Source organism: Panthera tigris, chromosome A3, assembly GCF_018350195.1.
Source record: "Panthera tigris isolate Pti1 chromosome A3, P.tigris_Pti1_mat1.1, whole genome shotgun sequence".
Classification (NCBI taxonomy): Eukaryota; Metazoa; Chordata; class Mammalia; order Carnivora; family Felidae; genus Panthera; species Panthera tigris.
The window spans coordinates 84,006,518-84,999,264 of NC_056662.1; the positions used below are offsets into that span (position 1 = coordinate 84,006,518).

Consider the following 992,747-nt stretch of genomic DNA (forward strand, 5'->3'; position numbering starts at 1 on the left):
ATTATGCACTCTGATGAAAAGGTTCACTCACCTAACAGGATCTAGTCTGCTAGTACTATGTCTGACACAGTAATAAGAAGACTTATCCAGTAGCATTAGCCGAGTCCTTGACAAAAGCCATTTGTTCTCTATCTGTTAGAGACAAACAAACAGCAATGACAACAAGTAATAAGAGAGAGAAAAGACATGCCTAAGGTTTCACTCCTACAAAAGGCTAAAAGAAATAAAAAACAGTGCAAAGAAAGTGACCTCCATAGAAATGTCAGAATAATTGCCCACAATTGCTTGTCTTGGACTACTGGGAAAACATACAAAAATCACGTTTATGAGTATAAAGTGTAAGCTCTAACTTAGGCAAAGAATCTCTGTTCATCCTTCTAAAGTTACAGAGGCAAGTTCTTGTAGAAGTCCAGAGCCACACCTCTCTCATCTAACTCAATAGTATCTTAGCAAAGGTGATCTTAAAGCAAAACCCAACATGAAATATGAGTGTGTTGTTGTTGGAGGTTTTTTAATCCCATTTTGAACAGTATGACCTATAGGCGGAAATAGAATTTACAGTAATGCCGAAGATTAAAAGGAATGAGCCTCTTGTTTAGAAAATTAGCTAATCAATATGCCAAGCTTATTTTTAAAAATGCTTTAATTTTTTAAAATACAGCATGTCCGCTCCAGCTTCCTGTATTTGACTCTGATAATAAAACTTTCAGTATGACTAATGCAGTTTAGCTAAACAAATTAGAGAACTGCACGGTTTATGCTGAGGAGAAAGTTTCCATTAGCCATTGTGATGCTCTCTGCCAGGTCAGCGAGTAATGACTGTGCACCAGGCCAGGCCAGCAAGGTTTACAGTCCATGATGGAGAGACAGGAAGCAGTGGGTGAGGAGGAGAGGGAGGGCCATGGTTTCACCAAATGGAGACTAAGAAATTCGTTGGTAAGAGAGAAGAGAGGAACAGAGATAAGCATCCCTCCTATCTTCCTGGTTGCAAAGCTCCTTCCATTTTTGTTAGTGGGACACAAGTTGTCTATCAAATGGAACCAGGGGAAACAATGGAGGGAGACCTGGAAGAACTCTCTTTACTGACTTCTCCACTCTCCCTCTTGATCTCTATAGGCCCCAGCCTACATATTATTGGATAAGTTGTAAATTGAACTATGTACCCACATACCCACTCCCCCCAAAAATGATGTTGAACTCCTAACCCCTAGTACCTCTGAATACAAACTTAAAGTTGACCCTTGAGCAACACAGGCGCCCCATAATACAGTCAAAAATCCACATATAACTTTTGACCCTCCCCCCCAACTTAACTACTAATAATTAACTTGAATCCTCACAAACAACGTCAACTGACACATATTTTGTATGCTATATGTATTATATACTGTATTCTTAAAATAAAGTAAGCTAGAGAAAAGAAAATGTTATTAAGAAAGTCATAAGGAGGGGAAAATACATTTATAGTACTGCACTATATTTACTGGGGAAAAAATCTGTCTATAAGGAGACCCACGCAGTTCAAACCTGTGTTGTGCAAGGATCAACTGTATTTAGAAGTAAGGCTATTGCAGATGTAATAAGTTAAAGTCATACTGGAGTAGAGTATGCCCTTAATCTAATATGATTGGTGTCCTAATAAGAAGGGAGAAGATGATGTAAAGACAGTCACAGAGAAGAAGGTCATGTGAAAGCAGAGGCAGAGATTGGAATGATGTATCTGCAAGACAAAAAATGTCAAGAATTGCTGGCCACCACAAAAAGCTAGGAAAAGATAAGGAAGGAGTCTACCTATAGGCTTCGGAGGGAACATGGATTTGCTAAACCGCGATTTTGGACTTCTAGCCTCCAGAATTATGAGCAAAGATATTTCTGCTGTTTTAAGCCAAAAGGTTTGTAGTAGTTTGTTATAGCAGCCCTAAAAAAACCTAAAACACCTGAATACAGGTTATGAGGAGTTACACAATTTTCTGGAAGTTGCCTGGTATCAGAGAGGCTGAGTATGAGTTGCTGTGACTGAGCTAGAAAAGAGAACTGAATTTCAGTTATGAGTTTGCCAATAACTAGCTCTCTGACCCTAGTCCAATCAGTTCCCTTCCCCAGCTTCTGGAAAATGTCATTTCTATTGCCCCTTCAGTCCTCTTATTTTATGGCTCTGCGAGTCAGTAACTGCAATAGATCACATTTGGGGAGGGCAAGACTGGGAGTGGGGGAAATCAGGGCAAGGCATTCTTATCTCCATGTCAAGTGGACAGATTGGAAGTATGAGGGGAGAGGAAGTTTAATGTGGCTGCTTATTTAATCTCTATCTCACTCTTGAGACCTATGAATGATGTCTACTCTCCCAGATCAGCCCATGTCACTGAGCACATGGTCTCCATTCAATAAATGCTCATTGATAAACAACTCAGAGCAATATTGCATTCACCTTCTCCATGATGAAATGATACCTCTGTTTTCCACAGAAGGAGAAAAATCTCAAGTAAAGAACAAGAAGGAATTTTTCTGATGTCCAACAGAAAAATAGTGATTACAAAGATAAACAAAAATATAATCATAGGGAAGAATTGCAGGAACATGGGCATACCACAGAGAAGAGATTTTCACGACTTCATATGCATAGACCTAGATTTAATTCTTTAAAGAGAATTTTGTCTGTTTGACACAATGTTCTGCCGTGAAACCAGATCACTTTCTAGCAAGTCTTATTCTGATCAGAAAAATCTAGAGTCCCTCCATAGGTCTAATGCTTCTCAGATTTAATCCAGCTTTAACAAGTTCATTTATAGCACAGTCAGAATCTATTCATTTTGTAAACTTTTTCCGTTTCCTGTAATCAAGTGTGTGCTAGTCTCCAGTGTCATTTTGTCATGATTCTGTGTCCTTCTTCAATAGGAAGCTAGGGAAGAAGGTGTCTGCTCCTCTTCTACCCTCACACATTTAGATAGAAATTCACAGTGTCTCCCCATTTCTCTCTGGATGAAAAGAAAACAGACAAGACCTCGAGTCCCTTTGCTGAGTCAGGATGAGTCAAAGCTCATCGGGGTAGCACACTACATTTTGGCAAGGGAAGACTAAGCTTAAAGGTACAGTCTCCAGCTAAGAGTCCTGGATGTTGTTCTAAGGTTTGAGATTGTGGCTCTCCTGATAGCTTTAGTGGATATGTGGAGGTATAATTTGGCCAGGAAAATGGAGAATTAGCAAGTTCAGAATGGGTGCCAGCCTGCCAGCAGGTCCAGCTCATCTCGTAGTTGACAAATGTGGCTTCAACGGGTAATAAAGTTCAGCTGTTTCAACGTCACTTTACAGAGGAAGAAATACAGATTCAGAGAAGTTATTACTTGCTCAGGAACACACATTTAATAAATTGGTTAACTTTGAACTGTTCTCCATATTTTTGATTGCCATAATCTTTATTTCTTCTTTTCATCGTAATAAAGATTTCAGAAATAGTTGAGATCCTGTTCATTAGAAACATGAAGCAATTTTCCCCAAATACATAAAAGTGAGACATATAATAGGTTTTCTTTAACCTCTTGCTGAACAAATGAATAGAAGAACAAATAATTGAGGCAGAGAAAGATACCTTTTACTACTAAATGCAACTTCATTACTAGCTACAACTTTTTAATATTTCTAAGTCATTCCCTACTCCTTCGCTCTCACACTTGACTGACCCTTTCTTACATATCCCATTCCACTAAAATTTCATCCCCCCTCAAATCATTACATTCCAATAAAATATTCGGCCCACATGATTTAAATTGTCATCTTATGAAATGGATATAAGATTTTATTTTTGCTATTGTTCAAATGGTCCCCTGAGGCCCTAAATTAATTTATCATATACTTGGGAGATATCTGGCATTGTTTCTGTACTTAATACATTATTACAGCATTCATTTTAAAAATGGCAATGATAAATCACTTCTGCTTGAGTTCTTCCTTCCCACCTCTACTACGAGAAATGTGCATTTTTTTCTTCCATTTGGAAATCTGATGCTGGTAAGATGCTGTAAAATACTCCTCACTTCAATAAGGAATGAAAAAAAATTAGGTAGAAGTAACGTTAACACTGATTGATCTTCAAATGTCATGGCTGAGTATGGTTAACAACAATAATTTTCATTTTATTTGGATTTCAAGAAATAAATCTGCTATCGATTTTTTTCTCACCTATGTAATATAAACTGTCTACACTATTAAGATTTTTCTAGAATATAGAAAAATATCATGGTCTTAAAAACAATAAAGAAACTATATTTTATTAGCTATGATTTATTTATTTGGGTTTTTTTCTTAAGTGAGAATATTTATACTAAAGGAAAGGTTTTCATCACTATCTTTTGGTTACCAAAATCTACAGCCATTGCTGGCTTCTAGGCACATTATACAATTAAGTGCCAATGCAGTTCTCCAAAGGTTCTAATGCCATTTGTAAAAGTTTCTAGAGAGTCAGAGGCAGCAAATAAACTCTTGAAAAAAAAAATAACTCTTAAAGGAAGACTCATAAGACAATTATAGAGCCTACTCACCCCTTAGAAACAAATACCAAAGGAAAAACATTTTTTATGAAATTGAAAAAATAGATTGTTTTACAGTTGACATTTTGAGTGCATAAAATAACTAAAAGAATTATTTAAAATGATTAAAGAAGACAATTGAGATGATACAAATTTTATTTGATACTTCATGAAGCACTGTTTTCAGAAAACTGCAAAATAAGACAGAAGGCAGGAAGATTTTATAAGATAAAGAATAAAGAATACAGAAGAGAAACAGAAAATGTCTGATTGGCTGGGGCTACATAGTCAACCTTGTCTGGAGTGAGAAGGAACAAGGAAGTATTACAGAGCCCAGAGTTGGTGTGGCATTTGGGATTGGCTGACTGGAACACTGCATTTCTGATCAAGTGGAGCTTTGCAAAGACACAAACATTAACAAAATGTTGGTTCATCAACATAACATGGCACCCTGGGCAGAAGTGGCTCCAGTTAAAACCCAGAATTTTTTTTCCAACAGAATAAATGATACGTGTTTGCATTATCTCAAAATCTTATAACGTAGTCTAGAAAGAAAGGTTTGAATTTGAGAAACTTAACAGAAGACCATGGGGGAAGGGAAGGGGAAAAAATAGTTTCAAATAGAGAGGGAGGGAGGCAAACCATAAGAGATTCTTAAATACAGAGAACAAACTGAGGGTTGATGGGTGGGGGCAGGGGAGAGGGGAAAATCAGTGATGGACATAGAGGAGGGCACTTGTTGGGATGAGCACTGAGTGTTGTATGTAAGCAATGAATCATGGGAATCTACCCCTGAAACCAAGAGCACACTGTACATGCTGTATGTTTGCCAACTTGATAATAAATTATATTAAAAAAATTTTTTTAATAAAATAAAATATTCTCTGATAAAAAACGAAAGGTTTGTTAATATATTTGGTGTATGAAGTTTGAAAATAACCCATAAACTAAACAAATATTTGAAAATATGCTTGCACTAAAAATACTATAAGTAGTAATTCATATAAAAGAATAGAGATCTAAAGAAACTATAGTAAAAATTTATGAAACAGAATATGTCTAGTTGCTCTAAATCAGCCCATGGGAAAATTTTATCCCTCTAACATTCTAACCAGAGTCAAGTAACATAAGGACTTGGCCATTGTCCATAGAGTTGTTGATGCATAGATATCCAATCTAGAATGCTCAGGAACTCTAATTTATTGAATAAGATTCACATTTCTCTTGCACTTGATTCTTGATGTACCTACTATTTAAGTGAACCATGAATTCTCTCAGGGAGGCTACATTTCACATTTCCATCTAGAGAAATTAGGAAAATAAACTTTGGAGTGACATTATACATCTCAGGTCTCCTTTCAAAAGCAATTATTTTTTTTTATGTTTATTTATTTCTAGAGACAGAGGGAGAGAGAAAGAGACACAGAGAGAGATAGAGAGAGAGAGAGAGAGAGAGGAGATGATGAGTTGGGGAGGGGCAAAGAGAGAGAGGGAGAGAGAGAATCCCAAGCAGGCTCCATGCTCAATCTCACAAATCAGGAGATCATGGCTGGAGCTGAAATCAAGAGTTGGAGGATTAAAGGACTGAGCCACCCCAGTGCCCCAAAAACAATTCTTTAAGAAGCCATAAATTAACTATGGTGATTCTCTGAAGAATTCAAAGGTTCCTTCCTGGATCCCTACAGTAGCAAAGTAATGTAAGAAATCTGTTTAAAATTTACATCAACCCAGTGTTTTTCAGATATTAAAGTGAAATTTCAATGATTCTTTCATTGTTTAATTACTACAAACAATTGCTCTTGTGCTTTTATATACCACAAGTAAGAATGTGTTATAATTAATTATACCCAACAATTGAGCTGCAAGGCTATTTCTGATTTCATATTTAAAATCAAATAATGTATTTTTTGTATGGATCATGTCACATGGTTTTTGCTGCCCCTGAATATTTTATGGGACCAAAATTATCTATTTTCTCTCTCTCTCTCTCTCTCTCTCTCTCTCTCTCTCTCTCTCTCTCTCTCAAGAATTTGTGTAGTGTGATATTAACCAGCTAACTTAATAAAACATGATGTTGTGAGATTTTCCTCTAGATTTACTGAAAAAGTTGCTTGGATAGAGGAGCTAGATTCTGTGCCAGGACCCTAAGCTCACATCTTTCACAAATGACTTCTAAAAACACGAACAGGAACATAAAACTGTAGATGTTGGCAGCACTTCCAGGAGCTACCTTAATTAAAAAATACAGTACCAAGAAGGGTTAATATTATTGGAAAGTAAAAGCTTTCATGCCAATAGTAAGACCACTCTGTAAACTGCTGGGTCAGCACTGTAATTAAGAAAACTGCCTCTAGTGTGTTTGTTTAATAATGCTATTATAATCTTTTCTTTTTTCTTTTATCAAGAGTAAACTACTTAGGGGCGCCTGGGTGGCTCAGTCGGTTAGGCATCCAACTTCGGCTAAGGTCATGATCTCGCGGTCTGTGAGTTCGAGGCCCACGTCGGGCTCTGTGCTGACAGCTCACAGCCTGGAGCCTGGAGCCTGCTTCAGATTCTGTGTCTCCCTCTCTCTGCCCCTCCTCCGCTCATGCTCTGTCTCTCTGTCAAAAATAAACATTAAAAAAAAAAAAGAGTAAACTACTTGGAGATGTCCCCATTTATTCTTTTTGCTCCCTCTAACCCCTGATCCCACCAAGGCCATGCTAATCTAGCCTTTAAATGACTAAATGAGTTACTTTGCCATCAGTTCACCCTTTAGTCTTTTACACATTTTTTCTTGACCTTTAACCCACAGACTATTATTTTGATAGTTACTATTGACACTGTGTCCTGAGTAACCACACGTGGACTAAGATTGTTGGCAAAAGAGCTGAGGAGTTGAAAGGAATGGATACCCACTCTCATCTTCCTCTAGATTAAATCGAAACCATCCTAAACTACTGCTCACAGTGTCCTGTGGCAGTGTCAGAACATATTAACTGAGATTTTAGTGGGATATCCCATTCAGAAAAATGAGAAGAATCCAACTATGAAAGAAGGAGACCATATAAAGCAAACATCTAGAACTCTATAAATTTCATAAATTATGACTACTCAAGTATGAAAGTAGATGAATCAATATGTGGTTAGAATAAAAATATTCCATAATGCTCCATTGAAGAGCAGCCTTGCTTGTAACAATGAGACTCCCAATGTCAAGAGACATAAACTAAAATGATATAGTTAGCTACAAAGTTTTGCCATACATCTTTTAAGTATAGGCTCTCAGATAAAAGGCCACATTGGTCTGCTGTGATCATTTATATGGAACATCATAGTCTGTGGTTGCTCTATAACTGTGAAGTCATTACCAGCTTTAGACCCACACAGTTTAATTGCCTCTCTCTGGCAGGAAATGACTGTAACTGAATTCTGTGACTTAATTTACACTATAGGAAAGGCATCTAGTGAACACGGCAATGATAGCACCCCTGAACCCAGTAAGCTTCAAATATGATTAAAAAGTTGACCAGTATGTTAGATTTTGATAACGCAAAAGTACATACCAATTGCAGAGCTTACGGCAGTAAGAATAAAATTGATGGGGAAGGATGTATGCTATTGATAAGAAGCTGTAGTTAAAATTGGGACACTAACTTTTACTCAGAACTGTCGTTATGCCATAAAACAAATTAATTATCTTGGAAGAAAACAAAATACCATATACCACACTTAGGGAACAAGATCTCCTAAACAGAACCAACAGTTTCTAAATGTATTTTTTTGTAATATGTTTAAGACTCTAGCAATGTAACGTGTCCTAATTCCTCCCATACTTCAAGTACAGACATGAAATGAAAATTTATTTGTGTATGACTGCAGAATCACTGTCTATAAAGTTCCTTAAAAACTTATAGATAATGGGGCGTCTGGGTGGCTCAGTCGGTTGAGCGTCCGACTTCAGCTCAGGTCACGATCTCACGGTTTGTGAGTTCGAGCCCCGCGTCAGGCTCTGGGCTGATGGCTCAGAGCCTGGAGCCTGCTTCCGATTCTGTGTCTCCCTCTCTCTCTGCCCCTCCCCTGTTCATGCTCTGTCTCTCTCTGTCTCAAAAATAAATAAACAGGGGCGCCTGGGTGGCTCAGTCGGTTAAGCGTCCGACTTCGGCTCAGGTCATGATCTCGCGGTCCGTGAGTTCGAGCCCCGCGTCGGGTTCTGTGCTGACAGCTCAGAGCCTGGAGCCTGTTTCAGATTCTGTGTCTCCCTCTCTCTCTGACCCTCCCACATTCTCTGTCTCTCTCTGTCGCAAAAATAAATAAACGGTAAAAAAAAAATAATAATAAATAAATAAATAAATAAACATTAAAAAAATTTAAAAAAAAAATATAGATAATAATTCATCCAGAGTAGCCTGGTTATATTCCCTAAAACCTTGGAAAGTGAACAAAGTTCGTTCTTGGGATGGCATCTAGTTATCTAATCATGCTATTCTTCTAAAATGCTTTTCTTGGAAGATATTTTAAAGTATAAAATATTAATTTAACTTGAAGTTTACAACTATACACTGATTCTAAGGAGAAAACTCCTAAGCATGAATGTCCCAAAAATACTCTCCTCCCCATTTTCAGAGTCTCCGTCAATAATTACTCAGATGAAGAGAGACATTATCTTACAATGACCACATTTTTTCCGTTCATGACACTAGCTTTTCATATGTGGCAAATCTCTCAACCAGCAAAGACCACTAATGGACACCGCCATGTTCTGAATTCTGCACAGCTGCTGTGCATATAAATATACACTTTTTAATCACAAAGAGCTCTCTTTGATAGAAAAGAGAGTGTTTTCTTTACTCCTTTTCATTGTTAGGTAAAAATGTGGGTAAATAAGTAAAGCTAGCACATCTTTCATAGACTGCTAATTGTGTTAAATGCAAGCAAGATACAAAACTTCAACTTTGTGGATTACAGAACTCTGAACAATCACCTGTAATTTTTGTTTGGCTCTGCTGGTCTCACACAACTGCAACTTCAACCTGTTCACGGATTATCTCTTGAATATTCACTCAAACAGGTAATTTTTATTGAGTACTCAGATATACTATCTCTATAGATTTGAGAAAGAAAATGAGTTCTTAGGAAAGACTATACCAAAAAGGGTACATTTTACATTCATATAAACATTTTAGGCACTTTAGGAGAGCATCTGTTGTCTAACAAGAAAAGGTAAACCAACAATGAAAACGTCGGAGTCAACTTTTTAGCATACGACTGCTTCAGAAATAGTACAGTAAGACTAGGGTGAAAAGTAAAGACTTAACCAAAAAAAGTAATCTTTTCTTTTAAGGAAGCAAATACCCAGAATACAGAAATCCTCTTTAAAAATTGTTTCAGTTTTGTAGCTTTTGCCAAAATACTTGAAAAACAGAATTAATGAGAAGCATTTATAAGAACTAAGGCTATTTTGCTGAAAGCAGCATGACGATAATGACGATGCTGATGATGCTATGTTTTATAAAGGCTAACCAACACATTTTTAACTCTACCAAAGGCAAAAATTAAATGTGTTCTGTACTAAGTTAGCTGGGGCTGCCATAACCAGTACCACAGTCTGGGTGGCTTAAACAACAGATCTTTATTTTTTTCATAGTTCTGGAGGCTGGAAGTCCAAGATCAAGGTGTTGGTACAGATGGTTTCTCCTAAGACCTCTTTGCTTCCATTGTAAATGGCTATCTTCTGGTGTCATCACATGATCTGTACGTATCTGTGTCCTAATCTTCTCTTTTTATAAGGCCACCAGTCATACTGAATTAGGCCCACCCTAAGGACCTCATTTAACCTTAATTACCCTAATTACTTTAACCTTTAAAGCCTCTATCTCCAAATATAATCACCATCTGTGAATGAGAAGTTAGGACTTCAACCTGTGAATTTGGACAGGGGACACAATTCAGCTCATAGGTGGTTTAAGCTGTAGCATAAATTTGGATATTATAAATGTTAGAAACACACCTACATATAAGAAATAAGAAAAACTTTGTAGATACAGGGTGAGTCAACTTTAAAACAATTTTAAAACCTGCTTTTAATAACTTATTACACAATTGTATAACATAACCTATGTTTATTTTGGTTTAAAACAAGGCACTTCTAAGAAAAGAATCAGGTTTCTTTTTACTCATTCCTCACCAAATGGTTCTGGGCACAATGGCAACCTAAGATCTCCAATGAAATCCTGCTCCTCCTCCTCATCTTCCTCCTCCTCCCCAAGCTAACATTTATTAGGTACTTCCTCATGGCATACTTTGTGCTAATACACATTACAAGTACTATTTCATTTAATCCCTATAAAAATCTTATGAATTAAGTACAATTACTATTCCCTATTGTGGGTGAGAAAACTGAGATTTAGAGAGTTAAATTATCATATGAATACATAAAATGAGTAAATGCTGGAAGCCTGATTAATGGCCCTTGGTGTCTGAGTCTCGAATCTCTATGCAGAACTACTTCTCGTGATGGATGTGATATAAAGGAAATGTGATATAAAGGAAATGTGATGTGACTAGCAGTCAGAACTAGGGATAGTGATATACAAATACAAGAAACTTGTTAAGAACTTCTGTAAGATTTAGACTACACTGAAGTAAATCCAGTTCTGATCCATATATGGGAGAGCATATGGCTTAGGAGAAGGGAGGAAGAGATTTGGGCAGAATATTCCCAGTATTTCCTTGAATAGGATTGCCAAGGGCAAAGGACCGGTTCAGCAGTGTGTGAGGACCTTGCCATGGGGTTTACCCTCAGCCCAACTCACTCTTATCACCGATGGCCAAATGATGAGCAAGAAAATAAGAGGAAAGCAGGGAAGGCAGCCTTTTGACAAGAGGGAGAAAGCACGAAGTGACATGGAAGATCAAACTTGTAAAATACTACAATTATCATGAATGATTTAAAGTCCCCAAAGGTTCTAGCCTGGCATGAAGAAACATAATCTAGTTGTACACTCTTTGAAGCAAGAAACAAACAAAAAGGCACCAACCTAAATGTTCCAAATAGGAGACTAGTTAAAAATATCAGTTATATATTCAATGAAATGCCAAGCTATCATTAAAAATTATGATCTACAGATTAGTTATAAGTATTGAAATTCTTCAAGATAACATTTTTCAGGTGAAACATTGATTACAAAATATATTTAATATATCTATTAACACAGGGGGAAAAAAGGCTGAAAATATGTGCCACAGAGTAGTGCTCCTTGTTCGTGTAGTATTAGGAGTAATCTTTACTAATTTTATGCTTTATGTCTTAGAATTTTTTCTACAAAAACATAATAAAAATATGTTTAAAAACACAAAAAACATGTTAAAAACACTTAAAAAATAATAAAAATAACATTATTGAAAGCAACTTACAACAAAAAGGCATCTTAAAAACTAGATGATGCAACTTGCTGAGAACAAGAGAAGTACTCAACGATACTAGAATTATGGCAGGCTCTTCAAGCAAAAAGGAATGAAACCGGGAGAATGCCAAATCTTCTGATGCTTCAAAAGCACACATGGTTAATTCAAGCTGTTGTATATTTTTTCTATCTTAATAAACAAAGTGTGAGTCCTGCTAATGTACTTGAAAGTATAAGGATTTACTCAAATCAAGGTGAGAATGTGTTGTAAAGGGCCACTAATCTACACCAAAGACTCTCAACTCTTTAAAAAAATTTTTTTAACGTTTATTTATTTTTGAGACAGAGAGAGACAGAGCATGAACGGGGGAGGGTCAGAGAGAGAGGGAGGCACAGAATCCGAAGCAGGCTCCAGGCTCTGAGCCATCAGCCCAGAGCCCAACGCGGGGCTCAAACTCACAGACCGCGAGATCGTGACCTGAGTTGAAGTCGGATGCTTAACCGACTGAGCCACCCAGGCGCCCCTGTCAACTCTTGACAGGACAAAATCAACTGGAGAACTGCATAAAAACACAGATTCCCTCCGTCTACCCCAAATCAATGAAATCAGATTCACTGGGATAGGAACCAGTGTACTTTTTAAAAGTTCTGCAGGTGAATCTAATATGAAACCAAGATTGAGGACAACTAATCTAACTCTAAACATGATGTAGTTAATTAGACCACAAATACTTTTATCCTTGACACATTCTTGGTCAAGAATTTTCTAATCAGAATTGTTGAATACATATAGTTTAATGTGTATTCTCTCATGATAAGACATTTTTGTCTTCCTTTATTATGAATAGCAAACTCCCATCTATTGCCATCATCAACCACTTACAGTCATATAAGGATTAAGTAGAACACAAGTGCCATTCAGAGGAAATCAAGAGAAGGAAATAAATAGATCTCAGAGCACGGAGTGTCTTCTTGCCCTCAAACAGATTTGCACTCTCCTCTGTTCTCCCAAAGTTCCTGTCAATGTCTCTATTTAATTGTGTCCTTTTGTATGTATCTCTCCCTCTCAGTCCTGCACTCCTTCAAGCATACAATGAGCCTTCTCTATCTTGTTTATCATCAAAACCCAGCACACAGTAGAAGTTTAATAAATGTTTGTTGATTGGACAAAGAGATGAAGTGCCAGGCATTATAATTATTTCTATTATATTCCTTTCAGTTCTATCACTCTAGAATTCTATGACTATTCTCAATTTTCCAAACTTCCTATTTTCCTTCTACAATATGATAACATTATTTGATAAACAACCAACTTCCCTAGTCATTCTGAAAAGCTGTAAACAATTGTGAAATACACTACAATATTGTCCTCAAACAGACCTGAGAGTTTTAAATGTTGTAACACCATTTATCAATGCAAATGGGAAGCCATATTGCTCTTTATTTGCCTGAAAACCCCTTTGACTTAATGAGTACCAAGTTATCTGTGCATGCCAAACTATACAGGGAGTAAAAATAACTGTGGTAAAGAATAAACGTTTTTGTAGGTGAACTATAGTTTATGTGGTCTGGACTTCTTCAATTAAAAGGAAAAAAAATTCTGGAGGCAAATGGCCTAGGTACAGACAAATTCAATGTGCTCTGGACTGACCATGACCATTCTTTTTTGAGATCATTCATCCTCAAGGATGTCAGCTGAAGTTCAAATATGCCAGTACCCTATGGATTAAGCTAATTCCATAAAACTTTAAAGCTTAAGATATGGTACAATCCATGTGGCAGGTGGACAATGGATCATTTTACACCAGAGGTCAATGATCAGAAATTTCAGGGCTGAGGAAGGATGTGTTATCCTAGAAAATATCTGCAATCTTTACTTACATAAACTATGCAACACTGATTTAAGCTATTGGGCATTAGAAAAAAATAGGCACCATGATTTAAAAAAAACAAACAACCATACAGTTTTAATCAATCATTGCAACGAAGTAAATATGAAATGAATTTTACAAGATGCTGCATGGCCTGCCTATCTAAACAGGGTATTTTAGCACCAGACTTAAAATATTTATCATAGACTGTTTTGTGCTTGTCCTATCACAAATAATTAGTGGAGATTTCACTTTCTGAGAAGCTGCTGTAAGAATAAAAATACATGTGGGTATATTTCACATATTCTGGTTTTTTTCCCCATTGTTTAATTCCTTTTCTCGCCCTAGGAATCTGGATGCAAGCAAGTTTAATGAAGTTAAGATCTTAAAACTTGAAATCAAACAACAATATTCAGTGATCTTTGTTTTGGCTTCTTCTCTACCAAGCAGCTCAAATTATATTGCTGATGCCATTGCTGATATTGAATAACAGTAAAAGCTTTATTATAGCTTGCATATCAATCGAGAAGAGTAAAGACCTAATGTAGTCATATTTCAGGGCATGTTACTATGTGCATCAATCAATGCATCTGTCTTTCTTTAATAACAGCAGGTTCCAATGATTCTTCATTAAAATCATTAACTTTTATTTGATGAGTCACTATTATTTGTTGAAAGATAATGAGGACTATTCACACTACAGAACTGTCATATGTATTATTCTGTATTCAGGAAACTGCTCGCTATATATTATAATATGCCATACCACACTGCATGTCCCAAAAATTACTACAAAGATTTTTTTAATGTCCCCTGTATACACAATTGTATATACACAGTTGGAACTTCACTACTGGAAATTAAGGTAAAAATTCAGCAAGTAATAAACATATTAATATATTTCCTTGAGAAGATATGTCAAGTAAATTGATATAGAACAAACAAGGATGAACTGCAGGTGCTTATACAACAGCTCAAGTCAGTATCCTCTTTAAGTCTGAATATTCAGAGAGAGGGAAACAAACCATAAGAGACTCTTAAGGATAGAGAACAAACTAAGAGTAGATGGACGGATGTGCGTGGGCGATGGGCTAGATGGGTGATGGGTATTAAGGAAGGCACTTGTGAGGAACACTGGGTATTGTATGCAAGTGATGATTCATTGAATTCTATTCCTGAAACCAATTTTGCACTGTATGTTAACTAACTAGAATTTAAATAATTTTTTTTAATCTGAATATTACCTTTTATACCTTTCCAGCACCAAAATTCAGGAAAACTTTGTTATAACAAAAATCATAAATTTTTTTAAAAGATGACTTACTATCTGAAGTTACTTACTCTTGACTATTGGTAGAGGAAAAAAACCAAATATGTTCACTTATCAATACCAAGCAATACCTCAAGGAATTTGTGACCTTCCTTAGACCAATACCCAAAGAGCTCACAACTGATGTAAAGAAACTTTAGTAATATTCTCATTTAACGACAGCATATTTCACTTGCTTTCAACCACTAATTTGGGAACAAATTCAAAGATGCATGATTTTGGTTGTCATGAAGTATAAGTTGGAATTTTTCCCCAATGTTTTATTATTAAATTTTCAACAATACAGAAAATTGAAGTAATTTTACAGTGAACACCCACATACCCTCCACACAGGGGTATTTTTAAAAGCTGTGAAATGGGCCATCTATTCTTTTTATGAAGTAATATCATTGAAAGAGAAAAAAAATGCATGTTCATAGACATTTAATTATGTCTGGCAATTGGGCATAGAGTTGAGGAAAATGATAAAAGACTATTTAAATTAAGAGAAGATGAAGAGCAATTTATTAGCAACATATAGCTTAATTATGAATGAATCCATATTATGGTAGAATGATTCAAATACAATTTAAAATAGTATTCAGTAGAAACCAACCATCACTGAGATACTAAGAAAAGGAAACATTTTTAGATCTCATCAAATTGTGGTTAAATGTGGGTAAAACATTGCCAATGAATGTAGCTGAAAATTGCTGTTTTAATGCAGTGTTTTCCAAAGTGTGGGAGGTATAGCACTAGTGGTATTGGCTTCTACACTACATAATTAAAACGTGAGTTTATATGAAGAAAAATTAGGCAAGTAATTGTACAAATGTAACACAGATAATGGCCAAAATTATAGGGGTAGTTGTCAAATGCCTAAAGAGAAATATCATTTTAATGGTTGTTAGTATACAGCCAATGAGAAGATATTACACACGATAAAGTCCTTCAAAGGACTGTAGGTATCACCCTTCTCTACTTATTACAAATTGATTTTTAGGCTTCTCTCATCTAAAATTTGAACATGTTCCTACATATTTGGTTTGTAAATGAAAACTCTAAAAATGACCAAGAGTCTCATTTCCTTGAGAACACCCAACCTATTGAATAAACTATTTTTATTTCTGAAAAGGAGTAGGGCAAAGTATTTTAATTCCTTCCCCTAACTCAATGAAAGTCTGTAATTTGAAAATCTTCTTCTATAATATAATAAATTACCATCACAAACAAATAGTGTGATTTCTAAGTCATAAAAACAGCAGGTGGATAAATATAGGTTGTGATTGCTTAGAATATAAAGTTAGTACTGTATCATCGAAAGTCTTAAATTATTGGCACTCAACTCCCCTGCAGACTGTAGGAGTAAATTTCCTCATCTATCATCATGCCACAATAGTCTTTATAGCAAATGTAGAGTCTAGGATAGGTGACTGGAGTCATCATGTTCTGCAATATGAACCATTTGAAGACAGATTTTCTCGGTGAATGAGTTGAACAAAAGATTAAATTCAACCATAGGAGTTTTGAATGTTCATTTTATTCCAGCATTTTTATATAGTTTAAATAATTCATATTTCCTCACCAAACCCTTCCTTTTTGCCTCCCTAATCTTCCAGAGTGGAGAAGTAGGAGAAGAGGATAGTTAGCAGGAGCAAAGAAAATATCCAATCCCATTTGGTAGAACAACACCATGCTAAATATAGACACACACACACACACACACACACACACAAACACACACACATCCCACATGAGAGAAAAAAAAAAAAACCTTTCCAAAATACAAATGCTTTTATAATTCAACTATTACAATGTTCTGTTATTTGATTTTACTAAACTCTGTTTATAAAATAATAAATAGATTTCTATGTGGGATTTCAAACCATTTCAAAGTTTCTTTCTTTATATTTGATTATAGGTCTTCAATCTTTACTAAATATCACAGTGGTTGTACTAGAATAACTGAAGCCTATCCTTTTATCACAGAGGGAATATTTGGGCTTAATCTCAAGTGTCTTATAGTTAGAGATAGAGACTAGGATCACATTTTTTTCTTCTTGTGTACATTTTGCTACAGCCTACTAAGCCCTAGGATCAAAGTAAAGGTCAGATTTTCCTAACCTATATATGGGAACTTTTATTTTTATTGCTTCCAACAATTTTTGGTGTTTTACATTGCATTAAAAATTTAATTTTTAATCTAATCCCTCAGCCAGGATCATATTAACCATATTAACCTCTAGCACCATGATGTGGATGCTAATGGACCATGGCTAATAGACCAGAGTTTAAGTAGCCCTACAATTATTTTGCTCAACATTAGAGTCTCTGTAACAGAAAGGAATATGAGACTAATAGAAAGATTTGGATATTTAAGAAAAGTTTGGAACTAAGAGATGAATAATCATTGTATATTCACTGTAATTTTACTTCCAATACTGACCTGAGATTTGGAATTCTATTATGGTTGCTAGACCATCCACCATACTCATGTAGACCAGATGTTATTTTTACCTAGATGAGAGTCTCAATCAAAATATTGTAGGCTTCTAGTGAATTTTTAAAATTAATGTGATTTTCAATAAGATTCATGTGAAAATTATCTATGCTCACATAGAATATGAAACCAATGAGAATCACTAGAGTGTTTCCTCATTTGGAGGCCTTGATTAGGAACCCCTATCCCAATTCAATTTGATGAATAGAGGAAGAGAGTTTAACTTAATATTAAATAAAATAAACCCCCTTAAATTCCATGTCCATCCAATTTTTTAAATAAATTTTTAATGTTTGTTTGTTTATTTATTGTGAGAACCCCAGCTCTACCAAGAGTGTGAGCACGGTAGGAGCAGAGAGAGAGGGGGACACAGAATCCGAAGTGGGCTCCAGGCTCTGAGTTGTCAACACAGAGACCAACATGGGACTCCAACTCATGAACTACAAGATTATGACCTGAGCTGAAGTCAGATGCTTAACCAACTGGGCCACCCAGACACCACCAATTGGTTTTTTAAAGTAACAGTTTAGTAATAAAAAAATGGAATTCATTTTGTTCTGAGTTTCAGTCAAACCAATGCTCTTTAGTTTAGATAAAACTAGGAGGGAAAGTCAGTTTATTATTATTGTTCCCAATACCCAATTATCAAAATGTCAGATAGGAACTTCCTCTGTTTTCCACAATCAAACCCACCAAATCCCTTGCACAGTTTATCCCATTGCTTAGGATCTGAATCCAAGTTCATCTAACTCTCTTGGAAATCTTACAACATTGACTATTCATCCTTTAATTTACCTGCATTTTCAAGCTCTTCTTTTCTATTGCATTATCTCCAACAACTTTTTAAGCAAGTTCAAAAGTTCCTTTCAATCTTAAAAAAAAAAAAAAAAGGAAAATCTTCCCTTGAAACACTCCCTTGATTTTTCCATCTTCTCTCTGCAACTCTCTGACACTCCTGCTGATGCACAGTCTTCCTGACCCTTAAGTGTTGGGTGTTCCTCAGGGAAGGTTCTTTACTTTCTTCTCTTATTATTTCATATTATTTCCATAAGTGACCTTCACATCCATGGCTTCTTTACCCATTGATAAACTGACATATTTCAAGTACAAATTTCTGATATTAGTATGAACTGGTATCTATCCCCAGAAGCATATCCCAGGATGCAAATTTGAATGTGAGTAGTTTATATTGAAAATGATCACAGGCAACACCAGTAGAGGAGGCGGGAGGTGGTGAGAAAAGGGAAGCAATCCAGTGGCGGGTGTGTTATCAGCCAGTTACCACAGCGAGCTAGATCCCAGATCCCACCTGGGGAAGTCTGGAAGAAGCAGATCCAGCACTATAACATCCCCAGACACTCTTTAAAGAATGTTACTTTAACAAGTCTTTTTTTTTTTTGAGTTGCAATGATAGATGCAGTAACTCTGAATAAGCTGTGTTACTATCTCTCCTGCTATAGAGATGTAATATATATGTAATTGATTCAAATTGCTTTAAAAGAGTGTATTACCCTATCTCCAGGGAAGAGGAGAGACTAATACACATTGGACTTCAATAATAAATTATCATCATCATCATCATCATCATCATCATCATCATCATCATCAGTACTATGTGCCATGTGGATTGTCAGACAGACCTATACTCTTAGAAATTATAATGGGAACCTACTACTTCCTTCCTTTTAAGAGGCTGCTTATCTGCTCTGCTTATTTTAAGAACATATCTCTGGTTCTTGGTCCCTCCTCTTGTCTCCTGTTTCAAGGAAGCAAATCTTCCTGTTTACATTATTCCACAAGTTTCTTTTCTTCTGAATGATCTTTCCAGAGCACTCTGTCATCTTACCTCCATCTGCTAAGTCCCCTGGCCAGTGACAACTGAGTGCACACATATTCCCTACTTGGGTAGCCAGTCCTGTGAAATCATGACAAACAATAATATAATTAACTAAATGGTGTGGGGGAATATGGCATATACAGGAAATAATAATGCTATGACTACAGGCATAAAGTGGAAAGTAGGAGAAGCCTGAAAGGTCATGCTTTCTACAACAAAGGGATAAAATCACTCTGCCTCCCAAAAGATCACAGCCACTCATTAATCCAGGAGGCGGTATAGTTTATTGCTTATGTGAGTAGGCTGTATTATCAAACTGCTTATGTGAGAACCGCAGCTCTACCAATTTGCTAGATTAGTTTCCAACCTTAAGAAGTAGAAATAATAATAGTACATACTTTACAGTGTTGTTATAGATCAAATGAGATGTTCCTTGTAAAGCATCAACCACAGTGCCTGGCATATAGTTAGAACTCAATAAATATAGGCTGTTGTGAACAAATAAATCCAGTCAGCATCTGCCAGGCATGATTTTCTCCCAAGCACATGTCCTGTATGTGACTGAAATTGAAGCATCGGAAGCAGCTGCTCAATTTCCTTTCTCTGGCAAAGAAAAAAAAAGGTGCAAAGAGAGGGACTCCATTTGACATGTCCAAATGTTCCTATTCAGTCTTTTCCAAGGCCCCATCTAAACCTCACCAGACATGTCCAATTCCAAAAGTTCTAGGTAGCATATGTCTCCCATTTCCCTGGTAGGATCCAATATGGTGGTTGCTTTTGTGGAATTCTCCTTCCAAAGAAGAATGTAGGATTTTTTTTTATTTTAATTAAATACCAATGTGTGTGCTTTGACGTATTTGGTCCACTGACAACTCTTCTCTAGCATTATATACATCTCCCTTTAGTACTAACATTACCATCATATATGCCTGGAGAGTAATAGTCCTAAAATTAGGTATCATCTGGTTCAACTGAAGTCCAGAGACAACATGGGCTCTATACATCACATCGTACTTACTTGAGAGCTACAGATCTAGACAAGATGCCTGTCCCTGACTTCCTGGGGTTCTTTTCCCTTCTACTCACTACTTGGTTGTAACAGAGAACACACACTTTCCCTGCAAAGAGTTGAATCCCTAAGAGAGATATCATAACATGGGATGAACCTCAAATAGAATCAGAATTTTCATACTTAAAAGGGAGACTTTCCTCCTCGCACGTTGATTTATTTAGGTCAGCAATTTTCTTACTGAGTGAGTGCTGAATTTCTTAAGTGTATACCTAAGGCTTTGAGGTCTTCTAAAATTAAACATCAACTATGAAAAACAAAATCTTCAGTTAGCAATTTAAAACATCAAATAACAACATTCAATTTTTCTCTAAATGAGCTATGTAATGGTTCTTTTAATAAACAGACATGTATAATATTCATAAGTATTCAGACAGATATACATATAGATGCACACACACGTGTATATGTGTGCACTGCTTAACTATAGGTAGACATTCATCAGGTAATACATCACCTCTGAAACTTCAGCACTTTTGGAGTATAAATGCAAGAGTTGGGCACTGCAGGTACTCCCTGTTGTGAGTTATGGGTTATATAATAATTTGCTCAGCTGAGTAGCAGTCTAATGATTTGCAATCCACAATGCTTTCTCCTGATTCAGCTGATGCCTCAGCTTCTTCAGAGGATTCATTAAGTAATTTTTTGATATTTATGTTCTACTCCTGTACTTTATTTTCTAGCACTGTGGTTAACATGTAGGAAATCCCTGACAGCCAAGTTTAATCACCACAAAGACGAGACTCAGTTCACTGCATATGTGTTTATGTTTTGTTATTGAAAATTGCCTGGAACTGGATAATGCATTCTGAGCCGATTTGTTGTGCTATCGTGGTGGTGGTGGTGGTTGCAGAGGGCAGTGTGAAAGAGCTTCAGGATCAAAGCAGTGGCAGCAAGGGGCAAGGAGGTGAGGCTGAGATCAGATTAGAATTGCCTTTCACAGCAGCCAGACAGGAAAAGTAAGAGTTGAAAGTAATTAATCGGGCTTGGTAGACTTTGAAACTCTCTGCTTAGGACAAAGGCATGGATAGTGACTAGTAAACAGCTGGTGACAAGAATGGATGCTACAGAAATTAGACAGAGGCCCTAGTCTGTAGAAAAGTATGAGATGGAAGTAGCAGCCAAAGAAAAGGCTTTTATGAGGAAATCATGTTTCCAAGTTATTTGAAAGTAAATCAGATTCATTTCTCAAATGAATGTGCTTTATTTTCTCATAACTCTCAAAGTTGGGATATGCTACTGCCTTGGCAATGCCTTCACCCTCACCCTCTCACACGCCTGGGAATGGCGGGAAAACCACAGTGCTTAAGACACAGTCATTTCTTAATAAACATGAGCTATGGCTATTTCTGAGTATATGCTAAACATTTTACTGCCAGAATGCAGAGAAAGCTTGCACCAACTGCAAAAATGTTTACTTGTGTTATTTAGGAAGCTGCTCCCATTATTAGATAGCCTACTTCTTTTGTTTTGTTTTTGCTGGATTATGAATTTGACTTTATTTTGGCGTGGAGGTATTAGAAAATAGAATATTTCAGAAATATTTTTGCCATGTTCAAAGTCAGCTTATTGGTTAGCAATAAGGCTTGGCTTCAAATAATGTCACAATATTTATTAGAACGACAATCTACATTTTATTCAAGACGGATTCTTTTAACATAAGATTAATTGTCAAATTATCTATTTAAAAAACTACAGTGAGCCTGACTGACTTATAAAAACTTAATATACCAGGATCATGTACACTTTTTTTAACTTCCTCATTAGAAGCAACCAGAAGTGATTTTTCTATGGCTGTTGGTTGCTTTACCTTGAAAAAGTAAAAAATTAAAAAATTAAAACTTGGCAAATCCCTCTGAAAAGTCAAGCCAACATCTGCAGGTAGCACTAGCATTGGAAAATATGATAGTTTTAGGTCCTCACATGGTTAGCAGGCCATCCATTGATACTGTTATGGCAATCAGGTATGAATAAACCAGACCTGTTTGACCAAAAATCTAGAAGTTTTTTGATAAGCTAATGGTGTTTTACTTCTCCAGGATAATTCGATTATCTTAACCATTCAGGATTGCCAGTCATCAATAAAACCAAGAGAAGTAGCGAGTCCATTCCATTAGAAATCTCCAGAAGAGGGGCACCTGGGTGGCTCACTCAGTTAAGTGTCTGCCTCTTGATTTCGGCTCAGGTCATGATCTCAGTTTGTGAGTTTGAGCCCCGCGTTGGGCTCCATGCTGGCAGTGCGCAGCCTGCTTGGGATTCTCTTTCTCCTTCTCTCTGACCCTCCCCTGCTCATTCCTTCTCTCTCTCTCTCCCTTTCTATCACTCTCTCTCTCTCTCTCAATAAATAAAGCTTAAAAATTAAAAAAAGAAACAAAAAAAAGAACTATTCAGAAGATACTGACCAACTTTCCCTTAAAAATACTGTCTGGAGCTCATTTGTCATTAAACAGGGGTTCTGGGGCAGCCCCATTTTCCATTCTGACCTTTTGCAAAAAATGTTCAAAGCATCCTGAACCTCTGCTTCAGGTCTCACTCATTTCGAAATTACATCTTTGCTCTTGGTCTCAGCATTGGAATTTTCTCCCAAGCATCTCCCTGGGTTGCTTTGTCTCACAGCAGGTGCACATGCTAATAGCCACCACTGTTGCTGATCCCATCATTTTTCACCTTATTGCTTTGATTTATTACTGTTTTGAGTTTGAATTTGGAATCCATTGTATATTCTGCTGCATACTAATGAGACTTTCTGCCTCAAAGGTGTGTGGCAGTGCCCCCCCTTTTTTCCAACTTCATATGTTATTTGTACAAAGCTGATTTACATTAGCCGATTTTTTATACAATGACCTCTCTCTCCCCCTTCTCTCTTTCCTTTCGTTTTTAACTTTCTGCCTTCACAAGTAAAGAAAAAAATTAAATTTGAAAGTATGCTCTCAGAATTCTCCCCTTATTTTTTATGAACTACCATGTTCATTTTCATAATATTTTAATTAGCATGTATAGTATTTCAAGCCCCTAGGCTAAGTGTTTGAAATATGTAGGCGGAAAAAAATATATAGCTTATGCCACTGAGAAGCTAACAGTTCAGCAGAGATGTGGTCAAGAAAATGGACACTTATTCTACAACGGGATAAAGTCTGTAATGCCATAGTGGAGGTGCAATGCATAAAAAGAAGCCACACTCCTTGAGGAAGTCAAGGAAGGCTTCACAGAAGAGGTGATATTGATCTGACTATTGAAAGAATGTGAATTGACCAAATGCACCCAAGAATGAGGGTGAAGGCAACGCTGAAGAAGTACAGAGCCAAAGGCAGAGAGAAATAAGAAAATGGTGCACATTTTGGGAATTGTAAGTAGTTGCTGTGGGTCGTATGAGTTATTTCAAATTAAGTTGGGGTGTCTAGGGACTGATCACAAAGAATCTTGTATTTAATCCTACAAAGATTAGATTTTTTATCAATAAGTTGAATAACAAAAGACTCACTTGGGGAGAAAGTTAAATACACATATATATGTGTGTGTATATATATATATATATATATATATATATATTTATTTATACACACACACACACACACACACACACACACACACACATATATATTAGAACCTATTTCCTCCAAAATTCTAGCTTAGTAGCCTAAGATGGGCACTGGGATTCTACATTCTTAAAAAAATCCCCCTATGTGATTTTTGGACCACACCACAAAAAGAAGTCTTTGAAGAAACCTGAGCAAGAAAGGTAGTTACATAATCAGAAAGGCATGTCAAATACTTTGGTAATATTGTAGAGAATGCCAAAATAACTATTTGGTCAAGTCATTCAAACTACTGATCAGCACAGTATAAATATTTGCCAAACTCACTGGCCAATTCAGTCTGAAAGGTGACCCAATGGTCTAAAAGTCTAATGGTTTAAAAGTATTCCTCTAAGCTTATCATTCTACAGAATAATGTTATTGTTTGTTGTTGTACTTCCTTCAGTAACACAACTCAGTCTTTAAATTTTGGTGGTTTATACTCCAGAAATTATCCTTGGGTGACCTTCAAGTTTTGTAGCCTTCATATTTGTGTTAATCAAAATCAAACATTCAGCATTGGAAAAGATTTGAGCTTCTACTGGTAATGATGCAAATGAAATTGTAAAATACATTCAATTTCATACAAACTATAAACTGGAGCCCAAGACCTTTTTCTAGTTATATCTGATTTTTAAAAATACTATCTGATCTGATCTCATGAAAGTTGTCACTTTACAAAACTATCGATGTTAGTACCTCACTATATATCCCAAACACTCAAATCTTCCTATGCTATCAAATGTTTCTTCAATGCATAGAAATATGACTTATTTACAAACTAAGAGGATTCATCTCAGCATATACAGACCCTAAATTATATAACATATTTTGAATTATAGTAGGATTCTCAGCTTGGAGTGAGGACCTCAGCCCTGGAGTCCAAGACTCTATCACATGGTCTGCATTATCCTTTTTCTTCCAACTTCTTCCAGCTTCTCTCCTAGGCTGAATTTTCTCCCTATATTTCAACAATTCAACATATCCAGCAGATTGCGACAGAAACCAATATGAGAATTCAGCTGTTATCTATTAAGCCAAATAAAATATTAACAGGATTTGCAAAAATCAATGCCATTTTCCATTATTTCCATTTTGCATTATTTTGTCATAATTATTTTTCATAAAATACATTACATGATTATATACTGTTTGTCATTTTAAATAAAATAATATATATTTTTAAATTTTCTCAGTTTTAATGTCTAATGTTGGAAATATTGATAACTGTAAGCTCTTTGGGGTCCTCACTAATTTTAAGAGTGCAAAGGGTCTTGTGATCAAAAAGTGTGAAAAATACTGGTCTATATAAAATGTGGTATATTTGGTAGCATTCAGTTCATTTGCGAAATTTAGCTTTGATTTGTTCTCTCTTGAATCAAATTCCCTAGTCTTCACTTCTAAATACTAAATCTAGTGTAAAAACAAAAACATTGTTTTCCAACAGTAGCAGTAACTGGTAAAAACATAAGTTGATTAAAAAAAAAAAATGCCGAACCCTTAAAAACACTGTTCTTTCCTTGCAGGAAATGCACGAGTGTGTGTGTGTGTGTGTGTGTGTGTGTGTGTGTGTGTGTGTGTGTGTGTGTCTGTGCGCCTGTACATGTGCTCCTGCATGTGTGTGTGTCTCCCCTGCAGGACAGAGAGATGTGAGTCTGAAATGACTGGAACAAAAAAAAAATAGAATTCTGAGGTTTCTACCAAATGGATATTTTATTGCTCTATGTGTCCATACCAGGCCATGCACCTCTTAAGGGCACTTCCTGCTCCATGCTCTTGTAAAATCTTTTCCAATATTGCTACATATGTTGCCTTCTGGATTTTCTTCTAGAAGAATTCTTGGTTTACAGTGATTTTCAGAAGATCTATCTATCTATAGATAGGTAGATAGATAGATAGATGTTTTCCATCCAACTTTTATTTTCTGATCCAATTTCTAATTTCTTAATATTCCTTTTCATCATTTGTCAGCTTCCACTGGAGTCTGCTTTTTCAGTTTAAATGTGCAGATTTCATTAATACATTATTGTTTACGCCCTTCTGCAGAGCATCGATGAAAACGTTAAATAAGGCCAGACAAAAACCAGGCTTTCAAGCTCTGCACTAAAAATCTCCCTTCCCCATGACGTGTTGTTAAGTACTGTTGACCTGTCTCATTTATCATTACATTTCAATACATGCAACAGTGTTTGTATCCAAACAATTTGAATTAATTTTGCAAGTAGGATTTTGTTAAGCCCTGCATAAAAATGATTCACTAAAGTCAAGTTGGATCGCCCGCATCTTTCTAGGAAACTGTTTCTTTGCTAACTTTCAATTCTTCTACCTAGAACCCTAAGCCCTCTGCCACAACCCAAGATCTCCCTTTGATGAGAATGATCTGTGTAGTCCACTTATTAGCCATAAGTTATGTGTCACCATCAAGTTATTTGGATGTGGGCTCCTTTTTAAAAGAACTTTTAAAAGGAACTTAAAGCTTGCAAACCTAACCTTTCTGACACCCCAAAACACTGAATTTTCCTGCTAGAGACCAGGGCTTATTTCCTTTACTCATTTTCTCTTCATATATGTATCCAGAACTCTGGGGCCATTTTTACTCATTTTGAAACTAATCTATGGTACCCATACGGTATCCATGGTTAGAATTGTGCTTCCTCAGTACCCTATCCACAATCCCTTCCAGATATATTCCACGGACTGTGGGGCTTTCTTGATAGTACAGTGTTCTGTGGCAAGAATTGCCACGTAGGTAGAGATATCTGATGTCAATAATAATCTAAGACACAGTCCATAAGCTTTATTACTTAACTTGAGAGTTAAAACCCCCAAATTAGGTCCTGTCTTCTTGTTAGGAAATGAGGGAATAAGATAGATAAACAGTTATGGAGAAATATAATTTACTCTCAGCTGACAGGTCAGGAAAACCACATCTCTGTGCCTAATCTCAGCCTGCGGGAGAGGGAGAGAGGTGACAGTATGGCAAAATTAGGGCATAGTCAGTGTTCCAGTTCTAAAATAGATAGATTAGTTATTTTGAGAACTTGGCAATAGCATCTTTTAGGTAAATCTGGGCACTTTATTTTAAAATAAAAAATATTCCTGAGGAAGAGCATACTAATTGTTGACTAGAGCTTATAAATTAGTACCCTACCTCCCTGAAAGAACCCATATACCAAAGGGGCAGAGAAAGCAAATAAATAATTGAAGATATGAGAGAGTGAGATATGGTAAGGAAAAGTGTTGAAGTTGGCGTTCTAGGCACAGTTCTGCAAGATCCAGTGTCCTGTGCAATAACTCCAAACTTTAGGAAGACAAGGTATCTCATTTTGGAAAGGTGAGTAACTTGAAAAAACTGACCTAAGATCAGGATGGTGAAGCAAACGGATCCTTAGTGCCAGTCAACAGAATATTATAGGGGACAAGGATCAATCATTCACTTACTTCTTCACTCATTCCTCATTTATCCATCCATCTATCCAACAGTATTTTAAGCATCTTTTAGGTTCCAGGTGCAATTCTAGAGGCAGGAAAGACTACAAAGTTGATACAAAGTAATCAGACTTTGCCCTTAAGTAGTTCACAATATAATGGCATTGCTTCTAGAAAATTGAGTAGAGATTAGAATCCAGAATATGGAAGCAGTTTCAGAAATGTCAGAAGACTCCCAAGAGAACCAAAAAATTACCTAGGGGACCAGAGAACTGAGCCCTCTGTTTATTCTTCTGTATAGATGATTGGAAGGCAAAAAGGGGCCAGGGGCATCAAGGAGGGTATTGCCTTATAGAAACTTTGCCTGCTGGCCTGGTGTAGGAAATCCAATCACTCTGCTCTGTGGAAGAAATCCAACTTTGCTTCAGGTCTTAGTTGGGCAAGAACAAAAGGGACAATGCTTTCTTTAACTATCTTTTGTTATTACAGAGCTCTAGTTAGAGGAGGGGAAAAGGGAAGCAGTTGCAAAAGCAGAATCAAGTTATGCCGATGATGCATTTATTTTAGTTTTATTGCACTGTAGTCAGGAACTATAGTGAATTGTATGATGGCCTGCCCAGGAGTCATGTTTGACCTACTTGCAGGACGCAGCATGAAAGAGTTAATGTCTCTAGGAGCAGTTCTTCAACCAATGGCAGATTTCGGGTGGAAGAATGCCCCCCCACTTCTTGACTCTTCAGTTGGAATAACTCTAACATGGTCCTACCAGTTTTCTAGAGAGCCTGACTTTCAGTTGCTATCAGGTAATGGACTGGACACCAAACCTTCACTGGCTCCCTTCCTTTTTTCTGACTCAGTTCCTCACTTCCCTACCAGGTTTCCTACCAGAGACCATCTCCCAAAGAAACCACTCATACTTGCCTTGGGGAACCAAAAACCAACACAGAGACCATGTCTTGAACTTTTGCATCTATATTTGCAAATAATGTTTTAAAAGACCAGCCTAAATATAACCTCTTTAGATTTTTCCTCAACCTAACCACAGTTAAACAATCCTTCAGCCATTTTGTTCCAACAGTATTGCACTTTGTTATGGCAATTATTAATTGTTATTTAAACTAATTGGGTAACCCAGTGGCCCAGTTTTAGCGTCTTGTGCCTAATTCTCTTCATAGGACTAATTCAAACCCTCATTCCTTATGCAGTAGGAAAGCCAATGACCTCCTCAAGAGTACTTTGACTTTGTGGGGTTAGAATTTTCTCGTCTCTAACTCCAGGTTCCAGTGAATGCTGAACTCTTGTCCCCTGCCTTGCAATTTGTGACTGTTCCTTTATCTCCACCCTAGCCTTGACTCATATGTATAACTTAGACCTTTTTTCATGATTTCCACTAGAAATGAAAAAAATACCATGGGTAGTCATTCATTTATTCGAAACGATATATCTTAAGTGTAAGTACTGCACAAGATATCATTCTAGGCCCTGGGGAAAATGAATAAGACTGATATAGGTCTCTGTTTGTTCTGGTAGACTTATTATAAATACTATGTCTTATCTCCATTGGAGCATGGTTATGACTGATCTAAAATATCGTTTTTCCCATTTACTAATTCATTTACTGAGCATTTGTAAATATGTACTATGCACCAGGCATGTTTTCAGAAGTGTTAGGGATGAATAGTCCCTGCCCTCAACTAACTACTGCTGCCCAACAAATATAAAATACTCTGTCATCATCAGAAAAGTCTGGGATGCAGAAGGTCCTTCATTTTCCATCATCTGCAGTTTAGGAATTATAGCCCCCGCCCAAGCTAGTGGGTAGCAAACAATAGGGCTAAGAATCCAGCCTGCCAAGATATGGCTAAATAAGGCCAGTGGATTCATGGCCAGGAAAAGGGCTACAGGGCTATAGAGGTTACCCACGTAGTAATGGTGTTACCTCAAGAGAAGCTGGAACATTAGGAAATAGGAACAAAGGCTGAGGATGGGTGAGTAGGTAGGTGGCAATACAAAGCCACACACAATAAAACTCACATGGTCCTCTGAGAGCAGTAACCAGAACAGAATGTTGAGTGACCCAAAAGCAGTGACCTGGTGGCTCTAATTTTCCAGTCCTTGTTATGAGTATATTCAGCCCATCATTTTTGTTTTCAAAAGCTTGATTAAGACAACTGATTATGGCATCATCAGTGCCAATATAACTGCTACAAGGAATTTATTGGCAATCCAGCTAATTGGGTAATTTGGAATATACTTGAATAGGTCAAACCTGAGATACCCTGATTAGTGGTTTGTGGCTTTCCTATTCAAGTTGTAATCATTCTCCTTGCTCAGAAGAATGAACGTCCTTGTGTATAATAATGAGCCAGTTGATTTTCTCTTAATTGAGCTGGTAGTGTAACTGGACCCCCTCATTCACTGGGGATTGGCTCTCAGCTCCCCTTCCCTTTGGTTAGGAGACACCAGTACTTTAGCAGCTATTGTAGTGTTCTTTTATGCTTCATAAATCTTATTGTCTTTATGTTACTGTATAAATTCACAGAAGAAACTTGAGATGGCTAATCTTAAACCATGTTGGGGTAATATTTTAGCAAGTCTACCTTATTTTTCTTGTTGACCCCTCTCCTCTCTATTTCTCTCTGTCTGCACTTTACTTTGGGGTTCTACACACTCACCAGTGATGAAGTCTCCCCTTCCTCCCTGATAGAGCATTCATATCTGCCATTTTCCCTTTCATATCTTCCCCATTTCATTTCTCTTTTCCTCTAGTAACTTAATCTCAGTAAGAAAATAAATATTTAAATTATACACTTATTGCCAATTTGGTAACATCTCACGCTCAGTCACTGCCTATACTTTTAAGTGTTTTATTTCTTCTTATGCTATAAATCCATAGAGACTACAGAGAATGATACTATGTTAGTATTTATTTATTTATGAGATAGAGAAAGAGAGAGAGGGACAGAGACAGGGACAGAGTATGAGCAGGGGAAGGGCAGAGAGAAAGGGGGACACAGAATCTGAAGCAGGCTCCAGGCTCTGAGCTGTCAGCACAGAGCTTGAATCCACAAACCATGAGATCATGACCTGAGCCGAAGTCAGATGCTTAACTGACTGAGCCACCCAGGTGCCCTGCTATGTTAAACTTTCAGTGACTCCTGTTCTTCTAAAGCAGTTTAAAGGTAATTTCCAGTAACATATCAAACTAACAAAAGACATTCATATGAGAATATTTGAGAATATAAGGAGAATAATATGCTAGTTTAGTTTAAATTTTAGCGAATCTAAGAATTATGGTGTAGCTTGTTAAAAATGAAACCTTCTAGGCTTTTGCTGCAGAAATATTAATTTAGTAGATCTGGGGTGACCCCAAGTTTGAGTTGTTTTTTTTTAATAAGTTGCCAAGTAACTCTTAGATGATAAAGTTTGAACATCATTGCTCTAATTGGTAGAAATAAATATGTTGTTTTATTGTTTTGCCAAAATACATACAAAAAGTATTTGCAGAAATACCCTGTACTGGACTATTGGTTCTCATTTGCTGCATCATAGCTCCAAAACATAATGACTTAAAACAATAAGCAAAGTCTGTGAGTCATCTGGGTAATTCTGATCTGGGCTGGCTCAGCTGGGGACAGATGACCTTAGGATGGCCATCTCCACATGCCCTGTGGTTGTCTTAAAGTCAACTGGGACAACAGGGATGATTTAGGTACATGTCTGTTGTTATACAGAAGGCAAGCCAAGGCTTCTTCACATGGCAGATTTAGGGTTCCAAAGAATAGTAAGAGTGGGAAAGCCCATTATACAAATACTTGTCAAGTCTCCAATTCAGTAATGTTTGCTATTGTCTCAATGGACAAAGGAAAGCACGTGGTTAAGTCCAGAGTAAAGATGGGAGGGAATTACTGGCGTGTTGATTCAGAAAGGCGAAGTACTGCAGCTATTTTTGCAACAATATAATCTCCATGCTCAGCTGAAAACGCAATTGACTTCTGAGTGTCTGTATGGCAGAGACAAAATTTATCTTCCAAATCAAAGACCTGACTTAACCCAGCATTCCACTTAATAACTGCAAGATGGGTATGTCTTTTAACTTCTCAGTTTCACTTTCTTCATCTATAAAATGTGAATACTACTACCACTAATATATACTTTACAGAGCTCTTTAGAGATAATAACATCTACTTCACAGAGTTCTTTAGAGAATTAATGACACAAGAATGCTTTGTAAACTATAAGTGCTCCAAAAGTCAAGGTATTTGTAGATGCACAAGCTTAATATGACTATCCCCCACCCCTCAACAAATTATTAAAGTATTTGTTAAATCAGTGAGCTTCCTGATATTTCTGTGACTGGACTGCTGTAAGTCTAGTCCTTCCTCAATCTGCTACCAGAGTAATTTTCCTTAAGAAACAAGATTCTCATGCAATCCAACACTTTAGTAAATCTCTGATAGCTTTCCATTGCCTACACAATATAAGCAGAATCAGCATATGAAGACAAACTGGGCCCATTTCCCTGCCTACCCAAAGTTCTTGACTCCATTAAATTTTACATCATTTTCTTTACACATCAGATCTTTATTATTTCAAGCTATATCCATTCTATTTCCCTCAAACTAGAACGTTCTCATCCTGAATCTTCACTTCGGCAAACTTCTATACTTTAGCACCCAAATCAAATGTTCCCTTCTCATTCTATAAACGTTTAGTGGGCCAAGAATATTTCTTGTTTCCTCCTATGCTAATTGTTCTTCTTTTTTGATTCCCACAGGATTTTGTTAAAATCACAAGCATTTACAATAGCATATTAAAATTTATGTGCGTATATTGTCTATCTCCCCAACTAGACTGTAAGCTTCTCTAGTACCAGAACTGGAGCAGATTCTCAGTACATGGTTTTGAGCAAATAAATGAATAAATATTTCACTCATTTATCCCTTCTCTGGTTGGCCAGATTATGCTTTGACACTTAACTAATCTGCTCAACCCCCTGGATTTCCTTTTTCAACCCTGACTATAGACTGAAATATCTATGTTCTTGACTAGTGTCCATACTTACATCTGAAAACCAATTACTTATGTCTTCACCTCAGGTTACTTACCAAATTTTGACCGACTATCTTTCCTGATCTTTTATTACTTTCTACTTAAGAGACTTAATTGTATCTTTTCAAATACTCTTAAAGTTATAGTGAAGCTATCCAATGTAGTTGATGATCCAGGGAATAAGAGGGGAACTGGTTTTTTGTGAGTATGCCTACCATGAATTTTATGAAATCCTTTTCTCTCAAATAGAGCTGAAAACTGTGACTCACATAGATTAAATAACTTACTCAGAGTCACATAGCTAAATATGCAACTAGGAATCTTAACCCAATTTTGTCCAACCAAAAACAAAACAAAACAAAACAACTCTTCTGATCTTTTAATTCTACCACAGTAGTTTGGCAACATACAGGCTCATGCTATAGCTAAGATTTGGGGGACTAGTAAAAGTTTACACTTGTCTAATTTGACTATAAATCTATGACCTTAATACCAAGAAAAAATATTAAGAAGTTATAAATCAATTTAAAATAAGGCATCTAGGGATAAAATCATGTGTTGGTGGTATTATATTAATAGTTATTTTGGCTCCCAAGTTTCTAGTTTATCCAATGTTTTAGAGTAAATATATGAATATAAGGGTCATTTCAAACAAAAAGCTATACAACTTCAGTCTCTCTGCTTGAACTTTCAAGTTCAAGATTTTATCTCCCTTCTAGGCAAAAAAGAAAACTTTTGTTTTCATTTTTACTAAAAATAATAATTATGGATAAAATGATACAGTTTAAAAGAACTGGCTCTTATTCCATCTCTGGAATTTCCCACCCTAGAAATCCTTTCTTTCTTGGCAAAATATGACATAATAATTTGAAAGAAATAAAAAAAAAACTTAAGTGTTTGAGGCCAGAAGTTAATTGAATAAGACCTTAGATTCTGATGAGTTTGTGTTTTATGGTTGATTAACTTGTTTTAATACCAAAAAATGCTTAGGAAACCCAATTATCATGCCACTTAATCTGAGTTATTGGCTGATTTCTGCTAGTTTCTGGATGTCTTATTGACCAAGTTATATTTCCTACTGTGATATACAATAGAAAATGAGCTTTGGTTTGAAAAGAAAACCAAATAGGTTTCAACATAAAATAATTCAACATATTAATAATTGCACCAAATCAGAAAGATTAAATCCTTAGATTATTATATCCTAAGACCTAAGCTTATAGTTTTGGTTACCAATTTCCTCCTGGCCCTAAAAATAAGGTAGATAGCGTGAAAAAATTAAGGCCTTTATATTTTTCTATAATTGACCTCTCTTCTACTAATAGGGCTACAACCATCTCATTGTTGTTTGTTTACTTTGTTTAAAACAGACACTGAAGCCAGCTGGCTGGTTATATATAAAGAAGGTAGAAGATTTAATACCTGAAATTGTGGTATCTCGTTCGGAGCCTGCTGGCCATACTGTAAAAAACAACTCATCATCATCCTGCACGTGTTACTGGTCCTGTCTCCACCAAAAGAAATACCTACTCATATGTTAGATGGACATCTTTGTTCAGTTGCTGGAGGAAAGCTAGACAGAGGTGTCCTAAAGGACTATTGGAACTTCTTCCATGATTCTTTAAAATAAGGATTCTTAACTTATGGTGAGCTCCACAGGAAGTCTGAGAACCTCTCATCCACAGCTATTTGAAAATTTGTACTATTAATTTTTTGGGTGAAACTTTCACAAAATCTAGATTCTCAAAGAAATCTGTGACCTATAAAAATTAGATCAAGAATGACTACTCCTGGGGTGCCTGGGTGGCTCAGTCAGTTAAGCACTTGACTTTGGCTCAGGTCATGATCTCACAGTTTGTGAGTTTGAGCCCCACGGTGGGGTCTGTGCCGACAGCTCAGAGCCTGGAGCCTGCTTCAGATTCTGTGTCTCCCTCTCTCTCTGCCCATCCTTCTGTCTCTCCTTCTCCCTCCCTCTCTCTCTCTCAAAAATAAATAAACATTAAAAAAAATAAATCCTCCTAAGTTCACCAAACTTCTAGGCACAGATATTTTTCTAGGACATCAAGAAATCCTGAGAACCAAAAGAGTAACAGGTAAAACAGAGGAAAAATTAACTGTGGCTTTTTGCCAAGTGCAAGTGGAGGCAACGTGGGACCATACCTTTCAAGCATAGAATCGTAGGAAACTGAGTTGACACACTGGTCAAAATGAAAGCAACTCCAAAATCCTCAGGTTTGCCGTTCCCCAGATGAGTAATGCAGAACTCTATGTAGGATGGTTCTTTTCTTTGGAGTACTACATATTTAGGAACAGAGCACTAGAACCACTGAGTTAACTGAATTCTGAGTATTTAACCCGATTCATGTTTTCCATAAATATCTAGTTGAACAGCTACATTATGGAAGGTGTGATGCTAGACACTACAGATATCATGGTGCACTAAGCAAGAATTAGAGGGGAAGAATAAGCAAGACTTGATTCAGCCAAATCTTAAGGCATTAGGATACTGTGAAAACTCCTTGAGCTGCTTTGTTCATTACAAGTTCTTCCAAAGCCACAGAATTTTAGAGCTAACAGAAAACTTGATGATTACCTAGTCCAATTCTCTTATCTTACAATAAAGAAAGTAAGAGCCTTATTCAGGGTCGTTCAGTTAAGATGGCAATGCTGGGACTGAATCTTGGGTTTTCCTTCATCTAACCCATTCATCTTTCTGTTTTAAATTGTGCTTCACAACCTGTCAATATCCCCTTTCATTTATATAATCAACCTATTTCAGAAATCTCTGCATGCCCCCAAACACCTAGATGTCAACATAAAATCCCTGGAACCCCTCCTTTGAACATCGAGACTCCCATTCCACATACCAAGAAGGAAAATAATTCAGAATCATTTCTTAAGTATATAGGGTGATGAGAGATAAGACCTGATCAATTAAAAAACTAGAATACTTTCAATGCTTAAACCCAGCCTTTGCTCAGAAACCAGAAGCATCACTGGCTCTTTAAAATCGTGGTCTCAACTGGTCCACTCCCTCATGATGTCATATATAGTTTGACGTTGTCTGGGCAACTTGGTAAACATACTGCTTCCTCCACTGGTTAATTCCCTTTCCTGAATAAGATCCTTAGGCAACCAGGCTTCATTAGTTCAGGTGCTAGCCTCAGGGAACTACTTGTTTTAATTAGAGGGATGAAATGGCATTTTAATTGTGCACAATGATTAATAAACATGCTGAGCTGCTGCATAATGATCTCCTGCGTGAAGAGCTTTCTCCCTATTCCTGATATCTACCTCCATTAACTGATTGTTATCCAGGCTGAGAGCTATCGAGCTCTTCCTCCAACCAAATTGTACGTTGTCCGTCCTCCAATTTCTTTGATAACAATAATTATTAGAGTTAAGTACCATTTTTTTTTGTAGCAACAGAGACAGGACTAGAATGGAGAGAGCTTACAAAGTGGCATATAGTTTATGTAATTTATTTCACTGACTCTCCTTGCAAAGGGGAGATAATAACAGGACCAACCTGACAGGGCTTTGCAAAGATTAAATGAGACAATTCATGCAAAGCGTTTAGCTGAGTGCTGGCCCAGAGTAAGCACTCTGAAAATGTTAGCTGCCATTATCATTAGGAGTATTATTCTTATCACCATCATCATTAACTTCTTCATCTTCATCATCAACTTCATCATCACTATCATCAAGACCATGATCTTGGTCAAGATTAGACACTTAGATTAGATGTAGATTAGACTCTTAGCGGTCACAATGTCCACTATATCACATCTAATTTAGGAATAATTTTCCAAAAGGTGGAGGTCAACTAGATATTTTTCCCAATTTCTCCTTTATATCGTATGAGAGTAGTTTGGAATGACTTATGAGATACATGCACAAAGAAAGTCATGTATCTTAAAGACTTAATCTCTGCTCTAAGTAGCCGAGTACTTAGTAGCACTAAGTGTGTACCTGAACTTCAATGAAAACAGAAACCAAAAAACTGAATTATCAAGTGACTTTCTCTATAATAGTTGCACATGGTTGGGATCTGTAATAGTTTTACTGGCCACTATCATAACTTGATGTGTTCATACAACATATAGCTACTTTCTCCAATGCTGATAATGCTGGTAAATGGTTTTTCTTTCCGTCTCTTGGAAATTATTTCTCTAAGTCATATATATCCAAGTATTTTACTTTACTTGATTTGGGGGTAGTAATTCTTGATGAAACCCAGGGAAGCTGCTGCTATTCACTATTCACAAATGGCTATTGTGATGTTGGATATTATGTAACTGACCCTGTTCCTTAGCTTGAATTATCGACAGTATTAAAAAAAAAAAAGCAGGCTAGTTATCTATTAGTCTACTTGTCCTTCTATTTTGAAAAGCCATGTAACTGCACACCAATACAGTTCACTACATGCCCAAGAAAAGTAGATACGACTGAACATGGTAGAAGCTAAATGTGGAAATAACTTTCTACATTTAGAAATGTAGGACTTCATGGAAATAAGTCTGCCCCACTGAAGATGTTCTCCTGTACATATAGTTCAGTGAAGCAGCTATGATTGATCACATGGGCCACATTTTACCCTGCTTCAGGGAACTCCTAATTCTTGTTGTAGTTCCTTTAAGGACATGCAATTGTCTGCAAGAGTCAAAAGGGAAAGGCGAATGAACATCTTTGACCATGGCAGAGCAAAGAGAAAGATTTTAGAATAGATGCTCAACCTGAAATATCTAGGACAGGACACAAAGAAAAGGAAGACTAAACATATGTTCTTATCTTCCCATTTCCCTAGCAAGGAAGTCTTTAAAACTACTTAAAGTTCCGCTGAAATGTAACTACACACTAATTAGAATGGTTAACATTAAAAATACTGACCATATGAAGTGTTACTGAAGATGTGAATGAACTGAAACTCACATACACTGCTGGTGTTATGTTACATCTTACCCAGGTAAAATGTACTTTTTGGAAAACATTTCCATACCTTCTTGAAAAGTGAAATATGCTGCTACCACACATCAAGCATTCTGTTCGGAAGTATTAAGCTGAGAAATGAAAGTATATGTCCATATAGGGACAAGTTTATTCATAATAGCCAAAATTTGGACACCAAAATGTCCCTTAACAGAGAAATAGATCAACAGATTATTGTGCATCCGTTGTACAATGGAGTACTACTCAGCAAGAGAGAAGGATGCATGCAGTAACAAAGATGGGTCTCAAAACAATTATGTTCAGCACAACAAGCCAGACAAAACCATAATCTACAGTGACAGAAAACAGAGCAGTGGTTGCTGTAAAGTCAGAGGGAAAGACAGAGGAAGGCATAAGGAAACTTTTGGGGTGATGTATATGCTCATTATCTTATAGTGATGATGGTTTCAGAGGGGATACTTACGCGAAAGTTATCAAATTGCAGACTAAATATATATAGTTTATGGAATGTCAACTATACTTCAGTGAAGGTGTAATAAAGAAATAAATTAAATAAATAAATGAAATCACTTAGCTGAACTTTTTTAGTATAGTATTTATGCTGATGGGACTACTGGTTGGGATGTGTTTTACTCTGAAATAGTCACAACATAGTGTATTAATCTCTGGCAAGTATTGTATGTGTGTGCTTTTCTATTAAAGGCTTTCTATTCTTATGTAAAGATATGGCCTCAAGAAAACAATTCTCTTATATACATGTAGACACAATTAAATATATTGAGAACATTGGTCTCTAATAAACAACCATAGTAATATGAATATAGCTGAGTAAAATATACTTGTGGTAAATTCTCCACTGTTTAGGGTCTTTCAATTAACCAGCCAGTAATATCATGCAAAATTAAGGACTTAGATTATATTTCTAATTTTCTCTCCAATTTCAGAGGAGACTATAAGGAGAGATTTTTCTGGACAATGTAATGTTAAGACTCTACCTTTGATCCCCAGCACAATGCCTTAGCATAGTTGAGTTGGTCAATCCTAGGCTTATTTCAGTAAGTCAATCCATTAATGAATCCTTTATTACCAATGTGTCCTTTCTTCATATAGTTTACCTTTGGCCTCCTCAGCCTCATTTGACCTTTCTTCCAATTTTTCTGTAGCCTTTAAAATGCTGAGATACTAGAGAGCAGTTCAAGAATATTCACTTAAGACATGCTTACATTTTTTAATGTTCTATTTTCTTTCAAAATACCCCAACTCTTAAAAACTTGGTCCATAATGAAACAGTTTTTGAAAAAAGATGGTTTGTGAGAAATTTACTAACTTTGGAAAAGAAGTCCACTGAAATATAATGTAGACTGATATATATTCATATAACTATGAAATCAGATGCACATATATTTATAATATATTACTACTAAATTTATATTTTCCATAAATACTCTTTAATAATCAAGAACAAAGTAGATGATAATAATTTAGATGCATCAGTCTGTACTGATTAGTTTAATGGTATTCCTCTCTTTGTTAGGAACTCAACACTTGTATTGAGTGCTTACATAATAAAGCTATCAGAACAATAGTTTAAAATTACCTCAGTGAGGAAGGAAGGATGGAAGGAGTGCTAGACATGATCAGAGAAGGAAAAGATTATTTTATATTTGATTGCAAGAAAATTTTCATGGAAAAGTTGACATTTGTGTTTATTCTTGAAAAAGAAGCAGACATTTAATTGCAACGAAGCAAAGAGAGGCAGAGGAATGAATAAGGAAATTGGAGTCAAAACCCTCAAAGGGTATTCAATAAGTGAGCAAGTACTCTATACAACTACATTGGAACATTCATACAGACCAGTAGAAGACAGGACTAGACTTCAAAGGACCTTGAAAGCCAGTCTAAGAATATGACAGAGTTCTCTGATCCTTCCTACTTTGAGTGTGTTCTTCAAATCAGCATCAGGATGCTCTGGAATCTTGTTAGAAATGCAGATTTTCTCCCGACCCCAGACCTCATAAATCAAATTCCACATTTTAGCAAGATTCCAAGATCATGTGCATACACGTTAAACTTTGGCAAGCACTCCTCTGGGAGAGGAGAACCACCTGTGTAGTGAAGAAAGCACTAATATGGGGTTCCTGAGGATCCCAGCATTATCATACCCATACTGAGTGTCCTTGGATAAATCACTTAAAATCTGTGACCTTCACTTTTCTTAAATACAAAATGATGGGTTTTGAGCCTTTCAACTCTGGAACTCTATTCTCTCATTCAGTGGGGATCAATGAAATGGAAATTAAGATGTGGGAAGTGAGATATTCAGATAAGGACCATTTCAGCCTCAACTGGAGATGAAGAAAGAAAGAAAGAAAGAAAGAAAGAAAGAAAGAAAGAAAGAAAGAAAGAAAGAAAGAAAGAAAGAAACTAGAATACCAGTTAAAAGCATAGCATGGTATTTCAAAGTCATAAGAAGACAAAAATAAAAGCAAAAAAAACCCCATATTTTATGTGTACAACTATAAGCATAGATACCTTCTTAGTATTAGCATTATATTCCCCTGTCTGCATTTTTCTTAATACACTTTTATTAATGCAGTAAGCTGCAAGACACACATCATACCAAAAGAGAGTGAGAGAGAGAGAGAAATCTTCCAAAACCCAGTGGTAGCAAAGAAATCCAAGCAAGTCCAATGGGAACATTAAACAGTTGTAAAATAGATTGTTTTTTAACTGGCACTCTTTTGATATGGCTATCTTTCTGATTAGAATATTGTAGCAAAAGTCATATGGCCCTGGAGAGAAAAATCTTCATGCCTCGCTTAAAATTAGCTATAACATCAGCATTGCTAAAGACATGAAATTATTTTTAAAGGCATGAACAAGTTGACAAAATACTATACTTTTGCTCCCAAAGAAAAATTTTACTTTAATATAGTATGTTGTCTAGTGACCAACTGGGGGGAAGTAGGGGACTTTTAACTGTCTTTCTTTACTTTTTCAAAACATTTTTTTTTCATTTTGTAACATTTTCCTCCAGTCCACAAGTAGGTGCCTTCAGCCATCTCTTCCAGATAAATACAGAGTGTCTATTTGAAGTGATTGAATTCCACGGATCCACTTCATGATCTTTTATTTATGTCCTCCCACATTTAAAATAAATAAGGTTAATACTGATAGAACAAGGTTGTATGGGTCTTGAAGGATCTATTTTTTTCATCACACCTCTTTTGTTCCATCTTGCTTAGCAAATCAGATGCTAGATATATTTTGATTAGTTTGTACTTTAATGGATCATGCATGGAGGGTCCACCTTTCACATTGGGGCCATTAATTTTTCTTGAGTCTGATGGAAAAAACAGGTAGAGCTTTTTTTGTGTGCTGATTGAAAAGTGATGGATTATTTTCATGTGGTAAGAAACACAATGTTTTCTTTAGCACAGCAGGATATAATGTTTGCAAGGTCTAACAGTGAAATATTATGCATATCTGCTGCTGGCCAGCTGCCAGAAATGGAACAGCAAAATCAGAGGAGATTTTGAATTTGAATCTTAAAACCAGTGCAGCCTACAAAGAAACTAATGAGCCATTCTAAGCAGAAAAAGCATTTGTACTAATAGATGATTCCTGCCATACATGCCAACATTTAACAAAATGGTAAATAATTATTCATTTAAATGTTACCTTGAACTTTATTTCAAGGGAAAAAAAAGATACTTATTCTGAGTAATTTCCAGTAGGCACCAGTGCAAGAATTTTTTTCTTTTAGTCCCCATTTCAGAGGCCCATGACATTTCCTTCCTTGTGAAAGTAGAATCATTTTCCATATAGTTTTTCTCCTCACGTGGCTGAAAAGTTGATTCACAGAAAACTTTATCTCTCCATTATTTAGTATTTAAAACTGGCATTTTGAAATCAGAACACAGCATCATGAAAAAGCTTTGAAGTGCTGTAAAAAATAAATACATAAACATGACTTTTAAACGTAGGGGAGGGGATGTTTTGAGTTTGCCAAATGTGTTGAGCTCTTTTGTTTCTAAAGTCAAGGAGTTGGCAATGGCAATCCTTTCTACGCTTAGCATTTTTTTTTTTTAATTTTTGGTAGGCTCTTGGTATATTAAGGGAAACAATCTGTATGTTCATTTACATCTATCTGACCAAGATATTGTTTTCTAAGAAATATCTGATATCTTAAAAAGTTGGTGCCGCCTTTTCTAGGCTTTAAATTCTTATTTCATTTTATCTTACTTTAGGCCCAGGTAATTTCATTTAGTAGGCATTAAAAGAAATTTGGGTCTAGTAGAGCTCTTGCCCCCGTTTTAAATGGAGAAGCTGTACAATCATATGGAAAATACACTTGTTATTACTGTCCCCCTTGTAAATAGAGAAATCTAATGGGAGGAGACATTGGCTACATCTTGATGCCTTATGTATTTTATATTACTGTATTTCAATCTCCATTTTAAAGGTGGAATTATGACTTTAAATTATAGGCTTTCACTTTTAAGACCATAATAATCTCCCAGTGCTGCAGGGAGGGTGCCCGGGTGCTCAGTCCCCCAGAAACGGAGGGTGGGAAAGAAGAGGGAGGAAAGCCTGCTGCAGTGTCACATCTTGCTCTTTAAAAATCACGATTGAGACATGCTTGTGACACATTCAATCAGGCCGTCCTCCTGCCTGAGTTACTAGCCAGGTGTTCCGTTTTCCTGGAAGCTGCATTAACTCTGCTGGGCCTCTAGGGCCCTACAGAGTAATTTACTGCTACGTCACCCCAAATGGTGCTCCTGCGGCCCAAGGCCTGGTCTATCTCCAAATCGACACAAAACCTCAAAGTCTTGCTAGGGGTGGCTTATAAATTAGGAGAATATGTTTTATCTTCTAGATACTATTTTTTAAATGCCATGTATGACATAGTGGCTTTTGATTTGTTTAGCAGATATAAGTAATAGATTTTTTTTAAAGAGCTTAGAGTCCAAATAGCCCGTGTTTCAACCTGCCAACAAGCCCCAAAAATCTTAATTTAAAATGTAAAAAAAATGCAGACCCATAAATTATGCAAAATAATACAATTTTTAATTTAAATGTTTCTTTTAAAATTTGCTATGCAACAGTACGGACTCGTTGAGAAATGTACTTTTATGTAAAAAAAATAATAAATTCTACAAAGGCTACCTATAAATTTGGATTGTGTGAATTGAGTCTGCTATATCCACATGGTTAAAAACTTATTAAAAGCTAAGAAAAAAATCAGAGGGTCTTTAAGAACACATTAGTAGAATGCTTAAGTATATATATTTCTAAGCAAAGTAGATAATGTCAATTCTTAAAACATTTAAACCTTAAAGAAATGTATGAGTTGTGCTATACTCTGCCCAACAAAACTAATAGATGGTGTTTAGGATGCACTGAAACTACAAGATAATATTCAGAATTTAGAGGTGCAAGGGAAAAATAATTCTAGCTAGGTTTTATTTTCACTGAAAATTCTAAAATGCAAGAAAGAGAAAAAAGAAGGAAGGAAGGAAGGGAAGGGAAGGAGGGAGGAAAGAAGCTTCATTAGTGCTACTGAAATATTAAATGATGGTACAATGCTTTCATCATGATTAAAATAAGATTATAGAGTCTATTTGTTCAAGACAACTAAAAAGAACATACAATATATAGTACATATTAGCATATGTATAACTATTGTACATGTGGTATATAATTACTGTAAGAATGAAAAACTATAATTTTTTAATATAGTTTATGATTTTTTTTCCTGATCTCCATTTTCCTTGAGTTTTAGTAATGGTAGCAATCATGTTCCTATATTTTGAATTTGATTATGTTATGTAGTGATTACCATGTCCTTCCTGGCCTGTAAGTTTCAAGTGTTGCCACTTGAGTTACACTCTATCTTTTTGCTTGGACTTCACTTTGGCCTCGGAAAATGCTGAAATTATTATTTTTTTTAAGTTTTTTTTTAATGTTTATTTATTTTTCAGACAGAGAGAAACAAAGCATGAAAGGGGAGGGTCAGAGAGAAGGAGACACAGAATCTGAAACAGGCTCCAGGCTCTGCGCGGTCAGCACAGAGCCTGACGCGGGGCTCGAACTCGCGACCCCAAGATCATGACCTGCGCCAAAGTCGGACGCCTAATCAACCGACTGAGCCACCCAGACGCCCCAGGAAAATGCTGAAATTATTAAAGCAAAATAACTGGACTTTCATGTATTTAATATTTAAGGGGATAAAGATTTAACCATAGGGTACAATAAATAAACAAAAATATAACTAGAGATGTTGTATTTAAAGATTCAAATGAAATTTAACATGTTCTTTAGGACTTTTCCAATTTTCCCAACATGCTATGATATATTTATCCTGAGCAGCTAAAGCCTGAGCATGAGAAAGGACTCACACATATAAACTTTACACTGAAGAGCTCCACTGAACGCTGCCTACGCTTGTGAAGTTAAAAGCGGAGTGGCCGATTGGCCATATACACATTTTTAATAATTACATACCAAGCATACTTTGTTGCTACATAATCAGATGCCTTAAGTATGTCACATATCCTCTCTCTAAGACTAAATGAATTTGCAAATAAGAATAGCAATTGCGGTTCAATTACATACCTGTGATTATAAAACACTAAACAAGTCAGATTTTTTTCTAATATCATATTTGAATTTAACACTTTTTCCTAAAAGCAATTTTCTATTACAAATCACAATCACCTCTTTGTCAGAAAAAGTATTTGAGGATATTCTTAGTAGGGTTAAAGTTTTACCTAAAATGTTCTCGGCGTGTTCACTTAGACATTTCTATAATTTATAGATGTTGAATCTGTCTTTAAGGTAATGCCCTCCCTCCTGTAGATTCAAGAAACTCACAATGGGTGTGAGATTTAAAAATTCACTTGTGCTTTTGAAACCTTAGTAGAACTAAGAGTTTGCAACCCATAAAAATTTTAATAAACAAAATCCATTCTAACCTCTGAAAACCTAAAAGTGATGGACTTCTATTTCACCATCACAAAGCAAAGCAGTAGTGAAATTTTAACTGGTAAATTTTAAAATGCATTCTCTTTTAAGGACTGTAGAGTTTCAAATGTTTTGATATTAAAAACTGACAGATCCTTTATGAATATTTGGAAAATCATCCTTAGCTCTTTTGCAGCCCAGCAAAGATGTAGCAAAAATCATAATATGCATTTTGGAAAGCTGTGTGGTGATATAAAAGACTCCCATGCAAAGAGCAGACGGAAAATGGTAGTTATTATTAATTTAGAAAAACAAAAGAGCAGCCCAGCATTTCAGTAATGTGGCAAGTTGTGTGCTCTTAAAGGAGAGGGGGGTTTGTAATTGGATTTTAGAGTAATTTAGAAGACGAGATAAGATGTAATGGTTGTGTATTAGAGGTTAAAACTACAACAGAAACCCATAATGTAAGGGTTCATTGCACTGGAAGAAAACAGAACAAAGAAAAGCAGCATCAACCGAAAATGGCCTGAGTGGGAAGCAACAAGGTGAAGCGGGCTAGGGAAACCCTGGGGCTGGAATGTTCTCACTTGGCACAGGCAGTGGTGCAGCCTCAAGCTCCTTCTACAGCAGATAATAAGGAACACAGGTTTCCTGAAAACTATTTTTTCTTCAATGACCTTGTCACCTTCCCCCCTTCTCCCTACCAGGAGCTTAGCTTGGCATTTTTTTCTCCCCAGCAGCCCAGCAGTTCGTCAGGTTCTCTTCCACTCAGGATTTTACTGGACATCCTAGGGGCTCACCTGCTGGATGCTGGATCCCAGGCTTTCTCAGGGAAGGTTATGGGGATTCTGTCCTCTGGCTTCCCTGAAACTACACCACACACACACACACACACACACACACACACACACACACACACTGTCATGTTTATGCCAAGCCAGGGTGGCTGGCCTGACTTCTTGGTCTCTCTCCATCTTTCCCCGGGGGATTCTGGGCTTCTGCCAACTGGGAGAGAAGGAAATCGAATCAGAAGGAAAAGTAAAACTTGCCTCAACCCACCAGCTTTCCATCTAAGCCTTGGGCAGATAAATGCACTCTTTCAACCCCTTTATTGGGATCCCTTTCAAAAAAAAAAAATGTTACATAGGCTCAAGCACTCAGGTAAGTGGCTCCTTTTGGAGTACACAGAATCTAAGCACTGGAGAAGAACACCGCATCTAGAATCAGAGAGCTGTGTTGCTGGCGCTGAATGGATCCTAGGAAGTTGAATTCCTTCCCATTTACTGGCACTTGGCTACCCCCTGCTGGGCGGGAAGCTCCCTGGCCTCCAGACTCACACCATTATGCTCCAGGGTCTAGTCTCCTCCCAAGGCCTGAGACAGGATCCACTTATTTCCTGTCAAATTGTTATCACACGTTCCCGACATGAAGCTGGAGTGTGAAGTTACCTTCCAATCCCCCAGAGGTGTTAAAGATTTTTTCCCCCAAGCTCTTTGTATGCCAGTTTAAGCAGAACAAATCTATTTATTTTTTGTGAGGATTGGTTTATTAAAAGCACACACATAACTCAAATTGTATAGTGAAATGACGTTAGGCTTTGTTGAGCATGAAAAGTGTGCTTGCTCAAGCCCCATTTCCAACCCTTCAGTGCATCATTTTCTCCTGAAGCAGAACATGGGTTAGGTTAAGAGAACATCAGCCCAGAGGCCTAAAATCTAGCATAACTACCAAGCTTTCCCAAGCACTCCCTTTCCCTCAGTTCCCTTTTCTGCCTCTCAGGAAAACCCAGCTATGTGACATAGGAAACTTTGGCAAAATCTAAGTGGATGGAAAACTGATTTTTAACTGGATCAAGTTTTCAAATACAGATTAACACATTTTAATTGTCCTACAAACCATTCTTAAAGTCACTCTTAACAAAATCCAGACTGGAGGAAATTCACTGCCGTCACTATAATGTGTATACATTATTAAGACAGTTATGAAACCTTGAACACATTTGGAAGACATGGCTTAAAAGTGCCTTTAACACAAAATAAAATAAAGTAAAATACAAATAAAAAGAGATTAGTTGTTATAAGCGGTAATGCAGCTGCAATGACAGAAACTGCAGAAACATGTAAACACAGGGTGCTTTTAGTTACTCAGTGACCCAAATGTCTTTTTCAGACTCACACAATTCTGATTCCGGCACACTCTTTCGTTTCATTTATTTTGCAGACCAAGCAAAAAAGAAACGGACGTTCAGATTAAGTAAACAGGGGCTTTACATACAGCTCTAGACTGCCAGATAGACAACTTCTGTTTACATGGAGTGCAAGGGTAAAGAAACAATGTCAAAACTGCATCCCTTCCTGCATTTTTTGGTGTGATGTGAAAACACAAATATATTCACCAACAAATTAGTAAAGGACAAGTGGGCTACTAACCTTGTGTGGTGCGTTAATGTGTCAGAACTCTTGAACTAAGCGTCCTACCACAGCCTCAGAAATAAACATCAACATTCCTCTGTCAGAAGGGAGTAAACAAATTAGGGTTTTGCTAAATCCTTCGGTTGTTTTGCTCCCATGTTGTGGCCTACAACCAGCCAGACCCTATTTCGACCCTATATCCAGCTGCAGTCAGCTCGCATGATGCCTTAGGCAAATGAGAGGGAGATAAGGTCGACTGTGAAGGAGGGGACTGGCTTTCCTGTGAGTCAGCAGAGCCGGCCAGAGTGAGAAAGCAGTATACAAGAGTACACATCACCGCCTTTGCAAAATCCTTTACTCTAATCCTATTTTTTTCTTGATGACCCCTGTGTCAATTACCGCTCTCACGGTGCAGTCTTATAATAGTTATGTTCAGAGGGTTTACTGAGGCCAAGCAAAGAGATAAGCCTATCTCTGAGGTAAGAGGCTCTTACTCAACATGAATTCAAGCAACCCTGCCCCCTTCACCCAGTTGGAGAAGCATGTCAGCCTTTCCACCAAGTTCTGCCAGATGACGTTCAGTTGTTTAATCTCTGTTCTTGCTCAGCCAATTGAGTGATTCCCCTTCTCCAATCCCTGCTTTTTCGTGATTACAACCCCTTCCCTGTTTGAGCCATTTCCTCTTTCTATTGTTCTTAAACATTCAAACCAGATCAGCCCTAGCTGTTTTTAAACACCCTTTCACAATTAATAGAGATTTGAGGGTCTCTCTTGTGTTCAGTATTATACACTGTGCTGTGGAGGATAGAAAATAAAGGTATTTTCCTTGACCTAAAGCGTATTATGATATCATCAGAAAAACCATGTTGACCCATAATACACAGTAGAATGTAAGTAAAAGTAAAATAGTAAAATAATGATTATCAAAGATAAAGGACTTCAAATAAGCGAAAAACCAATGGGAAAAGAAAGCATTTATACAGCTTCAATAAGGAGGTAAAACATGAACAAACTTTGATTGTGGCTGTGGTATCACGGGTAAATGCGTATGTCCAAACTCATCAAAATGTGTATGTCAAATATGTGTGATTTTTTGTGTATCAATTATATCTCAATAAAACCGTAAAAAAAAATGGAATAAATTAAATAATAGCAAATATTATCAGGCTGACACAAACACAATTCTATAAAGTTTATTCACTTATTTATTTGTTTATTTTGAGAGACAGTGAGAGAGAGAGAGAGAGAGAGCGCACTGCACAAGTAGGGGAGGAGCAGAGAGAAAGGGAGCGAGATGATCTTAAGCAGGCTCCAAGCTCAGTGCAGAGCCCAAAGCAGGGCTTAACCCCACGACACTGGGATCATGACCTGAGCCCAAATCAAGACTTAGATGCTCAACCAACTGAACCACCCTGGTGCCCCACAAATACAATTCTAAATACTTTCATATGTGTTATCTCCTTAGATCCTCTAAATAACCCTAAGAGGTAAAAATTATTGTCTCCATTTTAGGGGTGAAGGAAATTGAGGCCTAGAAAAGTTAGAATCGCAGAGCTTATAAATGGTGGGGCTAAGATTTGACCCTAAGCCAGAATTTGTAAAACTATGCTACTGTAATAGGATGCAAGAATGGGTTTGAAAGAAAAGAAAAGAAAAGAAAAGAAAAGAAAAGAAAAGAAAAGAAAAGAAAAGAAAAGAAAAGAAAAGAAAAGAAAAGAAAAAAAAGAAAGAGTATTACAAGCCAGCCTTCTGTTTTGAACTGGGTGGGTTTCATTGTCCTAAAACTGGAGTCACATTTGCAAACACTGCTAACCAAAAGAAACTGTGACTCCTTCACACCCCAGAGAGTTCAGTACTGCATAGTCCAATATACATATTAAAGTTGCTTATGAAAGAGACATGTGTGGCCAGTGAAAGAGATTCAAGTGACATTGGAAAGAAATGCATGCAGCTGCCAAAGAAATGTCCAAGTCAAAAGTAATAATTTCCGTTGATCCTTTTGTCATTTAGTGTTTATGCTCAGAATGATCTAGGTGAGGGGAAAAAGGTGGTTACAAATATGGCTGCCTACTGACTGGCTCACTTCTAACAATTTGGGGGCCTGCAGCAGGAATACAAATGGAGGTCCTCATGCTGCACGTTTTTATGCTGAAAAGTATATACAGTCAAGGTAACACACGGTTAAAGTAAAATGTGTTCTCTTTTCCTACATTAATTAACAACCTCGGAAGCTAACATTGAATTCAGAATTCTTGGACTGCTTGGAATTCTGTGTTAGAATATGGTAATATGGGGAGAGTTGGCTCATGGTCTATAATCCCAATCTCAGCATAAAGCCTGTGATTGCCCTTTTCTTTTCTGACCTCTGGCTCTTTTCTGCACTTCAAGGTCCTCACCCTTCTAAACTGTGTTCACAGACCCCTACCCTAAGCACGCCCTTGACCACCTCTCAGGCCTTGGATACCACACTGGCCACAGAACCTGTCTTCAAGACCCAGGAAAGAGGCCATACAGGCTTGACATCATTTGCTCAAGGAATACCAGGAGCCTGGGTATGTGGGGCAGACCCTTGCTACTCACAGCAACACGAGATAATTAGGGATGCAGCGTCTCAGACCCACTCTAGGACTACTGAATTAGAATCTGTATGTTAGCAAGATGCCCAGGTTTTTCCTAAGCATATTTAAGTTAGGAAAACACAAACAAAAAGGAAGAGTGGGTGTCTGACAAGATAAGCCCATTTGTCCCAAGGACTCCTCATCCAATGGGGAGAGGCATGGCTGAAAGAGAGCTTAGATGGAGCTCACTAAAGAATAGCACTAGGACAGGGTCCCTTCTTGCACATGTCTGAAGGTCAATAAAGGCCAAGCAGATTACAAAAATGACTAAGTAGGCCTAGTGTAAAAGATACATGCCATTTCATGAGGGGAATGTTGAGGGTGTCAGCTCCGCCTAAAGGGGGCAGTTGGTAATCAGCTTTAGGTCATTATGGTCCTGAGGATATTGGCCATGGGGTGAGTCAAACTGCAGACAGATGTAATTAATATACTAGACTAGTAGCTCTCACAGTTGGGGGACTGGGGGTGGGTATCAGAATCTCCTGGAAAGGTATGAGAAAATATTCATACCCCCACCTCCTACTTTAGAGAAGTATCTAAAATTTTGGTTGAGGAGGGGAGACATATGCATTTTTACATGAAAAACAAATTCCAGATCACTTTGGGGTGCCCCGGTGGCTAAGGCAGTTAAGCGTCTGACTCCATTTCTGCTCAGGTCATGATTTCATGGTGGGTTGTGAGATCTGAAATTGAACCCCCCATCGGGCTCCCTGCTGAGAGTGGAGCCTGGTTGGGATTCTGTCTCTCTCTCCTTCTCTCTCTGCCCCTCCCTTGCTCATTCTCTCTCTCTCTCTCTCTCTCTCGAAAGTAAATAAATATTTTTTAAAAATTCCAGGTCATTTGATAACCTGAATCCTCTCTACCCTTTGTCTCCACCCCCCTATCATGTTAATTGTTTTACGCAACAAATACAGTTAGGTTTTTACATTGATTGTCATGCTGGAGGCCTGGAGTTGTGTTTGGAAGAGGCTGATGACCTGCTCGACTCTTTCTTAGTCATTTTCTGAGTCACAATCCACTCTCCATCCCCTCTTGCCAAGTGAGAACACAATGGATGGGTGGCAGAATTCCAAGAGAAGAGTTCCTGGACCCTATGGTCCCTAAATGAATTTCTGTGGGAAATACATTTTGCCCTATGCATCTGGGTTTTATCAAAGAGAAGGATTCTGTCTTTGAATAGTCATATTCTTCAAAGTAGGTAAAAGACAAAAAAAGAAAAAAAAGTTGGATAAATCAAAAGGAAGGTAGTGTAATTATTGAAGAATCCCAAGACAATCACTTCTGTTCCTTTATCCATATTTCCACATGTATATTATTGCACAAACAATATCCAAGGCATAATTCAAAAATAATTCATCTTTGACGTTGGAATGCAATGTTACTTTTTTCTTTAACAAATATTTATTGAGAACACACTACATACTAGGCACTTTCACATACATTATTTCATTTCATCCTTACAATAACTCTTTGAGGGAGGCATATAAGCAGTCTGAGGCACAGAGAGGATAAATGACCTGCCCAGATCATTTATCAGCAAGCTAGTGGGAGAGTGTCTCCAACTCACCCAGTGTTCTTTCCACAACGATGCGTCTTTTACTTAGTTATGTGGCACTGCTGGGAACAGGGTTTCCACAAATATGATCTCTCATTATACAAGCTTAGCCTGCAGAGCAACCAAAGTCTAAAACTTTTGAGCATTTTTGAGGACAGACTTTTTAACATATATTGTCTATTTCCCTGCCATCTAAATAAAGGGTAGTGAACATTAGTTAATCTTTTGCTAATAATGCAGAGCCATTATCATGAAATTTTTTCTTGGGTTCTGTACTAGGACAAATAGGTTTATATTTTCTAAATTTTCTGTCCCTTTATCTCTCATCTCATATGTCAAAATAAGCATTTAGGAAGCAGAGCCCAAGGCATAAAGTGCATGGAATCAGTGTTAGGTCTTTGTGACTATTTGATGGGATGGAGGACCCTTTGACTTCCAAATTCAGGAATAAAATTACTTGTGAACTAACTTCGGGATAAGTTCTGGGGAAATAATTTCACTTCTCTAAAACATTCTTACCTAAAAATTTCCTAAACCACACAAATAATTAGGTACAGCTTCTACCATCCACTTGATGAAGAATTTAAAAAGAGAGAGAGAGAGTGAGAGAGAGAGAGAGAGAGCAGACTCTGAGTTAAGAGCCTTGGACTCTGAAACTACTAAGATATTGTTTCTGTCACTTACTAGCAGTATGACCTTGAGTGAGTCATATAGCTTCTGTCTACATTATTTTCTCACCTATTCTTAGGAGTTCTTATGAGGATAAAATAGGTTCTTTATACTTGTAAAGCTCTTTAAATACTGCTGGGCATGTAAAAATTGCTTTTAGCTTGTAAAATAATATAGACAGAAGCCACATTCTGTTGGGGAAAAAAAAAAGTCATAGATAATCCTGCAAGTGTATAACCAAGGATCAACTACATAACTAGAATGACTCTAGATGTGAGGCTCCCCCTTCCTGCCATTCTGTATGTGATGCCTATTAAAAGGGCCCCTCAGAAGTAAGTTGGTTATTTCTAGTGAATTCCATGGCTTGTGGTAACACGATCCATCATGAGATGCTGCAACAGGCTGACATTTTCCACATGTAAATCCTGCACTTTGTAATGTAAGAGCAATTACTTTTATGAACAAAATCTTTCCAATCCACCATTTCAAATCCTTGTCTTGCCATGTCATAGTCAAAACATCTGTCCATTAAAGCCAATGTAAAAGTATATTAAACCAAGTGTGTTTGGTTTGGGACATCTGCTTCTTTCTACCAGAATGAGAACTATTCTAAATTCAATGGGTTCAGTCTACGGGGCTTTCATGAAAACTTTTCAGTCATATTCATGGGGATTATCAAATAGCCCACATTTTGATTACCGTTTCAGGTTCAAATAGAATTCAGAGTTCAACAGGGGACTCCATCAAAATAATGACAATAATAACAATTATAATGCAAAGAATAAAAATCTTTGTTTGACATTTTTATATAAAGAATTTCATATACCGATGTTAAATATTATATAAACATGATATAATGACTTGCACTATAATGAGTATTCTGTAATTTTAAAACCATCAATATTTTTTCCTTTTCTTTATTCGGCATATTTGCTGAAAGTAGTCATAGTCTTCATAACAAATTTAAAGGACTGAATTCAGAAGATCATGATAGGCATACTTGTCAGATCATGCCTGACTCAACTCCAGTATCTTTATTGTTTTCTCTGTAGACTTCTTAGCCGAAGCTGAAACTATGTGAAATTTTGGACATATCTCCAAGAAATCATTTGCTAATAAATATGAGTCTGGAGCTCAGTAGCAAAGTTGCCCCAGATGTGATTAAATTTTAGAGAAAGATATCTAAGAAATGTAGTCAAGAAAATATTCTTCTTTCATTGTTTCCAACCAACATTTGGCTCATAAACAGTAAATGCAGCTTTCTAAAATAGCAAAGCCCTGTAAGGCTTCCCAGCCATGGCATTTTCACTGATCATTCTCCACATTTCATTTTCTTTCCAATTTATCAGCAGTAATTCACAGGAAGACCAGAGAACTTGGAGGCAGGAAAACTCTGTTTAAGTCCCAATATTGCCACTTATTGACTATAAATTTGGGCAACTAACACAACATTTCTTCTTAGTTTCCTCAACTCAGAGAGTTAATATGTGCTGCCTACCTGGGGTGCCTGGGTGGCTCAGCGGGTTAAGTGTCCAACTTTGGCTCAGGTCATGATCTCACAGTTCATGAGTTCAAGCCCCACATCAGGCTCTGTGCTGACAGCGTGGAGGCTGGAGCCGGCTTTGAGGTCTGTGTCTCCCTCTCTCTCTGCCCCTCCCCCTCCCCTGCTCACCCTCTGTCGCTCTCTCAAAAATAAATAAACATTAAAAAAATTTTTTTAATATGCGCTGCCTACCTAATAAGGTTAAATGTTGATAAAAGTTGCAACATGGAAGATGTTATCCATTCATCAAGTGCCTCTCATGTGCCATACTTTATCTGTGATGTGGTTGATAGTTTAAAATGGCCCCTAATAAATCAAGGCTCTCTGGGTCCATGCTAATTGCAAAGAGACTTCACTATTCCTCCCATCATTCAAGTCCACCCCTTGAATCTAGGTTGGACTTGTGACTTGCTTTGACAAATACAATACAGCAGAAATGGCTTTCTGGGACTTCCATATCCAGAACCGCTTTCACACTTGGAATACCCCTGCCACACTAAAATTTGTAGCCTATCCAACTGGACAGACAGGTCACAATGGGGAGAGAAAGACCCTAGAGGATAAAAGCCACATGGAGGGAGAGGCCACATGGATAAGCACTGAGCCACTCTAGGTCTGGCCAGCACTACATAGAGCAGAAATGAGCAGACTCCTCTGAGCCCTGCCCAATTTCCAACCCACATAATCATGAATAACATGGTGGTTGTGTCAAGTCACTATGGCGTGGCATGGTTGGTTACCTTTCAGTATATAACTGATATACAAGATGACTTTATACTGTCAGTCTTCAGAACAACCCTCTGAAGTAGGCATTGTACCCATTTCACATTTGAGGAAACTGGATCGAAACAGACACATGTTGAATGTAAAGACTACCCCACAAACTCCTGAACTGACAAGGCAATTGTCACTGGCAGCAAAACCACAAAGTCTCCCTCTTCATCAAGGAGTCCACTGCAGAGAAACTTTCTGTACTTTCTGTAAAGTGGTTTTTTTTTTTTTTTGCTTCATGCAATGATTCAGAAACCCCCAAATGTTCCCAATAAGTCTCTGTCATTTCCCAATAGGCTAAAAGCCTACTGCAGACTCCAGCCAATTGAAAGTTCTGGGAAGATCAAAACCATTTGTATTCTAGCAAGATTTTCAGTTTCTCACGTTAATAGAAACAAGACTCAAGTTTGTATTAAGAATTATACAGTAGCCTTTTGATGAAGTTGGGCTAGTTCATAGAATTTTAGAACTGAGAGGAAGTTCAGAGGTCATCTGGTCCAAATCTCAAATATCATAGTTTGAGAGTTGAGAACCTTGCTTAAGTCCCTACCCCCCAACCCCCCACCCCCAGTCAGCCCCTAACCTCAGGGCCAAGCCAGGTACCTGATTACTAGTCCACTGAACACTGCCTTTCAGACGCAGTCCCAAGATCTCTAAGCTCTCACCATGGGCACCTAGTGTAGGATTACCTACTTCCAGAATCTTGGAAAGGATACTTAAATGCATTTCTCCTTACATCATCACTTCTTCTATTTGCATTAAATTGCATTCTGTTGCCATTTAAGACTAGATCTAAAGTCTTTCTCAAAAGAGAGTATCTACTCTACTTATTTTTGAACAACAATACCAGAATGACTTTTAAAGTAGCATAAAGGAAAGTGCACAAAAAGGCCTGAATGGCATTTGATCAGATGAAAGAACTGTTTAATTGGGCAATATGAGCCTGATTCTGAATTCATTATTTATGATGCTTGTTGACATTTGAAGTGAGTCACCAGTGTTACCTTCTTAGCATAAAATAAGTGTCTTGGAGGAAATACCATGCAAGCAGAAGAACATCTACGAGGTGTATCAAATGGTAGCAGAAAAAATTAAAACATCCTAGAATAAGCTAGTTCTGTTTTCATGATGTTCATTTGGCTTCATTTGCGCATCTCTAAGCAGCGCAAGTTACAAGCAAAGGTTGCGTTCCTGAAGCTAATTTTGTTAAAATATATTATCCTGGTCTTAGACGAAGGACTCCTGAGAAATGAGAAGCAAACAAACAGTAACAAAAACAGCTTTGTTGGCCCCATGACTGGATTTGGCCCACAGAGAAACCCGACATTATTTATCCCTGTCCTGTGGCGCATATGTGCACATTGCCTTGGGCTGTACTTTTGACAACTGAGATGCTACCGCAAGCTTCAACTATGTGTGTCTCATCTCCCGAACTAGATCGAATTCAATGCGAGTAGAGGCTGTGACTTACATCCCTTCCTCCACAATGCCTACCAAATTCTACACTAGAGAAGGAGAACATTTGCTAAAAGCGTAACAAGGATGATGGTTAACGTGTTACTCTCTTTCCCAAGGTCATCGTCTTATGCCATGCTGACTGAAACCCTCTCGAGAAGGAAATCAAGAGAAGACGCAAACTCAAGATAAAGAATCTGGAATCAGAATGCAACCAGCCCCAGTGGTCTCTGCATGTTTATGAGGAGCAGTGTTAGGTACTGAGGCACTTGGAATCTGCAAAGACTTCAAGGCCCAGTAGTGATTTAGACATATAAGTTATATATTTGGGGAGGAGGGGTATTACCTTAGTGTAGCCATACTTTGTGATGTGAGCGGAAGAGACATTTCTAGGTTGGGAGACGTGAGGGAGCAAGCACTCCATTGAAAATCTCGAATTACAAGGTGACCGCCAATTCTGTATCTTGGGGACTACTAAATGCGCCATAGTTCCTGGACTAGCCCTACATGACCCAGGAAAGGGGAAAGGAGAAAAGGGGAGAGGTGTCTATGTGAATTAGCCAGATGATGCACACAAAGTTCACAAATGAGCTTTTCTTTCCCCCCTCTAGGGTGTGCCAGGAATGCCTCCTGTCTGCTTCTGTCATTTTTTTTTTTAAGTTAGATATTTGCTCTTCTACCAGAAAGCCTTTCTATTGACAAAGTAACAGAAGAGTAAATTTTAACTTGAAGTTTTTCCACAAAGCAGATGTCTTTTCTTGTGAGAACTGGCATATTTTTACCCTCAGAATGATCTCTGCTTTCATATGCCTAATTAAAGTTTAGAGGTCCCCTGCTTAAATAAAGATTTATTAGCTGTTAAAGTAGTAGCATAATTCTCTGCCACCTCCATGCTATCCTTGAACATATTTACAAGCAGACTAGCTTATCCACTATAAAAATATCGATGATTTAATGCTGTTATGCTATTGGTGTCAGTTACCAAAATTCAGCTTCACAATAGAGCTTTCTGAAGATACTGTTAGCTAACTTTTAGACTGTCAATGTGCTTGAAGAAAAAGAGTCTGTGAATTTCAGTTATTAAGTATTTGAACTAGTTAAGCTAAATGGAGGTAATCGGCAAGCCTGGAACCCTGAAAGCAGGGCCCGTGCAAGGTTACAAGCTGCTCCCTATATGAACATGGTCACATCACTAAAAAGCCTTCTCCTCATGAGTTAATTCACAGCTACTAACATTCCTGTTTGTTTAGTGAGACACACAAAACTCACAGAAAGATTGACTGTAATGTTTTGAAAAATACTTCCACAAACCAACAGCCTTGACATCTTCCTCCCCCCACAACGCCCCCCCCCCGGGGGGGTTTTAGTTGCAACTTTGGCAACATTCCTAAAATATTCAAAATTAAATTAAATTTGGCAACATTTGCAAGCTTCTGAAGTTCTGTTTAATGAGAACATTTCTAAGCATGGATTGCACTATGCCTATTTCTCAGTGGACTTACTCAATTTAATAAGACCTTTGGATTCAATGCAGTCAACCCAATGAAAATCCCTACTGACCTCAGACTTAAAACATCCCTTGCAGACAAAGTGTCCCTGGTCAGAGGAGGGACACTGGGTAGAAACAAAGTGTGTATTCAGTTATTTAATAAACTGTAATGCTTTGAAAGACATAACTTCTATTTTCTAATTTATAGGAGAGAAGAAACTTTGTCAAGCTTCACTTCTTAAATCCTCAAGCTTTGCTTCAGATGCCTCCTAGGCAAGACCAAAATATTATAGATTATAGTCAATGGAAGTTCAAGGTCAAAGGATTGGCATCCCAGTTTTAAGAAAAAGAAGAAGAAAGGAAGAAAAATGATAGAATTTGAGAGTTCTAATTAAAACAGCCTTTTTGAGTCCTATGTTACTACAATCCAAGGATGAGGAAGAAAAATCCTTCCAAATAATTTTCATAAAAATAACTCCCCACGTACCTCCTTCCATCATAAAAGCGTTCCAATCTTTGAATAGCAATGTTATGTTACCTTGTTACCTCCCTGTAGATTAAACGAATATAACTTCTTACACCTTTTGGGCTGATACAAATTAGTTTTTGTCTCAATGCATTTATTTATCTGTAAACACACATAAAAGAAAACACTTTTTGTGTGTCTGCCTTAGCCAGTGGGGAACATGAGAACTTTGTTTCCAGAGTCCCATCAATATACAACCATTCCCATCTTTACTGATGCATTTGTGAGCCTGAGAACATCACATGGGAATGTATGGCCTAATACACATTAGTCCTAAAAAAGCTAAAACTTTCATGGAGTAAACATGACTTTTTTTTTCTTTTTCTTATGTATCATGGCAACATGCATTGCCTTGTGCTCCGTGTAACAAGCAGGTGTCAGAGGTTTTGAGAATAGAAAGGCAAAGTGAGATCCACCCAGATCTCAGAAACATACTGTAAAATTATGAGCTGTCCCCTGTTGAAATTTTAGCATGTTTCTTTTTTAAATGTCATTTAAGATTCTAAATAAAAAGATGTATCTGTTCAATAAACACATTTACTTCTTTATATCCTTTCATTTTTATGGCGAATTGTTTTTAAAATGACCATAAATGACAAAAAGTAAGGGAGAAGGGAACCCAGACTGAAACACAGTGTATTTTATAATCTACCAAGATGTAAATTGTTAATGTCATTTAAAGAAAACACACACACACACACACACACACACACACAGTGTATGAACTCATGTAGGCATGTACATAATTTTTGAAATTGTTTAATCATTTTGTTGCAATATATTTTGAATCATAACAAAAATCGCTATTTAAAAATCCTACCAATCAGTGAACTCTTTATTTAGATATTTCGTCTTCAAGACTTATAAACATCTATATGTTTAAATTTTGGAATGCAGTTACCACAGAGAGTTTAATTCTATAATTTTTAACACTGCTATGTGTAATAAATGTCCACATTCCATTCAGAACCACTTGACTCAGCTAATTTGCTTGATCAATAATAGGAACAGACAATAGGAAAATAATATATTTCTAAAATATTCAGGATTAAGTTACCTATATTTAATAGCAGAGTAATCTATTATATTTTGTATGATTTCTTTAAAATACAGAGCAGATTGCATGGAATTATTTAATGTAAGCTATTAAAATGGAAGTTCATTTAAAACACACAAAATATCTTTCCCATACTTTTACAGATATAAACTGGGTTTACCTTACTAGATCAGCCTGTGAAAATTAAGTTAAAAGGGGTGCCCAGGTGGCTCAGTTGGTTAAGTGTCTGACTTTGGCTCAGGTCATAATCTCATGGTTCATGAGTTTAAGCCCCACGTGGGGGCTCTGCACTGGAGCCTGCTTCAGAGTCTCTGTCTCCTTCTCTCTCTGCCCCTACCCGACTTGCACGTGCTCTCTCTTTCTCTCAAAACCAAATAAACAATAAAATAAAATAAAGTTAAAAACCATAGCAAAATTTTTTGGGGGGCCCCATCCTCACCCAGAAATGAAAGAAGGTCACATTCCTTATCCACCTCCCTCTGCTACGCAGACAACTTTGGGAAAGCTTCTTTCTAAGTGTGCCTCTCCTGAGCTCCTGGATAATCTGGCATCTAACAATTTTCTCCTCCGCTGTTTTGGCTTTCTCTGGAGAGGTCTTCAGCTGCCTTCAAGTGGTATGCAGTCTCCACCATTAGTGATCATCCAAGGCTTCAGTGATGCCACTATAATGTCACTAATGCCCTCCAGTGTGTCCCTGTCTTTGTGGCTGTCTGTGATACCAAGGATGCATGAAGGCCTCTTCAGTGTTTCTATATCTGAGCTGCAGGTTAGTCTACTGTGGCTTGAGACCTGGATTTTGCATTTGAATCTGCTTTAACCTTGTCAGAACTTCTAACCCTCTTGTGTTACACTGTCTTACATAAACTGTGTCTCCAAAGATTTATGCCCCAAAAAAAGAAAAAGAAAAAGAAAACCAAAACAAACAGAAAACACAAACAAACAAAAGCAAATAGATCCTCCTGTTATTTTTGTTTTGCTTTTATTGGCTTGCAATCCCTAGAACTCAAGTGCAAATTCGTGTGGGCTGACCTGAAAGTTATCTTTTGTTGCCATTAGATAAAGTTTCTATGCCTTAGGGATGTCTCTTCTTACCATTTACTTTTTCTTAAGAGATGCTTCTATCCCTTATACACAGACCCTGCTAAGCACATCTACACATTCTGCAAATTTTCCCAGAAAAGTTTCAATCTCTAATGAAGATGTATGAAGTCAAGATAAAACCTCCTTAAAGAAGGCATCCAGATGGCCAACAGACACTTGAAAAGATGCTCAAGATCACTCATCATCAAAGAAATGAAAATCAAAAATACCATGAGGGGCGCCTGAGTGTCTCAGTAGGTTAAGCAGTGGACTTCAGCTCAGGTCATTATCTCATGGTTCCTGGGTTCAAGCCCCACATTGGGCTCTGCTGACAGCTTGGAGCCTAGAGCCTGTTTTGGATTCTGTGTCTCCCTCTCTCTCAGCCCGTCCCCTGCTCATGCTCAGTCTCTCTCACTCAAAAATAAATAAATAAACATTAAGAAAAAAAACTTTTTAATACGGTGAGATATCATCTCATACCTGTCAGAATGGCTAAATTAAAAAACACAGGAAAACAACAAGTATTGGTGAGGATGTGAAAAAAAAGAAAACCTCATGCACTGTTGGTGAGAATGCAAACTGTTGCCCCCGCTGTGGAAAACAACATGAAGGTTCTTCAAAAAGTTAAAAATAGAGGGGCACCTGGGTGGCTCAGTGGGTTAAGCATCCAACTTCAGCTCAGGTCACCATCTCATGTGAGTTTGAGCCCTGCGTCAGGCTCTGTGCTGACGATTCAGAGCCTGGAGCCCGCTTCAGATTCTGTCTCCCTATCTCTCTGCCCTTCCCCCAATCACACTCTGTGTCTCTCTCTCTTTCAAAAATAAATAAACATTAAAAAAAATTTAGGGGCACCTGAGTGGCTCAGTCGGTTAAGGGTCCAGCTTCAGCTCAGGTCATGATCTCACGGTTCGTGGGTTCAAGCCCCACATTGGGCTCTGTGCTGACAGCTCAGAGCCTGGAGCCTGCTTCAGATTCTGTGTCTCCCTCTCTCTCTGCCCCTCCCCTGTTCACGCTCTATCTCTGTCTCTCTGTCTCTCTGTCTCTCTCTCTCTTTCTCTCTCTCTCTCAAAAATAAATAAACATTTAAAAAAAATATTTTTAAAGACTTAAAAAAATTTTAAGTTAAAAATAGAACTACTCTATGATCTGGTAATTGCACTGCTCAAAATACAAAAACATTAATTCAAAAGGATATATGCACCTCTATGTTTATAAGTAGCATTATTTATAATAGCCAGCCAAAGTACAGAAGCAGCCTAAATGTCCATCAATAGATGAATGGATAAAGACACACATTCGTGCGTGTGCGCGCGCACACATCCACACACACACACACACACACACACACACACAAACACAAACACATAATGGAATATTACTTACCATTACATAAAACATTACATATTTTACATATATATTACATAAAAAAGAATGAAATCTTATCATTTGCAGTGACATGGATGGAGATACAGAGTATTATGTTAAACAAAATACTTTGTTTTTTTGTTTTTTTTTAATTTTTATTTATTTTTATTTTTTTTAATATATGAAATTTACTGTCAAATTGGTTTCCATACAACACCCAGTGCTCATCCCAAAAGGTGCCCTCCTCAATACCCATCACCCACCCTCCCCTCCCTCCCACCCCCCATCAACCCTCAGTTTGTTCTCAGTTTTTAACAGTCTCTTATGCTATTAAACAAAATACTTTGTATCTTTTGTGATACAATAGCTTTCATTTTCTTCAGTTTAAAGATACATGTTTAAAGATACATGGAAAGAGCCTAAATGTCCATCAACTGATGAATGGATAAAGAAGATGTGGTTTATATATACAATGGAATACTACTTGGAAATGAGAAAGAATGAAATCTGGCCATTTGCAGCACCATGGATAGAACTGGAGAGTATTATGCTAAGTGAAATAAGGTAGGCAGAGAAAGACAGATACCATATGTTTCACTCATATGTGGATCCTGAGAAATTTAACAGAAGACCATGGGGGAGGGGAAGGGGGAAAAAAAGTTACAGAGAGGAAGGGAGGCAAACCAAATACTGAGAACAAACTGAGGTCTGATGGGGGGTGGGAAAGAGGGGAAGGTGAGTGATGGGCATTGAGGAGGGCACCTGTTGGGGTGAGCACCGGGGGTGTTGTATGAAAACCAATTTGACAATAAATTATATTTAATTTAAAAAAATTAAAAAAAGATATATGCTTTTTGGTTTTGTTTTTCCTTTCTTTTCCTTTTTCATATTCTAGCATTTCTGAAATCAAGACATTACTTATGAACAGTGTGTGCATTTAATGTTTGGGGTTTTATCTTTTTTTTCCTTTCAAAACATTTGAGGATGAATCTTACAAATGATTGCTCTGAATCAAGGAAATACACTGTATCAGGTTTTGACTATTTTTTATTATTTTCACTGGGAAACTATATTTGGCCTGAGATGTATCCAAACATACATGCTGTAACAAATAATAATATACTATGATCCAATGAATGATTAAGAAGGTGACCTTTAACCCAGGTTTCAATGAACATGACTGAGGCAACCCAGTCAACTTGGTATAAGATATTTTAAGTGGGAAAGATTACCTGGCAGGAGGTGTGTAATGTGTAACTACAAAATAATTATTCAGAATTTTGATGTATATTTTGGGTATGTGATTTTCATGTGAATCTACATGGAACATACATTATCTTTAGAATGAGCCAACAAACATTTTGCATGCATGAACCTGACTTTAACATATGCTGGTTGTTGACAGGGCAATTATGTGTGTGATCTCTCCATGGAACCAGTAATCTTTGTCCTGTTACCTGACTATGGGCTGTGCCCTGATATCAATCACATGTGTCTCTCAACTTTGCACTACTCTTTTTAATGAGCTCCTTGTAAAAAAGTGTGAATAAATTAGCATAAATGAATCCCCACCATGGAAAAATAAAAGATATTCTTCAACAGCATTCCAAAAGCAAGTTCTTCTTGATTTGGAACAAAGAAAAACAAATTGCCTCTTATGCTCCAAACTACAAAGTGACGTAGACCAAATGTTCTCCCCATTCCTCCTCAGCCTTGGAATCTCTGCCACCTAACCCTTCAGTCCTAGATCCCCTTTGGTCAACAGTAGTCACCTTTCCTAATTTGGAGGCCACAATGATGAAATACGTGAACTGAACCATAATGAGTGTGCTTCTTATGTGTTGATTATTGAACACAGTTTCCAACTGTGCTCCAAGGAGTGTCACTGACAGAGGACACACTGAGAATGTATCCCCTGAAGATGTATATTATGGTGCTGGGAATACTGGATTCAGACTGAGCCAGATCTTATACCAATAGTGCTGCCCGTACCACATCCATTTAAACTCTTCCATCTTTAGTCGTGCTAGTTTAATACCCACCTCTCCAAATTGCCAGGTGTCCTTCTAATTTGCAATGAGTCCCAAAGAGCACCAATTTTTCCACTTTCAACTTTTTATCACATTAGGCCCTCCTGGCCTTTGAAGAATCTGTATCATTAGGTGTAGTGATTACTAAACCATAGTCCCCAGAACAGTTGTGTGGAAACCAACGGGGATACTGGTTCAAAATATAGATGCTCGTCCCCCGCCCAGGACCTACTCAATCTGAATATCCAGAGGCAGGGCCCATCCCCAAAGCACGCCTGGTTTAGGAACCAATGATTTAGGGGGACAACCAGCAATACACTTTATAATACTAGTAGAGTAGGGCAGCAATTTCCTCATGCTCCTAACAGTAGTTGGTAGAAGGAGAGCAAACTGCCCTCCCTGGTAACTTAGACACTCACAAGAACTGACTTCACAGTCACTGTCATTCTCTATTTCCGACTTAAAGCAGTATTACCCTCATGGGGGCAAATAAGGTTCCAACACAAACAGGACCTCACAGTTAAAACTTTGCTAAAAACAGGCAGATGCCAAAGACCCATCATTCAAAAGTCAGCCTAGTCCGAAAGAAACCGCCAGAAGGACATCTGATGTTTTATTAGCAGCACTTTGCTCAGCCTCTGGTTAAAAAAGTAGTTCTTTGCAGCAACCCAGTTTTAGCTGTCCCCAGGGCTCTGGCTTGAAACAAAGTTTGACATTATTTTTTCTAAGCCAAAGGGGCACTCCTAGCATAGAAGTGTCAGACAAGACACCTGGTCAGGAGCACTGCAATTCACTTATTTCCCACTGAGCAAGTTAAGACCCTCTCTTTTTTGCCTGAATTGCTTTCCCCAGATGCCATTCCCATGGGCAGCGTCTACCATCACAAAGCTCCACTCCTGGTATCGATAGGTCCACGTGCCAAGCAGCCTGAGGAGAAACATGGTTTGACATCCTAGGGGCAATTTCTCTCCTTGGGGAAGGGCGGACTTCCATTGCTCTGCTCTGCCTCTCATTAATGTGCCCAGCTAGGTCTCTTTACTGCTCTATTTAACTGCATCTACTCCATTATTGATCATATTGTGTGTAATGGTACATTTGCTGAGGAAAATGATGATTATGCTGTAAAGAGAGGGCTGTGTATGGGATCTTGTGTCTATACAATTTAGTGATGCTAAGGAGTCTGCCTCAAATAAATGAATTGGAGATGCATTCCGGATGAACAGTGACAGAAGCAAAACCAGTTCCTGAAGTTGAGACAATCTAAGTTTCCTTCTGCACTGGAAGTCAGGGCTACTCCAATGTAGTTGCTTTACATTTTGGCCCAAAGAATTTAATATTAGAGGCCTTTTGTAATCCCTAAGTGGACACGCTGCAATTTTGACATGGGGCAATGTGCCTGTGTCATCACTTTTTGCCATTTTCTGTATTTCAGTCTCTCACTTACTATTTTATTTGGCATATGGTAAAGTTAAAATTTTTGGTATATTCTTGCTTTGTTCTTCGTATTGAAAATTGCATGGTATTGTAACCTTTCGTAATTCACGGCTATTTCTTCTGAAAGCTGACAATTGCTTCAATTGCATTCTATATTCTACTATTCCTACTATTACCAATACCTCCTTTTCCAGCACATTTTTCATATTTAACTCAATAAGTCATGATAATAAAAGGCTTCGTTTCTTTCTTTTTTAGAAGTTGTTGAACTAAAGATGGGAGGATCATTGAATCAGATTCCAATCAGGAGACAGAAAAGACACAGTAATTTGAACAAGGAAAGTGGAATGAAAAAGATTATTGACTACAAGAGGGGATCATCTGCCAGGAGTAGGTAACCGATTACAGAAATGGATGTAGAAAGCAGCCACTACCTCTAGAAGTGAGGCGAAGGACCCCAGGAAGCCCTCCTTCCTTCAAGGACTGAGATCCAGATGCCCTTGGAGAGCATGTGATCATGGCCCACCGCGTGGCAGAGAAGCTTGCTGCACCAGTGGAACTCTGCAAAGCCACCCTCTGGGGTGTGGGAGAAGCCACCTAAATGGGTAATTCTGATGAAACTTGCTGGTGCTGAGCACCACTGGTACCCCATGAGCTTCTGGCCACCATATGCTGCAGGAGCAAACAGAGAATACAGGAATCCAGGAAGAATGGCCTTTCCTTCTCCACTGTCCTTGCAGTACCCTCTCTATGAAACAGTTTAACACTGTGCATGATGGCAAGGAAGAAATATTCTATTATCAAAAGCAGCATACCGAAGGGTGGAGTTGGAGCTGAGCAGCGATAGTCTAATGAATAGTATGGTCTATTCCTTTGGCTATTCAGCTACCATATGTACCATTCTCTACACAGTTGAACTTCTTTATAACCATAAAACAAGTTTATGTTTTCATCTGACAATATATATATAGCTATCCTTTATAAAGGAAGTTCTTACCATTTCCCTAAAATGAAGAGATGCATTGTCTCAACAGTCATGTTACCCATTACTACCTTTATTAATTACTCCTCGAATTCATAGTCCCACTGAATATTCTGTTACTGAAAGACTAAAATATGTTCTACGGCACATCTTCCCCTACATGGTATTTTCATGGTCGTTGGTCCTTTCCCTCCCAAGCACTAACCTTTGTTTCCTTGCCTAATCTAAGGTGACATAAACCACTGGTGCCTACTTCCCCTCCTGCTTCTTCTGCTACTTCCTACCCTTCATCATTGCTGTGTTTTAGTAGCTGGCACCTGATAGATAATGCCTTAAGATGCCAATGTAGGAGAGCACAGATAATATGGGGCATGCATAACAGATAAAATTACACAAGTAATTGTTAAATGTTATTTTTGGCATCTAATTTCAAACTCCTCCCCCAAATAGGGAAACTGGCCAGTCTGACTTTAACTCATGTCCCTCCCATCTCCACCCTGTTACTGAGAACTGAGTGGCCTAAAGCCAGTGAGGAGACGGATAAAGAGAAGCAGACTCCATTATTAGCCCACGAAAAGTTAAGACTTAACTATACAATGTGCCTTTTATTTATTCTAGTGTTTTTCTTCAATTGTTGAAAACCTGTGATTTGTTATATTTGACCCAGTGGAAGTCTTGCAAGCCACACTGACCTATTAACAGAAACTCAGCCTCCTAACAACCAAGAAACAGAGCTCGGGCCTGCTTTATTTCTCCACTTGCACCTCAATAGCAGCAGTGACCTTTGTCTATCATACCCCAACAGTGTGGAGGGCATCATATTTCTACTGACATCTCTGTTTGGTGTGTGAAGTTATTTCCAAAAAGCTTCATTTATTTAATCTTCCAGCTGTCTGAAAATCTTTATGGGTGACCATTTTTAGCTTGCCCTTTACCCTTTGCGTTCTGAACCTAACCGGGTCCTTGCTTGAGGCTCCCAAAGGTCTAAGATCAGGAGGAGAAGAAAGCAGAAACTGGATGTCTAATGAAACAGAAGTCAGCTGGAAAAGTTCCATAAAATCACTTCGGGGAGAAGCCGGTAGGAGAGATGCCACAGTGTTTTTATTTCTACTATCACAACACAAAATAATTAATGGGTAAAAAATACTTTTTGTTTAATAATTGCTGTTCTTCATTAGTGTGAACCAAGGGCACAGTCTATCTAAGACAATAACATCTGCACCCCATATTTCATTATCACCAAACTTCACGTTTCGCACAAAAGCATTGCTAGCACAGCCTTACAGCTTTAATTAGTTTCTGCCATAGCTGTGAAGGTCAGCCAATTATTGTGTGTGAAATTTCAATATGAAGTGGCTGAATTGAAGACAGCATTGCAACAGTGTGGGATTCTGCAGTGCTGTAAATCTAGCGTTTGGGGACCTATTTTTTTTTTTTTAAATACAAGATATCATAAAATAATCATCAGGTATGTACAGTTTCAAAGATTACTGGTTAATTTAACATGTGCTTTGTGGGGGGGGGGAGGAACCCCACACAATTTCTAATTGTTTCTCAAATTCCCTCTACTACACTGTCATTATCTCTGACAAAATTGTTAAGGCTGATCTGTGTTTTTATGGTTAACTTGTTTTACTCACTTAGAACCCCTCTGGAACATTTGATCTAGGAATAAAGCCTGGTCTTAACAAGCTTTACCTGATGGAAAGTTAAAAATACTCATGCACATATATATCTAAACACTGTATTTGATTCATAAAAACGTAGATGCATATTAATTGATTAGGTCAACTTCAGAACGTCCTTTTACTTAAAAACCTGGTGAAATAAAACTGTTTTGTTAGCGGGGCGCCTGGGTGGCGCAGTCGGTTAAGCGTCCGACTTCAGCCAGGTCACGATCTCGCGGTCTGTGAGTTCGAGCCCCGCGTCAGGCTCTGGGCTGATGGCTCGGAGCCTGGAGCCTGTTTCCGATTCTGTGTCTCCCTCTCTCTCTGCCCCTCCCCCGTTCATGCTCTGTCTCTCTCTGTCCCAACAATAAATAAAAAAAAAAAACGTTGAAAAAAAAAAAATTAAAAAAAAAAAAAACTGTTTTGTTAGCAATCAAATTTCATGTTTTCTATTTAGGATCATAGAAATTCGGAGTTGGAAAGCATCTTGATGCTTATCTGCTCGAGGGTCCTTTGTTTTATAGATGAGAAAATATACCCAAGAGCAATACCAGGTTTCATAAGGTCACACAGCTCCTTAGCAGTAGTGTCAGCGACAAAATTCAAGTTCTGTCACCCTTTCCTTGTGGCTCTCCACAGGCCTGTTTTACTATCACAGAGTAATTTAGGGAAGATGTAACATGATATACAAAAGCTCCAAGTTTTGCTCAAGCATTTTTCGTGAGGTGTGGGTGCTGTTTCGTGAGATGTTTAAACATAGACATCTATGTAGTTTAACACCAATTCAAGCAAACATATTTATTGGGCCATCCTCCAAAGCAAGCCACCCTGTAAGGCATTACAGATGTCCAGGATGATTAAAATGCTCTTGGTGAGCTTACACACCAGTAGACTAGATAACACAAAGAAAAGGAGACTGTAGATTTAATGGAAACAGATTTGTCTGGTTAGAGGAGATAAACAGAGCAGAGTCAAGGAAGGAGGCCTAAGGCTGAGGGAGAAGGAAGAGGCTATAGAAGGTTTAGCAGCCTGCCTGGCCTCTACCCACTGAATTCCAGCAGTGCCTCTTGCCCCAATCCTGGCAATAAAAACTGTTTCTAGGGGTGCTTGGGTGGCTTAGTTGGTAAAGCATCTGACTTCAGCTCAGGTCATGATCTCACAGTTCACGACTTCGAGCTCTGTATCAGGCTCTGTGCTGGTAGCTCAGAGCCTGGAGCTTGCTTATTCTGTGTCTCCTTTTCTTTCTGCCTCTTGCCCACTCACGCTCTCTCTCTTTCTGTCTCTCAAATATAAATAAACATTAAAATTTTTTTTTAATTGTTTCTAGGTGGGGAGAATGTTTTGGGAAAGGGTAGCAAATTCACTTCAGATGCACTCATCTAAAGTCTAGTTTTTAGATCACAGAATACAGTGAATCTTAGACTTCCCCACTCCAGAGACTGCTTTAACCTCACTGGGATCCAGGATCTCTTGACCCTTTCCTCGTTTCCCAAGCTACAGGCTGGGAAGGTGGCATCACTTACTTCAGAGAAGCTTGGGAAACTAAGGGCTGGACTGGGGTCACTTGATTTGAGTGATTTGGTGACCAATGGAAGGAAGTTAGATTGCAGTAGATTAAGGAATAAATGAGTGTGACTGATCGGTAAGCATGACAGCAGATGTGTGTGAATTTTCTAAGTTAAAAAGTAAAAGAAAGAGCAGAAGTGGTGCAGTATCTCCAAGTAATTATAGGGTTGAACACTCTCAACCTCAGGAAAGGAAGACATCTGGAGCCAGGTAAGTCTTTGTTGGGGGTTGGGGGGGAGAATGTCCTATGATCTTTTTTTAGGGTATTTTGCAGCACCCTTAGTTTCTACCCACTAGATACTAGTAAACACCCTTCCTCTTGTTTGTGACAAACAAAAACGTCTCTGGATATTGTGAAATATTCACTAGGGGTTAAATCTCCTCTGATTGAGAACGACTGGATTAGGAAGAGAGATTTCTGTTTTTTTAATTTAGGGTGGAGACCACGAAGCAAGTGTTCAGGAACAGAAGAAAAGACAACTAGAACGGGAGAAATTGAAGATGCAAGTGACAACAAGGAAATTTGGCAGAGGGGGACATAATATGAAGAAGGTGACAAGGAAGAAGACCAAGAATGCTTGGATAGGAGAATGGACTTTCCTTCAGAGCAAATAAAGAGATGGTCCCTAAAGTGGAGACATCTGAGCAGCCAAATCAGAGCTTGCTGGAACTGTTTGCTTTTGCACCAAAATTGTTGAGTATTAGTAGCTGTGGGCTTCCTATGGCATTTCCAAGGGAGAAGCACCATTAATTAGGTTTTCCACATTCCTAAGGGGAATCTGACACTTTGAATGTTATAGCACCTCTGCATTTTTAATAGAATCAAGTATTTCATTGAAATTTCTTCTTGTTCTAAACATTTTGTTTGGACAATCCCTTTTGTTTTGCTATAAAATGAGCCAATAAAATAATGGGAGAATATAATGGAAGGTTCCACATAAATGGAATGCTGTAGATGAGCTTCATCTGTTGACAGAATCTGAGAGGGGGGAATTCACTAGAAAGTTGAGAGGTAAGCTGCAGGTCACTGCTTACCTGAGATTAGAGAACATATCTTTGCAGCAGAACCAGGAAGAAGTGTATTGAAGATGCCATATTTGTTGCTTATTCATAATTGACCGTTACTAGAAGCAGGATCAAAGAATGGACACTTCCTAGGACTAGGAACTGTCAACAGAAGAACGGCAGCAGGACAAGTGGTCGAGAAAAGTGGGGGTGAGGCCGGAATTCTGTGTGGGCTCTATGAGGTTAAAACTATGAGGTAAGTGAAGTCAAGAAAGGTGCCAAAGTTTGAGAAACGAGGGAAGGCTCAAGGGATCATGCCTCCTAATGAAATTGAAACAGATTCTCTGCTTTGAAATTGGGAAGACTTTTTAAAACCCATAATACTATACAGTCTAGCGTCTTGACCCTAGATTGGTAGTTCTCAAATGAATTTGCCACACACGCTCCACCCCTGCCTCTCCATGTATTTGGTAATGTCTGGACACAATTTATATTGCCATGACTGGGGTGGAGGGCACTACTGGAACCTAGTGGGTAGAGGCCAGGGATACTCCCAAACATCCTACAGTGCACTATGCAGCCCCCACAATAAAGAATTATCTGATCCCTAATGTCTATAGTGTCCTTGTTGAGAAGCCCTGCTCTAGATTAAAACTAAATATCTAGTAAGATATTTAATGGAAACTCTTGGGAAATTTTTAAAGAAAATTAAACTGCAGGGCACCTGGCTGGCTCAGTCAGCAGAGCATGAGATTCTTGACCTCTGGGTCGTGAGTTCAAGCCCCACACTGCGTACAGAGATTACTTTAAAAAAATAAAAGAAGACAAAAAAAGAAAATTAAACTGCTGAAAGGTCTTTTTACTATCCTATTATACCTTAGCATCAATTTTTATAGCCTTTCAGAAAGCAAGAACCTCCAACTGCTTTTATTCATGCATTCATTTATTATTTCATGCAAAATAAGTTATTGCATTTTATTATGGGAACCATATTAAGCATTGGGAATACAAAAATAAAGTAGACATAGACAAGCATTAACTCAGAGAAAGTATTGCTATGGACTGAATTGTGTCCCCTGCTCCCCAAATTTATATGTTGAAACCCTAAACCGCAGTGTGACTGTATTCGGAGATCAGGTCTATAAGGAGGTAATAAAGGTTAAACGAGGTCATAAGAATGGGGCCTTAATCTGATAGGATTAGTTTTCTTATAAGAAGAGGCACCAGAGAATTTGTGTTCATGCTCTCATGCTCACTTGCTCTGGCTCTTGCTCTCGTTCTCTCTCTGTCTCTCTCTCTCTCTCTCTCTCTCTCTCTCTCTCTCTCTCTCTCTCTCTCTCTCTCTCTCTCCTCCCTTCCCCTTGTGTTCAGGTCATATGAGCACACACATTGATGGAGCCCACCTACAAGCCAGGAAGAGAAAGCTCACAAGAAACGAACCATTCTGGCCCCCTGATTTCAGACTTCAAGGCTCCAGAACTGTGAGAAAATAAATATCTGTTATTTAAGCCACTCAGTCTACTGTATTCTGTATGGCAGCCCCAGCAGACTAAGATAAGCAAATTCTCCTATTTACCTGTTTTTATCCCAAGGCTTGTTCCAAGCAAATGCCTTCCCACTCCAACCTAACCCCTTTTCTTATTCTCTACTTTCTCCTACCTTTGACAGTATGAGAAATGAATTTGACTTTGAAATTAGGCAAACCTGATTCTAAATTCTAGCACCTAACCATAGAGGCACTAAATATCCTCGCTTATTAAAATGGACATAACCACTTAAACGATTTAAATGAAAAATCAGATAAGAATGCCTAATATTGCTCTAATACATAGCAGTCTCTCAATAGTTAACACTTTCCATTTTCCCTCTTGGATCACAATTGTATTCGAAGGCAGTTTTCAAGAATTATTTGGTTTATTTTGTTCTTCCCAACTGTCTCATTAGATGCTGGCCTAAAGAAGCTGAAGTTTTCCCTCTCCCAAAGACTCCCCCCAAAGACTTTTGAAAACAGAAAAATTCTCATTCTCTACAATTGAAACTCCGGTGATGAATTTCTGGCCCCATAACAAGTAGAGGAAGCAATGGTATTTGCAGTGTGAGTACCTGACTAGTATTATAAAATGAAATAAATATGTAGCTTCTACTAAAAATATCAAAGAAAATAAAATAAAGCCTATGTTTATTTCTAGTGTATTAAATCACTTAAGCGTTTTTTGTGGTATCGGATAGTACAGGTATGTGCCTGTCACCTAAGTATCCTACAATTCCTACTTGGCACTCTCATTACGTGCCGAGTACTGGGCTAATCTGTTTACACCCGCTAACTCATTTAACCCTCACAGAAGACCTTGCTTCACTAGCATGGCTGGCTCTATTATGAAATGAGGGACATGAACCTCCGCTTGAAATTTATGATGATCCCTTCTTTTCTGTGACAAAAGACTCTGTAGAATGCCAACTCCTCTTCCAGGAGATAAGAGTTGTAATGATTCCTGGAGGTGCTGCATGGCATCTGAATTGAAGAATCTGGGCCCGTTTCATTTGGCAAAAGATTATCACAAGTTTCAGATCAATTTTTCAGGAAATTTCTCCAAACCATGTCTAGAATCACCTTATTTTCACCCTCTTTTGAATATCAACAAAGGAGACAAAAGCTCTTTTTATGAAGAATTTTTCATACTCTTCAGCTGTTTAAAATACAAGTCGTCTCTGGTTCATCATCTATAACCATGTAGGGCCCTGTGGGTTGCAAGGGAGGGGGTGGGGGTGGTCAGTGCTCTCCTCTAACAAACAGAAAATTGGCTCCTATTGCTCAGTGACCAGGTCAGGACACCTGATCTCTCAATCTGCTTTTCTAATAGAGATTAGAAAAGAGACTGTGGGACCAAACAATTGGAAGATGGGTACTCATTAATGCATGCTCTACCCTTTGCCTTCCAGGCTCTAGCTTCTAAATGCAAACTTTCTTCTGTTAGACAGTACAAACTAGTAAAATTCTGCCTAAATGACCAGACAGGGATCTACCTTGGCTTTTCCTAAGATAGTCTATCACCTCGGCTATCCTAGACAACAGGAGCCATCTTTCATAGACTTTACCAGACTTATTATTTATTCTCTGGGTTCACTGACACAAGTTGCATGAGGGCAAGTACCTTGTCTGTCTTTATCACTGATATCTTATCACTTGTAGCATTGTGCTAGGAACATCACAGACATGCATGGAAATTATTCTTATACAAGAAAGGAAAGGAAGAATGGAGGGAGAAGAAAAGAAGTTATCCTACACCCTAACCACTGAGAAAGCAAAAAATATAGTACACTGGAATTGATACTGATATTAAAATACAATTTTAAAGTTGCAAGGAATCTCATAAATGCTACTGAGCTCAGCTCCTTATATACTGAGGTTCAGGGACTTAAGTTGTTTACCATGGTCACAAGTTCATAGCAGAGGTGTCTTGGTCCTTGGTCCAAGAGCCATTCCCTTATACCATGTGGCCTCTATAATGAATGTTTTTGGCCTCTTTGTCAATGCTTTCCATGTTTTTAAAAAGTAAAATATACTTTACTTAGAGCCATTAAAAAATATATGGTGGGGCACCTGGGTGGCTCAGTCGGTTAAGCATCCAACTTTAGCTCAGGTCATGATCTCACAGTCCATGAGTTTGAGTCCCGCTTCAGGTTCTCTGCTTTCAGCATAGAGCCCGCCTCAGATCCCCATCTCACTCTGCCCCTGCCCCTTCTCAGCTTGTGCTCTCTCTCAAAAATAAATGTAAAAAAAAAAAAAAAAAAAAATATATATATATATATATTTGTTTATTTATTTATTTATTTATTTAATGTAATAGGTAGATATAATCATTAGGTTTTCATCATGGAGTATTTCCTATTTCTGGAGTATGTATGCATAAGTCTGTATAGGTGTTATGTGTGTTTTCCCTTGCAGTTTAAACAGAGCAAGATAAGATGTTTATAGGGCTTTCCTCATCAAAGGAGAATGATTTAAAGGAATTCAATGACTCAAATTCTCAACAGTATCCTCTTATTAAAAAAAAAATGCCTCTAAGGTTTGGGAATTGATACAGCAGAGACATTTAATGAAACGTTCTTTAAATTTCAAACCCTAAAATGTTCTGTGTGCACACTGCATATTGTGACTTGGAAGAAACAATCTTATAATTCCCAAGTTTAATGTCATACCTGTGAATTAAAAAGTTAGGTCAATTACAGTTTTTCAGGAGAGAGTCAATGGACAACTGCCAACCCACGAAAAATGAGCTGCTGAGCTCTGACACCAAAACAAGAAGAAAGACCTTGGTGGTGAGGAGGAACCAACTTCAAACATGGAAGGGAAGTTTCCACAGTCAGCCATCTACAACCTCACTTCGCCACTGGATTAGAACTGAGAGTCACGTCAGGAGTAGTTTCCAAAGAGCATAATATCAAGTGTTTGAATTTAAAATGTTATATTACATTTACACGGTGCTTTTAACCTCTGTATAGCGCCTCCCTCTCCTTGTAGAACACCCTCCTGCCCATAACAAGGACTAGAATCCACTATTTTGTTTGTGTTTTAGATACACAAACTGAATATTGAGAAGTTAGATGATCTCTGAGCCATGAGTAGAAGTCTGTTTCTTGGTACCCAGTCCCATAGTCTTTCTATTTTACCTTTCTGAGAACATTTTCAGAAGGAAAACTTTGGGTGAGGTATAGTATACTAAAAATTAAAAGATATAAGCAAAATTAATGGAAGAAATAGAAAACTGTATTCTTGTCACCTACTCTTGGCTATCTACCACTGTCATTACGGACAAGGACAGTGGAATAAAAAAAATCCACAAAAAATAAATACAAGACCACCATGTTGGAAAGATGAAGTCAGTCTCTCAGAGACTGAAGCTATTCATAGAACGAGCATAGCTAATGTGCTGTTAATTTGCAGCTGATTTGACTTACATGGCCTCTGCCTTCTTCAGCCAACCCTTTGGATGGTAGTGGTACTGTGCAGTGAAATGGACACAGGATCAAAACGGCACAGATTTGGAACAACTGGCCCTCAGGTAGTTGAGAACTGACTGTTTCAGTGATCTAGCAATTGTGTTCCTTTTACCAAATAATTAACAACTTTCTGGAAGCCATTTTTCCCTAACTTGTAAAAACATCTCTCAAGGATCTCTCTAATACAGTGTGCTCTGGCCCTTGGGATTCAATATTTCAAGAAATGCCTTTAAATCAACTAAACTTCTAGAGATTTTTCTGTTTTTACTAAACTCTTGTTTCAGTTCCAGTATTTCTTGGAAAACACTGATTGATTTATTGTGGTAAATTATGAGATGTTTTTAACGTTGGGTGCAATATATCTGATTTGTTATCTCAGGCCCCAGATGTTTTATAGCAGAAGTTTAAAATGTTCACCATAGCCTGGTACAAATAGGCTCACCTGTAAACCCATAAAGGCCTGCATTTGCTCTGTTATTACTTCTTTTCTCACACCTTCTAACTTTACTCTCCTTGATTCAGTCATGATCCATGTCAAAAACTTAGCAATGCATGATTTCAAATGGCTGATTTTAGACTAATCATGAAATAATCTAAGCATCATGCTAAAGGTACAGATGCTAAAGGCTTGGCTATACACGATGGCAGGCATCACAGAGGTAGAAAGGCATGGCCAGATGTGTCTGAAAAAAAAGCAAAAAAGCCTAATCTTCAAAGCTTAATGGTTGCCTGTTGGGTTGTCTTTCCTGACAAACTATCAGATCTGTGAGGTCTGTGTCTGCTCCACTCACCATTGAATATCTGGCATATAGTCCTATGCCCAACACCTGGGAGGTGCTTGGCACATATTTGTGGAGGGGATGATAAAGAGGATGACCAAATGAGTCATGAGGAGGAAGAAGCACAAGTTCAACTGTAACTATCAGACTCAAAAGCTGTATTCCCCAACTGCTTTCTTCTCTCCTTTGTATTTTTTGTAGACTTCTGTTAAACTCATTGTCATTTTTTATATAATTAGGATGAATTGAGCAATCGTCAACTTCTGCCTATTTATTGACTCTGTTTCTAAAGACAGGTCTTGGTTTTAAGCTCTATGAGGATCCGTTAGCACCCATCTGATCCATAACCAGAGACTCAAATTACTTCTGTGTTAAACCCTCTTACTGGCTATGTTAGTGTTCTAATGTTGGACAGCCTGCAAAGAAAAAAGTGCTTTCTGACCTTTAACCCTAATCCTTCCCCTCACAAGGTGAACCCATGTCTATTCTGCCCAGGCACAGTCGGAGGACAATTGTTCACTAACCTTCATGCCCCATTTTTTGATTTCTTATGTGGATCAAGTAGCTTTTGCTGTATAACAAAGTGCCATCCTCAGTGGCTTAAAATAATGACCATTTTATTTAGTACATGATTCTGTGTATTATCACCTTGGGCTGGGCTCAGCAAGGTGTCTATTCTGTACTAATCTGGTCTCACCTGTGCTTGACTGAGCTTACCCACATATCTGGAAGGCTCAGATGGATGAATGATACCTCTATATACAAGGTAGAGCAGCCCAAGCCAGCCTTGTTCATATGGTGGCAAAGGGTAACAGAAGCTATGATGTTTCTCAGTGCTAGTTCAGACTCCATATATAATTTCTGCCGCATTCTATTGGTTAAGGCAAGTCACTAGGTCAGTCCATATTTAAAGGATAAGGAAACAGATTTCCATCTTGAGAGGAAGACCATTTTTGCAATCTACCACACCATCCTAGGCTCCTTTAAGTTTCATTAGCTTCATCCTTTCCTCAAATTTTCCCCAAATAAGTCTTCTTTCTGTTTATCTTGGATACAACCTCCAGATTTCATGTGTATCTCATATATTCATTCCACAAATATTTACTGAGCATCTAGTATGTATCAAGATCTATGCTAGGCTTAAAGCCCAACAAAGCATGGTTCTTACTTTTAAGGAGCTTAAGGCTAGAGGAGAAGGCAAATATTGAAGAAAAAGGTGATAAGGAGCAGAATAAAGTATTCTAGGAACCATGGAAACATAGGGCAGAGTCAAAATGGTGAGCCAGAAAAGATTCCTGGTAAAGGCAGTACTTGAATGAACAGTCTTTTAGATAAGTGCTACTCAAAGTATGGTCTGGACTGGTAGCAGTGTTACTGGTCTGGTTTGAGACAAGAGTAAGAGTTGAAACCTTTATAGAAATCTGGTATTGCTGCAAAGTCCAAGCATGTGATTTTTTAAACAAAGAAGTCTGCAACGAAGTGCATTTAAAATTTTTTTTAATGACCTTTTATCAGAGATAGTCTGAGTAGCACTGACTTGGTGACAAAGGGTAGAAGAGAATCATAGGCATGTGTGTGACTTCCCAAAGGAGATCCAGGTTCTAATCCCCAGAACCTGTAAATGTTACCTTAATGGAAAAGGAATTCTTGCTGATGTGATTCAGTTAAGGGTTTTGGGATGGGGAGATTATTCCTGGATTATCTGAGTGTGTGCTAAATGCAATCACATGCATCCTTATTAGAGGGAGGAAGAGGGAGATTTGTATGGAAGAGGATAAGGCAATGTGACCACAGAGACACAGACTGTGAGCACAAGCCAAGGATTGCTGGCAGCCACCAAAACTTGGAGAAGGCATGGAACAGATTCTTCCCTGGGGCCTACAAAGAGAACATGCACCTGCTGACCCTTGATTTTGGGGTTTCCAGCCCCCAAAACTGTGAAAAAATAGATTTCTGCTGCTTAAGCCACCATGTTTGTGGCAGTCTGTTACAGCATCCGTAGGAAATTAATACAATGTGTGGAGACAAGAGCCAATGAAGCAACATGATACATTCGGGCATCCACACAAAACTAGAAAATGACCAGGGTAAAAAGATACTGTAGGGAGGAGGAGTAGAGATAAGGAAGAAGAGGGAGGCAGAAACTAGAAAGACCAAAGGTTCCAACTTCATCCCATACTGACATTTGAGAATTAATAAGCAAGCCATTCACCAATTGGTAAAGTGTGGCTATAGTCTACATAGGTAAAACACAGAAATATTGTTCCTCAAACTCAATCAGGAAAAGAAAGTACACCTTGCATGAGCCTAAAAATTAAAAATTTGTTGTGGTAACTGATGTGTACCCTAAACTCAGTTATCTCAAGAGAGGAGAACTAGCCAAATTTGATAAGAAAAGTGGGGAATTAAGGGGCGCCTGGGTGGCTCAGTCAGTTAAGCGTCCAACTCTTGGTTTCAGCTCAGGTCATGAGCTCACGGTTCTCAAGTTTGCGCCCTGCATCGGGCTTTGCGCTGACAGTGTGGAGCCTGCTTGGGATTCTCTCTCCCTCTCTCTCTGCCCCTCCTCTCCTCACTCTCTCTCTCTCAAAATAAATAAATAAAAACATTTTAAAAATAGGAAAAGAAAAGAAAAGTGGGGAATTAAGTTTATTTACCTGGTGCATAAGAAGTGGATGCTACAAACAAGCTAATGAGATACTAAAAATAAATAATCTGGCTAGCCAATCTATCTAGCCTGCAACAACACACATGCATGCTCACGCACGCACACACACATTGCAAAACCAGCTTCCCAAACTAACCCAAAATAAAAGGAAAAATCATTAAGGAAAGAGTGGGGAGAGCCTAAGGACTGGCAATTGCTAGTGACATGTTTACTAAATATGCTTTAAAACATTAAACATAACATTGGAAAGCAGAGGAGCCAAATGGTTGGAGAAGCCCACTGATTATAATTCAGGTTAGGTCTCTGATCTGCTTTCTCGGCACTTGGCTTCACAACCGGAGCTCAGCCAAACAAATCTGCATCTCTGGAGTCTCCAGGCAACTCCCAACTTGGCATTTCTGACACAGGAGAGCTAGCCAGGAAACCCCTCTTTGGAGGGGAACCATTGGCCAGACTCACTCTATCAACATCCAGACATCGTAGTTAATTACAAACACACAAGACCAACCTGACAGCCAGCTCTGCAAGTAGCAGACACCAGCCTTCCCCAGGGAACTGGCATGGCTCCAGTGAGTACTCCCAGTGACAAGAACCCTTTTAAGCACGCCACTCCAAGGGCTCACCAGATTGCGACAGGTTTTGTATTGCCATGTAAAGACATCCTCCTACCACCACCACTTCCTCAGAAATACCAGATTTCTATTCAAAGACAGTGAATGGAAAGCCCTGGCAAGAAGATCATATCCAACATTTAAAAAATACAAGTGATTTCCTAATCACATCCCTACTTCCCATCTATCTGGCACTACACTCTTTTTAGACGGGAGCCTAGGAAAAGTCTTCGAAAGGAAATTGGTAAAACCCTTGACCCGTGACTCAGGTGTGTGGGAGGAAACGGTTTGACTCAGAAGCCTCTGATGTCTCCCCTTTTTTGACATTTTCCAACAAGAAATTATTCAGCAGGAAGACTGGAAATTTGGCCGCAAATGTTAAGATCCAGGCAATGAGTTAGTCAAATGTTTTTACGGAGAACCCATTTGGACTTGACATTAATTTGGGTTGTCTGCGGGAAGGCCAAACTTCTTGGAAAAGTCGGGACCACGAGAACACAGTGCTATGCAACTGGATACTGACCGACTAAAGCAACTTGAGAAATGTACCCTGCTTCACCTCCATCCATCGGTGTGATCCTGGCACTTGTACTGGTGACAGAGAGTCATTTTGACTGATAAATGGCAGGATTAATCACATTACTCCAATAGCCCACCAGTGAGTGACGCATCAATGGCCATAACTTGGCCAAAGTCACTCAACTCAACTGAACCAGAGCATCAAGCCAACATTCTGTATGAAGTTTTTATATCCTGAAGACAATTCTGCTATTGTGCAGCTTGCCACCATAATGTGGAGCTTGGCTCCTAGGAAGAGTTTATTAAAGCCAATTTTTTTCCTCTACTCTAGCACATTTGCTTTGTACCCTTTCAGCAACCCATTGTGCCACATTCAATTAGGTAAGAGCTTTAGGCTTTAATCCTGGTTAGATAGTGGAGAACTTCCCTCAATCTTTCTTCCTCAGATGGAACCATATGTAGACTTCTCACTTACTTTTTCTGATAAAGAAATGTGTTATTTCTGCATAAGCAAAAGATTCTTTATCCAGAAACCACAACACCATCACATTCCAGTAATCATTGGTGTCTCTTACTTGGGAAGATTTCTCAAGTAACATTTTCCCATTTGTATTCCATTGTCCTTTTACATGCTGCCCCTTTGAAGCTTAGATTCTTAAACCGTGTGCACATCTGTCACACATAACCCTTCCCCTTAAGCATTCCAAAGGTCTGTGGCAGAATACCAAGTTCTCCTTCCCAGGTCTACACTAGTCCAGGAGGAAATCTGTGCCCTGAAAGAGAATAGCCCTAATAGAATGACCTTTACTGAGGCTTGACATCTGCTACCTTGTAAGCTTCTTACACACTCAGTCTAATCCACCTGGAGGCTTTTCTGCTTGATGGAAGGTGATAAAAAAGCTGTTAGGCTGTAAGCCTTGTCTTAGATTCAAAGCATGTAGGCTGCTTGAGATTCTGAGGCTTAGGGCAGACAGAGGGGGAAATATTTCTTAGCTCAGGTGCAATTCTCAAGATGCTTATTAGGATGAACTCTAGTCTAAGAACAACTTTATTGGTATGAAAGTCAAGACAAGGGTTCCTAATAGGAAGGAGGCTCCCAGCTTCCCAACATTTCAGAAGAGCTAATGTAATGGCGATCATAAAACTTGCCTCGCCGACAAGAACCAAGAAGCCCAACTCTAGAAATTTACAATCCACAGAGGATCAACAGCTTGTATTCTGGATATCTTAAAGGTGAATGCTCTCAAACACCCAACCGTCTGTGGTGATGAAAACCTGAACACCCGTGGTTATAAATAACCCAGTCCGTTTCTTACAGCAACTAAGACTAAGGCCTAAATTCCAAATCGAACTGGCTTCTTGATTTATACCCTTGGCCAAGAGACGAAAGCTCAGAGATGGAGCTTCTGAGAATAGTAGAGGCAGGTCTCCCAGGAAAGAGGGAGACTCTGAGATAAGCTGCTGAAGAGCAGCTCCCTGAATTAAATGATAATTGCTTCTCAGAACCACAAAGTGAAATTAAAATATGAACTATTCTGGAAGAACCAGAAAAGGTGAAAATCAGATTGTATTATGCAATGATTTTTTTTTCCCCCAAACCAAGTAGTGGGATTCCTAATGCTCAGCAAACTTATCCCAAAGGGGAATTATGTATAGTCTGCATTGAAAGAAAAGTCTGCTCCATTTCAATAAATGTTTAGTGTTAAAGAATCTGGTATACTGGATAGATATTTGTCTTTTGATAAACTGTTTACATTGTTTTCTCTCACACATATTCTTGATTAGATTATGGAACTGTAGATATACTGCAGTTGATTTTACAGCAGGTATGAGATAAATAGATCTCATCGTTGCTGACATCACCAGTTCTGTGCTCTCTGATATATACATGTATTTGAATCTTAGAAAACCTTAGAACACCTATCCCTTGGGGAAAGAACACATCATATCCTAACAACAATAATAAAATGTCCATCAATATTCACAGCAGATGAGGGTTTATTTTAGCCTCATTTAATAGAATAAAATGTGAGAAGATTAGGTGACTTGTGCAAGGTCACACAGCTAGAAAGGATTTAACGGGTAATCCAGATCCCTGATCTTATGCTCCCTCTAGCACAGTAAGTTGCCTTTAGTCTGGACCCTAAATGGACCACATTCAGAAAAGCTAATAATATCTGTAAATGTCATTACAGGTATGTGATTTATTTTACCCAATTTCCATTCTTCCTGAAAAAGATGTCCGTATTTGCCAAGAGCTAAAACAGTGGTTGTCCTACCCACCTGACAGGAACATGGCTCCCCTGAGTTGTTAAGTTTAGGCATATTGGATAAAGTGAAAAGAGGTAAAGTTATACTAATTGCACATCTCCCAGTTGAGATAGTGCTACTGAGAACGACTCAGAGTTGAATAAATTGGACAAGTGCAGTTTTGATTAATCCCAAAGGATAAAGAAGTGTAGTATATTTTCCCTGAATTAAAAAGATAAAATAAATTGGAGCAAAATGAAGATCCTAGTCTAAGATATACTCAGTTTTATATTTATCTGATGAATTTTGATAATAAGTATTCAGGATAACTTGCAAAATCTATGCATGAAAATGATCCTTGTACTGGAAAGATTCATGGGTAAAACTACTGGGCAAATGGAACTATTTAAAACATACAGTTGTGTGTAGTGCAAGTTAATCCATTATAATAGCTCTGGCTAACATTCTCCCATGTGTACCATGTGCTAGACTTTGTGCTAAACAGTAATTATTTCATTTCATCTTCACATCAACTCTATTAGAAAGAATGAGCATTATCTCCAATCACAGACAAAGAAATTGAGGTTCCCTGATGTCTAGGCGCTTGTTCAAGACTCCTGAGGTAGGAAGGAGCAGAGCTCAGAATTGAAAGGCCCATGTGTTATCACCTCAGTTGCTCTTTCTTCTTTACATTTTGTCCTAGTACTGTATACAGAGACACCAATTTGAGGAGGAAAAGAACTTGAGTTTTTAAAAGTTATTCTTAAAGCAACTGGCTAACAATTAATTGTTTAACTAATTTCAATTTTGATATCCATTGGTATGATTCTTACCTGCGATCAGCAAGGCTGACCCCATCATGGAGGGACAGGACCTCACCTCTCTACCGTCCCACTAGCCCTTGTCTCTCAACTCTAAGCCTACTTACCCCACCCCAGACCCAGACTGAGGAATATCATGAACACAGCCTGAGGTGTTAGAAGATGAGATGGAGTGGACCCAGCAGAAAGAGAGGATGATTCTGTGAAGGGGCAGGAAAGATATGAAACATCTACGTAACTATCCCATCACCCGCACACCAGACCAACCTTGCTGCCCTTCCCCAAACGAGCCTTCTCCTCTCATCTGACTATGATTAAATCCTATCCATCTGCGTTTTACCTAAATGCAGATGATATTTACCTTTATCCACTCCTTGTTCAACCATTCATTCATGGCTATACTTAAATTTCTGGCACCATGCCAAGGATACAAAAATGAATGGCATGCCTGTCACCAGAGCCAGACTTGAGAGAGTGAGATATGATCAGAGCATCTAGTGCAGAGAGGCAGTGAAGGAGGTAAGCAGAAAGGACTCTGGGAACAAACGGGAGAAGCAGCAAACCAGTCTGGATGGGGTGAGCAGGGAAGACAAGACTTTCTGGAGAAGTGACTCATGAGCTGATTTGGATTCTAAGAAGTGAGTATATTGCTGCAGAAAGGAGGTAAGTGGAGGACTGTATTTGGGAAGAGTGGACTTCATGACCCAGACTAGCCTGGTGTGGCTAGTGATTCACCATCTGTAGTTTTAGTAACAGATCTAAAACAAGGCAGCTATTTTAAATCCTGAGACCCATGGAAAGGTAAAAGATCAGAAATTAAAGGGGAGAACCTTCAGGCTGACTCTCCCCTTTCCACTCCTGTGTTTACCCAAGTCACCCCATCTTCATCCAGTTCTCTACTGTGGATAAGGCAACTCAGCTGTGGGCAGCACCACATTAATAAAGCAGTGCTTTGAGCCCAAGTCACAGACTTTAAAAATCAGCAGAGGTGCCAGCTGAGCAGCACTGATATGTGTGTGCCATGCCTCTGCCTCTCTCCCATCTATGCCTTCATGGGATGCGTTCACTCCTGAAAAAGCAAAGAAGCCGCATAAATCCCAAAGAAGTTTATGCTTCCCTACCAACACAAGCCTGTTCTCTACTTTATGGGACGGCAACAACAACTCTAGCAACAATAATTTATTGAAAGCTTTCTATCAGCCAAGCTACCATCAGCTCCCCTCTGGACACTCAGGGGCCTACTAGTGGATCTACTTGTATTCTCTCTCTGGCCCTTTCTGATGCCTTCTCCGTACACAGCCAGGGTGGGCTTTGTAAAGACAATTTGCAAAATTGATGCTCTATCTCCACCTCCTACTTCATACATGCAAGCCCTCATACACACTGTGCTTCAATGGCTTTCCACTCCACTTAAGATAAAATAAAAACTCTTTCATGTGACCTATAAGGCCCTTTCATGGTTTTCCCTATCTCTCCATCCTTTTCTCACACCATCCACCCTCAAATACAACCCAAAATCAGGAGACCTTCTTTCATTTTCTTGGGCATGCAATGCTTATACATACTTTTCCCTCTTCCTGGACCACTGCTCCTACTTGTCTTCACCTAGTTAACTTATAAACACCTTTCAAATGGTATACTCCTCAGGGAAGCCATTTTGATCACCCTGACAAGGTCACAGTCTCATATTATAACCTCTCAAAGTAACATATAACTTCATTCACTAACCAAAATAATGAATTTGCATTTATTGGGTGACTATTTGATCAATGCTGGTCATTTTTCAATAAAGAAGATGTAACAATGAGCACACGAACATGGGAGCATAGGATCCATTGGAGCTGCCATACATGGTATCAGCTGAAAGCAGTTGGCTTGATAGAACATTGGAACATCCCATTAAGATTTCCACTAGGGTGCCAGCTCAGGCTTCCCAACCGATAGGGTTGCTATGCTCCAGGATGTAGTGAATGTAAAAACCCTACATCTGACACATGGTGCTGTACCCCAGTAGCTAGAATACAGAGATGCACAGTCTCCCGGTGACCCACCTATGGAATTTGAGATTTTGTTGAATTAGAGGTTTGAGGTCCCAGTAGGGGGTGGGGTGGGAGTGTGAGGAATGCTTTCACGTAAGGACATAGTAAAGAGTTCTCTAAACATAAAGCTATGATCACTGCTTAATCATGTTGGGCTCCTCATACTGGTGAACCAGCTGGCAATGAAAGGGTTTACCGGAATGACAAGAGTAATTGACTGGATTTGCCATGAGGAGCTAGTGTCGCTGCTTCCTAATACGGGCAGTGAGAAGTGTATATGGAGTTTGGGAGACTCACAGGGCACCTCTTTGTACTGTCATGACTGGAAGAACAGTGTAAAAGGACAACTGTAGCAATTACAACCTGACAAAGGTAAGGCAACCAAGGGCTAGACCCCTCAGAAAGGAAGATAGGGGGCCTCCAACAAGCCAGCTCATTACTTGGCTGAGAATACAGAAACTCTAGAATGAGCAGGGAGATAATGAATATAATTCATGAGCCTAAGACCAGCTGTAGGAGGTATCTGTCTCAGCCTTTCTGAAGAGTCAAGGACAAAGTGGACTTAATGTGGGCATCACTGTCCCTGAGTGGGGTAGGCTCAACTCATATTTCAGCTGCAGCCCTAATGAGCATTTACTTCCATGGAAGTGTTCTACCTCAAGTCCACATCAGCACCTCCTTACCTTTCTGCTTCTAGAATTTTTCCTAAGCCAAGGGGTCTCTAACATCCTGAAATTTGATCTCAAGTTTACTTATCATGTGACTTTGCCTAGTTAAGAAAATAGTATGATTTTGACTGAAGTGATAAAAAGTATGTTCTGTAACTACTTGGTTTTTCCTTGCTTGGTAAACATTTTTTTCCCTTGTTTGGTACACGTTTCTGTCACGTCATTGAAAGGAGGAATAATGGTGTAATATTTATGTTTCACTACGGGCTACTAGCATCTTTGTTGTTGAAAAAAAAGGTGGCTAAGAAGAAATCTTGCTGATAAACACTTCATATGCACTTATTCTTTGCCTTGAGAAACTGAAATTGTTCAGATAAAATCAACAGCATCTATAGGCTAGACTGTTTCTGAATACTCCAAAATCTTAGAGGTGCACATTAGTATTACAAAGACACTTTAAAAACTATTGAGGTAATCATACTGGGTCTAGGTCTATGCTATCTAATATGGTAGCCACTAGTCACATCTGGCTATTGAACACTTGAAATTTACCTAGTCTAAATTGAGATGTTTTTCACATACTGGATTTCCAAGACATAGTATGAAAAAAAAATGAATGTGCAATATATCAGCGATGTTTTGTATGATTTTGTATACATTAAAATAATATCTTAGATATACTGGGTTAAAGAAAATGTATTATTGGAATTATTTTCACTCCCTTCTTACTTTTTTTTAAATGTGGCTAATATCTGTATGTCTCGTGATACATTTCTCTTGGACACTGCTGTTTAGAGCTTTATAAGCCAACTTTCTTCTGGTGGACAAAACAGAAAATCTTTATAATGGCAAGACCAATCAGATATAAAATTGATATATACTTGTAGAAAATGTACTATTATTCCATACTTCTTCTGATGACATTCCACTGACTTCATATCCTAAATAACAAAGAAATAAATAGCCCAATAAGTCAACATCTGCCTATTAAATGTTATGAGAAAACCGAGGTCAAGCCTCATGATTAAAGGTTTAATCATCTTCTCTTGTTCCTTTTAAAAGTCTTAAAATAGTGCAACAAAATTAGTAAATAGTCCCTCCCTGGCCCCATATAATCACACCTCAAAAAAGTAACTGTTGATCTAGCAAAGAAAACTTGTAAACCAGAGGCTACCATGTGAACAGTTTGCCAAGAAGTTACTTTATGTTAATATCACATGACAATGTTTGATCTCTTTTATCTCAGCAAGGATAAAAGGCCAGCCAAAAGGAGACACGACAAACCCATGCAGCGCTGCAGAGAAACTCCGCAGCTGCCTAGGGAAGAGCATCTTGTTTACATCCACACACCAAGCCACGAAGAAAGGAGTGAGACTTTGGTCACTGAGGCATTTCGTCCTTGCTCTGATGGCCCAATCCAGGTCTAAAGCACCTCTATCCAGACATAGTCCTGAGCATAACAACATGGGAGATCAGTTGTCTTTTCTGTGAAATTGTCATTAAACCATGAGTAATTTGGCACTATTTTCTGCATGATTTGTCCCCTCTGAAAATGAGCAGACTCGGGCTTGTGAAAATGGAAATTGATTTACTTTCTATTCTTCGTGAGCTCATCTATTTCAGGTCTACTTCTTCTGGGATGTGCTACAAGACTGCTTTCAAGTTGTGGAAATTTCTTTTAATGAAACAACTGACGCAGACCTGGAATGAGAACACACTTGGCTAACTGGTTTCCCATCCCGCACCACATCTCTTGCTAAGCAGGGAGAATCAAGCCACTGTCAACCTGGCTAGGCAGTGGCAGCCCTGGCCCCCTAACCTAAGTAGTCACCCTCTCCCTTCCTCAGCTGGATCCACTCCATTCTATAGATCTCACTTATTTAAGGTAAAATGTAAATTTTAAAATGATATTTCTATAAATAATGTCAAGCAGAAATGGTATAATGACACGCTAAATTATAATGACGATTGTTCAAAGGTAAATTGCAGATCTTTGGCCCACTTTGGGGAAAATGTAATTAACATTGCTGCCAAGGACTCCTGGCACCAGCACCACACGCTAACCATTGGTTTCATGACAAAGTGCCACTGTGATCCACCACAGCAATGCTATCCTTTTAGGTACTGGATTAGAATCCAGGCGAGTCCACAATATAGCCTTGACACATCATCAACTTCCACACAGGACATAAATTGCACTAATATAGTAATATACTGAAATCTCAGACCAACTGTTTGTCATCGGATTAGAATGTGATGACACAAAATAAAGATGTGAGGCGGAATCTGTGCTGAGGTCTAAATTCACATTGGAAGTTTGGAAAGAAAAGACTGTTTATAAAATTACAGCCCAGGAATTGCTGCCAAAGTCAGCCTTTGGTGCAGCTGTAAGTCGGATGGAATCCACCTCCCTGACATCAGACCCACCCACTGGAATGCTGCTCCCTGGCTGGAGCTTCCCTGAGTGGAAACGGCATGTCACGCTGTAGGCACTGTCATGCCAGTACTGCTGGCCTGTTTGGATCTTTACGGTGGGGTAGTTTTGTTTTCTTTTCCCTCCTCAACCCAGCAAAAAGAAGGCCATCAGAGCTCTTGCGGTTTTCGCATGCACGTGTGTCATGCCCAGGTTTTGAGTTTTGCTCAAAACTGTCGGATTTCATGCCATCTTCGCCCTTGATGATGAGGTGCCTGTCTCTCTTTTCGTCCTCCTTTTTTTCATTCTTCTTCAATTTCCTTCTTCTTCATCTTCTGTTCCCAAGAAATGATGATTTCCTTGGCACAGCTGCTGCTTCCATAAACGTTGTGTTATATCATTTACAAAACCCAAGAGTATATTTTGTGTTCTATTGTTGAGAAGCACCTGTACCAGATGTAAAGATACCCCTGAATAGGTGTTCTCACAGAAAGTTTGTCTGGGCTAGCAAAAAAAAACAAAAACAAGTTTTGATATAACTACTTGTATAATTCAGAAGCTCTTGGATGACCATCTTAAAGGTTTTTAAACATATAATGTTTGGAGTTAGAGTCACAATATAAAAATATTTAAATAGGTTTCAACTTACTGATTTGGGGACAGCAAGATGGTGAGGGTAGTGGGCACAGGGTTGACTGTTTTAATATACATCACATAAGATGATCTTCATAAAACCAATGCTAGGCAGGAGGACTAGACATTGATTCAGTTTTATACGTACAAAAAAATGGTGTTTAGACATGTGAGGTGACTTGTCCAAAGTTACCTCCTAAGTGGCAGAGCCTACATGACTAGAATCCAAGTTTTCAGATTCTTAATCCAAAATTCTACCTCCAACATATCATCTGGATGGTCAGGTCTGCTACTTTGTTGTGATTGAAAACATTCATAGATTCAGGGTAGTGGATTTTAATAAACTAATCTTTCTATCTCTCAGATATGGCTGGTCCATATGCAAAACTGCCTTGCCAGTCTCAACTGCATCTTTAGAGGTTAGCAAATGTGCCTCTTGCATATTATATAAATTCCTACCTTCAACAGGCAGCAAGCAGCTGATAATCATGAATTGGCTTGTTCATATTTATTTACAATCATTTCTTGAGCACTTGGTATGTGTCAGGATCTGCTAGCTTATGAGCTATTAATATCGTATACTTTGTATTCAATCATCATCCCAGATGCTCTAAAAAGAACTTAACATTCTAGGCACCAAAAGTTTGTTTTTATAGTCAATACTTGTTTTTCAGGCCCAGTAGAAGGACATAATGAACGCTAGGGGATCCACTATTTAATACTAAGGGTCGGGTATTAGGCTGGGGCCTCTTTATCATATCAGTGTTGAAATGGAGAAGCAAAACCTGAAACAGGAAAAACAATCAACAACAACAAAACAACAAAACAAAACACCCATGGCAGATGCTTGAGGAGATGCCTTGAAATCACCTGGTTAGACTCTAAGTGTATAATCATTGAGAGATACTAACTCTGAACACGCATGTGAGTTTTGGGAGCAGTTTGAAATTAAGGACAGCAAGCATTCTTAAGAAGCCAATGCCAATGCAGACGGTCCACTCAAGGTCATAACAACATTATTCAGCCATAGTGGCCTCATTTTAAGACTCCTCAGCCAAGTAATCTTTACTGGTTTCAAAGACATTGTATCATGAGCCCAATTCTGACTTTCAGATGTTTGTTTTGAAGGATGGTATTAAGAAAAGGAAAAGTTCTACTGTGCAAAGTATTATAATAAAAATTGCCATGGTGATACTCAGTTTTATTTCTTTCCCTGGAATTAACCATGGCTTAAGACCTTTCTCGAGATGCTACTGCTCCCTAAATTCAACTCTTCTTCCCAAGCTTCAGATGTTCTTCTGCTATAATAAATAGACATGGTATGTGAATTTGGAAAATCCAAAACAGTGATTGCAAGCCCTCTCTGTGTTCTTTTAGCATGTGTCTCTACAGGATTTCTCTTTAAACAGACAGCTATCCCCCACATCACATTTTTGTCCCAGTTCTTTACAACTCAGAAATCCAAAAAAGTTGCTGTTATGGTGTCTGGCTCTTTGAAAGCAATAAAAATATGATTATTTTTCTGTTTTGGTTCCCCAACAGATTATTTGACCAATGTCTTCAGCTAATCTGATTACTGTTGAGAACCAAATTAGATGATTCGCAAGAAAATAATTAATCTTATCTATATGTACTTTGTGTATATGGCACCCCTCGAAGTTGATCAATAATCTGGTTAACTTAATCACTGTATATAATTCACAACCCTTTAATCATGCTTAGTACTATGCCACGGATTAAGTACTCAATTTCATAATTTATTGTTCAAAGATACCTTCTTTCATCCTAGATGTATAAAATGAAAATGATGGAACTAAGAAGCATAGAAATATATGTGACAAGTCCTCTTCAGCCAATTACACAACTTCTCTCAACTCAGGAAAATGCACTAAAACAAACTGTCCTGTCCTAGGACAGAGAAGAGGGCTGTAGAGGGAGTGCACAGTATAAGAAGGCAAAGCTACTCAAACCAAGGAGGCTTTGAGGGGAAAAATGTTGCCCCCAAAGCCAGAACAATTCTACATCTGTGTTATAGAAAACAGCTGTGTACCCAAGTCCCTTGCACCGTGCCCCAATATTTCACCTTCTCTATTTCAGCTCTCCATTACTATCTAACAAACTATCCCAAAACTTAATGGCTTTTAACTACAACCATTTTATTTGGTCACAATTCTGTGGGCTGGAAATTTGGACGGTGCTCAGTAGAGCAGTTCTTCTGTTCCATACAGGTGGCATCAGCTGGGGCCAGAATGTCCAAGATGGCTTCTAGGTGGATGCATCCAGCTGGCTGCTGAGAAAAGACTGCAAGTTCCAAAAATTCTTCATGCACATGTCTGGTGCCTCAGTGGATTTCCTTGTAGTCTCCCTTTCTCCATGTAGCTAGTTTGGGCTTCCTCACAGCATGGTGAACTGACATCTTATGTGGTGGCTAGCTTTCACAACTAGTGAAAGAAGACGTAGATCTTTTGAGCCCCACTCTCCGAAGTTCTACAGCATCACTATACTCCATTGGTCAAAACCAGTGACAGTCTGGAACAGCCCAGATCCATGGAGGTGGACAAATACACCCCTCCTCCCGATGAGAAGAGGGACCAAAGGAACCCAGAGCCATGTTTTGCAGTCTGCCACACTCACCAACCTAGAGTGTCATCATTCATCAGGTAACCCTACAGCCCCAAAGTGTAACTCCCTTTCTTATCTTTGAACCACCTTCTCTGCCTTCCAAGATCCCTGAAACCTGAAATCCAAACAGTTTAATGATACCAAATGTTTCAAATTAGTGTCTGTCTTGTTGTTGCCGGTAATTGGGGAGGGGATCAATATTAATGAAGAGAGAAGCAGTAAACATTGCTAATGAGGATGAAGCAGAAGAGACCCGGCTACTGCAGGGATACATTTCAGCACGCAGTGAGTAAAGGACACTGGCTTTGAAAGCCTGAATCTTTAATGTGCCCACAATAACAACACCACCAAAGTTAGCGCTGTGGATAAATTTTAATAGATGATGTCTTACAAAAAGCTCTTTGCTTGAAATGCAGCCCAAAGACTAAATTAGAGTCAAAGCCCCAGTCAGTTAACTGTGCTATAACATGTGAAGAATTGATTTTCTTATTTTCAGCTGTCAGACCTGCTACAAAGAATGAGTTTTAATTCTGGGGATGTTATTAAACTCCTTGCTTAACTGGCAGAAAAATGGAACTGCTAGCCGGGTGACGGTGGAGCTGCTGTCGGATTGAATGACACCTGTCAGAGTATGATGAATGACCCTCTCTTCCCCACAATCCCCTGTTCTGTCACTCAGGTGAGGCCCATTAATCTTCATCGTGGTCCTGTCAGGCTAGGCACCCATGACGACAAAATGTCTTGAAGCATTTACCCCCAAGATGCATGGAACAATACGATCTTCTCATTGTCAGAGCCACATCAAATTAGCATAATTTATTATGACTCCCCTCCCCCTCACTCCCTACCTCTATTACCACCCCCCAAAAAGCAAGTGGGGGCTAGATGGGATTAGACAGATGGAGTGTAGACCAGACTGCCAACTACCAAGCCCCCTGCAGTGCCTGATTGGGGGGGGCAGCATCTCTACAAACCAATCAAAAAGCTGGCAGTTCAATTACAGAGTAATAAAGGGACATTCATCATTCAATTAGGCACCTGTCATGGTTTCACAAAAGGGAAAACTTCTAACCTGAGACTCCGGGGAGAAGATGCTACAACCAGGAGACAGGGAAATAAATGAAAAAGGGGACAAAGTCAATTACAAAATAAGGGGAAAGTTCTCCCTAGGCAAAAATCAGAAAAGTTCGATGACCTTACCCAGATTAAAAGGGGCTAATATTAAAAGTAGCATGGTGCCCTCTTCTACAGTACATCTCATGATTGAATTTTCCCCCTAGAAGCCGCCCAGGAAACTGAATTTTGTAAGAAAAAGAAATCAGGAGGACCAAGTAACTCTGTTACTCAAAAGCATTGTTCTTTAAATGACTAAGACATGAGGGCTAAGAGAAGAAAGCCTAGGCTGACATCCAAGTCTGATGTTTCACCATATTGAGGGGGAATGATCACAAACGGCGTTCTGAAAATATGATGCCCTGCTAGCAATTGGAAATAAGGATTGACAAATTTGGTTTCTCAGCAAGTGTATGTGCTGGTAATTGAGACTAGAAAGGGATTTTCCAAAGGGAAAAAATTCACATTTTTTAACTAAAATTTGTTCTTACGATCCAACAGCTGTTTCCTACCTCATTCATGTTAAAGCTTCCAGATAGGTTTTACAATGCAAGATGAGCAAATGAAGCACAGAATGTTCAAGCTGAAAGTAAAGACAGCAATGAATTTAGCCAGCCCCCTCACAGTTTGGGACACACAGACCCAGGAGCACCCACCATGGGCCGTGGTGCTCTATACCACAGGGACTACCGTTTAAGTCCCTGATAGGGACTGACTATCACACCTCACCTCTACTCCCATACACATTCCATGGCTCAGCACTGCTTCCCATATTCTTTGAATTATTTTCCCAAAGATCTTTTAAAACAACAAAGAGACACTTTAGAGGAAAAAAAATTAGCAAAGCTCCTCATGTTGTAAAATAGTAACATGTAAGGTCAAGTAAAAGAATTTCTATTTTGAATTGAAGTTTACATATAATCATTTCTTTATGGAATTGATTATTCACTCTAATAACCTCTGTCTATAGTTGTCAAGAGATAGATTTATAATATATACACTGTTTCTTTTTATGGTGACTCAGGCTGTAGGTTTCAGTGCAATATTCATCATGTGTCACCTGTCCAGGTACCAGGCTTTCAGATGCGATTTTCAAAGGCCCTTAGATTATCATATCATATCCCATTTATTTGATTCTGGGAAAGAGTTCTTCTTTTTCCTTTTTCCCTCTTATCTTCTTTGCTTATTGTAAAATTCCTTGTTACTTTTGTTCTTTTAATTTGAAAAGAATACTTGACACTTGCTCAAGATAAACCGCACAACCAAGATGAAGTTACTTCTTAGAACAACTATCTAAGGAAATGTAAGGTTCTATATAGAGAAATGGTACACTTAATTCAGACTTTTGTGGAAATACCAGATAATGCTCTTATCTTTAGACTTCAAGATGCCTTGTGAGGGAATAAAAATCTATGTTATATTAAATGCAGAGGTGTGTAATGTGTGTATACACACATGTTATGTCATATGCACTCATAAATGTACAAATACACACAATGAGTAACTTCCTTTCAGTTTTGGTTTTGAAGACCCATCTGCAGTAAAACATTAAAAAAAAAAAAAAAGGCAGGGTAGATCTCGTTTTGTTGGATACTAAGGTTATATTGACAAGCCCTCTCAATTCTTTTTCATAAACCTTAATTAAAAGCCATATCCTAAAGCCAGAAAGGTGGGTCATTCCATCCAGAATGTATTTATTAGGTTAATAGCCCTCTGTAAACAATGTTGGCAATTCCACTGGAGGAAGGGGAGTAGGAAGCAGAGGTAATGACTTTTGCTACTTTCTCTCCCCGTCTCTACCATCTTGGTTGGAGTCATGTTGATGCATTTTTAAAGCCAAGAGAGACTGTAACATTTTTCCAGGTTTCCATCTTTCCAGGTTTCTGTATTTTTGTTGAGAAAATAGATATAAGAATAGAGATTAGAGGGTGAAAAACACCAAGGTTACGATTACTTAGGAGGAAAGTCTTCTGGAACAGAGTCTTCAGTTAAACACAGGATTAGGTCCCTAACCAGTGAAAAACCTCAATAAATGTTCATCAATTCTAACAGGACAGAGATTTTGTAGAAGAATTAGGTGTAATAAAATTTTATGCATAAGCAAAGACACAAATAGTTCTACATTTTGTGTATATGAAATTTTGCCTTGCGAGACCCATATGTGTGATGGTAGCAGGACACCCATCAGGGGCAGAAGGCCCGTTACTACCCTGAGCAAACTGTGAGATTCCAGGTGGCCACTTACTCTGAGCTCTAGATTACTCATTTGTAAAAATAAAAGACCAGAACTAAATTATCTCAAATAATTTCTATGCAAAGTGATTTTATTTTGTAAATCATATCCTGGAGTTTTCTTTTCAGAACGATCCACTTTGTTTTGATGAAGAGGCCAATGATAGCTGGAGACCAGCCTCTAATTATACCTTCAAAAATAAGGAAGGTTGTATTCTGTTTAATTACAGGCAGTCAGTGTGGGCTGTGTCACACAGATATCACAGATCTACAGAAAGAACCTATTGCCTCTAACTCTCTGAGTGCTTCCCACTGTCCCCAATGGGAATGACAATGCTGGACCCAGTGCCCACTGCTTGTGTAAATTCCCTGAGCTTAGTCTGCTCTAAGGGCCCACAGTCTGATTCCATCTTTATCATGTAAAGCTAAACTGAAATTAGATGTAAGTTAACATACAACAAAGGGTAAATTAATTCCAAGTTTGCTCTTTCTGAATACAATCAATACTTCCAGTCTAATAATTTTAAAGTTGTTAAGTTGAATTGAAATTATATCTTTACCAGAAAGTTTGACTGCAGGAAAACCAAAGATCCAGGCAAGAGCTTAAAGCCATTTTTCCCGATGTGGTTCATATCATGGCACACAGAGAAATGGTTAGAAGCTAAAAATCTAGCCATCAAAAGAGATACCACTACCTTATGTACCACTAAGAAAGAAAAAAATAATTTCTCCCACCTTTAATAGCAGAGCTTGGATTCTGACTAGCTTCATCTTTGATGGGAATCTTCCTTTCCTCAAACTCATAAAGCACTGGATTATTCATCCTTCCTATGACGTATTTTCCTCCAACAATATCACATTTACATCCACGTCTCTGTTTCCATGCCTTTCTGTTCACACAATAACTTTTTTGTTTCGATGTCGAACCATAATGTATGTTTTTGAAGACACTTTGAGGGAAACTCGACCCAACGTAAGCAGTACAACGATGGATGTCGTTCAGTTAAAGTTAGGACAATGTAAACAGCTGCAACCGAGTTTAGTCAAGCTATATGCAGACTATGAAAACTACCTCATTAAGTTTATGTGCAGATTATCACAACTACCTCATCACTGCCACCTGGCCAAAAGCGATTGCAATATATTGATAAGGAAAAACACTTGAATTTCAGAAATGTTAAATGAGGGAAAAGATGTACATCTTCAAATCCATGAACTAAGGAAAAATGCGTAAGGTTTCTCTTAGTCCAGGGCCACCCATCTGAGGACCCCACCAGATGCCTCAAGGAGGAGGAAAAACAATAGCCGAAGCACACCCATAACCCATTCTCAGCCTGGCACACTGATAAGAAGACCCAATTTAGAAATCCATGGAGAGAACTTCCAGACAATATTTCTCTAAATATGACTCTACAGAATAGTGACTAGTTGAGATGTAACAAATTAGAATCCATTTGGCCAAAGTCACTACTTGCCTTCAGATTTGCGATCTATTTACCTTGACAAGCTGAAGATTTATATCCATGTCTTCTCATTTCTTTTTATTCTTTCAGAGAATTTGGAACCTTGCTCTTTTTTCTAGCATTTGTTTTTCTGGTTTTTTTTTTAATTTATTTATTTATTTATTTTTTTTTTTCAACGTTTATTTTATTTTTGGGACAGAGAGAGACAGAGCATGAACGGGGGAGGGACAGAGAGAGAGGGAGACACAGAATCGGAAACAGGCTCCAGGCTCCGAGCCATCAGCCCAGAGCCCGACGCGGGGCTCGAACTCACGGACCGTGAGATCGTGACCTGGCTGAAGTCGGACGCTTAACCGACTGCGCCACCCAGGCGCCCCTTATTTTATTTTTTTTATAAGAAGGCCATTGCAGATTCTTGATGTGACATGATGAAAATGGCATTTGGAGAGGTTATTTGGTGGCAAAGTACAGACACGTTGCAGACAGTGTGGCTGAGGCAGTGAGGCATGATTCTATCTGCCAGCTGACCTGGGTATTTGAGTATTACAACTGGTGGGGGCAGAATATCAAAGCATTTCCTCACACCCACCTCTGCCTTTCCCTTGTTTTGTCAACCTGCCTTCCAGATAGTACCACTTCCAGCTGGACCACTTGTCCCTCACCCTACCTGTCCAGGACAAAAGGGAAGTACTTCTAGTCCTTACTGCATGAGGGAATGACTTTGCTCAGCATCACAGCCTCCAGCATTCTACCTCCTGAGGAGTAGAAACTGGCTTCCTTGGTTTTCCTGTTGACCTTCAGTGAGTGAAACAAATAACAGACTCTGGGAATAAGTTCTAGCCCTTGGCCTCTGTCCTGCTTCAAAGCCCACTCCAACCTCTTGGGTGTTTATTGTGAAAGCTCATTGAAATCCTCCTCACAATCACATGGCCATCCAGACCATGACAGTCAGTCCTAGTAAAACACAATTTGTTCCTAAAATTATATCCAATTTTAATAAGTAATTTCTAAAAGAAATTAATAAGCTTATGTAGAACTGAGTACCACACAGACTTGGGTGCTTTGCCTCAAGCCCATAGACACATCTTCATCTACATGACCCAGATTGTAAATGCAAGGTTTGCTTTCGTTTATTTTCCTGTGAAACATGCAGGTAGTACTCAGGCCTCCACCTCACAGTCTGCTTGATTATAAAGAGACAGGCTGAATATGAGGCGTAACCAAACACCCACAACTCATTCATTCATGCATGCATTCACTCACTCATTCAATGTCATCTGTTAAGCATCATGTTGGGAATTGAAAATACAAAGACAAATACAACTTAGGCTCCGTTCTCTAGGAATTCACAGATTTGTGGGGAAGAGTGTCACACAAATAGATGATCAGAACACAGTGGGATGAGCACACTGTCAAAAATAAGCCCAGAGTATTAGGGAAGCACAAAGTCAGGGGTGCCCTAGTTCCCTGAGACTCAGAAGTTAGACTTCCCTCTCTAGTAGGCCTCCATTATCGTGTGTGATATCCCGGATGAGTATTGAAAAGAGATGCTGTTTGAGCAGAAGCAAAGGAAACTACAGAACAGAAGTCTCTGTTTACACTCCAGGTAAGGAAATTGAGGGTTAAAAAAAGTAATCACACCAACGCAAAAAGAGGAGGAAGACAGCAAAGTATCAGGAATGCAGCTGGATGAATAATTGATGAGCTGGTGGCCTAACAGAGAGTCTCATTAATATAATCCTGCAGTTTCATTAAGTACTGTTCCAGGCTTGTCTTGGAGGGGGCCTCCTGAGTCTTGATTAGGGATTGTGTGGCTTTCACTTTGACATCAGAACTTTGGGCCTTGGGTTTTGACAACTGCTTCCTAAGCTCCTATTCTTTTACCCCAGCACTTTTAGAAGCTCTTCTCGATCCCCCTCTCACTAATCATGGGCCCCTAACCATGACAGTCAGTCCTAGTAAATAATATATCAAGATAAATGATAATTGTTCTGTTTTAAGTGTCTCCTAATGAGCATCATAAATTAAAAATTAATATTGCAAAGACTGTATGAATAGCATCAAATCCATAAACAAAGCAGCGGGTATCACGCTTGCAAATGAAAGCTAAACACCTCCCCTGTCCTCTTTTCCATTCCCCACCTCCTTTTACCCTCCCCCAACTCCTTCCCTACCTTTACTCTGGGTCTACGGATCTGAAATTCAGGCTACCAGGAATTATACTGCAAATAACAACACCAGTAATTTTTTTCTTACAAGGTACTTCTGGTCTGCTCCTTACCTAACTTGGCTCAGTGTGATTTAAAGACTCAATCCAGAAATTTTATTTCTCATTTTTATTTTTCTTGGCCAGAGGCAGAGCAGGTAGAATTGAATTTCAAAAAACTCTTATGTGGATCAGAGGAACTAGGTCAGATTCCATACAAGGGGTGAATATAGAGTCACTTTTATTGGCATCAAATAAGTTCTGTCCTTCCATCTTAGAGAATGGCATTTCAAATGGAGCCACATTTAAGGGGAAATTAAATACCAAAATATTAATAAGAGTTTTTTTCTGTGTAGATTATACTTATTATTTTATTTTTTTTGATGCATTTCTGAATTTTGTAAATATCTACAATTATCATTAATACTTCTGCAATAGAAGAAAGAAAGAAAATATCATTCAGAAGTGAAGAAGAGTACTTGGTTGGACACAAAAGCCCTGTCACAAGGTTAAAATAATCATCATTTTATCAGCATTTTTTATAATGCAGCAGACACTGTGCTAGATGTGTGTTATCTCTATCCTTCACAGCAGCATTGAAGGGTAGATGATATTCTTCCCAGCATCTAATTGCTGTCTAGAGGAAAAGGAGGCTTAGCCAACAGGCTATGAGTATTCCAATTCCTTTTTGTTGTTGTTGTTGTTGTTTTCTTTTTTAAGGCAGACACATGGAATGTCTTGGCCATACGGCATTAAATATTCCACTTATGTAACTGATGCGCCTTGTTGGAATTACGGGATCACCCCACAACCTGCTGGTTATTATTTGGCCTCTGGTGCAGGTAGTCAACAGTGTGACTACACACAGGTCATGCTCAAGTAAATATTCCAGGCCACGTGGCAGTCATATTTCTCACTGTAAATGAATATGTTGGCTTTGTTCTACATAAAATCAATTCGACCAAAACTTCAGTTGCTTTAGGACTGAAAGGACAAAGATTTCCTAAGCCTTCAGTGATTGCCAAACTCTCTCCACCCAGACCCACGCGAGCCCCACGTCCCTAAACGCTATCTCTCAGTTGATTTTCTTGTTTTATTAATCTGAGGATTCAAATGTTCACACAGCCGTGCGTGGAGAAAGTATAAAACAACTCACCTTTTTTTTCAGGTGAGCTACGTTACCAGTAAAGGTGGCATTCAGGCTGTTACCCAGATTACTTTTACCAAACTCAGCTGAAATGCCATCCCTGTGCCCCTGAGGATTGTGCATAACGTGCACGGGTGCTGGCGTTGCTGCCGCTGGGATTCCCTCACGCTCTACAGGCACTACAGTCGTAACAGCATGACAAGGAAAAACTGAACCTCTCTCTCCCCGGGATACCCTAAACCCAACAATGGCTAAATCTCTTAAAAACAAAAGTGCACATAAGTAGACAGCGCTTTAGCTCATTAAATCTGTTGCAGAACCAGGAGAATTCCAAGAACAGCAGTAGTACATTTTTACTTTATAAAAATGCCCCCAATGAAACAACAGATCTGAACGCAAAGGTAAAAACTAAGCATTTGATAATGTTCCCTTTCACATCTGTCAACATTTTAGAGAAACTTCAAATGGACTACATTTGTGGCTCTAGAAATTCTTAGTTTATGCACAGAATACATTTGAGGTGACTTTATTTTCACAGGTACCCAGGCTTCAAAAAAATACACCATGCAATCACAGGCCTTTGAAGCTGGAAAAGATCATGAAAGTCACGCAGACTTACCCTTCCTCATTTAACATGTGTGATGAAAGTTCAGAGAGGTTGAAACATGGCTCTAGGTAACTCACATGATTAGACTCCAGGAAATCTAAAGGCTAAAGAGAAATTGGGGGCAGACTTCCCATTGTACCCTTAGCAGTTGAATGGCAAATGACTCCATCTATGATCAAGGGCTAACCCAGACAAAATGCACTGGACACCTGACCTTTTGGTATTTTTACAAGAAAACTTAAATAGAGAATTGAAACATTTGCCCAAATTGCTTTGGTTAATTTATTGAACTTTGCTTACCTTAAAAAGAAAAAAAATGAAGTTGAATAGGCAGTGTGACACATCTTGTAGTGTTGAAATAATAGTAGGGTCATATTTGATGTAAAATATGTTGTTTTTATTATATCATACGAGAGTATCATTTCATGAAACTTTTCATGTTTCAATTACAACTGACCCTTGAACAACGCAGGGCTTAGGGGTGCCGACCCTGCACACAGTTGAAAATCTCCCAAAACTTAACTACTAATAGCCCACTGGTGACATGTATTTTGTATGTTATGTCTATGTATATATATGTACATATATGTATGTAATATATACTATACATACATATATTTGTATGTATGTATACGTACATATATGTATGTAGAGTATATACTACTATACTACGTATATATACGGCTAGAGAAAAGAAAATGTTAAGAAAATCATGACGAAAAGAAACTGCATGTATAGTGCTATACTGTAAAAAGTCCACTTCTAAGTGCACCTGCGCAATTCAAACGTACGTCGTTCAAGTGTCAACTGTATGTTTATATGCATACCCAGGCACACACATATGTTGGATTACAATGTATTTCTTACTTTGTATCCTACTAAAAAGAAGGAAATTCAGTTCAGTAGAAATTTTGCTTTTGGCCCCACTTGGCTTTCTTCAAAAAACCAAACACTAGGAAATGTAAAATAGCACCTTTTTGAAAAAAATTGGGGGATCTTTGTGCTAAACAGTCATTTTTTTTTAATCACTGCCGCCCAAAATGTTCTTTCTACCCTAGACCTAGTACAACGTTCTGCAGATTATGAATAAAAAGACATTAAACATAAGAAACTAGGGAAAAGGACAAATGTATAACAGATGAAAAAGGAAACGGAACATTCCTTTGTGGTTTTAAGATACATTTTTTTCTTTCCTAAAATCTAAGTTTGAGGTACACAGCCAATTTGCTTTATTCAGTTCCTGGCACATAGTAAATGTCTCATAATATGTGGTGAATGGATGCTGAACTAAGAGACAGAAGAATCAACTTGCTGTGCAAAGCTAGGCAAAATCCTTAACTTCTCTGAGCTCCAATTTTTTCAGTGGTAAAAAGAAATGATGGGGCAAGAGCAGTGTTTCCTTCAGGGGTATCTGAAGAACTCATTCTGTGGAATGTTAATAGATGACCCATCAAAATCATTTATAGCTGATAGATTGATAGGTGGTCCCTTCACCAGATTTCTATATCCTTCTTCCTGACCATTCAATGAGCCCTAACTTCGTGGCTCAGATATAGTGGCCTCTGAAGAAGGGGGGAAAAAAATTCAAAGAAGACCAGGAAAAAAAATCACCCTGGATTTTTTTTTAATAGAAAAAAATAAATATGTCCAACTACCTAGACATAATTCTATTAAGCCCGCCAAACTGAGGAACAATATTTTGGCTGTGAATTGGTGACCTCTGTTATTTTCCATACATCCTTTATTTTTATACATCTGAACTTTCACAAAAAGGACAGAGGAACAGAAGGTATTTTTGGCTCAAACAATATCTTGCCCAAAAATGCTACAGCAATGGGCACTCTGCACCATTTGTTCAGGACTGTTTCTGCAGCATCAGCATCTACTTAAGGGCCTGGAATTAACGCAAGACCCACCCACCTGCTTCTGTGACTTTGGGATAAAAAGGGAGCCAAGTGAACTCTAGTTCTGGAGTTGTACCTGCCATCACCTACAGCTGCAACTCTGGCCTGCTGATGTTAGTGTCAAGAAACAAGGATAATCCTCTCTGTGAAGGGGTTTTGAGTTTGGGTAGCCAGACAGCATGGTTTGTCTGGAGAAGCACGGCGTAACAGTTAAATGTGTAATGTTAAATTAGGCAAATCACTGAGAAGTTTAAGCTTTAATTTTCTCAAGCAAAATGGGAGTAAAACTAGAACCTACCTTATGAGTTGTGGAAAGAACTGAATAAGAAAATATATTTGTAGGATTTGGCCCAATATCTGAGGCAGAATAAGTGTTCAATAAATGGTGTCTATTTTTATTATGGCACAACTGAATCCAGACCATGATTAAGAGATCAAGGATACAGAAATGTTAAACAATGTGTTAGTGTAGACACATTCTACTGTGATATAAAATGCATTAGAAAGACCCCGGGGAGGTATTCACATTGAATTGGAAACCAGTGCTGCCTTCATTGGTTCATTTTTTTCAATTTACTCTAGCAAATGACTTAGAAGTGTTAAAGAAAACCAACCGGCTACCCCTAGATGACCAGCAAATCTTGTACTTAATAGGTAAAATGGGTAGCCAGAGAAGCATCCATTTCTCAGGAGATATCCTATCACCATAGGTTTCTATTCTTTGTTTAAAATAGCAACACATTTTGAACCAAAAATGTTGGGCATTTTGCAGCCATTCTGCCATCCTGAGGCTTGTGTATGCCAACAAACACCTCCTAGTTATCATTAGTAAGCACTGATATTTCATGCTGTGGTCTCTAATCATATTTATATGGTCAAAGATGGCTTCAGTTTACCTAGCAGGGCAGATCACCGCCACCCTTTTATCCCCAGAAAGTGGAGACAGAAGCATAAAGAGGAGCAGCACCTTACCCAAAGGGTCCATGGACTGGACCACCAAATCCGTAAATGTGGCAATCAGCCATATAGCAATGCCAGCCCCTTAACCATCCCACCCAACATGCAAATCAGGTTCACACTCACTCATTTTCAGAGCTACTTGGGCGGTGAGCACAAGCCTCAAGTTTTCCAGGTGTCTGTACTGCAGAAGTGGTTGACAGGCTGAAACAAGGTGTATCTGGGAGGAAAAAATAATAGTAAAAGACTTAATTAAAGGATATCCAAAGAAGGCAAAAGAAATTACCCAACCCATCTGCAAACCGTACACTGGAAATGAATGGGTTCTTTAGTGTTTAGGACATTTTAGTGTTATAAAAACGTAGACTATAGAGCTATTATATCAAGTAATTTATGGGATGAATATTGTAATTCATTGAATGTCACGACTTATCTTTTATTCATATAGTTACTATTCCATTACCAGAGAGGGAGGTTTGTCAAAGGTTAATTATTTTAAATTGCTCCAGCAAATTTATTTTGATTTGTACAATTTTTTTTGAATAATCACAGGTCTATATATTCATACATCTTTATGAGGCTTCTTTTTAAAAAATAATATTCTTTGATGAGGCAGTTAAAGCTAGATAAATGCTTTAGCGATGTCTTTAAAATATATTCTCTTTAACTCTGGATGTAGATCTATAAAGAATTATTATATTATTATTGTTGTTGACATTATCAGTCTTTTTTAGAACTTTCTACTTTTCTAAGAAAATTCCAATTAAAAAAATGGCTGAGAAATTGAGCTTTGACTTTCTCAAGAGGTTGGTCATGGTTCATAGTATCTCTTAGCCCTGGGTCACTATCTGGAATGCCCCCCTATATGGTGGATGAGGAAAACTGTGGCATCTGCTCTCTGGTGTGCCCTCTGCCTCTGTTTCACACGAGACTGCCCCTTGGCCAGGGGCACACCTCCTCAGGACATGAAAACTGGTCTTTGTGGAACAATAAATGCTAGAAGATAGGTCAAATACTTCCAAAGTTGGAAAAATCATTTCGAATTATAAACCTAAATTAGATAGGAAGCCAGAAGCAAAGAGAGTATTGGAAGGCTATAATACATACAGTATATATAATATATAGATCAATCCAGCTCCGTCTCCTTCAAAACCTATCACCTCTCTCAGGAAGCCTTCCTGATTATGCTTGTTTTCTTTATATTTCTCAAATACTAATGTATCAAGTCTATATTACATTAATATGGTCTTACTGTTATGTAGCCTTTTAATTATTCATAAATCATTTGAGAGTTAGAGAAATAGAGTGAGAAAAGGTTCAGTTTAGAATCAAAAGACCTAGACTCAACATTTAAGCCCCAAGTTTTGTTACCTCTATGGGCTTAGAAAGTTGTTCAGTTTGTCTGAGACTCAGTTTCTTTAATGTTAAAGGGGAATAGGAAAAACTGCCTGTGTGCTTTGTAGAGTTGGACATGTTACCTAATAATTGCAGACTTCTCTGAGTTTATAAAATTCTTGCATATTTACCTCATTTAATCCCCAAACGACAGAATAAGATGAGTGTTATTATTCACCCATTTTTATGTGAATTGTGTGAAAATACTATTTTTAACACCATAAATTATTATTTTCAGTCTGTAGATTTTATATCATCAATTTAATATTAATAGCCCTAAGATACAGGCCATATCTATCTTTTATCTCTTTTTTATTTTATTCTTTCCTCATATCCCTTTCTTTTAGATGGCTTGATAAACATATTGAGAACATAGATTTTTCTTTTTTTTTTTTTTTTTTTACGTTTATTTATTTATTTATTTTTTTTGAGACAGAGAGAGACAGAGCATGAACGGGGGAGGGGCAGAGAGAGAGGGAGACACAGAATCGGAAGCAGGCTCCAGGCTCCGAGCCATCAGCCCAGAGCCTGACGCAGGGCTCGAACTCACGGACCGCGAGATCGTGACCTGGCTGAAGTCGGACGCTTAACCGACTGCGCCACCCAGGCGCCCCGAGAACATAGATTTTTCTAGTACAGATAACAAAGTGCTTTGCAAAATAAAAGCACAGTAAGGATGTATCTATACGTTGCCAGAGTGACATTAATTTTACTTGATGTCAGAAAGAAACTAATAATCTACCATTTGATCAAAACGTTTACTTTTTAATCAGTTGTACTGTTCCAAAACACATGGTGAAATGTTCTTGGAGTGCACAAAAATTCCAGAAATACAGAAATAAAATGTACATCTACTCTATAATGCTCTAGCTAACACTAGCCACAGTACATGATTCTGGAAATCATGAATTGTAGCTCAGGTACAGAGGCTGTGAGGTATTTCCTAGTTACTTACTCCAATCCATCCATGAGGGAACCTTGTCTGTCTTAATCACACTCAATACTTTGGCTGCCTGACTCATAGTTGGGGCTCAGTTAATATTAGCTAAGTATAAAGTCTTTCATTATACTCATAAATCAGACCTTTAGAAGACTATGGAACTTTGCATTAAACAAGAGCTTGGAATTCTGAAGTGGATTCAGAAGAGAGAAAGTGTGGGAAATGGGACTCATAAAGTTAAAGAAGTTATTCGCCCAAATAATAAAAGTAAGAGGAGATTGCAAGCATCATATAGCTTCATACAAAATATCTACGGTAGAGCAGAACATGTTGGCAAGGGGATCCTTGCTTCTGCTGTGAATAGAAGCAGGGGAAGTGTATTTAACTGTGGTACAAAAGATGTGCATTCGTAAAAGTAAATAAATACATAAATACATACATGTGTACATACATAAAATAAACCTTCATTGAGAAGTGGTAGAAAGTGAATAGGAAAATTACAGCATTAGTTCTCCACTATTGAGCTTTTGTTATGTGCCAGGCCCAGACGCTGTGTGTTTAAGAACTTGACTTACACTGTCTCATTTAAACAAGTTCTCTGTGGTAGATGTTATCATAGATGAGGAAACTGAGGCTAGGAGAGGTTAAGTAACTTGCCCAAAGTCACATGACAGTGGTCAGCAGATTTAGTAACAGTAAAATATTTGAATATATATTTTACCCAGATTTCACAATAAAATTAGAGCCCAGTAAAACAGAATCACTGAATCAGTGAGTAAACAGATTTCGCCTTCAAAATCGAATATGTGACCCTAAACGTTTTTATTTTTCTGTCATCTAGATGTACATCAGTAAAGGGTGTATTGGATTATTCTGTATTGTTAGGGCTGGTCAAAAGCTTCACTACATTAGTCGGTTGTCCGTGAATCAGAGGTCTTCAGCTGAATGGCCAGTCTTTGATGGCATGGCAGTTAGTTTGCTTCATCGATGAATTATTCTGAATTGACTTACTCTGTATTGTTGCCTAAACTTAATCAATTAGCCACATAATGGTCAAATATCAAAGAATCTATTGTCTAAAGGGAGATTTCTGTGTGAGGAGACACTGAACCATGGTATGAACAACATTGGCAGCAATTTTGTGACTGTAACAGTCCAAAGTATTGCCATGAATCATCAAGATGGAATGAAAGGCAGGCCCCAGAGACTATCAGGGCAACAATGAAACCTCCCTTTTCTCAATTCTATCAAACATCACCAGAGAAAAGTGTTCTGTATCCAGTATCTTTTACCAGCGACAATCTGATTGTTTCAATCCTGTGGGTTGGGATACTTCTATTTTTAATTCTCCTTAACAAAGACCTCTTAAGTCCAGAAGCTTCCTCTAAGGCCTGTGAAGTGCTATTCTGATCACCCCTTCATGTTTCTAAGCTGCTGTGGGATAATGTTGTGGAGAGAAGGCCCCCAGGGGAACAGCTGATTGGATTCTGGCAAGATGGACCAAACATCTGCTTCAAACAAAAGGCATCTGCATATTTCACATTTATTTTTCATAATTTACAGAAGCAACCTGCCAAAATTCAGCAAGGGAGAATACACTAGCACGTAATTAGCTTAAAGTTTGCTTGCTTTAGAAGTATGAGCATGAAGCCCAGGAGCTCACCTGGGAGGACATCAGGAATGGTGGAACTACAGTTTGATTTCTGGATATTCAGTTTTAGACCTTGTTTGCCAGGGCAGAAAACCCAGCACTGCTAGGCTTGCAAGGGAGAAATAGATATGCCAGAGGTGACACTAGGAAGTTCTTTTGTCTTCACGTCAAATAAAAAGGCTTTTATTTGGTGTGAAACCAAACGGGTGGCCTAAGGTAATATCATTTATTAAATAAGATTTGAAGGGGCGCCTGGGTGGCTCAGTCGGTTGAGCATCTGACTTCCGCTCAGGTCATGATCTCGTGATCCGTGAGTTCGAGCCCCGCATCAGGCTCCGTGCTGACAGCTAGGAGCCTGGAGCCCACTTCAAATTCTGTGTCTCCCTCTCTCTCTGCCCCTCCCCCACTCATGCTCTGTCTCTCTCTCTGTGTGTCAAAAATAAATAAAAACATTTAAAAAATTAAAAAAAAAAGATTTGATTAAGCAGAAATATTTTACTTGTACCACTTAGCTCTGTAATACCCAGCATAGGTAATGGTGCAATGCTACATGACTTATAATTAAAAATGTGTATACCAAAAGTACAAATGGCATGGTGATAAATCGTGTGTGGGGATATTGCATGGTTTTTCAAAGCATCTGAAAGTTGTCGCTTACCAAAAAATACTGGAAAATATATTTGTTGCCCAGATAACTCTATGTAATATATGACGAAAGCAAAGAGAACAAGATAATGGATGATATGATCAGTCTTAACATATCCTGGTGGAAGGGATACAACAAATTATCTGCCCTCTATGAACTAGATCTTCCCAGCTGAATTTCAAACTTTGCAAGATCATTATTATGTGAAATAACTAAAGTTTGCTTAATTAGAAAATAAAAGGTAAAGAATGGATTCTTGAGAGCAAGCGAGAGGTGGGGGAGGGGGGGAGGTTTTCTTTTGTTTCTAGCAAAGGAATTTTAACCCTGTGTCCATTATTTTTAAAAAAAAATACTAGTTATAAGATCCTGTGGGATTTCCCCTGATCTTAACTCCAGGAGAAAGCCTACTTAAAGCAAAATCTGCAAAGTATGGGGTGCTGTTGTTTTCAAAATATTCAAAACACAGGTGGGGGGGGGGGGAAGGAGAGTGGCATTTTGATTTTGCTGACTGCCCAGTGTCTTCTAGTCTTAGTCATTGTTTTACAAAACAATTGTATACTGATTTAGTTGTAGCCACAATGCTGACCCTCCACAAATCTCTGCAATAACAGCGTGGCAGTCCCAAAGGGTTTAACATCTTAAGTTTTCAAACAATGGAAAAGCATTGTGTTCAATGCAGGCACTATGAATGATTCCTTGGTAACTCCTAGTTAGTTCTAAGGAGTGACTTGGTTGTGGCCATTCCAAATATCACCTAGTCTAAATTTCTTTCTTTTTTTTTTAATGTTTATTTATTTATTATTTTGGGAGAGAGCGCTGGGAAGGGGCAGAGAGAGAGAGAGAGGGAGAGAGAGAATCCCAAGCAGGCTCCACTCTGTCAGCACAGACCCCAACGTGGGGCTCCATCCCACGAACCATGAGATCACGACCTGAGCCAAAATCAAAAGTTAGGCACTTAACTGACTGAGCCACCCAGGCACCTGACCTAGTATTAATTTCTGATATCTGATTTACCATGTGCACACCAAACGGGTTTGAAACATGAAATCCCAAAGCTGCTCAAAACAGCAGCTACTTTGAAAACAACAATTTGCAACTATACACTAACCTACTGTTTGAGATTCTCTAACTATTCTTTTTTTTTAAGGCTCCTCAAAAATTTTTATTTTACTATTTTTTTAATATGAAATTTATTGTCAAATTGGTTTCCATACAACACCCAGTGCTCATCCCAACAGGTGCCCTCCTCAATGCCCATCACCCACCCTCCTCTCCCTCCCACCCCCCATCAACCCTCAGCTAATTATTCTTAAACATGCCTTCTTTTTTAAAACGTTTCAATGTACTTAAATTTCAAATCAGTATAACATACACATAAACCTCTTACATAATTATAAATTCTCTTCTTTTTGCAATGGGCTCTTAACAGAGGGGCAGTTTGTTATAAAGGAAAAAGAGGCTGGACTTGATTTGAATCAAGACCTGAGACCTAGATTTGAATCCTGGTTCAACCATATATAAAGCTGGGTGACTTCTGGCAAATTATTTAAACTCTCAGGGTTTCATTTTTTCTTCTATTGGGGGAGGTATTTTTGCTGTAAGCGTTAAATGAGGTAACTTGTGTTTATCACAGCACTTCATCTGCACCTAAATAGCATTTTAATTTGCCCAAGATTTGAACTTGCTCAAATTTAGATGTCTTACATACTGTAGAGCTCTTTGAAAGAAAATTCATCCCAAAGAGGAGGGGGTCCGGCAAGAAGACAAACTTTGAAAACAAACCTCAAAGTTGATTGAGAGGACTAATCCTAACATATTGGTATTTGTCATTCTATACACTTGTCAATAACTTAAAGTAAAAATTGAAAGAGCTGTTTTTCTAAAATTTCTACAATATACGGGGGCACAATATATACTCTTTGGGGATTTGCCTTTCTCCCTAGGGCAGCACTGTGGGGAGAAGTCAGCAGCAGTGGCCATGCCTGGTAGAAGCAGTGGATTCTGTTGAGAGTTGGCAGTAGTCCCAATCAGAAGCAGTGGTACAGGAGAAAGGGATATTCCCAACAGAGGTAGCTGCCATGTTTAGAGAGAGAGCCTTCACCCAAAAACACTCAGTGGGAGAAGTGTGGTAACCAGCAGAAGTGCCCAGGAAATACCAATCTGCGTTGTTCTGTCCAACATGGTACCACTAGCCACATATGTTGCTTTTAAAAAATGAATTAAAATTAAAAATTCGGTTTCTCAGTCTCAGTAACAGACCCATCATCGTAGACAGTTCTATTGGACAACACTGGACTAGTAGATGACTGCTTCGTTCCAAAGCACATGTGAAAGACCCCTTAGAAGCTTCCCAAATGCCTGAAGACTGAGGCAGGGGGAGAGGGGGGGGAAATGAGGTCCCAAAACAGCAGTTAGGGGTAAGAGCTGGTGAAGTAGAAGTTATTCCCTTTAACATGACTTCTTTCCACCCAAGGTGAAAACGGGGAAATTCAGCGCATGCACAAGATATGGCTAGCACACTGCCTTTAATGTAATAAGCTTCAACAAATATAAACTCTCTTCTGCTTAAGATCTCTGCGCTGGTGTTGGTGATTTCTAATATAACTATCATTCCATTACTGGAATGATTTCCCAGCACCTATATTAGATCATTAACCCCTTAAAAAGCAGCCAAAGACTCTTCATTGAATAAAGAACATGGTACAAAGTCCTGAGACTCATATCTTACCAAGAAGAGCACAGACACTGGAGCCAGAGAGCCTGGGCATGAATCCAGGTTTGAGGCTTGCTGGCTGTGGTGCATCACCAGTTAACCTCTCTGAGCCTCAGGTTTCTCATCTGTAAAATGAGGATAGTAATAGCACAGACATCAGTAAGTTGCTATGAATTCCTGACACATCACCAGTGCTAGAAAAGTGTTTGTTAAAGAAATATTTCCATTCCTCAACACACTGATCTCCAGTCACATTTCAAGTTGATCTTCTGCTATTGCCTAGTTCCCTCTCTACATTTCAACTGTGCATTATTCCCTCAGCTTGACTTAAAACCTTTTCCTTTTCATATCTATTGAAATCCTACATACACATCTTTCAAAACACACCTTCTAGAAGAATTTTTTCCTAGAAGATTAGTCTTACTTCAGCATGTCGATAACCTATGGTTCACCTCAGGATTATAAGCTTTGTTTCATTCTAGTTTGCCTTGTTCTTCATAGCTTGGTCTTGACAGGTCTGTACTCACCCTAGATTGTAAATTCCTCAAGGAATGATTCATGCTTTTGGTCCCCAGAATACATGGCTAAAATAGGTGCTCAGCAAATTCTCAGAAGAGGGTGAGAAGGAGGGAGGGTATGGCATGCCTTGGCCTTTCAGACCAATTCTATAAACACCTATTTTGTCTGAGTGCTGTTTTACAATCTGCACATAAGTGGCTTTTCAAGTTGTCTAAACACAGTATCAAGCATAATATCCTTCAGATGATGAGGGAAAATATCTGTTAATCTCCATTACATGGTCTGCTTAATGGTCTGCAAATATCTAGGTTTCTGCACCCTCTGGCTGCGTCACAAGGACTTCCCACCAAGCATAATAGCCTGGAACCCAAATGTTCCTTTGTGGGTACTCCACTTGCTGGAAAGTGGCAGACTCAGGAGAGTTCTGTCTGTGATCAAGTGTACTTATTTCTTTTATGGGCTGTTGATTTCTAAGAATTACACTTGATTTTACTTTTACAGACATAAAGACATCACATAGGAAAATGACAAATGGATCATGAACAGATATTTTCAAAACTATCTCCCAAAGGTAAACCTTTGACCAAGGAGGATGTTGGGCAACACAACAGTACATCGGTAGTATCCCAAGAAGGCATATCACTGAACAAAGGAAGAACCAGAGAGATGCACAGAATGTGCACACCTAGACCATCCTTACATTGGTTAATTCTCCCATGAATAAGAGTTCTCTGCATTTGTGTTCTGGGCCTATCTTGACTCTGGAAGGGATCAAAACTTCTACTCATGGAAATTATTTTGAGTAACCAGGACATAGGACATATGACCAACAACTGTCAGGATCACATATCCCTATCCTTCTCCCATTGGGAGGCAGTGGCTAACATTTTGTAAAATGTACCCACATGCTCAGCATTTATCAACCCAATCATGGACACTAAGGATTTCTGCACAGGACCTTTTGCTCTCTCCATTCAAAAAGTAGATCGGTAGAGCACATCTGAAATCCAATATGATTCAAGCATTATCTCTGAATAATTTCTAGGCAGCTCTTTTTTTGATCTTTAAAAAACACAGAAATCACATGTCTTTCTTAATTTTTTTTTCCTAATAGGTCAATGGCTGAATTTTCGTTGATACTCAGTATCACACAATGTGAACACATCTTGGCTAGGGCTGCTGGGATCTGTGAGGGGAAATCCCCCCTTAGAACTCCTCACTCTTCTTATATTTTTATGTAACTCCTAACAAAGTAAGTACAAATAAGCAAAAAGACCTCACCTCTTCTTACCCTCAACATTTTCCTGAATGATTTTATTTCTTTGTTAGAAATATAAGATGAAGCTTTATGAGTCTTTAAAAGTCTAAAGAAAATAGCTACTAATGGTATCTTTTTATTGCCTACAATTCATCCTGCTGGAAAAGGCAGTAATGTTCTTAGAGTTGATTATAGCTCAGTCTTAAATTTTCTAATTGTTTTAGATTTTTCACTTATTTTAGACATTTTCACTTTGCCCCCTAGAGTAAATTAAGATGAAAGGTAAATTAAAAGAGAGGAATTCAACATAAAGAGAATAAATAAATAAAACGCAGATTGCAGAGCAGGAATGAAAACAAGGTCTCCCGGACCAATCTGTTGAAGGAATGCTACAAATGTGAAGTGTTTACTATTTTAAACATTAATCATGCACTCACTCTGTTTATTTAGCTATCAATGTTTTTCCTGTAACTCTGACTTGAAAATGTGTAAGCTGTTTAGAATTAGGACTCAAACTGAAGCCAAATGATATGTTGATTATTTATATTGCATAGCTTGTCTTGAAACTTCAGAGGTGCAGTCTTTTCATTTCAATTCACACCTTTTTTAAAAGTCATTATTATTTTGTATAATGTGACATCTCAAATAACTTTTATTGCCACCCACTACCAGACACCCAAGTCACAGCCATTAAAGATAGGGAGCCTGAGTCCTCCATCAATGGGCCTATTCAGAAAATTGCCACCATCTTGCTTTCACTTAGAAGCTATGCAGTGGCCCCAACACATAAGACTAGCTTAGTCATCAGAATTAGGATTTCCAAAAAACCGTAAGTTTTCCAAGTTTCTGGCATTATGTTCTTGAGAGAACATAATAGTCATCACGAATGACTATTGCCTCTCATCAAATCTCACAAAATTGTAAGTTGTGTTAAGGACAGAGACAGATCACATAAGGTTGATTTATTATTTCTTTCCTTTAAGAAAGTGAGGAAAGCATTATAATTTGCTCCTGGAATAAAGATATGTTAGAATTCTTCCCATTAGAACACCTAGAATGACATGGGCAAGATCTACAAAGGTACATATTTTCCTTGAAAACTGTTGCTGTTGCCATAAAATTATCCACATGACACAGGTGTGCTGGAAAACTGTAGCATATTTATTTTCTTCAGTTATCATAAAATTCCTCCAGTGCCCCACCCCCTTTCTTCTAATTTTAACAGTTCAACCTCTGGTGAGAGCTGTTTCTTCCCCCACACCTTTTTTTTTTCTCAATTGGTATGGTGGATCTCCACATGATTCGTGGGCTGTTGTCTGCTGCAGGGTCTCATTTGGTACTTGGTGAATGTTGGCTCATTCTCACATGTTTCATACTCAGTGTTCTAAGGACACTCGGCCTCCCATACTAATAGGTCAGATCATGCCTTGCCTGGCACTCTGCCTCAGCCTTCTTTAGAAAACTCAGAAGATGAGCCCCAACCCATCTCTGACTTTCTCTTCACAGTCCGTGAGAACCAGAAGGGCTTCCGTTCCTCTCCCCTTTGGGTCAGGCCATGGGGATTCTTTCCTGCTCTATCTTGTCACCCTTCCAAGAGTGATATTTTCCCTCCCCATTTCTTTTTTGGTTTTTCATTTGTTTGTTTGTTTGTTTGTTTGTTTTAATTTATTTTTGAGAGAGAGCAAGTGGGGAAGGGGCAGAGAGAGGGGGACAGAGGATCCAAAGCAGGCTCTGCAATGACAGCAGCAAGCCTGACGCGGGGCTGCAACACACAAACTGTGAGATTATGACCTAAGCCGAAGTTGGACGCTCAACCAACTGAGCCCCCCAGGTGCCCTGCCTTCCCCATTTTTTGATGGCTATGACAACAGAGTAGTTGTTGAGGATAGGACGTCATTTGTGTGAGGAAAAAAGTGTAAGTTTTGTCAGTTTGATAGTTTCTAATTTGCATCCCCTTGGAGTTATGTAGAGGGCGGTGAGAACTACAGGTCATAGATTCTTCTAGTCCATCCTCTCTGTGTCTTTTACCATACTCCATTCTTCAGTGGTAACTCCACTTCAGCCCTCTGGGTTCCCAATGCCCTTACAAGCTATTCACCTCCTTCAAACTAAACGTTTCTGACAAACTAGCTCATAGACATACAATGTATGATATGACTTTAGGTATCACCTTGCTTAGAGGAATTACGAAGGACTAACACTTGAGCCCAAGCAATGAACCACTAAAACTGGAATTCTGAGAATTAGTGATTTAAGAAGCGCATTGATGGAAGAAAAGTTTTTCAGTTCTGCTGAAATAATACCTTGTAGATGAGATGATCTCATGAGGTTTTTCTATTTATATGTTCAACCACGAATGCACACACATGGACACATGTGCATGCACATATACACACAAAGACACTTCAAACTGAAATATCAAGACATATAAAAATGAGATTAACAAATATTAAAGAACTTTTAAAACCAATAAATATTTTATAAGTATATAGTGTTAATTGTGTCAACACATTTGATACAGACTTCCTTAAATAAATAATAAAGAATCACAGTAAAAGAATTAGAGAAATGACATAAACTAACCAAGCCAAAGCCCAAATAACTCATTTGCTTCCAGAATTACCCAAAGAACTGACTTTTTAGCACAGTGTTTTTACTTATTGACAGAAACGGTCACAGGTATCTTGCTGTAACCAGTAATTGACAACAATGCCAACTGTCCTGTTTTGTAAAGGATTTGATTTCAGGCAAACCTAACTATGTTTACAAAAGCTGATTTTTTTTTAATTATAGACTGTGGGAGTCTGAACTACTCTTTTAATGTTTTTAGTAACTGCAACAAAAACTTGTAGTATTTTAAATACACAACAATTAAAGAATATGTGGCACTTTTTATCATTTTGCTCCTTCCCTGGAACTTCTGACAAGAGAAAACTTTTAGCAGCATTTAATGGATGGGCCTCACCTTGGCCTGGCAGCTCAGTTTATGCCTCATGATAGTATTTTGAGAAACAAATCCAGATTTGCCTGGGTATATCTTGATGGACTTTGTTTCTTTTTTTTTTTTTTTAATATGAAATTTATTGTCAAATTGGTTTCCAAGCAACACCCAGTGCTCATCCCAAAAGGTGCCCTCCTCAATACCTATCACCCACCCTCCCCTCCCTCCCACCCTCCATCAACCCTCAGTTTATTCTGTTTTTTAGAGTCTCTTATGGTTTGGCTTCCTCCCTCTCTTTTTTTTTTTCTTTGTTTCTACACCTGTCTAGGCAAACTTCAGTGATGGTTTTGTTACATGTGTTACTTCCTGGAAAGAATAATAAATTACTTTTCCAATATTCAGCTTGAAGCTTCAGTCAGATCCCTTCCCTCAATTGCTAACCTTTCCACAAGTACCCATGGGAGAGTGTGACAACTATGTTGCTCTGAAGTGGAAGAGCCTACAGCCTTGAGTGGTGGTTGGCTTGACAGGATAGATTTTCGCCTTTAGGAAGGATCATTCCCACATTGCTACTAAACCTTCCTTCATTTACAGCCCTAAGTGTGTCTGTTGTTAAGGCACCAACACTGCATGAAGTTTCTGCACATCAAGGAGGCTCAAATATGCCCTCGCGTTTGCCATACACCTGCTCCCATGGGTTCAAGGCCCTCTTCAGGTAATTGGGCATCTACACTCCACATATATTCTCTGGATGAAAAGAATGCAAATGTGGGAACCTACCCCCCCCCCCGCCCCCGCCACAGTAAGGATCAGCATCCCCTTCAAGGAAATCTGATTTCCTACTACTACAGAAATGATTTATTATTCCTTGACTTTGATTTGGGTAGTCATGTAAGATTTTAACATTAAGTGTATATATTATAATAAATCTATTTGGGATACATATTACCTGCTTGACTTCACTGTTTTATGTTTTAGTTAAATTATCTCTGAACTTCAATAATCCTCTGAAATAAGGCATTATTTATTTTGAAGAAATGTAAGCTCAGAGAAGTAAAGGGATCTGTCCCAGTTCATGCAGTCAGTAACGGCGTAGAAATTCTGAGTTCCTGCCCAGTGTTAAATTTTGTATTTAACAATGTGGGGGCACCACCTTCTATGCTTTCAGCCTGCCTTTTATCCCAGCCACAGCTCTGGCAGCCAGTCTTACACAGGGATACCCTGCAGTGCCTCTCTCAGTCATATGGCATATGCCCTGGAGATCCTCTGATTCTGTGATACCCAGCTGACAGTCACACATGCAGATATCCATTATGTGCCCAGAAGTGTCAAGAGCGGCTAAAGGCTTTCCCCTTCTGTTCTTTGAGAGGATTCTGAAACATGTCTGCACAGTTCCTCAGAAAGTGCCAGAAGGATTGAGTGTGTTAACTACATTGGTGGCCTGCTCAGTATTGCACCCTTGAACTGTTTTACTCTTCAAATCCCATTTCTTGTTCCCTAGGATCACTTCCAAAAAAGAGGGAACTCTGCTCTCCAGAGGGAACCCAGGGTAAAACAAGGACATTATGTCACACTCTGAAAGTGGCAGGAGAACGTATCAAATGGGGGAATGATTTGTTTTCATTGGAGAAATGAAATGGGCTCTTTTAGTTTTCAAAGGCAAGTCTTAAAGCCAGGTCTAGAAGGAAAGCCATTAGCAATGGAAAGTAACCAGCAATTTGAGGAGAAAAAAAAATAGTTCAGGCCTTTGAGAAGGACTAAGTGTATAGACCAGAAAAGAGAAAAGGGGGAAGGAGACTGACATAGAGGGCATGGGCCCCACAAACATAACAGACAACCTAGGTCCCAGGAAAGAAATGGCCAGCAGGTGATTCTCATGACAGATTGTGACCAACAAACCTCATGACCTGCACTGTTTGTTCCAGAGTTGTCTATGTTGAGTGGCTCTTATGATTTCCCCAAATCCTCAGTAAAGGTGGTTAATCATGGCAATCTAATGCGACTTTTACGGAAACTGGGGAAATAGAGGTAGAAGTTGTATTTGTATTCGGGGAGAAGTCAGGAGGAGAAAAAGCCATAGCCTCCCCAAGCACTACCTGGGGAGTGAATGGCAATAATAGAGCAGTTTTGGGATAGGCCCAGGAAGAGAAGTGATAGACAATGAATGGGACGTCTAGGCACCTACCAGTAATCAGCAAAATAATTCAGGGATAGGGTTTCCTATAGTTACATAGGAAATAGGTTTGAGTTGTTTTATTTAGACATTGAAAATAAAGACAAAAGAATTTGGGAATATTTGGGCAATATACACATATATGGAGTTAAAGAAATGGACAGAAAGCATGCCATTCATACATTTCATATAAGAAGGAATACTCAGAACATTCATTTGTTCCTTACATATTTATTTTTATTATGTTGTTAAATGTTATTATTTTTTATTTTATTTTATTATTTTAAATATATTTTATATACTTATTATTTCATATATATTTCATATTATTTCAATATGAAAATTGAATATTATTGAATTATTCAATAATTGAATATTGAATTGAAATTATTCAATATTATTTCATATTATAATATTTCATATAATATATTATTGTATTTTTATAATATTATTATTCTTATATTTATCATTATACATTTGTGCCAGGTACTAACCTAGACACTGTGGGAGAAAAGCAGTGAACAAAACAAAAAAAATATTTATTCTACTGGAGGGAAATATAAAAATTAGTAAAAATATAGGTTCTGTTGGACAATAAGTTCTATAAAGAAAATAAAAGAAGAAAGGGACAGAAATGTTTGGAAAGGAGAGCAATAAGAAATGTTGGCACTATTTTTATGTTTCTTGCAAAAGAGCAAGTTCTGTGGACTATGACAACCAAGGCCATGTATCTAGGCTTAATCAAACACTTATTCAATGAATGTCAAATGTTATTTGATTACTTGCTATGGACGAGGTGCTGAGCTAGGCAACATGGTGAAGACAAAGATGAACAAGAAATGTTTTCAAGGATCTTTCAGGCTAACCAAGATGCTTAAGTATTTACAGTTTAGCAGCCTTTCTCCATTGGGGTCCCACAAGAGAATTAAGGCCTAATGCCTTTAGACTTTTACTTTAAGTAATGAATTCCCCTGTCTCCTATGAATCCAGAGTGCTGCTGGTTATGAACCATCCTTGGGATAACTGAGAAAATAGTCACTCAAATAATTTTCTGTTGTCTATGGTAGAGATGAGGAATATCAGTTGGGAAAGGCAGAAAGGCATGAATAATAATAATAATTAAAAAAACAGATCCTAAACCTGTTTTGCTTTGTTTTATTTTTGTTAGTAGTTGTTTATTTTTGAAGACATTCAAACCACCGATATTGATGGCTGTTATTATGGGATAAATATACTAAGAAACAGTAAGGCAATTTGGCCTCTACAATTTGTTTGGTTTTAACGAAATATTTACCTTGGAAGAATTAGATGTACAACATTCATAAAATGAGATATGACAGTCACCTTGTTATCTTCCTTGGAATTTGAGGCTTGGATGAAACTGAAACCACCTGGACTCCACTAGAAGACACATCAAGGAGCATAAAGATTAAGACCATTCTGTTCTTGAGCCTTTACTGTGAGCAATTTTGTGTTGGGGCTTTGGCTTCTCCACCAGCCTGGAGGTTTTCTTATTGCTGCCACTGGCAAATATATTTATCACATATACTTGAGAATGTTGACTATATCTTATAAGCTTGTCCAATTGAATCATATTGTTTAGTTGTTCTGTACTGTTGTGCTGTCCCTGTATAGCGTCCTTGGCTTTTTCTCAGGAGGTGTCACCAACCTCACATTCTCCTTTTAGCTGGAATAGACTTTATTCTAAAACATTTTAGTACTACCTAATGAAATAATGGATCAAGGTAGCCTTCATCTATAGCTGCCAAAATCATTAGGTGAAAGACTTATAGGAAATTTTATAATGGATGGAGCAGAGGGACGCCACCTAGGAAGCCACTCACTGATTGATTAAACAGATGTTATGTGTTTATGGAGATGATGCAATAGGAAAGACACAGCATTACCTATGAATTCTTGGTCAAAACTCTGAACCATAATCTAATCAATCACTAGTAGGCAGGAAAAAGAAAAACCAGTTAAATGACACCATGAGAAAGCAATACACCAATGTCATTCCTCAGAATAAAAATAACCAATTAGTCAAAGTATAAGTAGGGGAAGGGAGCTATTATAGAATAAAATAAAGTCAAGATAAATAACAATCAAATACAATTATGGTGTAGGTTCCATAGAGTTCTGTCTAAAGGGAGCAGTTCAGACCCTGGAGGGGCAACAAATTGGCATGCCTTACCAACTAAGGCTTCTTAGCACATTTTCTCCCCCAGAAGACCTAACTTATCTAGTTCTTTAGAATTCTTCTGCTTCTTCTCTCATGATCTCTCTTAGCTAAAACTCTGATCATCATTGTTATTAAAACAGCTTCTTGTGACTAATAAAATAAGCATGGACAATAGCATACTTCATTGCTTCAAACTTGGAGAAAATGCGGTAGAACTGGCCCAATAACACAGTTTCCAGGAAAACCTCAAAATGTCTCAAAACATTTTCAAATCTTGGCAACCAGATTAGGGCTTTAGAGACTTTAATACACAGCAGCCACACCCACACCCTAACTCATTCCAGCTCCCATGTTCAGAAATCTAACTTTGGTTGGCATTGGAAACTTGACTTACCGCCTAACCTCATGCCCGAGAAATACATGTTAGAGATTAGTAATTAGCCACTGGACCCTGAGTGGCAGCATTTTTACTTTCTGCATATGGATTTGATCATTACCTACCAAATCCAAGAAACTTGAAATGTTAGTGGTATTTCACAAAAATTATACTCTGAACATGACTGTATTCAGCACACAATTTGTGCTAAGTTGTCTGAGACAGAAACATATCAGCAAAGAATCTAATGCATAGCTTAAAATGATTGATTCAAGACTAAATCAGCAACGCTAATTTCTTGCAATGCTAGTTACATATGGTTGCATTAGTATTCCCTTCTCAGAAATCCAGCTGAGAATCATTATTTAATGAAAGGCTTACAAATTGCATCCTATTTAATGGCTTTCATTGCAAATTCCTTTGTAGAAATGCAAAAAACATGTAAGTGACCATGTAAATTGTATGCTGCAGTTGCAATGAGCTGGGGTATTTTATTTATGTGTTCATGAAATATATATGTATGTGTGTATGCATATCGTACATATTTAGGCATATATTACAAATACATCTATACATACATACAATATGGCACACATATACAACATATAATACATAGAACATATGCAATATATATTATATGATACATACATACATTCATGTCAAACTGCCTTAGGTTTGAATACTGGCTATACCACCCATTAAATGTATGTCCTTAAACAATTTTATTCCTTAATATTTAGTTCTCTCATCTTTAAATTAAAAAAAAAAATTTTAATGTTTATTTATTTTTGAGAGAGAGACAGAGTGCAAGCAGGGGAAGGACAGAGAGAGAGGGAGACAGAATCCTGAGCAGGCTCCAGGCTCTGAGCTGTCAGCACAGAGCCCGAGGGGGGGCTCGAATTCATGAGCTGTGAGATCACGACCTGAACCGAAGTCAGATGCTTAACCGACTGAGCCACCCAGGTGCCCCTAGTTTCCTCACCTTTAAAATAATAGTAATAATATCTACTCCCCAGGGTAGATATTGTTGTTATAAAGGTGAAAAAATTTTCAAGTAAGATACTTAACACACTAGGGCACCTGGGTAGCTCAGTCGGCTAAGTGTCCAACTTCGACTCAGGTCATGATCTCACAGTCTGTGAGTTCAAGCCCCCATCAGGCTCTGTACTGACAGCTCAGAGCCTGGAGCCTGCTTCAGATTCTGTGTCTCCCTCTCTCTCTCTGACCCTCCCCCGCTCAAGCTCACTCTCTCTCTCTCTCTCTCTCTCTCTCAAAAATAAATAAACATTAAAAAAAAAAAAGATACTTAACACACCATCTCACACAGACCAAGTCCCCATTAAGCATTAACTCTGTTTCTAATGTAAAAATAACAACTGGAGGAATCGAAATTTGTTACAGAATAAACTGCAGGATCTATGGATTTTTAGTTATTTAAGAGTTGAACCTAAGCAGGAAAATTATTCCAAGATCTGTGGGTAGTTCAGAGACAGACTGTAAAGGGAAGAAAGTTTGTGGAAGAATTCACATTTAAGTAATAATTTATTGCAGTTTTTCTTTCACGTTAAGATAAGCCACCTGATTCCTATATAGTACGTATATATTATCCTATATGATTCTTATATGTAATTATATACATACATATTTACTACTTTATCAACTAAAACTAAATATTTAGCCAACTAAATAGCAAGCTTTCATGTAAAACATTATGACTTGAATAACTCTAGATTTGCCTTACTTGAAATACCAATAGAAAAAAATAGATTATTCAGGGCCTCACCAACCCAGGTCTATCGACTTGGCTTTTTTCTCATTAGGAAACAGACACAAGGAATTTTACACAAGCAGAATCATGAATTTAACTAGTTGGAAGTAAACATTTTTCAATGTGGCCACAGAAATGGATAGTCAAAGACTAAGCCAATAAATCCCTCTGGACAGGATGCCAAAAGGAAAGTCCCCATGCACTCAGTCAAGAAAGGAATCACCAATTTCTAAGATTTCTAAATAGAGCCACAGTCAGAAAAATTCCATGTAGTGTGATCCTTATTAATATGAAAACTGTGACTATCCTGACACCTGGATACTCCATTAATTATTTTTACCCAAAGCAGATTTTTTTTTAGGAAAGAAGAGAATTAAGTGAATTAATTAATTTTCATTGAATTAATTTTTGTTTTGCCTAAATATTCTTAGTGTAGCCATTTTTTAAGTCATTTGGTAACATTAATCATAGCCATAGTTTTATCTATTTTGTAGAAAAGAATGTTTCCCCAAATGTTATATCACTTAATCCCCACAATGGACATTGAGCTACATATTGCTGACCTCATCTTAAACTTGAAGAAAATGAGGCTGAGAGGTCACATGGCTAATCCAGACTTTCATAAGTAACAGCTCCAGAGATACCCCTACCCCAGAATTTCCTCTGTGTAAAGTTGCTTTGAATGTTGTGAGCATGCCTTCTTCATATGCTAGACATTTTTAAAACGTAAGTCAATGGCAAGCTTTCTTTCTTTAAAAAGAAAAAAAAAAGTGGTTTACTGTATTCTAAATCAGGGGTAAAAATGATGTCCCATTGAAAAACCACAACTGATTCTAACGCATGCTCAATGGACCTGAAATGAGCTAAATCCAGGAAAGAAGCCATGATCTCTCCATTTAAACCAGGAGTTCCGTGTCCATCTCCGCTGTCAGAAATTTGAAGAATATTCACATTTTCCACGTGCTTTATCAATAGCTACCTCAATATTTCTAAACTATCTGTCACTATAGTGCCTAGGTAATTAGGCAGAGGTGCTCAGGCACTGTATTATTTGAACATCATTTCCATGGAGCAAAGTCAGCTTGTAACATTTGTCATCATTTTGATGGGTTTCCTATCACTTAAATAACTAAAGGGGAAAATTACAATTTCCTCTAAATTCATTTGTAGTTACTTTCACAAATACTTCTTGGCCACAGTCATCATATTGAACATTGGCTATGTGTCAACTAAATCCTTGGTGATTATTTCAGCACAATTGATGGTCCTAGTTAATTTCCCAGATGCTATTCTGAGATCTCTTTTTTCCAAGTAGTTTTTTAAATGTTGGAAGTCGCTTCCAAATACACTTTTTCTATTGGTTCTCTTTTTCAAGGAAATCAATTGACACGGTATGATCTTTGATGCATTATGTCTGATATACATGAAGAGAAAAGGCCTCTTGGATGATCTTAAACCACTGTGATTAGGTTTTTAGGTTTGACTTTTTGTATAACCACTAGAAAAGGAAATATGTATGACAATTTTAGGATGTTTAATCTAGAGCAGGGATTGGAAATTTGTAAATCTACATCACCAAATAGTTTTATAAATAAAAACATTCTTAGCCATGCTCATTCATTTACATATTGTCTATAGTCATTTTCATCCTATAATGGCAGAGTCAAGTGCTATGACAGAGACCATATGGTACACAAAGCTTAAATATTTACTAACTGGCCCTTTAAAGAAAAAGTTTGCAGACTCCAGATCTAGGAGTAACTTTGGTTTCTGGCAATAGTTTAAAAGAATCAAAAAAAAAAAAAAAGTTTGTCTTAGCTGGCCTTCTTTTAGCCAGAAATCCAATATTTCCTCACATTTCAGGACTCATAATTGATGGTCATAGTGATGTCCTTGAAGTACTGAAAAGCCTTGAAGTACCTTCTGAATCAGCAAAGATTAAATCTCACCCACTGTGGTCTCTGTTATCTAGATTCATAGTCTTATAACCGTTAAGCAACTCCAACATCATCTTTCACAAAAGAGCAGAAACCTCTTCTACTACATGCCTTCCATGTGGTATTTTAGTCTCTAATTACAGACCCAGTGAGAGGGGGAATACAACTTCACATGATACCCATACTATTTTGTAGCACCTCTGACTCTTACTCATGCTAAGTGTTTTTCAGCTCACATTGAGTTACTATCTTCCTGCCACTCACTTGCCCTATTCTAATATTGTAGCTGCTAGTAAATTATAAATGATAGATCTGTGACTTTTTATTAACCAGAATGCTAATTAAACAGAACACCCCATCCTTCCACTCTGCCTTATCAGAGTAGATAAAGTAGGTTCTGAGTAACAGGCACAGGTTTGGGACTCAGATACACCTGTGCTCAACTTCTGGCCTCACCACTTAAAAATGATGTTTTTCTGAACATCAATCTCCTCATTTGCTAAATGAAAAAACAAGAGAATTTGAAAGATGGTATACAGAAGCATGTTGCCTAACACAAAAGAAGCTTTTATTACTAGTAGAAAGTAGCAGGCATTTTAAACATGCTACGGGAAAACATGCAAGTTTCAGAGAACTCTAAGCTGGGGGAAGCACTGGGGGCATCTTGGGAACTAAAAATAATCCTATATTTAAGACTTCATTTTAAAAAGCTAACATTGCCTCATGTTTGTCATAAATATTCCAGAACAAGAATTTATCTATCTAGTTCCCTATATGCCACTATGCAGAAATAGGGGTTTAGAGCTTGATTTTAGCTCATGAAGATCCCCAAAGATCTTCAGTGTAAACATCAGACATTCTAAATGTATACAGAGGAATATTTCAAGAAGTACATACACCTTTTCAATTCAGAAAAATAAATTATGCAAATTGCTAAACCAGTGAGGGCCAGATTAAGAGTGTCTGTCTCTTTTATTCAGCATTACTGTGTTTTGAGAGATCTAGCCATGTCTGTAGCATCCAATTTTAATATGGCAATGCTCTCCTATTCTAGCTTCTTCTGTTTAAGGCAACATATTGAATCTCTTGGGAGAAACTCACCCTGTATCTGCTCAATTGAAAACATGAGGGTGCACATTCTGAGCTACATATGCTCAGGTCCAAGTTTCCAAGGAAACAAGGGACTGCTCGTTTATCTGCAAAAATGAACTGATGAATCACTTTCAGCCTGTTACAAACCTTGATTATGAATCAAATTGCAGTGTAGAGTCTAAAAACTGTCAATGTCTTGTCATTTCTGCCTGGCAGACCCCTGACGCTCTGGAAGCTGGCAGCTGGGGGCAGGCATTAGCTGAGTTATCTCGCCACTACTTCCCTCTGAACTGTTAGTGAAATACTGTCACTGATAGCCAGATCCACACTGCACCTATGTGTGGATAGCCTTCAATTGTTTCTATCCATAAAGCCAGACAGGGCCATGTACATTCGGGATGTCCCAGACCAGCCATATGGGAGGGACTTCTATGGTCCTCCCAGCTCTGGCAAGGACTGCCAGCTCTCAGGTTCACACCCCGGACTAAGCAAAGAGCCACTGGACCCTCTACCTCCAAACCTTCATTGGCATTCAAACAGTGGTTGATAAGCATTTCTGAAATTCTTGAATACGAAACCTCCTGACCATTCTTTAGCATTTACTGGTCCAAGTACTTTAAAGGTGTTACTTTAATAATCACAACAAACTTTGAGGTAGATACCATTATTATCTTCATTCTCTAGAAACTGAGGCACAGATAGGGGAAGTGATTTCCCCCAAGGTCACATAGTTTGTAAATGATAAAACTGGGATTGGAACCCAAGCTGTGTCACTTCCAATTCATACCCTTAACAACTTATTCCATCTTGTAGAATACTGACCATTGTGTTTTTGTCTAAGTTTCAAATGAGTATTCCCATTCATTTATTCATTCATTCATTTATTGAGCCAATATGTACCAGACATCTATGCTAGGCCCTATGGACATAAAAGCAAACAAGAGAGACAGAGTCCCTCACGGAGCTTGCATCTTACAGAGGAAACAAATAATAAACAAGTAAGCAAATACAAACCAGATAGGAACTGTAATATGATGGCAAAAAATGAAATCAACACTGCAGTTTGGGATGATGACATTGGAAAAGACTATGGCATAATGAAGGTACAGAAAGGAGACAAGATGAAGCAGAAGCAGAAACGGCTAGATCATCCTGGACCTCAGACAGCAGACTGGATTTTATTTTAGGTGGAGTAACAAGTTATTGAAGAGTTTTCATCATAATTGAGGTACAATTGTCCTCTCTTCCTATTGCAAAGAAACTATATAGATAGGTATAAAATACACCTGTGCATCAGAGGTAGAAAAACGCATTCACTCCCAGCCCCAATTACATTTTTCTGGAATGACTTTAATCACATACACTGAACATTTTTCAGTGTTCTTAAAAGACTAAATTAGCTTTCCTATTATTTATTTACGTGTGGTTAAGGAGAAAGTACACTGAGTAAGAGTAAGAAAGTATGCTAACGTGAAGGAGTGTCACTGCTCAACAGGCAGAGAAAAACAAATTTAAAAGGACCTGTTGAATAGGCACCAGGCTAACGTGAGTATCCACGAGTAGACGAAGTATGGACCCTTCACTCTATTACCCTCTAAAGAAACGAACCCACCTCTATGGACAGTCTCTAGGCTCCAAGGGATAAGGCCTTGCTTTGTTTCACATCTGTATGCCTGTGTCTGGCATAGTATTTTATTTAGCATAGGTTTGCCGAAATATCTGTAGATGGAAGGAAGAGAGAAAGGAAGCAGAAAGACAAAAAGAGAGAGGGAGGGAGGAAAGGAGGAAGGCAAAAAGGAAATAGCACTCTTGGTTATGGGCTGACATCTTTACCTCTTAGTTTTGCATCTTCTTGACTGTTTCTTTATTCTCAGCACTCCCTAACCCATCTTCCTGGGATTTAAAAAAAAAAAAAAAAAAACACATCCAGCATGACACTTCCAAAAGATTAATATTTTCATTTCAACATTTCTGAAAGTATTTCAACGAAATTGCTTTCAAATGGTTTATTTTATATTAGATCATTGAGAGATAGATTAATGTCATAAACGTAGGTACTAGCAAGCAATATTTTTGTCTCCTATGTGCACATACGGTATATTTCATAACCTCTGATAACTTAAAGTCACTAATTTAAGTCAAATTAGGGAATGGGCAGTATAATAATTGCTATATTTCTGCTCCTTCTTGATAACAAATGAGGCTTTTTTTCTCCACCAGTTTATAATAGTGTGCTTTTTCTTTGGCTAAGATATAACAGCACTGCTCTACACGAACAAAAATATTTTTACTGGCTATGTTATTACTGAGAAATGCATTGGGAAAATGTAAAAATATTTCACCTTTATGTTGAAGAAAATAAACACAGTGGATTAAATAAAATTTTCACAGCTGTTGACACGTGCCATATGTAACACTTGGTAAACGTCAAAGAGGCTTTGGCTCCTTCTGAGAATCAGAGACTAGAATTGGTGGGGACCTGAGATATTTATTGATCCACTACCCAAACCCACCTCAGCACTTTGGGAAAATGAGACCTAAAGATGTTGATGGACAATCCAAAGTTTATGTAATTAATTGAAGAACCAGGACTGTTAGACTTGTTACCTGAGCCCCAGCCTGCGCTGATCCCACTACACAATGCTGCACCCTGATGCTTCAATGCACACTACTGGAAGTCAGCATTAGGAAAAAGAAAGATCAATTTTGGCTCTAGAATCAGACCAATCAGACTTCACATCCTGACTCAGACTCTGACTACCTCTTTGAGCCCATGCAACATATTTTAACCTATGCAAGCCTGAGCTTTTCCATTAAGAAAAAAGAGATTTAATAGTGCCAACCTCAAATATTTGTTCAAATGTCAAGTGAAACAGTTAAAGTACTGGCACATTTTAAGTGTTAAATAAATTTTATCTATTACTACCAATATTATTAGCATTATTATTTATTATTATTATTTAAACATGTTACACATGAAACAGTTCTGATAATTTTTAAACACATTCGTTTGCTAAAATGGAACTCTAAGTTCTTATGTACAGACATAAAACTCTGCTCAGAAAGTGTCTAAGTTAATTGGCTCTAATGATCCAAATATTAAGCATCCTTCTTAACAATTCCACCAATTCAAATAAATTGAGAAAGTTGGTACTAAGGCAGTACACTGTAGAAGATGAACCAGAGCTGACCCTTGCCTCCAGAAACCGTCAAGTCAACGGCGGGGGCAGGGGGAACACAAAGAGCAACAAGGCTTATAAAAGACCAAATGTGCTGTGTATGGTATAAGAGAAGTGACAAAGAGGGGCTTTGGGAACAGAGCAGGAGGAAGGAATTCAGGCTGAGAAAGCAAGAAAAACTTCGTGGAAGAAACAGTGTTTGATCCGAGCCTTGAAAGCATGTGGAAATTAGAGGAAATGATGTGGTCAAAGAACAAGCTACAGGTCTCCTGTGTTCCAGGCATCTGCAAGCTGTGTTTCCCAGGATTACATAAAAGCCCATGTTCCTCAGAAACACACAGGATATTGGAAAATGCTGGAGTACAAGGACTGAGTCACAGTGTGTGGGGGAGGTAGAAAGATTGGAGGGGGAGTGAAAAATGAGGCTGGAAAACTGGGTTTGTGCCTGAAGAGCATCATGGTGAGACATGTAGACCTTGGAAAGACAGCCCATTATGCATCCCAGTTCTGCCTCTCAGAGTCATATGAGCTTGGCAGATTACTTAAGCTCTCTGTACTCCAGTTTCCTCATTTATAACATGACAATAAGAGTAGTGTCCACTTCATAGGGTGGTTATGACAATTACATGAGTTACTACCCATAAAGCATCTAGACCAGTATCTGAAATACAGTTTGGTCACTGTTAGATCATCATGACTATCATTATTGCCATCATCATCATCATCATCATTACCACTGGGGATATTTATATACCATATTGGAGACTGAAGATCTACAGGTAATCATCTAAAGATGCATCCTGGTCAAAGCACTACTTTATGAAAATAACTTTGGTGGGCTGCATACACTTAGTTATTTGACCTAAAAATTGTATAGGACTCTTATTTATTACAAGAAGTATGGAAAATATGGGTTGCAGAAAAGAAAGATCAATTTTCCTGGTAAATTAAAGAGCTGTATTATAGCCCAATACAAATTTTGTTTGCATTGTTTGCTTTTTTTAAACTATGAAAGTAGTAAATAAATGCATTTTGGTTATACAAATATAACCAGAATAGAAGTGAATAAACAGTGAAAGTTCCTTCTCATCCCCTGTCTCCCAGCTCCCATGATCACCCCTATCTCTGATGTTAAGTATTTAGACTGGTATTCCAAGCTTGTTTCTACACATTTACAAGTATACATAACCTTTAAGCTTTTTAAAACCATTCAGTTTTCAATTTTCCTTTAATTCAACAGTATGTTTAAAGACCTTTATATGTAATACAATAAATCTGTCTTATCCCTTTCAACTGCTGCATAGTTTTCCAAATATTGTTATTTCTTACCTTATTTCATTAATCATTCTGTTCATGAACACTCAGGTTACTTCCTGTTTTTTACTTTTATAAACAAGGCTACAGTATACTATTCTACATATATTATTGTGTACATACATGCTCAAATATCTCTACAGGACAGACACTCATAAGGGAAATTGCTGATTCAAAGAACATTTTCTTAAATTTGGAGAGATTCTGTCATAGTGGTCTCTGGAAAGTTGGTACCAATTTACATAACCATCAAAAATGAGTGAGAATTTTTTAATAACTCAAGTTTTAAAATAATCAAGTTCAAATTCCAGACTAATGGCATAATTAATTTATTATTCTAGATCAATGGTTCTTAAATTTTTTGGAGTCACACGTCCCTTTGAGAATCTGATAAAAGTTATGGATTTGTTCCAAAGAAGAGAGTGCATAGACACAAATATACTGAACTTTGATATTTCAGTGGATGTTTCATACTCTAAGTTCAACCCAGGATGAAGAACCTCTATTCTGGATAAATCAAAAGTTATGCACTTGTGGGTGTGATGAGTGAACACTGCATCCAGACCTGGGTATCTATGGGTACCTCTCTGAGAACCTTTCTTTAGATCCTCTTTTTCTGCCTCAAGTAGATGGCATGAGACTGGGTAAAACAGTTGTCTCTTTACTGCACTTCCATCTGACAGTGAAAAATCTGCTTTCATGTTCATTTTATTCAAGTGGTTTCGTTCTTCAGCCTTCAGTGAATGTGTTTGTATCTGTGTGTGTATGTGTGTGTTTGTTCATGCACCCCTGCTCATGTTGATTCTTTGCAGCAAGTTAACATGGAATCAGGCTGACTGGGTTCAAATTTCTGATTCTGACACTAACTAGCTTTGTGACCTTGGGGAAGTCATTTAACCATATAGACCACTACTGGCCAATAAAACTTACTGCAGTGATTGCAATGGTCTATAATCTGTGCTGTCCAATACATTCATCCCCAGACATATGAAACTATTGGTCACTCTAAATGTGACTATTATTGAGGAATAAAACTTTTAATCTTTTATTTAATTCAAATTAAAATCAACACATATGGCTAGTGGCTGCTATATTAGTGCAAATCATTGCTAATCTGTTGTCTTCGTTTTTTTTCTTGTCTGCCAAAAAGGGATAATAGTAGTTCCTACCTTGTAGGAATATTGTGAGGAATAAATAAATTAAATACATAAAGTACTTAGGGCAGCACCTGGTACATAAGTATTTGTAGTTACTGTTACTGAGTACTAATTATATACAAAGTGCCATTTTAACATTATTACTATTGGGGGAAAATAGATATATGGCTCTCACCCTCAAGAAATTTGAAATCTGATGGAAGAGACAACACTTGTGTGTGTGTGTGTGTGTGTGTGTGTGTGTGTGTACATACGTACGTACGTACAGGGTGGTGAGAGGAGAGAGAGAGAGAGGGACAGTAACTCAAATGTTAAGTGATATTTCAAGTCAAACACCTGTGCTGTTGTCCCTAAATAGTAAAAGATAATACACTGAATCCCTGTGTGGAAGCACTGTGAATTGAACTATTGAACCAAGATTTGAACTATGTGTAAGAGTTTTAGTCAGAAGGTGAGAAACAAAGTTCCAAAACTAAAGCAGGAAAAGGAGATGATAAAAGTTCATCAGAGAATGCAGAGTAGGCCTGTGTGGCAGGAAGGTTAATCAAGACATCTAATGAACAGTAAAATTGGGCGGTACAACCAGAGACAGATAACCAGAAGTCTTCTATGGAAGATTAAAGAGATTAAAAATTTATTCATTGGACACAAGAAAAAGATTTGAAGGTTTGAGGGTAGGCATAGAAGTTTCTGGCATCAACTAGCAGGAAAAAGGTTGACTTCAGACAACCAGAGGATATGTCAGGCAACAGGAGGGCCAGAGGCTGGCAACCGGTGTTTACTTGTCATGAGGATCACCCCCAGATTTCTTCCCATATAGTCTTTCTTCATTCCTCCTGTCAGATATAAAATTCTTTTGCCTGCAATCGTCCTTCAAGCTTCCACAAAGGCCTTACTCTATTATCTCCACTCTCAGGGACAGACCTTTTTAATGCTTTGCTATTCCTGCTGTTGTTCTGAATATCAAAGTAATAAGAACTCATTGCAGAAAATTTTAAAGTACTGAAAAAGTTAAAAATGCAGAAGAAAATACGAACTCCCACCACCAACACCAATTATGTCTTCAGTCTGGTCATTTCATGACTTACAAAATTCTTCTTGCATTTCTAATGCGTTTTTTTCCCAAAGTGCTGGGACGACTGTGCCTTTTACAACATGCCCCAAATATGACACAAGTTTAGTAAGTGTTCTTCCACTGAACAAACAATGGGTAGAAAGTTTCTAGGAATTTTATATGCCACAACTTACTTAAAAGCATGGCAATTCCACTCTACAATGAATCACTCTGAGAAACCTAGACCTAACTGCAAACACGTTATCATTTCTTCCTCAAAGTCTAAATTATGGGCATTGAGGAGGGCACCTGTTGGGATGAGCACTGGGTGTTGTATGGAAGCCAATTTGACAATAAATTTCATATAAAAAAATGGGAAAGAAAAAAATAAAATAATTTAAAAATAAATTAAATATGCCAAAAAATTGGCAACTAAATACATAAAAAGGTGAATGATGATATCCACACCCTTTTATTCATACTTTACTCATGCCAACTAATGAAACCAGTGTCCAAGTGACTTACAGGATACCTCAGTGCTGACAAACACACCCTCTCTGTGGACAGGTCTACACACTCTGTTGAGTTTGATTATTGATGGCCATTAAAAATCATTCAACTAGGGGCGCCTGGGTGGCTCAGTTGACTAAGCATCCGGCTCTTGATTTCAGCTCAGGTCATGATCTCAAAGTTCATGGGATCGAGCCCCACATCAGGCTCCACGCTGACAGTGCAGAGCCTGCTTGAGATTCTCTCTCTCCCTCTCTGGCCCTCCCCTGATCGTGTGCTCTCTCTCTCTCTCTCTCAAAGTAAATAAATAAAACTTAAAAAAAAAGATCACTGAACTATACAGGTTCCCCAAGATGAGAAAGATCACTAATAACTATAGACCAATGGCACTGAACTCAAACCCAAGATTTTGCCTACTTCATTCAGGTCAAAAACACTAGAGGATTAGGTCCTGCATTCTTGGTCACAGATTCAAGGTTACAAGTCTGGTTTTGCCGATAGGTTTTAGTCACCCCATAAAATTGGGACGGATTTGGAAGACTTTGCCCTATCACAACTTTCAATCAGCAGGCTTACCTACACCTCCAGTAAGTTTGTGATGACTCTCAAGAGGGCAGCTAATAAACAAGATAAAATCTCCCTTTTGTAATATTCAATGGGTAATGTAGTTGAAGCATGGTGTGGCATATTAATAAGAGTCATTTTATTCATTATAAAGATATACCAGATTGTCACAGCAAACATTAAATATGATAAAATCAATAAACCGAAGGGTTTTTTTAATCTTTTTGCAGTGAGCTTCAACATCTGTAATTAAATAAAAATTTTTTTGAATATCTCTTGGATAGGAAGAACACAATTTATGTTTCTAATTCAAACAAAAGAGCTAATTACCAATGCATGCCTGAATTTAGTGCACTATATTATTATATGGGATCACATATACCACAAGATACACACACACACACACACACACACACACACACACACACACACACACATAATTGTAGAATATATTTAACTTACCTAAATTGGCCTTGTTCTATTTAAAGAGGTTTTTTTGCTTTTGCATTTTAATTCTACTATTTTCATCTCTGACATTTTGTAGGTTCTCTCTCTCTCTCTCTCTCTCTCTTTTTAGTGTTTTATTTATTTTTGAGAGACAGAGAGGCAGAGTGCAAGCGGGGAAGGAGCAGAGAGAGGGGAGACACAGAATCTGAAGCAGACTCCAGGCTCTGAGCTGTCAGCACAGAGCCCAACACAGGGCTCAAAGTCACGGACCGCGAGATCATGACCTGAGATGAAGTCAGACTCTTAACTGACTGAGCCACCCAGGCACCCCTCTTCTCTTTCTTCTACTTTCAACTTCTTGACCTACAATGATTCCCTATTTCTCCATGTGCAACCCTTTATAACATTTTTCTGATTGATTCTTAAGGCTCCCAAGTAACCTAACTACAACTCTGTTTCCAAACTGATTTTCCATTTTTCCCAACATGCAACCTGCTGCAGAAAAGGCTCTCTTACCTTTCACCTTTTTAGCGCCTTTAGGACATAGGAGCTTTCTCTTCTCAAAACTCCCTTTTTCCATAGACCCATCCTCACCCTATTAATCACTTCATAGGCTTTCATTTTCTTGTTTTGCTTTTTTTGAGATTTAACTCACAAACCACACAATTCACTGGTTTTTACTATATATCACAAAAGTTGTACAACCATCATCACTCTCTAATTCCAGGACATTTTTTTCATTCCAAAAAGAATCTCTATACTTATAAGCAATCACTCCTTAATCTTCCCTCCTCCCAGCCCCTGTAGACCATCAATCTACTTTCTGCCTGTAAGGATTTGCCTACTAGGGAAATTAATATGAACAGAATCATACGTCACCTTTTGTGTCTGGCTTCTTTTACTTAGCATGTTTTCAAGGTTCATCCATGTTATAGCATAAATGTACTTCATTCCCTTTTATGGCTCAATAATATTCCACTGTATAGAAATACCACATTTTGTTTAACCATTCATCAGTTGATGGACATTTGGGTTGTTCCCATTTTTTGAATATTAGGAATAATGGGATCAACATTCACAAAGAAGGTATTGCATGGACATATGTTTTAATTCTTTTTGGCATATACATAGGAGTGGAGTTGAGGATTATATGGTAGCTTAAACACAGTTACCTTCTAAGGAACTACCAAGCTGTCTTCCAAAGAGGCTGCACGATTTTACATTCCCACTAGCAATGCACGAAGATTCCAACTTCTCTACATACTTGTCAACATATGTTAATATTTATCTTTCTGCTTATAGCTATCCTGGTGGGTATGAAGTAGTATTTCATCATGCTTTTGATTTTCATTTCCCTAATGACTAATCGTGTTCAGTATCTTTTGATACACTTATTTAAGCATTAGCATAACATCTTTGGAGAAATGTCTATTTAGTACTTTGCCCATTTTTAAATTGGGTTATCTTTCTTCTTATTGCTCAGCTATAAGAGTTCTTATGTATTCTGTATAAGAAACCCTTATCAGATGTACGTTTTACAAATATTTTCTCCCATTCTGGTGTGGTGTTTTTCAATTTCTTGATAGCATCTCTTGAAAAGTTTTTAGTTTGGTGAAGTGCCATGTATCTATTTTTCTTAGGTTGCTTGTGCTTTTGATATTTTAACTAAGAAACAGTGGCTTAATCCAGGGTTACAAACATTTATACCTGTATTTTTCTAAGAATTTTATAGTTTCCGTTGTTAAATTTAGGGCCTTGATTTATTTTCAACTGATTTTTATATATGGTGTGAGGTTGGGGTCTAACTTCATTCTTTTGCACGCTGATCCAGTTGTCCTAATACCATTTGCTGAAACAACTATTTTCCCCCGTCTTGTCATCCCTGTAGAAAATCAACTGACCATAAATGTTTATTTCTGGTCTCTCAATTCTGTTCTACTGATCTATTTGTTTATTCTTAATATTACATAGTCTTGATTATTGTAAGCTTTGTGGTAAGTTTTTAAATTGTGAATATTAGTACTCTAACTTTGGCTCTTTTAATTACATCTTTGGCTATTTAGTTGTAAACTGTGAGTATAAGTTTTACAACAAATTTTTGGCTATTCTGGATCTTTTATGTTTTCATATGAATTTTAGGATCAGTACATCAGTTTCTTCAAAACTGCCAACTGGGATTTTGATAGGGATTGAATCTGTAGTCCAATTTGAGGATTATTGTCATCTTATTAAGTCATATAATCCATGCAGATTGATGTATTCACATTTAGGCCCTTTTAATTTCTTTCAGCAATGTCTTATAGTTTCCAATACACAAGTCTTGTATTTATTTTTAAAAAATTATCATGGACTTTACTTTTGAATCTACAATTCAAGTGTAAGCTTTTCCACGGCAAGAACTGTATCTTCTATTCCTTCTCAACCCATTGTGCAATCATTAGTTCTTACACTAATTTTTTTAACTCAGAATAAATACATTCCACCAAAACTAACAGCTTCTAAAATATGGCATTCTATACCCTGAACTTCATATGCTTCCCTATTTCCATGTCTCTGCTTACTCTTCTTCTATTTAAAATTACTTGTCTCTTCACCTTGTCTAGCCATCTCTCTAGTTCTGTATCTTTGCCTATAACTTCCAAATTAAAATAGTTCAACTTGTGTGTATTGCATAAATCTGAATAGGATTCTAATGTCTGGATCACTGATCAGTAAATCAGCTTTTTTTTTTAAGTCTTAACTTTTATTTTGTTATGCATTTTATTCAAAAATAGGTGGAAAGACTGCTAAATATAATTTTAAAGTTGCTTCCCTTTCATCCTCCCCCCCCAAATATGTTTATTATGTACATTTGGAGAATAGTTTAGAGCAGGGATTGGCAGAATTTTTTCTATAAAGGGTCAGGTAGCAAATATTTTAGCCTTTGTGGACTATATGATCTCTTTTGTATCTACTCAACTCTGTCATTGTAGCTGTACTTTAATATGTCAAGTAGACATAGACAATATGTAATTGAATGTCTGTAGCAATGGTCCAAAAAAACTATTTACAGAAACATATGACAGGCCAGATTTTGCTCTGGGGCTGTACTTTGTCAACCTCTGGGTTAAACCATGAAGAACCTTGGCCCAGCACATTTACTCACTTGTATTAGGAATTTTATATAACGGTGCTATCAATGTATTATTTCCCCCTATAGAGTAATATGAGTAGAGTTATAAACCCTGTCATGGAAAATATGTTCAAGTAAAATTTCAAGCAATTTTTTTTTAGAAACAGAATAGGAATGTTATAGTATACAACCGAAAATAAAAATGCTTAAGTTGCTTATTATACCAAAAGTCTTCCATTTGGGATACAAACCAGGAAAAAAAAAGTAAAAATGAGAGCTCTCCAATCTGCTTTCCACTTGGCAGAACAATACAAATGACATGCTTTACTAAGGTCATTCCCTTCTTTAGAAGAAAGATCAAAGCAAGAATTCATTTTTAGTATCAACTTTTATAAACTGATATCAAAAGTTATTCTAAGATGTTATGATGTTTTATTATTTTGTGTTTTTTAAAAGGCTGTTTTTTGTGTGTAAATTTTATTTTTCAAAATGGCACTTTCCATGTCCCCAAACGATGGATGGCAGATAAGATTTCACCAGTTCACAGGATTTAGTGGCTAAGGGGGAGACACACAAACTGAGAATATGACACTGGAGAGGAAATCTATGGGATGACTGGCAGGACCTAAACCAATGACCTGACAAATAAATGCTTTATAGGGAACTCAACAAGACTAAGGCCCTCAAGGGCAGGGCCCCCATCTACATCATTCCATGTCCTTGCACCTAGCATAGCTCCTGTTGTGCAGTAAGCACCCTATGCATGTTTGGTAAACTAGACCAAACCCCAGTTTTCACATTTAGTATGTCAACACATACTGAAGTTCTCCTGAGTGAAAGCTCTCTTCAAGGCCTGATGAAAAAATAAAAAGGAAATGTCTTTAGTCAAAGGAAATCAAAATCCAAGAGTACAAAATAGAACAACACCAGGAGAACACCTCACACTACTAGATAAATATACTAGCTTTCCTAATAACAATTACACGTTCTGAATGATTCTTCCACAGACTTTAAGGCACTGGTACATACAGTTCTTTATGTTCTCAAGAAACTATGAAAAAACTCTAATATTATTGAACCCATGGGACACATTAATTCCAAACCTGGGATGAGAATCTGCATGCTTTTTTCTTTCTATGTCTCTGCTTCTTTTTTTGTGGCTGGCCTATTACAAATTCTTCTAGTTTAGTCAAGACTAACTTTATCCACCTAAACAAATGCTGATTTTTTCCATGTTCTAGTTTAAATAATTATTCTATTCCTTTACACAAATGTTTAGATCCAGAAGTGAGGGATATATGGAAGACACTGCAGAAATATTTTCAGAATATCTTCTAAATGATGTACCTGGCTCCTTGCTCTGAAAGCCCTCCATTCTTCATCAAATTAAGTCACCTGGCATGCACCTACTATCATAAATTCATTGTAGACTACGAGATAGACCTTGTTTCTCCATAGAATAAATTTGAACCCTGGATCCTAATCAATAAGTCATCAAATCCATTGTCTCTGGTTCTCCTTGCCTTCAAATTGCTATTTCTATAATACAGGTCTTGGATAGTTTGAAGGGTGCCCCCCTACAATGACTCCAAGAAGTAGTAAATCGTAGTGGTTATAAACATGAATTCAGGAGCCAGATCATCTGGGTTTGAATTCTGGTGTCAATGCATACTAACTATCTAAGTGGCCAAGTTTCTTGACCTCTCTGAGCCTCAGATTCTTCATCTGTAAAAGGAAGATAATAATAATACCAGCCTCACAGAGGTATGGTAAGGATTAAATAAGTTACTATATATAAAATGCTTAAAAAAGAACCTGGCATACAATAAATCCTTTTTATATATATGCTATTACCAGCAATTCTAAATTTACTTGCCAGTCATGTTTTATGAAGACCTCATCAAATTTTTGAGATTGATCAGGAACAAGTTCATCCCTATTACCTGCATCAAGAATGACAGACAGTTTAAGTTCCCACTAAGAAAAAAAAGACATTCAAATTTTCATACAAGGATTGAAAACTGTAATATACAACTTTTGCTCTTAAATATAACCTATTCTCAATATCTTCTATTTTCCGTTTCCCCTTCAGTTCCACATATATTTCACATGTACTTTAAGATTTAATTTTAACTTCCTTAAAATATAATTGTCAAGGATACAACTGAATAAGGATTCCAGGCATACTTTTGCAATTTTCCTTCAAGTATTTTATCGCATTAACCTTTTTTTTTTTTTTTTTTTTTTTTTTTTTTGCTTTTTGCTTCTGGGAAGACCTCACATGGATACAGATTTTAGAAAATTGGGTCCAGGGCGCCTGGGTGGCTCAGTCGGTTAAGCGTCCGACTTCAGCTCAGGTCACGATCTCGCGGTCCGCGAGTTCGAGCCCCGCGTCGGGCTCTGGGCTGACGGCTCAGAGCCTGGAGCCTGCTTCCGATTCTGTGTCTCCCTCTCTCTCGGCCCCTCCCCCGTTCATGCTGTGTCTCTCTCTGTCTCAAAAATAAAAATAAAAACGTTAAAAAAAAAAAAATTAGAAAATTGGGTCCATCTCTATTTGTGGTTCTTCATTTCTGTCACTTGAATTTATGCAGCAATTTTTGTTAGTAAATATCTTCTTCCTTGATTTTTCCACTTACACTCACTGTGTCCTGGGAGCAGTAGCAGTATTTCTCTTTAGAATCCTTTTATTTTTTTCAGGGTTGAGCTGAATCACATGATGAAGAGAAGGGAATAGTGCCATAGAAAATACAGATGGCTCGCACCAGTGTGACAGTATTTTCATTAGCAACGGTAATTGCAGGACAATTTTTAAATCTTTTTACAGATGACATTATTATTTTAAAAGGAAATCAAAGAAAACCTTGGTGATTTTATTAAAATTTTCATGCCAGTCCTTTATACCTTGTAAAATATTATAATATTTATAATATAACACATGATATACTTTCTTTTTTAGACATGTTACTCAACCTGATGTCAGAAAGCTTCGGCAGGACGTAATTTTTGAAATCAAAGCTTATGGGAAATGTTAGCAATTTCCAGTGACCTAATAATACCAAAAAAAAAAAAAGCCCCAGCATAAATGCGTGTCTTGGAGGTAAGTGAATGCTAGTGTAGGCCTTGTAAGTTAAAAGCAACATTTTATAATCTTGGCAAGATGTAATGGGTAGTCAAAGTAATGAAGCTAACCCAGGCGTAATGATTAATCTCTGTGTGAGTCACGACCCCGGCAGCTGCATTCTAAATGAACTGTAATCTATATAATGCATTCTCAGGAAGACCAGACAACAAGAAGTTGCATCCGTCCATAGTTCAGATGGCCAGACTGCATGTAGAAGAATACACAGCTTCTGGCCTAGAAGAGCAGAGGTCTAAATTGAGCAATATTCATAAGAGGACAGTGAGATATCATAGATATTTACTAGCTCCAGTTTATAAAAACAGAATGTGGCATTAACCCTTACCTGCTTCGGGTAACTAGTTGTAAGCTGGGCTATGTAATAAAGGCTCCATAGGAGAGATAAAACTGAGCAGGACCTTGTAAGATGGGTTGTAACGGAAAGGCCATTCCAGGTGAAAGATACAACATGAACAAAGCTATAGTGATAGGAATTCACAAGGTGTTTTTGAGGCAAAGTGACCATCCCTGACAGCTGGAAGGTGAGAATTGATGTTATGAATGCTAGGTGATAAAAATGTGAGGTTTAGCCCATGAGTGAAACATTTTGACAATCTTCTTTTAGAAAGAAGATTTGGCTTTGCCAAAGCCAAGATTTTGGCTTTGCCAAAGCCAAGATTTTGGCTTTGCCAAAAGCCTGTCGTAACTAACCAGTGGTGTAACTAACCAGTGCATTATCTTTTGGAGGGGACTCGGTGTTGGCATTGAGCCTCACCATTTTGACAGATAATTTTTAGAATACACAGATGGATAATCTGGAGAGTGGTTCAGGAAACTTATCAGAGGGGATATTTTTCAGGTGCAAAATAGAACGGCCATCTCATAATGACTGGATTGAATATGTTTTGTAACAAAGACTAAAAGCATTGTGCCATGGAATGGGCACACACTTGATGATACGAACCACAGAAGTTAATCCTGGTGCTGCCAATGCCTGCTACAGGACCCCTTTTCTGGGCTGCAGTTATCTGTAAAAGGAGAACATTGGACCAGAAGATCCCTATGAACTCACGTTTGAACATTTACACATGATGCTTTAGCTCAAGGATTTTATTAAATGATCTTGTGCCTTTGTTGGTCAGGGGCAATCATTCTGACAAACACATGTGAAAAATGCTCTCATTTCCTATGCACATTTATACACTTTTATTTTCTAAGAACATATAACTGCAAAAATAACACACAGCCTCAGCATGCAAGCCTCACAGCCTGCTAGAAAAGATGTAAATGATGGTAATAACCAAGGAATTTATAGGTATAGACTCAATCCTTCCTATCCTACAGATGAAGCCAAGTCACAGAAAGGTTATATAATTTGCTTAAAATTGCAAAGGTAGTCAATGACAGAGCTAGGTTTGGAAGGTAGGCAGTGGGTTCTAGGGCCTGCACTCTTATACCCTTGTGTAAGTACTACCTCTCTAACAGAACTCGGTCATTATAACCCAATGCGATTGACATATGTTGGTGGAGCTGTGCTCAGGCTAGTATGAGAACCCGGAGATAAGGTCTTGGATGAGGCTCTCTCTTAAGGGAACTGGTGATAAGAGGCCTTGGTCCCAGTGAGTAGTGGTAGTCACTGTTGTGAGGTTCTCTCTAGAAGTTGTTCAACGCCATAACCTTGATAGAAATGTGCTTGCATATGAGAGGCCTGACTTCATTTAGAACCAGATTGTCTCCAGGCCCACTAAATCTGTACAAAATTTCCCCCTTGGCCCTTCCAAGTATTAATGGCTGATGTCAACAGACACATTCTATCTCTTTATTTCCTGCCTTCATCCCCTTCCTCAGTATCTGCCCCAGCTAAGCTTGGGAAGGGAAGTGAACAAGTAGACGCAGCTAGTCTGTCTCCTAAAATCAAACCTAACACATCTGGGTTTTGCTTTCATTGAAAACCCAAGAACTCTTTGGTTTCCTGCACATTTTCACCTTGAAGATCCAGGAAAAAAGAATCAGGACTGAGTGAGTGGTCAGGGATCACAATTTCAACCAAGGACTCCTTCCCAAAATATTAATTCATTCTCTCTAATGCTTTCACGGCGCTCTGAGTTCATCCTAAGACACGTCAGCTGTTCCTCAAGCTGATTGAGGTGCGTGTCATTAGAGACTCGGTTAAAAGCCCCAAGTACTTCTCACTCTGACCAGGGTGTCAGAGGTAAAAAGTCCATGAGGGTTTTATAGCTGATCCAGCCAAGCCTCTCCACACCCCACGCACCCTCCAGATGGCAAGTTGTCTGCATTTAAGTCACTGTTAGAAGATGTTCAAATGCTTATTGTAAAGATGACATACTTTCCTTGCAGCTCATTTTACTAAATTAAAAACATTAAACATAAGTGTCTCTTGAGGTGCCTTTTTCCCCTTCAAAAATTATTTCTCTGAATTAAAATGTGTTTATACAATTTCAGATCAGAATTAAGCAATCCCTTCTTTTTTTCACCTGCCAGTGGATGTCTGAGTGCACAGACAGCCATTCTGAGAGCAGGAGGTCCCCAGAGTTACTAGTGTAATTCTTTTTACTCTGGGGTGCTCAAGCACAGAATTGCCTACAATCAATTTGCTTTCACATCCTGGCATTAAACTCACTGTATATAAAAGTATCACAAGTATTTTCAATATAAGTCTAAGTAGCAGTGATTTAAAAGGCTTTTTATTGTAATGAAAAAAATTACAAGGCATAGTAAAAGCTGCACAGCCTATTTGACTGAATCCAATCAAACACACGTGAGATTCCCCATAACCTCAAAATGAGTAAAAATGACTTAAAAATTAAGAAGGACAATTGATAGAAGTCATTTTCATGTCTGACAGATGAAGCAATGTGCTTGAACAATATTTTGACCTGGTTTCTAAAAATATGGAATGAATTATAATGTAACTTAGTGCTATGGGGAAATAGGTTCTTGTCAAAGATGTAGCTATAGATATAAAATATAGGTACTTATATTCTTCTAAGAATAAGAATTCTTCTAACATAATCTTCTAAGTACACAACTATTTTTTAAAGGCAAAACCAAAAGACTTCCAATAAAATATATATCATTAATTACCAAGAGTACTCTTGATGTCTACCACTGATGTTTGATTAGACAGCAAGAAGCGTGACTTAGGCATGTACAGCCATTACTATTCAAAATTACCACCATTAAAATCTGGTTCACACAAAACCCTTGAACCAGAATAAACGTATAACAGAAATATACAAATATTGTTAGTTCCTGACACATAGTAGGCCTTCCATAAATATTTGTCGAGTGAATGAAAAAAATGAATAATGAGTAAATAATATATCCAGAGGCAATCTGCTTTTCTGCGCTATTTCTGATTAAGTCATTTTCATTTTTGCGTTTAAGAAAAATGACTAAAACAAATCAGAAAGGTGAGTTACAAACTGTGGCTTGATAGCTGTTTGATATTGTTAGCCCTTCCAGAATACCAAACCATCTCTTTTGACTTAGTCCTCAACCTTTGGTTCAGAGTCTTCCCAGTGTTTATACAAAGGCAGAGACCCCTTCTACCATCACCAAATAGTATGTTATTTTGTTAGTTTATTATTTTTACACACTATAATGGTAGAAGAAATAGAGCTGCCAGGTAAGATACAGGAAGCCCGAGTAGGCTGGATTTTGATAAACCATGAATAATATTTTAGTATAAGTATACCCCAAATATTGCATGAGACATACTTACCCTAAAAATTATTCATGGTTTATCTGAAACCCTAATTTGACTGAGCATCATGTATTTTTATTTGCTAAATCAGGCAACCCCAGAAGGAAAAGGAAATGTTCTGACTAGATACCAAGCGTTTCTATGTTTGTATATTCTAGTAGAGTGAGTGAAACTTTGAGTAGGAAACAATAGCAGAATTATCTTAATGCATTATCCAGTAACAGCCAACTTTTCATAGTTCACTAAAATGATATTATTTTTTATTTTTTTAAGTTTATTTATTTCGAGAAAGAAAGAGAGAACAAGTAGGAGAGGGGTAGAGAGAGGGGGAGAGAGAGAATTCCAGGCAGGCTCCACACTGTCAATGCAGAGCCTGATGCAGGACTTAAATTCACAAACATGACCTAAGCTGAAGTCAGATGCTTAACTGACTGAACCACCCAGGGGCCTCTAAAGAGGAAGACACTGAATCTGAAGTAGGCTCCAGGCTCTGAGCTGACAGCATACAACCCAACGCAGGGCTCGAACTCAGAGCTGTGAGATCATGACCTGAGCCAAAGTCGGATGCTTAACTGACTGAGCCACCCAGGAGCCCCTAAAATGATATTTTTAAATAGGCTTGATCATATAGTCATGCTGCATGTTGAATGCTTCTACAGACAATGAGAATATCACATACAGACAAAGAAAGATTATGGAAAGTGAAGAAAGCAAAGACCAGAGAGATGTCAAGAGGCAAAATAAACATTTTTGACATTAACAATCCCTCTTAAGAGGATACTGGTATGCATGTATGTTTCTATAGACATATACTAAGATCAAAGATAAAAATGACTCCTTCAAAAATTCTTGAATTTCGATAAAATGTCAACTGTGTTTTTACACCGTGAAAGAAATCTAGTGCTTATGAAACGTGACAGATTGATTGATTGAATAATTATTAATATTTATTACATACCAGCAAGAAACTGGAGGCTATTCGAACATGCAGGCCAGGTCTCTATAGCCTTAGGAGGAAGTGTCCTGTTTTGGAGCAGTGGGTGACAAGGTCTTAAAGGGCAAGATGACATATGTTGTTGCTGAGCAGTGTGTTGAGATATTTGTTTAAATGAGATCTGACAATCCATAAAAGTTAGAAAATTCTTAAAATCTACAATGTTCATAATCTAAAAACTAAAATTATGCCTTTTCCTCCTATTTCAAGGATCCCTTTGATATTCAACCATCAAGCAAAGCCCTGACAAGAACAGTACGTTCCCCTGTATTCAGTTTCAGGCCTGGCAGGAATGGTAAAAGGGCTCCCTGATGATACAAACACTCAAGCTTGATCAGGCCTCAGAATTCTTTTCCCATAAAGTGCCAGACGGTGAAAGCAGGACTTCCAAAGCCTATCTAAGGGAGAAGGGGGAAGCTTTTCAACAAGATATGTTATAAATACAATCAAGGGGAGAGAGGAAAGTAATATTTCTTGAACCAACATAGGTCAGACTTCTGCTAGGTGTTTTATAGATATGTTATTTCATTTTCATGGTCCTCATAATAACAGTGTATGACTGGCCTTATTTTTCTCATTTACCAGTGATAATCTGCTGACCCTAAGAGAATTTACCCAGGTACCCAAGATTACAGACCCAAATATTGGTGAATCTAAGATTCTAAATTCAGCCCTATCTGACTAACAATAGACACACTACTTCCAAATCTGGAATAAGCCTCTTCACAATTAGATAAAATATCAGAACCTTGAGCTAGTCAAAGAAAAGGCTTTACTTAAAGGAAAGTACAAACAAGATAATTGAATATTTTTATTTTCAATAATTATATTTTCTTAGGTGAATTATGAAATGGTGATTCCAAGGCAAAAGAAAAAAAATGTTGTTTCCTATCATGAAACTCTGTTTATTTTTGGTGAATGACATTTCCCAAAATAAATTATGAGAAACACAAAACTTAAAGTTTCATTACTGTTTAACACCAAAATTAAAAGCAAGAAAGTTAATCTCTGGGAAACAAAAAACAAAAAACAAAAAGCCCAGTGCTGTTAACTTTAATTTCAATTCCTAAAGCTACTACTAAATAAAAAGAAACTATAAAATACAGACTTCAGTTCAGAGCCGAAAATAAACTTCAAATCAGATAGTCACAGGTTGTAAAAGCTTGGCTTCCAGATAGGTGTAGCCTATATTAGATCACAACCCCACTCTTACCAACTGTGTGATCTTTGGCAAATTACTCAACCCTTCTGTGCCACAGTCTCCTCGTCTATAAAATAAATATAGTAATAGAACCTACCTCACAGGATTATTGTAAATATTACATAAGATATTCCCTGTAACCTACTTAGCATAGAGCTTGGCATGTACAAGCAGTCAATAAATACCAGCTCCTATTTTTATCATTATTAAAACGTTTTCTTGGGGCACCTGGGTGGTTAGGCATTGGACTCTTGATTTTCAGGTCATGATCTCACAGTTCGTGGGTTCAAGCCCCACTTCAGGCTCTGCACTGACAGCATGGAGCTTGCTTGGGATTTTCTGTCTCCCTATCTCTGCCCTTCCCCTGCTTGCATTCTCTCCCTCTCTCTCTCTCTTTCCCTCTCTCTTTCCCTCTCTCAAAAATAAATAAACATTAATTTTTTAAAATTTATTTTTGAGAGAGAAGAGAGACAGAGTGCAATTGGGGGGGGGGGGGGTTCAGAGAGAGACACACACAGAATCCAAAGCAGGTTCCAGGCCCTAAGCTGCCAGCACCGAGCTGAGCAAAGAGCCTGATGCGGGGCTTGAACCCACAGACTGTGAGATCATGACCCAAGCCGAACGAAGTCGGACGCTCAACCGACTGAGCCACCCGGGTGCCCCAGAAATAAATAAACATTTAAAAAATGTTTTCTTTAAAATGGATATGCTGATGTAAAATGAAGGCTTTGCACAGATCTCTGCATTTTTCAAAGCTAAGGCTATTGGGCACCAAAACCCCCAAATGGTGTTCACTAAATTGATACCAAAATGTTCCTGGCAATAGCTGCCACTTAAATAACTTATTTTCCTAAATTGAAGCATGGAATTCAAAATCCCAGGTTGAGGCCATTTATACTGCTCTGTAATATTTAGATACTGCACACAAAAGAAATCATTTGGCTTGCAGGTAGCCAAATGAAGAAAGGAATCCTCAAACCGCCACCCTTTGTCACCTGAAAGCTCCCACAGCCACATGCCTCAGTTTAAACTACTCAGGGTTTATCAATGTTATTCTGAAATGGAACCTTCAAGCACGATGTGCGTGTGCATGCGTGTGTGTGTGTGTTTTAAGGAAGAAGGACAACAATCTAGAGAGGTAGAGGAAAACATACTGCCTAAGACTGGGTGCATCAACACCCCACAGCAGTTGTGTGAGTTGTGTCGTGGCCCCAAAGGCAGGTGCTACTGTCACCTGGGAGAGCCTCTAGTGATCCCACTGAGTGAGCCACAAAGCATAAGGCCCAGGCACACTGCATTTTTATTCCTCCTAAAGAAATTTACAGGCCATTTTCTCACCCTTCCCCTGAGCTAGGATATTGAGGTTAAAATGTACCTACTGAGTAGGTAATGTATTTGGTATTAAGGATCCATCATATGCCTATGTCTTCTGAACATAATGGTTCCTTTGGAGCTATTATAGATATGCTGTGAATAGATATTAGGAATAATACACAGAGTGGCTGAAGGAGGTCCCATATTAACTACTGTCAGACTTTTAACATTATTTGAAACTAGGCGCTTTTTTTTTTAATTCCTGGGGTTTAATACGTCTATACTTTGTAAACTGAGTGCTTTTCAAAGAAAGCTCCAAATTCCTACAGAGCTGTCTTTAGGTGAGCTTTGATCTTTGCAGAGCACCTATCTTGTGTTTCTGTAATTGCTCTGGTTTAACAAGGCTCCCTAGCACGTGAAAGGGGAAAATCCTTTTATTAAGGCTATAAACCTAACTGACCACAGTGATGGAATGTGCAGCTTGGGGGTAGCCCTCAGCTCCCCAGGAAAGAAAAAAATGGGAAACTAGGGAAGTCTTCATGTTAAAACAAAATGAAATATTTATTAAACATGTTTCTGGTGTCCCAGGTGGTAAGAGACTGCCCTGTGGTCCGCTGAAAGGTTTGATCTTTGTTAAGTATTGTGAATGCAGATTTCAATAATGGGGTGAAAGCTGAGGAAGTTATGGCTGAAATTTTGGCTAAAGATGACAGCTCCAGGTTTCATGTTGCACAAAGCAGTCGAAGGGATTAAACCAACAAAGCCTGCTCAAAAGTATTGAGTTTCCAAAAGTGTAATCTTCCTATCTGTGATTCACACTCCTAGGATGGGGAGGATTCCTCATTTACTTTGACTTTGCCATATTAATCTTACTTTACAAATACATGCGGTGATTTATATCATGTTTAATTAACTGATTGAGGGCTCTAGTGGTAAAAATGGCATCGCATTAAGCTCTGTCCGTATGGCAAATTCGAATCACATCTTTAGCCTTGCAAGAACAAAATATCCCGAGAGTCACTGATGACAGGATGTAGGAATTGAAATCAGGTCCCTCCTGTTGTTTGAGAATCCAGGGAGGGTGCCTGCCATATGCCCATCACTTCCAGGGGGGGAAATGACAGGATAAAAGAAAGGAAGGCTATAGTTCTTCCAATATGTTCAAATCTCAGATGAAAATTATTGTGCAGCCATGCTGTACAGAGGCCAAGATTCACATGAAAGTGCATCCCAAACTTTGCAGAGAGCTTCATACAGAGGGTTTTGTGATGTTTCGATTCGTTTTTTTGTTTTGTTTTACTTACTTATTTTTTTCTGAAATGGCTACCCGGTGTTTTTCAGAACTGATAGATGAAAATGCTGTGCTTTGGAGCTGAATACAATAAGCAGCGAAATAAAAAAATAAAATAAAAAAGGGAATTCTTATCCAATAAAATATATGTGCACCGTGTGACTCAGTAAAAAGCAAATTAGGTTTGACTGCTAAAAACCACATACTGGGATACCAGTTTCAAAGTTAGCATTTTTGGAAGTGGAAGTTGTCTAATATTTCTCTTCAAAAATCTGTGGTGATTATTTATGACATCTAAAGAAAAAATGTAAATTAACTGCTGATTTCCTCCAAATAATTTCTTTGAAATTTTAAATGCATTTTGAATGATTTTAGTAAGACAACATAATAAAAGTTTGAAAAGAAGCCAAAAAATCAGTCTCTCTCCTTAACATGACGATTCACATGTTTGTCCAAACTCTTTTACTGATTCATTATTTGCATGCCTTGATATTATTATAATCATTTTATACCTTAATCTTGTATCCTGAATTTCACTTAATATTTTATTTCACATTTGCCCTACAGTTAGCTGTCCATAATTTTTATTGAGTACATAATATTTCACCAAATTAATGTTATTATTTTTCTAAACATGCTTCCATTGTTAGATACTAAAACACCTTCTGATATTTATTATAAATAACATTAGAAAGACAATTTTATACATACAGCTCTTTTTTAATATTTTGAATGATTTCCTTATGATAGTTTCCTCATCTATCTGTATAGGTAGATTCCCTACCCACAAATTTCTTTAAACAATGTTTAAGTAAAGAAATTTTTCTTCCAAGGGCAAGTGGACAACAAAGCATTCTGTGAGGTATCACTACATAGAAAATCTTTCCTCTCTGTGGAATATAAAAACAAACAAACAAAAAAAGAAATTCAAACTCATAGAAACAGAATGAAAAAGTGTTTGCCACAGGCTGGGGGAAGGCAAAAATAGGGAGAGGTTGGTAAAAAGGTACAAACTTTCAGCTATAAGATGAATAAGGTCTGAGGATCTAGTGTAAAACGTGGTGACTATAGTTGAGGACATTGTATTGTATAATTGATTTTTGCCAAGGAAATAGAACTTAAAAGTTCTCACAAATAAGTGTGTGGAAGAATGAATGAATAAGTGAAGTGACAGATGTGTTAATTAACTAGATGGGGGAAATCCTTTCACAATGCATATGCATATCAAATCATCATGATGTACACTTTAAGTATCTTACAATTAAATTTGTTAACTGTGCTTCTATAAAGCTGAAATCTAAAAAAAGAAGTTAAAATCTTACCTGAAGTTAACACACAATCCAAGGATGATGGCTTCCTTTTTGTAGCAAAGTATTGGCAACAGTCAAAAAGCATTTCAAGTCCATGTTGTGTCCTTCCCTGCTGCGTAAAAGAAGGATACAATAACAATGAAACAAAATCAGAATTTCCTACTTTATTTTCCTCACCATTTACTATTTCTCTCTAGAAATAAAAGTGTCCCTTTAAGTATAGTTAAAGTTTTGAAAATTTACAAGTTTCCTAGGGAGTATTGCAAATAGATTATTAGACCAGAACACAGTTAACTTTTTCAAATGGCCATTATTTTAGTTATACCTGAAGTGTGGTCCTAATAATTAATAATCCTAGATGTTTTCATGGCATTAATTCAGAATATGATGAATTGGGTAAGTTAGGCAATATATTTTAACTAAAACTACTTTGGATTTTGACAAGAAATTCAAACTTTTCAACTGTGGTCTGTAACGGCACAGGCAGCTTGTAAAAAGAATAATCACTTCAACTTTTTCAACTTCCTGAAATCACTCAAAATAGAGTAGTTCAAGATTGTTTCATTTGGAAGTAGTAAGTTCTAAAACACAGTGTGCTGCAGTACATTTTAATTATTGGTTTCCATTCTCAATGTACTAGATTTTATTAACCATCCCTTGTGTATTTGTTTCCAAAATATGTATAAACCCAAAACTGTTATTTGCAACCTTTTATCAAAAAATTATCTGATTTATTTAATTTGGTCTACAATTTCAGTTCAAGTTCAGTTCAAGTCTGTATTAGGGTTCAAATGACATATTTTTAAAAATAATTTTGGAGGCCAGAAGTGCATTCCTCTTTAGATGGCTTGTTCCAGTTGATATCATTATTGGTCAGGTAATGTGACATCTTTTGTTTCCCAAGTTTATTCCTTTCAATGACATCTACGTCTTCTGCACAGTTTAAATACAAAAGATAAACATTCCCTATGAGGCACTGGAAGGAGAAGCAATTAATGTGAATTTGATAAAACATAATGTAGTGGACTGACAGTAAAAAGGCTATGCTTATTTGATTGTTGACTAGTTTTGTCTTTAAATAATGGTCTTCTTTTGGCATTTAATGTATATTTGTTCGCAATAAACATAATTTATGAATATTTTAACACATGTGTACTCAGTGGGGTGGATTATCATACTGATATAAATAGAATTAATGAGCAGTCAACCTGCCACATGTCATGACATATGACAGGGCAGCTAGAGCACAGAAATAATTCTTGTAGTTTCATAATAAGGCTTTTTTCTTAGTTCGACTTTTTAAAACTACTAACAACCTTTATTTTCCTTGTATTTTGGAGTATGGTTCACCAACTAGGAAGCAGGATTCAGGTTTTATTACAAGAACCTACTTTTTAACATTCAAAACACTATTTTCTTGCCCTCTTCAGAACATAATAAATATACTTTCACAAATTAACACTATTCAGCCAAATTTGAGAGAATAGGTCACAGACTGACAATCATTTTGCCCATTTCAACTAAAAAAAAAAAAAAGTCAATATATTCTTCTTCTTTTCATTTTGTGGCAATAGTATGATCACGCCCAGCTGCTGATACCGGATACCAGATCTTTACAAGAACAAGAACCTTCTAAATGCTCCTAAATTCGAAAACAAATCTGATGGGCATATCGCCTGGATAAAATTGTCCTGAAGAAAACATCTTCTTAGCCAGTTATTTGCTCTCCTTGCTCACAAAGCAACAATCTGTTAAGCGTGCCTAATAAGATTTTTTTTTTTTTTTTTACGGAATAAACCCAGTGATCTAAAGCCACCTCTTCAAACAGCAGGTATGGGGGTGAACAGAGGCATGCAAAATCTTCAGTTTAACCAAAGAATTATTTTCATGAGGAGGCAAATTGAAATTTAAGATTAACCTTTATTTTCTTTTATTATTTTTATAGCTTGATTATGGGTAAAAATGGGAAAAATTAAACCAGCACTGCATTGTCTAGATGATCTGGCAGGAGGAAAGCCTTGGCAAAGATATTATGCCATGACTTTTTAGAGACACAGATGGCAGGGTTGCAGCCTTTATTCCTCTTATCCTTTATTTTCAAAGGGAATATTCAAAGCTTTTTGCCTCCACCAACCCTCCACCCCTACCTTCACATTTAAAACCACTGACTTCCCAAACCAAAACTCTGTCCTAAAACTGGCAAGCCCCAGGATACTTTAGGGAAATGACTGAATGGGACACCATGCTTCTGGTCATCTGTCAAAGGAGAGGACTGCACTCTATGGGGCTGGGGGCTGATGAACTTCTCTGGAGTGACTCCCTTGGGGAAATCCAGCACTTTCACCGGCAAAGAAAATGGGCACCACCTAGTGCTTTTTTGATGCAAAGGCTGTTTGTGCTGGTGTGGATGTGAGTGGGCATGCGTTGGGTGGCTGACCTCTACAAAGGAAAAAAGAAAGGAGTCGCTTGGTTCCAACCTCTATATCAAAAAAAAAAAAAAAAGAAAGAAAAGAACAGAAGCAAGTGACAATCTTAAGACAAATGAATTCAGTGCTTCCACATCAGGGATCTCCTTAGGACTGTTTTTTCATTTTTTTTTTTTTAAATGATTGTTGGTCTGTTCATGAGAAATAACATTTTTACTCACTAAGATGCTAATTTCCCCCATATCATTTTTGCCTCTTCATTTCTTCTGCTGTTAACTTGACAGAATTTCTAAGAATTTTCATTTCATCAAAGTGAAAAAGCAGGGCACGCCATCCCACCTTCCCAAATCTATTCTAATAAGGAGCCTGTCTGGAGTTCTCCTAACACAACAAATAGCTTTTATGAAAAATGGTTTGTAGCACAAAATCTTTTGCAACGCAATAAGATCAAGTTAACCCTCATGCCTCTAGGAAAAAGCCTTGGAAGTTTTATCTGATTGGCAAAATGGACCCAGATATGAGTTCAAGGATTGAGTACACTTTGATGAAATTTCATAGCAATGAAGTCTGATTATCTGAATGACTGCTTAAGCCCTTTAAAAAATAACTCAGAGAAGCACTGTATTTTTTTGTTGGGAAAACAGATGGTCCTGCAGGGAATAGTAGCTCTTCCCTATAATAATAGCTATTCCATACTGTTTGCTTTTTCTACAACACTTTGCTTACCACTATTGTTCTAAAAAAAAAATAACGATGATGATGATTTCTCTGTTGCTAAAGGTGAATAGTTCTGCAATAAAATTAGAAACCTTAGTACAGGCAGGGTGGAGGGTAGATATAGGAAAAATGAGTAACCTGCTACATATAACCAGATTAAAAGGGTCTGCTACACATCCAGGAACTAACTAGCCGACTTTGAACTCATTAAGGATCTGCTTATCCGATATGTTGCACAACAGAAACCAGACAGAAAACAGACTTCGAAGAAACAGACAAAAATGATTATAATTGCTCTCCGGTAAGAGCTCAGTGTCTGTGCTAAGCAACCTGGGTATAAAGGAATGAAGGAAGCAAAACCCCAGATTCTGAACTTTTCTCCTTTGCCTTCAGCAAAATCCCCCTGTTATAAGATGGTGATAACATTACTTAGAGACAGCACTTGGCAACTGTATTATGAACGAAGTTAAAAAATCTAAAGCACTCACATACCTTTAGCCATTTTATTGTTATAATTTGAGACATTAGATAAGTGATTTCTTTAAATTTTAAAATTTATAACACAGGAAAAAAAATCTTAAAATGTGTTTCTTCTACAAGCAGCAAGAAAAAAAAATAAAATGAGCTGATCTCTTTGGGATTTCTCTGGTACTAAAAATATATATGTTGAGGTTTATAAGTAAAGAGAAGATCTTGTCTTGACAGATTTAAGATGCACATGAACTGATCAGCAGAAGCCATGGGTGTGGCTGAGCCTGTGTTTTTCCATATGTGTACCTATGGGATTAAAGAGGAAGGTGGCTATCATAATCACCTTTTAAACGAAAGTAGGATCACATTTTGCATTCGAGTTGAATTCTTCTACTATCAATATCACCGCCATTCCGGTCAGCCTCATAAACAGACGAAATCTTGCTTTTTTATTTCCCTCCCTCTCTGCTCATCCAGCCTCTCCTTTTCTCTCTTGCCTGCTTTCTCTCTCTGAATGCCATAGTTCACAGTGAAACCCTCTGGTAATGACAGCCCTGAAGTGATAATGTACTTTCCTGCCTTCCTGTTAACAGTAGCACTTGATCCCACCATGGGTGCCAGCTCAATGGCAGAAGGATGCTTTCGTATATTCTAGAGGTAAAAGGGACCGGTTTGATTTACTGCCTTGACTAACTCAGCAGTTTCACAAAGTTCAGGCACAAAGATAGATGTTGTATTAAAGAAGAAGAAAAAGAAAGAGGAGAGGGAGGAAGAGGAAGAGAAAGGAAGGAAACCAGGAGGGAGGGCAAGAGGAGAATCAGTCTATTTTTTTTGTTACAATTCTGTCAGCAAAACCAAGTATGTTTTTTTTTTCTTCTCCCTGAGATTCACAGGAACATTCCACACAGTAAATAAGGAGTTAAGGTGAATAATACCAAATAAAAACATGGGACTTGGAGGAAGAAGAAAAAAAAAAAACATAAAGGATCTGTTCCTGTGGTAATGTGGGTTCTGTGGAACAGCGATGGTTATCGTGAGATAATGCATTTATCTTCTTATTCCCCCTCCTTCACCTCTGACAGGGGCCTGTGGCCTTGGCACACCTGGTATGGTGACATCTGAGCACCAGTCAGTCAGCTCAGATGCTCAGCATGCCAGAGTAGCCCACTGTCCTCACACCACCATTTTTTTTTTAATTTTTTAATTTTTATTTATTTTTTAGAGAGAGAGAGACAGAATGTGAGTGGGGGAGAAACAGAGAAAGAGACACACACAGAATCCGAAGCAGGCTCCAGGCTCCGAGCTGTCAGCACAGAGCCCGACGCGGGGCTCGAACCCACGAACCGCGAGATCATGACCTGAGCCGAAGTCGGCCGCTTAACCGACTGAGCCACGCAAGCACCCTGTCACACCACCATTTTTAATGGATAGTGTGTCATTCTGCTGAGGTAACCCAAACTGAAAACAATCAATAGTTTTAACCAAATATCTGTTATTTTAAGACTAGGCCAGAATGATTTCTTAGCTGTGAACTCAGGAGATTCAATTTGTCGTAGTTTAAATATAATTGATATCCCTTGCTTTAGGACTCCCGCCACTCAATGCGCTCCTGGTGTTTCAAGCTTGGATAAATATATAACACATAAAACGGTTGCATCTGTTTGTTGGAAAAGACCTTGTTTGCTAATGCCAGTGCTGCTTTACTCTATGGTTTCATAAGTTCAAGTCCACATGGCAAAGGGGAGGAGGGAGCCTGTGGAAAGAGGCAGGAAAGAAGGGCCACTGCTTTGTGAGTGCTTACTATGTTGTAGGCACGGTTCCATGCTTTTTTCCAGATAAGAAGCCAGTTAAATTAGACATTTGAAGCCAAATCTGTCTTGCTACAGAGCATACGTTTTTCTGCCATACCAATGACCAAAACACAGTGACAAATACATTCTATGATATAACCCAATACACAAATCCGCTACTGAAACAGTTTCATGAAACTTACCTTTATACATGCAGTTTACTCTGATTTTACTCATTCTATTCTATTATAGTTCAATTATTTAAGCTTCTGGTTGCAGTTCCACTAAATTACAACCAAATATGGTAGTCCAACCACAATGTGATAAATGGAGCACCGCACCATGCTGCACTTCAAAATTTTACATTTTATTATGTTGGACTTGGTATCAGGATGGTGACCAAAAGTGTACTTGTAGGTCATGCAGAGAAAGTTCTGTCTATAAGATTAAAATTTTCAAATTTTTCATCTAAGAACTGAGAGTTATTTATTCCCTAAATCTCCTACAAAATTGAATTCGTTGGTAGTCTTCATTTGCTTCTCAAAGGGTCTGTTACTTGGAATAAAAACAATCTAGGAGTGCCTGGGTGGCTCTGTGGGTTAAGCGTCCAACTCCTGATTTTGGCTCAGGTCATGATCTCATAGTTTATGGATCAAGTCCCGTGTTGGGCTCTGTGCTGGGCATGGAACCTGCTTAAGATTCTCTCTCTCCTGCTGCCCCTCTCCCCTGCTTGCTCTCTCTCTCTGTCTCTATATCATCCGGTTGGTTTGATGAATGAACTGGTTTTTTAATAATAAATTATGGTATAAAAAAAACATTTTGTAAGAAATTTCCAGAATATATAATAATATGTTAGCATACATTTGCCTGCAAGTAACACAGATTGTAAGCCATAAGGCAATTCTAGTGCCAGGGCTGACTGATTCAGCAGCTCACAGGTGTCACCCAGCACCCAGAGTCTTTCCATCTTTCCACCTTCTCATCCTTCCCCCAGCTTTGCCCTCAGAAAGTTACATAGTTCCAAATTTCATACCTAGACACCACAGTGAGGAAGCAAAATGTCTCTTCCTCAGGAGTAAATTCAGGGCTCCTTAAATCCTAATCAGCATTTTTCTTTGGCTAAAACTGAACTATATGTTGGTGCCTAAACCAGTCACTGGCAAGAGAAATGGGATCACTGTGATTGGATTAGGAGAGCTCCTCGCCTTGGAAGTATATCACCTGCCTTGAGGCACATGGGTCTAGGGACAAGGAAGATGGGGTCCTGTGGGGAAATACATACTGAGTAAGAATGTCTGACACAAAGGTGTAAAATGTTTTGAAGATTTGGTGAATAGACTATAAAGTAGAACTATTCCTCCTCATTTAATGCATTTAATTTTTCATGAGAATTAGCAAATCTAACAACAAAGAAACATACCTATAAAGAATCCACTCTGCATTTCCTGTTTACTCTGAAATTAACAGGACCCAGTATTTTCATTTACCAGAAAAAAGAACAGTAGGTAGACTAATAAAACAAACATCTGAAAAGTATCAGTGCTCATGAAAATAAACATATACCATTATATTTAATCCACTCATGGCAGCTTGGCATTTGCCAACAACTACAAGGTAAAATGTTACAGAAATGACTACTTTCTACTTTCTGGTTGGATTTATTCTAATTCATTGAACATAATTTCCTGAATGAAAATTTAGCTGCGGTTTTGAAGAACATCCATATGAGAAAATATATAGACTTATAGTGTTCACTAAGTTTTAATAGGACCTGTAGTCTCCTATGAATGATTGGGTTTTTCTTGCTATCTATTGTGTCTGAGTAACCTCTTCCCTTGTCAAGCACATTCAGAGTGGCTTTTATTTGTCTCTTTTCATTTTTAATTTTGACATAACTTCAGACTCACAGAAAAGAGTTGCAAGAATGACTCAAATAATTTCCATCTAAAAAATTAATTAACTAATTAATTAAAAAATAATTCCCGTATAGACTTCATCCACATTACCCAAGTGTTAGTATTTTACCGTATTTGCTTTATCTGTTTTGTATGCATGTAAACACATGTGCAGGCATACACACATATGTATATGCCTAACATATACATGTATGCGATGTGTATATGCAAACAGACATGTTTCTCAATCATTTGAGAATAAGTTACAGATGTGATCCTCCTTTAGACCTAAACATTATGTGGACTCCTAATGAAGAAGAACATACTCTTACCAAGCTACATACAAATATCAGAATCAGAAAATTAACATTAATACAGTAGTATTATCCAATCTATAGATTTTATTCAGAGTTTACCAAGTATCACGATAATGTTTTCATGGCCCCAAATATCATGGATTATGTATTGCATTCAGTTGTTATTTCTCCTATTCTTCTTTATTCTAAAACAGCTCCTTGGTCTTTTCCTTGGCAAACTGCTTTTAATATTGGTCTTCAGCAAAACATAATTAAGAAAACAAACATACCAAAACCAATGGATTTGTATGAATGGTTGTTTGGGATCTGTGTTGCCTCTGAGGCTTTCCTTTAGCACAGATGGTTCATGTGAGTATTATTTTCACTATTCTCTTAGAAATCTGTACCTACACACAGAATATGAACAGAATATGAAGGACATACTACAGAACCAGGTTATCCATTAGCTTGTTACTAATCATTTCATCTATTTCCCATGAATAGCTGCAAGAACATCCCAAAACACCTGAAACATTTCTAAGTTTTAAAAAAGAAAAAAATTGAAGACATTATAGAAAAAAAAACCTTACAAAAACATTCATTTAAATAACTGCATGCCTAGATGCAATCCTTAGAAGTATTTCAACCTAAATAATTAGAAAAGAGGTGTTTATAATTGGTTAAAGGCTCAATATTTCTGAACTAATGTGCAGAATTTGGTTTATGAGTATAAGAATAAAGACATTCAGATCAATTCTCTTATCTTTTTTATTAACATTTGAATTAGCCTACAAAAAAATTCACATATTTAAAAGTCCACTAAAGCCTAAGAAGCTCATTTTCTTTCACAGTGCACACTGATGGTTTTAATTTTTCAATCTTTTAGATTGCATCTACATAGCAGCAAGCAGGTCCTTTAGGAATAACTGGTTCCAAAAAGGCCTGGACAAATGTGTCTTATACATATCTCTCTTTCTGAAGGCTCCAGTGAAATATTTCCTACATTTTTTTCAAACTGATATATTCTATCACACAACAGAGAAGTCACCTGCCAACATGATTATTTGTCATCATGTTATAGCCAAACTTCTAAACGACCTTCCATCTTCTCCCCAGTCTTATGAAACAGAAGGAAGAAATTGCAGTGAGAAAGAGAATATTCCCAAATGGGCTGCACTAGAGCATCTAAATCTATAGCTAGAGCTATATAACACTGCTTCATTCAAAAACCACTTTCTCAAGTTGATATTTTTTTACACCTATCTTAAAAACAGGGCAGTACCCCTGAAGTAGGATTAGTAGCAGCAACCCCTCACCCTGTTCTCAGTAGTGAAAAGAAATTATAAGTGCCCCCCCCTCTTTTTTTTCCACTACACAGTTGTAATACAACAGCAGGGAGGAAATCATTTGTTCACTTGAGTTCAGTTCAAGATTATACTCAACTCTGATTGCAAAAACCCATTTATATGGAAGAAGAGACAAAAGGCTAACAACACTCTGGGTAGAGTGCCAGAGGCTCAATGTTTACAAGAAGAAATTGAGGGGAAGATTAGAGAATAATTTTCTCCTGGGGAATGATGATGGCTTATGGGTCTTTGTAGGGAAAGTCCTTTGCTAGGATTAAAGGCAGGATTATTGGTAGAGAGTTGAGAAATTGAAATGGAGAGCCTCTTAAAATGGCAATTTAGTCAGAATATCCAGGGAGTTCTTGAAATGTGAACTCTAAGGAAATGGGTAGTACTCAAGAAGAAAAAATAAATTCAAACTCACTATTTCAAGTGACGACACCGTGAGTTACAAAGCAATGGAAGTGCCAGTACCTTCTGAGGAAAACCAAGAGAGCAATAGCATGGCGACTTGAGTCAGTACTAAAGGCACAAGTTCAAGAAAATCCTTATGAGGAAGAAATCAATCCGATCTACAGACTAAGTTATGGCTACATCACAGCTAAAGAACAATAGTAATTAGAAACTAAATTACTATTATATTACTCTTTTTCTCTAATTTCAAAAAAATCAGTGTTAGCTTAAGTCATACTTTTAGCAGAACAGTTAAAAAATAATCTGAGCTTGGTATCTTATAATAAAAGTCTATACTTCTAAATTTAAAGTATGTGAAATGAAAAGTTTCATTTGAAAGCAATACCTAGTGCACAATTCTGAACTTGACACTATTCCTAAGATTACACTGGTTTCCCAATTACCTACAAAATCAAAAATCAAATTTCTTATCTTTAAATATCAGCTAGAGTTGTGGCAGGGAAGATCTGGGAGTTTAATGATACAACAGTTGTCTGCCCCATTATGCTTAAGGGATATGTTCCAAGATCTCTGATGGATGCCTAAAACCACGGATAATACCAAACCCATTATATACTATGTTTTTTCCTGTACATACCTATGATAAAGTTTAATTTATATATTAGGTACAATAAGAGATTAGCAACAATAAAATAGAACAATTATAACAACATCTATAATAAAAGTATGTGAATGTTGCCTTTCTCTCTCAAAATCTTATTGTACTGTACTCACCCTTTTTCTTCTTGTAATGATGTGAGACAATAAAATGCCTACCTGATGAGATGAAGTAAAGTGAATGACATAGGCATTATAACCTAGTGTTAGGCTACTATTGACCTTCTGACAATATGTCAGAAGGAGGATCATCATTTGCTTCCGGACTGTGGTTGACCACGGGTAATTGAAACCACAGAAAGCAAAACCACGGATAAGGGGACTATAATTCATTAAAGGGACTATTTATAGAGATGTGAACAAGGTTAAGGGAACCAAAATAGGAGGTTTAGACACTCTGTAACTAGAAACAACCAGTTACAACTGCTACTCACAGATCTGAAGGGGCAAGGAGTGAGGGAAACAGGGTTATCATTGCCTTCAGAGAGTTGTAGCCATGGAAAGAAGGCCAACCAACAGAACCTCTAGTCAAAGATCTATCCATTGTTCTCAACCTTGGCTGTACACTGGAGCTGAAGAATTACTGACACCTGGGTCCCACCCCCAGAGATTCTGATGTAAAATATCTGGGATGTAGCCAGGAAATCAGGTTTTCAAAAACCTCATATAATATTTCTAATGTATAGCTAAGGTAGAGAACCACTGTCAAAGAGGGATGCTACAGCCAGTGCTGGAATGTAGACACCCAAGGAAGGGAGAGAATAAGGAAAAATACTCTAACCCCTGCCACTTACGAGTGGTCTCCAGAACATCAACAGAAATCACCCAGGAGTTTAAAAAGAAATGCAGTACTACGGACTACATCTCAGACCTAATGATTCAGAATTTTCATTTCAGGAAGATTCACAGGTAATTTGCATGCATATTAAAGTTTGAGAAACCCTACTTTGATGTATTCTTTTCTTACTGGTGCTTCTCATTAACCCATCCCCAGTGGAAGCTAGAGAGCCAGAGAGCCTAGACGATTCATTCATAGAGGTTAGTCTCCCCAGGCCACAGAACATGGCAGAAAAGTGCAGAGAGGATGAATCTGGGGAGACAGACACACTTGATCTGGCCACAGTGATATATTTATTCTTCTATTCTTACCACATTTCTAGAAATAACTTCGTCTCCATTCTACCAGAGAATCCTGGAACACACACTTCACTTTTTGTATTCATCCCTTCAACAAGCAATTTTTAGCATCTACTACACATAAATACTATACTAGGTATTATGGAAGAAAAAAAATCCATAATAAGTGGTACTTATGTTGAAGGACTGGTGGGGTAGGATACACACGCAATGAATAAACTATAGATTTCTTAGGGCAAGGTGGCAGACACTGCTAACAGTAATTTTTACCAAGCATTTAACAACAACAGAATGTTTGAAATAAACACTTCAACTTGTAAGAAAATAAAGGAAGTTGCCCAGTTCCATAAACAAACAGCATTCACCATGGGGAGCTGACACAATGCTGTGGGGCCATAGAAAGGAATGACAGATGGAAGGAGGTAAAAGATAATAGAAAAGAAAGAAAGAAAAAAAAAACCCCTCTATCCTCTGGCATAGTGTATGTGAGGAAAGAAAAAAAAAAAAAAAAACCCTCTCACGAGAAATCAAAAGCACAGGCCTTTACATTGTACACATTTTTTGTCCAAAGATCAGAAAATTACATAACAATTGATCCCAGAGATTTGCTACCCCAACAACTGTAAAGCTCTTCCAATTATTACCTCCCAAACAACTGCAGAATTCACCTGCAGAAAAGCCACCTGACTAAAAGTCAACAGATGTAATATGCACCAGGAAAAGAATCTAGAGAAAATTTATACAATACAGCTATCTAAAAATATCTCAAAAATCAACAAAAAATGAATAAAGACAAAAAAGAAAGAATAAAAATCCCTAGGAACAAAACATCAAGAAAAATGAACAACAGATTTTAAAAACAACCAAATAATATTTCTAGAAATGAAAACTATAATAAAATAAAAAGCAATAGATGTGATAAAAACTGACAAAATGACAAAAGAATTAGTAAATTGAAGAACAGATCTAAAGAAATTGCTCAGACAATCCTGTATAGAGATGGAAAATATGAGAAGACTGCAAGTTCATGCGTGAACACACACAGGCACACGCGGACACAGCACTCTTCTAGAGTCATTTGGAGGAAGAAAGTGAGGCACTCCTGAAGAAATAATGGCTAAGAGTTTCCCAGAATTGATTAAAGACATGAATCCATAAATTCCACAACCATGAGTCCTGAGCAGGAGAAAATCTCTTAAAATTATGTGTAAACACATCATGATGACAATGCAGAACACTAAAACAAAGCAAACAGAGAAAAAAAAAGAAAAGGAAAAGAAAAAATTTGCAGACTAATCAGACTAATATTTTTAAAAACAGTATTAAAGGATAAAAGATTTTGAAGTGATATTTCAATACATAGAGGAATACTCTATAATTCTATACCTAGATAATTTATTACATAAGAATGAGAATGAAATAAAGATATGGCACACAAATATTGAAAAAATTAGCCACTCCCAGAATCACCCATTTTACTTACAGACAGTCACAATGAAGAATATATTTCAGAAGCAATTAAACGGAGAAGCACAGCACAGTTTGTAGGAGGTAATGATGGACAAAACAGTTTGAAAAACACAGAAATAGCTAAACTAGTGACTACAAAAACAAATTTAAATACTGACTTAATTATGAAGATTAAAAAAAAAAAAAACAAGTTGGAGAAGACTTCATACTGTTAAAATGTCAACTCTTCCCAAATTGATCTATAAATTCAATGAAATCCAAGTCAAAACGCTACCAGTCTTCTTTGTAGAAACCAACAAGCTAATATTACAATATATGTAGGAAGACACAGGAGCTAGAATAGTCAAGACAATTTGGAAAAAGAAGAACAAAGGTGGAAGAATAATCAAATAAAATTTTATTTCATTACTTACTATAAACCTACATAAATTAAAACAGTTTAGTATTGGCAAAAGGATAGACACTTGATTTACAGAACAGGAGAATCCAGATATAGACCCACATAAATAGGGCCAATTTATTTTTGACAAAGACTAGTCAATGGAGATAGGATAGTCTTTTCAACAATCGGAACAAACAGGCATCCACATGAAAAAAAAAAAAGGCCTTAATATATACCTCACACTTAATACAAAAACCAACTCAAAATAGATCATAAATTTAAATGTGAAATATTAACTACAAAAGCTTTAAAGAAAACATGGAAGAAAATCTTTGTAACTTTTAATGAGACAATGAGTCCTTGACACCAAAACCATGATCTGAAAAGATAAAAAATTATAAGCTGGACTTCATCAAAATTACAACTTCTTCTACAAAAGACACCATTAAGTGAATGGGAAAACAACTAGGAGAAAATATGTATAAGTCACATATTTGAGGGGCACCTGGGTGGTTCAGTCAGTTAAGCATCCGACTCTTGGTTTCGGCTCGGGTCATGATCTCATGGTTTCATGAGTTCAAGACCCACATCCAGCTCTGTACCCGCAACGTGGAGCTGCTTGGGATTCTCTCTCCCTCTCTCTGCCCCTTTCCTGCTTGTGCTGTCTCTGTCATTCTCAAGTAAATAAATAAAACTTAAAAAAAAAAATCACATATTTTGTGGTAGGGTCCCCTCCCTAAGGAATGTGTTAGGAAAAAAAAAAACCACCTCAGGATAAAGGAAGGCAACCTGGCTATATGCCTACGTGACATTCCTCACAACCCTGTAACATGAGACCACCTACCTAATCAGACGGCCTGTTTGTGTGTTACCATATATGGGAGACAAAGAAGTAGAAAATGTATAAAAAACTAAGCCACGTGGTGCTCGGGGCTCAGTTCTTTGGGTAGGAACCCAACTGAGCCAGTGCTGGAACGAATAAAGTTACTTCCCGGAAAGCCCGGGCGTCACGACTCTCTGGGCGAGAATCCTGCTACATTACCTGGGGGCTCGCCTCGGGATTCGAAGATGGTGCGTTTCCACCTCCTTTGCGGCAGCGGTAGGAACCTCAGGGCGCCAGGAGAAGCGACCTCACCTGGCGCCAGCGGACTGCTTGTCCCGTAGGAGATTAGCCTATCCCGGCGCACCGGGGCCGGGACCCCGTGTGAGCGCAAGGGAACCTGTGAGGCCCAGGAACCAGCTTAGAGAGCGCCACGGTCAGACTGGTAAGAACCCGGGACTCTTTCGGGACACCTGCCCCTAAGAGTCAGAACGAGAGTCTGACCACCTCCCAGAGCTGCCCTAGTAGTTCCACAAAGGATGAGGAATAAAGCCGCAACCCTAATGTTCTGAATATAGGGCGGTGGGTGGGAGTCGTGTATATGCGTGTGAATGAGACAGACAACGGAAAGGTTCTGACCTGACTAGAGTGTTGAGTCCTGATCCTCGGGTTCGGGGGCAACCTCATACAGCTTAAGGCAGTGTCAGACTTCCTCGGGAGTCTCATCCGGGTCAGGGGTTGAAACTGAACCCGCCAGGGCTAAGAGGCGCCTGAAATATCTCCGGGAGGGGAGCGGCCGGAAGCGGACAAAGCGAGTGTGCGTCCTCTCCAAATTAGTCCCCCTCCTTCCTCGTTTTCCCCGCGAGTGCCTTAAAGTTGTCTGTTAGGGGGAGAAAATGGGTGGAAAGAAGAGTAAATCCACTCCCGTAGAGTATATGTTGAAGAATTTCAAAAAGGGATATATGGGGTGAAATTAACTCCTGGAAAGCTCCAGACAGTCTGTGAAATTGATTGGCTGTCATTTGGGGTGGGCTGGCCCTCCGAGGGCTCTCTTGATAAGGAAGTAGTTGGCGGAATGTTCAGGGTCATTGTGGGGGACCCGGGCCACCCTGACCAATTTCCTTACATTTACTGTTGGCAAGACCTGGTCCTATCCCGGATGCCTTGGCTAAAAGTCTATATTAAAGAGAGCTGTAAAGTTATGATGGCTCACGTCACAGCTTCCTCCAAACATCAGCCAGAAATTTAAAAGCCCATACTGTCGGGAGAACCTGAAGAAACCCCACCACCATATGCGCAGTGTAGCCCTCACTGTCATCTGTGCCCCCATCCCCCCAGCAGCCCTAGCTGCTGAAACCCCATCGAGAGCCTGCTCTTAGTGCCGAGACCTCACCACCTCTAGCACCACTGGCCTCCCTGAATGTGACTGACTCACCGGACTGCTAGTCTCAAATCCACATAAGCCTCCTAGAAGGCAACTAGAGAATCAGGCCAGCAGAGGCAGCCGTTCTCTGCAGCAACACCCGGGAGCCCTACACTTGCGACTGAGGGAAACCAGGGGACCCATCTATTATGATCAGAAAGGCCAGATCCAAGGAGGCCAGTGTGTTTTGTGTACCAACCCTCTATCACTACAGATCTCCTAAATTGGAAGCACCATACCCCCTCTTATACAGAGAAACCCCAGGCTGACCTAATGCAGTCCATAATTCAAACCCACAAACCTACCTGGACAGACTGCCGCCACCTTCTTCTGACCCTCTTCGATATGGAGGAGCGATGCCAAATTACCCAGGCAGCCCTAAAATGGTTAGAGGAGAGTGCCCTGGCTGGGACACTAGACCCCCCCAAGCCTACGCTCAGGCTCACTTTCCTGGGGAGGACCCCAAATAGGACCCAAATGACTCAAGTATAGATGGAGGGTTTGCAAGGACCAAACAGTATCAAGAAGCCCTTCTAAATGGCATGAGGAACAGGGGTGGAGGGGGAGGAGGGAAAGGCCATAAATATGATTAAAACATCAGAAGTGCTCCAGGGACCTGAGGAAAGCCCGAGCCAGTTTTATGAAAGATTGCATGAGGCATTTCCTCTCTACACCCCATTTGATCCAGAAGTGCCCACTAACCAGCGGATGGTTAATGCCACTTTCGTAGGTAAAGCCCAGAGGGACATTTGGCGCAAGCTGCAAAAACTAGAGGGTTTCACCGGCATGAATGGCAGTCAGTTGCTAGAAGTAGCAACCCAGGTATTTATTAACCGTGAGGAGGCCGCATGGAGGGAAGAATGCCAAAAGGTGCAAAAAAGGCAGACTTATTAGCTGCTGCCTTGGTGGAGCAGTCTGAATGTTCCCAGAAAGGTGCCCCACAGGGAAAGGGTCGAGGCCAGAAGGGAACGACGGGGAGGAGGGTCTTGCCCCAGAGCAAAATTAGGAAGGAATCAGGGTGCTTACTGGAGGGCCACTGGAAAAGTGAGTGCCCCCAGCAACCAGACAATTCTCAGCAAGGCCCCAAGCAGAAAGAGGCCATGTGGTCCAGGGCTGTAACCAAACGGCTCCACAGCCTCATGGGGTCCCCAAAGGCGATTTTGTGGGGCTAGCCACCATGGAAGACTATGAGGAGGACTAGAACAGACCAGACTCTATTTTGTTAGGCCCCCAGGAACCCATGGTCTGAATGAATGTGGGGGCCAACCCATTGACTTTATGGTGGATACTGGAGCAGAACACTTGGTAGTGACCTGACCTGTGGGCCCCTCTCACAGAGACAAGCCGCCATCATGGGGGCCACAGGCAGTCAGACACGCATCCCTTCCTGCTGCCTCGGCGATACAACTTAGGTGGCCATGAAGTCATTCATGAGTTCCTGTACCTCCTGACTGCTCCGTGGCTTTAACGGGCCGTGACCTATTTGGAAAGCTGCAGGCCCAGGTAACTTTCAACTCTTGGGGACAAGCTTCTCTGACCCTATGGAAACCAGAAACAAAGATTATGGCTCTCACGATTCCTCAAGGAGAAGAGTGGCGTCTCTACAGTCTCAAGGAAGAACCACAACCTGTGCCTGAGCTTCCCTTTAAGATCCCAGGGGTGTGGGCCAAAGACATCCTACCAGGACTAGCCCAAAACATACCCCCTGTGGTTGTGGAACTGAAGCCCAGGGCAGAGTCCACCTGCCAGAGACAATACCTCATCCCTCACAAGGCACAGATTGGGATCCAAAAGCACCTGGAGAGACTTTTAAGTATGGGATCCTCTGGCTGTGCCAGTCACCTTGGAACACACCCCCTCTTGCCTGTCCAAAAACCGGGCACAGATGACGATGGGCTTGTTCAGGACCTGCGGGCAATAAACCAGGCCACCATCACCATACACCCAGTGATCCCAAACCCCTATACACTTTTTGGGCTGATTCCTGCTGAAGCCACCTTCTTCACCTGTTTGGACCTTAAAGATGCCTTCTTCTGCATCCGCCTGGCCCCCCCAGAGCCAAATGATCTTTGCCTTCCAAAGGGAGGATCCTGAAAACGGTGACAAGAGCCAGTTGACTTGGACCAGGTTGCCTCAGGGCTTCAAAAACTCCCCAGCCATTTTCGGCACTGTATTAGCCCCTGACTTAAAAGCCTTCCCAGAGGATCAACATGTCTGCGTCCTGCTTCAGTATGTGGATGACTTACTGCAGCCGGAAGGTCCCAGGAGGGCTGCATGGAAGGGACTCAGCAGCTCCTCACCCTCCTATGGGAAACCCGTTATGAGGTCTCCAGGAAAAAGGCCCAAATCTGTCAGGAAAAGGCTAAATATCTTGGCTCCCATCTGTCCCAGGGGCAGCGCCAACTTGGCCCAGAGAGGAAGCAGGCCATTTGCTCGATCCCGGCCCCAACAACCCGACACCAGGCTCGGGAGTTTCTCAGGGCTGCAGGTTTCTGTAGAATCTGGATACCTAATTTTTCAGTCCTGACAAAACTGCTCTCTGAGGCTACAAAGTGGGGGGAGAGAGGGAACCCCTGATGTGGGAATCAGTACAGCAAAAGGCCTTTGAGGAAATAAAGCAAGCCCTTACCAATGTGCCTGGTTTAGGTCTTCCAGACATGACCAAGCCTTTATTTCTGTATGCCCACAAACACATTGGTATTATAGTGGGGGTCCTAACTCAGATATTGGGGTCATGGCATCGCCCGGTGGCATATCTCTCCAAGCAGCTTGACTCCGTGGCCCAAGCTGGCCCCCCTGCCTACAGGCACTGGCAGCCATGGCCCTCTTGGTGTCTGAGGCTGACAAGTTAACTATGGGACAAGAATTGACAGTCTGAGTGCCACACTGAGTATTGACATTAATGGAATGCAATGGCTAACCAATGCCAGGATGGTCAGATATCAGGGAATGCTATGTGAGAACCCACACATTCACCTAGAAATAGTGTGGACCCTAAACTCTGCAACCCTACCTCCTGTCGGGCCGGGCCAGCCAGACCATGACTGCATCGAAGTCATGGATGAAGTGTTCTCCAGCCAACAAGACTTGAGGGATCAGCCCCTCAAAGATCCTGATGCTGAACATTTCACTGATGGTAGCAGTTTTGTAAAGTAGGGAGAGCGCCTTGCTGGTTATTCTGTGGTGACCCTGAATTCTGTCATTGAAGCCAGGCCCCTGCCAAAGGGGACTTTGGCACAAAAGGCAGAGCTCATTGAGCTAACCCAAGCCCTCCAACTAGCAGCAAGGATACGTGTTAATATATACACAGGTTCTAAATATACCTTCACCACCCTCCATGTACATGGAGCCTTACATAAAGAGAAGGGTCTAATAAACTCAGGAGGGAAGGACATAAAACATGGTAAGGAAATCCTTGAAGTCTTAGAGACTGTGTGGGCCCCTAAAAGAGTGGCAGTCATGCATTACCAGGGACATCAAAGGGGAGATACCACAGCTGCATGGGGAAACCGTAAGACAGAGTAAAGGTAGCCCAGGTGGGTTCCTCGATTCACCACAGCAGAGTGAAGCCGGCATCCTAGAACTGGGAGTGTATTCCTGATCCATCCACACCATGTAAGCTGACCATATGGAAAAAGCAATCTGCAACTCCAGAGGCTCCAGGAGACTGCAGCCCTGCTTTAGTCACTCTGGAAGCTGACTAATCTACGGAGGACAGAAGCTTGAGGAATTGACGGTCCAGTGAAATAAATAGACTGTCTTTGCTTCCTGTATCTGTCTCCTTACTGTGATGCACTGTCATCCCTTGTCTCTCGCTGTTATTGCAATTTTTGCCCTACTTCTCACTATAAGATTGGTGGAGGTTACCCTGGCCAGCTGGAAATGTGGTGAGAGGTTTCTGTTAGCACTCACTTTCCTCTTGTGGATAGGATGTTTTATTGGTATTGGTTGCTTTTAATCTGGACCCCATTTGTAGACCTAGATTTCTCATCATGTGACCCAGGTCAGGGGGTATTCGCATAACCAGGTCAGGCCAGGGAGTCACTTGGACCTTACTATACCATACTCACTTCTCACACCAGGGAAAGATCCGGGGGACATGCATACGCAATAAGACCACCTTTTTATCTGCCAATAGGGGAGTCAATACACTTGCTTTGACCCACAATACTCCCCCAGTGAAGATTGGTTAGAAGTCCGGTCCTACCAAGAAGTGGGGCCTTGATCAGCCGGACACAAATTACCAACCCCAAATGACCGGTGTCAATGCTGTTTGATATATGTGCCCAGAGGCATCTGTCATACGAAAAAAGGGGGCACTCATCATGGAGGGCCCGAAGACTCTTGATATATCATGCAGAGGCTTAGACTGGGAGTGAGAATATCGACTCAATGACAAACACATCTGTGAGGAAAACGGTTTATGTGCCTATACACCTGAGTTGTTATGCCCCGGCTGGAGCTGTTTCATGGGCTCCTTGGGAAAAAGAAGGTACAACAGCACTCCTGTAGAAGGGGGTTGCTAGATCAGATTGTCAATCAAAAGCCTGTAACACTGTTAATTTTACCATCATTAACCCAGGAGACTACAAATGGCAGTGGGGAACCCAAATCGGCATCTGAATCTCTGGGCGGGGCAGAGACCCAGGGACTGTGTTATATTTCAAGAGTCACTCCCACCCATCTAATCATGTCCCATCAAGTTTTCCAGTCCTTCTATGAAGAAATAAGAAGTAGCCACCCTCCCATTTCAGTCACAGCAAGGAACTTGTTTCTAGCTCTGGTAGAGACTATAACCCAGACCCTAAAGATCTCTTCATGCTATGTATGTGAGGGAACCAACATGGGGGAGCAATGGCCAGGGGAGCCCAGGGAATTAGATCCCCATGAGCCTTATAATGGAACAAAATACCCCAGTTCCACTACCGGAGTTTGGCTCCTCGAAACCTCAATTATTGGGAAGAACTGTCTTCCCCAATGGGGAGGAAAGTTCACCATCCCTGTTGGAAACTTAACATGCCTGAGCCAAAGGTTTTATAATTCAGCCACCTAGGAAACCTAAAGGTGGGGGCCCCCGGGTCACCTGGAGCTGGATCCTCACCCTTTGTGTAACTTCTCCAATCACCAGGTACTTGGGACAACATTGACGCAGCCATCGAATGGCGGGCCCCAGGTGGGCTATACTGGATATGTGGAAAAAAAGCCTAAATAGTACTTCCTTCAGGCTGGTCAGGGGCATGTGTGCTGGGGACTATTTGTCCATCTTTCTTCCTGCTCCCACTTGCCAGGGGGGAACATCTGGGAGTTCAAATGTATGGATATAGGGCGTGTCAAAGGAAGTGGCATGCCTTACAAATTGGCAATTGGAAAGATGATGAGTGGCCTCCCGAGCATGTAATCCAATATTATGGCCCTGCCACCTGGGCAGAGGATGGGTCCTGGGGCTACCACACTCCCATTTACATGCTAAACTGCATAATCAGACCACAAGCAGTTGTAGAAATTATAACCAATGAAACTGCCAGAACTCTTAACTTAATCACTTGGCCTTAGGTTACCTGTTTGTTTCTGAGGGAGGAGTTTGTGGAAAGTTTAACCTGAGCAACTGCTGCCTACAGACAGCTGATGAGAGAAAAGTGATAGAAGAGATCACAGATTGAATGAGAAGGATTGCTCTTGTCCTGTCCAGACCTGGAATGGCTGGAACCCCGGGGAGGTATTTGGAAGATGGTTTTCAACTCTCTGGGGTTTCAAAACCCTCATGGGAATTATCCTGTTAATTTTGGGAGGGTGCTTAATATTACCCTGCCTAGCTCCCCTGGTTGTACGGTCTGTCTCCAGTCTCATTGAGGCCATGGTTTAAAGAAAGACAGCCACTCATGTAATGTTATGGAAATATAAACCTCTAAACCAAAATGATGCTCTTTGACCCAAAATAGAGGGGTCTGAGCATCAAAGGGTGGGAACATGGTAGGGTCCCCCCCCTAAGGAATGTGGAAGAAAAAAAAAACCTCAAGATAAAGGAAGGCAACCTGGCTATATGCCTAGGTGACATTCCTCACAACCCTGTAACTTGAAACCACCTAATCAGGCTGCATGTTTGTGTATTGTCTCCCATATATGGGAGACAAAGAAGTAGCAAATGTATAAAAAACGACACCACATGGCTTTCAGGGCTCAGTTCTTCAGGTATGAACCCAACTGAGCCAGTGCCAGCACGAATAAAGTTGCTTCCTGGAAAGAAAAGCCTCAGTGTCACAACTCACTGTGTGAGAATCCTGCTACCATTTGACAAAGGTCTTGTGTCGGAATATATAAAGGACTCTCAAAACTCAAAACTAAGAAAACAACCCAATTAAAACAGTGCATAAAATATTTAAACAGACACCTCATCAAATAAGACATATGTGTGGAAAACAAGCACATGAAAAATATGCTTAGCATAATTAATCATTTGGGAAATGCAAATAAAAACCACAATGAGAAACGACTACAGAAGTATTAGAATGGCTAAAATAAAGTATAAAAAGATTTTTAAATGACAATGCCAAGTGCTAGAAAGGATGTGGAGCAAGTAGAACTCTATCATATTGCTGGTGCGAATACAAAATAGTGTAGCCACTTGGAAATCAGTTTGGCAGTTTCTTATAAACATAGGTTTACCATACAACCCATCAATTCCACTGATAGATATTTACCCAAGTAAAATAAAAAACTGCGTTCTAAAAAAAACCTGCTTATGCATCTTTATGGCAAATTTACTCCTAATTACTAGCAACTGGAAACAACTCAGATGTTCCTCAAAGAATGAATAAACTAATTATGGCATATCCATAAAATGAAATACTATTCAGTGATACAAAGGAATGAACTACTGGTACATGCAAGAACATGAGATATATTTCAAACGTATATATGAAGTGAAAGAATTAGACTCAAAAAGCTACATATTGAAATACCCCATTTATATGACATTCTGGAAAATGCAAAATTATAATGATAAACTGTTCCATGGTTGCCAGGGTTTAAGTGTGTGGGGAGAGTTTGACTACACAGGAGAAGTACAAGGATGTGGGGCATGGGGGTGGGTGACAGAACCGTTCCCTTTCTCTCTCTCTCTTTTAATTTCTGCTTTATTGAGGTATAACTGACAAAATTGTAAGATAATTGAAGTCTACATCATGGTCATTTCACATACATATATACTGTGAAGACATTTCCCCTACCATGTTTTACATTAGATCTTCAGAAATTATTTATCTAGTTAAAGGTTCATACTCTTTTAGTAACCATTCCCTGTTTTCCCAATCCCCCAGTGTCTGGCAACCACTTTCTACTCTGTTTCTATGAGTTTGACTTTTTATTTAAATTTCATAAGTAAGTGATGCCATGCAGTATTTATCTTTCCCTGCCTCATTTCACATAGCATAATGACCTCAAGATCCATTCAAGTCTGCTGCAAATGACAGGATTTCCTTTTTCCTGATGGCCGAATAGTATTCCGCTATATATATGTACCACATCTTCTTTATCCATTCATCCATTGATAGACACTTAGATTGTTTCCAAATTCTGGCAATTGTGAATAATGCTGTAATGAACATGGGAGTGCAGGTTTCTCTTTGAGATCCTGTTTTCATTTCCGTTTTCATTTCCTTTGAATATATACTCAGAAGAAGGATTGCAGATCATACAGTAGTTCTATTTTTAATTTTTTGTGGAATTGCCATATTGTTTTCCATAACAGCTGCACCAATTTGCATTCCCACCAAAATGCACAAGGGTCCCTTTTCTCCACATCCTCACCAACACTTACCTCTTATCTTTTTGATGACTGACATTCTAATAGGTGTGAGGTAGTATCTTATGGTGGTTTTGATGTGCATTTTCCTGATGATTCATGATGCTGAGCACCTTTTCAGGGACTTGTTGGCCATTTGTGTCTCCTTTGGAAAAAATGTCTATTCAGTTCCCTGGCACATTTTTTAATCAGATTGGTTTTGGGGTTTTTTGTTTGTTTTTCTTTTTTTTAAGTGGTGTTGTGTGAGTTCTTTATATATTTTTTATATTAACCCCTTATCAGATATATAATTTGCAAATATTTTTGCCCATTCTATAGGTTGCCTTTTTTATACAGGTTGCCTTTTATAGGTTGGTGGTTTCCTTTTTTATACAGAAGCTTTTTAGTTTGATGTAGTCCCACTTGTTTATTTTTGCTTTTGTTGCCTTTGTTTTTGGTACCAGATCAAATATATATATATATCATTGCCAAGACTGATATCAAAAAGCCTACCACCTACATTTTCTTCTAGGAGTTTTATCTCAGGATTTCCACTCAATTCTTTAATCCATTTTGAGTTGATTTTTGTGTATGGTGTAAGATAGGGGTCCGGTTTCATTCTTTTGCATTTGATTATATATCCTTGGCTTCTTTATCAGAAATTAGTTGAAATTAGTGTATTTCTGGGTTCTCTATTCAGTTCCATTAATCTAGTGTGTCTATTTTAAAAAAAAATTTTTAATGTTTATTTATTTTTGAGAGGGAGAGAGAAAAAAAGAGAGAGACAGGAAGGAAGGGGCAGAGAGAGAGGGAGACACAGAATCGGAAGCAGTCTCCAGGCTCCGAGCTGTCAGCACAGAACCCGATGCAGGGCTCGAACTCAAGAACTGTGAGATCATGACCTGAGCTGAAGTCAGACGCTTAACCGACTAAGCCACCCAGGCACCCCTCTGTGTGTCTATTTTTATGATAGTACCATAATGGTTTTGATTACTATAGCTTTGCCATATAGTTTGATATCAGAAAGTATGATCCCTCCAGCTTTGTTCTTCTTCCTCAACTATTCTATATATTGCTTGTGGTAGTCATTACATGAATCTATTCATTTGTCAAAACTCATAGAACTGCACACCAAAAACAGTGAATTTTACCCTATATGACTTTAAAAATAAAGAAAAATGTTGTAAATAAAATAGTAGACCACAATACCATTGTCTTAGTTTCCTTTGGCTGCTGTAAAAAATTACCACAAACTTGGTGGCCTAAAACAACATAAATTCATGCTTTTGCACTCTTGGAGGCCAGAGTCCAAAATAAGTCTTACAGAGCTAAAATCAAGGTTTAGACAGGACCACTCCCTTTGGAGACTCTAAGAAAGAATCTGTTCCTTGCCTCTTCCAACTACTGGTGGCTGCTAGTAGTCCTTGATTTGTGACTACATCACCCGAATCTCTGCCTCCACAGTCAAAGTGCCTTCCACTCTTCTGTGTGAAATCTACCTTTCACACAAGTGTGAAAGGTAGTATCATACCTTTTAATGACACTTGTAACTGCACTTGGGGCCACGCACTAACCGAAATAACCTCCCCATCTGAAGATCCTAATCTCATCTGCAAAATCTTTGCAATGTAAGGTAACATTTACTAGTTCCAGGGATTAGGATGTGGACATTTGGGAGAGGGGAGCTATCATTTGGCTTCCCACAACCACATTAAATGAGAACAGTCAACAGAGGCACTTTTAATGTACTCGTAGTATTCAATCTCTTTAGATAAGTAACAAAAACATAGGTGTTCAGCTTCTGAGTGGCAGAAAACAAGAAGAAATGGAGCCATTTCTGGCTAAGTGAGTAGTTTGGGGAAGTAGGAAAATATATGGCAATTTCAGGCTGTGGTGAATGACCCGAATATGGAGTATGCGGAGCATACAGTGAAAAAAAACTTAAAAGAGAGTTTGTAGCCAAATAATAGAACACCTTGAATCCCTTTTATCACTTTGCAGGTCTTAGGGAGCCTAGTGCATATTTTTTGAGTCAGTGGGAATCAAACAGTGTATTTATTAGTGTATAAATACATACAAAGCATAATAGCATTTATTCTGTGTCAAGAAACTTAAGCACTTTAAATATTTTAAATATTTTATCCTTCTAGTAACCTGATGTGCTGGGTACTATTATTATCACCAGTTTACAAATGAGGAAACTGAGGCACAGAAAGATCAAGTGGTTTTCCCACGATCACATAGCTAATAAGTCACAGAACCAGGATTTGAAGCCAGGAAGACAGCCTCCAGAGTCCTTGTTTTAAGTATTTACTAAGGGAGAGAAAAGGGAAATAAAGAATTCAAGCAGAGAAGTCAAAGAGAGAAAAAAGTGAAAAAATGAAGAATAGAAAGTTGGAAGCAATACTCTGAAGTGCTGGTGGAATACAAATGGTGAGATAGAGGTCAATTTGTCAAAAGTGGCACAAATGCCCTATGCATTCCTTTCCAGTAGGGTAGACTATGTACATAGGGCACAGAGTAAGTCCCAGTGTCATAACTTGAATTAAATCCCCTAATGCCTTGGGTTCTCAGAGATCACCATCATTCCTGGCAATGTATCCATCCTTCAAATCATTCCATAGGCCAAAGGACAAATGTCAGGTTACACTCTTGAGTAGTCCAGTCCTATTTTCTACCATAAATGCGTGAACAAACACATTCACTCCACACAGACCCTATAACATTTCTGAGAATTGTAAGTGCTTTTTTTTAGAACTACAATAAAGTAATGTAATAAATGCATTGTTTGAAATTTATTACTGTTTTATATACGATTCCTGAGAATAGATCTGTGTCCCTTTTCTATAAAAGTAGACTGTTTTCTTTTGTGCAATTTCAAGTATATTGTTTTATATCACTGTAGTTTCACATGTTTATTTTTTATTATTCAGAGTCAAAAAATGAGCTCAATTGGGAAACAGAATGTAATTCTGCATGCCTTCAAAAATGCAAACTTGCTGCATTAACTGGAACTTTCCCCAGGATGCTGTGTTTTGGTTCCAACTGGCTGCTAATTACTTACAGTGAAAGTGTCACACTACTCTCCTTTCAGCACTTTGTTGGCCAAGCGTCTCTGGCAATAATCTCTCAACACATAAGCACTGTTCCCTTTCATCACATTATTTAATCAATAAAGCAATGCCCTCGCACCAGCCAGGCCCAGAGCCATCTTGTCACAAGTGCTAAATAAATGAAACAAACATCAGTCCTGCTCTACAACCTCTCTATTAATATACATGAATGAAGATTCCTTTAGTACAAAATCCATACTATCAAATTTAAAACTGCACACATATGCACATTTATGAGTCTACAAAAGAAATTTTTAATTATGATGGTGAGATTAGGCTAAGACCCACCCATATTTGGGTAAGGTTCTTTTGAATCAGAGTGGGAAGGGTGCCCTTTCTATGCTCACTCTGTCTTGCTTGTTCACCAGGACAGATGTTTCCTCATGTACTTCCTGCCTGTATAAAGCTAGCCAACCTTGGCAGGGTCTTCCTGCCAGCAAGGAAGGAAGGGTTCCCTCTGCTGCTCAGTCTCCAAAGGAATGATAGGTGGACTTAGGATGCACCATTCTCCCATCTCTCTCTACCCGGAGCCCCATGCTACGGAAATGCTGAGATTCCAAGGGTAAAGTTTGGATCCCAATTCATTCTCTCCTATTTCTTAGTGGTTATAAACCCACAGAAGAGAAGAATGAGTCTTAGCCTTAGGGTCTCCAAAAACTTAAAGCCTGTGAAGCCTTCAAAGAAAGGGGTTAGTGTTTCCTCTTCATATCTCTACAGTCTAACAGATCCTGGCACATACTAGGTATATAATAGGTATTAAATGGATATTTTGAATAGCGTCAAGAATCATTTTTTTATAGAAGCTAGCATTTATTATGTGCTTACCATGTGCCAGGTAATTTGTTTAACCCTCTCTCATTATACAGATAAACTGAGGAGCAAGAAGAATGAGTAAGTTATCCACAGTCATAGCAGGTGAGAGACAGCGCCAGTGTTTCAATCCACCCAGTTTGACTCCAAAGCCTCTTCCCTCTTACTCTTCTGGTCTTCTCCTCCCAAGTTTTGTCTGACACATCATGACTTCCTAATTTTCTCTTATATGGTTGCATAGCTTATTATATCATGAAAAACACTAGCCCAAGAAAAATATCAAAATAATAATAATTCCCATTGGAAGCCATTATTAATGCGTTCAGAAAATGTTAACCCCAATGACTGAGTATACATTTTGCATGAGAATCTTTTGCCAAAACAACTGAAAATGCAAAGCAGGTGCTAAGATAGAGCCTGACCTCATTTGGACCACAAGCCACTAAAGTTCTCAAAAGAATGAAACTATTCTTACTGTATAGAACATGACTTGACCTATTAAGTTTCCTTACAGCTGAATATGGCCTGAAAAAGGAGTGCTAACTAGTTAGGAATATGTTAATATTGGAATGGCATTTATGTTGAAATAGAATGTGTTCATTTTCTTTTTTGAAAAATCTATTCTTTCCAATTCAAATCCTAGAAATCTCAAGGTCTGGTTTTTTTCCTGGGGTGGTTGGAGTGAATAAATTCTCATGGCCAGCTGACATTGTTATCAGTGCTTCTAGTATAAGTCAGCTATCCCCAAGTTCTCTGATATTCAGGAACCAGGAACCATGTTTTTACAAATAAAATCACCCTGCTACCATTCCATTTTGCAAGAGAAGACTAGCCCTTCCACAACACTTCCATGGGGTCCCAAAGGGCTTCCTCTATGCAATTTCTATTTCTTCTGAAATCAAACTTGCCTTCCTTGCCCTGACCTCCAGGTGAAATCTTTTTCTTGCCTACTTTGTCACAAGCATGATCCTCATCTTTCATTACCAAAAACACCAATAAATTAAGGGCTGCTGTGTAAAATTGATTTTTAGTAAGGATTCTGGAAAAACTTAGACTACATCACAGATCAAAAACCAACTTCAAGTAGCATGTCTTATATCATAAATATATTCAACTATTCTGCCACAGGTAACCTCTTACCAACTCTCCTTTTCCTTCAGTCCTGACCTTTGGCCATGTTTTCTTCCTGTAAGACCCTTTAACTCATCTCTCTTCTTCTCTGAATAGTGCTCAAGCTCTAATACAACTCATTCTTACTTTACCAGGAGACAACTGTCAAATTCTTGTTATTTTATTATGTAACGTAAATAAAGAACTTTTCTCAAGATCTAGGTGAGTTGGGGGAATCACTCACTTTTCATAACCAAAGCTCCTACAAAAGGATTTTCCTTACAAAAGAAAAATCCTCTTTTTTGAAGGAAGCCATCACAAAAGGCATCCAGTCCAGTCATCCTTTAACATTGTTTTTCCCAATATCTTATTGTCAGAGTTCTAGGAGAAAACGAACAGATTTTCCTAAGCAGTCAAAACTCTCAGCAATGTGATAACTACCCTTTATCCTGAAACAGTGCTTTATTTAAGATGCCTAGATGAAGCACAGCCTAGTTAAGTATTCTTTTCCTAAATAAATTGTAAATAGCTCCTCCTAATTTGTGTGATAAGCTAATGTCATTTAGGATGAGTGTCACACTGCTAGCACCATTCAATAAATATTTGCTAAATAAATTGGTAATTGCAGTTACTTCCCAAAGGAAAGGCAACAAAAGGTACAGGTAAAGTAAAATTACTTTATTTTCACTCTAAGAGTAAAAACTTTAATAATTGCCCTGAGTCTGTTTTAGCAAAAATTAGGCACTTGGTTTTCATTAGGAAAGACATTCAGAGATATTTCTCCTAATGAAAATATAAACCCAGGCCTTTAAAATGGCTTAGTGATAGTGATGATTCTTCAGAGAGCTCACCGGTTTCACGGCCCTATGGGACATGTTGATAATTCATTTTATAGGTCAAGCGCAAGTGCGTTTATTAATGTATGCTCTGATCTAACCCACATTGCAGGATTAACTTCACAGTGCTTGATCAATGATACCCAAATTAATGGATTCATCAGCACTCCCTATTGAGACACCCTCATCATTTATATTGCATTTCTTCCAACTCGTAATTAGGCATGTAATCTGTGCAGTCTCTAAGTGGACTCTTGAAAAGAAATCCACATCAGAAGAAAGTGCAGATTTTTGTTATCTTGAAGACTTTGATTCATCAGTTACCTCTGTTCTGCTGCATCAGTGCTCCCACATCTTGATAGGCAGTTTTCTCCCATACTGAAGTTGTCCTTATCCTTATAAATCTTCAACTCTAAGATTATATTCTATATCAGGCCTTTTCTTCACCCACAAAACTTTTGCTCCCACTACTCCATGGAAACAATTCATTTCAACAATCTTCTAACCACCAAATTTAATCACCTTTCATAGAATCTGTAGCGTCTGGTATCATTGACAATGCACTCCTACCTAGACTTTTTCAACTACTGGACCCTAAGACATTGCCTTTATATAACTTCTTCCTGTCTCTCTGGTCAGAATTTATCTCTCTTTGTGGATCTTTTTCCCAGGTTTATTCAGCCTTCCTCTAAGCTCTGCCCTTGCTTCTCAACACTTGTTCCTCATCTTGTCAATCCACTCCATTGGCTTCTACAGTCCTTTCTGTGTACATAATTTGCACACATAAGGTCTAATATAACTATTAAAGAGGAAAGCAGAAGTATAAAATAATAAAGAAGAAATAAATTCCCAAATTCCATTAATAAAAGCACATATAAAAGAACCAAATTCTCCAGTTAAGAAGATTTTCATAGGTAGTGGAATATTACTCCGCCATAAAAAAGAAGGAAATCCTGCCATTTGCAACAACATGGATAAACATAGGGGGTATTATGCTAAGTGAAATAAGTCAGACAGAGAAAGACTAATACAATGTGATCTCACCTATATGTGGAATCTAAAACAAAACAAAATGAAACTTACAGACTGGTGATTTCCAGAGGCAGGGATAGGTGGATGGGCAAAATGGGTGAGGGTGATCAATAGTACAAACTTCCAATTATCAAATAAATAAGTCCTAAGGATGTAATATACAGTATGATGACTATAGTTAACAATCTGTTTTGCATATTGAAAGTTGCTAAGAGAGTACATCTTAAAAGTTCTCATTACATGAAAGAAAAATGTGTTAACTTTGTGTGGTGATGGATGTTACCTAGACTAATCATGATGATCAATTTGCAATATATACAGATATCAAATCACCTTATATACCTGAAACTAATATAATGTTATATATCAGTTATATCTCAATTACAAAACAAAATTTTAAATGAAGATAAAAACAAATCAGTTACAAACTCGAACACTGAGTAAACAAAGAAATTCATTTACACGTATTTAAAAGAAGGACACCTAAAATACAAAGGCACAGTAAGGTTGAAAGTAAAGGGAAAAAGAAGATATGTGGCCCCAAAATGAACAAATAAACAAACAGAAGCTCTAGTCACTGTTTTAATAGGAGAATAAAATGCAATTTAGGCCCAAAAGGTTATTTTGAAATAAATAAGGTCATTATATACTAAAGCATTAATAATTTAACCATTTCCAAGAAGACAAAAAATTTGCAAACTCATATATACCTAACAAAAGAGTTTCAAGATATAGTATGCAAAAGTCAATTGAAATGCAAGAATAAATTTGTAATGCCATAATCATAGTGAGAGATTTTAATAACCTTTTCTTACTAATTGATAAATCAAGGACAAAATATCAGTATGTGACATATCAAATTTTGCATATATACCAATTAAGAATGCACATTTTTCTCACGCCCCTATAGAAGATACACAAAATTTGACCCTCTATTAGAAAACAAGACAAATTTCAACAAATATCAAAAAATATCTGTCATTCAGACAACAATTTCTGAATAAATGCAGTAAGATTAGCAGTCAAAAACAAGGAGATAAACCCATATATCCAGGAATTTCAAAATCTAAATGATACATAGATTATAATTATTACAATGGTAGTTTCAAAATATTTATAATTAAACAACAATGAAAATTCTACATATCAAAACTTGTGATATACAGCTAAAGCAATACTCAAAAGAAAACGTACACTCTTAATTGCATATTTTTTTAGAAAAAGAGTGAAAATAAGTATCTAGCTATCCATCTCAAGAAATTAGAAGAACTACCAGAAAAAATACAGAGTATAAGAAATAAAATAACAAAAATAAAAGCAGAAATTAGAGATATGTTTTAAAAAAACAAAGAGAGTCAATAAAAGTAAAAGCTGGTTTAAAAACAAACAAAAAGACTAATTAGACAAACCACTAGCAAAAACAATAAAGAAAACGAAGAGAAAAGGCAAATAAGTAATATTTAATGTGAAGAAAAGGGACATACCTAAAGAAATAGTAGAGAAGTTTTTGGTCAAAAAGAATATTATGGCCAAATATGCCATTAAGTTTGAAACTTAAAAAATATTATATCTTAAAAACATATTCCTTATGTGATCCATCTCAAAAAAAAAAAAAAAAACTAAACTAAATGGAGGGGTGCCTGGGTGGCTTAGTCGATTAAACTGCTGACTTCCAACTCAAATCACAATCTCATGGTCTGTGAGTTCGAGCCTCCTGTTGGGCTCCGTGCTGACAGCTCAGAGCCTGCAGCCTGCTTCAGATTCTGGGTTTCCCTCTCTCTCTCTGCCCCTTCTTCCCTCTCTCTCTCTTTTTTTCTCTCTCTCTCAAAACACACGCACACACGGGGCGCCTGGGTGGCGCAGTCGGTTAAGCGTCCGACTTCAGCCAGGTCACGATCTTGCGGTCCATGAGTTCGAGCCCCGCGTCAGGCTCTGGGCTGATGGCTCGGAGCCTGGAGCCTGTTTCCGATTCTGTGTCTCCCTCTCTCTCTGCCCCTCCCCCATTCATGCTCTGTCTCTCTCTGTCCCAAAAAAAAAAAAAAAAAAAAAATGTTGAAAAAAAAAACACACGCACACACACATTAAAAAAAATAAACATAAATGGATGTATGACATTTACGGCAGAGATATTTAATACGTAATTATAATCTACCTACCTCACTCTCCAAAAATAAAATAAAGTTAACTTATTTAATCCTTTCCTACAGAGAAAACCAAATGTAGAACCACGGACTGTTAAAACAGGGTGAATCTGGGCCAACCCTTTCTGCAGATAAGGGAACTGAACTTCACAAAGATGAAAATAACAACAGTCACTCACATTAATGGAGTCCTCTATGAGTCAGCTACTATGTTAAATACTTTGCATATGTTATTTCATTTACTAATGTTTTTATTTTGTATATGAGCAAATTGCAGTTTATAAATACTTGCCCAAGGTCACATATCTAACTTTGAGACTCAAACCTAGATTCATCTGCCTTCTACCCTGTTCTCCTAGCCACAGTGATGGGGATCAGGGTGCATGCAGCAAAGGTATGGTCGATACTCAGCACACATACTTCCCCCCAAGAATGCCTTTTTCTACCATACTACCTCTTGAAGGGTACATTGTTGAGACATACTAGGGATTGTAGCACTAACATACCTTAAAGATGTTGCTACACACAAATGCTATATAAAACAAACTATTTTGCTGGCAAAAGGAAATCTCACATTTGCAAAGCAGCACTGATAACAAAACAAGGCTGGTAAAGGATATGTTAATGCTATCAGATTCTCCCACAGAGAACATAAAGTAAGATTATTAAGCTCCAAACTAGGAGCTTCTATTACCTCTTACGCACTCTCCTGTGGTAAGTAGAATGTTGCTCCCCCAAAGATGTCTGCATCTTAATCCCCAGAACCCATGACTGTGTTATGTTACATGGCGAGGGAAAAATTAAGGTTTCACATCTAATGAAGGTCAGTAATCAGCTGATCTTAAAATAAGGAGATTTTCCTGGATTATCTAAATAGGCCTGATATAATCTTGAGGGTCCTTATAGATGGAAGAGGGAGACCAAAGAAGGAAAGCCAGAGAGATAATAGCATGAGACGAGTATGGCCTAATGTCATAGGCTTTGAAGATGGAAAGATGGGGCCATGAGCCAAGAAGCCAGGGCAACCTCTCAAAGCTGAAAAAGACACAGGCATATATTCTCCCCTAGAGACTCCAGAGGGAACATGGCCCTGTCAACCCTTTGATTTCAGCCCTGTGAAATGTGTGTACGCCTTCTAACCTCCAGAACGATAAGACAATAAATTTGTGTTATTTTAAACCTCTATGTTTGTGGTGATTTGTTATAGGACTAGGAGGAATCTAATACACCTCCACATAAAACAGTACAGTGTCATGATTAGAGGCAGGGCCTATGGTGGTCCAGAGATGCCTAAAAGATGGTCACACAAGAAAGGCTCCGTATAGCGGGGAAGCAGCAGCTTCATGTTCAGAAAACTGGCTCTTCTAAGTACTCAAATGTAAACATTCCAGAAGATGAATTAGAACATGCTTTGAGCAATGCTAATATATATTTTTAAATGGTAATCTTCATAAAAACAGTCCAAGTGATCAAAAGATCTATTTCATGTAAAATCCTAAACAGTAATATATATCAGTGAACATTAGCTGTGCCACTATTTCTTGAGTACCTACAGTGCTTATATACATCTTCTCTAAACCTTTAAGCAAACTTGCAAGGTCGGTATTATCTTCATCTTACACATGAGAAATGGAAAGTTTAGAAAGATTAAGAAAGTCATCCAAGATTACCCAGATCATAAATCAGTTTTAGAATTACTGTATAATCGTTTAATGTGATATTAGAAAAGAATAAAACTCATTTGAATGTATAAGTTGTAGCAGGTTTGTTTTAAAAGACATCAGTCACAGGAATTCCAAATTTCAAATAATTCAAACTACCAGATGGACATGTTTTCTGTATCATCAAAGAGAGATCACAGAAGTGAAAAATGGGGAATAAAAACAAATCTGCCTTCTGAAATATTACTCAGCCATGAAAAAAGAATGAGAACTTGCCATTTGCAACAACATAAATGAATCTAGAGAGTATAATACTGAGTTAAATAAGTCAAAGAACAACTATATGATTCCAGTAATGTGTGGAATTTAAGAAACAAAACAAACAAAGAAAAAAAAAGACAAACCAAAAACCAGACTATTAACTATAAAGGACAAATTGATGGTGACCACAGGGGAGGTGGGGGCGGGGGATGGGTGAAATAGGTGATGGGGATGTGATGAGCACTGAGTAACGTATAATATTGCTAAATCACTATGTCATACATCTGAAACTAATACAACACTGTTAATTATATTGGAATTCTTTAAAAAATCTGTCTTCTGGGGGTGCCTGTGTGGCTCAGTCAGTTAAGTGCCTGACTTCAGCTCAAGTCATGATCTCATGGCTTATGGGTCTGAGCCCAGCATCTGGCTCTCTGTTGTCAGTACAGCCCCCCTCTCCTCTCTCTCTGCCCCTCCCTCTCTTTCTTTCTCTCTCTCTCTCTCTCAAAAATAAATATTTTAAAAAATTTTTTAATGTTAAATGTTTATTTTTGAGAGAGAGAGAGACAGACAGACAGCATGAGTGTGGGAGGGGCAGAGAGAGAGGGAGACACAGAATCTGAAGCAGGCTCCAGGCTCCGAGCTGTCAGCACAGAGCCCAAAGCAGGGCCATGAGATCAGGACCTGAGCCGAAGTCAGACACTCAACCGACTGAGGCACCCAGGTGCCCCAATAAACATTTTTACAAAATCTGCCTTCTGGTCTCTGCTTTAATCCCGTCTCATTGTGAGATCATGGACAAGTCTCTGGATCTCAATTTCCTTGTCTGGAAAAATGAAATGAGGGAATTAAAAACTCACCATAGCCTCTTGCAGCTCTCATATCCATGTCTTTAAGATAATGTAGGTACAAGATACCGAGGTACTCATGCCAGAACTATCACTACAGCAGTACCCCCTTTACATTCCAAGTCCTCTAGGGGGTGCCTGAAACCAGGGAAGGTACAGACCACTATACATGCATACTAGATAAAGTTTAATTTATAAATTAGGCACAGTAACAGGAAAACAATAGTAACTATTAATAACAGGGAATGATGAAAACATACTGTAATAAGTTATGTGAATATGGTCTCTCTCTCAAACTATCTTATCATACTATATTCACCCTTCTTAGGATGATGTGAGATGATAAAACATCTGCCTGACATGAATGACAGAGGCATTGTGACGAAGCCTAGCGTAGTGTTAGTCTACTATTGACCTGATGACTCCTCAGGAGGATCATCTGCCTCTGGACCGCAGTTGACTGTGGGTAACTGAAACTGCAAAAGCAAAACCACAGATAAGGGAGAGCGACTGCAATTGCTTGTAACAAAATCCAGCTTCACTCCATTCTCTAAACCGCCTCCCTACTTCTATTATGCTGACACTTTCAGCCTCGATTCTCAAGATAGCAGAATCTTCTGATTCTCCTTCCCCCACTGATTTCTCTTCTTACTTTGCATATGTCGTATCCCTGGTATCAGTTTTCAACTGATCAGAATTCCTATATTGCCTCTCTGTGGAAAAAAAAAATTTTTTTAAAGAAATATAAAATAGGCACTGAAGGGGCGTCTGGGTGGCTCAGTTGGTTCAGTGTCTGATTCTTGGTTTTGGCTCAGGTCACCATCTCACAGTTCGAGAGTTCGAGCCCTGCATACGTTTCTGCTCGGTGAGAGCAGAGCCTGCTTGGGATTCTGTCTCCCTGTCTCTGCCCCCTGCCCTCTCTCTCTCAAAATAAATAAATAAACATGTAAAAAAATTTAAATGGGTACTCAATCTACATTGATGACTTACAGTGCTAGGAAAGAAAACATCTAGTGAATATTTTGCACATGATAGAAATTTCTGAAAACCAAATTAAAAAAAAAAACAGACTGAGTGTTGTACTTTTTTAAAATGTTTATTTATTTATTCTCAGAGAGAAAGAGTGAGTAGGGGAGGGGCAGAGAGCGAGGAAGACAGAGAAGCATGACAGGGGGCTCGAACCCACAGACCTTGAGATCATGACCTGAGCCAAAATCCAGAGTCCAACGCTTAACCGACTGAACCACCCAGGGGCCCCTTTTTAATCTCTTGTTCTCTTTCTGTATTTTACCAATTTGTGGATTTTAATTAACACACGCACACACACAAACACACACTGATTCAAAGTCTTCTTTATTAAACCCTAGCACCTCCAGAAAACAGTTTTATGTGTTATGAATCACTGACTCTGTAAGGGTCCCTTTGCTGTGTTTTATTCATGTCATTATCAACATATGATACAACAAAAATAGATTTTGTTCCTCATCAATAAAAATTCCCCAAGTTTTCTAGCGCTAGAACAACAACAACAACAACAACAACAACAAATCAAAATGGTCAGAGGAAGAAAATGCTGATCAGCATACCAAAATTACCCTTCTTGCCCAAGGAGGTTTCCCGTCCCACCAACCAGCTATCAATCTGACACCACACACCAGTCTTACAAAGACACATTTTAACATGAAGTTAGAATATTAAAATAAAAATATATATCTTCAGGTAAGATGATCATATTTTACAACACAGGCTGTTAATTTTAATTAAAGTTGGCATATTTCTGCTGCTATGATTTAAAAGATTAACTAAGTTGGACAAGGTCTCAGATCTTTAACTACACCCAACCTGTTTGTGATTTTTGGCACTCTGCATTTTAGGTGTGTTATGAAGATGACAATGTGCCAGTCATCCAAGCTGTCAAACGCCTGCTAAAATCTGTTCAGAGCCAAACTCATTTGCACTTGGATGCACACATCCCAAGAAGCAATCACTTAAATACCTACAGTTTCAGGTGCCACGCATGGCTAGTAAAGCAAATTTTATAACAAGCCCAGGATGATTTTTCCCAAACTGCTGAAATAATTCCACAGAATAAACCAAGGTAAAGAATTATGGGAGCTATTAGCACTGTAATTATAGTATATCAAACATTCACAGAATAAAGCATTGGGGTCAGACACGTATGCAATTATATAGCTTAAATATTCTTCTGAAACAACTCAATTGACATATTTTGAAACACAATATTAAAAATATGTCCTCCATTTGGTGGAAAGGACACTTTCACATACTGTGGGAGTTTAAATTGATACACATTTCTGACAAATAATTCAAGGATATGCATGTCTTAATCGAGGATATACATACGTCTTAATGTTTGTTTACTTTCATCCATTTATCCCAGAAGAAGGGCCTCACCAAGTTAAGAAGGGGTCAGGGTAGTTAAGGAGTCTTCTAGGCAGGGAGAACCTCATGGATAAAAGTATGAAGTGACAGTAAGTCTAAAGATCTTTTCCAGAAGTGTTAACACAGAAACTCTCTGGAGCTCAGGAGTTCGGTCTTCACAATTCTGGCTCTTCTAAGCACCCACGAAGGTAATATGTAATAGTCCGTAATGCTGCTAAGGTTTGACACCTCTTTGCCAATGAGTATGCCACTCATTGTCTATTTGTAGCATTCCTCATCAGGGATGTGCAGGGCTATTTATATTTTGGGGTACACTTCACTATATTTTTATAGGGGAACATCATATGCCATAGTGGTATTTGTAACTGTGGGATCCATGGTGGTCTTTCAAGATGGGAAAGGGCTAGACTCATGAAATGGCAGTAGCCGTAGTGGAGAAGGTGTTGAGAAAACCAGCTAGGCAGAGACCTACTTATAAACAGTAAAGTCTGGTCTGCTATGAAGCTGAAGCAGAGGGCAAGCTGTGGAGGAACCTTTTGATGGTCCAAATTAAGACGGGCTGCTGTGGAGAATGGGAGCAGATAGAGGTTGTCAACAAGAATTGCCAAGCATTGCTGTGGGTCAGTCTCGGGTAAGAACAGGCAATGTCTCTTAACTCCAGACATTGGCCTGTTTTTATAAACTCTCAAGCTAAGAGCTTTACATTTGTAAAGTATCACACAAAAAAGAAAACAGCATACAAGAAGATGGTATGAGGCCCACAAAGCCTAAAATATTTACTACATATCCCTTTCTGGAAAACATTTGTCAATCTCTGGGTCAGAACACACAAATACACAGAGCTGCTTCTCCGTGGCTTCTTGAACTTCTATGTTCAACAGCCTGCAGCACACAGGTTACAGGGATTGATTGATCCACATGGGAGCTAAAAGGATTAAGGGAGAAAAAAATAATAATTGATGTGTTGAATTGTGGGGACTAGGCTGGTGAGAAAAAGAAGCACAGACAGAAAAGGGCTGATATATTTGTGGAAGAGGAAGAATAAATAGATTGGGGCTCTGAACAATTGGCACGATGAGAGTAAGAGAGCAATGAGCTGAGAATATTGGCATTTGAACTCAGGGTAGGGTATTTGGTCTAATATTTCAGGGATGAATCAGTTCCAAATTACGTCAAGGAGGATATGGCCTTGGCAATGAGCAGCAGAAATGGAATGCAGGGAGATGGCTGGAGCTGAAAAGGGGAAGGAGGTTTAGGTTCAAGTCCTGGATGAAAATTATCCAGAGGTGCCTGGGTGGCTCAGTTGGTTGAGCATCCAGCTCTTGATTTCAGCTCAGGCCATGATTTCACAGTGCATGAGTTCAAGCCCCATGTTAGGTTCTGCACTGACAGTGTGGAGACTGCTTAGGATTCTCTCTCTCCTTCTCTCCCTGCCCCTCCCATGCTCTCTCTTGCTCTCTCTCTCAAAATAAATATAAACATTAAAAAAAGAAAAGAAAATTATCCACATGGCTATATATATATATATATATATATATGTATATATATACATATACATGAAATTATATATATATACATATACATATATATGAAATTATAATAAGCCAATATGCTTTATTTTCTCTGTAAATCAGCCACCGTGGCTGAAGTCACTGCACTCAGTGTGAAGCCACTGAACTTGAGGTTGGGAAGAAATACAATCTATTCTCAGGAGGCTGTGGGAGCTGGCCCTAGCATACCACTGAGGCAGACAGTGAAAGATAACTCAAGAAAAATGAGAATGTGATGTTTAAGAGCTTCAACCAAAGAAGGAAAAAGGGATAAGAATATCCTTCTAGTTCTGGAATGAGGAAAACAAGAAATGGAAACTAAAGAAGTCAGAATTGATGTTATATTCCAAATATCAGCCCTTATTCAGAAAAACTCTTAAGTGATCTTATTTATAGGCCAGGGAGCTTTTTTGGATACTGGATACATGACAGTTCTTCATTTTCTTAGGAAGATATGGAATTGATCAGTAATTATTAAGACTGTTTCTGAACCTTGGAGCTGGCACTTTAATTGCCAAATCAAGTAATCTAGTATGTCTCTCACCATTCTATCCCAAGAAGGGATGTAAATGTATTGGAGCAGGGAAGAAAAGAGAAGAAACATCTTTAATATTTTTTAGAGGAAACCTCCTTCTCCATCCCTGAAATAACAAAAGAAAGATAATAATTGGATGACATAATCATCAATTATCTCTGTTCCAGTAAGGTTCCCATTTGAGGCAGGTAATTGAAAAACTTACCCACAAAAGGAAAACTCTGTTTATATGCTCCTTTATCTTGGAGAAATTTAATGTGCTTTGATGTCCAAAAACTAGGAAACAGACACGTTCACCAGCATAGATTATCTTGGATAGAAAATAAAGGACCTTATACGTGAAACATTTTTTTGATTGGGGACAGGGTAGTCTCTGTTTCTTAATATATCCATCAGTACATGCTAAATTGTGTTGAAAATATCAGCAGCTTAAAATGAGTCTATTGCAATTTATATTGCATCTCAACAACCACAGAGGCAGGAAAAATGTAATGAGCCACTCATTGGCCCTTGAAGCTTTTGAATGAAATTAACACAATTGGTCCATTCTTGTTTCACTGGCCAGAGAAAGTTACTTGGTCACACTTCAATTCTCCTAGGGGGCCTGAAGTTTCCTAAATAGACTACCATTTTTAGTATTTCAAAATTTTTGTGTCATTGCTTTAAAAAAAACAATCAGTTGGTAAATTTTGGCTTCACATGGGTATACCTACTCATGGTTGCAAGGGCCTTCAAAGTAGATATGAAAGACCAAGATGGGGGCACCTGGGTGTCTCTGTTGGCTAAGCATCCGACATCAGCTCAGGTCATGTTCTCGTGGCTCATGAGTTCGAGCCCCTAATTGGGTTCTGCACTGACAGTATGGAGTCTGCTTCAGATTCTCTTTCTCCCTTTCTCTCTTCCTCTCTCTCTCAAAAATAAATAAACATAGAAAGAAAGAAAGAAAGAAAGAAAGAAAGAAAGAAAGAAAGAAAGAAAGAAAGAAAGAAAGAAAGACCAAGAGTGGATGTGAGATTTAGGGAGAAGAAAATGACTGAGCCAGGTGCCAGTGTTGTTGATGAAGGTGTATATATGCACCAGGGGCCCAGATCATGACAGTGACTGGTAAAGTAGATGGATGCTTAGCATCTGAAGAGAGTAAGCCTCAAAGTAGAGCAATTTTTTTTTTTTTACAATAAAGTATAAGTGAGGAGGCCTAAAGAATTAGAGATTGTTTCCATTCCCCACCCCCACCCCCGTTGTTCCTCTGATCACATAAGGAGAGCTCGTGAAAGGAACAGCAACTTGGGGGAGACCTGCTTTTATTTGAGTCATGAAGATGGGCAAGATCTGGAGAGTTACAGACTAAGGGGACACCTTACTCACCATGTAGCAGGGGCTTCCCTCAGCAGACACACCGTGCAGGGAAGAAGAGCAGTAACTGAATAGGCAGCAAGAACGTGCAGAGAGCATAAAAAGAAAGAGCTGGAAAGAACATTTGACCAGAGAGGCTGGCATTTAGAGCACAGCTAAGATCAACTGAAAAGAGAGATATGGGGAAATTAGCTGGTCCCAGGTTAAGATGAACCCCAGGATAAAGTGGTTCTTAGTCCTGCCCAGGTTGAGATTGCAGGTCTCATAAGCCTGGGGAAACGAAGGTGCTAAGCCCAACACAGGCCGAGACTCGGATACAGGTCACATGATATTCTTCTGCCCATCCTACAGAGGTTTCAGCCTGGCGCTGGGCAAAGCAAACACCTCAGCTAGGAAAACTGTCCCTCAGTACTTCATTTTTCTTTGCCCTTTCGTTGTAATTTAAGAATATATATAGTTCATGTCTGCAAAAGAATCTTCTACAAGCTTTCAAAAGCTTCATAGAAAAAGTGTAGGGGCGCCTGGGTGACCTGGTCAGTTAAGCGTCGGACTCTTGATTTTGACTCAGGTCTCACAGTTCATGAGATCGAGCTCTGCCTCTGGCTCTGAGTAGCACAGAGCCTGCTTGGATTCTGTCTCCCTCTCTCTCTCTGCCCCTTTCCTGCTCTTGTGCACTCTCTCTTCTCTGTCTCTCTCTCAAAATAAATAAATAAACATTTTAAAAATGTATGGAAAATTAATAATCTTGTTCCGTGGATTGTACCTTTTTTTCTCTAGGAACTAGTTTTTTAACTATGATTTCTTTTGAAGAGAACATCTCCCTCCCAATTGCACTGGCTGGTGAAACACAACTAGATATTTCCTTCAGCACCTTAATGAATGACACCCCTTGAACACCTCCATGACTCTCAATGCCATAAACCAAAAACTCAGACTAACATCCCTCTTACAACTCCTCACCAGAATCACTCACGTTCTCCGAGAAGAAACTCCTTTTGCATTATAGAAAATTATACTGTTGCTTGATCTCTGACTACTAAGTTAGTTGATAGAGATTCTAGCATTTGATTATAGTGATATAAAATTAAGGAAGTAGCCTCGAAATAATATTTTATAGGGACGCCTGGGTGGCTCAGTTGGTTAAGTGGCTGACTTAATTGATTTCAGCTCAGGTCATGATCTCTCGGTCGTGAGTTTGTGAGTTTGGCCTGCATTGGGCTTTGTGCTCACAGCATGCAGCCTGCTTTCTGTCTCCCTCTTTCCGTCTCTACCCCGCTCACTCTCTCCCTCTCTCTTTCAAGTATAAATAAACATTAAAGAATTAAAAATATAATAACTACTTTATAATTAGCATGTATGGGTCAACAATGTCTTCCTAGTTGATTAAAACTCAACTAAACTAAAACCCCAAAACTAGGGCTTTTTTTAAGTTCTAGTTTCATTTTCTTTAGTTAACATGATTTTTGGCAAAGCATAAAAAAGAGAATTAAAGGAGTTTCTGAACTATACAAAGAAGAAAATTTATGGAGGAGAAATGAAAATGTTTGTATGAAAATAAATTAAACTCCATTCATAATAATACAAATGTACAAACAAGATATTTTCTTCTGATAAATTAGCAAAAAGTGAAAAAACAAAATTACACAATGTTTGCTAAGATGCAGCAAAATGGGTACTTTCACACATAGATTGTTCTAATTCTTTTAGAAAGAAATTTTATAATATAGCAAATATAAATATGACATTTCTAATCTATAAAATAAAAATAAATATTTATAAATAGAAATATATACTTTAACTCATTAATTATGCTTCAGGGAATTTATCATCAAAGCCTTATACATACGATGTTTTACAAATATTATTTATGATAGTGGAAATTTGAAGATTTAGGAAGAATGAAATGTTTCCAAAGAGAAAAATGTGTAACTTAATTATGCTATAATCAGCCACCATGCAAAACGTTGCAAGTTATTAAAAAGGAGAGCACCAAAGACTATTTAATATCATATAAAAAGGTTATTTAATATCATGAAAGTTTTATGATATATAAAATATTATGAAAATTGAATATGCAGAATAATTACAAATATATGTTCATAAATGTGGTTTGTGTCTAAGTAGATGTATGCACGTGTGCACGCACAGGCACATAAAGCCCCACGCCCCTTAAGGTCATTTTGGCTGACAGGATTAGAAAAGCCAGTGAAAACTTGCTTTTAAACAGTAAGGGCATTGTATAAATCAAGGTCCTATCAAGAAACAAACGGCACATTTAAATTGAAATAATTTTAATTTGATGAGGATTTATTTAAAAAGGGACTGATTACATAGGTGTGAATGGGGTATAAAAGAACCTCAAGGGATAATGCAAGAATCTGGGACTAGAGGCAAGAAATTTGTTACCATCCACAGCCCCTGAAAGAACAAGGAAAGGAGGGTAAAGAAAAAGATAATAGGTAACTAATCCACAAAGCTGATTTTGGGGGCTCTGGTAAGCAAATGTGCCAACTGAGGCCTACTTACAAAGAACTTGTAGAAAAATTTTCAGCACCAAGTGGGATGGGAGGAACAAACCAAAATCTCAAAATAGGAAAAGAAACCATCATGTGTTCATGACACTATAAAAGCTGATGTGATACAGTGCTTGGGGGGGAGGGGGGCAGTACCGTGACCTCATAGTAACAAAAGCCTATCATAATTTGTGGGGAGAAACAGCTCTGTGAACATTCAAAATCGCTCATCACAAACCTTTAAATCCCAAGGGTCTTCTCTAATTTTACCAGACCAAAAATAGTAAGTCTAAAAACTGAGACAGATGTGTTATTTCTGGGAGGTCTCAGAATAACTTTTGATCTGCTGCTTTAAATTCACATGGAAGAAAACAGTGTGATATAACCATTGTCAGGATGCAATAAGCTTCGTTTTGACATCATTTGAAGGAAAATTTATAAAAAAAGAACAAAAGGCAACAGTGACACAGTACTCCCTTTGAAAGCAGATTAAATTATAGACATAATAATAATCAGGATAGTATCGGTTACCAATACATACGGTTTTAGAAATGCTGTGTCTAAAATTAAATGTATAGATTCCCTGGTTTTGATCATTATGCTGGGATTATGTAAGAATACGTCCTTGTTTTTAGTAATACACACTGAAATATTTAGGGCTAATGGGGCATACGTCTGCAACTTCCTCTCAAATGGTTCAGGCACAATGACAATACTTGCATGTATACATACGCACATACAGATAGGAGAAATGAAAAGGCAGACATGGTAAAATGTTAACATTTAGAAAACATGGGTGGTAGATATATAAGAATTTGTTTTTACTATTTTTACTTCTCTGTAAGTCTGAAATTATTTCAAAGTAAAATGTTAATGCATATGAGATTTCAAGGAATAAATGCTTGGAGATTGACTACCTCTTCTTAGTCAAAAAACAGAGGAGAGACACGGAAGTAATTACTAAAGACGGTAGTGTTGGGGCAAGAGTAGATAATGGAGATTTATTCGTTTATCACCAAGTAGTTATGGAATATTCTGCATCCTACCAAAATATAGACTTTTTTTTCAGTCTACTGAAAACCAATCACCATTTTATATTGGTAAGGACACTCTCAGCACATAATATGACACACTGTGATCTAGAGCCTACACCATCTGGTGAACTGAGGCATTGAAGACAGCAAAGGAATAATAGAATTAATTAAAGTTATGGTGCCAGATTTGTAAATGGGCTCAGGTATAACTGTCATCAATATACACAAAAAGAAGATTAATGGCAAACTAAACGACAATATATTTGTCATTGAAGGCAAAGCTATGTTTAGTTGTTTCCATCTTCTGGTAGAATTTAATATTCAGGCAGAAAAAATACATACATTTACTTGTCAAATGCATAAAGTAATCTCTTTATGATCCAGAAATAATTTTATTTCTGTAAAATGTTAAAAAGTGTAGGCTCTCAATCATGTACTCAACATTAATTTAACATATATTTAGAAGCCACCCACCACATGTCAGGCACCATTGTGGGCACTGGGGATAAAAGGTAGAGAATAAAACTTGTCTTCTTTGTGTTTACACTGTAGTGAGGGTAACAAAAAATAAACAAGATAAAAAAGTAAAATATATAGTACTGGCTAAGGTAAAAATAAGTGATAATAAAGGTAAAAAATAAGTGATAATAAAGAAGGAAAGAGAGATGAGAAATGTTCAGTGAGGGGGTGAATTTTAGAGAGAGTTCCCAGGGAAGTAATCATGGAGAGGATCCTCTGAATAAAGCCTATTGGAGAAAGAGCATTCCAGAGAGGGATTAGAGAGTGCAAAGTCCCTGAGGCAGAAGCATGCCTGATGAATTGAGAAAAAAACGGCAGTTGCCCTCTTTGGCTAGAGCAGAGAGAAACAAGGAAGAAAACAATAAAAACAAATGAAGCCAGAAAAGTACCAGGAACTTAAATCACAAGAAGCCTTGTAAAAGTAAGGACTGTGGCTTCTACTCTGAGTAATATGGGAAGCCATTAGCAGAAGCATAAAATGATCTGTCATGTGTTGTTCAGGATCTCTCTGGTTTTGTATTGAGAATAAACTCAATACAAAATAAATAAGGAGACCAAGGCCAGGAGCACAGAAACTAAAACAAAAACAAAAACAAATCAGTTAAGGGATTATAGCAATAACTTTCCAGGCAAAAGTGGTTCAGATCAAAATGGTAGCAGTTGTGGTGGGTGCATTTTTTTATATCCAGGTAATCCTTGCTTGAATAGACTGCAGAACTGTACATCTTTCCATGAAAACTAAAACCATGCATCTCATAATAATCTTAGTTAGTGGGAAAAAATTATATTTGTTACCCAACTTTGAAAAAATCTTACTCAAAACATTAAAAACTCTCTACTGTCAGTTATAAACATACAGGTAAATAAAAAAATATTACAGTTATTATTTACTTAGGACACTGTAATTTAAAACATTAGAAATATTGGGCATCTGCCTGGGTGGATCAGTCAGTTAAGCTCTGGACTCTGGATTTCAGCTCAGGTCATGATCTCGCTATTGTGAGATGAGCCCCGTGTTGAGCCCCTCATTGAGCTCTGCATCAAGCCCCACCTTGGGCTCTTCTATACCTCCATTTATATTTGATTTGAATTTCATTTCCAGCATTGTCATTTTTCATTTCTTTACAGTATTTTCATCTTTGTGGCTCAATTGTTTCTCTTAATTATCCATTTTCGCAAAATGTCGAGTGGGTTCATCACTAAGAGACAAAGAGGCAACATAATTACACACTTTTCTGTCTGTGCATGAACCGAATGACAGATATGCAGTGACCAGTTGCCCACAGGCATTAAATGAGGAGACGTGATTGGTCACAGCGTATGATGCACATCTGTTTATATGTGGGGATTTGTGGACTGAAGACCTAATAGTAACATTTATACTTTATGTACTTACTCATAATTCACGTATTGCGGTAACTGAAATTTGAACCATGTGGTTGGAGAACTGGTCTTGTGGGACCCAAGGAATTTAACAAAAATCCCCTACCCCTGGACAAGCAGAGCAAGACTAACTCCATTTTGTGCTACACCCACCATCTCATGTATAACCCCCACATGACCTACTTATTGCTTAAGACACTCCCCCACCCTAGTCAAGCCGCTCAGCACACCCTTACTGGAAACCAGCTCATATAGGAATGCGGAACCCCTAACTGTCAAAGAATGTAAACCCCGCCTTTTGCCCGCCAAACTTGCGCGCCAATTCTGACCAGAGTGATAGGCTAGTTCAAACAGTTACTATAGGGTAAATTGTAATTCAATTGGCCACCTGTGTGTGGACTGACATGACTATGCAACTTTCTGTGTGTGTTACAATCTCATTGGCCACTGGCCCCTATAAAACTGCTACGCCTCTTAACCTAGGGGTCCAAGTCCCTGCTCTACTGTGTCCGGTATACTTGGGCCCAAGCTCGAGCTTGCAAATAAACCCTCGTGCGTTTGCATCCGTATCGGCTCCTTGGTGGTCTCTCGGATTCAAAATCGGGGGCATTACAGTTATTACTTAACTAAACCTTCATAACAGAAATTCATGTCCATCAGAACCACAAAGTGAGGACAGCCTGCATTTTGAAGGCAGAGACAATAGATTTTTTTGGAAGATGGGATACAGAGAATGAAAAAAAGAGCTTCTCCTTCACAGCACCTCTCACAGGTGAAATTTCACATTGGTTAGTGATATTGATTATCTGATTACTGCCTATGCCTCTTGATAGTCAGATCTATGAGGGCAAGGACCACACTTGTCTTTGTTTGCCATCAAGCAAACATATCAGTTAATGTTGTATTTTCCTTAATAGTGTCTCATTAAGTCTCACGACAACCCTCGGGAGGTATTACTAATCTCAGTTTTCAGATAAGGAAACTGAAGCTCTAAGTTCAAGTAATTGTCCTACTTACACACAACTAGTAGCTGACAGACCATGATTCAAATTCATATCTTTTACATTCAAGCCCCAATGCTTTCTCCTTTGAACCACTTCATTCTCCCAAATAGAAATAGAGCACAGTCCTATAAAACCTTGCTTTAGAAACCATAGCATCGTGTTTTCTATGCCATAACGAATTACCATGTGGAAGCTATAGACTACAAATGAGAGCAGAAATAAAACAAGTGTAGTATGTTTCAATCTACTGTTTGTATAAATATCCTACAAGTTTCCATTTAAATTCTGGTCTTAGCCTCCATGACAAAGATTTATAAAATATTTAAGGCCTTCTTTGTTATCATAGCAACAAGAGTAGCAGTGCCTAATTCGCCTTCCTCAGACTTCTAATTACAATACTTATGAAAATCCATAGAGAGACCAAACTGGCAACTACACTGACTGAAGGCATAAAAAAAAATAATAATAATTCCAATATCTCCATAAACAATAATGATAAATTAAGGAGTGCATTCCTGAATTGCTCCAACTCTACTCTGTGGTTCAGAAGATTAAGGAGGGCTGCCTGGAAGGTAGAAAAGGCTTTGACTCACATCACTAACCACACCCAACTCAAAGGGGTCTGGTTGCATAAACTCACTTCTCATCCCCTAAGGATTATCTTCTTTTTATTTTTTTTATTTTTTTAATGTTTATTTATTTTTTTGGGAGAGAGGGTGGGGGAGGGTCAGAGAGAGAGAGAGAGGAAGACAAAATCTGAAGCAGGCTCCAGGCTCTGAGCTGTCAGCACAGACAGCACAGACAGGCTCAAGCCCACAATCTGTGAGATTATGACCTGAGTTGAAATCAGATGCTTAACTGACTGAGCCACCCAGGTGCCTTTGGGATTATCTTCTAATCCAATAACATCTCTCTCCTCCTTCACCTCTTTCAAAGCTGCTCTTTTTCCATTTGCATTCAGATACCATTCCTCTCAGGATACAACAGTACAGGAATCAATAAGGGCAATCTAGGCAGACTAATGTGACTACTGTCCAATGTGACTACTGCCAATGTGACTACTGTCCTGATTGTTTTACTATCTAAATTAGTCTGCCAGAATGTAAAATCATTGCTATGTTTCTAGCATATTATTATTTTAGCAAGTAACATGCCTGGCAGACATAACCATTCCAATCATGGGAAACTTTCACCTTCTACTTTTTCCTTTTTGATATGACATGAATTTTTTCCAAGTATATATTCATTTTAGGACTAACAATAATAATTTTTAAGTGTTATAACTGAATTAGCCTCAGAGGATATGTCAATAGCCCGTAAATCATTATTATACAATAGCCTAAAGTATCCAATTAAATGTATGTATAATATTGAACACCACAAGAACTGATGGAAAGAAATATTGAGAATATCCCATGTAATCTGGAGCTGAGAATAAGACTGCATCATATAACATAAATATCCCTTTTCTTATATCCACTTTATAATAAATACCAAATAAAAATTAAAACTATATATAAAAACAAACAAATTGATAACACTCCTTACTGAAGATAAAAAGAAGATACTTTCCAGTTGGGGGACATTTCCTTATTTATATCATAAATACGGATACATTAAGAAAAGCATTCCTGAATTATTCAAACTCTGCCTTGGGAATCATAATCAAGAAATCTATCAAAAGCAGAGGGTTTGTTTAAATTTTCCAATGGTAAAATATGTATCATCATCATGCTGACAAATGCATGTGTTATTTAAAATTAAGTGAGTGTGACTATTGTTATTTTAAGAGAAGAATGAGAGGATTTGATTTTGCATACCATTTAGGATACAAGTGATTTCTCAGGAAAAAGAGGATCCATTTTGCTCAGAATGGTTCTGAAAAAAAGCCTGTGACAGAGAAGACATATAATTCTAGGTCCTATGCAGTTTTCTTCTGGATGTTACCTAACACCCACCTCATCTTCACCATCTGCCCAAACCCACCCCATCCCAAACCTCCCTCATCCTCAGACTTAATCTTTCTCTACCTTAGGCCTTCTTCTAGAGTTGGGGCACTCAGGTCTAGGGTAAGGATATCCATTCCAAACATCACTTAGCAGTTTGTCTTAAAAACTGAAAATGTAGTAGTTTCTTTGTTTATGTGACATTAAAAATGACCCTGTGTTCAAATCTATGGGACTTATGGAAGGGCAGACATAGTACATTTCTCTCATTTTGCTTCTCTCCATTCATATATGTCAATAAAGGGATTTTTGCTTTTTTTTTTTAGGTTTATTTATTTATTTTGAGAGAAAGAGCATGAGCAGGGGAGGGGCAAAAAGAAAAGAAGAGAAAGAATCCCAAGCAAGCTCCACACTGCCAGCACAGAGCCCAATGCAGGGCTCGATCTCATGGTGCGTGAGATCATGACATAAGCCAAAATCAAGAGTTGGACACTTAACCAACTGAACCACCCACGCACCCCAGGATTTTTGCTTTTATAGATATAAATCTCCGGGGAGGGATAGAATAGGAGGATACAACTTCAACATTTTGGAAAAGGTAAAGCATAGAGAGGAGCAATAAGTAATTTAGAAGCCCGGAGAAAGATGAGCCCTAATCTGGAAAATGAGCATAGAATCCTCCAAAGGCTCAGGTATTGGAAGTACTAAGTACTTCCAGAAATGGGTTGCTAACATAAAGCAAGTTGGCAAACAGCAGCTTAAGAAGCAGCTAGAGATCACATTGCCTCTTCCACTATGTGAAGCAGAGCTAATTCTCCCCAGTCACCAGACAGAAGACTAGTAGTTCATTCTCTGGAAATTTATCTTAATCTGACCCTCTTAAACATAAGTGGGCTACCAACATTCCCAAACAGCCAAGAAAAGTTTATAATAGGAATAACTGAGATCAAGCAAACAGGAAAAAAAAACACATTTTTTAAAATCATGATTTTAAAGGAAGGTTGAGAAAAACTCCATAATCATAGAGTGAAGGGCAGTTATTAATAAAACACTATAAAAAGGAAGATTCAAGGAACAAAAAAGATCAAGAAATTTTAAATATGAGAGCACATTAAAAAAAAAGACTCAATAGACTTGTTAGGAAATAAAATATGGGGAAAATTTAGGAAATTTCCTGGAGAGAAGAGGAAAAATTAAAGAAATAGATAATAGAAGAAAAAAAACAAGGAAACTTGGTGTTTGATTTAAATTCTTTGTTATTTTCATTAATAAGTAAATGTACATTTTTTTTTTTTTTTTAGTTTATTTTTGAGAGCGACAGAGATAGTGTGAGTTGGGGAGGGGCAGAGAGAGAAGGGAGAGAGAATCCCAAGCAGGCTCCGTGCTGCCAGCGCAGACCCCAATGCGGGGCTGGAACCCACGAAGCCATGAGTTCATGACCTGAGCTGAAATGAAGAATGGGACACCCAACTGACTGAGCCACAGAGGCACCCCTACATGTATGTTTTTAAAAGTCAAATTGTACTACAAGGCTTATGACAAAAAAAAAAAAAAAAGATCAATTCTCCCCACTTTTTCCTACTCCTTACTTGGTGACTTCAGAGGCAATCACCTGACTCTTTCAGCTGTTCTTGTTGGCATTTATATGTTTAAATAATAGGTGTATTTTGCTATGTTTAGATACATAAATTTTGTACATAATTTACTTCCTGTTATGGTAGTTGAACATTTTACTCTTACATTCCCATCCCCTCGGCTTTCCCTGATCTGTGATTCCAATCACAGATTCCAATGTAGCTGTATTCATTTTTGTAGAATAAATCAATATGCAGTTATATCTATGTAAATATTCTCACAGCTGAGCACCGTACTATGATTACATTTCCTTATATTTTTGCCAAAGCGAACTATTAACATCTCTTTTTTTTAATTGAGGTATGATTTACACACCATAATATGCACCCATCATTACAAATCAATGTACAATACACTGAATTTTGGTAAATTTATAGAATTGCAAAACTATCACTTCAATCTAGCGTTGGAACATTTCCATCACCCCAAAAAATTCTCCTGCGTCTGTCTGCAATCAACGCCTGCTTTTGCTCCCAGCCCTAGGCAACCACTCATCTGTTTTCTGTCTCTATAAATTTGCCTTTTTCTGGAAACTTCATTTAAATGGAATCATGCAGTATGTAGGGCTTTCTGTCTGGCTTCTTTCACTTAGCATAATATTTTGAGATTCATTATGTTGTAGCATGTATTTGGAGTTTGTTCTTTTTATCGATCAATAGTATTCTATTTTATGGATATAGAATACTCTGTTAATCCACTCATCACTTGATGGATATTTGGATTGTTTCCACTTTTTGGCTACTATAAATAATGCTGCTGTGACGACACATGTGCGGTTCTTTGTGTAGACTTACATTTTCATTTCCCTTGGAGAAATACCTAGACATAATGTTGCTGAGATGTACAGTAAGTTTACCTTTAAGTTTTTAAGAAACTGCTAATCTGTTTTCCAAAGTAGCTGTCTCATTTTACATTCATACAAGCAATGTCTGAGAGCTTCAGTTACTCCATATCGATACCTACACTTGAAATTGTCAGCCTTTTCTTTAAAGCCAGTTCAGTAGTTATATAGCCGTATTTCATTTTAATTTGCATTTCCCTAATGACTAATTATTTTGAGCATCTTTTCATGGGCTTATTGGCCCGTGATTTTTTTTGGTGAAATGTCTATGTACATCTGTTGCCCATTGCATTTGATTTTTATTGCTGCTACAACAAATTGCCATGTGGCTGCTTAAAACAATGTGCATTTATTATCTCAGTTTCTGTAAGTGAGAAGTCCACTTGGGCTCAGCTAGGTCTTCTTCTTAAGGTCTCACAAATCGAAATTACAACATCATCAGGACATGTTCTTTACTGGATGCTTTGGGAAAGAATCCTATTTCAAGCCCACTCAGGTTGTTGGGCAAACTCAGCTCCTTGTAGCTATAATCTCTTTTCTGTACTGTCACCCAGGGGCTAATCTTTGCTTCTAAATGCTACATGAATTCCTTCTCTTCTTTAAGCAGATTGTTTACCTCCTTATTAATGAGTTGTAAAGTGCTTTATATTTCTAAATATAAGTTCTTTAGCAGATCTATCAGAGAACTGTAAGTTTTTTTTTGTAAGACAGGTAGCAAATATTTTATGTTTTGTGGGCCACATAGAGTCTCTTTTGCATATTCTTTTTTTAAATAACCCTTTAAAAATATAAAAACCATTCTTAGTTCATGAGTCTTACCAAAACAGGCCACAGGCCATAGTTTTGCCAAGCCCTGAGATGTGTGATTTGCAAATATTTTCTCCAAATTGGTGACCTGTCTTTTAATTTTTTCTTACTGATGTCTTTGGACCAGTGTGGTGGAAAGACTTTAAGATAAACCTCATAAACCCTTCCTCCTGGTATTGGTGCTTTGGCATAATCCCTCCCCTTGAGGATGGTGGGACCCGGTGACTTGCTTCAACCAATGAGACAGTGGCAAGGGTGGCTCCATGTACACAACTAAAGAGCATAGCAACCATCTTGCTAGGGTCTCTTTCTCCAGCTAGTCTCTCTCTCTTTCTCAGTCTTGGCTTTGAAGAAGCAAGCCACCATAAATACTATAGGCTCCAGGTAACAGATACTGCCAACGATCCTGTGGGGATTTGGGGAAATGGACCTCTGCCCTGGTTGACACCTTGACTGCAGTCTCATAAAAACCTAAGCAGAGGATCCAGCTGAACTTTGCTATAATTTCTGATTTACAGAAATTGGAAAGTAATAGGTATGTGTTGTTTTAAGCCACTAATTTTAAAGTATTTTTCTATACAGCATGGAAAACTAATACAAAGAGCAATGTCTTCAAATCCATTTTATTGTTTTTCTTCAATTGATATCATTAAGAAATCTATGCCTAACTCTTAAGTCACAAAGATTTCTCCCCTGTTTTCCTTTAGATGTCTTACAGTTTTAGTTCCCACATTCAAATGTATCAATTATTTTGAGTTAATGTGTATGTATGGTGTGAGATAAGGGTCCAAGTTCATTTTTTTAAATATATGGACATCTAATTGTCCCAGCATCATTTACTGGAAAGATTCTCCTTTCCCCCCACTGAACTGCTTTGGCACTTTTGCTGAAAAGCAATCGACTATAAATACAAGAATTTATTCCTGGACTCACAATTCTGTTTCATTCATCCATATGTTTATGCTTACCCAAATACTCTACTGTCTTGGTTACCATAGATTTATAATAAGTTTTATAATTGGGAATTCCAATTTTATTATTTTCCAAAGTTTCATTGGCTAGTCTAGGTTCTTTGTGATGCCATATAATTATAGGTGTAGCTTGTCAAATTCTACCAAAAAGAAAAAAAAAAGCCTCCTAGGATTTCAATAGAGATTATATTGAATCTATAGAGAACTTCCATTTTAACAATATTAAGTCTTTCAGTCTAGAGCATAAAATATCTCTCCATTTATTTCATATTAATTTTTTTTGTGATCATGAGTCCCATGCTCTACCAACTGAGCAGGCAAGAACCCTTTAATCTTAATTTTTTTCAGCAATGTTTTATAGTTTTCTGTGAGCAAGACTTGTACTACTTTTAGTATGTTTATAGTCAGTATTTTATTCTTTTTGATGTTATTAGAAATGGAATTTCATTTTCCAATTGATCATTGCTAGACTATAGAAAAATAATTTATTTTTGTATACTTACCTTGTATTTTGTAAACTTGAACTCATTTATTAGTTCCAGTATGTTTTTTTTATATTCGTTGGGAGTTTCTATATTCAGGATCATGTTGTCTTCAAAAAAGGCAGTTTCCTTCTTTTTCAATCCATGTACTTTTAATTTCTTTGTCTTTTCTTATTCTACTGGCTAGAGTCTCTGTACAATGTTGAATACCACAGGTTAAAGTGGACATCTTAGGCTTATTCCTGATCTTAGGGACAAAGCACTAAATCTTTCACAGTTAAGTATAATGTTAGCTATAGTTTTTTTGCAGATGCCTTTCATCACACTGAAAACGTTCCCTACTATTCCCAATTTGTTGGAAGTTTTTATCATCCACGAGCACAGTATTTTTTCATATGTTTTTTCTGTGTTCCTTGCAAAGGAAACATATATGTTTTTTATCTTTTTTAAAATTAATATGGTATATAACATTGATTTATTTTCAGATGTTAAAACAATCTTCCATTTCTGTGATAAATTCCACTTGGTCATTATGGATCTTTTCCATATGTTACTAGATTTCATTTGGTAATTTTCTAAAAAACTATTAATTTATTTATTTTGAGGGAGGGAGGGGCAACGAGAGAGGGAGACAGAGGATCTGAAGCAGGCTCCGCACAGACAGCAGACAGCCTGATGTGGGGATTGAATTCACGAACTACGAGATCATGACCTGAGCTGAAGTTGGATGCTTAACCAACTGAGTCACCCAGGCGCCCCTCACTTGGTAATTTTTTTTGGAGGCTTTTGCATCTATAGTCAAAGGGAATATTAATACACAGTTTTCTTTTCTTGAGATATCCATAAGTGGCTTTAATATAAGAATAACACTAGCCTCATAGCATTGGGAATCAATCCTTTCTCTATTTTCCGGCAGAATTTGAGAAGGGTTGGTATTACTTCTGACTTAAATGTTTGCAGAATTCACTAGAGATGATACTTGAGCCTGGGCTTTTCTTTGCAGATTATTAATTACTAATTCAATTCTTAACTTGTTGGTCTATTCAGTTTTCTATTTCTTCCTGGGTCAGTTTCAGTAGTTTGTGTTCAGTACTTTGTTTAGGAAATTATCTGCTTCATCTGAATTTTCTAATATTTTGACATCGTATTGTTAATATTTCCTTATAATTCTTTAAATTTCTCAGAGTTTGCAGTGATGTCCTCTCTTTCATTCTAAATTCCCTAATTTGTGGCTTGTCTCTTTTTTCTTGGTCAAACTAGATCAAAGGTCAACACAGTATGGATAGCTTTGTGGCCAGCCCATGATTGACCAGATGTGGTCCTGGAAGCAATAAGGTTTACATCCTGCTCATAGGTCTGTTGGTTGGGAGCACATCCAAACTCTAGGCAACTTGACCTTACTTTTACTCAGTCATGCTCTTCTCTGCATATATACATGGCCTCCCAGTCAGCTAGTGATGTGCAAGGACTTTAGCTAGCTCTTCTATGGCTCTCTTAATTATTTTGGAATCTACAGGTCTGTAACTCACTCTAAACAAGATTACAACCTCAGGCTTGCTTTACAGGGTTGGTGTTTTCATTTTTCTTTTCCTGTTAAGACTGATACTATTACTGGCAATACTGCTGGATAAGGGATTTTTATGCCCTCTGCTCCAAATCACATGAGCCCCTTCAACAACAAAGCTGCTGGTTTTCACCACAACTTTTAAAGACTTCTTGTTCAACTATAGCTGCATACCATATCCCAGCTATGGAAAAAAGTCTTAGTTCAATTTTTGCCAGTTTTGTTTTCATAATATTAAATGTCACACGTTAGCTGGGCAGGAATTAAGAGGTTTGCTGTGCAAGATATTTTTTTTTCATGCTGTCATTTGTAATACGTTTATGAGAATCCTTGGGATTAGAGTTTTGGTTACAAAGTGTTGTTTAACCTGAAAGCCTGTTTTTCCTTGTAGAACTAAACTCTGTGAGCTTAGTATCAAGTCCTCATATAACATTCCTATTGGAAGCCATACTTACATTTTCTTGTAAAGTGGTTTTGAATTAATAAAATATTAGCATAATTGTGTGATAGTCAAAAAAAAAAAAAAAAAGCTGCTGGTTTTATGGCTAGCCCTACCCTGGTACAAAAACCATACTATGTGAGCTAAAGGACTAAATGGGAATAGCCAAGGATTTCAACAACTTCTACTGCTCTTATCTGAAGTTCGGCAAATTGCTCTTAGTAATAAAAGCTTCTTAATTTACTGTTTTGCCTTTGTTTGACGTTTAGAGCCCTGCAGTTTTTTTTTTCCCAAGAATGTATCAAGTTTTATAATTATTTTGGGGCAAGAGGCTTTGCCATACTTTTCACTTTGCCATAATTTGCCATAAATCCCTTCCCAGGCCACCTGGCATCCCAGATACCTGTCTGTTTTCATTTATGTGGGTTTTCCTTATATTTATTGCTAACTTTCCACACACATGCCAATAGTCAAAATAATTTTTCACCAGAAAGAAATCTCCCCTTTACTTTCAGAGTCTTTCCTCCTGAGAACGTCCATCCTGCTTTTATGTATAGTATGAGTTAATTGCACTACTAATATCTTAAGACATCACTTCCTAATTATCCTAGGAATTCCCTTCATCTATCTCCTGATTTAGATTACGTCTCCTGAATCTCAAGACTTTCTCTTTTTTGTTTATTTCCTTATTTTTTGTGGAACACAGTCTCCAGTAGAGCTTTTACTAATTTCATGTTAAAGGTACTGCTCTTTCACATGGAATGGTGATGCCTTAGCATGCCTTCTTCTTTCTATAGTCACACTGCTCTGAGTGATGCTTCACCTCAGGTTAGGTGGAATTTTTTGTTGTCGTTTTGCTAAGTGGAAAATGCAATTTTAAGTAAACAGCCTAATTGCCAGGGAAAATAGAGTGAGGAGCAAGAAGAAAAAGATCCAGAAATAGCCTTTCTTGATGATATTAAATTGGATAGGATAAGATTCTTTTGGATAAATCGCTGATTCTGGCCTCAATGCAATTTGAAGACCAAAGCAAAGGGTACTCAAGGAAACACATCACATTCTCATTACAGAAACATGAGGATTATAAGGCTGATGCCAAACTTTACAACCATCCATCCTAACAACACCCCAGTGTAGTCTTTACCTAAAACAGAGGTTCAATGTGCAAAGACAAGAACTTTACCAAAACTTGGATTCGTTCTAATGCACAATCCTTGTCAGACACATCCTCCGTGTTTGCGTGTCTCAAATCCGATTCAAAGAAAGGAAGGTTTTCACTGCTATGGAGATCATGGGAAAACCATGAGCCCTGGAAAAGATGGAACTGGGTCTGTCTTGGAGAAGAGGAGAAAGGTGAGGCAGTGTCTTTGGCAACTGGTTTCATCCACTCCCAGAACTGTTGGCTTTCTAACTTTTTTTTTTTAATGTTTATTTATTTTTGAGAGAGAGACAGAGACACAGACACAGCGTGAGTGGGGGAGGGGCAGAGAGAGAGGGAGACACAGAATCCAAAGCAGGCTCCAGGCTCTGAGCTGTCAGCACAGAGCCCAATACAGGGCTGTTCCAACTAATGGACCAGGAGATTCCAACCTGAGCCAAAGTCAGATGCTTAATCAACTAAGCCACCCAGGTGCCCCTGACCTGGCAATGTTTTGAAGCAAGATATGGATGGACATTCTTTTTTTTTTTTTTTTTTTTTTTTTTTTTAGTTTATTTATTTTGAGAGAGAAAGAGAGCACTTGCACACACGCATTGGGGGAGGGGCACAGAGAGAAAGAGAGAGAGAGAAAGAATCCCAAGCAGGCTCTGCACTATCAGCACGGAGCCTGATGTGGGGCTCCAAGTCACAAACTGTGAGATCATGACCTGAGTCGGCCACCCAGGTACTCCATGGTGGCAGTCATTCTTTTTATATTCAGGATGCAATTTGATCCTGACATCTCTCTGCAGGCGGCTCCTGGTTTTTAACAAGTATATGTGCACTGATGTCACTCGAGAAAAATTCCTAAAAATTCCTAGTTTATGAACACCTTTTGGAAACTCTACAGACTACCAGCACCTTTGAAATGGTAAAAAAAAAAAAAAAAAAAAAAAAAAGGCAGAAGTAAAAGCTTATTTGCTGCGCAAAACTTCAATTGGACAAAACATCTGAGCACCCAAGGTGCAGATGAAGTGCCTCCAATGATTAGCCACACATTTATTTTTGTTTCGATGATGAAGATGGAAGCTGTTCACAGTACTGAGGCACACTGTGTTCTCCACTAGACTACACTGGCACCAGAGGGCTTTCTACATCATATATGAAATGTATCATCTGCAATGAAAGTCAACCCAAGGGATAGATAAATTTATTAACTTTTCAAGAGGTTTGTCAAGAACTGAAGGTAAAATATTAAGTTCTTAACTACCGCATGTTCATTAGATTTCAGAAAAGTCTTAAAATGCTTGTTTGAAGACTGGGTGTGTTTTTTGCTGTTGTTGTTGATGATGATGAAGTATTTGTTTGCTTAGGTTTACATTTTTAAAGCAATGAACAGTCTGAGAACCAATTTAAAGGGGAGATTCTTCTGGTGTGGCTCATCTGGAAAATAATTTGGGTCCAGATAAATGAGGTAAATAACTCCCTTTAAGATCCTACTCAGCATGTTGTGATCAACCTGGCCCATGACTTCCATGTATTCATAAAATACTGGGCAAAGCAACAAGATGAACCAGGAAGGGGCCACAGCTTACGCAGCCTCCCTAAGTCAACTTTTCCCTTTCTGTTCAATTTCATAATACTATGTACCTCTTCCTTATTATACTCCCACAATTGATCATTTTACATTTTTAATTGTTTCTTTGATATGTCAACTTGGTTATAATCCCCCGATATTCAATCAAACACTAATCAGGGTGTTGCTATGAAGATTATTTTGTAGGTGTGATTAAAGTCTATAATCAGTTGACTTTAAGCAAGGGAGATTTTTTTTTAGACCATCTAGGTAGACCTGATTCACTCAGTTGAAAGGCCTTAAAATCAAAGCTGAGGTTTCCCTAAAGAAGAAGAAATTTCTGTATATGGACAACGGCTTCAAGCCCTTGACTAAGAGATTCTAGCTCACTCTTTCTGATAACCAGCCCTACAAATTTCAGACTTGCCTAATCAGCACACTGAATTGAGTAAGTCAGACCCTTGTAATAAATTTCTTAATATACATCTTCCAGTGGTTCTACATCTCTGGTTGAACCTGACTTTTATAACATTGTTGTGTGATTCTTTGGCAAATGTTTTACTCTCTGGAGCATAAAATTCATAAAGGCAGAGACGATACCATTTTTATTTATGTATTTATTTATTTGTCAGCTATGGTAACGTATGGCATAGAATGGTGCCTTGTTAACAAAACCAACAAAAAATGCTCACTGAATGAATAATTAAAGATTGATAAATTTCTGTATTTTTAACCAAAAAATAATGCTTAAATAGAATTGAAGGTAAGATGATATCTTCCAAATTTCCGAAAGAAATAAAAATGAAAAAACACATAGTTTATCGGGGTGCCTGGGTGGCTCAGTTGGTTAAGGGTCTGACTTCGGCTCAGGTCATGATCTCGCGGTTTGTGAGTTTGAGCTCCGCGACGGGCTCTGTGCTGACAGCTTAGAGCCTGGAGCCTGCTTCAGATTCTGTGTCTCCCTCTCCCTCTGCCCCTCCCCTGCTCACACTCTGTCTCTCTCTGTCTCTCAATAATAAATAAACATTAAAAAAAAAATTTTAAAACACAGTTTATCTAGTACAAGGCAGATAATAAGAAAAGGAACAAGAAGTATAAACTTAGAAAAATAAAATAAAATTCCAAAAGTAGATCAAAAACATTGATTACAACACTTAATGAGTATCAGTTTAAAATTCCTTATTAAAGGAAAATACTTAGATTTAGTTTTATAAAAATCCAACTAACTGTTGCTTAGAAGACAAATATATAAAACAAAATTAAACAAAAAGCTTACAGAGAATGAGATGGTCAACAATATTTCTAACAAATGTCAAAAAAAAAAGCAGAGGCAGTAATATTTATATATATAATAAAACACCCAAGAAGAAAAAGAAAAGCACATATGAGATTAAAGAGGATGAATTTATAAGATTAAAAGGAGACATAAGACTCATGTGTCAGGTTACAAAAATATAAAAAGTTTATATTGATGAAAATAGAAGAAATGGACAGAAATAGGGTTATAGTGGGATTCTTCATAAACCATTCTTACTCTATGAAGCATCAAATAAAAGATTTAATTGATGGCAAAATAATTAAGAAAGATGAAGTCACATATTTTTATCTATAAAAAACACAGATAATATTTAACCTTAAAATGTCTTTGAAAATATAATTTGATCATTTTCTAGAAACAAACAATGTCCCAGTAAACTTCAAAGTATGAAAATTAGAGGCACCTAGGTGGTTCAGCCGGTTAACCGTCCAACTTCAGCTCAGATCGTGATCTCACTGTTCGTGAGTTTGAGCCCCACATCAGACTTTCTGCTGTCAGCACAGAGCCTGCTTCAGATCCTCTGTCTTCCTCTCTCTCTGCCTCTCCCTGGTTTGTTCTCTCTCTCTCAAAACAAATAAGTAAATTTTTTAAAAAATGAAAATTATACTGGCCACTTTCTCTGATCATAATGAAACAAAACAAAATAACAAAAAATACAAAATTACCAAAAATTAATAGTAAAAAAACAGACATATATTTATAATCCTTTGGGAGTTAAAATAATTTCTCCTAAATTGGCTAAACACAAAATCAAATGCAAAATGAAATGATATATATAAAAAGGTAAGGAATTCTACCAAAAGCTGTATTTAAAAACAAATTAATAAAGTCAAAATTTAAAAAATAACAAAATAAATAGAGAAAATACACTAATCATTTACTTAAAGATACCGGGAAAAAAATTACTGCAATAATGTTCTAAGGGAAAAAGGGGGGAGTAAGTAAAGATGGTTATGTTTATAGATAGTGAATTACAAAAAAAAGAAGTAGAAAACTGATAGATAAAGCCAAGGTCTAGTTCTTTGAAAAAACATAATGCAGTTAGCACTCTTTAATAAATCTAATAAAAAGACATTGTGACAAATATGGAGATGATTTTCATCTGTGTATTCTGTGTTCAATTGTATGCTAATAAATTTGACAATGTAAATGACAAGGAAGAAACTGAAAATCTAAGTTGACTGGAAGAAAAACTTTAAGTTATCATGAAATAACTTTCCCAAAAGACTACAGAATCAGATAATTAATATTTGAATTTATTTGATGGAGAAATTATTTTAATCTTTTCAGAAATAAATAACTCCCATGCAACATAAGCTATTCTACAACATAACAGAAGATGGAAGGCTTCCCAGTATACCAAATAAATCAAGAATTAATCTAAGGAATAAGGGGCTTAGAATTTCCTAGATAGATGACCTTATATGACTGCTCTTAAACCCACTTTCCTCATCTGTAAAATGGGGATAGGTAAGGTATGAACCTCACAAAATGTCTATAAAATTTAAATGGGACAATTCATGTAAATCTCAGCTTAGCAGATTCCCAGGAACACAGTGCACTATCAACAAGTTTGTTTTTAAAGCTAGAATAAGCCTGATTTAAAAACTTGTTAAGTATAACTCTAAAGTCAACAACATACTAATTTAGTTAATAAGAAATAATGTATTTAAGAAACAAAACAGATAGGGGCGCCTGGGTAGCTCAGTCAGTAAAGTGTCCAACTTCAGCTCAGATCATGATCTCATGGTTCGTGAGTTCGAGCCACGCTCGGGGCTCTGTGCTGACAGCTCAGAGCCTGGAGTCTGCTTCGGATTCTGTGTCTCATTCTCTCTTTGCCCCTCCCCCGCTTGTGCTCTGCCTCTCTCTGTCTCTCAAAAAATAAATAAAAAATAAAAAAATAAAAAAATAAAAAGAAAAAAGAAACAAAACAGATAAACACAGAGAAAGAGAAAGAAGAGAGGGAAGAAAACCATAATAGACCCCCCTTTTTTAAAGTTTATTTATTTATTTTTGAAAAAGAGAGAAGAACATCACAGCAAGAGAAGGGCAGAGAGAGAGGGAGAGAGCGAAAATCCCAAGCAGGATCCGCACTGTCAGTACAGAGCCCAATTCAGGGCTCAAACTCACAAACTGTGAGATCACGGCCCAAGCCAAGATCAAGTATCCAAAGCTTAACAACTGAGCCACGTGGGCGCCCCAAGAGACTCTTAACTATAGAGAACAAATTGAGGGTTGATGGAGGAAGGTGGATGGGGGAATGGGCCAAATGGGTTATGAGCATTAAGGAGGGCATTTTTTGGGATGAGCACTGGGTGTTATATGTAAGTTTCTACTCCTGAAACCAATATTACACTATATGTTAATACTAGAATGCAATAAAAATTTTGAAGGAAAAAAAAGGAGAAATAATGTAAAAATCTAAATACAATATATGCAATCAAATTCAATAGACTATTAGAGAATAATCAGGCATAAATGCAAGGACAATTTAGTATTAGGACATGTGCTGTTGCAATGAGTTCAGCTACATCAATACACCAATTAAGAAAAACGTATTATCACATTTAAAGATCCTATGCCTGATAGCCCCTTATAAGTGAGGAAGGAAAGTAAGATAGCTCCTTAATGATGAAACACTAGAAAGAAACATTGCCACTGAAATCACAAACAGTACACAAATGCCTTCTATATCCAGTTTTGCTCAGGGTAGCAATGTAATGAGCTTAAAAAAAAAAATCTCTATATCCCAATTGCTGTTACAGGCTGGTATGTGACACAATTCTAGCTAAAAAGCTCTAAACAGAAATCTCTAGGTCCAGCTTGGGAAGGGTGTAGAGAGAGGGGAGGGGTGGTGGAGGAGATACAGGTAAAGCCTGTTCTTCCTCTTACTGGAGTGAACATGGAGTTGCAGGAGCAATCACAGGACCATAAAGTCTAAAGCCCCAATCTAAGGATTAAGGAACAGAAAAATCCAAGGAGCCTAGATTTCCAAGGTATCACACAACCAGAGTACCTGGCTTGCATGGCCTAGCTTTAGACAGACCATCAATCCCTGATCCATTGATATTCATCAATCCCTTAGCTGTTTAAACCAGTTATTCTAAGTGTGGTCCCTACACCAGCAGCATCAATATCACCTGCAAACTTCTTAGAAATCCAAATTCTTGGACACTTTCCCAGACTTACTGTCTCAAAACTCTGAAGAAAATGCCCAGCAATCTGGATTTTAACAAGCCTTCCAGGGGACTCTGATGCTTGTTTGCAAGTCTGAGAACCTCTGGTTTAATCCATTGTCTTTCAAGTCTCTCTAAAAGCCAAATGTAATTTTAACTGAAAATATATTCTGCTGATGAGCATTCTGAAAAAAATTCACTTGGCTTTCAGAAAAAAATTAAGTCATATTTAAATCCTTTACACAAAATTGAATTTCAGAGGGATTCAAGATTCAATACATATGCTTTTGGGGCACCTGGGTGGCTCAGTTGGTTAAGTGTATGACTCTTGAGTTTGGCTCAGGTCATGATCTCATGGCTCATGGGTTCAGACTCCACATCAGGCTCTGCACTGACAGCATGGAGCCTGCTTGGGATTCTGTCTCTATCTCTCTCTGCCCCTTCCCCACTTGCACTCTCTCCCTCTCTCAAAATAAATTTAAAAAACTTTAAAAAATACATTTTTTATACATGTATGTCTATATACATAAATATATACACATACCTACACGTATATGTGTGTACCTGGAAGGATATTTTGTGGCTACTTTTGTCATTGAGTTGTGGAAAGACATTACACGAACAAAAGGGAGGAAAATCAGTCAACAAATTAAAATATCAATACATTGAACTATCTAAAGTTTTAGAATAAATTTTAAAGCAAAAACACACAAAACAAATTTAAAAGGAAAATGACACATTAATAAATATTTTTTAGAAAATATAACAAAGGATTAGCATTTTTCCATATGAACAATAGTATAGATAAGTAAAAAACTTTAAGAGCAAATAAAAATGCTCATGACATAATGTAGTAGCAAATAAAAGACTACACATGCTAATATATATACTATGCATATATACATATGAGTGTGTATATATATATATATATATATATTACACATACATACACATGTACGCATATATACACATATATCCTAAGGGAAACATTCCAATATTAACAATCATTATCTCTGAATTATGGCATTTGACTAAGTAACTTCTTAAATATTCTTGTGACTTCCAAATTTTCTATAATGAATATGGATTGCCTTTAAAATCAGAAAAAATGTGCAAAAACATTATATGTAGTAGATGTAGATAACAGGCATAAGAATACCATGTGAGGATCTAATGGCTAAGCATGAGACTCCAAGAAATCTGACATAAAATTGTAGAATAGAAGAAACAAGGTTTGCAGTGTTTCTAATAATCATCCTACTGTACTAAAGAAATATGTTCCCCGAAATGGCTATCATTTCTCCCTAATCTCCTCGAGTTGGAAGCTCACCCAAACCAAAGTTCACTTTTGACCTTACCAATACTCCTCTAACCTCAGAGACCTCTAACCTGTCTGAGAGACAGCACAGCGCTTCTAGATGTATTCTCAAAACAGTGGATAGTCTGGGGGCCTCACATAAAATAGGTATCCTTTAAATGAGTGCCTTTATTTTATTTTTTATTTATTTATTTATTTTTTTAAATGAGTGCCTTTAAAGGAGCAAATTCAGGAACTAACCTCATCCTTCATCTCATTCTCTCTCTGGCTGTCTCTTTTCCCATCCTGAATTACTCTGTGTCCCTTTTCAAGTGTCTCCCTTTAGTTACATTCACTCTACCCTCCAGTCTCAATCTTCAAGCTTCTCTTCTCTGGCTTTAACCCCTACTGATCTGGACTGTCATGGATTAGCAGTGCAACAATGGCCAAGCCCTGAACTTCCCATACTTAAATACTGACCTCAGTGGCAGTTCTGACATCAGATAAGAGTAGCTCCATACGTCCCAACAAGTGATGTTCTGGTAAGTGTTTAACAACCAGCTCCCTCTGCAAAAAAACAAAAAATAAATCAAAACAAAAACAAAGAACATATTTAATATTGATACAGCTAGGTAGGCACACACACATACATGCACACACATTTATTATGAGCTTTCACTGATATAGAGGATATTTCACATCACATGATTTGCAAATAATAAAATACACAATAGTCTTTACTGTGAATTCTATGTAAGCTAATTGAACCTCCCAGACTCCTGTAATTTTTTGTTAAATTCTTGTATTCATCGCCAAACTATGGATGCAAGAGATGAACAAGAGTGTGGTTCTGATATGAATGTTGGTTGATACATTCCTTTACGTTAATGAGAAAGTGAAGCAATGAAGATATATGTAGGAACTTCACTAGTTTTTCAATGATCTGACTGACTTCCTTCCTCAATCAGAGAATTGTTTTTGAATATTGGGAGTATACTGCCTCAATTTTGTGTAATATTCACACTATACTGGTTGCAGTCAGAGCATACCTGTAGATTTAATCTGCATTTTCCCCATCACTTTCTAAAGTCTAGACAATCAACAAACATTAAATCAAGCCTTGATTTGTAGTGCTCATCTGCTTCCATGATGTGAATATACCCATCATGGCTGATTTCAAGCTGCCTAAGTAACATCACTGAATGTGGAGTTGAGAACAGATGTGCAATGACAGTAGCAGACCATTATATAGTATTCTACCATATAGACACAATGGACACAAATAAGCTCAAAAGCAGAGATAATAGTTAAATGTAGTAAAATAATTAGAAGCTGGTGAATTTTGAGTATTTATTAACCTTGTTTTCAATATAATTTAATGTTCACATTAATTTTTAAATTTTTTTAAAATGTTTATTTGTTTTTGAGAGTGCAAGCAGGGGAGGGGCAGAGAGAGAGGGAGACACAGAATCTAAAGCAGGCTCCAGGCTCTGAGCTGTCAGCACAGAGCTGGATGCGGGGCTCGAACTCACAAGCTGTGAGATCATGACCTGAGATGAAGTCGGATGCTCATCCGACTGAGCCACCCAGGCACCCCACCATAGACTAATTTTTAATAACAGCTTTCGAAATCCTGAAATGTTGTTTTCATGTGCAAACTGCTGGCCTCAGCTCTCTTGTGTTACTCAGAAAACAGAACTGTGGAATTTATACATCCACAAGTAGGCTGAACATCTTCCACCTTGCTAATGTGTTCTTCCAAGAAGTCAAATATTGCAGAGCATTAGGGAAACATCCTAAAAAAAATGGGTCATTGTGGCAGCATGTAATCTATTCAAGCAGTAGGCCTTCACCCTCATGGTTCAGCCTAAATATTTGCAAGAGGTCCATGTTCATGAAGGGAAACCATGGTAAGAGCTTACTGAATGATCAAGGGACATTGGGCTGAAGTTGTCTTAGAAGGCCAAAGAATGTATGGAGCAACCAGTCACAAAGGTTCTTTTCTACCTTGCTGTTGTTGTATCATTATTCATATAGTTAGAACTAGATTCTGGTCCAGTAGGGATAATAACAAGTAATTGTGCTGAGTAATTATGCTGTGCCAAACATCGTGCTAAATACTATACACACATCATCTCTTTAATCCTTAAAACAACATTGAGTGGCAAGGATTATTATAACCAGGAAACTGAAAAGAGCAATTAGGAAATTTGCCCAAGGTCACACATGTAGCAAGTGATAAACTAGGATGTTAATTAGCTGTGTACCTCCAAAACCAGTGCTTTGTTATACCAGCTCCTCAAATCTGGAGATCCAGGGCTTTTGAGAACCCACTCATAAATACTTGGATGGTATCCATTCATTCTTCAACATTCCTCATTAATCCATTAGCCAAATGTCCCTGCTGTACATCTGTTTTCAGTTGACATTGTTAATAGCACCCTTTTTCACCATCAGAAGTATCCAAATTTGGGTGTTAACTTACATGGTCCCTCGTGTAGAAGAATGGGGTTCTGCATGTAAGCAGGAATTGAGGCGAGTTGTGTTTCTGCCATAAAGGGAGTTGGCCAAAGATAGCAGCAGTAAAAACCCAGTACCTACTCTCTTCTCCACCTTACTAGGTTGAATATGCACAGCCACGTCTCAGGGAATCCATACAATCACATGCATGTGCAAAAGGGAAACATGGAATTTTTCAAACATAAATCCACTAATTAAAATGTAGGCTCGGGGTGCCTGGATGACTCAGTCAGTTAAGTGTCCAACTAGATTTCGGCTCAGGTCATAATCTCAGGGTGGTGAGATCGAGCCTCGTGTTGGACTCCATGCTGAGTGTGGAGCCTGCTTAAGATTCTCTCCCTCTCTGCTCCTGCCCCCACTCCCCCACACACACACAAAAAGTAGGCTCATGGCCTTTGACCTTTGAAGTTACCTTCACTGATTTCTACTACCTAAACATGATCATCTTGAATGAATGATTCCCTAGACCTGACTTCCTGTGAAGCCGTCATCCTGACTATCCTGGACATATTTCAGAGTAAGTTTCTCTATGCCAATCTGGAAATGTACAAGCTTTCACTCCCAGGAAACCCAGTAGAAAACTGCAAAAAGGGGCAGCACCTCAAAATGATCAAAATTATCTAATGTTTTGGGGATGTGAGGTTAACTACATTCAGTTTAGTGGTGTTCTTAGATTATTAAACATAACTCCAGACAGGAAAAAAGACATGGAAATAAAATAAAACTTGGAAAGCCTTCAGTGGAAACATAAAAATATGTTCAAACAAAAAAAAATGAGTTTTTAATTGACTATTTATAGATTAGCTCTTATTCTCTTAAAGCATAAGAAAATTAAAAGCCCTATTCTTATGAACGTATCAAGCTTAAAAGGATATAAACGCAAATAATCTGCTCTTAAATCTTGACTATGATATGACTTCTTTCTCTGTCGATGAACAATGTCTTAAGAAAAATTAGGTATCATGTTAATAGCAAATGGTTTCACAACTTTAAATATGTTCTGTGTAGCCTTTCATTAAATTCAGATCTCCAAACACAGGCCAGTTCTTTTGATACCAATGAAAGAAACAATCTATCAGATATATAACAGTAATGTTTTTTGGTCTTTCCTACCAGGAGAATTACATTTTTTTTCTGGTCTCAAAATAAGCTTATTATGGTTTTCTTATAAGGGTCAAACAAACAAAGCAAAAAAAAAAAAAAAAAAAAAACCACAAAATAGTTTTCCTAAACAGAAAACCCATTTCTCTTCCCAACATTGCCTGGAGCAATAACACAGGTCAGCCTGCTGGCTTGAGCTTATGTGTGCGTGTGCGTGCGTGCGTGTGTGTGTGTGTGTGTGTATCTGTTTGTAAAAATGTGTTATATTGCTGCTTTCCCTAGAATATTTTTTCATTCCTCTCTTGGTAACACTGTTTCAATTCTTTAAGTATTAATGGAATCAAAAATCAAAGAATGAATCCTGGTGTATAAATACTTTAAACACCATGGATGGCTCATAATAATATCAGGTTACAAGTTAACAAGCACTTAGTAAAGAATAACACTGTGGTCAAGCTATAAAAAATATATTGCCATAAAAAATTTTAAATCAACTACTTTAGCATATTACTTTTATTTACTATTGATGTACTCATACTAGGCTGGAATAAATATCAGCATTTCTTTAGCAATATGTTCTTAATGAAAAATTAAGGATTATTATATTCTTTTGTCAATTACAAATTAATGGTTTATTTTTGTCTTAGCACCCATAAGAAAATAAAAACTATATATGAGTTTATTTGAAATTTTCCATTTTTTAAATGTTTACTTATTTATTTTGAGAGAGAGAGAGAAAGAGAGAGCGCGCATGCATGTGGAAGTGGAGAGAAGCAGAAAGAAGGAGACAGAGAATCCCAAGAAGCAGGCTCCATGCTGTTGGCACAGAACCTGAGGCAGGGCTCAATCTCACAAATTGTGAGATCATGACCTGAGCTGAAATCGAGTCTAAGGCTTAACCAACTGACCCATACAGGTGCCCCTGAAATCTTCCATTCTTATGAATAGCTTCTTTTTAAAATATGTTAATATTTCTTTTCATCAACATAGTATAATTTTTTGTAACTTTTTCTAAACCTAACCTCAAAATGTTTTAGAACATAAGGCAGAAGGGAATGTGAAATGACTTGTAACAACCCACTAAATAAGCATTGATTGCAAACCTCCATAACAGCATTGTACCAAAAGCCCAACATACAACTCTGGCCTTGCCAAGGGTAGGGGTGGGCAAATTACTGCCCACAAATCAAATGTATACTAGGGTCTGTTTTTGCATGACTTTCTACCTAATATATTTTAATTTTTAAAGTCCCAAAAAGAATATACAACTGAGACACCATGTGGCTTGCAAAGCCTAAAATATTTACCATGTGGCCTTTTAGAGAATTTTTTTTTAATTTCTTTAAATGTTTATTTATTTTTGAGAGAGAGAGAGAGAGAGAGAGAGAGAACAGGGGAGGGGCACAGAGAGAGGGAGACACAGAATCCAAGCAGGCTCCAGGCTCTGAGCTGTCAGCACAGAGCCCAACACAGGGCTCGAACCCACCAACTGTGACATCACGACCTAAGCCAAAGTCAGCTGCTCAACCGACTGAGCCACCCAGGTGCCTCCCTTTTAGAGAATTTTACCAACCCCTGGTCGAAGAGCTCACAATACTGTCAGGGAAATAATATTTGCATATGTCCAATAATTAGTGAGAAACATAGGATTATATAATCAAATGCTAAATCATGCAGAATGGACAAAAGGTAAGGTGGGAGTTCAGAAAAAAGAGGCATGAATCATTGCGGTCAAAATTACTAGGGAAAGTCCATGTAGATGGTGACCTCTCAAACTTTTTTGCGGTCGTGACTGACTTGGGGATCCTGTAACCATGCAGATTCTGATTCAGCAGTCAGGGATAGGCTCAAGGTTCTGCATTTCTAATAAGCTCCCAGGCAAAACCTGGGTTGCTCTTCCACATTGCTTTGAATAGCGATGACTAAAAGGACAGGGAGCATTTGGAGATGTGAAGAGCAGCATGTAAAGGGGCCTGCCTGTTGATGCACTTAGAAGCCATAGTAACAGGCTTAGGAAAATAGTTCAACAGCAGAATAAATGTACGTGTGTTTTCCATACGTTTCATGCCAATGAGATGACAACCCCCAGGGCCCAATTTTCCCCAACACTGTTACCCAGAATATTGATACTAGACCAGAGCCAAAAGAGTCCTTTACATTCACTTGAAATACACCAATCATTTTTTCCATTAGCCTGAAAGACAGGAAAGGCTGTATTGAAAGGAAAATTTTCTTATGCTGGTAACTGAATTGATATGAGGAGAGTTACTTTGTAATATAAACTGCAATTTAACTACTTTTCTATCCTTTTACATTCACATCGATCTAAAATGTTATTTAAAACTTTAATGTTTTAAATGCTGTAATCTCACTCCTAAACAATTAAAAGCCATTTTCAGCTCTGGCCAGAGTATTCTGTACAAATGAACCATTCACTAAAAGAACCATTTGCCTCTAGGACACTTCTAGCATCCCCAAAAGAATGCATTTGGCTGAGCTAATCTAAACACTATTAATTGTTGTAATAATTTTAAGAAGATTTTATTATTTTATTTACTGCAAAATAAACAAACTTGTAATAGTCTCAAGTACAGTTTAGAAGTGTTTTAAGTTAAAATTATGGTGGCAGAGTGAATGATCCGGATGCTGCTGCTCAAAAAAGAGCCAAGCGCAATCTTAAAAATCAGGTCATCTTCCTGCTATTCATAAAAGCAGAAATATATAGGGGATCCTGGGTGGCTCAGTGGGTTAAGCATCCGACTTCCACTCAGGTCATGACCTAGCAGTTTGTGGGTGCCGGCCCTGCGTTGGGCTCTGTCCTGACAGCTCAGAGCCTGGAGCCTGCCTCAGATTCTGTGTCTCTCTTTCCCTCCCCTGCTTGGTCTGTCTCTCCAAAATAAATTTAAAAAAGAATTTTTTTTTAATTAGAAAAAGCAGAAACACATAGATGACAATTAGATTCCAGTATAGTCAGGGAAAAGAATTAAGCCTGAATAAGACATTTTGGGGCTGCTCAGGTCCCCACCCTCCAAGTTTTCACTTAAAGCAGTAGAGGAAAATATCTTTTTAAATTACCTCTTTGACACCCACAACCATTATTCCTGGGTAGATACAGGCCCAATGGGGGTTGCTACTGAAATAATCAGTGGCATTGAATTCAATTAGTGGTACTGTTAAGTGGTGCCTACAGAAAGCATGGTGTACAAAAAATATGTCCCACTCCAGAACTAAGTAACCTGCTTTGCTTTCTTCCTCCCTCCCACATCTACAGAGAGATCTCCCAAGGGTCCCTCAGTTAGAAAGGGTCCCTTCCTACTTGGAGCTAGCCTTCCCAGCAACTTTCTAATTTCTCAGCCCTAGGAAAATGCCCCAGGCTCTCCCTTCCTTTAACATTTACAGCTTGGTTTCATTTTTAATCCTGTAACATACAGAGTAGGACTCTCTAGGTCCAGTTCTGAGCTCAATCACTGAATTGGGAGGCTTAAAATTGATGAAAGCTTAGACAAATAGGTAATAATGCAGATAAGCTGAAGGAACTGAGATTTACTTAAACTCACTGAGAGAGGAGAATGAGAGGTAAGAATATCAGTGATGTACTATAGCCAGCTGATCTTAGCTCTTAAGAGCTGATTATTAAATTTTTAGGAATTATGCTAGCTAATTGTTAAACACAGCCATTAATCAAAAGTAAATTCTATAATCTTACATATTACAAACAAAAGGAATACAAAGGGACACAAGGAAACTTTTGGAGTGATGGATATATTCATTACCTTGATTGTGGTGAAGATTTCAGGAAGTATGTAAGGTACTGTAGGGTGATTACCAAAACATTCCAAATCTTGTTTATTTCCATATGAAATTTTATGTAAGATTTACAGGAACCCATTCTTAGTACTTAAACCCTTCATTTTTCTCATGGTAGCTGTTCTTACATAGACAGTGGTGGAAATTCAGAATCGCTTTTTCAGAGAATGGAAGCATGAATTCTGCTGATCAGTGATACTTTGTCTTGTGCCACTGAAAGTTCACCTGGTGACTATTGCTTCATGATGGCACAGTTGGAAACCTCTCCAACCTAGTGAATAGCTCACTTGTAGGAGCTAAGAAAGCAAGTGGCATAATTGATTCAAAGTTGGAGGCCAGCAAGGAAAGGGGATTGGCGAGTTGAGAAGGTAAGGAAATTGTGGAAAGCTTTAAAACAGAGGTTGAAACATCATCCTGGAGTATGGGTTGGAAAGGCAAGCAAATACAGTCTATATTTTCTACACTCTTAAGTCTTTTTAACAATAGTGAGCCAAGAGATGTAAAAATATAAAAATAAAAATAAAGTGATTTCAGATGACAGTGCCCACTATAATTTGTCTCAGATTCAGATGAATCACTAAAATATTTTAGCTCCCAACTCCATCTTTAAATGGGATTCTGTTACATTCTGTTTTGAACTTTTCAAAATAATATTCCTTTAACTTATTATAAAAAGTTGCCTAAATCTTTTATAATTAAGCATGATTTTGCCAAAGTTTACAGCAACCATCTTGTCCTTGAAAATAGTTTTGGTATCGTGCTTTGCAAACAGCATTTAAAGTAAATGTATTTAGCAGCTGGCATTTCTGTGTTCCCAATTCGTGCCTTCTAATAAAAACTGAGAAACAATTAGACTGTTAACTGTTGATCCCAAGCTTTGTTTTAGTTCAGCTTTTGTGGATCTAAGGAATACAGACTAACTGGCTAACTAGCTAGCTCAAGGAAAGGAAGTTCACTGTATGGGCCTGTTTTGAAAAAGAAAAGGACTGGAATTACAATAGAACCTGGCTTTGGGACACTGGGGCTGAATGTTCAGTTTCCAAGTATCTGGAGTCTACATATTCATTGCAGTGGTCCTGTCAGATAACACTGTCCCTTTTTCCTATTCCACTATCTATGGGCTTTCTCATAGTTTGTGCAGCCCCACCATGGTTTTGTACAAGGTCCTCTAACAAATTCTTAACTTCAAATCTCTAAGAAATATGATTGTCTCAATGTATTTTGAGGGATAGTCAGAGGTGGAGAGCCAGCCTATGGATTCGTTCCTAAAATCAAGTGCCCACTCTAGTCCGGTCAGTTTTACCTGATGGGGACCACCTGGTGGGACTAAATGCAGCAGAAGCTCTTGATGAAGCAGTTCCCTCAGAAGAAGGATGGGCATGGTAGGTGATTTTAATTACAGTTGCTAGTAGGTCAGGACTGAGGAAAAATAAGCGCCATATGTACCCAGGCTCATTTGGGGGTATATTTTAGAAACATAGCAACTAGACTGTAAAGAAAATTCTCTACTCATTTTGTTGTCTGTTCAGATTCTTCCAGTTGTATCTGATATTTTCTGAGCTGGGGTAGGGCTCTACACACACACTGTGCTACATAATAGCACATTATGATTTTTATTATTTTTTTTTCTTGATGCAAAGACTTCTCACAATTAGCCATCCATCCAGCAGATAGTTATCATTGTGATATAAGTGACAAGGCAATTACTCCACGTAGACTCTTATTTTTTGTTTAATAATCACTGCCAAGCTTATGGATAATTCCTGCAAGTAAACAAGTTAAGAGTTCAACTTTGGTTTATTAAAAAGTTTTTAGTTGTATTCAACCTTACTTATATGTGCATCATATTCAAATGCCTAGAAATGCTAAGTTTGGGCATGTTTAATCATATTGCATTCAAACGTCTAGGAGAGCTATCTTTTGTTTTTTAAAACCTTTTTATCAAGCCGTTAATTGTACTGTACTTATTTCAAGAGCTATATTTAGGAAGTACATTTAATTTGAACTACATTTAGAACTGTAACAGATTGTGTGAATTAAGTAACTTCCAAGCTAAAACTTATGAGAGCTTCCTACCACATAATGACTACAATCACAGCCATCTTGGGCATGCTAAGGCAACAACACATGTCTGTTTTTCGGGCTCCAGTTGTTTCTTTTTACAAGGGTTACTTGGGCACAATAGAATTTGGACAGTTATGGGCAATTATTCATTGTTATTCTATTTGCAGTATTAATATGCTTTAAAGGATTACCACATGGTTATTACTCCTATAGGCAATATTAAATTCTTCAAACTCTTTTAATTATTTTCTTAGTGTGAGTTGGATATTTTTCTGATAAATCAAGTTTTTTAGATAGTTATGATCCCATCTATTTAATTAAGTGTTGTACGAACATGAACTTTTTTTTTTTTTCTGCTTCTGGGATTCTTGGCCAGTTGATAGGTAGGTAGGAGAGATTCCCAAGAGAAATCACTATTCCTACTAATTTAAACAATTGGAGTTTCAAGTTAATGTGAATTTTAAGAGATGTAACCTTCCAAGCAGTCATATCCAGGTATAAATACATAAAACTAAATAATGGTTTTAAAATATGGATATTAAAAACAATCATGGCAAGGAAAATGTTAGTAGAGTGTCAAGGACTGAGGAAAAAGAATGGAAATACTTGGTCACAATGGTTTATGTAATTGCTAGAACTGAACCTCAGATTTAGTTCTAGGATTTCTGTCAGTCAAACTGAAGAATGAAAAGAGAGTAAATTACAAAGAAGAAATGCATTTCAGTTCCCGGGTGGAAACAAAGATTTTTTCCTCACATTAAGTTTTAGAAAATATTTTTATTGATAACATATACACACAAGAGTACACAGAACAACATATTCAGCTCAATAAATTATCACAAAATCACAATTAGAATAAGACAACAAAGCCAACACACCAGATCATCCATGCCCCCATTCTCTTCTGATCCTTGTCCCTTCTCCCCTCCCCAAAGTAACCTTTATCCGGACTTTCATGGTAATTGCTTCCTTGATTGCTCTTTATAATTTTAACACATAAACTTACATCCCTAATAATACCTTACCTATTTACATTTGTGTAAATAGAATTATATAGTATTCTTGGGAAGGAAGAGCCTGAGAGTTTGGCCTCTTTTGCTCAACTTTATGAGATTTTCCACATTGTTGCAAGGCGTTGTAATTCTTCTTTTGAGTTGCTGTGCACCATTTTGTTGAGCAAATATAGCTCAATATATTTACCCACTGTACTCTTGAAGGGCATTTGGTTGGCTTCCAGTATGAGGTAATTTTGAAATTTTACTGCTAAAAACACTTTTCTAAAATGTATCTTGATGCACAGTCCATGTATTCCCATTGGTTATATTTCTAGGAGTGGGATTTCTAGACCACAAACTGTTTTCCAAAGTTGTTGTACCAAAATACTGTCTCCAGCAGTATGTGACAGTTCCCACTGGTTGGGTCCACAGGCTCTGGGTGCTGCACAGGCTGCAATCAAGGCGTTGGCTAGTGCTATAGTCTCTTCTCTGGTTCCCTTCCTTGACGCCACCACTATTGACAGTTTTCTTGATTTTAACCATTCTGATGGGTGTTGAGGAATATAATGTTAGGGTTTTAATTTTTCATTTTCCTCATTACAAATGAGGTTGAGCACCTTTATACAAGTTTGTTGATCACTGAGATTTTCTTTGGGAGAGCAGGCTAAAGTATCTGACCTGTTTTTCTTATTGGTGGTCAATCATTTTCTCAGTGATTTATATCAGTTCTTCATATATTTTACATATGGGCCCTAATTTGGCATCTGGTAAATATCTTCTTCCAATCTGTGCCTTGCCTTTCATTCCCTAATGTTGTCTTCCGATAGACCGAAGTTCTCCAGTTATCAATTTAATGTAATCAAAATTATACATATATATTTCCTTTATAATTGGTGACATTTTTCTTTAATTTAAAGATCATTCCTGTCATTAAGACAATTTATATCATCTCCTAGAACACTAATTATTTTATCTTCTACAATTAAATATATAATCACCTTGCACATGATTTGGAGTATGGTTTGAGGTAGAGGCTAAGTTTCTTTTCTTTCCCCCAAGTGAATATCAAATCACCCAAGCACTATTTATTATCAAAAAGTCCTCGTCCCACTGCTTGGAAGTGTCATCTTTGTCTTAAATCTAGTGTCCATTTATGTAAAGGTCTGTTTCTGAGCCATCTATCCTGTTTCTTTCATGTTTGCCTCTCCTTTCACCATTGCCACAATGTCTTAATTACCATAACTTTATAGGTCTTGATACAGGGTACATATCCAACTTTATTAATCTTCAAGGGACCTTCAAGAATTTCTTGGATTTTTTTTTTTTTAAGTTTCTTGGGTATTTTTGGTGCTTTGCATTTCCATACATTTTAAAATAAACTTGTCATATTACACACTCACACACACCCATATCCACAAACCTACACACATACACCCACAGCAATTTTGAATGGATTTGCATAGAATCAATTTGGGAAGAACTGACATAACAATATTGACTCTCACAATCCATGAATATGGTGTAATCCTCCATTCATAGTTGACCCTTGAACAACATGGGTTTGAACTGTGCAGGTCCACTCATATAGTTGTTTTTGTTTTTTTATAAAGACAATACTATAATGTATTTTCCTTACCATTTTCTTAATACTGCTTTCTTTTCTACAGCTTACTTTATTGTAATACAGTACATAATACAAATAACATACAAAATATGTGTTAATCAGCTTCATGTTATTGAAAGGCGTCTAATCAACAGCAGGCTGATACAAGTTTGGGAGGAACCAAATGTTACAGTAAATTTTCAACTGTGCAGGGGTCAGCACCCCTAACATTTGTCATACTCAAGGGTCAACTGTAGTTAGGTCATCAATTTCTTTCAAAAATATTTCATAATTCTCTGTAGGGGTGTTGCAATTTTGGTTAAATTTATTTTTAGTTATTTGATATTTTGTATGCTATTAGAAATCACAGTTCTTTAAAAATCAATGTTATGCTTGTTCCCAATATATTCAATCATAACCGATCTTTGAATATTTACTTCGTACCTGCAATTCCGTTACATTAATTTACAAATTTAATAATTTTCCTACAGTTTTTGGATTTTTCTTTCTTTTTTAACGTTTATTTATTTTTGAGAGACAGAGAGAGAGCATGAGCGGCAGAGGGGCAGAGAGCGAGGGAGACAAGCTAAAGTAGGCTCCAAGTTCTCAGCTGTCAGCACAGAGACCGGCAAGGGGCTCGAACTTACAGACCCAGAGATCATGACCTGAGCCGAAGCCAGATGCTTAACCGACTGAGCCACCCAGACACCCCAGTTTTTGGATTTTTCTAAGCACATATCACCTATAAAAAAATAGCTTAATTTTTCCTTCCTAATTACCTCTTCTTTAAAATAATAAAACCCACAATAATCTAAATCTGAGTAATGTGTAATTCCTGTCATCAATTCGGTAAAGAGATGCCAGTATACTCCATTTCCTTTCCACCTCACAGGCGCTCACACTGCGACCAGATCACTGCCCCTTTTACAATCACTTCCAATCCCAAGAGACCTAGCAGAGCCTAGCGGTCTTGGAGGCGGGCTGCGGAAGCGCCCAGCCCTGGCACCCTGACCGCTCCACCCCGCGCTCGGACGCAGCCAATCAGCGGCCGCCTCTTACGAGCGCCCCATCGGCCAAAATGGCGGCGGCCGTTGGCGCGGAGACCCGCTTGTAGTTTCATTGCTTTACTCCTCCCGTTACAAAATGTGAAAGGAGGAGCGGCTGGCGGAGGGGGGTTATAGGCAATGAGTCGGCGAAGGAAACATGGGGACAGCCCTGGCCTGAAGAGCACGCCGCCCAAAGCGGCGGCGGCTGAGGAATGCAGCTCGGTGGTCGAGCCAGGGAAGAGGCGGCTGAGGTCGGCCCGCGGCTCAGGGCTCCGCAGGGCCGGAGAGAGGTCTCCCCGGCCCGTGCCACAACAAGAGCAGCCTCCAGCAGCCGCTTCGTGCAGTAAAAGTAACCCCGAGGGTGAGACGTCGGCAACGCGGCCTCTCCGGGCTTGTGCGCTGCAGCCCCACAGCCCGCTTGCCAAGGAGAAACCTGGGGTGCGGGTGGGGGTGGAGTCTGAAGTGTTTCCTTTCTCTGGGCTTCTCCCCTCGTGAATCCGAAAGGAACACGACGCCACTACCCCCGAGTTTGAGCTCTGCCCCGTTCGGTTTGACCACTCCCTTGCCGCCGCTACAGAAATAGGTCCTGTGATTTACCTGTTTGAGGAAGGGCGGCTATTTCTAGGCTGCTCCTCCAGTCAGCAGTGGCAGAGTGAGGAGAGCTATCGGATAGACTTGCTGCCTTCACCTTGCTCCCAGGAGACTTATTCCCCTCCCCACTTAAACTTTTGCCGTGACTTGCTTAAGTGGAGGGGTCATATGAAAAGCCGTATCTATCTCTTTCCTCAAAGCTTTGGTGATGTCTCACCTCATTACGAATAAGCCGGAAGTTCCTGTGTATGCTGGCCCTCAAAGTAGGAAACTAAGGGCCCCCGAATATTCTGGTCAGTTGTTGGTGTTCCATTTTTTAAGGATTTCTAATAAATCCTGGTAGGCACTGCACTTCCAACAAATTGTGTTCTTAAAAGTCGGCTTTTGTTACCTTGTCTTTAGTTTACTCTCATAAAGCAGTTTGGGAAAGAACAGCATTTCTTTGTAGAAATGTAAAAGTGTAACTAGACAAAACTAACCAAGAAATGGGTCGTTAAAGCTTTTTAAAGTAATTGGTGTAAGTAGGATAGAGTTGATGAAAGAGGGCTAAACAGACTTTTACGGCTGGGAGCCGTTTGGTTTTTGAAATATATCTATAAATTATAGGTGGTTCCCAAAGCCTCCCAAGTTCCAGTGGTAATGAATGAAGCGATTAGATCATACACTGTTACACATTCATAGAGCTACTAGTCTATCTTAAAATACTTGCTATTTACAATGTCAAATTTGTCAAGTATTACAAGGATTTTTATGTGAAATATTTCCGTTGTGGTTAGAGTAATATCTCAGGGAGAAAATTTTATAATTGTACCATAAAAAGTAATCTAAGGGATATTTGACATTGGGGTATTATGAAGTAAAGTGATGCTTTGCAATGCAACAATTGTTTTTTAATCTTATTTTACTTAGAAAGGTATGAAACACCAAAGAGAGTGCTGAAAATGGATTTATTGTCATCTACCTTCAGTTCTCCTAATGATCCAGATGGACAGAATGATATCTTTTGGGATCAAAATTCTCCAATGACAAAACAGTTAGGTAATTTATTATTAATTAGCATTTTTATCTGGGTAAATATTTGGTAAATGATTAGGATTTAACTATAGAATTTCAGTCAGGTAGTAGCAGGAAATTTTATACAACAGAAGTTTTTTGAGAATCTTCCGTGATTGTTATGATATGCTTGTGATGTCAGTGCACAGTGATCTAAGCCATGCTAATTAAAATTTTCTAAGAAGTGACTGCTGTTTTTAAAAATTAAGTTTTTTGTTTACAGTTTATAGAAATGTTTTTGTTTCTTTAGGTAAAGGAAGAAGAAAACAGATTTACACTACTGATAGTGATGAAATCTCACATATTGTTAATCGTATTGCTCCTCAGGTAAATATCACTAGGTTTGTAGTTTATTTAAAAACCGTGAAAATTATGCTACTAGGCCCACATATAGTTCACTTGGATGAGAAAAATTTGGTCTTTTACAGTTCTTCTGAAAATAGAGCAGTTAAAGGTTACTTTTACCTTTTCTACTACTGAAATGTAGGTTTTGAAAAAAGGGACATAATGTATAATTGGTAATATATATTTTCCTAAGAATGTATCTTACTTTAATTTTTTTAGTGATGAAATTCGACTAGAGCTTTGCGTTTATTTTTTTTATAATTTTTTTTTTTAACTTTTATTCAGTTTTGAGAGAGTCAGAGTGTGAGTGGGGGAGGGGCAGAGAGAGAGGGAGACACAGAATCTGAAACAGGCTCCAGGCTCTGAGCTGTCAGCACAGAGCCTGATGCGGGGCTTGAACTCACAAACTGTGATATCATGACCTGAAGTCAGACACCCAACCGACTGAGCCACCCAGGTGCCCCTGTGCTTATTTTAATGTTGTTCAACCATATATGGCCTCATTTTTAAAGTTACTAAAATAATAGAATCAAAAAATAAAAATTTAAACTTTTAAGTTTTTTGTGAGTGGTATTTGTTTACGGTCTACAGCCTACTTTTTCCCCATTAAAACTGCTCTTCTTAATACTCGTGGACTAATAAGATCATTGAGCAACATTCATAAAAGTGGAAAGAACACTAGATTTGGAGTCAGTTCTGAGTCCACCTCCTAAACTGAGTGACCATATGCAAATCACTTAAGTTCTCAGAACTTCATTCAGATATAAACTAGAATTAGTACTTGTCTTGCCCTCTCCATTGGACTATTAGGAGGAATAAATTAGTTAAAAATTCTTTGTAAACTAAAGAGCACTATAAATGTAAGGTTGTGTTATAGTTTATGATAGTTATTTGCTATCATAGAATCCTCTTCAAAAGTTTCTTTCTCTTTGTTTCAGTTCCTATACTGCTTGAATGAAATAGAAATACAAGTTTAGGGGTGTCTGGGTGGCTCAGTTGGTTAAGCTAAGCTTCTGATTCTTAGTTTTGGCTCAGGTCATGATCTTGTGCTTATGGGATCAAGCCCTGCATGGCGTTCTGCTGACTGCATGGAGTCTGCTTGGGTTCTCTCTCCCTCTCTCTGCCCCTGCCCTGCTCACGCTTTATCTCTCTTTCTCAAAGTAAATAAACTTTAAAAAAAAAAAAAAAAGAAAGAAATATAAAGTTTAAGTCAACCTCCGTTTTGATCCTCTTCTCTCTCTTTTTCTTATTTAACAATATTTAAGTCTAGAAAACATTTTAGTTTGGGATTTTTTCCTTGACATACCCTTATCAAGGGTTTATTGTTTATGGTAAACAATAGATGGCACTGGCCCAAACTGTGGTTACAAGGAATCACCATCATCCAGGTGAAGGAGACAGGAAATAAAGTTTTCTTTAGTGGCTATAAAACATCTGAAATTACAGTTAGCACAGTCAAAACAACTATGTTGCTACTAGCTCTGCATTCCATGTTTGGCATGTCATAGAAATTCATTTTACATATGGTTCAGTAGTTAAATAGCTTTTATGCCACGATACTATTTACTTCATAAGTTAACAATAGATCTTCATTAGTTGTGGGTTTCACATGAAAGAAGCATATAAAATGTGTTTGGGCTGGTCAGCTTAAATTGTGATAAAAAGGTAGTTGAATAAATTACTGGACCCTTTACCTAAGTGGGCTGGAAATAATAGCTCACATAAAGAAGTGGCAACAATATGCAAGTCGTAACTTGTATATAAGAAAAAATACAGTGAAATTAGTTGCTTTTAAATGTTACTTTTTTCAACTAAGCACTTTTAAAGGCTATAGATATTTGGTAGTATCAAGGTCTTTTAAAAAGACTGACATGTTCTCATAATGACATAGTCATGCTTTTTATTTTTAGGTGAGTTACCCCCTCAAATAGTTATTTAAGTCACCTTAGTATTTTCAGAGGTGACATTTTTTTAAAATATGCACTTCCATATTCAGTGGACAATCATTTCACTTTCTTCAGGGATACTTTTCATATGGTGTTTGTTTGAAGATGTATATTTTTTCATCATTTTTATACAACTACACACTGTATATAGGAGTAAATGAAGTAATATGTTCAGATACCTTATAGCACCTGGATTGTAGTTGGAAATCAATGAATTATGCAATTATTATTAAAGACATTTTAAAAATATAATTAATATAAAAACATACAAGGGCCCTTGTATACATAAAATTGGACATATAAAGCTGTCCTACCTTTATTCTCTAAAAAAGTCAATTAATTTTAAAACACTTGGTAAATGGACAAAGTGCCCATAATTAAATCATTAAGAATGTTATTTTCCCTAAATTCAAGGTGGTTGAAGCAAAAGTGGAAATATATAGAGTCTAAAAGTAAACTTACTGATTTACTGGAGTATTTTGTGAAACTAAAATCTACTAGGTTCAAGTGGACATCTAACAAAACTGCTAAACTGCTTGTTGATTGAGGATTTTAAAGTATCAAGTTGTAGGGATCTTTTCACCTAAACCTAGCAAATAAATGTAAACTGATATATTCTTTATGCCTAGCATTTTGTTAGATGCTGAACTATAATAATCATAAGATCATTCCATGCCTTCAAGTATCCTATAATCTAGTGATAAGATTATTTTTACCTTGTGTGATATTATGTTCATTCTGAGTACTGTGTTCATTCTAAGTACAAAAATAGAGTAGAAAATGGTTAACCTATTTGATTTGTTGGTTTGGTTTGTAACTAATGAATAAACTCATTTTCTAATTTTTTGCTTGATCAGATGACTGAAAGACATAGCAAAAATATCCAGGATTAAAATGGCTTTTTCCTATCCATCATAGTGGTCAAACTTCTCTTTCTCCTTTCTCTACTTATTTTTGTTCTTATTCCTACCTTATTCTTAGCATTAGTTCTAACTTTGCACTTTCTAACTCATTTGTGAGTTAGTGCAGTCCTGTTGACCTGAATTCTAAGTGTTCCCAATTCAGGTCAACATGGATTGTCCAACTTTAGATAAAGATTATGATGGGGATAGTGAAAATATGGAGAATCAGGTGATATAGAAAGAATTCCATATGAATCTCTATTCTTAGGAAGTCAGTTTTCTTTTGATAATAACTATGCCTTTGCCATTAAGTATGCACTTGTTAAATTCTTAGAACTTAATTTTTTTTTGAAAATAAGGAAATACAAATTCTGAATATTTTCATTTCCTGAAACATAAATGGATCACTTCTTGCAACTTGTTATTGCCATCCTCCAACTTCTCATTGTTCTGTGCTTGTTTAGTAAACTATCACCTTACCACAGTTTATTGCTTTAGGAAGATGATTCAATGTAGTTAGTTTTTTTCTTTCTTTCTTTCTTTCTTTCCTTTCTTTCTTTCTTTCTTTCTCTTTTCTTTTTTTCTTCCTTCCTTTCCCTTTCTTTCTTTTTCTTTTCTTTTTTTCTTCCTTCCTTTCCCTTTCTTTCTTTTCTTTCTCTCCCTTTCCCTCTCCCTCCTTTTCCCTCCCTCTCCCTCCCCCTCCTTCCCTTCTTTCCTTCCTTTGTAAACATATCTCTTTTCCCTTCTGCCAAAGGATGAAAAACCAACAACAAACTCCATGCTAGGCATGTGGATTGGTGCTTCTGCTATTCCTTGTACTCCTAGTGTAGCAAAAGGCAAATCAAGAGCAAAAATCAGCTGCACAAAGTAAGTTCAAACTTTTCAGCTTTTCTGACATTCAGTGGAGTAAATATATTTAATAATACTCTGCTTTGATTTTGTAAATCTATTAAAATATTTATAAATTACTTTTTTCAGTTTTGACATGTAAAACTTTAGACTTAAAATAATTGTGTTGAAATTTTGAGTTTTAATATATTAAAATATGTTTGATAACAACTGAATATTTATAATGACTCTTAGAAGCTTTCTTAATTATGACTTTTTAAATGTTTAATAGGTTGAAAACACAAAATCAAGAGGAAGAACTTATGAAATTGGCTAAGCAATTTGATAAAAATATGGAAGAGCTAGATGTGATTCAAGAGCAAAAGAAGAGAAATCATGATTTTATCCAGACAATTTCAGAAGCAGAGACTTTCAGTAATTATAAAGATAATGTACAGATGCAGTTATTACATGATATAGTTCCAGAAATAGATAATGCTATAATGAAGAACCCAATGGAAGAAAACACCAAAATGTCTGAGATAAATGATCAAAATAGCAGTCAGAAGCCATTTGACCAAAATGCTGAAGCAGCCTTTAATGCCATTTTTGATGGCTCTACTCAGAAATGTAGTGGACAGTTCAGCCAAGATCTGTCAGATGCTTTTTTGAACACAAGTAATACTACCTTTGGAAAGAAAAGCGCTTTGAAAAAGGAGAAAATCATTACTAATGAAACTCTGGTCACTGAAAAACTGCCAGATAAAACCCCAGGATCACTTTCTTGTCAAGTAGATACTCTTGGAATGACAAATCCATGTGTGACTTCCTACACTGAGAAGCCAGAAGCTTTTAATAAACACCTTGATGCATTTCCTACCAGTGATTTTGAGGATGATTGGGAAAACTTACTAAATAATGAACCTTTTGTTATGCAAAACGTCAAAATGTATGAACTTTCCCCAGCTCCTAAAACAGCCCAGGTTGCTGATCAAAAGAGTATTAGTAACTTTAACAATAAGTGTGATAAACATAAGTCAAGAATGAATACAAGCCTAGGTGCCAGGTTAAGGGATTCAAAAATTGTACAAGATCTCCCTTCAAAGACACATAACAAGGAATTAATAGATTCTGGAAAATACAGTTTTTCACTAAATCCAAATGATGAACCAAACAAATTGCCATCCAGTGGATATATAATGAAACTTGAGAAATCTTTCAATAAAATTGTTCAAGACTGTTCAGTTGCATCTAATCTGACAAAAGTAAAAGATATGCATACTAAATTTACTTCTAACGTAAATACTTTTGAAAAGTCTACTTTGAACACAGGATATTCTAATGAACAAGAAAATAAGTCCATTTTTAATCAGTCTTTTAAAGCACCTGCTAATATAAATCCTTTTGGCTCTGCAACTTTGGGCAATGAAACCAGTGTTTATAATACAAATCAGACTAATGCATCAAAGTTAGGTTCTTTCTTTGATGACTGGAATGATCCATCATTTGCCAATGAAATTGTTAAAGCATGCCATCAATTAGAGAATACCTGGGAAGCAGATGATGTAGATGATGATTTATTATACCAAGCATGTGATGATATTGAAAGACTAACTCAGCAACAAGACATTAGAAAGGGCAGCAAGATACCAGAAAGTACACTTGAGATCAATAATAGTTCCAAACATGGAGCCAAAAACATATTTACTACATCTAAACAAGAAAGTCAGTTGGTGCAATCAAAACATTTGAATCTCAGCAGCATTTCAGGGCACACGTCTTTCACAAATAGCTCACAATTAAATAAACCAGTGAAGATGGATAAAAGGGAAATCTGTGGAAATTCTCCAAGTGTTTTAGGTGCTACAACAAATTTGACAATATACTCCAAGAACTCAAATTGTCATATCAATAATCTGCATTTCTCCTGGAATAACACTGATGTTCCAATACAAGTGAAAAGTCCACAGTCAGTTTTTATGGGAAGTTCAAGTTTGAATGTGAGTTCAGATTATAGGAATACAGAAACTGCTACTTATAAGAAGAAATTAAGTACTCAGCATCTGTCCCATAGGAGCACAAGAGATGGAGATCAGAGTGGCCTTAACAGAACAGTTAGATTTCCTAAGTATACATTTACAAAGATGAAAAATTCTCAAATTCTTTCCCAGTTTAATCAAAATTGTCTACCAGGAAGTATTTCTGATACCAAAATTACACAGGGTTTGGAGAAAAATAAAACTCCTGTCCACTTGTTTTGTGGGAGGGCTATTCAACAACAGTGTTTGGTGAAACGTTCTGAATCTTTGAAACAGCCTTCAAAAGGTATGTATAAAGTAGTTTGAAAATTATCACCTGGGAAAGTAGCTAACCTAGTTATTTGTTGTATCGAATTTGTGTAACATGTAAGATTAAAAAAGTATGACATTTAACTAGAATTCTTAAAGTGACTCTTAGGAATAATTATGCTGTAATATACAAAGAGGGGTGATTTATGTTTTCAAAAGACTACATCAGATTCTTTCCCAGCTTTTAATTCAGTGACTAGCATATAGTAGGTATTCAATAAATATTTGTTGAATGTTTTCTGAATTATTTACTAGGAAATTGTACTTTTAGATCTATTTCCAAGAGATTATGTTTACTAAATATCTCATTGTTTTAAAACTTCATTCATACTCCTATGTTTAGCAGAACATTGAGGTGAGCAATATTTGAAAATTCAGAGCATTCTAATTAAACACATTTGCTGTGATGGTTAGAATTGCAGTTTGCTTACTCAGTACAGCCTGTCATCTTTGATTTTTCTGATTCCTCTCCCACAATTCTATCAAGTTGCATTGTTTCTATCTCAGAAAAATACATCTTAAAATTGTCCATTTTCCTCACTCAACCTCTACTACCCTTATCCAAGCTAACATTTCTTGACTAGATTCCTGCAGTTCTTTTATCTGTCTCTTTTCAGCTCTAGTCTCCAAACCGTAGAGACTGTTTTTTTTAATTTTTAAAAACAAATTTTTTTTGAAAACAAATTTTTTTAAAAACAATTTTTTAAACAAATTTTTAAAAATTTTTTAATTTTTAAAAACAAATAGGCAAACATGGCATTCTTGTGCTTAACCACAGCCTTCAATGATGGCCATCATCTTTCAAATAATATTCCAACTTTACACTGATCTACAAGGCCCTGGATTATCACTCCTTGCCTGCCTACCTTCTTTTTTACCTCACCTACTAAGTAAGTTTCAGTTACATTAGCTGTCTTTCAGTTCTCAAACAGCATAGTTTCTTTCCTAGTTCAGGAGCTCTGACTATGCTGTTCCCAACTAAAACTATTTCTTCCTGATGTTTGTCTCCCCTTCTCCCCACCCCCATCCGTCTTTTGGTTGGTGCTTTTTTATCCTTAGGTCTCAGTTTAAGTATGACCTTCTCACAGAGACCTTCCTTGAACAATCTATAGGTCTTTTCCTTGTCATTTTCCATCATCTCTCTTACTTCTTTTATCACAGTTTGCAATTAAGTATTGATTATTGTCTGTCTTATCTGTGAATACCTAGACCTACCACAGCATCTCCCACATAGAAGATGTTTAGTAAGTATCTGAATGAATACCATGTAGTATAATGTGAAAAACCTGTTATTCACTGATACTGTAATCTTTTTTAAAAGGCACTGTATCTGGCATAACTACTTGTACTTCTTAATGTCCAGTTCTTTCTCACAGCCTTACATTTTTACAGATGCTATTTCCTTCACCGAAACATAGTACCCCCACATGCATATACCAAATCTGCCTGGCCATTTTCCATTTGTCCTTTAAAACACAGTATGTTTTTATTCAGCTCAATAATTTAGGTTCACTTTCTCTGGGTTTCTCCAATACCCAGCTTTAACTTCTGTTATAGCATTTACTATGCTAGCTTGTAATTACAGATGTTTTTTAATCAGTCTCCCTCACTTCGGGCTAATATTAGGATTTTTATCTATTATGTAGATCAATGCTAATAAGGTGAGGGAGATTTTATCTTCTTTTAACATTACATCATTGTTTTCTGTTTAGATTCTAGATGGTGCTTTTGTTGGCATTACTGCTCAACTTTCCTATTTAAGTGATCTTTTTTTTTTTTTTTTTTTTACTCGTAACAGTAATATGCTCGTTGTTTAAGAAGAAAGAAAGCAGAGTAAATTAATTTGAAGTGAAAAATTAAATTCTCAGTTTCTCTTTTTGCACAGCCATGCCTCAGGAAAACCATAGCTAACAGTTTAGAATACATCATTTAACATTTTCTGTGCATATAAAAATGTCCGTGTGTGTGTGTGTGTGTGTGTGTGTGTGTGTGTGTGTGTGTGTGTATGCCTATACATCTATCAGATGGAATTATATGCTATGTACCTACTATTTGGCAACTTGGTTTTGCCTTCACTTAACATAGCTATCTTTTCCAGTTTTGTTTTTTTTTTTTTTTTTTTTTGTAATGTTTATTTATTTTTGAGAGAGAGAGAGAGAGAGACAGAGTGCAATTTGGTGAAGGGCAAAGGGGCAGAGAAGGAGACACAGAATCTGAAGCAGGCTCCAGGCTCTGAGCTGTCAGCACAGAGCCCAACACAGGGCTCAAACCCATGTACCGTGAGATCATGACCTGAGCCGAAGTCGGATGCTTAACTGACTGAGCCACCCAGGCACCCCTCTTTTCCAGTTCTATGTATAGTTTTGCTTCAGTCCTTTTAATGACTGTATAGTATGTCATTATATGGATGTACCTTGATTTATTTAACTGCCTCTCTATTGACAGGAAGTTCAGTTTGGTTGCATTTTTTACATTACAAACAATACTCCAGTGAATATACTTCTACATAAATTTCTGCATGCTCCTGTGATTGTATCTGTTAATTACTGAAAAATTGATGTAAGAATGTTTTGAAGTTTAGTGGATGTCATTAAATCTTCCCAAAAAGTTTCATCAATTTATATTCTTATCAACACCAACAATTAATATTTCCCTATATTATAGCCTAGATATTTTGAAACTTTAAAAATTGTCGTTAATCTATAATTTTTATTTTTATTTAAATAAATCATTTAAATAATTTAAGTTTATATTTAAGTAAATGTATTTAATTGGACCAAACTCTCAACATGAAATTATGTAAATACAGTTATAATTATGTTAAAGAGTACTAAAGATCTCTCTGGAATATTTGAGTTTTCCCAAAACTATCTACTACCTTATCTGCATATTTTATGAGTGGATAATCTGCCTTTCAGTTTATCTTATCAATTTTTTTAAATTTACTGATAGTACCTAATCTTCTAATTAACATTAATCTTCTATTTTCTATTGTTTCCACTTTATTTTACTTTGTTTTGTAGCAAGCTACTTTCTAGAGAACATCTTTGAAACAAAACCCATTTAACCCTTGTTTTAAGGCAGGGTTTGGTAAACCATGGCCCATCCACATCCAGCCCAGAGCCTGTTTTTATGCAGCCAGCATGCTAAGATGTTTTTCACATTTTAAATAGTTGAGGAAATCAAGAGAAAAGTAATATTTCATGACCTTTGAAAATTACATAGAATTCAGATTTCATTGTCCATAAACTAAGTTTTGTTTGAACACAGTCACATCATTTATATTGTCCATGGCTGTTTTCATGCTACAATAACAGAGCTGAAGAGTTGCAACAAGAGACCATATGACCTTCAGAGGTTAATATATTAACTTTCTGGCCCTTTACAGAATTTTTTTTTTCTTCCTGATTTCTGCCTTATAATAAAGATTAAGAAGAGCCACTCTTAGGGCGCCTGGGTGGCTCAGTCGGTTGAGTGTCAGACTTAGGCTCAAGCCCTGCATCAGGCTGTGTGCTGTTTCAGAATCTGTGTCTCCTCTCTCTGCCCTTGATCATGGTCTGTATCTCTCTCTCAAAAATAAACCAACATTTAAAAAAAAAAAAAAAAAAGAGCCACTCTTGCTTTGTACCTTGAAATAGTTTGAAACTTTGCCATGTATGTTTATTGCAGAATGAGCTAAAGGAAGGGCTGATGAGAGAAAAGGGTGACTCTCTCTAAATCAAATTTTCATGGTGTGACTTTATATCATTTGAAATTATTTTTCCAAGAATTTCACCATGTTAGTTGTAAACCCAGTTTTAGGGAGCTATGTTCTTTTCTGCTGTCATGGATTATTAATCTGTTTTCCTTCCAAACTTGTGGTCAATTGAATGCAACTGTGTATGTGTGAATTCTGAGTTTCTTGTATTTCTCAGCTTTGAGACTAAAATATTAGATGATTAGTCAAGCTAATTATAAAGTATCTTGTAGCATCTTTCTATAGGGAGAAATAGCTACAAATCTGTGAGGTAATAAGTTTAGGAAATAAGTCATCAGAGTCATCTAGGGAGTTTATCTGAAATATTTCTCTCTTACCCTGAATACCCTCTCCCATTTCCAATTATACCAAGAAAGGAAGGGGAGACAGATAATCTATTTTGGACAAATAATCTCCCTTAGGTAATAAGAGAAATGTCTTAGAACAAATTCTAAACCTGTGTCTAGATGTTAGTGTAAATAATATTTCTCTGCCAACAGTACTACAGATTGTTATTCTATGAGAGACAGATTTTACAACATAAACAGTTTTACCAATACAAGGTTGCTTAAATATGATGGTCTTAATTTTCAAACATCATTTAAATGAGAAAATATGTTTGCTAATTTCAAAGTTTGATTCTTATTAGCATTACATAGATAATCTAATATTTTAGCTCAAAGTGACTTAACTCTGGAATTAAATTCATTTTATTAGAACTCAGTATTTTGGCAGAGGTAGAATTGGATGTTACTAAAATCAAACTTAATTTTATTTTCATTTACTTAATTTAAAACACATTGTTTATTTTATAGTACATTTACCTAAAGTATACTAAAAGCATACTAAAATATGCTGCATAGGAATGTCAGAATGCTTCACATTTTTATATATTAAAAAGACATTCGAATTGAAGTTTTCATTCAGATATTAATGCTCTTTGAAATAATCTTTTTAAAATATTTTTAATGTTTATTTACTAGAGAGAAAGAGAGATAGTGAGCATGACTGGGGGAGGGGCAGACAGAGAAAGGGGGAAAGAGGATCAGAAGCCAGCTCTGTACTGACAGCAGAGAGCCCTATGCAGGGCTCAAACTCACAAACTGAACCATGAGATCATAACTTGAGCCAAAGTTGGACATTCAACCAACTGAGCCACTCACGTGCCCCTGAAATAATTTTCTAATGTTTATATAAAATGTGTCCTCCAAATAAAAACATCTGACAGTGAATTATATATTGACATGATAGATTTCACTGGATCACTCTAAAACATTTTTTCCTGAATGGCTAAAATGAAAATCTTAGAGCTCTCTAGAGGAAAAAAAATTAGCATGAATATTGATACAGCTTATAGTAAATGTATACTATTTAAGGTGTTGGTATTTGAATTCATTATATTTTGACTACCTTTCTGTTGAAGTTTATATATTACATCTAAAATCCCAGGTTTTGGGGATACCTGGGTGGCTCAGTATGTTATTAGGCATTGGACTTCGGCTCAGGTCATGATCTCATGGTTCACAAGTTCGAGCCCTGCATCAGGCTCTGTGCTGTCCCCCTCTCGTACTCTGTCTTTCTCTTTCTCAAAAATAAATAAAGCATTAAGACAATTAAAAAGTAAAATAAAATTCTAGTTCTTAAAAAATACTCATTTGTCAATTATGTAAATTAGATTTTATTCATAAGAATTATATGCTGGGAAGTCAAAATGTACAGTTTTAATCAAATGAATTTTATCACACTGTGAAAGGTGTATAAAATAGGAACGGATTGATCAGTACTTGATTTTCTTTTGGCCTAGAACACTGTATCTGTACATCAAATATCGTATTTAGTAGTTTAGTGTGATTTAATAGTTATACCAATGTGGCAAGTCTGGATGATAAAAGTAAAAAATTAAAACTCATGTTCAAGATGACTGTGTAGTCTATACAAGTAATATCTATATTTTGTTTAATTTTTAGAGGAAGAAGAGAAAAATAAAAAATATTCTCCTGAAGAAATTCAAAGAAAAAGACAAGAAGCACTGGTTCGAAGAATGGCCAAAGCACAGGCATCATCTGTAAAGGCAGCTCCCACTTAACTTGATTTCTTTTATGAAATATTATTTGGAAGACTTAACAAAGACAGTTAATAACTATCTATGATAGGGAATATTCTTTCTTGATTTCTCTGTGAGAAATTTAATGCTGAGTTATAAAGCATGGACTTCTATTTTATTTAATAAATCAGTGTTTGCAGTGGTTAATGAAACCTTTCCTTGAAGAGGTATGTGAAAGTAATTGCATATACGTTTTAGAAATTCAGGAAAGTTAGTAATTATGGTATAAAATTATACAGAATAAAGGAGTTATTTTTTCAAATATTGTGGATCATCCAAAAATAGGTAATTTGCTAATTTTTTTATTGTAATAACTTCCTAATACAAAGCTTCATCTTACTAAGAAATGAGACTTTAAAAAAAATTTTTTTAATGTTTATTTTTGAGAGACAGAGTGCGAGCAGGAGAGGGGCAGAGAGAGAGGGAGATACAGTCTGAAGCAAGCTCCAGGCTCTGAGCTGTCAGCACAGAGCCTACTGTGGGGCTTGAACTCCCAAATTGCAAGATCATTACCTGAGCCAAAGTCGAATATTTAACCAACTGAGCCACCTAGGCTCTAGAGACCTTTTTTTTTTAGTCTTACTTTCAGTAACTGTTTCTTAAAGGTTTTATAGATTTCTGAATCTTAAAAATACTTCCATTTTCTTAGAAACGTGGTTGGTGGGAAATAAAGGACTTCGATTTATTTGTAAGGAAATTGCTGTTTTCAATTCCTAGTCTGAAATAGATTTTAATTTTAATTTTCTAAAACATGATGCATTTTGGAAAGCTTCCACTAATTTTAGGGAAAATGCTGATTTAAGAAGTTTAGAAAAAAAGAAAGTAGACTGGCTAAGTTATATAGCAATATTAACATTTAGAATTGTCAGAAACTTTAGATGTCATCTGGTCCAGCTTCTTTATTGTATGGGTGAGAAATGGATACTGTTCTGAAAGTCACAAGGCAAGTTAAAGCTGTTCTGTGATTAGAATGATTGCTATCATTCTAATGAACACCTAGACAATTATGCCAATTGCTACAGAGTATTAATCAGTATTTAAAATAACTTGTTTGTAGGAGCATTAATTATTTCATAGTATAAAACTAAAAAAATAGTAACAAAAAGTACATTAAGGTCTGTTTAATAATCTCATTGTTTCTTGTATTAAAGAATTTTATCATTCCATGATATAAAAATGAGAATCTTTCTCTTTTCAGTTTTCCTACAACTATTAAATTTTCCTTTGATTAAATTTTCTGACTTTTACCAATTTGTTTTTCTCTATTACTCTGTTGTTTCTATTTGCCTGTCTAAAATTCTCTAAACTAGAATTGAAAATCTCAGCGGAAGTCATAAGGGCAGTAAGAATGCTTTATGTATCCTAAATGGCTTTAGGAGACCTGATGAAAGTTATAGATGTGAAACACTTATTAGTATGTTCACCACTACTCTGGTGTCTTAGAGCTATATGATAATATCAATATAATTAATGCATTTTAAGGTATTGCTATATAGAGATATACCACTTCAAAAATTGTATATTCATGTATATAGTGAAATAACATATTCTAGGTAACCTTTATTATTTGTCCAAAAATATATAATAAAGACCCTAAATAAATATAGGTAAATTTTCTATGTAAGAAATGATGAACTGAGATTCTTTATTTTTTCTAAAGTGGCTTCACTGTGTTCTTACTATGCTTTGGATATCTCTTCCTTTGTTTAAGTTCTTCCCTTCCTGCCATTTGCTTCCTCTATAGCCCATGCCTTTAGCCAATTCTGTCCCTTCTTTAAGACTCAGCCTAATAAATCTCAGTTTCTTTGAAACTCATACCTGACCATTCTCACTGAAATTGATTTCTTTCTGATGATGGTGGTAACATTTCTTAGATGTTTCATGGGGGCAATCCTGTTATGTCATATATGTTATTCAGGTGTATATGTATCCTGGTAATATTTCTACAACTTCTTATTTTGTATTTTCTTCCTAGTGTTGCCATATTTTCACACAGCCTATACTGCCATTTACTGAATAGTTTTCTTAAAGGGATGACTTTTTAAAAGGAAACTTTATAGTACTTATGGCTGGTAGGTGGAACAGTAAATGGCCCAGCACATTTCAACCTGAACATGATTGGTTTTCTAGGGTTACTCCTGTTCAAATTCTCCTTTCCTATCCTGATTCTTCTCTTAGCTATTGTTGGAAATAGTGGAGTCAGTGGCCCTTCAGTGAGCACACAGAGGGCTGCGTAGTTTCTCTGGCTTGGCTCTTTCCAATCTCTATGAAATCTGTTTCCACACAAAGAAAGGGCAATTGGTAGGCCTGGCAGCTCTATTCCAGCTCAAGTTCTGCTCAGGCTGGCTATAGAAAAGCTGACAGTGATAATGCCATTATTGCAGGAAAGTCTACTACAGAATAAAGTTCATCTGTCACTACTCTTTCTTGCTGCATATAGGCAAACCTGAACCCAGGAAGACTTGGGTTGCTTATTACACAAAGAGTCAGTGGTATGCAGGCATGTACCACACCTTAGGAAATAGTGCTTATATGCTACTCTGTTATCACTAACTTTTACATTCCTGAGAACAGAGGCACCTTACTTCTCTCTGTCTACCCAGTACTGATACTCAGTGGTTACTTATCAAATATTTTATGAATTTAGATATATTCTGATGGCAGATTCTGCCTCTTCCTACTTGAAGCAATCTGATTCCCTGAGCTATCCAGGATTAGAAAATGTTTCAAGAAACAATTTAAATTTAGCCTAACACTGATTACTATAAGTGATAATTTAAAGTCTGATTATGATTTTCAGTTCTTGCCAGGTTGTAGTGATCAGAATCACTTGTGGGACTCAAAAACAAAACAACAAACTTGTGCCTTCTCTTAGACTTCATAAATGAGTACCTCTAGGGGTAGATTTCAGATATGTGTGCATTTAAAGTTCATTGACTAATAGCCAACAGGGTTGAAAAGAAACCATAATTGCAAAATTTATATAAGTTGCTAAATGCTTTATTTACCATGCATGGTTCTAAGAAATTTACATTAACTAATTTACTTCTCAAAACAACTATGTAAATAACACTTTTACTACCATTTTATAAAAAAAGGACAGTGAAGTATGCATATTAAGTGACTTCCTCAAGGTCACACAATTAGAAAGTAGTTGGAGTTTGAACCCAAGTAGTCTGATTTCAAATATTGTGATCTTAACTATTGAGCATACTATCATTCATGGAAACTATTCATAAAAATCATTTGTCTATGGAAATTATATATACAAGAAAGAATTGTAACATTTCAGGCACATGTGCCAAAAACTCACAGGAATTCTGTAGCTTAATCGTATATAGCTCAGGAGAGTTTTTTTTCCCAATCCCAATTGCTGTAACAGATGACTCCTATACTTTTATGTGAGCATGTGGGTGGGTATTGATTATATGAATCCACATAGGGATCACCTTTTTCATTCAACCTCTAAACAAAAGAGTAGAGAAATACATAAAATGTATAGCTACTTAAAATGTCTTCATTTTACTTCACTATTTTGTAACTTCTGGGTGTTCTGGTTTTAATTCTATTGGGGAAAGCTTAATTGCCTAGTCTAAGATGAAATGACATACCTCAAACTGCTAGTAAAACTCTGATCCAGGTAATAAAGTTAAGGTTTCTGGTTAGATTCACATTATATAGAAGAGTGGTATTCTGCATTTATTACAACATGTTGTTAACTCCAACTCACACAGATTAAAGTTGGGAAAAGGAAAAAGTAATAGTGTTTTCAGGTAATTCTAGATTTTCTTCTCTGATACTACACAAAAACTCAAGAAGTGGTCATTTCTTAAAAGATAGATATAACTTCTGTTTCCAGCCAAGATGGAATATTGAGGACTGCATGTACCTGTCTTACTGAAAGAACGAAATAAGCAAACTACATCAAAAAGTGGACTTCAAGACTTGACCTCAGACAATGAGGAAAATAATCCCTGAAGATGAGGAAACAAACAAATGGAGCCCTATGATTTTCCCAGCTTACTGCCTTGAGGGAGTTTCCAGGACATGATGCAAGGAAGCAGAACTGAGGAAGAGCCCAGTAGACTTACTGAGTGAAAAAGTGGAGCTGAGAGTCTAGGGAAACCAAATTAGCTTGAGTTCACAGGATAGAGTACCACTGAGAAGAGAAGACTGAACTCCAGAGATCTGCAGATGATCCCCCTTAAGATTATTAAACTCAGTACTGATCAGCACATACATGTGAGGAAATGGAGGCTGAAGAAAGAGATATTCAAAAGGATTAGAGAGAACAAACATTATCCAGTGCTCACAAGGGTCTAGTAACAATGCCAGTTCTCACCAACCACAAGTCACTGGGTAGTAATTTGTCCTAGTAATAGGAAATGCTTTGCGCTAGGTTGCACTACTATGGTACCCCCTACCCAACAAATCATAAAAGCAAGGTCAAGAAGGATCAAACCATTCCCATATTACAACTGTATCCTAGAAAAAAGCTCAAAAGTACTTATAAAAAACAAAACCCAAATGCCCAGCACTTATGAGATAAAATTCACAGTGGCTGCCCTCTAAAGATGACTAGGCATACAAAGAAACCTGGATGTGATGCAGATGTTAGAATTAACAGGTAACATTACAACAGCCACAGTTGTTACACTTATTCAAAAAGCTAAGTAGAAACATGGAGGATACTAAAAAGACTAAACACAAACTTTTAGAGATGAAAGGTACAATGTCTGAGGTGAAAGTACAGTAGATAGGATTAATGGCAATTAGACATTGCAGATTAGTGACTAATGAACTTGACATATCAATAGGAATTACTCAAAATGAGAAAAAAGAACAGTGAGTTGTAGAACAATTTCAAGTAGCCTAATGTATGATTAATTTGAGTCTCTGAAGGAGGAAGGCAGAGAGGATAGCATACAAGACATAATCGCCTAACAATTTCCAGACTTTTATGAAAACTATTAACCTACAAATAGAAGAAAGTCAATGAACTCCAAGCATAAGAGATATGAAGAAAACTACCAAACCATATCATAACTGGTGATAAAATCATGAAGCAGTCAAAAAAGAGAAGAACAAAAGAACAAAGATGAATATGTCAGAATTCTTATTAGAAACAATCTGAGAAGACAATGGATAAACATTTTGAAAACACTAACAGGAAAAAAACCTGTCTACCTAGAATTCTATACCCAGCAAAATGTCTTTCAGAGGCAAAGATGAGATAAAGTTGTTTTCAGACATACCAAATCTGAAAGAATTAATTCATCACTGGCACTACAAGAAATATTAAAGGATGTCCTTCAAGCAGACAGAAAATATTAAATGAAAATGTGGGCTTACAGAAGAGAATGATGAACACTGGAAATGATAAACACATGGGTTAATGTATGAGATTCTTAAAATTATTTAAATCTTTTATAAGATAATTGACTATACAAAAATAACAATGGTGGGTTTACAACGTAAAAGTTAAATATATGACAATAGCAAAAAGGCCAGTAGGAAAAAAAAATTGAGAGTAGACAGTCCTATTTTGCACATTTTGACATGCATGGGTTTCAGTTACATAACACTAGTCCCCTAACAACATAGTTCAAATTTCTGTCAACATACTATTTTAACTGTAACTACTTGCATAAAGTACAAACTTTAGATCAGACCACAAATCACTACATAAGTAACAGATGTGGATTATGATGCATGCCCAATCATGTCACTTGATTGTCACAACTGCCCAGTTGATGTTATTCCCAGTTCAGAGCTAAGGAGATGGGGGCTCAGTTTTTCTATGACGAGCTATACTCAGTTTTAAGACCAGTGCAGGCTGACTCCACATCTCATTGTCTTCCCATAATAATTTTTTCTACCCTATATATTTGATAGTCACCATTATTCTTTTTAAATGGATTTTTTTTTTTTTTTTGCTATGATATTGGTTTATGGTGCTATTGAAGGCTTCTTGTTTTTGTTTTGTTTTTTTTTTTTTTCCAATACAACTGGACTTCTATTCAAAGTGAAAATTTTAAATGTTTAATAGAAAACATGTCCTTTGGTATGAAGGATTTAGTATCTTTTAAATGCAAACATAGACAACATTGTTTAAGTGCTGAAGATCCTGTTCCATTTATTACTTCTCTGAGTCTGGGAGTATTCTCTGTAACGCAGAGAGAAAGAGATGCAGAACATTCCTTGACACTATTTAGTAACCTCAGATTTCTTTGTGGTTTAGTGTAGTTTCAGCTGTTCAGTATCCCAAAAGACATGCAAGAAATAGAAAATGCTAAGGGAGGAACAATGAAAATGAGCTTTAAAATCAGGGGTATTTTCACGTGGTAAGACATTTAAGAATATTTTAAAATAAAATTTAGTCTTAAAAACACCAACTAATTACTTGCCTCACTGCCTAGCATTGTAATTATTATTTTTTATTAAGCAGTATTTAAATGCCAAGGAAAGGAAATAAGGTATCTAGTAAAATAGGTGAAACATTTGAGTAAAGTGTATTACAATTAGAGGAAAAAAATACATTTAAATATACATTTTATACCTTTAAGATATGAAACATGCAAATCATTATCTCTACATCCCAGTACACAGAAAATTTAAGCCACAGGGACAATAATGCTTTCAACCCTTAGGAAGAAAAATCCCACATCTCTAAGCTGTAATTATTGCCAGAACTATTGAAATGGCATTTTCAGAACTTGGCAATGTTTACTCAGAAAAAGAACCACAGTTCTGGGCTCTCTAGACATTTCTAGCACTTGTGAATATGTCCTTTACTAATGAGCTTGTTCAAGTAATTCGTCAAGCTGTTAATCCTCTGCTTTAGATTTCACTTGACAATATTTTTCTATAATCTGGTAGTACACTTTCAGACTCAAAGGTTTATGTTAATAAATTGCACCTTTTGCTTAGTTCTACCAATGCACTTTTTGTGATGTTGAAAGTGTTATTAGTGGTTCAAAAGAAAAATATTTTTGAGGGGTACGGAGCTGAAGTATAGTTTACTTTCATTTAGAACAAACTGTAGAGAAAAAAAAAGTTACCAAATAGAGGCAGTGAAGTCAGTTACTTGAATACTTCCAAGTATCTTTGAAGCAACAATAAACAGATAAAAATTACTGATTTTTTGATGTCTGAAGATTTATTTTTGTGAACTGTCACCTATACATGAAACAATATCTTATTATTTCTGCTTCCATTACAGAGTTACTCTGTTTTCATTTTTTTAAAGGTTCTTTATTTACTTAGGAGAGAGACAGAGAGAGAACGTGAGTGGGGAGAAGGGCAGAGAGGGAGAGAATCCCAAGCAGGCTCTGTGCTGTCAGCATGAGATCATGACCCAAGCTGAAATCAAGAATTGGATGCTTAACCAACTGAGCCACACAGGTGCCCCAGAATTACTGTTTCCTTAGGCATATCCTTATTATGTTCCTGCCTCAAAATTCTAATATGCAAAAAGGAATTGTGTTTATTATTCACTTAGTATGTACTTTCATATGTACCTCAAATTTCAGGGTCATTTTAAAAAACAGCTAATGCTAGGGGCACGTGGGTGGCTTAGTTGGTTAACTGACCGACTTTGGCTCAGGTCATGATCTCAGTTTGTGAGTTTGAGCCCCGTGTTGGGCTCTGTACTGACAGCTCGGAACCTGGAACCTGCTTCAGATTCTGTGTCTCCCTCTGTCTCACTCCTGCTCAAGCTCTGTCTCTCTCTCAAAAATAAATAAAAAATTTAAAAATTTTTAATGAAAAATAAAAAATTAAAAAAAGCTAATGCTAACACTTATTGAGCACTGACATAAAAATTTAACATGCATTATTTAATTCAATACTTCTATGAAGAAGATATTGCTTCATTTTGTAGATAAAGAAATATATAAATGTAAGGAAACAAAGTGGTTCATTATTCAAGATCACATAGCTAAAAGTGGGAGGGCCAGAATTCAAACCAGTCTGGCACAAGTGTTCACTTTCTTAACCATTAGAAAATATGAAACCCACATCTTAAATATGAGGAAATTGAGACTAAGATGAGGTTAAGTGACTCAGTCAAGGCTATATTTTAGGCTAGAACCAGTACTAGGACCCAGATCTTCCCAATCACATCCTACTTAATTTTGCACTAGATGAACCAATTTTCTGTTTAGAGTTAGGAAATGTAAAAAATTGCTTATATATCTATAAGGCTCTTGAATTTTCACTGCTGAAGAGTCTGTTTTTAAACATATTTAATTAAAATATGCAATAAATAATGTAAATAATTTGGCTATTTCAAAAGCCCGAAATATAACTTCTATGTTCCAAAACACTAAAATAAAAATATCTTTTATGAGTTTCTTTTTACTCGTATATTTTAGTAAATTGTTACTTTAAGCCCATGATTAAAGCTTTTCCTGTTTTTATAACAATCCTATTGGCACACTTTATTTAATGAAATTTCCTAAATTTACCTAAAGTTATACATAAATATGTAACTGAAATTCAGGACAGAAAGTTTTCTGTTCAATTATATTTTCAGAATTATTTTTTTAAATCAATAAAGTTTATTAAGAACTTTGATCAAAAACTATTTGGGGTATTCTGACTTTGGTCTTAAGCAGTTTGACTGTGATATTTCTAGGCTTGGTTTTCCTCATACTTATCTTGTTTTAGATTCACTGAAGTACTTGGATTGTAAATTTTTGTCTTTCACCAAATTTGGAAAGTTTTTGATCATTATTTCTTCATATTTTATTGTGCCCCATTTTCTTTCTCTCCTTTCCTTCTGGAATTCTAATTACCCTTTGATATTTTACTACAAGTACTTGAAGTTCTTTATACTTTATTTCTACCCTTTTTCCCCCTCTCTCCTTCAGACTGAATAATTTGTATATAATCTATCTTCAAGTTAACTGTTTCCACTATCATCTTCACATAGCTCTTTAACCCATCATATGAATTTTTTTAATTTCAGATATTCCATTTTTTAGTTCTAAAATTTCCATTTGGCTCTTCTTTCATAGTTTCTCCACTAATTTTCCTATTGTTCATTACAAATATTTTCATTTATATCACTGAGCACAGTTTTAAGAGCTGCTTTAAAACCCTTGTCTGGTTATTCTAAGTTATTGATCATCTTAGAATTGGCCTCTACTGATTATCTTTTCCCTAGAGATTAGATCACATTTCCTGGATTTTCATACATCAAATGATTTTGAGTTGTATCCTGCACATTGTATCAGTTACGTTGTAGAGACTCTGAATTTGGTTATATTCCTCTTAAGAGTCTTCATATTTTTGTTTGAGCAGGTGGTTAGTTTGGTTGGATTCAAACAGAAACCTCTGCCTAGACTGTGGTGAGTAGCAGCTCAGATCTCAATTCACACTCCTTTCAATCATCTCAGCACATGTGTGGTTCTAGAGTCAACCAGGTCTGCCCAAATGTTTAGATTTGCCTTATCTGGCTCTCTCCTTTCTGAGTTCATACACAACTCTGCTTGTTGTGTCTCCTAGCCTTAGTTCCTCTGGACAAAAAGACAGCAAACTTTCTCTCAGCATTTTAGCCACTTTTCACTGTACTACAACTGTGCTTGACCTTGCAGTCAAGTCTCTCAAATAGAGAAAATTCACCTTCTGAAGATTATTGCCTCCAACCTTTAGTTTTCCTCTAAAATCTGCCTGCTTTTGTCAATTCTTTAAAACGCTTAGGTGATTGAACTTTTAATTCTGTCCAGACTTTTTAGTTATTAATTATATGGTGAAGGAGAAGAGTTTGTTATGTTTATTTTTTAATTGGAGAAAGAGCTGTCAATTTTAGATATTTGGAATAGAAAGAACTAATATGGAGATTTTGTTCATGAGAGGTTCCTAATGTAGGCATAAATATGTCATATTTCACACAGCCCCAAAATAACACAAAATATTTAGATACAGAAATCCATATTTTAACTTCTGAACTAGCCAGAAGTTTTTGTCATTAATTATTGTTTTGTTTTTGTCATTCTTGTTTTTGTCAATAATTAATTGCCAACTAAATTTCTCTGGATATCTGTTATACCCACTATGAAAATGAAGGAATTAATTTAGATATCTAAGATCCTCAAGGTTCTGTATTTCTAAAAGAAATAGGTTTGAATAGGTTTTATGTTTGTGTGCTATTATTGTTAACATATTTTGAAAATCATAATTTTAATCAGGAGGTTTTAATCATATAACTTTATATAATAGATAGTTCCTGGAAAGAGTATATATAAATTAATACTATATAATATTTAGAGTATATAGTAGATGACTGTCATTTATAGGAACTGTGTGGATTATTCTTTTGTTATGACAGTTTTTGTTAAAACAATCACTTCCTAATTTAACTTTTGTATAGATGTATATTCACACACACACACACACACACACACACACACACACAACTGATTACATGCTTTGAGTTAGAAATGTTAGAAATAACCATATAATTTATTGCCATGATTTGAGGTAGCATAACCTATAAGCTTTGTTGTATAGAGTTACTGACTTTTACAAGTAGATAATTTTTGTTGTTAACTAGATAATAAAGCACCTGTATCATTTTAATTAATACATATATTAAAAGAACTAAAAATTTTGAAGTTAAATTAAAAGAAATTTTTCAAGTAAAATTTTCAAAATTACCATTTTGTCTTTACTTAGGTGAAAAGAGGTTATAAGAGATATGGCTAATCATTTTAAATACATTCTAGGGGTGCCTGGGTGGCTCAGTCAGTTAAATGTCCGACTTTGGCTCAGGTCATGATCTCATGGTCCATGGGTTCGAGCCCCGCATTGGGCTCTGTGCTGACAGCTCAGAGCCTGGAGCCTGCTTCGGATTCTGTGTCTCCCCCTCTCTCTACCCCTCCCCTGCTCATGCTCTCTCACTCTGTTTCCCTTTTTCTTCCTCTTCCTCTTTTTTTTTTTTTTCTCTTTTAGAAACAGGATCATAGTTTCTTGTTTGTTTTTTGTTTTTCACTTCCTTTTTCTTTTTTTGGATCAGACTTTTTTTATTAATTTTCTTTCTTTTTTCTTTTTCTCTTTTTTATTTTCTTTGTAATTGTCTTTATAGTTTTTTGATTCTGTGTTTTGTTGTTGTTGTTCCTTTTCCTTTTCTCTTGTTTGGCGATTAGGCTCTCCCCTCCTCCCTTTTTCCAGGCTTACTTCAACAAACATATCAAAGTACACCTAATTAAACGTCCAGACACTTCCCACTGCAAGGAAGAGCTCGGCAGAGGTCTGATCAGTGGGAAAGGGCAGCCAAAATCCAACAGCAGCATGCATACAGCATGCACCAGAAACACTTCCTAAAGTGCCAGGCTCTGGACAGTGTATGACCCCTTTTTAATATAGCAGGACTCTTAGGTGCAGGAGACAAAACAAGCTTTTAAAACATGCAAAGGACAGAAACTTAGCCAACATCTCAAGATGGAGGAGCTCTCCCCAAAAGAAAGGTCAAGAAGAAATCACAGCCAGGGACTTGCTCAAAACAGATATAAACAATGTATCTGGACAAGAATTTAGAACAACACTGGGCTTGGAAAAAAAGCATATAAGGCAAAAGAGAAACCCTTGCTGCAAAGGACGAAAAACTAGTCAGGCTGAAATAAAAAATGCTATTAACTGAGATGCAAAACTGACTGGATACAGTCATAAAGATGACTGAAGAAGCAGAGGAGAGAATGAGTGACACAGAAGATAAAATTCTGGAAAATAAGAGCTGAAAAGAAGAGGGAAAGGAATGTATTAGATCACAAGGGGAGAATTAGAGAACTTAGTGATTCTATAAAACAAAATAATATCTGTATCATAGGAGTCCCAGAAGAAGAGCAGGAAAAAGGAGCAGAAGGTTATTCGAACAAATTATAGCTGAGAACTTCCCTAACCTGGGGAAGGAAACAAGCATTCAAGTCCAAGAGGCCCAGAGAACGCCCTCAAAATCAACAAAAATATGTTAACACCATGACACATCAGAGTGAAACTTCAAAATACAAAGATAAAGAGAATTCTGAAAGCAGCTAGGGAAAAAGTTCCTTAACTTACTAGGGTAGACACATAAGGTTACCAGCAGACCTGTCCATGGTAACTTGGCAGGCCAGAAGGGAGTGGCAAGAAATATCAAATGTCCTAAATGAGAAAAATATGCAGCCAAGAATTCTTTGTCCAGCAAAGCTGTCATTCAGAATGGAAGGAGAGATAAAGAGTTTACCAGACAAACCAAAACTAAAGGGGTTTGTGAGCACTAAACCAGCCCCGCAAGAAATTTTAAGGGGGACTTTCTGAGAAGAGGAAAAACAAAACAAAACAAAACAAAAAACCCCAGAAGACAAAGCAACAAAGACTACAAAGGACCAGAGAATATTGCCAGAAATACCAACTCTACAGGTAACACAATGGCACCAAATTCATATCTTTCAAATAATCACTCAATGTAAATGGACTAAATGCTCCAATCAAAAGGCACAGGGTGTAAGAATAGATTAAAAAAAAAAAAAAGATCCATCTATATGCTGCCTACAAGAGACTCATTTTAGACCTAAAGAGACCTGCAGATTGAAAATGAGGAGATAGAGAACCATCTATCAAGCTAACAGATGTCAAAAGAAAGCCGGAGTAGCCATATTTATACCAGAAAAACTAGATCTTATTTTCTTTAATGTTTTTCAGGTTTATTTATTTATTTTAAGAGAGAGAGAGAGTGAGGAGGAGACGGGTAGAGAGAGAGGGGGAGAGAGAATCCCAAGCAGGCTCCATGCTGTCAGCACAAAGCCTGATGCGGGGCTTGAACCCATGAACTGCAAGATAGTGACCTGAGCTGAAATCAAGAGTCGGATGCTTAACCAACTAAGCCACCCAGGTGCCCCTATTTTCTTTCTTTCTTTCTTATTTATTTATGTATGTATGTATGTATGTATGTATGTATGTATGTATGTATGTATTTATTCTTTTTTTTTTAAGTTTTTATTTTAATTCCAGTTAGTTAACATACAGTGTCATATTAGTTTCAGGTGTACAATTTAGTGATTCAACCCTTCCATACATAACCGGGTGCTCATCACAACAAATGCCCTCCTAATCCCCATCACCTATTTCACCCATGCACTCTCCTTTGTAACCATTAGTTTGTTCTGTATAGTTAGGAGTCTGTTTCTTGGTTTCTCTCTCCTTCTCAATCTCTCTCTCTCCACCCCCCTCTCTCTCCCCCTATAAGAGACAAATACAGAGAACAAACTGAGTGTTGCTGGAGGGGAGGTACATGGTGGGGGTGGGCTAAATGGGTGATGGGCATGAAGGAGTGCACTTGCTGTGATGAGCACTGGGTGTCATATGTAAGTGATGAATCACTGGGTTCTACTCCTGCATCCAATACTACACTGTATGTTGACTAACTTTAATTTAAATAAATAAATTAGAAAGAAAAAAAAAAAGGAGCTGCCTAATTAACTCACATAATCATGGGAGACAGTAAATGTTATTATTTAAGTCCCTGATTTTTAGGTGTAGGTTGTATGCATCAACAGATAACTAACACAACCAATAAGTTCTTTTCATCCTTTACAAATTTTATTTCTCTCATTCATATACTTTTATTTGTAATGGCTAATATCTGCAAGAACATTGTTGAATAATTGTCATCATTGAGGGTATCCCATCTTACCCCTGATTTTAATAAGAATGCTTCCAGTATGTTTTTTTATTATCTACATTTCAGACTTTTAGAATGAGACACATATCTTGCTAATAGTTTTTATTATTTTTATCCTATGATTTATCTTATTTTTTTAAATCAAGGATTTCTGCTTAAAAAAATCTTATTATCATCATTAGTGGTGATGGCTATGGGAGATACTACTTTATGTTTTTATTTTTTTTTTATTAAGCTTTTTTTAAGGTTTATTCATTCCTGAAAGAGGAAGACAGAGCATGAGCAGGAGAGGGGTAGAGAGAGAGGGAGGCACAGAATCAAAAGCAGGCTCCAGGCTCTGTGCTGTGAGCACAGAGCCCAACACAAGGTTCAAACTCATGAACAGAAAGAGCATGACCTGAGCTGAAGTTGGATGCTTAACCAACTGAGTCACCAAGGCGCCCCTGGGAGACACTACTTTATATTGCCCAATATCTATTCCCCCTTTCTTCATTATTAATTCTCTAATGTTAGTTGGGGCCATAAGGTCCCTAACATTAGGGTATCACTGTATCATTTCTAAATTGCTTATGCTCAATCTATTCCAGGAAAGAGAAGTAAACTTTCATTTCGTTAAGTCCCTGTTATTTGAAAATTTCTTATAGCCAATGAATGTGTTGCCTAATTAATAAAGTAACCCTGTGAGTTTTCTCTCTTGTTTTTGTTTTCAATCTTATATTAAATTACTGGTTTTCCTAATCTTAACTCATCCTTGTAGTACTAAAATAATCCAGCCCCACTCGGTTATATTCTTGCACAATTCTTGGAATGTGCTGATGGATTCCACTTGCTAACATTTTGTTTAGGATTTTTTCAGTGAAGTACACTGTTAGTTTTCTTTTGTGTGGGTGTGAAATCTGTTTCATACATTGGTATCAATGACATGGCCACCTTATAAAAAGGATTTAGAGGAGTGCCTTTTTTTTTTTTTACCATATTCTAGAATAAGTTAGGTAATATAGATTTATCTATTTCTTTTAGAATTAATTTCTGAAACCCTCACAGTCTGGTACTATGGAGGAATAGCTATTTGACATTTATATTTATTTTATGATAATTGGTCATTTAGATTTTCTTTCTTCTCAGGTAGTTGTAGAAAAATTCACGAAAAGATCATTGAACGTCTCAAGCAAAATGGTAACAAGGTGTAGGGATTACAAAATATGTAGAATTAAAATATAATGCAATAATTATATACAGTATGAAATGTTACAAATTTCTTACAGCATACACAAGTGGACACAAAGTTATATAGGTGATGTTAAATGTGATGTTAAAGATATAGATTGCAAAACCTGGAAGAACGAGTAAAAGTAAGAAAGGGAAAACAAGCCAATAAGGAATTAGGTAGCTTAACATTATTAAAATATCCAAAACAAGGCAGGTAAGGAAAAACAACCACAAAGAACAGATGACACAAATAGAGCACACTGTTTTCTTACCTGCTTTAATGGAAGTCACATCTTCCTCTCATTCTCTGCCAAAGGTGAAGCATTTCATGTGTTCCATCTCTTTAGAGGAACTTGTGATTTTTTAAAATTCAGTTCAATAGGTTGCCTTGCAACTCAACTCTCTGATAGGTTCAAGAAAAGTGTTATTGTTGTTGTTATTAGGTTATCCAGCTGTATCTCATTTTTAGGAGGGAAGGAACATTCTCTTGTCACTTCCTGTATCCAAACGAAAAGCAGAAATCTTTTTCAATAGTTTTTGTCTTTGAACAGTATATCCAAGTTATATGGTATACAATACAGATTCATAACTAGTATATTTTCATTTTCAATTTTATCATCTTGTTTTAGAAAGTAAACTTTTTTGTATCATTTAGTGATTTGGAGCCTGAATACAATCTTGTCTGGTATTAAAATTATGACCTTCCCTTTCTACTTGTATTTGCTTAGTAAAATTTTGCCCATCCTTCTATTTTCCCTTCTGAATCACTTTGTTTCAGTTATGTCTTTTATACAGAGTTAGGCTTCACTTTCTCTTAATGGTCGAGATAATTTATTTATATTTATTATGATGATAAATATATTTGGTGTCAGCATCATATTATGTTCTGCTTTTTTTTACACTTGTTAAAAAAGCCTTTCAAATTAGCCTTATCCCCTCCCATGCATATATTTTTCATTTTTTCCTGATAATTAGATTTTTGTTTTCATTCTAATGAATACCTTTTTAATAAGAACATCACATCACATAGGATTAATTTTTTTTTATTTTTTTAACGTTTATTCATTTTTGAGAGACAGAGAGACAGAAAATGAGCGGGGGAGGGGCAGAGACAGAGGGAGACACAGAATTCAAAGCAGGCTCCAGACTCTGAGCTGTCAGCACAGAACCTGACACAGGTCTGGAACCCATGGACGCAAGATCATGACCTGAGCTGAAGTCAGAAGCTTAACTAACTGAGCCACCCAGGAGCCCCTCTGGCTTTGAATTTTTCTATAGAAAAGTCTGGGACCAACTTCATCCCCCACCCACACCCCATACCTTAAAAGTAACTTGAGCTTTTTGCCTGATTACCCAAATACTTGTTTCTTTTTCACTGAACTCCTCAAAAATTTCCTAGGGAATGTTTTATTGTTCCTTATTTTGAATATACATTTCTTTGACAGAGTTTTTCTTTTACTATGTAAGTCCAAATCTTTTATTTCAGGGAAATAAACTTGAACTATATTGTAAATTACTTGTTCTTTCTCATTTTTTTTCTTTTTGGACTCTATGCGAATCTTGAGTCAATTTGCCCCTATTCCCTTTTACCTCTTTATTTCATTTCCTTACTTTTCTTATATCTATATTTTGTTTTCTGCAATCTTTTCTCCATTGTGCTTCTTTCTATTTCGCCTTTATTTGAGGGATGGTTTTGTCATTTTTTTCTTTCACTTTATAGTTGAACTTATAATTTATCTCTTCCTACTGTCTTATCTCTTCCTTGAGCTTTAAAATATCTTTTCCATGTTCTTTCTTCATAGGAAGTATTGCTTGATTGAGGTTTTTAAATTCTGTTGAAAAATTTGGCCCCAATTTATCCGATACAATAGAAAAAAAATTCTCTTTAAAAAAATTTTTTTAATGTTTTTATTTATTTTTGAGACACAGAGAGACAGAGCATGAGCAGGGGAGGGGCAGAGAGAGAGGGAGACACAGAATCTGAAGCAGGCTCCAGGCTCTGGGATGTCAGCACAGAGCCCGACACGGGGCCGGAACTCACAGACTGCGAGATTATGACCTGAGCTGAAGTCATACACTTAACCAACTGAACCACCCAGGCGACCCATAAAATTTCTGCTTAATATTCTTGGTAAGATACTCGTATTTGTTTCCTTCTCGCAGTATATTCGTGTATCTCTGGTGATACTTCCTTTTTTTTCATTACTCATCTTCAAAGCAAATGAATTTCCCCAAGGTCAGTTATTTTCAGGAGTCTTATGTTTGGGAAAGTTGATGGCTATATTCCAGGTTAGCTGGAATTATCTTGAGGATCCAGAATTCTGTGGATCAGTTTGTCTCTCTACAACTTTCCCAAGTCAATAAGGATAGGAAGTTTTTCACAATGCCAGATCTCTGCACTCACTTTCTGCAAATACTCCCTGCAAATACAGCCGATCTGTATGATTCCTTGTTTGTTGCCATCCTTTTGATTCCCAGAAGTAAGCCAGATCCAGAGTAGTTCCTGCCTCTAGCACATGCAGCCTATTTCCATTGTTCCAAACAAGGCATTGGATTTGGCATCTCAGAGGGTATCCCTCATTGTTAAGAAGTGTGTTTTGCTGAATCATTCTTAAATCTGAAGCTGTATTTTCCCCCTTGTTCTTCTGGCACAGGCATCCCTGCACCCTTATGGGGAACTCTACACTTAGTTTTTAGTTTATCGTTTAGTACTCGTTCTGAAAAAAAAAAAAAAAAAAAAAAAGAGGAGTTTGTGTTATTTTATCTCTTTCTCTGTGCTGCTTTGGGTGATATCCAGGAAGAAAATGGGGGAAATGTTGACTTTATAACATCATCTTCATCTTTGATGCCAGTTCATTTGAGATATTATATTCAACACTATAGAGGTTATCTCCCTTGGCTTGTTCCAATTTACAGAGATTATTAAAGCATATTTCAGGAAATATAGTTTTCAAACACAACTTCATTTGAGTTATTCATTTGTTTTTTTGCCTTTGAAGAAACTCTCAGTCGTATCTCTGACTTCTCACTATTTAAGTCACAATTGTTTCCTTTAAGTTTTCTTAACCAGTGAAATGTTTAGACCTAAAATACACAGTAAATGAATTTAGGTAAAGTGTTAGTTATGTTTAATTATAGGAAGTTATATTTCAACTATTTGGGGAAAAACCTTTTCAGGGTACAGGTTGAAAGTACGTACTTTGCTATATTTTGCATCACTACTCCTAGAACTCTATTGCCCAATTCATATTTTCATTTAACAGCTGAATGGACAATTAGAGCACTTGCTTTCTGGACCTGTTTTGTATTTCATTGCCATCTTGTACAACAATATTTGAACAATTATGTAAACAATTTATTGCATATTTTTCTATTTTATAAATTAAGTGGGAAGAAAAAGAATGAAATTGCTAAAATATGCATTTAGAGGAAGTGTATAGAGTCGTTTTTTAAAAATTAAACTATAACTTGCAAACAAAACAATCTGGCCTAATATAAGAGGAAACTGCAACACAGTTTGATACTGAGCCAGGGGTAAGGTTAGGATACAAAGTGTATGTTGTGAAGTCCTGTTATTTTCACTCAGAAATGGGTGAAATTTGGGGTAGAAATTTGGCTTTTAAACTTTTTATCATTGGGCTCTGATTTCTTTTTCTTTGTGATGGTAGGGAAAAACGTTCTGGGTTTGTTCTGTTTTGGTCTACTATAAGCACTGTTATAAGCCCTCTATAATTCTGCATTATTTCATCTATTAATCAGGAACCTCAATGATAATCATAATTTCTGTTTTGTCTTTAAATGTTGCAATTTTACCTTCCCTTGTTTTACTTTCAACAGTCATGTACTTTTTTGTTAGTCTAATCTATGCTGGACAGAGAGAAGGGTCTCAGAAATACGAGCAAAGCTTAATGGTCTTTGTTTCATTCAGCGTTCATCAGTGCAAATTTTACATTGTAAGACGCTGATTAGGTCTGGTGTAGGTCCCAAATAAGTACTTTACAAAAAAATGTAAAGGATGTGTACCACATTTGAGAATCATTGTCCTAAACTTTAGTCTCTGATTTGAATTAGTTAACTAACCTTTTCAAAAAGAGCTTCTCCTACCACAGAAGCATCTTATTCTTAAGAGGTAAATGAGCTCACTACTTATTTCTTCAAATTAGAGGATGGGAATTAGAGTGGCAAAAGGACTAAGGCTAATACCATTAAATAAGCAATTGAAAACAGTTGATTTTTCTAATCAGGCAGTAAAGAATCTCTTTCCCTTGTGACATCTCAAGTCATGAAAGCCATGTATTTGAAAAACTCTTTTGTATCAGAAAGGCCTTTTTCACTCCATCCTTTTCAGGATTGTGGATTGTGGTTGGGGGCAGGGGTGAAGGGTGGGGGTGAGGTGGGATAGTGGGGAACCTTTGGAAACAGAGCTGGTAAGGAATTTAAAAATCTCATGGACAATGTAAAAGAAGGGAAAAGATTTAAGGACATCAAGTGAAACAGACACTTCCTTTCCTGACAGATCTTAAATGGCTGGGTGGAAAACAATCTTCAGACTATAAATTTTATCTATTGGAAGTAATTTTATGACCTGCAGTTGTAACCATTTCAGCTGATTGTCATGACTCTTGGGCAATTTTTTATTATATTCAGTGATTTAATTTTTCTATTAGAGGACATGATAATTGCACATTTTGGAAAAGCAATTATGTATATTTCTATTTTGGACAGAGTATGAAGCAAAAACTATATATGTACAAAAACTAGATTCACTAATGGAGTTATGGTTACTTGATCAGTCTCCCAATATTTTTAATTAAGAGAACTGTATCAAAAATAGCAAATGTTTTGTATGATGGAATTGTAAGATGATAAACAACAACAAACAATTCAAAATAGGTTCCTCTTAATTTTATGACCGAGGCAGGAAATATTCCAAGCTACTGGCTGCTCATTGTAATCACCTGGGAAGCATCTAAGTAAATACCAGTGCCCATCTGGGGATATCACCTAGGGATTGGTATTTTTTAAAAGCTCTGTAGGCCATTTTAATCAGCATGCAGTGTTCACTACCACTGTCCTCAAATAGACTCATCCCAATATTGACTAAGCCCAATATTGCTGAAATTGAGATAATAATTATCAAATATATTGAGTCTTACTGTAGTTAAGGAATTTACACTGCACTGGGAAGAATTACTTAAAATGAAACACGTAAAAAATTTCAAAAATGAGGGCCACCTGGGTGGCTCAGTGGGTAAAGCATCTTTTTTTTTTTTTTTAACGTTTATTTATTTTTGAGACAGAGCGTGAACAGGGGAGGGGCAGAGAGAGAGGGAGACACAGAATCTGAAACAGGCTCCAGGCTCTGAGCGGTCAGCACAGAGCCCGACGCGGGGCTCGAACTCACAGACCGGGAGATCATGACCTGAGCCGAAGTCGGATGCTTAACCGACCGAGCCACCCAGGCACCCCAAAGCATCTAACTCTTGATTTCAGCTCAGGTCGTGATCTCATGGTTCATGAGTTGGAGACCGCATGGGGCTCCACACTGCTAGTGCAGAGCATGCTTGGGATTCTCTCTCCTCTCTCTGCCCTTCCCCCGTGCTCTCTCTCAAAATAAATGAATAAAGTTAAAACATTTTAAAAATAACATTAAGACCCAACTATGGTAGAGAATTGCTTCTAAAAGTGTTCTGAGAAGAAAGAAATCATAGAGGTGTAGCAATTAAAGAAAGCTTCCAAGAGAAGCTGGGACTTCGTCTGGGCTTTTTTTTCTTTTTTTTTAATGTTTATTTATTTTTGAGAGAGAGACAGAGACAGAGCATGAGCAGGAGAGGGGCAGAGAGAGAGAGAGAGAGAGAGAGAGAGAGAGAGAATCCGAAGCAGGCTCCAGGCTCTGAGCTGTCAGCACAGAGCCCGGCGTTGGGCTTGAAATCACGAACTGGGAGATCATGACCTGAGCCGAACGAAGTTGGCTGCTTAACCAAGTGAGCCACCCAGCTGCCCCTCGTCTGGGCTTCTAAGTGTAGTAGTTCTGAGGGTAGCCAGCCTCCAACATGACTTCCAATACTCCCCACTCCTGGTTTTCATATCCTGTGGCTTTCCTCTTGTTCTCCTTCCCTCCTATTAATAACCCTGGAGGATGCCAGTAGTGACAGCTTATGCGGAAGTCCGTGTGGGGAGAAATGGAGGCGCTGGCTAACAGACAACAACCATGTGAGTGAGCTGAAAGAAGATTCTTTAACTCCAGTCAAGTCTTTAAGAGCAATCAAGCAGCATCAGCCGACAGCTTGACTGCCACCTCCTGAGTCACCTTGAAGCAGAACAGTTCAGGCCAAGGATAGAAGACGAGACTTTGGCAAGAACAAAATGAGCAAAGGAATGAAGTGGATCTGAAATGGTAATGATTCCAACGGACTATTCTGGCTACACACAACTATGTTGCCTAGGAAATATGCGTGTGTTGGGGGGAACACAGATTATTGAGGTTATTGAAAAATTTACTAAACTCTTAATGTGAAAGGGAATACGGAACCACTGAGCTTTTATTTCTCCTCTCAAAATTTTGGAAACATATTTTTAAAAACATAGTAATTCAAATGCAAGGAAAGAAAATATTTTGTTTATAAATTAGCAAAAGAAAAATTAGTTTATGTCTCGTATTAAAAAAGATGAGCACCACTCTTATAAAAAAATGTTTAAGTGGGCAAAGGGTTTGGGTAGACTAGGAGATTTGGTATATGAGGTAACTTTTATCAATTACTGGTAAACGCTGAAGCAAAGAATAAATTTATATATCATAGACCAATAGCTTGGTCCTTAATCTAAAAATATCTAAATATGTATTACAGAGATAAGAAAATCCCTTACTTTACTGAGACTTGATTTCCAATAGTGATTCCATCGGACTTCAAATAAATTTATTAAAACTTACCATCATTAACAAACATCACCTGAGTGCTTTAGACATTTTTCACATAACCACTTATTTCAAAGTGTACATATATATACATACTAAATTTAAAGTCCAGGAGCAGCAGTTTCTAATTTTTTTGCAATGCTGTAATAGGAGCAGGAAATAATTTTATGAATGAAACTTTACCTGCTTTAAGTACAAGCTTCTTTTAGCTGTTGGAATGTTTTCCTAAAGAATTGTGCCTCAGGCAAGTCTGTGATTTTAGAATAAATCAGATCATGTTCAATTGTATCAGTGTTTTTACTTTTGGCCCACTGTTTATTTTGTAAGTACAACTCAAAATCAACAGTGTAGTTCAGAGTGAGCATTAAGGAAGTTGTGCCCACACTGTAGGGTCTGCATGAACCGTCTGTGGGGAGTAATCTATTTGCTATTTTCCACATTTCTTCAGAAAAGCAGATAGAGCATCTTGCTTCCTAAATTAAAAGTCTTTTTCATTTTAAAACAATGCACATTACATAAATTTCTGAAATATCAGAAAAATAGAAGGAATGTTTTTAATTGTACACTATAATACCACCAAGCAGAAGATATCACTATTACATTTTTCTTTCTTTCCTTCTTTTTAAAAAAATTTTTTGATGTTTATTTATTTAGTTATTTATTGAGAGAGAGCAAGCATGAGTGGAGGAGGGGCAGAGAGAGAGAAGGAGACACAGAATCCAAAGCAGGCTACAGGCCCTGAGCTGTCAGCACAGAGCCTGATGTGGCGCTCGAACTCATAAATCATGAGACCGTGACCTGAACCGAAGTCGGATTCTTAACTGAGTCACCCAGGCGCCCCTTCTTTCTTTCCTTTTTACATTTCTCTCTCTCTCTCTCTAAATATATATATTTATTTATTTATGGTGTTATATAATTATGATTATTCAGTATCCATAATTTTTATCCTATTTCTCCTCCCATTTGGGATTCATCATTTCATTCATTCAACAAATATTCATTGAGCAATATGGCATATGTTCTCATTTAACTTTAATTCCATACATATAATTTTTAATGCCTGCCTTAAATCCCATAAAGTACCTTTACCATAGTTTATTTAAGCAACTATTATTAAACATTTAATTTTCTGTCATTTTTTATCTTTGAAGTTTTTTCTTTTAATTCTTAATTTCTTTCAGTTGTAAAATAATACTTACAAATCAAAAATCCAAATAGTAAAAAAGGGTTTATATGAAAAATTTCCTTCCCACCCAGACCTCCAGATTCCAACTCTTCCCCTTATTTTTCAAACTTCCTTTTCTAAACAGTCTGTGTATATACAAACTTGCTTTTTTTTCCTTATACAGATAGAAGCATGCTATATACAATGTTTTAAATATTTTATAGTCTTTTATTTGTAGATAGCTTCTGGTATTCTACTGTATGTATATATATGTGTATGTATATATATATACACATATATGTATATATGTATATATGTATATACATATGTATACAATGTATGTTCTCCTGTATGTATATATATGTACATGTACATATATATATATATATATATATATATATACACACACACACACACACACACATACATACATATGTATCAATGGAATAGGCTAGAAAACTAGTATATATACATATACTACCTACCTACATATATATATATATATATATATATATATATATATATATATATATATATGTATATACTAGTTTTCTAGCCTATTCCATTTGTTAGTACAGCTTGAACAATATTAAATTGTTCCTAGACTTTAATAGGGTTGTATCCAACACTGAGCAAGATTCTAGCTTTGGCTTTAGATAGAAAATCATGGTAAGGACGTATCCATCTATTATTATGCTAATGAATTATAAAAATCAAGAATGGATGTTGTATTTTTAGTATCTATGAAGATGAATGCATTTTCCTCCTTTGATCTATTAACTGGTGGAAGTACATTAATAAATTTCTTAGAATCAAGTCACCTCTGTATTCCTAGGATGAATTTAGGTAATGCAGAGTTCCAATAATACTACATATTTATTTTCATCTTAAACAACATACCACAACTTTTCATTTTATTTTAAATCCTTTGTAAATATTATTTTATTGATTACATAATTTTCCATCTAGCAGATGATTATCATTTTTTTCTTAATCATCTATTGTTGGGGATTTGTTTCCCTTTCAAGTTATTTTAAACAATGAGGAACAGATTAAACAATTTTTTGATGTATGCAATATAACTCAGAGATAAGCCTCAGTCTTCTAGCCTTATGAGTTTTACCATTAAATTCAAGTAATGTGAGTCTCTATCTCCCTACGGTGGGAAACTTAGTGTGTACCACAGTGTGTCTCTTTGAGGAGCCTCTGAAACGTTTCTTGTTCTAGTTTTTGGCTTCTGCTGAATTTTCATCTCATTTGTTTCTGACCTCTTGTGGAAGCTGTCTTTTCTTTAGTTGACTCACCAGAGATCAGAACTCCCTTTTAAATTCCTTAAAACACAATCCAAACAAAGCAGCTACCAAAGATAGTTATGTGTAATAGACTTTTATTGTTGATCTAGTGATTAGTTACACTGAGTTATAGCACAACAGATAAGATTAATATTAGACACTGATGTTCTTGTAAGTCCTTTGACCATTTGTGCTATTGAGAATTAGTCATTTTGTGACTTTTCCTTTAACGTTATCTTCTTCCTTCTCCTTTCATCTCTGGACTGTCCAGAGATGAGCTCTCTCTCATGTCCCTGAAAATTAAAATTCTTCCCATTTCATTATGAGGAACAATTCAATGCTTTATTTATCCTTATCTCACAACTGGCCATGTCCTAAGGCCTGTCTTTCCACAACTGAAATGACCCTTCATATTTTTTTTTTTTGGTTTGTTTTTCTAATCAAAAGGTATTTCTCTCCTAAGAACTACCCTGCAGGATTTTAACGTACTTCCCTAACCACCTCCCAGCTCTCTCCAGGAGGGGTGATCAGTTTCAAACATGGTGCTAAGTTTTTAATAAAATTAGTCAGATAATGCGGCACTGGTACTGGTGTGACATTCCTTCCTGTATTTTTCAAGCCTTTTGATAATGCAGTAATTACCTGCCTTTTCTGTTGACGGAAGAATTAGATTGTTGAGATCCTAACATGATGTATCTGTCAGCAGCATTGATTCATCATTACTGAATGCCAAGGTTTTCTCTGATTTAAAAAATGGGAGGATTAATTGATCAGTGTCTTTTACCTCCTCCCTCTTTCCCATTTTTATATCCCTCTGTATTCTCATGTCATGTTTCTACTGCCTGCTTCCCCCCACCCCCACCCCACTAAGAGAGATATCATGGTATGGGGTGGGAGTTGGGAGGGTCAGATGTAGTGTAAAGAACACACTCTTTCCTCTAGGTTAGATTAGCACCTAACTCTATTTTGTTTAGAAAACTTCTGAACAGTGCATATTGAGTTAGGACTTCTTTCCCCCATTTTGTCCTACATACCATCCAGGCAAGCAACCCCCTGTGGATTCTCTGACCACCTAGGACTGTCTCTGGTTAGATTATGTTTGTCCTCTGTATATACAAGATATGGGCCTTATATTTAGAGTGTTGGATATAGGGATTATGGTCCCTACGCAGTATGTGTTCAATGACATATATTCACTTGAGTCCACAACATTGGGTGCTCTCTATAAACAGAAATAGCTCAATGTTCAGAATCTGAGTGTAGATTTGTCTTCAAACTCACAGGGCCTGCATGGATAGTGCAGATAAAACTTTCCTTTTTAGTGTCTTAAAATTTCCTTTAAATATATTAAATAGGACCTTGAATCCGGCTTGTCTCCCCTGACACCTAGTAGTCATCATTATCATCTTCATCGTCTCTCACCACTCTACTCTCTAGAGTGCACTCTTCCTTTTCTCTCTCCCTCCTGCCTGGAGCCAGTGGACAAGAAATGCTGCACAGAGCTCTGAGAGAGGTCAAGGGTGCAGAGGGTCAGGACTGGCCAGGTGGTGAGAATTGAAGTCACAGAAGCAGATGATATCGGGAGTAAGTGTGAAGAAAGGAGGATCATGAGTCTTGTGCATTGCTGAATGAGGAGGGGGACAGCCCTAGAAGTATCAGAAAAGGAATAATCCAATTAATCAGGAGTAATATCATATTTAATAATAGGTTCTGATTCATGCCAACAGTGTGTTCCCAACCCTAATTAGTAATGGGGGAAAAATTATACCCAAAGCACTCATCTCTGAAATTATTCATTTGATATAGATATAATAATGATTAAGCCTCTCATTCATATTAATTGGAGACAAAATAAAATCCAAATATAATCCTCAATCTTCATTTACATTTATAATTCTAATCCACCTGCACTACCTTTTTTTCCAGCATAAGTAGAAAAATGAATGGTCAGCACTTTACTTGTTCTTCCATGTCTAGGGTAAGGATACAAATTGTAGTGAACTGGTCACAATTTGAGTCAACATGCGAACAAAAGAGAAGCTAGTAGTAAAGATCCTGGCAATTCAAATGTGGAGTGATAGGCTCCTGAAGTAATGGTTACTCAATGTCTCACTGAGGTGACTGTGGGTTCAGCGTTTTTGCCTTTAAATTCTTGTTCCAACACTACATACAAGTCCTTGGAACTGAGGAAGTTAACCTCACTGAGCCTTACTTTCCTCATTTCTAAGACAGAGATGATAATAACAGGGCCTACTTTATACAGATGTTGCAAAGAATAAATGAGAGAATACATACAAAGCACATACTTGGCACACAGTAAGCACTGGATAAACAGAAGCCATTACTGTGATACAGGCAGTGATTACATAAAGGCCACCTATCACAAATGTTCTCAGATGCTCAAGCAGAAGACCCACTTAGGCATCCTTAACCCTACCCTATCTCATCACTTCATCAAATCTTTGACAAAGTCCTGGCTTTCTTACTTCCAATACACACCCGAAATCCACGCCCTTCTCCCCAGTTCCACTGTGACCACTCATGCCCATACCGCCATCATCTCTCTCTCCTAGCTGAGTGCACTGACCTCCCAATGGGTCCCTAGCTTCCACCCTTGTCAAGTCCATTCCTCAAACTGTAGCCAGAATAGACTTACAGAACTATAAATCCTATCAACTGGGGGCACTTACATTATACACTGTCTACTATTTGTTTGTTTTTATAATAAGCCCCAACTCAGCCCCACGGTTTATAAGGGCTGGCTGGACTTAACTCCTGTGTCCCTTCCTAGCTCTTATTCTACTCAATAAAGTTCAGCCATATGACCACATTTTGGTTCCTTGTCCACACAAAGCCCTTTGTCCAGGCACTTGTTCTCTTCTCAGCCTGCACTGTTCTTTTTCCCTTCCTCTGAATGGCTGGCTCATTATTGTTATTCAGGCTTCAGTTCAAATTTCACCTTCCAGAGAAGCCTTTTCCATCTGCTCTAAACATGGTGACTACCTCCAGTAACTGTTGTCTCATCACCTGGCTTATTTTCTCCATGGTGTTCATTACAACCTGGAATTATAATGTGCATTTTTTGCTGTCTGGTTGAGTCTCTGTACGCCCCACTAGAAAGTCAGCCCCATGAGGGCAGAGATGAATCCTGGGGTTTTTTTGTTGTATCTCTAGGGCTTGGCATTTGGTATATTATCAGTGAGCATTTGTTAAAATGTTGAATAAATGAGTTGTGCGCCCCTTAGAAAGTGTGGGTTTATGTGAAAGGAGTGTGTGTGTGTTTATATGACTGTGAGTGTGAGGATGCTCTACTACACACGAATACGCAGGAGTATGTGAGTTGTGTCTGAGGGTGTGCCTGTGAGTGTGGTTGTGTTACTGCTTGTGTATGTGTGTGAGAATGTTTTGGCATGAGTATGTGAACGTGTGCATGTTTGTGTATTTGAAGAACATTAGAGAAATCAGAATACTTTAATTAAATACTTAACAATTAGGGTTTAATCAAGTACTTTAATTAAAATAATCCCATGATGACAAACTATAGTATTATAACAAAGGAATATTTTATAGTCCTCTATCTTAAGAGATTGACCTCATGAAGTTAATCATTAAGATGGGATATGTTGAATAAGAACTTGTGGGATTTTTGTTAAATCCTATGGGAACTCAATGCTTTTTCTATTTCCTCTTTAAGGAGACAACCCTGTGATCTACAGGGATTTGCTGGATAAATGCATACCTTTTCCTGCCTAATGTCCATGCCATTCCTACTGCTTGGAATATTCTTATCCCACCTCTTTGCTTGGCTGAGGTCATTTAGGGATTCACTGTCTGTCTCCTCCTCTAAGCTCGAGGAGTGTAGAGACCTCCCTTTCTTGTTCATTGCCACATCCCAGCATCTAACATAACATCTGGCAGAAATACTCAAAAGAAATTCTACATAGTAATTAAAAAGGAAAGCTAATACCTTTTTTAAAGTATATATATTAAAAATATCAAAAACAATATGACATATATATACATATATATGAAATGATTACTTTTCCCAAAGGCAGGGCTTGCTTGGTGTGTGATACACACATAGATGCTCAATAAAGAGAAGTCAGTCAGTTGAACCTTGAACTCATACTATCCTATGCCCATGAACAAGGACATTCTAAAATAAGACCACCTGATTACAATACAAATTCTGTCACTTATTAGCTATATGACCTTGGGGAATTCACATGGCCTCTCTGAGGCTCAATTTGCTTCTCTGTAAAACAGGTTTTCTAATGGTACCTTCCTCAAAGCAATGCTACAAGAATTAAATAAATACTTTGCACCATACTTGGAACATAGTGAGTGCTCAATAAATACCGAAAATAAAAACAAGGCTATCAGAAATTATATCATTCAAACATTTAACATTTCAACATTTTAGCATTCTAGCCTTCAGAATAGGGTATATAAAAATATGCTTGTAGGGGTGCTTGGGTGACTCAGTTTGTTGAGCATGACTTCGGCTCAGGTCATGATCTCACAACTCATGGGTTTGAGCCCCACATTGGGCTCTGTGGTGACAGCTCAGAGGCTGGAGCCTGCTTCAGATTCTGTGTCTCCTTCTCTCTCTGTCCCTCTCCCATTCGCACTCTGTTTCTCTCTTAAAAATAAGTAAACATTAAAAAAAATTAATAAACATGCTTGTAACCTAACAGTGGGAAAGGATTTCTTCAACAAAAAAAATTTTTTTTAATTTTTTTTAATGTTTATTCATTTTTGACAGAGAGAGATAGAGCATGAGCAGGGGAGGGGCAGAGAGAGAGGGAGACACAGAATCTGAAACAGGCTCCAGGCTCTGAGTTGCCAGCACAGAGCCCGACACGGTGCTTGAACTCACAGACTGCAAGATCATGACCTGAGCCGAAGTCCGACGCTCAACCGACTGAGCCACCCAGGCGCCCCTTCAACAAAATTTCAAAGTGCAAAAAATTAGTGCTTTGATCACATGAGAATTAAGAAGAATTTTGGTCAGTTCAGGTCATGATGGAAAGAGTAAGTAGACAAATGGAGAAGATATTTTTAATATCTAACTGACCTTGATTATTGTAATATCCTTTGATTATTATTTATAAAAGGAAATCCTAAAAATCAACAAGGGAAACACAATTGTGCAACTATGATAGAAAAATGGACAAGGCATATGAACAACAAAAAAATGTATAGACAACAAATTCCCAAAGGCTAATGAGCATAACTCCTTAAATTAATTTTTATCAGAGAAATGCAAATAAAGAAATAATGAGATATCCATTTATGCCAATTAGTGTCACAAAAATTAGAAGCTGGAAAATGTGAAATATTGGCAGGGATGGGGCATGTAGGGAGTGTAGACTGGCGTAGCCATCTTGGAGAGCTGTCAGTACTTAGCCAACTTAGGTATACACATACCAATTCTGCTCCAGGGTATATACCCCAGATAGATTCTCACAGAGTGTCTTAGAAGATACAGCTGTCAGGATAAACTCAGTTGTGTTGTGAAACAAAGAATCCCCAAATCTCCGTGGTTTGAATAAACACAAGTTCATTTTTGTTCACACTATGTGTCCAGCACGCATTGGCAGGGGCTTCCTTACTCAGCTAGTCTCTTTGGGGCCCATGCTGGTAAAGCAGCCTTTTTTGAACATTGCTCATCCCTGAGCCACAGGGAGAAGCAGGTCTTAGGAAGTCCTGAATGGGTGATTAAATGCTCTAACCCAGAAATGACACATGTCACTCTTCATACAATTCATTGGTTAGAACTAGGCACATGGTCCACCTGACAACCAGGGATCAGGAATTATAATCCTACCTTGTGCTACCATAGAGAACGAATCTATTATAAGGGACATATACAAGAATATCCCCTGGAAGGACTCAGAGATGGGAGCAACAGATTAGATATGTACATAGCAATGTGGTTAAATTTTAAAATTATAGTGTTGAATACAAAAAAGAAACAGAGTAAGATCAGATACTATTTATGTAAAAACACATAAAGATAAAACTGTATACATTTCCATGGTTTCACCCTCTGAGCCCAAGGTTCTGCCTTCAGAGTCATTTTTTTTTTTTTTTTGAAGGGTGGTAATATTTTTGCAACTGAGTAGTTTTATCATTCTGTTTCTTGCCTGTAGAATTTGGGGGGTCCAAAAGCCTTACTTCATTTCATCCTTTCCCTGTGCCTTTTGGTCCATGTTGGCAATGTCTGCATAACAGCTGGCAGTGTTGGAATAACATTTTCAAACACTTTGTGAGTCTGCATATATATCATGAGATTCACACCATTAGACATTATGGTCGTCCAAAGATCTCTCCTGGATCACCCCATCTCTATTCCTCACTTCTACTGAGACTGTTCAGGGTATCCATGAGTCACACATGCCTAATCTCTCCTGCAAATTTTGTCCAGCCAGCTATACCCTCGGCCATCTTGCCAGAACACATACTTCTAACAGTGAATCTCCTAATTTTGTCTGGATAGACTGAGAAATTCCAAAATCAAGTCCTGGTTTTCTTTTACTTAATAATTCTCCCCTTAATTTGTCTCTTTCTTTTCCCATTTTATCGTAAACAACAAGAAGAAACCAGCCTGAACTTTGAACATTTTGCTTAGAAATCTCCTCAGCTAAATAACCACAGGTCATCACTTACAAATTCTGCTTTCCATATAACCTGGCAGAATACAATTCAGCTAGATTTTCTGCCACTACATAACAAGGATCCCCTTCTCTCAAGTTTTGAAAATACTGTTCCTCATTTCCTTCTGAGCCCTCCCAGCAGCTTCAGCATGCATTTTTCTACCGACATCTTGTGTATGGCAGTGTATGTATCTTGTAAGACAATACAGGCTTTCTCTGTCATGCTCTCCTTCTTAGCCCTCACCAGCAACATCTTGAAGATTCCCTTTTCTACCAACAGTCCTTTTAAGGAAATCTAGGCTTTTTCTATCATGGACTTCAAAATTCTGCCAGCCACGATCCACTGTTCAATTCCAAAGCCATTTTCATATTTTTGTGTATGTGTTACAGTAGCATCTCCTTCTCAGCACCAAATCTGTATTAGTTTCCAGTGCCTGCCGTAACAAATTACCAGAAACTTGCTGAAAACAACAGAAATTTATTCTGTCACAGTTCTAGAGGCCATAAGTCCAAAAGCAGTTCCACTGGACTAAAATCAAGATGTCTGCAGGCCTATGTTCCTTTGGAGTCTCTGGGGAAGCATCATTCCTTGCCTGGTCTAGCTTCTGGTAGCTACTGGCATTCTTTGGCTTTTGGCTATGTCATTCTAATCCCTGCCTCCATGGTCACATTGCCTGAATTTCCTTTGGGGAGGGACATTATTCGATCTATAACAAACATTTATAGATATATGATCTTCTCATATATTATTATAGAAAGTTATTATGCTTGATTTCCTAGTGTGTGACCGTGCTTGCATTCAGGAAAAACTCTACATAATAATCACTTGATCCTTTTGAAGGCTCTACCATATTCCATTTTATAACTCTATTATTCTTTATTTAGCCAAATTTGACCAATAAACATTAGGGTTATTTTATTTATTTTTTTATGAAATTTATTGTCAAATTGGTTTCCATATAATACCCAGTGCTCGTCCCAAAAAATGCCCTCTTCAATACCCATCACCCACCCTCCCCTCCCTCCCACCCCCCATCAACTCTCAGGGTTATTTTCAATCTATCTATATTATTTCCTTATTATAAAATCTCTACATATGTGCACACGAATTTTGTGTACTTGTCCAATTGTTTCATTGGAATATGTTCCAAGAAGTGGAATTGCTGAGGCAAAATTTTTGCATTTGAATTTTTTATTTATCTTATTAAATCACCCTCTAAAAATGTTCCAATTTAAAATCTCATTTCTCATCTAAGAGGGTTTGTCATTCCCCCTATACCCTGCTCAGCTCAGATTACTAACAATTCATTTTATGAGAGGCGAAACATATTATTTTGTAATTTCATTTTACATTGCTTTGATTAGTAGTGGAACATGCTTTATATCTATTACTTGTCCATTTTCTCCTGTAATTATCAATCATCTTTTAGATTTTCAAGAGCATTCATATTTTAAGGTAGTAGCTTTTTTATATTCAGATAACTTTTTATGTAGGCTTAAACCTATTATTTTGTCATTTTGTCATTTTTCTCTCTCAACTCTGTTAATATTGCCTTCAGTTATACAGAGTTTAAAATTTTTAGGAAACAAGATGCACTCCTCTCATTAATGTTTCTGGATATAATATTATTCTAAAAAAAAGCCTTTCTAACTCCAGGAATATTGGTCATTACTGGGTTTTTGTTTTGTTTTGAGTGTTTATTTTTGAGAGACAGAGTGTGATCAGGGGAGGGGCAGAGAGAGAGGGAGACACAGAATCCGAAGCAGGTCCAGGCTCTGAGTTGTCAGCACAGAGCCTGACGTGGGGCTTGAACTCACCAATTGTGAGATCATGACCTGAGCTGAAGTCGGATGCTCAACTGACTGAGCCACCCAGGTGCCCTAAGTCATTACTGTTAATATGACCTTACTTGCAATTACAGAATGGTGAGGTTTAAGGGCGTTCATGTTTTGTTAATTATTTCCTAGGCAGATTCTAGGCCTTCTAGAGGGTTCTTTGTTGTTGTTGTTGTTGTTGTTTTTTGCTATTTTTTTCCTTTCTCTTTATTTTTTTTAAATTTATATCCAAGTTAGTTAGCATATAGTGCAACAATGATTTCAGAAGTAGATTCCTTAATGCCCCTTACCCATTTAGTCCAGCCCCCCTCCCACAACCCCTCCAGTAACTCTCTGTGCTCCATGTTTAAAGTCTCTCATGTTTGGTCCCCCTCCCTGTTTTTATTTTTGCTTCCCTTTCCTTATGTTCATCTGTTTTGTATCTTAAAGTCCTCATATGAGTGAAGTCATATATTTGTCTTTCTCTAATTTCGCTTAGCATAATACCCTCTAGTTCCATTCACATAGTTGCAAATGGCAAGATTTCATTCTTTTTGATTACTAAGTAATACTCCATTGTATATATATACCACATCTTCTTTATCCATTCATCCATCGATGGACATTTGGGCTCTTTCCATACTTTGGCTATTGTTGATAGTGCGGCTATAAACATTGGGGTGCATGTGTCCCTTTGAAATAGCATTCCTGTATCCCTTGGATAAACACCTAGTAGTGCAATTGCTGGGTCATAGGGTAGTTCTACTTTTTTGAGGAAACTCCATACTGTTTTCTAGAGTGGCTGCACCAGTTTGCATTCCCACCAGCAGTGCAGGAGATCCTTTTTATCCACATCCTCACCAACATCTGTTGTTGCCTTAGTTGTTAATGTTACCCATTCTGACAGGTGTGAGGTGGTACCTCATTGTGGTTTTGGTTTGTATTTCCCTGATGATGAGTGATGTTGAGAATTTTTTTTAATGTGTCAGGGTCCTTTTTAATAGAATCCAAATATGCTTCTTGAATGCAAGGCTAGTATAGAAATATTCTGAAGAGACATCCTGATCAACATTTTATGCCAAATGAACTTTTACTTTACTATTAATCTGTATTCTGTGTTTATACAACGTGAGCACTTTTTTTCCTTCTGTTCTCCTTCACTAAATGCTCAAATCACTGTGATCAGATGCAAACATAAGTGAGAGGAGCAGAACCTGAGGATCTCACACAGGTCTAGTCTCAAAGGTTTCTGAGTCATAAAGACACGGCGTAATAACTGAAATGTGGCATCTGAACAGTAGTTATTACAAACTACTTAGGTTTCATTTTGTGTAATATTTTAACAAGAATAAACAACGAAAAAAGCTTTGCGTCATATTAAAACTGAGAAATTGAATTCACATACCAGTTCCAGACAAGATAGGGGTACATTTTTTTTCTCCTTAACTGTTGTTTATTCGGGGTCAGAAAAATTCCAGATAAAGTAAAATTGTAAAAGATGTGCCTTCATATGAGTTTATTTTTCTCCCTCTGAATTCTTAATCAGGTCCATATTTGGATTGTTTGCATTCATGTTAATCACTACTCAGAACTCTTTCTTTCCAATGTTACCTAATATCAAGGGGTGGATGAGAGGTATCAATTAAATTTTGCTCATGCTTACCTCTCGTGGGGATTTCAGACTTCCCTTTTTGGTTGTTATAAATGTAGATCCCTTCAGGGTATCCGCCTCTGCAACACCTGTCATTTTGCTTCCCTCAATGAGGTCATCACAGACGCACCTAGTTTTTGAGCTTTTCCTCTATAATTAATTTCCTTGAGTCACTGAATAACTTTATCTACCTTCTGCCATAAACTTCTCATTTTCTCTGATACCCTTATTTGCAATAAGTCAACCAGAATTGAGCACAACATGGCTCTTCCCTTCAATGGTGCTGAAATAATTTCTTCTGACTCACGCACTGTGCACTGAGTGGTGATCAAGGCAGTCTGTGATTTCTTGTTTAAACACTTGTATGTTAGATTATTTAACTATTTGTTTAATTGTACCTCACTGAGACTCTGCTCTCTGTTAAACCTTGTTATCGTTTGAGTACTATTCACTAAATACATCTTTCTCTTAATCAAAGTGGTTCAAGTCAAACATTTATTTCCTTGATTTAAAGATGTACTACCTGCCCAACACACATGTATTTTCACATTTCTGCAACCAGACTATGTCCTAGATTCATCATGCAATTTAATATAGTGTTTTTCTCCAAAAGGACGGTTACTGAATTCTTCGTCTTACGATGAATAGCTTCTTAGAATCCTGGAGGTGTGGCAAGACAAAGGCACATTAAACTTGGTCATGGGTTTGAGACATTCATGAATTGCCCTAAGTCCTTTTTTAACTTTACTCCTCAGAACCTCGCCTTTTGCCTTTTGTGCGTTTAGGCCTGAGCTCTTGTGGTTTGGTGTTTTTGACTTTCTTTCCTCTTTGCCATTTCCTTCTCCTGGATCCATATTTAGAAGGTAGCTAATCCAGGAGACCTACTCTGCTTCACCCACATTTATCAGGTCTTTTCCACTTACACCACATGGCATCTGGTAAACGCCTGCCCATTTGGGTTTTTTCTTAAGTTCTTTGCCCTTGAATTTATGGACGAGTCTTCTATGTTACAGTTTTATCAAAGGTTTTGGTCACGTCAAGGATGGATTATGTGTAAACACTGTTTTCTCTGTTTTGGCTCCTCCTCATAAATGTTCATAGAATTTTTAACTATTGAATCCCTTTAGCTCTGAAAAGGAGTGGGTAAAATGCCAACTTTAAATACTAAGGCTCTGTTAGTTTGACTTTCAAAATGTAAAGGCATCTTTATTAGCTGTATTCTTTTAAATACTTAAAAATGTTTTTAATGTTTATTTTTGAGAGAGAGAGAGACAGAGAGCAAGCAGGGAAGGGGCAGAGAGAGAGGGAGACAAATCGGAAGCAGGCTCCAGGCTCTGAGCTGTCAGCACAGAGCCCGATGTGGGGCTCGAACTCACAGACCATGAGATCATGATCCGAGCTGTAGTCGGCCGCCCAACCAACTGAGCCACCCAGGCGCCCCTCTTTTAAATACTTCTTTATCAAAATGTGTACCAAATGCAAACATATTTTCAGATATCAAACAGAAGTTTGATAGGTAGATGGAAAAATGTATGAATAAGTATACATTTGTATCTATTAAAATATGTGAGTGATTGCGCTTAAGATCTAAATAATTATTAGTATATTCATTTCTATAGACATACACACAATTAGATATGTGATAATGGATTACACAATATTGACCTATGTTATTGACACATGTATAGAAACGTATAAATTTAGGTGTATCTTTATAAACACACATAATCCATTCAGTGAGATGCAATAAGACAGGGTTCAAATTATAGCTCTGCCATTTCCTTACTTTGTGAAACAAAACCATTTAAATATTCTGATCCTGTTTCCACATCTATAAAATGAATATAAAACAATAATGCCTGCCTTACACACAACAGAAGGCTATTCAGAAAACCATTCAAAAACTTTTTTTAAACTACAAAATGCTTTATAAATATTGATGATATTTATTCAAACACTCCTCTTCCTACTCACGAGAAAGATCTCACCTTCTTCAAACAGTATATTTTGTCAATGATTTTGCATCTGGTTTTTTACATCCAATATGTAACACCAAAGATTTGAAACTCTTTTAAATGTTATCATAGGTATTTATGTACAGTAAAATACATAGTATATCTGGGCTTTGGTATAATCTGTGGTTTCAGGCATCCATTGGGGGTCTTGGAATGTATCCCCTATAGATAAGTGTGGGGGGGAACTACTGTATATATATTTCATTGCATTGCATTTATTGTATTGTATAAAGTTGTGTATGGTTTTAGAGACCAGAAGTATATAGCATAAATTTACAACAGATGTCAGCTTATTTTCAATGCTTTAGCCCAGAAAACCCACAAGGAAAAGCAGAATCTACTTTTAAAAGTTTCATTTATTTCCCACATGTTTAGGTTTAACATATCCAAAATGTGATTTGAAATAATGGCACATTACAATTAAATATATCAAATGAAATAATAAGAGAAATCCTATATAAACATCTGTGGCTAAAATTAAATTGAATACTCAAATAACTCAAAGACCTGAAATATCTTATAGGTTTTCGCAAAATTAATCTGCAATCAGCATGGTCTGTAAAGCGTTGCTGTACTGAAGTTTCTGGACACCAAAGCCACCCTAGAAATGTCTCAGGAGAAGGCCCTGGGCATCACTGAGTCAAACACTGAGAACCAACTCCTATAATACATGACTGCTGACACTTGCTTTTATACTCTCTGTTGAGACTTTTTAAATGTAAAGCAGCTTTTTCAGCAGCCATGCCCAAGAATCTTCAGGGACTTAACTTCAAAATCGAGTAGGTGGAGTCAATTTGGATAAACTCTTTATCCTGGGAGCTCCAGTCTCAGGTTAAAAATACATTTTCTTTCCGTGTAGGGTGAAGAACCTTCTGGTCTGTGTTGGCTGCTCTCAGGTAGAATGAATACATAGGGTCAAGCAACACCGAATGAAGTACAACTAATATTAGAAAGTAAACTACTGCATCTTTCTTCTTCCCCCTCCCACTCATAAACGTGCCTGCATCCATTTCCTAAATTTACCACTCCTCCATTAAGTGGTAGAGTATAATCCTCCTCTCCTTAAATCTGGAGAAGGCTTGAGAATTGGTTTGTGGCCAGCAGAATGCATCAGAAGGGACACTGCTTGACTTCTGAGACCAGGTAATAAAAGAAGACCTGCTTCGTGCTTTACACACTGGGTTATCAGCCTTCAGGGTTCTGAGCTGCCATGAAAGAAGCAATTATTCTGTTATGGTGTGAGAAAGTCTAACCCACATGGAGAAGACACATGCTAGTGTTCCAGCCAAGAGCTCCAGCTGTAGTCCTAGTTGACAACCAGTATCACTATCAAACACAAGTAAAGATGCCTCCAGATGATTCCAGTCCCTAGTCTTTGAATCTCACCAACTGGGTTTCAGACGTCATGGGGCAGAGGAAAGCCAACCCTACTGTGCCCTGTCTGAGTTCCTGACCCAAAGACATTGTTAAGGATAAAAAAATGGTTATTTTTCGTTGCTAAGTTTTAGGGCAGTTTGCATCATAGCAATAGTAACTAGACTACTTCTCCTTTGAATCTAGCTGGCCTCTTGCTTGCTTTAGTCAGGAGAATGAAGACAAAGTGACAGTGTCCTGGTTCTGAACTGGCAAGAGAACTTGCCATTTCCACTTAGGTATTGTGGCTCAGTGTCACGAGGAGAACATGCCTAGACTAGGCTGGTGGAGGATGAGAGACACGTGGAACATACTTAAGTAATCCCAGCTGAAGCCAGCCTACATCAGCCAAATTCCAGACATAAAGCAAAGCCACCTAGCTAACCACGCCAGGGAAATAAAAATTGCGTATTATCGAATGCCACTAGGTTTTATGGTTGTTTGTTAACCAGCAATATTGTGGCAGGAGATAATCAATACCCCACTAAGAATCCAGAGCAAATAATACACCCTTCCTTCATCTCATATTCCTCTTTATGAACTGCCTTATACCCGTACTTTTCTTCACAGCAGCTTCTCAAATTCATTACCTACTGCCTCTATTTCCACTTCCTTATCTCCTAGTATCGCCTCACCCTTAATAATTCTGACTCCTGTCCTAACCACTATACTGAAACTGCTCCTCTTGTCAACATCAGTTACTCTCATAATGCCAAATGTAATGCATTTGTTGCTTTATCATCTTCCTGGACCCTTCTGCAGCATTTAACATATTAGACCATATTCCATTTCCAAACCTTTTTTTTGTTTTAGCTTCTGAGATACCTCCAGGTTTTCCTCCTACTTCGTTAGCTGTTCCCTTTTATCTCTTTTTTCTGGTTTGTTCTTTCATTCGTTCATTTAAAAAATATATTGAGAACCTACTGTGTGTCAAGTATTTGCAGGGTTGGGGTGGGAGATATTTTGTGATCACAGCAGTGAAACGGGAACAAAATTCTTTACAGGGCTTATGTTCTAGTGAGAAGAGAGAGAAACAAGCAAATAACAAGTAAGTATATACCAGACAGTGATAAATTCTATGGAGAAAAAACAGAGGAAGGAGGATAGACAGTGACAGGGACAGGATTGGTGTTGCTATTTTAAATAAGGCAGTCAGTGAGGTCCTCACTTAAATGGATGACATTTGCATGGATACTGTGAGGGAGTGAGTCATATAGAATTCTGAGGGTGAAGTGTCCCAGAAACACAGGGAACAGCAACTGCAAAGGTTCTGATTCAAGAGTATGGTTAGCATGTCCCTCGGCCTCTTTTTTTTTCCTACCCTCTTACTGTACTCATTTTCAAGTCAGTTGCTTAGCACAAAATATTTATTTTGAGGTATGAGAATAATGGGAAAACTAAGTAATGGGGATTCGACTCTCATCTAGATCTTCTGGGAAGTTGGAAGCACCACCCTTTTCTGCAGGTCGATGCTTCTCCAACTTAGCCATTAATTCTTTCGCTGGATTGAAGACACCGTTGGTCTGCTGGTCACAGACATAGCAGCGAGGGGTGGTGCGGAAATGCTGCAGTGCACAGCTCTCGCAGAAATAATGCCTGCACTTGGTGACAACTGGATTCTGGAAGGTCTGGCGACAAATGAAACACTTGAATGGTATCTCCTCCTCATCGCTTGCCACTTCATAGTTTTCATCCTCATAGACACCATAGCGACCCTCATCAAGCTCACGTTCGATCTGCCACCCATGCTTGTAATCTGAACGGTCATGGAGGAACTTGCAGCTGTCTCCAAAGCCACAAAAGCCGGTCTCCTTGTAGTCCTTACAAATGTCGGGCTGGTAATCCCAGCGCACAGTGGCACGAAGATGCTCGGGAGCTCGGATGGGGCCCTTCCTCACCATCCCGGAGGAAGCATTGCCCATAGACGTATCCTTGGGCTTCATGTATTTCTTATAATTATTGATCCCCCGATAGATCTTGTCATCTTCCTTGCCCCTTAGCTCTTCCTGGATCTTCTGGCTGCGCTCAAAGATGGCTTGTGCGTCACGCTCCTTCTCTGTGTCTAGCTCGTAGACTGCAGTCGCCCCCATATCCTCTGGTCCCACAGGTTTTGCTGAGCGGGTGGACTTGTACACCATGCCAAGGCTCTGGGGCTCGGTCTCCTCCTCCTTGCTGCTCAACAGAGCAGCCACCCTCTGTTTACCACTACCATGGGTCTTCTGTATCATCGGATTGTGGATCACCCGCTTGTTTTCCGGGCGAACCACTGTGCTGCCTTCGTCACTGCTGCTGCTGCTGCTGCCGTCTCCAGACTCCCGGTTGCAGATGGGGCGCTTTCTGCAGCCTGCAGCCCCTTTTTGTCTACCAGGCTTTTTGAAGAGGAAGGTACACACCTGGTCTGTCGTCTTTCCCGGAGAAAGCTGTTCTGCCATTTTAGAGTCCCAAGCTCCAGAACGGCTGTGGTGTGCTCTGTATTGAAGTTTTAATAAAAAAAATAAAATTAAAATAAGAACAATAAAATGATCCTTCACAAGCATATAACTCAATTTGGTACAGTTCTTTAGGGTATGAGGAAAGGAATGCCTTTCAAATCTCATCTTGGGTCATCTGATCAAGTCTTCTGGAGCGTGGTCTCTGGCCCTGACACAGAGGCTACGTACTGCCTGGGTTTTAAATGCTGATTCTTCAGAGTTCAGTCCCTCTTTTCTCTCTATACTCAGGCCTTGAGTTAGCTCATCCATTTTCATAGCTTTTAATGCCATATGTATGCTGACAATGCTTAAGTTGACATCTTCAGTCAATACCTTACTTCTGAGCTTCAGATTTAAATATCCAAATGCACCCTTGATATCTCCACGTGGGCATCTCTAACTTACCATGTCCAAAGAGAAGTCTTTATTGCACCAGCAGACCCCAACTCAACCTCTTCTCCCCAGTATTTTCCATCTTTGGAAATAACTATCTACTCAATTTCTCAAGCCATAAGCCTTGATTCCTCCTTGATCTTCCTTGATTCCTCCATTTTACTCATATCCCAACTTCAACTTTTCATCTTTTAGACTTTACCCCAAAACATTTCTCATATCCACCAACCTTTTTCTTTCTTTCTTTTTTTTTTAAGTTTATTTCTTTTTGAGAGACAGAGAGAGACAGAGCACGAGTGGGGGGAGGTGCAGAGAGAGACACACACACACACACACACACACAGAATCCAAAGCAGGTTCCAGGCTCTGAGCTGTCAGCACAGAGCCCAACGCGGGGCTCGAACCCACAAACCATGAGATCATGACCTGAGCCAAAATCCAACGCTTAACCAAGTGAGCCACCCAGGTGCCCCAGCATCCACCTTTTTCTTTATCCACTCCTCTCAAGCTGTGCCAAGGCATCAGCATTGTGTGCCACATTCATGATATTCATGGCCAGTAGCAGCTACATAATGTAAGAAAGCAGAGGTTGATCTACGCTGTACCATCACACAAACTCATTAAACCAAAATCAATTTAAGATAAAGCAAACAACCTAAAACATGGACGAAATGCTGGCAAGTTTGACTTTTTCAACTAGTAGCTCTATATTTCGCTTATAGAACTGTATTTTTTCTGTGGTACTGAATACATTCCTATATGAGTTTCAAAAAAAAAGAAGCAAATTTTAGGTTGAGGCAGTATTTAGAAGAGTGGAAACATCTCAGTGCTTTTTCCAAAGTCACTTTCATGTGTACGATTTTATGATTTTTATGTGTTCTGAGTGACAATTCTGGCCCATTCTTACTCTAGACCAGTTTATTAAATTATCGGATTCCTGGTTTTTACAGTGTGAATAGAGATTTTTTATGAACACGAATAACTATTATTTTAATAATAACTCACTGTGCTAAAATTTGGCATTTAAATTTATAAATAAGATCACAGCTGCTGACCTCTTTCAGCAAAGAAAAGAACAAAAGGAGTTAGCATCTCATTCTGAGAATCCACCTAAATCAATTAGGATGTTAAATCCATGCATAAAATAATGTTTAATAAAAGTGCTTTAAAGGGAAAATTGTCTCGTTTTAAATTGAATGAATACAAAAGATGACACGAAGTTCCCGGATTACTGCTATGAGGCTCTAAGACACCAGACTCAGGCATTGCTAATAGTTCAACAGTAATTGGAATATTAATAGGATGTGTCATTCTGATTATATAGAATATGCATCAGAGTATTTTACCTGCCTCTTCTGGATTGATTGGAGAGTGGCAGAGAATAATCTGATTGTCGCTTCTCTCAGTTTAAGAGCCCCATTTCAGAATGCTTACTCGCAGACTCTATTTGAGGACACGTTAAAAATAAAACCAATGCATTTATAACCTAATTAGCTGGTCTCCATTGATTCATGTTCCAGATATTCAGTGTGCATAGCATTACTGTTTTCACGAACTACCTGTAAATATATGCTGGGTGGCACACTGGGCTAATGCACTAGTCTCTCCTTAGGGAACTGAACTAGCAGCTAATGTAGTCATCACTGAAGTACTATGTTTTGCAGTTTTCTACTAGTCAATACATGTTAATAAGACTTCAAAGGTTTATTTATCACTTAATCTCAGCCAGGTCCTGGGCTCTGTACGTAACATTAGATTAGAAATGGCTCCTGTGTAACGAGTCTACTGTCTAAAAGTAAAGGAGCCTTGACCTTTGAACAGCTGGCTGTCTCCGCTCAAGGGTATAAGCAAGAGGTCAGGGGTTCGCTGGAATCGTGTCATTTGAGTGTAACCCCTTCAGGGATGTGGACCCAGTCACAGGTTCTCATTGTGCCCGGCTTCGGAAACGGCAAGTGCCCTTTCAAGTTTGTCTGCTGCGAATTTATCCACAAAGTTTCATATAAAAAGAAAAAAGAAGTCAGACCAGATGATCATTTCAGCATTCTCCTGACTTAAAAAAATATCGGAGTCCAGGTTGTATGTTCAGGAACGGTCATACCTCTCTAATTACATCAAGCAAACTGGTGAACTTTGCTCTCAAAACACGCAAACGTTCCTTAAACCGTGGAGAAATGGCAAAGCTCAACTCCGGGGCGCCGATGCAAACAGAGGCTTAAGGATGTTAGTGGCTTTCAGGCTTGAAGCTCTGGCTCTCTGGGCTTACATAGGATGTCATTGATTTACTCCTTCCACAGAGGTGAAGAGAGAGGACCAGGGGAGATAGGTTTAATTAATCTTAAATATCTCTGCAATTTAAGGATTGTAGGCCTGGAACAGTTCCTGTACTAACATGATTAGCAAATATTGACTTTTGAATACAATAATAATGTGTCATCTGAAACCCTTGATAAGTAACTTAAGTACTTCCTTAGCTTGCATCTTATTAAATTAGATGAGGTATGGTTGAGGCACATTACACAAAGACATTGAAATGAAAAATCAGACCTAAGGGTTTTAACATTGATTTTAAGAGAGCTAAAAGTCACAAAGAAAACATATATGCTTCAGTTCTGCAGCCTATGAATGTAAGCTGTCTATTTTCTCTAGATGGATTTTTTTAAAGTATGTAGTAATTTTCATGGTGCAACTGTAGTAAACATTTACAATTTGTGACCTTTCTGACAGCTGTAATCAATCATCAGATTATGTATGATGACCATATAATTTTAGTTTTATGGAAGGTTAACTTACACAGATTATGAGCTTTTGATGTTAAAATATGGAAGAAAGAGCCATGTCATACTAGTGTGCCTGTGAATATGGTAAGGCTAATCTACCCAACCCCCTTCATAAGGTTTAACTTAAAAATGTGTACAACAAGTCAGCTAAGGAAAGAGTTTTAAGATGTAATACTAGTCAGCTGCAACCTGACAAATCTCACAGTATTGATTAGTTTTCAAAGGCTGTATGGCATGTGTACTCTACTTAACAATAGAATGGGAATGAGGGGAGAAAAGCCTCCAAATGTCATCAAAGCAAATGGTCTGTGAATGTTGCTTCAAAGCTCGTCATTAGTTGCCAGGGTATTTGGCCACAAAGCTTGTAAAGAGGTTTCTCCGGAGGGGTAGGTATGACAAAGTGCACTTCTTGGCAAGAAGACTTAGGCACTCAAGTAGCAGCACACATTAATTCTTGCTTGATTAATTCGAGGATTAACATTCTTTCTGAAATTTTGCCTGCTTTTTATCCTTTTCTTTTTTGAAACCAAGGATAGACCCCAGGCCTTTTCTGTCCTCTAATGAAACTGCAAATTGACTTGTGTTCAAATGGTGCTGGAGTAAAATGAACAATTAAAAATGTATTGGTAACAATGAGATGTATCAGCCAATCTCTTTAAGGATTAATTAGTGGCAGGAACAATCTTTCTTACACAACATACCAAGAAGAATAGAGCAGTGGTGGGTGAACAAGAAGGTGTCAAAGGTTTTTAACGTGTGCATACAAACACATGTATGCACATATCCACACACACACATATGTAGTACAAGAATATAGGTACGTATATGTCAGCATCTGTACAGGTTTAGACTGAAAAAATTAACTGCAGCTTCCTTGGAGATATTTATTCCACCTTAGTTAGGATGATTCGACTGTTGCTGATTAGTGATCCATTAGTTAGCTTGAAGGCAGCCAACAGATTTTACTGATCGTAATTTATCATTAAAGCAGAGAAATGCTTTAGGTATTTAAATAATGTATGCAGATAAATTCACTCTTATTTTTTTAATTATCCACCTGTACCAACCTTGTAAGAATCTTTGCCCCCTATCAAAAGTTTGCTCTCTGAGGAGAATTTCAAAGTTAGCCTAAAAGGAAAAGCCCTTCTCCCTGGTTGCATCTATCGATTCTGCATTTCAACCCACCCCCTCTCAAAATGCTCGGTATGTTTCAGGTTATGTCTGCAGTTCTTAAAAAAACTTGAAATTATCTCTACATTTGCCACTGCAGACTGAAGGCTTATCTTGCAAAATATGATACCTCTGTCATTTCTTTAGCAAAGATTTCAGATACAGTAGGGATAAATTGTAGTCCCCAGAGCCCACTATAAAACTTCAGGGAAAAACGGACGTAGTTCCCTTCTTTAAGACCTGTTTAAATAGATGATACTCTAGAAAATGTCATTTTTGTTAGGCTGCCCTAAAGTCAGATCTACTCCATGCCACCAATGTGCCGAGTCAGCATAAAAGGGCATTTAGCACTAAGGCATTTGGTAAATACTGCTTTATTGTGCTTCATCCTCCCTACAGGGCATTCTGAAAAGATGAATAATAAGTGTGAACAGGAAGAACAAGTTTCCAGTCCTGTCAAATTAATTAGACTAGTGTAGAATGAAGTGAGGTTTGCCGTTAGGTAAGTTGAAAACATGTAAAGAAAATCATCCAAGCAATCTGAAAGGATTTTAAGAGAGCAAAACATCCTCATGAATTTTTGTATACTTGCATGAGAGATATTATATATATGTGGATAACCGTGTTGCACATAAAAGTATATAGTATCTGAACAGAAAATGGTCTATGTGTTTATGCAATACATACAACATATCCCAAAACATACATGGCCAGCCACAATTTGAAAGGAAAGCCGTAATTCAAACAATATCTATTAAGGGGGGGCGGGGCGGGGGGGGGGGGGGGGAGAATAGACCTGACCCTTTTACTTACAGGAGTAAACCCTGGTTCCATACTAAGAACTGTATCAGGTGAGCTTATTAAGAGATTCATGAGTGCACAGGGAGCAATGCAATTTGGTTGTTGTTTCACCAGGTTCCAGCTGGGTGCTTTTAGCCTCAGACCTTACGTAGGCAAAGATACAGGAAAGGGAGAGTTACAATGTGCAGCAAGGTGCTCTTCTGAATGCAGGGCCTTCAGTTGGTAGTTTGGGCTAATTTTAAATGACCTTTTGAGATACGTTTCCATGTATTTCACTCTATTCTGGAAAATTGATTTTGGTAATTGAAGTAATCAATTTGTGTATCTATAGAGCATTGACTGCTCTGTACCACCGCCACAAAGCAGGCCGGCCAAGGTTCCATGATGCAAATTGATGTTTTTATATCGAGTTCCGAAGGGGCTGGCTGCAGCCACCCTATTTGTCCTACTCAGGAGAAGTAGTTTCTCCCCACAATCATGGGACCAATGCCCACTGCATTAGTTTAAACCTTCCTAAACCACAGTATTTCCTGAATCACATAAAGGCTGGTAAACGATTTTCTTTTTGCAAAGGACGTGAGGTCCTGAAACTTTTCATATATCTAGCCTTTCTTCCTCACCCTTCTCCTCCCCGCCGCCCCTTTTACCTTTCCAGTCTCCATGCACCTCACCCTCTTTAACTCCACTTGCCTGACCTTTTACGAGTTCCCTTTCTCTACTACCTAGCATCAGTCAATGTTGATATGCCACACTCAGGCCCTCTTCTGTCAAAACGAAGAGAATCTACAATTGTCATTTTTTCTTCTGTGCTGCTCACTCTATCTCGCTGCACCTTTGGTAGAATTCTACAGCTAATTCCAACTCTTCCATACCATCAAGTGATTTTCCCAATTGACGCTCCCATTTCATTTGATTTTTTTCATAAACAGGGTAGAGGAAGGCAGAACTTCTCTGCATCTGAGTCTGAATGCTGGGTTTGATTTTACATGTAACTGACAAAAACGTCGCCTGCAAAGCGATGACTGGAAGACATCAGAATACTTGTTTCGGCAGGTGACACCAGGACAACTTCCTTTTGGGTGTCAAAAGTGTGTTTTAGCTACCTTTTCTTTTTCAGGCAGACTCAACTGTCCTTCCACAACAGAAGCAGGACATGTCATCTCCCAAATGAAAGAAATTCATGCCCATGATGAGTAACATTCCAATTAAAATTCATCACTAACAGCAGGCTTTTTATCTTTCTTGGACAACGTGAATCATTTTTGGTGCTGGGAAATGTGCTTCATAAACCTCCATTGTCGTAGAATGTCTACTTCCACGAGAACTTGTTTTATATTAGTAAATAAAACATCATCTGACATTTTTGTCACTTCTTATGTCTGGGTGCTGACGGAAATAATGGGAACGCTCGGAGGTTATGGGACATTGTTTATCAAGGAATGTAGGTGACGCCACAAAGTATAAGTAACGCTATACAGCTGGATGATTGATCCCTGCTGCATATTTTAAAGCTCCTTTCATTGCTTATCGAAACCTTTTAGGTAATGCACTCCTCTCAGATATCATTTTATGTTTGAAAAGCTTTATAATTCATAATGAAAAGTTGCTTAGTTACCCCAAGTGAATCCATAGCTTCAATTATTCTCTGTGCAAATGGTTGGACTCCATTTTGACCAATGTTTATGGTGTTTGGCAATTTTTCAGTAGCTACTTTGCTCTGATATGATTAATTTCTTGCATAATACTCTGCTTTGCATGTGTGGAGCTGAAATAATCTTAGTAGGCAGAAAGGAAATGAAAGACCTTGTGTGTTTCAGTTTTGGAAACATTTGAAACATAACATCATAATGTTAAGAGTGCCAAAAACAATACCAGTTAGGCTGGATAAAGACAACCACAAGAGACACAAATGTACTGATGAGACCCAGCCTGGGACAGACAGCCCTTGCCTCCTTCTGTGGCCAGCTTGCTCTGCCTCGAGACATTGAGGAAGGGGAGAAGACAGAGCCCCAGAATTTACCAAACTGGATTCAACTGCCAGAAAAAATACTGGCATCTTCTCATTAGTATCATTTCCTAAAGTTATCGTGGGCCTCTTTCTTTGACAAAATCACATAAAACACATCCTCTTACTCATTAAGTGGCTACACGTGAGGTTGCTGCCCCTTGTGCAGAAAGGTGGGGGACACGCATAACTGTTGAATAAATGAATGAGTTCATTCATTCAGGAGCATTATGTGTGGTGACTACCTGACCTTCTGGCTTTGGGAAAATGTTTACTGTCCCCTGTCTTTAGATGATTTCTGTTGCTCTGATACTCCGGAGTGCCTGCATTTTCCAAGTTTCAAACACTGTCTCTTTTCTTCAACCCCTTTCCGACCAATGGTGTAAGTTGTGAAATGACGCCTACAATAGAAAGCCTGGAAGACCGGCAGAAAGAACACTGGTCTTGAAGTCACACCAACCCAGGCTAAAATGTGGTGAATTGCTGGCTTGGAAGCCTCACATGGCCTCAGTCTGCCTCCATGAAAAACAGGAATAATGATATAGTCTCTGTTCTAGGCATACTCATTTCTTTAATGCTCTAGTGGTACTTCTTGTAGTACATGCCAGGTACTACTCCAAGCATTCAATGCACCGATGAGGTAGCTTCTATTACTACCCCCATTTTACAGAGGAAGCGGCTGAAGCACGGAAGTGTTAAGCAATCTACCAAGGATCACAGAGTTAGTACGTGGCAGAGCCAGGATCTACAGTCTACCTACAGAATCCGCGCTCTCAACCACCATACAAAGCTGCCATCTGTAATGGTAGCTGCCATTACTGTTATTATTAGCATTACTGCTGCCATCATCGCTCTCATTACTGCTACAACCAGAGGCACCTGGAAGACCTGGTATCGGTGGAGGTCAGTGGCCCAACCTTTCACTTTTATCTCAAAGCCTGTGGACACTGTCCCAACTGAGCAGCCCAAAGCTGATGCCACTGCACAGCATCCTCAGCTCTGTTAAGAAATACGTGTGCATATGGCTCAAGGGCTCAAGGACGCTGTAAGTCATCGAATTTTCATTTCAAACACACAGGTATTCTTGATATGCTAACATATTTACTTCAGATTTTCACCATTCAATATATTCGTAGGGCAGCTTTTATTATAAAATTAATTTACAGAGCAAAGCCATCTTTTTATTAGAAGATAGCTCCTTTAGTAGCCCTTCGTTACACAAACAGCAGTAACAAATTTTCTCTTCTTTTTACAATGGAAATCGGCTGAGCCTCCCTCAAAGAGTATAGCAACTTTTCCCCTGCTGAGAAGTGAGAAAATAACATAAAATTTCTGCCATGATAAAACAAAATAAGACAGAGAGACTCTGGCTTTGTCAGATTTGCTTTCCCCAACAGAAGTCCCTGAAATCAGTGGGAATCGGGGATTCCACAGAACGTGGAAGTAAGTGTATAGCTCTGCCAGATGAACAGGGGATGGGGAGAAAGGCCGAGGCAGTCTCAGATCAGAAAGTCTGTTGCTGGACCTAGAAAAACAAAAGCCTTACACTTCCAATCACAGCTGATTTTGACCTAGTTCTTGTGAAACAACATGAGACCACACAGAACCTATCTTCATTTTTTTTTTAAGTTTATTTATTTGAGAGAAACAGAGAGCACACAAGGTGTGAGCGGGAATGGGGCAGAGAGAGGGGGAGAGAAAGAATCCCAAGCAGGCTCCACGCCGTCAGCACAGAGTCCAACATGCGGCTCAGTCCCACGGATTGTGAGATCATGACCTGAGCTAAAATCAAGAGTTGGATGCAAAACCGACTGAGCCACCCAGGTGCCCCATTTTCTAAACACTGATCAGCAAGAATAATTTACTTTAAATTTCTGTTTGTAACCAAAGTTCATCCCTTACCAAGAGCTAGAAAAATGGGTAAATCAGTTACAAATGGGAAATATTCCCAAAAGGTGTATGTAGAGCTTTCTCTCTCTCTCTCTTTTTCCTATTCATGGTATTTATAGATGAAATGTCCACAGTATCTATAATCCTTCAAGAGTGGTGGCATGCTTTTATACTCCAACCTGGAAATATGTGGAAGTAAAGGCATCACGTAAGCTCTGCATAGGAGTACACCCTTTCATGGACCTACAATCGAGACCAAATAAAAAGTCTGGCAAATTTCACGAAATTCTTCCAACACAAGGCATACTTATGTTTGAATCCCAATGAAAAGAACTGGAATGTAGTCATATAATAAAAAATTTAATATCTAGTTCTAACAGCACTGAATTTACATGAGATGAGTAGGTAGCATTTGGTTACCAGAGAGTAAGAAAAATTTTCAGAAAGAAATGTAGGGACAAGATTACCAAAAGTTGAAATCTTCAAAGTCGTCTCTGCCATGTATATTTAGGCATCACAGATGACTTTCCACATCTAAAATGCTGATCATTTCCCCAGTTACAAGAAAATGCTATGTGTACATCTTAATAATTCAGTTCACTAGAGTTTTTGTTTCTCCTTCTTCTACTTCTAAAACAAGATATTTTTAAAAGCCTAATGTTGTAAGCATGGGAAAAGAATAAGACATATGTATTGATAATCTGAGATAGATGATATTGTTTTAAAAAACTGGTATGTCAAAAGCATATGCTATGCCTCATGGCCAAGATGGAAATGTCAGGGGTTTAATTGGCAGCTGTGAATAGCAGCACCTGCAAACAGCTCAGGGCTTGTTCCTGTGGTCTGGCAACATTCTTACTTTATGCTTTAAATAAAGGCTTACTCACTGGGACAGAAGTAACTGACAATGGATGATTGATGATTGCCCATCACCCAATGGCTGACATCTACCGTTCACCAGGTCCGTTTACGAGTGCACATCCAGATTTCATTAACAGGGGCACGACATCCAGGGGCTGGCCTGCTACAGATGGCTACTCAGTAACCTAGTTCAGAACGCCTACAATAGTCTGACTTCTTTTTAACCTGGGAAAATAGAGCACTGGGGATTCAGAATTCTTTAGGAAAATAATTTTTTCTTTTTTTTTTTTGGAAGATAATTTTCAAAATTCCTTTTTTCCTCCTTGTTATGTTGCTTTTTGTGAGAGTTTGGTTTCATGTTCAATATCAGGTTGCCTTTTACATTTCTCTGATTTTTACTGCAAATGGGCTTTGCATTTGAAAGATTTGATATGAGGAAGAGGCGTATTAAAGGAGTTTACTTCTACTTATTAATTCATAACACTCTCATGTCCAGGGGGCTATTTAAGCTTTGAGTACAATAATGTTTACTATTTTAATTAGGAGGAGCAAAGACAGTGCAAAGAAATAAATCCACAGTGCAAACAAATGGCTAGCATCCTTTTCCACACCTGGACATCCATCAGTCCACAGCAGGCCTCTAGGCATAGCCAAAAACACACAAGCAATGTTGGAAAGAGCACTGGTATAGCAAACCTTTCAAAATATAGTGCTAAATTAAAGCTACCTTGCAACTGTTCAATAAAACCCAGAGTATCTCCAGGCTGGTCTGTTCTAGGATGAGGCTAACATTTAGCTTTAATTTTTTTCTGCGTTTCTTCTCCCTAAGTCTGCCTCTCCCCAGCTACAAACCTGCACTACACATCTGCCTTGACTAATTTTTTTTCTCCAACTAAGTTGTGAACTTTTCTGAGGCACTTACAAATCTTTTCAGCTTTTAGTGACTGGGCCATGGGTTATTTCATGATCTACCTTTTGGACACTGATAGTTCCCACATGCAGTTTTAGGAAAGTGATGAGTCATTTTAATGAATGGTAAGTAACTGGGTCTTCCCCTAGAACTGTGCTCAGGGACTAGTATCTGTTCAGCAACAAATGAACACATTTCTACAAATAGCTGTATTATAGGCTTTTCATTAGCCAAACTTGAATAAAACAATTTGTTTGTAGCCCTTTCTGAATCTCACCATGTTCTCCTGAGGGAAGTAGGGCAGGCATCAGCATGGTCATTTCACAGCCGGAGAACTGACGGAGAGAAACGAGGCAACTGGTCCCACACTGCACACCTTTAGTTATAGCACAGGAGCCTGAGTATCTGTAACACACACTTTGCCCTCACTGGGCCGTTTGGCTAGTAAGGATCATGGGCTGTATGCCACATGTCACCTGCTTATTGTGGTCCTTGACTAACGTGAAACCACAGCCAGATAATGGCTGTTCTATTAAATGTCCTAATTCAACCAAACCCATTTTGTGAGTACCAGTGAGTGGACAAGGATAGAGTCCCAAGCATGTGCAAAAGGCTACACCGGTTGCCAGTCAGTACACAGTACATTATTGCAAAATAAGGGAGGTTTGCCTTGCCTGTGAAATTGCTACTTTTGAATATGCATCCATCTAGTTGGCTTTCCAAATTACTTTTTTTTTTTTTGCTATAAAATCTGCTGTCTCTCTTTTTGTTTAATTGCATTCAGTTTTACAGTCTCTCCCAGGAAGAGCAGCTAATTATAATATATTTCAACAGAGAGAGAGAGAGAGAGAGAGAGAGGCAGGTGTTAGCTAAGATAGAAGTCCTAGTTTTAGCCTTGACAGTTCATGCAGTTTAGCTGGATCTTGGTGTAAAGTCAGCAGACCAGGCAAGTGCAATTTCATTGTTTTAGGTTTTCCTGGGTTGGTAGGGGATCACAGGACTACAGATTTAAACTCTGAGGTTATGAAATGACAAAAATGATTGATAATAATGACTGATGGGGTTGAGTTTTGGTCTTGTACACAAGAAAACCTGCTTCATCTGTAAATCCAAGTGAACCAGACATGGAAGGTGGCTAAGACCACTTGGACAAGCTGTCAAACATCTTGGGATTGAAGTGTCTATACATTTGCTAGCTATGTAATCTTGGGCAAGTCATTTAACCTCTCTGCTTTTGTTTCTTTATCTGAAAATTGGGGTAATAACAATTTCAACCTGTAGGTTGTTGGGAGGAATAAATGATGTAACCATGTAAAATACAACACTGTGCCCAGGGCACAGCTAGATACACTCATTATTTTCAGAGAATAATTGCACTGCAAAAGGCTAAGATCCCTGGGACAAGAGCAGACAGAGAAAGGGCAGAAATTAGAAAAATATCCAGTAGAAAATTCTCCCCTAACAAATGCTAGCATTTCAGAATATATCCGAAACAAATGCTTGCTTTTGAGATAAGTGGGTTCCTCCTATATTAAGATCATTTTAGTTTCCATGAACATGGCATTGACAGTCAAAATATACAGTAATTTGTTAAAATAATCTTCAAATTATTCTGATGTATTTGTGTACATCTCTATATGTGTATGTGTATCTTTCTTGTAGGATTGGAGTTAGTAGGGGGCCATATTACACAGGCCACATAACTGAATGATTTGCTGAATTTCCCCTATTCTAACTGGTTGTTTTGGCCAGGGCCAGCTCTAGCTCAACTCTGTTGACTGTAATTTCTGGGCTGTTCTCATAGGGCCTCCTAGGGAGTTACCAATTTTTTTTCCAGGCATCTGCTAAGTGCAGTCATGTATTATAGACGTTGCCACTTCCCTATCCCCGGAATACAGAAGATGCAGGCAGAATCCGAATACTAGTTGACAAAATTGCCACTGCTAGTGATGAGTAATTGAAAACAATTTTAAGACTACCCTTAATACCTGCATCTGTGCATAACACCCTTCCTTAAATGCTGCACTGGGCTTCTTTGCTAAGGATCAAAAGTCATCATGGCTCATTCCCTTCTCTGACTCTCCAAATTCAACCTACCAACCCCCCTTTTTAATAGTTGTCATTTCTATTTTCTCCTGTCTCTACTTTTCTAGTTAAGCCCTACATCCTCTTTTGTTTGGACTATATAATGGCCTCCCAAATAGCCTTACTCATCCTTGTTTCTCTCCCTTCAAATTCATAATCCAGCCTCCAAAGTACCACTGGAGGTATCTTTCTTAAAGCCTAAACCTCAGCCATGGTTCATTAGTGCCACAGACTAGAAGCCAACTCTCTTAGTACTGCGTAAAAGACTCTCCATGATTTAGGCCCTGAAAGCATGGTCAGCCTCACCCCCGATGCCTTCCCACTCATGTTCTGTAACAATGAACTGCTTGCAATGGTCTCTCTCTCAGTCTCTCTTTCACTGGTTTCACTCTTCCATGTTCTTCTAAATATTATTCCTGGTATATAAGCCATCTTCCTCTTGTGTCCTTAGCACACTACTATTTACATTTTATTTTATTTTTATTATTTGAAAAAATGCAATTTATTGTCAAGTTAGCTGACAGTGTATACAGTGTGCTCTTGGCTTCGGGCGTAGATTCCCATGATTCATCACTTACATACAACACCCAGCGCCCATCCCAACAAGTGCCCTCCTCAATACCCACCACCCATTTTTCCCTCCTCTCCGCCCCCTCCATCAATCCTCAGTTTGTTCTCTTATGGTTTGTCTCCCTCTCTGTTTGTAACTACTTTTTCCCTTCCCTTCCCCCATAGTCTTCTGCTAAGTTTCTCAAATTCCACATATGAGAGAAAACATATATGTCTTTCTCTGACTTATTTCACTTAGCATAATACCCTTCAGTTCCATCCACATTGTTGCAAATGGCAAGATTTCATTCTTTTCCATTGCCAAGTAGTATTCCATTGTGTGTATCTATATGTATGTATGTACATATGTACACATACATATACATACACCACATCTTCTTTATCCATTCATTAGTCACAGCTGTTATCATCAAAGCAGGACACATACACCAATGGAATAGAATAGAGAACCCAGAATTGGACCCATAAATGTATGGCCAACTAATCTTTGACAAAGCAGGAGAGTATCCAATGGAAAAAAGAGTCTCTTTAGCGAATGGTGCTGAGAGAACTAGATAGCAACATGCAGAAGAATGAAACTAGACCCCTTTCTTACACCATACACAAAAATAAACTCAAAATGGATGAAAGACCTAAATGTGAGACAGGAAACCATCAAAATCCTAGAGGAACCACCTCTTTGACCTCAACTGCAGCAACTTCTTACTCAACACATCTCCAAAGGCAAGGGAAATAAAAACAAAAATGAACTACTGGGAGCTCATCAAGATAAAAAGCTTTTGTACAGCAAAGGAAACAATCAACTATTTACATTTTATGATCCTGCTTAGGTTTACCTTTTCATTGACTTCTCCAGAAAAAAAAAATCAGTTACTCCCGTCTCTAGGCTATTTTTGTATAGACACAAAAGAGATTTTATATGTATTACACTGTAAGATATTTCTTTGTTCTCTATTTCCCCTACTAGACAGTACATCTTTGAAAGTGGGGTCATTTCATTCATCTTTGAGTCTCTATTCATTGCCAGGGCCTTTAGGTACAAGATGTGTTGTAAACAGAGTTCACATGGTTTTATATTTACTCAAGGATTCATCTAAACAACTGTATATGATAAATAAAATTGTATGAAAATAAAATCCAGCTTGGGCAAATGAAGTACCTATTACGATTCATGCCTTGGATGGAATTCTTCCTCTGATGCCTTTGACAACACAACCCAAGCAATACTTGCTTACCATCCCCACAAATTCTATAACTCATCAAGTTTTAATTAAATAGCTGGAATCTTGGCCAATTAATTGGTGTTCATATTTTCAAATTTTGAGAAATAATGTTGACAATGACAAAGAAATATAAGCTTGGAGATTTTCAGTCTTAAGCGGCTCAGTCCCAAAGGCTGGTCCTTGTCCTTTAGCAACATTGGGTATTGTGTGCATTGTGCGAAAATGACTTTTCCTCTTAGAGAGAGGCAGAGCATTCAAAACAATAAGGAGACAATATCTAAAATAATTAAGGAACAAACTTTGAGGACGGAAGAACAAATGTCATTGCCTCTTGGGATGGGTGTTGTTCTTACTGCTGACCTGTGCCCTTCCCGCCCAACTCCCTTGAGGCTTTTAGAGCAGAAAAATCCCTCACAATTTTCATTAAGAACCATTATATCAAAGGGACTATCATTCAGCCTACAAGAGACTGTTCTGAGGTGGAATGTTTTTCAACTTAGAGCAAATGTTCCTTCAGTCATTTTCTTTTTTTTAAGGGAGAGTTATTTTGAATGCATGTAAAATGTAAATAGAATGACTATGGATATTTACAGAGCTCACACTTACTAAGTCCAAAGCAGCTTTGATTTAAAAACTGAAAATTGGCAAGCGGTCGATCAACACTGGCCTCCAATTGCTTTTAGTGTCTTGACAAAATAAAAATGCTATTTTAATGCAGAGATGGTTCAGTTTGAAAAGTGGCTGTGGAACATGCACAATAACTATAAAGATGTTTTCCTCTGAATACTTAATCCACATGATCAGCTACATACACACTTTGGTACCGCATGCCTATGACTGACATGAGGCATTTTAATTTTAAAAATGTTTTCCAAAGTGCCTAAACACATGTTTATGCATTATAGTTACTGCATGGTATTAGATGGAAAACACACAAACTTAAAAAAAAAAATGTTACTCTGTGCATGGCCATACAATGGAATATAATGGAAACCAGGAAAAGAGAAGACTGTGTCATTTCACAGGCAAGGCCAAAAAAAGGGGGGAAAACACCCACCCAAAAACCTTTGACAATTCAGTCATGCTAAAACTAGGAGACAATACTGACATAAGAAAACACACTCGACATTAAGGCAGCAGAGCCCTTCTTAATCACAGCAGGTCTAGACAGCTCCCACAGCTGTGTCTGCTCTCTCAGAGTGATGTGTGGCCCTAGCTGGAGGGTGGCGTGAGCTCAGAAGGGAATGTCAGCACAGGGTCTTAATTAATTTCCTTCTGCCGGGGTGTGTATGCCACAGTGTGGTTTTGCATTTGCTGGGAGGCAGCTTACTGGGAGGGCCTTAGGTGCACAACACCTCAACTCACCAAACCGCAGGGCAGAGCTCTCACCCCAGTGAGAGCACACACAGTCCCTTCCTGGCAGAGCCATCCAAGGTTCTGCCTCCCCTTTGGGCCAGATTTCAGCCTCATGACCGACATCCCTTCCTGGCCCAGCAGGGGCTTCCCCAGCTTGTTTCAAGTGGTGTGCTTGGCCAGGACTGCTTCTGTGGTGTGCTTCGATGCAACCCAAGACGGGGGTCTGAAGCTGGAAGGCTAGAGACCATGTTCTCTGTTTCTGCTGGCTTTATGTGTTTTTTTTTTAGCTGTCGGGAACAAATAAAGTATCAGCCGTTCTCCCCATGTCCCACGAGAAGGGAGGCAACAGACCCAATGGCTCTAAATGCAGACATCAAAAATGCCTAAAAAGAACACTGCTAGTAAGATGAATAGAACACGATCCATCAAGTAGGGTGCAGCTCTTTACCCACAGGGACTGTACCCTAATTATTTATGGTAAATAATGGAGCTACATCTCGTCTAGTTAGTCTCTTTTCCAAAGACAACAACGTCTCTTTCTTCTGAATTCCTGTGACCTTGATTATCTGTCTATACCAATGGTTCCTAATTCAATTGACAGGAGCCTGGCATTGTGATGGCTTGTGTGTGTGTGTGTGTGTGTGTGTGTGTGTGTGTGTGGCAAGATCTAGTTATTAGCCTGTTGTCAACCAAATGAAATGTTATTAGCCAAATGGGAGCTTACCTTGCTGAAAGCTTGGATTATCAATGGCAGTGCCAGCGCCTCTGAGAAGCAGCTGTGAAAATCAGAATGAGGTGGTAAAGTTAAAAATGACCCCTGGCTAATAAATTTGTTTAGGGCAGGAATACTGTTTACTATAACCTGATTGAGGACAGGAACATTTGGTCAGAAACAATACTTTACTACACCTCCACTGAGCATCTAAGCAAAATTGTCTTCTAGTTGGTTGACAAAATGGAATTATTTAAAAAAAAAAAAGCCTCCTATCCTTTCAAGTGCAGCCTTCTGGCCTGGGAGTCTGGAAAGCGGGGCTCTTGTTCCAACTCTGAGTGGCTAAAGAATTTCCAAACCTTGACATTTTTTTCCTGGAGCTACCACAGTATCATTTGACTCATTGCCCTGAAAGACTAATGGAAGCAAGTTTTTTGAAATCACGGGGACCACCCTTATAGGCTCTGGTCACTCATCTGTAAAACGATGTCACCAATGTGATAAGATGATTTCTAAGACTCCTTCTGTTCTCTTCTGTTTATGCCCTGCTATGATTCCGATTATCATTCTCTAGCAAGCTTTCTTGTAGTGTTCTGAGATACCTGAAAGAATATATCTGTATATCCAAGAGCTGAACATTTAAAATTCTCTTCAGACAAATGTTTCTTTCATGTGGTACACCATTTGCAAATGCAATTTGGGGCCAATTTTTTTCTTGTTGTATCTGAAATGGATCATGGGGTTTGTCCCCAAATGTCCATCATACACACAAACTGAAAATTGGCAAGCGGTCAATCAACACTGGCGAACCAAGGTCTGGAAGATTTGGAACTGACCTAAACAAATCATCATCATCATCATCTTTAGTTGTTCTTCATTTCTTTCCCTCTAGATACAATCTAGTAGGCCACGCTGACCTGGGTTAAGAATTTTTCAAATATAAATGGTCTAAATGTTACTTTACTTGGCAAAACAAAGGCAGAGTAAGTAATTTTTCCAAATCTCTCTTCAGACATGCCTTATAAGGAAGGTTTTCTTTCTAGGGGGATTTGGACTCTCATTAATCTATTTCTCCTTTCAACAATAAAATGAAAAATGGAATGAGATTATCAAAATGGATAGTCTGGTGTGGACCTGATAACATGCTTTTGAAAAGTGGTTTACATTTGACATCACTTAAGCTCCCTGGGCCAGCACATCTCAGGTCTGCTATGTGGGGCCTGGACTCCACTCCCTGCTTGGACACAAATATGCTTTATTGGTTTCAAACGCCTCTCAAGCCAGTTGGAAGGATGGATGAATTCCTGGTGCAGTAAATATTAAGTCGTCTGCAGAACTATAAATATCCCCTTACCCTATCTTATTCAGCATTTATACAAAGACATTTTTGTGCAGTATGCTTTTTCCTTAACCTGGATATATACTTATTTTAAATTTTTATTCTTTCCTATTATATATATACATATATATTTTTATACATGGTACAAGAGGTATATGGCATAAAGTGGGCAATTTGGGTATTTAAAATTTTATGTATCTTCCTTTGTGCCCTTCGGCATACATAACGATAGAGTCCACCTGCTTCTTATGTAAGGATTTTAAACAATCTTAGAGTGGAAAGTCCTGGGTTTCTAGTAATCACAAGAACAATGGCAGTGAAAACATCTAACTTACCACTTACAAATAATTCTTTCAAAACAGTAATTCAGAATATACAGAGTGGCTTAAAGAAAAACAACAAGCTGACAACAACCTACCTTGTAATACTGCTTCGCTGGTTGTGGCTGTGTTTCTAATCAGATGTGTGATGAGCAGAAGTGACTAAACCCACACACTACGGGAGAGGTGGCCAAGGTACAGATGTTGTCTCTGTCTCACTCAATTGATTAAAAATTTCTTGATACCTCTAACACTCTTCGCCCCACTCCCTCAGAATCATGCTTGTCGAGTAAATCATGAGATAAACTACCCTCTCCAAATGTCCTTTAATATGAATGGAACCCAGGAGTGCTCAATCCATAAGCCACTGAGAGAGGGTCCATACTAAGCTAAGAGCTTAGCCCTTATTAAGACTAAAAGCTGGTGGCAGCTGGCCCTATTTCTCAGATAATAACGTGCAAAAGAAAAAACAAACAAAAACCAGGAAGGTGGCTACAGTGCAGATTCCTGGGATACATGCCCGGAGATTCTGATTCAGTGAATCCTGGGTAAGGCCCAGTGTGCCGTACCTTTAAAAGGGGGTCTCTGGAATGATCCTGTTAACAATATCTGTGGCCTGAACTTTGAGAAGCATGGACAAGGAAGGCCTGCCACGGATCCTGAGGTGGAAAGACTTTGCCGCGGACCTGTGCATTGCACCTGAGGTCCGGGAACTCAATTCCTCCTACCTCCCACAACGTCCCAAGACACGAAAACATCTGAACGCGTTTGCCTTGCTGCACCCAAAAGTTCTACGGTGTGAGAGAAGTGACTCGTTTGAACTCCTGAGGAGGAAAGGGCAGAATCCAGGCCTCTGTGCAAAGCAGACATCTCGCCGTGGCAGGAGGTCTTTTTTCACCGCATCATGCGGCTGAAAGGCACGGGCTAAATTAATGAGCGGGGCGAAAGGAGACGGTGGGTGTCAACCCCAGCGTCCCTTCTGGCGTGCCTGCTCTCTGTCCTTCAGCCCGAGGCCCACACTAAAGAGCTCCCTGGAAAAGCCCCTCCTGCTGTCTCCTATTTGCTGTCTCCTTCTTCCGCAGAGCTACCCCTAGAGCTGTGACCTTCTATTTATACTCAAAGTCAAACTGGCGTTTAGAGTCCCTAATGAGGCAACATTGCATCAGCCAAGGGGGAAACCAGTACCTGAAGGCAGTCACACCCACTACGAACTCAGATGGGACCACTGGACGGTTCCTCCGCTCCGCCCCTGCAACTTCTACCTTCCGTGCTACGTCTACGTGCTACGTGCTACGTACGTGCAACAGCTCCCCCAGCGCCCAACTCCTCCCTGAAGTCAGCAACTGCCTGCGGTCAGGCTAAGCCGAGTCTGAGTGCGAGCTGGGAGTGCGGGATTTATTTATCCATTTGGGAGTTTGGGGACAGGATCCTGGATTTTTTTTTTTTTCGTGTAAGTGGTGAACATCTTGCTGTATTTCTGCCCAAGCCCTGTTTAATTAAATAAAGTCACCTCAGAAGTGATGTTCCAGAGTGTTAACTGAGAATAACGGTTTTGAAAATGTTTGAATCTAGCCTGAGAGGAAATTCCGGGACTTCCATTCCAGGGAGACCAGTGGACAAAACTACAGACTAAATTCTCAGCTGTACGCCCAAGTGAGGAAGAAAACCCTTCATTTCCCCTACCCCGGGCAGTACTTCTTAAAACACAAGATTTAGCAATTTCTTGGTTAATGAGAAAATTTGGTAACAATTATTCATTCAAGTTGATCAAATATCCCTTATTCAAAATAACCATAGCATTGCTAAATCTCCATTCCACTTTTTGCTTGACATAGCTCTGCAAAAGAATTTAAAGACTAAGGGTGTGTGTGCGTGCGTGTGTGTGTGTGTGTGTGTGTGTGTGTGTGTACAGGCCTAACCACTGAGCGATTTGCCCAAGGTCACATAATAGTTCCCTGCCATTTCCTTTATTGTCTGCCCTCAAATTCTCTTTTTGTAGTAAGCAAAGGGAAATGACGTGGGCTTCCAAATTTCATTATAAAAGCTTCCATTTAAAACAAAATGTATTGCATATTATAATTGCAACCAGAACCAGTGAGGGCAGTGGCTTTCAACCTTGTGAGAAGTCTGGGGCTGCTGTTACATGTGGCTGACTTCAATGAACCCCAGTCCACCCTCCAGCCTGCAGATTATAGAGCATTTTCAAAAAAATAGTTACACTGTGCAAAACACAGACACATTTAATGTCTTTTTTTCTTTTGGTTAACAAAATGTACGTCATTTTCTTAACCAAAGAAATTATGGTAATAGTTCTGTAATGGTAGTAAAGTGTTCTGTTTTCCTTAAAGTCCACATTTGAATCTGTATACACAAAACTGTTCGGAAAAACAAAGACACAACGGTTAATTAAAACTTGTTTGTTTGTTTGTTTTCTCCCAAACAACAAGCTGTTGACTTCAACTGTTATTTGTTTATGCTGTTGTTGTTGTTTCAAACCTGCTTGTGGATGTAAACATAGCTTCTGTGTCTCTTTGATAGGTGCAAAGGAGTCCAGTGAACTTCCCCTATGACAACGATGACAACTGACATTTACTGAGTGCTTACCCGTGCCAAGCCCTAGGCCTGGCACTTTACAACCATTAATTTATGTAATTCTGCCTGCAGAGACAGAAATTATGATCTCCATTTCACAAGTGAAAAATTAGGCTTAGAAAGGTCAAGAATTTGCCCTAGTTCACCCCAGCTGGGCTGTGGAGGAAGCCCTGCATCTAGGGCACATGGCCTTCCCCCATACGCTGCACTCTCACATGGGCCAGACACTTCCATCTCATTCACACCGAGGTTCTGAGCCTCCCACTAGTTCCCACCCCCTGGAAAATACAATTAAATATACAGAATCCTCTCTTAAAATTTTCAAATTAAATTCCGAATCTATTTTACCCACACCCATGAAACTTGTAGCAAGCACTCAGTTACTAAGGAGTTATTACTCAGGCCTTTGAACCTTAATTATTCCCAGGACTGAGCTACATGGACAAAGCAAATAACGCAATGCAGAGCAAAGTAGGGGTTTAGAGGGGCGCCTGGGTGGCTCAGTCGGTTAAGCGCCGACTTCGGCTCAGGTCACGATCTCGCAGTCTGTGAGTTCGAGCCCCGCGTCGGGCTCTGGGCTGATGGCTCGGAGCCTGGAGCCTGCTTCCGATTCTGTGTCTCCCTCTCTCTCTGCCCCTCCCCCGTTCATGCTCTGTCTCTCTCTGTCTCAAAAATAAATAAACGTTAAAAAAAAAAATTTTAAAAAGTAGGGGTTTAGAAAAGGAAACAGACTTCACACTTTTCTCCCTCTTCCTCCTTTTTTTCTTTTTGGGTAGGCCTTGTGTTATCAAATGGGAGGAGATGGGTTTCATGTGCAAAGACCAGAAAGCAGGGGAGTTAGAGTGACCTGTCTTACTGAAAATGTTTCAAGGCCTAGAGTTGAATATAGCCATATAGCTTTGTTGATGTTCCTATTACCAGTACCCATATCTAAGACCAATAGTCTAAGAGGAAGAATACTGAATCCCAACTTTGGCAGTGGTACGATACTCTTATTGGAATACACCATTCAGCTTTTAACTTCTCTGTTAAGACACTCAGAAGCTGGGCTCTGGGTCTCTGGAATGGATGGGCTCCTTTTCTCTAGCAACAGTATGTACTTACTGAATACCAGCCATCTCAGAGGGAAAAGACAGGACCTGAGTCTCCTGAAGGCTGCAAAAAAGGGAATTCTTTCTGTTAGACTCATTATGTTTGCAATGGCCCACCTGAGACATTGGTTGTTTTTCTAAAATAATTTCCTTTTATGTATGTAGAATTGGAATATTTTACTAACAATTCCCATGACCTGTTTCCAAGATTTTCCACAAACCTGCCATACTTAAGAGACTCTTTCTCTATAGAGTTTGAAACATGGGACTCAACATATTGTCCATATTTAACAATCTTACATTTTTGCACAATGTTAAGAGTTGGAATCATTTCCTTCTATTATGGAGAGGAATACCAAACAGAATTCTTCAATTACTTTTACTTTTGGATCCAAGTGAAGGAATAGTTTGAAGGTGATTTTCAAAATCCACAAAATGGGGGTAAGGTTTTTCATCAGGGATGAATTATTTGATATGATCATGAAAGAAATCCTTAAAATTCAGATTTCTTTTCAAATTCTATCTTAAATATCCAACATACAACAGAGAGGGAAAAATACACGATAGAGTTTTTAAAATTTAATTAAGGTAGTTGATCTTTTTCGAGATTTTCCAGTATGCACACAGGCTACCAAAAATGATCGATAGACAGACAGATAGATAGAGAGAGAGATAGATAGGATACAACCTCAGCTCAAGTAGCAACAGTGACCTCTAGTGTGTCTTTTTAATTTTCTCACTCTGCAACTTCAACTCATTGTTTCTTTAACCTCTGGGGCATTATTTAAGCACAATTTTCCAGTTCGTATTTGGTCTAATTTCTGTATTGACTCTATATACTGACAACTGATTCTTAAGAGACCTTCTTTGATCCTGGTAATGTATGATAAAGTAATTGTGCCTTCATTAATGACTGTAATTATAGTACATAAAGCTGTCATTTACATGAATAATCACCCACCCCTCCCCCCCTCAAAAAAGGCACTTTATTTGCAAGATGAATTTAACTTAGGCTGAAAAACTCTTTGAGCTCTAAGCCATGACTCCACACGAAGTCATGTGTTGTTTGCAAGAGTGCCCATTTCTCTTTGATAAGACCACCTAGTTTTTTATTTTACTAAAATTAATTTGAGAGAAAAGGAATCTATCTGAAAGGCAAAACATTATTTGGGTATTTTAGTATTTTGGGTTTTGCCCCAGATGTGCGCTGATGTCAGGACAGAACCCACAAGAATGTAGTGCCGCGGGTCTGGCAGCTCGTGTCAGCACTTCTATTCCAAGTTCCTCTTTTCAGGAGTTTATAACATTGCAATAAAATTTATTATGGGCTGGGACCTGGCATACGGGAGCCTGAACCAATGCTGTAAAGTAGTTTGAAGACTTTTTGGTGTGTGTGTGTGCGCGCGCGTGCGCGCCGTTTTCCCCAAGCGAGTGTTCAAATCTGTTGTGTCCTGTCTTCCTGTAGAAGGAGTGCAGAATCAAAGTCTAATCAGATGGACCTGCCCCCCCCCCTTGGTCTGTAAGTCAGAGGCAATTGAAAAGGGCCCCCTACCTGCTCAACGATAAACTCTTTTAGGATAAGTTGGAAAGGGGCGGGGGGGGGGGTACAATAAAGGAGTAAATGTTTCCTGTAAATGGAAGAAGCCCTTAGAATTGCAATTGTTGGAAAAGATCCTCTAGGGTAGGAGAGGGAAACATGAAAAGGTATTCAAGATTGTTTTCTGTAATTGGGTGATCTTCAGTGCCCCCCAACAGCTGGGCTTGTTGGCAAACAAGAAGCCTGCATGTGGAAAACATGTTCCAATCTGTGTAAACTAAGCATGGCATAAAAACAAGCGTCATCCCCAGGTTAAAAACAAAATGAAACATGCAGAAGACAGATTCCTGGAGAATCAGGAAGGAGGATGTGAGTATGTGAAGGTAAATGTTTTTTTTTTTAATGTAGCACATATAAAGTACATACTATATGCTCTGTATTTATGGTTAATGTCTATCTTATCATCCATGCCTCCCTTGCTATTGTCTTTTTGTTACTGCGCATGAGAGTCTGTCTCAGTGACAATTCTGAGACAGCACCTATCCAAAGAAAGAAGAAACAATTGAATCAGAGAACTGATGAATCCCATAGGAGGAAATTAATTAGAGCTGCATATAGCTCAATGGAAGAATTTCAGAGTCAGAAGGAACAATAGAGCTTTGCTTGACCAACCTCCCTCATTTACAAGTGAAGAATGCTCAACATGCCAGTTTATCTATGGTCAGGGCTAATCTCCAGCTAGAACACACATATTCTTACAGGTTGTTTATGGCCAGCATGAATTCTAATTGGACAGTGTGCAGGCTATCCTGGCCAATGATTCTTGAACATTTTTATTTATTTTTAAATGTTTATTTATTTTTGAGAGAGACAGAGTAGGAGTGGGAGAGAGGCAGCGAGAGAGGGAGACACAGAATGTGAGACAGGCTCCAGGCTCCAAGCAATCAGCACCAGGCCCAACATGGGGCTCGAACCCGTGAACCATGAGATCACGACCAGAGTGGATGTCAGACACTCAACCAACCGAGCCACCCAGGTGCCCCTTGAACATTTTTTTTAATATCACCCCTGTCTATGGTCACATAGTGAGTTTGTAGCAAGCAGCTAAGTCCTGGGTTTCTCGCCAGTTATCAGAAATTGTTCAGACTCTAAAATTTATAGCTTGATAGATGTGCAGTAACTCTTAACCAGTCCCGATTTAACTGCTTTGTCAGGTTAGATCTACCCTATTAGCCACTGCTCTCTATTTACTGCACAAAACTCACTGCAGAATGAATGCTAATGGCTCCTCACCGTGGAGCTGAATGTTGACCAAGAACCAGTCTCATCTGAAGTTTGTTTCCAAACCTGTTTATGTCGTTGTACTTGTTAATATAATTATGTCATTTAACATCATATTACAATATCAGACAAAATATGAAGGTAGAAAGGGTTATATCAATGAAAAATTAAGTTGAGTGCTTTAGAAAGGCTTGATATAGGTGAACTTTTAAAAAAGTAGGCTGTTGAAATAGGAGTGCGTAAGACAACTATAAACGATCAAAAAAGCTGGACAGCTTTTTGGCTGTCAAATTACTTTGCAAGTATCATTAATTTTCCTCAGAGAAACCAGAATGTAGAAATGCATTCTGGATATGTATATAAGAAAGAAGACTTGAGACTCCAAAGAGAATCCAGACAGAAGGAAGTGGCCTCCCTCTTGCATCAGCACACACACGGAGTAAATGTACATTAAGATAAATGTTTAAGTATAATATTATTTCAAATCATTCACCACTTGAACTAACTTTGGATTAATTAATTAACGACTGGTTTTATCATGTCTGATAATAGGGCTCTTCTACTACTCTTCAATCTGCCATCTTGGCAGGATCCTAGAGAGGGTCTTGTGGTTTTCAATTCTGAGTGCACGTAGTGGTGGGGAGTGGAGGTGGGGTCAGTAGGGGTTAAGAACAAAAGCAATGGAAGGTGGTGAAGCTTTTGAAGAGGAACCTATTATAAATCTGGGTAGGTTCCTTACAAATAATATAGATTTAAGAAGGCAACTAGCAAAGATTGGTCAATAGACAATAGCATTGGATAAGAGCAAATTCAAATAATGAATGACTCATTCAGAATGACTCACTTGGAGAACAAATGGTGTGTGTTCGTCTTAATGGTAGTTGGTATGTGCCTATAGACAGATTCTTTACAGGCAGTCTTTTCTCTCCTACTTCTGCTCACTTCTAGGGTATTTGTGAACAGGAAAATGCAGACACGTCTGGGCAGATTATTTGCAAAGTTGTTTTATGTCTCCTTTTTATCTGCTTTTGCAGCTGCAGGATTGTTCTGTGGGTCAAATTTGCCAGAATCTTCTTACTCTCCCTAGCCATTAACTAGGCAAGGTCTCTTCCATTATCCTCCTTTAGTGTGTTCATAAAAATGTTTTGAGTCTTTGCCATGGAAGAATGTAATGCTAGATATGGTTTTGACGGTCCTATGGAGTCACCACTCTATCTTTTAAAGATATAATTTAATTGACTGAAGCATAGTTCTTCTGTTAAAACCATCTTGGCTTTAAAAAGCTTGAATTTGGGTAGAGGGATAGTGTTCAGTTTGCATCATCTGGCTTTTGTCAATTTGTGTCAAATCTTAATGTCATCTCTTTCCTTTGTAGTATAAATAACATGAAAATTCTCCTTTTTAAGACAACTAAAGAAGTGAGTTCATGGTTTCAGTTTTTCCCTTACAGGCAATATTTAAGGTATTTTTTGAAATGTTTTTGATATTTTTAAATATTTTAGCATACTCTCCTTCAAATGTTCTTTATTATTGTGAGGAAGAGAGAATAAAGGAGAAATCCTGATTTCATTTATGATCGCTTAAAGCATCTCATATCAATGGTAGATGTGCTTTTTTAAGTTTCAATAATAATGTCGCTATATCCCAGGGAGATAGACACTAGTACTATGTTGCCCAGACAGAGGTGTTTGCTGAGGTATTGTTTACAACAGGGAAGAATCTGAAACAACATGAATGTTTGTTAGCAGGGAACTGGTTCAGTAAAAACGATAAAATAGTAATGTAACAATGAAAAGGATACTGTCTCTTATCCATGTGCATTGACATGAGATCTCATGATTTTTTTTGAGCGAAAAAGGTTAGGAAATAATAAGTAGGGTATAATACTATTTACATAAAATTACATATATACCTCTGCATATATATACATATTCACAGATATACAGATATCATATATAGAGAGAGAAATAAAGAGAAATTTGAAAAGATAGACATCAAAATAGTAATAATGCCTACCTTTGGGTGGTGGGATTTAGTTTATTATTACTACTGTTATTTTAGCTACCAAAAAAAAAATGAAGGCTTCTGGAAAAGATGCAAAGGATACCAGTTGTGGTATACTTAGAGCACACTGGGGTAGATACTTCTGGTTGGCCGACCCAGCATTTATTCCTACCCCCATCTCTCTCCATGACTTCCACTATTGATACTGGAAGAAGAAAATACTTTCTCAGTTTCCCTGGCAACTAGAAGTGACCATATGACATAATTCTGGTGATAAGGCAAAAGGAAAAATGTGTCAGGGACCTGGAGAATCTAAGAACTTTTGACTTTGATATCAAGTGACTCAGCAGCCATCACATCACAGGCATAAGAGAAAGCCAAGGTCACCTCAGAGATGCCGGTCCCTACATCAAGTCAGGCAGCGATGGATCTCCAGCCTTCTTGTTAGGAGGAGAAAACTAACCTCTGTTTGTTTTCATTTTGTCAGGTATTCAAGAACTTGCAGCTGACATATCCCTAACTGGTTAGGAATAAAAAATGAAATCCCCTTTCAATCTCTCCACCAATCCAACTACCCAGAGTTTACCATCCAGGGCGGCATTTTCACCCCATCCTCTCTTTTTTAATCAATCTGCACGTGCGTGTGTATGCATTAATGTATTTGCATATGTGCGTATAGTCACATACCCTGTTTTCTAAAGCTGAAAATATACCCTATATTTAAATTGTCCTATAACTCGTTTTTATTTAAAATAAAAAGTAATTGCAGGGTTATCACACAGTTCTATCATATTCTCTTTAACAGCGTTATTGAGATATAATTCAAATATAATGCAATTCAGCCATTTACAGCACACAATTGACTGCTCTTTTGTATGTGCAGAATTATGCAACCATCATGACAAGTTCCCCACCCTCAAGAAACCCTATAACCATCAGCAGTCACGCTCATTTCCCCCTAGTCCTCCAGCCCTAGACAGTAAGTGTCTTATTACTCTTTAACATTTGCTTAGTTTTCTGCAGTTGGACTTAACATAATTCAGTATTTTTTTTTACTAATAACTGTTTAGGTGGTTAGCTCATTTGAAGATTTCTACCATTCCAAATAATGCTGTAATGAACATCCTTATAAACTTCCTCCTTCACACATGATTACAGTTGCTTTTCTACTTGCGTATATTCCATCTTTAGAATCACAGCAAGGGATTTATTTACACTAGAAAAATTCAGGTCATGGCCGGCAGAGAGGTGTTTAGTAGGCAGGGCCCAACTGGGGATAGGATCCAGCTTGGGCTGTACCTGCCCAGGAAGGTGTGTGCTCTGGCACAGGCTGCAAGAGCCCAGGGCAAGGGTGCCTTTGATAATGGTCTACCAGGACAGGGCACCTTCTAATTCAACATAGGCAGGGCACTTGGGGGAGAGTAACTGAAGGTAGCATTGGCTGGTTGAAGGTTTGGGGAGAACTTGCAATTGTTGCAGGGTCTTGCAAGCCATAGGAAGGAGTTTGGATTTTATTCTGAGTGTGACAGGAAGCTATCAGAATCGTTTATCAGGGGAATAATATAATCTGATTTTAATTTTATAGAGCTCACTGTGATTGTGTGACTGCAGGTGAGGAGGGGTGAAGGTAAAGCTTAGAAGGCTATCATGGTGGTCCTGGTGAGAGACTGGTTCGACCTCAGAGAGCTCAGAATTTAGGAAGAGAGACAAATTACATGTAAGTTACTATGATGCAAGCTAGAGAGTCATACATGTTGGGGCACCTGGGTGGCTCAGTTGGTTAAGCATCTGGGTCTCAAATTCAGCTCAAGTTACGATCTTACAGTTCATGAGATCGAGTCCTGTGTTGGGCTCTGCACTGACAGTGCAGAGCTGGTGGGAATTCTTTGTCTCCCTCTCTCTCTGCCCCTCCTCCATGTGCACTCTCTTTCTCTCAGAATAACTAAATATTTATTTAAAAGTTATAGATGCCATCCAACAGTCACATAAAAGAGTCACATAAGATGCTATGAAAAAGGTGGAAGAGATTATTTTCAGCGATCGAGATCAGGAATGGCTTCATGATTAAGAATTATAGTTAGGCCTTGAAGGATGGGGAGAAAAGAGTTCTGGAAATAGAGAAATGGGGGAGGTTGGTAGGTAGACACAGGCATTCGGGAGAGAACTTCTTATAACCTATAATATTTACTGTTCACTCTCAGGAACTAGGCACTAAGCAGGGCCATTTGAAGTGAGAAGGGTCCAGCCTTAGAATGGGCATCTAGGTACTGAGAACGAGAACAATCCTTTCTTTTCTTTTGCTAACAATTTCCTCGCCCACCCTTCTACCTATAAAAAACCTTCCATTTTGTACAACTCCTTGGAGCATCCCTACTTGCTAGGTGGGATACTGCCTGATTCGTGAATCGCTTAACAAAGCCAATTAGACCTTCAAATTCACTTGGTTGAATTTTGTTTTTTAACAGGCAACAGATGTGATTAAGGATCTTGAGAGGAGGAGCTTTCTCTGGATTATGCGGCTAGGCCCACAGCCCAGGAATGCTGGCAGCCACCAGAAGTTGGAAGAGGGAAGGAACGGACTCTCCCTACAGCCACAGAGGAAACAGGGCCCTGCTGGCGCTTTGATTTCAGTTCACTCATACTGGTTTCTAATTTCTGGCCTCCAGAACTGTGAGATAACAAATTCATTTTGCAAGCTACCAGGTTTGCAGTTATTTGTTGCAATAGCCACGGAACCTAATACAGTCACATACACGTGATATGTGACTCCATTACACGGAAACGTTTGAGATGCACTGGCTCATTATGCCACCCCTCTCTGGGAAATGTTTGCCTATTTTACAAGGACCGTTTGGAAACTCACTGCCGTAGCTCAAATGGGTAACCTTAGTGGGCAGGATTGCAGGGCCACGTCAGGTGAGGGGAATGGTATTTTGAGTTCGGAGCAGGAGGCTAATTTAGTGCCATTACATGGATAACCTTAAGGACACTGCCTTTTCCATCTAAAGGCACCAGTGAGTCTTGATGGGTTTGAGGTCCATCTTCATCATGTGACCTTGAACAAATAAATCATTTGAGGGCTCTCCATCTCAAATATTCATCTCTAAAATGGAGAGACTAATTCTTATTTCAAAAGTAGGATTTGATTATTAAAGAAGACAGCATATATGAATGCATTACGCAAATTACGATGTGTTATGAATTCAGTAGCACTATTATTATTTTCTGTGCATGAGGCCTTGAGTTGAAGTTGAGGAGACAAATGATATCCTGAGTTGGACACCTGTTAACCTCACTAGTTTTTTGTGAGGATGAAACAAGGGCAAAGTAATTGCTGCCAATCATGAGGGAAGATAAGATGATAAATACTGTGTGAAATAAGTCCCTTCATCCTTAGAACAACTCTCAGAGGGTATTATAGCCCCTGTCTTACTGCAGAATGATTATATCTTAGAGGGCTTTCACAGTCCTGGCACATAGTAGATACTCAATAAATGGCAGCTGATCTTAAATTTGGTCCCCATCGGGCCCTGCAATTTCTGCCTCAGTTCTACACTAGTCTACACTATGCTGTTGCTTAAAGCAGATGAAAAAAGACCATGATTTGCCGGTCTTCCTGTACTTTTCTGTAGAGTTCACTTAAAACAATAAGTACCTGCTTTGACTACAATGAATAACAAGGCACAGTTTCCATCACTGGCTGCCCAATTCTGAAGATGAATAAATTAAAAGAACTGAAATCTCTGTCTTGCAGCAGCTTGATCTTTGAAGGTTCTAGAGGAGAATTATGCCTGCCCCAGCTTCCAGAAGCATTCCTCAGGTTTCCCTTTCTTTGAGTACAAAAGAGGAAGGGCCTCAGGCAGGTCCTTCCAACAGCTTGCAATTCCTAAGTTAATTATCATCTTAGGGAGCTCTGGCAGTCCTCAGCTTTCCTTCAGGGCCTCTCTAGCCAAGTCTTGGAGCTGCATCAATTACCTCAGTAATCCCTTTTGTTATTTATCTTCGAAATACCCACTTAGTGGGAGTTACACTCCAACCTCACCTCACATCAAATGTCCTCTCATCAAATGACCTATGTACAGGAGAGAGCCTTGGATTTCCTAGTTTGGGGTTAAGAATGGGTTGTAGTCCGATGCTCAATGGTTCCGAGGGGATCAGGTAGATAGATTTTGGCAAAACGGGGGACTTTTTAGAGGCAGAACACCAAAGGGGGCTTCAGTGCAACGCACTATCAATTTATAAGGAAAAACATACCATGTCGATGCATTTTTAAAAATACATTAAGTATGTCCTTAATAATATTCCTAAGAAGGAATTCATGTTTTAAAACTAGGGGGACACTAGATACCTGTTTGTCTGGGAGAAGTAAGAGGGGAGAGAATGTGTTAAGAGGGCAAATCCAGACCAAAAAGCAAAGGCACATGATATTAGGGGAAAAGCAGCAATATTTAAAATTAATGATACCCAAGGGATAAAAGGTTGTGCTCAAGAGGTATGATGCATGGGGAGACACTGGGTGTCATCAGGTAAATCCTGGCAGGTTTTATGAAGGTTATGGCATCTAAGTGCTACCTTTGAAGGAGGGGGAGGGTATTTAGCTGAAGCTGAAGACAGCACATACTTGACACAGAGACTCTTGTATGCAGAACCAAGAGTATCCATAGGAAAATACAAGTCCTCTCAAGGATTTTTTTTCAATCTTATGATTCATTATGATTAATATACAGATCATTATATATGGGTAATTATTAATTTAATTCAGGGCTAGGCAGGCAGACCAGAACTTGCCCGTGGGAAAGGCTTTAAAAATTCCTATGTAGAGACACACGTGCATCAGGGATTCGTTGAATAAAAAGGAAATTGTTTGTGAGATTAAACCCAAGTTTAAAGTGGAGTCAGTCAGCACAACCCCCACATGGGCGTATACAACATGAGTTACAACTCGGGTTCCAACTCTGCCCCCAGACCCTAGCATGCAACAACTCTGTGGTAATAAAAGAACAAACCCTAGAACTACAGAGGAGCTCAAGGTGACATTGTCAAAGAGAGTTTCCTGCTGCTGAGACTGAGGTCCAGAAGCGACTTGCCCTCATACATAATGCTTACAAGTGGCAGAACAGGGATTATACCCTGAGTTCAGGGCTTCAGACACTGACCCATCTCTCCTGCACGCACTAAGCAAGGATTTGAACTCATCTCACTGAGAAGAGGTGGCCTGCAAAGTATCCTCAACCTGGCCCAATTCACCAATAAATAGGTAGGTGCCCCAGAAGGATCAGGAAGTGAGGTCTTGATATTGTCTCAAAAATCTCTCTCCTACTGATCTGACCCCACCCTTCTAGCGATCTCTATAGTTATTCCTAAAAATCCTCAAGAAATATTGTCTAAAATTCACATATCTCTGGAGGAATACTAAAGTTAATTATTGTCTATTAGCCAATGGCTGAGCCTATAAACAAAAAGAATTAGGGGTCCCAGAAAAAGAAAGATAAGGCACAGCTTTCACGACATAGAAAAGTTACTTTAGGCCCCCAGCCATTCTGTGATCTATGCCTGATCAGCACTATTTTCTCAAAGCACATTCTTGAGTTACCTCTGTAGGATCTCAACCCCTTTGAGCACTCAGATACCAAACCAACTAATGCCAGAGAAGTGATGATATTGACCCTTGCAAGCCCTGGTGACTTCGACCAGGACCTTTAGCAGACTTTTGCCTCAATTCCATGCTGAATTCCCTATTGTGCAAGCCCGTTCATGAATATATGAACCCTTAGCTTAAAACTTCCCCAGTTTTGTTGTTCAAGGAGACATCGTTTTGGGAAATATCCCCAGTGTTCTCCTTTACGTGTTGGAAGTAAAACCCTTCCTTTTCCTCTTCTTTGGCTTGGTTGTGTCTTTTGGCTCGACACCCACCCACCAAAAGGCAAACCCAGTTTCAGGCAAAAAGCCCATCAGATATTTTTGTAGTGATAGCTAGCTGAATGGAATGTAATAAATGCAGTAAACAGAGAAGTGGATTTGAAATATTCTGAACAGCAGAGCCTGTTTTCAAAAATATATTGTAAAAACCTACTCTCATCTAATCTAACCACACTAAATTTATTATAAAGGCCATCAATTAGATCAGTGGAGTTGCTTCAAAAAATTATTAATTGGGGGCTAGAAAAGACTGCTGCTGGCTTGGGGCACTTGGGTGGCTCAGTTGGTTAAGTGTCCCAACTCTTGATCTTGGCTCAGGTCATAATTCCATCGTTTGTGAAATCGAGCCCCGCATCTGGCTCTGTGCTGACAGTGCACAGCCTGCTTGGGATTCTCTCACTCCCTCTCTCCTTGCCTCTCCCCTCTCAAGCTCACTCTCTCTCTCAAGATAGATAAATAAACTTAAAAAAAAAAAAGACTGCTGCCAGCTCAAAAGGCATAATATTTAAATTAAGTTGTCTGGGTCACCTGGGTGGCTTAGTTGGTTGAGCATCTGACTCTTTGATTTCAGCTCACGTCATGATCTCACAGTTCATGAGATAGAGCCCCACATGGGACTCTGTGCACAGAGTCTTCTCAGGATTCTCTCTCTCCCTCTCTCTCTTTGCCTCTCTCCCACTTACACACTCTCTCTTGCTATCTCTCTCTCAAAATACGTAAACATGAAAAAAAAACCCTTTAAAAATAAAGAAACAAAGAAACAAATAAGTAAATAAAGGATCGTCTGTACTATCCCTGAAGTGTCACTGTATAATCAATTCTAGAAAACTCAGATCAAAAATCAATTGTTAGCCTGGTGTCTCCCAACTGTTTGCAGACACCAAAGAATGTTCATACGATTATCTACTGGTAGGGAGAAGGTGGTATTAAAACTTTCATAGTTAATCTCATCTTTTAAAATGCTAAATTTTTTGTATCTATCTTATATATAACTTATTTGTGTATATAATTAATAAATGTACAGATATTGAGAGATTGCTTAAGATGGTGTATGTAGAATGGATAGAGATAATGTGAGGTCCTGTCCATGGCAGGAAGAGACCTGGACTGGAACTGGACACCCCTTATTTTGCATAAGTTGAATTTAACACTAACTTCAAATTAGAAGAGAAATCTTTTGGGTCAGTGCCATAAAAAAGGTTAAGCACAGAGTTTGGAGTTGGGTAGGACCAGTTTTTATTCTACAGTAAACAACGGTCCCAGTAAGCCTCATGTCCCAGGATACCACCTCTCACAGTCGGTCACTCCTTCCCATCCAGCCTTACTGCTTAGAAACCACAAGACTGTGGGTGAATTACCTATCTTGCTAACTCCAAGTTTCCTCAACTATGAGATGGTGATAACAGGAGAACCTATCATATGGTTCTTTTGAACACCGAATGAGATAATCCTCACTGAAGGATTCAGAGAAGTAGGGAGAGGCAGGGCAGGGGGCAGGAGACAGCGGAGAGCGCAGATGGATACAGAACACTGGAAGAGCACCTTTGCAGCTTCTGTTCAACCCTTCTCTGGGCATCAGAACCAGAACCCTTCCCTTGATTCTCAGTGTTTGTTGATTAGTTGAGATGGACCACACTCGTGCCCCTGAATTTTCACATCACCTTGTATTTACAGGTAGGAAATGCTTCTCCCAAGATCTTTTCACTTTCAGGAAGGCCTCGCCCTGCCTCACCCTGCCGTGTCCTTGAGTGAGGACACAGAAGAAACTATGTGACGTCCTACCACCTTCCTGACCATTCACCCATCTCTGATGTTAAGTGCTTTCCATGACTGTCAGAAGCCAAGAGTGTAGAGACTTTCTTCTGCTTTCTTCCTCCCTCCCTCCCTCTCTCCCTTCCACCCTTCCATCTTTCCTTCCTTCCTTAGAAAGAAAAAGGGGAAAGCATCCAATTCAGAGATTGAGAAATAAGTATAAAAGCAAATTATTCAGTAGGGAGACTGCATGGCATAGTAGAAAGGGCATGATTTATTTGTTTATTCACTTATTTTTGTACCAAACTGCAGGACTGGAATTCTGCTGCACCCAATGTGAGTCATGTGAATTTGAACAACTTTCTGAGTTTTTGTTTCCTCACTCATAATGTGGAAAAAAGAATACCATGTCCATAAAATTATTAGGAGAATTAAATAAATTAAATAAATTAATTTATTAAATAAATTAAATAAATAATTAAATAAATTAGGTGACTCAAAGAAAGCATGTAGCATAGCACAGGGCCTGAAAATGTTTTCTTTTTCTTTTAAAGAAAAATAAGATACAAATACAGAAAATCCCAAGACTTTCTTGTTTTTTCTTTTTTTTTCTTTCTTTTTTTTTGTTTTGGAGAGGGAGAGAGCATACACAATCTGGGAGAGGGAGAGCGAGAGAGAGAGAGAAAGAGAGAGAGAATCTTAAGCAGGCTCCACACCCAGCATGGAGCTTAACTCGGGGCTCAATCTCACAACCAACTGTAAGATCATGACCTGAGGTGAAATCAAGAGTGGGACACTTAGGGGCGCCTGGGTGGCTCAGTCGGTTAAGTGTCTGACTTCAGCTCAAGGTCATGACCTCACGGTTTGTGAGTTCGAGCCTGTGTTGGGCTCTGTGCTGACAGCTTGGAGCCTGGAGCCTGCTTCCGATTCTGTGTCTCCCTCTTTCTGCCCCTCCCCCACTCTCCCTGTGTGTATGCCTCTCAAAAATAAATAAAGCATTAAAAAAAAAAAAAAGAGTGGGACACTTAACCTACTGAGCCACCCAGGCACCACCCCCAACCTAGACCTTCTTGATAGAACACTGAGTCAAAACAATAGGATTAAAACCTGTCTTTTCTATGTAAACATAGAACAAAGCATACAGACCACTTCCTGAAATATGTTTAAAACACTCACATACATTTAATTTCACTTATTAAAGGGGTCCCTGAAAAGGAGACTATGCAGAATACGGGTAGGAAGAGAGCCAGAACTATCCCTAAAGGACATGTGCCTGTGTTTTGGGGCTCCTGGAAGCTGGACAACAGCTGAGGTCTCATGTACTGGAGAACACTGAAAAATACCCTCTCAAAAGTCTCCCTGCGGTGAAGTGTGGGTGCTGTCTGCAATAGAGCCACAAGAAATGACATGGCAACAACAGGCAGGGTTCGAAGTGTGAAGATTTTATGTTTGGAGAACCATCTGTGGACCACAATCCACCCTTATCAACACTATAAACGGCTGGGTTAAGGAGAAACATAGCTAGTAGAGATTTTACAAGTAGCTGTTGAATGCTTTCTTGCTTTCCTTGAGTTTTGTGCCAATTTGGAAACCAGAAAACACTGGAATATGCATGCTGACCTGGAGGCTATAAAACACATCCTCCCAAAGATTGGCAGAAGATACAAAAACACTGGAAAAAGGCTCAGTGAAACTTGAGGATTTTATGGTTGTGTCAGCTGCATCCAAATGTAGCTTAGGAACTTAGAAGGCTAAGGATTTTATCGAAAAGAGTAAAGGTCAAACAGTTTAGGTCTAAGTACTATGCGGATTTATGATTTCCATGGACTTAGATGGAATCAGGGGGCAAGAAAACATTAAGAGACAAACTTTGGAATGTGAAAATTGCCTGATATGAAGGTTCCTACGGGTAGAGAGCAAGTTGCAATCTTACCTTTCAGGGGTATTTATATCAAAATGTGAGCAATTGATCCTCAATATTGAAAAAATGGGGCTCGTTCTCTCTCTTCACTGAGGTGGAATCCATAAAGGGTAGGGATAAAAGGAGAAAACAATGGAATGAAAAGAGGTGAAGAGGAGGGAGGTAAAGGAGGGGGAAGGAGAGAAGGGAACTTGCCAAGAAAAGTGAAGTTGGAAACATACTGATTTCAGGTTTATGGTTTTGGATTTTCAAGTGTACAAACTAGCCACTGTTTTTAGCTTCCATTGGCATCCCAGGGAAATACATAAATAGTCTTAATCCTGAAATAACTACTGCACAGGGAGCAAGCATCAGATACTTAAGATCCACGAACATAAAAGATAGCTAACATGGGTGGCAAATACCACAGGGAACCTGCACAGGCTGAATCTATTTGCCAGCTTTATGGGGCGTAAGCACTTCCTTCAAGTGTGTTTCTCAAGTGTGGCTGCCTGGACTCCCTCTGCACGAGTCAAGGGTACAAACTTCCACTTAATTTTAAGGATGAAATAACTCAAGTCCTTCGACTACCTAATGTTATATATTCTTCGATGGCCATCAGCTACCTTCCGACACACCAAGTTCCAAAAATTTGCCTCGATTTAGATACTAAACAGTAAAATAAAATATCCTTTCCTTTAAAGTAAACATCCTCATGGAGATGACTAAAGTGTAGAATAAAATAAGAATTTGGTTAATTGTGCTTCTGAGTCCCATACACAATGGACACTATACTTTGGAGGCTTTTCAGCTCTGCCAGAACATAAACAGTTGCTTTTCTACAGATACCCTTTACAATCAGAGTTTTACTTTAAGTGACGCACTTATTAGTAGATACTCAGTTGCCATATAAAATAAATATAGAAAATAAAGTCCATAGTATCTTACACCTCTCCTTTTGGGATTTGTACTCAAGACTCCAAAAAAATTCAGACACATTTCCATCTCTGCCAACAGACCTGACCAGACTTAATATATAGTAGGACTATTTAAAAATCAGCCTAATCAAATAATAAATAAATAAACTTGGTATACACTGTGACAAAAAGCATAAAGATTTAAATGTTCCATCTGCCTTGTGGAGGAATATTTGAAATAGGGGTCAATATTCAACCTTTGGGGTAAAAAAATTTAAATTTTCAACTGTTATCAGGCAATGAAATCTTGAAATACTTTAGTGATAGGTAATAGCTCGGACTTTGGGTAAAATGTTAAATCCTTAGCCTGATGTATTAGGTGATCATGACCTTGTGCTAAGCTTTGCCTCCCTCTGTTATAAACAATCCCACAACATGCTCATATCTTCTGCTCCAGGTTTATGTAGGGTACCGTTTCCTGAGCCCATGTGGAGCACTTCTCCCTTTGCCCACTTGCTCAGGCTTACACTTGCTTAGCATGACCTCCTGTTTCCTTCTCTTCCTTCAAAAGTTGGCTCTTTCAGAGCCAGGGCCAATTTCACCTCCTACAACTTCCCTGACCAACTCCTTCCTTCCACACTAGTGTATTTCTTATCAGTATAATTCATTTGGAAAAAGAAAAAGAAAAAAGGAAGCATTTATTTTCTCACCACATCTTTCCACATCTTAGTTCTACGTGTAGTTATGTCTTGTCTCACCAACCCTGTTCTAAGTGTTTCAGCATTGGGAAGCATGGTCCTCACTGAATTCAATTCAATTGACTAGCTGTGTCTACCCAAAGCAACAGAAAGAGTCTAAGAGATATCCATGTGAGATCTGGAGAATACTCTGTCAGGGACTTACACTCCAGCCATATCAGGAAATACTCGTTATTGGCAGTCTGTAAGACGAACTCACCAGACAGTAGGTTTGATCAATTAGATAGAAGTTATGAGGAATGGACCTTGAAACTCTTTTTCCACTAAGCAAGCAGAATTACAATTCTTTTTTTTTCTCTTTAAAGTTGCATTTTATTTATTTATTTTTTTAATAATTTATTGTCAAATTGGTTTCCATACAACACCCAGTGCTCATCCCAAAGGTGCCCTCCTCAATGCCCAACACCCAATTTACCGCCTCCCCGCAATCAACCCTCAGTTTATTGTCAGTATTTAAGAGTCTCTTATGGTTTGCCTCCTTCCCTCTCTAACTTTTTTTTCCCCTTCTCCTTCCCCCTGATCTTCTGTTAAGTTTCTCAGGATCCACATATGAGTGAAAACATATGGTATTTGTCTTTCTCTGCCTGACTTATTTCACTTAGCGTAATACTCTCCAGTTCCATCCACATTGCTACAAATGGCCAGATTTCATTCTTTCCCATTGCCAAGTAGTATTCCATTGTATACATAAATCACATCTTTATCCATTTGTCAGTTGATGGACATTTAAGCTCTTTCCATAATTTGGCTATTGTTGAAAGTGCTGTTATAAACATTGGGGTACAAGTGCCCCTATGCATCAGCAGCCCTATATACCTTGGGTAAATTCCTAGCAGTGCTATTGCTGGGTCATAGGATAGATCTATTTTTAATTTTTTGAGGAACCTCCACACTGTTTTCCAGAGTGGCTGCACCAGTTTGCATTCCCACCAACAGTGCAAGAGGGTTCCCGTTCTCCACATCCTCTCCAGCATCTATAGTCTCCTGATTTGTTCATTTTAGCCACTCTGACCAGCGTGAGGTGGTATCTCAGTGTGGTTTTGATTTGTATTTCCCTGATGAGGAGTGACGTTGAGCATCTTTTCATGTGCCTGTTGGCCATCTGGATGTCTTCTTTAGAAAAGTGTCTATTCATGTCTTCTGCCCATTTCTTCACTGGATTATTTGTTTTTTGGGTGTGGAGTTTGGTAAGTTCTTTATACAGACTTTACAATTCTTAAACAGTTTTTTTAAACCAATAAAATCTTCCTGGGAGGACATAAAATCAATTGTCATTTCTAAACCTACAACTTCTTAACAAGCCACCAATTAGAACTACACAAGTAAGTTTGCGGTCTCATATTGGCACTAAGCCTTTTAAACCAAGGGTAACCATTATAATCACTAGCTTGTGTTTGTAAAAGTAGAAAACTAATAGTAATAGTAATTTTTCTTTGGGCGTTTCTTTGAAGGATCCAAGATTGGCTTACCATATGCCATTCTAACTAACACAGATTACTTTTGTTGACTAGCATTTTTGCTTATTTTCTAAGTTTGTGGGTCTGTTTGTGGATCCACAGGAAAGGAGATTTTAAAATAAGCCATGACCGGGTTGGGTAGGAAGATGCTACATGAGCCCATGCCGGAGCTTAGTTTCATTATTTTGCAAGGGCACGTGACGCTTATCACTTTCCAAGTTAGGAGACCTGGCCTTGGTCACGAGGTCTCAATATATCATCAGGTCGTTGTTCGGCGCTGGTTTCAGCTTTTCTTAATGGTGCACTTTACCAGGCAGCTTTTTCATACATCATTAAACAGCAACTCTAACGCTTGTGCCCCCTTCCTGATTTACCGTAGATAGTAATGTTTAAGATCACATTAAACACCACACATGCTTTTTGCCACTTGAGCAACCTCATGGTAATGAATAGTCAATAGTACCTCTAAATTAAGGCTCCACAGAGCTCGAAAGATTAGTCTGGTCTTTCAGAGAAGGTACAACTATAATTCTAGACAATGAATTCCCTAACTATCTGAGTTTGGGGGTCTCCTTTCCTCTCTCCTAGTGACTCTAGAGTCTAAACTGTAAAAATTGTACAAAAAGTCAACAAGAAAGTGACTGCATTGTCAACTATGGATCTAGGGTCATTTAGATCAGTGTTTACTGAGAATGTCACCTATGAGGGAAGTAGGGAAGTAGCAACATGGGCACTGCCTTCAAGGAGTCTGAAAACAATCAGAGAGAAAAGAAAGACATACAAGAAAGCATGTAATACCACCCACCTGTAGGCAAATGTTTGTAGCTGCGTACCAAAGAAAGCACCCTAGGTTCATACCTCTATCTTAGTGCTTTGTATGCTGAAGTCATCTAAGATACAGCTGTCTTCCCCATTAGACTGGAAATCACCAGTGGGCAGGAGCTGTTTTATGCATTTTTGTGTCTGTCACACCTGGATTGCTATCTAACACACTGTAGAAACTAAAACGTATATGTTGAACTAATCCTATCCTGGTGGCAGGTGGAATGAAAGGGAGAAATGCTTAGACGGTCTGGTGCAGGAAGGCTTGAGAAGCATGAAGATCCACCTGGAAAATACTTGCTATGTACAAAGAAATTGGCATTTTCTTTTCAATGTTACTTATCTACAAAATGCATCGAAAGCAGAGAGCACATCCTAAGAAGACAAGCATTCTAAGTGTGTATATATATATATATATATATATATATATATATATATATTGCTGAATAATGAAGCTGCAAAGTTACATGCCTTGAATTCCGGTGTTTCCATTGAAAAGATACTCCTGTAATCCTGAGCTCTCTGCTCACAAGCATTTTTCTACTTTTACACAAGGCCTTCCCTTCCTCCATTCTCTAGGCTTCCGGAAACCTGTACAGGGTCAGTATCTGCAGCCACATCGGAAATGGGATTTGTCTTGATCATGCATGTAAAAACACAGTTCTGCCAGAATTATTCAATTAGGTGAGGTTGTGGTTTAAAATATCCACATAATATTTTTCAAATTTTGTCTTTCTCTTATGCCACTGGTTGGGCTGAAGTGTGAGTGACTGAAGATGGAAATATTAGAAGCCTTGGAAAGTTTCAGGTAATCTAGGGAAAGAGATTTTTCCAGAAGATCCAGGAGTCCAGCAAATAAGCCTTCAGTCCTGCCCAACAGCATGGATTCTGTTCCAGAGTAGAAACCTCTCCTTTACTCCAGTAAACTCTCCTTAAAAGCACTCTGAATGCAAAAGTTGGGGATCTCCTCCGATTTTTGATCATATAATACTGAATGCTCCTGTGATGTCCTATCTTTGGCTCACTTTGAGCAGCAGCTCTAAAATATAAATGCAAAGAGCAGAAATTTCTCTTTCCCATAGTATTTAATTGCTAAAGACCTATGGCTTTCTCTCCTGAGGCTAGCAAACCTATAACCAACCCAACAACTGTGGACATTTATAAACTTCACATTTCTGCTTTCTTAATTAAAATGGCTGCCACTTACTCATGAATACAGCCAATATTTATTGAGCACCTACTATATGCCAGGTACTGAGCTGGGACCCTGTTAGATGAAGAAATAAATCACAGTTTGGAAAACAGACAGCCATGGTTTGTCTTTCTCCCTCAGGCTCTGAACAGAGGATACCCAGGACTAAGTAAAGAACTTGGTGCCCTACCGCAAACCCCATAGTTGGAGACTTTTTTTTTTAATTGGAGACTTTTGAAGCCACTTAACTTTGGTGGTAGAACACTCCCTCCCACTCTCAACTGTGCTTAGAAAGACATAAAAATATACACCTAATTTTCAAAGAAAGGAGCAGAATGCATTATCTTTTTTACATGTAACACCTATATTCAAGCACAATTTCATTAATTTTCCCAGGTGATTAATTTTATAGAAAGCTGGTTAGTGGCATATTTTCTTTCCTGACACTCCTGGGAATATCTGAAATACAGTTCTCTTACCATAAATTTATAATAAGTTTGATTAAATGAAAATACTATATGACAAATGCAACCAGCTGAGTTCTGTGGAGAAGGAGGTAAGAAATAAATGGTGTCCATGTTTTTCACTGTTTCTGTCAGTGCTTTTGTGGCTCCATAAATATTTATATATGCTGTATATAACATTGCAATAATTATTAATATTAATAATATAAATTCAATATTGGATATAATACTATGTATAGTGTATAGCCAATTCCTAAAAATTCCTGGCCTAACTCAGTGTATAAAAACACTTACCTAAGATACTTGAAAAGCCTGGGGCATGCTGCTTTATGTCTCAATATATGTTTTGCAATTCCCTCCCATGAGAAATCTGCTAAAGGTGGCTTCTTGGATCCTTTCTATGATTGGCTACTCCACCATCACCAGCTGGTATCCTGGGTGCTTATGTCTTCCTCTGGTCCTATGGAACATTCTCTTATCATGGAGGACAATGTGGGTCCTCTCATCCAGATAGTCCAGCCTGTGATTCCCCCTAAAAAAACCATTTCCAAGTCTACTGGAAGGCTAGAGAGAAACTCACTTTATGTTTTCAAAAAGCTTATAATTTTTTCCTCTTTTTGGTTTCTCCTTTATTTTTTTTTCTCTCTCGGGAGAGTTAACTTCTGTGTGTCTTGAGTCCTCCAATGTCCTTATTTTTATTTATTTATTTGTTTGTTTGTTTATTTATTTATTTATTTTAATGTTTATTTTTGAGAGAGAGACAGAGCGTGAGTGGGGGAGCAGCAGAGAGAGAGAGAGAGAGACAGAATCAGAAGCAGGCTCCAGGCTCTGAGCTATCAGCACAGAGCCCAATGTGGGGCTTGAACCCACAGACCGTGAGATCATGGCCTGAGCTGAAGTCGGACACCCAACCGACTGAGCCACCCAGGTGCCCTTGTCCTCATTTTTAATCTTCCCATGCTCCTTGCAGTATATTTCTGCGTGATGCTCTTTTTTTTTTTTTTTAATAAATTAGGGGAGGTGGATGGGGGGGATGGGCAATGTTACGCTCTTTTAACATCCCTACAGGATCATTAACAATATTTTTATCACATTCAATTCAATTTAACAAATCTGTATGGAGTGTATGCAGCATGCCCTATGGCAGGAAGAGTGAGGAAGGAACAAGAGTGAGCAAGGCTACTGTGGAACCTACTTCCACAGGGAGCCACCTGCTTAAGCAGAAGACAATCATCCGCATCACTAGCTAAAGCCTAATATGCCAGGATAGCGTAAGTGCCATGAAAGGCTTGTGGCACCAAAAACAAGGGATTATGTCAATCTGAAAGGATTATAGACTGTTTCACAAATTAAAGATTTGTTATATGTATGTAAATGACATTATGTTGTATGCCTAAAATGACTACAACATTATCAATTACATCTCAATTAAAAAAAAAAACATTTCAGTGGAACAGAATTTTTATAGCTTTCCCAGACAAAGGGGAAATGGTGGGCAGACAGACATTTGGGCAAGAGAACCCAGGATGTAGTTTGGAAACGACAAGTCATGCCTTATGAATGAGGAATGTGAATGCCTGGAGTGTTAGTCAAAAATCAACCTGGGAAGTTAAGTTGAAGTCAACAGAGCACCTGCAAGACTAAACAAGGGACTTAAGAAATAGAGCTCTACAAGAGTCTTGAACTATGCTGTAGAGAGAAAGTTCCATTAGCATGTCATACATTCTGGAAGGCAACTTCACCTAATTAGTCTGCTACAGTGTATATCTAGCTGACTCAAAGAGACTAGATATTTATCCTCTCCTTTTAGTCATTTAACCAGTGGCTGTCAATTTATGAAGAGATTCCTCAAAACACGAAGGACTCAATGAAACAGTAAGATTGGCCAGGTTGCTATACGGATTTCTGTATTCCTACTCCTAATGCATTCCTCTTTCCATGTCCAGCTGAAAAAGACTGAGACTCTACTATCAGTTTGGAAGAGGTGGCTTCAAAATATTAAAATTTGAGGGTTTAAAAAAATTTTTTTAATGTTTATTTGTTTTTAGGAGAGAGAGAGAGGGAGGGAGATGGAGGGGGGAGGGGCAGAGAGAGAGGGAGACACGGAATCTGAAGCAGGCTCCAGGCTCTGAGCCCTTAGCACAGAGCCCCACGCGGGGCTTGAACACACAGCAGCACGGGATCATGACCTGGGCCAAAGTCAGACGTTCAACCAACTGAGCCACCCACGTGCCCCTAAAATTTGAGGGTTTTAAGAACAGTCTTTATTCTTCCTTCATGTCATAAAATATTAGGGATTGTTTTTAAAAATCCATATTTCTGCCCAGATTTTTATCTCTCCATCATCCTCTTGGCTTTTTCCATTTCCCCCCACCCACAATAATTACCTACTGAACAAAGCAAAACATGGACACTCTAGAACCTGAAGAGAATAGTGAAGAAGAAAGGCAGCACCTGAAGACAGAAAAAAAGAAGTCAAATGGATGCTGTAAGCTTCAAGAAGATGCAAACACCTGGTGGATGGCCAGAAGTGGCCCCTACAACTAGACGAAGATTCTACTCCAGAAGGATCCCATTGAAGCAAGCCTTTTGGGTTTAAAACTCGGTGTGACGCTTTTGAAACTCTGGACCTTCAAACTTCACTTGACCCTGGCACTAATGAGCAGTGGCTGCTGCACATTATGTTATCTTATCCCCCTGCTTATCCTAGACACAGAGACAGAACCCCTTTCAAACAAGAATTGTTATTGTTTTCATCACACTAGCTTCAGTCGAGCTATTAAAAAAGCGTTTCTTTTATGAAATTTCTCTTAGAAAACAATGAATTAGAAGATAACAGGAAATGGCTGCAGGCAAGTGAAAAAATACTGGTAAAGTTATAACAAAACTTTCCAGAAGTTTCTTTGGATTTTTGTGTTCTGTCACATTTCAACCACCAGCAGTCTTCCCCTTCTTCCACCTCCAAGCAGCAAAACTATGGGATGGTTCATTTCTCATCTAACATTTATCATCCTGCATGAGACTGGGTCTGTTCCTCTCTTGCCTAGATAACTGTCATAACAGGGATGGTTTGACCCAGTCTTCTATAAACAACTCCCTCCCCCTAGCCAAAAAATAAAGACCCTTAACCTTTGAGAAGAAACCAGTTTGTTGCTTTCTGCCATTTGGAAAACATAAAGCAGTATCTCTGCCCCAACTGCCATCAAAACCATAAGCAAATCTGCAGTGCTCTTTGGGGAGGAACCAGAGTTTGGCAGAAGGTAGCAGAGATGGAGAGAGATTCTAAATCATTGCCTGAACTGTGTTCTTAGCTTCTCCCCTCCCTCTTTTTCTCTGGAAAAGGAGCTAGCAGGTGGCAGGCTATGCAGCACACCACCAGCAGGCTGATTACAGCTGTGCATGTTTGGCAAACAAATGTTAATTTTGGAATTGGTTGTGGGCCAGCTCCACTGGGTGGGGGCGGGGAGAAGAACCTGCTGTTGCTGCACTGGGGAAATAGAATGTGTCCACAGATGCCAATAACCCAGAGCACTTCATGGAGAAACACAAGCACAAAGTCAGCTCCAGTGCCATTCCTGGCAACCGGACACCATCCTAGACCCTGACAGAGGAAGGGGGCCTGAAGAGAGAAGATTGCCTTCTCTTGAGAAGCAGTAGGGAAAGAGGGAAGTGACTAACACGCAAAGTTTTCCGTGTTCGTTGCCTCTTTTACAGAGAATTGGAATTGTGCCATTGGATGGAATCTGCAGGCGTTGCATCACACCTTCGGGGAATTTCAAATTCTCTAGGGGCTCATTTTCCTGGCCCAGCTCCCAGAAGACCATCTGATCCTGTGGAAGGAACTCTAAGTTAATGTCAGGGACTGCAGGGTGACTTTCATTCCTCCAACTCTGGGCAGCCTTGGGCAAAACATTTAATGGATTGATGTCTCCATTTCTCCATCTACATAACTGTTTGAGCTGCCCCTCTCCCTTTAGATGTGGGAGGGTAGGATCTAATAGTGGATATAAAAGTAGTATGAAACAAAATTCCACTTGCTTTTACCTGAAAGGGCCCAACTGAGGTGGAATCAACTGAGAAAAGTCTAAAAGCAGTATAATTTCATGCTCGTGATTCAAGCACCTCCTAATACCGTACCAGAGAGGTCCCTCGCCCCTTCCCACCACATGAAAACACAACAAGAAAAAGCCATCTGTGAACCTGAAAGTGGGCCCTCACTAGGCAGCGAATCTGTTGGCACCATGATCTTAGACTTCCAAGCTTCTGGAATTGTGAGAATAAGTTTCTACGGTTTATAAGCTATTCAGTTTGTGTTGTTTTGTTACAGTAGCCCAAATGGACTAAGACCTGGGTTGGGAGGGAAGAGACTTTTTCCTTCATTCCTTGGAGAAATATAAATATGTAAGTTGCTGTGCGGGTCCATAAAAAACGGCAACCTTCTGCACGTGTCACGTAGTGGGGGCCAAGAGGGAGGAGCTGCCTCAGATTTTACCCACTCTCCTCCCCCTTTTGCGTCTATTTTACAATACGATGATAATTGACGCCCATAATGAGAACAGAATTTCAACAGAGATCTAAAGTAATTTCTGTGCTGTCAAATAATGAGTCACTTTCAGGAGTTTCTGTATTTGGCATAAATCCAAACCTCAATTGGTATGTATTTTGTCACTCTTAGAAGCCACCAACACATCTAGACTAACCAGAAAAGTCCTCAATTATTGTAGAGAATTGGAAATAGATGTTTTCACACACCTGGAGGAAAATTATGAGTAGCTATCTTGGGATACTTCTACATTATACTGCACATCTGGATGAGAACTGAAACAATTAACCCAGTATCCAGTTATAGATAGTATCCAAGATATCTGATGACAAAAGTTAAGATTTTTGAGAACGTCTAAATATGCACTGATTCTTTTTTTTACTTTTTTATCCAGATATTCAGTTTAAACGATTGGTCTATGAATTTCTACTGGTCTCACTGTCATGCCAAGTGTCCTTCAGAATTCTTATTTTAGCAATCTGTCCTCTCCTTCCATTTCAATTTTCTTGGCACGCTGACCACAATAAGAGAAGAGTCTAACCTCCCTATCTAATTGCGGGTTTTGTAGACTGGCTAAAATATGGTCGGAACAGTGAGTACAGATGAGAAGCAGCTGTCAGTGTTATGGTCCCAGCCTCTTGGTAGACATTCCATGAAATATTTTATCTGGGAGTGAATTTCTTAGGGCCTCTCCTGTCTGTAGTTTTTGTCATGCAAGATTAAAAGAGCACAGTGGTATCAAGAGTCATCAGGCAGTGATGAGCATGCGTGCATTTGAAATTTGGGGTCACCACACTACCTTGAAGGCTATGTTTAAACGTGAATTGTCTGTCAAATCCCAGGTCTCCATATATGTGTTTTGTGGGGCTATCTAGGGGCACATTGTTGGGTTTAACTTAATGTTTAGCCAGATTAATGCAAAAGGTAAAAAGTGATTTCTTTTTGGGGCTCCTGGGTGGCTCAGTTGGTTAAGCGTCAGACTTCGGCTCAGGTCATGATCTCGCGGTTTGTGAGTTCGAGCCCCACGTCGGGCTCTGTGCTGACAGCTCGGAGCCTGGAGCCTGCTTTGGATTCTGTGTCTCCTTCTCTCTCTGCCCCTCCCCCACTTATGCTCTGTCTTTCTCTATCAAAAATAAATAAATGTAAAAACAACTTTTTTTAAAGTGATTTCTTTTTTTTTAATTCTTACCTCTTGGTGAGCCTTTAATGACCACCTAGTCTCAATTAGCCAGCACCCTCTTTGTTGGTCAACGTCAAACACTCACAATCTGAAACTATCTTGGTCATTGCTTTTTGCCTGCTTTCCACCACAAAAATGTAAGCTTCCCTAAAGGACTTGGCTTTGCTCGTTACTGTATCCCCAGTACCCGACTGAGTGCTCAAATATAAAATCCTAGTAGATAATGCTACTGTGTGTACACATAAGAGAAACACAAATGAAAATTTACACAAAAGTGTTTGAATATGCATTAGATATCTCTGAGAGCATCATGCACACCTGATAACATTAGTTGCTTCGGATGCCAAGGAGGAAGATACCTCACAATATACCCTTTTGTGCCTCTTGAATTTTGAGTCATGGGATTATATTAACTATTCAAAACCAAAGGAATAGAGTTTTTAAAAATGGAGTGCTCTGTATTTGCAAATGGAGGTTAGATGCCTCTGAAGGGTACAATTATGTTTTCCATTCCTGTCAGTCCTATGAGCCTTTATGCTTGTTCGTTGGTTGTCTGGGGGGTGGGGGGGGTCCAAATAATTTTACACTCTCACATATTTTGCCTCATCATCTTCAAATATTAGTCAAACATAACAACATTACAAGACTCTGACCCCCAACTCAGATTATTCTATACCATGAGAGGAAAAAAAAAAATCAAATGAGCCAATTACACAGGAAGGATGGAATTGCATAATTAAGAACATTCACGATGGTTTTACTGAACAGCATTAAAACGGTCCATTTTCCAATCATTCATTGCTTTTATTGGACACCATCCTGACTTAATAGAATGGTTCTTCTTAACGCTGTTAATTTCTGGAAGGGCTCCAAGGCAAATGAAATCTTGATACTCGTGTTCTGGGAATACAAGCTGTGAAATGGTGGAGGTGGGGGATGTGGGGGAAATCTTGTCGAAGATGAATTTCACCCTGAAATGTGACAGGATGCTTCATACCTCATACCTCATCACCACCTAGACAGTTTATCTCATTGCTTCCTCCCAGCCTCTAGAATGATCTTCTGTCACACTGAACAAGACTCAGGCAGCTAACTCCAAGAGGGTAAAGAGAAACTAAAGCCATAATACAGATAAACATTTCATGCTTTTTACTGTCTGCTTCCCCCACACAAGGGAGTTGTGCATGAGCGATTTTAGTTCGTATAATTACATCAAATAATTATAATTACATCAAGGAAAAGAATATTAATAACAACATCATTACTTTGGATCGATCCAATATCCTACTTCAAGAGAGGCCAAGGTTTTTTCATAGTTATGGTTGGGACTTACCTCACCAGGAGTGCAGGGGCTAGGTTGCTGCTCTGGATGTCACGACTTCTTAAGTGTCTAAACAGAAATCCAGATGTGGTCTCAGAGCCTCAGTCTTTTGCCAGAGCCACCACACTTCTCTGCCTTCTGCTGCATCTTGGGACATTTATGGATGATCCTGGCTAAAAGAAGATGGAATAAAAATATCCAACAAGTTCATGAAAAACTCATCATTGAACTGTGAATCAGGAAACTTTAGACTAACTAAGCAGATGCATGATAACTAGTATGGTCGAATCAGACTAATTTTTACCAAAATACATTCAATTTAACCATAATATATATCTGGGTTTATACCTATAAACTACACTTACTCCAGATGTTTCTTAACATGTAACAAAGTTTTGATTCATACATTGCTAATTCAAAAATTGTGTTTTTTCAGGTAAGGGAGAAGTTTCCTATTTTTCTAAGGGAAAAAGTTTGCTTTCCCAATTAGAAGAGTAAAAATCATTCCATAAGCAGCATTAACCTAACTGAATAAACTCCTTTCAAACATTTTCAAAGCATCTTTTTCTTGTAAACAACAAATATACTTGTTTAGGAGATACCGATAAAGCAGAAAATACCTCATTCTGTTCACTTGTTCACTAGAAAGAATTAGCACTGCATTAATTTTTAGGGACCCTGTAACCAAAACTTTCCTAAATTGTTACAAATTAGTAAAATTCTACCAAGTTGTACATACCTATGTATGCTCTACGTGTACACAACTATACAGTTTTCAGATGAGTAAATTTTTAACCCTTATCTCAAAATATCCATACCCTGACCACACCAAAATCCAAATAATGAGAAGACAAAACTTCATGGTTTCTCTGGACACATATCAAAAGACTACATTAAGTTGAAGAAGAAATGATAGTCATTAGATGTTTGGTTTTACTTAACCCAAGCATCTGGTATCCAAAAATTCTGGATAATGGACACTGCCTTCAGGGGTGTCACTTAAAATATTTAGGAACCAATTAAATCTAGGTAACAAACAATAAGATGCCAAAGGCTTGTAGTTGGTATGTCTACATTGGTGCCTACTTGTGAAATATCACTACTGTAAGTCTGAAAGTATGACTGTGCAAAGATAGGTTTCCTGACCTTGGTAGGGGACCATAGCATTGGTAGAGCTCTCTGGGATACCCAACAGGGCAATGCATTTCACTACTTCTTTTTAGGTACTCAAGGTTAACAAATCACAGGAAAATTGACAAGACTTTCATTTTCGTTGGGCACATTGGGCCATTTTCAGTGGGTACATAAATACTTATTTATTAAAATGTGCACAGTAGCCATCCATTTACATGTACAGGTTAGTTAAACTGTAGGTGCATGTTCTAAGAATAAGATTGACTTCAAAGTGCTTTGTGGCTGGGTCCACACACCCATACCACTTTGAAAAACCCTCCTTTTGACTTTAGTAAGTCAGTCCATCAATTAATGACCAGTTATTTTCAGATATTTTTCAAATTAATGTCCTAACTCTGGCTGTAATTTAAAGACATTTGGAATATAAAAAACTTACCTCATAGGACTCCTAAAATCATTTTTTTCTAATTGGTTAAATTCAGACAATTATCACAGAATCTCAGATTTGGAAGAGACCCCAGATTTATTGAACTTAATCTCCCATCCTTTACAGAAATCCTCTCCCCCAGATTCTTGAGTAAGTCTCTGTTTGATAACTTCCAGCTGTGAGAAGCTTAGCATCTATCATGAATACTTTTCTAATTAGCAAATTATTTTATTCATTCCAGCTGTATATTGCTTTTAATTTGGGAGATTTTGTTTGTTGGTTGGGTATATAGTTACATTTTATTCACATTATTTGCAGCTTGTAAAATGATGTCTATAGGTGGAAAATTACATTAAGTAATGATTACTTTCTAGCATGCTCCCAGTGGGAGGAGTAAGAATAAAAATTTCTTCAGAATACATTCTTTCATTTTCTCTGGGGGAAGTACAAGTCTGAAGTACACGGCAAAGTGGTGAAAAGAAAGAAAAGAAGTTCAAAAGATTAACAAATCAATTGTCAATGGGTATTTATTAAACAATTATTAATATTCTCAGAATGTATTAACTACTCAGTAGAAAATGACTTGGTCTTTAGCATTTAGTGATGGGCCTAGAATGGCTCAATAGGATCGTTTGGGGATGTGGAGCTCTGAACTGAGTCTTAAAAGAAAGCTAAGGTTTGGAGAGGCACAAAGGAAGGAAAATAATTTTATTCTTGAGTCATGTGACTTGAGGGTATGACAAATTAAATATAGAACCTGTGGAGGTCAAGAGGAAACCAACTTGCTGGAATAGAGAGTGGGTTGAAGAGGAGAGGGACAATCTGTACTGGCCAAGATAATCAAAAGCTTTGGGTATAGAGCTAACCAAGGTCATGGAACCTTTCAGGAGATGGAGGGGAAAATGCCTTTAATGAGTAAGCATTCGGACATCACTTGTTTTAGGGATGGGATCAAAAAAGTTAAGACATGACTCACACTTCTTGGTAAATTCATGAAATTAAACACAGACAAAAATTGTCTACATGCCCATTCTATTCCTTATAAAGACAAAAAGGGTGATTCTTAACATGGTCACAGCCAAATAATGCAAGGACTCTGGAGATTCATCCCAATCAGCCTTTCTCTCAAAGGAAGAAACTACACATATCATGCATACATTTGTGTCCCCAAACTAACATGTTTTGAGGAGCATTTCCAGTTTCAACTCCCATTTCAATGTGAAATAGAGTGCCATTAAAGGGTCCAGAGAACACAATATCCAACTGTGACAAAAGTACGGTGATTGAAACACTGGGAAAGTTGGTGGGTAACAAACTCATTGTTAGCCATGTAACATGATTTATACATTAATCTGATGGCATGAACTAGTGTCTCAAGCTTCCTATTGTATTACAACCTCCAGCCAGGTTCTGATTAGTCAAGATAATTCACTTTCAGTGTGTAACCCAACCTGTTTTGAATCTGCACACCCGTGCATGTTACCTGTGTTTTATAGTAACTGGGACCACTTCAAGAGAAGAATGGAATGCCTGAGACACATTTATCAGATATGACAATTCTTCTATTGTTATCACTCTTTGTCAAATGTGACAACCCACGGGCATTTAGCAAAACATAAAGATTTATCACCCGATTCCCTTATTCACGGTCACTTGGATATTTTGATTTTCGGTTTGATGCCAAAGACATGTACCTTCATTATGTATCATAGATGAAGCATTTGTGCTATGCCTCCTACACATGAGTTTTTTAGGTTTTAGGCCTTCTCTCCGCCATAAAATATGAACTGTCAAGGGCAGTGTTCGGTCTATTTATCTCTGAATTACTGCCCCTCACATTAGAGTTTCCATCAGTTGAGTAGAGGGGGAGATGGCTGCTTGTTTGCCCTCAGGAAACAAATATCTGAAACTGAAATGCTCTTAACAGTAAGGGCTGAAGCTGAGCAAGGAAATGGTGTCGTGGTGGTAACTAAGTGAACTGAAGCGTGGAGCCGTGGAGGTGACACGCTCAGGCTCTATCCCTCCTTCTTAGCTCACCTGTGGCCCGGTGCCGTGGACTCATGTCTCCAAATAAACACACGGTCAGGGGAGGAGGAGCATGAGATCTGGTTTATTGATTCTGACAGGCCCAACACACATTTATACAAAAATCGCCATTTTATAGCTTCTCAAAAAGGAGACATTTTTACATGCAAAAATGTTGGGTAAAGCATAATCAAGGATCCAAGTAGGGACTCTGAATGCATTCTGCCCCATTGGGAGTTTTAATCAACATGTGTCCCCATTTATTGTTTAAGCTGAATTTTTAACCATTCAAATAACTCACCCAGGACTGTTTATATACTGGCTAAGGGAATATTTTGTCCCTGTGCTTAATACTTCACCCTAAATTGAAGCAAACCTGGCTATAGAGAGGGTGCAATTTATGCTGCCTGCCACATTCCCGGGTTTGGTAAGATTTTCAGTTGAAGTCACCCCTCCCTCACTTCCGTTTTGCCCCAGGGAAGGGGGATACAGAGGCATTCAGCCCTGACAGGTAAGTGCTTGCCACTTATAAAATCCAATAAATAAATTCTAAATAAATATATCTGCAAATCGAAACCATTTTAAGCTACTTAACTGAGTGCATATCTAGTCCTTTGTACACATATTTGTACAAAGTGTTGCCTGTAATTTTAAAGATGCTTGCCTCCGGGAGGTTTCGTTTTTCCATTGAAGTCCCCTTGATTTACTGTACGCAATATGTTACAGCTTCCTTATTTGCTCCTTTGGGACAGTTACTGACAGTAAATCTCTATTAAAATATTCTTCCATATGGTTGCATGAAAATTTTATTGCAGTGAGCCTGGGGCTGAAGGTCACAGCTGAGTAGCTGCAGTTAAGTATTGCAGTCTATGGACTCGGAGGTACATCTGTTCTGGGAGCTGGAGTAAAATTAGAATTTTACTGTCAATAGCATTTCTCCAAAACTAGTTACATTTGTTTACTGTGGCTGGCTGGGCCTTTTCCTCCATAGTACCTGAAATGCATGTTATCTGGCCCAGCACTTGTATCTTTCAGGTTGGAAGTTTTAATACAGAACTTGCTGAACCTGAAGGTCATTGTGAAGTCCCTAATGGATATTTCATTTATGATACATGAAAATTTAATTTTACCTCTTCTAATTTGAGTCTATTGCCTGCTCACATTGGATTTAGCTATAACTCATTGTTTGTTCTAAATGCTTCTTGGAAAGCAGATCATATAAACTTAATAAATACTACCAAAGAATGATTTTTAATCTGCATCTCCAGAGCTAATGAGAAAGGATTCAGGCAACAAGTTTCTAGTACTTTGTATTGCTGATAAGAAGGGGAGGGATGGAATGGATGCCAACTGCCTGGGATTGGGATGCCATTAGTTCAAGTGTCAGTTGATAGCTCTCGCCGTAGCAAAGACTGGGAAAACTGAGGCACCTTTGAAAACACAGTTCCATTCCAGAGTTATGGCTACATCAGAGTGCTTTATGGCTCTAAACATCCCATTTAACACTTGGGAGCTAGAGTCATCCAAGTATCAATGTTCAGTTTGTATTTGCTATTAAAAGAAAATTGAAGGGAAGGGAAGGGAAGGCAACATTCAACCATGTCTTTAAGCCTATCTTTCTCGCAGTGTGACTTCTAGTCTAATCGAAATCCACCCTGGCCTCCCCCAGCTCAGAGCATTGTAAGTTACAAGGAGAAAGCCAGCTCAAGGAGTTTCAGGTATGCGGTCACGTCTCCACAAAGCTCACCAGCATCTCCACTACAGCCTGCATCCCAACAGGGATTTGATCAGTAGATTCAGAAATCTGAGTGACTCTGTATTAGATTTCTTCTTTGATACTGATTAATTTCCAACCTTATTTCAGAGACTTATTTGATTATCTTCTATTATTTCCAGACACTTAGGGAAATGTTCAAAGCAAAAAACATTTTTTAAAATTCTTATTCCTAAGCACAAGTCACCATACTGAACCTTTAGGAGCCAGTAGAGGGTGATACAGGAAATGGAAGTAGAACAGGCATTAGAGAATAATAGTTACACTCACTGAGTGCCAACCGATGGCGAGCTCGGTACTTCTCAAAACACTAACTCTCATTATTCTCACAAGATGTCTATAAGCTAGGAATTATTATCATCCACATTCTACAGATGGCAAAACTAAGATACAAAGAGATTCATTTGTTTAGTCACACTCCTAGTAAGTAGAGCTGGATTAAAAATAACATGGCCCCCGTGTCGTGTTGTTAACCATTGCATTCAACTGTCCCTTCATTGAACAGAGTGGTGGGGAAGTCGTTGAGGGTCCCAGCTGATTTCCCAAAGGCAAATCTGGTTTGAGATAAATGCCCAGACCATGCTGTTTGGCCTTAGGATGTAGTCTCAGTAAGTCTACTCTCTCTGTCAATTAAGATGACGGGGATCATGCTCTTGACACCCAGCAGTGAAAACAAATATGGAGCAAGCTAAACTTTGAAGGCTCTAACAGTATTTTCACAAAATATATAGTGAAGCCAAAGAGTTCAATCTGATGGATCTGATAAACTACGTAGAGTCTCTCCCCAGCAGGAAATTGTTCTTTATAAACAGAAATCTATTTCAGAGATGCAGGTTACCACAGACTAAATCTCAGCTTCACCCCTCATCATTTCCACTCTGTACATCACTCCCCAACACACACACACACACACACACACACACACACACACACACACACAAAGGCTGGGCAAAAGGGAAACTGGGTGCTGAGAAGGTCACCAAGAAAGATGCAGTGGTGGTACAAAGAGAAAATCCAGGCCAAGAAGAAGAGGAAATGTGTGACAAAATTCCTCTTGGAAGGCTAGCAGCCAAATTTCGGGGAAGGTCAGATATAAGCACCACATCTAGAGGACCAGAGGCAGAATCAGAATCTGGGCATGGGACACAGGGCTTGAAGTGGAAAGAGGGGTACAACAAAAACAAGAAAAAAAGGTGCATGAGAGGACTCTGAGACCTCAGAGCCTCAAACGCATAGCACATTCAGAAGGCTTAAAGAATTACAGAAGCATTCATTCTCTTTTCAGCAAATATTTTTTTTAAGTTTGCTTATTTATTTTGAGAGACAGAGAGAGCATGACCAGGGGAGGGACAGAGAGAGAGAGGGCAAGAAGGAGAATCCCAAGCAGGCTCCACACTGTCAATGTGGAGCCTGACACGGGGCTTGCACTCACAAACCATGAGATCATGACTTGAGCTGAAATCAAGAGTTGAACGCTTAACTGACTATACCACCCAGGGGCCCCTTCAGTAAATGTTTTTTGAAATTGTATTTTGAAATAATTCTAAGCTCACCTACAAGTTGCAAAAAGAGAACAGAATTCCCATGTATCCTTCCTCCACTTTCCCCCAGTGATAACAGCTTACATAAGTACATGATCAAAACCAGAAAATTGACTTTGGTACAATACTTCTAACTAAGCTAGAGGTTTTATGTGCATTTCACCAGAACAAATATTTTTTGGCACACTCTTTCTGTGCCTGACACAAACTCTCCTAGAGATTGGGGTCCAGTTCCTGGCCTTAGAGTGTTTTCCATTGGTTGACAAAAGCTTGCAGGCGAGCCAGGTACTGCCTGACTTTAAGATTTAGTGGCTACTATTTGGAAACACTGTCAGTCTCGAGTTGCATGACAAAGAAAAAGCACTAATTACATCTCTCAGTGCCTTTCATTTTACTTAAGCATGCAAAGACTGACTTTCAGCTGTGTCTTTAAATTACAGAGGATGTACAATAGTGAAGGATTCCCAGGGAGGTTTTTAGCGGAGGAGAAGTGGGAAGGTAAGCCATGAGGAATTGGGACTTTTCCTTCCTGGCCTCAAAGAACGCAACTGCAATGGCTGAATGCTGCGAACTTCAGGAATACTATTCACAGATTACCAGGGTATTTGTGGGTACGCTGACAACTTAAAGAGAATCCCTCAAAAACTTTGAGGTTTTAGCTATTCTTTTATTGATAATTACAGATGCTTTCTCTTTTTTGATATTAAGTAGCAATCAATTATTAGAAACAGGGCTAATTCCCGCATTATTAGGTTCTGCCCCATTCTGAGAAAGCTAGAATGTGTATTACTATATATACATAAGGTCAGGATTTTGACAATAACATAACTGGATTCATGGTAGGGGAAATGATTTTTTTTTTTAGAACTGGTTTTCGCTATGTCATTATATAATACTCATTTTTTTTTTTTTTGGTAAACTAGAAGTCATTTCAAATTACTTTATATATAACATAAGTGCTCTTGAAGAAATGTGTAAAATGATTATAGCTATGTCCTGGAGAGTGGAAGTTAGTCTCTCTGTGTGTGTCCACTTTAAATCCTATTATTTAGAAGTAGATGCAGTAATGCTAAGTAAATACATATTTGCTAACCATACGTGCCTCCATCCACACATGGGCGCCTATTATTGAGACACAAAAGGAACAGCAGGCAGACTCCCTCTCCGCTCAGCTTGTGCTGCAAAGCTCCTTCTATTTGCTTATTTGAGAAAGGGGAAAAGATCATTTTAAAGTTAAATTGCCTAGTGAACCCATCTATCATTTGCAAAAAAGTAATGAGCTGGAGCCGGAAGCCTGGTCTCTGCTTTCTTCCCCTTTCTCATGGCCAAGATGTAAGACATAAAAAGCAATTTTTCTTGATGTGTGATCAAACGATGGATTAAGACTTGCAAGCAGTCGGTGATCAATTGTCTGATAATATGTGACAGATCTTGTCAGATTGACGAAAATGTACCCCAACCCAAAGGGAGAGAAGGCTCTGAGCTGTGAAGGTGCTTTCTTAAGCAATTGCCTGAGAAGCGGAGGCCTCTGTGATATCAATTATCTTCTGTATCAACACCAACAGGATTTTTGCTGTGAAAGCTGCCATCATAGCTTGATGTGTGTAAGTTAATAACTAATTAGATGCATTTCAGTAATCACTTAACTTTAATTGGTTTTGTATCTTATTTTTCAAAGGAGGAAGGTATAGACTTGTCCTAATATTTTACCATAATAATGTTCCACAACACATGAAATGAATTCCCTTCTACTCTCCCCCACATTCTGACAGGCCAATAAAAATAGTATTAGGTGATTAAATAAAGAAAAATTTTAGAAGAAGTAGACATGATGATAAACAGTAATGAAGTCAAGCAGCAGGCGGGCTCCTTGGTAAATCTGCCACCTGATGGCTTGCCCTAAGATTCAGGCGAAGCCTCCGGCCTTCTCTTGGCAGGATCCACACTTAGCACTGCCCTCTTCAGGGGAGGGCGGAGGAGGGAACAACGGAGAGACGCATCACTTACACCCTTCACGGCAGTTTCAAACTGGCACGGGAACATCCGTCCATCTCTGACTGGCCCCGATTTAAGGAAACGAGGGAAAAAATCTATTTCAAAATGACCTGGACTTATTTTGGGGGCTTGGGGAAAGTAGAAGTCAGGGTTAGATTTCTTTGCTTAGGCCTAAGCTTGGGGAGAAAAGCTTTATTTTTACATGAGGCCAAAGAAAGGACTGAAATAGGTTTTAAATTCTTTCCTAATGCAAAGGTAAGGAATCTGACTACTCAGCATTTTCTTCAAGTTTTGTTATAAAGGAGGACACTGTGCTGAAGCAATTATTCCTGTATAAACAAGATGTCTCCCCATTTGGGAGACATTTACATTTGGTACTTTAGATGCAATCCCAAGGAAGCTAAAGCTGAGCTTTTGTCTGTGTGCAGAGAAAAGCTGGGGAAGGTATAGGTGCATGGTCACAAGGGGAGGTTAATGTTGAAAACCAACTCTAACTCTATTGGTCACAGGGAGCTATAATCTGAAATAAAGAGATGTATTTCACGACATCTAAAAAAAGTCTTGTATTTATTCATCAAATGTGTGTGTGTGTGTGTGTGTGTGTGTGTGTGTGTGTGTGTGTGCGTGTGTGTGTGTGTGCGCGTGCGCGTGTACACTTACTATATGCCAGAGCCATGCTAGGCTCTCAGGATTCAGGAATGACCAAGACAGAGCCTGGCCTTCATGAAGCTTGTTTGAAATGGAGGTGCATTGGAGATTTTCTAGCCCAAAGTTTTTCTGTTTGTCAAACTGCAGTCCAGGGTGCTAGTTGGAGGTCTTTAAGTGGGTTGGATAATGTGAGAAAGCTAAGCAGATGTGCTCCAGCCCATTTCTATCACCCACTCTCAGTTTCATCCAAAGGACTTCTACTTTGCTCTTTTTAGTATATGGGGAGTGCCTATTAGATTTCCTCTTTTAAAGGAATGGAGTTTTGCTTTAAAAGCAAGAGAAAGGAAGAACCGGAGTCTAACTTTGTATTTTATGTAAAGCAAATTAAATGCTCAAGCCTGGGAAGCCTTCTGTGACATATTTGGTGACAGTCTGGAGCATCCGGCCGGTCTGCTGTCAGGTTGTCATAACAGGTTACTAAGGAGGTCAGCTGCTGCCTCCCCTCTGCCATGTGCTGCTTGGGATGGCAGGAGCTTTGCCACCTGTGGACAAAGGCTTGTGGCAGGTGCTGTATCGCACAGAACTCCTCCTGACAGAATAAGAAGCTGTGCTCTTGTTGTGTTTACTGGCTGGAGTTTAGGGGCAGCTTGCCAATGATTTCTGTTTTTTACCTTAGGTTTTTAGTGTGTAGGAGGGCATCCTGCCTTTGATCATAAGAAATGTTTGTGCACTCTTGTGTACATCCTCATAGCATTGGCTGGCATTCTGGAGCGGTAAACTCTTTACCATGAAAGTCTATCAATTTTTACAGTATGTCCCAATTTTTCTTGAAGCAGGGTTTGAAACTCCTTGGACTCCAGTGACCATCAAGGCCAATATGAGAGTAGCCAAAATTATGGCAAAATGCTGATTCAGCGGACTGGGAATGAAAAGGTCAAGATTTGAGATGAGGAGAACTGGCGAATGAATGGGCATAAAATTTCAGTTATGCAAAATAGTAAGTTCTAGAGATCTTCTAACCAACATTGTGTCTGTAAATGACAATATTATATTGTACACTTAGACATCTCTTAAGAAGGCAGATCTCATGGTAGGTGTTCTTACCAAAAATAAAACCTTCAGGGACATGTAAGGGCACTTTCCTTTCTCTCTACTGTGAAGGGCAGGCATGAAGTTGTTTATCATTGAGAACTTCAGACCCAGAGAGTGATAAGTCTTAGTTTATCTAGTTTGAGAACAGAAATCACCATGACCCTTGGGAATTTTCTGTGGACAACTGTGAGCTTCTATACTGTCCAAGGCAACTTAGGCATTTTGTTCATTCCCACGCCCTTTCCAGTGGGTCTGGTGCCAAAGTCCGGCCCCTTTTGTCCATTCCTAACATTAACTGCCCTTGTCTTATCAAACCTGGAAATATGATGCCCTGTCTTAAGTCTACCCTACAGTCAAAAGAAAAATTTCAAGGACAAAAATCCCCACAGTAAGGTATTATATTAGTAGGAACATGGGAGAAAGAAGAGGAGGAGCCTAAGATACTGAGAAACAAGTACAAGAAATTACACAGAGGAAAACAGTGTCTTTCAGAGAGCCTACAACATCGTAATCATTCGGTAAACTTTTGTTGAGTGAATGAATGGGTGGATGCTGAGCATGAGATGCCATACTTCTCCAACTATGATTAGGAGTAACTGATCTTCAAATTTTGTATCTGACCATCTCAGAAAATTTCCCTTATGAAGTTAGTGACTCCAGCATATGTCCAGCGTCAGAAGTATGGGCAGGGAGGTAGAGAAATCTGAGGTAGGTAAGAGTCTAGTTCTAGTGGAAACCCCTTACACTGCATCTGTTCCCCTTTCTGGGTGTATCACATCAGGGCAACCAGATTCTGGTGGAAAGGAACATTTGGATATCTTTTTAAATAAGAAATCATGAAAAAAAAAAACCCTAAAAATAGAACCATCCTACTATCCAGCAATTGCACTATTAGGTATATACCCAAAGGATACAAAAATACAGATTCAAAGGGGTACATGCACCCCAATGTCTACACCAACACAATCAACAATAGCCAAAATATGGAGAGAGCCCAAATGTCCAGTGGCTGATGAATGGATAAAGAATAAAGAAGATGTGGTGTATGCGTGTGTGTGTGTATACACACACACACGCATACACACACACACACACACACACACACACACACACACACACATATACAATGGAATATTACTCAGCCACCAAAGCGAATGAAATCTCACCATTTGCAATGACATGGATGGAATGAGAATGTATTATGCTAAGCAAAATAAGTCAGCCAGAGAAAGACAAATACCATATGATTTCAGTCATATGTGGAATTTAAGAAACAAAACAGATGAACATATGGGAAGGGGGGGAAGAGAAGAGAGGGAAACAAACCACAAGAGACTCTTAACAGAGAACAAACAGGGTTGATAGAGGGAGGTGGGTGGGGGTATGGGCTAAATGAGTGATGAGTATTAAGGAGGGCACTTGTTGGGACGAGCACTGGGTGTTGTATGTAAGTGATGAATCACTAAATTCTACTCCTGAAACCAACATTGCACTGTATGTTAAGTAAGATTTAAATTAAAAAAAAGAAAGAAATCATATAAAAGGATGAACTCCTGAGAAGCTGATCAGACTGAGAGAGAGAAACTTTGGTACTGAGCATTTGCCATCTTCCCAAAACAGAGTTCAAATGCATTTGATTTATACTTAACAAGGAAACAGCCTAATTGCAACCTTGAAATAGGTAAGATCAAGTAAGATTCTGAGTTTAACAGAAAAGAGGTCTGCTTTGTATTCAATCACTCTCTTGAGAGCTTGTATGGGAATTCACACAGAGTTCCTAACCTGCCCTCTGCAAGGCTGTAGCTAAAGTGGAAAAAAGAGGAATTGGTAATTGTCTTTAATTTGGCAAGAAAACCAGATTTTAGGATTTAATAAATGAGAATAAAGAATTGTTACATCCAGATACTGATATTCCCTGCAAGAAGTAGTGGGCTAGAAGGTTCAAAGACCTACATCCTTTGAAACAAGTTGTTTCTACCTCTGCAACAGAAAGTGACCTAGTTGGAGATTTCCAGAGAAAGCTCATCAGGCTTCATGTAAATTCACTATAATACACATTCTTGGGGTGCCTGAGTGGCTCTGACGGTTAAGCATCCAACTCTTGATTTTGGCTCAGGTCATGATCTCACAGTCCTGGGATCAAACCCCATGTCTGACTCCATGCTGGGTGTGGAGCCTGCCTGGGATTCTCTCTCTCCCTTGCTCTCTGCCCCTCCCCTGCTGGTGTGCGCTCTCTCTCTCTCTCTCAAGCAAAACAAAACAGTCACATTCTTAGGGGTCTAGCTGACCCAACATTGTTTTACAAACAAGAAAACATAGGCCTTGAAGGACAAATAAACACATTCAAAATTAGGGACATAGTAATGGCAAGAATCCATAACTCAAGATGCTCCCTCATTCCTTGGGTGCTTTCTCTTCATGGAATTGACTCAGTAAAATTCAGGAAATATTTACTGACCATCTTACATGTCCTAACCCTGATTTGGGCACTGTGGAACACTAGGAGACAAAGAATATAATACCTGCTCATAGGAATTTGTAAATCTCAGTGGGAAGAAAAGACACAAGACGCTATTAGAAATAGATGGCCTTGCACTGTGATTCAAGTCCCAAGACTAGTGTCAGCACTAATTCCACTACAGAGTAGCTAATATCGATCTTCACAATATCTGATCTTTGCCCATTTGACAGAAATCAAAGCTTATGCTAAATAAATATCTCATGGTCAAATAGCTAGAAATGGACTTTGAAGTTGGGACTTCTCATTTAAAACTGAGGTCCTTACCACTATACTTTGCTACCTTTCAATGTTGTAAAACTCTTGGATTTTTATTAAGGAGGTATGAGAGGCACAAAATCTAGTCACCTCTAGGCTCTAGTTGTCATAAAATTGAAAAAGTGAACTAATGATTTTTTTGAGCATTCAAATTCAGCAAAACCAGTTTGAGGAATGAATTATCTCTTTGAAAAAAGATTGCTGGTTTCACTGACTTGTGCCTTCTTTGACAGGTGTCAAAATATGAGAGAGAGATGGAGCCTTGATCACTTTGCTGAATTCCTGCAGAATCACAGTATTCTGAAAACTGTTTGCTAGTCAGTATTAAACCACAACATCATTGCAGAGTTCATAGAAAACAAGTCATGAATAGTGAATGTCCATTAACAGGGCCTTTTTTGTTTGTTTGTTTGTTTGTTTGTTTGTTTTAAGATTTCCAGATGTATTTTTTAAAACAGTGAGGGATCACTATAAAAAAAGGGGGGGGGAAGGTATAACAAAAATGGACATAACCCACAACCAAAAACAATAATAAAGGAAGTAGGTACATTAAACCACAGCCCTGCAACTCTAAAACTAAATATTAGAAGCCAGCCAGGCCCAATTATCTACAATGAATACCCTGGGCTAAAATCTGACCACACTGATTTAAAAACATTATAGTTATAAAAGGAAATTTATAGGAGTACATTCTTTTATTGGTTTTTTTTGTTGACGTATAATTGACATACAACATTATATTAGTTTCAGATGTACAACATAGTGATTCAATATTTGTATATATTGCAAAATGATCATCACAATAATTCTAGTTAACATCTGTCACCATACATAGCTGTAAAGTTCTTATGATGAGAATTTTAAAGATTTACTCTTTTAGAAACTTTCAAATATGTAATACAGTATTATTAACATGCTGTACATTACATCCCTGGGACTGATCTATTTAATAACTGGAAGTTTGTTCCTTTTGATTCCCTTCACCCATTTTGCCTACCCCCAACTCCTGCCTCTGGCAATCAACAACCTATCTATTAACCTGTTTTTCTTAATTTAATTTAATTTTTGCTTAGATTCCACATGATATTTGTCTTTCTCTGGTCTGACTTATTTCACCTAGCATAATGGCCTTAAGGTACATCCTTGTTGTTGCAAATGCAAGATTTCATTCTTTTCATGGTTGAATTGAATATATATGTCTAATTTTCTTTATCCATATAAAGGAACATTTAGGTTGTTTCCATATCTTGGCAGTTGCAAGTGATGCTGCAATAGACATGGGGGGTGGTGGTGCATGTATCTTTTTAAGTTAGTGTTTTCACTTTCTTTGGATAAATACCCTGAAGTGGAATTGCTGGATCATATGGTAGTTCTATTTTTGATTTTTTGAGGAACATGTACCAATTTACAATCCCATCAACAGTGCACACAAGTTCCCTTTCTCCACATCCACACTGACACTTGTTATTTCTTATCTGTTTGGTACTAGTCACTCTTACAGATGTGAGGTGGTATCTCACTGTGGTTCTGATTTGCATTTCCCTGATGATGAGTGATGCTGAGAATCCTTTCATGTCCCTGTTGGCTATCTATATGTCATCTTTAGAAAAATGTCTATTCAGATTCTTTGCCCAGTTCTTAATCTGTTTGGAATTTTTTGCTATTAAGTTATATGTGTTCCTAATAAATTTTGGAAATTAACACCTTCTCATAACTGTAAGTTGCAAATATTTTCTCCCATTCAGTAGGTTGCCTTTTCATTTCATTTTGTTGTGAAAAGCTTTTACATTTGATGTAGTCCTATTTGCATATTTTTGCTTTTGTTGCCTTTGTTTAACACTTGTTTTCTACTAGGAATTTTATGATTTCAGGTCTTACATTCAAGACTTTAATCTACGTTTAGTTGATTTTTCTGTATTGTGTAAGTTATTGGTCCAGTTTAATTCTTTTGTGTGTGGTTGCCTAGTTTTCTCAACACCATATATTTAAAATACTGTTGTTTCCCCATTATTTATTCTTAGCTTCTTTGTCATAAATTAGTAGATCACAGAAATACATTCTTATTCACATAATACTATGAGATTTCACATTTAAAATATTAGGGCTAAAATGCCTAAATACACTGGGAATACTATGGTAAAAAGAATAGCTGCATATACAAATGCAATCCTTACTCACTTAGAAATTCATTATTTTTTCATTTGTTTTCCAAAATTACCCAAGAGATTTTCTCAGTGAGAACAAAACACATGGTTAAAGCATAGCATCTACCCACCAATTTATTACTGCTTTTGTTTGTGGGTTGTTGGATTATTTTTTGGCCTCATGAAAAGCCAAAACTAGTTGAACAAACTCTCCAAAAATACTATGCTGGAGCTCAAACCAAGCACTGAAAATGCTGGCTTGTAGAATGTGACTGTGAATCACTAAAAATGATACTAGAAATCCACATGAAATATTCACTCTAGAAACAAATGGGAGATACGAAATGCATGAGCTGGAAGAGCGTAAATAGTGCCATAATTATCTGAGAGTCACACAAACACCAGAGAAAAAAGAAGCAAAGGTAGAAATCACTGGAGCTTCTGGCTTATGGCGCACAATGAAATGAAGTCCTCCTAGTTAGGGAATCCAAGAATCATATTTATAGGTTTTGGGGTTTGCCAACTGGAATACTTAAGTTACATTGGGTTTTGCCCTCAGACTAGATTGCATATGCCAACTTGCATTTTCATAGCAAGAGTAACACAAATAAGACATCTTGGTGTAGTTCTTTTCACACGGGTCATGTAGTTACCAACACTTTAAAGGGATTAAGTTAAAATAGTTATGTCCTCAGCAGATACCCCTGAGCAACATTTCATTCCTCAGCCCATTTTATAAAATGGATACCCAGACCTTTTTGTGACACTTTCTCGGTAGACATGTTGTGAAGGTACCTATTAAAAACTTTATTTGGTAAACTAAAACTTGGAGTTTAATAGCTTGGTTTTTAAGCATTGTCAAAATGCTCCCAAGGCAAAAATGTGTCATCAAACTGCCTGGGTCAAAACATTATAAACTTTTTAGCAGTATAAAAGCCAAATGCTACCTAACAAAATTTATATGAAAACTACAACTCTGATGTCAACAAAATAATTAAAGAGATATTCCATATTCACGAATAAGAAAACTCAATATTGTCAAGACAAGTTCTTGTCAATTTCATGCATACATTCAATGCAATATGCAATCCTAATCAAAAACAGCAAGGTAATTTGTAAATATTGAGAAACTAATTCTAAAATTTATATGGAGAGACAAAAGACTCAGAATAACTATTTATTACTGAAGGACAAGAAGAGTTGGAGCGCTGACACTGCTTGACTTGAAGACTTACTATAAAACTACAGTGATCAAAACAGTGTGGTATTGACAAGAGAATAAACAAATAGATCAATGGAACAGAATGGAGCCCAGAAATAGACCCATATAACTATAGTCAACCAATTTCTGACAAAGAAGCAGAGAAAATACAATGGAACAAAGATGGTCATTACAACAAATGGTGCTGGAACAACTGGACATCCACATAAAAAGAAAAGAATCTAAACACAGACTTTACATCTTTGCAAAAAGTAACTCAGGGGCGCCTTGGTGGCTCAGTCGGTTGAGCGTCTGACTTCGGCTTAGGTCATGATCTCACAGCTTGTGAGTTTGAGCCCTGAATCAGGCTCTGTGCTGACAGCTCAGAGCCTGGAGCCTGCTGTGGATTCTGTGTCCCTCTCTTGCTCTGCTCCTCCCCCATTCATGCTCTGTCACTGTCTGTCTCTCTCTCAAGAATAAATACAACATTTAAAACCATTAAAAAAAAAGTAACTCAAAATGGATCATAGACCTAAATGTAAAACACAAAGCTCTAAAACTCCTAGGAGATAACAAAGGAGAAAATCTAATTGGTTTTGGGTATGGTGATGACTTTTTAGGTACCACATCAAAGGCACAACCTGTGAAAGAAATAATTCATTAAAACTTTAAATTTCTGCTCTGTTAAGACAATGCCAAGAGAATGAGAAGACAAGCCTTAGTTTGGGAGACATATTTGCAAAAGACACATCTGATGAAGACTGCTACATAAAATATGTAAAGAACTCTTAATTCAACTAGAAAACAAACAGCCTGATTTTAAAAGGGGGCAAAAAATCTGAACAGACACCTACCAAAGTAGATATATAGATGGCCAGTAAGCACATGAAAAGATGTTCAACATCATATATCACAAGAGGATAGCAAATTAAAACGATGAGATACCATTGTATACCTAATAGAATGGCAATAGTCCACAATATTGACAGCACCAAATGCTGGTGAGGATGTGGAGCAACAGGAACTCTCACTCACTGCTGGTGTAAATGCAAAATAGTACAACCACTTTGGAAGACAGTGTGGAATTTTTTACAAAACCAAACATACTCTTACCATGTGATTCAGAAATCACACTCCTTAGTATTTACCCAAATGAACCGAAAACTTATACACATTTCTACACAAGGATGTTTATAGCAGCTTATTAACAATTGCTAAGACTTGGAAACAACCAAGACGCCCTTCAGTTGGTGAATGGATTCATAAACAGTAATTTATCAAGATGATGGAATTCAAGGTTACAAAGAAATGAGCTATCAAGCCATGGAAAGACTTGGAGGAATGTCAAATGCACATAACTAAGTTAAAAAAGCTAATCTGAAAAGGCTATGTATAGATTCCCACTATATGACATTCTGGAAAAGAAAAAAGTATAGAAGCAGTAAAAGGATCAGTGATTACCAGGGGTTGGAGAAAGGGAGGGATGAAGAGGCAGAGCAGCACAGGGGGTTTTTTGGGGCATTGAAACTATTCTGTGTGATGCTACCATGATGATACATGTAATTATACTTTTTACAAAACCCACAGAATGTACAATACCAAGAGTGAACCCTAATGTAAACTATGAATTTGGGTGATAATGATGTATCAGTGTAGGTTCATCAACTGTAACATATGTACCTTGTGGTACAGAATGTCAATAGTGGGAGATATTGTTGTGTGTGAGGAAAGGGAATATATGGGAACTATCTGTACTTGTTCAATTTTACTGTGAATCTAAAAACCGCTTTAAAAATATGAGGTTTATTAGTTCAAAAAGGCAACTGCTTGAATGACTTGGGGGAAGGAACAGGGAGTGATAGTGTTTGGTAGTACAATAGTATTGCCAGAAGAAGAGAGGAGGAAGCCCCATTCAATGAGAAATCTACTTCTTATACAGTCAGTAAAGGGAATGAAATGACTTTATAAAATGACTATTAGCAGCATAGGAACTTGACTTGTCTTTTTGATTATTGAGAAATAAATATTAAAAAGTTATGTACAATATAAACACAACTTAAAGTCCTAAAAGTTGGTCTAGACTTCCCTGAGGTGCTTTTAGGAGGTCAAAACTATTTTTATAACTATACTGAGACATTATTTGCCTTTTTCATTGTACTGACATTTGCACCCCTGATGTAAAACAACGGTGGGTAAAAATGCTGCAGCCTGAACCAAGGCAGTGGCACCAAGCTGTACTGGTAGTCACTGTATTCTTCACCAGTATGCACTTGTAGATGAAAGAATGCCAACTTAACTTGAGAATGTCTTTGATGGAGCTGTAAAAATGATTGATTTTATTAAATCTTGACTCAAGTATACATAATGAAATGAGACATATGCACAAAGCACTTCTGCTGCCCATAGAAGTATGAGGGCTGTCTTGAAGTGAGGCAGCATGTGATTGTTTGTGTTATGAGCTGAACTAGCCTCTTTATTCAAACAGCATGATTCGTACTTGAAAGAACGACTGATAGACAAACTATGATTATTTAGGGTTGGTAATGTGGTAGACATTTTCTCAAGAATGAATGAAGTGAGCCTGTCACTTCAAGGGAAACAACTGATAGTATTTGTTGCCAATTATAGAATTTAAGCTTTCAAGCAAATAATTAGAATTTTGGAAAACTTGTATTCAACACTATGAGCTTAACAGTTCCCAACATTTAAAGGCTTTTGTGATGAGATCAGTAGTGATATTGACGAGTATGACTTTTTTGATGGTATAGAATGAAATGTGTCAACATTTAGAAGTTCTGCATAACTCAGTGAACCATTGTTTTTGAAATGACCAATGTATGGTCATAAAATCATGCATGGGTGAAAGATCCATTCATAGTGAAGGAAGAGCAGTGGATTTTACTGTAATAGAGTATTAACAGCTGATATAGTTAAAAAAAATTTTTTTTAACGTTTATTTATTTTTGAGACAGAGAGAGACAGAGCATGAACGGGGGAGGGTCAGAGAGAGGGAGACACAGAATCTGAAACAGGCTCCAGGCTCTGAGCTGTCAGCACAGAGCCTGACGCGGGGCTCCAACTCACGGACCGTGAGATCGTGACCCGAGCCGAAGTCGGCCGCTCAACCGACTGAGCCACCCAGGCGCCCCTAGTTTTAGATACCCATTGCAACTAACCTTTAAGAAAAACCACTTGTCAAATTTGGATACTGTATCGAAGAATATCTACAGTTAGATTTAAAAAAGAAAATGTATCGGGGCGCCTGGGTGGCTCAGTCGGTTAAGCGTCCGACTTCAGCTCAGGTCACGATCTCGCGGTCCATGAGTTCGAGCCCAGCGTCCGGCTCTGGGCTGATGGCTCAGAGCCTGGAGCCTGCTTCTCTCTCTCTGCCCCTCCCCCATACATGCTCTGTCTCTCTCTGTCTCAAGAATAAATAAAACGTTAAAAAAATAAAAATAAAAATAAAAAAGAAAATGTATTAAAATACTGCTCTGTATTCCAACGTTATAGTTGTGTGAGACTTGATTTTCTGTATATTTTTCAAAAATTTGCATAATTCTATAGGATGAATAGAATCACAGAGCAGATACGAGAATCTAGCTGTCTTCTATTAAGCCAGATATTAAAGAAATTTGGAAAATGAAATCAATGCCACTCTTAATCAATTTTGTCTTGCTTTGTTTAGTTTTGCTTTGGAAAATAGTTATTTTTATGAAAATAAATCATTTATGTTATCAGGTAATGAATTTATTATAATTCAAACACAATTTTTAAATTGTTCAGTTTTAATTTCAAGTACAATAAATATCATTAGATTTAACTTACATAAACAGAAATACTTTGGAGTCTGCAATAATTTTTAAGAATGTAAAGGGGTCCTAAGACCAAAAAGTCAAGAACTAATAATTTAAAGAGATAATGGAACAGATGCCATTTACCTAACACATTGTTTAAGGAATCAAACACGACTAGCGCCTTTGAAGTCACTATGTGTTCTATCCAGAATATGGCTCCTTCCCCTCTCCCATGGGTGAGCATGTTACATATTTCTGATATTAACCATTCTCTTGCTTTTCTTCATATTTATCTCACATGCATACCTCCTTATATAATATTTAATCTTGCCTGTTTCTGAACTGTACACAAATGGATCCATACTATATGTCATAGTTTGAGTTCCCTTGAAAGCAATGCAAAGAACTTGGTGCAGAGAGTATATTTTGGATGTGAGCCTAGGAAGCAGAAGTGTGGGAGTGGGAGTAGAGACTAGAGAAGAGAGAAATCAAATAATAGTACATTACTGTGCAGGTTATTACTGTGGGCAACCGAAGCATAGGCCTGTTTTGTACCCCCTGTGAAAACGTGTAGAACACATTTCAGAAGTGACCCACCAGACAGAAGGAAAGGAGACAGTATTATTCACTGACCTCATCTCCATTTGGTTAAGAGTTGCTCTCAGGGGTTTAACTCCTTTTCATGTTCAGTCTAAGTGGCTTCCCACGGTTCTGAGAAAGGCCTGAGGCAGAAAAGCAGAGGCTCTCACTGTGATCTTGAATTGGCACACTAGTCATTGCTAGTGTCCATCACAGCTGCCTGAAATCACTTGAGCTAATGGGATAGAGTGAGGGGCACCACAAATGTCGGTTCTGTGTAGTCTTTTATGATTCTTCTTTACCTCCAGAGTGTGATTTTGAGATATTCTGGGATGGCACGAATAGTTTTAGCTAATTCATTGCACTGATGCACAGTACTCCACTGTCTGACTATTCTACAACTTAATTTCCATTCTGTTGTTGGGCACTTGGTTTATTTCTGGACATGGGGAATTTTGTTAACACTATTTCAGGAAAACAACGAACACACAAACATTTCCCTGTCTTTACATTCCATCTAAAAATTTCATACTCAGCAGAAATGAGGTCTCTACCTCACGACTGCATTTCAAGTCTTACATGAATTTGGCCAACCTAAGTCATATTCTGGCTGCAATGGACTCTGGAAAACATAGGGTTAGCCTTCTGGCCTCTGCAGTACAGGAAGGCACACTAGAAGAAGCACGTACCTAACTCACTAGGCAGCCCAGCAACAGCTATGAAAATTAAAAATACACATATCCTACATGCAGCCTGATGTTTATAGCAGCATTATTAATAATAGTCAAACTATTGAAAGAGCCCAATGTCCATCGACTGATGAATGGATAGAGAAGATGTGGTATACATATATACAATGGAATATTACTCAGCCATCAAAAAGAATGAAATCTTGTCATTTGCAATGGCATGGATGGAGCTAGAATGTATTTTGCTAAGCAAAATAAGTCAGTCAGAGAAAGACAAATGCCCTATGATTTAACTCATGTGGAATTAAAGAAACAAAACAGACGAACATATGGGGGGGGTGGGAAATGAGAGGGAAATGAACTGTAACAGACTCTGTATTTATGGCATAGATCTCTCCAGAGTTCCTGACCCACATTTTAACAGCCTCATGGAAATCTCTTAATAATTCATTTGTTCACCAAACAATAGATATGAAGGACAGAATGTACTGTCTTCCCTTCAAAATATCCCCACATCAATTATCAGTTTATGTTCCCCATCTTGTCAAATGGTGTCACTATCCACCAGACCACAGTGGGAACTTCAACTATGAAGTCATCCTATAACTTTGACTCTTATAATAAGCAGGTTCTTTTGACTCTACCTCCTAAATACCTCTCAAACATTATTAGAAGTGTTTAGCTCCCTGGCCTCCACCTCTGCCTTAGTTCGGCCTATTGCTCCTCATTTGAACTCTTACAATCTTTTATCTCCAATGGTACCACCTCCAAACCATCCTTCATTTTGTCAACAATGTGAATTTTCTTAAATAGAAAACTGAATAGACCACCTCCACACTTAAAATTTTTAAGTAATGGACTTGCCAGGAAAGTGTCAGAGCAGGATCCTAAGCTCACCGTGCCCCACACATACAACTAGATAACACCTATGTCAGTGTAAATAACCCAGAAACTGATCGAAAACTGGCAGAAAAGACTCTTCACAGCTAAATGTAGAGAAGAGGCCACACTGAAGAGGACAGGAAGGGTGGACACACAATCAGGAGCTAAACAGACCCACAGGACTATCCTTAGGAAGGAGGGACACTGTTGGCATGGAGAGATGAGAGAAACAGACCCTCACACCAAGCACCCCAGACACGGGAAACCCATATAAGGAAGATGAATCCCTATAACATTTTGTTTTGAAAAACAGAGGGGCATAATTTTGCAAGTTCTTAGAATCAGTGGGCTCAGCTCTGAAAGAGCTAGCAGGGCAATAGGAAATGGGGTCCCTGCCCTTAAAGAAACAGCACAGCAAACAGCCCCAAGGAGATATAGTATAGAAGCAGCAGTTTGAAAAACACCTGAGGTATGTGGGGAGGGATATTTGTTTACTAATCTCACAGTGGTTGCTAGAAGGACAGGGATCAATGGGAGACTTCTCCAAATACAAAAGAGCTGGTGGTGCCATTTCCCTCCCTCACTCCCTAGCTTAAACATGCAGCCACCCGTGGGAAATAATAACACAGTGAAAATACTGTCCACCTAACTTGTCAACATCACACCCTGCTCACACATTCTGTGAACTCGACACCTACAGGGCTACTGCAGGAGTTTTCTAAAGTGGATCCAAGTCCCCTCCCACAAACCTGCACAAACTTTGCTAACACCACACACCTTGTCTCCTCCAAAGCACCCTTAAATGGACCCCATCCACAGAGGTGCCACAAGCATGACAGTGTGCAAGCAGACCCAACAGGGGCCAGCACCACTCTGAAGTGACTCATGCCTTGGGGAGAAGAGAAGATAACCACACACGCCTGTCTGACTGCAGGCCCAGTGCACCAGTTAAAGTTTCTAAGGGGACTACACAGAGAAAGCACCTGGCAGTTCTGTGCTACTGCATCTCTGGTAAATGCCTGGCCTGACTCAACTCAAGCCCAAGGGGCCCCAGACTGGCCCACTAGCAACAAAGGACCAAACCCCGCCACAACAGGCAAAGGGAGCCATTGCAGACAACAGGATTGAAGGCAAACACGACTCCGCCACAATAGTAGGGCACATGCAACACACATAGGAGACACCCCTGAAGCACCAGGTTCTGGTCAACAGAGCATATTGCACTGCATGGCGCTACAGGACGACCTCTTCTTCGTAAGGCCACTACTTTTAAGAACAGGAGATGTGGCTGACTTCTCTAACATACAGAAACAGACAGAGAGTCAGACAAAAGGAGGAGACAGAGGAATATGCCCTAAGTGAAAGAAAAGGACAAAATCACAGCAAGAGACCTAAACAAAATGGAGATAAGTAATATGCCTGATAGAGAATTTAAGGTAATGAACATAAAGATATTCCCTGGATTGAGAAAAGAGTGAAGGACCTCAGTAAGACCCTTAACAAAGAGATGGAAAACATAAAAGAGAACCAATGAGAGATGAAGAATTCAGTAACTGAAATTAAAAGTACACTAGATGGAATAAATAGTAGACTAGAGGAAGGTCAGAAGAATGGACCAGCAACCTGGAGGACAGAGTAATGGAAACTAATCAAGCTGAACAGGAGAAAGAGAAAAATAAAAAATAGACTTAGGGAACTCAGCAATACCATCAAGCATGATAATACATTATAGGAATCCCAGAAGGAGGAGAGAGAAAAAAAGGGGGAAGAAGATTTATTTGAAGAAATAATAGCTGAAAATTTCTGAGAAATCTGAGAAAGGAAACAGAAATCCAGATCCAGGTGGCAAGAGATCCCCTAATGAAATCAACCCAAGGAGATCCTCACCAAGACACACAGTAATTAAAATGGGAAAAAGTAGTGATAAAGAGAGAATTTTAAAAGCAGCAAGGGAAAAGAAAATAGTTACATAAAAGGAAACCCCATAAAGCTATCAGCTTATTTTTCAGCAGAAACTTTGCAGGTCAGAGGGGAGTGGCATGATACAAAGTACTGGAAACAACAACAACAACAACAACAACAACAACAACAAAAACACCTGCAAGGCTATCCTTCAGAATGGAAGGAGAGAGAAACTGTCCTGGACAAACAAAAAAAAAAATTCATGACTACTAACCCAGCCCTATAAGAAATGTTAAAAGAGACTTTGAATGGAAAGGAAAGATCATAAATAGGAGTAAGACAAGTGGGAAACACAAAGCAGTAGAAATATACATATATCCATAAAAATCAGCCAAGGCATTCACAACATAAAAGTATGTAAAGTACAACACCTATACCTAAAATGTGGAAGGAAAGAAATAAAGAATGGGTCAAATTTATGCAACCATCAACCATTAAGATGGAGTGCTATATGCATAAGATGTTATACATAAATGTAATGGTAACCACAAATCAAAAACCAGTAATAGATATGGAAAAAATAAAGAGAAAGGAATCCAAGTATATCACTAAAGAAAGTCAGCAAACCATGAGAGAAGAGAGCAGGAGAAGAAAGGAACATAGAAGAACTACAAAAACAATCATAAAACAAGTAATAAAATACCTATCAATATTTTGAATGTAAATGAACCAAACACTCAAATCAAAAGATGTAGGGCATCTACACACTGCCTCTAAGAGACTGATTTCAGACTTAAAGACACATGCAGATTAAAAGTGATGAGATAGAAAAGCATTTGTTATGCCACTATAAGTGAAAAGAAAGCCAGGGTAGCAATATTGATATCAGAAAAAATAGACCTTGGAGCACCTGGGTGGCTCAGTTGGTTAGGCGTCCGACTTCAGCTCAGGTCACGATCTCGTGGTCTGTGAGTTCGAGCCCTGCGTCGGGCTCTGGGCTGATGGCTCAGAGCCTGGAGCCTGCTTCTGATTCTGTGTCTCCCTCTCTCTCTGTGCCTCCCCCGTTCATGCTCTGTCTCTCTCTGTCTCAAAAATAAATAAACGTTAAAAAAAGAAAAAAAAGAGAAAAAAGAAAAGAAAAAATAGACCTTAAAACAAAGACTGTAACAGGAGTTAAAGAAGGACACTACATAATTGTAAAGGGAGCAATCCAACAAGAAGATATAACAATTGTAAATTTATGCAATGAATATGGAAGCACCCAAATACATAAAGTAGCTAACACCAAACATAAGGGAAGTAATTAACAGTAATATAATAACAGTAGAGGACTTTAACACCCCAATTACATCAATGGGTACATCATCCAAACAGAAAGTCAATAAGTTAACAGTGGTTTTGAATGAAACCAATATTGAAGATGGATCTAACAGACATATTCAGAACATTCCACCCTAAAACAGAATACACATTTTTTTCAAGAGTATACGGAACATTCTCCAAAACTGATCCTATATTAGGCCACAAAACAAGTCTCAATAAATTCAAAATGACTGAAGTCATACCATGCATCTTTTCTAACCACAATTGCTAAGAAACTAGAAATCAACCACAAGAAAAAAAATCTGGAAAGAATACAAAAGCATGGAGGTTAAATAACATGCTACTAAACAATGAATGGGTCAACCAAGAAATTAAAGAGGAAATTTAAAAATAGCTGGAGACAAAAACACAACAGTCCAAAATCTTTGGGATGCAGCAAAAGCTGTCCTAAGAGGAAAGCTCATAACAATATAGGGCAAACTCAAGAAGAAAGAAAAATCTCAAATAAACAACTTAACCTTACATGTAAAGGAGCTAGAAAAAGAAGAACAAATAAAGCCCCAAACTAGTAGAAGGAAGGAAATAATAAAGATAAGAGCAGAAATAAATGGTATAGAAACTAAGAAAAATAATAGAACAGATCAATGAAACCAGGAATTGGTTCTTTGAAAAGATCACCTTTAGCCAGAGACATAAAAAGAGAGAGAGAGAGAGAATTCAAACAAAATCAGAAATGAAAGAGGAGCAATAACAAATGACACTACAGAAATACAAAGAATTATATGAGAATATTATTTTAAAAAATATATGCCAATAATCTGGACAACCCAGAGGAAATGGATACATTCTTAGAAATATATAGCCTACCAAAACTGAAGCAGGAAGGAATACAAAATTTGAACAGACCGATTATCAGCAACAAAATTGAATCAATAATCAAAAAACTCCCAAAAAACAAAAGCCCAGGACCAGACAGCTTCACAGGTGAATTCTACTCAACATTTAAAGAGTTAATGCCTATTCTCAAACCATTCCATAAAGTAGAAGAGGAAGTAAACTTCCAAATTCATTCCATGAAGCCAACATTACCCTGATGCCAAAATCAGATAAAGATACTGCAAAAGAGAGAGAGAGAGAGAGAGAGAGAGAGAGAACTACAAGTCAATATCTCTGATGAACGTAGATGCAAAAATCCTCAACAAAATATAAGCAAACTGTATCCCCAACAATACATTTAAAAAAATCACTCACCACAATCAAGTGGGGTTTATCCCTGGGATGCAAGGGTAGTTCAATGTTTGAAACCAATCAATGTGATACATCACACCAACAAGAGAAAGGATAAAAACCATCTGATCATTCAGTATATGCAGAAAATGCATTCAACAAAGTACAACATCTATTTGTGATAAAAACACTCAACAAAGTAGGTTTAGAGGGAACATACCTTCACGTAATTAAGGCTATAAATGGAAAACCCACAGCTAACATCATACTCACTGATGAAAAACTGAGTTTTGCCCCTAAGATCAGGAACAAGACAAGGATGTCCTTCTTCACCATATCTATTCAACATAACACTAGAAGTCCTAGCCACAGCACACACACAAGAAAAAGAAATAAAAGGCATCCAAATTGGTAAGAAAGACGTAAAATGTTCACTATTTGCAGCTGACATGAAACTGTATATAGAGAACCCTAAGGACTCCACCAAAAAAAAAACCTACTAGAACTGATCAGTGAAATCCGTAAGGTCATAGGATACAAAATCAATATACAGAAATCAATTGCATTTCTATACACTAATAACAAAGAAGCATAAAAATAAATTAAAACAATCCCATTTACAACTGCACCAAAAATACTAAAATACCTAGGAATAAACTTAACTAAAGAGGTAAAAAACCTGCACTCCAAAAACTATAAAATACTGATAAAGAAAATGAGGACAACACAAACAAATGGAAAGACATTCTATGCTCATGAATTGGAAGAACCAATATTATTAAAATGTCCATACTACCCAAAGAAATCTACACGTTTAATGCAATCCCTATTAAAATACCAACAACATATTTTCACAGAGCTACAACAAACAGTCCTAAAATTTGTATGGAACCACAAATGACCCCAAATAGCCAAAGCAATCTTGAAAAGGAATAACACTGGTAGTATCACAGCCCTAGATTTCAAGATACCCTGCAAAGCTGTAATAAAAAAAAATGCTACTGGCACAAAAATAGATACATATATCAGTAGAACAGACTAGAGAGTCCAGAAATAAGCTCATGATTATATGGTTAATTAATGTTTAATAAAGGAGGTAAGAACATGCTATGGGAAGAAGTCTCTTCACAAACAGTGTTGGGAAAACTGGACAGCTACATGCAAAAAAATGAAACTGGACTTCTTTCTTACAGTATATATACAAACAAATTCAAGATGGATTAAGGATCTAAATGTGACACCTGTAACCATAAAAACCCTAGGAAAGAGCACAGGGAATAATACCTCTGACAAGAGACAAAGCAACATTTTTCTAGATAGGTCTCCTGAGGCAAGAGAAACAAAAACAAAAATAAACTATTGGAACTAAATCAAAATAAAAAGCTTCTGCATCGTGAAGAAAACAATCAACAAGACCAACTTCCTGAATGGGAAAAGATAATTGCAAGTGACATATCCAATAAAGCGTTAGTATCCAAAACATAAAGAACTTATACAACTCAGCACCTGAACAACAAATATCATCCAATTACAAAATGGGCAGAAGATACAAACAGATACTTCATCAAAGAAGGCATTACATATGGCCAATGGACACATGAAAATATGCTCAACACCACTCATCAGGGAAATGCAAATCAAAACCACAATGAGATATTGCCTCACACCTGTGAGAATGGCTACAATCAAAAGGTAAAGAAGTGTTGGTAAGGATGTGGAGAAAAAGGATCCTTCATGCACTGTTGGTGGATGGAAATATAGCCATTGTGGAAAACAGTATGGAGGTTCATCAAAAAATTAAAAATAGAATTACCATACATTCCAGTAATTCTACTACTGGATATTTACCCAAAGAAAATAAGAAAGATATATACACCCCTACGTTTATTGCAGCCTTATTTACAATAGCCAAATTACAGAGACAGCCCAAGTCTCCATTGATAGATAAATGGATAAAGAAGAGTTGGTGTGTGTGTGTGTGTGTGTGTGTGTGTGTGTGTGTGTACATATATAATGGAATATATATATGTTTACATATATTTATATATACATATATACATATATTTATATAGGAATATTACACATATATAATGGAATATTAGCCATGAAGAAGAATGAAATCTTGCCATTTGCAGCCACATGGATGGAGCTCAAGAATATAATGCTAAGCAAAATAAGTCAGTCAGAGAAAGACAAATATCGTATGATTCCACTCTTATGTGGAATTTAAGAAACAAATGAGCAAAAAAACATACTCTTAACTATAAAGAACAAACTGATGGCTACCGGAGAGGAGGTGGGAAATAGGATGAAATTGGTGAACAGGATCAAGAGTACACTTATCATGATGAGCACTCAGTAATGTACAGAATTGTTGAATCACTATATTGTAGACCTGGAACTACTATAACACTGTATGTTAACTACCTTACAATTAAAATAAAAAAGAATAACTTCCCATGACCTGTGTGTCCAAGCTTAAACTACTTAGAATGACATGTAGGACCTGCTCCACCTACCTCTCTAACATCACCCAATGGTAAGGTGGCACTTTTTCGGAAGCAAGTGACCTATCTATCCTTCAACATACTGAGTTATTTACATTTCCCAAGCCCAGCTCCAAAACCAAACTATGTCTTTGGAAAGGCATCCTATACCTTGCACATATTTTTCTGATATAACATAGCCCTTGCATAATTCTATGTTTCCATCTGCTTCCCCACTAGAATGTGAACGCCTCTGGGGAACGGGGATGGGGTGGAAGGCTGTATTCTACTCTCATATGTAGCACAGGCTGGGTATTTGCCACATATTGGTTGAATATTGCATGATCTCATATTTGCATATATAGACAGTATCAATGGGATGATTGTCTTTCCCTGGTCATTCAACAAGAAACATGGCCACATGAAGCAAAATCCCACTTTTAGCTAGAGTCTGTTTTGAGTGTTCTTCTCACCACACTCCATGTCTTTACATGATGGTTATATCAACCTAAGCAAGATACTTCCATCTTGGAATCAATTTTCTCATCTCTGGGACAATTATTTCCAAGATATCATTCAGCTCTGAGATCTCCTTTAGCATAGTGGCTAGTTCAAATTTCCATTCCATCACTGGAGTTATTTAACTTCTCTGTGTCTTAGTTTCCTTATGTGTAAGATGGGGATAACAATAATAACTTCATAGGGTTCTTATGATGAGTAACTGGGAGAATAATTTGAAGAGCTCAGAATGCCTGGTCCATGATAAGCATTCAACATGTGTTAGCTATTCTTGTATTCTATACAGGTATGGAGCCAAAACAGTTGAGCCCTTCTACAACAGAAGTGGATGGTCAAAGGTCAGCTAACTGGATGTTTAAAACAACAGTTGAGGAATGATTTGCAGATGGCAAACATAGATCATTTTTAGCTTTGGTTTAGCTTTCCAAACAACCCATAGGGCAAGGAACCTCTATATCCAAAAATTAGGTATTAAAGATAATTGTCAAAAATGGACAATACATATCCTTTGGTAGTTTGCCTCCCATCTATTTTGGATAATTTTAAGTTCTAAATGTATTGTTAAGTTTATCTCACTTCAACCATTGATTGGTAAAGGCAGTTTTGAAAGTTAATGATTTTTTTTACATTACTTTGCTGAAAATTTCTGCAAATTTCTGAAAATTCCCTCACTCCAAGGCTACGATGTACATTTCCATTAAAAATTGTAGGAAAAAAACATTTTTTAAATTATATAAAAGCTGCATTTTATATCCTCTATACTCATGTTCTTGATTTTTTCCCTTTGGTTACTGTAACAAGATGATTAGAGCTCATCTTTGACAATGTGATGGAAATACATAGAAACTAGCATAACTCTCACATCCAATTAAAAGAGCATTGGAAAAAATGTCATTCAACACAATATACCAGGATATTTACCAGCACATCTACAAATGCCCCATCTTCAGATATGGCAATGTGTGTTTCAAGTGTCCCAGACAACACTAAATGAAGACTACCATTGCCAGTGCGGTCCGTATCAGTGTGTATTCAGAAGAAAATCTAATCTGTATGTGTCTCATTCATTTATAACTTATCAAATATTGATCTAACATAGCTGGTGGATCGCCAAGAAACATCTAAGTTGTTTTATGATTCATTTAACCAGCCACCACCCCAAAATAGAAAACTATATTTTGCCTGGTATAAACAAAACAAAACATTACATTTTGAATCAGTTAGAAGCTGCCAGCTCAGTGCAGCTCAGGATGGCAGTTGATTTTGAGGTTCCAGGTTTTTCTTGCTCTTGCTGACAGAGAGGATAAATAGCAAATCAGAAAAAATAAAAATAAAAATAAAAATAAAATAACACTGGCAAGTGTCTGTCTTGGTTCCCCACTAGAGGAGTTGGACACGGTTCGTCCTAGGTGTCTATTTTCTCTGCCACTGGATGTTGGGTTATACTTGGCAGGAGGGGAGGAATGGGAGCAATAGGAAGATGAACACAGATCCAGGGAGCAGCTGCCTAGTTAGGATGCTGTAGGATGCTGCTTGTGGAGTCCCGATGGATACTCTGGGCTTAGTTAAGCAGAAGAGGTGTCAGGTGGCAACCAAGTCAGTCTGTGCCTCCTGCCTTCTCTTAGTGCCCGAGGCAACTCAGGAAGCTAAGAGATGCTGCCAGAAATGGTGCCTTTTTCCTTGTCAACACAATCACAAACATGAAATGCAGCTGAGTAACTGGTTGCAAACGGGAGATCATGCTTTGCTGGAGTCTGTGAGATAGGGCACAAAACAACCCCCAACTCTGCCTGTTCCTCACCACAGGAGTGCCATAACTATATGTTTGTTGAATGCCAGCTCACTAGCACTTCTCAGGTAGAGCAAACTACAGTTACCTTTGCTTTCAAACACCAAAGAAAAACACTAAAGACTACACAAAGCACAAAGCAGAAGAGCCCCTGAATGCCCCTAGGCTGCCTGTGATTGTCATTTTGAAGGACTGTTATTACTATATTTTGACGCCAGTGGACATATTGAACTTCTTTCCTTAGTGCCATTGGTGTCAGCAGGATCAAAGGTGTGTGTGCATGTCTGTGTCTGCACAGGCCTGGCAGGAGGTGAGATGGATGAAACAGGAAGAGGGGAGAAAAAATGGGCAACTGAAGAAGGAATGAAAGATGAGGGTGGATGGGAGCTCTGATTTGAGGTTATGTGGCTCATGGAAGATGAATCATTCTATAATATAGTTCAAAGAGGGGAGCAGCAGACATATCTCCTTCAAAGGCATTCTGCCCCCAGTGAGTCACATTTTCTGAGTTTATTGAAGGAACCAAGAATCCCATTTATTGTGGGCAAGACTGATCCCCAGATACAGAAAATGGAGGCATTGGGTAGATTTAAAGTGACACCTTCAAGCTAGCTGCAAGGGCAGTAATTAGAGCAGGTGAATATTTACTCACTTTTGTGATGGCATTTGTTTGGCATCGGCTATGTGCCAGGCGGTGTGATAAGTGCCGGGTATATAAGGTGAATAACGAGGCACAGGCCAGTCCGAAGAGGATGTAGAACCATCCTCTTTATAATACAAAGGGATATGTCTTACAAAATGTTGAAGAACACATAGCTAAGGAAGGGAGCATAAAGGAGAAGCCCTCAGCTTAACCTGGGGTAAAGGGATACTTTCTGGAGAACGAGCATGACAAGCCTTTTGAAAGAACATTTGAAGGAGATGAGGAAGCAGAAATTAACCAGGCTGACAAAGACACGGGAATTTTAAGAAGAGGGGATAAACGTAGCTAAAACTTAAATACAGTCTGCACCAAGAACTGGCCTACCATATTATGTGTATTAACTCATTTACTTACACAACAACCGTATCAGAAAAACCAAATCATTATCCACATTCCTGTTTTGCAGATAAGGAAAGTGAGGCAGGAAGACAGTAATAACTTGATCAAGATAAAATAGCTACTAATGGGCAGAACCAGAATTTTACCCCAGGATGTCTGTGTTTGGAGCCTATGCTTTTAACTACTATAATATACTGCTTTTCTTTGCTAGAAAAAAAATGGTATAAGGATGTGGTGTTCAGAAACCCTTAGTTTAGTTCAAACAGCTCATCTATTGTGAATCAGGTATTGTACCGATGCTGATGTTACAAAGATGAATAAGGATCAGTTCTTGCCCCCAAGGCACTCAAAATATAATAGGAGGAAAGACCCTTAAACACCTAATTCCAAGTTAATGTGGAAAAATGTTTAGATATGTCAACTGATTTTCTTTTCATTCCCTGTAATTTCTTTTTACTCCATGGCCCTTCTCCCATTCAAACTAGGTATCAGGATTGTTAAAGCAGAAAAGCAAAAAACAGACTTTTTGAAGAGCAAATCCAGGATCTGCAGGACCCAGGGAATAAAAATTATGCTATACACGGTAGATTTGGAAGAATTCACCATTGACACAAGATCCCATGTAACCCTCCTACATCCGCCCACCCCAACTACCATACCCTCAGTGAGATTAAGATTCCTGAGTCTGGAAGGACAGAAGAAGAATAAGAAGAAAAGAAAATGAATTGGAGGGTAGGATAAGTCCCTGATATTGGTGCTGTGACAGATACTTTGGAAAGAACCAACCAAGAAGCAAGACAGTACCTTGTTTCCTGGGCAACTGGCTATGAGTCCAGCATTTGGGAGAGAGGTCTGAGTGGGAAAAACAAATTTGGTGTTATTAGAATATAGGTGGTGGGGTGCCTGGGTGGCTCAGTCGGTTAAGCGGCCGACTTCAGCTCAGGTGATGATCTCGCGGTCCGTGAGGGCTGTGAGTTCTAGCCCCGTGTAGGGCTCTGTGCTGACAGCTCAGAGCCTGGAGCCTGTTTCAGATTCTGTGTCTCCCTCTCTCTGACCCTCCCCTGTTCATGCTCTGTCTCTCTCTGTCTCAAAAATAAATAAATGTTAAAAAAAAAAAAAAAGAATACAGGTGGCATTTACAGCATAAGGCTGCATGAGCTCACCAAGGGAAAGCTGTGGGAGGTTGTAGGTCTCATATAACCCTTTGCACCCAAGTTAGGATGAACTCACTAATGATATCTCTGTAGATGGGGCTGGGATGTCCTCGTAGATTTTCCCTGTACTATATTGTGATGCAGTTCCCATGTTTCCCATTAGAAACTCCTTGAGGGCTAACATATCAAATATTTTTTTCACTATTATATTCTCTAAATAGTGCCTAGGACATAGTAGATGCCCATAACTTGTGTGATGAATAAATGAATATGCTTCTTTTTGTCAAAACGACAAGGAGAGTAGTTTATTCACTCATTCAATAAATGACTACTATTTGAAGGCACTGTTCTAATTGCTTAGAATACGTCCCTGAATAAAAAAATACAGTTCCCACCCCCTTGGAATTCATATTTTGTTAGGGGATACAGACATTAAACACAGAACCAAAATCATGAGTTTACCTCAGAGTATATTTCCCGGCAGGATCGGGCTGACATCACCCTCTCTGGGACTTGGCCTGAAACTGTACCCCTGCGTGATGCCTTCTCCTTATTGCTCCTGCTCCCTGCCCTCTTGGTTTCTTCCGAAGGCACTTTTTTAAGTTGCTTGCAGACATATCTTCCTGAAGATTTGCTTCTCAAGATTTGCTTCTGAGGAGCCTGACCTAAGATAGGAGTTGTGCTAGAAATTAAACTTATTTACAAAAACTAAAATAATATTTTTACTTCTTGCATTCCTGACTTTATAGCCTGAGACTGGTGTGTGCTGAAAATAGAATGCAGTAAATGCTACGATCAAAATTTGCACAAAGAAGTGGCACAAGGTCCGTCGTGGAGGAATCAGAAAGAAGCCCCTGGAGGATAGGCAGAAATTAGCTGAATGAAAAGTGATGAAAAGTCATAATGAGAAGAAGGGATAGGAGAGACAAAGGTACAGGTGTCAAAACATGTGGAGGCCTGGACCTGGCTAAACAGGTCCACAGATAACTGTACTTAGGAGGTGCTTGGACCGCAGGGTGTAGTAGGGGAAGAGAGGAGAGAAGGCAGAAGGGGAAGAGAGGAGAGAAGGGGGAGAGAAGGCAGAAGATGATGCAAAGTTGGCAAAGAGAACATCAAAAGAGTCCTCCAGGTTAAGAATCTGAACCTTTTCTAAAGGTTTTCGGGGCATGGAAGAGTTTTGTTTTGATTTTTAATTAGGTCATATAGTCATTTAGTGGTGCTAAATCTAAAAGGACAAAATGTTTACAATTTAAAAAGAGAATCTCTCTCCTGTCCTTCCCTTAGCCATGAAAACTACTGAAACAAATTTTCTGAGTATCCTTCAAGCAATATGTTTTGCATATATAAGCAATTAGTATATATAACCCTGCTTTGTTCATCTGACCCTATATCATGATGATCCTTGCATATTGTTGCAGAGTTTTAAATTTTAAGTGATATGATCAGATTAGCATCTTATAAATACTACTCTACCTGCAGTGCGCAGAATAGACGGGAACAGGGCAAGAAACAACAAGGGTCTCATGTAAGATAGTAGCAATGTAACGGAGAGAAAAACAAGTTTTAAAACTAGCTATTTTCATTAAATAATAACCTCCAATATTTATTTAGTGCATGTCTTACCAAGAGCTCAAAGCATCTTCATCCAGTGTCCAAACTATATTGTAGCCAACTGAGAAAAGCTATTTGGGCTTAGAGTTTACAGATGGAAGACACAAGGTACATAAAAAGGTACGTTTAGGACACCCAAATTCAGGGTCTAATAATCTCTCCCAAGAATATCCTAACTCGAGCCTGTTGGTGGTTCCAAATCACCAGCACAATGAATGGTAACCTTCACCAAGAACCATGAGAATCAGTTACTGTACCAGCAAAGTAGAGTAATGATCTAAGAATTCCCAGAAAAATGAGGGAGGTTTTTTTTTTAAGACTCTGGGTAACACAAAGTATTATTAAGTTACCGAAATTTCAAATAATTATTTTCAGAAGCAAAGAAAGAAATTAGAAACAGGTCAGACTCTCCCATTAAGAGCTCTCTGGACAACTACTCGATTATGTTTAATATCATCCAACCCTAGCGTTCAGGACACGTTCAATAAGTACGGTGGATTCTCTTTTTCAGAGGTGTACATGAAAGGCTTTGGCAGGCAGACTTCTAAGATGGCCTCCAATGATCCCCATCCCATGGTATTCGTGGTTTGTGGAATCCCCTACCGATGAAGGCAGGCAGGAACTAGTGACTTGCTTTCTAATAAACAGAGTAAGGCCAAAGAGATAGGATGTCACTACTGTGATAGATCACAAAAGATTGTGACTTCTATTTTACTGGCAGATTCTCTTAATCATCTTCTTAGGCTTGCTTTAATAAAGCAAGCTTCCATGTTGCAGAGTACAGGAGTACATGAGTACATGTTGTATGTTACCCATACAGCAAGGAACTGAGGGTGCCCTTCAGCTAACAGCCAGCAAGGAACTGAAGCCTTCTGTCCAATACCCTGAGAAGAATGGAGTCCTACCACGAACTATGTGAGTGAGCATGGAAGCAGATCCTTCCGCAGTTCAGCCTTGAGAATGAGAATGCAGCCTCTGGGCTCACACTTTGATTGCAGGCTTATAAGATACTGAAGCAGAAGACCCAGCTAAGCTGTATCTGGATTCCTGAACCACAGAAAACGAGATAATAAGTGTGTATTGTTTTCAGCTGCCAAATGTTGGCATAATTTGTTAACAGCAATAGACAAATAATGCAATGGCCTTGGCCACATATACAAAAACTGAATCATTTTAATTTACTTACACAGACTGATACTATTCTGTTAAACATGACATGTACCCTTCTCATGCACTCAGCAGTATAATGAGTGACCCAAATGCTAACCAGAGTGCATATTTGGTTGAGACTTAGATATCAATGGGTCTAAAACTTCAGTCCTGTCTTTACTACCACTGCTTCCTGTGATGTTCCCTTAACATGAATCTCAGGACTTTCCCCTTAATTCAAGATCCTTTGAGGAGGACTCTGAGGAAGCTGGTGTTACCTCTGTGACATAAACGGGGAAGAAAACATGCTAGACTGCATGCCTAAAGGCACATTATACAAAGGCAAAACTGTCAATAACTCCAGCATCATGGGATTAAACATGAAGGCTCGCAAGTTTAAGACAATCCCACGAAAATCCTAAATCAGAACAAGAATATTGAAATTGAGGAATATATACAGTCAGACCTAACAGATAATGTCTTAAAGGGATTCTAATTTATTTGGAGGTTGAGAGGAGATGAGATACTGTAGACTCAGAGATTTTTCTCGTCCTCTTATTCCAGATGTTTTCAATCTTTCTTCACTTCAAGTTGATAAACCTATATTTAATGAGCATTGACCTAGGGCATTGGAGAGGATGACAAGAAATAAAAATAAAAGGTTCTGCTCTTAATGGCATTATAATGGCAAAAACATGACACATATAAGGAAGATCTACAAATATGAAATAAGGAGTCCTAATTTCACAGAAGGTATTAAACATACAGTGCTCACTATTTACATGCATTCAGTGAGACTCTCAGTTCACTAACTCAGTTGTCTAAGAAATAACCAATTAAGGCTTTTCCTTAAGGGGCGCCTGGGTGGCTCAGTTGCTTAAGCATCTGACTTCAGCTCAGGTCCTGATCTCCCAGCTCATGAGTTCAGGCTTTGTGTCGGGCTCTGTGCTGACAGCTCAGAGCCTGGAGCCTATTTTGGATTCTGTGTCTCCCTCCCTTTCTCTGCCCCTCCCCTGCTAGTGCTCTGTCTCTCTCTCTTCTCTCTCTCTCTCAAAAATAAATAAACATTAAAAAAATTTTAAAAAAAAGTTTCCTTAAAAATAAATCCATTTGTGGTTTCTCTCCAACCTGGCTAGTGGGAAACTTGTTAACAGCCAATATTTCGGGCCCTTCTTTCTCAAGAAGTGCTACAGAATTCCACCAGAAAGGCAGGCTAAAGGCCTCTAACTTCGAATGCGGTGTAGCTGTTGCTGATTCCTCACTTATCAGGCCTGCAGTGGTCCTTTGAACATGGGGTGTGGGTAGTAATCTCAGGGTACCTCAACTAAGGACAAGAAGATAGGAATCCAGACCTTGTCTGTTCATCACTTACAGTGTCCCTTGGGAAAAAACCTCACTCATCCTTTTAAAGGCTCTATTTCTATTTCTGTAAAACTGAGGGCAAATTCCTTTGTATTCCAACTGCCTCTTCAGTAATCATACAGGTGGTTTTCTCTCATTTCCATACTTTTCAAAATAAGTTCTTATGTATTCCTTCTGGGAGGTAAGCTAGCCAGGAATTCTTGTGCCCATGTGACAGATGAGGCAATTGGGAGATTGCCATAAGAGATACATCCAAGCTCAATCAACACAGCAGGCTATACCCAAGTCGGGGTTAGAATTAAGAGTTTATGATATTTAACCCAGTGTTCTTTATATTGCACTGTGGCTTGATATTGCACTTAAAAACAGTCGTCCATTGTATATCCCCCAGGAGGTGTTAAAATGTGCCTAAGCCGTTACTTCAGGTGGATCATCTGTAGCTGGAAAAGGGCTATATGTGTCTAGGTAAGGATCAGGACTAACAAGACAACAGAGAGCAGAGTTAGGCTGTTGTGTTTGGTTGATGGGGATGGTTTTTACTGTACCTTTGTTCTTAATATTGGATCTTTCTCTGCAAATGTATGGATACAGCACAGAGACATCTATTACTTGTTTCTGAAACATCATCAAAAGCCCCATGGGCAGCAGAGTATAATGCAATGTGCCAACATGACAAGTGTGAAGTGTGTCAAGTCGGGGAACACCATAAATCCTCTATTCAATTCTCAAAGAATATGATACACAAATGTCCATTCATCTTGTTCTCTCACACTTCCACCATTTTCAAAGAAGGTGTCTGATAGGCTAGTGAGGGCTCCCTCTGTGCTGAGCTCCTGAGGGCAAGACTCATTAGCCATGTGGCCATCTCTAAAATTATTACATCCAAACACTCAGAGAAAATAAGAACCTGAGGTAGCACACCATGCCTTGCTGCTATCATTTGTCAAAAACTGGCACCGGTTAGAAATGACACAGGATAACAAGTCCAGAAGCATCTAGAACAAACAAGAATGATTCATCACTGAAGACAGGGCAAAAACACATTCCCATCCATCCACATATCAATTACACATGTCATGAAAATAAGTACCGGTTCACATTCCTAAGGTCTGAAAAAAAAATCATGTGGGCCATAAGGAAATTATATTATAGTTAAAATAGAAAACAGACCTAAGAAAAATTTAAATGTGTTGTACTTTTCTCTATGTTTGCTCATCACTGTTTTTGAAGAAAAAAAATGTTCGTAAAGGGGAGATAAGTATTTGCAGAAAAATATATGCATCCACTACCCCTAGCTTGGCAACATCTGAAGAGGGAAAGAGAAGTGGCAAGGGCATCCAAGAGAGGGGAAGGGGCCAGCTCAGCAAAGGCAGGAAATATGACCAAGAGGAAGAAGTATTCTAACATTTGAGAATGGGCAAAATCTGAACAACAATAGCTAAAATTTATGAAGTGCTCAGCAGGTGCCAGGCCTTGCTAAACTTTTCTCATGTATTATCTCAATTTAAACTCCCCACAACAATATGTGGATGGTATGTTATTATCCCATTCATTGATGAGGAAACAGGCACAGGAAGGTTATGTGACTCAAGAGTTAAAGATTTAAATTCAGGCAGTCTGGTCCAGAGCTTGTACGTTTAACAACTAAGCCAGTAGTTTTCAAACTTATTCTCGAATAAGAATACCCTGGAGGGCTTGTTTAAACCCAGGTTGCTGGTCCCAGCCCCAGAGTTCCTGATTCAATAGATGGGATCTGAGAATCCACCTTTCTAACAAGTTCCTAGATGATGCTGATGCTGCTGTCCCAAGGATCACACTTTGAGAACCACTGCATTTAGCTATGTTGCCCTTTTAAAAGGTGGGCATTCTAGTTTGAGGGGAATAACATTACTACATGCATAGATTGAAGAGAGATCAAGTCAAGTAATAATGAGGAAACATAACTATAGCAATCCACTTTTTCAAAAAAATATCACAGCTGAGACTTGGAAATACTGCGGTGAATACTGCAGGATGTAGACAGAGATGCTATCCTTTTTATGCTTAAAAAATTAGAAGTTTAGGGACCTACAAATGAGGTGAGAGCAAACTATATATATATATATATATATATACATATATATATATATATATATATATATGTATATATATATATACCCCAAGCATGCTTATGTCAAAAGGGAAAAGATGAAAAAAATACTTTGATGCACGTGTGGCCATAAAACAACAAACTATGCCTATGTCTCAGCCAGCTTGCTAAAAAAAAAAAATGAATCAACATGGATAATCTCCAATTCCATGTCAGAATCTGAGAATTTCATTTAAGTTTAGGAATCTAGTGAAATCCATTCATTGTCTTTGGAATGTATAATAAGTCAACTGGGACCCTCAAGAAAATTTTTATTCTTAGATCTCAAGAGGCATATGTAAACAGAGATGTTTCTCTTATATATATTAATACATATCTTATATATCATATATATAAAAATAAAAAATCTTCTAACACACACACACACATAAACACACACTGTAAAATTGTTTTAATGCAAAGTAGTTTTTATAGTAACCAAAGTATGTCCCAAGTCTGGATACTATTTTTATTTGACCACTGGTCGTTCTCAAATAGAAAAACATACGCAAAATAAAATCAGCCATTCAATCATTCTTTGGATGCCTTCCATGACAAAGCTCAGAGGACACAAAAGTTTTGAGGATTATGATTGTAATGATGAGGCTTACAGCCTAACTGGAAAGACTTTATACTTTTATTTATATGTATGAATATGTCTCTATCTTCCAGAATGTCTTAGTTTTAGACAATTATGAATATGCACTGAATCCAGAGGATGGTGCCAAGCATTTCTTTACTTTTCACAGGGAAACCCATGTAGAGCCTACTTCAACATGGCAGTTTGCGTCTCTTTACCCTTGGATAGTTGAAATGAGGTGAAAAATATCAATGGAGGGAGAAGAAAAGTGTACATAAAGGTCAAACATGGTAGGTACTATATACATTTTGCAAACAGTAAGTACATATAAGAAGGATCACTGGAAATCTTAGGAAACTTTCTGAGAGGCTGTGGGACTTCAGATTTGAAAGAAGATCGAGATAATAGTGGGGAGGCACCATGCAAGACAGGAGGGTGCTTCTGAACAGGGTATCCCCGGAAGACTATTGATCTAGTGTAAGCCTTTATGAAGAAGTCATTAAGTACAGTGATGTTATGGACAGCAAAGATGTTATGGACAGCAAAGAGAAAACACTTAGGGCAAGCTCTAGGAAAATGTTCTTGAGCAGATCAGAGAGGGATCGGTTGTCACGCCAAGGGTGACTTTTCCTTTACAGCCACGGAAGAATTTGAGAGAAGCGACAAAAACTAAGTAATGGTTTCAGCAGACAAGCTGACAGCATCTTGTAGGATATATCTGAGGAGAGAATACTATCTAGGAAGCTACTGTAACAGGCCAGATGTGAAGTAACAAGGACTCAAACTAAAGTCAGGCCAGTGGGAATATAAAGGAAGGGATGACCATGAGTCCTGGGAAACTAAGGAGAAATCCCAGTTTTGGCTATCACTGGGGCTGAGGGAGAAGGAATAGCCAAATAATGATGTCAAGCTTTGCAATTTCAGTGTGTGGCCAGAAACAGCAACTGAGGCCCAGATGGGTCATGTTTAGTAAGTGGTGGGGCAACATTTAAATGTCTGAAATCTCAGCTCAGCCCTTTTCCAAGTGCATCATGCTACTTCATGCATGTTTCATACAAAGCTTTTGAGGTGTGACATTATCCCATACCAAGTAACTCTAAAACCATATGGCACATCTTATATAACAACAACAGAAATAAGGCATTTTTTTCCAGCTCCTAAGTTTTAATTGAAATGAGTAGCTTTATAAGAAATCTTTTATTTTTCAGGGTGCCTGGGTGGCTCAGTCAGTTGAGCCGACTTCAGCTCAGGTCATGATCTCACGGTTTACGAGTTCGAGCCCCACATCAGGCTCTGTGCTGACAGCTAGGAGCCTGAAGCCTGCTTTGGATTCTGTGTCTCCCTCTCTCTCTGCCCCTTCCTCACTCATGCTCTGTTTCAGAAATAAATAAAGAAATCTTTTATTTTTAAAATCCTAATATGTTATTTATAATGTCATAACTATAGATTTTTTTCCTCAATAGACACTGTGGTGCCTCATTCCCCAGACAGAGTAATCTCTTGTAAGTTCTCATTCCTCATTGATTCTACAGGTTCTTTAGAGCAGGGTGCCTCAACCTTAGCATTCCTGACACTTTGGGCCAGGTAATTCTTTGTTGTATGTGTTCATCTGTGCATTGTAGAATGTTTAGCAGCATCTCTGACCTCTACTCACTAGATGCTGGCAGAACCCTGCACTCGAGTTGTTATAATCAAAAATGTCTCCAGGCATTGCCAAATGTCCCCTGGGGGACAAAATCATTCCTAGTCAAGAACTACTGCTTTAGTAGTATTTTTAAAAGACTATATTAATGAAGATGTTTCCATTTGACAGTCCTCTTGTTGGGAAAACCAAGTTCTGTCTTGATGTGGTGGTCTTCTTGCATATGGGGAGAGTTGCAGAGACTTGAAAAGACAAGGCTCAATCACCAGTTGTCACGTTTCACCTCAAAGTTCCCTTTCATGGGATGTCACTACATCTGGAATGAAATGAAAGGTTATTTGCTTATAAACAGGACCAAAAGGTCTTCTGTGGTCTTTAAGAAACATGACAAAAGACTGCTTTTCATGAGCCCACTCTTCATTTAAAGTCAAGTTCTTTTTTAGCTGGTTAGAAGAGTTCTTGTCTCTTGGAACAAACAAATTTGCAGCCACCTCCAGCAAATTTCAATGTCTGAGTTATAAACCTTCCAAAGTTGACTCTTAGTGGAGGACAGAGCTGAACTCCTTGTCACTAATGTCCCTGGGTCTATAAAGCAAAACCAAGGAAATGGTCCTTTATCAGAGAAGGATGTAGCTATTACTGCACTCTGATCTACCCCAAACAGGCAGGCCTGGGAGAGAGTAAAATAACTGATGAGACATAATGTGCCATCAACATCAAATCCTATAACTTCATCTTTCAGATTCATCAGGAATTGAGTAAAGAAAAAAGGGACCTGTTACGTTTAATCCTAAACTGACAAGACATTTGTATTTATGAGGCAAGAAGTTACATGTGCCAACCAGGCTCCTGTCTTCCTTAAGTAAAAGCTTTGTGTCAGCTCTTCTGTTTACTCACTCACAGGCTGCTTTCTGGTCTCACTTGCTTTCCTCTATATTTATATTGAAAGAATACATTCTCAGCAGCTTTTAGGCCCTTAAATGCATTTCAAGAGGAGACCAAGCCCAATCACTGTTACTTAATTAACACAATTGTGAAGACTTCAATCTAGCTACACAATAGCTTTCCTGACCTTGCAGAAGGAGGCACGACTTCATTATTGAGTATATTGTTTCCTATAAACATATAAAACCCCTACAATAACAATCCCATCAGCCGAAATGAAGTTATCTGAGAACAGAATTAAACTCTAAATGACCTTTTGCTCTACTCCGTAGCCCCCTATTAATAATTTCTAATCTAATCAGTGTGGATAAATGTACTAAGGCTGGTCATGCCAGGCACAGGGCCAGCCCGGCCAATTGCCGTCCATCTGATTCATTCCAGTCCAGAGCTTGTCTGGAAAAGACGCATCCCTCGCTGAGAGGCCACTGCCTGATTTCCTCTTTTGTTATCTTTTAGCGGCAAAGTCATGTCCTTGTAACTGATAGACACGTTTCTTTGTAAATAACCCTGGAGTGACTGATAGAGCTTTTGCCAGACAAAGGCAGCAAATAGCAAGGCATTACTCATGCCAAGCAGGAGAACACTGTGTCACGGCTGACAAATTTATGGGAGATATGAGCTCACCTTTTGCACAAATATATACTTTCCTGGCAAATTCATCACATGCTTTAATGGCCCTATACTGCATTTGTCAGCTGTCTGTCCCTGTGCCTTGTTGCCTTTGGTTTCCTGTCAAGGATTGTTTGTTGAAATCATCTAGCAGCCCCATTCTTCAGCAGTGAGACCCAAGAAAGATCAATGATGACACCTGTATTGATAATATTTTACATTCAACTATTTGGCTGATAAATCATTTTAACAATGCTGATATGTTTATTGAGTCTCTGCTGGCATCACAATTATATGGAAAGTGATACCAACTTAAATCTTTGTTTTGTTGGTCTAGGTTTTATTTCTTGCTTTTCATTTTCCCATAATTAAATATGCCATGGAACAAGTTTGACTTTCCCATCTCAATAGCATGTGAAAACAGGAAAAGAGGTGACCTTGCAATTGCACACACTGGTTTAAAAAAAAAAAAAAGGAAAGAAATGGCAGCCTGGTGGCTATTCTTGGTAAAAGGAGTAGTCATTAGAAGGGAGAACAAGGGGGCTCTTAGGATCCTGATAATGTCCTGTTTCTTGACCTGTGTGTTGGGTTAAAAGATGCATTAGTTTCTAAACATTCTTTGGGCTTTTCTTTTTCAATATATGCACTTTAAGAAAATGTTTATTCATTTATTTTGAGAGAGAGAGATCACACGAGCAAGAGAGGGGCAGAGAGAGGGAGACAGAGAGAATCCCAAGCAGGCTCCACACTGTCAGTGCAAAGCCCGACTTGGGACTTGATCCCACAAACCGTGATACTATAACCTGAACCAAAATCAAGAGTCAGATGCTTAACCGACTGACCCACACAGGGGCCCCAATATATGCACTTTTTTGTATGTACATTATACTTGACTAAAAAGTTGCACAAAAAATAGCAAACATATCACATACATCCACGCACACACACATTATAAATATACAGGCTCAGACTCCATGTTTGCTACCTTGAAACTCTATACCACCTATATAATCCCTTTGGTTTCTTCCTATAAATATCATATGTCCAACATGGAAATTCCACCTCCTCAGAGAATTTCAAAGTAGACCTTAGGGTTCTCAAATTCCTTAGCCTTTACTTTCTCTGTAAGACACTTTTGTCATGAACTCCAAGGTCTCTGTGTGGAAAAAGAGACTAAGGCATCAATAAGAAGAGATCAAATTTTCCTGATTTCCCTGTGATTACCTGTGATTCAAGTCACATGCTCAGTTCATGTCTATGAAATATTCAGATAAAGAACAAACATCCAGATAGAAAGGGAAAAATTCAACTACTTGAACTGACAAACTTATTATTAGAAGCACCTGGATGGATGTACGGGCTTCCCAGAAGCCCTCAACAGACTGTCACCTTCTTGTCATTGGCCAGAACTGCATCATATAGCTCCTCCACCTTCAAGGTAGTCTGGAAAAGAGATTATTTAGCTTCTTCAGCCTCTATATTACAGGCAGGTAATGCAATGGCGTTCGGAAATGAGTCTCGAATTGACCAACTCATAGTCCTAGCTAGATGAGCAAAAGCCAGAGCAGGCCACAGGTGAAATGGGTATATAGGAAATACCCAGGGAAGAATTTTTTTTTAAATTAGGGTTTTAACTTTGGATGCTCATTGTAATCACCTGGCTTTCCCCCACTGAGATTCTAATTTAATTGGTTTTGGGTGTGACCCCTTGCATCAAGATCTTTGAAAGTTCTTCTGTTTCCAATGCGCGGACAAGATTGAGTGAGAACTTCTGGCTTAAATAGAGAAGTATAAAGACTTATATGTCCAAAGAAAATAGCAAAAGTATTAGATGGATCACCAGCCATTATTTTTGTGGATCTGAAGTTGAAGATTAAACAAAGGTTTAAAAAAGAGCTTAATTGGAAAAAGCAAGAATCTGGGGGAAAAAAATCCCCTGATTTTACAAACACTTGAGTGACAGATAGGCATTAGACAACATGAACAAATTTATTTTTAAAAGTGGCATATTGCTGAATTAACACTCAATTTAGTACTTGGATCTATTTTTTTTAATGTTTGTTTTTTTGAGAGAGAGAGAGAGAAAGAGAGAGAGAGAGAGACAGAGCATGAGCGGGGGAGGGACTGAGAGAGAGGAAGACACAGAATCCGAAGCAGGCCCCAGGCTCTGAGTTGTCAACACAGAGCTCGACGCGGGGCTCGAACTCACGGACTGTGAAATCATGACCTGAGCTGAAGTCAGACGCTCAGCCGACTGAGCCACCCAGGCGCCCTGATACTTGGATCTATTAGCATAGAAGGTAGGCAGTCTTATTTCCATGACTAATTGGGTAACTGTGTCACCGTTATATATTCACATCCTACCTCCACCACTTCCTAGCTGTGGTCTTGTACAAACTACAGACTTCTCTAAAAGCCTCAGGTTTCTTATTGACAAAAGGGGGAAATGATTGGAACCTACCTCAAAAGGGTTGTTGTGAGGAGCTATTGAGATAAACTGAATAAAACACTTAGCTCAATGTCTGGTACATAGTAAAAGCTCAGTATCATCATTGTTTTGGGGACCCCATTCAGCATGCTCATTTACAAGCATTAGTGTTACCAAGAAAGAATTAGGAGAAGTTGGATCTGAAAAACCTTGAGGTGACAAATAACTCTTATCATGAGGCTTGTGATCAACTAATACTCAACTATCCCAGAGGAGGATATCTTAAAATAGATATAAAATGCTGCTGAGGAACTTAGGTTAAATATGATAAAATTAGGGGCATCTGGGTGGCTCAGTCAGTTGAGCGTCCCAATCTTGGTTTCAGCTTGTGTCTTGATCTCAGGGTTGTGGGATCAAGCCCCGTGTTGGGCTCTGCATGGAGGGTGGAGAGCTTGTTTGGGATTCTCTCTCTCTCTCCTTCTCTCTCTCCGCCCTGCTCACACACTCTTTCTCCCTAAAAAAATCAAAAATTAAAAAAAATATGATAAAAATAGCTAACTGTGAAGGTAACAAAACATGACAATATATTACTATAAGACCCAATGGCCTCTTCTCCTAAGAAGATCTTCTGTAATAGGAAATATTTTCATCTTTTTAGACTAGTGTAAGCCAGAGTGTGGTGAGTAAATTAAGTCTCAACACCCTTTTAGCTTTATGAGCCTACAGTTGCTACCCAAAAATATAAACTCAAGGAGATGAAATTCAGATTTCAGTTTAGAAGTGATGTCATTGAGACCAGTGGCTGGTTTGTGAAATGCCATGGCAAAATCTGTATTTCCTCCAAAACATGAAGGGTCTTGGCCTGAGCAAGTGGAGGCAGAAAACTCACCCTAAAAAGCTGTAACCCCCAGGGCACCTGAATAGCTCAGTTGGTTAAGCATCCAATCTTATGATCATCAAGTATCATGATCTCATGGTTTGTGGGTTTGAGCCCCGCGTCAGGCTCTCTGCTGTTAGCTCAGAGACTGGAGCCTACTTGGAATTCTGTATCTCCCCCTCTCTCTGCCCCTCTCCTGCTCACTGTCTGTCTGTCTCTCTCTCTCAAAAATAAATAAACATTAAATTTTTTTTTTTCAAAAAGCTGCACCCCAAGAGTCTGTGGGCAGAATGGGTGCCACAATATTCTGATTATAGGTCCCCAGGACCCTGGCCCTTCCATTCCATTGGATTGAAGTGCACAGTTAGGTTCATACCATCCCAGGTGATTTGAGATTTTGTTCCCCCACTTCAGTCACTCTTTAATTAAGAGAATTTGTCAGTCTCTATTATGTGTGGCAGACAGTAGGTGCTCAATAAATATTTGTTGAATGAGCCTGATCATTCTGATGAAAAGAGACTCCTTTGTTCTTTTGGGTCATTGGGTTTACCATTTACTGAATGGGCTATGACTTCCTGGCCGGACAAATTTATGGCACCAGTTTATGTCTTTCTCACCCACAGGTTTCAGCTGAATACCTGTGGCCGTACTTACACAAGGTGGCCAGGAGGACCCATCCATTTTGGCAAGTACTTCTGGTCTGAAAGGTACAAATCAGAACTTTCACCACGTTCCATCTGGCACTCACTGGTGGTGCCAACACCTCAAAAGCCCTGCTTGAGCCATTTGTCACCATGTGGACACACAGACCACTATGGAAAAAGGAATTTTTGAACCAGCCTGAATGACCTCCCTGTATGTGTAGACAGCCATGGTCACTTTTTCTCAATAGTAGCGGTTGTGCTGATTTCAATGTGGTTCCTATTATGCTGTTATTTTCCTTTAAAGTAAAACTTCTTTTGGAAAGCTGGAAATTTCTGAAATGATTTCACATCTATTCTCTCCCCTTACCTTCCCAAAGAGCTGCTCATAATCTGAATATTAGTCAGTACATAGCAAAAGGAAAAAAAAAACCTTTATTATTATTACTATTACAATTAGTTTTCCTTAGACTCCCAAGAAATTCACATAATCTAGAGAAAATCATTAGAAGGAAATCATTATTTTCAATGTGATTCTTCCTGTAGAGGTATGAATTGAGAGATCCTGCTCTGTCTTTCCTGGAAATGGATGCTAGACTTTAAGAACAGTGATTTTTTCCTCCAAACCCATGAAATCATCCCTGTGATGTAATCAGTAGTAGGAGTTTATCTGTTATACTCTTATCATTTCTCCCTACTACATTTTTGTAGGTCCTTGTGAGTTTTCACCATTTTCAGCAGCCTTTTTTTCTAATTAATGCTAAAAACATTAATGAGGAAAAATTAATGTTGGTATTCTCAAGTGACAAAAATATACTCAAGACCTCACACTACAGAAGGAAGAACCAGAAAATATTTAATTATTCCCTTATAACTCCTGCCTCAAAAATATCAGATACTTAACATTATAAACACTATACCCCATGTTAGTTATCTTTCTTATGTGTGAATCTTATCTCCTTATATAATAAGCTCCCTGAGGAGAAAGAGGCCATAATTTATTGAGAATAAACCATATCCCACTATGTATTTTATTCTATGTATTACCAACAGCCCTGTGAGGTCATTACAGATGAGGAAAGTGTGGGAAGTTTGAGTCATTCTTCCACATGCATACAGTGACCAAATAATGTTTCCCCGCCAACCCCCCTCACCTTCTGCTGCAGCCTGTCCAGGCACTCAGTGAAGTTTTGCTAAGCAACACAGACCAGCATCAATAATTGCCATCAAAAGATTACTACTATGAGCCTAGCATTATCAGAATGTCTGTTACTTGAGTTCTCTTGAGACTTCTGGAGTCACCTTTGACCTTAAGAACAGCCTTAGCTTTAAACATCAATATTGGCTTGGGCCTTTATCCACTTCTTTTGAGAAACCCAGTGTCTTCCACTCCACCCTAACATTAATTAGTCATTTAAGCTCAAAGTTCATTGAGTGTCTCTGTATGCCAGGCATTCTACCTTCTTAGCAGAGAGTACAAAACAGGAGAGATTAAGTCCCTTCCCCCACTGGGATTACATTCCTGCAGAGCTGTTAGTTATTAATTGCTATGTAACAAATTACTCCAAAACCTAGTGACTTCAAACAATATTCATTTATTAGTTCATAGTTTCTAAGGGTTAGCTGGGGCCTCTGTCTCAGGGTGTGGCTTAGCTGGGGACTCGGACTCAAGGCCACAAAGTGTCAGCTGGAGCTTGTGGTCATCTCAAGACCCAACTGGAAGAGGATCTGGTTCCAGGTTCATTCATGTGGCTGTTTATAAGTCTCAGGTCCTTGCTGGCTGTTGGCAAAGGCATTGGTTCCTTGCCACCTGGGCCTCTCCATAGGCTGCTCATAACATGGCAGTTTGCTGCCTCAGAGCAGTGACTCCCAGAGAGGCAGTGAGAAAGGGTAAGAGAAGGCACAATGGAAGTCACAGTCTTTTTGTAACCTAATCCCATCACTTTTGCTGAATTATAGTCATTAGAAAGGAGTTACTAGGTCCAGCTCCAGCTGATACTTGAGATAGAGGAATTTGCACAAGATCCTAAACCAGAAGACAGGGACCACTGGGGGCCAATTTAGAGGTTGCCACGCACAGAGTGACTGATAGTAAATAAACAAATAAATAAAACTTGAAGGTGATGGAAAGTGCGTGCTATAAAGAAAAATGAAGCAGAGTAAAGAATAGACAATCAGGGGTTGAGGGGAAAGTATTATAAGTAAGATGATCAGGGGTGCCTAAGTCGCTCAGTCAGTTGACCATCTGACTCCTTTTTGGCTCAGGTCAAAATCCCAGGGTTGTGGGATCAAGCCCCACATCAGGCTCCGCACTGAGCATGGAGCATGGTTAAGATTCTCTATCTCTGTCCCTCTGCCCCTTTCCCCTGCTTGTGCTCTCTAAAACAAACAAACAAACAAACAAACAAACAAACAAACAAACAAACAAACAAGATCAAAGAAGCTTTCTTTGCAAAGATGACATACAAGCTAAGATCTGAAAGATGTTTGGGAACCAGCTATTCCAGAATCTGGACAAAGAACATACCAGGCAGACAGGACACAAAGTATATAACCCTGAGATGGTAAGGGCCTTAAAATGTTGGATAAATGACTGGGAAGCCAGTGTGGGCAATCAGGAGGGAGGTAGAGGGTGGAAGAGACAAGACCAGAGGGTTAGCCATGAGCCCGGTCACACAGGATCTTTAAGACCAAGACAGATAATGTGGACTTTATTCTAAAAAGAATGGGAAATAATCATGATCTGAGTTACATTTTGTCACCAGCCTTCATGAGGTATGACTGACAAGTGAAAACTGTGTACCTGATATTTTGATATATGTATACATTGTGAAATCATCAACACAAGTGGCTAACTCACATGTCTATCACCTCATCTCACATGGTTACCATGTGTGTGTGTGTGTGTGTGTGTGTGTGTGTGTGAACACTTAGAATCTATTTTCTTAGCAAATTTCAAGTATATAATACATTATTATTAACTATAGTTACCATGCTATATATTAGGTTTCCAGAACTTATTCCTCTTATAACTGAAAGTTTGTGTATTTTTATCAGCATCTCCCCATATCCCCCAGCCCCATGCTCTACCATCATCCTACTCTCTGTTACTATGAGTTCAATTTTTTTTTTATTTCACATATAAATGAGAACATGTTTTTTTGTATCTGGCTTACTTAGCATAATGCCCTCAAGGTCCATCCATGTTGTCTCAAATGGCAGTACTTCCTTCTTTTTAAAGGCTGAATAGTATTCATTGTGTAATACATACCACATTTTCTTTATCCATTCATCCTTAGACAGACACTCCAATTATTTCCACATTTTGGCTTTTGTCAATAATGCTTCAATAAATAGGAGTGCAAATATCTCTTAGAGATACTGATTTCATTTCTTTTGGATACATGCCCAGAAATGAGATTGCTGGATCAATGGTAGTCCTATTTTTAATTTTTTTTAAGAAATATCCATACTAGTTTCTGTAATAGCTATACCAGTTTGTATTCCCACCAGAAGTGTATAAAAGTGGCCTTTTCTCTGGATCCTTACAAACACTTGTTATCTTTTGACTTTTTGATAATAGCCAATGGGTGTGAGGTGGTATCTCACTGTGGTTTTAATTTGTATTTCCCTGTGATTAGTGGTGTTGAGCACCTTTTCATACACCTGTTGGTCATTTTTATGTCTTTTTTGGAAAAATGTCTAGTCAGGCTTTTTGCCCATTTTAAAAATTGGGTTATTTGTTGTTTTTGCTATTGCATTGTATGAGTCCTGTATTGAGTTTTGTATGGCATTGCATTTGGGGTATTAACCCCTTATCAGATATATGGTATGCAAATATTTTCTCATATTCTGAAGGTTGCTTTTTCATTTTGTTGATGGGTTTCTTTTGCTGTGCAGAAACTTTTTAGCTTGACATAGTCCCACTTCTTTATTTTTGCTTTTGTTTCCCGTGTTTTCAGTGTGACATGCAAACAAATCATTGCTAGACACTTGCTGTCAAGCATTAAAAAAATTTTTTTAATGTTTTTAATGTTTGTTTATTTTTGAGGGAGACAGAGTATGAACAGGGGAGAGGCAGAGAGATGGGCAGAATCCAAAGCAGGCTCCAGGCTCTGAGCTGTCAGCACAGAGCCCAACATGGGGCTTGAACCCACAAACCATGAGATCATGACCTGAGCCAAAGTCGGCTGCTTAACCGATAGAGCCACCCAGGTGTCCCATCAAGCATTTTTAAGGAGCTTTTCCCACTATGTTTTCTTATAGGAGTTTTATAGTTTCAAGTCTTACAGTTAAGACTTTACCCTTTTGAGTTGATTTTTGTGTATGATATAAGGGTCCAATTTCATTCTTTTGCATGTGGATATCCAGTTTCCCAACCCCATTTACTAGAGCCTATCCTTTGCCCGTTGTGTATTCTTAGTGCCTCTGTTGAAGATTAGTTGACCATATATGCATGGGTTTATTTCTGGATGCTGTCTTACACTCCATTGGTCTATGTGTCTATATTTATATACCAGTACCATACTGTTTTCATTACTGTAGCTTTGTAATATAATTTGAAATAAAGAAATTTGACACCTCCAGCTCTCTTCTTGCTCAAGATTGCTTTAGCTATTTGGGATCTTTTGTAGTTTCATATGAAGTTCAGGATTATTTTTTCTATTTCAGAGAAAATGTCACTGGAATTTTGATAGAGATTGCTTTGGGTAGTATGGACATTTTACCAACATTAACTCTTCTGATCCGTGAACACAGAATATCTTTCCATTTATTTGTGTATTTTTCAGTTTCTTTCATCAACTTTTTATATATACAGATCTTTCACTTCCTTAAATTTTCCTATTCTTTTTGATGCTGTTGTAAAAGAAATTGTTTTATTTTTTCTTTTCTTTTTTCTGTTTTTCTTTTAGAGAGAGAACATGCAAGCAGGGGAGAGGGGAGCATGATTGAGCATGGAGCCTGATGCAGGGCTCGATCCCACAACCCTGAGATCATGACCTGAGCTGAAATCAAGAGTTGGACACTCAACCGAGCCACCCAGGCACTCCAAAAGCAATTGTTTTCTTAATTATTTTGGGGGGGATATTTTGTTGTTAGTGTACAGAGATGCCACTCACTGACTTCTGTATGTTGATTTTATATCCTGCAACTTTTCTGAATTCATTTGTTAGTTCTAACAGTTTTTTGGTGAAGTCTCTAGGATTTTCTGCAAACAGAGACGATTTTACTCTTCATTTCCAAATTGGACATCTTTTTTTCCCCCTCCCTAACTAATTGATCCTGTTAGTCTTCCAGTACCATGTGGAATAGAAGTGGTAAGAGTAGGCCACTCTTCTGAGCTGAGTGGTACCTTGTTCTTCATCTTGGAGGTAAAGCCTTCAGCTCTTGTCCACTGACTATGATGCTAGCAGTGGGCTTGTCTTATATTTTCTTTATTACATTGAGGACATCGCTTTTATACCCAAATCACCAAGAGTATTTATTATGAAAGAATACTGCATTGTGTCAAATGCTTTTTATGTACATACTGAGATGACTGTATGATTTTTATCCTTCATTCTGTTAATATGGTGTACTGCATTTATCAATTTGCATATGTTGAGCCATCTTTATATCCCATGGATAAATCCCACTTGAATCATGGTGTATGATCCATTTAATGTGCTATTGAAGGCATTTTGCTGGTATTTTGTTGAGGATTTTTACATCTATATTTATCAGTCATACTGGCCTATAGTCTGTTTGTTTCTTTGTTTTTATAGTGTCCACACCTTTTGTTCTGTCTTTGAGGGGAAGTCCTAAGACTGTATGCCTTCTTTTAATCCTGCAAAGCCATACTGGTTCCAAGAGACTCTGAAGGGTAGTTCCCTGAATTGTTCAAGTTTATGTGCCTTCTCCTGTCCCAGAGAGTTGGTCCAACTTTCTGTACATGCTCACAAGCCATCTATAAAGGCTTGCTCTCACTGTCTGCAGGGGCACACCTGGGGAGCCAACCTTGGGAGGTGGGTAAAACATGCAGAGCATTAGGGGTGACTGTGAGCCAGCTGGGAGGGAGGTCCACTGATGCTAGTCCCAAGCAGCTGTGGGCAGCTTCCTGATAGCATCCACAAAGCAGGTTAGTAAGATCCATGGTCCTTTGGTGAGTTCTGAGTCCTGGTGGCCCCTCCCAACCCTTTAGCTATTCCCACTGCCTAAGTATTCTGGGTGGGGCAAGAAAAAAAGGGTCTCTTGGGCAGCATCCTGCCTGGCTAGAGAAGCTGGGCATTCATTCACTATGCTCTCATTTTGCCCTGTGGTAGAAATCAAAGGTTAAGGGAATTTGTCTTGGCACTGAACTGTGGTGCTTTGGAGATGGGGTAGCAAGAATAAAGTGAAACTTTATCTTCTCTTTATCTTTTCTTCTTAACATCCTCAATGCATCTATCTTGGATTTTTTGCTCCAGTTCTTCCCCTAGACTACTGGACTCCCACAAAAGTAGTCTCTTCTGTAGATGACTGTCAAAATCTATGTTCTAGAAAACTCCTATTCTACCGTCTGCTAATTTACATTTTAAAAGTTCCCCCAAATGCTGTTATGGAGAATAAACTATAACAGGGGAAGAGGGAGAATAGCAAGACCAGTTGAGAGATTATTCTAGCGGGCCCTATGAGATACATGGCAACGGGACAAGAGTAGAAAAGTCTCAGAGGCTTAGTTGTCTCTTAATTTCCTCCTACTCCAATATTCTGCTTCATCTGAATTCTGACTCTCTACCTAGCGTCCATCTCCTGTGACAATCTTCTCACCACTCTAGGTTGACCCTGATGTGGAATTCAGGCCCAAATCCTTTTAATTCTTCTACCAAGTGACAACCAACACAAGGAGCAATGTATAGCTGACTCTACTGAAGTCCAGTAGTACCTCATGGCGCTTATGTTCCAGCACTGAATAGTGCAGCAATATTTAAAATGTAATATCAAATTGCTATTATGAAAATTCCTAGCCAATAACCCCTGCCAGCCCCAATATCCAACATGTTGCTATGCACCCTCTCTCCCTTGATCTCCTTGCAGCTCAATGCTTCCAAATTTTCTGTGTCCCTCATTGCCTCTCTCAGGCTGCTCATACTAAAAAGTTTCCACATATTTTCACATACGAGCAACTCAGCATCCCCTTATTTTGCATCCTTCCTCTACACCCTGACTTGGGGCCTAACTTTTCATAGCCAAAATATCCCATCAAGGTGTTTTGCCAAACAACATCAATAGCAGCTACATTTTCCTAAACGGGACACTTAGATGTTTTCATACCTCTCCGATATTTGGTTGGATGGTTAGAAAACAAAGGTAGAAATGGGTTGGAAAGGACTCCAGAAGCCGATTCAGAGCATGTACCACTCCTTAAAGATGGAGACAGTAATGTTGTAAAGAAGCTATATGCAAAACAGTTCCAGCAATAATATTTCCTGGCCAATATATACTTTCAGTATTTGGTGTTTGTTATTACCCAGGGAACATAAAAGCCCCTATGGACATGAAAATCATGATAATTCCACTTCTCCCATCCCCTAACCTCCATACCTTTTGGCAGTCTCATACATTCTAGTCACTGTAAACTCAATTTTCCGGAAAATTTCAAGAAAACTAGTTTACTACCCTCTTCAACCATTTATATTCATTTTGGCTTATTGTATTAAGAGTCTAGGTACCTTTGAGTGTTCAGACTCTGTTAACGATGTCACAGTTCAGAAGTATAAGAATGATTGCAGAAAAATTAATTTCTGATTCATGTAGCAATAAATTGAGGCATGTTGACTCGAGCATTAGTTTTTCTAAGAACTTTTGCTGCCAGATTTTATTTACAGAATGTCATCATTTTCCAAAACATTATCGTTTCTTTTTCCAGATCATGCCTTCTGACTAGAACGGGTAATTTGGGGAGGATTTATACATAATGATAGCCTGAATCCCTTCATTTATAAAATTGCACAGTACTTGGCTCATTAATAGCTGTTGAAAATGCTAGTCTAGTAAAATTATAAGAAGAGCTTTTTACCTGGGGAATTTAATTGCTGAAACCAAGTTGGACCCATTCCCAAACATTATCTGAGACAAACAATCAATCCTGATGCTGGGTGTTCCTCAAGGCAGACATTGGGAAGGCACTGCCCTGACTGGACAGGCAATTTGGTATTACAAATTTACCATCTCAGGGCTCTGCTTTACTCAGTGGATTTGGAGAAATCATCAACGTGTTTATTCAACTCCATTTGGGCAAGGAGAAATTCCATTGAGGGCACTAACAAGATCCTGAAAGGCAATAAAATGTACATAATATAATCCTACTTTAAAGGATTTAAGCATCTGTCAATGCCCCAGGGATGACACTGGATTTTCATTACTAAGTATACAGTAAAGTTGTGAGCTGGAAATAAAAGATGAAATGAATGCCAAGTAAACACTTCTCTACAGTTACAGATCTTATAGCCATCTATGTTGTTTTTTTCTCTCACCTTAGGCCTTGGTTTGAGACCTGGTGGAAGAAATATTCTGTATTGTGTAAAAGAATGCAGAAGGAAAGCTGCTGATTTACCTAACATCTTTTCCTACAGTCTGAGGTAGAGCACAGTCAGATTTCAGGGCATAAGAATAGAGTGTTATGGCCCAGATTGGACTTTAATTTCCTCTCTACAATTGTGCATTCATGGGTGTGTGTGTGTGTGTGTGTGTGTGTGTGTGTGTGTGTAGAGTTCTCAAATTATTTCCAATAACCAGGCTGATTATTAGAATCATTTGAGGAGCTTTTAAAAATACAGACACCTGGGGCGCCTGAGTGGTTCTGTCAGTTAAGCATTCAACTCTTGATTTTGGTTCAGGTCATGATCTAATGGTTCATGGGATGGAGTCCCGCATCAGGTTCTGTGCTGATAGTGCAGAGCCTGCTTGGATTCTCTTTGCCCCTCCCCTGATCTCTTTCTCTCAATAAATAAATAAATAAACATTTAAAAAAATACAGATGCCCAAACTTACCCACCCTGAGACCCAGGAAGCTATACTTGTAAAACAGGTGTTTATCCAGGTGAGTCTGATCATCAGCCAGGTTTAGAACCACTGTTCTATCCATTACTCACCTCCATTTCTCACCTCCCCCTCACCACTTCTCTGCTGGTTCTAGTCCAGTGATTTAGTTTCTCAAAGTTTCCATTTTCTTGTTTCCTTTATATTGTGATGTACATTTGATCCATACAAACTATTTCTTTCTTGGCCTTTACAAAGGTACTCATCTTTCCATGTGCAACTATTATTCTTCTAGCTTCTAAATATTTGCAATAGTTAGGTAAGTGCATAGCTAGGTAAATTGATGTCCTTTAGCTCCTGGGACACTTTGACTGCAAACTGGTCAAGCACTGCCCAGTGATCCAAAGACAGGCTCACAAATCTTTATCTGAACTGATTCTGAGGCAAACGCAGAGACTGTCGGAGTTTGGGGCAACACCCTAAATACTGTCAGTGGCTCCAGCATCTTGAAACAAACAAATTTTTTATTTTGAGGTCAAGTTTGGCAAAGAAATGTTCCCTTGTTTAAAGAAGAGAAAGGACTTAAAATGGATTACATACAACTTTAAAGTACATGTTCTTACAAAACAATAGCTTCATGAGCTAACTCTAAATCTTAGTTACAAATGAATCAGAAACATATGGTTCCAACTTTTCTCTACATACAAAAGAGGCTAAAACTTCAGGGGAAAGGAACTAGAGACAAACACGAAGTTGATTTTCCAAAGGCCTAGATGCTGAGCAATGGTTTAGAACACTTTCTGAAAACTCTAAGCTACTAAGTTTAATCAACTGTTTTTTTTAGCTTACCTATCAGAATCTACAGATACCTAACAAGAATCAGTGTTAAATGGAAGTTTCTAACAAATTCTAACCAGAAGTAGTTTTCAAACTACAATCTAGTTATTGAAAATTTGCTAAGGACAGGATGTAAAAAAGATGGAGACACACTCAAAAAATCCAAAGCTGGCATCCAACAACTTTCAAGTATTTTTTAATAAAAAGAGAGTACTTCAAATTGAATGATAGTTGAACAAATCAATTGTTGCTGAAGAATTTTTCCCTAATTAAGTCCTGATGGCTTTACAATGCGGTAAAGAATGTACTGGGCTTTTGACAACTCCTTCCATTCCCAGTGAAAAGGGAAGACAGCCCAGAAAATCACTTAGGAAGACCCGGACAACAGATGGTACACCAGAATTGAACAATGATCTCAATAAGTTAGGCCTCAGAAACATGATGATGCATTCTGCAGCTGGATATCATAAAACTTGGGTACCAGTGGTGCACTGCTATGACCACTAAAATTATGTTCTTTTAGAGTCACAGGCCAGTGTGTATGACTAGTCAAAGCCCAATCACAAGCTGTACAAAACTGTGGGAAGCATCTGGGGCCTGCAAGGAAGCAAAGCTCCCTACATTTTCTATAGTATGGCTATTACCTTATGCAATTCAAAATCCCTCTGCCTCAATTGCCTGTGGAGTGATGGCAACACCATCTATTCCACCTATCTCAACCAAGAACCCAAAATGAAATAAGAAATTGCTTTTAAGTATACACTATAGCCAAATAAGCTGGTATTTTGTGAAAAGAAATGGACACATTTTAGAGGTTGCGTTTTTAACCCACTGTGCTAGGTTAAAGACAGCTGCAAATTCTTTGACCCTCCTCCCATTAAGAAGAAGGGTCTATGGCCTCTCCTCTTAAAACTGGGCAGGCTCTGTGACTGCTTGACCAATAGAATATGGTGGAAGTTTCCAGGTCAAGGGTGTTAAGGATAGATTCCACTTTCTGAAACTTGAAATACTCTTGGAACCCAGCCTCTACATAGTGAGGAAACTCGAGCAGCCCCATTATAAGACCTATATGGAGAGAAATGTAGCCTCCAGCCAGCAGCCTTGGTTGAGCTCCTAGGTAACTGCTAACAGAGCTTGCTAGTCATGTGAGGGAGCCATCTTGGAAGACAATCCTCCAATTTCTAATTGAGATGCCCCAAGTGATGCCACTGAGCTCTGCCCAAATTACAGATATAAGCAAAATAAATGGTGGTAGTTATTGTTTAAAGCCACTAAATTTTACATTGATTGGTTATTCAACAACAGATCACTAGAATACCCACTATCTTGTATAATGATATATAATATAATAACATTATGCTATGTACAATAACAATTACATAATTGTTATTATATCATAGTTATTACCAACAGGAATAATAAGTTTCACTTATTAAACACTATGTTCCAGGTATTATTTTATGTGCTTTACCTATATACTTTGATCAATTTTAACTATTTGTTTGCTTATCTATTCATTGTCTATCTTACCCAGTAGACTATAATCTCCAAGACAGAAGGGACTATGTTTTATTCACCAGAGTATACCAAGAATCTAGCACAATGTCTGGCATATTAAAATGGACATGTTAGATTATTCTGCTACTAACTTGCTTTTATTTATTTTTTTTTAACATTTATTCATTTTTGAAAGAGAGAGGCAGAGTGCGAATGGGGAAGGGGCAGAGAGAGAGGGAGACACAGAATTTGAAGCAGGCTCCAGGCTCCAAGCAGTCAGCAAGGAGCCCGACGCGGGGCTCAAACTCACAGACCGCAAGATCATGACCTGAGCCAAAGTCGGCCGTACAACCGACTGAGCCACACAGGCGCCCCTAACTTGCTTTTATATACTAAAATTTCATCAGATTTTTTTTTTCATCACAGGAGAATCAACACAAACCTGTAGGTCCATAAAAGGAGCTAGAGATTAAGAGAAGGAGAGAGTTCTCAACAACCTGAATGAACAAGATGACATTTGCAAAGTCTTTGGAAAGTGTAGTTATTAAGGCTGTGTCTAGGTAGGAACCAATTGGCAAAACTGCCTTAATAGGTTTGCTACCTGGTTTTTGTGACTGTTCAGAACACTCTAACCATTTATGCACATGGGTGGTATTACTGGGGAGCTTATACTTCTGGGTACCAAATTCTGCAGCACTTGAAATAGAACGCACCAGTCAAGTGGTACCATCTAGTTCTTCACCCTCATCCAGGTCCCAAAGAGACAGCCAAGAGATGGGTATGACCTGTACCAGACTCAAGGGTAGGATGAGATTTGCCAGACAGGGGCCTGGCACTCATTACCACATTGCTATTTCAGATAATTGATCAGAATGACTGGAGGTAGCAGTCTTCTCAAAAGTGTTGCCACCACCTGGAATGATCTAAATACCCTGGGTGGGATCATAACTTCACATTTGTCATATCAAAGAGGACACAATCAGCTTGTCAAGCAGCTAAATGGTGTGAGAAGAATGGAACAACAGCTAGCATTGCTAAAAAGACCTGAAGTCACTGGTACTTGGGCTAGCACAAGTGCTAAGAGTGAAGCTGATATGGAAATAGATAGTTTAAAACATGTAAGATGAATAATAAATAACAAACAGAACAGGACCTTCAAATGGTGGATGTTCAGGCTGTACTGATAGAGGTCATATTGCATGCAACCCCATGTGCCCCTAGGCCTTAGGAAATCAGAAGCCTAGAAGGACAGAGGAAGAGGAGCAGAGGCTGTTTTTGAGCAGAGGCATAATATATGTTAAAGCTGCTATCTGCTCGCTCAAGTCACTGACTGATGTGGTCAATGACTATGTGTCCATATGTAAGTCCATCTGGCCGATGCGATGTGCCAAGAGTGTGCAGCACCAGTGATGAGCAGGGATCCCACCCAATCCACAGCCTCCCAAAGGGCCCCAGAGGGCAACACTTGGGGCCTTGCTGCTCTAGATATTTTGCCAAAAGAAGCATCCAAATGTTAACACTGTTGGGGAACATGAATGAGCAAGCCAAACATACAAAGGCAGCCTGCGGTAGAGGAAAGCCATAAGACTAGGCTAGAAAAGTCACTATTCTGTCCATCAGGCAGGACGAGGCAATACAAGTTCCATTGAGGACTGGGTTACAGCAGAAAGAATCTAGTAACTAGTTAAGGTTGGAGGCATATTTCCCTAGGTGACCTCCAAATAGATGTTGAAAAAGGCAGCTAACGATAGGCTGTGTATAAAGTGTATGTCAATTTTCATTATTTTGATAAACCCACATTGTGCAGCTGGTAGATCATAAATCTCTGGTTTACATTGGGCTATTATTTAATTAGGCTAACCCTTAATGACTCATGGTATTTTGTCATTTTAATTATTCTTTATTTTTCTCACATCTAATTGGTAAATCACTGCTTATCAGAGTTTATGGTCTCTTTATTGTCCCATCTTCTAGCCGCTGTCCAAGGTGATGTGAACTCCTGGCTATTGACTTTCCTCAGTCTTCAATGGAGCTTGTCATGGAAAATTGAGTTTTTGATAAATCAACAGCCTATGTGCAATGCTTCTTCCTTGGTGTAACTTGAAGGAATTTGGGAACTGTCTCTAGTTTGGGCCTGGAGTCACACTGCAGCTTGAGATCCTGTCATTTACATCAAGCTCAAAAATATACATCTTAAAACCCTGCAGTATTTCTTGGACTTTGATGGTATCTGCAAGCATGATGAAAAGGGTTTTCACCACCAGATTTTAAATGTTTGGCTTTTTTTCTTTTTAATCACAGACTTCTTTTGTCTAAAACAAGTTCAGGCAGTAGGAAGGAGTGAAGAAGGTTCGGATTTATTCACATGGTATTTTCTCAGAAGAGTCTCTTCTTAAAGAAGCAATTATTAAGCCATCTACATTAGACCCATGCAAATGAAAAGATCAGAGTTAATTAATCTTGTCCTGAGTAAGAGAAGTGACGAATAGCAATTAAATATTTTGTGTTCCTCAAGGAATTTGCTTGCTTACTTACTCCTTATTTCTCAAGGGAGGGAGTTACTCTAATAATATGGAAAATGCTTGGTGGAGAGTGCTGAAGCTAGTGACTCATATATCCTGATTATCTTTCTTCAGCATCGCAAAGGAAAAATAATGGGAGTTTTTGGTGTCACACAGACGTAGCTTCTAATTTCAGTTCTACCATTTGCTGGCTACGGATAATTTATATAAACTCCTCATGTGTAAAGCAGAGCTAACGGGGCCAACCTTCCCCCCAATGATGGCAAGGCAGTCACCTGTTTCTCTGTGGGCCAGAGCTAATGTGAAAAGAAGGCTCCTCCGAGAGTGTAACTTGAACCCAAAGAGGTTTATTCGAGAAAAATAGAAAACAAATTATATATATTTTTTTAATTTTTTAAAAATCTTTTTATTCATTTTTGAGAGAGATACACAGCACAAGCAGGGGAGGGGCAGAGAGACAGGGAGACACAGAATCTGAAGGAGGTTCCAGTCTCTGAGCTGTCAGCACAGAGCCCAATGGCGGAGCTCGAACTCATGAACTGCGAGATCATGATCTGAGCCAAAGTTGGATGCTTAACCGACTGAGCCACCCAGGTGTCCCTATTTCTTTTTTCTAATTATTTATTTTTGAAAGAGAGAGAGAGTGAGAGTGAGAGACAGTGTGTGTGTGTGTGTGTGTGTGTGTGTGTGTGTGCGCGTGTGTGTGTGTGTGTGTGAGAGAGAGAGAGAGAGAGAGAGAGAGAGAGAGAGAGAGATGCTAGTGGGGGAGGGGCAGAGAGAGAGGGAGACAGAAGATCCAAAGCAGACTCTGTGCTGACAGCAGAAAGCCCGATACGGGGCTCAAACTCAGGACCCTTGAGATCATGACCTGAGATGAAATCGGATGCTTAACTGACTGAGCCACCCAGGCCCCCCAACAAATTGTATTTCTGATATCACATTGTCTTTCACTTTATTTTATAAAGTACTTTGAGACTATGTCTATATCCTAGAATGTTTGCATTTATTCAGATAAACAAAACTATATCAAATAGTAATAATAATAATATAATAATAATAATAGATATTATTTTGATGGAGGAAAGTAGGAAGAAAATACTGTTTTGGTTAAATGACTTGAAGTCATTGGCTGATTGCCTTCCTCACTATTCTGTTGATCTCTGAGGCACCATTAGACTTAACAACTAATGTCTCTATCAAGGAAAATAATCAACAAGTATATTAATTAGGCATTGCTTACACTTTTACTGCAAGTCTAATGATTTGTTGATTTTAAGTTAGATGTCTATCTTCAGTAAAGTCATTAATACTCTAAGTGAATTTGTGCTTGAAATTCCATAAGTATTTAGGAATTACACACATTTTGCTTTTTACTGTGGGACCCTTAGGCTATGAACATTTTCCTATTGCAGACCTCTAAAACTACAAACAAAACTCTTTAGGCATTTGTTAATAAATGTCTCTCCTTCACAACTGAAAATGGAAATGAAACAAACACAGAAGTGCAAGGGATGGAACCATCAACCACACCCTATGTGAATTAACTTGTCTTGGCTGTTGGTACACGCCAATGTCTTCTGCAGCTGGCCACAAATTAGCATAGCCAGTACCTAATGTGTAATTGACATTGACATTCACTATTCAGTCTTTTTTAATGTTTATTTATTTATTTGTTTTGAGAGAGAGAGAGTGTGTGTGTGTGCCTGTGTGCATGGGTGCATGCAAGCAGGACAAAAGTAGAGAGAAAGGGACAGAGAGAATACTGAGCAGGCTCTGCATAGTCAGCACAGAGCAGGATGCAGGTCTTGATCTCACGAACCATGCGATCATGACCTGAGCCAAAATCAAGAGTCGGATGCTTAACCAACTGAAGCAACCCAGGCACCCCTCACTATTCAGTTTTTACCAGATACCAGAAGCTGTGGGGCCCATCCCTTCCCAGGCCTCATCATCCAATGAGTGTACAATATTGCTTTTATAACAACAGCACATATCGTAAGCCTCTGAGCCCTATGCAGAAGCTCCCTTCCAAGTGACTTCTTCTAGGGATCTTGGTGGTGGTGTCATGGTGATGATCACAGCTTTGCTCTGATGCCCACTGCTCTTGCAGTCTTTGGCTTTAGGGACCACCGACAGACCCAGGACCATCGTCTGTAAAGCCAGTGATCCTCCCTTGGACTTCTGACCTCTAGGCAGCTTCATCCATTGTAGCTGATAGAATAAAGCTCCTTTAGCTCCTTCTGATCAGCTTTTTCATAGGACTTTCTCAGAGAAGAATTGTCCAGATGTTATGGGGAGGGGAAAAGGGAAGAGGGAGTCATAGGAGTTGATGAAGTACAGCTTCACTCCATACCTAGGACCCATGCTCTCTCTTCAACTCAGTTTATGTTCATCACCTGGTCCCTAGAGCACCTGCTGCTTCCTCTGGCAGAAGGGGTGCATCACTGTTTTATCTCCTAAGCAGACTTCCTTCAGCAACTATTAGAGCATCACACAAGTCTGTGGACCCAATTCAAATACTTCCTAAGAGGTACCACATGCTAGTCAAGGGTCTACCAGGACATAAATCTCAGTGCTCCATAATATTTCTTGAAAGTTGATAAATTCCCAGAACATCCAGAGGCCAGTAGGTTCTACGTCTGACAGGATTAGAGTTCAGCATAACAGCCTGGACTTACCTCAACATGTTTAGTTGCTGTGAGCTTTTGTTACCAACTTTATATTCCAGAAGATGGAACCAGCACAAATATGTCATGCATGCCTTCCAAGACCTGCCATAGTCCGGTCACACCTCATCTACCTATTCTGATTAACAAGTATTTTTTTTTTTTTTTTTTTTTTTTTAAGCAACTCACCACACAGCACTCCTATAACACTGGGATGTTCTTAGAATATTTTCCTTCTCCACCAGTTTTTTATGTCACTCCTTTCTTTAAGAACTGATTTAAAATTTACTTTCCCCATGAAATCTTCTCAATTTTTCCAGCCCACACTCATTGCTCTCTTCTCTGTCCATGTGTTCGGCATCAAAATCACAGCAGCTCATTGTTCTATAACCTCACACGTATTAGTGTTGGCTTTAGTTTTCTAGCTAAATTAAGAATCCATTGAGGGCAGCTTCCGTGTTTTTTATGCATTCTTATACCCACACAGTATTTAACATGATATACTGTTAGTCACAGAGGCACAACAATAAATCAGATTAAATGAAAAAAAAATAATACATTATCTGTCTGGTTGGTTAATTTGCTGGTATGTCCAAGGCTGTAGTAGGTACTGCAGGATATACAAAAGTGGGATATGATGTGGTCCCTGCCCCCAAACAGTTTCCAATCTCATTGAGAAGGCAATAAATGCAACATGAAATAATTTGACTACAGGCTAACGCTAAAATGCCTGGTATAGGTAGGTGTTGCTTTGACATCCAGGAAGGGGATGATATAAGGTTAACTGAAGTTAAAACTGGGAAGATTTTATGGATGTGACAGAGTTTGTGATTAGCCTATAAAAGTATAAAAGTTGAAGAGGCTGATAAAATACCAACATAGTTTTATTCATACAGAAAACTGTACATGAATGTTCATAGAAGCTTTATTCATAATGGACCAAAGCCAGAAACAGCCTAGCTGTCCTTCAATGGGCTAATGGTTAAATACACTGTGTATATTCATACCATGAAATACTACTCAGCAATAGAAATGAAAGCACCATTGATACATGTGACAACTTGGATGCATCTCCAAGGAATCACATGGAGCAAAAACAGGCCAATCCCTGAAGATTATATACTGTATGATTCCATTTACATAACACTTTTTCTTATTTTAGAGAGACAGTGTGTGAGCGGGGAGAGGGACAGAGGGAGAGAGAGAGAGAGAGAGAGAGAGAGAGAGAGAGAGAGAGAATCTTAAACAGGATCCACACAGTGTGGAGCCTGACACAGGGCTCAATCCCACAACCCTGGGATCATGACCTGAGCTGAAATCAAGAGTCTGAGGCTCAACAAACTGAGCCACCCTGGTGCCCCTATATCACACTTTTTAAATGGCAAAAATGGAGAAATTGAGAACATATTAGTGGTTGTCAAGGGTTCAGAGAGGGGACAAAACAGAGATGGGCATGGTTATGGAAGGGAAACTCAAGTAGTATAATGAGGTCAGGAAAAATTAAGTAAGGCATTCAAACATTCAAAGAAGATGACTTCATCAACTTACACTGATTCTGACTTGGGAAGACCATCACCATTTCACTGAAAGGGTCAGAGGTTGAGATGCTGTCTTGCAACAAAGACTAGTATACCCTAGTCCTCACATTAAAAGCTCGGTCCCTACAGCCAACTAGTCTAAGGGTTCCAAGGCAATGACATACCTAAGATTCATCTCAAGATGTGAAAAATACAGATTCTTGGAACCACACCTAGAAATTCATGTTCAGGAGAGTTGCATAGGATTCTGGATTTTCCATGTCTGATAAGCAACCCAGGTGATTCTAATCTACTTGGAATAAAAAACCAGAACCAACAGGAGTACTTATTAAAAATTCAAATTCTTTGAGACCCACTGCTTTTGTTGCACCAGTCTATTTTAATTTTATTCTGGTAACTCAATGAAATTTATAGAAAGAGGTTTGAGTACTTAAAGGTCTGGGTCATGTTCCTATATGGTTGGGGGTGGAGAGAGAGGAGGAAGCTGTCAAAGTATAAAACCTTCCCAGCCCTCCTCTTCCAATCACAACTCATCAGAGAGCATTTTGCACAGGGAGATCAAAGGCCCTTGCCGAGGAGAAGTTGAAAGACTTTGCTGTTGTAATTCTGGGGCAGAGGTGCTTGGATATAAATGATTCCTAACTGTGGGTTTGGGGGACCCTGCTACGTAGAAATGTAAACACAGATGTCAGGCCTTTCATCCCCACTATATAAACATACCAGCTGCCAGGGGAAGAAGGAGAAACCCTTTGGAATTAGCTGCATTTTTTTGCCATCTAGAGCATAAAAATTGGCTTCACGCTTGAATTTCCACCAGCAACGCAAAAGCACTGCTCACCAGAGAAGGACTGAACAATGAAGGAGACATCCACTTGCCGACTGCCTCTTTTCTCAGGGAGACATTCAGATCTTGCCATTCTCCAACATGCGAGTGGCTATCCCAGATGAGAACAATGAGAAGAGATGGTAACACTCTATCACACAATTGCCAGACTCATGGAAGAGGCCCTTAAAAAATATGTGGCCACTTTGTTTCCAGGGTTGTATAAACCAAGAGTCTCACTGAGATTTACACTCCTGATCAACACAGATTTAGGGAAAACGGAAGAAGCAAGTCTTGTGAATTTTTGTGAGAAAAACAGAATGGTTTCCAGTAACAGAGAATATGATTATTCCAATACATAAATATTCAAAGGGCCACAACTGGTTTAGCCACACCCGAACCACAACAGACCTCTTCTCACACTATTAAATAAGTTTTTTTAAAAAGGAAACCATGAAAGAAACCATTTCTGAAAAAAAAAAAAAACTTAAATGTGCAAAAAAAGTATAATGGGAAATGTATTTCTAAACAAAACACTTCAATCCATGGAGAAATGTGTCTTCAATTACATCTGGAGCTAGCGTGCCAGCTTGCATATGCGTACAAGTCTCATGTTTTCTACAGAGTCTCAGTTCTGAAAGACCTGAAGAACTAGAGTGAAAGCATATAGAGAGTGTCTTTTCATTGGACAGGGGATTTTTTTTTTCCTGGAAACATTATGACAGCCAAACAGATCTTCTGACATTGGATAAGTTAGTTGTTACATTATTCACCATATATAAAAGTTCAAGGTGATAAAAATAAATCTGAAATTACCAAGTAGTCCACATGTGTGAACTTACTGGGCAGAGGCCATTGTGGTTTAGGACGCATTAGTTCTAACAAAATTTATCCCTTTACAAATGGTCCATTGGAGTATTGTAAAAGGATTATCACAGTGAGCTTTCTAAATGGTCCTATTGCTTAGAATGGGCCAGCCAACCCGGCTGTGTGTGATAGAAGAACCAATCAATTCAGAATAAATGCCTCAGAGGCATTAATTAGAAATTTTGTCCTGCTGAGGATTAGTTCATAAGATATTATTTTCCATAGTCAGGTTGTGGACTACAACTGAATAAAAATCTGTGAAGTCAATATCTTCTACTTACAAATAGGTTAATTCAGGAAAGCTCTTCATAAATTTGTTTGTAAGTTCAATAGATCACAAACAACTCACTTGTACATCTTTCTGCTTTTACAAGAGGGTTCTTGATGTTGATTGCATTGATTCTGTCTCTTCTTGCTTATGTCAAAAACTCGCATATATACATAAATATACTTGTGGGTATATGAAAATACGTGTATGTGTGTGGTATCTATGTGTCTGTGTGTGCAACCTAGATAGTACTTCAAACACAGCACACACACCAGAAAATCTCAGAAGTTCAGACTTAGAATAACTATGCATGACAGCTAGTGTCCCCTGTGGATGCAGGCGAAGTTGAATTTCCTTTCTCAGGAGCACGGCATTCGTTAAATTGAGTAAGTAATATAGCTTACATAATTCTTAATTCATGCTAATATGGCAAAAATATGCATCTATGATTTGGTTCCTGTGTACCTTCCCAGGCTGATCTCTCACTCATTCTGTGCTGGAGTCTAACTGTTTTTCGTTTTTGTTTTAATTCCCTCAAAGCACCATTTTTTCCCTCTTCAGCCATTAAATTTGTACTGATCATGTATTATGTGTTAGGCAGGGTTCTAAGTTCAAGGGGCTATAGCAGTGAATCAAGCAGACAAAACATCCTGCATTCTTGCAGTTTAGGTTCTAGCTGGGGAAGACAGAATAAACAATTATGTAGAATATATAGTATCTGACATGGTAGTAACTATAAGAGGGAAGACAGGAGAGAGCTGGAGGGGTGGATAGGAAAGGCCAAACCTGGAGCGTTTGAGCAAAAGGTTGAAGGGACTGAGGAAGTGAGCCAAGTGGGTACCTGTGGAAAGAACATTCTAGATAGAGGGAAGAGCTGGTGCAAAAACCCTAGCATTCTTGACTCATTCAACAGCAAGGAGGTCAAGGTGAAGAAGGGACAGGATGGTGGAGATGTGGTCAGGAGGCAAGGGGTTGTCCGGATCATGGAAGGCTCTGGAAATTTTGTTTTTACTTTGAGTGATGTGGAAAATGATGTCAAGGAGGATATGAAGAGGTGGGGGTGGGGAAAGGTGGTGGTGACACAAGGAAAGATGACATGGACAGTACTGGTAGAAGTCATGAGAGTTGTCAGTCTGCCTGTAATTTGAAAGTAGAGCCAAAAGGATTTGCTGATTGAACTCAGGGAAGGAGATAAAGTAAGTCAAGAAAGAATCCAAGGTGTTTGTCTACTTTTGCCTGAGCAACTGGAAAGGTGGAAATGTTGTTCACAGGGAGGGGCAGGCTGCTAAGGAAGCAGGACTTAGCAGGGGTGCGGGGAGTGCAGGTATCAGGAGTTCAGGTTTGGACAGGCTAAGATCAAGATGCCTGTTAGACACCCAGATGGAGACAACAGTAAGGCAGCTGGGCATAGGAGTCTGTGGTTCAGGGGAGAGGTGTAAATTGGAGATACAAAGTTTGGAAGTTCTCAGCACATAGGTGAGATTTAAATCTATAAAACTGAAGCACCAGAAGAGTGAGAAGATAGACAAGATATTCGAAGAGTGAGCCATGGTTCATGGAACTGCTGACTGAAACTTAGTATATGCTGTTCACTGGGCTTGATGTGCTCTTAGCCCTCCCCTGCCACCTTTGTACAAGATGATTTTCTTTTTTCTTTTTTAACTTCATAATGATTTTTATTTTTAAATATTTCTATGTATTCTATGTATCTGTATATACGAATACAGATTTTACTCTTTTTGAACTTTATCATCCTGTAAGTGTTCTTCTGTGACCTCCTTCTTTCCCTGTGCATTAGGTTTTTAGGATTCATTCATGTTGATGCATACAGGTACTGTCCATCTATTTTCACTGCTACATACTATTTTATCATGCAAATAGACTGGTATCTATTCAACTATTTCCCCCAGGTTTGGGATCTTAAAAACATTTCTTTTTTTTTAAATTTTTTTTAATGTTTATTTATTTTTGAGACAGAGAGAGACAGAGCATGAACGGGGGAGGGGCAGAGAGAGAGGGAGACACAGAATCGGAAGCAGGCTCCAGGCTCTGAGCCATCAGCCCAGAGCCCGACGCGGGGCTCGAACTCACGGACCGCGAGATCGTGACCTGAGCTGAAGTGGGACGCTTAACCGACTGAGCCACCCAGGCGCCCCTTAAAAACATTTCTATTATGGACATTTTTGTATAAATCTCCTGGTATACATACATGTTCAAGAATTTTCCTGAGACAATACCTAGGAGTGAATTTATTGATTCATAGAGTACAAATGTATCCAACTTTACTGGCCATAGCTGAACAGTTTGTTTTTTTTTTTTCCAAATGGTTGTACCATTTATATTCTCACCAGCAGTGAATGTGAATTCTTATTGCTTCACATTCTTCATGGCACTTCCTATTGCCAAGTGTTTAAGAAATTTTTGCTTCTCAAGTATGTGGAATATGGTATTTTATTACAGTTTTATTTTACATTCCCATTATTGATATTAAACAGTTTTGTACGCTTACAGACCATTTACATTTTCTATGAAATGCCTGTTCACAGCTTTTGGTTATTTTTGTATAGAATTATTTGCCATTTTCTAATGGATTTGTAGAAATTCTCTGTATTACCTAGATACTAATCTCTTTTACAGTTAATGTGTTGCAAATATCTTCTGTAAATTTGGGCCTTCTCTTTTCACACTCTCTCTGAGATTTTTAGATGCATTTCTTCATTTTAATGCAGTTGAATTTATCAAATTTTTTTTAGTTTTTTTTTCCTTTTTTATTTTTGCTTTTACTTAAAAAAACCTACTACCACAAAATCAAAATAATATTTTCCAGAATTATTTTTGTCATTCTCATTTCAGCCATTAATCTACCTAAAGTTGATTTCTGTGTATGATGTTGGGTAGGCATCAGATTTCATTTTCCATAGGGAAAGTGAATGTCCTAGCACTATTTATTGAATAATCCATAATTACTGCACTTACTCGTAATGCCCACAAAGTTCCACATAAGTGGCTCTGTTTCTATACTCTATTCTCTTTCATTGGTCTATTTGTCTATGCCTAGGTCAAAACTACAAGGCATATTGTGCATGTGTGTGTGTTTGTGTTTTAATAACTGTCTCTCCCTACTTCATATTTTGCTCTTCTTCAAAAATGTCTTGACCATCCTTGGGCCTTTGCTCAAAATTAGATTATTAAATTCCACCAAAAAGAAAAAAAAAAGCTATAGGGATTTTTTTTTTTACATGATTGCACTGAATTTATTTATAGTTTTATTTAGGGACAGCTGACAACATTATGATACCTACACTTCATATCCAAAACCAACCGAGATATAACTCAATTTTGTTAGCCATTCTTTAGCATTTTAACAAACTTTTTTATTTTTTCACAAGTTGAGTTTGTAGTTACTCTTCCCCATAGTGAAAATGTGTTCAGAAACATGGTCTTCAACAGCTATTAGATTTATTGCCATTTCCTGTCCCTTCTGTGATGACTTCCAATTCACCTTCACCTTTAAGGCTCCAGATCTGTCCTTAGTCCGCTGAGTATAAGGGTTTGTTAGTAATGTTTCACCCATCCATTTCATTCATCCTCTGGCAAATGCTGCTTTCAGAGGATTAAAGACCAGAATGTTCTGATTAAACACTTAATTAGACATAATAAAAAATATTGCTAGTTTTAATTATTGATTCACTCATTAGTCTAATATACTAATGAAAGAGCTTTGAGAAAAGGAAATGGAATAAAATTTACCCTCTGAGAAGATGGGTTGAAATCAGATTCTTATGCTAAAATTTTTCAGAGTAAACTACCAGCTCCTATAGATGGGAGCTGTCTAACTAGTATTTCATTCATTTCATGGAACTCTAACGGGTAAGGTTTTTGCAAATGAGAGCACTCAGACTGGCCTTTCAGTTATATACTATTAGAAACTACTGTAGACCATGAGACACAATAGAAAAGAGCCCTGTACTCAAAGCCAGATGGTCTGTGTTCAAATTACATCTGTCACTTCCCTATTGTGTCTTGCAAAAGAATCTCTTTAGCCTTTGCTTGATCTTCTGTTAAGATTTAGACTAAGATTATGTCCTAGGCAACTTTTTGTCCTAGACAACTTTTTCTTTCATGGTGCCTACTGAGTGTGAGGCACTCACTATATATTTACCAAATTAATGAAATAAGATTAGATTAAGTGATATCTTAAGTGCTTTTCAGTTTTAAAATGTCATGGTTCTCTCTAATATTTACCTTTTTGTGTGATTACGTCCCAAATTACTTTAGAGGCCTGTGCAAACCTCTGATAGATAGGTAGACAGATATAAAATTGTGATTTAGTACCAAAAGTACTTGTATGAATTAACTTCTTCAGTGCTTCCACTGACTTCCATCATTTGGAATATTATATAAGAAAATTTCAGGAAAACCCACCTATATCACAGGTTTTATTCTTTTCCATTATCCAGCATGAGAGATCTAAGAAAATGCCATGGGGCACCTGGGTGGCTCAGTCGGTTAAGCGGCCGACCTCGGCTCACGTCATGATCTCGCGATCTGTGAGTTCGAGCCCCGCGTCGGGCTCTGTGCTGACAGCTCAGAGCCTGGAGCCTGTTTCAGATTCTGTGTCTCCTTCTCTCTGACCCTCCCCCATTCATGCTCAGTCTCTCTCTGTCTCAAAAATAAACGTTAAAAAAAATTAAAAAAAAAAAAAGAAAATGAGGAGCAACCAAATGGCAAGGCAGAGAGGACTGTGTTAGATGTCTGTTGATGTGTATTGTCATGGTGCACAAGTATTGCTGCATAAACAGAGCAAGTTGCAGAGAATAGTCCATAATATAATCCCAATTTTGTAAGAAGTAAGAATAATTGTAAACATACAAACACATTCCATGTGTATTTCAGGGAGTTTAAGTTTTTATAAACTTAGGAAAAAAGTCTAATTGACTACTCAAAATTCTTAACTTCTGTTTCCATGGATGGGGTGGTGGGTGAGTGTTTAAAATGGGGAGAGTGAACGGGAGGTATAAAAGCGAGGTATAAAGGGAGGTATAAAAGTTATTTGCCCACTTTTATTTTGTTTGGCTTGTTTCATAAGCAATTATACATTTGCACTGAATTCCCTTTTCAAGCTAAAAAGTATGTAAAAATGGTTGATACCTAAATTTAACTTGTTCTGAAAGCAGCCTTCATGTCTTTCAGATTTCTGTTCAAATGTCATCTGCTTGAACATTATATATTATATCCTTCCTCCCTGGTACTTTTTAGACTTCTTTATTCTACTTTCTTTTTCTCCTGAGCACTTATTGCTATCTGAGACTATAGATTTATTTGTCTAGTTGTTTACTGTCTGATCTTCTCACACTAGAATGTCTTAACCAGTGCCCAGAACAGTGCCTAGCATACATATGGTACTCAATCAATATAGTTAATAAATACAAAAGTAGATAAAGCAAATGTCGTGCACCCCTGTGGAGCAATCTAATGCCAACTGAGCGTGCATGCTGACCTATGCAGCTGACATGGTTTTCTTCTAAAGAGGGAACAGCAACGTAAAAATTTAAACTCAGCGTTTCTTCTCTCCTAGCCTCCAACATCTAGAGATGTCACAAAGGTTACTCTGCACACTATTACCTCTACTTCCTCACTTGGTACTATTCAGAATTTTCTAGGTCCACCAGACATCATTAGACTCAGCAAAATCATGCCTTTAGGTTTGTCTAATCACCTGATGTGTTTACTTGATGTCTCCAACTAGGTCTTCATAATCTTGTCATACTATATCTGAGATAGGATATAGATCAATTCAAAAGGCAAAGTAAGCAGTATATTCTCACCCCTGGATTCTTTATCAGAATATTATATCTCCTTCATTTCTATGTCAATAGGTAAGAATGTTTCATTTGTGCTAAGATGCTCTTAGTTACAAATAAGATAAAACACAATTCATTTGGCTTAAATAATCAAGATTTTACTGACCCTCAGTACCAACACGTTCTCAAGGAAAGGCAGTTTCATGGTTAATTGATCCAGTGTATCAATCATATTTCCAAAGATCAAATTTCTTTCCATATTTTGGCTAAGCAATCCTTAATATGAGCTCTCCTATGGTAGCAGGATAACTGCTTGACAAAGTCAGGGGTATAATTGTCTTTATTCAAGTCCAGTAGGAGAGATTCCTTCTGCCCCAATATTACAACAGTGCTGAAGTATATACTGGGTGAACTCACATGGGAAATATGTCCTCCCCAGAACCAATGACCCAAGCCAATGGAACAGAATATACTGAGTGGGTTAAGCCAAACTGAGCCCACCCCAAGAGTAGAGAGTGAGGTCATATTACTCTTGATTTCATATTACTGGTAGGATGGAAGAGAGAAGAGAATACATCAGTGAAAGTTACTCTTAAGACAAGTGTCCATTACAGATATCACCAGAGAGGGAGATGAAGGCAAAGAGAACTACTCACTTCATCTTTCTGTGGGCTCCAGAAAGTAAAGGGTAGGGAAACCATAGCTGTAGCTGTTTGATTTGGATTCCCAATGTCCTTAGTCTCTCTAAAGTATATTTATTGCTTAGAAATCACATGGAACGCAGAAGAATAAAGTCTGAGTCTAAATGCTGGGACTGGTCAGTGAATTGGGATCCTTTGCATCAGGAATTTGCCTTTTTAAAAAGGCCAATGGACTGCCTGGTAGAAACAGCATGCCAGAAAAAATTAAGGTTCTTTGTTCCTCCTGATCAGGCCCTTTTTTTTCCCTCTGATCCCAGGTTGGAAACTGAGGGGGCGAGGGGAGGAATCCGTTAGTACAATAAAAATTTTAAAAATATTTTTGTTAACAATGCTTCCCCCACTTCAGCATTAACAACACCTTCTACCCACAGGGCAATAATATCTATATCCCATTCTTATAGGGATAATCTAACCTGTCACTTGAGGAAGTGCTGAGAAAGCTCCAAGAATCAAAGAAAATGCTCAATGCAAATTGATGGCACTAAAAAAAAAAATGTTCTTACTGTGGAGAATTTCAAGCACAGAACACTACAATGAACTACTTTGTACCCATCACCCAGCTTCAATAATAAACTCATGGCCAATCCTGGTTTCAGCTACTCCCCCTTCCCATGTTATTTTGAAGCAACTTATATATCATATCATTTCATCCGCAAATATTTCAGTAAGTAAACTCATATGCCTCCAAAAGATCATAAATCTTTAAGGAACCACAATACCATTATCACAGATGTTAAAATTAACAATGTTTTCTAAATAATTATCAAATATCTAGTCAATGTTCAAATTTACAAATGTCTTATAATTGTTATCATAATTCTAAAATTTGTATGTCTGCATGAAGAGGCAAAGGGAGTCCACATATCGCAATTCATTTGTAAATATTTAATGTATCCTTTGATATATGGGTTCCATCTAATTTCTCTTTGTCTTTCATGTAATATGTTCGTTAAGAAATCAGGTAATATGCCCTAAAGATTTTTTCACAGTCTGGATGTAGCTGATTGCCTCCCCATGGTAAAATTTTACATCTTCCTCTCTTCTCTCCTATAAATTGGTAGTTGGAGCTAAAAGCTTCATCAGATTCAGGTGTGGATGACATTTTGAACAACTGGTCAAGGATATGTATTCATATATCTTCTAATATCTTAGGTATATGTATTCAAAAGTGCCTGGGAAATTCCAAGCTGCAGTAAGGTGTCATTTCACTTACAGCAAATAAATAACCGAAATGGAGGGAGTTCACATGGCAGGATGTTATTTTGAAACTCACACAAGTTAACATTCCCAAGTAGAAGGAAAGAAACTGCATGAGTGTGGGGCTGCACACACAGACATTGTCCACTCATTTGTAAGGACATAAAGACATTTCTGGGTGTTTTATTGATCAACCTACATCATCCCACACTCCTGAAAGTCCCACATAAACAAAGCAAGCTAAAAATGTAGTTCTCCCTCCAAGGTGTCTGTTTTCTTCTCTGCCTGCCTTCTAGTCTTTCCCATATTTGTCATATTTGACTAGCACCCTGGCAGCAAAGTCAACTACAAACAATTTTGAAAGTAACATCCTGGAACAAAATTTTATGCAAATCAATATATATTACAAAACACAGATACTGGACAGCTATTCTCTGATTCCAAGAGTTCTGTACAGCCATCTTGGCTTAATCCACAGAAGTTATACTTTCCACCAACACCACTGCTGTCAAATGTCAAGCAATGGTATGCTGAAATGCAGTGTAGGACACAGAATATGAAGGTTTGCTCAGAAACTACCTAGTCTGTTTCTCTTGTTTTTCAAAAGCTCAGAGAAGGTAGACTTTCAGTTAAAAGACATGTTGAGTCTAGAACATGGTACACCTGAGTTCCAATCAGTGGCTTTCTGTACCCTCTCTCTGCTAAAAGGCTTAAGATATCTCAAATACAAACCCAAAATCTATGTAACCTTAAGTCTTCCCATTATCTTTCATGAGCTAAAGCCTAAGGAGAGATCTCTCTGGAATGAGAGAGTGAATGATCTTTTGCCCACCCACTCTCTTGATAACGGGAATTATACTATTTCACTGCTCACTCTTCCTACCCTGGGATGGGACAAAGGCAAATTTTTCTTTCCCCTGAGGCTTCAGTATCATGGACAATGTCAGTCTCTCCCTCCATTGTCCCTTATACAGATAAGTTTGCAAGTTTAACCAGTTCTTCTGTGTGCCATTCATTTCTCCCCCTTCTTCTTTCATGCCTTTTCTCAGACACAGGTTATTCTATCCATGAATTATGGCAGTCTCTTCCCTTTCTCACTTCTTATTCCCACTAAAACAACCTTGTACATGTGCTGTATGGATGGCATACTCCAGTTACTCAAAATCTTCTAAGGACAGTTATTACCTGTCCAGCCCAAATGCAAACTTTTGACCCTGTTTTCAAATGCTGTTTCACCAGTCAGTTATCCCACATTTATCTCACTCACTCTTTGTGCTGCTGGCTTAACCCTCTGATTTCATGTTTACATTCCCCTCACGGCATCTTCTCCAACCCTCTCAATAGCCACTGCCAAACCTACAGATCACATGCAGAGAACATTGTAAAAAAAACAGGCAAAGTACTCTTTCTTCTGAGAGATCTTCTCCACTTCATACAAATTCTAATTTCCTTGACTTCCAACTCATGATATTCCCCACCATAAGTACACATGGTGTCATCTTCCCATACAAACTTCTCTAGCTAAATTAATACCACTTATAGGAACATTTTGGCTGTGAACAAATTCTCCAAATTTCCTGTACAATTGCAATCCATTGATAAATATTTTTTAATATTTGCTAACTATTACATAATACTATATGTAAAGCACTAATCTAAATACTATGGTGTTTACACCAATGTACGAAGTAGTCTCTGCCTTCAAGACCCTTATATTCTAGCTGAGCCAGCAAAATATGCATATTTGAAAAGATTGCATTGTGACTTTGAAAAGTCACAAAAGATATTTATTCATTCATTCATTCATTCATTCATTCATTTTTAAGTAGGCTCCATGCCCAGTATGGAGCTCAAATTGGGTCTTGAACTCAGGACCCTGAGATCAAAACCTGAGCTGAGATCAAGAGTCAGATGCTTAACCAACTGAGCCATCCAGGCACCCCCAAAAAAGATAAATTTTAAATGAAAAATTAGTAATAGCCTAGTAGTGGCTACTACGGGGAATTCAGAAGAAGGGAAGTCCTGGAAGAAGGAAGAGAATTTAGACTGGCTTGGAGTTCTAGGTAGAAATTTTAATTGGCAGAGAGAGGATCAAAATTAGCTAGGGCATGGTGAACACAGAGTGTAGGCTATTAGCAGATATGGACCTTTTTTTTTTTAATGTTTATTCTTCAGAGAGATGGGGGGAGGGGTGGCAGAGAGCATGAGAGGGGAGACACAGAGAGACAAGGGACAGAGAATCCAAAGCAAGCTCTGTGCTGATAGCAGAAAGCCCCATTCGAGACTCAAACTCATGAACCGTGAGATCATGACCTGAGTCAAAGTTCGACGCTCAACCAACTGAGCCACCCAGGAGCACCAGATATGGACCATTTTTCATCTTTAGTGTACTTCTAAGAGGAAACACAACTGCTGACTATAAACAGGACAAAGATGACGTTAACAGTGGTGCTAATGATGGAGATGTGAGGAAGGTTAAGAATACTGGCAATACTGACAAATGACAATGATGACTCTAGTGAAACATGCTTTACGAGGAGCCATTCTCTTTTTGCCAGCCTGCACGTGATTTTATCAGTTGGTGTGAAAAAGCCTCTCATTTCAATCTGCCATTCCAATCTAATTTTGATAGCAACGCAATGCTGATATTGACTATTTTTTCTTGCTTTATATCAATGGCTTTATGAATTCATCCCCGCCCCCCCCATCCGCCCAACCCCTGGCCCAGCGGAACAGCAGCAACATTTGTGGGCTGATGCTAATTTATCTGGCTATAGTCTTGTTAATATACTTAGGTTCGGTGAAGCACGGTCCATGGAGTGCTCAGGAAAAGCACAAATAATTGAGTGCTTTCCTAAGAGTTTGCTTTCCTTTAGTAGATGTTGCCCCAATTTCATTCCCATAAGCTTGGCTTCTGAACTGAGGATAATACAAGCTAATACCTCCGACTGAAAAAAGCGTGCATATATATAACCAACATTAAGATTTTCTTTATACATCTAAACTCACAAGAAAACACACACACACACACACACACACACACACACACTCCACTTTATGTGAAAGATCCTGCCATTTTACTTTTAAGCTTGGGAGAATTGAAGGCGCAAAGGCAAGCATGTTCTCAGTTCTACCCTGCAGAGGCTAGCGCTAAAATGACGCCTGGAAAGCAAATGCGGTGACCTTTAAAGGAATCGAGAAGAAGCTATTTCCAGCACATTACTAAATGCTATATTTTAAAGGTTCTAACCTTATTTGCTACAAGTGTATAATATCAGGAAACCCTTGTGAGGGAAGGGTCTGCATTCATCACATGGCATAAGTCACTTACAGAAAAGATGAGAAAGTTATTACTTTCTAACTTGCAGACACCAAAGTTCAACCCAGCTCCTTTTGTGGTTTGCTGCATTAAATAAGGTTCAGGGATCACTTGGAGAATTACAGGCTTCTTGACCTAACAAAAATAAAAAGTTTTCTGCAAATAACAATGACTATATCATCATGCAGAGCAATTTATGACACAAACACACACACACTCCACCTTTTACAGCTTATGCCAGCTGGCAAACTGACCCGTTGTGTGTCTACGGTATTAAATTTACTCTTCAGTTGATTAATAATAATTGATGCATAAGAGCCACTATCAAAATAAAGAATGGGTAAGAAGAAGAAAATCACTCATTGAAAAAAAATCCTAAAATATAGTCTTTGAAATTGAAATTAGACTCTACTATGAAGGTCTGCAGAAACTACTTACAAAAAAGTAAATTATACACTGATTATCTTAATATCTGATAGATAGGTCATTTTATTTTGATAATACAGTGTCTCCTTAAATTTGTATACTTCTTTACAAAACACTGGTATTTGGCCACACTTCTATATTCATAACCTCATTATATTTTATAGATTGAAAGTAAAGATTTCCAGCAAGTCGGCTTCAGTGCATCTTTTCCCCACCCTGATTGCATAACCCACATCTGTTGAAGGAGTAAGTTGCCAATTATATCGTGGATATAGGATTTATAATTCGGCCAAGCCAACAAAACATCATGTGGGGGCCTATGTGGTCAGAATTGTCTCCAGTTCACCTTTATGCTAAGTGGAGCCATCAAAACATTAGTAAATAATTCTGATCGCCTAACAATTTGCTGGCCTCTCATGATGGCCTGACTGATTTCTGATGTTTAATGGTGGATTGGAGAATCCATTTCAACCTAGTTAGCATCATTGTTACTGTTTATTGGTTTTCCATACTTAGAATTCAAAGAATGAGCCCAGAAGCACAAAACAACTATATGAGGTTTGTGACATGGCTTTTCACGCTAGGGGAATTCTCTTAGGTCTCTTAGTTCTCCTGGTCAGGAAACAATTATGTGAGAACTTTGAAATGTCTTATTTAACCGAAGCCCCAGGCAAAAGAAATCAACAAGGGCATTGCTCTCTTGGAGCAACAGGCAAAGTCAAAGAAGAAAAGAAAACCAAGTAGTTAAAGGTAGTGTGCAAATTATATGCAGAAATCAGTTCAGTTTCATAATTAAGGGTAGGAAAAGCTGAGAAACTCATCAGTGAGGTGTTAAATAAAGGGGTCACTTAAGCCTAAAGATCTTGTTACTTGGGCCATCATTGTTCCAAAATGCCCTTGGCTGAGTTACAGAAAATCTAAGGTCCATGGCAGCTACTGACTTTTAGTGCCACAATGAGTATTCTAAAGTGTTTTGGGCTACTGTTGTTGAGACTCTCTAAAATGAAACAAAATGCACATTGATTTTTAGTACAGAGATCCCAGTATTACCATAAGTTAAAAAGTGTTTCTTCAAGATAACTCCTTGTAGCCTGAGACATGATCAAATAAACTCAGGGAAGTTAGGTCTGCAAAGTCCCTCACACTAGCCCATTCTGAGTCACCTTGGATTGCTCAGTCTACACATTTTTTTTCTGCCTCTTTTTGCTGCCATCATTTCTAGGGGAAACGTCATGCATAAGATGGCTTTATTCAATTCAAACTCAATAAAGGTAATCACAAGTGACAATACTGGAGACAATATATTGGAGGCAAGTGTCAGGGCTCCCCTCATATTCTCTGTCGGCAAAATTAGTCATAGGTTTGCCAAGGGAGACTGTGTTTTCAGTTGAAATGCAGGTTCATACGACTTCAGTGGAAGGATATTTTCGTTTATCTACTTATAAACATGCTGGATGATGGCATGCAGGCAATATGCTATTTCTAGGTTTCAGATGGATATTGTGCTTCCTTGGCCCCCATCTCTCTGTTCTATTATCCTCTATAATAATAATGGCTGACTTTTCACTGAGTGACACTAGTATGCCAGGCTCTGTTCTAAATACTTGCTATGACAGTATTCATTTTATCTTCCAAATAATTCTTGACAGTGAGTGCTATGATTGTTCCCATTTTCCTACTAAGGAAACTGAAGAGCAGACAGGCTAAAGGATTTGCCAAGGTCACACAGCCACTGAGTGGTAGAGCTGGAATCCAAACCCAGTTTATTGATTCCGGGTATTTGCTAATTCACAAAGCTTTGTGAGGATTCAAACATTCCTGACAAATAGTACCAAATAAATGTCTACTATTATTTTTTACTGATACTCAGATCCTATTGTTATCATATTTTTTAAACTAGGTTTTTATACACCATCTTACACATTCTGACTTACATGTTCATTATACTCTTTCCTTCGCTTATCTTCTCAAAGTATGGTGGAATTTGGTAAGGATATGAATATAAAGTATTTAGTCTTACTAGCTGACAAAAACCTCACCATGATGGTTAGTTTTATGTGTCAAGTTGGCTGGGCCACAGTGCCCAGATATTTGGCCAAACATAATTGGATGTTACTATGAGCATGTTTTTTGGATGAGCTTAATACTTAGGTGGACTTTGAGTAAAGCAGATTACCCTCCACAATGCAGGTGGGACTTACTCAATCAGTTGAAGGCCTTAATAGAACAAAGACTGACCTCCCTGAGAAAGAAAGAATTCGTCCAGTAGATGGTCTTTGGACTTGATCTACAATATTAGTTCCTCCCAGGATCCCCAGCCTGACAGCCTACCGTGAAGATTTGGACATGTTAGTCTCCCTAATCACATGAACCAATTCATAAAAATCTCTCTTTCTCTCTCTCTCTCTCTCTCTCTCTCTGCATGCACACGCACACACTCACACACACACACACACACACACACACACACACACAAACCCTATTGGTTCTGTTTTTCTGGAGAATACTGACTAATATACCTGTGAACCAAAATGTTAAAACCTAGCCTGATTCAGGGGCATTTTTCATCAGCCAACACAAATTTTATCATTTCTCCCCCTCCTTCCTGGAACCATGAGAGTTACAACATCCCTGAAATTCTCCTAGAGGGTAGACCTTCAAAGTCTCATTTGACTGTTCTTACTCTTTTATGGGTTCCATTTGCCTGCAAAGAAGAACTTTAGGCTGCACAATAAACAAACAGAAACACCAGCAAAGTGAGCAGATTGCCTGAGGATGTGGCTTGTTCCTGGACACTCCCGGTCATCCTGAAAACAAGCCCAACAAGGAGGGCAGCTTGGCCAGGTCTCCTCCACTGCGTCTGCCTTTCCCACAGCTGACCTCAGCCCTTGCATCAGCTGAAAACCAAGATGTGATTGATTAAATATCATGCTAGAGATTTTATGCCTAATTATTTAAATTCCCTACGGCGAATCTTTAAGAAAACAGTGGAAAAATAATATCAATAGCCTGCAGAAGATAAATCTCACACCATCAAAAGCAAGTGTAGCATTTCACCCAGTTCTGCTAGTTAATCCCTCAGTCAGGCCTTCCTTTTCATATGTTAAAGACTTCTTAGGGGATGGAATGATGTGTTAAGTTATAAACAGCTGCTGGGTGGTTTAATACAGTCACAGGTGAGTGGATTTCCCCCCTTTCTTTTTTTTCTCACCATTGTCACTTTAAAAATAAAAAAGCCACCCTCTCCAGAAAGCACAACATATAAAGCCAATATGTTTGCCTTTCAATTAAATACCTCAGGCTATCAGCTTGAGTGCAACACCTCAACATCAATGAGAAGATTTTTCTAAGAACTGTGAAATGCAGGACGGTGACTGCCAGTGTTTCTGTGCAGGAATCCCGCTAATGAGCTTTAATGTCCCTGACAGCTCAAATTGCTCTAGGCTGAAGCTTGGTCTACAGGTTGTCACCTTGGGTGTGTCTTTATTCCTGAAATCTTAATCTGTTAAGTCATATTTGAGGTTTAACAATCAAAATGTTCACATGGATTCAAATATTCCTTTTTTTTTTTTTTTTTTTATGGTTCTGGCCAATGGAACTATGAAAATGACATCACGGATATAGTCCAAACTTCTCCATTTTCTTTTTAAAATTTTAACAGAACTTTTTAAAGAGCAATTCCAGGTTCACAGCAAAATTGAGCAGGTTACAGAGATTTCCAATACATCCTCTGTCCCCACATATGCACATCCTGCCCCATATATCAATATCACTCACCAGAACGATATATTAATTACAATGGATGAACCTACATTAACACATCATTATCACCCAAAGCCCACAGTTTACATTAGGGTTCACTCTTGGTGTTGGACAGTCTAGGGATGTGGACAAATATGTAATGACATATATCCACCACTCACTACCATACAGTCTAGTTTCACTGCCCTAAAAATCCTCTGCTCTATTAATCCCTCCTCACCTTCTAACCCCTGGCAACCACTCATCCTTCTACTGTCTCCATAGTTTTGCCTTTTCCTGAATGTCAGATAGTTGGAAGTATACAGAAAGAAGCCTTTTCAGATTGGCTTGTTTCACTTGGTAATAAGCATTTAACTTTCCTCCAAGTCTTCGAAACTTGAAAGCTCATTTCTTTTTAGCACTGAGTAATATTCTATTGTTTGGATATACCACAGTTTATCTTCTCACCTACTGAAGTACCTCTTGGTGGCCAAAACTTGCAAACATCTCTTTTGAAATGACTGAAAAGGGATTAGTAACTCACTGCAGGGGGAAAAAAATCTATTAATATTTGTGTTTTTTAAAATGTATTTGTGGAACAAAGGCTACATATTTGCTGGGTGTGGTGGCAAATTAGGTGGGAGTGACCTTGAATGAGGAACACCAACAAGTCACAAAAATCTTATAGTTTTTGATATGGTATAATCTGGATTAATTACTCAGGGATAAGTATTGCACAAAATCAAGAGTTTTAAGCATATGTATAAATACTGCTGAAATCTATGGCATTATTTGACAATTTCAAACTTTAGGCAATTTCAAATTTTTTGCAATTTTCTTCATTCAAGACCTCAAATTATTCTGTTGATTGCCCCATTATATTAAGAGAGAATAACACTGCCTTTTTTTTTTTCATCTTCAGAAGAGAAGTGAAGCATAGTAGCTAAAAAAAAAAAAAAATTCCTGATGTGGTGTATTCTCAGGTTTAAATTCTACTTACATTGTATCCTCCCCAATGACACACAGAGACATTGTTAAGAGAATTAACTTGCTGCCTGTTTATTTGTATCACATAATTCCAATTGTTCTTTATCAAACCAACCCATTGTTTCTGATTGCCTGTGTATCTCCGTGATAACGTAAGCTGAGGGCACCCACAGTTTCCTGTTTAGTTCCTGGATCATGGTTCCTCAGTAAATATTTGCTGAATGGATGTCCTTTTGTTTACTTGTTCACTTTTTCCTCCAAATTTTTATTGAAATTCCAGCTAGCTAACATACAGTATAATATTTGTTTCAGGTGTAAGATTTAATGATTCATCACTTACATACAACACCAAGCGCTCATCACAAAAAGGGCCCTCTTTAATACCCATCCCCATTTAACCCATCCCCCCCACCTCCCTTCCAGCAACCCTCAGTATGTTCTCTATAGTTAAGAGTCTGTTTTGTGGTTTGCCTCTCTCTTCTGCCCCACCATGTTCATCTGTTTTGTTTCTTAAATTCCATATATGAGTGAAATCATACAGTATTTGCCTTTCTCTGACTTACTTCACTTAGTATAACATACCCTAGCTCAATCCACATCTTTGCAAATGGCAGGATTTTATTATTTTGGATGGCTGAGTAATATTCCATTGTGTATATGCACCACATCTTTTTTATCCATTAGTCATTTGATGGATATTTGGGCTCTTTCTATAATTTGGTTATTGTTGATAATGCTGCTATAAACATTGAGGTGCATGTATCCCTTTGAATCACTATTTTTGTATCCTTTGGGTAAATACCTAGTAGTGCAATTGCTAGGTGATAGGGTAGTTCTATTTTTAATTTTTTGAGGAACTTCCATACTGTTTTCCAGAATGGCTGCACTAATTTGCATCCACACTAATAACAGTATAAGAGGGTTCCCCTCTCTCTGCATCCTTGCCAACATCTGTTGTTTCCTGTGTTGTTAATTTTAGCCATTCCCACTGGTGTGAGGTGATATCTCACTGTAGTTTTGATTTGTTATTTCCTTGATGATGAGTGATGTTGAGCATCTTTTCATGTGTCTGTTGGCCATCTGTTTGTCTTCTTTGGAAAAATGTCTATTTATGTCTTTTGCCCATTTCTTAACTGGATTATTTACTTTTTGGGTGTTGAGTTTGATAAGTTCATTATATATTTTGGATACTAACCCTTTAACTAATATGTCATTTGCAAATATCTTCTCCCATTCCCAAACTTATCTTTCAGTTTTGTTGATTGTCTCCACTGTGCAGAAGCTTTTTTATCTTGATGAGGTCCCAAAAGTTTACTTTTGCTTTTGTTTCCCTTGCCTCAGGAGACGTATCTAGTAAGAAGTCTATGGCTGATGTCAAAAGAGGTTATTGCCTGTGTTCTCCTCTAGGATTTTAATAGTTTCTTGTCTCACATTTAAGTTTTTTATCCAATTTGAATTTATTTTTGTCTATGATGTAAGAAAGTAGTCGAATATCATTCTTTTGCATGTTGCTGTCCAGTTTTCCCAACACCATTTGCTGAAGAGACTGTCTTTTTTTCCATTGGGTAGTCGTTCCCGCTTTGTCAATATTAGTTTATCATATACTTGTGGGTACATTTCTGGGTTTTCTATTCTATTCCATTGATCTATGTGTCTGTTTTTGTGCCAGTACCATACTGTCTTGATAATTACACTTTTGTAATATAATTTGAAGTCCAGAATTGTGAAGCTTCCAGCTTTGCTTTTCTTTTTCAAGATTGTCTTGGCTATTTGGGATCTTTTGTGGTTCCATACAAATTTTAGGATTGTTTTTCTAGGTCTATGAAAAATGCTGGTGGTATTTTGATAGGGGTTGCATTAAATGTGTAGATTGTTTCTGGGTAATACAGACATTTTAATAATATTTGTTCTTCCAATCCATGAGCACGGAATGTTTTTCCATTTGTTTGTGTCTTCTTAAATTTCTTTCATAAGTGTTTTATCGTTTTCAGAGAACAGATCTTTTACCTCTTTGGTTGTTTATTCCTAGGCATCTTATGGTTTTTGGTGCAACTGTAAACGGGATCAATTCCTTGATTTCCCTTTCTGCTGCTTCATTACTGGTGTATAGAAATGCAACAGATTTCTGTACATTGACTTTATATCCTGTGACTTCACTGAATTTGTGTATCACTTCTAGCAATTTTTTGGTGGAGTCTGTATTTTCTACTTAGATTATTGTGTTGTTTGCAAATAATGAAAGTTTAACTTGTACCTTGCCAATATGGATGCCTTTTATTGTCTGATTGCTGAGGCTAGGACTTCTAGTACTATGTTGAATACAAGTGGTAAGAGGGGACATCCTTGTTATCCTTGCTCTTAATCACTATATTATAATAAAAAGATCATAAAAATTAGAGAAGCAAATAAAGAATGTAAAAAGTTACTTATAGAGGCTGCAATTCCTACATGGATTTAACTTGTAAACCAAAGAAAAGTAATTATCCATATAATCTAAAGCTTCTATCCCTTTATATTTGTGTTTGGGTTAATATTATTATTATTATTAATTATTATTATTAAATGTTTATTTATTTTGAGAGAGAACACATGAGTGGAGTTGGGACACAGAGAGAGGGAGAGAGAATCCCCAGCAGGGCTGTGATGACAACACAGAGCCCAACATGGGGCTTGATCTCATGAACTGTGAGATCATGACCTGAGACAAAATCAAGAGTCGGACGCTCAACAGACTGAGCCACCCAGGTGCCCCTTATTATTTTTATTTTTTAAGAGAGAGCATGCACATGTATGAGTGGGGGAGAGGGGCAGAGGAAGAGAAAGAGAATCTTAAACAGGCTCCACACTCAGTGCAGAGCTGGATCTCAGGACTATGAAATCATGACCTGAGAGCCAAACTCGAGAGACTAATGGTTAACCTACCGAGCCACCCAGGCACCCCTGTTTGTGCTATTATTCTGTTGATTTAGAAAGAACACACAGGGAACAGACTGAAGAATAATCCTGGGCCAGTGTGAGGTACTCCTGGTGTTAGATTACTCCAAATAAGCCAAATGGAGGCCCAAGTCCTACTTGCAAATGTAAGTTCTGATCTTCAGTCTAAAAGTGTTGCCTTTACACACTACAGAGATTTGCACTGAGAGGTGCCACAACATTGTGGTTAAGATGTTGAGCTCTGGAGCCCCATCTAGCGGTGAACTCAAAAAGTATTGAGGGGAACCTGAGTGGCTCAGTCGGTTGAGCATCCGACTTCGGGGCTCAGGTCATGATCTTGCCGTTTGTGAGTTCAAGCCCCACGTCAGGCTCTATGCTGACAGCTCAGAGCCTGGAGCCTGGAGCTTGTTCCCTCTCTCTGCCCCTCCATCACTCGTTCTCTCTCTCTCTCTCTCTCTCTCTCTTTCCCAAAATTAAAATAAAACATTAGAAAAAAAAAAAAAGAAAGTATTGAGTATGAATCCTGGCTCTCCTGGAAGAGTACTTTGGCCAAGTTCCTCAGTCACACCAACTATTGCCTTGTTATCTGAGCAACAGGGAGAAAAACGGCACTTAACTAATGGATTTGTTTTGAGGGTTAAATGAGATAACACATTTAAAGATAACACTTAACCTTGGCATGTAGTAACACTCAAAAAACTGCTCATGGTATTTTGTAATGCTACTCCATACTAGTCAATAGTGTCTCTCAACTAGCTGTATGCCTAAACGGTGGGTTTCTCTATTTTTGCTTTACTGTATCTACCTTTCTGCTTATACTCACAGTGCTCAATAAATACATATTGACAGCCTGATTGGCAAGGAGAGCAAATGCTCTCTACATATAAAATTCTGAAAATGACAGCAAGTGAGTGGATTGCCATTTGGTCTTTTGATCATTCTATTCAGATTTGTGTGATCAGATTCCTTCCCTTTTACAAATAAGAGGAATAATTTCAGGAAGCCTCAGACATCCTCATATAAGGTTAAATATTTAAAACAGAGCTGTGCATGAGCCTTGAAAATATCCAGACAAACACATGTTGAAAACCTTTTACAAAGCCCTCTGTAGCACAATGAGCCAAGGGTGGCCCGAGAATCCCTGCAGCTGCACATCAGGGTACACGCACCCATGTGTCAGGGGCCGTCTATCTTGAGCACAGCTTACAGGCCTCTTCTCAGGAATGAGGTCACCCCACTGCCCAGATGGGCAGACAGGCTGTAGAATGAGATATGTCTGGGTGCAGATGTGGGAAGAATTGGGACTAACAACCATAATGGAAACAGGAAATGAAAGTTAGGTCAGCCCAATTGCACAGTTGTTGAAAAAGCAAAACTTAGACATGTGGAAAAATTTTCATGCTCCATACTGTTTACCACCAATCAGCCAACTTTACCGATAGGTTAGGCTGTTACTATGAAAAAAAAAAACAAACCCAACCTCTCAAGGGTGTCCGTGAGACCCCTTCCCCACCAGGCTTCTTAAATTCCTTCCTGTACTTCAACATATCACTAGATCTAAAGGATCATCCTATTCAAATGCTTTAATGGCAAAACTGTATTTTTTCCCTACTGTTTAGAGCCATTATAATGAACCTTGCAAGGCTTTTGAAAATTGGAGGGCCTTACTGGTTATAGAAAATAGGAAAAAATATGAATTTAATGATAATAAGAGAACATGCCCGTTCCCTTACAGTACACACAGATATGAATGTTCATAGCATGCATGGATCCACAAGCCCACCCATACACATACATGAGTCCAAACACACACATTTAGTGCTTCTGACCTTTATATGAGAAGTTATTTGGGGAACATTGTTGCTGGGTCTCTGGGGTAGGAGAGCAATGAGTCATTAATCTCTCAAGATGCTTAGCTTATGCTTGCTGCTGTGTTGTTACTAACCTGACCCTCCAAGAGCACTTCCAAGGCTATCTGCTGACCTGAAAACTTGGTTTGAACACTGTCTACCACTCTGCCCTTGACCTCACATGGACAGTGATGTCTTTTTGGCTTATGATAAAAATCATGCACAGCTAACACAGGCAGTCTGACAAAATCACCAGCTCCAAGCCCTGCTAATTTTTCTAAAACTATGTATAATGCTCTACTATTTCTAAAAGTCAATAGATTTTACTCTTTAACATACACCAGCATATTTAAAAGTTGGGAAGCATCCTACATAAAACCTTTTCTAATTCTGCAAACTCTCTGTGATCATTCTGTTTTCTGAAAGCCTCAGAGTCTATGTGCCATATCACTTAATTGTAAAATATCTTAAACAATTCTCTCATTGTTTCACTTATATTAGGCTTGCTTTCCAAAACGAAGTGGGCCCAGAAAGAGGCAACACTCAGGAAAAATGCTTCGGGAAAAAGTTCTTTTTTTTTCTTTGCTATTTAAAGCAAGAGCAGGAAGGAGTGCAGAGCCTGCTGAGCTGATGAGTTGGCAATCCATTAATGTATATCAGAACTGAGTACAATTCCCCAGATTTTATCTTATCTATCAAAGAGAAAGATGTTTAGACTAGAAAGAAGAGTATGGACAAACTTAGGTGAGAAAAACTAGAGCCTAATTCAAGAGTCAAATATAAAACTAACAAGCTAAAGAGAATGAATTTAAATTCCATAGCTCACAAGACATGCACCCAAGATAAAATTATTAAACTCTTTAGAAAACCACAATGCAGAGAGGAGATCTTCGTAAAAAAGAAAACTAAAGCGTTTATCTGGCTGCAAATTCAATACAGTCCATTCATTCAATAATTTATTCATTAACAAATTATGTGTCAGGGGCGCCTGGGTGGCTCAGTCAGTTAAGCGTCCGACTTCAGCTCAGGTCATGATCTCACAGTTTGTGAGTTCGAGCCCCGCATCGGGCTCTGTGCTGACAGCTCAGAGCCTGGAGCCTGCTTCGGATTCTGCGTCTCCTCCTGTCTCTGCCCCTCCCATGCTCATGCTCTGTCTCTCTCTCTGTCTCTCAATAATAAAAAAACATTAAAAAAATTAAAAAGTAAAACAAATTATGTGTCAGGAACATACTAGTCTCAGGAACTACCCAGTATGTGTCTGGAATTATTTTAGGCCCCTTTAATGAAAAACAACAACAACAACAACAACAACAACAACAACAACAACAACAAGAGGTGAAACTTCCGCTCTGATGGAGGCAGCATTCTAGTGGTAGAAACAGAAATTACACAAATAAATAAACAAACATGTAATGGCAACTGGTGATAAGTGCCAGGAAGAAAAATAAAGCAGAATAAGGAAAACAGAATGTGACTGTGGGGAGATGTTAAGGGTTCTATTTTATATAGAGTAGTCAAGTATGGACTTTCTGAGGAGGTGACATTCAGCAGAAATGAATTAAGGGAATAAACCATAAGGAATATTCCAGGTATAGGAGACAGCATCTGCAAGAGTCTTGAGTAAGGAAGGAGCTTAGTGTGTTCAAGAGACAGAAAAAGTTGCCCAGGTGGCTTGAAGCAGAGGGAGGTGAAGAGCAGGGTGGGACAGGTAGGCAGATCAAGCAGGATCTTGTGACCCCCAATAAAGAAGACTAGATTTTGTCTGAGTGTGAATTGGAGGATCCTGAAGAGTTCTGAGTAGGGAAATATCAGAATGCTATCTATAATTTACGAAGATTTCTCTGTCTTCACACAGACATTCTCTGTGTGAAGAATATAATAAATAGGAGCCCAGAGAGGAAACCCTAAGACAAGTTAAGAGGCTCTCTCATCAGCACAGAAGAGAGATGGAGGTGAGTGGCGTGGTAGTGGTAGAGGGGGTGATACCATTGGCAGGAATGGCAGGTGGGACATAGCAATGGGTTGCTCAAGGGGAAGGAGTCAAGAATGATAACCAGGTGTTGGCTAGAGCTAACTGAGTAATTTGTGGGGCTGTTTATTAAGAGGAGGAAAATTGGTGGAGAAGTAGAATTAGGAGGATGGTAGGGCATCAAAAATTACATGGGAAGTGAGATTACTAATTATGTAATCCAATTCTTAAAAATAACTAATGGGGGGCACGTGGGTGGCTCAGTCCATTAAGTGTCTGACTCTTGGCTTCAGCTCAGGTCATGATCTCACGGTTCATAAGATCGAGCCCCACATTGGGCTCTGCACTGTGAGCATGGAGCCTGCTTGGGATTCTCTCTCTCTCTTTCTCTTTGCCTCTCCCCACGCACGTGCACACACACCCTCTCTCACTCTCTCAAAATAAATAAATATTTAAAAAATAATAATAACTAATAGGAACTTTGACTATATTGATGGAAATGTAGTATTCCGATCAAATGACACAATATATCCTTCCTACCGTTTGCTGTTTGTACCACATCATAACCAGTCTGTTCAGTACTAAACTCTACATGTTGAGAGGGATGCTGACAAAAGTCCACATTCAGAAGATAGAGTCTGAGAAGGAGAAAGGGCTGACATGACAGATACCTGAGGAAACTGGGGAGGCTAGAAGTAAAAAAAATCCAGGTGTTCTCTGGGTTGCTTCTCTCTGAGGGCATTGGGCGAGGATCTGTTCCATGTCTGTCTGGTGGTCTCAGATGTTCCTTGGTTTATCGATGGCATTCTCCCTGTATCTTCACTTCACCCTGCCTCAGTAAGCATGTGTCTCTTCATATAGCACTCTTTATATAAGGACAGCAGTCATACTGAATTAGGGTCCCATCCTACTCCAGTATGACCTCATCTTAACTAATTAACTGTAACTAGACCAGAAAAGCCATCAGTAAGAAAGGTGAATATAGCACATAGTGGTTGCTTCTCAAACATTAAAAGAAACTGAACTTATCCCATGACTACAAAAGGCAAATGAGTAGAGGAGGGTAGAAGACACCAGGAGAGAGCCTTCAGGAAGGAAGGGCTTTCTATCAATTAGAAAGCTGTTCCAAAAGAGACCTGTCAAGAATTCATCAGAGAAGCACATCAGATAGGAAGTTGGACCAGATGATACTCAAGTGCCTTCCATCATGAAGATTCTGTGACTCTAGATATAAACTTTCTTATTTTTTAATTTTTTAATTTTTGGAAAGTTTTATTTATTTTGAGTGAGACAGAGACAGCATGAGTGGAGGAGGGGCAGAGAGAGAGAGGGAGTGAGAGAATCCTAAGCAGGCTCCGAGCTGCCTGTATGGAGCCCAATGCGAGGCTTGAACTCATGAAACAGCAAGATCATGACCTGAGCCTAAATCATCAGTTGGATGCTTAACCAACTGAGCCACCCAGGCACCCCTAGATATAAACTCTTTCTGATTAGAAACCATCATAACTTTATTGTTCAAGTCTCCAATAGTAGAGGCTCAAAATATACTTAAAAACTCAACTTTTTTTACTTGGTATTCAGGTCTAGCCAATGAAACTTTTAAAATACTTGTTATTATTTTTTAGTATTTGTTTCTTTTGTAGGGGTGCTGATGAGATATTTGTTTCTGCAGTAAAAAGCTTGGATCAACTCTTCTAATTAATAACAGACTAAGACTCATAGTAACCATGGACAACACAGAACCCTACGCAGTAACTTGGTACATCTCTCTTACCCCTAAAAAGATCGGATAGAGAGATAGCCAGACAGGAGTGAGAAGAGGAGAGACATTCCAGTTAGATACAACTGCCAGTGATGTAGAACAACTGTCTTTCAAATGATTGTTGTAAGAATAAAATGAGGTTGCCCATGTATATATAAAGCACCTAGCAAGTGCCTGGACCCCAATAAATGGATACTCTTGTTTTATCACTATAATTATTCATAAATATTAAATCATTTCTATATGTTGCACTGTATGATCTTTGGTTTAAGAGTCTCTAAGAAGATGGGGTAAGGCCTTTTCAGGGCCTTCCTTTCACAGTGTTTAGAGCATTGTGCCGAGGCTGCCTGTTGGATCATCTATAAAATGAGAGGATGTGATGACCTTTAGATCCTTCCAGCTCTCACAGCCAAAGTTTCTATGAGATTTACCACCATGGAGAATACTCCCAAACATGTGCTAAGACTCCAAAATTGGAATTAATAAAAAATTTTGGTAAAACTTGTTGAATATGATATGACCATGTGGAAATAACTTTTCTTCATACTAGTTAGAAAATATCATGAAAAATACAACATTTATAAAAGCACAAATCCATAAAATCCTTAAGACAATACTTAGCAAGACATGTGTGAGACCTATGTAAAGAAAATGTCAAATAGTTCCTGAAAAATATAAACTAATTATTTAATAACTGGAGACATAACATTCTCAGATGGCAAAACTAAATGTTCTTAATCATGTTAATTATTGACAAATCGAGTTGTTTGTTTAAAGCATATCCAATAAAACCCCCAATAGTATTTTTCTCTCTTCTAGCATGCTTGACAAAAAAAGTTTCAGAAATTCATATAAAGAATGTATTTATATAAGGATGGCTAAACATATTTGAAAGAGAAAAAAAATTAGAAAAGACTGGGTACAATACCGTAGACTTTATATCTTGGTACATGCACAAACTAAGTTCTAAATATACTCAAAAGCTAAATGTAAAGTTCACACCTTAAAAACAAGAGGGGAAAACTGAAATGGGTGAATATCTCATCTCTCTAGTAGGGAAATACTTGAAAGCTAGAGAGCAAGCAGGAAGGAAGGGAGGAAGGCAGGAAAGGGAAGGGATGGAGGGAGGGAGGGAGGAAGAAAGAGGAAGGGAGGGAGGGAGGATGGAAGGGAGGGAGGTAGAACCCATAGGAATGTTGATTATTTAACTACATAAAGGTTTGCATTGTCAATTAAAATATTATTAGCTAAATTAAAATGCGTCATCAACTAGAAGAATATTTGCAAGAATATGACAAAGGTTTACTATTCAAAATATGAAAAGCTTATGTAAAGTTTATCTTAGTCCAGGTGTCCAAGACACAGACTATAAGGCAGGATTAAAAGTGGGAGGATTTTATTAGGTGTATTAGTTTCCTGGGGCTGCCGTAACAAAATACCACAAACTGGTGGCCTAAATGGGAATTTATTGTCTCACAGATCTGGTGGCTGGATGTCAGAAATCCAGGTGTCCTTTGGGTTGGGTCTCTCTGAGGGCAGTGGGGGAGGATCTGCTCCATGCCTGTCCTGTCCCATAGCTTCTGGTGGTCTCAGGTGTTCCTTGGCTTATCGATGGCATTCTCTCTGTGTCTTCACTTTGCCCTCCCTCTGCAAGCATGTGTCTTTTCATACCATGTTCTTTATATAAGGACAGCAGTCATACTGGATTAGGGGCCCATCTGGCTTCAGTAAGACCTCATCTTACCTAGTTACATCTGCAACAACTCTATTTATGAATAAGGTCACATTCTGAGGTACTGAGGGGTAGGACTTCAACATATGGATTTGGAGGGACACAACGCAACCTATAACATTATGAGAACTGCCTGTGTGAAAGGCAATAAGGAGGGAGCTAGGTAAGCTGAGAGAGCTATAAGAGATAGGGAGAGAGGTTGTAGACGGCCTGATAGTTTAAGGAAAGGACAGAAAGCCACAGGAAAGTCCTTGAGACAAAATCAGCCAACAAAGAAGTTCTGTGTCTCCTATGAATGGTTCTGCTTTAGCATCCCCACCACACTCGGTCAGTAGGGAACAATCCATAAGTGGTGTGGCCCCAGTATATACAGGGTAGTGGATTTCAAAGTGCTGTACTTGGGGTCCTCAGTCAGTGATGCTCCTGTAGTAGGAGTTCTGGGAGGCACCTTCTCATGACTGCCACGATACCATCATAGATAAATGAATAAAGAAACTATGGAAAGTCCAGCTTCACTGGAAATCACAAAAGTGCAATGTAAGACAGTACTATTTTTTTCTTTTTTAATAGATTTTTTTGGTAAAGTTTATTAATTTTGAGAGTGTGTGCATGAGCATGTGCCCAAGCAGGGGAGGAGCACAGAGAGAGAGAGAGAATCCCCAAATCCCAAAATCCCAAGCAGGCTCCACGAGCTGTCAGCCAGAGAGTAGAAAGGGGTTGGGGGGGGGGGGCGGGGCAAGCTAGATCTCACAAACCACGAGATCATGACCTGAGCCAAAATCAAGAGTGGGATAACACTTAACTGAGTCACCTAGGCACCCCTCTTTTTAAAATTATCAAAGTAAGAGGGTTTCTTTTTATCATGTTAGTAACATGATCAATAAGCTATTATTAATGTAAATTGGTACAACCATTCCAGAATACAATTTGGTAAAAATGGGTCTTTTAAAATAACCATGTGCTTTTACCTAGTCATTCCTTATTTAGAAATCTATCCTGCTCAGAAATGCATGCAAAGATGTATGCACAAAAATGATTACTATAGTATTTATAGTCATAAAAATAGATGCAATCAAAAAGAAAGGTTTAATCCCAAGAAAATGTAAAGACAATGTTGATGCATTTACTCAATGGGATAAGACGGAAACTATCAAAATTACACCTTTGAAGAAGATTCTAATGTTAGAGGACAACCCTTATGATAAAATGTTAAGTTAATGAAGATCATTTGTATTTTCACATGTAATTTGAATGCAACTAGGTTAAAAATATGGGCATAGAACAAAATAACTGGAAGGAAGCATGTCAACATTTTAACAGTGATTATTCCTGGGTGTGGGGAGATTTTGCATGATGACATTCTTTGCATTCTTCTTTTTTCTTCTATTTTTCAAAATGAGCATTTAAACCAGCCATTTATTTATATTAAAATGGCAGCTCTACCACAGGAGGAAAAGAGATAAAAATAAGCCAGTGGACGTTTCAGTGATAATGACAGAATTGAGAGAATTAGAACCTCCTATTTTCTCATGATATGGGGGGGGGGGGGATGGAAGAGGAAATACAATAGATAATGAAATGCACCTGTGAGATTTCCTACTAAGCATTGCAATCCTTATTCACCATGGGCAAAGAGGACCACAGTTTAGCTAAAGCAACTGGCTTGACTCCATTCTCTAAAACTACCTCCCACTTAACATCTAAACTACACTTGATCTTAGCCAAAAGGCCGAGAAGCGATTACATCTAACTAAAAAGAAGTAGCAATCCTCTTTCAATAAATCACTCTAGATCCTAGAAAACAAGCATCCTCTCACTAGAGAAAAATGCCTAAATGCACTGTGACAGACCCCAAAGCGTCATTCCCTTTCAGTCACCTGGGGCTCACTTGGTTATGTGATGATATCCACCTGCTCTCTCACTTCCCTTCTGCTCAGGAAGAGATGGAAACACTGGGCCACAAACTATTGCTTAGATGTCACCTCCTTCCCAATCCCTTCTCTTCTAGCCTCGTATCTACCTTCAAACAAAGCCACATTTCTCCTCCTTCAAAGGAAATCATAACACCAGTCAGATCTACAGTGGATAAAAAGCACATCTACTTGGCTTAGTGACCTTACTTCTCAGCGGTTGGTTAGCTATTGCCATAGTCTGAATAACCTGGCCTGCCAGTCAACAAGTTCAAGGAAGATGCTGTATTTTGCAACTCAGACAAATAGACAGTGAAAACTTTTTTCTTTCTTTCCTTCCCCCAACCAAGAAGAGGATCATTAGAAACAGAACTTCCTTGCAAAATGTCCAGTCTAATTGTTAACGTAAATTGTTCAGAGGACTTTTTATCCACCTGACATGGAAGAAACTAATTTATGTTCATTTGTGGAGAAGAGGGAGTAGAAAGAAAATGGGAAATTCACCATCCCATGAACAATAGCTTGTGAACAAGCTTTAAAACTCTTGTACTGTTATGGTGGCTTGCCTCTGAAACTCCATTTCCAAATGCCTCCTGACCACATTACTCACATGATTTCCCACCACATCCTTCCAACTCATTCTAGTTTGTCAAGACATCTCTTCTTTTAAGCTCTCCCCTCTCCCTGGAGTGTCATTTCATTGTTCCTTGGATTTGATAATAGTGCCTTAGTTTGTGCCATCAACCTTTTTCCCTGGGAGGCAGTCGGCACATTTTAGCAGACTTTACAGCATTAAAGAAAAAAGGAAGAAAAAAAAAACCTTCCTAATGTCTGTTCTGAATTTGTTTGTGTTCTATTCTGTGTGTATCCCTCCTTTGTTCTGTCCTCTGTGTCAGATGGAAAGCAATCACCCTGCCTGAAATGTATCTATAGCCAAGGCTCCATGTAAATTACAGAGAGAGATGACAAATTTCATGGCCTGGTTATGGTAAAAATGGCAAATTTCACAGTTTGTCATGGATTAATAGAAAGGGAAAACAAACACAAATGAAGTCATCCCAATTGTTAGAAATAATTCCAGAGTGACTATTTGATGAATTTAAACAATGGGATGGAATGCAGGCCGTTCAACACGTAACCCATGATTTTAAATTTAATAAAGGACCTTGTAGTTTTATACTCAAACATCCTCATGCTGAAGTTTGAATTCAAACACAGTTGCACATCAGCCTGAGCTCATAATGAGCAAGCCCCCAAATCCAAAAACCTACGTTTACTCTCCTTCACAGAAAATAATAAGCATCCATGAAATGTTTTCATGATGAACCATGGACTGCAGATTTTTAGGGTCATTGGTGACATCATGATAGATGAGGAGATTTATCTACATGTTTGGAAATGTTACACAGCTCAGTCGATCCACCTGGAAAGTATCTTTAAAAGATTAAGGAACTGAGCCCATCTTCATAGTTCATGCTCTTTAGTTCTAGTTTCAACTTTATTCCCTCTCTTTGCTCATTCTCAGTTACCACTGCGACCTTGTGAAAAACGTGTTGACCAGAGCTTCATTCACCATGGGATTCTGAGAAGGGTCTTAGGAAAGAATTGGGTAATCCATCATCATCTCTTTAAACTCAGATTCTGTAGCCTGAGCTTCAGGCCTGGCATTCCTGCGGCTTTGGTAACTGTTTCTCCACATTGTCTAAAATCCCTCAAAAGAATTCCTCATTGTTTCAGAACCTGAGCAGCATTTTTGCACTGTACCTCATTTCTGTATGTGTTTGGTGTATGGGCCATGTATTTCTTGTGTTTTTCTATAGCATTTATGTCTAGGGTCTGAACAAAGTAAATACCAAGGTTACAGAAGTGCATACAGTCAAAAAATTCATTAAAGGTAATATTTTCAGGTTACTTCATACTTGTCAATCCAATCAAATTGACCATAAAAATTTAGTCAGAATAAACCTCTTAACCACTTTGGATTATTCAACAAAATGAAGACCTCTAAAAAGAATGTAAATGCTAATAACACTTGTATAGGTAAATAAAGGTAGAAAAAATATTAAATGGTGACATTTGATGCCTTCAAGCACTAAAGATTTAGAAACTGTCCAAAATGCTAAGGTGGAACAGGTACAGGATGTTCTGAAGGGTTTATGTTGTACAAATACCATTTGAATTCCCTAATAAAAAAGCCATCGTACCTTTTTCATCACTGCATCTTAATGGACTACTATACCTAAAGCAATCACATTTGGTGTATCATCAGCTTTGAAAATCATGACTAACTCATCTGGAAACTGGACATGAACAAGGAAAAGTGAAATACTAATGCCTTTCTTTTTACTTTATTGGGAGATTTTCAAGAAAATGGAACAGAACACAAGCAAAATAACTTTAGCTTCACCTTCAATCCCTTCACTGTTTACATAGTCTGTCTCACTATATCACCTTCTTTGTATGTCACCTTGCAATGTTCCTGAGCGTATGTCTTACCTATGCAACTAGACTGTAAGTTCCTTTAGGGTAGAGTCTTCCCCTTATTTTAACCTATCTTGGGAGCAATGAGAATAACTCAGGGCCATAAGTTGTAACTGGCTTGAGACACTCCTAAGGACCACATCAAAGCCATCAGCTGCACAGCTTGCCAATTTAACTGTAGTCATTTGCAACAGGTCTTCCTAAATCATTGCTAAGGACGCAAGCCTCCAGAGCTCCATGGAATATCACCACTTAATATTCCCAGCACTGCCATAGAAAACAGTTTCATATGCAAATATAGCCACTCAGCTTTCTGATCATAGAAGCTTCACATTAAGGAAAGGCTGCTGGAACATCTGGTGTCCCATCAAGTTCCAAATATCACCATCAGTAAAGAGTGAGCTTGACTTGGAGAGCGAGGATAAAGGCAGTAGCTTCTGGCTGAGCCCCCATTCCATATTGCTGATGGAATCTGAAGAGTGTAGTCATTTGCTCTAAGTCTGTGACAAATGATATAGGTTCTGGCAGATAAGGAAGAACTTAAATCTGAACCTGTTTTAAGGCCACAGAGACTTATGTTTAATAGTGCTCTATTGTCTTCATCCCCATTCCTTTTCAAGAAAACTCTGCAATTTTCTGCAGAGAAGAGTAAACTGGGGGACCAGCTGGGAGGGGGGGGTAGGGAAATACCACTGAGCCATTCTAGAGTGAGGAATTTACTTCCAAAAATAGAGATTGAGCAAAGAGGTTGAGAGTTGAGTGCAAAGTTGAAGTCTAAAGAACCGAAAGCAGTGCTGAAACAGTAAGTAAAGCCAAGGGGACTGGAAACAAAACTGAAAAGCAGAAATTCAGAGCTAGAAGGTGAAAAGAATCAAAAAGTGATAAATCAATGGGCTATAATCTAAACAATGGCCATTTTTGTTTGCCTGCTCTCATATACCAGTTTAAGTCAGATGCTTAGATAAGCCAGAAAGTTTCAAGAACAAAGGAAGAAATGTACATTGTACCTACTCTTTATGTTTCTTTCATCTCATAGAAAAAAATGAGAGGGCTTCCTAAACTTATCCAGTGGAAAATTCAGACCCAATTTGAGTATTCTTGAATCAAGACACTGGCTCCTTTGTCCTTTCTTCTTAGTCCTATCCAGTGCCTCAGGTTTAGGAATTGGCATTGGCCTTCTTTGCCTACATCCTTGGGATCCCCATTTTGGGTTCTGTGGAAGCAAGAGAAGCAGGGCTTGGTCTTATTAGGCTGGGTGCAGGTGGAAGTGGTAAAAATGTAGTTGATCCTCTTCAGTGAGAGTTATTAGGATTGAGAAGTGATCCATGTAGGCTGAAGAAAGAGCCAGAGTTCTTTTACAAAGTTTCCTCCTTTTCTGCCTGATACCTGTCAGGTGCATCTCATCTCAGACAGCAGGTTGTAGGTCTTCCTAACTCACCTAAAATATCTCCAGGTATCCTGTTGCCAGAGCCATGGTAGCAATCAGATTACAAGGTAATGGTTAATGGTTAACAAATGGCAGGATAATGGTGGCAGTCAGATTGCTGGTTAAATTAACTTAAGCCTAGTAATGCAAACCTGGGTTTGCCACTCACTAGCTCTGGGTCTTTGAGTAATTCTTTAAGGCTAAATTTCCCAGTTTATCAAATGGGTCTTCTTCAAGATATATGTATTTATTAGTCTGCAACACTGGCTGTGATAATGATGATGATGATGATGATGATGATGATACCCATCAGCTACTTAACCCCAAAACAGTTAATTTTCTACCGGTGTAGGTCAAACAGCTCTGCTCCAGGCAAGACCCAGGGATTCAGGTGGTTCTGATTGAAGCCCCGTTAATTCCTCTGCCTCTGCCCAAGAAAAGAGGAAAGAAGAGAGAAGAGAATCTCATGGAGATATCAGAGGCCAGGAATCTATTTACACCCCAATGACCAAAATCTGTCCCATAGCTCCACCTACATTCAAGAAGGCTGAGGAAAATACCCAGGAAGAAGAAGGGAAACACATTGGTGACCTTGATGAGCACTGCTAAGATCTGCCCTAGCCACTGTGGAGGCAGTTTATCTAGTTATTGGCAGTGGGTTTGTGAAATGGGGCATGGAGCATCCTGAACACTGAAAACCAGGAAATGAATCAAAGAACCAAGAGATATAAGTGGAGATTAAGAGAGAACATTTTTGCAGATAGGGAGATGACAAGGGATGAATAAAGCTATTTCAGTGGGCCTGCTCATCGCCCCTCTGCTTCCCTGGATAAAAGAGAGTGCTTCTCTCCTTAGTCCAATCCTAGCTAATATGACATGAAGCCAGATGTCTTTGTAAAGTCTCTTTTTCAAAGGCTGCAGAGATCACTGTAAGTTGGTATAGCCAGGAAAGGCTTCAAAGCAAGTGAAGAACTTGTCTACATTTTCAAATAGGCAAAGAACTAAACAATTGATACAAAGATAAGAAGTTCATATTTTGCTCGCTGTATTTGCCCGATCGTCACCAAGCAAGACAATGAAAATTAAAGAAGGGGAGGTCACTAACATTTTTGGCCATAGGGTGACATAGTATTAATGAAAACAGTAACATTCTACCTCCTTTATTCAAAACAACTTAAAAACGTGATATGCAAATTATTTTTCAAAAATGATAGCCTTTCGGCTCTAAGTTCTTCTGAACATGATAGCACAGGCCTTGCATTTGCAAGTAAAGAGAGAGTTGCACGTGGAAAATTTTCAAAGACCATTCCTGATCTGCTTACAGAACTGCCTAAGAGTCCTATGATACACGTGACTTCTGTTTTAACTGAATAAAGAAAGGGAGGAAAGTAAGTAGGAAAGACTGGACCCAGAAAAAAGAAATACTCAGAAAGTGATCAATAGTTCTGTGTACTGTCTTCTAGGGTACAGGGAAAATAAGTCCAGGGATTTACCACCAAGTTTAGATAAAGTCTTGTAGCCTGAGAAGTTTTCATGCCAAAGCATCAGTGCTCTGTCCCCTAAAAATACGCTCTGTATGTTATAAAAAGGAAATAGAACAAAATTATAGTTCGTGCACCCACAGATCTTCTTCATTCAAGTGACTTCTTCTCAATTCTTAGAAGCCTATAGACGAATGAAAATGTAATTCTGTTATATAGCACCTGATAACAGGAGAAATATGGAGAGGCTGATATATACATAATACCCAGTTGTTATATTTATTATATTTTACTTCAATTAGCTTTTCTCTTAATGTTAGAACATGATCATAGGTAATGGAATTTAATTAACTTTTACAGGTCCATTCCAACAAATAATGTATCCTATTTTTAATGCATTTCTAAGAGCAGAAGCGTTTACCTTTCTCTGTGATATAAATTATCCACAACGAAAACAACTTATTTTCTCTAAAACTATTTCTTCCTCCTGAAGCTCCTAGTTCTTTTAATGTTTCCTCCCATTCTAGACATTTATCATTTGTTTCTCAGCCCCACAGCCTGCGCTTCTATACTCGGCTCTGTATTACTAGGGCTGGGGTGCTACAAACTACATTTCCCAGACACCTTTGCCTGCTGACTTCTTGTTAGGTTCAGCCAAGTGGAGGAACCGCTGGAGGAAAGACAGAAGCAGTGTTTGTTCTCTCCTTCTGATTTCAACAGCAAAGCAGTTGCTAAGAGTGTCTGGCGGTATGGTGGCAGCATGTGTAGAAGGACTACAGCCTCTTGCACTCTAGAACGGGCAGCCCTTTGTACATGGTTCTTGTTACAGCTGAGGCAACTCCTCATTGGTAGTTCGGCAGTGGCAGGTCTAGGCTCCTGGGCTCCAGTCCAAGGGCACCAATAGCTCCTCCATTTTCCGTTAGTCCAAATTTACAACCTTGAGGTCATTCGTGACCATTCTGCCTCTGTATTACAGCTTGTCAATCATCTTTTTCTTCACAAGACGTCTCATACAAATATTTTCTTTCTTTTCTGTTTCATCTACACTGCCCTGGCCCACTCCCCACCCAGTTCTTGGGCCACTGCCCTACTCTCCCAGACACTAAAACTTGGGAGAGCTGAGTTTAAATTTCAGTTCTTCCACTTACTTGCTGTGTGGCTTTGGACAAGTTACTTAACTTCTATAAAACTCAGTTTCCTCATCTGTAATAATAGTAAACAAAAATTGGTAACAGTTATTGAGCACCTGTAATATACTTGGGGTTTTGCTAAACACTTTATATGCATCCTCTATTTAATACTTTTAATACTATCAGCTGCATATTATTCTCCTTCTCATTTTTGCAGCTAAGGAAAAAAAAACAAGATTTAGAAGAGTTAAGAAATTTGCTGGAGGTCTCACTGCTAATAAATGGAGGAGGTGGGAGTTAAACTCAGGTATCTCTAATTTCAAAGGCCATACTCTTCAGCTTATTTAAGTGATGATCCTAATATAAATACCGTAAGGTTACTGAGATGATTCAATGAGAAATATACAGCCCTGATAGGGGCAACATGTAGTAAGCATTCAACGAATATTAGATATTATATCATAAAAGTGCTATAATAGTCTTTATATTTTACACAACATTACATGTGTGAATCAATGGCCCAAAATATTCTGCTTTGTTATCTTCACCCAGATAATTGGGTGTTTATTCCCCACAGAAACATATATGAGAGTTAATGGGAAGACAGAATTTGCTTATAGTAAGTTCTGTGGACAGACCCACACTACCATTAAATATACCCTCATATTTCCTTATGTATTAAGTTCTTCATGCCTAAATATATCCTTTTCTTTTGGTGTAGGCATAGTCTTAGTTGACACTTGATATAAAAATTTAGACCTGAATCTTTAATTTGAATATTTGATATTAGAAGAACAGTAAGACAAATGGAAAATCCAACTGCCAGGAAGGAGGACATGGCCCAGGAAGATAAGGAACAGACCAATTATAGAGAAAAGGGGGAAAATCCTGAGGGCAAATCCCATTCAGGTCTAGAGTTAGAACACACATCCAGTGAGTTATGCCTCAAAATACAGTCACTGTATCTTTTCAGGTAGTTTAGCTTTCTGTTTTGAACTGCTGGCTTCACTTGCTCTAATAAGAATATTTTATACCCAAAGGTCAACAATTAATAACCAGCAACCCAAATAAAGCTTCTTTGTTACCTTTTATCATCACTTCTTAAAACTTCTGGAGCATCCATCACCTTATCCTCAAGTGATTTTGTTCATTTTTAAAGCAACCTGTCTTCCCTTTTCATTAGTGGGTAATTATAATTAGTTCCTCAGTAGTCATCGTAGTGTAGTAAAAAGAGGAGTGGACAGGTGGCAAGAGACCTGAAGTCTGATGGTGACTCTGATGCTAAATACCTTTGTGAACTTTCTGGGCATTCATTTTCTCATTTGTACAATGAGACCTGCAGTTCCATCTCGGGCAGGAATTTTATGATTCTAATTAAGAATGATTTTCCATTCTGATTCATTGCGATGAATTGAAGCACACCCAAAGAATGAATTTGGCTGCATTCCAAAATGCTGCCTCTGGGAACTCTAATCTTAACAATTTCACAGAAAATTCAGTTGGCCAAACACTCGCTGAACAACTACTGTGTGTGCAATTGCTTAATGTTCTGGAGGATACAGGTCCTAGTACCAGCCCCCAGAGATCTTCTAGTCTAATTGGCGAGGCAAGACACACACACGCCAAAAAAGAAGATGTAAGTACATGGTGGAATAGCACATGAATGTGTATCAAAAGTGCCAAGAAGGCAACATAGCATAGAACAATCAGTGACAAAGAAAAGAATATGGGCCACTTAACAGGAGACTTCAAAGGCAAGTTTGACCAAAGTAGAGTGTGGGAGAAGAATAAAAAGATGAGACAGAAAATAGTTTGGTCTGAGAGTGAAACTTGAACGCCAGTATAAGGAAACTTGACTTCACTGACTACATAATGAGGAAGTATTATGAGGTTTTACAAAGAAAATAATAATTTCTTTTTTTGTAAATTTCTATTCTACTCTATTTTAGAGAAAGAGTTGGGGAGAGGGGCAGAGGGAGAGAGAGAGAGACAATCTTAACCAGGTTCCACACTTAGCATGGAGCATGACAAAGGGCTTAATCCCACGACCCTGGGATCATGACCTGAGCCAAAATAAAGAATTGGATGCTCAACTGACTGAGCTACCCAGGTTCCCCGAAAATGATAATTTCTAAAGAGTCATGCTGAATTTCGAAATTGTGTTATTTTTCATGACATACATATTTCTCACACATCTGAATGAACTGCTGAATCTTTAGAATTTAGTCTTCATCTCATCTAAATTGGACAGGTTGGACAATGAACCTGACAGGGTTGGACAGGTTCTCAGAATCTGCAAGAGCATCATTTCAAACCTATATGTCAAACTTACACACATTCCTTTAAGATCCATCTGCAACAATTAAAATACTTTTAATTTAATGTGAATAAAGATCAAAACTAGTAGCTAGTGCCAAAGTAAAAGCATCAAAGAGTTCGTCTCTAAAACTTTCTCTTTCTTCTCATTTATTTGTTTTAATGTTTATTTATTTTTCAGAGACAGGAAGAGCATGAGTGGGGAAGGGGCAGAGACAAAAGAAGACACAGCATCTGAAGCAGGCTCCAGGCTCTGAGCTGTCAGCACAGAGCCCAATGCAGGGCTCGAACCCACGAACTGTGAGATCATGAGCTGAGCCAATGTTGGACGCTTAACCAGCTGAGCCTCCCAGGCACCCCTCATTTATTTTTTTAACTAGATATCATTTCATAAGGGGCTACTGAAGATTCACACATCTCTCATACCTCTATACATGTGTTGCCTATTCATTTCTACAGTTTTACAGTAAAGTTCAAACTGTGTCTTTATCCCAAGAAAGCACTCGATTATAGAGGATGACCATCCCAACCACTTGGGTGGCTGATGGGATATTTCCTTGTTTTGTCATATTTAAAAGAACAAAACAAAAAGCTTCCAGCATTCACCACCGAGAGTTGGAGAGAGAAGAAATCTCTATCTATTAGCATGAAACTTTGCTGTTTTCTCTACTGAATTAACTCCAATCATCTTCAAGAAAGAACATTTCAATACATTTTTCTGACAGGTAGGAAATTAACTACATACCAGAAGCTATTGAATTCAACTTTAACAGTATCAATAAACATTTCTGATTAAATTATGAAATTGATTTTATAATTTTGACCATTATGTTTTTACATCAATATCATCATATGACAGTAAATGTAGTTACTGCTTCCTTATTGATCTCAGACATAGCACTCTAAAGTACTCATTTGACTATATTACAAAATCAAACTTGATTTCCTGTAGTACTGCAGTAACTTCAGGTCATAATCTAGTCTGAAGAATCAAAATAGATGAATTATTCAGTTATTAAAAGATATATTTTTCCTTGGAGGAAAAGGAACACTTTGGCCAAGCCATCCTTAATGGTTTTGTTATAGGATATTTCTCCATGTGGGATTACCTTGTGTGGGTCTCATATAAATATACTATCACCTCCCGCTTGTACGTTATCAATCACATTTCTGGTGGATAACATAAGCACCACTTGAAGAAAAAGAAATGTTTATCTTTCCTACATAGGAATGCAACAAAAATGCAATGTTTCCATGACTTTAAAACCTGTATCTTGATCTCAGCAGCCTATCCCATCAGAATAATACTAATACATTAAGCCACTCTATTTCCCAGGAGAGCTACAGGTCTCATGTGTCTTTCAATAGATTAATTTTAAAAGCAAACCAAAAACTGATGCTCTGAGTGTGTGGCAGAGTGGACACGAAGCTGTGAGTGCTCATCTTAGCGGCTCCGCATCCCTGGGGAAGTTCACATAAAGACATTTCATGCTTGTCAAAATTCCCCAAAGAATTGATTTTCAAATTATAGAATAGGGAAACTACTCAAATTGTCTTGTCTACTACTCCATTAGGTATACAGGAGAGCAGGCCTACAGTAATTAAGGGAAACACTGAAGGACACATAGCTGGTTCATAACAGACTAGGACTAGACCCAACTTTCTTGTCTCCCAGCCCAAATCCTTTTTTTAATCCTTGATTATAATGTTTGAAGTAGCCCATGAAATTAAGAGTTAAAATGTCAAACCCAAGGTAAATTACATCCACCCCGCAACCAAACAAATCAGTCCATGTTAGAAAAATTCTTAGACTAGACTTCTGGGATACTACTTTGGGTTTTTTGTTTGGTTTTGGTTTGGCTGTGGTTTTGGTTTTGGTTTTGGTTCAGAACCTGAACATAATCTCTCCTCTCCAGTCCTCAAAGCCACTGGAAGAAACAGATTGTAGATCTGTATAAAGAACACAGAGAGTAGGTAAGTGCAAAGACAAAGGTCAGTGATTAAAAGGAGAAAGCCCGGTTTCCACCAGAGGTTCCAACTTGCTCTGTTTCTCTTACTTGGATTACTGGCCTTCTAAAAACCAGTTAAATGTGCTCCACTCAAATTCATTTTTCACACTGGTTCTTAATGATCTTTCTAAAATACTAACCTGATTATGCTATTCCCTTGCCCTCAAGTAAAAATTCATTTCCTCAGCATGACATACAGTCATTGATAAAAAGTACCTACTGTTCTCCAGCCAAGCGTCCCAGTACCAGCCCCACCTCATACTTTGTCCTCCAGCCACACTGACTTCCTTGTGGGTGCCCAGACACCCAGAGCTCATTCACCTCTAGCTCTTCACCCACAGGGTTCTAGTCACTGAGGATGATAGTTCTTCATTGTATTCTTCATAGAACAAATTCTGAGTGAAGTTTCAGTTCTCAGCCCAACTGTTATCTTTCCAAAAAGTCCTCCTTACCCTCCCAGTCAGGGTCTGGTATTTCTCTTCTTGGTCCAAGAGCACCCTGTGTTTATCCTGGTTATAAATTTGTAAGCTAGTGAAAGTCTGTTATGGTCCATACCACTTAGGTTTTGTGATCACCTTATCCAAAGGGACAGAGAGAGAGAAACAAAGAGGAGGATGGAGAGAAAGAAAGAAAGAAAGAAAGAAAGAAAGAAAGAAAGAAAGAAAGAAAGAGAAAGGAATTTGTCATAGGCTATTATTAAACAGTAAATGATAATTAATTGATAAAATTCAATAGATGAATGAGTTAGTGAGGTGATGTTAGTGGTTTTAAATAGCCCAAAGGAGTATTTACAAGTATCCACAGATTGTATTCCAAGCCCTGTCTGCTCAGGCATCCTTTAAGTAACTTAGCACTATGAAAACTCCATTTTGGCTATAGGTGAAGGACATTCAGCATGGGTTTCTTTAGAATGAAACTAGCTCTAGTGATGACAGAGGAAGGTATGGCTCCTCAAACATCATGACTATCACAGTGTCCTTCTTTGCTGATCACTATACTGAAGTCCATCCAAGGATAGGATAAGGTAGATTAGGCTTTAATGGAGCCAGGTTTACATTAGCAGCAACCACAAGCAACCTGAAGATGTTTATACCCTTAACCTTGTTCAGAAGAGAAGTTTCATTCTTACAAAAAATAATCGTTGGTATTATCCCTAGGTATCAGAGCTTGAATTCAACTTGGAAAGCAACAGGCTTTTTCTTTTCCTTCCACCTTAGCTGTTTTCTGACTTTTGACGCTCTAAAAGTTTTAAACAAACTGTTCATTTAAACTTCACAACGCCAAAGCATAAGAGACTTAAAAACTGAGAACTGAGGGTTGATGGGGGGTGGGAGGGAGGGGAGGGTGGGTGATGGGTATTGAGGAGGGCACCTTTTGGGATGAGCACTGGGTATTGTATGGAAACCAATTTGACAATAAACTTCATATATTGAAAAAAAAATGCAAAAAAAATTAAAAAAAATAAACTTCACAACAAATTTTTCTCCACTACTAACACTTTAGGCCCAGCTTTACATATTAAAATAACATAACGGGTCAAATACTCCTTTTACCTGTCTCTATGATGTTCCCATGGAGAGCAGGCAATAAGCAGTTTGAGTTTGGGGACATTGGAAACTCATTCTGGAGAGTAAGCCAACATTGCTCAGCACAACATTTCCTCAAACAAACTTACGAGATCTAAAATGGACACACTAAGAATTTCCTGCTATTCTTTAACCAGTGTTCATACTGGATAGATTCACCAAAACTCTTGGAACAGGAATTAGGAAGGATATGATCTAGACCAAGGTTTGTCATATGTCTGTAAAGGGTCAGAAAATATGTTAGGCTTTTCAGGCCATACAATCTCTGTCACAACCACTCAACTCTGAGTGTATAAGCAGAAACCAGTAACACAGGTAATATGTAAATGAATGAATGTGGCTGTGTTTTGATAAAACTTCATGTATGGACACTGAAATTTGCATTTCATGTAGTTTTTCCATGTCACAAAATCTTTTTTTTTTTCCCCTCAATCATTAAAAACCATTCTTAGTTCCCAAGCCATTCAGAAACAGGAAACCAGCTCAGTTTTGGCTATGGGGCTATACTTTATCCACCCATACTCTAGAATCTACAATACACCTCTGGGCTATTAGGTAAAAGGCTATGCTGCATGTCAGGGAATGGATAAAGATTAAACTGTTTCATCCCAGGATTGCAGGTACCTATGGGAAGGCTTGCAGGGACTCTCTGGGTAATATTCTGCCAATTCTCAGAAAAAAGATAAAAATGAATTCAAATATTTTTACATGCCTGCTGTATCTTATACTTTTCATATATCCTTATTTAATCCTCACAATAGCCAGATGAGGGCATTTAAATTTCCCTCCATGTTACAGAAGTATAAAGGCCCAGAAAGGTTGTATAACTTTGCCAAAGTCACACAGCAGCAAGCGGTACACAAAGGATTTTCAGTCTGTCTGACCACAGAGTCCATATTCTTTCTACTCTACTACCCACAGCATAATGCTCCTGAATCTGCCACTGTGTTCAGAATTCACCATATATACCAGCAAGTGAATGAATGATGTGGGAATTACTGACACTGTCACGCAAAGCCTTCCATGACATCTTCCCATGACATCCACGATCTGGCATAATCGCGCTATCCAAATTCTTCTCTCACTATTCCCTTACATGAATCGTTACATGTTCCTCTTTGAATCCTAAAGATGTCCTGCCTCTGTCTTTGCCTAGGCCAACTCCTCAGCTAGAAATTCCTGACCTCCCAGACCCAGTTCAAATGCCACCAGTACTGGGAGTCTTGCCTTACTTTCCCCCTACCAGAACCTGAAAGTGATCCTTTTACTGTGTGGCTACTCAAAGCACCTTTTACGTCCCTGCTACACTCAACATCATAGTCATTGATGTTTCAGGCGTATCCAACCTGTTGACTATTAGCTCCCTGAAGGCAGAAAAAGTATCACATGATTCTTTGAATCTTCATATACATTGCATAGGTTGGAGCACTCAGTAAATTTGCAAACTGGTTTAAGAATAAAGTTCTTTATGGGGCACCTGGGTGGCTCCGTCGGTTAAGCGTCCGACTTCAGCTCAGGTCATGATCTCACGGTCCGTGGGTTCGAGCCCCGCGTCGGGCTCTGTGCTGGCCGCTCAGAGCCTGGAGACTGTTTCAGATTCTGTGTCTCCCTCTCTCTGTGACCCTCCCCCGTTCATGCTCTGTCTCTCTCTGTCTCAAAAATAAATAAATGTTAAAAAAATTAAAAAAAAAAAAGAATAAGGTTCTTTATGCAAAAAATGCTACAATCATCCTCAGTAAAATATAATGTAGGTCCTTTGAGATAAGCAGAGGAAGGATGCTCTCCAACAGAGACAGATGATTAAGCCACACAATTTTGTCTCTCACATCTAAAATTCAGCCCTCCCGTGACTATCTAGCTCAACTATGTTAACCTCAGAGGCAAAAGAAGCTGCTCTCTCTTCAACATTCTGTCCCAAGCATAGACACTTAACCTTTTCCCGAATTTCCTATAGCACAACCAATGTGAGGCAGAAGCATTTAAACAAGAGTTTATTAGAAGCTAGAGGATGACAAAAGGGAAATAAACATAAAGCGGGAAATGAGATTGTGTGAGTTATATACAATTCACAGCTCTGCAGCTTGGTTTAACCACAGGGAAGCTTGCATGTGATTGGGGCCATCTCACACCCCTACTCCTGGGTGTGCACATAAGTGCCTCTGAATTCTTTGAAACCGAGTCTCAAGAAACATGGCCCAAAGAGATGACAGTTTGATTTTACTCTGGCTACCAATCTGCTGCCAAGACTTTTAGGTATTTTGTTACAGAATTTATACCTTTATCAGAAAAATAAGTTCCTGGATGTCCACCTCCTTCAGGTCATAAATCATCTTGATCCAATGCAAAAAAACTCAAATTTGGGGAAAGGGAGGGAAGGGAATGAGAATCTGATACAGGATAAAAGAAGAGAAGAGCTGTTTGCTTACTGTGTTGAGAGCAGAATGAGGTGAAAGTGGCTCGAATTGCAGAGGAAAGGATTTGGTAAGTTCTAATAGAAATTTCTTACTACAAGTGTAGTTGGACCAGAGAAAGGCTATACACAGGATACGGCAAAAATGTTCCAGTAGAATTGAGGTCAAACTGTCCCAATCTATGACAGTTTGAAAATACAGGGTGCCTGGGTGGCTCAGTCGGTTGAGTGACTCTTGCTTTCCATTCAGTTCGTGATCTATGGTTTGTGAGTTTGAGCCCCGCATCCGCTCTGCACTGACAGCACAGAGCCTACTTGGAATGCTCTCTCTCTCCCCATCTCTCTGCCCCTCCCCCAATCCCACCCCCACTCAAACTCTCTCTGTCTCTCTGTCTCTTTCTTTCTCTCTCTCAAATGTAAACAAATACACTTAAAAAAAAAAAAAAGAAAAAGAAAATTAGGACTGAGAGGCCAGGGTATAGACTAGGTGATGTTCAAATTTCTTTCCAGCTTTAGGTATCTTTAAACCACAGATTGTGGAATATGGCACTTGAAATGAGAACTCAGTTTTTAATATAAGATCCTGGGCAACATTTTAATATGATTGCCTTTTCTTTTCTTTTCTTTTTTTTTAACTGTAAGAAAATGTACTGAGTGGTGTTAAGTAGAACCACTAAAAAGCTGCCTAAACTTTAGGGACTTATTTATATTTGGGAGAGCGAAAAACTGGGGAGACTGGGATTGTGACCACGAGCAAGTCAGTTTATTCTGGGTTTCCTCATCCGTAAAATGGGAAATGTTTCCCAGGGCTGAGTAAGGATCAAATGAGATAATAGAGGTGAAAGAGCTCTGAAAAGTAGAAGGCACTCTCCCAAATGGAAGGGATTATTATTAGCTAAATGCATTACAGACCCAGCAGCAGCAGGAAGGCTCAACCTCGGGCAAACAGCAGTCCAACAGGTGATTTGAGTAAGGGCTGAGGTTACATTTTGATTAACCCACATGAAGCCCTTACATCATATAACGCAACATGATACACCCAAACGGAGCCCCTTAGAGCTAAATTGGGCCTCTAGTTTCATGTTGTTGCGATTGTGTTTTTCATTAATTTCAGTGACCCTTGCAGTTCCTCGTCTAAGGAATGGGGAAGAGACCGGGAACTATAAGGAAGACTGGGACAGAAGAGAGAAATTTGGATGCTAAAGCAAAGGGACATTAACTTTTGCAAAGGAGTAAATTAAGAAAAAAACATAAACAAAACCATTAGGTCAGTTAAACAAGCAGGCCATTCAGACTTGCCAAAGCATGTAATGAAACAGATAAAGACAAGTGTTGGGAGGGTGGTTTTGTTGTTTGGTTTGTCCCCCAAAGGAAATATCTGGCAGGGTTATGCCTTGTTATTAATTTATCCCATGGTTGATATCTTTGCTTGGTTTTATGTATAAATAAAACAAGGGGCCAAATCTAATTTCCTTGGCAATATGTAATAAAACTCTTATTAGAAAAGCAAGAATAGTGAGGTATTCTTTGAATACTGTTTTTGTAAGTCCATTATTACAGATTTTTAAAACAAGATAGGGAGACTATTTGCAGAGAAAACACTAACCCAAAACCAAAGCAAGGAAAGAGCCTTGGTTTGGACCTGCTGGGTTTGAAAAGTGGCATTCAGTTCAGCATGACTAGCAAGATAACCAGGCAAATGATTCATCAGGCTCGTAACTCAGCAGGTGTATTGCTGTGCACCCGCCAAAGAACCATTCGCGGCTCGTTTCAAGCTGTGACTTTCTCTGTGTGGCAAGAACAAGAGAGGAAGATCAGGCACTCAGGTTTCCTCCTATGGGTGCTTCACATGTCATTCTATTCAACCCTACTCAGAAAATACTTTTCAAACACTCATTCTTTACTCCTAAATGATACTAGTTGCTGGTGGGAATAGGAATGGAGGGCGAGGAAAGGAGAAGGAGATAAAAAAGAAAAAAACTCTCCCTGCACTCAAGGAATTTATGGTCTGACTAAAAAACCTGATTTCCCCTCAGGAAAACAACTATTCAAGTACAAAGCAGTGTACAGCCGTACAAACCCGAAAGCAAAAACACGGGATACAGCACTAAATGAAAAGAAATACAAAACTAAGTATATACTCTATACAGAAATTGGATTTAATATTGTGTGTGTATAAGTATGTAAACATTCACATACATACTAACAGATTAATAATTATAAATTTATGTACCCCAATGTTAATACTGGTTACCTCTGTATATGGGATTATAACTGATTTTTCTCTTATTTATACAGTTTTGTATTTTAACTTTCCTTGCAGTGAAGAAAGTTCACTTTCAAAACCAGAAAAAGAAATTATTACTAAAAAAATACTAAAAAATTACTAAAAACCATGTATGAGTGTGCATTACACACACACACACACACACACACACACACACACACACACACACACCAAACATGCGTGGCAAAGACGTGAGAGGAATGAGGAAATGTCCTTCAAGCACTCTGACTGAGAGGAACAGAGGCCCTAGGAAGTGGATATCCCCTGCAGAAAGCCCTAGAGGGGAGATTTTCCACCTGGGACCCATGTGAGTAGAGTGGGTAGTAATCTTTAAGAGGCTGCATGCAAGAAGAGAGGGCACCATGGAGAGTTCTGAATTCATATGAAAAGGCTCAGAGTGCAAGGTAAGTTGCTGGTGAACCTCACCTCCTAACCACCATCAAATGATGCATTATGTAACAGGAACAAATTACATAGTTTTGACCAGCCTAACAGCCTCCTCTTTACACACCCCTCCTAAAAAGGACTCCCTTGGCGTGAATTCTGGGTTGTTAGTGATAAACAATTTGTGATAATCAGTAGAAAGAGCTGACAACTAGAATGAACAGAGTCAGGGTAGAGTTTTTGGTATTTAGGGAAAAAATAAATGAGAATTACTAGTGGTTGGAAGGATTTTATTCAAAAGAACGTAAGTGAGGATGATGAAGTTAGGAGCTACCTAGGCTGGATTTCAAAAAGGAATTTTTGACAGGAAGTTAAGAGAAAAAAAAGATTATTTTCTTTTCTGAGAGTCCAGCAGTTGTCCCTATAAAGGTCACTACATGTGACAGAAATAGGGGAAAAGTGTTTTCCTATACATTAAGAATGTTCTACTCACCCCCACCCTGGCATCTACTAAGATGGGGGTCGGAAAACATTCTCTATAAAGGGTCAGACAGTAAAATTTTCAACTTTTAGGACATTACAGTATCTGTCACAACTACTCAACTTTGCCACTGTCACTTGAAAGCAGCCATAGAGAATACATAAACAAATGTGGCTGTTTCAATAAAACTATTTTAAAAATGTACCAAAACAAGAATCATTGATAGAGTTAATAAAATAAAATTATGTGAAGATTAAGTTAGCAATAAGGAAGAAAAAGTTAGAAACTCTACCAAAAAATAGATAAAAAGACAAGGATAGAAAATATAAGGCCTTCCAGGAGAAAACAGAAACAGTAAAGAAGAAATTATCAAAGACATAACTAAAGAAGATTTGACTTCCTTAAGTAACAATACACAACTACTGTGTGGGGTACAGTATATGGGAAAAGTCCACTATCTAGACACATTCAAATGATAAACATTCCAAGGATCAAAAAAAAAAAAAAATCCTAAAAAACTCCACAGAGACCAAAAATACTTATCTACAAAGAGAAGACCATGAGATGTACATGGGACTTATCAGTAATACTGAATTCTAGAAAATAGTGGTTGTCTTCAAAGTTCAGGTGAAACACACATTGGATTTGAAAAATACATAATGTTGATTTAAAATATTGTTTGTTGATTTTCAATTTTTAGGATCAGCCAGTTGACACAGTAGATTTAATTTTGGCTACAGAACAGAATGTAGTTGTTACAAACAACAACATCATTAACAAACTTTGGAGAGTAGAGGTAGAGTGAGAAAGAAAGAAAATATTGTAGGAATATTAGACTCCTCAACTTTCAAATAGAGAAGACAACAATTTTGTAAGTTTGAAAATCAAGAAATGAGGGAATATAAAGTATATTTTTAAAAGGTATCATTGTAACTACCAGAAAAATTAAAATATAAGGTGTTAATTGTGAATGATTTGTCTGGAGAATAGAGATACCCTCCTAGGGTATATGATTTTTTTCCATGCATTACGTTTCATACGTGTGTGTGTGTGTGTGTGTGTGTGTGTGTGTGTGTGTGTGTACACGTAAGAGTGATGGTCTGAATAGGATCAAAACGGAGTCAAGGGAGGAATGAACATTACTAGGAGGCTGTGGCTTTTGAGACAAAACTGCAGCTTTGGTGGCCTCTGGATGCAGATAGAATTTTTGGATTGCATCACTGCTGGGAGGTCATAGATGAGCCCAAAATTGCATGCACAATGTTTAGATAATAACAGGCAGGGACATTTCTAGCAATGTAGATATAAGTTGTGCGCATGTCAGCCTAGGCCTGGATGGTTGTATATGTGTCAGTCAGTGTGCCTGCTGTGACCCTTCCTCCCCTGCTCGACCTGTCCTACTCAGAACCCCTCGTTGAAGGATGAAGCAGCATTAAGGTCAGTCTTTGCACAGAGATGGCCAATGACTGGATTACAGTCAATCAAAAGCCTATGAATTGGCCCATGGTGTGACCTGGCAACTAGAGTTGAAAGAATTCAGTCTAATTCCTTTTCTCAAGAATTTGAACTCAGAATGTGAAGAGATTTGGCAGAAAGTGGACAGTGGCAGAGAGTGGCTGTGAAAAGAAGGTCTACAAACTGCAACCATGAAACTCCAGAGCCATTTGAGTCCACAGCCGTCCTGTAGCTCCAGCTGCCCAAAGCTCTATTGTACCTGCTGTGCTTGCCTTCCAAGTGATTCCAGCTCCTTGTTGGACCATATGTACCCTTTCCAGTAACTTCTCCTTTTACTTAAGCTAGCTTGAGACACACTCTTCCTTCAACTAAAGTCACTCTGAGGGCCGCCTGGGTGGCTCAGACAGTTGAGCGTCCAACTTCAGCTCAGGTCATGATCTCACGGTCTGTTGGTTCAAGCCCCACATTGGGCTCTGTGCTGACAGCTCGGAGCCTGGAGCCTGCTTCGGTTTCTGTGTCTCCCTCTCTCTCTGCCCCCTCCCATTCTCTCTCTCTCTCTCTCTCTCAAAAATAAATAAACGCTAAAAAAATAATAAAACAAAATAAAATCACTGTAACTGAAAGAGAAGCCTGACCACTGTTTCACTCTGCATTCAGAAGGGAAGAGAGGCATGATGACTGCTGCCCCTGGGACAACAGAATGAGCTGGTTCCACTTTAGCGCAACCCCATCCTGTACCACAAGAACTGGGTATATGAGGCTGAGATTGCTTTTTCAAGAAGAGTACATTTTTTTGTTACTGCTTATTTCTTTTCTTTATTAAAGATTGCTGGTCTATTGTATTGGAGACCTCAAACCATTTCTCGAAGTCTCCAGTTTTCTAAAATGAGCCCAGGAGAAATTTTTAAAGAAATAACCTTAACATTTTCAATGATAATTTTTTTTTTCAAATCCATAGATAACAGAACCTAGACTGAATTTAACCCTTCAGAATTGGTAACAATAAAGATGTTTAAAAAAGAAAAAAACATCATTAAAAAACAACAACAGGTTTGGCCTTGGAGCTATAGATTGCCAACCCCTGTTTTATGAGATTAGACAGATTTAAACATCTTTCTATTATTTTTCCTCTGACATACTGCTCTTTCTTTAAATCTATATTATGCATAGACAAGGCCATGTGGTACGTTAGTTATATTCAGGTTACAACAATAAAGCAAGTTCTTTCACTAGCCACTTCAGAGGGAGTTAGAGCTACAGAACAGAAACACAGCTATCAGAACATTGCAAGATTTTGTTTGCTATTTTTGTATGTGATTTCCTATAGGGATCAGAAGGGAAAACTTCATGATGAGAAAGGGATTATCTTGAACTTTTGGTCTACTGTGATAGAATACCATAGAGTGGACAGCTTAAAAACAACAGAAATTTATTTGTCACAGTTCTAGAGGCTGGGAAGTTCAAGATCAAGGCACCAGCAGATTTGGTGTCTGGAGAAAACCCACTTCCTTGTTCATAGCCAGCCATCTTTTCTCTGTATCTTTACATGGAGGAAAGTGCAAGGGAATTCTCTGAGGTCTCTCTTATTCAGGCACTAATTCCTTCCTGAAGACACCACCCTCACAAAGGTTCGGCCACCCAATATTATCACATTTAGGAATCTGGTTTCAACATATGAATTTGGGGTGGGGGGATACAAACTTTCAGTCTATAGCACAGACAAAAAGGTAAAGAACAGCTGACTCCACACTGTATCTCCTTATTCCAACCTGCATGAAGAATTTCAAGTGGCAGGAAAGGTGGTAAGAGATAAAAAGAGGAAGCTAAAGAAATGTAAAGAAGAAAACACGAGGGGCTGGAGCAGGTTGGTATGTCTTAGCATTGAAAAGTCTATACAGTTTTTAGAGAGAGCATTATTTACCCAATCCATATCTATTAAACACCTCCTATGTGCACAATACCAAGGCAGCCACTGGAGAACAAGGCAATAGGATATGAATTCTGCCCTTGAGGAGCTAGTCCCACAGGAAGAAAGAAGAGACTCCTAAGAGAAGGGGAAAAAATCATTCACAGCTGGTGAGAAGTGAGGCTCTAGAGAGAAGAAAGTCAATGTTGTGCTGTTCCTTGATCAGGAAAAGGAAATGTAAATTGCCTGGTATTGCCCATTTTTGCATTCACATTTATTTCTTAAACCACTGAACACGTGAGTGTCAGGAAGGAAAAGCCAGCCTTTGCCTAAAGATACCTGGGTGGCGCAGTCGGTTGAGCGTCCGACTTCAGCCAGGTCACGATCTCGCGGTCCGTGAGTTCGAGCTCCGCGTCGGGCTCTGGGCTGATGGCTCGGAGCCTGGAGCCTGTTTCCGATTCTGTGTCTCCCTCTCTCTCTGCCCCTCCCCCGTTCATGCTCTGTCTCTCTCTGTCCCAAAAATAAATAATAAAAAAAAAAAGATAGATTTGCTATTTCAGGGCAAGACAGGCCCAACCTTCTAGCCAGCTCATGTGAGATAAGTTTGGATGGGTTGTTCTTACCCATTTATTCACAGAGATCCAGGTACCTATGGTGATAAGGACCCATTATTTCTCTAAGACTAAAGTGCTAATCAGCTACACAGACATGTGTTGTGTATTCTGCTAAAGAATTGGGTACTTGGGGTGCCTGAGAGCGGCTCAGTCAGTTAAGCCTCTGACTTCAGCTCAGGTCATGATATCACAGTCCGTGAGTTCGCGCCCCGGGTTGGGCTCTGTGCTGACAGCTCAGAGCCTGGAGCCTGCTTCTGATTCTGTGTCTCCTTCTCTCTCTGCCCCTCTGCCTCTCATGCTCTCTCTCTCGCTCTCTCTCTCTCAAAAATAAATAAACATTTAAAAATTTAATAAAAAAAAAAGAATCATGTACTTAAGGTGTCTAGTTCCCTAGCTGACTTTTTCACTTTTCAGTCTACCATTGTAATTCCTTAGACACAACTTGAGATAGAATTATTCCTACACAGATCAAATCAAGTATATTATTTTCCCGTGGACTTTCTAAGAAAATGTTCTTCCCTACTTAAATGAGAGTATGCCCCTTATGTACCCTTCAAAGATAGACATGGCCATGTATGTGCCTTTTTTTTTTTTTTCTCACTATGGTCCAGCCTGCTAATAGGCCCATGGAAAGACCTTTCTGTTTGTAATGAGTGATTAAGGCAGGGAACACACAGGCTTTTTCTTGGGTTGTATGCCTTCTATTAGGATGCTTTCCTTAAATACTGTGGTTGTGTTTTATGCTGCCCAGTGTAGACACTGCTGCTACACAAAATCCCTGAGCACTGAATCTGCTAAGGAATTCTAAAGCTCCTAAACAAAGGAGTGAGTTACAGGAGCCTTCTAACATGTGTCAACCTAATACTTGTTTCATTTAGATGTTGCAGAGTTTACTGAGATTAGAGAAGAACAGAACAAAGAACAACTCTGCATTGCACTGACTTCTGGGTGATGGCTGAGGCCCCACTCCCTCCATGCAGGCAGAAGTTGTCCAGGCAGGATCTGGTCAAGCAGTGTAAGGCTGCCATAAATTTCACAACTTACTGCCTTCCTTTCCTATATCCAATCCCACAAACATTTATCATTAAGGTAACCTTGTGTTACCTTGTTTTCTATATCCTATCAGCAAAGGTATCATGGCAACCTGTAGAACAGGGAAGTTAAGCAGCCAGAATTGCCAGAGGCCCAGAACTTCAGATTTTAAGGTATGTGGGCTTTAACCTTGTCCTACTAGAAGTACTGGCCTTTGTATCAAATTTTCCCAGTCCTCAGCTCTTTGTTTTGCAGTGAATGCAAACCTCTGAGAGGAGAAATGACTTTCAGATCATCCAGGGACTCAATCATGGATAGAAGTCAAATTCAAATCCTCTGTCACACTCAAAGACTCAAGGACTATTGGGCCAGAACCACTTTTAGGCTCAGACCATGAATGTCTCCTGTATCTCCAGTGTATCTCATGCCCCTGACCAGCATCTCTTTGAAAAGATCAGTGTGGGAGTAGATTTTTATACCTTTTGAGTCTTGAGTGGAAAAGGACATCAAATCAGCCCCCTCCTTGTGTCTTGGGTGTCAAGCTCTGTTCACAAGGAAGCCACCTTCACTGGGGTATTTTTATGTTTTTTTAATCCTCCAGTCTCTCTCCTGACCCATTTAAATTAGCTCCCCTCACACTCAGTTTCATTATCATCCTCCATTTCCTTGAGTCTTCTGCCAATTCCTGATACTGAGCCTCCTCATCTCTTTGATGATTTCGTCTTCCTTCTCAGCAGTTTCTCTGATTAATCTTTTTCATTCCTCCAGGAAAGAAGGCTTGGGTTTTATTCTCCAAAGCTTACTCCCCTGCTAGCCAGGTAAGCTCTATTTTCCCTTCAAAGCCAGCAATGGCTATCTAGTGACTCTTTGCCTTTCAGATTGAGGCTCTGGCACCAATGACTTTGAAATTTGACTTTAAAACTTTAAAACATGGAGGTAACATGGCATGCTCCTTGTCTGCTGTTATCCACAAGACAACCTGCTCCTGACTCCACCTGATCTCTCACCATTCCCCTCTGGCAATGCTAAACTAACATAACATTCCTTAAGAAATCAACTTCCAAATCTGTCTCCACCTGAAACATCTATCACCCTCTAACATATAATGTCTATTTATAGAATCATTAAATCTTCATCCTAGGAGGAACCATTTAGTCCATTCTGTTCATTTATAGTTGAGAGAACTGGGGCCCAGAAGGTGTAGTGACTTGACCAAGGTCATACAGCTAAGACTAGAAACATTCAAGACTAGAGCCTGCTCTCCCACCCTCCTTCCTCGTGTTCCTCTCACTTATACTGTCACCTCCCTCAGTCCTGCCAGTTCCTCTCCCAATAAAACCTTGCATCTGGAATACTGACATACCAGTTTTACTCCTTGTAGGACCTTAACATAGAGCCTACTAAAGTGGACAATACGACTCCGTGATTCAGTAATTAGCAGAATAAACATGGTGTCTAGATCTTTTCCTGACATCTGAAGAGTTCTTATCTTTCCCCTCTTTGACTGACTCACTTCTCAGCTGGTAAATGCTGGTGTTTCTGACCAGCTTTCCCCAAAGTGTATCTCATGAGATGCTTCAGTCAAGAAGGGCCCCACGTCAAATATGTTTGCAGAATAGTCATAGTATATCTGATCCTTGCCTTGGGAATTTATAATTCATGTCCAAGTCTCTGAGAGTGCTGTAATCAAGAAATTTTCATGACTTTGTTTAACTTTCTATTTATAAAGCCTATTTGGCTATGGAACTCTTTTCCTAACAATACACCTATTGGAATCTTGCAGTACACATTTTAAAGAAAATTAGCTCTAGACACCATGTCTGTATTTCTGTCTAGATTCCCTACTTTCTTGAATTCTTGGCATACTTACCCTACCCTACAAAAGCATTCCCATTCCATGGCCTATCTTTTTAAGTTCCTACCTTGTTAAATTATTAATAAGGGCTCACCATGCCCTGGAAAAGCACTGAACTTAGAATCTAAAATGCGTTGAATCCCACTTTCACTGGCTGTATGACCTTGAACAAATAGCTTTACTTTATGTGAGCATTGATTTCTTCACCTATAGCCTCAACATTGTAATTTCTGCCTACATCAGTATTGCCTGGAGAATCAGCAGAAATAATATATGGGAAAGCATGCCATTCAGTCTAAAAGGTGGTATAAATGTTAAAAATTATTATCATGATAACGACAATGATGCTAAACCTCTTTCCTCAAGTAACACATTTAACGTTGGTGTCAAAAGTTCCCAAAGATGATTAAAACCTAGTCATATCTGTTTAATCTGTCGATTGAGCATAGGGAAATATGGCTGCAAAATCAAAAACAGAAATTAGCCAGTTGCCAAAGAAAAAGGGAAGGGAGGTGTAGCACTGGTGGGGAGAAAGGCTGAGGAAATTTAAAATCATTCTCTGAGGAGGCAGAGCTCTTGTGAAATTTCAGAAGAGACCTCTGCTGACCCAGGGCAGGAGTAATGGTGCAGCCAAGAGCCAGGTGTCTGCCTGGTGGAACCGTACACAAAATCATTGCTGAAATGGAAGGATTTGGTGCAAGCAGTAGAGACCCCTCCTCGGTGACCCAAAGGAAGCTAGAAACCCTGTGAGAACATGCAAGAAACAGTCTTTTGTGAAACATCCCAGAGATTTATCCCTTTGCCCCAGAGGGAAGAAGGCAAATAGGAGTGGATGTCAGTATCTGGAGTTCAACAATTCAGAGCTGAACCAGAGAAGCACTAGTTTCTCATAGATGAGTTTATACGAGTGAGTTCTTCTTGTCTACCAGGCTGGTGGCCAGAAAAACATCTGTTACACATTTTAATAGGGGTCTTCTGAACACATGATGCCGTAAACCAAAGGAGTGATGTAAATGGTGGGGAAATTTAGAGATCACAGACAGCCAGAAACTAAACGTGACATTGGCCCTTTAAGGCTTTGTCTTTCTGACCATTCCAGGTTTCTAATCTTCCTGCCAAGTGGGCTGGAGGCCAGAATATTTCTTAACTTTGCATTTATTTCAGGGTGTTAATCTCATAGGCAACCAACTCCTATTTAATAAACTCAAACTCCCCAGGCCCTCCCCTTCAAGGATGGCTATGTCTGTTCTCCCTAAGGCTCAGCGTACATGTGCCTGCCCCTGTCTTTTCCCGCCTGGGGAGGGTGTTGACATAGGAGTGTCAGGGCGTCTTGCAGCTGTCATCAGCCCCCATGCCACAGATGGTACCTCAATTATGCGTCCCCTTCCCAAGGCACTTGCCTCAGCCGCAGGAGCAGTCTACCTGCCTCTGAGACTCACCAGGAACTCCAGAGGCTAGGAGGAGAGGCAGAGTCTCTGAACTCAAGATGGGCTCAGCAGCTTAAAGCTCTAGGACTGAGCACAGAAGGAGTGGGCTTCCCTTGTCCCTGCTTCAGCCCTATTTTTAATCACTAACCATGAAGGTAATAAGAAAGTACTAGAATTACAAAGATTCCCATTTATTACTCTGGCTGCCCCTCCACAAAGTGTCTCTTTTCCCCTTTGGCAAGAACAGATCACTATTGACACTTTTAGAAGGCCCTGGGCCCCTCTCAATTATTGGCCTAATCTCTGCCTGCTCTGAAAGCAGAATTCTTTTCTAACTAGATTTTTTAGAAAGTTAAGAGGCTACTCTTTGCTTTATTCATTGGAATGACTCCGTGAGCTAATGTATTCTCCTGTCAGTATATTTCATGGGTTCAGCAACATCTGCAGGATGTGGAAAGAACAGAAACAAACCAGATGTTTCAAAAAGGTAGCTCCACTAAGCCTTCTTAACATAATTATTGCAATATCGCATCCGCATTTTATTGTACCTCTCCTATATTTATATGCTGCTAACTTTTCCTGTAGAAATCCAAACCCGGGGATCTGAGTTCCTTCTAAGCAGATTTGCAATCTTAAAAAAAAAAAAAAAATTGACATATATCCTCCATTAAATCCGAATTTCCTTTATCAAATTTTAGAAGGGAAAAATAGATTAAGGAAATGTAGATATTTATCTCAGCCTTCAACATTTACACTCATTTAGTTAATTAGCACTTAATTACGCTGTCAAAGGGGAAAATTTTACCACGACCGACCAATGCCCACCCCTCAGGCCTTCACTTCTTCAGAGAGGCAGACCTTTGCTCAGAGCCAGCTCGTTCCTCCACGAAACATTTGTAATGATTACTTGACAAGGAGTGCAGATACAAAATTGCGCAACGGAGAGCCATCACTCACCAGAGCCCCGCTGGAGTTCTCAAACTGGAGCAACAGTGCCCCCCAAAGCAAGCAGCAAGAAACATCTTGCAAGCCGACACTAGGCTGCCCAAACTTCTATTTTCTGCTTCATATGCCGAGGAGATATTTTAAGAGTTGCTGGCTGAAAAGCAGGCTCTATTACAACCAGACGAGCATTCCAACCAAGCTGGGGAGCCTCGGCTGGAAACAGAGAATGTTTCCACCTATTTTAACTCAGACGCCAGAAATTCTCTGAGGAGAAGAAGGGGGTGGGGAACAGGAGAGACACAGTAGAGAACTGGAAAACTTCAGAAGTTTGCCAACTCAAGGGAACAAAGTATAACTAGATTAATGCATAAATCTTATTAACCAAAATGCAGCTGAATAGAGTCGTTTGTCATCAGAGTTTCTCTATCTTTTAACAAATGGCAATATTTTTTGGTCTCACAGGTTCCCTGCCAAGTGGAAGACCTCATTAAAGCTGTTGGAAAATAATAGCATTCTAATTAGTTTAATTATGATATGATGAATTATCAACCCAATTTTTTAAAACAATATGCAATTAGCCCCCTTTTTTTTTTAAGCCAAAGACTGTTTTCCACAACAGGAAATGAAGCATAACACCCTTAATTTCATTGTTAGGGCAAAATCCTAGACACCCTGATGTAGTGGTATAATGAGCGTATAATGAAACCAACAGTCCCCACTCCTCCAGCAACTCCCTTTGTGCACTGACTAGAAGGCCTTTTGGCTCCAAGAATGGAAACTGCATTAAGCTGGAGCCTGACCCAAATTTTCTCTTTCAAGTTCTAGGCCCTGTTTTCTATTTTCCCTTCTATCTTGGAATAGGGTCACCCTATAAAAGATGAAATATCACATTCCTTAAAGACAATGACCTGATGATGTCATATCAGCATGCATGGCTTTTAAAATACTGCTCTTGGAGGGTACTACCAGTGGGGGGAAATGTGGTATTGGAAATTGGGAATGAAAGCCAGGAAGCCTTGAAGACCAAACCTTCCAAACCAAACCTTACAATCAACAACATAATCATAAGCACCTATGAGAAACAGCCCCTTCATCTTCCCCCAAGAAAATCACAATGAGACCCACACCCACTACACTCCCACCAAAATGGCTAAAAGTAAAAGGACTGTAAGAATGGGAAGAAACTAGAATCCTCATGCATTTTTAGTGGAAGTGTAAACTGGTGCAACCACTTTGGAAAACAGTTTGATGGTATCTACTAAATACATAAATCAAGACCCAGCAATATCACTCCTGGGTTTATATCCAACCTAAATGGGCATACGTGTCCACCAAAACGCATGTACAAGGATGTTCATAGAATCTTTATTCAAATAGCCCCAACTGGAAACATCCCAAAGGTCCACCAATAGTAAATCAAACTGTAGGATATTCATTCCAGAAAATATTACATGGTAATAAGTCCCAGACACAAAAGAGTGCATGCTATTATATGATTTCATTTGTAATTTGTTCCAAAATAGGCAAAACTAATCTGTGGTAGTAGAAGTCATCCTAACAGTGGTGAAAGTAATGACTGGGCAGAGCATGAAAAAGCTCTTTGGGGTGTGCTGGAATTCTTCTGTATCTTACTATGGATGTAGTTACATGGGTATATTCATATGTAAAAATTCATGCAGCCGGGAAGTTAAGGTGTGTACACCCTCCAAAAAGGAAAAGCAAGACAAAGAATAAAAGAAAGAAAAGGAAAAAACTCCCTGCTGACAGCTAGAGTGATAGGCTTCAAATGTGACTCCTATATAATGTCACTTCCCTACATCAAGCCCTCCAGGGCTTCCCACTTCCTCAGACAATGAACTGCAAACTCTTCACTTGGCCTACAAAGGTCATGCTCTGACCCCGTCCCACCTAACATCTGCCCACTTCTGCCCCACTTCTTGCTGGTCCCCACTCCAGCCACACTGATATTTTTCTCCTCTAAAACACCAACCTCATTCTGACGTAGGTCCTTAGCACTTGCTCTTTACTCTGCATGGAACACTCTTCTCCCAGATCTCCCCAAGACCAACCACAGCTCATCACTCAGATCTCAGATCAAGTGCCATCTCAGAGAGGCCTCTGCTGACTGCCCTACCTAATGTAACAGCCTCCCCACACCACCGCCTCTCTCTAGTCTATCACCCTGCTTATCCTCTTGCTTTATAGGTAGCACTGTCAATTTCTAAAATTACTGTTTCCTTACTTGTGTCTCTTCTGTGTCCTCCACTAAAATGCATGCTCCTTAAGAGAGAGGACAATGTCACTCTCTCAAGGTCACTACTGTATCTCCAGTGCCCAGGATGGAAACTGGCATCTAGTAGACACTCAATGAATATCTGCTTAATGATGAATAAATAATGACTTGATAAATGAATAAATCATTGCCCTCAAAAATTAGTAGGCGTGGTAAAATTAATAAGGAATAGCATGAAAGCCAAAAGAGTGCTGGTTCGGGAGTCCAAAGACTGAGAATTTGGAGTAGATGATCACCTGTCTAAACATCTTTGATATTCATCTATCCACATCTAGTTGGGAAATTGGACAGACTAACATGAGAAGATAAACAATCTAAAGTGGCAAGGGGCCAAAGTAGAGACCTCAAAAGAGAAAGCCATCAAGTCAGTTTGGTGTGGTCAGGGGACCCTGCCAAGGCAGTGGGGTTTTCACTGGGCTGGAAGCCTGGGTGGAATCAATGAGAGAAGGTGGAGAGGAACAGAAGGTCCTAAGTAATGCACTTGGGTAAGCAAGCATGCAGAGGTGAAAAAGCCCAAGGTATCACCAAGGGCCAGGAGCAGGTGAGTATCACTCAAGTGGAGGGTTTTTATAGAAGATTAGATCCCCAATTATGTCCAAAGAGTGACTTCTTCCTCCTTTTTTAACATACCCAGATCTCAGCAGGGGGATTAACAATTACAAGTGAACCAGCCTTCTCCCCAAAAGAAGCAGCTTATATTCTATAATGGATTAGATGAACACGGTGCTCTCTTAAAACTGTGGCTCCAAAGGTGATATCAATCAAATGTCAGAAATTTGCGTTATCATCTCTAGCAAGACAGAAATTTAAACATATCTACCTTGTAGGGGAGAAGTACGCACAAAAAACAAACAACTTGGAGATACCTTCTTTTACTCATGTGCTCTAATATTTTGGCTGTATAGAGCTAATATTATTGCTTAGTTTTGAAAGCCAAAATGCTATCTCTGTATCTCCATCTGCTATCGTCAAGCCGGTCATAAAGTTAAAAAGCAACAACAACAACAACACGCAATTTTCAAAGTGTAAATGTTCCCAAAATAAATGACTTGACAAAGTAGGAATTACTTGATTAGACTGAGTGCATTGTCCAGGAATTATGAAATGTGTGTGTGTGTGTGTGCACATGCACACAGCCAGAGTGTAACTGCGAATAACACTTGCCCAATGATTTATAGGTAAAAAAAAAAAGTATTGAGAACCCAGACAAGTTCAAACTACCAGAAGTGGGATGCAAGCAGAGATGAAGAGGAAGTTCACTGCTGCCAGCTATCCCTCATTCGAACAGTTTGGAGTTCGGTCTGGAAAGAAGAAACAGGGCTTGATTCAATTGTTATTTTTTCAGAAATGATTCATTTCTTCTTACTGCACAGCTGGAAACACATGGACAGAGGTGAGGGTTTTACTGAGAAAGGTTCAGTTGGAAGTAATTTGCCACTGAGCTTATAAATTATGAATTTCAGACCTCCAGTCTTGAAGTTGGGGCCTGAGATTGGCAATGGCCACCTTTTGGTTACAGAACCAAAGGATTCCAGTGGGCCATTTGCTGTGGATTCCCTCCATGACGCCGTAAGGTTGGTAAAGTTGGGGCTGCTTTCCATAGGACCAATCTTAGGAGTCACCCAAATGGGTTAACTTTTGGTGCTTTGGAGTCTGTTCCATGTTTCAGAAAGCTCTCCATGGGCAGAGATGCTGCCATTTACAGTATCTGTACATTCTGACAATGCTCAATAAAGTCCAACCATCACAGATCACAAATGACTCCTAGAGTCAGAAAAACCAGTAGTATGTTCTTATTTAAAGAAGAAGGTTAAGCAGGAAAAGTGGGGAGAGAAAAAAAGATGCCTTTCATTTCTATTAAGTGGTAGAAAAACCGACAATGGACAATCTCAAATTCTGCTTTCACCATTTGTCTCAGGTTAGTTGAGACATGAAGCCCTGCTACCCCTAATTTTTATTTAAAATGATTGCTATGTAGGACACCTGGATGGCTCAGTCAGTTAAGCACGTGAGTCTTGATTTTGGCTCAGGTCACCATCTCACGGTTTGTGAGATCAAGCCCCATATGGGGCTCCCCACTAACAGCGCAGAACCTGCTTGGCATTTTCTCTTTCCCTCTCTCTCTCTGCCCCTCCCCCACTCACAATGCACACTCCTGCACTTTCACTCTCTCTCTCTCTCTCTCAAAAAACAAACAAAATGATTGCTACAGTGTATGTAATGTATGAGAATTCCCCAGTTTTAATCAATAGCTCCACAATAATGACAAACTGGTCGACCTGAAGGTTGCCATTTAGAGGTTTTGCTCTACCATTCAATCATTCCAAGCTGACCAACTCTACCTCTAGCTACGTATTCAAAGGCAACTGTCTTTGAGTTTTTTGTTTACTAATGTGCCATTGTAGTTTCGATAGTATCCCTTTAAAAGCATGTGGGAATCCCCACTTCCAGATCTTTGCTAATACTGCTCACCCACCACACAGTGTTCTCTCTTTCCCTGTCAAAGCATACTCTTCTGAGTCTACATCTGCTGCCTCTTCCTCTGAACTTCTATAATACTTATTGGTATCATTTGGTGTCTAGCTGACATGTTTTTTTATTGCCTGCTATTTTCGTCCTTGATGGCAAAGTCTATCGTTTTATGCTTTATGATATTTTCATGACTGGTGAGTTACACCATTCATAGTAAGTATCCAACCTAATAATGGCAGCACTGAAAACAGAAAGTTTTGAACTCAGATGGACCTGGGTCAAATCCCAGCTGCTGGATTCTTCCTTTTCTGGTCCCCACGTCCATATCTGTCATCAAGCCCTGCCAGTTCTACTTCCAAAATACATATTTAATGTAGTTACTTTATTTCTTCTTACTGCCATTGTGTCTATTCATACCACCACCATCATCTCTTGCCTCAACCACTGAAATAACCTTGTGACTAGCCTCCTTTTTATATTCCTGCCCCTTACCTTTCATTCTCCATCCTACAGCAAAATTATCTTTTAAGGTAAACCAGATCATCTTGCTCCCTTGCTGAAACTCTTTCATGTTTCCCACAGTGCTCAGCATGAACCCCAAAACCCTGGTCAAGACTTCAAGACCCTGTATAATCCGACCTCTACCCTAGTACCATCTCTCACCTCTCTACCCCTCTCTCTCACTATACATCAGCCACACTGTCCCTTGGACAGTCAGTTTCTAAAATTGGTTGAGTTCTTACACACCTTCAGGGCCTTTGCTCATAAGTTATCTCCACCTGGGATCCTCTCCCTTGATTCTCAACTGGGCTGGCTTCTTCTCATCCTTCACGTTTCAGTTCAAATGACCCTTGTCACACACAACTTTCTTGATCACCTTAAGTTATTCCCATACACTTTGTTATTCTCTATTATAGCATCCTATTTGTTTCCTCTGTGGCACTTAAAACAGCCTGTAACTATCCTGTTTATTTGTGTACTGTTAACTGCCAACTCGGTGAAATGTACAATCCATGAAATCAGGGATCTTATCGATTCTGCCTTCCACTGTATGTGTAACTGCTAGAACAGTGTCGAATGCATAATAGATGCTCACTAAACAGCATTTGCAATACTTACTGAACAGTAAATGTTAATTTTTGAATGGATTTATGATGTGTATGTTTCCATTTCTATTTCTCCGTTCCTGGCCTTTGTGCTATTTTTGTCATATGTTTTACTACTACATATGTTATAAACCCCATACTGTAATTTCTGGTGTGTGTTTCTAACTTACACTTCCAAAACAAGTGTATGCCGCCACAGCATTTCTAATGCAACCTTCCAAAAGAATATAATTGGTACGTCTCAAACACTACAGTTGAACATACCTCTAATGATAACATTTAAAGAATCCCACTCCAGATTATGGATAATACGTCCAGTATCTTTGAAGAGGAAGGACTTAAACATAAGAAATAAATGACCCATTAGGATATATGACTCCAGTAACCTAGGCATCGATCTTTTTCCTTCATTTTAATATTAGCAAGATAAAAATAACATACTAGAAATTTCATTCGAGCCATTTGCATCTATTGTTAAAAGTGACTGCTTATAGACTTTAAATGCTTTGTTTTTGGCTCATTTTGTTTTTGGTTTTCGCTCATGTGTGTGTTTGCAGAGTGTGCCATTCAGTTGGCTGAGTGATTGGTTGATTTTTGAACTCAAATACTTTATTTATCAAGACTACGCTAAAGAGTACCTAAGAATATAAATGGGAATTTAGAGAATAATTTTGAAGAAAATGACAATAGATTTTAGCTGATTTTGTTGAAAGTCTTAATATCTTAATAAGAATAAACAATTTCACTGGCCTGTATAAAATAGTTCATTTTTTGTTCTTCAATATTCACCTTTGTATGGAAATTAGATAATAAATACCGTTGTTCTTGTAGGTGAGATCTGAAACGGGTCTCACAAGGCTAAAGTCAAGGTATCAATGAGCCTCCATTCCTTCAGGAGGCTCTGGATGAGAATCTGATTCCTCACCCTTTCCAGCTTCCAGAGACCACCCCACCCGCAGGCTGGGCTCAGGGCCCCTCCCTCCATCTAAGCCCAGCAACAACATCAGGCCCAGACCTTCCCACATGGCCATCTGTCTTGGTCTCTCTCCTCTGCCTCCCTCTTGCACTCTCACCTATGAGAGCCACATAATAATAAATTTGTACTGTTTTAAGCCAAAAAAAATAATAAATAAACCCCATACTGTATTACTATTATTATTAAGACAGTCCCTTATCTTTTAAAGAGATGTAGCTAATAAAAAAATCTGTAGTTAATGTTTCTGATGCTTTTCATTATGTAGTATAGATCAATATCCCTCTCTGGTATCATATTCTTTCTGTTAAACGATTTTATTTAGCATTTCTTACAGTACAGTGATCCTCACCAATACTTGTTTCCCATTTTTTAATATTTATTTATTTATTATTTATTTATTTGTTTATTTGTTTATTTATTTATTTATTTTTGAGAGAGACAGCGAGAGCAAGCAGGGGAGGAACAGAGAGAGGGAGACAGAGGATCCAAAGCAGGCTCTGTGCTGACAGCAGACAGCCCAATGAGGGGCTCAAATTCACGAACTGTGAGATCATGACCAGAGCCAAAGTTGGATGCTTAAACGACTGAGCCACCCAGGTGCCCCTGTGTCTCATCTTTTTGATAACAGCCACTCTGACTGGTGTGAGGTGGTAGCTCATTGTGGTTCTGATTTGCATTTCTTTGATTATTAATGATGCTGGGCATCTTCTCATGTGTCTGTTGGTCATCAGTGTGTTCTCTTTGGAAAAATGTCTCTTCAGGTCCACTGCCCACCTTTAAATTGGATTATTTGTTTTCTTCAAATATTCTTCAAGATATTCATTCAAATATTTTTATGTCTCATCTCATTCCCCTTTTGAGAACTCCAATAACATGCATATTAAGCTGACTGAAATTGTTTCACAGTTCACTGATGCTCTTTTTCATTTTTTCTCGAGCTTTGTTTCTCTGTTTTTCCTTTGGGATGGTTTCTATTGCTGCGTCTTCAAGTTAACCAACCTTTTCCTCTGCAGTGACTAATCCGATGTTAATCCCATCATATGTCCTTTGCATCTCAGCCATTGTAGTTTTCATCTTTAAAAGCTTGATTTGGGTCTTTTTCACATCTTGCATTCTCTACTTACTTTGTTCAATCTTTCTTCTAGCTTTGTGAACATATGGACTAAAGTTAAAACAACTGCTTTTAGTGCCCTTGTCTGTGAATTCTAACATCATTGTCAGTTCTAGGTTGATTTTGATTAATTGGTTTTCTACTCAGATGGGTCATATGTTCTTGTTTCTTAGTATGCCTGGTAATCTTTAATTGGACATCAAGGACTGTGAATTTATTTTGTTGCATGCTGGGTGTTTTTTTGATTCCTATAAATATTTTTGTACTTTGTTTTGAGATACTAAGTTATTTGCAATATTTGGTCCATGCCTGGCTTGCTTTTCAGCTTTGTTAGGTAGCCTTAAGTCTAGAGCGATTTATTCCCCATTACTGAAGCAAAACCCAATGCCCAATGAACTGTGAAGTTTTCCAATCTGACTGGTGGAAACAGGTATTATTTCCTGCCTCGTGTGAATGTTGGATTCTGTTTTCTCTAATCCTTCTGAGTGATTCTTTTTTCCTCCTGGATAGTTGCTTCACACACATGTGCTGATCAGTATTCAGCTGAATATTCAAAGAGGACCTTCTACAGATTTCCAGAGTTTTCTTTCTGTGTATCATTTCACTCTTTGGCATTCTGTCCTATGACCTCTAGTTGACATGGTCTCCCCAGATTCTGAGCTTCAACTCTTCATTCAGGATGTTTTCTCTGTCTGTGCTATAGCCTATAAACTTTCCAAGGCCCTAAGTTGTGGCAATTATGCGGCTCAAATCATGTGTTCTCATTTCTCAGGGATCTCTGTCCTTGGATGCCTGACGTCCAATGCATTGAAAACTGTGATTTCATATATGCTTTTTGATTTAGTTGTTTCAAGGGGAGAGCATATCTGGTCCATGTTACCCCACCCTGGCTGGAAGCAAAAGTCCCAAGGTGCATATGAATATTGCCTAATCTTCTTCCTCTTAAAGCTACTATCTGGGGAGCAGTTCTAATGGATAATAAAATGGTAACCAGGAGGAAAACATTTAAAAAAAAAAAACAGAGAAGGAAGAATATGTAGAAACTCCACACCCTAGTTATGCTGCAGCTGGATATTAAAGAAGAAAGGAATCATCTTTATTGATTATTACATTATTTAGAGTATATGGAATAAGCCACGCTACATGAAATTGTTTTCTATTTTGGTGGGGAGAAAAGAACCAAGGTAGAGTTAGTAAGGTGAAAATAAAACCACTCTTCCAACCCACCCCCTTCCACATATACATAGCCTCTTATCTCATTAAGTGATGTGACCCTCCTCACAAAGGAGGGTCGTCAGAAAACACAATGGTTTGTGAACACATCACAGGATGTGCTCATTATACCACAAAGATAGAGTAGGGACCAAGCAATCACAGGGCAACATGGAAAATTGTTTTATAAGCCGACTTTTACAAATTGATTTCAAAGCTGGGGAGCAATTACCATTAAGCAAAATAATTTGCTGCCCTGAAGAGGGTAGGGCAAGGCAGTAGGTCCAAAGATAACCTAAGCCATCATTAGAGAAATCCAGTTATTTAGTCAATTTTGCTTATTTACAGGACTAAAGATTAATGAGTTCAGATACTCACTCAGACAGTAATTAGGTTTCAAAAACATACTATAACACAATCAATCATGGCTCTTGAACATAATGGCATTAGGGCAGAGCCCTCTTTCAGCTCTAGTTATTAGCAAGTGATTGGTGAATACTGGGCTTAAGCTGAGAGGCTACCCCGGGGCCCTAAAATAAAATGAAAGAAGACCCTTAAATAAGAAGAAAAATGCATCTTTGATCCTTTGTCCTTTGCTTGGATGTTCTGACATATTATTCTCAGGATGTAGAGTTTTGTCAGAGAACTTCGAGGATTAGAGGCATTTCAAGATATAGTTGGTATTTCACTTTAAATATATCTTTACTTGATAATCTAGCTATTTATAGTCCTTTGAATCAAATCTTGGGGAGTATTATCACTTCTTTTTCAGATTTTTTTTAAAAATTACTTTTTTATGACTTTATGAATAAAGATAACTTAAGAATTGTATAAATATATTGGAATCTCGTGGCACCAAAGAAAAAGCCAGAAAATAAAAGGACAAAGAGTTTTTTGGGGGAGGGACAAATTTTTACTGTCTCTTTTTAGTGTTTTTAAGAGAACACTCTCTTACCATGACACAGGGAAATTGGATATAGGTATAAGTCCTACATTCACAGAATCTAGGATGGAGAAAAGATAAAAGATAAAAGAAAAAGCAGTAATCGTTTGAAATAACTCTAGATTTACAGAAAAACTGCAAAGATATCAGAGAGTTCCTATACACCCTTCAACCCCTTTCCCTTAAAGTTAACATTCTCACCTCACCATAATACACTTGTCAAAACTAAGAAGTCAATATTGGTACGTTACTACTAACTAAACTCCACACTTCATTTGGACTTCACCAGTGTTTCCACTAATGTCATCTTTCTGTTCCAGGAGCCAATCCAGAATACCATTTTTCATTTAGCCATGCCTCCTTAGTCCCTTGTGATCTGTGACAGTCATTCAGTCTCCTTGTTTCCCATGATCTTCACAGTTTGGAGAAATACTGGCTAAGTATTTTATTCAACACTCCTCAGCTTGTCTGATGTTTTCTCATGACAAGACCATGGTTCTGGACTTTTAGAAAAAATAGTATAGGGGTGAAATACCCTTCCCACTGCGTCAAATAAGAAGCCATAAGGGTATCAACATAATTTCTTATCGTGATTCTCACCTTGATCATTTGGTTCAGGTGGTGTCTGCCAGGTTTCTCCACTGTAAAGGTACTATTTTTCCTTTCCTAGGCTCTGTTCTTTGGAAGTAAGTCACCACATCCAATTCCCACTTGAGAAGGAGGAAGGAATTAACTTCTATCTCCTGGAGAGGGGGTATCTACTTACATGATTTCGATTTCTTCTTTAAGAAAGATTTGCCCATTTCTCCCCCATTTATTGATTTGGTCAATCATTTCCCTCACCTATTTTTAACAAACACTTCTTCCTAACTGCTTCTCTTTATATACTGAATTTTACATTAAAGTATAGCAAGTACAAAAGCTCCTGCTGTATTGCAAAGACTCACCAGACCTCCTTGGAAGACACACGCTTGTCCTTCGTGAAGCCACTGTGCAGTACTGAATTTGTAGCTTTACCCTTTACATTTTTTATTTGATTCTTTTTAATGTAAAGCTTATTTTTCTGTGATTGTTTGCATAGATCCCATGCATTTCCTTTTAGGGTATTAGGACTTTCTCTGATGTAGTTAATTTTTTCCTACTGATTATGCAGACTATGGAATTAATCTAAGACTATAAACTTAAGCTGTGTCTCCACAGTTTCTAAGAACAGTTGAAAAATAAAAATATAATATTAGTATCATTCAATCCAGCAGTTGTTTGGTTTCCATAACAGCAAACAAAGGCTTTGACTGACTTTCTCTAAACTAATCGTGTTTTTCTCTGTTTCTATTTGGACCTACAAATCCTTTTACCATGTGAAGGTCCTTGGAAAAAAAAAATGAAGAAATGACATGTTTTCCCCTATATAGCCTCTTCCCTTCCTAGTCCTGCCTCAAGGGAAAACACTCCTTTAAACCTTAAATTTAGTCTTGAGATAGACAACCTTAGAAGAGCATAGGGATTTGCATTTTATGTTTGGTTTATCTGAGGCCCAATCAATCGGCTTCCTGAATAAGCCAGATCAAACTCCCTGTGTCCTACGCCAGGCTCCATGTGAGTCACAAGTCCAGCACTGGTTTCTCACCAACTTTTCCAGGGAAGAGCAACATGAGACCCATGGTACCTCCTACATTTCAGCTCTAAGAAACAGTTCTGTCAACAAGGGATTGATTTCAACTAAGGGTAAAGGCAACCCCTTAGTGTGTCAGCCTGCATGAATATTGCCAATGTTAACATGTGCTGTAAGCCAGGCTCTCCCTCATTCTGTCAACAATAAGAGGTGTGCAGGAGCTCGAGAAGGAGCAGAGAAGGCTGCCACCCCTGAAGGATGCCCATCAAGTCCCTGGCATGGAACCAGACCTGCTGAGTATAAAGAGGACACAGACTCTTTGATCCTTATCCCTGTCCACTGATGTTCCCCCTGTCAAGAACTCCTTGCCTCTTTATCTCCTAACCTCACCTATCTTTCCAGGTCAAAAACACTCGATCTCTTTTCAAAGTTTTCCATAGCTCCTGGATTTCCGCTATGCAAAAGTTTTGAGTGTCCAAACATATATACTTTTTGTGAAATACTGTCTTGTATTTGCTCTTTTAGATATGTTCCTTTTCATTCCAATCCAGCTTCCAAGGTTGGAGGTTTGAGGTCTAAAAACAGTCCTTTCTGCTAGAATGTAAACACCATGAACACTCTGAAGACTTGTTTACTGCTGTATTGGCTGTGCTTACCAGAGGACCTGGAAGATACTGGCTCAAAAAATACTTGTTGCACAAGAAAGAAAAAATGAAAGTCTCCTCACAGTGCCTAGTGCATCATCTGGACCCTACAGTCTTGCTCTCTGATTAACTCATGCCTATTCTCAAGCAGTGTAAGATCTCCAGTAGCCATGAGATAACTATATCTGGTATATTTGCAGTACCTGAAATGTTATATTTTATATTTATAGAGCCATTTAAAGCCCTCCATCCATTTCCCTCAAATACTTTCTTATCTCATTCTCTGAACAATTCCATGATGTAGGTTTAGTGACTGATCTCTTAGCATTCTACTCTGGGAGAATATAATTGAAGTACCTTCAATATTTCAGATCCCGTGGCACTAACAGCACCATGTATTAATAATTAAAGGGCTAGTTGAATAAGGAGAGTTAATTTCTTCTGTACCCTTTCTTGTTTATCTAGAAATGTGAAATCATAACAACAACAACAAAATCAGAAGTCTTCCCAAAGTACATTTCTGGTTTCCTAAAATTAAAACACAGGAATTTTCTCTACATAAATTTTATGTCTCCTACTCTGAACCTTGACCATTTTATCTGTCAGTAAGGAAATCTGGGTTGTGCATATTATAGGAATAGTCCTTTTTTGTTTTTGGAGCCTTGTTCAGACCTTCACATCTCCAGATGAACCAAGCATGGCCATTTTGTGAGCATTTAAAATTCTCCAAATATTTAGATACATTTATATATTTATGCTTCTAACCTGACAAAATGAATTTAAGCTGCAATGGAATTATAAAGATATGTATTTTATATATTGTTACAGATATGCATTTTGTTTCTTTTAAAAATTTGTTTTTCCTCAATTAAAACATTATTACTACAAAGGATTTAAAATTTTGCCAGATTTGTTTTTGATTCAACAATTCTATACATAACTCAGTGCTCATCACAGTAAGTGTACTCTAATTCCCTGTATCTATTTCATCTATCCTCCTATCCACCTTCCTTCTGAAAAATCTTCCAGATTTTTAACAATTTCTCACCCAATTTCTGTGGATAAAGAGAACAAAACATTTTAAATATTTCATATAAAATTTGATCTGGTCAAAAGACTAAATTCAAGTTGGAGCCTCAACAGCAGTTTGGTGACAGTTAATCTGTTAGGGTTTTAATCATATATGTTTGCACACATATATTTATAAGATTAAATACCCATAAATGCTTCATTGCATTTCCTTCTTTGAGATTGTGTTTTACCACTTGACTTTCTCATTTGTACTATGTCACTTCTCTTCAGCTTTCCTCATTATTCCCTTTATCTCCCTTGTTTCCTTATCCCCCACCCTAACCCCCTTCTCCTAGATTCCATGAATCTAAGACTCATACCTTTACAAATGTGTCTTACTTCATGACAAATGGATTAGATAACATGGCCTCCCTAAAGCTCCAAAGTAAATACATGTATATTTCATGGGGAAGATCTCCTAGCCCTATCCCCTCCCCACAGCATAATCTGAACAGCCAGCTGAACCTAAGGAGATAATCGTGGTCAGATCACTAGGATCAACCTCTTTCAGTACCAGAGTCAAGAGGACTAGCCAACTGGCATGCCAGAGTCAGAGGTGTAGCTCCCTGAAAGGGAGACAGACTCTACTACAAGCCTTCCATGTGTCTCAGTTGTGCTTGGAGATTCCCCAGTTTTAAATTTCTCCTCGCTTCCTTACCCATGGATAATAAACTCAGATTCCAGGGATGGATATCTTTCCCTTCCTGAAAAAAATGAACCCCTACCACCACCCCACCATAGTGGATACAATTATCTGTTCACAAAGGCAAATCAATTGGACAAGGATCATGGTGTTTAAATTCTCCGAAAGCCTTTTCAGACACAGTAGTGACCATTGGGCTGAAGCTTATGGTCAGTCCTTCATGTTCAGAGTTTCTCACATGGTGTCCCTTCCTTTCTGCCAATCTCTTTAGTGACAACTAACCCTGGGGGGGAGGAGAGTAAAAGTGAGAGCGGGGACAAGGCAGAGTTTTCATTTTCAAGGCATAAAAGATGAACTTCAGGCCACCAAATCCAAATCCACAACCAAATCAAGGCTCTGTACTGGTTTGAGCTATTACTCAATGTTCCACACTTTAATATTTTAGGAAAAGTTTATTATGACAAGTCAATGACAGCACTTTTAGTAGGTCAATAAATCATGGACGTATCACATCACAGAGATGACAGCTATGTAAAGCATCACAGGAAACCTGATATTATTTCAACAAAATAGCAACTAGAGCCTCTTGGCACTTACTATAATTTTAAGTCAAGGTTTAAAAATATATTATTATTAACATTACTGAATGGGAAATTTTCTTGGATGGGGTACTAAGAAATGAAACAATTCACTGCAAAGTTGAGTGTGCAAAAGAATAAAGTATTAAGTGGGGAAGGGGTTGCAAATCCTGCTTCTCATACTGGTGTTCTGGTTATATTTTACAATTTGCCAATATCAGGGTGGGGGAGGGGGAAAACCCAAACAAATGAAAAATAGGATAAAAAGATTATCAAGAGCTTTCCTTCATGGCTTCTTTCCAAGCATATGGAAAGTGAAGAGATGTTAATTTTTTAATATGGTTGGGGCATGACAGAGTAGGGATTGGAGGCTGACCCAACCCTGTTTTGAGGCATTCATAGTACAAACTTCGAAGCAGCTGTCAGAGCTGGGGGTGACAGATGTTAGCAGTGAAGGGTGCAAAGGCAACAACTTACCCCTCCTTCTAAACTGTGAAAATTATCCTGTGCCAACATTTTTCTGTTCTTTGAGATGAGAGGGCAGTGGAATGGCAGGATTAAGAAAGAATAATAAGCCCTGATATTTGGATAGTACTTTCCAGTTTACAAAATGCTTTCATGTATTTTATTTCATTTGATCCCCAAATCAACTTTCTGCAGTAAGCAGTTTAGGCTCTGCTGTAATTTTCTTCAGTAGAGATATAGGGAGGTTAAGTGACTTTCCCAAAGCTACACAGCTGCCCATGGTGGAAAGGGACAATAGCCCAGTGTCCCCACTGTCAGTTTGTTGCTTTTCCCATTATGCATGTTTATCTTGTTTTTCATCTGGTTTGGGTTTCCCTCCCTCCCTGATGCTGATATTAAATTATAAATCATAATCAGAGAATCAATATAAGAAGCCACATTTGTAACCCCTTCCTCACTTAATACTTTATTTCCTCTCATACCAAACTTTGCAATAAGTTGTTTCATTTTTCAGGACCCATCCAACACTACGTTAGTCTCATGTCACTATTTCCTTTAACTTCTTTTAACCTGGCAACACTGGAACTCAGCAGTTTAGTGGCACCTTGGTGACACTGATCCTTGGAGGGAGATAGCCCCTTATACTCCTTTTTCCCAATCCTGGCTGCAGATCTGGCTCCCTTGATCTGGTTTCAGACAACAGAGATAACCAATAGAGGAGGTTTCAATGTGCTCTGCTTTCACAGCAAGGAGGACCTGGTGTTCAGAACAACATGATAGCGAAGGAAAAAGAGGTCCTGGATGCCCCTTGGCTCCTAGGAGATACTAAGAAAGTATTCAGGGAGAGCCCTATCATCCAAGTTACTCTAATGTTTATCAAATTCAGGTAGGCCCTTGGATCTCACAACTTGTGAGCAGAGAAGAAGAAGGAGGCATGACTGAACTAGGTTTACCATGTCAATACATAGACAAAAACCCCCAATAATCAAAGGAAAGTAAGTCAAGCTACTATTCCTTCAATTTATTCACTCCCCCCCCCCAGTTGCTTTTTGTGACTTCTTTTTCCCTCCAAAACTGCTCCAAAAAAATCATTTCATATAATAATATAAAGCATGTAAACACACATCCCCATCCCTGGAGGTCCATGCAGTTAAAGCCCAGCATTCTGTTCTCAGGCCATCTAGAATGTTCCTCCTAAAAACAGCGAGAGTATCTTTTGCTTGATTTCCTTTTGTGGGCCAGGCTTGGGAACAACCTGAAATGAATTCAGCATATAACTGTCAACAGCCCTGCTGGCCAAATCTGTGTCTGAGCAGAAATAACCTAAACTGGCAGAGAGGTGAGGAGTGCAGTGCTGTGATTTCACCACAGCACGACCTTCCCAAGAGATCTATAAAGAGACAGCTCTAGGTAAGAAGGGAAGAACCCAAAGAGAGAAGAGGTGGCAACAAGAAGGGATAGGACACTAACAGGCACAAGTGGTTTAAAAATAAACACTGAGTCTGAGTCTAGCACTGAAGCTACCCTGGGACTGGGTACAGGACACACAAATTCTGGTGCTGGCGCCACCCCCTGGGCAGTATCAGCTGCATGATTCATGTCACTTGCCTGGTTTTGTTTTTTGTTTTTTGTTTTTACCAATGTATAAAATGAAAATGAGTCAGTATTACCCAAAGCAATCTACATATTCAATGCAATCCCTATCAAAATAACACCAGCATTCTTCACAGAGCTAGAACAAACAATCCTAAAATTTGTGTGGAACTAGAAAAGACCCCAAATAGACAAAGCAATTCTGAAAAAGAAAACCAAAGCTGGAGGCTTCACACTCCCAGACTTCAAGACATATTACAAAGTTGTAATCATCAAGACAGTATGCTACCGGCACAAAAACAGACACACACCATCAATGGAACAGAATAGAGAACCCAGAAATGGACCTCCAAACATACGGCCAACTAATCTTTCACAAAGCAGGAAAGAATATCCAATGGAAAAAAGACAGTCTCTTCAGCAAATAGTGTTGGCAAAACTGGACAGTGACATGCAGACCACTTTCTTACACCATACACAAAAATAAACTCAAAATGGATGAAAGACCTAAACATAAGACAGGAAGCCACCAAAATCCTAGAAGAGAAAATAGGCAACAACCTTTTTGATCTCAGCCGCAGCAACTTCTTACTTGACTTGTCTCCAGGAAACAAAAGCAAAAGTGAACTGTTGGTACCTCATCAACATAAAAAGCTTGTGCACAGCGAGGGAAACAATCCACAAAACTAAAAGGTAACTGACAGAATGGGAGAAGATATTTGCAAATGATATATCAGATAAATCTTTGTATCTAAAATCTATAAAGAACTTATCAAAATCAACACCCCAAAACACAAATAATCCAGCGAAGAAATGGGCAAAAGACATGAATAGACACTTTTCCAAAGAAGATATCCAGATTGCCAACAGACTCATGAAAAGATGTTCAACATCACTCATCATCAGGGAAATACAAACCAAAGCCACACTGAGATACCACCTAACCCCGGTGAGAGTGGCTAAAATTAACAACTCAGACAACAACGGATGTTGGTGAGAATTCAGAGAAAGAGGAACCGTTTTTGCACACTGGTGGGAATGCAAACTAGTACAGCTACTCTGGAAAACAGTATGGAGGTGTCTCAAAAAATCAAAAATAGAACTACCCTATGTCCCAACAATTGCACTACTAGGTATTTATCCAAAGGATACAGGCATGCTGTTTTGAAGGGGCACATGCACCCCAATGTTTATTGCAGCACTATTGACAATAACCAAAGTATGGAAGGAGCCCAAATGTCCATCGACTGATGAATGGATAAAGAAGATGTGGTGTATATATACAATGGAATATTACCTGGCAATCAAAAAGAATGAAATCTTGCTATTTGCAACAATGTGGATGGAACTATAGTATATTATGCTAAGCAAAATAAGTCAATCATTGAAAGGCAAATATCGTATGATTTCACTCATATGTGGAATTTAAGACACAAAACAGATGAACATAAGAGAAGGGAAGCAAAAATAATATAAAAACAGAGAGGGAGACAAATATACAAAGAAGGAGACAAAATACAGAGAACAAACTGAGGGTTGCTGGTGGGGTGTTGGGTGGGCAGAAGGGCTAAATGGGTGAAGGGCATTAAGGAGGACACTTGGGATGAGCACTGGGTGTTACATGTAAGTGATGATTACTAAATTCTACTCCTGAAATCATTATTACACTACATGTTAACGAACTTGGATTTAAATTAAAAACTAATGATAATAAATAAAATATCAATAAATAAGATAAAATTAAAATAACACCTACTTCACAGGGCTATTTATTTCATACAATGGGAGGGCAGTACATAGCACAGCAGATACAAGAAAACACTCTGAAGCCACCACATGAGGTTTTGCTTATACCCCTTACTAGCTATGTGACTTTGGGTAAGTTACATAAGGTCTCTCAAACTCAGACTTCCCAAAAGAGAATGATACCACCTTCATCGGAATAGGGAGCAGAGGAAATAAGATAATGGACATAAGGGGCACCTGGGTGGCTCAGTCGGTTGGGCATCCGACTTCAGCTCAGGTCATGATCTCACAGTCTGTGAGTTCAAGCCCTGCGTCAGGATCTGTGCTGACAGCTCGGAGCCTGGAGCCTGCTTTGAATTCTGTGTCTCCCTCTCTCTCTGCCCCTCCCCTGCTCATGCTCTTTCTCTCTCTGTCTCAAAAATAAATAAAAACATTTTAAAAATTAAAAAAAAAGATAATGGACATAAAAGTACTTACCATAATGCCTAATTTATAATAAATGCTCAATAAATGGTTAAAAAACCACACCCACATACATATATTTGGCCTGAGACTCCCAGATAAGATTGAATATGAACAAGCTTGGAATAATATAAAATATTCTATAATTTTATAATTTACTATAAAAATAAATGTATGTTGTTTTCATTAATATTTGCCCTTTGAAAGTCCAACCACCTTGTGTCTCAGTCTTTGGATGTCTGATAATTTTGATGTTATTTTATTAGAGCCTGTGGTATATTTAATTATTGGTCCCAATCCCCTACAGTAATATTAAACCTCCATGTCTTCAATATGGCCTCCTGGTAGACAAAATTCTCTTTCCCACACCTTGACTTTGGGTTTGATCATGTGGCTTCCTTAGGCTTATTGGAGTTTTCTAGAATAACTGGAAATGGGCTTGCACAGTCAGTTTTCCCTCTTATGTATGGCCATAAAAAAGCTTCCTAGAGCTGCAGGTCCCAGAATGACAAGAGACACATGAAGCAGGCTTAAACCCAGCCACAGATTAAGCCAAGCCCAGCTAAGGCTAGACCAGCCAACCAACACACATGTAAGCAAGAAATAAATGTTTATTTTTGTATGCCACCAGGTTTTGGGCTGGTTTTTATGGGCCATTAGTGTGGCAATAACTGAATGAAAACAAACTACAACAAAACAAAACAGCTCGTTTTTAGAGGTAAGAAGGGGAACCACTGACCTCTCCAGATGCCTTTGCCCTACTTAGAACTTCTGTGCTGAGTGATGGGATTAGAAGCCACTGGAGGGACAGGGTTCTCTGACCCCTTCCCGGTTGAGGGAAGTGAGGAAGCCAGGGATATCTTCTGACAATTCTCCCACAGTGCTGTACTGATTTCCACCAGTATGCTTTGCAGATTTAGTCCCCCCTTTAGTCAAGAAGCATAATGTCATGGCATCTGAAGAATCGGGAGCCCTGAAAAGCACACTGAGCCTTCTTAAAAGTAGCTGAGACCCAGCAGTAAGCAAGACTAAGAAAATGCAAAGGCAAAATTGTGAGGGTGACAGAATTTGTTTTCAGCTTCCTTTTCTATGTTTATTCATTATCCACTCTCTAGGTCTCTCTCCCAGCCTTCAAGAAACCAGGATGTCTCTTTACCATATGGCCACATACAAAATCTGCCCAGACAAGAATCCAGTATCAGTCATTTAAACCTTGGCCTAAGTTTAAATCTTCATTACTCCTCCTAGAGCTATTTTCATACCAACCCTATATTTAATTGTGGAATAAAATGTTTTTCCTGTAAGAAAAAAAAATCAGGAACTACAATAAGCATGTAAGGTTGTTTCATGATTTTCTTGGTGAAGGAAAGAGAACATTTCCCCAAATCCCTGACAGTGTGCTACACATAGGCACCTTTGAAAAAGTGATCCAGGAATGAGAACAACAACAGCACTGTGTAAGTTGAGGTATGCTTTAAAGGATAATAAGTGATTTGGCAACATATTTCAAAAGTGGTCATCTTGAAGCTGTATAACTGAGACACTGAAAAAGATGTAAGGGATGGCCATCAAAAAATTTTTAAATTCCCAGCTTCTAGAACATTCTGTAAGATGTTAGGACAAGTAAAAGCTATCAATTTTAGCATCACATACTAGAAATTCCAGAAAAATTCAGACAAAGCTTTCAAAGGGCTAATTATTGTAAATCTACCAGGCAGGGCTTTGAAATCGAACAGCATAAATGTAAATCTACTTAACTAGAAGTATTAACCAGTTCCCTCACTTTATTTCTATTGCTTCCTAGGGCCATGTCATCTCACTGTCATGGAATCATTGGGAAGCAGAGAGAGAATGAAAACACCGCCCTCAAGATACATAAACTGAAACAGAGACATCAATATTTAAGTCATTTACTCCAGGGGGGTGGAGGAGTAGAGCCTAGAGAAAACCCCATGCCTGCTGATTCTCCTCCACAAGCAACGGATGCTCTGACGACGACACAGGAAATTAAAATTCAGGAAATCTCTTAACATTCAACAAAGTCAAGATTTAATAAAAAGGTATGGACTATACCCTTGGAAGATTACTTCTACAAAACTGTATGGACATGGACTAGGACAGAATGATTATACGGCCAGCTTTATTCCTTTCTTCAGAAAGGTGTTGGAATAAAGAATCAATTGATCAATAAATCAATCTCAGAGGTAATCTCCGTAATATACATTCCACCAAAGTAAACTTAGTGCCTATTTTTTTATTCCAAAGTCATCCTGTATCATCTCTGGAGAAGGATCAGGTCCAATGTTGAGTCCATGTAGCCCCCACAGGTGCTTGCAATGCCTTGGTTCTGCACAAGTGGCTGGGTTTGAGGCAATGCCAAGCATCACCATTGTAAACAGTGTTGAAAGTAGCCCTACCTATATTCACACAAAACCCGAGAAACAGAATTAACTTAAAAAGAATGGGCTTGGGGTGCCTGGGTGGCTCAGTCGGTTAAGCGTCCGACTTTGGCCCACGTCATGATCTCACGGTTCGTGAGTTCGAGCCCTGCATCGGGCTCTGTGCTGACGGCTCAGAGCCTGGAACCTGCTTCAGATTCTGTGTGCCCCTCTCTCTCTGCCCCTCCCCTGCTCATGCACTGTCTCTCTCTGTCTCAAAAATAATACAAATATTTAAAAAAAAAAAAAGAATGGGCTTTTTTATTCTAAGGTGAGCTTTTATTCGTTAGAGTGAGAAAGACTTTTTTTTAAGGTTATTTACTTATTTTGAGAAAGAAGGGGAGTGTGTACAAGTGGGAGAGTGGCAGAGAGAAAGAAGGAGAGAATCCCAAGCAGGCTCTGCACTGTCAGCATTAAACCTGACATGGGGCTTGATCTCACAAACTGTAAGATCATGACCTGAGCCAAAATCAAGAGTCTGATGCCTAACCAACTGAGCTACCTAGGCTCCCCAAGTGAGAAAGATTTTAAAGCCTATATTTAAATAGGAACATTCCTCTAGCCCAAGCTTTGAGGAAAACAAATGAGGTCAACAACTCAGAATCGCCTTCCTTGAAAACGCAGCATGGGCAGAGGTGAGAGTAGGGGTAGAAGAGAAAAGCCGTAATGCCCCCTAACTTTATTGAAAAATAAAATCTCTGTGAGTAGAATAAAGTGGATTTTCATGAAACTATTCACTCCCTAGGGATTTTAACATCTTGGACTTCCCAAGCTCTGCTGGGAAAGTGAAAACTTGTAAGGAACAAAACATTGGGGAATTTTTATTTACAGTCATAAGTTATCCCATATGGTTGGAGAGTGATTTCTTTTTATGAAGGATAAAACTTGAATTAACTTGGCCATTTAGTGCAAAAAAGAAAGAAAAAGAAAGAAAGAAAGAAAGAGAGAGAGAGAGAAAGAAAGAAAGAAAGAAAGAAAGAAAGAGAAAGAAAGAAAGAAAGAAAGAAAGAAAGAAAGAAAGAAAGAAAGAAAGAAAGGAAGAAAGAAGGGATGAGTGGCCTGGATTTCTATGTCATACTGGGCCTGCAGAAGAGGCAGCAGCAAATCATCTCAAGTCAAAAGAGGCTTAGGTGGCTGAAAAATTATGACAAGAGTGACAGTGGATAAAGCAATAGGAGGGAAGGTAGAAGAAAACATGGAAAATTAAGATAGATGATTACCAGCCAATAGAGAATGCATGGTAATAAATACCAAGGCAAGGGAGAGAGAGGAGATGAGGGGAGAGAGTTGGTGTTGGGAAGATGGCTCAAAAGCAAAGAAGGGGCATTTTGGCAAGTATAACATAGCAGGTAGAGGAGGCCCTCAACTATTACAGAATAAAATCAGGATAGTGTGAAAAAATGATAAGACAAGCAAAAGCACAGAATGAGCATAAGACAAATTACATATGAGGTTGAAATAAATAAGACATTTTTAAGTACACAAGGAACAAGAGGTCAGAGAAATGGCAAGGGAGATTTACTGCCAGAAGAGGCAAAAAAAAAAAACAAACAAAAAAAAAAACTTAAATGAATTCTCTGCCTGAGTGTTCACAGAGGACGGGGCAGATGCCAGAAACAAGCATAAATTTCCAGAAGGAGGAAGGAGAAATGTTTAAGGAAATAAAGATCAATAGGAGAACCAGCCATCAAGAAATTGCAATGTTCCCAAGCCTCAGAAAACTCGAGAGGCAGAAATGGCATCCAGCCCAGAGCCTGTGGGGAAATGGTAAAAGGGGTCTTGGGAACCTTCTCAAGGGCTTTTGCAAAACTTGAAAAGGAAAAGCAGGTCCAGTCCAGCAGAGGTGACATGATATCAATTGGGGATGATGCACGATCCTCTCTTGTGTTACCATGTGATGAGGCCTAAATGCAGATGAGAGATGACATCCAACCCCTTCTCCATGACTGGCATTTTCCCTTTGAAAAGAAGTTGTCAGTAAGGGCTCTGTGTCAGTAATAAAATGGCTGGTATTTGGATACTCTCAAAGGCCAGTTGTTCTCACCCCGGCCTTTAGCTATGGCACCAACACACTGTCAACTACATGATCACAGTGCCTTTTGACTCTTGAGCTCTTAGAAGTTTTCTCTGACGTGCTTCCAGGGAAGGAATATCATCAAAATGAGCAAGAGGAAAAATCAGGAAGTCTCTGGGGAGCTTGACTCTTTGGTGAGGTGTGTATTAACTAATTTCCCATTCATATCACATTGTCTATTCTGATTCTCCTCCTGTCTCACTTTTTAATTTATTTCTTTAATTTTGTCATATTGTAAACATCTTTGCAAGCTGCCTTAAGTGCTGTTTGAAAACAACAGAAAATAAGGCTAGAAGAAAGAAGAGAATAGAGGAGAGAGGAAAAGAGGGGGAGGGGAATGATGAGGGAGAAGTTGTGAATTTGTTTCTTGAGAGAGCTCTGAGAGAGCAAAGGGAAAAAGCAAGTGCACTGGTCTGAATGGGGGAGAAAAAGGGGTTGGAAACAAGAAAAAGATCTATGATTTAAGAAGTCATATAATTAGTTGAATCTGAAAGCCAGAAAGGTAAACTAAACATTAAGAAATGAAGAAGGGTAGAGGCTTAAGTTTTCCACCCAGGGGAAGGAAAAAAGAAGAATGGGAAGAAGGCCTATGAGGGTTGAGAATGGAAGTTGGAAAGGGTAAAACCAGAGAGAAAGAAGCAAATCATTAGCAGATTTACACTTGGCTTTGAAGACAGCACTAGGAGACAAGTAATGAAGCTGGTGAGAGAAAAGAGGAGCTAAAACATGAAACCAAAATAGCCAGCAAAGAGGAAAAGGGAAATTTAGGGATCATCATAAGAACTTTGCACCCCTGGAGGTAGGTGTCTTGCAGTGAACTTCGACCACAGCATTGAGCCTGTAAACATCAAAAGCAGCTCTTTGGGGACACACACGCCCACACACACACCCACACACCTTGCACGACCCATCATACACACATATACATCATGCCATAGATGCACGCACACACACTCTACACGAAGCATACACAAACACACCATACACATTTCTACCAAAACAAACAAATTTAGGCTTCCTTTCAGAAACAAAAGATGGGTACTCTATGAAGTTTGCTAGTGGGAGACACAGGTTATTCTAATAATCTAGTTATGTGACACCATAAAACTTAACATCTAAAACTATAAATTTTACACAGAAGTGATTATAATTCCATATATGGATAAATGATACCAGCTTTAAACATGTTTTATTTATGGGGCGCCTGGGTGGCTCAGTCATTTGACTGACTTTGGCTCAGGTCATGATTTCACAATTCATGGGTTCGAGTCCCATGTCGGGCTCTGTGCTGACAGCTCAGAGCCTGGAGCCTGCTTCAGATTCTGTGCGTCCCTCTCTCTCTGTCCCTCCCCCTCTTGCACTGTCTCTCTCTGTCTCTCAAAAAATGAATAAATGTTTAAAAAAATTTTTAAAGATGTTTTATTTACAACTTGATCAAAAGTTCTTAGCTTAGTCTAACCAGCTCACCCAGAAGGAAAATGGTCCATAAAACCAAAGAAGTCAAGGATTTGATCTCACAAAATTCCAGGGTTGAAAGTGAGAAATAGTGTGATCACTTAGATCATCTCCCAGTTAAAATATGCCCAATCCATATAATATGTCAGCATGGTATGCATAGCTTTCATAGAAATTTAGTCAAATAATCGCCAAAAAGTTGTGTTTTTTCCTCTTCCATATGTGGTTCTGTTCACTGCACTCTTCTCAGAAATATCTGTATCTACTCCTTTATTTTCTAATCTTCAATGTGAAGTAAAGATTAGAAGGTTTTCACTCCTGTTATGTATTTAGGCAAATGGAGTTCATGAAGAAGAACTATGTGAAACTAGCGTCAACTAAATCAGAACAAGAAAGAGGGCCAGGGAACCTTGGTGTCTCAGTCGGTTAAGCATCCAATTCTTGGTTTCGGCTCAAGTCATGATCTCAGGTTCTCTCCACTCTGAGAGCAAGGAGCCTGTTTGGGATTCTCTCTCTATCCCTCGCTGTCCCTCCCGTCCTTGTTCTCTCAAAATAAATAAATAAACTTTAAAGAAAAAAAAGAGCAAGAAAAAATGTTGCCCATAACCTAACGAAAAAGGAAACCATTTACTCTAGTTTGTGAAAATAAATTCAGTCTGAAAATAACGTCCCTAAGATGTCTCCCTTCCCCTCTCCTGTTATCCATGGCCCAGCCCACACAAGAACACAGGGTACTGCCTAAGATGCACAACCCATGGCAACATGCAGCCACAGAAGCTTATTTGCTTTTGGACAGTACATTTTTTAAATGTTTGATTCACTAGCCAGAGTTCCAAATCTCCCGGTGAAGATGATCCACTCTGTTTGAAAATTCAGAACTTCTGACAGCAATATCCCCTCCAGTTAACTATCATCAGTTGCTGAATGGGGTTGCTCACTTGAGACTGGACATGGCTTTCCAGTTCATCCCAGTCCCCACCCAGGCACATACCCATTTTTGTAGCCTGCTTGGCCTGTGTAGAAACTTGAGTTTTTAAGTCTGTGCTGAAGAAACCATAAGGACCCCCAAACACATTGCATAGTCTTTCAAAATGAGGGTCAGTATTCTGATTTGCTTCTTTGAGAAGACAGAGAACAGATAACAGGTCAAAACTACCCAGCCATGCATAGTGCTCCATATACAGTTAATCCTTGAACAACACAGAGGTTAGGAGCAGTGACCCCCGCACACAGCTAAAACTGAACTATTGAGAGCCTATTGTTCACTAGAAGCCTTACCAATAACACAGCTGATTAACACATATTTGAATGTTATATGTATTATATGCTGTATTCTTATAATAAAGCAAGCTAGAGAAAAGAAAATGTTATTAAGAAAATCACAAAGAGGAGAAAATACATTTACAATACTGTACTGTGTTAACAAAAAAGAAAAATCCACATATAAGTGGACCCATATAGTTCAAACCCATGTTGTTCAAGGGTCAACTCTATAAATAATAACTAGAAAACCAGATGACAAGGTCTAATTGGCCCCTGCCTCACTTTAAATTACAAAATAAAGTAGACTTCTGGTTTTTGACATTCCTTGACAAATGAGATTAAGAATTACATTATCCTTTTCTTTCTAACTTAGCTACTTACATTCTTTTCTTTTTATTGTTATCTTTCTTCATTATAGTATCTTAAACCTGATGTTGATAATCTTGCTAATATTTATAATTATATTATGAAACATTTGCTTTCCAATGTCTTCTTTCAAATGCTCAATATCTATTTTATTATGACTTTACTAAAGATTATATAAATAAACTAATTTGTTATAATGTTGGCATTTTTCAACATTTACCTTGAAAAATAACACTCAGTCTTTTGCATATAATGACATGAAATTTCTAGAAGTAATTCGATGATTTATTTTGAATATTATCTACGAGAAGGATGATAAACAACACTGAAACTCCTTACTTCATTATGAGGTCTCATTCTGTACCCAAGGGGAAAACAACAGATGAAGTGTCTGGGCCCTGACCCGTGGTAACCTGACTGCCAGCAAGGCAAGCACTGGTTAGAAAAGGTCATATGCTGGAGTCTCAGGAACTATAAGCCAAAAATAGCACAAGGCACTGAGAAATGACTAGTCTTTTAACTCATAAAGGTTATCTCATTTGAGATAGCAAATTCAGTGTAACCACATGCTTTTCATATGGTACAGCTTGTTTTTTTTTCTTTTTTTACTCTAAATTAAACATATACTCTTATGCCAGGTTTTTGTTAAAAGGCTGCAAACCAGAGTGGGTCATAACTCCCTTAGAAACATCAATTTCCCACCCACTTTCACCACAAACACACGTATCTCAAACTGGGTTGCAGGCTAGACAGGCTACATGGTGTGCACAGCCTGGTACAAAGTGAAAATGGTAGGTCCCATGTTCAAAAACTATTAACAATTTTAAGATGGGAGTAGTGGAGCATTAAATCAAGTGAGGAGCCCTTCCGAGCTCGGTGCCCTACACAACTACAAAGGTCATCTGCCCATGAAACTGGCCCTGGTGGCAAGAAAGAAGTTTTGAAATTTTTAGAAAAATAATTCTTTCCTTTCAAAGATGTAAAACTACTTAGCTTTTACTTCTGTATCTTCAGATCCAGGCTTAGGGAAGACAGCATCCATATTTGGGAACAGAGCATGGGGCTACAAAATAGAATCAACCATCTCCCCTGGTAACTTTCCAGTTGTGGCCCCCACCCTCTGTATCCTAATGGGCCCTTTCACCTCCCTCTTCAGACCAGAGAACACCTGCTCAGGCATGAATCCTTTGGGCATGCATAGTGGGCAGCTGATTAAGTAACTAAGGCAGAGTTTCAATGACAGCCTCCACCTCTTTAACCTCAGGACAGATTTAAGTCCCTTCAGCGAGTTTTAATTAAAAACTATCAAGTCCCTTTCTTTGAGAAGGAGAAAGCCAAGGAAGAGGAAGAGGACATGCAAAAGTGAATTCCCTAGAATTTCTAGAGGGGCTCGTGGCATACCAAGGCAAAAGAACCCAGACTTTAAAGTTCAGCAGGGTAAGGAGAACATGTTAGGTTAGACCTTGATAGCAACTGAAAACGTATGGAAAATTCTGAGAAAAGAGCCTCGGGCATTTTGTGGACCTCATTTTGGGAAAGCAGGCTTTGGTCTAAACAATTGCTGCATCAGCTGTTGGCAGGAACTTGGAAAGGTTGGTGCCATTTCCTAGTTGCACCAAAATTTTGTGTTTCTGTAGAACAGTCTAGCTATTCTCTGGGCTTGGCCTACTCAGCCACCTGTCTCTTAGTACTGAGAACTTGGCACAACAGCATCTCAGGTGCAGTAAGGTGTCTTGGTGTTGCCATTTGGGAGGTTGGGGTTGGCAGTGGTCTGGGAATCAAGATGGCTGGGATCTGACACTGACAGGTTATGTGACCTTGTACAAGGCTCTTCACCTTTCAAAGACAGCTGCTCAGCTTCATCAACCAAGAACATGAGGGAACTTCACTAGATCAGAAGTAGCTTACTCCTCTTAGAGGCTCTGGGGTGAAGGGTAAGAAGGGAATAGGTCATGTCTGGGTTGCATCCTATCTCAGCTTCAATGACAGCAGCTCCCGGATTATCTGTTCATTCTATCCTCCCAGTAGAGCACACAGGTAAAGAGCACATCTGGAGGATACACTCACTGTGTCCGGTTTGTGTCTCATCAGCTCTGACACCAGTTGCTGGAGCTTCCATCCCCACCCCCCCTCTTCCTAGCTGTGTGACCTCACGCATGTACTTTAACATCTGTGTGCTGGTTCCCTTGACTGGAAAATGAAGACAGTAACACCTGCCTCTAGGGTTTTTGTGAAGATAAATGAGATAATATGTGTAAAATGTTTACCTCACGTCCCAGTTTATAGTGTGAGCTAAAAAAAAAATGTTAACTATAACAATTTTGTTTGAACAAAGGATTCTATGGCAAATAAAAAATTAAAAAAAGAAGCAGCAGCCTAGGGAGGGGCGCCTACGTGGCTTAGTTGGTTAAGCATCCAACTCTGGCTTGAGTCATGATCTCACAGTTTGTGGGTTCGAGCTCCACATCGGGCTCTCTATTGTCGGCATGGATACCACTTCAGATTGTCTGTCTCCCTCTCTCTCTGCCCCTTCCCTGCTCATGCGCTCTCTCTCTCTCAAAAATAAACATTAAAAAAAAGGCTGGGGGGGGGAAGCAAAACACTAAAGTTCTGTGGTAGACAGATAGATAGATAGATATAGACATACATATACAGATATACATATATATAGATATAGATACATTAATATTGACATATATATGTGTGTGTTTTTGGTGGTGGTGGTGGTGGTGTGCGTGTGTATGTTTTACCATTTCTTTCCTTATTTCCTTTATCCTGTCATTCTCTCCCTACAAAACCCTCTGCCACTCAGGCTGAACCAGAGTCAAACAGGAATTATTCCCTTGGCCATGGGTGGTGGTGATGGTAGGGTTGGGGGAAGCAGGAGGCACGTCTACCAGTTTTAAAATGTTCCTGGAAATGCTGTCTGGAAGCCTGGTATCATGAGATTTTTGCCTCGCCTGTTTTTGTGGGTGTAACCAAATCCTCCCTCCTCACCACTCCTCCTGTAGGAATTGTGATGGCCTGTGCATGCTACACGGGCCAGGCCTAAATCTCTAATTACCGCTGCAGACAATAATGTTAACGCCGATGGCAAATACCGTCACAAAGGAAAAATCTAGGACAAGGCAGAACCAATAGCTAAGGCCTTGCAGAATACATAAAATTTATGTCCACTTCATGGCACCAATTCACAAACGACCTCTCAGCTGGCAGTTACCTTCCCCGGCTTCTGCCTTCCACCTGCTTAGTGAGAAAACAGCCATCGATGACAGGAGCCCAGGATAAATCTGTCAGCAAGACTTACAGGACAAAATCTCCTGAGGAAGGCTTGAGGAATCCAGAAAATAAATCTCTGTGTCCCAAACAGTAGCAAGGTTACCCAAGTTTATAACAGCTCCTTTTAACCCCTCGGGTATGGGCCTTATTGACTATAATTATCACCAACCTCAGATGACACCTTGAAATGGCGTGTCCTTTGCTACCATGAGAACTGCCCCATGTAGACCTCTTCCCAGATAACAGACTAAGAGCAGCCGGTTTTGGACAAGGGGCCATAGTTATCTGTTTTCTGACAGGTAAGTTAGATGCTTCTAATCTTCCAGAAGGGGACTGGGCATTGGAAATGGAAGTCAGGCTTTTAACACAAGTTAGGAAAATAATTTCAAAACACTTAGAAACTTAGAAGACAAAGAGGGCAGCAGGGTCTCTGGCTACAAGATAACAACACTTCCACAGCTGTCACCCAAGCCTACAAAAGGTCCTCAGTTGGCACACTTGACCAGATACTATACAGTGATTCTAAAAGAGGTTTGGGGACACCCAGAAAAGCTCAACCCCATCTTTTAGAATTCCCTTCAGTTTCCTCCTTCGGGGATTGAGGGCACTTTCAGCCATATCCAAGATGCAGGAACAGTGAAAGTCAGCAGCAAGACAAGAGCTGCTCAAAAAGCTATACTGGTTAGGGGGCGCCTGGGTGGCTCAGTCGGTTAAACGTCTGACTTCACCTCAGGTCATGATCTCACACTCCGTGAGTTCGAGCCCCGTGTCAGGCTGTGCTGACAGCTCAGAATCTGGAGCCTGCTTTGGATTCTGTGTCTCCCTCTCTCTCTGCCCCTCCCCTGCTCATGCTCTGTCTCTCTCTTTCTCAAAAACAAATAAAAACATTAAAAAATTTTTTTTAAAAAAGCTATATTGGTTAGACAGACAAAGGAAATAGTGGCAGAGGGTTGGGGGCATTTCAGATTCCTTACTGCCTAGGAAATAAAGTCCAAACTCCTATGCCTGCCACTCAAGGCTCTACCCAACATAGCTAGCATTCTCTCTCCAACTGTTTCATCATCACCACCCAGATGCAGCTCCAAAGTGATAGTTACAAACCCATGGAGACCTCGGAGTTAGTGCAATATCCATAACCATCCTACTTTTTATATACATATGAAACTGCTAGAGTTTGTCTAAAACCCATTCAACATGGGTTCATTTAGAAATATTACTGAAGTTTTGGTTGCTTTTGCTAGTGAATGAGCAGTTACTTCCCTGTGGAAGTTTGTTTTTGTTTTTACAGAACAAAGGGACCTACGGTGCTATACAGACCATTTCTTCAGGTAGTCTCTTCCCTGACACCTTTCTCTCTCCCAGTGCTGTCCAATAGAAATTTAGTGCAACCACAAATGTATTTTTAAACTTTCCAGGAGCCACATTTAAAAAAGAGTAAAAAGAAACAGGAAAATCAATTTTAAGAATATTACTTAATAGGGGCGCCTGGATGGCTCAGTTGGTTGGGTGTCCAACTTCAGCTCGGGTCATGATCTCACAGTTTGTGAGTTCAAGCCCCATATCAGGCTCTGTGCTGACAGCTCGGAGCCTGGAACCTGCTTTGGATTCTGTGTCTCCTTCTCTCTCTGCCCCTCCCCAGCTTGTGCTCTATGTCTCTCAAAAAATAAATAAATGTAATAAAAAAAATTATAAAAATTAATTACTTAATATACCTGAACTATTATCATTTCAATATGCGATCAGTATTTTACAAATTATTCATAAGATAGTTTATATAATTTTCATACTAAAGCTTAAAAATCTGGTATGTATTTATAGGTATAGTACATCTCAGTATAAACTAGCCATGTTTTATGACTAGTGGCTACTAGATTGGACATGTAGCTCTATTTAGTCATACTTGGTTCAGTCTTGGTTCTTGCTGCTCTCCCTATGTTCCTACCTTCCACACCTTCCCCTTCATACTTTTCTGCCTGTCTGCAACACTGCCATCCTCAATATCTAGTGTATGCACCATTCTATCTAGAGATCTCCAAGTCCAGATGATCTCTCACTCTTCATTTCTTCTGGCATCCAAGGTCTATGCCACACATTTATCCTAACAACCCTACCCCACCTGGTCTCGTTAGTCAACTGCTTCATAAGCATGGATCATGCATATCTCTCCAAGAAGTCTGCAGTTTATTTGTGAATGGTAAAGGTGCCTTTCATCTTTCTTCTCCTCCACGGTACTAAGAAGACTGCTGAGCACACAGTAGGTTCTGTTAAGGACTCACTCAATTGAATCAATTTCATTTTCTTAGACACTCCGCTCTATGATACTGGAGAAGTAAGACTTTTATTTGCCAGTGAAGACAATATGGCAACAAAAGAACAAAGAGGTGTGATACTCTTGTTCCAAGGGCCAGTTTTCTTACTTTTTTAAAAAGTTTATTTATTTTGAGAGAGGCTGAACACCAGGAGCGGGGAGAAGCAAAGAGAGAGGGTGAGAGCGAGAATCCCAAGCAGGCTCCAGGCTGTCAGCATAGAGCCCAATGTGGGGCTTGATCTCACGAACCATGAGATCACGACATGAGCTAAAATCAAGAAGAGTCACATGCATAACCGACTGAGCCACCCAGGCGCCCCCAATTTTCTTCTGAATGGATGCATTCTGTCATCAAGAATATCTTGAGACTTTTTGTGGCCTTATTAATACTATCTCGGGCCTCTCTTTGGCACTCACAGACTCCAAATGTGCATAACTATATATTTTCAAAATATTTTCCAATATATGTTTCCTTCTGCCTCATACGTGTTTTTCATTTTAATTTCACTGAAAGTGAAAGGGAACACTTTGGAGAAAAGGAGAAGATGGTAAGGAAAAACTCTCTTTTCCCAGGGAGGTCTACAGAAGAAAGAGCATCGAGATAGGCACTCCTATGTGTATCAGACACTGAATAGACAGCCATGGAGCCCTTGCAGGAGGCAAAGTGAGCCCACAGGCTGTGTGGTGGATGGCCTGATCTGGGAACCCTTTGGGGCACTTGACAGTGACTCAAAGTGACCTACAGAAACAGGAAGAGTCAAGAGGAGGCCAGGCAACAGGGAGAAGCCCCTGGACCATATCCAACTATGAAATGCACCACAAATTCATCAGATGCAGGATGCCCAGAGAAAGTAGCCAGCAAACCAGATCTCTGTGGACATCAGTCAGCATTCACGCAAGGAGACTACCTTCTTCCTAAACCTATGAAGATCTTTCTCCTTTTCTCTGACGCCATCTTGAAAGACGACAAGAGTGGAGGGAGGAATCTGAATAATGACTTAAAGAAAAAATTTACCCTACTGGACTAAGTTTAGAACCAGCCTAAAAATATGGAAACTGGAATTTTTCTGCACATCCCAGTGTAGTTTAATTCTGTGTCCTTGGTATAGATAAAGTCATTGAATAGATAAAGTTAAGCAGAAACAAAGTATGGAGTGTGTATGATAAGGTTATAGGAGGTGAATGATTTTTAAACAATGTTCAAATTCTCTCAAGAATCTATAGTCGCAAAATTTACTTTAATCGAACAGCATTGACCTTAGGCAAAATCCATCTTAGATGTCTTGTTCAAAATAGCACTGGAGCACTTGTGCTAGTCATTAAAGACACTCTGTTAAATAAAACATGCTTGCCAGGCACCTATACCTTAGCATCCTCTTCCCCTCCAGTGTCAGAACTCTACCCATCTGCTTTCAAGAAGGTGCTAGTGTTTGTCACGTATACCTTAGTGTAAATGTAATTAATGTCACCTCTCCATAATTTGTGGATTGTTTGTTGCTATGGTTGTTTATATTTTTATGTCATTCTTAACCATAAAAAGCAAAGTTATGATCTCACTAGTGCAGCTTTCAGGCAACAGTAAACGCCTATGGAGCTAAATACCTTTTCATACCAGGAAGTCTTCTTCCCCAAAATTCATTCAACAAGTATTAAGTACTGGCTTTGTTGAAGATCCACAATTAAATGATGTCTCCCTGACATCTCAACTTGGAAGCCCCATCAGTACCTCAAACTGAATATATCTTAAGAAGAGTACGTGATTCCCACCCACCCAAACCTATTCGTTGCATTTTTCTCACCACACTAAATAGCAGAGCCCACTAAGTAGCATGTACCCAATGGGCTTCAATTAGAAACCCTGGTATAATCCAATTCTTCTATTTTAATAACACTGTCCCTCAGAGAAACACACTAATGGATACACACTGAAATACATATCCACATGTGTATTTTTAAATTAATTTAATAAGGAGGCCCTTAGACTGATGTGGTTCCAACGTCGGGCAGCCTATGTAAGCAAACCAATATCTATACCTATAAATGCTTCAAGGTTACAAAATCAAAACCTAAGGACAATCAATCACAAACAGCCAACTAGGCTTTAAGTTTAGCCAATTAATAACTTCCTCACCCCACTTCCACCTTTTCTCTATAAAAGTGTCTGCCTGAGCTCCTGCCAGTAGAACATTTCTAAACACTTCCAGTTTGGTGCGACTAATTCAAATAGATTTCTGCTCAAATAAACTCTTAAAGTTTTAATATGTCTCAGTTTACCTTTTAACAGTACACACACATACATGTCCAAGGAATCATCCCTGTTGGTCTTGTCTCCAGATCAGATCTTGAATCTATAGAGGAGGAAAAATAATTTTCCCTGTACCTTTCTGAGTTCTTGGTTAAGACCCCTTGTGATAAAAAACAAAAAAAAATTAATAAGACACAAACAAACAAGTTTGTTAACATGTACACCTCATGTATACATGGGAGATATCCAAGAAAAACAAATGAACTCCTGAGAGTGGTGGCCCAAGCCACCACCTTAAATACCATCTTCAGCTAAAGACAAAATGAAAATGGGGTGGGGTGGTCAATTACACAGGAGGCTACCAAAAAAATCACAGTAAACAATGGTATAATTGTTATGCAGATTTTAGTGGGTATCTTCTCCACTGTTAAGACTTTCTTGTGATCTAGTCTTCCTTCTCTTCCTAGTACAGACAGAAAGACACCCTTATAAATAGCAATTTCCTTTACAAACGTAAATTTCCTCTATAGAAGATAACTTCTACTCCATTTTCAGAGCTTCTCTCGTGTCTGCTGTTTCTCAAAAATAATCAGCTGAAAATAATCTTTATGCCAAAGAGGCATATTTGGGGTGGCTTATTCTGCTACACTTTCCATCTGTGCCCTCCTCTCCACACCCACTGCCACAGCCATCTCTCAACTAGTCCGCTCAGACTGACTCTGGATGGCTTCTGCTGCTTTGCAGTCTCTTCTCAGCACTCAAACCAGCATTCAGGCCACCTTACTCTCCTGGTGAAACCCTTACTGGATTCCCAGGACACCTAGAATAATTTATATCCCACCTCTGCCTCTGTCCTTCTAGGCTCTGCAGCAGCTCCCCTGCTTATCTCCCTGTGGAATCTGCCCTTCCAACCTCCCCAGCCTCCCCTTTAATCCCTTCCCCCATCATCTACACAGTCTCAGGCAGTTCTCAAAAGGGACCCATTCTTTCAACTTCTGGTCCTTTGTCCTCTGCACTTGCTATTCCTTCTGCTTAGAATGTGCTCCTCCTTCCCATGAATGGGTCCTTCCCCTCCTCCAGGTCTCAGTGAAAAAATTTTTGGGGGTTGCCTGGGTGGCTCAGTTGGTTGAGGGACCGACTTCGGCTCAGGTCATGATCTCACGGTTTGTGAGTTCAAGCCCCGCATCAGGCTCTGTGCTGACAGCTCAGAGCCTGGAGCCTGCTTCAGATTCTGTGTCTCCCTCTCTCTCTGCCCCTCCGCCACTCATGCTCTGTCTCTCTCTGAAATAAACAAATAAACAAAATAAAAATAAACAAAAAAATAAATAAACAAAACAATTTAAAAAAATTTTTTTTAAGTTTATTCACTTTGAGAGAGAGAACCAGCGAGGAGCAGAGAGAGGAGAGAGAATCCCAAGCAGGCTCCACACTGTCAGCACAGAGTCCGACACAGGTCTCCAACCCACAAACTGTGAGATCACAACCCAAGCTGAAACCAAGAGTAGGACACCTAACCAACTGAGCCACTAAGGCACCCCTCTCAGTTTAAATATCATCTCCCAAACACCTTCCCTGACCAGCCTAGCTAAGGTTACTCCTCATTTTTAACTATCACAGCATTCTGTTTATTTCCTTAAACAAAAATTATAGGTTGTTACTAGTTGGGGTTTTTTTTATTGGTAACATAGCATAGTAGTTAAGTGCCTAGACTCTGAAGCCAGATTCTGTGGATTCTAATTCTGGCCCTACCATATACAACCTGTGTGGCCCTGAAAGGGTTACTTAACCTCTCTGTGCATCCGTTTCCTTATCTCTAAAATGTAAAAAACAATAGGACCTGTCTCAAAGAGTTATTAGAGGATTAAATGAGTCAATGTGCATGAAGCCCTTCAAACAGTGATGGTCTATAAGAACCATGTCTATTTTTAAAACAAAACAAAAAAAAAAAAACTATGATGGCAGGAATCCAGTCTTTCTTTATTCAGCACTGTCTGTCCAGGGCTTTGCCTCATGCCTCACACAGAGTATTCCCTCACTAAATACTCTAAATAAACAAATAAAAGAATGGCTGAATGACATGATTTCTGTCCTTGAAATATTTGTGGGAAAGCCCAACAGTTGCAAATTTTAACGTGCAAACAAATCACCTGAGGATCTTGTTAAAATGTAGACTCTGACTCAGTAGGTATGGGGTAAAACCTGAGAGTCTGTATTTCTGACAAATGCTAGGTATTGCGGCTGCTCCTGCTGCTGGTCCACAGTCCACACTTTGAATATCAAAGTTCTAGCTGATTGTTAGCTCATCGAGAACTAACAATCACGTCCTGAAAACTGTCAGAAACAGCCTTCCTATTGCAATACACTTTTAGCTTACAGATGGCCGCTTCATAATAAGGCCATCCGAGAGTTAGAACCTTCTGGAAGTTTGATGGGGTCTCAGTGGGCACTGCCCATGATCTCACTCAGGTGTAGGTACACCTGAGTCAATAATCGTCCTACCTTTACTTCTGACCACTTGGGAAGGTCTGGAAAAGGTCTCCTTATATATTTCCCCTTTATCATCACCAGGCCATCTATATATTTCATCTGAAAAGAATCTTTTCTCTTTAGGGCTCTCTTTGGGGCCTTAAAAGGTGTAGTAAATGTGTTCCCTTTACGCTAGCATTTTCAGTAATTTATTCCAGATATTGGCCGTGTATTATTTAACTCTTAAATGCTTTCAGATTTCAAATATGCTTTGTATCAGCACATATAAACAATATATGTTGGCACTGGCATTTTAAGAACAAGAAGTTAAAGTTTCAAAAGCAACACCCTAATTTCTTGGGTGTGATTTCCACCTCCTGCCCATCCTCAGGGCATGGTATGTGTGTGGCTGGAATTATTCAGCACTACTCACCGGTTGCCTCTCAAGGATTTTTTGAATTTAAAATGTGGCCATTGCCTCTACTGTACGGTGTGCTCCAGAAAGGAAGCCCTGCCCTTTTCCAAACTCCCAACTAAAATAACCCCAGGGGCACTTTTGAAAGTGAGCATAATCTTCATGCAATAAGACATTGCACAGCACCATATCTGAAATCTGAAACCTCATTGTATATCTTCTTTAAACAATCACAGCCTGCAATGCCTAATTATCTGCTTCCAAAAGCATTTGGTTAGGCACACAACACATCTCAGTAATGGAAATGGACTCTAGTCTCCTAGAGCCAGTTCATAAAAGCAATGGAGTCGTTTTAATATTGTCAATTCTCTCTCGGCAGTACAGTCGAGTAATGTAGCAGAACTGTCTGATGGCCAAGGTAATGATCAGAAGGGATATAACAGAGAGAGACATCTACTGGCTGATATGGTAGAATTAGCTCATTTATTCAGTTGGAAGAGTTTGGCTGGAGGGCCTCATGGTACTTGTTTCACATTCCAATGTCCCCTCCACAGCAGCACGGCAGTTGGGGCTGTGTAGGATCATGGAGTGAATGTCCACATCCCCCTCACCTTCTCCCTGGAACATGACTGCATCTGTCACTCCAGCAAAACCGCTCTCTCCCACATGTACTTGCAGCCTTTATTATTGAGTACCAATTATTTTAGTATTTGAGGATGCTAACTATAGCTTTCAAAAAAAATAAAGCTGTTAAAATTTCCTACCTTAAAGACTCTTCAGAACTGACAACCAAGCATCCAGCTCAACTAAGCAAGACGATGGGTCTTCCATTCTCAAGTTCTCTAATGCCACACTGCACTTCTTGAAGTGCTGTGGCATCTCTCACTCACTGACATGCCAAAGTCCTTGTTTTCTCCCAAACGAAATCCCCTCCAAAACACTATGATTCACTATTGTTCTTACTGCTATTGATTAATGTCTGTGTTAATTATTCCCTGTCAACAACCATGCCCCCTGAAAACTTGCTTCCCCTTGCGTATATTCTTCCACTCTAACCTACAATTGAAGTGGACCAGCAAGAATAGAAGGACCATAAAGAAGCTTGATATTTGTCCCACCACACATTATTAGGCATAAAGGGATATAGAGGTACCTCCCCTGCCTGCTCCTGAGTCTCAGGGGCATGCTTTAACATTTACGCAGGCATAATCACAATGGCCATGCTACTCTACAGCAGGCATCACATTCCCCTCCAGGAGGGGAGTTGTTGTTGTTTTTTTCCTCAACAGACGTATTTTAAAATGGCGGCCATTGATCTTACACAGAAGAGGATGCAACATACTCAGAGAAGCCCAGGTATTGTACCCAGCACAGTATTTGCTGAGTATGCTAGTATTGGTTGATAAAGAACCCAGACATAAAGCCTGTACTTTCTGTAAGAGAGTGATAAAATATTCAGACTCAAGAGTTAATATTAATATTGCTTGGAGGCAGGAAGCAGACATCTTTTCCAGAAAATGTAAGACACAGAGAAGGTTCTAGATAGTGTGTGAACTATTCCATTAAGAAGCAGCATCAGTGGGATGCCTCAGTGGCTCAGTTGGTTGAGCGACCGACTTCGCCCATGGCTCAGGTCATGATTTCACGGTTTGTGAGTTCGAGCCCTGCATCGGGCTCTCTGCTGACAGCTCAGAGCCTGGAGTCTGCTTTGGATTCTGTGTCTCCCTCTCTCTCTGCTCTTCCCCCACTCCTGCTCTGTCTCTCTCTGTCTCAGAAATAAATAAACATGAAAAAAAATTTTTTTAAAAAGAAGCAGCATCAGTTTCTTAACTTTATCTATAAGGAGGGTTCTCAAACTGTGTAGTGTTCTCATTGTAAGATGAGTGCTCTCTCATTACCAATTAATCCTTTCTTGCCTTCATAAAGACTCAGCCGAGACCCCTTGAGCATGGTGCTATAAGACATCACTGCCAGGGACATGACCAGCTATTAGACAATGGCAAGCTGCCCCACTTGTGAACATCCATTCTACTCTCCAAATCCTGAGGATGTTGCCTAGCACACATGAGGTGTGACTCACATGGCAACAGCAAATAGCCTTCCTCCCAAGGTTTACCCAGGCAACCTTGGTTGAAAGCACAGAATGTTCTTGGTAAATACAAGGGGCTTTAAAAATATTAGTGGCAATTGTGGCTGTTGTTATTGAGTCAATGGTTTGGAGCTGTAACTATGTAATTGACAACTTCCCCAAGTCCAATTATGACCACTACAAACCAGACAAAATAAAACTTTTCCCTTAGAAATCTTAATCCCTTTCTTCAAGAATAGTGACTTTCGGGGGCATCTGGGTGGCTCAGTCAGTTAAGTCCTTTCTTCAAGAATAGTGACTTTCGGGGGCATCTGGGTGGCTCAGTCAGTTAAGTGTCTGACTCTAGATTTCAGCTCGGGGCATGATCTCACTGTTCATGAGATGGAGCCCTGCACTGGGTGCTCTGTTGACCCTGCAGAGCATGCTTGGGATTCTCTCTCCCTCTCTGCCTCCCCTGCTCTCTCACTCTCAAAATAAATAACTAAACTTAAAAAAAAAAAAAAAGAATAGTGACTTTCAGGGGCACCTGGGTGGTTCAGTCGGGTAAGTGTCCAAGTTTTGGTTTCGGCTCAGGTCACAATCTCACAGTTCGTGGGTTGGAGCCCCATGCGGGGATCCACACTGACAGTGCGGAGTCTGCTTGGGATTCTCTCTCTCTGTCTCTCTCTCTCTCGCGCTCTCAAAAACAAACTTTAAAAAAATAAATAAAAAATAATAGTGACTTTCAAATGGGTATGATCTTGCTCCCATGGATGTTTAGCAATGTCTGGAGACATTTTTGTCACAACTGAAGGTGGCAGGGGTGCTACTGGTGTCTACTGTTACCCCGGTAGAGGCCAGGAATGCTGTGAAATATCCTTCAGTGCATGGGACAGCCCCAACACAGACTTATCCTACCCAAAATTTCAGAAATCCTCTCCTTTGAGATTATGGGAAGGAGAAAAAAGGATCTTCTCACCTCATTCTCAACCTGGAACCTCATTATCAGCTTTGTAGGTTAAAGTGGGACAGGATGTAGAAACAGAATCCTAGCCTTCAGATTAGAAGACTGGGATCTTCAATGGCCACTTTGCAATAGTGTAGTCTCTGACAAATCAAAATGATCAATTCCTAATTTCAAATATTGCTACTGTTGTCAAATATAGCCTAGGTTGGTATTCACAAACAGATTTCCCATAAGTCAAGTGACATCAGAATGCATCTTCCATGTTTGAGAGCGAAAGGGTACTGTTAATAATTATGCTGGGACAACAGGCACAATCTGGATTGTCCTGAACAAACTGGGTCATGTGGCCATCCCACCAGTGAGAAGAGGGCACCAGAAACAAGCAAAGGAAAATATAATTGTCCTGTGTTTATCTGGTATTCCATCCATTTCAGAAAACACACATGTTTATTAGCCATTCTGGTGATTAACGCCCTCCCCTTTACATAGGAAGGATGAGGATTATTATTACCCTAATTGGAAGGCAAGCAAACTGAGAAACAGACTGGGAAGCCGAGTCCTCATGTGCCCTGGTCTCCTGAGCTCTGCCCAGTGTTCCTCCCTCTGTGATAGTGTCCATCCTCTCCCAGCACCACAGTGATAGGAAGCAAGGAGTCAGGACCCTGTGGTGGTTGATCTGCGGGTCCATGTCTATTTCCTTGATGGGTTTTACAAGCCTGTTCTGTGCATCAAGCATCAGCTATATAAAAGAGCCTGCGAGACCATCTTAATACTAACCAGGAGAGAAGCTGGTTAGCATTAAGCACCCAGAGAGTCCTGAGCCAGGACAGAGAGCCATCTTTTCTTCATTAATGCTCAACTTCCTATAGCATCACTAGATGGCAAATCACATCCATCTTTATGGGCAGTTTAGGGAGAATAAAGGAAGCAAGACACGTACGGGTAATACAGAACATCCCCACACCGACAACTGTCAAGTTTGGTCACCTGATTTAGATGTGGTTTTCTAACCTCACATTCTATTTGTTGCAGAGCCTGATCTCTTAGATCCTGATATAGAGCAATGGATTAGATTTTCCCTCTGTAGTAAGGTAACCTGACTTGATTATTCTCTTGACATGACCTCCCGGCACTGAAGTCTTAGTGCTAGACCATATTCTAACTCCAGTGGCCACATAAAATAACGTCACTCCTGTGTCCTAAAGTAGGGTTGCCAGATAAAATACAGAATGTCCAGTTAAATTTGAAGTTCAGACAAATAACAAATGATATTTTAGTATAACTATATCCCAAATATCAGATGAGATACACTAAAAAATTATTAGTTGTTTGTCTAGAATTCAAATTTAATGAGGTGTCCTGTGTTTTTATTTGCTAAATCTGGCAACTCTATCCTAATTCAAAGGTGCCATGACTTCTTTCACAAAACTATTGTCCTCTGGTCTGGCATCATTTGAAATGTGCTATAATACACATCACCACAGACCTACTTAAAATTAGAGTCTCTCAATCATCCAGAGCCATTAAAAAGAGGTTGTTCAACAAATATAGAGAACAAAGCTGGTGGTCATTGGTATGATATAGGAAATTTCTACTTTCCACTTAAAGATGTTAACTAAGTATTATTTGGCTGACCTGAGGCTCAGGAGTTTGCCTAAGAGAAAAAAAACTGAGCTTGATGAAGAGTCGCAATTTGCAGACTTGTGGCTGGTGGCCAATGGCACCTTTGGGGGTGGCCAAAAGAACTTGAAAAAGTAAATAAATAAAACATCTAGAATAAAAGAGTACAGTCCTGGCTCTTGCTTGGGTGAAAAATCTATGAACAGAGAAACGTTTTGTGTTGTATTTGGTGAGGGAACTATAATGCTATATGTGGCAAATGGCAAGTGTCAGGGGGAAAGGTCTATGTCTACTCTATTTTTTTAAATGTTTATTTATTTTTATTTTGAGAGAGAGAGAGAGAGACAGACAGAAAGAGTATAAGCAGGGGAGGGCAGAGAGAGGGAGAGAGAGAATCCCAAGCAGACTCTGTACTCTCAGCACAGAGCCCGACGCGGGACTCGATCTCACAAACCATGAGATCATGACTTGGGCTGGAATCAAGAGTCAGACACTCAACTGACTGAGCCACCTGGGTGCCTGCTTTATGTCTACTCTAACTGAAGGATGCAATGAAATCAAATGGGAGGGAGAGGTACCTAAAGATGCTTTTAAAATTTGGGGTTCAAAGTTGTGAGGCAAACTGAAGTCTCCTGTAGTTCCCCCTCATACACCTTTAGCAAATAACTTTCTCATGTCTAAGAGCTTATATATATTTCTAAAGGCCTATAAAAGGCTCATCTGGCTTTTCATACTTTTGAAAACACAAATATTTTTAAATGTTCTCATGTAATTGAATGAAAATCATATGGGGCCATTTTTTTTTTAAGGTCTAAGCTGAAAAACATAGATACCCGGGGTAGTGACCAAACCTCTGGAGTGGAAGAGTAGCCATAATCCAAACAGGAAGAGGAAATGTCTGCTACATGGGGAAATGAGACAAAATTCCATCCGCCTCATGATTAAATGACCCACAACTACCTTTATCAAAGGATTTTTGGGCAACCCTCTTGTAGAACAATGTGGGAGCTGCGCTTTCTTCATTTTGGAAGAACTTGAGACGTATTCAGTGTCTTTTCTGAGCTCTGAGCTCCTCCCCTGGCAGACCTGGCTTCCTCCAGTGTGGAGGCACAGCTGCCGATTACCAGCCCTGGCACCACACCACGTCGGTGACCCCAACCCCTCCATCCTGCCACCACCAGGCCCAGGCTCAGCTGAGGCAGCAGAACATGATGCACGCGGGTCCAGCGATGTGCTCGTCGCTCACCTGTGTACACCAGACACCAACCCCGGCCACAGTCTTTGACCTAAAATTCCCCAACGTGGAACTTGATGGGCCATTTACCTGATCACGTTTAGAATCAAAGTATCCCTTCTTCTTTCAAATACAACCTGAACTGAAATCAGTGCTAAAGCATGAACCGTATCATTTAAATCAAAACCAAATGCAACCATCACACATTCTCTCTCCTGCCTTTAAGCCCAGCTTCTCCAACAGAGAACAGCTGTCCGGAAGCAGCAGTGACTATGACTATTTTATGATTCAGCCCCTTCCACATTTTGCAGGGTAAGGCTTGTGAGTCTGTATTCATGAGAAGTACTCACAACATGGCAAGGCCCTCATACTCACCTGTGATTAATGCTAAGAACCCCCAAAGGTACATCCTTTGATCTAATGACGCTCTTAGAATCATGATATCTGATCTTGGTTCTATTACATGTCAAAAGCATTTTAATCTGCCCTGGGTTAAGGGCTCATCCATCTATGCTGGTGCCTGTCCAGAGAAGCAATTGCTGATTTTTTCACTCCCTGCCCCAAATATTCATTCTTCTTTCTATTTGCCTCATAACATAGAAATGAAAGAAGCAAAGAGTGTGTGTCCTCTGGAATCAATTGTAACTACTGCTATTACACAGGTCATTTGGCCCAAATTGAGGCATCCTGCCTGGTTTTTCTATGCCCTGACTTCAAGGCCACAGAAAAAGGGAAGAGTGGCTCCGAAGAAAGCAAAGTGCTCTAGAGGCACTTCCTGGGAGAGGTCACAGATACATCCTGGGGTATTTCAAGGCCAATTTCAGCCCATTGTTACACTACCACACTACCGGAGATAGAAACTTCCAATGCCACTTGCTTATTCAAAATGCCCTCATGTTCCTGGTATGTGGATGCTTCCCACAGCAGGAGGTGACGACTAGCAGGTTAAGTGAGAGGCCCTTGCTGCATACCTGCTTGTCTTTTTAAATAAAGAGCAGCCAGTTGCAGGCTGCCAGTCAGCACATTCCCACTGGTTCCTTTAATGCAGTAAGGCATACCACTGAGGCTTCCTCTCAGCTGACACCCACAAGCCATGCTAACCGTGGGTGGATCAATGAAATCTTCTAACCCTCAATTTCCCCTTATGCCAAATGAGGACATTAAACTGCTGTGATCGTTAAACTCCAAGTCTGATTCACTGGGGCTCCTGCCCTACCGTATTGCCTAAAGAACAAAGAATATGTCTCAAGATGGATTTTTTTTTTCTTGAAGACAGAGGCAGTCATGTTTTCATCCAGGCTAGTAGCCTAATATGAGACATTTCTTCTATTAACCCCAAGCCACTTACATCTCAGTTAGACCCTATGGACATTTCACAGCACAGAAATTACTCCAGCAATGGACAGTGAAATCACGAAGCTAACAATGGTGACTTAGCTTCAGCATCAGAGCTTCACAGAGAGAAACTTTTGCTGGTATCATTTGTGTGTGTGTGTTTGATCTCTAAGCTCATATGATAATGAAGACAGAAAGGAGAAAGTGGGAATAACCAGAAATGGCACCACCAAGAGACCGCTGAACTCCAAGCTGTCCTCATGAGGAGCAGTGGTAACAGGGACAGGGTAACACAAGTGAGAGAATTTGGGTATAAGTACTGTTGGAATTTAGCTGAGGGGAAAGGGAACAGACATGTCAGGTGACATTAATTCACTTAAAACTCCACGTTCTCTAGACATATGATGCCCAACAGGGACCTGAATATTCTGAGAAAATAGAACAAGGATACTAATACCTGAAGCACTTTCTGTTTTTGCTATTTTAAATTCTTTTCTGCAATTTACCACTGAATCTTAAACTGCACAGACTCTGGGTTCTGATACTGTGATTTCAAAAAGTTACTTCCACGGTCTAAAAATTAGTAGATCTTTTAGAATAAACTGGCTTTCCAGAGAAAAAAGCAAAATATCTATTGTAGTCAGATTCAGAAATTATTTATATGGAATAAGACCAATGTTTAGTCTCTGAAATTACAATAAGGAAAAATATGCCTAAAAGTTGGGAATGATGTGTTATTTAAATGAGTGGACACCCTAAGTCAATACTTTTCAAACTTTAGGATATGCTATGGACTGAATGTGTACCCCCCCAGAATTCAAATGTTGAAATCCTAATCTCAATATGGTGGTATTTAGAGGTGGGGCCTCCAAATTGGGAGATGGTATTTGCATGATTAGGTTATGAGGGTGGAGCTCCCACGATCAAACTAGTGCCCCTATAAGAAGCAGACAGACTATTTGCTAGCCCTCTTTCTGCCATATGAAGACACAACAAGAAGCTGAGTCACATCCCTAACCCAACAATGCTGGCACCCTGATCTTAGACTCCCAGCCTCCAGAACTGAGAAATAAATTTCTGTTGTTTATAAGTCACCCAGTCTATGGTATTCTGTCACAGCAGCCTGAACAGACTGCAGTAAGGTACATCGGAGTCCATGAAGGATCTTGTTAAAATGCAGATTCTGATTCAATGGGCCAGGGAGAAGCCAGAGAGCCTCCATTTCTAATAAGTTCCCAGACGATGCTGCTGTCACTGCTTGTACTCAGAATATACTCTGGGTCAAAAAGCCCCTAAGTGACCAATTTTCAAAGAATTTGCAGCCATCTACATCCAGATTAGTCTAAGGGCAATTTGATACCTGATGATTTGAAAGGTACTTCTAGTCCTTGCTGGTCTTCAGTTTCATCAATGATTATTATAAGAAAACACTCCCATTATTATTATTATTATCTAAATATTCTCATTATTGAAGCTTTTTTGTTGTTTTGGATCTGGACCATTAAAGATTTAAGTCTGTGGAGATGAGAAAACGGCAGGACACAAATGTGGAGAAGAACCTTGATTTCCTCCTGCCCTTCCTCTTTCCCTCAAGCTTGACTTCACCTATAGATTTGGAGTTGAGGAACACAGCAGCATCAGACTAGGGGCTAGGGGCAGCGAAGAAAAACTGGACTGCTGTCCTGAGAAATGTGGCTAAAGACCCTTCCACATTAGCCCCTGTGAGAAAAGAATGGAGTCAGTCCCATGATGAGGACAGCAGCCAAGTTTCATCATGTGTACTCAGCTTTTAATGTCACTGCTAGAAAATGGATTGAAGACAGAAAGAGAGCTTGGTCTGTAGGTGACTTGAAGATAAGAGATAATGTAACTCTTACATTTAGAGACCATTTAGTACCAGTTGGTTGCTCTGACTTCTTCAAAAGCCTCCCCCTTTTTTTCTTTTAAGCTTTGTTCCCTTCTCCTGTCTTCTAATCCACTCAGCAAATATTTGTAACTACTTTGTCCCAGATACTATTCTAGGAGCCAGGATCATAGCAGGGATCAAAATAGATAAAAGTTTTTGAACTTACATTTTAATAGAAGATGCCAGACAAAAAACAAGTACTTAATTTAGAATATGAGAAAGTGAAAAATGTTATGGAAACATGATCATACCAGCACTATTCGCAATAGCCAAAAGGTAAAAGAAACCCCTGTGTCCACTGACAGATGAATGGTTAAACAAAATGTGGCACACACATACAATGGAATATTATTCAGCCTTACCAAGGAAGGGAATTCTGCCACATGGTAAAACATGGATGAACCTTGAGGTCATGATGCTAAGTGAAATAAACCAGTCACAAAAAGACAAATATTACATGATTCCACATATATGAAATACTTAGAATCATTAAATTCATAGAGACAGGAAGTAGAATAGTGGTTGCCAGGCCGGGGGAAGGAGCAAAGGAAGTTGTTAATGCGTATAGTTTGCTTTTGGCAAGATGAAAAAGTTAGGCAGATTGGCTGCAAAATAAGGTGAATATACTCAACACTACTGAACTATACACTTAGAAGTGGTTAAGATGACAAATGTTATGCTACATGTATTTCTGAAAATGCTATGGAGAAAAATTAAGCAGAGAAGTGTCTTCGTTAGGCTTGGGTGGGGAGGTTGCCATTTGAAATAGGGTGGTTAAGAAAGGCCGCATTGATAAGGTGGCTTTGGCGCAAAGACCTGAAGGAGGTGAGAGATTGGGCCACATGAGAGAAAAGACTCCAGGCACAGGAGATGGCAACCGAGATGGCAGGAATGACATTCCATTTGTCCTGTCACCCTCACCGTGGCTGGGTTAGAGCTGCCCTCTGCTTTCATCTCTCCTCAGGTCCACTGCTTGAGCCAGTACTGGAGAATCACCAGCAAAGACCTAACAGGAACAAGCAAGGACTCATTTAGGAGTGCCTAAGCTTTTCTGTTGCTCTGGCAGCTAGTCACTCCTTTTCAAGTTTTTTAATATTTAAGAGCTGAAGGGCAAGCAAAGTGGTGTCCCTTCAGTGAGCCCGAATCAGATTGATAAACTGATGGACCAAGACAAGGAGGGGATGATCAGAGAACATGAGATTCTCAGGTTCTGAGAAGAAGCTATTAATTAGTATAAGGGACCTGGGGGGACCTGGAAGACAGAAGGGCCGATGGGGAAAAGGACCATTCCATTCTGCAGGGATCATATCCTGGCTCCAGCACATTGCAGTCTAAAGGGTACTGGATGGTGATAATGACCTAGGCTTCTAGAAAGTCTCAGCAAGGAACGGTGCTCACCCCAAAGGCCTCAGCTGTGCGACAGAGGTGAAGCACATGGCTTCAGACATCTAAAGGGGAGCAGAGAAGAAGGCCATTGGTGAATCCATCTAAGGCTCCCCCTGGGAACTCTTAGAAATAATACAGGGGAGGGGGTTAAAGTCCAGTATAATGTGGTGCTACTCATACTGGGGCCTCTTGTTGATAAAGGCTGGAAATTTTCATTTACTAAAGGCATTCATCTCAAGTTTTGTGTATGCGTTCAAAGATTCTAGGAGTCTGTGATCTAACCAAGCTCTTATCTTCAAATCTGGGTTAGCTTCAATTTCAGTCAATTCCCTTATCCTGTTTGTGCTTCGATTTCTTCATAAGTAAATTGGGGGCAATAATATCTGCCCCCATGGGGTAGCTGTGAGTGTCAAATAAAATAACAGATGGAAAACTACTTGAAGTGACTACAAGTCCTAGAGCTCAGTCAATAAATAATCATGATTATTATTATAGTCTTTTCATTGTCATTTTATTAACAGAATTTTTCTTCCCCCTCTCCACCCCAGAAAAAAAAATCTGCCAAGAGTCTGAGCAAAACAAGGCTCTAAAGTTAGGTGTGCGATTTATTTGTCTTGGTCCCTTATGAGAAATTTAGTTTTAAGCCCTTTTCAAACATCTGTTGCATTTCAACTCAGTAAGTGCAAATAACAGAGAAATAGTAGCATCTGGGCTAGAAATGAAAAATATCTGCTCCTATTTTAAGAGAGAGAGAGGGAGGGAGACAGGAGAGAGAGAGGGGAGAGAGGAAGTAAGACTGTTAGATTTCTCATACTGAATACTGAGCACTTATCACTAGAAATCATGTTGTACCTGACATGCAGGAAGCTGTGTGATTAATGTGAATGTGCAGCGGCCATCTGCTCTGGAGTTGGGCTCTGAGTCCCAGTGCCCCGCGCTGGGTCAGCACTTTCCTCTTCGGTGCTGAGAAGTGACTTTCTCTGTTCCCCACCCCCCTCTCTTGTGCAGGTCTTCGCTTCTAGGAAAAAAGGAAGAAATGGTCCATGAAGTTTCATTTGCCTTGGAAAGAACAGAAACATCTTCAGAGAAATCACAGGCCACGGCACTGGGGGAGGGCAGTAAAGAAGGGGCCTACAGCCAGCCGAGCCTGCTGCCCGCAAGAAGCAGAGAAGGCCAACCGGGATAAGAGACCCAAGGCCTCAGACCACACCAGAGCAATCTGATCATTTTAGGAGAAGCAAAAGCCCCGGTAGAAAAGAAAAAGATCTCTTAAGTCACACAGGTTTATTTTTTTTCCTCCCCTTTTGAGTGAGTTTCCTGGAGTAGTTTTTGTCTGGCCTGAAGGAAGTCGGCTCACAGCAGAGGGGAGAGCTGGCCAACTCATCACCTCCTGGGGCAGACACAGGCCCCATGAGTTGGATATCAAGACAGGCAGCTACTGTCACAGAGGAAACTGAGCCCAATGCAGTGAGGCCAGAGACAGATGCTGGGATTAGTTTAGGAGCTCAAGGAGCAGCGGTTCGAGGGGATTTGGTCTGACCCCTTAATTTGTAAATGGGCACCCTGAGGCCATAGATGCTGTGGCAGGCTCACCACAGGCACTCAGAGCTGGACCCATGGCTCTTTACATTTCAGCAGGACACATCCAGTTTGTCCCTAGGATGCTCAAGGAGCAACAAAAGGTTTTCCTGACTTGAATCCATCTGCATGCTTAGAGTAACTCCCATATCCATTTGCTCCCCAAAATGGAGTCTGAAGGATACAGGAAACAAATGTCTGTGATTATCATCAACTAGTAACACCTGCTCACAGCCACAGGGGGATGGAGAAGAGACAGAGAAGACGGGGAAGGGCCCATAGGATGTAGGACAGCCAAGAAGAACAAAAGGAAAAGGGAGGAGAACATGGTACAAAGAAAGAGAAGAGGGGCGACTGGGTGGCTCAGTTGGATGAGCGTCCGACTTCGCCTCAGGTCATGATCTCACTGCTCAGGAGTTCGAGCCCCATGTCGGGCTCTGTGCTGACAGCTCAGAGCCTGGAACCTGCTTCCGATACTGTGTCTCCCCCTCTCTCTGCCTCTCCCATGCTCATTCTCTGTCTCTCCCTGTCTCTCAATAATAAATAAATGTTTAAAAAAAAGAGAAGAGGGTGAGGAGAGAGAGATGAGGAAGAGGCAAGGAATGCTCCCAAAGCTTGGACTAGAGAGGAGAGTAAGAACACTGGGGGTGGGAGGGAGTACTATTTGATGAGAAAAGGGGAAGTCAAGGGGAAAATCTAGCCAAACTTAAATTTACAACAGTCAGTGTAAAGGACCAAAGTCTACTCAGTAGCCTTCTGCTGAGAAGCCCTATCAGGTTTGGGGCGGGAGCGGGGAGCAAATGTATTACCTTGAACCCTGACCTCAGTTTTTATCACAAGGGGTATAGAGGTCCCTGGTGAACAAGAGGAACTTCCCCGCCCTGGTTGTGCAGAGCCCTCCTCCCTGGGCATTCTCACCTCGCAGAACCTCCTCTTGGCACAGGACAGGAGGCAAGAGTTTTAAGTTACACACCAGGGGCCAATAGGACTGCACAAAGCTCATATTGTTCCTACTTTAATCATGGTTTTTGCTTCACAAATCCTGCTTTGAAACCATACACTGTGCTGAAGTTTTATGGCGGCTCTTGGAGTAGTTTATGGTTTTATCAGAGATTTTATTTTTCTAAAGTTATCACTGAATTTCCTTTTGCCCCTCCTCAAAATAATTATTGACAAACGTGTGTAAACATAAGCCTGACAAACGTGTGGAAAACGTACAGGTAATGATACCACATCTTAGATTTTCTCCCAAAGTAAATTAAATCAAGCCTTCGGCTTTCCCATTCTCTTATTTTCTTAAGAAAGAAAAAACGAGGGGGGCAGAGAGAGGAAGAGAGAGGAGGGGCAGTAAGAACACCTTTTTTTTTTAAGTCAGAAAACCAAATTCTCACAATATTTAATGACACTTTTCCCTGTGTGTAGGGACTGAAGACTGAATTATGCCAAGGTGTGACAATTAGAAAAATTCTGAGTCAGGGAAAGTTTACCTTAGCCTGATTTTATGCCTTCAATACGTGCTTATATTCTAAGACCTGCATTTAGAATGGGGATTTGAGATATTAGAGAAGAAGTCAGGGAAGCCAAAAAGACACATTTTCTCTAAACCATATAAACAGCACTGCTTTAACTCACAAAGGTATTCATGTGAAATTCAGCAAGGACTTATGGGCCACTGCACGGCTGTCACTGTGGTAGGTTATGGACTGTGAGAGAGAAGGGTCAGCCTAAAGGCTTTGCACACCCCTGATCCATCTCAACCACCCTCCACATCACCGTCATCTCTCCCCTGGACGAGGGCAAGAGCGTCCCCCGACTGCTTTCTCTGTTTCCTCTCTTGCTTCCCTACAGTCCATTCCCACATAAAACTCAGAGTGATCTTTTAAACTACACATCAGAGGACATCACTCCCTTGCTCGAAACCCTCCAGTGCTGCTGCTCCTACTGGGAATAAAAGCTGCACTCCTGACCCTTAACCTGGTTATCCTCCACTCGGGTTCCCACCTCTGCTCCTCTCATGCGCTCTCCCCTCTGCCCATGAGGCAAAGTCACAATGGCCCTTTGGGTTTTCTGTTCCTTTAGCAAACCTAACTTGTTCTACCTTAGAGAAGTGTGCTTCAAATATTTTGGAGATTCTTCTTGTATCTCAAATGACTGGAAAAATTATGCAACGAGCCCAAATTTTCATCCCCAGGACAAGGATGAATACTCCAAGAATCAGGTTCCGAGAAACAATGGTAGAAAAAACCAAGTCATTTCCTGCTTGCCACTTTTCAAGTTCAACTCCTTGAAAGCGCTAATAATTGCATTCGCTGTTTGTGTCTCCCCTTTACTAGAATGGAAGCTACAGGGGTGCAGCGACCTCATGTGTCTGTCCCATAATTCGCCCCATCTCGAACCACGACAGAGACTTAGTGGATACTCCATCAATAGTTCAAAGAGTGAATAAATGAAACCATAAAAAAGGGCACTCGCACATCACAGTTTTAAATATGGATTCACAGCTATTCTTTGACTAGGTACAAAAATGAATACAAATTCTAATTGCAAACAAGTTCCTTCTTGCTTAAAAAAATGCAGGAACAAAAATGGTGACATCAAGCCCTCATGAATCTACCAAGAAAAGCTCACCTTCCCCCAAATCTTCTAGCCGAGGCCTTTTGCAGCCTCCAATTGACCACTCAAGGAATGTGTTACTTCAAAAGAGAATACTTGACAAATGGCCTTTTCTTCGTTTGAGGTCATGATTCAGCTTTCTAAGAGACATCCATTCATAGCAAGACAGTGTGGCCAAGTTGAAAGGGTGTTATAGCAGTATTTACAGTGGGGGCTATTGCTGTGTGACTCGGGGAAAAGCTTTTGAATCCCTGGATCCATATATGCAAAACATGGCAATAAGCTCGCCTTCAACTTCTCTCTTCAGCATTTCTGGGGATATGTTATATTCAGATCAAATCCTATGAGCCTCTTTGGGAAAGAAAAAAGTGATATATGTACAGAATACACTGAATGAGTGAGCCATCTTGCTTTATCTACTAGAAGTTGATAGACTCTTGGATCAGCAAGGTGTCCTCCTCTTCTAAGAATATGACTTGATGATTATTCCTAGCCCACAGAAAGAGAGATTTAAAGTTAGTAAATCTAGAGAGAGAGAGGAGAAAAAGAAAGCAGCTCAATTTAGACTATGACCTTATAGAAATTTAGGGGATAATTCCAGCCAAGAGTCAGGCTGAAATTAAGGATTCAGTTTCCTGTTCTTGCTGAGTCAGCTCTCCATAGTGTGTCCTTGTGGTTTTGCTTGATTTGATACAAATTCTAAAAATATCCGATTTGTTCATATTTTTAAAAAGCACGTAAAAACAGACTGCAATGGTGTCCACATGACCCCCACAACTGGCATTACTTGGACCACTTTTCTCTGTGATTCTATGAAATAGCACAGTTGTCTAACCCTTATTCTCCTTCCACAATAAATCTTAGGTAGATGGTCGTGGCATCCCTTGCCCATTGCCTGACTGATATGCATTCTTCTCTTCTTGCTCGTTTACGAAACTCTGTTTTCAGGCGCAAGATGTCAGCCCCAAGTGAAATACTCCTTTGTCCAGCTTCCTTAGGAGTTCAAGATGGCGATGTGATATGGCTCTGGCTAATAAGATGGAAATAAAAGTCTACTGGGAGCCTCTGGGGTATGTTTGCTTCTCCTGATGTGAAGGGGCAGGTGATGATGGCTCAGTCTTTCCCTTCCTGTCATGTACAGGAGGAAACATGCAGTGGCCACCCGGTAACCACCAGAAACAAGCATGAAGACAAGCACTCTGGTATTATGGGCATAGCAAAAAGATGGAAAATGTTTAAGTCCCTGATGACATCACTGAGCAGTTACATCTACACCAGAAATAGCCTACATCTTGTCTTCTTGATATCTGAGAAGAAGAAACACCTACTTGCTTAAGTCACTGAAATTACCTCCTGCAATACTCATAGCCAAAATCATTACTAAGTGACACAATGACCACATTTGGGTCTATATATGGAAAAGCATCCTGCATCAACAGGAATGAAAGGTCCTTGAGAAAACCCTTACTTCCAGAAAACAGCATCCCTATATCATCTTTACCATTTAGTCCCTATCCTTCACAGTTCACACACAGAGATGTGGAACTATTCTAAGATTCTGAATCCTAGGCCTCTGCAGCCTCACTGTTTCCCACCAGCCAATTCCCTCAGCTGTTCCACATCCGCCCTTTACTATTTTCCATCCATTCATCACTTGCATTGTCCAGGTTTACAATTTTCCAAAGTCTGCCCATTTCAATTAGATACCAGGGTCGCAGACATAACCCGGCAGCCCTGACCTGCACGGGGCTAACATCAGAGGCGGCTGGATTCCTGCAGGCTCTATTTCTATATATGCCATCTTCAGGCCAGGACTAGATAATTTCACTCATCTAGAAAATTAAGGTGAATAAGAGAATAGAAAACTGGAATGGCATATGGTCTAGCTTCCTGAATTTGTGTGATTATCCATTATCAAATAGCAGGCACTGAGTTATTAAGTCTATTGACAGATACAATGTAATTTTCTTCAAACAGATAACTGATCCTGGAACTGATAAGGTCTGAATGTGCAGCGCCCACTGCTTCATATTTTGATCATTCTTCACTTTCTTCATTCAGTGGTCTAGGTTATCAAATTACCACTACAAATAGATAAACAGAAGTAAAGCAGCACAGGGTGTCTTAAATTTATACTCAGGGTTCTCATTTTGTTACTCAACATTTTCTGACTCTGAGCAGCACTGCTTTATAGTCTTGGGACCAAGAAAAATTAAAATAAGTAGGAAAAATTACAACATTGAAATGTTAAAAAAAAAAAATCCAGGTCTCAGAAAGGTTTGAAATAAATTGCACAGAAATAGGTGAGATAGGGCTCTAAGCTTAGAGAATGTTAAAGATTTTAAGTTTAGAGGCAACACTGTTCTGGTACTGCTAAATATGGGTAGCGCTTGCCTTTTCCTTTTATAACCCCTGGCAAAGGGATTTATGCAGGTAATAAATCAACACTGAAATGCAGCTCCAATTACAAAAGCAAAATAAAATCAATGGGACGGTGCCTGACACAAACTGACTGGAGAAGACATTTTGCAAACATTTAAAAAATACCTCTGTGAGGGGTCCCTGGGTGGCTCAAGCGTCAACTCTTGATTTTGGCTCAGGTCATGATTTCACGTACGCGAGATCAAGTTCCGCATCCAGCTCCACGCTGAGTGTGGGGCCTGCTTGGGATTCCCTCTCTCCCTCTCTCTGTGCCGCTGTGCTGCCGCTCACACACACACTGGCTCACATGCTCTTTCTCATTTTCTCTCCCTCCCTCTTAAAATAAATAAATAAACATTAAAAAAAATACCTCTCTGAGTATATACACTAGGCACTCAAAATGAAAGGGCACATCTGTTTTCCAGCATTTGGGACTCACCTTCCATACTATGAAACAAAAGAACACAATCCTTCTTGTCCCATAATTTAGCCTTGGGCCCTAACTGAAAATTATTTATCGCTGATCTTTCTCCCCCACTCAGATGATTTTGTCAATGCTCTGAGTTCCAAAGAGTTAACAACAAAAATAAGAGCATCTAGATGTTTGCTTTTAAATGGGTAAATATAACACTCTCCAGGTCCATCCACGTGGCTACAAAAGGCCATATTTCATTCTTTCTCATTGCCAAGTAGTATCCCATTGTGTATATAAACCACAATTTCTTTATCCATTCATCAGTTGATGGACATTTATTTTAAATTTTTTTTAATGTTTATTTATTTTTGTCAGAAAGAGAGAAGCAGAGCATGAGTGGGAGAGGGGCAGAGAGAGAGGGAGACACAGAATCCGAAGCAGGCTCCAGGCTCCGAGCTGTCAGCACAGAGCCCGACGCGGGGCTCAAACCCACAGACCGCGAGATCATGACCTGAGCCGAAGTGGGACGCTCAACTGACTGAGCCACGCAGGCGCCCAGTTGATGGACATTTAGGCTCTTTCCATAATTTTTCTATTGCTGAAAGTGCTGCTATGAGCATTGGGGTACAAGTGCCCCTATGCATCAGCATTCCTGTATCCCTTGGGTAAATTCCTAGTCATACAGAGAAAGACAGATACCATATGTTTTCACTCTTATGTGGATCCTGAGAAACTTAACAGAAGACCATGGGGGAGGGGAAGAAGAAAAAAAAAAAGTTAGAGAGGGAGAGAGCCAAACCATAAGAGACTCTTAAAAACTGAGAATAAACTGAGGGTTGATGGGGGATGGGAGGGAGGGGAAAGTGGGTGATGGGCATTGAGGAGGGCACCTGTTGGGATGAGCACTGGGTGTTGTATGGAAACCAATTTGACAATAAATTTCATATTAAAAAAATAAAAACAAAAACAAAAAAATAAATGGGTAAATATAGTATGCATATCATGATTAAAATACAAATACCAGAGATTACATGAGCCCCCTGGGAGGGAACCCAGGGATTAGCAGTCTAGTTACTCTTCATTCGTGAAGATGGAGGTGAGACCCAATGCCTTCACTGTAGATACTGTAGACTGGGGCTGAATTCTTACTAGAAACCAAAATATTTTAGAAATTCAAACACGTTACCATCTACTCATCAGTAATTCACTATGTACTGAAGTTTCAAATAAATCACTGATTATATCTGACTGTAAGAATATAATTAAATACAAGATTGCATAAGAATCTTAGTAAATGTTGTGATCATGATCTTTGGCATATCGGATATTCAGATTTCACTGCACCTTTAACAGCCACTTACCAGGTATCTTTGCTTTCCCAGCTAGAGGCCTTTGGCATTCGTAGGAGGATTCAGTTGAGTTAAGATTTTTTCTTTTTCTAAACCTGTTAGGAAAACCGTCCTACTTCTTTTTGGCTGGTCATTTACAAAGACTAATAGCAGGTAGGCTCTTTGTGTTCCCTGTTGAGTTGAATGTGTTTATTCTATAGCAGTGGAGTTCCACAGCAAATTTTAGTTCTCAAACTTCGGTGTTTTTAGTGGAATGGATTTCTGGAGGATTCTGTTTGTTTCAGCATTTCTCTTCCCTTCTGGAAGGGCCAAAATGCAGATATGAGTGACAGAGTTCAATGAAAGAATAAAATAAAAATATTAATTACCCAGAGCTGCCTGGATCCTAACAGCCATGCTGAATATGTGCGACACTAGGCATCCAAAGAACATCGATATTTATTATGAAGATGTGTGTATTGATTGAGCTGTAAAATGATTCAAAGTAATATATGCCATCCCAATAATTGAACTCCATTCAAAAGAACACCGATGTAGCCACAATGAAAATTGAAAGAGACGATTTTGATTTATTAAATTACTCTATGCAGCCACAAGATATTGAACAAAGAGAGGAAAAGTTACTATGAGTCTATGGTGATCCTGTCTTGCTATCAGAATGAAGACCAGAGGGCCTATTTGTCTCCATGACTCAGAGGTGCATGGTTCTAAGGGTCTGACCCCACATTACTTGGAGGATAAGAGCTCTCTAGAAGTGAGCACTTGGTGGCCCTGAGGCAAACTGTGAGACCACACCTTCTTCTATCAATGGCCTGTCCTCTTATTATATTACCTCTCTCGCAAGACCTTCCCTGGCTGCCCCAAACACTCGCTTCTCACCTCTATGAACTCCTATGTCTGCAAGTGGATACAGGCAGAAGGGGAGATAACAGGGAAGGAATTCACATTTAAGGAAACTCTAATGGGCTTGCTTACTCAAAATCCTCAACTAGCCAGAATCTCTCCTTATATTCTGCTCACATTCAGAAGACAAATCACATACATCTCACAGCACATTCAGGGAAGAGGTGTGGTTAGTTGGCTTGTTTTTAAAGGACTTTAGAGTCTATATTATACTGAGGTCTACACATTTATCTCAGCTTTTACAATCCTCTATATCTTCAATTATTAGTGCAAATTCACAGATTGGGAACTTTGATATTATAAAGGTATCCATTATTAAAGAAATATATAATTATCTTTATAATACCATAATTACTGAGACATGGAAGTAAACAGAAAGATTTTAAACATAGATTAAAAACATATTTTATGCAACCATTAACCAAAAAAATGTTAATTCCCCAACATACCCCAGCTCATTTTTTTTTTAATTGGTATATTCCAGGTTGAATGATGGCCGCTCTCCAAAAGGTATGCCCATCAGGAACCTATAAATGTAATCTTACTTGGAGAAAGGGGTCTTTGCAGAAGACCTTCAGCTTCTTAAGCTGAAAGTCTTAAGAAGCGATCATCCATCTCAAGATTATCCAAGTGGGCCCTATATTTAATGACAAGTGTGCTTCTAAGAGAAGAAGACACAGAAGAGAAGGCCATATGAAGATGAAAGCAGAGATTGGAGGTAGGCAGCCACAAACTAAGGAACCCCAAAGCCACCAAAAGCTAGAAGAAGCAAAGAAGGATCTTCCTCTAAAGCCTTCAGAGGGAGTATGGCCCTACTGACACCTTGTTTCAGACTTCTGTCCTCCAGAACTGTGAAAGAATACATTTTTGTTGTAAGCCACCAAATTTGTGGCACTCTGTTACAGAAGCCCTAGGAAACTAATACATGGAGTTTCACTATATGTGATTAAATGTCACTCAATAAATGCAATTAAGTATAATTAAAGATGAACATTCTTCAGTAAGTCATTCAACAAACACTATTTTTTTTTTATTTTTTTTTTTACTTTTTAAAAATTCTTTTAATCTTTACTTATTTTTGAGAGAAAGATGGAGTGTGAGCAGGGGAGGAGCAGAGAAAGAGGGAGACACAGAATCCGAAGCAGACTCCAGGCCCTGAGCTGTTAGCACAGAGCCTGATGCAGGGTTCGAACTCACGAACCATGAGATCATGACCTGAGCCAAAGTTGTACGCTCAACTGACTGAGCCACCCAGGTGCCCCTAACAAACACTTATTAAGTGTTACTATGTGCCAGAAACTGTGTAAGACTCTGGAGCTACAGTAAAAATTTTCCAAGATATACTAAAAAACCCTCATTGACCTCACAGTGAAATCTGAAAAGGCAATTTTTTTCCTCAAGACTTTGTAGAACAAGAGAAAAATATCAGAGATTTTTTTCAATTTTTTTTATGTTTGTTATTTTAGAGAGAGAGAGAGAATGCAAGTGGAGGAGGGGCAGAGAGAGAGAGAGAGGGAGAAACAGAATCTGAAGCAGGCTCCAAGCTCTGACCTGTTAGCACAGAACCTGATGTGGGGCTTGAACTCATGAAGCATGAGATCATGACCTGACCTAAGTCCGGTGCTTAACCGACTTAGCCACCCAGGTGCCCTTATCAGAGATTTTATTTTTTTTTTTATTTTTTTTTTTTTATTTATTTTTGGGACAGAGAGAGACAGAGCATGAATGGGGGAGGGGCAGAGAGAGAGGGAGACACAGAATCGGAAACAGGCTCCAGGCTCCGAGCCATCAGCCCAGAGCCTGACGCGGGGCTCGAACTCACGGACCGCGAGATCGTGACCTGGCCGAAGTCGGACGCTTAACCGACTGCGCCACCCAGGCGCCCCAAGATTTTAAAGAGGAGAATATTAACTAGGGTAGAGGAAGGTGGAATCCTTTTATATAAAATCTATAAAGGCACTATTAATGTGAAGAACAGATATTGTTACTAAGGAGCTCCAGAAAGGTTTAGAGACATTCCATCCAAACTCAGAGTTTATCAGTCCCCAAAGAATGCAAGTATTTTCCACTATCACCTGTTAATTACAAAGGAAAAGAGCACCACTGAAACCCCCACAAGACCTAAACCTTTCCCAGGTAACTATCCTGAGGAATGAAAGATTTTCCTCTATCTTATTTGAAGAATTAGAAAGTAAAAGTGGCTTCAAGTCTTCTGTTGTTTTTCTACATTTTCCAGATGATATTTTGCATTATGATGTGTCATCCCATGTTGTATCAATCACATTACAATATGTCACTTAATGTAACATAAAGCAACATGATTGACACAATCTACTAGGGCTTGTCACAACATTGCATGTCAACCAGGACATTTTTATGGGTTTTGTAAAGAAAAAAAAAGTCAACATATTTCACTGAACATCGCATCCAAGGTGTGGGGAGAGGGAGGCAAAGAAAGGCTCCTTTGAAGATTTTTGCAACATTTCTGTTGAGAGAACTGATAAACATCTGTTAAGTAAATGGAGTCAAATGTCTTCCCTAAACCCGTATCAAATGGGCCCAATAAACTACGGCCAGCCTGTCTTAGGTTCATGGTCAACTCTTACTGCTCCCTGTTCCTGGTAGCCACATTTAATCCAAAACACCTTTAAAAGAAGGAAAAGAACTACCAAATGGAAGGCCTACATCTAAGGCAAAGGAAGCAATAAAGGCAGGCAGTCCTCTGCAGTAGGTTGGGAATGTTCTAGAAGCCACTATTGGTGTAAATGTGGTTGTAGGTAACAACTCAAAACAACTTGAGCAAAAGCGGAATTTATTATAAGGATATGGGGGTTTCTCAAGGAACAGTGGGAGGAATAGAACTAGACCACAGGAAAGGACTAGTAGAAATAATTAGAATTCTAATTAGAATAAGTAGAATAATCCATCAACATCCTCTCCTCACCTCCTCCCTGCTTCTCTGTTCCACCTGCTTTCTTCTTCTCTCTTTACTGCTACCCAACCCTTTTGGGAGAATTAGCCCTTATTACCTCCAACTATGTAAGTTAGAGTCGTAACTACATGAGAAATGCTAGTATATACTTGTTAATTTCCTCTGGGGGATGTATTTCCCTCTTCCTTACGGTATTCCAATTCCCAAGCAATGTAGTGCATGAGGGATGGACCCTACCTCTGGCTCCAGAGGGAAAATCAAGTCAGCTCAATCAACCAGTGGATTTCATTGCCCTGGCCAATAGCTGGTTCAGGAAAAGCACAACAACTAAATAGGTCCAGTTAAAATGAATCCACAGATTTATGTAGAAAGCTAGGACACAAACTCACTTTTTTTCCTGGGGCCTGAGTGAGAATGTGAACTTGGGACTGCTTTGTCATTTTTACAACCATGAGGGGAGCCAGCTTGAGGGTCAAGCCAACTGAGAGGAAGAAAGCCAAGACTTGGATCCTACTGACATCATTTGAGTCCTTGACCAAATCACTCCTGCAGCCTAAATCTCTCCTAGAACAGTTTGAGAACAGAAATCAACAAAACCCCTTTATATTTAAGACAGTATAAGTCCAATCTTCTAGTCCTTGCAACCAAAGGAATATCAACCTATATAAGAGACTAACTTACTATCTTTAGGAGTATCTCCAGCCAACCTAGCTTGAGCCAGCCAGTCTAATCAGCCATGGCAAGGGTACAAACACAGTCGGTAGGTGCGAAACCCCATGGACTGAGTGGGAGAGCAGTTCTCAGAAAAGAGAATGGGTGGCATTTTGAATAAAATCTACTACCAGTGAAGATACCCATTCACTGGGTGAGTGGACACACACAGCCCTCTGGTGCTTTGGTTCATTTAAGTTGGTTGGTCAGCATCTCTGCAACTTGGAACTTCTTTCTGGTATGTCAGTGACGGATTAATTGGAAACTCACTCTAAATAGGGTGCCAAACCTCACAGATAGGTTTTAATAAAGTAAACAGTTTATATTCAGATGGCCTTTCCCATTTTTCACAATACTTTTCCCTCTTTCTTTTCTGCTATTGCTGTTTGTGTGTAGAGGAATATAAGGAAAGATTTTCACTCTTGCACCTTATGATTCCACTCCCTCCCCCCACTCCTTAGGTTTCAAAGGACATCCTCTTTTAAGAATGTCCTCTTTCAGGGGTGGTCACGTGGCTCATCCATTAGAGCTGAGGATGCAAGGGGCTCAGCCTTTATGGATGAATCCTGGATATGATGGAACAAGGCTTAAATATGCTCATATCCTTTACTGAAGGAAGCCCTTTTGGAATTTCATGGAAAGCAACAATCAGAAACATGCATACGGAGTTATGCATAGAGTTGCTCACTCAAGGGTTTTGCTCTTTTAAAATAATAATTAAAAATTGTGTTGTTAAAAATATTAACTTTGTTAAATAAAGTATGATTTATCCATATGATAGTATTCTATTAAACAACTGAAAATCTGATTTCTGTAGAATATTTTATGAAATGGAAAAATGCTTGTGAAATATTGTGAAGTGAAAGAAGCAGGTCCCAAAGTGTATACACGGCATGATGATCCTTGACTCCGCACATACTCACACACGCTACAAACTGGAAGGAAACAGGTGTTAAGTGTGGCTACCTCAGAATTCTTAACGTAGTAGAATTATGAATGTAATTTATTTTCTTTTCTATATACTTTTTTTTTGCATTTTCCAAATTTGTCCACAGTGAATAAATATCACTTTTATAATGGGGGGGGAGGAAGGTTATTAAGGATTAATTCCATTTTTGTAGATACATAATATACTTTAGTCTCTGAATTTTGGTGTCAGAGACAGTGAAAGCATATAGACATGAAATACTTTTGAGGCACTGTAAACGTGTCATGTATAAGGCATACTGAAGAAAATGCAATCAAATGACATTCTTAAAAATAACAAAAATAGTCATTACCCCCCTTAAGTAAGGAAAGGGTATTTTTTGTTCATCATATTTCCCAGTTAAAGAATTTTGTGAAATGAACAAAATGTGCACTTTAATTTCTACCTTTGAAACTCTTCCCAACAAAGGTCAGAACAATTTCCTTTCTCCATCGTCATACTGTGGCAGCTATGTGATTTATAACTCTGATTACATTTTTGTCTCCTACAATATGCTGGAGTGAATGAGGTCAGAGATTCTGCTTTCACTCAGTTTCCTTGTTTTTGTGGCTTGAAGTCAAATTATTCATATTACTTTAATGCAGTTTTGTTTAGCTTAATTATATACTGAAAGTCTGGCACACATAATTAATCAATGTATTGCTAGTGACTGTTGAACAGCCCATATCTGTTGGAAATTTTATTATAAAATACCGGATGTGAGGGGAAGGAAGACAGGAACAGATGAGAGAGAAAAAACATGCCATCTTTTCCTCCGATGAGTGTTATCACAGTGGTCATGTGTGTTGAGAGAGTCAGTTTAGCTTTACAGATTTGTCCTCACTTCTGGAAAATCCAAAATATATCTTCTATTGGTTTTTTTTGTTTGTTTTTTGGTTTTTTTTTTTTTTGTTTTGTTTTGTTTTGTTTTTTTTTTGCCTGCCAGGTTGACACACCAACAAGAGCTTCCTCACGTATTTTTTCATTTCACCTTATACAGATAAAAACATGCACTATTCTGCAGGTCAGACAGGGAATACTGGGCACAACTCGTGTGATTATATAATCCAAGGTTTTACCAGAGTCTTACCTTCCCCCCAGTAGTCAGTCATTACTCTTACACTCTTGCGCTTATTTCATATGAGCAAGTTGGAGAGAGAAATGGCACTCCAAACTTTTTTCCAATAAAGATCTTTTACTTTTAGTTTCCTTAGATTTTGTGAACATTCAAGGAATTCTATTGTAAGAATGTGTAAAACCTGAGTTAAAGTTTTACAAATTTGCCTCAACATACATTGCCACGTGGAGCTGATATACAGACGTTAGCAAATCTAATATCCCTTTGAGCACTTTTTTAATGATAGAGTTCAATTTGTCCATTATTCGACTGTCTTTACAGCACCTGCTGTGGACCAGCCACTGGGCTGGGCTCTGTTTCATTTGCTACAAGATGAGAATCACCGTTCCTACCTACAAGGAGCTTACAGCAGGCGAGTGGTGGAAAAGCTACATAAGCTCAGCGTTGCATGTAGTATGATAAGTGTTCTCAGTGAGCTGGACAGGGGGGTCCCCCAGCCCGCAGTGGTCCAGGAAGGCTTTGCTGAGAAGGTGACACTTGGCAGCATCTCAAAGGATACAAGACAGCCAGGAAATAAAGTGCTGTCCTTTCATCTGCTGGTCCCTCGGGGATCCCTACATCGTTATTAAATCCATTCCAGAAATAAGAATACAGAGGAACAGAGAGGTTAAATGACTTGAACAGTGTCACACACCCAGCAAGGAAAAGGTTTGGCTGCAAACCAGGCATCCTGCAGACTCAACTGTTGCGCTTCCCACCAAGGCAAAACAAAGAACCTCTCTCGTTTTGCTAGGGTGTGCAATGCCCACACAAAGGCACTTCGCAGAAAGTGCATTATTTGTAAATAGAGATCTTTATTACCTCCCAGAGATATCAAGGAAACTTAAAAAACTGCTTCCCGCAAGCACTTTCCTCAGCCAAAACTAACGCAGCACACGTTAAGTACCTGGCTCAAGATGATGATAATGGGGAAACTGGGGATCCCAACACACATGCTCTTTTCATTCCCCTGAAACACCGGCGGTTCTATCATGGGCTCCCTGGCAACTGACCTGGTTATTGCTCCATTTTGCATAACCTCAACTGTGCACCTACAACAAAGTCCCTTTTCTCTTCTATTTAATTGTTATGGTCACTGCCACTGTTGAGTGAAAAATAAAATATCTCTGTGCTGACATGTCACTTTATTTTGTTCTGTTTATTAAAAAAGAGAGGGAGAGAGAGAGAAGAGAGAGAGAGCATAGAACTGAAACCAGTAGGAAATAATCCTGTTTGATGAAAGGCAACAAAATTATAAAAGTAATCAAACTCCATAGAATCCAACTAAATATGAAGAAACTGGGATCATAATATGTTTCTAATAGAACTGTTGGCTTTAAGAAATGGCTGTGGCCAGAATGAGTCACTACCCTATTAAGTCCCAGACATTTCAGCAACTTCAAGAAATGGAGACAGGAGCCATAAGTAGGGTGCCTGGATTTAGTCACCATGGTGGTGGTGATTCCTTGTCATTATTGAGCTGGTTTTTGAAGGTTAAGACCCCATCAAAAATGGAGAGCACACAGCAGAATGGGTGGTTCCTATGCTGTCAGCAGCACACAGTGGACATCTGAGGTCCATTTCTGGGCTTTCCATAGGTCAGAAATCATCTAATTCTTGACCTCATCTTGTCCTACCCTTTAGACATTTCCAGAGATCAAGAATAACATCTATATTGAGTCAGCTGGCTTCCATTCTCTCCCCAGGACAAATTTTGCTCATAACTGTTGTTTTTGATGTTTATGTCAACTCCTAAAAAATGTTCCGCAAGTGTAATTGGTCAAACTGCAGTTTAAACATAATAAATTAGAAATGAATATGAACAAGATCTCCCATTTTTCCTATTAGTTTGTGTTTGCAGGGTGGGGAGCCCAAAGGAAAGAAGTATTTACCAGGCTAGTATTCCCTGTATCTTGGAGAACCACAACTCTCCCATCTGGCACTATTAAACATGAATACATTGACATGTAAACCAGTGAAGAGACACTTTCCTCTATCTTTGTGAATCATTTATCGTTCTTGCTGTACACTGAGACAATGTTTACTTCTACTGGGCCAAAGAATTCCACTGGGAAAGTAGATGATCCCGTGTCTTTAGACAAAGATAAGTTTTTATCCATAGGCCTACTGGGCGTCATTTAATATGTTGATGTTTTATATGCTTCTCCTTTCTCTAAGAGTTGAAATGGAATGAAAGATTAGAAAAAACTGGAATACCATTTACTAGGTCTATCCAGCGCAGAATAAACCCTATGTGGAAAAAAAAAAAAAAAAAAAAAGAAAGAGAGAACAGGAGCAGAAAGTTCTTTGGGGCTATGATGTGAATGGAGGAGGGATGTGCACATGCATGCACACACGTGTACATGCTCACTCCCTTTATGCACGTGTTAATCTCTACCCCTTGTCCCAGGGAAAGATAAAACATGATCCTCACTCACTTACAGTTAATCTCAAAGGTTAATTTTGTTGCCTATATGGTGTAAACAAAGAAGATATTTCTTTCCCGGCACAGGGCCTTCTGCCATAAGTGAAACAGAGACGAAAGTCAGTGCGTCCTAAGGATTAAGGAGAGGTCGGAAGGTCCGAAGAACCCGGTGCTGACAGACCTGCTTATTAAAAAGCGTACTCTGGTGGCGGGGCTGCTGCTGATGGCCTGACACGGTCGGACTTCAGAAGCCCAGCGCACAATCAGTGGACTGTGTTACTCTGGGGACAGCGGGCGCAGGGAGGCCTTTTCTAATTTGTCAAAGTTGTATCTAATTCCACAGAACAAAGTTCGCAAAGAGAGATGAGCAGAATCCACAAATTATTGCTCATTCACCAAGCCCTAGATGGAGCGATAGAAGCAGCATACAGCTACGGTTTTGAAAAGTAATTCGACCCCTGCCAGTCGGCTTTGGGTAATTCCGCTTTGTGGGCATAACAGTTTCCCTTGTTTTTTGTTTAATAGGATTATTTCTCAGAATATTAAAAAGATAGCATCAACATCTTTCAGTGGCCCCATAAACTATTTCTGGAAATATAAAAAGAATGGTTCAGGTGGTTTCGTTACTCCTGATAGGACTTTTGTTCTCTCATAAGCTAAAAAGAAAAGAATGTGGTTTGGGGAGGGGTGTGCCTGGAGCAAACAAAACAAAATGTTAAGTTTTCCAGAAAGACAAGATCATTCAAACTTCACATTGCCCATTGAAACGCCTACCGGCCTATTTGGAAAATGAGGCTGACCTTCAAATGAGACCTTAGAAGTTCTAACTCTGAAAATTTAGGATATGTTAAAGAGAAATGCATAGACATGTTCATTTCCATGTGTCAGGCAAGACTGTGAACAGGAAACGCGCTCTGCAGAAGAAAACATTCTGAGCAATCTTCAAATGGAATCTTCAAGAAAATACTGCCCTCTTGATGGCAAGCAGTGGCGCATCCAAGTGGAAACAGGCACAGACTATTGGGAGTTCCGTTGATCTGTCAGCCCACTCTGCTAACCAGGGAGGTGGACAGGTCCACCCCGTCAGTGACTTCGCCATATCAACACCTGAGGAGTTCTTACAACTCAGTGCTTTATAATGATAACAAAAGGAAAGGTTCTGGAAAAAGTAAACTCACATGAAGAAATGTACCACATACCACCACCAAACAGTTCATTCACACATAAAATACAATCCACATGTGGGTAAAACCAGTTCTAATCAAGTCTAGCTACCCATCCCTCCTCATCAGATGTTTGATGAACTCTGCCTAGAGGCTGTCCTAGGTATCCGGGAAATCCCACCTTCTGGTGTGGGTGACTCTTCCTGCATGGAGTCTAACTTACACGGGTCGCTTTCTGTTTTACCCAATAGCAAAGACTCTCAGTTCAGACATGAAAAATTCATCAAGACTCATGATCTGCCTTATGCAGAATCCACAGCTGTGGCTCTACAGCTGTAGATATCAACCTCCTCATTGCTCAGACCCATGAAAGTACAGCAGTTTGGGGCAAAAGTGACTCTAACACAGGTAGGCCTGGCTAACTGCTACTGCACAAATTTCTTTGCCAAAAACCTCCCCCAACTAAGAGGAGATTGATTTTAAGTATCTCTAGTTGTAGGCAAGAAAAAGAAAAACCTCGATGGAGTATATCTAAAAGACAATTATTTTTTAAGTTTTATTTAATTTATTTTTTTAATTTACATCCCAGTTAGTTAGCATATAGTATATAGCATATAGTATATAGCATATAGCATATAGTTCTGGACTAGTAAGCAGAACCCAGGATTTTGAATTAAGATCCGTTACTTCCTGTGAGATCCAGGGCGTGTCTGTTACCATAACTGAGCCTTAGTTTTCTCACCTAAAATGAAGCTGAAAGTAAGGCTTCCTACTTGCAGGGCTGACAGGACAAATAAGTCATGGCATATGAGGGTGCTTTTTAAAATATACTATAAATGTTAACTGCTGTTTTTGTTTGGTTATTTGTCCTTTTTTTATGATTATTAACTGCTTTGGCTCATTAGCAAGTTATGTCCCCACCTGGTCAGTTAGTCCACAAAACAATCTTTACCTCTAATCCTTTGTAAGACCCCTTCCCCACTGAAATTAAATGCCTGTGAGGGTAGGACTTTCATAGCCCGTTCTATTAAAACATAAAATAAGTGTTTATATAAAAGTCAACTTTGCCATTTTGATTGGACTTTGGGTCAAATAAAAAGCACTGCAAACCAGGTGTGTAGAATTGGGCAGAGGGTGTGTTTATAAGAAAAACCACCCACGTGATATTATTTTATGGTATTTACTTACATTTCTCTCCTCCAGCTTACAAAAGAGTTTTGAGAAAGCTTAAAATATCAGGCACCAAAATCATAAAACTGAAAACGGAAACACTAAAATGAGTAATAAGACAAAAGAAAAAGCAAATTCATGCTAACCTACCTTTCTGCAACAGAACATAAAAACTTAGCACCAAGGCATTGACAGTCAAAGCAAAACGAGCAGGACTGTGAGTGGCTTTCCTTTTCCAATGTACGAAAGATGTCAGTGGGAGAAAGTCATTCCCTAACTCTAAATTCTGGAAGAGATTTTTCACAGAAGTCTTCACGTGACTGACTTTGAGCAACACAGTAGTCTCCATAAAAGGTTTTCTAAAAAATGACCACTTGTTACCAGTTACCTGCCCTACTGAGAGGTACTCTCAGTTTGGAAACTCAATTTAAAAAAAGAAGTTTGCCTTTTGCAGTAAAAAACGTGGTAACTCTATCTTACTATAATTATAATAGACTCATTATATCTTACTGTAATTTATATTTTCAATAACGATGAATTTACACAATACAAGTTTATAAAGAATTTATTTTGTTTGTTGTAATTAGCTAAGACATATTGAATTCTCATTACGAGCCAGGCAAGTGCTAAGCCCTTCATCTGTATTGGCTCATTTAATCCTCCACAGAACCCTATGATACAGGGATTATTATTTCACTCATTTAAACATGAGAAAATTGAGACTTAAGGAGGTAAAGAATCCTGCCCAAGGTTATACCACTTGCAAGTCATTGTGGAGTCTGAACTTGAAGCCAGCACAAGGTTATCTGCCAGACACCTTGCCACTTTGCAAACCCTCCTCATACACTTTCAGACAGACTTGATAAGGACTTCAACCAACCATCAAATGAACGCCGAAGTGTATTGGATTTGTTGAGAAAAGCAAGTAGCCAGCCAACACAGAGTCTATATTGTACACTGAGAATTTATTAGAAGTAAATTTATGGAAAAAGAAAGGAGTATCATTCCTGGTCTGCCGGTGGCCAAGACTGAACAACCAATCAGAGCACCTTAGGAGAGTGCGAACACTTCACTTGAAAGTTGGGTCAAAATCCCACTGGACTTCTACTTTGCTTCCCTAGAAAGTCAAGTAGACCCTCTCATGTTATAAGGCTCTCTTCCAGAGCCAGAGCCCTGTGTTAAGATGTTTGATCTTTACTTCATGGTCCTTGCCCACGTGTGCTCATGTCAACAGGCTGGCAAGCATCATTCTGCCTCACTAGACAGCAGTGCGCTGGGTATGTTCTTAACCTCCAGCAAACATGAGATCATTTTAATTGATTCTCAGTCTCAATTTCCTTAACCAAAAAATGAGAAATCGTCATGAATGACAATAGATCGTGGTTGTTGAAAATTCTAAAATTATGATTCTCTGATTCAGTCCTTTCCCCCAGGAAATTTAACAAGGTTTTACATATTTCTTTTCCCCAAATCAAAACAAAATATAATTTTATACAGGAACACCCTAAGGTCAAATATTTCTCTTCTCTTGCCTTCTGTTATTAAGACTTATTTTGACAAAAGGATTAAGTGTAAAGACTCTGAGTACCACCCACTTAGAGTTGTGTGTCTTGGCAAGTTATTTAATCTTAATGCCTCAGTTTATTCACCTGTAAAATAAATATAATAATAAAATCTACTGTGTAAGGTTATTATGATCTTTCAAGTGAGCTAGTAGCATAATGTGGCTAGAGTCGTGCTGACAAACTATAAATGCTCAGTAAATGATAGCCCTTAGCCATCTTCTCAGACTCAACCCCACTTCCATTCCTCTCAAGACACTATGCATATTATATACATTTTCCCATCTCCCATCCTTTAGAGCTGTAGCTTATCCAAACCTGACATACAGATACACCCACAGCCCACCAAGCCATCTCTCTTCAGCCATTCCAACAGTAACTGGAAGAAAATTTATTTGTGAGACTTTCCCAAATATTAGGGATTTGGATAGATAACTCCTCTGAGTTTTAAATTCACCACTTCTATTCCATCCCCTTACTTACTTGCAAATACATTGACCCTTCATACGTGTTGTGTGGCACTCATTTCAGAAGGTACCTATTTGCATATAGGGTTTGAGGCCAGTGCAAGAGTAGATTGTCTTCCTTTTTGGCAGACTTCAGTTTTTATTTGCATTTATGAGAACATCAGACAACTCAATACATCAAACTGTGACTAAAACCATAGTATGTGCTTATCTTGAATCAGAGAAAAAAGTCATAAATTTTATCTGAATAAGGAGCAAAATGTGTTGTGTCTATTATTCCATCATTCAGAGTACGGTCTTTGAAATGCAGAAGTCATCTTTGACTTTTCTATCTTACTCCCTGGATCTAATCATGTTATGTCCCATTAAACTCTTCCTTCCTAAATTTCTCTTTAAGATGCACACAGAGTATGGCATATGCTTCTCTCCTAGTCTCTCTCACAGTCTATTATCCATTAAAGTTATTTACGCATATGCCTGTCTTCCACACTAAGTCCTTAGATTGGGAGGCCATGGAGCTTGATTTGTCTTTGTATCTCTAGCAGCATCCAGCATGCAAGGTCTGCAGTACCCTGTACTTCCCTTCTACACACATGCACAGACACACACACACACACACACACACACACACACACACACAAACACAGTGATGGTTCACTCTTCTATGCTTCTTTATTCCTATACCTTTTGCTCCAAATGCCCTCACCTCTTATCCCCTCTACATGATAAAACTCTTCTCACCTTTCAATCCCAACAACACCTATTCCCCACTCGTAACTCTCTGCAGGGCTCCACAGTCTATATGATAGTATGGTGAGTATCTCATGTACTAGAGTTCTTCCATACTCTCTGTCTTCCCTTCCTGATTGCAAAGTCCTTGAGGGAAAAACCATATCTCCTACATCTTTCTATCCCTATGGCACCTGTCATAGATCTTCACTCAGTGGATGCTCAAAAATATTTGTGAAGTTGAACTAACTTGAATGCTTAGGACCAGCTTTAAGAGTAAAAACTCTCTTTAAGCAATTACCCTGAAGTTCTCAGATAACTTGCCAGAAGAGTACTAAGTGCAATTTGCCTATTCATTTGTATATGTCACCCTAAGGTTCTGACACATGAAATTGAGTTGAAGACAAAGCATGAGCATCAATCGACAGCAAATCTGTTCCAAGAAATCCAATTCCATGTGGGTTGCATGGCCCAGTGGCAAAGTGAGAGAAGAAGGAAAAAGACCAAGGCTAACACTCATATAAATTCAAAGGCAGCAGCTTAAGAAATACCACAAAATGAGCCACAAGTCAGTTTCCAGTAAATAATCATCAACCCTGCTAGGAGGAGGCCAAGATTGTACTCCATGGCAGGGCATCAAAGGGGCTCAGATGTCCCGAAGGATACATGTTGTGTGTCCTCATTGATGACATAGGCCTTCCTGGAGCAATGGCCTCTCTAGCCCACAGGTAACTTCAACTCTCACTTCTGAAAGGTCTTCAGGAAGAAGGTCATGATTCATTACCCAGAAATAGAAGTTGTTCCCCTTGTCTCCAAAGCATGATATTAACCTTCCATTTTAGTGTGCACTACAATTTAAAAAATCTCCCTCAAAGGCATTTAACAGCTGGACAGATGATTTTGTAATTCTTTACTCAAATGAAATGAAAAGGTTGTGTGAAGTCTTCGGATGGAATTTCCATCCCTTCCCTTTTTGTTTTATTAGATTAAAATGGTTTCAGTGTTTTTAGACAGGGTTCCTCTTAAGAAGATGCAAATTTATACCATCTTTCTGCATTCTTAGGATCACATGCTCTGCTTAAAATCCACACTCCACTTCAGTTACACACAAGTAATTCTTCCTGACCTAGATGGAATGGAATACTTATAGCAAATTGAGAATACAGATCAGCCTGAAAGCCAAGGAAAGAAAGCTAATGGTCTGCATGTCATTCCCACATACAAGATTCTTGGGGACTTTTTTTTTTAATTGTGCCTCTTTTTAAAAGGAAAAATAAGCTGTTCTTTCATTTCTTATTACAGTCTAGGAAAGATCAGCACCTAAAGGGAGAGATTGCAATATTGAGAGACACATGTGGAAATCGCTTCCATGCTGGCAATTTCCTGAACTGCTTTCAAAAGCCCTTTTTTTGGCTTAAAGAGTCCATAGAGCCCTTTTAAGATTTTATACAAAGAAACTGATCAGTTTCATAATGTTGTGATGAAATTAGAGCCCATAGTGCTTAGCTGGAATGACTTTACACACAGTAGCCATCCTTCTCTTAGGGATGGGATGTAATTGTCTGGAGGAAAATCACCCCTCCAGAGGATTTAAAACAAGGCAGAAAGGGCACAGAGTAAGGACAGAGGCTTGCACCTCATTTGCAGTAATTTGAAGGTTTAAAGAACATATTCTGACTCCCTGATTGTGAGTCCTGTTTGATCCCTATACTCAGGGAAGTAATTTCAGTGAAGGAACGTCTGGTTTTCTCTCCTCTTATTTAATGGGAGCTAAATGCATTTGTATTCCCTGTATCCTGGAAGTTGTGTGGCCGAGGAGTCAATGCATGATGAATCCTGGATTTCCATGTAATTCTACATTTGACAAAACTGCTCATACTTTTCCCAATCCCAGAACTTTTTAGACCTGATGGCAAATAAATCCCACATCTGTTCTCTGGTTATAGAAAATCAAGTACAAATAGAAATAGTTAGACTTTTCTCCATTCAGAGGATGGGTCTCCTTACCTACAATTGCCCTCTGGTATGGAGAAGAAACACATTTTTGTTTTGGTGACTGTTACCAGTTCCCTTCACTTAGAGTGACCAGCATTAAGCATTTTTGCTCATCTGTGAGGAACTTCCTTCTGAGTGCATGAAAAAAGATAGGAATCTCTGGGGCACCTGGGTGGCTCAGTTGGTTAAGCACCCGACTTTGGCTCAGGCCGTGATCTCATGGTTTGTGAGTTTCAACCCTGCATCAAGCTCTCTGCTATCAGCACAGGGCCCACTTCAGATCTTCTGTCTGTCTCTCTCTCTCTCTCTCTCTCTCTCTGCCCCTCCCCTGCTCGTGGTCTCTCTGTCTCTTTCCCTCTCTTTCAAAAATAAATAAACATTTTAAAAAATATAGGAATTTCTGTCAAAAGGGTGACGTGTGCATTAGCCATTGAGACTTTCAAGTCTCATGAAGTAAGTCATGGCCGCATATGACCTTCATGGGCCTTGGGGACACTTTTGCCTTCCTCCATAAACAAAAACTATTAAAGGTTGTATTTTACAACTGCATTGTTATAAAATGCATTTATTAATACTATGTATTTTAAAACTTCCTTCACTCTAAAAGTTTACCTTTTTCCTTCTGGCATAGAAAGAAATTAAGATATTTTCATGGGTCTTTAAAAGTATCGTGCACCCTAGGCTCTGTATGTACTGTGTCTACTGGGTAAGTCAGACCTGATAGCAAATACTTGTTACCACTTGGATGGTTCTGATTCTCAAATCCTATCCCTGGGTTTGGCTGAGGGGCCTTGACTTTTCTTGGTGGAAGATAACAGGATTTGGACTTCCTAACCTCTATTAATCTCATTGACTCTTCCCCTAACCCGGTGTAATGGGCATTATTATACCTATTATCCACAAACGCAGAGATTTTTAAGTGATGTCCCAAATTGCCTCATCTGGTAATTGACAGCATTTCTTGGGAAAGGGAGGGGAACGAAGGAGGACAAAGAATTATCTATTACCCACTATTAGATGTTTCATGCACAATCCACCATTTGACATCCGCAAGCCCTGTGGAGAGACACCTGAATCACCCACCCAAGCCAGTCAGCTGATGGAGAGTGTGGACAGGAAGGAGGGCAAAGGTGTCCCTAGGAAAAGTCAGAAACACCTAAAGTCAGAAAAAGTCCAAAGGGTAGGAGCAAAATGCTCAGGCCTTCAAGACTGTCAGAAAATGCAGTGAAATAGGAGCCTGAGGGAAATGAGAAAGGTGATGACCTGTTGCTGCAAACAGGGCAGCATGTCCAAGGCCCATGTCCACCCTACTTGTCACAAAGGTACAAAGGGGAAGTTAGATATCACTCCTATTTTGCAGCTGAAGAAACTGAGGCACAAAGTGCTTAGGTAGTCTCAGGTCACACAGCCAAGAAGGAGCAAAACTTCATTTGACCCCTAAGGCCATGTTCACTCACAGAAAAGACATCTTTATAGAGGCCAGTCTCCATTCTGAACTTGCCAATGGCAGCCTAAGAAGATATTCCATTCTTTGGCATTTTCATCCTGAGCAAGCCATTGCCTAAAAATTTGCCAGCTTGGCTTCTACCCATTTGAAGGATTATGTACATCCCCAATATAATGCTTGTGTATCAAACTCATAAGAAAGCATGCCACAGCATAGGTCTTGCCAATATTCTATGCTCAATGCATACACAGAAGCTATGGAGAAAGGTACATTTTCCCCTTTACATCTTTTCAAAGAAAAACTTGGGAGAAAATGGAGTCCTAAAGAGGCAGAGAAACCTGACCATTCAGTCTGTAGTAAAGAGAGAAAAGGAGCCTAGGGCATTTTAAGTCATCTATGTATTATGTGTTTGACATTTCCCAATCAATGGAGGCCCTTGGGGTCCCCATTTCTGTCAAAGGAACTAGCTCTAATACCAGCTGCAGGGAAACTATCTGAATGAGAGTCCATTTCAGCTGCCTCCCTCCAGCCACCTTTTCTGAGTCCTAGTGGCTTGCTGCCTGCTCACAGCACAAAAAAAGGGGTGGGGGATGGACTGCAGGAGTGGTGATTAGGACAGGCTGGCCAGAGAGGACAGCCATGCAGAGCCATCGCACAAAAACTAACCATATAAGGTCTCTTCCATTCCTGCCAACAACCGAGTTCAGTAATGAAATCCAGTTCGCTGGGTTTGTTTCCTAAAAATCTTTATTACTTTTATAGAACTTAAAAAATCCATTTCACCAAAATCTACATCCAGCCTACACCTATTCATTTATGCAGTTTTCCTAAGGGTCGCATACATGCCTGCAGTGACTTTCATGAGAGTTTCATAACCATCCAGGAATGTATCACCTGATTAATTCAATCATCTAACGTGCAAACCCAAGCAGCAAGAGGCCTTTTATCAAATGTCTACACACTAACTCAGCTAACATGCTAAATGATCTAGCTTAATCACTTGAGAGCTAGGTCACATTTGTAAATGCACAAATGTATTTTTCACAAATCAAACAATTTCCTGGAGCCTGGTTAGAACTTTCCTTAAGAGCCAAAAGAAGACACAAAGCAGAGTTCCCAGCTGCTTTCAGGAGGAGAAGGGGGTTCCAGTCTGTGTGAAAGGGCTCCTTTTCTGGCTGTGATTGCTCATTGAATGGGGTTTCGGTAGGAAGCTAAGAGGAGAACCTGCACTGCCACTACGATGCTAATGATGAGAGTTTCGGTGCATCCTCCCGAAGACCCCCACAAGACTTTACCAAGTTTGTCCTGGCTTAGTCCCCTGTCGCCATGAAGGACAGAGCCTAAGTAGTCCCGCAAACCAGACTTTACAGCTCCCCTAAAACCCGATGTTCATTTACTTAAGCATTTATTATACATCTGCTAGCATATGTACATCTCGGCTCTGGCATTTGATCACAAATACAGGCTGGGAACACTTTACAGCACTAACATCCACATAAAATAGTGTGGAGTCCACCGCCACTAAGAAGATCTGTATAGAGTCTTCTCAAGGCAGTTGGCCCACATATGCTCCGCACTCCTGACACTGTGTTTACTAGATGTTCAACTTGGGATCCAAATTCTAAAGGCCATCCAATGCCACATTCACATTTGAGAAGAAAAGTTTGTGTGCGGGTGTAAGCGTGTGTGTGTATCTGCACTCATGAATTTTTGGGGAATGAGGGGGAATGGAAGTCATAGTTGACAACATATGAAACCTTTAGATGGGTCACAGCTGCTCCAACTGGCATTCATCCCCTGAGCAAGGAATTCTAGAACATCACATTTGTAAGGAGTCCGTTTTCACAGTGTACTTCAGCATCTCGGAATGCTCTCTTGGAGAGCAAAGTCAATCCTAGGTCACCATTTCAATGTAGTTTCCTTTGTACTAAATCCTACTTTCAAGAAAATTCTTGCCATGGTTCACTGGTGTTTAACCTATCATATAATATCCAGGTTTACTGTGTTAGAAGAAGCAGAACAGTATTAAGCTTTTCCCACAAGCCTGTGATTGCATTTGACCTAGTAACCTGTATTAGATTAACATTTATTCTACAACCGCACAGCAAGCCTTGCACCTTGGTGAGCTGCAGTTTATAGAGGACACTAACCATTTTTACAAGTGGAGCAGGAAAAGGGAATTGAATCTGAGGGAGTAATTCCAAGCAAGTATGTTGCTGCAGCAGTTAAATTGTTTATACGAGGAGTAGGGGAATTACTTCTGACTGACCTCTCTTTTTATCTGCTTAAAAGACAAAGTGCAGGTCTCCATCGCTGGGGCAAACTCTGGGGAATGCAGCCTTAAAATGTATGGGAGCTATAAGGCTCCGCCAATCCACCAATAAGGAGCAGCTTCAAAGGCAAAGCAGAGCAGGAATGTAAACAAAGTAGAGTCACTGGAATGAGGACATTTTAACAGTAGCCAGGGTTCAAATGTCCTCCCATAACCCCCGCGGCAGACCCTCCAGGTCAGGTGGGACAGAAGTGAAACACAAGTTCAGAATGAGAACAGGCTTTTCCATCACGGATATTTTGATGGAATGGCCTCTTGATTTTCCTTGGCCACAGCTCAGTGTGCGGCGGATTCATTAAGGAACAAGTCAGGCTTTGAGGGAGGCTGAGAATGGCAATAAGGGATCGGTGGAGGCATCTGTTTGGGACTAAAAAAATAAAAAATAATTTTTTTAAAGGCTGAATCCATGAGGAAGCAATTACCAGGAAATCAAAATCAGAACTGTCTGAGCATCCACCCAACATAACAATGGGAGGAGGTCACCCTACATTATACAGTATCATGTAATGAAATCCAATTTATTCTTTCAGTGAATGCCAGATTCACCAACAGGTCCGCGGTGATGGCTGGGGAGTGTCCCTCCTAATGGAGTCTGAGGGGAAGCTGTATCTAAATGATAGACCCCTCCAAGAAAGTCCAATTGTTCCTTGAAATGAAGCAAGCAACACAGCAATAGAAAAGAGCAAGAGCAATGTCCTTACACTTGAAAATCACACAAAAAGAGTGCTAATGTACTTCTCTTCACATCCATGCAGCCATATTCCCTCCCACAGAACAAGATGTCATATGATTATTTCACAATTTCAGCAATTCTTTGTCTCCTTCACTTGGTCACTATGTCTCTTAATTTGTGATGGAATCCTCCAGAAGTTTCTGGGTACTCATTAGAATCGCCTTTAAAAAATAGCTTATTAAAAATACAATTGCCCAGCCTCTTGTCCAGACACTGAATCAGAGATAACTGGCATGAGGCACCATCTTTCTCTAGGATTAACCACTTCCCTCAGTGATTCTGATGAACCCTCTCAACCAAGGTCCAATGTTCTAGAACACACAGAATGTGAAAAAGTTTCCAAATGAGGGTCTGGTAAAGAGATATCAACCAGAGCTTGGTCACAGCTATTTAGACTCAGCAGCACAGCAAAAGCTGACCCTGTTCTATTTGGGAATCAGCTCAATTAAAGGTTGATGGAAGATTCGCTCCTGCACCACAATCAATAGGTGCAATTCTGCAGCTGTCAATGTCACGTGGTAACTTGGCTCTGGGGCTGCCAGACCTCCATGATTTTCCTTCCCATTGTCTGTGGAGGGAGGTGGAAGCTGAAGATTTAGTGTGTAAAGCTGTCACTCCTTGGGCACCCTCGCCTCCTAAATTTGGGATCTGGTGGGCCTTTGTAAGCTACTTCATTCAGAACAACAGGAAGGTATTTCTTGACTTCTCTAAAAAAAAGCATGAATAACTTCTATAGCCAGACAACCCAGGGAGGCTGTGTGTTGTTTTGTTTTGTTTTGTTTTTTGAGGAGCAAGAGTAAGGATAGGTAGTGGGGTTGACGGAAGGAGAGAAGAGAGAAACAAACAAGGTGCACCTGGGAATTTTAAAAATCAGCAATGAGTGAGTTGTCAGGTGGGGATAAGAATGGAATCTGCCCTCGGGATGCCACCTACCAACAGGCCTGAACACAGAGAGAAAACTGTCCAGCTGAAGCAATGCCTGTCAATAAGATGATCACTAGGATGAAAAATCAGTGTGTGCAAATGCCCTACTTTTAAGGCCCTCTACTCAAGTAGGCAAACAGGGAAGATTCCAGACAGCCCAAGGAGACAGCTAAATGTGAAGGGTGTAATGTGATCCCCATTCCTTCCCTCACCTGCTGCTACAGATCCTTAGCCTCATTCTCCCGCCTCGGGTGTTCAGAGCAAGAAAAGGAGAGAAAAGAAGGTGCTTCTTAAGAGACAGATAATCCTGCAGCCAGCAGGCTAAGGGGCTCTTTCACCCACATTCATCTTAATCCCAGGCATTAATTCTATAGGTAACCTTACTCCTGTTAGCTTACCCTTGGGGGGGGGGAAAATGTGAGGCTGGCGGTAAAAAAACATGAACATTGATGGTAGCTTTTAAACACAAATCTCTACAGTTACGTCATTTCAAAGTCATGGTAACAATGAAGTACACATATGTGCCACAAACAGGTAATATAGGTAAATGTTCATGCACACCTGTACTTGCATGTATAATCTTTTACCCAGCTATATCCATCCTTACATAATTATGAGGTAGGTTAAGTGATAATGGTGGTATGACAATGAAGTGCAGAATATCTCAGATTCAAACTGGAAAACACTTTACAAGATTACTTTCCTCAACCCCTTCATTTTACAGAAGAGGAAACTGAGCCTAAAGAAGCAGGAAGAAATTTGCCCAAGGCTGCACACCACCCCCTAGCAATGGAGTCTGGGCTGGACCCCTCTCCTTTCTCTCTGTCTGGTGTTCTTTCCATGTACCACACTGACTCCACAAGGGAAAGGGATGGAAAACATGGACTCTAATGTCATACTGTCAGTATCAGGGTGAGTCATAAAGCATCCAAAGGAGCCTCTCTATATGGTGTGCAGAATTTCAAGTTGTCTGCTGTGTATAATGTGTCCATTTAGCCAGAGTCTCTAGTATTAATTACCTCTGTGAGATACAATATGGTATCATGCAGCTTTGGAATCTGTATCCTTCATTAACCGTTTCCCCATTAACCTTGACTGGAATCACATTCCCACTCTAACCGGTAAGATGTGTTCTATTTGTAAGCACTCCCATTTTCTCTTTGAAACCATTCTCATATTCTTATTTCATTGTAAATGGTCCTACTTGCAATAAAGTGCCATTGAACGTATTTACTATTTGCTGCTTAATTTTGTCCTCTTGGAAGGAGACCGATGTCAGTTCCAACAGTAGTTAATATACCTTTGAGCACACACTGTGACCTTTCTCCTGCTCATGCCTGACTTCATTCTCAGATCTCATTAAACAGCAGAAATTATCTTCAGAAAGAGCAAAACCAGAAATGTGCAGGTTTTGTGCTCAGCTATAGAGAAGAATTTGATTTAAATGGCCCCACAATGGCACGCATGTAGAAAATAAAAGAGGATGAAACTTCCAGCTAAAATGGACTATTCTCTCAACAAGCTAGACAGTATTACACATACTTACCTGGAAATAAAGAGGATTTGAATTATTTTGTGTACCTGAGTGCCTTAACACATGTGTTGCAATATGGGAAGCCCCCTCTCAATATACAAGCTTGTCACTAGGTGTTCTGAGGTAGGAATGAGCCTCTGGGAATAGTCAACCCACTAAAAAAACCCTGAGGGAGTCAGGCAGAGGAAAGGCAATTTTTTTTTTTTTTTTTTTTTTTTTATGAGTAGAGGAAGAAGGTTATACGTTAGAAAAGAATAAGGAATTGAGTCAGATCTCAAGAAAATCAGATCCAGGTAAGACATTGCAGAGTCCCTGAATCTGTGGTTCCCCAAATACCACCAGTGGGAAAAGGTAACTCTAAGAGCAAACAATGAAAACCTAATATGGAGGTGAGTTGGGAGAGGGAGTAGGCCAAAGAAAAGTTTACCTACAGCCAACCTTGCCCTTGGACATAGACCCCGTGCTAAGAGCAGAGGATAGGACCAGAAATTTGTCCCCAGAGTAATTAAGCCTCAAGCTCTTCCAAGCCTCAGACTGACTGAATTCTCTCCACCATGAACCCTGCTACCCCTTTGGTGACTTCAACATAGATGATTCTTCCAAGCCTCAGCCCTCTCAATTCCTTGACCTCTGGCTGCTAAGGATCATTTCCTCCTATCCACCCATGCTTATACCTAGACTACTGATTCTCAGCACTGGCCATACATCTGAATTATCTGAGATAGTTTTTTTAAATTATAATTCCCAGGTCCCACACCAGACCAATTACAGTCAGAATCTCTAGAGCTGAAGCCAGTCACCAGTGTTTTTTTACAAGCTCCCCTGGAAATTCTGATTAAAGGCTGGGGCTGAGAACCAATGACCTGAATATTGTTATTATCAACAACTGCATCAGTCACAAATTCTCTATTTTAAGCTCTCTATTCTCTGAGGATAGTCCCCAATTTCTCACTCACTCATTCTAGTACCCCAAACCCCAAATTCCTTGACTCCATAGGGATTTCCCAACAACAGATTCTTCCACTTTTTGGATCTATCTGCCCTGCTCATGCCCTCATTTCTCTCTTTACTTAGCTTAGAGACCTCTTTTCATTATCTCTCCCTTGCACATACCCACAAATACCATGTTCCTTTCTCCTCTGCTAGGTTTGCCTGACCACACACACCCAAAACCAGGTTTGCATCAGTCAGTAATTCACCAAGAAAGCAGTCAGGAATTCACCAGGAACAAAGAGAAGGCAAATGAAGAGAATTTCATAACGTGACTATTTTCAAAAGTATAGGCAAGTGAAGGGAAAACAATAAGTAATAAGGAAGCACCCAAGGCCAACAGCAGGCAGAAGCAGTTACCAGCTCTAGACTTGAAGAAATGAGGAGAAGGGGTGGTTTCTGGGACCTAAAAAGAGCTACAGCTACGAGAGGGTTGCTAGATAGGAGCTGGGACCTTCACAGAGGGAATTCGCCATGCCTGCCAGGGGCCAATAGGGAGCGAGTGGGAGTACCTCACTGCCTCCTGCCTTCCAATCTGTTTCCTGTGTCTGCCATCGGCCAAAATCCAGAGACCAAGGAATCCATGGAGTCATTCATAAATGGCAGCCTCCTAGATGAATATTTGCCCGCCTCTCAGAAAAACAAATACTAATAGTGGCAGTATCAATTAATACCATTAGACCAGGGGCTACCAGGCTTCACCTTCTGGACACTATACCTCTCAGCCTTGGCCATTTACTTCTATGATGAAAATGTGTTTGCAGAGTCCAACTAGTAGCATGGTGATTCATACTTCATTAAACACCCAGCAAAATCAGCCAGTTGTACCCCCCAATATTCATGCTTCTATTACTTTTTGAAATAGAGCCAACTATTTGTATCTGGGCACATGACATAGAAGAAAGACTGCATTTTCAGTCTTTCTTCCCTGAAGCTATACATGGCCATGTAACCAAACTCTAGACAAGACCATGTGAATGGAAGTGATGCATTCACTTCCAGGCTGTGGTCCCAAATGATCAACACCCCTTCCCTCTTTCCCCCATCCACTTACCTGGATCATGGATGTAGGGGAGCCATTTAGGATCATTCATATAAGGGCAACACCCTAAAGATGGAGGGAAAAAAATAGAAAGTGTTAGGTCTTTGGACAATCTTGTGAAACAGAGCTCCACACCAGCCCTTGACCCTCCTGCTTCCAGACTATTACATGAGAGAAAAATAAAGTCTGTCTTATTTAAGCCACTTTTGTTTAGAATCTCTATTTTATGTAGGTGAACATTTATCCTAACTAATCCAATAACCAAGATCAAATCAGAAGAGCAGCCACCTCAACCTAACTAGTCCTCCAGACAAAAAAACTCAGTCCTAAAATCAGTCATCTCAGTGGGTGAATACAGTCCCAAGGCAACTCCTGGAACCTACTACCTTCTAGCAATCAAAACCTAACCCTTACTTCTCATCTTAAGGGGGGGAGCCACTGAAAAAGGCAGGTGCAGACAAACGTGCAACCCTAGCTCCCCATCTGTTCTGTCTCTGAATACTCTACAGGCACCACTGGGGCTATCTACTTCCAGAGCCAGTAGTCACGGCCAGGCCACAATACCTCACACTCAGGGAGGGCCTTGGAATATGCTAAGCTCTGGTGAGGAGACTTCTAAAGGTGGCAGCTGAAACAAACTAGGATCCCTGCTTCCAACTATGCACATCCGCTATGCAGGCTGCAAAATGGCCATATCACTTCCCACACTTCATATACCCACCCAACCCCAACCCCGGTCCCAGGCCCTACTCCTCCCGCACATTCTCTCAGATACTGCTTCCAGATAAGATCTGTTTCAGAGAGGAGGTGACCAGGGAAATGCAATACATTTTAATGGAATTTTAGCAAGTTTCAAAGTAATTATAATATGCCTTATAAAAATAATATTTACAAAACCTTTGTAGCCATCTTTGGTAATTTCCTATACATACCATGTAGTTTTCACAGGCCTATTCATTTGTTCATTTGAAATTTCAACCAGATGCAATGCCCCAGAATGGGTGTAGGTATGTACCTAGACACTCAATCATTCTGTCAAAAAGGTAAAAGAAAGCTCCCAGGCTGAACATAAAGACTGGTGATCAGCCACCCTTCTATGACCTGACTTACCCCTCCCTGAACCCTGTTCACACCCACCTTGGAAGATTAGAGGAAGTTAGAGCTGCAAGAAATTTTGCTGGGTTTCCTTGCAGCAACGGTATCCTTAATGAAAATGAGATTTCATGTGGAATCTTCATGTTTGAGACAAATAGGAGCAGAAATTCACTAGAATATACTTATTTAATGAGTTCATATATGCCATGTATATGTAGTATAAAGTATATTGCTGACCACTCTGAGACTGATTTGATGAATATAAAAATTTGGAATAATCACAATTGTATATAATCCTCAGTATCCAATTTATTATTTCATTTTGGTTTACTCGCACAGTATTTAGAAAATACAGATTCTGGTTAAGTAGTTGCAAGTGGCAATAGTTTTGTATTGCTTTGTTTCAGAACAACCTGCCCTTACAGCCTGGGTTTCTGTCCAACTAAATTCATCCAGAAGCTTGCAAGAAAAGTAGTAGGAAATATCTGTTTCAAAGTTGAATTGTTAGTAACACCTAATAAATTCTTGCATTTCTAATCATAAAGTCAAAAAGGAAACATTCATTCTGGCTCTAAAGTGATGATTTCAAGATGTGAGAGAGTCACTTGTGGGTGCACAGACAAGTTTTATGCCATGAGGAGAACAAATGCAAATAAGCTTGATGTAGCACTTAACTGAGCAGGTGCAAATGTACTGTGTTCACAAACGCACTTGTGTAATTTTCTATCAGTGTAGACGTGGAGCAATCATGTCAACATTTAAGAGAGACAGACAGACAGACCAGTGCAGAATATCAATATCTCTCATCAAATATGTACATCCAGATGGCAGGATTTTACTCTGATGTTCATTCCAAGTAAGTTAACCTAGCAGCACATTTTAATATGCTGGTGTTTTTAGATATGTTAAAACGTGAAATAAAACAAGCCTGAATGTGTGTTATTTTTATTACAGTGTTTTAAAATAGTTAAAATATATTCTCCAAGGGAAAGTCAAATAAAAAGATTGCAAAACTACTAAAACTCGTCTGTGGAGTCCTCTAGGCTCCCATGGAACTGAGTCTGAGAATGATTTATGAGGTGTACATAAGACTTAGTCAAAGTGTGGTCAGGGTTGGTTTCTTCTAAGGCCTCTCTCCTTGACTTGCAGCAGGCCACCTTTTCCCTGTGTCCTCATATGGTCTTTCTTTGTGTGTCCATATCCTGATCTCTTCTACTTACAAGGATACCACTTATATTGGATTACAGCCCACCCATATAACCACATCTTACTTTAATTACCACTTTCAAGGCCCTATCTCTAAATACAGTCACATTCTGAGGTGCTGGGATTTAAGGCTTCAACATATGAATTTGGGGGATACAATTTACCCCATAACAGGCATAATGGTCAGTTGAGTTGTCAAGTTCCCTTAAGGGGTTCAGAATATGAGAACCAAGATAGCAGCACCTGTCAGACACATGATCTTTCAGTACTCCTCCTCCACCCCACTCCAGCATGATCTTGGACACTCCAAAGGAAAGGCTGAAACTACATTTAAACACCTCTTCACTTTAAATACACTATATTTTTGTGTAGATTAGAGATGCGGAGTCACCAAAAAGACATGTAGATTTGAAAAGAGGAGGATACATTTTGGTACTTTTGGTTTTCTAAATTAGCACTCTAGGTTTAAATATGAAAACAAAACACACACAAAAAAACTTAGTTGAAGATTAAGGAGGGTGGATTTGGGAAGTTCCAAACCACCTGAATACTCACACATTGGATAGTTTGATAATCCACATAAACTCAGACTTAGAATTTATGAAAAGTTAGGCTTTTGAAATCAGCTCTGATGAACAAAACTTAATTTCATTATTAAACAGAGCTTTTATTAGTGAATAAAAAGGACAAAGGATCCCCTTATAAAAACAGAGGGCAATAACATATGTATAAGTAGAAAGGAATATGAATGGCTAATTTATACATAAATGGTGTTCAATATTATTCATCAATCAAATGCAAGATTAAAATAAGATATTGTTTTCTATTCATCACTGACAAAAAGATTAAAATATTTAATAATATGCAGTGCTACAAAAGGTATAAGATAGAATACACAGTTGATAAAAGTAAATTGAGAAGGGAAATTTTGCAGCATTTTTCATCTAGAATCAGCAGAAAAGCTTCTAACATTTTCTGCATTAGAGAAAGAAAAGATTTGTGGCCAAATGTTGAGATGCATCTGGTCAAGGCTCTAGAATAATAGATGTTCAAAACCCATCTCTTCTCACAAAATAGGGCTTGCTGATTGACCATAAAAAAGAATCTTTAAGATGGAAGTATATTTATTTATAACATACTTCCTCTAATCTTTTAGATGTTCTTAATCCCAAGCCAGTCAATAAGAAGAAACTTAGCTCTCCTCATCTACAACCAAGTATGGCATTTCTTCCTTTCAACCAAGTCTGGCATTTTTTCCTTTCAAATTCTACCAGAACAAACTTACCCCCCACCCCTGACTCACAACAGCCCATTTTATACCACACTCAGTCTCTGCCAGTACAGCTACAGCTCATTCCCCTGCTCTACCTTAGGTTGTATTTCCCTAATCCACCATTTGCATCATGTTACTTCTTGCTTAAGAACCTTCAATGACAGGAGCTCCTGGGTGGCTCAGTTGGTGAAGTGTCCGACATCAGCTAAGATCATGATCTCATGGTCCGTGAGTTCGAGCCTTGCATCGGGCTCTGTGCTGACAGATCAGAGCCTGGAGCCTGCTTCAGATTCTGTGTCCCCCCTCTCTCTCTGAGCCTCCCCCATTCATGCTCTGTCTCTCTCTGTCTCAAAAACAAATAAACATTAAATAAAATTTTAAAAAAAGAACCTTCGGGGCGCCTGGGTGGCTCAGTCGGTTGAGCGTCCGACTTCGGCCCAGGTCATGATCTCACGTCCGTGAGTTCAAGCCCCGCGTCGGGCTCTGTACTGACAGCTCGGAGCCTGGAGCCTGTTTCAGATTCTGTGTCTCCCTCTCTCTCTGACCCTCCCGCATTCAAGCTCTGTCTCTCTCTGTTTCAAAAATAAATAAACGTTAAAAAAAAAAAAAAGAACCTTCAATGACTACTCATTACCTATTTCATCTCTTCCAGACCTCTCAAGGGGCTTAGTAATATGGGCCCTCCAAACATTATTTCCTATTCTTTCTTTCAATACCTCTTCCAAACTAATTAGTCACATCTCACTTTTACCTAAAATCCATGCTCATCTCCACCTCTATGCCTTTGACATTACAGTTTCTCCCACCTGTAACTCCCTCCCTCCTGCCTTCCCAAATGCTACTTGCCTTCCAATAATAATTCTAAAAAGGAATTGATTTTTACTGAGTATTATTTAGTGTTTTTTTCATGGTCCACGATTTCCCATGGCAAACATCACAAACCCTTCCATTCAATCAAATATTCACTGAATTGGTTTCTCACTTGGAATCATGTGACATGCCAAACATTCTGATAGACACTTGTGATAGAGACAGAAGTGGACTCGAAGTGAACCCTGATAGATGGAGAAGTAGAAGAAAGGCACCAGAGGCAGAAGGAACAGCGTGAGCAAAGGCACAGGGCCATAGGCGTGGCCTATGCAGAAAATAACATCTGATGAAGATTCAGGATGGAAATGGGTCACATGGGAGATAAATATTCTCACATGCAGTCAGTGTATATTCCTCAAGTCACTGTAACAGACATGCTGACACATGTCATTAGAGGGACATATGCTTGAATTAAGTTGTGAACTCCCAGAATTAGACTCTCATAGGTTTCCTCCCGTACCATCTTTCTCTGGTTTCAGTTGGGGAAGGTACTCAGATTTCCTTCAATAATTAATATGACTCTAAGATTTCATTAACAATAACAACAAAACACTCAGGAACTATTCATATGAGGGTTAAGGTTCAAGCAAGGCAGAACCAATCATGGGCTAGGGCTTAGAGAAGGGAGGGCAGAGCAAGGAGGCTGGTAGAGTCAGGAGTGACTAGTGCTCCAAATGAGGTATGTCCTCACTTGGGAAAGGGGCGAGCCAAGTATGGGACAGGAGGTTTTATACCACGGTGGCACCTCATCCAGGGGGTTTCAAAACTTCATGCAGGTACTGTTGACTGGACAACTTGTCAATTCCTATACCCCTGCCCTGAATCAGGCCCTCAAAAGGCTGCTCCAACCTGCTATGGGACTTAAGTCCAGGACTTACATGATGTAGTAAGGCATAAGATGGTTAAGTGTCACTAGGTCCTATCCACCCCAGTCATCTAAACGACTGGGTGTGATTTACATTTGTATGTACATCTGCTCCCTCCAGTGCTAAAACTTGAAAATTCCAACCTGTTTTCCCAAATGGCCCAAATATGACAGTTTATAAAGCAATCACCATGCTTTTTTTAAATTGTTTTGCCTTTAAATTTAGGTCCTATGACTTCAAAAATATCAGTTCCATCTTCCTCCCTTTTAGCTAGTCCTGATAATTTCTTTCCTACCTTAACTGTTAAAAATCACATTTTCAGGGTCACCAAAAGGCTCAGTAATATGCTTCAACCACATAATTCACAGAAACGTCTGCCAAGCAGCTCAACTTTTCTACAACCCAAACAAACTCAAATTTACATTTTAGGAGAGCATTAAACTAGTAAAGAAAACATTCTCTCTACACCAAGATTTTCAGCTGTTTTCTAAGGCCATGCATTCATGGTGATATGTGAATCTAGAACATTCCTTCTCCCTTGGTTGGAAAGCTTCTCCTCAGTAGCAAACACCATTAAAAATGTTTCTCAGTGGAATCAATAGAAGCATCTTTTCCACTATGTCACAGATTTCTGATATTGGAAATATTCAAACCTCAGTAACAACAAAAATTTTCCCAACTTCATACTTCCCTTTTCCTATTCTTATTCCTGGTAGCAAAAGGCAAAACAAAAACAAAATCCCACTAGAGTATTTGACTATATTTGTTTTCAACCTGAAAGCATTCTGCCAGGGACTTGTGTGTCCCCACTGTCACTATCTTTCTCCTGACCGCAGTCTGGCTTTGGAAAGTCTAGAGTGTAAAGATTAGTAGTGACAAAAAAGAAGACAGAGAAATTGCAGCAGATCTGCTCAGTGTGGTCTAAGCCCTCAGCAGCTGTTGTTTGACTGGCTTTGGGTGATGGAGTGAGGGATATGGAACACAATCAATCCCTACCCCGTTGCAGCTTTTAGTGAAACTCTTTGGATAAGCAGCGACCTCCCAAAGAAACAAGTTAAACAGCAGATTGGAGACAAGCTGCAGCAGGAATGCAGCACTGCCATATTAGAGCATATTTAGGCCCCAGGGAGGAAAAAAGTTGAGAGAACATAAATTCAGAAATCCATGAGCCCTGGGACTTAGTCTCACAGTCCTCTCTCTTCACTGTCTTTGAATCACTAGCAGCTGCAACCTGCAAGACTTATTTTAAAGCTACACCTAATCCAGCACCCTTGAGATCTGGGGCTCAGAGTTTACTCTTGGAGGAATCAGAGACCTTTAGAAGGCTAAAGTAAAATAGATGATGGCTGCCCTACAGCTCTGTGGGGAAGCTGAGCACCCTGCTCTGAACTTTATTAGAGCATTCATCACACCGGTATAATTAATGTTTATATCTCTCTCCCACTGGACTATGAGCTCCCCAAGGGCAGGAATCATTTCTCATTCATCTCTCTATCCACAGTGCCTAGCTCTGTTCCTGGCACAAAGCAGACTCCCTAAAAACGTTTGCTGGTGGATGCATGGGTAGATGGGTGGATGGATAGGTAGATGGATAGATGGATGGACAGATGGGTGGACAGATGGATGGTTGGTTGAAGGAACTGATTCTGGACTTAAAAAATAAAAACTTGAAACAAACAAACAAGAACAAGGACCAAAAACAAACAAACAAAAGCCTTCTATCTCCCAATCTTTTCTTGTAAGGGAAAATCTTTGCACCATATAAAACTAAAATCTGTATTAAAGGACATTTTCTTGGATAGTTTTTTCTAACACTATTCAAATAATCTCACTCCAAATCTTTCTGCTTTCTCTTTGGAAGAAAATTACTCTGATTAATTGTCCAACATGTTCCAAATATTTCCAAACAAGATTTGAGTTATTCCTGGAAAGGCAGAAACCATTTTCCCCTCCAGTGTCATGATGGCCAACAAACGTGACTCCATTTTAGGAAGAAGGGGGCAGCAAAGGGAATGGGGTAGGAGAGGGGCAATAATGAAGGTTTCACTGGTTAGTCTCTGTGCCAGTTACTATTATATCACCCCTGGCTCCATTATATCACCCCTGGCCCCATAACTCAAGAGAGTTCCCACCTGCAAGGAGAGCTCCCCAGGCTTTATCAACTCTGATTCCCCTCCCACTAGTGACTACTATCTTCCACTCTTTATTCTTTGAGAATAAAGAAAGTATAGGAAAAATCTAACCATCTTTTAAAAATCATATTAAAAAAATATGAGAATGCTGAGTTAAGCCAAAGATAATTATTGAACCTAAAGTAGAGTCAGAGTTATTGCTGGTTACAACTACTTGTTTCATCCCTTGTGGACACTTTTTCCCTATATCCCCTTTTCTTTCTTAAGTCTTTACCTCTTCCCTTCAGCCCCTCTACTTTGTTCCTTCCCCTATGACCTAGATTTTAACCCTGCCAGTGGAACCTATGGTCCCTGTAGACCTTATTTAACCCCACTAATGGCCTGGAAAACTAAAAAGAGGTCTGACCTCTGGTCTAGACATATAAATATTCATTGCTATTTATTTCCACAGTCACTTCTCTAAAGGGTTTCTCACATTTCACTCTGGTCAGATGTATTCCATGAATCCCAAGAAACCCAAGAGATGCAAGCCCAGATGGGCCAAAATATCAACCACAGCTCCCCAAACCCTCCCCAAGCCTACCTTCATCACCTCTCAACCCTTGCACAGGGACCCTCAGGTACCATAATTTAGAGGGAAAATGTGGTTCCTATTAGAAAGAACTGTTGTCTCATGTTTTGGAAAGTTGCTTTTCCTTCCTCTCTTCTCCAAACTTCAAATTAAATCTGCACTTTTGTAAAGGAAACTAAGCGAAGAGGAGAAGCAAGCGATGGCTTTATTATCCTGCGTGTGAGCTCACACTTCATCTGCACCACCTCACAGCGAATGGGAAGGGGACAATGGAGACATGAGGCCTAATTGTGTTTTATTGGAAACACATCTGTGCAAATTCCAAGCTGGGAACAGGTCTCCCATCTCCCCCACCAGGAAAATGGGAAAGGAACTCCCAGTGGCCTCGTTTAAACTTTATGTGTATCTTAGAAAATTGTGGATCTTCTGGTAAGTAAAGTGTAGGAAACAGAATCTTAAGAGACAGCCTAGACTAATAGGAGACTGTTATTTTTATGATTTCTAAGTGTTATCTGTCTCAGATGAATAAGGTGTCCACTACTGCATCAAGGGTGACAGCTTCTCCCAACAGCTCCCACCTCAGGCCATTTTGTGTTTCTTATTTGGAGTCTGATTTATAATCAACCAACCAATAATACAGGCAGGTAGAGGGAAATTTTTGAGGTGAAAGGGAAAGCAGAATATCTTGACCTTTTCAGCAACAAACTAAATTTACATGTTATCCAGGCAGGAAACCTCTCCCAACCACTCCATGAAATCAGACTCCTACTGCACCGAGGCCAGTTCAACACTATTTAGCATTTAATTGTCCTCTAAGTACTTGGAATGTGAGTGCCTTATCTCCCCAACTCACTTAGGACAGAGACCATGTTTACATTTCCAGCAGAGAGCTTGTGGGACCCAGCACAAGGTCAATGCATGTCTGTTGATTGATGGCAAAGTGTGTCTCTTTTGGCTTCTTTTAGTAAAACAAGATAGGCCAGAAATGATCAAAGCAATATATCTTATACTTATGATAAAATTCCAGTGCCCATGTTAAAAAAGAAATTTAAAGAGAAAGCTGATATTGGAATACCACAAGAGAAATTGACCATAAGGAAACTAGGTTTTTAATAGATCATATAGCCCCTTCGGCCTCTTACATTTTTGTGTTTACTTTAGACATTTGAGAATTTAGTATTGTTCAGAGTTGTCACATTATTTCAGTTATGTGTCACTGGATTATAACTTGATCTCCAACTTCAGAGCCATACCTTGGAGTAAATGCATTTGGGATGGTTTGGGAACAGGATCAAGAATGCTGTAATTATATGCAAACAAATCTGAAAAGTAAAGAAAGGAACTTCAAGTCACAGGCCTTCAGCCTTCTGATTCAGCTTCACATGTTAATGAGAAGTTCAAAACATGGTGGGGGATTTAGACCCCAAGAGACCATAGGTGGCAGCAGAGTATGGGCATAACAGGAAAGCCCAGAGGTGGATAAAGCCGCTCACTTGTAGGGCCACCACGTTTACCTCCCCACGTCACACACATCAACCACTAAGTGGAGAGTTACGTGCAAAATACAGGGATAGACCCAAGAAAGAGCAAGGTAGGAAGCACAGTCTAAGTTTTACAATACAAGGACTAACACATTGGGGGAGACTGAGAAGAAATCAGTGTGCTGGTGGTCACGGCTTGCCAATGGTATGAAACCAGATGAGCAGAAAGATATTGTATCAGTTTGCTAGGGCCACTATAACAAAGCACCACCAACTGAGTACCTTAAATGGCAGAAATGTACTGCCTCACATCCTGAGGTACGGAGCTCAGGATTACAACATATCTTTTTTGAAGGGAAGGTGGTGTGTATGGAGGGGCAGAATTCAACCCATAACCAACAGGAATTAAAAAGCAAGGATCAGTGATCAGGAGGACACTGGTCTGGAGACACTGAAAAAAAAGTCAGAAGCAGTAGAAACTAAAACCGTGATCTGGAACTATGTAAGCATTCCTTAAATGTTCTTCCTGTCTTCAGTCTCTCCCTCCTTCCATCCACCTTCAATAATGCTGCCAGATTTCTTACTACAGATAGAGATGGTCACAGCCATCCTACACTCAGGACCACCCATGGCCACCCACTGTTGCTATTAAAGCATAGAATGTGAGGTCATTTGATGGGCCAACTGTCCTCATTTTGCGCATTAGGAAGCTCGGCCCAAAGAGAACAAAAGACTCAGCCAGTCTCTCATTTGCCAAACCAGATGTCACTCAGATCTCAACCCCTTCCCCTAGCCTGCCCTGCTCCTTGAGTCCTAATTAAAAGAAAATTCTAACCCAGATTGGAGATTGGTCAGACTCATTCAGCAAAACTAGGTGCTCACAGTGCAGAGTTAGTACACCCCCCCAACCCCCCCCCCCCCGAGTCCAGAAGCACTCTCTAGAATGTGCCTGGAGAGCAGAAAACAAGTAAAGCTACAACAACCAGAAACTATCTTCATGGCCTCAGGAAAAACTGTACCTTGGCAGTCACATTTCCCTCTGGGCAACTGCCTCCCTGATGGCTTCCCATGCTGGGCATGTGCAAGTGGTCCAGGGTGGGCAGGAGGGAGAAATAACACTGATGGAGTCAGTCCCATCAACAGTATATCCCTGTGAGGCCCTGGGTGCAAATCCTCACCAAGAGAGTCACTGTCCTTGGCACGGGGCCAAACAGTGCACACCCTGCCACAAAAACTGAGTCTATGGCTGTCTCTGTGTGTGTTTCTGCCGTGGTCTCCCCAGAGCACTTATCTCAGTGTCCTGCACAGGGCAGGGAGGTGAGGGAAAGGTTTCAATAAAATGCTGGTTGATTTTCTTCTTTGTGCACCCCCCCCACCTCCTTTCTCACACTTACTTTCCTCCCCTGCCTTTGCCTCAAGCCTGCCGTATTTCTTGAACCAAAAATCAAGACACGTGGTCTGGCAAGCACTATTTCTGATGAGTTAATTCATTTACCAAAAATCTCATTCAGGTAGAGGTTTTAATCACACTTAATCACACAATTAATGGCTTGGCCTCACTGAACAGAAGACAGAAAACCAATGAGAACCCGAGCAATAACTCAGGTTTCAAGGATGGATGCCATTTGCTTGTGTGTACAAGGTAGCCTCCTGAACCCAAAATACAGCACCTTTAAACTGTAGACAATGCACTGGCAGGCCAGGAAGCTGCCAGTAGCCACCCTTCTGTAGGGTCAAATCCAGCCAAGGATCACTGAACACGTTTGTCTTCAATCACCTGCACCATGAAGGCGAAGGCAAAGGCATCCTGGAAGGCAAAGACAACTCTTCTGCTGGCTGCACTCTGATGCAGTCCCCATTTAGAGGCCGATAATTAGGCCAGCTAAATCTTTTAATCTCGAAATTGGAAAACATGACTTCACGTGGTTCTGTAAATGTTAATGACCAATAAAACCAGCTGTAGCACCACATTTGGTTCAGTTTATTAATGTGCTATTTTAGATGAACTGAAGTAAAGAGAGATTCCATTATCCAACTTGAGAAGTCCTCCCCTGTGTGCACCCATTTACACAGCGTTTTTACTTGATCAGAAACCCAGATTCTCAATTTGTCCTTTTCCTTTTAGGACTTAGTTCCATTATTATTGTGGTTTAGTTTTGGTGTGGTTTGGCTGGCTGGTTTTGAGGTGTGTGTGTATGTGTGTGTGTGTGTGTATGTGTGTGTGTGTGTGTGTGTATAGCATCATTTTGGCTAAGAAGCGATTAAGCAAAGATCAGCAGTCCTGAGGGGCCAAGATACCTGTAACTCATCTCAACTCTCACAATTTTGCTTCTCAGAATTCAGACATTTGCTTCTACTTCCTGTTCAAAGGTCTACATTTTTCAATCATGAAGATCAATCATGTACTGGTGTACTTGACCCACAATAAACATGAGTAACTGTCCCACTGACAGACATCCAGGGACCGTCCGTTTAAAAAACCGCAACGATGATTGCCTCAGCAAATGCTTATGAAGTAGTCACTCTGTCAGGCATGGGATAGATAGCAATTCAATTAAGTAAGAATAATTCATTCACCCTTTCATCCAGCAAATATCTAAGGGCCTACTATGTGCCGTGCACTGCTCCAAATGCTGAAGATACAGAGCAGAACGAGCCAGACCACCCTCTGTCCCCACAAGCTTATTCTGCATCAGTGAGACAGACCACGGATGACACATAAATACATGATGGAATGTTAGGTAGTAGTAGGTGTGATGGAAAACATAATAAATCCAGGCCAGGGGGTAAATAATGATGGGATTGCTACTACAGAAAGGGAAGTTGAGAACTGGGCTGGATAAAATTACTGAGTAAGCCAGGTTCTTGCAGAGGGAAAAAGTGTGAGAGGCAAGGAGGTGAAGGAAGGCAGCTGCAAATAACAGTCGGGGCCATATTGACCAAGCCCTCATAGGCCACTGAAGAGTTTGGGAGAGGAGAGTTTTAGGATCTGATTTATACTATAAAAGGATCACATGGCTGCTGGATGCAGAAAATACTATAGGGATCCAGAAGAGGGTGGGAAAGGGACAGGAGTAGAAGCAAGAAGACCAGTTAGGAAGCTACTACAATAATCTCCAAGCAAGAGATGTGAAGGTGGCTTAGCTGAGGTTGGAAGTGATAGAGGGGCTCATAAATGGCTGCATTCAGGATGCCTTCTGTGGCAGCACCAGTGGGATTTGCCGATGAATTTGAAATGGGGATAAAAAATAAGAGACAAGGATCACTTAAGGTTTAGCAATGATATAGGCAGGGTCTTTGAGTTTACCAGACACTTTCACATATATTATCTCACTTAGGATTCACTTTGAGACCTTGCTTCTCAAAGTGTGACAAGCAGACAAGTATCATCGACATTACCTGGGAGCCCATTAGACACACAGGATCTCAGGCCCACTCCAGATCCTAGGAAACCCATATGCATGTTACAATTTGAGAAACAATGATCTGAGTCTCAGAAATGATGATGAGGAGGAAGGTAGGTGATGATAGTAAAACTGTATCCTACACGTTAAAAAATTTGCCAAGGTTGCACAGTCAGAATTCAGGATCCTGACCGCAAATCCTGTGCTCTTTACACACTTCATATTTTTGAGATATAATTCCTTCCCTCAGGAAGCTTGCAGACTATTGGGGAACCATAACCCATACCATGTAACAATCATCATCTGAAACATCACAGTTTCATTGGAGGTCACAAACTAGACACCATAGGATGGCCTTCAGCAAGAAGGCCAAATTCATCTTGGTCACAAATATGAGTAGAATTTAGATAAGGAGAAGAGCAGAGAGAAGGATGTGTTGTTGTTGTTGTTGTTGTTGGTGGTGTGTGTGTGTGTGTGTGTGTGTGTGCGCGCGTGCACACACGCGCGCACATGTGTGTCGGTGTGAGGGGGAAGTCACTATGAAGAGGAGAGCCACATGAACAAAGCCCAGAGCCACCCCTGACACTGATAAATCACCCTCCCCGTCACGTTCTGCCTACCAGACATATTGATCCTGAACTAATCAAGTAGAAAGAGTCATTGGGGAAAAAATAACAGGCTTAAAAAAATAAATCCCCTTTACACAATTACTGCTCCAGGAAGAGCGAGCTGCACCCAGTTGATGGCGAATTTGCCAAAGGGCACACACAGGACTGGGGGTGGGGGGGGGGTGGGAAGGGAGAAGGATGTGGGAAGGCAAGCCCCACCAGAGAGAACCTGGCACCTGCTGCTGTTTGGTTTTAACCTGTATCTACTGCACCGGCTCCGGTGTAACATCTGGGCTCAGTGCAGGCCTGATTTAATAATGTGCTGGGAGCTGGCATTTGCTGCAATCCCCCAGCAGCAGTAAATAGTAGCAGGGAACATGCGTACCAGACCTAATTTGCCCCCTTTTTCTACTTAGAAAGGCACATTAATATTTAATAGAAGAAAAATAATTCATGCAGATTTGAAAGCAAAATCCAGGAAAAGGCACATTAAAAAAGCTGGGGGGAAATGGGTCTGTTTCAGGAATGCTTGATTTTTCCCCTAAACGAACTAAAAGCTCATGATTTATACACATGGAGGCAACCTAGGCAAATTTCACCCACCTGCCTCCTCCTGTATTTGGTTCCATGGCTATAAACATCACCTAACTTTTCACCCAGGCCTGCTACTTCTGCCTTCTAGCTTCGGTGCTGGAAATTCAGCAGCGAAAGCAGGGTCTGATGCTCAGTGTTGGCCTTGGAGAATGTCTCAGTCTTCCTATGTCATAAATGTCCCTTATGACTGTGGGGCTTAGGCTTGGGGTCCCCATTTTTTTAACCAAAGTACAGGTGTAGGAAAACAGAATGCTTAGCATCCTTTAAGAAAGGACTGTATGTGGTGATACTTGTCTGGGTAGGAAAAAACATGAGCCATCCAAGACAGGCCCTGGGAAAGAGAGCAAGATGTGTCTCAGACCCTTCTTATCCTCCTTTCGTTAGCATTCTTCATGGAGATTCCAAGTACTCAGTGTCCTCCTGCTGTACCTTCAACCTGGACATGACTGTGTGGCACCCCATAGAGGGAAGATCTATGCCTAGGACTCCCCCATCCCCCCTCCTCCCTTCAAAATTTACCAATTTTATGTCCTCTCACTGCAGGAACCTATTCTCGACATCCCAAACCACTAACTAATCTATGCTGTGGGTTCACCAACTCATTGGTGTCGCAGCCAAGATAGCACATTTCTATTTTACCAAGGGTCCTTCAGAAATCAAGCCTTCCCCCCAAAGACTAGCTTTAAGAGTGGACTTACGGGCTCAGATGCACGTGCCCCTTAAATTATAACACACAGAGGGGCCTGGTCTTGTTTCCTTAAAGCATATTCTATAACACGCTGCAGTGAGTCTCCACCAAGGACCCCCATGTCATCTCCTCTCGTATCACATTAGACGGCAGGGTAGACTCTGGCTTCCCTCTCACACCAGTGTCACTTCTCTCTGCATCCTAAAAACTACCTTCAAAAAGTGCCTTACACTTCTACAGCTCAGGATTTAATTCCCCTCAGCTAATGACACATGCCAACTTGCTTTGACAACAAGAGCACAAGGGTGTTTTAGAAGCAGACAGGTGGGCCAAGCCTGCACCTTTAAGGTGGAGAGCAAAATCCCTGGGCAGAGGGCAACAGCTCAGACCCACGGGTACAGACGGTACAGTGTTTAGGCCTTCCCTGAGCTGCTAGGGGTAATTCCCAGGCCACACCAGCAGGTTTTCATTTAGCCCAATTTTGCCTCATTTCCTCTAAAATCACTACTGCAATGATTTAATGTCCAGGGCTGAGAACAACACATCTTCTCCTTTCTCCCTCTCTTACCATGAGCTGCTCTCCCTTGAGGTTGTAACAGAAACTTCAGCATGGCGGGCCAAAATCATTTAATAAATGTAAAGCAACATGGCCTTCCTTACAGGGCAAATGTGTGACCACAGTTTTTCCATGTAAATAATGTAATTTTTGTGAGGAAGGGACCTAGGGCTTTTTTTCCCTATGAATAGGCCCATTATAAGCTGCACCTGACCAGGAATCACTTTAGAATTGTTCTTTCCTGAGCTCTCTACTTAGCAAATATTTCCTGATGCTAAATCACCATAAGCCACATTTTATGTCACTGCGAATTTGCTCAAAATAAGTCCTATCCACTTCCTTGGATTCTACTTAGAAAGGTCCCTCTGCAAAGATTTCGCTGTCAAAGAGCCTTTTATTGTTGCTGTTTTAAATCTAGGAAGATGTTGAGCAAAAGGACTTGGGAAAGTGGGGGAGGGGAGGATTTAGAAAGAAAGGGAAAAATCAGAACCCCAAGGAGTTTTTGCCACGAAAGCAAAGCTTATTTAGAAGTTGCTTATTTTCTTAAAACCAACAGGAAAGAAAGAATTGCGCTTACAGAGTGGGCTGTTCTCCAGCTACAGGCCCAGTGGAACAATTTGCAGGGAGACTAGGTCAGCTCAGCCTGTCTCTGCCTCCAAGAAAAATACTCAGGAGAAAGCTACAACTTCTCCAGGGGGCAATATTCAGGTAACCACGGATGGAAACGGAGTATTAATTATCTCTTCCTGTGTTTTATATTTTCAGATTTCACAGACATTGGAAAGCCAGACATTGATAAAAATGACAGGAAATATTCTTAGTCAATTAAATCGCCACAATGTCAGGCCTAACATCTGTTCTATGAACCCTGCAGAAATGTGTGGCATTAATATTTAATAAAAAATAGCCCTGGTTTGGACTCAACAGTCATTTCACACTGTTCTCCCAGGACATTCACTTCAGATCTTATAACCTTACAGAATTTAAATACATATGTCTCTCACCTGAGCCGCCCTCCTCCTTAGCATTCAAAGTTACACTCAGAAGAAGCTTTGCTTTTACTCGTACTGGACCACACACCTTCTGATCCTATTGCATTTCCCACCGGTATCTGCTCAGCTATCATAGGACTGGTCTTGAACCACACTCCCCTAAATGGAGAGACCTTATGTGAGGTGACAGTAAGCTCTGTATCCCAGAGCTCAGCTCCTTGTCCCTGTGGCCCCTAGTATCCACTTGTCTCCCTCTGGGAAAGGTAGGGTGTCTCTTCAATAGAAGCCATTTTCTTCTATATCCAAGCCAATGGGACGTGGCTCCCAAATGACTTCAATGTACCTGGGCACCTGTCAGCAATGTACCTTTGTTGCTATTGAGAGTCTCCATTGTCATTTCCCTTCAGTATCTGCAGTACCTCAAGTGGGGTCCCTAAGAAAAATCCATGGGAAAGCCTTATACCCCTCTCCCTCAACAGCATCATCACCGTTTCCTTTCCTTCTTTCTTAAGTGAAATTTATATTGCTGAGTGACCGTCGGGTCAGCTCCACGCTACTCATGGCAGCACCAGATTTTTAGATAAAAAACCCCACTTTCCAGAGTGAGTACAAGTATCTTTCCTTTTTTGCAACAGGCCTCTGGTGAAGTCACTTCTCCAGAAACTATTATTTCCCTCCTTTTCTAGTCAACCACATTGCTCAGAACCTAAGCCATAGCTCCAACTCAAGTTTAGAAGAGTGGGATGGGAATTGCCAAGGCCATTCTCTTGGAACAAAAACAAAGCTTTTATACAAAGCCAACCTGGGCAGAGAAAAGGAGGGACAAGGTCCCACCTGGTTGGAGCTTGGAACAGCTGAGGGAATGGAAATGATACTACTGGGTTTCTATCTTTTATTTTTCCATTTTTTTTAATGTTTATTCATTTTTGAGAGAGAGAGATACAGAGCATGGGCAGGGGAGGGGCAGAGAGAGAGGGAGACACAGCATCCAAAGCAGGCTCCAGGCTCCGACATGTCAGCACAGAGCCTGATGCGGGGCTTGAACCCATGAACTGTGAGATCATGACCTCAGCCGAAGTCAGCGCTTAACCAACTGAGCCACCCAGGTGCCCCTGGGTTTGTATCTTGTAGGAGGAGTTGGGGTTGTGACCTAAGTCTCAATTTGTCCTCCTGGGTTCTGACAAGTTGAGCCAATCTACCCAAGAATCATGAGAGTAAGGAGTGTCAAAGCATTGGTTTTATTAATATACAAACAAATACTCAATCATACCCAAAGACTGGGCTCTATGATAAAGCTGGGCACAAGGGCACAGCTTACATTTGGGAGTAAAGTAGAAGCTTCTTTCTCCAACTCTAACCTTCTCCAACTTCCTTCTCTTATCTAATCCTTGAGACTTGTCAATAAGAAGATGGAGTCTAGAGAACCCATCCTAACACATGGCCCAGTACTAGGTAGAGATGCCAGGGCAAGGAGAGAGTAGAGGACTTGTTTAGTCTTTGACCCCATGGAGACTGGAAGTGCATAAGCCCATCTGCTCTGGATGCTGGCAGAGGCACCATTCCATACTAATAACTGACTTAAATATTGTCCCATGGATGTCAGCCTCCCAGCAACCCAGTTAACTACTCCAACACTTGGAAAGAAGCAAGTAGAGTGGGAGAAACCCAAAGTGTTCACCCTTATATTCCCTGCTTCAAGAGAATGGAGAAGAGGTCTCTATGGGAAATGTGAGGATGAGGAGAAGAGCCCTACTCTAATATGATCTAAGGAAAATCAGGTCCCAGAATTCCTGGGGTTGTTATAAGGCTTGGTTAGAAGAAGAAAGGAAAACAATCCTGAGAAAGAAGGAACAAATCTCTGTACAATCTAAGAAAGTTCTGCAACCATATCTACCTTACCTAGTAAAAGAGAAACAGAAAGGGGGTTCTGAGAGAAGTCACATTCTAGAATGGATCTCCATGTTTCCTTCTCCAGCACTAGTAAGGAAGCATCTGGCAATAAAGAGAATCACTAGAACCCCTTCCCTTCATTAACAGTGGTGAACCCACTTGGGACGTACAGTGAAAGCCTAAATCCAGCCACATTTAAAGGAGAGTTCTGATCATAGAAACAGTACCAAGGAAAAGAGAATAAACTCCTTCCTTTCGCACTAATATCAGATAACAGGGTCTGAGATAAGTGGATAAAATATGTTCTGAGTTTATATAATGGATGAGGTTACAGCTGACTTTATTAAACTGTACAGATACATGAAAATTAGCCAAATAAATGTCAAGCACAGAAAAGTGTTTGCTTTAGTTACTTGAGTTTTGACAAATAACTTTTCACAGTCATTATTTTAAAATGGCATCTTTCTGCATAGATACCATGGAATTGTGTTAAAAACACTTCAAGTATCACTGGACATGGAAATCATTTGAAAGTACTAAATCCTTTACAGTCTGAGTCTACTCCCTTGGTATACTTTGATGTTGACATCCCATCCACTCTTTTGTCTTAACCCATAAAATGGGAAGTATCTAGACTTAATGGGATTTTTCTCTCCCCCTCATATTTCAGCACTGCAGTAGAAAATATATCCCATACTCCCCCCGAAAGTCAAGCAGGTACATAGCTGCCAGTACAAGAGCTTGGCCTCTTATGTCTGTCACCATTTTTTAGTGGGCAAATTTCTGAAGCCAGCACAAAATCAGTTTTGTTTGTCAAATCCTGTTTCCCCATTGTCCTAAAGTATTTACTATCAATAGTGCTTTATATAGCTTCAAGTTGATTTTTATTTTGCAGGGGATCCTAAATCTTTAGCATAGCATCTCTTAGCCAAAAAGTTAAGGATCTTTAGACACTCACAACAGCTAACAATATTGGTGTTCACTATGTCTGAGTCACTTTGTTACATCCTTTGTTCAGTGAGACATGGATGTTTATTGGCCTCAAACATTCTCAAAAGTTGGAGCACTTTTTAGAAGATGAAATGGGTTAGCCGTCATGAATTTCTATTCAACTAACTAAAATTGCCTGAAGTAAAATGAAGAAATTCTGTCACCTCATTTAATCCCCACAACTGTCTGACAAAGGCACAGGCATTATTCCCCATTTGCAGATGAAGAAACTGAGGCAAGTAGGGGAGAAGATGCCAGAGATCACACAGCCAGCAATGATGGAGGCAAGAACAGAACTCAGACTCCCCCACCGGGTCCCATACTATAGTCTACAGCAATGCATGATCCTGTGTCCATTTCCATCTGCAGGTGAGACACTGTGCTGTGCCCAAGGTGCTCCTTGGCTCAGCTCAAAAAGGGTTTCAAGACACAACAGAGCAAGCTGAATTTGCTCAAGAGCTACACCCATGTGCTAAGTAAGACCTAGGAAAAACTCAGGGACTCAAAATTTACCCCTTTTCCAAGGAAAAAAAATCAAAGGGAAAAATGGCATCAAAGATTCACCTCTATTCTTCACTCCTTGAAGGGAACCATAAAAATCACTGTCCAAAAAAAAATTTTTTTAATTTCTTAAAATGGCTGTCCATAAAAAGATTTTCACTTCATGGGTAAAAGGAGACTGAGCAGAAAGAAATCAGTTCCTCCTCCAGTCATAGCAACTAACTATGCACTTCCTAGAATTCTTCGCAAGTGGCAAGAGAGAACGAGCTAATTTCATGTGTTCCCCGTTGTCTGCCACCAGAGCCAATGGTGGTTAACTCTCCGCATTCGTACAGCATTTTCTTTTGAAAGCAGATGCACATTTCATCTTTATAGCCTTTCTATTAAATGTACAGCAGAACTTTCGACCCATTTTACAGATGAGACAATACAAAAACGTTCAAAGTCACCTCTCAGAAGGGATTATGACAAGATATAAGAAGACCCAGAAAAAGATTAGCTAAAGGAATTTTTTCTCTTTCTACCTTTCCCACTCCCTCTTTCTTGGTATTGGGAATTACTTTAGGCAAATGATAAATGAGAGTTTACTGTTGATAAAGTGTGTCTCTGACATCTTCAGCCTCTCTTCTCTTTATACCCTTACTAGTGTCCCTCTCCTCTGGGGTCTCTGGCCTCAAGCTGCCCTCAGTTCCTCACGCAGGAATCTGCCTAGGTCTGTTCAACTCTCATAGCACTCCACGATTCGGAGTTCTTCTGATTCTTTACCATCACTCAAAATAACAAGTTGTTCAGATAAGGAAGCCAAGCTAGGTGTTTGGAGGAAAGAAATCTGAAAGAAACTGTTCAGTGAGACATGGATGTTTATTAGGCTCCAACATTCTCAAAACCTGAGGCACTTTTAGCAGATGAAATGGGTTAGCCGTCAGGAATCTCTACTCAACTAACTAAAATTGCCTGAAGTAAAATGAAGAAATTGAAGTAATAATCTGATGCTTTGGGGTAGAGTGGTTACCCTTACGCAGGGTAACCTTTCTGGGAGGCTAAACTAGACACTGATCATAAGGTACATTGAGCTTCTCATGATTTCTTCCCTTCTCTTTCCCATTTCCAGATTCAGATATGCTGACAACTCTAAATGACAACTCTCATGAGAGTAGCACCATGGTGCCGGTAGAGGCTAGAGCCCACTAAGGAAGAGCCACAGATTCTAACTTGAGAGTTTATAAACCAGAGACTGCTCTTCAGAACTCCCTGGAACAAAAATATGCTAATGACAGAACAGGAAAATGTCAAGTGTAGACCGCCACAGTGATAGCTACTTGCCCTCCAAAAAAAGGGAGAAAAAAAACCACAGTATACACATTTCTGTACTTCAATAAGAAGAAAGCAGACTCCTAACGGGCCTATATTCTTCAGTCTTACATTTCCGTGTAATTTCCAGTACTACCAATCTACCAAAGACTAATGTAGCTGGCCAGGAGATTATGTGCTGAAACACAGCAGGTTCATTTTTAAGGTTAATACTCTGCAGATGAGTATCTCCTTTTTCTTCAAGCCTTAGGAACCACCTGAGGATGTGAGAGTATGAAAACAAAATGGAGAGGAGATTGAGCCACCCAGATATACTCGGAAGAAAATTAACCAAACTAATTAACTAGAGGAGTTGTAATTATACTTCCATTTATTGAATGACATCATATGCCATGTGCTAAGCATGTATATCTCACTTCATCTTCACAATATCGTGTAATAGGTATCATGTCCCTGTTACAATAAATAAACAGGGACTCAGGCAGGGTAAATAATTTGCTCAATAGGTTGTAAGACTAACTCAAGATTAGAATCTAGGTTTGTCTGGTTCCAAAAGCCCAAATTCAACTATGGTACTAATTAGAGGTTCATAAACATTTAGTTCCCTGGACATATTCTCAAGGGTCCAAAATAACTATCCATGAGAATTTGAAGATTTTGTTCTCTTTTACTAGCAAGATAGGTTGTCAGGTACACCTGACTCAAGAAGAAATTTGCTCTGGCAATCAGGACAAACCCACTGTAAGGAGAGACACTGGGTGGACCCTGACCTCTCCAAACCATTTAGAAATGTTGATTAGCAGTAAACAGCAGCAAATGCACAACAAATACTTTCTCTGTCCTAATTCAAGTAATGACTGGATTACTTATCCACTTAACGGAGGTTTAACTAACAATGCAATACTAATCTTTCCTCCCAGTGAATAAGACAGCTAATAGAGTAGGAGATAGCTCACTGAAATGTTCTTTTGCGGACTGCTCCATGTAGAGTTTGGGCTAGAAGAAAGGTCCAATTATCCTGAACTAGCAAACAAAGGCCTGAAGTTTATTAAGCAATTTTCTACATCATTTTTATGCAACAAGGATTCTCTTCATTAAGAGTCACTGACATCAAAATAGAGAAATGACTAAAATATAGAATTAAAGTTGACAGTGCATTTTTCAACAACTAAACAAAATGCACACAATTTTATCTCAACAAAATACTACCAATCACAAACTGTAGTGACTTGGCTTATCTATATGATTTTTTTTTTAATTTTGATGTTGGAGTTACAGAAAAGCTATAAGCATAAAGAGGTTTTCCTTAATTCCATGTATGTACTTACCTGAAACAATTATTAAATAAAATGGTCCAAGAGACTTTTTTTCCCTTTTTTTCTAGGATTCTGTACATTCTTACGTTTGAGAAAGAGGTACTAGTCACATTCTCCTTCAGACATGCTCATAAGAATAAAACAACCAAGGGAAGTATTTATTAGTTAGGATTGACTAGGCTCCACTGTAATGACAAAGAAACCCTGAAATCTCCATGGTTAACACAATGATTTTTTTCTCCCTTACATCCCTATTGGAGGCAAGTGAGGCAGTTCTTCTTCTTGTTTCTCCTCCAGTGCCTCAAGGAACCAAGCTGTCTCTATAGGACCATTCTACCCTTTCAGTCTTCTTAGCTGCCACCCCTTCCCCTCCTCCAAACCAGGACAGAGAGGACAGGAAGAATTAACACTAGCTCATAATTGTCTCAGATAAGAAGTGACACCCATCACTGGTGCTCATATCCTACTGGATAGAACTACTCATCTGGCCTCACATTAAAGCAAGAGAAGCTGAGAATCACAGGGGAGCACAGGGAATATTTGGGAAGCAGGAGCTATTTCTGACATAACAAGAAATCAGAGATGAAGAGAAAACAAGGTTGAAATTATGATACGGATCATTTTTAAAATAGTATTTCATTTATCAAATTTATTTACCTTTCCAGGACATAACTTATGTACGCATTAATTCACTAAGCATTCACTGAGTACCTATTATGTCCTAGCACTGAGGATATAGAGATTAATTAAACAGAAGTAAGCAAGTGAAAGAACATCCATATTACCCAGTAACTAAGATGTAAGGATTTGTGAAGACCAAGTGGTGTTACCTTTAATCAACAAATGCATTGCTCCCTTGAACTGCCCAAGCTTCTATTCCTTGGGAAGGACTTCTCTGAGGTAAAGAACTAGCCAAAAGATAAATGGATTATATTCAAAATGGTCTCAGTTAAAACTTGATGGAAACGCAGAAGAAACAAGAAGTTCTTAACAGGAAACTGCTCAGGTAAGAAGGAATCTTGGGGTCTAGTTGCCTAGACTATCACCATCACACATCAGATCTACCCCATTTTCCTCCTTAGAATTTCTCAGAAGTAAGTCAATTTGCTCTGCAGAGCTAAGAAAGGAAAGGAAGAGTCTTAGCACTGAACAGAGAAGGTAACTTTTTTAATAGGTGAAATTAGACTCCCAGAACTTCTCTATTATCTTTTTGGTCTGGTGTGGGAAAACCGTTACACACATGTATTGGAGTTGAAGTCAGAATTTTAGTATTTATATGTAAACCTTGATTTACAATAAAAGGTACTGGTTGGAGAGAAGGTGTGTGAATGTGTGTGAAAGGGCAGAGGGGCTATAAGAGACCCAAATGGTTACATTAGTAGGAAGTCAACAGGTAATGTCTACATTTGGTAAGTCAAAAATAGCACATAGGGGTGCCTGGACGGCTCAGTTGGCTAAGCGTCCGACTTCAGCTTAGGTCATGGACTCACAGTTTGTGGGTTCAAGCCCCCATCGGGCTCTGTGCTGACAGCCTGCTTCAGATTCTGTGTCTCCCTCTCTTTCTGTTCCTCCTCTGCTTGCACTCTCTCTCTCTCAAAACTAAAGAAAGATTAAAAAAAAATTTTAAATAGCACAAGAAGTATCATATATAAATATGGTAATAAATACCAGCAGTGACAGCCAAAACAGTTGAAAACCATTTCCTCTGAGAAACCTCACTTGACAATAGGCCTGGAGCAAGGATCTGCTGCCTTTTTTGTATGACTATTTGAGTTTTTAAATTATGCACAAGCTTTCCTTTGATTAAAAAACAAGGGAGGGACAGTCAAGTCGCTCAGTCAAGTGTGGAGCCTGCTTAAGATTCTCTCTCTCTGCCCCTCCCTCCTCCTAGAAGAGACTGAAGCACATCTCAAAATCTTTACAGTGGCGAAGCACCCAGGTGGCTCAGTCGGCTAATCGACCGACTCTTGCTTTCGGCTCGTCATGATCTCATGGTTGGTAGGACTGAGCCCCTGGTCTGGCTCTGTGCTGGCAGCATGGAGCCCACTTGGGATTCCCTCCCTCCCTCTCTCTCTCTCTCTCTACCCCTCCCCCACACTTGCACATGCACATGCTCTCTCTCAAACAAACTTAAAAAAATCTTTACAGTGGCTACTTTCAGGTGAAGGGATGACTTTTTTCTATTGTTATTCTATATTTTCAAAGTATGTATTATTTTTATAATTAGAAAATTATCAACATGTTAATGTTTTAGATATTTTAAGCAAATAAAAATATAACATGACCATACATGCCTGTTACCTATATGTAGCTGTATGTATTTATTATGTAAATGCATACATATATATGCACATACACACATATATACACATAGGTTTATCTGTCATAAACAAATATTTCAGGTATTTTCTCTCTCATATGGTTAGGATGTTTGTTAAAACAAATTTGAAGTGTAGGAGTATTTGTCCAAAGGACTCCATTTTCTTTGCATACTATCTCCTGGCATTTCAAGGTGTATACGAAGGGGAGGAAGTATCAGAAGCTGTTACCCCTGCTGGGGAAGATGCCCTGTCCATCAGTGGTCAATTGTGAATTCTCTATCCTTTCCCTCAAAGTGCACTAAAACATATACTTTAAAGACTCCTTGTTGTAATTTATTGCCTAAACTGGTGGGTCAGGAGGAAATAACTGGAAATCAAAACCTCTGAAATGAGCCCCTTAAGAGTATAATTCAAAAGTAGGTAGGTACATAGGTAGGTAGACAGATACAGAAAAACAGATAAGAGATAGATATGCCTCCCTCTGTCTGAAAACTGATCCCATACATGACTGCTCCAGACAAACAGAGAAGGCGCATGATTTGGCCTCTCCTTCCCAGCTACATCTCTGGCTATTCATGAGAGATACTGATTATTTACTGAGGTGATGAGCAAGGGTGCTGAGTGGGTGTGTGAGCAGAGGTGGTTAGAGGTGTGAATAGTTGGGAGTTGGTTTCAATAATCATCATTTTCCAACCCAGTCATCCACACTCCCTGATTCTGGGGCAGAAAAGGCCCTGTGAGCAAAGTGCTGTGCTCATCACCTATCTTGGAATGAGTTGCTTGGATTGGCACCAGTCATACAAAGATATCATCCAGCATTGTTCAGAACAGTATATTTAGTAGTCAGGAGATGGTTGCTGATTTCATGGGACTACTGAAAACTCAAGATAAGTCACTCTAGTATGTGGTTCATAGTACATGCCTGGGCTGCCTTTGTGTGAGACCCAGCACTTCTCTTCATTAGCTCAACAATCTTAGTTGTTTTAAATTTATTTTAAAAAAGAAAAAAAAGCCTTACGTTTGTAACACTTACCTAATGGAATTATTTCAGGATTCAATCAGCAAATGTACTTGAAGGGCATAAACATTGCCTGACATGTCAAAAATTTTCAACAGGTGCTTGTTACTGTGTTTTATTATCCTTTATTTAAATCTATTTAATTATCAGAGTTGTCCCATCATATCCATGAGCTCTGCGTGAAAGGTCTGAGAGGTAGGCAGTAAAGGTGTTATTACCATTACCATTCGGCAGATGAGACTAAGGTTCATACAAGTAAGTGAGTTGTCTGGTTTTGTACACAGTGACACGGGAACTTTCCGCCCGGGTTTCTAAATCCACTGCCACACCTTTCCCTGAGCCTGAAGAAGCACCTGCACTCCTTATGATCTTGTTCTTGTCTATGGTGAAATTAAAATCACCAAGGATCTTTCCACTGACGAGGTGTGGGCTGCTGACAAGCTTGAGTACTGGGATTATGGCCTAATGGTAGGCAGATCAGAGTGGGGTCAAACATAGCATTGGCCAAGTGATTACCCTCTCTGGGTCTTGGGCTCCTGCCCTATACATCCAGGTTTAGACTAGAAGTCCCTAGAGGATCACTAAGAGCTTTATCAGCTCAGAAATGTATTTTTCCTTCTTTAAACAATGAGGTCTTTGAAGGACAGAGATGCCCCCAAAAGATCCATCATCAAGCCCAGAGAGCTCTTACACCCTTTGACAGGCAGCATACTGGGGACCAGTGAGCTAGTAACCCAACAGGATTAATCGTTATGCCGGAAAAGCACCATGGATTGTAAATTCAGACAACCAAATCCCAGTAGTGTGATAGCATCTGTCTCTAAACCTGAAGAGTTTTCTCATTCATTAACAAAGAATCTGAAAGAAACTTAGGGACCCATCCGATCCTCTCATTTAACAGATAGGAGAACTGAGACAATGAGAAGTTTAGTACCTCACCCAAGATGACACAGTTAATTAGCAACAGAAATGCAAGTCAAACCCAGGGCTCCAGGCTCCTCGCCCACGTTCTCTGCACTGTGTTGTGCTTTATCCTCCAGGTTTAGAAAATCTGCATCAATGGTTCAGATGTCTCCCCGCCAGGAGACAAGCCGTGTAGGGATCAAAGCACATCTGTGAAGCTAATGACAGTCTAATTCACTATTGGCAGAAATGTGGGAGATTTGGGGAGAAAATTGCAACAGACTGTTACAGACCGTTCTGCAGCACATTGTTGAAAATGGAAAACACCTCTTAGATCACAAAGCATCATTGAGATGGGAGCCAACATTCCCTGCTCATTTCACATTTAGTTCCTTGGGATGTTTGGTGGGTCCTCCAAACCAGCATGCTCCAAAGACACATCTGCTTCCAGGCTGGAGAAACAATAGCCAGGGCTCCACTGAACTCATAATAAATTTATTTTTTCAAAAGCAGAGTTAAGAGCTCAACTGGATAAATTACAAAATCAAGTGAGCATGATGCAATCAACCTCTTCATGTTTCAAAAAACAGCCATGGTCCCTGACATCAAGATAGCTATCTTCCCAGACTTATCCCAGCCTTGCCAGCTGTCATCTGAGTTTAAACTTACTTCCTGCAAAAGGAGAACACAGCGGTATTCTTACTTTGTTGACTGAAAAGTCTTTACTGAGCACTTTCTAGACACCAGGGACTATGCTAAATCATCTGAGGGGCTAATTCTATTGCAATTCTGGTTTCTGGACTAATTATCAAAGCCACTCCTAAAGACCTACTGAGCAACTTTAAACAGAATTCAGATGCAGTGTCCAACAGCCCCAAAACCCAAACCCAAAGCCCCCCTCCCCTTTCTGGTTACAAAACTTTATTCTCAGAGGTCCTAAAGGATCACACATATTAGTTTTTTTAAACACCATCTTCTGAATAGGTTATATTAACAACTATACATATGAATATATATTCATATGTATCCATATATACATATACTTCACATATATATGAATCAATTAAATCTCAATTTCAGGTACTTTCTTTCTTTATTTAACTTTTATTATGAAAATTTCAAGCACACACAAAAGAAGACAGAACTGTATAATGAAGCCTTAGGTACCTATTACCCAGATTCAACAATTACCCACATTTTTTCCTTGTTGTCTCTTCTATTTACCCTCACTTAAAAAAATTACATATTTTTTAATGATGCCCTAATCTAAGGAAACCACATATTTCTATTTGCCGGAGATAGTCACAGATTATAATTCTGTATATCAACTAATAACCTATCAATAAAGTTTATAGCCCCTTTCATTTTCAAAAATGACCTGGTTTAGATGGTAAATGCTGTGGTCACCTTACCTACAGGTGACATTACTAGTTTAGGCACTTCAGAAAATGGTTGTATCTTATACTATTTATTACTACCCAGTGCTGTCCTGCTCATCTAAGCCCTTCCCTGCACTTCAAGAGTGGAAGGCCTGGAAACTACAATTCACAGATTTCTTTGCTAAATTCCACCACTGAAAGAAACAGACATAAGATTTGGAAGGCAGAAGGGAAGGAAGAGCACTGTCCTCCAGCTGCAGCAGGGCACACAGGCATTGGAAGAGAGCAAACAGCCAAGGTGGATTCTTGCCTATGGTTTTCAGGGCTACAGACGGCCAAGATGATTGGTGGTGTCCTCCTGTAATCCTCTGAATTTCTTCAAAGTGGCCTTAACTTTGTTCTCTAGACCCTAATCATTATATAGGACTCCAATCTCCAACATGAAACCTCCTCCATCTTGAAGTATGTAGCATAGATTTTTGCTTTCCTGACTAATCCTAACCAAAACTATGAAAGAGTGAGTCTCCACTTCTCGAGTTTGCCTAGGCTCAGAGTATTGCCTCTCAGAACTCAGTAGCATAAAAGGCCTTGCATGTACTGACCACCAGCCCCAACCTCAGCCACTCTAGCCATATCAACAAAGGATAGCTTGCCCAATACCACACTGGTTTTCATTTCCATGTCTCTTCTTATGCTCACCTAGAATGTCTTCTTCCCTTTAGCCCATTGCCCTTGGCTAACTTCTACTTGTACAAGAAGTTAAACACTTCCTTCTCAAGAAAGTCTCCTCTGACCCTCCACCAGGCTGGCTGTGTGTCCAGCAACTCTATCACTGGATTCATTAGAGAGTGTTCATGTGTTTAAATGTTTACTTTATGCGCTCACAAATGTATGCTTTAAATATGTGTGTCCTCCTTTAGCGCAAAAACTTTGTATCCCCAGTGCCTAACAGAAACTTTGATCTGCAGCAGACACTCATAAACTACTTAAGAAGCAAACAAATGAAGGAGAAGTTCCTCATCAACTTCAGCAGCTTAAGGATAAAGAATTCTGCATCTAGAGGGGACAAGGTCACCTCAGCATGAAACCCCATGCCCAGGTCTCTTTAGACTTGTACTGCCCAGTATGTGGTGGCCATTACTCCCATGTGGCTATGTTAATTTTAATTAATTAAAATAAAATGAAATTCAAAATTCAGTTTCTCAATCACACTGGCCACGTTTCAAGTGCTTAACAGCCATACGTGGGTACTGACTGCCATATTGGATCACACAGATATAGGATGTTTCCATCATTACAGAAAATTCAATGGGCCTGCTGCTCTCTAGAACTAGTGGAACAGAAGAACCATCTTAAAAGGCAGAGCTAGTAAAAGACTTCTCATCTGGGTATACAGTGAAATCTCGATTTATAAGCATAATTCGTTCTGGAAACATGCCTGTAATCCAAAGCACTTGTATATCAAAGCGAATTTCCCCAGAAGAAATAATGGAAACTCAGATGATTCGTGCCATAACCCAAAAATATCCATATAAAAATGATCATAATACTGTAATACAATACAAAATAATAAATAAAATACAAAATATGAAGAAAATAAACAAGTTAACCTGTACTTACCTTTGAAAACCTTCATGACTGGTGTGAGGGAGACAAGAGACAGGAGGATTGGTAGGACGACTTTCACTACCACTAATGGAATCACTGCTATCTATTGGCTCAATGGAATCTTCTTCTTTTCGTGCAGCTTTAACAAGGAATCTTGTTAAATGACACTTACTTTTTCCTCCTTTGAGGATTTCACAGAAATCTGACATTGCATTGACAATCACCCACAATACCACAGAGAGAAAGAGAGAGAGAGAGAGAGAGAGAGAGAGAGAGAGAGAGAACTATTGGCTCGGTTGTGATCATGTGACATTTGGTGACACATACTACTCCTATTGCAAGACACTGCTCATTTATCAAGTTAAAATTTATTAGAAATATTTGCTCGTCTTGCAGAACACTCACACGACAAGCTACTCACAATCCAAGCTTTCACTGTACTTGGAAACAACACATATTTACAGGGTGGCCCAAAGACAAAATGACCAGCCAGAATGCTCAGAGACAAACTAACATTAAGGAAGTGGATTCCAGCAAGAAGATTAAAACCTCAGTGCTAGCTAACATCTATTGGGAAGTTATTATATAGAAACCACTGCACTTTTCACATAGTTTATTTAAGAAGAATAACTTTAAGAGTAAGTACGAATTTATTATCCATTATATGCAACTCCCAAGTCCAAAAACCCCTGAAACTATCTAGTTTGTTCATAAGTTTGCCACAAATTCACTTGACAATAAAATCTGAACTTAATTTTAATTGCTGTTAGCCTATTCCTAATCTTTATTTAGTGTGAATAGTTATCCATTTTGCTCCAGAAATATTAATAGGTTACAGAATACCACCCAGGCCTTGCTCTTGCTGGGGGGTTAATGTCAAATAGAGTATGTATACTAGTTAACTTTTCTAAGGTATCAAATAATCTGAATTGTAAAATACATCTAGCCCCAAAAGTTTTAGATAAACAAATACAGACCTCTATTTTAATTTTCCTATTTCACAAATAAGAGGACAAAACTTGGAGAGATTAAGGTACTTGCCTCAAACCATAAAGATAGTAAGTGGGAAGCAGGGATTTAACCCACACAGTCTGTGCCCAAAACCCAACCCCTACCTACTAGTTTTACTGCCTCGTTCAACTGTTGCTGAAACTTACTGTAAATCCACACACTTAGCCTCTGCTATAAATGTAGAGCAGAAGCCAAGCCATAGTCTGCAATTAGAGTAAAAATCTACACATTCCAGAGAGTTCTACAGGACCCTAATAAGGCTTCACAGCCACAATAACTGACCATATTAGAATCACCATTGCTGAACACACAGAGGCAATGTGTGTTTAGTATTTGCAATGTTTCAAAGTAAACTGAATCCTGATATTGAGTTCTCCAATAAATTACAGTAATTAACATTTTCAGGACCGAACTATTTAATTCAAAATACTTCAGGGCGGGGGTCCTCAACAAGAGAGAAACAATGGAAAATTCACCATCCCAAGAAGCACACCTTTGTTAATCACAGCTTAGAGTAAATACTCCTCCTGTTAAGAGAGGCCAATATAGTTTCCTTTATCACAACCCTGCTGAGAAAGAGAATGCTGGGAAAACCTTCAGATAGCCCATGGAGGCCTGGTGGTCAGCTTTCAGAGGATAGCCTCTGGGGTCACATCAAACCACTAAAATGGATCAGCCTCTGTACCAGTGACATGGCTCCCAGGCAGAGCAATGGAAGAAGTACCGAGGCATCCTCAGGTTTGGTTAAGAAATCATTACAGAGCCAGGGAGGAGCACCAGTTACTTTAGCAATATTTTGCCTCATGGATAACTCTCTATCTGAAATTGTTTAATTTTTTAATGAGGTTGGGGAGCTATTCTTAGGGCTCATTGGTTAAGGTTTAACACATGAGACTGCAGCAAATTCCCATTTGTAAGAGAAGATTTCCCTTCTCTTTGATGGCCAGTCGAGAAGCCGTGATCTTGAACTTCTGACACACTGTCCAAAACACTTCAGGAAAGTTCATTTCCAAAATCTCAGTCAGTTAGACTCCGAGATAAAACGGGGAGAAAAAGGCATTGTACGAGGGATTAATGAATGGAACTGGGGAGGGGCTGATGAGGCCTGAACTAGCTAGGCCTGAATTCCTTTCTCGTAACTTCTATTTTCAGTTTTAATGATGAGTGTAGGGTAACCCGGTGCATCCTGACACCTATCTCTGTAAAAGCATTAGAGAAAGTGGTTCATCCATATTTGTTTTAAAACAAAGGAAATCTGTTCTCCAGAACAAGGAGAAAGGCAACCTGATCCTTATTCAAGTAGGCATTGGCACCAAAAGTCCAAGTAAAGACGTAAAAGCAATTGCTGCTGTCTCACTCCATCTGGAATGTTCTATACCCCAAAAAGCAAAGTGAATACTCACAAATCACTCATTTACATGCCCTTGAGTCCTTTGTGGAGGGAAAGGACTTCAAAAACTTAGATGAGTTGATATTTCAGGAAGTGAATCATTCCAGGTAAGCACAGAAATTTCACACACAGACATGCAGATAATCACCATAATTAACTCCAAGGAAAGAAGTTGCATCCCTCACCCTATAAGGACTGTCCTTTTAGGGTCAACCAAAATCAGTTCTGTATAATTCAGTGGGAAGTTCTGTTCAGAGAGAGCTGCCTCTGTTGGTGATTCTACCTGGGGTAAACAAAGCAAGAGCCTCAGGAAAGAAACCCAAAGTTCTGATGAACACATGGCTGACTGGAGATATTTTATTATAGTCAAGGCAGAAATAACAAAAGCAAAAAGTATAAGAGAAATATACTTCAAGCCAATAACCAGCCTCTATCTTGTATATAGTTTTGTAAACTGCTGAGATTGGAAAGGAGAACTTAGAAATTACTTAAATGTATCTTCTAAGTCTCTGGTCTAAAGAGCTTGAATGCTCCCTCTCCTACTCATCATCCTTCCTGGTAACACCACAGGCCAAGACTAGTAGACCCCTCTGAGCTAAAACCAAAGGTTTAAAAATATAATGACCCATGGTGCTCACTATTACATTTTTCAAGTGGTGGCATGTAACATGCCGGTGTAGGAGTCAGAATCCACTCAGAGATCCTGGAAATATATTAAGGTCTCTGGGTTTCAAGTTCCTCATCACATGCAGGTTTATGATTAAGAACATGAACTCTGAGGGTGCCTGGGTGACTCAGTCAGTTAAGGGTCCGACTTTGGCTCAGGTCATGATCTCACAGTTTGTGAGTTCAAGCCCTGCATCAGACTGTGATGACAGCTCAGAGCCTGGAGCCTGCTTCAGATTCTGTGCCTCCCTCTCTCTCAAAGATAAACATTTAAAAAACTTAAAAAAAAAAAAAAAAAAAGAACATGAACTCTGGGACCAAATTTCTCAGGGTCAAATCACTTTACCCTTTATTTTATGACCTTGGGCTTAGAATATCACCTGACTCATGGTTATTGCTGCATACATGTTGCTATTGTTGTTACAGATAAACTGAGAATTAAAACACTGGTCCTTCCCCCACCACAGAGAAGTAATAAGGAACAAACAAGATGAGATTTTTGAAGAGCATTTAAAAAGAGTACAAAAATTACTATGCAAGAAAATTTCCTATTATGTTTTTTTATAATACATTCCACTAATCTCTTTCATTGATTCTAAGACACATTTTTGTTCACATTTTAACATCTTTGAAAGTGAATGCATCTTACAATTGATGGTATTACATAGTTAACTTGACAATCTTTTAAAATTTCTTTAAAAAAAATTTTTTTTAATGTTTATTTAAAACATTAAAGGAGAGAGAGACAGAGCGTGAGCAGGGGAGGGGCAGACAGAGGGAGACACAGAATCTGAAGCAGGCTCCAGGCTCTGAACTGCCAGCACAGAGCCTGATGTGGGGCTCAAACTCACGAGCCATGAGATCATGACCTGAGCCAATGCTTAAACTACTGAGCCACCCAGGCACCTCTCTTTTAAAATTTCTAATGGTACATAAAGCAATGTTTTGTAATTAATGTTATCTTTCATTCAATGAAATATGATAGTATATCTTCAATAAATGCAACTCCATTGGTTATTTCTGAATTCAGACATCTAATCCTGTTGAGGATAATGATTTTCTTTATTCTTCAGATGCCTTCTTTTATATTCCAAGCTAATTTAGTCCAGGAGTACTACTCCTAGACTATGAGTCAGAAGGAGTAGGGTCCAATCCCAATCAAAACAACCACAAGGGTAGGGAAATCAGGAGGATTCGATAAAATGACACACACAATAATCTTAACTGGAGAAAAACACATTAAAGAAGCTAGGATATTTATGAGGCACAGTCCTCAAATAAATTCAGGTAGGTATTATGGGATAAAAATGATATTTCAAATTCATGGGGAAAGAATGAACTTACTAATGAAAAAGTTGACCAAAGACAAAAAGGGAGATACTTAAAGGGGGAAGAAGAAGTAGAATTGAAGACCTATCTTATTCCTTACTGTAAAATAAATTCCAAGCGCATTTAAATGTGGCAAAAAAAAAAACCCATAAAATATTTCAACAATGAAAACTTCTGACGTATCTACTATGGACAAAGTCCTGTAAAGGACAAAACAAAGTCCTTCCTTTTGTGATACATTCCATTAGGTCTAGAATAACAAGTGCCATGAAAACAAAGAAAGGCAAGGGAGGTATAGAGTGGTAGCAGTTTGCTACTTTATAAGCCCTTTCTATGATATATAAAGGCACTAGAAGAAAACATTTTTCAAAATAACTTTAGAGTATAACACACATTCCTAAATATGACAAAAATGCATAGGCAACATAAAGAAAAGCACTAATAAATTTAATTTGTTTATATTTTTAAATATCTGAATGGGCAAAAAAATCTATAGATAAATGGCAATGGGCAGGGTGGGGAGAGTATTGGGAGGGAGGGAATTGCCACATTTTGGACAAAGAATGAATTTCCTTCTAAGTATTCTTTCGTTGTACAATTTTCAAAATCCAGTATAAGAAAGGAGAAACAGGATTCTAACACTGGCACCAACTAGTTTTGTGACCTGGTGTAAGTTGCAACCCCACTAAAGCTAGAGCTCCACTTCTATTACATGAGAGAGCTGGACTAGCTCCCACACAGGGTCCTTCTAAATCCAACACTGTGCAACTGTCTACAAATCTCCAGTTTTGAAAAAAGAGAAAAGGCACAATGTGCATTAAAGAAAATGAAATGTCTTACAGAATATAACACAGATTGAAAGACAGGCTGTTTTGCTTGGATTCCTAAAAATTTGCAATGCAGAAGTACAAAATGAGACTTCTTTGTAACTTAAAATTTTTAAAGAATCACTATGGGTGAAAAGTAACCTAGAATCACATTATTATCCAGTTCACAACCAACAAATCATAAAAGGTATCCCTCCTTTTAAGGAAATAAGGGGTCATTAAGGGGCTACCTTCCTTAGAGTGAAAAAAATTAAATTCCAGTAAATCTGGGAGGAGGGCAGCATACACACTGAGTGACCCAACACCTACAAAAACCACAAAGGAAGTGAAGGGAAGAGGAGAGGTGGTTTCTATCAAGAGTGGTGGGGAAATGACGTCCTGGTAGGACTGCTGTGCGCAGCTCACCCCAGCGTCTTTTCACGGAGCCTGACTTACAACCTAAGTGACTCTGGGGGTCTGAGTGAGGAAGTGGATTGGCCCCAGCTGGCTCCTCATATTTCGTATCTCCAATGCTCTGCTTAACCCAGATGATGTCACTTTTTACTCCCAGGCTTATCTGTGGACGCCAAACTGCAGGAGAATCTCTCCTCCAACTGCTCACAGCCTCCCTAGCCCATGACGTCATTCCCACAGCCTTCCACGGCTCCCTGAAGCTGCTCCCTTCACCTATCATCCCACCATTCCAGAACAGTGGCACGCACATCAATAAAACATAGTCTGTGATTTGGGTTTCATTAAGGTTTTGAGGAAATTTTTTGCCCTGGACAGTTAGAAAAGGAAACAGAGCAAAGAAATAAAACAGCAGCTCATTAGACCTGAAGCAGAGCATAGAGTTGAACCCTACTCACTTGGAAAGGGTTGCTTAGGGGTCTTGGGAAGTCTGCAGGCTCTATGAAAAGGAGTGTTTCTCTTCAGACATTAAGCAAGTAATTTTGTCAGTGGCATTTAAATGAAGGGCAAGAGGTCTAATCTAACCACTAAGATATCAAATTAGAACAAAACCATTCTAAGAGTGTGAGCCCCTTACTTGATAACATCTGAACCACAGGGACTGCCTTGACCACTTGAGGCTGCCTGACAATCCCAGCACCCTTACAAAGCCGGGCTTCCCCTTTCTGTAAGAAATTCTTCCTTAAAAGGAGATGAGTTTTGGGGAAATAGCTTTTTTAAATAGCTATTTATGAAGGGTCTATTCCCCAGTAGTTGTCATGATCCATGCTTTGGTGCATGTTGCCTTATTCTGTGGGGATTCAGTTGAGGTCAGAAACAGTGGGTCTGCTGAGACCTTATGAGAGTCTGCAGAGAAGCCTGTGATATGAGGTCCGTTTCATAAATTGGGGCTTGGAGCAAGGGGAGTCACCCAGCTCAGGGCTTCTTCAGCAGGGGATCTTATTAAAATACAGACCCTTGTGCCGCAGGTCTGGGATGGCACTTGAGATTTCGCATTTCAAAAAAGCTCCTGGACCACTCTTTGGGCATCTCCATTGGATCATCCCAGCCTTGGCTCTGGTGGGAGAGGGGTCTGGCTGCTGGAGGTGGCTGATGCTGTCAAAGGATCATGAGTGAAAATATTCAGCCTCCTACTTTTTCCCAGTTCAGTCCCCTAAAGAGAGCTTTCTTTTTTTTAATAAACCCAGTGGTTAACAACCAGCTTGTTAGTTAAAGGCCTGAGGGACACAGAGGGAGGCTTATGCTCTACTACTCAGTTCATTAACCAGAGTAACAACCAATTTCAAGGTGATTATTGCTATTATAAGCTCTGATCAATTTTTTAAACATGTTTCCAGGTTTTGAACCTAAAGCAGGAATATTAGAGCAAGGAGAGCAGCTGTGTTGAGAATTAGTCATATCCCCAGATTAATATCTGATCTCTCCATCAAAAGGGACACAGGACACATTTAGTTAGGGTTCTAATTGTGCCTCCAATAAACCTCCACCACAGTGAAATATGAGCACCCATAATTTTTAGTTTCAACTTCCTATTCATAATCCATCTGACTGGATGGTCTTGAGCAAAGGCAGTTAAAGCAATTTGTTTCACTTATATAAAGGAATAAATCAGTGCTTAATTATATGAGGTTTATTATTAACAGTGCTGGCAATCTGACCATATGCCATGACTTCATCTTTTTAGATGAAGAAAAAATATGAGAATATATACTGATTGCTTTTATGATGCCTTTCTCCAGTCTAGAGTGGCACATGGGGATGAAGGTAGCACAAAATGTGACCCAATGAGGAAAATAAGAGGCCAGGAATTCGCTTCTCTGAACACCCAACAGTGGACCTGGGGTGCAATGGAGAATGGTCAGGGAACAGTTGCCATCGATCAGGAGCAGGGATACTTCAACCCATCCTAAGTACCACTTCCCATCATGAGAACAAGGCCATCAAATTTTTTTCTACAGAATCTCAGTGTCTTTCCTAAACCAACATCCAATCGCCAGCCTGCAACAGAGAGAGAGAGACACAGATTTGATGTCAGAGGTGTGGGTCCACCTCCCTACTCTTGATCTTATGAGCTGTGTGACTTGAGTAAGTGATCTAACCCCCTGACTTCCAATTTCCCTAGCTGAAAAACTGGGATATCAATGTCTTCCATGCAAGGTCATATGAGGATTAGATATAATGGATGGTTAGCACCTGGCCCTATTAAGTGTGCAGTAAAAAGTGGCTATTAGTCTGGAAACTCCTGTGCTGGGGATAAATCAGAGATCTGAGACTTAACCATGTCCACATCCTGTTGTCCTAGGTGAACTGGCTACATCAATGACAATATTTCAAATTGTGTTTTTACACTCTTGCCTTTGATGTCTACTTCCAGCATCCAGGGCCAATTTGCCTTCCTCTTTAGATTGCTGTGTATCCCACAGCCCATTGGTAAATCTTTTTAATTTTTATTTATTTTTTATGTTTATTTAGTTTTTGAGAGAGACAGAGCACGAGTGGTGGAGAGGCAGAGAGAGGGGGAGACACAGAACCAGAAGCAGGCTCCAAGCTCTGAGCTGTCAGCACAGAGCCCGACACGGGACTCAAACCCATGGGCCATGAGATCATGACCTGAGCCAAAGTCAGACGCTCAACCGACTGAGCCACCCAGGCTCCCCAAGGTAAACCTTTTTTAAAAAAAAAAGTTGGGGCACCTGGGCGGCTCAGTCAGTTAAGGGTCCAACTTCAGCTCAGGTCATGATCTCACGGTTCGTGAGTTTCAGCCCCGCATCAGGCTCTGTGCTGACACCTCAGAGCCTGGAGCCTGTTTCAGATTCTGTCTCTGTCTCTCTGTCTGTCTGTCTGTCTCTCTCTGCCCCTCCCCCACTCACGCTCAGTCTCTCTCAAAAATAAATAAACATTAAAAAGAAGTTTATTGGGGTGTCTGGGTGGCTCAGTCAGTTAGGTGCCTTTGGCTCAGGTCATGATCTCATAGTTGGGGAGTTCAAGCCCCGCATCGGGCTCTGTGTTGACAGTGCAGAGCCTGCTTTAGATCCTCTGACTTCTTCTTTCTCTGCCCCTCCCCAGTTCTCCCTCTCTCTCTCTCTCAAAAAGAAGCACTTAATTTTTTTTTCAAAGTTTAGTTATTTTGAGAAAAAGCATGAGCAGGGGAAGAGCAGAGAGAGAGAGGGATAGAGAATCCCAAGCAGTTTCCACACCGTCAACACATGGAACCCAACATGGGGCTCAATCTCACGACTGTGGGATCATGGCCTGAGCCAAAAATAAGAGTCAGACGCTTAACCAACTGAGCCACCCCGGGGCCCCTGGTAAACCTTTCTGAGGTGTGCCTATTTTATAGATGAACTAGTCTTGTATCACACAGGATGCTGGGAGGCTCTGAATTTATTGAGAAAGGGTGTTAAAGCCTTCAGGATCAGAAGTGGGAGCAGGTAGGTTTGCTCAGGAAATGCCTCACATAGGTTCCTGGAACTCCTGCTTTGTCAGATGCTAATAGCCCAATCAGTGTATATTCTCCCTTCTTCCTTGGTAAAAGAATCCAGTTGGGATTGCCTGGCTAAAATATGCCCTTACAGGTCAGAGTGACCAATGACGTGTAGATGGATATTGTTGAAAATGAGTTACAAGAAGAGATTTTCTCTTAAGAAAGAGGCAGACAGCTAGGATCTCCTCGTTTCGCCCTTCATCCCCTACATAGGCATGGAAGTGATGATGACTACAGCTCCAGTAGTTATCCTGGACCAAGAAGCATCTCCAGGGATGGAAGCCATCCTCTTGACGAAGGAACAGGAAGCTGGAAAGAACCTAGGACTCTGAGGACACCACAAGGTCATGACATTAGCCTAGTGCTTGTCTCCAGACTTCTTTTGCATGAAAAAGAAAAACTCATAATTTATATAAGGTACTGTTATTCCTGACCTAATTACTATTAGCCAAATGCAATTCACCTTGCATTCTTATATACATCCCAAACAGACTTCCACTATTCACAAAGGACCCTGGAAGAACAGTGTTCCAGATCTGTGCTAAAAATGTGAAGAGCTGAGCTTTCCAACACAAAGTTATTAATAAATCAGTATGTTTCTTATAGATGGCCACAAATGTGGATGTTCCTTCTAGAGAGAAGGATTTATTTAATTTTATAATACTCTAGACTTGTAATAAATACCCTAAAGGCACACCTTTCTCAAGGTCTTTAGCTTAATTGGGTCCATATTCTAAAGCTTATGAAGTCACCAGTCCTAAATAGCTCTGCTTTTCATCCCTCACCAAGGCAGCCTTCAACCCTGTACTAGATACTGCAGCAAAATAAAATGTTCTTGAAAACATTAAGGGCTGATGAACTGGTTTGGATTTTCTCCAATCCTCTAGACTTTCTCTTCTCCCCATAGATCTAAAATGAAGTCCACTCACTTTGATATGAAGGCACTTGATTTGGGGCCACTGCACATTGATTTATCTAGCAGAAGGTGCTTGCATTTTTCAAGCCAGAGCAAAGAGCTTCCATACCACTCTGCCACTGGTGTGGTACACTGGTTCTTGGCTGCCAAATTAAACATACTGCACCATTTCTTGCTCCCACAAAGAGCAACTGAGATGGTCTGACTTGAGAATATCACCATTCAGCACTAGAGAAATATATAAATCCAAAAAAATCCAAATCCTAGTTTCCCTTCCCATATATGACACTTTAGGTAACTAGTGTACAGAGGAAAAAAACAGATGGAATCTATCTGAACTTTCATAAGTCATCCAATACTGACTCACACAAACATTTCCATGTTGTCTTAACTTTCTTATCTTATATTGCTGATATAACATGGATCATATGACACTTAACAGGTAGAAATTAATTGTCGAGTAAACTTCAAGAGGGCAAACGGGCTAGTCTCCTATGTCTATTCTAGTGTTATTTAAAATCTTTATAAAATGATAAAAAAATACTTGGGTTTGGTTTTTTTTATTTGTTTTTGTTTTTGTTTTTGTTTTTGTTTTTCAGAGAGAGAGGACACACATGAGTGAGGGGCAGAGAGAGAGAAGGAAAGAGAGAGAGAGAATCCCATAAGGGGCACAGAGAGAGAGAAAGAGAGGGAGGGAGAGGAAAAGAGGGAAGAAGGGCTCACCCAAAGCAGGGATCATGCTCACCCAAAGCCAGGTCTGGAGCGCACCTGATGTGGGACTTGAACTAACGAACTGTGAGATCATGACCTGAGCCAAAGTCAGATGCTTACCTAACTGAGCCACCCAGGTGCTCAGAATACTGGTTTGTTTTGTTTTGTTTTGTTTTGTTTTTTAATGTGGGCAGATGTAACAGCTGGGTGGACTTGTTCTTATCTAGATATAAGAGATAAAATTTAAGATACCTCTATTTGATTAGAGAAAATGGCTCATTTGAACACAGATTGACATCTAACAGAGAAAACTGCAAAGGAATACAAATACAAAATAAAAACACTACCAGAAAAACACCTGGTTGGAGGGAGAGGCAAAGAGACATTAGTTGTTCTGAATTCTCCAAAGATAATATAAGACTGTATCAAATGAACTCTACCAACTGCCTAGTAATCCTTCCCTGACCACGGTAATAGGTAAACATTCTGTTGGACCTCTAGAACATACTCTAAAAGCTCAGGGTTCTGATTCTGGGGTTCAGCAATCCAGAATTCTACTTCCTAGCCCTAGAACTGCAGAAGACAGTGTGGCCAGTAGACCACTAGCAAGGAGATCCCAGTCCTGCCTTAAACGGTCTCCAGCCAGGATTTAATGAGGCATGAATTTGCATGGCATAGATTTTTTCTGTAAGTAGTTAATTAAACTCTTGAAAAAGTGATCATAAACAGAGCTGATAAACTCAACCCAAATTAGAACATTAACTAATCAAAGCAATAAGCTTCACCTCAAAAGTACAAACCAAAAAGCTTGTAATGCCCATCTCCTCACATATAATCACACACGCACACACACACACACACACACACACACACACACACACACACTCATACACACACACATTAGTTAATTACTAAACTCTAGTCCTAAATTTCAATCTGGTTAAATAAGGTGGAGTGGGACTTGAAAACTGAAAATGTGAATGTAAGAGAATCCAGATGTCAGTCCAATTCGCACTGGAAGGTGTGGAGAGACCCGTGCCGACCTCTGCTTCCATAAGTGAATCCACTTCACAAGTCAAGTTAACATCTTGTTGTCTAGTTTTTATATCCATATACGTAATAAATTAATAGCTCTCTGCCTTTGCTTGGAATTCTCAAAGTAAAATTGCGTCTACATGCATTTTTTGCTCCTTAGAATACACTAGGTTTCCCAAAACCGTAATAACACACTAGAAATGAAAGCAATATTTCAGGTGATATATTTCATAGCACTTGGTCCTTAGCCCTCCCACACACACAAATACACCATGTCTTAGGAAACCATATAGAAAATAGGCAGTCTACTTTTTAATACCATTTTGTTCTGGGTTACAAAAAATACATGTAAAATATTTTAAAATTACCAAAAAAAAAAAAAAAACACCAAAAAGGAAAAAAATGTATATATATATATGTACATAATATATATACATATACACATATGTGTGTGTGTGTGTGTGTGTATATATATATATATATATATATACATATATATATATATATATATGTATATATATATATATATATAATCTCCTTGGTCAGAGAGATAAACCCTATTAACATTTTTGTGTCTTTTTTTCCTAGTCATTTTAGGAAATGTGTAAACATATAATTTCTAGAAAAAAATGTATATCATTTAGTAGTCTACTTTTTCACTAAGGGATGCATACTAAACATTTTTCCATGGCATCAAATATTCTGCAAAGTTATTTTGAGTGACTGGATAAATTCTATTAGATTCCTTACTGTTCAGATGAAAGTAAAAAACTTAAATTAACCATTCTCTAATATTGAGTCTTCTGATTGTTTCTAATTTTTCAATACCTGTCCTTAGAGGCAAGCCATTGCATACATTTATTAACATGATTTTTCTTGAACAAATTACTAGATGTAGAATTTAGGACAAAGAGTGTGAACAAATTTAAAACATTGATACATGTCAGACAAATGCCTTACAGATAAGTTGTACAAGTACAATCTGCCATAAATATATGAAAATGTCCCAAAGTGTGGTGAATTTCACTAATGTCCTTAACAGCTTATTTTCTCTTTGACAACTAAAAAAACAGACATGAATTAAAATTTAATTTTTTATTGCTAGTGAGATTAAGCCTGTATTAATTTGCTGATTGTCCATTTGTATTTCTTCTCTATTAACAGAGAAGTTAATTATTTATTCATGATCTTAACCTTTTTTCTATTAGAGTGTTTGTCTCTTTATTTGGTTGGTAAGAATGCAGTATATTTTAGGGATATGCACCTTTTAGCTGACAAAGACTATACACATTTCCCCCAGTTGTCTTTCAACTTTCCTCATAGTTTTGATATTTAGAAATGTTGGAGGGTTTTTGTGGCCAAATCTATCCATCTTCTGTCATATTTTTAAATTATTTTTATAAAGTCCTTCTTTGCCTTATAACATCACTTATTATATTTACGAACTTCTGCCATTGCATCTACTGATTTGTGTTTTGCTTTTGTTTTTAGCTCTCATATTTAATACATCTGAAACTTATTTCGCCATGGCAAAAGGAAAGGCCCCTCTAATCCAGACTAAATGATTATCCATGAGTCCCAACTTACCCCACTGGTACCACATACATTCACTACCTTATTTATACAGCACTACATTTGGGCTATAACTTAAGCATAATGATTAAGAGGTTGAGTTTTAGGCTCAAGACGGAACTGATTTGGATTCACCCTTCCTACCTCCTATGACCTCTGGCCAGTTACCCAACCTTCTTAAGCTTCAATTTTCTCACCTGAAAACCACTTAGCATAAGACCCTGCACATATTAAGTGCTCATAAATATTAGTCATTAGCAATATTTTCAATAAGTTCTCAGAATGACCACCCAAATTCTACATCTGCATCCGATTTTTTGTCACCACAACATCCAAGAATTGTATGGACAATTTCCCCAATGGCCTAAAGCTTAGTGAGGTAGCCTTCCTCACTTCAACCACGCCATGTAGAGCCAAATGACAATTCAAGGGGCACCAGAGTCACTATGTTTCTCCACAAAGTTCCTGGCCTCCCTTTCTCCCCCTGCCTCTTAGTATAAGCCACCACAGGCCAGCGGAAGGGCAAGAGGGGTCCACAGGTCAATACCACTGCTTCCCCCACCTACAAAACACAGACTCTGCTCCAGCCTCCTCCCTGACTGGGAGAAGCCCACTCACTTTACTCTATGGCTTAAAGTATTTACTTTTCCTTAAGGAAGAACCGGTGTCATTACATTTGGAGGCCTGGATAGTTTAGAACTCAGGAGAAAAGAGAACTCAGGGAGAGAACTCCAAGGCAAGACACTCAGAGTTTTCAATGGTTGTGCAATTAATTCAGTAACCTGCCCCAATCTCAGATGATCTCTAAAGACTGAAAAAACACCACCTGGCTAAAAAGCCAAGCAGTTAAATCTGAGACATAAATCATGTCTTGGTTACAAAGTTCTCCACCTCTCTCTTAAATCATTACATTCACTCCAATATTTCCTTAGCACAGAGGTGGGAGGCAGTTTGATATACAGCGGAAAGAACACAGTATTTGGAGTCAGATAGAGTTGAGTTTGGGGAATCCCAATTCCAACATTCATCAGCTATGTGAACTTGGAAAAGAGAATGGGTTTACTCATCTGAAAAATGGAGACAAAGCTTCTAACTTTACAGATTTATGGTAGGGATTAAATCCTACCCGACGTAGGAGATATTAACAAATGGTAGGACTTGTTACCTATAATCATTGGCACTTCAGTGTATATACTGTCTTCTCCATATTCTCTCAGTTAAGGACCTAGGGATTTGAGAGCTAGAAGGGAGATAGATCCAGTCGTCTAACTCTTCATTCTACACAGAGGAATTGAGACCCACCAAAGAGTTCAAAAGACATTTCTAAGACATGTGACCAGATACCCGCCAAACCCCATCACCTGTCTTTTAGTCTAGTTCAGTTCAGCATTTATTTTAGCATCTACTATATGTTGTGTGATGGAGAGTAAAATGAAGAATAAGACAGAGCCTACACCCTTGGGCAGCTCAAATTTCAGTTCCCCTCTGGGTGTACACTCTCCCTCTTTAGACCATAAACTCCTCAACTAAGAAGACTGTGTCTGCCACCACCTTCTAGCACCCCACAGGAGCCAAAGTCCTGTGGTGCATACAATTGGTACCGAACACATTTTGAAGAAAAGAACTAAGAAGCATCTTTATTGTTTCGTATCAGGTATGCTCCAGATGGAGAAAATCATTTTCCCAAGTAAGCCAGGGTCCACAGTACAACTTGCCTTGTCCTCTAGGGCACCATTCTCTCCTTAGCCTCAGTCCAGCACCACAATAGTGACAGTAAAAGAATCTGACCCCAGAGCTTCCAGGTTTCTCATCACACCATCTCTTCTAATAATCTAGGAAAATGCAGAAGATAATGTAGGGCAGTCCACTCTCTGAGTAAAACAGGCAAGAGCCTTTTGAATGGATCCCCCGCTCTGGGTACAAGTGGTATGAGGGCTCATCATTAAGTTCTTCACTTCGTTATCTCTTCTTGCTGAGCCTTCACTGTTCCATCACTATTCTCCATCAGCTCTTCGATTTTACGTCTAGACCTTTGCTTTGAATGTCTCCGTGTTGCTGCACTATCAATTAGTCGCTGCAATTAATTCTCTAGAAGCCAGGCTTTCCTGGCCAAGTACCCAGGAGTCAAAGGGACTCCTTCATCTTGGGAGATGGTGCCCATGACTGCCTGACTCTCCCAGTAGGCATCAAGGAAATTGCAAGCCACTTCCAACTTGCTTACTCTCTGTGTGCATATTCCTGTCTTCTTCCTCTGGCGAGAGCTGAGAGAGCCAGGCAGTGAGGTCTCAGTGCCTCTGAAGAGGATCTACCTCTGCACATAGCCATAATTTGATGCCTCTCTCTGGGATACATATAGGGAGTTATTGAGCCAAGAGTTTATTATCGAGCTTAGCATGAATACACAGTGCAGAGAGCTGAGTGCAAAACCAAATGTTCCAAGTGTTCCTAATTCCATGTGTTTTGAAGTGCCTGAAGCAGGAATTTTATGGAAGAGGGAGAAAGACTCTTCCCTGGTGGTAAATTAAGGATACATCTCTTTAGCTTTGGATCACGATCAGGCCCTTAGCAGTGAACTAATCCCATTCTCTCTTTATTTTCTAATTGCATTCTTACCAACAAGGCTGAACCTTGTTTTCATAGTATGGTAAGCCTTGCTAAAAAGCTTCTCTGTTCTGAGGCTCCCTCTAAAACATGTCTTCACTTCCAAGGGTAATGAACTCTTTTATAATAAACGCCTTGCTTTAATGCACACTCTCTTTGGTTTCCAGGAACTGCCTTATAATTACACAGCTCAGTATTGCATGTCAGAGGTTTGCTTCACCTTTAATATTTTATGAAGAAATTCAGATTTTGACAGTAAAAATATTTAACCCAGAGGACCCGGAGCTCAGACTATTATTTTGTAAAGTAGCCATCTAGCTGCACACTTGTGCATCGCTGCTTTCCCCAGTGCATACTCACACTCTTTGGTTCTCTCTGAGCAGACCCAACCACATGCTGTCCAGATGGAAACCTGGCTGTATCATTACATTATATTGAAATAACCCAATACCACCTGTTTCTGTTGGGGCTCCTGCCAACATTTTCCCATAAAACATTTATTTTGCTAATATTTTAGTTGGTCACCACAGAAGGACACTTGAAGTTAAAGATTTACCATGTGTTGCAGCCACTCGGAGCCAAGAGAGGCAAAAAAATAAAAATAAAAACAAAACCCCTTTGAAACCAGACAGCTGAGTTGGAGAAGAGCAAATGTCTATCCATTGTTTCCATCGGTGGATGCTTCACCTGGCATGATGTAATCATGGGCACCGGGATTTCAAAACAAGGTTTTCTTGGCGATCTTCACAAAATGAGTTATTTTCGTGTGTCTGGTGCTCACCTTTGGGTTGTAAAAATATTTTCAGCTTTGTAAGGAGACTTTTCTTCTTCTTGGCAAATCTACCCCGTCCAAGATGGTGCATGTGTAAATAAGTTTATGAGGATAGGAAGTGGATTAGATTAATTTGACATATAGAAACATAAGGTGTATATTATTTTCATTCCATCAAGAACAGGATCGGGGATTGGTGTTACATATTAGGAACTGACCCTGAACATGATGTTCAAAGTCATTAAACGCTCTTGGAAGCAGAAGCAATGACTTTATCTTTGGGGCTGAACATCCTCAGTTGGAATCCCTTGGTAAGTAGATATACTGCAACCTTAATACAATTGGACAGCATTTTGTTTTTCTGTCTTCTGTAACTACATAACTGTTTGTCATAAAATAGATAATTAAAGCTTAACTGGCTCTAAGATTGGGAGACCACTGAAAGAGTTTACCAAGGGCGTCACTTGGAACTGTCTGCATCTAGTTGCACCTTTAGAAGAAGACCTTTATCATCTACCTCCTGTGTCGTTGCCTCTGAACCCAGCTTCCCTGCTGATTTTAGCTTACACCAGCATTACTGACTTAATTTTCTCTTGTACACTGAACCTCTTCTCCAAAATGAAGCCCAGAGGACTAACAAAAACACACAAAGAGATTAATGGAGTTTGGCACATATGCTTAACTTCTCCAATCTTCTGGTTTTCACAGTGCCTGGAATGTTCATGAGATTTTCCCAGAATTCTGATTCACTGCAAAGCGGTATTCCTTTCTATCACTGTAATTGGTGATTCAATTATAAAGGTTAACTGCATAGCCTTTGCCCCTCTTTCTCCCCAGTTAATTAGGAGGCTGTGTCTTCCCTTGCGCCTCTTCTAGACTGATGACTAAAAATCAGAGGGGAAAAAAAAAGGAGTGAGCCTGGAGCCTCACTCATGTAACGTGTCCATTTTTCAGCTCAAGGAGCTCCTTTACACCAAAATGCCCACTTTGCATTGTAAAAGTAATTTATATTTTAGATATTTGTTTTAAAAGTCAACTTGTAACCTGTAATGGCTATAGATATAGATTAAGAACCACAAGTAAAGCAATGTACCTCTCTTGACAGCTCCCATTCATGTTCACATGTCCTCCCTGAAGACAGATAATCATATAATTAAGCGATCCATTTTTCAGCATATATGTGCTGCACAAAAGACAGTAATACAATGAATCCTGGTGTGTTCAAAGTAGAAAATACTGAATAATCACCTTTTTTTATGAAAGCACTTGACCTTTAAATTGATATTTTCCCCCAACAAATTATAATTATTGTTCAAAGAGGTGTTGAATACAGCACAGATAATCCAAAGGTGGCCCATCTGTTACTCACTGTTACAGTCTGTCAAATCACAGCTTTAGCTGACTGCCATAAAAAGTACAGAAAGAGTCACTTTTGGCTTTCTGTCAATACCAACCTTAATTTTTTTGTTCCTTTTCTAAGATTATAAATCTAAATTCTTAAGACCCACATGAATTCATAAATACCAAATACCACTTGTGAATTTGCATCTTTGTACTTGGAGAATCTCAACATTCTGGATGGCATTAAGCAGGACAAGTGGTAACTCAGCCTTGAATGTTGAGTCTGCTCTCAAAACAGAAAATTTTCTCTTGAGTTGTCAGACTTAGCCCATAAAAATAGAAGATGTCCAGCTAAATTTCAATTTCAGAAGTATAAGAATGTCCCATACAGAAATGTATTCATTATCTATCTAAAATTCAAACTCAGCTGGGCATCCTGCATTTTATCTGACTGCTCTGCATCTGAGCACTCAGTCTCTCATTCTGATTTGCTCTAGGTATCTCTTTTTTTCCCTTTTCTAAAGAGGGAAACATCAAAAATGGACAGCTACAGCTTCCAATACACATAGGTCGCTGATGGCTGAAAATGAGGAGTGCTAAGAAGTCAATATCCAACATCCTTTATGTTGTTGATTTTTATTAGTTACTGATTGGACCGTCTCCCTTCTCTGATTAAACAACTCTCTTAATCACTGCCTCAATCCCTGGAATCCTTTATCAAGAGCAAGGACAATTCTGTCCAGTCTAAGCAAAGAAAAATGTGAACCTTATGCTAATATTCAAAAGCTTCTGTTTACCCTGCCAGCATCTGTTGGGGTGTGTGCATTGTGTGGATTCATCATTAGAAATGCTCAAGGTGACACAATGGTTTCGGATGCAGTCAGCTCGGTTCTGTTTGAGCACTGGATAGGCGCCCTGCCCTTCCCCCAAAGGGTCCTCCCTGCACTCCAAGCTCAGACCTGGACCCAGGGGAAAGGCTAGAGCAGCCAAAGTGGGCAGAGGGCTGTAAGCCCCAAGGCGACAACCCCCATGGCAAGGCTGCCAGGCCAGAGGAGCATCCTGGCCCAGCAACAGCAGAAACCTCTTCACCACTAGCCATCCCCACCTTTCCACTGTTGGGAAAGAAAATTTTCCTGGGTCCCCACTTCATTTCCGCTTCCCTCGTGTCATAAAGTGGCCACCACAGACTCAATATGAAATAATAATACTTCCTCAAAAAAAAAAAAAAGCAAACCTAAGAATCCATATTAAAGCAGAAAACAGAGGAGAATGAAAACATTTTTTTTCTTTATTGAACTGTTGCACTGATGAGAATCAATAGTAATTTTAAGTGTTTTCATTTCACATTTAAAATGTTTTATATTTGTAAGTTTGGAGTTAAAAGGGCAAGTTCACTTACCTCATTTTATATCATAGCAATCTACTGCTAAAAGAAGCATAAGAGCACTTGCAACAATCTCTAAAAGGCATGGAACAGTTTTCCTCGCCAAATAGTTCTCCAAGTGTGGTCCCCAACCAGCAGCAGCAGCATCACAGGGTCTTTTCAGAAACAGAAATTCCCACCCCCATCCAGACCTGCTGAACCAGAACCTTTGTTATAACAAGGCTTCCAGGTGATTCCCATGCACTATGGTTCAAGAACCACTGCCCTGGTCTATGAGATACTGCCAGGGTAGACTGAGTATCTCCTGGCTATCTGACCCAAACAGTGGCACTTTCAAGCACTTTTATGGAGTGTTGTAGAGTGTTTGTAGAGTGTTTATCTCTTTCTGCCAATATGAGATTGGCACTTCAGATTTCTGTGCCAGACTTAAAAACAGATTAAGACACTGGTTTGTCCTTTTAAGAAGATGATCTCCATTTGTTACTTTGTACCTGCTCCCCATGAAACACACACACACACACACACACACACACACACACACACACACACACACAATTGCCTCTGCCCATTTCAAGGTATCTCCTCCTGCCCCCCTTTTGGTATATCCTACACTCCCTCTCCACAGCCTCTTCTCTTTAACTTTAACCTTCAGCCTGTATCACCTCAGTCTCCACATTCACCCATCCCCCATTTCCCCTCTTCAGCCTCCATCTTTTCTTCAGTTTCCAAAGCTCCTTTCTCATTTACAGCCTTACCCTATGCACCATCTTTCACCCAATACCCTGTATCAATCTTAGAAACTCTATATTCTAGCTCCCACTCTTACCCTGTGCCCCCTTCTCTCCCATGTAAGCACTATCTCCTTTCCCCACAGGTTAGCCAGACTCATCATATCTGGCTGCTCATCCCCAGCTTCCACTGATTTCCTGATGGCTCTTGTTCTCAGCCCCAGGCCTTATGGGGTCACCAGTCCCAGACTCACTCCTCTTTCCCTAGCTCTGGAATCACCTGTCTTTGGCCTCTATTTCTGCTGTGACAGAATTTTTTTCTCTGATGTTACAGTCTTCCCCTACTTTCATACTCAACTCTTTTTATGATCTATCCATTGTTTTCCTTTTAAAATATATTTAAGTAAATAAGAGAGTTGATTTTGAGGGAAGTAACCGTCCAGGTGGGATGAGGATAAATCACAAATTGTGGAGGTGGTAACAGAACAGATGATGGTGTAAAATCCTGGTGTAGCAGGCGGGAAGGGCACTGCAAGAAGCCAGAAATGTTAAAAATCAGAAAAGAAAAGATCCAGGGGTAGAGATAAGCCATGTGGCTCCAGATCACGGAAGGCATATCAGTATGGGAAGAGTGAAGAGCCAGCTCAGGTAAAACAAAAATTTTGAACCGGTAAGAATCTAATGAAATCCAAAGACAGCCTTCCTGGGACAAAAGAAAAAAAAAATAACCAGACAAACATTTAATTTCAGACACTAGGAAAAACCCACAAAGCCCAATGGTGGATGAGGTCCAGAGACCCCAGTTGAACAAATATGATACGTTTAGAAAGAAAGGTTTGAGTGCCAGTCAAAAAGGATCAATGCCAGAAAAATGTGCAAGAACTTGAGCTTCACCTGAATTCAAGTTAGATCTTTGGAGGGGTGGTGTGTGTTTTAGGATACCCAGCTTTGTTTACTTTCTTTAACACAAATTATGTCTAACTTTCAGTATGACTTTGTAAAATCTGTGTTTTGATTTCAGAAACTCTGGGCCAGTGATGTTGGCTTAATGCCAGAAAGACCAGGCACTAACATATTTTGAATATGATGTCACAGACAAAGTACAGGAAATGATTATCACCGGGCAGATAAAAGGAAAATATCTTAAAAGAGAATATAAACTTCTTAACCTACTCTAGAGGCATCACGGTGAAAATTTCTGTGCACCAGAGAAAGAAAACTCGGTAATGTGTGTAAGGAGTGCTTTGCATATGTGTGAGGTTAGAGAAAAAGCCACACCTGGATTGCAAATGTATTGGCTCCATCTATGAGTGTTCTTCTACCAATCCTGAAACAAGAAAATTATTATTTTTGTGTTTCCAGCGTGATAGTGTCAGTTAACATGTATTCAGATGTTGCTATATGCCAATGCCACATGCATCAGCCCATTTAATCCTCTCTGTTACCTTATGAAGCAGAGGAAGCTCAAAGAGCTTAAGCAAAGAGTTGGTTAAATCCCTCTCCTAGAACCCAAAGGTGGTGTGGGCTATAAACTAAGATTAAATCATACAGCCTGAACCCAGAGATCAAGTTCTTTTTTTTTTTTTAATTTTTTTTAATGTTTATTATTATTTTTTAGAGGCGAGTGGGGGAGGGGCAGAGAGAGAGGGAAACACAGAATCCGAAGCAGGCTCCAGGCTCTGAGCTGTTGGCACAAGCCCAATGCTGGGCTCGAACCCATGAACCGTGAGATCATGACCTGAGCCAAAGTCGGATGCTTAATCGACTTGAGCCATCCAGGCGCCCCTCAGAGATCCAGTTCTTTAATACCATCCCAGATCCAGCAATGGTTCTCTCTCCCAAAGACCAATGTGGCTCAAAATGTAAATTCCCTAGTCAGACTGTTTTCCAACCAGACCCACAAACCATAATTGGATTATGCATTTAGAATCTGAGAAACAGGAAAGTGCAAATGGTCGAAATAATGAGCACTCATTAAACTCCTTGGAAAGAACAACATAGTCTTTCAAGGCAGTTCCTACAAGCAAGTTTTGTTTGAAGACAAAAATTAAAAAGTTGGGCAGGGCATCAAGGACGTGATCATCAGTTCTAGATCTTGGTTGTTTTCTCCCAATACCCACTTCTCCACTTGTTTTCCCAGAGAATATGTAGGTGCTCACTTATTAAAAATAAACTTGCATGCCAGTCCACCCCAGAGTAAGATCAAATGGCTATCATGGGAGTGATATGAAAATGGAGTCATTTCCGTGAAATTCCCAGGAGTGCTTTTTTGCTTTTAAGAGCAATGAAATCACTTTATGCTGGTAATTTATTATTTCCACCAGTTACTCAAATATTTGTCTACACGATGAAAAATTAGTTCTTACTCAAACATGTTTCTGCTTTTAAAGCAAAAGCATTCTAAATATTCAATGAAGCTGGGATTCTAGCAAAGGATCCACAAAGAGATAAATTAAAGACACATGCTTTCTTTCTCCTTAGATAAGCAAACTCAAAAAAAAATTAATAAAAATTAAAAAGCTATACCTCTCTTCAATAGACATTAAATTTTACAGACTGGACTAGATGCCTGGCCTCAGGGAAGGAGCATGATTTCATCTGAACACCACTTGTTTGCCCACTGCGCTGAGTTTCCATGTTAATTAGGTTCAACTGCTCCTGAAAAGGGTGGGTTCAAGCTAGTCTCTGTTCTGTTCCTGGTATTCATAGCCTCAAACAATAACTGTATGAAGACATGAACTTTTCAAAATGTAGATCGTGGCTGGTGTTACCGGAAAAAAATATAGTTTGTGGTTCAATAGTTATGCTGCAGATTTTTCTATCACAACAATAATAGTTACCATGTTTAGGGGTGCCTGGGTGGCTCATTGGCTAAGTATCTGACTTTGGCTCAGGTCATGATCTCGCCATCCATGGGTTTATGCACCGCATTGAGCTCTGTGCTGACAGCTCAGAGCCTGGAGCCTGCTTCGGATTCTGTGTCTCACTCTCTCTCTGCCCCTCCCCCGCCACACACACACAAATAAATAAACAATTAAAAAAATAGTTACCGTATTTATGTGGAATAGTTCCCTCTCCAACAAAGGCATAGATGTGTCATCCAATGGAAAGGAAAGGGAAATGGGAAGGGACAGTAGGGTACTTAAGAAGAAGAAATGACCATTTACTAGACACTTCCTGACCTACTGTGGGCAACAAAATGAATGCAGGAGACCCAATTACTGCACCTAGGAGTGTAACTTCTCCCTTCTAGAACTTCTGTGCACTTGATAAAAGTAGACAGGTATGACTGAGATTGAACAGCTTTTCCTCCTGGAAAACAGGACCAATTATACTCTTTTAAAAAATACCTCTTACTAAGCTAAATATTCCCACACTACTCCCAGCAAGCAGTCCTCTGGGAGGCAAAATTAGATAGAAGCAAGAAGAGTTATATAACTTACTCAAAACTGAGGGAGGATCAGGGAAAATGGGAAAATACTCAAAGAAATAAACTGTGTAAATAAACACAAATAATTCATCTAAGACAATAATTCAGCCTCTGAAACCTCACTTGAAGCCTGGAAGTCAATGTTTCCACTCAGTCACATTAATATTCAAACACATCATCGTCTAGGAGATTATTTTCTCCCCTGTCATCTGTTGGCCCTCAAGTATCCTAAGTATCCAGCACATAGTAAGTTGCCAACAGTTACTTTCTGAATGAACAGGAAATCACCTCATAGACCATCCAAGATAGACAGGATCCTTTTTAGTGATTATCAAGTTTCACATGCGTTAAAGTCATAAAAAATCTGGTTTGGGTCAGCAAGTTCAGTACATCGGCCCCATAAAAAAAGTTTGAGGAGAGCCTTTTCCACTGACCTTTTCTTCACATTTAAAACGCCTCTGAATTTGACAGTAGGTATCAAGAGATTTGGAAAAGGTCATGCCTCTTGCCCGAGTAGCTCAGCTTCCAGTTATCTACCCCAAGGAAGTAATAAGAGGTGTGAATAAAGATTTATGTGTGGAGATGTTCATCACAGCACTATTTAGAATATCTGTGGACATACATGTCCAGCCACAGGGTCAATTTTAAATTAACCTGGGATCAGGATACAGCTATGCAATGGCATATCAGTGACCATTAAGTGTGATGTTTTTAGAAGTCTTTTTTAATGGCATAGATGGCATTTCATGATATGATTATAAATGGAAAAATCAGGATACCACGCAATCAATACAATATGGTCCCAAATCTACAGTACAGAGAGAGAGAGAGAGAGAGAGAGAGAGAGAGAGCTATAGGGAGACAGAGGCAGATAAAGAGAAAATCAGAAGTTAATATCCCATGATATGAATAGGAGTTACCCCTCAGTTATGAGGTTATGTAATGAGTGATTTTTTTCTTTCATCTTTTTTTATATTTCCCAATTATAAGATAATCCCAAATTGTTTTTATAGTTAGAAAAAAGCCAGAATTGTTTAAAGTCTTAGAATTGTTATCTGCTTAAACCAGTTAGTACATCTAATCATGGGGAAAGCAACATATTCTAAGTTTTAGCAGTTTCAATCATATTGATTAAAAATAAGGGTTCCAGCACACCTACTACCACAGAACCCCTACAGTTTCCTTATGTTGTCTTCAAAACTTCTGTGCATTTGCCCAAATATCCAACTCTTTATCATCTGTGTGACAATTAGGAGCTAATAATTACAAAGATTTGCTTGGGAAGGGAAGGGAAGGGGAGGAGAAGCTAAGGGAAGGGGAGGTTCGGAGAGTCAGATCCCAGCTGGAGTTTGCCATTGACTTTGTGGGCAGGTCACCCAACCCCTTCAGGCCTCCTTTGTCTCATCTGAGTTAAACTAGGTGATGCCCAAGTTCTTTTCCAGCTCTAAAGTCCATGAAATAATTGCCTGTTCCTCAGCCCTGGCCATGCTGTCCTAGGAGGTCACCACTGACTAAACTGCATTTGGAATATGGTAGATCTCAATTGCTCCCGACTGTCCAGTAACTCTAAAGGACAAGAGAGGCCAACCACAAACATTCTGGTCATTAAACAGCCTTCCTCCACCTCATCCCCTGGCTTCTGGGCCCAAACAATACAACCTGCTTAGGTTCTGATCTCCCCACAGGGTATAATTTTTAACCTTACCATATCCACTTTTATCAGAAGGGAAACCAAATATGTCATTGAGAATATGGACCCTCAGCCTTTTCTGGGACAGAGATGCCTTTGAGAACCTACAAAAGAGATTGATTGACTTCTCAGAAAAATGCTCTTTCATATCAATTTTTTCATTTCATGAAGTTACACAAAGACCAAAGTTCTTAGTGGCCCTTGAATGCAAGGTTAAGAATCCTTGGTTAAGAAAATATTCACCTATTCAATAGAGCCCCCAAACTTTAAAGTATGCGTCTTTTTCAATAATAGGGCAATTCTGATGACTAGAAATAATCCATGTAGCTACAGAGGCCCTCCCGGGCCTTGTGACTTGAGAGGAAGGGAAGGTACAGGTATAGCCCAGCAGAAAAGTCTAGAAGGCAATAAGTTTTAGGACTGCAGTGAGGAGCTGGGATCCCAGAAGCTACCCCTGTTCCAGAGCCCATATACAATTCACAATGCTGCAACCATAATCATGACACCCTTATCCTTTACAAGAATTTTAACTACCATCCACGTAGTGTTTACCATGTCCTACACATTACCTCACTTGATCCTTGCCACAACTCTCTATAGTACTACTGTGTTTTCATGGTGCTCAATACATACATCTCCATTTTACAGTTGAGGAAACAGTATCAGGGAGGTTAAGAAGCATCTTAACCAAGGTCACAGAACCAGTAAATATCAGGAGTACATATCACACAAGCTCTGCTTGCTCTATTCCACCTGCTGTTTAAAGCCAACCATTACCAAGCAAGTTTCCTTGCTCAGCCCAGTAACTGGGTTGAGTTAGTTTCTCAAGAAACATTGGTATAAGTTGAACACAAGTGACATGGAGCAGACTTGTAGAAAGTTGGCAACAGGTGGCAGCTGGGTGGCAATAAAGCTTTGATTTCCAGTGTCCCAAGGTCTGTCTGAAGAAGAAAGTGAGGGGAGCGATTAGCTGGGAGCTGCTGAAAAATAACATCTTTGTTATTTTTCTCATTTCCCTCATTGTTTCCCTGTCTGTTCAAGGCTGTGAGTGAACAGCTACAGCCAGGGGAACTCCATAGCTGTAGGCCATCGCCAAGGCCTTTACTGAAATCCCAGGGCCAGGGAGTCACACAATAGCACACAGCAAGCTTGGCTCTATGTTCCAAAAACTGGCTGATTCTCTGAACAGAACAGACTCCCTTTGTCCCCTAGTGACCTTACTCATAATCTTAGAACTTTAGAAATAGAAAGAATCTCAAATGTTACTTGGTCTAATTCTTTTCTCTTTTTCATCACACTCACCCTTCCTTTACCATAGACTTGACTTTACCAAGGAAGAAATTAAAAACCAGAGACAAGAAATGACTTACTTGAGACTACTGTTCCAAGAGAAGAAATTGAACTCAAATTTACTCTGGGCTGGGAAGTATACTGATATTTTACAATGCATCCCACTTAAACTTATAACCATTCACTAAAGTAGGTATTATTATACCCACTTTATAGATGGAAAAATACTCACAAAGATAATTAACTCACCAAAGTGAAACATACAAACAAATGCTATTTGAACACAGATTAGCCTCAACAATAAAGCCAAGGCCTTTTTCAAAAAACTCTACTGGCTACTAGAGCTGAGCAAGAAGTTACCCCAGTCATGACATCATAAGGTGTAAGTCCAGGTGTGTTGGTTCCTTTGCACTCTCCTTACCTCTGGTGCTCTGTCTCTCTGTCTCTCTAAGTCCAGAGAATGCACAGCAGACATGATAATGGAGGTCTCACCAAAGTGAGACCTCTTTCATGGGCACAGCAGGGAAAAAGAACAAACACCAGAATCCAAGACGGGATGATTTTGGGTTCTATATATGCCAGAGTGGATAGAATACATGCCCAAGGGTCAGAAGAGATTAGGTGGTATCTCAAAGATTACAGAATAGGGAGGGGGTGCCTGGGTGGCTCAGTTGGTTGAGCGTCCAACTTTGGCTCAGGTCATGATCTCACAATTTGTGGTTTTGACCCTTGTGTCGGGCTCTGCACTTACAGCTCAGAGCCTGGAGCCTGCTTTAGATTCTGTGTCTCACTCTCTCTCTCTCTCTCTTCCCCTCCCCTGCTTGTGCTCTCCCTCTCTCTCTCAAAAATAAATAAACATTTAAAAAATAAACAAAAATAAAAAAACATTAAAAAATATAAACATAAAAAAACACTAAACATAAAAAGAGTCCAGAATAGTAACAGATGGAGATATAAAACACACACTTTCCTTAGCAACACCATGGTGTCAGCTACTCCCATCTAAAGTAACATCAATGCTTGGAGAAAGAAGGAGATAAAAGGATCTGACAACAAAGAAAAGGAGTCTATCTAAAGAACAAGATTAAGTTTTCTGCATCAGGCAAAATAGTTCAAAGTCAGAATAAAATAAGTTATAGAAAAATAAAGATGGCACTTTTTGTACTCCTATGTGACTATGAACATTCATAATCTGCTAATTCTCAGGATATTTTTATGGCTCTAACACCAAACAAACATAGTATTATTCTTACAGTTGGGTTAAAGTGATTATTCCATGATGCTACTAATTTGGACATGCTCTACAGAAATCCTGGAAATTATTTAAAACCAGCTTGAAGTAGACTTTAGGTGAAGGAAGGACCAAATAAAATAGTGTGCCAAATGTCCATTAGAAGGCTTTCCCTTCCACCCTTCTCCCACTACTTGTTATTATAGATTTGAGGAGAAAGTGGAACAGAGAGAAGAAAAAGGAAGAGGAGTTCAACAGTAATTTGTTTTCACCTAAATTGGGTGAGGGAGTTGGGGGTGGAGGGGCATGGAATAGTGGGAATAAAGATATTGAAAGAAAAGACAGACTGCACCTCCCATATCCCTCAAGAACTGATTCAGTCCAGAAATATTCTCAGAATCTTTGACCAGGAATACACCTAGTTTTCTTTCTGTCATCTTTAGGAAGGCCAGTGAAATGAAAAGTTCCCCAGAGGAGGACATTCTAGAGTTACCCTCATACCCTCAGCATAGCCTACAGATCTCTGCTTACGTCTTCATAAAACTAAGCATTTTAAATGTATACCTGTGATCACTTCATTCATTGTCTTCCCCATTTAAAAATGAATGACAGTGTTGCTCATCAAAGTGCTCTCAGAAACTAGCACAGCATGTCACATAGAATGTGTTCCACACTGATCTTTTAAATGAATTAATAAATACTATATTTCAGGAATTTGAAAATTCTGGTATTAAACTACACTACACATGAAGTGGATAATGTTATTTGAAAACAGACTTAACTTGGGGCACTTGGGTGGCTTGGTGGCTTAGTCGGTTAAGTGTCTGAGTTCAGATCAGATCATGATCTCATGATTCATGAGTTTGAGCCCTGCATCGGGCTCTGTGCTGACAGCTCAGAGCCTGGAGTCTGCTCCATATTCCGTATCTCCTGCTCACACTGTCTCTCTCTCAAAAATAAATAAACATTTAAAAACATTTTTAAAAAAAGATAAAGAAAATGGACTGAACTTAGTTAAAAATTTATACTGCACACTCTAGAGCAATTACAAAAAAAAAAAATTTAAAGAAGTATATGTGCTATGCAAAGAGAGGAGATAAAAGCAAATTATATAAAATCCTCAATTAAAACCAGAGGAAGTAGAAAAATAGGACAGAAAAAGAAAACAAGAAAAAATGCAATTAAAAAAACACATAAATATGGTAGATATTGGTCCAACTATATCAATAGTCACCTTAAATGTGAATGGCCTAAATACATCAATTAAAAAGACAAAGATTATCAGAGAGGATTAAAAAAAACCCAAGACCCAACTATATGTTGCATACAATAAACCCATTTTAAATATAAAAATAGGTTAAATGCTATAGTCTTTCCTGGCCCTATATTCTCCTACACACATACACACACACACACACACACACACACACACACACACACACGTGGTAAAATAGAAATAAGAATGAGTTACTTCCTATTCTCAATATACTAGATCCTGTATTCTTACAAGGCATTCTCAAAAAGTTATTGAGACCTCAAATGATCTCATGCCTTCTGTAAGCAGTTCCCTAAATCTGGAGCAAAAATGAAGGAAGTGCTTAACAAACTTGTTGAAGTCTTTCTCTTACATACACAGCCAGGATTTAACATGCAGTTGAAAATTAGTTACAGTTTCTTAGGACAATGATGAAAGAAAACATGCAAATATAACCCACATGTTAACTTTGATATTTATCTGCTAAAGCCCTGTCAGGTTATCATTTTACACTAAGCAAATGACAACCTCTTTTGTTATGTTGCATAAAGAAAACTGAAATTTTGCTTACCTAAATGGAAATAAGGTTGTTTCCACCTTTTGATGCCCAAATTGGGTAAATTCTCTCCCCCAAACCTATTATTCTTAATAAGTTGCACATTTTTTTTTCTGGAAAAGAAACGGAGATTCTACTTTCTGAACCAAATCATCTACCAACTGAAATAAATTTAAACAATCCACACAGAAAATGCTAGGGGGACCATATAAGCATTTTTAATTCAAACAATGAATACCATATGATTAATAATTTGTCAGTCAATTCCTATTAAACTAGCTAAGCCTTGGTCTTTGCAGTTGAACTCTAATTACATAAAGCAATTACAAAAGATCTGCATGAGAATAATAACTGTTTACGGCAAAATTTGCAAACACAATTCACATGCCGTATCTGTCCACCTGTGTTCTCTTGCCTGTATAGTTTGTTTGTTTAATGATTAGTTGCCAACATACTCAATGAGTAATTTCACATACATACTCTGCTTCCAGACTTCTCTTGAAAAATAGATCTGTTAAATCCACGCTTATAATTCAACATGGTAACAATTAACTGAACTAATGGTAACTGCCCCCTTTGGATAAGACAGGAAATCCCCAATTTGCCACAGTTGCCACCATTCCCTATTGCTTCCCTGACACTGAGACCCAGCGCAGTTGCCATTCATCATTATGCTTCTGCTGCTCTTTTTTCTGTGGTAAAGAACTATTTCTGTATATTTATGTTTCTATCAAAAGTGGGAATAGATTATGAGAGGATATCAAGAGTTTTACATTTTTTATATCATCTGTCTGCTTTAATCATCCACACTCACTGACCAGTCCATATAAGCATTCGAATTTGCAACCTACGTTCTATAAAATAGTAGTGAATAGTTCTAAGCTCTGTAAGTCAAGAGGTACAGGGCAGCAAAAAGCTAAAGCTCATAGAGCTTCATTCATGTAAGAAGAGTTACCAAGAAGATCCCACTCCACATTGGGAGAATGTAAAGGGATTCAAGGTTGATAAACATTTTCTGAAAACTCAAGACCTTCCAGAACACTCTTTGTATTAGTTTCCTAGGACTGCCATAACAAAATGTCACAGATTTGGTTACTTGAACAACGGAAATCCATTTTCTCACAGTTCTGGAGGCTTGAAGTGCAAAACCAAGGTGCTAGGAGAGTTGGTTTCTCCTGAATCCCCTTTCTTTGGCTTGTAGATGGCCACACTCTTGATGCTTCTTCACAGGGTCGCCCCTCTGTGCATGAATGCATCGCTGTGTCTTTCTTTGGATGTCCTAATCCCTCTTATAAGAACACTAGTCAGACTAGGTTAAAGCCCACCCTAACAGCCTCATTTTAACATAATTATCTCTTTAAAGGCCCTATCACCAAATACACTCACATTCTGAAGTACTGGAATTAGGACTTCAGTAGATGAATTTTGGAGGGATACAATTTAGTCCATAACAGTCCCTAACTCAGTCTTTGAAGCTAGCATAATCTTTGTCTCTTCAAATATTCTCTTCCCACTCCTGCTCCTTCCCCTTCCTTCTTTTTCTTCTCCTCTCTCTGGTACCCTCTCACGGTCTCCCTTTCTCTCCTTCCCTCTCTCTCCCTCTCCCCTCTCCCATTCCAGATTTAAATTATACCTATGTTAAGAATGTTACTATGGTCCCAGAATTCTTGGATAGACTGTTCTATCTTTGTTTTATTTTCACTTTTTCTCATTGTGTTTCAATCTGGGTAATTTCTATAGACCTAGCCTGAAGTTCACTAATTCTTTCCTCAGCTGTATCAAATCCACTAATGAGTCTGACAAATGCATTTTTCATCTCTGTCATTGTGTTTTACATTTCTAGTATTTCCATTTGATATTTTCTATAGTTTTCATCTCCCTGCTAAAATTACCCATGCAATCTTGCATGCTGTCTGCCTTTTCTATGAAACTCTTTAAAATATTATTTATATTTATTTTAAATCTTTTTCAGGCAATTCCAACATATGTGCCACATTTGAGCCTGCATTTGATGACTGTTTTGCCTTTTGGAGCTATATTATTTTTGTCTTGCCTTTTCATATGCTTTATAACCATTTCTGTATCCCTAGAAAAAACCAGAAGTCTAACATAAATTTGGTATCAAAATCTGAAAGGACCATTAAAAAAAAAACATTATGGCTATCACTAAATAAAATATTGGAAAAAAATTTTAAATGTATAAAAAGGATAATAAATCATGACTACATTGGGTTTAATCCCTCAGTACAAATGGTTTAACATTAGAAAAATGAATTTTAAAAAATGAATTAACATAAACCATCACACTAAGAGATTAAAAAGAGAAAAATAACCTAATTATCTCAGTAGTTGCGAAAAAAAACATTTGATAAAGTTCAAAACGCTGTAATGATGTTAAAGTAAAAACTCTTAATAAAAGAGACAGGAAAAGAGGAAATGAGGGACATTTTTTAAAATAATTTTTAAATAATAATTTAAAAATACATGTAATACATATATGCATAAACATACATGCATGTATATATTATAATACATATGCACACATATAATAAAATAGAACACTTAAGAGTGAAATGTTGAATTTATTTCCTCTGTGATTGAAAATAAGACAAAGATGCTCACTATCACCAATTTTATTCAATGATGAACTAAAGGTCCTAGACAGTACAGTAAAGAAAAAAACATAAAGGTTAGAAAAAGCCAAACTTTTTTTCAGATATAAAATTAGAAGTCAGTTTATCAAGGTTGTTTGAAACAAAATTAACACATAAAAACTTGAATTTTTATGTACCAACAATAATTACTTAGAAAGTATAATTTTTTAAAATATAATTTACAAAACATATGGATTATTTGGAATGAATTTAACAAAAGAATAAAAGATCTCTACGGAGAAAATAATAAAATTGTTTTTAAAGAGATTTTAGTGTAATAGAAAAAGTATATTAAAAGGCTGGAAAACTCAATGTTATAGAAATGTCTATTCTTCCCAAACTGATCTATAGACTCAACAGAATAAATCTCAACAGTTTAGCATTTATCCTATTGAATAAAGAATCAAAATCCCAATAGTTTGTGTGTGAGAGAGGGAAAGAGGGAGTGAGAGAGAGAGAGAACGTACATGTGTTTGTGTTTTAAAACTTGAACACTGATTCTAAACTTCATGTGGAAATATTAATTTCTATTAATGTTAATATAATTAATATTCTTGACCAAGACATACATGAAGAAGAAGAAAATTGGGAAACCTTATCTTACTAATTATTCAAATTTATCATAAAGCTATAATGATTAAAAAGCATGGTCTAGGCTCTGAGGTGGAAAAATTTATAGATTAATTGAAACAAAATAGAGAACCCAGAAATTGAACAATACCTATCTGGACAACTGATGTACAGTGAGAGTTGGCATTGCAGATTAATAGTAAAAGTCTAAAATACCAAAATCTGTGTTGGAACAATTGGGTATTCATTGGGAACATAAAATAAAATTTACTTTTACCTATGCTTATATAAAAATCAATTCTGGGTATTTAATCCTAAACATCTACATGTGACAGCAAAAAAGTGAGATTTTAGAAGATAATATTTTCTTGGGGTACAGAAGGATTTTTTTAAGCAAGTCACAAAAAGCAAACTCTGTAATAAAAAAGATGGATGTTTGACTATACTAAAATTAAGAACCTCTGTCCATCAAAAGTCACCATAAATATGGCAAGAAGATAGCCTCAATGAGGATAAAACATTTGCAATTCACGTACCTAAAAAAGGACTGCAATCCAGACTACAGAATAATTTCTGAAAATTGCAGAAGGGAGGGTGGGATGAAGAGACAGAGGAGCAGAGGACAGAGAAAAGGGAAAAAAGAAAAAGAAAAAATAGACAAAAGACATTAACTTGAAAAAAGGAAATCTGAGTAGTCAATAGCATATGAGAATGTGCTCAGCCTTACTAGTAATCAAAGAAATGCGGATTAAAAGCACAATAAGCTATCGTTATACTTTCAGCAGATTTGAAAAAATTATGAATTTGACAATACCAACTGTTGGTGAGAACGTGGATGCAATGTCACATTTCATATACCACTGGTAGAGGTATATATTTCTACAACTATTTTGGAAAACGTTTAGCAATACCTAAAAAAGTTGAATATGTGAACTCATTATGACCAAGCAATTCTAGACAACATATACATCAGAGAAACTCTTGCCTCAGAGGATAAATGTACCAATCATTTGGACAGCATGGCCTAAAACTGGACACAACCCAAAAGTACATCAAAAGTAGAATGGAAAAAATAAATTGTGGTGTATTCATAAAGTAAAATAATATACCACAATAAAACAGAGTAAACATCAATAACATGTGTCAATGAATTTCACAAACAGAACTGAGGGGGGAAAAGTAAGTGACAACAGGAGATTTACAGCATGATTCCATTTTTATTAAGTTCAAAAAGAAAAGGAAATACAATGCAATTTTATGATGTATGTATTAGTGGTAACACTATACAGTATACAAAGGAAATTATTATCACAATAGAATAGTAATTATGTTTGAAGCCTAAAAGAGGGGGGCTATGTCAGAAAGGAGCACAAAGGAAGTTTCTAGAAAACTAGCAATGTTTTATTTCATAACCTAGGTAGAGGGGTCAAGGGTGTTTGCTTGATTATGATTTTAATAGATATATTTAATCCATCTTTTGAATGTGTGACAATTTTTTAAATCAAGTTATCATCTTCAGAAGTCCACAACTATCTATAGAAGTCAGGGAAGTAAAAATTCTAAAGGGAGAATATTGCTAGATAAATTAAGACATATCCATGTCGATATGCTATATCCTATATAGTATACACAACACATGTGGCTATACTAAAAAGAATGGCAACTTAAGTTGCCATTTAAGTGGCAACTTAAAAGAATAAGGTAGATCTAATTGAACTCATATGGATATATATCCAAGAGGTACACTAAAGGAAAATAACAAGTTGTAAAAATTCCATTTATGAAAAATTTTAAATACAAAAAAAAACCCACAAAATCATCGATATGCTCTTTTATGTATACATATAAATTTATAAACTTATAGAATGAATTCAGGAAAAAGCACAAACCTGGTGATAGTAGTTAACTCCAGAAGGAACGGACATAGGGTAGAGGGGATGTGGGGTGGGGCAAATGTAAAGAATTCTAGAGAGAATTTTACCTAACAATTATTACTTGCCTTTTTTATAAGGGATATAGTCCTAAAGCAATTGTTCCCTTTGTTGAAAGTCTAGGACTTCCACTTTTGCCAATGAAAGATTAACTATTATGGGAAATGTCTTCCCTGTGCACACAGCTGAAAATCAGACTACATATATGAAACGATGGTATTCAGACATTGGTCAACAGATAGCATAGGACTGTGCTCTGAGAGAGCAAGGCAAAAAAATACAAATGATAAATTGGGCTCCTTCAAAATGAACATGTTTGATCTTCAAAATAGACTATTAAGGGCGAGTCTGGGTGGCTCAGTTGGTTAAGCATCCAACTTTGGGCTCAGGTCATGGTCTCATGGTTCGTGAGTTCGAGTTTAGCATCATAATCTGTACTGATAGCTCAGAACCTGGAGCCTGCTTCAGATTCTGTATCTCCTTCTCTCTCTGCCCCACTCCTGCTCGCTCTCTCTCCCTCTCTCTCTCAAAAATAAACATTAAAATATTTAAAAATAAATAAGTAAAATATTAAGAAAACAAAAAGACAAACCACAAAATGGAAGAAAATATTTGCAAAATATGTATCTGATGAAGGGCTTGTATCCAGTGCATATCAAAAAATACAGCTCAATAGTAAAAAGACAAACAACTTGATTTTTCAAATAAATAAAAGATTTAATCAAATACTTCACCAAAGAAAATATATGGGTGGCAAACAGGCACATAAAAAAATTCTCAATGTCATTGGTCATTAGAGAAATGTGACTTAAAACCACAATAAGACACCACTCTAGTTTCCCTGTAATGGCTAGAATTTAAAAGACTGATAATACCTAGAGTTGGTGAAAATGTAGAGTAATTGGAACTCTCGTATGAGAGTGGTGGTGGGAATGCAAAATGGCACTGCCACTTTGGAAAACATTTTGGCATACTACTACCTTGCAATTCTACTCATAGTTATTTGCCCAAGAGAAATGAAAACATTTTTCCATACAATGTTTTGTTATGCAAATGTTCGTAGCTGCTTTATTTATAATAGTCAAGAACTGCAAATAAATCAACTGGTGAATGGATAAGCATATTATGGTAGATACACAGTGGAATACTACCCAGCAATAAAAAAAATTAATACTACACGCAACAACATTCGTGACTCTTAAAAGCAGTTTGGTAAGTGAAAAAAAAAAAGAAAAGAAACAAACAACTACATAATATAGTTGGGCAGAGAAGGAATGAGTTCTTCCTCCTCCCACCTTTTGTTCTATTCAGACCCTCAATGAATTGGATGGTGCCCACCCACATCAGGGAACACAACATGCTTTACTGAATCCAATTCAAATGCCAATCTTTTTGTTGTTGTTGTTGTTGTTGTTTGTTTATTTTGGGACACAGAGAGAAAGCACATGCAGGTGAAGGGCAGAGAGAAGGAGAGGCAGAATCCCACCCAGGCTCCACACCATCAGTGCAGAGCCTGATGTTATGCTCGAACTCACAAACCACCTGAGCTGAGATCAAGAGTCAGGTTGATCACTTAAACGACTGAGTCACCCAGGAGTGCCTGTGAGGGTGTTTCTAATTAAGACTGGCATTCAGGGGCACCTGGGTGCCTCAGTCATTTAAGTGACTGACTCTTGATCTCAGCTCCGGTCATGATCTCACGGTTCATGAGTGTTTCGTGAGTTTGAGTCCCGCACTGGACTCTGCATGGACAGCTCAGAGCCTGCTTGGGATTCTCTCTCTCCATCTCTCTCTCTGCCCCTTCCCTGCTTGCTTTCTCTCTCTCGAAATAAATAAAACTTAAAAAAAAAAACACCAGCACAGACACACGCAGAAATAATGGTCAGACAAGTATCTACACACCCCATGATCCAAACAGACATATAAAATTAACTATCACACCTTCCCTAAATCTTCCAACCCATTTATCTGGGTTAGAAATCCTTCTTTTGATCGTCCATTGCACCCTGAGAATACCACCATCATTATGAGTAAAACAAGTAAATCTTGGCTGAACTACCCCAATCTTCTGAGACCCCTCCTCCCAATTTCTCTGCTCCAGAAGTCCCTGATGCTTCCCTTCCTGAGGTTAATTCTGTTCCTCTAGCATCAGTCTGTGCCAGGCCTCTCCCAGCCTTGTAAAGTTCAGGGCCTGCCATGTGTTATGGTCTCAGCTATTCCCTTCCTCCTGTGCTTCTGGAAAAAGGATCAGAGAAGCTTTGGACCCCAGATGCTGAAAGAGCAGGGAAGGTGGTCTACCACTCTGGCTCAGCTTGCTCTTCATTTCTTTTGTTCTTCTCAAGTATCTAAAAACAATTTCAGATGCATCTTCCACTCGCATGGGAGGCTGTTCTCCTGCCAATACCCACTAATAAGTCTGGACAAGACATCCATGCCCAGGTCCATCCTTGGCATCTGACATAACTTTACATTATAATCATCAAGAAACATTTGCCCCTTGCCAACCTTAGGTTACATTACAAAACCTCTCCTAGCTTGATACCGCAACAAGCCCGGTTATCCTCTCCCAGTTCTGGAATCCCCTAAGCAAATGGTGTGAGGAAAAGAAAACACTGCCATACACCTAATACTTAATGCCATGACTGTTTATTTTAATGTCATTCCCACAAGGCAACATGATGGCAAGCACCAAGCTTTGTTCACAAGTCTTGTTCACTCCCAGTGCCTCACACAGTATTTGCGACATGGTAGATGTCTGATAGTTGGCTTGAACTGGAAGAATACTACAAGAGTATGATTTACTCCATGCACAGTCTTACAGCAAGTCCATGAAAAGATGAGTACAGAAAGGCTTCACGCATTCACCAACCCATCTCCTTCAAATATTACATGAGGCACCAAGAATGCCCTGATGGTTTGGCGTAACACCAAATCTGTACAGAAGGCACCAGTTTCAATTTTCACGGTAGGACTTAATTTGTCCAAAAAAAAAAAAAAGGGAGATAAACGTAGCAGAAATGAGTACTGTTCACAAAAGATGAGGGAACAGGACAGTGGTTGGTAGAGAGACACAACGTTGAGAAAAAAGAACTGATAATCTCCATTCTACATGATCCCCATTCTCCCCTCTCTCTAGGCTTTGAATTCATTCAAGAAGCAGACTGGTTTCTGCCCTTCCTGACTTCACAGGCTCAGTCTCTGTGAGGGCTTCTTTTGCAAGTGCTTCAGTCCTCTGGCAGACATACCAATGAAGTTCTACTGTGGTTCAATTTCTGTCATCCCCTGCACGAATACCCTCCAGCCTTCTTCCACACCATAGGAATGAAAAGCACATCAGTGAGAAAGTTACTGGAAGGAATGAAATTCCATGCCCATTTGGCAGCCTTGTGATTCAGTGGTATCAGCAGCCATTCACCTTTGGCTGTGGGCATCATGCACAATGATGCTCCCACAAGCCACCGCTGCAGTGCCCACAGTGCACTTCACAGCAATAGCCTTCACAATATAATCAGACTACCACAGTCAAGAGGCAGGGAACCCAACTCACCGAAATGCATTCCCCTCTCCTCTCTATCCTTCTAGCCTACTTTCTTCTCAAAATCTCCAGCTTTCAGTGCAGTCTCATCCCACAGATCTTCTCTCAGGGAAGATGAGAGGAAGGCAACCCCCCCCCCCATCTCTGTTTTTGAAATGACTCCAGGAGTGCCAGATGTACAGAGTTTTCCAGAAGGGTGTTGGAGGAGAGTGCAGTGCATTGAAAGCACCAAGGCTCCCTGATTATGCAAGGAAGATGAGAGCCCCTCTATTCATCACCTCAAGGTAGACTATTAAATCTCTGGAAGCCTTCCACACGGTTTAGTAACGGAGATCCATTATGCCCTCCCTCAGGTTCCACTGAACACCAGCAAACAAACATATGGTGAGTAAGTTCTAATGGAGTTCCACACCACATGCAGGCTCTGTGCAGAGCTCTGTGCTAGGGGGAAGCTGGCCCCAAGCAGCCTTTGATGGCAGCTTCTCTGAGTGGTTTCTGCGACAGGATTTTCCTGTTTTCACCATGTATGGATGGGAGGTACTGGGAATTTGTTCTATTTTCTAGTAAAGCACTTGGCACAGAGTGTAGGCACCTTCTTCTGTCCCCATCTCTTAAAGGAACTAATTAGCTGACCTTGGGCAAGTCATTTGGTCCCCCAAAGCCTCAGTCTTCTCCTTAAAAGAGTCAGACAATACCAATCCTATTTCACAGGTGTTGCAATAATGAAACACCTCAATGGACATAACTATGTTTTGGAAAGCATTTCAGATTCATACAATTATCACAATCCTCCTCCTGGATTTTCTGTCTCCAGCCCATGCCTATAAGCTTCATTTGATACAGGAGACAACTAAATTCTCCTAAGGAAGGTTAAAAATAAAGCAACAAAACTAGAGTATCGAGTATACTGATACCAAGAAGGGGAAAAAAACTCTGACAACTACTCACAGATTAGCTCTAGAGCCACTTCCTTTTCAGAAGGTATCCTTTTAAAAACAAAAACCTATCTTCTCCCTTTGTCCTCCCTCTCCCCCACTCCAAAACACATGATTATGGAGTGAGAGCCATAATGATCAACTGAAGAAATTTAGATAAATTTGGCTTTTCATTAACTGCAGCTGTTGCTTCTTTCAGTGCCTTAATGAAATTTATCATTTGAACGTGCCGGCTGAGAAGCATTGCTTGACTCTTCTTTTGCCTTCAATCGTTAATTCTAACAATATGAATTCAATTTCTATAGTTAGCCTTGAAAAAAAAAATCCCTTTCCTCTCCTTTCAGGTTGTTCTTATTGAAAAGTTATGCTTTCAGATCAGTTCTCTCCCTCGCTCCCTCCCTCTCCCTCTCCCTCTCCCTCTTTCTCTCTCTCTCTCTCTCTCCCTCTCTCTCTCTCTCTCTCTCTCTCTCTCTCACACACACACACACACACACATACACACTTGCATACATGTGTGCCACTATCAACAGACTACTATTCAAACTCAAATCCAGCTCCTGTGCTCTAAAATGACAAATCTAAAACCCAAAGCCTCTCTCTCACTGCAGCTCTGATTCCCCAGCTGATCACTACACCTATCCATGCCCTTCCTGAGAACAGTGTTGAATTTGGTCTCCAAATTCAAACACGCAGAAGGAAGCCCTCCCAAACTCAATGAGATTTCCAGCTCCGGTGCACGAAAAGTTTCATAATTCCACATGACTTGTCTGTGAATGAGCTGTGCGGTGATAAATGACCTCCAAATAATATTGGCTTATTTAAATTAAACTATTATTCATTTACACAGAATGATGACTCATGATTATTTGGATAGAAAAAAAAAATGAAGTAGGAGGAGATAGCCCCAGACCTCACATTTCCCATTAATGCTCTAAGAGTAATATGATGCTAGTCTTTACGTGGTTGTTCATTATTCTTAGAACTTTAGTTACCATCTTAATTATTACATTGTTTCCCTTGGAAGAAAAGGAGGAATAGATAGACTGCATTTTCTCTTTCCATATCATGATGAATTAAATGTCAGGAATAATTAAACACAACAAGGTGGTAGCCACCAATTGATGCTGACATCTTTTCAAAAAAACCCACCCAGGAAAGAAGAAAATAGAAACATCTTAGCATCTCTGTGTCCTTCCTGACACTATTTACATAGGCGGGAATCCCAACATATTAAACTAAAAGGTAAAAAAAGAGCAGAGTGACTGCAAACTAGTAATTATTCTGTGATTGGAATGAAAGTGTTCAGAAGAAGACACAGATATTGTAACATTTACCCAAGTAGAAGAAGCAGGGGGTTTACTCCTGTGCATTCTGGCAAATGGAAACAACAGAGAATGGATCATTTCAGAGAATTCAGAAACAAGATGGGGCCATTTTCCAAAGTCTCCATTCTGATTTTTTTAATAAAAGTGGGCAAGGAAGCAAAGGAGATGTCACTGGCTAATTTATCAATAATTGATAAAAAGGTTCTACTTCTAGTTCTCTTTAAGAGCTAATACATGGCTGAGCAAGATCTCAAGTAGATGGAACTGAGCAATGCTCACTGAAACACTAAAATCTTTTATGAAAATCAAGAAAGGAAGGTCAGTACTGTTCTGATGGACTCTGAAGTTCAAGTTCACTTTGAAATGCTTATGCCAGTCACTTTTAGGGCATTTCACACACTGTGGCAAGAAAATACATCTTCACAGCACCCATCAGTGATTTCATTCCAGCCAAATGTTAGCCACGGTGGGAGTAGAAAATCTTTTAGACAAATGATACCCTAGAAAATGTATTATCCTCTAAGGCTCCCAACATTCAGTGAAAAGCAGTTCTCAGTTTTCATGTGTTTACCACAAGAGTCTCAGTTCTCACACTACTGAATGATAATGAGTATCTTCACAGCATTATGACCGCACATGTCCCATCTTATTTCATTTTGTGGATCTTCTGTCTCTCTGCAGCCCACTCTTCCTTAATAGTAAGAAACTGAGTTTTGATTCTGTATTCCCTTGGTCATTTTCCTTCAATACCATGTGTTTTGGGTAGCCAGTCATTCACCCACAGGTCAAAGATGAAGTAAACAGACAAACCCAAATGCCCTGCCAAGCAGAACAACCAGGGCTGGGCCAGGTGCCTTCAGCTCTTCCACAGGAAGTTGGGATACAGTGTCTTGAGCTATGAGAGAGCCTGACAAGAACAGAAAATGCAACCCAGTCATCCCAGTTGCAAAATACATGTCAAATTCTTAAGCATCAATGCAAAAGCTTCCTTTTCTTTTCCTTTGAAGAGCCACCTATTAAACCCTTGACCACAAGATGTGCCCTGGAAGCCTGGAGCACTTCAGCAACCCTGACACATAATGCTTCTCTAGGATATAGCTTATGTTGAAGACTGCTCTAAAGGACTTGGAGTGGAAGGCCAGCACTACAGCTCTCCTGGAGGCATTAGAATTCCTCTTCTTTGCTCCCCAATGAGTGCACAGAACCCCAGAAACTCCAGCCCACAAAAACCTATGTGGCAGCATAGTAGTTGGGTTCTAAGAGGGGTCCATTCCATTTCCTTCCATCCCAAGCACCACCTTTCCACCCCTGCTCTGTGCTCTCCCCATCTCTGAATGAGGGTGAAGAGTTAGAACAGAGACCCAAAAGACAGGATCCAAAAAATAGCTTTCCCCATCTTATAACATAAACTTTTTGAGAGAATACTGCCACCATTCCACACCTGGATTAAAAAAAAAATTAAAAATGCCAATCATGGTGAGCACTGAGTAATGTATAGAATTGTCCAGTCAACATGTTGTACACTTAAAACTAGTGTAACATGGTATGACAATTATATTTCAATCTTTTATAAAAAGGCAGTTGAAGAAGGAGAAAGAGCTTGGCCAAAGACCCAGAGGGGGCCCTTGTGACCCTCCAGGCTGGCCTTGACCTCTGGGTTGGTGGGATACAGTGGACATCCTCATGTGGCCATTCCCTTGTAAGCTTCCTTGCGACAGCTCTCACTACCCATTGTTCCCTTTCCAATCTTCTGGCTGAGTGATATTGTTTTGGGGAGAGAGACAGAGAGAGAGAGAGACAGAGAGAGAGAGAGAGAGAGAGAGAGAGAGAATGTGTGAGCAGGGGAGGGGCAGAGAGAGAGGGAGAGAGAGAGAATCCCAAGCAGGGTCCACATCCCCCGACGCAGGGCTTGAACTCCTTTGAGATCATGACCTGAGCCCAAATCAAGAGTTGAACATTCAACCAACTCAGCCACCCAGGCTCCCCTGGCTGAGTGATATTTTAAGGCTCCTCCTCTTCAACTGTGAAATGTTTCTGTGGTTGCCCATCACCTAGGGGAGGCTGACGTGGCATAATCAAGCTATTGCTGCCTCTGCACTGCCCCCACACTCAACTTCTGAAATGGCTCCCAGTGGTCCCTACCTCCTGGTATTCACACTCTTGTGTAATTCCTCCCTTTGAGTGTGGGCTGGACCTAGTGACTTCTAATGAACAGAACAGGGCAAAAGCCACTGAAGAAGTGACTAGGTTATAAAAGAAATATCTCTCTCTGTCTCTCTCTCTTGCTTGCTCAAAGCAAACTGACATGTTGAAAGCTGCCCTGTGGAGAGGCTCATGTGGCAGGGAACTGATGATGGCTTCTGGCCAACACCCAGTGAGGAACTGAGGCCCTCTGTCAAGCAGCCTGCAAGGAAGGAATCCTGCCCACAACCATGATTAAGCTTAGATGTGGATCATTCCCCAGCACCAGTGGACACCTTTACTGCAGCCTTAGACCCTGCTAAGCCACAATTGATTCTTGACTCACAGAAACGAAGATAATAGATATTGTTGTTTTATGCTGCTAAGGTTTGTGGTAATTTGTTACAAACCAAAATAGATAATGAGTACAGATTGAGGTATCAAGACAGGCACAGTAAAAGAATAAATAAATACCAAAACAAATGCCAATAGTTCCTATATATGTTACCACATGAGACAATACTATTATCATGGTATCACCTCAGTGCCTTGCTGAGAAATACCTATTCAACATTGCTGCCCGTGAGTCTACAGTAAATCAATCAGTAAATAGGTAAAAGGTATAAATAGTGTATATACAGTAAAAGGTATAAAATGCTTTGTAGCACAAGTTCAGATTCAGTGCCATAGTTCAAATTCCTGACCACCAAACAAAATTGCAAAGGGACCAGCAATCCCATCAGACCACTTTCCTGAGGCACTCTAGCCACTTTGGAGAAACAGGCCTTCCATCCACTTTACTAACTCATAAGCAAGCAATCAAGAATTTTGCATATTTCTATCCATCTTCTTTTTTTAAATTTTTTAAAAATGTTCATTTATTTTTTTTAGTTTTTAAGGTTTATTTATTTTAGAGAGAAAGAGAGCAGGGGAGGGGCAGAGAGAGAGAGGCAGACACAGAATCTGAAGCAGGCTCCAGGCTCCAAGCTGTCAGCACAGAGCCTGATGTGGGGCTCGAACTCAAGAACTGCGAGATCATAACCTGAGCCAAAGTCAGACATTTAACCAATTGAGCCACCCAGGTGCCCCAAAATGTTCATTTATTTTTGAGGGAGAGACAGAGTGTGAGTTGGGGAGGGGCAGAAAGAGAGGGAGACACAGAACTGAAGCAGGCTCCAGACTCTGAGCTGTCAGCACAGAGCCCTACACCAGCTCAAACTCACGAACCGCGAGATATTGACCTGAGCCAAAGTCGGACCCTTAACCAACTGAACCACCCAGGCGCCCCACTTCTATCCATTTTCTCAATGAGAATTATGACTCATAACTACAGTGGGGCTGAAGAAATAATGTACTCAATGAATCCTTAGTAAGTCCCCAAAATGTGCAAGGCAGTGTGCAGGCACCAAGGATATACTGATAAAATGGACCAAGCCGCTTGCCCTCAGGTATTTTGCCATTTACTCCTTGCAGTCTCACGAGGTCTACAGCAACACCATTTAACCAGTGAAGAAAGGTTAAAAAAAAAACACCTTATTTAAGCCCCCCAAATAGAAATGGATAAAGCCAGCACTGAAATCCAGGTCTGCTGTCTCCAGACCACTGCTCTTTCCCGGAGATCTCACTGTCCCCTGAGTTAATGAGGAGTGAATGTCTTATTGGCTTCTTGCCTATTGTTAGAAAAATGGTAGGGGACCATCTTGGATACCAATCTAGCCCATTCATTTAAGGGCTGGAGCATTGTCAGTGGGAAGGGGGACCTCCTGTTGGTCTCACTAATAGCACATGGTCATGTGCTGACACTAGAAGGACCAAGCGTGTGACTGGGCACACGCTTGTCACCTGCGATGAAAAAAAGGAGTGTGGAAAAAAAATTGAAAAAGAATTGATAGCTGAAAAGTAAAAAGACACCAAGGTAATAAGGTAAGAATTTCGTTAGATTTCTTTACATGTGTTGTAGAGCTTAGTATTATTTTTATTCTGAATTACATATGGGAAGGAGGACACTAAAATCTTTGCATGCCAAGGCCTCTAAAATTCTTAATCTGACCTGAGAGGGACTCTTAGAAAGTTCTGCTCTTATGCCCAAAACAGAAGCCACACATCTGAGCTTCCTGCCCTTATTATCACCATTTAACACTGGTAACTGTAGCACACAATATAGTAAAATGACTTAGCCAGTCACATAGAAAAGGCTACTTGAAGCCCAGAAGCTGAAGTTTCTTGCCCAGCCCACCCCCAGCCCTGTTCTCTTCCTCCCTCCCCAAGGGTAATGAGGATTAAGTGCCATCGAGAATATGAAAATTGGGAATGCCACCACCAAGATGGCAAAGTAGGAGACGCCAGCCTCTGTCTCCCAACAAAGATCAACACTTAGATAGCTATCCATGAACAAAGTGCTCTGAGAGAGTTCACTTCAAATTCAGTAACACAGCAGAACAACAACAAACAAACAAACAAACAACCCAAGAACAACTGCATAAAACCTGAAGGAAAAACAGTTTCGTTGTGCCTGCACCATTCCATACTCAGGGCTGGCATTGGTCAGTGCCAGGAGAGAACTCCCCAGCTACAAAGACTTCCTCTCACCAGGAAAGAGAGAGTGGGGTGAGCAACCAGCTTCCCCAGGCTTCCAGGACACTGCGCAAAGGACCCACTTCAGTCTCACCCCACCCAGAGACCAGCAAAGCTGAGACTTACAAAGACAGCTAAGAAGAGGAAGAAGAGTAAGGGCTGCCAGTTATCAGTCATGCAGTGGGAGCAACCAAGGTTCCCAGGGACCTGCTCTGCAGAGGACCCCAGCAGCCTCTGCCACTGAGAAGACAATCACCAGCACAGCAGCCAGAACCCCCTGCAGATTTTAACAGTTTTCTCCCCACAGGTATTCCCATTTGCAAGTACCAGCCACCTGAGACCCTCCTCGCTTATTCCCATCCCTGCCCCCCAGCAGAGTCTGGAATACACACCAGCAGCCAACTCAGGCATCTGTGGTTGCACAAGTAAAAGACATAAGCCTAGGTGCCTACAGCTCACCCCTACCATCATGTGTACTCTTAGGGCTAGCCCCTCCAGCTGTGCACTTGCACACCACCAGACCGGTTGCCATTACTAGACCGTACTGCCATGTGCACACTTGTGAGGAGAGCCTACAGACATAAAAGTGCACACCAACAGCCAGAGCACTTGCAGCTGCTCATAGGCCTGGATCCAGCCCTGTCTGCCCACACTGGCCTACACAACTAAGCTCACCTGCAGCTAGACACTCCAGCTGTGCACCTGCACACTCCTGGCCTGACTCCAGTCACCAGCCTCCACTGCCAGGCATGCATGCATGGGGAGACACTGCAATCACAAGGATGTACATCAATAGCGAAGGCCCTCACAGCTGAAAGTGTGCCCACAGATGGCCCAGGCTCTTGCTGCTGACCTTGGCCACCACCATTACTAGTGTGTCTACAACCAGCCTCTGCCGCTACATAGGTACCTGTAGCTGGGCGCTGCAGCTGAGAGTGTACACACCATGGTCTCTGGCCACCACTGCTGTCTGCCCTGGTTCCTAGCCACCAGACCTGGAGATGCCACGGACACCAACATCCCTTGCAGCCACTGCAGACCCCTGCCACAATTAACAAGGACTACATAGTAGTTGATGTGGACCTCAGTGGCCTGAGCCAGAGACATCATGCACCGCCCCCCCCCCCCCGGACTAGAGGCCAAGATATACCTCTGCATTTGACACCCTACCTCACTAGACCTGGGGTCAAAGCATGCTGCAGAGTGCTACAGATAAAAGTCTTTCCTAACATAGTCCATAAATTATGGAAGAAATCAATGCTTCTCCAAATGCACAGCCACCTATACACAAGGCTACAGAAATCATAAGAAATCAGGGAAACATGACACCATCAAAGTACATAGTAAACTTCTAGTAACTGAGCACAAAGCAACAGTGATACATGAACTGTCCAACAAAGAATTCAAAATAATTGCTCTAAAGATGTTCAGAGAGCTACAAGAAAACAGAGATAAGCAATTTAGCAAAATCAGGAAAACAATACAAGAACAAAATGAGAAATTCAACAAAGAGATTGAAAACATAAAAAAAGAACCAAATAGATACTTTGGAGCTGAAGAACATCATGACTGCACGGAAAAATTCAACAGAGTTCAGCTCAGTGAGCTCAAAGACCAATCATTCAAAGTTATCCAATCAGAAGAGCAAAAAGAAAACAAAAGAAGAAGAAGAAGAAGAAGAAGAAGAAGAAGAAGAAGAAGAAGAAGAAGAAAAACGAAGAAGTCCTATTTGAATGAGAAGGAGAAGAAAGGAAGAAAGGGGCATAAACTTTATTTATAGAAATAATAATGGCTGAGAAATTCCCAAACCTGGGGAGAGATTTGGATATCCAAGTTCAGAAAGCTAATTAGTTATATGTCATAATTTCAATCCAAAACAATATTCTCCAAGACACACTATAAGAAAACTGCCTAAAATCAAAGACAAAGAGAGTAAAAACAGTAACAGAAAATAAATTTATCTCATACAAGGCTATCAGCATATTTCTCAGAAGAAACCATGCACACCGGGAGATGTGTGTGTGTGTGTGTGTGTGCACCCAACACTGGAGAACTTAAATATATTTAGAAAATATAGATCTGGATACAGTGATAGGCAACAATACAATAATAGTAGAGACTAAAATACCCTACTTTCAATACAGATCATTCACAATCTGATTATAGAAAATCAATAAGGAAATATTAGGCTTAAACTATACACCACATGGACCTATAAGATATATATAAAACATCCTATAAAGCAACAGCAGAATACACATTCTTCTCAAGAGCACATGAAACATTTTCCAGAATAGATCATATGTTGGGTTATAAAACAAGTCATCTCTCTCTCTCTCATATATATATATATATATATATATATATATATATATATAGTGTATATTTAATAAATATATATATATGAGAGAGAGACAGAGAGAGAATGGGCAGGGGAGGGGCAGAGAGGAAAAGGAAGAAAGAGAATCCCAAGCAGGCTCTGTGCTGTCAGTGCAGAGCCCCATGCAGGGCTCAATATCATGAACTGTGAGATCATGACCTGAGCCAAAATCAAAAGTCAGAAGTTTGACTGAGCCACCCAGGTGCCCCAAAGTTGCAAAAAAAGTCTTAAATTTAAGGAGATTGAAGTCATACCAAGTATCTTTTTGACCACAGTGGTATGAAACTAGAAATCAATAATAGTAGGAAATCTGGAAAACTGACAAATATTTGGAAAGTAAACAATACACTCCCGAACAACCAATAGTTAAATGATAAAGGAAAAAAATTAAAAGGGAAATCAAAAAATTCTTGAGGCAAACAAAAATGGACACACAGCCTACCAAAACTTAAGGGATGCAGCAAAAGTTGTTCTAAAAGGGAAGTTTATAGCAACAAATGCCTACATTTAAAAAAAGAAAGATCTCAAATAAACAACATAACTTTCATCTAAAGGAATTTGAGAAACAACAACAAACTAAGCCCATAGTTAGCATAATAAAGAAAATGACAAAGGTCAGAGCAAAAATAAATGAAATAGAGAAAATAAAAATAATATTAAAGATAAAAAAAACTAAGAGTTGTTTTTTTAAAAGATAAACAAAATTCACAAATCTTTAGAACTTACTATGAAAAAAAGGGAGGACTCAAATAAATAAAGTTATAAATGCAAGAGGAGATATTACAACTGTTACCACAGAAATACAATGGATCCTAAGACTACTATGAACAACTATATGCCAAGAAATTGGACAACACAGAAGGAATGGATAATTCCTAGAAACATGCAAACTAGCAAGTCTGAGTCATGAAAAAATTAGAAAAATTTGAACAGACCAAAATCAAGTAAGGAGACTGAATCAGTAATCCAAAACCACAAAGAAAACCAACCAAGAAACCCAACAAAGAAAAGCCCAGAACCAGATGGCTTCACTGGTAAATTCTACCAAACATTTAAGGAAGAATTAATGCCAATTCTTCTCGAACTCTTCCAAAAAGTTGAAGAGAAACTGTCCATTGCTGGACCAAGGGGCTGGACCAAGGGGCTGGAGTAATGTTGTAGGAATATAGGTGCTCTCTCAACAGCCATAGGGACGGAGGGGAAGAAAATCATTCTAGAGAATAATATGTGAGCAACAATCCAGATTTCTACAAATAAATTGTAGAAAAACTGACAATATTTATAAGAAATCCTGGACAAACTAAAGCAATCCTGGACTCTCCTTTACCTTCCATTATCTCTGTACTGTCTCTCACCCCACAAACATCTGTCTCTAGGTGCCCAAGTCTTTCAATCTAAACAGCAGTCCAAAGTGCTCACTATGATACCCTACCTAGATTTACATCCCCACCCAAATGCCAGATTCTTGTTTTTAGTCTGAAGTCTTCAGGATTCAATAAAAATCTCAGAGCAACTTTGTTGCCCCCCCCTCCAACCTCCCCCCTGCCCCCAGCCAGGAACCTTGAAAAAAAAAATCTCAGCAGCCAGACCTGACAGGACAAATGAGAAGTAGAGTCCAATGATCCTGGTAGAGACAGGAACAAGAAGGTCACTCAGTGTTCAAGATCCAGACTGACACTTCATGCCCTTATCAGACCATCTTCATAGAGTCCTTCTCTCATATTTTCTATAAAATGAGCCAGGTCTTCTCTGTATGCATCTGTTTAATTGATATTTCCACTTCTACTCCTGAAACCACTGCCCATATCTCCTATTTAAATTCCTATTTGGTTCATCATCCTTTTTTTTTTTTTTTAAATCATAGGGCGACTCACAGACTTGCTGGAGTCAGGTGCCCAACACTTGAAGTCAAATTAGCTATGTGTAGGAACAGGGTCATGTGCTATAGACTCTTGCCATTCCAGATGTGCTCTAGGGACAAATAACATCAGCATCACTGGGGAGCTGATGAATACAGATTCTTAGATCCCACACAGTCCTACTAAATAAAAATGTGTATTTTACAAGATCCCCCCTGGTGATTCATAGGCTCATTGAAGTTTGAGAAGAACTGGCATAGAATATGGCCCTTCAAGTTGGGAACTGCCCTGAACAGTGTCACAAGCAAGCAGCTGTAACTCAGTCCCTTGTCAAACCACTAGCCTTACTGATAACAGCATTGTCTATTCTCCTTTTTAAGGGAAATTTACATCTTTTTGTAATATACTCTAGAAAAATCACAAAATCTGCAAAAGGAAAGGTAAGGATCTCCTGGTGACATTTCAGGCACTGTAATGGTTAACTGGAGAAGGAAGAATTGTTTATTTGTTGTGGGAGAGGTTTTTAAGCGGGTGGAGAAGGGTTCTGTTTTTGCTTTGTTTTATAACAGAGTCCTTCGTCTATTAAAGCTTGCCTCAAGAAAGGCTACTTATTCTGCTGACTTCTCCATCTCCATATAAAAACGGCCCTGCCAAAGCAAGTGTCTCCAACCCTTTACCTTGAAACATCATTGTAACTCCCTATAGAAAGGGATCCTAAGGGGTCTTCAGTCCAACTTCCATATTTTATAGATGCGGAAACAAAGACCAAAAGAGAAGAGGTGTTGAAACAAGGTCATGGGGCTGACTAAAAACTTCAGTTGAGGCCAGAACCCAGAAATCCTGACTTGTCTATGAGGGTTCCCTTCACTAAACAGAGTCGCCACAGGATGAATGCTCTCGAATGTGGGGCTACTGGGGTGGGAGACAGGAGGGCACAGTGAAGGTGCTTCTAAGAGGACATGTTCTTGGCAAGAAGTGGGAACAAATACTTGTCAAATTTTGGGTGAGGGCCTGGAATCTAAGGGTCTGCCTCAGACTCAGTCTCTCAGTATATGGAAGTCACAGGACCTTCCAGAAGCTTCTGAGAGAACTTTTAAGGAAACAGCAAGTACAAAACATGAAAACAACTGCCCCCAGCTGCTCCTGGGGTTGCTGTATTCTGACTGCAGCTGTGGAGAATTGTTGTTGAATTCCATTCTCCACGTTGCTCTAAAAGCATTTCAAAGAGGTTCAGAAAAAGCCGGGTGCACTTTGGTAAATTGAAAACTATTTGTGACTAACCATCCATCACCATCTCTCAACATTCACCACCAGAAAGAGGTGGGAGCCAAGGGGGCAGAAGGCCAGACCAAGTCAGGGGGGCTGCTCACATTCCCATTTGCCCCTGTCTTTCTGGATGACCCTAGAATAATATATACCCCTTTGTGTCCTTACCAAGGAGACTTTAGAAGAAGAAAAAAGAAACATGAAGAAGCAGCAGACACTTCTGTTTGCCATATACCTGCTTCTCAAGAATTGTAAGCATCTGTGAAGTTAAAATAGAAAGTCCTTCCCATGAACATTCTTCCATAAATACTAACTACGGCAATGCTACATTTACTTTAATACCCACCCACTGTAATTATATCCAAGCTGAAGACATTTGTTAAGAATCATTGTTGTTCAACTACTTTTTCTCATTATAGTCTGATAACGTAGAAATGTTTTTGCAATCCTTCCTAGGATTTACAGAATGCATTTCTTTGGAGGGGGGGTAGAGAGGAAAAGAGGAAGGTGATAACATTTTGCAAAAGAAGCCAGGTTTTATTATTCCGTCAATATAAAATTCAAAACCAGGTAAGACTAAACTGTAGTGTTTACAGATGCCTACTAAGGTAAAAAGCCATCAAGTGATTACTATACAGCTTAGGATAGTGATTCATTTGTAGGTCGTGAGAGGTAGAAGCCTGGGATAGAAGAGGGAACTTAGAAGTGCTGGTAATGTTCTATGTTCTGACATCGGTGTCGGTTACGTAAGTGCTCACTTTCTCACCAATTTTTAAGCAATGAGATTGTGTTCTGTGCACTTTTTGTTTGGGTGCCTATTTCAGAATTTAAAAAGTTAGAAGGGAAAAATAGGCCAAGATGAAGGGATGTGTCTCAGCCACTAGGCCATTTACTTATATGAAACTATTCGGTTGTTTCCCCTTCTAGTTCCTTTAGTGATAGTAACAGATAAAAAGGGCAATCAGTGGGCAAGATGGGATGCAGGCAAGCCTCTCCTGACTATTCCTGTCCTCTAGGTTATGAGAGGGTACCACTGGCACTCATTCTGATACCATATTTTTTCAAGCAAGACCCTTCAAAGGGATATTTACAAGGAGGGAGTATTATATAAAATCACACGTAGTGCTACATGGGTATAACCAAATTGCCAGCCTGGGACCACCCATCCTGGCTCCCCACTGGGTTCCACAGCAGCTCCAAAGTTACTTTTGGGGGACTCTCTGGGCTCTTTAGAACACAGTGCAAAACCCCAGAGCTAATGAATAGCCATTTGTTAGCTACGAATAACCTGGAGGCCAGGAGAGTGGTCAGGGGAACAAAAACATGGGACAGATTCTTCATATGAGAATTAAGGTCAAGAACTGTTAAGTGTCAGCTGGTGAGGGACTCATGGAGGGACTCAGGGCAGCTGGAGAGCACTAGGTGCCAGCCGCTGGGCGGCATGCTGAACAGGGACCGAATCATGGAACTAAGTTGTGCAAATGAGCGTGAGAACATATCCAGTCGCTTAAAATGAACACAGCTCCCCAAGGTCCCCAAGGAGTCTTGCTAATGGTGGGAGTGGTAGGAACTACAGAAGGCCTGGAGGGAAAAACTTTGCGTCACGCAGACCTTTTTGTAGCTTTCAAATAATAAGTCAGCAATGCCTGTCTCACCTTCCAATAGAATTAAAGAGACAAAATACCTGTGATTTTCCATGGTCACATGGAAGATGATCTGCTACCCAGTGAGGCTCTCCCTCCTTCCCCTCCCTCTTATTGAAATGAAACTGGGAGCTACAGGGAAAATTCATTGGGCGGCCTTCCACTCTCTTCCAACTAACTGGAAGGGAAAGAGGAATGTTTCACATTGGCCGTTAAGCTACAAGGCTTTGTAAACCAGATATCCTCATGCTGAAGATCCTTGCTTCTGGCTGCGCTCAGTTTTTCTTTGTTTTTTAATCAAATAAGACCCAGCAGGAAAAGGTGAGCATAACTGCACAGCTCCCCAGGTCACTGCCAAGCACTTTCCTATTCCATCCCTCCCCAGCACCACCCCACCCTGCCAGACTATAAACTGGCTATGAAGGCAGAGTGCTCTTCCCTAGGCCCCTAGTGACCTCTAGTGTCTAATGTGTGGTGGGCCCTGTCTAGAGTATTTGTAAAACACTATGTGCTCAGTAAATGTTAAATAGTAGAAGTAATAGTATTCGTATTTGTAAACAGAGATTGAACTGCTAAACTTCCCAGTCTGCCTCCAATTAACACTGAACATGCGGATAGGAATGGCTGAGGTCCTCTCAAAAGATAGTATTGAGAGTACAAGATTTGCTAAACCTGTGACTAAATCACTTGGCAGCGGAGGATCTATAAGGCATCACAGCTGGTAGTACAATGGTGGCCTGCATTTGATGTGAAGCCGATTGAGACCCAGATCTCCCCAACTGGAAACAGGATGCACTGGTTACCCTCAGAATCACTGCCAGCCACATGTTCAAAAGTCATCTACCAAGAACCTGACTGTTCATGGCACCCTATGGGCATCCCAAGAGAACAGACTCAGCAAAATAAGTACTGAATGTGGGAGTCCTAAGTTGCCCCCCACCTGGACCAACCAAGTATGAGGTATCTCTGGGTAAGTCCCTTGGCTTCCCTAGAACCCAGTTGCTCATTGCTGACAACAAAGTGCGGCTCACTTTCTCTCCTCCCACACATCTACGGAAGATGTTTATGTCCTTCTCCCACCTCCTTCCACCACCAACCAATAGCACCTGTGCAGACAGTGACAGTGGAACAATCCAAAGGTTCCCCACCCCTAGCCTCAGGACCCTTTTACACTCTTAACAACTGACATCCCCAAATAACTTCTATTTATACAGGTTACATCTACCACATTTACCATATTAGAAATTTAAAGTAAGAAATATTTTAAATACTTATTAACTTGTTTCAAAATAACAATGAACTCTGGGGTGCCTGGGTGGCTCAGCTGGTTAAGCATCCAACTTTGGCTCAGGTCATGATCTCACTATTTGTGAGTTTGAGCCCCAAATCTGACTCTACACTGACAGCTCAGAGCCTGGAGCCTCCTTCAGATTCTGTGTCTTCGTCTGTCTCTCTGCCTATCCCCCGCCCGCGCTCTCAATCTCTCTCTCTCTCTCTCTCTCTCTCTCTCTCTCAAAAATAAATACACATTAAAAAAAATTTAAAATAACAATAAACCCATTAAATATATGCATAAACAGAATTTTTAATAAAATGACTACATTTACCAAAACAAAATAAATTAATGAGAAGAGTGGTGTTCTTTTAGGTTTTTTGAAATCTTTTTATCTAGCTTAATAGAAGATAGTTGCACTCCCCTATCTGGTTTTGCATTCAGTCTGTTGAGATCTGTTGTTTTATTTGAAGTATATGAAGAAAATCTAGCCTCACACAGAAATGTATGAGAAGAGAGAAAGGGATATGTATTTTAATAGTCTTTTAGATGATTTTAAAAAATTTTTTTTAACATTTATTTATTTTTGAGAGCAGAGAGACAGAGCGCAAGCAGGGGAGGGACACAGAGAGGGAGGCACAAAATCCAAAGCAGGCTCCAGGCTCTGAGCTTTCAGCACAGAGCCCGACGTGGGGCTCGAACTCACAGTTCATGAGATCATGACCTGAGCCAAAGTCAGACGCTTCACCGACTGAGCCATCCAGGTGTCCCTTTAATAGTCTTTTAGGACAAGTCTAAATATTCTTCTTTAACGTTATATCAAAACTCTACTATGCTGATTTAATATTACACTGAAACTCGACAAGTGATAATGAGGATTCTGAAACCATACCAGTAAACTTTTCAGATTCTGTTACATTAAAATCCATTAGTGTTTCTTGTACTCGGAATGGAACTTTCACCCATGCATAATTTTATAACATCATGCTTTAGTCATTTGGAAAATATTGATTTATTGAATTATGCAGATCTTCCAAATGTACAATGGAAAACTCTACTATATATTCATGAGAAATTAAGAGTGGAAAGGGAGGTAATATCTTAGTACTATTATGAAAGTAATAGTTTTGACCTTGGAAACCCCCAACAGTACCTGAGCCACACTCTGAAGATTGCTAGATTAACCCATCAGATAAAGTAATCACTGTGGATGTGTCATTTAGAGAATGGTCACCTCTCCCAGGTGAATGACTTAACCCATTTAGGTAATGCCAACTCTTTATCCTTCCAAAGCTTAAAAACAAGAATGAGTCGTGAGTGTGGGTCAGGAGGGAGGCCTGGAGCAAATCAAGGCCTGTGTGAACTACGCATCCCTGCCCCTACCAACATCTCAGAAATGTTTCAATATAAGCAATGAAGTGCTGTGAATGTTTAACAACCAGCTCTCCAGGAAAAATAGAAGTCCCAATTTTTAGCATTTGCCAGTTCCTGTGGTACAAAAACCTCCACCATGGCTGACTTCAAGCTACCGGCAAGATGTCACTGAACAAGCTGATGAGAAAAGATGCACATAATTGGTTCTCAAGAGCCGGTGTGAGCCAGTTCTAGCATGGCACTTAGAAAGACACATAGACCCACCTCTCAATGGAAAGAATGTCAAAGAACTTACAGTAAGTTTTTCACTTCCATATGCTACCTTCTGGCCATAAGTTATTTGCATTCCTATGACATGCCAGAGCCAGTCTCCTCCTATTATAAGATCAGACTTAGGCTCAGGCCCAGCATCTAGCCACCTAGACCAGGCCCCAATATGGATGAGGCTCCTCAAATACCACTGTCTGGTGTAGTTACCATTGCTTTTGAAGACCTGGGAGTTAAACAAAAAAATTATCTGCCTCTAAAATACCCAACATATTGTACACTCTATATGCAAGTGGGAAACCCAGTTAGGTTAACAAAACAGACACTCCTGTTCAAAAAAGCAGGGGAATGCAAGGCACATAGCAATCACTGGTCCACAGCAGTTCTGAAATCCAGTCTGGCACAGATCACCAGTTCCTTGACTAGGACTGCTCCTGGTGAACGATTCTTCACAGATCTTGATTCTACCCACTGGGCTCTTGATTCTGCCTTCTGGCTCATTTTCTTCCATAAGAAATTCCTTATATTTGTATCTAAGTAATATTCTTAGCCTGCTTCCTGCCTAAAGTAGTTTGAGGTCCAAAGTTCTCATTGTGCACTGTCTTTATTTTAGTTCAAAAAGGAGAAGAGAGTAAAATCAGGTTAAAGTGGGTGGTATGGAACAGTGTGATAAGAGAAAAGAGTCCAAGAGGTCAGAGGGTAGCTTGAGAAACATGTGAAGATAAGAGAAAAAACTGTGCATTAGGAATAATCTACGGACTGATGATTAGATCCAAGATTCCTACCTAGAAGAAGGCTGTTTCTGAACTCCCAGACACCCTCGGGGCATGGCCTCCATTACCTGCAACCTAAGATCAGCCTTAGTTTTCCACTTGTCTTGTAGCCTGAATAGATATATATCTTTTCTTGTTTTAACCTAAGAAATAATAAATACTCCTAAACTTCAAACAGTCCAAAAGTAAGTCCTCTTCTCATTACAATTTCTCAGACCACCCCACAAGGCAATACTAATAACAATCTCTTGGTACATCCTATCTAAAATAGTCTATGAGTAAATACATGGATGGATGGATGGATGGATGGATGGATGGATGAATACATGCATACATACATACATACATGATAGGCTAAGTTTTTGTACATAAATGGGGCATGCTGTGTATACTTGTATGTCCCATCACTTTTTATCCTTAACTATGTATCCTAGAGATTATTCCATAAGTAAGCATGAAAATCTGCCTGTTATCCTTTTTTCACCTAATTTATTTTGTGATTCATTCCCCACCTTTGTGGAATTTTATTTCCTTCTTCCTATAATACACTTCCACACAATCTTACTCTTTCACTTTTCAAACTGATCAAACTCAAAATAATCAACAAATATATATTGCTGACACTTAACTACATGCCATAAATCATTCTAATACTTTATAAGTATTAACTCATTGAATTCTTGTAAGTCCCTAAGAGGTAAGTACTAGCAAGGTATGAGACTTCCCAAGGATCATATAGCTAGAAGTAATAGAAATGGATTCAAGCCCAGGCACCATAGTCCATGTTCTTTATCACTTAGCTACACTCCCGCCCCACCCCCCACCAAGTACTGCCATGATGTAATAAGGCCTCCATGTCTGTCTTTTTTCACTAGATGCAAGGGTAAGTTTCTGTTGATGTTGCCCTCTGTCAAATCCCCTAGTAAATGTTCAATAAATATTTGTAAATTGAACATCAATTATGACATCATGTTCCAGATACTCTCTACACTGGGTCTCTATGCTAAGCATTTCATATATATTATCTCACTTAATATAGAAACTTTAGGAATTTGCTAAATGTCACAATTACACCAACATAACAACAGAGAAAATTCAAGAGGCAGGTTTGAACCCAAGTCTATCTGAGCCTAAAGCATACATTTAGACTCTGTGCTAGACCAGCACAGAAACTGACTCTGATATACACCAATCTCCCCTCCCCTCTTGGAAGCACCCCCCCACTTCAAAGCACCCTGAGCACCCATCACCAGCTCTTAAGTAAAAGACTCCCACAACAATCTTGCTATAGTTCCTACTATTCCAGAAAAGACTTAGAAGGTATCTGAGGTATTATTATGATTATTAAAGAAGTCTCTCCACACACAGAGCTGTATTAGCACCCAGTGAGGTTAAATTTCAATGCACCCTAAGGCACTAAATATCATCTCAATTGTCATCTCAGAGATTTACAAGAGACATTCACACCCCTGAAGAGAAGAGTACAAGTTTGCCACTCAGCCAGTCTCAATACTTGATGTCCTGAAATTGGGGGAGAGGGGAGAATCTTAGACTTTCTTTGGGGTGAATGTAACTAACATACATTTACTGTAAATCCAATTGACCACTTTCCCCATCTAACATAATTTATCTTGAAACATCACAGGTGGCCTATATTAGGAACAGCCAGGCAGGCCACACAGCTCACAGTGCTGTGGTCTCACACTGCCCTCTGCAGTCTGCCTGAGTCTTCACAGGACTCCCCCAACCAGCCCCAAGTGTCACACCTATGGGCCTACCAGCAGATCACTACCTCCTTTTGGTCTGGAGACAAACTATAAAATAAAATTTTATTTAACATGTGCCAGAACAGGTGCATTTACAGCCATAATCCATCTCTCTGGAGCTGGAGTGTTTGAAAAGCACACCCTGGGGAAGTGAGGGGAGGCTCCATTCGTAAGATTCTTTTCTGATAGCAGGACTAAATTAGGAAGGCAATACTTTTCCCAGATTGATGTGATCTGCTCACTCCAACCTCTCCCCACCCCATCTCCATTCCACAGTATAGCACGCAGCCCCTGAAAAGGAGAAGGCAGATATTGTGTAGGTGAAAAATATTTTGGGTGAAGAGAGAAATAACCCAAGGGAAAAAAAAGACAGAGGTCTACAGATTCAACCTATTATTCAAGAAGAAAAATCCTTAACAGATATATGTACTGAAAAAAGATGAAGAACCTGTCCTAAAATCCAAAATAAAAACTTTGATGAAGATGAGAAAAAACATTATATCTTGTTTTCTTGGATATATTTAGTGTGTGTGTGTGTGTGTGTGTGTGTGTGTGTGTGTGTGTGTATTTATATGGATATGGATATGTTCTCCTAGAAAACTCTTCCCAAGTTGGTTGGGAAAAAAGCTTTCATTGTGTTTCAACATCCTGGGCTCCAAGAAAGACAGCAATAAATTCCCCTGGCAAACTTGCCACCAGTCTGCTGGATATTCTTAGAAATCTGCTTCTACCACACACACACACAAATGCCCGGCACACACATGCATTCTACAAGGCCCTCTCTGTGAGAGAGATTTTCTGGGAAGCCAGCTTAAGACCACAGGCAAACAACTGATTCCACACTACCCTACACCAAGCTCTGGGGCCCCTCTTTAACCAGGCTTCTAACCCAAAGCTCAAGGTCATTGTTTTCAGACTACAAAGTTGAGAGTCTAATGGGGGTCAAAGCACATCTTCATCTGAAGGAAGAGCAGAGAAAAGATGATGCCCACATTTGGAACCTCTACAGATGGGGTCAAAAAGGTCCAAAGGAAGCCTGTGAACTAGTCAAAAGTTGGCACCCCATTGCCTTTGGGATGTCCAGGCTCCTGAGTATATTCAAGGCTCTTCAATCTCTGTCCAAAGCCAACGTCCCACTGCCCAGCTCAAATCTCTCCAGGAACTGAAGGAAACAGTTACACTGCTTCTCCCCACACCCCTCCTCTCTCTAGCACCCACCCACTTGCCCATTCCTCCAGCCTTGCCTGATTTTTAAGACATAGTCAAACCCTTTTTTAGCAATAACCTGGGTCACCGCTTCAGCCAGACATGTTCTACCTGTGGACACTCCTTGTTCACCTCTGCCACTTCCACGGGGGGAGGAAGCAAAGGCACTTCCCTCATCTCACAGAGCAGACTGCATGCTGCTTGAGGCTGGGCATTGTATACTTTGCTCATTGATTGGTTCTCTGGTTCACACTGGCTGAGCTCACTGCCTTCTGACCACATCAGAGCAGAGGGTCCATGGAGCAGTAGCAGATATGCCCTAAGTAGCGATCATCATGTCCAGCACAGTTCCAGGCATTTTCTGGGCACTCGTCACACTTTAATTAAATGAATGAACAAAACCCTGGCAGGGAAAAAAAATGGAGAATGACTGCCTGAGGTCACATATGCTAGGAAATATGTCAATCTACTGATAAACTCCATCTAGTCAGCAAACAGGAAAATACAGAGAGGCCAATTTAAAATGATTTGATAGCTTTGCCCATTGCTCCTTATTGTACAATCACAGTCATAAAAGGCTAGTCAACTATTTATAATTTAAACACACACACACACACACACACACATACTCCACTGGCAGGGACAGATCTGTATGGAGTTTCTGAAATGTCAGTGCCTCACTAGGCTTCCAGAATCTCCAAAGCTCTAAAGGGAGAAGCATTTCAGATCAGGAGAAAGGATGTTTTCCCAGGGTCAGTTAGATCTTTTAATACAACCCCACCACCCAACAGGCCAAGAGAGGGCATGATTCACAATTTATCCCAATTAGTGAGGCTTGTGTCCTTTGCTTCTCAGTAGGAAAGGCTTCCTCTGGTAGCAAGGAGGCTGTCTCACTCCCACCCTTATGCTCCCCTTTGCATTCCATGATTTATAAATAGATATATACATATGTACATAGACAGATAAAAGCAAGAAAGGGAAAAATATAAGATCAGTAGTAACTCAAGGTGTCCAGCTAGGTTTTTAAACCTCCTTTGGAGAGTGTCAATTTTAAGCATAAGATTCTAATTTATAACACTGTCTTTGGAGATAAAAATTTACAAGACGTAGGTGAGAAGCTATGAGGCCTTTAAGGTTTATCTTGAGTTTTTGTTTTAATTATATCAAAGAAGACCAAACAGCCTTTTTTTTTCCTCTCTGAAAATTGTACTTCCTGCCTCCAAAATTAACATTTATTCAGCTAGGTTTGCAGGAGGAACTGTTATATACATTCTGCCCTTCAGATCAATCTGTATATATGGTCACCCAAAGCCTTGAATCAAAGTCATTGTGTAAGATAATCCAAACTGTCCAGCATTTTGAGCAGCTGAGATAAGCTAGGTTTTATAATGTCAATAATTTTAACTTATTGGGGAAAAAAATGTTTTCCTCAAAGATTCCACTGCTTCAGAATCATAAATGGAATTATACTATGTTTCAACCCTTCAGCCCCACTTGTCAGCAGCAAAGAATAGCTAAAACTTTTGTCAATGTCCAAATTAGTTATTTTATTATTAGGCTACATGGATTAGCACATCACCAAGGGACTTCTATTTCCAGTTTTATTTGTTATACAGGGTACTAGTATCCAAGTTAGCATATACAAAAAAGGAAAAAGAAAAGAAAAGAAAAGAAAAGAAAAGAAAAGAAAAGAAAAGAAAAGAAAAGAAAAGAAAAGGAAAGGAAAGGAAAGGAAAGGAAAGGAAAGGAAAAGAAAAGAAAGGAGAGAAAGAAAGGGGGAGGAAGGTTTATTACGAGAATTTTTATTTGGGATGTCTCTCCAAATTCCAAGCCAAGAATATATAGCCAGACTAGAGAAAAGACTGGAACTAAGAACTGTGATATCAGTAGGAACTCAGGAAACAATGCTTGTTCTCCTTCCAACTCTGTTTTTCTCTGTGAGTCTACTGCATTGTGCCTCTTCTTTTCCCTTTCTCCTCCATCCCCCACCCCCATTCACCTCTCTGGCCCATGGTGGCACATGGCTCACTTTGTTTCAAGCATCCACACATAGTCCTGACACACATGGGGCTGAGAAAGGGAGGCAGTCATGTGATCCAGCATGGCAAGAACTCATAAATTAAGGAGATCTTGCTATTGGACTTGGCAGACTTATCAAAAGGTATCTACCCCTATTAACACCTTCAAGCTATTGAAGGGTGAAGAAATGTATATAAATTACAAATTAGTCTAAAACTAAGTATATCTTACACACATCTAGACCATAGCAATTAGGAATTTATATATTACAAGTTGAAACATTCTACTCTACAATGATGAAAATAAATTGCATTTAATGTCCTCATCTAAGGGTCTCTAAGGGGAAACATCCAAGCCTAAAAGGAGGTGAAAAGGTAATATTTATGTGGGGGAATTTGAGGAAGCTCATGAAGGTGGAGGGATTGTCCTGAGCAAACAAGAGGGGCAAGGGAATAGAAAAATAAAGAAGTGCTATAAAAAGGAAGGTGTGATTACAGTCTGAAAAATAAACAGCTTTATTTGAAAATCCTTCTGGGAAACAATATATTTTGTGTTAAAAAGCCTGAAATATTGGGCATCTGAGTGGTTCAATCAGTTGATTGTCCAACTCTTGATTTCAGCTCAAGTCATGATCTCACAGGATTTTGAGTCCCGCATTGGGCTCTGCGCTGACAGGACGGAGCCTGCTTGGGATTCTCTCTCTCCTCTCTCTGGCCCTCCCCTACTCTCTCTCTCTATCTCAAAAAAAAAATAATAATAATAAAATAATAATAATAATAATAATAATAATAATAAATTTTTAAAAACACTTATAATTTAAAAAAAGGCCTGGGGCACCTGGGTGGCTCAGTTGGTTAAGCCTCCAACTTCAGCTCAGGTCATAATCTCATGGCTTATGAGTTTAAGCCCCGCATCGGGCTCTGCTGACAGCTCAGAGCCTGAAGCCTGCTTCAGATTCTGTCTCCATCTTTCTCTGCCCTCAAAAATAAACATAAAAAAAGGCCTTAAGTATTTATAGTCTGGGTATTATCCCAATTAATATTTCCCTAAAAAAGAAAAACATTTATGGTATGAAGATATTCATTGTAATATTATTAATAATAGTGAAAAGTCATGAGCATTCTAAGTATGCAAGAATAAGGAAACAGATACATAAATGATGGTATATCCACTTGGAAGATTGTATATCCACTGAAAACGGTAATTACAGAGGTTAGGTGGTAACTTGGAGAAAAAGGCACAGGAAATAATGGTAACCAAGAAAAAAGCTAGTTCCAAAATAATGTGAATGCTATTATTAAACCCATATTAAAATATGTTTCGGGGGTGGGGGGGCACCTGGGTGACTCAGTCAGTTGAGCGTCCGACTCCTGATTTTTAGCTCAGGTCAGGGTCCCAAGTTTGTAGGATTGAGCCCCCTGTCAGGCTCCATGCTGAGTGTGGAGAATCTCCATGCTTGAGATTCTCTCTCTCCCCCCACCCACCCCACCCCCGCCTTACCCTCTCTCCCTGCTTATGCACTCTCTCTCTCTCTCTCCCCCCACAAAAGAAAAAAGGAAAAATATGTTTCTATGAAACAAAACAAATAAGGAATCCTTATAACTGAAAATACTTGCAGGGGGAAGTCTAAGAGATTTTCCACAATACTATCACAGTATTTATAAAATATTTTTAAAATTTACATGCTGTGAGCCCTGCTAGTTCCTCATCTTCAGCCTCCAGTCCTCACCTAGAATATTATGTCTTTTGCTCAGAAACATGATTTCCAGTAACTGGCTGAAATTCCTGCTTCCAAGGAAGACTCGCTGGCACCCAAACTCCCCGATCAGCACTCACTCCTCTACGGTAACTGCCTGCCTCTGTGTCCACTGTGCCTGAAGGCCACTTAGGCCGATCAGAAACTGCAGTAGATTCCTGGAAGCTCCAAACCTACCAAGAAAAAAGCCAGACACCCCCAACGGCAGATGGTTTAGTCTTACAGTTTTTATTTATTTTCTCTGCTCACCAGGAGAGGTTAGCTCATCTGCTGGGGGGGGGGGGGTAGGGGGGGTGACCAATACTTCTCTGCTTTAGAAAATGTCTGTTTGACAGTGTGGCATTCACACGGGGCGAAATGTCACATCTTTTGTCCCAGCGTTCCAGGGGAAGCTCTATCAGGAGAGTTTTATCAGTGCAATTAACACAAAGGCCCCCTTCTGTCTTAAAAACACAGGCCTCGGATACATGGTAAGATGAACTAGCCATTGTTTCTGCACAGCACAAAAACTCCTTTCCCCTATCCCCACCCCCCAACCCATTTATGGGGTTTCATTAAGGCCTATGGGTGCCTCTGACTTATTTATTTAGGAAACACTGTTATTGTCTTAATGTAAACAGAACTCAAGATCAGTTGACAGTTGGAATGGTCCAGCAGAAAGGTTTTCAAAGGCGCCTCCTTGGAAAGGGGTCCCTCCATTCAGCCCCCGGTTCCTGTATCATACTGCCAGCACTGTTCACAAAATAAACAAATGTTTGTTTTACAACATGGCAAAGGGGGCTCCCATTCAATGCTGGCCAGATATGAAAACAAACTTTCACATATAAGGGCTTTTGATACACATGACTTACTTGGATGACAAGGGGCTCGTCTGGGGAGTGCTTAAAGCTTATTAATATTGCACAAAAGACTTTTGTTTATCATTTCGCTGGACTGCCTGGGAATCACAAGACTCAAGCCGCCACCCGGCTGGTGTCCTAGCATTTCAGCAGCTGTAACGTGTGGAGATTGCGAAAGCATTGCTGGTTTGGAGCCAAAAAACAAACTCTCCACAGACCCAGGTGAAAGAACTCGAAGCTGCCAGCCTCTGAGAACCAAACTTGGAATTTAAAGAGTGAAGGGACAAGAGCTCCCCCTACAGGTAAAAAGAAAAATGGATACCTTGAACCTTCCTATTTCTAAGGGGGTATCTTTCTTCCAGAAAACATGGAACCCATGGCCTGCCTAATCTAGGGATATTTCCCCTCCTGTTTAGAAAGTCTGCATCTCTAGCAGCTTTGGAGTACTTCTTCTTTTAGGCTGACAAGCTCTACTCCCAAAATGTTTTATGAGACATTAACAGGGCAGAAATATGAATATATGAGGATGAAAAAGCTCATGATCAAAAGTCAGTTCTTTCAGCAATGGTTTGTTTAGCTGGCAATGGAACTGATTAAATCCGATACAAGCCCTGTCCTCTAGACTAGTCCTGTCCAAGACAGTGGCCATCAGGCCCTTGTGGCTTCTGACCACTTAAAATGTGGCTAGCCCAAACTGAGATCTGCTGTAAAAGAACACACATTATCCTGTTAATTTTTCACATGCTGAAATGATAATGCTTGGGATATACTGTGTTAGTTAAGATACATCAAAGTTCATTTCACCTATTTCTTTTAATGCTTTTTAATGTGGCTACTAGAAAATTTACAATGATATGCACATCATATATATCACATCTCTATTGAACAGTGGTAGAATAGCTAGGTTTGTAAAATAATAATAATAATAATAATAATAATAATAATAATAAACTTATTCTATAGTATTAGTGATTCTTTCCAGATGAGTTGATTTTTTCTTAATTACATTTATTCCGTTCATAGACCTCAATCTCCTGTAAAGAAGAGAAAGTTGGAAAAATATGATTACAGGCTGCCCTGCACATTTCAGTTTGTTTAGTTTAAAGTCTAAATAAAATGAAAGTAAAATCTTCAGTTTGGGTTAAGTTTATTTTTTAAAAAAGTTTCAGAAGTAAGGACAGATCTTCTCACCCCAAACTCTTTCTTTCTCCTGGCCATACCCTATATGTGTATTTAACTACAAGTTACTCCAAGAGAAAGAAATTCCTTTTATCATAACAGTCTTGCAAAATTGTTTTCAAGTCATTAGACAGCAGCTATTTGTTTAATCCCTCCCATAACTGGCAACCTCACCCACCCTCATCAATCCTCCATATAAGCAATATTTGGGATATGTAAGGTATATGGTATTATGTGAGAAATATGTGACTCTAAATATGGTCAGACCAGTAAGCTCACCATAACATCTATACAAACTACTCAAAAGTCACTTACAGTGGGCAATGCTGTCATTCTAATTTCTGAATTCAATTTAAATGGTACCAGCAGCTGCCTCTGATAAACACACTCAGATCTGGCCCATGATCACCAAACCCACCATAAAAGAAGACCAGCAGAGAATATTCTGCTTTCCCAGCCTGCTGCCTTATATTTGCCCTGGATTTTTTTTAGTCCCAGGAATGCACCAAAATATCACTGAAAGATTAACTATTTCTGCGATGAGAGAAATTTAGGGATTATGGAAATCTTTCTGAAATCTTTCCCTGAAATTCAAGCTTAAAACTATCTGAAAGGTGAGTACAGCACTACAGGGCTCATAGCAAATGGTCAAAAGGACAATATAATAATACAGAGACACAGTACATTGAAGAAGTGTCCGCATGTCCTCTGAGCCTCTTCTAGGGCAGCATGTCACTCGGCCAAAGGTCAAGATTAGCAAACCAAACTACAGCTACAATCTTTGAGATTATAGATGAAATTGCTAGGGAAAAGAAACTCAAACAAACAAGGATTTCAGCTGCAAGTCAGAACAAATATACGCTACTGCTGAACAGCTACACAGAGAAAAATTGGGAGTAGTACCCGAGACCCTCATCATTCTCCCCACAAACAGAAATGATGGCTCTGGGGAAGAGAGGCTGCAACGCCACCACATGAATTGTGGATCCAGGCTATGGTATTTGGAGGGCACTAGAGTGGGACAGGATATTTACTGAAGATATTTACTGGTATGATTTTCCATGTGACCTTATTATTCTGGCATGGCTGCCAGCACCTTATAATCCCAGCATTGTATTCACAAGCAATCCTCCACTCATTAGCAGAAGCTGAGTCCAACTTTGCTCTTGTAGGGGCTTGTGAATCAGCATGGACCAACACAGGCAGAATTTCCAGGAGCTAGATGCAAAGAAACAAGAGCACTACTCATGGGGTGGGGAAGACATCTGTATCAGTTAGGAATTACATCTGACTGCTAGTAGTAGGTTCTGGAAATTAGCAGTGATTAAGTTTTGTTTCTGTTTTTTTTTTTTTTTTTTCCTCATGTGAAAGAAGTTCAAAGTGAGTTAGTCCATGATTGCATGGAAGAGCCACAGTGTCAGGCTCCTTCTATTTTTATGTTCTATCACCCTTTAGCATGTGGTTGCTTCGTCTAGTCTAAAATGGCTATTAGAGAGGCTCCAGTAATCACAGTTATATCCAGGCATGGGGCAAGAAAAATAGGAAGAACAAAAGGGAGTACAGGTCAACTACCGTTCCCTTCTCAAGGAGCTTTCCTGGAAGTCCCACCCAACAACCTCTTCTTAAGCCAATTGCTAACTTCTAGTTACAAGGGAGACTGAGCACACTGTCACTCAAATAAAATCCAACTTCTTTTACAAAATAACAGGAGAGAATAAAATATCAGGTAGGTAACTACCTGATCCTTAGGTTGCTTCAGAGGTAGCAAAGACATCTCTAAAGGAGAGTTAGTTAGATCCAGCCTAGAATGTTTATTTCAGCCTTGGCAACCAAATTAACAATAAGCATCATAACCACTGGGCTATAGTATATTCTCAAGACTTCCGCCTTCTGTTGGATCCAGGAATTAATTGTTTCTTATAATTATTTGCAGCTTGTGCCAGCTCTCCCTAAAATTCTTTGATATGAAAGACATTGTTCCTGGGCCACATCATTGTCAACATCTACAACAGTCAGCATGGTATCTGTGGACTTGATAGAGAAAGAAATTAAGCCCCATTATTGGGTTAAGATTCAACTGTCTCCCTCTGTTGAACACAGTGTGGCTGAGGAGAAAAACCAAACTGCTGCACAAGTTGCCACATACAAATATAAACAGTGATGCAGACAACTGCAACATCTAACCAGATGATGTAAACCCTAATTTGTCACAATTACCTGAATCTGCTGAATGAAAGTGGCTGTTTGGTTTGTAGGGTTCTGGAGAGTAAGAAAATGCCAAATATAGAGAGGCATCTAACGAAAACTCCTAGATGGTAGTAGTAAAGATAATGATTATGAGGATGACTGTAAGTGAAATTGTAAATTACCTTAATTCTTTACGAGTGCAGTCCCACCAAGGGGGATCCTTTCCATTTCTACTACACTTCACAGTTTATAGACAAATCTATTATCTCATTTGTTTCTCAAAATTCAGAAGTAGGAGGGAGAGGTATTATCATCAAAAACAGTTTTCAAAAACCGTTGGGAGAGAAACTTGAAGATATCAAGTAATTTACTCAAGTTGTCATAGAAGAGGCAGAAAGATAGCACTAAAACCAGGCCCTGGCACCTGGGCTGGGACTCTCAATTATACCTCTCTAGCTGAACATTTATTAGCTTTAGACTGCTCAACTTCATTGAACTCTGCTGTGATTTCTTGAAGATATTAAGGTCTTAAAAGGCAAGGACCATCCTCTTATTCATCCTAACAATACACACTAGGCTTAATATTCAATTAATATTTCTTAAGGATAATGCTGTACTCTAACCAGCATGCAATGAGTTCAACAATACCTACTTTTAGTATGAGAAGGGGCTGAAAAAATGGCGCAATCCTGACCTTTTCTACCAAAAATACAAGAACACAGTTTCCACCTTTGGTTTCTGGATCTTAAGGTGGGGGCGTTAGGGAAGGGGGTGACAAAAACTTGATCTCATTGTGTTGGAGTTGCCTTATCTGTCACATAAGGAGATGGGAACTGGAACACCTCTATGATACCTTTTGTTACTACAACTTGAAGATTCTAACTGCCACTTGAAAGTTTCTGAGAAAAGAACCAGCTAAATGCTAGAGAGGTAGGGTATTGCAGGTCAAATCTCCTTCGGTCCTTTTTGAAGACCTGTAAGTCTCCTTCAGAACATCTGGTCGCCCTCCTCTCAATAAGCAGCACCCCAACAAATCCCCATTCTCTCAATGTAACCACAATCACTAAAAAGAGACAGCTGCACCCCAGTGAGAAGCTCTTCTTCAAAGATACACTCCAGAAGTATTCCTCTCTGGCCCCTACTTCCACCTAGCCATTTTGTTCCTAAGTCTCTGCATCACTGAAGCTGCAACAAAAATTTCAAAAGTTAGGGTTTTCTAAATCCAGCCCCCTTGTAAATCCTTACTCCAAATCTGAGCAAACTAATCCTATCGGTTAAACCCAATCTTTCTGTTTCTGCAAAAATGGGAGAGAATCAATAATTAAGAATTCCCATGGCCCCAGTGTTAAAAACAGACTCCTGTCTTTTAAAGATTCTGACCTCAGATTCCTAATCCGAATGCTCAGTCCATCCTGTTGAACCATCCACCATTTACATGCGAGAAAATCTTGACTTAGATCTTCCCTGCCTACATAGTCAACCCAACCCACCAAAAGCCTCACAAAGCATTCCATCCTCTGAGTCATGTTCTGGCTGGTGGCCTATGGGAACTCCTTTTGCGGGGGTGGGGGTGGGGGGAGAGGAAGAGTGTAAGCAGTCAGCCTGATGAGTTCCATCACCCTCCCCTACCACCCCTGAAATAAATCACCAATACCCAGAATTCCCTTTTACTCCCCAGTTTAGATAGCTGTGTATTATAGTCAGGGATGGTGGTGATGACATGAATAGCAACACTGAACATTTTTTCAACATTGCCCACAAAGTCCTGAGTGCCACCGATGCCTCTTCTCACTGAAACTTAAGGACCTTCTTCAGTAGTCCTTTTAACAGCATTAGTGTCCTCATTTTACAGATGAGGAAACTGGGATTTACAGAGATTGACTTGTCTGTTGCTCCACAGATTAAAAATGAGTTCCAGTCCAGGTATGCATGATTCCAGATCCTATGCACATTAGATTAGCCTGCTTTTGGGAGACTGGAAGCAATAGGGAATCTGAGAGTCTTATCCAGAGCCAGGGGAGAAGGTCTCCCAGCCATGAGAGCTGCAGAAAAAGGACCACATCAAAAGCTACCCCCCAAAAAGAAGCTAAGCAGGGCAATGCCATTTAGACAATTACTCTTAAGCCTAATCAAACCCTAAAATTCCATCAAGTTGCTCCCCAAAAATTGAATAACCAAATATACGAATGCCATAATTTGGGATTACTAAAAGAGTAACAATAACAACTAAAAGCATCAATTTCCTTTCTTTCTTTTACCACCTGTGGACCTCATGGGGTAAGGGGCAGATGGTAAATTTGGGGGGAAGCTGGTCTATTTTGAATGCTTATTTACAAGACTACATTCATGCCATCCACCAAACACCATCTGCTGGGCTATTTCTTCCATGAAACTAGAGCATTTTGTTCCATAGCAAATAAAAGTGCAACCAGAATTCTATCAGCATGCTGTGTTTGGGAGAGCACCAACACTTTTCAAAACCAGCTTTAATCCTTCTCCAAGTCCGATGCAAAGAAGGCTCCCCTAAGAACAGTAACCCAGTCAACACATTCATTCATTCATTCGCAAACTCACTTTGAAAGAAAGCTGGCCCGCGTGGGCCAGCCAAATGTGGAAAGTTAATTTTACAACGTGAACTGTTTTCACCCTAGGCCAAGAGACAAGTATAGGCACCATATGACCTGGGCGTGATTTAGGAGTATCTCGGGACTCCGAAACATGAGGGTATTTCAGCAAGGAGCCCCCACCTTTCCTCCCTCCCCCTCCTCCCATCCACTAAAGCTCCCAAAGAATGTCTTTCATGTTTGCTGCATTCACCTCACAACGTGCTCCTGGTGCCTGTCCTTGAATTCTCGGCTCATTGCCCCTGAATCCAGGGAAGTCAAGTTGAATCTTTCAAAATGGGAGCCAGCAGTGAGTAAGAACATCAGCAATGGGGCAGGAAAATCTACCCCCAGTTACTCTTTTTTTTTTTTTAACTCCAAGTCTCATGTATTTTTTTAAGAGAGGGAAGGCAGAATCATTTCCAGGGAAGAGCCTTGGGTTAGGAATCAGGAAATCTCAATTTTATTTCCAGTGCTGCCACTGATGGGCTGTGTGTAACTGGATAAATCATTTAGTATTTCTGGCCCCCAATCTGCATATCTATAAAATGAGGAGGTGGGACCACAATAAATACCTCATAACAGGACTAGAGCCCACATTGCTGTAAGAAGCGAAACATCCATAGAGTGGGTGAGCAGAATGCAGGGACAGTGAGGAGGGGGTGGCCCAGGAACCAGAAGCTTCCAACAAAGTTCTATAGAGAATATCGTAGGTAACCTACAGGAGCAACCCAGGAAACCAGAGGGAGCTTTAGGTAAGTATGGGCCACAACGCCCACTTCCCAGTTTTGTGGCTACTCCAGTGACGGCAGAAGTGGACTCAGGAAAGTGGTGCAGTGCAATGGTCAAGAGCATATCCTTCGGAATTACTCTGGACCTTAAAGGACTCTGTCCTTTACTTTCTCTATGAACATGGCCTGTTTACTTCTTTAGCCTTATCCTCTGCATCTGTAAAATGGGATAATGAAACCTACCTCTGGGGGTGTGTTCACACTAGCTCACAAAAGCCAATTGTTAAATTTTCTGAAATTTTGCCAGCTGGCTGATACCACGTGGATGTTTGAAAGAGGCCAGAGTGGAAGTATTTACTACAAATCTGGGCATCTTCCCCAGACCATCCAAAGTGGATTGTTGAATATTTAGCAGCACACCACCGTCTACTACTCAGCATTGCTGAGGTGATGGATACAAAGCGTTTAGCACAGTGTCTGGTGCATGACAAGAAATGGGAGTTCTTATTAGTGACTCAGGATGCCCTCACTCTTCCTCATTCCTCATACTTCTCTTGCCCCAGATCTCATGCTTTTGCCCAGAACAGGGAGTCCTCTCAGTAAAAGCCCTTCTTCCTCACTCTTTCTAAATGCTTGTTGCCTCCCCCTCAACAGACGTGAATTGGGTATTTACTATGGCCCCAGTCTGGCACCAGGCACTACAAACACAAACATGATAAGATAAAACCTGGCCCTGGTCTCTAGATATTCACAGACCTACTGGTGGACAGGATGCAACCGAGTTCATGAGGGACACCTTTTACCAACACTGTGGAAATCCAAGGAAGGCAAAGGCCACTCCCAACATGGAGAACTCTCCTGCCCCCTGGGATCCCAAAGCCTCTAAAGCCTTCAGGTAACTTCAGCTACAAAGAGCAACCATCATCTCTAAGATGACATCATTATTAGGACTACAGGGCACTCAGTTAGCTTTCCTGCTCTCCCTGCCCTGATGGCACTACCCTACTACGATTGGCAACATACTTCCCCACTGGCTATGATGGTTCCGTGTATGCCATGAATGCCGCCTGGAAACCAGAAATGTGTAACATCAAGTCTGGCCCCTCGCCAAATTTCTACAGGGCATTAGTAACAAACTGGTGAAGCTCATTAAAAAAAGAGAGAGAAACCTATAACCATTAAAAGTCCATTAAGCAGCCTGTCATTTTGTAGAGCTAAATAGCCCACAGTAATCAAAAGCATATGAACCCCAGCTGGGATATCCAGTGAATTGTTTCGATTTAGGGGAGAATTCATCAAGAAAGATTGTTCTTGGGATTGGGTTGATTTTTCTCCTTCAGTTCTTGGCCCCACGTTCCATTATAATTAAAGTGATTGATGCACCTCCCAGACAGAGGTGAGCAGTGACCACCAGAGCCAAAACATCTGCTCCTTCCAAGCAAACAGCTAATACGGAACTTGAGTCGAAAGGCACGTAACCTGAGGTTACCCCTCCACTGTCAATTAGGTATGGCACAGTCAACTCTTTGCTTTCCGGCTGGGTTACCTCTGGGTTATCTGTGAAATTTCTCTCCCCAACCATAGAAGGCCTTTTATCCACAGCCAGGTTATGGTCAAGAAAGAATTAGGTCTGAGGCCAAGCAGTGACAATCCCTAAAATGAAAGATCAAAGGTCCATCCACCAATTAATGAAATATCTTATCGTCCATCGATGAACACTTATTAATTTAGGAAATGCGGGGTTAATCCTTCAAATTTCCCACAACTCCTCTGGCCTCCCTTTGCATTTTCCCCAATCCCTGCATGGTGTATCCCTGCCACTCTATTGTTCATTAGTGTCTCCACAGGCAAATGACCACCACATGCTGAAAAAAGAGGGGAAATGATGGTTTATGGTGGCACATTAATAGTTCTGGCTCTGACATAAAACTAGTGAGAAAAGACAGAAAATTAATGATCCAACAAGGGTTTTGGAAGTAACTGCAAGAGTTACTTCTCCATGTTTATCTACCCCACTTTACTAGATGAGAGCAAAGGGTTGATATAAAATGTAAGATCAAGATGTTTAGATTCAATATAAAGTCTCCTATGAGCATTCATGTGTCCTTTAATATACCTTTATTTTCCTTGCCTTATTTTTAACTTTTCCTCCCAAAAGCCAACAGTTTAAGAAAAGAAAAAGAAAAAAAAGTCATGCTCAGTACAATCAACACTCTTCCCCGCACCACCATCTACTCAAATTCCTCCAATAACTTTGGTTATTTCACTTATTTCCACTGATCCTTCCAGAGCCTTGAACTATTAAATTTCTGCTTGTGGGCTTGTGTCCAATGAGTCCATCATTGACTGTATGCTTCTCAAGGGCAGGAACGATATCCTCTTTCACCCTTACCTCCTATAGCATCTCCGTAGTGGAGTCCTTGCAACTCAGAGCACCTCACTAAATATTGATGGAGTGATCTTTTAGTGTTGCCAGGCTCAGCATTCCAAGCTCACAGAAACTGCCTTCCAATTCACCAAGCATTTAATGAGCCCCCGTGCTGTCCACACAAGTTCATTTGCCTTGGAAACAAAAACAGATCGATGTCCCCTTTATGCACCGAATCTGCTTAAACATCCATCACAGATTATGCATACACACGGTGTGTATGAAGGGAAACCACCACCACCACCCCCCAGCCTCTTCTCATTTCCACATCCAAATTCTGCCCAAATGTCCAGGCCTGGTTGTGCTCCCACTCCCACTAAGAAATCTTCACAGAACACCCAGTCCAGTCCAGGGATCTCTCACTCTGAATCCTTAAACTTTGAGTGCCTAACAATCCACTGATATCTCTCAAAACTATCTTGAATTGATGTAGTTAAAGCAATTATTTACCTCTTTGAGTATACAATAAGGCTCTCCCACCTACCCTGTAAACACTTGGAGGACAATCACTGTAGTTTATCCTACTTTGTATTTCTCACAAACCAAGCAGAATGCCTGACACACCCTCTCTGGAAGGCAGGAAAATATGAGCAAGAGAGTCAGTGAATGGCATGGGTGGATGGGGTGGGGTCAAGTTGAATGGGGTGAGGATGAGGGTAGGAGGGTTGATTCTTAGATGAGAAGTGAGGCAAACTCAGCCCAGGTGAGTGAAAGCATGCCCTTCTCCCCTCATTCTATTCCAGGGGACACCTTGAACTTGGAAACCTAGGGAGATGTGGCCTATTGCTGGACAGAGGGAGTCTCTGACCCTTGTGTTCTTTCTTCCTTGGATGTCTAATAGTGAAGGAAAAATAAACATATAAAAGGCCATAAATCCTCTTGCAAAAATAAAGGTCCCTTTTTAATGCTCAATAGCTAATGACTTAAGTTAAATTCCAGACTCTTTACAAAAAAAAAAAAAATTGTAAGACCCCTTCCACCTCTTTGCTCCCTTGACCTCCACCCTTTCCAGAGTCAGGAAGCTTGCTAGGCTTCTCTTTGTTGATGAACTTCTTTAAGTGGTGCTTGTGCCAATATTAAAGGCATTAAAACAATCACACACTTTGAAATCAACTTGAAAACTGTCCTGCAAACCAGGACCTGGTTCCTCCTCCCCAGAGTGTCTGTCTTTTCCCAAATCCACAGTTTGGACTGTCTGGACTGAAAAATGTTATTCTATGCAACAACTCATTTTGTTGAGGCTGTCACACTGTGTGTTCTGTGTCAGTCAGGAGGACCTGATCTAAGACAGACCAAGGCTCTACCTTGTCCTTGTTCTCTCACTCACACAGGGATCACAGGGAAGGAGGGTGTTCATCAGCATCCCCTCCACTGTCCAAAATTCTCAGTTAGCTGGCTTTCTCTCTGCCAGTCCTGGCTGCATAGGACAACGAAAGTAAGTCATGAGGAGACCTGCTCAGGTCTCAGCTCCACTCTTTGCCCACTGAGTGACTTGAGCTCTCTGAACCTTTTCAGAGTCTGCAAAATGTAGGTACTAAATTGCATCATCTCCAAGTCTTCCCAGCCTGGCTCCTCAGTACACGTTTACTTAAAGTTGACTTGCTTCTGCTCTCATAGTTGTGTTGAAGGACACACTATGCCGTCCTCTTTGTAATGCCCATCCCTCTACCTACATTCGGGAGACCTCCTCTACTGTCTCCTCCATAGTTGCTTCTATCTACGTCACATCTCATTCGCTCTAGTGTTTTCAGTTTCTCTTCCTTGTTTATGCCATCCCTCCTGACTAGCCACATGCTCAGATTTCTACTAGTCTAAAACCCAAATAAGCAACCTTATTTAACCATATTACCCTGTCATTTTCTTGAGCTTCTCACCATCAACCTTCTCCACTGAATATTCTCTACTGGTATCCCCAGTCAGTTGGTTATCATCCAGTCACTCCTCAACCATTCATAACGTGGCATCTGCTTCTCAGCACTCCAGCCTCTCCGGGGTTGCTTCATCATCAGGACTGTTCCCCCAAGATCAAACTATTGTAAATCCAATTCTAGAATTAGCTCTAGAAACAGACTCTGCCATGAGGATTCACAGGCAAGTGATCTATTAGAGCAGTGAAGGCAGTGTTCCTGGGAGAAAAAGGGAGTGGGGCAAGCAGGGCAGTGAGGGGAAGAAGCAAGCAAAGTCCCACAGGGGAGCTCTAGAGTGTAAGTTATATCTTGGAGTTGTCCTAACCTAAGGCAAGGGAACTAGGTTTTCATACTTCCCAGCTGGCAGTGGTGGCTAAGGGCTCGGGATGACAGGTAGAGGAAGGTAAATTCCAGGCACTTCCTCCTCTCTGAGCACACCAGCAAAATCACTCCAGTAGCCTGAAGGTGGTTTTCACAAAAGAGTTGCAGGTATAAGCAGCTGAAGCCAAAAGCATACTGAGGCTGAGCAAGGGACTAAAGGAGATCCAATAGAAAGGAGCAGTGCATTAGCACCAGACATTACAACCTGCCTTTTCATCTTTCTGTAGCTTCTGATAGTGTTGAACACATTCCCTTCTGAAACTTTCTCACTTTTGTTTGATGAAAGACCCCTGCCTTGCTATTCTTCTGTTAACTCTGTATCTTCTTGCCGGTCCCCATTCTCCTCCCAGCTGCCCCATATTTTTTATTTTTGTCACTTAGTGATATCTCTACCCCTTGCATCAATTACCACATCTAAAGACTCTCAATTCCAATTTCCAACTCTGTCAGAAGCTTCTACTTGAATGTCCACCAGCACTCCAAAATCAACATGCCCCCTAAAATCAAATTCTCTATCTTCTTCTAGGACTTATCCCTTCCGACTTCCCTGACGACATTCCTGAGCTATAATACAAAGAAACACCTTTCACTCAGTCTTTTCTTTGTCCTTGTGCCCAACCAGACCTTAATTCCCTCACATATTTCATTTCCTTCATATTTCCTTTGCCGCTGCCTTAGTTCAGTCCTTTACTAACTCTTGAGTAGACTTCTACAGTAACGTCTTAACTGGTCTCCCTGCCTCTCCATACTCCGGGCCGTCCTTTAGATTAACCTTCCACAGGCAACACTGTGATCATGTTACTTCTCTGCCACCCTCCTCCCACACCATCACTGGTTTCATTCTGCCCACAGACAATGTGGTAGAGACTTCTAGTGCTTACCTGTTCTGATTTTCTTCTCCAACCCTCTTATAGTTACAGAACCAGACCACAAGTTCTGGCCATTGGACTCTGATGGAAGAGAGGGTATCAACTCTGGACCAAGGCATTGCAAAACAAGTATGAGTTTTCTAAGTTCTATTTTCTCTCCTGTGGTAACCCAGGAACCCAAGTGTTGAAATGGCAGAGCCACAAAATGGAAGTGCCTGAGTCACTGCCATACCATATGGAGGATAACTGGGTATTATCTGGGAGAACAGCCTTCACCACATCATATTTTGTATGTGCTAGAAGTAAGCCACTGTATGAAAAGACTCTGGAAGTTGTGTTGTTTTGTTTTGTTTTGTTTTGTTTTGTTTTGTTTTGTTTTGTTTTTACTGCCACATAGCCTGGTCTGGCCTGACCAATACAGTGATTTTTTTTTCCATGACCTTCAAGTGAAAGTTCAAATTACTCAGCTTAGCATCCAAATTTCCTAGAACTGATCCACATTTATTTCCAGGTTCTTCCTTCCTTTATTTCTCTAGAAATACCTTTTGTGCCACCATAAGCTAAATCTGGCCCACCACCTGCTTTGGTAAATAAAAATTTTATTGGAACACAGCCACATCACAACCGCAGAGTTGAATAGTTACAATCAAAGCCATCTGATATGCATAGCCTAAAATCTTTACTACCTGGCCCTTCATAGAAAAAGTTGCTGACCACTGCCTAAAATATCATCCCTCCCTTCTCCTAGCCTCCACCGTCACTGCAAGCCGCTGCCCAGAAGTGAGTATTCTCCTCATCTGCATCCCCACAATAGCTCACTGTGGCTGTGCCTCTCTTGAACGTCAGATGACCTGTGTGGCCCATCTCATTTTTCGTATTTCATTGCCAGTGCCAGGAGTGGTGGGGCACATGTCTTATTTCCTTTTGATCTTTCAGTGTCTAGCACCTTGCGTCACAACAGTAAGTGTTCCATAAATGTTAACTGAAGAGACAAACTGAACTCTTGGGGCCTCCAATATATTAATGAGAAGAAAACAAGCAAGGAGCCTAAGGAACTCAGAGCAGTGGTGCTAGAATTAGAACACAGGGACTTTTTTAGTGCAAATTCAACAAACCCTCTGATACAAATTAAAGCTGATATTCATATGATTACGGCCAACCATTAAGCAATACCAAGTCTTCATAAAATACATGTTCACTCTTAACAGTTTTGCTTTTCAGTGGGGTTTGAACAATATGTAAGTGACCTTTAAAAGAAATATATTAAGGTATTGAACCCCACTCATTTTAAACAGTGCATTTTTATTTCAGATTCTGTGACAAACTGAAAACAACCATAAACAAGAAAGTAAATGGTACCTTGTAGCTTACTAACACAATTAAGTTTCATAATATCCAGGAACAAAACTTGAATGTGACTTTAAATGCCATTTTACAGATTGTTGCCATCATCCTTACAAGTTTTATAACATTAAGTTTTAAAATTCTGACACTTATAAAGTACACAGAACCTTCTAAAGGCCCCATCTGATAAAACACTTCCATGTGTGAGAGGACTCAGACCACGGTTACCTTTCTTCCCCAAACACCAACCCTATTGCTGGCCCAGAGCGCCTTCCTCTCTGCTCCTGGGTTTAGATTAATCAAGACAAGTGCTCCAGCCACTCTAATCTGAAGAACACCCAGGAGGGAAAATTAGTTTCACTAAGCTGCTTCCTTCTTGTTGGCCAAATATCATAGAAGACTATACTAAAAATAAAATATCCATGACTGGATAGTTGAGAAACCATCCAGTCATGGCCCACCCTTTCACCATAAAGTCATTCCAAGGAAATGATCATTGCAAGTTGTGGCTGAGCCACAGTTTTCTCCCACCACCAACACTCCTACCTATAAAAGAGGAAAGACTCAAGGTCATGAGAACAGTGCTACCCAAAGTGTGATCCATGACTGATGTTGGTTGCACACCCACTGTGCCCAAGACAGGATAAGTATGAAAAGTGAGAGAAACCAGTTAGAAACTTGTACAGCAATTTGACATTGGCCAGGACATTCAAGTGTCTGATTTTATACTTTAAAAATGATCAATCTGCAATGGACTGGATTTTTTTTTTTAATTTATTTTTGGGACAGAGAGAGACAGAGCATGAACGGGGGAGGGGCAGAGAGAGAGGGAGACACAGAATCTGAAACAGGCTCCAGGCTCTGAGCTGTCAGCACAGAGCCCGATGCGGGGCTCGAACTCACGGACTGCGAGATCGTGACCTGGCCGAAGTCGGACGCTTAACGACTGCGCCACCCAGGCGCCCCGGACTGGATTTTTTTAACAGCTCTTTGCCACAAACAGTTTCAGAAGCACTGCTTCAGAACAGTGTATAATCCAGTGCAGCCTCCATATACACAAGATGGTAAAGGCAGCTCACTGGACAGAATTTAGACTTCTTGTTTTCTGACTTCTCTTTTATCTACAGGAAACTCCTGCAACGCAAACTTTCTCCCAACCCCACACCCCCAAGGGTACATGAGAGAGGAGAGTATGTTCTTTTTACTAATAATCTGGCAAAAGCAAGGAAACCAAAACAAGGGAGACTGTGGGAAGGGGATTTCTCTGGAGGGGTCCATTGCAGACACATATTGGACTAAGGGAAGATCAATCACACGCTCTTCAAATAGAAATTTCTATTCATTTCTAGCACAAAGATGATAATCTTTGTCACATCCCCTCAGCAGACATAATGCTGCCTCAAATCTTATGACATTTTCCACCTATTTGCATTCCTTCTTCAAAGAAGGAGATTTCATATTTTAAGAGTGGATTTTTCTCCATGACTTTTCACCTAATTCATTCTGGAACCAAACTATGCCAGGATGCATTCATTCCTTCAGAAGAAAAACTGGATTTTTTTAAAAAAATGCATTCATCTCTGAACTACAGAAGAAACAATCCTGGGAAAGAGGAGCCATGAGCAGAGAGGTATCTGATTAAAAGAGCTGCCTATCTCAAGGAAAATGAAGAAACCAGCCATAATTTGCATAAGTCCCTAACACAAACAGGAGAAAGACGAGAATGGATTGTTTAAACCAGAAAGCAAAAGTTAGCACCTGTTAATGACCAGTTTGTTGGCTCACAAGCTGTTAACACTCACACAAACTGGTCATTAAATGTGGTCATTACTTATTTCAATGCAAAATTTATTAGAGCCCCCATTTGAAGATTTAACGGAAGGGCAACACTCAACCCGCACACCTGGTATACCCCAAGGAGGCTGGGGGCAGGCTTCTAGCAGCTTCGTCTAAAAAAAAAAAAAAAAAAAAAGTAATAATAATAACAATGGCCATTCTGTCACATCAATTACTGATTTCCTCAGCAATCAGAATGTTAGATGAGTTCTGATTCACAGCTTGATACCTAATAAGGACCACTTGAGTCTTCATTACTTTGTAGGACCATTATGGTTAAGTGGGTCTGATCTGCGTTCTTTACAAGCCCGCTGCAGGACTCATTATTATTAGATAGACTTTCGATTAAGCTCAGGACATTTTTTCATCTTTTCACCATTTTGCAGATCATAAAAATCAAGAGGAGGGAGCTGAGGATTCACAGTGACACAAAGTTAGGGAAAGAGGTGGTGTGGTGGGAAGAGGTTGTGAGTACCATTATTTTGCCTCAAGCTATCCCCAGCATGATGACAAAGGTGACCACATGGAACCTCAAGGGCCAGAAATTCTCAAAGAAAAATCTTTTCCATCATAATACCTAAATCTACCTTCATTTATGGGTTATACAAAATAATGTCTGTGGTGGGAGGAATTAAATCACACAAGACTTAGCCAACACCAGTTAACAACTCATGTTTTTTATTGAGGGGAAAATTAACCAAAAGAGCACTGTGTGCATTTCAGAGGGCAGTAGAAAGTACATGGAAATGTTGGTCTTTTCTCCTTACACGCCTGCATCATTGTGAACTGGGATTAGGATCTAGCAAATAAAAATACAACACACCAGTTAAATTTTTACTTCAGATAAACAATGAATAATTTTTAGCGTAAGTATGTTCTGTGTGATAGTTAAGAGATACTTAGGGTAAAATAGTACTCATTGTTTATTTGAAATTCAGACTTAACTAGTCATCTGTATTTTATCTGGCAACTGTATACAGGACACTGGGCTATTATAGGTAATGAAACCCTCTAAGGTTAATAGCTTCCCAAACTGGTGGATCATATGAATCACTGGGGAGAGAGTAAGGATTATCAGGTTCCACCCCATGAAGATTATGACCAGGTAATCTTTGGTTAAAGGCTTTGATGATGATGATGATGATGATGATGATGATGATGATGATAAGCCACTGTGGGGCCAGTCTTCTACAATGTATCTATTTCCCCTAAAATTAAAGAGAAAGTGATCTAAGAGCTGACAGCCATTGGTCTCACATGGCTTCCCAAAGCCCTATTCATAATCATCAGACACTTCCTGAGTTCCCACAGTAAGTAGGGATATGCCCTTGGAGAACCAAAATCCAAAAGGGAGGAGACCCGAACTAAGACAACAGACATTTATGGAGGGTCTTCTTCTTCTGTGTGCCAAGTACCAGACTAGTACTCTATACCCATCATCTCATTTAATCCTCACAGCAGCCTGTCTCCTTAAGTATCACTATCCCACTTCTGCAAAGGAGGACAGTGAGGCTATGGAAGTTTAATGTGTCCAAGATGATGACATTAGCAAGTGCCGGAGGGCATGTTCATGCCCAGATTGGTTTGGCTCCAAGCATTTGTTCTTTGTACTGCAAGCACATATCCAATAAGCACTAAGTAAGTGAAACAAATTAAGTGTAAGAGACAACTATCCTGATTCTGGGCTCAAGTATCACTCTGGCACTTCCTAGTCCTGTAACCTTGGGCAAGTTACTTAACTTTTCTGTGTTTCCCCAAGTTGCTACTGCTTTCCAACTGCTGTCACTGCCATTCAGAGATAATAAATTAAGAATCCTCAAGCAAGGTGTAAAAATACATTTACATTATTAAAATACAACAGAGATCAATACAATGAGATATCAACAGAGAACCTTCTTTCCAAACCTGAGCTCAAGGAGTCAGGCTTTCTTCCCTTCTTGGGCTCATCCACCATGTGACTATGAGCAGCAGAGTCCCCACTGAATCATTCATTGCAGATGTCTCCACAGGAAAGGCTCACGGTGACTGGACATCCAATGGTGGCCCCCAAACCCTCTCCTATTTCTTACCAGTGTAAGAAGAATGATAGTTTGTGGGAATTAGACACATTACCACTTGGGGTTTTATGAGGCTGACCATCAGATTGAAGGTTTATAGGCTTCTAAAGTCAAACTAGCCCTCATGTCCAATATTTCCAGCCCAGCAATAATTTTCTCATCTGTGCAATGATACTTCAGGAGTTTCTCTGATTATTAAGTGAGATCATTTATTTTAAATGCTTATTGCAATGCCTGGCATATAGTTAAAGCTCAATAAATATTAGCTTCTATTATTATTATAAGTTCTCTCCTACCAAATTATGAACCCTTTAAGGGCAGGGACTATACTGCTCTTTGCATGACCAATATTTGCACAGCATCTTACAAAGAGTAATAAGCACTAGGTGGGTGGATGGATGAGTCCATGGGTGATTGAATAGGTGAATGGACAGACATATGGATGCATGAATGGATGGATAGAAAGAAGGAAGGACGGAAGAAACAAGGATGGAAGAAGGATAGATGGAAGGAAGGAAGGAAGGAGCAAGGGAAGGAGGGAGGGAAGAGGGTTGGAGGGAGGGAAGACAGAAGGAAGAAAGGGAGAGAGGGAAAGAAGAAGGAAGGAAGGGAGGGAGGAAGGGAGGGAGGGAGGAAGGGAGGGAGGGAGGAAGGAAGGAAGGATTCAAGAATAGAACTTCCTGCAATGACTAGGAAAATCTTCATGAAGATGAGAACCAAGCTAAACTATTAAAGATACACCCTATGACAATTTCATGGCTTAATACTTGCATAATACCTTCAATTCTTCTTGTTCTTACTTCACAGATCAATTATAGGATACCAATCTTTTGGAAAAGTTACCAGTCAAAGGCATAGCTGATCAGCATAACACTTATGCACCCAGAAGGTGCTCAAAAGAATCACTAATGTACTCAAAATTATTAGTAATTTACCTTTTTCTAGTTGGGAAAAAACTTAATGTGACTTATAACATGTTTAAATCTATAATATTCTTTGAGATAAAAATCATATCAGAGCAAGTGGCCAGGAAGGCAAGAGAAGAGCTAGTATTTTTCTTCTGTCCTCAGATTGCCTGGGTTTCAGAGATCAGTGTGATTGCTGCCATGGCTTCATTTAAAATAGAATAATTGGGCCAGTAAAATCTGAAAATTATATTTTCATTTGCTCCAATATGTGCAAGCTCAAAGAAGAGAAAGAATATGACAGGAATAGAAAAGAAGGACATGAGCAGGAAAAAGGCAGGACTGTAAATCAAGGACCAGCAGGCAAAAGACATGAAAAAAAGAGCCTAGCAGAATTAAAATAATCAGGAACTAAGGAAAAACCAAGGGTTCAGAAATAGTGAAGAGGATTCCATTAATAATCATTTCAGAAGGCAGCAGAGGGTGGACAACCCCTGCAAGGGGAAGAACAGGAAGAAGTAAAAATAAAATGAACAGCTGCACATTCCCTTCTCAAATCCCGGCAGGCACCACAGCCACAAGCTTTTGACCTTGCCTATTGACAGGGCTCCTGAAGGCACAAGCACAAGGCTGACCAGAACTTGGAGGAGGGAGCTATGCCCAGGAAGTATGGAAGATGAAGTCTGGGGACATCACAAGAAGGCTGACATGCTGGGGCCACTCTGTATATAGAAACAGGTGGCAGCCTACACCAAGTGATTTTGGGGTCCAGGCCCTGCATCCGGAAGAAATAATTCCCTAACCTGTTGCCTAACACCTGCCTTCTGCAATTACTGATTTATATATTTCACCCAGCTTCTTATTTACACTTAAAATGAAGCTTCCCCTAACAGACATGAAATATACCCAATCATCCATTCTCATGGTGAGTAAGTCAAGCAAAACTTTTTCTGCAGGTATGTTGTTTAAAAGACAGGTAAGAGATCCTGAGCTCCAGGATGCCTGAAGAAGGATCCCATGGATCAAAGAATTGAGGCACCAAAACCTGCCAGGATCCTTTACCGTCCTGCCTGGCCACCATCTGATGCTAAGGGCTCATCCATAATGGGGCCAACAAGTGCAAACCCCAGTAGATCTTACTGCTTGCTCCTGTAATTGCACCAACTTGTAAAAAGCAGAAAAATAGTCCCCAAATATCTGTTGGCTATTTGGTGGCTATTTTGATTTAAAAGAGCAAATGAGATTAAGAGGTAGACACGGGCTCTTCTTTAATACAAAAAATAATTAAAATTCCCCTGAACTCATCTTCCAAAAATGAGCATGTATCAAGAATGACAAAGTATTGATAATTATTAGCACTAGGTAATGAGTAAAGGGAGCCTTGGGGACCATAATATTCTCTGAACTTGTATATGTTTTCAAATCTCCACAATAAAAAGTGGAATAATAATCATTTATTAAAGACTATGTTTCCACTGAATTAATTCCACTGAATTAAAATGAATGAATGAAGAGTAAACAATTCAATCTCTCAGATGTTTTACCAACTCCCACCGCAACACAAAATGCATAGATGATTGGAAATACTCAGTTGCTTCTACCTGTGGGGGGATATTATTTTTTTCATTTCAAAGTCTTGATAGCAGGTGGACAGTGCCTGAATTTTCACCTCTACTCAACAGGGGCTCTCACCTCTTCTCCAGCTCTTTCATAGATTTGCCACTGCCATCCCTCCCACTTTCACTTTTAGCCTCTGATTTCTTTTATTTGAGAGGGGGTTGGGCAGAGAGAGGGAGAAAGACTCTTAAGCAGGCTCCACTCCCAGCACAGAGCCTGACATGGGGCTCCACACAGGGCTCGACACGGGGCTCAACCTTACGACAGTGAGATCGTGATATGAGCCGAAATCATGAGTCAGAAGCTTAACTGCTTAACCGACTGAGTCACCCAGGCGCCCCAGCCTCTTATTTCTAACTCCATCCTACATAGTTGCTCCGTCTCAGCCTCCAGCTACTGCCACCGGCTACTCTCTTAAACTGTTAGAAATCTTTCTTTGCCTCACAGATTCCCGAATCCTCCACTGCTTCATTCTCCTGCTGAAGGATGCTTATTCTCTTTTCTCCCTCCTCAACGGCTGGTTTGTTCACCGTAGGTAATAAATGAATGCTCTCAGCTGGCTCAATCTTTGTCACAGGATAGTTGGCATTAATTAACCCTGTGGAGTCTTTGCCTTATTAGAAACAAAAGGAAAAAGACTGCAACACTGACTTCTCATGTTGAGAGAAAGAAAAAAGAGAAGTTTATGCTAATTTCTAAAAGACATGACTTACAGCCAAACCACATCAAAAAAGGATTCCTAAATTAGTACTCATTACTCTTTGGGGCATATAAGGCAAACATATTCATGAAATTCACACTCAAAAACAAAACAAAAGAAACCCTTTAATTGGGAAACTGTTATTTCTGTATTCAATTTGGAGTCTCCTACAAAGAATGACTGATTTGGACTAAATATGAAAGTCAAACCAAAAATGACCAAGCAGAAAATTCCAACATGTGATCAAGAAGGCTGACCAACCCTCAGTGAACAGGTGCTAGTCATAAAGGTCAAGTCCAAAAAGCTAGGGATCCATCGAAAATTTCTCTGGCATCAACACTTATGTTCACTCCAGTGGGTTTGGGGGCAAGAGGAGCTGCAAATTAAATGGGGGAAAAAAGCCAATTCTGTACTCTATTAGGCTCAAAAAAAGCCTCCAAAATAGCACACTTGCTATAAAGCCTGTATAAGGGAGGATCAGAATCCCAAATGTCTCTTACAGGGAGGATATAAAATCAATCCTCTTTAATTTTTGCTATCTCTATGAATACTTCTTTTTAAAAAACCTTTCATTCAACATTATGTCTATGAGATTAATCCTTCTTGTTGCACATATAGTACTTCATTTTTAATTGCTGTGTACTACTATAATTGTGGGAATATGCTAAAATTTATTTTCTAATCTACTGCTGACACACTTGGGGTTATCACAAACAAACCTGCCATGAATATTCTTGCGTGTATGGGTATGTGCCCACACATACCCATTTCTGTGGACCATATTCCAAGAAGGAAGCCCAAGGTCACATGAATGTGCACACATGTTCAACTGTGGTAGACACTGCTTTTAACCATCTAACAATTTAGTAGACCCTTTTAACAATCCCCCTGCATAATTCCTCCTCTCCTAGCTTTGAGCACTTTCAACTTTCTCTTATGCATTCCTCTTCCTCCCAAGATTCTTACCTTGATTTCCTCCTTCCCTCTCTGCACTGTGTCCTTTAATAACCTCATTTATTCTTACACATGTTTAACTGGCCTCATATTTATTTATTCTTACACATTTAACTGGTCTCCTTACTCCACTTCAAAGCATCAGTCATATTCTTTGATGCTCAATATTCTAGTCCAACATTCACCCCTGGATGTTCTTCAAGTGACTGAAATGCATTGAATCAAACTCATCCCTCTCCTCTCACTTATTTTTTCTCCTTCAGATCTTCCTGGTTGGATGCCCTTCTCCTGGCTGTCTGGGCTGGTAACCTTGGCAGCCCAACTCCTAAGAGGAATTTAAATCCTTCCAAAGGCATTACTGCAACAGTTCTCAAAGGGGAATGGAGTTCTCCCACAAAACAGTACCAACGATTATTAGTTCATCTGAAATGGCTACCAGGCTGAGAAGTAGCAAAAATTTATTTTTTATATTTCCTACCTCCCAAATCACAAGGACATACCTCTTAAAGAACTGGGACCTACCCCACTGTCTTCCAATTCCGCTTGGAAAAGGAGCATTTCTTTTCAAGGAGAGATGCTGGAAAAGGGAAAAGGCAGTTTATGTAACATTTATGAGCTTGGCTTTGGATCAAGTAGAGCTAGGGTTCAAGTCCTTCTGCAACTTCCTAGCTGTGCAACTCTGGGTAACTTACTTCCTTCTCTGAGTGATGGTTTCCTCATCTATGAAATAAGGATAACCACTGCTACCTTGCTTGTTTGTCAGGAAAATTAACTGAGATCCAGAGACTCAGTACAGCATCTAACACATCTATACTCATTAAGTGTGGTTGGTGCAGCTGCTATTGCCAATTCTCTAAGTGGAAAAACTAGATAAATTGCAACTCGTTCAGTGTCCCAGAGAGGTTGCCACTGGACAAGCAGCAATTTCAAAGTTCTAATTTCTTTTACTTTGCTCTCTGAATAGCTCAGAAGGGATGGATAGGCTGTGAAAAATGTTCTCAGACTGGTCAATTTGAGGTATTTCATTTCATGAATCTGTCTGGAAACTGCCAGCTCATTTCATTGATCAACGGCCGTCCCAGTGTTGGAGTTTAACTTATTACCATCCTAAACTAAAGCTGAATGAGATCTTTAGGACCAAGAAGCTCCAAAAGACACTCAGGCTCCGTCAGAGACATTGCTACACTGTGCAATCAGGCTTCAATCCCTATCTGCGTTTGTACACTGACTCTTTTCTCTCATGTTAGAATTCTTTGCACTGGCTTGTGGACAGTTTTAGCAGCCACATCAAATGGTACTCTCTACAAAGACTTCAAGGCATGCATTAGCCGGTATCTATCCTGTCTCACCCTCAAAACACCCTGCCTTTTAAAGCATAAGCAGATCCAAGCAGATACTGGGTCAATCTGCTGATCAGTCAAACATACATCGAGTAACTGCTATGGTACAGTGCCAGGAATCTCACCACAGGAAAATATAAAGAAAACATTCTCTGATCTCAAAGGTTAGGCAACTAACAATACAGGTTAGTACATGCTAATAGTTAACTCTCAATGTATTAATGAGAAGAAGAAGTAACTTCTGCATTCACGGATCCTAGGAATACTGGTAAGCAATCCCTAAAGAACTTTTGGGGGTTGAAGTGAAGTGACAGGAAGGATACGCATGTTCCTAGCGCAGATCACACAGATACTACTGGTAGGGGTGGAAATGTAGAGGCACACACATGGTAAGTGTTTTCTCCTCATCCATGCATTTAACCAGATCTCTGGGTTGCTGTTTCAGAGTCAGGCATATACCAGGTCCACTGAGAGACAGAGAATCCCACTTTCTGGAAATGGAACTCGGACAAGGTTCTGGGAGGCCCAGGGAAAGCGAGGCCGATGCACCGTGGCCAAGTTTCTGATGAACCATAAAGGACAGGAAAGGGCACTTTGCTCTGATTTGTGCAAAAACAATTTACTCTCAGTCCTTCTAACTATCAGTGGTCTGAAAACGTGGTGCAACTGGCTTCCAGAGCCACTCTGCTCCCACGACATATCCAGCAGTCCCATGCCGAGCGACACAGAAAGCAGATCAAAAGTGAAGCTCAGGTAGTGGCCCTCTACCCTAACTGTTGACAGATGGAGAATGGAAGCAACGTAAATGCTCTCTCTTGTGTCAGCACTATAAAAACGTCGGACTGGCCCATGAAAGATGGAGATGGAAGCCGAGGCAGCCATTAGGAGCCATGCCTCACTCGCAGCAATAACTCATTCCCATGGTATTATGAAAATGGTTTTACTGCAGTGGGTTACTTCCCCCCCCCCCCCGCAAGAATTACTGCTTATCAGCGTCACAGAAATCAAGCCAAAAACCCCCCACCTTTTCTTCCTTCTAGTACAATCCCTCCCTCTGGCCAGGAACTTAATAAAATGGAACATTTCATTATTCCGGTTTGCATACCTCTTTTGAAGCTGAAACTGTCATCTCAAGTGAGCGCTCTGAAGTGGCCAGTGTTAAGGTGATTTGATTGCCTCTTGTGTTTGCTCACACACATCTGAATGCTAGAGGAGCCACTCAGGGTCCAGGCCCCTTGCTAGACTGGATTTGGAAGTTGCAACGGGAAGGAAATCATTCAAAAGCAGTACCTTCTGACTCCTTCAAAGTACAATTTGGATATGGCTTTTTCATGAGCTATTAACTGCCTGTCAGATTCCTTAACAGGAGAAAACAAAACCAGGTGTATTGAGAATTCATATATTCACAAATAGCTCAGCCCAAGTGAGGCCTCTCTGTCTCTGAAGGCCCGCCCATGTGTGATTCCCATCAGTGGCCTAACAATAGGAATAATGAGATTGAGATTATTGCCTCCCACAGAGGAAGCTTCCAAGGAAAACCTTCTATCATATTCACACAACTGAGCCTCAGTAAATTAACACACCCAGTTGGAATCCTTGGTTAACCCTTGGTTATGTGAAGTGTGAGATCTTGGTCAATATGCAGAATCTCGGGCCTCACCCCAGATTTACTCAACCAGAATCTGCATTTTTTACTAGATCTCTAGGTCATTTGTAAGCATAACCAAGTTTGAGAGGCCCTAGTTTATACCACAAAAGCAACAATACTGACCTACTCCGGTTGCCTGGTTTATTCCTCTAGAAACCTGGTGGAATTCTCTGGGTAAGTCACCATGGGACACAACCACAGCTGTCACAACAACCAGTAAGGTATCCCTACCTTAGGAGAGGTTCGGCATCTGGGAGGACTACGTGCAGGAATGGTCAGTGTCTACAGAGCACTAGTCAGCCTCTGAAAGGGCCCTCACAAACCCAGAGATTTGAAATGGCAAGTATCAGACTCCTCCAAATCATCTGCCTCTTTATACAGAGATGGTCCCCTAGTAGGGCAACCAGACGCTCTGTCTGTAGCCTCTCGGGGTCTCCCACAATTCCGTCTACTTAAACCCAGCAGTCTGAGCAAGTATAGAGCTAACTCCAGCTCTCCTGCCTTTGAGAGGACCTTGACCCTTAATCCTCCCAGTAGTCTAGCCCTCTGCAAGCCTCTCTAAAATGCTCCTATCACACAAATACAGGTAGTTAACAAAATGAGACCCTTTTAACACAGCATAGGTCCCATTTATGCTTTGTGGCAGAAACATTTAGCACTCATTATGTGTTCCTTTACATTTCTCAGCTTAGTTACAGTTAGGAGGGGTACTATGACTAATTATGGCCAACAAGTTGCAAGCAGAAGTGATGTATTTCACTTCTGGGATGAAGTATTTAAAAGCCGGTATGCAAAGCTCTTCCCATGCTCTAATAACCAAAGTGCAAGACATGTGTTCCAGATGGCACAGTAATATATGCAAGCAACCTGGAAAGCCAAAAGTTGTTCTGACTTGTGGAATTTTCATGAGGAAGAAATAAGCCTTTATATGCTACGTCACTGAGATTTGTGGATTGTCTGTTACACCACCATAACCTAACCTATCCTGACTTACACATCTATGAGCCATCCTTTTTTTTTCTGTATGAAATTCATATTAGGTATCCAACTTTATTGTTGCCTAAAACGTGGCAAGAAGTGATTCAACCTAAGGAGGATTTTTCCTCTTGTTTTCTGAGGTAAATACCTTCATTCAGTTTTTCTTAAAATAACAATTAAAGATAGAGTAAGATTGGCCTTGGGGCACCTGGGTGGCTCAGTCAGTTAAGTGTCCAACTTTGGCTAGGGTCACGACCTCAGTTTCATGAGTTCGAGTCCCACATTGGGCTCTCCGATGACAGCTCAGAGCCTGGAGCCTGCTTAGGATTCTCTCTCTCCCTCTCTTTCTGCCCCTCCCCGGCTCACGCTGTCTCTGTCACTCTCAAAAATAAATAAACTTTAAAAAAAAAAGAATAAGATTTGTCTTATCATATGATGTTTTGTATTATTTTGATTTTCCATTTAATTACCTCCCTGTTCCATTCTCAAAGTTGAGAAGGTTGCTTGCTGGCTATTGGACATGGTAAATAAATGTAGTCCACACTAGAGTCAACAATTAGATCTGAAGTAGCAAATTAAAAGCAATCATTTGAACAGGTCAATAACCACATATTGGAGGACAGTGGTTTCTAGCCCCAGTAACAGGCTGCCTGCCCTAGCAGAGAAAATGCTCTGGCTCTTCCTTCTCTCACCAACGGCTGAGACCCTGCACTATAGTGGCTTCTGTGTTCCCAGGGGCAGCAACCCACCCTATGTTTTCTCTTCTTCCAAATAAACTGATCTAATCTTGATAACAATTGCAAGTTGAACAGCTATTTAATGTTGCAGGAATATGCATAAGCCCATGTTGCAACTTTAAATTAACACATAAATAATATTTAAACCGTCTGTTCCAGAATCATACTATCTGCCTGCCAAAATTCTCTTTCAGAGGAATGAGCTTGTCATTTTTCCCTTTTAACTAGCATTTTAAAATGGGAGGAAAAAAAGTCCACGCCTACAAGAGATACTCTAATGAAATCACTGGGTATTAGCAATCTGGTTTAAAGTGCCAGGAATCCAGGGTAATTCTGATTTAGGACTGAAATTTTGCCCTGCATTTAGCCTGTTGTGAATGGTTATGGAGGAAGCGCATACTGCATAGTAGGTCAGAACGCCCACTGTTAGGGAGATCTTTCAGATAATAGACCATTTGAATTATAATACCTGGGCAAGGTTATATAGCATGAGGAGAGGGAAGGTCTGCTTAACCCATCCGTGACTGTTTAGGAATCAGGCTTTAAGAGATGTTTTTGTTGCCTGCCCGTTTGTTTTCCTGCTTTGAAAATCTATAATCAGATGATCTAAAAATAAAAAAATAAAAAAACAATTAATAAGGCCATAGAAATAAAGGGAGAAAGGCAGAAATATTTAGTTGAGACAAATCTTATTTGGAAACACACACAGAAGAAAAAATATGAGACAGAGGAGGAGGAAAACAGGACAAAGAGAAAAGAGGGAAAAGTTCAAGGGAAAAAAATTACAAGGAGAGACTGAAGGATAAGAGATTAGACATGTGTTGCCCTATAGGCAAGGACTGTATTTGCTATTTTGTACATCCCCTACTCCTCTAAAACCTAGCACAGTGCTGAAGACCCAGCTAGCCCTGGACTAACAGACAAGATAAACCAAACTAACAATCTTCATTCTATACTTGGCTCATGACGCCATAAACCAGTCTAGTTGAGGCTCAGAAATTTTGGATTGAATCAAGAGTTTCACAACCAACAATGAACAAAGAATCCCACAGAAGAATCATGGTGCTAAATGAAACCCATCAGCCAGTTACACAAAGCTTAGCACTTCCCTGGAGTCCTTTGCAGCTATAAAGACCTGCATGATCAAAAAGAAAGAGAAAAAGAAGCACTCTTTCTTCCATGATCTCCCTGACAGCTGAATAGGAGACTACCAAGGGAAATACATAAACTGAAACACAAGTGGAAAATAAAGCTCTGACGAGTGACAGTCCCAAGTCAAGGTTTGCTTTCTCAACAGTTACTTCAGTACAATCCAGAATGATGACCAGTGTCATGCTGCCCTGTAAAATCTGCTTACAGTGAGCTTGGACCAGCATTACACATCCTGTGAAAAGTCCAGATGGGTGCCCAGAGGCTAACCATCTCAAGGTCATTCCTGGTTAAGTGATCCTTTTTAGTCTGCATCAGCTTGGATGTGAGACTCAGTTCCTTTCATTGGATGGATATAAATGTACACGACACACAGAGCCTTATGTGCCCATGAAATCTGTGTGAAGTGCCCTTTACTGATGAGCTCATGAAGATGGATGGTGTTAGAAAAAGTAAGTGCGAACAATTTAATAAGAAATCCAGTATATATTATCAACTCCATGTTTAAAACTCCATTGGTGCCAATTGTTAACAATTTTGCTTATATAACCCTGTCATATAAAGAACACTGGACAGGTCATTTTGATTGAAAATATCTCCATCATTCATGGCCTTAAGTTCATTAAGCATTATTCTTTCTAACAAGTTGCCTTTAGTAGTCAAATGTTCATTAAGTCTCCTACATGTGAGGATGTTCATGTCTATGTCAGTATCTATATCTGTATGTGTATCTATATTTATAATTATGTCTGTATCATAAACTTGCCTACAAACAAATTCCAAACCAGCAGAAAAACACTGTGTGCCTGGAGGTTTAGAAAAAGCAAAAAGAAGCAAGAGAATGGGGGGTAGGGGTCAGGGAGGAGTGGGAAGGGAGGAAGAGCCACCATCACCAAAGAGAAGGTGAAGGACATCAATGATCAATTTGCCTCTTTCACAATCTCACAAGGGCCAGTCCTGAAAACAGTCCCCATTGAATCCAGCAGAAGGTCCCTTTACTCAATGGACCCATCCCTGGCACCTATCCTTGACCTCTCCCTCCCTGAAAACCAGGTGGATCCAGCAGCCCCGGGACAGAAAGCCCTGTACAGGCCTACTCCCTAGCTCCACCTGCCCTGCGGCCTTCCCTCTGCCTGTCTGGGGACTCAGGCAGAACACCAACTGCTCCAGGAGAGGGAAACAATTAGGGAGAGGGGCCCCCTCCCTCTCAGCCTCAGGCTGCCCAGCCAGCACGATTAGCATAATTACAATATGTTCATCCAGCACCAGGACGAAAACTTGTGCGAGAGGGGGACGTGTTAACACACTCCAGCCAGCCAAACAACAGTCGGGCTTTGTAATTAGCTAAACAGTTCCTCTTTTAGAGCTTTCTTGGGGTACTCCCAGGAAGCCCCAGGCTCCAGGCAAGGACTCAGGACTGAAAGCAGCAGTAGGAACATGGAGTCCCTGCCTGAAAACAGGGGGCTGAGTCCCACTCCCAATCTCCTCGCCCCCATCCCAGAGGTAGCATTTGCCATTATGACATGAAAGGTCTTTAGACCTTTCCGGTGAAAATCAAGGAAACACTTCATCCTTCGACTGTCCCTTATTAACTGGCCTTAAGGGAGTCCCAACTTTCTTGGCCTCAAACTACTCATCTCTAAAAAAGGAAAATAATCTATGCCTATTGTAAGAAATTATAAGGTAACGGCTAGGAAATCTCTAAAGAGCAAGAATACTAAATAAATACCAGGTGGCAATAATGGTCTAGAAAGCATTTGTCTAGATTTGAATTACAGAAGTCGTCAAATATCTAAAGGCCTGTTCCTGCCTTCTCAGCCCCCGAGTCAGTGATTTTTAGCATCTCACTCCTGCAACCCTTCCCATACCCCATCACCAGTGTTAGCACATAAACTCAGGAATAACAGACTCAGCTTCTCTACTTATGCTCCCCAACCTTCTTCCTGTCAAAGCATATACAGAAAAGTATATTTGTAATAGCCCCCAGGGTACATAGCTGCTCATGCCAACCCAGGTCCCATCCTGCCACCTCCAAGGCCTGATAGGATCAATAATTCCACATCTACCCAACAAATCCATGAAGCACTAATGTGTCCCTCCATATTGGTGGACAGCTCTGCTCTACATCACCAGGTTTGTTCTGGTCATTGTGTAGTTGGCTGGTTGTTTTGTTTTGTTTTGTTTTTTAATAGACGTAACTCCCTGTGATTCCGGAGCCTATGGTGGTCCAAAGAAACTGCTCTCAACCTTGACTATATATTAGAATCACTAGGGAAACTTTTAATAAATACCAACTCCTGGGCATTACCTGAAGAATTCTGATTTAATTGGTCCAGGGTGGGGCCTGGACATTAGGTAAACCTGACATGCAGCCAAGGTTGAGAACCACTGCTTCTCAAGCTTTAAAGTGCAATCAAATCACTTGGGGACCTTATTAAAATGCAGATTCTGATTCAGCAGGTCTGAGAAGTGGCCTGAGATACTGCATTTCAAGTATTCTCCCAGGAGATGCTGATGCTGTGTTCCACAGACCACACCATGGGTCTAAAGAAGTAAACTCAGAGTTAAGCATGCCTCCTCACCATCCAAAGGGCCTTGCTGAAACAGACTGCCAGGCCCCACCTCCAGAGTCCTGATTCAGCAGGTTTAGTGTGGGGACTGGTCATTCGCATTTCTTTTTTTTTTAAGTTTATTTAATTATTTTGAGAGAGAAGGAGAGAGAGCGCGCAAGCAGGACGGGCAGAGAAGGAAAGAGAGAAAGAATCTCATGCTGATAGCACAGAGCCCGATGCAGGGTTCAAACTCAGGAACCGTGAGATCATGACCTGAGCCGAAATCAAGAATCAAATGCTTTAACCAACTGAGCCACCCAGGTTCCCCTGATCTTTGCATTTCTAACTCACTTCCATATGATGCTGATGCTGATGGTCTAGAGACCACATTTTTTAAACTTCTGGTCTAAAGTATTCGTGAGGAAAATCTTAGCCTTTAGGAAAAAACAGGCCCTACCTAGCAGACCAGAGAAATTCTGGTGATGCAATTCTAGGCTTCCTCAGAAAGAAGGCCCAGAATGAAGCCTAGCCCAAAATGATGAGCATAGGCCACCTTGGGAATGTCCAAACTGAGAGCCTCTGACTGCCTGGAAAGGCCTGGATGCAGCCTTCTTATAGAAGACAGCTTCCTTTTAGCCCTGTGTTAAGAAGGTTCAGAGGAATTCTGCCGGCACTTGGTTTCCAGGCACACTCTGACCTCTCTGGTGATTCAGTTCACTGGCTCTCAACAAAGTCCACATCCTCTCCTCGAGAGGTGAAAGAGGCTCAGCCCACCTTCTGAGCACAGAACATCCCATCCCATCCCACCACCCAGGAATCACTACCCTGGGAATCCAAAACCCTGGATTCCATCTCCTTTCATATTCCCATGAGTCTCAACATGAAAGAAGAGAATGGAGCCAAGGCAGGTTAAGAGAATAGAGGCTGGAAAAAAAACAATGTACCCAAAGTGCCTCAGAAATGGCGCTTAGGGGCTCCCAGGTTTGCCAACCCTCATTTAATGGGCTGCCGGTAATTGACCGTAACAACTACACCCCAGCCAGTTTTCATCATTGGATCTGGACAGCTCCCAGGTAACAAGCTCCAACTGGGAGGGCTCGATTGCTATCAAGCCAGAATGAGGGAGGCCTTCAGCTAGGTAAAGCTGCTGGGCTGGCACCAGAGCGTGTGTGATCCATGTGAGCGATTTCCAGCTCCCTGATGCCCCAGAAGAAAAGTCTGTTAACACTGCAGCCGGAAAGCCAGGACAGGCCAGGGAGCACTGGGGTTTCATCACATGATAATCATTCGATAGGACGTCCTGCCCAGCCCCAGGGCAAGCTCACCAGGATTAGCACTGCTCTGTGTATGTTGGCAGACTTGATGTGCATCACAGGACCCACTGACAGCAGGAATTCAGCTGTGTGAATAACTAGAGTAATTAACCAGGGTCAAGGCAGGGTCTGGTTTCAGAGAAGTCTGCCTGGGGACCCACATCACATTCCAGACCCCCAGGAGCTGGGCCCAGTTGCCTTATTCCTCTTGGTTCTGGCAGGCAGATGATCCTCCGAATGGAGTGCTATTTGGCTACAGGTGCCAGGCTACCATTCAGCCCTCACATTTCCCTTTAATGGACCCATGAGTCTCTAATCACAAAGCAAAAGTCCCCAACAACCAACAAGAGGAATGTGACCTGGTATAGTGGGTAAACCTAGGACTTCGGCCAGATGGACATTTATTCAAATACTGGTTCTATGACTTAACTAGCTTTTATCCATGGGCGAACAGCTCAATCACTCTGGACCTCAGTTTTCCCATCTGTGAAATGGTAACAATAACACCTACTGGTGATGTTGTTGAATTAAAGAAAAATATGCATAAATCACTTGAAACACAGTGGACACTTTATAGTATTACCATTATTATTGTGATTATAGCTTTCATCCAGTTTTATTAATAGTATTACTATTCTTGGTTCCAACCTCTCTTCCTCATTTCCAGCAATGTTCTATAATGTTTCCGAGTAGAGCAGCCAAAGCAGTTATTCTCTTGAATAAGACCTGCAGACACAGGCAGGAAGTTCCAAAGAGAAATATATCATAGATTTCAACCTAGAAATCTAGAATTAAGTCACTTAAAGAATAAACTTCTCAATTCAGTTCCAACACCAATATTTATTGAGTCCCTCTTGGCTTAAGCTGGTTTTGGAGTTTAAAGGACCAATCGGGAGTTCAAACGCAGAGATCTCTGCCTTTTGAGCCCTAAAACTAGGAATAACAGTAAGAGGGAGGCTCACATAAGTAAAAGCAAGATTCAGTGTCTTATAATCTCTCTGAACTTCTCCAGCACAAAACCCTTGGGCTTAAAACAACTTTCCCATGCAATAAATTTGGCCAATTCTGATAGGATTCACTAGAACCAACCAACCAGTAGGTGTCTCTTGAGTGAGGAGTTGTGAAGGGGTAGAAAAGATCAACTCTCAAGAACTCAGGGCACAAGAGTCACAGATGTGACTGAACTAGAAGAAATTACACCCCTGGAAATTCTGGGCCACAGACAGATGTGGTTCAGTTCTACAGGTAGGCAGATTTGACTGGTAACATATCACCATAGGACATGATGAAATGGAGTTTGGGAATCATTTTTCAGATCATTGCACTCAGGGTGGAATAGTGTGGCATGAAGGGAGTGTTGAGAAAAAGAAACCAAGCAGAGAAAACCAATAGGAGTTTACTGCAAAGGGAGTAAATCACTGAGCCCATGAACATTTTGGGTTAATGGTGTTAATAGTTGGAACTCCCTGGGCGGTGATGGAATAGAGTAGACAAGATGGATGTGAGAGGCTCAGTACATAAAGAATGGACAGAAACTGGAATCCAGTGGATGTTTAGGATATCTAGCCCTAAACAGTTCTTCTCTAAGAATCTTCAGTCCACAGGATAACCCAACGAAGTCCAGCTGAGCTTTGCCATTAAAGATGGACATCTCTACCTTAGAAAGACAAGCTGTGTGGTGCTGCCAGAGTTAGGAAATAAAAATGGGAATAATTTTTATTCATTTTTATCTGAAATATAAATTTAACTGAGTATTATGTATCTTATGTATCAACCTGAGAAACGCTCCTCTAAAATTTGCGAGTCAATTTTATTCTGTTAAAGAGCTTTTCCTCCAAATCATGGCTAAATTCCATCCCTATGCTACAGTCTTAAGTACCAAAGATCGAACATCAGCATCCATACTAAGGTTCCTCCTTTATTCCGAGCTGGACACCTTAGGCCCTACATTTGGAAAGGTCAGCTTTCTTGCAATTCATTGGTTCGCTCTCAGGGTCCAGTTACTGGAAGGGTATTTTCATAAGTATAATGATATTGATATATCTCTAACCTATTCTAATATCACAGCCAATGAAAGTCCCTTATTGTTAAAGCACGAGCCTGGACAAACAGAAAGCAACAGGGAGAAAGAAATGCCACAAGCCAATCATGCAGCTCTTCTTCCTACCCCCTGCTGTCCAAAAGAACCTTTACAGCTGGTGGCAAGGCTGGCTAAACCTGGGCAGGAAAAGGGAGGCTAGCCTCCAGCCAAGTCAGGGATTTATGGCCATTTGGGGAACTCAACGTGCCATGTGAACAAAATTTCACTGAAACAAATTAAGAAAAAAAAGAAAAGAAACAATGTCTTGTTATTCATCTACTGCTCTCAATTCTCAGGAAAAGCAAATCCGTGCCCTAGTTTGCCCTACTCTATAGCACCAGAGAAACTGACTTTCTCTCATTTGCCTTGCATGCCAATTTAGGGTTCACATCACACTCACTATAAATAAAACCATCAATAATCAGCTCCCATGTAAGCCCACAGATTCTGAGACTGATACCTATGCTCCTTATCCAGCAGCACATATCCGTGCACATGCACACATGCATGCGTGCACGCACGCGCGCGCGCACACACACACACACACACACACACATGCATCCAAGCTTCTGGATTTTTCTATCACACGTGGAAGGCTCTCTGACTACAGCAGTGCACAGAACACAAAAGACAAGGAGGTGTGGCATTTTTGGTGTGATTCCTAACTATTCTCATCTTTACTGCATCCCTCTCTCAGCTGGCTCCAGGTTCAGGCCCCATTCTTTCTTACTTGCCTTGGACATCACTTGATAGTGACCTTGATCATCATTTGATCCTTGAGATGCCTCCTCCCCTAGCTTCCACTACAGTCTCTGGATTCTTTCTTTCTGCCAGTTCTCTCCTTCTCTTCCTCTGCATGTCCCTTATCATAGTTCTTCCAGAATGTACAAAAACCAATAGCTTCCCTATACGAAAACAAGATGTAAAATAAGATGAAAGTAAAATTCCTTTGTCCAATAGCAAAAACAAATATAAAATATCTAACAAGGAACTCAATGTATAAGACCTATAGAATAAAACTTGAAAACTACTGAATAACAAAAAAATTGAATATGTAAAATAAAACTTAAACAAGAAGCCTCATCACAATAAGGATGTCAGTTCTGATTTATCTAGTAACTCATTTCAATTCCAATTTTAAAAATTCCAATAAATTTTTTTAATTTGATAATATAATATTAAAGTTCATCTGGAAAAGTAAACCATGTGAGAGAATTTTAAACAGAAAGGTCATTGAGGATGACTCAGTCTTACCAGATAGTAAAGTGTATTACAAAGCTAGTTATTAAAACACTATAGGGGTGCCTGGGTGGCTCACTAGGTTGGGTGGCTGACTTCAGCTCAGGTCATGATCTCACCATTCATGGGTTCGAGCCCTGCATAGGGCTCTGTGCTTGCTGACAGCTCAGAGACTGTACCCTGCTTTGGAGTCTGTGTTTCCCGTTCTCTCTGCCTCTCCCACACTCACACTCTGTCTCTCAATACTGAATAAAAATTAAAAAAAAATTTTTAAACAGTATAATATTAATGCCTGGATAGGCAGGCAGCTGATTGGAACAGAATAAAGAATCCAGAAAAAAAATTCAAACCTATGTGAGAATTTAGTGTATGATAAAGAGGACATTCCAAATTATAAGAAATTATAAGAAAAAAATAAGAACAAAGGACATGAATAGGCAGTTTCAACAAAAAGGTCACAAATAGACAATAAACATACGAAAAGATAATCAATTCCTATTAAATAAACGCAAATTAAAACAATGAGATATCATTTTTCACACCCCAAAATAAGCTATTTAAAACTCTGAAAATATATAGCATTTATAAGGCAATGAAGAGAAAGCACACTCATACATTTTATAGTTGGACATATAAATGAATACAGCAGTTTTGGAGGACAACTGGTAATGCCTATCAAAATTTTCAATGTACTTAATCACAACCTAGCAATTCTGTCTCTAAGGGATTGTTCCATGAATAGACAGTACTTGCACCGTTACACAAATGTATGTACAAGAAAGTTTGCTGGAACATACTATAATACAATGAACTACTAACACAACCTAAATGTCTATTAAAGGTTAGGGACATCACGGTGTCATACCATGAAGTACCATACAACCAGCAAAAAGAAGGAGATAGTTTTAAAAACACAGGCATGAAAAGATGCCAAAAATAACTGTAAGGTGAAAACCATGAGTTACAGAATAATCTGTACAACATGGCCCTATATGGGTACAATATTAAATGTGCACACATAACATGCTTACATATGTAAACAAGTATTGATATATAGACACAAAAAACTATCCCAGAAGGTCTCTGTAGGAAATGGGACACAGGATGCCAGAAGAAAAACTTGCTTTATAACTCTTCTGTATTACACAGTTTTATTTTTTGCTTTTATACTATAAGTATGTAGTACTCTTTGGATTAAAATAAAAAAAAAAGCATCATTCTATTTAAGTAGATATTCCCTAAGGTTCTGACCATGAATGTCTTAAGTATAACTCAACCCAACATCAATAACATCAAACTGATGGAAAAAATGTAGAATTTTGTAATTCTTAAACTGAAAGGAACTTATTAGATGCCATCCTGTTTAATCTTTCATTTTACATTTAAAGAAATGAGTTCCCATGGCAAATTCAATTTTTTCCAAAGTTTCCTGTCCTTATTTTAGGACCTTAGTGGTATCCCATCCCCCACATCTCCCAGAGTAGAACATGGGTAGCATGATCTCCACTTCCACACTGATGGGATAAGGCTCTCCATGGTGGCCACTAGCTCCAGCCAGCCCAGCCTCTCTTTCCCACTTTCCCCACATCACAACAGAAGTGCTAAAGTACAGTATTCCCCCCTCTTATCGAGGGAGGATATGCTCCAAGACCCCCAATGTATGCTTGAAACCACAGCTGGTACCAAACCCTATATGTATAGTGTTTTTTCTATACATACTTACCTACGATAAGGTTTAACTTATAAATTAGGCATGGCAAGAAATTAATGACACTAATAACAAAAGAGAAGAGTTATAGTAATATACTGTAATAGAAGTTATAAGAATATGGTCTCTCTCTCAAAATATCTTACTGTACTCACCCATCTTGTGATGATGTGAGATGATAAAATGCTTCCATGAAGAGACAAAGGGATGTGAATGATGTAGACACTGTGACATAGGGTTAGCCTACTACTGACCTTCTGATGATTCATCAGAAGGCGGAGTATCTGCTTCTGACTGCTGTTGACCATAGGTAAATGAAATCGCAAAAGCAAAACTCCAGATAACGGGACTACTGTACTATGTTTCTCTCCCCAGCACATTCCAGACTGCTTTATACATTCCTCCTTGCCTGTGCTCCTATACTTTCTTTCTTCACAAGCATCCTCTACTTTGACTACACATTAGAATCATTTGGGGAGATGTAAAAATTCTCTAAGACCAGGTCATACCAAGTCTATTAAATAAGAATCTCTGGAGGTGGGAGAGAGGTTCCAGAATTTTGAAAGCTACCTAGGTGATTCCAATGTGCAACCAAGGCTTGAATAACTTCCTCCAAACTCCTCCTTTGTGTAATGCCTATTAGTCCTTAAAGACTCTCTCTGGGACTCCTCCCTGACCTGACCTTGACTCCATTCACCCTGTACATATCTGTACCATTGGCCTTTACATGGAATTGAGAAAAATTTTTCATATCTATAAGCTACTGGGGGACAATAGTACTATCTTACTCTTCTTTGAACAGCAGGTGTTTATCACAGGTGACACCTAGTAAATGCCTGATAAACATTTGTGAAACTGAACTCCCTACCTCACAGCCCCCATGAAATCAATTCATATTCACATGGTCCCTCGTATCAGATCCCTCCTTTCTCAGCCCACTGCCACTCATCATCTCTACGTGAACTATTACCATAACCTCCACCATCTCTCCTTTCCACCCAGTCCTTCCCATCATCTTCCTACATGCTGGTACATATCATATTAATTCTGCTAAAACTTATACAGAATCAAGTCCAAGTCTATCACCGGGTCCTCCAAATCTGGCCAGAACAGTTTTCCATTAGCCAGATTATCTGAAACTTGGAAATTAGGGAAGATTACTGCATGTTTTTTCAAAGTCATCCTAGAGCATTGTGAAAAAAAGCCTGCTTTGGGGTTATCTGATGCTCTAGAGATATGTAAATTTTACAGGACTTACCATTTACCATTGATGCTGGTTCAAATTCTATAAACTTCGGTGAATGTATATAAAATAGGCAAGCTATAAATGAGCTTTTTTTTCCCCAGCATAATTGCAAATAAATTCTGTCTGTTAGAGAAAATAGCTGCACAGGTTACACAGTTATCGCTCCACAGGATATCAAGCGGACTCCTATCTAACTGCAGTCTTCTTGCAATATCCCTTCTTTTATTGATTTTTTTAGGCTTCAGTCTCTCCAATTCTTCTCTGAACCAGTTTACCATTCTGCTACCTCCTCAAGTAATGAGTTAAATAAATCTTTGACATGGGCTTATATATTTGCAGGAGGACTGATCTTTAAACTTAAAAAAAAAATTGTATTTTGACTTTTCATACCAGAAGCTCAGCCACCCCGCATACCTGCCAGTGCAGCTTCGTGCCTGCTTTTGTCCTTCACAGTTAACTATAAATCTGCACCTCTACCCAACATGCCTCCAAATCTCACCCTTCAAGGCTCCTCCCACAGTGTCCCTCTCTGTGAAGGCTTTCCTGATCTCTTAATCTAATTCATCCCATTCTGAGCCCCCCGGCACCTGAGGGCTCAGTCGGTTAAACATCCGACTTCAGCTCAGGTCATGATCTCACAGTTCTTGGGTTTAAGCCCCGCAATAGGCTCTGTGCAGACAGCTCAAAGCCTGGAGCCTACTTTAGGTTCTGTGTCTCCTTCTCTCTCTTCCCTCCCCCCACGTGTGCTCTGTCTCTCTCTCTTTCAAAAATAAACATTAAAAAAATTTTTAATTAAAGAAAACAATAATTTATCCCATTCTGCTGTGTTCTCCCTGCAGTTGGCTTGTCTATATTCCTGTTATGGCAGCTCCTGCTCTGAATTTTACCTGCTCAGTTACATGTCTTTCGCCTACCACAGCATTCAGTTCAATGCCTGACCAATAAATGTCCACTGACTATTTGTCTAATTGGGAATAATCAGTCTTAAGTAACTCACTATTTCAACACTTGACTTTAGCCAAAATCTAAGCGATCCAATAGATGATGCTTGGGGTGTTTCCAAACTTTTTTAAAAACCACAAAAGATGATTGAAATTGAACAGGCATTTATTGAGCACCTTCTAGGTGCCAAAAGCAAAAATGAATAAGAGTTGGAACTGGTTTATCCTCTCAGGAGTCACTAAACTTGCTTTCCAAGCCTTCTGTGCTCTGTTTAAACAGAAACATTAAATCCTAAATGAGTTACTGAGAGCTGCACAGGCTAAGTTTACCAAGTGTTTTCCTTGGCCTGCAGTGTCTTCCTGAGGTGGAGGCACTGGTGGCCACAAGGGTTTTCGGCCAGCTGTGGCCCCAACCTCCCTGGGGTGGTTTCACTCATGGGGGAAGGTAGAAGCCCCCCACTAGGGGCTTCATTGGGACCCTAGTGACAGGATATGGGGTAGGCCCAGTCTCAGCCTGGGGGTCCCTTCGGGGGGATTCTGCCGTACCCATGTATTCCCAAAGTTCCCTTTACACCACAAACCTGCAAGTTTGCCTCGACTGTGCCTAAAGGTACAACTCTAGAGTTGACACCTTATCCAGCTGCATCAGAGGGATGAGTTGGAGACTACCCAAAGTCCCACCAACGTTGCAAAACAGCTCTCCACTTGCTGCTCTAGGCTTCAAAGGGATATTATGTTTTAATGAGCTGCTGTATAATTAATCAGGCTTCACCCCTCCTAGCTGAAATTACTGACGGAAATAAGCAAACACCCAAAATTTGCTATTTCCCTTCCCCAATGCCAGCAGTGAGGAAATGTTCCCATGTAAATCAAGGCTGGGTGTGGATGGGTTCTGGGCTCCAACAAGTCTGCTCTCCAAACTCGTAACTCAGGCTCACTGCTGAGACTTCAGCTCCTCCAGAGGATGTCAAAGGTCACGAACCCTGCCTTCACCCATCCACATCCACTATGAGGAGGGCATGGCTCTTGATGTGGTCCACCTGGACAGGCTGAAGCCATTTAATCCATCCAAATTCCCAGGACCCAGCCACACAACCAACTGGGGCCACAGAAAGCCAACAGCTTTCAATCTCAGCTCTGTCCATGGCTATACTGCCTTGGGCAAATTATTCACCTTTCTGGGACTCACTTTCTTTATCTGCAATAATAATAATAATAATAATAATAATAATAAACTATTTTCTGAGTGACAAGTGTAGTGTAATAATTAAGAGTGACTGCTGTGGAGTCAAACAGCCTGAATTATAACACGACTCCATCATTTTCTGGCTGTGTGACATCAGCAAATGCCTTAACCTCGGAGTCTCAGAATCCTTATCTGTAAAATGGGGATGATAATAGCACCCATCTCATAGGGTTATTGTCAGCAGTTAGATAATATAAGTGTTTTAATCAATGCTTGGCACATAGCAAGTACCCTTTAATGTCACTTGTCGTTAATATTATTATTTTTATGATTACTACCACTTTTACTATGTATCAGGTAGTGTGCTAAATGCCTGAAAGATACTATCTTGTTTAATCTTGACAGTAACACTATGAGGTCATATCTATTTTTATATCCTCATTTTATAGATGAGGAAACTGAGACTCAGAAGGGTGAAGTAACTTAGCTAAGGTCACAATAACTAGCAATAGTAGGTCTAGGATATAAAAAAATCTATGTAACTGCAGAACCACCATAAGGATTTGCAATGACTTATCCAAAGTGCAAAGGATGGCACAACAAATTCTCAATAAATGTATGATAATTATAGGGGGAAGGAAACAGATGCTAAGAAGACAGAACACATCTAAGCCCTATTTCTGATTCTTTTGTGCACTCAGACTCAGCCAGAAAAAAATACATTCTTCCCTTGATAAGGATAAAGAATCCCACATGTAATGAACAGGAGACTCTGATGGCAAAACGTGGGCAGAAGTCTTTCCATCAAAAATTGTAGTGGAACCTGAGTATCCCTTATCCTCCAAATTTTTGGGGTCCCCTTTGTTCTTAACACCAAGTAAGTACAAATCCATCCAATATAAAATGGAAAATCCAGAGCTGATCTCAATGCATCCATACACACTCAGGAGAAGGCTGACACTTTCCTGGCCAGTACTGGCTCTGATCTCCCCTGCTGGGCTGACTCTGGTCTCTACTCACCACTGTGGTCCTAGGGCTGCCTCCCTGCTCTCAACTCTCCCCTGGGCATAGATACAGACCCTGCCTCAGCCCCCAAGCACCACCAACATGCAGACATTGTATGTAACAGACTTTGTTGAAGTTTGGGAATAACACAATCCAACAAAGGTAACAATTTAAAACTATCTTTGTGCACCATCGCCAGCACATGGCATTTAACTACTGTTCTCTTTATACTTTGGCCAGCTATCATTTTTTTTCCCGGGCTTCTCTCTGTGTCAAAACAGGCCCTTCCCCTTTATCCTTTCTTCTCTGGGCTTTGTACCCATTTACCAGCTTATCTGGCAAAAATTCAGAATACGTGCTATTGTACAATAGAAACCAGGCTAGTTCTTTTTGTTTGAAGTCTCGTCCACCTACAACAGCATTCCTTAAAGTGGGGTCTTTTCAGTACTGTTGGTCCATTATCTTTGGTTCCTCGTCTACAATGAGATAAGTACAGATGTCAAAGTTTTATAGCAACTTGCCAGGGTAATTTTATGTCTGATAAATATAATAATAAGAGAAAAGTAAGACTTGTACGTCGTGTGTCTTTCTTATTTCATGTTTTTAACAATACATTTAGTTATATTTTATGAAAGTATTAGTCCACAATGGATCAAATTTTAAAAGCTAGGGACGCCTGGGTGGGTCAGTAGGTTGAGCGTCTGACTCTTGATTTTGGCTCAGGTCATGATCCCAGGATCATGGGATCAAGCCCCACATCAGGCTCCATGCTGAATGTGGAACCTGCTTAAGATTCTGTCTCTCTTTCTGCCTCTCTCCCCTGTTCGCATGATGGGGCAGGGATGGGTTAAATGGGTGATAGGCACGTTTTGAGATGAGCACTGGGTGTCATATGTAAGAGATGAATCACTGGGTTCGGGTTCTACTCCTGAAGCCAACACTACACTGTATGTTAACTAACGAGAATATAAATAAATACATTCATACATACATACATACACACATACATACATACTGAATATATTTTGTTCAATAAAAAAATAAAATAAATAAAATGGGAATTTTAAAAACTGGTCCTTCATGAAACACGTGAGACGCTGTAATCTTAACTGGCTTAAGAGGTCTGTATTATAGAAACAAAATATCCCATTACTGTCTATCACCAAAGAAAAGGGCATTTTCCCCCCCTCTAATCCAGTTAACTGGATTAACTCATAAAAATTATTTTTCCTCCTCATCAGTCACAAAAAGAAAGAAAGATGGAGGGAGGGAGGGAGGGAGGGAGGGAGGGAGGGAGGGAGGGAGGAAGGAAGGGGAAATTAAAACATGACTTGCTTGTCATTGCAGCTTATGGGGCAAGAGAAGAAAGTAATGACAACAAAAACATCCATTTGTAGCCCCAGTTAGTGTGTATAAATCACATTCCCAGGATGCCTGGGTGGCTTAGTCAATTAAGTATCCTACTCTTGATTTTAGCTCAGGTCATGAGGTCACATTTTGTGGGACTGAGCCCTGAGTCGGGCTCCACGTTCACAGCCCAGAGCCTGCTTGGGATTCTCTCTCTACCTCTCTCTATGCCCCTCCCCACTCGTGCTTCTCTCTTAATAAATATTTTTTAAAAAAGAAGAAAAATCACATTCCCATGCATCATTCCATTTGATATTCATGACGTCTCAACCAAGCAGCCTTGTTAACAGGCTCTCTACTTAATGGATGATGAAACCAAGGCTTTAGAAAAAGTGTCTTGCCTAAGATGCTTCACCTAAAATATGAAACCAGGAATCAAAACCAAGTGCTTTGATTCCAGACTCCACATTCAACCACAGTATCACAATATGATAAAAATCACTAGACCAACTCATTTCAGATCATAGTCTATGGGGCTTGAGTAGATACCCAAATCCATTTTATCCTTATCAGCTATCTCAAACTAAAAACTGGCCTCCACATCTCTAACAAGTTAATAAAAGTAGCTGGTTTTCATTCTCTTTTCATGGTGCCACACCCAGAGACACACATGTCCCTCTCACGTTTGCTCTTTCCCAGTATTGTTTTATAGCCTCACCCACTTAGCTTCTACCTACTTGACTCAGAAGAAAACTGAGATCAGGAGTTGCCAGGGATTGATTTCAAGAACAAAAGGCAAAGCTCAGAAGGGAGACTTGAGCTTTACCAAAGGTGCCCCTGACTTGAACCCAACTATCTAATATGTGCTGTTTTCTAATATGGCAAAAACTCTGGGTTGACATTAAATGCCTTCATGGGGCAGCCACATGCTGACAGAAGAGATGGTCAAAACAAGTGTGACGCAGGAGTTGAAAAACTATTATGGTTTTAATCTGATTAAACTGGTGCCCAAAAGAAAACCAGAGGGGTATTTTAGAACCCGATTTCTAGAATTCCGATTTCTTCCATTTTTATAGCATATAAATAATTAAAATTATGCCCACAATACATTTGGCTTCATTCAGCAGGCATATTGAAGAATATTACATTTAGTAATTTACATACACCAGAAACATAATACATTAGATTATCCAGAAAGCTATGAGCAGCAGGCCAACATGGACTAATATCTTATATAACGTCTGCAATAGCCAATTGCAGGCACACAGAGAGAGCTCGGATTTTCCTAGGAACCATTTTCTTGCAAATGAAACATTTAATTATGGAGCTGAGTCCATAAATAGACCATTAACACTGGGGAGGGGGGAAATGGATGCAGCTATATTGCTGGATTAGCAGGGGAATATCTTACAAGAAATTCATCAATGCCATAGATAATTAATTACAGCTCACCTTCTCCCCACATAGCCATGCTTTTATCAGCCAGCATTGGGGAAACAGCAGATGGCTGACCAAACACAGAATGCAATTTTCTGTCAACTCATTACTTACAAAATCATGGATTAGGTATGAGACCCCTGGAAGGTCACCTAGGCCCCTCCCCCGTGTCCAGAACAATCTGCACCATAATCGTTTTGGTCACACAAGTACCTATTTCCCATACTCAAAAAGCACCCCCAGAGAAAGGAATGTTGTTATCTGCATAAGTCTTGAATTCCAGGAAAATGTTCCCTGAAGACTAAATTTCTCAAGGCCTTTTCCTCATCAATACCTGGACCAGCTGAAGGTCCCAGATTTGCTTGGGGTGCTGGGTTCTGTCAGGACTCAGGTGCTCAGGGTCCCTTATTCTCTTCTTGCTGGATACCAGCAAGACGGTACATCAAAGATTCCTGTTCCCAAGGTATTTTTTTACAAAAGATTCAAAAGACAACTGAAAAGTTTCAGAATGTTCCATGACTATTTTACAGTTGTTTATTTAAGATTAAACTATTAGGGAAAAAAAGATGAAAATATTAGGGGGGCACCTGGGTGGTTCAGGTGGTCGAGCGTCCGACTTTGGCTCAGGTCATCATCCCATAGTTTGTGGGTTTAAGCCCCACATCAGGCTTGCTGCTATCAGCATTGAGCCCGCTTCAGATCCTCTGTCCTCCTCTCTCTCCCCCTCCCTTGCTTGCACTCTCTCTCTCTCTCAAAAATAAATAAACAGTTTTTAAAAAGATGAAAATATTAGAAAGTTTACAACTTTATTTTTATCCTATGTATCAGGGTTGCTCTGTTATACCAATCAACTGTACAGAGAAACTGAAGTTTCTTTATTCCTCAAAAAGGCTCTGTTCCCCCTCCAGGCCCCTGCCTACCTGGGTAGCTGGGAAAATTTAGACTTGAGAAATAACAGTATTTCAGTCCCATCCCTTAGAAAATTTCCCCTTAGACACTCAAGTGTTTTCAAATTCGAATTCCCTGTTAGGGTGCATTTAGTTATTCCTTTTCAGATGAGTCAGTGTATTTAGATGAATTTTTGTCTCTCAGATTTTATCCCCCTTTTTTTCCCTAAGATGTTGTCTTGATACATGAAGGGATCAGTTTATCCTCTTGCCAGCAGGCAAGACACTTCTCTGTGTACTCCCTAGTCTCAGCTGCCTATCACCCAGAACAGATCTGCTCCCTACAGTAGTGACAGTAGAGATGATGACTAATTATGAGGGTTTTTTTTTTGGGGGGGGGTCAGGGATGAAGGGGCACACACTGGACTGTAAGGCCCCTGCCCAGTGCAACCTCTTTACTCTAACCACAGGCCTCCAGCATATCAAGACACATGCTTCTTACCCTCTCAGCCCTCCCCTATTCTCTCAGTTACATGTGTCCTTCCGGGTCCTTTGCAAGCCATAGTCAGACCATGGTAACCAGGACCTGGCCTCAGGTTTTTCAGTCCATCCTTCCTCAGTTGCCTAGCTTCCTCCTCATGACAGACGTCTCCTAGAGACCTGGATCATCTCTCGTCTCAATCTCTGTCTCTCTCTCTCTCTCTCTCTCTCTCTCTCTCTCTCTCACACACACACACACACACACACACACACACAGCACTCAAGAAAAGCATACCACTAGTCCACTAGGGCAGTGTTCTCTTTCATTCTTATCTGTGCATGGGAGATGGGAACCAAATGGAGTGAGAGAAACAAAGACCCTTAAGTCTGATTTCCTCATCTACAGATATTATTCTCCATCCCACATTAGCTCGGTGTAGAAAGGCAAGTTTCCCTTTTACTCCATCATGTCTTCCCCCTAATCCAAGTTTGCAACCTCATGGCCTAACCATCATGGCAAAAGAGGCATTCCTCTTTACATATGGGAGCACCTGAATGATCGAAATCTTACCAACATGGTTGCTCTTCAACTGCAAGTTCACCTGCAACTAGGAATTACTGAAGACAAAAATAGTTATTTGTTACCTCAAAATGTGTTCTCATTATATCATGTTTTCTTCTGTAAATCCTGTGGCTCCTAGTCACCTACCTTCATACTCACACAAACACACCCAGTCCTACACACATAACAGACATTCACACATAGATACACTCCTTGTTACCTCAGATAAAATAAAATGGTGGCACCAAGACTCAGACCAGTAGATTGTCCCTATTTATCAACACACTAAGGAGCAGAAGTGAGTCCTTAAATGCTTTTTCAGAAAATCTACCATCATGGTAGAGCTATAAATATCACGGAAATGGTTGGTTCATTCCATTATTTATTTTGGACCTTGGGGACCTATAATCAAGTCCACTATACATGAGAAAAATGTGTCAAATGCCTCCATGCAACGTTCCCATTAAACTCTAAGACACATGTAAACGCACACATTAATATTTTTATTACATCTCAAATTGATATGTTTCAAATTATTTTTATTTATTTATTTTGAGAGAGAGAGAGAGCAGAGGAGGGGCAGAGAGAGAGAATCCCAAGCAGGGTCTGCACTGTCAGTGCAGAGTCCAACATAGGGCTCAATCTCACAAACCAGGAGATCATGACCTGAGCCTAAAACAAGAGTCATATGCCTAACCAACTGAGCCACCCAGGTGCCCCAATATGTTTCAAATTCTATTACTTTATCAACTGTATCTGTGAACTCCCAACTAAACCTATGTATACCCCAGCACACAGCACACAGAAGGCTTTTTAAAAAAAAAAATGTGTGATGAATGAAATTGAACCCTCTATGCAATGCCATAGTGAGGGGAGGAAGCAATATCAGTGACAAATCTTACCCCCTCCTATGGTTTCTAGCAATATGAGATCAAACCTCTTAATCATAGGGTATTTTGTGAGGAATTTTTTTTGCTCAGCTATTTATTTACTAGCTCACTTCTCATCATTATATGTGGAAAATACAGCATTGTGGAGAGATTTATGAGACAGATTTTAATCTCCGTTGCAGGGCATGCATCAGTGCTTATCTTTAAATGGAGGTATGTTTTATATGGTCATTGTTTCATGTGATCACAGGGCTCAACCAGCCAAATGACTGCATACCTGAAACCCAGGAGAAAGGGCAACCTTGGGGGAGTAGAAGAGCTGAAACAGGGCAAAGTGCCTGAGAGAAAGGTGTTTGTTACGAACTCCTAAGCCACGGCACATAAATTCAATCAATCCCAAAAATGGTTGGTGGAAATGAGGAATTTGGGCCTGATATGTAAAAATCTCATTAGGCAAGCAGATCCCCCAAATAATGGTGCTTCCCTAAGTGTGAGCCTTGCTAAAAAGCACATACACTCCAAAGCCAGATTCTTTCCTGGAAACCTGAGCCCTCCACTCCCTTCCTCTGCATTCCAGGCTAAGAAACGAGCTTCATGGACAAAAGTGAAGGGACTCACAAGATGCGGTTTAAAGTTGCCACTAGTGGCATCTTGGTGACCTCTCCCTAACCTCTGGGGCCCAGCCAAGCTGGCTTTCTCATCAGGGCCATGAAGAAGAGCCAAGCTTGCCTCCACTGATGGCAGCTCCTATTACAGGGCCAAGGAGGGCCCTACTAAATGTCTCCCAGGCCTCTGACACTTGATCCCCCAGTCACTGTCTTCCACTGACCTAATGGACAGGAATATGTCTTTCAGATTGAAAAGATATTTTTGAACTTGAGAACTCATCTGTTTTCCTCCACAGTAAGCCCATTTTAAGTGCCCCTCAACTGTGTTCATTGGTTCACTCATTCAGTATCTATTAATGACCTATTCTACTAGATAGGTTGTATGACATTACAGAACAGAACTCTCTTAAGTTTTGTGTCTAGTTTTGCCAAAATTATTTTCAAAGAAGATGGTAAATGATATAGGGGTGTTCTGAAAAGAACACTGGGCCATGGCCATTCCATTCCTCACCCACCTGGGTTTGGAGGTGAGGAGCATGACTAAGTGGAAAAGCAACCCAGTCATCACAGACCACTTCCCTGCTGGCCTGTGGTCATAAATCAGGAAAAAGATCACAGCCTGAAGGATGCTCTAGGAAGTCAAGGGAAATGTTAAGGCCAGGTGGCCAACTCTGGTCTTGCCCATGCCCCTCTCTAATCCTTTCTCTACTCTGTATACATATGTGTAATGAATTGAATAGCGCCCCCTAGAAATCCCTATCCACCCAGAGTCTCAGAATAGGATCTTATTTGGAAATAGGGTCTTTGCAGATATAAATCCAATGACTAGTGTCCTAAGAAGAGGAGAGGGCACACAGACACACACAGAGAGGAAAGCAATGAAAAGATAGAGTCAAAGATTGGAATATGTCTACAAGCCAAGAAATGGCAAGCTTCAGAAGCTGACTATCACCAGAAGCTAGGAGAAAGGCAGGGCAGTTTCTGCCTTAGAGACTCCAGAAGGAACCAGCTTTTTAGTATCTCGATTTCAGACTTCTGGGCTCCAGAACTGTGAGGGAATAAATGTCTATCATTTTAAGCCACCCAGTTTGTAGTCATTTGTAGCCACAGAACTAGGCAATGAACAGAATATGGGAGTCCCTGATATTCCTCGGCAGTGGGTCTGCCTCCCCCTTGCCAACTATCTTCCTCTAAATGGTTCCTGCCACCCAAGCTCCAAACATCATGTTTTGGGACTAGAGCTAGGTAGAGGACAGGAGAAAAGCAACCATCTCCATTTCCCTGCTCAATGATGCAAAGAACCCAGGTGATACTGGCTTGCAAAAGCCAATCATATACATTTCTCCTCTCAAATCCATGTTTAATGATGTAATGTTGGTACCTTGAAATTCAGACATGCTGGGGGTATTTACACCATGGAAATTGGCAAACACTACAAATCAGGGCTTTTTTGCCCCCAGAAAGCTGACTGCTAAACACTTACCGTCAACCACTGTCCCTACCTGTGTTTCAGCTACTTTCCCAGCTGTCTTTATAGCTCCACTCAGCCCTATTCCTGCCAGAGGATGAGGGTGTCAGGAAAATGACACTCGTGTTATTATAAGCAAAGCTGAAACCTTCTCCTTACTAAGGCAATTGTTCAGCTCCATTTTCCCCTTGAGCTCTGATCATTACTGTGTATTATTGTATATGAGGTCAACCCCCCACAGGCACTTGATTATTTATAACTTCAGAAAGTTCCTTGCACACAGTTATTTGCCAGGCTTTCATCTACAGCAGGCAGCTTTTGATAGAAATATGGAAAATGGCCTGGACCTTAAATGACAAACAGATGAGGAGGTCTGATGAAAATCACACATGTTTGAAGACCATGTGTTTTCATGTGAAATATATATGGGATTTTTAATTGATGTTGACTTTAGCTCATGGTAACATTTTTAGCTATCTTAATTAGTGGGTTACAAGAAACAGTAAAGGAAGGAATGTGATCAAGATGACCCTAGAGAAAACCTGGCTTTGAGTGACCTCTCCTTACCCCCATGTCCATTCCCAACCTAGTCTCCACTATCTCCTTGAAGTGTTCTCTTGTCCAACCTACCCTTCCAACCACAATGCAATACTAGCAGCTCTGCCCAAATTTGCTATCTCCCTTAGTTATGCAGGATCCTAAAGGGACATTGTGGCATTCATATTTTAGGTGGCTATTAATGCTGTTCTCCAAATATTTCCAGTTGTCTGCCCCTGGGGCAAATAGTAGGATTGTACCTCCCAGTCTCCTGAAGTTGGATGAGTCTGTGGGACTAGTTCTGGTTAATCAGTTAGGGAGAGGCTATGGCACATGTTATGTTTTGGGCCAGAGAATTTAATTTCCAGTGTAATCCTTTCCAGAGCTTTTTTTTTTCCCCCTTAGGCAGAGTGTTCCATTTCAGCTGGGTTCTGAAGGACTACTGAGTTCTCGGACACAGAATGGACATGTAAGCACATCAGATACAACACTGTGTTGTTTAGGGCAGTGAGATTTGAAGGCTATTTGTTACCACAGGAAAACTCAACCAATCCTATTAGTTCATCCTTCCTTGTAAGAACACCAGGGATCAAATAGTACAGAGCTCAGCTCTAATCAGAGCTCAGGAAATCACTACTGAGGGCCACAGACCCAGGCCACTTTAAAAATCACAGAAAGTGACAGGGAGCCTTGGGTGGCTCAGTTGGTTAGGCGACCGACTTCAGCTCAGGTCATGATCTCGCAGTTTGTGAGTTTGAACCCCGTGTCGGGCTCTGTGCTGACAGCTCTGAGCCTGGACCCTACTTCAGATTCTGTGTCTCCCCCTCTCTCTAACCTCTCCCTTGCTCATGCTCTGTGTCTGTCTCTCAATAATAAATAAACGTTCAAGAAATTTTTTTTAAATCACAGAAAGTGACACCTAAGGTGTACTTACAAATTATGAAATGAAGGCCAAGCCCTTCAGTTACCCCTGCAGAATCTGAGGTCCAGGGGGTGCACTTTCTTGCCTTCTATCATCTAGCTAGTTAGTGCATTTATCACCTCTTCCACAAAGGCGCTAAATTCCCTTCATCTGATTACAATTCCTCTGGATCTCAGTATCCTCATAGTATAATCCCACCTAGAGGTTTCATGTTGGAAAGGATAGGATCTGGAGTCAGGGTGGCTGACTCAGCTCTGCAATTTACCAGCTGTGAACCTCACCCAAGTCCCCAAAAGTTCTGTTGGCACCATGTCCAACATCTGCTGAGTGGGGATGTTAACAGGGTCATTGTGACAACATCTAAATGAGATCTATTTAAAACCCTTAGTACTATGCCTAGAACAGTACTAAGTTATGAGACCATCTCATAAACATTCGCAATTGGTATTACATTCATGAGGTTCCTTCTGTGTGCCACTTCCAAGGAAGCAAACTGGAACAACCAAAGAAGCTTATTAAGTCTGTTGAAAAAAATGAAACAAAAAACAGGCCCAAAATGGAGTCACTTGTGCAAAGCCCCACATCAGCAAACCAAGACTTCATACATAACCTAATTATAGTTTCAACCTCTCCCAGGAATATAAACTTAAAGCAGTCAATCTGGAATTTCCTGGTCAGCATTAGTGAGGTAATCTGTCTGACAGTCCCTGAAAGAAAGATGAGGTCACCCACTCTTTCCCTGTCCCTGCCCTCTTCTGTCCATAAAAGTCCCCCATTTTGTACAGCTCCTCAGAGCTCCTTTCTATTTTTAGATGAGATGCAGCCCAATTCATGAATTACTGAATAAAGCCAATTTGATCCTTAAATTGACACAAATGAATTTTTTCAACATTTCCATTTGAAGTATCCCAAAAAGAGATGGTGCTTACTCTCCTAGAAACTAAAAAGTACTAAGCAGATTCACTGTATCATTCTATTTGGATAATTCCAAACTTTGCAATCCATTGAGGATAGTTGGTTGCTTTGCCCAAACTGTTCAGACAATTACCTCAGCTTTCCCTTTGCTTTAGTTGTAAAGCCCAGGGCAATAATAACTAATTTTTTAGACTTCATCTTCCCAGGAGACCATAAGTTCTATTGTAGCATCAAAAGGAGGAAAACCTGCCTCAGAAAGCTGGCAAAGGCCTAGGAAAAAATGAAATTGTTCCTCTGAAACCTGTTTGATCCTAAAATGTCAACTAAAGGATTGTTACTCAGGTAACAGTGTGTGGCTGTGAGTTCTATTTGAGTATCACAGAGACAGACAGCCCAAATTACAAAACATGATATACATTTGCAAGGCGGTTTTCTTATTTACTTTCTCTCTGGTCCCCAAGGAGCTAATGACTATCTCTAGGATGTTTTTGGAAAAATAAGAATGGCAGCACTGGCTCTGGCCACAGAAAAACTGAAAAACACAAACCCATTTCCCTCAAAAGGATTTCCACCTTCTAGAGGAAAGCCTTTTCAAATGGTAAGGCTCCTCATCCTAGTTAGAAATAAGACTTTAATTCTAAGACACATTAAGAAAAGTGATATTTAGGTCACCTGGATGGCTCAGTCAGGTAAGCGTCTAACTCCATTCTGGCTCAGGTCATGATCTCACAATTTGTGAGATCAAGCTCCACAATGGGCTTCGTGCTGACAGCATGGAGCCTGCTTGGGATTCTCTCTCCCTCTCTTTGCCCCTCCCCTGCTCATGTGCACATGTGCGCTCTCGCTCTCTCTCTCTCTCTCTCTCTCTCTCTCTCAATCCCGATCAAAATAAATAAAATAAACTTTTAAAAAGTGACATTTAAGTGTCCCCTGGGAGGTGCCTGGGTGGCTCGGTCGATTAAGGGTCCAACTTCAGCTCAGGTCATGATCTCACAGTTCGTGGGTTCAAGCCCTGATTCAGGCTCTGTGCTGACAGCTCAGAGCCTGGAGCCTGCTTCAGATTCTGTGTCTCCCTCTCTCTCTGCCCCTCCCTGGCTCGCACTCTGTCTCTCTCTCAAAAATAAATAAACATTAAAAAAAAATTTAAATGTCCCCTGGGTTTCAGCAGAATCTTTCCTAAAATGAGACCAGCAGAGAGAGCTGGATGTGGCTTGAATGTAGGAAGGAAGGCAGGGCCAAAGGAAAGGAAGATCTTGGGCTAGTGTGGTAGATGATATTTACCAACTTCACAATTCCCCTGCTTCCAGCTTTACTGGAAAGCCCTGGAGCTTCCCTGGGCCAAAATTTGAGTTCAAGATCCAGCCAGTTCCACCTGGCATTCTGGATTTCTCACTAACCCAAACACAGAAGTAACCATAGAGCCATGGGCCATATGAGATCACTGTAAAGGAGGACCAACAGCCAGAAGATGAAGCCTGTGTCCAGCAAGGTCCTTCTGGCATTTTCTTTTCCTGATTTCTACCCATGGCCTCCTGTTCTTCTTGGGACAGGACTCAGGGTATCCCTCCTACAGTGAACTGGATTTCAGGGCCCAGATGGTGTTCTGAGACCTCAAGCAGAGAAGTGGGACTTGGTGATGCAACAAGAAAAGGCAGGGGATGTATTCATCCACACTAATGTCTTATAGATTGGATGTCATAGAATTTTGCTTTCCTCAGGGAGAACAGTGCTTGGTCTATGAGTCACCTGCGTGAGGCTTGACTGATCTGGGTGGGGCTCATTCATGCACCTGTGTTCGGCGGGCCAGACTACTAGCATTCATTTGGCTGATGTAGGATGGCCTTGATTTGAAGGTCTTGGATCTTCCATAAATGCCTCTCTCTCACATTTTTCCAGCTGGCTGGTAGCAGAAACCACAGCATGAAGGCATGAAGACAGGGAAGACATTAACTGGGACAATTAATGAAATCAATCTACTAAAGCATCTATCTTTCATGTTGGAAGACTCTCAAACCTTTGGTTCTCCATTCCTATTTAGGTGTGAAGAAATAGCCAACTGGAAGCTCTGTGGAGGGTGCAGGACTTATTGACAGCTGGAGGTCCCTATAAGATAGACAACAGTCCCTTCTGGGGCCTTCAAATGTCTTTTCTTGGGGGTGTTTAGCTTCTCAGAGAAAAATACTCTGATCTTCTTCCTAGGGCAGGGGATATACTCTGATAATTCTTTTATTTCTAATTTTTTCTGCAGCTTTATTGAGATAAAATTGACATATAATGTTGTGTAAGATTACGGTGTACATTGTGATGATCTGCTACCTATATACATTGTGAAATGACTACCATAATCAGGTTAGTCAATACATCCATCACCTCACATAATCACCTTTTATTTGTGTCTGTAGTGAGAACATTTAAGATTTACTCTCTTAGCAAACTTCAAGCATATAATCCAGTATTGTTAACTATATTTATCATGCTGTACTAATGTATATACTAATATACTAATGTGTAGTACTACAGCATGGTAAATATAATGGATCATGATACTAATGATGCCCTAAACTTATTCATCTTATAAATGGAAGTTTTTACCCTCTGACCAACAACTCCCCATTTCCCCCACCTCTATTCTACTCTCTGTCTCTATGAGTTCAACTTTTTTATATTCCACATATAAATGAATTCGTTACAGTATTTGTCCTTCTCTGACATGTTTCACTTAGCATAATGCCCTCAAGATCCAACCATGTTGTAAATGGTAAGAATCCCCTCTTTGACGGGAACCCTCTTGCAATGTTGGTGGGAATGCAAACTGGTGCAGCCACTCTGGAAAACTGGTGCAGCCACTCTGGAGTGTGGAGGCTCCTCAAAAAATTAAAAATACAACTACCCTATGACCCAGCAATAGCACTCCTAGGAATTTACCCAAGGGATACAGGAGTGCAGATTCATAGGGGCACAGGTACCCCAATGTTTATAGCAGTGCTTTCAACAATAGCCAAATTATGCAAAGAGCCTAAATGTCCATCAACTAATGAATGGATAAAGAAGATGTGGTTTATAAACACAATGGAATACTACTTGGCAATGAGAAAGGATGAAATCATGCCATTTGCAGCAAGATGGATAGAACTGGAAGGTATTATGCTGAGTGAGGTAAGTCAGTCAGAGAAGGACAGATATCATATGTTTTCATTCATATGTGGATCTTGAGAAACAACAGAAGTCCATGGGGGAAGGGAAGGGGGAAAAGTAGTTACAAACAGACAGGGAGGGAGGCAAACCATAAGAGACTTAAATACAGAGAACAAACTGTTGGTGGATGGGGGGATGGGAGAGAGGGGAAAATGGGTTGATGGGCATTGAGGAGGGCACTTGTTGGGATGAGTACTGGGTGTTCTATGTAAGCCAATTTGACAAATTATATTTTCAAAAAAGAATCTCCTCTTTGATGTGACTGAATAATATTCCATTATATATTACATTTTTTAAATTTTTTTAATGTGTATTTATTTTTGAGAGAGACAGAGACAGAGCACAAGTTGGGGAGGAGCAGAAAGAAAGAGAGACAGACGGGGGGGCGAGGAGGGAGACACAGAATCCAAAGCAGGTTCCAGGCTCTGATCTGTCAGCATAGAGCCTCATGTGGGGCTCAAACCCTTGAACGGTGAGATCATGACCTGAGCTGAAGTCTGACGCTTAACCGACTGAGCCACCCAGGAGCCCCTGTAACACATTTTCTTTATCCATTCATCTGTTGATGGACACTTAAGTTCTTTCCATATCTTGCCTATTGTAAACAATGCTGCAATGAACATGGGGGTGTGGACATCTCTCCAAGGTAGTGATTTCATTTTCTTTAGATACATACCCAGAAGTGGGATTGCTGGATCATGTGGCAGTTTTATTTTTAATTTTTTGAAAAACATCCATATTGTTTTCCATAGTGGCTATACCAATTTCTTTTCCCAGAAGAATGGTGGCAAGGAGGGCTTGCCTGGCTATGATGGAGTGATGTGGGGGACCTTGGGGTGGTCCCTGGTCCAACTGCTGTGTGTTCAGATTTTCACCCAATTGTGCTTTATGGTGCCTGGTGACTCCCAGCACTGAGCCCCCTGAGGGTCTGTGGGAAATCAGAGCATTTCACCATAGTATCTTCTCTTCATAAACACTGAAGCTCCAACTTGAAAGTGGCTACTTCTGGAGAACCTGAATGGGGTATGAGGAGGGGAGGTACAGATGATTCATGTTTGATATACTTTAGTACTAGTTGATTTTAAAGAACATGCATGTATCTCTTTGATGAATTTAAATTTAATTTTAAAAGAAAGGTAAACAAGAAGGAAAGATATTTGACACTTTTGCTTGGGAGCAGAATTCCAGTTCGAACCACTAGATCAATCCAGTTCATTTAGAAGCTGCAGTCTGAGCAACAATTAGCCCAGTCCCCTCATTTATATCTATTTGCTTTTTTGAAGAAATGGTAGCACTTTTCACCCTTACTCACTTCACGGCACACATAGAAAAGGATAATATTTGTATAGTGAACTGATTTCTCATGGCTACAGGCAACTTGGTCTAATGGCTGGTCCAAGCTGCCTTAGGCCTCTCCCAGGCACCTCAAAGACCAAGGGCACAACAATAGCTATGCACACCTGTAATTCAAGCATGTCAGTAAAGCAGCTTTGCCTCAAACTGTCTGTAGTAATGAACCCATTTTTCTATCTCTTTTTTTTTAATGTTTATTTATTTATTTTGAGAGGAAGATAGAGAGAGCATGCACAGGGGGTGGGAGGGAGGAGGGTCAGATAGAGAAAGAAAGGAGAGAGAGAATTCCAAGTAGGCTATGCTCTATCAGCGTAGAGCCCAACGTGGGGCTTGAACTCACAAACCATGAGATCACAACCTGAGCAGAAATCAAGAGTTGGATGTTTAACCAACTGAGCCACCCAGGCGCCCCGACATGGTTCTGTTTTAAGTGACTGGTACACAGCTCACATCACATGCCATCCACCACCCACAAGTTCAGTGGTACCCAGTGGCCCATCCCCTATTCAATGAAACAACCCATTGGTTCTGAACTTGGATGCCACAGCAATGTCAGGTAGATTTACATGTTTCTGAATACTTTTCCATTTCTGTGTTTCTCTTGTCATGGACCAATAAAGACCTCACAGACAGGCATCAATGAGTAGTCCACATTTAATTTTCTATATCTAAAACAATTAACATTTTTGTCACCTTTTTTTTTCATCTGTTTTATTCCAGTTAGCTTTGTGTGTCAAAAGGTACACCCACAGCCTCTGTGAGACATTCTTCTTCCTTAGAGAATTAATCCAATCGCCTCATTTTTTAGATGAAGATGCTGAGAGCCAAAGAGATAAATGACTTTCCAAAAGTCCCACAGTTGGCTTGTAACAAATCTCCTGTAGCAAACTTCAGCTTGATGGGTTTTTTTAAATGTTTTATTTATTTTTAAGACAAAGAGAGCATGAGTAGGGAGGGGCAGTGACAGAGGGAGACACAGAATCTGAAGCAGGCTCCAGGCTCTGAGCTGTCAGCACACAGCCCAACGCAGGGCTCGAACTCACGAACTGTGAGATCATGACCTGAGCCAATATAAATAAGAATAGCGCTGCCACATTCACTTTGGTGTGTACAGTATAGGACTGTCTCAGTCTATTTGGGCTGCTATAACAAAAATACCATAGACTGGGTGGCTTATAAACCACAGATACATATTTCTCACAGTTCTAGAGGCTGAAAGTCCAAGATAAAGGCACCAGCAGGTTCAGTATCTGATAAGAGCTCACTTCAGTTTCACCGATGACCATCTTCTCCCTGTGTCCTCACATGATAGAAGGGGCAAGGGGTCTCTTATAAGGGTATTAATCCCATTCATGAGGGCTCCACCATCATAACCTAATCACCTCCCAAAGGTCTTACCTCCAAATATCATCATTCTAGGAATTAGGTTTCAACGTGAATTTGAGGGGTGGGGGGTGCAAACATTCAGTCTATAACAAGGAAGGAGCATACACTTCTCCAATTGCCTTTAAGCTCCCCTCTGACAGGTAGCAGCAGTACTCCTTCTTCAGAGAAGAGTCCATGCCAAAGCTTGGCTCATGAGGCTAGAAGTTCCCTGGCATAGTAGACACGGACTCTTGACAACAAGCACAAAGCCATGTCAATCAAACACATCATTGGGGCCACCAGATCCCACTTGATTACAAAGGCTCTAAACAAGCCAGGCAGAGCACATTCACAGGCTGGCCTGCATGCCCGAAACTACATCACTTGAGGAAAAACTGAAAGAACATGAGATGTTCAGACTGAAGAAGAAAAACTTCAAGGAGACACAGAGCTGTTAATAAACATTTAGAGGGCTGTCACAGGGCAGATGGACTAGGCGTATTCCAAGGGGCCCCAGAGGTGTTCATGAGTAGCAAATGTGTGAGAATGTCACTTTAATGTGCAGGTGAGCTTTCTAGCGATCACAGCTGTCTAACGATGTAATGACTGTTTTGAAAGGTAGTGAGTTCCCTATAACCAGAGGTATTTAAGCAGGGATGTTTTGAAAGGAATAACATATTGCCAGAAAAAATAAGGGATTTCCCAGTTAAATACAAATTTCAAATAAAACCTCAAATACATTTTTAGTATAAACTCGTCCCAAATATTGTGCAAGACATACTTGTATTAGAAAAGTATTTGTAGTTTATCTGAAATTCAAATTTAACCAGGTATCACCTATTTTTATTTGCTAATTCTGACCACCCTAAGTATTGAGGGAACAATCTGAGCTATGATTTTACCACTTTTTTAAAGATTATAGGAAGGTATGTTCAGACAGGCTGTTGTTGGTCTAAATGAAAAACATAATTTTTCTAAAGAAAAACGGCCCTCTCGAGTCTCTTAGAGCTAATACAAACTACCCAGCTGTTCCAGCCGGGTCTGTCATTACAGAGCTCAATAAAATGGATCCTCTTCAGCTCAGGGGGATTGAGAGCTACAGGGCTTCCTCACGCAACAATGAGAACTTGTCGGTTTTGTTTAGTAAACATAATGTTTGACACCAGGCTTTCCCTCAGCTTGTTTATATCTGACTGCACTGCCAGCCAGGGGCAAGGCCTGTGGCTCCATGGTCAGGGATCTTGTTAGAAAGAAAGCAAAGACCAGAGGTGTTCCCTGGAGAAAATACATAAGAGCCAATCAGAAAAGAATTCATGCAAAACCTCACTGCTTCCACCCAAGACCTACAGGACCTACATCCCTGCCGGTGCCACCTCGTGGGGAGATGAGGCTTCATCATCTGGTCTCTCCCCCTAACCCCCCATCCTGAACAATGTGCTCTCAACTCAAAAATTAAGTCGATTTCTTGGCCTGGCAGTCCCTCTGTCAGCTGGCACATCACACTGCCATGTTAAAAAAATCCTAAACTGAAGCAGAAAGTATCAGAAAGTAATTCTGAGTTTCTTGCCTTTCATCAGTTTAAGCCAGATGTTTGCCCCTCACCAGCTCAGCCCACTGAGGGAGTCAGACCATTGCATTCAGCCAAATTGTTAATGCTAGAAAAGCTTTCAAAGGCTCTTGGCCTTAAAAGGGAAAACAGAAAGTGAAACACATCTAAAAGTTACTAGCCCATCTCTCTTGGCTCTCGCCACAGTTTGAGCTCTGTTTAAAACTGGTCCCACACCTGAGGGTCATTCCTTAGAGAACTGGTGAGAGAAGGTGGCATCACCTCCAATCCTGGGGTAAGCCTACACCACCCAGCTATTCAGCGTGTTGGTCCAGCTCTGAACTGCTCACAATGTCGCAAAGGACAAAGACAGTGACAATGGAGGACCACCTAGCTTTGGGAGGGTCTAAAAAGAGGAGGAGGGAAAGGGGACCCAGTTCAACTTGCAAATGGCCGAATTCATTCATTGACTGGCAGACTGGGAAGCAGGGGAGTCTGGTTTGTTAGGGACCTTTACCCAGAATTTCATTCCCCTCCTCCAGAACAGACTGATGCTGAGCAACCAGAGTCTAAACCCATCAACCTCCTGGCTCAGGCCAAGTTGAGCAGAGCTGAAAATAGACCTCATTCATCTATCTATTCAAGCAGCCAGCTTTGGTTAGGCTATGACAGGGGTGGCTCTGGGTAGCTGTCCCACAGAAAACAGCTTTCTGTCTGTGGCTCCAGAGATGCCAGGTAGCCAAAATTCCAACTTTGTTCCATCAAGCCCCTGGAAATGGAAAATAAATCAGAACGAAATTTAAGGCATATGTTTCTGTGCTTTGGGTGGACCTACCCTGAGCAGGTGACCTGGAAACTCAACAGGAATCCATGTGAGTTGGGTTTCCCAGAGGACACCTCAATGAAGCATTTATTTTAAGGCCATGGTGACTGTTTTATCCAGCTTCAGCCAGGCCCTTCCAGCTGACTTGCCAGAGAATTCTTATACCCAACAGAGAAAGACCCCGAAGGCTCATGCTCCTACTCCCTGGCTGTTTCTCTACTGATGCTGAGGCTGATGAGGAAGTTCCTCATCCTCATCCTGATTCGACATGCTCTTCCCTTCTCCTCCACCCCTACACTACAGAGAAACACTTCCTCACTTTCCACTCTCCCCTCCTAAGTCATCTTAGTGAAAATATGATCCCATCATCGCAAAATGGGAACTGGTATCCCCCAGCCTCAGCTTACCACCAAAGTTGGAGCAAATGGTTTAAAACAGAGAATCAAGAGAGAAAAAGAAGGAAGTGACAATGAGAGACCAGGGGGCAAGAAGGGCAACAAGGAAGGAAATGGGAAATGAAGAGAAAGGAAAGTGTAAAGAGGGGGAAAGTAGGGAGAAAGAAGAAGAAAGGATGGGGAGGGAGGCTGAAAAAGCACAGAGACACAATTATAACTGTTCTCCCTCTCAGCCTTCATAAGAATAAAATTTCACTTATAAAAGACAGAAACACCACTACCTCTGGGGCTATCCAGGGGCTGCAGGATTCCCACATCCAAGCCCCAGGAAGGAATAAAGGGCAGGACATGAAGAAGCACTTTCCATTGCAGCCCCAGGGGAAGGGCCATGCAGGGGCCAGGGCAGGCCACCAGGGAGCATTCACCCTCGCACCCATGCAGATAAGGACCCCAAGTAGCAAGGACAGATGTCATTCCCTAGGCTTCCTCCCTCCCAGGTATCACATTGTTTGGGAATATGTTCTGGTTCTCCTCACGGACTTCCTACTACTAGAATCTCCCTGTATCTTGTGCCTCAGTGGGACACGGCAGAAGACCCCCACTGGCAGTCCCTTCTCAAGAGTTAGAGAAAATTGGAATAAAAAAAGACATCAAAGGGGGCACCTGGGTAGCTCAGTCAGTTAAGCAATGGACTTTGGCTCAGGTTGTGATCTTACAGTTTGTGAGTTTGAGCCCCGCATCAGGCTCTGTGCTGACAGCTCAGAGCCTGGAGTCTGCTTCAAATTCTGTGTCTCCCTCTCTTTCTCTCCCTCCCCCACTCATATTCATTCTCTCTCTCTCTCTCTCTCTGTCTCTCTCTCTCTCTCCTCTCTCAAAAATAAAATAAACATTAAAAAATTTTTTAAACTACATCAAAGAAAGCTAGCATGGAACAGACCTATGGTCTATGTCCTTCATCTGGAGAAAAGGATATGACAGTAGGGTTCCCAGAAACCTCAACCCCGTCCCCACCCTTAGCAAATTACCACCCTGCTTGAAATTCCTTTTACCATTTATCAGTTACCAATGCCTTATTGTGAATTGGCTTATCAAATTCACAAAAGAATTGGCAAAAGAAGGGAAAAGGCATATGAGACCCTTCCCATCCAGGAGGACCTAGGGTCTTGGGCCATACTTGTGTGTATAAATGTATTTGTACACACACATTCATACATATCATATTTTCATACAACCTTTCCAATTACTATGCAAACTACTCCAAACCATGATGTAAAACCACCATTTATCATGCTCATAAATTCATTGGGTCAGGAATCACAGCAAGAGTGGGAAAACTTTTCTCTGCTCTATGATGATGGGCTCTCAGCTGGAGGACCCAAAAACCGGGAATTGGAGTCACCCAGAGCCTCATTCATTCATATCCCTGGCAGCTGATGGTGGCTGAGGCCAAGATCTTAGCTGGGTGTTAGCCACAATACCTATACATGTGCCACCCAATGTGGTCTGGGCTTCCACATAGTGGCTTATCCCCAGGTGCACATCCACTGATAGAAAGCCACTCAGAAGCCATATCACCTTAGTACCTAACTCAGAAGTCACACAGACCCTCTTCTGCCACATTCTAGTCCCAGAGCCCCACCCAGTTGCAAGGGTGGGTGATGATTCCCAAATCTATACTTCTGAGCCATTCCTCTCTCTTAGATCCTAGAACTAATCACCAAATTGCCTATTAAATATGCCTAGCTGGTTGGTTATCAAACTTCATCCAGGTAATACAGGCTCAACATGACCCATACTGAACTCACTGTCTGCCCTGTTCCTCCTCCTGAGAGAAAGTATATTTTCCAGGTCCCAGAGCTAGTTTGTTCTACTCTCTGGATGTGCATCTGCCTCTTTTTCTCCCCCAAAATACATGCTTTCCCAAACATTTCATAGACTGTTCATGTCTAATGTCCGTATCACATATAGAAAAAAATCAAATGTCATTAGGTAAGGATGGTAATCACGTTCCAAAATATTAGGGAGGTTTTTGCAAGGAAAAAAACTATTTACATAATTCTAAAAGCTTAAGTATATGCCATAGGAAACCTGATGAGGTAGAAAAGCGAAACTATAGAAAAGTAGAATCAGAAAGGTGGGAGAGACGATACAGAATAAAAGACGAAGGACTAGGGTGACGTGGGGATAGAGTGGAGAGAAGAGAATCCTTGCCAAAGTTTCTCCATATCTTGAGACCTCACTCATATAGGGAAATGGCATCTGGGGAACCAGCCATGCCTAGATAATAACATCTCACTCCCAGCCTTGCACATTTTTCTCAAACAGTCACTCTCTCATGAATGCTGATAGCCCCCCTCTTGGGGGTGGTATCTGTCTCAATCTCAAGTGACCAATCCATAAAACCCTTGCTAGTGAAATGTTCAACTTGGACATCCACGTCATCAGCCAAGGATGAGCAAACCACAGCCCAGGCCAGATCCAGCCCACCACCTGTTTTAGTACGATACCCAAGCTAAGAATGGTTTTACATGTTTAAATGGTTGGAAAGTATCTAAACAAGAATAATACCTCATGACATATGAAAATTACATGAAATTGAATTTTTAGTGTACATAGTTTTGTTTGAATGCCTCCTGCCAATTCATTGCTGCTTTCACACTGCAACAGCAGAGTTGAGTTGTTGCATCCATAAATCCTAAAATATTCACTATACAGTCCTTTACTGAAAAAGTGTTCAAACCTCTGCCTTAAATCCACCCAAGTTATATCCATCCCTCCCCCAACTTCCTTGGAAGAAACCATATACACTCCTATACCATCTACTAGACTCTCTTCCAAAGTAGCCCCAGAATCCTTAGTTGATTCAAATGGGTCATGCACTGCCAATTTAAATTTAAAAGACTCTCTTCTTTTGCCTCCTTTAAAGCTCTTTGCAGTTGCTCCTATCTGCACTAAACTTTTCCTTTCTCTGAAATTCACCTGTTGTACAACTAGCTAGTGCGACAACTTAATATGTTGCAGTTTTTATGTTTTGGTGTGTTAGTGCTATAAGCTCCTTGAAATAGGTTCTGTGTGTTAATTTAATAGGCATGGTTTGAGCTCTTAGTATATATAAGGCACTGTAGAGAATTTGAAGAACCGTAAGGCACAATCCCTGCTTCCATGGATTTACAATCAGGGAGGTGGGATAAATTAATTTTTATGATACACACACACAAGGATGTGAGAGTTCAAAAGAGGGAACGATCTCATCCAATTGGGGCATAGAGAGTGGGAGCCAAACCAAAAACTAGCATGTGGCCTTCAAGGGCCATAAGAAGTCAGTAAAGTCAACCAGAATGGTAAACCCCAAAGAGACAAAAGTTATCCATGGGTCAGCTATCCCTTCCCACCCAGGGAGTTTCCTTCAGATTAAAAATTTGGAGGATGCAAGCTTCTTTTCAATAGAAGAGCTGTCTTCTTGCCTTGCCATTTGTATTGTACAAGACCAATGGCTAGAGACAGGGCCAAAGATTAACAGGTCCAGGGGATGGAATTTTGGCTGCAATATAAAGAAAAACTAATTGCTCAAAGATGAAACAGACAGCCTTAAGATAATATGAGCTGCCTCCTACTAAAAGAGGTCTAAATATACACTAGATTCTCACCTGAAGAGGGTATAGGCAATGGTTGCACTAGATCCTGCAGTAAAAGTATGAGTCACAGAGCAGCAGCATCTACATCACCCGGGAGTTAGATGCTAAGCAGATTCTCAGCCCTCACACCAGAACTACTGGGTTAGGATCTCCCAGACTCTAGTTATTAGAATTAACTAGACCTCAGGTGATTCACAGACACATGCTTTAAGAAGCATGAACTAGTAACCTTAAAATTCCTTGCAACCCTTACAGCCTAACCTTCAAAATCAGGAGCTAAGACCACTTGAGAGAGTAGTAGACATTAATAATGTTATTAGGGATAATATCCTTATTGCTTCTTTAAAAGAGATTTCCCAAAACTACCCACCAGCTTTCAGATATTTAGTATCATTAAGCTTATATTTTGTCAGGGGCACCAAGTTTGATTAAGGTAATTCAGGAAATACTGCAAACAAGACCTTCTAAATGGTCTGCTGTTTGAATTTTCATATGCACTCAATCCCAACATGCCATCAGGCTAAAACATCAACCAGTGCTTTCTTGGTTCATATCAGACCCATACCACTTATTCAGTCGCAGACAAGAGGGGACCCAACTCCAGAAGAAAGCAGTTCCTGGGAGCCTCTGTAATCCTAAGAACTGACATCTTGGGGGCTACTGCTTGTCAAATACTATCCTCACCCTCAATACCAAAAGAAAAAAGGAAGGCAAAGGATTTGCACAATCCCTTCCCAGTCTCCCCACCCCCGCCCACATTGTATTCTGCACACACGCTGAAGCATTAGCATCGGCTGATTTGGAAGGAATATTGGAAATGAAGTGATAGCAGAGTAAATGTCAATGCATTCAGTGTGACACTGTGAGCACCAGATCTTAAACAGCTTCATCATTGTGGCATTTACTGTATCCTGAAATAATATTAATCCCACTGTTGTCCTTCTTGATGGAATCATCCATGAATATGGTTTATGGGCCTGGCCAAAGTGATAATAGGTTAAAAGAACAGCCTATCCAGTGTTCCACTAAATTAAGGTCGCTTCATGGAATTTAATGAAACAAGTGCTGCGTGGGGTTTCCAAAGGACGTTCTTGTAATTCATGTCTATTTAGGGCTCCTGATAACCAGAAACCTAATTTCTTAGAGTAAAATAGCTTTTTGTAAAGCCTGGTCATATAGAAGAATAAAAAAGAAAAAACTTTAAAGGGCAATAATCAGACCTCAACTGTATTATTTTGTTATTTCAGATTCAAAGTTTAAGCAAAAAAAGTTGGGAGGGAGCCAATGAGACATTTTGAATAAAACCAAATATGAAAGTTAATCAGATTCATATGTCATTCTGCAGTTGAATGCTGAAACAAGGATCATGTCCTATCCTCTCCCTTTAGGCACATACCTAGGCCACAATGTGCTAAAAATGATGAGAAATGAAAGAGCTGTTCAGACTTGAGAATGGCAGAGAGAAGACAATAATGAATGTTTCTGCGCACCTATTTCCATTTCATTTGCCAAGGCTGAGCAGGGCTCAGAGTTTAAACCTTCTTTAAGAAAGCCATAACCCCAGATTCATGTCCCTGGAAGTATAAGAACATTCCATTGCCCCTGCTAAAGCCTGAGCCTAAAATATCAAACAATCACAGGTATTTATTTTGCATCCAGTATGGGTGGTAGGACATTCCATCCATGTTTTAGAGTAAAGGTAAGTCACCAAATGATTCATCAAGTTCTTTCTGGACTGTACATTTTTCTTTTTTATTTTTTTTTTTTTAATTTTTTTTTTCAACGTTTTTTATTTATTTTTGGGACAGAGAGAGACAGAGCATGAACGGGGGAGGGGCAGAGAGAGAGGGAGACACAGAATCGGAAGCAGGCTCCAGGCTCGGAGCCATCAGCCCAGAGCCTGACGCGGGGCTCGAACTCACAGAGTGCGAGATCGTGACCTGGCTGAAGTCGGACGCTTAACCGACTGTGCCACCCAGGCGCCCCTGGACTGTACATTTTTCTTAATCCCTATCACTAGTGACTTTGTATTTTTTGTTTGTTTGTTTGTTTGTTTGTTTGGGTGGGTGGGTGGAGGTTGCAAACTCAAACAGCAACAGAGGTCAAACAGGTAACTTAAATAGGTGAGGTGGGCTATGTAAAATAGACAAAAGGTACAGGTTGGCACTGTCTTCAACAGCAGAATGTCCCATTGATAAGGAGAAGCCAGCATTGAGCTCAGGACAATTGCTTCCATGCAGGAATCTACACTTAGTGTTGTTATAATTTCTAATTTTTCAAAAGATTCCAGGAACTTCAACAGTTTTTTGAGAAATAGTCTAGCTCTTTTAAATATTACAGACATCATATCTATGTCCCTAACTTAGCTGACAAGTCAAGAGTATGTCCAGTCTATGTCAGGACAGCAGCCAGCAATGTAATTTAGGTTTAAGACACTGAATTGGAAAAAGGAAAAGGGAACGTAATGCTAAATACAAACCCCAAAAGTATGTATAGCAACAACACAAAAGGCAATATGTTGATTTTATCACATTAAATTAAGAGAAGTCTGGGGGCACCTGAGTGGCTCTGTCAGTTAAGCGTCCAACTCTTGATTTTGGCTCAGGTCATGATCTCACAGTCGTGGAACTGAGCCCTGTGTCAGGCTCCATGTTGACAGTGCCTGCTTGGGATTCTCTCTCTCCCACTCTCTCTCTCTCACTCTCTCTCTCTCTCTCTCTCTCTCTCTCCAAATTAATAAATAAGCTTTCAATTATGAGAAGTCCCTCTTTCTCTACCTCATCTACTTGCTCTCTGCACTGGGCCAATTCACCAGCAATTTTCAGTTAATTTTTGCTTTTTAGGCAAATCTTTATAATGTGCTTAAGGCCAGGGCAACTTTTTTTGACTTCAGGCAGGTAGAAAGAGTCTGTAGCCTCCTACCACCTTTTGAGTGTCTCTTGCAGTTGGTCTCCATGAAAATTACTTTCCTCCCTTCCATTGAATGGCCAGTCTATTATGAGCAGCGCTTTCTCTCTAAAAATTTGTGGCTATGTCTCTCTCAGTCAATTTCAGTTATATCTCTCAAGACAAAACTGGGTTAATTACCCAGAAAGTTGGCTGTCTTTTAAGGGCCCAATTTACTCTGACCCAGAAGACACATACATAATATATTCAGCACAAGCTCCCAGGGCAGCCTACCCAATCCTCAGCTCAGTCATGGCAGGACAGCCCAGTTCTTCTGCTTCTAAAAATGCAAAGGGTGTAATCTGTCCACATATAAGTGCCCAAGTGCCCCCTTTGGGAAGATGTACCCTAATGGTAAGCTAAGTAGAGGGCTGTAACAAGAACAAGCGCTAACTCCAGCAGTGGGCAAGAAGGAAGAAAATGGCAAAAATTGCAGCAGCCATGCAAGCCTCATAGGTTGGAGCAGAAAATCTCCAGCTGTCTGGATTTTCCAGAAGAAAGCAGAGTGTAAAAATGCAAACCAAGGGTATGCCCTTCACATACATGGCCAGCCTCAGGTATGTCTGTTTCATGACACAATAGGTCTCCATAGCGTCCTTCTACCACCTCTCCTAGGAGTTCACAGCAAGGAGTCTGTACCTTGTGGCACCTTGTCTTGCTCTATCATTTAGCTCTTTCTGTGTCTTCGCCTGAGCTCAATTATGCACTTTTTAAAAACAGGGTATGGTTGTGATATCTCTTTATATTCAACACAAAGCTAACACTGAGCCTTGAGTGTAAGTCAATTTATGGACTTAATATTTATGGAAGGAAGGAAAGGAATTGTCTACCAACATACAAAAGTCAAACTCAGACACAGAGGAGAATTCCATCACATTAAGGACATAGTCAGAAGCAGGAAAAATTGGCATACCACCCATCAGTTAACAAACATTTAAGCAGCTGAGCATCTGACTCTTGATTTCGGCTCAGGTCATGATCCTAGGGTCATGAAATCAAGCCCCACATCAGGTTCCATGCTGAGCATAGAGCCTGCTTGGGATTCTCTCTGTCTTTGTCTCTGTCTCTGTCTGTCTCTCTCTTTCTCTCTCTCCCTGCCCCTCTCCCCTGCTTGCGTGTGCCCTCTCTCTCTCTCTCTCTCTCAAATAAATAAAATGAAAAAAAAAAAACTTTTTTAATATGTAAAAAGAAAATGTGATTTTCAGGCTGACATCCCAAGCTCTTTAAATTTTTTTTTCAATGTTTATTTATTTTTGAGAGACAGAGAGAGACAGAGGATGAGCAGGGGAGGGGCAGAGAGAGAGGGAGGCACAGAATCCGAAGCAAGCTCCAGGCTCTGAGCCATCAGCACAGAGCCTGACGTGGGGCTCAAACTCATGAACGGTGAGATCATGACCTGAGCTGAAGTCAGACACTTAACCGACTGAGCCACCCAGGTGCCCCAAGACATCCCAAGCTCTTGATCACAATAACCTAGAGTGAAATGCTAATATGATTTCTACACAATCTTGTGGTTCCATCTTAGTACATTATTAGAATATTCACTTGGGTCCAATCATACTAACAACAAAAAACAATTAAGAACAGAATATATCACCTGAAATATGTTTTAACAACTGCTGCTTGACAAAAAAATATACATTTACTTTATCCAGTAATTATCCGTTGGTTTCTAGTGAATCTAGAAGAAAGTCACTAATGATGTGACTTTTTTGGCTTCCCCAAATCAAAATGATGGAGTCTGATGTGGCAAATATGAGAATATTTATTTCAGTGCAACCCAGCTAAATCTCTGAAGACCCAGCTTGATAGGAATCAACATAATGTCCAAAGACTGGTGCAGGTGAGCTTGGGTCTACCCTCTCTTCTGCTGCAGGCTGGCTCAGACTCTCTTCTCCTTCACCCTGTCTCTGTACTAACCTCGCCTTTGCTCCAGACTCAACTCTTCACAGTTCCCCAGAAAGGCCCCACCCCTCTCTAGGTTAATGACTGTGCTCCTACTATTTCTTCTTCTTACAACGCTTTTTCCTCTTCTTTTCCTGACAGTGTTTTACTCAAGTCCCCATTCCCATTCTTTGAAGTCCAACACAAAAGTCACTTCCTCTAAGAAGTCATTCCTGATCATTCCAAAATCTCCCCCAAGTATATCCCCTTCCCTTCCAAATATTTCTTTATCCATGGCACTTATCCCATTACACCTGAATTCCAGGCATTTGTATTATTTTATTTCCTCTGCACAATAGAAAGCTTTTTAGATGATCAGGGTTTTTGCTAACCTTCAGAGATCAGACGCATCTATTTTCCTTATCTTTATGGTTCCTGGGTCCTAACACTATGGCTACTTAAAGAGCTAATCAATAAACACTTGTTAACCTACACTGAATTGCATTATTGTATCCCTCTTTTAGGCATGAACAGGCTAAGAGATCTTGGAAGTGGAGGAAATAAGAGTGAATATTCCACCTTCTCGTGCCCAAGTTTCCACAATCTGATGAAGCATGTGGTCTCTTTTCATCCCCTAGTGACAGTGGAGGTCAGAGTGAGTGGCTTTCCTAGAAAGGACACAGAGACTCCAGAAAGGAGTTAGTGGGTGTCCAGCAGGTCATTTATAGCAAGAGAGACTTTGCCTCCAGGTACCAGAAAAATGTCCACATCATCCCATGGTACAGAAGTGGAGTGGGCTCTTCTTTATTGCTAGATCATATACATTTTCTTCCCTTTACTTTTCTCCTCATCACACGGTTCAAGTATAACCATTGCCCCACCCCGCCTGCAGGCTCCAGGAGGGGCAAATGGGCCTGAAGCCGGCTTTGGCCAAAGACCATCAACCCTAGGACATGCGGAAACCAGCAGGAAAGAGAAGCTGTGTATCTACTGGGGTTGTCAAGCTGGTGGAGTATGCACCGTGACTGTTGGTGGTCACTTTCTACCATGTCTTAGGAGAGTCTGCCTCAGAATGAATGCAATACAAAGGACAGCACACATGAGAGGTGGAGAAAGAAACGTCTTTATGTACTTACTGAGTCCTTGGATCCTGCCATGCCTAAAGTCAGTGCACTTTGGAATTCTCGCCATTAGGTTTCCATCACTCACAATCAAGAATTCTGGCTGAAACAATAGGAAGCTCTCTGCACTAAGAGGCTGCTATCTGGGTCTAGCTCCCTGCTGATTGTGTGACCAAAGCTAAAGTTTCTAAGACTCTTTCTTCATCTGGTTACACGTAGCCACTGAAGTAGGTTGATTCTTAAAGTTCCTTCAAACCCTGACATTCTCTAAGTCATTTTCTGACTTGACATTCTAGATTGCCATTCTCTAACTGGAAAAAAGAATATCATTCTACCAGACCTGCCATATTGTGATAACGCCCAACGTTTCTGTTTCATTTTCCTTATCTTTGGTAGTAGCGGTGCTCTTGACAACACCAGAACAGTGTGAAGTTCTCATTTCCTCACTGGAGGACTTAGGAACCCAAGCAGTGAGCTGGCAAAGTTCTTTAAAACTACCTTTGTTCCAGCCGATGAAACGGTGTTGGCCCTAGTAGCTGCATCTTGATCATCTAGAACGTGACAAGCAGTGTTAAATTAATTAAATAAGGAACCCATTAGACTGAGGTGGCTCTAGTGGCCTAAGCCTGTAAATGCTTCGAGGTTAAGAAATAAAAACCTAAGGACAACCAATTACAGCCAAGTAGACTTTACACTGTAACCAATCAAAGAATTTTCCTTTCTTTGCTTTCATACCTTCTCTACTCATCTTTCCTCTAGCTGCTGTTGGTAGGACTCCTAATCGCTACCAGTTTGGCACTGCAAGATTTGAATGGATTTTTGCTCAGATAAACTCTTAAAATTTTTTATTACGTCTCAGTTTATCTTTTAAGAGCAGAAACCAGACTATTTTGCCTAGACAAACTTCATGATCAACCACAAGTGAGTAACTTAGTGCTTCTTCCATGGCAGGGGTTGTCATCCACTTCTTGGGGAAAACAAAGGCAAAGAGGGTCCTTGTCTTCCAGTCGCTTACAGCTCACCGGGAAGAAAAAACAGGGTAGAGTGCAATGCCAGTGTGGTCAGCGTAATGAGCAGCCACCACTCCTCAGAGACACCCTCCTTCCTCTGCCTGAATCTGGAAGCAAGGTAGAAGGTGACCCTCCCTGAAACTGGAGCCAAAAGGGGCAGGGCCTGCCATCTGCAGAAATAAGCCACTTTGCTCTGTCTCATTTGGCCGTTACATTTGCCTTCGAACGATAACCCCCCTCCAGCTACTCCTCACGCTCACACACGCAGACACACACACATACTTTTTTCTGCCTCCCTCCACTTTCTTCTGCTTATCTTCTCATTTCTTCTCCTTTCTGAGCCTCTCTCCACCCTTTCTTTCTGCTGTGCTTTTCTATAGGAACAGGCCTCTAATGTGACACCCTGGGGTCCTACAGAAAGTATGCATTGAGGGGTGGGCAGGGGGTTGGAGGCATCAAGATTGAGTTCTTTAAATAACATTTAATGAACAATAAACACAATCCAGCCTAGCCAAACTGGTACTTAGCTACTAAGAACCCAGTCAATGGCCCATCTGTCATATTGTTAAGACCTTTAGAAGTTGTTTAACAAAATGTTAAATGAGATGACATTCAGCAGGCAGCAAAATGCTTGACTGCCTAATGCAACCCAAAAGAGCTGGCCTGGTGGCAGTGTTTGATATAATGCTTTGTATTCCCCTCCCAAGAACCCAAGAGCAGGAGGTCTCCCTGCCTGTCACTTCCTATCTAGGTAAAGAGAGCCTGGGGTGGGAAGGACATGATTACCATTGGCAAGAAGGCCCTGGCCGGCTGATGAGGTGCTTTTCTGAAGAAGCATGACTGAGAGGGGGCACCTGGAAGTAAAGCCAGCAGAGAGAAAAAAATAATAATTCATCTGGAGTTTCATTCCCTCCCCTTCCTTGTCTCCAACGGACCCTACCTCTCTCTCTGCTGGCCTGGAGGGGAAAAGGCAGGGTTGGTAATGAGAGTCGACTTTTTCTAAGAACTGAAATATGAAGCCAATTACTAAGGGGAAGATTTCCAGCAAATTGGCTCCTGATAGCTCACATTTATCTGCTTTAGATTTGCATAGTCGGGGAGGAGAAGCTCTCTGCTTTGGTCCAGGTAACAAAGACAGAATCTGTTCAGTAGGAGGTGAATAACTTATTCAACTTACCTTGAACCCTTGTACCCAGAGTTCAACAATTAAAGACAATAGCAAACAAATCACAAATCGCATAAAGAACTATTTGAAGGGGAGGAGAGGAAAAGGTTAAAAAAAAAAAAAAAAAAAAGCCTCTTCCCCTTTGGCTGATGGTGTGAATACTGAAAGAGGCTCCCGGGTGAGGTTCCACAAAGAGGAAGCCTGAAAACTTTTGTAATGACCAAAGTCTTTACTAGAGAGTAAGCTTCCAAATTCTTTTCATTTTCTTCCTCCTTTACCACTTAGAATTGCCTGGCCTTTATCGTATGTTCAAATACTTAACTTAAGGAAGAAACTAAATTATCCAGCAAATTTAACCAGCCCTCAGAACCCTACAGGGAATAGAAATTGTATTCTCACCCTGCTGGTTAAAAAAATAAAATCTAGTGTTACTGAAATGAATCCCCACCTATAAAGTCACCTCACACAACTCAACAATAAAAAAGACAAATAACCAAATAACCCAACGGAACACAGGCAAAGGATTTGAACAGACATTTCTCCAAAGAAGATACATAAATGGCCAATAAACACACAAAATGATGAAACGATACTTGACATCATTAGCCATTAGGGAAATGCAAATCAAAGCCACGGTGAAATACCACTTCACATGCACTGGCATGTGGCTATAATCAAAAAGACAGATAAAAACAAGTCTTGGTGAGAACGTAGAGAAATTGGAACCCTCCCATTGCTGACAGGAATGTAAAATGATACAACCACTTTGGGCAATAATTCCTCAATATATTAAACATGGAGTTACCACATGACCCAGCAATTCCACTCCTACATATATACTCAAAAGAAATAAAAATGACATGCATACCAAGACATACACACAAGTGGTCACAATAGCACTATTCATACTAGTCAAAAAGTGGACACAGCCCAAATATCCATCAAACAATGAAAGATAAACAAAATGTGGTATATCCATATAATGGAATATTATTCACAGCCATAAAATCAAATGAAATACCGATACAAGTTACAGTATGGATAAACCTTGAAAACATTAGGTTAGGTGAAAGAATCCAGTCACAAAAGACCACATACTCAACGATTCCGTTTACATGAAATGTCTCCAATAGGCAAATCTGTAGAGACAGAAAGGATTTAGTGGCTGTTCAGGGCTGGGTGGTGGTGGGAAGGATGATTCTGAGGAGTGAGTACTAATGGGTATGTGGTTTCTTTTAGAAATAACAATGTTCTTAAAGTAGTTATAGTGACATAAATATACTAAAAACCAACTCAGTTGTACACTTTTTTTAATTTTAATTTTAGAAAGAGAGCGTACAAATGGGGGAGAGAGGCAGAGGGAGAGAGAGAGAATCTTAAGCAGGCTCCATGCTCAGTGCAGAGCCCAATGCAGGGCTTGATCCCACAACCCTGGGATCATGATGTGAGCTGAAATCAAGAGTCGGATGCTTAATCAACTGAACCACCCAGGCGTCTCTGAGTTGTATATTTTAAATGGGTGAACTGTATGGTATGTAAATTTCATTACAGTAAGCTGTTTAAGAAGGAAAATATAATCAAAACTTTTTTAAAAAAACTTTCTGCATTGGGGCCCCTGGGTGGCTCAGTCAGTTAAGTGTCTGACTTCGGCTTAGGTCATGATATCATGGTTTGGAGTTCGAGCCCCGTGTGAGGCTCTGTGCTGACAACTCAGAGCCTGGAGCCTACTTCAGGATTCTGTGTCTCCCTCTCTCTCTGCCCCTCCCCGACGCGTACTCTGTCTCTCAAAAACAAATTAACATTAAAAAAAACATAAAAACCAACAAAAAAAAAGAACAGCTTTAAAAAACTTTCCACACTAGTTTGCTAGGACTGCTGTAACAAAGTACCGCAAACTATGTGGCTTGAACAACAGAAACTTATTGTCTCACAGTCCTGAAAACTAGAAGTCTGAATTCAAGGTGTTGGCAGGTTTGGTTCCTTCTGAGGGCAATGAGGAAAAATCCATTCCACCCCTTTTTCCCCAGCTTCTGGCAATCTGCTGGCAATCTTTGGCTTATAGAAGCATCACTCCAACCACTGCCTGCATCTTCATATAGCCTTCTCCCTATGTGTCTGTTTCTAAATTTCTCCTTCTTATAAGGACACTAGCCACATTGGATTAGGGCCAACATGATGACCTCATTTTAACTAGACTGCCTCTGTGAAGACCCTGTTCCAAAGAAGGTGATATTCTGTGGTGCTGGGGATTAGGACTTCAATACATGAATTTAGGAGGGACACAATTTAACCTGTAACAACCCCACTCAAAGCATTTAAAGATGGTGAAGACATGGTCCCTCAAGCTTACAACTGACTGGAGACCTAAAAATCTAGCACCAGACCCTACAATATTCATTCCTGTGTCTCTTGTTAGCCAGTAGGCCTGGACTCTCTTTGGGAATTATCTATGAGAGAGTATATCAGTCAGGATATCCTAAGTTATGATGCAGTAATAAAACTTCAAAATCTCAGCTTATGACAATGAGGACCATGTGGATCAGCAGAGACTCTTCATAGTCTTCCAAGTGACTTAGGCTGATAAAGGCTCTACCATTTGCCACAATCTAATGTTTCATAATCTCTAAGCAAAGAAGGAAAGGGCATGGAGACTCACACACTATCTCAAATACTTCAATATCTCACTTCCACTCAATGGCCAAATTAAGTCACACGGCCATGCCTAACCATAAGAGTCCAGGAGCGTACCATCCTCTAGTGAGCTTGGAAGGAAAGAATCAGAAGTACTAAGGAGCAGCCCTGTTGTCTACCACAAATAGGATGTAAGAGCTTAGGAAGGCTCTTTCTGCCAAAAAGTGGCTTTTCTCCTGAAAAGTATCAACTCCAGCTCAGTCACATTTTTAATCATAATTTTCTGTAAGGGCAGAAAGGGCACTAGACCAGTAAGCAAGCAACTCATTTCCTAGCTCTGCTAGTTACCAGAAAGTCACTTCTCAGCTATTCATTCAGAAAATGAGGGGTCTTTAAGACCAGCCATTAGGATGAACCCTGGGGATAAAATGATGAAAAAAAGGTGACAGTCTGTTTCTTTATTGGTAACACAGAGGGGGTTGGTTTAGACCATAGCCTGCCAGCTTTGTGCCATGAATGGGTTATAAACTTGTCCATTCTTCTCAGCACTCAGTGTAATCAGAGACCTCTTCCTCCTTCAAGTGGTCAATCCAACCACAAGTAGACCCATTCATTCACCCGTGTGCTGTACCAATATAATTTTCCATGTGTACTACGAAGTTTTGAAAAAAAAAAGGAAATAATGGTCTACACCAAGGATAAGCAAACTATGGCCCATAGACCAACCTACCACATGTTTAGCTTGCAAGCTAAGGATGTTTGGGGAAAAAAAAAATAATGGTTGAAGAAAATGAATGGTTAAAAAAAGAATAGTTAATGGAACAGAAAAGCATATGAAATTCATATTTTAGTGTCTGTAAGTTTTATTGAAATACAGCTGTATTAGTTTCTCTGAAGAAACAGAACCAATAGGATATATATATAGGTATACAGAAAGAGATTTATTATAAGGGAGTGGCTCATGTGATTATGAAGGCAGAGAGGTGTCATGATTTACCATCTATAAGCTGGAGGCCCAGGAAAGCCAGTAGTGTAGTTCCAGTCCAAACCTGAGGACTGAGAACCAGTGGAGTAATGGTCTAAGTCTCAGTCCAAGTCCAAAGACCCAACAACCAGGACCACCAGTGTCCAAGGGCAGAAGATGGATGTCCCATATCAAGCAGAGAGCAAATGTGCCCTTCCCCCACCTTTCTGTTCTATTCAGGCCCTCAACAGATTGGATGATGCCCATCCACAAAGGTGAAAGCAATCTCTACTTGGTCCATGAATTCCAGTGCCAATCTCCTCTGGAAGCACCCTCACAGGCACACACAGAATTAATATTTTATCAGTTATCTTGGCATCCATTAGCCCAGTCAAACTGACACATAAAAAATTAACCATCACAAAAGACACATTTATTCATGACTGCTTTTGCACCATACTGGCAAAACTTGAGTAGCTGCAACAGAGGCCACATGGTCCACAATGCCTAGAAAATTTACTGTCCAATCATTCACAAAGAAAATTTGCCAACCCTTTTGCTTCACAAACTATAATTTACAAACATTTCACTAGGAGATGATGCTAAAATGCTGATTCCTATTCCATAGCTATGGGATGGAGCTTAAGATTCTGCTATTTGGGGGGCGCCTGGGTGGCTCAGTCGGTTAAGCGGCCGACTTCAGCTCAGGTCATGATCTCATGGTCCGTGAGCTCGAGCCCCACATCGGGCTCTGTGCTGACAGCTCAGAGCCTGAAGCCTGTTTCGGATTCTGTGTCTCCCTCTCTCTGACCCTCCCCCGTTCATGCTCTGTCTCTCTCTGTCTCAAAAATAAATAAAACGTTAAAAAAAATTTTTTTTAATAAAAAAATAAAAAATAAAAAAGATTCTGCTTTTTGGGGCACCTGGGTGGCTCAGTCAGTTGAGCATCTGACTGATTTCTGCTCAGGTCATGATCCCAAATTTGTGGGATCAAGCCTTGTATCGGGCTCTGCACTAAGTGTGGAGCCTGCTTATGACTCTCATTCCCTCCCTCTCTCTCTCTCTCTCTCTCTCTCTCTCTCTCTCTCTCGCCCCTTCTGGTCCTCTCCCCAACTCTCACGATTTCTCTCTCAAAAAAAAAAAAAAAAAAAAAAAGAGAAAAAGAAAGATTCTGTTTTTCTACCATTGGGAGGAAAATATTTTCCTCTACCAACTTAGGTTCAAGTGGTCAAGGGCATGTGAATTAATTAACTGACAATAAAAGGATTAACAGCAGAAAATAAAGTTTCCTTACAAGTGCATATAAGATTTGCTCAGTAATAAGTAACTTGCTGAATACCCAGAGGTAAAAGTTTATATACCAACTTAAAAAAAATGGAGTCAGGGGGGAAGGGTCAGTGGAAGAGTATGGAAGGTTCTACTGGAGTTTTTTAAATGCTAATGGTAATGAGCAATCAGTCTGCCTCCCTCCTAGAATGTGAAGGAAACTCCCTCCGTGCAGGGTTAATGACAGCTGCATATTTTCTGAAAGCTCTACTTCAGTTAAATAAGAAAAGTTCAGATAAGATTTCAAGTGTTTTCACTTTAATCTTCATGTCAAAAATGTGATCCCTTCACTATCAAGCCCCTAAACGATGCTGATGCTCCTGGTCCATGGGCCAGTTTGAGTTGTAAGGGTCCACAGGCGATCTCAATGTCACCTCCAGCTCACTAACATTGGGATTGTACATTGCTCTGAGTGAAATAAAATATTTACTACCAAATATCCTGGAGATGTCATTCTCTGTAAGAAATAACAGATCAGGATAAAGGTAATCAGACAGAATATGATTCTATCATCCTAATTACTTACAAAACAGTAATTCTTCCCGCCAGAGAGTTTGGGCTGCCCATACCCAGCAGGCAGTAGCAAACCCTAAGCGCCACAGAATCAGAGGATAGTCCTGTTCACCAGGCCATCCTGCTGGGGAGTCTATTGCATCCTTAAACTCAAGACTCCCTCAACCTGTGATGTCCACCAAACCTTATCCCCACCTCAGCCTTGTCCCATGCTGAGCTGGGCTCCACAGCCTGAGTCAGTCCGATCCCACTGTTGCCACGAGCATAATATTCTATTGTTGATCTCAGTAAGAAAAATAAATTTGAAATGGGATCCCTGGGTATAGGTACAAAACTGACTCTTTATTAAATACTTTCTGATACCTGAATTTCTACTCTTATACCTACCACTCCCCCTGCCAGTCAAGCAGCTGCCTGAAACACAGCCAGATGGGAGACATTCAATAAAGTTGCTAGCTCTTCCCCCACAATCCTGAGATTTACAGTGTTAATTTAAAGCCCTCAGACATCTGTGATACCATACAACCATGGCCAATTTTTCCTCAAGGAGCTGTATGCGTTTTCTAAAGAATTCACTGTTAGATCAATATTAGCTTTAAAGAAAAAGTTGTACCCTAAAGTCAAAGCAACCACAGTGCTAAACCATGTTCTAATTCTAATAATTCTGTGTGATGGGGAAAATGCTTACAGGTAAGTGGCACTTCTAGAAAGGTTAGGAAGCTTATTCAAGTTTCTCCTACTTTCAAAAGAGGTAAGAAACAGAAGACTTTATTTCTAATTTAATGTCAAAATATGCCTTTCCTACTATACATAACAATTACAGATATAGACTGCATACATAGGGAAGGAGGAGAATCTCACTGTAATCATGGAAAGAATTTGGACCAAGAGTCTCTAGAATAGCACTAACACAACTTTCTGCAGCAATGGAAATGCTCTATTTCTGTGCTGTCCAATATGGTAGCCACTAGACACACGTGGCCAGTGAGCATTTGAAATGTGGCTAGTGAAAACGAAGTTTTAATTTCAGCTAACTTAAATTTAAATGGCCACATGTGGCTAATGGCTACCATAGTGGACAGTGCAACTCTGACCCCATACCAAGAGTGTGACCTTGAGCAAGTCATTAAACCTCTCTGAATTCTCATTTCCACTTATAGAGGTTGAGAGTAATAATAAGAAATATCTGTGGTTCCTTGGACTTGTTTCACTCTATAATCCATGAATACATATGACAGTTGCTCTTCTAGTTGTGAATGTATTCAGATCTTTGACCAAACTTAGGAACCATTCTCTGTCTCCCTCTTCTCTCTCTCTCTCTGTCTGTCTGTCTCTCTCCCTCCCTCTCTCTTTCATAACATGCTAGTGACCTGGCATGGGCAGATGCTTCTTCTAGCATATAATCCAAGTAGATAACCCAACACCAGCTGCCTGGCAACTAGTGCCACTCCTACTTTTCTACTAACAAACTTCTCTTGTTCCATCTTGGCAACAATAAAGCCTGGCTGCCCTGCACCTGTGTTCCAATAAAAGCCATTTTACCTGCACACTGACCAGAATTCTCCAGGATGGGATCACAGGGCAGAGTGAGGTAGAGAATCTGCGAGTGCCACAATGCCCACATGAGCCAGCCTCCAACTGGAGTGGCCCTACTCTGTGATCCTTTGTTACTTTCAAAGCCATCTCCTACAAGGTTTAAAGGGAGCTGAGAAGATCAATTACAGAAATGATGAGCATGCAAATAGCACTAGCAGGCTAGGGGTTAAGAACTCTCAATAAGGACCACAGAGACCAACCGAGTTAGGGGCAGATCATCATGCTGTAAACTGAAGAAAAGTCATCTGCCTTTTTATCAATGGAAAACACATTTTTCTCACTATTTTAAAGTGTGTTTTTCGGAAACATTTTAGTCAAGTGGTAAGGACTGGAGATTTGAAATATTAACAATCAAGATGAAAGACAGAATATTATTTTGTCCTAAAGATATAGTGGATTGTCTAGGTTTCATTTATTCATTTCATCTCACTCATGTTTTTGCCCCCTATACTTTTGGTGTCCTTGTATGCCTCAAAGCTTTTGTTTTCAAACATCAGGCAATGAACAAGTGCTAGCTTATATCAACATTTTTACCAGTCCAGGGTACATTCTTAAAAACAAGGACACTGTATATATATATGCCACATTTTCTTTATCCATTCATCCATCAATGGACATTTGGGCTCTTTCCATACTTTAGCTATTGTTGATAGTGCTGCTATAAACATGGGGGTGCATGTGTCCCTTCGAAACAGCACACTTGTATCCCGTGGGTAAACGCCTAGTAGTGCAGTGCTAACTAATGTGGATGTAAATTTTAAAAAATTAAAAATAAAATTAAAAAAAAACAAGGACACTGTAATCAATTCTTCATAAGGCTAAATTTATTTTAGTTAAAGAAGGTTCCTATTATGTCTGTCCTACTTTTTGGTCTTAAAAAAATCCTTTTAATTAATGTCTTTTATGAAAATGATTGTGATTTTAAATGGGAGTTTTATTTTTCAGTTTGTTTTTGCTTTTTGTAAATACTTTTACTGGCAAAAATAAAAGTTAATAACTGCCAATTTTGTGTTATGTCTATTTTGCTGGGTGACTAAATCCCCATGTCTGAAATCCCCTGGCTTAGATCTCAGGAGAGTCCAGCTCCTGCCAGAGCTGAGGAACCCATAGTCCATATAAGAAAGTATGGGGCTCCTTAGACACTCTGCTTCCCTATGTTCCTGTAGTGGAACAAATGGGTCAGTAATCCCAGGCATGGAAAAGAGTTTTTCTGATTTCCATCCCTGACAGCATCACTAGCCCAATGATAGCTGCTTGGCACTGATCTGCTTTAAAAAAAAAAAAAAAAAAAAAAAAAAAAAAGTCTCTTGACAAGACACTGAGCTGAAAAAAGAAGAATGTCTTTTTAAAAAGATAATATGACTGTAATAAACATTCTATTCATCCATTTATTCTTGACATAGATAATACACGTCTGACCAAGAATATTCACAAATGAGAGTGGCCTTCACATCACCTCCATCTGTCTAAAAGGTATAAAGCAAACCCCAACTGTGCAAACTTCTGGGAAGAGCATAGTGTCATCAGGAGAGGGACTGGTAACCAGTACTCGGGAGAAAAATGCTGTCAGGATAATCAAAATAGTTTTTCTACCTTCAAGAAGCAACAGGAGGGTTCACATGTAGCATGAGGAAGGTGTGAATATGTGCAAGCGTGTAGAAGGTTGATAGTGTAAGGCGAGAGGGATGCTAAGGAATCTGTAGCAAAAAAGTGAAGTCTAAGAAGGCTCTAGGGATGGCGACAAGATGGGGGCTAACAGCTCCAGATAGGAGACAATGTACAAGCAGTCTCCTAAGCAAGACCCAAACATAGATCAACAAAAGGGACACACAAGAGGGTGAAGACCAAGGTGTTGTGGTCCCCACACGAGGAATGACAGCTGAGGTATTTGGAGCATGACTGTGCCAAGCATTCCGCTGTTCTCTTTAAATAGATTAGCTCATTCAAGCCTCACAGCAACCCCCATAAGGCAAATGCCAGCGCTATCCATTTCCTACAAATGAGGAAACTGAGGCTCAGAAAGGTTAAGTAACCTGCCACAAGTCACAAAACCACTCAGTTGGAATCTGAACCCAAGTGTGGCATGATCCCAGGGTCCTTGATAAGAGGGATGGCTTTGCTACAAGGAATACAAGGGCAAGGTCATTTCCAATGGATGCCTGCGATAGAGATTAGACAAAAGGACCCTGAAATATTGATTTTCAAGGGAAGCTCTAATCATTTATGTTACCACATTAAGGCCAATTTCCTATATGCTGTATGGAGACCCAAATAAAGTAGTTTTGATATTTCTCTCAGAGTCACACAATGTTAGAAACTCAGAGACCATCTGGCCCAACTCCTTTATGTGACACCATGATAGAGTCTCATGAAGGTAAAGTGACTGAGGCAAGGATCCATTCTGACAAGTCAGTGATTTCTACAGAGCTCAAGCTGACAGTCTAGGTGAAATGAGTTTATTGTTTGGTGTATAACAGGACTTTGACAGGATCTGGAGCATGCCACTTCAAAATATGCCACTTTGGCATATTGATTATTTTGAGACACTTGAGAAACAGCAGATGCAGTAAAGCTCTCTGACCTCCCCTTTGCACCTAAAAGCAGGTCATAAAATTTCCCATGAGAAAGATACCCCCTGCACCAGAAAGAGAAAAGCATTATCACCAGACTGGGAGTTCATGTCAAGATGGTTCTACAAAAGAGAAAATTACTAAAATAATCCATATCTTCCACTAGTTTCTCCATATATTTCATAGTAACTGTCCCAAAATTACTACCCCTAGCCCAATCCTGTTTGTCCTGTCACCTCCCCGTAATTTATCATTCACTAGTAAGATTTTGACCCTGACAGCTTCTTTAGTTCTTCATTTTCCTTCTGAAGAATCCTATGTACATGTCAAAGCATTAAATAAATTTGTATGCTTTTCTCCTGTTTCTCTATCTTATGTCAATTTAATTCTTAGACCAGCCACAGAACCTAAGAGGTAGAAGGAAGTTTTTCTTCCCCTACAGTTCCGGCAGTATTAAAAAGTATTATCTCGTTATCATTTCGGTGCCTAACATAAACTTGGGCTCAGAATATACACACAGGCAATGGGCTTAAAGAACTCTGTTGAGTCAGAAAAACAACAAAAATAAACCCTCTCCAAGCAGCATAAGAGACATGAATATAAAGTTGTGGAGTTCTGTGTGGTTAATAGAAAGTCTCATTGTGGCATGGCAACCAGTTCCATTTCTCAGTACATATAAAAAAGTCAATAATAAATTTGGCTTAAAAGTATGAACTGGTGATGGTGTATATGCTTTGGTGGATTTTATGCCTATAATCAAACAGGCTTTTCTTTTCAAAAAGAGACTAGATATACAGCTCCACCATATTTTACCAGAAATTATGTATAACTCAGAATTGGCTTGAATCAAAATTAGTAACCAGGTATTGTAACTAAGGCTTGGATAATTCCTTAATCTCTTCCTCCTCCTTGAGAATTCTTGTCCTAAAATTCATCATGAAAGGTAGCAAAGACAATGAGCCACTAGATATTTCTGGAAACCTTTGACTTCACATGGATCTCTATAGCTTTAGCTAATTTCTCACAAGATCAATGGTCTTTAACATGACTAATAGAATTTAACAGTTACATAAATTGCTGCCTCATTCTGGTAATTTACATTCCGTCTCCAAAAAGGCATATTCCAGCACAAACCTACAATATTACTTTGGAGTGAAACAATAAATTCCAAGATGACAAGTAGTAGCTGAAAGAAAAGAGTAAGATCCTCTGAAGTCTAGGATTGTGCTAACTTTTGCCAAATACATGGGTTCTTTATGGAATAGGGGAGGTAAGGCAGGAGAAGTATCTTGAATTAAACAGGGAATTCACAAGAGGAGGTTGTCATTTCAAAATCAGAATTTGGGGGCACCTGGGTGGTTCAGTTGGTTAAGCGTCTGACTTTGGCTCAGGTCATGATCTCGTGATTCTGAGTTTGAGTACCGTGTTGGGCCCTATGCTGACAGCTCAGAGCCTGGAGCCTGCTTAGGATTCTGTGTCTCCCTCTCTCTACCCCTCCCCCATTCATTCTCGTTCTCTCTCAAAAATAAACATCAAAAAATTTTTAATAAAAAAATAAAAAATAAGAAATAAGAACAGAAATTGAGGGGCACCTGGGTAGCTCAGTTGGTTAAGAGTCCAACTCTTTGTTTCGGCTCAGGTCATGATCCCAGGGTCATGGGATGGTGCCCTGCATTGGGCTCCGCACTGAGAGTGGAGCCTTCTTAGGATTCTCTCTCTCCCTCACTCTCTGCCCCTTCCCTGCTCGCACACACACACTCTCTCAAAATAAATAAACTGTTCTTAAAAATCAGAATTTGATCCTTAAAATTCATGTTACTCATTCTCCAGATGGTCTTCATAGCCAACTCTCACCAAATTACAAACACTCACTTCTCTGTACAGTAAAAGGTAACACTGGCCGACATGGTATTCTACTACCACAGGAAGATGTGGATGGCAGGGTGACAGCTGAGCAAACTAGAGACATGGCTCAGAGCCTTTGTGTCACCACAGGTCAGCAGGAGGGTCAGGGAAAGGTTTGCACAATCAGATGTTAGTCTCAGTTTACAATTCAAAGTACTGTTTTGAGGGTGAGAGGCAGGAGCGTTGGTTATGAAGTTTTAAGAGCCCACAAGAATACTTAGAGGGAGGAGCACCTGGGTGGCTCAGTTGGTTGAGCGTCTGATTTCGGCTCAGGTCACGATCTCACGGCTTGTGAGTTTGAGCCCTGTGTCGGGCTCTATGTTGACAGTTCAGAGCCTGGAGCCTGCTTCAGATTCTGTCTCTCTCTCTCTCTCTCTCTCTCTCTCTCTCTCTCTCTCTGCCCTTCCCCACTATGCTGTGTGTGTGTGTCTCTCTCTCTCAAAGGTAAATAAATATTTTTTAAAAATTTATATAAAAAAAAGAATACTTACAGGGAGAACACCTAAGGCTAGAAATGAAGCTGAATCAGAAACCAGAAAAACAGACAGATGTCAGACTCAGGAACATATTCTGTTAGTCACTCTGATGTTTAATAAACAGGGGCACCTCGGTTAAGTGTCTGACGTTGGCTCGGGTCATGATCTCACAATTCATGAGTTCGAGCCCCACATTGGGCTCTCCACTAACAGCGTGGAGCCTACTTCAGATCACCTCCCTCCCTACCCCCTCAAAACACACACACACACTAGATATTTAATAAACAAAGGGTTCTGTGATCAAAGATGTTTGGGTATGTGCCAGGTCAAGCAGGTTTTTTTTGTTCTGTCGTTTGACCACAAGATGCTCACTCTTTTAATATACTGGTGTCTCTCATGAATCTCCATGAGACATATATAGTATACAGAGTTTCCAAATTCATTTGACTAAGAAATCTTTGTTCACTAAAGCATCCATCGGGCAACACAGTCTACAGAACAGCTTTTGGGAATCCCAAATCTGGTAAATGATTTAAATATAAGAACATTGAGTCCCAAGAAGCTAGGAAATTTGGCTGGCATGGCACAGTCACCTACACACAGAGCCAGGACTAGAACCATCTGGAGTGCCCAGCGTGTGGTCCATCACAGCGCACAGCATGGCCCACGTTCGTCTCCTCCCCTTGCTGAAGCCAGCAGTCTGTAGACACTGATGAACTTAGGAAAATAACAGCTGCATTTTTCTTACTTAACATCAGCCGAACAAACACCAAGGCACCTCTGCCAAACCCTTCCAAAAGGAGACCCAGGATGGTCTGTCTCTGGTCCTTCCCTCTATTCAAATTCAATAAACAACTACAATTTCAATTGTAACAGGGAAATTTTTTCCAAAAAAGCTACAGAGACGCTCTTTGGTGACTAATAGCTGATTAATTTCTTCTGCCAAACATCTACAAGCTTTATTGATTAGACAAAATGTTAAGTGGTGATCAGATGAGCCCTGAAAACACCAAGCCTAAGAGAATTTTTCCCTTGGTAGGACTCACTACCCATTACACGGGACCCCAAGCTATGTCTGGAGCTCGGAGCTGGTCCTCCTGAAAGAGAGCAGAGCAAGAAACAAGAGGAGCACTAGAAATCTGAGTCCTGAAGTCTATATTCTAGATCCTTCTCTTACTGGGCCCTCTGAATGTAGCCAGGAAAGGCTATTTACCTGTTTCAGCACCTTCTTATGTTTAGAAAAGGAGGGGAGGGAGAAGAGTATTGACCAGCTATAATCTAGACTCAAATACTCCTACCTCACAAGCCATCAGTGGCTCCCTATTCCTCACTGAGCATGGTTCAAACTCCCTGGCCTGGTATTTAGGGTCTTCTACAATCTGTCCCTACCTTTCCCTCGACTGTCATTCTCCCACACAGAACCCCCTTTCTTACCCACACTGGACCACGTGTTGCTCCCATCATGCCTCCTCCTCTCCTGCCTCCACCTAGAATGGCTCTCCCCACTCCATCTCTCCTATATATCCTACAACTGTATCTCAAGAGTCAGACTCTACATTCTCCATGAAATCTCACTGACCACACCTCCAGAAATTGATCTCTCCCTTCAGAAAATTCCTATAATTTTTCTTGCCTATACTTTTCACAGAATATTAGCAGGAACCACCTTAAAAGGCCACTAATTATGCACATCACCTTATTTTCCAGACCAAATCGTAATCTTTTGGAGACCAAAGTCACTGTCTTCAACATTTTCCACCTGACACACTGGAGGCCCTCAATGAGCGCTCAAAATCTTCCAGTTGCCCCCTTTCCCACCCCCAGTGCCACCACAACCACTGTCCTTATAATCATTAGGGCAAGGTTCCAACATCTGAACTTGGCATATGAGATCCTTCATAATGTGGTCCCTTCCTACGCCTCCTATACCCTACATCTCCTATACCTACATTGCCTATACCCTGTCTCTAGCCATACCAATTTGTTGAGTATTTCTCAGAGGGCCACACTTCTACCTCTGTTTTCCCCTCTCCTTGGAATGAATTTTACCCATTTACCTACCTGGTGAGCTCAAGACTCAGTACCCCCAAACAGAAGCCTCATTCCTGGTCTAGGTTATGTTCCCATGCCTCAGTGCTCACATAGCCCCTGTAACTTTGTCATGGTACTTATGACACTTCCAGTTTACTTAGTTATATCCCCCACAACCCGAACTTCCTTAAGACAGGGACTGCATCTCATTCATTGTGCTATCTCCAAGAGAGCACAGTACCTGAATGTAGCCAGTAAATGTGGTAAGCTAGCCTCCAAGATGACCCCCAATAATCACAGCCTCTGGGTGTTCATGCCATTGTGTAATCTCTCCCATTGAGTATGGGCTGGATTTTGTGACTCACTCCCAATGACTTAATAAGGTACACAGGAAGCAGCACTGCATGACCGAGACTAGATTATAAAAGGCAGTATGGTATCTCTCCCTTGTGCTCTTCAATCACTTGCTCTGAGGAAAGCTAACTGCCATGTCGTGAGAGAAGCCCAAAGAGCGAGGAACTGAAGACTCCTGCCAACAGTCACATGTGTGAAAGTGTAAGAGGATCCCCCAGCCCTATTGGAGCCCCAGGTGGTTGCAGATCTACTGGCACCTTAATTTCCGGCTTATGAGAGACCATGAGCCAGAACCACTCCCAGATTTCTGACCCACAAGAACTAGGAGATGTTTATTATTTTATTGTTTATTTCAAGTTTATTTATTTATTTTGAAAGAGAGTGAACGAGTGGGGTAGGGCAGAGAGAGAAGGAGAGAGAGACAGAGAGAGAGTCCCAAGCAGGCTCCACGCTGTCAGCACAGAGCCCAATGCAGGGCTCGAACCCATGAACCATGAGATCATGACCTGAGCCGAAATCAAGAGTCAGATGCTTAACCAAATGAGCCACCCAGATGCCCCTATTAAGTCTTATTTAAATGTTTATTATTTTAAAATGTTAAGTTTGAGGATTTGTTGCTCAGCATTAGATAACTAATACATATTTTGGTACCTGTAAAGTGGAGTTTGGCTGTAATGGGCAGAAACTGTAAAGTTACAGGATTTGGAGGAGAATGTTAGTGAGAGCTTAAAGTGCCTTGAACACACTGTTTGAAGAAGCTGGACTTTGAGGGGGCTCCTGATGAGGCACCTCTTTTTGGAAACTGAAGGAAAGGGATGCCTATTATGTTTAGCAACACCGTCGCCTATACTAACATGGAAAGTAGAACATGTAACTAATGAAATGGGTGATTTAGCTAAGATCTTCAGTCAGAATGTTGGCGCCACATGATTTCTTTTTGCTGCTTACAATAAAATGCAAGAGAAAAGAGAGAAGCTGAAAGAACTGTTCAAACAAAAGGTACCAAGACTTGCTGGTTTTGAATATTACCAGCCTCTCCAGATGGCAAACAATGCCAAAACTAAGAAATGGCTTCTCAGCAAAGATCAAATCAGGGCACCCAGAAATGCATGGCCTAACAATGAAGGCAACAGTCAGGTTATAAAGTCTTTTGTTAAGACCTCAGATCCTAAAATATGAATCCTTTATTAAGACTAAAAGAACCTAAAAGATGAAGCCCCACAGGCCTAGATGCAGATGAGAGAATCTTGTCCTGCCCTTTTACAATAACATTAATATCATAGCTCACATTGCTATAACATCATATTTTTAAAATAATTTTACTTATACTTCCCAAATTTGATTATCACAACAGAAATTAGATAGGCCAGGTATGAATAAACAAGCAACCCAGAGAGATAGGTGATTTGTTTAGTGTCTCATAACCAAGTGATAAAAGAATCTAACTCCCAATCAAGCATTCCTTTCACATCATCAAACTATATTCAGTAAACAGACCCGTGAAAGTATGTCTAAAAGTGTGGACAGCAGAAAAATTCCAAAGGCACTCATATATAGATATTTTAACATTTTGGTTTTAAACCACATTTTTCTTTTGAGCTGAAATCTGTAACATTTGTGTAATTTAGATCTGTCAGCTAATTTCTCATCACCCACCTCCTGGGTCCACATGTGCTGTGACTGTTTTCACTTTGCTCAAACCCTGATACAGAACAGCATGTCCTTGATTATCCTCAAAGATAAATCTATTCACATAAGCATTAGTGACCAATGCACATTTTATGGAAGACTGTGCAAGAAGCAGAACATACCACAGCAAGCAATGCAAAAATTCCCATGGAATCTTTCTTTCTGTCCAAGTTTCCCATGGATTTGCTTCAAAATAAAAAGAGGGAGGAAGAAGTACCTCGAAGATACAGATGTAAAAAGAAATTGCCCACAAGTGGTGATGGCTACGCTGGGGTTCATTATACTATTCTGTCTACTTTTGACTATGCTTCAAATCTTTGTGATAAAAAATTAAACAATATAGTAACCCCCCACCCACCTTAGCTATAGAAGGCTTGGCATTTCTCTTTTGCTTCTCCTTTCTCCTTTTCTCAGATTATCTCTCCTCAACATCCCAACACTTGAACTTCCTCTTCTCTCAGACACTCAGCTCTTCCCTCCTCCTCCTGCTCCAGACTGGCCTACCAAACTAATCACTGAATTCAGCAAAACAAAGGACTCCCACGTTTATAGGACCCACCCTTCTTCCAAGGCAGTTTAGTGACCATCTTTTGTTACTTGAGCATACTTTGGAGACTTAATCCCCAGCGAAAGTGGTTTATCAAAGTAATTCTCCCAAACACGTACAGTGCTTTCCTCCAGAATACCGATGAATAAAATTTTCTCCATCTTGTTACACTTATTATTCTGAATTCCTTTGCACTTTGTTCAAAAGAAGCCAGTTATTGAAACTTGATTTTGAGAACCAAAGCTTGTATTCAACAACTTCTGAAAAGAGTGGTTAATTCTATTTGAGTTTCTCTCCATAGCCCCATTCAAAACAGGTTGTGTGTATCTAAGAATAAATGGAGTCACCGCACAAGAGGTTTATTATCAGAGCTAAGCTTTGGGAAGCAACTCCCACTACTTAATGCTGAAAGGAAGGGAAAAAAGGAGGAATACCGGCTGCAATGAATGGAAGCAAGAGACTAAAGAGGAAGAAGGGAGTGGATCAAAAGGAAGAGGGGACAGGAACATTTGAACTGTTAAGATGTGATATCACACAACTCTCTGCTTTGCCAGTTCACAAGACGAAAAATACTATCCATACAAATCAGAAAGTCAGCTTTGATATTTTTCCCCCATCCCAAAGCCTTTGCCTTTCTTTTAGTATGGTCATTTAGTCTGTGTTTTGGTTGCTACTTTTGTAACATTTTGTAGTATTTTCACTACCTCTTTTGGTTAAAAAAGATAAACTTAGTCCCAAGGACCCTGAAGACCCTACCGTGACCTATGACCCCTTATTCTGCCAGCACAGGGTAGGCATTTGATGTTTAAATCAGCCTGGAGCCTATTTTTGTTGTTGGGGTTGATGTTAATTTTTATTAAGCTCACCAGTTTTCTTGCTGCTGCACCTGCTGAGCAAAAAAGCCTGAGAAACAGAGAGATTGGTCCCTCCAAAAGGAACCAGGGGCCAGATTATGTCAACAATTCCCCTGCCCTGAAAGGAGCTGGCCTGACGAGTCCTGTGTTGTCAAATGACAATTGTGACTCCCTGCATTTCAAGAGTCACGCACAAATGCTTCCGTCTGAAGCCCTCTGGGTAATAGTAGCCTTTTGAGGTTATGATATCTCTGGATGGAATTCAATAAGAGAAATTCACTTTCAATCGAGCCCTTGGAACAGAGCCAGGCAAGCCTAACAATACAATATGCTTCCAAAGAAAATTGGACTTATCCTCGTTTTTTTTCTCCTTCCTTTTTCTTTCTGCCTCTAACCTTGTTCACATGTTACCTCTTCCCACTTCCACTCCCTTCTTCTATCAGGGGACAGCAGAGCTTTTAAATAAAACCCAGCACTTAAATAGGGGCAGTTTGAATAGAACGACACAAAGCCCCCACACACAGTCCTAAGAATTCACTCTTTCCTCGGCTGACCTCTGCTACTTCTACCAGGAAAATGGCACTGAGCCACCATGAAGGGGAGCCCAGGGATTATCACAACCAACAGTTTTCCATTACTTGTTCAAATAAAGAGTTTGACTTTTTTTCTTTCTATTTTCTTCCTTTTAAACCAAGAGGAGGCAAAATGTACAAAGCCTACCCGAAACCACAGTCTAACTGCTGGCTTTTTTCCCCTCAATCTCTCTCTCTCTCAGTCTCTCTGCTTGGTTTATTCCTCATTTTGCCAAGATTTTTTTCTGAATAATTATTATTTCTTGGCCTGGAAAAGGTTGTAATTCTCTTTGTCTTTTGCATTTGATCATCCGAGTGGATTAATGTGGGTGTTAAATGGGTGGAAGAAGTCATTTTCTTTGTCAAATTCTCTTAATCATCCTTTTGATTTCACACCCTCATTCTCTGCACCCACACCTCCCTCCCACCCCCCAGGAGTCTGTGTGTGTGTGTGTGTGTGTGTGTGTGTGTGTGTGTGTGTGTGTTTCTTCTCACACATTGTTCCTTTTCATAGAGCATTTCCTCTGAAAGCCTGGAATAAGTAGATATTTAAAAGAGAACACCACACAAATGTACAACTTTGTATCAATCAACTATGCGTGTGTGTATAGGGTGTGTGTTTGCACTTTTCTTTTGTTCTGTCTAGGACTGCTACTTAAAATTTGTTTCCCTGAAAATCTGCCTGGTTCTAATGTCACAGTTCAAGGGGCTGACTTTGGGTTTTGTTTTGCTCTCAGATAAAGCATAGAAGAGGCAGCAATTAAATAATATATTTAAACTAACACCAGTGAAAGCCAACTACCCCAAGTCCAAAGTATGGGATCTCTTGTCCTCTTGTGAGGACAAAGCAATGTCTTCTTCTGACCTCAGGTCAGCACCTTTGACTGGACTCTGAAAGAGGTCCTACCAAACCATAATCTGTGGACCCTCCCTCACCAACCCCATCTCCTCTGCACAGATTTCTATGGAACCACACTATGGTAAAATCATTGTTTCAACCATTTTAAATGCTGTGTTTGTCTCTAATAGCTCCCATTTATTGAATGTCTACAATATGCCTGACACTATACTATAATCAGTACTTACATTATTTCATTCCATCTTTATAATAACACTGCAAAGTAGGTGTTATCTCCATACTGAGCTCACAAAATTTAGGTTCAGAAAGGTTAAATAACTTGCCCAAGGTCTCACAGACAATAAGTAGTGGAGCCAAGACTTGAATGAAGGTCTGCAGTGAAGTCCAAAGCCAAAGATCGTGCCATAAATCCTGCTGCCTTCTTGGGATTAGAAGACATGAAGGAAGAATCAGGGAGCGGGAATCCTTGGCATTCTGCTGCCAAATCTTACAGCAAAGTCTTCAAACTGCCCATCATTCTTGTTGGCTCCTGACAGCTCCAGCTAATTGTCTGCCATTAGGCAGTTGAGATTTTTAATTACAGTTATATTCAGCTGAGCTGAAATTTCAGCTAATTATAATTGAAATTGAGGGCTAAAAGCAAGTTTCAGAGGTCAACCAGGAGTTTTCTTTGGGTATATGTATGTCTATTTTTTGTGTTAAATAAGTAATACATGTATATGGTTTTTTAAATCAAATATTATATGAAATGACTTAAATTGAAAATCCATGACCTTCCGCTCCCCACCCCACCCAGTCCTGCTTCCCAGAGGCAATAATTTTAATCATTTCTATTTCTCCTGGTGGTTCCAATCTCTGTATAATAGATATATGACTCTATTTCTTGATTTATTATCATTACACATTATACACAGATTCCTATGATAGATGAAAATTTAACTCACCTACACCACCTACACCTTCCTTTCCTTCCTCCTCCTTATCCCAATTTAGTTACATCCCCATTTTCAGTTCTTCCACTCAGCATCCACAACTTCAAGTGGCATATTAGAGCCTCATTTCTTGTTCTGTCAACTACTCACAACTATTTCCTTCTTCCTTTCTTCCACTCCCCAACCTCTGTCAGCTATTCCTGTTATGTTTACAATATCTAGATAAATAATGTCTATATTCTCTTTGTGACCATACTCAAGTTCTCCATGATTTATACAAGAGAATTCTAAAGGGTGAAAACCAGAAAATACCGTAACATTACTGGCATCTATTCAAATGGATTCTACTGGCATCTATTCAAATGGATTCTCCTTCACATTCCATCAATTAGTCAAAATCATACCACAGGTGAGTTTTTCTTTATAGATGGACCACCACTTTCTTGTACAGTTTTGTTGTTGTTTCTGAGGTTTCGGATTCTCTTTTCCTCTTTCTTATGTGGCATAATATTATAATAATCTCACAATTTTCAAATTTCTCATTATACGATTTTATTTATAAGTTCCCCTTTCCCCCACATTGCCCAGACCTGTTTTACCGCAACCCGTCTTTCCCCTCCAATCAGGACTAGTTCCTCCTACACCTAAGACCCAGTTGCCAGGATCTGGGATTTCTGTTTGCTATTCTTCTGGGTTGGGACCTCTGTCTCCTATGGCTTCCTCTTTCTTATTTCAATCCCTTGATTTTTTTTCCCTGAAACTCATTCTCTAATAGTTTCCTAAGACAGAGTGTATAGTCGTAATATTTTTGAGTCCTTGTAAAAATTATCTTTACTTTGACTTCAAACTTGATAGATTAACTAGGTATAGAATTTTAGCTCAAAAATCACATTTACTCAGAACTTTGAAAGCACTGCTTCATGTCTTCTAACCTCCAGTGTTGTTCAGAAGATAAAGACCACATTGATTGCTAGCTTGTGAATGTTTTTGTCCCCCTCTATTCATATGTTAAAATCCTAATACCCAATGTGATGGTATTAGAGGTGGGCCTTTGGAAGGTACTTAGATGATGAGGGTGTAGCCCTCATGAATGGGATTAATGCCTTTTTAAAGTGGCCCCAGAGAACTTGCTAGTCCCCTTCCACCTCATGAGGACAGAATGAGAAGGGCCAGTTATGAGCCAGAAGAGTGTCTCACCAAAATGTGATCATGCTGGTGCCTTGATCTTGGACTTCCAGCCTCTAGAATTGTAAGAAATACATGTTTTTTGTTTATAAGATACCCAGTTTCTGGTATTTTGTTATAGCAGCCTGAACAGACTAAACTACTGATTTTTGTTCCTTTCCAAGTTGCCTGCTTTTCCTTTCTTTCTTTCAAATTATTTCTCTCCTCCCTTCCTTTCTTTCATTCTCTCTCTTTTTATTCTAAGTTCTTAGAAGTTTCCTTCACTTTGTCTTATTTTGTATCAATTAATTTTGGTAGCAATCCTCTTTTTATGTTCCACAAGACTGTTCTCATTTTATCCTTTTTTTTTCCTTTTTACAAAATTCTCTTATTTAATAAATGCAATATTTTCTCAAATCCCTCTGGGGGAACTAAATTTTTAAGTTCTCTGTCCCTTCAATTATTTCCATTTTCTTCAGGCTCATTTTTATTTGTTTGTTGTTAGCCATTCTCTTTCATGTTACATTTGCCCAAATGTTCTGATAATCCTCAGATGTCTTTTCATAAAGGAAGCAATAGAATACCTGATCAGGAGCTCTGTGGACAAAGGTTTGGTTTATCAAAACTGGCAAGGTTTGCTTCAAGAAAAAAGTGGAGAACCAGCCATTATATCTTGAGAACCAGGCATTATATCTTAAGACTCCTCACTTCAGAACGAAGAGAGTTTTACTCTGGGGTATTCACCATCACACTAGTCCTCCCCCAAAGAGTATATTCAATTTCCTCTGAATATTCAGCCTGAGAAAAAGGGCTGTTGTGGGTTCCACAGAGAAGCTAAAGGGAATGGGCTCAACAGTTCCATGGATCTTTAATTTGTCTTCTGTTTTCAGCCTTACTTTCTACTCCCACCCTCTGACATGCATGCTGTCTCCAAGGACAGAACCTCCCTATTATTCTGCTGGGCAACGGATGTTCTCACTCTGTTTTATTAGCCAATTATTTCTTCATATATTTTCTGCCTTCTAAAGATTTGTTGAAAGATCTGGATCATTGCTATTCTCATATATATTTAGTCCCTTCAGTTTTTACTAGTTTATAGTTTTTATAAATTCCTTACTATAATTTTAATGCCATCTGAGAGAAAGAGAGAGATAAATGCGTATGTGCATGTGTGTACTTCTGCAACTTTGAACTAAAGTCTATACAACAGTGGTTTTCAAGCAGTGCTCTATAAAAAAAAGCCAAGCTTGTAGGGAGAAAGGCAGTAGAAAAAGCCAAGCCAGGAGACACCAAAATAAGAGATAAGTAGGTGACACCTTCCCACTTCAACCAGAGCTCTCTGCTTTTATTTATTTCCTCTATGGATTCCACTTGATTATATCCTCCTACAAGAAAGGTGCAAAGACTAATTCAAGACAAAATATAATCAAGTGCTAAACTAAGTACTCTAGAAAATGAGTTTTCAAATGTGGCCCAGAATAATTAAGTGTACATAAGAGAGGTAGAACTTGTAGAAAGCTCTGGGGCTGAAAAGCTATGTTGGAGCCAGATTCTATAGGACTTTTTTAAGTTGTATTAGCAAGTCTAGACTTTATTCTAAACATGAAGGAACAATTAGAAGGCTTAAAACAAGGAAGTGAAAAGATTTGATGTGTTTTTGAAAGGTCACCCTGACTTCAGATGCATACAGGTTATCTGTAGGTGGGGCAAGAACTTTTCACATTTCCTCTCATTTGATCTCTACCACACCCTATGGAGGTGGGAAAGGTAGGCATTATTGCTGATCCTAATTCCCAGGGGAGGAAACAGGCTCAGAAAGATTATATGATCTGTTTCAATTTACTACATCAGTAGTAAATGTCAAAGCCAAACCAGGAATCTGCCTTTTTTAACTCCTTTCATACAGGTGTTAAGGAACCATGATGAACCAGCGGTGTTTGGCCCAAACTGACCAGTCACAGTCACTACCCAACCTGGAGGACAAAGCCACCTTCCTGGCTCCACTCAGTGCACACCCAGGAGCTCTTACCACTAACTCGCCAACACTTTAGAGCCTTCCTTCCCAATCACTCCAGGTAATTTAGAATTCTAAGGGATAAATTGAAGAAGACAATAATGTGAACTCATCTGCTACGTACCCTTTCTTCTCTTCCAAAATCCCTTTATGAATATTATATTGGGTTGATAGTATCCCCCACCCCAAAATAAGTCTACCTGGAACTTCAGAATGTAGACTTCTTTAAAAATAATGGTCTTTGCAGATAAAATTAGTTGAGTTAAAATTAGGCCATACTGGCCTAGGGAGAGTCCTAAATCCAATGATTGGCATGCTTATAACACAGCCATGTGAACACACAGACACACAGAGAAGAAGGCCATGTGGTGACAAAGAAAACAGAGATCAGAGTGATGCATCTACAAGCCAAAGAATGTCAAAGATTTCCAAGAGCCACCAGAATCTAGAACTAGGAAGGAAAGAATTCCCATACAGGCTTCAGAGGGAGCATGGCCCTGCCAACACCTTGATTTCAGACTTCAAGCGTCGAGAATTATGAGAGAATGCTCACATGGTTTAAGGCACCCAGTTTGTGGTAATTCATTACAGCTACCCTAGGAAACGAATACAAATGAAAATCAGGGCAAAAATAAAAGGAAAAGAAGAAATTAATTATATTTAAAATTATAAAATATAGATTTAACAGAAAAATTAAAAACTGACTAATGGTTAGGGTACAAGTCCAGATGTTTTCCTGGATGCTAAATTTGTAAAATAAGGATGATGCCTGCTGAAAACATGGGCTTCGAGAAAGAAGGGACTCTGTTGGGGTGAAATCCAGAAAAACTGACCCTTGTCCCCAACAAGGATATTCTCATACGTTGGTTTCCAGGTCTCCAGAGCATACTCCATAGTATGGAAGTTACCATTTCTTAACTGTGTGCCCTCACAGTGCTAGGCACTTGATTAGCTTTATGCCAGTTTATCATCACAACACCCATGACTGGCAAATACTAAGCTCTTGATTACTATTTGTTGACCAATAGACTAACCCTGAGAGGCATGTATTAGCCTGATTCAGGAAGCCATGGGCTGTCAGGAAAAGCTTTCTGGCAGGTGATCTCTAAGGTCCCTTTCAGTGTTCGAGTGCTACAAATTCTGTTTCTATCTCTCAGCTAAGCCAGCATGCAGCCAACTTCAAGTAAGGGCTTTCCTAGTCAATGAAATACTCCATTTCCTGAGCTCCAGCTAAGCCCAGAAGTAAACACGCTCTAGGGCAAAGTAAAACTCTTCTTTGTGCTGGCTTTTTGCCCATGTCAAGCTGAGTGAACAAAAGTCCAAAAGTGATTCATATTTGGCCTTGGTACAGAGACAGCAGGCATACATGCACGTACACACATCCTTCTCTCTCACACATGCATACCCCCAGCCACGTGCCTATTACCAAGGCCTTCCTTGCTCAGACCTGGCCCAACCAGTATCCTAATTGGTGAGGGAAGGTGGAAGGAAAGCAAGAACAAACCTATTCACAGTTAACCACAAAGTTGGTAGATTTCCAAGATTAAGCCCTTTGGACCACACTGCATTTAACCTCCCAAAATGGGCTCCTCAAGGTATCTGTCAAAAATTAACAAAAATACCGCCAAGTTAGAAACCCCCTGTAATCTAAAGGGAGAGAGAAGATCACAAAACCCACTGGACTGAGAATCACGACGGGGGCTAGAATCCACTTTACTGCCAATTGCTAGCCTTGTGACCTTAGACAACTCACAGCCTCAACTGACAAAGGACTGAGTCATCCATAGGGCAAGTCCACAATTCCTTATCTAATGTGCAAATCACTCCACCATCTTTCCTCAATTCCCTGGACTCCCCACTGCTCTCACATTCCCCACACTGCTGCCCACATACCCTGGCATCTGCACACTCTGCCTTTGTCCAGGCTGTTCCCTCCCTCTGGAATGCCCTTCCCAGCCCAACCCTTCAGTATTCAAATTCAATTGTCTCTTCAAGGCTAAACCCAAAAGATTCTACAAAGTTTTTCTGGATGCTTTCTATTTGAAATAATCTCATCCTTCAGCTACTAAACACTCTACATATGATGCAATTTGACTCTTTCTCACATTTTAGTTATTTGAGGTATTTGTTCATACCTCCCTCCATTAGTCTGTGAGCTTATGGAAGGCACATTCTGCACCTAGTTCATCTCTGAATCCCCCGTCATTCCTAGCACAAGCTCAGAAAGTCTTACAGAAGTTGCCCAAGGACACAGAACTCATTAGTTACATACAATTCTTGCCACTGTGGTTCTTATTTCATTTTCATCTGGGGCCAGAATCCCAGGAAGCTAATAAAATTGATTCATGCAAATAATGCCATGTCATGTAACAAACAGAAATTTACATGCATATTACAAACTGTGGGATCCATTAATGACTCTGTGTTTTTAAAAAAACAACTGAAAGGAAACCCCACCCTTCACTTGTTTGGCTGAGCCTACTTCTGGAAAGCAAATATGGTACATATGACTGCTATCATCAAAGGACCCTAAAATACTCCAGCCCAAGCAGGTGTACCAGGGTTGGGCATGGGGTCTAGATTCTTTGTATACTCCTCAGAAAGACATTTGTAGGTTGCTTTGGAAGCTTATTGTGGTGAGGAGAAGGAAATATTTGCTCAGCAGCAGTTTAAAACAAAAAACACTCCCCCTCCTGAGGCACCCCTTATGTATGCAGCCTGACCTCAAGCTGGAGGATTAGCACATTTCTTGAAGAATAATGGATCTGTTTGCCTTCAGAGTCATGACCTGTTTCTTCTAATTAAGACAAACATTATCCTAACATGAAGAAGTAAGGAAAATGAGAAGGTTTTGAAAAATGAAGCACTTTTGTAAATTATCTAATCCTATTTGTTTTGTTTCCCAGGTGTTACTAGCAGTTCCTACTTGAAGCCTGACATGGCAAACACCATCTATTTGTCCTCTAACGGCAGAATGAAATTATTTTTAGGGCCATCTTTGTGATTAAAAGCCCAAGAAACAGCCATAAATTACCAGGCAGAGCCATCTATTTACAAATATCATAAATAATCATAAACATTATATATAACCATAAATAAATATCACAGTGTTCACCCTTTTCTAGCAATCAAAGCCAGATAGGAGGCCGAGTGGCTCCCTTCTGCTGACCCTCACCTGCCTGGTGAATGAGATCTTCTACTCCTACTGGAGGGAGCCTGGCTTCTCTCCCTGGGCTGCCTGAGAAAAATCGACTCAGTGTGCAATCCCATCCTAATGCTTACATATTAAATGTTGGTAGTCAAACACCATTAACCATCCCCACAGGGCCTAATATTGATTTGCATCTTGGGATTTCTAGTATTTAAGAGCTCTGCTCTGACATCAAACAGTGAAATTAGATGGCTTCCTAGCTTCACCATTCACCAGCCAAACCACTAAAGAAAGTTACTAAAATTATCTTAGCCTCAGTTTCCTTATGTGTAAATAGGAACAATAACAGTGACTCCCCCAGAGGATTAAGTTAAGGAGTAAATTGGGTTTTATATATATATAATATAATATTTTATATATATATACAAATATATATTTATAAGTTATACACATACATAATATATTTATATATAAATTATATACATATATAAAATACATATAAATGTATTTTATATATATGGGTGTGTATATATATACACACACATATATATATACACACACATATATATACATATAAAACTTAGTGCTTGACAGATAAGGACCAATCAAAAAATGTTCCCTGTTTTTATTCCTCAAAAGTACTTCTTGCTCAAAATGAGACTTGACCTGCTTTGCCTTGTTTTATATAGCTTAGAAAACAAGTGAGGGCAGAGAAGGATGTGCACAAACACACGCAAAATGGACATGTGCTAACAAGGTAGTTCCTGGCAACATCTGACTGGGAGCAACGATGAGACCATCATGTTACAGTACACAGACTACATTTCCCCCAAAAGCAGAGCTGCAACAACGGCTTCAGTGCAAGTTATCTATTTAGGGGAGTGAGTTCAGGAAGCAGAAGGGGGAGGCAGGAAAAATAGAAATATGGAAGAGAAAGAAAGAGCCACCATAAAGACGCATTATTGAGTTGGCCACCATTATTTGAGACTGGAGCTGGATGCCATTGGACCATATGTGAGCAACAGTTCACCAAGAAGAAGAGAGAATGAACTAATCCACCAGTTCTTATTGCTCATTTGTCAAGGGTTTTCCCACGGGGTATAACCTCCTGTATAATTTCAGGTTGCACATGCAGGAGTCTCAAGCAATTCCTAAAGAAACCTATTCATAGGTGCTTTGGATCACAAGCTATCAGCTTGACCTTCAGAGGAAACAGAGACTGAGGTGCTCTTGCTCTCCCTCTCCTCTCTCTCTCTCTCCCTCTCTCTCGAGAGGTCAGCCATGTAGACAGTCAACCATGTCTACATAATAAATCCCAAAATAAAGATTCTGGACACTAAGGATCAGGTAGGCTGACCTGGTTAGCAACACTCCATTTTTTTTTTGTCACACATTGTTGTTGGGGAAATCACTGCTATCCACAGTTCCACTTGGATAGGACAATGGGAAACTCCATATGTAAAATTTTCCTGGATTTTGTCCTATGGGTCTTGGATGATGGATCTTATCTGTCCTTGGATGATTTTAACCTGTATCTTTTCAGTGTAATAAACCATAACCATAAGTATAACAGCTTTTAGTGAGTTTTGTGAGTCTTCTAGCAAATTATCAAGCCTGAGGAATGGTCCTAGGGACCCCCAAATTCTGTACTTGGTATCAAATACGACAGTGGTCATGGAATTTTGCATATCCCTACTTTGATCAGTCACTGGAAAAATCTATGTGTTGTTCCTGGAAGGATGGTAACTTAACGTGTGGTTTTCTTCCACCAAGGCAAACCCAGGAGACAGGTAGAAGCTAGGGGTTTTCTACTAATAATACTCTCACAAACTGGAGAATGATGTTATTCATTCCTGAAGAAGGCTATGGCAAGTGGGACAGACTTTACTCATCAGATGTCCAAGACTTGATTAATATTTCTTTCCAAGAAAGGAAGAAGATTCACATAGCCACTAAAGGGGGAGGGTGCCTCATGGAATGTGGAGAAAGTTGTGTTACTCTCATTTTTTTAATACTAGAAAATTACATGCTTGTTTCATGGAAAGAAACTGGGTCACTGTGTATCCATCTATGATTTTCTATGACTGTTTTCACCTAGTGGAGTTAGTCATTCAATGTCGATTTCTAATAACAATGGCTAAAAGCATGGTTAAAATCAGCATCCAGAGCCCCTTGCTGCAGCCCCTCTCAGCAAGTATCCACATACTAACAATTTTCCAAAAATTTAAAACCTAATATAAAAATTAGAAGCCAACACCATACCATTTCTGTGTGGTACTTTGTCTACGAGGTGGAAAGTCCTCTTTGTAACTTACATCATGCTGAACAGCACCAAAGAAATTATCTGAAGCCATGGATGGGTGTTAAGATTGCATTAGCCTCATAAGAACAATATTCTAACAGCAAACGCCAATCAGCTGTAATAAGTAATGACCATCCAATACATACCCAATTCCAAGCCAATTTTGTTAAGACCTTCTCCTATGGGTCTATGGCCACTTACCAAAATGTACAGCAGCTACTAAAGCTCTACCAGAGATTTTAGAAGGTCATCAAGTGTTTACTGGTTTTCCCTATCTCCTACCACTGCCCCACTCCAAAGTTGGAATGACTTTCTCCTATCTAGAAAGCCTTGTTTTTCATTAAACATCTCTGGATGAAGTTTCTACAACTTCCTTTGGTAATCATTTCCTATGTTATTTAACCCTGAAAAGTTTTGAGTGGAAAAAAAATTTTTAAGACATTCCCTTCTGCTATACTGCCAATGAAAACAGAAATGGGTTATTCTGCTCTGGTCTGAATTTTAAGTATTTACTAAATACAAAATTTCTTCTTCTCTTCCTTTTACCCCTTTAGACAGTTGACAAGCATACGTATTAATATTCTACTAACCCCAACAAAGTAAATAGCAGCTACTTCATTGATGACTCTCCTAAATCAATGATTTATCATGGCTACACAAAAGAGCTGGGTTTCAACCACAACGCAATGGATCTATGCCAAAATCCAAATTCTTTTCCAGAAAGGGCTTTGGCAAAGAAAGATCTTTCGAAAGAAAGAAAGAAACAAAGAAACAAAGAAAGAAAAAAGAAAAGAAAAGAAAAGGAAAGAGAAGAGAAGAGAAGAGAAGAGAAGAGAAGAAAAGAAAAGAAAAGAAAAGAAAAGAAAAGAAAAGAAAAGAAAAGAAAAGAGAAAGACAGGTCTTCCTCCACAACAAATCCATTCATAAGTCCTGAGTAGAGTGAACACTAAATCTACAACTGAAGTATAGCCTTCTTTTAGAATTTTTTTACCCTAAAGTTAATTGACTTCTTTTCCATCTTTCTTTATCATGACAGATGGATGCTTAAATATAAGACTTGGGATTTAATGCTCATCTTAAGCTATACCATTTTATAGCATTAAAAGGTATTCCAGTCATCACTATAATTACTATACATGCAAAATAGATTACAGTAATGCAACCCGAACTTGAACTTTGGAAGATAAAAACAAAAGAAACAAAAATTCTTAAGCACCTTTTAATACTCAGAAACAGGCTATGGGATCATCTATCTCTCACGTCTACAAACACATCTGCCTACAGTAAGCAGGCAGAAGCGGGGAGGGCCAGTAGTGAAATCAGGAGTGCTCTAACACTAACACTGGAGAGCAAAGATCCACATGAAGCAGGTAGCTGCTATTCAGAAACACAGGACTGTTTTCTTACTTAGTATTTCCAGATCTTCTGGTTTTCCCAGAGAAGTTGGAAATACAGGCCTTGTGTAAAATTTAATCATTGTTACAACTCAAAATTCTCAGCCAAATAAAACCCTTCTGAATGCCAGGTCTAGCTCATTCACTGCTAGTGTATGTGACTCCTCAATTAGAAATAGGTGAGGGGCACCTAGGCAGCTCAGTCGGTTAAACAGCTGACTTCAGCTCAAGTCATGATCTCTCAGTTCATGAGTTCGAGCCCCGCACTGGGCTCTGTGCTGACAACTCAGAGCCTGGAGCCTGCTTCAGATTCTGTGTCTCCCTCTCTCTCTGCCCCTCCCGCTGCTAGTGCTCTCTCACTCGCTCTCTCTCACTCTCTCAAAAATAAATAAACCTTAAAAAAAAATAGGTGAGATTCCGGTTATTAGGTAGAAATTAGTTTAGTCAATACCTAAGATCCCTTCCAATTCTGCAAAATATTGCTACACAACAAATCACCCCAAATTTAGTGGTATAAAACAATAAGGCTCTTGTTATACTCAGGATGCTGTGGTCAGAAATTTAGATGAGACACAGTGAAGACAGACTGCCTATGTGCTATAGAATCTAGACTTCAACTAGAAAGATTCAAATGTCTAGGGGTAATTGAGTGATAGGGTCCAGAATCATCTAGAGCTTATTCAACTGCATGTCTAGCACCTGGACTGGGATGTCTCAGTTTGGGCTTAGCTGGAACTGTCAACGGTAGCTGCAATGCTTACACATGTGACTACTCCAAGTGTTTTGGGCTTCCACATAACATGGTGGCATCTGGATAATAGGCTTCTTACCTACTGATTCAGGAGTAAATGTTCCAGCAAACACAGCAGAAGTTCATGGCCTTCTGTGATCCAACTCCAAAAGTCATAGAGTATCACTTCTGTCCTACTCTACTGGTTGAAGTGGTCATAAGTCCACCCGGATTTAAAGGGAGGGGACACAGACCCAACCTCTCAATCTGAAAAGAGTCAAAGAATTTGCAGCCATTTATTTTAAAACCACCAAAGACAGAAAAACTCATGTTTGGATGCCAGAAAGATCTAGATTCAAATCCTGCCTCTCTACAGAGTAACATTGAGCAAATTATTTAACATCATTTATCCCCAATTTCCTCATCAAATTAGAAAAATATATGAAGCCCATGACACATTGTGAGTGTTAAATGAATGGTAAATATTATTTCCATTTTTATCATATTATGGAAAATGGTAAGGACCTCCTTAAAGTTTTATGAACTTATAGGGCCAATGACTGATCTGACAGTCACTTCACTTACTGACAACACACCCTGGGTGTCTAAGTTGATACCAGGAAGTTAACCTGCAAACAAATCATAACTCAACCAGAGCATAACAAAAAATTCTCATACCAGTCTCATGATGGTACAAGCTTTGACTCACTCAAAATATTCCAGTCTCATGAGGAGTTTTGACCTGCCCAAAATATTGAGCAAAGAAACACCCTTTGAAAATGGCTACCTGAAGTCTCAAAGAAAACAAAACAAAAATCAGAACACAAAAACACCAACCAGCTATAGATTTTAGGAGAGAGAAGCAACAAGAAATACTGTGTGGGCCAGTAAGAAGGGAAATGATCCTACAGTGCTTGTCTGCCTTCAGTTGAAGGAGGCTCTTACTATCTGCACGTATTATAAATAATATAATCGCCTCTGTGCAATCGGACAGTGCTAATGGAGCCAGTGAAGCCCACAGTATATAATATTTATTTGAAAGAGAAAATGATTTCATTTTCATTTTATTTCTGGTACAGCAAAGCATTCGAGTAGCACACGATGAACCTTTCAATTACATGTTTAATTCATTCAGATGATTTGTGCACAGCAAGGAGATCTTAATCCCAGAGATTCTTAGTAAGAATGTCATTAGGTTAATATAGTTCTCACAGGCTTCTTGGATTGGATTCTACTTAACACCATTTCACAGACTAAGCCATAGAGGCATAATGCCCACCAAATGCCCAGCAAGCAACAGTAAAACTTTCCTCTGCTCTGTCAGTTTCTCAGAGATGGCTTCTCATACCTACCAGGCCAGACCAGCTCCCATGGCTAACATACACTAGGACCTTGTATCTCTCACATATGCAATTAAATAGTCATTTGTATAATTATTTGTAATTGTCTAGGTCTCAAACTGGAATGAAAATTCCATGTGGCCAAAGACCACGTCTTACTTATCTCAGTGCCCAAACAATGCCTAGCTCATGGTAAGTATTCAGTACAATTTGGCAAATAGCCTGCAATATAGGATCGGTGACTCTGGCAAAATAAATTAGAGTATATACATAAGAGTATATACAGTAAGATGTAATATTATGGAGCAATTACCATTAATGCTGCAGTATACACAGTTTTTGACATGAAAAGGAATCCATGGATTTGTTTTCCAAATCAGATTATAAGATAGTAAAGATAGTAGGCAGTAGAATGTGGTGCTTACAAGTGTTAGATAATGTGAACAAGTCAGTTACCCTCAGTGAGCACTAGTTCCTCATCTGTTAAAGGACTAAAAACATATCTGAGCTATCAATTGTGTTCATTTATATACACTTCTTAAAAACATGAACTGTCACAAATAATAATCCCAAGTATAAGGTCTATTAGAAAGATTAAGTGAGAAAATTAATTCAATAAAAAAATGTAAAAATAAAATAAGTAATTAAAAATCTAGCATAGTGCCTGAAACCAACTAAGTGCATGATAAATATGAGCTATATTAAAGACAACAATCCCATTCTACAAAGGAAAGTATACTGCCATGTATATATAAAAACCTCAAACTATTCACATCAAATTATTAAAAGATCAAATGAAGGTTTAACATGGCTAACTGGAGAAAAGTATTTACCTGGTCTCATTCTCTGAATTCCACTGAAATGACAAAGAAAATGTGCAAACAAAAATAAATTTAGTAGAGCTGAAAAACCAAGAGAGTTTCCACTAAGATACCAGAACTGCGAATTTCCTAGAAAAAGCAGGAGGAAACAGATCTAAAGAATCTGCAATTCCACAAGGACAAATGAGAAGCTCTCCAATAAAGAGCTCTAAAACAACTCTAGGAAAAGAGGCAGTAAGGATAAAAGGAGGAGTTGGTGGTAGGCTTGTCACTTATTCAAAAGTACAGAAGAACTATGTCCATCCCCTGGCAGAGTGCCTAGTAGAGTTTACCCTCAAATGCAGCTCTGTGATATAGGAATTTTGACACAGAGATTCTCAGAGTAGATACTGGGGCTGGGACAAAGTAATGTACTCAGTAACTTTGGGCTACCTCCAGGGAAGAAACAAACTTTCATCAGAAAACAAACTACTGGTCACCCTAAAGGAAAAGTCTACCCTACCAGGACCCATAACTGCTCTTCACTCCAGAACCACCACCAACATCTCCAACCAGAGCTACAGTTATTGCCAAAGGGAACAGGGATTTCCATTTGCACTGGAAAAACATATCTGAGCTATCAATTGTGTTCATTTATATACACTTGTTAAAAACATGAACTGTCACAAACTGTTGTAAAACATGCAATAGATATGAATTGCTAACAGAATGAAGGGAAGGAAGAAAGAAAGGAAAAAAGGGAAGGAGTAAGGAAGGGAGGGAAGTGGAATAAAGAAAACAAAAGGATGGTTTCAGCATGTCTGCAGAAATCTCTGAACTCCAGAGATTGATAAAATTCTTAACAATCACTAGAAAGGGATAAGAAAAAACAGGCTACATTCAAAGAACAAGAATCCACCTGGCATGAGGCTTCTCCTCTACAACACACAATGGAGCTAATGTCTTCAATCTAAAACACAATGGAGCAATGTCTTCAATGTTCTTATGAAGTACCAAAAACTCTAGACTCAACTATCTTCTAACCATCAGGGCAAAATAAAGACATTCTCAGGTGCACAAGTATTCAAATGTTTTCAAACTTAGAAAACTTTTCTGAACAAATTATATGAATATATACAATATTAAAATGGAAAGTGAATCTAAAAGAGAAAAGGGATTGTTTTAAAAAATAGTGTGAGTAAAAATAAACCATAAATGTGTAGTTAAGGCTAAATAAAATTGTTTAATGTTTATTTATTTTTGAGAGGGAGAGAGAGAGACAGAGTGCAAGCAAGGGAGGGGTAGAGAGAGAGGGAAACAGAATCCGAAGCAGGCTCCAGTCTCTGAGCTGTCAGCACAGAGCCCAATGTGGGGCTCAAACTCACGAACCATGAAATTAGCCGGGAGCTTAACTAACTGAGCCACCCAGGCACCCCAAGGCTAAATAAATTTAAATAGCATGGCTGTTAACCTTAATGTTTAAGAGAGAAGCAGAAGTTGCACACCAGTTTTCATATGCTTAGCTTGAAAGTAGCACACATCACCTCTAAGAGCTCACTGGTCAGAACTAGTTCACAGCCACATCTAACTACAAGGGTCTGAGAAACCTAGGACAGTACACAGATATTTTATTAGATGAACATGAAATATAGTCACTGTAGTTCATAATGATTTCTTTTTAGTTTAAAATAATTTTATCTTTTCAGTGGACTGTATCCTTCAACAACATGTTATATCCTCCTGAGACCAAATAATGGTTTTCATACTGGAATCTATTTTCCTAGAAATCAATATTGTCTCATCTATCTTTTTTTGGTTACAAGTTGTCCGGTATAACTTTATCCATCCCTTTCTTTTTGGTCTTTCTGTGTCATTTCATTTCGTGTCTCCTGTAAATACCAACATCTGGAATTTATTCTCTAACTCAAAATAAGTGTCTCTACCAGTTTATAAGTTATTTTAACCTAACCATCTTTAGGGGTTTTTTTTCATTGAAATATAATTAACATACAATGTTATATTAGTTTCAGTTGTAAAACATAGTGATTCAACAATTCTATACAATACTCAGTGGTCACCATGATAAGTATAGTCACCATTTGTCATTAAACAACATTAGTACATTATTGACTATTTACCCCATGCTATACTCTGCATCTCTGTGACATGTTTATATTATAACTGGAAGTTTGTATTTCTTAATCCCTTTATCTATTTCCCTCATCCCTCCATCTTCTTCCCCTCTGGCAACCACCAGTTTGTTCTCTGTGATCAAGAGTATGGTTTTTTTGTTTCTTGTTCATTTGTTTTGTTTTTTAGATTTCACACGTAAGTGAAACTATACAGTATTTGTCTTCGTCTGCTGACTTATTGCACTTAACATAATACCCTCTAGGCCCACCCATGTTGTTGCAAATGGCAAGACTGCATTCTTTTTATGGCAGAGTAATATTCCATTGTATATATATATATACCACATCTTCTTTATCCGTTCATCCAGCAATGGATACTTGGGTTACTTCCATGTTTTTGCTATTGTAAATATCAACATTGTAATAAACATAGGGGTACATATATCTTTTCACATTAGTGTTTTTATTTTCTTTGGGTAAATACTCAGTAGTGGAATTACTAGGTCATATGGTATTTCTATTTTTAATTTTTTGAGAAACCTCCTACTGTTTTCCACAGTGACTAAACCAATTTATATTTCTATCAACGGTGCTCAAGTGTTCCTTTTTCTCCACATCCTGGCCAACACTTGTTATTTCTTGTCTTTTTGATTGATATTTGATAACTTATAACTGTTTCCAGTATTTTTCTGAAGGTTCTAATCAATGAAATTAAGTAAGAAAAGTGAAAAAAAAATCATAAGTATTGGGGGAAAAGAAATAAAACTTCCACTATTATCAGATGACATGATTATCTATTTGTTAAAAAGCAAAGAAAATAAACTGAAAATCAGAATCAATAAGAAGGTTCAGTAAGGTAGCCTATTACAAGATCAATATATAGAAAATCAATAGCTTCAGAAACAAAACTCTAATAGAAATTGCAATGAAAACTTAAAATCCCCAGAGGAACAAAAACTATGAAATACCTAGAAATAACTAAAAAAAGAAATGCATAAATCTTATAGTAAAAAACTATTTTATTGAAGTACTAAAAAACTTTTTTCCCAAATGAATGAGAAGACTACATTTTGCAAAATATCAGTTCTCTCACAATTAATTTATAAACTCTGAGAAATGACAGTCAGAACATCAACAGGGTTTTTTATGGAAACTAAGAAAGCTGAATCTAAAATTCACTTAGAAGAGCAAGCTCACAAAATATACCCAAGGTAAAAAATGACAATATTTTATAGGCAGGGTGTCATTGGCATACTAAACAATGAAATAGAATAGATGGCTTCAGAAACCAAATGCAGATTTAGTATATGACAAAGAAAGGATTAACTAGACAATAAATGATGTCAGGACAAATGGCTTTCCATTTGGGGGAAAAAACATATAAAATTAGATTCTTATACTATGTGCAAGAATAAATCCTGGTTAGATTAAAGATCTAAGTATTAAAAAGTTATCAGAAGAAAGTTTAAGATAATAACTTTATAATCTTGGAGAATGTTTTTCTAAACAAAACACAAGATGTATAAAACAAGAAAAGGTTACTAACTTGATGACTCACAAATTTAAAACATCTCTAGGCAAACAAGACCATAAACAAACTTCAAATAAAAGCAATAAACCAAGAGGAGATATCTGCACCATCATAAAGTTACTACCCATTCATATGCCTACAAATCAGTAAGAACAATTTTCTTTTTCCAAAAAGGAAAGTAGATACGATTAGGCAACTTAACAGAAGAAACACAAGTGTCAAATAACACGAGAAAGCATAGTCAACCTTACTAAGAACCATAGAAAGGAATATAGAAGTAATATAATGGTACCATTTGTCATCTCTCAGATTGGCAAAATTTCTAAAAATTGACAATATTTATTTATAGAAAGAATGTGGCAAAATGGACAAACGTATCTTGTGGGGAATATGTAACTCGTTATATGTTTTTTGATGACCACCTTGACAGTATCTAGTGAAACGTGCAGACACCGTGCAGACACCAGGCTCTTCCAGTTCAGAGAACAGATTCACAAAACCACTCATAGTATGGCTCAAGTCAAGCCACAAGGACTGGAATATCCACTGATCCTCGTTCATTTAGATTCACTCTAATGTCCATCACGAAGAGAACAGTTATGCCACTTGTGCCATGATGCAGTCATTAAGATGATGGAGGTAGAGCCATGTTACCCGGGCAGAAAGATTTCTAAGACACTGTTCAGAGAAAGAGCAAATCACAGAATACAGATAGCTGGATTTATCTTTTTTTAAGCTACATACATGCATCTTTTAAACCTGTACGTAAATGCACACAAAAGGGTCTGAATGATACAAAGTAAGTGGTTAGCAGTGGTTACCTACAGGAAGGAGAGCAGTATCAGTGAAGGTAATTTGACTTTTTATTCTAGACACATGTGTACTGTTTGAATTTTTACAGGGAGCAAGTATTCAGATATTACTCCTATAATTATTTTTAAAAGTAATTTAAGATAAAATATCTCCAAAATTCCCCAATCTGTTGCTACCTTTGAGAAGGAGCCACTTGGTCCTTTCCTTAGAGCTCACATTCATTCAAGTAAAATCAAGTTAAAATCAAGTTAAAATCACATGGTATTGTGAAACAGCTTCATATACACCTTGTGAACAAAAACTTTACTCCAGGGGCACCTTGGTGGTTCAGTCGGTTAAGCCTCCAACTCTTGATTTGGGCTCAGGTTATGATCTCACAATTCGTGAGTTCAAGCCCCACTTCGGGCTCTGCAGGTCACTGTAGAGCCTGCTTGGGATTCTCTCTCTCTCTCTCTCTCTCTCTCTCTCTCTCTCTCTCACACACACACACACACACACACACACACACACACACACTCTCTCTCTCTCTCTCTCCCCCTCCTTCCCTCCCTGGCTTGCACTCTCTCTCTCTCAAAATAAATAAACATTTAAAATAACCTTCCTCCAAACTTGATCTTGTTTTCCTAGTTTATTTTCCCATTACCCCACGTGTGTGCTTGTTGTCTGTTTTGCTTATATCTCTGCCCCTTAAACTCTTCAGGAGAATCCTAGGAAGTACCGTGAACAACAGAAAGTCCTGAGCATGCAGCCCTAGGATACAGTGCACTCAGGTCCTCTCAGTCACTCCAAACTCTGGAACAATCCTAGTGTCTCCACACCTGGCTGTCTTCATCTGTAAAATACAGAGGCTGGCCCAGTGTTCTCAAAGTCCCTTTCCAGTTCTTAACCTTTGGGTTTCATGTTCTGGGTCTGTGTTCCCTCTTATCTCCATATCCAAAGGTGCTACAACAGCAAAGTGTGCATGCTTGGCTCCCTCCATCAACACTGAGAATGGAGAATTGACTATCTGACTACATGTCCATGTGGGGCCAGGAGCCGATGAGGAATTCATGAATCACCAGTCTGCTGTCAGAATTTCACAGAAAAGCATTTCATTTCCCCCACAGCACTAACTCATTTGGAGGACACATCTCTGATAGTTTATGCTGGGGCCTCTTTGTGAGGATCTGGTATTCCAGGCCAACAGTCACGGTGTCCCACTGATCTGAGCCCGGTGTCCCCTGCCTGGGAGCAACTATCTCTGGTTGGTATGCCCTTGTCAATAAAACAACTCCTGTCACACCATCAATTGCTCTGCTTTGTTTTGTTTTCCTATTTATATATTTTCCCCACCTGACTTACCATATATAAATAAGAGCACTCATACAAGAAAATATATAAAGAACATGTACAACTTTAAAAAGGATGACACAACACTGTTGCACTGCTGGTGGGAATGCAAACTGGTGTGGCTACTCTGGAACCAGTACGAAGAAGGTTCCTCAAAAAATTAAAAATAGAGCTACCCTACAGACCAGCAACTGCACTACTAGGGATTTATCCAGAGGATACAAAAATGCTGATTCAAAAGGGCACATGCACCCCAATGTTCATAGCAGCGCTCTCAACAATAGCCAAAGTCTGGAAGGAGCCCAAATGTCCATCGACTGACAAATGGGTAAAGATGTGCCATTTGCAACAATATGGACGTAACTAGAATGTATTATGCTAAGCAAAATAAATCAGAGAAAGACAAATATCATATGATTTCACTCATATGTGGAATTTAAGAAAGAAAACTGATGAACACAGGGGAAAGGAAGAAAAAAATAAGACAAACAGAGAGGGAGGCAAACCATAAGAGACTCTTAAAGACAGGAAACAGACTGAGGGTTGTTTGAGGTGTGTTGGGTAGGGGGATGAGCTAAACAGGGATTAAGGAGGGCACTTGTTGTGATGAGCACTGGGTGTTGTATGTAAGTGATGAATCACTCAACTCTACTCCTGAAACTATTATTACACTCTATGTTAAATAGCTTGGATTTAAATAAAATTTAAAATAAATTAATTTTTAAAATGTGAAGAACGAAAAGAAAAAAGAAGTTGCTGACATTACAATTAAGTTATGGATATGTCAAGAAAGTTCCTCTCTTTTGATTCCTGAAAAAAAAAAAAAAAGAGGAAGAATGATACAACACCCCTATATATCCACTGTAGTGTCTCCATACACCTCTGCCCCGTAACAGCATTGTCTTCCCACCCACCATGTTAACTACTAATCTGATATTTTTGTCATTAATAATTCCCTTGTTTTTCTATACTTCTACCAAATATGTAAAGTTACCTTCAAAGGAAAAAAAAATTTTTTTCATAAAATTCTTAGGAGGATTAAATGAGATAATGTTTAAAATGTTTAGCACAAACCCTGACACATATTAAGTAATCAGAAGTGTCATCTATTATTATTAGTCTTTTAAACTTCCATTAATATAATGCAAAAAATCTTCTGTTCGTTCAGTAATTCATTTCATTCATGTCTTAACCTACTATGGGCCATCTCCTCTCTGCCATGCCAGATGCTATAAAGCCATACAGTTTAGATGGGTTTTTTAGAATCTTTTTTAACATTTTATTTATTTTTTTTTTTTTAATTTTTTTTTCAACGTTTTTTTATTTATTTTTGGGACAGAGAGAGACAGAGCATGAACGGGGGAGGGGCAGAGAGAGAGGGAGACACAGAATCGGAAACAGGCTCCAGGCTCCGAGCCGTCAGCCCAGAGCCTGACGCGGGGCTCGAACTCACGGACCGCGAGATCGTGACCTGGCTGAAGTCGGACGCTTAACCGACTGCGCCACCCAGGCGCCCCTAACATTTTATTTTTAAATAATTTAGGGGCATCTGGGTGGCTCAGTCAGTTAAACATCCAACTCTTGATCTCTGCTCAGGCCATGATCTCAGGGTCATGAGTTCAAGTCCTGAATCGGGCTCTATGCTGGACATGAAGCCTACACACAAACATACATACATACATAGACTCACAAGGGTGTAAAAATAGTACAGAGAGGTTTTGTGAACCCACCATCCAGCTTCTCCTGACATGTTAAATATTGATAGCATGTTATCAAAACCAGGAAATCAACACTGGCACCATATAATTATAGATAACAGACCTTCCTCGAAATTCACCAAATGTTGCATCAGCTTTTTTTTTTTTGGTGTGTCCTTATATAATCCTGTGACATTTTACCCCATGTGGAGACCTGTGTAACCACCACCACTATCAAGACAAAACTTCCATAATCACAAAAAAATTCCCTGTGTTATTCCTTTATAGTCACACCCTTCCTCCCTTACCTAATCCCTGGCAACCACTGATCTACTCCCCATCTCTATAATTTTGTCATTCTGAGAATGTTATACAAATGGAATCATACAGTACATAACCTTTTTGAGATAAGCTACACAGTTTTACACTCATGAGAAATTAGCCTTACAACTTGATCCTGGATTTTTTGACTGGGGAGAATGTCGACTAGATTTTTACTGAGGAGAAAATTCCATCTTCAGGTCACTTAGAGTGTTTAATTTCTGAGGAAATCTGAGATTCTAATGAAACTCTAAAGATAAAAGATTTAACCACTAGAATTCACCAGGACATTAGAAGGTGTCCATGAGGTATCCTGAATGGAAGGGAGGGAAGAGGAGCAGGTAATAACCCTGGCACTAGACCCACTAAGACACTTGGGGGTCCAGATGTGAACTCCATGATTAAGGGCAAGAATGTTCAGTTGCTACCCATGCTGGAAATTAATAAATGTGGAAGATAGCTGTCTATAAATGTAAGAAATCAGTTTCAAATACTCTTAACAATCCTTCCCACCTACAATTGACCAAAAAAAAAAAAAAAGAAAGAAATCGTTTGCAAATTGCACAGCATGCCAGGAAAACAGTCTGAAAACCCTTTCAATCAGATATTTTGGAAGCACTTGTCTAAAAACAACTTTTGCCAACTTTCCAGGCTGCTCCTTTGTAAGCTCATTTTTGAAGATTCATCACAAAGCAGGAACTAGAAGGAGAAACATGTTTATTTTATGATACAATGAAGTCCTCTGTCTAATAAATAGATGTGATAATATCACTGTGTTGGATACACTATCCCATTCTCCAAAGTGATTGTGGCTGCTTTTTAAATTTTTGCACCTTCAGTCTGCTTGAGAGCACTCAAAGAATGGTGCTAAAAGCCTCTTTTCAGACACTTCAGGGGCGTTTTTTGTTTGAATTTACTTCCCCTTTCCCATCCCATCCCTGGCACCAAACACAGCCTTACAAATCAGCTCAGACTGGCAGGAGAGATGAAGTCAGCAAGGGCCGTGCCAACTTCCTCTCTCGGCTCTGTCCACCCAGGCCTTGCAAACCCTTCTCTCCACATAGAAAGGGCGTCTCGACTGCTCTCTGAAACAAACCATCGTACACACAGCGAATGGCCTCTGGGGACAGTTACAACAGAGACACCCCCACCTTCATTTCACACAGACTGTGGCCGACAGAACTGAACACCTTCCCATTTACCACCTCTTCTTTTTATTTAATATTAGAAGCTCTGATTCTGAGACTGATTCTTGGATGTGCATTCCAAATAAAGAAGCATTTCTGTGAACCAATGACACTAAAAATTACTTTATGTGGCAAACCATTGACTATCTCCCACTGGATTAGAGAAATCACTCATGTGAATGCCAAAGTTTCCTAAAACAAACAAAAACACAAGAAAATGTAAGGCTATGACCTGCAGTGGTGTTTCCCAACTGCAGGTGCATGGATTTTTAGGCACCACAACTTTGAATTAGCTCAACTGCATGGTTTAGAGCACTGGTTGTCAACTGGGACAATTTTGTGCCCCAAAGAGATATTTTGCAATATCTGGGGACATTTTTGATTGTCACAACCTGGGTGGGGAGCGCTACTGGCATCTAATGGGTAGAGGCCAGGGACGCTGCTAACCATCCTGCAATGCACAAGACAGCCCTCCCAACAAAGATTTCCCTGGTCCTAAATGCCAGTAGTGCGGAGGTTGAGAAACCCTGGTTAGAGGAAAGTACAGGGCCTTTGAAGACAAATATCCTGGATTTGAATCCTACCTTCATCATCAAGCTTTGATTCCTCTTCTTTAAACTTAAAATTATCCTACTTGCCTTACTGAATTGTTGGGGAATCAAATGAGGTCAGAATCTATAAAGAGCCTACTGCTTATAGCATACATTGGGTACTCAAAAAAAGAAGAGATTCTTTCCCTTTCATTTCTTGCCATACAATTCCTCCTTTCAGACCCCTGAGTCTCTGTAGTCACTCTCTCCTCCCTCACTGCTGAGTCAGCTATTTTAATAAACACGTGCTACGTTCTCCTTGTGAGCACTGACCTCTGGTCTGGTAGGGCTGGCTATCACCCAGAGCTGATTCTTCTATCACAAGTGTGAGAACAAGACCCAGTGTATCCCAAGGCCTGGCCGCAGAGATTGTTTCAGAGGAGAGACCACAACCCAAATCTGACCAATCACAGCCACTGTAGGACTGCAGCCAGAGCTTTCAGGAAACACACATTTTCTTTTTGCTTTGGGACTAATCTGAAAATGTGAGAAAATAAATCTGGAGTTTCCCGTAGTTATCTTCATACCACAGAAGAGAACTGAACCAAGAATGAATCAACATGCAGAAATCAGAGACATTAGAAGGCAGGGAAAAAGAAAGATGGGGCACTCCAGTGCTGTCAATGACCATGTAGCTTACATTAGCGTAGGTTAGGTTTCTTTCACTTGCAACTTAAAGGTTCCTGACTCACATAACTGTGTAGGTGTTAGAAAGCATAGGATGTCAGGATACTAACCAACTCACAAATCTGAACTGGGTGCCAGGCTCAGAACTGAGGGGAACAAAAAGATGTTTTCACTCATATGTGGATCTTGAGGAACTTAATAGAAGACCATGGGGTAAGAGAAGGGGGAAAAATAGTTACAAACAGAGAGGAAGGGAGGCAAACCACAAGAGACCCTTAAAAACAGAGAACAAACTGAGGGTTGATGCGGGGAGTGGAGGAGAAGGGAAAATGGGTGGTGGGCACTGAGGAGGGCACTTGTTGGGATGAGCACTGGGTGTTGTATATAAGTGATGAACCACGGGAATCTACCCCAAAAACCAAGAGCACGCTTCACACACTGTTATGTTAGCCAATTTGACAATAAATTACATTAAATATATATATATATATATGTATATATATATATATATATACACACATATATATGTGTGTGTATGTGTGTGTGTGTGTGTGTGTATCTGCAGTTCCTGCCCTCAGGATGTTTCCAGTCTAATTGGATAGACAAACATGCAGCACAGATTTAGCATTACAGCGTTGTGTAGATGTAGAGAGAATTGAGAGAATCGCAGGCCACGTGGCTGATCAGTCAGAGGGGGCAGGGGACAATCTTCTGTATTAGAAGGATAGAGAACACTCCATAGAGGATATCACTTAGCTGTCCCTAACTGCCTGAGCTAAGAAGCTGCCCCTTCATTACCCCAGTCCCCATATGCTCAGAACTACAAAGCACGCTTACACATCAAAGGGCCTCAAATGTGGAGTCAAATTCTATTACCCTCAGATGTGGGCCAGGTTAGTGACTCTCATCTAACAAACAGAATGCAGAAGTGATGTCTTCCAAGACTGGATTGTAAATGGTGAGCCAGTTTCTGACTGGCACTCTCTCTCTCTCTAATTTTATTATGGTATGAACACTTAACATGAGATCTACCCTCTCAACAAAATTTTACATTTGTAATACAGTATTGTTGCCTATAGGCCTTGCTCTCTCCTAGAACATGCACCTTGAGAACCCTAGGTTGACATGTAAGAAGTCAGGCTATCCTGAAGCCGCTATGTTGTAGAGACCACTTAGAAAAGCCACACAGAAATAGAAAGATACCCAAGGAACCCCAATTGTGTTAGCTCATCTGTTTTAGTCTTCCCAGGATTAATCCCCAGATACGTGAGTAAACGAGCCTTCAGATGTTTCCAACCCTAGCCTTCAAGCTACTCCAGCTGACTTCACAACTGTCCCCACTGTGCTCTGCCCAAATTATACATCCAGAAGCAAAATAAGTATTATTGTTTCAAGCCATTAAAATTTGGGTGGCTTGTTATGAAGACTAAGTAACTGGGAAAAAATGGATCCACTGAAATACCTAACCGAAAATATTAGCCATTTCAAATACATTCCAGAAGCTGAAAGGTGAGTGGTTAAGGTCACTCTAATTGCACCACCTTCTTTGGCTGGTTTCCTCTCTGAGCTTTAGAAAGAAGTAGTGTTACCTTGACGACAAATACCATCCAGAAAATCTCTAGGTTGACATGATATTAACCCCACGTTCCAGCTTCCAGAGAATTTATATTTTACTTTCAAACCCACCTTTCCCTTTTCCTTTTTTATTTTTTTGCTAGATGTTTTCAACTAACAATTTCAACTGTATTAATGATGAAATGTGGCTTTTTGCTAGACAGAAGTGGAATATTTGTCCTTTACTCCTTACCAATTGAACTGCAGAGATGATCTCATTAAAGTCTTCTAAGAAATTCAGCACAGCAACCAGACTCATTTTTGCTCAAAATTATAGGTGCCCAAACGCAGAAGCCATCCCAGCTTTGAGTCCTGCTAGGAGGGAAATGGCTTCTCAATGAGGGGCGGGGGATGGGGGCATCTCTCCCATCAACCCTGATGCTCCCAGGGGATCCCTTTGCCCTCTTCTGACTGCATTTTTTCTTCTAGTTTCTTGTTTAAAAATCAAACTTCTCTGGCCTTCACAAGCACTTTACCAGGAACTTTACCAAGATAATGTAAAAATGTAAACTGATGTCAGATCTAAAAAATCCAGGAAAATCAGAACATTGCATTTTAATCAGTTGGCAGGTGGTCTATGATCATGATGAATTTCTTACTCTGGTTGACACATTTTCAAATGTTAATGTCCTCTCAAGGAATAAACTGTGTTGTAATGATTGAAATAATGGCTTCAAAGGTGAGCATTCCACTTATTATGGTTTCAAGCCTTGGCAGTGTGCATGGAGAGGTGTTAGGTTACGCACTTGACGGAGAAATAATTATGACCATGTAATGAAAAGGAAGAGGCTTTCAGAGAGGGATTAGGAAGAGGCCCTGGGTCATGAGGGAAAGAGACACCTTCAGCAGGATGAAACAATCCTGAATCAAGTACAACACAATGTGGAAGACACAAGACGAAGTTTCCTCCACCTGCACAATTCACACCCACCAGGGCCCCAGTTTGTGGAAGCATTTTACTTCTCTAAGGGACAATTCAGATTTTTTTTTTTTCTATCAAAACTCAGCTTTCTTTCCACCTAATGCTGAGTCTAGAAAATCTGGAAACTGGAGAGTAACGGGGTGAGTTCCCAGCTTTTCAGCTCTCCAGGAAGAAAGCAAGACAGACAACCTTGTGGCGACCAAACACACTTCCAGCTGCCTGCTGACTGGTAGAATTTGTTTGAAAACAAACAAAGAGTAACTGTCAGCAACAGGAAAGGAGAACTAGAAACATTATCTGGAAAGAAATTATTGGTCTCTTATGGCACTTCTTCTTTATTTTAAGCCATGGCTTCTCATCCACTTTGCTTTTTTCAATTCCTAATGAAACCCATCCTGGACTACCTTCATAGGAAAACATGCAAAGCGCTTCACCACAGAAATGCCATCACACATGAAGTACATGATGAGCCGGACTTTTAATGATGAAGCCAAGTCAGAGTCTCCTTGCTTTTCCTGAGATAAATATAATGTGAATCATATAGATGTAAAAACTCAGTTGAGTAACCCAAGAAGAAAAGGGAAGACAACTAGTTACCCAACCACCTAAAATCTTGTCTTGTGCCTGAGAAAGGCATACCACCAAGCAATACATATTACTTTTCTATGCTATACAATAAATTACCCCAAATTTAGTGGCTTAAAACAACACCTGCTTACCACCTGACATTTCCCATAGGTCAGGAGCCTGGGCATCACTTAGGTGAGTTCTCTGCCCGGGGTCTCATGAGTTCATAGGTTCAAGCCCCGCGTCGGGCTCTGTGCTGACAGCTCAGAGCCTGAAGCCTCCTTAGGATTCTTTGTCTCCCTCTCTCTCTGTACCCCCAACCCCACTCATGCTCTGTCCTCTCTCTCTCTCTCTCTCAAAAATAAGTAATAAACATTAAAATCAAAAAATAAAGAACATATTATATATACATTTTATTTAATGAGAAAGGTGAGAATATTTTAATAAGTCTTATATGATGGAGCATAGGGCTCCAAAAATAAAGGTATCTAGGACCTGTGAGGGCTTCAAGCAGCTTCCTGAGACCCATTTATCCAATAGCACTAGAATTTATAGGAAGGGGTTACAGAAGAAAAATCTCAAAATGGCACTTACTTTACTATACTTCCCACGTTTAAGGTATTTTAGCATACAAGCTTACTTAAGCCTACTTTTTTCCTTGTGAATGAGAAAAACAAAATGGAGCTTATTTTTATTTCACACATTGCATAAGAATAATCAATTAAGGTACTTATCTAAAGCTCCAGTAGAATTATGTCAAAGAACATGATCTACTCTCAAACTATAGAATCACAGACTCTGAGCAATGAACAGCTGAGCACCATCACCCGACAGATGAAGAGAAAATGTGGTAAGCCCAGGACCACACTAGTGAGTTAGTAGAGACAGGAATCAGAGCTGGTTCACTCCTAACCTATGATGCACCTTCTCCATCATCTCTTAATCTTAACTCATGTTCTTTCCACCCAACCTGTCTCTCCAACTAAACCTCACATGTGTGCATGATTTTCAGTTTTAATTCCTTTGGCTTCCCTGGAATTCTCACCCAGAATTCTGAGAATAAATAGTAAGCAAAACCCTAGAATCCTGGTCATAGAAAGCCTCTCAGAGATCATCTAATCCATCCTCTCCTTCAGGCTGGGTATGCCTTTAACAATATCCCTTACCTGAGGCTTCTGGCCTCTTCTTTAATGACTCCAGTGACAGGGAGCTCACTACTAACGACAAGGGCAACTCCATTCTGAGCAGCCTTAACTGCTTAACCCCGTCATTTCGTAAGTGGTTTTCTACAGGTATATGGAAAAGTATAAGTCATTTCAGAGGCCACTGTGTCTCATATTTAAAGATGATTACCTTTCTCAAATCACTTCTCCCAGAGTCTCTCAGAGCTGGTGTCATTAGCATTTAAAGTAAGACTTCTTCCTCAAGTGGGGCCATCCCGTGCACTGCAAGATGGTTAGCATCACTGGCCCCCCAAGAACTACATTCCACTAGCCTACATACACTCACCTTGTGACAACTTGTTCATTGTGACAACAAATGATTCCCCCACACACACACATATATTTCTAAAAACCCTTCAGGAGGGGAGGGATACTGTCCCTGATTGAGAAACACTGTGAGTCTAGGTCAAGACCCCCTGAATGCCCTCAACAATTTACCGTACCAGACATGGTACAGTTGTAGGGTTCTTTATCAGCCTATGGGATTCTCAGAGCAACTCATGATGGGAGCTTTGAGTCACTATCCTCATGAACACAGGATTACAGAAAGGATGAGACAGGTAATGACAAGAAGTTAACACTGAATAAAAGGAAAACTTCTCCCTGTTCCATATTTAGGAACCTGCCATCTTGCTCCGCTCCCATATTAAAACCACCCTCCTGTTCTTCTCTGGTGATTGGGAAGCATGTGTTGCCAATTAAGTAATTTTGCTGAATTAGGAATCCAAATTACATTGTTTCCCACTCAAACAGCCATCTCTCAATTATTCTGCCAACAGAAGTGCCTTGTGTAGTCCTTTAAAAATCTTTCACCTTTAGCCATTGTTTTTTTAGCTATTAACAAACTGCAGCTGGATCTTTTGATTTTGATTAAAATTGCTTAAGTCAGAAGGGTTGTTAAGACAGAAAATAACTGAAATCCAAATTGCCCTTGAAACTGCTTTGAAATCAGAGCACAACACTGGCATGAGATCATGACATCATCAAATGTTAGACCACCACATAGTACCTCCAATATCTTGTCCATTTATTCCCAAAATTTTCTTCATTACACATATAATAGCTTGTTGCATTTGGGGAAGCAGTGATCAATATGCACTATGGTGGTAAAAGTATGGGCTTCTTGCTTTGAATCTTGGATCTACTGCTTGCCAGCTGTGTTTGGTATGACACTCCATCAGACCCCCCTTGGAGCACTTTGACAGTTTCTGTACACCTGTCTCCTTACATGTGGCTTCTGGCCACTCCTGGTATGGAGTGGTTTGGGGTGGGGTTTTCTCCTTTATCTTCTAACTGCCTGTAATTCTTGTCAGAGAACTGTTTGAAGGCTACTGAAACTGCTTTGTGGTAAGGCTCAAAAAGCCAGAAATACCTGGGAGTTTGTGTCTCCCAACACCACCATCACCCTGCTAATGTGGCCCTTAGCCAGAGATTGACCAGGGTAGAAGTATGAAGGCCCAGTTCTTTTGCCATGAGTGAGGACAAGCTATGACATCTATGATGTCACTTACATTCCAGAGGCCCCCCACCCACCCACCCAATTCAATCAGGCTGAGGCTGGGACTTCACCTGGAATTACATCCCTGTTTGGTTTCTTTTCCTCTCTTCTGCTTCTTCCAATTCTTAGAGAAATCCTATATAAGCCCCTTCATACACAAATCCTCTTCTCCAGATCTGGAATTCCAACCTGAGACAGGTACTTACTATAATTCACACTTGGCAAGCATTTAATAAACATTACTCTTTATTATGTTTGCCATTAATAGCCATTATGAACTCAGTAACACTTCAAAATGAACCCGTATTTTAGAAGTTATGACCACTTCTAAATACATTGGAAAAATAATTATATATGTGTAAGACATTATAGATTCAGTCTATAACCTGCAGGACAGTCTGGACACACTAAGGTGGTCGTATAGTTTTCAATAGCCCACTTTGGGAAATATGGCTTTAAGACAACTCCCTTACTTCACTGAAAACTAAACCAGGAACAAGAGAATCTACGTGAATGGTCCCAGGCCTAGAGCTAAGGAGTAGCAAGCTGAATCAAAACCCAGGTCTCCTGCCATTTTCACTATACACTTTATGTGGCCACTGGTCAGTTTTCAGAGAGCACTAAACCATGGGACCTCGGAAGCCTGCTCAGGGCACTGTCAGCAACTCTCCCTCAATGGTTACCGAAGGCTTGTGTACATACCCAGGCTGGATGTCTTAAAAAAAAAAACTACACAGAAGCTTCTGTATTCCAGAAGTGTGTCACTGAGAAGGGACAAAAGACCAAATGCATGAGAAACATTAAGAAAATGCCCATAAAACATCAGGAAGTTGAGATTAGAATAAATTTACAGATGAGACAAAATTTAGCAGACCTATTTCCTGGTGATTTTCAGCATATTGTTCAGGCAGTAGATTCTTTGGTTCAAACAAACTCTGTCCTGTCAGCCTTCTATCCAACCCTCACTGTCCAACAGAAATGCCACCTTCTCCTGGCAGCCTCCTGGGATCTTCAGAGTCAAAGTGCTCCTTCCCTGTCTTCCCAGCCACGGCCATCTGTCAAGCCTCCCTTGGATCCTGCTTCCTTTTCCCCTACACTGAGGACACTTGAGAATACCTCACCTTCTCACACTGGACACTTCAATGGGCTCTGTTTCACCCACACTCACACCCTTAGAAGAGCATCTTGCCCACAGTGGATGCTCAATGAAAAGCTCTTGAATTGGGGACGCCTGAGTGACTCAGTCTGTTAAGCATCTGATTCTTGGTTTCAGCTCAGGTCATGATCTCATGGTTCATGGGTTCAAGGGCCACATCAGGCTCTGCACTGACAGTGTGGAACCTGCTTGGGATTCTCTCTCTCTCTCCCTCTCTCCCGTCCCCCCTTTCAAAATAATTAAATAAACTTAAAAAAAGAAAAAAAAAAAAAAAGCTTTTGAAGTGATTGCCTATAATCACACCACAACATTGATAGCATCAACCAGATCAGGGACTGACAGAATCAAATACCTGTTGTGGCCCCATGTTTGGCTCCACCCTGAGCATGGTGGGTGGGGAACATCTGGAAGGACTTTGAAGAGAAACAGCCCACACACTTCCATTGCAAGATTTGTTACTATCTGTAGGAAAAAGCATGACATGAATCTGTTTCAACTTATGCAGGCATAGATCCTGGGTCAGTTTTAGGAAGCCACTAAAAGGGATGTATGTATCAATTGATTGGGAGTATTTATCAGGAGGGGATGAGGTGAGACTGGAGAATAAGCTCCAAAAGTTCAGCTTCACTGAGGACAAAAGTAAACCCTTGTTTTTCCTGCAGATGGGGGATTTTTCTATCTGAGGATAGGCAGCACAGAGTAATCCCCAGGAGAAAGGTTTCTGGAAGGGCCTGTCCCTTCTCAGAGGTTCCCAGGGCCAGCCTGTCACAATTAATAAAGAGGTGCACCCGATTACCTTAAGTACCACAGGCAGGCTGGTGAGGTTCCAGAGCCACAAACACAATAGGATCTGGAGAGAGAAACAAACCCCTTGCTGCCAAGCACCACCTGCCGTGTACCCGCACCCTTCAGGGCAGAGGCCAGTGTCTTTTCTGCCTAGCTCAGCTCTTTAAAATCCATCCAGCAATGTGAAAAATGCAGATCTGCTGGCATTTTCTAAAAGGAGTGGTTAGGAGGCACCCTGAGCTAGCCAGGAGGATTACTGCTTTCTCTCCTGTGACTCACTGGCTTTCTTGTCAGGAACCCGGCCCAGAAAAGAAGGAGAAGAGGACCTAGAAGTGGCCTATGTCCAGGAGTCAGTCTCTGAGGGCCCTAGGCTCCCCGCTATTCCCCAGCCCCTTTAACACACCAATTCTCAGTCCATCAAAGCCTGCTTTCAGGAGGGATCCCAAGAGCCATGTTTATGCCCTAAAGGCCATGGTTTCCCAAAAGGTATTCACATATATCAAAAAAGGAAAAGGGGGATGCCTGGGTGGCTCAGTCAGTTGAGTGTCAGACTCTTGATTTCAGCTCAGGTCATGATCTCACAGTGGTGAGACTGAGCTCCGTGTCGGGCTCCACACTAGGCGTGGAGCCTACTTAAGATTCTCTCTCTCCCTCTATCCTTCCCCCGCTCACATGCCCTCTCTCAAAAAATAAAAGAATTAAATTTTTTTTAAAAAGGAAAAGGGATGTTTTCCCCAAAATGGGTTTGGGAAATCCAAAGTTAAAAGATATTTATTTTCAGCGTGCCTGGTTGGCTCAGTTAGCAGAACATGCAACTCTTTAAAAATTTTTTTTTCAACGTTTTTTATTTATTTTTGGGACAGAGAGAGACAGAGCATGAACGGGGGAGGGGCAGAGAGAGAGGGAGACACAGAATCGGAAACAGGCTCCAGGCTCCGAGCCATCAGCCCAGAGCCTGACGCGGGGCTCGAACTCACGGACCGCGAGATCGTGACCTGGCTGAAGTCGGACGCTTAACCAACTGCGCCACCCAGGCGCCCCAGAACATGCAACTCTTGATCTCAGGGTTGTAAGTTTGAGCCCCACATTGGGTGTAAAGATTACTTCAAAACAAAATCTTTAAAAAAATAAAGATGTTTATTTTCTTGAGGACTTCTCAGAGCCTTTACAACCTAATGAGAACTGGGAAATTCCAACAATATGATACAGTATACCACATTTTCCCAACATGTTAAATCATTAACATGACTTAATCATAAAACACTTTACCCACAAGCATCTCCTAGAACTAGCAGAATTTAATTCAATTTATTGCTCTTCTACCTCAGCAGGTTCCCAAAGTGTGGTCCATGGACACACTTTCAAGGATCCATGAAGTCAAAACTATGTCTGTAATCACAGCAAGATGGTATTTGTCTTCACTGTGTTGACATGGACATTGATGGTACAAAAGCAGTGAAAGGGAGGGTAAGACTGATGGTGCCTTAGCATATATCAAGGCAGTGGCCTCAAACTGTGCTAGTCATTGTACCCCTTACTGTCACATACTCCCAAGAAAGAAAAAAGTTTTACTTAAGAATGTCCTTGATAAACATAGAAAAGCATTAATTGTACTAAAGCTCAACCAGGGAATATACATATATTAAATATATTGTGTAAATAAATGAGAAATATATGCAAGGCACTTCTGCATACTAAGTACAATGGATGCCTCTAGGAAATGTTCTTGTGCAACTGTTTGAGTTGCAAGCTGAATTGGTCTTTTTTTTTTTTTAATGGGACACCATTCTATTTGACTGACAGACAAACTATGGTTATACAGATTTGGGTATTTGGCAGACATTTTCTTGGAAATGAATGAAATGAGCATATCTCGACAAGGAAAACAACTGACAGCATTTGATGTCAATTATAAAATTTGAGGTTTCAAACAAAAATTAGAATTTTGGGAAACTTGTATTCACCACCATGAGTTTGACAGCTTAAAGACTCTTTTAATGAGCTTGATGGTGACATTAACAAATGTGCTATTTTGATATGATACAAAATGAAATATGTCAACATTTGGAAGATCTGAATAACTCAGTGAACTAATATTTTCAAAATAATTAATGCATGATGTTACAAAATCTTACATGGGTATAAAATCCATTCAAAGTGCAATTTAGACCAGTGTATTTAAATGTAACAGAGTATGAAATTTTCACTGCTCTGGTTTCAGATTCTATATGCAACCTCCTAGAAATTACCACTTGTCAAGATTTGTTGTAATGTCAAAGAAAATATCCATAAATATCTGAAATGACTATTTAAAATACTCCTCCCTTTTCTGGCTACATACTTCTACAAGTTGGATTTTCTTTACCCACTTCAACTAAAGTAACATACCACAACACATTAAATGCAGAGGCAGATGAGAATCCAGCTGCTCCTATTAAGCTAGACATCAAAGAAATTTGCAAAAGTATAAAACAATGCCATTCTGAGTCTCACTAGCAAGCATTTTTTTGTTTTGTTTTGTTTTGTTTTGGAAAGTATAGACTTTTTTTTCAATAAAAAAGTAATGTTTTCTTGTAATGGTTTTACTATTGATATTTTTTAATGAATTAATAAATATTTTAAACATTTCTCAATTTACGTTTTGTATCAGGGATATGCAAACTTTTCTGTAAAGGTACAAATAAACATGTTGGGCTCCATGGTTCATACAGTCTCTGCTGCAACTAATCAACTCTACTGTTATAGCATTGAAGCCACATAGACAACATATAAATAAATGGGCTTGGCTTTGTTCCAATAGCATTTTATTTACAAAAAAAAAAAAAAAAAAAAAAGTCATGGGCTACGGGCACCTGGGTGGCTCAGCCGGTTAAGCATCCGACTTCGGCTCAGGTCATGATCTTGCAGTCCGTGAGTTCAAACCCCACATCAGGCTCTGTGCTGACAACTCGGAGCCTGGAGCCTGCTTTGGATTCTGTGTCTCCCTCTCTCTGACCCTCCCCCGTTCATGCTCTGTCTCTCTCTGTCTCAAAAATAAATAAACGTTAAAAAAAAGTCATGGGCTAGATGTGGCCCATGCACCATAGTCTGCTGACCCCTATATTTTATGATAAATATCAATAGATACGACCGACTTAAAAGCTCTTTCGGGTTCTCACTAATTTATAAGTGTAAAGGGACCCCACAACCAAAAAGATTGAAAAATGCTGTTCTACCTGAAGTATGATCACTTTATCATCTTCAAAAGGAATTTCAGACACAGAGAAAGAGGAGATATGTTCGGGTGGGAGCGCTTCATCCTGGGGTCATCAGCCTGCTCCGGTTCCCTGTGGGGATGGATCCCGTAAGCAATAAAAGGCTTGGGAAGGCGAGATTCTGACTGAACACAATTGCACTCCACAGTGGCATTTCCAGTCACCTCTGGAATCTACTTCATCTAGAAAAAGACTCAGTTTTTGGCCACTGTGGGGCCACTGCCACTGCCATGAGCCTATCCAAATGGACAAATAAACAAAATCAATAAAATCCCATCTTCACAAAGACAAAAGTCACACAATGCCAAAGTGCATCAGCAGGACAACCTCCGACCAGCAAACAGTAAACAGCAAGGGGTTCTCTTGCACTCGGCCCCCTGGCGAGACGGGACTACATGGGGGTGAGGGTACCGATCCTCACACAAGCAAAACCCGTCAAACCTAGATAGCATACAGAAGATCCCTGACTGCTCGGTGCATGCCAGTTATACAAGACTCAATAGGCTTGGCAAAAGGCTGGCTCCTCAGCCCTCAGCTTTTACTGTATATTTTAATGCAGGAACTGAGTCACACCTGCAAATCTTATGACAAATGATGTTTTATTAACTTTGAAGAGTGCCAACTCATTTCCTGGGTTCCAAGCCAACCTGACATAATAGAGTCCTTTCAACAACCCAAAAAGTTGGTATAATGTCCAAAATATTTCAAGGAATGAACACTTCTTAATTTGTTAATAAGTTCTGTGTCAGTCAGCTCTAATAGGATAAAAGCCTATCATTAGAGACCCAAAGCAAACTCACAGCACCTGCCATCACCTTATTGCCTGCTGGACCTTTTTTCTTTGACTGGTTTTTTTTTTTCCTTCTAGCAATGCTTTGTGTGACAAGAAGAGTTTTCTGGTGCCTTTCACACAGTTGGCTCTCCTGTCCACTGATCTTCTGGGTATTTTTAGTTCACTCCCTTGATGATTTTATTGGATCAACATATCAAGCTGTGAGGTTGTGCAACATGGAATGTCAACACAAACAGACACATCTAGAATAGCAGTGTTCCCTCTCCGCCACTAGAGAGCATCCCCACCCCCATCAACACAGACACACACACATCTGCCTTTCCTCAGTCACAAAGCTATCCAATTGGGCCCTTCTCTTCACAATTCTGTTTTCGCCTCACTGACTGGCAAAACTCAGGCGTTCCAGCGTTGTCCTTGCTCTTAAAAGGGACACGATCACTAGAGAAGCAAGGCAAACACTAACTACACACATGCAAAGAAATGACAGTCCACCTCTTAAGGGATAGACAAAGTGAATTGTCTGCTTACACTGGATAAAAGTAAGACAAGTCTGCATAGTCTTTAAAGATAGAGAAAAGTGCCTTCTTAGAGCAGAGAGCGTGCAGTGTGGCACCTCAAGTCATGAGGATACAGTGTGTTTGTGGGGCTGGGACAAGAAAGAAGGGAACTGAGACCTGTGCAAGAGATCTGAAGTGCATTTGAACTTGAGCAAGGGAATATAGCTCCTCCCTAAGTGGAGGGGGAGCTTTGTGGAGTCAGAATGTGGTGTCAAGGAAAACTGAGCCCTGGATCATGGAGGAAGAAGGTCCAAAGTCCAGCATGTTTGATGAGACAAGGAGGAGACATCACTAAGGTTCCAGCAAAAGCAGGAATTTACACCCTCAGTTGACCAGGAAATCTAGGATTTTCAGGTTGAGAGGACAGAATCCACAGGCCATAACACTAATCTACTGTGAGGTAATAGCCTAATCTACACTTTTTTGGGTTAACCAGGACAGACTACTTGGCCTTTTTGAACCCGTTTTCTCATTTATAAAATGGGATAATAATAGTACCTTATCAGCTCTGGCTGCCAGAACAAAATGCCATAGACAAGGTGGCTTAAACAGAAGTGTAGTTTCTCACAATTCTGGAAGCGGGGAGTTCAGGATCAGGATGCCAGAATGGTCAGGTTCTGGGGAAGGCCTTCTTCCTGACTTGTAAATGGCCACTTCTTCACGGTGTTCTCAAATGGAGGAGAGACAGCATGTGAACACAGGTCTTTTCCTATCTTATAAGGACACTAATCTCACTATGGGGGCTCCATCCTCATGGCCTCTCTCCTTTAAACCTCATCACCTCCTCCTAAAGGCCCATATCCAAAACTATCACGTGGGGGTGGGTCATGCTAGGATGCAACAGAAAGTTACTCAAATAAGAGGACTGAAAGCGATCAGCAGAAGCAAGGAGGGGAAGGGACAAAAGTAGGGAAAGAATGTGTCTTGTTTTGTGGAAGCAACACTTCTAGCCAAGAGTCACCCAAGTAAGTGTTTTACCTAATAACCCCTTGCTAGGTGTGTCTCACCTGACAGCTCTTTACATGAGTCAGTTTGAGCTGAATTGGAGCTGAAGACCTATGCAGAAGCTCCCCTCAGTTGTCCGAAGTTACTTTTAGCTCATTATAATGCTAAGATCTCCTCCTATGGGCAGAGCTTTCCACCATGTTTGGAACATATGATGTATGCACCACCAAGCTGACACACTAGGCATGCATAATTGAACCAAAGTGCCTAAGCAAGCTCCCTGCCCCCACCTCTAATACACTGCACAAAAGCTGCCTGTACTAACCCCATAGGGAGACAGCACTTTACGAGTTATCTTCCCATCTCTTTACTTGTAACAAGTAACAAAAAGTTCTTTGGTTTCACCATTTCCTTGGGTTGTGTTCAATTTGATGCACCCCAAGCAGCAAACCCCTTGAGTCTGGTTATAGACTCAACATACAAATTTGGAGGAGACACAAACATTCAGTGTACAGCAAATACCTACCACAGAGAGCTGTGATGATTCAGTGAAGTTTACACACATAGGGCTAATTTAGCACAGTGCCCGGCACATCACTGGAACTCATTAAAGATGACCATTTTTCTTATTCTTATTTGTTTTAGGGAGTTAGCAGAGGAAATATTTCCACAAGCCAGCACCACTGTTCACCCAGAGTTGTGTTTGACAGGCAGTTGCGATGGCATTTCAACAAATGAATCTGTTGCCTTTTACTGGAAGGTAGCCAGGCCTTGCTCTCTGGTCCCAGGAACCCACATTCCCCATGTCCATGTCACAGGTGCTACACAGAGGTCAGAATTACTGGGAGAGGCAGTCTTCCACATGGCCTGGTATCAGCGCCTCCTTGGCAACCAGGTAAAAACAAGGACCGTCCCGGAGTGTAAGAATCTAGGCAACTAAAAGGCAACTGACAGAATGGGATAAGATATTTGCAAACAACGTATCAGATAAAGGGTTAGTATCCAAAATCTATAAAGAACTTATCAAACTCAACACCCAAAAAACAAATAATCCAGTGAAGAAATGGGCAAAAGACATGAACAGACACTTCTCCAAAGAAGACATCCAGATGGCCAACTGACACATGAAAGAATGCTCAACATCACTCATCATCAGGGAAATAAAATCAAAACCACAATGAGATACCACCTTATACCTGTCAGAATGGCTAACATTAACAACTCAGGCAACAACAGATGTTGGCAGGGATGTGGAGAAGGAGGATCTCTTTTGCATTGCTGCTGGGAATGCAAGCTGGTGCAGCCACTCTGGAAAACAGTATGGAGGTTCCTCAAAAAATGAAAAATAGAACTACCCCGACGACCCAGCAATTACACTACTAGGTATTTATCCAAGGGATACAGGAATGCTATTCCGAAGGGACACATGCACCCCAATGTTTATAGCAGCACTATCAACAATAGCCAAAGTATGGAAACAGCCCAAATGTCCATCGATGGATGAATGGATAAAGAAGATGTGGTACATATATATATAATGGAGTATTACTTAGCAATCAAAAAGAATGAAATCTTGCCATTTGCAAGATGTGGATGGAACTAGAGGGTATTATGCTAAGTGAAATTAGTCAGAGAAAGACAAATATCATATGACTTCACTCATATGAGGACTTTAAGACACAGAACAGATGAACATAAGGGAAGGGAAACAAAAATAATACAAAAACAGGGAGGGGAACAAAACATAAGAGACTCTTAAATATGGAGAACAAACAGAGGGTTACTGGAGGGGGTGTGGGAGGGGGGATGGGCTAAATGGGTAAGAGGCATTAAGGAATCTACTCCTGAAATCATTGTTGCACTATATGCTAACTAATTGGGATGTGAATTTAAAAAAAAATTAAAAATAAAATAAAATAATAAAAAGTGAAATGAAATGAAAATTAAATTAAATGAAATTAAAATAAATTAAATTAAATTAAAAAAAGAATCTAGGCAGGAGTCTGTGACTAGATGGTGAGACATCCTCACTTTGTCTTTTCCCCCATAACGTGGACCAGTGGTTCTCAAACTTGAGTGTAAACCAGAATCCCCTGGAGAACGTGTTAAAACACAGATTGCTGAGTCCCACCTCCAGAGTTTATGAATCAGCAGGTATGGGATGGGCCAGAGAATCTGCATTTCTAACTAGTTTCTAGACGATGGTGACGCTGCTGGTTTTGGAACTACACTTTTGAGAATCACTGATGTAGACTGTGAAACAGAAGCTCCAGCAGTTTATTTCCCATGACAGTCCAATAATTTTAATAAAAGGCTGACATTCCAGTAACTCCTACGCTTCCCCCCAAGATTCCAAATTGAGGATAAAGTCAGCCACTGTGATTTTCAACACCAGAAAAGGTGGCATCACTTTGAAAAGTAGAAGTGAGGGGCGCCTGGGTGGCTCAGTCAGTTGGGCGTCCGACTTCGGCTCAGGTCATGATCTCGCGGTCCGTGAGTTTGAGCCCTGCATCGGGCTCTGTGCTGACAGCTCAGAGCCTGGAGCCTGCTTTGGGCTCTGTGTCGCCTTCTCTCACTGCCTCTCTGCCTCTCTGCCTCTCATGCTCTCTCTCTGTCTCTCTCAAAAATAAATAAACATTAAAAAAATTCTTTAAAAAAAAAGAAAAGTAGAAGTGATCTGCCGTTATATTTTAAGCAAGAAAAAAGTAAAGCTCAGACAAGTTTAGAATATGTTCCCAGGGTGTATAAGAGGAATTGTCAAGCTTTTGAAAACTAGAATTTGAATGGCAGGAGGGGTTGGAATTCTAAACTATCAACTAGATGATAATCTATCCCTTTTTCCCCAGCATTTTCTCTGACTTTGGACAGTCTTATCTTATCTCTGACACCTGGTGTGAAAACAAAGTATGTCAAACACTTGTTCAATTCCCACCCTTATGTTGCTCTAGGAAATAATTTGACTGACTCTTGTTTGTGCAAAAAATTCTTGGCTTCCTGTCTCTGGTTTTGAATTTCTCACTGCACCAAACTGGAAGCACAGCAGGTGAAAACATCAAATGCTTTTTATCCACCTGCACAACACTGGAGGCAATCCTCAGGGAATTCCTGCTGCTCACTGTATTTCCAGATCTTTGCCTGTCCACCCAGGCTTGCCCTGGGGTACAAGTTTATTGGGCCTCTCCTAGTCAATACATTTCTCTGAAATATATCAAGCCATGCTCACCTACTTCTTAGACACCCCAAGCACTTAATCTTTACTTGTTCTTTATGAGAGAGTAGGCTGTTGCCACAGCTATGCTTGACAGTGGTTTGTTCCCTTCCTTTCCCAGGGAGGTTTGAAATCACAGACTTGAACACAAAGGCATAACTATACAGCATAAAAGGCTTTTTACTCAGTTTAAAACTTGGATTTTTCAACCCAGGACTCAGGTCTTCATGGAGTCCCTCTTTTTGAAGAAACTCAGTGGCATCTTCCCACGTTCCATCAGGACACTAGCTAGCCATCACCCTCTCTAAAGACATTAGCTTCTGTCAAACTAAGCACCACCACCAGTGAACCCTCATTACCATAAAAGAATTCTTCTAATATATTTCTTTTAGTCTTATTTTATGGGGCAGAGGTAACTCCAAAACAAAAGGTAACTTTGAAGGTTTTTTTCAGGTCATCTTCACTCTGCGTTTTCCTTCCGGTTGGGTGCTCAGAAAGCCTTCAAGTACCCCAAACAAACTTGCCATATTCCACCCATATGCACTTGATCTAACTCAGTTGTTCTCAACTGGGGGAAACTCTGGCCCCCAGGGACATTTGGCAATGTTCAAAGACATTTTTGGTTGTTCCAATCGCGGTGAGGGATACTCCTGACATCTAGTGGATAGAAACCAAGGATGCTACTAAACATCCTACAAAGCTGAAAACAGCCCCACAACAAAGTATTGCCCAGCTCCAAATGTCAATATTGCCAAACTGGAGAAACCCTGATAAGTGACTCCCCAGAGGGAATGGACAACCCTGCTCCCAAAGACTTAGTTCCTATGAACAGGAGGGTAACGGACAGAATCTCTGGCTAAATTTCCAAACTAGAGAAAGCCCCTAGAACAGCAGTGATTCTTCACATTCACATGAAAAGAATGAGAATTTGAAGTTATGGCATCATCCTTGGAAGATGGGTATGTTAAGTTAGGTCCTCCCAGAAGAAAAAAGTACAAGAGGTTCATTTAGGAGGTAATCCCAGGAAAACTCAGTAGGGGAGTAGAGAAGTAAGATAGGAAGAGGGGGAAGTCATTAGAGGGTGTTGTCATCAAGCAAGTTACCAGTGTGGACAACAGAAGCTTAATCCTACCGGAGAATGCTGGGAAGACCTAGAACACTGTCTTTAGTTATCCCAACTGAGAGCCAAGGAAGTGGTGCCATTTACTAACACATCTTGTCAGTCACGGTTGAGGGCTCCCAAGGGCAACTGATTCCTCAGCACTTGTAGCTGGCCCAAACACAATTTGCTCTCAAGCAAAATCCTCACTCAAAGACTCTCAGGTGCTGACAGTTGAAAGTCAGGCTGGTTGGTGCACGAAACTGGTAGGCGCATGAAACTGGTAGGTGCATGAAACTGGTTGGTGCATGAAAGTGGTTAAGGATGCATCTTCTACAGTGGGATTGCTGGGTGTGCTCGTTTTATACCTCGTATTTCTCTCATGTTTGGGCATTTACAATGAGCATTTATTACCTCAGTAGCAAGAAGAAAACACTTGAAACCTACAATGCCAGACGGAAATGCAAAAAGCATAATTAAAACATAGGAGTAAACACAGCTTTTGATACTAGTTAAGCTCTCCAATTTAAAACTAAGAACAAGGCATTTCAAAACCATACTTTACCCAACATGAGATAGAGGTGATCTAACTTGCAGTGTTGGTAGCACCGTCACTGTAGATCTGCCATCTCAAAGCTGCCATGCCACAAAGCTCTGACTGCATAAAGCTCCCGGACTGGACAGGATGAGGAAGCCAAGGCAGAGGTCATGGTTTCCTAAACTTCATGCCCGGGCTTGGATTACCTGTCTATAAAATTTGAAAATTCAAACTTGTAAAAAGTATTGCCCGAGCTTCAATTTTAAAAAAAATCTATTAACAAAGTAACTCAAGCAGAGACAAGAATGTTACAGGAAAATTAACTGATTTCAGTCAACGTTGGAGAATTAAAGCTCCCATTCCATTTGACAAGATCTCACTTTCCAAAGTTTGGTGTTTTATCAATTCATATACAACATAACTAGGAACTCTAAGCCTTATCAACCATCAAATATTTTGTCACCTTTTTTTTTGCATTATTTTTTTAATGCCCAAGAGTCTAAACCTCCACTAATACTCATAAAAGAAACTGAACTTGTTTCAACTGTATTAACTAATACAAGATGAACTAATTTAAATTATAATAGTATTCAGAAAAATGCAATATTAGTCTGGGATTAATTGTAGCATTTCTCCTATCAAAAGAAAGTTATCAATTATTCTAAACTTAATAAAAACAGTTTAAACAAAATCTTCAGATTTGAAAAGTACCTCAGAAAATAATTGTTATTGATGTATATATTCATTTATTTGATACTTAGCTCCAATTTAAAAGATCAATCATGAATCTGTGGGAAGGATAAAGTGTGGAGATTTTTGTGATGCCAGATAAGGAGGATATTAGTAAAGCCCAAAACAATACACAAACGCACACACACACTTTTGTCTTTTTAAATTAATGAACATATTTGAGACATTTTCATTCAGCATAAAATATATATCATTTTAACTAGAAACACCCATCTTTTTGAAATACTAAATATTCAATAATTAATGAAAAATGAGGAGGTTCTTAAAAAGTAGAACATGAATAGATTATTTCTATAGTATCAACTCAAGAACTTAAAATTCAGCTATGTCACTGCGGAGTAAAAAGCACATTCCAATAAAAATAAGTCTGAGAGGACAGTTCTTCTGCTTTTGCTTATTCCCAACACCAGGTATGTCAGTCACCTCATCCAAGAGTCTATGGATAAACATTCCCTTAAAGAGTCCTTTAAGCTAAAACTTAAAGAAGGCAAGATACAACTTCTTGAGAGTGGCTAAAACTCACATTCTAGACTGTGAAGGACAAACATTTTTCTGTGGCTAACCCAGAGCGCAATGTACAGAGCAAACGCACAGTTCTGATATCTGCTTCCTCCTCCTACCACTGTGGTCAAGACCTCAAGTCTTCAGCCTGACCCTTTCTGGACCTGTCATCTCCTTAGGTGTGTCTCATGATCATGACATTTTTCTCCTATGTCATTGCTGCACTGAAATTTCTGTTTATTTGTTGAAGGCATCTTACAAATGGGTGATCATTTCAAAACTTCTTTTGGACACTGTACTCAAGGTGGTGCAGGGAAGTGATATTTTCATTCACCACCCTACTCCATAAAGAAAGCAATGGTAAAGTGTAAAGACAGAAAAACAAAAGTATAAACTTGGGCTCAAAAGCCAGAAAAAAGTCTCTGTGGACCAGAAAAGAATACAAATGCTAAACAGTGAACTGGGCTGAAGCTGCAGACTTACTGGGGTCATGTCAAAAGTATGTAGCAGACCACCTGCAAAGGCTCCCACTGGCCAAAGATGGAACAACTGCAACATCAATTAGAATAATACCTACAAAAACTGAAACCCAGTAAAACTGAAAACTCCAGAGTTGATAATGATACCTTTTTTTAAATTTATTTATTTTGAGAGAGACAGAGAGCATGCAAGCAGGGAAGGAACAGAGAGAGAGGAAGAGAGAGACAATCCCAAGCAGGCTCCATGCTGTCAGCACAAAGACCAATGTGGGGCTCAAACCCAAGATCCGTGAGATCATGACCTGAGCCAAAATCAAGAGTTGGAAGCTTAACCGACTGAGCCACCCAGGTGCTCCAATAATGATATTTTTTAAAGAATTAGTTGCCTCTTGAAAATTCTAGAGAATCAGGACACTTGGGTGGCTCAGTCAGTTGAGCGTCTGGCTTCAACGTTTAAGCCCCACATTGGGGTCACTGTCAGCCTGTCATCACAGAGCCCACTTCAGATCCTCTGTCTCCCTCTCTCTGCCCCTCCCCGACTTGAGCTCTCTCAAAAATAAACATTAAAAGAAGGGAGCTAACATGGCGGAGAAGTAGGGGATCCAAAGTTCCCTTGTCTCTCAAACACAGCAGTGTTGAGGGCAAAGGACTCTGAACTCCGAGAGTCCGGGTGGCAAAGTGACAGAGACACCCCCAGGGACCTACCGGGACAATGTGATGGGCCATAGGTGCGTGATTGCGAACGGGGAGAGATAAAATGGGCAGCAGAGGAACGGAGGGGAGGGATCCCCTTCTGCAGGAAGACAAAGGGAAGAGAAAGAGAGGATGGGGAAGCGTAGGACTCTATCTGGACAAGAGAAAAACCACAGACTGGGACGGAGAAATATCCAATCTCTAACTGTGGGGCTTTCTCTGCACTGGGGCCAGCTGCCCTGTTCACACACCTGGGGAGGAGGGGAGCCGGTCCCAGGCTCAGTAACTAGTTCAGAGGCGCAGTCTGCAGTGAGAGAAAGTAATCCCCTCCCTGGAGTGCTGTGGGAAGAAAGTATATGGCCATTCAAAGGACAAAGACCCTGCCTGTGCCCACCAGCCAGAAAACATATATTGGGTGGCAAAGAGTGGGAACCTTAAAGACATCGGGGTTTAAGTCCCAGCTAGCTCCAGGGAGACAAAGGATTCGCAGAGTGGGACAAACCACGGGAGGCACTGTGCAGTGGCACAGGGTGGCTTTTCCCCGGAATCAGGGTGCACGGAGTGGGACTCTTTAAGACATCGGGGTTTAAATCCCAGCCAAGTGCTAGGGAGGCACGGGAGTCAGTGGAGCAGGACAAACCACCTCATTTGTGCCGCTACCACGGTGAGGATGGCTTGAACAGAGTGGTTTGGGGCACCTGATCCGTGGAGGAGAGACTGGGGGGTCGCCATCTATCTCCCCATCACCAACAAGGTGGGGCTTCGGGGAATGGACAGCAGGCCCACACGGGAGGCAGAACCGCGTACACTGAACCACGCCTCTCTGCACCTGGTAACTGCACATCTACTGGAGCAGTACTGACGCTGACAAACCAGACAGCCCCTCCTCCAGACCAGGGCTGTTGCACTGCCTGGTTTAATTCTTGGATAATTCTTATTATACATATTCTATATATATAACATAGAATATAGAATTATATATATAATATATATATAGAAAGAACATATGTATATATAGAAGAATATACACATGCATATGTATGTATACTTATATACATATATAACACATATATATACATATACAACACACACATATATATGTATATAAAACACATGTATATACATACATAATCTTCCTTCCTTTTCTCCTTATCTCCTCCCTCCTCTAGTCTGGTTACTCTGGTTGTTGGTTTGTTTAAGCAGAAATATTTAATCTATTCTCTTTATACATGATGTACACCTCCTTCTTTATTTTCCTTTCTCCCTCTGAATTAAGCCATATAGTTTCTGTCTGGTCAATTTTATTTTCTTTTCCTTTTCCCCCGCCTCCTTCTTTATTTTCCTTACTCTCTCTGGATTAAGTCGTATAGTTTCTTCGGTCATTTTTATTCTCTTTTCTTTTACCCCTGCCCCTGTCATTTCTCTCTTTGTATGGGAGAAGACCTCTTCCATCAGCACCGCCTCCACCCTGTTGGCTACTTGTATCTGGTGTTTCTGGGTTTTTTTTGTTTTGGGGGCTTTTTTTGTGTGTTTGTTTTTATTTTTTGTTTGTTTTCCTTTCCAGGCCTACTTCAACAAACAAATCAAAGCCCACCTGGTGGAGGGTCCAAAACATCACTACAAGTAGGGAGATAAAGTAACCAAAGTCACAACAACAAACAGCAAGTAGCACACTCCAAAAAACACCTCCTGAAGGGCCAGGCCCTGGACAGTGTATGACCCCTCTTTAGTATAGTAGTGCTCACAGGTGCAGGGCACATACATAACAAGCTTTTAAAACACATAGGGACAGAAAACTAGCCAAATGACAAAACGAAGAATTCTCCTCAAAAGAAATTCTAGAAGAAATGACAGCTAAAGAATTGATCAAAACAGATATAAATAATATAACTGGACAAGAATTTAGAAAAATAATCATAAGATTAATCACTGGGCTTGAAAAAAGCGTAGAAGACAGCAGAAGATCTATTGCTGCAGAGATTAAGGAACTAAAAAATAGCCATGATGAATTTAAACATGCTGTAAATGAGGGGCAAAATAAATTAGAGGCCGTGACAGTGAGGACTGAAGAGACAGAGGGAAGAACAGGTGAAATAGAAGATAAAATTATAGAAAAAGATGAAGCTGAGAAAAAGAAAGACAAAAAAATTCTGGACCATGAGGGGAGAATTAGAGAACTAAGTGATTCAATGAAACTGAATAATATCCGTATCACAGGAGTTCCAGAAGAAGAGAGAGAGAAAGGGGCAGAAGGTGTACTTGAACAAATCATAGCTGAGAACTTCCCCAATCTTGGGAAGGAAACAGATATTGAAATCCAGGAGGCACAAAGAACTCCCTTGAGATGTAACTTGAATCGATCAATCTCCTACATGACATATCATAGTGAAACTGGCAAAATACAAAGATAAAGAGAGAATTCTGAAAGCAGCTAGGGACCAACAGGCCTTAACCTACAAGGGTAGACACATAAAGGTAGTAGCAGACCTATCTACTGAAACTTGGCAGGCCAGAAAGGAGTGGCAGGATATTTTCAATGTGCTGAATAGGAAAAATATGCAGCCAAGAATCTTTTATCCAGTAAGCCTGTCATTCAGAATAGGAGGAGAAATAAAGGTTTTCCCAAACAAATAAAAACTGAAGGAATTCATCACCACTAAACCAGCCCTACAAGAGATCCTAAGGCGGACTCTGTGAGTGAAATGTTGCAAGGACCACAAAGGACCAGAGACATCACAAGCATGAAATCTACAGATAACACAATGACTCTAAACCCATATCTTTCAACAATAACACTGAATGTAAATAGACTAAATGCTCTAGTCAAAAGACACAGGGTATCAGAGTGGATAAAAAAACAAGACCTATCTATTTGCTGTCTACAAGAAACCCATTTTAGACCTGAGTACACCTTCAGATTGGAAGTGAGGGGAAGGAGAACCAACTATCATGCTACTGGAAGTCAAAAGAAAGCTGGAGTAGCCATTCTTATATCAGACAAACCAGATTTTAAACTAAAGGCTGCAACAAGAGATTATATCATAATTATGGAGTCTATCCATCAAGAAGAGCTAACAATTACAAATGCTTATACACTAAATTTGAAAGCACCAAAACATATAAAACAATTAATCACAAACATAAGCAATCTTATTGGTAAGAATGTGGGAATCTCAGGGGGCTTTAATACTCCACTTACCGCAATGGACAGATCATCCAGACAGAAAATCAATAAAGAAACAATGACCCTGAATGATACACTGGACCAGAAGGACTTGACTGATATATTCAGAACTTTTCAACCTAAAGCAGCAGGATACACATTCTTCTCGAGTGCACACAGAACATTCTCCAAGATAGACCACATACTGGGTCGCAAAACAGCCCTCAATAAATATAAAAGAATTAATATCAAACCATGCACATTTTCAGACCACAACACTATGAAACCTGAAATCAACCACAGGAAAAAGTTGGAAAACCTGCAAATGCATGGAGGTTAAAGAACATCCTACTAAAGAATGAATGGATCAACCAGACAATTAAAGAAGAAATTTAAAAATATATGGAAACAAATTAAAATGAAAACACAACAGTCCAAACCCTTTGGGATGCAGCGAAGGCAGTCATGAAAGGAAAATATATTGCAATCCAGGCCTATCTCAAGAAACAAGAAAAATCCCAAATACAAAATCTAACAGCACACCTAAAGGAACTAGAAACAGAACAACAAAGAAACCCCAGGGCCAGCAGAAGAAGAGAAATAATAAAGTTCAGAGCAAAAAATAAACAATATAGAATCCAAAAAAAAACAAACAAACAGGAGAACAGATCAATGAAACTAAGAGCTGGTTTTTTGAAAAAATAAACAAAATTGTAAATCCCTAGCCAGACTTCTCAAAGCGAAAAGACCCAAATAGAAAAAATCATGAATGAAAATGGATTTATCACAGCCAATCCCTAGAAATACAAACAATTACCAGAGAATACTATGAAAAATTATGTGCCAACAAATGGGACAACCTGGAAGAATTGGACAAATTCCTAGACACCCACACACTACCAAAACTCAAACAGGAAGAAATAGAAAATTTGAACAGACCCATAACTAGTGAAGAAATTGAATCAGTTATCAAAAATTTCCCAACAAATAAGAGTTCTGGGCCAGATGGCTTCCCAGGGGAATTCTATCAGACATTTAAAGCAGAGCTAATACCTATCCTTCTCAAGCTGTTTCAAAAAATAGAAACAGAAGGAAACTTCCAGACTCATTCTATGAAGCCAGCATTACCTTGATTCCCAAACCAGAGACCTCACAAAAAAGGAGAACTGCAGCCCCATATCCCTGATGAAAATTGATGCAAAAATTCTCAACAAGATACTAGCAAATCAAATTCAACAGCATATAAAAAGAATTATTCACCATGATCAAGTGGGATTCATTTCTGGGCTGCAGGACTGGTTCAATATTTGCAAATCAATCAATGTGATACATCACATTAATAAAATAAAGGATAAGAACCATATGATCCTGTCAATAGATGGAGAAAAAGCATTTGACAACATACAGAATCCTTTCTTAATAAAAACCCTCAAGAAAGTCAGGATAGAAAGAACATACCTAAACATCATAAAAGCCATATGAAAAGGCCACAAGTAATATCATCCTCAATGGGGAAAAACAGAGCTTTCCCCCTAAGATCAGGAACATGACAGGGATGTCTACTCTCACCACTGTTGTTTAACATAGTATTGGAAGTCCTAGCATCAGCAATCAGCAATCAGATAATAAAATGAAATAAAAGTCATCCAAATTGTCAAAGAAGTCAAAAGTTCACTTTTCACAGACAACATGATACTCTACATGGAAAACCCGAAAGACTCCACCAAAAGGCTGCTAGAACTAATATATGAATTCAGCAAAGTTTCAAGGTACAAAATCAATGTACAGAAATCAGCTGCATTTCTATACACCAATAATGAAGCAACAGAAAAAGAAATCAAGAAATTGATCCCATTTACAATTGCACCAAGAACCATAAAATACCTAGGAATTAACCTAACCAACGATATAAAATATCTGTATGTTGAAAACCACAGAAAACTTATGAAGGAAGTTGAAGAACACACAAAGAAATGAAAAAACATTCCATGCTCATGGATTAGAAGTATAAATATTGTTAAAATGTCAATACTACCCAAAGCAATCTACACATTCAATGCAATACCAATCAAAACAGCACCAGAATTCTTCTCAAAGCCAGAACAAACAATTCTAAAATTTGTATGGAACCTCAAAAGACCCGAATAGTCAAAGTAATATTGAAGAAGAAAACCAAAGTGGGAGGCATCACAATCCCAGACTTTAGCCTCTACTAAAAAGCCGTAATCATGAAGACAGTATGGTATTGGCACAAAAACAGACACATAGAACAATGGAATAAAATAGAGAACCCAGAATCGGACCCACTATGTATGGCCAACTAATCTTTGACAAAACAGGAAAGAGTATCCAATGGAAAAAAGACAGTCTTTTTAGCAAATGGTGCTGGAAGAACTGGACAGCAACATGCAGAATGAAACTATACCACTTTCTTACACCATACACAAAAATAAACTCCAAATGATGAAAGACCTAAATGTGAGACAGGAAACCATCAAAACCCTAGGGGACAAAGCAAGCCAACAACCTCTTTGATCTCAGCCGCAGTAATTTCTTGCTCAACACATCTCCAAAGGCAAGGGAATTAAAAGCAAAAATGAACTATTGGGACCTCATCGAGATAAAAATCTTCTGCACCACAAAGGAAACAATCAACAAAACTAAAAGGCAACCAACAGAATGGGAAAAGATATTTGCAAGTGACATATCGGATAAAGGGTTAGTATCCAAAATCTTTATAGATCCAAAATCTATAAAGAACTTACTAAACTCAACACCCAAAAACAAATAATCCAGTGAAGAAATGGGCAGAAGACATGAATAGACACTTTTCCAAAGAAGACATCCAGACGGCCAATAGACAAATGAAAAGATGCTCAACGTCACTCATCAGGGAAATACAAATCAAAACCACACTGAGGTACGACCTCACACCAGTCAGAGTGGCTAAAACTAACAACTCAAGCAACTACAGATGCTGGTGAGGATGTGGAAAAACAAGAACCCTCTTGCACTGTTGGTGGGAATGCAAACTGGTACAGTCGCCCTGGAAAAGTGTGGAGGTTCCTCAAAAAATTTAAAATAGAACTACCCTGCAACCCAGCAATTGCACTACTAGGAATTTATCTGAAGGATACAGGAGTGTGATTCATAGGGACACATGTACCCCAATGTTTATAGCAGCGCTTTCAATGTTAGCCAAATTATGCAAAGAGCCTAAATGTCCATCAACTGATGAATGGATAAAGAAGATGTGGTTTATATATATAATGGAATACTACTTGGCAATGAGAAAGAATGAAATCATGCCACTTGCAGCAACGTGGATGGAACCGGAAGGTATTATGCTGAGTGAAATAAGTCAGAGAAAGACAGATATCATATGTTTTCACTTATACGTGGATCTTGAGAAACTTAATAGAAGACCATGGGGGAAGGGAAGGGGTAAAAAATAGTTACAAACAGAGAGGGAGGGGGGCAAACCATAAGAGACTCTTAAATACAGAGAACAATCTGAGGGTTGACGGGGGGCGGGGGGTGAATGTGTGATGGGCATTAAGGAGGGCACTTGTTGGGATGAGCACTGGGTGTTGTATGTAAGTGATGAACCATGGGAATCTACCCCAAAAACCAAGGGCACACTTTACACACTGCATGTTAGCCAATTTGACAATAAATTATATTTAAAAATAATAATAAAAATAAACATAAAAAAAGAAAATTCTAGAGGATCAATTTATTATTCTAAAGGCTGAAAAACTAAGGAAAGGAATCAAGCATTTCTTCTGCCTTTCCTGTACAAACTATACATCAGGGTAACAATAGTTGATAAGAAAATCCCTCTTTAGGAAAGGAGTTCCACCTAATAAATAAGAAATAATAAAATTAGAATATCACCATTTGTAACCCCTAATGAAATCATGTATGTGGGAAGTTACCAACAATGGCTGCTAAAACCAGTAGGTGAACAAGTGATCAATCTTAATATCATGAAAATAGAAACAGATATCATGTGTCTTCTCCAGGGTGCCATAGGAAATACATACACCACCATCTATTAAGTGTTCTTATGAAAAATAAAGTCAAAGCCCAATCTCATCAAGCCCCGTCTAGATCTATTACTATTTTACAGAGGAACATATTAAACCACATCATGGAGAAAAAGAGAAACTGTACATCAATTTCTTGATAAATTCTAAGAAACCAAGAAGAGATATTTGAAAACTTCCTATATATTTGATGATTTTGAGAAGCGGCATCCATTTTTTTTTTACCTATGATAACTATAAGATGGTTATGCCTTAAAAAGACTTACATTAGGTATTTACAGATGATATGATACCATGTCTAATTTTACTTCAAGATAATCCATCGCAAGAGAAAGAGGGGGGTAATAGAGGAAATAAAGCAGACCATATGCTGAGAATTGCAGAAGCTATTTCACTAGCTGATAGTATGGAGAAGGAAGTGGGGAGACCGCTTGGACACTGAATGGGATTTCTTTGATGGTCAGTGTGGTTCAGCATCAGCATCACCTGCCACCTTGTTAGAAATGCTGAATCTCAGGGGTGCCTGAGTGGCTCAGTTGGTTAAGCGTCCGACTTCAGCTCAGGTCACGATCTCGCGGTCTGTGAGTTTGAGCCCCGTGTCGGGCTCTGGGCTGATGGCTCAGAGCCTGGTGCCTGCTTCTGATTCTGTGTCTCCCTCTCTCTCTGCCCCTCCCCTGTTCATGCTCTGTCTCTCTCTGTCTCAAAAATAAACATTAAAAAAAAATTTTTTTTTTTAAAAGAAATGCTGAATCTCAGCCACATGCCAGACCTCCTCAATCAGAAACCTCATTGAACAATGTCCCTTGATAATTTGTGTGCACAGTAAAGTTTGAGAAGCACTTTTGTAGATCACTTTGAAGAGAATTATTCTCTTCCAATCCATGAACTGCTATACTTCTCCATTTTTTTAAGTCTACCTAATGGCTCTCAGTGATTTTTTTTATAGTTTCCTGAAGAGAAGCTGTACTATGCAGCTGAGGCTACCATAAAGAAATACCACAGACTGGCTGGCTTAACAGAAATTTATGTTTTCACAGTTCTGGAGGTTAGAAGTCCAAGATCAAGGTGTAGTCAACTCGGTTCTTGGTAAGACTCTCTTCTGGCTTACAGACAAACACTGTCCTCACATAGCCTCTACTCTGAGAAAGAGCAGGGACAGCAAGCAGCAAGAGAGCTCTCTGGTGTCTCTTCTTGTAAGGACACTAATCCTATTGGATCAGGGCCCCACCCATATGACTTCATTTAACTTTAATTATTTCCTTAGAGGTCCTATCTCCAAATACAATCACAGGGAGTGGGAGAAGGGAGGGATAGATGCTAGGATTTCAATATGAATGGCGAGGGAGGAGGGAGAGGACACAAACATTCAGTCCATAAAAGGACTTGCACCAAGCTTTTTGCATTTGTTCCTAAAAATAACAAAATTTAAGTGATTTATGAAGTAGAATAATTTACTTGTAGACTCTTTTAAATTTTCTAATTTTACTTATCTTCAAATAAAGGCAGTTTTCTTATTTTTCAGTCCTTATACCTTTTACTTTTTTCTTACCTTTTTCCCCAAAATCAACAGGAAAGTGTAATGTTTGCAGCAGGATGTTAGTAATCACCCTTTTCAGAATGAGGATGTTCCCATCTATCCCTAGTTTACCCACAAATTTTATCATGAATGAATGCTGAATTTCATCAAATGCTTATTTTGCATCTATTGAGATGATCTATGATAATGTCCCCCTTTCCATTCCTAGCACTGGTTATCTGTACCTTACCTATTGTTTCCTTAGTCTTTATTGCTAGAGATTTTATTAATTTTATTAATTTTTGCCTTCACTGACTTTCTCTATTGTACCTTTGTTTCCTATTTCATAGATTTCTACTCTTCACTCCCTTTTTTTTCCCCTTCATCTCTGGATATAATTTGCTCCTTTTTCCAGCTTCTTGAGGTAAAAGTTTAGATTATGGGCTCAGATTTTCTTCTTTTTTAATATACACATGTTAAGGATATGTTTCCTTCTATGTATTATGTTAGCTGCATTTCATACATTATATCACATCTTCATTCAATTCAGAATATTTTCTGATCTTTATTATGATTTTTTCTTTGGCCCACAGATTACTTAGAAGTATAATTCTTAATTTTCAAATATATGGGAAATTTCTAGTAATCTTTCTCTAGTTAATTATCTAGTTACCCCTTTCAAGTTTATGTTGTGACCAGAGAATTTACTGAAATTTGCTTAATGGTCTATAGTCAATTTAAAAAAGAATGTTGCATGTGGGTTTGAAAAGAATTCTATAGATATTCAGTGAAGTATTCTATATGTCAATTAGGTCAGGTTTATTAACTGTTACTCAAAATTCCCACACCTTTATAATTTTTCTGTTTATTCTATGTTAATGGCATGTTAACATCAATAACTAAGAGAGTTTCTCTACTACTTTTAGTTTCTATCAGTGCTTTATATATTTGATATATTTGATACTATATTATTACATACAAAACAAGAATTGTTATATCTTTCTGGTACATCAAAACTTTATCATCCTTTTAACTTTTCTGTATCCTTATGTTTTAGATCTCCTGAAATTTTTATACAATTGATAATTTTAGTCCATGTATATTTGATGTAATGACTAATTCTTTTAGATTAAGTCTACTATCTTACTAAATACTCTTGACTTGTCCTACTCATTCCGTGGTTCTTTTTTTCTTCTTTCCTATCTTTCAGATTTGATTTTTCTAAATATTTTTTTATTATTCCAACTTTTTGCCCATTAGTTCAGAAGTTATATAGTCTTTAGTAGTGACTCTACATAGCAAGCTGCATCCTTTGACTTAACAAAAATCTGATACTAATTACTGCTTTTACCCTTTGATAGACAAAATACCATGTATCTCCCCTTAACAAGGTATGTGCCATTTTGTCATGTATTTTACGTGGTTTTATTTATTTATTTACTTAAAACCCACAAGACATTTTATAAGTGTCTTGTGCAATTAATAATTGCTTTAGAATTACCAATATACTTTCTTTTGGGAGCGAAGGTCTTCATTCTTCCCAAACTTTCATCTGAATTTTCTTCTGTCTAAAGAAAACCTTTTAGAATTTTTGTGTGAATCTGCTGACAAATTCTCTAAATTTAGTTCTTGCCTAAAATTTCTTTATCTTTATTCTTGGATTATCTTTTCAACAGGCTTAGATTTCTAGATTGGTAATGGTCTTTTTTCACCACTTTAAAATATGATTCTATTGTCTTCTGGTTTCCATCATTTTCTATCAGTTGTCAGTTCAATTGCTTCTTTGAAGGCAGTCTATCTTTTTTAAATCTGGCTTGCTTGCTTTCTTTTTTTTTTTTTTTTTTACCTTTTGTTTCAGTAATATTACTAGAATGTGCCTTTCTTTATATTACCTTGTTTCAGATTTGTAAGCCATTCTTTATGGGTTGATGAATTTCATCAGCTATGGAAAATTCTTACATCTAGTTTACTCAGATTTGCTTCTACTCCATTCTCTTTCTTCTCTCTTTATGGAACTATAATCACACATAAGTTAGAGCTTTTCACTTCATCTTCCATATCTTCTGTCCTCTATTCTCATTTTCCATTCTTTTCGTTTCTACGAATTTCACTCTGGAGATTGTCTTTAATCCATCAGGCAGCTCACTAATTCTCTCATCAGCTGTGTCAATCTGCTGTCACACTCAACTACTGAGATCTTCCAATTTTCATCATTAAATTTTCTGCTCCAGATTTTCTATTTGGTCTTTTTTCTTATAGTATCCACAGCTGCCAAATTTCTCTATCTTGTCCTTTACCACCTTCACCAAAGTAGGTATGTTTATTTTGAATTCTGTATCTGAAAATTCTAACATCTGGCACCCTTGTGAGTCTATTTCCACAGTGTTGTTTCTGTTGGCTTTCATTCATGTCTCCTGTCTGTCTATTGTTTATTATGCCCTAAATATTGTTTTTGCAAAATTCCTTGTAGAAGTAATTTGAGGCATTGGATAATGATGTTGTTTCTCCAGGAGGGACTTATATTTTCTTCACTGGGTGCCTAGGAACACTAGCACCCTGTATCAACTTCCATTCACTTTTCTCTGCCCCTAGAATGCAATCCTTGGGAATCCCAAATCAAAGTGGGGCAAGGAGGCACTAGAACTCTCTTATTGCTGCTGCATTAGCTCAGAGCACATCAAAACTACTGCATGACCACTTGACCTCTCAGCCTCCTATCTCCAAGAAATGCAAGAAAAGCAGACTCAGTTCTAAGACCACCCTCTGAGTCTTGCCCTATCTCTAGATCCTGGCTTTGGAATTCTTTGCTATTTATTTTGTTCACTTTCTGGGATCCTTATGCAGTTTTTGTCTGTTTGTTTGCTGGGTTTGGTCCGGCTTTTCAAGTTGGACTCAGGAGGTCAGTCCAAATGACTGCCTACCATTACTAAAACAGAAGACACTTAAACACAAATTTCCTCTTCTTTCTGATCTTAAATAGGAGGGGCTAAGAAAACAAAATTTTTCTAACTCCTCCTATTCCCAAGTGTTTCCTCAATTTATAATTATTTAATCTAAAGTAACCAAATACTCACTTGACCAAAATAATGTCTTTTAAAAGTATTAGCAAACAAATGGTTATATTAGAATATTAATATGACTTCCACTGTCTTTAAAATCTTATTAAAACTGTGCCTCATAGCCACCAGTTTATCATAGTTGATATCACCACAGAAATAACTAGATGTACACCCCATAGGAAAAACGACCTTGGAGTTGTTCATTGAGATTACAGTTTTAATGAAATGGGTTAAAGATGTTCCAAAGCTCGCTGTAACCTTTGTAAACTTTTCAAAATGATTTTATAAGTTATAACCCCAAACACTGATTAGAACATGCCACTTCTTGGGGCGCCTGGATGGCTCAGTTGGTTAAGCATCTGACTTCGGATCAGGTCATGATCTCACAGTTTGTGAGATTCTGTGGTCTGGTTCAGACTGTGTGTCTCCCTCTCTCTCTGCACCCCCCATCCTCCGCCGGTTATGCGCTCTCTCTCTCTCTCTCTCTCTCTCTCTCTCTCTCTCTCTCTCTCCCTCCCTCAGAAATAAACATTTAAAATTTTTAAAAATAAATGCCACCTTGGGGCGCCTGGGTGGCTTGGTCGGTTAAGCATCCCACTTCGGCTCAGGTCATGATCTCACGGTCCATGAGTTCGAGCCCCGCGTCGGGCTCTGTGCTGACAGCTCAGAGCCTGGAGCCTGTTTCAGATTCTGTGTCTCCCTCTCTCTCTGCTCCTCCCCTGTTCATGCTCTGTCTCTCTCTATCTCAAAAATAAAGGTTAAACAAACAAAAAAAATTAAAAAAATAAAAATAAATGCCACCTCTTCCCCATCATGTTTGCCCTATTTTACTATACTCAAATTTTAACCATTTAAGAAAATTCAAATCAAAAACATATTTTATAACCAAAACACACTGATTTTTTTTTTTAGGACCTCTTCAAATTAGCATTTGAGACTGAGAAATTGCCTTTCAACCTTTCAAATTCACTCACCATTTAACAAACATTTGTTGAGTACCAACTATATATCAAATATATAAGTAAATTGCTGGGTTCTTTTTTAAAGTATGTCAGACTCTTGCTCATGTACTTTACTGATTTATGGGTCATATTAAACATTAGTGTCTGTAACATAATCACTGAAAAGAATATTTCCCAGTTCTTTGTGTAATGTGTCTTTCTAAGACAGCCTTGAAATTTAATCCAATGTCTGCATTATCTTCCTCATAAAAAGGGACAAATGCAATTGGTAGTAAATGACATCAACATTCTTTTCTACTCACCCAGGAAAAATTATCACCTGTGGTTGAAATTTTTCTAAAGCAAGTCTATAGCTAATTGGAACTCTGATTCTCTACAGCAGAGTTGATTTGAGAAGTGGATAAGGATTATAGAAGTAGCAAATAAGATCTCTGTCTTGCCAGAACCATAGATGCAGCCACCTTTTATAAATAAGGAAACTGAAGTTAAGTGAGGATAAAAGAAATGTTTAAGGTCCCAGCTATCCAGGGCCAACTCAAGTCCAGAATCTCTGTCTATCCAGGTCCACATAATGAAATAGACAGCCTAGATTGTATAACAAATACCTTCTGAACGTGTTTTTGCTTGTATGTATGTACAAATGATTTAACATCATTATTTGACTGTTTCGAGTTGTGAGTTTATTTTCCTTTCTCTTTTTAATCATCTCAGAATAGAAAAACCACCAATTTATTAAACCCTGTGGCAATTATTCAGTGGGTTCATGTCAAGTTGAGTAAAACATTTCTTTCATTTTGTGTCAATATCTAAGGACTTCAGCAGTATCTGAGAGGGTTCAGATTAATTTTATGTTCATTTTTAAGCTCCTTTTAATGGCACAGTGAACAGATAGGATGGAAAGAATCACCCCATCCTTCATGGTGGCACAGCCAAGTTAGAAGTGTCCCAGAAAGGACCATGGTTAACTGACAAGATTTGCTGACTTTGGAGCACATATTTATTATATGAGTTTGTTTGGTTTTTTTTTTTTTTTTTGGTTTTGCTTTTTTGTTTTGTTTTGTTTTCAGATTATAGGTTTGCTTTGGGAAAGTAAGATAATAAAAGCAAGAACAGGGGCGCCTGGGTGGTTCAGTCAGATACACATCTGACTCTTGATTTCAGCTCAGGTCATGATCTTATGGTTCATGAGATAGAGCCCCATGTCAGACTCTGTGCTGCTTAGGATTCTCTCTCCCCACTCCCCCCTCCCCCTTTTTGCGCTCACACTCTCTAATAAATAATACATTAAAAGAGAAGCAAACACAAAGTAATGAATGTTGAAGACTGCCCTCCTGTTTAAGACTTTTGCAAAGTTGCTACTCTCCACTACAGTCTCTAGACCAGTGCTTCTGAACCTTGCATGGTACATGTTGAGGAGCTTCAAACAATACTAATGCCTGGGCCCCATGCCCAGAAAGTCTGATTTGTTAGTCTAGGGTGGGGCCTGAGCATGGGGACTTTTTTTTAAACCTTCAAGAATGATGGCAATGCAAAGCCAGAGCTGAGAGTCCCTGCTCCAGACACTGCTCTTTAGTAAAGAGGAACAATTTTCATTTGTAACAAATACAGAGAGAATCTACACCTTGTGGTGTGACCTTCTTTCTTCAAATGAATTAGAAAAGGACTGACACTTTCTCATAAAACATAATGCCCTTTCCTTTGTTAGAAATTTTTTACTGCCTGACTCCTTCAAGGATTGGGCCATATTCTCAAGCAACCTAGCAAAACCTTGCATCTCCAGAGCACATAAGACTCCAGGGTCAGGTTTCATGCAAAGAACCTTGCAAGTGCAAAGTTTGAGAGCCCTAACTTCCCAAAATGACCTCTTCAACTATTAATTTATAAACCTTATTTGGGAAAAAGAACATAGAGAGCTAGAAGAGAAACTTTCCATCAAATCTGTCCAGTTTTGTGGTAAAACGTCATCATTAATTTTACTACTACAAATTTAACATTTTAATAGCATTTTCCTCCAAAAACATGAATCCTTTTCATTTGAATTTGAATTTGTATAGCTGATAAGAAAAAATAGATATGACTGTACCCACTTTATAGATGGAGAAGCACATGCATAATTTCAGTGATTCATTCAAAGTCAATTGTCACTGACAGAATCAAGAAATTGAAGCTGTGTTACAATATTCTTTATGATGTTCTACAACTCATACTAAAAATATCCTATTGAGGTATTTACCTCAAGATATATTTTAAGAACACTGGATCACCAAATTCCACAAAATTTAAAATAGCCATACAAATAGTAAGTCTGAAACAAAACTTATCCTGAAACCGGAAATACAGGTCTCTATAGTCTGTAAAGACAACTACAAATTATATTTAGTTTCAGCCTTTAGTTTTACCATTTACTTTCAAAACAAACTTTGTTTCATTATATTCATAATTGCTTTTAATGTACTGACACCCAATACAAATAAATGAAAATCAAGTGACCAGACGATAGACATAAGAAAAAATTTACAAGTGTTATTACTGAGGAAGTGTGTAGAATTTTCTTTCCCAGAAATTTCCCAAGAGGATTTACAACCTTCTGGCCCTCAAATACTGTGGACTACCAGAAATAGCAAATGACTCTCTCACCAGAGTGACTCTACATAGTTTCTAAAGAAACTAAATACATCTCACATAAATCTATCTTGCATTGGGATAATAACAAATGCTTTCCCTTCCCCATCCCCACCCCCTTCCAAAAAAATTGCTTCAAGAGAAGGAAATAGTGAAAATAATTATTACTCTGTCCCTGTTCTGGATTTACAGCAGACACTGATGGCCAGAGTCCAAGCCCAGGAGAGTTACCACCTATGGTTTCAAATTGGGGTTTCAGTACCGATAAATACTGCTGGAACATCTCATTTGAGTACTGCTAAAGAAAAGTGACCATTGAGACTCTGGTGGCCATATACTCGTTACAGGTGGGGGAAAAAAAACTTCTCCATTTTTCCTAAATTTAATTTCCACTAAGGGTCAAGTAACATAAGGTTTACTGATCTGTATCATACATACATCAAAAGGCAATGGTAATGTTGCCAACAAGAAATAAAATCGGGTTCAGGCTCCAAGCACAACTGGAAGGTCCCAAGCTGAACAGGAAGAAACATAAACACTGTTCTTCCATAACCTTCTGACAATAAGCTCCAGAATGGTACCCTGGCTTGCTCAATACTCAGCTCTCTGGAAAAAGCAAACTTTTCATTCTGCACTTAATATTTTATATAGCTCATTTAGAAGCTTTCATATAAGCTAAATATATTTTTGTCTAAAATTTAAAAGACAAGATTCTTTTAAAGTATTATGTTTTAAAACGCTGGAAAGAAAGGGGAAGCTATATTTTTACCTAAACAGATTGCAAATAGTTGTACGAAAAATAAAACAAGTGTTTGTTACCTTGTCACTGCTTCATGACCACTTCACATTTTTAGTTGGAGCTGTCTATCATACGTAAGGTATACTCAGCTTGGAGCTAAGCCATTTGTAACTTTATAGGTATGGACAAAATCTTCAAAGAGACTCACATTACTTAAAATCTGCTTGCTAAGCGATTTTTAAAAAGTTAAAACAAACTCTTGTCTATGAACAAGAACTCCAAACTCAATTAGTTTTTTTTCCAAGAATGCTCTTTAAAATAGACTGTCAAGAAAATTACTCCTTTCCACTGTTGCTTGACATTCAAAATCTCTGTTCACAAGTTTCTTACTAAACAAGTTTTTCTTAGTATCTGGCTTGGGTTTTTCTCTTCACCTTTATAAATAGAAAAGTAACCGCATAGGAATCTTGAAAGATATTCTTGTGACTAAAAGAAAACTGAAAGGAGAATTTTACAATATGGCTTTGGTAACAATAAAACATAAATTGAATTTTTTACCTGCAGTAAGTAACATGTATTTAGTGATGAGATGTGTTAGGTCTCATCTGCTGTAGTTACATGTCAAGTTCTAATCACTGTATTTTTCTCCCTATCCCCCGTGAAATCCAAATAGCTTTCACTTCATTTTTGTGTACACAAAAGAAAAATAAAAAATCTTCTGTGTTCTTTTGCTGCCACCCAGTGGTTCTGATCGGTAAACGCAATGATGACAAATCTAACACGGAAGAGACATAAGCACATCTTTACCCAAAGCATGAAAATCCAAATTATTAAAAGCGATAAATTTTGAAGTGAGTAGTTACATAATAAAGGGTTCCTTAGGGTGCCTGGGTGGCGTTAAGCGTCCCACTCTTGGTTTTGCTTTAGGCTATCATCTGTTTGCGGGTTCAAACTTGCATCAGGCTCTGTACTGACAGCGTGGAGTGTTCTTAGGATTCTCTCCCTCTCCCTCTCGCCGCCCTCTCCCCCTCCCCTGCTCACTCTCTCTCTCTCAAATAAACTTTAAAAAATTAAAAATTAATAAAAATTAAAAATTAATCAGTAAAGGGTTCCTTTGCTGCATAAATATTGAGGAAAAACCTCACCTAGGTTGTAAAATCAAGCAACAGTGGGGGATACTGCCTTTCACTCTTCATAGTGTCAGGCAGGCTCAGCATCAGCATATAGTAGGCACTCAGTAAACACCTTTTACCTCAACCAATTACATCTTTTTTTTCTTTTTTAACCAACTACGTATTTAAACTGTTTCATTAAAATTCTTACAATAAAGTGATAAAAACACGATGCAAAAACACAATGCAGCTGAATGCAAATGTGAATGTAAATAATAGGCTGAAAGAAAATATTTAAATATTAGTCAATTATTTCCTGGTAGGGGAGGGGACAGACTTCTCTTTAATTTCTATAAAGAGCATGTTTTACATGGCCAGGAGGGGGAATCAATAAATTAAATCTATTAATTTAAGGAAAGAACTATCTTTGAGGAATATGCCAGGTGTATCAATAGTAGGCTTCTTGACTAGTTTTATGATGATCTGAGCTGTAGGACAAACTGTCAGACCTGGTCAAAAATTCAGGGTGATTGGGGCACCTGGCTGGCTCAGTCAGAAGCACATTCGACTCTTTATCTTGGGGTCTCAAGCGTGGAGCATACATTAAAAAAAAAAAAAAAAAAAAAAAGTTAAAAAAATTTCAGGATGATTTTCCCATCACTGACATTAGCAACAGAGTGCACTGTCAGAAATGTGTTACAGCTCCAAATCATGCTTAAAACTTGTGCAAATTTAACAGCTACTACATAAAACCGAAACTAAAACCAGCTACACAGTGTTTGAAAATTCGCTGCAAGCCTGGCCAATCAGCCAACAGCATCCATGACTGAGCCAGGTCCTCTCCCCCAAGCCTCTTCTGCATGAGGTTCCTCAACCGGTAATAAAGCTGCGGGCAAACAGCGGTGAAGGTGCAGTCTCCCAGTGGACCCCTATCCTAGCCTCCCTACAATAGTTACGTTCCAGACCGCCGGTGGATGTCCAAACCGCGGAGAGAAACGACAATTATACATACCTCTGATAAAGTTCCGTGCATAAACTAGGCAGGGTAAGAGATTAACAACAACACTGATGATAGAACAATTTTAACAGTATACTATAATAAAAGTTACATGAACATGGAATCTCTGTCTCTCAAAATACTCACCTCTCCCGCCAGGAGAGAATAAAATGTTCACGTGCACTGAAACAAAATGGCATTCTGACGCAGCGTGAGTCTACTATTGACCTTCTGTGATTGGTCAGGAGATCCATCTGCTTTCCCTTTTAGTTACCCTGGGTAAGTAACTAAAAGGGCCAAAGCGAAATCCCAGGTAAGCGGGGACGACTATAATTGTGTAACCTTGGGCAAGGCCTAACCTCTCTGAGCCTCAGTAACATTGTAAACAGAAACATAGTAAATATGCACCTCGATTGGCTTGCATGGATCCCAAATGCAGTAACAAAAAGCCTGGATTATTCGTGGCAAGGACTTGGTGCTAGCTGCCATAAATGCACAGACTTTCACACAGAGACAGTGCATGACAATTATCCGCACACACAGAACAATCACTATTCAGAAAGGAATGATTGGAGGATCTTTTTATTCATTTGTAGTCATTTATTATTTTTTATTTATTTTGAGAAAGCTCGCGTGCACGTGCCCATGAGTGGGGGAGGGGCAGAGAGAGGGAGAAAGAGAATCCTGCGCAGGCTCCACATTATCAGTGCAGAGCTGGAGATGGAGCTTGAGCTCACAAACCCACAGATCATGACCTGAGCAGAAATCAAGAGTCAGATGCCTAATCGACTGAGACACTCAGATGCCCCATGTAGTCATTTTTTAAATTGAATAACCAGTGCTTTAATTACAGATACTAGTACAAAAATATGGTAAACACTGAGCCTGAGTTCCAGCCATGAAAATGACAACCCAGTATTCAGTTTATCTTGGTAAGTGTAATAATATTTAAAACAATTGGTAAAGATAGCATTAAAAACAAAGCCCTTAAATAAACATTAAAGCGGGGGGGGGGGGGTGTCTGGGTGGCTCAGTGGCTTATGATCTCACAGTTCATGAGTTCCAGCCCCTCATGGGGCTCTCTGCTATCAGCACAGAGCCTGTTTCAGATCCTCTCTCCCCCTCTCTTTCTGCCCCTCCCCACCTCTCTCTCTCAAAAAAATAAACTTAAAAAAAAAAAAGCCCTAATAACTTCAATTGTACTTCCCAACTAACATATTAACAAGCATTTATTTACCTCTGACAAAAATATATATATTTTTAGAAGAGGATTCCAATACTTTGGCTTATAAAAATTTGAATATAATGAAAATGTTCTCCAGTGAATCAGGAAATTTAAAGAATTTTAAGATGGATTTTAAATTAAAGACCAAGGGGTGCCTAGGGGGCTCAGTTAAGCAACTGACTTTTGATCTGCCCTGGGCTCTGCTCTGGCTCTGGCTGGCTCTGGGCTGGGTGTGGAGCCTGCTTGGGATTCTCTCCCTCTCCTCTCTCTCCTTCTGCACTTGTGTGCATGCTCTCTCTCTCTCTCTCAAAAAAAAAAAAAAAAAAAAAAAAAAAAAAAAAAAAGGGGGGGGGGCAAGAAGGAAACTAAAAACAAAATAAAATAAAGCCCAAGTCTCATCCTGAATGAAATATTCTAGTTGGCAGCTTTTCACGATGCAGATTCTAGCTCCATTCCAATGTCATCATTAAGATCTTTTGGGGCACCTGGGTGGCTCAGTTGGTTAAGCATCCGACTTCGGCTCAGGTCATGATCTCATGGTCCGTGAGTTCGAGCCCCGCGTCCGGCTCTGTGCTGACAGCTAGGAGCCTGGAGCCTGCTTCAGATTCTGTGTCTCCCTCTCTCTCTGACCCTCCCCCGTTCATGCTCTGTCTCTGTCTCAAAAATAAATAAACGGTAAAAAAAAAAAAAAAAAAAAAAAAATTTTAAAAAAAGAACTTTTAAGATTTTCTACATCTCCTTTGATCACTTAATTCTCTTTGAACCAATACAAAAATGTATGGCAGAATCTACAAATAAAAGCTTTAAAAATAAATTACAACACTGCCAACACCCCCAATAAATTACAACTGCTGGTGAGGATGTGGAACAACAGGAATTCGTATTCATTGATGGTGGAAATGCAAAGTGATACAGCTACTTTGGAAAATAGTTGGCAATTTCTCACAAAACTAATGCGTTTTATCATATGACCTAGCAATTGCATATAATTGGTCTTTACTAAACCAAAGGAATTGAAAACATATGTCCACAAAAAAAAATCCACACATGGATGTTTACTCATAATTGCTAAAACTTGGAAGCATTCATGATGTCCTTCAACAGATGAATGGATAAATAAACTGTGGTACATCCAGATAATGAAATATTATTCAGCACTAAAAACAAATGAGCTATTAAGCCATGAAGCCATGGAGGAAACTTAATGTATACTACTGTTGCAAGAAGCCAATCTGAAAAGGCTACATACTGCATAATTCCAACTATGACATTCTGGAAAAGACAAAACTATGGTGACAGGAAAATGATCAGTGGTTGCCAGGGATTCTAAGTAAGGAGGAATGAATAGGTGGAACACAGGATTTTTAAGGCAATGAAACTATTCTGTATGATGCTGTAATGATAGATACAGGTCATTACACATTTGCCTAAACCTATAGAATGTGCAACACCCAGAGTGAACCATAATGTAAACTAGGGACTCTGGGTGATAATGTGTCTGTGTAGGTTCATCATTGTAACAAATGTACCATTCTACTGGGGGATGTCATCAGTGTTGGAGTTATGGATGTTGGGGGACAGGGAGTATGTGGGAACTCTCTGTACTTCCCATTGTGAACCTAAAACTGTCCTAAAAAATAAAGTTTACTACTTAATTTCCTTAAGATTACATATAAAGGGGGAAGAGGAGGAGTAGAGGCAACAATACATCATAAACAATTATACCTTAAAATGACTATTTCAGTGTTTCTATAAATTTCAAGGCAGTACATAAGAGTTAAGCTTAACAAGTTATAGTCTAAGGACATATGAATTAAGCTGTAGACTTCCCTTAAGAGGATTAAAATACACATTAACACTATTTCCAAAAGCTGTTTTTAACATTTTTCAATGTTATATATTTAAATTATTTAAGGTTATCTTAAATGCCTAGATAAGTGAGAGAATGAAATTTAATTACAGGTTATTTCCACTGTCATGTATTTTGGCAATATAGCTAGGTAACTTGTGTTAAAGGAAAATTTTAAATAGCATCAATAATTAAGAAAACCTCTATTAAGTTAGTCTTTGTTTCTTACAAATTTTAAAAGTGGTAGATAAAATCTAGCAATTCCAATTCCTTAAACCCTAATTTTAACCGTTGTTAGGACAAATCATAAAAAGATTTTACATTTTGCTATATTTCTGAAATGTAGCACTTTGGTTACTGAACAACCAATTTCCATATATCTAGTTAGACTACAGTGTGAAAAAAGATAACGAAAAAAAGTGTAAGGGCATTTCTTATGAACTTTTTTGTGTGTGAAAATTAGATACAAGAAAGTCACTCTTCCAATTCAGCATTATTAAAAAACATTCAAGCAAAGATCACACTATCACTTACATATAACCCTGTTGTTGTGGCATCTAACTTTATCTTGAATAACATCTAGAAGTTCCGAAAGAGGGGCGCCTGGGTGGCTCAGTCGGTTAGGTGTCCCACTTCAGCTCAGGTCATGATCTCACAGTTTGTGGGTTCAAACCCCACGTCAGGCTCTGTGCTGACTGCTCAGAGCCTAGAGCCTGCTTTGGGTTCTGTGTCCCTCCTCTCTGCCCCTTCCCCACTCATGCTCTGTCTTTCAAAAATAAATGTTAAAAAAAAATTTTTTTTAATTAAAAATTAAAAAAAAAAAAAAAAAAGTAGTTCTGAAAGAGGGGCACCTGGGTGGCTCAGTCGGTTGGGCACCCAACTCTTGGTTTCAGCTCAGGTCATGATCTCATGGTTGATGAGATCAAGCCCCACTTCAGGCTCTGCGCTGACAATGTGGAGCCTGCTTGGGATTTTCTCTCCACCCCCTCCCCCTTCTCTTGCTCAAAATAAACTTAAAAAAAAAGAAGTTCCGAAAGAACATGGAAGGCAGAGAGAAAGAGAGACACCTAAGGGGCATTAAGGAATCTACTCCTGAAATCATTGTTTCACTATATGCTAATTTGGATGTAAATTTTTAAAAATAAAAAATAAAATTAAAAAAAATAAAAATAAAAATACTTACTTTCTAGCTATATCTGGAATGCAACTTGCCTAAAATGAAAATTAAGCTGGGCTCAAATGTAGGAAAATTATTTAATACCTACAGACATATTTATACACAGGTGTTTGAGGGTTTAAGACAAATATAAGCACACACACTTAAGCATTCTTATTTCACTTAAGTATTTATTGCCTAGCATTTCAAAAACTAAAAATTTTTTCAAAAACAAAATAGGATTTACTGGGTTATCTAATTGTCATGCTGCTTCTTTGAACAAATGTTTTGCTCATCAGTATAACTTTCTCACTTTTTTGCTCATCAGTACAATTTTTTCACTTTTTACCAAGCCATGTAACAAAAAAAAAAAAAAAAAAAAAAAAAGCTGTGCTCCCACTTTACCTCTGTTCCAATGAGGTATTAGCACTTTCAAATCATTTGTCTTTAATTCTGATGATTATCTTCATAATGTATATCTACACTGCTAATTTTCATTGGACTTTATTGGACTCCCCATCCTAAAAATAAGGATTTAACTTATCCTGGTCCCCCTTACTCCTTCCAGTTTTCAATGTAAGAATTAAAAAATAATAGGGCCTTAAAACTGAAATAAACTTAAAACCATATTCATCCATCAGTGTTGTACAGCATCTGGATTTCTCCCCATGTAAGAATGCCCTATTCTCTGGGGCGGCTGGGTGGCTCAGTCGGTTAAGCGTCTGACTTCAGCTCAGGTCACGATCTCGCGGTCCGTGAGTTCGAGCCCTGCGTCGGGCTCTGGGCTGATGGCTCAGAGCCTGGAGCCTGCTTCTGATTCTGTGTCTCCCTAGCTCTCTGCCCCTCCCCCATTCATGCTCTGTCTCTCTCTGTCTCAAAAATAAATAAACGTTAAAAAAAAAATTAAAAAAAAAAAGAATGCTCTATTCTCATTTCAAATGCCCTTCTATATGCTTTCACTTTTACATTGTCAATGTTGGTTTTGTTTACATGCTTGTCTTCCATGTTTAATCTACTGGCTGACTCTAAAAGCTGTAAATGAATAAGCAGCATTTAAATTGCTAAAAAATATTAAACTGGGCCCAAATCACTAAGAATAAAACCCACTTCTGAGTTCTCTAATACCTAACTTTAAAAGAAAGAAAACTGAATAGCACATTATACAGTTTCGACTTGGGGGGGTGGGGGGGGAGGGTGGGAATAAGAGCTTAAAAAAAAAACCTCTATCAAGCTGAATTCAATGAGATTTCTTAAGTGGTTTGTGCTCTTGGATAAGCACAACTTGGGTAAGATGTTTTAAGTATTTATTTTCATTACTTAAACCTGACTGCTGCATTATATTGGGAAAAGACCACACAGCATATAATAGGCTTGGTGAAAATATTCTCTCCATGGAAACCTGACAATTTTCCTTCCTTCAGGGAAATGAGTTTCTTCAAACCAAGTTTAAAGGATGGTACATTCAATCATAATTGACAATGTCTGCTAGAAAGTCTGAACATTTTGGCTGCAGAATGAGTATAACAGACCCTTGACATTTCAAGTCTAAGTCCTGAGGTCTTTGCCCAAATTCAAAAATATTCCTGAATAAATTTATACAGGTTCCTGGTTTTCTTCAGAATTACACTTTCATCTTAGGTCATAAAGTTTTTTCACACATATTTACACATCCAAATTATTAATATTTTTAATTCCTCACATCGAACAGCCATTGTATTTGTTTGCTAGGGCTGCCATAACACATACCACAAACTGGGTGGCTTATACAATGGAAATGTATGGTCTCTGCTCTGGAGACTACAAACCCAGGCAAGGTTTGTTCCTTCTGAAGGCTGTGAGAGAGAATCTGCTCTGGGCCTCTCACTTAGCTTCTGGTGGTCTGCAGGCAATCTTTGGCGTTCCTGGACTTCTACAATCGTCACCTTGATCTCTGCCTTCATCTCCAACTGATGTTCTCCCTATGCATGTCTATGTTCAAATTTCCCTTTTATAAGGAAATCTGTCATATTGGAATAGGACCTACTCTAATGACTTTACCTTCACTATCTACATCTACAATGACCCTATTTCTGAGTTACAAGGTACTGAGAGTTAGGACTTCAACATATGTCTTTGGCGGGAACACAATTCAACCCATAGCAGCCATTTGCACATAATAAAGTTTGACATCTTCCAGTCACTACATACTGTCTGGATAACTGCTGAATTTCGCATGCCTATAATAGAACCTGACACACGGAAGGGGCCCAATAAATATTTGTGGAACGAATAAGTGAATAAATGCATAAGACTGTAAGGGATGAAACTGTGGCTGCTGAGAGCTTAGCCTACATCATTAGCTGAGTAATCCCATTCTGCATGGTGTTTAGCAGTAATTAAAATTATGCTTTGGCAAAATTGCAAAATACCGCATATCCCATGGACCTCTAAGGTCACTCGTAGTCAAAATCACAAATGTTAAAGCTCAAAAATGTCAAAACTCATAAAACCCAGCAAATATACATATTTTTACTGATGATTTCTTTCTTAAGGGAGAGATACTAGAAAAGTATCAGAAATAAGGTAGTAAATTATTTTGATTTAAATAAGTCATGGAATGTGTTATTATTAGAGAGAGCAAAGGTCACTAAATGAAACAGTATCAGCCAGATACATTACAATATGGTTTATGATAAGCCATTGCTAAATGGATCACTAAATCAGGTGATTCCTTGTTAGAAGAACTCTTCTGCTATTTTAATAACTAAACCTCTTTGGACAAGGGCCAAGATGAATTGCACACACTACAGTAAATTGTACACAACAAGCCTCTATTCTTTTTACACTAACATTTTCAACATAGGCTCTCAATAGATAATGCCTACATAACAAGGGATTGAAGATATTTTACATTTCTTCTAATCACCTCATTCAAATCATAGCATTTCCTGGGTCCTCGGCTTTAAAAAACTGTATTACTATAAATTCTGGATAGGTCTACATTCATTTCAGCAGAAGCATCTTGAAATGTTGAATTATCATCTTCAATTTCCTTCAGTCATTTATTGTAGCTGCCAAACTGAAATGGTGCACCTAAAAGGCAACAGTAAACTGAAAGCAAATAATAAAAAAGTCTCTTAAATGTTTCATTTATAAAAGCTTATTTTTCCCACCATCAAATTTTGTACACTGTCTGAAATATATCACTTGACAAAATTGACATCTTGCATGCAGTTATTCTGCCAGGATACATTTGCTTAACTTCCAGGCTTATGGGGGGAGGGGAGGGAGGTAGCATCTTTTCTCAACCTTTTATGAACAGAAGAATAATACAGAGCTAAATTGGTTTTGGTTTTTGGCCTGGGTGGGGGGCGGGGTGCAGAATTAAAATTAAACCTCAATTGCCAACACATATCACTATAGCTATCCCCTTTTCTAGATAACTTTACTAATCCTTCCTAGCTATATTAAAAATTATGCCATAAAATAAACACTTTAAAAAGGCACATCACGTCAGAGGGTGGCTGCTCCAAAGAGTAGTCTATGGCAGCTCACTGATAGGAAAACATTTCTGCAAACCAAAACCATTCAAAGCATTTTGTTGAAATCCTGCTCACAAGCAACAGCAAATTAACCAAGTAGAACAAGTCTACAAAATTCTATTATAAAGTCCTGTATACTTTTTCCCCTAACATAATTGTTAATGACAACTATAAAATGCTAATATATAAGATAAACAAAATGTGGTATTTCCAAAACCAAAGAGTTTTAGACCAGGATACAGGGAAAAGGAAATGTTTTTATTAGTAAAGTACCTTCAAATCACATTTATATAAAATAGGTTGCTACCAAGGTCATTTGGTAAAAGAGCCACTGAATTGGTCCAGGCAAGTTTATGAACTATGCTATGAGGGAAGAAAATGAGATGCCAGTGCCTCCTTTTCTTCCATTTATATACCAAACTTAGCTATTACATGAGGGTCAGAATCACTGTTCAAAATCTTTCTCAGTTAATGTCACTTTGTAAAGCCGAAATTTCTGATAATTTATTGCGTAAAATCATAGTTTAACTATATCATAAACTGAGTGATTCCTAGAGCATCTTTTCCTCAAATGACCTACTTAAGAAATAAGTATCTATATTCAATACAATGTCCATTTTTGAAACATTTCCTACATTTCTAGTCAATTTTAAAAGCCTTATTTAGAAATAATACCAATCCATTTCTAATAGCTAAGTAGAACAATTTTTTAATCTGCAGGGTATCTTAAAAACCAATCAACTTGACATAACCTCCTAATTCCAGGAATGTAAACCATAATTCATCCTTCAATTTTCCTCTTAACATATTCTACTTTACTAAAATGAATTCCCATCCTGCAACTATGAAACAAGAAAATTGTACTTAAAATAATATTAAAAAACGAAATCTCATTATTTAGTATTAGATTAATAGTCTATAATTCTAATCTTAAAAATATCTATAGCTATAACCTCTCCAACTTGTTAATTCCCAAAGAGAGTAATAAAAGATGTGATTAACATCTAAACTTAGAGCAGACTGTCATTTGGAAAAAACTATGTTAACAATAACTGTACCACAGTCAAATAGATCAACCCATCACCCTTTATGGTTCTGACTAAGGTTAATGAGCACAATTTGTCATAAATTTTCTAGTAACTCTGAAAAAGTGAACAAAAAGACTACTTCTTTCATAACACTTTATAAAAGTAGAATAAAGGCTTGAGTTGTCTTCCGTGGAACCTAGCATCGTATTTGGCAATGTAAATAAATGTCATTAAATATTTGTGAAATGAATAAACAACAAATGAAAATAAAACCCACTGCACTACTACCATTCAGCTCCTTATTATGTGCCAGGTAATAAGTATTTCAAATTCTACATACTAAAATGGAATACGCTCAAACTGTTTATTTCTACTAAATAAAACACTGAATTATTCACTAAGAAACTCCAACTTAACAGAATTTAAAAGTTGGATTTTCACAAACCAATAACTTGGTTAATGATTTTCTGTAACTGTATGACATTTTTCATTTAACTTTTTTCTTTATGAAATTAGAAAATATACAAAAATTCAAGTTATAAGTTCCTTTGTAATAAACAACACATGTATATTACACTTGGTCATAAGAACATTTATTTCTGTCATGAAGAAGTTACTTTTCAAAAAAGCTCAACATTTGAGAGGATGAAGGTGAAAGAAGGAATGAAATAACTATAAATGTTCTTCCACTTCAAAAACTGTCTGACAACTGAGCCAAAAGACTCTGCATCTATCAGTGACTTCCTCTTCATGTGTCATAGAAAGAGTTCAACATGCTTTACAAAATCCATTACATTTTAAGACCGTTTCCAATATCTTATACCATAAATCAAGAAATCCATTTATTCAAGGTTACTTATGGAGAATTAATCACACAGAAAATTTTAACAACTTCTTTTTCAAAAATTAAAGTACTTTACTGTACTTGGCATTCCTATACATAATGATGTGGACTTAAAGACTGAAAGCATTAAGAGCATATAATTAAAGTTCAAGGACTTAGACATTAAAAAAAATTTTAATACATATAATTCTCTGTGACAAATATTCCAGAAAAATAAATCAGGATATAAACACAATATAATCTCTTCTGGATTTCTCTTCCCCTTAAGTGGCATTATATAACATAGGAAGTTGTTTCAAAATACTTGTATGTACTTGATATCACCTCAAAAACATGTACTCCAAAAATCTGAAAAAGTGAGACCAAGAGAACTATGGCCATAATGCAGAAGGAACAAAAACTCATGAATTTATTCCTAATGATTTCTAAAACCTATCTTCCTAATTTCAAGGGCAAATTTATACAAAAGAGAAAAATAAACAGTCAGCTATACAAACTTTACAGCCTTTATTGATAGGATATAGCTATTATGCCAAAATTCAGCCATCAATATACAACCTCATTTCCCATCTGAAGTTAATGAGAATATATTTTACCTTAAATGGGACATAGAGGCAAATTGCCAAGAATAAAAATAGAACCTTAAAGTCTTAATTTCACACTTCAAATATCAAAAGAAAATAGTAATTCCCAAAATCATGAAAACATGAAGTAACAACATAGAAAAAAATGGACATTTAAGTCATTTCATTCTCTTAATATTATATAGTGAAAACAGATGTATTTATAACTTCAGCCTTCAGATAGCATACTTCATAAAGTCATTATTCATTTAAAATAGACAAATGTTTACAAAAAACATTTAACTTAAATTTCATAGTTGCTTATAAAATGGTACTTGAAAGATTGACCTGTATCGGGAAATAAGAGTCTTGTCAAGAAAGATGATAAACTATAAATATAAAATATACCACAGTGTTAAAAATCTCATAGTGGTCTATAGGAAAATCAATAAAGATAACAATCTTTCTGGGGAAAAAATATTTAGCATTACAAATTTAAAATGTAAATTTTATATATGAATTCAATAAGGAATACATTTAAACCTTGTATTGCCACATAATCATCTACTTTGTGGAAAACAATAAAAATGATGTACTTTTTCAATAGGTGTACATCAAAACTAAAAGGCTAATTTTTACTTTTTCCTTTATTGGCAACTTTGGATGCATTTTTAGGTTTTGGTTCCCAAAGGGCATTTTTCACAAATCTTGAAGCTGCACCTCTGTCCAGCTTGCCGGCCTTTTTCTTGTCTGTTATTTCCTTGACTCTGTTCATGTATACTCTGATTCTTTCCTTAAAGATTAAAAAAAAAGAAGAAAAGAAAGCAATAGATTTACTAAGCTGTTCACCACCACTAAGTTTTATTATACTATACCTCAGTTAAATTCAACAGATATGTATTTATTGCCTATTGAGTGGTGATAGTAAGTGCAAGTGAATAGGATAAACATGCTCCATGCTCTCCTGGAGTTCATAGTCTGGGGGGAATAGACACTAAAAAGTCATTTCAGAAGTGTTTTGATGTTTCAAAAGAGGGAGAACTAGACTAAGACATCACTACAGAGATAAACATTGAATTGTTTATGTGTGGTTATATATTTAACTTAGCACTAACCTAAATGCACATAATAACTCTTATGTATCTGAAGTCTATAATCTAAAATAGAGCTCTCATATACTTGCAGCATACAAATTAAACTGGAAATTTTTCTAAACAGGAAATGGATGAAGTAGTACTTAACTATTTTTTTATTTTACTTTCTAGTATCACAATTAAAATAAGCAAAATGAAAATACAAAATCTTTTGTTCAATTTCATAGTTTTTGATCAATAAGCACACAATACTTTCTGATGAAAACTATAGTTCTAATCAGACTTTACAAGGTGAAAAACAGAATAGGTTGTGCCATATCACTTCGAATCTTCTGAGACCATTAATCAGAATAAAGGGCTATTCTATACTTTGACTGGAAAATTTAAATAAAGGGGATGAGAGCCATAAAATAGCATAGTAAATGAGTGATCACTGATGAAAAGCAAGTTTCATTAAAATAATCAAAATAGTTACAGAAATTTACACAGAAAAATGCAGACCCCTAGAATTTTTTAATTGTGAACGGCTGACCACTCTGCTCAAAATCCTCTCATGGTTTTCTATTTCTCTCAGAGTGAAAGCCCAAGTCTTCCCAACACAGACCCACTCCAGCCTTGCCAGGAGTTATCTTCCTCAAATATCTACATAGCCACTCCCTCTCTCCCTTCCAGTTGGTTCTCCCTTCCAGTTGGTTAATCTCGTTAACAGGCGCTTCCTTTACCATTTAAAATGGAATCCTACTCAAGCACTCCAATCCCCCTTACCCTACGCTATTTTTTTTTTCCCATAAGCTATAACTTTCTAACATACTACATATATTTATTATGTTAAATGCTTGTCTCCCTCCACTAGATAGACTGGCATCTGCTGCAAGGGCAGTGGTATTTATCAGCTTTATTTACAGAGGAATCATCTTACTTGGATATAATGCCTGGCTTCCAGTAAGCACTCAATTATTTGTTGAATAAATAAACTATTTGCAATGCCCTTCCCCATTCATGATATACATGACAAATAGATTTCCTCTCACACGCTGACTCTGTGATCAATTAGTGATGTCTGTCACAAGGTCAGAAAAGGGGAATAGGTTTATGTATGCTTTTTTATGTGCCAACTCTCGTCCAGAATATGAATGTACTCCTCCATAAAGTGGGTTCTGATGGAGAAAAAAGATAATAATTTTATCCTTTTCCAATGAAAGAATCAAGTATTAAAATACTACAAATAACTTTGTGTTAAGGAAAAATGAGGAACTTTACAAATGTAAAGTCCATATCAGAAAATTGAAAACAGATGATACATACAGTGCACCCTCCTTAAGATTTTAAAGCCAGTACCACTGGTCAAATCAAGATCTGTGCCTCATATAGTTTTACATTTTTGCTGTAAGTATTTTTCACAATTTCTACATTAAAAATAAATTTGTTTTTCCCCCCAAGAACTTTAAAAGAAGAACGTGTCTTACTCCCTATTTTATAAAATTAAGACAAGAGCTCTGGTTTACTCATTTTTTTTGTAAATAAATGACCAAGTACTCTAGCAAGTTGTAAATAACATACATATCAACACCTGAAGACTTAAAAATAATAATACAGTGTCAAGTGTATTTCACATACTTATCTTGTATTTTATAAACACAAAGAATAAATGTATTAATATTCTTACTCATAAAGCCAAGTCAAGAAGGTAACCATAAGTTTGATTTCTAATTTTTTCTTTCATATTGAATGATTTAATTTTTGAAGTCAGCAAAAACTTCAAGATACTAGACCTTATATACTGTACTTATACATCTAAATGGAATACAAAGACAAACCTAGAAGATTTATTACAGGTTGTAAATATGTCACTAATGCAGAATTACTGGACAGTACACATACAACTGGTGCCAAAAAAGCTTTTAGCTTTGTTGCTGAACTGGATTCTTTACTGCTGAGAAAATGAATTAATGGAAGAATTGAAAAGGTGGGGGAGAAACTTTCCCGTCTTTGCTAGTAAATCAACTAGAATATACTTTTAAGAATTGTGTAAGAGTTTAGAAAAAAGGGGGGGGGGCAGTTGTAGAGATGAACAGGATTTCAAGAATTTATAGAATAAATAATATGGAAGTTATAAATAATTACTTGAATTGTAATGTTCTCCCATCCAGAGATTTATATAATATATGGAACACAAATTCTCTGACAAAGGCAAAGAAAAGAAAAACTAAAGACATGATGAAATCTGGCTCACTTTCATAATTAGGACTCTAAATAATTTTGTTCTCCACAACTAGTGTGATAAAGTACTATGACTCTGACTTCAGGAATACCACAACAAACAGTCAAATAAAAAGAAATCCACTGCAATCTTACCAATTCCTGCTTTACTGGATGTTCCTTAGGATTAACTCCCTGAGTTGCCAAATAAACTACAAGACAAAGATTTCATGGAACAAAATGGCATATATATTAATTGCGAGCATTAGTTAAAGAAACTCTAGTTACTCACAAAAAAGAAATATCACAAAAAAATGATAAATCTTATTTAACCTCTATGTAATATTAAATTTTATGCGGCTCATGGACATCTGATATTCTGATTTAAAAGAAATAAATATCTGACTATAAAAATTGCCATGAAGTATAACAATATATAAATTGTTAGCATTTAAAAAAGAAATCACCTTTGACACAATAATTTGCTTCATAATTAACTCCAAATTAATATACATACCCCAAAACATTGAATTTAACGTGTAAGCAGAAACTAAATCCACTTTTGCTTGTTCAAGGGGGTCCAACTATTTAATAAAAAAAGAGAGAGAGAAAAGAAGTACATACAGTGAACACCATCACATATTTTAAACTTTCACCAAATACAATGTATCAAAGAGATGTTTCTTTCACTTCCTATAATCCAATAACCAAATGATCTTGAAATAATTTGCAAAAAAAAAAAAAATTGTTAACCAGAGATTTTTGCCCACAAATTTTCACTTCGAGGTATCATCTTTAGTTAGACAAAGAATATGTATAATCCAAGAAAAATTCTTTTCAATTATTTTAATTTCAGGAGTTATGATCTGGGCTTTGTATGTCAAAAGTAATTTATCAATGTAAACACTGTACATGATGCATTTATGTATAAGAGGCAGGCTAAAATGCTTAGGCAATACCAAAGACAGAAGAAACATAATGAGATTTGTTTTAGACTGTCAAAGTCAATTTACTCTTTTTGTCCTATAGGGTTTCCAGAAACTCTGATAACATCATTGTAATACTTAAAAGGTCAAAGACAGAGTCTGTCAAAAAGAACGTTTTGAGTGCTTTTTTTCTCAAAACCACGTCAAAATAAAAATACAGTTAGGAAGTATTTCCTAAAGTTGAAGTTCTGGTTTGTTTTTTCCCCTTAAAAATACCCAAACACTTGAAATAAAGGGGAAAAGGAGCACATCGCTAATCTATGTCTTCTGTATGTTTTCATAACACAGCACTCTGTTTTCTAAATTACATTTTTAAAATACCTTCTGCAACAACTCATTTCTAGAAACAGACATCATGGTCTTCAGCATCTCATCCACAGCACCAATGGAATTTTCAAATGTTGATAAATACTCATGAATTTCTACTGGGTAGTCTTCATTAATTTCTTCACCTGCCATTATGACCAACTGTAAAAAAATTAAATTCTTAGAATTCATGAGAGACAGATTGCTCTTTAGTTTACAAAAACAAAATCAATACGTCGTATCACGTGTTTAAAAAGTGCTACAAGAGGTAAAACCTGAAGATAAGTAAATAAATCTTCTTAGAATATAATTCTAGAGCAACTACCTTCAAACTTCCCCTCCTCAAATTGTTTGAGGTGGGCAAGGGGAGAAGAGAACCCACCCAAGTCCACTAATGCTGTACATATTAGAGCCTCAATGTTTGTCAAGAATAAAAGACATGACCACCAAACATGGATTATCATTAATCAAAGTCCTACATTTAAAAAACCTTCTGTTGAAGTTAAAAACCAAGCAAAGCAATGAAAGTATGATGAGTATATCCTATCTCTATGGTTGCTGAAAAATCACAAGTAAAGCAAAAACATATATTTTAGCCCTTTTAAATTAAAAAAAAATTTTTTTTAATGTTTATTTTTGAGAGAGAGAGACAGAGAGAGAGAGAGAGAGAGAGAGAGAGAGAGAGAACAGCCCAGAGGCAGAGAGAGAGGCAGACACAGAATTCAAAGCAGGCTCCAGGCTCTGAGCCGTCAGCACAGAGCCTGATACATGGGGCTCAAACCCATGAACCACGAGATCATAACCTGAGCTGAAGTCCTACACTCATCTGGACGCTCAACCGCCGGAGCCACTCAGGCGCACCATAAATTTAGATGTTGATCTAGCAGCATGGTATATTAAACTAAAAAATTAGAAAACCTTGGTCTGAATTATCTTATGACTATCACTAAAATCATTTTGAAGCCTATATATATATTCTTTAAGCCTCTTTAAAATATTAATAACAAATTCAAAGAGTCCATTAATCACATAAAGTCTACAAGCAGAAAAGAGGAAACTTCAGAGGAATAAACTATATGGTTTTCATTTAGGCCAGAGTATACCTTGACAGCCCATTCTTTTAAAATTCACATTTATATCTTAATATATAATATCTACGTGAGAAAAAACAAAATCCACATCAATGCATTTAATATGATATCTAAGACCAAATTTCGGAAGCAATCCCAAGCCATACATATCATCTTTAGGTTTAAAAAAAGTTTATTAGCTGAAAATACCTCTTTCATATTACAAAGCTAAGTAGAACCACCAAGAATGTGTGAAAGAGCAAAACATAGCAGAATTGAAGTAAAGAGACTTGGGCTTTCTGTCTTGCTTGATTACTGACTTTGTCACCTTAGATAAATCACTGAAAAGTCTCTGGGCCTCAAATACTTCATCCATAAAATAAGACAGTTGGTCTAATGATCTGTAAAGTCCCTTATAGTTCTAAATGTTATGATGCCTATGTCACAACTTTAAAAAGTACTATTGGAATATTTAGTGACAATATATCAATATTTCTATTCAACAAGTATATTCTGCTGAGACATCTGGTTTCACTTAAAAAAAAAGAAGGTGAAATCCATCTGATGATCACTACTTGTGCTGTAAAATTACACTCTAACTACTGTGCAACCAGCAATTAAACAAAGAACTCTGATAAAAGAAAACCCCACAGGAAGGAATTGTGACTTCCTATTTCAAAAAGCTAACTGAAAATTTACATTTGCCTCTGATCCCTCCCCAAAACTCTCCAAAATGCCAGAAGAAATATAAAAATAAGTCCATAGTAATATTGAAAACCAAGAAGGACATGTATCCATGAGCAGACTTCCACAGTACAAATTTTTGTAAGCTAAAGAGCAAATGGGACCAGAGTGATAGGAAAGCAATCCAAGAAGCCAGAAATCCCCTACAGAGAGAGAGAGAGAGAAGGACAATGTAAGAATAACCCCAAGATGAAGGGCAATAAGAGCTGGGCCATGAGGGCTGAAAACAGCTAAACCAATCTCTAGATCTGTGAAAGGCTCCAGCATCTGCTGCCCAAATACAGGTGTAAGTACAAAGGATATATTGCAAAATTAAAGAAGACTTATATTTCTTCTCTTTATGTAGAATTTTAAGCCAATGAATTTGAAAATCTGGCTGAAAAGAATGTGGTGCTGAGGGAAAACAAAATCAGTTACCAAAATTAACCTAAAAGGAAGTACATAAACCAAATAGATTATTAAGAAAATGTTTAAGTCAAAGATCTACCCTTCAAAAAGGCTCCAAGCCTAGAAGATCTAGGTATTTTCTTTTAAACCTTTAAGCAACAGTTACTTCTTACAGTATTTAACTGTTTAAGAACACAAAAAAAGATGAAAAACTTAGATACTATTTCATAACACACACAAAAATAAACTCCAGATGAATTAAAAAGGCAAACGTATAAACGTATTAAAAGATTATATAAAATATTTACATAATCCAAATGAAACACAAATGCTATGAAAGGAAATGAATGACAGACTTAACTACATAAAAACTGGAAGAAAAAAAAATCCACATGGTAAAAGTATACTGTAAGCAAAGTTAAAAGGCAAGAAAACGCATGGGAGAAAATATTTGCCAGAATATAAAAAAGGATTAGTTCAATTTTATAAAGAATTCCTACAAATTAAAAAAGTATCACCCATTGGACTGGCAATAATTTTAAAGATTAGCAAAGTTCAATGTTGGCAAGGGTATACAATGAAGGTGGAATATAAACTGGTACAGATTTTTTAAACATACATACCCTTTGACTCAGGAAATCCTCTTAAGAATCTAGCTTAGAGAAATTTCTGTATACATACATACAAATTTATTAAAATGCACTCCTTGAACTCTTCTCTCAATCTCTCCCACTTTCTCTTGCATCAATTTTTCCCTCTGCTCCATCATTATCCATAAGCTTACAACATTTTATTTCTCCATCTTTGACAACAAAAGAAATATCTTGATTTCATATCCCCCTCCAGCAAAAGCCTCATTTTCCGATCCTTGAAAGAAGTGCTTATAGTAACAGTTCCAATTGCTTTTAGAACAAACCCTCAAAAACAGGTGCTTACACTAACAGTCCCAATTCCTCTCCTTCCATTCTTTCTTGATCCGGCCACAATCGGGCCCCCTCCTTCTCATTCAAATTGCTCTCGTCAAAGTCATCCACACAGCCACATTGTTAAATTCAATGGTCAATTCCCAGTTCTCATCACTTGACACTGTTCACTCTCTTCATTTCCTTGGCATCATATTTTCTTGATTTCCCTCCTACCTCATGGCTGCTTTCTTGGGTCTCCTTTGCAGCATCCTTCTCATATCCTCAGCCTCTTATCCTTGAAATGCCCACAGGCGTCCTTGATTCTCTTTTCCTCTCTAATTTACTCACTAGGTGAGCTCAGGGCTTTAAATTGCATTAATATACTGATGACTCCCAGGTCTTTATCTCCAACCCTGACCTCCCCACTGAACTCCAAATCATATTTCCAACTGCTTACTCAATACCTCTGGTTGATGTTAATAGATTCTCAAATGTAATGTGCCCAAAGCCAAATCTTGCCTACTGTAGTGTTTCCAACTCCACCTTCCCAATTGTTCAGACCTAAAATTAGAGTGGTCCTTGACTCTTCTCTTTCACCCTAGCTTTAAGACATATTTAGAATCCAACCACATGCTACCATTTCTATTGAGACCACCCTGATCCAAGTCAATTCAAGCCATCACTGTATCTTGCCCAGATTGTTGCAGTAGCCTCCTAAATGACCTCCTTGTTTCCATTCTGATAGTTTAGTATCAAGAAAGCAGGGTGATCATTCCAAATCTAAGTCAGATTATATAATAACTCTGCTTGGAAATTTCCATTCAAAGGCTCACCACACTTCATTCAATAAGACAAAATCTGGGGCACCTGGGTGGCAGTCAGTTGAGGATCCAACTCGATTTCAGCTCAGGTCATGATCCCAGGGTCATGAGATTGAGCCCCACGTCGGACTCTGCACTGAGCGTGGAACCTGCTTAAAATTCTCTCTCTCTCCCTCTGCCCCTCTCCCCTGCTCATGTGCAGGCTCTCTCTAAAATAAAAAAGAAACAAAATTTTAAGTAAAAATTTTAAAAAATAACAAAAGACAAACTCCTTACTTACAGTGGCCTAAAAATCCCTCTCTGCTACCTCCTCTGTGACCTCATCTCCTCATTCCACTCAGGCCATAACAGCCTCATTGCTCTTTCACGTCAGGTATGCCCCTACCTCAGGGCCTTTGTGCTGCTTCTTTCCTCCCTAGAATGCTTCTCTCCCACCAGGAGCTTCAGAGCACAATACTTCACCTTCATCAGATCTCTACTCAAAGGTCACCTGCAGGTAATCCTTTCCTGACTACCTATGTTAACAGGCACACACCCCATTCCCAGCACTCTGTATCTCCTCTGCCTCTGAGTCCTCAGTAGCATCTGACTTGTTTATTCGTTTACTGCCTGGCCACCTCCAAAAGAAGGGAACTACATGAGAGCAGAAATTTTTGTGTTTTTTTCACTAGCACTGCCCGACAGTCAATAAACATTTGTTGAATGAAAAATCTCTAACAAAATACTGGAAATACTAATCTAATATTCATCAATAAGGAAACAGTTAAATGAATTACAGCACATCCATCCAAGAGAATATTAAAAACAAAGAAGTAAATCTTTATGTAGTAACACAAATGAGAAATGGTGAAAAAATTCATAGAACATTGTATACAAAACAATATGTATCTAACATATGCCATTTGTTTCTAAAAACCCGTATATATAAAGATATGTAGAAAAAGGTCTGGAAGTGGGAATGCAAGCTGGTGCAGCCACTCTGGAAAACAGTATGGAGGTTCCTCAAAAAACTAAAAATAGAACTACTCTACGACCCAGCAATTGCACTACTAGGCATTTATCTTGCGGTTTCAAGGGACACATGCACCCCCATGTTTATAGCAGCACTATCAACAATAGCAAAAGTATGGAAAGAGCCCAAATGTCCATCGACGGATGAATGGATAAAGAAGTTGTGGTGTATATATAATGGAGCATTACTCAGCAATCAAAAAGAGTGAAATCTTGCCATTTACAACTACGTGGATGGAACTGGAGGGTATTATGCTAAGCGAAATTAGTCAGAGAAAGACAAAAATCATATGACTTCACTCATATGCGGACCTTAAGAGACAAAACAGATGAACATAAGGGAAGGGAAACAAAAATAATATAAAAACAGGGAGGGGGACAAAACAGAAGAGACTCATAAATATGGAGAACAAACTGAGGGTTACAGGAGGGGTTGTGGGAAGGGGGGATGGGCTAAATGGGTAAGGGGCACTAAGGAATCTACTCCTGAAATCATTGTTGCACTATATGCTAACTAATTTGGATGTAAATTTAAAAAAGGAAAAAATAAAAGAAAAAAAAAAAAAGAAAAAGGTCTGGAAGGAGATATACAAAAAAGAGACATTCTCTCTGAAAAGGGTCAGAGATTAGGGAATAGGATCAAAGCTGACTCATTTTTCTAACTCTTCATTCTTCATTGTTTAAATTTTGTTATTTCAAAAAGCATGTATTAAAATCGTAATAAAAATAATCATTAAATTTAAATAAAGGCATATTTTAACAAAGTGTTTTGGCTCTTAACAAATACTGCAAGTATAAAAAACACAAAAAGGCCTTTATTTAAATGTGAATGTTTTCATCCAATTTTTCTATTAGTGAATAACTTCCCTCCCTAGAATCATGATGGGGATTTTTCCTGCAATTATTCCTGGTCCCTAAGCCCCAATAAACAAGTAGTTATTTATTGTTAAAATGGGTGAGGGTGAACACTGAAAGCAAGGCAGTAAGAATAATTACCCTCATTAAATATGAACTGAACCACTTGCCTTTTTCCTAACTAAAAAATAAAGGCAAGGCCGACTACAAAATAATGGTTCTTCTATGATCAGAAATTCCCTCCAATTCATGATTTCTTCTAACATTTTACACAGACAGTTCCTGAATATTTGTTCTTTCCACAGGAAAAGTTACAAGGAGAGAACTGCAGAAACTTCCCTCTGTTACTCAGATCCCAGGATGACGCCATGCATGTATGGTATTAGCAGCAATAGCAAACATTTGAAAATCACTGCCTATGAGCCAGACACTTCTAAGTATACTCACTTACTTCAGATTCAATAACTTGCCCAAAGTTGTACATGGTAAAATGCCCAAAGAAGAGAAAGAAGAAAACAACTCACCCTCCTCTGCTCCTTACTCCTTCCCAAGTTCTAAAGGTATTTCTCACCCTTCCACCTCACCTCCTCCTTCTAAAGTACCAACGGCAAAGGTGGAAGTGGAAGAGGACATGAGAAAATTTGCCTCTTTCCATCTCTAAGGTCTGGTTGGGACTAAAGCACAGAGAGAGGGGGGAACCCTCCCCTAGTAACTCCTATAGGATGTTACTGTCACTTCTTCCTCTCAGTGATAAGGGAAACCACAGTACAGGCAGGAGAAAAGAGGGGTGCACAGCATCACACATAGAACAGAAGCCATCCCCCTATCTGCTACCCTTGATTCTCTTACTTCCGGGAGGTCAGTCCAGCCAGGAACATAGGAATCACCCCTTACCCCTTCCTCAGGCCCCAGATCCCATCAGTTTGGCCTCCTTAATGTCCTTACACCACAAGCTTTCCTCCACTTTCACTGGCTAGATCATTTCAAGAGCCTTTGAGTAATCTCCCTACTGTCAATATTTTCCACTCTCAATTTTGAGATGTTACAAAATATGATTTTTCTATAGATACTCTGATCATTGTACACCCCTACTTAAAATCCTGCAAAAGTTCCCGATCCCCTCAGTATGGATGCCAGGCCTATTATTACATGGCCCTTGCTTGTCTAACCTCATCTTTCATCACCCTCCTCTTCCAATCCTATAGCTGCAGCCACAATGGCAGTTTTCCAGATGTGCCATGCTCATTCACTCTAACCTTTCACCTGTATGGTTCTCTGTACATTAACCGTTCTTCGCACTTAACTTTGTTCAAACCTTGCTTATTTTTGGAGGTAAGATCAGGTTTTACTTCAGCCAGTGAAGATTTCTCTGAGTGCCACCCTCCCATTCTCTCTGGAGAAACACAACTACAAGCTGTCATGTCACCTAAAACACTATTTGGTGATGCCTGTTGATGTACTTGACTTCCCTTTGACTACAAGCTCCTTGAAGGGGCTGTGTCATATTGCTGTTGTATCACCAGTGGCTGACACACAGAATGACTATGTCACGATCTGCCCAGGACAATCCCAGTTTATACCTGTTGTTTCAGTCTGCCATCTGCCCAGCTCTCCATTTCTCTTCCACAAGTGCCAGTTTGAACAATAAGTCATATGGTCACCCTAAAAAAAGTAGGTTCTCTGACCCTTACCACCACTCCTCACCCCATTTTCTTAGAGAACAGGAATCAGGGGAGTTGCTCCTGGTATCAGCCAGAGCTCACCCAGAGCAGTAGAACCAATAGGAGATATATATAAAGAGATTTATTGCAAGTAACAGGTTTGTGCAACTGTGGGAGCTGGCTAACTAATTCCAAACTCTGCAGGGCAGGCCATCAAGGAAGGGCATACTGGAACTCCTGGCTACGAGAGGAAGCTGCTGTCCACAGGTGGAACTTCTGTTTTGTCAGGGAATCCTTAGCTCTGCTCCTAAAGCCTTTTAACTGATTGAATCAAACCCACTCAGCTTATCTAGAATATTCTAACTTAAAGTCAACTGATTTGTGGATTTTAATCACATCTACAAATACCTTTACAGCAACATCTAGGTTGGTATTGGACTGAATATCTGGGGGCTGCAGTCTCACTAAGCTGTCACATCAAAAAGACCATCACACTCCTTCCAGCCTCCAGAACTATAGCAGAAAAGGTACATTCTTAGCATTACAAGCTGTTGTTCTGACAGAATTTCCCCACAAGTCTTGTTATTCCTGACTGTAGATTCCCAAGTAATAAAACTAGACTTCAAATTCCAGCTAACAAATGTGAAGGAATGACAAATTACAAAAAAATATATCACCATTTTGCAACCCCTAATGAAATTATAGATACAGGCAACAATCACTGACAGATAAAGGGGTGAGGGGCAAGTTTACAATGGAGAGGTGAGACTGTCACTAATTTCTTTTTTAACGTTTATTTATTTTTGAGACAGAGAGAAACAGAGTGCAAGCAGGGGAGAGGCAGAGAGAGAAGAGAGGGAGACATAGAATCTGAAGCAGGCTCCAGGCTCTGATCTGTCAGTACAGAGCCCAACGCAGGGCTCAAACTCACAAACCGTGAGATCGTGACCTGACCCGAAGTTGGACGCCTAACCAACTGAGCCACCCACAGGCCCCGAGACTGTCACTACTTAAACCCAGGGATCAATCTTCACATCACTGAAAGTAGGACACAAACAAATTATGAATCTCCTGATGTTAAGCAATGTGATGTACACAGCACCATCTCTGTAGCATGACCAACATCCCCAAACAAAGTTGAATCTGAACCTAATTGAGCCCTTAAAGCTAACTTCCATTTTACAGGAAATACAGAGGGTAGAGAAACAAGTTAACAACATCACAAGAAAGCAAACAGACAAATCTAGAATAAGAAATACTCTACTGGACAATTGACCTGGTTTCTGTAACAAATAAATGGGATGAAGAAAAACTAAGAAAAGGGAGAGGAGGTAGAGGAAGAAGAGATTAAAGAGATCTGGGAGAGCTAACAACCAAATGGAATATGTAGACCTTGTTTGGATCTTGATTCAAATCATGTGTAAAAAGATTATTTTTGAGACAAAGAAATCTGAACATGGATCAGGTGTTAGATGACACTAACAGATCATTGATAATTTTGCTATGAAATTAGAAATCAGCTATGAGGTGAATTCAGCCTGGGTGGCTCAGTCGGTTAAGCCTCCGACTCTTGATTTCAGCTCAGGTCATGATCTCACAGTTTGTAGGATCGAGCCCTGCACTGGGCTCTTCACTTGCGGCACAGAGCCTGCTTGGGATTCTCTCCCCCTCTCTCTTTCTTCCTCTCTCTCAAAATAAACAAATACACAAAAAAAGAACTCAGCTATGCAAATGGCATTATAGTTATATTAGACAATATCCTTATTTAAGGGTGCATACTTAAGTACATAGGGGTAAAATTACAAGACATCTTGAATTTGCATTTAAAAAAAAGCTAGCCTTCATGAGTTAATTATACTTTGAGAGTCAAGATAAGAACCTATGTACATTATTTCTATAGTGAAATTAGATAGCTAACTCACAAATTAACATTTAGAATATAACTCAGTTCATAAATTTAAAAACACCTAAATAGAAAGTACGGTCTAGAATACTTAAGCAGCTCTACTATATCTCATTTCAATTCCAAATATAATTGGGGGTAATGGGAAGCTAGGTCACTGGGTGTGCTCACCAGATCTGTGATAGTTGTTGAACAAAGCTTATAAAAACAAAACATACCCTGTGGCCTCAAATGAGGTGTTTATTACTGACATTTCCAACAAAGGCTGACATTCCAGAGTGTCTAATTATTTCAATAATGTCACAAATTTCCTTCTAAAAAAAATCCTGATGCTGTATACTTTATCTGCCTCTCCTAAAAATGAATGCATGCAAAAATGAATAAATAAACAAACCATCAAATCAAGTCTAAAGTCATATATAAAACTAGGGAAAATATGTGCAACAAAGACAGATAAAAAGGAACCTCTACAAATCAACTTAACAACAAAAAGAATACTTGTAATCCAAATGAAAAATGAACAAAGAAAATCAGCAGTTCACATATAAAGGAATCCAGATGACCAATAAACATAAAGAAAGCTACTTAATCTTATAATTAAAGAAACATAAATCGCTAAAACAAAATGCCACTTTTCATCTGTCAAACAAGCAAAAATTAAGAAGATTGATAATATCTAATATGGGCAAAGGTGAGGAGAAACAGCCTCTCATTCACTATTAACTGGAGTGTAAATTGAGCATGGGGGGTGGCAGGAATTTGGCAATGTGCTTCAAAATTGTGTATGTACAAATTCTTTGACCCAGCAGTTTTACTTCCCAAAGAGTACATTTTCCCAAAGATAATGTTCAAGGACATCTACTGCAACACTCTAAAATACTGAAACTTTAAAGCAGGGAACAATCTACATGCCCATTAACAAGAACTGGTTAAATAAATTATGATCTATTCATTCAATAAAATACTCTGATGCCATGAAAAAAGTATAAAGTAGAGCTCGGATTCCTAAGATATATTAAGTCAACAAAAACTGAACAGCACATATAATACACTCATTTGTTTTTAAGAAAAAAGATACATGAGTATGGAGGCATACTTGTATATCCATGTAAATTTCTTAAAAAAGAAGCTGTTAACTGTGGCTACTCCTGGGAAACCAAAAAGCAGGAAGGTAGGGAGCACATTTTATGTTATACTCTCAGAATTATTATTTTTAAACAATAATATACATAACATATTATAATAATTATCTATATTTACATATAAGTTTTTCAATTCTTTGAAATTTACTTCATCCAGAAATATACCAGATAAAAATGTCATTTCCCCAACTTAGCAGCTAAAATCAAACCTACATTCTTTAGCTCTATTATATTCAAAGAACCATATGAATAGATTCCCTTCTGTACACATAAATTTTCTAGCCACCATGAGGCCATTTTCTCCCTCTTCTCACATTACAAAAACCTTTCTGGATGTGTGCTATCCCTAGAACTCCTAGAATTGCGAGGACTCCCAGCCACCATGATTTTTTTCCTGCTTAACTCCGCTCCCTCACTCCTCATATCCACTAGGTACAGTCTCACAGCATCCTTCTTTCTCCTTATCATTGTTGTAATTTCATATTTCTGCAATTATTTGATTAATGTCCATCATCCACACTAGACTGTAAGCTTCATACAGGGCAAGTCTTTACTCAGAATCAATCCTTAGTGCCTGGCATGTAGTAAATGTTCAGTGAATATTATTCATTTACATGGCATCGTAGATTCCGTGCTAAGATAAGGATAAATAAAGGAATTGTCAGTCAACTGACAGAAGACCTGGTTGGCGTTTTGTGAATTTCTTTAGCAGCGTTCAGTAGGCCTAGAGCAAGAACAATTACCAAGAATGCAGGAATTGGCTAATGGACACAAAGGAAAGGACTTGCAAAAGTATCTTTAAAACAGCAGCCTGGGAGGTATGGCCTTGAAGGGAAAGAAGTAAAGCCTTTCCCTCTGCTCTGAATACCTGTCCTTAACCTCCATCCCCTGTATTCTCAGCCCAATGAAACATTAATTCTTTAAACCAACATCAAATGCCCTCTCCTCTATAAAGGAGTAATTTTGTCTCCTTCTTTTCTCCTTCTTCTTTACTCTCATGGTTCTCCAGACTTAGTTATCATATATCCATCAATCATACACATTTTCATGTATCTTGATAAATTCAAAGATCAAGATTCAAATGACCCATCCATTCATTACATTTGACAAAAATGAACACACTACTCGGCCCTGAATCCCACAACACTAGATTCTCAAAACTGTCCCTGCTCCTCAGTAGCTATTCATTTTGTCTCCTTTGCTAGTTCTTCATCTCCCCAAATCTAAAAAGGCTAAAATGCCTAAGGACTCAGGTCTTGTACTACGTTCTTTTCTGTTTATAGTCACTCCTTTGGTGATTATCTCCAGTCTCCCAATTTTAAATACCATCTGTTCGCTGACAACTCCCAAATGTTCTTTTCTAGCAATGATCTACTCCCACTGAACTCCAGACTTGGTAGACTCAACATCTCAACTTGGATGACTAATAGACATCTCTAACATAGTATGTCATAACTGAACTCCTAATCTTCCCCCACAAGCCTGCTCCTCCCATAGTTTTTCACTTCTTAGTTAATGGCTATTCCACCCTTCTAGTTGTTCAAGCCCCATACCCTGACAATTATCTTACTCTTACAACCCACATTTAATCCATAAACAAATCTGTTAGCTTCACCTACAAAATACATTCAAAATTGAACTGCTACTCACCATATTCATTTCTTTCCACCCTATGAGATTATGAAGCTGCTATAATCTCATGTGAATTATTACAAGACTTTCCTAATTAGTCTCCTGGCTTTTGCCTATGCCACTCTTCAACAATTTGTTCTTAACACAGCAGCCAGAGTGATCCTGTTAAAAACCTAAATCAGATCATGTCAGTCCTCTGCTCAAAGCATTCCACTGGTTATGTATCCTCTGTGCTATTCCTTCAGGGTGGGATTCATGTTGCATGACATTTGCATCTGCATGTGACTAACAATGTCTTGACACATATTAGGTACTTCGTAACTATCTGTTAACTGTCTAAAACCAATGAAAGTAAACTGGAGACAAATTTTGGAAAATCTTAATATCAGATTAGAATTTATACTTAAAGATATTAGGAAGTCACCACATGAATCCAAAAGAAAAATGTACCATAATGTACATCCTAGGACTATTTCCATTCCTATGCTAAGCAGAGTGACATACAATTATGAACTAAGCCAGAAAACAATCCAATTTATAATTTTTTTGGAACTAGAGGACATCTGCAGATGTCACACCAGAATTCTATTACCATAATGACCTTTTTGCACTGCATTTTCTTAGAAAATAACGGTGAAACATTTTTAGAACAATCCGTCAATAATATCACTCCTTTGGCAGACAACCCATGTTAGTACCACCTATAATTTTCCTTCAAACTTACAGTAAAATCCCTGAGAAAAGATTAACTTTTTCTTTTTAAAGGTGTTAACCTCTAAAAAACAAATTTAGGGGCGCTTGAGTGGCTCAGTTGGTTAAGCGTCAGACTCTTGATTTCAGCTCAGGTGATGATCTCGTGCATGGTTCCTGAGTTTGAGCCACGCATCAGGCTCTGCACTGACAGTGCACGGAGCCTGCTTGTTACTCAGTCTCCCTCTCTCTCTCTACCCCTCCCCAGCTTGCTCTCTATCTCTCTCTCAAAATAAGTAACTTAAAAAAAACTTATCCCAAAGCCCGATAACAGAAAAAGATAGAAATTACAAAAGGTTGCTCAAGATTGAGACGAATAATTACATCAGATTGTAATGAATTTACTTTGATTATTTAATGTTAATGTTTAACTCAAAATATTTTGAAATTTATAGATATGAAGCAGCAAAACTACCTTCCAAAACCACGGAATTTGCTTCTTACAATATTACCATCTCTAAAAGAGTAACAGTATATAAGGCTATTGTGAAAGTTAAATGAATAATATTGGTAAAGCTATTAGAACAGTGCATGGTTCAGTTACCACTAGTAGCTAGTAGTAGTAGTTATTATTTTACTAAAGTGAAAATAATCAAATACCCTAATCCAATGTGGACTATTCAAAGCCAAACTTGAAGTTGACTGTTTGGAAACAGTAGCTGAGATAACACATATAAAGAACCATCTAAAAACTAAAAGCAGTTATGAAAAACTGTATCACCTCTGTACTGTGATACATACAACATAGCTATTGGAGGGAGCTATAACATCCTATAGCATTTTGGAAAACCACTGTTCACACTGTCATTATTTTATCTTTCAACAAAACAACGAGTTCTGGCATTTCCACCAATCACAAACAGTTCTCTCAATTTCAATAGTTGTCGGATTTTTTTTCGGATCCAACATTTTTGGAACCAACGTCAACATACAATTACTTCTCGCTTCAGTATATTATCAGACAGTCCAAAGAGGTTAATAAGCGGGACACATACATCTTTATCAAGCAAAAACTGAACTGCGGTCAACACACAGGAAGACATCAAAGATAATTTTAAGCAGAAGTTTGAATCGCACCTAACCTTCTTCCTGAGGCATAAAGGAAAACTTTCTTGAGTACCCACTCTGGATTTCACCTTTAAATCGAGATTAGCCTACCGACTCAGGTGGGCTAATACTGCAGCGGCAGGCAGTTGGTGATCATATATGTGAATGAAAAATGTGGATAACACAGTAAAGTTACTCCTCTATACTTCCCACTTTGGCCTTCCTCCCTAAACCAGATTTGACGGCAGCTGAAAATTGTTAAGTTATTTAATTTCTCCTTCGCCTTCCAATATTTGATAGGAGGAGCTGAGAAGAAAAAAGTAAAGGCCAGATCAAGAGGGAGAAGTAAGGGTCCAAGGTTAGCTAAAGCCAGCAAGCAGCCGCAGGGCAAGCCCAAGTGGAGGGCCTGAAGCAATGCTGCCCCCAACGCTCGGGTGTGAGGGAACGCATTCACGAAGGCTACGCAGCTCGACCCGCTCCTCACAGTCAGCCAGGGGAAGAAAGGGGGACTCCCAGAAGAAGCGAACTTTTGCAGAAACACGAGACAAACTCAAACCCCAGCTTCGAATAATACCTCGCTGGCCTTCTACTCCGGTCTCCGGGAAAAGCAGTCGGGCATTGGTGACGTCAATGAGGCGCCGGCTCTATCCCGGGCGCCAGCGGCGCTCTTTGATAACCTCACGCTGCTCGCCCCGCCCCGCTGGCTCCTTTTCCCTAGCCTAAACTCTCAAGCGCCTCAGGCCAAAGCTGTGGAAGGAGTTGCGGCGGGAAGCGGTTACTTTTTACTAGGTTTGTATTCGGCCGACACCCGCCGTAATACAAGTTGAGCGTATTGAACCAGAAAACGATGTTAGTTGCTAAAGCTTTGGTCAGGTTTTTATTTTTGTTTAAGCTGGTTCCGGGACCCTGGTTCTTACTACACTCCCTTCGCCCACCTCAAAATTAACCTTCTAGAGCGGACTCCCAAATTACCTGTGGCGAAAGCACAGGTTCTTTATTTTTACAATTCATCGCTAAAAATGTCTTCGTAAAACACAGCAAAAAATGAATTTCTTGAAAAATGGCAAAATACGAGTGCAGGTTTTTCATTATTAGTTTCAATAAACAAAACTGTATTTTAATAAATACAGCCAGTATATGAGAGGAAAAACTGTTAATCGAAAATGTAGTAGTAGTCCTTCTTACCGTGGTTTCACTTTCCTTGGTTTCAGTTACCTGAGGTTAACCTCAGCCTGGAAGCAGATCATCCTCCTGAAGAATTATTGGAAGGTCAATAGTAGCCTTACACCATATTACAATGCCTGCATCATTCATGTCACTTTATCTCATCACCTGGGCATTTTGCCATCTCACACCATCACGGGAAGGGTGAGTATAAGGTATTTTGAGAGACCACATTCACATGGCTTTTATTACAGTATATTGTTATAATTGTTCTATTTTATTACTAGTGTTGTTAATCTCTTAGTGTGCCTAATTTACAAATTAAACTTTATCACAAGTATGTGTGTACAGGAAAAAATAGTATATATGGGGTTCAGTACTGTCTGCAGTTTCAGGCATGGAGCTGTTGGGTGGGGTGGTGCTGCTGGGTCTTGGACCATATTCTCTAAGGATGAGGTCGGGACTACTGTAAGTGATTATTAACAGCATCATTTTTATATTCCTAACTTTTTAGATATAGATAGATAGAGACATAGATATATGAAGTCATTATATTGTATGCCTTAAACTGATATAGTTTTATAAGTCAACCATATCTCAATAAAACTGGCAGGAGTAGGGGAATGGGGAGGAGAAGAAAAAAAAAGTTATCCAAAATCCCCCGTCACAGGAGTGGGGGGGGGGGGGAATGCCTCCGGATAGCATTTGAAAACCACTGCCTTATGCTACCTCACAGTTTCTTTTATTCCATTTCACATCAAGAGGCTGAATTCACCTCAGTACTAGTGAATACTCCAGCTCTTGGCTGCAAGAAAAGAGACTCGATATATAACAATATAGCTGGCCTTGGAACTGGAAGATAAAGGCACTGACAACATTCCCAGAGTAGATCAATTCCCATTTTATTACTTCACAGTAGAAATAATGGCAGGGTATGCAAAAGTAGCTGGGACAAACTAGCTATGTGGCCCTAGGCAAGTTACTAGCCTCTGATCCTTAATATTCTCATCCGGGAAAATAGACTCTAATAATAACTATGTGTCAAATGAGACACCAAAAGTGCTTTCCACAGTGCTCAGCACAGAGTAAGCATTTAATAAACATTAATTATTAGTAACAGTAATTATCACTATACAATATTATCTCTAAAAAAGAAGGAAGTGAGAAATTTCCAGTGTTGATCAAAAAAGAAAATTCTGATGTTAAATTTAGGGAGTTTCTTAGATCTTAGTATTCAAACTATGTATCACAAAATCAGGCTCCCAATTAATATCAGAGTAAAATATTATAATTTTTTTCTAACTTCAGAATGATAACATACGAAGATCACTGTTACAGCCAGCATAATAATAATCTCAGGTGAGATTCATCAGTAGATGCTAAAACTATTAGGTGAAAGTTTGATTTAGAGGTGGACATTTACACCACCTTAAAACACTTCATCACAGACTATTTTTGAATTACGAAAGTAAAAATGGTAATCTTACAATAGCAAAATCTGTTAGATATAGAACCAGTTGTTCTATTTTAGTACCACTAATGAGACAAACTGACATCACATGCCTCCTTTCATGATGCACTAAGAAATACTGCACCATCATTTAATGTATTATTCCTGCCAAAAGGGCATTATTTGAATCTGATCCTCAGAAAATATTAAACACACCCAAAGTGAGGGCCATTCTTTAAAAAAATTCTATTTCAGAAGTGTTAATGTCATGAAAGGAAAAAAAGAGAAACTGTCCTAGATTGAGAAACTAGAGAGACACCGCAGCAGAAGGCAATGCATGATCCTGGATTGAATCCCAAATCAGTGAAGAAGAAAAACTCTATAAAGAATATCACTGGGGCCATTGGTGAAATTGAATATAGATTTTATATTGAATATAAAATTAAATATATGTATTAAATATATGTTAAATGTTTTGTGTTTGAAAATTGCACTATGATTATGTTAGAGAATGTTCTTGCTCCCAAGAGATGCATGCTAAAATATTTAGATTAGGGGTAAAGGGCCATGTTGTCTTCAATTTACTGTCAAATGATTTCGAAAAATACTAATAGTAACAATAATAGTAATTATATTGAAGAGAGATATCAAATGTGCAAAGTGGTTTATAATTGGTGAATCTAGGTGAATGGTATGAGAGTGTATTATATTATTCTTACAAGTTGCTAAATGTAAAATACAAAGAAAGAAAGGAAGAAATGAAAGAAAGATATAAAGTATATCTTTAAGTATAAAGGAAGAAAAGAAAGAAAGAAAGAAAGAAAGAAAGAAAGAAAGAAGAAAAAAAGGGGAAAAGAAAGGGAGGGAGGAAGGACAGGAGGAAGGAAGATGGATGGGAGACCAGAGAGGAAGAGCCTTCTCTGAAATGTAGCAGCTTTGCTCTGTGGGTGGGTTGTTTACAAAATTCCCATCTTGTTTGTGAGTTTTAAGGACCTGGGATGAAAAAATTACCACAGGTTATGGTCTATGTTCTGTGAAATATTACTTTGCAGAATATTGCCTGTTGCCACCCCAATGCCCTCCCTCAATTTTGAAAAGTAAACTGCAGATTATACTAACGTTAACAATTACAGTAGTAAGCTTTGTTTCTATCTTTGTTTCATATATCATGAATTAAAAAATAACTGAACTTGTCCACACCAGCATTTGGAAGCATATTCTCATTCATTAATCTCATTTTTTAATCATTGAGCCAAAAGTAGCCAAATCACTCTCTCCCTTCTTCTCAGGCTGGATAGTGAGAATAAATAAGCAGGTGAGGCTGCTCTACCACTGAGCCTCCCCACACTCCACTCGTCTTCCAGCCTTGCAGGAGAGGGACTGATGGAGAGTAAGCTTTGCTCAGACAGGTAAGTACTAAAGGATGGAAATCCCTGCATGTATGTCCGGCTCCACTTGGGGCCCTGACTTGCTAGCTCAGAAGACAATCTGCAATCTAACTCCACCTGATTTGACTCCTGCTATAAGAAACAGAAATATTCCAGACAATAAGAATTTAGGAGCAAATTAGGCTTAGCGCAGGGGAGGTCATTAGTATTTCATGACACCCTGGAAGAATACCCAGATGTTAAGAATACTCTATCTTGAAGCCAAGGGTAAGAGATTCTAGGGAATAAGCAATTGATACTATGACCATCTCTACTGTTTATCTAAATAACCTAAATAAATAAACCACTTCCTCTTCTTTCTGTTTGTGCTTTTTCCTTCCTTTCCTTTTTTTTTTTTTTTTGTTGTTGTTGTTGTTGTTGTTGTTGTTTGGTTTTACTTTCTGGTTGTCAAAGAATATTTGATTCATTTGAAACATCTGGTGGAATGGGAAAATTTAAGCTAGGTTGTCAGCTCATAAGTCATTCTAAATACACAAAAAAGTTATATTTCTTCCCTTATTGTCCTAGTCCCTTCACACTGCTATAACAAAATGCCACAGACTGGGTGCCTTATAAACAATAGACAGCTACTTCCCACAATTATGGAGTCTGGAAGTCTGAGATCAGGGTGCCAGTAAGGTTGGGTGAAGGCTGTCTTCCAGTTTTAGGCTGTCAACTTCTTGTGTCCTCACTTAGGGAAGGTAGAAGGGAGTTCTTTCAGACCTTGTTAAAAAGGGCATTAATCCCATCATAAGGACTCCTCCTTCATGACCTAATCACCCCACCAAGGGCCCAGCTTCTAGTATCATCACCTTGGGCATTAGGATTTCAGCATATGATTTTGGGGCAGACACAAGCATTCAGACCATAACACTCATCTTCACTTCACAGTGCTTTATTTTCCTAAGTTATTTACATCAAAAAATGGAATAGGGGCACCTGGGTGGCTCAGTCGGTTAAGTATCCGACTTTGGCTCAGGTCATAATCTCACAGTTCGTGAGTTTGAGCCCCACATCGGGCTCTGTGCTGACAACTCGGAACCTGGAGCCTACTTCAGATTCTGTGTCTCCCTCTCTCTCTGCCCCTGTCCTGCTCATGCTCTCTCTCTCTCTCTCTCTCTCTCTTTCTCTCTCTCTCTCTCTCTCTCTCTCTCTCTCTCTCTCTCTTTCTCTCTCTCTCTCTCTCTCTCTCTCTCTCAAAAAATGAATAAACATTAAAAACTTCTTTAAAAAATGGAATAAAGACAGGATTTTAAAACCTTCCTAGAATTAGCCAATTGAACAAATAACTGATAATTCAGTGCTTATTTAAGAAATTGATTCCTGTCGTACTCCTTAAAAATACCCTGAAACCTTGCCACATAATAACATCCTCCAAAAAAAAAAAAAAAAAAAAATCAATGTTCATAGGCATAATGAAAATAAATATATTTATTACTCAGAATGAATCAATTCTATGAATTGCATGTAGCTTTGTGGCTCCTGCCATTCCCACTTGAAGAATAGTGATCAAGGAATGACAATCAAGGATGTAAAGGGAAAGGGCATTTTTAGATGATCCATGACTCAGAAATCAGTCCTCATCAATGGTGTGGGCATGTGTGATTCAGTTAAGCACTCTGTACCTAGTCTATAAAATCTGCAAAATCATAATTTCCAAACTACTAATTGCCTTTCCTAAATTTTATGACAGAAATTAGGTGCTATAGTTTGCAATTTAAGGCTTTGAAAATGTTTCTATATGTATTCCTTACAAGGCCAGGCCCTACCTCATTTTCAACATTGTAAGATGGGCCTCTGTTATGAGAAGGCAAAACTTGAAAGAAACAGGTCAATGCATTTTCAGCCCTCTGTGTCTGTGCCGTTTTCCAGGTGACTTTGCTATTCCTCCCATCAGGATTTAGAGTTTATTTTCCCACCCCATGATTATGAGTTTGGCCATTTGCTTTTTTGGGCCAATGGAATACTAATGGGTATGATGCAAGAGGAAGCTTGAAAATCTGGGCTTGCTTTGTTATGCTTCTGCCATCACAATGAGAAAGATAGGCCCAGCTAGCCCATTGTCCTAGGAGGAAGGTGAGAGTCACATGGAGCCAAACCCAGTCATCTCATTAAGCCCAGCCAAACTAGCTGTCTTACAGCTCATGCCCAGACACACAAGTGAGCCCAGTCAGGATCAGAAGTAGGCCAATTTAGCTGAATTCAAACACCAGAGAAATAAATATATAGAGTTGTATGCCCCAATCACACAATTTTGGCACTAGCTAATGGCCACAGTTCTTAAAAATATGTGAAAGGGAAGAGGAGTAAGTTTGGCTTCTTGGAAAGTGTTAATTCTCCTAGACATTAAGAGTTATTTATTAAACCAAAAAATGTAAAGGCGAAAAAAAAAACTGTAAAGGTAACTTACCCCCAATATATAAACTACATATTCGGTGGGGCTTATTTCATAATATTATAAAAGTAATAGTGGTCAAATATAATACTGCTGAAATAGATGAAAACTTTATTTTTTTATCATAATGCTGCATGTCTGTTTGAAGGTATACATCTGTGTGTCATGAGGAAGGCAGAGAGTAATTACCATCTGACAATGCATTACTGTCCAGGTATTCATGTGAGCATTCTGTAATGCATCAAAACTATTTTTGTTTCATTAATTTATTAATTAATTTTTAGCTCAAATAATGAATATGTACATTGTACACAGTTCTACTGATTATACAGACAGCAAACTTACTTATTCCTTTTTTCCACAGATCCTAATAACCTATTTTGCATACTTTAAAGAAGCCCCTGTAGCCAACTATGGTAGTCATCTAAACATAGTAGGATGATTAAATCAGTTAAAGTAACATAGTTAAAATAAAATTTGGTAGTAAATTGTGTAAGAAATGTCTTGATTTGTACTACAGTTTGAAAATTGGAAGAAAAAATATTATTAAAAAGTTACTTTATTATATATTAGCAAAATTCTGCTTATAACTGCAACACACTAATTCTTAGAATGAAGAAGGACAGATTCAAATATTGGTTGGGATTTTTGTTTAAAATATTTCCAACAAAATTATGAGATGCTAAATACAATGTGGTATCCTGAATTGGATCCTGGAACAGACAAAAAATTGGAAAAATTGGTGAAATCTGAAAAGCTGGAATTTAGTTAAAAGTAATGTGTAAGTGTCAATTTCTTAGTTTTGACGAATGTATCCTGGTAAGTTAAGAACTGACATTAGGGGAAACTGGTAAGAGGTAGAGACAAGACCTCTGTATTATAGTTGCAACTGTTCTATAAATCTAACATATTCCAAAATTAAAAATGTACTTCAAAATTGTTGGATGTCATGACATAACCACAAAGAGATTCATTTGTGCAGAAATATGTGAAGACTGTACCAATTTTCCCAAGGGCCTCTCTTAGTCCCTTGAGACAAATCTTTCTCTTTTAAAGCACCTATCCTATCATAATTCTTGTAGATTCTCTCCTCTTTAATGATAACTAGTCTAACTCTGCCAGTCCTCATTTGTCCATGACTTTCCATTTTTTCCATCACTTTGCTCAACTAAAATATAGCATCCTTTGCAATATTTGTGATTGCACTTTGTAGTCAACCTGCTTTTCCCACACTGGGCATTTGGAAGGTGAGAGTAAGTGGGGAGAGAGAGATGTTTGAGGGAAGACTAATTTTACAAGTTTGTTTGTTTATTTATTTTAAATAAAATATTCAACCTCATAACTGTAGGAATACAGATAATTAATGTTGGGAAGGCAGGGAACCCTGTATCTTCACTTTTCCTACACTGTAAGTACATTAAAAAATTAAGGAAACAAAATAGCCAATGAGAATTGGCAAACAATGAAAAAAGGAAAAGTTCCCAACAGAGAAATAAACAAGGAATACAAACTGTATTTAGAGATTTTCTTCCATGGAGCATGATGTCATGACCGTGAGAAGCATGTGACCTTAATGACTAAATCCCTCTCTCCCACAGTCTGTGGCTTCCCAGGAGGCAGGAATTTACATAGGCAAAAAGAAGTCACAACACAGGCCCATACCCAATTATAACGTGGTTCCCCAAACATGCTTATGTTAATTTTTTTCCGATTGTCACAAAAGATTAGACCATTAAAAATGCTAATTCTCACAGAATTTGAGTCCAGGAAAATTTGTCTTTGGACCCCAACTTGAGACACATTGCTTTAAGAGTTTGGGGGCGGGGGGGGGTGCCTGGCTGGCTTAGTCCCTAGAGCATGCAACTCTTGATCTCAGGGTCATGAGTTCAAGCCCCATATTGGGCATAAAGCTTAGTTTAAAAAAAAAAAAAAAAAAGTAGACAAAACTCAGTGTGGTATAATGGTACAAAGCACAACTATAAAGTTAGAATTCCGGGTGGTAACCTTAGCACAGAACTTCTGGCTGTGTGAACTTCTACAAGTTACTTTTCCTCTCTGTGCTTTAGTTCCCTCACCTGTAAAAGGAGATGATAATTGTAACATCGTCATAATTGGTTTGCAGGATTAGATGAGATAATCTATAAAAAGAAGGTAAAATTGCACCTGGCACTTGGTTCTTCCTACTCTGCCTTAGTGCTATATACACAGCCAGTCTTATGCTAAAGAGGAGGAAGCTGATTAAATTAAGTATTACAGAGCCTTTAAGATCCACTTACTTTGTTATTCTTTAAAGGTTTTACAGAGCTTCTGATAACACTATTTTTGCTTTTCTTCACACAGTGGGCAGCTCCCTTCCTATCCACACTATCCCTTTAGTTCCCAAGAGGAAGCTATGTTATATGCAGATAAAAGTACCAATTCATTACTGGCTCAATTCAATCATAATCATATTGTCAACTTTACAAGATGTTAATTACGGAATAAGAGACAATTGGTTGTGTTTTACGAGGCTGTGCTGACATGCCTAGTATGCCCAAGTGAGTGAGCCAGGAGGTTGAAATGCAAGTGCTTTGGGCCGCTCCTCACTGTGCATTAATGGCTCAATTAAACACACCTTAAGGGAGCATTTCTTATTGCATTGTGGATGTTTAGTAATTTGTTTTGTTTGGAGATTTTGCCCTGAGCCAGTCCTCTGAGGCTGAAGGAATTCTAAAGCTGTATTTCCAAACATGTTCCAATGTTACCTGGAAAATCTTTCACTGCAGTCTGTGGCCTTGATTCTTCTCAAGACCACTGAGGAGCAGGGTCATTTTTAAAGCACCTCCACAACCACCCTTATAACTGATTTGGACCAAACAAACACACTTGAAGAAATGCTAGAGTGTCTTATTTCTTCACAAAGGATCCCATCTCTACTATTTCAACATTTATGTGAACATTTTCCCACTTTTCTTTGCTCTCTAGAGCATCATTGGTTCAGATCTCATGGCTGAAGTTCACACAGAGATTCACTATAGTCTTTTTTTTTTTTAATATAAAGCAACAAAAATATAGTTCCAGGTCAATGTTTCCAATATCGGCTCCTTTTTAAAATTAATAGCTACATAATCAAAGCAAAATGTCATTTTTAAGGAGAAAAAAATAGTGTGAAGTTCTTGTGATCTTAAATAATTGTGTTCACTACTTAATAAGTATTTGGACTTGAAACTTTTCCTTACCTGTCATGTGTAATTGTTGCTCTGTCTTAACCCTGGCATCACACTCTGTTCCGGATTCCTCACCCTTCTTCAAGGAACAGGAGGGGACATTCACAGTAGAAAAGACTTCTTGACTTTGCCCTATATTCTCCACCCCTCTAGAAGGGGACAATGTTGAAGTGTCAGTACTAAAAGCAAAACATAAAATAGATGTTTGAAACAGCAAAAATAAGATGTTTAAGAAGCATAATTAGAAGCAATGACTCCACAGTACTTCTAGTTCCCTGTCTCAAAGTCATTAGTCCTTAAAGCTTGATAACTACACAAAGAACCCACCAGATACGGCAAAGAACCAGAATCTCACATATTAACTCACATCAAGCCCTCACAGAACCTTTAAGAGCCTTATTCTTGGCATCTCATTTATTGAGCACTGACTATAAGCAGAATCTTCTGCTACAATACCCTGTGTGGTGAGAAGCATGGAAATGCTTTGCAAATGTCCTCTTTCCTTCTCTGATATTCACAAAACAAGATGATAAATCCATCTTGGTACCACTCTTGGAACTTGTCTACAAGGGACCCTCAGGAATATGTTCTGTTTTTCTCAGTGGTTCTTCAGAGTTCCCATCTCTTCAAGCTTTAGTGTCTAAGTCCTACAAGTGGTTGCTTGAAAGACCTGATCATTTCATTTCTACCTAAGAACTAAAAATATCTTCACCGGTTATAAACCCAAACCTGTTGAGTCAATGGCTAGATTAAGTAGCCCCATCAATAGAATATCATGCTTCATTTCAATATACTTTCTAAAAAGCTGTTATCTTTTCACTTGGAAGTCTATCATAAAAAATATATATAATAATCTTGAAAAGAAAGAAAATTAACTGAACAATTGACCAGGATATATTATAAAAATAGGTAGAGTAACATTTGTTTAGAGAAAAAGTATTCTGTATTTAGAAAAGAGAACAAACACCCCATTTGTCTCATTTGATTTTCTTTCAAGGTCTAGCTAAAATTCTCTAAAGAACATAGTTGTTTTGTTTTTTCTGCAACAGAACAATAGGTAGCCCACAAAGTTAATATTCATGTATACAGTTTATTATAAAGGAAGCTTTAAACATTGCCATCACCATTTTGTGGATTGAAAAACCTAGCCACATACAATTTAGATCCTATGACCTGTCCTTAGTCAAAATGCATAATACTAAAGCGACTTCTTCCCGAGGGCAAAATGCATTCCACTCAGTGCTCTGTACTGCTCTTTCTGGTAGATTTTCTGGAACGCACACATCTAGGCAGCTCAGAGTCCCAAATCCTAGACAATTAAATGCATCCTTTACTTAAATAGTAGACAAATGCACATGAACTTCTGTTTACCGCTGGACCACAAATTAAAAATAAAAGAAAAAGGAGAAAAAGGAAGAAAACATTTGGATATGTCTAGCTTTGACAGTTCAATTAATATTGGAATTATTCTTAATCTACCCATATACCACTTAGTCCCTTAGGTCCTTTTTCTCTTCTTTCTTTCTGTTCTTTTTTCAAGAAATAAACTCAAAATAGCTCATCACAATAGCAATGACTACGTGGTTGGGAAGAAGGAGCCCAAGTTTGATGTTGCTTTGTTTTTAACAGAATGGAAAAAAAAATCCTAAACCCAAACCTTGTAATTCAACCCAACTTGTTGCTACCCTCTGATTAAAGCATTTTGTAAAATAACAGATAGGAAGCTGAGATGTGCATTGAGATAAAGATGGTTAACATAGATCAAAAGGAATTGTACATATGTCAGTTAGATTAAGTGACAGGATGTGGGGAAGTGGTAGGTCCCATATCCAGTTACTTTATGCACGAGTACATTTGCTGAATACAGGTACTCTAATAGGCTAGCCACACATAGACGGAAACCAGGGAGATTAATAGTAAGCAATCTATAATGGTTAGAGTGTTTGTTCTGGTATGGATCCAAGACCACATTTCTCCTAATTAGTAATATTACTGTAATTTTTTATAACTGTCTATCTTGCCCTGCTCAGAATAGTAAATTATCTTTGAATCTTTCATCTGACATTTCTGAGGGGGTCAGCCTTATGTTGTGAGTACTCTATATACCGCATACATAAACTTAGTAATTATAGATATTTCCCCAACCAATTAGAAGGAAAAATATTTAAAATATTCTCCTCCGGCCCCTAAAAAATTCTATCTAGGGCATTCTAGGAGACAAAAGGGACAAGTAATATAAAATAATGTCAAAATCAATGGAGCCCAGAAAAGAATACTTAGTTGATTTTGAGGTGAAGTGGGATTGGGGAGAAGAGAGGATAAGAAGCAGGAATAGTTTACTTGCTAAGTAAAATGGAAAAGTCATACAAGGATTATTTTTCTGGAAGGGTGAGTTACAACAGATGAGTATTGCTTAAGACCACAGTTAATGCCACATATTTCTTTGGGATGCCATTCATATATTACTATTCATAATGAAGGTGATCTTGGCTAATCAAGGCCAGGATATAAATCAGAGAAATTAAAAACCCATGTTAGGGAAATTCTATGGGGTTTAATAAATGAATTGCTTCCTTACTGAATGTAGTCACTAAGATCTAAAATTCTAGACCTGGAAAGGCCTTCTTGTTTAACTTTATGAGACCTTACTAACCCCAGTTTAGTTACAAACAAATCAAATCACCCGTTAGCTAAAACAATTGCATACCCTTAATAATCCAACAGGCCAGGACTAGGATGAGGGGAGTGAGGCACTTGCCTCAGGCACAAACTTAAAAGGGGCCAGGTGAAGGAGTTGCCAAAGCCTCAGTAGTCAAGATAAATAATATTTCAACTTTGTATACCCAAATCCCTTCCCTGTTGAATCCTATCTTTATTTAAAATTTTGTTATATTGTTCATCATAGATTTTTTTTTGCATTGACTTTGTTTTTTTTTAAATATTATTTATCTTGATAACTGATATTTTTCGGGACTTAAATTTTGTACCCTAAGGCAACTACTTAACTCACCTCACACTAGTCCTGGACCTGTAAACCCATTCCACTATTTACATAATTTCAGACTCAGAAATTTCTTTCTTACGTCTAACTGAGGGTTTCTCAAACTTGGCACTGTTGGACATTTTGGGGCCAGATAATTCTTTGTTAGGGGGACTGTCCTGTGAATTATAGGATGTTTAGCAGCATCCCTGGCTTCAACCCACTAGATGCCAGTAACGCCTCCCTTCCCTTTCCACCAAAAATGTCTCCAAATTAATCCTGGTTCAAAACCATTAATCATCCCAAAGTCTCTCATGCTAAAAACCACCCCATATCTTCCTGTTATGTCCTCAGTAAAGATAGAAAGCAGCTTTTCATCATCCTGTAAATAACCCCAAGAGATTCTTTGCTTTGTAGAGTGTGTGTTTACTTTATAATCTGATTAGAGTGATGATAATCATGTTAGTATGTCTAGACTTACCAAGGTCAAACCTCTGGCCTCTGTAAGGTTTATTTGTGTCTAGTATCTGACATCTCAGTGGGCCACTTGGCAATCTGAAGCAGTAGCTTCTTCCAGAAGTTCCAAGATGTCTTGTAATTATAACCCCTTTGTCAAACTGCAAACTCAGCTCCCTCATTGAATTAGGACAGAGAGATTAGTTACACCCAACCACATTTCATTCTCTTCAAAGTGAATTTCATTTTGGAATTTATCAATAACCTTTATGTAAGCTATCATATCTTCTTCCATATCAGAAACTAAGATTCTAATGAGTCAGATTATATTAAATAATTCAGCAATTCAACTTCCTCTGTGATCTTAGTTTCATAAGTACTACAGTTTGGGGAAGCCATTTTGCATGTAATGAGCAGGAAAGATATTTAGTATTTTTTCTTATTATTATTCAAAGGCTAAATTCATTACAAATGTTTTAGAATTAGACCTGGAAATCAGAGTTAGACCTGGACATCAAATTTACTTGGAAGGTAAAAATCCATTTCTGGATTCTAGTAGAGTAGCAACATACTGAAAATTCCCCATGCAATTCATCCATGCAAACTGCAATATGAATCATAAATAGGTAGTCAGATAGATGAGCTAGAAATCATTCTTCCCAATGATACACAATCTGCCACCTTCATCCTCTACTCAGTTTAACTTTCATAAAATTCTGGGCACGTGTGGGATTTTTTTTTCCAGGTAGGAATATAGGAACCTATATGCAAGATAATGGGTTTGGATATTATACCAGCCAAGTGTCTTGGCTACAAGCAACAGAAACTAACTCTGGCTGACTTAGTGGGGAAAAAAAGGGGAAAAAAGATTATATATATTTGTTACTGAGTTATTAAATAATTCAAAGAACATTCTGAAAAGATTTGAACCAGGCTAGAAAAGGAGACCAAACAAGGGAGCCAGGCAGCAAGTGGATCCCAGCCAAGAGCACACCACTTAACCAATGCGGTGAGGAATCCACCACCACCGCCCCTACCACTGAACAACAAACAGATGCTGCAGGTCACTCAGTAGCCACAGACACTGGATTTGGATGGCACTCCTCCTGCTACCAACATTTCGATGCCTCTGGATCAAAGTCACCAGCTCCCAGTTCAAAGTCACCAGCAGGTGCATCTGTGTTGTCAAGCCTGGGTCAAGTGCCTGCATCCTAGCTGCAAAGGAGGCTGGGACAATGTCTGAACTTTTCAGCTTTTAAAGTGGCAGGCAGGCAGCCAAGAAAATAACAGCTATCCATTATAGATATGATATAGGGTGGTAACTAATAGTAACAGATGAAATCTTGGGCTCTGGAGTCGGATTATCTGAATCTGAATTTACGCTCTATTACTAGCTACGTGACCTTGGGCAAATTACTTAAATCCTTAATCATTTCTATTTCCTCACCTTTACGACAGACCCTTGTGAGGCTTAAATAAAACCATCCATGTAAAATTGCCTAGCATGGTATATGTTACATAGTACTTCTATATATTTATATTCATGTGTGTGTATGTATGCCAGTATGCAACACTGATAACAAAGATAGAGCTTTCTTTAAAATATCTCAGACTTTTCATTTAGTTTAATGCAGGACAAGGTAACTAAACTTAACTTTGATTTCCCCTACCCCTCCACTTAAAGCATACATGATCTAGCAGAGCAAAACGAATGAAAAAATCATCATAATCCAACATATGCTAGAGAGCATAAAAATGGAAATTCAAAGAAGGACAAGATTAGTTTTGTCTGGGGAGCTAGGAAAGTCATTATAGAAGGAACTTGACAGGGAACGTGAAGAACAGATAATGAACTTCTTTAGACAGTAGAGGGAGGACTTCTGCCAGGCAGTGAGAATACTCTCAGCACAGCTGTGTAAGTGCATGGTCTGCCTGGGAAATGGGAAGAGTTGGTAAGGACAAGAGCAAGGGATTGGATTGATGGGAAGGTAGAAAAAATGATGTACTGAGAAAGACAGACTAGGGCCATATTGTTAAAACCATACCAGACCTGACCAAAGGCCCTGGCAATGTGTCACATCATTGAGATCAGTATCTTAGGTGATTCTTTATTCCTGGTAACATTTTTAGTTCATTATGTAGAACTAAATCAACTAAGGCTGACTTAAGCAAAACAATGGAATAGGCAGAGTTTGTCCCAGACTTTCCTTTTGTTGAGTCTCCCTTTCCCTCTTAACCTCTATCCCAGGTCCCCAGGGCCATTTGGAAAGTCTCTGCCTGTACATCACAACCTATGTAATGCTGCCAGAGGCTTTAAGCCTTTACTAGTGCTCCCAGCTCCATGCCTTGTCATTCTTCTTCCTTCTCCACACTTGTCAGAGCCCCGGTTTGTTTAATTGACAAGACTGAGAATGTGCTAAACAGATAAGCCAGTTTCAACTGCAGTTCTGGTCCACAGCTCTTCCTCATAACACATTGCCCTAATAGTTGCAGTGGGCCCCCAGAAACAATAGGAGCAGTTCTCCACCTTCAGTTTCTGTTAGCTGCTAGATCTACATTTTACCAACCTCTCCATCTCCCACCCCCAGCTACAGTTAGAGCATGTGCTCTAATAAGGACAGAAGCTCTTTTATAGCCCACAAAATTTGTAGGAAAGCTCAAACAGTATTGTTCTAGAAAGTCTGATATGAGTGATTGCTTCCTCATTTCTTTTCAGGAAATAGAAGCAGCTCTGGGCTGAGGACTCAATCTGCTCTTCCTTTCTGGATGTAGAGTTTGGGCTCAACTTCTCCAAGACCATTAACCCAGTAATCTGAGCTCAGTGGCTCCAGCATCCACATGACTGGAAACAGAAGGGTTTCGCCTCTTGCTGTTGGAGGGGTTTAACACACTGTGGAGCTTAGTGGATTTCTTTCAGGTTTTATTTCAGCTGCCAAGAGCCCAGGGACTCAAGCATTTTAAAAAGCTCAAGGAATGTCAGAGAATTGAGAAGGGACCCAGGGAATTGGTGTTTGCTGAGCTATTGCTGGTGTGCCTGGGATGGAGACCAAGGAGGCCTAGAGGTGTGGCCCATCCTGAAGATCTGGCTGAGAGGGCTTTGTGCTGCAGGTCTAGCCTCTTTAGTAATCTTCTCTGGTAAGACACAAGGGATGGATAAAAATGAGCAATTATACTTGAGACAGATCCGTTCCTTCAGTGGCAATATATTTTCCTCACATGCTTTTCTCTTCACAGCAAGCAAATGCATGTGGAGCCAGTGACTATGAAGTCGGTCATATTAAATTTACTCAGTTTTCTTCAAGTCTTCAAGCGTGAAGCGTTGCAAACCTTCATATGTACACTAGGGAAAGAAAGGAAGAAAAAAAAGAATTCCACCGCAAGGCCTAAGGAAAAGGCTGTGGAAAGAAAACAGCAAGATAAAGCAACACAATTTCAAATCTTAATCTCCTGAAATGGTGCCTTTAAAGCCGCACTTTCCACATTTCTGAGCGGAGCCCGTCAAAACTCCGTGTCAAATCATGTTATAACCTTGCTTCTTATCTGTTTGTGATAGCTTTCAAGGGCCAGTAATTCCCCCATATGTGGCAGAAAAGTTGATAGTAGAGATTTGCGCACTTGACTAAGCTTCCTGCATTGCTTTTTGTGCAGTGCTGGTGAAGGACAGAGATTTGTTCTCCCTTTCAGAACTAAACATGCAACTGCCAACGACACAGTCAAGAAGCAAACCAGAATCACTCACTTGGTCAGGTAATCTACAGAACGATGACTTAATATTATATATACTCTCTTCTTTTGTCCAGTAAAACACATAGATAGGTAGAATGCCCCTGCCTTTTTTCAAGTAAAAATTAACAGACAAGACCCCATTATTGAGGGAGTGCTTTTTGGTACCCTCTCCCCAGATGCCCTCCTTTGGCACACCTGTCCCATCACCAGGCCTGTAGTTCTGGGTGCCAGCTGGCTCCTGGGGTGAAGACAGTGTCAGGGGCTCAGGAAAGGAAACCATAACACCAGTGGAGACCATAATGTCTGTGGAAAGATTGTGTCATCTGCCTTGGGAAGGGTGGGAGACAACTCACTTTATTTCCTTCTCTATCCACCTAGTGGCACTGACTTCCTGAGGCTTAAACAGGAAGAAGCAGGTGTGACTAGATCTGAGAGATCATGACCTGAGCCAAAGTAGGATGTTCAACCAACTGAGCCACCCAGGCGCCCCTAGTTTTCTTTTTTTGTTTGTTGTTGTTGTTGTTGTTGTTGTTGTTTTTAATAAAGAACAGCTTTCTTTATTTAGATAGACAACATTCTGAAACAAAACCAAAATTAGTTCCTCTTGGCAAACTAATATACTTTCTTGTATTAGGCATGATATCTATTGTTCCCTTTTTTCCTTGACTGTCCAGAGACTCAAAGCTGTATTTTGTGCTTCCTTTGATTTTTTAAGTTGTTGTTTTTGTTTTTTTAATAAGCTCTATGCCCAACTTGGTGCTTGAACTCATGACCTTGAGATCAAGAGTCATATGCTCTACCGACTGAGCCAGCTAGGCACCTCCCTTTGATTTTTTTGACACAGTGATCTCCCACTCCTTCCCATCCCTTTCCTCTCCTAACACACATACACACACACTTACCTGGTAATCTATAAAGATGTAGCATAGATAACATGTGTGTAATACTGATTAAATGTTTCAGAATTCTTAAATTCTTAAGTATTAATATGTGCCAAGGTCCTATTTTTTATTTTCTTCTGTTTTATGTATTTTCATCTAAAACCTACTGGATGTCTGAACTCAATAGAAAGAACCATTATATAGAATTTATATATAAATTATATTTATAGAACCATATATAGAATTTATATATAAATTCTAAATTCTGTGAATTCTAAAGGTATCCTAATTCTAAAACATGTTATTATTCTCATTTTAAGGACCTAAAATATTTCCCCTTTAAAGTTTTTTGGTTTTGTTTATGGTTTTGTTTTTCTTTCTTTTTTCCCCCCCACTCACTACCATCTCTGTCTGCAAGCCAAGATTATGAAAAGAGATGATATACTTTAGGAAGGGGCCATAGATTCAAAATTAATCTCTACCAAAGTTAATTCCTGCATAAATTAAGCTGAATATGTTTTCCAACACCATAAATTAAACGTAATAGGTATAAATAAAACATGAACTCAGGTTTCCTCATTTATAACTTCAGATCTATGACACTTCAGCATGGAAAAGGGCAAAGTTGGTTTTGTTTTTTCTCTTTTTTTTTAGAGCTGTTGGGTTAGCCATCTCAAAGATTGTAGTAGATATTGTAAAATCGAATAGAGTTCCTCTCTATGGCTGAAAAAGCTAATAATCAGAAGCCCACAGAAAAATCCCTTCTGCATACCTATGCAAAACATGATGACCCTCTTCCTGGGACCAACAAACCAGTAGAATTGCCAGGGAAGATTTGAGAATGGAGTGGAGAGGAACCCACAGCTCTGGGGATTAGGAGATTTGTTCTGCATGAAGCACATGGCCAGCTGTTGGCTTCAGGTTATTCTATGGCTACAATTCAGTTCTTGGAGAATCCATGAGGAGGGATGAAAATAAGATGTCAGGAGATCTAGTTGAGAACTAACATGTAGTGGGCATTGGGGTGCACCTCATCACCTTTACTTGGCCAGTATACCCACTCATCAGCAGTGTGAATGTCCCCTGATAATAGCCTTGCCTGGGAAATTATGCCCCATCCACCCTCCCACCAAGGCTAGGGCAGCCCACAGCCAATGAGAGCACAAGGGGCCAGCCTCCTCCTCCCTGTTCTGTCTTGAGGCTTATACTCCAGCACTACGTTGTCCAAATGCAGTAGACATTAGCAGTATGTAGCTCTTTAAATTAAATTAAATTAAGAATTAAGTTTGACAGTTATGCTAGCCACATTTCAAATGCTCGTTGGCTATATGTAGCTAGTGGTAACTATACTGAGCAGTGCCAATTACATAGAACATTCCCAACATAGCAGTAACTTTTATTGGACAGCATGGCTCCAGAGACTACCCACCATGGATCAGGCCAAGGTTAGATTTCACCTAGGCAATGCTCATGCTCAGATCACTCCCCTTCCTTATCCTGCTTCCTTGTCTTCCTGCCTCTAATTATCTACCTACCTACCTACCTGTCTATCTAAAGAGCACTGCCTTAGTAAATCATGTGTACCCAAGTCCCTGTGTCAAGCTCTGCTTCTAAGGAATTCTATCCAAGACACCATTTATATTGATTTCAGCTTTAGGCTCACTGTAAACCAGCTAAACATTTATATATGGAAGGCTTAGATTTCCTTATCTTAAAAGATATGCCTGTATGCTTGTTTTCTAAATAAGGACTCATAGTGTCAGTGGGCCAGGTTTTCATAAAAGGAAAAGGGCTCTGGGAATGAAATGAAGTAGTCTTAAATCCCTCAAGATTGTGACTGAGGACTGAGTCTCTGCAGGTGGCATGCAATGCTCAGATTGGGGGTGGAGGCTCCCTGAGGAGTTCTGATAGATTTGAACACTAAGTGCCATTGTTGTGAAAGCAGAATACCTGATTGAAGGTAGAAGACAAGCCATGGTCTCAATGTCAACTTTTACATCCTTAACAGGAACTAAATGTTAAATAGAGAATATTAATTGATCCCCTCCCTGTTATTTACCAGATCTTGCTCTATGTCACCTGTCATGCACCATTGCCTCCACTTAAGTCTTCCCTTTGAGTCTGCAAAGGGGTGGTTTCCTCTTCCTGACTATTTCAGCACTGCTCTGTCCAGTAGAAATACAACGCAAGCCACACATGTAATTTAAATTTTTCTGGTAGTCACATTTTTTTAAAAAAAAGAAACACAGGGTTCCGGGGTGGCTCAGTCGGTTAAGCATCCGACTTTGGCTCAGGTAATGATCTCTGGGTTTGTGGGCTCGAGCTCCACTTCTGGCTCTGTGCTGACAACTTGCAGCCTGAAGCCTGCTTCGGATTCTGTGTCTCACTCGCTCTCTCTGCCCCTCCTCGACTCGTGCTCTGTGTGTGTCTCTCTCTCTCAAAAACAAACATTAAAAATTTAAAAAAAAAAAAAAAAGAAACAGGTGAATTTAATTTTAACAAAAGATTTTACTTAGCCCCAATATATCCAAAATATTATCATTCCAACATTTAATCAGTATAAAAACTTATTAATGAGGGGTGCCTGGGTGGCTCAGTCAGTTAAGCGTCTGATTGTGGATTTCAGCTCAGGTTATGATCTCGTGGTTCATGAGATCGAGCCCCTCATCAGGCTCTGTGCTGACAGCACAAAGAGTGCTTGGGAATCTCTCTCTTCTTCTCTGTCTCCTCCCTTGCACTCATGTGTGCGCTCTCTCTCTCTCTCTCTCTCTCTCAAAATAAATAAACTTTAAAAAAAACTTATTAATGAGACATATTACATTCTTTTTTTTCATATTAAGCCCTCAAGATCCAGTGTGCAGTTTGCACTTATACTACATCTCATTTTGGATTGGCTTTTTCAATTGCCTTTAGATTTTGTGCATATATTATCTATATAAAATTAAAGTATTACTTTAAAAAAAAAAAACTTTAATGTTTATTTGAGAGAGAGAGACAGAGTGCAAATGGGGGAAAGGCAGAGAAAGGGAGACACAGAATCCGAAGCAGACTCCAGGCTCTGAGCTGTCAGCACAGAGCTTGACACAGGGCTCCAGCCCACAAGCTGTGAGATCATGACCTGAGCCAAAGTCAGACACTTAACCGACTGAGTCACCCAGGCGCCCCTTTAAATTACTACTTTTTAAATGAGATTTTTTTTTTTTTAACGTTTATTTACTTTTGAGACAGAGAGACAGAGCATGAATAGGGGAGGAGCAGAGAGAGAGGGAGACACAGAACCTGAAACAGGCTCCAGGCTCTGAGCTGTCAGCACAGAGCCCGACGCGGGGCTCGAACTCACGGACCGTGAGATCATGACCTGAGCCGAAGTTGGACGCTCAACCGACCAAGCCACCCAGGCGCCCCTAAATGAGATTAGGAACAAAATTATTTAGGGGCGCCTGGGTGGCTCAGTCGGTTAAGTGTCTGACTCTTGATTTCAGCTCAGGTCATGATCCCAGGGTTGTGGGATCAAGCCACACATCAGGCTCCATGTCGGGCTCTTCACTGGGTGTGGAGCCTGCTTGAGATTCTCCCTCTCCCTGTCTCAAGCTCTCTCTGTTTCACTCTCTCTCTCAAAAATAAATAAAAATTAAAAAAAAAAAAAGAACAAAATAGTTTAGAACAAAAGCTTCCAAACAATTGAACACAGTTGTCGGCCTTGCAGGTCAGTTGTAATGACCAAATAAGATTATTCACGTTGATGCCCTGTACAGTCTGACACTTAGTAGGTATGAAATAAATCATATATAGGCTTGAAGTAAAATGTTAAAACTTACAGCTACCCTCATTAAGGTTTAAGAGACCCAATTTAATAACTAATTGGTTTAAAATCTAATTGGTTTAAGATTTTCCAACTGCAATGGTACTTTTCTTTGGAAGGAGCATGATGGTGGGGTTGGGGGTAGGGAAAGAGAACTAGTGGGAAGAGAGGGCTGGGCTGGAACTCTTTTGTCACCAACCTAGCATCCAGCCTGGGGATTTTTTTCAGAAAACTATATCTGTCAATAAAGGCTAGGTTTGTCAGTGGGAAGAAGGAAGAAGTAGGTAGAGCAAGTGAGGTTAAACAAGCAAGAAGAGCAGTATATAACAACCAATTATCTGGACAAAGAAATGTCCTAGTCACCAGCCCAGGAGAAATGTAATCTGGATAGGACATTAATGCAATCTCCTCCTATGGAAAGAGTAATTGAGAGGCTCTTAATTCTGTTTGCAACACGGTGAACAACACTTACCTCGTTGAAAGTATCCTCCCCGATCCATGTTACAATGGCCCTAGGTGTGGAGCAGCCTCACTCCTGTAGAGTGTGGTTCTTTCTGCCTGTAGACAGGACCATAGGGGCATGGAAATAAATACATTTTTCAAAAGATGTGGTCCGAGACCACACAAAAGGCAATATATTCAGAAATTGGTAGTGATAAGATAAACTTGTAAACAGATGTTCCCTTTTCAAAAAATAGGCTCAGTTGTGTTTTCGAGTGAAATATTTCTAAATTTAAAGCAATGAGTCCAATTTTTAATTTGAAAAAGATACAATAAATAGTCCATTTTCCACCTGTTTCTCAGACCTTTTGAACAGCCTTTGGACTTCCTGGAATGTATGTATTATATTTTGTTCAGATTAACAGTTTGATCCTTTGCTTTAATTGAAACGTTATTTCACCTAAAACCACATCAGCTTATTATTTGAAAAGGTAAGTAACATGCTGTCTAAAAGTAAGCTTATCCTGGGCTGCCTGAATGGCTCAGTTGGTTAAGCATCCAATTCTTGATCTCAGCTCAGGTCTTGATCTCAGGGTTGTGAGTTCAAGCCCCAAGTTGAAGCCTACTTTAAAAAAAAAAAAAAGGTAAGTTTATCCTGTAATTCCTGACTGGACAGATATCCTATAGAGCTACATGGTTCAAAATGCAGACTCCTGGGCCCCATCCCAGACCTACTAGAAGGGACTTTTTGGGAGGATAGAAATTTGCATGAGTGGCTGAGCCTGTCTTCCAGATGATTCTTATATATGCCAAAGTTTGAGAAAAGGACCATAACAGAGAGGCCATGAAGGCTATTGCACAGCTGCCAACTAAGATTCTGTGGGTCAACTGCAGTCCCTCACCTTTGATGGGCCTCAACTGAGTGGGCCAAGAACACCAACTCTGAAGTCAGATATGCTGGCTTGAATCTTGGCTCTACTGCTTTATAGCTGGGTCACCTCAGACAAGCTACTTAAACCCTTAACCTTTGTTTCCTCTTCTACAAAATAGGGTTAATGATTGACTTAACTTCTAGGTTGTAAGGCTTCAGGGAGGCAGAGTATAGTTAATTTTACATGTCAATTTGACTGGGCCATAGGATGCATATACAGATATTTGGTTAAACATTATTTCTAGGCATGTCTGCGAGGGTATTTCTGGATGAGATTAATATTTGAATAAGTGGGCTGAGTAGAGGAGATTGCCTTCCCCATTATGGGTAGGCATCAAGCCTGTTGAGGGTCTGACTAGACCAAAATATAGAGGAAGTGCAGATTTGCTCTCTGTGCTTGAACTGGTACATCCATCTTCTCCTGTCCAGTGACACTGATGCTCATGGTTCTCAAGCCTTCATGTTAGGACTGGAACTATACCACGGGCTTTTATGGGCCTCCAGCATGCCAACTGCAGATCACAGGACTTCTCATTCTCCATAATCATGTGAGCCAGTCCCTCATAATAAATCTCTTCCTATATATCTCTATTACTTCCTGTTGATTTTTTTTTCTCTAGAGAACCCTGACGAATACAGACTTCAGCACATCTTTTAGGGGGATGCACACCAACCCATTGCATGAAACAGTGGCAGTAGCCAAAGAAGACAAAAGTCTGAGAAAGAATTGGGAGCCGGCAGGCATGGACAGAAGACCTACATTAGGCATCACGCCATGGATTGTATTTACTGAGTTAGGGGATTGGAGGAGAGTGAAGGCAGCTAGATATGAGCTTCTCTTTCCATCTTTGTTTCCAGCCAAGGAAACCAGCTGCAATTCCAGAGAACACAAAGGGAAGCACTCCAACAAAACAGGTTGCAAAATGCCTAGTTCCTGAGCCAGATGCAAGCAGCCTGTGCTACACGAGAGCTAAAAAAAGAAGAAAGTGGAGGGAAAGGGTGAGTTTGTACTTATTTTTCTCCATTCCCTAAGGCACAATGAAACAGAACTTTCAGCTCAAGACTTTCGCTGCCAGGATTCTAGCAGGATTTGTCAGACTGCCCTGATCAACTGCGCCTTCATTATTCCTCAGGGATCCCACTTCTGGAAGCATTTTCCACAGCCCATTCAGACCCTATCCGCATCCAAATCTCCCTAAAGGGATGCCTTTTTGTTTTATTTAGTCAGAGTTGAATGTCCTGGTTGCAACCCTAAGGATGCATCACTTATACATTAGTCATTCAGAGTTTTATAAAGAGCCAAACAGAACCATCCAAACACATTCTGAAGCAAAAGCCACATCTGCTGGGCCTTAACACAAAGAATATTCTGTCTCTTCATGCTTAGGATTCCCTTCTTGGCATCCATATGTGTGCTTTTAAATGCTCTGTCAGACAAGCTCTAGATGCTGCCCATGCTCATATTTGTATGTGGGAGTAGGGAGGAGAGGGTAAGGATTTGGGCATGAAAAAGGAGATGTACTGGGGAAGTAGAGGTGAAGCTGACTGGATTGCACACTGGCAGAGCTCAATTGCACACAGTGACCAAAATAAGAGTAATCACAATAACTGCTCCTTACATTTACTGAGCACTTAGTAAGTGCTCTACAAGCATTATCTTATACAAACCTCATAACAACTCTGGATGATAGGAACTATCGTTGTCCTTATTTTAAGGGTGAGAATCCTGGGATTTAAGGGGTTAAGGGATTTACCTAAAGTCACACAACCAGTTAAGTAGTAGCACCAGGCCTGAAACCCAGGCAATCTGGCTTTGAGCCAGACCCTCACTATTTTTTTTATTTTGTTGCGTAATAATTGATGCATAAAGTGTATAAATAAGGCATGTATGTTACAAAGCATAATAATAACATAAGCCACCATGCAACTTTAAAGCTCCATCACTACCAATATCTTTGAAGTGACTTACTTGCTCCTATTCATTCCATCTCCAGCCTAACTCCCTGAAGAAATCACCATTTTGTGTTTATCACCCTCTAGGCATGTAAAACAGCCTTTACCACATAGGTAGATATCCTTAAAATTATAGTTTTAGTGTGGATTTTGAGCTTTTAAAAAGTAGAATCATATTATACATAATCTCTCATGACTTACGTTTTTTAAAATTCAACATTATGTTTCTAGGGGCCCCTGGTGGCTCAGTCAGTTGAGTGTCTGACTTCGGCTCAGGTCATGATCTCACAGTTCATGGGTTTGAGCCCCGCGTCAGGCTCTGTGCTGGAGCCTGGAGCCTGCTTCAGATTCTGTGTCTCCTTTTCTCTCTGCCCCTCCTCTGCTTACACTCTGTCTCTCAAAAATAAATAAATGTAAAAAAAATTTTTTTAATTCAACATGTTTCTAAAATTCATCCCTATTGTGTCAGTTGACTGTGTTGTCATCGTTTTCACTGCTGGACTCCATTTGTGAAAATAGACCACAGTTTATTTGTACATTCTCCATTGAAGGGCATTTGGATTGTCTCCAGTTTCTGCTGTTGCAGACAACGCTATTATGAACATTTTTGAACTTGTCATCAAGTCCATATGTGCAAGAATTTCTCTAGGGTGTTGCAGGGTCAAAGTAATTTCCAAAGTGTTTGCACCAGTCTACACTCTTCAGCCATTTGTAGGAGTCCTTGTTCCACATTCTCACCAACACTAGGTATTGTCAGGCTTCTTCGTGTTTGCTAAGATAGTGGGTGGGTAGTATCTCATTTGATTTCAACTTGTATTTGTATATCATTATATTATTATATTTGTATTATATTATTAATCATATCCAGATAATGTTTGTTCACATTTACCTCAGTTTAGCCTTCATGTTTACCAGGTATTTTTGCTTATCATTCCTGCTTATATTTCTGGCCTTCCTACTGAGATAATTTTTCTTCTTCCTGAATGATATCCTTTAGAAATTCATTTAGTTAAGAACCATTCATTGTAAATTCTCTCATTCTTTGTACTCTGAAGATACATTTATTTAGCTCTTGTTTTTAAAAAAAATACCTTTCCTGAACTACAGTCTCATTTTGACAGTATGTTAATGAGCTGGAAGATATTCTATTGGTCTCTTTTCCTTTGTTGTTACTGAGAAGTTGACTGTCACCCCACTTGCCTTTCTTTTATAGGTGATCCTTTTTCTCCAGCTGTTTTTAAGATCTTTGGCATTTTGTGGAATCATACAAATGTGTGTAGGTGTAGATTTTTTTTTTATTCTGCCTGCTATGTGTTGGTCTTCCTGTAACTGTGGATTCATGGCTTTCATCATATTTTATCACCTCAAACATTGTCTCTCCTCTCTTGCCCTTTCTATCTTCCATACTGTTTAACTTACATGTCATCCTTCTCATCTCCCCATGTCTCTGCACAGTTTTACAGATAATTTCCTCAGCTCTTTTCTATAGCTTATCAATTCTTTTTTCAGCCATTTATAATCTTCTGTTTAACCCATCCATTTGTTATTCATAACAAGATTATAATCTTTCATTTCTGAAATGGATTCCATTTCTGATTTCTAGGTCATTGTTGATAGTCTCTTCCACACACATTTTTAACATGAAAATTTTTTATCTTTAAATTATATTTGAACTTTCTTTTAAGTGTTTCCAGAGGCACATAGCTGCCTCAGTTGGTTGAGCATCCAACTCTTGATTTCAGCTCAGGTCATGATCTCAGGGTCATGGGATTGGGCCCCATGTTGAGCTCCATGGTGAGTGTGGAGCCTGCTTAGGATTTTCCCTCCCTCTCTCTCTCTCTCTCTCTCTCTCTCTCTCCCTCCCTCCCTCCCTCCATCCTTGCCTCCCTCTCCTCCCCCCTCTCCTCCCCCCTCCCTTTGCCTCTCTCACTCTCAAATAAAAATAAAAATTAAAAATAAAGTGTTTACAGTATCTGATCATTACAACATCTGAACTCTTGAAGGAGCACTATATTTGGTTTTTGTTTCTTCTGACTCTTTTTATTAGTTTTCTATAACTGCTATAACAAATGATCACAAAACTAGTGATTTAAAACAGTGCAAGTTCATTCTCTGACATTTCTGGAAGCCAGAAGTCCAAAATTACTTGGTTAAAGCCAAGGTATTGAAAGGGCTGCTTTTTTCCGGATGCTCTAGGGCAGAATCGATTTCCTTCTCTTTTCTAGCTTCTGGAGGCTGCCCTCATTCCCTGGCTTGGGACCCCTGCCTTGCATCACTCTTGCTTCCATCATGACATGTCCTACTTCTGTAGTCAAATCTCCTTCTTCTTTCCTCTTTTAAGGATACTTGTGATTGCATCTAAGGTCTACTTGGATAATCCAGGATAATTGCCCCATCTCAATCTTAATCTTAGTTTCCAGCTGCAAAGTCCCCTTTTTCATGGTAATGTTCACAGGATCCAGGGATTGGGTCTGGGATATTTTGGGGGCCCAGTTTTCAGCCTACTATATATTCATTATGTCAAAGACTGCTAGTGGTCAGTAAGTATCCATTCTTCCATTCCTTCCTAGGAATGAAAATACTAATTTTTAGCCATGCTTATTGCCAGCCAGTTTAAACTCCCTAGTTTTTGTTTTGACATCCAGATGTGACCTTTGGGATTAGAATTTTGCCAATAAGTTCTAAGTGGAAGTGCTATGTACAACTTCCAAAATATGTTTTTAAAGAGAATAGTTATGCTTTTCTTGTCCTTCCTTCCATAATGGTCTGGAATGTGGATAGCTGGAGCTCCAGCAGCCACCTGGGATCACAAGAATAATGATCATAACCAAGATCTCAGAGGGTTCATGAACCATAAGAAAACAGGTCCCTGATGAATTTGTGATAAACCTTCCCTGAATACCTACTTCTTGGTTTGTTTAATATGAAAACAAATAAACACATGTTTCAGCCACCATTATTTGGGGTTTTTTGCCATGTGATGTTACATTTAGTTCTAAGTGATATAATCATTATGTCTTGTTTGGTAATTTTTTTATTGTGATTTTTTTTTTTAGTTTTACATAATCTGTGAGAATCCTGTAAACCTGAATTAATGACACCTTGTCCAAAATGGATTTGCATTTACTTATTCCTAGAGTCATGTGTACCACCAATAGGAGACAGCTTTAACCTTCTTAATGAGGGAATGGGCTCCAGCAGCAGGGTGACTTTAGCTTCCAGTCCCTGCATTTGTGACTGGCATTGGCATTTATCTTCCAAATTTACAGTTTTCTTTCCTTTCTCGATCCTGGTTTTAGCTTACTATGCATGTTTGTATGTTCTTCTTTTGCTTATTTTCATTGGAAAGTTCCCTTTGTTTCTGGTGAGAGGTCAGTGTATTAAAAAGCATGTCATCCCCTGGATGCAGCACCATTGCAGTACATCAGGATATCTGGTTCACCATCTTGCCAGGAACCACCCCAGTTTCATCATTAAAGCGTGCCACAGAGACTTTACATCTGATTGGCCTACCCAACATTTTGGTGAAAATTTGGTACAAGCAGAACTCTTCTGAAAACCAGATTGGTAACACTTTCTCTGACCATGGACTCCACTCATTTATTTGTTATCAGGGGTTCAGCTCACAGTCATTAACTCTGATTCTCTCTTTTAGAGTTTCTAGCAGCTCGCTCTTTCTTTCTTTCTTTCTTTCTTTCTTTCTTTCTTTCTTTCTTTCTTTCTTTCTTCTTAATGTTTATTTATTTTTGAGAGAGAGGGAGAGACAGAGTGTGAGCTGGGGAAGGAGCAGAGAGAGGGAGACTGAATCCGAAGCAGACTCCAGGCTCTGAGCTGTCAGCACAGAGCCTAACGTGGGGCTCAAACTCATGAACTGTGAGATCATGATCTGGGCTGAAGTCAGATGCTTAACCAACAGCCACCCAGGCGCCCTAGTGGCAGCTCTTTCAAATAACACAGGCTCCTTCCTCTGTCCACAAAGATTTTGATACACCTCCAGAAATATATATAATAAAACTCTACTAGGGGCACCTGGGTGGCTCAGTTGGTTGAGCGTCCAACTCTTGATTTTTGCTCAGGCCATGATCTCACGGTTTGTGGGATCAAGCCCCATGTCGGAACTCTTCTTGGGATTTATTCTCATTCTCTCTCTCTCTCTCTCCCTCCCTCCCTTGCCCACTCTATCTCAAAAAATAACTAAATACACATTTAAAAACTCTACTAATGAGATAATATTGCACTTATTATAATATGTGTAGTATTCTGCAACTTGCTTTTTAATGTAGTAATACCTTATATCCATCTCAGTACTTCTAGTCATCTTATTCTTTTTTCATAGCTCCATAATATCCCATAGTGTATATTATAGTTTCTTGGACAATTTGTTGATGGATATTTAGTTTGTTTCCAGTTTTTTTTAGTGTTTATTTATTTTGAGAGAGAGAGAGAGAGAGAAAGAGTGGAGGAGGGACAGAGAGAAAGAGAGAATCCCAAGCAATCTCCACGGTGCCAGTGCAGAGTCCAATATGGGACTTGATCTCATGAACCATGAGATCATGACCTGAGCTGAGGTCAAGAGTCAGACACTTAACCGACTGAGCCACTGAGGCACCCCCTGTTTATAATTTTTTGATATTATAAATAGTGCTGTGCTATAATAAGCACATATATACATTTTTGTGTATTTACATATGTGAGAGTAAATATATATAAAGGACTTCTAAAAATAAAATTTTTAGGGTCATCTGTATGGCTCAGTCAGTTGAGTGTCCAACTCTTGATTTCAGCTCAGGTCATGATCCCAGGGTCATGATATCAAGCCCCACAACAGGCTCTGCACTGAGCATGGAGTCTGCGTAAGATTTTCTCTTTCTCTCTCTCTCTCTTTCTCTCTCTCTCTCTTTCTCTCTTTCTCCCTCTTGCACTCTCTCTCTCTAAAAAATGCATTGAAAATAGTTTTTTTTAGTTTAAAGAATATGAATATTTAACATTTTTGTAGATGTTGCCAATCTGTCTCCCCCAAAAGCCATACTAATGGTGTTTTGTAACAAACTACTAATGCAAAATTGATGTCCATTTTCCCTAATTCCTGAGTAGGGATTCCCTAATTTATTTCAGAATGGTGGTATGCCTACCTAAAGGCTACACTTCATACCCTTACTTTCAGTGAAGTATGACCACATGACTATCTCTGGCCCCTGAGCTGTGAGTGGCAGTGTTACTAGAATATCATGCAATATTGCTTACTGGAAGTTATGCCACTTTCTGCCCTTCTGCCTTTATGCCTTCTTCCAACATATGTAGTGGGTTTTTTTTTAATGTTTATTTATTTATTTTGAGAGAGAGCATGCATGTGGACGAATAGGGGAGGGGCAGAAAGTGAGGGAGAGAGAGAGAGTCTCAAGCAGGCTCCACACTGTCAGCACAGAGCCTGACATGGGGCTCTATCCCACAAACCATGAGATCATGACCTGAGCGGAAATCAAGAGTAGGATGCTCAACCAACTGGGCCACCCCAGTGTCCTTGCAGTGGTTTTATGGCTAGCATTCCATAGAGAAGAACATTAGAAATGATGTATGTACTAGGGATTAGAGAAAAGAAAGAAGGGAGGCTGAATAATGTGGTTTCACCACACAACCTTAGACTGCCAGCATCTTGACTGCCATTATATAAGAGAATAAACCACTATATTCAAGAGTCTTTGTCACATGCAGTTAGGAATGCAGTTCCTAACCAACAGTGTCCCATTCAATCATTTAACCAATAAGCCAGTCTTTGTTATGGGCCTAGTCATGTGCTATGGATTATCACCACAGTAAGCTTGCCTGTGCCCAAATTGGACTGTCCTCAGAGGGGTTAGTGTGGCCAGGTATGTGATCTTTTATATCGATTCCCATCTCTTCTTCCCCAAATGGTAATCTCAGTCCACAGAAATAACAGAGCAAACTTTAAATTCCCATCTTTGGCTCAGATCACCTAAGAAAATCAGTCTAGAAACACACACACACACATGTACGTGCACACACACATGCGTGTGTGCACGTGCGCGCACACACACACACACACAGCAGTGCATACAAAAAACCAAATGGCTTTTCACAGCACCCATAAAACTTCCTTACTTCAGTCTCAGGAATTTTTCAGAATAACCCTTTGGCCCTCTTTAAGAGAAGGTCCATCTGATGAAAATGTAATAGCTCTATGGAATAAAAAATTGAAGAATTAATAATTCAGAGCTACTATTAAATCAATGTGCTTCCTGTTGATTTGTCAATGTGGACTTTTCCAATTAGACAATTTTATTACAGTGATGAATACAAAAGGCACAATTTAGAGACTACTGTTCTAAGTTATGGTCCAGTTAGCTTAACAATCCGTATTTGCTATAGAATAAATGTGATGGCTGTAGCCTTCTAAAGATTAATGGGACTTTATTGGCAACTGAGTCTGCTCCTGTCCCTGGTGAGGATCAAGCAGGAGTGACTTCTTCACATATCCCCAAAGGATCCTTCCTGACCATTGTAATGGCCCATCACCTCCCTCCCCAGGGTCCTCTCCCATCCCATATCAAGAACACCCACCCTGCAGATGACAGGTGTTACGGACAGTGCCTGAGTCCCAAACCAAGTCCCACTTTCACTGGTAAAGACAGCAAATAAAATTCCTTCTTCATCTACATGAGGTCCTGTAGAATTTGTCAAATGGAAAGCAAGTGCGTCAAAGGTTCACAGTCAATGCAATCAAACCCAGGGGATCTCTGTTGTGAGTAATGTATTAGTACCTGACTTATTTAGCCTGCTGCAGGAGAAGGGACAACAGATACAGAGCAGAAGAACTGAGGGAAGTCCTGGATCTACTACATTCTAGCAGTGTCACCTGAAGCAATTTGCTCAACTGCTCTGAGCCTTGGTTTCCTCATCGGTAGAATGGGGATAATAACCTCTACTTTCTGGAGTGGGCATAATTACATAATAAAAGAGTATAATTCTTCTGACACATATCAGATCCTCAGGAAAGTATCTGTTCAGTTTACTGACAGGACAGGACCTGTGCGTCAAGGAAGAGGTAGGTCTCCCTCCTTGACAACATTTTATTAATTATTTTCCTCTTTATCTGACTGGGAGCACATGCTTTTTTGGACCATGAATGATCTGTGAGCAGCATTTTTGCTTCCCCTCTGAATTTGTTGTGGGACACCTCTCTTAGCTTGCAAGTACTTTGATGGCAAAGATGGTGTCACCTGCCTTGAAGCGAATGACAAACCAGGCAGACAATTTTGCTTCCTTCCTTATTTTTAAGGCCCCCAAAGCATGGGTGAGCAAAGTCCAAATTATCCCTGTTGACTTTTTCTCCCCTCACATACACACTCAAGCTCCTCCTGGTCAGCTCCTCTGAATTGTCAGAGGATACTTCAGTCCTAGAAGGTGGATAGAATGACCAACTCCTCCTGGTCTACCTGGCACTTTTCTGGGTTTTTAACTAAAAGCCCAGCAACATCCCAGGACAGGTGGTCATGCTTAGAGGGGAGGAGCCCTGGCATGTGGATTGGAATACTCTCTCTAAGAGGCCTTTACCTGTTGTATGCAGAGCAGACCTCATGGCTGCCACTGGGTGCTTGACTCACTGGGTTTGCACTGCCTTGCATCTTGCTTCAGAGTTTGCTTCTCCTTGGAGACTAGCACCAGGGTCACTGGAGTGCTCCTGCCTCGGGCCTCACTGGGCCTGGTAAATAACAGCCCAGCCTGAGGGACCAGGCCCTCTTGGGTGTCCTTTCCCCATGGCAGGCAGGCACATGGGAGCTATACTAATTAACAGGTCCCATTTTTCTCCTTGCTTACTCAGGCTGCTCCTGATAGAGCTATGAGGGCAGGAGGCCCAGGGGGCCCAGAAATGTAGCCAGGTCTTCCCCAATGGTTACTAATGAGAATGTCCATGGGCTGAGAATTGCAGCTATTACTGGAATGACTCTTATGCAAGTTATTTATCGGTTGGTGATGTCTGCTCTTGTATCCAACATCAAACAATTATGTATGCTTGTTCCCCACCCAGGGATCTTGAGGTCTTTGTTTCTATATGCTTTTCAGGGTTCTGCCCACCCTCATCCTGGTTACTCTGTTTCCCTTACTCATGCTCTCGTGTCTTCTGTGCTGGTTTCCTCATAGGTCTGATCTTTTAGATTTGCAAGAGGCTGTCTCAGTTGCTGGTTTTGCAAGTACAGGCCTCAAGCTAGACCTGCAGCATGTGAAGAGCAGGGCTGGGGCCAAGCCTCCCCAAGCATGCTGTTTTGGCTTGCCCAGTTGCCATTCCCCTGCATCTTGTAGTGATAGTAGCCTCACTTTGGTATAGGAACCACCCGATCTTCTCCACATTGTCTGGACTTTGTGGGCTTGGGCCTAAATAATGGGAGCACTTGTTGTCCTTGACCATCACAAGTTAGCTTAGGGAAGCCCTGGGACCAGCAAGGCCAATGAACCTTGATCCCAAGATCTCTACTGGATCTGGTAGGGGAACATGCCTTCTGCCCACAGGGGCTGCTCAGTTGAGCTGATATACACTCGGTCTCTTCAGCTACCACGTAGGGAGAGCCTGCTTGAAAATGCAGTCAATCCAGACCAATAACAGGTGCAATGGGTATCCACTGTGTCTGCCTTTACGGCATGCACACCCCTATTCTTAAAACAGCACTTTGATTTCCCTCTGGGGTACCACCACTCCACCATTTCATGGATTGTTATTTGGACAGTCAATCAAGGAGTCTGTTCTCCTTTGGTCAAGGCATGAGCACATGACCTCACCAGCCAATGAGACTGTGTCCTGAGAATTTGAACAGTACAAGGAGGGAATACAGATGGAGGTGACTCTGAGACATAGAGAAAATAGGAGTGTCATCTGCCAGATCCCCAGAGCTGCCTTGCTTTCTTTCCTGTCCACAGCCTGATTTTTCAGCTCTTCCTTCAGTTCCATGAGCTACCTGAGGTAGCTTTATAATATCCCAACCTGGCTAGGCTGAACTACACTTACCAGAATTCCCTTTCCTGTATGTTTTCATGTCACGTGGGCCAGGAGAGGGATTCTGGGAATCCCTTTATAAAAAGAAAAAAAGAAGTTAATAGTGAGGACTAGGTATCCATGCATACAAGAGAAAATCCCAAGTTATGAACTTAAACACAAAACAAGTGCATTTGTCCATCATGTGGAAGAAGTCGAAGTAAACAGCCTCAGGCAGGTGTGATGGTACCATCTGTCCCCAGGCTCCTCATGCTCTGTATTCTGCTGTCCCTGGAGTGTAAGCCCATGCTCACCGTAGTGGCCACAACTAGCTAAAAGAGAGGCTGGCAAGCATAATCTTTATTGTGTGCTACAATAGAAATGGGTTCCTGTTATTGAGGGAGGAGGAAAGAGTAGGCAGGGGAGGCCACTGCTGCCTGCGTAATGGGAGAAAACAGGGCTGTGCCGAGGGTGGAAAGGAAGCCAGCGCCCAGTCTATGCTAGAACACATTTTCCTTCCCGCCCCCCTCCCAATCCTGCACTCAATCAATGCTCCCACCATCTCTCCTGCTCTCAATCAATGCTCCCTCCATCTCTCCTGCTCTCATGAAAATCCCTGCTAAAGGCTCCATTCACTGTGATAACACTATTTCACAGGACTTTTATCCTTAATGTAGCAAAACAGATGGGGGGGAAAATGCATCAAACAACTTACACCAATATATGAAAAAGAAGAGGTTAAGAGTCTGGGTTCTAGGGGATCGATAAACCATGTTTCTACTCCTGGATCTCCTGTGTCCTAGCTGTGGGATTTTGAGCAAGTCTCTTAATCTCCTGAATCCTATTTTTCAATTGCAAATTTCAACAATAGTACTGACCTTAAAGTTTTGTGGTGAGGATTGAAGGAGAAACACTTAGTATAGTGCCTGGCATATAGTAAATGCTCAGTAAACATTAGCTGCTATTATTGTCACTATTATTATCTGTATGTACGTCATCTTAGTCAAGTCTCTTTAAAGACACGCTAATGGTTTTCTCCCTGGGTTCATTCTTCACTGTTTTCTTCAGCTTCAGTAACTTGAACGGTGAGAGAGAGAATGAGGCTTATGACACTTCTAAGAAGCTTTACTGGGCAGACTTGGAAAATCCATGGCATGCCCCAGAGGCCCTTAGTGGATGAGGAGAGACTGAGGCCACCAGGACTCTTCAGCTGAGAACTTTGGCTCTGTCTTCTTTGGAATGTTTAGCTTATGATCTCCCAGGAGTTCAGGGACCCCTGGGTGGGTGGTAACAGTTGCCCCTAATCCATTGTTCATCTGGTGTGAGGACCAGGTCAGCACTCATAGGGTTCCAGATGTGCTTGCTGCAAGCTCAGGCTCCCTCTGAGTGTGAATGTGGTTTCTCACCAGATAAGGGATGTGCTCAGCCCAGATCAAACACTTCTCTCCAGGGTGCTGAGAGCCAAACTCTGCTTCTGTTCCTCGCTGGTATTTATTTGCTTACCCTTATCACCTCTGAAGGTGGTGTTGTTTGTGCACCTGATCTCAGTTTCTGGCTTGGTAGACTGAAAGGTACCCTGGTTCTCGGCGGGGGTGGGGGGTGGGGGGGTGGGAGGGTGGATGGAGCATGGAACAGCCTCCAGGTGGTGCAGGATGAAGAGCACTGGATGAGGGGGTCAGGAGATGCAGCTCCTGAGTCTGTATACAAACGGAGGGATGGGGCTCAGCAGACTCAAAGGCCTCTTCCAGAGCTGACTTTCTGTTTTGCTACAAAAACCCCAGTGGGAGCATTCTTAGGGGGAAGGAAGAAAAGTTGAAGACTTAAAATGAGCAGGAAATGTGAGTGTCTTCAGCCTCTTGTGTGAGGGAGAATTGTGAATCTCTTTTGACCACACTTTACTTTGTGCTGCCTGTTTTAGCTGTGTGGTCACAGTGCCAAAAGTGGACAGATGCAGGGCTCCTGCTCATTGAGTTGTTCGTGCAGAAATAGCTTGTAAAATCAGTGACTATACCCCATGAAAATATGGAACAAGGAAGGGGGGGATTCTAGAATATTTGCAGGAAGATAGCCGATGGTATAAAGAGGTCTTTACTTGGAGAAATACTTAGTATTACAATTAGAACTTACAGAATGAATGGGTGATAGGAGGTGGGGCATAGATTATTGACTTTACAAGATAATGTCCCACTTTATAAAAAGCTAAATGTTTCCTTTTGGAAGTCAGCTCTCATGGTGCACTAAAAGGTTGAATCTATAATAAATCTAATTATACAAGTTTTGGCTAATAAATCCATTGTGTACAAGCTTAGCCATGCTGTAAAGTGTTTTTCTCCTCGTAAATACACTCTCATTTTTAGAAGAAATTTCTATAAGATAATGTCTTTCTTGCGGTCCAGTTTGACTTGTGTGCCTGCTGTGAATTGAACAATGAAGGTTTTCCAGTTGCATCTGAAGGGCAAAATCTATTCTCTTCTGTGATCCCCAATGCCCACACTTTCCCACAAGGGGGCAGCACACCACAGGGTCTTTAGGTGTAACAAAGGCCTGGGATTCAGAAAGCACAGCCCTAGGAGAGAGTGACTCCTTCCCAGAGGGAAGACAATTCACTAAAAGCTGTTAAGAGGCAGATCTTATAGTACCTCGGCATAATTGAAAGCCCTGAGTATCTGCCAGAAACCTTTTGGTTGTTCTTACATAGAAAAAGGATGAAATCATTTTGTGTGAGGGACAGTTCTTCAGTATTAACAAATTATTTTTTCTGTATCTACACAAAATTTATCCACCTAAGTTACCAACAAAAGCAATTTTAGGCAGAGACCTATACACTGAATCATAAATACATTGTTTTCCCTTCAAGTTTCGTTTGTGAGTTTATGGAAATGCATGAGGTCAAGTGTTCCACTCATGTTGTATTCCAAGTCTTTGCACTGCCCAGTGGACAGAAGCAGTGCTTAGAATTTGACACAATTTGTTATTAAGTAAACACAAATTTTCCAGGAAAGAAATTTAGGATAGAAGATCAGTTTCAGTTTTAGGGAGAACTTCCCTTTCATATTTTTGTACAGGGCTAGGCTTCCATTAAATGTATGTAAAGGATAATAAAAGATTTAACAAGTCAGGAAAACAAGTAATTCCACTGTGTCATGTCTATACTAGCTGAGGGAGAAGATGCAATTCCCAAAAGTGTATATTGGTTGCCAAGATCTAGATCCAGCCTGAGGAAATATGAATTGATCACTCCCTGGTTTTCACCTCATGGGAGAACTTAGGGATGTGTTATGCTAGACTATTATTCTGTGACACTGGCCAAATCCATTAGGTCTCCTAATATTCATTCCCCTGTCTTTCTCAGAACTCCTGGATGTGAGTTGAGTATACCATTGCACAGAATAAGTCTGTTTCTCAACCTTTCTATGGCAGGTGTGGCCATGCGACCAACCATGGCCAAAGAAATGAAAGCAGAAGTGATATTCCTTAAGTGACAGGGTAGCCTTTCTCTTCTTACTTTCTTGATGGTTGGAATGTGGATGTGATGGTTGGAGCTGGAACAGCCCCAGTGATGATGGATGATGAGGTAAAAGATACATAAGGAAGATGGTAGAAAAACAAGATAGGGTCAGGTCTCTCGTTATGAAGCCACCATAGCAGCCTAGACTGCCAACCTAGATGTTTGGAAGAGAGAAATAAAAATAATTTGATTTTTAAATAAAAATAATTTGGGGGTTTTGCCATAATTTCATAATTTTTTTTATCACCAATCTATACGTATTGAATGTTGTGTGAAGGGCACTGCTGGATGATCTGGCTTTAAGTTGACTTAAGGACAAAGTTGGATCAGGACCACCAGAAACAAAGTTCAGTTGTTAAAAAAATCCTTCCTGAAAATTGCTTCAGTGCTACTACATAAATAAATGCAGCCGTATTTGGTCACAGCCATAGCTGTTTCTGACATCTGTGTTTTCCCTGGCAGCAGAGGTTGTGTTTATCCTGAATCTCCCTTTATGACTTAAAACACAGCCAGAATCTATTCCTGCATTCAAACTTGATGGTTGATGGAAAATATACAAAACCTATGGACATTAATGGCCATGGCCTTGTGAGGCCAATGTGCATCTGCTTTCTCTGTGTTGTTCTGATTAGGAACCACCCACTTTTCTGGTTCAAGGTTAAGGACAGGCAGATCTTCTTCCCTCTAGATCCCGATACAGTGACACAGATTTGCAGGATCTGGATAAAAGAGAGTTTTTGTGCAGCTACTTGTCCACCCTAGCCCTGTGGGACAGACGAAGGGGCGATTCTACTGGCCAAAGAACTGCCCCCCACTCCAGGCAGCGTAGAGGGGTGTGGGTGGAGTGGGGTGGGGGCACCGTCCTAGCAGCCCTGAGTCCTCAGCTGTCTGGATGTGGGACAGGACTTCCATGAGCAGATCCCAGCAGGTCTAAGAACAGCATGGGCTCAGTGCACCCAGGCTCTCTCAGGAGGCAACACCAGGCCCCCTGGCTTATAGGGACTGCTGGGCATGGCCCAGCTCTGAGGGAGAGCTCTGTGCAGCTCTGTGCAGCTCTGGCAGCCTAATCCCACCCAGATTAATGAGGTGGGGCTACACAAGACAACAAGGGTGGACCTGCAGGGATGAGGTCTCCCTGGGCAAAAAAAAAACCACCAGTCCTTTTTAAGGAACATAGCTAAAAGCCAACTGCCCACTTATTTTCCAAATTAGCCATAGCGACTGAATGCAGATTGAGATATTATACTCAGGTTGCATAAACCAGCCTTGTATCCAAAGCCTATTTGCTGCTTCACCTACTTTAGGGGACAATCTGGTGACCAAAGGAAAACATGTCTTTACAAAGTAGCACTTGCCTAGAAGGGCCTAGACCCCATGATCAGAATTATTCCAGGGATCCCTTACCAAAATATTTTGATAGTTTACCACCACCCCTAGCAAAGTGCCACATGTTTATGCTAAAGAAGAATGGAAACAAGTACACTAAAATGTACACAATATCTAAGTTGGGTTTTTAGGTTGTACTGAGGCCTGGATGAATTATTTCTAAATGCTGTGAATGTCTGCTTCTAATCTGGCCCTCACAGGAAGCAATGCAGCACATGAGGTAAGTTGACAGAAGGTACACCTACTGGCAAGCCTAAGCATTGTGGTAGCTAAGAGGCTCACTTCTCATGGTATACAAATGAAGTGCCATTTTGTTTTTGCATGTTTGGTTTATATGGATGGTCTCATGCAGGAGACCCCCATCATTGTGTGGGATACCAAAAACTAGACCCAAGGACTGAGGGGGTCCACACTGAGGTAATGCCTGGTCCAGGAGACTAGCTGGACTCCCCAGGGGATCACCAACAGTTGGTAGTAGCTCCTAATTGTGTAATAAAGCTTGTGAGGCTCAGAGAAAATGAGTACCATGATTAATAATGGCTGCAATAAATTAGGGGCAAGGAGGGGTGCAAGCAGTTGAGTGGGATAGAGGACTTGCATTCCAACTAACAAATTTCATCAATTTTAACAAGCCCATCACTCCTCTCCCTCCTTTTTTACATCTTTGAAATTGAGATGCATCTTGTATCACCAAGCCAGATTGTATTTTCCAAAAATGGACACAATATTTTAAGTCTCACAGGCTCGTCCAGAACCTAGCCAAGCCCCATCAAGAAGTAGAATTTATATCTTCTCTCCTTGAACAGGGGGTGTGTGTGGGGGGACTTTGTGACTGCCTCAACTAATATCATGTGGCAAAAGTGACACTAAATGAATTATGAAGCTAAGCTATTTAAAAATGATATTGCTTCTACCTGGCCTCCTCTTTTCAGATGCTCATCCTTGGAACCCAGCCACCATTGCTCTGAAGAAGCACATGCCATGTGGAGAGGCCCCTGGTTCTCAGGCCTGGCTGAGGTCCCAGCTGACAACTTGCAGGCCATATGAGGGCTACATTGGAAACAGTTCCTCCAGCCCTAAGTCTGGCTGCCTGACTGAGGCTGCACGGAGCACAGATAGTAAGTTTCCCAGTGATTTGTTACACAGCAATAGATAACTGAACGATCCTGCTAGATCCTGGTAAGCTGGCAGCAATCATGACGACAGTTGTCACAGCTGGCATGTGTACACCAAATTTGTAGAGTAAGTGACAATTAATTAAAGACCATGTTTTAAAGAAATCCTGCCTCACCAACATTTTTTGTGGTACAAAGGACAATACCGTAAGGGAAACATGGAAAGGTGATGTAGAAGGCTCAGACTCTGAATAGGCAGAAATCTGAGGCATACCATACCAAATTTATTTTGTATATATTTTCCTTTATAAGGATGATCTAAGTTTAAAAGACCATTCAAGGAATATTAAAGAAATGCTAAGTGATAAGAAGTGTGCATTGGTTTCACTGGCAGCGTTTTCCTTTCTCTGTGGCAGATCATCTTACAATCAATGACATCTTAGATTTAATGATAGAAGTATTTACTATCCTTGACTTAAACCTCTCTAATTATACCATCAAACACAAGTTTTCTGAGAAAGAATTTCACAAATTTTTTATTTTTCCTTGAAAATTGAAAAAACAAAACCAAAACCCAGCAGGTATAGGCTTTTTTAAAGTTCAATTGAATTCTTTTCATGTTTATTTATTTTTGAGAGAGACAGAGCATGCACGGGGGAAAGGCAGAGAGAAAGAGAGAGAGGGACACAGAATCTGAAGCAGGCTCTAGGATCCGATCTGTCAGCACAGAGCCTGATGTGGGGCTGGAACCCACAAACCGTGACATCATGACTGAGCCAAAGTCAGACGCTCAAATGACTGAACCACTCAGGCACCCCTAAAGTTCAATTTAATTTTTACTTCCATAATTCTGTCCACAGCATAAAACATCTTGTTGGTTTTTTTAAGAGGTTAATTTTCTGAATTTAATATTCTGAACTAGCAACTTTCCAAGAACCCATGAGATCACAGGAAGCTTACATATTACAAATGCTTCAGGTGGCTCTGACTCTTGAGTAGAAGAGTGAGGGAGGGCGGGCTTAATGAAAGAGTGATAAAGTGAATACCTCTGAGCTTTATCAAAAGATCTAGTGAACACTAAGGAAACAAAGTGAATTAAGAGATACTTATTAAGCATTTATACAGCAAAGAAGTGTTGGTGTCAGCTTTATTACTACTGTTAAATTATCAGAATCAGAGCTTCCATAGATTTCAAAAAACAAATTTATTCATAAAATATATAAAAAGATGTGACAAAAAATAAGGCTAGAAAACCCCACAATCTTATACATCTCAACATCACTTACCACTCAATAAGCAAAAGTCTAATTTTACTCTTATTTCTGAAGTAAAAAGAGGTCATTGTAAATAATATTTCATTTTATGAGTTATACGGCTAAAAACCGTTACCCAAATCTAGTCTGACCATGACATTTTGGTATTTTATAAAGTACTATTCTTTCCAGAAACTTACTGACACTGAAATCTCTCAAAGTATATTTACGAAGGTTAATTCACAGTAGTTTTACCAAAACAAACAATTTTAAACTAGGTGTTATGGTAAAGTATTATAACTCTGGTGATGAAGAACAAATTAAAAATATGTTTGAATATAGACAAGTATCAACTTTTTCTTAGAAACAGAGGGGAGATGAACAGAGCTGGCCCTGGAGACAGCGGTGCCCCATGCGCTAACAAACTGCAAACCGGTGTCCAGTCAGGTTGCTGGAACACACCTCTCGGCATTTCCCACCCAGAGACGGGCTAGTCTGGATGTTTGCATCTGGGGCTTGTTTTCTCAGTCAAATCCAACTTTGTTCAGTGAAGGTCAGAGGATTCCAGGGCACATTCTAAATACTATGAGTGTTCTTCTGGAAGGTTTCAAGTCCAAAGTTTTTAGATCAAATTTTATGGAGTTTTGTAACAATCAGTACTCTTACCATTTGATCAAATGAACTACAGACGCAGAGACCCCTTTTATCTGGACTCCAGTCCAAACTGGAAATGGGCTGGGTAGACAAGGTGACATTCTGCAGAAGGCTGACGGAGCCGGCAACTCCCATCTCTACTCCCTCAGAATCTTTCTTTGACCGCTGAATAGGGTATTCGCTGAGAACAAGATCAGAGTGGTAAGGAGAGAAATCTTAACATTCTCCACATTGTGTTCATATACATATAATCCATGACTCTATTTTTACTTCTCAGTTGATTACTGGAACAAATAATCTTTCTAATGTTGAGTTTTATACAAAGATACACTATTTCAACCTCAACAGCTTTAAAGGGGATTGGTTCTACTAAAAAAATTTTTTTTTTCTGAGAGAGGAGACAGTGCTTGCTCTCAAGTAGGCTCCATGCTCAGCGTGGAGCCCAATGAGGGGCTCACTCCCACGACCATGAGATCATGACCTGAGCCAAAATCAAGTGTCGGACACTCAGCCGACTAAGCCATCCAGGCACCCCTCTCCTAAAAACTTTTAAATATCACCTCTGTTCAGCATGAGTCTGTATTTTCTTTTCATAATAAAAGTCTTAGATTGATCTAGCATTCTTTATGAAATTCACTTGTGTTCCTCACAATCTTTTATTGCAGTTCTTCTCTAGATTCGGCTTGCAGGACACCGTAGGCAGAAAAGGTGCAAAAGCAAAGGCTGTAACACTTGCAGAACCTCACCTACATACTTCCAGAATGAAGAACAGACACTGTTTCTAACCCTCGAGCCCCATGACACAGACCCAATGCACACCTTCTGTGTACCGTTTCCATGGGAATGTGCTGCTCAGGTATTTTAGACCCTAGAATATCATTGCTTCAAGGAAAAAAAAAAAAAGCAATTCTAAGAATATTTGTTTTCTTTCAGCTGAAATTATCAATTTATAAAATAAGTAGAGCTGAAGGTTAACAACTGTAAAGACTAGTTGGTCTGGATTTGAGAGGGTAAAAAGAAACATCCCTCCCTACAGCAGAGATGAGCTCCTAGTGAAATACAGGGACAATCTGCCTCTGAAGGCCTTTAAAGCCTGTTAGGTATCGACTGTGATACTACCTTCATTTCTTAAGTGCTAATAAAGGCTAAGAGTTTCAAAGGTATAAAGCAACTCAAAAGCAGAGAAGAAATAGAAGTGATAGGCAAATAACCTATTATTCTTTCTTCTTCTTGGACCATACAACTTCTTTTGATTAAGAGGAATAAGATATTCAGATGATGAAAAAATTACAGAATTTTTTTTCAGGTCTCTTAGCTTATTTAGTATTTAAAACATAACATAAATACATATTTAGTATTTAAAACAACATAAAGATTTTTTAAACCCTCTATATTGTCTATTAAAGTTTTAAGAATGTATGTTTGTGTGTTTTGAATATACACACACACACACAAATCAGCATGTTGGGGTTCATTCATTCAAAAAACAATTTCTGAATTAACTAGGTGAGTTCCTCTAGGAACTCTCTGGTGCTCAATAAATATTTATAATTTAAGTGCATTACTACCAAAGGAGACTGGCAAATGGAAATAGAGCTAAGTATCATTTTACTTAAACCAAATCTCTTTTGCTGGTGTAATACTTGACAGCAAAGCTCCAAACCAATTTGAAGATTAGACTAGATACCTGTTATGGTAAGGATTAAAGCTCATACTGAGATAAGCTTCAAGTTTCTATTTTTTTTAATGTTTATTTATTAATTGAGTGGAGGGGCAGAGAGAGAGAGAGAGAGAGAGAGAGAGAGAGAGAGAGAAAATCCCAAGCAGGCTCCACACTGTCAGTGCAGAGCCCGACACAGGGCTCAATCCTACGAACCGTGAGGTCATGACCTGAGCTAAAATCAAGAGCTGGATGCTTAACCGACTGAGCCACCCAGGCACCCTGAGATTAGACTGTATACAAGACTCCACTTTACACTATCGTCAAAAATTCTAGCTGCAAACGTGTTTGCACATCACACAGAACTACAACTCCGTATGTGGATTACAGAGAAAACTGGAACTAGTTCTTCAAGGAAGCAGCCTATATAGTTTGGTCACAGGCAGAATAATGATGTGCTGCTGCACGACCCAATCGGCAGAGACTAATGGGGAGCATGGCCTGGTTTGGGAGAATTGGGTAAGGACAATGGGCAAGGTACAAGGAGAAGACGAGTTATCAAATGGTCTATCTACTGGGCATTCTCCCACAACTCGTAAAGCTTTTCCTCTGCTTATTACTCACAGGACCTGTACAGTCTTGATCTCAAGCATTTTTTTGGCCAGATCCCTAAATACTTGGAACACTTTCCAACTGTGGCCTTGTTTCTCAGCTCCCCTGCTGCCTTCTAAAAGAAGCTAATAAATAAGAGAAGTATTTTGTAGGTGTGAAAGTCCTAGCCATACTGAAGATGGTGGTTTTCTTCTTATATCATGAATCAAACTTTATTTTGGAAATATCTTTCATGTATGGGCTTGTGTTAGTGGGTTTTTTCCCCCTTGAGTGATGGAGAAAGAAATACCATTAAGTCTCGGTTTTCATCAGGCCCTATAAATGAGCAGCTGACCTAGTATGTGCCATGTTAGGGCACCAGGGACTCAGAGCACAGCCAAGGCTGTAACTCACACTGCCTCCAGCACACAGAAAGCAAACTCCGTGATGGGGCTTTTCCTGGAGACCCATCCGTCGCCTCAGTGCTGTTTGGATTCTTTCACAACAACGGTATCTGAACTTGGTCAAGTGAGTGATCAGGATCTACAATTAAGAATTCCAACCCATTTCTTATTCTCTAGAGGTAGTGTTCTAATGACCAGACAGTAAGTAATACTTCACAAAAGCGTTTGGTCAAATTTTCCACATCCAAAGCAAAACAAAAACAAAAACCGACAACAATAAAACCTAGCCAAAGCCATGATTTTAAGCTATGAAAAGAACTATTCCTAAGTTACCCCCATAGATGGAAGACACAACCAAAATGACAAATATACTTAGTGTGCCAAAAGAAGGTTAATACTTACTAAGTGTAAAATAATGACATTAATTTGAAAAAGCAGACAAAATAACACCCTTTAATTTAAAATCATTATCGAAATAAACTAAGTCAAAGGAGGAAGAAGGACAACCAAGTTCAATCTAATCCTACTTTCCGCCCACCAGTAACTTAACAAGGAGCCATGAGCATCAGCAGAGACTTACTACTTCCAGAGGTGAAGGCTGCCGGCGCCTCCAGCAGTCAGAAAGAGCTCTCTGTTCTGTGGCAGGTGTCGGACTTGCCACACAGTTGATTTATGGGCCTAAACAGGATGAGAGGCACATAACTAGTTTTTATGTTTGTTTATATGATAAAGATTGTCCGAGAAGAGAAATACTGTAAAAAAGAATTTTTACCACTATAATTTCAACAACCATTATAGAAGTAATTCAAGTATTTCTGGCACATCTCTTCATAAGGGCTACAGAGATTTATAGAGTTCATCATAAGTAATAAAAGCATCATTTTTCTTTGTGGCTTTACGAAACAAAGTTCTACTGGATCAAAAAAAAAAGATGTTATCAGATTAAAAGTCCATTTAGGTATATAGTACCATATACATAGATTTTATACATGTAAATATCCCTAGCTCACTCTGAGGGAGAAGAAAAACTCAAAGTACAAAAACATACTTCATCCTAAGGGAAAAAAAGGATAGACTGATTTAAAAACAAACTAACAACAACAACAACAACAACAAAAAAACAGCCTTTATTTTTTAGAGCAGTTTCAGGTTTCCAGAAAACTGAGTGGGAACTTCAGAGAATTCCCATATACAGAATGAATTTTAACTTAAAGTTCCAAGAGGCTTATCTTTAATTTGTACCATTTGACTTATCTAGTCTTCAAAATAAGGACCACAGGGACTTATAGATGGGGTTTAAGGTTATAATAAGCCAGGATCTTTATTCAGTCATATTAAACTAAAAGACAAAAATGGCAACTGGAGGTTAACAGCTTGTTAGCACCTCAACAACAGCTAGTAAATCAGTGTTAATGGTGTAATATTCACTGCCAGGAATTTGAAAGACAGACAGAGAGAAAGGAAGGGAGGGTGAGGGGCAGACCTAGGGAGAGGGAGAGACAAGGGGGTAGAGTGGAAGAGAGAAAGAGGGAGGGAGGGAGGAAAGATTTCTGCTTTGCAGGAGCTGTGAGACCAACTAACTTGATCTAAGTCATTCTTAGACACTATATTTTAGGGAGTGATTAGTGATTAGGCATTTGACTTAATAGTCATGTAAGGGGATTACCATTAGCAGATTAAAAACACATATCTCAAAATACACCCTTTAAGTGTGTGACAGTCCTCAAGTGAGTGGGTCCAGGCTGTTAAAACCTATTTTGTTTCATAGTTTAAACTTCACTTTTTCTTCTGGAAATTGATAAAAACACAAAAAGAGGGGCCATGACCTCTTAAAATACAGTGGCCTCATTTGTTTGACAGATTTAGCAATTACTTGATTAAATAATTATAACAAAAACTTTGAAGATGACACTTTATAATGGGCAGATGAGAACCATGTTACAATTGTATAAGGGACAATTTAATAAAGTGCTTTATGTTGTTGATACTTAATATATTCTGAAATAACAAAGGCAAAACAATACTGCAACTTATAGCTACCTTAAGAATTTAGTTCATCAGGCAGCAACAGTAATTTATATGCAATAAAATAAAATATGCTAATAATAATTAGCAGCAATAACAACAAAAAAAAGACAAAATGGGAAGGTTTGAGAAGTACTACTGAATCCACAATGGAGGGAGAGGGAACAAGAGAGTCAATTTTTATTTCTTGAGCAACTTACATATTTTAATCTTATGGAAACTACAAATCTGTAACCGATCTTTACTTTTACATTCGAGGAAGGTCAGAGTCACATTCCCAATCCATCTCTGGCAAATGACAGGGTGTTGCAGCAGGAATTTATGCAATCCCCTTACTCCAGGCATCACCATCTTTTTTTTTTCTTTTTTTTTTCTTTTTTTTAACCAGTATTTTTCCTGTGCTCAGCCTTCTCTTCATCTATTTTTGATGTGATAATACCATGTTTCCTTCTAAGCTACCTCAAATACTCTTTGGGACAAGGTAAAGTATGTATGTATGTGTGGATGACTGACTGAATAATTTTTTTGAACCTACTATGTACAAGGGTTAATGCTTGAAAGAATTTCACTTAATGTAGCAAACCAGAATATGAAATAAGATGTGATGAAATGACATAAATGTATATATGTTGATATGTTCTGAAAAGTATATAATTAGATATTAATACAAATACTATATATTTATTAGAAAACACTACGCTAGGTTTTGTTGATCCAATTCTCAACATCAGCTAGTTTTCTTTTGATTGCTCCTAAACTACAAAATAAGATTCTTAGCCAACTGAAGCCTTTATTATAGTCAAGAAATCTAAAACTGATAAACTTTGGGGAAGTACTCTGCACAGAAAAACCTGTCAAGTTCCCACAAGAATATATTAAAAATAGCTCCCTTCATATAAAGACCTGGAAAGAACCTTGATGACTAATTCTATTTATTAGTCTAAAACAAGCTATGAACATTCCTCTTCATAGAAAGACATTTCCCCCATATTTACCTTTTCTGAAACAGAGGCAAAACCTTTGGTTGGATGCTGTGTTCTCATATCAAAAACATGAAACTTTCCTTCCAGTGATGTAGCTACCAATTTATTCATACTTATGTCTTTTCTGTCAAACTCCAAGCTACATACCTGTAATAGAAAATATTTATTATTGATGGTCTAATGATTATTATTCAGGAGGTTCTTTTAAACTAAGTAAAACAACTTTAAAATTATCAGCTCATGTGAAAGGATTTAAATAATCATTTTATCTTTTGAGAACCAATACATCAAATACCTTTAAATGAAAAAATTTCTTTTTGGTTTATAGGATCAACAAAACCATCCTGAGTTCCCCTGTCTGGTAGATTATTTTGTAAATCCATATAATTTTTTACTGTTATTACATAATTATTATTTTTTTAATGTTTATTTATTTTTGAGAGAGAGACACACACACACACAGAACATGAGTGGGGGAGAGGCAGAGAGAGAGGGAGACACAGAATCTGAAGCAGACTCCAGGCTCTGAGCTGTCAGCACAGAGCCCGACATGGGGCTCGAACTCACAAGCTGCGAGATCATGACCTGAGCTGAAGTTGGACACTTTACTGCCTGAGCCACAAAGGTGCCCCTGTTGTTACATAATTATTTTATACAGTCCAGTCAAAGCTGATTTTAGAAAACAGGAAGGAACCACATTCTTCACTAAAGGTGTACAACTCAGGACCCAAAAATCTGAAAGAACTTGTGGAGGCTGTTACTATTCCTAATATTAGCAGGAAAAAAGGCCTCTAGCCTAGCTCATTTTAATATCACACTGCGCATAGCCCACAGGGGTCCACAAATAGGACACAGGAGCTGGTGACTCACCAGGAGTTGTCATACCACATCTGAGTGTGTGTTCACTTTCTGAAGAAAGGATCCATGATTTTCATTAAATTCTCAAAGGGCTCCACAGCTCAAAAAGGTTAAAAACCATTGGCAGAGGGGCTGTACTGAGATGAGTTATTAGAGGTGCTATCCTTTTGAAGTAGTTTGGAGGTGGACAAAAACATGCTCAGACAAACTATAAGAACCCAAAGGTACATTACCCCATTTTTTATGTTTGTCTCCCACCGCAATGACATATTTCTGAGATCAAACAGTTTGATATCCCCATTGTCATAGCCAGCACAAACAACACGCTCCTCTTGATTATAAGCATTGCCTGGAAATCAAGACACAACATTGCATATCTTTATAAACAGTAATTTGAAGGCTGCTAAAATAATGTTATAGAACCTTATACCTTATACAAAATCACACTAGGCAGAATCTCATTTTGCCAAACCCGATAGGACATCAAGATTATTAAGTTGGCTATCTAATTTTGCTTTTTTTTTTTTTTTTTTTTAAAAAAGCTCATTTGCTGAGATTCTATATTGAAGGGGTGAGTGAAAATGTTTATTGGAGTCTAAGTTGAAAGCAAATGGTCTTTCTCTATTATATCTGCAGACTAACAGGTCAATTACAGTTCAAACATAGCAGGGGTTGGTAGAATAAATACAGCTATGCTTCTATTGCTTTCTTGGTAGTAACTATATTTGAATGCAAATAGAAACTACTTTAAAACCATTTAGGTTGCAAAATGGTGTCTGGTGTTATCTTTGCAAGGAAATCTGAAATACATTGTAATACGCTGTTAAACATTTGTATGGATGGTGGCCCCTGAAGTAAATTTATAATCTGTAGTTTAATTCATCCTGCTTGGATCCAGGATGTTTTCTGGAGTACCTCTGGCACTGATCTCTCCCCAGTTCACACACCAATGTGATTTTCCTAAAGCTTCAATCACATCTCATCCTTGCAAAAACCTTCAGAGGTTTGCCACTACCTCCACACCATCTCAACACTTCTCAACACTGTGGCCCTGAGCCACATTTAAGGCTACTTCTACCACTATTTCATTTAACATACTTACTTTGGCACTTTTCAGGCTATTCCTTATGCTTGACACTTCCTCCCAATTTCAGTGGTTGATATCCTATGTATACTTGGTCTGAGGTCAAAATGCTCTTCCTCCACAGCCATTTCTCACTTGAAAATTCCTTCTATATTCATCCATACCTCTGGTGACCTTTTCTCAGTCTTACCCGGTACTATAATTAGTGTAGATATTACACCCTCTTTACTGAACTATAAGCTTCTGGAGGGTAGTATATGAATCTCTCTCACTTTGCATGCCCACAGTACAGTACTGTGACATTCATAAAATGGTCAAATCAATGGATTGTTTTTCAAACTTAATGTCCCCGATTTTAAATTGTACTTATGTACCTTAGGTCAAAGATGAAAGGCTTTAATGGCCCACAGATAATTACTTTTTAATTATCACATCAAATTTTAGATGATGATTCTAAATACAAATCCTGAAATTTCTCCCCAAAGCGTACATGTGTTAAGTTTACATATTCTTGCTCATTATATACAAACACATAGTAATTCCCATATGATAACTTAGTTTTTAATTTGGAAATCTAAAACTTTCCTCTGATTAAATAATAGTGCGATTTTAAAATAATATATAGAACTTAAACAGTTCACATATACTGTTAAATCCCACTATTAATGTGTTATCTATATAGTATTATACAATGAAAAAGGAGAAAGAATTTCAAATTTCAAACAAAGTATGACCCATATCCTGTAGTAGCAAAAATTATTTTCATTTTCGCTCCCAGTAAGAGATACTAAGGAATGTATCAATTAGTCCTACAAAATCAATATTCACTTTAAGTATAGTAACAGAGGAACACTGTTATCAAATTATTAACAAATAATTCTGTAATGGCATAACTATGTTCTAGAAAATAAACATCCTCTGTGTAGAGTATAATGTAAGATTTTTTTAGGTCACCACTTGTGTTTCAGACTCTGCTTAGTTCCACTAATGGCACTTGACTCTAAACTAGGTCCACATTGTCTCGTTAGACCCAAGTATGTAATAGTAGCAAATATTTTTGAGCACTTAATAATTTAAGCACAATTCTGAGCACTGTATATGTACTACTTCATTGAATCCTCATAAAACTATTTGGTAAATTCTATTGCTAGTTTCACTTCATAAATGAAGAAACTAAGGAACAGAGAAGATTGCTAAATTGCCCACCTCACTCAGGCAAGAAATAAAAAAGTGAGGATTCAAACCTAGGCGCCAGTGGCTGACATTAACCACCATCTCTATTTGCCTCAGTAAACTATCAGAATAATCCAAAAAACAGACTGTAAAGAGACTATCTTGAACCACTGTGCTTTTTACCATATGATACATCAAATGCAAGAATTCTTCAAGAATTTACCAAATGCCACAGTCCAACAGTCTCTCTTGTTTTCTCCTTGTACAGGTTCCATATTGGCAACAGGATCATCTTTTTGCCTTGGGTCCCACACCTTCACAGTTCCTGTTGTGAATACAAGTGAGTTGGCAAAATTCAACAGTGATTGAGGACATTTCTGCATTCTCTTCCTATGACTTTCTACGTACATGGCAGTATTACAGATACTAAAAAACCTGAAAATTTTTCACATATTTCTGACTTCTAAATGGGCAAGTTGTATTTAATATCAGAGATATAACCCATATGTTACTGTCTGACTTGATTTCCAAGTTAATAGATACACAGAAGAGCCAACAACTATTCCGAAGTTATCAATAACGTCTGACCGACAAGGCAAACACAAATATTATGTAATTCAGATCAGGTCTTATTTTCTTTGAACCTAAAACTACTGTACTATTTACTTAGACTAATATCAGTGTCATCTTAATTTTTATTTTTTTCCATACTACCCACATAATCATTGGCATTTTTCTTATACAGATGAATAAACTCTGATTTTTACATTTATGATTTCTTATATGGGGTTTTAGAACACTATCTCACATACAATTAAACTTAATTTCCCTGTGGCAATAGAGATGAGGGAAATATTAAATAAAATTAACACATATTTCTTCTCAATTGAATTTCAACCCCCTCATTTTACTGAAAATTGCAGGACTACTAACTAAACTCATCACTGCCTAGGAGAAATACAAATGCATTTAATAAAATGGCTGAAAGGCAAGTAAGTACTTGAGAGAGAACAGGAAAAAGGGAAAAAATCTTTAAAAGGGATAATAAACTCAGGAAAAGGGGAGATATCCCACTAGATTTGTCTCTAAGGATAAAATAAAGTCAGTCATTAAAAAGGCTACTTTAAGGAGAAAAAAATTTCTCACAAATGTGACAAGAGATTATTATATTACTGTAGAGGGTTCATACAAATCATATGAAATTTGATTCATATGAAATTTGCAATAGTTAAATGAGCAAAGAACATGAACAGACAATTCACAAAGCAAAACTAACTAGTAAACAAATATAGAAAGAAGTTAACACAAGTGGGAATGCAGGACCATTTTTACTTATAAAATTAAGGAGGGGCACCTGGATGGCTCAGTTGGTTGGGCGTACAACTTCGGCCCAGGTCATGATCTCACGGTTCATGAGTTCCAGCCCCACATTGGGCTCTGTGCTGAGTGCTCAGAGCCTGGAACCTGCTTCAGATTCTGTGTCTCCCTCTCTCTCTGCCCCTCCCCCACTTGTGCTCTGTCTCTTTCTCAAAAATAAACATTAAATAATTTTTTTTTAATCTAAAATTAGGGGGGAAAAAAGAAAATCAATGCTGGTAGGACAGACTCGAAATCTACCTCATCGACTGTAGCTGAGAATGTACATGAATACTTTGGCAAGTCTGACAATAAATTTAAAAAATCATAAAACACGTTTATTCTAAAAAAGTTAGATACATGATGATACTCATTCCTTCATTATTTTGAAGTCACTCTCCGAAATCAATAAACAAAAATTTAAAGCAAAGTGAGTGCTTATTAACAAAGACATGGTTAAGGACACTGTGATATATACATAGAATGAAATATTACAGTCATTAAATGGTAATTATGGAGACAGCAACATTTGCATATGACAAAACATAAAAAAGATAAAAATCATATCTAAACAACTACACAAAATTGTATGTAAGATTGGAAAGGAAAACAAATCTAATGGTTATGTTACTGTGGTAGATTGAATGCTACTTTTACTTATATATTCCATATTGCTTTTATGATTAAAAAGAATAATTGATTTTAATTTTTTTAACATTTTATTTATTTTTGAGAGAGCAAGTGGGGGAGGGGCAGAGAAAGAGGGAGACACAGAATCCTAAGCAGGCTCCAGGTTATGAGCTGTCAGCACAGAGCCTGATGCAGGACTCATACCTTCGAACTGTGAGATCATGACCTGAGCCAAAGTCAGATGCTTAACCGACTGAGCCACCCAGGCACCCCGGATAATTGATTTCTAAAACCCAGACACTGTTGAGTAACTATTAGAAAAATACATCTCTTTTCTTTTAAAGTAATTTCCTCATGGTCTCGAGCAGCCAAACCCACTAAGGCACCAAATTTCTTACGTACCATCATGAAGCAACAAAAATTCTGACTCCATTACAGTCATTCAGAACAGCTTTAAACACCAACAGACCTGTCCTTTGCTAGTCACCACAGGGCAGAAAAGCGGAGTTGGTGCCCTTGGATCATTCTACGATGCTCAGTAGAAGGATCACGGAACTTCGATGTTCAACTAACTGTCAATATGACAATTTCCACAAGTACCAACTCTGCTTTTTAAAAAAAGAAAATGAAAAGTTGCTGCCCACCTTATATTGTTTTTGAGCTGCCTCAAAAACCTGTAAAGAAATTTTAAATCTTTCAAGGTTCATAGGAAACTATGGTTGTTAGTAGCTGAACTTGCTCAAAACTAAAATAGCAAGTGCTATGCCTCTATCTCAAAATACTTCAAAAGTCTGAAGCAACTGAGGGATATGCAATTAAACTTGCCCATTAAAAAACACTGTTAGATTTAGGAAGTCAAGGCCTCTGAAGAGGATTTCCATATAGAGAGGACATATTGTTGCACAGAGACTTATCTAAAGAAAAAAAAAATTTAAATACACAGAATACTTTAACTTACCATCTCGGCTGCCAGTCACTATTTCAGGTGCACCTTCCCCAATTCCCAGTCCGCCTACACCATCTATGGTATTTATAATTTCTTTATGGCCCTTTACAGAATATACTGGGATCTCTGGAGCTTCCAAATTCCTAGGCAACAGAACACAGCTTCTTAGTTACTCCACATGTCCTAAACATTTAGTCCACTAATGAAATTTAAGAATGCATACCGTATTTAGATTTTTGTTTTAAAATAAGGGTTTTGCTGACATATCGGACAAAGGGCTAGTATCCAAAATCTATAAAGAGCTCACCAAACTCCATACCCAAAAACCAAATAACCCAGTGAAGAAATGAGCAGAAAACATGAATAGACACTTCTCTAAAGAAGACATCCGGATTGCCAACAGGCACGTGAAAAGATGCTCAACGTCACTCCTCATCAGGGAAATACAAATCAAAACCACACTCAGATATCACCTCACGCCAGTCAGAGTGGCCAAAATGAACAAATCAGGAGACTATAGATGCCGGAGAGGATGTGGAGAAACGGAAACCCTCTTGCACTGTTGGTGGGAATGCAAATTGGTGCAGCCACTCTGGAAAACAGTGTGGAGGTTCCTCAAAAAATTAAAAATAGACCTACCCTATGACCCAGCAATACCACTGCTAGGAATTTACCCAAGGAATACAGGAGTACTGATGCATTGGGCACTTGTACCCCAATGTTTATAGCAGCACTCTCAACAATAGCCAAATTATGGAAAGAGCCTAAATGTCCATCAACTGATGAATGGATAAAGAAATTGTGGTTTATATACACAATGGAGTACTACATGGCAATGAGAAAGAATGAAATATGGCCCTTTGTAGCAACATGGATGGAACTGGAGAGTGTGATGCTGAGTGAAATAAGCCATACAGAGAAAGACAAATACCATATGTTTTCACTCTTAGGTGGATCCTGAGAAACTTAACAGAAACCCATGGGGGAGGTGAAGGAAAAAAAAAACAAAAAAAAGGAGGTTAGAGTGGGAGAGAGCCAAAGCATAAGAGACTCTTAAAAACTGAGAACAAACTGAGGGTTGAATGGGGGGTGGGAGGGAGGGGAGGGTGGGTGATGGGTATTGAGGAGGGCATCTCCTCCTTTTGGGATGAGCACTGGGTGTTGTATGGAGACCAATTTGACAATAAACTTCATATATTGAAAAAATAAAAAATAAAAAAAATAAATAAATAAACTTAAAAAAAATAAGGGTTTTGCTATGAAGGTAATTTATACATTTACTTCCAATATTTTCTCTCCACTTTAGCTTCTTTTGAGCCCTTAATGAGCACTGCCATCATTCAACTTGGAACTCAAAGTCCTGAGCACACTCAGTGATTCTCAGAGATGATCTATCTAGGACCTCTGCACATGACTTACCAGGTGAGCTTACTAATAAATACAGATTCCTGGGCTCCTCCACAGATGTAATGGATAAACAGCCCCAAATCTGCTGACTCTTTGGTTCACTGAAGTCTGATAATCACTACTTTAAACATAGAGTAAATTCAAAGTGATTTAGAATGTTTCCAAAGTAGGCCTTGGTAGTCTGATCTTAAGATCTTTTGGAAGGATAAAATATGAGTAGTGTTTACTTTGTATATGTTTCTTCCTTTATAATGTATTATTTTCTCACTAAATTCCTTACTATTTTCATCTAGTTACATATTTTTCAGTGTATCATCATGCTGGGCACAGCAAATCTACAGTCGAACTAGCTGAAGCTTGTCTAAATCCAGGTTAGTTAAGAGAAAGGAATGCAGGAAAGCACCCACCACTGTGGGTGTCTGAGTCTACCCAAGATGGCAGGGTGATGAATGGCTCAAGTAAGTTATGTTAATACACCCCTTCTCCTGCCTCCCTCTTTTCTCCTGGAGCTTCTATCCACATTTCTCTCTAACAAGTCAGTTTTTGATAACTTATACTTAAAAAAAAATGAAGGTAGCTATTCACGAAATGTAATCCCAACTTATTACTAGGCCAAGATTTATTAGTAAAATCTCCCTAATTAAAATTTCAGATAGCTCAACCTAGGAGACTATGTTTATTTTTGTAGCATCATTGTGAAAGAATCAGGACTAAACAGGACTGAGATTCCACTTCAAAGAATTGCTTTACTGTTTGACTTTAAAATACTGCTTTTTACAACACAAAATTATAAGACTTAACAATGAAAATAAGTCAGTAATACCTGTGACTATGCTAGGAAACTCTATTAGGGAGACAGTCAATAATTATATTTGTTGCTTAGTCTTATGCTGAAATATTTTTAAAAAGAACATTCAGACTGGTTTCTCCCAAGTTCTCTGAAAGTATATGTAAGAACTGATGCATTCTAATAAATGCTAACTTAATTATTAAGCAGTTAAAGCAAGGGGAATTAAAATAGCTTCATTCTATTTTATGATTCATGTCAGTAATTTAATAAGAAAGCAACAGATTCTAAGTGAAAATCAAGAAAGGTCACCTTAGAAAACATGAAGTAGAGAAGATAGTTTCTTTCTAGAACATTACTATATACTTTAAACAGTAAAAATAAGACATATTCTTGAAAAGTAATTGAGGAATTTCAGTTCATGCCATCTAATTTAAGTAGGAAATAACTCAAGGTAGAACATGAAAATTATAAGCATTTGGCATAATTATGGTCTTGTTCATTTGCAACAGGTTTACATTGATTTGCTCAATAGATGTGTTCCTAAAAAGTTGTGCTTAGATGTGCAGAATTTTTTTAATGAATTGGGAATTCTACATTAAAAAATTCAAACAAAGAAAAACTCAGTGTATCGTTCTATAATGCCAAATGTCTCACTGAAATATAAACAGTATCTTAAGTTTTCCATGTTTTACATGTGTGGGGAATAGCCCTTTATGTACAAATACAGGGGATTAAATGCTAGCACCAAACAGCATGTGTGGAAATAAATATTGGTAACATTATTCAAACTAGCTAAAGAAAAACAGTATTTTTAAATGTATTTTGAATATGAAATCTAGAAATATATATTAAAGGACAATTCTTACATTTTTATAAATAGTTAAAATTGAACAAGGAACATTTTAAAATAAGAATCCTCCCTTTCAGAGGAAGAGTAACAAGACTATCAAGGAAACTGCCTATCTTGCGTCTTAATATTGACTAAATAATCTTACCATATATGAAGGTTTCCAGCAAAATCTCCAGTAGCTAAATATCTCTGCTGTAAAGATGTTGCACCAAATGTTCCACACTTAATGGGTTTGGCCTTTTCAATCTTGACGGAGGGAAGGAAAGAGGATACATTATTTATGTAAGCAGCTATTTATAATTCATGATATTTATGGCTCTACTATGGGCCTTAAATAAGGCACATAATATAAAAAGCAATGAAAAAATTTTCTGATCAAAATTATGCTTTTCCTTTCATCACTTTTCTGTAGTTTAAAAGTGTGTAACTGTCAAAAAGAATGAGTTTTAATTTTGCCTTTGCTCTCATCTCACTAATGAGACATTCAAATGCTGACAAGTGCACCATCTCCATTGGTTTGCAAATATGAACATTTCAACATTTCATGTGGTATTCTTCTCTAAGATCCTCAGTAGGAATAAGAACTTAATGAAGATGTTATTCTTTTCAGATGGCTACAGGAACAAAAATGTTCATGTGTCTCTTATAGTTTTCCCTGCAGAACCCTATAAACTGAGAGTGTTTATGTCACTATTCTCTCTGGGACCTTGTCAATGCACAGAGATTTGTAGATGTGTGAGTGCCAAAGGCACTGCTATTGCTATGATTAGCCAATATTTTGAAGTTTCTTTAAAAAGCTCTGTTCCAAGTATTGCATATAATCCCATTAGTAAAACAACCACATACCAATGCACTAGTTAAGGTACATGGCTTAAGGAAATCAAGTCTAGACCATATTATCAAAAGGATCCTAAGAAATGATATCATACAGGGGCGCCAAAGGTTGGCTCAGTCAGTAAAGGGGCCAACTCTTGATTTCAGCTCAGGTCATGCTCTCACTGTTGGTGGGATCAAACCCCATGTCCGGTTCTACGCTGACAACAAGGAGCCTGCTTGGGATCCTTTCTCTCTCTCTCAAAAATAAATAAACATTAAAAAAAAAAAAAAAAGAAATGATATCATACAATACCCTCCTGTCATAGGCAAAGAGCTTGAAGCACACGACTTTACACTTTTGCCCAACTTACACATTCCAACATTTTTATTGAGTTCCTACTAAATAAAGTCAATGAACTGAACAGACTAGGATACAAACATGAATGCGATTGGCCATGCCCTCAAGAAGGAGTTTACAACCAAAATATCAGTTCCTATTTGACTCCTCCCACATATACATGCTACTCTTACCTACTCCCACACCTGTGTGGGTCATCCACTAATCTCCTTTTACTCTGTCACCCCCACCCACCCTAACCCCACCTGCCCTGATTCTCCTGGAGTCAGCTGCTGCCTTGGCCCCTGTGAACTCTGGGCAATACGGAATCTGATGAGGCTTGATGCCTGCCCCACTCCATACTCTAGCCCTATAATATCACCTCCATTTACTTGGCCTCAACAGGGTATACCTATTGTCTTAGTCTGTTATAAACTTTAAGATTTTTATTCTTTTTTTTTTTTTTTTTTTAGAGAGAGAGAGAGAGAGAGAGAGCATGTGAGCGGAGAGAGGGGCAGAGGGAGAGAGGAGGAGAGGAAGAGAGATCCCAAACAGGCTCCATGCTGGGTATGGAGTGGAGCCCAACGCAAGGCTTGATCCCACAATGGGATCATGACCTGAACTGAAATCAAGAGTCTGATGCTCAACCGACTGAGCCACCCAAGAACCCCAGATTTTTATTCTTTTTTTTTTTTTAAGTATTTATTTTGGAGAGAGCACAAGCAGGTGAGGGGCAGAGAGAGGGGGACAGAGGGTCAGAAGCAGACTCCTTGCTGACAGACTGACAGCAACGAGCCAGATATGGGGCTCAAACTCACGAACTGCGAGATCATGACCTGAGCCAAAGTCAGAGGCTCAACAGACTGAGCCACCTAGGCGCCCCTATTCTTAATGTGTACAAGAGTAATACATGTTCCCTACAAAAATTCAAACAAAACAAAAAACTGAAGGTAAAAAAGTGAGTCTCCCTTTGATGCTCCCCAGTAGTAATCCCCATCATTCTAGATCTTTTTCTACATGTTTACACTAAATTAAACACATAGGTTTAATTTAATATAAGAATGCCCTTATATTTTCCTTTGACTCTTTTTTTTTTTTTTTTTTTTTTTGACATAACAGTATTCTGCATACACTTTTTTCCCTCCAGAGTTCTCCAGTTTCTAGGGGATTTCTTCTTGAAACTTTTCAGTTCCTGGGCCAATCTCATCCCTCCTAGTAGGTTTGGCCTGTTTCATAGAATTAAAAAAATAATTTCCCTGCCACTTTAAATGTTTGGCTAGGCACTTCCATAAAGCAGTTTTCAAAGAAAAAGAAAATAAAATCCACTTAATACAAACTAAACTGAAGTTTTCTCTCATGATTCAAAAGATATTATTATATGGTACAGGGCTTTGGAAACTCCCAGCTTGTTAAGCTTTCACACTGTTTGGGATCTGGAGAAATGAGCAGTTACTATGTAGGCAGGTCTACAAGAAAGCATTCACAGCCTCCGTGGAAACTGCCCAGTAAACAAAAGCAGTCATCTGTAATAACATGGTTGTAAAAGACCGTATTGATGAGGAACACAAAATTACAGAATAATTTTTTTAATGCATTTGTGGTCCCAGATAGTTACTCAGAAACCTGATATTCACTTATTTCAATTATTTTTTCCAATTTTACTTAAAAAAAAGCTATAATGCAGCAACACGAAGAATCAAAAATTTGGCAACTTAACAAAGCAGTTTCCAACTCCAGATCACTCTTGTGCTCCCCACCTTCCACTTCCCCCAAATAAAAGTAACCGAAATATCAGTAGTGGCACAGCACTTAATCGCTGTTAGGACACAATTTCTATGGTTAAAGTAATTCAGAGTTCCAACTTATGCCAACTGATGAAATAGACACCCACTCCTTCCTCCACTTGTCTTACACTGGGCCTGGATGCCCCAAGCAAGAAGTCACTGGTCATGGCTCCCCCGGTCTGAGGCAGAGGGTGAAGATGGGCCTCTTGGGTAAGCAGCTGGTAGGCCTCATGGACAAGAATATGGCTCCAGGGACTCGTGGGTTAGGAGCTGTGGGGAGGTTGCATCATGTATTGATAGAACTCTCCAGGAAAATTCTTCTCAGGGACCTGGGAAGACTTGTCTCCCATTTTCTCCTCTTTTACCACCTAAAGCACTCTGCTTCTCACAATTTCACTATCACTTGGAGCCTTTGATAGGGTTTCTCTTGTTCCTAAGCCACAGAAGAGTTATACCATAAAAGCTAACCTCTACTTTTCAGTCCCTACAGTGAGCACATGGTTCTTCGAAGATTTTACTGCTGGTAATAAAAAACTAGGAAGCAAAAAATTTCCTCCCTGTGGTATTTCTTCTTCTAACTTTCACCTTTTAAGCCTTTGGAACAAAGATTCTCAGACCATGCTCCTAGAACACACTAATCTTCCAGCACCAACATAAATTTACACACACAGATAGAACCTTTAAAAAGCTAATAGACAGGGGCACCTGGATGGCTCAGTTAAGCGTTGGACTTTGGCTCAGGTCATGATGTCATGGTTTGTGGGTTCAAGCCCCACACTGGGCTCTGGGTAGACAGCGCAGAGCCTGGAGCCTGCTTCAATTCTGTGTCTCCCTCTTTCTCTGCCCCTCCCCCACTCATGCTCTGTCTCTCTCTCAAAAATAAACGTTAAAAATTAAAAAAAAAAAAAGCTAATGGATATGATTTTCTCAAACTTAAGTTTTCTTCAATATTTTGTTTACCTTGTCTGTTAGAAAATATTAGCAAATGAACGCCAATAAGAAAACCTGGAAATGAAGATTAAAAAGTTTATGTATGGTTGCTTCTTGTGATATAAAGATCACAATATGTATAATATAGTCTGATTTTTCCATTGGAAAACCCCTTCTTTGTACAGAATTGGAACAAACTACTCGAGTATTTCATGGAGTTCCAAAAACAGCACCACAATGTCCAGACACTCTGGCACCTGAACACATCTGAGAATCTCTACCTTAAAAGGAAAGAAACCAAACTGAGAGCCACTCTATTACAATAGATCCTATACTAGATATTTCCACATTTGTCGCTGCACAAATTCTAAAAGTCAGTCTTTTTTTTTTTTTTTTTAACTGTTGTTATTTATTTCTGAGAGAGAGAGAGAGAGAGAGAGAGAGAGAGAGAGAGAGACCGAGCACAAGCCAGGGAGAGGCAGAAAGAGAGAGGGAGACACAGAAGCAGAAGCAGGCTCCAGGCCCTGAGCTGTCAGCCCAGAGCCTGATGCGGGGCTCAAACTCACGAACTGCAAGATCATGACCTGAGCCAAAGTCAGAAGCCCAACCAATGGAGCTACCCATGTGCCCCTGCAAGTCAGTCTTTATTGAAATATAATGGAATGAAATAAACTGCATCTACATTTAGAGGCAAAGACTCACAGGAGTGGTACCAAGGCCTGTGGTAGACAAATGTACTAAACTCTTTGAAATCTTGCCTTGATTCCTCTGACCTCATTTCCTGCTTCTCTCCTTTCTACTACACTCCAGCCACATCTGCAACTTCCTTTTTGCTCCTCAGACACAACAAAGTCATTTCTACCTCAGGACATTTGCATTTACTATTTCCACTGTCTGAACTGCTCTTCCCTCACATCATGTCTGTCTTCTCCAAATTCAGATTTCAGATTAAATGTCACCTCCTCTGAGAGGCTTTCCCTGCACCTCCAATCTGAAGTGGAACCCCCAAATCACTATCACCCACCCTGTTTAATCTTCTTTATTGCACTTACCAATAAAATTATTTTATTTATTCAATGATCTCTGTCCTTTCTAGAATGAGTACCATGAAAATGGGGCCCTGTAGCATCTGTTAAACACCTTAAGGTGCTCAACATTTGTTGAATAAAAATATAAATTAACATCTATTAGCCTCTCATTCCTAGTGCTGGAGAAAAACCATTGGGAGTCCACGATCCCATTTCTCCCACCGTGTTTTCACATGACACACCATAGTTTTTGGTGTCATTTATACTCAATAATGAAAACAGCATCCATATATTGAGCACATCTATCAGATACTGTTCTAGATGTTCTTCTAGTCTAGGCCATCACTTTTCTTCCTCACACAACTGCAAGCTAAGTGTTTGCAACACCCCTTTCCAGATGAGGAAACAGGTTTAGAGGACTAAGACTTGCTCAAGGTCCATACAGCGAAGAAGATTCCAAGTTCTTTATACTAATTGTGGCTGCCCCCAGACCTACATGTAAATCAACTAAGTTTATTATGTAGCCCCGATTCCATAAACCAGAGAGTCATTAGAAGTACCAAAAATGTTCCAACCTTGAAAAGGACTGGTGAGTAAATGGTATTGTCACAAACTGAACCTACTTTCAGATTTGTGTCCTCTCACTCCTACCTTCATTCATATCTTTGCAAGATATATAGTTATCTATGCCTCCCTCATGTTCTCTTTTCTCCTTATACTAAAGAAATACAGATTTATAGATACTAGCAGTCTGTTGTGCAAGAATAAAATTCAACTCAAAATATAAAAACATTTAAAAAAAAAACCCTCAAATGTATAAACATCTTATTATTTGCATGGCAGTGAGGACTGCAGTTGGCCAAGAAGGGCTGAGCTCTACTGGCAAATGGACTTATAGAAGCAAGGGTGTTTTCTCTTTCTAAGATATTCACGGACATCATAATAGCTAAATTAAGAAGGGGCAATGGAGTGAAGCTAATTTCTTATAGTTCATAAAAAGGTTCCTTCCCTGCTTCTGTTAAATATTTTACCTTTGGGAAACAAGGGTTTAAAAAAAATCCACTGGTTACTTAAATTTTCCTTGCTAGGGAAAAAAAAAAAAAAAAAAAAAAACCACAGCTAAAAAGATTTATTTTGCAAAATTTATTCCAAAAAGAAAATTGGTTTGTATTAATAACTTTTGCTGTAGGACCCTGAAAATGACCATGACTTAGCTGTTGGTTCTCTTTGCTACAATAAGTTAACATGATTAAGGAAGCCCATGATGGATAAGTCCCATGAGAGCTATTTTTGTTCCATCTGTGGGTGGGTCTAGTACAGCTTGTCAGTATTTCCTCCTCCACATCCTAGCACTACTTTAATTAACATTAAAAGAGTTAGTGAACCACATGGTAACAAGCAGTGAACTCAGTGGCACAGGGGCTAAAAAAGCAGAACTTTATTAACTTACTAAATTTTATTTTAACTAAAATAATTTTAACTAAATTTTATTAACTTACTAAATTTTAAAGTATAAACATCCACGACTATGATTCCAGTTTTCAGGGCCACCCCAGTCCTCTGTGCCAATTAGAGGAAAGTTGTCCTTTGTAGGCTGAGGAAGTCTCACATTCATAAAGTTTGATGAGAAAGAGACAGATCTCAGTTTCCACTTGAACCCTGCAACCCCTTGTGTGGTGCAGCAAACTGCTCAACTATACATGAAGGCCCTCATTCCCTAGCTATCCTTAGTAACAAGATAAGGCAAACATTAACAAAGACCTGTTTGCTTCCTTCACATTTTTACCTTGGATACATGGGCTTTGGAACACATAACTTGAGGTGGTTCCACATTGAAGAATCAAGTATTTCAGAAATTCATCTAGCCCCATCGTAGTCAACATTGGTACTTGTTAGAATCACCTGGTTGAAGTTTAAAAAATACTGGTATCTAGGCCTCACTCTACTCTAAATGAAGAGTCCCACTCCATCAGAATTTCTTAAGGTGGGACCAAGGCATGAATGGTTTTTTTTGTTTTTTGTTTTTTTTAATTTTTTTTTTCAACGTTTTTTTATTTATTTTTGGGACAGAGAGAGACAGAGCATGAACGGGGGAGGGGCAGAGAGAGAGGGAGACACAGAATCGGAAATAGGCTCCAGGCTCCGAGCCATCAGCCCAGAGCCTGACGCGGGGCTGGAACTCACGGACCGCGAGATGGTGACCTGGCTGAAGTCGGACGCTTAACCGACTGCGCCACCCAGGCGCCCCAAGGCATGAATGTTTTAAAACACACACACTCACACACACACACACACACACACACACACACACACACACACACACACACACACACACACAATCTATGACAACAACAACAGAACATACTCAGCTGATCCTGATGCAAAGTAAGAGTTGAGACCCACTGAGCCTATATTTTAACCTGTATTCTTTTCCACTGCACCATAACAGCCAAACACAATCTAAGTTCTTAAATGTGTTTTTGCATTTGTTTTATCCTTTCTCTAGACAAGAGGCTTTTTAGAAGAAGGGACTCATTCTTCAAGTACCTTTGGTCCTTCTTTAGCATGGTATCCTGAAATAGGTTGTCAACAGAGACAAAGGGCATTATTTCACTCTGTGGAACAAGTGTGTTCCTAAGTGTATACAAATTATACCTTATTTTACAAAGTCACAGTCTGTAAATGTTCTCTGGTTAAATTTGATGGTATTTGGTATTTGTTCCTAATACTTCACCTGCTTTTGTCTGCTATTCCAATGTTTCCATTTGTTCAAACCTTGACACCAGTTGATTAATGATCAATAAACTGATATTTAAATTTTCCAAGTTACATCCTTTTACAGACTATACATTCACTCATCCTTTTAACAAGTAATTTATTGAGTGGTTGAACTTTACAAACCACAGTGATGAAAAGACACTGTCCTTACTCTCCAGGAGTTTACAATCTAATTAGAGATTAGACAGAATTACATTATTTCTGGAGCAGATAAGAACCAGCATAATGCAATGTAAAGAGTTTACTTTGTGTGGGGAACAGGAAGGGATTTCCTAAATCAAATAATCTGAACTGGACCCTAAAATAGCAACAGGTGCCTGGGGGCTAAGTGGCGAACAACATAAGCAAGGCAAGGTAGAAAAGGGTAAGTCACGTGTAGGAACTCTGAGTACCTGGCTAGAAAAGACAAACTGAGGCGCCTGGGTGGCTCAAGTGTCTGACTCTTGATTTCAGCTCAGGTCATGATCTCACAATCTGTGAGCTCTTTGCTAACAGTGCCAAACCTACCTGGGATTTTCTCTCTTCCCTGCTCTCTCTCAAAATAAATAAACTAAAAAAGAAGAGACAAACTGAACAAGAAAACCGGCACTCATTGAAATTTAAAGTGAGATGGGATCTTATATACCTTCTAATCCAAGCTTGCCTATCCAAATTGTATTCATTCTTTACCACAGTTTTGTTTTGTTTTGTTTTAATGTTTTGGTTTATTTTTGAGAGAGAGAGCATGGAGGAGCAGAGAGGGGGACAGAGGATCCCAGGCGGGCTCTGTGCTGACAGCAGCTAGCCCAACTCAGGAACCCTGAGATCATAACCTGAGCCAAAGTCCGACTCTCACTGCAGTGGGACACCCAGGCGCCCCAACCTTTATCTACCAGTTTAAAGCCAATCTTCTCCATGCAGATTCTCTCCATAGTTTTTAATCCCTGGAGCTCTCAACCTTCCCTGTAGTCTATTACAACCCTAATACTTGATTATGACTGATCACCTGAGATCAATGCATTTTTAAAACTGTAAACAAGTACAAGAATATTAGTTACCATCATTATTCTCGAATTCTTTCACTAATGATCTTCACAAAACTTGTAAACTTGCTCTTGCCACATCCAGTTAAAAGTCCTTCAGAGATGTCCCATTTAAAAAAGCGTAAATCCTTTAAACAATTTAAAGACCTTGCAAAGTTTGGTCCCTGCTTACCACTCCCATCGCTGAGGTTCTGCATACCCTGTTTCCTCTGGAAACCTCCTCTATTCCTAGTTTGGCCTAGTTAGCATCTACTCTCCCAAATCTGTTTTTACTCTCATAGAACCGTGTTCCTTTATGTTAGAGAATTCATCTGTTTGTATTTATGCATCGTCTGTTTGATCATTCAACTGATTCTCTCTCCCACTAGAAAATAAACTCCGTGAAACCAGGGTCATTGTCATTCACATGCCGGGGAATATCAGACAATCAATTGATACTCGCTGAAGAATAAGTGGTTCGGCTGTCTCCTCCAATTACAATGCAGGCATCACGGTACCAGCTTTGTCTCTGCTTATAAGAAAAAGCATTTTACTAACAGGGCCTATTAAAAAGACTCCACAAACAACTGCGCACTGCCTAGAAGGGCCTCGAATTTAGATACGAAATCTTAATGTCACTTCCCAGGGACCCCGCTCTGGACTGCGAGGGTGGCTGCAGGAAGGGGCCAGCAGGGCGCGGATGAACTGGCCAGCCGAGAATTCAGGACTCGAACCAAAGCATTTTACGTAGAAGTATTCCTCAATCTGCGATCACCTTCGTTGGTTCCGCGCAGCTCGAGCTGTGCTTTTGGGGGACGCTGGACGGAGGCTTGGGCAAAAAGAAATGCAGACTCCCCCCAATCCCAGATATGCACTCGACCCCTCACCAACGGTAGTCCCAGATCCTGGAACCGGGCAGTCCCGCTTGGCACCCACCTCCCGAAGCAGCTTTAGGTCCCCGTGCTGGATCTCATACAGTTGAATGACGCCGGTGCCCCGTGCGAAGTTGCCCATGGTCACAAATTTGGCGCTGCAGGGCACCCACTTACAGTCAAACACCGTGTAGTTGAGGCCCTTCTGAATATGGGAGATGATCTGAGGCTTCTCGAAGGCCGACATGGTCCAGCCAACTTCCCCCCGCCCAACCAGTACACCCAGACCCTGACAAAACACAAACCGGGAAACCAGACTCCAAACATTAACGCTTTTCGCCCTCCCGCTTGCCGTAGTAGCCCCCAAAACGAAGGCGAGTTGGATTTAGTTGTCTCGGATAATGCCCGATGCGCCACTGAAGTCAAGCAAGATTTTTCTTCACTGACAGCACAAATTTGCTTATTGTATTTACCTACTGCCTTTCGCACATACACATATTGGAGATTGCACATGCGTCGGCCGGGAATGGCGGAGCCAGAGGGCACGACAGGAATCAGGCATATTTTAGGATATTCCCCCTTCCGGTCCAAAAAGCGCACAAAATCCCGCTCCAGGGCCCCTACGTGGGACTTCTTAGGAAAGTGGGCGGAGCCCTGGGGCTGGTTGGCGGACGCCGGACCCTGCGAGGTGCGCCTGCGCATTGCAGCGGTGCTCGCGTTCTGGCCGGAAGCACATGTTGGGGCTGGAGATTCCTGGGGATGGAAACGCAGATGGAGGCCCAGAGCGCGGGGGCCGAGGACGGCTTCACCCAAGTCACCCGCAAGAGTGGCCGGCGGGCGAAGAAACGGCAGGCTGAGCAGCTGTCCGCGGCGGGGGAGGGCGGGGACGCGGCCCGCATGGACACAGAGGAGGCCCGGCCCGCGAAGAGGCCCGTTTTCCCGCCCCTCGCTGGGGATGGATTCCTGGTACTAGCGGGGACCGTGGGTGAGGAATGAGGCCGGGGCCAAAGTTGGGCCAAGCCGGTGGCCTCTGGGTGGTGTTAAAACTGCTGGGGCTCTTCCGTAGTGGGGTTCTTAGAGAAACGACTCTCCTGAACGAAGTTTAATTCGTTCAATTAAATCTTTTTGGGGAAGAGCTGTCATTTTGCAATGCCCATCTCCATCCTTCGAGACATCTCCCGAGTTGTGTATTCTTTTATTGTAGAGTGGGAAAGAAGAAACAAGGAAAATTCCGGTCCCAGCTAACAGATACACGCCATTAAAAGAAAACTGGATGAAGATATTTACTCCTGTTGTAGAACATTTGGGACTTCAGATACGCTTTAACTTGAAATCGAGGAATGTAGAGATCAGGGTAAGGAGAATGTCAGCCACTTCCAAATATATTAGGGCTTCTCTCTCCTACAGGGATGAAAAGGAGTGAATAGGCTTTCCTTAGTGGGAGTTGTTTTGTTAAACGGTCGTCATGCAGTTTTCTAAAATAGTACAGTGAGCTGGAACTTCTTGAATGTCTTTGAAGTTTGCATTCAACATGTATATTAGTTGAATTCATAAGGTGGGCCTAAGGTCAGACCAAAATACTGGCCATGCCTGTACATGTATTTTATGATGTGTTCTGTGTTGAAATGAGAGAAGGTGGAGTAAAGAGGTTGTCATAAACAGAAGTATGTAAATAAGGAACAAAAGTACATACTTGTACACACACATATATATTCATTTCATGGTGTCAGTTTGAAAGTTAATATTGACTTTGGTCTTCTTTTCCTGGGTGCCAGTTTCGTATTAGAGTCAATAACCAAAATTAATTCTATCTTCTGTTTTGAGGGTTCTTATACCGTCATCAGGACTGGTATAGACTCATGTTGAGCTAGAATAATGCAGTAAAGCAGATGCACAGCTCTGAAGAGTTGATAAAGTTTAAAATCTAGAACTTGGCGGTAGAACTCCTCTTTGTTCTCATTGTCACTTTCATGCAGGTTTTTGTAGCTTTATGTGAGAACACCTTGTTTCCTTAAGGGTTTCCCTTGCTTCGTTGCTTTAGATCTCCTTTCACCACCCCTTCCTGTGTGCCAGTGCCCCGGACCACACTGCTTTTACTATGATATCCTAGTGTCTTCAAAATCTCTGAAGGGCAAAAGCTGTGTTTTGACCTAACCTGCCTTTTAAGTAGGAATTAAGTCCTAACTCATCTCACCATCTCTTTGAACATATTTATGTCCATACTATCGGGGGCTTTGCTCTCTGAAGAAGGCCCTCTCCTCTGTACTCTTTTTTTTTTCCTGCCTCAATCCCAGTCATCTTTCAGAATCCAGCTCAAGAGCTTTCTCCTTTAGGATTGGCCTGTGTTGCAGTCGTCTCTTCAGAGCCTACACTCTTGCTGTGCTTGGCTGTCACATGTCCCAGCAGCATTAGTTTGGATTCCACTCACACTTGTTGGTCCTGCCGGAGGCCATAAACGTAGTGGTGCTTTAGCACGCACCACATCATATTAACCTTTAGGACAGCCCTGTGAAGTACTTAACAAATCCCCATCATTTAGATATGAGGAAACTGAGGGTCAAAGGAGTATGTTAGTTGGGGCCCCTGGGTGGCTTAGTTGGTTAAAGCATCTGACTTCAGCCCAGGTCATCATCTCAGGGCTCGTGGGTTTGACCCCTGTTAGTTCTGTGCTAACAGTACAGAGCCCGCTTTGGATCCTCTGTCTCCCTCTCTCTCTGCCCCTCCCCTACTCACACACTCTCTCTCTCTCAAAAATAAACAAACATTTAAAAAAAAGAGAGTATGTTAGTCAAAGTTCATTCACTAATAAGTGAATCTTGATTGGGGGGGGCCTTCAGGACCTCCCACTCTGACCTTTTTATTTTACAAATGAGAAAACTTAAGACCTGCAGCAAGAAGGGGACTTGCCCAAGGTCACATACAGGATTGGAACTGGGGTCTGATTTTAAATGTGCCATTACACAACCTTGTAGAGTTTTAAATTTGTCAAATATGTGGTCTCAACTAAATTGTGAGTCTGTGTGGGAGAATAGAAGTGACAATTTTGGAATCGGACCTGTATTGGAATTCTACCTTTTTCACATTTTAGTACTTTAGTTTTCTCAAATGTAAAGGTTTTTATATTAATACTCAAGGTTGACATGAAGGTTAGAGCTGCTGTATGTAAAGCACCTTTGCAATGCATGTCATTTTCAGTGGTAGGAATTTTATGAATAGCAGCTATTTCTGCAATTATCCAGTAAAGCCTTTGAGGAAAAGATCCATGCTTAAATCATTTTTGGTAGTTAGTAGTGGAGTTAGTGCTTTGAGAAACATCAGTATATAATGACAGTTGAAGTCAGGAGATTAGATCAGAACTTCCAGGAAGACTGCATGCATTGAGGAAGAAGAGGACCAGCCTGGGCATTGACGGGATAGACCAGGGTCAGAGGTCCCTCAGCGTGTGGGCGTCTGGGCTGTGCCAGAGGGAATCTTGCAGTTTACCCCAGAGTGAGATCGCTCATGGAGTGTAGTCATTTGGCAGGATGGAACTACCCAGCGGTAAAGCTGGGAGCATTTTGTTTTGCAAGTTATTATTTTTTAATTTAAATTTTAGTTAACATATAGAGTAATATTGGTTTCAGGAGTAGAATTCTGTGATTTGTCACTTTCATACAATACCTAGTACTCATCATAACAAGTACCCTCCTTAATGCCCATCACCTATCTATCCCATCTCCCACCCACCTCCCTCCATCAACCCTCAGACAACTTGTTCTCTATTATTTATTAAGAGTTTCTTGTGGTTTGTTTCCTTCTCTTCTCTCCTCCCCTTCCCATATGTTCATCTGTTTTGTTTCTTAAATTCTACATATGAATGAAATCATGGTATTTTGCCTTTCCCTGATTGACTTTTCTCACTTAACATAATAGATTCTAGCTCCATCTGCATTGTTGCAAATAGCAAGATTTCATTATTTCTGATGGCTGAGTAATGTTCCATCCCATTTTTTTTATTTATTTATTTTGAGAGAGGGAGCACGCGTGTGAGAGGGACAGGGGCAAAGACAGAGAAAATCCCAAGTAGGCTCCACGCTGTTAGCACAGAACCCCACATGGGGCTAGATTTCATGAACTGTGAGATCATGACTGGAGCTAAAATCAAGAGTCAGACGTTTTAACCTACTGAGCCACCCAGGCACCCCTCTTCCATTGTGTGTGTGTGTGTGTGTGTGTGTGTGTGTGTGTGTGTGTGTGTGTATATATATATATACACACATATATATATATACACACACCACATCTTCTTTATCCACTTATCAGTCGATGAACCTTTGGGCTCTCTCCATAGTTTGGCTATTATTGATATTGCTGCTGTAAACATTGGGGTGCATGTACACCTTCAAATATGTATTTTTGTATCCTTTGAGTAAATACCTAGTAGTACACTTGCTGGATCATAAGGTAGTTCTATTTTTAGGATTTTTTTTTTTTTAATGTTTATTTTTGAGAGAGAGAGAGAGAGAGAGAGAGAGAGAGAGAGTGTGTGTGTGTGTGAGTGGGGGAGGGGCAGAGAGAGAGAGGGAGACACAGAATCTGAAGCAGGCTCCAGGCTGTCAGCACAGAGCCCGACGCAGGGCTCGAACTCATGAACTGTGAGATCATGACCTAAGCTGAAGTCGGACGCTTAACCGACTGAGCCACCCAGGTGCCCCTATTTTTAGTTTTTTGAGGAATCTCCATACTGTTCTCCAGAGTGGCTGTACCAGTTTGATTCCCACCAGGAGTGCTAGAGGGTTCCCCTTTCTCTGTATCCTCACCAACACCTGTTGTTTCTTATTGTTAATATTAGTCATTCTGACAGGTGTGAGGTTGTATCTCATCATGGTTTTGATTTGTATTTCCCTGGTGATGGGCAATGTTGAGCATCTTTTCATGTATCTTGTCAGCCACGTGGATGTCTTCTTTGAAAAAGTGTGTATTCATGTCTTCTGCCCATTTCTTAACTGGGTTGTTTGTTTCTTGGATGTTAAGTTTGATAAGTTCTTTATAGATTTTGGGTAAATTAAATGTAGTGCTGATCTATCACCAAAAACTGGGTCGTAGAGAATATATTGGGGAAGGGTGGTGGTAAAGGAAATTTTAATAATGGGGAAGGTCAGTCCTCGTGTTTTGTTGGAATATTATCTCCAATCTTAATTTGTACCTTTTTTTTTTAACAGACTTGTAAAGAAACCAAGGATGTTAGTGCTCTGACAAAAGCAGCTGATTTTGTGAAAGCCTTTATTCTTGGGTTTCAGGTAGAGGTGAGTGATTTCATGACATCTGAAATAGGGGCTTAAACATAATATGAATGTTTCAATGGATTTGGGCTTTTTCGAAAAAAAATTTGGGGGTTTTCTAGGTCTACAGTTGGTGAATTTTAACTTAATAGTCATTCTCAGGTATCTAAATGAAGGGCTCCACGGCATTTATTTTTATGTTGTAGGATGCAGTTGCCCTCATTAGGTTGGATGACCTCTTCCTAGAGTCCTTTGAAATTACAGATGGTGAGTGTATGATGGTCTTTTCCTATTATTATTGTACTTTTGTATTGCTGATTTTGTATCGTATGTGTCTCTTAGCTTTCTAATAGCATCATTTGACCTGTATTACTAGCAGGTTTTAAAAATACACAATATATGTTTTGTGTCTTTTAGTAGGGAAATTTAGTTAGTGATTAAACTTCATTATGGAGTGGGTGGTCTACTGGAATGGCTTGCCTCCTGAGGTCTCGCTCCTTTCATTTAGTGAAGCCCCTAAAGGGAGACCACCTGTCAAGAGCAATAGGAAGAATCGCTGGCAAAGGAGGAAAAACCAAATTCACCATAGAGAATGTGACACGGACGCGGATAGTTTTGGCTGATGTGTAAGTATCTGATCTTGAGAAAATTATTGTCATAATTTATATTTGATCTTTTGCTGGTTTCAAGAAGCTATAAAGATTGTATTTTATCCATTATGTTGCCACTGAATCTTTGTCAGTATATGGTTCTGAATGAAATACATAGTTACTTTGAAAGCAGATTAAGTAGGTTGAGAAGATCTTAGAAATTTTAGCTTTTTTCTCAGCAATAAAGGAAATGTTTAGAATTACTATTAAAAGAAGTTACGTGACGCATGAAGATTTCAGTAGAATCTTAGGGGACTCTTTAATCAGTAGGAGAGGGCAAAGAGTAGGTGTTTTAAATGCCCTTGTGACTTTCTTTTTAAAGAATTATATGTAGATAGTTTGTAAATAATTTAGAATTACATGGAAAGGTCCTCCCTAAAAGGACGGAGAGTGTTGCACATTGGATGAAAAACTAGAGAGCAGCTATCTGAACAGAAAGAAGATGAGACAGGCTTAAAGTAAGGGTGCAGGAAGTCAAGCTGGGATTAGCCCTGTCAGGGGTTGATGCTGCTGCAGTGCTGGGTCGGGGTTACTGGCAGATGGCTCGCAGATTATATAATGCCATGAAGTTGGGGAACGAAGCAGTTGACTGAGAGGAGGAGGGATCTGCCTGCTGCTAAACCCAGAAATAATTTTAATTTAAAATCATACTGTCTTTGCTCTAAACTCAGGGCTCACTGTAATTTAGAATCTAAATTTTAGACTGTTTTACACTCGAGGGTTAATGGTAATACCACGTTGGTGGCCCTCTTACTGGAAGACAGGTGTATTGTAATTTTGATCTTTGTGACGTGAACCTGCAGTTGGGAGTATGGAGCCATGAGGAAAGCTTTTTTTGAACTAGGAATTTTAAAATGTTTTGAAATGTATACCACATTTGAAAGTATCCTATGTAGCCCTAAAAACTTTGTTAATTTAGAAATCTAAAAATGTAACTGATTTGGTAATCAAATTATGGGTACTGTGTTGTGTTAAATTTTAAGCATATTTGTGTCACCTTAAAATGCACTATTGAACTAGCTTTTTTAACAGCTTTATTGCAGTATGATTTACATCCCCCCAAAATTACCTCTATTAGTATGATGTTCAGTGAGTTTTGGGGCAGATCTGTAGTCCTATGATCCCACCTCATCCCAGGCAATCACTAATCTACTTTCTTTCTTTTTTTTTTTTTTTTTTTTATATGTTTGTTTGTGAGAGAGAGTGCACATGCCAGGTTAGAGCTGGGGAGGGGTACCGATGGGGGCGGCGGGGAGGTGCTTACAGAGGATCCGAAGCTGGCTCAACAGAGCCTGATGAGAGCCCAATGCAGGGCTTGAACTCACAAACTGTGAGATCATGACCTGAGTCAAAATTTGATGCTTAACCAACTGAGCCACCTAGGAGTCCCTGATCTACTTTCTGTTGTAGTTTTGCCTTTTCTAGAAATTTCTATGAATGGACATACACAGTATGTGGTCTTTGTTGTATAGTGTCTTATAATTAGCATGCTGTTTTGAGTCTCTCCATTTTGTTGGTTGTGTCAGTAATTCCTTTTTATTGCCAAGTACTAATTATATGGGTGTGTTGCATTTTGTTTATCCATTCACAGTTGGGCTGTTTTCAGTTTGGGGTTATTATGAATAGTGTTGCTATTATTGAATAACTTTTTGTTTTTGTATTTTTGTTACAAACCGAATTACATACTACCTGAAATCAAAGAAATGCACTATCTTGAGTTTTCAATATAAATAGACTAATTGGAAATCCACACGTTCAACAACTTATATTAATTATGATATAACCGTAAGGTGGACTAACATGCACCTATGTTGTTTTTGATGAGTTGTCGATAATCTCGTAAAATACAGTATAACGTGAGCACGATAAACTAAAAACTATTCCAAATATATTCAGTATATCAGATGGCAAATAATGTTGCCTGTATGTCCTGAGACCTGCATTCCATTCAGATCTTGCCTCGTTACTTTGGGAGCACAACTACTCACACTTCAAGTATTCTTGCTTTCTCTATTTCCTCATCTTTCTGCTCTATTGTAAAGAATTTTTATTTTTATCAAACATACACATCTATGAGCAAGCCCCAAATTTCTACCACCTACTTCCATTTCCCCTTCCTCAGAGGAACCAGTTTCAAATCTTTTAGCCAATTTTAAACTATTTATGCCCGTATTTTCAAATATCTTGTTTATATACCAGCTTGATTTTTTTTTTTCCAGATTCACTGTTGACTTTCTACCATGAAAGATGAAAATTTAGGTTTCTTTCATCCCTCTCCCCACCTCCACCCCCTGTACTCAAGCCTTCTCACATCCAGTTTGCTTCTCCCTATGTCCCCCATAAACTGGGGGTGCTGTAAGACTGGTGTTCAGTATTCCCTGAGTACAGAATCTCTGCTCAGTGTATCATCAGCCGAACCAGGTGATATACTGTGATTCCTCTGTCCTTTACAATTCTGTTTTCACTTGAAAAAATAATTCCTTACCTGTGTGCTTTCTTAATATTCAGTAAAATTCAGTTAAAAAGCTGTCTGCTGTTGTATCTCCCCTTGGTGTATCTGGATTTAGCAAACGTTTGAGAAATCCCTCCTGGATCCTTCTTTTTCAGAAACATTGGTACCTTCTCTGCCTGGCACCCAGCTGGCATCCTGGGTTCTCCTTTCAGCTTTGCCCCTTTGCTATTTGAATCCCTTGGTGTTGGATTCTTTTTGAGTACTTGTGGGTTTTTTTTTCTTCTTTGATACTTGTATATATTGCAAAATGATCACAGTAAGTCTATTAACATCTGTTCATCAACACAGTTACAAATTTGTTTTTTCTTGTGTGATAATTTCTAAGATTTACTCTCAGCAGCTTTGCTTGTAGCACAGTATTATTGACTATCGCTGACATGCTCTACATTACATTCTGGGACTTATTTTATAACTGGAATTTATATGCTGTTTTGTGCTGTTTGACCCTCTTCACTCATTTCACCCACCCCCGAGTACTCTTTACTTTGGTGCTGTAGATAGTCCAGAAGCAAGCTTATTAGCATAGGAAGAACATTTTTTGAGATCTTGTTTTGAAGATGTCCTGGCTGCTGGCCAACTATACAGTTTGTTCAGAACTCTGGAGACATTGCTACATCCTGGCTTTCAGTGTTGCTGTTGAGAAGTCCAAAGACATTTTGATATCTGATTATTTTAGCTTCCTATCTGGGAGTTGTACTATCTTCTTAATCCATTGTGTTCCGAAATTTCATAGTGATATGTGTTAGTGTGGGTCTGTTTTTATTCATCGTACTGGACCCTTTCAAATTAGAAACTCATTTGCTATAATGAAATTTTAGAAATTTCTTTTTCTTGAATCGTTTTGGCTTTCCTTTTTTTTCCCACACCCTATCTGGAATTCCTTTCTGTAACTCTGTCTTCTAATCCTTATGTTTAGTTTTCTTAACATCCTGCTGTTGATTCATGGGTACATGAAATGGCTTTTCTGATCTTGCTGACTTGATTTTGTTTTGTTTTTGCGGTTTTCACTTTTTTCTCCCCACAGCCTCTGTTTCTGTAATGCTTTCTTCACCTTGCTGGTTGTAACTTCTACTTTTTGTATTAGATGGTCTTCTCGGATTCTGGTGATCCTCAGTGTTTGCTGTATGTGTGAGGCAGTAAAGAGCAGACTGGAAGCCCTGAGCTCACAGGGGCCTGAGGGGGTAATGCTGGTTGACTGTAGGCTTCACTCAGGGTTACTGCCAGGCTGTTTTCTTTGAGGAAGCCCTAATGTCTCTTTTAGTCTTTCTTTATTGGGCAGGGCAGGTTCCCCAGAGAAGCATTCTCCAGGCTCTTTCCTGCCAGACTTTGAAGCCTGGTTATGGAAGACAGCTGGAGGTCTCAACAATCTGTGTGCAAATATTTGCTTTGACATGCCCCTGTTTTTAACATGGTACTCCTACTTCAACTGTACCTGGTACCCCTGGTCCAGACATCATGTCTTTTACCTTTTCCAGGGAACAACCCCCACCCCCATAATTTTGCCCATTACAGTGGGTGGTTGCCTGATTCCACGGAGTAGGGAAGAAAATCGGAGGATCATCTTGAACAGACTTTCACTTTTACCCCAATTTCAGAAATGCCTGAGTCTGTCTGGGCAAGAGGGTTCCTCTTGGTGTTCCCACTGCCAATTTTGGTGTCAGTTTACTGCTATTTTTTGAAAGATGGGCTCAAAAAGACAAAACTATGTTGTCCATCTTGTTTGAGTCAGTCAGCCAGGAATACCCATTAGAAGGGTCTGAATGACCCTATGAATAAAGAAACTTAGATAACCTTTATTTTTTTTTATTTTTATTTTTTTTTAAACGTTTTATTTATTTTTGAGACAGAGAGAGACAGAGCATGAACGGGGCAGGGGCAGAGAGAGAGGGAGACACAGAATCGGAAGCAGGCTCCAGGCTCCGAGCCATCAGCCCAGAGCCTGACGCGGGCTCGAACCCACAGACCGCGAGATCGTGACCTGAGCTGAAGTCGGACGCTTAACCGACTGAGCCAGCCAGGCGCCCTTAAACTTAGATAACCTTTAGAAAGCTTTGCAGTTGAAACCCAAATATTTTGATTAAGTACAGCGTTACTTGCATTTGTGGGTACTTAATAATCCCACCTCTGCCAGTGTGTAATCTTGGACAGGGTTTTTGTTTTTTTTTTTTTAATTCTTGTAAATTTTCCACATTTGTAAAATGGGAGTAAATTACCTAATAAAGCTCCTGTAAGGATTAAATGTGAACACATAGGGGCACCTGGGTGGCTCAGTCCGTTAAGCATCCAGCTTCGGCTTGCGTTATGATCTCACGGTTCATGGGTTCAAGCCCCACATTGGGCTCTGTGCTGACAGCTCAGGCCTGGAGCCTGTCTTTGGATTCTGTGTCTCCCCCTCTCTCTCTGTATTCCTCCCCTGGTGTCTCTCTCCCCCCCTCTCTCTCAAAAATTAAAAAAAATTTAAATGAATGGGAACACATAAAGGCATACACAGCACATAGAAGGCACTCATTTGTTAGTAACCATCATTAACTAAGAATCTTAAATTCTTGGTTTCTTAAAGTTTTTTTTCCTGATTTTTATTGGGATATAATTTACATTACCATAATATTCCCCTTCAGAGTGGTTTTTAGTGCATTTAGAGTTGTGCAGCCATCACCACCTTCTTTAGAGATCTGTATCTGTCATGATTTCCCGAAGTTTCTGGATTAGGGGGCTTCATTAAGGAAATGCTTTTTGTTGCTAACTTGTCTCACATTCTCTCTTGCAGGAAAGTTCACATCCTTGGCTCTTTCCAAAACATCAAGATGGCAAGAACTGCCATTTGCAACCTTATCCTGGGTAACAGCAATTTATTCCTTGGGTGTATTCTCTGGAAAGAAAAGAATAGGGAATTTAGAACTCAAACCACATTTGCAAATCAGTGTAGGTGAAGGGTAATGTTAAAGATAGCAAGTAGAAATGGGGGTTGGCAAATGTGGACCTAAAGAAAAAAGGAGTATTTTTGCTTGGATTCTGTTTGCTAGAGAAGACAAAGGGTTTGTTGGATTATATTGCTTAAATCTTTGCTGCTTTCCCCTGAGGTGCAGTGAAAAGCCCTTCCAGAATAGTAGGCAACATGTTTTAGGTTTCAACAAAAAAAAAGCTGCTGGTCACCATTAGTCAATTTAATTGACACACTTAGTCCTATTTTCAAGCTGTGCAGCAAAGTCCGTTAGCTTCTGTTAAGAGTTACAGGATTGTAGTAGCTTGCTCTAGATGGGATTTTCCATCAGTGCCCAGATCTGATTGACCAGCTTCTTTTTGAAACAGGTTGGTGCCTTTGACTCAGGATTTAAAATGTTTTTGGAGGATATCTGGGTATGGTTTACAGTTCTTTTGTTGGTTTAAGAGCGATCCACTGGAAAATGTTCTTTTTAGAGTTGTAGACTGCTTTCCATGTAGCTTCTGTATGTGGGTATATTTGTAGAGATAACGTTTATTTTCCTCTGCAGGAAATCCTCCATCAAAGGTTTATGGCAATATCCGAGCCGTGGCTAGCAGAGCAGCAGATCGGTTCTGATTTCAAATCAAGAGACTTTTTATCTTGTCTTTGGACTCTAGAGAAAAAGCCTTCTCCTCCACATGTGGTCACAAGAAACCATGTGAAGAGTATTCCAGTCACTCTAAGCCTTCATCACTTCTGTTCTCACAGCCAGAAGCATAAACAGAAAGGAAAGGTTTGGTAATACAGCAACTTTGAGGATAATTTCCGTATCTGAATTTGGCACACTATACTTACACATTAACTATAATTTATTACTTCATTTTCAATAAAAGATTTGCATTGTTTATGATTCTTCTAGGAGGGAAACTGGTTTAAACAGTACTGTATGAACTTATCAACTTATTTATAAATTTATAACTTTTTATAAATTTATAAACATTTCTTGTCTATGGAGTGTAATTAAAAAAATCGCACAAAACTGCTCTGAATCATGACCCTTAATACTGGGTAGTATGTGGGTTTTTTAGAATCATAGAAGCAGCAGTTCAAAGATAACTGCAGTGAACAAAGGCAGGCTAGCTAGCCTTTGTACCTATTTTGTAGTTTATAAAATTAAAAACATCACAAAGTTGATGGTGAAGAAAGAACTTTATTTTTCAAATAAACACTTAAAGTAGCCAGACCAGTGTTTGGGCATATTTCTTCGAGGTAGTAAAGGTGAAAAATGGTAAAAGAACGTTTTTACCAAGACTATGATGTTCTGCAAATGCAAGAGGTTGTTTTAACTAATGCCTGCCTGTTTAATCCTTCATTAAGTATTTAATGAGCTAACGCTAAGAGGTAGATGGAATTCTAGACAAGTGAGGCTGTCAGTGAACAATGAACAGAAATAGAAATGAATGCCCTTGTGGAGTTTTCGTTTTATTTCGGTAACCAGGGAAGACAGATGTACAAAATACCCAAGTAAGTTCTGTCATCAGAGGGGAAATGCAACGGAAGAGGGGGGGAAAAAAAAGGGGGGGGAGGGTAAAGGAGACACGGGTGTAATATGTTTACGTGGGATGGCCAGGAACATCGTTGGGAGCCAGGACATATTTGAACAGACTTGGAGGCATTAGCTGTGCAGGATCTGGCAGGGGAGACCATACAAAGGCCCACAGCAGAAGTAAGCCCAAAGATCCAGGAACCACAGGAGGCGAAGACAGCTGGAAGCAGAAGAAGGGTAAGTAGTAAAGGCATAACGAGGAAAGGCTTTGTAGGTCCTTGTAATGACTTGTGTTTTTAACCAGTGATAAAGCAGATTTATCTTATGGCCTATAGTCAAATACCAAACATCAATTTACCATTTTTTTTTTTAAATCAAAAGAATGAAAAAAAGACTACCTAATGGACAAAACACTACCTAATGGCTGTGGGAGCCCAACAAAGATGACTGTGAGTACACTCAAGCAAGTTTCAAATATTTTATTTTCTTATTCATACAGTATGAAGTTTTCTAAAGATCCCACAACATGACGTTTCATGCAGAAGAAAAAACTAAACATTCAACATAAACCCCTCCCCCACCCCCACTAAAAAAGAAAAAGAAAAAAAAAAAAAAAAAACCCTCATTCCCCAGTAAGGAAATAATGTTTGCACTATTTTTCTGTAACGCCAGCCAAGATATGCACAAGCAAGAGAAATAGAAAGCATTTGCTAAAATATTTGTAACAAATACTTATGTACAAAAAATTCACAAAAGACTAGTTCCCCCTTGAAGCAGAGCACATGGCAGTTGACACTGGAACAGATCAAACCACTGGCTGGGATTATAAGCCACGTACTGATCCAGAGGAAGAAAGTTACATGTAGTGGAGATTCTCAGTTTGAACATTAACATTTCCAAAGTTTGGCAACATTATCTTTTAAAATTATGCAAATTATGTAAACAAGAGGTACATTTTAAATTGATCTACATGCAAAACTCCATGTCATGCAAAGACACCAAGCACCGGGATTTTTCTCTCACAGACAGAGCCCATGATGTGCAGCACTCAGTTGAAGGAACAGCGATGGCAGGCAGGCGTGCCCAATTTAAGATTCATTTACTTTGATTCAACCTGCCCTTTTCCACTCATGATTATGAAACTGGTTTTCTAGAAAAACTACATAGGGGAAGACTACTTTCCTAGAAAGCTAACCAAAATGTTCTCTTCCAGCCAATAGTACCTTTGCAGAAAAGGGAAGGGATAATATCAAGTGGTGGAACATGATACACTACTTTTATATCACACATTTCTTCAGTTATCATCCATTACAAATACGGGCAAATCAAGAAAGAAAACCACCATGCACTCTCTATGCCTTGTGGTAAAGAAACAGGAGAGGTATAAATTTTGATACAATTTTGCTCTTCTGTGGCATACAGAGATTAAAAAGACTTCTTCCATTTAAATCACCAATCTGGGTGTTTAGATATGCACATGCACATTAAATATCACCAATTTTTCAGATTAACTGTAAGTCTTCTGAAACGGAAAAGAAATTTACGGTTCAAACAAGTTTAATGACAAACTGTTTACCCATGTAATGAAACAAATGAATGGATATCCTAAGTAGTCCATGATTACTTCAGGTATTCTTCATTGAGTAATGTCTTAAAATAAATCGTGATTGCCTCAGATAGCTTCCGGCCTTTCCACAACTGGTAACTTACATTTAACTCAGGGACATTTAAGAAAGGAAAATGGCTCCTCGTTCAGAAGTAACCACGAAGCAGCCGTGAGCTTGGTGCGGTTCCTGCCGGAACACAAGGAGGAGCTCTTGGCGGCAGCACTGCACTGTACTTTCTCCTCAGGCAGAGATGCAGCAGAGCTGCATTGAGACCTAGTCCCTGGAAATCTATTCATAGGTATAAAGAAAATTACAGACTGCTCTGTTACAAAAATGTAATTAAGGTAAGTAATAGGACGTTAACAAATGCTTTGTCAATCTCTCAAAGGAGAAAGCACAGGAAAAGGAAAATAGCTGGCCTAACACCCGGCTCAAATTGTACAACTTTCTATCTATATATAAAACTGTGTGAAATAAAAGTAAGGATGTTTTATGTTCTGCTTGGCACTTTTGTACTCTATCATTTTGCTTCTGAATCAAGTATATTAAATTAAAGCCAACCTACACATATAGAAAGCTACATATATCTATATATAAATATTTACATATGTATATATAGATACTTTCTTGTTATAAAAGATGAAGAAAAATAAATTAAAAAGCCAACCCCTTCCCTTTCTTCACCACATTGATATGCTCTTTTCATGTTGCTGTCCTTCAGACTTTAAAGTGCTACACTGAGTTATTGAGAGAATAAGAGTTCAATAACACTTAGTTGGCTTCATGAGGCTCGTGTTGGAAAATGTGGCTTCACAGAGAAAAATACTTCCATTTAAATACACAGAGAGCATTGCTGGACGTCTTGAGCAGATCTTCAGAGATGGAGAAGAAAGCAAAAGTGTTGGGTGGTACTCTTTAGAAAAAGAGTCACACATCTACCACCATCTTTTTGTGGATATCTAGGCCACCTACAACCTGCAACAGATAGGAACAAATCAAGCTTAACCACGTTTGAAAATTCCTTGTTACTAGTCTAACCACCTTAACCAAATTACAATTTAAGGGGCTCCTGGGTGGCTTAGTCAGTTGAGGGTCCAACTTCGGCTCAGGTCATGATCTCACAGCTTATGAGTTCGAGCCCCACATCAGGCTCTGGCGCTGACAGCTCAGAGCCTGGAGCCTGCTTCAGATTCTGCCTCCCTCTCTCTCCGCCCCTCCCCCACTCATACTCTCTCTCAAAAATAAACATTAAAAAAAAAACCCCTACAATTTAAAAAACAATACTACTTTAATCATTTTCAGAAGCTGGCTTTTGAGGTTTGGGTTTTTTGGGTTTTTTTAAACCTGTATTGCCTCTAGGTAAGGGCTTTCTCTCAGGATAATAGGCATTTTCTTATGTTCTAAGACAATGGTTGGCAAAGTTAAAGGGCCAGATAAGAAGTATTATAGGCTTTGTAGGCCACATATAATTTCTCTTGGCATTTTCCTCTCCCACATTTTTTTTTTTTAATAAATGTAAAAAACTGTTCTAAGCTCAAAGACCTACAAAACAGGCCACGGGAAGGATTTGACCCATTTTGGTTTGCTAATCCCTACTAAGGTAGTTTAATATTAAATAATAACCAGATGTTAGCATAAAAATTATCCTCAAAACCCAACTTGTCAGTCCATTCTAGAAGGCATTATAAAAATACCAAATAAAAACTTCTGCACATTTTCTCATGGGCTTCATTCAATACATGTAGAATTGTTAACAGAAATCTCAGTGAATAAATGACATGGTAATCTAAAAGTGTAATTACCTGTATTATTATTAAATATAACCTACATAAGGAAAGTATGTAAGTCATAAATGTTCATAGCTTGAATTTTCCCAGTGTAAACACCCAAGTAGCTAAGCACCCAGATCATTTTCAGCAGTCTTCTGCGGCCCCCTTCCAGCACTAGCCATCTCCTTCCTCCTGCCCTACCCGCCCCCCCACACACACCCACCCACCCACTACTGTGACTTTAACAACATGGATTAGTTTGGTTTGTTTTTGTACATTTTAAAATGAAATTTCTTTCATGTCTGGCTTGTTTCACCCAACAGGTTTTTGAGATTAATCCATGTTGTTGTGTATAACTGCATCTGTATTATTTTTAAATTTAACCTAAAGTTTTTATTTCAAAAATAAAGCTTGAATAGCCAATTAGTTCTACAACTTCTGCTATGAAAACAGCAGTTTGCTACCCTGCTTTCGTTCTCTATTTTCTTTTACACAGAGATAATCATTTAGGATTTTCAGGTAATATTCAGTATTTCCCTACAGGTCTGCAAATAACATTCCTGCATTGCCTTCTCTTGGATACTCACCACCACGCGCCCCACCCCCCCAACACACACACAATCTATTCCCCATGTTTTCCAGACTCAGATTACTTCACCCTCTCCAATCTCCCACTACAGTGGAGGAGTCTGAACAGAGTAGGGAGATCTAGTGTTCTGAATGCTTTTTAAACAGACTTCAAGCAACTGTTTTTAGTCTTGCCTTTATCCCCATTTTCACTTAATTTTTTTTTACATTTATTTATTTTTGAGAGACAGCACAGGTGGGGGAGGGGCAGAGAAAGAATGAGACACAGAATCAGGCTCCAGGCTCTAAACTGTCAGCACAGCCCGATGCAGGGCTCAAACTCACAACCCATGAGATCATGACCTGAGCCAAAGTCAGAGGCCCAACCAACTGAGCCACCCCTCCACTTATCTTATGCTACCAATTTCTGAGCCTTTCAGGGATTCTGCATTATATACCAAGTTGCCGCTCAGCTTTACAAGCTGATAGCTCAGAATTCATTTTTTCTCCTATTAAGTCAGTTTACAGAGTTTTAAGTTGTCTACTTACTATCCTCCCTACTATTCTCTTTGTCCTGTGGGTTCAAAACCTTTACTTTTTAATCCGTTTAATTTCATTGGAGTTTGGAGAGGAAAGCAAAAATAAATAATCTGACTCTTGAACAACTACAGGGGTTGGAGATATCAACCCTGCTATGCAGTAAAAAAGTCACATATAACTTTTGGCTCTCCCCAAATTTAACTAATAGCCTACTGTTAACCAGAAGCCTCATGAATAACAATTAACACTATTTTGTGTATGCATTACATACTACATTCTTACAATAAAGCTAGAAAAAAAAGAAAACATTAACACAAAAAAACGTGCAGTACTTCACTGAAAAAAAATAGCATATAAGGACATGTGCAGTTCAAACCCATGTTTTTCAAGGGTCAGCTGTACAAGCATTCAGCTCAGCCTGCCAACTTTAACACTGTCATCAATTGTTTCTATTTTCTTTGTATAAGTATTCTGAAATTTTTAAAGGAGGGAGACAAGCATGTGATCTTTTAAAGTAACTTCCCATCTCTTTACTGCTATAGCTTGAGAAATCAGAATAAAAAGGACTCAATGAAGCCAAAGTTATGGACTTGATCAATGTTCAGAGAAGTTGGGTTGAAAACACAAAAGTTTTTCTCCATCCCCAAAATACACTCCTCAAAAATACGAAAGCAATTTATCAAATACTGGAAATAAACTCAAAGCACAGCTTATGTCTTCAGTGTAAACAGCATCATACGCATTTTAATTTTCTTCCAATGACAAACAATTTATGTGTAATTTCAATTTACATTTTTATATTTACTAAATGGAATCTTCATCTATATACATCTCACATCACTGTAGGCAAGAGTTTTCCATTTTTGCTTTGTTCCCTCAATGCTCAGGATTTTTTTTTTTTTAAATGTTTATTTATTTTGAAAGAGTGCAGGTGTGAACAGAGGAGGGGCAGAGAGAGAGGGAGAAAGAATCCCAAGCAGGCTCTGCACTGCTGGAGCCACGCAGAACCCAGCACAGGGCTCCATCTCCTGAACTGTGAGATCATGACATGAGCTGAAATCAGGGGTCAGATGCTCAACTGACTGAGCCACCCAGGCACCCCTGAATTTCATTTCTTTCCTTCTTTTGAAAACTGGCTATCTATGCTGACATGACCAGCCTGGTCCCACGGCACAATCTGACCACATTCCACACAAGTCGTTCCGTGATCTTTGGTAAAGAAGAAACAGAGGAGTAACATAAACCCTCCCAGCAGTACTACCAGGCAACAAAGTCTCCAATCTCAAGCCTAACCCTCTTCCAAAAAGACCCAGTCTGTTCTTTCAATTTTAGAGCATCACCCTACTTTTTGAAACAGCATGCACACAGTATTCCCTTGAGATCAAGGAAGCTACTTAAAGGATAATGTGAACTTCTACTTCAATGCCACAGTAACAACTTTAGTCCTTACATGACACACAAGCAGTCATTAGTTTTTCCTTGTATGGTCTAAATAAAAAATGAAAAGGGAGGAAGAAAATCTTGCCACAGTAGCATCCAATCGTAACTGAAAAACTTTAAAACTTTTTTCTTTGTTCTCTTCGCCTCTCCTCTGGATTCTCTGGTCTTTCTAGCTTGCAGTTAAAACTCCTTATTATATGTATCAAAAGGCTAGTATCTTTGCTTTGGCAAAGTAGAGAAAGAAGCTGAGCAGCTAGCATGTTCCTGTTTGGAAGCACTGAGTGGTGGCAAATCCATCAGTAGCTTGGGAGAGGGGACAGGGGAGGAATCACCATTTACACTGCCCAGCTGATGAGTCTAACATGCATAGGCACTCCACTTCTGTTGTCCTCATGAAGCCAAACTTCTGGATTCCTAGCTGAAACCGCATCAACACCTACCCTCCACAAGTGTTTTCAAACATATTTATTTTTAAATGAACCTTAAGAATATGCCCTGTTTGTAATGTGGGGGACTACTAACAATAAGTAAAAGTTACTAGTATGAGTAAAATGGTACTAGCATTAGGGTGTGTTACCAGATAATCACTGGGAACAGGAATTCTTGAGAATAATGGTTAGTTATTAACAGTTACCATAAGGAATATTTCAAAACTTTGAATATGGGCAATTAGGTAAAATCAAATACTGTATATAAATTTCTAGGGCAAATAAGTATAAGGAACTCTCTCTCTATTAAGTAGTTTTATAAATGCTTTTAAAACCTAACTTTTGAAGAACCAGCTCTTTTGTACTCACAGCACAGAATTCTTCAAAGGATATTCTTCCATCTCCATCCTTATCTGCATTTATTATGGTTTTGTCTACAATTTGCTGTAACTGTGTATCTTTCAGATTGTTCCCCACCATCATCTTCAGCACCTGGAAGAGTTCCCCGTTGGAAATATAGCCATCTTTATCCATGTCATAGATACGGAAAGCAACTAAAAAAAGAGTAAGGAAAATCAATGGCAGTTGTAAGGCAATCACAAGTAAATACCTTCAATGAAGAAGAAAACAGTGAGTTGTCAAACATCTAGTCTAGAATTATGACTATGAAGATGGCTCCTTCTCACATTTGATCTTGCCTCTAGGGGCAGTTACACAGCTGGTTAAAAGTATGGGCTCTTGGGGCGCCTGGGTGGCTCAGTCGGTTAAGCGTCCGACTTCGGCTCAGGTCATGATCTTACGGTCTGTAAGTTTGAGCCCCGTGTCGGGCTCTGTGCTGACAGCTCAGAGCCTGGAGCCTGTTTCAGATTCTGTGTCTCCCTCTCTCTCTGACCCTCCCCCATTCATGCTCTGTCTCTCTCTGTCTCTAAAATAAATAAACATTAAAAAATTAAAAATAAAGAAAAAAAAGTATGGGCTCTGGAGTCAAGAGTGCTTGGGCCAATTAGCATACCTAAAGGAAAGTTATTTAACCTTGCTAAGCTTCAGTTTCTGTACATAAAATTGGGACTAATAACAGTTCCAACTTCCCAGGTTCTTTATAGAATACTTTATAACTGGCATATAATACATGTAAAAAATTGCTTAGAACAGTGTCTGAAACATGGCAAAAGTTCAATTGCTATTACTGTTATTCTCATTTATATTAAGAGTTCATTTACAAAAGATGTTTGCATATATCCTGTGCCTCAGAGAACTATTACTGAATAAAATGTCTAAGAGCTGAATAACTTACAAAGGTCCAGATGTTCACTGTGATAGAGGGTGCCTACATAAACCAAAAGAGTGGACTTCTGGCTAAATATGTATATAAACTAAGTTCACCTAATGACATTAGAACATTTCTTCCCACTTTCATCAACAAATCTCTTATCCAAGACAAGCAGTTTATATAGCTGTTTTCACTAGAAGGAAATTGTTTTCTTTCTATCCAACTAAAAAGCAACAATGACATCATTAGAATATACTAGTTGCAAAGAGCCTAAAAGGATTTTCTCCAGAATATACAATTTCTGTTACATATACTAAGAATCTAGAAAAAGTCATCTTTTAGAATATTTTTAAAAAAGGAGTTTATAATGTAGTATGGGGTAGTAGTGGTATAAGAGGAAGAATAAATTCAGTTAAGAAAAATACTTACACCTCAACTTCTGTTCCTTATCTCCTTTGACACTGAACTGAGAGACTCCCTCAATGAATTCTGAATAAGAACAGAAAGTGTTTACAAATCAGAAGTTTCATTTTTTTAATATAGGAAAATACATAATACCCCTCCACACACAAAAACTTAACATATCCATAAAAGAATATTTTTTTTTGCTGCAAAAGAAAATATTACAAAGCAGTGTTTTAAACTGAAAGTGCTGAATTTGAAATTTCAACAAACAAGGTTCTATGTATTTTTTTAAATATCCAAACTTTCAGTTCTCTAAGGTCAAATCAATTTGAGCAATATTTTTTTTTTAATTTTTTTTTTAATGTTTTATTTAGTTTTGACTGAGAGAGAGAGACAGAGCATGAGCAGGGGAGGGGCAGAGAGAGAGGGAGACACAGAATCCGAAGCAGGCTCCAGGCTCTGAGCTGTCAGCACAGAGCCTGATGCAGGGCTCGAACTCACAGACCGCAAGATCATGACCTGAGCTGAAGTCGGACACTCTACTGAGCCACCCAGGTGCCCCTGAGCAATATTTCTTAATTAACACACAGCTTACCACTAAAAAACAATTCTTTAAGCTATTTAACTCTTTCTTTTTGGAATGTAACTATAAAAGAGGGGTTTTTTAAAAGATCACAGTGGCACCTGGCTGGCTCAGTAGGCAGAGCATGTGACTCCTGGTCTCAAGGTTGTAAGCTGGAGCCCCATACTGGGTGCAGAGATGACTTAAAAACAAAATCCTGGGGCGCCTGGGTGTCTCAGTTTGCTTGAGTGTCCAACTGCAGCTCAGGTCGAGGTCTCACAGTTCAGGAGTTTGAGCCCCACATCAGGCTCTCTATGTGTCAGCTGCAGAGCCCACTTAGGATCCTCTGTCCGCCTCTCTCTGCACCTTCCCTGCTTGCTCTCTTTCTCTCAAAAATAAACATTTAAACATAAAATAAAAATATTTAAAAAACACAAAATCTTACAAGTATTAAAAAAAAGATTATACATTGTTTTGTTTCTTCCATTTATTTAAGTAATTTTCTCTGCCCAGTGTGGGGCTTGAACTCACGATCTCACGATCCAAGTCTCATGCTCTTGAGCCAGCAAGCACCCCCCGACTGTTTTGCCAGAACAAAAATAATTTTGAATTTCTGGCCCCAAAATTCAGACTCATTTAAATAAAGTGTTGGAAGCCTCGTGAAAATGATCATTTTTCTTCACTGCCTGTTTAACATTAAATCTATGGGGCGCCTGGGTGGCGCAGTCGGTAAAGCGTCCGACTTCAGCCAGGTCACGATCTCGCACTCCGTGAGTTCGAGCCCCGCGTCAGGCTCTGGGCTGATGGCTCGGAGCCTGGAGCCTGTTTCCGATTCTGTGTCTCCCTCTCTCTCTGCCCCTCCCCCGTTCATGCTCTGTCTCTCTCTGTCACAAAAATAAATAAAAAACGTTGAAAAAAAATTAAAAAAAAATAAATAAATCTATCATAAAATCTGTTTTAGATCCTCCTTCACTTAAAACTCAGTTCCTGGAACTAAAATAACAAAGTCTGTTGATGACAAAGTATAGAATCAAATATAAAATTATGTACCATGGTAATATTAGCAAAATCACTATTGTTTTATGTAAAATTCTAGATTAAAATAATCCTGTGTAAAATGCTCATCTCCTTATTACTAGTTTATTTTTTATTGCTTAGTGTAAGTCTCATTCTTTAAATAAAGTTTCTAAAAATGCAGTTCTAACATTATGTTTCCCAAAATAAGATTAATTTTCCAAAAACAAAGGAAATAAATTTGATCATATATGAACCAAGCGGTAAAAGATCTTTTACTTATTAGTTCATTAAGGTTCATATACCACACGTTTCAAGAATTTAACATTATTATAAGATCACCAATAAACACATTTTTAAAAAACTAAATTTTCAGACATTTTCATACACAGAACTGTAAGACTAGTTATAGATTACCTAACTTGTTAAATTAAAAAACTTTCTTACCTTTAAAGTCTACTTCTCCATTCCCATCTGTGTCAAATATATCTATTACTCGCTGTACTAAAGGATTCTGTTGTAACTCAGGCAGAGACATGAACTCTTCCACACTCAAAGAACCAGAATTGTCCAAATCGAGCTTCTTAAATCTCTTTCCTAGCCTTTTAATTTCATCAGCATCAACTAAAAACAAACCAAAAGAGGTGGCAAGATTTACAAAATGATTTTATGAGAATTATATGGGAAAAAAATCCAGCACTTAATCAAAGTTTGAGTTTAATTAAAAGTTACATATTCTATTGGTTAATTGCCTATAACAGAAAAGTACATAGTATTTTTATTTGGTTACCTTTTTGTTTGCCTGCCCCTGCCATAACATACAAACTGTATACGCACCAAGATATTATAGGATTGCAATGCTAAGCCGATCATGGAGTCAGGTGATTCCTACTAGGCAGGCTAAATCAATCTCTGTTCTGTACCAAAGCATCTTTCACTTATTTTTTTCAAGTTTGATTTCTTTCTAATAGTTCATGGTTTGAACTATTCATGGTTCAAAATTAAAGCCTCCCTCCTATCCCACCCTGTAGACATCCAATTCCCCTCCTTAGAGGCAATGTTGCCAGTTTCTTGAGTATTCTTCCAGAGATACTCTTAGCAAGTATGAGCAAATAAAATACCGCTTTTATGTTTTTTAACCAAAAGAACCACAGCTAACAAAATTCACTTAAGAAATGTTTGCATTAGTTTGTAATTACTCTGTAAAAATTCAGTATCCAGTCTCTAATATGCATATGCATTCTTGAAAGATTTTTTCTTCTAAATTACATTACTGTCTTCATTCCTTTAAGAAATCAAATTCATACAAATAATTTTAATCTTGGTAACAGAAATAATACAAATATATTAAAAGAAAATTAAGTCAAATGTTATGCTGCCCATGGGTATACATGTATTATGGCCCACAGTATTAGAGACCGAGACTGCAAGCTTCTTGAAAGTTCGAATATATGGCATTCTCACTATAAGAACTTAAAAGTTAAAGATTTTTTAAATATAAAATTATGTTAAAGTGAAATAAAAACTGTATCTGCACTACAAAGTACAGACGATACAACTAACTACCAGATGCTGCTCTAATATGAAGTAGTTCATATGCAGCTGGTAAAGGGAGTCATAAGAGCTGGTTTGTGAGTTAACAGAGCACAGAAATGTCACTGGTTCATAGGGATTTTTCCTAGTTCGTTCTGAAGGGAAAAAGTGGACAAGTTTTCTCAAAGAACAAGTCTTAATAAAATAAAATCTTAAGAAAAAAGGTGAAAACAAATGCCTGCCTTTACAGAAAACAGCAAGTTTAGTAGATTCAGGAACTTCAAAAGTCTTTCCAACACTGTTCTATGGTGAAAAGGGTACAAATGAACCAGCTGCAAAGATAATTCCTCATCTCTCCACCTCTCCCACCACCAAGCCTCAAAAAGCATTTAACAAAGGGACTGTACCATGGCTCATTATTTAATTTTTACAAAATTAGTTTCTGCTAAAGCAGCTGCCCTCAAGGACCTGGAGGAAGGTCCAAAATAGGAAGCTCGAGTCCTAGTTTAAGGCTAATAAATGAATAGCTATGGTGCTTAATACAAATGCCAGAGGTTATTTATGCTAAAGTTTTCAAGACCGTGATCGTTTTCTAAGTACTCTGCTACAAAGCTGCATACTTGAGTCTACCCAAACCATACTTTCCCAACATGTGATTCTGCAGCATTTGAGGTTTTCAATACATACATTTTACTGTAACAGAAATGCCTTTATGTTAATGATTCAACTGAACATTGCTTCAAATAGCAAAACACACATATATACCTACAATAATCCAATCAAAACTGAAATACGCACCTCATAAACACATCAACTACAAATAACCTTTTTTTGTCCCTTTTATTCTTTAATGAACAGATGATAAAAGCAACTGTTCAAATAAACCTTATTTTCTTATTTTCCATGATGAAACTGGATATCCTCACTCCTGGGAGGAAAATTTAATAAACCTTAAGTCCCTTAAATGCTTTTCATTTATTTACCTGTCTTCCCCACCTCAGACCAGAGTCCATGACCTTTCACTGGTGTTCTGTACACTGCATATAAAAGGTGCTCAATAAATGTTTTAAATGAGTTTTAATTCTAAGTGTTTCAGATTTAAAACTTACTCATCAAAATGCCATCAGAATTTAGAGTAAAACTCAACTTAACCTACTGGACACCAATCAGCGGATCTTTCAGAACAGTTTCTCCAAGTTCATAGTTTTTGCTGAAAGCTACTCTCCCTCTCCATACCAAGGATGAGTTAACTTTCTCCAGTAATCTTAATTTTGCCTTACAACCACAAACCAGAAAAGGTGATGAGGAAACTGAACATAATGGATGACTAAAATACACTGTAAGTGGAAAAGGAAAGACAATGTGTCCCCAAACAGCATCTCATTTAGAGTAACTCTAGAGTGTACCATTAATTGGAAAGAGCAAAGGCAGAAATGTAGTGCCATAATACTTATAGAAACTGTTAGATTCCATTTACTAATGCTATGATATAAACATGATAACAGTTTTATAAAGTCACATTCTGAAACTGAAAGCAAGGTGAAGGACTATCTTCAATTACCTGGAAAACCCCACTAATCCAAAAGCATTCCAGTCTTGACAGATGAACAAGGAATATTAATAAAGATGAATCATAAATCAAATATATTTCTTTACACTGCCAACAGTAATCTTTCTAAAAATCACATTCAGCCAAATTGCTAGCTCTCATGCTTAAAAATGTGTAGTGGCTTTCTAACACGCTCAGGATACAAAGTCTAAAGCCCTTGACAATATTTAGCCTCAATTTAAATTTCCATCCTTCTCTTCCCCATCTTTACTTTAGCTACAATGCTCTTGGCACAATTCTTCTATAGCATAAAGTTCATGCCTCCATTTCCTTATATACCCTCTGCTGGAATGTCCTTCCCTGAACTCTCTGATCATGAGACTCGTACCAATTTCTGATTTAAAAAGGGGAGAGACTGGGGTGCCTGGGTGGCTCAGTTGGTTAAACGTCTGACTCTTGGTCTCAGCTCAGGTCACGATCTCGTGGTTCGTGAGTTCAAGCCCCGCACCAGGCTATGCACTGACAACATGGAGCTTGCTTGGGATTCTCTCTCCTTCTCTCTCTGTCCCTCCCCCACTTGCTTGCTCTCTCAAAAATAAACATTAAAAAAAAAATCTTTAAAAAATGGGGGGAATTAACTGTATATCCTGTAGTTATGAGTATCACTAACTCATTCTCTGGCACAAGCCCTTAAAACTTTTTTAATTTTTTTTTTAACGTTTATTTATTTTTGAGACAGAGAGAGACAGAGCATGAATGGGGGAGGGGCAGAGAGAGAGGGAGACACAGAATCGGAAGCACGCTCCAGGCTCTGAGCCATCAGCCCAGAGCCCGACGCGGGGCTCGAACTCACGGACCGCGAGATCGTGACCTGAGTTGAAGTCAGACACTTAACGGACTGAGCCACCCAGGTGCCCCTTAAAACAATATTTTAAAAGACATTTTCTGTCTTTTGCTTTAAATAGCTTGTGAAATATTACAAAATAGTTGATACCTATTCTGGATGAGTAGTTACAACTTTCCTTAAAGGCAAAGCAATGTGCCAGTGACAAATGGCTTTTTAAAAAGCCCCAGAAATAAAACATGGAGGGAATGACCTCTATCTAATCTTCGGTTCACCACCATTTGCACATACCCCACGCAGCCAAAACTCACCTTGGGATTTACTTTAGGAAGACAGTGTAATTTGAAAGTAGGCAATATCTATTCTCCAACCACCCATTTATTTCCTCCTTTCTGTCCCTTCCTTCCTGCCTATTACAATAATAAGTAAGACACAGACTAGATTACTCAGTACTCTGAGGCTAGCTGAACAACTGGAGGAATCTATACTAAATAATTCCAGTATTTTTAAATGGTTAACATGGAAGGCAATGCCATAAATATCTTTTAAAGCCAAAATCTAAGAAAGCTAGCTTTCAACAACAAATGGTAAAAATAGTTATTTTAGGTATGGAACAAAGTGATGAATTTGGTCATTACTGTCACCAGAGAAGCAGTTATTCAGCACTTCCACTTGCCAGCGTTGTAGACCAGATGTGTTGCAGGATTAAATGTGTGCTAAAGCATGAAACAGAATCTCGATTCTTGAAGTATCAGCATACACCAATCTCCTACAAATTAGGCACAGATCTCTGAAGTAGATTAAACCCATCTTGGTAGTACCATTAAACGTTTCAGATCTGCACTTGGTACAAGTCAAATACTAAAGAACAAATTCCAACTTTTGGTAGCAACTTTGATCAAAGATTTTTCCTACTCCCTTAAAACAGATGGACAAAGGGGGAAAAAAACAAACCTCACCCTCTTGACTCATCTTGTGACTCAGAGATACTCTCTTTCATATGTTTTGCCAAGTTAAAACTCGTTATTTTTCTACTTTTTGTAAGGATGCCTTTGGAAGGACTATCACTTTTAGTAGTTGAAAAAGCCTACATAGTCAATTTATTACAAAGCACTAAAATAAAGAATCTTATAAAGTAATTGTATCATTCTCTAATATTTAAGGAAGACATTAAAAGCTGGATTTTTTTGTCTGAGTTTATGAAATATAAAGTTATTAATAAGGAATTGATGGATTGCTTACACAGAAAACACCAAATTAAACTGTTGAGACCTTATTGAAGATCAATGCACCCTGACTATACTCAGGAATAAAGGTGAAATCTAGATGGTTACTCATTTTAACAAGTGATTTCAAGAATCTCATTAACACAAAATAATAATTAAGAATCTGCTTTTAGAGAGCTCATTTTGCTACAGTAAATTTTATTTTTTGCATTAAGATATTTTTTAAGTTTTTAATTCCAGTATAGTTAACATAGTGGTATATTAGTTCCAGGTGTACAATACAGTGATTCAACAATTCCATACATCACCCAGGGCTCATCACAGACAAGTGCCCTCCTTAATCTCCATCACCTATTTCACCCATCAACCCACCTACATTCTCTCTGCTTCTCTACAGTGAAGAATCTGTTTCTTGGTCTTTTTTTCCCCTTGCTCATTTGTTTCTGAAATTCCACATATAAGTGAAATCAGATGTCTTTCTCTCACTTAGTTCTTTTAGCATTATACTCTCTAGCTCCATCTATGTTGTGCAAATGGCAAGGTTTCATTTTTTTTTAGCCAAACAGTATTCCTCTGTATATACATACCATCTCTTCTTTATCCACTCATCTATCAATGGACACTTAGGGCTCCTTCCATAATTTAGCTATTGTAAATAATACTGCTATAAACAGGGGTGCATGTATCCCTTTGAATTAGTGTTTTGTATTCTGGGGGTTGATACCCAATAATGCAATTACTGTAGGGCAGTTCTATTTTTAACCTTTTGAGGAAACAACAAACTTTTCCTACAGTGCCTGCACGAGTTTGCATCCCCCCCCCCCCCGCCCAATAGTACAAAAGGGTTCCTTCCTATTCCTCCACATCCTCATGAATACTTGTTGTTTCTTGTGTTTTTTTTATTTTAGCCATTCTGGAAGGTGTGAGGTGATAGCTCATTGTACTTTATATTTCCTTGATGATTAGTGATGTTGAGCATCTTCTCATGTATCTGTTGGCCATCTGGACGTCGTTTGGAGAAATGTCTGTTCATATCTTCTGCCCATTTTTAATTGGATTATTTGTTTTTTGGGGGGTGTTGAGCTGTATCAGTTCTTTGCATATTTTGGATACCAGCCCTTTATCAGATATGTCCTTTGCAAATATCTTCTCCAATTCAGTAGGCTGCTTTTTAGGTTGTTTCCTTCGCTACGTCCAGGATTTTTATTTTGATGTAGTGGCAATAATTTCTTTTTGCTTTCATTTCCCTTGCCTTGGGAGACACATCTACAAAAATATACCATGATCAATGTCAGAAAAATTACTGCCTGTGTGCTCTCTTCTAGGATGTCTACAATTTCAGGTCTCACATTTAGGTCTTTAATCCATTTTGAATTTATTTTGTGTATGGTATAAGAAAGTGGTCCAGTTTCCCAATACCATTTACTGAAGAGAGCTGCAGTAAGTTTTAATAAAAACTGTCAACTGGACATATTAATACTAGAATAATACTAAGAGACAGAAGGTTGCATATTCATTCATCACTCTCTCAGATGAAGAAAAACAACCATCTCCCTTCCTATTTTTTTCTCATTTAGAAAAAAAGGAATGGGGCACCTGGGTGGCTCATTCGGTTAGGCATCCAACTTCAGCTCCAGGTCATGATCTCACAGTTCTTGAGTTTTTGCCTCACGTCAGGCTCTGTGCAGACAGCTCAGAGCCTGACGCCTGCTTCGGATTCTGTGTCTCCCTCTCTCTCTGCCCTCCCCTGCTTATACTCTGTCTTGTCTGTGTGTAGGGGGGGGTGTCTCTCAAAAAAACAAAACAAAAAAAAAACATTAAAACAAAATTTTTTTAAAGAAAAAGAAAAAAGGAATAAAAGAGATTCCAAAATAGTATAGAAGACATCCAGGTCTCCAACTGTTAAAGCAATATTATTATTACTACATACACACCAAGCTACTACTCCACTGTTAGGGTTAAAAGAAAAACAACTTTGAAGTCTAAGCTCTTTTACATGATTCTGAGATTTCTCAAAATTAAAACAAAAATAAGCAGAATGGTAGAAAAATAAACTTTCTGCAAACTTTAGCCAATTCCCAGTAATTGTGTAGTACTCAACAGCAACAAGACTAATCCTTCTTGAGGAAATTCTTTTAAATAGTCAATTTATAGATAATTTACTATCTGTTAGTCTATTAATCTAATAACAAAAACAAAATAAATCAAGTTTTTTCAAATTCTTCTAGCAGTAACAATAATTTGAAAGAAACTAAATGTAGGATCCTGTTTAGAATCCTGGAAAAGAACTTTTCAGATGTCACCAGTTTTTTTACTAAAATATGCAGTTTAACAGTTTGTACCAATGTTAATTTCTTGGTTTTGGTAACTGTACTATGGTTTAGTGAGACATTAACATTAGAGGAAGCTAGCTGAGGGGTATTTGGGAACTCTTATTTTTGCGACTTTTTAATTTCTCCTTAGTCTCCTCTAATTTATGAGAGCTCTTAATTCTTCCCTTGTCTTTCATGACCTTGAAACTTTTAATTCAGTATTTTGTAAAATGTCCCTCACCTTAAGCTTGCTGATATTTTCTTACGATTAGGATACATTTTGGCATTTGGGGCAAAAATACCATAGAAATGATGATGTGTCCTTATCAGCACACATTGTTATCAAAGGGTTCACAATGTCAATGTCTTTTTGCTAGTGACGTTAACTTTAATCAATTGGCCAGGGCGGTGTCTGTCAGATTTCTCCACTATAAATCTACTATCTTTCCCTTTGTATTAAAAAATTTCAGGGGAGGGGCACCTATGTGGCTCAATCAGTTAAGCATCCATGATCTCATGGTTTGGGAGTTCGAGCCCTGTGTTGGGCTCTGTGCTGTGCCTGCTTCAGATTGTGTCTCCCTCTCTCTCTGCCCCTCCCCCACTCACACTCTCTCAAAAATAAATATTTAAAAAATGTATCAGGGGAAGGGGAAACAATACTTTGAGACTACACAAATATCCCGTTTTTCCTAAAACTCTAACCTAATTTTAGCATACACAGGCGACTCGACTCTGGTGTGCAAGATTTAATCACTATGGTATTTGCTCAATGATTTTCTTTTCCCCTTTCCTTGTACATTGAAACGTTCGTATTTAAGAAACAATTAAAAACTGCCCCTTCCCCATTTCTTTCTTTATTCAATTATTCACATCAGCATAGATTCACAGATACTTATTTTATTCTACAGGTTAAAATTCAATAATGTCACTATTCATCAAATTTTTCCAGCTTTGTTTAGGTACCACCTCAGGTTGGCTCCTGTGTGACCTTTCAACAATCCCCATTTTGAAGCATCTCAACTTCTGGCACCATAAAATATTCCAGACTCTGGAATTCCAGCCTCTTCTGACTATACAGGATATTTTCAAGAGGAATTTTCTCTTTTGTATGGCAGAATATTTAGAACTATATTATAGAATGAAAACTATTAGGAAAGATTACTCTAGTAAGCAATCTCAGAATCTCTATCTTAGAAATATTCTGGAAAGAGCCATCAGACAGGACAAAATAACCTATGGAAAAACATGTACTAAATAATTCTTATAAAGTCTACCACAAGAATAAAGCATTATAGTGTTATCAATAGAAGATACTGGGTGGTTTCTCAACTTAAAGTTTAATTTCAAAGTTCTATTAAGTCTTTTGTAAGATTTATCTCCTACAAAGGTAATGAGTGGATTTTCATGTTACCCCCAATTAGACGCAAAACCCACCAGAGGGCGCGATAGAGACAGTCACAGAGAAGCAGTTGCAAAAAAGCCCCCAATTCTGTACCAACCTTTTAGTGTAGCAGTTTAATATTTATATTCTGCAAGGCATAGTCTGACAACAGAACAAAGCAAACAAAGAAAGAACCTTAACAATATTATAAGAAAACTGGAAAAGTATTTTATGAAATATTAACACAAAGTCACACAAATTTTTCTTACAAATGAAAAACCTGCGTATACTTAAAAAGGTCTAGATTTTAGGGATATATCATAATTTTCTAATGTAAGAGGCAAGGTGCATTTTTGGTGTTTCTGGATTATAATTTTCATGTAATTTAAAAATGAAATTGTTAAATAAAAAGCTAGACAGCAGCACCAACAAAATAATTATCAAGTTGTAAAACGCCAATAAATTTTAAGCCAACTTTAACATTCCAAAAGCACATTATTAAATACATAGTTCTACAGGTTTTGACAAATGTATACACTTAGGTAAGCATCACTACAATCAAGATAAAAGCACATTTCCATCATCCCCAAGTGTTCCCGAGCCCTTCTGCAGTCAATCACGTCCCCTACCACCAATAGCAGGTAACCACTGTTCTGCTTTCTGTCACTAATTAGGTCTAGAATTTCATATAAATGGGATCATATAGGTGTACTCTTCTATTTATCTTCTTATTCTCATCTAATTTTTCACATTAATTCAAGCTGCTACATGGCAGTAGCTTGTTCCTTTTTATTGCAGAGTAGTAGAGTCCACTGTATAGATATACACAATTTTTAAATGTATGCATCTGTTACTAGACATACCTGTTGTTTCCTGTTTGGAATTATTAGAAATAAAGCTACTGAGAATATTCATAAAGTCTTTTTGTAAACAAATATTTTCCTAGACTTGCAGGGTCACTGGCTAAGCTGTATGCTGAACTTTCAGAAACTGTCAAAAGGTCTTCCAGAATGGTGTACCATTTTACACACTCACCATCAATCTACGAGAACGCCAGGAGCTCCACATCCTTGGCAACACGTGGTACTGTCAGTCTTTTTAAGTTTAGCCATTCTAGCGGGTGGTAGCAATATATGATTATAGTTTTAATCTGCATTTCTCAGACATAATGATCTTGAGCATCTTTCTCATGTGATTATTGTCAATTCATATATATCTTCGTTTGAAAAGTAACTGTTCAAATATTTTACCTTTTAAAAAATGGGTTGTCTGGGGGGCGACGTGGTGGCTCAGTCGCTTAAGCATCTGACTTCAGGCCAGGTCATGATCTCACCAATCATATGGGATCAAGCCCCTCATGGGCCTCTCTGCTGTCAGCACAGAGCCCACTTCGGATCCTCTGTCTTCCTCTCTCTCTGCCCCTCCCCTATTCATGCTCTCTCAAAAATTAAGAACAAAAACAAAACCTGGGTTGTCTGAAAAAGTTGTGAAATTCTCTCTGTATACTGACACAAGTCCTCTGTCACCATGTAGGTAGTTCAAGTATTTTCTCTCAGTCTGTAAGCTACCTTTTCACAGTATCTTTTAAAGAGCAAAAATGTTCAATTTTGATGAAATCCATTTTTTCTTTTATGATTCATGTTTTATGTGTACTAAATCTTTGAGTAAACCCGGCGTGAAGATTTTCTCCTACATATTCTTCTAAAAGTTCCACAGTTTTACAGCTTTTATGTTTAAATCTATAACCCATGTAATTTTTTATATATGGGATTAGAGGCAAATTTTTATTTCATACAGAAATATATTTTGTTGAAAAGTCTCCCTTACAATGGTATCTTTGACGCATTTGTAAAAAATCAACTACACAAATCAACATTGTACAACTTAAATTGACATAATGTTATATATGTCAACTATATTTCAATTAAAAATTTAAAAAATCAAATAATATATTTTGCCAGTGAAGCTACATATATATATTTGTATTTATTTATTTTTTTTAATTTTTTTTTTTTAACGTTTATTTATTTTTGAGACAGAGAGAGACAGAGCATGAACAGGGGAGGAGCAGAGAGAGAGGGAGACACAGAATCTAAAACAGGCTCCAGGCTTTGAGCTGTCAGCACAGAGCCCGACGCGGGGCTCAAACTCACAGACCGTGAGATCATGACCTGAGCCGAAGTCGGACGCTTAACGGACCAAGTCACCCAGGCGCCCCTATATATTTGTATTTATATGGATCTATGCCCTCTACTGTTCCACAGGCTGGTCTATCTTATGCCAATACCAGTCTAATGTTTTATAGTAAATATTTAAATCAGGGAGCACTGTCCTCATACTTTGTCTCCTTTTTCAAAACTGTTCTGGCTTTTCTAAGACCCATACATTTCCATGTGGAATTATCAATTAGTTTGGTAATTTTTACAAAAAGCCTGCTGAGAGTTCAATAGGGGTTGACTTGAATCTATAGATCAATCAGAGTAGAACAGATGCCTCAACAGAATCAAGTCTTTCATTTTATGATGTGGTCATCTCTCTCCATTTATTTAGGTCTTTTTAATGATTTCTCTTAGTAACATTTCATAGGTGTACAAATCTTACATATATTTGGTTAAACTTATAACATGAATATCTCATGTTTTTATTCTTTATAAATGGTATTTTTGTCAATTTCACTTTTTTTTCAATTATTCATTGTGATTATATAAAACTTCCACTGATATTTGCCTTCTGTTCTTATACAATATTGCTAAATTCACTTACTTCTAGTAACTCACAATTTACTATATATACAATGACATCATCTAAGAGTAAAGACAATTTTTTACTACTTCCTTTCTAACCTGAATATATTCTTTTTTCTGGACTTAATGTATTGACTAGGACTTCTAGTACAATTTTCCTTAAGTGTTTTATATGTATTTATTTTGAGAGAGAGAGGCAGAGAGAAGAGAAAGATAATTCCAGGTAGGCTCCACACTGTCAGTGCAGAGCCTGATGTGGGGCTCGAACCCAAGATCATGAGATCATGACCTGAGCAGATGTTGAGTAGGATGCTTAACCAACGGAGACACCCAGGAGCCCCAGGAACTTCTAGTACAACTTTGACTACACTTCTTCAGAGTGAAAAACTGCTTTTTTCCCCCAATCTTAGGTGGAAAGCATTCAGTCTTTCATCATTAAGTATGATGTTAATTATAGGTTGTTTTTGTTTTTGTTTTTTTACAGGTGCTCTATCAGAGTTTAGTTCCCTTCTATTCCTAATTTGCCAAGTATATTTACCACTGAACTCTGTCAAAGATTTTGCTCCATCTATTGCTAAGATCATGTTTCTCTTACTCTGCCCACATAGTGAATTATACTGTTTTTTAGTTAAAATCACACTGAGGATAAATTCCACTTGGTCATGTTTCATTGTCCTTTTTACAATACTGCTGGATGAGATTTACAAATATTTAAAGATTGTTACATGTACATTCATGGTGCATGTTGGTCTACAGTTTTCTATGATATTTTTGGTATTGCTAATGGTGTAATAATGCTAGCTTCTATTTTCTGAAGGAATCTGGATTATAACTTTTTTTTCATTAAATGTTAGAATTTGCCAGTAAAACCATCTGGCTTGGAGTTTCTTTGTGGGAAGATTTTTATTTTAGAGAGACAGAGCATGCTCAAGCGGGGGGGGGGGGGGGGGGATAGAGAGGGGGGAGGGAGGAGGGGAGGAGAGGGGGAGAGGGGGAGAGGGGGAGGGAGAGGGAGATATCCTAAGCAGGCTCCATGCTCAGCACAGAGCCCAATGGAGGGCTTGACTCCCACCACCCTGGGGCCATGACCTGAGCTGCAATCAAGAGTTGGATGCTCAATCGACTGAGCCACCCAGGTGCCCCTCTTTGTGGGAAGGTTTTTAAATAAGAATTCAGGGGCGCCTGGGTGGCGCAGTCGGTTAAGCGTCCGACTTCAGCCAGGTCACGATCTCGCAGTCCGTTGAGTTCGAGCCCCTCGTCAGGCTCTGGGCTGATGGCTCGGAGCCTGGAGCCTGTTTCCGATTCTGTGTCTCACTCTCTCTCTGCCCCTCCCCCGTTCATGCTCTGTCTCTCTCTGCCCCAAAAATCAATAAAAAACGTTGAAAAAAAAAATTTAAATAAGAATTCAATTTCATTAATAGATATAATTCTATCAAGATTTTTTTACTGTTGTGTCAGTTTTAAGTATTTGTTTTAGATTAAATTTTTCCATTTAACCTAAGGTGTAGAACTTTATTGGCATAAAATTCTTCATAATATTCCCTTGTTACCCTTTTAACATCTGTAGGATCTGTAATGATTTCAGTTCTTCTGTTACTGATACTGGTAATTGTGTTTTCTTCTAAAACGTTCCTTCTAAATGTGAATACTGTTATGTTCCACAGACTTCCTCCTACCTTATATAAAAGATATGACCCAAAATGATCCACCACACCAGAACTCACTCAGGCAAATGAATGTTATCCAAAAATGTCAAAATAAGCTGCACAGTTAAAATAATCTTAAAAATTTTTTTTAAATTGTTTTCAGAGCTAACAGCTTCAGAAAAAAATTTGTCATAGAAAAGCCATGTAATGTAAATTGTTGGAAGAAACCTTGGAGATGAAAACTCAAGATGAGGAAACAGACTCTGAGAGTTATTTAAGTTGCCAAATGCTATAAAGCTTGATCGCAAAACTGAGTGACAGCATTTCTTGAAATACTTTCTAATCTAATTTCTTTTCCTATGTTAGTTCCATTTGAATAGTACAGAAGATTAAGCTAAGAGATACTAAACACTGCTGTTCCTCAACATGCATTTTCAGGCAAGTGTGGAGAAAAGAGAACAATAAGAATGTTCTCACCTCAAAGAAATAAAAATCAAACCACAGATTTCTGGGATGTTCTCCAGGTTATACATTACTGGTTTTCCTACTGAAGGTGTTTGTATTGCTGTTGTTTTTCTCTTTTTGGTTTATCTACACTGTGGTTCTAATAAAAATAGATAATTAGCCTACTGAAAAAGCATATAGTTAAAACACCATAAAAACACATCTTCAAGTTTTCTCATTGTTATTAATAACCAAGTCATACTTTTTTTTTTTTTTTTTTTTTTTTTTTTTAGTTTATTTAGAGAGAAAGAAAAGGTGTGAGTGGGAGAGAGGCAGAGAGAGAGGGGGACAGAGGATTCAAAACAGGTTCTGGGCTATCGGCACAGAGCCCAACATGGGGCTTGAACTCAGGAGCCGTGAGATCATGACCGGAGCCAAAGTCAGAAGCGTACCCGACTGAGCCACCCAGGCACCCCACATACTTTTTTTTTTTTTAACCTATGTGTACACTGTGTAAGCTAGTGTAAGCCTGAAAAGACACAGCTCTTAAAGATTTCCTATGTTTTCTAAGTCAAATTCAATCCCAACCCATTCATTACACATCACATTCTCCAGGTTTTCCTGGAGAGGGGACAGGGGCCAGAATCAGAGAAAGACAAAATCTCAAGCAGGCTCCACACTTAGCATGGAGCCCAACACAGGGCTCAATCCCACAATCCTAGGATCATGTCCCTGTGTTATGTTGTGTTTAAACACTTAGTTGCACTTTTTTAAAGCTTTGTACCACTCTCCAACTCCAACTCGCCCCAAAATATGGGATTTTTTTTTTTTTACAAAAGAATGCATATTTAAGACTTCTTTTACTTAGCACCAATTATTCAAGATTTTATGACTGCTCCAGAGCTTAACGTGGTTTATCATCAATAATGTCACACGACATACCCAATCTCTATTTTTCTTATAATGATTTGCCTTTTACCTTAAGAAATTCCAAAAAGAAAAAAAGAAAAGAAATTCCAGCACACAATTTATATTCTTTTCTTTCTTCTTGAAGACTCTTCACAGACAATTCTGGTTTCTTGCTCTAATTTGTACCAACTGCTTTCTAGGCCCATAGGCATAGTTATTATCCTGTGATTTTCACTGGTGTCTTAGAGATTTGGTTTTGCGGATCTCATCTGCTTTAACTTCTACTTCATTTCTCTGACTACATATTCAAAAACTTATAGAAGGTAAATTTCCCAAAAATCCCTAAATTTCTGAAAATGTCTTTAATTTGATCTCACACCTGAACAATCATTTAGCTGGTATCAAACTCTAGGTTTAGGAACTCAGAACTTTGAATAAATTGCTCCACTGCTTTCTAATATCTAAGAAATCCAATGCCAAAACACTCCTATTCTTTTTAGGCAATTTTTCCCCCAACTAGCAGCTTTTAGAATTTTCTTTTCACTCCTGGAATTTTAAAATGTAAACTTCTCAAAAGAAGTTGAGACTAAATGTTGATCTTATTTCATCTAAACTTCTTGGTAATCAGAATGCTCTTTCAATCAGAAGATTTTATTTTTCAGGTGAGGGAAATTTTCTCCTACTTTTCAATCATTAGTTTTGCTTCTATTTTTATCTACTACATCTCTTGAAACTTCCTTTAGGCAGTTGCTATTACTGTCTGTATATGTGCCACAAAGCTTTCTTTTTTGGTATATTTTTCCTTATTCTTTGCTCTAACATTCTGAAGGAGATCCAAGAATTTATCATACTTCTGCTAACTGGATGGCTAGGCCTTTTCACCAGCTAAAGTAACTGACTTCTCCTTATCACCTATGAAATTATTCAAATTTGTGGTAGGCTATGTCATGAACTTCACTGTTAAAACTACAAATTTGTAAGTACTGCCATACCAACATGGGATAGTCTAGCACCTCACTTTTTCTTAAGACTACTTCTAAAATTTTTGTGTTTATTGGAGAGAGAGAGAGAGAGAGAGAAAGACAGAATCTGAAGCAGGCTCCAGGCTCCAAGCTGTCAGCACAGAGCCCAACATGGGGCTCAAACTCACCAAACCATGAGATCATGACCTGAGCCAAATGCAGACACTTAACGGACTGAGCTACCGAGGTGCCCCAAGACTACTATTAAAAACCCTCAAATATTTAGAACCTAGAAGACAATCCAGGTATTTGTAAAAAAAAAAAAAAAAAAAAAAAAAAAAAAGAGACATATAACAGCAAGTCACGGTAACAACTCAAAACCCAGATGTTCAAGTCACACACTATAAAAGACTTCAAAATCTTTTTTTTTTTTTTTAATGTCTATTTATCTATTTAGAAAAAGTGCACATGAGCAGGGGAAGGGCAGAGAGAGGAGGAGAATCCCAAGCAGGCTCCACACTCAGCACAGAGCCTGAAGCGGGGCTCAATCTCACAACCCTGGGATCATGACCTGAGCTGAAAACAAGAGTCTGATGCTTAACTGCTTAACCAAGTGAGCCACCCATGGCCCCTAGAAAACTTTTTTCCCCTGCCTTCATGGCTCAGCTCTAAGGCTTTACTGAAAGAAAGTAGAATATAAGCAATTCTCAGCAGACTGGGTAAAATAGAGTTCAGGATCACTATATAATTAAGCAAATGGTAAATCATAGCTGGTAGACTAAGAAATACGAACTATGTGGGGCGCCTAGGTGGCTCAGTCGGTTAAGCGTCTGACTTCGGCTCAGGTCATGCTCTCATGGTTTGGGAGTTTGAGCCCCAGTGTCAGGCTCTGTGCTGATGACTTGGACCCTGGAGCCTGCTTCAGATTCTGTGTCTCCCTCTCTCTCTGCCCCTCCCACATTCACACCCTCTCTCAAAAATAAACAAACACTTAAAAAAAAAAAAGAAACATGGACCATGTGATATGAATTTATGAATATTTTAATCAAAGTAACAAATACAGAAGTCAATTTCAAAGTTAATGACAAAAAGGTTTAAAATAAATAGCTTTAGGGCCCCTGGGTGGATCAGGCGGTTAAGTGTCCAACTTCGACTCAGGTCATGATCTCACAGTTCCTGACTCCGAGCTCCACGTGGGGCTCTGTGCTAACAGCTTGGAGCCTGGAACCTGCTTCACATTCTGCATCTCCCTCTCTCTCTGCCCTTCCCCCACTCACAGTCTCTCTCAAAAATAACATTTAAAAAATTTTAAGTAATACTGAATGGCATTTTAGGAATAAAATGTTTTACTATTTTCACCTGTGCACATTCAAACTGAATTTAGTATCAATAAATATTAAAAAGGTTTCCTCCAAAGATTTGAGATGATGAATAAAGGTTTGATAGTCAACCAGAGATCACTCTTTAGAACACATATTATTTAAAAACTACATGGATGGAACTGGAGGGTATTATGCTAAGTGAAATTAGTCAGAAAGACAAAAATCATATGACTTCACTCATATGAGGACTTTAAGAGACAAAACAGACGAACATAAGGGAAAGGAAACAAAAATAACATAAAAACAGGGAAGGGGACAAAACAGAAGAGACTCATAAATATGGAGAACAAACTGAGGGTTGCTGGAAGGGTTGTGGGAGGAGGGATGGGCTAAATGCGTAAGGGGCATTAAGGAATCTACTCTTGAAATCATTGTTTCGCTATATGCTAATTTGGATGTAAATTAAAAAAAAAACTGAATGGAATTAAGCTAGTTCAAATAAGAAAGGAAAAAAAGAATGCAGAAAAAGAGGAAATTAAATTTAGAGGAGCTTTTTCTTTGAAAAAGTTTTGTTTTCATAACAAAGAAAAACTAGATCAAAGAATATGAACATGTAAATTTCCCTGAGACTATCTGATTGAGAGCAGAAATTAACAGCACAAAGTAAGGTCAATTATCTCCACACTTTCAAGTCACCTGTAAATACTCAAAACAGAAACAAAACTGCCTGACTACGAGACTGTTTACTCAAAATGAGAGCAGTGTCCTATAGGCTAATGATGTCTTATAGTTCTTTATGCAAAAGACATGCCTTCAGAGTCTGCCAAGCTCTTCTTGGGTCACCTTCTAATGAAAGAAAACTGAGACATCTTTTTAGATGGAAGATTTCTTAGTCTTTCATCTACATTCAGTTTACAAAATAAGCCCTATGTTTACCAATTTTATCAAAAACATTCAGAATTATACTGGTTTTATCAGCAGTAAAAATTAGCTGAATCTGATTTTCCACTCATACCTCCAACTATTCCCCCATTTTAGTCCTCTGCTTAAACTATCTAAAGTAGTATCTTGCACTGAGTCACTTTTCCAAGTTACCAAGCCAAGTTACAACTAAGGTCCCAACTTTGAACAAATCACCCAATAGAGTATACATTTCCTGGTCCAGACAAGTTAGCCAAAGTCACAATGGCTTAGAATAATTTAACTCAATAAAAAGTAAACGCTGAATTGTGAGACAATAAAAGAATACTTATCTACATATTAGACAATCCAGTTTTGTCTGAAATCATTCATGTAAACACAAACATAACATTAATCATGTAATATTTACTATATGGAAGACTACATTAGTATTGTGATTAAAAATATAACTGTGGTATGCCTGGGTGGCTGGTTCGGTTAAGCGTCTGACTTTGGACCAGATCATAATTTTATGGTTTGGGAGTTAGAGCCCTGACAATCTCTACTGTCAGCACAGAGCCTACTTTTTGGATCCTTTGTCTGTCTGTCTGTCTGTCTCTCTCTCTCCCTCCCTCTGCCCCTCCCCCACTCATGCACACCCACACACTCTCTAAAATAAACATTAAAAAAAAATATGACTCTGGAGCATGACTACTTGAGATCAACTCATAGTTTTGTTACTTTTCCTATTGTTGTGTGGCCTTAAGTCTGTTAGTGAAGGTCTCTCTGCCTGTTTTCTCATCTATATAGCAGGGAAAGTAAACCTCTTTCATGAGGCTATTGTAAAGATTAAAAAGGTTAATATATGTGAAGTGCTTAGAATAATGCCTGGCACATGTTAAATGCCATATAAATATTTGTTGTGATTATTTACGAAAATAAATGGGGTGACTGGTAACCACTGGGTTTTCCTAAAGGTACAGCCTTTAAAATTATCCAAGTAGTTGTCTATGTAGTCCAGCTCTGAGTTCTAACTAGCTTTTTCAGTCAACAGATACTTATTCAGCATCTGCTCTATGCCAGGTATTGCACTTATGCTTTTACTGTCAATGCCTCAATTCCTTTATTGGTGAAAATGAGCTTAAAAATACCCTCTTATTATTAAAGCTTGCAGTGCTGCATATGCCATACTTAGCTATAAATTAATTATTGCTCCTTGATATTACTTTTAGTTTCTTCCTCCTCCCTTTTTCCATTCATTAAAAAATAAAACAAAACAAAAAACTTCTGGGGGCACCTGTGTGGCTCAGTTGATTGAGCGCCCGACTTCGGCTCAGGTCATGATCTCAAGGTTCATGAGTTCAAGCCCCACACTGGGCTCTTTGCTGTCAGCACAGAGCCCACTTCTGATCCTCTGCCCACCCCACCCCCCAGCTTGCACTCTCTCTAATTTAAAAAAAAAAAAACCTTTTAATAATGGAAAATTTCAAACACAAAGGTGAGAGACTAGTTTAATGAATTCCATATACCTATCATCCAACTGTTCAACCATTAACACATGAGAAATCTTATTTATACACCCACTTCAATTATCTTAGAGCAAATCCCAGACATATCATTTCCTTGTAACTTCAGTATTATCTTTAAAAGACATTGTTTTTAAAAACATCACAATAACACTACTTGAAAAAATATTAATAAATAATTAACTCCTTGATATTAAACAATCATGCTCCAATTTCCCCAAACAGCACAAATGATTTTACAGGTGTTTTTAATCCATCTGGTTTGGCAAATAGTCAATGTGTCAATAAAATGAAATTGACTTTAAGAGTAACAGTTTCATTAGAGTAGTAAAAGATAAAAGCCAGATTGAAGCAGGCCAAGAAATTAGCAAAAATAAGGAAATAGATACTATGTGAGTATAACTTGGTGACTCAAAGTTCTTTCCTTGGTCTTGACAAGAGCATTAACATCCAGAATACTGCTGTTCTAATTAGTGATATTGGCAAACACTTTATAGTGCTTAGTAAGTTGTAGGCATTGCTGAAAGCAGTTTGCATGTATTAACTGAATCACAACAATTCTATACAACAGGTACTATTACCATTTTACAGATGAGGAAACCAAAGTACTGAAAAGTTAAATAACTTAAGTGCTCAAGGTCACAAAGCTAGTAAAAGGTAGAGTTGGAATTTGAACTTAGGTATACAGTACTTATTACACAAACTGTGGCAAGACTTCTTTTTTTGTAATATAAGTGTTTTTGTTAGCTTTTGATCTGACCTACTAAATTTTTTAACCTCTGTTAAACTTAGAAATATTTAGTATATCTTCATCTCTGGGGTATTTTGAGATTCAGAAATTATGCTCATTATGAACATTTAATCCGTAGTGACAGATTAAGTGACCTAACGACTGGAAGAGTGAAATTTTAGTCTTTGATCTATGCTGTGTTGCTTATTGGCTGGGTCATTTTCTATAGTGTAAAGAGGCACTATTCTTACATTTAACCAAATTATGCAACTGCATTTTGTCAGATGTTTCACTGTTGCCTTCTTTTACTCTAAAATCTAATACTACATGTCATTAAAAGTAAATTAAAGTTGAAAAAAAAGAAATAAGGAAATGGAGATAACTGTACACTATATGCTCTTTTTTTTGAGAAGCTCAAATAGGAGAAAAAGTGAAGAAAAACTAGGAGGTACATGAAGGATCAGAATCAAAGCATAGTTGATTATATGTGTAAACTGAAGAGCTAAAACTTAAGATATATAGGAAAAGACAGAGAAACAAAATAAGGTCCTAGAGATGAGAGTGGATGAGGTTAAAAGCACAAGGAAGGAGGCTGACCTTGAATGAGGGGGTATAATCCAAACTGACACTGACAGAAGGAGTCAGTTAAGCATGACTGGCACTGAGAAAATTGGCAGGCAGAGGTAGAAGATGGAGGGGCATGAGGAGGCTAACACTTAAAATGTTTTCAGTTTTCTTAAGACTCAGGAGACAAGGCATTGATTAAAAGCAGAGTACTGGAAAGGCTTATGCAAGGGATTTGGATAGAATGTTGAAGACCTGGCTGAAATTTAAGGAGACTGAAAAAGACAAACAGGACCAGACAGGTAAAAAATTAATCAGCATTCGAATCTTAAATAGCTTTCAAAACCAATTTCATCACCCCATCCACAAAGCTCTTAACTTCTGTAACCAAAAGTAATTTTCCCTCCTTAGAATTTTTATTTTTCATGATGGTTTACTTGTACTGTAATAATTTTACCCAATAGCCAGACTGTAAGTACTTTGTGGGTGCTTACTTTATCTGTATATCACAAGGCTGAAGACAGTTCCTTACAGAATATAATTTACCATCTTCTTACTTTTAATTTTTTAAATGTTTATTCATTTTTGAGAGAGACACATAGAACATGAGTGGGGGAGGAGTGGAGAGAGAGAGACACAGAATTCGAAGCAGGTTCCAAGGCTCTGAGCTGTCAGCACAGAGCCCAATGTGGGGCTCAAGCCCACGAACTGTGAAATCATGGCCTGAACTGAAGTTGGATGCTCAACTGACTGACCCACCCAGGCGCCCTGAATCTTCTTACCTTTTTTAAGGTAAATACTAAAGGAACAAAACAGACAGTAACTACCTGAAGAGCTGAGACCACTCCAGCCTGAGACAATTACATAAGAACCCATCAAGAACACAGAATTAAGGTGAGTCTTGAAGAGGTGAGAAGGCAAGACATTATTTAACCTGAACAAGGACGTATAAATAGTGAAGTGCCTCAAGAATTAGTTTTAACAGAGGCACCTGGGTAGTTCAGTCAGTGAAAATCCGACTCCTGATTTTGGCTCAGGTCATGATCTCATGTTCATGAGTTCGAGCCTTGAGTCTAGCTCCCCACTGACAGTACATATCCTGCATGAGAGTCTCTCTCTCCCCCTCTGCCCCTCCCGGGCTCATGCACACTCTCTCTCTCAAGAATAAATAAATTAAAAAAAAAAGAGTTTTAACATTCTTATCTATAATGGTAGTTATTCACAGATAACACTAACCTCTTCCAATAATATAAAGAAGTTTTTCAGGGGTGCCTAGGTGTCTCAGTCGGTTGGGAGTCCGACTTTGGCTCAGGTCATGACCTCACGATTCCTGAGTTCAAGCCCTGCATCAGGCTCTGCGCTAACAACTCAGAGCTTGGAGCCTGCTTCCAATTCTGTGTCTCTGTCTCTCTCTCAAAAATAAACAAATGTTAAAAAAAAATTTTTTAGGGGCTCCTGAGTAGCTCAGTCAGTTGAGTGTCCAACTTTGGCTCAGGTCATGATCTCACTGTTTGAGTTTGAGCCTCGCACTGGGCCCTGGGCTGACAGTCAGAGCCTGGAGCCTGCTTCAGATTCTGTGTCTCCCTCTCTCTCTGCTCCTCCCCCACTTGTGCTCTGTCTCTGTCTCTCTCTCAAAAATAAACATAAAAAAAACCTTGAAGTTTTTAAAATGACAAAAAAAATTTACTACAATATGTGGATGGGAGAAAAGTGGTTTCAATGTAGACAAGTTCATTTTGGGGAAATCATCCAAATCATGTATAAAATATTATAAAAGCACATTTTCTTCTAGTGAACCAAATAGGGAACAGAGAAAAAAAGCTATAAACTGGGTAGAAGAACCCAGATAGATTCATAGCTGGTTACACAATCACTGACAACTACAGATCTTCAGTGACAAGGCTCAACAGTTTCATCAAAGCATAGATGAAGTAGTAAGAAAGAAGACTTACTACTAAGTTCTGAAGATAAAACTGAAAGGGGCAGCTTTAACAGTGTATGCATTATTTGTTAACAGTGTATGCTCAGGTTGTGATCTTGCAGCTCATGGGACCAAACCCTGTGTTGGGCTGTGTACTGACAAGCTCAATGCCTGCATGGGATTCTCTCTCCCTCTGTCTGCCTCTCCCCTGCTCACACGCTCTCTCTCAAAATAAATAAATAAGAATTTAAAAACAAATTATAGAAGTTACAAAATGTAAGATGAAATGATAAATAATTTCAGCTTATTATAACTGCTACAAAGAAAATAAATGGGGTACTATTCATGACAGAGAATCTAAGCAGAGAGAGAAAAAACATCTCCAAAAGGGTGACATTTATGCTGACAGTTGAATGACAACAACGTCAAATAAAGAGTTGATAGAACAGCATTCTACCCAGAGCGCATAAGCAAGCAAAGGTGTTGAAGAGAATGAAATTAACACAGGTTTTGGGAAAAGAAAGGAGACTAATGAAACAAAGGGCAACTGGGAAAGTGACACACAAACCAAGCGACACTTCATTGCAAGACAATGTCTCCAAATGGGGAAGGACCAGTTACATCTAATAGAAATGGCAAGGAAGGTTCAGAACTGTTTGGGTATCCTGGGACCTCGTGATGCCATCTGAACTTACCAATGGTCCCTATTCCAATTCTAAAGATCTCTCCCTTTCCCAATCATTGCTCTTCCATACAAGAGACTTTATGATTTTTATATAAGCTCCCTAGTGCTCTGATCCTTAAATCAAGAATTTCAAAAACTGTCATTTTCTTTCTTTACATTCTCCAGTACACTCAGAAAGAACCAGACCACCCCACACTTCTTATACTCTTCACTCCTCTGAGAAACATCTTTGGCAATAGCTATTTGGTCTATCGAAGTTTTGCCTTCAACACACTTTATTTTATATAACCAAAGGATAAGTCAATTAACTGTTTACCTGAAACTTTGTTAATCTGAAAACCTTCTGTTGGGTTACGCCACTGAGATCTGAGGGCTAATTTGTAACTACAGCACAATATAGATAATAAAGAGCAGCTCTATTAAAAAAACAAAACAAAAACAGTTCCCTGCTCTGATAACTTTAAAAGACAAAGTCAAATTCATTACTCATTTTAAATAGTTAAGGGCTAACTTTACTATGTAGATATACAGAGGTGTATGATATATACATATATAAAGAGAGATGTGTAAATAAAAGAAATTCTTGATAACAAGAATATGTGACTTACAGTGTGAGCACATTTCCAAAGGATAACTTGCCTCATTTCCCTGGAGAAAGAAATAAATAATAATTAGTCACAAAATTGGTACAAATGTCTTTAAAAGGTTTAAATATTCTGAGTCACAAAACATAGGGAAATAAGCCAAAAACCAATGTATCTAGGTCTATAAATTACTGTTTTTTGATAAGAAAAAAATCATAAAATAGGATATAAAGAGCTCTCAAATCACAACAGGCCTGAGTTGGGTCTCTGACATTATGACTTATACAAACACTTGACTAAAATTTACTTTAAATATTTTTAATGCCCTAAACATATGGATTGTATAATTTTAAAACACAGGAGACTGTCAATGTTCTGTCTTGCTGAGTAAATTCATTTTGGGACAAAAATCAAAATAGTTTCTCCTGCCACATATATTTAAATGAAGAGTTTCCGGAGACTGTAAAGCTGTTAAAAAGAAAAAAAAGAAAAAAAAAAACTATTAGCATTTATACCTACTATCTTCTATATGCCACGCAACTAAAATAAAACAAATATTAATAGGAAGATGGGTCCAATGTAAGGCAGCCAATTCAAATTTTTCTTTTGAAAAGTCTTATCTCATGGGTAAATTCCAAGTTGATAAATTTATCTGAACTCCTAACTTATAAAATATATAAAACCAACCATCTATTTACTATCCAGGATTCCATGTGAATTTATTTAAGGAAAAAAGAGCTCTAGAAAAACTACAGACCCAGTCAAAAGCCCACATTTAACAATTCTTAATGAACTGACCCTAGAGAGGTCAAAGTACCTGGTGGATGATCACATCATTTGATCAGTGATGAAACCAGTTCTAAATCTGAAACAGTAAAAACTTCTAGTAAAACAGACTCACGTGAGATAAAAACAATGAAAATCCTTTTAAAGTCTACAGAATTTAAATTAATGTAAACTGAATTTTTAAAGTTCAGTTATAAAATCAGAGTACTACACATCCTATATTCCGTTTACCTAATCTTGACCCTATCTAGCAACATGTGCAATAGGATAATATATGAATATACTTACAATAGCCTGTGAAGTTATTGAATACAGTCTGAAAAGAACATTCTAGTCTGGCTCACTAGTTTTTAAACTCCTAAAAAGTTATCTTACACTATGTAAATTTGAAGTCTAAGAAAGGTTATCCCGTAAATTAGCTAGCATCTTCAATTCTTATCATGCATGCTACCAATCATTAATTAGTTTTTTCCTTGAAAATTATAGCAGATAACTGCAATTTTCCAGAACTGGTTAATTTAAGGTTACTTTAAATATCAAATATATATTGAGGCGCCTGGGTGGTTCAGTAGGTTAAGTGTCCAACTTCAGCTCAGGTCATGATCTCACAGTTCGTGGGTTCAAGACCCATATCAGGCTCTGTACTGACAGCTCAGAGCCTGGAGCCTGCTTCAGATTCTCTGTCTCTGTCTCTCCCCCACTTGGGCACGTGGTCTCTCCCCCTCTTTAAAAAATAAACATTAGGGGCGCCTGGGTGGCTCAGTCGGTTAAGCGGCCGACTTCAGCTCAGGTCATGATCTCGTGGTCCGTGAGTTCGAGCCCCGCGTCGGGCTCTGTGCTGACAGCTCAGAGCCTGGAGCCTGTTTCAGATTCTGTGTCTCCCTCTCTCTGACCCTCCCCTGTTCATGCTCTGTCTCTCCCTGTCTCAAAAATAAATAAAACGTTAAAAAAATAAAAAATAAACATTAAAAATATTTTAATATTGAAAAGCCTTAGTGGAGCCCGGCGGTAGACCTCGGAGGCTTCTCTGCACAGCAGTAGGATCAGCATCTTCCTGGGATCACCAAGCCCCAGAAGCTGGGTTTCTTTAAACCAGGGCTGCTGTTTTCTGTTTCTCTCTGGGCTGCAAAAAGCTAGAAGATTTTTATCTAGCTCAAACAAGGCTGCTGGTATTCCTTTTTCCCGTGAGGCTGTTTTTGGCTGCAATTGCATGAAATCCCAATGGTGTAGACCAGTGGTGATGGATCTAGGAGTTCACCAACTGAGACATTTTTCAATTTCTTTCTTGTCATCCTTGCTGGAGACTGAAAACACTTCTGTGAGACTTGACAATAGCTCCTCGGGTGCAAGTGTGGTAGCTATTGACAACAAAATCGAGCAAGCTATGGATCTGGTGAAAAGCCATCTGATGTATGTGGTTAGAGAGGAAGTGGAAACCCTTAAAGAGCAAATCAAAGAACTAATAGAGAAAAATTCCCTGGAGCAGGAAAACAATCTGCTGAAGACACTGGCCAGTCCTGAGCAGCTTGCCCAGTTTCAGGCCCAGCTTCAGACTGGCTCCCGCCCTGTGACCACACAGCCCCCAGCCCAGCCAGCGTTCCAGGGCTCAGGACCAACCGCATAGCCTCCCATGCCCCTGAAGAACTGGCCGCTGCTGTCTGAACTGAACAGACCAGAGAAGATGTACAAGGGGGAATCCATCCACCTCTACAGTCACCCATTTCATTGCTCACTGCACAAGAGAAGTGAAGCTGACCTATGCCATTGTGTCTGTTTTCCAGTATTAAACACTCATGTGCTTTTGGCTTGAAGAAATTTCTTAGTTGGGTGAATTAAAGGTTAATCAGATAATTAGCATGGATATACTGGGACCTCATGCAGCTTGGCAGATATGTGAGAAGTGGTTCCATTCATGCTGAGGAGCTGTGTGCCTTTCCATCATCCCTTCCCTGCTCCCCATCCCTGCTCCCAAGAGTTCTCTCCTGCTTGCATGTAGTATACTCCATGGGGTTAGAAGCAGTGGGGCTCCAGTGGACTTTCCTCTCTCCTCTTCCCCATGAGGAACTTGAAAGGGAGGTCAGAGTAAAGACTGACACATAGTCTTACCTAAGATGAGGGGAAACATAGTTCATCATACAAATTGACAACTGTCACCAAAAATCCATAAAACGATAGTACTGTGCCTCTTTCTAAAACAGTAGATGACACAAAATTCTTTGAGATGGTGACAGGTAGCTGGGACCCCAGGCTATCTTACCATGAAGGTTGTTTTGCTTATTGTATATTTGTGTATGTAGTGGAACTATTTTGTACAATAGAGGGCTGTAACTACTATTTATGTTGTACAGATTGAAATCCAGATGTCTGAAGAGGTGTGGATTGTCTTTTATACAGAGATGTACAGAAAAAATGCTACATGAAGAAAACTACACCTGAAGAAATTTTAAGAATCTGGCATCGTCAGTCACTTTGTGTAATCTGAACTCTTCTAGTTGCTGAATATCTTGAAGTAAATTCCTGTTCGCTGAAGTCTTTTGATTGAGCTGGTTGAATACTTTGAAAAATGATCCATTCTAGCTAATGAAATGGATCTCCCAGTAGGGGTTTCTGCATATTACCTGTATAGTAGTTATTAGTTAATACGCATTTGTTTCTGTGCATGTTCTCTACACAGTTGTAAGGTGTCACTGTATTTAAGAGCTGCACTTGTCAACTTTCAATAAAGCATATAAAATGTTGATAAAAATATTTTAATATCAAATATATATTAAAGATAGAAGAAAATGATAAACAGCGGCATCTGGGTGGCTCAGTCAGTTAAGCCTCTGACTTCAGCTCCGGTCATGATCTCATGGTTTGTGAGTTCAAGCCCCGCATCAGGCTCTGCGTGGAAAGCTCAGAGTCTGGAATCTACTTCAGATTCTGTGTCTCCCTCTGCCCTACCCAGTTCATACTCTGTCTCTCTTTCGCTCTCAAAAATAAACATTAAGAAAATATTTAAGAATAGCAAACACTAATAAAACCTGACCATTAGTAATGAACAGAGATAGAGTTTTGCTTATTCTGCCCCTTACTTGATTTTAAGACTCTAATGATTCCTATCTTTTACTGCCTCACATACGTATTTCATACCTAAAATTTTATATATGCTTTAAAAAAAATCTCACTCTACCTTAAAGTATGTTTCTTGAAACATTCTCAAAAGAGTATAATGACACTTTGAATTGTCATTGAGTTGTGTGTGTGTGTTTTATGATAATGATTAATGTTATAATTGTCTTAGAAGTGAGGGCATGGGGCACCTGGCTGGCTCAGTCAGAGGAGCATGCAACTCTTGATCTAGGGGTTAAGAGTTCGAGCCCCACATTTGGTACAAGGATTACTTAAATAAATAAAACTTAGAAAAAAAAAAAAGTGAGGGCAAAAGAGTTATATGGTAGTTTCAAGGACGACTCTGAAACCCAGTCCTTATTTCTCCCACCCACTAACCTTCACAGCGTTATCACTTCTTTATAAATAATACCATCAATCCTCTATCCACATTATTCCCAGCTAGCCAACATCCACAAGACCCAAGGACCAGCCCAGCTAGAGCCCTTCAGTGCTTTTCCACCAATACTGAATGCCTCATCTATCCCTAAACTTAAAATCTATATATCCAAAAGGTTACTTCAACCTCAACCTGAATAGTCTTGTGCCTGGTAAAAAAAAAAATCTTTCAAGTATCAAGGAAAATGCTTTCCCCAGATAACCAAAAACTGAAAGAATTAAGCTCCAATGCATGTGCAGTACAAGAAATGTCCTAAGAATATTCTTCAGGCATAAGAAAAATTGTACTAAATGGAAATCTGATTCTAGACCAGGAAATGAAGATCACCAAAAAGATAAATTTGTGGGGCGCCTGAGTGGCTCAGTCAGTTAAATGTCTGACTTCCGCTCGGGTCATGATCTCACAGTCTGTGGGTTCAAGCCTCACATGGGGCTCTGTGCTGACAGCTCAGAGCCCGGAGCCTGCTTAGGATTCTGTGTCTCCCTCTCTCTCTCTGCCCCTCCCCTGCTCGCACTCTCTCTCAATCATACATAAACTTTAAAAAAAAAAAAAAAAGGTATATTTGTATGTAAATATAAAAGACTTTTTTCTCATTTTTAAATATCTTTAAAATATAATTAACTTACTTAACACAAACATAGCAACAATGTATTGTGGGGTATATAACATATACATAGAAGTAGAATGTGTGACAACAGCAGCACAAATATGAGAGAGGAATGATGTATGTTGTCAAAATCTTGCACTATGAGGGAAACATTACAATGTTATTTGAAAGTAGAGCATAATGTTAAAGATGTATATTATAGGGGCGCCCTAAGTGGCTCAGTTGGTTGGGCTGACCGTCTGACTCTTGATTTCAGCTCAGGTCATGATCTCACAGTTCATGAGTTTGAGCCTGTGTAAGGCTCTGCACTGACAGCATGGAGCCTGCGTGGGCTTCTCGCTCTCCCTGTCTCATTGCCCCTGCCTCTCCTCTGCTCTCTCAAAATAAATAAACATTAAAAAAAAAAATGTGTATTAAAAACCCTACAGCAACTGTTTTAATTAAAAAAAAATTTTTTTAATGTTTATTTTTGAGAGAGAGAGAGAGAGAGAGAGAGAGAGACAGAGTGTGAGCGGGCAAGGGGCAGAGAGAGCAGGAGACACAGAATCCGAAGCAGGCTCCAGGCTCTGAGCTATCAACACAGAGCCCACACGGGGCTTAAACTCGTGAACCGCGAGATCATGACCTGTGCCGAAGTCAAATGCCAAACCGAATGAGTCACCCAGGAGCCCAGCAACTGTTTTTTAATAAAAAGATAAATACAACAGTATCATAAAGAATACTCAATCCAAAGGGAGGCAGATAAATAGGATAAAAGAAACAAAAATCAAGTGTGGAAAAAACAAAGTACAATAGCACAATGGCAGATTTAAATCCAAACATTTTGAGAATGATACTATGTTAAGGGTAAACATTGTAGTAATTACAATTAAAGACACAACTGTACACTATCTATAAGAAGCCTACCTTAAAAACAAGTTAGAGGTAGGTTAAAACTAAAAAGACAGAAAGATATACCACAAAAGTATTAATCGAAAGAAGCATACAGTGGCTAGTAACAATGGAAAACGCAGAATTCAGAACAAGTAATACATTATCAGGGGTAAAGAGGGCTATATAATGTTAAAAGAGTGGATTCATTAGGAAGATGTAACGATACTAAGTATATTGTGATTTATAATAAAAAATGTATTTAGTTTTGTTTCTAGCATAGAGATTCTAAAACCCTCAGAACTTCTTAAGTGAGAACTATAAAGATGTCTTATGTTAAGGAGGGGACTGTGAGAGAGCACCTAAAGATAGGGACTGTCTGGTTGCCAGGAGAACCAATTATATGATTAGAAGGCTGTAATTTTAGCCCCACTACCCTCTGACCTTTGGGGAGGGGGGGGCTACAGGATGAATTAATCACCAAAGATCAATGATTTAATCAACTGTAGTTAACTAAGCCATCATAAAAACCCAAAAGGACAGGGTTCAGAGAACTTGCAAGTTGGTGAACACGAAAAGATGCAGGTAGAGTGGAGCACCTGGAGAGGGCACACCCTTTCCTATGTATCTTGCCTCATGTGTCCCTTCCATTTGGCCATTCCTAAGTTATATCCTTATAATAAACTGTGATTTAGTAAATAAAGTGTTTCCCTGAGTCCTATGAGTCACTCTAGCAAATTAAACCCAAAACAGGGGTCATTTTATCCTTTCAACTATACCAGGTTGGTCAGAACTTCAGGAGACAATCTAGATCTGTTAACTGGCATCTGAAGGAGAGAGACAGAGGCAGTCTTGCAGGACTGAGCCCTTCACCTGTAGAATCAAATGCTATGTCTAGGTAGACAGTGTCAGAATTGAATTGTAGGACATCTAACTAATGTCCAGAAATTGTGCGGATGTGTGGGGAACCCCCGAGCCTCCCATACTGTAATTAGGTCTACACACACACACACACAGTTAACACAGCTTCAAAATAAATGAAAGCAAGTACTAATTAAAGAATGGAAAGGAAAACAGTCAATCATTTTGGAGATTTTAATATTTCTCTCACAGTAACTGAAAGAAAACAAATAGAACAAAAAAATAAAGTTATAGAAGATTTGAACACATACGATCAACATGTCCTAAACCAGCAGAATATTCTTTTCTAATGAACATGGAACATTCACAAAGCCATTATTCTGAGCCTCAAAAAGTCTCAATAAATTGAAAGGCCTAAAATCATACAGAATATATTCTTCCATTATGATATAATTAAACTAGAAAGGTATTTGGGAATAATCAAATATTTGGAAACAAAGCACAATTCTAATAACCCAGGAGTCACAGAGGAAATGACAAAGAGAAATCAGAAAATGCTTTGAATAGAATGAAAACAGAACCCATTAGAACTTGTAAGATATAGGTTAAGCAGTGTTTTGAGGAAAATGCGTTACAAGAGAAAGTCCAAAACATAATGATCTGTTCCCAAAGTAAAAGGCTAGAAAAAGAAGTTAAACCTAAAGAAAGAAAAAAAATGAGAAATTAATAAAATAGAAATGGGCAAAGAAAAATCGATAGACAAAAACTTTTTTGGAAAAGGTCAATAAGTAATCCCTCAGGCAAATCAATACAAATCCTACAGACATTAAAAGAAAAATAAAGGAATTTTCTAAACAATGTTATAAAAAAAAAAATGTTATAACTAAGATAAATGGACAAGTTTCTTGAAGGCCCATATGATAAAACTGGCTCAAGAGAAAAAAGAAATGCTGAACAGCTCTACAGCTCTTAAAATACACTGAATTTGAGTTTAAAAGTTTCTTACAAAGAAAACTACAGACCCGACTGCTTCACTGCTCAGTTCAATCATATATTCCAAGTACAAAAACATGCCAACCCTACACAAATTCTTTCAAAAAGCAGAAGGAAGGAATAGTTCTTAAACTCATTTAATGAGGCTAGTATTACCTTCGTACCAAAATCAGAGAATAACATTACATTATAAAAAAGAAAACTATACTCCCATACTTCTTCACAACAGTGGATACAAAAATCCTTAACAATATCTGAGTAAATCCAGAAAAAAAAATTTTTAATATTATTAATTTTTGAGAGTGAGAGAGAGAGAGAGAGAGAGAGACAGAGACAGAGACAGAACATGAGCGGGGGAAGGGCAAAGACAGAGGGAGACACAGAATCTGAAGCAGGCTCCAGGCTCTGAGCTGTCACCACAGAGCCTGACACAGGGGTCAAGCCCACGAACCATGAGATCATGACCTGAGCAGAAGTCAGAGGCTTAACTGAATGAGCCACTCAGGCGCCCCCAGAAAAAATTTTAAAGAGAATAAAATTCATGACCAACTGAGGAAAACCCCAGCAATGCAAGCTTGGTTTAACATTCAAAATCAATGTGATTCACTACACTAACAGCTAAAAAATAAAAAAACACATATGATCATCAACATATATAAACAAAAGCATGTGACACATTTCAACACCCGTAAGAACCACAATCCAGCAAAGATCTTCTTCGATTTATTAAGCCTATCTACAAAAAGCCTAAGCTAACATACTTAGTATGGTGAACAGTCGACTAAATGCCTTCTCCCTAAGATCAGGAACAAGATAAAGGTATCTGCACCAGTGCAATAAGGCAAGAGAGAAGAAATAAAAGGCATACAGATTAGAAAGAGAAAAGTAAACTGCTTTTACTTGCAGATAACATGACTGTGTATGTACACAAATAATAAACTACAAAAGACTGTCAGAACCAATAAATGAATGAAACAAAGCCACACAATACAAGGTGTATACAAAAATCAAATGCATTTCCATACAGACCTAAGTAGCCAAACAATCTGAAAAAGAACAACGTTGAAGGAGTTACACTATCTGACTTAAAGAATTATTATAAAGCTGGAATCGTCAATAGAATATTGGTGTAAGACTAGATAAAAAGATAAATGGAACAGAATAAAATGGAGAACACACACACACATACACACACACACACACAAAGGTTAAGTTTTTGGCAAAAGTGTCCAGGTAATTCAGTGGGAAGAAATCCTTTGCAACAAATGATGCTAAAACAAATGGGTATCAATATTTTAAAAAGGAAAAAAAAGAGTAGATTTTTATTTTATTTTATTCTCTTCTGCTCTATTTTACTTTAGAGAGAGAGGGCGAGCGGGGGAAGGACAGAGGGAGTGGAGTGGAAGAGAGAGAATCTTAAGCAGGCTCCATGCCCAGCACACAGCCAACATGGGGTGCTCGATCTCATGACTGTGAAATCATGACCTGAGCAGAAATCAAGAATCAAATGCTTAACTGTGCAGGTGCCCGAGTAGACATTTTATAACAAAAGATACAGACACAGCAAATATGCACATCAAAATATGTTTCATATTAGACATCAGAGAAATGCAAAATTAAAACTACAATTACATACAATACTTGCAACTAGTATATATGTGCCTAAAATTTAAAAACTTGACATATAAAATGTTGCTGAAAATGTAGAACAAATGGTTATGTGCTATGCAGAATTCTAAGATGGCCCTCTGAAATTCCCAGCCCTAGGTATACAAACATCTTTTCTCGGTTATTCAAACACTAATCTAGGTATTGGCTCACAGGGATTTTGTATATGTAATTAAGATTCCAAATTAGTTGACCATACGATAAGACTATTCAGGTGGGTCTGTTCTAATCATAAGAGCCTTTTAAAAGCAAAAAGGGGAGAGGCGCCTGGGTGGCTCAGTCGGTTGAGCGTCCGACTTCAGCTCAGCTCATGATCTCACAGCTCGTGAGTTCGAGCCCCGTGTCAGGCTCTGGGCTGACAGCTCGGAGCCTGGAGTCTGCTTCGGATTCTGTGTCTCCCTCTCTCTCTGCCCCTAACCCACTCGCATTCTGTCTCTGTCTCTCTCAAAAATAAACATTGAAAAAAAATTTTTTAAAAATAAAATAAAAGCAAAAAGGGGAAGTCAGAGATTCAAACCATGAGAATTCAAGACTAGGGAGTGAACCCCATGCCACTGAATGCAGGCAGCTTGTAAGGGCTAAGAGTAGCCTCTAGCGGACAGTAAACCAAAGAGCAGAGAGCTCAATCCTACAAGAGCAAGAAACTGAATTCTACCAACAACATAAATGACCTCAGAAACAGAATCTTCCCCAGAACCTCCAGACAAGAACTCACTCTGGCTGACACCTGGATTTCAGCCTTGTGATTCCCTGAAGAGAGACCCCATGTTAAACTAGCATTAGGGTTAAGTGCTGTTTTAAGCCACTAAATTGACGGTAATTTGTAACACAGCAATAGAATCAACACCCAGACGTATACAGTATATGTAGCTAAAAGTAAAAATGTTGACATGACAAGTGTTGGTGAAGATAAAGAACTGAAATTTTTATGCAGAATAACACATTTTGGAAAACAATTTGATGGATTCTTTAATAATTTTTTAAGTGTATTTTTGAGAGAGAGAGAGAGAGAGAGAGAGAGAGAGCAAGCGGGAGAGGGGCAGAAAGAGAGAGGGAGAGAGAGAATCCCAAATAGGGATTCTCTGTCAGCAGGGAGCCTGATGTGCGGCTCAAACTCACAAACTGTAAGATTATGACCTGAGTGGAAACTAAGAGTCGGATGCTTAGCCGACTGAGCCACCCAGGTGCCCCTGACGGATTCTTAATAGTAAGTTTAACATAACATTCAGAAATAAAAACATGTCCACATAAAGATGTGTATACATATATCCACAGAAGCTCTGTTGTTAACAGTCCAAACAAGAAACAATCTAAATGTCCATCAACCATCAAATGGATAAACTGGTGTATCCAGACAATGGAGTACTACTGGGTAGTGAACAGGAAAAGACTACTGATACACACAACAAAATAAATCAATTTCAAAATCAGTAAGCTAAGTGAAAGAAGCCAGATACAAAACGTTACATACTGCATGATTCCATTTATAAGTAATAGAAAAGGCAAACTATAGTTACCAAAAGATCAGGGGTTGCTAGGATTTAAGAGGGTATCAGGTAACATTTTAGAGTAACAAGAAATGTTCTACATCTTGATTGTGGAAGTGCTTACAAAACTATACATCTGTCAAGACATATTAACTGTATGCCTGAAATTGGTTAATTTTACTATATGTAAGTTATACCTCAATAAAACTGATCTCAAGTATAATGGAATTGCTTTATAACTCATAGATTCAAGTCTCTAGTTAAGAAATATAAACATCTCAGGGTGCCTGGGTGGCTCAGTTGGTTAAGCATCTGACTCTTGGTTTTAGCTCAGGTCATGATGTCACGGTTCCTGAGTTTAGCCCCACATCAGGCTCCTATACCCTGGCAGTGCAGGGCCTGGTTGAGATTCTCTCTCCTTCTCTCTCTGCCCCTCCTCCACTCACTCTCTTTCCCTCTCTCTCAAAATAACTTAAAAAAAAAAAAAAAATATATATATATATATATATATATATATCATCACTTTCTCTTAAAATAGTAACAGTTTCCTCTCATATAATTCAAGAACTATATGGATTTTTGTTTATATAACATACTCATTTCAAGGCAGCAAATTAATATTTTTTAGATTAATTTTCAATGAGAAACCAGAAGCTTATAGTAATTTTAATTCTAATACAGTCTAATTATAGTCCTTCTAATTCTTTCATCCTTTACTTAGTCCCCTTCTTAGATCTTAAACTCCATGAAGGCAGCAATTGTTTTCATTATCCTTTGATATCCCTTGCCAAATTTAACATTGTCCTAAATTTATGCAAGGAAGTATTTTATAGGTGCATGTAAAAATCCAGATAGCCTTTAGGAACCTGGTTTAAGTGGCATGTTAAGCATCAACATATTAAAGAACATGTTTGGGGCACCTGGGTGGCTCAATCAGTTAAGCATCCAACTCTTGATTGTGGTTCAGGTCATTATCTCATGGTTCATGGGATCAAGCCCTGAGCCACACATCGGACTCTGTGCTGACAGCATGAAGCCTGCTTGGGATTTTCTCTCTCTCTGCCCCTCCCCTGCTCACACACTCTCTCTCTCTCAAATAAACACAAAAAACAAACAAAACGAACGAACATAGTTAAAGGGTATATTATTCAATAAATTCTTACACGCCCAGTTATTAAAGAACTTTAGATTTTTGCTTCCCTTGATACTCACCCTCATAAGTATCTACTAAGCACTTGATGTCCAATAAGCAGGCAGTACTCTAATACTTAAGTAATATTTATAGTTCCCAAGAAGAGCCTATAACCAAATAAGACAATGTTGTCACCTCTTAAAGTCTACTAAAGATAAATGTCTACATATTCTGACAGCAGCCCTTTGAAAATAGTCTAAAATTTACAGTATGCATTCATAAAATTTATTTTTATTCTCTTACATCTAGACACTTCAAGATCAAAGTAACTCTAAACAAAATGAAATAAGAGATCCAAAAATACTTTCATTTCTTTGCCAGAAATATTCCTATTCCTGATTTAATGTGTATCAAAATTGATAACTACAATATGGTAAATTTGAAAAAATACTAAATAAGAAAAAGTGAGAGTCCAAAAGTCTTCATCTGCTGAAAGACAAAGTTTGCCAACTTCCCACAGTTAATATAATTATTATAAAGAAACCAGTTTCTAAAGTAAAATCACTAACCATCTTAATACTTGTTTGAGGACAGATTATTTCTTACTCTCAGAAGTATACAACAAGGGGTTCAAACTGTGGATAGATCAATTTGGGTGAAAGGAAGTGAAAAGATCATAGACTTCCAGGGACCAATCTCTTGTCTCTATCAGGCTGAGTTCACAAGTACCCCTTTCTCTAGACCTGACTTTTCCATTCAGGAAATAGGGAAGTTTGGGGGCACCTTGGTGGCTCAGTTGGTTAAGTGTTTGACTTTAGATCTTGGTTCAGGTCATGATAGTTTCGTGAGTTCGAGCCTCGCATCAGCTCTGAGCTGACAGCGCAGAACCTGTTTGGGAATCAATCTCTCTCTCTCTCTCTCTCTCTCTCTCTCTCTCTCTGTCCCTCCCCCACCTCTGCGTGTGCACACACTCACTCTCTAAAACTTAAAAGATAAAAATAAAGTTATTTTAAAAAGTTCAACTAGATGACTTCAAGGGATCCTCCTAGGTATATTGTTTTTTGACTACTAATGAAGATGCTAGACATACTTAAATATGGAAGAGAGAAGGAGAGGGAGGGAGATAGGGAGAGAGAAGGCAGACATGGAATGTCAAGAAACACCTTGAAGCATCCTGCTGGTCCAGAAGACAAAAGTTTCCCAAACAGAGTATGCTTAACTTTATATTATGTTCTTTTGTAAGCCAGTACAACAGACAGTATAAGAAAAGGCAATAAATCTCAAAAACAGCAGATGCTGTTAGCAATACAAATCAAACATGACCTTAGTTATAGCAACAAATCTGGCAACAGGGATTTTGTAGATACTCTATAAAAATTAGTTATGATGCTATCGTATGACAGAAATGTTCGTTAATACAGTATACCACTGTTAAAGTGACCAGTTTTCCAACAGAAGTTAGTAACATCTGACCTTGTCAAATTATTTTAGAAGAAAAACAAAACCCTAAAATTTTCTAGCCTGATAAATACTCCAAAATTTTACTCTATAACTTCACCTAGTAAATGATTGAAGGTACATAATGTTAACTATTTTAAAGATCCTACTGCATATTGGGGCCTGAAATAGTGATACCTATTATTTTATTTTGCAGTTTAAAATTTACCTAATATCTAACCTAACCAATCCTATTTTTCTCTTCTAAAATTAACCATGATTTCTGTATGTTTACCTTATATCCTACAAACTTGTTGAATTCATTAGTTCTAGTTTGTTTGTAGATTTCCCAGGATTTCTTATGTAGACAATCATGTCATCTGCAAATAGGGAGATTTTCCTCCTTTCCAATCCGTATACCTTTATTTTTTTCTTCCCTTATTCCAGGTAGAGCTTTCATCACTATGTTGAAAGAGTGGTGAGAGCAGATATTTGCCTTGTTACTGATCTCATGGGAAAAGCATTCAGTCTTTGCCATTAACTATAATGTTACCTATAGGTTTGATTTTTTTTTTTTAATCTTATTTATTTTTGAGAGAGAGACAAGAGTACGAGAAGGGGACAGGCAGAGAGAGAGGGAGACACAGAATCTGAAGAAGGCTCCAGGCTCTGAGCTGTCAGCACAGAGCCCAACACGGGGCTTGAACCCACAAACCGCAAGATCATGACCTGAGCTGAAGTCAGCTGCTTAACTGACTGAGCCACCCAGGTGCCCCCCTCCTATAGGTTTTTATAGATATTCCATAACCAACTGAGTTAGTTCTCCCATGTATGTATTTTTACTTTTTTTAAAGAAACCATGAATGGGTCCTGAATTTTATTAAATGCCTTTTCCATCAAATTATGTGATCATGTGAGTTTTCTTTAGTTGTTCATACAGATTATTTATACTGAGTTTCAAATAGTGAACCAGCTGTGCATCCCTGCAGTGAGCTCATACTTGGTTATAGTATACAATTTTCTTTCCATTCTGCTTAACTAACTCTATTTGCTTACATTCTGTTAAAATTTTTACATATACATTAATACGGGAAAGTTGATAGTGTTTGTACTTTTGGGGGCAGGTATCAAGGTAATGGGGGCTACTCAAATCATCTATTTCATATTGGGTGAACGGTAGTGGTTTGTATTTTTAAAGGAACGGTCCATTACATTACATCAAAGTTGTCAAATTTATATGTGAGTTGTTCATAGTATATCCATATGATCTTTGCCAGGTCTGAAGGGTCTATGGTGATACCCTCCACTTCATATCTGATACTGAGAATTTGTTTCCTCTTTTGTTCCTCCCCATCTTGTAGAGGTTTATCAATTTATTGATCTTTCTGAAGACCCAACTCTTGATTTCACTCATTTTCTCTGTTTTTGTCTTCAATTTCACTGATTTCTGCTTTTATCTTTATTTCCCCCTTCTTTGCTTTGGGTAGATTTTGCTCTTTTTTATCTTTTTTCAGGTTCTTGAGATGGGAGTTCAAGATTACTGAGCCTTTTTTTTTCTCTGAAATGTGCATTTAGCGCTGTTAAGTTTCCTTCTTTCTCAGCACTGCTTTAGCTACATCCCACAAATTTGTTCAATGGATTTTATTCTTACCGTGTTTTGTTTTTCATTACAGTTATTCTTCAGTGCATGACACATAGAAAATACTTAATATTTTTGAATTACCACTGAAATATGCTTTTGTTGTAAATCTTTATTAGGTACATCCATTTTTGTTATTTCTTTGGGAAAATGTATTAAGTTCCAAACAACTGTCATATGAACTTTAAACACAGTCCGCTCACCAATTAATCATCTTTATGCCAACCCAAAATTTTTACAGGAGTGTATGTCCAAAAAGTTAAGAATGATATCTTCCAGTGTTTAATACACTGTAAGCAATTAATAAAAGGAAGGATTTAAGAATAAGATTTCATTCCCAAAGGTGTAAGATACTTCTCAAGTAGCAACAGACACAACAAAAGCTTTATTAAAGCAGAGACCTCTCTGAAAGTCTAGGTTTGCAAAAACCCTGCTGGCTCTTTTCATCTGGTTTTACTTATAACAATAACATTATTTCCATCAAATTAAAACAATTCCTTATATAAAGTCCTAATATCTCAGACTAAGTTCAGATGCACTAACTTAAATTTTTAAATAACTACCTTGGTTCTGGGGCTCCTGCTGGGTGGCTCAGTCAGTTAGTCGTTTGGTTTTGGCCCCAGGTCATGATCTCATGGTTCATGGATTTGAGCCCTGCACTGGGCTCTGTGCTGACAGCAGGGAGCCTGCATGCGAGTCTCTCTCTCCCTCTCTCTCTGCCCCTCCCTGTTGTTCTCTCTCTCTCCCCCACCCCTCTCAAAATAAACTTAAAAGAAAAAACTACCTTAGTTCAAACAAAACATGAAAAACAATAAATGTTACTTTGTCAACTTCTCATGGGCTTTTTTTAAAGGCAAAAGCTGACAGATCTAGAAAGTAATCTTTACAAGTTAGCTTTGTAAATATAAATATGGATGGAAAAAAGAAAAGTTTACTGAATACAAAAAAAATGAAATAACATTTATGTGCTGGGCACTCTTTTAGAGACTTTACATACATTTATCTCATTTATCCTCCAAACAATCTTCTTGGTAAATAGGGATGTCAAGGTTAAGCAACTTGCACAAGGTCACAAAACTGGTAGTGACAAAGACCAAATTTGGACTCACACTAACATAATTCCCATAGTATTCTCACCAATATATGATAAAGCTATATCCTCTCTATATTATATAAGAGAAGCTATAAGTTACTGAAACCGTTTTCCTCTCATCTTGGAAAACTTAGGTTCAAGTGGCTAGTCACTGCCAACTTACACTGACAAAGCAATTTAAAATGTGTTGTTCATATATCTAACATAGTCTCAATCACAAAAACGAGACAATAATAGGGTGTGAGATAGGTGGAGACAGTTGAGGAGAATAGTATAGCAATGGAAAATATAAAACACTATATTACACAGAAACCATCCAACAACTTGGAACAATAATTTGGTATTATATTTTAATTTAAAAACATACATAATCCTAAAACAAAATAGAAAACTCTGTGTGCATAGCATTTTCAGTAATTATAATTAAGAAAATAATCTCAGAACAGAGGAAATATAACCCCAGTAGTAGCACAGTTCTGGATGATGGTAAGAGACCAACTACCCTAACTAGTGTGAAAGTAAGGAGTTCAAAGTATAAGTTAGTAAAACGAAAGGTCAAGGAAGACTAAAGCAAGATGTGCATAAACAATTAAGGAATGGGGGATCCTAGAGGGAAAATGTGACATAGATACTAAATTGTGAATGAAAAACTGGAGTATCCAGGAAGATGTTAGATGACAGCAATGAAAAGAGATAAAGGAAAACACAGTCAGATAGAAGGAAATGACTCTGCGTGAGAATTAAGAAGTAATAATCTATTAGGGGGTTGCCAAATTATGGCCCCAAGCATATCAGGCCTACCACCTCTAGGGGTTTGGTTTGGTTTTTTCAGTGATTATCTTTTTTTTTTTTTTTAATTGAAGCATCACTGACATATACTAGTTTCAGGTGTACAACATGATTTGGTATTTGTATATATTGTGAAATGATCACCATAGTAAGTCTAGTTAACATCAATCACCATAGACAGTCACAAAATTTTTTTTCTTGTGATGAGAACTTTTTTTTTAATGTTTATCTGAGAGAGAGAGAGAGAGAGAGAGAGAGAGAGAGAGAGAGAGAGCGCGCGCGCGCACATGCACACACACAAGCAGAGGAGGGACAGAGAAAAAGGGAGAGTCCCAAGCAGGCTCCAGGCTGTCAGCACAGAGCCCGACATGGGACTCAATCCCACAAACTGTGTGTGAGATCATGACCTGAGCGGAAATCAAGAGTCAGACACTTAACCGACTGAGCAATACAGGCACCCCTCCTGTGATGAGAACTTTTAAGATGTACTCTTGTAACAACTTTCAAATATGCAGTACGGTATTATTAACTATAGTTGCCATGCTGTAGATCTCATGACTTACTTTATAACTAAAGTTTGTATATTTTGGCCACCTTCACCTATTTCATCCACCATCTCTTGCCTCTGGCAACTATCAATCTATTCTCTGTATCCATGAATTCAGTTTTTGGTTTTGTTTTTAAGATTCCACAGGTGAGGGGCGCCTGGGTGGCTCAGTCGGTTAAGCGTCTGACTTTGGCTCAGGTCATGATCTCATGGCTCATGAGTTCAAGCCCCATGTCAGGCTCTATGCTGCAGACAGCTCAGAGCCTGCAGCCTGTTTCAGATTCAGTGTCTCCCTTCTCTCTCTGCCCTCCCCCACTAACACTCTGTCTCTCTCTCTCTCAAAAATAAATAAACATTAAAAAAATTAAAAAAAAAAAAAAAGATTCCACAGGTGAGATCATACAGTAATTTTCTTTATCTTATTTCACTTAGCATATTGTCCCCAATCCACATTGTTGCAGATGGATTCCTTTATGACAGTGATATTCCACCCTACACACACACACACACACACACACACACACACACACACACACACACACACACACACACACCATAGTTTCTTATCCATCCATCCATTAATAGACGCTTAGGTTGCTTTATGTCTTGGCTACCGTAAATGTTACAATGAACATGAGTGTACATACATCTTCCAGAGTTAGTGTTTTCATTTCCTTCAGATAAGTGCCCAGAAGTGGAATTGCTGGCTCATACAGTTCTATTTTTAATTTTTTGAGGAACCTCCATGCTGTTTTCTATAGTGGCTGCACCAACTTAACAACAATAGTGCACAAGTGTTCTCTTTCCTCCACATCCTTGTCAAAACTTATTATTTGGCTTTTTAGTAACAGCCATTCTAACAGGTGTGAAGTAATATCCCACTGTGGTTTTAATTTGCATTTCCCTGATGATTAGTGATGCTAAGCATCTTTTCATGTACCTGTTTTCCACCTGCATGTCTTCTTTGGAAAAATGTCTATAGAGATCCTCTGCCTATTTTTTAAATTGGACTGTCATTTTGCTATGAAGTTGTAGGGTTCTTTATATATTGTGGATAATATCCCTTTATCAGATATATGATTTATTAATATTTTTCCCAGTCAGTAGGTTTCCTTTTCATTTTGTTGACAGTTTCCTTTGCCGTGCATGAGCTTTTTAGGGTGACAGTCCCACTTGTTCACTTTGGCTTTTGTTGCCTTTGCTTTTGCTGTCAAATCCAAAAAATCATCACCAAGACAGATGTCCAGGAGCTCACTAAGTTCTCTTCCAGTTTTATGGTTTTACATTTAAGTCTTTAATCCACTTTGAATTGATTTTTGTATATGGTGTAAGGTAGTGGTCCAGTTTTCTAAACATCATTTATTGAAGAGACCAGACCATCCTCTTCTCAATGTGTAGTCTTTGTTCCTTTGTCATAAATTAATTGACCATACGTATGTGTAGGTTATTTCTGGGATCTATATTCTGTTCCACTGATCTAGGTGTTTGTTTTTATGCCAATACCATTCTGTTCTGATTACCATAGCTTTTATGGGTTTGGTTTTTTAACATAATAGCTTTAGGGACCCCTTGGTGGGTCAGTCGGTGAAGTGTCCAACTCTTGATTTCAGCTCAGGTCACGATCCCAGCGTCGTGGGATCAAGCCCCGTGTTGGGCTCTGCGCTAAGCATGGGGTCTGCTTAAGATTCTCTCTCCCTCCCTCTGCCCCTCTCCCCTACTCGCACACTCTAAAATAAATAGCTTTATACTGAAATATAATTCACATTCCATACAATTCACCCACCTGAAGTGGATGGTTTTTCATAGAGTTGTGCAGCCATTACCACAATCAAATTCCTCACACTAAAAAGAATGCCCATATCCACTGACAGTCACTCCCCATCTCCCTGACTCATCCTACTAATCTACCTTCTGTTTTTACATACTCTCCCATTCTGAATACCACATATAAATGCAACCATACAGTATGTATTCCATAACTGGCTTCTTTTACTTAGAATATTTTCAAGGTTCATTCATGTAATACAGCAAGAATCAATACTTCATTTTTACTGCCAATAATATTATATGGGTATACCACAATTTATGTAATCTGTGTACATGTGGCCTGTTTCCATTTTTTTTTTTTTGGCCATTATGAATAATACTGTATAAACATTCATATGCAAGTTTTTTCTTTCATTTCTTGTGGATACTTGGGTATGGAATTACTAGGTTATATAACAACTCTATGTTTAATATGTTATAGAAATGTTTTATAAAGCAGCTACAACACTTACATCCCCACCAGCAATGTTATGAGGATTTTGATTTCTCCATATCCTCACCAACACTTATCTGGTCTTTCTGATTATAGCCATGCTTAGTGGGTATGAAGTGGTAGCTCTTTTTGGTTTTGATTTGCATTTCTCTAGTGATATTGAGCATCTTCTCATGTGCTTATTGGACATGTGTTTATCTTCTCTGGAGAAATGTCTGCTCAAATCCTTTGCTCACTTTTTAGCTGGGTTTTTTATTATTGAATTGTAAGACTTCTTTATATATTCTAGACAGAAGTCTCTTATCAGTCTATGAATTGTAAAAATTTATCCCATTCAGTGGGTTGTCTTTTCATTTCCTTGATGTTCTTTGAAGCATAAAAGTTAACTTTTATGATGTTCAATTTATTTTTCTTTTGATGTTTGCACTTTTAGAAAGAATTCGCCACCTGTGTTTTTATACTAAGGTTTTTTTTCCAACACAGCCATGCTCATTTGTTGTGTATTATCTATAGCTGCTTCAAGCTACAATGGCAGTTTAGTAGTTGCAAAAGAATGTATGGCGCCCACAAAGCCTAAAATATTTACTGTCTGGTCTTTTACTGAAAGTTTTCCAACTTGTTCCTTCACTTGAGGCGGCTGCTGCACAAGGCAAGTGATATCCTTGGTAAGGAAGCAGAATTTTGATTAGGGTAACCTAGGTACAAAAAATATTTTTGTGAAGAGGCTGACAACACAGGGTTATAGCCACGTATTGGTGAGGGAAGAAATACAGTATTAACATCAGAAACCAGATATAATTTCACTGCCTACAATCCCATCAGTAATCAGTGACTTCTGTTCAGAGCACCAAATAAAATACTGAGCTTGTTTTTATTACATAAGGCCTAGTGATGGAAGGTAAGCTAGGGACAATTTATAAGATCTGCCTTGAAGGAAGGTGGTCAAAAGGCACAAAGGTCTTTTTTTGATATGTAAGAAACCTGGAAAATACAATGGAACTTAAGAAAAAGTCTGTAATGAGACTTGGAACCTAATAAAAAGAGACACTTGAGAAAGTGCTCCCTGCTTTTTTTTCCTTCAGGCATATGCTGGTATATGAAATTGTGGTGGTCCTCTTTGGACAAGTGGACCTTTAATGTGAACTTGACCTATGTCCCGATGAAACTGGATGAACTGCTGAACCACTCTGTTAACTCTGATTCTGGGCTTCTCATTTTGTGAATTAGTACATTCCTTATTATTTGGGACACATTTAGTTGGGTGGGTATTCTGTTACTTATACCCAACACTCTGATACATTTTCTACTTTGTTAATGAGTACTTACTGGACAGAGGCTGCACAGAAATCAGAATGAAGTGATTATGAAACCCAGATCTGCTAAAAATACTACAGACTAGTTTTTAGTAGTTTGATTTTTCTTTTACACTTTTTTGATGTTTATTTGTGAGAGAGAGAGAGAGAGAGAGAGAGAGACAGAGTATAGGTGGAGAAGGGGCAGAGAGAGGGAGACACAAAATCTGAAGCAGCCTCCAGGCTCTGAGCTGTGGGGCTCAAGCTCACGAACCACAAGATCATGACCTGAGCGGAAGTCAGACACTTAACCAACTGAGCCACCCTTTAGTAGTTTGATTTTTTAAACTTTAAACAGTATTTTGCACTTTATCAAGCACCTTCATAATTATCTTACTCAGTACCCACAAGAACTCTTAATCAGTCAGTCTGGTGGCCACTTTACAAATAGTGTGTGTGTGTGTGTGTGTGTGTGTGTGTGTGTGTGTGTGTAAATTCAGCATACTCCATTAGAGGTCTTCCAATTTTATCTCAACAGTGTTCCACCACACCATATTATGTTCCATAACATCAAATAAAATTCACTGAAAGCAACATAACAACAAAATGACGACAATCTTCTTTCAGTACTTAATTGTCTGACATTATACAACTTTATTCTAGGAGTAATATGACCAGAATAAAATGTCCAAATAGCTGCTACATGTCAAATTCAAACTGGACAAGCAGAGTGACCAGAAGAAATCTAGCACCTTATAATAGCTCTACTGAAACCTGTGTGTGTGTGCATATACATACACATACACACACAATTGTATTGTATTATCATTTTTTCCTCCACGTGCCTAACTCAATCTATGCTATGGAATCTTTAGAGCTATGTATTTTTTCCTTCATTTTTGTCCCTAACGCTATGTTTGATATATGCAGTGGGCAAACACAGAAGTTCGCTAAATTAAGAAAGCAAAGATCTAGAACGGGAGTCTCAGTTTATCAGCTGTTCTAGAATACACTTAGTACAAAAATGTTATGGTAAATCAACTTAAGTAAACAAAAACACTATAAATTGAATCTCCTTTATTTATGGAAAAGTCTACTTACCATTTAACAAATAAAATAACATACTCACATCCAACTGATAATTTACTCAGATACACAAAAACTCTTGAAGCATAAAAGAAGTCCTGTAACTTTCAGAATCAGTAGTATCCTTCAGTAGCTTCCCCACCGTGCTAATGCACTTAAGCATAGGACTTTCAAATACCTCCACAGACCTAGACAATAAATATAACTAACACAGCTGCACCTCTGCTGGCTTCCCAAGCCAGCAAGCAAAGTGTCTATTTACCTATCCACCACTTACACTTATATTCTATGAGAGATACTACAATGGGAACAGGCTTTACAAAGATGAATAAAAATGCATCCCCTGCTTTAGAGGAGGCCACAGTTTAGGGGAGGCATTAAACACAATGAAATATGGCATATACTATTATGAAAGTGACTTACAAATGGCCACTAATTGCCTGAGGGAGTTGGTAAAGTTTTCACCCAATGCCATTGGAACAGGATCTTGATATTTGCCAGAGAAAGGAGAAGCACAGTGCAGATGAAAGAAAAAATATATACAAAGGCACCAATAAGTTAAAAAAAAAAAAAAAAAAAAAAAAAAAAAAAAAAAGATGAGACACTTGAGAATCAAGTAACCTGACTCGGTTATAGCATAAAGATGGCTAGAAACAATGATCAGAACATGAGTGGCATTCAAAGGAATTTAAAATTTTAATAGAAGAAGAGGTAGCATTGACTTTCAAATAAGGCAGTGACACTGGATTTCCTTTTCAGAAGAAAAACTCTGGTGGCAACTCTGGAAGACAGAATGAAGAAGGAAGAAACTGTAGGCAAAAACATCAAAGCATTATGGTGGCTATGGAAATAGTCCACATGAACTATAAATGAAATTCCAACAATGCCAGGGGCAATGGGGATAAAGAAGGTGATTCAAGAGGCATTTGGGGGATTCTAAATGGGAAGACAGGTTTGTTATAACATGATACTGATGCTCCTGAAAAAACTTCATGCTCTTAAAACTACGATTAAAAATAACATGGCTTGGGGCACCTGGGTGACTCAGTCAGTTAAGCGTCTGCCTTTGGCTCAGGTCATGATATCACGGTTTGTGGGTTCAAGCCCTGCATCAGGCTCTGTGCTGACAGCTCGGAGCCTAGAGCCTGCTTCGGATTCTGTGTCTCCCTCTCTCTCTGCCCCTCCCCTGCTCATGTTCTCTCTCTCTCTCTCTCTCTCTCTCTCTCTCTCTCTCTCAAAAATGAATAAACATTAACACAAAAACAAAAACAAAAAAACATAGCTTGGGGCACCTGGCTGGTTCAGTCATTAGAGCATGTGACTCGATCTCAGAGTCATGAGTTCAAGCCCCATGCTCGGCAAAAAGCTTACTTAAAATAAACAAACAAATAAACAAAATGGCTTAAGGAAAACAGAGTTGGAAGCAGACACTCAAAACCTATGCAATTAGAGTACCAACAAAATCAACAAAAATCCTAATTAAGCATAAAGATGTGCTAACTAATAAGTATGGGACTTTAAAAAAAATTTTAATTACATTTATTTATTTTTGAGAGACAGAGTGAGACAGCACACAAGCAAGGTAGGGGCAGAGAGAGGAGACCCAGAATCCAAAGCAGGCTCCAGGCTCCGAGCTGTCAGCACAGAGCCCGACGCAGGGCATGAACACACGAACCGTGAGATCATGACCTGAGTCGAAGTTGGACGTTTAACTGACTGAGCCACCCAGGCACCCCAGTATGGGACTTTTAAGAGGTACAGATGAGCCTGGGTGGCTCAGTCAGTTAAACATCTGACTTCAGCTCAAGTCATGATCTCACAGTTTGTGGGTTCGAGGCCCCATCGGGCTCTGTGCTGACAGTTCACAGTCTGGATCCTGCTTCAGATTCTGTGTCTCCTCTCTCTCTGCCCCTCCCCCACTTGTGCTCTGTCTCTCTCAAAAAAAAGGAAAAAGCATTAAATTTTTTTAAAATAAAGGTACAGATGAAAGTAACAGAAAAAATTGTTACGAAGGGGTATCTGAAACTAAGTTATAGAAACAAAAGAAAAATGCACAAACATCTGGAGGAACTGTGCAATAAATTCTTCCAACGTAGATAAATGGCCAAACTGAGTCATGAGGAAGAATGTGGGCTGTATGGATAGTATACATTATTCTTTGGTAGCTCACTACTTTTAGCTTTGTTAGTGTGTTTTGGATTCAGCTGTCACTGCTTGATGGCACAAAGTATTAACATGCTGGGAACATTATAAATACGTTTTCCTCTTTATCCGTAATAGTATGTGAACTCAACAGGAATGCCTCAAGTAAGTAACTGAGTAAGTAACAGCCTCCCACCCCCACAGGTCAGGCCACATGTTTCTATGTTCTACTACTCTTAGCACAGGCTGCAACTGAGTGAGAACTGCTTAAGACTTTAGTAGTAAAGGGGAGAAGAAGGTATGCCAGGTTTCCAGATAGGAGTGAATGAATTGATAATTGTTTCCAATAAGAAAAATTGGGGAATAATGGAAGCATGAATAGGAAGACAATAATGAATGTAGTTTTAGTTATGATGAGTTGAGGTGACTTACACACACCTTTATTTAGAGTGAATATCCTATAAGCAGTTAGATCCTCAGACTGAACAGAAAAGAATGATGCCGGCTGAAGATATGAATCATCGGTATGTAAGAGATGATGAAACTTTGAAAATAAACAAAGAATTTATGCATTCACTCAATTCACCCGTTCAACAAATATTTATTAAATTCTTATAATATGGAGGAATCTATGCTGGCAGCTGGCATAATATAGGAACGTGGTATGACCTGCCATGGGGGTGGGAGGCTCAGTCACTTACTTGAGGGACTTTTGTGGCATTCCAAACATAGCCGATGCAAAAAGCTCTGACAGTAGTAATAGACAGCAGAATAAACCTAGCATACAATACTCAATAAAACGTAACAAGACCAAGTTGTTGGAGCATAGAGCAAAAGCAGGAACATGGTGAAATAAGCAAAGTAAGCAATAGGTAGAACCTATCGAGTCTCTGAGCTATGTTAAGGCTGTGTTAATCCTATGATATATAGGATTTTAAATGGGAAAGTGATACAATCAATACTTAGAGGGCCTTGGACCAAACCCAGATGAAAAGCTAGCAACAAAGATTAAAAATGGTCAGAGACGCAGAACAGCAACTAGCAGAACATGTCACGGAAGCCAAAAAAGGAAAGAACTCCCAAGAGTTTCCAACAAGTTCCAATGTTACAAAGAAGCCAAGTACAAAGAAAGAACCAAATACATTTAATGAGTACCAACTGGATTTCCAGACACTTATTATTGTCACAATTTGAGGTGTTCTTAATTCCCAATTTACACTACTAAATAAGGTCGAGAGTTTATGGTGTTTGTTCAAGGTCACATAGCTAATGAATGGCAGAACCAGAATCCAAATTCAAATCTTTCTAACTCCAAATCTCATGCTGGTAATTAGATTACTGCCAACATAATAACTTTCAGTGAAATGCAGATACGTAATCATTCTAGACCAGTGTTATCTAATAAAAATTTCTGCTCTGCAATGACATAAACATTTTATATCTGCACAAATGTAGTAACCACTAGCCACAAGTAGCCACTAAGTATTTTTAATGTAGCTATTGTGACTAAAGAACTAAATTTATAATTTTATTTTATCTTAATTCATTTTAATTAAAATTTTAATAGTCCCATGTGGCTAGTAATTTGGACATCACAGATCTAGACTGTAGTGTACTGAAAAACAAGAAAATGAGCAAATAGTCAAGAAGTATGATGACAGAGTGACAGCCAAACAGAAAAGCAGAGTGTAAATATATCTGTTCATAAATTTCATTATTTAGTTGAAAAAGATTATGAGTTAGTTTATAATTCATAAAATTGTATTTGTTAGGAAAACAGTTGTTAACACAAATAGATTTAAAATCACAGATTTCCCTTACTACCTACTCATACTTTTCTTTCCTGACATTAACAATTTCTATTAAAGACTGCCTTACAAGTAAATAATACCCCAGAATGCTGGCTTACTGCACACCTATAATAGGAGATTGGTTGTGGCATCAGACTCAGGTAGATAGGACAAAAAAAATCAGCCCTAAAACTAGACAGATTAAGGATAAATAAAAGTGCTAACAGACAGCTCCATTAAAGCCAATGGTAGGTTGCTATGCTTCACTACCTTGTACCTAGGTTTTAAAATGCATACCTAATTCTCACACACAAAAATACTCTGTATTATTTACAAAGGACAAAAGAGACCTGGTTAGAGTACAGATAAATTTAATTATGCTACAAAAACAATTCAAAGTATCATCTCACAGAAATGTTTTTTGGGATAGCAATAGATTATCAACACAGCCCTCCTTATGATACACCTAATAAAGGGCTTTAACTGACAAAACTCTGAGGAAGGAACTTGTAAGAACCTACGGGTCGCTGCGTTTTCAATGCTAAATTTTAAAAGATTTCTGGGGCGCCCGGGTGGCTCAGTAGGTTAAGCGTCCGACTTTGGCTCAGGTCATGATCTCGTGGTCCGTGAGTTCGAGCCCCACATCGGGCTCTGTGCTGACCGCTCAGAGCCTGGCGCCTGTTTCCGATTCTGTGTCTCCCTCTCTCTCTGACCCTCCCCCGTTCATGCTCTGTCTCTCTCTGTCTCAAAAATAAATAAACGTTAAAAAAAATAATAAATTTTAAAAAATAAATAAAAGATTTCTTATAGAAATCTTCAAGTGTTAAAAACATTTTTATAGTACAGGATTATCAAAACCAAAGACAAACCCAAAAACATACAGTAATCACATCTCGAAATTTACTCCTGTGCCAGATCTACACATTAACTGTCAACTCATAATCACAAAAAGGGTATGGGAGTTCAAGGAGAAAATTCAGAAAAGAGAGTAGATGTGGGCTGCTGAAGAGAAGGTTTATTTGGAAGTATAAAAGTGAGGAAGTAATTTTAATCTGGCAAGCGTGAAATAAAATACATGCTTTATAGACTACATTTTGGAGGTCATTTTCTTGTTTTAATTAAAAAAAAAATATTATCCTGGGGCACCTTGGTGCCACAGTTGGTTAAGCATCCAATTCTTGGTTTCAGCTCAGGTCATGGTCTCACGGTTTGTGAGTTCAAGCCCCACGTCAGGCTCTGTGCTGATGGCACAGAGTCTGCCTGGGATTCTCTGGCTCTGGCTCTCTCTGCCCCTCCCCTGCTCACTCTCTCTCAAAAATAAACTTGAAAAAAAAAAAAAAGAAAGAAAGAAATTGTTACCCATTTAGTTAATGCTTAACAAGGAGATAAGTAGAAAAAATAAGTACAAAAAAATGTTCTGTAAAATATTTTCTCGCGGGGCCTGGCTAGCTCAGTCAGAACATATGCTCTTGATCTCAGGGTTGTGAGTTCAATTCACACTGTGTGTAGAGATTACTTTCAACCTCAATCATTACAAAATCGCTGATTAAAAAACTACCCTGAATTGCTTTTGAATCAGTGCTTAACTGAAATACAGTTAAAAACCTTGGAATGACATTGTAAGGAGTAACTAGACCATGGTATCGTTCAAATCTCTTTAATTATGAAATAGTAATAAATCCATACACTGCCGTGGGTTGAAAAAAATACCAAAAAGCTCCATTTTGGAAAAGTATACAAGAAACTTAACAGTGATCAATACAAGCAAAAGAGGTGCCCAGAAAAGGCTCACTTGCCATTTATACCTTTCAGTATAATTTGAATTTATTTTTTATTTATTTTTTAATTTTTTTTTAATCTTTTTTTTTAACGTTTATTTATTTTTGGGACAGAGAGAGACAGAGCATGAACGGGGGAGGGGCAGAGAGAGAGGGAGACACAGAATCGGAAGCAGGCTCCAGGCTCCGAGCCATCAGCCCAGAGCCTAATGCGGGGCTCGAACCCACGGACCGCGAGATCGTGACCTGAGCCGAAGTCGGACGCTCAACCGACTGAGCCACCCAGGCGCCCCTTAATTTGAATTTTTAAGCAAATGTATTAATAGTGTCCTTAGAACTTTAAAAAAAAAATAAGAATATCAATCTACAACTAGATATAGCCCTTATATAAAATCTGAACTCAGAAAAATGGTTCCTTTTAGACCTATGTAATTTCATCAGAAGTTATTAAAACAAAGGCTGACAGGTGCGCCCAGGTAGCTCAGTCGGTTGAGCTTCTGACTCTTGATTTTTGGCTCAGGTCATGATCTCACAGTTCGTGAGATAGAGTCCCATGATAGGCTCCATGCTGTCATTGCAGACGGGGCCTCCTTGGGATTCTCTCTCCCTCTCTCTCTGTCCCTCCCCTGCTCGTGCACTGACACACTCCTCTCTCTCTCTCCGAAAATAAATAAACTTAAAAAAAAAAAAAAAGACTGACAAAGTACTAACCTCTTTTCTTGTTAATACTCCAATTTCCTAGATCCATTCCCTACGTCACCGACTCACTGGTGCTCTCTCCTGGGTCCACTTACTATTTAACAACATTTACTTAATACCCTATTAACTGCATATCAAATCTCCCCAAATAAGTATTATAATCCTTTTCCATACTCCTCACCCTCAATCTCACCCCATTTGCCTAGCCTTAATCTCAACTTCAGATGATCTTGCCTCAAACTATCTCAAATTACTGAGATGATTTAGGTCACACCACATGAACTCCATTATTAAAACAAATCTGTTGCCATGGCCTACTTTACTCACTCTGATTTTTTTCCCCTCTTTTGATGTCCCTCCTTTCCCTTTAACCCTCCCCTCTTCTTTCTGCCACTTCTAGGACTCATTCCATTAATCATCCTTTCTTAGAGCTCCCTCACCTGGCTTCTCTTCTAATTCTAAAGAATACCAACATCTGCTATCCTAAATAGAATACATCCCAACTGTAAACCACTGAAATTAACTTTTCTTTGTCCTTTTTTTCATAAATGTCTCAAAAAAGGAACACTCATTGCCTCCATGGTCTCATCAGCACTTACTCCTTTATGCCACTTACTCATTTACATATTCCTTCTAACACTACTTAATATCTGGTATATACCAAGTATCTGTAACCTTAAAGACAAGGTCTCTGCATTCTTAGAGTTTACATTTCCTTACAATCTTATTTTCATCACCTAGAATTTAACTGAAGTTACTTAAGAGTTATGACCTCTATTAACAGCTTTCAATTTTATCTCCTCTCTTGTATTAACAGGTGAAAAAAAAAGATCTCTTATGCCGGGACACCTGGGTGGCTGGCTCAGTTGGTTAAGCATTAAACTTTGGCTCATTTGGCTCAGGTCATGCTATCACGGTTTGGTTCCTATGTTCGAGCCACGTATCGGGCTCTGTGCTGATGACAGCGCAGAGCATGGAGCCTGTTTGGATTCTCTGTCTCCCTCCCTCTCCACTCCTCCCCAGCTCATGCTCTCTCTCTCTCAAAAATAAACATTAAAAAAAAATCTCTTATTGCCTAAAGAGAACCATATTTCCTATCTTCTTGGGGAACCTCAAACTATTAATAATTCCATCTTTTCCCTTTAAATCTTCAAACACACTCCATCTTTCCAGGCTATTCCTTTTACCCCCAAATAAATTCTTTCTCAAACCTCAACTTTGCAGCTTTTATCTTCTCTGCTTCTACTGGAAGCTTCAAGGAACAATCTACACTCAGTGTCTAGCTACCTATTTATTCCTCACTCACTGCATCCTGGTTTTCCTTGCTACCAGGACAAAATGCTGTTTTCTTGTACTATTGCCAGGATCACCGTAACTATCCTGATGCCTCTAAAAGACACTTATAAGTTCTCTTTCCCAATATTTGCAAAATCTAGGCACTGCTGACTCCTTCAAATCTGACATCACTCTTAACTAATTTTCCAACTGTCTGGCAATTTATTCTCAGATAACCTTCACAGACTCCTCATCCTCTATCTACCTCCTCTTAAATGCAGTGTGCTTTAGGGTTTGCCTTCTTCTCATTTTATGTTTTCTCTATAATTTCATCCAGTTTCATGGCTTCATTTACTACCTAATACACATGCATACACAATGCTCAAATCTTTAACCCCAGCCCAGATTTCTCTTCTGAGTTCCAGATATAGAGAGCCAATTACCTGCTGGCCATTTCCAACTAGATGATCCAGGACTACTTTAAATTCAACAGGTCCAAAACAGAAATTTCGTATATACCAAGTATTTGTAATCTTAAAGACAAGGCCTCTGCATTCTTAGAGTTTACATTTCCTTACAATCTTATTTTCATGCCCCAGATTTTAACTGAAGTTACTTAGAGATTATGACCTCTATTAACAGTTTTATTAACACTCCCTTATATCTCCTTTTCCTATACCTCCTAGGCAGAGAATGTGCATTTCTAACAAGATCCCAGATGATGTTGATGCAGCTAGTTCAAGATCCACGTACTAAGAATCACTGTTCTAACATATGTTACCTCTTCCTACCTTTAGAATACCAAGCTTCTTCTATCCTAGACCATGATATCTATGTGGCAGGCAGTGTTAATGTTTCACAGCACTGTATCCTAACGAACTTAGAATCTTGCAACATAGCATTCCAAGCATTGATTACCAAATGAGGAGAGAACACTAGAGATAAAACAAGTCATACCAATAAACTGGAAGTTTCCTGAGGACAGGGACAGCATTTTTCATATACCCCTAGAATATGAAGAACTGAATCTTACCCTAGTAGGTGTTCAATAAATATTTGCTGAACGGATACCACTATCATCTATCCAGTCACCCAAGCCAGAAGCCACACAGGGTTCATCCCTTTCCTTACCCACAATCCAACAGTCACCAAGTCCTATCTTCTGCTCCTAAAATGTCTCATACTTGGTCTCTCCTCTCCATTTGCACTGCTCCTACATTCTTTTTGAGTCCTTACTTCTCACATGAATTACTGTAATAATTTCTTAATTGGTCCCCGTACCTATATTCTTTTATTCTACTTTATTATCCACATGGCTACCAGACTAATCTCTCTAAAAAAGTAAATGAGACAATGTCATTCTTAAAAATAATAGCTTCCCACTGGCTTTAGGGAAAAAAATGTTAACTCCATATGATATGCAAGCCCCTCCATGGTCTTGCCTCAATCTACCTGACCACCCTCTTTCTCCTTTCCACCCTAATCCTCTACCCTCCAACCAGGCTAAACAGGCTTGCATATCTTATGGCTTTAAACATAATACTCTAAGCAGACCACCTCTCCCACTGGCTAAATACGCATCCTTTGACTCTGCTCAGACACCATCTCTCCCAGGAAGCTTCCTCTGAGGGACATTCATCTCACTGCCTCATCCTCATCCCAGTTTAGATTAAGCCTCTCCCCTGCCATGTATTTTTACTTAAAGATTTTAAAGTAATCTCTACACCCAGTGTGGGGCTCAAACTACAACCTGGAGATCAAGAGTCACATGCTCCACTGACTGACGCAGCTGGGTACCCCTACCCTGCTATGTACTCTTAAGCACCCCCAACTTTAGTTTGTTAATAGCACGTCACCATGCATAATTGTCTTGTTTATTCCACTTGATTAAGTTCCTTGGAAATTACAATTATGTCTTATGTTTGTACAGCCAGTATGAGGTATGTCAACAGATACTCAACTAAAATTTAAATAAAAACATTCCTTGCTATTTTCTAAATAGTTGCTCTGAAAAGTTAGCATATTTCAGAATTACCTAAAAAGCTATAAAATCTAGACTGCTTGGCCCCATCCCTAGAGTTTTGAATTCAGCTGCTCCAGACTAGGGCCTGACAAATTCCCAGATGATGCTACTGGCCCAAGAACCACATTCTGAATACTAGTGTTCCAAATATATGTTTTCTCTTCCTTTCTCCAGGATTTAAAGAGTCTTTTCCTTGATGCCTCCAACTCTGCCTACTGCAATCTTAATAACCTTTTTAATCCCAGCTCAATTGTCACCTGATTCATAAAACTTTCCCTATCCCAGAAGAAACTGATCTTGCTCTTTCCTCAATTTCTATCAGACTTTGTATTATTCATATAACTAGAGCTAACTTTTCACACCTACTAGCATTGTCTACTGTTATAGATGAAAATGACAGTAGGAAACCTGCCTTAATCATTTTAACATCCTCAACAACCAAGCACAGTAACCAATGAACATGAGACAAAATCTACAAGTATTCGTGATATGAACGAATCCTGTTGCTTGCCCAGACTCTGGGCCCATGGTCAGTCTGACTCACTTAATCCTCCTTGCCCAAGCTGACTTCCTTATACTGCCTTGTACTTTTGCTTGCCTTACTACCTATGACAGATGCTTCAACCTTCCCACACTTGTCTGTCCCTCGCACTGCTTTGCCAACTGACCCTTAGCTTCTTTACCTTGCAATCTACACCTTTTCAATTTTCTCATCCACTGTGGAACATAATGAGCAGAGAAATTTTCTCCTCATGACTGATGTCAGTTTTAATTCTGCTGACCATAAGACAGGTTGCTTGCTTTGCTGTTGAAGTAGCCTTTGTCACAGATTTAGAGTATGTCGTGTGCAACTCTAAGTGCAGGTATCGTAGACAGCAATAAATGTTTTAAGTTCTATTTATACATTGTAGAGATGATTTTAATAAGTTTAAAAACACAACAATAGGGGCACCTAGGTGGCTCAGTCGTTTGAGCGTCTGACTATTGATAATCGAGTCAGGTTGTGATCTCGTGGTAGTAAGATCAAGCCCCTAGTGGGGCTCCATGCTGAGAGTGGTCCTGCTTGGGATTCTCTCTCTCCCCCTCTACCCTGCTCTTTCTCTCTCTCTCTCAAGTAAATTAACATTTTTAAAAAACACAGAGATATAAAAAGGTCATTTACAAGATTTAAGGTTTCCCAAGAAACAAAATTTAAAAGAAAAGCCAATTACTTATGCACTATATTCATATATGCATCCAAAATAAAATCCTATTTTTAAATTATCCTAAGTACATGGTAAGAAAAACTATTTCTGATACATGAAAAGTTAACTGAGTTTCTAAAAATGCCCTTAAAAATTTACTCCTCCAAAAACTTTTCAATCCCACAGACCTAAACACTCTATTTTATCATTTAATTCTTTTTACATTCCTCTGCATGCCATTAACACTGAAGTACTCTATTTAAATACACATGCCCACCTATAGAAAAAATGGTGAAGTTATCTATTTATGTATTTCTATAAACAAATATTTATTTTACCATAGACAACTGACCAGTAAGGGAAAAAATCCTAGAAGCACAGTACTCAAGTGTGTGTGTGTTGTGGATATAAAATCTTCATCCCGCCTGGATGCTCAACAGTTTAAAATTCAAAAAGAGGTGAAGGGAGGGAAAGACTGAACTCTTAGGCAAAGAAGAAATAAAGTATATTTAATGTAGCAACTAAAATAAATACCTGTCAGAAAAGATTGTTGATAGGTTCAATCCAATCTTTTTACCTTCCCCTTACTTGAATTAATCAGTGATATTCGTAAGTTAATTCCTAAATTAAAACCCACTGACAAAACTGTAAACAGGTTCATGATACTCAGTAAGAGTTATAATAAAGTTTTCCAAAGGGAGTGAAAATTTTCAGAACGTTATACTCCATTAACTAGAACAGTGAACCAGATCACTCCAAAGCCCAATTTATTTGAGCTAATTAATATCCTATATAGCAGAATTCAGCTATAGGTATCGTCTTGACACTTTCAAACCAGTGCTACTACATTCAACAGACCAAAATAATCCTAAAGTTGGGAGGCCTCTGTCACAACAAATTAACTAGGTCTTGAAATGGAATTGAGAGAATGGCAGACTAAAAGAACCAAGAGTAAATCAGAAAATAAATACTAAAGAGGAAACTAGAAAGAGGGAAATAATCACCTATAAGAAAACATCATAAAATAAATCTTAACATTTTTAAAGATAAGAAAACACTGAGTACCAGGAAAGTAAATTTAAGAACAAAAAAAGGGGGAGAGGAGGTTCCTGAGGGGACACACTACAGAAAACAAGCGAGCAAGCAAGCAAACTACTTGGAAAACAGCGCATTCTGATATATAATACACAAGCAACAAAAAGTTGGATCGTTACTCCTCACAATGAAATGCAGGTAAAAACATTCACTGCAATGGCCAAAGATCTTCAAGATCCTGACCGTCAAGTAAAATATATGTATAAGGAAGTGGTATTAAAGCACTAAAGTGCAATTCCTAACTCCAAAAAACTATGGCAACAAAAAGACTGCTCTGTGAAGGGCCTTGATCTAAGCTGCTTTCTGTAGTAGTCTGGAAAAACCTAAGTTTTGTAACTTTGACGGCCAAAGTTGTCTCTGAGCAGCCTCCCAAGTTGACAGGAAAATTTTCCTCTATATATCAAAATCACTAATCATTTATTAAGTCTGTTCTTAATCTGGATTTTAAGTACACTGAAAAGTGCACTTAATCTTTTGCCCTGTATTTTCAATAAAAGCTGACTTACTTGAATTTTCTAGTTCACTCTGTCCCCTCACAATCACACCAAATTGATTTTAAGTTGCAATCAACTGAATTTCTCTCTTCACTAATCCACCACTCTATTTTCAAATACTTGATTTCTACATACGGGGTGAAATACAATACAAGAAATTACCCAACGTCAAACAATCGGTCTAAAAATCTTCTGACAACTGTTTGAAGACTTTTAGAAAAAGTGTAACCACCAAATTCCATGTTTGAATATCTTACATGGAAAAGCACTGCGAACTTTAACTACTACGTATACAGTTCGTGATTGCAAAGAGGAAACTACAGCGGCTACCCGGAGCAAGAGAACCGGTAAGGTAACAGGCTAAAAGGGCGTCGTTGATTTCTTGGCCACGGTGACAGAGGCGGGAGACACACCCCTAGCGTCGGTTTGAAACACTACAGCAATGAATTCTACCTAGGGATTAATGTGAGGGTAAGGAAAGACAAATTTAAATCGCCATGATTCAAAAACAACCACCACAAGAGAGAGACTTACGACGGTAACAAAGAAAACGAAAAACCCTTGACAGTAAGGAAGCTTTAAAAACAAGTATCTCCATTTATCAAAGACCGAGTAGGACTACGTTTTCATGAATATACACCTTGGACCTTTCCGGTTCGCTAGTGCAAAGAAGAGCAGCAGCGAAAGGAGCCCCATAAGGCTGCAAACAGCAGCAAAATACTAACAGAAAAGGGGAGAAGTGGCAGGATTCCTGCCAAGGCTCACTGTTTGAAAATGGAGTGGGATAAAGAACAGCTCTGGAGAGAAAGTGGGTCTTATATAAAAAGCCATTTACCACATATTATTTCCCCAGGATTCTGGAATATGCCAGAACTTGAAGGAGCGAGTCGGGGGCGGGGGGGGGGGTGGTGAAAGGGGGTCTCCACGTGGAGGAGGGTCCTGAGGGAAGTAACGCGGGGCGACGAAGGGCCAGGACGAGGCCCATGGGCCGGGAGGAGGGGGTCGAGGCCCGGACGGACTCCAGGCGACCGCGGGGGGTAGGGGCGGAGGGGCGCCCCGCAGAGGCTGGGGGGTGGCCCTGTCAAGCAGCCGGCCCACCGCCCCCCGCCGGCCGCCAAAGCACCCGGGCCGCTGAGGGCTCTCTCGGACCCGCCGCGGCACCAGCCTGCCTGGGTCTCTCGAATTTTCCACCGGGGGAAGCCGGCCGGGGGCGTCGGGGCTCGCCCCCGCCCCCGTCCCTGAAAGCGGCGAGCGGAGGAGAGATGGTGCATAGGGGAAGCAAAGGTCTCACCATTTTGCTGGGCAGTCGGCGGCTGGCGCGGGGGGAGAAGAGTGTCCGCGTTCAGAAGGGCTCCCGCAGGAAGCGGCGGCGGCCCAGCTGGGCTGGGGCGGCTGCGGCCCTCGGGACGCCCGAGGGGAGGGGAGGCGGCGCCGCGGGGCCCGCGCCGGCCGGGTGACTGGGCACGCGGGAGCAGGCGGGGAAGAAAAGAAATTAAGGTCGAGATTCAGAGACGGAGAGAGCGGGGAGGAGAGATGGCGAAAAAGGGGAGAGAAAGAAGCAGAGAGGAGGGGAAGAAGGGGGAGAGGGGGGCCAGGCGGCTCGAGGGCTGCAACCTAAACTCGCGCGGGAGCCGTGACGGACTCACTGCAGTGGCTCGCGCTGACCCGCAACCTCAAGGCACGAAAAAGGGGGAGGGCGGAGAGGGAGGGGAAAGCGGAGCGCAGCCGGGCGGAGGGCGGGGGCGCGCGCGGAGCCGGCGGCGGGGGCGGGGCTTCCGCGAGCGGCGCACATCCGGGAACCCGCGAGCCGGCTCGGCGGTGGCCGCCGGGGTGCTCTGGCGAGCTCTGGTTGGGGAGCGCGGAGCGTGCGACCACGTACTCCCCTCCGCCCGCCGCTCTTTGCGTGCGGTGCGGGGGGAGGACGGGGGCGCGGACGTCGGTGACGTCGCGTGGCGGAGCCCTTCCTGTCATGTGGCTGGAGGCGGGCAGGTGGGGGGGAGGCTGGGTCGGGAGGAGGAGGAAATGCAAGGGTACAGCGTGAGGGAGGAAATGCAAGGGGTGCGCGAGCTCCGGGAGAAGGCGTACTTGGATCCAGTAGGATCCTCGTGGGGGAGGAGGAGCAGATGAGCGGCCTTAAGGTGTCAGAGCCACCCAGACACTGCACCAAAAAAAAAAAAAAAAAAAAAAACCCGAAAGAAAGAAAAAAAGAATCCAAACCCTAGAGGGAATCGGTTTACTCGGGAAGACTTTATTTATCAGTGTACCGGTTTGGACCCACTACAAAATTGCTCGGCCCATCTAGAGTGTTGTCACCCCGGTGCAGCACCCGCAGGCCCACACCCCAGTATGAGCTGGCAGGGTCAGGAGCCAGGTTGGAAAGACAGGGAACAAGAGCCAAAGCTGACTACAGCTTGAGGCTTGGGGAGCCGTAAGACAGCCGAGTAGAAGGACTGCTTCCCACTCCCGCGAAGACTTCCTCACCCAGCTCTGTAGTTTCCTTAAACCCTCCAAGCTGCCGTTTGACGGGGTGCCCAGTGTTTGTTTTTGAAACACGTTCGCAGATAGTTCGCCCACTTATCCCTTTTGTAGGACTATATCGACTGTGGTGAATATTACCATTCCCAGAAAATTCAGACTTTAATGGAAAATGGAGTATTGAAGAGCATAAGGAGGAAAGTAATGTGGGGCGGGGGGAAGCCGATAGGAGAGTTGTGATAAGGATAGTGAGGAATACATTTTGCAACTATTTTAACCATTTATTCCTTTTCAAATTCTTGATAATCTTGTGCTTTATGTGTGTGGAAGAGAGGGAGAGAATGTTTTCTGAGTGGTCAGAAACATCTTACAAATCCTTTGAGTAGGTTAATAAAAAGCCATAGTGTTTTTAAGAGCAGTCTGTTGAAGTTCCTCACATGAGTGTTATTCTTTGGTAATTATTTTTCCATGATAAGCCTGCATCTTTTCTAAGAGGCTTGGTGGCATGCCCTAGGTCTGTGTCTCTTTCTTTCCTAGAGATAATTTCTGTGTCCGGATGAATAAAGAAAAGTAAGACTGGTAACAAGTCTCATACAGTGAATGTATCAAGGAAAGGCCAAGAAATGACACTACTTCTGCTACTTAAGTTTCTTATATATGTTTCTTATATAGTGTTTAGATACTAATATGTTCTAAAACAGGGAAAAGCCCCTAAGCTAAAATGTATATCATTTATGTTTTTAGGTATATTATTTTAGTTTATCATAAAATTAAGACATACTCAGTTTTTAATTTTTTTAAATTATTTTTTAAATGTTTATTTATCTTTGAGAGAGAGACAGAGTGCAAGCAGGGGAGGAGCACAGAGAGAGGGAGACAGAATTCGAAGCAAGCTCCAGGCTCCGAGCTGTCAGCACAGAGCCAGATGTGGGGCTCGAACCACCAGATGTGAGATCATGACCTGAGCCAAAGTCGAATGCCCAACCAACTGAGCCACCCAGGCACCCCACATGCACATTTTTTTTTTAAGTACCATATAAAAAAATTCCTCCTCCTCAAGTCTGTTAGAGACAATCACTATAACTGCATTTATTTGTGTGTATGTCCTTTGGACATAGTCAATGAAAATCAAATTACAATTTTGACTGAGGATTAAATACTAAGAAGGCATTTGACTTATATTGGAGGCAGTAGATTTAGAGTAACCCGTAATTTTGTGAAGATATGAACCAATTTAGACTACAGTCATTCAACAAGTGTGTATTGTGAAACTAAATCAGAAATTGAAAGCTAGGCACTGTGAAAGATAGGTCAGCCTCTGTTACTGACCATAGCAAGAGACACAAGGGCCATGTCTACTTGCTCTTTCTCATCCTACAAATCTCCCAGATTCACCACTTACATTCTCTCAGCTTTGTGTATACTGCACAAAATATAGGCATGTAGCAGGCTGCATTTCTGACACTGAAATTAATTAGTCCATTATGAATTCATGGAGCGAGATAAACCTAAAATGTGCCTTTAACACACAAGTTTTTACCCTAAGGTAAAAAAATGAAAGTATGATAGTCATTCTCCTTGTCTCTTTCTATTAAGTTTTGGTGTAAAGCTTAATATGGGAGGGTGGGGAAGAGAGAACCGGGAGGTACCAAATGGTCCCCTTACTTGATTTTAGATAACTAGATAAGTAAAATACAAAGGACATATTTAACAAGTGGATATTTTTCCTGGAAAACTTAGCAACCAAAAGATGATTGTTGGGGAGTACTGTCAGGTAAGTTGGAGGGAGACACAAGACAGAGATCCTAATTACAAAAACAGTAACAGCTTTGCATGAGGTAATTAGATGTACTAATGGCAGAGGAAAGGAAGGGGTAAATACGAAAGACGTGAAGCAAGAATGCACAGACTATGCAATTTAGTGGATGTAGGCAACAAGGAGAGGAAGAAATAAAAGATGACCATTTTACTTTGGATGACAGAAAATAATGTCATTATTAAGAGAAACAGAGAAATCAGAAGTTTAGTTGCTGAGTGGAGAGGGATGAGTTTGGATTTAAGAATGCTAAGTTTGAGTTGCTGATGAGAGATCCCAGTGGAAGCATCAGGTAGGAGCTGGAAGAGCAGGTTAGAAGGGAGTAGAGATGTGGGAATCAACCTAAAAACAGGTTGAAAGTGAAATCTTCAAATTTTCTCCTAGAGATAGAGGAAAGAAAGGACCCACAGATAGTAATAAGCTGCTAAGCAGAGAGCAAATTAAAGGGAAAGGAAGTTTTAAGAAAGAGTAATGTTTACAGTCCTATTTGACCATAGGCAGCCTCAGGTGTCAGTGCCTCCACAAGTATCTTTTAAGAAGTCAGAAATGTCACAGGAAATTGTATGTGTAGACTTTCCAGATCATTGTGATATCCAGAAATATGCCTTATTCTTAAAGGACTGACCACTGTCCTTCATTCATATATAAGATTTAAGGGTAGCAGGAGAAACAAATTACCATTCCTGTAGTTAAGATATTCCAGTGCAATATTACCCCAATGCATCCACACTTTTATTCATGATTGTACTGACTAATGTCAACTAGATACTGTGTTTAATTTTATACTTAGATATAGGAAGAAAATGCCAGTTAAAAAGGAGAGTTAAAACGACTCGAAAGTAATGTCTGTTCCTTTTTAGTACACATTTATTGTTAATGCAGGTTTAGAGGAAATGTCTACCACTCCTCCTAGATAAAACATGTATGCCCCAGTTCAAGAATCCCAGATTTAAGAATATTTTGTACCTTTTGCCAGCTACTTCCACACCATAAAATTAATTACCTGTCAGTGGGAACTGAGGTTGCATGGGGAATATATTGTTTCCTTTTTTTGTACCGAAGAAAGAGCAGGATGCCAGCTCACCCCTTGCTCAAGGGTGTGGTTGAGGAAAAGTTCCTCAGCACCTGAGATGGCAGGCAAGTGGCTGGTTCCCTTCTTGCTAAGCAGCAGAGGTATGAGCCAAGGATTCTAAATTCCATCTTGGAAACTCATTTCTCCGTGGAAACCCATTTTACAAAGAGTTTTGTAAACAATGGACTTTCTGCAAAAGCCTATTTAAATTATAATGTAGCTGAAACTCTGTGTATTTGCTATTAAAAACATAATGGTAGAAAAACAATGCTCATAATACATAGCTTCATGAATTAATGAGTTTGGGGAAAATGTATATCAATTACTGGATGGAATTTAAAAATTTTTAAGCATAAAACACTTTAAATTATGGATTATGTGCAACTTTTCTAATTCTCATAAGAATTAACAACATTGAATTTGTTCAAAATAAAACTCTATCATTTAATTTTCAGATGAAACACAAATCAGAAATATTTTTAAATTTGGAAAAGTTTCCCAAAATTATGTGATTAATTGGTTATGTAAGTTATTTTTATATTATATACTGGGCCAAAAAGAAAAGGGGATAAAAGTCTTTCCGAAATGTGTTCCTAAACTTCCTGAATCCACATCTAAATCTCTGTGTTAGAGGAATATCCCACAGTACTTTTAGAGGCTGTCTGTTAACACTCTTCATATAATGAGCAATTCTTTTTCTGTGCTGATCATTTTTCCATATGATAAGTATGTTAGAATTGGGTCGTTATCTGCATAAAGATGAATGTTGAAACCATGAGATAGAGGACAGAAATCAGAGAACATAGAAACAATAGAGCAGTACCAAGGCAGAACCAAAGGTAGCATCTACATTTAAGTAGTGGAGGGAGAAGGAAGTGACAGAGAAGATAATGGACTCGGCTAAGGGCAGGAGACGCAGCAAGGATGCCCAGGAAGCTGAAGAAGAGGAGTTCAAGATGAAAAGGATGGTCCAGCAGCATGTCAAATAGGACTAAGACAGATAGAAAAGTTCAGGCCGTTGGTATACACCTGGACATATCTGTTGAGATATGGTATATAACCCTTAGCCTGAGAACCACATTTAATGCTATTCTTCCAGGAAATGTAAGAGTAACCAAAAAGGCATATTGTGAAGAAAAATACTCGTGGAAGGAAATATATCCAATACAGTGTTGTAAACTGTGAATATTCAGTAAATGAGCCATACCTACATATTCAAGACTGTCACTAAAATTAATCAATATGCTTTTTAAAATAATTTGGTCTTCTGAAAAAAGTTTATAAACATGTAGAAGATATGCAAAATTTAGAATACTGTAAATAGAACTCATTGGTTCTACATAATTGGCAAATTGTGCTAAAATTTTCAAGGCCACAGCTGGAAATTGCAATGTAGATATATTTTATGAATTTTGTTAGAACGAGGAAGGTGATTGTATTTCTCAGAAATAGAAGAAAATATTTTACTTAAAAATTGTATATTTTAGACTAAGGATGAAATGTTTGGTAAATGAGTTTTCCTCAGCAAATTCTACATGTTCTACCATTTAAAACTGGTTTTTGGATGGGGTGCCTGGGTGGCTCAGTTGGTTAAGCATTTGACTTCAGCTCAGGTCACAATCTCGAGGTCCATGAGTTTGAGACCCGTGTCGGGCTCTGGGCTGATGGCTCAGAGCCTGGAGCCTGCTTCCGATTCTGTGTCTCCCTCTCTCTCTGACCCTCCCCTGTTCATGCTCTGTCTCTCTCTGTCTCAAAAATAAATAAACTTTAAAAAATAAATAAATAAATAAATAAATAAATAAATAAATAAATAAATAAATAAAAACTGGTTTTTGGAGACCCAAAACAAAGAGATCCTGGTGCTCATAGGGTGTGTGTTTAAGAATAAGGACTTATGGGGGCGCCTGGGTGTCTCAGTCAGTTAAGCGTCCGACTTCGGCTCAGGTCATGATCTCACGGTCCGTGAGTTCGAGCCCCTCATCGGGCTCTGTGCTGACAGCTCAGAGCCTGGAGCCTGTTTCGGATTCTGTGTCTCCCTCTCTCTCTGCCCCTCCCCTGTTCATGCTCTGTCTCTCTCTGTCTCAAAAATAAATAAACATTAAAAAAAAAAAAAAGAATAAGGACTTATGAGGTTGAGATCAGAAGAGGAGTCTCAGAAGATTCAAATCAACTAGTGGTTGAGATCTGCATGTTTTTGTGACAGTAAACAAGCTTTGGACAGGCAGGGGCTGCAGGATGTTTAGATAGTGGTGGGTGGAAGAATGAAGGACTATAAACACTGAATTTAAGAAGTTTGAACCCCAGAGAGCCCTCTAGTACTTGGTGGAGAAGCAGTGAGAGATCTGAGCTTGGCTAGTTAGCAGGTCATAAAGAATCATAGGTATGGCTGGCTGGAAGAATGTGGGAATGAGTATGAATAGTTTATAGAGACATAATTTTAAGCACTTTGAAACCCATACCATATTTTTAATTCTTCACAGTTGACTGAAAATCATTTTGTGGGTCTAAGAAAAGAGGACATTAAGTACTGGAGCTGGAAGTAGAACTCAGGTCTGTGTGACTCCAAAGCTCAAGCTTTTCACCACTATGGTACACCTCTATCTGTGTGCGCATGCACAAACACACATGCATTGCCCTTATGTATTTAATTTTCTCTTTAAAATAAAAATAGGATGTTGACGCTGTTGGGTAACTGTTTCCCTTACCAACTGTGGTATTCGTGTAACACTTTAGGCTTTGGAGAGCTCTGGTAACAATGGTTCCTGGTATATAACCCTTAGCCTGAGAACCACATTTAAATAAAAACCATTCCCTCTGTAAAGAACAGTCCCAGAAGGCCATACTAAATCTACCAATGACTCGTGCCAGTCGTCTGTCAGACAGCAAGTCCAGAAGTAGCAATGAGAGAAAAGGCATTGGTCCAATTTTTCTAACTTTGTAAAAACAGTCAAATCATAGAGACATTTGGGGGCATCCATGACAACAGACTCACCAACTTTTTCTTACCTGGAATGTTTTGGGCTGGTGTGTAGAAATAACAGAAAGATAATCTCTACTGTTTCCTCAACTAGTGTTTCTACTCATTAAATAACAAAAAGTAGCAGTAAACTTTAAAAAAAACTACAACTTTGTTTATACAGTAAATAAATGTGTTTCCAAGATACACAGGAAGCAGGTACGTGGAGTAAGAAAGCTAATTTTTAAACTACCTTTTCAAAATACCAATTATGGGGGCACCTGGTTGGCTCAGTCGGTTGAGCCTCCGACTTCAGCTCAGGTCATGATCTCACAGTTTGTGAGTTCGAGCCCCGCATTGGGCTCTATGCTGTCAGCGTGGAGCCCACTTTGGATCCTCTTTCTCCCTATCTCTCTCTGCCCCTCCCTCCCCTCTCAGCCCCTCCCCCACCCATACTGTCTCTCCCTCTCTCAAAAATAAACTATTAAAAAAATAATAAAATACCAACTATGTTCTATTATGGAGAAACATGTAGTCTTCCATAACACTGTTTTATTATTCTATTTCATAGTTGAAGTTTGTGATTATATAAAGTAAGTCAAATAGTTGTTTTTACTAACATGGAGGCTGGCAAATCACATCCAGGTCCTTATGTTTTGTCCAATGTTTTGCTCTGTATTTTCTCAGTCCTTTCGTGGGAGCAAACTAGTCTTTCCCTTCAATTCCTCTACCATATGAACAGAGCAATCACCACAAATTTTGGGAGTCCTGTCCATAGTACGGTATAAATATTGTTAAAATGAACTTGAATTAGAAATGGCTTTTTAAAAAAGAATACAAATAGAAAATGTGCCCCTCAAGATCACAATCCCTGAGGCGCCTGGGTGGCTCAGTGAGTTAGGTGTCTGATTCTTGACTTTCTTTGGCTTGGATCATGATCTCACGGTTCACGAGTTCGAGCCCTGCATGGGCTCTGTGCTGACAGCAGGGAGCCTGCCTAAGATTCTCTCTCTTTCGCTACCCCTCCCCTGTTCATACTCTCTGTCTCTCTCAAAATAAATAAATAAATAAAAACTTAAAAATACATATATCTAATTAAAAATAAAAAAGATCACAATCCCTGTCTGGGATGCATTTTCTCGTCTCTACCATAAGGGATTTAGAATAGATGAAGGCTAAGCACGATCCCTTTCAGCTCAGTAGATCTATGCTTCTATTGTTTCTAACAGACCTTATGAAACTTGCCAGAGCAAAACTAGGCAAGCTCTAATGATAGTCTCTGGGAAGAACAGAGGCTCCTCTTAATTTCTTGGGTTCAGCAACTACTTCACTTCAGAATCTCTTTTTAGTCTGCTGGCTACAGAACTGGGGCCTGCCACTTTCAACCTGGATCACCTAGATCAAGGTCAGAGAGAATAGGGCTATCTTATCCAAAATATACATGTGAAAATCAATTTCAAAAATAAAGCTAGGGAATACACTAATGTAAAAAAGTTCGCAGGACAACATGTTTTTTTAAAGGGGAAGGGCAAACATCATTTAAAGAGATCATCAAATATTCCTTAGTCACAATACTTAACACTCCTGGGACTAAGACCAAATCGCCAGACATTATGCAAAGATGCTGTTTGCAATTTCAAAAGATCCTTATTTCTGCCCTGTTGCAGCTAATAAAATACTTTCAGGGGCTTTTTATGAAAGAAGGAAGTCCACAAGTAGGTTAGATTCTGATGTTCCAAGAGATTCTTTGGCAAAGAAATAATTTACACTGCCCAGACTCATAGAAGAATAACTGATAAGTGGAAAAGGAAATGGTCTAAAAAATACTTAGGAAAAAAGGTCTTCTAAAATAGCAAGCACAGGGGCACCTGGGTGGCTCAGTCGGTTAAGCGGCCAACTTCGGCTCAGGTCACGATCTCGCGCTCCGTGAGTTAGAGCCCCACGTCAGGCTCTGTGCTGACAGCTCAGAGCCTAGAGCCTGTTTCAGATTCTGTGTCTCCCTCTCTCTGACCCTCAACCGTTCATGCTCTGTCTCTCTCTGTCTCAAAAATAAATAAACGTTAAAAAAAATAATAAATAAATAAATAAATAAATAAATAAATAAATAAAATAGCAAGCACAAAAGAAGAATTAGTTAAAATTTCATAATCATCGAAAGTATATAAAGGCTCTGTTATTTGTCCTCACTTAAGATCACATTTCTATTTTTTAAAAACTCCAGGGGCGCCTCGGTGGCTCAGTCAGTTGAGCGTCCAACTTCAGCTCAGGTCATGATCTCACCGTTCGTGAGTTTGAGCCCCGCATTGGGCTCTGTGCTGACAGCTCAGAGCCCGGAGCCTGCTTTGGATTCTGTGTCTCCCTCTCTCTTTGACCCTCCTCCGTTCATGCTCTGTCTCTCTCTGTCTCAAAAATAAATAAACGTTAAAAAAAATTTTTTTAAAACTCCAAAAACTTAGTTTATTCATTTTTATTTTACCTGCATCAAGTGATTATGTAATGAAAATATTTCCTGAAGATTCCATCAGCAACACAAAATGCCAGTAAGTGCATGGTACAACACTCCACAGTATAAATTGTAGTTAATCTAAACTATGGAAAATAAATCAAATCTACCACATAACATCCTATCTGGAATCTAACTTCTCTGTGGTGGAATTAGGTGTGTTTTAATTCCAGTTAACTGATTAAGTCTAATCACCAAAATAGAAAGCTTCTAATTTGCTAGCAGGCAATATTTTAACTGGGACAACAATGAAAGATAGAACTGGAATTAAAGCACAGACTCAAATGTTAATTCACCCACATTCTGCCTTCTAGCCTGTTCTCCTCCTGAACTCCCCCCAACGCCCAACCATGGATCTTTTGCATGCAGAGCTCTCTTTGAAGCTATGAGTTTCATGCGTGGGAAATCAGGAGAATCAAAGCTGCTTTACACAGAAGCATATGTTTAGGATTCCAGGGGATGCTGAAAAATACTACAGATTAGTAGTCTCCCTGCGGGGAGCTCATCTGAGTATGAGACCCTCACATTTTGCATTTCTTATGCCTAGGGTGTTTAAATCGCTGGCCTCAATCCTATAGCACCAGGGTTTGTTTTCACATTTAGTTCCCTTGAATTTTTTTTTTAACCTACTTTGACAAAAAAAGAGGGAGCAAAATAGGAAAAGAAGGCAGGGGCGGGGAAGAATAAATCATTATGCAGCTCTCAACCTCCACAGGGAAACAGCAGTACAAACCCACAGATCCAGAATTGTCAAGAAATGGGGATGTTTGTTTACAAGTCACAGAATCAGTTATGTAACTAGAAGGTAAGGAAATCAAGTGATCATTTGAAGGGGAGCAAAGACTGATACTTTTTGAATTAGTCAAGAGACTTGTCTCAGAAATAGATTCATAGAAACTTTCTACGTATTTTTAGTTGCTTTATGAATTTAGTTTTTGAATTTCATTGTACCAGAAGTACAGTGTTTCTATGTAGATAATGACCATTCATTTTCATCATTAATTGTAGCTATCTGGAAAAACTTTCTTACCATGGCAATTTTTAAAGTATCACCAAGTCTTTACAAGGGAAATTGGAATAGCTTTATATCTGCTGATCTATCTGTATGATTTAGTAGGAAAATATATGACAATAGATCAGTTCTAATTTCTCTCTACTCCTCACCCCATAACTTTTTTTTTTTATTGGTTAGTTGTTTTATGTAAGTATGTATGTATGCATGTATGTATGTATGTATTTATCTATCTTAATTTCTGGGACCATATAATGTTTATAAAATTAAGACCTTTATTTTTTTATTTCTTTTATTTTTTTAATGTTTATTTATTTTTGAGAGAGAGAGAGACTGAGTGTGATCAGGGGAGGGGCAGAGAGAGGAGACGCAGAATCTAAAGCAGGCTCCAGCCTCTGAGCTGTCAGCACAGAGCCTGACACGGGGCTCGAACCCATGAACCATGAGATCATGACCTGAGTCAGATGCTCAACCGACTGAGCCACCCAGGCACCCCAAAATGAAGACCTTTAAAAATATTTCCATGTAAATAAAATTTGGGGGGAAATCTAAAACATTGTAGAAATTTCAACTCTAAAGAAAAAAAATTTAGAAAATCAAATTATTTAAATAGGTGATTATATTGGGCCCTAATACAATTCAGAAATAAATTACTCTCAACAAAGCTCTTAAGAAAGTTTTTCTGATCTTTTTTAATACCTGCATTTATATTTAATATTTTCTAAAAATACATTTTTCCTGAAAACTTACGGCCAGATTTCAGTGCCAAAAAAGAACATAATTAATCAACTTCTGACAGCAAATTAAATTGAAACTACTGAGGTTTCAGTCAATATGTTTATGGAACATTGTTTTCTTTCTCATCTAGCTAACTTGTTCTTCAAATCGGGTCAGTTTAGTGTTATGTGTTACTCCCTTAGGAAAATCCTTGGGGAACTGTAGGAGAAGAATTATGTTTTTCACCAGGCAGACAAAAGCTGAATTCAGTCCCTTGGGGGAAGCTTTCTTAGGGTGTTTTCTCCTAATGGTGCCAGAGCCCCACGACCAGGAAGGAGATGCACAGCTGAGATATGGTACCCAGAGTGCCACTCAGCTCTTACACCTGTCATAACACACACAGAGAATAGGGACTAAGTCCAAGTCAGTCTTTCAAGGTGTATGTATTGTGTGTGTGTGTGTGTTTGAGTCTTGGCATACTTTCAACTTAGGCAGAAGGGTAGTGGCCTATATCCTTCTACCTAAGTTAAAAGTAGTGCTGAACTGACTCACCGTCTCGAGATAAGTGAGTGCAACCAAGTACAATAGAAGACCTATGCTCATTGGTGATGTTTCCATAAATAGGTGCTCCTAGCCCAGGAGCATCACAGAGCCTCCATAGTCGGGAATTTGGTATTTACCAGCTTAGAACAATGATGTGAGTTTGAAAAGGTCTCTCCATCTGTTTACATGTCAGTGAATGTTAAACAGAGAAATTGGAGTCAAAATGAAAGGACAAAGATGGAAATCAACTTAGGACTGACTCCTCTTAATTGCTATTCAAGTGTTTAGGTATCTCTGGCCCTGAAGGCCGTATCATTCCAATAATAAGCAACAAAGATGATTTATGCAATTGTGTGGAGGTAAATTGTATGAACAAAATTTTATACATATTCATACTTGTATGGGTATTAATCACTGTTTAAGGACAGTGATAATGCACAGAGGTGGTTACACTTTTTAAAATCACCTTTATCTTGTCTTGCCTGCTGTCCAAAAGCAAAAGAAAAATATGTAATTATCATTTAAAATGATAATCACGGGGCTCCTGGGTGGCTCAGTTGGTTAAGTCCTACTTCGGCTCAGGTTATGATCTCGTGGTTTGTGAGGTGGAGCCTTGCGTTGGGTTCTCTACTGTATCCCGCTCTCTCTGCCCCTCCCCCACTCACGCTGTCCCTCTCTCTCTCAAAAATAAATAAACGTTTAAAAAATAAAATAAAATGATAATCACAATTATAATAACACTTTATAAAAATATCTTAATTTAAATAATGAGCTTAACCTTTCAGAGCACTCTGAAGTATATGAGGTAATTTATACATTATTAGAGCTCATTATTACTTGTATAGATTTCTCTGAGATGTGAAATGGCACCATGTCTTATAAGATGAAGATGGAATGGACTTTAGACATTTATTCAGGCAGTACGTTTCATTTCTGTACGTATATTATACTTTAACACAAAGTTTAAAGGCTCTGAAAATAAAACATGCATTTTAATTTGCTATAAGTAATTATGGAAACTGAGCGAACTAAGTCAATTTTCAAAAAAGGATATATGCACCTATTGTTTCTTCAATAAAAATTCATAAAAGCATCTTTTTAAAATGATTATAAACTACCTATCCTTCAAAAACCACTTCAAAAATAACTGATGATTTGGGCTTTCTGGCATGGGACTGAGTTCCATTAGGATGTCTTAGTTTAATTTTTAAGTTCAGAGAAAGGAAAGGAACAAAGAGAAGAAATGCCTATTTGCACAGGGCAGGGCACCTTTTGGTATCATTTCTTGAAAATGGTTGTTTGAGGTAGTAGAAAGAGAATAGGCTATATAGTCCAACGATGTGGGTTTAAATCCCTGCTCTGTTACTTAAGCTCACCAAGCCTTCATTTCCTTATGTATAAAATGAGAGTGTTGCTTTGCAGAAAAAGTGCTCAATACTATTTCTGCAGGAAGAGGACATCAATCAAATGACTTCTTGGGTTTCTTTTAAGTGCTAGAATTAAATAATTATAAAATAAATTAATCGATTCCCCTTGAATAACAAGTAGTTGAAAACACACCCAAAGATGGCAGAATAAGCTATTAAAATGGCTTTTTAAAAACCTCCTTCCTTGGGCTTTTATCAACTCTAAGTGAAAGCTACTCTATTCATAGCCTAAAGCAAAGCAATATTTTCACCTCAGGAAAATAATTGCTCCTAGGAAAGCCAAAATGTTCCTATGCTTAATCCTACTGTTTGACATATAAAGATTTGTTGCTCTTTTTTTTTTTTTTTTTGCCTGAATTGAAAAACCAAGGGCTGTTTTAAAAACTTTAAGCAATGATCAAGTGCCATATAAATTTTCAGTTATGAATTACTTGAGGACCTTAATGTAGCATATTATAAATATTAATTAATTCTTACCAACACCTCTGCAGTCAAAGCATTATTATTCTTCCTCTCCTTTTTCCAGGCAGGAAGATGAAGTGTCCATGAGACAAAGCAATTCACCCTGGGGATGTGTGGAAGAAGTTGCCAAGCCAAGAAGGGAACCAAGGAGGTTGGAATTGGAGCCCTTTGTGCTTACAACTTAAGGAGAGACTCATTCCAGGGCACCTAGCTGGCTCAGTTGGTGGAGCGTGCAACTCTTGATCTCGGGGGGTTGTCAGTTTGAGCCCTGGGTTGGGTGTACAGATTATTTAAAAAAAAAGAAGAAAGAAAGAAAGAAAAAAAGAAAGAAAAGAAAAAAGTCTTAAAAAAATCTTCTTTATTCATGCATGCATGCATTTATTCTACTCATTCATGCATAAAAATATTTCTACTTCTCTTTAGATTGATATATTTGGTGGCGGGTGTGGGGGGGTGTTGTGTGTCCTACGGAGACCCTCAAAAATGTTACCTCTTTGTTTCCAGGAATTGCAACCACAAATTGTTTATAATGCTAAGATCTCAATCTTTTAGATCTAAACCTACCTAGTAAGCTTCAAATTGTTCCTATAAGTGGATTAAAAATGGAATTTAGGGGCGCCTGGGTGGCTCAGTCAGTTAAGCGGCTGACTTCGGCTCAGGTCATGATCTCGCAGTCTGTGAGTTCCCGCCCCGTGTCGGGCTCTGTGCTGACAACTCAGAGCCTGGAGCCTGTTTCAGATTCTGTATCTCCCTCTCTCTGACCCTCCCCCATTCATGCTCTGTCTCTCTCTGTCTCAAAAATAAATAAACGTTAAAAAAAATATTAAAAAAAAAGATATTTAAAAAAAATGGAATTTAATAACAATGAAGACCAAAAGTAAAAATGAAAAGATCTTCCTCTTCAGCAGATAGGTTATTCACTTGTTTGTCCTGGTTTTTACTTTCACATTTTTATCTCAACGATTGTAACTTGTAAAATAATCCAGAAATTATTTTGTGATCTCTTTTTCTGTCTCTATCCTTTAATGTATAGAAGGCACTCAGTGGGGGCGCCTGGGTGGCTCAGTCGGTTAAGCGGCCGACTTTGGCTCAGGTCATGATCTCGCGGTCCGTGAGTTCAAGCCCCGCGTCGGGCTCTGTGCTGACAGCTCAGAGCCTGGAGCCTGTTTCAGATTCTGTGTCTCCCTCTCTCTGACCCTCCCCTGTTCATGCTCTGTCTCTCCCTGTCTCAAAAATAAATAAAACGTTAAAAAAAAAATTTAAAAAAAATGTATAGAAGGCACTCAATAAAGCCTTATTGGCTGAAACACAATACCCCTTCTAATTAGAGATTGTCCAGTAACTAGTATAGAATTTTGTCTAATGGGTAACACAATGTATAAACAACTTTACTCACTCAAGCATTCAGTTAATATAGCACATTTACTCCTTTAACCAAGTAATTTGTGATTAGCAGATTTCCAGGAAAGAGCCAGAATTAGTTGTGATGACTTCAACTGAGCTAGCTTTGGTAAATAAACACCTAGTGCTATTTCTTCTTCAAAAGCTTAAAATTTGACAACAGGAGCATGATTTATGATTTTAAAAAAACAGAAAGATTGAATGTGTCAAGAGCCAGCATAACATACATTTGTCCAAATCTTATATTCCAAAAAAATCACTTATCCTAGCCTAGCCAAGAATAAATTCTAGAGGCTGCTTGACTATCAGAATTGGGTAGTATGAAAAATGGAATTCACCATCACGAGTAGGTTTTTTTTTTCCATAATAAACTGCAGTATTGGTTTATATAGCATGCATATAACTCTTTTCTGTCATACTTTTGGAGCTGTGATGTTTAAAATAACACCTTGAAATTGTTGCCTATAATGTAGAAAAATAGAATTGAATTTGGTCTTATGAGATTGGTCTCAACTTCGAGGTACTTCAGTGTACTTTTGAAAATGAGCCTTGCAAATGTTTTCCACTAGAATATTTATGGATATAGTAATTTAGTTAGTCATTCCCCAGAGTAGATTATGACATGCCAGCAGCAGTGTCGGGTTGCAACTACAGAAAGACATTTTTCAAAAAACATTAAAAAAAAAACTAAAGAAAAAAAAACAACTACTTTTGTTTTGTTTTGTTTTTTGTGAAAGATTGGTACTAAGTGTAAAAAGTCCGCACGTTGGGGAAACTGTCTTTATGATTTTTTCTGATAGACTGCTTCCTTTCCTGTTTCTGGGTTAAAATAAGTAACTCCTGAGATTTTAATTTTAGTTTCTCAAACAAGACGAAACCAGTTGAACTGCTTTATGTTACCTCCTGAGCCGGGAATTGAGGCCAACAGTCATGAAGAAATAACCACAAGTTGACTTCTGGTCTTTTGTAGGTTAATACCAGCAAAGAAGAGAATGAGTTGTTTATATCCTTAAAATAATGTCAGAGGAAAAGAAAGAGTCTTCATCTTACTATTAATCATATTATTTCCCACTCTTTTTCTGGCGAAGAATTTATAAATGTCAGCTAAGCCCTCATTGGCAGAAATTATTGAGTTTAAGTGCATGCTAAAGCCACTGCTGCTATTGATAGCTGTATATCCAACAAGATTAAAGCTGTTAACATGTATTTTAACAATCCTGGCGGACGGGTGTTCTTACAACCGGCACATTTTAGTGTTTCTAAATCATCAGTTACATGAAATAGAGCAAAGAATCTAAGGAAGAAAAAATTAGGCAAGATTGTTTCATTGAGCTCTTTTCCCTCTGGGGCCTATTAAGTACTATACAAACAAGGCTGCCTCTTATTTGGCTTATTTGACGTTGCTATACACCCTCTCAGGCAAGTGGAGCCAGCCCTCTAGAACTGTCCGTCTCATCTCGAACAGTTCATTATTCATATTTTAGTTGCTCTTTTTTTCAATGCCTGTTTTTCAGTCCGTGATGGCACAGTATCCGATACTGATAAGATCAACTGAAGGTAGACCGGGATGCAAGCATTTCAAATAGGACATTAACGCAGTACTGAGTATTATCTCATTTGTTGGCACAAGTTGCATGACATCTGGGCAGAAAAAGAAAACTGTTCAGAAATGTCTCCTCGCCTCCCTCGCCCGGTCACAATGGCTTGCCAGGCCAACAATTACACAGAGAAGAACCCATTTTCAAAACCCACGTCCTTTAGATGACATATGCAGAAGCCACATGTGTTGGCATTTCATCACTTGGAGTCTTATTCAGGTGTCACCGTTTGTCCAAACATAGAGGAGGCTGGAGCCAAAGAGCAAAACCGTGTTTACTTTGGCCTCACGAAATTCAAGCTTGGGAAAATCTTAGGGGTACAGCGTCTTCTTCACATTCACACTTAACACCCATTACTGTTAATAAGGGATAACCACATCTGTCAGAAAGAAAACATGCCTTGTAGCATTGAACTTGGACCTTGGGGATGAAAACATCTCCCCAGCTAATAGCTGATGGGAATTGTACAGTCTCAGATTTGCTCCCTGCTGACCTGACATCATTGAATTTGGAGAGGCAGAGCCAGGTTCATCCAGGGGTAGCAGAGAAGAAAACTGTTTTGAAAAAAAAAAAAAGGTGATTATAATTCAGGCTTTTAAATTAAGTCACAGAAGTCCCTACCTAATTATACCATAAAAACAATCTCTAGCTCCAAGTTCCTAGGAAAGAGAGTGTTGCGGTGGATTTATTTTTGTTTACTACTTTCAAACAACTATGCTTGATCTGTTTTTTCTTAAAATAATATAATTAGACCCATCTAAAAAACTAGATGAAATATTTCAATTTGGAGACCAATTTTCAAGGATTCATGGTAAAGGGAAACAGATGGCAAAAATTATCTCTGCCCGCAGAAAATCACAAACCTTGGGTTATATCCCATGAGCCTTCTTGACCCCAAATGTGAACAAGAGGCCAGCCAGTCACTGAAGCATCAAAGTATTGAGAAACCATTGTGGGTAGACCATCATGGGAAGTGCTGAGGGAAGACAAAAAGTAACTGAAAAACATAGCTCTTGCCATCAAAAATGTGAAGGCAAGATGTTATCACATAGATATATATCACATAGATGATTCACATTTACCTTCTTGCCTTGAACTTTTCTCTCCCCTTTGCAAAAGATAATGAACTAAGAGGTAAAGGAGTGGGGAAAGTTGAGGTCCTTGGTAACTTACTAAATGGTGGTGTAAACAGATCTCTGAACAATCAGGACCCTTAACCATCTCCAGAAAAGGACAGGGATTAAGAGGACAAGCTTTGAAAACAGATAAATCTGAGCCTGCCACTTGAACTTTCCAAGTCTCTGTTTTCATATCTGTAAAATGGGAGCAATAATGCTACCTTACAGCGTGGTTAGGGAAATCAAGATAAAGTACGTGAAGGATTTAGCACAGGGTTTGGCAAATAATAAGAGTCTGAATAAACAGTAGTCTTTATTATTATTAATAATGGACAGTAGCTAATATCCATTTGATATCTAATGCCAGTGGTATGGAATGTGCCTGACTCCCCCCCCCCCCCCCCCCCCCCGCCCTGGTATTTATCAGTGGCTCAACTGGCTATGCAGGGAGTGTCGAGCACAACCCTGTAACCTTGGTCACTTTCTTCTTGGGTTTGATCCAAAAGCTGACTCAGCATACTGCCCCTGCTGGAGGGGTCAGGTAGGGGGTGGGAGTAAGAAGGTTGAAGAATCACGGGCAGGTCTAGTAGGATTATGACCAGGAGCACGCCTTAGCCAAGCCAGAGCCATAGCAGACGCCTCTTGATTTTGCAGCCCTTGGGACTAAGTAGTTTTGTGTGTGCTGGGCTGGTCTAATTGGCATTTTGAAGGGAGCACACAAGTGTTTTCACTGAATTCTGCTAGGCTATGGTAAGTCCAGGATTGGAAGTCCTAGGTACTTGTTTTGAGGATGAAATACTGTTTTAGAACAAAGGACAATTCAGACCATTCCATGCATGACATGAGAGGAGATAAGCCCTGCTTATCCCCCGTAACTGAAATCACAATTACTGCATTATCATGGGACATGGAAAGAGAATAAGTGATAACATTTCTGTCTCCTGCTCACATCAGCTGAATCGGTGGAAGATATGACTCTCCAAAAGAATTAAGTGTACGTGGATGAAAAGAAAGGCCTAATTCTTGGAATTAGGAAACCTCGGGTCGAGGGTGACATCACAGGGAAGAGTTAAATTATTTTTAGGCATCTGATTAAAATTTGGCTTGGGAATATTATTGTAGAGTGGAGATCTTGAGATAAATCTGAATACATGTGAACTAAACTGGGTACAACTTACATTGATGCAGAAAGAACATTTTTGAACTTGAAAATATTTCGATACAAACTGAATAGAAAATCCTTTATTTTATATACAAAGGGGGAATAAAAGGGATGTCTGGGGCCCTTGAGCCCCAAGCTCTGAGAATATATGCTAATAATAATGGGTGAAGTAATTCGTTTCACTCTTTACTGTTAAGAAGTTAGACCATATGCAGGTGTCCTGGAGGGGCAGAGCAAACTTAAAGGCTGTCCAATCTGTCCTGCCACCAGTACCACCTAGTGGCAACCAAGAAGATGTGTAAGCATTTTTTTTTTTTTTTCATTTTATCAGTGTTTGACTTTATTTATTTATTTATTTATTTTTTGCTTTTTTCACTTTTTATTTACAAAGTTCTAAATTCAATACAAGTTGCAAAGTAATACATAAATATTCCATATACCCCTCCCTTAGTTTCCCCTAATGGGTACATCTCACATCATTATAATTTTTTTTTTTTATTTTTTTTATTTTTTAATATATGAAATTTACTGTCAAATTGGTTTCCATACAACACCCAGTGCTCATCCCAAAAGGTGCCCTCCTCAATACCCATCACCCACCCTGCCCTCCCTCCCACCCCCCATCAACCCTCAGTTTGTTCTCAGTTTTTAACAGTCTCTAATGCTTTGGCTCTCTCCCACTCTAACCTCTTTTTTTTTTTTTTTTTCCTTCCCCTCCCCCATGGGTTTCTGTTATGTTTCTCAGGATCCACATAAGAGTGAAACCATATGGTATCTGTCTTTCTCTGTATGGCTTATTTCACTTAGCATCACACTCTCCAGTTCCATCCATGTTGCTACAAAAGGCCATATTTCATTTTTTCTCATTGCCACGTAGTATTCCATTGTGTATATAAACCACAATTTCTTTATCCATTCATCAGTTGATGGACATTTAGGCTCTTTCCATAATTTGGCTATTGTTGAGAGTGCCGCTATAAACATTGGGGTACAGGTGCCCCTATGCATCAGTACTCCTGTATCCCTTGGATAAATTCCTAGCAGTGCTATTGCTGGGTCATAGGGTAGGTCTATTTTTAATTTTCTGAGGAACCTCCATACTGTTTTCCAGAGCGGCTGCACCAATTTGCATTCCCACCAACAGTGCAAGAGGGTTCCTGTTTCTCCACATCCTCTCCAGCATCTATAGTCTCCTGATTTCTTCATTTTGGCCACTCTGACTGGCGTGAGGTGGTATCTGAGTGTGGTTTTGATTTGTATTTCCCTGATAAGGAGCGACGTTGAACATCTTTTCATGTGCCTGTTGGCCATCCGGATGTCTTCTTTAGAGAAGTGTCTATTCATGTTTTCTGCCCATTTCTTCACTGGGTTATTTGTTTTTCTGGTGTGGAGTTTGATGAGCTCTTTATAGATTTTGGATACTAGCCCTTTGTCCGATGTGTCATTTTGTGTAAGCATTTTTTAACAAACGGCTTTAAAAAGTCAGAAAAGCATACATCTCTAAAACTCACTGTTAAAAACAACTCGAAAATGCACCGGAATTCAGAGCAAATTGTCAAGATTCCCTCTCCCAGGCCTACTCCTCTTCCTGATTAATAGTAACCCACCTTTTCCATACACGTCTTCAAATCCCAACCCCTGTCTGTCTCTCTCATTCTTTTTGTCTGTTTCCCTGACTCTCTATTTGTCTCCCTGTGCTTAGTTTTAAAAAATGTAAGTGGAATCATGCTACCTATTATGGGGTGATTTTTTTTTTTTCACTTAACAAGTGTACCTAGTCCTTAGCACAACAGAAACGATCACTAGTGGGTCCAGACACTACGGTTTGCTCACAAGCATAATTGTCAGATGGGCTTTCAAATTGCTGAGCTGGAAGAATTATATGGGTATTAAAAATGCCTTCTGCTGGAGCGGTTCTTGGCTCAGACTAGCCATTATTACTTGCCCTACCCCATTCCTTCCCAGGACTATAGTCCCTCTACTTCCCCATGCTGTGGTCTAAACCAGCAGTGCCTCCACACAGCCTCCTCTCCCTCATTCTCATAGTCTGTTAACCCCACCTCGGAGACCACTCTGTCCACACGGGCCATTGTCTGGGTCTACCCCCTCTCACTCCTCATCTCTGCAGATGCTTTGGTATTCCTCTCCCTGCCTCTGAACTGCCAACAGGGAGATCACTCTGTAACACACATTTCATTCTGTCATTTTACACTTAAAAAATTCCTCCAGCTCTATTTTCTACAGAGCAAAGCCTAAACCATTTGCATGTATGCAAGGCTCCTCGCAGTCTGGCCCCAACCTGAGCCTTTTTTCCTCCTCCACTATTCCCTACACTCCACCCACACAGAATCCCTTGTTCCAGAGTGGATTACCAGCCTTCATATGCAAATATCCTGCCATTCCTTCTCTGTACTTCAAATGTGCTTTTTCTCCTGTCTCCCTTCCTGATTAGATTTTACTAATTTGTCAAGATACGTCTCTGATATCACCTATGAAACTGCCTTCAACTCCTGCAGGGTCCTCCTATCCTTTTATGTATTTTATATCCCCTTCAGTACAGCATTTACCACATTTTATTGTAATTATCTGGTGATGAGCACTTTGAATACTTATTGTAGTACCCTCACCATTTCCTGGCCTGCAGAGCAGTTGGTAGCACAAACGTCTGTTGAATGAGTGAATGAACATTAAAGAGAAGAACTATAGAGAATAGACCTTACGGTTTCTAAACTTTACTGTGATAAGGGTCGTCTAAGGTGCTTATTAAAATGCAGATACTTTGGATTTACTCTCAGAGCGTCTACCTAATTTGACAGGTCTGCAAAAGGTAGAATTCAGGAATCTACATTTTAACAAGCACCCCAGATAATTCCGATGGCCTGTGGGAAGAAGCCCTCCCCTAGAATGCAAAGCAAATAATCTGGGGGAAAAAAAAGCAAGGAACATTTGTTCCTCGAGATGGCATACACTGAAGAATGTGCTTATGCCCATAAGCGATCCTTTGAGGCGACTGTTCTCCTGAGGTGGTTGGCACTTCTGAGAATAAATAGATAGCAGCCTGAGTTTGAGGAAACCAGAATGAAGTGAATTCTGTGAATACTCTAAAGAAGCATCAACCTTTATGTACAAGGGCTGGACTGTTTCTTTTTCAGAACAATTGTCAGGTTTTGTTATGTTTGTTTTGTTAGAATAGTCACTATTTAGCCAGACCCAACCTGTTTTCATTAATGCGTTGCATTTGTATTAAGCTTCTCTTTGGATGTTCTCCAAGCATTTTAGCAGCTTTAAGCCTGTCTTCCCTCATTCCCTGAGGGAGGAACAAGCACAAGTTCACGCCAACTCTTAGAGGCATTGCTCAAGAACAGCTCCTGGGGCACCAGATGTAAGCAAAGAGGGAGAGAGTGGGATAATTCCAGCCCCTACCCTCTGCTCTCTCTCACTTTCCCCACCCACCCCGCCAAATGCTTACTGGTGTCTTCACCAGGTGGCTCCCACCCCTGTCTTCAAGTCTGTTCAGAAATCTCCCACGCTGGATAGATAAGCTGCAAAAAGATTCACAGGACAATGCAGGGCTGCCAAGGAACACATTGACCAAAGTGAAGACTTGACACAACTAAATGACAGGATCTTGTAGAGACAGTGGTAAAGATGGGTTAAGTTCAGAACTTTTAGGCAGCAGATGCCCACTGGTGCAGAGCACGAGTTCTCCCAAAGGTCCAGGGGCTCCTACTTAGTCAGCCACCGTCCAAGTCCATGGATCTGCCTGGATTTGCCCTGACTCCTCATTCCTGTGACTTTTCTTCTGGTGAACCCCCTCTCAGCTCTACAGACTTGGATTTCCTCAGATCCAATGAGGCTAACCCAATTGAATTAATGTAGTTTCTGATTTAGGTACTTCCCTGACTCCATATTTGCCGGGTTCTGCCTTCTAGATCATGGTCTTCTTACCATGCCCACCCTTCGGCTTTATGACTCCAGATTGGACAAAAATACCACTACAAAAGCAAGGTAAGATATGTATATATTCAAAGCAGACCATCAGGGGAAGACACTGAACTCTTCTCAGATGGTTTCTGGCAAACATTTGGTTCTTGTCAGTTTCCCAGAAGGATCTATATACCTGAAGGAAAGAGGAGAGAACCATACTGGCAGCTACTCCTTGGGAAGTCTGTTTGGTGGTCTGTCCCTGTGGAATTTGTCCCTCTCTGATGCTTTAGGGAGATGCCTGACCTTGAAAACTTGATTTCTTGACTCATGGGCTACTTTGCATTAGTATGTTCATGCTTTTTTTTTTTTTTTTAAGTAAACATATAGTAAAATTAACTGTGTGTGTGTGTATGTGTGTGTGTGTGTGTGTGTACAGTTCTATGAATAGAGTTTTAACACATATATACACTCATCTAACCACCAACACTGTCAGGATACAGAACAGTTTCAACACCCCAGGCAACTCCTGCATGCTGTCCCTTTGTATCCATGCTTTACTTTAAGGCTTAGTCTCAAAAAAATCACTGGGAAAAGGTTAAGCTGTATAAAAAGTTAAGGAAGTCTGTGTTCAATACTTGAAGGAACTTGTCATTCAGGATTAGATTACATCTACAGGGCGAGGATAGATTCCTATAATCCCAAGTGCTAAGTGGGTTCTTAGGTTATCTTCCCAGGCAATCTAGCTGAGCTATTCCCTTTTACACAGGCAAGCAAGAGCTACCTAGTTCAGGAAAAACATCCCTACCCTGAATGGAAACCTGATGATTTCAAGTTTGGGGAACCTAGGTGGCTCAGTTGGTTAAGCGTCTGACTCTTGATTTCAGCTCAGGTCATGGTCTCAAGATTTGTCAGGTACAGGGGCGCCTGAGTGGCTCAGTTGGTTAAGCCATCTGACTTTAGCTCAGGTCATGATCCAACAGTTCGTGAGTCCGAGCCCCACATTGGGCTTTGGGCTAACAGCTCAGAGCCTGGATCCTGCTTCAGATTCTGTGTCTCCCTCTGTCTGCCCCTCCCCTGCTTGCACTTTGTGTCTTGCATTGTCTCAAAAATAAGTAAAATTAAAAAAAAAAAAAAAAGATTTGTCAGGTAGAGCCCCACACCAGGCTCTGTGCTGACAGCATGGAACCTGCTTGGAATTTGCTAGGAGTTCTCTCTCTCCTCTCTTTCTGCCCTTTCCCCTGCTTGTGCACACACACTCTCTCAAAAATAAATGAACATTAAAAAATAAATAAAGTTACATCCATCCCACTGATTACTTTGGGTATAACTTATGTGAATGCAAAATCATTAGGCTGTAGCCATCAAAATTCTAAAAATAGACTCTGAGTGTGGCCTCTTCATTAAATTTCAAGGTGCAATCACCTACATTTGGGGAAATAAGTGCCCAGTGTACATGTGTGCGTGCACATACACACACACATGTGCATCTATTCCACAAAAAAATACAAACCTAAAGAATAAACTGAGAAAATCAACATTCTGACTGGGTTTTGAGCTAAAGAAATGGAAAAAGAAGTATTTTTGAATTTTTTTTTTTTGGTTAATCAGAGAAAGTGACTGATAAAGGAAAAGGATAAACAGCTGTTTCAGCTTTGAAAAATTCACCGTGCTCCTATGTTTAATGGGCTTGTTGAATTTTTGGAATATTCAAAAAATATTTTTCTCAAATAATTTGAGGAAGAGTGCTACCAACACCAAGTGTCACCTCATGGGCGATGTCCTTTCTATGAGTGACTTTGTGAGTGGGAGAGAAACAGCTTCTGGGGCTATCAGAGAACAGGGGTTTGCAGATTTCTAGAGAAGGTTACATGTGTTGGAATCATTGGGTTTTCAACTCCGCCTCTTCCGCTCACACTAGCTATGTGACCTTGGGCCAGCTGCCTAACTTCTCTGAGCTTAATATCCCTATTTTAAAAATGGAAATCATGTATAGTTTATAGGGTAGTTTAGAGGGTTTAATGAGATAGTATATATAAAATGTCTGCCCCACAACAAGCACTTAATGAATGTGCTTTTTGCCTTTCCTTTCCCCCATTTAATCCATCCTATTGCCTCCAGACAGAGCTTCACCTAAACTAGCTTACAGTTTATCTTGTTTTTTAAGTCCATGAGAGGAAAAAAAGATGGTTTAATTAATCTCCTAATTCATTCCATGACTTTAAATTTTCCCTGGCAGGAAATGATGTCTTAGAACTAGTTTAAAACAATTACTTTTCCTTTTGGAGTAGTTCCACTTTAGAATCCTCAGTAGAAAAGGAGAGTAGCTGGTCAGGGCTCCTCAGCTGTAGATCAGGAAAGTCTAAGTTATACTGTCATAATAAACAACACCTAATCTTAGTAGTATTTTATGATAGCTTCTCATTAACAACAACAACAAAAAAAAGATAGATTGATTCAGCATAGGAGGATGGATGGATGGATGGATGGATGGATAGGTGGGTGGATGAATGGATGGATAAGTGATAAAGCAAATATATCAATATGTCAATTGTGAAATCCAGGTGATGGGTATGTGGATGTTTGTTGTACAGTTCTTTCCACTTTTCTGTAGATTTCAACATTTTCACATTAAAAGGTTGGGGACAAAAGTTCATTTCTTACTTATGCTACAGGTTCAGTAAAGTCTGCCTAGGGTTCTACTCCATGTTTTCTCATGATGGATCATCCTGAAAGTGGCTGTTTGCCATGGCAAAGGGAAAGAGAGCTCTGTCGGGTATTGCATAGATAGTTGGATATTTCAGGCTGGAAGCACAGAGTCACTTCTGCTCACGACTACTTATTGGCCTGAGCTACTCTCACATGGCTCTGGCCAGGCCATAGAAATGCAATCCTATCATGTGCTTAGACAGGGGAAGGCTGGAAACATTTGGTGGGCAGCACAAACGATTACCCTGACATAAATAAACTCCTTAAAAGAGCTACACATCTTAGTACCAACATCATTAACAATACTAACATGAAAAGTTATATTCACTTAAATCAACATCAGTAAGAAAATGCAGAAGCTTCTTTCTTTATCATCTGCTTTCCTTCTTCTAGAGAGAGCAGAACTAACCCCCGAAGGGTTAATACATTCCAAACTTCTCACTGGTTGGTTTTTCAGCCAGCCAGTCAGCCAGCTAGCCAGCTAGCTCTTTCTAGAATCTCATCACCTTTTTCTTGAGTCAGTTCATTTTCACTGAGTCAGTAAGAATATGTGGAAGCCATCCAGAGAACTTAAGAAAAGCAGAAGTTAGATGGAGGCTGATGACACTTTTCAGAAATGGGGTAAAAAAAAAAAAGTAAAATATTTCAGTAAACAAGATTTCAACATTATTCTTGACTGTCAACATTTTAGAGAAGTCAGGAACGACTTCATCACTGGGGTGACATTTAAACTGGCACTTGAAGGCATTGCTAGGTAGAAAATGGAGCAGGGCATTCCAAGTAGAGGGAACAACCTGCACAGTGGGAAGGAAACTGTTCTGACTTGGTATATCTGAAGGAGAATCAGAAATTCACTGTGGCTAGAATCTACGGTGCCTGGGTGGGACCAAAAATATTGCCTGAGCTTTCACTCGTTAGCAAATGGGAGTGGAATACCACAGTTGTTCAGGAAAAATTGTAATATCTTACTTAGCTAGTGCTCTAATAGTAGTTGGTTATGACTTTAAAGAGAAAAGGTCATCTTGGGGTGTCTTGGTGGCTCAGTCTGTTGGGTGTCCAACTCGATTTCAGCCCAGGTCATGTTCTCATGGTTCATGAGTTTGAACACCTCATGGGGCTCTGCGCAGACAGCTCAAAGCCTGCTTGGGATTGTCTCTCTCCCTCTGTCTCTGCCCCTCCCCCACCTCAAAATAAAAAATAATTTAAAAAAAAAAGAGAGAAAAGGTCATCTTTAAGAAATTTGCTGTGTAGAGTGCTATATATTTCTATACCAAGTACTGAGTTTCGAGAGATTGAGTACTTCTATTTATTGGCAGTAATTTTTAAGTCTCATATATATTATGAGATATATATCATATATATTTAAGATAGCTGCAGTTATTTTCTTTGCAAAAACAACTGATCTACCTGACTGCAAATAAATTTAGGCAAAGCCATCAAGATAAAAAAACAAACACTGTAGGAGCGTGGGCACATAATGAAGTCATTTTAAATGAAATGTGTCAGGCGGAAGGAGATGGGGAGAAGAGAAAGAAGGTGCTTTGCATGTGATATATTATTTAATCTGAACACACTTTGTGATGGGGATATTATTGTCACTGTTTCATAAGTGAGGAAACCAGGGATCAAAGAAAGGAGTTCCTTATAAAATCAGCTGATTAAACTGAAGCCTTAAGTTTCAGCAGCTGAGACTTATTTTTCCTCTGGAAAATGGAGATACAAGCACTGCCTACCTGAAATGAAATAACAGAGAGAACTTGAGACAGCATTCTTGACCTTTACCATATTTTAAGTTCTCTGACTCTGTCCTGATGTTTCCATGTTGTTCAAAACTGGGTCTTCCTAAAAGAAACTTTATGAGGCCTGGTTGTGGAGAAACTCTTTTTCCAGCATATCTTAAAATATACTATTTCAAGGTATTTACTTTTAAATCATTAAAATATTGTCTCTAAATGTTTTTCTTTCTCTTTCTTTCTTTCTTTCTTTCTTTCTTTTTCTTTCTTTTTTTTTTGTATAAAAATAGACTATAAACTTTGACTATCACTCCATATTCATGTAAGGAATATCCTAGAAGAAGAAGTTATAGTCCTTTAAATACCTTCAGTTTTTTATTTCTTGACATTTTTAAAATGCTTTTGTTTGGAAATGTATTTTTCCCTGTCTTTTAAACAAAATGAACCAAACAATGCTATGTGTGTGCCAATGATACTCTAATAGCGATGTAATGGGACAGATGATAGCTATACTTGTGATGAACATAGCATAATGTATAAATTTGTCAAATCACCAGGTTGTACATATGAAATTAATGAAACATTGTGTGTCAACTACACTCAAAAAATAATAAATTAAAAAAATAATATTATGTGTCAGGCACAATTCTAAAGATTTTACATAATTTAACTTCTTTAATCCTTACAACCCCTCCATAAGGGACTTTATTATCTCCATTTTCTAAGTGAGAAAACTGAAGCAGAGAGATATTAAGTGACTTGCCTAAGGTCATACTGTTGTTAAGAGGATGAGCCAGGATTTGATTTGAGGCTTCTAAGTTACAGAATCTGATCTTTTTTTTTTTCTTTTTTTGAGAGAGATTGAGAGAGAGAGAAAGAGAAAGAGAAAGAGAAAGAGAAAGAGAAAGAGAAAGAGAAAGCAGAAGTGGGGAGAAGGGCAGAGAGAGAGAGAGAAACTTAAGCAGGCTTCATATTCAGTGCAGAGCTGAACTTGGGGCTCGATCCCATGACCCTGGGATCGTGACCTGAACTGAAATCAAGAGCTGGAGGCTCAACTGACTGAGCCATCCAGGTGTCCACAGAATCTGAACTCTTAAACACTGAGTCATGATGCTACATTTCTGAAGATAATGGATCATCTTCCTAAATAAATCAGGGCAATGACTGTGTATTTCAATTTTTATTTGATGTCCACAGAAACTACTGTGGTCTAGCACAGGTTGTATCCCTGTAGTATAGGGATGTCCTTATCTATTACACTTTTTGATGTACTTTACCTGCTTTCTTTGTCCTCTGTGAAAAAATAGTTATCTTCAATGTATCTACTCCTACAAATTGCCCTCTTTCTTCCAATTATTCTGCTTCCAACTTCCTAAAATCCAGAAACCAGATCACCCGATATATTAGAACTGTCTCTGAAGTAGGAGTTGTGAGGTCTTGAGGGAAGACCCAAGCCTTTAGTGAATGGACTTTGTGACATCTGTGACAGGGATCTTTATTTTTTGGCATGTTTTCTGTTATCCACTGTGATCCAGATAGTTTGGATGGCTGGGTAAGTGACTTCTCGATAAGTGAGGTGTCACAAAATATAAATTCAAGGCATTTCTACTCTTCCACCTGTTCAAAAGTGTGTTAGTCATCATCATAATTAGAAGGATGGCCTAGTTCCTCAAGCTTTTGGGTAGCCATCTGATGCTTAGAAGTAGAGGGACATGGCTACAACTTGTATAAAAATAGCCCTTCCAGATGGCTGAGGGGCAAAGTTACAACTCAGCAGCTTGATATAGCTGAGCACTCAAATTTTGGAGTAGGAGGAGAGCTATGCGAGAACTAGCCAGAGAGACTGGGCTGGACTCCAATCATAAGTAGAACAGTATATGCCAGGAAAGATCACTTAACGTGGCAGATTAGCTGTTAAGATTTCCTGTTTACTTCTTCTCCATCTCCTCCCCACCTCTCTTGATTCAACCTTACCTCTTAGCCCTAAGGAAAACACACACACACACACACACACACACACACACACACACACACACTTTTTGGAGGGTGACAAAACATAAGAGACTCTTAAATACAGAGAACAAACTGAGGGTTGCTGGAGGGGTTTTGGGTGGGAGGATGGGCTAAATGGGCAAGGAGCATTAAGGAGGACACTTGTTAAGTGAGCACTGGGTGTTATATGTAGGGGATGAATCACTGGATTCTATTCCTGAAATCATTATTGTACTATATGCTAACTAACTTGGATGTGAATTAAAAAATACTAAATAAATGAAAATTAAATTAAAAAAAAGGGAGAGTGTAAAGTTGAGATACTTAAAGGGCTTTAGAATTTTTTTTTAAATTTGTTTATTTTGAGAGAGATAGAGACAGCGTGAGTAGGGGGAGGGGCAGAGAGAGAATCCCAAGCAGGCTCCACTCTGCCGGCGCAGAGCCCTGATATGGGGCCCCAGCCCATGAAGCCCTGAGATCATGACCGGAGCAGAAACCGAGAGTCGGAGGTTTAACCGACTGAGCCCCCCAGGTGCCCCAAGGGCTTTAGAATTCTACAAGCCTAACTCCTTGTTTTAGACACAAGCGGAGACCTACAAAGGTGGTGACCACTTAGGCTCAACCAGCATGTTTGCGGGACTCAGATCCTCCAGCTTCTTGTCTGGGGCTCACCTTCCCACTCTTCTGTGGGAGGGTGTGTGCAGGTACACCAGGTCATATTGCCCCAGCCCTGCGTCATTCTAAACTCAAAAATTAAAGCCTCTGGTTGAAAAAAACAAATTACAGAAGCTGTGATATTGCTTCCCCTCCTCAAAACCAATACTAAAGCCCTGACAGAGGAGCCACTAGCTTGAAACCTCATTTCACAAATGAAAGTATTTCCTAATCGAATGCTTCAAAAGACTAGAAGATATCATTTTCACGTTTTCCCACCACCTGTAAGTCTGCATTTCTATTGGATATTCTGGAAGAAAACTTAAGCCTCTCTCTGTAGTAAATCCATTACTTATCTCAATGTCTGTTCAAATAATTGAACGTTGGTTTTTAAAATACAGAGGTTAGGAATGGATTAATGCTTATATTTAGCAGTTGTAATAGACACTATTATTTTTGACAAATGAATTGAGAAACACACTGCTCTCTTTCAACATCGCTCATGATTCGCCTAAACCCAAGGCATTGCTGTGCCCTGCTGGCGGTACAGCCTCATTACAGGTACGTGACTTAGAGGGGCAAAGGGTTTGGGGCCAGCCTTGCCGATGTGGTTCTACGATAAACGGCTTACACTTCCATTAACCTAGCATATTCCTACAAAGGCTTTGCAGGTAGCAAAAAAAGCAAAGCCACAGCTAACTCTTCCCAACACGTAGGATCTGTTCTTCCCAAGTGAACATGACAACACTGTTGCAGAGTAGTATGTTACTTTTCCAGAAAAAGTTTCTTTCCTTCTCAGGGAATTTACCCTCAAACTGCATGGAGTAAGGGCTTTGTGTCACCTAACTTGCAGTACCCTGGGAGCAAGCAAGGAGGTCTCTACCCTGGTGTACGTGCTCTGTTACAGTAGTGCGTCCTCAGGCTGCTCAGCTACATAGCCAGCTGATGAGACTGGTCGTTGTGCAAGGAGGAGCGGAGAGAAGACAGGGCAAACATTTTCTTTTTTATAAATGTTTATTTATTTTTGGGAGAGGGAGTGAGCAAGCGGGGGAGGGCCAAAGAGAGAGGGAGTTTGAGAAGCCGCAGTGGGCTCCACACTGACAGCAGAGAGCCTGGCACTGGGCTCAAACTCATGAACCGTGAGACCATGACCTGAGCCAAAGTCAGACACTTTACCAACTGAGCCACCCAGGCGCCCCAGGATAAGCTTTTCTGATTGCTCACCAAGTGCCAGAGTCTCTGCTAACTTTGTTAGAGCTGGCCGGAGTGTTGACTGTCAAAGCTGATCTATGATTAAGTGTGCTAATTCTACTCCAGGTATATCCTCCTTATCCTGCAATTTAGCTGGAGAGCTGAATAGGGCTAACCTGAAGCAGTGATCTACCTGCTAGACAGATAGTAACCAAATTAAGAAGGCAAGTCAAGGCATGATTTTTAATACCTTTATTAAGAAATATCAAAAGTTCATTACAGTTGCATACACAGTTTTACAAAGTTCAAGTGAAGGGGAACGTAGGGATGCCATCATATGCATGTTTGAGTACTAGGGTAGCTTGCCAAAAGGGTAACCCTACAACTTCTGACACCTTAACAGTGGACCCCAACGATGCCTTTTCCCATTTCTGTTAGGCCATAACATAATACCTTAACTTACTTGAAAGAGTTTTAATGTGTTATAAATACTTCTTAAATATTTGTCCTTTTATTTGTCATTATTGTTCCCTGAAAAAGCTGAGCTGTTTATAGGAAGCACAGCATCTGAGTCCAACTCACTGCTGTTTGTATTACATTTTCACCAAGCCTGCTTAGAGAGCCACATAACATTGCAAGTTACATGTTACCATATTACACTTGGGAGAGAACCCACAACACACTGTTATTTTTTTATTTAGCATTTTACAAAAAAAGGGGAAATCACTCAACTTGGAAACAAAACACCACATTCAATGGAATCATTAAGAAGGGGATATGTCTGCAATTCCACTGAGCTCCTCACAAGCGGTCAACGGCATGACCGGGAACAACTGGATGCAGGAACACCAACACAGAATACAGAAAGGGATCTTCTTGGGGATGGTACATCACTCACAATCTTTTACGTCAGGAGCATTGCATCAGAAGGGAATTACACTTTCAAAATAGTCGGGGCTAGTAGGTCATCAGCACCCGATGGGTAACAGCAACGCTGTGGTGTGCCTTGGTGAAGGCTTGTGCTGGGTTATCTAAACGTAGGGTTTTGAAGAGATTGTCCAGCAACATCAGAAAGAGCCATCTTCAGAGGAAGGACTCCTTGTTCACCCACATGAGGCTACGTGTCTCATTGGGCTTGCATTCGTATTCAATGACAGAGAAGGGGCTTCCCCATTGGCAGTGATCTCGCTTGTGGTAATTGTAGAACTTGACTTGCCACACTGTCTCGAAGGTCCCAATGTCAGTGAACTGAGGGAAGAGAAACACGCCCCATAAAAACCTCATTCTGCCATAAGCAACAGGTAAGAGCTAATGGTAGTGAGAGAGATCCTGCATAGTCAATAGTAATCAGTCAGGATTCTTTTGGTCTGCAAAGCTTAGGCCTTTATTTATTGTAATGCACTGTTTTCCTTTATTATGTGAGATATTTTCCTGAAAAGCTGTAAACCACTTTTTCCCCCTCTATAGAATCTTATTCCCATTGTACCAGTGGCATTTGCTGTCACACTGTCTTTAATAAAAATAACTCCCCAAATTTATCTGTTTTCCAAATTTAATTATTGGAAACCACTTTTTGAATCTCAAAATTTCAGAGCTTGTTACAAAGGGGGATGAGGAAGAGAAGAGAGGGAATAGTCATTAATGATTATCTTTTGGTTTCTATTTCAAAAGACAGTTGTATGAAACAACATATGAACTATATCACTAAACATAAGACACAATTGCCCTTCCATCATTAATTTAAATTCCAGGGGAAAATATTTTCTTAGCATTTGATCAAGACCCTTCTTTAACTTTTGCAAATACTATTGAGTTTTATAAGTCGGGAATCCAGGCCTATGTCTCAGGCTTTGATTACACATTATCAAAAGCCATATTTAAGTACCTACTATGTGCCTTACACATATAAAAATGTGTATAAGGTGTGATTCTTGCCCTCAAGAAGTTTGCATTTTACTTCCAGAAGGTAGGCCCTGCGGGTCACTGCACAGATTTTTCCTGAGCCATAAGCATACAATTCCCATGTGGCTAAGAAGAGGGCATAGAATAGCCTAGAGGCCACTGGGCAGGTGCTCAAGTGGCCTGCAGGGTAGCCTGACCCTGCTACTGCCTCCTGGAGCTATTTAGGGGATCTGGCATTACACAGCATGATGCCTGACGTTATTTTCTCCTCTGACCCTCTCCTGTCATGGGAAGGGAGAGGGACTGACTTGGCAGAATTCTTAGACTTGTCAGGAGCCAGAAGATGTGGAGGGTGGCAGGGCAGTGAGCAATAGGAGCCTTATGCTTGAGGCTGCTACAGGAGGAGGATGATCAGGTGCTTCCCAGATGGCTTTCCAAGATGCTCTCAAAATTATATCCTGCACCATTGCCTCATCCTGCTAATTTGATTCCAAAACAAGGTTTGGCTTTCCTTTGAGAAATCTGCCTGACTTGAAACAATGGGTGATATACCTAGAGTCCCCAACTCTTTCCCCAGGTAAGAAAAGAACCTTTTTCTAGTGGATCATGGCTTAATAGTCTAGAGACCTGTATAAGTATACGGTAGCTTTATTCACTATAGCCCCAGATTGGAATCAACCCAACGTTTCATTACTCACTTGGTGATAAACAAGTTCTGGTAGATCTATAAAATGGCATTTTACTCAACAATAAAAAGAAACATAATGATTCAGGCAGCAACAACGATGGATCTCAAAGATGTGCTGAGCAAAAGAATTCAGATCCCAAAGAACTCATATACTGTATGATTCTATTCCATCTCCCTCCCTCCCTCCCTCCCCACCCCCCCACCTGTCTGTCTGTCTGCCTGTCTATCTCTCCAATCTATAGTGATGGAATACAACCTATGCTGACAGGAAGCAGGAAGCATCTGGGGTTACTTAGAACCTGCGGTGGGAGGGGGGGGCGCCTGGGTGGCTCAGTCGGTTAAGTGGCTGACTTTGGCTCAGGTCATGATCTCGTGGTCTGTGAGTTTGAGCCCTGCGTCGGGCTCTGTGCTGATAGCTCAGAGCCTGGAGCCTGCTTCAGATTCTGTGTCTCCCTCTCTCTCTGCCCCTCCCCCATTCACACTCTATCTCTGCCTTTCAAAAATGAACAATGTTAAAAAAAAAATTAGAAAAGAACCTGTGGTAGGAGGAAGGGACTAATGATCGATGAAAATCTACAAGAGGGATCTTTTTTGGGGAAAATGTTTTACATCTTGACTGGGGTGGTGGTTATACAAGTATATGTATATTTGTCAAAGCTCATTGATCAGTATGCTTAAAATGAGTGCATTCATTACATGGAAACTACACCTCAAAGTTGGTTAAAAAAAAAAAGAAATATGGATTTTTAGTGAGCTACAAGGAAACAGATATCCTAAACACTGCCAGTGGGAATTGAATTGTACGGGCTTTAGAAAGGGTTAAAGAGTGAATATACTTGGGTTGAGCAATTCTACTTCTAATTTATCTTAAGAACATCACAGTGATGGGCACCTGGGCGGCTTGGTTAGGTGATGGGCTCTTGCTCTCAGCTCAGGTCATGATCTCACAGTTCTGGGGATCCAGCATCCAGCCCCTCATTGGGTTCCATGATGACAGCATGGAGTTTGCTTGAGATTCTCTCTCTCTCCTGCTCTCTTACTCCCTCCCACTCCCTCCCCCACCTCGCTGCATACTCACGCTCTCTAAACAAACAAACAAACAAACAAATAAATAACACAGTCTTTATAGTAGTGAAAACCTGAACACTAAATGCCTATCTTTAAGACAGTTTTATGGTATATCTATGTAGTGGAATACTATATAGAAATTCTAAATGCAAAAATTTATTAGTTTTAATGTACATTTATTTTTGTAAGAGGGAGAAAGAGCAGGGGAAGGGCAAAGACAGTAGGAGACAAAGGATCTGAAGTGGGCTCTGTGCTGACAGTAGAGAGCCTGATGAGGGGCTTGAACTCATAAACCATGAGATCATGACCTGAGCTTAAGTCGGCTGCTTAACTGACTGAGCCACCCAGTTTCCCACTAAATGTAGATATTTAATAAACTTTTTCTATTATTCTCCATTGTTACCTGAACTAAGCAGAGTACGAACAAGAACATCTGGTATTAATTCAATTAAAATATACATATTCATGTTAGAAACACTGATGGAATGGATTTTATTTATCCTGTATACTTATTTGTATTTTCAAAATTCAATGATTTAGTTTTTATAATCAGAAAGGAAAAGTAAGCTAAACTGTATTTACAACAGATATTACCAAATAGTTAACATCCTGAATATAAAAGATTATATGATTAATTAGTAAGCTACTATGAATATTTGGATAAAGCTGGAACACATTCATTAAAAAGGAAAAAATAGCTGACATCTGAAAAATCTTCTAATGTAGTATT

The 992,747-nt window shown here is 39.1% G+C and overlaps 8 protein-coding genes, 3 long non-coding RNA genes and 1 pseudogene across 51 annotated transcripts in view; 5 read left to right on the top strand and 7 right to left on the bottom strand.

Moving 5' to 3' along the window:
- Positions 1-93,537: 93,537 nt before the first annotated feature.
- Positions 93,538-109,802, bottom strand: LOC122237342. The gene is made up of 3 exons (XR_006215774.1): positions 109,700-109,802; positions 102,466-102,559; positions 93,538-93,706 (listed from the first exon to the last, which is right to left on the bottom strand). It is a non-coding gene; the product is annotated as an uncharacterized LOC122237342 (long non-coding RNA).
- A 115,894-nt stretch (positions 109,803-225,696) lies between these two features.
- ETAA1 (ETAA1 activator of ATR kinase) lies at positions 225,697-239,951 on the top strand. 4 transcript variants are annotated; one of them, XM_042981566.1, is made up of 7 exons: positions 225,697-226,039; positions 226,470-226,562; positions 227,179-227,307; positions 227,573-227,649; positions 231,270-231,382; positions 231,636-233,668; positions 239,395-239,951. In XM_042981566.1, the coding sequence occupies exons 1-7, from the start codon at positions 225,817-225,819 to the stop codon at positions 239,511-239,513; spliced, it is 2,787 nt and encodes a 928-aa protein (XP_042837500.1). In that variant the 5' UTR covers positions 225,697-225,816; the 3' UTR covers positions 239,514-239,951. The 4 variants fall into 4 exon arrangements, with proteins under 4 accessions (XP_042837500.1, XP_007085939.2, XP_042837501.1 ...); XM_007085877.2 differs by lacking the exon at positions 226,470-226,562; XM_042981567.1 differs by lacking the exon at positions 226,470-226,562 and having other exon boundaries at positions 225,697-226,027.
- A 35,948-nt stretch (positions 239,952-275,899) lies between these two features.
- LOC102969177 (E3 ubiquitin-protein ligase RNF113A-like) lies at positions 275,900-780,515 on the bottom strand. Of its 28 annotated transcripts, XM_042981574.1 has the most exons (11): positions 780,341-780,441; positions 759,711-759,893; positions 649,470-649,546; positions 581,334-581,423; positions 533,916-533,969; positions 508,773-509,059; positions 501,237-501,402; positions 363,548-363,750; positions 328,955-329,115; positions 301,909-301,959; positions 275,900-279,798 (listed from the first exon to the last, which is right to left on the bottom strand). In XM_042981574.1, exons 10-11 carry the CDS (start codon positions 301,920-301,922, stop codon positions 278,727-278,729), a joined length of 1,086 nt encoding a protein of 361 aa, XP_042837508.1. In that variant the 5' UTR covers positions 301,923-301,959; positions 328,955-329,115; positions 363,548-363,750; positions 501,237-501,402; positions 508,773-509,059; positions 533,916-533,969; positions 581,334-581,423; positions 649,470-649,546; positions 759,711-759,893; positions 780,341-780,441; the 3' UTR covers positions 275,900-278,726. The 28 variants fall into 28 exon arrangements, 26 of the variants coding, with proteins under 26 accessions (XP_042837508.1, XP_042837524.1, XP_042837510.1 ...); XM_042981590.1 differs by lacking the exons at positions 581,334-581,423; positions 649,470-649,546 and adding an exon at positions 296,566-296,617; XM_042981576.1 differs by lacking the exons at positions 581,334-581,423; positions 649,470-649,546 and adding an exon at positions 520,167-520,234.
- Positions 425,086-425,238, bottom strand: LOC122237558 (annotated as a pseudogene).
- On the top strand, positions 574,842-586,482 carry LOC122237344. 2 transcript variants are annotated; one of them, XR_006215778.1, is made up of 4 exons: positions 574,842-574,947; positions 580,420-580,551; positions 584,715-584,916; positions 586,233-586,482. It is a non-coding gene; the product is annotated as an uncharacterized LOC122237344 (long non-coding RNA). The 2 variants fall into 2 exon arrangements; XR_006215779.1 differs by having other exon boundaries at positions 586,249-586,481.
- Positions 780,516-780,532: 17 nt separating the features above from the next.
- Positions 780,533-865,305, top strand: LOC122237345. Of its 5 annotated transcripts, none has more exons than XR_006215780.1 (14): positions 780,533-780,638; positions 781,179-781,257; positions 801,195-801,449; positions 802,967-803,077; positions 810,236-810,392; positions 812,928-813,047; positions 824,819-825,237; positions 825,337-825,849; positions 832,504-832,882; positions 848,649-848,834; positions 851,404-851,594; positions 859,785-859,856; positions 863,755-863,870; positions 864,149-865,305. It is a non-coding gene; the product is annotated as an uncharacterized LOC122237345 (long non-coding RNA). The 5 variants fall into 5 exon arrangements; XR_006215781.1 differs by having other exon boundaries at positions 801,195-801,268; XR_006215782.1 differs by lacking the exons at positions 824,819-825,237; positions 825,337-825,849.
- Positions 790,437-809,667, bottom strand: C1D (C1D nuclear receptor corepressor). Of its 3 annotated transcripts, none has more exons than XM_042981596.1 (6): positions 809,599-809,667; positions 795,112-795,258; positions 794,322-794,388; positions 793,961-794,016; positions 792,718-792,762; positions 790,437-791,304 (listed from the first exon to the last, which is right to left on the bottom strand). In XM_042981596.1, exons 2-6 carry the CDS (start codon positions 795,247-795,249, stop codon positions 791,140-791,142), a joined length of 471 nt encoding a protein of 156 aa, XP_042837530.1. In that variant the 5' UTR covers positions 795,250-795,258; positions 809,599-809,667; the 3' UTR covers positions 790,437-791,139. The 3 variants fall into 3 exon arrangements, with proteins under 3 accessions (XP_042837530.1, XP_042837531.1, XP_007083438.1); XM_042981597.1 differs by lacking the exon at positions 809,599-809,667 and adding an exon at positions 799,070-799,101; XM_007083376.3 differs by lacking the exon at positions 792,718-792,762.
- Positions 850,017-875,473, bottom strand: DNAAF10 (dynein axonemal assembly factor 10). Its single transcript, XM_007083378.3, has 8 exons — positions 875,106-875,473; positions 865,641-865,741; positions 862,461-862,591; positions 859,740-859,841; positions 857,493-857,608; positions 856,414-856,548; positions 853,974-854,071; positions 850,017-850,919 (listed from the first exon to the last, which is right to left on the bottom strand). The coding sequence occupies exons 1-8, from the start codon at positions 875,286-875,288 to the stop codon at positions 850,712-850,714; spliced, it is 1,074 nt and encodes a 357-aa protein (XP_007083440.1). The 5' UTR covers positions 875,289-875,473; the 3' UTR covers positions 850,017-850,711.
- A 249-nt stretch (positions 875,474-875,722) lies between these two features.
- On the top strand, positions 875,723-888,170 carry PNO1 (partner of NOB1 homolog). Its single transcript, XM_007083381.3, has 7 exons — positions 875,723-876,007; positions 876,246-876,395; positions 880,243-880,326; positions 880,509-880,569; positions 880,811-880,928; positions 886,232-886,302; positions 886,956-888,170. The coding sequence occupies exons 1-7, from the start codon at positions 875,801-875,803 to the stop codon at positions 887,021-887,023; spliced, it is 759 nt and encodes a 252-aa protein (XP_007083443.2). The 5' UTR covers positions 875,723-875,800; the 3' UTR covers positions 887,024-888,170.
- A 227-nt stretch (positions 888,171-888,397) lies between these two features.
- PPP3R1 (protein phosphatase 3 regulatory subunit B, alpha) lies at positions 888,398-961,327 on the bottom strand. 4 transcript variants are annotated; one of them, XM_042981599.1, is made up of 6 exons: positions 961,189-961,327; positions 921,342-921,381; positions 897,983-898,159; positions 895,984-896,043; positions 894,654-894,838; positions 888,398-890,515 (listed from the first exon to the last, which is right to left on the bottom strand). In XM_042981599.1, exons 2-6 carry the CDS (start codon positions 921,352-921,354, stop codon positions 890,468-890,470), a joined length of 483 nt encoding a protein of 160 aa, XP_042837533.1. In that variant the 5' UTR covers positions 921,355-921,381; positions 961,189-961,327; the 3' UTR covers positions 888,398-890,467. The 4 variants fall into 4 exon arrangements, with proteins under 4 accessions (XP_042837533.1, XP_042837532.1, XP_042837535.1 ...); XM_042981598.1 differs by lacking the exon at positions 961,189-961,327 and adding an exon at positions 957,186-957,625; XM_042981601.1 differs by lacking the exon at positions 961,189-961,327 and adding an exon at positions 951,890-953,053.
- On the top strand, positions 923,019-923,917 carry LOC102964913 (TSC22 domain family protein 1-like). Its single transcript, XM_042981602.1, has one exon. The coding sequence runs from the start codon at positions 923,314-923,316 to the stop codon at positions 923,725-923,727; it is 414 nt and encodes a 137-aa protein (XP_042837536.1). The 5' UTR covers positions 923,019-923,313; the 3' UTR covers positions 923,728-923,917.
- A 27,317-nt stretch (positions 961,328-988,644) lies between the features above and the next one.
- Positions 988,645-992,747, bottom strand: part of CNRIP1 (cannabinoid receptor interacting protein 1) — a 19,121-nt gene continuing 15,018 nt past the window's right edge. Inside the window, exon 3 of the mRNA XM_042979767.1 lies at positions 988,645-989,607. Within this exon, the coding sequence (XP_042835701.1) occupies positions 989,443-989,607 (165 nt within the window). The 3' untranslated portion in view covers positions 988,645-989,442. The remainder of the gene's footprint in view (positions 989,608-992,747) is intronic.

Coding starts and splice junctions, on each gene's coding strand:
- ETAA1 (XM_042981566.1), top strand. CDS start 225,817: ATGAGTCGGCGAAGGAAACATGGGGACAGCCCTGGCCTGAAGAGCACG. Junction 226,563..227,178: donor AAGGGCCCCCGAATATTCTG/GTCAGTTGTTGG, acceptor TATTTTACTTAG/AAAGGTATGAAACACCAAAG. Junction 233,669..239,394: donor TTTGAAACAGCCTTCAAAAG/GTATGTATAAAG, acceptor TTTAATTTTTAG/AGGAAGAAGAGAAAAATAAA.
- DNAAF10 (XM_007083378.3), bottom strand. CDS start 875,288: ATGTCGGCCTTCGAGAAGCCTCAGATCATCTCCCATATTCAGAAGGGC. Junction 857,609..859,739: donor CTGTTGGACTGTGGCATTTG/GTAAATTCTTGA, acceptor CTTGATTTCCAG/GCAATGCTTATAATCAAGAG. Junction 850,920..853,973: donor AGCCTTCACCTCTGGAAGTA/GTAAGTCTCTGC, acceptor TCTTGTTCTCAG/CGAATACCCTATTCAGCGGT.
- C1D (XM_042981596.1), bottom strand. CDS start 795,249: ATGGCAGGTGAAGAAATTAATGAAGACTACCCAGTAGAAATTCATGAG. Junction 794,389..795,111: donor GAAATGAGTTGTTGCAGAAG/GTATTTTAAAAA, acceptor TTTATTAAATAG/TTGGACCCCCTTGAACAAGC. Junction 794,017..794,321: donor GTTAAATTCAATGTTTTGGG/GTATGTATATTA, acceptor TTTGTCTTGTAG/TTTATTTGGCAACTCAGGGA.
- PNO1 (XM_007083381.3), top strand. CDS start 875,801: ATGGAAACGCAGATGGAGGCCCAGAGCGCGGGGGCCGAGGACGGCTTC. Junction 880,929..886,231: donor CGGATAGTTTTGGCTGATGT/GTAAGTATCTGA, acceptor TCTCTCTTGCAG/GAAAGTTCACATCCTTGGCT. Junction 886,303..886,955: donor CATTTGCAACCTTATCCTGG/GTAACAGCAATT, acceptor TTTCCTCTGCAG/GAAATCCTCCATCAAAGGTT.
- PPP3R1 (XM_042981598.1), bottom strand. Junction 896,044..897,982: donor TGGAGAAGTAGACTTTAAAG/GTAAGAAAGTTT, acceptor GTTCTTATTCAG/AATTCATTGAGGGAGTCTCT. Junction 894,839..895,983: donor TAAGGAACAGAAGTTGAGGT/GTAAGTATTTTT, acceptor CTCTTTTTTTAG/TTGCTTTCCGTATCTATGAC.
- LOC102964913 (XM_042981602.1), top strand. CDS start 923,314: ATGAAATCCCAATGGTGTAGACCAGTGGTGATGGATCTAGGAGTTCAC.